This window comes from Budorcas taxicolor, chromosome 23 (assembly GCF_023091745.1).
Source record: "Budorcas taxicolor isolate Tak-1 chromosome 23, Takin1.1, whole genome shotgun sequence".
In the NCBI taxonomy this organism is placed as follows: Eukaryota; Metazoa; Chordata; class Mammalia; order Artiodactyla; family Bovidae; genus Budorcas; species Budorcas taxicolor.
The window spans coordinates 18957269-20000000 of NC_068932.1; the positions used below are offsets into that span (position 1 = coordinate 18957269).

The window sequence follows — 1042732 nt, forward strand, 5'->3', positions numbered from 1 at the left end:
TAAAACTGGTGACCTATGGGATGGTTTTTGACAATCACTGACCTGAAAGATGGTGCTGTGAAAGTGCTGCACTCAATATGCCAGCAAATTTGGAAAACTCAGCAGTGGCCACAGGACTGGAAAAGGTCAGTTTTCATTCCAATCCCAAAGAAAGGCAATGCCAAAGAATGCTCAAACTACCGCACAATTGCACTCATCTCACATGCTAGTAAAGTAATGCTCAAAATTCTCCAAGCCAGGCTTCAGCAATACGTGAACCATGAACTTCCTGATGTTCAAGCTGGTTTTAGGAAAGGCAGAGGAACCAGAGATCAAATTGCCAACATCCACTGGATCATGGAAAAAGCAAGAGAGTTCCAGAAAAACATCTACTTCTGCTTTATTGACTATGGCAAAGCCTTTGACTGTGTGGATTACAATAAACTGTGGAAAATTCTGAAAGAGATGGGAATACCAGACCACCTGACCTGCCTCTTGAGAAATCTGTATGCAGGCCAGGAAGCAACAGTTAGAACTGGACGTGGAACAACAGGCTGGTTCCAAATAGGAAAAGGAGTACGTCAAGGCTGTATATTGTCAGCCTGCTTATTTAACTTCTATGCAGAGTACATCATGAGAAACGCTGGACTGGAAGAAACACAAGTTGGAATCAAGATTGCCGGGAGAAATATCAATAACCTCAGATATGCAGATGACACCACCCTTATGGCAGAAAGTAAAGAGGAGCTAAAAAGTCTCTTGATGAAAGTGAAAGAGGAGAGTGAAAAAGTTGGCCTAAAGCTCAACATTCAGAAAACGAAGATCATGGCATCCGGTCCCATCACTTCATAGGAAATAGATGGGGAAACAGTGGAAACAATGTCAGACTTTTATCTTTTTGGGCTCCAAAGTCACTGCAGATGGTGACTGCAGCCATGAAATTAAAAGACGCTTACTCCTTGGAAGAAAAGTTATGACCAACCTAGATAGCATATTCAAAAGCAGAGACATTACTTTGCCGACTAAGGTCCGTCTAGTCAAGGCTATGGTTTCTCCTGTGGTCATGTATGGATGTGAGATTTGGACTGTGAAGAAGGCACAGCGCCGAAGAATTGATGCTTTTGAACTGTGGTGTTGGAGAAGACTCTTGAGAGTCCCTTGGACTCCAAGGAGATCCAACCAGTCCATTCTGAAGGAGATCAACCCTGGGATTTCTTTGGAAGGAATGATGCTAAAGCTGAAACTCCAGTACTTTGGCCACTTCATGCGAAGAGTTGACTCATTGGAAAAGGCTTTGATGCTGGGAGGGATTGGGGGCAGGAGGAGAAGGGGACGACCCAGGATGAGATGGCTGGATGGCATCTCTGACTCGATGGACGCGAATCTGAGTGAACACCAGGAGTTGGTGATGGACAGGGAGGCCTGGCGTGCTGAGATTCATGGGGTCGCAAAGAGTTGGACACGACTGAGCGACTGAACTGAACTGACCTGAACTATATTTTAGACGTTTCTCTTAGTTGAGTTATATTGGTTGCAGGCATCCCACCCACAGGAGAAGTGAGAAGACATGGAATTAGGATGTTCATGTCTTAAAAGAGAACCTGCTTCTACTATGCCACCCACCAGAAAATGTGCTCTTAGCCAGTGGGGAAAACATGCGGAGTCTTCTGTTAATGAGCCCAGTGGGATGAATGAAGCCTGGGTAACTCCTGAACTCCTGAGAGTTTGTTGAATTACAGAGGAATTCCAGTTGTCAGAGGTTTCGATAGAAGTTACAGGCTGTTGCTGTGCAGCAATAAACCTGCGTGTGGAGAGAGTATCTTTCTCTCAGTAGAACATGGACCCATTGCTCACAGTCTGTGCTGCGCATTTTCACAGTCTCATGCTGGCCTTTGTCTAGTTTTTTATTCTTCAAATTTGTTCTTTGGTTTTATTTAATCTGTTGTCCCTTGTGCCCTTTTAAAAAATTTTTTGTTATTTATTTTTATGTCAAACATGGCTGGTTTAGACTAGGGATAACAACAGAGAAGCAGAGAAGCACTGTTAGAAACAGCAGATTCTGGTGTCTAATATTCTGAGGTTCCCAAATAACATGAGTTCACCTGTACATACGGTAATATGAATTTCTAGAATGGACAAATTCATGACTGTTTAACTTGGTGCTAAGGCAAAAATATGGGCAAACGGTGTGTGGTATTCTTGTTATGAGACTTGCCTCTTAGGAAAAAATAGGTGTAGTGTTAATACTGGCTTGCATATGGGCTGTTTCAGGTTCTTCGGCATGCAATACCAGATGAGTGTTAAAGAAGGGAAGCCTTTGGATTTAAACATTCCCCTCTGAAATTTATAGAGCAGCCCTGTTTGTTTTTTTCTTATCATCTGTAAAATAGGGTTAATAATACCAACCCTGCTTGTTTATAAAGAGTAGAGGGAAAAGTTAACAAGAATGTCTTGGAAATGAGGTAACTAGGGAAAAGGCTGACGGAAGGGCAGAGACAGAGAGAAAAAGTCTCACACTGGGGTGGGTAACTTGTCCCTGAGATAGGAAGAGGGTACACAGCAAAAGCAGAGAGTGAGGCTTAGTCAGAAACAGAGAGGGGCCATCAGAAACCCTTAGGAGGGACAGTCAGACGGAGGCAGTTAGAAAGAAGGGTAAACAGATGTAGAACAAAGGGCGACTTAGAAATGGCAGGTGGATTCAGGGAGGGAACTGCGAAAGACTGCAAGAGGGAACCAGGAGGGCATGGCCAAGGGCTTGTTGAATTAGTTTCTTGAGTTTTTGTCTGTTGTTTGGGGAGTTCTTGTAGACATTTGTAATTAGCCAAGAGAGGGAAGAAATGCAGATATTAGTAGTAAATCTAGTAACATGTTTATAAAGTTTTTATTACACTAAAATTTTCCCTTAAGCACTCATTTTATTTTGCATATTCAAAATTCAAACACCAAGCCAGCTTTTGCTGCAGGCCTGTTAACTGCCTGCTTGACCCCTTCATATGGTGGTTGTTTAGTTGCTAGGTCATGGCCAACGCTTTTGTAAGCCTATGGACTGTAGCCTGCCAGGCTTCTCTGTCCGTGAGATTTCCCAGGCAGAAATCCTGGAGTGGGTTGCCATTTCTTTTCCAGGGGATCTTCCTGACTCAGGGATTGAAACTGCAGCTTCTGCGCGTCTCCTGCATTACAGGTGGATTCTTTACTGCTGAGCCATCAGGGAAGCCCTCACAGGTAAACTCATTTTAAAAAATTAAATAAAGTGATTAGTTTCTCTTTTAGAAATACTTTTTTCTTGAAAAAAAATCAAATACGTGCTTACTGTGGAAAACTTGGAAAATACAGAAACGTTTAAAGAGCAACAACAAAACCCATAATCTCACAACCTAAGCAATGCATAATGAGGCCTGCCCTTTCATTTTGTTGATGGCTTCCTGTGCTTTGCAGAAGCTTTTGAGTTTGATGTAGTTCCGTTTGTTATTTTTGGTTTTGTTCCCCTTCCCAAAGAAACAGATTCCAAAAAATACTGCTAAGACTGATGTCAAAGAGTGTGCTACCTGTGTTTTCTTCTAGCAGTTTTATGCTTTTAGGTCTTACGTTTAAGTCTTTCATCCATTTTGAGTTATTTTTGTATTTGGTGTAAGAAAGTGGCGTAGTTATATTCTTTTACACCTGGGTGTCCAGTTTTCCCACCCTCATTTATTGAAGAGACCATTTTCCCCATTGTGTAGTTTTGCCTCCGTATTGTAGATTAACTGACCCTGTAAGTGTGGGTTTATTTCTGGGATGTCTGTTTTCTTACATAGTCTGGTCAGTCTTTGCAGTTCATCCCATTCTATCTAAATGTAAAATAAAGCAGTATCTATTTGAGGTTATTAGAACTCCGTGGAAGAGGAGGATCTTGAAGGAAGTGATAGAATGACAAATTGAGAGGACAGAAGAAAATTCCACATAGAGTGATGAGAAGCTAGAAGCAAGAAGTGCGATGTGTGAACTGAATGAGATAGAAGGGGTATTTTAACAGTATTGCACAAATGGAAGATGATGAGTAGTAAAGAGAGATGATTTGCTAGGTTTACATGTGTGTAGGGATAATGAAGAATTAATGGAAAGCTCTGAAGGCTGGGCTGAAGAACTTAGATTTGGTCCTTAAAGATGATATTTTTGTTGAAAGTCATGATGAAAACAGTATTTGAGAAAGATTGTCCTGGTGGCTTAGAGGGGTAACCCCAAGTAGGGAGTGGCTTTAGGGTAGGCAATAGGACAGTCATGGAATAATGTAGAAATACAAGGTGTAATAGCTCTTGTGGAGGAAGAGCAAGAAGTGTAGGGTTAGAAAAGCTGAAAGTTGAAATACCTCAAAGTTTTGAGTTTGACAGATAGGTGTATTGTAGTATTTTGACAGTGACATTGAGGAAGGATCTCAGAGAGGTCTAGGGAGAAAGATATTGAATTCGAGTGCTTTTACAAGTTGTAGGTTTGAGTGGTAGTTGAAAAATCTGGTACTTTAAAGATCTTCATTATTAAATTTACTAGAATGCTGTCCCTTTTAAAGTAATCATTCTTAAGACCATGCATTTACATTCTTAAGACCATGCATTTATTCTAGCAAATAAATATTCTTTGGAATTTGTCTTTTGGAACTGCTTTCAGAACCAATAGAACCACACAGGAAAACCAGTCTCATCACTTTATGGTCATATCTTTTGTGCCCAAGAATATTATCTTGCTTGATCACTCATCTTATTTACCATATTTATTTCTAAGTGATATTTGACGGTCCCTAAAAGTTAATCTGCAGAGGCCTTAGATTTATTACCATGCTGGATATTTAAATAACTGTCATCACTGCTGAGAACAACCTTAAGCTGTGATAGCATTCTGAGAAGAGATGCTAGTGCATGCTGGTTAAGTGGGTGGGTTCTGGAAGACTAGGTTTGAATGATCTCTTTAGTACATTAATTCTGTACCTTGAATACGTTTTTTTTAACTTGCCTCAGTTTCCTTGTTTTTAGAAGAAGGATGGTGATACTACTTCCTGCTTCATAGGATTATCGTGAGGATTAGCTGCTAGAACGGTGCCCGGCATATTTTAAAAGCTTGGTGTTAGCTGTTCATCACCATCACAACTACTGTTGCTGCCATCTCCATTTTGTCTGTTTATCTTTTTAGTTTCAAAAATCACTTATGTTCCTGTTTAATTACATCTTGTACAAATGGAATGATGGACAGCTAGAGTTAAAATTAGAGCTCAAATAAATGATCAGACATACAGGAATGAGGCTTTTTAGAATGTGTGAACTTAGTGGGAGAACAGCAGAAAAGACAGATTTTCCTCACTGTGAAGTCTGACCAAGGATAGCATCCTGGGGAATATTCATGGTAAGGGAGTGTGAAGCAGAAAAGGAAGCCAGCAAAGGAGCCGTGGAAGATTGTTTAGAGAAAGAAACTCTAGAGTGTACATTAGTATAGAGGTTATATTAATTAGGATCAGATTTGGGTGCAGTCGAATCATAGAGACTTAAATGTGATAAAAGTTCATTTCTGTCATTGTCATGAATTCCTGAAGTAGTCTGGGACAGTCCTGGTTTGTCATGGCGTCATGTTGTTACACCGCTGCGCATGGATTCTCTTCTTTTCCAAAGTTGCCCGGCGGTCTGAGATGGCTGTTGGAGTTCTAGCCTCTTCATCCACATATGAGCCAGCAGAAAGGAGGAAACATCTTTTTCCCTTTAAGGATTCTTCCTGAAAGTTAGATGTACCACTTCTGCTCATATTCTGTTGGTCACAGAGCCACATCTTCCTGCAGGAGAGGTTGGGAAACGTAGAATATTTTGAATGCTCAGTGCCTGGAGAGAAAAATGAGGAAAAATCAGGATAACCCAAGGGTAGCTAGTTGAAGAATATAGGGTAGATAACAGAACTAATAGTCTGTGTGTGTGCCAGGCTGCTTCAGTCATGTTCGACTCTTTGCGACCCATGGACTGCAGCCCTCCAGGCTTCTTTGTCCGTGGAATGAATTCTCCAGGCAAAAATACTGGAGTGGGTTGCCATGCTTAGGGTAGTTTAATTCTTTATTGGTAATCCTTGATAGAGTTTTTGTATTTGTGAAACTATGAGTATGAAACTACTCTTAATCAAATTGCATCAGTAGTACTCTGTTTTTAGGGTGTTATCCTTTCATGAATCCTTACTTAATTAGGATTATCAGTCTCTTATAGGGAAAAAGGTGATGGGTATGTATGTATATGTATGCCTGTATGTGCTATGTGTATAGATATATGTTAATATATATATATTTCCTCATTTAGCATTGGTGTTTGCCAAAATTGCTTCATACAGCAACAGCCTGCCTTAAAATTGATAGTATTTAAGTGTATGATATCATTCTTTCATTCTTTTAAGCTTCTAATTTTACCTAGCCTTCTATTCACTCTCCAATTTGATTGTTTTGGGCCATTGTTTTTAATCTGTCTCTGTCCTTCTATATTACTACTCTCTCTCACTGCTGTTAATGCTGTTAATAGTACTTCCCAAAATAGATAAATGAGCAAATTTAATTAAATGTGTTATTTGCACTCTCCTGATCATTAATGAGTTTGTATGTAAGGTCAGGCCTACAATCTTGCTAGGATTATAATGACTGAATTTTCTCTGTCCACTAAATGGATAAGTATTTGCTTTAGAGTTGTTTATTTTTAAAGCTTCCGTATTTTGTGTGTTTGTGTTCTTTTAATGTTGGAAATATGAAGACCTTCTAACAATAAAGGGAGAGTGTTTCCCTGTCTGAGAGTAAGAGACAGACCTGTTCCTGTTTACCTAAACACTTGAGAGTACATTTTCTAAAGGGAAGGACATTCTTTTATGAAAGCATAGTACAGTTATCAAAATCAGGAAATTAACATTGATTTAATATTACACTGTAGTCCACAGACTTATTCAGATTTCACTCATTATCCCAATAATGTACTGTTTTGTAGGAAAAGAAAATTCTGGCTCTTGTAGTGTGTTCAATTGTCATGTCTCTTTAGTTTCCTTTAATCTGAAGCATTTCCTCGGGCTTTGTTTTTGCATGACATTAACATTTTTGAAGAGTCGAGGCCAGTTGTTTTGCTGTTATTATTGTTGAGTCATTAAGTCGTGTCCAACTCTTTGCCATCCCATGGACTGCAGCTTGCCAGGCATCCCTGTCCTTCACTGTCTCCTGGAGTTTGGTCAGTTTCATGTCCATTGAGTCAGTGATACTATCTAACCATCTCATCCTTTGCGGTCCTCTTCTCCTTTTGCCTTCGACCTTTCCCAATATTTTGGTCTTTTCCAGTGAGTCAGCTTTTCGCATCAAGTGGCCAAAGTATTGGAGCTTCAGCTTTAGCATCAGTCCTTCCAATGAATATTCAGGGTTAATTTCCTTTAGAATTGACTGGTTTGATCTCATTGAAGTCCAGGGGACTCTCAAGAGTCTTCTCCAGCACCACAATTCAAAGGCATCAGTTCAATGTAGAATGCTTATAAATTGGGTTTATCTGCTGTTTTCTCATTACTGGCTTCAGGTTACCCATTTTTGGCAGGAATACCACAGAAGTAATGTTATGCTTCTCAGGTCGTTGTGTCAGGAGGCACAGGATGTTGAAATATTAGTAATGTGGTCTTGGATCACTCCTTTAAAGGTAGTATTTGCCAGGTTTTCCAGTGCAAAGTTACTATTTTTCCTTTTATAATTACTTTGGTGGTAAAATATACATAAAATTTATCATTTTAACCATTTTAACCAAAGTGTATAGTTCAGTGATTAAGTATATTGACATTATGTTTTTAATTTTGAGGTATCTTTGAAAAAATACTTTGAGATTTTATAAATTTCCTACTACTCCTTGAATTTTACTAACTTTTGTTTATCTGCCTGAATCATTTTCATGATGGTTCCTAAATGGTAATTTTCTAATTCCATCATGTCTCCTATACTTGTAATACTTTATTTCATTATTTATTTTGATGCTGTTACTGATTTGGTCAGTGGGAGCCCATTCAAGCTGATTCCTGTTTCCTTTTGCCTTGCCCTTGTCACTCATACACGTTCATATACATCTTTATCTGTCTACTGAAAGCAATGTTTATATTGATACTTCTGATTCCAGTCCAACACTACAGGGTTTATTCATTCTGTATTTATAACCCCCTCTTCCAAAAGTGAGAAACTTGTCCCTATGATTTGCATTTTTACTTACTGGCCTAGTCCTAGAATACCAGAGAATAGTTTCATACCACTACTTAAAAGACATCTTGTAAGTAGAGTTCAATATTTGTTTTCCTCATCCTATGGGCATATAGTCTAAATCTCCACTGGTCAATAAAGTAGCCACTAACTGCATGATTTGAGATGTGTTGTAAATGTAAAATGTATACTGGATTTTGTAAACTTAGTATGAAATAAGAAATGTGAAATATCCCAATAATATTTAAATAATATGTTGAGATATATTAGATAAAATAAAGTTAATTTTAACAATTTTAACATGGCTGCTGCTGCCGCTGCTAAGTCACTTCAGTCGTGTCCGACTCTGTGCGACCCCATAGACGGCAGCCCACCAGGCTCCCCCATCCCTGGGATTCTCCAGGCAAGAACACTGGAGTGGGTTGCCTTTTCCTTCTCCAATGCATGAAAGTGAAAAGTGAAAGTGAAGTCACTCAGTCATGTCTGACCCTCAGCGACCCCATGGACTGCAGCCTTCCAGGCTCCTCCATCCATGGAATTTTCCAGGCAAGAGTACTGGAGTAGGGTAACATGGCTGCTAGAAGATATTAAATTACATATGTGGCATCCATTATCTTTCTATTGGACATCACTGAGCAAGAAACCACTTTCAGAAAGTTACTTGGGTTAGTTTTCTCCCCAACTTTCTTTCTGTAACATAGTTATGTTAGTCATTTGCAGTACAATTCATTTCTATTATATTTTAAGTTTTTCTCCTCATCCTAATTGATCTTACTTATTTTTGAGCATGTGAAGCATTAATATGGTTCCCAAAGTCAGAATTATTTTAAATATGTATATATACTCAAAGCAGTGTCACCCATTTCTTCTTTCTTTTCACCCTGTTTTCACCCCACCTTTATAGGTAATCAATCTCATCAGTCTCTGGATTACCCTCTTGGTGTTGTTTTCCCCCAGGTATGAGGAGATAACACGTTTATTTTTTTTATTTCTTAACTTTTTACACAAAATTTAGCATACTGTAGATACTTTTTTGTACTTTGCTTTTTTTAAATTAAACATTTCACTTCAATATGTTTTGGACTCCATTCCATATCAATTTATAGCACTCACTGTCCCATCCTCCCTTTGTCTTTTCCTCCCTCTTATGGTTACTCTGTTGTGATAATTTACCCATTCTCTCATGCAATTTCCAGTGTTTTGAATTTATAAGCAGTGCTGCAATAACTAACCTTGTTCATATATATTTTTGTATGTTGGAAGGGTATGTTTGGGTAAATAACCTAAAATAGGATAGTTAGGTCAAAAGTTTACTGGAGTGGGTTGCCATTGCCTTCTCCAAAAGCAAATATAGTTTTCTTAAATATTGCTCAATCCCTTTCTGTGGGAGGTTGTACAAGTTTGAATTTGCACCAGCAATGTATGAGAGTTTTTCGCATAAACTAATTATCCGAGTATGTTGGTATGCTTTATAATTTTTGCTATCCTGTTTGTAGTTAGAAACAAAGTATCTCAATGTCACTTTACAGTTAATCTTTACATAGAATATATAAAAGTCATTTTAATATCTTTCTGTGTGAATTATATTTTTAACTTCATTTTTCTATCAGACTTTTTTTCTCCCTCAGTTTTTAAGTGTCCTGTAGAAGTCCAGTCATTTCCTTATGATAAATTCTTTGAAGGAGAATTGCTGGATCCAAAGGTCCTTTGATATATAAAAGATTTTGAAATATTGTTAAAATGCTTTCTATATTAATAAAATATGTATCTCCATTAACAATGTGGAGCCCTATTCAAATAGTCTTTACTCACCAAAACAGACCTTACTTCTTAATCTTTGTCTGATGGATAAAATAGTAGATTTATTGTGGATTTCTTTGCTAACTGATGTGATTTATTTTTTCTTTGTTAACTGATGATGGTTTATTTTTTATTTGTCCAGCTAGCTGTCCATTCAACATATTCTTATTGAACATCCACCATGTACCATCCTAAAAGAACTATAGTAATCTTTTTGTATTTCAGTCATTTGTATTATTTTGTTTCTTATCTCCATCTCTTTCTCTCTTTTTAATGGCATTTAATAGATGTTTTGTCTCCTCAGACTAGTTCTCAGAGGACTGAGAATGAGAGGAAATGACATTTCCTTATTCTGTTTTGTTGTTGAACTTTTAAAAAGTATTTTTGTGCGTCTCTTTATTTTCATTGCCCATTCTATGGCAAATCACTGTATGAAACTCTTAGAGTATTCATGAAATGAGATCATGAAAGTTAAATGCAGAAACAGGTGTCAAAGAAGTGATAATTACAGATTTTTGTAAAACTAACTTTTATCATTATTATTTTCCAGGAGAGGCTGCTGTCTATCAGAAGGGAACTTTTGTACCATTTGCCTCAGATGCAGCCTGTCTGCACGTTCTAGAGTTTTATTATTCAAAAAATAAATGCCACTTATTTGGTAAGTCAGTTAACTAGAAATATTATTTACTCCGTTTGCTTATGTTTTGTATGTTTTTAGTGCCATTTTACTTTGTAACTCTCCTGTATAACAAGTTTGAAAGTGGCAGTATCCTGAAGGACTTTCAGGATCTTTTGAAGATTTTCTTGCTTTTGTTCATGTGTCTTTCTTAATTTTGGTGTTTGTTGTAGAGAGAATAGGGGCTTGTTCAAAGTTGGATTACTAGCTTTGTTCTTTTCAGTCTCTTTCTACTATAAGAACTGAGAATTAACATCCTTCTTGTCCAGCTCTGGCTTCCCTGTAGTTCAAATAGGGAGCAGCAAAGATGCACTGTTATGGTAGGAGTTTGATGAACTGGGAAGACTATATGATCAGTGAAATCCTCAGGAAACCATAATAAAGCAGAATGAATACGGCTATCAAAGAAATTGTGGATGAAAACTAATTGATAGCTAGTGAAACTGATTTTAATTTGTAAAATGTTACTCTCTAGATGTTTATTTTTATTTTTCTAAGAAGACTTAAGTTGCTATGACCTGCTGTTTTGTGAGAGGTTTCTCTTCCCCACATCCTGTGATAATCTTTTTGGCCTGTTCCAGCTTCTGACTCTCATGTGTAGCCATTGGCAACCAGGAAACGGATGTATAGGATGAAGGCTTTTTCAGAGGGTCAGTCATAGCGCTGTCATAATTGTACTTGTGTGCTGCTGCAGCACATGCAAAGCATTGGATTAAAGCTTTAAAGAAATGATACTGGTGATTTGCAGAATTTCCTTTTAAATGGGTTTGCACAACAAGACATAGAAGTAAATGTTGATGTTGAGAACTGAGCTCAAAACAGTACTATCAAATAAAATTTAAGAATGAGGAACCACGGGCACAAAAAAAGGGGAAGGAAGATTCTCCTTTGATATGTTTTTTTTGGTAGCCTCTTGGCTTCTGTTAACGTCAGAAAGCTGACTTCAGGTGTTCCTAGATGATGTGCACGTCTCATGTCAGTACAGAGACATGGGATTTCATTGTGCTTGACTCTGAAAGGGCCACGTCTCAGAGTAAACCAAGTGAGTTTTAATCTTGGTTATTTAAAATCTCCTTGTACCTGTCTTATTAGGAGTATTTTTTTTTTTTAGAAGAAACTAATTTGCAACTGGCTATAAAGACTGACATTGTGTCCGAGAAAATGCTGTACTAACACTGCGCTGTCCCACAGGGGCACTTCTCAAGTCCCCAAACACAGTGCTGACAATCTGTGACAGCCTGTGAATTGTTGGGCAGCATTTTGGGAGGATGGACAGCAGAGTGAGGCAGTTGTGTCTAAGTTACGGAGAAGATGGGGAGGGGGAGAAATGAGAGAAGAGCAGAGCGGCTCAGGTTCTGGGGGCAGTTTGAACAGTAGCTATTCTCCTTGTGAGCTCTGCTGATACCACTGAAATGAATAGCTGGAATTGGTTTCGGTGGGGTAGAAATGTGTTTCACTTTTCCTTTCAAGGTGTTATGGTTTCATTTTGTCTTAAAAACTATAAGGTTAGATGTTCTATTGATAAAAGTAGGAGTTGGATAGATTGAAAAGTTTTGAAGAGACTAGAAATATCACTTCATGCTAGGAAATGAAACTATTAAAATCAAAGAAATGGGGATGGGTCTTACCTTTTCCAGAGACTGTTGCAATGGTAGTAAGGCCAGTTACCATATCTAGAGTCAAAATGATTGGGCTCTTATCTCAGACAAATGTATATCCTGATATTTTTTAGTTTATTAGATACCACTGGTGGCTCAGTGGTAAAGAATCCGCCTGCAATGCAGGAGACACTGGTTCGATCCCTGGATTGGGAAGATCCCCTGGAGAAGGAAGTGGCAACCCATTCCTGTATTCTTGCCTGGGGAGTCCCATGGACAGAGGAGCCTGGTAAGCTATAGCCCATGAGGTTGCAGAAGAGTTGGACATGACTTAGCGACTAAACAACATACTAAGGTATCACCAGCTATTTGTTTCAGAAACACTTGGCCAACTATAGGAATCTTCACCAGGTAGCAAGGCACAAGTTTCTGGTATTTGGACTGTGGAGTGGAATTTGACGTGGGGCAAACTTTGGTTCAGTTCTTTCTCTGATTGTGAGAATGGTTATACAAAGTGAGTGTATTTGATTGCTCCCCTAGATGTAACGTTGGTTTATGCGTGTGGGGTTAGACTTGGGGAACACTGTTACAGAGCCCATCCCTCCTGTTGATCCTGTTCTGGGTTTTGGTTCGATATTATTGCTTGCTCACTGATACCATTGGGTTAAGCAAGTGTAATGTTGAGCGATGTCAGTATTACAATTGTGTGCTATTGTAACACCTTTACCTGATGGTACATAATAATAATAATAAAAAGCCAGGGTAAATGAAAGAACAGATGGTGTAAGGGAAGGTGTGGAGACTAGACACAACAGTAATAGTATCACTTCTCAGCAATTGCCTGCAGGGTCTAGACTTGACTCTCCATTGCTTATGGTATTGAATGACTGAACCTAGTATTGAGGGCCCTCCAGGCTGAAAACGGAATATTCTTTCTGGCAGAATATTCCACACTTTGCTATATTGACCCTTTGGCTCTAGTAGTTTCTATAGCTGTCTCCAAAATAAGGTTTTCTGAATTACTGCCTCTTCAGATTGCTCAGACCATTCCTTCTACTTGGAATATCTCCCTTCAGTCCCCAGTCTACATACTAGCTTCCAATTCCCTTTGATGCTATCTTTTTCAACTGTTCCAGGCCCTATGTGATAGCTCTCTTTTCTGATTTTTTATCATTTAGAGCTTTTTATTTGTCAATTTTATATTACCTTAAAATACCTTTTTAAAAAAATTTCTTACCTTCCCAATTAGGTAGAGACAACTTAAATAGCAGGCTATGTTATTCATATGGCTCAAACTGTGTCCTTACCTGTGGTCCAGCTTTATAGTTTCCACTGTCCCAGCGTAAATCTCAGTACATTCTGTGCACTAAAAAATGTTTGGCTACAAGAAAATGCCGTTACCTATTGTTAGCTATTACTAACCTTTAACATTTGTCTTGCTTTTTGTATCATAAAAATATTAGATTAAAATACAGTTTAGTACCCGAACCATGTTTGTTCAGTAGATTATTCTACTTTGAAAGCCTTTTGTAACACTCTGGACAGGTTTCCTGATCCTTAAAGGAGCAGTTCTCTGAAGATGTTTATGTATTATAAGGTAATTGTTTGCTGTTCTTGACAGTTAGTAAACTTTCAGTCTGCATATAAGAGAGTCTTTTATTTATTAATTATCTGATGTTTTTTCTTTGCCTGCTTTAAAGTGAAGCTTGCTGCTTTTGGTTTCTCAGTTTCTGATCAGCCACATTTGGTCTTCACAGTTGCTAGTACAGCTACAAGGAGGAAGGAGATAAGAGTTGTAACTGTATCGCTAACATACCTTTACAATTATTCTCTTTGGTTATTGTTGCACTTTGGTATTTTTTCTTTTTTAAAACTATACTAAGCTTTGTTTGCCCCATTTTTTTAGAACGCATGTATTCTAGTCTACTGTAGTAGTTAAGTGTAGGGACTTCAGAATCCTAAGCAACACTTGGAAACTGTGTGATCTTAAGTAACTTAGTTTTAGATTTCTCATCTGTAAAACTGGGAAAATAGCAACTACCTCTTGGTGTGTACTTGGGGTCAAATGAGACAATATGAATAAGACACAGATTAAGCCTATTAGCCTCTGCTTTCAAAACTTACTCAGTGGTTTATTAGCTTTAGTTTGTGAATCTTGGGCTTCTGTGGTGGCTCAGATGGTAAAGAATCCACCTGCAGTGCAAGAGACCTGGGTTTGATCTCTGAGTCAGGAGGATCTCCTGGAGAAGGGAATGGCAACCCACTCTAGTATTCTTGCCTGGAGAACTCCATGGATGGAGGAGCCTGGAGGGCTACAGTTCATGGGGTCACAAAGAATCAGACACAACTGAGTGACTTTCAAAGGGGAAAAACGATCAAGCTTAATGCATGTCAGATTTAAGGCACAGCGCTGAAAGCCTTATTCGTTCTAACTCTTTTATTCTCAGTTGCACTATAGGACATCAGTGGAACCCAGGATAGACCCAGGAAAGGAACTAATTTCAAAGGAGTGTAGAAACACAGACCAACCTCCAGATGTGTAATGAAGGAAAGAAATTTTAGGAAGGTGTTTTCTTCTCTCTTCTCTACCACCAGATAGAGACACGGAGTAGGAAGCAGACTGCTTGCTCTACCTTGATGTTACATCTTGCTATTGTTCAGTTATAGTAAAGCTTTGATCTGAGGTGGTCAGTTGTAGGTGCAAATATTAGACTCGGAACAGCTAAGTTGGTGAACGACGGGGTTACCACATCAGTGGAGTGTGAAAGAGACTAAGCTGCGGACTGTTTCCCAGCCTCTAAAGCGTGAAATCCGTTGGTGCCGATGCATGGCGGCTGTAGCCAGTGGAGTATAAAATAAGTTGGGAGCGTGAATTGTGTTATGTTATGAGAAAAACCTTTTCATGCCATAGTTTGTTTACATATTTTGAGGCCCTCAAGACCCCTGCTGGAATCATCTCTCCTGTATCTTTCATTGTCTGGATACTCAGATTTCTTTATGAAATATTTCTTCCAGTTCTGCAGCCTATAATCTTTGCTCAGCTGCATGCACAGAGGCAAAGGCTATAAATGTCTGGAGCAGACTAATATTAAAATACTGACTTATATTCTGTTTAAGATTACACCTGAAAAGGCCATTTGCAGCAGGTATTTATTGTACAAGTTTCTTCTCTCTTTAGATTCAGATTTGAAAGTGCACTCTGCATTCTGCTTTGAAGGTTCCTCTAGTCTAGGAACCGTGCCATCAGTTTCACTGTTCGTTTTTCCCATGTGCCTCTGGAGAAAGGTGGAGAAGGATAATGTTTTCAAATGGTCGTGGGAGTAGATAGGAAGAAGTATAGAGATTATTCTTATGGGGAATAGAAGAGAGGGAGTTCCTCTCCTGACACCTGGTTAGGTTCTTCAACCATATGGCTTTGAGGGTGAGGCAAGGTGAATGAGGAAGTTTCAGAGATAGTAGTAGATTATTACTGTCAGCACTTTTAAGTCTGGAAGGTTATTGGAAATAGTCATGCCATGAAAGCATTAATCTTTCATTCTTACCCTAGTTGATTTTCTTGTTTTACTGCAGCGGTCTTTGAATTCTTTTTTGGTTGCTTTGTATTTATACAGATTCTAAGCAAATTGCTAATATTTATGAAATTAATAGATGATTGTGAGAGACCCATCTTGCTGAGTATCATCAGGCAGTCTAGTGTAGTAGTTAAATGCAGGGACTTTGAAATCCTAACCAGCACTTAACAGCTATGTGACCTTGAGTTGCTTCAGATTTCTCATCGGTAAAACTGAGGTCATAACACCTATCTCATGGTACTGTAGCTGGAATCAAATGAGAAAATAAGATACGTAAAATATTGAGCACAGTCCCTGTCACACCATGAGCACTCATCAAATGGTTAGCTGTTGATTTTTCCCTTCTCTTCCTCCGCTACTGCTGTTGGCACTACTCTGCCACTACTTCAGTTTTGCTTGTGGGGCCTAAACCTTAATGGAACAGAAAACATAATTAGACATGGTTCATTGCAGCAGATTTTGAAAAATATGTCATTGTTCCCTGGCTTAGTCTATTTCTTAATAGATCTTTCTTAACCAAATAGAAACACCATAAAAAGACTTTTTAGCGAAAGGAAAGGATCTTTGTGTTGACTTGAGATTGTCTTGTAAAAAAATTGATTATTCTAAAATGTATTTGGTTAATGCAAATAAAGCAGCTTTTCTGTGAACTTAAGGAGTATATAAAAATAAGAAAGAGTTTAAAGCACTGTAGAAATAAGAAAAGTTTAAAGCGCTGTCATTCCTTATTATTCACCTAGTACTGATAATTTTTTCTTAGGAGGTACCTTATTTTTAATTCCTAGGAGAAATGTTTTGTCTGGTCCAAAGACTAGTTGTAGCAGAGTTCTCATCTAATGTATGAGGACATTTCTGTGGGAATGGGATGGAAAAGTCATCCTGATCATTTACACTAATGGAGATATGCATTAGTGTGGATAATATATTTGGTTTTGATGTGTATTATGTGATTATTTTTGCAGCACAATTAACTTCCTGGTTAAACTTTGCTCAGCTAGTATATCCTGCGTATATATACTGGGTAGAAAATTGGTTAAAGGCAGGTGTGATGGTTAGCTTAACTAACTATTTAGATTAGTTGATGGGAGATCTGGGGTTCTTGTCTCAGTTACCACTCAAATAGTTCCAAGTCTTAAGTAAATTCCTCAGTTTCCTCATTTTAAAAATGAGTTTATACAACATGATTTTCCAAGGTCTTTTCCAGCTATCTGTAAGGCTGTAAGATTTGTATGGAGGTAACTTGACAGTCAGGACATGCAGCCGTGACACATTTTGACCACCAGAGGGTGGAGTCCAATCAGTTAGCTGGAGCTCTGTATTTGACCAGAATGTGGTGTCCTTGGAAACGAAGAGGACACATTGCTCCTCTGTCCATTTAACTTAAGTTATGGAGCCTCTGACTTCTGTGATTCTACTTGCGTTAGACATCTTTCTGCTTTTTTCTTTGCAAACTTCTAGATAAAGAAGGGAGAAGAGAAGGATAGAGGTTTCTTGTTGTCCGAAATTCATCAAATTTTGTTCTCTAAGATAGCAAGTGACTCTCAGGTGACCCATTGGCAACTTTGATGGGGAGCACAATAGTATTAGTGGCTAAGTTTAAATTACTTGTGGCTTCCTTCCTCCCCAAACACATAGGCATACATACAAATGACAGTCAATCCTCATTTCTCTCATTCCTTCTGAAATCCCAAGGATGAAAGTGGGATGTCTGAGAAATATAATAAGCACAATACTTTTAATTGAAATCTAGGTTTCAGCCTTGCTTTACTGCTTAGTATCTATCTAACCAGGCACATTACAACCTCAGATCCTCAGTTTCTGTACTTGAAAAATTAGGATATTGAATTATGACCTATATAATCTCTTTCAATAATGTAATTCTAAAATTATGTAAAAATTTTTCAATGTTTATGTGAAGGGCAGTGCTATTCTTGATAAGACATTAATTTTTATAAAAATATCACAGAATTTTTCCTATTTTTTGTTTGAAATAGAATTATAGGTATTGTTAAGGCATAAATATTAAAAATTTAAAGTAAACTACCATTATGGCAAGAAGAATGACAGTTGCCTTTCCATTGAGACATTTTTCTAATCCCCAAAACAAATACAAACAAGTTCTCTGAGCATTGGCTCACAGCAGCAGCGAGTCAGTCAAAAGAGGTGGGACCAGGAGCCAGGCCAAGCTGATTTGGGGTATAGCTGATAGTAAAGCATTTAGAGAAGTCATCTGGGAACACGTGAGCTTAGAAGAGAGGGCACGTGGGGTCTAGGAATCTGTATTATAAAGCTGGATTCAGAGTCCATTTCTTTAATCACACAAGTGGAAATATCTTTGATAGAGTCCGGTTGTATGCGTCTGAGAGCACAAGGTAACATGGAAGTAACAAAGGGGGTGGGTTGCCATTTCCTTCTCCAGCAGATCTTCCCAACCCAGGGGTCGAACCCAGGTCTCCTGCATTGTAGACAGACGCTTTACCGTCTGAGCCTCCAGGGAAGTCCTAACAAGGCAGGCATATAGTCCAAATAAACAAGCAGAAATGAGTGTCTAGAAGGTGACAGACAAGTGGATGCAGAAGCGTGCTTGTGAAAACAGGCAAGGATTAGCACTTATGATTTGATATGTACACAAGAGAGTAGAAGCCAGCCAGGAAAACCAGATAGAAACAGCATTTTAGGATTATGTGCAGATACAAAATTTCAGTCTATCCTGGTTTTAATCGCTTTCCTTGATGTTGGTAGCCATGTCTTCTTGGCATATCTAAGGTGCTCACAGTTGAGTCTAGTGAGGATATCACTGACACTCTGTATAGTTTATATGCTTCTAATAGCTTCACATTCCACTGGATACACATATCCACAGATCTGCTCACTAGAACTGCAGAGTTCATTTCACAGAACTGGCTAGTAAAAAATTTGGCAGGCAAGCTAGCTTTTCAAGTGCTCCTAGGAACAGAGCCCAGCTGTTCCCTTTGGGCTTTGCACTGTTGGAATTCATTGGGTTAGCAGCTAGAAAGAATGGACTGTAACATTTTCAGCCTGGTTCCTGACAGCAAAGCAAAGGTGTTAGAATTTCTGTTGTAGAGGTTTACACTGCAAGTAACTTAACCTGATTGTGTGTCTTAATATTACTGGGCTTCTGACCGCTGAAATATGGCTTGGATCGATGGTGGTTTGGAGAAAGTAGAAGGAGGGCTATCCATCATTCAGAGGCTCCATAGAAGCTGCCTGATAATGCTGCTTTCACCAAGCAGCCATCTGTCCATCCATCCATCAGTAGGATGAAATGAGATTTAGCGGAACAGGCAGCTGTAACTCTGAGACACTTTCTAACCAACGATTGCAGCCCTGGCCTTAGTCTGACCACAAAGCACAGCACTGGGGTTTGGCGGGATGTGGCGGCAAGCACAGCAGTCTCATTCCCGTCAGTGCCAGCCTTGAGTGTATTCAGTATGAGGCTGAAGCCCAGCCGAATCTCTTGTACATAATTCGGCTAAACTTTGGGTGATGAGCAAGCAGTAATTCTCTTTCAGCTCCAGTACTGTTTTACAAGTTGAGCAGACTCTTTTGATGGAGAATTTTTTGTTTGACTTGGAGAAGAAATAGAATTAAAGAGCTGATTTAATTACCCTAGAATCCGACCACACAGTTTAGTCTTTAACCCATATTGTATATTGGCAGAAGGCTTTGTAAATGCCAATATACAATATGAATATATTTGCCAATATACAAATGAATCAGGAAGACCACCTTTTTCCTCAATTGTAAACACTGTGGGAACTTGTGCTGGCAAGTCCCCATTTGTCATGGCAGTGAGGGATGAGGCTAAATTAAATTCAAGGATAATTTAGTGATTTTATTTTATCTAGATTCTTTTTTCTCTAAAATTGGCATTTTTTAACCTAGGTTGTTATAGAGCAGAAATTGCATATTTCTCTCTACTCTGTATTAGTGGTGCCAACATGGGAGGAAAGTAAATGTGGGCAGGAAAATAGGTCAAAGATAAGAAGCAAGAAGGGGACTACCCCTGCAGTGGATAATCAAGCTCTGAGTATTGAGTGTTACCTGTTGTCTTCCTGGTTCTCCTGCTTTCCCAGGGCACCAGGCCTTCTGAGAGCCTCTTGCTCAGTATGGCTCTGTGCTCACTTTGCCTGTCCTGGTGCTTCCCTAGCCGTGGCCAGGTTTCTTGACTGTTTTCTTGCTGTGGTCACTTCAGACCTCTGCTCCTGCTCTTTGTTCTGAAGCCTTAGCTCTTCATTTTAGATTGGGGGAAGGGTCGAGGGAGCCTAATGTACCGGAGATGCCTCGGAAATGAGAGCCTTGGATGAATTCCTGGGCCTATTGATCCACCGGCAGTTTATGCATCCTGACATTCATAATCTCAGTAGGTTGCTGATGTTCCTGATTAATGGGCCCAGGGGCTGTCCATCTGTCACTTCACATTAATTACTGAAGAGGTGTTTTTCCAGTGATTTACCTGACAGTGGGCTGTGATAAATACCCCTAAGCAGAGTGGGCAGTGATTTATCACAGGGCCACACCCTCCCCCCACTTAGCCTTCCCCCTAACCGCAGGCCAGCACTGGGACCTGACCAGAGAGTGCCCCCTCCCCATAAGCTATCTATCTCTATAATTGCTTGTGGATGCATATTTGCTGGGGCATGGGACCTGGCAGATAGCATTCTAGAATTTGTGCCAAAGATAATGAAAAACAAATCTTCCTAGTAGGAAGAGTAACTAGTATGTTTTTTCATGAGCAGAGAAGTATATATAAGGTGCTTTTCTGTTACTTTTTAAGAAATCTGATGGAAATACTGCCTACCTACTGTGCATCATGTCCTGAGCACTGGTAATCGCTCTGCAAGCTTTAAAGAGTAGAGAAAGCAGTTTTCTTTTCAATATTTGTAGTCTGCCGAGGGAGAATCTGAAGACACATGAAAAATTAGAGAATATTTCATGGCACTAATAGCGCCGAAGAATTGATGCTTTTGGACTGTGGTGTTGGAGAAGACTCTTGAGAGTCCCTTGGACTGCAAGGAGATCCAACCAGTCCATTCTGAAGGAGATCAACCCTGAGATTTCTTTGGAGGGAATGATGCTAAAGCTGAAGCTCCAGTACTTTGGCCACCTCATGCGAAGAGTTGACTCATTGGAAAAGACTCTGATGCTGGGAGGGATTGGGGGCAGGAGGAGAAGGGCATGACCGAGGATGAGATGGTTGGATGGCACCACAGACTCGCTGGATGTGAGTCTGAGTGAACTCCGGGAGATGGTGATGGACAGGGAGGCCTGGCGTGCTGCGATTCATGGGGTCGCAAAGAGTCGGACACGACTGAGCGACTGAACTGAACTGAACTGAACTGAATATAATCTTGAGAGGATTGGGATAGAACTCTAGGGTTCCATTTCTGTGAGATCAGGCTCACCAGCCGAAAACCAAGGGATGGACTCAGAGACATAAAGCACAAAGAAAGCGAGGCTTTTAATGACAGTCTTGGAAGATCTGGTGTCCGGTGGGCAGGCAAACCCAGGGCCGTTACAAGCAGTTTGTTCCCTAACATGCAGCTCCCTTCCCCCTGTTCCTCATTGGCCCAGTATTGTGAGAGGTACAATCTTTCTGGATGTCACCTAAGTTTCGTTATTTCCTGATTAGGCTATCCTTTCTTTCTTCCCAATTTACATCCTCATTTTTCAACAAATACTTTCTTGTTAGTTTATCCCTTCCCCCAACATCCCGTTTGCTTAGGGACCCTGCAGTTTCATGAACTACTTCACGTCCACAAATCCTTAGGCACGGTTAGAGCTGGGGCATAGGTAATAGGTGGAGTCCTATCTCTTTAGGATCCAGTCTGACCTCCCTCCCCCAACCCTAACTTTATCTGAAGAGTTCAGGCCTCAACTTTGTCGTGTTTGCAAATTCAACTGCTAGTAATTTTTCCACTCAGAGCTACTTAGTTTGCCTTGAAAATGGACCACTTCAAGTTTCTATTTCTTACAATTTCTTATTTTTTAGTCTTTGAAAGTAAAATTTAGTTCAATATTTCAGTGTTTTCCATGGGTCAGACATTGTATTTAACTCTGGAAATATGAAAATGAATGTGGTATAGCAGCAGATCTCAGGGAGCAAAATTTGATACCTTCAATTTTGATGTTTAGCTTGTTGGTGTATAAACAAATAAAATCTGCAAACTGGCTTTCTTTTGTTTCTTTTGAAACAAAAATAGCATACAATTGATCTTCTCAAAGAGCTAGTCCTTGTAGAGAGAAACTTACTATATGTAATCACATAATTTCCTTTTTTTTCCCAGATGTTTTTACTCAGCATTTAGTGTGGTGGATATTTTAGAACTTGTATTAGAAAGTTCAAGTCTTTTAAGACTCCAGAGTTACCTAAGGTAGTAACCACTATCCCTACTAGCTGTGGTAAGTTTTATATAGAACAGAGTGGTTCAACAGGTGGTGCCAACAGGGTTTTCCTGGTTTTAGGAGGGGTGAAGTCTGATTTCCAGAAAAGGGAAAGTTAGTGGTAAACATCCCATGCTATGATTTGAGATTTCAGGGGTTAGGTGGGCAGATATATATGGAGTCATGTTGGTAGTTTTACTCTTGAAGTGATGAAGTTAACAATAAACATGGCATGTTAGCACAATATTAAAGTTAGGGATCTATGATTCAGAAAATTCAGAGTTGTTTTGTTGAGGATATACAATGGGAGACAGTTGTAAGCAGTCAAAACTTGGTTTCAGTTACGGCTCCTCTACTTAGCAGCTAGCTGTGTGACCTAGAGATTTAGTTACCTTATCTGTGAAATGGTAATAATAACTATATATACCCCAGGGTGTTGTTAAATGAGACAGTTAGTATAGGGGCACTTAGCACAGTGCTTTCCACTCATTGACTTCTTTGGTGCAGGACAGATATTGCTCAGTGGTTTTAAAAATCCCGACATAATACAAGGTTTTTATAATCTCAGAAATATTCATAGTCTTAGTGCTTTTCAGTATTTCTTGTGATTGGTATGTGTGTGTGTGTGTGTGTGTGTGTGTGTGTGTGTATAAAACATAGAGCATCATTTCTTTAACGGTGGAAGGGCATTGTGGTTTTTAAGAATGAACCAAGTACAGGGGACAGGCCTTTAATCTGGCTGTAGTTTGATTTTGGTCTCACCATTAGTTTGCACATAAGGCCTCTTTTTGTAAATATATATTTATATCATGTGTCATATATACAAGTTAAGAGTCTATGTTAGTAGGAAATAGCGAATGAATTGAGTTAAAAAACACACTGGTAAAGAATTCCTAATTTTGACCGAGAATACATGTGCTTTTCAGCTATTCACTGTCTCAAGTTAAGCAGAAATATCTGAACTGATAGTACTTCATGTTAGGAACATTGGTTTTTAATTCTGATTTTTTACCAAATTTACTGAATGCCATCCATGTGCCAGTTATGGTGTTGTGCATTGAGGATTTAAAACTGGTAAGATGTTTCTTACTTTCAAGGAACTCAAGGTATAATTGGAGTCAGACAAACTAACAGTTTGATATGGCAGCAGGAGTTGAAAATGCCTAACTTTTCTCAAAAAAATGTTCATTGAAATGTACAACATGCGGCACGTGTTCAGAAATCCTTTAGGGCTGGGTCTTAGAAGGAACAGTCTGAAACCATCCTTGGCAGGTAGGGCTTCAAATGGCAATGGACTGTCTTGGGTTTGGATTCACTACAGGACAGGCATAGGGTCATCCTAGACACAGTTGGACCAGTTAGACCTCTGAAAGATTCCTGGTCAGTTTTGCTGACCCACTGGTGTTCCTCTGGCTTTTTAGTTCCAGGGCCCCATTATATCTTTTGGAGCAGCTTTTGAAAAGAAAGGAGAATGGTTAAGGCCTCTAATTTCTAAGACTAATAGATGTAGTTATTCCTAATATTTTTCTTTCCCAGAGGGTTATAAGATACTAAAGTGGAGGGCATTTAACACTGGTATATTCATTTTGCCATTAGGCAGTTCAGAGCACAAACACTGGAGCTATATTATCTAGATTAAAATCTGGCACTTTCTAGGTCCTTGGCCTTCGACATATTATTTAACATCCTGTGCCTCATTTTCTCATCTGTAAAATTTGACTGGAAATGATTTCACATTGTAGGGTTGTTGGGAAGCTTTTTTTTAGTGAGGATATCACTGTTTTGAACATCATCAAGTAAGCTACATAAGATCTGATAAGTGGCCAAAATAGGTATCATAAAGTTCATATATTAAAGTTCGTAAACTTTGCTCAAATAAGAAGCATCTCAGATCCTTACTGGAGAAGGCGATGGCACCCCACTCCAGTACTCTTGCCTGGAAAATCCCATGGACGGAGGAGCCTGGTAGGCTGCAGTCCATGGGGTCTCGAAGAGTCAGACACGACTGAGCGCCTTCACTTTCACTTTTCACTTTCATGCATTGGAGAAGGAAATGGCAACCCACTCCAGTGTTCTTGCCTGGAGAATCCCAGGGACGGGGGAGCCTGGTGGGCTGCCGTCTATGGGGTCACACAGAGTCGGACACGACTAGAGTGACTTAGCAGCAGCAGCAGCAGATCCTTACTTACAAGCCTTTTTATTCTTATTCTGTATATAATTTGAGCATGCTGAAATTTACAGTATCCATTAGACTCAAAGAAATATAGATGCTGAGAGTGGCAAGAAGTGACAGGTGGGGAAGAGATAGGAACAATAAAAATCCTGTAAAAAATTACTTTTTTTGGAACAATAAAATTCCAATGAAGAATCCACATTCTGTCACAATGAAAAGATGTATCAGTCAGCAAGTGGCCAGTTTAGCCATTTGAATAGAGCTGTTTGACTCCTCATTTGCTTCCAGTTAATGAATCTGTTTACCTTCTGAGTAAGGGCCTCTTAATGAGTGTCTGCTGCTGCTGCTAAGTCGCTTCAGTCGTGTCCAACTCTTTGTGACCCCATGGACTACAGCCTACCAGGCTCCTCCATCCATGGGATTTTCCAGGCAAGAGTACTGGAGTGGGTTGCCACTGCGTTCTCCGAAATGAGTGTCTACCTGGTTTAAAACCTTTTTTTTCCTCTTCAGTTCAGGTATGTTAAAGAGCAGGCCTTGATTCACTAATGTCACAAATTATTGTCTTTATTCTGTTAATCTAAATCACAGCATACATTTTGTAAACCTGACTTGAATAGAAGTAAGAGTAAACCTCCAAGTGAATGTAGAAATTATTTTGTTTTCAAGTGTGAAATATGTCCCTGTTTTAACTAGTGCAAGTGCATTTATGGAAGGATGCATTAAGAAAATTACAGCAGAATCAGTTGTGGTTCATTAACAGACTTCATGGTTTTTAAAGTATGAAACCATTTCTTTGCTGTCCAAGTATAATTTTTCATGTTATTATATTATGAGCAAGTGCCTCTTTGTTGTGTTTGGATCAAGGTTTTGTTTTTTTTTAAAATGAAGCTTGTTCGCAGAGAGAGGACATTTCTTGGTTTCTTGTTTGTAAAAATGTGCTTGACACTGGAAGTGAAGGAACTTGAAAGTGAGGAAAGATTGGGTATATCCCTTATTTTATTATTTTACTAAAGACTTCTGGCCAGGTGATATAATTGTCTAATTTTTTTCTCATGTTTTACTTTTTCTTTTGCTCCACAAGCAAAATTCCAAATCAGTTGAAACAGAGTATGTTTTCTATCCCTGCTGTGAAAATTTCTGACATTAAATATGCTGTTTTGGAATGGTTTTTCAGTCATTCAGGTGATTTAGAGTGCTTATCTCTATAAGGTGAGAACACAGATTAAAAAAATTTTTTTTAGGTTTATTGCATAATGCTTTTGTGTTAACGGAAACAATGACTTTTTTGGTTAACTTCACACTTCATGGGGCTTCCCCAGTGGTGCAGTGATAAGGAATCCGCCTGCCAATGCAGGAGATACAGGTTTGATGCCTGGGTTGGGAAGATCCCCTGGAGTAGGAAATGGCAACCCACTCCAGTTTCCTAGCCTGGGAAATCCCCATGGACAGAGAGGCCTGGCAGGCTACATACAGTCCTTGGGGTCACAGCAGAGTCGGACGTGACTTAGCGACGAAAACAACTACAAATGCAACACTTCATTAAAAGTTTGTAAATGATTATTTACTGCTCCATTCACAAGATTATGAAATAACTCCAGAAATGTGTGTATGTATATGCTGGCCATTGCTAAAGAAGTAGAATTCATTTGTTTGTGTTCCTTAGATTAAATTGAAATGACTGAAGAACTGGCATAGGCTTTAATGAATCCTAAACCTTTCTAAGGCAAAAATAACTAAAAAAAAGCTGTTGATTATGTAAGTTTAATTTATATATGAAATAGTGAGGCTCAAGATACCGTATCTGTCCTGAGGTAAATATTTGAGCAATTCAGAATATCATGTTCTACTTAATACTCCCCTTATGTTTTTAATAGTATAACAAAGCAGGTATTGATAGAATTTCTAATCTTATGATTGCTAACTTTTTTGTTAGAGGATTTAAAAACTATTATAAATATGCCTTTATTACATTAAACTCCCTATTCCCTATTTGTATCATTTATTTCTCCTTTCCTATTGGATCATTCTTCCACACCTCATTCCAGTTAGGTATTTATCTCTCCACCTCCACTGAAACTATTCCAATGTCACCAACAACCTCTATCCTGCCAAATCCAGTGGAAAATTCTCAGTTCTTACTACTTGACTTTTCAACCTTTAATGCAAATGATTAGTCTTGCCTTTTAAAGAATTGCATGCTTCTGTTTTTTTCCTCCACGTCCCATGCTTGGCTGCATCTCTTCTTCCTGACCTCTAAAGTTGTAGGTCCCCCATGATTCAGTTCCCCTGGCCTACTATCTCTGACGCTCCCTGAGTAACCTTATTCCTGTTCTTGGCTTAAATCTTTATGGTGATGATTTCCAAATTTTTATCTTCAATTCTTATGCCTCCTCTGAGCTTCAGACTTATATTTCCAGTTGCTTCCTTAATAGCTATACAGTGTCCAGCAGGCATTCACATTTAAAGTATCCAAGCCACAGCTCTTGACTCCTCTTTTCTTATTTCCTTCCTATCTTAGTAAATTTAACTGTCATCATCCAGGTTGATCAGACCAAAACTCTCAAGTGGCTCCTCTCTTCCCATCACACCCCATACAACCATATCATCAAGTTTTTGTTGGCTTTGCCTTGAAAATATATCATTAATAACCTTTTCTTGTGACCTCCTGTGTTAGTAACCTATGCGGCATGCCTGTTTTTAGACATAGAGATTTTCTTCCTCAATTTCAGACTTTGTTTATTGCTGTGTTCCCAGTTTCTAAGATGGGACTTAGCACATACTACGTGTTCAGTAAATGTTTGTGAAGTGAATGGGGCCTTCAGTCCCACCTAGGGGTTGGGAGAACATCACCTGTTGAGAAATTTCACTTGCTATGATTTAACAGGTAGTGTTTATTTGGTGCCAGGTACAGTGCTATGAGACAAAAAGACACTAACCGTACACGGAAGGAACTTAATTACTGCTTAGAAGAGAGCCAGGCATGCAAATACGTAACTCTAAAGCAACATGATAACTGTTTCAATGAAAGTATTTGTATTATAGTGAGAACTTATGGGTAGGGCTGTAGCATATCAAGGAGTCAGTGATGTAATTATAAAGAAGTTAACCTTTTAGGTGAGATGTGAAGGGCATGTAGGAGACTATCAGGCTGTCATCTGACTGAGAAAATAATGCATCTTAAATCACAGAGGGGTGAGGATGCGGCTGGGCATGTTTCTGGTACTACCAGAGCTGGAATCAATTGATGGACTGTAAGTCTGATGTTAGGAGTGGCTGGAGATGACCCTGGGCAGCTGGGCAGTTTTAGGGTGGCAGTGGAGCCAGATCATGTAGGGCCATATCTGCTGTGCAAGATACTGAAGAGCCACTGAAGGGTTTTGAACAAAGAGATAACCAAATCTGACTTGTATTTTAGGAAATCACAGGAAACAGTGTAGAAACAGAATGAACAGTATAGAAGTAGGTAATTGAAATATCAGAGATAACGACTTCCAGGTTTCTGGCCTGAACTACTAGATTGAGAACGATACCATTCACCAAAACTATTAAATTAGAGCGAGAAAGACAGTGAATCTTTTAGAGGGGATGGCCAGGAGTTAAAAGTATGTAATTATATTTTAGTACTCAGAAATCTATTCATTTACTTGTGTCGCTTAACATATTTTAAATATTACATTTAATTATAAACATTCTAAATCTCCTCTTAGGATTCTTTTATTTCTTTACAGATGCACATGTATGCTACTGAACTGAAGGATATTGGCATTTCTTAGTTTTGTCTGCTTCTAAGTAGACCAGTGAGAATAAGAATGCTCTTAATAGTCCAGTAAAACAAAGGCAGTTGTTTTATTAATATGCAAAGAAGTGATTCTAAATCTAAGCCCTTCATAGTTTTAGACATATATGAAAAAATGCTCTCAAATTTGTTGAGGGTAAATTTCACCACATAAGAGTGTTGTCCATTCAGTCTTACTTTTAATTTATGAATAATAAGTAGACTTTACTTCTTTTGATGCTTTATTTTTTGATCATTATGAAATTTGGGAAATTAAATTGTGCAGAGATACCTGTAGATTTATGAGTTAGTTGATTCCTTGGTTTGTTATATTCCCTTGCTGAAACTGAAAAAAATCGGAAATAGACAAGACACAAGAGGAAAAGCAAGACCGTGTTTGTTCTTCTGGCATTAAGGTCCCATTAAAAATAAAATACAGACCACAAAAGTGAGCCACAAGTGCAATTTTAAATTCTCTAGTAGTCACATTAAAAAATACAAAAATAAACAGAATCACTTTAATGTCTTTTATTTAACCAGTTATATACAAAATAGTATCATTAAACATATAATCAATGTAAGAATATTAATGAGACATTTTACTTTTATTTTCTATACTAAGTCTTTGAAATCCAGAGACATTTTATAAGCACAGCACATCTTAATTTAGACTGGCCACTTCTCAAGTGATCACTGACTACATTTGGCTATTGGCTAGTGTATTGGACAACGTAGCCCTAGGTTCTTCCTAGACCAAAAAGTAGGTTTCTCAGCATTCTGCAACATTTGTGAAGTTATCTTCCCAACATCAAATATTTTCTGTTCTGTTTTATTATCCTATGACGTGTATTCAAAAGGTTGCCCTTTTCTCCATTCATCATTTTCCTACTTTGTCCAATAAAAGTCTGTTTGTCAATTTTCATTGCCAAAAAACAAACAAAAAAATTTTCATTGCCTTTGCTTTCTCCTTGCACCAATTTATGGTAATGTCCTGTTATACTAAAGCAATAGCATATCTTTAAGTTTTAGTAATTTTGTTTTTAATTACAAAGATAACTACATTTATTGTAACAAATTCAACCAATTCTGTGCTAAATGTATAAAGAGAAATTCTTAATTCTTTTCTCCTCATGTTCTGCTCTCCCAGATGTAACCACTGTTAACAGTTTAGATAATAGCCTTTCTCCCCTTATTAGGAATGTATATTTTTGAGAAAACTTCGTTAAATGAGAAAATTGGTACTTTGAAAATATATCTTAAAGTGGACCTGTTTAAAATGGTGACTAAGTTTCATAATTATTAATGAAAATAATTGCTAGGGGCAGTTTTCTGACATGAAAACATTTTACCATGTATTTAATAAAATCTAAGTTATAATTGCAGCTGTGCTATTCTTAGAATTAACAAAGAATAAGTATCAGTACTTTGTTGTTATAATTTTTTTCACTGAAATTGTGTGATAGTCTGGTAGCATCCTTTTACTTTTATTTTCTTTGTATTTATCAAACAGATTTGGGCTTCCCCAGTGTCTCAGTGGTAAAGAATCCACCTGCAGTGCAGGAGATGCGGTTTGATCCCTGTGCCAGGAAGATCCCCTGGGAGAAGGAAATGGCAGCACACTCTAGCATTTTTGTCTGGGAAATCCCATGGACAGAGGAGACTGGCAGGCTGCAGTCCCTGGGGTCTCAGAGTCGTATACGACTTAGCGGCTAAACAACAGCAACAATCCTATAGATTAGATGAGCTTCAGTTTTACCAAAACTGTTGAGAGTGTTAGCAATTTCTCAAGAGATCTTTCTTAAGCCCTTGACATTTCTTTTCTTGATTTCTGTCCTGTCGTCATCCTTGTTAGATTTTTCTCTTCTTCAGTTGTTCACTGGTTTGATTTTGCTGCATCTTCATTCCCCAAGGGTTTTGCTCTGAGATGAGTACTCCTTCAATATTATTTTATAGACTTCATGAAATCCTGCATTGTTTTCAGTGTTTTTATTTTCACTTTACAATTGAATTGCATTGTGTTTACTTTGTCTTATTGGATGCTTGCAACATTAGGCTATTAGTGAGTGATTGATGGGGCAAAGCCAGAATACATAGTTGCAATAGATGTTAGTGTCAAATAGAAATGGATTTTATAAGTGATCAAGGCACTTTTGATTCCTGTGTAAACTTGTAACTTAAAGAACTCAACTGGGTATTTAAATAATAGCTAATTTTTATTGAGACTTTAGAAATGGATTTTATAAGTGATCAAGGCACTTTTGATTCCTGTGTAAACTTGTAACTTAAAGAACTCAACTGCCTGTTTAAATAATAGCTAATTTTTATTGAGACTTTCGACATGACTGGCAAATTTCCACATAGGCATCATGTAATTAATTTGTTCAGTGTGTCTGCGAATAAGTCTTTTGTTTTCTTCATTTTATACTTTGAGTAAACAAAGGCTTGAAGTAGTAACTTTTGCCACAGTGAAGCTAAGTAATTTGTCTGATATAAGGGCTAGTCAAGCATGGGGCTGGTAACCACAACCTATACTTGATTGTACTAATGTGTACACACACACACACTTCTGTGCAAAAAAAGAAAATAAAAAAGGATTGTAATTTTCTTGTTTCACTTAGTATTATGTTTTAGATATGAAAACATATCCAAATATGTTTCATTTGGGCTGTGAATAGGCTGTAATTTTAAGAAAACTTCCCTGTTTAGATTTTGTCTACAGTTTTTGTTTATTTTTCATTTTACTAATGTTGATGTCGTTGGTAACTAAGAGGCTTAGATTTTAATAGCCCTGTGAGAAATAAGAGTGGAGGTATTGGGCCTGGGAGAGATGAGTTGGAACTGAGCTCACCTCCTAAAGCCTTGATTTCTCAAAGTGTTAACCCTCACTCAAAGGGTAGACTAGGGGAAAAAAAAATTTACTCAGAGTTACAGAAAGAAAGTAAGGATGCTTGCCTATTTTCACCTGGGTTCTGAGTGAAGGGGGAAAGTTTCCTAAGATTGTGTTCCTATTATTTTATTCTCATCTGGGTTTGTGTTTTATATTTGTTTTTACTGCATCATTAAGAAAACTTCAAACTTAAAAATTAACATTAATGTAGAACCACTCTATAGTAGAGAAATGCATATAGTCTGGCTGTTTGGAGTTCCCATTGATAAAGCCCCACTGATGTTGCGCTCACTATCCAAAATTACAACAACAACAAAAGAAAACAGTACTTTAAACAAAAGTCAGAGACACAAGAGACAACAGAATTAAATCCTCAGGAATTTCACAAAGTAGAACTATTAAATAATTAAAATTACTTGCAAAGTTCATTTAAAAGTTAATGCTGCAATTATAATGAAAGTGAAAGTCACTCAGTTGTGTCTGACTGTTTGTGACCCCATGGACTATAAAGTACATGGAATTCTCCAGGCCAGAATACTGGAATGTGTAGCTGTTCCCTTCGCCAGAGGATTGTCCCAACTCCGGGATTGAACACAGGTCTCCCACATTGCAGGCGGATTCTTTACCAACTGAGCTACTAGGGAAGCCCTTAACAGTAATAAAATAGAAATATTAAAAATGATTAAAGATAGAAGAAGAAAAACAAAACTATTAAAAAACATAAAGGCCATGGAGATTAGGGCCAGGGTGGGTGATAAATAGCACTTCACAATAAAACTTTAGTCATTAAAAAAAAGCTGATTGGATAGTATATAATGTAAAATAGACAAATGTGAAGAGAAAACTAATGATACAGAAGATGGGTCCATAGGTACTGCTCTGAATAAATAGAATTGGTAAAATTCAAAAGCATAGTGTTACCCCAGTAGAAAAGCAATCATGAACACAAACCAAAACACTGAGTAGGCACCTGAGAAAACACACATGTAAGAGAATGTCTTGAGAATCGTCAGAGAGGAAAGAGAGATGCTTACAAATCAGTGACAAACTAATGGCAGATTTCTGAACAGTAACAGTAGAAGTCAAAGTACATTAAAGAATGGGAGCAATGTAAAGATATCTTCAGACAATATAGTGTAAAAAAAAGCTTCATACAGTTGTCTCAGAGACATATAAATAATGATCAATGTGTAACATTATGGAAAAGGAGATAATCAGACATTATTGCTCTCTGATGTGATGCAGTAGGAAGTTCATAACACCATGTATGCCATATACTTACTAAAAAAGATTAAATCCCAATTCTATCAAGTCAGTAGGTCAGCTACCATTTTTTGGGAAGTTTAGAGATTATATATAAGAACTTATTAGTGCTAAAGAGTACAAGCAGCAAACTCCAGAATGTGGTAAATTCTAAAAGGACGTCTAACCCACTTTCTTTAATAGGAAAACAAAAACAGTGTTCACTGATAACACATTGGTAGCTTGAAATTAACCACAATAGGCATATTTACACCACAGAGATCAGCAAATGCCCTAAATCAGGGTTTGATTTATTGCTTATTGATTGTCTAGGCTTAAAATGATGGAGCAGTGCTGATAATGCTGACTTACAAAAGTGCCATGTCTTTAGCTATTTACTGTATTGTGCATAATCAAAAAAATGTGAATATATTCTTTCATTCAAAAATGATTATTATCCACTTCAGCAAAGAAGTCACACCACTCACATTGGTGACATCATTGATGTAAATCCAAGCATTACCCAGTACCCCAAACTACAGTTGGAAAGCCAGTTGCTAAACATTTACCAGCACAGTGCTGGTCAGGGCATAATCAAATTCAATGCTTTGGTAGAAAATAGACAATAATATACATTTATTATACTGTTACTCAGCTTTCAAAATCATCATGGCAACATATAGGCATGAACTAAGAAAAAAAAAGGTTAAGTTTCAAAAGCCATTTGCTGTAGCACAAAATAATTTAAAATTTGAAGCCTTTGATGTATGTCTATTGTGGATGACAAATAGAATCATAATTTAGAGTTTGAAGAACACTTAAAATTAATACAGGCGAATCTGCCTTACAGATAGAAATTCTTTCTCTAGTGTTAATCCATTGTCTAGGCTGTATTTAAATTATTCTAGAGGCAGAGCTCATTTACCTGATAGTAGTGCTGGAAAATCCCATGGACGGAGGAGCCTGGTAGGCTGCAGTCCACGGGGTCGCTGAGAGGTGGACGCGACTCTGTGACTTCACTTTCACTCTTCACTTTCATGCATTGGAGAAGGAAATGGCAACCCACTCCAGTGTTCTTGCTTGGAGAATCCCACGGATGGCGGAGCCTGATGGGCTGCCGTCTATGGGGTCGCACAGAGTCGGACACGACTGAAGCAACTTAGCAGCAGCAGCAGTGCTGGAGAATTCTAAAAGTAGAGTTCTTTTTTATCTTGAGGTATACTTTGTTTTCCTTTAATTTTTTCCAGCTAGTTCTGGTAATTGACTTCTGCAGAAACACAGAAGCAACCAACCTTGTAGAGCAACCAACCTTGTGGAGCAACAGTCCTTCAGGTATGAAGGTAGCTGGACTGTCTCCATTTAGACCTTTTTGGGCAGAGTATACCTTTAGTTTCTTCAACCACACTTTGTGGTCATATATTTTCTAGGCTCTATATTTTAGACCATGTTTCTTTCTAAACATCCACGTCACTCACTGTCTTTTGACTTTTATTGACTTTGTAGATGAAGTAAAAGCCTTTAAATCTTTTTGTGTGTGTGTGTGCCAGTTATACATTTTATTCTATGTTGCTTGAATTTTTTTTAACCCAAAGCAAGTCTTTGTATTTATTCATTCTTAGTCTTAACAGCATTCCCAATTATAGAAATTATATTAAATTACAATTTTATCATTTTTGGCATTTATTAATCCTGTCAATTTTGTATCAGTTGCACATTTGATAAACACTCAGTGTTTATTGTTTGCATTGAAATTTTTGTTTAAAATGTTGAATTTTAAAAGGTATCAGTAATACAGTTCTCCATTAAACAGCCCTCTCTGAATTTGCTTCTACCTTATCATTACTTTTTGCTATGAGTCTACCTACCAGTTCTTAGTCACCCGTATATCACTAGCTTACAGTCCGTCATGATGTATTTTGTCAGATGCTTTGCTCAACTGAGATTGGGTTACGCTATGTCTCTGGTGTCCTCTCCAGTGAAATATACTTCAGTCCTTCTGTTTTTGAAAAGTAGGCATTTTCAAAAGACCCTGGCATGGTTAAATGTTGAAGTCACATTCTTCCACAAGTGGAAAGATAGAAAACCCATGAAGAATGATGAGCTAGATGGTTAAGACATTAGAAGAGAAAAGGGACCGGTGGATCACTGGGCTGGAAAAGAAAATAGCCTGCGCCATGAAAGTGGAGCTTATTCAGTGAGGAAGCATTCTGATCAGGTGAAATGTCAGGGATCTGTAATAGAGTGAACAGGATTTGTTAGTCTTTCCCTCCTATTATCTTTTTCCTTTGAAAGGTAAGTGGTAAAATATTAACAGTGGTGCGTCTAAGAATCCGCCTGCAATGCAGGAGACCTGGGTTCAATCCCTGGGTTGGGAAGCTCCCCTGGAGAAGGGAAAGGCTACCTGCTGTAGTAGATTGGCCTGGAGAATTCCATGGACTGTACAGTCCATGGGGTTGCAAAGAGCTGGATGCGACTGAGCGACTTTCACTTTCACTTTTCTGAGTGTATATGGGTGTTTCTTTGCTATGTGTTCAGTTCAGTTCAGTCGCTCAGTCGTGTCCGACTCTTTGCGACCCCATGAATCGCAGCACACCAGGCCTCCCTGTTCATCACCATCTCCCAGAGTTCACTCAGACTCACGTCCATCGAGTCCGTGATGCCATCCAGCGATCTCATCCTCGGTCGTCCCCTTCTCCTCCTGCCCCCAATCCCTCCCAGCATCAGAGGGATTTCCAGTGAGTCAACTCTTCGCATGAGGTGGCCAAAGTACTGGAGCTTCAGCTTTAGCATCATTCCTTCCAAAGAAATCCCAGGGTTGATCTCCTTCAGAATGGACTGGTTGGATCTCCTTGCAGTCCAAGGGACTCTCAAGAGTCTTCTCCAACACCACAGTTCAAAAGCATCAATTCTTCGGCGCTCTGCCTTCTTCACAGTCCAACTCTCACATCCATACATGACCGCGGGAAAAACCATAGCCCTGACTAGACGGACCTTAGTCGGCAAAGTAATGTCTCTGCTTCTGAATATGCTATCTAGGTTGGTCATAACTTTTCTTCCAAGGAGTAAGCGTCTTTTAATTTCATGGCTGCAGTCACCATCTGCCGTGATTCTGGAGCCCAAAAAGATAAAGTCTGACTCCGTTTCCACTGTTTCCCCATCTATTTCCCATGAAGTGAAGGGACCAGATGCCATGATCTTTGTTTTCTGAATGTTGAGCTTTAGGCCAACTTTTTCACTCTCCTCTTTCACTTTCATCAAGAGGATTTTTAGCTCCTCTTCACTTTCTGCCATAAGGGTGGTGTCATCTGCATATCTGAGGTTATTGATATTTCTCCCGGCAATCTTGATTCCAGCTTGTGTTTCTTCCAGCCCAGCGTTTCTCATGATGTACTCTGCATATAAGTTAAATAAGCAGGGTGACAATATACAGCCTTGATGTACTCCTTTTCCTATTTGGAACCAGTCTGTTGTTCCATGTCCAGTTCTAACTGTTGCTTCCTGGCCTGCATACAGATTTCTCAAGAGGCAGGTCAGGTGGTCTGGTATTCCCATCTCTTTCAGAATTTTCCACAGTTTATTGTGATCCACACAGTCAAAGGCTTTGGCATAGTCAATAAAGCAGAAGTAGATGTTTTTCTGGAACTCTCTTGCTTTTTCCATGATCCAGTGGATGTTGGCAATTTGGTCTCTGGTTCCTCTGCCTTTTCTAAAACCAGTTTGAACGTTAGGGAGTTCACGGTTCATGTATTGCTGAAGCCTGGCTTGGAGAATTTTGAGCATTACTTTACTAGCATGTGAGATGAGTTCAATTGTGCGGTAGTTTGAGCATTCTTTGGCATTGCCTTTCTTTCGAATTGGAATGAAAACTGACCTTTTCCAGTCCTGTGGCTGGCCACTGCTGAGTTTTCCAAATTTGCTGACATATTGAGTGCAGCACTTTCACAGCATCATCTTTCAGGATTTGAAACAGCTCAATTGGAATTCCATCACCTCCACTAGCTTTGTTCGTAGTGATGCTTTCTAAGGCCCACTTGACTTCACATTCTAAGATGTCTGGTTCTAGATTAGTGATCACATCATCATGACTATCTGGGTTGTGAAGATCTCTTTTTTACAGTTCTTCTGTGTATTCTTGCTACCTCTTCTTAATATCTTCTGCTTCTGTTAGGTCCATACCATTTCTGTCCTTTATTGAGCCCATCTTTGCATGAAATGTTCCCTTGGTATCTCTGATTTTCTTGAAGAGATCTCTAGTCTTTCCCAATTTGTTGTTTTCCTCTTATTTCTTTGCATTGATCGCTGAAGAAGGCTTTCTTATCTCTTCTTGCTATTCTTTGGAACTCTGCATTTAGATGCCTATATCTTTCCTTTTCTCCTCTGCTTTTCGCCTCTCTTCTCTTCACAGCTATTTGTAAGGCCTCCTCAGACAGCCATTTTGCTTTTTTGCATTTCTTTTCCATGGGGATGGTCTTGATCCCTGTCTCCTGCACAATGTCACTAACCTGTGTCCATAGTTCTTCAGGCACTCTATTGATCAGATCTAGGCCCTTAAATCTATTTCTCACTTCTACTGTATAATCATAAGGGATTTGATTTAGGTCATACCTGAATGGTCTAGCGGTTTTCCCTACTTTCTTCAATTTAAGTCTGAATTTGGCAATAAGGAGTTCATGATCTGAGCCACAGTCAGCTCCCGGTCTTGTTTTTGTTGACTGTATAGAGCTTCTCCATCTTTGGCTGCATAAAATATAATCAATCTGATTTCGGTATTGACCATCTGGTGATGTCCATGTGTAGAGTCGTCTCCTGTGTTCTTGGAAGAGGGTGTTTGCTATGACGTGCATTTTCTTGGCAAAACTCTATTAGTCTTTGCCCTGCTTCATTGCGCATCTTCTTATTCTCTTTGCTCTGGACAGACTGGTACATACGTCACAGTATTATTTTGAGGATTAAGAGAATAACTCAGTGTGAAATTGTCTAGTACATTCCCCTGTATTTGTAGATAGTAGATAAAGTTTTATTTAACCTTCGTTAAATTTTTCCGCTTGTTAAATTCCATTGGCCAACCTTAGTAGAGGTTGTCAGGGAATTAACCAGTGAGTTGTCTCATCATATTCCTTGACCTCCACCCTCCTTTACTGTACCCAGACTGATTTATTTGCTACTGGAAGGAAGAAAAATATATAGTAGGTCACTTGATTAAATAGTGTTAATAGAATGATGACTTTCTCTTTCCCACAACCTATTTCTTTCCTAAAAATCATAGTTTACAAGCAACATCTTCTAGAAAATAGTCTGATTAGTTGTCTCATTTTCTAGCCCACATTCAGGCTACTCTTATTCATATGTTACTCTTAAAATCAGCAAGATAGAGGAACGAGGCTATAAAGATAAAATCCATGGGTTCATGAGTTATTTTGGAATTTACTTTCCTTAGTTGCTTGCCTGATTGCATTAATTAGTTTATGGCAGATTTTACTTGCTTTGAAGTTGAGAGTTTCTATAGGATGGATTAGTAGGGCCCATCTTTAAAATCTCTCGGTTCAATACATTGTAATTAGTTTTTGGTAATTGAGTCATTTTGTCTCTTTCTCTTGCAGATTGAGGTGGTGCCATGCAGCAAGAAGCAGAGAGATGCAGAGTTCGAGCCAGGAGGCCTGACATGGCACTTTATGTTCCCAAAGCTCGAAGGGGCATAGTACTACTCAGATCAGGCGATGAGGGAAAAAGCTGTGGTCCACCGGACTCCGTGGTGAAAGAAGAACAAAGGGAAGATTCTCTCTCCCGAAAGGAGATCTTTCGAGACAAATGGGAGACTCCAAGACTGAGTACTAATCCTGATAAAAAGGAGCACAGTCGTAGAGAAGGAAAGAAATCTTCAATGAAATTTAAAAAAGATACATGCCTTCAAGAAAGAAAGAAAGATAGGGTTTGTACTAAGAGGGCAACTGCAGAATCCAAAGAAGTATTGTCCCAAGGACATCAACAAAGAGTCTTGAATACTGGGGTTGTACCTAGCATACCTTTACAAAGACATTTTAAACCAAAGAAGGTAGGGTGTTTGGAGGTTGAAATCAGAGATGTGAGAGAACACGATGGGTTGCTTCTATCCCAGTCTTGTTCAGAAATCAGTAAGGCTCGGGTTCCAAACAAGCCATCCAGAAACATGGAAGTCTCTGATACCGAGAGAAATGAACTAAATGGGGAAATATTTGAAGATAGAAATTTTTTGGAAAACAGAATGGAAACTGATGCCGAGATTATGAAGATACTACCCCAGTTTCCTGGAGATTTTAATTCTGTGGTGAAACCTGAGAGTGTGATCTCACCAGTAAAACAAAACTCTGATTCTGGAATTGTACAACGAGGCATGCAAACATTAGGTGGAATGCTGAAGCACAGCAATGGCACCATCACTACTGATTCTGTTCCTGGAAGTTCAGATGGTATCATTGGTCAGGCTTACGTGGACTTGGATGCTGAGAATGTTGGTGATACGGCCAACAGGACAGATTCCATATCGAGTCAGAAAGGTATGGATTCCATTCCTGAGACTGTGGGTCACCTCTCTCATCAGATGACTATGAGCAGCAAATTAGAGAGCGCAAATGACATTTCTCATCCAAAAACGATTAGAGAGTGTGAAGAGAATGACAACACTGCTGATGAGTTATGTGTAAAGCATGAATCTTCTGACACAGCTGCCCTTGCTCACGAAACATATACAGATAATGAGTCCGAGAGTGTACGTGACATTACCAATAAGACATGTACAGTGGACGTTACAGATACCATATCTGATCAAATAACTGTAGGCAGCCCTTGTGTAGTTGCAGTTAAAGTAGCTGATGAGGCTTGTAGCAACACAGGGAGTTTCTCAGACTGTTTAGAAATGAATGCAGATACAGCCCTTCATGCAGCTAAAAGTGGGAATGACACTGAAAATTTCAGTAACCTGACTGCTTGCTCAGCTATCTATGCTGAGAGTATTTCATCTAGTTTCACAGAGTCAACAGGAAAGTTGATAGAGAGCTTGTCTGATTGTGCTTCCTCTTTACCTATAAAGAAGATAACTGGTAGTAATTGTAACACTTTTTTGGACTCTGAATTCAGTATGTTAAATGGGACAAACGTATTTTCAGATAGTGCCTTGGGCAGTGACCTTGATGGTACTGGTGATATAACAGAGGCATTGCATGAACTTAAGACTGCTGAAGAGTTCAGAACAAAAGAAGATGGCGACTCAGAGAATGTGGAATTTGGTGTATCCTTTCCTGATATAGAATCAGTATCTAAGGAAACATCCGTGGAGCCTAAAGCAACGGATGTATCTCACACAGAAAGAAGTGCTGCTACTGAGGAGAGCTGGGAGTCTATGTTCAATGATGATGGTGAGTGCCTGGACCCACGTCTTCTACAAGAGGTATGTTTTAGTAGAAGTTGCTTGCCACTTAGGTAGTTTATCAATTCATAGAACCTAGGATTTGGGGAATAACTTTAGCAGACGTTTTTGTACAGTCACACAGTCACTCATATTATATCCAATGTAACAGTTCCTGCAACAAACTAATAGGATTGTAGATTGCAAAAAGAACAGTCTGATCTTTAAGAAACAAAACGTCTCCTGGTAAACTATATCTCTAATAGTGGAATCCTGAGAGATCTTACTGAATAGATTAAAGATGAGTTTAATGGCTTCTGGCTAACTGTTGAGAAAATACAGAGGGAAACTTCTTTGAAAAGGCTTTTCTGTGTTGACAAGATGTATTTTACACCAGCCTATTTGAAGAGAAGAATAATTTATTATTCATACTTATTTTATTCCAACAGATGTTGGAATGTTGTTAGACACTCTAGAGGGAAGGAAGGGTGTGATAAAGGAATGTATGGTGGTTTTCTTACGAAGTTTGTGCTGAGTTAAAGAATAAGTGATTGTTGAATACATGCAGAAAATATGCTGGCTAGGTAGAGTTCATAAATACAAAATGTTGGATTTGAAGGCATTTTAGAAATTATTTAGTTCAGTCTTTTCATTTTCTTGATTTAGACATTCCCCCTCTATCCAGCATTTAAATTCCTTACCATGAATAAGAATAGTTGGTTTTGAATAGTAGAATCATTTCCCCTTTCATTCCTTATAGCGAGTTCATATAACCTTTGCCTAGAAGGGGAAAAAATCACTTCCCTATAAAATCTCCAGTTTTATACATGGGGGAATTGAAGGTTAATGGTTGTATTTTTAAGAAAGGCAAATTCAGAATTTCAGTCTCCTGTCTTAATCCTGTATTTATGTTCTTTCTACCAGACCACTTCCTCACATGTAAGATGGTTTTGTATGAGTGACTCCACAGAGCGTTTTAAATGCCAAGTGATGAGTCTTTTGTTTCCGATAGTTGAACCAGAAGTACAGAAAAATGTTTACAAGCCCGTATAAAAGAGGCACGTGAGACTGAAGAGGGCAACCCATTGGGCGGAATTGAGTTTCCTGTATCAAGCACTTCCTCCTTGCTCTTGGGAGGTGTTTGCATGCACATTTGTACCAATTAGTACTTATTACTGTGATGTCAGGAAACAGTAGATCTTAAACATTTCTTAGAAAGAATATAGAGGAGAAAGGCATCTACATATTAATGTTCACGAACCCTTTGAAATTGCATGCAAAATGTTGTGTGTGAGTGCAGTCTTTCATAACTTTCATCAGATTCTCCAAGGTGATCGTTTCCAAAGTATGGTCCCTGGACCAGCAGCATAAGCATCACTAGGGAACTTGCTAGAAATGCAAACTCTGCAGTGAGATTCACATGCACATCAAGTGAGAACCACTGCTCACAGGCAACATGCAAGCTTAAATTACATCAAGATGTGAGTTTGGTAACATGAGAGGGCCGTCAGCTCATAATGAAAAAGAAGAACACTTCAGCAGAGATTTTAGAACCAAATCAGGTTAAAATATACTAATAATATGGTGAGTTAGGTGATTATAGAGAAGTTATTAAGGACCCAAGCATTGGCAGAAGGCCTTAGTCTTGGGAAGGAAGCAGTGTTCTTAGTTGGCAAAGGAACTGCTTAAGGAGACGAGAGACCACAGGTGTGCGTAGGTGAGAACAAAACAAAGCTTCTTACAAAAGGAGGGCATAGGACACAGAGCCTTTTTATACATGGTAGGACTCCGTAATATTTATTGAATGAATGTGAGTCAGTAGGGCGGAGTTGCTCTGCCTTTCTGGGTAGCCTCCAGGAGCTTTCAAACGTCACAGCTGCTGGAACTTTGAGTCTGTGTGGTAGCTTAGGGCTATGGCTTCTGTGCTGGGAGGAGGGAGGTTCAGGTGTGCAACTCGGTTGTTAGATCTTAACACTGTTTAGGTGAGAAAGAATTTAGGCAGCCGGGTCTCCAGAGGGGCATAGTAATATTGCCAAAGAAAACACTGGCTTGAACTAAAGTTGGGAACAGCTGGAAAACAGAGCTGGTGGAGTTTTAAGCTGAAGATAGCCAGTGCCTGGGTATTGTGTTTGGGTATCTTTTGAGGTGCTTGGTAACATTTGGGATCTATGTTGAGGCATGAAGATAGATGAGAGCAGGAAAGAAGTTGGATCGAGAGTGCAAGTAGTGGATCCAGCTGCCAGCTGTTGTCTCCTGTGCTTTGGGTTTTAAAACGTGTAATAATGATAATGTTATTAAAAGATGTCACAAATCCAAGAAAATTAATAGCCTTTTGGTAACTATTACTCCTAATTTATTATTTACATTGTTCCAAATGTACTTCATTAAAGTAAGTGTCTGCTTACCTTGAAAACTTTCCAACCAAAGAGTTTTGGCTCTTTCCCCACCTGGCCTGTTTCTGTGATGACAATGGCTAGCCACAGAGGTATGCCTCATACTTCTGGTAGGCAGGGAAGTATGCTCTAGAGCAGGGTGTGGTCATCATTGGCATGTGAAGCACTTTCCTGACCTTTTGAACTTCTAAATCTGCCTGAGTCATTAGCTCCCAGAACTGCAGCTCTTGATGAGTCTCTAAAGATTATATGATCTCCTAAAGCCCTGTGTGGGATACCCAGAAATTGAGATTTTAAACTGATAAAAGAAAAGGGTATTGGCATGACTTCTTTTAACCTTTAAGATCTTGGTACCAGAACATGGGAATTATTGTCTAGACAAAACTTCCTTTTCTGCCTCCTGTATCAATCAGCAGACTTACTAGTAGGAGGGTTAGTGAGATGTCAGCAGCATAACAGTGATATTGCTAGATGCTGGCACCTGATCCCTTCAGTGGCCATTTCTGGTTTTGAGGTATGTTTTTAGATAGGGGTAAATATTTAGGTAGGAGTTTTCTTTTGTTATATACAGTTACTAACAATGTATAACCATGGAAAAGAGAAAAGGAACACCATTCATTTCCAAATCATCTTTCTGTGTGTGCCTACTCATGTTCATATTTCATCAGTGGTATCTTTCCATCTAGTCGTTCCAATCATGCTGGGAAGATGAGGGAATCCAGAGATATCTCCCTATTTTCTCAGTCTTCCTCTTGACTATAAGTTTAATCTACTAGTGTTTTCACTGTTCAGTGGGTTTGGATAGCATCTTCCCAAGAATGCCAGCATCAGTTTGCCATATTAACCTTTCTGTACTGTCTGAATAGGATCCAGGTCCCTGTTGGTTTACTGTATTGATGGTCCCTGCCAATATTTATGTGCCACATATTACTATTCGTTAGAAGCAACTAGAGCTCTCACATTTGTCCTCTGGCACTGGGATCAGTAAGTGTTCATCTGACATGCCTCATTATTGTAGCTTTCTGTCTTATTTCCTTTTGTTCTTCTCCTTTTCTGTATTCTTATTCACTTTCACCCTTTCTTCTCTCTTACTATGCCTTAATCCAAGGCTATAGCCATGGCTTTCTCTCACTGATGATTATCAGTGATATTGAAATGTGCTGATGCCTATTCTAGAGAAATCTTTAGGTGGCACCTTGAATGCCATTCTGCCTATTCTGTGTTATACATTTTGTGAGATCAAAGTTTGCATTTCTAGCCCTGGTTTCTTGATAAGGTCAGTGGAGGCATAGCCCTAGATATATTATATAATTTTATTTGCAGGTTGAGAACACTACTGAAGACATTACTACTCTTAATGTGTAAAATGTTAAAAAGTTTAAAAGTCTAAATTTATCCTTCTACTCTTGTAAAGGATTTATGCCCAAAGCAGTATAGAAAAGGGATGGAAGCCATAACTTATGCTGTATATTATACATTGTAGTTTTATTGTCTTTTTAGGGAACTCTTTTTGTATGTGTTTGGACTTTAGGTCATGAGAAATTTTACAAAATGTTTGAAAATACTTTAAAAATAGTGTTATTTCCCTGTTTGCCAAATACGGGAAGTTAAATGGGTAAAACATTGTAATTCTAGCTTTTGATTTGTTCGCTTACCCTTTGGAATTTTATTTTATACCTATCAAAAGAGCTTCTTTAGGCTTACTTATTAAAGGAGGGCTCTCAGGTGGTGCAGTAGTAAAGAATCTGCCTCCTAATGCAGGAGATGAGTGAGATGCAAGTTCGATCGCTGGAAGATCCCCTGGGGTAGGAAATGGCGACCCGCTCCAGTATTCTTGCCTGGGAAATCCCATGGACGAGGGAACCTGGTGGGCTACAGTCCATGGGGTTACAAAGAGTCAGATATGACTGAGCACAGCCTAGTAGCACACAGACTTAGACATGAGTGTTATCATGCATTGTATCTTATAGATATGTGAAATGACTTGTAGGTGAAATGTAGGTGAAATAAATTGGTTAGTTTCCTAAAACTTTGTGTTATCGCCCAGCTCTTTCTAATAATTCCGTGACTCAGTCATTGATATTGATGCCTTTCCATCCTCTTATCACTTTCTGTGCCAAAAAGAACTTTGATGATACAGCATTTCTTATAAGAATACACAAAAAAAGCAAAACTCATTGTTGCTGGATTCTTCAGCCATCTTTGCATTTACATAGAAGTATTCTTATATTGAGGTTTTCTTCCACACTGCTGGACCAGTGTGAAATGCCTGCAAATTTTGGTACTGGTGCTTTTGGGTCTCATGCGTATGCAGGCAAGCAATGACAATATGTATGATGATTAAGATGCATACTGATATTGGAGATGTTAAAATGTGCACCTTAGAATTGATGAAATATGATATATATCCAGCTTCTAAGTGTAATGATTCAGTAGTATAAGGAGTGGAGAAACCATCAAAATGGGGTCAATGGGAAAAGCTTCAAGAGGAGATAAAGATTGAAGCTGGGTCTTAGAAGAAGAAGGATCAGAAGCAGACAAGGCATTCCAGGCTGTGAGAGCAGCTTATAAAAAAATATGGAATGTTCCCAGATTTAGGTCCTGAATTTGTCACTATCAGAAGTTTAGATGATCTATTGAGAAATTTTGTTGTTGTTGCCTTCCTTTTATAATTTGTTGAATTGTTTTCATGATTTATATAACCAGAACATTTAAAGTCTACTGGTAAAGGGGAGGAAAAAAGTGTCATTTTACCCCAAATTTCAAAATGCCATCCAAAATCATTTAAAAAATATATGTTGCATAAATCAAATTCTTATTGATGAGGGCTCCCTGTAAAATCAGTCTTGATAAGCAGGCATTTGGACAAAGTAATTAATTTGAGGCATGTGCCTCAAGTATTCATTCCACAAGTATTTTTTGATTGCCTAGTTTGTGCAAGTTAATGTGTGCAGTGGGAGTATATAGGGGTGAATATGACATGTCCCTTGTAGTTGTATTATAGAATCAGAATATTGATGAGGAAGCTGAAACTCCAGCTTTACTCCCTGCATTAACTTGTTAAGGCTGCCAGAGCACAGAACCCTAGACTGGCTGTGACAAGTTCAGTTCATTCGCTCAGTCCTGTCTGACTCTTTGTGACCCCGTGAACAGCGGTACACCAGGCCTCCCTGTCCATCACCAACTCCTGGAGTCCACCCAGACCCATGTCCATTGTGTCAGTGATGCCATCCAACCATTCATCCTCTGTTGTCCCCTTCTCCTCCTGCCCTCAATCTCTCCCAGCATCAGGGTCTTTTCAAATGAGTCAGCTCTCCGCATCAGGTGGCCAAAGTATTGGAGTTTCAGCTTCAACATCAGTCCCTCCAATGAACACCCAGGACTGATCTCCCTTTGGATGGACTGGTTTGATCTCCTCGAAGTCCAAGGGACTCTAAAGAGTCTGCTCCAACACCACAGTTCGAAAGCATCAATTCTTCGGCACTCAGCTTTCTTTACAGTCCAACTCTCACATCCATACATGACCACTGGAAAAACCATAGCCTTGGCTAGATGGACCTTTGTTGACAAAGTGATGTCTCTGCTTTTTAATATGCTGTCTAGGTTGGTCATAACTTTCCTTCCAAGGAGTAAGCGTCTTTTAATTTCATGGCTGCAGTTCCATCTGCAGTGATTTTGGAGCCCCCAAAAATAAAGTCAGCCACTGTTTCCCCATCTATTTGCTATGAAATGATGAGACTGGATGCCATGATCTTCATTTTCTGAATGTTGAGCTTTAAGCCAACTTTTTCACTCTTCTCTTTCACTTTCATCAAGAGGCTCTTTAGTTCTTCTTCACTTTCTGCCATAAGGGTGGTGTCACCTGCATATCTGAGATTATTGATATTTCTCTCGGCAATCTTGATTCCAGCTTGTGCTTCCTCCAGCCCAGCATTTCTCATGATGTACTCTGCATATAAGTTAAATAAGCAGGGTGACAATATACAGTCCTTGATGTACTCCTTTTCCTATTTGGAACCAGTCTGTTGTTCCATGTCCAGTTCTAACTGTTGCTTCCTGACCTGCATACAGATTTCTCAAGAGGCAGGTCAGGTGGTCTGGTATTCCCATCTCTTTCAGAATTTTCCACAGTTTATTATGATCCACATAGTCAAAGGCTTTGGCATAGTCAATAAAGCAGAAATAGATGTTTTTCTGGAACTCTCTTGCTTTTTCAATGATCCAGCAGATGTTGGCAATTTGATCTGTGGTTCCTCTGCCTTTCCTAAAACCAGCTTGAACACCTGCAAGTTCACGGTTCATGTATTGCTGAAGCCTGGCTTGGAGAATTTTCAGCATTACTTCACTAGCGTGTGAGATGAGTGCAATTGTGTGGTAGTTTGAGCATTCTTTGAGATTGCCTTTCTTTGGGATTGAAATGAAAACTGACCTTTTCCAGTCCTGTGGCCACTGCTGAGTTTTCCAAATTTGCTGACATATTGAGTGCAGCACTTTCACAGCATCGTCTTTTAGAATTTGAAATAGCTCAACTGGAATTCCATCACTTCCACCGGCTTTGTTTGTAGTGATGCTTCCTAAGGCCCACTTGACTTCACATTCCAGGATGTCCAGCTCTAGGTGAGTAGGAGTGATCACACCTTCGTGATTATCTGGGTCGTGAAGATCTTTTTTGTACAATTCTTCTGTGTATTCTTGCCACCTCTTCTTAATATCTTCTACTTCTGTTAGGTCCCTACCATTTCTGTCCTTTATTGAGCCCATCTTTGTGTGAAATGTTCCCTTGGTATCTCTAATTTTCTTGAAGAGATCTCTAGTCTTTCCCATTTTATTTTTTCCTCTATTTCTTTGCATTGATCGCTGAGGAAGGCTTTCTTATCTCTCCTTGCTGTTCTTTGGAACTCTGCATTCAAATGGATATATCTTTCCTTTTCTCCTTTGCTTTTCTCTTCTCTTCTTTTCACAGCTATTTGTAAGGCCTCCTCAGACAGCCATTTTTCTTTTTTGCATTTCTTTTTCTTGAGGAAGGTCTTACTCCCTGTCTCCTGTATGACGTCACAAACCTCCGTGCATAGTTCATCAGACACTCTGTCTATCAGATTTAGTCCCTTAAATCTATTTCTTACTTCCACTGTATAGTCATAAGGGATTTGATTTAGGTCATACCTGAATAGTCTAGTGGTTTTCCCCACTTTCTTCAATTTAAGTCTGAATTTGGCAATAAGGAGTTCATGATCTGAGCCACAGTCCGCTCCTGGTCTTGTTTTTGCTGACTGTATGGAGCTTCTCCATCTTTGGCTGCAAAGGATATAATCAGTCTGATTTCAGTGTTGACCATCTGGTGATGTCCATGTGTAGAGTCTTCTCCTGTGTTGTTGGAAGAGAGTGTTTGCTATGACCAGTCTGTTCTTTGGCAGAACTCTGTTAACCTTTGCCCTGCTTCATTCTGTACTCCAAGGCCAAATTTGCCTGTTACTCCAGGTGTTTCTTGACTTCCTACTATTGCATTCCAGTCCCCTATAATGTAAAGGACATCTTTTTTGGATATTAGTTCTAGCAGGTCTTGTGGGTCTTCATAGAACCGTTCAACTTCAGCTTCTTTAGCATTACTGGTCAGGACATAAACTTGGATTACCATGATGTTGAATGGTTTGCCTTGGAAACAAACAGATCATTCTGTCATTTTTGAGATTGCATCCAAGTACTGCATTTTGGACTCTTGTTTACTATGATGGCTATTCCATTTCTTCTTAGGGATTCCTGCCCACAGTAGTAGAGTTAAATTCTGAGTTAAATTCAAATGACCATTCTATCTACTACTGTAGATGGACTACAGTCCATTCTTAGTTTGCTGATTCCTAGAATGTTGACGTTCACTCTTGCCATCTCCTGTTTGACCACTTCCAATTTGCCTTGATTCATGGACCTAACATTCCAGGTTCCTATGCAGTATTGCTCTTTACAGCAATAGACAGCTAGCCAATCTGATCATACGGACCACAGCCTCGTCTAACTCAATGAAACTAAGCCATGCCGTGTGGGGGCCACCCAAGACGGATGGGTCATGGCGGAGAGGTCTGACAGAATGTGGTCCACTGGAAAAGGGAATGGCAAACCACTTCAGTATTCTTGCCTTGAGAACCCCATGAACAGTATGAAAAGGCAAAAAGATAGGACATTGAGAGATCCACTACCCAGGTCAGTAGGTGTGCAATATGCTACTGTGGAGATCAGTAGAGAAATAACTCCAGAAAGAATGAAGGGATGGAGCCAAAGCAAAACAGCACCCGGTTGTGGCTGTGACACAGTACCACAGAAATTTGTTCTCTCACAGTTCTAGAGGCTAGAAGTCCAAGATCAAGGTGTCAGCAAGGGTTGGATTCTTCTGAGGCCTCTCCTTGGTTTGTAAATGGCTGTGTTTACATGATCTTCCCTCTGTGTCCAAATTTCCTTTTATAAGGGCGTCACTCAGATTAGGATCTACCTTATTTTAACTTAATACCATTTTAACTTATAAAATGGCATTTAGAGACCTTATAACTGATCCCTAAATACAGTTATGTTCTGAGGTGTTAGGGTTTATGATTTGAACTCATGAACTTTGGGAGGACACCGTGAAGCCCATAGCACTCTCTGAAATCCTCGCCTTACTCACTGTGGCCACACCAAACTGCTTAGTGAATGCTACGCTCCTTGCATGCCTTTGCACACTTCTGTCTACGATACTTTTCTCTGTATAATTTCTTTACTTGGGTAGTGAACAAGAGTAAGCAAAGTTCATTCTCCTCTACCCACTGGTAATACCTTCTTCATTCTTATAACTTTATTACATATTAAAATTCTTTGTTCAGTTTCTTTTTCTAATGTGATGTTAAACATACATTAAATGGTTGTTGGATAGGTGGTTATGTAGTGAGGTTAAAGCTAGAGGAAGAGATAGGTCTAATTAATATTAGGTGTTATGCAGTGAGTACTATAAAAGTAGTGCACATGATGGGACTTCCCTGATGGTGATGGTCTAGTGATTAAGGGGGCACAGGTTTAATCCCTGGTCAGGAAGCTAAGATCCCACATGCCACATGGCACAGCAAAAAAAAAATAGTGCCGATGAGGTAAATGCTATAGAAGTATAGTGGAAGAGTCAGATTATACGTGTGATCAAAAATAATGTGATCAAATCAACAGGCAGAAAGAAGCAACATGTGTTTAGGCATATTGTTGTTCAGTCACTCAGTCATGTCCAATTCTTTGCAACCCCATGGACTGCAGCACGCCAGGCTTCCTTGTCCTTTACCATCTCCTGGAGCTTGCTCAAACTCATGTCTGTTGAGTCAGTGATGCCATCCAGCCATCTCATCCTCTGTCATCCCCTTCTGCCTTCAATCTTTCCCAGCATCAGGGTCTTTTCCAGTGAGTCAGTTCTTCACATCAGGTGGCCAGAGTATTGGAGCTTTAGCTTCAGTATCAGTCCTTCTAGTGAACATTCAGGGTTGATTTCCTTTAGGGTTGACTGTTGGATCTTGCAGTCCAAAAGACTCTTAAGAGTCTTCTCCAACACCACAATTCAAAAGGATCAATTCTTTGGCACTTAGCCTTCTTAATGGTCCAGCTCTCACATCCATACATGACTACTGGAAAAACAATAGCTTTGACTATAGGACCTTTGTTGGGAAAGCAGTGTCTCTCCTCTTTAGTGTGCCATCTAGGTTTGTCATGGCTTTTCTTCCAAGGAGCAAGCATCTTTTAATTTCATGGCTGCAGTCACCATCTGCAGTGATTTTGGAACCCAAGAAAATAAAATCTGTCACTGTTTCCATTGTTTCCCATCTCTTTGCCATGAAGTGATGGGACTGGATGCCATGATCTTCGTTTTTTGAATGTTGAGTTTGAAGCCAGCCTTTTCACTCTCCTCTTTCACTTTCATCAAGAGGCTCTTTAGCTCCTCTTTTCTTTCTGCCATAAGGGTGGTGTCATCTGCATATCTGAGGTTATTGATATTTCTCCTGGCAATCTTGACTCTGGCTTGTGCTTCATTCAGCCTGGCATTTCACATGATGTACTCTGCATATAAGTTAAATAAGCAAGGTGACAATTTATACAGCCTTGACATACTTCTTTCCCAAGTTTGAACCAGTTTGTTGTTCCATGGCTGGTTCTAACTGTTGCTCCTTGACCTGCATCCAGGTTTCTCAGGAGGCAGGTAAGGTGGTCTGGTATTCCCCTCTCTTTAAGAATTTCCACAGTTTGTTATGATCCACACAGTAAAAAGCTTTAGTGTAGTCAATGAAGCAGAAATAGGTGTTTTTATGGAATTCTCTTGCTTTTTCTATGATCCAGAGGATGTTGGCAATTTGATCTCTGGTTCCTCTGCCTTTTGTAAATCCAGCTTGAACATCTGGAAGTTCTTGGTTCACATACTGTTGAAGCCTAGCTTGGAGAATTTTGAGCATTACTTTGCTGGCGTGTGAAATGAGTGCAGTTGTGCACTCATAGGCATATAATTATGCTTGTTTAGGCATAGTATTACTTTTTGGTTGGAATGTAGCATATTTTAAGGGATGACATGACATGAAGCTAGAAAGGTTTTATACACACACACACACACACACACACACACACACACACACACACACACACTCACTATTACTGATGTTTTCAATTACCATGAACTAGAAGGAAGTGGCAACCCACTCCAGTGTTCTTGCCTGGAGAATCCCAGGGACAGGGGAGCCTGGTGGGCTGCCGTCTGTGGGGTCACACAGAGTTGGACACGACTGAAGTGACTTAGCAGCAGCAGCAGTGTCTTAACAGAGATGTATTGCCTTACAGTTCTTGAGGTCAAAAGTCCAAAATGGGTCTCACTGGACTAAAATTAGGATATTGGTAGGATTGTGTTCCTTTCTTGAGACTAGAGTAGAATCCGCTTTCTTGGCCTTTTCAGCTTCTCTTAGATACTGCTGCCCTCCTTCCTTGGCCTGTGGCCCACTTGTGTCTGCAGACTGATCCTCAAATTCATGTGGAAATGCAAGGGACTCAGAATAGCCAAAATGATTTTGAAAATGATCAAAGTAGAAAGACTCAAGCCTCCTAATTTCAGAACTTATGAAACTATGGTAATCAAGACAGTGTGGCATTAGCATAAGGGTGGTTTTGCAAGTAATTGCAGGCTCCCCTCCTTTCTAGAGCCCCCTTTCTGGGGCTCTGAGTTATTCTAAACTGTCAACTCTAGGCTTTTAAGAACTTGTTAAACACTTAGCTGATATCTTCTTGCCCGCTTGTTTGGTGGCCGCTTCTTCTCATGATCTACCAGAGGGAAAAAAGTTTAGGTATTCTCTGTCTCTGGGGGGAACATGTCATCCTGTGGATTTCAGTTTCCTTGCATACTCAGTCAGCTCTATGCTAAACTCAAGAAAAGCCATGATATGTATAGATTGTTTGGTCTTTCCCCATTGTTATGGTGTGAGGGATATTTTCTTCCTGCTTTCTGTATCCTAAGCAGGGTGGAAATAACATGGTACTTGGCCTATAATAGATTCAGGCAAGAATACTGGAGTGGCTTGCCATGCCCTCCTCTAGGAGATCTTCCCAACCCAGGGATCAAACCCAGGTCTCCTGCATTGTAGGTGGATTCTTTACCTACAGTGAGCCCCCAGGGAAGCCCAGTAGATTCAACACCTCATTAAAATTTGTTTAAATTGGGTTGAATTCATACTTAGATGCTAAGTAGTGTGCTAAGTACTTACTGCATCATCTCATTTAGTCTGCACCCCTACTCGTAAGGTGTTGGTGCCATTATTATATCCTTTTTTTAAGATGTAAAACTGAAGCTTAGTGGAGAAAAGCAACTAGAGACAGCAATAGATAAACATTTTAATCGATTTTACCTAAATCACCTTTTTCTTTCCTGCCTCCCAAATAAAATTTTTAAATCCATTTTTCACTTCTCTGAGGAAAGGAGATGCATCCTTGGCATTGCAGATTCTTATTTTCTCATTTGATGGGAAAGGAGGCACCGTATGAAAGAAAGAATGCTTGAAGGTCCCTAGTTGGACTTGTGATTAACAGAACACTCTTTTGAGCCTGAAGGTTCTGGGTGTTGAGTACCAGTGTCTAGGTGAATGACAAATGACTGTCATGGTTACTTTGCTGCCACCTTTCATTTTTCCCTTTCCACTCTCCTGCTTCCAGTGTGAAATAGTTAACAGCATTCAGGTTTTAATCATAGAGTAAAATTTTAAGTATTCTTCATTACGGTTGCTTTATTAACCTGTGTGGGAATCCCTTTAGGTAGCCCTAACGCTGGGGAACGGTAATTACCTGTGCCATTTAACGTTTGTCATAATGACTCTCTTTGTAAGCTATCATCAACAATAGGTAGACTAGCAAAGTGTTTTCATTTTTAAACATTTTGTTTTGTTTTTGCTCACTTTCAAAAACGAAACTATTGGTCTGATCAATAAGCTCAAATAAAACGTTATTAATTCATCTCTTGAACTATTTTCTGCAATTCAGTTGCTAAGATGTGTTGTTTCTAACTCACTGCATTAATCATTCTACATTTTCTCACACCTTGTTGATAGATGCAAGCTAAGTTTCATTCATTGCTTGTCTTTTCTGGAATTTCAGCACTTTTTCAAATATTCCACATGTATAATATAAACTGGGTGATATTACTGTGTTTGGAACAGAGACAAATGGTAAAGGTTAAGGAATAGGAACATCGAGATAAAAGGGAGAATTGTTTATATATGGGAGGATATTTTATAATGCTCTGGCTTGGTATAACAGTCACATGTATGCTTCCTCCTCTCTAGTTATCAGGGAATATGAAGAACAAAGAAAGTATCCAAGAACCTAGATTTGATTATTACAACCATGAAGTTCCTGATATTGACCTCAGTGATTGTGAATTCCCACATGTCATTGAAATTTATGACTTCCCCCAAGAATTTCGTACTGAAGATCTCCTACGGATTTTCTGCACTTATCAGTAAGTATTTGCAATTGATTGGGGATGTTAGGAAAGGTGGGATGAAATTTTCTTAAAATGTCTTCTGAAAAATCACCTCTTTTGCTTTCCTATTCCCTGTCATTTACTTTAGCATCAAGTTTCTTTATTGTGTTTTCCAAGCCCATTGGAAATCTGTATCAAACCACTCTTCTTCTAAGTTCCTTTAAAAAAATGCTCAAGTCTTTCTAGATCCCAGTTTAGCATTTAAGAAGACTATCATCAATAATGATTTTTGAGTCTGTCTCCACGGTGCATTTAGTCCATTTATATTTATTGTAATTGTTGATATATTTGGATGTATTGCCTGCCATCTTTTTGTGTGTGTTTACTTGTCCCATCTTTTTCTCTTCTATCTTGCCTTCTTTTGGATTGATGAGGTATTTTTTTCTCACTCCGTATTTTTGGGGAATGATACTGTTTCTGTTATTTGGTGATTACTTTAGAAATTATAAAATGCATGCTTAATTTACCAATGACTAAGGTTAATACTTTTACACTGTTTCTAAACACTTGAAGGGTTTTAAACTCCATTCCCCAATTCCATTCCAGTGTCTCCCCGACCTCCAGCTAATATACTATTGAGATTTAGTAGTTTGCATCTTTTTGATTTAGTTTTTTTCTTTTTAAACTCCATTTGATGTTACACTTTTTTATATAGTCAGCATTCAGATTCATCTGCTTTCTGTATTCTTTTTGTGTCTCATATCTTTCATTTGAAATCTTTTTCCTCCTGCATGGAACAGGTTCTTTAGAATTTAATTAATAACAGTCTGCTGGTAACACACTCAGTTGGATTTTGTTGTCATTGTCGCTCTTGTTTCTTAATGGCTTTATTTCAACTTCATTCTTGAAAGACATTTTTGCTGGGTATAGAATCCTAGGTTGACAGTTATTTTTCTCGGGGACTTGAAGCTTTTATTCTGCTTTCTCCTGGCTTTCTTAGGGCAGGCTGAGAAGCCCACTGCATGTCTGACTGTTGGTTCTGAGTGTAATCTGTCGGTTCTCTTTGGGTGCTCTTAATGTTCTCTGTCTTTGGTATTGCACATTTTCAGTATGAGGTGACTTTGTGTTTCTTTTGTTATCATTATTGAGATTATCTGGGCTTCCTAAATAGTTCTCATTGGTTTTGGAGAACTCCAGACATTACTTCTTCAGATGTTGCCTCTGTACTAGTCTCTTTTATATTCTCTGTGATGCTGCCAGTTGAAAGCGGATTAGACCTCCTAACTTACTCCTCATGTTATCTCCATCGTATTTTCCATTTCTTTGTCTCCTGTATATGCTGAGTAATTTCTTTAGTTCTGATCTCTTCAACTGTGGTTAATTTGCTTTTAAACTTATCCATTGAATTTTTAAATTTCATTTTATGTTTCTTATTTTTTAAAGTTCTCTAATTTTCAAATCTGCATTTTTTTCCTCTATTTTCAAGATTTAAAAAGTTTCTTTTTAAGTATAGTGAACATAGACCTTCTATAGTCTATGTCTAGTTATTCCTTTACCTGAGGTCCTTTTAATTCTGTTTTTATAAATTCTCACTCATAGTGCCTTGCTTTTCTTTTTTTGGAGGTTTATTTATTTATTTATTTATTTAAACTGTAAAGCTGGCCATTTCCTCTGGAATTTTATTTATGAGAATTGAGGTCTGCAATATAAGAAGAGACTATCTCCTGAGAAGATATGTGTTTTCTTCTGCCAGGCACCAAGGGTCCTAACAGTCCAAAAGGCCGTAAATTAAATTACTGATTTGAGGTTATTCTGACCACTGAGATACAGTAGAGGATGATAAAATGTGATTGTTACATTGCAACCGGTTTATTGTAACAGCACATATGAATGGCCACCTCCTTGCCGTTCTTCAGTGTGGTGGTGGTGGTGGTTCAGTCACTCGGTTGTGTCTGAAATGTCCATTTACTTGCCAGTCTTTGATGTGATAGTGGTTGTTCAGTTACTCAGTTGTGGCTGACTCTTTGCAACCCCATGGACTGCTACAGCACACCAGACTTCCCTGTCCTTCACTATCTCCTGGAGTTTGCTCAAACTCATGGCCATTAAGTTTGATGTGGCAAGGCCTTTTTTTGTTTGTTTTAAAATTACTAGTCTGTTGATAGAAGAGTTCTTAATGTCACCCTGATATCACCTACAACTTCCAGCAACAACTAATATCCATTGAAAGTCACCTGAGTGCAAATTCCTTATAGAATAAAATGTTTTTCTCTCTTTTAAAATAATTTTTTTTTTGGCTGCACCACATAGTTTGCAGGGTCTGCGTGCAGGGCCTTAGTTCCTTGACCAGGGATTGAACCCAGGTCACAGCAGTGAAAGTGCTGAGTCCTTACCACTGGACCACCAGGGAATTCCCCATCCCCTCGCCCTTTTTTTTAAAAAACTGTTCTGCCGAAACATAATTGATGATAGTTTTTTGGGGTTTTTTAGTGACTTTATCTTTCTCATGTCTTTCAAAGCATTAAGTTTTTATAGACATAACTCTTATGTTTCATACTCATAGTTAATTGTTTTAATTTTATTTACTAAATAAAATTATGTCATAAACATAGAATGGATGTAAATGGGTTTGAGAATAGTTGCACTACCTTTTATATATGTATATGCTTCATACATACATAGAGTCAGAAGTATACTTCTGTATCTTTAGCTTATAAGGAAACATAAGCTTTGGGAAGAAAAGAAATAATCCCCAAAGTAAGTTATTAAGAAAAACATTTTTTAGGATCTTCAAGAAAGTCATTACCAAGAAGGGATTATGCTTTAATGCTGTAATCCTGCCATTAACAATAAACCAGGTCTATTGTCTGATATACAGATTTAAACTTAAAATTCAGTTCATGTACATCTTGAATTAGGGTATAGCTCCCAACTCTTCCTTTAGGGTCAGAAAGATGGTAAGTATTTTCCTGTCATCATTGTACATAAATAGCCATAAACCATAGGTAAATAAATGAGCGTGACTGTATTCCTTGAAATTCTGTGTACAAAAACAGGAACCCTGTTTTTCTGTAAAGTTTTAGAACAGGCAAAACTAGCAGCTAGGTACCTCACTTATCAGTTATGTAACTAAAAGAAAGGAGCAGTGACTGGATCCTGGAGGACAGTTAACAGTCTGCCGTAGACCTTACTCTAAACATGTAGTATGGGTCAATCAGTTTAATTCATTACAGTTATGATAAGACCCAGTATCAGGTCTGTACCAGGTGAAGTGCATAGTAGATTTTAAAAAGCAGTTGGTGAGATTAAATCCAAAATTAGAACTACCTGAAGTTGTCACTAATCATGATTTTTAAAACCAAGGATTAATTTGGTTGATGTCTGGAATTTTCTGAACATTTCAGTTTCAGTTCAGTCACTCAGTCGTGTCCGACTCTTTGCAACCCCATGAATCGCAGCACGCCAGGCCTCCCTGTCCATCACCAACTCCCGGAGTTCACTCAGACTCACGTCCATCGAGTCCGTGTTGCCATCCAGCCATCTCATCCTGGGTCGTCCCCTTCTCCTCCTGCCCCCAATCCCTCCCAGCATCAGAGGGATTTCCAGTGAGTCAACTCTTCGCATGAGGTGGCCAAAGTACTGGAGCTTCACCTTTAGCATCATTTCCTTCCAAAGAAATCCCAGGGTTGATCTCCTTCAGAATGGACTGGTTGGATCTCCTTGCAGTCCAAGGGACTCTCAAGAGTCTTCTCCAACACCACAGTTCAAACGCATCAATTCTTTGGCGCTCAGCCTTCTTCACATTCCAACTCTCACATCCATACATGACCGCAGGAAAAACCATAGCCTTGACTAGACAGACCTTAGTCAGCTAAGTAATGTCTCTACTTTTAAATATACTATCTAGGTTGGTTATAACTTTTCTTCCAAGGAGTAAGCGTCTTTTAATTTCATGGCTGCAGTCACCATCTGCAGTGATTTTGGAGCCCCCAAAAATAAAGTCTGACACTGTTTCCACTGTTTCCCCGTCTATTTCCTATGAAGTGATGGGACCGGATGCCATGATCTTTGTTTTCTGAATGTTGAGCTTTAGGCCAACTTTTTCACTCTCTTCTTTCACTTTCATCAAGAGGCTTTTTAGCTTCTCTTTACTTTCTGCCATAAGGGTGGTGTCATCTGCATGTCTGAGGTTATTGATATTTCTCCGGGCAATCTTGATTCCAGCTTGTGTTTCTTCCAGTCCAGTGTTTCTCATGATGTACTCTGCATATAAGTTAAATAAGCAGGGTGACAATATACAGCCTTGATGTACTCCTTTTCCTATTTGGAACCAGTCTGTTGTTCCATGTCCAGTTCTAACTGTTGCTTCCTGACCTGCAGTTAACTGTTAAGAATTATTAACTTCCTTTTGCTCTATTACTTCCTAATTTTACCTGCAAGACCATTTTTTCTATTAGACCCAAAAATATTTTCAAAAGGGGTAAAGCATTTGAAAGGGTTATAAAGTTCTGAAGTCTAAAAGACCCTCTAGAGCCCATCTAAATTTTTTACCATCTTTTGTCAACTATTGTATAATATAGACTTCTACTGTGGAACTTTCTCATAGTCTTCAACTCCTGTGGTCATTTTATGCCATGGTTGAACTTAGTTTTACGTCAGGAAATTGTCTAACTAACCTTCAAAGCCTCTTTATTCCTTTTTCCTTCAAAGGAAATTTTTTCTTGACTAGTTGTTAAAGGGAAAAGATACTTTAGCAGTTGTCTTTTTTTTGTTCTTTATAGTGCTTTATTTTAAAAAAAGAGAGAAAGAAAAGGTCATGGTACAAAAGCCTGTGAGTCAAACACCAGAGTCAACTTCATATTTTGATCACATCTTCATTAATATTAATCATCTTCCTGATGAATATTGTTATTAATAAAAAATAATGGGCACCATTGATTTATGAAATGTCCACTAAGTGCTCAACATCGTGCCCTTTGCCTTGTCATGGATTATCTCATTTCCATTTTCATAGCAACTCTGTTGGGAAGGAATTCAACCCATTTTTTTTTTACAGATGAGCAAACTTGGCTTACAGAGAGATTAAACCAGCCCATGGCCTCAAGGTGGCAGAACCTGAATTTTACTTTCTTACTTCCCTTCTCCAACTGGAAAGAAAGAATAGGTCAGCCTCCCTGATTATAGTCTTTTTTCTCTTATTTGATTGATTTTGTTTTGAATGACCCGTCTCCCTGTCCCTCTCTGTCTCCTGTCTCTGCCCTTGAGCCTACATTTACATGAAATCCAAGTGACCTTCCCTACCTACCTCCTCCTCCTCTGATTCTTCTTATGCTTCTTTTCTCCAGTCCCCTAAAAGCATCTCTTGTAAATAGTGTGATAAATACTTTGCCTCCCCAGGGAACATGTGTGGATTAATTAGTTGATGTCTATAAAATGGCTGACAAGGTAAAACCCTCCCAGGTAGTTCTTTATGATGGTGTTATTGCTTCTAATGGCTTCTGCTCTCCAGGCGCTTTGTGTGTCATTATCCCCACTCCACCCATGCACTTGTTGAGTGTTTCTCTCATCATGGAATGCCTTACGAGATACTATTTGAAAGATGTTTTTTAAAAGTGAGTTTTTAAATAAAAAATAAAAATAAAAGTGAGTTTTATTTTAAGGAATAAAATTCTTTTATTTTGTTGCAGAAAGAAAGGATTTGATATTAAATGGGTGGACGATACACATGCCCTAGGAGTATTCTCCAGTCCGATTACAGGTATTCACCCAGTGGAGTTCACTGTATTTATTGTCCATTTTCTCCTGCTGCTTTTCCTAATTTGCTTTCTGTTCCAGGCACCTGGCATTTTATTCAGTCACTATAGATAAATGACAGGTAGAGGTTTTTGAGGCAAGTTACTTTGGTACCCATGTGCTCCCCGCCTCTCCCTTTTTACCTTAATCTAGTGGTATTTGGGGAGATAGTCAGCTTTTCAAGGTTATTTGCTGCATAACTGTCAGTTACGATAGTGCATAAACAGGTAGAGATTTAAGAAGCCAGTATGAATAAATGTTAATATGTTTGTGATTCTGCCCCCAGCCCCACTGACAGATGAATTTGCAGTAGCCCTTTAACCTGTCCAGTGAGCATTTGTAATACATACTTTCCAAGTGTATGATTTGGCCTCTTCATTGGCATCAGGATAGATCTGATGCAGAGACTTTCAGACAAAGTAGAGATGATTCCTGTCCAGTTCATCTAAAATCAGGGTCTGCAAACTTATTCTATAAAGAGCCATATAGTGGATATTTCAGGATATAAGGTTTCTGTTGTTACCTAACTCTGCTGTTGAGGAAAGACAGCATCCCTCAACAAATGAACGAGCATGGCTCTGTTGCGGTAAAACTTTTTACAGAAACGGGGCGGTTGGCTAGATTGGGTCACAAAGCCATAGTTTACTAATCCCCATTTTAAAATAATCACTGCCGAGTTGTTCCTTATGGATTTTCTAGAGCTTACCATTTCTTTTGCCCATGATGAGAAAATAAAGCACAACATCTAGGAAATACTTTCTAAGAACTAGCCTTAACTATATATATATTTTGCATCACTCATCTTCATGTCTTCTACTTATTTATATATATTTATTCTCTTCACAGCTCGTGATGCTCTTGGTAGTAAACATACCATGGTGAAGATCCGGCCCTTGTCACAGGCCACAAGAGCAGCCAAGGCCAAAGCTAGAGCTTATGCTGGTAAGCCTGTAATCTCAGGAGCTTTTTCTTACTGATGGTCGTGTTCTCGTTTTTTTTTTTTTTTTTCCCAGCACTTGTATAGCATCCAGAGTTCTAAAGACATACACTTTTATTTTTAGTGTAAAAAGAAATATTTTTAAGGAAAAAGGAAAAGAGAAAAGGCTCTGTTGGAAATATAGCATTGGAGAAGCCACTTGGAGAGAGTGGGAGATGTGAGCTGCAGGCGCTGCAGTCACCGTTTTCTGACGACAGCCTTATCCAGTTTACCTCTGTGGTTAGCAGTTTGATAGAGTCACTGTAGGAAATTGTGTTAATACAGATAATGAAGACAGGGTTGTTTGTGCTTTGTCGTGTTAATTTCCTCTGATCTTCATCTATCAGGCTTGTATTACTGCTGATGCAGCCCTTGTTAGTCTATTTTGTATGTTAATTACTGAGTTAAATCACTTGGAGCTAGAATGCTTTCTCTTCCTTACTCCCTTCTGCTCCCTCCTTTTCTCCCATTCAGAGTTTCTCCAGCCAGCAAAGGAGCGTCCTGAGACTTCAGCAGCTCTAGCCAGAAGGCTAGTCATCAGTGCCCTTGGGGTTCGAAGTAAGCAGAGCAAAACTGAACGGGAAGCAGAGCTTAAGAAACTGCGAGAAGCCCGAGGTGAGTTGAAGCTGATGGCATTCTTCTTTAGTTCCTTTAGAGCTCACTATAAAGCATGTGTTTTTTTTTAAAAAAAAAAAAAAATGAAGGTATTCCATATTGTCATTTCCATTTCCTAGAAGCCTCCCACATACATTGACATTGTTTTCATGACTTATATTTAGGAGGAAGACATGTTGGAATATGTCTTGCCTGTTCCACACACCAGGGTATCCTAATCCATGCTCCTTTGTTGTTTTTCAAAAGATGGATTCAGTCTTTCTAGCTCATCCATGGCTGTTTCTATAGTTCTTGCTCCTGACTCAGAAAAATTTTCCTATGAAGACATAGTAATCTCCCAGGCAGAAAACAGTATTCGCTGTGGTTTTACTGGGCCATGATTGCCATGATTTTATCAAATGGTTTAGATCTTAGAAGATAAATTAAGGAAAAGCCAGCAGTTGACATTGGTGATGATAACTCTAGGATGTAATTTTTTTCTTTAAAGACAGTCTTGAGTGGCTTCATTAGAGCACATCTAGATTAGCCTAATCTTATTATTTTCCAGTACTTAAGAGTTCTCAGAAAATATTTCAACTGATTCACAAGCAGGGTTTTTCTTTCCCTATAGTTTATAGTTGAGGTTAAATGTTTCTCTCCTCTTGATAGGCTACTGAATTCTATGTAAAGGCTTGGGACTCCCATTGCACTTAAGTACTTTTTATCAAACTTCAGACTATAAACAGTCTGATTGCCTTAGTCCACGATCTAGGGAATCTGAAGGCAGTTTATTCTGAAAGTTCCACTTACTGAAAAGTAGCTTCATTTTTCCATTAAACGAATTGAAGTTTCAAACTCCTTGTTTATTGCCAGTCTAACAAGTCCATTAATACTTCCTGTCCACTCTGCTTTGGTGATAGCAGGCAGCTTGCAGACTCTCAGCTGCACTGGCCAGATAACCAGTGACAAAGTGTGTCGTGGCAGGTGCTAGGGTTTCAGAGTTGAACCAGCTAATTTTTGGAAACCTTAATGATTATAATGAGGCAGGTTTGATTTTTCCCATGTTTTCTTGACTCAAAGGCTTCCTTTAGATTATAGAAACAGGGGATGATCCCTCTGGTTTTTATATGAGACACTGTCAGAACTAGATTAAAGTGGAATGTGCAGTGTCCTTAACCCTTTACTAATTGGTTATCTCTGAGGAAAATGATTTCTGTCGTAACCAGTCATCTCAGAAAGTAGCGGGTAATAACTGTGGTATGTATAAAAGGAGATGTGATTCTTTTTGCAGTGTATCATGCTTCCCTATAAGTGTGATGTCTCCTATATTTCGACAGGTACTGCAACAATAGTTTTGTGTGGGTATCACCCCACTGTTTCTCTGTAGGGCCATCATCATACAGGCGCACTTGAATTTAAGTGCCCAGCTATACAAAGGACATTTCAGTGATGCAGTTAAAAATGAGGCTTTTGGCTAAGTGGGTACCCTGGTACATATGTTTTTAAAGAAGCCTTTTAGTTGTGAATAGAGGCCCACTGTGATAAATTTCTCCTATCCATTGGTGCTAAAACTACACAGGTTATAGAGGACTCTTCCTTTATTGTGTCTCAGAGCTCTGTCATTCTTTATATCTGAGAAAATGCCTATGGAAAATTCCAATATAGCCTTCTGGCTGCTTAGGCATTAAGCATATACTCTAATAATTGCCTGCATGGAACCTAAAACTGCTCACGTAAAAGTTTTGTTTTTTTTTTTCTGTGAAAATGAAAAGTACTGTTTAGATATTAAATAGAACAGATGTTTTTGTTCCAAATTTTCCACTGGAGGGAAGGGGGTCAGTACAGCACAAGAAATAACATCATAGACTATGGAGTCATACTGCCTGGGTCTGTATCTAAGCTCTGCCATTTACTGGCTGTGGCTGTGGCACCTTGGGCAAATTACTTACTCTCCGGAGGCCTGTTTCCTCACCCATAAAATGGAAATCAAGTGAGATAATCCACAAAAGGTACTTAGTCATTTTCAAAACCTGTAGGAACGCTCTCCTTCCTGTTTCTCTAGGCCTATAATAGGTACAGAGAAACAGGCCCATGATAGATAAATGTTAGCTGTTGCTGTTTTTAGTAATAGTAGCAGTATCATTTTATGGTGAGTCCAGCACAGATTCCAGTGCATATTTTTTTCTTGGCATTAATTTTTTTGTTTTAAGTTGCCTCTGATACTCTTATCAACTACATTTGGCATTGCCCCTGTGCAAGGCGTTGTGCTCCCTAATTAGGAAGACTAGAGAGAGAGCAGGATTTTGTTCCTCTCTTCAAGACCTACAATCTGGTCGAGATATCTGCCTTGAGTAAGAAAGAAAATATGAACCTGATATTTTAAGCAGTTGTTTCTTCTCTTCACTTCTGAAGATTTTAAGATTAAAAGCCACGAAAAGGTTTTTGCAATTAAAAGGATTGAAGGAAGTTCCTGGCAGTATAACATGTTATGCTAACTCTTGATGGGAATGATATTATCTCCATTTTAGAGAGGTAAAGTATCAATAACTGGCCTAAGGTTACCCAACTGGTAAATTGAGAGGTGGTATTGGAACCTAGGCCTCTCTAATTAAAACCCATGTTCCTTCTACAACACTCTATTCCCTTTTGAAGGAGTTTTGGGGGGTAATTAACATTTTTTTTCCCCCAGTAAAAAAAAAATTTAAGGTCTTCAGAAAATAGAATATGACAGGCTTCTTTTTAGTTATCTGTTCCAGTGGTTAAGAGCTTTTACTATCAGAAAATTCTTTCTTAGGTCTAACTGAAATCTATACAATAGTTTAAAAGTTTTTTCTTAGGTATTTACTGGAAATCAGAAGCATCTGGACACCATTCTGTTCTAACAGTTTTTAACTGTAAAGATCAAGGGCAGATCATTTAGGAATGAGAGGATCTGGACTATTAATAGAGTTTTTGCCATTAACTAGCTATGTAGCTGTGGGCAGGTCTCTTATACCTCCCTGTGCCCCAGTTTCTAACACAGTGAAAGCAATGCTTGACCCAGCTAACCTTGGAGAATTCTTTGAGCAACGTAAGTTAACATATATAAAAACATTTAGAAAGGTGCTTTATGTATTTAGAATACTATTGTTTGTGTGACTCTTGGGAAGTTGATATTCATTATAATAATACATGCCGGTAATGACAGATACATACTGTGTGCCATTGCTCCCCATTCATTATCCATGACAGACAGTGCTCATCGGTCATGACACTCTTTGTTGACTTTTGACTTGACCATTTTCCAGTCGGTCAGAATTAGTATGATATCAAAATCTGTGTGCCATCCTGATATAGGTACTTTTATTATTAATACTAGGGCTTCCCAGGTGGTGGTGCAGTGGTAAAGACTCAGCCTGCCAGTGCAGCAGACACAAGAGATGAGGGTTCGGTCTTGTTGGGAAGATCCCCTGGAGTAGGAAATGACACCCTGCTCCAGTATTCTTGCCTGAAAACTTCCACGGACAGAGGAACCAGCGGGCTGCAGTCCATGGGGTTGCAAAGAGTCAGACATGACTGACTGCATGTGTGTGTGCACGTGCCTGTGCGTGTGTGTGCACACACATGTGCACACGCGCATTAAAGATACTATGGAAAAAAATCTCATAGCCTCTCTTTTTCCCACTTCAAGAGTTCTGCAGTCTGGCACAGTGCTTAGTTTGTAAAGAGATACTCAGCTACATATTCATTAACAATGAATGACATTGGTTACTTTAGTTTTTCTTCATTAAGTCTTATTTCACTCATGATTCTGCTCTGAACCCTTTCAAGTCCTCCATGATTTTCTTTATAAAACCCAGAGTTAAACATTGCATATGGAACCTTTCTAATTAATGAATTTGGAATTTGGGATTTTGAAGTATAAATACTTTCCTGATAACTTCCTCTACCTTATTTTGGTCTTCTTACCATTTTATTGAGGAGTCTTTGTCTTAATCCTTAAAAAAAGAGATTAAGAAAGTAATCTTGGATAAGGGAATGGCAAACCACTTCAGTATTCTTGCCTTGAGAACCCCATGAACAATATGAAAAGGCAAAAAGTTAGGACAATGAAAGATGAACTCCCCAGGTCAGTAGGTGCCCAATATGCTACTGGAGATCAGTAGAAAAATAACTCCAGAAAGAATGAAGAGATGGAGCCAAAGCAAAAACAGCATCCAGTTGTGGATGTGGTGATGGAAGTTAAGTCTGATACTCTAAAGAGCAATATTGCATAGAAACCTGGAATGTTAGGTCCATGAATCAAGGTAAATTGAAAGTGGTCAGACAGGAGATGGCAAGAGTGAACATTGACATTTTAGGAACTGGTGAACTAAAATGGACTGCAATGAGTGAATTTAACTCAAAAGACCATTATATCTACTTCTGTGGGCAAGAATCCCTTAGAAGAAATGGAGTAGCCATCATAGTCAACAAGAGAGTCCGAAATGCAGTACTTGGATGCAGTCTCAAAAACGACAGAATGATCTCTGTCAGTAATCCTTTATCATTGACAGTAAGTGATAAGACCACATTTTAAAGTCCAAACTCAGAAACATATGTAAAATTTCCCCATGTTCCACTTGTCAGAACGCTTAATTCCCATCTAAAGTTGGAATCAGAGTTCTCAGAATAAGCTACTCTCATTTTAAAAGCCGGCTATAATTTTGTTTCATAACTGTGTGTCATTTTACTCTTGGGGGAGGATGATTAATTGGCTGGTTCTGAAAGGCCATCTTTTGGGGCACAGGCCTGAGAGGCAGAGTAAGTAAACAATAATTTGATCCCTTAGTTTGATTAATGAAATCACTAAGAACTTAAAAGTATAATCATCTCTCTAGGAGACCTAGTCAGCTGTAATAAAAATCTAATCACAATCACTGCCTTCTGAAATCCTTTTTAGGAATTCCGTTACTCTGCCTTCAAGGACAGCACTGCATTGCTGACTCGTAGGCTAGGTCTTACGGCATTTTCTTGGTGTCCTTTCTCCCTCTGTGTAAAGTTCCCTTCATTTCCTATCTTTTTCTTTGGGATGCAGTGTTTACCCATATTTTTGGTGTCACCTGCCTTTTAATAAACTTATATCTGTGGCCCTGATCAGAGATGAAAATGTTTACAGACTGACTGACCGGTTTACCGATTATTGCCAAGTAAATAGCATGTGTATACTTAATGTATTGATAACCATTCCACTCTCTAGAGTTAAATGCCCACTTAACATTTATGTGAGGTAGACTCCATTTCCCCTGTATTAATGGTCATATACACACTTGGTAAGCCTGAAATCTAAAACTTGCTAAAATACAGAGGTTTTTTTGTATCAGCCCCCCTTGATCTACCAGGTCTGTCAATCCATAAAAGAAGGCAATTAGATTAGTTTGACTAGACTTGTATTTCAAGTCTTCATGTTGATTTTTACTCTGTAAAAATTACAAGCAGATTTTGTGATGATTTTTCATTGTTTTCTTAGGTGTAGAAGTAAATTTTGAAGGTTTTAATTTCCATCTCTTTTCTTTATTGTTTTAGACATGACACCAGACTGGCCCCTTTTTCATCTTCAGCACTTTCTATTTCCTCAGTGAGAACTCAACTCATTTAATATAAATGTTTCTGCCAGTTTATTTATTATACTGAGAAACAAAAGTCTTCAAGGCTTTAGGTTAATCATTTCATACTAATATTCTCTTCTTATTTGGTTCCATGCCCTCATGGCTGCTGTTGGGCTTTCTCTTAGTTTACTTTTTTAATTGGTAGAGTTAAAGTTAATAGGAGCTTTTTTTAAAAAATGCAGTCTATCAGCTATTATCTCTTTTCTTTAGTAAAAGGCAACATGTTTATTCTTTACTTTTCTGATCATATTTTTTTTTCTGTGTAAATATTTTCAGATCTTGTCTTCAGATGTCAGGGTAGTGGAAAGTATTCTGATTTAAGAACTAAGGACCTGGGTTCCAGCTTCAGGTTTTCACTGATTATATAACCTTAGGCAAGTCACTTGACTCCCCCAAGCTTCCATTTCTTCTTTAAAATGAAGAAAATATATTTAGGTCTTATCCTACCCAGTATTTATGTATTCTGAATGTTCATGTTCTGTATTTCTAAATTTATGCCTCACATTTTCACTGTTTCTTTGTGCTTCTCAATTTGTCTCCCTATTCTTGCTGATTTTATCATATGGTTTACCACCAGAATTTCCTCTTATATTTACATATATTTGGTAATACAGATGTACAGTCTTTTGTTAGAAAGTGTTAGGATAGGAAATGTTTCAGAAATCTAAACTATTCTAATTTTAGAAAGATAATATGTTTATCTTAATATCTGTTTCCTAACACCAAAATCGAATCCATTAGCATTAATATTTCTATAACAGACTGACTAGTCACATTAAATGGCATATAAATGCTATAAAGCAGCCTCATGACCTTTCAGGTTATAGTATAGTTAAAGGAGTTTTGGCCCCAAGCTTTTTAAAAAACAATTTTTTTTTTCAGTGCTACTTTGATTTTTAAATTGTGAATTGTGGGCCAAAATTCTGTTTTTCTACTGCTCCTAGAGTTCCTTTCTTATAACACCCCACATTGCCTTTCTGGTTTACCTCTCTGAGCTTATTAAAATATCTAAGTTCTAATAATTCACTTGTCTGGTTTCTTCACTTTTTCTTAGAACCCAGACCAGTTTTTGTTTTTGTCCAAGGTTGCCTTTGCCTTTAGATCCTCTCCTAACTTTTCCCTGTTTTTAAGGATCAGAACCAGCATTGGCCAGTTATCCTTAGTACTGTCTCCCTGGAGAACCCCAACCCAGTTTAAGCCTGCCTTCAAGCTGAGTCCAGGACTCTGAATTCAAACTAGCCTTCAGTTGGGAAGTTGCTTACCCCCATTTTTTGCCTCTTGTAACTTTGCTGCTATTTTCAGATAATGCCACAAGAGGGTGCCCAGATAGCAGCAAATTTCTCTTTCTCACATTTCCAAGTGCCAGTCAGCTTCCTTATCAAGTTCTTTGCCTTTAAAGTTGAGTCAAATATAATAATTTTTGTACAGTATTCTGTTAATTTGGAAAGATAACATCAAAATAACAACTATTGATATTAACTCTAAACTCACTTTGATTTCTGTAATTCCCCTTGGTTCATGACTTGCAAAATCTTTTACAGACATTATCTGAAATAATTGCCCTTGGAAGGAGGCACTTAGGCTTAATTATCTACATTTTATAGTGTCAGGATCAATGACTGACTAGCCATGAAATTAGAACTGGTATTGTGGCGCCTAGTGAAGCGCTTGGGTCACCAAACCGTGTATGGGATGTACTGTCTCGGGTCTTGGTGAAAGTGTTAAATGGAAACCAAGCTTCTGTGTTAAAATTTGAAGATGGTTTGCCCAGATGTGTGCATTTTTTTGTTCTTAGAAGTAGTTTTTATTTTCCCTTCATTATATGTGGTCTTTTCTCCATGTTGGAATTGACATTCCAAAAGATTCCTGGCTCCTGAAAGTACTCTGAAAATATTAAAATTTGATTTTCCTGTGAAGTATTTTTTTCGTAGGACTGTAGTAAAGAGATATTACTAAAGCCCAGTGGCTACTATTTCCATTTGAGCAAAAAGGTAGAAGAAAAATATTAAAACATATTCTTGATCCCTTTTGAAATATTTATAAAGATCAGTCAGCCAGTCAGTTCAGTTGCTCAGTCGTGTCCGACTCTGCAACCCCATGAACCGCAGCACACCAGGCCTCCCTGTCCATCACCAACTCCCAGAGTTCACCCAAACCCATGTCCATCGGGTTGGTGATGCCATTCAACCATCTCATCCTCTGTTGTCCCCTTCTGCTCCTGCCCTCAATCTTTCCCAGCATCAGGGTTTTTTCCAGTGAGTCAGCTCTTTGCATCAGGTGGCCAAAGGACTGGAGTTTCAGCTTCAACATCAGTCCTTCCAGTGAACACCCAGGACTGATCTCTTTTAGGATGGACTTGTTGGATCTCCTTGTAGTCCAAGGGACTCGCAAGAGCCTTCTCCAACACCACAGTTCAAAAGCATCAATTCTTCGGCACTCAGCTTTCTTTACAGTCCAACTCTCACATCCATACATGAGCACTGGAAAAACCATAGCCTTGACTAGACAGACCTTTGTTGGCAAAGTAATGTCTCTGCTTTTCAATATGCTATCTAGGTTGGTTATAACTTTCCTTCAAAGGAGCAAGCATCTTTTAATTTCATGGCTGCAATCACCATCTGCAGTGATTTTGGAGCCCCCAAAAATAAAGTCTGCCCCGTTTCCACTATTTCTCCATCTATTTCCCATGAAGTGATGGGATCAGATGCCATGATCTTCATTTTCTGAATGTTGAGCTTTAAGCCAACTTTTTCACTCTGCTCTTTCACTTTCTTCAAGAGGCTTTTTACTTCCTCTTCACTTTCTGCCATAAGGGTGGTGTCATCTGCATACCTGAGGGAGAGAGAGTGTGTCGCTCAGTCGTGTCCGACTCTTTGCAATCCCATGGACTGTAGCCTATCAGGCTCCTCCGTCTATGGGATTTTCCAGGCAAGAGTGCTGGAGTGGATTGCTATTTACTTCTCCAGGGGATCTTCCCAACCCAGGAATCGAACCTGGGTCTCCCGCATTGCAGGCAGACGCTTTACTGTCTGAGCCACCAGGGAAGCCCAAGGGTGGTGTCATCTGCATATCTGAGGTTATTGATATTTCTCCTGGCAGTCTTGAGTCCAGCTTGTGCTTCCTCCAGCCCAGTATTTCTCATGATGTACTCTGCATATAAGTTGAATAAGCAGGGTAACAATATACAGCCCTTGATGTACTCCTTTTCCTATTTGGAACCAGTCTGTTGTTCCATGTCCAGTTCTAACTGTTGCTTCTTGACCTGCATACAGGTTTCTCAAGAGGCAGGTCAGATGGTCTTGTATTCCATCTCTTTCAGAATTTTCCACAGTTTATTAAAGATCAGTAGACTGGGAATAATGGCCAGTTTCACTGAAGGACTAATGCAGTTGAGAAAGAGAACTAAAATAAATAACCTTAATAGCAAGATAAGAATCTGGATCCTCCTTGGTTCTGACTTCTATTCCATACTCTTTTAATTTCTATTAGCCCAGCCCTTTCTCTTTTTGTTGTATAGTAATGCTAACACTGTTTCAACTTACAAAGCACTTGGAAAGTTAAAAATATTAACTCTTGGAATCAGGTAAGAGAAAACCAGGGAATCCACCCATTTCATGATTAAAATTTGCCTTGTAATTCAAATTAAGGGAAAGCTACTGGTGATGTGAAGTTATACTATTTTTAACGCTGCTTTTGTTTACAGAGAGAAAACGATTGGAAGCCAAGCAACGGGAAGCCATCTGGGAAGGCAGAGACCAGTCTGCAGTTTGAACATCACTTGATGAAAGGGATAACTCCAGGAATTCAGAAAGTACTTCCAGTTTTCAGAGGATTTTTCCAGACCTCTGTGTACATGCAGACGTGCGTGTTAGTGAAAGAAAGAGATAAAGCGATCAAGACAAGGGCTGACTGGGTATAAGAAGAAGATCAACTCCTGTTTGTCTTCACTCCCACGTGCAGTTCTTTGGAATCGCCTTACCGTGTTGGACGTGACAGGAAGCCATCAGCTTAGGAGAAACTTGGAGGATGTGGCTTCCGAGAATCCTCTGGACAGGGCAAGCCATGCTTCCAAGATGTTTTAAGTGAAAGCAAAACAGAGGATTCAAACCTGTGACGATGGAGATTTAGGCCCTGCAAAGGGAGGGTGTTCTTAGTACCTCACAAAGCTGAGACCAGCAATATTGCGGGGGGCAGATGAGGCAGGTGGGGGACAGAGGGGAGGGAGCCGCTAGTACAAAGAAGTGGACTGGTATCTGGTGTAGTCGGTATTCACAGAATCTACACTGCTGGCTCCAGAACCCCAGAGCGGGTGAACTGCAGCAGGTGTAGGCATTTGGACCCCAGATCTTGTACTAAGCCGAGTGCCTGGAGCTGCTCCGGCTGCATGGCAGCCAGGGGCTTGCCAGCATCATTCCTCATAGGAAGCTAGTCTTGGGAGCTGGGTGCCAGTTCCAGTTTAAACAGCACTATCATGTTATAAGAGGGAGACATTAAAGCCCATTTTGTGATATACATCACTCAGCTGTTGGTCGGTTTTGTCATTCCCACAGAGAAATGGGAGAGCAGTTCTCCCCTTATTTTCACCCCTGTAATGCTGTGTAGGGGATTCGGTGGGCCTGTTGGTTTAACTGAACCCTGCTGAGTAGACTGCTGATCATCTGGTGCCCGAGAGTACACTACAAAAATACTCCCCTGGGATTGGTTTATGGCGGCTTCTCTCCCCTTCGTGTCCTCTTCACACATCCCCACCCCACCCTCTTGCCTTTGCCATTTCGTCCAGTCTGACATCCTGCAGAAGCCATCTGGCACACAGTGTGTTTCTGGTATGGTCTTCTCTGCCCATGCCAGAGGCATTTGGCAAGCCACACCAGACCGTCCATTGCAGTGAAGAGCAGCCAGAATCAAACACACACCTCTGGGCACTGAGAGATTTCCTAAAAGACACGGACAAGTCAGAGCTGTCAGCTCAGGCTGTATCCTTCTTATATCTGCATTCTCAGTGTTTTGGGAAAGTAGTTCTACACTGAAGAGATGGTAGTGCTAGACGCTAAGATGCTGAGGTAGCAAGAAACAGTGTCTCATTGTGCTTTCAATGAGGGCAGCAGCCTCATTTTTGTATGATTCAGTGCCCATGACAATGATGGATTATTAGCATTGCTTCGAAGATGGTGGAGTGGAGCTCTGTGCAAACGTTCCTCAAATGACACTGGCCTTGGGGTCTCGATCCTGCTGCTATTCCCGTCTCCGAGCCCTCTTACAGTTCCTCAGCACTGTTTTTCTCTGTTCTGAAACTGTCCCTTGTTCACATTCAGTACCTCCATTCCAAGTTTGGGGGAGTCCTTAAGTCCTTCTCCTGACCCTCTGCCCCAGAACTGCTTAGGCCAGGCCCCTCTCTTTGATGTGGCCATACACCTTGAGCTTTCTGTCTTCAGAGAACAGAGGCAGGTCTATTTGGACACTGTGGCTGCACTTGAAAGAGGATGCAGGAAACTAGCCAGGTTTCAGACTGAGACAGTGTGCCTCTAAGGTACACCTTTGCTCTGTTTTGATTCTTCAAGGTTGAGAGTGACCTTGGATGGTGAAAAAAAAAAAAAAAAAGCGATCATTCCTATCACTTGCCTTTGAGGTGCTTCCCCCAGCATTTTGGCTTTTAAGGGCATTGTGACTGGTAACGTATAGTCCCGTATTTATTACTCAGTTTTCTTACAAAACTCATAATTTCAAGACATTACTTTTATCCTCATTCTAATGTTATGTACTTGGTGGCCAGTAACTTCAACTTTTTTTTCCAGATAATAATCAGCCACGTCTAACTTTGATTTATAAGTAGATCCAGAGAAAGGATTTTTTTAGCCAATACTGCAAGGTGTGGCGTGCCCTTGTTTCTACCATTAGTAGAAAATGTGCTTTTTAGTTGTAGTTTTTCCAGTAGAGGAAACTAATATACATTGGCTGGAGACAAGAGGGCCTGCTCAGGCCCAGCACAGACTACGGTGAGCTTGTCCAGAGGGGACCAAATCCTTGGCTGTATCCACACCATGCCTTCACACACACAGCTAATTGGAGAGCTCCTTATAACTGCCACTGGCTCTATTAGATATTCGATAAGATAGCTAATGCACTCTGCTGTGCATGTATATTGCTTCCAATATGTTGAACTTGTGAATCCCAGTACTACCTGGAATTTATAGTAGAAAGATACATTCCCCTTTAATTTCCAGTAGACTCCTCATAGAATGGAAGTCTTTGTGGAATAGGAATAAATTAGGCATCTGAATGGTAAACTGAGTTCCTGATACTTCAATTTCTGTGAGACTGAAGAATGCCAAGGTGAAAAATATTCAGACATTTTTGGTTCTGTCTGGAATTTGGTGGGTGGTATTCTGTTAACATTCCTCCTTTAGTTACAACTCATGCCAGCCACATCTTCCCGTGTCCTTCCCTTTCAACTCAGAGGCGTAACAGCACAACCCTTATATAGCTTTTTCCAAGAATTAGAACTGGCTGCCTCTATCACACGTGTGATGTGGGCACTGAGACAGAGCAGAGCCGGTGGCTGGCCGCCTGGCCTGGTTTTTCTGGCCTTTTTGGAAACCGGATCCCGCCAGAAGCTGCGGGTAACCTCTGTGCTGGAATCTAGTCATCAGTCACCACACGCTCCCCCACCAGCCACACATTCTTTCGCAGACCATTAGCTGCATGTGTGACTATAATGTTGTTACTGTTTGGGAGATGTTTGCTGGATCCAACAGGAAATCAGTCCTTCCCTTGTTTACCTAAACTGCCATGCCAAAGTCTTAACGCTCCCTCTGCCCAAGGAAGGAGATGAGGAAGTTGAGGAGAGGTAAAGGGAAAGAAGGAAGAAAGCTCTCCTTTGTATTCACAGAGGATACCCCAGGGCCGATATCCCTTTCTACTCCCTGAGGAGGGGCAGCTCTGTGTGGGGTTGGGAGCACTATGGTAACTCTGCCCCATCTACCACCATTCACTTCAGCCTTGCAGCCTTGGTTGTAGAAGTTTACCATCTTTGGACTTTTTCCTTCTTCCCTCCTACTGCTCATCTGTTAACCTTTCCAGCCCATGATTTACCATGGAGCCTAGGGAGGGAATCGGGAAGCAGTGTGTGCGTGCGTGCTAAGTCACTCAGTCATGTCTGACTCCTTGCAACCCTAGGGACTAGCCCTCCGGGCTTCTCTATCCGTGGGACTCTCCAGGCAAGAATGCTGGGGTGGGTTGCCATGCCCTCCTCCAGGGGATGCGTCAGTAGCACATGCGCCTCACACATCTTAAGAAACCAGGTCACTGGGAATGAAAAGGGGTAGAGTTCGTGTGCTGGGAACTGCCAAGAATCACAGCCAGCCTTGCTTTGTAGCAGTCCATAGTGAGCAACCTTTATTGGCATGAGGGCGTCAGACCTGTGAAGATCATCTCTCAAGTGTGTCCAAGTGGAGACAGGATTAAGAATCACGTCCAAGAAGATCACAGATCTTAACCTCACCTGAGCAAGAGCATATCACAGCCACATCGAGCAGAGATGGTGGCCTTTCCTAGGTTTAATCCTTAACTAAATTAAATCTTCCCCCTTCTGACTCCTCCATAGTCTAGCCTTCACTCTACTAGGCCTGTCTTCTTTTTCCTGCAGAGATGAGTGGCCTGTTTGACAGACGTTCTTTCCACTTCAAAAATTTATTCAGTGGAAAGTTCACTCCAGAAACCTGGGGGACTTGACATTTAGGCCAGGCCTGAGATGCACAGTGATCTCGCCTGCTGGATTTATGACAAGTATTTTTCCCTGGCAGAGACCCTGGCAGCAGCTGGGGTCTACATTGCCCCAGCCATCTTTCTTTTGGGCCTTCTCTTGCTGCTCTGCAGGAAGGCTGTATCTGGCCACTTCTGTGAATCCTGCCCTGTCTCAAGCACTCAGGAACTGGTGGTTTGGGCCCATCAGGAGATAAGGGGATGCCTAAGGCCTAAGCCTCCAAGGACATTAGCAACAGCCCATATGTGCAGGAGGATAACGGTAAGGACACTGAAGAACAGACTCTTGAAGAGCAAGACAGCTGAGTTCTAAGCGTGGACAGATCAAGCAAGGGGCTCAGTTCACCAGCTTCTCTGCCAGGTGTGACTTGGACACAAGCTGTGTCACTCAGAGCTCCTAGCAGAGAGCTGACTCCTCCTCCTGTGTATTTCGGCCCTCCTCTGAGACATCTGCAAAGCACCATTTAGATGGGGAGCCAGGCCACAGTCCATTCCTAAGGAACTGGTACCTGCTGAACCAGGAGCTCAGGGGCAAGATCCTGGGAAGACCAGGTCTCCTTAGAGGAGAGGAGCTCAGCTGAACAAAGCCTGGAGGCCATAGTCTAGAGACCAGAGGTCTCCAGGGATCAGACCCAGAGCCATCCTGAGGGAGCGGTGCCATTCTGGTTTGGTGATCTTGCCATCTAAAGGCTTCCTGAGTGGGTTCCTGGTGCCTCTTGGTGCTAGCCGCTTTCCCTCTGCATCAGGGCTCGGTGAAGGGCATGGCTCCAGTAAGCTGAGGTATCTGGTGTGTGGGCAGCAGCTGGGAGCGTGTGGTGACGGCTTCAGATGAGGTTGTTCCTGAGACGCTGCTCCTGCTCCTGGGACAGCTCTGTGTTAGCTCGGTATGAGTCCCCTGTGGACCGAAGGACGACAGGTAAGTAGCTGACCTCACCAGAGTCCCATCCCCTCACTGACAACTTCACAAACACCAATACATCCTGTCTGGCTTGGCCTTTCCATTGGGTTAGTCATGGGCACGGACAACGACCCGTTTTAGAGAAATAGATGCCAACAGGTGCCTAGCTGCAGGAACATGGGAAAGAAGAGGCTATCGCGTGGGAAGGGTTGTGCTGGTCACTCTCCTTGCCCCCTCCCCACATTCATTCTCTGTCTTTTGTTCTCTCAGAGCCCTGGAGACCGGACCCCTAGAGACTGCCTCACCCTGGCTCCCTCCTCTTCTGGCTTCTGGTTGGTTTAGCTCAGTGGGAAGCAGCAAGACATTAGAGGATGGAAGGAGAGAGAGCCTGGGCCATTTCCTACCCCGTCCTGCAGCAACGGTCTCCTGCGACTCCACCCCACCAGCTTCTCCTTCCTCCTCAGCACAAGTGTTCACCTGGCTCCAGGGCAGCCTTTGCCTGCTTAAGCCCAAAGTGATAGCAACATTTCAGTCTTCCTTATCCCTGGATATCTCAACATGCTCCTCTCCCTAGTCCTGCTCACACCTCTGGATAGCCCTCTCATTAAATAACCTCACACTTGCACCTGAGTGTGCCCTCTGTTTCCTGCAAGGCTCCTGGAGGGGTCAGAGCTGCGCTGTTTCCTTCCTTCCTCGCTCCCCTGGACCCTGTGCAGCCTGCCGCCAGTGTTATGGAGCCTCTGCCTCCACGCCAGCAGCCTTAGGTCTCTGGGCTCCAACTCCTAATTCCTCTCCTGTTCCTGTCTTGCTTGATGGCAGCAGAATCTATTCCAGTCACACAGCTTTCAAAGCCTTACTCCTCACTGTCTTCATCCACTGCCAGAGTTATCTTCTGAAAACATAAGTCTGACCTTCTTGCCTCCCTGACTGAAATTTGTTCCTGGTTTCCAGAAGTCCACCGGATAAAGTCCATTCTCTTAGCAGGAACCATCATAACCCTCCCTGCAAAGAACACTAGTGGACTTGGGTACATAGCCCTATTTCACAATACAGAAGTCTTCTGCGTGGAAATGTTTTCACTGTCTTAAAGCTGGAAGGTGGTGGAACTGGATTTGGTGCCCAGTGAAACCTTCTGAGGCCAAATGCTATGCTCTTTCTCCTGATCTTCCCCTCTGACTTCAGTCTCCCCTCTGAAATCAGCACAATGTCCCTTCCTCTGGGGAACCTTGGGCTTCCCAGGTGGAGCTAGTGGTAAAGAACCTGCTTGCCAGTACAGGAGACATAAAGAGATGTGGGTTTGATCCCTGGGTTGGGAAGATCCCCCGGAGGAGGAAATGGCAACTCATTCCAGTATTCTTCCCTGGAGAATCCTATGGACAGAGGAGCCTGGCAGGTTATTGTCCACAGGCTTATAAAGAGTCAGACATGACTGAAACAACTTAGCAGTGGGGAATCTTGACTGCCCCCCAGGCTGCTATTCAGAAAGCACTCTGCTTGCTCAGCCTTAGTTCACAGTGGTGTGGGGTGCTCAGTAGGACTGGGGTATCCATCTGCATGTTTGCTTACCCTACCTGACACTCAGCTCTGCATTTTACTCCTGTTTAATTTCCCAGAGCCTGGCACAGTGTTTGACACAGAGATAGGTCTTAACCCATGTTTGTTGACTAAATGAATGAGTCTGCTCCTCCCTCTATGTGCAAAGTGAGGGTGTGAATGCACACACCCCACAGCAAATGCAAGCATTTAAAGGTTGAAGACAGAGGAACTGCTACCTTTCTTTACGGGCAACCACCTCCTTACTCTGAGGTGTATCTGCCCTCACTGGATCATTGCATCTTTGTCTGAAACTACCAGTTCTGCAAGCGTGCAGAGCCCTATTCTCCATGTAAGCAGGGATCACAGCTGGAAGTAGCAGCACAGATCTAGGGGACTTTCGTATTTGCCTGTGAGGCAGACAGCCTGGGATGGAGACAACTAAGATCCTACGAAAGGAAAGGGAAGTAATAGACTGGCAAAGGGAAATCCTGACTCGGCTTGAAGTATCAGGAAAGATTCCAGAACAGATGGGAGACTGCATTTTCAATCTGAACAACCTTGAGGATAAAGAGGGTCGTGGAAGTAGTTAGTGGGTGAGGTGGGTGAAGTCTGTTCTGGAAATCCACCTTCTATGAAGCTATCAAAGGACACCCATCTCTGTTCCATCCCCAGCCTTGTACACGCACACTCTACTTGCACGCAGGGATGCTGAGGGTCTTCCAGCACCCCAGGCTCGCGTGGGGCTGGCCGCATAGTGGCCCGCAGGTACCTGTGTGGCAGTTGTGCAGCCAGACCCGTTGCCCGTCGTACTTGCAGCGGCACTGCATCATGTTGTTTGAGAAATCTGACTCTGCCACCTCGAACTTGGGGTTCACGACCACCTGGAGTGAGAGAAGCACTGGCTGAAAACAGGCAATTTGGCTTCTGTGATAACCTTTACATTTCATGCAGTCTTGGCAAAGTGTGTTGGTATTCCTCATTAATCCTTACAATCACCCCAGGAAGTAGGCATTAATATCCTTTTTTTTTTTTTACAGATGGGGACTGAGTTTTGAATTGCCTGTTGTTCCTTGACTCAGGATTCAAACCTAGGTCCTGGATCCTGATTTTTTTTTCCCCTACAGTGTAGCCCCTTCAAGTGCCAGACATGTCAGAGATCCTATTTATGAAGCTCTTCCTTCATTTGACCTCAGAGAGCTTTCAGAACATCTGGAAGAAATGGAGAAGCCCCCTTACCTGGAAGATATAATCCCCAGGGCCCACGTCTGTGATATCCACCCATTGGCAATCAATGTCATGTCGGTAGGTGTCCCAGCAGCCAACGGTCACTCCCTGTTCCCCAAAGTTGGCACACGCATAGCGCCTTTGCATTCCTGTAAGGGAGGGTACTGATGGTGACTGAGGCTCTCAATAGGTACTCGGGACAAAGTACCTGTTAGGTCTTTCACATCCTTCAACATTTAATCCTCATACCAGCCTTGCCAATTGACTGCAGTCAGACTAGGGACCTAAAGATCCTGCCTATCAGAGCCAGGTGTCCTACTAACCACGAATCCAGCACTGTACCAAAGTCCATCTGTGACAGAGATCATTTATTTGGATGCTCTAGTGAAAATTCCTGTTGGCCTAGGGAATGTGATTGGAAGATTTCAGCCCTCTATGCTAATTCACTTGTCCATCCAACCTGGTGTTTCACCATGCCCTTTCTAAGGGCTACGATTTGTGGGTGTGCAAATAGGAATCAAACAAGCCATGTCCTCAAAGGATCAGTGGAAGTGAAACAGGTCAGCAACTATTTTCCAAAAAAAAGAGTTGAGTAGTTTAAAAGTGGTACACAGTACACTGGGCTTCCCAGGTGGCTCAGTGGTAAAGAATCTGCCTTCCAGTACAGGAGATGTGAGTTTGATTCCTGGCTAGAGAAGATCCCCTAGAGAAGGAAACAGCAACCCACTCCAGTGTTCTTGCCTGGGAAATCCTATGGACAGAGGAGGCTGGCGGGCTACAGTCCATGGAGGTCGTCGGACGCGACTTCTTGACTAAACAATAACATACAATCTGCTGGGAATGCAGAGCAAGTAGAGAGGGTAAGAAGCTCATCTTCCTCTGTGTTTCAGCTGTGCAACACAGCCTGTAGGATCTTAGTTCTCCAGCCAGGGACTGAACCCAGGAATGAAAGCAGAGTCCTAACCACTGCACAGCTAGAGCACACTGCACGGAATTCCCGGAAATCTGTCTTTGAATCGCCTCAAGTGCTGACCATTGCCAAGCCCCAGTCTCCAGACGCCTAAGGCTGTTGAGCAGGACAGAGGGGTCCTGGCCCCAAAGGGGCCGGGGAATATAGGAAACCACGCACCTGTGGGGCAATTTGTGTCCTCTAGGCAGAAGCTGGCCTTGTGCCCCTCGGCCACCTTGGAGCCGTTGAGAGTGAGGAGGTCGTAATGGGTGAAGACCTCAATGCTGTGGTAGTGCCTGCGGGAGAGGCAGGGCTGTCAGCCCGGCAGCAGCAGGAGAGGAGCCGGCAGGGAGGACAGAGGCACCAGGCCCCATCATTACCCAGAGAGGAGCGTTATAATAGCAGGGCAGTGTCCTTCTCCCTCCCAGACCCAAGATTAGTATGACCCTGCTTTCCCGGCACTCCTGCCAGGCAGCCAGACACGGCTGCCCTCATCCCGCAGGGTCTCAGCCAGGTGTGGAGGGGTCAGAGCTCCAGGAGATGCTGCCTGACGACAAGGCCAGAACCCTGCGGGTGGAAGGAAGGGACACAACCAGAGACTAGCCCAGGAGCGGAGCTGCGGAGCCTGGAGGGACGCCAGTGCTGCTCCCTGCCAGCCTGGGCCCAGGTGGCTACCGTTGTTGCCAGTCCAGTTCTAATGACAACTCCATCCATGCTACAGGGAAAGATGCTTATTATCTCAGCGAAGTCGAGTCCCCAAGTCACTGCCCACTCCTCTCAGCTTTCCCCATCCACGGCTACGTGAAGAAAAACAAAACAAAACACCCTTTTCCATTCTGCCTTTGTTGTAGACAACGTCTCTCCTTCTGTCTGGGCTGGAAGCTGCTGATAGGAAAGAATGCTCATTGTCCCCTTCCAGCGCCAGCAGCGCTTCCTTGCTCCTCCTTGGGGGCGTCGCTTTGCTGCTGCAGAAATCAACCAGCTTTATCTGCAGAGCTAGGATCCTGGACGGGATGGCTATTTTGGGTCTCCAGGTTTCTAGGCGTCCCCACTTCACCTGGCTGTTAAAGACAAGGCTTAAGGCCCCCAGAGAAATATCCTTCTAACAGAGACCAGCTCTGCTGGTGAGGACCACTCCATAGGATATCGCAGGGGAGGTGAATCCATGGGTATGTCCAGGGAAGGTGAGAGAGCAATGGAAAGGCCAGCTGATGCTCGGGATTCCTCACTGCCTCCCGGAGGCGGGGCTGGCAGCATGTCTAGGAAGGAAGGCTCTTTCCCTGAGCTCACACCCACCCCTCCCAGGAAGGATCAGACTGGTTGGGTCCCTGCACCCTGGTTTTGGCCCCCTAAGGGCTGAGGCCCGAGCAGGCGCTCACCTGTGGCACTGGTGCCAAATCCAGCTGTGGCGCCCCATCTTGGGACGGAAGTCGGCCCGGCCCAGGTTGTGGATCTGTGAGGAGAAGCGCAGCAGACGCCGGTGTCCGTAGGGCCAGTCCATGCGGTCAGCGGACTGAGACAGGCAGTTCTCTTCATGGGCACAGTACAGCAGGCTGAGCGGGCGGTCCTCCAGGTAGGCGGTCTCCTGCACCAACTGGGCGTTCATCACGAGGTCTGGGGCACCTGGGGACCGTGGAGACACCAAGGTGAGGGAGGTAGCCAGTTTTGCTCTCCGGCCCAGGGGACAGGCTTGCCTCCAGATTGAGTGCTTTTGGAGGAACCAGGTGAGTAGGGCGGTTTAGGAGTCAGAAGATTTCCCTGGTGACTCAGACAGTAAAGTGTCTGTCTGCAATGCAGAAGATCTGGGTTTGATCCCTGGGTAGATCCCCTGGAGAAGGGAATGGCAACCTATGATGGTACTCTTGCCTGGGAAATTTCACAGACAGAGAAGCCTGGTGGGCTACAGTCCATGGGGTCACGAAGAGTTGGGTACAACTGAAGCAACCTAGCACGCAGCACGCATTAGGAGTCAGGAGATGTGAGTTCTCCTAACAGGAGAGATCTGTCACCTTAAGCTGGGAGGCTGCTAGCATCACAGTGGAGCTTGCTGGCTTCGTAGCTAGACTACCTGGGTTCCTGTCTTGGCTTAATTTCTGTCTACACCACTAAGGGGAATGGCTTATCCTTTCGTCTATCATTTTCCTCATGTGTAAGATGCAAATAATGAATAAAATGAGTGTGACAGTACCTGTAACGTGCTGAGATCATGGTGTGGCCCGTGGCAAGCATGCAGTGACATAAGTAGCATTGCTCTTGTAGAGTATACCTTTGCCTATAAGCCTGGCTCATATGACCTCTCAGAAGCTCTGCTGATGCCAGGCTTGTCACCTCAGCTCTTTCTCCGAGCCTTAGTTCTTGCAACGTGAGAGGGAGAGGGCTGGAGATTGCAAGAGTTCATCTCTGAACCTGCTCCTGGGCTCTGCTGTTCTGGACCATTCTGCTACATTGTCTGAGACCGTACTTCCTCCAGGGCTCCTCTTCTACCCTGATGGGCACCGTGGGTGTTCACCCCGGGACACTGCGTGCCCGGGTGCATGGCGTCCACCATGCTGGAGCCTACTTCTCCACAGGCTGCTCAGTGCCTCTGCAGTTCCCTTCCTGCCACAGGGGCTCTTAGCCTCCTTGGGGCCACTGTACCATCACTGTGGTCCCTTGTGTGCCAGGGCAGAGATGTGGAGATCCACAGCTTTTGCCTTGTAACATCGAGAGAGAAAACTGCCAATTCTCAATGCTCGTTCATGCAAAAACTGGGTTACAGTTTAGATTTGGGGCAGAGCCATCGCTGACAATGGTGAGACGGGAACACGGGTTTATTTTCAGTGAATGGGCATCAGGGTGGGAGCTGGTTTGCTGGATGATGTCTCTACTATCACTAAATGCTCTTGGAATGCCTGAGGTATATTTTGGAGACGGACAAGGGTATGCCCACGGGCACACCCTAGAATTTCTGAGGGAAAGGAGTTCTTTCAGAGAGAAGAAGAGACGATAAAGGCAAGAAAGAAATGAGAAAAATCACAGAGGAGAAATGGGGACGACCAGAGGGATGGTGGGTTGGCTGCTTGTGCTCAGCCGTTGTGAAGTATCAAATGAATTCAGGAGGAAAGCTGCCCCTCCATCGAGGGCCACAGGGTCCCAGGAGGGGAGAGAGTGGGGAGCCGGCACCCAGGATGCCGGGCGCTGTGGCTGGAGGCCCACTCAGAAACCCCATCACCCTGCAGGGGAGGATATGCTGTAAAGGCTGGTGCTCTTCCAATGGGCGCTGATTAGAGTGAAAGCCTAAGCTTGCTGACGGAGCTGAAGGATATCTTGGCATTGCAGCCTGGCTTGGAAGAAGGTCATGCGGCCACTTGGGTCGGTGGCAGCCTGCAGCCTCTGGACTGGATATAGTTCTTGGCCCAGACCTGGTTGGCATATTTCAAACAAAGGCTGCTACCATAAGAATCTGGGGGTGTGGGGTAGATGGATGCCTCAAAACAGTCTTGACCTACAGTAAAGCCTTTTGGGTAAATCCCACAGCTCACCGTAAGGCCCATGTGTCCTCACATTTCTATGCCCTCTACAACAGCGTTCAAACTCTTCTTACTACAAACTACAGTAAGAAATATATTAATATTTTCTGTTGGGATGTGCATGCGTGCTTAGTTGCTCAGTTGTATCTGACTCTTTGAAACCGCTGGCTGTAGGCCGCCAGGCTCCTCTGTCCATGGGATTTCCCAGGCAAAAATACTGGAGCGAGTTGCCGTGCCCTTCTCTAGGAAGAAAGACCCTCGCTGGATCTTCCTGACCCAGGGGCTGGACTCGAGTCTCCCACATCTACTGTACTGGCAGGTGGATTCTTTACCACTGAGCCACCTGGGAAGCCCTATGCTGTGACACACAGACATAATATCAAGAGAAAACTACCATCCTTACTAAATGCAACATGTTGTCGCTGTTGTTTTTAAACTACTGGTCATGACACAAACACTGGAAAACACCGTTGTGTATCCTCACATTGTCAGGTACTGTCTTAATTCTTACATTAATTCCATGAGCGGGGCGGAGCTTGTTTCCCCATGTGGCAAGTGACCTGGCCACACGTGGCAATGACAGAGCTGGTGCTCCACATCCAGCCCTCCCTCCACTCCCAACCCTGGGGCCTTGGAGCTGGAACCAGCTCTCAGGGCCCTCCCTGAGGATGGGAGTTGCAGGCTTGGCAACCCAGAGGAGCCACGTCCACCCATCCCACTGGCCCCTCCCGTTACTCACTGTCTGTGCAGGAGACTCCGGCCGAGAAGCGCCCCACGCCGTGGGAGCAGTGCACTGGCCCATGCCTCTGACACTGCTGCAGGGCCAGCTCTGCGCCTGAGCAACGCACCCCGCTCATGACCACTTCTGTGGCTCCCGGCGTCCCCTGCCAGTACCAGGTGTCCTAAGGAAACAGCCAGCATCCCCCAGTCAGGGCTGAGACATGCTCTTAGAGCCACCTGATTCCATCTGAGGCTTGGACCCCAGCCAACCGCCCTCACCCAGCTGTGCCCAGCCTCAGCCTGACAATCTTTAGTGATGCCACTTTGGACCCCTCTGGTATTAGACACGCCCTCCATGTATGAGGGCAAAATCCACTGCTGTGGCTTCCACCACTGGCCTTGCTCCCATCACACTCCTGACTGCAGCCCTCAGCTGTTTGAAGACGATGGTCCTGGTCCCTTCCTGTCCACTCAGACCTGTCCCATTTCCCTAGCTGTTCTTCATCCAGCCCTACATGGCCGGTTGTGCTCAGGGTCGAGCCCAGATCTCCAGGGTGAAGGGTGCCCAGAATTGCCAGGCAGGCCACTGACGGTGAAGCTGAAGTAGTTTCCCCATAGCAGCCTTGCCCCAGGCCTCTTGATTTCGTTTCCTTGATATCTTGTGAACCTATCCACCTGTCTCCCCCAGGACTGCCGCTAGCCCCGTCCAAGACAGCAACATTCTCAGCTGGGCACCTGCAATAGTGTGTTCCTCTGTATTCACAGTAATCCCCACCCCAACAGTTTGCCAAATAGCAAGGAAGAAATCTTTAAAAAAAAAAAAAAAATCTGCCTTGCGGGCTTTGAATGGTCTTGCTCCTGCCTCCTCCTCTACCCTCGCACTGCACACTGATCGATCACTCTAGAAGCCACACTCCACCCCTGATTTCCTCCACCAAGTCAAGTGTCCTCTGGCCACAAGGTCTTCACATGGGCTGTTTACTCCTCCCCCACCTCATCTGGCTTACGTCTGCTCATCTCTCCTGCAGATACAGCTGTGTGCCTGTTGTGTGAACATTTAGGAAAAACCGCCTCCCTCCCGTGACCGTGGCAACGGACTGCTCCATGAGGCAGGGACTGTGTCTAGTTCACCACAGTCGCCAGCACCCAGCATTCCCTGGTGCATAGTTCCACTCATAACTAATTGCTGAATGAATGAATGAAGGGTCGGCAGCTTTAGCATGGCAGAGACCTACCTTGATGGCATGGCTGGCAAAGCCCAGGCCAAGCTGTCGACAGGCCACCATGGCTTCGCTGAGGCCCCAGTGGTCGCTGCACACGGCCCCCCAGCGCTGGACACCGTTCACCTCCACCTGCACCTCCACCACCCCCTCCTCGGGGCTGCGCCCACCAGCCAAGCGCACCTGCAATGGTCAGGGGTGTGTGAGGAAGCAGGGCCAGTTTAGGAGGGGGAGAGCGTGGGGCTGCTGGCTGGGAGACCTGTCCAGGCCAGCTCACCACGCAGCCCTGGACACGGCACACCCCTTCTCTGGGTTGCTCTCCTCTGTAAAGTGAGGACATTTTATTGGATAGTCCCTAAAGTCCCTGCCGCTTGAGAAAGTTGACTCAGAGTGCCTGCACCCAGGCCTTGCCTTCCATCTACCTGAAATCCTGCCATTGATGATGACTCACCAGTTGCCAAGTGCTTTCATATCTATCGTCACATTCAGTGACCCTCCGGGACAGCTGACCCCATTTTACAGAAGAGAACAAGGTCAGAGACGAGAGACTTGCCCACCCGCAATCCACGTCAGCATGATGCTTGAACTCTGACCACTGCCTGGTGCTGACACCCTGCGGCCCTCTGCCCATGGGCCGCTTCTCTCTCCTGAGCCGGTGGGGCAGGCAAGCCCATCTGCCTGAAGTCAGTCCCCTTGAGCCTCTGCCATCTCTGAAGGCCAAAGCCTGGCCCTGAGGGGAAGTAGGCCAGGCCAGGGGAGACTCACAGAGGAGAGGGCGGTCCAGGCTGGCTCCAGGCAGGCGCTGGGGCCCAGAGCTCTAGCTGCCTGTCACAAACCCTCCCCACTGGCTGCATGCAGTGTCCGGGGCTATCTCAGGGCTGCTCAGCCCCGGGCTCACCTGGTCCCGGAAGCCCATGTTAGGGACGTTGCATCTCACGGCAGCATCATTGTCGTGCTGGCAACCATTCTGGGACCCTTCCAGGGAAGGGCAATCACCGAGGGTCCGCTCATATCCCCTGCAGCGTACTTCACTCAGGTGGATGGGCCCCAGCGCTACAGCAGGGAGCGGGGAGAAAGGCCATGTGAGGCTCCACCTTGGCAGCCTCACCCCTACGGCAGCTGCCCTGGGCCCCAGCACCCTGGGACCACCAGACCAGCAGCACACCCAGGCTCTCCCACCCCACCCCAGGCGTCCTCACTCACCCTGGCCCAGCTGGGCCCCAAAGAGGGCCTCCCGAGCAGAGCCGAAGCCGAGTTGGCGGCACACGACGCTGGCGGAGATGAGGTTCCACCCGTGGTCACAGACGGTGCCCCACTGGCGGTTCACGAGCACCTCCACCCGGCCCTCGCCCACCTGGGCCCCCGAGCGGAGGCGCACCTTCATCTCCTGCTGGGAGAACGCCTGGCTTCAGGGAGGGTGAGGAGGAGCCAGGCATAGGGGCTGCAGCCCCTCAATTCAGGCAGAGCCAAGGACTGGAGTTCTAGTCTCGTCTCTGACTCCTGCAGCTATTGCCTTGAATAAGTCGTTTCCCTCAGTCCTCTCCCCCTTCCCCAGTAACAGAGAACCACCACAGTAATAATAGTAATAGCAAATTCATAAATCGTTATGTAATAACGGTAACAATAAATGTAATAACAAATTCCAGCCCCAACAAAAGAGCCTCAGGAGTTGGGGTTCCTGGGCTTCACAACCTGGCACCTAATCACTAGGCAAGTCCCTTCCTCTCATCCAGCCTCACTGCTGCTTTGTCCTTTGGTGCTGAACCTAGAGCAACGCTCCCCCAGCAGATCTGTGGAATGATTTTAGAGACCTGCGGGGACGTGGTGTTAATGAAACGCACGGTGGGGAAGTCATTTCCGTTAAGTCTCACCCATGCCTTCCTACACTGTGAGGAGACCCTCTCAGGTGGAGACGTCGGCCTGCAATGCCTCCCTAGCACTTGCTCTTTGCTTTTTATAACGAGGGCCAGGCTCGGGCTCAATACCTTCGGCTCTCAATGGGATGCAGCTACAGTGTAATTACAGTTTTTATGGTTACCTTCTATTCCTGGCCAGTGATGTCAGCTTTCCATTTATGGTAGGGTTATAAATGGGCCCTTTAAAATAAATCCCAAAGTTCAACCATTCTGGGACTTGCTCTCCTCCTGGTCTGAACCAATGTCCCCTTGATGGGAGGTTCGCCCCCCTCCTCCCCTGACTCTCCTGGAGAGTCCCCTCCCACCAGTCAGTCCCTCCCCACAGAGCAGGGTCCTGTGAGTGGGGCCTGGGCCTCCAGGCCTGTGGGCAGGGCCCTGGGGACCCACCTCTGCCCTGGACTCCTTGTGCCCTGGCTTCGCCTTCGGAGGACGGAAGTGGGGCCCTGCCACACAGCTGACCACAGCATGCATGCCACCCGGGCAGGCTGGCCGCAGCTTGCCCTGGGCTGGCGCCACCTGCACCTGGCAGTTGGCCATGTGGGGCTCTGTGCCCAGGCAGTTGACACGGTGGATCCAGAAGGAATTCTTCTTTGTTAGGCTCTTCAGTCTGGAAGACAAGTGAGACTGAGGGTGGAGAAGGGGTGCTCAGGACTCTGGGAGGCAAGGCACTGGGGAGGGGAGTGGGGCCTGGAGAAGGGAAGGGAGAGGAAGGAGGCCCTTCACGCCACCTCGTTTGCATCCTCCCGTGAGGGCACTACTCCTTACCTAGAGTTGGGGTCCTTCATCTTCGAATCCCAGACTTTCCTGGAGGGGAGCAAACAGGTGGGGAGTGGAGTGGGTGCAGAAGTCCCAGCCCCGTCACCCTGGCTCCTCAGAGCTGTGCTTGACTTTGCACTAGACTTCACAGTTGGTGCACTTGTTCACAAATCTTATTTCAATGCTGAGCTTCGCCACAGTCTGCTCCACAGAGGGAGCAAAGAGGGTGGCTGCTCCACAGATAAAGACCATCTCCACTTCACAGCGAGGGAAAGCAGGGCCCAGCAAGGTCCCTTGACTAAACCCAAAGTCGGGTCCTCTCTGAGCTGGGCTGTCTAGGGCAGGAAGCTCCATGCTTGCCATTTCCCCGGTCTCTTTGAAGGGCAGCCTTTAGGGAGCAACCCCATGATAAGGGGCCCAGGCAAAAGTCCTCTGGGGACAGGTGGAAGTTGAAGGCCTTTCTGATGGGGGCTGCCCACCCAGAGATACTGAGGCTGTAATCAGGGCTGCCTTCCTCACGGGTGGTAGGCAAGTCAGCCAGGCCCAGATGTGCAATTACCAGGCAGCAGGGAGTCAGGGACGCAGACCCCAGTCATGCCCAAGGATAGAGCCACGTGGCTGGTCTTGGAAATCAGGGTCAGCTAAGCCAGAGACACAGAGTAGAATGGCTGATTGGGGATGGGTAAGGGTGGATGACTCACGTCCTATGGGAGATTTATCCCCTGATGAGAAACATATGAAGCGCTCACTGATCAGAGCGGGTAGAACCCTCACTGCTAATCATTTACAGGCTGATGCAATCTTGTGACAGTTCTGTCACGTTTCTGACAGAATATTTTTAAGTCTCCTCTCCCAAATGCCTCCCCGCCCCATGCCTGGCTTACACGCAGCCCAATCAGAACCTGGCTTAGATTTGAGTCAAGGAAATTCGCTGGGTCAGGGTTCAGAGAATTCCCTGCGGATTGGATGACTGAGGCCTGGATGCCCTACCAAGGACCTGAAGCCTGTTATCAGCAAAGCTTAGACCGGAACCCACACCATCTGTCCTTGTCCCGTATCTTTACTGCTGCTAAGTCACTTCAGTCATGTCTGACTCTGTGCGACCCCATAGATGGCAGCCCACCAGGCTCCCCCGTCCCTGGGAGTCTCCAGGCAAGAACACTGGAGTGGGTTGCCATTTCCTTCTCCAATGCATCAAAGTGAAAAGTCAAAGTGAAGTCGCTCAGTCGTGTCTGACTCTTCACGACCCCATGGACTGCAGCCTATCAGGTTCCTCTGTCCATGGGATTTTCCAGGCAAGAGTACTGGAGCGGGGTGCCATTACTCAGGTCTAATTTTCTAATCAGAAACACAGTTTTACATTTATTTACATTTCATTTTGGGAGTATTCTGTGCTACAGTCAATTCTTTCTATCTGATTGGCAAGTACGATGTTTATTTTCTGACTTTTTCTAGGAGTTTCCCAGGGTCTGAAAATTCATCTTTACTCTTAATTATTGAGAGATCTATAACCCCAGAAATCCAGGGACATTCCTTGGTTGGGTCTCTTTCCCTCCCAATCCCAACACCCACTGAATGTCCTCCTATAGACACCGCTCCTGCCTCTCTCCCTGCGGTCTGCAGGGTCCCAAACATGCACACAGACACAAACACACACATGCATACATGCATGTGCACACACACACGTACACACATGTGCACACATACACACAGGTGCACACATGCACCTGCATGTGTGCACATACACTCAGCCACTGCCCCACAACCCCGCCTCCTGCACAGCCCTCCTGCCTGTAGTGGTGCCTTCCTACCTGTAGTAGTGGCTGTCGACGGGTGCCTCGCTGGGGAAGCCCAGCATGCCACACACCACCCTGCTGTTGTTCCTGGTCCAGCCCTGGTCACACACCTGCCGCCAGTGGCCCTCGTACTTCACCTCCACGGCTCCCTCGGTCACCGGGCTCTGCCGCTTGGTGCTGGCCAGGATGGGCTTGAGCCGCACCTCCTCCAGCCGCCGGTCCTGCGGGATGTGTAGTCTCCATGGGCCCCAGGAGTCCTGCCTCTGCTGAGCCTGCTGCAGGTCTTCACATGGGAAAGCTGGGGCTCGGAGCACTTAGAGATCATGCCACCCGGCACCCTCATTGGACAGGCTGGAAACGGAGGCTCAGAGATGGGGAGGCAGGGGCCGAGGGCCACACAGTGAGTATGAGACAGAAGCTCGGTTTGTTTAGGTCCTTTCCTGAACCCCAGAGAGGACCAAGCAGATCCACACCCTCCCTGGGCTCAGGATGGGAGCCTCTGGAGTTTGGGAGGCTTCCATCGGGCACAGGGGACCTTCTTCATGGCACCCTGGGGAGGGTGGAGGAGGGACACCGATCGGCTGCTTGAGACCACAGCAGGATCCTTTGGCCCTTGAGCCCCGACCCTGGCCCTGAATGACTTAGACCAGTGCGGAGCTGCCTGCCATGGCCGCCCCAGTCAGTGGGCCTGGACCAGCTGTCCTCAAGCTGAGTCTGCCCGGCAGCAGAGGGTAAGAGTCAGAGACCTGCCCTGCCTGCCCCTGTTGTTTGGCTTGAGCTGTTTTTAGCTCCGGTTTGTTTGTGCCCGGAAGACACAGCAATTGTGGCCGGGCCTTGTGGGTGAGGCAACCCCCTACCCTCTCATGGGGGAGCAGCTTCAGTGATTCCTGGCAGGCCCAGCCTCGAGTCCCTGCCTGTCTGCCTCAGGCTGGGGCCCTGTCCGTGCACCTGCTCCAAGCCACAAGCAGGTGTCGGGGTCCCCGGGGCACTTCCCAGCCCGCCCCCTGCTCCCTTTCCTCCCCCTCCTCCTCCTGGCTCATCACCTGGAGGCCCTCCATTCCCTGACCACCCCCTCAGCTCAGGCAAGGGCCCGAACAGCCTCCTCACCTGGGGCCTGAGGGCATTGGAGACCCTCTCAGAAACGTAGCCACGCTGGCGCTGGGGATGGCATACCACCCCGACGTCCTCCGAGTGAGTGCAGTCACTGACACCCCAGCCATTAGAACTGCACTGGTCCAGGGAGCTCTCTGTGCCCACACAGTGCACGTTGTCCAGCCAGATAGGTCCTGTGGGGGGAGGATGAGTGATGCTTGGGGACAGGCACAGAGAGGTAAGTCATGGTCTCTGCCTCCTGGATAGGACCCCACTTTCCTGTCCCAAAATCTGAGTGGGAAATGGGAGTGGGAGGAAGAAGTTGGTTCTCCTGGGAGCTTGGTGTCTACAACCCTGCCTACTGCCTCCTCTCAGAATCAGATCCCAACGGATCTGCTTTCGGAAAATGCCAGGTAGGTCTAGCAATTAGGTCTATCTGTTCCCTCATTGATCCGTCTAGTCATTCACTCATCAGCATTTGCTGAGCACCATTGTGTGTGATAGGCTTCCTTGTGGCTCAGCAGTAAAGAATCTGCTTGTAATGCAAGCAACGCAGGAGACGTGGGCTCCATCCCTGGGTCGGGAAGATCCCCTGGAGGAGGGCATAGCAACCCACTTCAGCATTCTTACCTGGAGAATCCCCATGGATAGAGGAGCCTGGGGGGCTACAGTCCATAGGGTCACGAACAGTCGGACATGACTGAAATGACTGCACACATCTTATCATGAGTCTACCACGTGGTAAGTGCTCAATAAACATGACTGAAATGAGTGCAGGCACACATGCATTGTATGTAATTGCTATGTTCAAAGAACTTAGAGCTGAGTGGTGGTGATGGTGGCAATGGTGATGGCCTCATTGCAAATGAGAATGCAAGGGTAGGACAGGTCATTTGAGCTGGGTATTCAAGGGTAAGTGGGGGGTCTCATCTGTTTTGTTGGAGTCTCAAGGAGCCCACCCCCGAGAGAAGCCCATTGCCATCCCCCTGTCATTCTGCAGGGCAGCACCAGTTACTCACCCTCCCCTGAGCCATACTTGGCGCTGTGGGCCCAGGTCAAGGCACCCTCAAAGCCTAGCTGGCGGCAGGCCACCGTGGCCTCCTGAAGCGCAAAGTCGTCATCACACACGGTGCCCCACTGACCCTGGTGCAGCACCTCCAGGCGGCCCTCCTCTGGCCTGCTGCCGGGACCCACCAGCCGTAGCTTCATGGTGCCGAGTGACTGTGACCTGCTGGGAGAAGCCTGGCCCAGCAGCAGGAGCAATGGGAACAGGGGGAGGGTGGCTGGTAGGAACCACATTGTGGTGACTTCAAGGGCAGCTGGAGTCAAGGCACCTGGGGAACAAGGAAACATGACAATGATCACCACCTCTGACCTCAGGCCGCTTCTGCTGGCAGAGACAAAGGACGGCCTGGGCCCTTCCAAATGTGTGTGTGTGTGTGTGTGTGTGTGTGTGTGTGTGTGTGTTGGGGTGTTGGGGTGTGTGTGTGTGTGGTGGCACAGATTGAGTCTGGGCTCTGAGATTAGTCCATCTGGCTCAAACCCAGCATTCCTTAGCTGCAAGTTTAGTTTTCCTGAATCTCAGTCTCCTCATCTGTAAGGTGAGGGTAGTAATCCTTACCTCCCAGTGTTGCTGTGAGTGTTGAATAAAACACTGATAAAGGGCTTATCATGAGCCTACCACATGGCAAGTGCTCAATAAAGAGCTGTTTTTGATGTAGTCTCCTATGGAGGGAGGGGCTTCCCAGATGGCACTGGTGGTAAAGCATCCGTCTGCCACTGCAGGAGATGCAAAAGATGTGGGTTCAGTTCCTGGGCTGGGAAGATCCCCTGGAGAGAGGAATGGCTTCTTGCCTGGAGAATCCCATAGACAGAGGAGCCTGGCAGCCTTCAGTCCATGGGGCCACAAAGACTTGGACACAATTGAGTGACTAAGCATATGCATGTAGAAAGGGGGGTCCTTAAGGGCTAGACTATGCAAGCTGGAGGAGGTATAGGATGTTTGGTTCCACCTCCTGACTCCAGAAATGAGGAATTAGGACCTAGAGAGTTTAAAAGACTTGCCCAAACCACACAGCAAGCTCCACCTCTAGGAGGCGCATGATTTGTACATTGAGTCAACAAACATTTTTGGAATATTTGCTTCGGGCCAATGATCAGGCCAGGTGCTGGGACAAAGAAGTAAACATGTCAAACACTACTCTCTGGCCTCCTGAAGCTCAGAGATGAGGAGTCAGGGAAGGCTTTCAGAGAAGGGACATTTAAGCAGGGCCTTGTCAGATGAACAAGAGTTCTCCTCAGTGGGAAAGGGGAAAGAATAGGGAAGAAAGAGGGAAAGAGGTGAGTTTGTGCAAGAGCAGGGAGTGCCCTTTCTTAATCCTGTACTGCAGTATCAGCGACTTGGAGGGGACCAAGGTGGAGGGACAGGCTGGGGCCAGAAGATCAAGGGCTGTGTGCACCATGTGGAGCGTCCGCCCTTCATCCAGTAGGAAGTGAGGGGTCATGGGAGTATTTGAGGCAGTGACCAGACATGAGAGAGGGCCTCCATGTCCAGGAGGCTATCGTCAGATGTTCTTTGGGTCCCCATAGGGGACAAGTTGGGGGCTGGTCCTCCCCCTCCTCATATGTTAGCAGCCTTGGTCCTAGTTGCAAGGTTGGGAGGAGCACAGAGAACAGTTATGCCCAGCTGCAGCTGTCAGAGTGTCTGCAGCCACCAGTGTTGAAGCTCCTGCATGGCCAGCTCTATTGCTGATGGGCAGCCAAGGCCGGCCCAGAGGAGTGGATGGACAAATTTGGGTCCTTGGCTACTTCTTTAGTGCTTGAGTCTTAAAGGGGCTCTTTCTGGGGAGAATCCCCCTTCTTCCACGGCCCTGCTCTTCTCGGAGGGGGATTCCATAGCTGGGAATTCTCAGTAGGAAGGGTCTTAGGGGGCCTCCTGCCCCCTCCTTCCCCACAAACTAGTTTCTGGCTGAGAATCAGTCCTTATTCCTTCCTGCACCCAGCTCCATCTCCTTTAGCCACCAAGCCTCCTGCTCTGAACAGCCAAGTGCTGGGGGCAGTAGGTACCTAGAAGTGCACAAAAGAGCTCAAGAATGAAGCTCCACGGGAACGGGGACCTTGTGTTGCACCCCCAGGGCCCAGGATAGTGCCAAGTATGTAGCTGGCACCCGGTAAGTATCTGCAGATTTGAGGATGCGAGGCAGCAGAGCACAGTGCATAGGCAGGCAGACTGGGGGTGAGGCGCCTGTGTTCACATCCCACCTCCACCGGCTGGTTTCTGGGTGGTCTTGGGCAAATTATTTAGTTTCTCAATGCCACAACTTCCCCCTCTGTAAAATGGGGATAGGATTCTTGTGAAGATCAAATGCATGAGTGCATGAGTAACTAACTCAATGGTTAGTTAGCTACTATTAACAGCTATACTATAGAACCCTTGTCTAGGTTGGTCCCAGCCCCTCCCTGGACAAAGAAGGACTGGAGGGGGTGGCCCCAACTCCACATCGAGTCCCCAGTACCGATACCCTTCTTTTCCGTACTTCTTCCGACTTAAGCGCCTTTTTCTTCACTCAGGAGCCGGTGGAGGGTCCCCACTGGCTGTCCCCACAGGCAGAGTTCTCTCCGCTGCCTGGGATGCCCCACTCCCTCTTCCGTGCACCCCTAAGGAGGAGGTGGCCAGCTAGGGACTGAGCCAAACCAAAATCGCCATGGGAGAACTGGGCTCCAGGCCCTCCAGCTGTTAGGTCCCAGAGGTCACACTGGGTCTGGCCTAAAAGATGACCCTGCTCCCTGACAGCAGGAGTCAGGATGCTCCTCATTTTGCCACCAAATCATGTGACACGAATCAGAGGCTTTCTTCTCTGAGATGCAGGTGCAGCTCCTCTAAAATGACAGGGGGGCACTGGACATGTTGTGGGCCAGGGCTGGGCTGGGCAGGCCTGTTGTGTGACTGACATCCCTAGAGTACTGGAGGCCGCATGAAAGGCTATGGGCAGCCCTGGGCCAACAGGCTCCCTCCCCTCCAAGGAGCCTCTGTGGGGACAAGGGAGGGCCTCTGCTGAAGGACCCTGGGTGCTAGAGCAGCTCCCTTCCATGAAAGCCCTCCAGGAGGTGGATGGGCAGTAGCAAGAACTGAGTCAAAAAAGGGAGAGTCCAGCCTTCCTGCCCACTGCAGTTGCCTCTGCAGTGTTTGCTCACATCACGCTTGTCTACTCACGTTCCCCAAAGCACATCCTCCAGTCTCCAAGCCTTTGCTCTCATTGTTCCTTCTCCTTGGAGTACCCTTTCCCTCTAGCTCAGACTGTTAAATTCCTATACATCTTTCCATACCCGGTTCAAAGGCTACCCATCCATTAAGTGCCCCCACCCTGCCCAGACCCCAAAACTTCCTAGAACTTGGTGTCTTTGCTTCCTGTCCCCACAACCCAGAGGAGTGTCTCCCCACAGCTGTTCCCCCAGCGCTGAGCACAGAGAAGAGGGCGAGGCTGAGAAACCTCTTTAGAGAAGGAAGCAGCCTCCAAAGTGGCAGTGCTTTTCCCAAGTGAAGGAGAGAGAGGGTCAGAAGGAGAAGGAAGGCTGAGAAGGAGAGGAGGTTAATAATAAGCTATCATGATTATTATACATTAAAAAATATTTACTGAACACATCTCCACTTGACAGATGAGAAGATGAGACCCTGGGAAGCTAAGTAACTTGCCCAGGCAGGGTTCAAACCCAGGCGTCACAGTTCCAGAGCTGGGCTCTCAGAGAAGGATGAACATGGAAGGAGGCGGAAGAGGGAAAGGAGGCAGGGAGATGAATGAAATTCCACCCTGCTGCTTGTTGATTTATGACCCAGCCGTGGTGTGAGGGCACTGGGCTGGTTGCCAGTGCTGAGTGCAACCAAGTGACAGATCCAGGATCCTGCCAGCTTGAAAGAGACAGGCACCTGAACCAGGTGCTGCCAGGGGCCCCTGGCACCTGGCTTGACCTGACCCTGCTAGGGGGACTGAAAGTGCCCAAGGGTATTGAGGAGAGAGCACTGGGGTGGTATCCTGGTGGGAACCAGCCTTGGGAATCACTAGAAGCTGCTTCTCTAGCTCTCTGGGGAGGGGGTGAGGCCCCCCACCCCACCAGCCCTGATATCCTCCCTGGGACCACTGGCTGTGGCGGCCTGGCACAGTGCAGACGAATGTCCACGTGTTCAGGCATAGCGCCTGTGAGTTGTAGCCCTTTGCCTACCTTTCACCTCTCCCTTCCAATTTCCAGCCCTGGGCAAACCCCTGGGCCACCCCAGCACTCTCAGTTTTGGTCTGTTTCCTCCCAGAGTCCGGCTCCACTCTGCCTCTGAGTCCCCTAAGTCACAGGAGAGACATCTGAGCCCACCTGCCCCTTCTCCTGCCCCGCCCCCAAACCGGGGAGAGAAGGCCAGAGAAATGGTTGGACTACACGCAGCGTGTCCACAAACAAGACACGCAGGCACCCGAGGCTGCAATGCACCACCCAGGGAGGGCCTTGGGCCAAGCTCCCCAACTTGGACACTTCCACTGGCAACAGGTTGGTGAGCGACTAGGGGGCTAGGCTCACTGTCCAGGGGAGCCCCGTCCCTCCCATTCCCAGCTTTCAGGAACCCTCAGAGACTTGCAGACCCCCCAGAGAGACAGAAGTCAGGCAGACAGGACAGCTAGAGTCAGACCTGGCCAGGCACCAGGCAGGGGCTCACCGGCTGGAGCGCGAAGTTGCGGGCTTGGGACCTGGACTCCGCGGCCAAGCAACGCTAACCGGCCTCCTGGGTGCCCGGGGGCCCTTTTATCCGGCTGCGGCCCGCGGCGCCCCCACCCCGCCCGCCGCGGAGGAGGCCCGCAGGCCCCGCCCCCGGGCGGACCTGGGCTCGGCAGGAGCCCCGCCCGGCCGGTCGGCCCCTCCGGGGGCTCGGCGAACCCCCACCCCGGACGCGATCCAGGGCGGCCCAGCGCCCGCTGGCCTGGGAAAGCCCGGGGTCGCGAAAGTTGAGGGGGTCGAGGGGCAGCTGTTTTCCGTCCAGGGAACTGGCACGCTGCAGCGGGAGAGATTGTGGGTGGATCGGAGTTCCCGGGAAAGGACGGCGGCGCAGCGCCAGCGGGCGGCCGAGTCCCGCTGTGGCCTCGTGAGTTCCCGTCGGAGGACTCACATCTTCCTTCTCTGCAAACTGGGTGGTACACCCAACCCCAGGGCTGACCTGGGAATTACGTTCAGTGGGTCTCGAAGGGGACTGTCCCAGGGACCGAATCCCACCAGCTTGGTTACTTAGGACAACGCAGGTTCCCTTCTCCAGGGACCGGCAAGGGGCCCAGGGGACTCAGTTCTAATTAGGTCCGGGATGGTGTGGTGCAGGTGTGCTGTCTTTGGAGTAACAGGCAGTCCTTTTCATTCTTCTGCACCCTCTGAGTTTATTGAGTTCTACTGGGGCATGAGGCCTCTGTTCTCCTCATTATACAGTTGGGAATACCGAGCCCCAAGAGATAGGACTTGCTGCCTAGCATAGTAAACTGTCACGGAGAAAATTTCAGTTCTCCACTGCAACCCCTTACAGAGTTAATTGAGGACGTTCTGTCCCTTGGGGGCTGGGGGGAGCGTGTGTGGAGGGTAGGGTGGGGGAGACTGTGAAATAAGACAGAAGTAGGAGAGGTCAACAGAGGGGAGTCCCATATGCCTCCTTGGGTACCCAGATACCTGAATCATAGCCCCTTTTGTCCCAATTTCTTTCCTCCGGTTCTGGTTCCTCCCCGTGCCTCAGTGCCCCGTGGCCCCGTCTGTAAAACAGAGTTCCAACCTCCCAGCTTCCTCCCAAGGCCAGATCAGTACAGCCTGATCCTGCAACTCCCCGCCCCACGCTTTGCCTGACTATCTTCCAAAGGCTCATTCATTCAGCAAATCTTTATTGATTTTCTCCTACTTTCTAGACAGGGGGCTAGACTGCTAGACATTGCTGGGGGTGGATGGGAGGGGCTTTCCAGTCTGGTCTGGGAGGCAGATGTGTAAACAAACACTACTACAAGGCTGATTGTGATAAGGGCTAGGTTGGGGAGGTAGACTTCTTTGATTTCTGGGTGACATCCAGGTCACACCAACCTGGCCACTGGAGGACTACTGTACACCCCTGGCTGCCCCAGTCCCAAATGTCCCCCCAATGGCCCTGCCCCACCCCAACTGGGCCCAAAGAATTCCCTGTGATGAATCAACAGGAAAGAATGTTCCCAGCCTTGGGTCAGTGGCAGCAGTAGCGGGCCAGCCCCTCCCCTGGGGACAATGAGGCAGCTGTGGCCTGGAGTGCCAGGTATGCTCTGGCCCCCTCCCCATGCCCAGCCACCTCTCATCTGGAGCCAGGAACAACACGGAAAGCTCAGAAAACACGGGCTCCATCTGCTGCCAATCACCCCCCAGACCTGGCTGCCCAGAACTAAAAATACCCTGGAGGCCAGAGGCTGGCCTGGGCTGGAGCCCAGAGAATGAATGGATGCTTCCCGGAAGTCCCTTAACCTACAAGTCTCTGGGCAGAGGCTGAGGCTGGGGAGCATGGGAAGGAAGGACTTCCCAGGGATCACTGTGAGCCTCCTCCTTGAGAAGCAAGGGACTTGGGTCCCTGGCCCAGCTCCCTTACTTACTAGTGGTGGGATTGTCTCTGCTGAGTGGCCGTCTCCTTGTCCTTAAATGCCATTGCTCTGGGGGTCAAATGGGACAGTTCAGTTCATCTCAATAAGCTTTGACTTGATGGAGACAGCCCGCTCCCTCCTTTGCACCTAACTGTGCTCACAGCCTCAGCCGAGACCCTCTACTGCACTCTTGATATACAGGTCTGTGTCCACCTTGACTCTGGGGCTCCCTCGAGTCTCTTATTTATCTCTAAACCCAGTTTCTATCACAGGGCTTGGCATCCATAGCAAGGGCTCAATAAGTGCCGGTGGATTGGATAAATAGGCTGGCTTTGGGCTGGTTCTTGAGCCAGAGCTGGGGAGAGGCAGACAAGCTGGATGTGAGGTCCCTGTCCTCAAGGACTTTGCAGAGTGATGGTGGAGACAGACACACAGTCAATCAACGGATGAGGCATCATCACTGTCATCATAACAGCCAGCAGGTGTGGAGCAGTTTTTCTGTGTATCATCTTATTTAATCTTAAAATTCCTATGGACAGGGCTTCCCTGGTGGTCCAGGGGTTGAGAATCTGCCTTGCAATGCAGGAGACACTGGTTTAATCCCTTGTCTGGGAAGATCCCCCATGCTGCGAAGCAGCTAAGCCTGTGCACCTCAACTACTGAGTCCATGTGCCATAAATACTGAAGCCTGCACACCTAGAGCCTGTAATCTGCAACGGGAGAAGCCATGGCAATGAGAAGCCCATGCACCACAACTGGAGAAAGCCCGTGTGTAACAACAAAGACTCCACCACAGCCGGTAAATGAATAAATAAATCTTTAAAAAAAAAACCCCATGGACAGTTCTTTCATCACCCTCCTTTTACAAATGACGAACTTGGGGCACAGAGAATTTAGGTGAGTTGGTCAAAGTCACACAGCTGTTATTGGCAGAGGGTAAGCAAGTGGAGCCTAACCCCAGGGCTGTAAGCTTGCAGAGGAGGGAAATCTGAGGATTGAAGTCTTCGTGGAAGAAGAGCCTGTGTTCACTACGTAGAGAGGGGGAAACGGGGGTGGTCATGAATAAAGCTTTGGAAGTCGTGGAGCACTGTACAGGTGTCAGGGATTTCCCGTCTCCCTTCAGCCCCCACCCAGTCCCCCAGGGGGCTGGGTGTGAGCATCACCATCTGCCCACCCCCTCAGAGTGAGGCACTGTGAGGTTAATCAGTAGCTAACAGGAATCCCTTCCCCATGGGGTATTCCTCATCCTCACCTGAGTCAGGGCCTGTGCCTCCCTCCCAAGTGGGAAGGCCCATATCTCCTGCACAAATCTGTGACCTTGGACGTTGCCAGCAGCCCTGGGGAGCACCTGGCTAGATTACCTCGTGCCATGCCCGCTGGGCAAAACTCCCCTCTCAGCGGCCTTTGGGACTTGGCCCCATCTTCTCTGAGACTCAGTATGGAGGAAATTGTACAATTTGGAAATAAGGTCCTGGATTCTGGTTCTGGCTGAGCTATGTGGCCTCTGGTGAGCTGTTTTGCTAAGCCCAGTGTATGGCCTCCTGCATTCCTTTGTCCTGCCTTTGCACTCCTGCCCTCTGGCATCCCAGAGCCAAATTTTTATCTTCCCTGAATTTCTGCAGACCCTGGCCTCAGTAAGTCCTGTGCAGATGGATTCTCCTAACACGTTGTCATGCCCTCGTTCAAGAATCTCCAGTGGCTCACTGTTGCCCAGAGGATATGAAGAATCCACTGCTCCTCCTGTTCCCTCTACTCCCTTCCACTCCTGACTTCATTTTGCACCTTCTCTCTGCCCTTCAGGCCTCACCCTGATTCTAACTCCTCCGTGAATTCATCTATGAAACCTTGAATAAATGCTCTCAAAATATAAGGTGCTGATCGAGTCATGCTGCTGGACCAGACACGGTCTCTGGCCTCAAGTTGCTCACCGTCTAGTGGGAGAGATGACTCAAAGACACAGCTGTGATGGAGAGTCGATTGTGATAACACAAAGTGGACAAATGGGCGGGGATGAGACCATTTCAACAGAGGACAGACTTTCTCTTTCCTGAGAACTATTTGTCAGGCACAGGGATTTTGATCAGAGTTGGGGAAGTGGGAGGTGAGGGGACCTTGAGAAATCTAGGTGATGGGCAGTGAGGAGGTGGATTTGGACAGGCTGGAGAGGCTAGCCAAGGAGATGGGCCCTAGGGAGGAAGGAGAGATGAGCTGGCTGAGTAAGGGGAGGACATGTGCGGGAGGAGCTGTGTGTATTAGTCGCTCAGTCATGTCCACCTCTTTGCAATGCTATTGACTCCCGCCAGGCTCGTCTCTCCATGGAATTTTTCAGGCAAGAATACTGGAGTGGGTTGCCATTCCCTTCTTCAGGGGAACTTTCCGACCCAAAGATCGAACCCAGGTCTCCTGCATTACAGGCAGATTCTCTACCATCCGAGCTACCAGGGAAGCCCCTGATTCAATGAAAATGTTAGCAAGTTGTGTTTTGTGATATGTAATGTCATCTTACCCCCTGTTCCTCTGAAATCTTCAGAAAAGTCTCTCTGACAAAAAACGTTTGGAGTTGGACAGGCCCACCCAGCATTTGCAGGGCTTGGGCAGGAGTCAAGGGGGCCTTATATCGTATGCTTATATATTCAAGAGTTAAACATCAACTAACTCACTGTCATACGAAACATAGTCTGTCCTCCTGCCTTGACAAATATACCTTCAGAAAGCCCTGGAAGGCCAGGTGTGAATCTGGAACTTTTCTACTGCTTGAAGTTCTGCGTCAAACATGTTATTACAGGGAGTATCTACCGCTGGCTCTGGGCCCCAGAGTGGCCCCCCCTCGCCCACTCTCTCCTCCATCCCGCACAGTGAGGGGCCTTCTGTGTCTGGAACACCAGCTCAGCAGGCCTTGTCCAGACTTCTGCAACAGTGGCCCTTTCGTGCCCTGAGCCTGGGTGCACAGCTTGGGGGTACAGTCTGCCCTCAGGAGGAAAGGCTGGGAACTGGCTCGGGCCTCATGGGCAAGAATACCCATGGAGCATGGGTTTAGAAGTGGGATGGGAGTTCCAGTGGGCACATTCCCTTGACCCTGTGAAAACCATGCCCTGTGGAGAGGGCATGACTGGATAAGGCTGCAGGGCAGCCCCCTGAAGCAGGGAGTCCTTGCCCAGTCTAAACACAGTCTTGGGGTGAGGGAGGAAGTGCCACGAGGAGGTGGGAATGTGGCCTAGAGGTGGGCCCTGGGGCTGGGGTGGGGAATCAAATCAATCAAGTTTAGAAGGCCATGGGCCGTGCAGCCCCCAGAGTCAGGTGGGGGCCCTCACACTACCTCAGCAGGCAGGGGAGCCACAGAAGCTTTTGGAGGAGGGCAGGTTGTGGATTTGATTAGAACTGGGCTGTAGGAGCCTTACTGCTTCCTGGTACTGTCTTGAGCTGGAATTTAATTCCACAGATTTATACCTTTTGGTGGGAGGGTGCAGAGTCTGGCAAAGGGGGTTATCTGGGGGGAGGACAGGCAGGATCTTAGTAACCTGTAAGCTGCTAAAGGCAGAAAATCCCACTGAGACCCCCCCGTTTCCACTTCCACCTCTGGACCTCCAGCACAGAGGCGCTGAGTTCCCACAGCCGTTTGGATGTGCAGTGTGATTCGATAGCAGTAATTTTACCTCATCTTTGCCCCATAGTCTTTTTTCCGTGCACCCTCCCTGAAGAAGGTACACGCTGTTAGTGCATGAACCCATTTCTCAGGTGTAAGTCCTGGGCGAGGGGGTTGTCATCACCATCCTCCCCACTATCATTCCCTCCCTCTCCCTCTAGACTCCTTCCCAGGCCCTGCTCCCCACTTTCCTTTTCTCTTTCTGCCTCTTTCCTTCAGCCACACACCACTCCAAGTGTTAAGTGCTGAGTCGCTCAGTCATATCTGACTCCATGGACTGTAGCCCACCAGGCTCCTCTGTTCATGGGATTCTCCAGGCAAGAATTTTAGAGCGGGTAGCCATGTCCTCCTCCAGGGCATCTTCTGACCTGGTGAGCAAACCCGGATCTCCTGCATTGGCAGGCGGATTCTTTACCATCTGAGTCACTAGAGAAGACCACACCCGTCTCTAATCTCTTCCCCAACTCTTCTTCAGGTCCCCCTCCCATTCTCCCTCACCCCCCGCCCAGTTCTACCTGCAAATGCCAGATTCCCCTGTCTCAGCAGCTGAATGTAGGCACAGTGCCTGGACATGCTTCTACTCAGGTAAATAGAAGTTGTAACTCCTGGAGGAAAAGAAACACAATGAAGACTCAGTGCCGCAGCCCCAAAGCCCCCGAGATCCCTTCAGAATCTCACACAAGTCTGTGCTGACCATCTCACCCATCAGTAATTGAACTCTTGTTTTCCTCAAGCAACAGCAGACAAGTTAAACTGAAAAACATTTCTTATTCCATGCTGTTTTCCTGGATCTCTTAAAATGACTAATAGAGTAACCGCATTGCTTCTCCAGGTTTCCTGTGGCAAATGAGGTCAGTCGGCCTTAGTGGGCTAGCCTGGGGACCTCGCAGCTTGCACAGCACTCCCTTACCCAGGTCTCACCTTGGCTTGGCCCGTTTGGGAAGATCGTTGACTGCTTGGGAGCAGAGCCAAACTGAACACTAATGTATTAGGAGCCATTCACAGCCCCAGATCAGCTGTTTGTGAATTGTCTCTGGAACTAATTGACCAAGTTGAGTCTGTTGATTTAGAGCTTTGCAATAAAATTTTTAAGGCTTTTTGTGAAGAATTGGTTTTATCTCCCCAGCTAGAATGTAAGATTAAGCATGGGACTGACAGACTACGAAGGGTTAATTTTCCATGCAACCAGGAGGGGGCAGCAAGGAGCTGTCCCATGGGGAATTCCCTACCAGGCCGACCACAGGCAGAGGGTGGGACCTGCCAGGATAGAGGTCAAGGGAAATCCCTGGATGAAGCAGAAGCCGAGCCAAGACAGAGGCCGAGAGCCAGAGGTGAGACAGGGAGCCTTTGGCATCAGGCCAATCAAAGGCCAAACCAGGAGGGAGTCTGGGGTGCAGGGGTGGGAGACAAGCCCCATCAGAAGGTAGGACTAATGAGTGGGGCTTGTTGGGCTAATGATGGGCCTGTTCAGACCACAGAAGATGGGGCAAGAGGCAGGCAGGCAGTCGCACATGGTGGCCCAGCAGTTCTCCCAGTGTGGTCCAGACAAGCAGCGTCAGCATCACCTGGGTACCTGTTAGAAATGCCAGTTTCAGTCCCCACCCCAGAGCCACTCAATGAGGTACTCCCTAGATGGGGCCCAACATCTATGTTTTAACAAGTCCTTCAGGGAATTCTAACACCTGCTCACATTTGAGAACCATCTCTCTCCACCCCCTTGGAAAATGTTTGCCCTGACAGAGTCTGGAGCCCTGTGGATGCCATTTTCCTAGGAGTCTCCAACCCGTCTGGTGGGCTCAACCCCTCTCAGTGGCTGTCTTCCATCATGAAGGACCCCCTCTATGTATGATGGGCTGATCTTCTGGGATCACAGTCTTCTATATTGCAGTTAGTCGCAAAGGGGTGTTAGTCCTTTCATGTGGGATGGTAGGGCCATATCGTCTATGTAGAGTTCTACAGAGAGCTTGTGTCCCCAAGGAGTTCATCACTGGGGTGGTGGTCTTGGGGAATTTCTCATTACTGTCCTCAAAAGGCCCTACTCATGCTGGGCCAGGAATAGGAGGTCAGGCCAGCATATAGATTCCGGCAGAATCTTCCTCCATGACTGGAAGTTCGACATCTATGCAACACCACAAAAATCTATACCGTGGTGAACATAACTGAGTGTCTGAGGTTGGGCGACAGGTGTCATTGATGCCTACCAGCTCTGGGCAGGCAGAAGGGACCTGGCACCTGTTCCAAATGCCCTCTCCTTCCACTCACAGCTGGTCCTGCCTTTCACCACCTGCAGTGAGTCCTGAGTTGCAGGAACAATTCTTAGCCCTGGACCCTTCTGGATATACTTGTGCCCAAAGAAGAGTTAAACAGTTACAGGGTTGTTGGTTTGTTCACAAAGGAAACTGCCCAGAAAAGACAAGAAAAACTTCATTTCCTAGCCATTAAACTGAAAACCACTTTTCTTAGGACAGTTTGACCCCTAAAGTGTTGACTGAACTGTCCAGAAAAAACGTAGATAAATGATGTCTCCTTTTAGCATCGAGTACTAGTAAACAAGGCAGGAGAGAAGGAATTCCACCAAGATATCAGCAGAAACTTCACTTCTTAGGGGAAGCAATTTCCTCCTCATTACCAATTAATGAACATAAGCCTCTGCCCACCAGCAGAATTACTGTCGCTGTGGTGAGGTAGGGTGATGGGAACTTCATGTTAATGCCTTATGCTTTTGGCAAGGCTCTGTAAACCAGAGCTAATAGGTGAATGTTCCTTGTTCAAATTGGGGCATCATCCTCTACTAAATATTGGGCATTGATCTGCCATATTTATAACAGAGAACACTTTCCAAGGTATAGGCAGGCACAAGGCAGACTCAGAAACATAAAGACCCAGTTCCTGTCCTCAATATTAACTACATAAGTCATGAGTTATTTATATATGAATTATGTGAATTACATCAGCCAATGCAATCTGCCTCTATGTATGGATGAAATTGTTCATTTACTTATTTGCTCAATGATAGTTACTGAGCAACTAGTATTTATGGAACTGCTTTGGGAAATCTAGAAAAGTAAATTTAAGCCAAGTTTCCCAGACTCCAGGGTACTCCTGGGGTCACACTAGCAATAAAGGCCATATTTTCTAGGTTCTTCTCTCTAGCATTCTGGTAGTGTACTTAGGACCCCCTCCCCCAATCAAGTCTCACTCAGTTTACATCTAGGAGTTCTCAGGGAGTGGTCCACACGCACTCATAAAACAGACTGGAAGCTGCAGTTAGATTGCAGCCTCTTCCATAATCTTCCACCCAGTTTGCAACCCTCTGCTGCCCCACCAACACTGATGTCTATTACCTGAGAAGCTTCTTGAAAAACTTTTCAAGTATTTGTGGCTCATGCTCACAAGCTTCAAATGCTGATATCCAAGCCAGTGGGACTAGTTATCGGCGCTTCTAAAGATTCTCAAGGCACAAAGTGAGGAAAATGCCTCTCCCAGATGGTGCGATACTGTGGCCTCTTACTCTAGCCCGTTTCCCTGGCTTGTGGCTTTTTTTAAAACCAATGCCTCCCTGTGTTGATCACTGTCGCTACAGAGAAAGTCTTACATCACATAGTGAGTCTTTCAACCTTGTGTTTCCAAAATTGTTTTCGTTATTCTGGATCCTTTGCCTTCCCATATACATTTTAGCATCAGCTTGTCAATTTCTACCAAAAACCCTGCCAGAATTTTGATTGGGATTGTGCTGAATTTATAAATCAGTGAGAAGAAGTAATATTTTAAGGAGATTGGGCCTTCTGATCCATGAACATGGGTTAGGTCTCCATATATATTTTTCGCCTTTTATTTATTTAATCAGTGATTGGTAGTTTTTAGCATAAAGATCCCACACATAACATACATAACATACACATGTTAGATTTATGCTTTAGTATTCCACATTTTGGGTACTCTTGTACACAGCACTTAATTTTTTAAAAAATTTCTACTTGATCCTCACTGGCATATAAAAGTACAATCGATTTTTGCACATTGACTTTTTATCCTATGAAATTGGCCCCAAATATGATATATCCAAGTCCTAACTTCATGAATCTATGAAAGTGACCTTATTTGGAAAAAAGATCTTTGCAGATGCAATTAAGTTAAAGATCTAGAGATTGAGACTATTCTGGATTTAGGGTGAGTCCTAAGTCCAATGACTGATGTCTACAAGAGAAAAGAAAGGGAGATTTGAGACACAGAAAGGAAAGAAAGTCATGTGAAAATGAAGTCAAAGACTGGAGATATGCTGCCAAGTCAGAGAACCAGAGTGGTCAGAACCTGGAAGAGGCAAGAAGGACCCTCCCCTGGAGCCTTCAGAGGGGGCGTAGCCCTGCTGACACGTTGATTTCAGACATGTGGCCTCTAGATGGTGAGAGAATACATTTCTGTTGTTATAATCACATTGGTTTGTAGTCATTTGTTATGGAAGCCATAGGAAGCCAGCACACTGACCACAAGCTAAAACTTTTGCTGTGAGAGGACCAAGTACTTCAAAGATGGAACAGCTGCCCCGTTGCTCTGTCTCCTCCACTGCTGCTGCTAAGTCGCTTCAGTCGTGTCCGACTCTGTGCGACCCCATAGACGGCAGCCCCCTAGGCTCCTCCGTCCCTGGGATTCTCCAGGCAAGAACACTGGAGTGGGTTGCCATTTCCTTCTCCAATGCATGAAAGTGAAAAGTGAAAGTGAAGTCGCTCAGTCACATCTGACTCTTAGCGACCCCATGGACTGCAGCCCACCAGGCTCCTTTGTCCATGGGATTTTCCAGGCAAGAGTACTGGGGTGGGCTGTCATTGCTCTCTCCTCTGGATGCCGGGAAATATCCTCTCAGTTGTCTGCTGGCCTCCTGGACCTCATCTCTAACGTGACTGAACTTGGGCACGTCTGTGGTCTTCGTACCTACTCATTGTGGCCTTGATTCTGCATGGCAACTCCTCAAATAACCCTGAAGCTTAATCATCCAGGCCCTATTCTGATAGAGACTTAAGAAACAACCTCTTATCTGTCATCCCTCTGACCTTTCCTAGTAGGGATTGGAAAATCTAGGCACCGATTTCAGCTAATTTAAATAAAGAAAGGATTTATTGAAGAGAAACTGGAAAAGCTAAATAGTGTAGGCTGGCATAAGACAGGCTAACAGCTCCAGGGAACTTGATTATTAGCAAGAATTAAAGGGCAGTTGATTCAGGTTGCTGTCTGTGGAATGTCCTCAGGCCATCTCATGTGTTCACGCTCAGTTGATCAGTCATGTCCGACTCTTTTTCGACTCTATGGACTCTGGCCTGCCAGGCTCTTCTGCCCATGGGATTTCCCAGGCAAGAATACTGCAGTGGGTTGCCATTTCCTTCTCCAATTTCCTGACCCAGGGATCGAATGTGCATCTCCTGCATTGGCAGGCAGATTCTTTCCCACTGAGACACCTAGGATGCCAGGTCATCTCACTCACGTTCTAACTCAACCGGAAAAGCTCTTGTTGGGGATGATGATCAGAGCTTGCTCAAGGGAGTAGGGTGGGAAGGGGGTGCTTTAACACTGCTACCAAGGCATCTTGGAATGGAGGAGGGTAGTTCCTCAAAAGGAAACTAGGGTGCTGATACCGCAAAGGGGAAGGGACACTGGGTAGACTGAACCCCCAGCTGCTCGAGCAAGGGGCAACAGCCGGCTTCCTGTGACTCTTGCCACCATGATTCCCTACCCCCGATCTCTACTCCTTCTTGCTCAGTTCCTTGGACGGAGTAAGGGGAAGCCACGGATTGTTTTTTATAACTTCACAGGATGCCTTGAGTCAGCGATGAGCGATAATTAGACTGTGATTGGTCTATTTAAGCACCTCACTTAATCAATGACAATCGCCTATGCTGTCTCCAGATATTGATTATAGGGTCCTACCTTCTGGAAATCTTAGTGCATTCTCCCATGATGCTGTCAGTGACACTAGGGGTCTCTTAGGCATGTGAACACCCTGTGCAGGAGCTGACCTTTCCATGTGGTTGCTTGGGATAGTTTCTCATCTTAATCGTATCTGATGACAGGACAGAATCGCAGCTCCTTCTCTTGCTAATCTGAATCTAAGTGGAAAGGAGCGGCCGGGTTAATGGTGCATACAGCTGTTCCCAGGTGGGAAGGATGGGATTGGCTGCTCCAGAGGCCCTCGCAGAAACGTTACAGGATGCAGCCTGGAGACTGGCCGTGAACCCTGGTGAGGATGATAATTGAGAAGAGGTGACCTTGGACAGAGTCACTTGGTGACCAAGTCACGCCATCCATCCATAATCATCATGGCAGCAACAGGGGCTCAGAACTGTCCAGTGACCCCACTGATCGGAGGACCCAGAGACACCTCAGGTGCAGGAGTGTGGAAAGGGGAGGAAGGGCTAGGTCAGAGCAAGAAGGCAAGTGCAGCATTTCAACCTGCACTAAAAGGACCCATGGGTCCTAAAGAGGACCCATGCCCAGCAACTTGTGTCTTAACAAATCCCCTGGATCAACCTCTGCCGTGGTCCCACCCCACACTCATGGCAGAGGGGGGTTGGGAGATGGGGGTTGGTTTTCGGAGCATCTGTATTTTTGAAGTTCCCAGGTGACACTCTATTGCATGGTGAAGGTTAAGGATCACTGAGTTAGTATGGCCCTCAACCTGTGATCTGTGGTGGGCCTTGGAGCTATCTTTGGTGTCTCCTGAAAATGTGTGCAAAATTATCTCCACGTAAACTTTTCTAGGGAGAGGAGTCCATTGCGTTCATCACATTCCCACAGTGACTTGTGACCTTCCAGAGGACACAAAGCATGGACGTAAGGAGACAGAAGGTCTGAGCCAGGGAAGGGGTGGGGTGGGAATTCAGGCTATGGTGATTCTGATACCAGGAGTCTCCTGTAGCATTTCTGTCACAACCCCACAAAACTGCCCTTCCATCCTTAGCTCAGCAGCTGGGTGGCCTGGCCACCAGCCCTGCCGGGTAACCTCTATCAGCTGATTGAAGCCCCCTGAGAAAAGAGAAGAGCAAGATTTGGAGGCAGGTGTGAAGTAACCAGGGCTTCCCAGGTGGCTCAGTGGTAAAGTATCTGCCTACAATGCAGGAGCCGCAGGAGACACAGGTTCCATCCCTGGGTTGGGAAGATTCCCTGGAGGAGGGCATGGCAACCCCCTCCAGTATTCTAGCCTGGAGAATCCCATGGACAGAGGAGCCTGATGGGCTACAGTTCATAAGGACACAAAGAGTCAGACACAGCTGAAGTGACTTAGCACACATGTATGCACGGGAAATACCTAGGCGTCTGCCTCAGACTTTCCTGACCCAAAATTAGGGCAGCAGGAACCAGTTCCAAACCCTTCAAAGTGGTGGTTCTCAAAGAGCAGTTTCCAGATCAGCAGTCTCAGCATCACCTGAGCACTTAGTGGAAATGCCAGTGGTCAGGCCCCACCCTAGACATTCTGAATCAGAAACTCTGGCAAGGCGCAGAAATCTGTGTCTTTTTTTTTTTTGGCTGTGCCGGATCTTCATTGCTGTGTGCGGGCTTTCTCTAGTTGGGGTGAACGGGGGCTGCTCATCACTGTGGGGCAGGGGCTTCTTATTGTGGTGGCTTCTTCTGTCATGGGGCACAGGCTACAGGTGCTAGGCTTCAGTAGCTGTAGCACGTTGCCTTAGTTGTTCTGAGGCATGTGGAATCTTCCCCAGACTAGGGATCAAACCTGTGTCCCCTGCACTGTCAGGCGGATTCTCGTCCACTGTTATCACTAGGGAAGTCCCAGCAATCTGTGTCTTAACAAATCCTCTGGATGAACATCATGCATGTGACAGCTGAGAACTACTGCCATGGAGAATGAGCGCCTCCTCCTCATTTGCTGATAGATTTATTTAGGGGGAGCTAAGCGCCAGAGGTAAGGCTGATTCAGCAAGTTGAGAGCCTTGCTCACCCTTGCTGAGACAGGCACAGTGGAGGCTGAGAGTGAAAATGCTTCGGAGGCCTGTCCTGGGTGGGAGGAGGGTTGGGTGGCCATGCTCTTTGGCTGCATCAGAGACCACAGAGGCTGAGGAGGTGGTAGGTTCCCTATTTTGTTCCAGGCACACAGAGACCCCTGTGTAGGTAGTCGTAGTGGCCAGCTACGACATGCATTCGGATGTCTTGACATCATGACTTCGGGAGATAAAGGCCGGGGCTGTAGTTACTCCTCAGCAGGTAGGTTTAGATCCTGAGTAGGAAATGGGAAGAGGTGAAGGAGATGAGTGCAGAATCTGAGCCCTTCAGAACCCATCACCGGGTCCAGTGTCTACACTGCACTGAGTAAGGCCTGATTTGTGCAGGGCAAGGGCCCTCCCAGCCCTTGGGGGCTGCACCTGGCTGGAATAGGAGACCTGCACAGAGGGAACAAGCCCTGCTTGGAGGGGGACCTTCAGCAGAGGAGGGGCCGTGAGTATCTGGGGAGCAAGAAGGATGGAGGGGAAGCTTGCACTGCGAGCAGTCCCGTGGGGGAGTGTGCTGTGCATGGGGCCTGAGGAGTGGGCTGGTACCAACAGGGGTACACGCTGGGTGGGTAGGCATGCCCACAGCCTCATACACAGGCCAGAGAGCACGGAGACTCTCAGCCTGATGGAGAATCAGATCAGTGCAGGGGACCAAAAGGAGGTAAGTCTAGAAAGGGGGTCCAGGGCTGGGCAGAGCGAGAACAGCCCGGTGTGGAGTCAGGGCCCTATCTCTCGCTGCAGGCGAAGCAGGTGATGAGACAGTCAAGGGCAGGGTTAGGAAGAGCAATTCGGCAACACAGGCTGGAGAACGCTGTGTGGAGAAATAGCTGGGAGGTGACCCCAGGGTGAAATGATAAGGACTCTCAGTTAAGGAGGTGACAAGTTGGTAAGAGAAGCTAATCTTTGAGCTAAGGCCCTGATGACTGTTTAAAGACTTTTCATTGAGGTGTGGAGCACCAACAACCCAGGCCATTGCTCCCTCCTCCTGTTCCCAGCCCAGGGCTCAGGCCTGGGAAGTGACAGACTGTGAATGATTCCAAAGGTCTGCACAGAGAAATATGGTCGGTAACCAGGAGAGGGGGGCGGGGAGATGGTATAGCCCTGGGGTAGGATATGGCGCAAGAGAGAAAGAATGAGGCAGTCTCCACACACTGGCACAGAGTGGTTTTCCCACACTTTATACAGAGTGAAAAAAGGAAAGTTCCGTAACAGTGCCTGTGGAATGATGCCACTGGTGTACATGGAAAGAACCTCGTTATTTGTGCTTCGTATGTGACTGTGCAGATGCAGTTTTTGGTTGTTTAATCGTATTTATTTATGTATTTGTCTATTTGTCTTTGGCTGTGCTGGGTCTTTGTTGCTGTGTGCAGGCTGTAGTTGCAGTGAGTGGGGGCTACTCTCTAGCTGCAATGCACAGGCTTCTCATTGCAGTGGCTTCTCTCTTGTTGTGGAGCATGGGCTCTAGAGCTAGTTGCTCCGTGGCACGTGGGATCCTCCCCAGCCAGGGATCAAACTCCTATCTCCTGCACTGGCAGGCAGATTTCAGTGTTTACTGGACCGCCAGGGAAATCCATACATTTATAAAAGGTCCAGAAAGATGCACAACAATTGACAAGGTTACCTGTAGGGAAAGGAGAGTAGCTGCAGAATGGTGTGAGCAGGGCCCTGGTGCCCCAATTTTTTGTGCTGCCCCCAAACTCAACATTCAAAAAACAAAGATCATGCCATCTGGTCCCATCACTTCATGGCAAATAGACAGGGAAACAATGGGAACAGTGACAGACTTTATTTTCTTGGGCTCCAAAATCACTGCAGATGGTGACTGCAGCTACCAAATTAAAAGACAGTTGCTCCTTGGAAGAAAAGCTATGACCAACCTAGACAGCATATTAAAAAGCAGAGACATTATTTGTGGACAAAGGTCCATCTAGTCAAAGCTATGGTTTTTCCAGTAGTCTTGTATGGAAGTGAGAGTTGGACCATAAAGAAAGCTGAGCGCCAAAGAATTGATGCTTTTGAGCTGTGGTACTGGAGAAGACTCTTGAGAGTCCCTTGGACTGCAAGGAGATCAAACCAGTCAATCCTTAAGGAAATCAGTCCCGAATATTCATTGGAAGGACTGATGCTGAAGCTGAAGCTCCAATCCTTTGGCCACCTGATGCGAAGAACTGACTCATTTGAAGAGACCCTGATGCTGGGAAAGATTGAAGGCGGGAGGAGAAGGGGACATCAGAGGATGGGATGGTTGGATGGCATCACCAACTTGATGGACATGAGTTTGAGCAAACTCAGAGTTGGCGATGGACAGGAAAGCCTGGCGTGCTGCAGTTCATGGGGTCGCAAAGAGTCGGACATGACTGAGCGACTGAACTGATTTTTGTAGAGCTGGGGAATAATGGTGGCCTGTAATGCCTGGCCAGGAGAGGGTAAGATGAGAATGACCCCCATTTTAGGGACTCTCAAACCCTGCTGTGCACCAGAGTTACCAAGGGGCTGGTTTAATGCAGGTTCCTAGGCCCCATCCCAACCATACAGAGTAGGATGTCAGGGGGAGGCCTAGACATATGCATTTTAACAGCTTCCCATGATTCTCCTATCCATGGTCCCTAGCAACACCCCTGGGGCAAATGCCCTCCCTCCTATAACTCAGGTGCTCAACTGCCAGCCTCATTAGGGAAGGCAGCTTCCCCTTCAGAGATGGAGAGGCCAGGGGAGTATTGTGTGGGGCACGTCCTCTTCTGTGGGATAAATGCCATTCTTAACAACCAAAGTCACTTAGCTCAGAGTCCAGCGCATTGAGCTCCATCTGCTGCCCCCTCTGGGACCTTCATACATATTAAGGAGCAAAAGTAACCACTCAAACTTCCCTGGGCAGTTTTTAAAAGAGATCCGAGGTACCCAAATTCATTTGGAATTCAAAGCAAGAGGTTAGAAACTGGCATTAATTAAATATTTAATTGATGCCCATTAAGGCTGGAATATTGGCTTTAGTTCAAATTTATGACATGGCTGTATTTTTTATAGCTGCACATATATTGCATATAGGCCATTGGTTCCTCTCATGTAATAAAGTGTTGGGTATATTTATGCCCATTTTATAGGACTCGGAGCATAACTGAAGTATTGCAAGCGATTATGGAGACATACAGTATTTGCTTTTATGACTGTGGTGGTGGTATAAATTTGCCGTTAAGTCACCGCTGATCAGACCAGTAATCACCAGTCACAACTCTGGACCTCTGGAAAAGTTTGGGCTGCTTTCTACAGTCCCTTTTATGATGCATTTTCGGGCACCTGTTGAAGCAAAATGAAGTCTGTTTGCATATTTACAAGGTCAGGGTGGTTAAATGTTCCCTCATCTCGTGGCTGAAACCAAGTCCAGAAGCAAACTTCCATGACTTAAAACATAAGTTTGGAGATCCACTGAAGAACAGGGTGGGTTGTGGGTGATAGATGCATGTGGGGGATGGCGGATGTCGACAGGAACACACTAGTCCCCTCTTGCTCTTTTGTTCAGCCTTCAGAAATGCTTGACCTGGGCCTCTGACCTCTCAACAGTGACTCTCTCTACCTGCAAGGAGGAAAGTGGAGGAGTGGAGAATTCCTGATCTTCCAACAGTCAACAAAACTGTTGCTGAGTCAGTTTGGGTTCAGTAGTTAAAACTGGGCCAGAGCTGGCCCTTCTTCTGGAGCAGCTCCTGGGGTCAGTAAATCAATTTGGCATAACTTTTAATTTCGACAATGGCTAAAGTAGGCCCCAGTGTTTTTTAATGAACTCAAGAACCAGAAGATAGAGATCTGAGGCCCAACATCCTTCTTTGAAGTTTAAAAAACAACAGTAACAACAACCAGGCAACAAAGAAAACTGACCTTTTCTGAAAACACACTGTGTGCCAGGCCCACCCCGAGCGCTGCCCAGGCATGGCCTCATATGACCCTCGGAACAGCCCTATGTCGGAGGCGCTATTATTTCCCCATTTACAGCCAAGAAAAGTGAAGCCAGAGAAGGTGAGTGATCTGTCCATGGTCTCCCAGCCAGAGAGGGGCTCAGCTCTGAGTGAGGTCCCCCTGGTTCCGAGCCCAAGCTCTCAGCCCTCTACTTTGGGGGCTTATTGCTGGGGGTGAGGCGCGTGGAGGCTTTGATTCTCGAGATCCAGACCTAGGGAGGTGGGGAAGGGCAGAGGCATGGAGTGGTCCAGAGAGAAAGTCCAGGTCCTTGCCTCTGCATCACGTGTCTCCTGCCCCTAGGTCTGAGAACAGTTCCCACAGCACCTGAACTGGCCAACTGAGCTGGGAGCTGAGAGCACTGTGGGCACAGATGACCCATGAGGGAAGAGCCCCCAGGGCAGTGACACCGATGCTGGCAGTGAGTGCCCTCCAGCCCTGTGTGAGCTGGAGCTCTAGGGGTGACCCACATACCACAGGGCCGTATCAGGAGGCAGGAGGAGAAAAGGCCGAGCTGGTGGTTTTAACCAGCAGTGATTCCCAGAAGGGGGCTCTCTGAGTGGCAGCTTGTGGCATGAGTGACAGGCCAGGCCTCGGCACTGAGGGGGGGGATCCCAGAGGGGCCAGGGCTGCCGGCTTCAGCTGCCAGTACTTTCCCCCGCTTACTCATCAGACTCGAAAAACAACTCCACCCACTTGCGGTGAACACTGCCCTGCGTTTTTCACCTTTGGGCTATCATTCTGTGGAAGAAACATCAGTCTGGGAGGAAAGTTTTGGCCAAATTCAAAGGGAAAAGCTTGAGGGATGGAAAGTCCTCTGAAACCTCGCTTGGATGGTGACTGCATGACCCAGATTTTCCCTTTTCAAAAGTATGCTCAGAGCTCAAAGACCCGGCTGTCATGTAGATACACAGGCAGGACGGAGTCTTGGGGCAAACACACCATCCAAGCATAGGCCTCACTCAGAGAAACCTCAAGCCCGGGGGGCTGGGCCAGACTCCAGAGGGCAGCCCGGCTGCGGGCACTTCCTGTGGGCCTCTGGGGCCCCTGCGGAGGGTGAGGCTTCAGCCCACCCCACCGTCCATGGCCGGGTCCTCTCCTGGGCCCGGCTTCTATCTCTCCCTTTTTCCCATTTTCATTCCCCCAGACCTGGATGCTGAGACCCTTGGAGGTGATCCTAGGAATCACTCCTGCTGGAGCGGGTAGGTGGCATGGGAGGAAGGAGAGGACGACTGAGTGAGTTACTACTGTGGGCATCAGAGGTTGAATTCTGCTGGGAAATAGCCCAGACCAGCAACTCAGAGTTAGCCCACTGGGGAGAAAGGGAACTGGGGTATTTATACTCTGCTGGGCGTTGATTAGGGACTGCCAGTTCCATCATTCCACAGCAGAGCAGGCCGCAGGGCTAATGGGGGTCGGGGAGCAGGGAGAGAGAAGGCAGTTGGGCACCGGCTCGGAGGTGGTACAGGCTGAGGGACAGGGGCTGCACTTCCGTGTCTGGCCCATGCAGGTGGCTGCTTCCTAGGCTCAAGACTCCTAGGCGCTGCAGCTAGTAAAGATGGCCAACACCCCTGGACATGTCCCAGGGTTCTCTAACAGGAAAGAGAGCACCTGTCCTCTCTCCTTCCAGCCGGGTGAGAGGGTTTGGCCCAGCAAGAATGGCTGATGGAGGCAGAGGCAGTGCCCCACCCTCCACCCGGGGGCAGGCAGTTCAGGGGGCGATTTTCCTAGAGTAGGGTCACTCGTTTCTGCCTGCATCCACATCGAGGAGTTAGTTCCTCACAGTTCGTTCTCGTCTCCCATAGGGAAGATGGCTTTCCCGATGGTTCAGCAGGTAAAGAATCCGCTTGCCAATGCAGGAGACACAGGAGACGCGAGTTAGATCCTTGGGTTGGGAAGATCCCTTGGAGGAGGAAATGGCAACCCTCTCCAGTACTCTTGCCTGGAGACTTCTGTAGACAGAGGAGCCTGGTGGCCTACAGGCCATGGAGTTACAAAGAGCTGGACACGAATGAGCGCCTACACAGGAAGGAAGAAGAGGACATGCTGAGGGTGAAAGCAAGGAGCCTGCAAGCGAGCTTCTCTTTAGTTTCCTCTCTCCAAAGTGGGGTTGTCCAGCCCTGAGTTCTGGGAGCACCAGCCAGCAGCCCACAGCCATGCCGAGCCTGGATCTCACTGCAAAACCAGCTACCAGGGCCTTGCTGTTCCACAGGCCTCCAGCATCCCATCAAAGCAGACTTTAGCTTCATTGTCACATTGCACCCCAGGTCTTCTTAATCCTTCCCACCTGGCCCCCATAGCTGCCCCTATTCTAGAAGGGGCTTTGGGGTGCCCTGGCTGGGCCCCTGCAAACCAGTAGGCCCTGGTAGGTTCTGCTGATGAGGAGGCCAGAAGAGATAAGAGGCAGGAGGTGGAGGGAGCTGGGACTTGCTCCCCCTGGACAGGATTTGCTTCTCGTTCCTGTCATCCTCACCCTAGCAGTGGTTCCTCATCTTGGCAGCAGAGTCAGGTCCAGTCTCTAGCTCTTCTGGGTCACTTCTAGCATCAGCCTCCTGTGCCCACTCAGATGCCCAGCCAGCCAGCCAGCAGCACCCATCCTCAGAAGCCCAGGGCCCAGTGCCTCCCTCTGAACCCTTCTTTTACACTTCTACATCCCGACATCTCCAACCCTTCCTTGTCCCTGTTCTGGGGTGGTGGTAGCTCTTGCCTGTATTCATTCTGTTTTCTCCATGTGTCTCCCCTCCTTTTTTCTCCTCTTTTTGAGTCATCCAATACCTGTTTAAGCAATTCTCTAGATCAAATTCTCTCTGTTAAAATAACTGCTGTAGTTTCTGTTTTCTGGATCAGACACTGACCTCTTGGCTGCCAACAGACTACATGAGGAAGTTGTAATTCACCATCTGTTTTTTATCCATCAAAGGCTGCCAGCTTACCCAGTTACCACACTGCCATGAGGCTATTCCAGCCCAAAGCAAAAAAAAAAAAAAAAAAAAAAAACCGATGCCTTGGTCAGCCTGTGTAACCTGATCATGAACAGAGTAGGTGTTCCCTTCTGTCTTTAGAAGTGGTGAGGCTTCTTGGATCCCTCGAGATCCTTGGGGTGGGGTTGGGGGGAGATCATGATGGGAGCATTGATTTGGCCTCAGGTCTCCTAATTCTTGGAGACCTCTTTGCTCCCCAGATGGCTCACACCCGTCCAGGCTCGAGACTCCTGTGATTCCCTCCCAGGTTGCCACCCTCCCTCCTCCTAGTCAGTCATTAGGGAAGGTCCTCTTGGTGTGGTGGAAGGGTCCTCACAGGGCCCAGACTGGGGCATCCACAATCTTGGGGCTGGAAGAGAACCTAGAGATCAACGGCTCCCACCCATGGAGAAACCATGACACAGAGAGGTTAGGCAGCTTGCCCAAGGTCACACAGCTTGTTAGAAGCAAGCCCTAACAAGGGCTAGGGCCAAATTCTCTGTCTCAGTGGGGGGAGTTCCAAGGTCTTTCCATGAGCTACACTGAAATTACCCTTCCTGAAAGCCTCTGCAAGCCAGCTGAGGTCAGCTTGTTTCTGCGCAGTACCTTTCTCTCCTAACCTGTAACTTCCTTACAAGTTAGCATTTTCTATCTAGTTCTCTGCTTCCTCTGATTTAGTCCTGAGCTTCCTCTGAGCTTCTTATTCTATACTTTTGGTCCACCCTGCTCCCCTTACTGCCGGATTCTCTGCTGGTCCTACCTGCCCTCTCCCATCCAGCCCTAGGTCTCTCTATCACTCTTACGGGGGTAGGGGCTTTCACTTCCCCATTTGCAGGTAACCCTTAGCAATTAGTCATAGCTCTTGGGTTATGTAAACAGTGGCTCAACCCAGCGTATAACCCTATAATCATAGCAAGTCCCTGCCTCGCTGCTCCGTGGGCATTGATTAAGCTGTCTTTCCCTAAAAGACCATTTTTTTTCCCTCCTATAATTGCAGGCTTGTGGCCATCGTTCTTCTGAGGATTCTTGGGAAGATGGGGTGCCACGCTCAGAAGTACACAAGTCATCGTCCTGTGGCTCAGCCTGGGGTGCTCCCCACGGCATTGCTTTCTGGCAAACTTGCCAGTGCAGAAACAGGAAAGCCGTCATCTCCTTTGAGGAGTGAAGCAGAGGCAGTTCTCAGAAATCACTTCTAAAGCTTTTACCCCCAGCGTCGCACAGTAGAGCTCAGATGAAGTTGGCAGAGTGAGACTGTTTCCCCTATTTCAGGACTTTCAAGTCTGATGTAAATCCAAATCACCAGGGAAGCTGTTTAAAAGTAAATTTCTGTTGCCTGCCCCCCAGCACTACTGAGCTTTCAAAATAATCCCTGGGAAGCAGGAGGTGGTCTTAGGATCCCTGTTCTTTTAAAGACTCTCTAAATGATTCTGATGTTCCTACAAATTGAGACGCACTGCCTAGACAGATGGAATATATTGGTAGGAAAAAAGGATGCAGGAAAGGGTTTGAAGAACCTGGAGGAGGAGGCTGTGCAGTTAGGCCCTTTCAGGCTGAATATTTCTCCCAAAGTACGCTGTGTGGGGACAGAAGCTAGATTCAGGTCTCTCTAGGTATTGTCAGCCCTTCCTTCAGGAACGTCTCTTTTGGGGTCACACTGCCCCTGGTGCACAGAGCCCAGACACGCTGACATCCTCCCTGCCAGGGAGACAGGGAGCTCTGTGAAAGTGCAAGGAGCTTCTGTGAAATTCAATACAAGGTTGCAATGGTTTCCACCACAGCCTACACAGTGAACATTATCAGATGGCATTGGTAAGTCCCACTTTGACAAGACTATTAGCTTTTTATTTTGCATGGATCTGATGACAAGAAAAACACATGTAAAATGTATGTGACTAAAGTACTTTTGATTCTATCACTCCTAAAATCCTGTCATTTATTATCTATCTATCTATGGAACAACAATTTAACAGCTTTTATGCATCAACCAGCATCTGAAAGTAGTTTGTATTGGAAATCCAAGTGATGCTACCATCTGTGTGAATGGGAACGGTTATCTCCCCTGGGGATGGCTCTCCCTGCCCAGAAGTCATTTTCCTATTGGGTGACCTGCCCCTAGTTTGGCTTGTTTGGATCAGGGGTCCTTCCAAACTGGCCCAATCAGATTTTTTTTCCCTTCTAGTGAACTGCAATTGGGACTGAGAAAGCAGAGCCAGTTTTACCCAGTCTTTATTCTCAACCAAAAAAGGGAATACACATGAACAATGGATGACACATTTTGCCAAATGTTTGGAAGAACAGAGACAGCCACTTACAGATGGAGTAAGGAGATGTCAGAGAGGAGCAGAGATGGGAGATGGTGGCGGGTCCTGGGGAGGTTAGTGCATTGGGCTCTTGGCTTCCATCAGACACTCCCATGTCCTTGTAATGCAATGCCCATTAAAAAAAAAAAAAGCCAATACCCATTTTCTTTTCCTTGTCACCACTGAATCCTAACTCATGAGCAGGGAAAGGAGTCACCAGTCCAGGGATTGATAGGTTGCTAAAACAGCCTAGGCATAGCGCTGAAGCTAACTGGATAATAATGTTGGGCATTTGTTACTGGGCACCTACTCTATGCCAGACACAAGATGAGTGTTTCATAGTCACCAACTATTAGAATCTTTTCAATGACCTTAAACAACGAATGTTATTATTTCATTTTCTAGAAATGAGAGCTGAGGCTCAAAGGGAAGGGAGAACATGCCCAATTCACACAATAAGTATAGAATTGAGATTCAAACCCAGGTCTATCTGGCTTGAAAGTCCAGCTTCTTTCAACTGCACTTCACTGCTTTTTCATGTGGTGTAAAACTGAGGAGGATGCAGACCTGACAAGCTGTTCACATTTGGTGTAGCTGGTCTCCGGAGGGCAAAGCCTGGAAGACAGAGGTGGTGGGCCCAGCTCCAGGCCTGAGGGTCCGCCAGGTCAGAAAGAGTTTTAGCGGAAGCTGTTCAGGACCCTGGAGAGCTCCAAAGGACCAACAAAGCCTAAACCCTCCTATCTGGGTAGCTTGGCCACTGTCATGAACCTCAGGAGGCTGAAGGCTGTTCACTGGCATACATGGGAGTGGATGGGAGAGAGGGTTATTCCTCTGGACCCCAGGAATTATCCGGGTCATTCCATGCACTCCCGTACCCTACCTAAGTGTTTCTCTGCATCAGCTTTTGGGAAAGAATGCTGACTTAGGCTGCCCATGTCTTCATGTTCAAATCGTTGAAAATAACTTAAATAATTTCTTTCAAGCTAACCCACCTTTTCATAGATGAAGTGACTGGCAAATGTGATCTGTTAATCATGCCAAGCCTCCTTCGGCAGTGTAAAGCCAAACTGGCTGCTTTGCATAATAAAAGGTTAAAATTATGAGCTGTATAGGGAACAAATAAAGCTTGATCATTCAGGCTCAAAATCTGTGACTGAGCATCTTTACACTTGCTTTTCACATTTGCTCCATCATCACATGTCTGCCCGCAGCTCAGTCTGTTTATTTTTAATCCACGTTTTCCCCAAATAGATATTAGCAATATTCCCTTGGTTTTCTGGCAGCACCCTCGGCATCAAACAAGAGCAACAGCATTTCTTTGACCCTATGCATTGGGAGTTTTCCTTGACACTGTAAATGGAGCCTTTGCTTGGTATTTAAGTTGGCTCTTTGTGGGAAGTGTTGGCTAGTTCAAACTTCCTTAATAAGTTCTCCATGACTGCATCTGCGATGATGTTAATGAAATCATTCTGAATATCAGTGGGCAGATAATGAGCCCACAGGCAGTGACCAGGGTAAGGGCCCAGATGGAGGGAGCAGGGTGGGGTGAATGAGGGGAAGTGGGAGCAAAGCTGTCTTCCTTGCTCCTAAAGGAAACAGAAATTAACTAACACACTGCCTGACTTTTCTCTTCTCCCCCCATTCGGAGACATTCTGGTGGAGTGTATCCAGGAGTTTAATGTTCTTTCCCAGCCTCTGTAGGAGCATGAGGCCCAGGAGTCAGCTTTCCTGGCCCTCTCCTCCCATGTTCCCCTCTGGAGAGGAAGTTAGCTAGAATTTTCCTTTCCCGGCTTAGAGAGAGACCTTGGAAAGAGAGTCTCAGTGCTTTTTGGGTGCATTTGGCTTTGTGTCTCTATTTATTTCTCTCCCATGCTGTCCTGACTCCCTGTGCCTAGGGCCTCCATCAGCATCCTTTATTTACATGGCCAGAGGCGGCTTCCAGCCTCCTGCCCCCTTCCTGTTCCAAGCAGATGTTGGCCTGGGCCCCTCCCTCTACCCTGGGGCCTCTGGTTGGGGAGAGCAGAGGAGGCACTTGGGGACCCAACAATCTGCTCTCTGAATTTCTGGGGAACCACAGGCTGACCATCCCAGGCCGAGCCAACTGTTCAGGCAATGGAAGGAGACGATCAGAGGTCTCGATGGGGCCGTTTTGGAAGAATCTGAGATAAGAGGAAGAGCAGAGCCGTCAGCTCAGGTCGCCCCGTACCACTGTGCAGGGGACTCACCCACAGTCATGGGGGCCTCATTCATGTCGCATACATTGTGGATTTGTAAGTGAATTGTGACAGTTTCCTGGCAATCAGGTGTCTTGTACTAACAAAATCAGTATTTTACAATTTCTCAGCAGAATTGTGGAGGGGAACCATTTTCTATTTCTTCCAAGGATGCTGTGTAGAAAGGTCCAACGTCTGTTTGGAAACCCCATAAATCTTGAGGGACTTGCTACAACATGCATAGAGTACATCTCACGCCACCAGTTGTGCCTGGCCCTGGGAATGTGGCACTAAACTGGTTTCCAAACTCTCAATTCAGTGTAGGAAGTATGCGAGCCATGGACTGGGCTAAGCAAAACTCAGCTGATGATCTACAGACTGTGGTGGCTGTAAAGACCCTGACCTTAACCTCCCAGGGACGTTGGGAGGCGCGAGTGTGAAAACGATGCCCACATGCTTTGGAATCTGGGGTTTGGCATTGTTTAAACACTGCAACCCTAAACACACAGAGCTGAAGCAGGGGCCAGGGCACTCCTCACCTCTGCACACAGCAGTTCCATTTCATCCTTCTAGACATTCCAGAGCTGCTGGAGTAACAGTCTGCTTTTCAGAAGAGCCATTCAGTAGCTGTGGCCCTGTCTGGCCCCTTTGGCTCTTCCCGTAAGGGAAAAAAAACAGGCAGGCGATGCTGGCAGTAAACAGAGAGGGACCAGGGGCCAACCATATGTCTGGAAAGGGGTGCTGCTCGAGCCAGGTATGGAGCTGTTACTCTAGTCAACAGATGACCTGGCCGAGCAGCACAGCCAGCAAGTCTCCAGGGAGGTCACTGTGAGGCCAGGAGCTACGGCTTTGCCTCACTGAGGATGCAGATCCCCAGAAGTCAATGGAAGGATTGGAAGAGATGATCTCTGAGGTCCTTGCCAACTCTAATAGGTGTGGTTCCGGGCAGCTCACTTCCTGACACAGCCTGTAGGTGCCAGGTAAGGAGATGGCTCACATGTGGGTTTGTGTCCATGCTGGCTCTGGCCCTGGGGTGTTCAGGCCACCCTCAGGCAGTTGGGTTGGAAGGAAATGCATTCCTCTCCCATCCGGGGCTGGGCATGCCTCAGCCCAGCTTGGCAGCCCCCACTCCTAGACAGCTGGTCCCCCAGCTGGAGCACATGGAGGTGCCAGGGCAGCAGAACCGCTCACGCAATTGATTTTAGAGAGAGGCTTGGAGGTTATGAGTTTTTCTTTTTTTCTCCCCTGGAGAAGCTGTTCCCTGCAGCCAAACATCTCAGCTTAGGGGAGCACAAAACTGATAAAAATAGACTTTAGCCAGAGCAGCAGAAGTGGGAGGAGGGGACAGGGAACTCAGACCCTTTCCTTCCTGAAAATTCAGCACCAGGCATATGCTACCCCCACCCTAGGGGAGGGGACAACTGGTTCCTGGAGCAGTAACTTCCTGCCATCTCCTGAACTGCCTGTGACAGTGCGTGGACCAATGTCCTCTCTCAGGGAGGGAGGGCTCCTGTGAGAGCCTCATGAGAATGGTTGTCAAGCACATCTCCCCTGGCCAGAAATAATAATAGTAATCATGGTAATAGTAGCAATAGTTGCTAACATTTAGTGAGTACTGGCTATGTGCTGGAAACTGCTAAATGTATTATTTCATTTAATCTTCAGAGCAAAAGCTCCATTAGCTCCATTCCCCAGACAAGAGATGGAAGCTCAGAGAGAGTAACTTATCTGCAGCGCCCCAGCTGGTCAGTAACAATGCCAGGATTCCAAGTTAGGGCTGTGCAGCCATAAAGCCCACAGGCTCAGCCATGCAGTATAAGGGAGCAGATCTGCCTGTGGGGCTTGTGGAGCCCACGCTGCAGGCAGGGGAAGTTTGAGCAGCCAGAACCCATGGGGAGAAGGACAGAGTGACGACAGGTGTTGGTGGCTCTTGTCCAGCACTTGGGTGGTGGTGTGGGGTGGCGGGGTCGTGCAGGAAATACCCAGGCGTGTGGGGCTGGCAGACAGGCTTGGCTACCTGGAGTCTGGAGAGGTGGGGGTGCTCTGGGAAGGTTGTTCCTGTGTGCACGTCCAGCAGGAGGGTAAACAGGTGAGCCATCATGCGGGGGTCTGCCTTGGGGAGGGAGGCCAGGAGACGAGCCCCACCTCACATTCGGAGATTCCTCTGAAGCCTTTAGAAGCTTCGACAAGCTAAGAACACCAGGCCTGCCCAACCAGCCTCTCTGCAGAGGGGCTTCCGGAGTGGGTTTTACACAAGATCTTTGGGTGATTCTGATTCAGATGCTTGTGTGTGTATGTGTATTTGTGTGTGTGTGTGTGTGTGTGTGGTGGTGGTGGCGGGGGCCGGGGTCGGGGGGGGGAGTGGTGGTGGGGGCGTGTGATACTCCTGGAAACTCCAGTCCAGAAGCGATGAGAGCTGGGAAGGCCCAAATCTCAAAGAAAATGGGCTTCAGAACAAGTAAGGCTGGAGCTTGAGCAACAGACACGAGATGAGTGCCAGCCATCAGGACAGTGGCACTGGGCTCCCGGAGGTGCCTCCTCCCAGGTGAGTGGCACTGGGCCTCCCATCAGGTCCCTCCATGTGGGGCTGACGGGGCAAAAGTTAGGATGGGGGTGGGAGAGATCTTGTCATCTCCTCACTTAAAACTTTATAGGGGCTTCCCTGGTTTTGTTCAGTCCCTCAGTCATGTCCAACTCTTTGAAACCCCACGGACTACAGCACACCAGGCTTTCCTGCCGTAACTATCTCCTGGAGTTTGCTCAAACTCATATCCATTGAGTCGGTGATGCCATCCAACCAGCTCATCCTCTGTCGCCCCCTTCTCCTCCTGTCCTCCGTCTTTCCCAGCATCAGTTTCCTTTCCAATGAGTCGGTTCTTCACATCAGGCGGCCAAAGTATTGGAGCTTCAGCTTCAGCATCAGTCCTTCCAATGAATATTCAGGGTTGACTTCCTTTTGGATTGACTGGTTTGATCTCCTTGCAGTCCAAGGGACTTCCAAGAGTCTCCTCCAACACCACAGTTCAATGCATCAATTCTTTGGTGCTCAGCCTTCTCTATGATCCAGCTCTCACATCCATACATGACTACTGGACAAACCATAGCTTTGACAAGACAGACCTTAGTCAGCAAAGGGGTGTCTCTGCTTTAATACACTGTCTAAGTTTGCCACAGATTGTCTTCCGAGGAGGAAGCGTCCTTTAATGGCATGGCTGCAGTCACCGTATGCGTTGATTTTGGATCCCAAGGAAACAGGGGCTTCCTATTCCTACGAAATTAGCCCAGACGCCTTCCACGGCCGTCATGACTGTGTGATCGGGCCCTTGGCTGTCTCTCAGGCCTCACCCCCTTCCAGCCTCCTCGCCCTTGTCCTGTTGTGTCTGTATTTCTCTTTCAATTCCCCTAGTAGAAGCTCCTCCCCACCTCTGAGCCTCTGAACATGCTGGTCCTTTGCCCTGATGAGCCAGTGACGGTCTCCTTCTCAGTCTCCAGTCCTGAGCAAAGCACTGGCCCACCTAGCTGAGGCTCCCTGCACGCTCTACCCTGCAGCTACTTTCCATCTCTCTTCTCATTGCTTTCTTTCATGGCTCTCCCCAGTACTTGTGATGTGCTGCCCCCAGCCACTCCCAGGGTGCTGTCAGTCCCTGAGGCTGGTGGGTGAGTCAGTCTGGTTTCTCTGCATATCCTTCACTCCCGCCTTGTTGGCACCTGATTAGTATTTAGGGTGGGTGGGTCGGGGTGGGGTGGGGGAATGTGGGTAAGCTGCAAAGCTCAGGAAAAATCTTTCTGGGAACTTTTCTGAAACATTTTCTTTAACACTAATCTTTAGTTGTGGTGAAATAGGAGAAGGTCACATCACCTTCTGGTTTTATTTTGTGGGTCTGAAAGTGATGAGGTTAGGGGAAAGGAAGTGTGCTTTCACTGGCCCTTAAAACATAAAATAATAAATACAACATCCATTGATTGCTTATTCTACTTCAAGGCTTTGCTGGAAATGCCTTCTCCCTCGGGGAGCCCTTCCTGATTGCCACCTACCTGAGCCAGTCAGATGTGACTGCTCCACTTCCTGTATTTTCGCTCACCTTTGGTATGTCTTCCGTGGTGCTTACCATTCTGCCTGAATTGTGCTACATTCGTGTGCACATGTCTTATATGTTACATGTACATGTCTGAATTCATCAGGATGCTTTTGATGGTAACCAACAGAAACTCGGCACAAACCAGCATAACCCAAATGGAACATATTGACTCACGTAACTAGGAATAAAGAGGGGGTACTAGCATCGGACATGGCTGGATAAATCCAGGGTATCTGTGATGGGAGCTCCTCTCTCTCCTGTCTCTCTGTCTCTTTCAGTCTCCTTTCCTACATCTCTTGTTTCCTCCCCATACCCCTCTCATTATTCCATCTCTTTGCTCTTCTCTCTATACAGAGACCTCATTCTTTTCCACTGAAGAATCTTCTCTATGTGGTAGAGAATCTGACCACTGTCAGCTCCAGCTTATTGCAACACTGGTCACTGTCCATGGAGGATGAATCTCTCTCCCATTGTTCTTATATCCAGTCTCACCAGAGTGTTCTGATTGGGCCCTCTTGAGTCACATTCTTAGCCCTTTGACCAATCACTATGAATGGGGAGGAGGATTGATGTGGCCTTGGTTACACACACATCCTTTCAGCCAGGCACAGGCCAGGGATATTGGCAGCCTCACTAGGATCACATGATTAGACAGAGGAAGGAGTAGTTTGCCAAAGAAAGAGACATTGAAAAGGGGTGCTCGGCAGATAAAAGAAGTTTACTAAAATATCTTATAATGCCTTCTATTTCTACCATGTCTCTGTGCGGACTGGATGCAAGATCTTTCCCACATGCTGTTTCTAATCCTTTTAATAACCAATAAAAGGTACATCTTATTTGTTGGGTATGGTACATCTTATTTTAAAAGATGAAGAAACAAAGTTCAGAGAAGTTAAGTGATTTACCAAAGCCACATAACTAGTAAGTAGCTAGGCCAGGCCTCAGACACAGGTGTGCTTTCCCCCAAGGCCCAAGCTTGACCCACTGCATTGTTATTCCTCGTGACAGAGGTTATCTAGGAGTAAAGAGATAGGTAATCTCATATATTCCCACTTGGAACAACACTAATGAATATTTTGAAATCATTTTATAATTTTTCTGTGGTATATAAGATAGGAATTTAAAATGTAATAATGTAATTTTAGTTCAGTGTATTATTAAAGGTTATATTATAAAGGTTATTTACTCTTTACTTACTCTTTAAAGAGTAAACATATCCATTATGTTTAAAGCTGAATTTGGGCATTTTCTCCATTGAATAAGAGATAAATGTTGTTTAATTATATAAAAAGGTGATTTATTGACAAATTTTAATTTGATACATTATGTTTCATTTGGGGAGCAAATACATTTTGAAATTCAGGTTGTAATTATAGTTGTATCATAAAAACTGTTCTTGGGATCTCTTATTTGGAGTTATTGAAATTTTTGTGTTTTGAAAAATCAGTTTTGTTTTTTTATAAATGTAGAGTTTTGTTCCATTCGATATTGAGATGAAAGAGAAAGTTTGAAGGTGCTATTTGTAAACACTTTTCAAAAACGCATTACAGAAGTGGAGCATCTTCATTCTTAATAAATAAAAAAGCCAAGTTGACTATAATTGCCACTGTATGTTTTCTTTCTTTAGCATTGGTTTATGGAGTTCTAGGAAAAATTTGAAAATTATTCTGTTTTTTATGTTTCTCATTAACTTGATATTGTATTTCCATCTCAGAGTTCCTTATGCTTCTTGTCTTAAATCAATGGTCCATACTGAGTGTAAATTAAACGGAGTATGACTAAACATAAAAAGAATTTAATACTGCATGATAATGAAAACCACCAGGATGGTTCTCGACCATCAGCTGCCCACGTTAGCAGGCTGATCTGACCTCAGTGGACTCAAGGTAGGTACCCTTTCATGGGCATGCCTTCAGAGCACTCATACCATCCCATTTAAAAAAGTTATTATTTTACTAATTTAGAAAAGAAAGGGGAACATAGTATCATTGCCTTTAAGCTTATGAATTCCTTGCATTAACTTCAGGAGCCTTTGGGATCACAATCAACCATTGGGAAGTGCTCTACAGCAACTTCCATCAAACTATGGGTCTGGGGGCACATCCCAGAACTCAGTCATCTTTGCACGTGGCACCCTGCATGGTGCCAGCCCAGCATGTTTCCTGTAGGCTTAGAGGGTGCATCCTTGTGGATTGGGGCAAGCAAGGATAAAAAGGAGGGAAAGATCAATGACCCCTCTTTGAGAATATTCTGTTTCCCAGTTTTCAAGGGGATTGACAGCATAGAGCAGGTCTGGAGCGTGTCTGCACCACCAAGGAGTGAGAAGTGGCAGACAGATGCTGGCAGGGCTGGAAAGAGAGGCAGACATTCCCCAGCAACCAGTGTGTGTACTCCCAGGTCCTGTCCTCCCCGCACGAAGAGCCGAGATAATGAAGACAGAACAAGTTCAGAGAAGGGCAGCAGAAGCGATCCAGGAGACATGACTTACGGGAGGAGAGTTTAATTGGTTTAGCCTAAAAAGCCCATTACGCTCTCTGGTGGACACGGTGATGCTATAAATATCTGCAAGTTGACAACAAGGGAGAGAGGCTGGAATCCATCTTTGCTGGGCACCCATGTTAAGGTTGGAGGCTTGGCGGGAGGGCAGAAGCTGCTCAGGGTTGGAGCCGGCTTTAGAGGCTTGAAGGCTTTTTCTCACAGTCAGAAGGAATCCTTTGTTCAAACAAAAGCATACATGGAATTCTGTTCCGTGAACAGGTCCAGCCGGGAGCCTCTTGAATGACATGGAGGAGGGTCTGGGCCCTTTTCTGCCACTCCACCCCGCCGCAGGCACCGCCCCAGGCTCCTTGGGCTTAGCTGGAAAACCTGAATCCCATGCGAGGGAGGGACAGTGTCCAGGCAGGAGCCGGGGAGGGGGCATACAAAAAGACAGGGGGATGGGATGCAGCTCCAAACAGGGTTGCTGGGCCAAGAGGGGCTTGGGATGAGATCCTGGCAGCTGTGATGCAGTCACAGTCAGCCACCTGCAGAACCGAGCTCCTTACGTGGCCAGCTGGGGGCAGGAACCCGGGGTAACATGCATGACAACATGCGCATGTGCTTGCTGGGGGTGGTTCACAGGATCTGGAGAGTTCAGCTTTCTGGGAGCACCTCAGGGTGTCCAGGTAATAGTCCATTAGAAGGAAATGGGTGGCAACCTCTGAACCTGGGGGCTGCCCAGAGCAGGCAGGGTGGTGAGGGTGAGAATCCTAGACCCAGAGTGTGGACGTCTGAGCTGCAAATCTGAATCTCTGTGAATCTGCTGTATGGCCTTGGTGGGGCTAGCTCTCAGTTGGGTAAGAACAGGGAGTGAAGGGAGGGATAAGTACTGGGCCCTCAGATGAGACAGCTAGGCTGTGAGAGCCTACTGGGGGTTCCTGGAAAACCCCTTACCTTCTCCAGGCCTTGGTTTCTTAATATGCGAAATGGGACAGTAGCCTCATACAGCTTTTGTTGAGGATTAAATAGAGTGCCCCTTGTAGAGAGCTCAGCGCAATGCCCAGGGCATCTAAATGTTGGCTCTGGTTATTTTTATTCCATCAGTTAATTGGTTTCCAAGCTTCTTTGTAGTTTACTGCTGGGATAGGGGTTTTCTATAGGACAAGGAATGTGTCACAGAGGAGAGCAGGAGAGGAGATGGGGAACCGTACTGTCCCTGAGCATGCCAGGGTGGAGTAGTCCTCCGAGGCCATGGCTTCTGTGTCATGTGCCTCCTCTCACCCCACGTCTACATTTATTCACCCGTTTATTCAGCTCACTCTTCTGGAACATCTTTCAACCGCAGGCCAGGTACTGCTAGAGACTGAGGCTGCCATAGTTCTGGCCTGGTCTCCACCCTTGTGGAGCTTGTGTCTGAACAGGATGATCGTTGGCTAAAACCAGAGAGGTCGGTGCTTTGGCAGAGGGGCACAGGGCAGGGGCTGCTGTCTTGGGGAAAAGGGACAGGAGGGCTTCCCAGGGCCTGTGAGGTGTAAGTTGAGAGATATGGATACCCAGCAGCTGGCTGGAGAAGGTGGGAGGAGATGGGGACGAGAAGGAAGGCTAGGGCTGCGTGTGCCAGAAAGGGCAATGGCATGTGCAAAGGTCCAGGGGCCAGAGAGAGCAGCAAACACTCACGAGCCTCACGTCCTTAGGGACCGTGGGAGATGAGGTCAGCAAGGCCTCACGAATCAGGGGCCATGACTAAGCTGTGTGTGATTTTTCTTCTGTGGGAGGTGGGTGGAGAGCCACTGAGGAGTTTAAGGAAGGAGCTGACATGCTCGTATTGGTGTTTTAGGGACACCTTCTGATATTCTTTTGAGACTCGATTGAGGAGGCAGGTCTTTGGACAAGGGACTGTTGGAGTCTTCCAGATAAGAGAATGAAACAGAGAGAGCAGGACAGAATTAAGAGATATCTAAGATGGCAACCCACTCCAGTGTTCTTGCCTGGGAAATGCCATGGACAGAGGAGCCTGGTGGCCTATAGTCCATGGGGTCACAAAAAGAATTGGACATGGCTGAGTGATTAAACAGCAAAAACAAAGGGATAAAACACACACATCTGTGAAGGAGAGACTGTGGGGGGCTGGGAGAAAGAGAGCCGTAGCTTCTAGCCTGGGCACTGCTGGAGACAGAAAACTGGAGGGGCAGGGGAATTGGGGCCAAAGAAACAGCCCTTCCTTCTATGTCCTGGATATGAAGCTTGGACCTCTAACGTCAGCTCTCCAAGGGTAGGGGCTATGCGCCCTCCTCAGAGCCCGGAAGGGAGGCTGCCCTCCAGATAAGCCAGTTCACTTCTGCACACGAGCACATCTGCTCCTTAAATGACTTTGTAAAGCCGGCTCTGTGTTCATCCTCACCACCAGTTACAGAGGCGGAAACTGAGGCCCACAGAGCAGAGTAAATTGCTTCTGGTTGCAGAGTCAGTTCTAGGTCTTATCTGACGCGCAGGGTGAGGAGAGCTATGCTAGGAACTGGTGCAGGGTCTCTTGCCCAGGAGGGCTCAGGAGTGGCCTTGACAGGGGTGGGAGGGTGGGGGCATCCATTAGGTTCTCTAAAAACGTGTGTAGAAAAGAATGCACAGGTGACTTTTTCTGGGAAGAAGTTCTATTGCTTTCGGCAGGTTCTCACAGGTTTCTGTGACCGCCTGATTGTAAGGACCTAGAGAGGACCTGGGGCTGCCCGCTCCTGTTTGCACGATCTGGGGTGAGGGTGGGGGAGGAGGACAGAGCAGCTGGTGCATCTGTGTCAGATGCAAGGAAATTAGTGGCCCCTGGTTGTCCCGGGTGATAGGAACATAATCCAGTGACCTCTGGCCCACAAACGTATATCAAGTGTGAACTAATAAACAGGCCCTCTGCTAGGGGCTAGGAACCCAAAGGAGAGAGAGACACAGGGTGACCCTTGTCTCCACGCCCTGGGGGAGTCAGTGAAGGGATCCATTGCACATATCCCTAACCTGTGGTTTTGGGGAGCAAAGTCCTAAAAGGGACAAAGTGAGGAAGGCTAGGGTGCAGAAGAGGAAAGGACTGGGACCTTGATTGTCTCAGGCCACTCACTGGAGAAGCCTCCTTCTGGTGTCTGCACTCAGAGACCCTGTGTGTGTTTGTGTGTGCACACGGGCGTTCCGTGCGCTCTGGTCTCACTCATTCTGGGGAAGCGAACCAGGCAGATGGGGCCCACGATCTGGAGGGAACCCTGGACGGGAGCCCACACCTGGGAGCACATTCCAGCAGGTTGGAGGCTGGGTTCCTAGCAGTCAGGGCGTTGGGTGCGTAAGTTGTTTCCTGGTGTTGACTGAGAAAGTGATGGGGGTGGCGTGAGAGGGAGTGGGTGAGAGGAGTGTGTGTGGTCCAGCAGAGAAAGGCTCTGGGAGGCTGTCCATGGGCCTCCAGGGGACTTTCTTCCAGCAAAGGTGAGAGAGGCTCCGGCTCTGACCACACACAGCCCTCAGTCTATGCGCGTGTATATAGGACTGGCATTGGCCAGTACATTAAGACTAACACCTCCATAGCTTTGCTACTAACGTCTCCCTACTTGCCAAAGAGGACATGAGGCACAGAGAAGACAGTTAACTCATCTAATCTCACGCGGCCAGGAAGTGGTTCAGTTGGGAACCCAGCCCAAGTCTGGCTGACGTTGTCCTGTTCTTGTCCCGGCCTTTGTCCTCAAAGAGTAGTGTTAGTCTCATTCCCCCTCCCTTCTCTCTCCTCCCTACACCCCACCTACACCCAGACTCCGGGCCAGAGCAGGCTGCCGGGGTCTCCAGCTGCAGGCCTGGCCGGGACACTAGCAGGGGCTGCCTGCCGACCCATTCCCAGCCCTCTCCTGCCCTCTTATGGCCGCCCCTGAGCCAGTCTCTGCTACAGGGCTCCCTGGGGTTCACCAGTGACCTTGGCAAGGATGTCCAGGGCCCTGGCTCCAAGGAGAGACAGAGAGGGAAGCTGGGGAGCTCTTTCCCCCAGGGACCATGTCAGGAAGCGCCCTTGGACCCTGTTTCCACAAGAGAACAGAGACAGCTCCATGTCCCCGCCCCACCACCCAACACAGCTCTCTGCTACCTGGAAGTCAAAGAAGAACACCAACGACAGGTTCCTCTCGCTCATTCCTCCCAATTTCTCTCCTGTGACTTTGCGCTCCATTTAACCTCCAGAATTCGCGGTCCCCAGGTCTCTGCTCAGTTAGTCCCTTTACCTACAATTGCAGGTTCCTGCCCTGAAGCACCTTCAATCCCACCTGGAAAGTCCTACTTCCTCTCCACTGCACGCCCCGAACAGCGGACACACCACTCCCTGTCTTCCTGACAAGACACAATTAATTCCTGTTACAATCAACCTGAAACCCCACGACTCACACTTTGATGTGTAGCCCCTCAGAAGGAGCCAAGGAGCACCTGGTATTTTGTTCTTGATTTTTTTATCATTATATGATCATTTTCTTCTGCTGGTACCTGTTCCTTAGAACAATAATTTTTAGTGGCTCTGTGATTTCTTGTCCGATAGACTGCGAGTTCTCAATCTGGGCTTAGGGGTGTCCAAGGGGTGACATCCGACTGCTCATCAGCCCCAGGAGCTCTGCTTATATGCTTTTCACTGCCTCTTTGTTGTTCTTGTTGTTACTGAAATACATTGGAGCTCTGGGAGAGATTTTATTTGGAAGAAAATTTGTGCTTTAAAGCAATTAAAAATTACAGAGGTAAATTAACAAGTATGTATCTATCCAAATGTGTCATTTTAAAGGATGGTTTTGTGCATGTAGACTGTTCTTTTAAAATTATTTCCTCGGCATTATTGTTTCTGCCTGGGATTGCGGTCCTCCAGAGGGGGCATGTGCCTTGGCTCTGCGCGTGAAATAGTCTCCTGAGAGCCAAGGGCTGGGTCCTGGTCATCCCCAAGTCTGGCTGGGCACCCAGCACACAGTAGGTACTCATGTAGCTCTGGTGGAATTGAACGTGAAAGGGAAGCTTGCTCCATGTGCCAGGTTGGATGGGCGAGAAGGTCATGTTCAGAATCACCCAGCAGATCGGGAAACAGCAAAGGTGCTCTGAGTCAGTCTTTGGCGTCAGGGCAGGCCAAGACCTCCTCTCTTTGTCTGAGCACTACACAGTGTACGAAGTCCTTTCATGCACCTTTGTAATGACTTTCTCATAGATAGTAGGATTCCCATTTTATAGGTGAGGAAACTGAGGCTTAAAGACATTTGCTGTTGTTCAGCCTCTAAATAGTGTCCGACGGTTTGTGACCCCATGGACTGCAGCATGCCAGTCTTCCCTGTCCTTCACTGTCTCCAGGAGTTTGGCCAAACTCATGTCCATTCAGTTGGTAGCTTGTCTCAAATCACACAGTTACTCAGTGGCTAGGTGGGGAGCCTGGGCCAGGTGTGGGCCCCCACCCCAGTTTTGCTGGCCAGGAGTTGCTGACTGCACAGCTTAAACAGACGTGCTCTGAATGGGAAGCCACGTTTGGTGATGAGGGTTATGAACTATTTGCTAAAACCTCAGGCTAAGTACTAGGCAGTCTGTGGTTTTGACAAAGTGTAAACGCCTTCCCTTGAGGAGAGGGCCTCTGTAAGCTGGGATTTCTTGGCTGGGAATCCAGGTCTGGGTTATAAGATGTGCATAACTTTGCTGTTAGTGGAGTTCATGTTCCCGAGCTCTTCCATGGCGTCGATCATAACTGTCAGGTAAAGGTTTGCATTTTCCCCTCCACCAGGGACCTCCCAGCCATCAGGCTGAGCCTGTCTGTGTGATTCAGGCCTTTGGAAGTGTGACAGGGAAGGGTCTGATATTGAGGAAGGGCCTGCCACCTGCCAGGTATGTCACTTCCACTCACTTATTAAATCCTCCGCATGAGCCTGAGAAGTAATCAAGCCCAGGTTCCAGATGAGAAGCAGAGACTCGCCCAGGGCCCCACACGAGGGATGAGAGGAGCTCAGTCTTGAACTTGTGCTGGGCTGGTTGCCTTTCTCTTGTTTCTAAGAATAAGGGCCCAGTATCCTAGCAGGGAGTTCTTAGAAACCAGTAACCTCCTGGGCAGGAACCTAAGCTGTATTTAATCGAGACAAAAGTAGAAACTATTCCAAGAAATCAGAGACACTTGAGAGCATTTAAAATCTGTTTCGAGAATTCCAAGGACAGAGTCCTTGGAAAGCTGCTGACAAACAGCTTTAGAATTAAGGGGCTTTAGAATTCTGCTCAATTCAACAAACTTTTATTATAGGCCCAGGTGCTATGGGGAAGCAGAGATGGACGAGGCAGGTCTCTATTTTTACAGAGTTCCCCGGAGTGGGGCAGAGGTGCTTCTGGCATCACCATATTGAATGGCATCCTCGAGCGAGGGTCTTCAAACAAGTTTGCAAGCATCACATGCTGGGCCCTTCTCCAGGAGCTCATCCATATTAGCCTTTGCAAAAGCTTGAGAAGGAAGGACATTGGCATAATATTCTCTAGTCCCCCCATACTTAACTGGCAATGAGTCCCCACCACCACCACTTCCGTTTTGTCCCCAGTGAATTATTTATTAACATCCTAAGAGTATTCCATGGAACATATTTTGGACATGGTATGTGGCCTGGGGCAGCTCCATGATGGGACTGCAAGGCTGACGAATGAATAGATTCTCATCTTTTAAAGTAAATTAGAAGGTTCTACATTTGGGAGCTATTCATCTCTCCCACTCTTTCCTCTCTTGGGCAGAAGACGTGACTGCTGTTTGGGCTTAGCCTTAGCTGCTTTCTTAAAAAGGTGTCTTGTGAACTTGAGGGATTACTCAGGCCTTGAGCCTTTTAGCTAAAGGGATCTCTTGGGTGGACAGACATGTGTTTGAGGGATGTGAATATGGTCACAGCTTTCATGATGTATGCAAGAACACAATTTCCAACAAGAAGTTGACAGCCTGCGTATTAATAGGGAGAACATACTGGAAACCAGCCAAGCAGGGGCCACCACCTCAGCCTGAAGGAGTTCGTCAACAGGGCTTGGCTCTATTCGATATTGAGGTCACCCTGCCGCTGGCCAGAACCATGGCGTTTATTTGCAGGATGAACATAGGTGGCAATTGTTTCCAGCATGTCAACACCCTTTGGCTTGTAACAGTGGCTTCTTCTTGGAGTGACACGTAGCAGAGCTGTTTACCCAGCAGAGCCAGTGCAGAGAAGTGACCTAGATGTGTAGGGCTGTAACAAAATTAAATGCCTTCAGGGGTGTGGTGACATTTTTCCTTGGTGGGGAAATACTCTGGCACAGTGATTAAAAGGATGCTCTCTGGTGTCACGCAGGCTTGGCTCTGCCTCAGGACTATCATGTGATCCTCCTGAGCCTGGGGTTCTTCTGTCAAATGGGGATAATTCCTGCCTTGGTATATGTCTAGCACTTGATGAATTTGAAGGGTCCCCCTCCCCTGCTGGGTCTGCTGTTATGACTGGATTGTCAAGAAGAGAGAACGCATGTGAAAATATTTTATACTGTGTAAAGCGCTGATATTACACTGATACTATACTGCGTAAAGTACAGAAGAAAGGGTTATAGCTAAATTTTCTTGAGTGCTTATTATTTGCCAAGGTCTGTTCTAAATGAATTACTTCCATTATCTCATTTAAGCCTCACCACAACCCCATGAGATAGGATCCTATGATTCTCCCCACTTTACAGATGAGGAAATTGAGACCCAGAAAGGTTATGTCCCTAGCTTCAGGTCACATGTAAAGGAGCTGGGATTCCTACCCAGGTGGGTCTGTGCAGAACCCCAGACCTCAGCTCTGAATCTTTGCTGGTACATCTCTTAGGGGGTTGGGGGCAGGGATCTGAACATTCTAGGTGGGCACAGGCTTCTGAGGGCTCTGGTGGTTTCCTGGGGCTTTTTGATCAGGTGTCCCAGTGTGGGGACTGGGGAGGGAGGAGGAATCTTCTCGCTCTGGCCTTCCAGGTGACAGTACTTTGCTATTTCCTGGTGATGAGGAGAGGTTTGTAATGAAAGCACTGCCATGAACTCTGCTGGGAGGTACTGGTTACAGGAACATTGATCGAGACTTTTGTCTCATTTAATCCTCACAACAACTGCCAGGAAGGGCAGCCGATTCCTTATTTATTGCTGGGGACACTAAGGCACAGAGGGAAACTGCCACCACACAGCTAGTGAGCTTCAGAGCCGAGACCTGCCCCAGGATGCCCACTCTAGGGCGTGGGCATCTAACCAGCATTCCACACAGTGCTGTGGTTTCAGACTCACTGCAGGGCCAAAGTGGGAAACACAGCCCATCCCTAACCAGGCCTCTAGAGAACTAGGGGGCCCTTTACGTATTGATGGTTTATTAATCTGCACGACTAAGACAGGCCTTACTGTCCTGCTTTGCAGATGAGGGTTTAAAGACTTGTCCAAGGCCACCCAGCTAGGAGGGAGCACCGAACCTGCCTGCCTCCAAAGCCCACCTTTGTCCCTGTACTCCTTGGCACTGTTAGGAGCCCTCTGCTCTCTGAGGTTCTGAGTCCGTGAAAGGTCCAGGAGCATCGTGTCCAACTCAGTGGGACACTCAGGGGACCAGGCCTCTGCTCACACCTACTTTCTGCCTCTTTCCTCAGCAGCCCAGACCCAAGGCTAAGTAGTTAAAAAAACAAAGCGTACTCATGAAAGGGAGACATGTGATGATGGGGTGAACCAAGTCATCTGCCTTCCACCTGTGATGCCAGACTCACCAGTGTCAGCAGGGAATTTAGATTTCTTTTTCTTGGATCCTCTGGACATTTCACTGTGCAGTCGTGATCAGTTCCTCTCCCTTAGAATCACCCGCTCGTTCTGGTACCTCATGGTAGTGCGGAAGGCACCAGGCTCAGGTCTTTGCAGCAGAGATCAGGGTGCAGACCTGGGACGCGGTTGGAAGGGCTATGCTGCAGAGTCGCCCCGCAGGGCAGGGCTGATGGAGCAGGATGGAGTGGAGGTGGGGAGATGCTTGTACAGGATGAGCCTGGGCAGAGCAGGGGAAGCCGGGAGCACATTCATTCATTCACCCGCTTGCTGCTTTCATCACACTGCATGAAACCCCTGCTGTGTGGCAGGCGCTGTGGTTGGTGCTGGGGTTAAGAGGCAGAGGCTCTGGAGCACACTGGACTGAATTCAAATTCCAGCTCCATCCCCAGGCCAGTCATTTAACCTCTCTGCAATCAGCATCCTCATTCCCAAACTGAAGACAGTGGCAGCCCCCAGTTCTCTGAGCTGCAGTAGAGGATTAGATGAGATTAGGTACATTACATTCTTTAGAAAAGTGCATGGCACACAGGTAAGAGCTGAATAATTAGAGCTATTATTATCTCTGTCCTTGGGAGTTCACAGTCTGGTGAGACACAGACATTAAAAGAAACAAATAATTTCCTAATGACTCGGCCAGGATGTGATGCTGAGTTTCACCAAGTAGCAGTATCAGAATTTCCTGCCTCCCTGCACCCTACAAAATGCACTAAGGTCATATTTGCTCCGGAGGTGGTACCGTGTGCAAATGCTCTGACCACCCTGATCCCATGGGATGTGGGGGCATCAGTTTCACCTTCTGAAAGGAGAGAAGAACCGCGTTGGGACTGGAAGAGATTCAGAGGATCCTTTTCTATCCTGCACTGCAGACAGAGACAATGAGATGGAAAATCCAAACGGCTAACATGAATACATAAGAGCAAGAAGCTTAACAGCCTGATGACAAGCAGCACAAAAGATGAGAATTCTCTGGCAATGATGAGCGGTTTGGAAGTGATAAAGCAGAAGAGGATTAGCAGGGTGAAGTTGGGGACCCTCGTTCCTGGGCCTAGCAGAATTCCTCTGCTAGTGGAGATCTGGTCAGCTGGCTGGGCTTGGTAGGGGCTCACCTTTCCATTTTGCTGCACCTGAAGGAATCACCCAGAAGTGAAACTCTGTTCTTAAGTATCACCTGCTTTATTATCGTCATGATCTTAAGGACAGTATTTCTCCGGCAGCAGAGGAGACAAGACTTTCCAATGGCCCCCAGAAAAATTCTCAGCTTTAATTAACCTTGCGAGAATTTCAGTCTCTGATCCTAACGGTAGAAGAGAAACAATAATAATTTTTTTCTTTAGTATTATCAACCTTGTACCCAAAAGATCATCTTTAGGAGCTAGATTTAAAATTTTAATTAAAAATTATCATTTGGGGATACATCACAGTCTGTACGGAAAATCTGTGTCCTTCTAGGAGGTCAGGATGAGGTGCTGGCCTTAGGGTGAGATGGGAATGAAGGTAAATGTAACCCTTCGGTTTGTCTGCTGGGCGGTTGGCTCAGTGAGGTGGCTGCTGCCCTGTCCATGCATGATCTAGACCCTACAATATGGTTAAGCTGAGACCCCGTGGGCAAGAGGAGGATGAAGAGCGGACTGAGGGAAAGGGAATCTAGCAGCGACGCTGGGTGAACTAGCACCATACCTGACTTGAGATTTCCTGCTGGGACGACCTTGTATTGGGGGGTGTGGGTTGAATGGTGCCCCTCCCCTAAAGAGGGGGGATGTGGACATGAAGATGCCCACATTTTCATTCCCAGAACCCCTGTGGTGGTGGTTTAGTTGCTAAGTCATTTTCGACCCTTGTGACCCATGGACTGTAGCCCGCCAGGCTCCTCTGTCCATGGGATTTCCCAGGCAAGACTACTGGAGTGGGTTGTCATTTCTTTCTCCACAGAACCCACGAATGTGGCCTTATTTGGAAAAATTCTTGGCTGATGTGATCAAACTAAAGATCATCCTGGATTATCTGGGTGGGTCCTAAATCCTTACAAGAACCAAAAGGCCATGTGAAGACAGAGGCAGAGATTAGAATCCTGAAACCTGGGAATACTGGGAACCAGAAACTGGAAGAGGCAAGGATTCTCCCCCAGAAACTTCGGAGGGAATACAGCCCTGCTGATACCTTGATTTTGAGCCAGGATACTGATTTTTGGAATTCTGGCCTCTAGAACTGTGAGAGAATACATGTCTGGTGTTTTAAGGCCCCGAGAATACAGTAATTTGTTGTGGGACCCTTAGGAAACAGACAGAGTGGGTACAGAAAGTGGTGGAAACATTGGTTGAAGACTGGAACCTGTGAAGACTGTGGGTTCAGATAGGTAGGATCTTTTGGGGCAGTGGGCCAGGGCAGGGTTGTTATAGGAAACAAGGGACTAGAGGCGAAGAACCTCTTATCCTCTTCCTCGGGCAGCACAAGCTCAGGCCAAAGGTGAGAGCTGCTGCATTACGTGGGTGGGGCCTCTCCAGGGCAACATGGGTGGTTAGGTGGTAACTTCCATTTGACTCCTGCTTTCTCCATCCTTCTAGCTATGTCTACCTGGCTTGTTGTGTTCATGAGGAAGAGATTTGCCCAACAGATTTAAGGGTGCTGGAGAATATAGAGTAGCAGCGATGTCATCTCCGTGGGAGCTGACTCATGCCAGAATCTAGTGCTTCGACCAGATATGTCAGTAGCTGTAGGGCTTTGGGACAGTGCGGGGGGCTGCCTGAGTCCCTGGGGCACTGCTGAGATCAGAGCCCCATGTCTGGGCAGCTGGAAGGGGCTTTCTGACCTTCATGGCCCAGATTGCTGCTCACAAATGCTCAGTATTCTCATCCAGATTCTTGTTTTTTTTTTTCTTCAAGCTTTGGTACCTACTGCTCCTTGACTGCTGGGCAGCCTCAGGAGACAACAGCATGAATGAACAAGCAGCAAACAAATACAAAAGATAAATCACACACACAGCCAATCTCAGCTTGACAGCCTTTCTTTTTTCTTCTAGGACACGTGTGTTTGTGGCTGCATATTATACTGCACAAATTAATATAGTCATATTTTCTGCTAGTAAAATTGCTGCTGGCTCATATAATGGGATTAAATATGTCAGTATTTCATGGTGTTCCGCAAAGAGCCCCATAACTTCCAGGTGCTCAGCCACAGGGACAAGTTTGAGAACCACTGATCTATAATAAAGGGTAAAATCACTGAACACACAAGCAAGCGGGTTGTTCGAAAGAAGCCATTTGTCACTAACCCATCAGCATTCTGGGAGGTGGAAACTGAATATGTGTGCAGACAAACTAATAAATTAAAATTATTCAAATATTTCAGAGTATTTGATTAGACTTCTTGTCTAATAGAATTGATGTGAAACCCTCTCAAAGCCCTCTTTTGGCCTTCAGAGCTAAGCCAGAAATCAGTCTCATTATTTCACGAGCCAAGCATAGCCTCACGACTTCCTGGCCACACTCTGCTGCGTCCTTGTCAGCCTGTGCATGCAAATAGATGCCGTGTGTGTAAAATCCACACACAGATGCTGGCCCCCAGCCCCACAGTCCATACACACTCCACTTCTCACCCTTGATTCAGGAAGCACCATCCAGAGAAGCGACTCTCCTGGGGTTAGGGCTGTTGTCTCCTGGACCTGAGTTGTATTCTACTGAGCCATTATGACCAACCTAGATAGCATATTAAAAAGCAGAGACATTACTTTGCCAACAAACGTCTGTCTAGTCAAGACTATGGTTTTTCCAGTGGTCATGTATGGATGTGAGAGTTGGACTATAAAGAAAGCTGAGCACCGAAGAATTGATGCTTTTGACCTGTGGTGTTGGAGAAGACTCTTGAGAGTCCCTTGGACTGCCAGGAGATCCAACCAGTCCATCCTAAAGGAATCAGTCCTGGGTGTTCATTGGAAGGACTGATGCTAAAGCTGAAACTCCAATACTTTGGCCACTTAATGTGAAGAGCTGACTCATTGGAAAAGACCCTGATGCTGGGAAAGATTGAAGGTGGGAGGAGAAGGGGATGACATAGGATGAGATGGTTGGATGGCATCACTGACTCAATGGACATGGATTTGGGTGGACTCCGGGAGTTGGTGATGGACAGGGAGGCCTGGCGTGCTGTGGTTCATGGGGTTGCAAAGAGCTGGACACGACTGAGAGACTGAACTGAACTGAGCTATCAGATAAAATCCTGGAAAAGGACATAGAGGCCTTGCAGTTATTGTAAGAAGACATTCTGTAAAGGCCAAGAAACCTGAAGATTGATTGACCTTCTGCCAGAAAAACATTATTCTCCTTCTGAACCTACCAGTGGACCAGCCACAGGGGAGTATGGCATGCAACTTGGTCACTGGACATCCCCACATCAGAGTCAGCTCAAACAGGAAGTTTCTGGAGGACAGATGGGGTGGTGATTTGGGATGCAAACAGCAGAAAAATCAATAAAATAATTAGACCATACAAAGAATAAAATTCTTATTTGATTAATATCTGATGACGATGAGAAAGAAGAAGATGGTTTAGAAAAAGCAAGTAAGAGATCCACTTTTGACCTAGAAAGGGTGACTTGAAATCAAACAAAAAAGTACTCTTGCAACTTGGAGTAGATTACAAGAAAGCCTACACAGCAAACAGCTAAAGGAAAAAAAAAAAAAAAGATTCAGCAAAACCCATCTTCAATGGGTTCACAATCAGCTCTTAAAGAAAATTATGAGTTTGGGGCCTGTTGTTCATTCAGTAATGGTGTCTTCCATCCCTACCATGTGTCAGACCCTGTGCTGGGTGCTGGGGAAGACAGACACTATCTGCCCTTTAAGAAACGAGCTCCTTGGTGGGCATCCAGGAAGGAGGTGGTGATTACAGCATCAGGTACATTGATGGGAAGGGTCCTGATGGGAAACCCAGCATCTGCACAAGGGGGATCTCCCAGGCAGGGGGATAGGGTTAGAGGGGCACATCTTCACGGTCCCCGGTACCGACAGAATCCTGCCTCACGCGGCCTGTGGTAGCATTCCTCGTGCAGGGCGACGCCGTGCCTCTTGGAGAGGAGCTACCAAGCACATATGGTTTTGAAAGCATCTTAATGACTGAGAGCATCATGCTGTAGCTGCCGCAGCCCCAGAAGCTGAGACAACGGGCAGCACAATGGAGTCTACTCTGTTATAAATATTTGATCTTCTAAAATGGTATTACCGTAAATAATCTTGGCTGCCCTGAAAAGCTTCAAGCTCGCAGTTTTAATTTCCCACATTAGGAGTCTAATGAAGAGGATTTCAAAGTGTGCTCTTCAGGGACGCGGTTTCCTGGCAGGTCCAGTCTAGTCCCTGGCAGGGAGGTTAAATTCAGATTGGATGGTGACTTCTTTAGGTGAGGGAGATGGGCAGGCTGGGACTGTGAAGCCAGGGGTTCTGAGGACACAGAGACCTGTCCTGGGGTCCCGGGAAGGTGGGGGAGGCTGCATTTCGTCCAGGCTCCCAGAGAGGCAGTAAAACATCTCGGCAGAGCCGGCACTGCTTCTGACTCACTGCGTGGCCTCAGGCAAAATACAAAGCCACTTCATGGGCAAAATGCAGGTAATCGCTACCCTCCCTTCCAGGTGAGTTTGCAGGGGAAGGTAAGCCTGTGGCACAGCATTGTGCAGAGTAAGTGCTCAGGAGGGTTGGCCGACAGCGCTGCAGCTCCCTCCTGGTGAGCACAAGATAGACCCCACAAGAACGGCTGCTGCAGCTGCTAATGGACACCTGTGACCTTCAAGTTAGACTCCAGCCCCCTCAGCATGGCCCGCAAGGCCCTCTGTGAGCTCGCCCTCTCCTCTCCCCGCCTGACCTCCTCACTGCTGATAAGGTTCCAGCCAGACATTGCAGTTACCCATCACGTCCCCCTCAGCCATGCTGTCACTTGCCCTCTTTGTCCTTGCCCACTGCTCTCTCTGGGGGAATACTCGCCTCTGGGCTGGCTGCCCCCTTTGGGTCATCACGCTTGAACTGCTCTTGCCTCCCCTGTGAAGCCTCCCTGACACACAGGCTCATCAGCCACCTCTCCTCCAGCTCCCCTAGACTCTGTGCCTGTGAGGAGCCTGGGGACTGCCTGTTTCCCTACATTGCTGTGAGCATCTACTGGGAGGCAGGCACTCATATTTCTATCCCCAGGGCCTGCCAGAGTGCTTGGTGCATGGTGTTCAGTAAGTCTGTTAAGCAAATGAATAAATTACACAGAGATTTACAAGTGCTGAAGAGTTTTCATCCCTGATGCATTCTTTGTTCCACCAAAGCCCTGGGGAGCATTGTGATACCTCTTAGAGGCTCAGAGAGGTTAAGTGACTTGTCCAGAGTTACCCAGCAAATTAGCATCATGAAGGAACACCAGGGCAATTCTGAGTGACACTATTTCAGAATTTGGATCATCTAAATTTGGAGGAGAGCATCTCTTTCTGACTCTGGCTGATTAAGAGTTGAGGGTTCCTATGGAAACATGAATTCCAGGCCTCTCGTAGCTCCAAGTCATTGCAGTGTGAGCTGGGAGTGGAGGGGCTCTTCCTGAAGTTGGAAGCCACCAAGAGCCCCCAGAGTCCTTGGATTCTGTAATAGCATACTTGAACTTCAAGAGGCATTCTCTTTCAAGTTCTTACAGCCCCATTTATAGAAGAGGATATTGAGGCACAGAGATGTTCTGTCATTTGCTCAATATCACACAGCTGGTAAGTGGCAGAACTTGGCCAGGAACCCAAGCTCTTATCCACTTCTCCTTCCCCTTGGTCCTGGACGCAGAGATAATGCCAGGGCCTAAAGCAAATCTAGCCCCCAGGATGGCTGGTGCTGATGATTTAAAGGGCCCAGCCGTGCTTAATCTTCCTGCCTGGCTCCCTCATTTTAGTAAATGTTGAGATTTAAGAGCTCATAAAACTGAGCTATAACGTACGCTGCCAACAGCTCTGCACGGGGCTCTCTATCCTGCGCTGCACCCGACCCGGCTGTCCCAGCCTTGTCCCCAGTCACTCTGGGGGAGTTCTGTGGCTGATGAAAGCTGCCAAGCTTCTTGAGTCCTCAAGAGACCCATCAGGTTGTTTATATCCTCACTGGGGCTAGATTGACACGTGGCGTGGCAGGGTGCACAGTGACTGGCTGATTTCATAAATTGTTCAGGATTCTGGCAGCAGCAGCAGCAGCAGCAGCAATGCTGGTCGGGTTTCAGAGTTCAGCCTGGTCACAGATGCAAGTGTGCATGGACAAGTCAGTTGCCCAGGGACCCTCTTGCTGTGACCACAGCAGTGTGGAGGCTACTCATGCATGTTGGAAGCAATTCTGTGGCTACCAGTCGCCCTCCTCTTAATTTGAGACAGTGGTGGTTTTCTTCCAAAGTCTAGAGTTTGGAAGAAACATTCTCCAGCTACGCTTCCAAAACCTGCATGGTCCTGTCCTGTAGTAGGTGTCTAGTCAGTGTGTATTCGATGGATGGAAGAGGGAGGGAGGGGAAGAGTGGACTGAAGCAGGGAAAGAAGTGAGGGTGAGATTAACTGGTGACTTAAATGCCCCCAGTTCCTCATACTCTTCTCCAGTCACTCTATTTGCTGTGTGACTTTCAGCTCCTCATATGAGAGGTTGAGGTTTTTCTTCCTCCTTCCCTCAAACCTGGGCTGGTTTTGTTACTGGCTTTGGTCAATGGAATGCAGTGGAAGTAACAAGTCAAGACCTCAAGACATCTGGTGCATTTCTGGTTTTTCTCTTGGAACTCTGTTGAACTGCTGAGTGAATAAGCATGATATGGCTTTCTGGGTGATGCGAGACACATGGTCCAGTCACCCCATCACAGCCTACAGCCAGCCATCCACCAGTGTGTGTGTCAGGGGCCTCCAGCTGATCCACCAGCTGGTCACAGATGCAAGACTGAGCCCAGTCAAGGTCAGCCAAGCCTGATTTAGATCTGCCCAGCTGACCCAAGGTCTCACAATCAGTTATAAATGCTTGTTGTTTTTAAGCCATTTGCCATGGAGTGGCTAGTTATGGAGGCATAGCTGGTGTAGTGTAGATACCCAGGGAAATGATGCCCTTTAGGTTCAGCATAGCCCCCACTTTCCATCTCTCTTTCCCCTTTTGTGCCATGAAGTCATCTCCGGTTGCAGCCTAGCCAGAACCTTCTATTCCAGCTTGGTCTTTCTAAGTCTGTGTCTGAGATGCTGGGCCAACTCCTTCAATTCAATTCAGCCAACAGCTTTTGTGGAGCACCCACTGTATAAAAGACATCATCCCAGCTACTACGGAAATGGAGAAAAACAATCCATACCTCTTGCCTTCAATAAACTTCTAACAGCCATATGAATTAGAGTAGGAAATGGCAACCCACTCCAAATTCCATGGACAGAGGAGCCTGGTGGGCTACAGTCCATTGGGTCACAAAGAGTTGGACATGACAGACACTGAGCACACAGCCATGTGAATAGCAATGTTCACGATAACTGACATCCGCATAGTATCTGAGGATATTCAAAGCACTTTCACAGGCAGCACATACGTGAGCTTCTGCTGTGAGGGGTGACACAGCAGGATGGATGCTGATTCAACTGTTACTGAGTGCCTACTGTGTACACAGCACCACGAGAGACACTGGTGAGACAGAAACCGATGGCTCGGGGTCACTGTAAAGATTCAAACTTCTTGAAGTGCTGGAGTGGTTGAGTACACCCCCTTTTTGCATGCAGTCTTGGTTGCTTGAAGAAATGGAGATGCTGGGCTGAAGATCACTAGGAAAAAATGTAACGTTCTACTTTTACTGTCAGAAAAAAATCAATGTTGCAAGCACAGGTTAGAGGAGTCATGACTGGGTATCAGGCACCAGCAAGGAAGCTCCGAAGAGGCTTTAGTTGTCAAAGCTACAACTGAAAAGCCAGTTCAAATGTTGGATTACAGAAGGATTCTAAATTCATGATGGTATCACGGGGGTGGGGAGCACCACTGGGCTGGTCAGACCACAGGTAGAAGAAGGCATCCCAGGCTGGTCTCTCCACTCTAAGGAGCATATTAATATATCAGGGTGTGGCCCAAGGAAAATGACCACGATGGAGAAGAGGCAGGAAGCCACACCTGGAATGTTTGAGGGACTGTGGGCTAAAGCCTGGAGAAAAGAAGGCCAAGGAAAGAGGGGATGGCAGAGTCAAATGGTTGAAAAGCCTGTTGTGTTTAAAAGTTCAGATATTTTCCATCGTTGTCCAAGAGGTGCAGGGTGAGGAATGGTGAAGGGACATTTCTGTTCAACTTGAAAAATAACTAACATCTTGACCTGCCCTCCCATCAATGAAACAGGCTCTTCCTCTGTAGGTTTATAATATCACTTGACTAATGGTTACTGGAAAAGCATTTCTAGGTGTGGTAGGATTTTGGATTCAATGCCCACTCAGGTTTCTTTCACCTCTGAATGCCCATGAAGGGCTCTGCATAAGTAGAGACTTCAAAGCCCTCAAGGTTCTTCTAAGCCCTCAACACTTCTGCAAAGTGTCGAAAGTGAAAGTGTTAGTCAGTCAATCGTGTCCAACTCTTCATGACCCCATGGACCTGCCAGGCTCCTCTGTACATGGAATTCTCCAGGCAAGAATACTGGGGTGGGTAACCATTTCCTTCCTAGAGGGACTTCCAGACCCAGGGGTTGAACCGGGGTCTCCTGCATTGCAGGCAAATTCTTTACACCACCAGGTAAGCCCAGCTTCTAAAAGCTCTTTGATAAAGAGGTAAGAGGAAGGTCAATGGGGAACAATGCTTTCATCTGTGCATTGGCTGCTGGTGACTGCTGAGAATATTTGAGAAATGGTCTACATCAGGAGAAGGTATAATAACCTTTCTATAGGGATGCACATAAATATTTTATCTATATAAAGGTTCATATGTGTATGTTTTAAGAGCATTCCTATAATTTATATAACTATATGGCATCTATAGAAATGTGGTGTGTAATTTATAGTCCTGCTCTGAAGAGGCAGGAGTAAAAGCCTGGGCCCCTCTTTTTGTTATGATGAGTGACTTGCCTCTCCCAATTAAAGGGTGCAAGGAAATATGAAGCCACTGTGTTAACCAGAGGGAGTTGGAGAGAAAGACAGACAAGGGAGGGAAGTAACAAGCAACACCAAGGCAAAGGAGCAGTCAGAATAATAGTGCTGAAACAAGGGGATGGGTCAGCTGGGTAAAGGGCTGCAGAGGGTGGTGTTTCACTGGCTTCACGCATGCTCCTTTGGGATGATGATGTTGATGATGATAATTGTAAAAATAGTTAACATTCACTGAGCACTTAGTTTGTGCCCGATCTCATTTAAACCTCACAACAATCCAGGTGCTCTTGTTACTTCTGTTTTATAGAATAGCAATTGAAGCACAGAGAGCTTAGGTAACTTCTCCAAGATCACACAGCCAGGAAGTGGCAGAGTTTGTTTGCATTTGAACCTAGATTGTCTGACTAGAACTTGCACTTTTTACCTCTTCTTTTTCACCATTTGCATCTTCTCTATCTGTCTTTGTAGTGCAAGAGGAGGGCCATCTGTCTGTCTGTTACCTGCAGTCCCCAGGGTGTGATGGGGTAGTGTCAAGAAACATTTTGAGAGTGCTGAGTGATTCCACTACCTCAATATATTGATTCCTCCTCCAGAATGAGACAGGCAAGAAAGATGAGTTCTGCCTGGTGGCATAAATTAGCTCTGTGCCCTTGGGGCTTTGTCCACCGTGCAGCCTCCTTGCTGTGCAGGTGGGGGACCTGCCGGCAGCAGAGCCGTTGCTTTAGAGCGATTCATGGCCAGCACACGGCAAATGCCAGGACCACGGCTTCCACGTCGAGTCTGGACGAATGGAGGAGGAGAGCAGAGGGCAACGCAATTTACAAGGAATCTTAGCAACCAGGCAATGGGCAATAAACCAGAAAATCGCCGAGGAAACTCAGCGGAGCATGAGTGAAAAGAATTGCAGGATTTGTGAACCAATTTACACCCATCAGAGGAGACTGAGAGAGGCAAGGGGCGGCTCTGAAACACAGAGGACCTCTGGAAGGCTGTCACCTCCTGAGACCTGTCCAAAGGCAAATAGGACACAGATCCCTGCTGAGGGACAGCTGGGTGGTGACCTCTGGGGACTTTGCTGAGCAGATCTCAGCCTTCCTCTCTCAGAGAGACCTGGAAATTTCTCAACCAGAAACAGAGCTTACCTTTGGTCTCCACTGTGGGGAGGAAGTCTCTTAGGCAGCGAACACCATCTCTCAGCTGAGACACCTCATCACCAGGTAGGTGGCAGACTTGTGAGGAGGAGGGAAATGAAGAAAGAGGAGGAGCTCCTTCTCTTCGGGATGATACTGGCCCGTGTCTGCTCAGAAACACAGTCCCTGGGAGGAGCAGTCACCTGGGCCCCTGGTTTTCACAGAACAGCTCCATCAGAGCCTCTAAAGGAACACGTGCCGCCTTCAGTGGCCCAGGGCCCGGAGAGGGACTGACACACTCAGTCCCAGGTGGAGGAATTAATCAGTGCATTGACAGTACCGAGTGCTTCCCTGGTGGTTCAGAGGGTAGAGAATCTGTCTGCAATGAAGAAGACCTGGGTTCCATCCCTGGGTCGAGAAGGTCCCCTGGAAAAGGGATTTGCTATCCACTCCAGTGTTTCTTGCCTGGAGAATTCCATGGACAGAGGAGCCTGGCAGGTCCATGTGGCTGCAAAGAGTCAGATACGAACGAGCGACTAACAAACACTTTCCTTTTCAGTACGGAATGCACAAGATGCGGCATTAGGATTAAGGAATATAATCTCAAGTTAAAGACAAACGCTGGTAAAAGCCTCCGTAAGGGGACCAGTGTGCTGCCTCAGCAGTGTAATTCTTTCTGACTTTGCTGAGAAGTGAAGCATGGGACCCTGCATGTAGAGAAACGGGCCTCGGTTTCCCCATCTGCCACTGAAGTTCTCGAGGGCCATATCCAGTGGTGCTGTGCTGTTTTTCCGTGGGTTTTGGCAGTAGTGGGGGGCTCAGGCATCGCCCTGGAAGAGGAAGTATGATATAAACTTTCCATAAGTCACACGAAACTCCTCCCTGAAGCTTCTGGAAGGCCTTCCTGACTATCTGTCCTTCTTCACCTCTGATTCTTCAGCCTCCACTGGCCGCAGGGTGGCTCCTCAAGGCCTCACTACTGCTCAGCGGGAGGCAGCACGGGGGGCCTAGATGAGACCTATGCAGGCTCCTGTCACAGTTTGTGTCTAGGAGGCTGCCTGCAATTGGGGGGCCGGGGGAGAGAATGGGGATTGGAGTGGGGGAAGGAGCCACACAGGGACGGCCACTTACCAGACCCAGGACCTGGGCCCGCACCAGGCTTTCTGGCCCAGGGCACAGAGATGGGTAGAGAGCCCAGCCTGATGGAGATTGCTTTGTCTGCCAATCTAGTTGCTGGGGCACAGAGTGAGACACACAATCTAGGTAAATAAAAGGGCGACAGCGTGGTGTTGGTGTGGACTCTGGAGCTGGACATCAGTGAGTTCAAGTTCTCCCTCCATATAACTGTGAGTCACGGGCAATTGCTTACTTTTAAGTGCATCAGTCTCCTTGTGGGTACAGCAAAGATGTAATAAACCACAAAACTCTAGGGGAGTAACTGGAATAATACACACAGGCCCTCAGTGCAGGGCCTGGCATGTTACGGTATGTAATTGTATGTTCAGTAAGCGTTAACTGTTTCTGGTGTCAGGAACCCAAATTCCAGAGATGAAGATACACTTATTCTACCCCTACTTGTAATTAGGATCTCTGAGAGGTTCCAGCTCCCAGGGGACAAGCAGGAGGCCCAGGACTCTGATCTGGGCTGGGGTCCTAGGGATAGGCTGGGACACTGCACATAGGGGTGCAGCAACATCTCAGTGGCATTCAACAATAAGCATTTAATTTGCTCATGGATCTACAGGTCATCTGGGGAAGCTCTGCCCAAGCTCGTCTCACGGCACAGGGAGCTAGTGGAAACTCACCAGGCCTCTGAAGGCCTAGGCTTAAAACCGGTCTGCTGTTACTTCTGCCCCATTCTGCTGACTAAAGCAAGTCATGGAGCCAAGCCTAAAGTCAAGAAGAGGGAAAAATCCACTCTGTTCCGTGTTGAGGCCATGGCAGGGGTTGCAGAGAGGGGTGAGGAACTATGGTCTTTAATTTAATCTACCATGTAAACAGTGGGCCCTGATGGGGCTAGGGAAGTGGATATGAGAGGCAGAGAGACCATCAAAGTAGAGAGACACACACCAAAGAGAGCCAGGGGTTCAGGAGAGAGGAAATGTAAACGAGAGCTCAGGCTCAGGGAGAGACGATAGTGGTCCCCCTCCTGGGCCCTGGGTGCTGCCAAGAGGCCCCTCTCTCCATTCCACTTCATCAGTTGTCAAGTGGGCTGGCATGGAAGTGGTGTGGCTATCATCCTTGCAGGGAAGTAACCTACTGTTACATCAGTAAGAAGGGGCTTCCCTGGTGGCTCAGTGATAAAGAATCCAACTGCCAAGCAGGAGACACAGGTTTATCCCTAGTCTGGACGATCCCCTGAAGGAGGAAATGGCAACCCACTCCAGTACTCTTGCCTGGGAGATCCCATAGACAGAGGAGTCTGGGGTCCGCAGTTCATGAGGTCACAAAGAGTTGGACATGACTTAGCAACTAAACAACGACAGTATCAGTAAGAGGTGTTTTCCACCAGAGAGGCTTACCAGGAGTTTAGTTATATAGGAAAAAGACTAAGTGACACAAACATAGAATAATTCATTCCTAAAAAATTCCATTCTTGTCATTCAGGCCTAACATGCTCAATTGCATCTTATAATAGCTCCCTGGGCGCAGTTGCCTGGAAATACCAGGAAGGAACTTGGCATTAATGAAGGCAGTTATTAATTACTAAGGCAGCTATGACTCTAGAGAGATGGCCTAGGGGTCAAGATTGCTGTTTATTTATTCCTAATTTGCGTTGCTGCTAACTTCCAAACAAGTTTGAGATGATTGACACCTAAAAATCGAGGCCCTAGGACAGTGAGATTAAAGATGAAATCTCCAAAGTCATCTGGATGAAGGGAGGAAATGATTAAACCAGAAACCCGGCAGAGGATAGTTTCTGCAATTGCGCATTAAATTGAGCTAAAGTGAAAGGGGAAATGTGATGAGTTATTGGATAAAAGGAAGCATAGCCATTCATCAGGAGAGGCAAACTTTTCCCTGACATTCAATGTGAGCACAAACTTATCGTGAGAATCTCAATATAAGGACGATGAGGCACATAATAGACGTTCCCTCCAGAGACTTCTGCAGAAGATGCAAAAATGTTCTTCAGCTGGTCGTTTATTATATCGACCCTAGATAAAAGCTGAGGTCTTAGGAATGAACCCTTCTGGATTTAATATAGCCCCAGCTAATGGCTTATGGATTGTTGTAGAGGCAGGATCAGTTAGGAGTGTTTCAAAGGCTGGAGCCAGAGGTCAGAGGCTTGGAGAGAAGTGTGGCTTTCCTCCTGGAGGCCAGGCTAAGAATACATTCCTCTTGCCCAAGGTCCCATCTTGCCCGTGTTCCCCAAAGGCATTGAAGATAAGCAAGGCAGGGGAAGATCAGGAAAGCCCTTGGACAAAGCAATACAAATCAGACTACAGAATGGAATGTATTAGTCATTTATACAAACAAAACATGTATGTAAAGAAAAAAAGACTGAAAGGAAATCTGCCAAAGTATTCATAGTGCTAACCTTTGGGCTGTGGACCTTTGGCAGATGTTTAGTGGTTTTCTTTATTTTTCAAATCTTCTAGATTGACCTTGTGTAACTTTTTTAAAAAGAAAAAAAAAAAAGAAAGATTTCTAAATGCTGGTTTTGAGATCTCTAAGTGGTGGAGAGCTAACACCAGCAACAGCCCATGTTTTCTTGAACAGATGCTTAAAGCACTCTCTTCTTTCTTTTTCTGCTTCTCCACAAGAGACCAAACCTAACCCACCTTTCCAAATTGTACAAATAAGTCACATGTGTTAGTTTCACAGTGGGATAAAGAAAATAATGGAAGAACTTGGCAGCTGTGATCTCCTGAAAATAAGAACGTGTTATTTCATTGGGACAACTTCTCTGGCAGGAGAGCTGGCAGTATGTGGCAAGAGTCTCAAAAATGTGCATACTGTTGTTTACCTGTGGGTACTTAATTCTCAGCTTCCCTGGTGGCTCAGCCGTAAAGAATTCTCCTGCCAATGCAGGAGACCTGGGTTCGATCCTTGGGTCAGGAAGATCAGTTGGAAAAGGAATGGCAACCCACCCCAGTGTTCTTGTCTGAGAAATCTCATGGACAGAGAAACCAGGTGGGCTACAGCCCATGGGGTTGCAGAGTCGGGCACAACTTAACGACTAAACAACAAACAAGTTAATTCTCAGGTAATCGTCACGATTACATGTGAAGACTGTGCTGGACAAATAACCCTTACAACATTATCACAATAGTAAAATATGGGGAACAACCTAAATCCTCACCATTAGAGATTTAATTAATTCAACTCTGGTCCTAAGGAACACAAACAATAGCTTGGAAGGATTCTTAATGACAAGTAACAATGCTTTGCAGTTCTTTGTTAGATGAAAACTAGTATGACTATGCATTTCTTTGGTGGGGAGAAAGAAGCGGAAGAAAGCTTTTTTTTTGTTTTTCCAAAGCAGCACTATTTCATTTTATAGTTCTGGCTTCTGAAAACCTAAGGAACATCTCTTGTGTTGAGACGCTCTGTAAGAAGCATATTTGGAACAGGCTTGCAGGCTTCAGGACAGGAAGTTGGAGTTGAATAGAATCAGAGGATCTCGGCCATTTATCTCCTCTGCTGTTTCCTTTTTGTCCTCCCTGGGCTTGAAGCAATTCGTATGAGAGCCTGAAAGCCCAGCAAGTCCATCCTTCTCTCCTCCCTTCTCATTCCAATGGACATGATGGTAAAGGATTCGGTAGGAGATTATTCTGAAGCTTGTCCTGAAACAGCGGCTTCTGGGTGAAGTGTCCTACTATATTACGCATGAGAAATGAAGGGAAGAAAGACCAAGAACAATTTCTGACCCTGACATCAGGTTGACTTTTAAAAGATGACATGTTCTTCTCAGGATTAACCAGCTTCTAAGAGACGAGGCCCCTAAGCAGTGCTCTGGTGTCTTGTGTGTAAAATCTCCTTGAGATTTATTTGACTTTTTGCTATTAAGTTCAGCCTTTTGAAAATTCATCTCAGTCCAATTTCTTACCATGTTGCTCCTCTTTGCAGACTGGCTGAGACAGACAAACATTTTTTCTTTTGGTTTCCCTAGCTTATAGGCCATGAGGAATAAAGGGAAATGTCTTCAAGGGAAAAGAATAAATTTGGCCATGTCAAAAGTTTTGTCTGGACTTGGGGCCATGAGATGAAGGGATAGATTGGTTGAAATAAAGACAGGCAGGAAAAATGTCATTGGGGGAAAAGCAAGAAATCACAGACTACAGGAGTTTTGGGCTTGGCAAGACACAAATGAAGCTGGCCAACTGCCTCATTGCTGAGATGGTTCTTAAAGTACAATCCAGGGATCTGTCTGGGCCTTAAAGCTTTCTCATGTATTTCTCAGGTATTATTGAGAGTCTCCCAAATGCAAGGTGTTTTGCGTATGATATTTCATCAAGCCTCACCCCCAACCAGAGGAAGGAACTATTATTACCCACACCTGATAGATGCAGCGATTAAAGTTCAGAAGGGTTAAGTAACTTGCCTAAAGACACACAGCTAGAAAGCAGAATAGTCAGAATTTTAACCCACATGTGTCTGACTCCCAAGCATGAGTCTTCATGCTCTGCCATGAAATCTCCTTCGGTGCCAGTATTTATAATACGACAAAAGTAGATGAAAATATTTAGGGCAATGCCTTTGTCTTGGCACTGATCAGCTCCAATTGTTTGCTGGAAGCACTTGTTTTTAAAACTTTAAAGGCTTTCTATTTCTGGCATGAATCAGTTTTTGCTTTTGGTATTGTAAACAAAGGGTAATTTCAGAGTATCTTACCAAAGGAGGACCAGTTTTCGATTCCTATTTACTCTCGTGAGAGATTTAAAATTTATTCTATTTTGCTTTGGCATTTTGCACTGGTCAGCAGAAGAGGGGGCTGGACTTGCTTCACTGGAGTGGATAATGGCTAGACCTTTTTAAGAGGCTCTGCTTCATCACAGTGAAGCCCTCCCTTCCCTTTATCAAAGATTTGGGGGTGTGGATGGCAGTCGCAGGTCTTGGTAATTTAATAAACAGATTTTTATAACTGATTTTGAAGTACATTCAGACAGACAGGGATATTGCAAGAACAGTACCAAGAATTCCCATCACCCTCTCACGCCGATTCCCCATTTGTTAACACGTTATTTCATTTGCTCCATTCTTTTCTCTCTCTCTGTGTGTATCTATCCATTATCATTATTCTTTTTTTGAGGTATTTGAGAACAAGTTACAGATGTGATCCCCCACACACTTAAATACTTCAGTGTGTGACTTCCCAAGTCAAGGACACTCTCCTACATGATAGCCACAAGTCCTCCAAACGAGGAGATGATGTCGCTACGACAGGACGTTCCGACTCACATATCTCACTCAGAATTTGCCAAATGTCCCAACGATGTTTCTTCTTCTTTTCTGGTTTAAGACCAGTCCAGAAGCACATGTTCCCTCTGGCTGTCAGGTGTCTTCATTTCCTTTCTATATGAATCAGTTCCTCCATCTTTCCCTATCTTTCTTGACCATGGCAGTTTATAAAGAGTACAGATCTCTCATTGAGTTTTTCCAGCATTTCCTCATGTGTAGACTCAGGCCATGCATTTTGACAAGAAAGACACAAAAATGAGGCTGAGCTCTTCTCGGTGCATTTCCTCAGGGGCACGTAACGTTGACCCTTTGCTCCACTGGGGTGGACTCTCCATCTTCTGGTCAAGGTGGTGTCTGCCAGACTCCTCTGCTGTAAGCTCACCAGTCCCTATTTGTGGTTGACATGTTTTTTGTGGGGAGATAGTCTAAGCCTATGCCATATCTTATTCCTCATCAAATGTCTACTCAGCCTTAGCATCTCTGGATGCCTGTAGCAAGGACCTCTAAGCTGGTTGCCAAATAGTGATAATCAATTTCTGTCGTTCCTTCCACATTTGTTTGTTGCCCTCTTATGGTAAAGAAGAATGAACTTTTCTGGTTCATTTGTCTGTGCATGTCTACCATCTATCACCTATTGATGTATCTATCCATCCATCCATCTAATTATCTATCTATATCTATCTATCTATCTATAGCATAGCGTTAGTTGCTCAGTTGTGTCCAACTCTTTGTGACCCTGTAGGCTATAGTCTTGCCAGGCTCCTCTGTCCATGGGATTTCCAAGGCAAGAATGAATACTGGAGCACATTGCTATTCTCTTCTCTAGGGGATCTTTCTGACTCAGGGATCAAACCAGGGTCTTCTGCATTGCAGGCAGATTCTTTACCGTCTGAGCCACTGGGGATGCCCAATCTACCTATTTACTCATCTAATCACCTCTCTGTCTATCCACCCATCTAGTCATCTATCCATCCAATCATTTATCTATCTCACCACAAGTTTACATCAACACTTCCAGCTATAGTCTATCACCGTTTTTCTATCCTTCCCCTTGTCCATGTTTGTAAATCTCTTCTCCCACAGTGAAAAACTTGGTCCCAATTAGTCTCAAGATATTTGCTTCTTTACTCCCTCCCCCTTCTGTGCTCTGCAATCTCTGAGTTTCCATCCCAGCCACAACCATCTCAGCCCATGGCCCTGGGTCCAGGGCCTTGCATCACCTCCTTGGCCCTGCTGCCACTCAGCCCTCAGCTAGACTGCCACCTCCAAGGGAAGGAAAGAGAAAGGCAGATGAAGAAGAAGAGGAACAGGACTTTAAGAACTTGGTCCTTTTCTTCAGGATCATTCTATCTTGCTTCCCTCTGTAGTTATCCAAATCTGAGGCCACGCTCTTTGAGTATCACCCTCACTCCTAGACTGTGCTAAAGGGATGGGCTTATTTTTATACTAAAGGACTCCCATCCCCTCCACTTTTCCAAGTGATAGGTGGGCAGGGTCGGGGGTGGGCAGAGTCAAGGCACGGGTTGGCCATCAGCTGGTGAGACTGTTGAGTTCTTTCTATCAGAGAATTGAGCCGGAGGTGGTAGACTCTAGGCGACAAGCCTGGGGCTTGTGCTGAATGACGTGAGAGCCACTGCACATGGGTGGGTGGGCCAGCAGAGGAGAGCAGCCTGCAGAGAGAGCTGAAGAGTGCAGGAACAGCTTGTGTGGAGCCGGAGGCTCTTACAGCTTGGGAGTCCTCTTTAAGAAAAAGGATATGGACGTGAGTATATAAACTTGTGGCCTTTAGATATTCCCTGCTCTTTCCATTACTGTTTAAATTAAATTACCCAAATGGCTTTCTGCTTCTTGCACCCAGAAGCCGAAAGGCTGAGTATGAAAGCATTGACAATGAGCAGACACTAGTTTTTTTTTCTTTCAATTTTGAAGGCCAACTGAGCTCACCATTTTTGTCCCTGAAAAATGTTCCTTTTAACTAGGCCACTGAATTGCCAGATAAGGTTTGGGATTTTGTGGCAGTAAATAAAAAAGAACCAGAAGTTATAGTTCTGGCATTACTACTCTCGATTTGTACTCTGCTTCACGAAGATGCCTTCTAAATCAAGGGTCTGAGTGTCCTTCGGGATTACTGTTGATTCAAGATTACCGGGGGTGCCTTACATCCAGTTCCAAATAACTTCAGAGTTCACATGAGAGAAAGTTTGCAAACTCACTAGCAGAATATAATTTCAGAGGTAAAAATTAATCCCCTTTACAGGAAGCAGTGGACTCCAAGCAAGCAGAAGCCGACTGCTAACTAAGGAAACTCCTCAGGGTTAGCCGACTTGCCAGCAGAAGCCAGTGGGCCCCTCCTCACTCCCCTCTTCCTCATCCCACCCTCTCCCATACCATCCAAGAACTGTTAGTGACTTGGGATACCACTCAGGAAGGATATTGCAAAGTTAACATCATGAATGCCAAAAAAAGAAGAAAACCACCCAGCGCTAGAGCAGGAGGGAACGTTCTCATTCTCTAGGCAGTTCCTGGCTCAAATTCTCACTGTTCTCACTCACTAACTTTCCTGACCATTAGGGTCCCTTTTCTAGAAAGTGGGTGTAAAATCAACACTGAAAGCTCTCTGCAAAAGGCCAAGTAAACAGCATTTCAACCACGATGAACAGTTACGTGTTCTGCTCTGTTCGGAGCACTTCCATTATTTCATTTAATCTTTACAACAATCACATGTCTAACCATATGAGGGCAAATATTTTTATTCCCATTTTATAGATGAGGAAAATAAGGCACAAAGAGGTTAGAAGATTTGCCCACGGTCATTTCCCTAGTTAGTTCTTATTTTTATTACGTCTGAAGACACTGGTTCAAAAAAGGCTAAAGTGACTTGCTTGAGGTCACAGCATTAGTCTGAGGAAGGGACAGTTTTTTAGTTTTGAAGGAAAATTATCAGCAGGCTCTTTTCCCAATAAATGGAGAAAGTGGTGACTTGGAGAACACTGGAGATTTATAAGTGTGGGCAAAACAAGTATGAGATCCAATTAGAGAGAAAGAAAAGTTTTGAATCCCTTCTCCAACAGGTTGGCGCACTGGAGTGTAGAGAAGGGCCAAAGAGCTCTGAGATTCTTGTTCCTCCTCCTCTAGCAAGGAGGGGAGCAGCCCTTCCGTCTGTGGGGCTCCCCCAGAAACACGGCCCCCAGGGACTCCCACTGGATGGCTGGGCTGCCCAGGCATGAGGAACCCACCATGCTTTAAAAGGACCGAGCTGCAAGTAAGATGCACTTTTACATTTCAAACATACCGTGTCTCCCACATTCAGACAGCCACATTAGAGTAAAATGGCATCAGCTAGTTTTTTACTTAAGACCTACAGGCTTTGACTAACTTGGAGGACAATCGGTAACCCCACCAAAAAAGGAAAATCTTTATTATAAAGAGATATCGCTTGGAGGATTTTCAGGCCCCCGAAAGGATACTTGCCGGGGACCCTCTCAGCTCAGTCCCATGGCTGTTTATTGGCAGAGCCAGGACTAAGTACTTCTTTGGGGTTTGGGCTGTGGAATTGTTTGATGTGGGTCCAATCCCAACTCTATCACTCACTCACTGGGGGAGTCTGAGCAAACAACTCATTGTTTCTCCACCTCCCTTTCCTCTTGGGTCTGTTATGAGGATTAAACGAGATAATGCATGTGAAGGCTTAGCGCTGGTCTGGAGTGGTATTGGAAGTGAAATGCTATTGCAGTTTAATGCACTTGCTATAGCTCAGAAAAAGCACTCCCAATCTCATTCTTTTGAAGCAGTCTTTTGTTTTCCCTTCAATTTTTTGAAGTAAAATTGCACATACTTGAAAGTGTACAATTTGATAAGTTTTGACATATGTATATATCCATGGAACCATCAACACAATCAAGATAATGAACATACCCATCACCCCAAAAGTTTTATAATCCACCCCTCCTCCTTCCTATTGCCCAGCAAACACTGATCACTGTCACTAGAGATTAGCTTGCATTTTCTAGAATTCTTATAAATGGAATCCTGCTGGGTCTGGCTTCTTTTACTCAGCATAATTATTTTGAGATTCATCCATCCTGTTTATTATTGACTTGTTCTGGGTGTTTCATCCCTTTCTCCACACACGATGGACAAAGTATTTCCAGGTGAGAGATGTGGGCCAGTGGAGAGCCTCCTTCATGTCTGGGCTGGGTTTCTAAGTGTACGCTCACAACTGCTGGGGTTTCTAACGCTTGCATTCTGAGCACTTAGATGCTCCCTGTGTCACAGTCGCGTGCAAGTACAGAAAATCCTGCGGCTCAAAAGCAGCAGGATTTCAAGGGCACAAACCAGGCAGCCTTTTCACATGACAAGTACCTAGACCTCATTCCCAGGGGCTCATAGGTCTGAGGGGCGGTGTGGTTGAAGATCACTGTTCTCGAGGAATGCCACGAATTTCCAAGTCACCTGGGCAGTGAACACTAAAGCAAAATGGAAGGAATTCAGCAGAACCTGGTGGTAAGAATCATATTTCATAGAAAAAAATGAGCTGCTCTGCAGTGTCTGAACCACATTATAAGACATCCATGGAGCATCACAAATGTGGTACCTACCTTATGACCACCCATGGAAATAAGTCTGCTCCCTGGGTTTATTTCAGCATTCTAAACATATGTGACCAGAGAGCCCCCGAGTGTTGTGTGGACCAGGAAATAAACAAGGGTGGTGCCATCACCTGCCTTCACATGCGATTCCAAAAAACCACACTGGAGAGGGCACGGAAATCAGTATCGAAAATGAGACACTCAAGTGACCACAAAGAGCTATTTTTGCTCATTCCAAATTGCTCTGTTTCTCTAAGCAGCTATTTTCATGGCTAAGCCAGCCTCTTCCTTAGCTATGTATAGGGACGACTCAACAACTTGAAAACAAGTGGGAAGACAAAAAGAAATCTGCAAATAAGCTCATACGCCAGGGATAACCCTGGGGTGGGGGTGGGAGGTGGGCGGGCAATTCAAAAGGTGGCGTGAGTTGGTTATTTCCCCAAATATCTGACCTCTTCAAATTCCGCTCTTGGGTCAGAAACTGTCATGAATCAAATATAAGTGCACATTGGAGGGTCACTTTCTAGTAAGTATTCAGTGTTTATAAAAATAGAGATTTAGAAGGAAAGTTTCCTCCATGTCCAGCGGTGACAGTTCCCTGTGCTGGTGTTTACCCCACTATCCAGGGACCTGGTTTAGATGGCAGATGTGGGGAAACTCAGGCCTATTTTTAAAAGTCTCTGGTTTTTTACCGTTGCCAGGGAGAAGGTGGGCAAAAGAGGAGCACAGCAAAGGAAGGTCACCTCAAACATTTGTTCAGTGAGTCACTCAACAATTATTTACCAGCTCTAAAATGCGGTGGATCTGCCCACTTGACTCCGTCTCCTTTGCTGCCATATTTGTCCAGGAAGTCATTAGTTTTCACCTCCTCTAAGTGGACTTCCTGTTTTCACTGGAGGCCCTTCCAGTTATCCATTCTCCATCCTGCAGCCAGAGAGAGCTTTTCAAAAGTGGAAACTGGACTAAGTCACACTCTTGGTGAATAGGAACTAAGTCACACTTGGTGAATAGGAACGCTAACAAAAGTCTGGAAGCATACCTATCAAACTGCTCATAGTGGGTATTTCTGGGGAAGGGGTACAGGGAGGCCTGAATGCTTTTTACTGTGTGGTTGGAATGTTCTACAGTGAGCTGTATTTCTTTCATGATTTTGAAAGGATCTCAAATGTTTAATTTGGTACCTACACACTAGGGGCTCTTCATCTTGTGTTAGAGTCTTAGACACTGAAGAGTTGAGCAATTATGCTTGTTCGTTATGGCCTCGCAGGGCAGAAGCTGTGATCTCAGAGTGGAAGTGATTGAGGAAGTGAGTTGCAAGAGGGAGTCTGCATAAGCAAAGGTGCTGGAGGATTGTCCCGTTGGCCAGCAAGGGTGTTGATGGCCAGGGCAGGTGTTTGGATTGAGGCTGGGGGCCCTCTGCTGGAAGTGATGTCAGAGACTTGAGTCACATGCCCCCAAAGTCCCTGCAGTTCTGTGATTCCACATGGTGCATCAGAAGACAGGATTTTGTGTTTTTTTTTTTTAAGCCTGACTGCTAAGAGGATATTCTCCAGGGGTCTTAGTCACTGTCTGCTTTCTTTTATTTCTACTTCCAATCTCTATTAGTCAAACACATTCCTAGAAGCCTTGAATTAATCTCTTAGTTTCACGTGCCAAGAAGTTTATGGATGATGGTCCCTCTGCGAGGAAAAAAAAGGATGTATAAGATGCACATAGAGCCAACTTGAGTACTAAATTGGAAAGAAGGAAAGATTCTGGAAAAGTGGCTAAAAAAAAAAGTGGAAGTTGCTCAGCTGTGTCCAGCTTTTTGCGACACCATGGACTATAGTCTGCCAGGCTCCTCCATCCATGGAATTCTCCAGGCAAGAGTGCTGGAGTGGGTAGCCATTCCCTTCTCCATTGGATCTTCCCAATCCAGGGATCAAACCTGGGTCTCCCGTGCTGCAGGCAGATTTTTTACTGTCTGAGGCACCAGAGATGCTGGGAGAGTGGGTAAGGGGATGCAAACAGTACATTCCCTGTTAATACTGCCTTCAACACTAGAAGCCACTTTGTTATAACTCCACCCCCTTCTGCCTTTGGGCCCCTCCTTTTTTGAACCCCCACTCAGCTCAGGCACAGAACACTCCCTAATGTAGCTCCTCGTTTGGTGTCTGGAACAGAAGTCATACTGCCAGCCAAAGGCATGCCATATCCTTCAAGATGTCATTATTCGCATTCGGGAAAAAATCGAGATATTAGCCTGATTGGACAAGCACTTTATAGAGCCACCCTTGCTCCCTCTATTGTCCCAGACATTTACAAATTCGTTGAACCCTGTTTTTATTTTTCCTACCACCTCAAGGCCATACCATTTTTCTTTTTAATATACAGACCATGCCTTGCACAGAGTAAGTGCTCAATAAATATTTGTTGAATTGATTTTCCTGTTCAGAGATGTGGCAGAAAGACCCTCTTGCTTTATGCAGGTAACCAGGGTAAGCCTCAGGGTCTGAACTGAGGATTGCCTGGATTGACAATAACAAATGCACCCCAAGGACGGGAATGGACAGCAGGGAGCAGGCAGGAATATGAGCTGTAGGCAGGAGTCAGGGTAAGAATCTGAGAGTGTATAAGATGAAGAACAGATGAAGGCATGGAGAGCAAAGTAGGATCATTTGATGGGTTCACTGAACAAGGGCGACGAAGTCAGACTCCCTGGTCTGTGCACTGGGAGTGTGCACTGGTCTGTGACTCACGCCCCTTTGGGTAACTGAGTTACTTCCACCCACTGAGTGATCATCATCAGTGAAACAAGGAGGCCTCCAGTCAATGTGAGGATTTAATGAGGGAGTTAATATATGTGAAAACACTGTATACGGTGAAATGCGACGAGGCAGAGAGAAGGCAAATTAGCAAGATTTGGATGCATCTGGTGTCCTTGAAGGATTCTTTATGAGTTTTCTTCTGCCCCCTCATTTGTCCTGCAGTTTTATTCCCAAGAACCCGGTATCTCTGAGATGGAGGGATCTTGGAGTTCCTATGACTCCTTCCTGTACTGTTCTAGGCGAAGAAGTGGGCTCAAGAGACTCCACGGCTAATTAAACAATGTATCAAGTGGCATCAAACTGATCAAAGGTTGTCAGCGCTAGACTCTCCTAAATTAACGGTTTGCTTTGTTTTTTACTCCCTTAGTTTACATTTTACTTTCATGCCACGTGTCAGTTGCGGGACATCCTGATTACTTTAGAAAAGCAGGGTCTAATCATTTGCTGAATGCGTGGCTGAAAGCTCACTCAGCAGCTCCCAGACCTCCTATCTTCCTGCTGCTGCTGTGCATGCTCAGGTGTATCTGACTTTTTGGGGATCCCATGGACTGTAGCCTGCTACTCCTCTGTCCGTGGGATTCTCCAGACGAGAGTACTGAAGTGGGTATCCATGTCCTCCTCCAGGTGATCGTCCCAATCCAGGAGTGGAACCCAGGTCCTCTGCATTGCAGGCAGAGTCTTTACCACTAAGACACCAGGGAAGCCCTAGTATAACGATAATTACTGTAGCTCAGACCCCTTTGACTCTCTGATGCTCTGACCTGGGTACTTTGGCAAGGATGATCTTCTGCAAGGTCTGCATCCAAATGGCCAAGTCAGCAGGGAAAAAATGAAGTCTCTGCTCCCCCCGTTCTGCAGCATCATCTTGTTCTCCCTTGCCCAAGGGCAAGTCTCTTTCCATTCTGTCTGGTTTCCTGCATGGAGCATGCTTCCTGTCTTTGACAGAGCTTGGCCCCATCTTAAAGGCAAATCTACTTAAGTTTCCCCATTGGGTACTGGCTCAGCTAACTGATCTGTACCTGCAAATATGAGGGACTGATAGATAGCTCTGTGCGTGTATGTCATAGAGAGGCTACATAGCAAAATGATCACAGAACCGATCCGAGAATGAATAAAACATGTCCTGTTTTGTTTTTTTTTTTTGTAATTAGAAAACCAAAGAAAGATGGGCACATTGTTTTGGGTTGTCCTTTTTTGAGCGAGCAAAAGGAGGGAGGAAATGCTGGGTCCCAGAAAAGCCGAGCACTCAGAATGGGAGCCAGAGTGCTTTTTGCCACCTCATTTAACAGACTTCCAAAGGCAGCCACCTCCTCAGCGTTGGGAGACGCTCATCCTCATGGCCCCAACAATCTGCGGACCCAGCTCAGCTATTCCCCCGCAGCTCTGACCTGCCTGCCCGGGGCTCTCCACCTGCCCCAGAGTCCTGGCTATTGAATGAGTGGCTGCTTGACCTCCCCACATGTCTCAGCCTGTACTTCCTGACTCAGAAACCAGCCTCCTTGCTCTGCGGTGGTGTCTCTTGATCCTGGCAAGCCTGTTCCGAGCTCCCTACATCAGGGTCCTCCCTACAAAGGCTGATTATGACAGGGAGATGCAAAGTACATTTTCAGACCACCAAAGGCACTACATAAGTATGTGAATGCATACATTTGTCAAGAACTGGCACACAATACTGCTAATGACTGAGTCAGAGCTGGCTGGGGAAAACCAGGTAAGCTACCAGCAAACTTGTTAATTTGTGGCGGACAGACACCATGAAGAGAGTGCTAGTGTTGCTGCAGTGAAAAGCAAAAGAGAGGAATGAGTTTTTCTTTCCTTTTTCCTGAGAACAAAGAAGATAAAAGAGAACAGTGAGCAGGCCTGAACATTCCTAGTTTTCTTTTTTTTAACTTTAATTGCTCCTAACTCTGCATGTCTGTTACTAAGTTTGCTTTTCTGCCCCCTAACTCTCCAGGAGCTACAGCTCACAATTTCTCCTTTGACTTTATGTTAAATATGACCCCATCTGGTGTTTCCCCTTACAGCACCCTTCCGCTTGTAGTTACACATCTAACTAGGCTGCAGAGCCTAGTTAAAGAACTGCAGAGCCACCGCCACTGAACTGCCAGACTCAGTTACTGGGTTACTGATGCCAGTTTATGACTGTCTGAAGCAACGCAGGAGAAAGAAATCAAGATCCTATCACCTTTGTTCCTCATCACCAACTCCTGACTTGGAGCCCTTGCGCATGGAAGCCCCTAGACTACTCATGGAGGCGGGGAACAGTTCTTGAAGCATAAGCCTCCTATGTTCCCCTCTCTGCCAGCTGAGAATTAAAGCCACCTTTCTATTTCCTCCAAACTCTGCTTCCATATCTTTTTTTTTTTTCCTTCTGTAGGCAGATAAGGCCAAGATTTTAGCCAGCAACAGTGTCAAGGCCTTCGCGTTTTCATGCACTCATTGGCTGAGTTGTTGCTGGAATAAGTCTGTTTCCCTATATGCAAAATGGGCTTAATAATCAAAAACAATACCCATTTTACTTACCTTATGAGATTCTTGTGAGGATCAAAGAGTGTAAAATTCTATGAAGCTTATTTTTAAAAAATCCTTGCATACAAGATTATTAGCTCTATAAATAGGAAAGTACCTTGCTTAAAATAAGTGCTCACTAGACTTTAGAACAGCAGTTTGATTGCAAAAGGAAATGCTATTATTTCATGGCATTTTGTACCTGACATTCTTGTTTGCCTGTTTATTACCTCTTTCCTCCATTAGCCTCAAAGCTCAATGAGAGCAGGAATTCTGACCATTGTACCTCAGAGCTGTAGCTCTCATGCCTTGGGTGGTCTCGGTACATCGATATTGTCATTAAGTAGTCTTGGAGTGGCAGAATGACAGCTTTCTGGCTCAAGGGAAGCAGTGGAAGGAGTAGTTAAAATGGGCTTAATTCCTGTGAATGCATGCTAATCTAACTAGAGCCTGCTACTGGTGTAGAAGCAAAAATATATCTTAGAAAGTGACCAGATCATCTTAGAGATGGAAATATGGGTGGACACACTGAGCCTGAGGAACAGGTGAATTTTGAGGCAGGAAAGATTTGTACTAAATGTCTCCTAGAGGACTGACCCTTTCTGGGGTGCCCCAGAAGGTAGATGGGGACCTGCAGAGAGATAGAGCATGTTTTAGTTACGGTATTTGAAAATGGGCTGACCCAGGAGGCATGAGTTTCTCGCCAGAGGAGATATTTAAGAAGAAGCTGGATGAATCTGTGACATGATAGGTGGATTACTATGATACTGGATAGGATATAAAATGGCATCCATGGCCCTATTTAATTCTGCCTATAAGGCTCCAGAGGCAAAGCCCAATATAAATAAATAATATAAAATCATAGGGAAAGGAAAGGGGCTCAGGGGAAGAAGGGGAAGATATGGGGACCTCTGCAATTTTGCTTTGTTGAGAATCTTTTTTATCCACAATCCCTGGTCCCCCTTGGGGAACCTCAGACACCACCCACACCCAACTCAGAACAACCCGTGGTTCACATGCTCCTTCTGCAGCCAGATCTGTGCCTCTCGCTGGTTCACACAGCCTGAGTCTAGTCCTGCACTCTGGCCATGCCAGTCCTCAGTCACCCCTCCCATCAGACCTTCCTAGGTGCAGCTCCCCGCTTGCTCTCCTTTAGTATAAGCAAGAGAGCTGTTTACTTCATAAGAAGGCTTTTCGTGCATTTAACTTCAAAACATTCATACCAAGTGGGATTTGGTATTCCTCATGGATTGCGTGTTTGTACTCCACCAAAATTCATGTGTTGAAACCCTGACTTCCAGTGTGGCTATATTTGGAGATGGGACCTCTTAAAAAACAATGGTTAAGGTTAAATGAGGTCATTAGTGTGGAGCCCTGATTCAAGAGTATTAGTGTCCTTAGGAGAAGAGACACTGAAGTTTGCCCTTTCTCTCTTCCATGTGAAGACACAGCAGCAAGAAGGCCGTTATCTGCAAGCCAGGAAGACAGTCCTCCCTAGCAACCGAATCAGGTAAGCACCTTGATCTTGCACTTCCCACCTTCTGAGAAAGTCTGTGTTGTTTAAGCCATTGTGGTATTTTGCTAGAGCAGACCAAGCAGATGAGTACACCCTCTTAGAGGTGAAGTAACTTCAAGAATAAGGCATTATTTGAACCTCAGTTCTGCCACTTGCTACTGGGAGGACCTTGGGCGCATTGTTTTTTTCTCTCTGACTCGCAGTGATCTCAACACCTATCATGGAAATCTCTTGTGAGGAGGGAGAAGTCATACATAGGGTATGTGGGACACAGTAAAACTTTACCTTAGAAAATGTTAGATTTAAAGGAAGATACCTTCATCTTGAGGCAAGAGCATCTCTTGGTGAGATTACTTAGAAGAAAAAACAACAGCCATAATATAAACCACCTGCCCCTATCAAGACCACTCCCTCTGGACATTGAACTTGAAGTTCCCACTTGTCTATCAGCTACCTTTTGTGTTGGAGGAAGAGTGTGCATTGTCTTGCAATGCCAGCCTCTCCTGACATCCACATCCAAGAAGCCTTTGTGTGCACCTCTCCGTAGAATTTTGGAATCACAGCTAAGTCAATCAACCAGTCTGCCAAGAACGTTCACATTCTCCGGCCCTCCTGAGACCTGCAGACATAGGTCATGATTCCACGTGCACAATTTCCAGGTAATGCTCATGGCCCAGGGGCTATAATTCATTCCCTGAGGCCACCCCCTGAAGGACAGCTGGAGGTCCCCCACTGCGGAGCCAACCTACCCGCTCGACCCATAAGCGTCAGCAGCTTGTTAGATCAAACCAGAGGCAGGGAGAGATTTACTGTTTATCTCAAAACACAATGAACGGCAATGTCAATTCCAGACAAACGGCAGGAGAGTGTGCCTGGTGCCAAATTGTAGACCTCGCTTCTGAAGAGCAGCTGCCCAGAGTGCTGGCCTTGAACACTTCTCAGCATGCTGTCTCATCAGAGTGTGCACATCTGGACGTGCTAGTAAGAGCGAGAGCTGTACATTTTTCTTGCTGTTGAAATATGGCTCCCTAGGGACCCAGCAGGTCTGGCCAACACAGACACTTCCCGCATCCTGACCTCAAACAAGCCCACATTCTCCAAGATAACAGAGGGAAAGCTTCCAAGAATACAAACTGCTGTCAACCAAGAATTCAGGCATCCTTGCTTCATGCTGAGAGGAAGCTCTTAAACAGATCACTGCCTGGGCTGAGCTTAGTGGAGAAGGAAGTAGAAAATGTGATTAACATGTAACTATAAAATGTTGCAGCCATAAAAAGAGAAGGGAAAAAAGTTACGTGTAAGTAATGGCTGTGTGAACGGCCACATGGAGCCACTTCCACAAGCTCTGTCTCACCAAACAGCATCATCACGTTTATGCTGTGCTTAGTTGCTCAGTCATGTCCAACTCTTTGCTACCCCATGGGCTGTAGCCCGCCAGACTCCTCTGTCCATGGGGTTTCTCCAGGCAACAATACTGAAGAGGGTTGCCATGCCCTCCTCCAGGGGATCTTCCCAACCCAGCAATTGAATTCATGTCTCCCACTCTGCAGGCAGATTCTTTACCATCTGAGCCACCAGGGAAGCACAAGGTAGAAACTGCCTTAAAGGCATCTCAAAATTAGTGATGTTCTGCCAGCAGCCACGCTAACTACACAAAGATTCTGATCACGGTCAGCGTAGTAGAGTCTCTGATCCCCTTGCATTTGATGTTAGAAAGTAGTGGCCCATACTGCAGGAAAAATAATGGAAGCTGGTTGGTTCTCAAACTGCATCATCGTAATCAGGTGTGACATGTTACAACTCATTTGTTTCAAAAGTAAAGAATTCATGCTGGGAAGAAAAAGAGAAAATATACCTGAGATTTCTCATCATTTCACTTATATTTTGTACTGATTTCCTGGAGGGAGAGGGAAAGAAGTTATTAAAGCGGAAATGAAGGCCGCAACAGGGATCAACTGAATGAGAGAAAATCTGCTTGCCTTGTAAGGGAACTCACACAAGGGAGGAAGTTCATCAGATGGGTCTAGGATGGCTAATGGCCTGGGGATTTTATGTTCTAGAAAAAGGAGTTGCATTCTGGTTGTGCTAATTAAGGACTACAGCTTATAACTTGGGTTTGGTGTTATTGTTTTAGTTGCTAAGTCATGTCTGACTCTTTCGCAACCCTTGGACTGTAGCCCACCAAACTCCTCTGTCCATGGCATTTCCCAGGCAAGAATACTGAAGTGGGTTGCGATTTCCCTTTTCTAGGGGATCTTCCTGACCTGGGGATCGAACCCATGTCTCCTGCATTGTAGGTGGATTCTTTACCCCGAGCCACCTGGGAAGCCCTGTAGCTTGGGTAGGGTGGAATAAATCCATAAGTCCATATGAGCGAATCCATATCCATGTTATTATATGAACCCATGAGTGTATACTATGAAGTATATGATGAATCCATAAGTCCATACATGATGGCTTAAATCCCACTTTTTACTGTTCAGGAGAGTCTTCCTTTAGGTCCAGCACACTGGAATTGCTCACAGTTCCTGGTCCTTTGTCTGTTTTTCCTGGCTAGACCCAGTAGTGGTGAAACATGGCATCAAGTTTTGATACCTCCAAGTCAGTTGATGATGCAAGTGGAAAAGCTCTTCTTTTACAAAATAAAGTTGTTGAGGCAGAAATTGGGGCAGGTACTCCAAGAGTCTGCTCTGAGCAGGACTACTGCTGCCATGGTAGGAAAGAGATCGAGATCTGCAGGAACTTGTGTGTCAATGGCTCCTGCCTGAACAAGCGTTATAGGAGCTTCAGCTCTCCTGTCCCGCCCCTAGAGACTTTGGCAATGCCCGCTCCCAACCTCAGTGCTGCTAGGCCCATCCTTCTTTCATTACAGCCTCTGGCTCACGCCTCTTCTAATGCTTGCCCTTCCTTATTCTCCAGGAGAAATTCAGCCCCTTACAAATTCATTCTCTGATTTAGAGTTGAGAGTACAGACTTCTTAAATTGTATAGCTCTTCCACTAACTTCCACCAACCACTTTCCTCACTGAAATTTTGTTAATGTGAACCAGAAGAATATCAAGTTCTGGTGATGAATCAGTCAAGGCAGACCCAGATGATGTTCTCCTTGGTCTCTGAGTTCCAAGTCAAGTCCAAGCTCACTTGACTCCCAGCTGACTTAGACTAAAGGGGCCTCATGACCTGTGCTCAGAGATATGGCCACATGGTTGGCTATGTGATGGGGACACAGGGACCCCACTCGAGTTCTCTCTCTTTGCTGCTTGCTCCTGGGTGAGGAACCTGACCATCTTGAACCTCAGTCTTCTGATGTCAGAAATGGAGATAATTCCTGTCCCTGTCTGGTAGGGTGGGTGTTACAGGAAGTAAAGAAGATGATAATTAGCACAGCAATTGGAGCAAAAGAGAAGCTCTATTCTTTGTAAGGATGGGATGGTTTTGTATCTTGGTTGCATAAATCTGCACGCGTGAGACAATGGCACAGGCTGTAGACACGCATCGTCCCAGTGTCAGTTTCCGGGTTTCAGTATTGTCCTATCGTTGCACAGCCACTGGGGGAAACTGGGTGACATTTTGCACTACCTTTTGGTATGAAGATCTGCAAAATGAAGCTTGATACATCTTTGTACTATCTTTGAAACTTCCTCTGCATCTGTAGCTAATTCAAGATAAACAGCGCCAGACCAGCAAGGAAAAAAAAGGGATAGGTGGGAAAAGCTATGAATAGGATAGCTACTGTTTGGAGATTTCATCTCCTTAACTGCCCTGCTTTTATATCCAAAGCTGTCTGCTGACCCTTCTGCCAGTTCCCCTTTGCCCTTCACCACAGCCCCTGGTTTAAGACACTTCGCTACCTCTCAGACCCACAGCTTCAGCCTCCACCCCGGCTCTGCTGGAGACTGCCTTGGAGCCACATTCCCTGGGGCTGCTTCCTGGGTGTGTCGCACACACAGGGAGTTCTCCCATTCCTGCCCTCCCCACAACAAGACACACACTTCGTGTGTTCCAACTGCACAGGAAGTTCCAGGACAAGAGGACAGACTGTACTGGGGGAATCTCGCTCCCGGGAGGGATATCTGGCTGCGGGAACTGGGCTCTCCCAGGTCTTACTGGTTTGACCCTGAAGGGTCGCCTCTTACTACAGCTGTGCAACCTTCCATGGCCACTGAAGCTCAGTTTCCCTTCTGTGAAACAGTCATGGGGTTACTGGGAGGATTACCTGGGACAGCAAACAGGCTTTGAAAATTGTAACACAACTGTTCAATGGCAGGTGGCGTTGCTATTAAGACACATGAAGAAGCAACTGTTTTGGAGTTTGGGGCCATTTTCCAGGGAGAAGGACCAGGTACAGAGGCTAGAAAGGTGGGCTCTGCTCCAGATGTTGGAATTGCTATAGAAGAGTTAAAATTGCAACAAAGGAAATCATAGAAAATACACACAGGACGAGCTCCGGGCGGAACAGGCCCAGGAGGCTTGGGAAGTGACCGTGAAAGTCTTCAAAGAGCAAAGAAAAAAAAAGGTAAGTATGCACGTCAGGCTACGGAGATCTATGATTAAAGAAAAAATGTGAGAATGAATAACGAGAATTAAAGTTCCGCAGAGAAGAACAGGAGGGCAGGAAACGACCCCAGCCCTCCTCCTGAGTACATTCTTCATTACATCCTTTCTTGCGCCCTGGGAAGGAGGGAGGGGCGGTGCACAGCTTTGAAGGACAAAATGGGGCAAGTTGAAACCACATGGCTGATGAGATAATGAGAGATTAATAAGAGCAATTTCCAGATCTGTCAGAGAATGTGAGTGTGACTAAGACTGGAACACAAATTGGGTGTCCCTCCTAAGACGCTAGTGACAGAAGGGGAAGAGAGGGATTTGGGGATCAGAAACCTTGCCTCGGGACTGAGAGGCCCTGGAGGGGAAGATCCACTCCTGGAACAGATATCAAAGGACTGCCTCCTAGCAATGCTCGCCTCATTGCTCAGAGAGAGCAAACCCTGGCCAAGCCTGTAGCGGTAAGTGTGACCCCACTCAGCATCTGGGGTCAGCTTCCCTGTTGGCTCCCCTTTTAGCCTGGATGGACAGTTCCCTGTCCGTACTAAGCTACATTTGTGAGAACTGGTATTTTAATACCAGCTGGTGTTTGAGCTACATTACTGTGGTGAGAGCTGAGGGAGTGATTCTCAAGGCACAAAAAGTTCCCTGAAGAAGGTTGGAGTCGCATTGCCTGAAAGGCAACAACCACATTTAGAAAATGATGGTGTGACTGGCCCTGGGTGTCTAAGCATGTCAGACCTGATTTCTGATCCTGGTGCCTGTACCTGCTAACCTTGTCTCCTTGGAAAGGGACTTAACTACTTAGTTTACTCGCTGAGATTCAGTGTTCTCAGCCAAAAAGGGGGAATGACATTATGTCCCCCAGAGGATGATCAAGAAGATTTCTGAAGATAACAGGTGCAGCGCCCAGGGCTACACCTCAGTACTGTGCTCAAGAAAACAGTTTCCTTGAAGAGAATCACAATACACCCCAGTATTCTTGCTTGGAGAACTCCATGGACAGAGGAACCTGGCAGGCTACAGTCTGTAGGGTCACAAAGAGTTGGACATGACTGAGTGAATCTCTTTCTGTCTTCACCTTTTGGCTGAGGTCAAGAGCAGAATCCCTGTAGGCTGAGGCCTTGCCGGCCCCCACCTCCACCCCTGCTACCCTGGGACACAGACTTTGCATTTGACAAATGCCACTGAGACTGGCTCACCAGCTCTCAGTGAGCTCAGCGTTTTATTCTCCTGCTCTGACAAGTAGTATTTGAGCTGTGAGATCTCATTAGCTCTCCTCTGAACCTGGGGCTTTACATTTTCCACTGAATTCATTTTAACCAACATTTATTGGCTCTGTGCAAAGCTCTGGGCTCAGCACAGGAAAGCAAACAGTGAATTGGCCCTGGGAGAGCTCGTGGTATAACAGGAACAAACCTGCTAGCCCAGGCTTCCAATACAGGGCTGGTGGGAACTAGGGAATGAGCCACTGCGGGAGGGCAGGGTGCTGGAGAATTCTGGGCACGCAGTGGGTGGCTGCTGGTGAAAGAGAACCAGAGAAGGGAGGGCCATTTGACGAGGGCCTTCTTAGGAGAGTTTTCAGACAGAAGAAGTGTGCAGGAGCAGGTGTGGGTAGCCTGCGGCAGGTTGTTGAGAGAAGCTGGAGAAGCAGTTGGGACCAGACCGCCAAGAGCACTGGTTAATACTCAAACCTGACATTCAGTGTAGGGGTAACAGGAATCTGATCTCCCAGATTGTATGGAAATAGCTGATTGTACACACATTTTTTTTAAAGGGAGACTCCCTATATTTTAGTCAGAGTCTCAGTGAGATCCCTCACTGCTGATCTAGACCAATAGGAACCCATCAGATCATTTAAAAAAGTATTTATTATAGAGATTTTCCAAATATACCAAAAATAATGGACACAATATAACAGACTCAAAATGCCCTCCTTCAGTGATGACCAACTCACGGCCAGTCTTAGTTCAGCATTCCTCCATCCCTTCCCACTCTCCTGAATTAATTCCATACAAACTCCAGACATTATATTGTTTCAATTGTAAACATTCAGTATGTGTCTCTAAAAGATAAGGATTCTTGGGAAAAAACAAACTCACAAACTTAAATCCTCTAAAATGTTTAACAATATTTCCTTAATGTCAACTATACAGTCAAGTGCTCACATTTGCCTACTTTTATTAACAGTTTGTTTCTTTGATTAGGAATCTATATACAGTTCGTAAATTGGTCTTCATAGTCTCTTTTAAACCATAGGCTCCCCTTTCAGTTCTTTTTCTTTTTTCATTCTCTTCCAGTTTTTGTTGAAGAAACCTGGTGTCAACTAAAAAATTCGTCACAATCTAAAATTAGAGAGTTATTTCATTTGGTGAGAATGTTAAGGACTCCAGGCCTGGGAGACAGCATGTCAGTAGCCCTGAAAAACTGTTCCAAGGAGGTGGGAAAGGGAGTCAGGCTATAAACAAGGGAGCAGACAGCCTGAACATCAAAGATTATTGCTAATTAAGGAAAACCAGATATCAAGTTAAAGAATTTAGTGTTCTTTTATGCATAGGAACATACTAGAGTCTGGGATTATTGAAGTTTTCCCTTTCACATGTATCTCAGCTCTTTGGAGCTAGCATCTTGCATATTTAAAGAGATATTTTTCTCTTTCTTGAATTTCCTTAGGGCCTTCTGGCTCACACTGAAGGGCTGTAATTGCTGATGATTGTGACATCCTTAAGTTCCTCATGCAGGAAGCGGCACTGCTTGCTGGCATGGCTCAGAAATTCACATTTGAAGGGCTAGAATCATGGAGAGCTGTGACATAGTTTTGCCCACCAACATGGCAGGAAATATTTCGTTTCACACTGGTCATTTGCCCTATAGAGTTTCTACAGTCTGCATTTTGCGTGTCCCCGGTGTCATTAACGCGTGCTTCCATCTGTGTCTCCTGTAAATTAGGAGCTAGAGCTAGAATTGTCATCAGATTCAGGTTTGATTCTCCCCTCACCCCCCAGACTACTTCAGGAGGGCCATAATGATAGAGACAGAATAAAGAGACTAAATAGGTGATTAAATAGTTAATCCCACTAGGGGATTTTAAGTAGAAATATATGGAAGACCCTTATAAGTTAGTAATTACTTGAGAAAGCAGGCTTTGCTTAACAACAAAACCATGCAACAGAAACACTAGCCATGTCCCAAAACAATAAAACAGTGGTAACATAAGACAGACTGGTTCCAAATAGGAAAAGGAGTACATCAAGGTTGTATATTGTCACCCTGCTCATTTAACTTATACGCAGAGTACATCATGAGAAACGCTGGGCTGGAGGAAGCACAAGCTGGAATCAAGATTGCCGGGAGAAATATCAGTAACCTCAGATATGAAGATGACACTACCCTTATGGCAGAAAGTGAAGAAGAACTAAAGAGCCTCTTGGTGAAAGTGAAAGTGGAGAGTGAAAAAGTTGGCTGAAAGCTCAACATTCAGAAAACTAAGATCATGGCACCCAGCCTCATCACTTCATGGCAAATAGATGGGGAAACAGTGGAAACAGTGGCTGACTTTATTTTTTGGGGCTCCAAATTCACTGCAGATGGTGACTGCAGCCATGAAATTAAAAGACGCTTACTCCTTGGAAGGAAAGTTATGACCAATCTAGACAACATATTAAAAAGCAGAGACATTGCTTTGCCAACAAAGGTCCATCTAGTCAAGGCTATGGTTTTTCCTGTGGTCATGTATGGATCTGAGAGTTGTACTATAAAGAAAGCTGAGCACCAAAGAATTGATGTTTTTGAACTGTGGTGTTGGAGAAGACTCTTGAGAGTCCCTTGGACTGCAAGGAGATCCAACCAGCCCATCCTAAAGGAGATCAGTCCTGGGTGTTCATTGGAAGGACTGATATTGAAGCGAAACTCCAATACTTTGGCCACCTGATGCAAAGAGCTGACTTATTTGAAAAGACTGTGATTCTGGGAAAGATAAAGGGTAGGAGGAGAAGGGGATGACAGAGGATGAGATGGTTGGATGGGTTCACCAACTCAATGGACATGAGTTTGGGTAAACTCCGGGAATCGGTGATGGACAGGAGGCCTGGTGTGTTGCAGTCCATGGGGTTGCAAAGAGTCGGACACGACTGAGCGACTGAACTGAACTGAACTTGAGACCTACATCCCGCCCAGTGAGTTCAGTGAGTTAGTAACCCTCAAAACATGTTGTTTATCCCCTAAGACATGTTCTTTGCACAATGCCCTCAAACAATAAAACAGTTGGAGAAAATAAGGCCTACAGCCTGCCCAATGATGTCATCAGGGTAAGGACCGTCAAAACAGGCTCTGTGCACACAAAAAACAATCATTTATGGGAAGGTAACTTTTCAAAATGAAAGACTCTCATTGTACTGAGACTTGAAAATATTTTTCCAAAGTGTTATGACACTCTGTATAATCGGTTATACAGAGTGAAGTAAGCCAGAAAGAAAAACACCAATACAGTATACTAACACATATATATGGAATTTAGAAAGATGGCAATGACGACCCTGTATGCAAGACAGCAAAAAAGACACAGATGTGTATAACGGACTTTTGGACTCAGAGGGAGAGGGAGAGGGTGGGATGATTTGGGAGAATGGCATTGTAACATGTATACTATCATGTAAGAATCGAATCGCCAGTCTATGTCCGACGCAGGATACAGCATCCTTGGGGCTGGTGCACGGTGATGACCCAGAGAGATGTTATGGGGAGGGAGGTGGGAGGGGGGTTCATGTTTGGGAACATGTCAATGCATGGCAAAACCAATACAGTATTGTAAAGTAAAATAAAGTAAAAAAAATAAAACAAAACAAAACAAAAAAGACAAAGTGTTATGACAGTTCTGGCCTGGCCATATAGGGAGGGACAAATAAACTTCCCTGCTCTATATGGGGGAGGAACTGGTGATGGAAACGAGACATCTTCTCAAGAAAGACAAAGAAGGTCTTCTCCCCTTCCCCATTTTCCCTTTGATTATAAAAGTGTAGCCACTAAGTTCTTGGGGGTGCAACAGTTCTCACTCGCCTGCTTGTAAACCTCGCAAGTGTTTTATTCTAATAAAACACTTCTTATCTACCACTTTGCTCTCGTTGAATTCTTCTCTGCATGAAGACATAAAGAACTATGGTGCCAGAGCTCTTCGGAGCCCTGGAAATGACACCAATCAGTTTCAGTAATGCCCGACTGTCTCCCTTCTTGGAATCAGTATGATTTTGTCCTGGGAAGAGAAGCACTGGGATTTTCCCAAAGGGCTCTCTGTAAAGTGGAATCTGGGCAGAGTTAGGGAGATTGGGAGGAAGGAAGGCCAGCTGGGAGGCTCTGCAGTGCTCTCAGCAAGCTGCTGCCTTCCAGCCTCATCGAGGAACTCTTGTAAAGGGGGCAGCAGAGGATGAAATGGTCGGATGGCATCACCGACTCAATGGACATGAGTCTGAGCAAACTCTAGGAGACGGTGAAGGACAGGGAAGCCTGGCGTGCTGCAGTCCATGGGGTCGCAAAAAGCTGGACACAACTGAGCGACTGAACAACAACAATGACAGCAAGGGGTGCCTTCGTTCAGAATGACCTCTGCAGCTGCAGGCATCCCTCGGAAACGACAAGCTTGTTTTTGTGACCTGGAGGGACTTGAGAGTCACCTGAGGGCCATGAAGCAACTGAATACAGCAAAATGAATGAGCCATTTCATGGCTATTAAAAAACCCACTTTTGTTTTTTTTCTGAAGTTTGTTGGGTGAATTAGCTCTCCAATATGCTGCCCCTCCCTGGAAACACAAAATCCCCAGGGGTTAGGAGGTGAGCTGGGAAGGACTAGAGCACAATGAGAATCCCTGCCTGTGTGGTTTGCTGTGTGTGTTTTAAAGGAGAGAAACACGAGCTGTTTTTGTTTGTTTGTTTTTTATTGGCAAATACTTATAGTGAACAAGATCCAGATTGCGATGTTTCATCTTTTCAAAAAGGTACAGAGAATTTAATGCTTGAAAATGGCTTTCAGTTTCTTTGGGAATCAAAAATAGTCCTGTAGTCGGTATGTCCATTGGCTCGTCTCTGACTCCCGTGAAATGAAGGAAAGAAAGCGGGGAGCATATCGTACCCACTACACATAGAAGTATCCAGTAATGTAATTTTTGACTGTGTAACTCAGCTTATTTTCCCATAGTCTTGAGTCATAAAATCAGACTTTAGTTTTAGAAAACACTTTGATTCTAAGATGTAATAAAATTGTATTTGATGCTGTGAAATATTTTAAAGTGTGCTTTTAAAGGAAAATAATACACTTTGGATAACTATTAAGGAGCTCGGCTATTCAAAATAAACTATAAAATGCAAATAAAAATGTACTTGGATTCTGTTTGTACTTTGGCACACACCTCAGAAATCTGCTGCGGCAACAAGAATGGCAGCTGAACTAAGGAGGCCCCCTGGGACCCGGCACCAACACCGCACCCACTTTCCAGAACTTGCACTTGATCTAATGCAAACTAACGCTGAGGACACCTCAGCATCTACGTCTGAGCATTTGGAGGATGCTGATTTTAAGAATGAGCAGGTTGAAGTGGCATGGAGGGAGCAGAGAAGCAGGCAGAAGCAGACCCGATATGCCCTCAGAGGACACTTTGGGGCAGCATTTGGGAAGGGTGGAAGGAAGGACTCTGAAGCCTCATAAGTCAAGGTTTTAGAACTTGACTACCACTTCCTGGCTGGGTGGGTGATCTTGGACAAGTCATTTAACTCCTTCTTCATTTCCTTTCTCAATTAATGGGTATAAAAACATTCCTGGTGGTACAGTGGATAAGAATCCGCCTGCTAAAGCAGGGGACATGGATTTGATCCCTGGTCTTGGAAGTTTCCGCATGCCACAGGGCAGCTAAGCCTGTGTGCCACCACTCCTGAAGTCTGTGCTCTGAATAAGAGAATTCACCACAGTGAGAAGCCCACGCAACACAATCAGAGAGTAGCTCCTCTCTACAACTAGGGCAACCTGCATGCAGCAATGCAGACCCAGCACAGCCAAAAATAAGATTAATTACTTTAAAAGTCTGTTTTAAAAATCCCTTGCTTGTAGTAACCAGTAATAGGTGGGGACTAGAAATAATGGTTAGGAATATTGACTGGAACCAAATAGTTGACCAAGAAATGACAAATGGTAATATTACCAGGATACACAAGAAAGTAAATCAATAATAAAGGAAGAGGTTAGCGATCATTTATAGCTGAGGGAGTATCCTGTAACCTCGTTTTTGTTATTCAATAAAGGTAATATCAAGAGATTTCTCTAATTTATGAATATTGAAAGTCTGTGATATGGTAACCAGCTTCCAAGATTATGTCTTGTGCCTCATAGTCTTCATGGCTAGAGGGGGATGTGTAGTCTCTCCATATTGTAAGAGGACTGGCCTGTGTGGTTTATAGAATATGGCAGAAATAACGGAAGTCACTTCTGAGATTAGGTCATAAATACATTGTATCCATATGCAGATGAATGAGGTTGGATCTTTATCTCATACCATATGCAAAGAATTTAGTAAAAAATGGATCAGATACCTGAATATAAAAACTAGAACTATAAAACTCTCAGGAAAAACACAGGAAAATCTTTATGACCTTGGGTCACACAATGGTTTCTTAGCTGTGACATCAAAAACACACAGACACAAAAGAAAAAAGTGGATAAATTTGACGCCATCAAAACTAAAAATTTTTGTGTTTCAAGACCAAAGTCTTGGGATTTCCCTGGTGGTCCAGTGGCTAAGACTCCAAGGTTCCAATGCAGGGCGCCCAGGTTCAACCCCTGGTCAGGGAACTAGGTCCCATATGCCACAACTTAAAAAAGAAAAAAGATCCCTCATGCCACAGTGAAGGCTGACAATCCCATGCGCCTCAACTAAGACTCAGCATATCCAAATAAATAAATAAATACATTTAAAAAAAAAAGACCAAAGTCTTGATCAAGAAATGGAAAAGAAAAAAAATTTTCTCCCACAAAATGGGAGGAAAAAATTTTGCAAATTGTATTTGATAAGGGTCTTGTATCTAGAATATATAAAGAACACATATAGCTCAATAATAAAAAGACAAATAAATGTACAAAGGATCTGAACAGGTCTTTCTCCAAAAAAGATATACACACAGCCACTAAACACATGAAAAGATGATCAATATCACTGCCCATGAGGGAAATGCAAATAAAAAACACAATGAAATACCACTCTATCCTGACTAGGATGGCTGTATTAAAAAAGACAATAACAAGTGTTGGCATGGATGTGAAGAAACCCAGCCCTTTATACATTGCTGTATGCACTGGGAATGTAAAACAGTACAGTTACTTTGAGAAGCAGTTTGGCAGTTTTTCAAAATGTTAAACACTGACTTATCATATAACAGCAATTCCATTCCTAGGTATATGCCCAAGAGACGTAAAAATACATGTGGACACAAATACTTGTACATGAATATTCATACTGGTATTATTCATAACAGCCAGAAAGTGGAAACAACCCAAATGTCTATCAATTGATAAATGGATAAATAAAATGTGGTCTATCCACATAATGGAATATTATTCAGCACTAGAAAGGAGTGAAGTACTGATATATGCTACCAAAAGGATGCTCTTTGAAAATGTGCTAAGAGAAAGAAGCCAACCATGAAATATCACACTATATGACCACACTTATATGAAAAGTTCAGAATAGGCAAATTCCCACAGAGAGAAAGTAGATTACTTGTTGTTTAGAGCTGGGAGGCTTAGAGAGAAATGGTTATGGGGTTTCTTCTGGGGGTAATGGAAATTTTCTAAAATTGATTGTAGTGATGGTTGCACAGCTTTGTGAGTATCCCCCAAATATTCACATACTACACACCCAGGCACTTAATAGCCAGCTTAAAAAATAGAATATTACCAAGAATATTACTCACCCTAGTGGAATTGCCTTCTCTCCTCCCAAAGGAACCTGAATTTTATGTTAATCCTTCCTCCACTTTTCTTTCCATCTATTGTTTTCTAAGGTTTCAGGTTGTTTGCTGGTTTGGGCCATAGTGGCCAACATGTTTGCAGTGGGCAGGACTTTAGACCAGACTAACCAATTTTCAGTTTCCTGGGTGAAAAACCCAGACAAGAAAATTTTAATACCCATCTTCCTTCTCCCATGACCACCCTAAGTAACTTGGACTCTGGATGGCATGGCTGTGTCTTAAATGCCATTAGTCATGGACCATTAAAAACCAAAGAGACTTTAAATATTATCTAGACTGAAGATGGTGGACTTCCCTGATGGCTCAGTGGTAAAGAATCCACCTGCCATGCAGGAGACGCAGGAGATGTGGGCTCAACTCCTGGGCCGGAAAGATTGCCTGGAGGAAGAAATGTCAACCCAGCCCACTATTCTTGTCTGGAAAAAATCTATGGACAGAGGAGCCTGGCAGGCTGCAGTCCTTGGGGTCGCTAAGAGTTGGACATGATTAAACAGTGCAGCAGCAGAAGCAGCCCAAAGATGATAAATACCTGCAGGAGGCTGCCACTCCAATGCTCATGCAGACCTCTAATCAGTCAGGGTGTTCTTTCATACTGACCTGTCTTGACCCCAGGGAACAGATGGTGGCCATCACTACCATCAACCAGCCACAGAAAGGAGACTAACATTTATAGACCCTTACTATATGGCAGGGACTGTGCCAAATGCTTCCCACTATATCTTATTTAATCAGCACTGTTCTCTAAGCACTAGTATCTCCATTTAGGGATGAGGAAGCATCACTCAGAGATCACTGAGTCACCTGTCCATGCAGTTAGCAAATGTCGGGATAGAGATTCAAACTCATGCAGCTGGGGAGCTGGGTGGAACCTGCCCACCCCTGCCCCTCTCCTCCCACCTCCACCCCGGAAAGTAACACAAATTAATCACAGTGAAAACATGCCTTGAGACCCCACAGAAGTCCACCTCAATCAGACACCTGAAGGGAGCTACCAAGTAGATCCTCACCTGAGAGAGCACAGCCTCTCTCTAGGCAGACATTAGTCCACAGCAGTGGGATTCTCCAACCCTCATCCCTGGAGGTGATGAGAGAAAGGAGGGAGAAGGGAAGTAATGTGCCCTTTGGGATCAGCATCCTGGAGCTGACGCCCCTGCAGGGAGGTCACCGAAAGAGACCTCTTCTTTCCTGCTCTGTCCAACTGCAGGCTCAACTCTCTGAGGGTTCATAGACAGAGGTTTTAACAACTTCGAAAGTTCTAGGTTAGAGACTCAACTCTAGATGGGCCATGCTGAGGGCCTAGTTCCCATAGCCCTCATCTGGTAGGAACCCCCAGGAGGCCCATGGGTGCCCATGGGTGGGTGCCCATGGGTGGGTGCCCATGGGTGGGGCCCACCCTGGAGCGCTTACTTGGGCACGGTCATGCTACAGGCACACACATCACTTGAGGGAACTGAATTCTGGCTCCGAACAAAGGAGGGGCCAGTGGGCAGCCCAGAGGGACTTCGGCCGTTCCTGCGGGAAATCCTTCAGCCTCCAGGGCTGGTGGAAGCTGTGTGGAACCAAATTAAAAACAAACACCTAAAAATGCTGTTTTTAAGCTGGACAGGAAGAGACTCAGAGTGATGAGTACAGAACAGGAACGGCTCGCGGCAAGTGAAACGGGAGGGACCGAAGCACAGTAGCTCTGGACTTCACTCCACACCTCAAAGTCTTGAGTCAGACCCTGATGTTTGAGCTGCCTGTTGACTTCCTGAAGCCTAATTACAGCCTGGGGACCCATATGTCCCTCTGGGTAATGAACGCAGCCCCGATGACACCCCCTCCCCACCCCACCTTGCCACATGTGGCGTGAAACAGGAGACGAGGCACAACAGGAAAGGGTCGTCCAGGTCCCCGACACGCCTCCTGAGCCGGTGCCAGCCTGACGTCGCCACAGTTTCCGACTCTCCCTGGCGCCATCCCCGGCTCGGTGCCCTCTTTATCCCAAGTGAGGGGGACGGTTGTGTCACTTGGTGCCCCGGTTCCCCGGCATATTTACTTTTCTTTGTAGAGGATATTTCAAGCCTGTCCTCTTTCCCACAGTATCTAGGACAAAGCTCCCCTCACAGATGGAGAGAGGCCTGTGGATCTTGCTCTGGTTCCGCGCCTTGTCCCAGGATAAACAGTTCTCCCCTCAGCTTTATGAATTATTTCCTTAGTCTTACTTAACTTAGACACTGTTTTTAATTGACCTGATGTCTCATGATCTATTGATACAAGCACCACTTAAAGTGTCCCAGGTGCGTGTAAACCACTGTTAATTTGATGTTAAATCTAGGCCTTGGCAGAGATTAGATTCAAACTCAGATTTTTACTTAGATTCTATGGCTCTTTCCTTTATGCCTTTCTGCTTCCCCTAAGAAGGAGACAGAGGAGAAGAAGGATGTGGGGAAGGGAAGGGAGGTAGAGGGGGTCTCTGGTTGCAAGTGACAGAAACTGACATCCAAGGGAATTTTTTAGAGGGGCACCAGGTGGCTTTCAGAATCCAGTGACATGTCCAAGAACAGGACTTTGAAAGGGACATGAACTAGAGTCTGTCTGGGGTCTGTGCAGGAGAAACTAATTAATAGCTGCCTTGGGGCACTGCCTTGGGGATAAATTTGCTCTAACAATTTCTGCCTCACTTTGAGGAATTGTCAAAGCCCCAGGATACAGCCTGGCTGGTTGTGTCAGCACCATTTGTGTGTCCTAGGCCAGGACTGAGAAGAGCCCCAGTACGGTACCAGTGGCGGGGCACAGAGAAACATCCAGCTCTCTACGCGCTGTCAGCAAATGAAGCCAAATGGACGCTGAGTGCCCAAACAACAAGTAAACTACTAGGCCGAAATTTCCAGGTGTGGGGGACTAAGATCCTGGCCACTCCAAACTGGATTAGGGCTGGGGCAGGGCCCTGCCCATTGAGTCTTACTCTTGCCACTGGGGCAGCCACCATCATTACCACCATCTCCTTCCATCCTCCAAACCTGGCTGCTGGGAGGGAGTGTTTCTTCTCTCAGGAATTAGTCCTCATTCGAAAACTTAACATCCGGAGCTAAGGCTGAAGACCAATCAGCTGCTCAAAGTCAACGGTGTAGACACAACTGTCTTATAAAGACCACTCAGTCATAATGCAGTGGTCTTTATCCTCAAACAACTTGAATTGGACGTCTAACACCACTTACCAGCTATGATACTCTGAGAAAATACCCATCTGCTCTCTGAGCCTCAGTTTGCTCAGCTGTAAAATGGGGAGATATAACATGTACTCTGTTTCAGTCTACATGTCGTTCTAGCAAATGAAGAAAAAACTGTCAGAATTTGTAAGCTGTGAGCTATACACAGATTCAAAGAGGCATTTCTATAATTTTCATTATTATCAAGAGAAGCCAGGCCACTCGGATAAGTGGACAGAGCAGGAAATGCAGCTAGAAACCACAATAACTGAGGGGAGGTTTTGAGGAGTGGAGGGTGGGAGCCTGGAGTGCAGTCATCTAGATTGTCAGATTCTTCTCAAGGTCAAGTGCTGCAGATAGGTGAGGTTTCGCTAGACTCCATCACGCATCCCAAGGCCAAATGGCCTGAGGGCAGACTTACAAATTCCAACAGTCATTTTAGAAGCTCTGATTTAAGCTCTCTGTCCTTTGTTGAGAACCCAAGTGCTAAAGCCTTCATGGCAATTATACTTCTTGAGGTTGAGCATTAACAAAGCTGGGTTGCCTCCAGACTCCCTTCCTTGCCTCTCATCCTCCCTTCCTCCCCTTGGCATCGGGCAAGGCTGGAACCTGATAAAATGCTCCCTTTCCCTTCGCCTGCCTGGATCTCGCTGGCCAGGCTTCCTGCAGCTGCGCTCCAAGATCAGCATTTCAGTCATCGCTCCCCAGTAGCTTCATCGCTCCCTACTCCAGGGGGACATGAATTCCTCCCCTCGCTCACATGCCCCACTTCAAGCCATCTGCACACACTACAGGATACTTGCCACCTGACATCTTGATGTTCAAAGCTATCCAAATCCTTCAAAATCTCACTGCTTGTGCTATGTATGCCCTCAGAGCATGAGACAGAAAGCAGCCCTCTCATCTCATCTTAAATGTTCCATACAGATTCTAGGGACCTGGTCTGTCACAAGATGGGCTTGGTCTAACATCAGACTTTTTTTTTTTTACTATTTTCTCATTGATTTCCAAATCCTTGTCCCTTAGCGAGTATTCCAGATTCCTTCTTAAAATCCTATTCCCACTCATGTCTTTATTGCTTACTTAATTCCCAGAGGCTTCCTGAGGTTATGGACTGTTTTATTTTTGGCTGAATCCCTAACACCCAGGGCAGTACCTGCCCCATCAGAAGTGCTCAATACATGCTTGTGAAGTGAGGGCCCGCCTGCATGGATAAGCCCTCTGACACTGCTGTAACAAGCAGTATCTCCAGTAGAAACTAAGCATCGTGAAAGCAGAATTCTGATAAGGGTTCTGTTAACCTGGTGGTCTCCCTCTGGGAGTTAGAATCTTGTTTGGACATCACTGCTGCTGCTGCTGCTAAGTCACTTCAGTCGTGTTTGACTCTGTGCGACCCCATAGACGGCAGCCCACCAGGCTCCCCTGTCCCTGGGATTCTCCAGGCAAGAACACTGCAGTGGGTTGCCATTTCCTTCTCCAATGCATGAAAGTGAAAAGTGAAAGTGAAGTTGCTCAGTCGTGTCCGACTTGCAGCGACCCCATGGACTGCAGCCCACCAGGCTCCTCTGTCCATGGGATTTTCCAGGCAAGAGTACCCAAGTGGGGTGCCATTGCCTTCTCCCTTGGACATCACTAGGGGAACCTCTATTACAGGTTTATAATTATAATGACATCCAATAGCATTTTTACTGTAGAACTTCTAAAGAGAGCAAAGGAATTGTTTGAGACCATCTGAAACTTCACTCTGAAATGAGAATCACAGACTGCTCACTGTAAAGTAAACTTAAGCCTAATTACATATTGTGAACTATACAGCGATACTGTGGGATTCTGACATTAATTTCCAGTCACTCCTCACCGAGGGTTGGGGAAAATCCTTAGCTAAGTACCATTAAGGAAACGTCCCTGTTTTCAGCTGGTCTGGGTTTACTGTCTGTGTACCACTCACGGAGCCTCTCCCTTCAGCTTCCAGGCTGCTTCTGCCCCTCACTGTGTGGTCTGGGGAAGTCCCACTCCCCGCAGCAGGATCAGGACTTGTGTCACTGCAGAGACTTCTTATATTCTTTTTGAAATCTTACACAATCCAGATTTTAAATTAAAAAGCGGAAAGTGGAAAGATTTGGATAGAGGTTCACAGAATGCCATCACTGAAAGAGACACGAAGCATCACTGAGTCCAAGGATCACATGGCTTTCTTCCTCAGGTGTCTTGCCAAACAGTGCCGTGCCCAGGCTTTGCCAGAAAGAACGCAGCGGCCATTTGGTGGTCTGACCACAGGCAGAGGATGAGAGTGACACTGTGACGTATCTGGCTCCTGGCAGAAAGTGAGGGGAGTCACGCGGGGGAAGGGAGGGCAGGACTCACAAATAGCCCTGGTGTTTCAGGAAAGTGGAGACCCGGTGGCAGAAACAGTGTCCTTTTATTCAGTATCAATTGACACTCACAATCACTGTCATTCCAACAAGACTAGTAGCACAGAGAAAAATAGTGGCCTGAATGCCACCTGGCTGGTATGGAGCAAAACAGTCTCAAATCCAAACTCCCGTCAAACAGCTAAAGCAGCAGCTCGGCTGATTTTCAGCTCGTGAGTGTTGGCGGGAGCCCAAGGCAATGGCAGAGCAGCGAAGACCCTCCTCCCTTGGACCAGGTGCATCCAACTTCATGGAGCAGACATGTCAGGAGAATCTCAGCTCTACACTGATTTCTGCAGGCCTTCTCTCAGCTTCAGGAGAAGGCGAGTTGCCATCCCATGAAGGAGAGCAAATCAACTTGCATCTGGGGACACAAAATGCTGGGGACATTTAAAAAGTTGTAATTTAAAGAAAAGTGGATAACGCTTTGATGAGATACAAACAAACACATACATATGAGCCAGAAAAAGAGCTATAAATTACTGCTCATCAAGAAAAATAAGCCAATGGGATTATAAAGGGGATAATACAACCTGTAAATCGTCTGGTGCTCTGAATTTCTGATAGAAGTGAAACACAAAATTCGTAAGTTTAAAATTCCAAACCTAAAATTAGAATGTTCAGCTGTAGAGACTGCGTAAATGAAGGATTATGTACTTAATGAGTGTTATGCACCTGTTAAATATCATGATTATTAAGAATGAAGAAGCATGGAAAGATGCTTGTGATGACTTCAAGTGAAACCACAAATTTTTAAACTTGGGAAATGTGTTTACAACTAGGAAGAAAAGTGCTTCACTGGAAAAAGCCCTCTTTATTCTTTTATAGAGTAAGAAAGGGTTAATGTTACATATTATGTGTAGTTTCATACATTAATATAGCTCTCTCCTGTTTTCATCTGTCCATCAGGCATCAAAATAATTACAATATTTGTGCTCAAGAGCTGTAACCATGGGTGGTTTTCCTTTTGTTAGTTTTATTACATCATTCCTCCTAGTTTATTGCAGCAATATTAGAAAAGTGATAAAAGTAAAGTAAAAACATTTATAATTCTTCCCTGGAGAGAGAACACTTTGGTGTTTTCCTTTCTAGGTATTTTCATATACAGATAGATTCATAAGTACATTTATTGTATAAAATTAGAGTCATCCTCTACATCTGGTGAACATCTAACCACTGACCTCACGCTGGCTGGTACCATTGTTACAATGGGGAAGCCTTCTCCCTCCTTTGGGTGGAAGTTCATGGTCAGACAGATGACAGAATATTTTGTAACCCAATCAAGTCCTGCATGGTGCTTTACAAAATGTTAAACCTGAAATTGAAATAATGTGTAATCTTCTCATTTTATACAGACGTAGCCCCTCCCCTGATAATCTGATGAGCAATTTGCCTTTGTCCTAGAAAAAAACAGCAAAGGGCAGGACGGCTCATCGAATCCCATGCCCTTGCCAAATGGTGTGTGGAAAAGAAAATGTCAAGTGGTCCTGCTAGAGGCACCCAACCAAGAACGGCACCCCCAGGGAGGAAGAGAGGGTGCCTGCCAGGTCCCCCCAACCTCCTGGTGCCCAGACATCATCCACCCTCTCCATGCCTGGGCTGTATGCCCCCCGCACCTACCCCCCCCATGGGGGAGGGAGGCTCCAAAGCGCTTGGATGCTGCTATCACAGAAACGGGAAAGTCGCGGTGAAGACACTGGTGAGGAGCTGCCACTCCCCCTGTGTTTGCAAGGCATTCAGCCTCTGGGGCTGTGAGCTGCTAGAGGCCTCTTCCTGCTCATGCTGCTGTTTACTTGCTAAATCGGGTCCTACTCTTTAGCGACCCCGTGAATTATAGCTCACCAGGCTCCTCTGTTCATGGGATTTCCCAGCCAAGAATACTGGAGTGGGTTGCCATTTCCTTCTCCAGAGGATCTTCCTGACTCAGGGATAGAACCCCTGTCTCTTGCATTGTAGGCAGATTCTTTTCCATTGAGCCACCTGGGAAGCCGTTAGTTTCCTGGAGCAGCCGAAAGTTAAGTACCACAAGCCAACAAAAACAGGAATTTCTCGTCTCACTATTCTGGAGACTAGAAGTTGGAAATCCAGGTGTGAAGCTTCTAGGGGAGGATCCTTCCTTGCCTCCTGCTTCTGGAAGCCCCAGCTGTCCCCTGGCTTATGGCAGCGCACCTCCGAGCTCTGCCTCTGTCTTCACGCAGCTGTCTTCCCTCTGTCCATGTCTTCACAGGACGTTCTCCAGAGTGTGCCTCTCAGTCTCTCGTGCTGTAAGGACATCTGTCAAAATGCATCAGGACCCACCCTAATGACCGCATCTTAACCTGTTTATGGCTGCGCAGACCCTGTATCCCAATGTTACTGAGTCCAAGCTCGCTCTGCTCACCGCAGGACACCGAGGGACGAGGCGCTGGTGCAAAGAATACGACCAATGGCAGTCTAATGTCTCAAAATAACCATATGATCAGGGTCTGGGTGCCAGGTTCTTTTATAGATCAGAGATGGGGGGAGGTGAGGGAACAATGTAAAAAGGCCATTCGTCTTGCGTATATCTCCTCGAAAGGTCAGTCTAAGGCAGAGGATGTTTTAACTTCTTCCTGTCAGCTACAGGTGGACAGGGTCCTGAACAAAGGCACTTTAGTTTAACAGTCAGGCAGAGGGGCAAGATTCTCTGAGGCAGGCCATTCTGTGCTGACAAAGGTCGTATTGTCAAAGGTATGGTTTCTTCAGTAGTTATGTACGGACGTAAAGAAGGCTGAGCGCCAAATTGATGCTTTTGAACTGTGGTGCTGGAGAAGACTCCTGAGAGTCCCTTGGACAGTAAGGAGATCAAACCAGTCAATCCTAAAGGTAATCAACACTGAATATTCATTGGAAGGTCTGATGCTGAAGCTGAAGTTCCAATACTTCAGCTACCTGATGTGAAGAGTTGATTCATTGGAAAAGACCCTGATGTTGGGAAAGACTGTGGGCAGAAGGAGAAGGGGGTGACAGGATGAGATGGTTGGATGGCATTGTTGACTCAATGGACATGAATTTGAGCAAACTCCCAGAGATAGTGAAGGATAGGGAAGCCCAGTGTGCTACAGTCCACAGGGTCACAAAGAGTCAGACATAACTGAGCAACTGAACAATAGAACACCAATAATATAACAAAAGCCATAAAAAGTAAGTCAAAGAAACAGTTTCAACATGAATTGACTTTTCCCTGCAGCACCAATAAGGAGACTGGGGTTTAGAACCATGACATTTCTTTTTTAGGGACCAACTGTATCCATCCTCTTTCACTATTTAGGTATACCTGGAATGAGTTATTAGATAAATAGGACAGGTTGAGTATCTAACATTCCTACAACTCTGCTTCCTAACACACCTCTTATAACCCTCAAAATCTTTTTGGTGTCTTTATGACAATTATAGCTTTGGAAAGGTCGTTCAACTTCTCTGGGCCTTGTACTGTGCTTAGTCCCTTGGTCGTGTCTGATTCTTTGCGATCCCATGGACTGTAGCCCGCCAGGCTCCTCTCTCCATGGGGATTCTCCAGGCAAGAATACTAGAGTGGGTGGCTTATCCTTTCTCCAGGGCAACTTCCCAACCCAGGAATCGAACTGGGGTCTCCTGCATTGCAGGCAGATTCGTTGCCAGCTGAGCTACCACTTAATGAGCTAATGCATTGCATTTGAAGGTGTCAGCCTTGACACTGGTGGGAACTAAGTGTTGTTTTGATGACTATGAATGACCCAGGAATGCCAGTCTTTCTCTTAACTTCTGCAGGTGACTCACACATGTTGCTTCTCAGGTACAGTTAAAGGCTACTTACCAGGAATTCTAAAAAATTCGGTATTCATAAGCCAAAATTAGTGTCCACAGGGTTCACCAAGGATTCACATTTGTTTTTCCATGCTATATACAGGCAGGATTCCTCCAGATTTTGGAAGGACACTTTTTAGTTAGTTGCTTGGCATTTGTTTTGAGTTGTTGTGGTTTCCAATAGCTGTTATTCATACATTTTATTTATAAATTGCTATTGGTTTTATGCCCTCATCATCCATTTTAGTCTGATAAGAGACTCTGGGTTTTTCCTGTGGTGAGTATTTGGGTCCTATAAATTGTTCATCATTAATGAATGTAATTAAGGAAGTAATCCCATACAGATCCCAATTGCTTGAAGAGATGGACGTACAGTCCCTTATGGTTTGCTTGGATTGTAGAGTGACCAGCCATTCCAGTCTGCCCAGGACTGAGAGAGTTGCCAGGATGTGGAACTTCCATTGCTAAAATTGGGAAAATCTGGGCAGCCTGGCACCACTGGTCTCACTCTCACGTAGGGACACTGGCTCAGTGGCTTGCTTGCCTGTGGTTTATGCTACTCTAGTAACTTGCATCTCACAGTTGAGGTTAGTGTAATAAAATGAAATAGGGTTATTTTTGAGACTGGAGAGCACTCACAACGTGAAGCCTAGTGTACGTCAGGCTCCTTCTCCTTTAACACAGATGGGAAGCAAGTCCAGTGTCCCAGGTTCAGCCAGTTCAGTGCAGCAAATTCAGTGGGCTCCTCTATGATTCTCACTGCCCTCCCTAGAAGCTCATTGCCCTAATTATGCAAGAGAGGCATGGAACAAATAGGCATGAACTGGGTGTTTTTTGGAGTTGCCCAAGGGGGTATAGTCAAAAAAGTTTAGGACCCCCTGGTTAAGGGACACAGAGTAACGCTGCTCCTGCTGCCACCCCACTGTAGCCTCGGGTTGCAGACCCACCTTGACTTAGCTCAAGGTTCTCGACAAAGGCAGAGGGAGGTCCACAGCCTTGTGAAGCTTCCCTGCAGGTGTGACCGAGAATTACCCAAAGCAAGGGTAATTCTTGCCACCTTAGGAAGATTTTGATACTTAGCCTCCTTGGAGAGTGTCCAGTACAGATCCTCGGTTTTATGGGAAGCGGGAAGCGGGGAGAGAGCTGCTATTTATTGATGTCTCACCTTTGGCATGGCAGAGCTCAGATAAGGGGCTTTTTGCTTCTGACTTAATCTACTTTCATCCTCACAGCAGCTCTATGAAGTGCGATTGACCTGACTTTGTAGATGAGGAATCTACTTTCTTGGCCCGATGTATGTCAAACCCTGGGGTCACAAAGGACCCAGTGCTCCACTCGCTTGAGCAGAGATTGCTCTCAAACTGTAAAAGAAGCAGAAGACTCAAAAAGCCCAAACAAACAAGAGGTTGACAATATAAAAATAAAACCAACATGTACTCAGCCTGGCATGAAAGCTGCTGAGGGGGCCGTCCTTATAACTCGCTGTCTACGCTCGCTTCACCCCAAGCCCTGGGCGGCTCCTCCCCTACTGTCTCGGTTGCACTTAGGGCTTCCTTGGCTCCTGGGGCATCGTGGCCACCATAAAAGGTGGCTGCTTCCCACCCCCCCAACATACATCTCTTCACAGTTTGGAATGTCTTTTCAAATACAAATATTTTTCTGCCCTACATTTCTGGAGGACGTGTCCTTAAGTACGGGTAGGCGACCGTGTTGTGACCTGATGCCTGCTCAGCTACAAGGTTTTTCTGTCCCCCTGTCAGGGGACAGATATTCAGCATTCCAGACAGGGCTAGTGGTGGGACTGCTATTTATTTAACCGCTAATCCCACTTATGTGAAATTAATTTACTCTACCACTATAACTCACCTTGCTTCCTGCCTTGAAGGGCTCCTGTAATTTATACCTGACTGCTTCTCTGTGCCCTGCTTCCTGGGCTGAGGCTTGGGAGCTGGGTCTTGGGGTGACTCATGTTAGGAGGTGGTTTATACAGGAGAGAGGTTTTCTCATTATAGACTGAGAAGGGTTAGTGGTGTTGATTTTTTTTTTCTCCTAATAAATGGTTCCCCTTTAGGCCACCCCTTTCCAAGGAAGTTTGTTTACTATTATTAAACTTCCCAACTCCAAATACAGACTGCTCCAGTTTAGACAGTGTGCAGATGACTCTCCACCTTTTCTAGGACAAACCCAGCCCCTGGGTTCTCATCCACCTCCATCCTTGGTGAAATGCAAGTTGGTTGCACCATCCCAAAACAGGTGCTCAACGATTGATGCATCTGGGCTGCTCCTGGAATAAAGGGCTTATGGGCCCACTACTTACCAGGTTTTACAAACATCTCTACAAAGTAGGGGATTCCCATTAAAGCTTCCCAAATAAAGGTCCCCTGGCCAGGGTCTCTCCCTTTTCTTGTGGCAGGGGTGAGCAGGAAGCATTGGCATTGAGGCTGCTGGTGACAGGTCTCTTCCATAGAGACCAGAAGGATCCCTGCTGGCCTCCTGTGGACACCCCCACATTGAGCTCCTGCTCTGAGCAGACAGCGGGGGTAGTGGTCTGAAGATCTGGTTCTAACCTTCTAGAGACACTGTCCTATTCCTAACTCACTTCCACTTCAGTTGGGTGCCTTTGAAGAAGCCAAGGAAAGGCAGCCTCAGAGGTCTACCAACACGGTGAATGTGGTCCCTTAAACAAATGAAGGGACTGGTGACGTTCCAACTCGTATACAATCCCCAGTGTCTTCTTGGAAAAACCCTATGTTGGCTGTAGAATGAAGCTAGCCTTCAGTCAGGTTTGAGCCTTTTGTCCTGCCTACTTCCCATCCTTGTGTGTATGTGTGTGTGTGTTCTCAGTTGCTCAGTTGTGTCCAACTTTTTGTGACCCCATGGACTGTAGCCCACCAGGCTCCCTCTGTTCATGGGATTTCCCAGGCAAGAATACAGGAATGGTTACCATTTCTGATTCCAGGTGATTTTCCCAATCCAGGGATTGAACTCGCGTCTCTTGTATCTCCTGCAAGCAGATTCTTTGCCGCTGAGCCGTCAGGAAAGCCATATATTTTAGTACACACACCAATTTAAAAGCACATTCAAAATTATCCTGAGCTCTCTGCCCATTGCTAACTCCCTGCCTTTGCTGCGTGGTGCCCTGGAGGAACTAGAAAGCCCTCTTCATCCTTTTCACCAAGCAAGTCTGGAGTGATCTTGCTCTAGCTCTGGAAGCCTCAGCTGGAAGAAATACTCTGTGACCCTGTGCATTCCCAGGCAGTTCATCTCTCCCTCAGGTTCCACGAGTATGCTCTGTACAGGTTCATCTGGCCCTGGAGATGTTAATCCTGACATATGTGTTCTCTGCCTCCCCCAACTATCCTGTGGATGCTGTGAGACAAGGGACTTCACGTTCATGCAGAACCCGTCACCGCAGAAGGCCAGTAATGAATGGGACTTGATGATAACACAACCGGTTATCTACTAGTTGGATCCAGAATGTAGCTTCTTGCTTTGAAAGTGAGTTTTGGTGTCTGAAAGACCTCACTGCTAATCTCAGCTGTGTCAACTCTGAGCTTTATGACCTTCGGCAAGCTATTTAACTTCACTGGGCTATTTCTCACCCGTGAAAACAGACACTCAGGGTAATTGGCTTCTTGGTTTGTTGTGAATTTAAACAAAGTAACACATGTGAAAGGCATGGCTGGTGCCTTGGCTGGCACCGAATCAGGTCTCAATAAACAGCAGCCATTATTATTACCTGATTCTTTTTTGGTCTGGTGCCCAGGTATCCCTGCTCCAGTAAGACTCAACAAATAGTGAATTAATGGAGATCTTGGTTTTAGGGGAGGCATTGTAGAGGCAACATTGAAGTGAGGCTTGGAGATCCATTAAGGAGAGAAATTAGAGGTAAACCCAACCCTATTTCTGAACCACCTGCAGTCAGACTAGTTCTTAGCTGATTCTCCAGATATTGCAGTGTTTTTCCAGAGACAGGTGAAGAGTGACTGTATGTGATTCTGAAGATCTGTATTTGTCACCTGACCTTGAAAGGAACAAACAGACCCTGAGGAAGGTAGCTCTGATTACAGTCATGGACTTGGAAGAGCTCTTTCAAGGCAGACGGATTCACTGGACCCGAAATACAGCTCAACAGCCCACGCACAGACTCCATCTTTGGCACACTGCCCTGCCTACTTCTTTCTCTCTTGCCCTGATAAAGTGATCTGCGTGTGTGAGTTGGTGCTTTATTGTTGAGGGGTGTGTGTGTGTGTGTGTGTGTGTGTGTGTGCTGTTGTGCTGCTGTCCCAGGATGGGAGCTCCTGGCTTGGGGGCCCTCCGTCTGAGCGATTTTCAAACCTGACACTAGAAGTTCTCCTAGTCCATTTCTTCATGTAGTGGCTTTAATTGCATTCCTCTTGTGGGCCCAGAACGTTCCAGAGTGCCTCTCAGGTTGTCTGAACCTTCTGGCTCTGAGTGCAGTAACATGTCATTTTGCAAGGCAGGAAGAAATCTAGTCTCTGCTGTGTGCCTTGCACCAGGGCAAAGATCATTATCCCCATTAGTCAAAAGAAACTGAGGCTCAGAGGAGTTAAGGAGTTTTCCCAAGGTCAGCCAGTATTAGAACCAGGGTCCACACCCCGGCGTTTCTGAGAAATGGCCTCAGTGATGGCAGACTCCAGGCTTAGCCCTGCGGCACACGGAGGACCAGTTGTTAGCGCTTCAGCGCTGTGGCATGCGGTTCTAGTTGTTCATGCTCCTTGCTGAACAGGACTCCCTTGTATGAATATGCTATAACTTGCTTATATGTTGATGGGCACTGAGTTGCCACCAGTTTGGAGGTATCACAAATAGTGCTGCTATGAGCAGTGTATTTTGTGTCTTTTGGTGAATGCTTGTAAGCACTTTTGTCTGATATATACTTGGGAGTGTCACTGTTGGGTTGTAGGGTGGGTGTGTTTCTATGGGCTGTGTTTATATATAGAATCTTCACATCCCCTCTGTGAGGAAGGCATTGTCAGCCCCGTTATGCATGCCCACCTTTGAGCCAGACATGTACTTCCTCCAGAGCTCCTGAGAGATCAGGCAGAAGCAAAGGCCCAGTGGAGGAAGTGTAGGTCTGGTTCTAATGCTTTTTCACTATTGACAACCCTCTTTATTACTTTTTCTTAAGAGACTCGTTATTTTGGAAGATTTCTACACAGCAAGCTACCAAGTAAATGTCACTTGCTCACTATCTGATCTGGAACCAGAGACCAAATTGCCAACATCCACTGGATCATCAAAAAAGTAAAAGAGTTCCAGAAAAACATCCATTTCTGCTTTATTGACTATGCCAAAACCTTTAACTATGTGGATCACAATAAACTGTGGAAAATTTTGTAAGAGCTGGGAATACCAGACCACCTGATCTGCCTCTTGAGAAACCTGTATGCAGGTCAGGAAGCAACAGTTAGAACTGGACATGGAACAACAGACTGGTCTCCAAATTGAGAAAGGAGTACATCAAGGCTGTATATTGTCGCCCTGCTTATTTAACTATATGCAGAGTACATCATGAGAAACGCTGGGCTGGAGGAAGCACAGGCTGGAATCAAGATTGCTGGGAGAAACATCAACAATCTCAGATATGAAGATGACACCACCCTTATGGCAGAAAGTGAAGAAGAACCAAAGAGCCTCTTGATGAAAGTGAAAGAGGAGAGTGAAAAAGTTTGCTTAAACCTCAACATTCAGAAAACTAAGATCATGGCATCTAGCTTCATCACTTCATGGCAAATAGATGGGGAAACAGTGGAAACAGTGGCTGACTTTAATTTCAGGGGCTCCAAAATCACTGTAGATGGTGACTGTAGCCATGAAATTAAAAGACGCTTACTCCTTGGAAGGAAAGTTATGACCAACCTAGACAACATATTAAAAAACAGAGACATTACTTTGTCAACGAAGGTCCGTCTAGTCAAGGCTATGGTTTTTCCAGTAGTCAGGTATGGATGTGAGAGTTGTACTATAAAGAAAGCTGAGCGCCAAAGAACTGATACTTTTGAACTGTGGTGTTGGAGAAGACTCCTGAGAGTCGCTTGGACTGCAAGGAGATCCAGCCAGTCCATTCTAAACGAGATCAGTCCTGGGTGTTCATTGGAAGGACTGATGTTGAAGCTGAAACTCCAATACTTTGGCCATCTGATGCAAAGAACTGACTCATTTGATAAGACCCTGATGTTGGGAAAGATTGAGGGCAGGAGGAGAAGGGGATGACAGAGGATGAGATGGTTGGATGGCATCACTGACTCAATGGACATGAGTTTGGGTAGACTCCGGGAGCTGGTGATGGACAGGGAGGCCTGGTGTGCTGCAGTCCATGGGGTCACAAAGAGTCGAACACGATTGAGCAACTGAACTGAACTAAACTGAAGATAGGTCACATGTAAGTAGAGAAGAACACTTTCTAAGCGGTCACCATGTGGCCAGAAAGACTTCAGGCTATTGCTGACATATGAGAGTCTCAGGTCTTTCCCCTTTGTCTGCTTCTGTTCTTCTCCATCTCTCTCTCTCTTTCTGTATCTCTCTATCTATATGTGTATGTATGATATACATACCATTCATACATTGCCCATATACATATATCTCATAGATAAATATATGGTGGCTTAGACCGTAAAGAATCTGCCTGCAATGCAGGAGACTCTGGTTTGATCCCTGGGTGGGGAAGACCCCTTGGAGAAGGGATTGGCTACCCACTCCAGTGGGTATTCTTGCCTGGAGAATACCATTGACAGAGTAGCCTGGTGGGCTACAGTAAACAAAGAGTCGGATACAACTCAGCAACTAAAACTTTCACTTTCCTATATATTAGAGAGTGACAGAAAGATGTCTATCTTTATATCTTTATAATATGAAAAAATTGGGATTCCACTGTATCTTACTCTTTTAAGAAATTATTTCTATTTGTTTGGCTGTGCTGGGTATTAGTTGCAGTAGGTGGGATCTAGTTACCTGACCAGGGATTTAACCTAGGCCCCTGCACTAGGGGCACAGAGCCTTAGCCACTAAATCACCAGGGAAGTCGCATTTTTTCAATGTGACTAAAAAAGTTACTTCTAAAGCATGATTTTTAAAATATTGCTGTTTGGGATTCCCTGGTGGTCAAGTGGCTAAGAATCTGCCTGCTAATGCAGGGAACATGGGTTTGATCCCTGGTCCAGGAAGATCCCATGTGCCACGAGGCAACAAAGACTGTGAGCCACAACTACTGAGGCCCGTGCGCCCAAGAGCCCATGTTCTGGAACAAGAGAAGCCTGTGTAACACAACTAGAGAGTAGTCCACGAGCAGCAATGAAGAACCAGTGCAGCCCCAAAGAAGCAAATAAATGAAAATATTGCACTTTGATGTTCCATCAATGCAGTTCCCATGATTAATTTAATTAGCTCTGTGTTTCAGGATATTTAAACTCTTTCCAATATTTTGCCATTTGTCAATAACACTGCATGAATATGATTGTACCTAACTCCTGGGGGACATCTCTGGTATTTTCCTGAGGCTAAATGACAAGATGCTGAATAACCTACCAAATCCGTTGGCTTTTGAATCTCATTATCAAAATCAAACTTATGCTGCTGCCAGTGCATAAAAGAGTGTCTTTTCTGACCACCCTGGCAATTTTCTATTATAAACGATCTTTCTCAACGTTATCGGTAAAACACAGTTGCTTGACTTTGGTTCCTGGTGAGGTCATACATTTTGTCAGAGTGCTGTCCATTCGCGTTTCTCCCTCTTTTGCATTTCGTGGTCTATCCTGTGTCTCCCACTCTCGCAGAATGTCACCGTGTGCTCGGGCAGCCTCTTCCCTGCTGTGCTCCTGCGTGACCACGGGAGTCTTCTCAGTGTCCCACAGAACTCAGCACAGTCAAGCACTGTGCAAACAGGACGTGCTTCAGAAAAATGCACACTCACAAGGGCCGCAGGTGGCTTGGCCAGCCACATCTGTCATTCCTCCAGCTAGGATGCCCGAATCCCTCCCAGAGCTGCAAACCTTCCATCTCACTCAGACTCTGGACCATCACCCAGGGACCGTCAGAGCAGGAGGGCCGGCCACGGCACCTGATGACTTAACCAGGTGAGGTTCACATGTGCTCGGCTGTGCCTCAGAGGAAGTGTTTCCTACTGCTCTGGGGAAATAGGCAACTGTAAATCAGGGAACAGCGTGGCACTGACTTATTTATCCTTATAAGAGTTTTATATTCTGGAGTCAGCAAGGGACCCATCGGCTGATCCACGGCCAATTTGCAGTCATTATCTTGGGAAAGCGCGATCCCCTTTGCTCAGCTGGTGGCATGCTGGGGCCTGCAGGAATCCAGGCACCCCACAGGGCCAGGCCCTGATCACATACCTCAGTGGAAACCAAATGTTATCTTCCAGAGATGTGAGACAGAGACAGGAAGTCACCGAACAGTGGGAAATTCTTCCTCTCACTGCTAACACTGCTCTTTCGCTTACCCCGGCCTCTCCTCTGAATTCTTCCTCCTTCAGATGAAATGTTTGGCAGGACAGCAGCAGCACCCTCTTAGGGGTGAGAGAGAGTCATGTAAGTCAGAGTGGACATGATAAAAGGGAGGTTAATTAGCAGTCAAGGCCAAGGCTACCCTCAATGTCCTAAAATAAGTCCTGCATAATCCTTACAAGAGAATATCAAGCAGCCATTAAAAATAATGTTTTCCAAAAACTTTTATGAGACTGAAAAATGCTCGTGACATGAAGTAAAATGAAGGAAAGAAAGGTGCAAAACCCACCTATAGAATATAAAATATGATCCCAATTATGTAAAATTGCTGGAAATTACCATTGTAAAGTGATGACTGTCATGATTTCTGCAGGTAAGATTAGGTTTGAGTTTTATGTTCTTTCTTATTATATTTAAAACTTTTCCTACAATAAGCATCTGTAACTTTTATTTACAAGAAAATAGTGTTTTGAAAGACCGTGTCTGATGTGATCTGCCCCAGGCCCCTGGGATCTCACGAGTTCCTACTTGTTACTCAGTTCTGCTCTTTACCTAAGTGTTAAGAGGAAGTGCTTGCCCTCGCCCCAAGGCCTCCCTCACTCCCTCCCTCCCTTCCTTCTTTCTTTCTTCCTTCTCCCTCCTCCTTGCACCCTGGTAAGTCTTTTGAGGAAAGCAAATCTTGGAACCCAGGCTAAAACCAAATTTTTAGCTATTCCAATACTGCATGGAGCAAGGGGACAGGACAGGGTTGACAGTCCTTCTTGTGGGAAAAGCTTGGTGGACCCAAAGATTGCTCTGCTTTTCTCTGGTCACACTGCTTCTAGCAGGCTGGTTTCAATCTGGTGCCAGGTTTAAAAAAGATGTCGAAAAGACTGCCTTCTGCAGAATCTAGAAATGACAATAATATCTCCAGCCACAATATTAGCAGCAAGAGCACCGCCGTGAACCAAATACTTATCCTATGACAGATAGTGATCTATTGCTTTATTTGATCTTTAAAATAACTCTTTACAGGTGAGAAATCTGTTTACTGAAGTTATGTAATAAGGCTTGTTGTTCAGTTGCTAAGTTGTGTCTGACAATTTGCCACCCCATGGACTGCAGCATGACAGGCTTCCCTGTCCTCCACTATCTCCTGGAGTTTGCTTAAATTCATGTTCACTGAGTTGGTGATGCTATCTAACCATCTCATCCTCTGCCCTGCTCTTCTTCGTTTGCCTTCAGTCTTTCCCAGCATCATGGCCTTTTCCAATGAGTTGGCTCTTCACATCACACGGTCGAAATACTGGAGCTTCAGCTTCAGGATCAGTCCTTTCGATGAATATTCAGGGTTGATTTCCTTTAGGATTGACTGGTTTGATCTCCTTGCAGTCCAGGGGACTCTCAAGAGTCTTCTCCAGCACCATGATTCAAAACCATCAATTCTTTGGTGTTCAGCCTTCTTTATGGTCCAACTCTTGTGTACATATATGGCTACTGAAAAAATCATAGCTTTGATTATACGAACTTTTGCCAGCAAAATGATGTCTCTGTTTTTTAATACATTGTCTAGGTTTGTCATAGCTTTCCTTCAAAGGATCAGGCATTTTTTGAATTTCATGGGTGCAATCACCATCTGTAGTGATTTTGGAGCCCAAGAAAATAAAGTCTGTCCCTGCTTCCACTTTTCCCCTTATATTTGCCATGAAGTGATGGGACCAGATACCATGATCTTATTTTTTTTGAATGTTGAGTTTCAAGTCAGCTTTTTCACTCTCTTGTTTCATTCTCATCAAGAGGCTCTCTAGTTCCTCTTCCCTTTCTGCCATTTGAGTGGTATCATCTGCATATCTGAGGTTGTTGATATTTCTCCTGGTAATAAAAGGCAGGTCTATGTTACTCTGTATAAATTTCATGGTGGGAGGAGATGCCCCGGGGAATCTTCCACCTGCTTTGCTCTGGGGCCTCTGCATCACGGCCTTGGCAGTTAGGATGGAAGGGGCTGGCTAGGAGAGGTGCGTGTCTATGGGGACATCTGTGGGACTCTTTCAGACCAAGAGTGACACCCCAACTCACTTTAAAATAATGCAAGTTTGTAAGGAAAGATTTCAGTAATGTGACAGGTGTGGTTTGCTCATGGAAAGTGAGAGGCTGAGTCTCTAGACTGGAAGTGTGGGCCCCCAGATGACCCTCAGTTGCTCCCACTTTGCACTCACCCCACCTGCTGTTTGCCCGATTCTGGAGGTTTTGATGGCTGGAGAGGCCACACATTGCTCCAGGCAGTGGCCCCTGTGGGTAACTTTGTGGGGCACTGGGGAATTGGGTCCTTTCTTATACAGTTTGCTAGAAGTGCGACAGCAGTAGACTGGGCCTCCCCAGGGCAGGCCTCTGATCAGCTGGTAGTGGGGGCCTGGCAGTGAGAAGAGGATGCTTGTTGGTCAAATGGATTGTTTGGAGCTCATGCTGTGAGATTACTGAGTATCCCAGACAAGTCTACCCCATGTGGTTATTACATATTACCTATTCCACTAATACACAGAAAAAATGCAAGCTATCTATATAAAGCAAAACCAGTTTATTCATGAAGCCTTGGATGAGAGGTTAACCAGGACCCCATGTGACTTGTACGTTTCTTCCAGAACAGTGGCTTGGGCCTTGAGGACTTGCTTGCCTCAGGCCATATCCTGGGAAACTGACATCTCAAGGGTGAATTCATCTTCCTGGGTCAGAGTTAGTTTGAGGTCACATGCTCCTGAGGTCCCTGAAGACCACGTGGGCTGCATTGCGTCCAGCGGCTCCCATGACACCTCCTCCTGGAAGGGAGCCTCCCATGAGCCAAAGCTGTGCTCACCCCTCTCCCACCCCTCTATCCTCCCGTGGGATTGCCAAGGCACCAGCCACAAAGCAGAACAGGGAAAACTGAAGGGTGGTATTGGGGTATGGGTAACAGAACCACCTGGGACGATTATCAAGACAGATCCTAGACTCCTCTCCAGGCTTCCCGAATCCATGCAGGAAGGGCCAGTGTCTGGTCCAAGTGAGTGTCCCCCTTGCCCTTCCCAGCCTGAGAGCTGAAGGGCCAGATAGCAAGACTCCCAGGGCAGGAAACTAGAACGTGGGACTAGGGGTTGAGGGGAAGATCTGGTGGTACAGGCCCATCTGGGAGGCCGAGGCCCACATGGCTCAGAGGAAGCACCCATATGAGACGAGCCTCCATGGGGTCATTTAGGCCTGGGATGGGAGCAGGGAAGAATTTTAAACCTGAGAAACTGGACTGTGCCGATCCTTACTGGTCTCAAATACGGACGCAGAATATAGAGACACGGGTCCCTCACAACCCCCAGCGAGAACTGGAGAGATGCCTCCAACTAGGGTGTGTCCCCAGGCCTCATGAAGAGGGGGTGAGCGAACCTGAGGGTTCTGGCTAGAGAATTTTCAATGCAGGGGAGGGCTTGTTCTCCTGGGAGTTCCCTGCTCCCCTCCCTCTCATCTCCTGCCTTATTCACCCTGTCCCCCTGTCTGCAAGCTTCTGATGTCTGGCCAGCCCTCACCACCCACCCGGAGTAGTGGGACCGAGGCTCACTCACCAGGATGGGCCCCACTTCCACATAGATACAGGCCCCGGAGGGGGCTGCGGTAGCCGGAGTGGAGGGGCACAGGACGCGCGAAGTACAGCTGGTCCAGGCTCATGGCACAGTGGAATATGTTCTGCAGAGGCAGGGCCATAGTCATTAACATAGGAGGGTTAAAGTCTCCACCGCCTTCCCCGCCCCTGTTCTCCAAGGAAGGCTCTTCTCCTTCCAGGGTGTTTTTGGGCTCTCGTGATGCAGGATGAGAAGAAGAAGAGAGGGAACAGGCACGTGTCCCAGGGCTGGGGTGAATTTTCCTAGAGGCATTTTTCAAGAAGGAGGAATGGTTGGGTGCGTCTTCAGAGGGTGAGGAAACTGAATGGGAGAGAAAAGGGAGGCTTGAAAGATTGTGTTGTGGACTATGAATCCCCCTCACTCTGTTTGGAAAGTAGAGGAATTTGATTTATTTTGACTGTTGATGAGTGTTTCTTTGGCCAAGACACCCGTCTGAGCCTGGGCCCCGGGGTCCAAGGTCACAGTGAGTGGCAGACAAGGGTGCTGGGACCCGAGTGTGGTTCTACTCCGATGGCCTGGGTCAGACCAGCCGGGGAGGGGGGTGTGGGGGCAGGCGAAGGTCACACCCGAGGGGTAGGTCTGACAAGACCAACATCTGTTGGGCATCATGGTGGGGGTGACCATCAGCTGCCCCTTCAGTGTGTCCCCAGCTGAGCTTGTTCTCTTCTCTGGAGTTTCCTCCTTGACAGATGGACAGACAGCGTCACCTCCCACTCCTCGGCCTCCAGGTGGACCCTCCACGTCCTCTCCACCGCCCTCTCTACACATGCGTTTATTACGACGTCTCAACCCACCTGCCCCAAGCCTTCCACCTCACCCTTTCCCTTCCCTCTCCACTGCCTGGCCTCCTTCACTCTCTAGCCAGCCAATGCGGTCCGATAAAAATATAATTGGAGCTACACATGTACTTTTAGATTTTCCATTAGCCACATGAACACTTAAAAAGAAACTGGTGAAATTAATGTTAATAATACATTTAATTTAACCCAATTAAATAATATGTTTAATTTAACCCCACAGATCCAAAATATCACTTCAACATGTGGTCGATATTAAAATTATTGATGAGACTTGCTGCATTTTTTTGGTCTTTGCCATCTGGGGTGCATTTTATATTGAAACATATCTCACGTTGACCTGGCCACGTCTACGTACACAATAGCCAATCGGGGCTAGTCGCTGCCGTACTGGCCCTGGTGGCCTACCCACTCCCTGCCTCCCGGCTCAGTGAGTTGTTGATAAATTGAAGAGAAGTGTGAGATCACGCTGCCCGGGGGAGGGGAGGTCCCTCTGAAGAAAGGCAGGTGGGAGATGCTGACATGGACGTCTGGGCAGAAATCCCACAGTTCTGGTGATCTCCCAGCTACATCTCCTCTCTCCTCCCCCACTGCCTGCAACTGACCCTGTCTCTGTCCTCTCTCTGCTGTGGTCTCTGCCTCTGTCCTCCCTTCCTGCCTAAGGCTGCGTGTGGAGGGCCAAGATAAAGCCAAGCGGGCATGTCAGGGAGTGGAGGTGCAAAGAGAGTGAAGGGAGACTGTGACGAGAGCCTCCCGTCCGATACGAACTCACCCCCCCAGGAAGCCCAAAGACTCTCTCCAAGTCAGGGGGTGTGAGGATGTCTCTGCCCACCACGGAGCCCTTGAAGCCGGGTGCGTAGGCCTCGATGCAATCAAACACTGGGTGCCAAACACAGGGAAATGAGACAGCGTTATGGAAAAGAAGAGGCTTATGATTATACAATTTGGCTAACTTACTAAATTTGTTAAACGCTACACTTAAAATGAATATTTTCATACGCAAATTATACCTCAATAAGCAAAACAACAACAACAACAACAAATGAACAACATAGTCCACCAGCAAATAAACAGTTCTTTCTGAAGGCCTTGGGTCTCAGATCATCCCAGCCTCCCGCTCTTTCCCACCTTTACACTCCAACCCTAAACTCTGTCTCCCCTTGAATATGCAAAGATTTCTTCACCTCATGGCTCCACTCAAGTTATTTCTTTTGCTTGGGATGCCCTTTGCTGCCTGGTCAACTCCTAGTCACCCTTTAAAATCCAGCTCAAATGTCCCTTTCTCTGGAAAGCTTTCCTGTCACTCTGGCTCGTGGCTCCTCCTTTGGTTCACACAGTCCGTTGACTGTAAGATTGGTTTATTATTCTCCTCCACTGGACTGCAAGCAACCTGAGGGCAAGAACTATGTCTTTTTGCCTTTCTTAGCCCACAGCCTGACCCCAGCAGGCACTCACTGTGTTGATTTTGGTTTCCCTGGGTATTCCTCTCTCCTTGGCACAGGCCTGGCGGGTGTTAATCAGAGTGGGGCCATGAGGAGGAGAGGGGTCTATTTGGGCCACTCAGCCAGCTCTCACGATGGAGACCTGACGGCCTAGCTCTCCTTACCTCTGTCTGCGTAAGCATTTCTCTGCTGCTCATCCCAGGCCTTGCCTCCAGCCAGCGTGTAGGGCGTGTACTGAGTGAAGATGGAGACGACATGGCAGCCGGGGGGAGCCAGGGTGGGGTCCAGTGAGGAAGGGATGCAGAGTTCGATCAGAGGTCTGTGTTCGACAGGGGAGGAGAGAGGGCAGGGTCTGAAGAGCAATGCCTGCCTGAGGGAAGGGGCTGTGGAGCCATCCTGAGATGACGGGACAAAACGAAGACCTGAGCTGGGATGCTGGGGCCGGATGGATCAGCTCCGTAAGGTTATGGTGGTGTTTGCCTGCATGGGCTTGGTGACCAGCAGGACAGTCCAGACCACCCACGGGGAGCTCTCTCATCCCCAGGTCCCTGACTCAGACAGACCTCCAGGCTCCAGGCTCTCGGGTCCCAGCCAGCCCAGGAAGGTAAATGTGCAGTGAGCCCTGCCCTCCACCCCCCACCTCCACACACACACCCTGTGCTCTAACCAGGGGCTCAAGCGTCTCCAGGTCCCCCACCTCTTAGAAGGCAGGCCATCCAGGGCGTCTTCAAAGGCCTGGTGGACAAGGAGGGTGTCCTCACAGTTCAGGTGGATGGAGCACTGGTGATGGGGCAATGGCTGGCCCCTGGGAGTGTTGGGGGCTGCCAGGAAGTCAGGCAGCCTGTTGACAGCCACTGAGACACCAAAGGGGAGGGTTAGGGCCCAGGGGCCTGGGTCCTCAGCCCCTCCAGGTCCCTCCTTCTCTACCCATCACCTGCCCCCCAACATGGTGGGCTGGAAAAAAGAAGCATGAAAAAGTGTTTCACCTCCAAACAGGGGGCAAGCTGGGGGGCAGGGAATAGAGACAGGTCAGTCTCTCCCAGACATGGAGATTTCTCACTCAGAAAATCTCAGAAGACAGCTCCGCAGTCCACTGTGCTTCTTACCATTGATCTTGGTAACAGGCGACTTGGTGTCCAGCTGGGCGATTCTCGCCACGAACTCCTCAGGAAGCCACTCCTGAAAAGAGAAGGTTCCACCCTAGAGGTGGCTGAGGCCCCAAGGGGGCTGCCTTCCTCCTTTACTCAGACTGGTCCCTCAACCTCTACTACAGGAGATCCTCTCCCTCCCTCAGAGTTAGCCAAAATACCTCCTCTGTGAAGCCCTCCTGGACTCCTCCCACTCAGTGTTAACCACTTTTTCCTGTGTACTTTGCCAGCATCCTGGCGGTCAGTAGCCCAGACCAGCTCCTGCTATGGATGTGGCCCAAGAGCTGCAGCCTCTTTCTTCTCTGGCCTCTAAGCTCTTGGAAGTCTTGATGATCTCAAAATTGTCTTAAGATGCTTTTGAAACTGGTGTTTGCTGAATTTTATTAGTGGAATCCCTCAGAAAAATGATGTCTTGTCCCCAAGAATAAACTCCACCTCATTGGGAGCTCCAGGCTCATACACATATTAGCACATCTTTGGGGGACAGGGCACACGTGGTCAATTGCAAAAGCTGTTCCAAGTCCCCACCCCTCAGTATACGGACACCCCTTTCTATTGGCCTCCCACTGCGACTCTGAGCTTGGTCCTGAGACAAGGCTAATGTTAGCAAATAGGAAGCAAACAGAAGCACTTGCGTGATTGAGTTTGCTCCATTTTGCCTTGTGCCAGACCCTGAGGACACATCTGGACTATTGGGCGGGGGATAAGAAACACATGGAGCAGAGCTGAGTCATCCCGGACATTCTGACTGAGACCCCTGGACTCGCCACAGCCGTCAAGCGGGGACCACGAGTGCCCCTCAGCTGCTGGAAGATGTGTGGGTGAGCCCAGATCAGCTGAACTCAGTCAGTATCAACTGATTCCTCCTGCTCCGTGTACTAATCCATAACTCTTGTGATATGCCCAGCAGTTGTGTGGTTGTTATGCCACGTTCACGTGATGATGGGTTATTGACATAAACAGTGGAATCAGAGCTGGTTAGAGGGGAAAAATCAGGACAGCGGGAAAGCTGTAGAAAGAACTCTGGGTTGAAAGTCAGACTTGGGTTCGAGCTGTGGCTCTGCCAAGCACCAACTGCCTAGGCTCGGTCACCTCACCTCCCTGGACCTTTCCCTCACCTGTGAGGCTTGTTGCTACCTGCCTGATAGGTAAGCGGAGAAGGATGGGCTTCCCCAAGTGTGGGGAGACTTGGCATTCACATCTCCCACCCTGATGCAACCCTCTGAAGCCCCCAGGTTCCAACCCCCAGCCCCGTGCTGGGAGACGCCTCACCTCCTCCCCAGCCTCACCTGTGGTGTTAACTTCAGGAAGGTGATCTGTGGCGACGCGTTGGACAGCACCACTTTGCTCCTCACCTCCGAGCCATCTTGCAGGACGACCCCTTGAACGCGCCCTCCACTGCTCACCTGCACCTTGGCCACTGTCTACGGCCACAGGCAGGAGCCCCAGGACCCCCGGGAGGAGAAACAAGGGTTGTCTCGGGGGATTTCCGCTGTTTATGCTGCTGCTTGGCACTCACAGCTTTCTCATCTCCTGCCGATTTCCTGCAGATCCTGGCGAGGTGTCAGCCCACTCCCCAATGCAAAGGCTCACCCCAAATGTGCGATGGTAGTGCAAATTCAAAAGGGGACAGGCCTGGGTCACAGCTGCTCAGCCAGTGACAGTCTGCAGAGCCCAAACCCAGTCTTGTCCATCAGTAAACTAAGGACCCTCCGAATCTGACACTGTGTTCTATTCTAAGATACTTGCCAAAAATCGGGGTGGGCGTCAAGGGGCTGTTCACCTTTTCGGTGAAGATGCTGACTCCGTGAGCGGTGGCTGAGCTTGCGATGGCATCAGAGAGGGCACCCATGCCACCCTGGACGTAGCCCCAGGCCCCCCGAATCCCCTCCAGATTCCCCATCACATGATGGAGTAGCACATACCTGAGGACAGATAATCAGAATCAGTGGCTGGAGAGGGGGTATAATCTCCCCAGAATTCTAGGTGCAAATATTCTTTCTCTCTAAGTGCCTTGAATGGACACATAATCCGCGTGCAGTTCTGCATCTGCACGTGCTATTCTGGAATCTAGAACCTTCTTCCTCCCTCTTCTTTTGTTTGGCTAATTCCTCCTGTCCCTAGAGTTTCAGATGAAATATCTCTTCCTCATGGGGGCTCCTCTGAGCCTGGACCACTTGCCCGCTGCCTCGTTTTCCCATCACAACGCCCACAGTAAATAGTCCTCCACCCTACATTCTGTACCTGCCTCTCCCATGGGGATTTCAGCTCCATTCACTATGGTGTCCTCAGCACCTAGTGCAGGTAACTGCTCCATCCATATTTATTGAAAGAATTAATGGGAAAAAAAATGTCTTAAAGGCCCATTTCACAAACTGGGCAGTGGCGAAGCCTCCTGGACACCCACAGAGAAAAGGACCCACAGGCCCCAGCTGGAAAATCCTAATTGGCTGGTTGATCTTGGTCAAGGTGTTGCAAGCACTTGCCAATGCACACCCTCCTTTCCCATGGTCCTGGGAAATTTGGGGCTGGCTTAGTGTGTGTTGTAAAATCACTTCCGAGGGGTGCTCTTATCCCTTGAGAGATAAGCCGCATTGACAGCTTCTAGCTGCATCTTCTGGTGCCTGGAAATGGCCCAAGACTTGGCAGCATCCTCTATCCCTACACACACACACACACACACCCCCTCCATTCCTGCTCCTACAGGGCTCATTAAGTCATACCACAACTGCACACTTCATTGTGTCTGACTGCCCCCTCTCGGATGAGGCTGTCAGCACACCTCCCACTCACAAAGGGAAAGGCAGCTTCCCATCCATGTGAAGGTGTCTGTGTGTGTGTGTGCATCCTGGAACCCAGGGAAAGGGCCTGCAGGAGAAGGGCAGGCAACGGGGCTTCGTGGGAAGGGAAGAGAGGATAGATAGATACGTAGATGGATAGATGATGCATAGATAGATAGAGAAGAAGATACTCATACTGAGACATCACAGCGGGAGGCAGGACCAAGGCTCTTCTACTGCAGCAGTGGGGAGCAGTGGCTAAGAAGGAAGACTGGGCAGAGATGCGGGGTTCGGGCGAGTCAGGCTGGGAACCAGCTCTGCCCTTACTAGCTGGGTGACTTTGGGAAGGTTATCTCCCTTCTCTGAACCACAGCTCCCCAATGTCGCCTTGAGGGTTAAATGAATCCTGTGTGAAATATTTGGCGCCTGCCTGGTTCATCGGGTGTGTTCAATGAGTGACAGTTTTCGCTCTTGCGGGGGTGTCTGCGCCCCTCCCGCTGCCCCGCCTCACCTGCCACACTCACCCACTTCCTGGAATGTAGGGATCTGTCATGGCTCCAATCACGGCATCTGTTGCCAGAGTGGCTTTTAGAGGCTCAGACTCAAACCACTGATCCAGCACCTGGGAAAGCAGAGCGGCATGGAGAAGGGCTTACCTGGGGAGCAGAGGCCCCATCATGGCGAGGTCCAGCCTGAGGCTGGGGCACCGCTCACCTTGGCGGCTGGAGCTGTGAGGACCTGGTGATACTGGGGCAGCTGGGCTCCCAGGATGCAACCTGAAAGATGAGATTCATAAAACGTAAACCAAGACAGGCAAGAAGGGAACACTTGGATCCTAATGGCTCTGCACCTGTTTCTTTATCTATAAAATGGGAGTCATATTTTCTACCCTTAAAAGCTATTGTGAGGATTAAATGAGGTTGGTGAAGCATTTCTAAATCTATAGGCACTTAATGCATTTTAACTGTTAGAATTATTCGGGGGCTATTTTTAATTTGTGTCTTACTTTCTTTGAATTCTCTAAGGCTATACCCTGGGAGGCAGTGGTTTGGCTAACCCATTTCTCTGACACTGATTTAAACTAGCTCAGAGAGTAACCGGGCACTAGAACCTTGAAGGTAGAGGTCATGAACTCTAGGCATTTTGCCCCAGTGCTGAGCTTGCTGTCTGGCACACAATAAATGTTGCTCAATAAATGTTTACTACGTGAATGCTTAATGCATGTTTATTGCATGAGGTTCCTTGGACTGGCGATGTGGGAGGCAATGTCTGCTCTTGACATTTGTGATAGAGTCTATCAGCTCGGCTCCTTCACCCTCTCTGGGTCCACACACTTTGCCCTGTTAACTGCATTGCCTCCCACCCTAGCTGAGAGGTCCTGCTTTACTTCTTGATTCTGGGCTCACACGATTTGCCTGGCCACTGGAGTGTTTGCCAACATGATGCAACCAGGGGCTTGGAACTGGCGTGCACATCGGGGCTTGTCCTCTGCACTTTTGTCATTGGTATAAGAAGGTCTCACCTGGACGAGCCTGCATTTTCCAAGAAGAGGCGGAGAGGCACCTGGAGCAGGGCTGCCCCAGCCACAGATGCACAGATGAGACCAGATCAGACCAGCTCAGCCCAGTTGGGACCAGCTGAACCATGCAGACACATGAGAAATGAATGTTTATTTTTACACGCCACTGGAATGTTGTAGTTTGTTATGTGGCAACTTTGTGAGCACAGCTAACTGGTTCAGTATTTTTGTAGAATATAGACGCTCAACTGGTCTTTGTATCCTTGTTGTTAGTTGTTCAGTTGCTGAGTTGTATCCAACCCTTTGTGAGCCCATGAACTGCCGCACACCAGGCCTTCCTGTCCTTCACTATCTCCTGGAGTCTGATCAAACTCATGTCCATTGAGTCAGTGATGCCATCCAACCATCTCATCCTCTGTCATCCCCTTCTCCTCCTGCCTTCAACCTTTCCCAGCATCAGGGTCTTTTCCAGTGAGTTTTTTCACATCAGGTGGCCAAAGTATTGGAGCTTTAGCTTCAGCATCAGTCCTTCCAATGAATATTCAGGTTGATTTCCTTTCGGATTGACTGCTTTGATCTCCTTGCTGTCCAAGGGACTGTCAAGAGTCTTCTCCAGCACCACAGTTTGGGTACACTTTGTACCCCAGAGGAGCAGCAGAAAATAATAGCAGGCTTGGTGAAACTTCCCTTCTCACACCCATGGCAGACATCGCTAATTCACCACAGATATTTTTCTTGCTGACTCCAATCATCTGGCATCCTTCTTGTATGGGGGCATCTCTTCTCTTGGTGCCATCTCTCTCAGCCTCCCCCAGCCATGGCTATGGTGATGAGCTCCATGCAGGCTCCAGCCAGCTGCACGCAGTGCAACCTGACCCCATCTCACCTCAGGCCTGTAAGAGGTGCTTCTTCTTCATTTCTTCCCTGGGGCCTCTCTGACACCGTGACAGGATACCCACGGGATGCACTTGGCACCCCTGGATGCACAACCCAGAAGTTAGTGCCTCACATGGGAGTTACTACCCACGGGGGCAACCTCTGCACACTGGGGAAGAGAACCCGGTGGGTAAATGTTTCCTCTCTCTCCCCCTGGGCACGCTGTCACGTGCATTCCCTAAGGCTCCGCAGGAGGTCCAGGCAGGCCGTTATCGCACACAGTGGTGGCCAGTTCAGCAACGCACCCTGGTGCTGACTCTCCCTCTTTCCCGTTCCTCCTCTTTTCCCTAAGATCCCCCTTCAAAATGAACTACTTGAACATAAGCCCTTGGTTCAGGCTCCATTTTTAGAGCGTGCCAGCCTAAGATAAGACCGTCTCACTTACAGTGCTCCAGGCGGCCCCTATTAACTGACAGCAGTTGGCAGGCTGCCTCGGAGGTTCAGGCGTATGTCCAATCATGGAGAAATTGGGCTCAGCCACATGAAGGCATTCATCATGCCCTGATACCTGCCCTTGGACTTACCTGCCTGCCACAGGGGCTTGAGGGTGGACAGCATCTTGAGTTTTTGTAGCAGGGAACCCTGCTGGAAGGCCTCCAGGTCCACCGGGGCTGAGTCCAGCAGAGGGTCAATGGCTAATGCCAAGCGATCCATGAATGCCTCATATTTAGGAAAGGCCTGGAACAGAGCTCCGAGTCAAGGTCCCATTGCCTAGAATTCCACAGGACCCTGTCCTCATGATCTGCCCTCCAGACCACCTGGCCTGCTGCCTCCCAGGAAAGCCTTGATGATCCTCAGGCCCCACGCCCTGCCAAGCACGACTCCACTTGGCTGTGCAGAGTTACTCCTAGTTCTAGGTCTGTGCACTGGCATCAGCACTAGGGCAGGTGAGAGAGGGCCTGCATAGTAATAGTAGGAGGCCACCAGGGGGTGGCAGGGACAAGAGTCTAAGGCTGACCCGTTGTCAGCCATGGAAAACTCAAGAACTTCAAAACTCTAGGACATGGTCTCTGTGATAAACCAAAGACCACTTGAAAGTTTCTTCTCCCTGTCCTGTCTTTCTATATCTTACTGGTAGAAGTAAGATCTCTTGTTCTGTACACCAGCATGCTGACTCTTCCTTCCTGGTCTGCAAACCCCACTGCCCACATCCTTTCATCATCAGCAGGAACAGAACCCTGCCTCCCTTCACCCCACAATCTCCTACTGCATATGACAACCTGGTTATGACCCCCCTTCCCTGGATGGGTGACAGGAACAGGGACGGACTCTATGCCACCCGAGGCCCTATCTTACTTCTTAGCTCAGAGCTTTTAATTTTTTGTTCTAGAACTCTTAGATATACCCATGGAATTTTAACACCTGTTACATTAAGAAAAGCTCTGTGTTGAATTGCACTTGAGACTCTTGATTAAAATGAAGGTAAACAGCTTTCTCTGCAACAGGTCTTCAATGTGACAATGTGCAAAGACAAAACCAATTCTGCTCCTGACTTTCCACACTGAGATGTGGCCTCTGCCTCCTGTTCCTGTGGTCACCAGCCATGGCCACGGCCACTGTCCTCTAGCTCAGGGACCCAGTCTTGTCCTGAATCCTCTCCAGTGTATCTGAGATGGGTAGGACTTGGAGGAGAGTGGAGGGAGTGCAACCTACAGAGTGCAACTGTACAAAAGAATCATGTGCAAAGCACTTAAAAAAAAAAAAGCAAAGCTCCCTAAGTGACCTGATTGTCCACCAGGTTAGGAAACCACTGGTTAAAGAGAGAGGCTGGTCTGTGGTTTACTTGGTTTTACCCCATAGTAGATTAACAGAACAAAAATCATCCCCCACGGATTGCTTAACCCAGGTTCTTCTTAGAAAAATGTCTCCACCAAGATATGAGTTAATGCTATGCCGTCAGCTTGTATCTAGGTTGGTACAACAAATGACCACTCGGAGAATCTTTTTCTGTCTGTAAAACCAGTCACACCAGGCCCATTACATTCAGTGACTCATCTAGACAAATCTACCCAACAAACTCCTCGCAGTTCATTCCCAAGGGAAAACTGTGCCTTCTCCATCAGACCTATTCATCATCATGGGCACATTCTTGCCTTGGGCTGCCAGGGAATGATGCCAAAATAGATGAATATTTATTATAACTCTTCTCCTAAATTCCTGATCCAGTTTGTTCTATCTTTAATTGTCTCTGATCCCCCCTTTTTCTTTTTGACCTTCATGTGCTTTAATATGGAAAACCACTTGGAATTCTGTCTGAAAGGAGAGATAGAAAGCACATACAATATAAGGACATATCAGTGGATTCCCACTTGAGCAGTGGCTTCATGCTGAACACACACGGGTTTGAGGGTCTCCCGTGTCCACTGGTCTTAGACACTGTTCTCCATCCCTTCTCTTTGCAGTGCCCAAGATCAAAGGCTGGTGCAGACTGGAGCCCTCGTAGGGCAGATGGGGTGGCCTGTCCACACCCCTGTGGCCTTGGACAATTGCTCTGGGAGAATTCCAGCCAGGCCCATTTCCTTTCAACAGCGGCCTCCCAAAGCCCTGGGGGCCCAGTGGCTAAGTTTCTGCACTTCCAATGCAGGGGGCCCAGGCTCAATCCCTGGTCAGGGATCTAGTTTTCACATGCTGCAACTAAATATCCCACATACTGCAACTATAAGACCTGGGGCAGTCAAATAATTTTTTTTTAAGAGCCCATCTCTCAGAAAATAATGTTTAAAAAGACAAAAGAACAGCCTCCAGGCTGAGATGGAGGAGAAGATCCATCGCTGGTCACTTTCCCTACCTGGGCATCCTTCCTTGAGAACTGGGCGATCTGCTTCTGATTTTCCGCCATGTCTGTGCCCAGCAGAAGAGACCGGGGCACCTTACCCCCTGCACTCTCTTCCAGCATGGGAGTGAAGGAGTAGGGGTTTCGAAGATGAAGCCTCAGCCCATGTTTCTGCAGAACACAGACAGCACAGGTAACATTTGAAGGGATCTGCCCATGACCCTTCTCTGATTTTCCTTGGGTGAGCTGCATTTTTTGGGCTCCAAAATCACTGCAGATGGTGACTGCAGCCATGAAATTAAAAGACGCTTACTCCTTGGAAAGAAAGTTATGACAAACTAGACAGCATATTGAAAAGCAGAGACGTTACTTTGCCAACAAAAGTCCGTCTCTTCAAGGCTATGGTTTTTCCAGTAGTCATGTATGGATGTGAAAGTTGGACTATAAAGAAAGCTGAGCGCTGAAGAATTGATGCGTTTGAACTATGTTGTTGGAGAAGACTCTTGAGAGTCCCTTGGACTGCAAGGAGATCCAACCAGTCCATCCTAAAGGATATCAGTCCTGAGTGTTCATTGGAAGGACTGATGTTGAAGCTGAAGCTCCAGTACTTTGGCCACCTGATGCAAAGAGCTGACTCATTGGAAAAGACCCTGATGCTGGGAAAGATTGAGGGCAGGAGGAGAAGAGGACAACAAGGGATGAGATGGTTGGATGGTATCACCAACTCGATAGAGATGAGTTTGAGTAAACTCTGGGAGTTGGTGATGGACAGGGAGACCTGGCATGCTGTGATCCATGGGGTCATGAAGAGTCGGACTCAACTGAGCGACTGAAATGAACTGAACTGACCTCTATGTATTTAGGTACCTGTATGCAGGTTCCCAGGGGATTCCCAGGTGGCGCTAGTGGTAAAGAACCTGCCTGCCAATGTAGGAGACATGAGACGTGGGTTCAATCCCTGGGTCAGGAAGATCCGCTGGAGAAGGGCATGGCAACCTATTCCAGTATTCTTGCCTGGAGAATCCCTTGTACCAAGGAGCCTGGCAGGCTACACAGTCCATGGGGTAACAGAGAGTTGGACATGACTGAAGTGACTTAGCATGAACATATATGTGTAGTTTCCCAAGGCATGTGGTCCTGGTTCCTATCTTTGATATAAGTGTATAAAAATCCCTCTTGCCCATTCACACTGTGGCAGACCATACCACACCATGCAACGCCACACATATATGCCACACCATGCTATGCCCCATCACACCATGCCATGCTACCCAGTGCCAGGGACTGTACTAGGGCTTACAATGGTTACATCACAATGGTTCTGTAAGTATATCATCCTCATTGTAAAATGCAATAGCAGAGGCTCAGAGAAGCGAAATAACATGTTCAAGGTCACACAGGGAGGCGGATCCAGGTTTCAAACCACATCCCTGTGACTCCAAAACCCTGGCTCTCAGCAGTAGCCTTTAAATGCTCCCATTTCAGAAATAATTAAGACTGAGAAAGACACAATAAAGCCACAGTTATGTGAAAATCCATACTTACAAGGTAGATAAATTATTCACATAAAAAAACCCTTTTATTTACTTTGCAGACTCATTTACTCCATGGTCACTTTAAATGGAAGTTCCCTTGTTGCATTTGAAATATTTGATTTACACATATTTGATTAGCACACAGAACTTTCCAAGAGCACATTTACTTCTTCAAAGAAGGTGGAGATAAAACAAAAGGAGCCTGTGCTACCCTTACAAATAAGACGTCCTGTTCCTTCTAGAGACTTTTTTCCTAAACCACTTTTTTGATGCGTGATTGACATACAAGGAGCTGTACGTATTTAAAGTATGCAACTTGATAGATTTGGCCTCTAGAGACTTCTTCCCCCAGATACACTTTGGTCTGCTCCCACCTCTTTGAGGTCTTTGCTCAGATGTTACCTGAGTAGCATACTCAGCTCCCCCCGACTCTTTGGCTCTGCTTAATTTTTCTCCAAAGCACTTATCACCACCTGGTCAATGACATACTTAGTCTTCCTCTGTCTACACAGGTAGGATGTGAGCTCTCTGAACTCAGGGGCTGAGTCTCTTTTTCTCAGTGATGTATCTGCAGCATCTAGACACCAATGTGATCAATACATAGTCTATTGACTAAACGCACTGCTGCAGACAGGGCACCACCCCAGAGGACAGAAACGAGATCTGTGAGCAGAAGTTTTAGGAAAACACACAGAAACCCAAAGAGACCTTTCCAATATTACAGCAGAAGTCTCCCCCCGACCACGGGCACTCCAGATGGCAGGATCTCCATGACTGAGCATTGTGGAGGTGTATCCAAGTGTTGGAAGGGGTGGGGCTGGGAGACCCACAGGATCCTTCCTAAAGCTGAGATGGGAAATTTCTTTGATTACAAACTGGAGGAATTTCCAGCTTGGTTCCTCCTGATACAGTAAACTCTCTCCCATGCAGGAGGCACCCTCAGTTCCTCTGAGTCTCTCACCCTTGGCCTCCTATCCATCACCAAGTCTCAGAGCTCAGCCTCCAGACCTCATCCACATCTCCCCATACCCCTTGCCCTGCCTCAGCCCAGCTGCCACCTTCTGAGCTGCCCTGCACCCGCTTCCACCACACTCCACACCATCCAGCAGGAGGACTGATCTTTCATAAAGTCGTAAATCCCATCACCTCACTTCCCGACTCTACTGTCTCCCTGCTGTGGTCAAATAAAACGCAGGCCCTTCCTCCCAGCCCACAAGGCCCAGTCTCCTCCGGCCCTGCCCATCTCCCTTACTGTCTGCTGCCCCTCTGCCCGGTGCTTCTGCTCTGGCCACTTGACCTTCCTTTCCCTTAGGCCTGTCCACTTCCACTTCCTTCTGCCTGGAATAGTCTCCCCTCAGATGTCCACAGTGCTGGTGACTTCTTGGCATTTGAATGTCAGCTCAGATGTTCCCCCCGGGCTCCAAAGGAGGATTTCCTGGTCACCAGTCCAGGCTGGGCCTCCAGGCCTTCGCTGTTGTGTTGCCTCAGTTTCCTTGCTATAGGTGTGCTTACCTCCACCTGAAGTTCTCTCACTAAGCACTCAGCCTCGCCACCCTCCCTCACCACCTTCGGTCCACGTGTCTCTCCTAGGGCCTGGCACAGGACAGTTGCTCAGCAACATGTGCTGAATGAATGAATCAATAAGCCCCCAAAAAGGGATCCAAGAAGAACCCAGAGTTTGCTTCAGGTCTAAGTAATTGAACATGATTCATTTATTTGTCTGATTTCAGGACTTTCTCCCATAAAGAGAGTGACTGTCCTGTCTGACTCCTTGTGACCCCATGGACTGCAGCATGCCAGGCTTTCCTGTCCTTCACTATCTCCTGCTCAAACTCATGTCCTTTGAATCGATGATACCATCCAACCATCTCATCCTCTGTCACCCTCTTCTCCTCCTGCCCTCACTCTTTCCCAGCATTAGGGTCTTTTCCAACAAGTCGGCTTTTCACATCAAGTGGCCAAAGTACTGGAGCCTCAGCCGGCAGCCACAGGCACTGTGCTAATGATGAGCGAACACCAACTACTACAAGAGCCTTCTGAGGCTGGTAAGATTACATCCCCATCTTACAGATAAGGAAGATGAGGCACCGCAAGGCTAAGTCACACAGCTGCTAATGGCAGAGCAGAAATTCAAAACTGAACAGGTTCCAGAGGCTGAAATCGCAGCCTTGTGCTCTACCCAGGACAGGGGTCGGTTCTGAGAGCTCACACCTGAGACCTGGCCCATGGCCACCGGCAAAGTGCACGAGGCTGAGCAGGGTGGCTATCAAGACGTCCCTGGTGGTGGCACATCAGAGCTCAGAACAAGGGGGAAGAGTCGGTTAGATTTGGCTCCTGTCATTTCCTTATGTGTGAGCTTAAGCCCCTGCATTCCTTCATAAAATGGGGGCTCCTACCCATGCACTTGCCACCGTGCGTAACTAGCGTGTCTGAAAATTGCCTTCAGTTGTAGGCTGGTTTGTCTGCCTCAGCAGGATTCCACCTGATCCTGGCTGGCGACAGATGTGCTCGCGGTCTCAGGGACTCAAATAATAATTTCTCTCATGGTAACCATGACTTAATGTCTTATTGATTTCAAACTCAGCACAGAGCTGGTGCTGAGGTGCTGTCAGCCTCATATGCAGATGGCGCCTAGGACCCTTTCTGAGTGGTGGGTGGCAGAGGCACCAAGCAGCTAAGTGGCTCCAGGAATGCATGGCCGTGTTTGTCAAAGAGGCAGCTAGGGGTAAAAGGAATCTGAAAGGGCAGGGGCAAGACTGTGGACTAAGGCAAGGCTAAGAGGAGTCTACAGGGGCAGACTGGGAGTTCCCAGGGTGCCCTACAATGGCTCAGGAGCCCGAAGAGCTGAAAGTCTGATTGCTCCAGTTGCCAAGGATGGTGACTGGCTCTCAAGTGTAAGGAGGGCAGCAGGTGGGCCCAGGACCTAAGGCAGCTTTGCAAACTCAGGTGCCCAGGTGCCCAGTTGCCCAAGGGTTCCTATGGGGGCTGGACAGGGCCCCGGGGAGTGATGGACAAAGCACAGCCAGGATGGCATTCATGTAAGGGGTCATCTGGTGCAGCATCTAGGAACATGGGTTTGGAGACATTTGATTTGTGTATGAAATTTCTCGATCTTTAAGACACCAGATGGCCAGACACCATCTGTGGGCAGGCATGAAAGACAGCATGGGAGATAGACACACCCTCGAAGGGAAGAGTAGCAGCTGCCCACTTCCCCAGCCCCCAGGCCATGGAGCATGTGGATGGACACGCACATGTACACACACACACTCTACCTTCAGCTCCAATTCGGAGTAAATCTGCGGTCGTAGCAGGCTGAGGAGGTAGGATGCTCGGGAGAACTTAAACCCTGAAGATGAATTGGATGAAGACAGTCACAGGGATCACCAGTGGTCACCCCCATGCCCCTCACCCACCTCTTTGGCTCACCTGGGATTATCTCCTCTGTGACAGCCGCACCCCCGATCACGTGGCGTCTCTCGAAGACCGCCGTGTTCACTCCAAATCTCTGCAGGTATGCCGCCTGGGATGAGGCACACAGGCCTTCCCTTTATTCCTGGGGTCGACCCGCAGTCTCAGGGACCTCACCACAGGGCTGGCTCAAGCTGTCCCTGCCTCTGAGATGCCCTTCCCCAGCCCTTCCATAAATGCCCACCTCCTCAGATGTCCTCTGAGACCTGGCATGACTGCTCATGCCCCTTCACTTCCCAGCCCCAGGTGACCTTCCCTCCTGCACGGTCTGGAGCCCCTGTGAGCTCGTGCCCATCTCCTGGGCGGAGTGGTGGCAAGCCTCGCCCTCCTCCCTAGCCTGCAGCAGGCAGCACTGGGGGCGTGTCGTGTGAGCACTGAGGACACCATTCCACTCCCCTCTTTTCCTGCTAGGGCAACCTCAGTACCTGATCCATCTGGCCTCAATTTCCTCCTGTGCAAAAATGGGGCTGATGATAGCAACACCCACTTTTCCTTCTTCACAGGGCTGCTGTGAGAATTCTCTGAGCTGGTCCTTGCTGCTACTGCTGCTGCTAAGTTGCTTCAGTCATGTCCGACTTTGTGCAACCCCATAGATGGCAGCCCACCAGGCTCCCCCGTTCCTGAGATTCTCCAGGCAAGAACACTGGAGTGGGTTGCCATTTCCTTCTCCAATGCATGAAAGTGAAAAGTGAAAGTGAAGTTGCTCAGTCATGTCCGCTTCTTAGCAACCCCATGGACTGCAGCCTTCCAGGCTCCTCCATCCATGGGATTTTCCAGGCAAGAGTACTGGAGTGGGGTGCCATTGCCTTCTCCAGAGCTGGTCCCTAGAAGGAACTTAAACGTGGGTCCCTGGCACATGGGGATGTGTTCGGTCAATGAAGCTATGATTATAATATGGTGTCATTTTGGGGAACAAGTGTTTCAGGGGAGAGTATTAATCTTTCTCTAGCACTTGGTGGAAAATCAATAAATATTTGTTGAACCAAACTAGTCCTCCATCTACTGACCTAAAATGCTGGCCCTCCCTCCATCACCACAACCAAGGTGACAACTCGGATGGTGTAGCTCAGAAGGCAGACTTTTGGTGACTCCTGTGCCAGGTGCTGTGTGAGCATCGTCTCATACGATCCATCTTAGAGGTAGGCACCATGATTCTCCCCATTTCACAGAGGAGGAAGTGAGGCTCAGTGAGGCTAACAGCTCAAGTTCACAGAACTAATGAGTAGAGGTGTGGAAACTGAACCTGGTCTGTACACAGAATCTATACTCCTGACATGTCCTAACGAGAAAGGAGAAAGAGGAGCCTCGGTGTCACATTTGGAAACTGGCCTCAGAGGTGAGCCATGTTTCTCCCATTAGACGTCAACAGTCCCACAGTGATGACCGCAGACAGAGGTGGTCTGAGACCACGATACAGGGGACAGAGCAGGGCCACTTCACAGCTGTGCCTTAGCAAAGACGAGACGAGGTCTGTGGGTCACCTCAAGATCCCAGTCACCGGCTCTCGTGGCCCAGATGCGTGATGCCGTGTGTGTGGGGCAACCACTCTGCATGCTAGCCTCCCCTCCCTGCAGACACGGTTTAGAGATGCCTCTGCTCTCCAACAGTAACCAATCTAGGGCCAACTCCCTACTTTCTCAGGCTGGCCCCAAATCATCCAGCGAAGCGCATGACTATCCTCTCATTTGAGCAAGGCTTCTTGAGCCGGGCCCTCAGGGCACACCATCTATTTCCTTTCGCCTCAATTCAGTGAGGGTGGGCATTTTAATTCTCATATTATCATGGGTCAGAGAGATTAGCTGACTGGCCTTAACCTTCACAGGTGGAAAGTGGCTGAGCTGGGAGACAAACCCATGTTCATATTAATATAAAAATCAGTGTTTTAAATTACTGATCAGTTGAGTTATATAGGGAGCTTCCCTGATAGCTCAGTTAGTGAAGAATCTGCCTGCAATGCAGGATACCCTGGTTTGATTCCAGGGTCGGGAAGATAAGCTGTTGAAGGGATAGGCTACCCACTCCAGTATTCTTAGGCTTCCCTTGTGGCTCAGTTGGTAAAGAATCCACCTGCAACGTGGGAGACCTGGGTTTGATCCTGGGGTTGGGACGATCCCCTGGAGAAAGGAAAGGCTACCAACTCCAGTATTCTGGCCTGGAGAATTCCATGGACTGTATAGTCCATGGGGTCGCAAAGAACTGGACACGACTGGGTGACTTTCACTTTCACTTGAGTTAAATAATGTCCCCTGTAACATGTTCGAATAAAACTGCTATACTGGGGAAAGTATTAAGACGTAACACAGGTCTCCTGGCTCCCCATATTGCTGAATCCCCTGCACCGATATTCTAGAGCAGACGCTGCTCAGAAGAATGCTCTGTGTGAATCTTGAGGCCTGAACCTTGATCACACACTATGGCCTCCTAGGGGTACACAGACTCCGGTTTCAGAAGCACAGCCTCAGGGTCACCCTGGCCTGCGGTCAGCCTGGGACCCAGTTGCCAACGGTACCGGGGCAGAGCCCTGCCTTCTCTGCTGCACCAGCTCCCTCACTGTCTCCGGGGTGCACCGTGGACCGTGTGTAGCTGCATGTTCCCCAGGGTGGTGCCTGGCCTAGACCTAGCTTGGGAACACTGGCTCTGCACACAAGGACAGCCCACCATCTGCAGTCAAAGGGCCCTCAGCCCCAGTTACCTGCTCCCTAAGGTTCTAAACTGCCTCCCGTGTTATGTCCACTACACACGTTCCCAGCCGTTTATCACCTTGCTTATGAAAGGTCAAGGGGGAAACCTATGAGCATGAAGGAGAGGCAAGCAATCCTACATTGTCTTTAAGGACTGTGGATGTCCTCTTGAGCCAGTCACTGGCCAGCACTGGGGTGAGGGGACCGGCCGGCCTTTGCTTCCCCCCAGCGACCCTCATCCTGCTGGCTTCCTTACACTCCTGCTGGGAGCCACACACCCAGGGGCCAGTGAAGGGGGGCGGAGGGGGAGGGACTCACAGCCACCAGCCCGTTGTGTCCTGCAACGAGACAGAGGAGAGGCGAGGAAAGTGACCGTGGTCAGTGGGCAGATACATTCCCTGAGGAGTGTTGCCACCCTCCCCTGTCCCCATGCCCATGAAGATCCTGGCGAGGTAGCAGAACCTGGGGGACCCCCTCATCTGAACCTGGATGTTGGAACAGCATCTAGCTTGATACTGCAAGACACCTGGCCTTTGGGGGAATGACAAAACCCTGGTTCTTGCCCCGAATTGAAAAAAGTCCTGTCACCTTGGCTTGGCCAATGGCTCATGCTGGAGTGGGGACAAGGGGAACCCGCAGGCATCAGATGAAAGTGACCCACAAAGCCTTGCTGGGCTTCCAGCAAAGGAGGTTGAGCAGACGACTGTTGGAGGGAGTGTCAAAGTTGACCTAGAGAAAGAGAGGGAGGCATGATTGTGCTCTGATGCCAGTGCCCCTGGTCATCCAGGTGAGTGCTGGTCATGTGGACAGTTGCTGCCAAGCAGGGCTTGCTTTGCCCAAGCACGCCACACAACAGTACTCCAGAAGGGGAATCTTTATCAGTTTCCAGTGTTCCTGAGATAGAACAGCTCAAAATGAACTCAACACATACAGCTTCAACGTTTGCTAGAACTGCTGAGTGTGCTTCAGGGTGCTAGACGATGGGGCAGATTTGTCTGGTATAAAGTTTCTTTCCAAAAATTTTAGGCAGGCAGCCCCTGGGGTGCAAGCCCTGAACTTGGTTTGGGTTCCCATATCCCACACCAAATCCATGGCTAGCAAGTGCCTCTGCTCTGAAAAGCTTCAGGATCACTTGAGAATGTGCGTCATCACTGATTCCCGGAGCCCTCCCTGGAATCTACTGGGCAGGCTGGGGGCAGGGACTAGGATGGACTTCACAGAAGCTCCCTGGTCATTCAGATGCAGGCGGTCTCAGACCCACAGGCCTAGCACGTGTTTCATGAACTAATATGGAATCTTCATGTGATAAGCATGTCATGATCTATTTGATTATATTTCATTTAAAAATGCTAGTTGATAAAAGCGTACTGTTTTTACCTGCTTTTGATAATTTGCTTAAGAAAGTTTAAAAAGTGTGACGGATGGGAATTATGAATGAATTTCAACCTGAAGTCTGAAAAGCCATGCTCTCAAACACATACAGCAGATTAAAGGCAGACTGTCCTGGGCTCACCCTGGTGTTTGCTGTCTTTTTCACATGTAAACAGAGGGCCTGCTGGGCTTGCAGTGTCGCAGGCAGGATGAGCAGTAATATACCTAAAGCACTTGTGCCTTAGCAGACCCATAATTAGTGCTGATCATAAATCCTGGAAAACTAATAAAGGCTTCCAGGCAACAGGGTCCAGTTCAGTCGTCACATGTAAGCCCACAAATGCACAAACAGACCTCAAATGGCAAAGGGCAGGGATCCAATAGCCCAAGTTCCTCCTCCCTCCACCACTCCCCCACTCTAGCTGTGGCTGAAACTTTGTCCTGCGGCTTCTGGTGACCTCTCCCTTCCCCTGGAAGGAGTCTGAGCTGCAGGCTCAGCTAATCTCCAGGCCTGACTGCAGGGTTCTTTAGGCAGCAGGCACAGAGGCGTGCGGGGCAGGGGTGTGCTGAACATGGGCCCCCGAATGGGCGGGCTGCAGGTGTCATATCAGGCCCACTCCCAGAGCTGGTTAGGTGTGACGATCCCCTCAGAACCCTGATCACCAGGTAGGGAGCCCTTCAACTGCACTTTAACAAGCTCCTCGGGTCGTCCTTTAGGCAAATTTGGTCAAATAACTGAATCAGGATGGTGCCCAGGTAACTGGTGTGACTTCAGGGAGTAGAGATGACCTATATCTCAGAAGATGCCGCCGTGCTCCTCACTCAGGTTGGCTAAGCCTTCCAACCAGGTTTCCTGCCTTGGTTGGCAATCAGAGAAGCAACGTGGACGAAAAATTCACACCTGAGATGCACACTTGTGAGCCATTCACCCAGGTGCCTGGGGACCTAGGATCAACCCTCTCTGCCAAGAGACAGCAGGGGTGGATTGTCTCCAAGGGCGGAAAAGGTGGGAGGAACTTCCGTTTACTGAGCCCAGCCAGTGGGCACTGGAGCTGGAGTCCCCCAGCCCTGGAAGTTGGTGACACAGTTGTCAAACAGCCCCTGATAAAAATTCTATAAACTAACAATGAAATAATGATATTAAAAACAAAGGTAATAAATACTCAAAGCTTGTCACTTCCTAATTGTTTTACTACATTTTCCTATTGTCTATGTCTTCACAGTTATTTACATCCATGGACACATACAGGGGCCACGTGACCTGATGGTGCCTGGCTGCATCTCTCTCCCGAATTTGCATTCAGAGACATAACATTGGTAACTTAGAAAAAGGCTGCAGAGGGAGTATTCACACCATGAAAATCCACGAACACTACACACCAAGGCCTGGGTTGTTATTTTTTTTGGTTGTTAGACTTAAGAAAGTGATGGAGAAAATGCTAACAATGCAAATTAAACTTAACTGGCAGTTGTGCCCACAGCAGTTACATTGTGAAACAGAGCAAAAAATTGAGGAATTGTTCTCCTGTTCACAAAATTATTTGACTGAGCAAGATCATTCCAATTGTTGAAGGAGCAGAGAAGTTCTGACATAAATCTTTGTTTCACTTTCTTTCTGCTCTTTAAAGAAAATAAAAATATCAAACAATGTTGCCTTCGGATATTTTCATTTGTCAAATTGCAGCCGTAGGTTGGTTACTGAGTTCGGCAAAAGTCACAAGCATTTGCTAAGAGAGGACTGGCTACCTGGAATTTAGAGTATTGTATATTTTATCTGCAAAACTGTACTACACTTCTTTGACTTCAGTTTTTACAATAAACTTATGTATGGATATATATGCACACATTCTCCCCTGGAGAGGTTACTGGTAAGGACTTACCAACACAGGACAGCTCTCCGTAGGGATAAAAATGAAGAAAGGCCCAAATAGGGATGCAGCTTTAAAGCTGTGTGATGAGCAGGTCTTTCCAGGCCTGTCATCCCCTTTCTGTATAATCCCAGTTGGAAATAATGTCAGAAGTAGAATTTGAGGCTGTGAGTGGAAGGCCCCAAGAAAAGGAGCCTGGTCCTGGCCTGGTACCTCACAGGCTCAAGGTGGAATCAGTGCCCTGCACCCTGGGGCTCAGCAAAGCGCAGCAGGGTCACCGCAGCAGGTCTTATACAGCCCAGGCAGGCAAGGCAGTGCGGGCTGTCACTTCTGCAGATAGGTGGGAGGACCTCTGGGACTCATGTCTATTTTTCCCTGACTCCCCTTGACGGAATGACTGTCGTGTCCTCAGGATGGTCTCAGTGGTCAGGTGCTGGTGACCAGAACTCAGGTCACTTGTGTTCGTTGCTCACACTAGTTAGTCATATCTGACTCTTTGTGACCCCGTGGACTGTAGCCTGCCAGGTTCCTCTATCCATGGGATTCTCCAGGTAAGAACATTGGAGTGGTTGCCATTTCCTTTTCCAGGGGATCTTCCCAACCCAGGGATAAAATCCAGGTCTGCACTGCAGGCAGATTCTTTACCATCTGAGCCACCAGGGAAGCCCCAGAACACTTGGGGCGGCAGGATTTCACAGGTCTGTTGTACCAGGGCTCCTTCCTTGCAACCCTTATCTACCTTATGCTTTCCAAGAATGTGGCAGCAACTAGCTAATTTCACAGGAGATTCACGGAAACTCCTGAACTTACTTAGTCCTCCCTGGCCATTTTAGATGGGAAGACTCAAGCCCAGAGAGGGCAAAAATCTGCTCCAGGCCACACAGCAAGTCGATGGCAGAGCCAGCTCCAGAATCCTGGCACCTGCTGTCAGATGGGTGGAGTTCTCACCCTAGCACTTGCTCTCACCCCAAATCCTGGCCAGCCTGTGCCAAAGCAGTGAGAGGGCAGGGGCGTGGATGGGCCCCCCCACCCCAGGATTCTGAGCAGGCTGTCCTCTGGCCCCTCAACTCCAGCCCAGCCCACTTTACCTGCGCCTACCACCACCGCATCGTACTCAGGTTTCAGGCGTCCCCTGGTATCCGAGAGAGCTCGACTCCATGTGGGGCGGGGAGAGGCGCCCAAGGCCCTCCTGAGCCCTCGGCCACATGTGGTCATTTCTGCCCAGGACTAGGCCGGGAATTTGCTTGCAAGCAGCCTTTTGTGCCTCTCCAGGCAGGGGGAGGAGCAGGGAGGAGGAAGAGGAGGGGCTGCAGCCCAGCTGTGTACTTGGCCCTGGGCCACGACTAAATGGGGACACTGAGTTGCCCGCGGCCCAGCCTGTCCACCCGGGGCAGAGTCGTGGGCGGTCACCTGTTAACCCGGCAGAGGTCCTGCGCCTTCAGACCTCCAGAGTGATCACTGTGCTGCTCATTCTCTGGGGCTCCGCTGTGCCAGGCGCTGTGCCAACCAGTCGTGCAACCCCTCATGTGGGCCCCAGACGGGGAGCACTGAGGCTCAGACGAGTGTGTGTGCATCCACGTGCGTGTGCATGTGTGTCCCAAAGGGCCGTCCCCTACCCTGTGCTGTCCTGCTTCTCATTAAGGAATTCAATGTCCAGGATGAGCTGGGGGTGGGAATCCAAGTAAAGAGAGAGACTCAGGTCCAACTTCCCGTCCTTGCGGCTTGTAACAGGGTAGCTGCTCTATGCCTGCAGCAGGCTCAGGAATCCGCTGCCTCAAGGACCAGGGCCTCTGCAACACTGCAGGGGGAGGGGGCAATCTGCCCCGGGACATCCAGAGAGCCCCGTGTCCTTGCCCAAATGCTTTAATGCCATCCGCTTCACAGGCTTTCGCAAAACTGGAAAGGTTTGGGGGGCTAGTTCAGTTCTCTGTGATTCTGGGGTTTGCCTTTTTCTTTTGAAGGTCTGAACATTTCTCTTGTGTGTTTTAGTACCTTTCTCATTTCCCAAGAATCCTCAAGGATTTCAAGACCACATCTGTAAAAAGGTTCAGCTAAGTGCTCATTCTCCTGTGGCCTGTCCTGAATTAGGGGCCCCTCTGTTCCCTGCCCACTGGTTAGGCCATTCCCCAAGTAGGATAAAAGGACCCTAGGGGTTGGGAGTCTCTGTACACCTCTGATATCTGTCAGCCTTCTAGAAACCCACTATTAGAAGTGCATTTCACAATTAGGAGAAAATGTGGAAAGTTGCCTCTGGGTAAGAGGGACTTCTGGGGACATTTTTACTCTCAACTCAGACACCCCTCCACACGCCACGGAAAATTTACACTCTGTGTGTCTCTGCTAAAATACAAGTCAGGGCCTTCTCCTCAGTGTTATTTATAATATTGAAGAACTAAGAAGACTGGTTAAACTGGACATGCCTCATCCCACAACGGTTAAAAGGTAAGGGAAAGCAGCAGGGGACAAGCGAGAGGACCCTAAACAGCGGCGGCATCTAGCCTTTCACTCTCCTGTGTTTTCCACAATCACGTGGTAATTCCCATCGGTGGTCAGGACATTAGGGAGGAAGGCAGTCCCCGGCACCTCCTGACTCTCCCTCACTGGCACTTCCCAGGCCTTTAGCCCGAGCTGTGGCTCTAGCTTTTTCAGTACCCACGACCCTGCAAGTGGCTCACTTAAAGGGAAAGAACAGTCCTTGCATGAATTTCAGCTCTCTGGTGTCACACGTGAGCCCTCGGCTCCACTGCGCCATGCTGGCTTTTGCCTCACTTCCCTCCATCCCAGCTGTGGCCTCGCAGCCCGAGAGTAGTGGACGCGCCCAGGTCCCAGGCTCTGCCGGCCTCTTGTCCTTGGGCCTGTTTTCAGGTGGGGGGCGGGGAGACTTTAGAGGAGGGGCTGCACCCAGGGCAGTGCTCTCAATCCAGGGCACACCAGGACCACCTCCGCCCCGCCCGCCCCCTCCCCGGGAAGCTCTGAGAAACCTCACAGCCTGGGATCCGTGGGACTGAGTGACAGGAACCTCTGGGGCAGGGCTGCGGCAGGAGCTAGAACCAAGAAGGGAACAAAGAGGCCACCAAGAAGGGCCAGGGGACAGAACCACAATCACTGTGACCAGAATTTATTGCGTGCCTGCTGCCGTCCTGCAGCCCCACGACTGTCCTGACGGGGGCGCAGTCACACTGACTGCGGGGAGATAGGCTCAGAGGTGGGGGAGAAAGCCACTGTCCAGAGCCACAGTGTCCAGAGCCACGGCGAGGACACGGCAGAGCCAGGGCTCAACCCAGCTAGGGGAGCACCTTTCACGCGGGAGGAGACGGGCTTCCTGAGGCGCTCTCCCCACTCCAAGAAGAGCTGGGCACTTCCTGTCGGTCTCCTGGGGTAAACGGAGAGGCGGTTCCCAAAGTGGGGTGGCCCTGGGTCTAAGCTCACATCCACAGCTGCTCTAGCTAAGGAAACTGGCCTTCTTCTTTTTCCAGAAGGAAGGGTTTGGGGTTTGCTTGTTACCCACAATGGAGGTGGCTCTGAGTGAATTTCTTTAAGAAATTCTGGAGCTGCCCTGGAGACAGTGCCATCCCCAGGGCCGCTGTGGACAGGAGGAGGCTCTTGGCCGTGGTGATGTCTGTGAGCCAGGCAGGCCTGGAGAACCGGGGGCAGAGGCCGATGCATGGGGCCGCCCTCCTAGTCCTAGAGCAGGGGAAGGCGGGAGGCCTCGCCCAGGCGCCGGGCCAGCTCGCCAGCCTGCTGCACCAGCATGTCTGTGGGCACGACCGACAGGTGGAGGGCCAGCAGCTCGTGGCACCTGACAGCCTCAGCCGGGTGGCCCTTGCTGTAATACCGCAGGAGCTTCCTGGAGAGGGGGAAGGAGGACAGGATTCAGGAGGGAGACATGGGCATGAGGTCACCTCACTGGACTCTAGCACCAGGCTGGAAAGGACTTCCTTGCTCCTTGCTGACTCCCCAGTTTTGAGGCTCAGCCCCAGGCTGCCAGGGCCCACCCTCTGGAATCCTAACCCCAGATGGCAGGGCCCCAGCTATGGGACCAGAGCCAGCTAGAGAAGGTCCCAGGAACCCAGCAGAGACAGCTGCAAATGCCGTCTCAGTGTGCAACAGAAGGGGAGGAACCCCAAGAGCACCCCACTCTCTTCCTCTGAGTGCCCGGCTGTGAGGAGCTTCTAACAAGGGGGGCTGGGCTTGGGGCTGGGGGGGGGGGCAAGGAAACACTTCTGAAGGAAGGGCTGCTCCCTCTGCTGAGATGGGCACTTATCATCTGTCATCTGTCCCTCTCTGTTCCCAGCAGCCCTCCGGGTTGGCGTCACCTGTAGTAGTCTCCTCCCAGCATGCCGATGGGAGCTGAGTCATCAGACAGCACAGGCACCTCCATGATCTGGAGTTTGTGGCCCTGGGGGAGGAGGAGGAACTTCTTGAGTGGGGAGGCGGTGGGCACGGTGGGAAGACCATGGGCCTGAGTCAGACACAGCGGGTCCGAGGCTAGGCTCAGCCCTGTTTAGCAAGTGCTTGGTGCTGGGAAAATGCACTGACCTCTTTTTACCCTGTCTTCTCATCTGGGAACTGGGGATAAGAATAAACTCCCAAGAACATTAGACGTGATGAACATAAAGTTCCTGGGGTCATGCTGGGCATCATGGTGGTAGCTCTCCACCAACCAGTGGACCTGGCTCAGCGTGAAGGATGGTGACTGGGGAAGTGTCAGTAAGAGCAAAGTGTGACCAAAGGCCAAGTCTCTCTCTGAAAGGACTGGGAATCCGAGGGAAAGACACGCCAGGGAAGCGACTCAGGCTCTGTTGGGCTCCCACCATGCGCCAGGTGTCGTCATGGGGTTCCTGCAGTCCTGTGCCCACCGGGATGGTGAGGCCCGCCCATTACCCCATGGAGTCAACCACACACACACAGAGCCTGCCTCTCCCTAGAGGCTGAGGTGATGCTCAGCCCCACATCCTGGGCACCTCTGAGGAGGGCACAGGCCAAAGATGGGAGCCTGCCTGGGTTCTGACGTCACCACTTAGGACCTTGGTGCCCTGGCTGTGGTGTTTGATCTCAGGGCATCAGTTCCACCACCTGCAAAATGGGATCGGAGACACTTGTCCCAACCAACACATGGGCTGTGCAGGTGTGTGAGGCTGAGAACGGCGAGACCCCAATAGACACACTGCACCATGGCAAGGGATGCCGCAACCTCAGGCTGAGGGGAAGGAGGGCGTGCTGCCAGGAGCAGAGACAGGGCATGCGAGGTGTGGGCAGCCTTGCCCTGGGCAGGCTGGTTAACTGCTCTCAGCCTCCGTTTATCTGTCTCAGCAATGGGAACAGGAAGCGAGGCCTGGTATCACAGAAAGTGCAGGCTGAGCATCCTTGCTCTCGCGGGGCATGGCGGTCTGTTCATGTGTCACCCGGATGCTTCTTGAACAGCATGAGCTTTTCAGAGAGCTGGGGGCAGGGGTCACAGAGCCCGAGCGCAAAGGCGGACCTGAGCTCTGGGTCCCAGCCAGCTGGGCTTTGCTGTCAGTCCCACTGGTGACAAGAAGAGCCGGAGGGACAGACTGAACAGAAGCCGGGAGAAAGGGAGAGCTTCAGGACTGCCCTGCCTGGGCCAGCCACACCCACCATGTCATTCTCGAACCACAGGAAATAGGAGCAGCAGAAGTCCCCCTCGCGGAACAGCAGTGTGGTGTAGCCCTTCTGCAGGTATCTGCGCGCCAGCCGGATGAGAGACCAGACCTGGGGGAGGGGACAGTGCTTGTCTCTGTGGCCTGAGGGTGGCCCTTACCCCACGGGCGGGGGCTGGGCTCGGGCTCTCAAATCCCAGTGAAGAAAAGCACTCGGACGAGGAGCTCCTGGAAGACCAGGGGTCTCTCCCGCTCATCTTCCTTCTTGGCGCCTGGGCCCAGCTTTGGCTCAGGGCAGGAGCTTAGTAATAAACAGATGACGGAGGGATGGATGGACTACCTATCCCTCTCATTACTGCGGGACAAAATATACGTATTAACACTTTATGAATCTTCACTATATATGCAAGCTATAAAGTAGCAAATTCATCTTTCAGGCCAGAACAGAGCCAGGGACGCAAGCAGAGATGAGAGGGTGGCCACCTGGAACTCTCCTGATGTCGAGGGCTCACACGGACCCCTCAGGGCTGAGGATCTCTGGCATGGCTCTATGCCAGGAAGGTGCTAGAAAAGTGTTTGAATGCACAGTGCCCTGGCCCTGGCACATCCTCTGCTCTGAGGTGAAGTCTGAACAAGGGCTCACCAAGGGCACCGATGGGAACACAATGACCGAGGGTCAACGTGCCTCAGGTCCTCTCTGTGAGGCTCTCCTCCCTGATTCAAGGACTTCCGCCTCTGCCTGTGAGCTGCCCGAAGGAAGCTGGCAGCAGGGGGCACCTGTGCCCCCACCCCCCGCCTCCCAGGGCTGACAAAGGCCTTCTGGCCTTCTGCACTCCAAGATGCTTAGTGACAGGTGTACATGAGCCACTCCCAACCTGATCACACACAGCGTCTAATTAAATGCAAACAAATAACATGGACTTGCTCTATTTTTCAGGAAAGCAATTTGACAACGTGTATCAGTAACCTTAAAAACAATTCCTCCCACTTGACTTCATAATTCCATTTCTGGGAATCTATATTGAGAAAATAATCTGAGATGAGGACAAGGATAAATGCCTAGAGAGGTGTGCACCAGCATTATGTATGATAGAGTCTGCGAACAATCTCAGTATTCAACACTGGGGAAATGGCTAAGTACATGATGCTGTGTTCCCATGATGGACTGCTGTGGAGCCGATGAGAATCGTGCTGATAAAGAATTAATGACATGAGGAAATGCACCAGATACAAAGCGAAGCAAAAATGCGGGAAACACGTGCATATGCAGGATGACCTCAACTACAACAAACTGCACAGGAAAACAATGGAGCGAAACGCGCCAAGGCCAGCCCAGCTACCCCGGAAGGAGACGAAGACGCTGGTGTGGACGGCCCCAGGAAATGCTCGACCAGCCCCAGCTACACTCGGTGCCACGTGCTGTGCATCACCGTGTGCGTGCATCTGTGATCTACGCCGTGACTCCACGATGTTACTGGTGCTATTGCTCTCTTTAATAGAAGAGGAAGCTGAAACTTAAGACTCCCTACCGCCCCAGGCCACACGACTAGTGAGGGCAGAGCTGGGTCTCCAGTGGGCTGTCAGTGACCTTGTTTTCACCATTACGATACACTTTACTTGGATGTATAAAATATACATATATAATAATGTAAAATATATGTAACATGTATAGTGTATAGTAACATAGTATGTATAATATATGTATAAAATATAGCTTTTTATAAAGTGGCAGAGGCCTCCCCACCAAAAATACTAGTTTGCCATGAAGATGAATCAAAGAAATAAAAGGAGCCCTGGAGACTGTTTCCTCTGTAGAAACCTCCTACTTTTACATTCTGATACTCAAATCCATTAACCTGTGTGTCCCCTTTCTGTCTTAGTGAACTCAACAAACCCTTACTGGGCCCCAGCCATTCCCTCCCTGGCCTCACGACCCAGTGTTGCTCCAGGAACTTTAACACATCTGGGGAGGTGGCCCCACATGCTGGCCGGGGCCCTAGGATGACAAAGACAGGACCGTTCTCTTAGGAGCCCACCAAGCTGGGTGCGGAGGTAGGAGGAAAGCAGTAAGAGTTCCCACGGGGGTGCTCGGAGTTTCCCAGGGGCCCAAGCGCGGGGACTAGCCCTCCCAGGCAGGGGTCCAGGTAGGCCTTGTCTGACACGCAGGGAGCGTGCCTGGGCTGGGCCAGGTTACCTTGGTTTTGACGAAGGTGGCCAGGGGCCCCCGGCCCAGCTCCGATGAAGTCCTTTCACTGCTGCTGAGGGAAGGGGCCACCATCTGACCAGTGGTGCGGTCCACGTAGATGAAATGCACCAGGCCTGGGAAGTCTTCCAGGAAGGTGAGGGGCTGAGTTAAGGTGCTTTTGAAGCCAGAACCAGGGAAGGAGCTCCTCCATTCACCGAGGCTTCCTTTAGGCGCCTTCACCCCCACCCCACCCGCCCCACAGGTCTCCTTTTCAGCCACCCTACCCTCCCAGGACACCCTCTTTCCCAGGTCTCACTTTCCCTTTGAACTCCCAATCCTGAGAAGGTCTAAGACGCAAGGACAATGGATCTCTGGCTCTGGCATATTTCACGCCGGGCGTCCTGCTCCCAAGGAACACAGCACGTTTATGTTTTACCATCTTCATGCAGGATGAGTTTAAATGGCACACGTGGTGAGGCCAGGGTGGGAGCGGAGCTACGGAGCTGAGGAGTGAGCCTCACTGGCCGCCACCCACATGCCTCGCCACAATCCTCTTCATCTCTATGCCTCGTCTTGGGCTGGAAGGTTCCATCTGAGAGGACGGGCAGCAGCTGGTGGATGGCAAGGCCGTCTGTCATCCCTTCCACCTGCACGCTGAGGACTGAAGTCTCAGGAAATTTTAATACTGGAAAAACTGCTTCATATAAAGTTTCAGGGAAGATTAGTAATTGATGAAACTAGTTCTCTAATAAAAGGGTAAGTCTTAGAGATGGCTTTTTAAACAGGGACCAACAAACATACTTACCGCAGGCCTTCTCAGAGCCTTCACACTCCACTGTACTGTAACATCTAAGGAGGCGGGGCACGGCCCCTCAAACCTACCTGACCCCAGGCCCCTGCCCCTCCTGGGAGACCCACTGCCACTTTGCTGGCTGGACAACACCTACACAGATGACCTCTATGAAGCAATCTCGGGACACCAGGGAGTTCTGAAATTCCAGCCTCGGAGCATTCCTACAGATAGGACACTAACAGGACGCTAAAGTCTCCTCACTTTCTTCAGCAAAAGGAAGCGGAGGTGCGAACTGCCTGCTCTTTCCCTAAAGCTGCTGTCCTTCCAGACGGCGGGCAGAGGAGTGGGCAGAGTGGGGCAGCAGCCCGAGGGGCCTTCACGGCCAGCCCAGGGCCGGGCATCAGGATATGACACCATGGTGACGTTCCTCCTGCTCTTCACCAGCAGGAAGTCCTTCCAGTCCGCCAGCTGTTCTCTGTCAAGGGAGCAAGGGAGCAGGAGGGTGAGGCGTGCCCGGCTCCCGCCCCGGCCGCCAAGGGGTCGCACTGCCACTTACTGCATGAGTGTCTGGACTTGGTCCTGCAGGTGCTGGGGCAGGTGGGGGCCCCCCCGGCCTGGGGCCACGGTCAGGAAGCTGAACCGATAGACGGCGCATAGCTGCCGCTTCACCTTCCTGCACGCCTGGAGCAGCCTGGGGGCCAGAGATGAACTGTCACAGAGGGAAGGATCCTGGAGGGCACACCCAGGATGGCACCCCATCCCTGTGGTCACCCTCCTCCTGGACTGGTGGACACGGCTGATGAACTACACCCTGGCCCTCACTGAGCTGGGAGTCAGCTTCCATGTTCCCCCAACATGGGGCTCTGAGAAACTCAAGTCTCCTCCAACCTCCTGGTTTATTTTATGGAAATACAAGGCACAGTGACTTGCCCAAGGTCACACTGGGTCTGTGCGGAAGCTGGGTCTCTGCTAGTGGTGTTGGTCCTCAGGCCCTGCTCCTCAACATGTTTTCTCTGCCCCCAGCCTCCCCTCAGCATCGTAGGGGTTGGACCCGCCCTCCCAGGACCCGCCCTGTGCTCAGAAGCGCCTCCCCGAGCATCTTCTCCTGGGCCTGGGGGAAACCTGCCCCCTCATCCAAACGATGCCCTCCTTGACCTCAGGGCCCACCACTCACTCCCAGGATGAGCCGGGCTCACTTTTGGAGAAGGCCTTGGTCTTGAACTCCTGCCAGGTTCTCTGTAAGCAGACAAGTGACAGGCGGCTTCCTGACAATGTTCCCACAGTGAGGTCCAGGGGGGCTCTGATGTCGGGCTCTAGAAGGCTCCCCATCTCCATGGCTTATTTAGGTCCAGCACACAGATGCTGTCCACAGCCAGGCTGGGTCTCTGGCAGGGCCCCCCGCACCCTTCAGCCCACTGTACACCACGGTCTAGTCACTCAGTAGGCTTTTACTTAAAAAGCAGCTTCTGGGTTTGAGCCCCAGGCTCTCAGCCTCGCTGGCAGACAGGTAAACCAGTGCTGTCCGAGCGGCAGGTCAGTGCCTCGAGGGCAGGGTGGATGCAGGCAAGGGCGGGGGTGCTGATCCCCTTCAGGGCTCTTTGCCTCCTGATACCTCACTGGGGCATGCTGGGCACCGAGAGACAAGGGGTGCTGTGGGCCGACTGGGCTTCAGTCACCTGCTCTGCCTCGTCTAGCCCCCTGCTTATTTTCAAACCAGTGCAAACTTCAGCCACCATGCATCTCAGTTCCTCAAACAGACCCCAGCCCCGCCAGCTACATGAACGGCCTCAGATATCGGCCCAGGGTTCTCGTCTGGCACGTCCCCTCCTAGGCCCCTGCCTGGAGGGAACTGGTCTCCTCCTCTGTTCACGTGCTGTCCCTGTGTGTCTGGGCCTCACGACCCCATCTAGGCTCTCAGCCCCCGCTGGGTGGAACGGCCTCCCTGTGTCCTGCAGCCTGTGAGACCAGCCACATGGTGAGGGGCACAGTGGGCAGACCACTGGCCATTACTGAGCCCTCGAGCTGGGCTCTGCCTCCACTGCTCACCCGCCCAGTAACTTTGGCCAAATCACCATCTATCTGAGCCCCGCCCTGGTTTCCTTATCTGAAACATGGGAGCTGGAACCTGTGTTCTGCCAAAGTCACACAAGAACGTTTAGGAAATATCAAGTGCACTGCTGAGTTGCGGGGGATCAGGAGCACAGTTCTCTGGTGGGGTGGGGCAGAGGCCGGCCCCCTCCCCTTGAGCCTTGGCCCCTCAGGTGTGATGAGAACAGGCCCTGTCTCCCCTCCCCAAGGTGGGGCGTCGGGGCCTGCGTCTCACCTGAAGTTCTTGCCCACTTCGACTCTTGACAAACTTGTCCATCCTCTGGCGGAGGTCCGCCACGATGGGGTGGGACCGCAAGGAGCTCCCAGCCTCTTGCCCCTCCTTCAGCTTCTTCTCCAGTTGAGAAAACCCATCCAGCAGCTGGTACAGGGCCAGGGCCAGGGCCGTGCTGGGGCACTGAGGGGAGAAGAGCAGGGCGGGGTAGACAGGGGCGGCCAGGGGCGGGTGTCCAGGCCGGGATGGCCCCAGGGCAGGCGGGGGAGCTGATACCTTGGTCAGGAGCACCATGCTGATGCCCGGCCACAGGGGCAGGCAGTACATGGTATGGGGCACCAGGGGGCAGTAGCTGTCTTTCACGCTGGCATCCAGGAAAATCCTTCTGGGGCCAGAGGGTCCTGGGGAGTGAGGGATCAGCATCTGGAGGGTGTCTTCAGCCATCTGAGGAGGAAGAGGAGCTGTCAGGGGGAGGGAAGGGGCAGTCGTCGGGAATCCTCCCCAGGCTGGGTCCCCCTGCTGCCCACTTGCTACGTCCCTCGGAACCTTGAGGGACAAATTCTTCTAGCCCCCAAAGTCCCAGTTCCTAAATGCTGGCCCTCTGCTGAGGCTCCCCTGGCAGCTCCCATCCGGCTGTCTGTCTCTCTCTCAGCATCTTCGGGGCCCTTCTGCACAGCGTCAGGACTGGATGCTACACAAGGGTGGTGGGCAGTAAGAAAGGGGAAAAGGAAGAAAGGAAAGTGGGGAAAGCAGACGGGGTGGCATGAGTTGGGGGGGGGGGCTCCTCCCCAATGTCATGTACACAAAGGGTTTAAAGCCTATTAACAATTAATCATTTGACAGCCTTCCGGACCTCCGAAAGTCATTCTAAGGGTGCAAGTGAGGGCTTCCAGGACTAAATGAGAAGACTCCAGCCTCATGAGGGCTCTGAGTAAGAGTCTTCAGTAGGCAAAAGTGGAAAATTAAGGGAATCATTAGGGATGCCACAAAAGCTTCCCTGTAAGGAAGTCACGGCAGTCTTATGACGACAGCAAAGGACCGGATGCAACACACTGGTTGTTCCAAGAATTTGCTAAATAAATAATAACATAATGCAGGCGATGCACTCTGAACAGTCTCGTTAAAAACCACATTGCCACGGAGTGCCTCGTCCATGGGAAAATGCTCAAAAAATAATGAAGAGCATTAGGATTCAAATCGGGTAAAAGAAAAAATATATATGTTGTGTGTGTGTATGTATAAATACATTTATAAAGTCATAGGAAAGCCTAGAAGGAAACACTCCAAAAGTGTTTAACAGTAGCTAACATCTGGGGTTGGGACTGAGTGATTCTTATTCCTTTTCCATATTTTAATTCTGTTTTCCCCAATTTTTCTACAGTGAACATATTTACTCTTATTAGAAAAAAACATTAAAAATTAAGTTAGACGTTCACTCCCAAGAACAGTGAGAGTGGGAATTTCTTAGGAGTGGAGGCTGTGTGTCTGAGGGAGGGGGAGGAAGGAGGGAGAAGGCCACCCTCACCCACCATGCCTCACCCTACCCCTGACCCCCACCTCTGGGCTGAGCTGTTTCCTGCACTGGCCAGACAGCTGTGAGACAGCACCAAAGACAGGCATGGCTGGAGCATCACCCCAGGAGAAGCCCTCAGAGTCCCCAGAGCCCACTGCAGCATCTCAGATCAGCTGGTACCCTGGCCAAGCGCCCTAGGCCCCCAGGAAAAACTCACCTGGATGTGGGGAGAGTCAGTAGGTGGGGTGCCCCCATCCAGCCAGATGGTGCTACCTGCAGACAGACCGTGGGTAATAACTGAACGACAAACAGTGGGAAAATGTAAATACTGGCCCAGCAGCCTGTCAGCAGGGGACGATGGAAAACAGGCCCTTCCCCACTAGCAGCTCACAGCACCTCGCTGGGCAGAGCACCTCGGTGTGAACTGGAGAGCCTTCCCCTTCTCATTCTACCCCAAGCTGGCAAGTGCAGGGCAAGCTCCCTCCATGGTACCACAGCTAGGGCAGCCTGGCAGGGGAAGAGAGGCACCCCTGCCGCCCCCTCCCCCAGGCTGGCTGCTGGGCACGAGCTCCTCTCCCCGTACCTCGCAGAGCAGGGGCAGGTCCCTCAGCCCCTCCTCAGCCCCCCAACCCCCTCCTTGCTTCTGTCTGCTCTACCCCTTTGAGCCCCTCTCTGGCTATAACAGTGTCTTTTCACTCTTCGCTGGGAGGCAGCACAAACCATCTACAGTTCCCCGTTCATTTAGTTAATCAGCAAACTTTTACTGAAGCACCTACTGTGTGCTGGGAACCGAACTAGATTTCCTTTCCTAGGACAGCTCACACAAACTACTGAATCAAGTACACATTTGAAATATTATAGCTTTGTACTATGTCCTCTCGTATATTTCACTGCAAATAACCATCATTTATAATCACGTTTCTTGGAGAAAGCCTGTATCTATGTTTCAAACACCTGTCTTAAAATGGATGAAAGCAACTCAAGCCGTTTGTAAGCTGTGAGTTCTGTGTGCTGTGGAACAGGAATTATTTACAGCTTTGAGGCATGAAAAAACTAACCACTGAGAGAAAGGGGTCGGGAGGAGGAACAAGGGAAGAAAGCAGTGAGAAGAAAACGGAACTTCAGCCGTCACCCCAAAATAGCGCTTTCTGATGTGCTTGGGCTCGTGGCAAGCTTACACAGCCCAGGAGAGCTGGGACCTTGGCCCTGGAGAAGTGGACAAGCAGAGATGAGCTGCCACGTGGTCTCAGAGGTCCCAGGCTCTTTTTTGTTTTGTTAATAATATTTCAAACATTTTTTTTTTTATTGTTTATCCACTTACTTTGGAAGTAAAGTATAAACTATACAGATTGAATATTGATATTTTAAACCACTGTGCTGGAAATAAACTTACTTAATTAGCTGATTACTTATTAACTACAAAAAAAGAAACAGAAGGCAGTGAGAGTACACATATGCGAGCTGAACTTTTAAATGAAATCAACTTGTCATAAGAATTTTTATGGATCACTGAAGTGGCCTCAATAAATCCTTGAATTCAAGCTGGAGCTGGCAAGACAGAGGCGCTGCAGCAGACAGCGTCCTGGGCTCTAGGAATGTGGGTGTCTGTGCCTGGCTCTCACAGGGCGTTGGGATCCACTGACCCCTAAGACAGATTCCCAGGGCTACCAGCGGGCATCCAGCTCCTCCCCCTCACCGTCCAGGGTCCCTCCTCCACACTAGGTCTCACCTGAACTCTGCTCCCCAGGGGAAGGAGCTGGTGTGAAGTACTCGTCAGTAGGGGAGAAGCTGTCTGTCTCCTGGGAGGGAGAAGGGGCACCTGGGCTGAGGGCTTGGGGGGTTCTCCCGGGGGCTCAGCCCTGGACCCTGCTCTCCGAGGAGAGGCAGACCTTCCCCTCCTCTCCCCTCCTGGCCCCTCCCCATGGTACAAAGCACATACGGTCCCCGCAGAATTCCTGGTTGGGTCTGCAGAACAAGAGCTCCAGACCTGCTGCACGGGGATGCTCTGGCTGCGGTGGGGCCTCCGTGGGGAAAGCTGTGACAGGACAGGCCCGCGAAAGCTAGTTAAAGCTGCTGACTGGCTTCTCTTCCTCCCAGTGCTTCATGGCACAGCCCTCGGGGGGCTCGCCAGCCCCTGCACCCACTCCACTGCACAGCTCTGAGTGTGTGCCGTTGCTTCCCAGGGATGTTTCAGTTCTAGTCTTTCTCCAGAACCACAGAAATTCTACAAAGTCCAACAAACTGGCATCCGAATCACTGCCACACTGCCACTGATGAGGAGGATGGTGTGGCAACCGGGCTGGCCAGCCTTTTCTGAGCATTTCACTATGCCCCAGGCACCACTGGGCTCCTAGTAAACTGCCACCTTTATTCCTCATGACAACCTTGAGAAGTAGATGCCATGGTTGTCCCATTGTACAGACGAGAGAACTGAGGCTCCCACGGGGTGAGCACTTGCACAGCAAACAGCTAAGTGGTAGAGCTGGGACTACGTGACTCCAAAAACCTTCACTTTTAACCCACTAATCCACCTGCCTTCTAGAATTCCCCTTACACCTGAAAGCAGCTAGGAAAGTCATGCCCAACCACACGTTCAGGACTGAGACTCAGAGACCAGTCTCCCCAGCTGCCTGCCTAGCGCTCTCCAGAATGGCCATCTGAGTCGCCTTTCTGGTGGCCTCCCGCTGCCCACAGAGCTGCCCCAAGAGAGACCTGGGGGTCGCTGTCCTCAGCCGTGCTCTCGCTGGGGTAGAGATCCTGCACCAGGAGGATGAGGGCCAGGAGGTCGGCTGGGCGCAGGGAGCTGGCGCTGTGGCTGTGGAGAGGACAGGAAGCCAGTCAGCACGTGCCCACTGCCCCTGCCCTCAGGAGGCAGTGGATGGGAGCAGGCAGGTAAGGGGGTCTGGGGCAGGGTCCCTGCCCTCCACGTGCCAGCTGACTTTATCCTCTTCTGAGAAAGACATGGAATATACAAAATTAATGAACTCATTCATTATTAAAAATAAAACTTGGTTGTGTTGAAAAAAAACAATGACCAGTGGAAAACCACCAGGGACCAGGAACGGCATATCAGGAAACCCTAAGTTCAGACTCTGAGACAGTATTCCAGGAAGGAATAATTCAGAGAGGGGAGTGAACCAAGGGGGATGAAGAACTAAGAAGCTAAGAATCAGTGCTTCCTGGAAGTGATGGGTCTGGAAGGTTTCCCAGGCCCAGGAGGTGGTGCTTTTTAGGAAGGGGTTGCAAGAAAGGGTGAATGTGAGGGGTCCCGGGGCTCACCTGGAGTAGAAAGCCAGCAACTTGGAGTGCACAAGCAGGAAGGCGTGCAGGGCCTCCTCGCCAGCCCGCCCGGGGCTGGAGTTGACGGCGTGGATGACGTGCCGCTCCAGTGCCTCGATGCACAGCTCACAGAGCTGAGGGTGGATCAGCCGCTCCACAGCCTGGGGATGCGGGCAGGGGGATGGAAGCCATGTCACCCTGATTCCTCTCGTCCCAACCGAAGTCTAGTGATACATTCACTCTGGGCACGGTGAGAGCACACCTAGCGCCAGACGCTTGGGAGCAGGGAGGCTCAGACTAACACAGGCTGTGCTCTTGAGGGGCTCCGTCTATACCGGTGGATCAAGCTCCTGCGGGGCCTACATCTGCTGGGGGCTGGTTCCCCTGACACTCACTCACGGCTCATTCTCCTGTGCACCTGACTGTTAATGGTGAGCTGATACTTGTTTGCTCTTCATCTGTCCTCTAAATCAATGGCTTTCAACTTGTAGTTCCCAAACCAGCATAACCAGCGTCACCTGGGAACTTGTTCGAAATGCAAGTTATAGAGCCTCCCACCCTCAATGCCTACAGTGACTGAGAAAAGTGAAGCCCAGAAGCCCATCTTACAAGTCCTCTAGATGATTCTGATGCATACAAAGAGGAGAACCACTGATCTACAGAGAATCTGTTTGTCTACAACAGGGAGCAAGGCGGGTGCTACTGACGACCAGCCTACTCCTCAGACCTGCGCCTAAGTAGGAGTTGAGGCTCAGCTCCCCTGTCGCTGCTGGCCCGAGGTGTAGTTCGCTGGCTGTAGTGATACCATCATCTGCACTCAGGCAATCTTGACTTCAGTGCTGCTTACCGTTCACTATTTTCTACTCTAGTTTCAGCTCAGCATAATTTGGGGGAAGGGATCAGAGGTGAGGGAGCTAACCAGAAATTTCCATAATTTACTGAGCACCCAAAAACTTCACTAAGAAGTCTGTTTTACCCAAACAGACCCTAGCCATGTTATTATAGGGAGGCCCATCAGAGTGCCTAATGTACCATGAAGCCAGAAAGAGCAACCCTCTGAAATGCATGAGCTTGGGGGCTGCCGGTGCCCTCACTCACTGGGGTGGGGGACAGACGTCAAAGCAGGGTCTCAACGCTGCCCAGGCCCCGCGGCCTGACACTTCCATGGCCCGAGAACCCCCGCACCCAGCGTCACCTCTACGGCGAAGCACTGCTCTTGGTCCCGCAGGCGGCTGTAGGTCCACAGCAGGCTCTGGAAGCGCTCCCACACCTGCACACGCTGCTCCAAGTCCGGGGGCCGAAGCCTGGGGCAGAGAAGGGGGACCCACAGAAAAGTGGCGTCCCCAGCTTCAACCAAAGGAGCAGTCTGAGCTCACTGTCAGAGCTGGGCAAGTTCCTGTGACAAACACCTGGGGGAACCCCAAAAGCACACCTGGGGGAGCCACACAGCACACCTTGGGGAGCCACACAGCACACCTGGGGAACCCCCACAGCACACTTGGGGGAGCTACACAGCACACCTGGGGGGAGCCACACAGCACACCTGGGGGGCCCCACAGCACACCTGGGGGGCCATACAGCACACCTGGGGGAGCAACACAGCACACCTGGGGGGAGCCAAACACACATCTGGGGGAGCCACACAGCACACCTGGGGGGTCACACAGCACACCTGGGGGGGCCACACACACACCTGGGTGAGCCACACAGCACACCTGAGGGGCCACACAGCACACCTGGGGGAGCCACACACACACCTGGGGGGCCCCACAGCACACCTGGGGGAGCCCCACACACACACCTGGGGGGCCACACACACACCTGGGGGAACCGCACAGCACACCTGGAGGGAGCCACACACACACCTGGGGGAACCCCACAGCACACCTGGGGGGAGCCACACACACACCTGGGGGAGCCCCACACACACCTGGGGGAGCCCCACAGCACACCTGGGGGGAGCCACACACACACCTGGGGGAGCCACACAGCACACCTGGGGGGGCCCCACAGCACACCTGGGGGGCCATACAGCACACCTGGGGGGGGCCACACAGCACACCTGGGGGGCCACACAGCACACCTGAGGGGCCATACACACATCTGGGGGTACCCCCACAGCACACCTGGGGGGAGCCACACAGCACACCTGGGAGAACCCCACAGCACACCTGGGGGAGCCCCAAAGCACACCTGGGGGAGCCACACAGCACACCTGGGGGGCCACACGCACACCTGGGGGGGCCACACAGCACACCTGGGGGGCCACACAGCACACCTGAGGGGCCACACACACATCTGGGGGAACACCCACAGCACACCTGGGGCAGCCCCACAGCACACCTGGGCGGCCACACACACATCTGGGGGAACCCCCACAGCACACCTGGGGGAGCCCCACAGCACACCTGGGGGAGGCGAGTCACACAATATACCTGGGGGACCCCCACAGCACAGGTGGGGGAGCCACAGCACCGCCGGGGCACCCACACACAGTGGGGGTGCATCTGGCCGCGCTCTTGCCACGGAGCCGAGTGGGACGGGGGTGGAACCAGGAGGAGGGTGCCTGAGCAACTCACCTCACTTCTCAGCCTCTTGCTCACACATGCATGACAAATGCCAGCTAGAGAGACCCAGGCAGGTGCCAGGAAGCAGCAGGGGCAGAGTGGGAGCAGCAGCTTCACCGAGGCCTCGAGAGGGGCTCGGCCCAGTACCCCAGGACTCACTCCTTTCGAATGAGCTGTCCATCCACAGTCACCAGCCCGAAGTGCACCTCGAACAGGTACTTGAGCACGCACAGCTTCTGCCGCAGGTCCCCTTCGCCCTCTGTGCGGTCTCCGTTGATGGCGATGAATAGGCATTCTCCAAACTGCAGGCACAGAGATCAGCTGATGTCAGCCAGCCCCAGGGGACAGAGATGGGAGGGGTGGGGGACGGTCAGATCCCAGGGGATTTTGCTAAGATGCAGCATCTGCCTTCTAAAGGAGTCTGAGGTTCAAGGTGAGGAAGAGGCATGTGGACCGTCCGAGGAACCAAGGGGCAGAGGAACGTGGGCCCCAGGGAGGCACACTCACCAGGTGAAGGACATACAGGTAGTTGCCATTTTCTGTCGAGAAGCAGGTGTATGTGTCCGAGAGCTTCTCCAGCATGGTCATAGAGGAGATGATGACCGGGGCCAGGAGGGTGCTAAGCTGGTCCTCCAGGGCGGGAGGCTGCAAGCAGGGGTAGAGAACAACGGTGCTCAGGGGGCCAGACACTGGGGCCGAAGGAACGGACAAGATCCCGAACTTGACGTCAAGGGCTCCACAGTTCTAGACCCACCCAGGAGGCTGTCACTGTCTTGACAGGGAGACCCTGCCCCAAATCTTGGGTCAGGAAGACTTGTTCAGGCCTTAATTCTGGAAGGAAAGGTAAGGAATTCGGCCACGCTTCCACAGAGGAAGCTGGCTCTAGGAAAGTCTGACATGTGCACCAAAGTCCAGGCCCCTTGTCGCCGTAAGTCTCCTTTAGGGAAAGTATCCTAAGGAAAACAATCAGAAACGGGGCAGAGATACAGGCGCAAAAATGCTCCCTGCAGCATCATGTATAGCAGAAGAAACTGGAGAGAATGTCAATGTCCAGTACCAGGGAAAGAGTTAAATATACAACAGTACCTCTGAAGGATGGGAAGATACAAAGCACTTAAAGTATCAGAGCACTTCAGTGACGTGGAAAATTCCTACGATACAGCGTAACGTTTTTTAAAAAAGGTTGTGAATGCTCTGTACTTTCAAGTGCACAGAAAAAACAAAGTACTGAAAAACATTTAAAAATTCAACATCATTAAAGTGACTGCTTCTGAACAGGAGGATGATCAGGAAAGATTTCTCCCCCTAGTTTTTATATCTTTCTGTACTTTCCTAGTTCGGTGACAAAGCATGCCTTTACTTTTATAATCTCTTCCCTCATCCATTCCCCCTGCCTTCCAAATAAAGAACAGAACAAACAGACAAAACCAAAAAGAAACTGGACGGATGTGCTGAAGATCTGTGAATGAAAATGGGATAAGGTCGGGGCGAATGGTAATAAGTCAAGTTCTTGACACAAGAATGAACAGGCACAAGAGCACAGCTGACTTTCCCCATGCTGATCTCAGGAGCCTCGACTGAAACAGGGAGGAAGCAGAGTCCTACTTGGATACAAGGAGCTGAGTAAGACCTGGCCTTGAAAAGAAAAACAGGCAAGCGGCCAGGGGCACTGTGCGGCACTTGAAATATGAGGGGGCTATGGCACGTGGAGCGTAATTTCCTCCCAGACTCGACATTCAGGAACCCAGGCCTGTGTCCACTATTGCAGGGGCTGACAGTCACCTTCAACAGGTCCCAGCTCAGGTGGCTCCTCTCCTGACCATCCCCAGGCCCACCCCACCCATCTGCCCCATCCCACACTCTGGTTAAGAAAAAAAAACCCCACGGTGTTTATTTGCCATCTGGTTCATCTTCATCCTCTAAATTCTGCGAGTGCAGGGTCATGCTGCTATAGTCACTGCTTTGGCCCCGAGAGGCTGGCAAATAGTGGATTCTTGATTAGTATTTGTTGAATAAATATCCCTTCACATAGGCAAATGCTGGTTGAATTATTCATGTACCAAAATTTTCTGGAACTGTCATGAATCAATTACATTAATAGAAATGTGACTTAAAAATGTAGATGGTGTACAGCAACTCATTTTAAAAGTAGTAGCTTTCACTAGGTGTACAGGTGTGACAAGAATTTTTTTGTTTTGGTGGGGTTGGGAGTGGGGAATGATAATCTTTGGTGTAGCTAGGGTGTAAAGAGAATTCTCCTGTATTATTGATATGTGGTGTGGTTATAAAGTGGTACAATATCTTTGAATGGCTTTTGAATCAATGATTCTTTTTTAGGAATTTATCCTAAGGAAATAATGAGATGTGGGATAAAATTCAAGCACAAATGTCCCCAACAGTAATAGCTATAGCAAACTAGAAGCAATATACATGTCAAGTACTGGGGAAATGGCTAAATAAATGATGCTATATTTATTCATATACTGAATATAATGTTTCCATTAAGATTTATGCTTTTGACAATATTTAACAAAATGGAATAATGCTCTTGCTATAATGGCAAGTGAAAAAAACCCAGGATTAAAACTATAAGTGTGGTATGAGCTCAACTATTTGTAAAAGATAGAGACCCAAAGAAAATATATTGAAGAGCTAATGGCTCGAGGTAGAAGAATTATGGGTCATTTAAAAACTGCTTCTCTGTTACTTCCCAAATTTCCTACAATTAAGTCATGTTATTTATGGGACCAGGGGAAAAAAGTGTTGTATTCAAGAGAAATAAAACTTTGAAGACTTTTTTTCTTTATGCTAGTCATTTAGGAACTGAAAAATCAGGAATTTGTTCCTTTCTGAGGTTTTTAATAAACAGGAAGAGAAACACTATCAAATCATTTGCCTCTTAAATTTTTAGACCATAGTGATATAATGGTTTAAGAACTAAAAATACTTAAAATTCTTAATTTAACAATTATGTATATTGACTACTAAAAAATAAAGGAGCCTAACAGATAGACCTGTTTTTAGCTGAAATAAAATCACTTAAATGTCTATGATCTCTGATACGTTGTATTATTCCTAAAGAGCATCAGTGATGTTGAGGTCAATTAACTTGCGGACATGGCGCTAGTTCAGCTGACGACCAGGCCCACTGGACCAGAAGGGACATTGAGAGGCAACCAGCCTGTGTGGCTGCAGACATGCAAGGACTCTCTACTGGATCCTCAATAAAAAATTGTTCAAAATTAATCTGGAAAAAAATTTCAAAATAAGTTATTACTTTAGAATGCACAGTAGAACTTATTTAAGTGAAAAGGACAACTATCTTCGAGCCGTCACATTAAAGTGTTAACCTGGACATCTATATGCAAAGAAACACACTACGATCTATACACTCCATGCAAAAATTCAAAGTGCATCATCAGACCTAATATAAAACCTAAAACTAGAAAACTTCCAGGAGAAGATATGGGGAAAATTCTTTGTGATCTTGGGTTGGACAAAGGTTTCTTAGATATGACACCAAAAGTATGACCCATAAAAGCAACAAGCGGACTACATGGAGTTATCATATTAAAAATACCTGTTTTGAAAGATATTGTGCAGCAGATATGAAGACAAGACACAGACTGGAAGAAAATATCTGCACAGCATGTGTCTACTAAAGGACATATCCATAATACCTAGGGAACTTTCAAAAGTTGGCAAGAATAATAAGAAACAATCAACGCAATAAAAATAGGCCACAGACCTGAAGAGACACTTCATTAGTGAAGACAGAAGATAAGCACATGCCGAGGTGCTCAAAATCTCATGGGGTGAGGGTGGGGCACAGCCCTCCAGAGCACCAAGGGCTAACCTCTGAGGATGTGTGGGTGCGAGAGGTGCAGACACACGCAGCCTTGTCCGCCCCTCCGGCTGGCCAGGGTGGGTGGGCAGGCTCCCCGCCTCCTGACGGTGCTGTGCTAGCCCCCCGTCTGACTCGTCTGCCCTGCACTCACCTTTTCTCCCTCATTCTCCGTCTGTCCAAACTTCAGGCGCAGACTCTCTTCAAACTCCACATCTGTCCAGTAGAAGAGGACCTCCGCGCCCTCTGTGGCCACCAAGACGCACTTCATCTGCCAAGGAGAAGCGAGGTCAAGGTCACCTCCAGCCCCACACCCACAGACTCAGCCTGAGGAATGAAAAAAATTATAATCCCAGCAAACACCTACTGGATTTACTGTGTGCCGGGCACTACCACGAGGGCCTTCCTGGCGTTACTTCACAGCACCCTCACAGCTAAGCAGGAATCTCCAGGTACTCCTATTTTTGACTCAGCAGTGGCCACAGGACTGGAAAAGGTCAGTTTTCATTCCAATCTCAAAGAAAGGCAATGCCAAAGAATGCTCAAACTACCGCACAATTGCACTCATCTCACACGCTAGTAAAGTAATGCTCAAAATTTTCCAAGCTGGGCTTTAGCAATACGTGAACCATGAACTTCCAGATGTTCAAGCTGGTTTTAGAAAAGGCAGAGGAACCAGAGATCAAATTGCCAACATCTGCTGGATCATGGAAAAAGCAAGAGAGTTCCAGAAAAACATCTATTTCTGTTTTATTGACTATGCTAAAGCCTTTGACTGTGTGGATCACAATAAACTGTGGAAAATTCTGAAAGAGATGGGAGTACCAGACCACCTGATCTGCCTCTTGAGAAAGCTGTATGCAGGTCAGGAAGCAACAGTTAGAACTGGACATGGAACAACATACTGGTTCCAAATAGGAAAAGGAGTACGTCAAGGCTGTATATTGTCACCCTGCTTATTTAACTTCTATGCAGAATACATCAATAACCTCAGATATGCAGATGACACCACCCTTATGGCAGAAAGTGGAGAGGAACTAAAAAGCCTCTTGATGAAAGTGAAAGAGGAGAGTGAAAAGGTGGGCTTAAAGCTCAACATTCATTCAGAAACTTGAGATTATGGCATCCGATCCCATCACTTCATGGCAAATAGATGGGGAAACAGTGGAAACAGTGGCTGAGTTAATTTTTTTGGGGCTCCAAAATCACTGCAGATGGTGAATGGAGCCATGAATTAAGACACTTACTCCTTGGAAGGAAAGTTATGACCAACCTAGACAGCATATTAAAAAGCAGAGACATTACTTTGTCAGCAAAGGTCCATCTAGTCAAGGCTATGGTTTTTCCAGTGGTCATGTATGGATGTGAGAATTGGACTATAAAGAAAGCTGAGCACCGAAGAACTGATGGTTTTGAACTGTGGTGTTGGAGAAGACTCTTGAGAGTCCCTTGGACTACAAGGAGATCCAACCAGTCTATCCTAAAGGAGATCAGTCCTGGGTGTTCATTGGAAGGACTTATGTTCAAGCTGAAACTCCAATACTTTGGCCACTTGATGCGAAGAGCTGACTCATTGGAAAAGACCCTGATGCTGGGAAAGATTGAAGGCAAGAGGAGAAGGGGATGACAGAGGATGAGACGGTTGGATGGCATCACCGACTCAATGGACATGAGTTTGGGTAAACTCCGGGAGTTGGTGATGGACAGGGAGGTCTGGCGTGCTGAGGTTCATGGGGTCGCAAAGAGTCGGACACAACTGAGTGAGTAACTGAACTGAACTGAACTGAACTGAATGTCAAGGCTGAGCTCCTTCCTGTGTTATCCAGGCTCTCTAAACACAGCATCAGACACACTACCAGCCTACTGGGATCAAGTGTAAAGAAGGACCCAGCTCGTGATCTGGACATGGGGTCGACTGCACAAGGGAGGCAGGCAGTCAAGGCCTGGTCTGGAACACTGGGCAGCTAGTGCACCTCCCCCTGGGCGGTCCAGTACTTCTACTCAAGTCAAAAACAGCTCCAGAGTATCAGCTCCAGAGCCCATAGGCAGTGGGCTCAGCATTATGGGAGTTTCAATCACAAGTTCCTCCTGCCCTGGTGGACACAGAGACTGTGTGACCTTGGCCACAGTTCTTCTCACCCCTGCTTAGCTGCTGCCTCCTCAGCCACCTCCACCAGTATCCTCTGCCCTTTCAGACCTCCTTCCCCATCACCCACACACATTCCCTCTCTGCAACACACAATGCTCGATTATGTAAAATGTGTTTTCTTATTCACCATGGTAGACTTTTAATCCACAGCTTCCTCCTTTGGGCCTTGGCCCCCTGAGGTACAGCAAGACATTGACTCTCAACTCCTGGAGCAGCCTGACCACGTCTGGGGAAGCTAGAGCTCTCAGGCCAGCTGCCTGCCCCAGGCAGGGGCTTCAGACCTTCTCCTGTACCTCAGCATGTCACACGGACACGAGCACATTACACGCGTGGTAAGACATGACGGCGATGAGGAAGCCCTGCTCTTAACTCTTCCATGGCTGGACATCCAGTTTCCTCAGAAGGACCATTATATCTCGAGGTCTCAGACTCAGCTATACTCTTCGATCCCCTAGGTGACCAGCTTGGTGGTACTTACTGCTGCTGCTGCTGCTAAGTCGCTTCAGTCGTGTCCGACTCTGTGCAACCCCATAGACGGCAGCCCACCAGGCTCCCCTGTCCCTGGGATTCTCCAGGCAAGAACACTGGAGTGGGTTGCCATTTCCTTCTCCAATGCATGAAAGTGAAAAGTGAAGATGAAGTCGCTCAGTTGTGTCTGACTCTTAGTGACCACATGGACTGCAGCCTACCAGGCTCCTCCACCCATGGGATTTTCCAGGCAAGAGTACTGGGGTGGGTTGCCAATGCCTTCTCTGGGTTCTTACTAGGTACCTCCCTAATCTCCAGTTGGATTATCAACTTTAACTCAGAGCACCTAGCTTCATTGTGTTTCTAGCACAGTGAAAAAAAGAAAATGTAGCCTAATCCCATGGAATCGCTACACACAAAGCAGAGACCAGGAGAGCAATGGAGCGTGAAAGGGAAGATTGCTGCATGAGGGCAGGTGGGCCTGGAAGAGGCTGCCCTGGGACTCCCAGGTGAGCCTGGCAAGGTTCAGGACTTGAGGGGCTGGCTTGATGGGAAGGGAGTACGTGCGCTGGAGAACAGTGGGCTGTAGAATGAAGTCATGAACAACAGAGAGTCCCTGTAGGCTGGTAAGGGTATGTGTCGTGGATGGGTGGGGTCAAGGTTATGGAGGCCAGTTGTCCTAGTGTGGGGTAATGTGGGTCCACTCTTTGCTTAAGGCCAAAGGAGAAAGCTGGGAGGGATTGGGGGCAGGAGGAGAAGGGGACGACAGACGATAAGATGGCTGGATGGCATCACTGACTTGATGGACATGAGTCTGAGTGAACTCCGGGAGTTGGTGATGGACAGGGAGGCCTGGCGTGCTGCATTTCATGGGGTTGCAAAGAGTCGGACACGACTGAGAGACTGAACTGAACTGAACTGAACTGAGAGGAGGAAGGGGCTGATTCAGGAGGTGTAGCTTAGAGGTTTGGTAGGCAGTGATGGGGTTTCCCAGGTGGCTCAGTGGTAAAGAATCCACCTGCCAATGGAGGAGAGGTGGGTTCGATCCCTGGGTCAGGAAGATCCCCTGGAGATAGAAAAGGCAACCCACTCCAGTATTCTTGCCTGGGAAATCCCATGGACAGAGGAGCCTGGTGGGCTACAGTTCATGAGGTCGCAAAAGAGATGGACATGACTTAGCAACTAAATAACAACAGGCTGTGATGATCACCTAGATGCCAGGGAGGAAGAACAGAGCAGGCAAAGGTGACATGAGGATGCAGGGCTAGGGCAGGCAGGGGATGGGGCTGAGACAGCTCTGCAGAGCCTGAGAGAGCTCAGTCCTCTGCCTGCCTCATCCTGCCCACCTCCCATAGTCCGAGTAGCCCCAGGGCAGGTGCCTCCTGCTTCCATCTCAGGCAGGATCACCTACCGTGGCAAGGAGCGCAGCAGAGATTCCTGACAGCTGAAGGCTCAGAAAGGGCTGCAGGAGACAGTCTCGGTGACCAGCTCATGGAGAGCAGCACAGCATTCCACGACCTGGTTAAAACAGGGAGGGGGTGGGGGCATAAGAGTAAGCAGAGGCTCTCATTTCAACTGCTGCCCATTCTGGGGAGTGGACGAGATGGTGGAGGGCTGAGTGGTCAAAGGTCTCTCTCTGGCTCTTGGGCAGTCTGCTCAGAACACACTCCCCACTGCCAGGAGGTGTCCCAGTGCTCCGCATACTGCTCACCCCTGCCTTCCCACAATGGAGAACATGGACCCAGCAAGCACAGTCCTTTGGACATAGCCGGTGGCCACAAACAGTAATTCTCACCTACTGTTTCCCCCTGAGCACTCTCACTTCCCTGTGGGTCACTCTGAACCATGGTGTGGTCAGCAAGTTTATCCTGAGCACCCCCAGGGAGCCTGCTATGAGTGACTATTGGGCAATAGCACAGCACATCCCAGGGAGACAGAGATGCAGTCCTGGAAGACAGGAGATATCCAAGGATATGCAATGAATGGCAGTAAACCAACACAACAGGCACAGGAGACCTGGTTCTAGTTCTGGCTTTGCCAAGGCACTTACATTTCTCTGGGCTCAACCTCTGGCTCCATCTCCCTCCAGGGTTCTAGTGAGTCAGGGAGAAACCAGGCAGTCACATCCTCAGCAAACTACTTTCTTACAGAGGTGTGTGCTCAATCATGTCCTACTCTTTGCAACCCTATAGATTGTAGCCCACCAGGCTCCTCTGTCCATGGTATTTCCCATGCAGGAATACTGGAATGGGTTGCCATTTCCTTCTCCAAGGGATCTTTCTCACCCAGGGATTGAACCCACATCTCCTGTGTCTCCTGTACTGGCAGGCAGAGTCTTCACCACTATGCCACCTGGAAAGCTCTTCTTACACAGAGGTGAGGTGGGGGTGTCACTATTCTTATTTCCCAGCTCCCCTCCTCAAAAACAGGGTGAACTAAACTAGTTCCAGAACCACTCATATTTTGATGATAAAAAGCGGGAACAATACAAAGCTTTAGCTTAATCAGGAAGCCAAGCATTGTAAGCAAACAAAAGGCAAGAAAGGGCTGTTAAGGGCTCAGCATCTTGTGCAACATGAGGCTTAACTACCACATCGCTGGCATGACTGACCTTAACGCCATCTTCCCATTAACATGGAAATCCTCTTTAGTGGACATTAAGTTCTACTTTTATTTCAAAAAGTCTGTTGGAAAGAGAACCTCACTGGTGTTATTTTGTGGTTTCCCTGCTCTCTGCTGTAAGGAGGGAACACAGGACTCAGCGGAGCTTTAGATGGGGCCGGGGCAACTTGGGGAACCTCTCCGCCCCTTCCCTCCCCCGTCCCCCCCCACCCCCCACCAACACTCATCTTCACCCTTCTCCCTGTAAACTGCCCCTATGACCGCCGCCCTTGAAAGGCCGCAGGACGCAGAAGTAGGACCTGCCCACTGGCAGCCTTCTTGTTTGCCCTGCACTTTACAGTTTATGCACCAGTTTCACCCCCCAATTCCCCGAACTTCAGAGTGGCCACGGCCCCACTTTGTAGCTGCAGAAACTCTGGCTACCAGAAGTGAAGCGACGCGCCCACGTTCCCACGCCGGGTGGGTGAGGCTGGCGGTGGGGACTCCTCTACTTCCCGGAGGGCCGTGCAGGGGTCCCGGCGAGGCCCCGCCGCCTACCGCGGCCCTCGGACCGTGCGTACCGAGTCGTAGCCAAACACCTACCAGCCTGCCCGGAGTCCGCGCCGCGCTTCCGGGTGTGCTCACGTGACCGCCCACGTGACCGCCTGGGCACGCGTTGGAAGCTCGCTCCGCCTCTGGCTGGCTTAGGCTTCTGCCCGCAGCCGGGCAGTTTGCTCCCGCTAGGTAACAGGGACCGTCGAGCCCTGGCGGCGACCCTCACTTCCTGCGGGACAGTGGCTACGGCCCTCCGGTCAACGAGGAGGGCGCCGAGGCCCACAATGTGCAGGCTTCCCCGGCAGCCGTCAGAGGCCCCTGTGCATCGGCCACTGCGCTGGGCCCCGCCACCTGCCTAAGCGCAAGCCACTCCCCACCTAGGTTCTGGGTACGCCCCTGTTTTACAGAAGCGAAAACTGGGGCCCAGAGAGAAGAAATCACTTGTTGAGGGCAGAGTTGGCATCAGAACGCAGGTCTCCTGGTTCCCCGCTGGCCTCTTCCTCACCCTCTGACATTTTTTTTTTTTTTTTCTGAACCACAGTTCTAGGGTGAGAGCTGCTCTTCTGTGACTGCTTGCCTGGGTTCCTTGGAAGAGACACAATCTGCAGAAGAGCCCAGTTATCCCCAGAGTTCCAACCTAGACTTTCTTTATAAGGGTTCTCAATTCATTTTGGGGATGGGGTGCACATTAGGGTCTTTGTTTTGAACCTGTGTTTGCTAGAGTCTCTTACAATAGTGTATGTTGTTAATGGTGGAAAGTTGGGAAGAGTGATGAAGATCACTGCAGGGTCGAAGTTCCCACCCAAATCACCTGTTAATGCCCCGGTTCCCCCTGGGAGCTTTAAGCACAGCCCAGCAAGCAATGAGTTGTGAGGACTGGCTGGGATATAGCAGCTTGAGCACCGCTTGGGACAAGGCCGGGGCCGAGGATGAATGCCTCAAGCACCTGCACGCAAAGGAAGTACCACTCTCCACTCCACCGCGCCCGCCCCTCCCAGCCCACGTAAGCCCCAGACCTTCCAGTTCTCCATTTACAGCACATAGCCCCGCTGCAGGCATCTCTCTCTGCAGCCCACAGTCGGGGTCATTCTGGCTGTGCCCTCTATATCCTGCTCTTTTCACTCATGTTTCTCTGTCAGACGTTTCCTGAGCGTGAATTTCAATGGCTGAATAAATTCCATCAAATGAATTTGCTGCTGTTTAGTTACTTCTGCTACTACGAGTTTTCATTACTGCCAGCCACATATCAGCATCCTAGTTTGTCCACATCTTCACCAACACCTGTTATTGTCTATTTTAATTTAGCCATCCCTGGTAGCTCAGCTGGTAAAGAATCCGCCCGAAATGCAGGAAATCCCTGTTTGATTCCTGAGTTGGATCCCCTGGAGAAGGGAGCAGCTATCTGCCCCTGTATTCTGGCCTGGAGAATTCCATGGAGCCTGGCAGGCTACAGTCCATGGGGTCCCAAAGAGTCAGACACAGGACTGAATGACTTTCGCTTTAACTTTTCAGTAGGGTGTGAAGTGATAGCTCATTGTGATTTAGATTTGATGCTGAGACTAATGATGTTTAGTATATTTTCATGTGATTTTTGGCTATTTTCTTGGAGAAATGTTTATGCAAATTCTTTGCCTGTTTTGAAATTGTTCTTTTATTATGTAGTCCTAATTGTCCAAAATCACTGCAGATGGTGATTGCAGCCATGAAATTAAAAGATGCTTACTCCTTGGAAGGAAAGTTATGACCAACCTAGATAGCATATTAAAAAGCAGAGACATTACTTTGTCAGCAAAGGTCCATCTAGTCAAGGCTATGGTTTTTCCAGTAGTCATATATGGATGTGAGAGTTGGACTGTGAAGAAAGCTGAGCGCTGAAGAATTGATGCTTTTGAATTGTGGTGTTGGAGAAGACTCTTGAGAGTCCCTTGGACTGCAAGGAGATCCAACCAGTCCATCCTAGAGGAGATCAGTCCTGGGTGTTCTTTGGAAGAAATGATGCTAAAGCTGAAACTCATGGCCACCTCATGCGAAGAGCTGACTCATTGGAAAAGACTCTGATGCTGGGAGGGATTGGGGGCAGGAGGAGAAGGGGACAACAGAGGATGAGATGGCTGGATGGCATCACTGACTTGATGGACATGAGTCTGAGTGAACTCTGGGAGATGGTGATGGATAGGGAGGCCTGGCGTGGTGCAATTCATGGGGTTGCAAAGAGTCGGACACGACTGAGCGACTGAACTGAACTGAACTGAATTGTCCTTTATATATTCTGCACTCAAGTACCTTTTTTAGATATAAGATTTGCAAAAATGTCCTCTTGTTACGTGGTTTGTCTTTTTCACTTTCTTAAGAGTGAAAAAGTTGGCTTAAAGCTCAACATTCAGAAAACAAAGTGGCATCTGGTCCCATCACTTCATAGGAAATAGATGGGGAAACAGTGGAAATGGTGTCAGACTTTATTTTTTTGGGCTCCAAAATCACTGCAGATGGTGACTGCAGCCATGAAATTAAAAGATGCTTACTCCTTGGAAGAAAAGTTATGATCAACCTAGATAGCATATTGAAAAGCAGAGACATTACTTTGCCAACAAAGGTCTGTCTAGTCAAGGCTATGGTTTTTCCTGTGGTCATGTATGGATGTGAGAGTTGGACTGTGAAGAAAGCTGAGCACTGAAGAACTGATGCTTTTGAACTGTGGTGTTGGAGAAGACTCTTGAGAGTCCCTTGGACTGCAAGGAGATCCAACCAGTCCATTCTGAAGGAGATCAGCCCTGGTATTTCTTTGGAAGGAATGATGCTAAAGCTGAAACAACAGAGGATGAGAGGACTCGATGGACGTGAGTCTGAGTGAACTCTGGGAGTTGGTGATGGACAGGGAGGCCTTGCGTGCTGTGATTCATGGGGTCACAAAGAGTCGGACATGACTGAGCAACTGATCTGAACTGAACTGAACTGAATGTTATCACTTGTGGCACAAAAATTTTCAATTTTTCTGTAATTCAGTTTATCTACTAATATTTGTATTTTGTCCAGGTTTTGGTGTCAACATAAATTTCTATTTTACATGGGTAAATACCTAGGAGTGGGGTGGCTAGGCTGTACAGTAAGTGTGTGTTTATATCATCCTGCTGAACTGTTTCCAAAAGTGCATGCACCATTTTACATTCCCTCTAGCAAGACTAAGAATTCAGTTGCTCTGTAGCCTCCTTAGCACTTGATATTGCCCTTTTCTAACTTTAGTCATTCAAGTAGGTATACAGTTTTGATTTCCATTTTCCTGGAAAATGGACTAATGACATTGACCTTTTTGTGTGCTTATATGTCATCTGTATATCTTCTCTGGTGAAGCATTCAAATCATTTGCTCATTTTTAAATTGGATTGTTTTTGTTATTATTTCTATGATTTCTTTTAGATACAAACTATCAGGTATCTGTTTTGCATTATTATCATTATTTATTTACTTGTTTTAGCCAATCTGTGACTTTGTCTTTTTGTTCTCTTTATGGTGACTTTTGAAGAACAGAAATCTTTGTGCTTTTTTGAGTCCTATTTAAAAAGTCTTCACCTAAGCTAGGGTAAAGTAAGGCATCTACTGCTTTATTGACTATGCCAAAGCCTTTGACTGTGTGGATCACAACAAACTGTGGAAAATTCTTAAAGAGATGGGCATACCAGACCACCTGACTTGCCTCCTGAGAAATCTGTATTCAGGTTAAGAAGCAACAGTTAGAACTGGATATGGAACAACAGACTGGTTCCAAATTGGGAAAAGAGTACGTCAAAGCTGTATATTGTCACCCTACTTATTCAGCTTATATGCAGAGTACATCATGAGAGATGCTGGACTGGATGAAGCCCAAGCTGGAATCAAGATTGCCGGGAAAAATATCAATAACCTCAGATATGCAGATGACACCACCCTTACAGCAGAAAGCGAAGAAGAACTGAAGAGCCTCTTGATGAAAGTGAAAGAGGAGAGTGGAAAAAGTTGGTTTAAAACTCAACATTCAGAAAACTAAGATCATGGCACCTGGTTCCATCACTTCATGGCAAATAGATGGGGAAACAATGGAAACAGTGACAGATTTTATTTTGGGGGTCTCCAAAATCACTGCAGGTGGTGAACTTCAGCCATGAAATTAAAAGACGCTAGATCCTTGGAAGAAAAGTTATGACCAAGCTAGACAGCTTTTTAAAAAGCAGAGACATTGTTTTGCCAACAAAGGTCCATCTGGTCAAAGCTATGGTTTTTCCAGTAGTCATGTATGGATGTGAGAGTTGGACTATAAAGAAAGCTGAGTGCCAAAGAATTGATGCTTTTGAACTGTGGTGTTGGAGAAGTCCCTTTGATAGCAAGGAGCTCCAACCAGTCCATCCTAAAGGAAAGAAGTCCGAATATTCATTGGAAGGACTGATATTGAAGCTGAAACTCCAATATTTTGGCCACCTAATACGAAGAAGTGACTCATTTGAAAAGACCCTGATGCTGGGAAAGATTGACGGCAGAAGGAGAAGGGGATGACAGGATGAGATGGTTGAATGGCACCACTGACTCAATGGATGTGACTTTGAGTAAACTCTGGGAGCTGGTGATGGACAGGGAGGCCTGGTGTGCTGCAGTTCATGGCGTTGCAAAGAGTCGGACATGACTGAGTGACTGAACTGAAGTTAGGGTCACAGAGATTTTATCCTGTGTTTTCTCCCAGAAGTTTTTTAGTTTTAGGATTTGCATTTAGGTCAGTGATCCATTTTGAATTGATTTTTGTAAGTGGTGTAAAGGAAGGGTTTGGGTTTTTTTTGTTTCTGCAAATATTCAGTTTTTCTAGCATCGTTTGCTGGAAAAATATATTTTCATCACTGAATTAACTTTGACACATTTGTCTCAGATCAGATGACCATATATGTGTGGATATATTTCTGGACTCTATTCTGTTCAATAAATTTAGAAGGATTCAGGTCACACTAAGGATTTGACTGATTTTTCTCAAAGAAAACAGCTATTGGTTTCATCAGCTTTCATTGGCTGTCTGGTTTTTATTTCACCAATTTCTGTGCTGATATTTACTCTTTCTTCTGTTTACTTTGGATTTAATTTGCTATTTTTAAAAATATTTTCTTAAGGTAGAAACTGACCCATTGATCTGAGAGGTTTTATTTTTATAACTAAAGAGTTTACTGCTATAAATTTCCCCCTATGTACTGCTTTCTCAGCATCCACAACTTTTGATATGTTGTCTTTTCATTTCTCGTTGGTTCAAAATGCTTTCTAATTTTTGTTTTGATTTTTTCACCCATGAGTTATTTAAAAGTGTTATTAATTTCCAAATATTGAGAGGTTTTCCATGTATCTTTCTTTTATTGGTTTCTATTTCAATTCCCTTTCATCAGATAATATGCTCCGTGTGATTTGAATACTTTTATCAAGATGTTTATTGATGGTCTAGCGTTATGGTCTGTCTTGGCGAATGTTCCATGTATACTTGAAAAGAATATGGTTTCTTGTTTTGCTGGGTTGAGGGATCTATAAATGTTAAACAGGTTAAGTTGACTGATAGCAGTATTCAAGTATTCTATATCCTTAATGGTGTTCTGTGATCTTACTCTATCAAATATTGAGTGAGTTTTGAACTCTAATCATAATTGTGGATTTGTCTATTTCTCCCTGTAGTTATGTCATTTTTGTTTCATATTATTTTGAAGCTCTGTTATTTGATGCATAAGCATTTATGATGATTATTATTATATTTATGAGAGCATTATGATAGTTCAGTTCAGTTCAGTCACTCAGTTGTGTCCAACTCTTTGCGACCCCATGAATCACAGCATGCCGGGCCTCCCTGTCCATCACCATCTCCCGGAGTTCACTCAGATTCACGTCCATCGAGTCTGTGATGCCATCCAGCCATCTCATCCTGGGTCGTCCCCTTCTCCTCCTGCCCCCAATCCCTCCCAGCATCAGAGTCTTTTCCAATGAGTCAGCTCTTCGCATGTGGTGGCCAAAGTACTGGAGTTTCAGCTTTAGCATCATTCCTTCCAAAGATATCCGAGGGTTGGTAAACAATCTGCCTGCAATGCAGGAGACCCTGCTTCAATTCCTGGGTCAGGAAGATCCACTGGAGAAGGGATAGGCTATCCACTCCAGTATTCTTGGGCTTCCCTTGTGGCTCAGCTGGTAAAGAATCTGTCTGCAAGGGAAAGGCTACCCACTCCAGTATTTTTGTCTAGAGAATTCCATGGACTGTACAGTCCATGGGGTCAGAAAGAGTCAGACACGACTGAGTGACTTTCACTTTATAATTATGTTATAATAATTATAATAATTATGTTAGTACATTATTATCAATGTACTAACTCCTATACTATTATGAAATTATCTTTTAATCTCTGGCAATATTTGTTGCATTAAATCTACTTTGTCTGAGAATAGTATAGCTGTCACAGCTTTCTTTTGATTAGTATTAACATGGCACGTGAAGAAGTTCAGGACATGTCACTTTGGTATATTGATTATTTTGAACTAAAGACACTCGAAAAAAACAGCAGATGCACTTCGCTTTTCTTCCTGAAAGCAGGGCATGAAACTAAATTCTTGTGTGAAAGACACCCTCCTCATATCAGGAGAAAAGAAACATCCTTGTCTCCAGAAATGAGGAGTCCAGGTGGAGAGAAATCTGTAAAAACAGACTTTGTTAAAAAAAAATCCTTAGCTTTCTGTAGTCCCCCAAATAGCTTAGTTCCTTTTTCCACAATTACCACCCTTTGTTGAACCTAGTATATGAGCACATCGACCCTGCCGCTCCTCTGGGTCTTCATTTTCCTTGTGGGAGCACCCATGTGCATGTGAAGAAATTACTAAATAGAAGCGGTATGCCTTTCTCCTGTTAAGCTGCTTGTGTCAGGCCCAGCCAGAAATCTTCAGAGGGCTGAGGAGACATTTCACCTCCTCTGTGCTCTGCTCAGCTGCGTCAGTTGTGACTCTGTGTGACCCTGTGGACTGTAGCCCATCAGGCTCTGTCCGTGGGATTCTCCAGGCAAGAATACTGGAGTGAGTTGTCATGCCCTCCTCCAGGGGATCTTCCCCACCCAGGGATCAAACTTGGGTCTCCTGCTTTGCAGGCAGATTTTTTTTTTACTGCTGAGCCACCAGGGAAGCCCCTTTACCTCTCCTATATATGTAATTTTCCATCCCTTCACATTTAACATACTTCTGTTTTCATATCTAAAGTGTGTATTTTGGTAGCCAGCATATAGTTAGATCTAATTTTTTATCCAGACTGATAATCTCTGCCAGACTAAATTGTCAGATTGTATGTAAAGCCAATTTACTGTGATTACTAACATGGTTTAAGTCTATGAGTCTGTTATCTTGTTATTTGTTTGCTACTTGTCCTGTCTGTCCTTTGTTTCTTCTTTCATCTTTTCATGCCTTTTTCAAGAAATCTATTGGTATTTTCATGGTTCTGTATTTTCTCCTTTATTGGCTTCAGGACTAGGACTGAGGTGAGAGTATGATACTCATCATGAATGCAAAATTTAAAGAGATGTCAAATAATTGGTAATCAAGATACATACTATATGAGTTAATGTTTTTAAGGTCAAAATTAACATAAAATACATGATGAATAAAATATTAAAATTTCAAACATAAACATGATCATTATTTATGGGTTTTCCTGTAGCCTCAGTCTCCAATATAGCTCAACACAACACTATTACTGACTGTGAGTCACATATTCCTGCTTCTTTCTGCATATGTTAATTTTATATTGTATACTAGACATTGTAAGGGATGCATTGAAAAGACTCTGAATTCTGTCTTCCGCTGAAGTGTTGAGTTTTGTTCTACGAGGCAGTTGAATCAATGGCAGTTCATTTTGATTGCACAGGCTTGATCTTAGGCTTTGTTAGAATGGCGTATTTCATTTTCTTCCTTAATCCCAGAGGGTGTGATCCTTACTCTTAAGGTGTGGCCTTTTTGGGGTTTCAGTGGGAAGTCTGAAGTGTTTACCAAGCTCCTCTAACTTGGTAGGACGTGAACTCAAGCCCTTTCCCCAGCACTGGGCAGCAATTTCTATCTCTGCTGCTCTCTCAGTCTTCTGGCTTTTTCTGCTAGAGTTGTGGAGTCTCACTCTGCGCATACGCAGTTCAGAAGTCAGTCAAATATTTGGGGGCACTTGGCACCAGCTTTTCTGGGCTTCTCCCATTGCTTCTCCAGGACTTCCCTGGTAGCTCAGCTGGTAAAGAATCCACCTGCAATGTAGGAGATCCTGGTTCGATTCCTGGTTTGGGAAGATCCACTGGAGAAGGGCTAGGCTACCCACTCCGGTATTCTTGGGCTTCCCTGGTGGCTCAGCTGGTAAAGAATCTGCCTGCAGTGTGGGACCTGGGTTTGATCTCTGGGTTGGGAAGATCCCCTGGAGAAGGGAAAGGCTACCCACTCCAGTATTCTGGCCTGGAGAATTCCCTCAGTCCACGGGGTCGCAAAGAGTCAGACACGACTGAGCGACTTTCATTTTCATTGTTTCTCCTTTTTATACTCCCTTCCATTTTCAGCTGCTCAGTCATTCCTGAAAACCAGTTTCTCACTCCACAGTCTAATAATACACAGCTGCTTTCTGCTTAACCTCAATTCCCTTTTTGTTGTGAAGTGGGGGAATTCCTTTAGGGGAAAAGCCAGATGAATGTGGTTCTTACCCTGTGTGATTTCTGTCATTCAAGGGTCTTGGCTCCCGCAGTTTATGCCTGCTTTTAGACATTCAGCTGTTCCCTATTGCCTTCAAAGAGCTGTGTGAGTGTGTGTGTGTGTGTGTGTGTGTGTGTGTGGTTTTCTGGGGATTTTTTTTGTATCTTGTCAAGAGTTTAGAATTGTGTTGGCAAAAGGGTCAGTCTGATAAAATGTTAATGTTAATTACCAGAAGTTGGAACTTCTTGCAAAGTTCGATATGTAGTATTTTCCGTTGAGTTTGAAATAGTTTCTTTTTTATTGTGATTTCTGATTTTTTTTAAATTCATGGATTATTTATAGATTTGTTTCTTAAGTCACAGACACAAGGTAGGTATTCCAGTTATCTTTTAAAAAGTTTTCCACCTGTAATTCACTGTTATCAGAGAAATACTTTATATGTTACCATTTTCTGAATTTTTTTGAAATGTTACGTCACAGCATGTAGTTAAAGTTTTGTAAATGTTTCCATATACTCTTGAAAAAATATTTTGTATTCATTTGTTATGGAGAAGGCAATGGCACCCCACTCCAGTACTCTTGCCTGGAAAATCCCATGGATGGAGGAGCCTGGTGGGCTGCAGTCCACGGGGTCGCTAAGAGTCCGACCCGACTGAGCGACTTCACTTTCACTTTTCACTTTCATGCATTGGAGAAGGAAATGGCAGCCCACTCCAGTGTTCTTGCCTGGAGAACCGCAGGGATGGGGGAGCCTGGTGGGCTGCCATCTATGGGGTCACAGAGTCGGACACGACTGACGCGACTTAGCAGCAGCAGCGATCATTTGTTAGCTCCACTGTTCTATATATATTACTTAGGTGAAGTTTGTTCATTGTATTTTCTGAGAGGTAACAAAACATCTACCCTAATTGTGGATTTGTCTATTTCTCCTATTATTTCTGTGAGGTTTTACTTTACATAGAGTACTTCATTGCGCTTAGTTGCTCGATTGTGTCCGACTCTTTGCAACCCTAATGGGCTGTAGCCCGTCAGCCTCCTCTGTCCATGGGATTTTTCCAGGCAAGAATACCGGAGTGGGTTGCCATTTCCTTCTCCAGGGGATTAGGTGCATGCAAATTAAGAATTTTTACTGTTAAATCAAATTTCTTTCTTTATGAAATGTCCCTTTCGATTATTAGCCTGCTTTTTGTTTTCCAAAAGCATTTGTTGTTTCATATCAGTGTAGCCAATTACCTTTTGTTGCATGCTATGGCTTTTCCTTAATTGTTTTACCTATTTATATTTTAGATTTTTTTTCAAACAGCATTTAGTTGAACTTTTTTTTTTTATCTCATCTGAAAATTTTTGTCTTTTAATTGGAGCATTTGTTCTATTGACAATGACATTACAAATAATTTTGCGTTTAAATTCATCATTTTACAGTTTGCTTTCTGTTAGTCCCACCTGTTCTTTGTTGTCTTTTTCTTCTTTCTTGATTTTAGATCAAATATTTTAAATTATGATTCCACTTCCCCCACCATTCACTTAGAAGTAATTCCTCTTTTAATATTCTTTTAGTGGTTACCCTGGAGATTAAAATATGCATCCTTGACTTATCAAAGTTTAATATAAATTGGTACTTTTACCTCTTCCTCAAAAATGGAAAGAATATTAGAATACTTTCCATTTACCTGCTTTCAATATGTATGCTACTACTGTAATGCATTTTTAATTCTCTGTATTAAATCTCATGAGACATTGCTGTTGCTTTATATTTAGATTTCCCCACATATTTGCCCTTTATGTTGCTCTTCATTCTTTCCGGCATCTCCCTTAGCCTTTTGGTGATTATTCATTCTTTTGCTTCCCCCAAATCTTTCCTTTCTTTGTCCCTCTGATTTCCCATCTCTTGCCTGCATCACCTGTGATTAGTTGAATTCCAGGACATGAGGTTCACACCATGATAAGAGTCTACTATACTACATCGGGTGCCGCTGTAGTAATTCCATGCATGTGTCTTAAAGTTTGATTTAACTAATTTCTTAAAGTGAGCTCAATCTTTTTCTTTTAAAAACTAGTAACAAGGTGAGTGTACCTTGGGGCATGCTTCATTTACATTAAATTTGCACTAAATCACTGCTTGGAAGAAACTGGATGGAAGAAGTCACATAGTTAACTCAAAGAAAAATCATGACATTATCTCCAGAAAAAGAGAAACCACCAGCAAAACGTGTTGTGCTGAACTTCACATGCACTTTGCATATATGTAAAAATAGTGTCAAAAATTTTAAGGCTAGTTTTGAAAATTCTCAAAAAGATATAGTTAATATATGAATTGAGTGTATATATATATATATGTATGTATATTTTACTGTTTTCTCCTCTTGTGTAATATGTATGAAATTATACAGGAAGACAATAGCAGCTGGAACAGGGACCATCTGACATAGGCTTGGAAATGGGGAGTTTCAGGTGACCCTAGGGTTCACTTAATCCAAAGCCCTCATTTTACAGAGAAGGATACTTTAGTCCAGAGAGGCTGAGTCACTTGTCTGACATCTCACAGTCAGTTGGTAGAGAGCTGGGACTAGAATCAAGGTTTCTGTCAGAGCAGCCTTCTTCGAGTTCCTGCTCTCCTCAGATGGATTCAATCAGTGGGATCTCCAGGTATGGGTACCCATCTTGGCTACAGCTGAGGCCTCTATGACTCACCAGTGAACCATTAACCACTTTGCTACGTGAGGCTTTAAATGGTATTTTTGATGTGCCTAGTAGATACTGGCAGGGAAGGCAATGGCACCCCACTCCAGTACTCTTGCCTGGAAAATCCCATGGATGGAGGGCTGGTAGGCTACGGTCCATGGGGTTGCTAAGAGTCAGACACGACTGAGCAACTTCACTTTCCCTTTTCACTTTCATGCATTGGAGAAGGAAATGGCAACCCACTCCAGTATTCTTGCCTGGCGAATCCCAGGAACGGGGGAGCCTGGTAGGCTGCCGTCTATGGGGTCGCACAGAGTCAGACACGCCTGAAGCGACTTAGCAGCAGTAACAGTAGATACTGGGCACAGTAGCCAGTAGCCTAGCTGGATGGCAGTGGGACAACACAAAGTATTTTCTGCTAAAAATCAGCCAAATACTGCTGCTGCTGCTGCTAAGTCGCTTCAGTCGTGTCCGACTCTGTGCGACCCCATAGGTGGCAGCCCACGAGTCTCCTCTGTCCCTGGGATTCTCCAGGCAAGAACACTGGAATGGGTTGCCATTTCCTTCTCCAAGCCAAATACTAGAAGAGGGATTTAAGAAATGGGAGAGATGGAAAAGAAAGCTCCTTGAGGTCATTATGAAGCATGTTAAAAATAATCCTTTGAATTTAGATAGCACCCACATGGTGTACAACACTCGCTTGATGGCAGATCACCTGGAAGGACCCAGTATCGTTGATTTATTCTCTGGCCTCCTAGCTGTCCATCGAAGTTTTGTGCTCTTTTTTCATGAATGTTTTAGTCCATTCAGGCTGCTATGATAAAAATACCTTAGACTGGGTGGCTTGTAAACAACAAAAGTTTATTCCTCATAGTTCTGGAGGCTGGGAAGTCCAAGACCAAGGTTCTGGCAGATTCGGTGTCTGGTGAGAGCCTACCTCCTGGTTCATAGGCTGTGTTCTTTGGGTATGTCCTTACGTGGTGGAAGGGGAAGAAGGGCCCTCTGGGGTCTCTTTTGTACTCCCATTCATGAGGGCTCCATCTTTATGAGCTAATCACTTCCCAGAGGCCCTTCCTCCAAGTACTGTCATGTTGGGGGTTAGATTTCAGCCTGTGAATTCTAGAGGGACATAGACATTCAACCAATCTATAGGAACAAAACCTATTTGTTGTGGGGAAGTGGCTGCCCAGCCGGGGACTTCATTTTCTAGACCCCCAATTGATGGGACTGTGTGACTGACTTATGACCTGAAGAATTGAGGGGGAGGAATTGATGCTACATGAGACCCTCCCATGATATTCTCATATGGTCTGCACACTCTCTTTCCCTGACTTCCAACTGCCTACTGACGCCATAGCGACCTTGGAGGCCAAGTGCTGGGGATGACAGAACGTCTACATCAGTCTGGATCCCTAAAGGACTACAGAGAAGAGAAACACTGGCCACTTTATCCATCACCACCAGCTGAACTTTACGTGATCTATTAGCAAGAAATAAACTTTAATTGTGTTAGGCCTCTGACAGGTTAGGGTTTACCTGTTTGCAGCTAACAGTTACTTTAATATAGACAATGACATCTAATTTGAATAATAAAACTGAATTTCCACTTGGAGTGCTTGAAGCAATACTTATGGGGAAGAAAGTAGAGGGAGAAGGTAGTACGCCATGAAACCAAAGATCCCCAGCATATCTGAGTTCATCAGCAATCAGTCTTCAGGTCAAGGTGTAGTGTGAACAATAGTGGCCTCCCTTTCCCCACAGAACACCCTGAGAACAGAAAGTTAGAGTAGCCACATTTTATTACTTACAAAACACTACCTCAAAATATAAACTACCTTGTGGAATCAAACTCTGCCATTACTAGGCTCATATAAACCTTAATATAATCTGTTCCATGGAAGAAAATATTAACCCCTGTTCAAATCCCCTGCACAGAGAACCTTTCCCTGGGAGGTGTTCCTGCACTTATTTTGTTACTTCCAGATGAATAAAACGAAGACTTCTTTTCGCTTCTTCCAAAAGCATAATTTACTGTATAACATTTACAAGTAGAAAAGCATCTGAGAATATTGTCATGGCTAGTAATTGGAAAATAACGAGCATGACGTGGTCTGTACAGAAGGCCCTTTTCTCTGCTGGCTGCCCAGACAGTGGGGTGTGCTCTCGGACCAGTCCTGTGGAGCTTGGTCAGCTCCTCCCTACTGCTTCCCGCGCTCCTGGGGCTACTCTGATGTTTAGAAGAAAGTGGATGCCAAAGCAGCTGGTTTGGTGTATTTTGGCTTTTTTTGTTTTACAGTGATATTTGCAAATACTACCCTGAGGGCCATAGTTACTGGATTTATTATTTAGTCTGGGAAGGTGAAGAGAAACTTCCAAAGCTCTGGGTGGTGGGGAAGGAGGAGCAGTGCTCAGAGGCAGTGCCTGTGTGGGTGCTGACCAGCTCTCCCACTTACCTCCACGACCTCAGAATACCAAGTCATCACCAGCGCTGGGTAGTAGTGGCAGAAGGGGCCCTTTAAATCGTTCTCCAGAAAAGACAGAAGAGGAGCACATCGGGAGGGCCAAGGTGAGCCTGGATTCAAAATTCTACATCCAAGGTCAGTCACACCTCAACTCACCACTCAGCAGCGCTGCTGGTCAGTTCCTGCAGGCCCCGAGATCGACTCTCCTGGGCAAAGGCACCACCAGTGTTTGTTTGCACACACAAAGGACCTTAAGAGAGCTAGCTGTGGGCAGCAGAGGAAAAAAACTTCCTTTCGAGAGGAAGCTGGCCACAGCCAGTCCAGCAAGAGTGAGCAGAGTACAGTGAGAGCAGAATTTGGACTCTGACCCATCTGAGTTCAAGTCCTAGTTACGCCACTCTGGTCCTTCCGAACACTCTAACTAGTCACCACCACCAGGAGTGGGCATAGCAGTTACAGAAACTGCTAGTGGAACTCAGAGGCAGGGATTTTAATACTCTTGGGCTTTATAATAACTGTCTCTCTTTGAGTATTCCTTACCATCTTGTAATTCTGGTACTTCTTAAGACCATGTGAACTATTCAACAACCAAAATGTAATTCCCTTTCAGTACAGTGGATTTCCCCGGGCTCTGGACAGGGGATAGAGTGGCTGGCAGAGGTGAGGCTGTGGAACTGGATAGAAGGTCGTGGAAAAGAGCAGTGGGCAGTGGTGCTGAGGTTGGAGAAAGGGACATGTTTATGCCTCTTCTTCCCTTACCTTCTCCAAGACACAGCTCTATTATTTTTGTTTGCTCTGTTGATGATTCAAAATTTTAGAGTCTTTCTGTGTCCCAGTGTTTTTATGGTCGGAGTGACCCACCTGGTTCGCCTTGGCTTTTGCGGAGATGAAACACTTTCCGTTTTGTTTTCAGATGTGAAGCTGCTCTCACTGCGTCTCTGAAGTGAGTCCAGCAGATGCATCCACCCCACATACAGGGGCCTCGGCTGCTGGTAGCGGGGTGAGCGTGCAGGTGCTGGGCTGGCCCAGCCCCCACGGCCACTCAGCAGTTCACAAGCCCGCGGGGTCCTCCCCACTGCTGAGGGTCCTTGCTGTTGAGAGCCAGAGTGGGGGAGGCCTCTCAGGCAGAACCTGCCGACACCCTCTGCCATGTTGGAGGGTGCAGGGCTGGGGCTCATCTGCCCAGGGACTGCTTTCACTGGGGAGGGGCTAGGGCTACAGATGGCGAGTGGGCCTCGGGAATGGCAGTTCTGGGGGTCCCGGGCACAGGCTCACTGGAGCACAGGTCTGGTGTTCCCCAGCTTGTCTCCAGCTGGAGATAACATTAATATCGCACCCTTGCAGCTTTTTCGGGCACTAGAAGAATTGAGACTTTCTCTTCAAGGAACAATGAGAATTTGTTCTGAGCCTTTGTGATAAGAAAGGAGAAAGAAAATCATTCCTAGAGGCAGGAGAGTGGGGTGGAAAATCATCTCAGCAAAAGGCACAAACTTCTCATTATACATTATTATGCTTTCAAATAAGCATTTGTGCAAGCCCATTCTTTGGTTGAAAATAAAATGGCTCTTAAGTCTTAAAAGACTATCTTGGCCATGTCTTGTTTGGGGAGGAAAAAAACGATGGGAGCAAGCTGGTAGATGAGCTCTTTTGTCCTTGGGCCCAGCCTGGCAAGCTGGGTGCAAACTGTCACGTGCAGGGTGATGCTGAGTTCTGCCACAATCCATCTTTTGTGGTGAGTGTAGTAGGAAAATTCCTTATTAGGAGGATCCCCAGTGATTTAGTAATTACCCCTCACTCCTAAATGAGAAAGCCAGGACAGATGCCCTGCACTAAAATCCCTATGGAATGTGATGTTATAGTGAGTTTCTTGGTATATTTTGAACTATGCAAATACTCCTTCCAGGAGGCAGTTGCAAAGTTAGAATTGCAGGACTCCAAAGATAAACTCTGTTGATTCCCTCCTCCTTTTTTATTAATTAAAAAAGAAGAAAAAACCCCCAAACCAAAATTTAGGAGCAATATTTAATATACAAAGACAAAAGAAGCAGAGACTGCCTATATCCTGCAACATTTAGAGTCTTAGTGAAAAGTCAACACTTATTTACAGAAAGTGTGTCTGAGTCGAGCTTCAGAGGTCCTGGCTGTACTGATTCAGTGGAACCTATGAAAAGGGAAAGAGGTAAGTCTGTGAATCAGGCAGCCACTGAGCTGGGTGCTTAAATGAACAGGCTCTGGACTGTTCTGAGCTCAGCAACCCACTCCCTGGGTGACCCTGGGAAGCTATAGGTCCACTCCAGGCCTCACAGGAAAAATGGAGATATGAATAGTATCTCCCTGAAGGGCTGCTATCTTAGGAAAGCAAACTAGCTCAGGGCTGGCCCGCAGGGACCTCTGGTCACTCTTGTTATTAAGAGGGCTTGCAGCTGTACCTGCGCCAGTATATATTACAGAAAAGACTTTGATATTTGCACCAAGTTTTTTAAATTGGGGGAAACAACCTCTTTGTCTCTTACTCCTCTTTTCCTTTTTCTTCTTCGCTTTTCTTGGCTGCTGCTTCCCTGCCTTTCTACCCCCAGGGTTGGCCCTTCTCTCTCTCCTGCTCCGACATCTGAAGCATCAGTGGGCTGCACTGAGCCACCACTGACCGGGTCCAGCCTGGTCCTCGGTCTCCCCTTTCCCACTGCACACCTCCCGGTGCTGTTGCTCCTTACCTAATAATAAGCTTGTTGAAACTGACTCCACTCCCTCTCCCAATTTCCAGCTCTCCACGCTGAGAGTCTGCTCCCTCCTCTCTTACCTAATCTTCCGTATCATTCGCTCTGCAGACTTGGCCCTGCTCTGGGCAGTCTCTGCAGCCTCTGGCCTCAGCCACCTCGCCCCCTCCTTCACTTCTATCCTTGCGCATCAGCAGAAGTTGCGTCTCTCTCTATTGGAATCCTGTGACATTGTCTACTACCTCCTCCTTAAAAAAGAAAAAATCCTTGGTCATTTATCCTGCAAAAGAAAATCACATCCACAGAAAAGAAAGTCATTTCAGTTGTAACTTGTTTGCAAAGACCCACACAAACTTCTTGAATCATACAGAAGGTCTTTGTCGTGAAATTTAAACCACTCCACTCCCCACTGCCCAACCCAGAGGGTCTTCCATCTCTTGTTCCTCTACAGACTCCCCACCAGACCTCAGCCTCCAGATCTCCTTTCCCCGGCGTGGTGACCTGAAAATGTTTTTCTGTGCTCAAATAAGCTGGTCTGGGAGAGCATGGACCTGGTCATCTTTTATGAGCACATTAGTTTTCTGCCTAATATAAGCCATTGAGAGCACTCAGCTACTTGGTAAGCAGCAGAAAGCTGTTAGATTCGGTTGTGTCTTACAGCTCTGATGACCTTTGATTTGTACCTTTTTTAAAGATGGTTTTGGTCAACCAAACCATTAAGGGCTTACCCTATCAAGCCCTTAATGTTCTCTCAAAGTTGAGATAGGTCTAACTATTTTCTTTGTTCAGTTGGGGGATGTGTGTGTGTGTGTCTGTGTTTGGTGGTTGGGTGCGCTTTCTCTTTCTAAAACTCTCCCTTGCAGCCACATGACAGATGATGATTGCCTTCTGTGGTGCCTAATACATTGCTCTCCACTCAATGAATACTGTTACCTGACTCCCGTCCCAACCCTGGGGGAATCTGGATTCACAAAGGAATAGAGCCTTCTTACAAAATCTGGAGTATGATTGCAATTTTACTTTAGAAGCACCCGCTTCCCAGAGGAATAGCTAGTGATTGATGCCACTGTCAGAAACCCAGATGCACACACTCATACATCAGCCAGGAAATTACATAAACAGCTCGCCCAGCAGGCCAGCACTGACTCACCCACTTGCTCCCCTATGGGAGGAGAGGTGATATGAAACCCAAGGCAACAGCAGGGAACAGACAAAAGAAAGGAGTTGGGCGGGACTGGGCTCTCCAAGGTCCACAGGGTTTCTTCCTTCCTCATCTTCTGCCGAGGGCAGCAGCCTCAGGCCAAGGTCTGTAGTTCCCCTGCTATGTGAGAAGGATTGTGGGGAGTTGTTGGATCTGTCCTGGGCACGCACCGTCAGCTTGTTCGCATGGTGCATGTACAAGGCTGCAGACAGCTTTACACACATGCCTTCGTGCTAACATAGGTACCGGTGATGTCCACCTCTTCCCTTGGGGTGGGAGTGACCTACCTAGGCTAAGCTCATGCTAGGGTATTTGTCTCTTTGGAGAGCATGTCAGTGTTGATTCCAGCAGGAAGGGCTGGCAGAGACTGGTTGGTTGCTCAGAAGATGCCTGAAAAAATACTGATACCATTAGGGCAGAAGAGTGGAAAGTAGTCTGGCAGGCCTGCTGGTGATTTGTGAGTGTAAGGGGATTTATCGGTAGCGGCAGGCCAAAGCGTTGACATTCTTGACCACATAAAAGCCCATGGTAACTGGAGGGATGACCAATGTCCGGCCGGCCCGCAGGGGGCGGGGCTTCAGTTCTGGGAGGGTCCCATCGTCCACCATCACTAGGGGCTGGCCGTTCAGCTGCACTGACCTACAGTGAGAAGAAAGAGCATGGGATTGTTATTGCCTTGGAAGGAAGCCATGGCAGCAGAGCCTGGGCAGCCTCAGCTTGCCCCTGTCCGCTGACCGTGCCCGGCTAGTAACCACTCACTGGCACCAGCTCTGCCCAGCCTTTCAGCTGGTGAACTGCACACGAACATCCCAGCAATGCTCTGGGGAAGAAATGGTCCCGGTCCCATTCTCCCTGGTGTGGTTAGGTGACTTGCCCAAGGCTATACAGGTTGTAGTCCTGGGAGCCAGGATTTGAACACAGGCAGTGGCACCCCACTCCAGCACTCTTGCCTGGAAAATCCCATGGATGGAGGAGCCTGGTGGGCTGTAGTCCATGGGGTCGCTAAGAGTCAGACGCGACTGAGTCAGACTTCTCCTTCACACATTGGAGAAGGAAATGGCAACCCACTCCAGTTCTTGCCTGGAGAATCCCAGGGACGGGGGAGTCTGATGGGCTGCTATCTATGGGGTCACGCAGAGTCGGACATGACTGAAGCGACTTAGCAGCAGCAGCAGTCCAGTTCCAGAGACACATCATTTATTCAGACAAATAAAATTCTCTGAGGCAGAAGCGGAAGTGTCTGATGCCTATTGTTTTAAAACCACAATAGCAGTCCAGTTGGTGGTGCTGAAGAAGACTCTTGAGAGCCCCTTGGACTGCAAGGAGATCCAACCAGTCTATCCTAAAAGAAATCAGTCCTGAATATTCATTGGAAGGACTGGTGCTGAAGCTGAAACTCCAATACTTTGGCCACCTAATGTGAAGAGCTGACTCATTTGAAACAACCCTGATGCTGGGAAAGATTGAAGGCGGGAGGAGAAGGGGATGACAAAGTATGAGATGGCTGGATGGCATCACCGACTCAATGGATGGCATCACCGACTCAATGGACATGAGTTTGAATAAACTCCAGGAGTTGGTGATGGAAGGGAGGCCTGGCATGGTGCATGCAGTCTACAGGGTCACAAAGAGTCAGACACGACTGAGCAACTGGACTGAACTGGACTGAACTGGACTCTTCTACCTGAAGAGTGGAATAACACACAGGCTGAAGACGGCTTCAGAAGTTCCTGTTAACTGCATCTTCATTAGTTTATTTGAGAGATGAGAGAACTGACATTGTGTCACTTGTCTCTGGCAGTTCTAAAGGAGGACAGTGACTATGTAACCACCTACCTTCCTCTAATCTGAGCATGAGTTTCCATGTCTAATATTTAAAGGATGTTTCCATTTTAGGGACACCAGGAAGTAAGTGATAAAACAGGCACCTATGACCCCAGTTCACCTATCTTGTTTGCTTTTATCCCTCCTGTGTATCAGCCATCTTCAGCCCTGAGAAGGACTTAGAGAGCAAAGGGAAATGGCTCATCACCCATCTGGGGTCTGCAGTACAGAATACAGACAAGCTCCCAGCTGTTTCTGATGTGACTTGGGAAGCCACACAGCCAGACTGAAGCTCAGCTCTTTGGGTAAGTAGAAAAGGCCAGAACCAGGCCACCTGCTGTAAATAAGCCTGCAAGTGACTTTTGGAAAATCAACATGACAGTGTCGCCTGTCTTTGGGCCTCGCCCAGCCTCCAGTGGGGTAACACTGCAGTGGCATCATCTGAGCTGTGAAGAGAATAAAACTGTAAGAAACTGATAAGAGGCCTTGGTTCAGCATTCCTTCTGTGCTCTGAATGACAGATCGGTTCGGAGATTCATGATCAGACCCCCTGCTCAGCAGAGCCGTGAACTCCTTGAGGTAAATGAAATATAAATTGTTCCCAGGGAGAGCTGGGCAGAGTGGCAGCTCCAGGCCCAGCCCAACATGGACCAGTTGTGGCCTGGTCCAGATCTGAAGGGCCAGGGGCAGCCCCTCTCTCTTGTTGGTATGAATGAGGAATGAATGAACAAACAGGGGTCTCCTGCATGGAGAGCCAGGCCTGCCTCTGGAAGATGCAGAGGTATAAGAGTCGAGAGCTGAAGGGCAGTGTTGACCTCCTCAGAAGGCTAGAACTTTTTATAACCCTCTCTGGTGAAGACAGCATATTTTTTACTGTCTGAGCCACCAGGGATATTGGTTGGTTAAAAAGCTGACTCAGCTGTGAGCAGAACCAGGGAGCACGACCAAGATTCTGGACTGATCTCTAACTCCAGGAGCTGGCCACTAACTTCCTAGATGGTGGTGGCAAAGCTCTCCATCACACTTCCGGCGGTTTTACATCTGTGAGAAGACACGCTATATGGGCTGTAGAATGAACTGAAATGAAATATAAATGTCAAAGTGCTTTGAAAGCAGAGTGAGCCATTGAGTGGGAGGCAGTGTTTTCTGTGGTTATTCTTTTCACTGTCATGACGTTTTTGGTCCTTGTCCTGTGACACGGCGAGTTTCACGGCTCCTCTCCTAAAACTCTCTTCCTCGGCTCTCATGGTGGCAGTCTGTCTGTCTGCGTGTCTCCCTCTTCCTGTTTTGCCCCTTCAGTTTTGCACGTCATCTCCTTTTCAGGGGGACTGTTCCCTTACACCTGCCTCTCAGATGCTGGGGTTCCTGGTACTTGGTCCTTGGTCCTTGGACTTCTCTGCTTTCCACACCACGTACTCCCACTGGATGCTGTAACCCACACACAGCACTTGAATTACTATCTGCACGCTGATGCTACCCAAATCTGTATCTGAAGCCTGCGTCTTTCTTCTGATTTACATACCTCTGCTTAACTGTCCCAAAGGAACTTCAAAAGTCATTGTGTCCAAAATCAAGATCTCCTCAGGTCTCTGACTTTTTAATCTCTGGGCTGGTTCTACCATCTATTGGATTACCTAAGCCAGAAAGCTGGGAGTCATCTGGGTCTTCTCCTCCAGGTCCCACGTCTGGAGTTGCTGCATGCATGCTCAGTTGCTAAGTTGTGTTCGACTCTGCAACCTTGTGAACTATAACCCACCAGGTTCCTCTGTCCATGGAATTTCCTAGGCAAGAACACTGGAGTCGGTTGCCATCTCCTCCTCCAGGGGATCTTCCTGGCCCAGGGATCAAACCTGCATCACCTGTGTCTCTAGCATTGCAGGAGGACTTTTTACCACTAAGCCACCTGGGAAGTTGCTAAAGCCAATCAATTCTACCTTTTAATATTTTTCAAATCTGCTTCTTTCTCTTTCTTCATTGCTATTATTTAGTTCAGGACGTCCCCATGACCTGTCTCTGGCCCCTGGCCTCGCCTTCATCCCCTATGCCGGCCACATTGCTGAGACAGCCATCTGTGGCTGTCCATGCTTCAAACTCTCCAACAACGCCATCCCTTCCCTTAATCCAGATGATGAAGCCAAGCTCTGGCCACCTCCCCAGTCTCAGATGCTGCCACTGCCCCTTACTCCAGGGCTAACTGTAGATCACAGACCTCTGGGGGTGGGTTTGGGCTGAGCTGGCAGTTATTGTGAGGACATCATCAGTGTATGCATGAACAGACTGTTCCCGATGAAAAACAGTTAAGCTTTGTACATAAATGAGGTAGATCTTTCTCAAATGAAAATGTCAGTAGATCCTGTTGGGAATAAAATACACGAGTTCATTTAAAAGAACAGTAAATATTTTTCAAATGCAAATACCTGTAGACACTGCTGGGAAAAGAGATGAGTTCATTTAAAACTGTTGTAAAATTCCTAATAGGTATTTTGGGAAGAAGAGGGTATCATGTGCTTTTATCGAGCAAGAGATTTTTAAAGGGACAACTAGTATAATGTGGGAGGGCCCTCGACATCTGCTGACATCACAAAGGATGCCCAGAACTCGAGGGTGCCTTTTGCCCCTGCGTGATCCGCGTCATCGTGTGCGGTACTTCCTCCCCCCGAAGCACAGTCAATCTTCCTCCTCCGCGGGACAACTGTTCTGGGTCCCTGCCGAGCCTGCTCTTTTGTTGTCCCCTCTGGGGAACCTTCTCTGAGCCCTGGGTTAGCAGCCCCAACTATGGGCTCTCTTGTTCCCCGAACTTCCCTCTAACCACCTCACTGAATGGTAGGACTTACCCCCGTGCCCCTCAATGGGCTGCGAGCTTGGTAAGGAAAGGAATGGTGCCTTTCACCCTCAATTCTCAGTGCGTAGACGGGGGGGAGCCTGGTGGGCTGCCATCTATGGGGTCGCAGAGTCGGACACGACTGAAGCGACTTAGCAGCAGCAGCAACAAGGTTCTTGGCATAGAATTCGGGTGAAATATTTTCTGAACGAGTGATTGGACTTTTGAGGCCCTTTCACATTATTTCTGGTATTCCTGGGCTGAGTTTCTCCAATTCTAAAGAGGCTCCCTGGACATTCACTGAGTGTCTTTACAGATTTCATTAACGTACCAATTACTCTTGCTCTCAGTGGCCCTGGCGATGTTAGATAAGACCTGAATTATCGGTGATTCTCACAGTTACTTACTAGGTACCTTATCCCAATCAGACACAGACCATTGATCATTGCTAGGGTTTTTCATTCTTAAAAGAGATCTATACGACCATCTCTTAGCTAAGCCCACATGAGCTGATTCTGTGAGACTTTAAGTCCTCACACATCCTTGTCTACAAAGTTCCTTCATTACAATGATGGACAGTGTGCTATACCACCTCCATTCTATTTTTCCTGCTTCTGTTTTTATTGTAATAGTTATCCTATTACCCAGTTAAGTCATATCACACTAAATATCACAATTATCTTTCACTTTTATGCACTGAACAATTTGCAAACATGTCATGTGAATGATAAAAATCACTGATTATTGAGCACTGTCTATGCCTAAGGCGAGATGCTGTGATTTACCCTATCGCATGAAGTTCTCACAACTACCAGCCGAGGTAGGTGTTAGCACCACTGCAGATGAAGACATAGACGTTTAGAGGGATCTAAGATTCACCCAAGTCATGCAGCCGTTCAGTGGTGGAGCTGAGATGTGCCTGCAGCCTTATACCTTATCCTATCTGGCCTCCCTTGTGACTGCTAAAGAGCCCGGTGAGGTACATAAGCAAGTATTATTATTATTTTAACTTCACCACTGAGATGAGGTCAGACAGGTTTGGTGGCCTGGGCAAGGTCACACAGCTAATAGGTGGCTAAGCTTAGTCTTGGATTCAGGCCTCCTGACACCTGTTTCTATTATTTGTGTTTTTCCCCAATTCCACATGGCACTCGCTAGGATCATGTTTCTTTCTTTGAAAACCTTTCTTATCACATTTTCATCACATTCTGGGACCTCTTTCCCGGCCTGTGACTTTTCAAACCAGATGCTAAATGATCCAGCTTACATGGAGCTATTTTTCTTAATTCCCTAGCTGCTGAGGGCTTTTAAATTATCCAAATATTAGGACAACTGTGGTGTTTTTTTTTTTTTTAATCACCATCTGTTTTTTCAAAGTCTGAGTTGCTTTGCAATTCCTAAACTTGTTTTCTTTACACTGCATGCTATTTGAAATGGGATTCCATGTCTCAATTTGGAGTCAAGCCCTCTGCTCCCTGGGTCTCTGTGGGATCCCCTTGGCTGGGTCACCATCCTCCCCCCACCACCTGTCTACAGTCTCTGGTCTCATTAAGGTTCTTGCTAGCTGTGGATACTGAAGTAAGCTTTCAGCTCTTCTGAAAGGGATGCAAGTCTAGTGAGCATGCTCTTTGCCAATCTTGAAGATAATTTGTTGGTCTGGCCCTGGGTGGATTTTTGCGGGGGCAGAGGCAAGGGAAGCCTGTGTATTATTGGGAGCAGCCTGGGGGGCTAGTGACTGGTTTCTGCTGGCATATCTGGGGCCTTGAATGGGAGGTGAAAGGTCTCAGAGATAACTAGTTCCATTTCTACCACTTTGAGAAAGCAATCTGCCTTCTGTGAACTTGAGTTAAGATAGACTAGGTGCACCCTAAGATTCTTTCTGGTTCCCATACTTTTCAGGTGGGTTGCCCACAGTCTAATAGCTAGCTTGAAGCAGAAGTTTAAAGCCAAATTCAGTGATCCTGCACGGTAGAAATCTGATTATGACATTCACCAGTCTAAATGTTCAGTAACTTCCTGCTGGTCTTAGAACATTCTCCAAAGGCCTTAGGAGACCCCATAAGCAAGGCCATTTACCTACTTCCCCAGCCCTTAGAGGCTCCCCGGAGCTCCTGCCCACTGAAGCTCCCCACCACCCACCACCTCCTTTCATTCTGTGTTATGCTTCCTCCAGTCACAAACTCTCTACTCTCAGGGCTTTTGTACATGTCATTTTGCCTGGAACTTTCTCTGTACTCCCTCCCTGCTTCCAGCTTCCTTTTCTCTACTAACTCCCACCTGTCTTTCAGGTCAGGTGCCGGCAAAGTACTCCCAATCACCCAGCACTTCTCTGTCTCTGCGCTCATCACAGCATCCGGCTTGCTGACTGACTGCCTGTCAGCCTCTCCACTAGTTAGGCAGACCCTGTGTCGGTCCTGCTCATCCTGCGCTCTCCTGTCCACCAACTCACACAGCAGGTGCTCAGTAAAAGAAGGGCTGGATGTAAATATGTGGGTAGATGAATCACAATCTGGAAGGAAAAGACTCTAGGGTAGGAGGACAGAGACTTGAGTTACAGTTCACACTCTGAGCACGACACGTGAAGGTCTAGAAGTGTCACAGTTGGCTCTGATTTGGGGTTTCCAGACTGTTAAGTGAGAGACAGGGAGAGAAGGAGAGAAAGACGGAGTAGGGAGCAGAAGAGAGGGAGGAAGGAGGAGAGAAAGCAGAAGGTGTAAGAATCTGAGTGGTGGTGGGGACACGAGGGCATAACCCTTAGAACCTCCTCGTTATGGCGGCAGTGAGCTCGCCTGCACGCCACTAGAGGGCACTCTTGCTCTTCACAACGGTGCCGAGAGCCCGCGCGGCGGCTCCCAGGCAGCAGAGCTCCTGCTTCTGCCCCTCCAGCCCGCTCTCCAGTCCCGGGGAGCCCCGGAGACGGGCCCGGCGCTTGGCCTCTTGGAGTTACAAACCTCAGGATCAGTCCAATCCCGGCAAAAATTTCGTTGCGGTCCATTAATCGCCCCCCACCCCCCAGCGCCGCCATGTGGCTAATATTAAGGAACCATGCGAAGTCCGCAGCGATTCCTGCCGGGGGAGCGGCTTCCTCGCCGGCGTGCAGGGAGGGGCGCGCGCTCGTGCGGGGCTGCCGGCGCCCCTCTCTCCAACCCCGGTCCCAGCACCCCGCCCTCCCGCGGGCAGCACCTGTGTGCGCTTTACAGCCCCCCCCCGCCCCCGAGGTCCCGCTGCCCCTGGAGGCCCCCTCGCTGAGTTAGGAAGCTGGTGTGTGCAGCTGCCCTGCCCTTTTCCAGGTCAGGGGCAGGTGAGAGCCGGGAGGGAGCCCTGCCGGGTTTGAGGACAGAGGGGCCTTGCTCCGCCCCGTTCCCCTGCTTCTCCGGGAGAGGCTGTACATCTGGAGTAGCTTAGACAGGAGGGAGGGTCCTTTGAAATGGCCGTTAGAGACTATCCGCTGAGAAGGGCTGCTCACAAGTGGCTGCAGCAGCAGCCTAGTGTCTCCTGGTCCCCACTTGCCCAGCTGGAGCAAAGGCGGTAGGATGCTCATAGCCCCCTGAGAGAGCTCCTACTTCTCAGGAGTCACAGGGAAGATGGTTTCCTCCCAAGGGTGACCTATGTGCTTTTTGCTCTGCCTGAAATCTGGTAGACTGTCAAAAAGCCTGATGTTCCTTCCAGGCCCCTTTGGATGTGGCCTCCTCCACCCCAACCTTATCTGAGAGCCCCAGCTGGAAGAGGGGCACGTTTTTGGCAGCTTCTTTTCAGCATGCGACATCTCAGATTTATTCTCTGTGCTGCGATCATTTCACCTGCTAAACTAATTGTTCTCTTTTTAAAATTTTCAGCTGCACGTGGTTCAGTGCCTTATTGCCCAGGATAGTAGTTTAAATGAATTCTTGTCGAGTTCCACTCAGTCAGTCTCTATTCTCATGTGGCTGCTTGGACACTCCAGTCCCTTCCTCCGACGTTGTTAAAGAGAGGAGACTAAGTGAAAAGTGGGGGAAGGCTTCCTGTTCCCCTTACCCCTCAAAAAGCCCTCATCATATATGAAGTTCCTGGCCACCTAAACAGTTTAAGATGGATAAGATCACTTTCCCTATGTCCTACTCTTTGAGAGCATATTGAAATGAGGAGTGTTGATCTAACTTCTTATATTGCTGAACAGGGAAAACACTCGGATTCCTTTATGCAAGCAGAGCTGAGGATTTTATAGGCAGGTTGTCAGGGATATAAGTTTTTCCTGTTGGCAGTTAGGTTTGGGAGTCATGATTTGAACTGTGTTCTATCCAAGTCTGTGTGACAATGATCTAAACCATCATGGGATCCTACCATCTGCTTCTAGTGGTTCAAAATAACTTAGCACACTTGGCAGAGAAGATGAGAGCCTAGCTAAGGAATCTGGATTTATACTGATAGTGTTCATTTCCATCAGATGAGAGGCAGTCATCTGGGGGCACTTCGGGAAGAAAGTTTGATTTTGCGACCATCTCAGAGCTCCATATCTTTGTATATCACACTCAAACCACGAGAGAAACCAGCTACAAAAACCATGGGGGCTTTCCAGGTGGCATAGGGGTAAAGAATCTGCCTTCCAAGCAGGAGAGTGAAAGTGAAGTTGCTTAGTCGTGTCCTGCGACCCCATGGACTGTAGTTTACCAGACTCCTCCGTCCGTGGAATTTTCCAGGCAAGAGTACTGGAGTGGGTTGCCGTTTCTTTCTCCAGGGTATCTTCCTGACCCAGGGATTGAACCTGGGTCTCCTGCATTGCAGGCAGACGCTTTACCATCTGAGCCACCAACACTTGAAGGAGACGTGGGTTCACTCTCTGGGTTGGGAAGATCCCTTGGAGAAGGAAATGGCAACCCACTCCAGTATTCTTGCCTGGGAAATCCCATGGACAGAGGAGCCTGGCGGGCTCTAGCTCATGGAGTCACAGAGAGTCGGCCACAACTTAGCAACTAAACAACAACAACAGCAACACTGTAAAGGCACGGCTTCCTGGATACCTCTTCAAGTATGTTAAACCAACGGGATAAATACCGCGGTTTTATCAGATTTTGACAGTGTTCCCTCAGTGCACATGAGGAGCACTGGGAAATCCTCAAAAGGGAAGAATAAGGTGTCTCAGGTGGCATGTGTCCTGCTCCAGGGCCCATGGGCATCAGCATGCAAGGAGTGTGGCGATTCTGAGTCATTCTTGAGAAGGTCACTGGGGAAGATGCAGGCTGCCAAGAGCTTGCTGGTGTTTGGTAACTGGCCCACAGCTTGGTGCTCCAGCCCCTCGTCTGGAATGAACCAGATCCTGTTGTGGACTCCTGATGCTTGGCAGCCAAAGAAATGCTGACTTAAGGCCCTGGCCCTTCTCTAGGGATGAGGTAGCTTAGGACTTTTCAGTTCCTTGAGGCTTATGTTTGTCTGTCACCTAAACGAGAGCCTCTGGAAGACGAGGAGAAAGGAGAAGACGAGGACCTTTACTTCTCTGCTCACCAGAACTGCCCATGTATTCTGCTTCCCTGCCCCTCAGTGTAGAACCAACTGCTCGGAAACATGTTAGCTTTGCTCTGAAGTGCTCATTCACCAGGATTTCATCTGGGTCATCCGGAACAGAGTGGAAATCTCTGCCTGCAACGAGGGTGCCCACGTGAGTGGAGCTGGGATGGGGACACCACAGTATTGATGGTCAGCTATGCGGAGAGATTCCAGCTGCTGGGAATGATCTGGAAGAAAATGTGTTCTGGAGCTGAGAACAAATGAAATCTCTCAGAAAATAACAGTGAAGACATTGGATTCCTAAGCATCTTGGTTTAAGATGTCAAGTCACTGTAAAATATAAAAGCATTTTATAATCCTCTAATCTGCACAGTGATCTGTACACTACTAATCTGGGAGTTAAAACAAAACAAACAGTAAAACCTTTGGGAGCCGTACACATCTTTCCACTTAGTCATAGAGAGAGCTCCCAGGGGCTCCTCGCATGTTCACACCTTTGGCAAAATGGCTTAATGCCTGAATGAAGAACAGAATCTGGGTGAAATCAAAGATGCAAATCAGCTGGAATCTTGTTCCAGCATTTTCAAAGGGACAATAGTTCTCAACTTTGGCCACATATTTGAATTAACTTGGGAGCTTTAAAAAATACCGGTGTCTGGGTCCCAGCCCAGAGACTTTGGTTTAATTGGTCTTGGGGGCGGCTTGGGCACTGGGGTTTTTAAAACTCCCCAGGTAATTCAAAGTGCAGCCATGGTTGAGCAGCAGGAGCTGATGAAGAAACAGTGGGAATATGTTTGCAGCTGGGGCAAGGGTTGGCGGGGGGCAGGGAATCAAATAGCTTTCGAACCATTACATTCGGAATTTATTTTGAATAAACAGATTTTTTCTTACTCTTTTGGAGTACCATGTAAGAGCTCACATTTTAAAAACTAAAACAAAAATGTGAACTATTCAAAGGCGAATTTCTTGTTGAATAGTCGGAAGTGGGCACTTTTGCTATTTCTGCAGAACTGCCTCATTGAATGCCTTCCCTGTAGTGAGTTCTCTGGTGGGATGAACATGCTCCTCAGCATGGACCAGGGAAGTGTGTGTGTGACTTTACAGCAGGAATTCAGGACCAAAGCCGATGGAGCATTTGCACAGATAAAAAACTCTGCATTTCTTCAGCACTGAAAAGAAAAACTGCTCTGCTTGAAGGACAAAGTCTCTAAAGTCATTTAGATTTCTCTCAGGTCTCGGGTTGTGTCACAGAGAGCTCCACACAGACCAAGAGTGGCTCAAGCTCTCTTCAGGCAGAAGGAAGTAAGGGGTTAAATGTATCAGTCAGTGCCCTCACTGTATTTTCCAGATATGTTTATAATTATTTACTTAGATAATGCTGTGTACGTTGGCTATAGTTATTAACTCTTTAGGAGCCACCAAACACCCTCAAATAAGCACGAGGGTGAAAAGAATCCAAACTCCTCTAAGTTTTGATGAGTAAGCTTTCACTAAGTAAAATTTGGAAGGCTTATTTCTCTATATATTTATTTCTCTTTATTTTTTCTACAGACTGACTCTGAGGCTTACATATATCATATGTATTTATATTTATACTTGCGCAGCATCTATCTCAGACTTTCTGAACTGGAACACTGCTTGGACTTTGCTGGTTAGAAGCACTATCTTTCTGTTCACTCATAACCATCTCATGAATCTCCCCAGTCCCAGGCACCTCTCTTCCCACTCTGTGCTCCCAGTCTCTGAGTCTCCTCTGTTCTCCCGAGGGCCTCTGAGCGGCCTTTCAGAAGGGCTACAGGTAACACGGCCCCATCTGTAACAGCAGGGCCTTTTCCTCCAGGAAACAGAGGTCTCAATCCTCTTTTTTTTTCTTCCCTGACATTTTAAAACCGGCACCTGAAGCCCTGCAGAGGTTAACAGATTTCCTCACACACTCTCAGCTTCAACAGCACTATTGTTGTTCCTTACCTCTTACAGAACATCAAAGCAAATTCCAAATGCATTAAAGAAATGAATATAACAAATGAAACAAAAAAGAAACTACAGAAAGTAAAGCTATGTATTTTTCTGATTTCAAGAATATAAATAGATAAACATATAAGTGGAACAGAAGGAACCACAAAGCAAAAGATAAATTTAACTATATAAAAAGGGAACCCTTCTGCATGTCAAGATAATACCTTAAAAATGAAATAGTTGGAAAAAATAACAAAACGCTGAAGAAAATATTTTAACACATGATATACATGATTAGAAAAAATGTGCAAATCATTAATAAAGTGGATAACAGCCCATAGAAAAATAAATAAAGTGGACATAGAAAATTCACAGGAGCAATAAAATACTAATAAACACAAAAATTTTAACCTCACTAATACTTAAAGAATACAACTTAAAATAATAATACTATTCATTATGAAGTTGGAAGAGATTTTAGAATATTACTGTTCTGCATTGCTGAGGTAAATTGTAATAACAAATATTCATATTTCCTACTTTTCAGATCACTACAACTAAGCTTGCATGAGGTAAGAAAGTTGAACGATTAATTATAAGAGATAAGGTTCTATATGGAGGAGGAAATGACAACCCACTCCAGTTTTCTTGCCTGGAGAATCCCATGGACAGAGGATCCTGGTGGGTTACAGTTCATTGGGTTGCAAAGAGTTGGACATTACTGGGCGACTAACACACTGAGGTTGTATAACTGAATGGATTCCAAGGTGAACAGGCAGTAGTTATTGGGAAACATGCATTGAGGAATGGTTAAAAAGCTGAGACTCAAACTGTAAGGGCAGAGATATTGGAAAATTGTTATAAGGATGACATAGATTTACTCTGCTTAATTTTTCTAAAGCAAGGGTAGAAATGGAAAGAAAATGAGCTTTGGCCACAAGTAAGGAGGATCTTTCCTATAATTAGACTTGTTTAGTTCTAAAGTGGGCCAACTCATTTTCAGCTCAATTCATGAGATGAGTCTCATCTAGCACAAACGGACTGGCTTTTTGTCAGGGATGATATAGAAGAAGTACTCTGAGTACTTTCAGAATTCCCCTTTCTAAAGTCATCTTTTAATAACAGCAGAACTTTCATAGAATGGTTTATTTCAAGAAGAAACTAAACGATCCCAGACAAATGAAGATAATGGAAACCTGCAGGGAGTACATTTGGTTGACCAGTGTTCAAAATTTCCAAGTACCAACTAATATCTGCAGTCTAGTACTTAAACACTTAGACATCTTGAGTCTGCTGAGATGTATGGAGTAATGGCCCTTCAGTCCCAGAAAACAGGTCTTTGTGTTTTGTTTCTGAGTGAGAATTCTAAAAGGTAAGGTTTTCCCCAAAGCTCCTTTTGCCATATCTGCCCACGTCCCAAAATAAATGTGATGCTTCCTGTTAAGTGTGGTGGGTCCGGCGGGGGCCAGTTCAGCCCTTAGGACTTTTAATACTAGCCAAACTCTGAATTTGGAGATGAAGTATCTTAATGTGGTCTGTTCCAACAGGGACATGAGGATATTTTTAACGTCTTAGCACCTGGGAGTTACTTCAGTATTCTCAGAACCACTCTGTTTGGCTAACATCAAATGACACCTCTCTAAAGGCATGCAGTTAGATGCCAATGTTTTCCTTTGATATAGGATTTAATGAGGGTGAAATCAAAGCAAAAGTTATATCCCAGAGAGATGGAAAAAAATACCAATATGTAAAAAAAGGAAAAAAGTATGTTTATTTCTTTGCAGAATAGGCAAAAAGATTCTTGGTTCATAATAGGAGGCTTGAAATTCTTTCAGTTAAAAATTATGGCAGCTGAAGGAGAGGCTCATGCAGGTATGAAATTGAATCATTTTATATGAAACTAATTAGCCTCAAAGCAGAAATATTCTGCACCTCTCTCATGGCACCACCCACAGCCTGCTTCCTGTTAGTTTCTTGTTTCTAATAATAGAGCTGAACTTAATCCCTTCCCCTCAAATGTCCCTATTAAACAGCTCTTGAAGGTCAGGTGATGACGTGGCTTGGCATTAAGACAATCAAGAAATATCACATTAAACTTTACATTCAGACTTTCCCTCTAATTTGTCTACTTGGGTTTCCTTAGTTCTTATTAGTTATGGGACCACATTCATTAAGAATTTAGCCAGTTAGCCACTGCAAGTTAGAGGGCTGAAGAGAAACAGTTTTGTCTGGCACAAGTAGTATCTCAATCAAGCTGATGAGTGGATGAGGATAGGTACTCTCATTTCACTGGGTAGCCTCCTCTGACAGCTTCTTTCCCTCTGAGGAGGGGCTCCATTAGGCTTAGGGGAGCTGGCAGTGTCTGTGAGCTCTGGGTCAGAATATAATATGCTGAGAGTGATTTTTAGAGACCTCAAATCAAACCAACGTACAGTCACTCCTGGTATTCAGTAATCTTTGTTTGAGAAGAGCATAGGAGAAACAGAGGGGAATTCTTCCATCTAGTTGAGAAAAAAATGGTTTTCACTAAAATTTTGTGACTTGGAAATGGAATCTTAAAAACAGCTCAGAGAAGAACTTTTGATGAAGATCTGAAGTTAGGATTTTTGAAGAAAAGTTAATGGAACTGGGATGAGTTAGCCTAAAGGAGAGAAAACTGATGGCTCACCAAACCCTTTTCTAAACAACTCATAATGTCTCATGAATACATAATATATTATATTCATAATTCTAAGATGGAATGACCTCAGCGTTAAGACAGAGATTGGCTATCCAATGTATAAGTATATATATTTGTATATATATTTATTTACAAATATATATATTTGTAAATAGTGTATATTTGTCAATATCATTATAATTTTATTCTGCTTGGCTTTGGGGTAGTGCAGTGTTGAAGAAAGCACAGGAGACGCAGGAGAACTGGACACTAGGTACTTTCTAACTCCACCAGTTGCTAGCTGCGTCCCTCTTCAATAAGTCACTTAGGGCCCTGAAATTCAGTCTCTTCAACTCTAAAATGCTTCTTGGTGCTGTTTATTATCTATAAAGTCCCAGTCACAGGCACAGCTGGCCCCAGTGTTCTTATAAAATTAAATGTTCAGACAGGATTGAAACTGTGGGCACTCCTTTCCTAGGGGTCTTTAGACATAGGGCATCTTCTGATCCAGATGTCCTAGTCACAGACTGGGGGCAGGGGAGTGAGCCAGACCACCTCAAAGTGTTATCCCACCCCGGGTTTCTTAGCCTCAGCGTGTCAGAATAGAAGAGCCAGCGCGATGAAAGTTGTTTCCTTCTTTTCCAATTTTTGGATCATTCTCCCTCCAAATGGAACTGAATATGACACATAGGGAAAAATGCTGGGATCTGACCAAACACCTGCTCCTGGGTTGACTTTCCCTTACAAAGTGAGTCCTCCTGTTTTTTTAAAAAATTAATTTACTTTTTAATTGAAGGATAATTGCTTTACAGAATTGTGTTGGTTTCTGCCAAATCAACATGCATCAGCCATAGGTATACGTATGTCCCCTCCCTCTTGAAACTCCCTCCGACCTCCCACCCCATCCTACTTCCTCTAGGTTGTTACAGAGTCCTGGTTTGAGTCCTCCTGTTTTTTGATACAACTTGCCTTCTTTGGCCCAACTTTATGTTGCCTTCCTGTTTGTTGAAGGACGTTGGAGATATTTATGTCTTGGGAGAGATGATTCCCTAGTGGATGATGCTCACTGATTTGTGATCACGTGAGGCATTGGGCAGATTCCCTAGGGGATGGTAAAGCTGTGCAAAGGTGCTGTTAGATTTACCTAGTGGGGGAACGATTACTGTCTGAGGTGTGAATGGCTATGGCTAGTCTTCCCTTCAGAAAGATGAGAAAGCAGGGAAAACGACAGGGGAAGGACCTGCAGCTGGAGATTTTCTGGAAAAGAACTGGTCTGATATTACCACCACTTTCTCTTATAGCATCGTTTCTTTGTGTGGCCTTTTGATGGCTTGAAGAAGCTACTCTCCTGGTGACCACAGAGACTATAGGCTCCAAAAGAGAAGTGGGAGTTGAGGGGAGGGAAATGGAAGAGAATAATAGAATCTTAGAGTTTGATGGGAAGCAGTAATCTTTCACCTCAACCTCCCACTGAGTAAGGAATCTTAAAGCACCCCTGAGATGGCCATGTTGCTCATTCTTTGATTAATAGTCTACCTCCTAAGGAAGCCTGTCCTGTCCCCAGTTAAACCAGGCAAGCCTTTGAAAAATGAGCTCATTTTGTGGTGAGCTCTTTGTCTTTTAAATTGTAGTCCCTGGTTTTCTGTCATTTTAGAGGATCCTAGGCCAAATCTGTTTCCTTTCACTTAGCAGTCCTTTGGATATCCAGAGAAAGTCCTCACAGGTTACCTTATTTTTCTTGTCTAAATCAAATCTCTCCATTTTCTTCAGCTATCCCTGCAGAATATATACTCCAGACACAGAACACCCTTCTCTGATCCATACTGCAGTTTTCTAAGTTTCCCTGCTTCTATCCCATAGGGTACAGGGCACTCACTTTTTATCTGGTTCCTAGAATGAGAAGGCAATGGCACCCCACTCCAGTACTCTTGCCTGGAAAATCCCATGGGCAGAGGAGCCTGGTAGGCTGCAGTCCATGGGGTCACGACACGACTGAGCATCTTCACTTTCACTTTCATGCATTGGAGAAGGAAATGGCAACCCACTCCTGTGTTCTTGCCTGGAGAATCCCGGGGATGGGGGAGCCTGGTGGGCTGTCGTCTATGGGGTCGCACAGAGTCGGCCACGACTGAAGCGACTTAGCAGCAGCAGCAGCAGCAGAGTGAGAATAATCTCTTACCTAAAGAGTTGAGATTTGAGTGTTGGGTCTCTTGACTAGTTTGCTCACCGAGATGAGAAACAGGAACCTTCGCTGAGGACCTGGATGCCTGGACTACGGCTTTTGAGTGGCCTCAAGGGTGTTACCTATAGAATACCTGACGACCCAGTTCCCCAAGTTCACATGCCACTACCTTTTCAAAGATCTGAACTATTTCCAGCCTTGATGGCAATTCCAAGAGAAGGAGAATTACCCCATGTTCTCTACTAACTGAAAAAGTTTGCCAGTATCTCCCTGCTCCTAAAGCCCCAGGCCAAAAGGCCCCACTGGTAGCCTGACTGGCACACTGATTTGCTTTATATCCTCTTCCTGGTTGCTACCGACAGGGGCAGCTACAGGTTCCCAGAGCTTTCCATCCCTGCTCTGGACTAACATGGCTTCAGGTGACAGCAGGAATTAGCAGGCCAAGAACACAGAATCTGGCCCCAGAGGCTTATAAAACAGAGACGGAGACACCAAGGCTGAAATCACTTCCTAGCATTTCCTTTCATCCTTTCCTGCAGAGCCTGCTGCACTGAATTGGCACCTTTCCTGTGAGACCCACATCCCAGACCACCGAGGGCTCCTGCTCCCACTAGCAGTGACTGAGCGGGACAGCGGGATGTGGGCACTGAGCGTGCACACAGCCGTCCCTGTCTGGCAGCCTGCAGTCAGAGATGGCGCAGCGTGTCCTCTCTAGAGTGAGAGAGGCATGAAATGAGCAGCAGCTCACAGGAAGAGGAGCCTGCTTGGAGGGGTGAAGGGCCCAAAGTTCCACAGTGAAGCAGTGGCAGGATTAGGGCTGGAATCCAGTTCTGTAGACTTTCAATTCCAAACTCTCTTTAATATAATATAGGTATAATCATATGTGAGTGTCTGTGGTTATATATGTATCTGTATGCATGGATGTGGGAAATTTTTATTTGTAGAAGGCTTCATTTCACCCATACACTCTAACTTGATTCTCACAATAACCTCATCTGACAGGTGAGCAAGGTGAGGTCACACAGGTAAATGGTAGCAGCTGGGTTTATAGCCAGACTTTCTGGTTCCAACTCCCTCTTCTTACAATTACATGACATTGCTATTTAATTTCAGTTGGTGTTACCAAATTCCTCTTCAGGACCCCTGTGGAATGAAATTCTTTTTCCTGTCCCCCTCTGACAATCTAATAAAGCCATTACATAGCTCCTCAACAATATGCGGACAAGGTGAGCTACAAGACAGCATAACTTGGAAAGCAGCATATCCGTAGCCACTGAGAGGCACTTCAGTCACTTTACAGACAGAGGCAGGACAGAAGCCAGGACGTGGGCAGTTCAAACATCAGAGCTGTAATCCTGGAGGCAGATGTAGAGTTGGGCAAACAGGGTTAGAGGTTTGTGCCCTTGGGCGATGGAGAAACAAGCTCATAAAATGATGCCACCTGCCATCATTTCTGCATGGTTTTGCATTGATGCAAGTCTTATCATTTCTTTTTATCATAATCTTAACAAATGTCTTATTCACATATTATCTTAAAAGTCTAAGAAGATGCCACTTTTGAAGAACATCCTTAGAGCAGTTATTCTTCTCTTCATCCCCAACTGGCTAGAGGTCTAAGGTGAGGAAAAGGAAGGCAATGCGTATTTACTGAGCATTTACTATGTGTCACGAAATTTATACAGAAGACTTCATTTGCTCCTCTCCATGGAAAAAGTTTTACAGCTCAAGAAACGGAGGCTCACAGAGATCAAGGAACTTGCCTCAGGACATACAGCCAGCAAGCGGCAGAGCAGGGACTGACACCTTAGCCTGTTAGACTAAGGCCTTTGGTTAGTTTCCTCCAAGCGGTACACGTGGTCTTCTGGACGCAGGGCAGGCTCAGCTCCCAGTCATCTTGGGTTCTAAAGGACCCTGAACTATCATAATCACTGTTGTGGAGTCACCTCTCTGCCGGATGTGACTTTGCAGGTCGCGACTGAACGGCAGTGCAAGAGGTAAGCACACAGGCCTCAGAAGATTAGGCCTGGATGAGAATGGTAGAGCTGGAAGGGACTTCGCCATATGTATAACTCTTGAATTCTGCAGATGAGAAAACTGAGGCCTAGGGATTAGGACTAAAGGATTTGCCCAGCTTATTTAGTGAACCAGAACAGCGTCTTCTGCCTAGAATGAAGACCAGAAACTCAGCACACCAATCGTGAACTACTGGGAAATGGAGAGAGGGGATGAAATACTTGAGAGTTCTGCTGGGATAGGTAGGCTTGAGAGTAAAGGACATGCAGCCAGGAAAAAGAGCCAATCTGTGAACCCAGACTGCAAATAACAAATGCAGGGTGGGCTAAAGAGACTCAGTAAGTGACTTCCCAGATTGTGTTTTGTTCCCATAGCATACAGTTGGAAACCAAATGCAAGCCACCAAGGTTGCAGTGAAATGGCGAACAATTACAGCGTGAATAGTTGTGGGCAGCTGTGGGAGTTCAAGCCACCTGCTCCAAGTTTACAGCTTTGTTAAACTTGGTAAACATTAAAAGTGGAATGGGAGCGCTCCCAGTCTGTACAGCACTCATGTCCTTCCTGGGAGGCCTCCCTCCAGGATGAGGTGGCCTTAGGCTGCTTTCTGTTGGTAGAGGTCAGCGCTGCCAGAGTCTCTAGATGAGACTGAGGGCAATAGAGATGTCACAGAATCATATAATTACAGAGTTTGAAGAGACTGCAGAGCTCCCAGAAAAGATAAGGAAACAGTTCCAGAGAGGAGAAGTGCCCAAAGTTATAAAGTTGGGGCAGAACTGACTTTTATTTTTTCTTACAGTATTTTATTTCTTTCTCCAAGTTTTTATTCACATTTATTTTTTAAATTAAATTAAAAATTAATCCAAATTAATCCCAAATTAAATCTTTTAGTTAAATACAAATTTTTAATTTATTAGAAGTGACTCCTGATCTCTGAACTTCTGATTTTTGTCCGGTGCTCTGTCCTTTAGAGGTGCTCTATCTCACAAGATTTGTAGATGTTGACAAATAGTTACAGTAGTATAGAATGCTACCCCTGGAAGGGACGTGGTTCTTAACTACCACTGTTTCTGGTTGTTACATGACTGGGGGCACTATTAACATTTAGTGGGATTCTAAATAGCTTGAAATGTGATCATCTGGCATAATGCATAGTCCAGATACCAAGAATGCCCTTGTTGAGATATATTTAGTCCATCATTTGAGTTTATTGTTGGGGACCCCAAGCCTAGAGGGGCTGGGAAGGGCTTGTCCAGGGTGCTAAAGGGAGTAAGCAGTCCCTGGGTGAATTAGCAGCAACCTTGGTGCCCTCAGCAAAGCAGTCATCCAACTCCCTCCACATCCAGCTCCTATGGCACTCCCTCCTAAGCTGTTTCTGGGCTGGGACTTACTTGGACTTCAGGCCCTCCTGTCCATAGGGCTGCAGCAGATACTGGTGCACGAGCTTGTCCCTGAGAGTCCCGGCCAGTTTGATTTTCTTTCTTGATCGGTGCAAGTTGATGATAAAAAGCGTAATGGACCCTCGAACATAGTTGTGGCTGATATCCAGAGAGAGAGAGGGAGAGATGGAAATAGTGGTCTGTTAGATGCTTCTAAATCATTTATGAGCTGCACAGAACAGGACTACCCCAGGAAAGGGCATTTACTTCATGATTCTTGGCCATCCTGGACTTTGAAAGACAGAAAGGCCTTCTTACAGTGGTTTCCTGCAAGGAAGATACCCAGTTCCCACCATATGCCTTTTGTTTTTGCTTAAATATATTACAATGATTTTAGAAAATAAACTATCTTTTTCTGAATATGGAAGGCTGACTGGGAAAAAAAGGCAAAATATAGAGAAACACAGAGAAGAAAAAGAAAAGTCCCCCAGAATCCAAGTGTTTTAAGATATGATAACATTTTGGTTGACAACCTTCCAGTATTTTTAGTTTAATAATTTGACAAATATTTACTGAGTTCTTTGACACATACATATATATTTCTCAGTTTTTACATAATTGGGATCACATTGTTAGCATTTTTTTTTAGTTCATGAACATCTTCAACATGCTGCCATGTTATTGTATTATTTATTCTTCTACTTATAAAAGAATGCTAAGTTCTTCATTTGTAGAAATTTATTTAACTAGCCTCCTCCTTTGGGGACATAGTTGTTTTTAATTTTTTTGCTATTATAAATTATGTGATGAAGGACTTTATTTACATAAACTTTTTGGACATCATGATTATTTCAGATAGATAAAATACCGGAAGTTGCAGACACTTGGTCAAAGGGGAGGCAGTGCATGATTCCTCATCAAATCTGCTGCTTCATTCTCAGTGGGGCTCCTCCCTGTGGGAAGATCTTTTTGTCCCTGCTCTGTTGAGCCTAGAGTGATCACATGACTGGTGTTGGTCAATGCAATGTGGATGGACGTGTGAAAACCTCTGGGCAGAGGCTCTAGTCCGTATTTTGCCATGTCTCTTTTCCCTCTGCCAGAAGTCTGACAATGTTCTTGATTAAGGCTGCTCTCTTGATCTGGAATGAGGATGATATGGAGGAGAGCTACGTCTGAGCCGTGACAGAGGAGTAGTGTGAAAGAGAAACACGTTTTCTTAGTGAAAGCCTTGGAGATTTGCAGTTCCTTCGTTATCACAGTATAACCTCACCTATCCTGACTAATACATTTTTTATCGAGAAAGCTTGCATCAATTTGCTCTGATCACCTATGTGTGAGAGCACCCATTTCCACATATCCCTAAGAACATCAGATATTAATAATAACCTTTTAAAAGGTTACAGTTTAAGGTTTAAAATATCACCTCTCAAACCCAAGAGGTGATAATGGGATTTCAATGTTGTATTAATTTGTATTTTTAAAAAATTCACACTGAGGCACAGTATTTTTCTTATTTGCCTCTTTGCCATTTCATTTCTTTCTTTGTAAACTGATTGTTCATGCCCTTTGCCTGTTTTTCTATTGATTTTTTTAAACTATTTATTTATTAAAGATAGTGATCCTTTGTTTTCAGGTATATTGCAAAATTTCCCCCAGTTTTCTTTGACTAATTCAGTTTGTTTACACTGTACTCTGATGTATAAAAATTAAAAATGTTTAGGTAGTCAAATTTATTAACCTTTTTGATTTCTACTTTTGCAGTTTTATCTACTCCATGATTATAAAACTATTCACTGTTTCGGAATCCTTTTAAACCAGTACAGGACATTCAGAAGCCTGAGAGAACTACATGTTTGTATGCAACAGCCACTAGCATTATCAACAAGATTGCAATGATTTCCTTCTCTCTTGTAGGAAAAAGGACTTTGTTTCTAAGGGGTCCCTTAGGGCCCCCTCTGGATGGGTTAATGAGAGAAAGTAGAAAAAATGGCCTGGTCCTGCCTTCAAAGGAGGAGTTCCAAGAAACTCGAAGTCAACTGAGCCCAAAATATCAGTCTCTGCAGAAAGAGCGCACCTCAGCCTCTGAGTCACTCATCTATGCCTCTAAAGCTGCTAATTAAGAGTTGAATGACTAACAGCAGGTTAACACAATAACTTAGATTAAAAAAAATACAGTTTCCAGGGCTCATTCCATTATTTAATCCATTTGTGACTGTGTCTGAGAACTGATATTTTTTAAAAATCTCAGTATATTTGGCAGATGAGTTTGGTTTGGGAACCACTTGCCTAGAGTAATCCGTTAAGATTATGTGATTAATTCCCAATGTATATCCTTTTGGCTGTGTGTCTGATGATTTTTCTTGCATCTGTAGGAGGGTACATTATTGCATTCAAGGCTTTTTGTATGCCTGCACTGATATTCTGAAAAATTATTAAGTGATAAATTATTAAACGACCCTTCTATTTAGTCCTTTCTCCTCTGGTCCTTCTTCTCAATCCCCTGAAGCATGTGAACCAACTTTTGGAGCCAAATTAGCTCAATCAGAAGAGAATGCCAATTTATTCTGAGTGGACTTGTGTCATTAGAGACCTGAAGAAAGATGCTGCTAGCTGATGTCAGCATTTATCATTACTGAAAGTGAAAGTCACATTGTATCCAACTCTTTGCAACTACATAGTCCGTGGAATTCTCCAGGCCAGAATACTGCAGTGGGTAGCCTCTCCCTTCTCCACCGGATCTTCCCAACCCAAGGATAGAACCCAGGTCTCCTACATTGTGGGCGCATTCTTTACCAGCTGAGTCACGAGGGAAGCCCAAGAATACTGGAGTGGGTAGCCTATCCCTTCACCAGCGTATCTTCTTGACCCAGGAATTGAACCAGGGTCTCCTGCATTGCAGGTGGATTCTTTACCAACTGAGCTATCAGGGAAGCTGTTACCACCATCATTAAAAAAACACCAACTATTTCCATTGGTGGGCTTTAAGTTGTGTGCAAAACCGAAGAAGACACCATTAACTACAGGTACTCTAGGCTTCAAAGTGTGAACAAAAATAGGCATGCAAGGGTACCAATTTTCACAGACTGTGGTAAACTCTTCTGCTAACTATCACCAGACAACCTTCTCAAAGGCCAGCAGCCCAGGAGGAGAGAGCTGCGTGCTTGCGTTTATGAGTTTCTCCTCTGCAGAGTTAGGGCAGAATGAGCCGTTGGAGACCGCAGAGGAGAAGGGCAGGATGTGGGGAAGTGGTGGATGGGAGGGAGACCTGAAATCACAGCATTGCTTCAGGGAAGCTGTCTTTTCAAGTTGCTTGGCAGTGGTCTGATTTCCATTTCCATAGTTCCCTGGGGGAGACAGACCAGCACGGAAAGCCAGCTCAGACACCAACTTGCGGAGGCTCCCATAGGGCTCATGGAGCCTCCTCAGGGAGGGCCTGACACTGAAGACCCCCCTGTCAGTCCTTTTTGCTGCTTGGCTGGTGGGCAAGGACATTAAGCAGAGGCCTTTTGGCTGTGAAGACACATTCTTGGCTGGGGAATGCAGCACCAACCTGAAAGTACTATGTTGAGAATCCAGATTCCTGAAAAATGTCCATTCTCTGCTGACAGAAAAATAATTTTGGAGGAGTATCTGCTCGCTAAGAAAATGGGGTCTTATTGAAGGTGTGGCCTGGAGGCAACTGGTGACCTTCTGATGTCAAGTCCAGGTGGCTTTTGGTTCTCTTAGTGCCCCTTTCTTTCTGGTAGAACATCTATCTTGCTCCATTGTCTCATTCACAGTGAGATTTTTTCACTAGCAGAAAAGGCCTGTATCTGGAGTTCATCTTTCCGGCTGTTCTTTTGCGGCCTGACATCTCTGTGTTGCCATGGGAGGAGGAGGAAGTGAGTCAGGATGGGGGCTGGAATTGGAATATCATGGATATAAGAGGTGAGGGGTGTCATATTGGGAGGTGCCTCTTGACTTACAGATGAAAAACAGTCCCTATTCTAGAAATATTTTCAGTGAAGCTGGGAGACTAGGAAAGGGAAGGGAGGATGATGCTTTGAAATCCATGTCCATTTCCAGTGAAAGTCTACGTATTTGAAAACTGGGTTGGTCCATTTTCTCCAAATCTAATTCAAAGTTTTTGGGTTCGGTAAGTCAGGCCATGTTTTGCCAAACATCTTTTTCCCAATTTCAAAGCCCCTGTGTATTTTAAGGGAAATTTAATCCACATGTTTTTGATTCATTTACACTTAACTCATCATAATATTGTTTTGTAAGAGCAATTTGATGTCCAAGAAGCCTCAGGAACCTTTTTATGAGTCTTTAAAAAAACTTCTTCTGAAAAACAGGAAGTCGTGCTTTGCCAACAATAAACAAACTTGAACCCCAAAAGACCCAATTTTTCTTCAGTATCCACCAGGCTCCAATTGGTTCTAAACTTGGCTAAGGATCTCAGCTCCTCCCCGGACACATACATTGTGTTAGCAGAGTGGTTTATAAAAACACTGTTTCCTAGTCAAAACCTGTTTGTTCTCTGAGTAAGAAGCCTTAGGGTGAGAACTGCTGTGCTTCCAGGTCCTAATTTGTTGGCTCTAGAACAGAAAGCAGAAAAGCACCTGCTAGTGTTGCTGAGTATCTGACTCAGTTATCGTAAATCAGTCATAAAAGACAATGCTTTACTAGGTCAGAAATGACCCACAATGTAAGAGATGGCATGAGAAGCAGTGAGCTATTCAAGTAGAGGTTCATGACTGTCAGGGAGACTATAAAGGGACTTTCTGTGTTATACAGGACAACAGGCCAAAGACCTCTAAGGGTTCTTTCCAAATGTAAAATTCTTTATATTATTAATGTTGCTGTTTGTATATACATGTGATACTGCAGAACCTTTGGAATTTAATACGATTATACTAATGCAAATAATTGGCAAGAGGCTTGGCACATAGCAAATGTTCAACATATACTTGAGTGCAGGAGCTATTTTAAAAGAACTTTTTTTGGGTTATTCTATCAATACTTTCTCATCAGTTCCCTGTTTTGACCAAGGATATGTATTTTTGGAGTACTGGTCAAGACTGAACCGCATGAAGCTAACATGCCCACTCTGGGACGTTTTTGTGACCTTGGTCTCTTTGGCTACAAATAAACCAAGTGGATCAGGAGTGCTTCCCGATAATGTTGTGGAGGGTGAGGAGGCTCAGACAGGGAATGCGGCCTCCTACAGAGAAAGGGCAGAGACACTTCCATCCTTGTGCGCATCTGTCTAAGGCACCGGACACCCACTGACATGGAGGAGATCGGCAGACTCAGCCAGCTCATCCTCCGCTAGCTCAGTGTGTCTACCGGGGGCTTTCTTCTCTAATAAGAACAAAAAGACCTTCACCCTAGTAATCCAAGGTCATCGGTGACATAGATTAATAAAGTTGCCTCTTTTTTTTTTTTTTAATAGGGAGGAGGGATGGAACTGGCCGAAGCAGTTTCCCTGGAGAGGTTCTGGAAAGACTTCCCATAGAAAGTACAGGAGATCTGGTGATGGAGAGAGAATATTGAATACAATGAATGATTTTATGCTGGCGAATGCAAAATTCTTAAGCACTCCACCGTATCCCTTTCTTTTGGCCAATGTGGTGACAGCAAAGGGGAAGAGAGCTAGAAGTATTAAGCACCAGTGATGCCCTGATGCCCTGTTTCTGCATCCACTCATAAAACATTCACTGATACCTTCTTCAGGCCAGTCACTCTGTGGGACACCAATACTACAAAAATGCATGAGGCCCTGGCCCTGAGTGCATGGTACATTCAGAGTATCAGTGACAACTTCCCACAAGAATGTCAAAGAGCATCAGGATGAACACTGGGATGAAACCAAGTGAGGAGACCTCTCTGAGGACCCCCCAAATTCTGCCAAGCCCAGGGCCTGGCTACTGACATTTTCTCCTGGGTCTGCAGAGCCATAGTATAAAGGGCACCGACTGATGTGCTTCCCAAAAGAGACAAAAGGTGCCAAGAGAACTTTTCCTCTCTTGAAGCTGGGAGTCCACTTTTTGGGTGGTTAACTCAAGGCCAGGGTGGAGACAAGGAACACAATGTTTCCTTGTATGTTGATCAGATAACTCCAACCAAGGCCATAAAGCAGTCACTCTCTGTCAGCTATTGGATTGAGCTTCCTGTTGAGCAAAAGGGACGTTGAAAGCCTCTGGCCTCTGCCCAATCCAGCCTCCTCTCATCCACAATAGGCACTTGTATCTATAGCCAAGACAACTGGCCCCTGGCCCCCTTGTGCTCAGAGTGATTCTTTGAAAAATCTTATCATGATAAATTAATTGGCATGGCTCCTCTGTCATCAGGGAGGGGAAGGGGCATCTGTTGTAACCTGACCACGGGGACTCTTTGTGCTCCCCACTGCCGGTGATCGGCCCTGATAGGCTCGCTGGAATGAAGGTCTGGCTGGAGGAACTTGCTTCCTTCGTCTTCACTCCCACTCCACACAAGGCTTCTCTGCCTTAAGAGAAAGGGTTCTTATTTCCAGGGGTGCCTACTCTGCTCCTTAAATTGGAAGCAATGTAAGAAAGCCATATTTGGTCAGGTGGGTTTTGCTTTAGGCTCTGTTTTAAGTTTTTACCTTATGATCCTCATGTTTTAAAATACTTTATCTGCTAAACTTTATGTACTAATTATGTTTCCTACTTCTTAAAAGACAACCCCAATAACCTCAGCTTCAGATGAAAAAGAGGATAACATCCCCATTACTGTGCTGATTGTTCAAGGTTTGGCCCCCTTAAAAAAAAAAAAGGAAGCCCAGATTTTATTTAACTGTCTAACCTTTAAAATAGTGAAATGGTTTTCAAAATACTGAAATGGCTGTAAAGCTGACATGTCTAGCTTTGGGCACTCCCAGCTTGGGATGCACTGGTACACGGTTAGGTTTCCAGTGGTACAGCTCTCCAACATGCATCTTAGAAAAGTAGGCTTATTTCCTCAAGCTCTGCTGGTATATCTTAGGAACAGATTTTATATCTCTAGTTTTGGTTCAGGCGTAGGCACACAAATAAGCCTCCTGGGCATTACATCAACTGGCTGAGAGAAAATGCTCGATAAAAATTTGTTGGATGAAGTAAATAAAAATGGCATGTATCTTTATGAACATTTTATGAATAATTCCTCTAAGTGTGAGAAAGGGGTTTTACTTGGAGAAAAAACTGTTTATCAGAAATCATTTGAAACTTGCAAAGAGTGGGTCTAGTGAATCCAGAAGCAGTTTTCAGTGTCCTGAAGGGGTCCAATATAGTACGAAGTTCTCAGATGGGCCTAGAAATTCTCAGGGGTGGTCTCTGTGCCATCTCTCTGAACACTTACTTGTGGTGGTTCGTGCAGTGAGCATAAATCCTTAGTTTGTCCCGGATCACCCGGCCTGGCCGGGGCTTCCGCTGGAGCCCAGCCACATGCACGGCCAGGACTTTGGGGCCGATCAGGCGCTTGTAAAGGAGAGAGAGCCAATAGTCCTGAAGGGAACAGAGAAACAGAGAGTCAGAGAGTGACATATACTCAGGTGTTCTGAGTAAACATACAAACACAAAGGCCAGAAAGCACTGCATACCAGGAGTATAGGGAATCAGGACGGGAGGACTCTAACCCTGTAAGCAAGGTCACCACAATGAAGCACTCATCTTCAGTTCATATGAAATGGGCACTATCTAAAGAGGCCTTTGGAACCGACCAAATGAGGAAATGTCCATGGGGCAAACCCAGAGTGACACACAAAGCAAATGAACCGGTTTTTCACACATAAAAGAACAACCAGCTAGGGCCTCGAATTTTCAACTTTCTTTTCCTATGACCTTTACTTCTGGCACAGACGGTAAAGACTCTGCCTGCCATGCAGGAGACCTGGGTTTGATCCTTGGATTGGGAAGATCCCCTAGAGAAGGGAATGGCAACCCCTCCAGTATTCCTGCCTAGAGAATCCCGTGGACAGAGGAGCCTGATGGGCTACAGTCCATGGGATCACAGAGTCAGACAAGACTACTGAGCAACTAACACACAGACGTTACTTTCATACTGGGTTATGACTTCTGTTTAATTATAGAATGTAAGGTTTCCAGTCTTTTAGGATTGTCACGAATATGAGAATCCAAAACGTCATCTTCCAAATATTGTCACTAAAGATGTTTCTGTGGTGGGAGGAAGATGAAGCCCCTTCAGACAGGAGACCAGAGTCCTGAAGTGAAGCAAAGTGAAAGTCGCTCAGTCATGTCCGACTCTTTGCGATTCCATGGACTCTCCAGGCCAGAATACTGGAATGGGTAGCCTATCCCTTCTCCAGCAGATCTTCCTGACCCAGGAACTGAACAAGGGTCTCCTGCATTGCAGGTGGGTTCTTTACCAACTGAGCTATCAGGGAAGCCCAGAGTTCTAATTCCAGAGTCCTAATTCCCAGAGTCAAAAATGCAAACAGAAGAATGCAAAACATGGCGCTAATTCTTGGTCATCCTCAATAAATCTAAACTAAAAAGTTTAGGTCTTTTAACCACTCCAAGGTCCATTTGTAACTGATTAATAAATACTGAATCTGTAATCCACACATGTATTTGAACTTACAAAAGCCTATTTACTGCCACCTTAATTTCTACTGTTGCTATTATCATGATTTATTTTTATATTTGACACTCAACATATTTTGTATTTGTTTTGTATTTGCTTTTAAATCCTACTATGGGGTAATGACTTAAGTGTTTATAACTCATCATATAAACAGGGCCTCCTAGTTTGTTTAGGAGCTTCCTCCCTCCCTGCCAATTCTGGAATTCAGTGGACATCCTATTGAGTGCAGGCATGCTATTCAAGATCTTACAGACATCAACTTTGTTTTCTGAGCCTTCAGCTTTTCAGGCAGAAGCCTCTTAATAATCTCCCCACCCCTCCAACTTTTGTAGTCATTTATAACATAAGGTGCTTAGAAAGTTCTGGTGAACTGCATAAATCCGAACAAAGTCTCAAAGCTCCTTTGTCACCAGAATAGCTCCAGATTTTCCCTGAGCACTAACCCCTGCCCAAATATTTACCTTATTTAACTTTAAGTGCCCTTAGGATGGCAGTTAGATATGGTTTCCTTATATTTAAAATGGCTAATATGTCATCATTGTCAATCATGCAGATGAAAAGAAAAACTCATTGGTTCAATTTGCTCTTACTTGACTATAATTTGGTTTGAAGTAACCTTTGTGAAGTTATTATCATAGTCACAATATTTCTAATGGGATGTCTATGTTTTTCTCATTGATTTGTAACATAACTTTTAATATTAGTGGAAGAATCCTTTGGAATATTTATATAACAAATATTCTGTACAAGTTTGTAGTTTGCTTTTTATCACTTTTTATGATGTTTATGACATGGAGATTTAAAAAAATTATAGAAAAACATATCAATCTTTTTCTTTTGATTTTTTTCCTTTTCTTTTATTCTTAGAAAGTCCTTCCTCACACAAGGATCAGACCGATCTGATCCTCACTGACACTTTTTCCAGTTCTTTTTATATTACCATTTAAAAATTTAACCTTTTAACTCACTGAAAAAATACTTTGGTGCATGGTAATAACTCTATTGAGCTTCCCTGGTGGCTCAGAGGTTAAAGCGTCTGCCTGGGTTCGATCCCTGGGTTGGGAAGATCCCCTGGAGAAGGAAATGGCAACCCACTCCAGTATTCTTGCCTGGAGAATCCCATGGACGGAGGAACCTGGTGGGCTACAGTCCACGGGGTCGGCAAAGAGCTGGGCATGACTATTATTAACTAAATAATTTACTAGTTGTTGTAGCATCATATAGTAAATAATCTATCCCTAAACTCACCTTTATCACAAACTAAATTTTATATGCATGAAATATGTTTGTATATTGTATAATATACATTACCATATTTGTTATTATTATAATATGCCATATATACTATCTTTTAATGTATATTACAGATACATTATGCTATACAGTATTATATAATATACTATATAGTGTAATGATTATTACACTGTTATAATATTGCATATCATAGTATATATATAGTATATACATATATATACTGATATGTGATACACATACTAATATATAATACATGTAATATAAGTGATACATATATAATAATATGCATGTTATATAACACATGTATAAAATCTCATGCTATATAGAATACATATATAAATATGTATAAGGACTTCCCAGGTCTCAGGGGTGAAGAATCCACCTGCCAGTGCAGGAGATGCGGTTTGATCCCTGGGGTGGGAAGATTCCCTTGGGGGAGGAAATGGCAACTGACTTCAGTATTCTTGCCTGGAAAATCCCGTGGGCAGAGGAGCCTGACTGGCTATAGTCCATAGGGCTGCAAAGAGTCAGACGACTGCGTGACTGAGCACACACACACAAATATATACGTAAATACATGCAGATATAATATATTTTATGATATGTAGACCATGATACACATATTGATGAGAACTATTATATATACCATATAATAAATCCATATTACATGGATTTTTCTATTTTTTCTTCCACTGAACTCTCCATTTAAAAAATATCCGTTTCATATCCTTTTCATAATAATTAGCATTTTAATCTGCAGATTCAAGTTTACTGCATTATAATTTTTCCTTTTCTTTCAAACATTCCTTAAGTATATTCTGAAAGTTTTTTGTTTGTAGTGGTTGTTGTTGCAGGGAAGTTTGAAGCGAGCACAAATTTTATTCTATGTGTGGTTAGCCTCCTTGTTTTCTATCTCTTGTGTCCTGTCAGGATGCTTATAAGAGTCATGTTTTATTTTTGACATTGGAACTTTTACCAGGAATGTGTCAATGTGAGTTTCTGCATTAATTTGCCTGTATTTGGGGACTACTTTTAATCAGAAAGACAAGACCTTTCTTCAATCTGTGAGAATTTTCTTTAAATATATCTTCAAATTCTTATGTATCTGCTTTCCATATATAAGAGCATATATGTAACTTAATTCTGAAGCACATGAGAACCCATCACCCTTCTTAAAAGCTACCAGAAAACCCACACTCTTGCATCTAGTTATGTGAGTCTTCCTTTTCTCATTTTTGTTTTTTGCTGTCTTGCTTCATAATTTAGTTTTATCTCTGTATTTGCACCTAAGCAATATATTATTTAATTTGTTAGTTTTATAAAAATGGTATCACATGGTATGTGATTTTCTGTGACTTACTTTTGTGACATAACATTAGGCCCTGATTCATTCAGGTAGTGTACATACTAAGAGTTTGTACACGCTAAGTAGCTTCAGTTGTGTCCAACTCTTTGTGACCCTATGGACAATATCCCAACAGGCTCCCCTGTCCATGGGATTCTCCAGGCAAGAACACTGGAGTGAGTTGCCATGCCCTCCTCCAGGGGATCTTGCCCGCGCAGGGATCAATCTTGTGTTTCTTATGTCTCCTGCATTGGTAGGCAGGTTCTTCACCACTAGCGTCACCTGGGAAGCCCACTTAGCATTCCTTTTCAATATTGTATGATACTCCACTGTGTAAATATACTACAGTTTATTTATCCATTCTTCTGATAGATATTTGAGTTGTGTTCTGCCTTTCCTATTTGAACATTCTTGTTTCTGTTTCCAAAGACCCAGGTGAAAAAATCTGGAGAAGCTTTACTTACTCCAACTGTGACTGTAAACCAGCAGCAGCCTCATCACCTGGGTGCTTCTTAGAAATGAAATTCATGGACTTTATCATGGGTGTACTGAATCAGAATGTCCAGGGGTGAGGCCCCCAAATTGTGTAGCTTTCGAGGCGATTCAGATGCTTGATAAGGTTAGAGAAGCACTGTTCTACAGTACAAACCTAAGAGAGGAATTGCTGGGATACATGCAGGTATACAAATATTCAGGCTCACAGGATAATGCCAAGTTATTTTCCAAAGTGACTCCAATTATTCCAACTTACATGTCCTCCAGCAGTGTCTGTGTGAGTTCCCTGTGATCTACAGCCTTGCTAATACCTGTTATTTTCAGACCTTTAACTTTTACCAATCCAGTGGGCATAAAATATCCATTTCTTTTTGTATGTTGTTTAAGAAATCCTTATTCATGTCTAGTTCATAAAGATATTTTACGTTTTCTTTTAAAACTTGTAGTTTCTTCTTTCATAGTTAAGTCTTTAAAAGCCAAAGTGAACATCAAATTTGCACCTTTACTTAGCTCTCTGCACTCTTTGCAGACTCCTTTCTCACCCTTATTCTACTCTCAGTTCCCTATCTATCCAACCTTTTTTTTTTTTAAACTTCACTTTCCATCTCATTAGAACTGATTCAAATGTATTCTTTTTAATGGCTGAGTAATACTCCATTGCGTATGATTACCACAGCCTTCTTATCCATTCATCTGCTGATGGACATCTAGGTTGCTTCCATGTCCTGGCTATTATAAACAGTGCTGCGATGAACATTGGGGTACATGTGTCTCTGAGGGAGAGGGTGGGATGATTTGGGAGAATGGCATTGAAACATGTATACTATCATGTAAGAAACAAATCGCCAGTCTATGTTTGATGCAGGATACAGGATTCTTGGGGCTGGTGCACGGGGATGATCCAGAGAGATGATATGGGGTGGGAGGTGGGAGGAGGGTTCATGTTTGGGAACTCATGTACACCTGTGGTGGATTCATGTCAATGTATGGCAAAACCAATACAGTATTGTAAAGTAAAATAAAGTAAAAATAAAAATTAAAAAAAAAAAAACCTTCACTTTCCCTCTCTCACTGTCCTTATTTCTCCCTCATGTAAACAAGCAGAATCAAATCATATTTCCTTCCTTCCTCCCTTTCTCTTCTTTATTTTGCTACAAATATGTGTCATTTATATAATCACAAATACAATTAAACAAATGGAATAATTCCTGAATATCTCTAAAGGAAATGACATGAAAAGTGAAGAAAAAATCTTTATGCATAGGGCAGGTAGGAAAAAAATAAAGAATACACACACATATATATCTAATAACAAAAACAACAAAAAGACATTGCATGAAAGATGGAATATAAAGAGAACTTTTCAAACAATAAGAATCCTAAAGAAGGAAAGCAAATATATTAGATTTTCACGTCAACAAGAAAAAAAGTCCAAAGCAAGGACTGCATTGCAATTTTCAAGGGACAAAGAGAGACTGAACAGACATTCTTTAAGTGTATCAGACATGAGGAAAGGTTGAAGAAAAATAGTGTCCATTTATTAGTTTGAGAGGGGAAACAAATAACAGATGACACTAGAACGACAGAGGGTTTAAATCTTTTCTTTTTCTTCAGTATTTGTCAAAAAGTCAATTGTGGTCTGAAAGCTAGAAAATGCAGTATATAGAGTAAGTTGAACCAAAATAAATGGGAAAAGAGAAAGAAACTGACGGAAGGCTGCAGAATTGACTGGATTAATCACTGAACCACGTGTTCCATGAGGTCTAAGACTACTTACCCATTCCTAAAGCCCATGCCTGGTAGAATGCCTGACTTACAGGAGGTGCTAGAATTCAGTTATGGACTGGGTACTATGTTTAAGGCCTCATACTAGGCAGTAGGAATATAGCGGTGGATAAGACAAATTCAGTTCCTGCCAACGTGAAGTTTATAATCTTAGCAAGAAAAATAGTCCTTAAGCCAGTGAGTTAGGTGATGAATTTTGTTAGAGCTAATGGTAATGAGAAATCTATGAGACCGTATCGTATCACAGAAGATGGAACCCAGTATGCGGTGGAGGGGTATGGCCAGGGAAGGAGTTTTGTTGCCAGAACCAGCCTGGACCTCAACCTGGGGTCTGGCTTCCTGGGAGCAGACTGGAGCTTTGAAGTGTGCACCACTACTGAAAAGGCGGCAAGGGGCAGCTGCTGATGGAGACGTGATCAGGGTTTGGGCTTGTAACCTGGGTTGTCTATACCGCATGACCATAAGACCATAAGACCCCTAGTGATGAGAAATTAGACTAGTCACTAGAAATTCTATTTTAGAAGAATATTTAACAATGTCAAAAGATGTCCATTATAGCATGCAGAAAAAGGACAGACTATTTTATTTTGAGGGGTTAAAAAAGTGTCTCTGCAATTAAACTTGAAGGATATACACGCGAATGAAAACAGTTATCTCTGAGTGGTTCTCCTTTCCTTCTTCCAGTTCCTGGAAAGGCCTATCCTCCCACACCTCCGGGTCTTCAGAAATGCCATTCCCTTTGTCTAGAGTACTTCTTGGTCCCATGCCCTACCTAGCTAACTCCTTCTCATTTTTGGGGTTTCTGCCTAAGTGGAATTTCCTCTAGCGGCCTCTCTGAAGCCCAGGTCCAGGTTTGGGCTTCTCTTGTACGTGATCCTGGGAAACCAGAGGTTTCCCCCCTCATAGCGATTTTCATAGTACTTGTTAATTGCCCATTTACTAGTGTATTCTCCACTAGACCCTCAGTGACACCAGGGTCCATATCTGTTTTAACAATGTCAGCGAACATTTCTTGAGTGATTAATATGTGCTTCACATGTATTATCTCATTGACTTTACCAGTAAATTCTGAGGAAGCACTGTTATTTTTCCTTTTACAGGTGAGCATACTGAGGCTTAGACATAGATATAAAGCAAAGTACTGAGGTGGCAGAAGTGTAGCTCTAGCCTCAGTGTTGAATAAATATTTGTTGAATTAGTGGATGAAAATACTAAAATTACGTAGATAAATTTCACCACTGCAGGCCTCTGAATCTATGATTAAAACGTGTTGCTAGAATTAAACATACTGGCATGATCAAATGGGTAAGAAGTCAGTATGCAGCCAAACATCTTGTCTCTCTGATTAGTGAATTCATGCTGCTGCTGCTGCTGCTAAATCGCTTCAGTCGTGTCTGACTCTGTGCGACCCCATAGATGGCAGCCCACCAGGCTCCCTGGCCCCTGGGATTCTCCAGGTAAGAACACTGGAGTGGGTTGCCATTTCCTTCTCCAATGCATGACAGTGAAAAGTGAAAGTGAAATCGCTCAGTTGTGTCTGACTTTTGCGACACTATGGACTGCAGCCTTCCAGGCTCCTCTATTCTTGGGATTCTCCAGGCAAGAGTACTGGAGTGGGGTGCCATTGCCTTCTCCAGAATTCGGTCTGAAGCTCCCTTAAAAATTCACAGCAAGTGCTGCCAGGAGATAAAATTCAGTCCCATCCTCACTCCCCCTTCCAAATGCTATGAATTAGTAAAATAGAGGCAGGCCATAGTTCACTGGCTGAATTAGATACAGGGGAAAGCAAGAGGTAGACACCGTCATCCTTGCTGATCTACCCCCTAAGATGCCTTGTAATCCTGTTTGCTGCACTCTGAAGACATGAGCAGAGCCCAGAATAGGAGGGAAATATGAAGAACTGCTGCTGCTGCTGCCAAGTCACTTCAGTCGTGTCCGACTCTGTGTGACCCCACAGACGGCAGCCCACCAGGCTCCCTGGTCCCTGGACTCTCCAGGCAAGAACACTGAAGTGGGTTGCCATTTCCGAAGAACTAACCTGGGACAAAAGTGATAATCAACTGAGCACTGCAGGGAAGATAAAGAGTGCAGGCTGCCAGAATCTCAATTTAAGCTGGGGTTCAGCAAACAGAAAAGTCAGTGATATAATAAATCTGCTTTCCACTAGGATGTCAGATTTCCTAAATTCACTGTGTTCTTCTTGATTCTCTGAGGGATTCGCTGAAGTAATAAGTTATACATTATTATTATCTACCCTCAGTTGCTATTTCTTTGAAACTGTCTTCTGACACAGAGCTCCTAAATACCTTAAATTTCCTAGGTGTTAGGAACATCTTTTGTTCTAATGAGGTTACTCTTACTGGGCTCCTGGATGGGGCTGGTCACTGGAAAGACCAAGTATATTTAGGAGTTTGGAACTTTCAGCTATACTCCCCCATTCTCTGGAGAGTGGAGAGGAACTATAAATGGAGTTAATAATTAATAATATCTACGTGAGGACTTCCCTGGTGGCTCAGACGGTAAAGCATCTGCCTACAATGCGGGAGACCTGGGTTCGATCCCTGGGTCGGGAAGATCCCCTGGAGAAGGAAATGGCAACCCACTCCAGTACTCTTGCCTGGAGAATCCCATGGATGGAGGAGCCTGGTGGGCTATAGTCCATGGGGTTGCAGAGAGTCGGACATGACTGAGTGATTTTACTACTTCACTACTACATGAGGTAGCCCTCATAAAATCCCCAAAATATGAGGTTTGGCAAGCTTCTGGGTTGGTGAACACATCCATGTGTTGGAGGCTCCTATGTACAAGACTCTTCTGGACCTCACCCTATGTATGTCTTCAACTGGCTGTTCATCTGTATCCTTCATCATATAATACGCTGATTAACTTAAGTGTTTCCCTGAGTTCTGTGAACTGATCTAGCAAGTTATCAAATCTGAGGAAGAAAGTCAAAGGAATGCTGATTTAGAGATGGTGTTGGTCAAAAGTACTAGGGACAACCTGGGACTTGCAACTGGCATCTGAATTTGGGGCAGTCTTGTAAGAGAGCCCTTAAGTTGTGGGATGTGACACCAACTCCAGATAGATGGTGCCAGAACTGCACTGAACTGTAGGGCACCCAGCTGGTGTCAGATAATTGGCTGGTATGAAAAAAACCCCACATGCTGTGCTAGAATTGCTATGAGTATAGCAGCAGTGTGAGAGTAAATGAAAAAATAGTGAGTTTCCCCTAGACAGATTCCTCGTTCCATGCACAGTTATTTTTTATCCAGGGTGCAGGGCAATATGCTAGGACTAATCCCTTCTGTAGAATGCCAGGACCCTGGGAGAAAGTATATCATTTCCTTGATCTTAAAACATACAGCAGGGTCTTTCAGCCTCAACACTTTTGGTAGCTTGGGTCTGATGGTTGTCTGTTGTGGCAGGTTGTCCTGCTGCAGGATATTTAGCAGCATCCCCAGCCTACAACTTCTAGATGCCAGTAGCATACCCTTTCTCTAGTTGTGACAACCAAAAGTGTCTTCAGATACTGCCAAATCTCCCCTGGGGGTCCTTATTTGGCAAACCACTGATCTAGAAAGTGGAAAGTAGAAAATACTGGTGCATCCCACACTTCATAGAGTATCTCATAAATATATGTGGACACACTCATACTTGTTTATTTATGGAGTAGATCGCCTTTCCCTTCGCCAGGAGATCTTCCCAACCCAGGCATCGAACCGAGGTCTCCCACATTGCAGGCGGATTCTTTACCAGCAGTGTGCAGTGGAAGTAAATAGTATCCCATTAAACCTAACATTTTGTTTGATGAATGTCTAAGGTCTTAAGAATGACTTAGGAATATTCCTCCTAATCACCCCAGTTAACTATCTTCAAGCATGGAAAACTTGTGCTATGCTCTTTACTTTTGCAATGGAGTTAGTTCCCTGGACCTCTTTGGATTTCCAGACACTTGTGTATGATCCTAGCAGAGGCAGAGAAGCAGGAGCTTTGGAGTTAAGCACACTGGGATTGAAATTCCAGTTATATAAATTTCATTTATCTGTGATAATTGCAAGTAACTCAGCTGCTTTAAGCCACAAGTTCCTCAACCATGAGGACCTTTCTTGCTTGATCACGATGAACTTTAAAAGAGACAAGGTTTGGGAAAATGTTTGGCCCAGTTCTGGAATGTAGAATCAGTTCCTATTGATTAATGTTTTCTCTCTTCTGGTGCTTTTCACTCAGGAAGCAGGAGTAAGGGGAAGCCCTCATCCCAGTGGCTAGTGCCCCAGAATATTCTTTCAGCTTCTTGAAACAGAGAGGGCAGGTGGCAAAGTCATGCTGGGAAAACCAAGGAGGACTCTTGAGTGTGACTTATAGCTTTCACCTCAAGTGCGTAAGAAGTTGAGAGGCAGTAAGTGAAGACTGGGCTTGAGTGGGTAGGGCTTTGACAAGGATAATGTCCTCACAAAGCGATAGGGCTGCTGGTACAGAGGTTTTGTTTCACTCAGGAGACCTCTTTAACATCATTTTTTGTCATCTATAGTGGAACAGAACTAACTGAAGTCAGACTTGGATTTTAGTTCAACTTCAGTACTTTCTGGGTGTGACTACTACCTTGGGCAAGTTACTCTCCACTCTAAGCCTCAGGACTGTCATCTGTAAAATAGGATAACACTTGTGCCTACCTCTGAAGATATTCGGAGAAGGCAATGGCACCGCACTCCAGTACTCTTGCCTGGAGAATCCCATGGACAGAGGAGCCTGGTAGGCTGCAGTCCATGGGGTTGCTAAGAGTCAGACACGACTGAGCGACTTCACTTTCACTTTTCACTTTCATGCATTGGAGAAGGACATGGCAACCCACTCCAATGTTCTTGCCTGGAGAATCCCAGGGACAGAGGAGCCTGGTAGGAGGCCATCTATGGGGTTGCACAGAGTCGGACACGACTGAAGTGACTTGGCAGTAGCAGCAGCAGCTGAAGATGTTGTGAAGATTAACGTAAAAATGCAATGTTCATTGCAGCACTGTTTATAATAGCCAGGACATGGAAACAACCTAGATGTCCATCAGCAGATGAGTGGATAAGAAAGCTGTGGTACATATACACAATGGAGTATTTACTCAGCCACTAAAAAGAATACATTTGAATCAGTTCTAATGAGATGGATGAAACCAGAGCCGAATATACAGAGTGAAGTAAGCCAGAAAGAAAAACACCAATATAGTATACTAACACATATATATGGAATTTAGAAAGATGGTAATGATGACCCTGTATGCGAGACAGCAAAAGAGACACAGATGTATAGAATGGACTTTTGGACTCTGAGTGAGAGGGAGAGGGTGGGATGATTTGGGAGAATGGCATTGAAACATGTATACTATCATGTAAGAAACAAATCGCCAGTCTATGTTCAATACAGGATACAGGATGCTTGGGGCTGGTGCATGGGGATGATCCAGAGAGATGATATGGGGTGGGAGGTGGGAGGGGGGTTCAGGATTGGGAACTCATGTACACCCATGGCGGATTCATGTCAATGTATGGCAAAACCAATACAGTATTATAAAATAAAATAAAGTAAAAATAAAAATTAAAAAAAAAATGCAAGCAAAGGCCCAGTGCCTAGTGAGTAACAGACACTGAGAAATACCAGCTGATATTACTATTAATAGTCATCTTCTATAAATGCCATGCTACAGAATGAGAAAGACTATAGATCTCTTCAAGAAAATTAGAGATACCAAGGGAACATTTCATGCAAAGATAGGCTCGATAAAGGACAGAAATGGTATGGACCCAACAGAAGCAGAAGATATTAAGAAGAGGTGGCAAGAATACACAGAAGAATTGTACAAAAAAGATCTTCATGACCCAGATAATCACAATGGTGTGATCATTCACCTAGGGCCAGACATCTTGGAATGTGAAGTCAAGTGGGCCTTAGAAAGCATCACTATGAACAAAGCTAGTGGAGGTGATGGAATTCCAGTGGAGCTATTTCAAATCCTGAAAGATGATGCTGTGAAAGTGCTGCACTCAATATGCCAGCAAATTTGGAAAACTCAGCAGTGCCCACAGGATTGGAAAAAGTCAGTTTTCATTCCAATCCCAAAGAAAGGCAATGCCAAAGAATGCTCAAACTACCGCACAATTGCACTCATCTCACATGCTAGAAAAGTTATGCTCAAAATTCTCCAAGCCAGGCTTCAGCAATACGTGAACCATGAACTTCCAGATGTTCAAGCTGGTTTTAGAAAAGGCAGAGGAACCAGAGATCAAATTGCCAATATGTACTGAATCATGGAAAAAGCAAGAAAGTTCCAGAAAAACATCTATTTCTGCTATATTGACTATGCCAAAGCCTTTGACTGTGTGGATCACTATAAATTGTGGAAAATTCTGAAAGAGATGGGAATACCAGACCACCTGACCTGCCTCATGAGGAACTGGTATGCAGGTCAGGAAGCAACAGTTAGAACTGGACATGGAACAACAGACTGGTTCCAAGTAGGAAAAGGAGTATGTCAAGGCTGTATATTGTCACCCTGCATATTTAACTTCTATGCAGAGTACATCATGAGAAACGCTGGGCTGGAAGAAGCACAAGCTGGAATCAAGATTGTTGGGAGAAATATCAATAACCTCAGATATGCAGATGACACCACCCTTAAAGTGAAAGAGGAACTAAAAAGCCTCTTGATGAAAGTGAAAGAGGAGAGTGAAAACGTTGGCTTAAAGCTCAACATTCAGAAAACGAAGATCATGGCATCTGGTCCCATCACTTCATGGGAAATAGATGGGGAAACAGTGGAAACAGTGTCAGAGTTTATTTTTTGGGGCTCCAAAATCACTGCAGCTGGTGATGAAATTAAAAGACGCTTACTCCTTGGAAGGAAAGTTATGACCAACCTAGATAGCATATTAAAAAGCAGAGACATTACTTTGCCAACAAAAGTCCATCTAGTCAAGGCTATGGTTTTTCCAGTGGTCATGTATGGATGTGAGAGTTGGACTGTGAAGAAAGCTGAGCACCGAAGAATTGATGTTTTTGAACTGTGGTGTTGGAGAAGACTCTTGTGAGTCCCTTGGACTGCTACGAGATCCAACCAGTCCATCCTAAAGGAGACAAGTCCTGGGTGTTCATTGGAAGGACTGATGCTGAGGCTGAAACTCCAGTACTTTGGCCACCTCATGCGAAGAGTTGACTCATTGGAAAAGACTGTGATGCTGGGAGGGACTGGGGGCAGGAGGAGAAGGGGATGACCGAGGATGAGATGGCTGGATGGAATCACTGACTTGATGCACATGAGTTTGGGTGAACTCTGGGAGTTGTTGAAGGACAGAAAGGCCTGGTGTGCTGTGATTCATGCGGTCGCAAAGAGTCTGACACAACTGAGTGACTGAACTGAACTGAACTGAACTGAGGCTTCTCTAGTGGCTCAGTGGTAAAGAATCTGCCTGCAATATGAGAGACGTGGGTTCAATCCCTGGGTTGGGAAGATCCTTGGATAAAGAAATAGAAACACGCTTCAGTATTCTTGCCTGGGAAATCCCATGAATTTCCTGGGAGGCTATAGTCCATGGTGTGGCAAAACAGTTGGACATGACTTAGCAACTAAATAACAATATGTATTGTATTTGAATATATTTTAGAAAGGATGAATGATAGGAAAAGTCAGGCCCAAGGTAGACAAAATGCAATTCAAACAACTAGCCAATCAAAAGAGAACAGAGGATTAAGTATATATGGGATAAAAACACAGGAACAAGATAGAAAGAAAAAGTGGGCCATAAAAGATAAAGGTTAAAAGTGAATAGTGCCACTTTTAAGAAAAAGTTGGGGGCCAGTTACTTGTGTGAATCAAACTCTTGGAGAATCAAGTCTGGGACAAGTTTTCACTAGAAATGAATAAACAGGTAGTAGATGTTTTTGGTCTGTATATCATCATCATTAGCATCAGTCACTAGAAATGGAGGAGAAGGGGGAGACAGAGGATGGGATGACTGGATCATCTACTCAATGGACATTAGTTTGAACAAACTCCAGGAGATAGTGAAGGACAGGGAAGCCTGATGTGCTGCAGTCCATGAGGTTGCTGCAGCCCATGGGGTCACAAAGAGTTGGACACGACTGAGCAACTGAAAAACAATAGAAATGAATAAATAGGTAGTAGATTTTTTTGGCCTAGACATCATCATCATTCTACATTTGCTGAGCACCTGTGATACACTGGGCAAACAGAAATAACTAGGATACAGTTTCACACCTTGAAGAGCTCAAGAATTTAACTTGGTGAAAGCCAGTAATGTCTTTAAGTAGATTTTGAGTAAACTCTGAGGTCCCATCTCTCTAACTGACTTATCCTTTGGGTGTTGGTGGACAGAGGGTACAAGTGCGTGACCTTGAGCAGATCTCCTCTTTTATTCCAAACCTTTTTTGTCCCCAAAGTATTTGAACAAATCAGGGAAGTGCATGTGAGGTGCTTAGAGAAGAGGCTTCATAATAACAGGCTGCCTTCTGGACAGGCTACAGAAGACGGAGATTCCTGGAAGCGTCTAGAGAGGAGCTGGTTCACTCCTTGGTTCAGGGCAGCAGAATGCTAGCACCTTTCTGAATAAGAAAGAGTTGAGTTAAGCCCGTTGAAGTCAGCCACAGACTTAACCGCAGCTCCAACAGGCCAAAGTCAGGGTCAACCAATCCCAGAGGAGATATTTTCTTGACAAATCTGATGAGCTCAGGGGATTCAGAACCCCAAAGTGAAGGTGGTCTCCACCCAGACAGCTCTAGGAAAGCCCGTGGAACATGTCCTTGTCCACAAGCTATTTTGCAGCTGTTTCAATTAAAGAATTAAACTGTATCTGAGTAGCAGCAACATCCCCGAGAGCCAAATTGGATTTCTCCTTGGAAAACGAGCTACAGACCACATTTTTATTGTGCAGACACTCATTAACAAAAAAACAAAACAAAACAAAACAAAAAACCAGTGGAGAAAGATGTTTTCCTGCTTTGGAGACTTTAAAAAGCATTTAATTCAATTTGGCATGCATGGCTGAACCTAAAATGGCTACAGTGTGTAACTGGTGGGAAAGCATGACCAACTTGCAGCTCTGTCTATTAATCCATCCTCCACAGGACAAATACACCTCACACTCAGCTGGGGTTAGCAGAAGGGTTAGCTCCCTTTACTTTTTCTGAACACTGGCAAGGGGCTTTCAATGCTTCAGTCACTTCTAAGGTCAAGATCTTTCCTGAGGAAAAGAAATGCTGGCTGCAGATAGCTAGATTAGCCTCCCCATCTCTCCCCTTGCTTCTGGGCAGAAATTAAATTGCTGGGGAAGGCCACACTGATAGACCCTAGGATCATCTGCAGAGAGATTGAAAAACCAGTTGTCAGGAAATTGTCCCAAATAACTTCACATTTTACTGTTTTAAGTGTAGGATATGCTGTCTGTGCTTGTATGGGGTCCATTAAGGTTGTCTCGATTCCAGACTCGGCTCTACAAGGCCCATCTCCAGTGGATCCAGGCCTTGCAGTATATCGGACTTCAAGGTGCAAGGTAAGATCTGTCATTTAAGGAGACACTGTGTATCTAATGGCTTTTAGGACATTTTCATTGCTATCAGACATTCTGTGATTTTAAAATAATAATTAATTTTTCAGTCACCAAAGTATATTTACTACTCCAAAGCCAGGGCATGTGTGTAGAAATATGGAAAAGATGAAGAATCAAGCTGGGGATGGACAGAGATCCTTTGTTCCCCTTCATTTCCTATAATAGATGCTGGTAGGTACTTTGTTCCTTTTTATGAAAACCAAAGAAGTGTGTGGGGTTTCGAGGTAGTCCTGGGATGGGAGTAAGTAGTTCTTGTGGGAAAAACCCACTTCCATCAGGGAATCTCGAGAGGAGGAGACAGGCAACAGAGACTGCAACTATCCTGTGCCTTGGCCTAGTTCTCATGGTGACCACTTTCGTCAACAGCAAGTGAAGAGAAGGACTGGTAGCTAACTGGCAAAGCCATGTTGCCAACCTGGATCATTCTTAGCAGAAAATACACTAGAAACAAGATTAACCAAAGTAGTCCTTTATATGGCATTTTTTTTCTGGATTGGGGCTTGATTTTGACCAGAGACTATAAGCTGTCCTCCTGGTTGGACACAGCACAGAACCATTGGAAGCGGTCTTTATTTCCAGCCATTACCTCATCCTTACTATTCAGGGAGGGATTGAGAGTTAGTGACAGGAACACTTTGGAGCAAGTACTTTGCCAATATATATTATTATTCTTAATAAGTGCAAATGGGAAGCCAAAGTACAAACTCAGTAATTACCTTTGATATTTCCCCACATATTGGAAATCAATCATTACAAACCTAAGAGCTTCACTTATGGGGCTTTACAGACTTTGCACAAAGAAATATTAATTGATGGGGAAGCTGGAAAGAACAGCAACCTTGGCATAGAAACCCACTATGAAATAAAATAGGGACTCTTTGAAATGTGCAAAATTTTCAAAGTTCAAAAGAAAGTCCAGTTCCAGGAAACTGCCAGCTGGAGAACAGCTTACTGAACCCTGATGAAGACATTATTATAAACTTCATCACATAATTTGATAATTCTGACATTTGCAAAAGCACTGACATAAGTCTTGAATTGCACAAAGTCAAATTCTCCCTGCAAAAGAAGCTGGATGGAAAATTTTATCCTAATTTTTCTCTGATCACCATTTCTTAGTTTTAAGTGACAGCAGTTGTTTTAAAAGTATAACTGGGACACTGAAAATGCATTTAAAATTTCCCTTATAATTAAGAAGTAAAGTCTGTGTTATATAGGTTCACTACCTGGTCTCTCACTTTTACCTCAGTGAAGTTTCCTTGTAAATTGGAATGAAAAAATTGGCAGAGTTCCCGCCTATCTTCTCTACTTCCTTAGCTGAAGATATAAACAAAATTTTCAGATGTTCTTGATAGAAACTGGAGCAGAAAGTCCAATAGGTTAGGGGATTTTCATAATGAGATTTCCTTTGGCGAAGTCAAGGTTCTGTTCCACCTATTTTCCCAACTACCCAATCCTATAAGTGTTCGTTCTCATATTCAGAAGGGCCCTGTGTTCGAAAGAGCCCTGCATTTGGCTTAATGCTCTCCTGTTACTGTCTTGAAATTCTTGATAACTTTGTCTTTCATTTTGTGTTTTGTAAATGAAATCTAATGAGACAAGGAAGCACGCATGTGAGCAGAGCAAATGTACCAATATGTGTGTTTATAGTTCTCTGCTCTCCAATTAACACAGAGTGTTTTTATGAGCTCCACAGCACAGAATTCTGCTGAATCCATAACTTGTGGGAGTGCAAGACAAGTGTGCACAAATGAGAAGCGGAGCGGCTGAGAGCCTCAAGAGGCCACACTTTCTGGTCACACCAGAACTCATTTCAAACACAGGAAGAAGGCAATAGCTTTCTATGAAACATAAAAGAATCCTATCAAGTCCTTTCTTACTCATATTACTTCTCTGTATCAGCCAATCACTTTGCTAAAGATGAAACAGAAGTAAAAGGAAAGCGAGAGCAACCCACAGTTCCTATCTCTATCAGTCCTTTCTGACTTATCAGTAATCTGAAGGTAGGGAACATTGGTAGAATGTCCAGATGTCAAGAAGTGAAGTAAAATAGTTGAGTTAATTTTGTGCAGTGATTCCATTGTTATGGTAAGAACAAAATACATCTGCGTATATATAGGCTATAAAATATAAATTGTATAATTTTGGTAATTCACATACAACCTAAATGCTCTATTAACATTTAAGTCTCATGTGCACAATATCAAGATGAAAGGCAAAAGTCATGCTAATTATTTAAAATTTTATTTCTTTATGTAGAACAACATTAAATAGCAAGTGAAAGATGTCATAGTCAAGAGAGAGACTGGCAGAAAGCAAAAAAGCTTCGCATTCTAGTAACTTTAATGGCATTTTAAAAAAGTTGAGGTTCCACATCTTCATTTTGCATGGGGTCCTGTAGATTATGTCGGTGGCCTGATCAGTCTTTACTTTTCTTAATAATGCTATGGCATTGTAATAGCTCTTCTTCTTCTATGCTTCATAGGCAGATACCGTAAACTAGGGTGGGAGTCCAAAAAACAAGAAAGAATGATGGGCTGCTTTCTGGGAAGACAGGCCTAAGGGTGATCCTAAGTGGGTTTTTGACTATAAAAGGAAAAGCCGTGGGAGTAGAAGAAAAGATAGCAGCTGCTAATAAGAGAAATAGAAGGATTCTTCTCTGGTGAAACTTGGGTCTGATGAGTGAAGGCCACAAGTTTCAGAGAAAGCCAAGCAGACCCATGGGCTGCTGTAGTGACCTACACCTACTTCTGTGGCCTTCAGGTTTCAGAAGAACAGGAAATGAAATATTAGGAGTAGGGTGGGCTGAGGAGCATGTGAGCTCAGCAGGGCATGTGTGTGCATGCGGGCTAAGTCGCTTTAGTTGTGTCTGGCTCTTTGTGATCCTTTGAACTGCAGCACACCAGGCTCCGCTGTCCATGGGATTCTCTAGGCAAAAATACTGGAGTGGGTTGCCATGCTCTCCTCCAGGGGATCTTCCCAACCCAGGGACTGAACCTGTCTTTTACGTCTGCTGCTTTGGTAGGCTGTTTCTTTACCACTGTTGTCACCTGGGAAATCCCAAAAGGGCGAGACTGGTAGAAAAATTTTTCAATATTTTACTTCCATAAAGGAATTGGAGAATTTGGCAGCATGAGGGAAGTAGCATTTGGCAGCTTTTAATATCCGTATAAATAAGGTTTCAACCTAAAATTTTTGATGTAACTCTCCAGTAAGAATACCTCTCTTGTAGGTTAGATGCTCCCACAGTAGCAAAGCAAGATTATATCAAGGGTTGTCTAAGAATGTATTGTCTACGATGTAATTTCCAAACATTAAAAACTCCTTAGTCATGCCACAGAACAGGGATATTATGACTGTTTCAGGCAAAAAGTCCACAGCCTCAGAAGCTGGAGTTTCTGCTATCTCTATCTTTCCAGTGTGGTTAGATGTGGAAGGGTGCTACTTAAGGATCTGGAAGTGTGCTCTTTAAGTTGCGTGCTACTTGACCCAGCGTAGGGGGAAGGTATAGGAGAGGACTGGGTGCAGCAAGGGAACCTCATCCCTGTAACTACAGTGATTACAATTGTCTTTTACAATGAGCTTGTGTTCAGGTGGGTGATAGAGACAATAACTGACAATTCTTATAAGAAAACTATACATCTTTATAGCTTTGGTATAACTGTGAAATAGAAATGTATATAAGTCATTTACACAAGCATCATTTCTAGTGGCATTATAACAATCACATTATTAGATGTATCAGATCAACTCTGATGTAAGTTTTATTTTGGTTATAACACTAACTCCAATATTAAATTAAACTCTATAGTATAAAGTTTAGCACTAGCCATGGGGAACGAGTCTCATTCCTTGATTCAGATTTCAGTGTCTGTGTTCATATAGCACAGCCATCTGCTCATGACTTCAAAAATAAATACAGAGAACATTGTTTCTAAATGACCTGGAGGCTAAAATACAGAATGCGGTCATCATTAAGTTTACAGATGACACTAATGGGAAGAAGGGTGGGTTAGGAATTCACATAGAAATAAATGCAGGGTAGAGGCCTGGAGAGAAAATCTCAACCATAAAAGTGAATGATGGTAAAGGACTGCCTTTGTGTGGTCATGACTAGATTAGGATCAGGGCTCACTGGGCTTGAGGGAGATGACGCTGGTATAAATTTCTGGGGCCTACCACTCTGCAACAGGGGCCAGTGTCCAACTGTGCTAACACCAACTCAAGTCCCTTGCAAGAATTTTCAGCCTTGCTTGGGAAAGGGTGGAAATATTTTCAAGAGACTCAAACCCATTCTGGGGTTTGTACAGCACTGTTGTGATTTAAGATGATACTATTCAGGGGTTTGCATAAAAGGAGGCAGAATATAAAAAATGTTTCTTTTCTTATCGTTACTAATTCCCATCCAGTTCATTTCTACCTCCTACTCCAGCTCTCATCTGCCCACTTCAGCCCTCTTCATTTCCATTACCCTAATCCGAGTCATCAGTTTCCATCTGGTCTGCAACAGCCTTCTCTCTAGACTTCTCTGCCTCTGCTCTTGACTGTTTACAATCCATTCTCCATAGAGCAGCTAAAGTAATCCTTCTCAAACTTAGATCAGATGGGTTCCTTGTTAAATCCCGTCAGAGGCTGCTAATCGCTCTTAGACTAAAATCCAAGCTCTGCGGTTCAGTTCAGTTCAGTTCAGTCGCTCAGTCCTCTCCAACCCTTTGCGACCCCGTGGACTGCGGCACACCAGGTCTCCCTGTCCATCACCAACTCCAGGAGCTTACTCAAACTCATGTCCATTGTGTCAGTGATGCCATCCAATCATCTCATCCTCTGTCATCCCCTTCTCCTCCTGCCTTCAATCTTTTCCAGCATCACGGTCTTTTCCAATAAGTCAGTTCTTCGCATCAGAAGGCCAAAGCACTGGAGTATCAGCTTCAATATCAGTCCTTCCAATGAATATTCAGGATTGATTTATTTTAGGGTGGATTGGTTGGATCTCCTTTCAGTCCAAGGGACTCTCAAGAGTCTTCTCCAACACCACAGTTTGAAAGCATTAATTCTTCGGTGCTCAGCTTTCTTTGTAGTCCAACTCTCACATCCATACATGACTACTGGAAAAACCATAGCCTTGACTAGATGGACCTTTGTTGGCAAAGTAATGTCTCTGCTTTTTAATATGCTGTCTAGATTGTCATAACTTTTCTTTCAAGGAGTAAGCATCTTTTAATTTCATGGCTGCAGTCAACATCTGCAGTGATTTTGGAGCCCCAAAAAACAAAGTCAGCCACTGTTTCCACTGTTTCCCCATCTATTTGCCGTGAAGTGATGGGGCTGGATGCCATGATCTTAGTTTTCTGAATGTTGAGCTTTAAGCCAACTTTTTCACTCTCCTCTTTCACTTTCATCAAGAAGCTTGTTAGTTCTTCACTTTCCGCCATAAGGGTGGTGTCATCTGCATATCTGAGGTTATTGATATTTCTCCCAGCAATCTTGATTCCAGCTTGTGCTTCTTCCAGCCCAGCGTTTCTCATGAAGTACTCTGCATATAAGTTAAATAAGCAGAGTGACAATATACAGCTTTGATGTACTCATTTTCCCATTTGAAACCAGTCTGTTGGTCCATGTCCAGTTCTAACTGTTGCTTCCTGACCTGCATACAGCTTTTTCAAGAGGCAGGTCAGGTGGTTTGGTATTCCCATTTCTTTCAGAATTTTCCACAGTTTATTGTGATCCACATAGTTAAAAGCTTTGGCATAGTCAATAAAGCAGAAATAAATGTTTTTCTGGAACTCTCTTGCTTTTTCAGTGATCAAATGGATGTTGACAATTTGATCTCTGGTTCCTCTGCCTTTTCTAAATCCAGCTTGAACATCTGGAAGTTCACGGTTCACATATTGCTGAAGCTTGGCTTGGAGAATTTTGAGCATTACTAGCATGTGAGATGACTGCAATTGTGAGGCAGTTTGAGCATTCTTTGGGATTGCCTTTCTTTGGGATTGGAATGAAAACTGACCTTTTCCAGTCCTGTGGCACTGCTGCATTTTCCAAATTTGCTGGCATATTGAGTGCAGCACTTTCACAGCATCATCTTTCAGGATTTGAAATAGCTAAAAGATGATGCTATGATCTCTTCATGGTGATCTTTCTCCCTTTACCAGCTGGTTCCTGCTTAGCTGCCCGACCCCAGGAGAAGAGTCACTCTTCTCCTGCTTCGCTATATCTTGCTTCCTTCTCTGTTCTATGAACCCTCTGGGCTTCCTCCCTTATAAGGCCCCAGCACAAAAGTGCTTCCTTTAGCTCTTCTTGAAACTGCCTCATTCTGATCCTTTAGGTCTCTGCTTAGGTCTCCGTCTTCAGGGATCTATCTTTCATCACTTTATCCAAAATAGCCCCTTCACTAGATTTCCTTAAACCTTCATTGCATTTCTCATTATCTGTAGTAATTATTTTATTTATCTGGTCACTTATTTATTATGTCTCTTCCCTAGATAGACTCTGAGGTTGAGAGCAAGAGTTCATGTCTGTTTCTTTCGTAGCTATAGTCCCAGAAAGTAGCATGGTGTTAGCACAAGGCTGGTTGGTACTCAGTAAGTATGTGTTGAGTAGCTAAACTCATTTCCTATCACAAGGCCACTGCAGCGCCCACCAGATTTTAAAAATAGATCTCTGTATTCTGTGGTCTGCAGTCACAGAGTTGATGAATGCACCTGGACAGTAAAATTAACCCTGTTTTCAAGCTCCCAAGTTGCTTATCTGAGGCCCTTCAGATCTGGGACAGGTAGATATCATGCATGGTCAGATAACCTCTGAACCTCTGAACCTTCTATTACAGCAGTGGCCACTTTGGAGAAAATATCCTTTTCTTTGTGAACTTTCCACCAACATGTTCTGTGCCTTGCAGAATGCCTCTAAATTCAGTGTCACCTACATTCTCATGAAGGTGACTTTAACATCTGCCTTCTAGATTGTGAATGATGATGAGAGAGACAACAATTAAATGGTTCCTCATCCCTGACAGCCTCACAGCAGGCATCCCTCTGTTCAGCCCAAAGTCACTCATTACTCTTCTTTGTCTTCCTCCAGCCAGCTTGTAGTTCATTTGACTGGCTTCAATTCAACACACTTAAGTTTTGAAAGCTGAGCTTTACGAGATACAATTCTAGATGCTTATATTCTCTGAGTCATGTCCTTTTATCAAAAAACATGTGATGTGAGTTTTAAGAGGGCATTTCTGGAGGCAGAGCTGGAATTATTTTTAAAAAGAGTTGGAGAACAAGAGGATCATCACTTTAGGCCACATGGTGATTCCATCAGTGGAGCTAAGTGTGTGCAAATCAAACTGTGAGAGCCAGTGGAGGACAGACACCCAATTAGTTACAATAACCTCTGACTGGTAAGTGACAGGAAAGACCTATGAAATTGTGGACCCCCGGAAAGAAATTTGGAGAAGAAACCACTCTGAATTTCTGGTCTGGTGTGTCAGCCGGAGGTGTAGTCCCTCTGAGAATTGTACTGTAATTCTTTAGAACATGGGGAGCCAGGTGATTGGGAAGCGGCAGCCCCAAATGAGCTTCACAGTTACTGAGAATGAAAGAGGAAGGCCATATATTTTTAACAGAAAAATCCATATAAATCTGACAGCTCTACCCCACTCATAGCAAATCCCAATCATATCTAGCCAAACCACTCTATTTTCCTGACGCAGACATGCACAGTGGAAAAGCACTGTGAAAAATCAGTGGTAATAACCTCAAACCGCTTTGAGTACATTCTGGGCTCAATCATGGTATCTTTGGATCTGTTCAGAGCAAGGTAGGTCACCTTGCATTTTCAACATCCCCCCCCCCCCCCCCCGCCACACACCCCCCAAACCCTTAATCAGCTAACCTGCAGGAAAAACTTCATATACATTGGATAAATTATACAAGGAAATTGCTTTTCTCCTTAAATCATATTAAGCTTTTCTGTTTTGAAATTTCTAGGTTATTGGTCTTAGATAATACTGTTATCCAGTTGAAAATGAAAGTCTCTCAGTTGTGTCCAACTCTTTGTGACTCTTTGCAACTCTGTATAGTCCATGGAATTCTCCAGGCCAGAATACTGGAGTGGGTAGCCTTTCCCTTCTCCAGGGGATCTTCCCAACTCAGGGATCAAACCCAGATCTCCCGCATTGCAGGTGGATTCTTTACCAGCTGAGTCACCAGGGAAGCCCAAGAATACTGGAGTGGGTAGCCTATCCCTTCTCCAGCAGATCTTCCCAACCCAGCAATTGAACTAGGGTCTCCTGCAGGCAGACTCTTTACCAGCTGAGCTACTATTTTGTTTTTGTTGCATTGAAAGAGACAGAGATGAAAATAGTATTTTTTTAAAAAAACTTTCCACTTAAATCTGCAAATGTATTGATGCAGATGCTTCCCTGATGACTCAGCATAAAGAGTCTGCCTGCAATGCATGAGACATAGGAGACCCAGGATTCAGCCACTGGGTGGGGAAGATCCCCTGGAGGAGGAAATGGCAACCCACTCCAGTACTCTTGCCTGGAGAATCCCATGGACAGAGGAGCCTGGTGGACTATAGTCCATGGGGTTGCAAAGAGTTGGACACAACTTAGTGACTAAGCACATACCCTTTGATTAAGTAATTTTATTTCCAAATATTTTTACTACAGACCTATAGCAATACACTATGACATCCTTAACCACCTGTTTTCCCCATTTTGTACCCAAGCAGCTGAATGTAACTGGAAGCACATATAATCAGGCAGACAGACCTTAAATATGGTCATATGATTCCACACCTCATATGTGTTCTTGGTGCTATCAGTAATCCTATGATATTTCTCTAGCTTCTTTATCAAGTTGCCATTTCCTTCTCCAGGGGATCTTCCTGACTCAGGGATCAGGAACCCAGGTCTCCTGTGTTGCAGGCAGACGCTTTACTATCTGAGCCATCAAGGAAGTCCAAGATTTTGTACATTTCCTCTCTATTAAAATCCTCTTCTCTACTCACTTCCCTTCCTCTCAGCCTATGACCTCGCCCTATACTTTAAGCAATATAAGAAATCATGATTTGAGAGCTCCTTTCCTCCCATCACTCAATTCACGTACGATTGTCTCTGTATCCTATTCTTCCGATAGGAGTCAGAGTACTGTTTCTCCTAAAGAAGGTCAGCCTACATCTCTCATTCTGTTTCTCGCCTGTGTCATCAGTCCTCATACTTTCACCTGACTTTAAATGCACTGATAAATTTATATCTTCAGTCCAAACATCTCCTTTGAGCGCCAAACTTGTGATTAATCTCCATACTCAATGCCACATTTGGATGTCTCCCAAGCATCTCAGACTTAACACGTTCAAAATGGACCCTTGATTCATCCATCCTTCCCCCAAAACCGATTCTCTCCTAATCTTCCCCATGCAGTGAATATCTCCACTACTCCTTAACTGTCCAGGTTTCTCTACTTTAATCCCCTCATCCATTCCTGTTACTCATGTCAATTCTGCCTTTTAAATAGATCTTAAATATGTCTGTCTCTATTGCCACTAGCCTGGCCCAAACCAGGCTATGTTGCCTATAGTACTGGAATTGGTTCCTTCTTGGCTTCACCTTTGTCTCATTATAATTTGCTCTCCACAGAGTGTCTGAGTAGTCTTTTATACACCTATATCTGTATTCACATCTGTATCTTTTAATATATTTGATCATATTACTGTTCTGAATGAATTTCTTCATTGCCTTCCCATAACACTTCAAATAAAACCCAAACTTCAAACCAAGGCTTACGAGATACTTTACGATTGGTCTCTGCCTACCTTTTCAATGTTATTTCATGCCACACTCTCTCATCCACCATTTTTTAGCCACACTGGACTTTTTTCCATTCCTTGAAAATGTTAAGTTCCTTTGCATCTTTGGGCTTTGCAAATAGTGTTCCTTATGCCTGGAATGCTCTACCATTTTGGGGCCCTAATTTAAATGTCAGCTTCTCAAAAAATCCTTCTCTGGCTCTGTATTCAGGTAAGTGTTCCTAGCTAACTCTACATTAGTACCCTTCATTTCTCTCATAGCACTTTCCCTAATTTGTAATTATATTATCTTCATTTATTCTACATATTTCTGCTGCTAGATTGTAAGTTCCACAAGACAAGGAATATTATTCAGATACATATATCTAGTCCTTCCTGCTTTATGTCACACATAAAGTGACCAATAACTATTGGTGAATATTTGAGTAAATGAATACAAGAGTGTTAATTATAACATTATGATAATAGCAAAAATGTAAACAATTTAAATGTCTCTTAACTCAACATTCAGAAAACTAAGATCATCGCATCTGGTCCCATCATTTCATGGCAAATAGATGGGGAAATAATGGAAACAGTGACAGACTTTATTTTTTGGGGCTCCAAAATCACTGCAGATAGTGACTGCAGCCATGAAATTAAAAGACGCTTACTCCTTGGAAGAAAAGTTATGACCAACCTAGACATCATATTCAAAAGCAGAGACATTACTTTGCCAACAAAGGTCTGTCTAGTCAAGGCTATGGTTTTTCCAGTAGTTATGTATGGATGTGAAAGTTGGACTATGAAGAAAGCTGAGTGCCAAAGAATTAATGCTTTTGAACTGTGGTGTTGGAGAAGAGAGAGACCCTTGGACTGCAAGGAGATCCAACTCAGTCCACCCTAAAGGAAATCATCCCCTGGAGAAGGAAATGGCAACCCACTTCAGTATTCCTGGTTGGAGACTCCCATGGACAGAGAAGCTTGGTGGGCTACAGTCCATGGGGTCAAGGAGTCGGACACGATTGAGCACTCAGGCAAAGGAAATCAATGCTCAATATTCATGGGAAGGGCTGATGCTGAAGCTGAAACTCCAATACTTTGGCTACCTGATGCGAAGAGCTGACTCATTTGAAAAGACCCTGATGCTGGGAAAGATTGAGGGCAGGAAGAGAAGGGGACGACAGAGGATGAGATGGTTGGATGGCATCACCAACTCAATGGACATGATTTTGAGTAATCTCTGGGAGTTGGTGATGGACAAGGAGGCCTGGCCTGCTGCAGTCCATGGGGTCACAAAGAGTCAGACATGACTGAGCGACTGAACTGAATAATAGTTATATAAATGATGGCATATCTTTACAATAGTAAGAGGTGGAACTATTTGTTGAGGTAGAAAGCCATCTAAGACAAATTAAGTGAAAAGAGTGAACTGTACAACATGTGGAACATGGTATTTAAAAAGGCTTACACTACAACAAATATATTATTGCATATCCGTGCAAAGTTTCTGAAACCAAAATGAGAAACTATTAACAGCTCATGCTTCTGTTTAAAGGAATCATTTGTGTCCTCACATACAAAGTGAATATCCTATCATGATTATGTGTTACTTTTATAATTTGAAAAACCTCTTAAAATTAAAATATAAACATATATTAATTAACAAAAACTTAGCTATGTATTGTGTTCCTGCTCCAAGGGGGTACTAATTCCTATTTGATAGAAACTACTGGCGTAAAGGACACATGTGTAAGTAATAATTTTCATTAATTAATGGAGTCCTGCTCTGCCTTGTTCCAAAATGTTCACTCGATGTGACTACAAATAACTGTGTTCTTTGTGACGGGTAGAAAAGGTGGCGTTGTAACCAGGTCAGGGAAGACCCTGTATGCACAGCAAGTGGCGTGCATTAACTGGATGGGAGCTAGAGGATCACAGAAGACTTTGAGCTTTAAAAAATTCAATCTGGGCAGCCAAGAAAATTATCAGAGCAAATTTAACCTCTATAACATTTTATGATTTAAAAACCACAAACCAGGTAACTCTCCCATTGTTCCTCTTCTAACAGTGATAACACAGAGTTGCCTTTAGTTGTAAATTGCTGAAACGATTAGAATCATCCCTGATGCCTCTGGGCCAGCTCTTGTGATCTTCACCAATTGCCAGGGCTTTGTCTCATTTGAAAACTTGCAGACCACATTTGTGCCCACTGGCTTCTTTCCTTCTGGCTGCTTCACTTGTATTTATAGACAGACATAATGGAGGGGTGTATGTATAATAGGTGGGGATAGGGAAGGGTGAGCTATGTGGTCTCTTCCACTCAAAGGTACTAAGCCCAGCCAGCTGACTGCAGTTCACTTGTGCTCCATCGCCTGCCCACTTGCACAGCTTTAAATCCTCTCGTGCAGGGGTCCTCCATCTCTAGACTGTGGACTGGCTCCAGTCCATGGCCTTTTAGGAACTGGGCTGCACAGCTGGAGGTAAGCAGTGGCTGAGCGAGCGGAGTTTCATCTGCCCCTCCCCATCACTCCCCAACACCTGCATTACTGCCTGAATCATACATCCCCCATCCTGTCCTTGGAAAAATTGTCTTCCATGAAACTGGCCCCTGTTGCCAAAAAGGTTGGGGACTGGTGCTCTAGTAGTTCTCAAATTTTAGGGTGCATGATGAATTATCTGGGTTGCTAAAATCCAGATTCCTGGGCCCCATCCCCAGAGATTCTGATTCAGTGAGACTGGGGTGGGCCCAAGAAACTGCATTTCCCATAAGCTCCCAGGTGATACTGATGTTCCGGTCCCCACCCTCTAATAGTTTATACCCCAGTGGAGGAAACAGACATCTAACTGGTTAACCACAGAAGATCAAAGGCAGTAAGTGCTAAAATATAAACCTATGGCAGAACAGGGAGATGGAAGTAGGAATAATTGTTTCTAACTGGAGATACAATAAGTAAGACTTCAAAAAGAGGTTGCCATTTCAGCAGGCCACAGGAGGCCTATGGGAGGAGCAAGGAGCCTGCTTTGGCAAACAGAAGATGGGAAACAGTGGGTTTCCAAGCTTTCACTCAATGCCATCAAAGCATCAGGTCTTTCCAGCTGCAGCTCTGCCTTCCAGGGGTATTTGTCAGTTTCCTAAGTTTGCAGCTGCTTCGACAGAGGTTTTACTTTGGGCCTAACGATTTTAGCACATACATAGGCTAAAAATGTGTTGGGGGGGAACTCATGACCAATATTCGTAGTTTAAAACCTCAAAGGGGGTCTTCCTAGGGAAAGATGACTGGTTTTCCAAATGTAGGACAGCAAGTTGTCTTACACATATCACTTTCAAACACGTACCCACACTTCAGATGTGGCCTTACTGGATATGTGGGCTTTCTTTACCTAGATCCCATGACATAGGAAATGGAACAGTTATTTTGATGAATATTTAATTGAAAATACAACACAGAAAACCATCTAGTGAACTTCCACTCTGTTATCTAATTCCTAATTGTCTATCCTTTAGCAAGTTGCTTTATCTCTCTGTACCTCAATTTTCCTCATCCATAGTGGGGATCACCATAATACCTAAACTCATAGGGATGTCATGAGAATTAACTGAATTAATAAGTGTAAGCACTTAGTAACTATTAGTTGTTTTTCTTTTCTTTTTCTATTAACACTTGACTAAGCAAATTAGCCTTCTAGGGCTAATTTCTACTTTTTTCCCCCCATATTTTTAACTCAGAACTTTATCTGGATTTCATAAGGGCCCTTCCTAGACATGCCATGTACAATGTTTGCCTTTTCAACTTGAGGGCCGTAATTACATTCTATTGCTGAGCAGTTCTTTAGATGTTTGAGAGCTCGGGGGAAGAAACTCTCCTTTTCCTGATGTGTTGTCTCTAGTATATCTTTAACACTTCCTCCAAAGGGTTTACAAGGTACAAAGTTAGAAAACACAGAGAAGGTACATCAGGTCCCAAGGGATAATTTACAACACAATGACGAGCACAGCAGTCTTGAAAGGCCTCTTCCTCCACAGGGAATATGGAATGGCAAGGTCTCTGACCCTTGAGTCAGTGTGGGTCTGGATCCTGCCTGTGTTTTGTGATCCTGGACATGTACCTTCACCTCTCTTTGTCCAACTTTACTTAGCTGAAAAAATGGAGATGATTAAAGTACTGACCATCAGGAGGTTGTCAGGAAGATTAAATCATATATTTTGGGTAAAGCAATATTAGTATATGCTGGGCACATGGCAAGCACTCAGTAGTATTGTGCTGGAGCATAATGGAAAGATTACATTAGAAGCTGAAGTAATAGATTTTTAGTCCAGGTGTGCCACTAATCATCTTTATATTAGACAACCTCTTGGGGCCTTGGTTTCCTCTTTTAAAATAAAATAAAATAAAAGATTAGGAGAAGATGATCTCAAAAGATTCTTCCCACATTTGAATCAGCTGATTTTAGCCTATCATCTTACCTTTCAGAGGGTGGAAAAATAGCCTTCTCTCTCTCTGGTGTTTAGAGAATAGACTGCAGACCCTGGAAAAGTTTCCTTTTGTTTGTCTAATTTGACCTTTCTTGCTTCTGGCCTTGCTGATTCTCAGGGCCAAAGGCTAACCTGGTCTCTTTCTCTTCCTGGCTCTGGGTCTGTTTTCATTTTTTCAGGGGCTCTGAATTTACTCTGATCCCTTGGTATCTTGATATTTACTGAGGACCTAGGAGCAGATATTCCCCTTCTTGCATCCTCAGCAGTCTCAGTTTTAGGGTTTGGATGATCTCTAAGGTCTTCTCTAATTTCATTGCTTTGTAAGTTTGCAAATCTCAACCAGTACCCTCTTCCAGTGGATATTTAGCTATGACTGCCACAAAGCGGATGGTTCAAAGGCAGTGTGGGCAAAAGAGACTTCAGCCAATGGGCTAGGCTCTAAATGAAGTAGCTGTGATGTCAAGAAGCATCACTAAAATTTGAGGCTCAAACAGTATAAAGTAGAATTTTATAGAATAAGGTATATTTGAGGGAGATATTTATGGGAGTCACATGGGACATTCTGAAGATATAAAAACACCATAATACAAAATTTCCTGGCTTTCTTTTGAATCACTGGAACACAGTGTTTATGTTTCGTAATGTTAATCACATGCAATTCTTCTAAATCTGGGATCTAATGAATGCAAAAATTGGTCCAAATGTCAATTTTAAACATATGTTTTTTATATTGAATAGACCTGGATGGTTCCAATAGCAGTTAACTCTTCGGTGAAGTTAGGGGCTGATTTTTCAGAGGTGTTTCTGATTGGTATTCAAGATGGGGAGAACTCCTCAGATCACTCCAGCAACAGGGTCAGCATTGAAACTGCAAAAGGTGCCTCCGGAAGCAAAGCATGAAGGCCTGGGATAGCTCAGTGACGATTACTCACTCTGAGGATGGAGGGAGTTAGGAAGCTATCCGGCAGACTTTGGTAGGTTCTGGAAATTTCAAAATTGGACAGAACAATGAAAGCCAATGTGTGAATCCTTTCATGGGGACTTTAACTGCAGATGGAGAGCATACTGATTTTGTTGGTCATTAATAGTCATTCTGAATTTCAAAATGACCATTTTCATTTTTTTCTAATGATGTGAAACAGTTTCACTCAGTCCTCAGAGAGCAATTAACCAGATTTTTCGTTGCTATCCAACAACTGTGCTTGTTGTTTTGTCTAAAGAAAAGGAGGCTGGGAGATGACTTAGCTTTTCAGGAGAAGAAGAAATTTATAGTTTAAAAAGTAACAGATAAGGGTCAGACATAAAGCTTTAAATGCCAGGACATCACAGTTAGAAGAACTGACAAAAACCATGATCCTGAAGGATTGATGGTATCTGCTCTGAAGATCTGACAACTCCCACCTGCTTTTGTCCTACCAAGAGACTGAGGACAATTCGATTCTTAAAGTTGGACACCAACTTGGCCACTTTGTGCTTCAAATAACACTGCCGTGACTCACAACCATTTGGATATTTAAATTTTAATTGCCTTTTCAGCCAGTAAAAGTCATGGAAGAAATCCACTTCATAGTCATAACCTGGGATTTTTTTCACCCCAAGTGAAATTTCTCAGCTAAATTATCCACTCTACTCATCAGACTTGGCTCCAAAACACATTTAAGTATTTCAAATAATCCAGCCCACATTTGCAGGATGAAGATTATCCATAGATAAGTTGCAAAATAATATGCTATAAACCCAGGAAGCAATTCCTAAAGAGATGTTTAAGACATATTTTGAGCAAAGGCAGTTTTAGTAAAAGAACTGCAGAACCTTCTGAAGTGAATCCTCTTGAAGAGAACTCCATTTGGGTATATTAGTTCTGGCATGTTTGATAAAAAGTTAGCACACTATATGCTAATCTTACTTCATATGCCCTTTTTTCCTGCCCCATTAAAAACTAGGAGTACTAGAGTAATAGTTTACTGAAAGGGCTCAACTTGGTGGGATACCCACAGCAAACAACTTCATGCTTTTTTTAAGCACTGTCTTTCAAAGCCAGTTTCCTATTCCTGAATCTCCTCTTGAAGCTTATTTCTTAGATTTTGTATATTAATCTCAGTTTTCAGGTAATAAAAATACCAGTGCAAAATTGTATCAAAACTTTAGTTTTTCATCCAGTTCTATTCATATCCTGACCAGTACAGGCTTGACATAAATTAGAAACTGTAACGGAGCAGGGGGATACATATTTTTGTTTGTCTGTTTGCTTTTAATCTGCTTCTCCAGCAATTCCTGAAGGAGTAGAAATATAGAAGAAAGGTAAAATGGGCAAAAATGCCTTGCTGACTAGTGCTATAGTAATCTGGCTTTGGTGTACCCTCTGAGGGAGATGTCCAAGTAATGGATCCTCCTCTGAGGGGACACTTTTGTAGGTTCTTCCAGTGTTTTCCTGCTGAGACCCTTCATATTGTACTGCTTGCTTACACAGGCAATAGGCCTTATGACCGACCCTTTAAAACTCCTCTGAGCTTCTACCCTTACGATGTATCTCTCACAAACTCTTTCTGCTGCATGTGATTCTTTAAAAACAACTGGTGTGATTGCCTTCCATAGTGTCCACTCTAGCCCAAGCTGTCTCACCTCATTCAGCGGTCAAGGATATCTCTAGCCAGTCTCTTCATTAGACCTTTCCAGGTGAGGACACGGCACTGGACTCTATGTGAACCAAGCTTCCGAGAACACATATCAAGTCCTTCTAGAAACATATCTGCGGCTGAGGAGTCCTCTCACTTGGCTTGGGGTGGAGAGGGAGAACTTTATTTCTATCCCTACTTCTAAGCTGTCAAGAACCTGACCTCAACTTCGGGGCTGGGGCCTCAGTTGACATGGAAAACAGAACAGTCCCTTTGTTTCAAAAGCAAAGGTACAATGAGAATCAGAACCAAGGCATAACTGGAACAATAGTCTCAGTTTGTGATTAGGAAAATTATTTCAGACATAGCTGAAATGCTTTATTTTGCATTAATAGAGAACCTGGACAAAACTACTAAAAGCATAGTTCTGATAGGGAACTTTCAGGTGATCCTAAAAAGAGAGAGAGTGTTTCTGATGTGAACAGTGGATATTAATGTCCTTCCTTCTAAACTATTAAGGCAGAATTTAGCAGTGATGGACCTGGTTGTCAGAGATGGGGAAGAAAGAAAAAAGTCAGGGTTGGTGGTAAACCATCAAGAAATGAGGTCAATAGGATAAGAGGCCAGAGTGAGGTTTGCTAAGCCAAGGTTAAAAAAACAGAGATTAGAATCAAGTAGGGTAAGAGGAGCATTATTATTCTGAATCAGTAGATTCAGCTCAGTTCAGTTCATGTTCGACTCTTTGTGACCCCATAGACTGCAGCACGCCAGGCCTCCCTGTCCATCACCAACTCCAGGAGTTTACTCAAACTCATGTCCTTTGAGTTGGTGATGCCATCCAACCATCTCATCCTCTGTCATCCCCTTCTCCTCCTGCCTTCAACCTTTCCCAGCATCAGGGTCTTTTCAAATCAGTCAGTTAGTCGCATCAGGTGGCCAAAGAATTGGAGTTTCAGCTCCAGCATCAGTCCTTCCAGTGGATATTCAGAACTGATTTCCTTTAGGATGGACTGGCTGGATCTCCTTGCAGTCCAAGGGACTCTCAAGAGTCTTCTCCAACACCACAGTTCAAAAGCACCAATTCTTCAGTGCTCGGCTTTGTTCGTAGTCCAACTCTCACATCCATACATGACTACTGGAAAAACCATAGCCTTGACTAGATGGACCTTTGTTGGCAAAGTAATGTCTTTGCTTTTTAATATGCTGTCTAGGTTGGTCATAACTTTTCTTCTTAGGAGTAAGCGTCTTTTAATTTCATGGCTGCAGTCACTATCTGTAGTGATTTTGGAGCCCAAAATAATAAAATCTGTCACTGTTTCCCCATCTACTTGCCATGAAGTGATGGGACCAGATGCCATGATCTTAGTTTTCTGAATGCTGAGCTTTAAGTCAACTTTTCCCTCTCCTCTTTCACTTTCACCAAGAGGCTCTTTAGTTCTTCTTTGCTTTCTGCCATAAGGGTCAGAAAGCAAATCAATAGATTAGTGCTAGTGAATCAGCACATTGTCAGGAAGCAGAATATTCTTAGGCTTCAGTTTCTCATGCACACATACACAGAAGCCACAGGTGCTCCTTGGTGATTACTTTGTACCAAGTACTGTAGGAGGCACTGGAATTGCCACAACGAACATAATAGTGTACCCAGAGATGAGAAAGAAATATCACATTCAAGGAACTAAAAGAAATTCAATCTAGTTGGAGCACAGAGTGTAAGAAAAAGAGTGGCAGGAATGGGGTTAGAGGTGTGGGTAGATAACACCTCATGTGAGTCCCTGGTCACCATTTTAATGAATCTGAATTTTATCCAAGAGGCAATGAATTAAAGGGCTTTTAAGCAAGTGTTAATAGACATTGGGTTTTAGATAATACCTTTGATTGATTCTGATCTCAAAAAAAGGAAATAGACTGAAGAGAGGTATAGCAGAAAGATAGAGACAGATTAAGAAGACATGGGGAGTGAGATGAAGGGAGAAGTCAAGATTTCTAACTCAGGCAATTGGGTGAGCTTGGCTGTTGGTGCCATTCCTTTAGATGTAGCACAGGAGGACTTTCAAACTTAGGGCAAAGGAGTAGAGAGGTAGGATATTGAGATGTGGAGTTTGTATGCAGACATACCTGTGAAGCATCCAATCAGATGTTTGTATACAGACATACCTGTGAAGCATCCAATCAGATGTTTGTATACAGACATACCTGTGAAGCATCCAATCAGATTTTTGTATGCAGACATACCTGTGAAGCATCCAATCAGATGTTTGTATACAGACATACCTGTGAAGCATCTAATCAGATGTATTCAGTAGGAAGCCCAAAGGCAGAAGAGAGAAACAGGCTAGACATATGCACTTCTGAATGATAGCAATAACTGGAGCTATGTGAGTGGATGAGCTTATATAAGGTATATGCAGAATAAGAAAAAAGAAAGACTAGGAAAGAACCCTAAAGGATATTAACATTTATGGGATGAATAGAGGACGAAGAGCTTGTAAGGGAAATAAAATGTGGCCAGAGAGACAGACAAGGAGCCAGGAAGGAAGAGTGTCTCAAAGTCAAGCATCTACCATCAGTCTCCTCCTCCAAGGGGCTTTCTTCATCTTCCTGTGGGTCCTGATGGTCATGAAGCTTGCTGAAACTTGATTTGCCTAATATCACTAGCAGATTTGGGAATGTATTTATTATAATTTTACATTTGTTTCTTGGGGCAGCTGGGAGTAAACAAGGCAGATTGTTCATTCTTTAGGTCTCTGTGATGTCGTCCAGTATATATATATAGAAGGCCCAGATTCTGAACCCTGGCTGTACACTAGCATCATCTGGGGAGTTTTAAAAAATACTGATAAATGGGTCTTACCTCTTGCCTAGGAATGTTGCATAGCAGTTGGAATTTTTAAAAGCTCCCCAGGTGATCCTAAATGTGTAGCCAAGATTAAGAACAATTGACCTTAATTAAAATGGCTTCTGATCTTGCATCCGTTTCCCAATAAAGAACATGCATTCATCTCTAGAGAACTGCTTGGTTTAGCTTAATGGAAGAAGTGAAATGGCTGAGCAGGCTTTTGAGGAATGCAAATGAATGGAGCAAGCATACCCATTTGTGGGGGTAGCAGAGATGTTGGTGGGACCACAGCAGATGGTTTCTCCTGTACTGCCAAGTATTCTGACATGTGTTGTCTTAACTGTCCATTGTTGGACATAGGGTGGTTCTCTAGTAGCAGCACCAAATAGAAAATTATTGATAAGAGTATCATTCTCTAGAATTACTGACTCATCATACAGGGAAAGCAATAGGTGATTGCTTAATATTAGGCTCAGGGAATTGATGGCCCTCTCTTGTTGAATCATTTTATCAACAAATCAAATCCATGACATGTAACACTGCAAGGCATGATGCTTATCCATCCTTGACAGGCATTTTAAGAAGGCTGTTTGTGTGATGCTATTTTTAACATTGTTTCATATTTTTAGTAGAGTGTGGGTGTCATTCTACTTCAGCAATGTTTCCACCTTTTTCTTGTCACCTCTGCCTCTCTTTCTTTCTTTGATCCTGGCTCTCACTGTTCCATATCTCCCTTCTTCACTCTTTCCCTCCACTTCCTTCTCTTTTCTTCTCTGTCTCCCACACATATGCTTCTTTCAGTTACTTGGCACTTTGCCTTAAGCTCTTTGCCTCTTCTTTTAATTTCCGTATTCACTCCTGGTTTTACACACTATTAAGTACATATTTCTTAGCTCTGTCATCCACAATTCTCCCTGAACCTTGAAGTCTCACTTCAACTTTAAGAGGAGGCATTAATGGCAGCAAAGTCCTTGATTGGAAGAGTATGAAATCTGGAATTCAAGCTCCACCCTGACAGTTGTATTAACTGGAATAAGCCACTTTAACACTGATAAGCTTCAGTTTCCTTATCTGTTCGTAATCTTGACTGCATATGGTAGAATCATCTGGAAAGCTTTTTTAAAAATTCCAATGTCAGGGTCACATTCCAGATCAGTGAAATCAGAATATGTGCTGATGATACTGCTGCCAGTTCCACTTTCCTCTGCCTAAAGAGACATAAGAAGATTGTTCTCGGAGCCCCCAAATTCTGTCCCATCTTCTTTTGCCTATATCACTTCCAGCTCTGCTTTGGAGAAGCTTTCCAATTTCATAGTTCCAAGGTTCTAGGTTTTCAAGGCTGAGAGAAAACAAATAGGGATAGGCAAATAGCACTAAGGATACAATTAAAAAGGAGTCTGAAAGGACAGGCCGGAAGGCATATTTACTTCAACCACATCAGTAATCATTTGTATGATGCAAATGTTACATGAATGAGTAAAAGATCCGTTCATGTAATAAGGAGCATGGAAAAGGAATAAGATGTATGCATGGAAAACTTTAGTGAGAGGGTAAAGCCCTAATTTAAGTGCCAATCAGAAACGTTAACATGAATAAAAAGTTTAAAATGTTGAAAAAAAATCAATTTTATAGAACTACTGATACTGAGACACTAGAAGAACTGTTAGGGATGGTCTAACTCAGCAGGTTTCAAAGGTTGGTCTGCAAACTCCAGGGGATCCGAGACTTTCATGGGGTCTGTGAAGTCAAAACTATTTCCCCAATACTAAGTGATTATTTGCCTCATTCCCAGGTAGTGCTAGTGGTAAAGAACCTGCCTGCTAAAGCAGGAGACATAAGAGACATAAAGTTCGATTCTTGGGTCAGGAAGACCCCCTGGAAGAGGGCATGACAACCTGCTCCAGTTTTCTTGCCTAGAGAATCCCATGGACAGAGGAGTCTGGAGGAATACAGTCCATAGGGTCACAAAGAGTTGGACACAACAGAAGCGACTTAGCTTGCATTCATGCACATTTGCCTCATTACTATGTTGCATTTAGGCTGATGGTGGAAAAGCAACAGAGGGTAAAAACAGAGCCTTGGCACACATTAAGGCAGTGCCACCAAACTACTAGCAGTTGTATTCACCAACACACACTTGCAGTGAACAACAACAACAAAATCAGTTTCACTTAAGGATGTTCTTGATGAAACAGTAGAAAAATTATTTATTAATTCTTGACCCTTGAATTGTTTTAAAAATATTCCCTGTGATAAAGTAAGTATGCAAAATGAACTTCTACTGTGCGACAAACCACAAGAAGAGCTCAAGAAGGGCTTCTGTGACTGACTTCTAGCTAAACTAACTGCTTTTTTTTTCATGGAATATAATTTTTGCTTGAATGAATGATTAACAGACAAACTGTAAATAGTCAGCCTTGGGCATTTTAACAGACATGTTTTTCAAAATCAATGAAATGAGTCTCTCACCTCAAGGAAAACGACTTTCAAGCAAAGATCAGAATTTTAGAAAACTTTGAGCTACCTCTGTGTGATAACTTCCCACTAATTAAAAACTTTCTCGATGAGACTGGTAGAGATGTCAACAAAGTGATTTTTTCATATTATATAATTTAATAATAAAATACTTGGAGGATCCATATAGCTCAGTGAACCAATATTTTCCAAATGACCAATGATGATGTTAAATACACGATCATGCATGAGTAAAAGATCCATTCAAATAACAAGACAGAAGAATAGATTTTAACGCAACAAAGTATAAAAAGTTCATTGGCAGAGGTCTGGATTCCACATTGCAATTACCCTTTGAAAAATCACTGCTAATTGACATAGTATCAAATAACAATATCTGAATTATCTGAAAAGCCTATTGAATAACTCCCTTTTACAACTACATGTCTGTATAAGTACAAATTTTCTTCATATGGTTCAACAGAAACAATATATTGCAGAAAACGGAATGCAGAAGCAGATGAAAATTCAGCTATCTTCTGTTAAACCAGACATGAAACAGATTTGAAAAACAATGCAGAACAATGCTACTCCTCTCATTAATTAATTTTTTGTTTTTGAAAATACAGCTATTTTATTTGTGTGTGTGTGTGTTAATCACTCAATCATGTCTGACTTTTGCAAGCCCATGGACTGTAGCTCGCTAGGCTCCTCTGTCCATGGAATTCTCCAGGCAAGAATACTGGAGTGGGTAACCATTCCCTTTTCCAGGGGACCCTCCTGACTCAGGGATCGAACCCTGGTCTCCTGCATTTCAGGCAGGTTCTTTGGCCGTCTGAACCACCAGGGAAGCCCAGTGTTCCTTATATTAACATATAATTGAATTTATTATTATTTTTGAATAAATTAATACATAAATACTTAAATTTTTCTGTTTTAATTTCTATAAAGTAAATATTGATAGATTTAATCCACATATCTTTGGGTTCTTCAGTTATTTTTAAGCGTGTACAGGGAGCTTGAGATTAAGAAGTCTGAGACCTGCTGTTTAATATGACAAGCTATTAGAAGACAGGAAATGTATGTGTTTAGCTTCATGCATCACACTCAGCCTAGTGCAGTATTATGTATGAGCTTTATGATAGAATGGAAAAGAAAACAACACTGACAAACCAATCAGGCCATTCATTTATACTTTAATTCAATGAGATATTTATTACTGTTCTAGGTACTGTTATAGGAATGTAGCAGTGAAAAACACAGATGAGAATCCCTTTTCTATGGAGCTTTCCTCAGAAATTTGGGGTTTAGTCCTAATCCTGATCCTAACTCCTTGTATCAGTTCAGTTCAGTTCAGTTCAGTCGATCAGTCATGTCCGACTCTTTGCGATCCCATAGACTGCAGCATGCCAGGCCTCCCTGTCCATCACCAACTCCAGGAGTTTACTCAAATTCATGTCCATCTAGTCGGTGTTGCCATCCAACCATCTCATCCTCTGTCATCCCCTTCTCTTCCTACCCTCAGTCTTTCCCAGCATCAGGGTCTTTTCAGATGAGTCAGTTCTTCGCATCAGGTGGCCAAAGGATTGGAGTTTCAACTTCAGCATTAGTACTTCCAATGAACACCCAGGACTGATCTCCTTTAGGATGGACTGGTTGGATCTCCATGCTGTCCAAGGGATTTTCAAGAGTCTTTCAACACCACAATTCAAAAGCATCAATTCTTTGGTGTTCAGCTTTCTTCATAGTCCAACTCTCACATCCATACATGACTACTGGAAAAACCATAGCCTTGACTAGATGCTGGGAAGGATTGGGGGCAGTAGGAGAAAGGGACGACTGAGGATGAGATGGCTGGATGGCATCACGGACTCGATGGACAGGAGTCTGAGTGAACTCTGGGAGATGGTGATGAACAGGGAGGCCTGGTGTGCTGCGATTCATGGGGTCGCAAAGAGTCGGGCACGACTGAGCGACTGAACTGAACTGAACTGACTAGATGGACCTTTGTAGGCAAAGTAATGTCTCTGCTTTTTAATATGCTGTCTAGGTTGGTCATAACTTTTCTTCCAAGGGGTAAGCGTCTTTTAATTTCATGGCGGTAGTCACCATCTGCAGTGATTTTGGAGCCCCCAAAATAAACTCCTTGTATAACTCGGGTAAATAACTGGATCTTCTGGGGGTTTAGTTTTTCCATACCTGAAATGAAGAATTTGGAGAGAGTATATCTAAAGGCCCCCTGAATTCTATGATTCTAGAACTTTGACTGGGCATTTCAGAGTGACTGTACTGATTCACCTGGAATGTTGCTCTTCGTTATCACCTTGGACTGCAAGGAGATCCAACCAGTCCATTCTGGAGATCAGCCCTGGGATTTCTTTGGAAGGAATGATGCTGAAGCTGAAACTCCAGTACTTTGGCCACCTCATGTGAAGAGTTGACTCATTGGAAAAGACTCTGATGCTGGGAGGGATTGGGGGCAGGAGGAGAAGAGGACGACAGAGGATGAGATGGCTGGATGGCATCACTGCCTCAATGGACGTGAGTCTGAGTGAATTCTGGGAGATGGTGATGGACAGGGAGGCCTGGCGTGCTGTGATTCATGGGGTTGCAAAGAGCCAGGCTCGACTGCGTGGCTGAACTGAACTGAACTGAACTGAAACCCTCATCCAATAGGTCTCTTTTTAAATATCATTTCTTTAAGTAAATTCCCCCTGAATCCTAGGTTGGCATCCCTTATATTAATAGTACCTAGTTATACTCTACTCTTTTAGGCCACTTATCAGACTGTAATTTTTGTTCAATATCTGTTGTATCTATTAGACTTTTAGCTCCCTGAAGGCAGGAACTGTCTGCCTCTTCACCAAATGCATGGAACAGAGCAGGTGCCCAATAGATACTCATAGAGATCCCATTCTATGTAAAATTTCACTTTTCGCACTAATACTTTCTAACCATCTCTCTTACTATTTTAAAGAAATTCATCTCATTTATCTTTATGTTACATGCTATATATCTTACTTAGTTATCATGTTTATTATATATTGTGACGGTGGGGTTATAAAAATTCCATGAGAACTAGAATAGTTTTGTTTCCTGTATATCCAGTAGCTAAAAGAGTGCATGGAGTATAGAAAGAAGTTAATAACTTTTGCTGAATAAATGAATAACTTTGTTGCTTGAATAAGCCATCAATGGTAGAGCACATAATGAATCATTTTTAAGCTATGGGTTGGATTTGGATTTATTCATACATATGTTTTACTCTAGTTTCTCTTGTGCTTAAAAATATACATTTGTGTGAATTTTTACAAGATCACGAGCAAGGACTGTGATCTGTAAATGGTGTGACATAAACTGGCCCATGTGGTAAAGAGTGTGTGACCTTGACCATTGCTGGACCATGAAGAAGATGGAGTGGGCCAAAAGCAATTATGGTTGGCTTGACCATTCCATAAAACCATTTATAAGTGTGTCTTAAACACATTTTTGAGGAAATCAAGAGCATATGAAGAAAGCAAAAGAATCTTTCTAGACTACATGCATAGAGAGAAGAGAGTCCAAAGGATCTTGTAGCAGTAAACCAATGATATAAAACATAAACTCCCTCAAAAGCATGTAAATAATTTAAATGGATAATGTTTGCTCTCTGAAAATATAGTCTGCAAGATGAAGCAAAAGTTAAACAGTAAGAAAATTAAGTAAACAAAAGCAACTAAACCATAGCACATTAAGACTTATAATCCAGTTAGGAAACAGCAAGTTTAAAGTGCAGAATTTCAAATGTATCCACCATGATATAATTGAATTCTAGATATAGAAAGGAAATATCAGGATAATTAAATTTAAGATTGTATAGACTTAAGGACTGTCATATAAACTGTATCAAATTATAAAGGAGAAGCAAGAACAATGTGAAGAAGAATAATAGCTATTCTTTAGAAATAATCCTTACTTAGTATCAGATGACTACTTAAAGAACTTTTTATTAATTCTCTTCATATAATTTTAAAAATGGGGTTTCAATGTGATAATTTAGTGTGGCATAAATGTTTATAGTCACTACAGTTGGAAAATAATTTTCTATTTTTCATAATTTTAAAGACTTTAACACTAGAATATCCTCATACTGCTGAAGTGTTAAAAGTTAAAGTGTTAATCTCTCAGTCATGTTGGACTCTTTGTGACCCCACAGATTATAGCCCACCAGGCTCCTTTGTCCATGGAATTCTCCAGATATGAATACTTGGTGGGTAGCCATTTCCTTCTTCAGGAGATCTTCCTGACCCAGGAGTTGAACCCAAGTCTCCTGCACTGCAGGCAGATGTTTTACCACTGAGTCACCAGGGCAGTCCTAAACTGCTAAGTCAGGGTTTAATTGCCAAAATTTTATTTTTCAAAGTTGAACTTTACTCCCCTGAAATATGCTGCATATGTCAAGTTCTGAACCATAGAGAAGCATATTTATTGAAGCATTGCAACTGTCTCTGCAGATTACTGAAATAATATCTAAAGTGACAGTATTGAAACTGACATGTCCATGTCCAAGAATTCATTTAAGTTCAGGATTATTTGAACTAGATATAATTGCCAAGAAGTAGGGTAAGAAGTCTTTCTCCTCTATAGTAACTCAATTTAAAGGCTTACTATGCACTTATGAGAATCTAGGCATTGGAAATACAGATATGGACGCTACATAATCCCTGCTTTCCAAAGCTGATGGTCTCATAGGACAAAAAAAGTTCCTACAAAAAGTATAATATAATGAAAGTTATATATTCCATAAAAGGCCAAAGCACTAAGGCCACAGAGAAGGATATATTACTCATGTCTAATAGCTCTTATAAAACTTTTGCCATCATCTTGATTCTCTGACTTAGTGAAGAATGTCAATAAACAATATACTGTTAACAATGGGTGGAAAAACTCCTTTCCCCTCTATCTTCCCGCAGAAATTCAGAGATTCAGAGATGGATACTATTTTTAACCTTTAGGTAAAGAGGTGCAAGAGCTCCTTTGCACACTGATATGGGCCTACCATTGTCAAAATCCTATTTAGCACATTGAGAAGCTGAGACAACAGGCCCATTCCCCTACCCTTAATTCTACAATCAAGTACTCTAGCATGGATACATCTTAGAAGTATGAAGAAAAATAAACACATTAGTCATCCTGTAACAATCATTTTTCTCACTATGGTAGGTAAGAAGGACATGAATCTTTTGATTCACCTCGTGACAGCTCTCTATGGGATTCCTTACAGTAGATTCCCAATTTTCCCTGTTCCCACAGAGGCCCCCAATTTTACCTTTGCCCACGTGCCACAGATGGCCTCAAATTCTAATTTACTGCACGGGTGTGTGCTAAATTGTTTCAGCTGGACTCTTTGCGACCCTGTCTATGGGATTCTCCAGGCAAGAATACTGGAGTGGGTTGCCATGCCCTCCTTCAGGGGATATTCCCAACTCAGGGATCGAACACACGTCTCTTACGTCTCCTGCATTGGCAGGTGGGTCCTTTACCACTAGCATCACCTGGGAAGCCCCATTTTACTGCATAGTTTTAGGCTATCTGACACAAGTATCCTAAACTTCTATTCTGAAAGTGAAAGTCACTCAGTTGTGTCTGACTCTGAGACCCCATGGACTACACAGGCCATGGAATTCTCCAGGCCAGAATAATAGAATACTGGAGAGGGTTGCCATTTCCTTCTCCAGGGGATCTTTCCAACCCAGGGTTCAAACCCAGGTCTCCTGCATTCCAGGCAGATTCATTATCAGCTGAGCCACCACGGAAGCCCAAGAATACTGGAGTGGGTAGCCTATCCCTTCTCCAGCAGACCTTCCAGATCCAGGAATCAAACCAGGGTCTCCTGCATTGCAGACAGATTCTTTACCAGCTGAGCTACCAGGGAAAGCCCTCAAAAGCCATGTCAAAATCTTTATTATCTTACAGTGTGCTGGTCTAGACTGGAGATTCTGGAATCAAGTTACTTAGAATGAAATCTTGTGTATAATACTTGAGACCTCAGGAAAGTTGTTTAAAACTCTAAGCCTCAAATTTTTCATCTGTAAAATGAGGATAATGATAGTGTTTACTCCATAGGATTTCAGATAAGATAACACACATAAACTACTTAGAATAATTCTTGATACTTATCAAAAGTTCAAAATAATAATACTGTTATTATTATCTCTCCACTGTAGAGAATGAAGTTTCCTACTTGTTAAGATGCCCCTTTATTCTAGCCTCCTTCATAAGTCAACTCCTTTAATTATTTGCATCTTATATCTTGACATTTCCATTAAGCCAATTCCCTCACTACATCAAAATTCCATTTTAAGAAACTGTTTCCTCACTCCTACTATAGTACTGTGACTCTTCCTCACAACATAGACAAACTTCTTGAAAAAATATCTGCAACTCCTGCTTTCTTTTAAAATCACCTACCCTCTGGTTCCCATCTCATCAGTCTGATGCAAGAGTTCTTTCTCATCACAAGTGAGATTCTCATCACCTAACATTAGGGTTTTACTGAGTCATTCTTCTCCACCTCTGCATTTAATGTTGTCAGTTTAACATTGACCAACAACTGCCTCCTTCCTCAAACTCTCTTCTTTGCATTCTGAAATCTTCCATGGTTCCTACTTCAGACTGAGCCTCTCTTCTGTCTCTCTAAGATGTAGAGTTTCCTCAAGTTGTCCTTAGCTCGTTTCTACCAGCAATATCATCTGTTCCCAAAGTTCAGCTCTGCATCTGACTCCCAAATCAATGTCCCAGCCCAATATCTGCCAAAATCTACACACTTGTGTTTCCAACTGAGTAGAGGATGTTTGCACCTGCATTTCTTGTAGCACTAAGAACTGGACTTGTCCAGTTTAAATCTTTTCCTTCCAAAGGAAAATTTCTTATTTGACCTCCTTATCCCTATTGATGATTGTTGTGAACTGAATGTCTATGTCCTACTCGGATGAATATGTTGAAGTCCTAACCCCCCTGTGTGATGGTATTTGGAGATAGGGCCAATGGAAGGTAATTAGATTTAGATGAAGTCATGAGAGTGTGGCCCCATGATGAAATTAATGTCCTTAAAAGAAGAGGAAGAGCGAGCAGAGCTCGTTCTCTCTCCATCCTGTGAGAACACAGGGAGAGGGCAGCCATGTACAAGTCAAGAAAGGGGCTCACCAGGGACTGACTCTACTGGCATCTTGGTATTGGACGTCTCAGGCTCTGGATCCCTGAGAGACAAATGTAGGTTGTTTAAGCCACCTAGTGTACGGCATTTTGTTACAGCAGCTTGAACTGACTAAAGCCATGATTTTCCCTGCTGACTGCCTTTTTAAAACTGCCCTTTCTCAGCATCCATCCCCACTCAGTTGACAAGCATTTTAGATTTGAATCCTATGGATTTGCAATGTTTCCCAGATCCATTTTGTTTCTAGTTCTGCCACTTACTAGCTGTACGACTTTGGGCAAGTTACTTAATCTCTATAATGGGAATAATAATAATTCTTATTCAGAGGGTTTTATGACACAATATAAAACAGTTAGAATGCTGCTTGGTGCATGATAGGCACTACTACATGAGTGCTAAATGAAAGAAATGAAATTAGATATAAGGATATGCATTTAAGGGGAGAAATTCTGGCAGGAAATGAAGATTTGTGAGTTATGATCCTAGAGGGAGTGATTGAAGTCATGTGAATGATCAAAGAAAGGATGTAGTATATAAAAACCAGAAGAGCCCCTGCTTGGTGGGCCTTTTCTCTTATTTCAAACTGTCAAAATTCTTCAATTACCACATTTCATCAATTCTAAAGTGATTTAACATCTCCTGAAAAGGAATGCCTCTTAAAATCAATAACATGTCATAATTTAATTAACAAAATTCTTTTTTTCTGAGTGGGGAATAAAATAGTGGTGTATCTCTCAAATGACAGTATCTAGATTTTATGAGATATAAGAAGTGTGATCTCTCTTCTTTGAACATTTAAGACACACTAGATGAGTTTCCCCTATCACGTTTATTCCAGTCTTCCTATATTAGAGATGTCTGTCAACTACTAGACTGTGAGGCCCCCAAGGATCAGGAAAGCCCCTGATTCTCCTTTTAGTTTCTCCGAGGACACATTAAATGACTCTGCCTGTAGAAGGAAAACAATAAAAATTGCTTGATTTAAATTGGATTAAAAAGCAGGATACCACTTATTTGTAGAATTTTTGATATTTTGCAATTAGCCTCATCACTATTCCCACTCCTTAGTTAATCTGACATGTATAAACACACTTATTTGCAGATTACTAACATTAGACATGATTCAAAGCATCTGTCACATGAATTCCACAGATAGCTGATTATCTGAACTACTTCAAGAAAACATATTCCTGTCATTCCTAGGAATTTAAAAGATAGGACCAGACAGCTTACCGTAAAGTTATACTGAGAACAGAGAACAATGTTCACACATATATTAATGATTAATTATGCAAATTGTGGTAGATGCTTATTCTTCCTGAGTGATCTCAATTTGCATTGTCTGTTCTTTCTGCCTGTTTTGGAAGCTGTATTCCTTTCTTTTCGACATGTGTGACTTTGGGTGGCCCTTATCTGTGTGTTCAGTCTCCCAGGATCCCCAGGGGTCAATTACATTCCCAGACATGCTTCCTTAAGTGATGTAAAGGGCTTACCTCTCCCCTAAGCCTACTCTTTACATAGAGAAAACTTCAAATTTGGCAATGGCTGGGTGAATTCTCATGGTCTAGTCCAGCTCACCTTTCTTACCAGCCTGCTCTCTACCAGTTCAAGCCCTGCCATCCCACTGGACAAGCCCTGATTTCACCTCTTTCCTTTTGGATCCTCAGATCACACGCAGTCATTAGCCTGCCTTCTTTTCCGAGGCCTTAGGCTGCTGAAGCCCCTTCTAGTGTCACAACAGAAAAGAGAATGTACTCGTCCTCACAGTGACTGCTATTGTGTTTTCTCTGCGGCTCTTCCTGCGCTGGTTGAAGAGCTGCTTTTCCATCCCTCTGGAACTCTTTTTGTCCAGGTGGATGGCCGACCGTGCCTCTGCCTGATCAGTCCTCTAGCCCCTGTTTCTCTTTATAATATGATCTGGCTTCATGACCTTGTTCATTAGAGCTCTGTCCTCCTCAGAACTCACCAAAGATCCACACCAAAGAGCACTTCGGGTACTTTCAGTGTTCAGTAAGTAGGGATGTAGGCATGTAATCGTCACTATGTGACTCCTCAGTTCCATTTACATTGTCTCATCCTCTACAGAGTAGAATTCACATTTCTTGGCACTGCATCCATTGGCCACCAAAACTCAGACTCATCCTGTCCTTCAATTCTTATATCTCAGAACATTACACACTGACTCCTACATAGGCCTCCAGATGATCAGACTAGTCACTACTTCCCAAACTCACCATATACTCAGGCACCTCTCAATCTTTTTTCTCATTGTTTACTTAAGTCTGGGATTTTCTTCCTTCCTTCCTTTTTTACCTCTAATTCTTTTTTTTTTTATTGTGGTAATATGCATATAACATAAAACTTACTATCTTAACTACTTTCAAACGTGTAATTCAGCGGTACTATGTACATTCAAATTGGGCAGTCATCACCGCGGTCTATCTGTAGAATACTTCTTATTTTGTAAAATGGAAATATTATACCCTTATACCCAACTCCCCATTTGCCTCCTACCCCAGCTCCTGGCAACCACCATCTACTTTCTACCTCTATGATTCTGACTTCTTAAAGTACTTCTTCATGAGTGGATTAATACAGTGTTTGTCTTTTTTTGTGACTGGCTTATTTCACGTAGAATAACATCCTCAACATCAATGATGTAGTATGTGTCAGAATTTCCTTCCTTTTGAAGGCTGAGACATAATCCGTAGCATGCATAGACCACATTTTGTTTATCCATTCATTTGTCAGTGCACACTTGGGTTGCCTCCACATTTTATCTGTTGCAAACAATGTGGCTATGAACACGAATGGATGTACAAACATCTATTTAAATCCTCTCCCTCCTTTTTGCCCATTGAAATCCTATTCATTCACCCAAGCCTAATTTAAGCAGCACCTACTTTATGAAGTCTCTCAGTTTCCACCTGGAAAGACTGCCTCTTCCCCTGTCCTTCTACCCTTGTATTGCTGTATCTACATTTATTTTATTGTGTCCTGAATACTTATTTTCACTTAACCATCTAACGCCCCATAAAATTACATTCTTTGTGATCAGGAACTCCATGTTCTTACCTCAGTATTCCTTATATTTCTCCCTACAATGCTTTGTAATGTTTATTCAATGAATGACTACACAAAGGCAGAGAGTTTGTTTATAGCTAAACAAGTATTACAAGGCTAAATCAACAGAAGGGTAAGGTGAATATCTAGAAACTCTTCCAATTTTGATTTATCTTACATTAACTAGGAAATCTAGTCAGTTACAAAAGAAAGCACACTGGTTTGGGAATTAAGAAACAGGAGTGTTTGCCTTGGTTCTGCTTTGTCTCTTCTCTGGCTTAGTTTCCTCATAGCTGGATGACGGCTTGCTCTAGTTCAGTATTTCCCAAAGCGTTTTGATTTTTGCAATGTTTGCACAATACCTGTGCTTTATTTGCTTAACAGTTTTTTTTTTTTTCAATCAACCCAGGCCTAACATGACTAGCAACTTCAGCCTCATCCTAAATAAGACTATCTGTGAAACTGTGGTTTCATTGTGTTAGCTGTAATTTTTTTCTAACATAAACTAAAATAAATATAACTGTGAAAGTAAAAAAAAAAATCTGTGTACCATTAAAATAACTCCTTATGCCAGCAGTGGCACATGGACCATTCTTTACGAGGTTTTGGCCTAGGTCCTTCTTGAGGTCCCTCCCAGCAAAAACAGTTCTGTCTTCTCTTGGGGACATCATGCCCCCCTTAAGCCATTTAGCAAAGTGCATTAAATGCTTCTTTGGGAAGGAGTGAGCGTTAGCCCCAGGGAATGGAATGTAACTTACTAAGCCTTCCAGCACCTTGAACGCCTGGGATTCCACCCTCTTTATGCCTCCCCTCTGAGCCCTGCTGTTTGCACACTCTGCCTTTTCTGCAACCTCCCCTTTCCTGCAGGGCCCTCTGTGTTTGCCTGCCCAGATCACCCCTTAGAGGGCTGTTTATGTTTGCACACCCAGCTCGTCCTGTGGACTTGTCTAACTAAACTCCCCTTTGAGGGCTGTATATTTTGGCACTGTCTGGCTCTCTAAGGGATTCTTTTGTCCATTAACACTTCTTGTCTTGTAGTTATACCGAAGTCTTTGCTGCTGTCTCCTCAGGCAAATAAGTCCTTACTATTCCATTCTTAACGATTCTTCTGTGCATCTCCATTTATTTTCTATACTTTCTACAATAAGTTTGTATAAAGTTTATAATAAAAAGCTATAAATTTTATTTTTCAAAAATGTGAACAGGGAAAAAGTGAAGGGGACATCTGGTTATAGATGATGTAATAAAGGAATTTAAACTTCATTCCCGTCCTTCAAAACCCACTGACAAAAACAGAAAGAGTGAAAAACAGCATTAAGAAGAAGGGTCATAATCCACGAAACCAGGAAACAACCACAGTATGCCATCATTAGCACCATACACCATAATTACCAGCTTTACAAGCATTAAGCTGGTTCACTAGAGGTAGAATAAAGCCAGTCTTGAAAGTATATTCTTGTTAGCACTAAGAAACCTAAGGGCACAGGTAGGCCACCCGAGAAGTGGAGACTGTCCCTACCAGAGACTTAGCTCCCTACCCAGAACAGACTGCATGAATAATAAACCATGCTGACTTCTCACTTTCACCACATGTGCCTCTAAAAAGAGACTGGTGATAATAATGCAGAGGGTGAGCTTATTAGCTTTTAAAAGAGTCTAGATCTAAAGGGATTTACTGTGAGCTACACTGACCCCTGGGATACAGAGAACAGAGGAAGGAACATACTTTCAGAGCAAAGGAAATATGAATTTGGTGGAAAGGAGGTATGAACAAAGACTCTCAATAGCAATTATCGATCACCCCCATAAGCATATTTCTTCAGCAAAGAGAAGGCCCTGACCAAAGATGAGTAATAATCAGAAAAGGAGAAATAAAACTCTCATTATTTGCTGATAATATTATCATGTAGGTAGAAAATCCAAAAGAATCTACAAACTATTAGAAATAAGTGAATTTAGCAAGATCACTAGATATAAGGCCAACATATAAAAATCAATTTGATTGCTATATATTAGCAACAACTATATAGAAAATAAAACAATAAAAGCTATAACATAAACAAATATCAAATACCTAGGAATATATCTCGGAGAAGGCAATGGCAACCCTCTCCAGTACTCTTGCCTGGAAAATCCCATGGGCGGAGGAGCCTGGTAGGCTGCAGTCCATGGGGTCGCTAAGAGTAGGACACGACTGAGTGACTTCCCTTTCAATTTTCACTTTCATGCATTGGAGAAGGAATGGCAACCCACTCCAGGGTTCTTGCCTGGAGACCCCCAGGGATGGGGGAGACTTGTGGGCTGCCGTCTATGGGGTCGCACAGAGTCGGACACGACTGAAGCGACTTAGTAGTAGTAGTAGTAGTAGGAATATATCTAATGAAAAGTGGGTATGGCCTCTACCTTGAAAAACTATAAAATATTATTGAGAGAAACTAAGAAACCTAGATAAATGAAGAGATTTACCAGAGTAATGGTATGGAAGACATACCATGAAAAAATGCTAACTCTCCCTAAAGTAAACTATAGTCATAAAGCAACTTCTATCAAAACTTCAGCAGGTGTAACTGAGCCACTTTGCTGTACACCTGAAACCAACACACACTGCTAACCAACTGTGTGTGCTCAGGCGCTTCAGTCGTATCTGACTCTTCGTAACACTGTGGATGGTAGCCCACGAGGCTCCTCTGTCCATGGGATTTTCCAGGCAAGAGTACTGGAGTGGGTTGCCATTCCCTCCTCCAGAAAATCTACTGCTAAGTCCTTCAGTTCAGCATTACTCTCTGCATTTCTGAACACATGCAGTATAAATTCAGCACTCTTTTTGGGCCACCTATCCTGCGTCCAGTCCCAGTGTTTGGCCTGTGCTCACCTACCAACTCAATCACTGTAATGACCGAATGGCGCGCATTGTTTCTTTAGGTGACAGCCTTCAGATGCTTGATGGCTCTTTGGATATGCATACCCGTAAAGGCCTGGGTGGTTTCACTAGTGTTCTTAAAGTGAACATGAAGACTCGAACCTCTTGATTTGCATAATTTTGTGGGGGTTTTCTGGGTCAAGTGAATAGCACATCATTTTTAGAGGTCATTGCAGGCTGCTTACTGGAAAAAGAAAGCAACAAGCTGGTTTTAAAGTTCACATGCAAAAGATCAGATGCCAAGGGCCAAAAATATCCAAAGCAACCTTGAAGAAGAAAAACAAAGCTGGAAGAGACTTACCATTAGCTATGAAGTCTTACTATAAAGTTATAGTAATTAAGACACTGAGGTTTTGGGGCAAGAATAGACCAAGTAACGAATGAAAGGTGATTCAGAGTCCAGAAACAGATCCTCACATAAACAATAACCTGATTTACTACAAAGGCAACATTGCAGAGTATTGGGGAAAGGATGATTTTTCTCAGTACATGGTGTTGAGACAATCCAACATCCATCTGGAAAAATATTTACTGACCCTACCTTATATCATACAATAAAACAATTCCAGATGGATTGCAGAGCTAAATATGAAGAGTAAAACAATAAAGCTTTTAGAGGAAACATAGGATAACATCTTTGCGACAGTGAAGTTTGCAAATATTTCTTAAACAAGACACAAATGATTCTGATCATAAAAAGGAAATTGACAAATTGGTGTTAAAGTTAAGAGCTTGTGTTTATCAAAAGGTACACTCAAGGAGTGAAAAGGCTTGTGACTGAGTGGGACAAGATACACAGAGTACATTTATCTCTCAAAGGAATTCACATCCAGAATATAGAAAACCAAGGACAGACAACTAGGTAGAAAAATGAGACAATAACTTGAACCTCATAAAATAGGCTAAATGGCGAACAAATATAGGAAAAGGTTTTCAACTTCAATATTCATCAGGGTGATATACATCAAAACCATAATGTCAAATCCACTACACATCTGTGAGAATGGCTAAAATGAAAAATAAAAATCATGGTTGACAAGGTTGTGGAGAAACTGGAATAGTCATACATTGCTGGTGGGAATGTAAATCTGTACACTCTAGAAGTTTCTATTAAAGCTGAGCATACACCTATTTTATGACTGCTGCTTCATTCCTAGATATATACTCAGTAGAAAGTGTGCACATATGTTCACCAAAAGACATCCACTAGATGTTCCTAGTAGTGCTATATGTGTAACAGTTAAAAAACTGAAACTAAATGTCTTAAAGCAATAGAATAGACATAAATTGTTCTACATTCACATGGTGGGATATTATACAGTTGAGAAGGAGCAATCCACAACTACATCCTCAAACATAATGTTGAATGAAAGAACCTAGACACACAAAATAAAATACTACATGATTCCATTTATATAATGTATAGAAGTGGCAAAATTATTCTGTGATATTAGAAGTCAAGATAGTGGTTACTACTGAGACAGTAAGGACTGGAAGGGAGCATTTGAGTAATGCTCCTGAATTGCTGATAATATTCTGATACTTGATCAGAGTACTACTAGTTACATGGATGTGTTTGGTTTGTGAAAATTAATTGAAAATTTGCTTAGATATGTGTACATTTTTGTATATATGTTTCAATAAAAAATTTTTAAAGAATCCTACTCAGTTTCTAATATTTCGCAAATGGGAGATTTCACTAAAATATATATTTTTGATTTCTCTTGAAAGCATTTTAAGATCTATCCATGGTGGCTCACCTGAGGAACCCTCTGTGGCTGTGCAGAAGCTGTGCCCATCAGAGAAGGCTCACATTGTTACCCTCACCTTACTCATCCATGTTCCCTGTTCAGTCTCTGTAGGCATCTGTGTTCATCCCTGTGATGAAAGCCATTCTGCCAATTGGTTCTTTAGCTCAAGTCTGAGTCCCAGGATAGATCCCGTGCTTGCCCTGAATCTTCCTTTCTCCTCCGTCCAGTTGTGCACCCCACCACCAATCTCCACTCCCAGGTGACTGACATTCAACATACCTCCATGGCTCACACCTTGAAGCCTCCTCTCATGGCCTGCACTGAGATTTATCTGCTCATGTTCAACCTCCCAGTCCCCAACCCCCTTCTCACTCCCCTTATCCATATCTCTGTTTTCACTGTTATCCAGCCACTGATTCAACAAACAGTTACTGAATAGCTTTTGCATGCCAGCCTCTTATCAGGGACAGGTGAATTAAGGGGCAATCTTTGCCCCTGAGAGACCTACCCTCTGATAAGAAATAAAGACAACCTGTGAGTATCACTATTCAGAGAAAGCGTTATATGTTTCCTGGAAAGTTTGAGAATAATTTGAGACAAAGCCTAGATTCTGTCCTTATTTGGGAGAGAGTAAATACTTCAGTGTGGCTGGAGGTACTAAAGGGGAGCAAGGGGAAGTAAGGCTGGAAAATAAAGTTGGGGTCAGATCTTGAAGGGTCATGGTGCCACTAAGGACTTATTTTGTTTTATAGGTAGTACAGACTATTGGAAGGTTTTGAAAAGAGTGCAGAGCTGGGACTATAAAGATTCTGTTTCATCCATGATCTCTTTTCTCACTCTCTAAATCCCTAGGTCACCTTGGAAGCTCTACCTATCACTACTACTGATTGCACCCCTAAATCTCCTTGAAAATCTTCTCCCGCAGACAGACAGCAGTCCTAGGAACTGGGAATGATGGTCACAGCTTGCTTCTTTCTCCCTACTGCTGCTAAGTCACTTCAGTCGTGTCCGACTCTGTGCGACCCCATAGACGGCAGCCCACCAGGCTCCCCCGACCCTGGGATTCTCCAGGCAAGGACACTGGAGTGGGTTGCCATTTCCTTCTTGCTAGTCCTTTGTTAATAAGATTGCAATCTCCTGAAGTATGAGGCGATGTGTGCCTTCTTCTCCCAACCAGTTTTTAGTGGGATAAAGAGCAGGCAGGGGAAGGGATGAAGCCACACAGGCCTGTCTCTGCCCTGAGATGCACTTCATGGGTGGTCCTGGGCCTGGATCCTTTCTTTGGGGCCTCCTGATAATCCCTGAGCAGCCTGAGGCCAAAGCCTAGTCCTGTTCCCATGTAGGGCCCATCTTCTCTTTGTCTCTCAAGCCTTTTCTTCTCTGAGTGTATCTTCTTGTTCTACCTCAGGAAAACTTCACCTTCCTGAGAACACTCCTACTATAACCCCTTCACAGCTGAACAGCCATTTATAGTATACGAAGCACTCAATCTTACTGGAGCCTCACAGACACCTTTCAAGAGGCCCCAGAAAGGCAATGATTAGATCTTTTGACTTCAAATCCATTGGTTGTTTCTGGTATATAATAGATACCAAAAATATTTGTAACATGAACAGACAAATTATTTGATGTACATTTCAATCTCTGTTGAGGATGAGTTTATTTTTTATTCATTTTTCTCTTTGTTATTTGATTTTATAAGAGGCTTGACATGGAACATCTGATTTTAAGATGATCTTCTGTGCTCCAACTATCATATAAGCGGTTCAGAGGGTCCTGGCTTTTTTTTTTTTTTCTCAATATTGCTTTCAAAAGGATACATGAGTTCCTCAAAAGTTTACACAGAGAATTACCATATGGTCCAATGGTTCCAATTCCTACCTATATGCCTAAGTGAAAGTGAAAGTGAAGTCACTCAGTCGTGTCTGACTCTCTGTGACCCCATGGACTGTAGCCTACCACGCTTCTCTGTCCATGGGATTCTCCAGGCAATAGTACTGGAGTGGATTGCCATTTTATTTCTTTTTATTGCTAAATAATCATGCATTAAATGGAGGTATCACATTTTATTCATCTACTCATCAGTTGGTAAATGTTTATGTCCAATTTTTGCCTGTTATGAACGTTTATTTACAAGTTTTTATATGCACCTATGTTTTTATGTTTCTCACCCCGAGAGAAACAAAAACATAGGTGCATATAAAAACTTGTAAATAAACGTTCATAACAGGCAAAAATCGGACATAAACATTCATCAACTGATGAGTAGATGAATAAAATGTGATACTTCCATTTAATGCATGATTATTTAGCAATAAAAAGAAATAAAGTACAACTATATGTTACAAATTGATGAACCTTGAAAATATCATGCTAAGCGAATGAAGCAATTAATCAAAGGCCATGTATTAAATGATTAAATATATATGAAATGTCCATATTAGGGACTTCAATAGAGATAGAAAGCAGATTAGTGGTTATTTGGGGCTGGAAGGGTGGGAGACAAATAGGGAGTGCCTGCTAATGATTATGAGGTTTCCTACTAGAGTGAAAAAGTTGGCTTAAAGCTCAACATTAAGAAAACAAAGATCATGGCATCCGGTCCCATCACTTCATGGCAGGTAGATGGGGAAACACTGGAAACAGTGGCTGACTTTATTTTTCTGGGCTCCAAAATCACTGCAGATGGTGATTGCAGCAATGAAATTAAAAGATGCTTACTCCTTGGAAGGAAAGTTATGAACAACCTAGAGAGCATATTAAAAAGCAGACATATTACTTTGCCAACAAAGGTCCATCTAGTCAAGGTTATGGTTTTTCCAGTGGACATGTATGGATGTGAGAGTTGGACTATACAGAAACTGAGCTCCGAAGAATTGATGCTTTTGAACTGTGGTGTTGGAGAAGACTCTTGAGAGTCCCTTGGACTGCAAGGAGATCCGACCAGTGCATCGTAAAGGAGATCAGTCCTGGGTGTTCATTGGAAGGACTGATGTTGAAGCTGAAACTCTAATACTTTGGCCACCTGATGTGAAGAGCTGACTCATTTGAAAAGACCCTGATGGTGGGAAAGATTGAGGGCAAGAGGAGAAGGGGACAACAGAGGATGAGATGGTTGGGTGGCATCATCGACTCGATGGACATGGATTTGGGTGGACTCTGGGAGTTGGTGATGGATGGGGAGGCCTGGTGTGCTGCGGTTCATGGGGTTGCAAAGAGTTGGACACAACTGAGCGACTGAACTGAACTGGGGTGACAAATATGTTCTACAATGGTTGTGGTGATGGTTGTGCAATACTATGATGATACTAAAATCACTGAACTGTACATTTTAAATGAGTGAAGTATATGGCATGTAAATTGTCAAGCTATTGTATAAAATACATGTTCATTAAGCAAAACTTAGAAAATATATACAGAAGAAACAAATTACCCATCATTCTACTATTCACAGATAAACCACTATGGACATTATTGCTGTTCTTCCTTCTTACCTTTTTTATGTGTGTACACACACACACACATGGTTAGGGTAATTTTCTAAATTCAAGTTTTCAGGCTGTGTGTTTGGAGTGATAGTGATCAAAGGCACTTTCTATAGATGCTAAGAGCAGGGGTTCTGGACTCAAGTAGGCTTCCTGAGTCAAGAATCTTGCTTCTGCGTCTAATTCACTAAGGGGCCTGGGCAAACTCCTTAACCTCTTCAAGCCCTCACTTTCCTTAACTGTGACATGTAAATGCTGATAGCTACTTTCCATGGACGTCATGAGAATTAAATGCCATGAGGATTAAACAGAATTTTTCTTCAATCATACCTCAGTGAAGACCAACTTGTTTCCCTCAGTTGCAAGGCAGTCTGGTGTCACCAGTAACCAGTTCAGATAAACTAGAAGCTAACTGGTACTATTGTCCCTACTTCATTTAAACAGAAGAGTTCTGTCTCCGGGAAACTTGCAGTAAGTACAGTGGTGAAGAGCACAAGCTCTAGATCCAAACCTCCTGGGACAGATTCTGCCTCTGTTGTTAACTTGAGCAAGTTACTTATCTCTCTGTGACTCAATTTCCTTATCTATAAGTTCAGTTCAGTCGCTCAGTCGTGTCCGACTCTTTGCGACCCCATGAATCGCAGCACGCCAGGCCTCCCTGTCCATCACCATCTCCCGGAGTTCACTCAGACTCACGTCCATCGAGTCAGTGATGCCATCCAGCCATCTCATCCTCTGTCGTCCCCTTCTCCTCCTGCCCCCAATCCCTCCCAGCATCAGAGTCTTTTCCAATGAGTCAACTCTTCTCATGAGGTGGCCAAAGTACTGGAGCTTCAGCTTTAGCATCATTCCTTCCAAAGAAATCCAGGGCTGATCTCCTTCAGAATGGACCGGTTGGATCTCCTTGCAGTCCAAGGGACTCTCAAGAGTCTTCTCCAACACCACAGTTCAAAAGCATCAATTCTTCGGCACTCAGCCTTCTTCACAGTCCAACTCTCACATCCATACATGGCCACAGGAAAAACCATAGCCTTGACTAGACGGACCTTAGTCGGGAAAGTAATGTCTCTACTTTTGAATATACTATCTAGGTTGGTCATAACTTTTCTTTCAAGGAGTAAGCGTCTTTTAATTTCATGGCTGCAGTCACCATCTGCAGTGATTTTGGAGCCCCCCAAAATAAAGTCTGACACTGTTTCCACTGTTTCCCCATCTATTTCCCATGAAGTGATGGGACCGGATGCCATGATCTTTGTTTTCTGAATGTTGAGCTTTAAGCCAACTTTTTCACTCTCCTCTTTCACTTTCATCAAGAGGCTTTTTAGCTCCTATTCACTTTTTGCCGTAAGGGTGGTGTCATCTGCATATCTGAGGTTATTGATATTTTTCCCTGCAATCTTGATTCCAGCTTGTGTTTCTTCCAGTCCAGCGCTTCTCATGATGTACTCTGCATATAAGTTAAATAAGCAGGGTGACAATATACAGCCTTGACGTACTCCTTTTCCTATTCGGAACCAGTCTGTTGTTCCATGTCCAATTCTATCTGTTGCTTCCTGACCTGCATACAGATTTCTCAAGAGGTAGATTAGGTGGTCTGGTATTCCCATCTCTTTCAGAATTTTCCACAGTGTATTGTGATCCACACAGTCAAAGGCTTGGCATAGTCAATAAAGCAGAAATAGATGTTTTTCTGGAACTCTCTTGCTTTTTCCATGATCCAGTGGATGTTGGCAATTTGATCTCTGGTTCCTCTGCCTTTTCTAAAACCAGCTTCAACATCAGGCAGTTCACAGTTCACGTACTGCTGAAGCCTGGCTTGGGGAATTTTGAGCATTACTTTACTAGCATGTGAGATGAGTGCAATTGTGCGGTAGTTTGAGCATTCTTTTGCATTGCCTTTCTTTGGAATTGGAATGAAAACTGACCTTTTCCAGTCCTATGCATAATAGAAGGACTAAATTTATGGGTTTTTTGAGCATGAAGGAGAAGGCAATGGCACCCCACTCCAGTACTCTTGCCTGGAAAATCCCATGGACAGAGGAGCCTGGTGGGCTGCAGTCCACGGGGGTCGCAGAGTCGAACACGACTAAGCGACTTCACTTTTACTTTGCACTTTCATGCACTGGAGAAGGAAATGGCAACCCACTCCAGTACTTTTTGCCTGGAGAATCCCAGGGAAAGGGGAGCCTCTGTGGGGTCGCACAGAGTCGGACACAGCTGAAGCAACTTAGCAGCAGCAGCAGTTTGAACATGAAATGTATTAATATCTATACAGTACTTGGCCCATTGTTGATTATCCTTACAATATTCTTACCCAAGTAGTTGTCTGCCTTCTTATTTCAAATGTTTAGTTGTCTAAGAATTTGTTAAAACCTACAGCATTTCTTTTCCACAATCTGGGGCCGAGTGTCATTGGCTCTAAACTCAAAATGGTTGCTCCTTCACATCCACTAGCCCACAGCACAAAGCAATTTTTGTTTGGCAAATTGAGTAGTTAAGAATGTTGTTTCCATTAATTTTACTACCTACATACCTCCTGGAGGCAGGGCAAGGCAGTTTAGTTAAACCAAACCAAACAAAGCATTTTAGGGGTTTATAAATGAGTACTTATTTGCAGTTATTCTAAATCATCCAAGCCAGATGGTCATGTTTTAAATATTTCCAAGGAAGAGATTCCATGAGCTTTCTTAGTAACCTTCTTAATGCTTCCAATCCACAAGGAATGTCTTTTGAAAATCTAATGTCTGGGGTGACTTGACAATTATCATCCAAACTGGGACATTTTAAAGGTATTAATAGTCACAACAGGAACAAAGTGAGGCAATCTGGGCAAACTGCTGGGACATCCAGTCACCCCACTAATGGCAGTCCCTCCCGTGATGAATGCTGCCTAATTCATTTTACTTGATACTCACTGGAAAAGAACAACTGGTTCCCATGGTCCATGTAACAACCTTTTATTCTTAAGCTTTTCCTTTTTTGTCAATTTGTGGAATCGGAAAATAGCAAGCAGAAAACCTAAGTAGGCAAAGCTTGAAGAATTTTTTTCCTTGTTGTCTTCACACTCAATGATGACGACAATGATGATACTTATAGAGCACTTAATATATACCACACATTCTCGTGAGGGCTTTATAAGTATTATTTTATTTAGTCTCCACAAAATTTATAATATCATTATCATCATCATCCTTGTTTTTGCAGGTGGAGAAACAGGTCACAGAGAATGGGAACATCTTACCTAAGGGTATGCATACAGGATCTGCCAGTAAAGAAGTCCAGAGGGTGGGCATTAAACAAAGACACTCAGCTCCAAGCCTCTGCATGACCCCAGATGGTCAAAGCTTTTTGCTTCAGTGCTGTGCCCTGACTGGCTATACCAGTTCTGTGAGTGAATTCAGTTCTCTCTTTCTTGAGTTGGGACTCAGAAGGGTCTAAGCTAGAGGCTCTCCAATGGAAGTGAGGTGACAGTCCCTCTGGCTCGAGAGGGAAGAGGAAACAGGAATAAAAGCCCAGTGAAAGAGGTCTTTCCCTTCATTACAATTATCTTAGACTAGAAAGCTGCCCAAGGAAGTAGTGAATGCTATGACAACGTACACTGAAACAGGGGTAGATGTTTGCGGAGTCACAAAGGAAGAAAGCTTGGGAAATACAGCTTCCTGGGCCATGCCCCCAGAATGCTGATTCCCAGGAATCTGCATTTTTAACAAGTTTCCTCGCTGATTCTGACACAAGTAACCAAGCAACATTGCTGTGAAGGGATTCCTGTTTGGAGTGTGAGAGGAGATGAGGTGGAAGGCAGGGGTGAGGGGAGAGAGTAGGGCTGACACACATCCCTTCTGAGCTGCACCATATGGTTTGGGTGAACTTTACTCTTTGAGTCTCTCTAATATTAATCTTCTTTTTGGATGTTTATTCCTTGGTTTCCTGACAGAGAATGCTTGAGTGACATATGAGGTGAGAGATCTGGGGTGTAATAATACCATGTCATGGAAACACTCATAAAGCCATGACCCTATGGCATATGAATTCTATGTGGGGTTTGCACAGGTATTAAATGTTCTGTGGTTGGCTTTTGGAAGGCTGCTCTATCCTGACACCAGGATTTCTAAGCTGGCCTGGAGGGAAGCAGGCCTGCAGCTTCCTGGTGTTTGGAGCAGATGGGGAAAGAGTCTGAAATATTCCTTGTCATCACCTCCAGCTGACAGACCACAGGCAAAGGAGGCAACAGGGAGAAGTCAGACCAGTTGATCTGGGAGAAAAGAGAAATCAATGGTGATGCCTTGTGAATGTTTTCTTCTTCATGTTCCTCTCCAAATGGATGGAGAGGTGTGTGTGTGTGTGTGTGTGTGTGTGTGTGTGTGTGTGTGAGTGTGTGGGTTGGTGTATGAGCATGCACACACATGTGTGTGTGTACAAAATCATGTAGCACTTGTCTCTGGTTGGAGACAGTAATAAATCAGGGGCTACAAAACCACCACTAGCCACCTCCTGCAGGCCCTGTCAAAGAAACAGGCCTTCTTGAGCACAGCTGAACCGGCAGGATCCCCAGTGCTGTGGCCCCACCACATGGGATGAAAATCACACATCTGGGATCTAGCATGCCAGATGTGCAAAGGGCTAATAGAAAAGACACTGCTGGGAAGATCACATAGCTCTCAAAAGCATTAGTGAGGGGTTCAGAGATTTTTCTAACCTTAGTCACCACAGTGCTTTTATCAGGCTTGGGTAGTAGACTTTTTCTTTTGCCTTGGTTCTCTGTCCTGGGGAGTCAAGAGGGTTGCGTAAGGACGTTGACTCCCACAGAAGTAGTGACAGTAAAAAACCAGCAGCTAAATGAGTCCTGGTTGGAGTCCTGGGTTTGAAATATGTGCTGGCACTTATCTAGTGTATGATTCTGAGCAAATTTCTTTATGAGCTTTAGTTTGCTAATCTCTCAAAAAGAGACTTTTTTGAGATAGCCATCTATCTCAAAATGGGGTAGATGGGATAGCCATCTCAGCTTCATAAGGCTGTTGCGGGGATTAATTGCCTCTGGGAGATAACTCAGAGACAGTTCCTGGCTCAGGCCTGGCACCAAGGCAGAAAGGAAGAGGTGAGCATGCCCAACTGCTCCAGGATGGAGGTACAGAAATAGGGAAATGACTTCCTGTTCAGGAGAGCCCCGGAAGGTCTGTGGGGCAAGAGCAGTTGTGCGATTGTCCTGTGAGATCCCTGCATTACTGGGGCTGCTGTGGAAGTGCTGCCTTGCTCTCTGCACCACAACTTTAACCATAGTTGGCTTCTCCTTCTCCTTCTCCCAGGGTCCACGGAGCTTTCTCACCTGCCCCTCCTTTCCAGGCTCCAGTGTTCCAGGCCCTTTCCTCTCTGTGCTTGAAATTTGCTCACATCAGAACGTTTCTCCCTAGAGAAGCAGTGACATGGGACTCAAAGGTTAAGGAGAGTCATTGAAAGTTTCTATCCATCTAAGAAAGATGCTGAAGCTGAAGCTCCAAGAAGAAGTGGCAAGAATACACAGAACTATACAAAAAATCTTAATGACCCACATAACCATGATCACTTAGAGCCAGAGCTCCTGGAGTGTGAAGTCAAGTGGGCCTTAGGAAGCATCACAACAAACAAAGCTAGTGGAGGTGATGGAATTCCAGATGAGCTATTTCAAATCCTAAAAGATGATGCTGTGAAAGTGCTGGATTCAGTATGCCAACGAATCTGGAAAACTAGGCAGTGGCCATGGGACTGGAAAAGGTCAGTTTTCATTCCAATCCCAAAGAAAGGCAATGCCAATAGAATGTTCAAACTACCACACAATTGTACTCATCTTACATGCTAACAAAGTAATGCTCAAAATTCTCCAAGCGAGGCTTCAGCAGTATGTGAACTGTGAACTTCCAGATGTTCAAGCTCAATTTAGAAAAGGCAGAGGAACCAGAGATCAAATTGCCAACATCTGTTGGATCATAGAAAAAGCAAGAGAATTCCAGAAAAGCATCTACTTCTGCTTCATTGACTATGCTAAATCCTTTGATTGTGTGGATCACAACCAACTGTGGAAAATTCTTAAGAATATGGGAATACCAGACACCTGACCTGCCTCCTGAGAAATCTGTTTGCAGGTCAAGAAGCAACAGTTAGAGCTGGACATGGAACAACAGGCTGGTTGCAAATTGGGAAAGGAGTACGTCAAGGCTGTATATTGTCACCTTGCTTATTTAACATCTATGCAGAGTAAATCATGCGAAATGCTGGGCTGGATGAAGCACAAGCTGGAATCAAGATTGCAGGGAGAAATATTAATAATCTCAGATATGCATATGACATCACCCTTATGGCAGAAAGCAAAGAGGAACTAAAGAGCCTCTTGATGAAAGTGAAAGAGGAGAGTGAAAAAGCTGGCTTAAAACTCAACATTCAGAAAACGAAGATCATGGCATTCAGTCCCATCACTTCATGGCAAATAGATGGGGAAACAGTGAGAGACTTTATTTTGGGGGGCTCCAAAATCACTGCAGATGGTGACTGCAGCCATGAAATTAAAAGACACTTGCTCCTTGGAAGAAAAGTTATGACCAACCTAGACAGCATATTAAAAAGCAGAGACATTACTTTGCCAACAAAGGTCCATCTAGTCAAGGCAATGGTTTTTCCAGTAGTCATGTATGGATGTGAGAGTTGGACTACAAAGAAAGCTGAGCACCAAAGAATTGATGCTTTTGAACCGTGGTGTTGGAGAAGACTCTTGAGAGTCCGTTGGACTGCAAGGAGATCCAACCAGTTCATCCTAAAGGAGATCAGTTCTGAGTGTTCATTGGAAGGACTGATGCTAAAGCTGAAACTCCAGTCCTTTGGCCACCTGATGTGAAGAACTGACTCATTGGAAAAAAACCATGTTGCTGGGAAAGACTGAAGGCAGGAGGAGAAGGGGATGACAGAGGATGAGATGATTGGTTGGCATCACTGACTCAAAGGACATGAGTTTGAGCAAGCTCTGGGAGTTGGTGATGGACAGGGAAGCCTGGTGTGCTACAGTCAATGGGGAAGCAGAGTCGGACTCAACTTAGTGACTGAACAGCAACGATAAAGGAAGACAGAGAATTTCTGGCAACTGAAGCCTCTACTCTCATTGTTTGTGAGTTAAAATATAATAGTTCTGTTTATTGCTCATAGGTGTGGGGTTTCTTTTTAGGGTAATGAAATGTCCTATAATTGGAGAGTTGCACAGTTGCACAACTCTTTGGATATACTAAAAACCACTGAACTGTACACTTTAAAGTGAATTTCATGTTATATGAGTTATATCTCAATAAAGCTGTTATAAAATAGGTGAGATTATCAAGTTAGCTTTCCATTCTTCTTTCTCTAATTTTAGTTGAAATATAAATTATAATCTAATTATAAAATTAAATTAAAAACTTAAATGATAAAATATAAATTTAATTAAATTATAAAGGGCCATAACATACCATATAGCATTTTGAACCAAGATTAAATATCATCTCTATCTTGCAAATCTATATCCCTTCTCACTCTCTCCTCCTCCTCAAGTATCACTGTACCTGTCAAAATTCAATTCATCTTTCCAGATTTATCTCACAAAGCCTTTCCTGGTCTCCACCAGCAAATCTCCTCTCTCTAATCATGTGTAAAACCAGCGCTTAGTTACTTCTGTCTATTCTACATGGGACCAGGCTTTAGGGTGTAGAGATGAGGAGGTGAAGGAAGATATTAACAGGACCACTACTGGGGACTCCTCCACCCAGAAGTCTCTCCCATTCATCTCTTCCAGGAAAGCTCCAATCTCAGAATTAGACCAGGGCTGATGCCCAGAAGACTTTCCCGCCTCCTGGACTCTCCTACCCCACTGACTCCCAGACCCTCGAGAGTCCCTGTAACCATTTCTCAATGTGCAAAAGAAGCTTTGTCAAACACCACTTCCATTGATGCTCCTCTCAGAATTGAGAATCCAACATAGTCCCACTTGCTAACTGAATCCATCTAAGAGAACTTCTCCAGACCAGCTGTTTTATTTCTCACTGGCATCTTTGGCCACTTCCCAATATACCCACTTGTTGTCTCAAAGGGTTTTTCCTGGCAGCAGGAATCCTCTCTCCAAGCTGCCCCTTCCTTGACCCTCACTTCTCTCCAAAGCCAGGTCTGAAAGTTCTTTCTTCTTGAAGGAAGTCTTCCCCTAAGGAGCCTTCTTCCACACTTATCTGATCTGTCTTCATCCGTCATGGTCCCTTATTTTGCCCTCACTGGTAATATCTATGTGGCACGGCCTCTTTTGCTTTTGTGCCCTCACCACATAGTATGATATGCTGTACCCAGTAGGTGTTCAAATGAATGTTTGCCGATTTGACTTTTCTTTTTGAAGAAATATGCCTTGGTTACTTCAGAGCTCTCCTGCTGAACTATGAGAAAGCTTATTTTGCTTTTTGAAATAAGCTGTTAATTAACTGTCTATGTGCTAAGAACTGGAAACCAGCAGTTAGCCTCGTAGTTAAATTCACTGTTTTGTCTGCTCAGCCCCAATCTACCCATTCCCTTAATTTTTTCATTAAACAGAGCCATTTGATGGTCACCACAGAAGCGGCCCTTTGTATAATGTGACCCTGTGGCCAGGGATGAGGGGTTCAGGGGTAGACAACTAACAAGTATAGGTCAACTGGATCATGACCAAACTGTACCTTGGATTTTCTGACTCAAAGTTTGAGGCTCAAAATAATCCATCCTGCACAATTTTTAAAATACTGTTTCTTCCCAGATTCTGTTTCCAATTGTATAGTGTTAATTACTGAATGTTTAAAGTTCTTGGTACTGTACAGTGTAAAATCTAAGTGTATAAATCTAATGAAATATGCTTACTGTGGCCTCATTGAGGGCAGCAGGACTATATAACTCTTTTTAGAATATAATTCAGGCAAATAAAGGTATTAAGTTATCCTAGTGCAATGGAAGATTTATTATCTAAACTTGGAAAACTCAGGAAATACCAGAGACGGATTCCAGGAGAGATATTTCTAGAACAGAAAGTAGAAGAGACCTAAAGCATGTCAGTGCTTGGTCCACTGGCTGCCTGGTACAATAATCCTGTGGATTAAGCATGGGATCATGTTGCAGAGACTCTAGCCCTATACCTTGCACAAAGGAGACCCACATTTAATGAATCATTGTTGAATGGGTTTCAAAGGAGTAAAATAATTTTATATTTTTAAAAGCATTTATCCTGAGGTCACTGACCAATAAAACTACATTATCTCTGTTACAAAAGGAGACATGGAGAAAAAATTGAGGAACTGACTAGCGTCTCATAATGTGTCCATAGCAGATCTAGGACTGAATTCACAATTTACTTACTCCAGAGATCAGACTCCAATTTTGAAGTCACAGTGTTCATGGACCACTGGCTTATTTCATGAGATGAAGAAATTACAAGCAGAATAGAGGGCATCCAAAAATCCCTTTAAAAAAAGTCACATTGAAAAAAAATCTCACACAAAATAATTGGTAGGCAAGGAAGGGTCCTCAAGTCCAGCCCTATTCATTTCTGGCACTGACAGTTAGGCCAGGCTCATTTTCAAAGCTGTCTCTCTCAGGAGGACTTTTATCTATCCTGGGCTCCAAGTCCTGAAGTTCTAATCCAGACGAACAGGATTCCTTTAATCCTTTTCTGTTCTTATCTGGCCTTACTTCTAATTTCAGAACAAAACTACTTTCCAAATAGAGTAGTCTCTACCTTCCATCAAGGCAAGATGCTATAGTTGATGATTTGGTTTTTGTCTGGAGATAGAATCTCTGTTTCAGAGGTCAGTTTTACTTGTTTCTATGAACATGTAACCATTTTCCAATGTGCATCATTCTGCTTTGGCCATCCTCTAATCTTCTCTCCTTCCTAATCTGATATACACATGTTCATGTGCACTAGGGATGACTGTGGTTGGGTTTCTTCCTTCTGAAGATTCTTTGTTAACTCCTATACCTGTCATTTGCATCCTAGCAAATAGCATATTAAAAAGCAGAGACATTACTTTGCCAACAAAGGTCCATCTAGTCAAGGCTATGGTTTTTCCAGTAGTCATGTATGTATGTGAGAGCTGGACCATAAAGAAAGCTGAACGCCGAAGAAGCGATGTTTTTGAACTGTGGTGTTGGAGAAGACTCTTGAGAGTCCCTTGGACTGCAAGGAGACCAAATCAGTTAATCCTAAAGGAAAGCAGTCCTGAATATTCACTGGAAGGACTGATGCTGAAGCTGAAACTCCAATCCTTTGGTTACCTGACGTGAAGAACTGACTCATTTGAAAAGACCCTGATGCTGGGAGAGATTGAAAGTGGGAGGAGAAGGGGATGACAGAGGATGAGATGGTTGGATGGCATCACCGACTCAACGGACATGAATTTGGGTAAACTCCAGTTGTTGGTGATGAACAAGGAGGCCTGGCGGCTGCAGTCCATGGGGTCACAAAGAGTCGGACATGAATGAGCGACTGAACTGACTGAACTGACTGAACTTAATTAAATCCTCCCCATCTCTCCACTTTTCTGCTTTCTTCAGAGTGAATTTACCTTCCATGACTAATGCAATCCATAAGCAGCCTTCATGCTGATTCCACAGATTTTAATTTTCTAACATTTCCCTTTAGACTCTTCTTAACATACTCTTTTAAAAAAGAAAATCCCTTTCTCGGAGTTAGTCAGGCTCCACCTGGCCTCCTGTGTGAGCCCAATAGGGAACTTGTGCCTCAAGTAGTACATGGCCACGCTCAGACGTGGCCTGCACAGATGAAGTAAGGCAGAAGGTTCTAAGAGTACATTTCCACTGACATGTACCAGGAAAAACTGTGTGCCGAGCAGCTTGCAAGAGGTGGTGAATGAGACAAGGATTAGTTGAGTAAGGCCTTTGACCTCATGTCCTCAAGTCCTTAGCATGATTTTCAAGGCTAAAATACATGGAAGACAGCATAATGTATCCAAAGGGGTGCAGGCTTTGGGAAACTAGATATATAAGAATTCAGATCAGCTACTTAACCTCATTTTTTCCCAGTTGTGAAAGGAGATGATATCTTTGTCATAGGGGTTCTTATGAGAATTTACTAGTATGAGTGGTATATACTAGGCATTCAACATATGGTGATTTATTATTTATTGTTTCCTAATATAATAGCAGTGTTTACTATTAGGGCCTCAGAGTCAGCAATACAAAATCTGAAAACACTTCTGTTGTAGAAAAGCCTTCACAGAGAGGCCTTTAGTTCAAAGGAGACAGAGACTGCTCCAGCCTCTTTGGTAAGCCTGACTTCTGGGCCAGGCATATAGAACATTTTTGTACTCCTAAGGAGAGGGCCCATTTTTACCAGGAGGTGATGAAGAACTCTTTGGAGAGCTCACTCTGGGAAGTGTTGTCTGTTGCTCAGGCTGGGACATTGAGTTTGCTACCCTCCATTCTAGAGTCACAAGTGAAATGGGGTGAGAGCAAGTTTCCCGCTTGACTCTTGCTCTTAGGATAGATGATGGAAACCACAAGGGGTCTACACCGCTCAGCCCCTGTTTACCCCTTTCCTCACTTCTTTACAAAGGTTACGGTCACATAGGTCATGGCCTAAACCAAAAAACCTTAACTGCTAAAGAGACTAGGCTTATCACTGAACATGCTGCCTGTATAGATGAGGAGCTGAGGGTAAATAACACCAGCACTAGTAGACAGACCTTGGAGATGGTCTCTGATTTAATCATCCCTGAAGAAGCATATCTAATGAGATTATTAATATATTTCTTTTTTTTATACAGCATGAAAGAAAAGTTATGACCAACCTAGATAGTATATTCAAAAGCAGAGACATTACTTTGCCGACTAAGGTCCGTCTAGTCAAGGCTATGGTTTTTCCTGTGGTCATGTATGGATGTGAGAGTTGGACTGTGAAGAAGGCTGAGCACTGAAGAACTGATGCTTTTGAACTGTGGTGTTGGAGAAGACTCTTGAGAGTCCTTTGGACTGCAAGGAGATCCAACCAGTCCATTCTGAAGGAGATCAGCCCTGGGATTTCTTTGGAAGGAATGATGCTAAAGCTGAAACTCCAGTACTTTGGCCACCTCATGAGAAGAGTTGACTCATTGGAAAAGACTCTGATGCTGGGAGGGATTGGGGGCAGGAGGAGAAGGGGACAACAGAGGATGAGATGGCTGGATGGCATCACGGACTCGATGGACGTGAGTCTGAGTGAACTCCGGGAGATGGTGATGGAGGCCTGGCGTGCTGCGATTCATGGGGTCGCAAAGAGTCAGACACGACTGAGCGACTGAACTGAACCGAACTGATAGAGATATAATGCACATACCATACAAGTTATTGATAATGTGTACAATTCAATGGCTTTTAGTATATTCACAGAGTCATATGTCCATCAACACCATCAATTTTGGAATATTTTCACTACCCTAAAAAGAAATCTTGTACTCCTCACTCCCAACACTGCTCTCCCTCTCACTCCAGCCCAGGAAACCACTAGTCTACTTTCTGTCTCTATAGATTTGCCTATTCTGGATATTTCACATAAACAGAGTCATACAATACATGGTCCTTTGTGATTGGCTTCTTTCATTGAGCACTACTTTATTTCTTGAAGTCAGAGATACTGTCAAAGTTTGTCAAAAGGGAAATTGCTAAATAAAGCAGAGTGCAGCCACGCTGTAGCTTACTGCATCACTTTAAAGCATTAGATAGGTCTATCACATTAATGTTCTGTGCTTGTGTGCTCAGTTCTGTCTGGCTCTGTGCGACCGCATGGTCCCCACAGACTGTAGCCCATCAGGTTCTTCTATTCGTGGGACTTTTCAGACAAGAATACCGGAATGGGTTGCCATTTCCTTTTCAAGGGGATCTTCCTGACCCAGGGATCCAACCTGCGTCTCCTGTGTCTCTCGCATTGCAGGTGGATTCTTTACCATCTGCACCATTGAGGAAGCCCCCCATTATATTATAAAGGTCTTCAAATATGAACATACATATGAAATTTGTAAAAATACACAACAAAATGGTAAAAGTGGAAACCTCTAAGGAGAAAGAGATGGGAATAAGACTGGGGATAGAATAAAAATAAAGCTCCTCTTATCCGGAATATATTTTTTTCAAGAATAGCTTATTCATGCATTACTTTCATAATTAAGAGTTAATTAAAAAAGAGAACATTAGATTTCTAGTTTCTGATTCCACATATAACGAGCTGGGAAGTTGCCATCCCATCCTAACAATAAGTAAAAAGCTGAGCAGGCTGAGAAATCAACAACTCTTCTTGGGTCCATAAGGGAGCGAAGGACACAGGGCACACTGCTGCTTCCAAGACTAGAGAGTCAGATGGCAAATACATGTCATTACCATTAACCACAGAGGAGACCAGGGAGTGGAAACCATCTTGGGAACCAGAGGCCAGGCAGGGAAACCAGAACTGTGATTGACTCTGAGTTAAAAACTCCAGAGGGACCCAGTCATGCCCACCGGCTCCAATACTGAGATATACCACCAGGATCTCAACCAGGTTCCCACAGTAAATGCTAGAGAAAAATCCCTCAGGTTTTCAGCAGGAAGTGGAGAAAAGGAAGTATACTGAAATACAGCAGAGTACTCTTGTTCTTAACAAGATCTACTCTCAGGGGAAACTAGTTAACCAGAGCCTTATCTACTGAGGTATTATCAGGGCCTAAATGACCTAAAGGTTGGGAAGGGAAATACCCAACCTCAGAACATTCTGGACATCCTGTCCCACCTAAGAGGAGGGAAAAAAAATTGAGAAACACCTTGAAGTTTGCAGTCCAGAAACACACACTCAATGAAAGGGTGAGGCCTAAACATGAGACTGTAGAACATTTCCCCTCCCCGACATCTCCCACCTCATTGCTAAAGGCCTATATATAGCAGTTCCTTTCACTCAGTACACCGTGTCCAGCTATCAGTAAAAAATTACAAGGCATACCAAAAAGCAAAAAATACAATTTGAAGAGACTGAGTAAGCATCAGAATAAGACCTGGCAGGGATGCTGGAAATTATTGGACCAGGAATTTCAAACAACTATGATCAATGGATAAAGTAAGGAGGGCTCTAATGGATAAAGAAGATAGCATGCAAGAATAGACAGCAATGTAAGTAGAGAGATTTTCCAAGAAATCCTAAAAAAGAACCAGAAAGAAATGATAAGGATCAAAAATACTGTAACAAGAAATGAAGAATACCACTGATGGGCTTGCTAATAGACTGGACCCAGCCAAGGAAAGAATCTCTGAGCTAGAGAATATCTCAATGTAACAAAAAATGAAGAATGTCACTGATGGGCTTGCTGATAAGACTGGACCCAGCCGAGGAAAGAATCTCTGAGCTAGAGGATATGTCAATAGAATCCTCAAAAATAGAAAAGCAAAGAGAAAAAAACTGAAAAAGAGAATGTTAGAAATGAGAGAGAGAGAGTGAGAAGGGGAAGTTTTCCTTGGACAGACCTAGAAGGAATCTGAACAGGAAGTCATAGGTGCCCTGATGCATCCTGAAGAACTCGAAACCACTCTGACATCACAGACCTGCTCAATTGACCCAATGTGTAGATAAGATTCAGACCGAGAAGAAAGCCCAGAAAGAGATGCTCTCCTTTGAGCATGGGGGTAAGGAACAAGGTCTACTTCAACCTCAGGATATTCCCAAGTTGTCCTCAGTTTTCTATAATTTAAATGGAAGTGGTAGTCTGGGGACTGTGAGCATTGAGAGAAATTACCAGGAAATGAAAGGGCAGCAGGAACTCATTGCCCAGGGTGATTACATAGAAACCAGGATCCAATTTCTAGAACCTTGGGAACTACCTCGACCTCAGAAGTCTCCAGAGATTAGTGGAATAACTCTAAAAACCAAAAGAGAAAAGGAACTTTTTTCTTTTAAACAATTTTCTGGGATAGGGAGGAAAGAATCTGGGTGAGTTAGATCTGCAGCTAGTTGTAGGGGAGGACCCCTAAGAAAACAGGCTGAGCAGCCTTGACAAGGAAAAGACATCCGATAGAACCCTGGGCTTAGGCAAATAATTATAGATCATGAAAAGAATTTAGGTTCATTGCCAATAAACTCTCCTGTTGCTGAAGGCCTAAGTATCACTGAATTTGCTTATGTAATAACCTTAGAAAGAAAAGAATGTCCAGTATCGCCCTATGTGTGGACAGAACACAGATCACTACCTAACTGGGGTGGTCCACGGTAAGTCTTAAGCAAAAGAGAGCTGAGTTGGAGTGTCACATTAAAACAGAGATGTGAGCAGGATCCTCTATGATCCACCTCCCAGAATTCTGGAAATAAAAGCAAAAATAAACAAATGGGATCTAATTAAAATTAAAAGCTTCTGCACAACAAAGGAAACTATAAGCAAGGTGAGAAGACAGCCTTCAGAATGGGAGAAAATAATAGCAAATGAAGCAACTGACAAACGACTAATCTCAAAAATATACAAGCAACTTATGCAGCTCAATTCCAGAAAAATAAATGACCCAATCAAAAAATGGGCCAAAGAACTAAATAGACATTTCTCCAAAGAAGACATATCGATGGCTAACAAACACATGAAAAGATGCTCAACATCACTCATTATTAGAGAAATGCAAATCAAGACCACAATGTGAGGTACCACTTCACACCAGTCAGAATGGCTGCGATCCAAAAATCTGCAAGCAATAAATGCTGGAGAGGGTGTGGAGAAAAGGGAACCCTCTTGCACTGTTGGTGAGAATGCAAACTAGTACAGCCACTATGGAGAACAGTGTGGAGATTCCTTTAAAAATTGCAAATAGAACTGCCTTATGACCCAGCAATCCCACTGCTGGGCATACACACCGAAGAAACCAGCATTGAAAGAGACACATGTACCCCAATGTCCATCGCAGCACTGTTTATAATAGCCAGGACATGGAAACATCCTAGATGTCCATCAGCAGATGAATGGATAAGAAAGCTGTGGTACATATACACGATGGAGTATTGCTGAGCCATTAAAAAGAACACATTTGAATCAGTTCTAATGAGATGGATGAAACTGGAGCCGATTATGCAGAGTGAAGTAAGCCAGAAAGAAAAACACCAATATAGTATACTAACACATATATATAGAATTTAGAAAGATGGTAATGATGACCCTGTATGTGAGACAGCAAAAGAGACATAAATGTATAGAATGGACTTTTGGACTCTGTGGGAGAGGGAGAGGGTGGTATGATTTGGGAGAATGGCATTGAAACATGTATACTATCATGTAAGAAATGAATCGCCAGTCTAGGTTTGATGCAGGATACAGGATGCTTGGGGCTGGTGCATGGGGATGATCCAGAGGGATGATGTGGGGTGGGAGGTGGGAGGGGGGTTCATGTTTGGGAACTCATGTACACCCGTGGTGGATTCGTGTTGATGTATGGCAAAACCAATACAGTATTGTAAAGTAAAATGAAGTAAAAATAAAAATTAAAAAACAAAACAAAAACAAAACAAAAAAACAGAGATGTGAGAACTAATATGTTCTAACAGACACCCAAATAGGTAAAATCATTTACCTGAAGCAAAATGGTGAATTTGCAGCAGCAACAGTCATAGTAACATTGATGGCAAATTATTAATTATCCTATATAACAATTTTAATATTTCAATAAAATATTATAGTATATTAAATATAGTATATAATCAGTTGACCTCTGAACAATGCAGGGGTTGGGGCACCAACCCTTCATACAGTCAAAAATGCACGTATAACAACATGGCTGGCCTGCCTTATATGCGGTTTGTCCATGTGTGATTCTGCGTCCACAGATTTAACCAACTTTGTGTTATGCATGTAGTACTGTTGTACTTGGGCTTCCCTGATGGCTCAGCAGAAAATAATCCACCTGCCAATGTAGGAGATGTAGGTTCAATCCTTGGGTCAGGTCGGGAAGATACCCTGGAGAAGGAGATGGCAACCCCACTCCAGTACTGCTTGGGAAATTCTATGGACAGAGGAGCCTGGCCGGCTACAGTCCATGGGTTCACAAAACTGTTAGACATGACTCAGCAACCAAACAACAACTGTCATACTTATCATTGAAAAACCACGTATAAGTGGATCCACATGGTTCAAACCTATGTTGCTCAAAGGTCATTATAATATATAATATAAATATTACATATAACAAGTCATAAATATTATAAATATATAATATATAAATGCAAGTTAATATTTATTACATATTTACTATGTGCCAAGCACTATGTCAAGCATTTCATATTCATTATTTCAATTAGTTCTCACAATTGCTGTATGATATAGAAGCTATTATTATCTCCATTTCATGGATGAAGAAATAGATTCTCAGAGAGTTCAAGTAATTTGATAGCTAGTAAGAACGCAGAACTAGTAAGAGGCTAGAACTATACCTCATGTCTTCTGATTCCAGTCTAATATTCGTGCCATGCTATGGCCAGGATGCCAATTCTTGACTTTTCTTGCCCTAGGCTTCCTACACTGGAGCCTTTAACTCCTTATAAGTTTTCAAACTGAATACAGGTAGCTTAATCTTTTCTTATGATTTCTAACTGTATATTTGAGCTAAACTTATATGATAAAGACAATGGTTATTTTAATAAATAATTCTCTGCTAGAATTCTGCTCAAACTGTGTTAACTTCCAGTTGGTATTTTCATATGCTGACACTTATAATCTAGGTGTTTGTTTTCACTATTTAACTAGAACTTGAAATTTAATCTTGATTTACTAAGTGGAATGAAACTCCTGCTTCCCTTTTCTACTGGAAAAATATAGGTAAAGGTGAAAAATGAGTTTAGAAATAATTTGAATATTATATACTAAGCTACAAAGTGACCAACTTATGACCTCATAGATAAAACTTAGAGTTGGTTAAAATAATGAAAAGTGTCATAAAAGAGCACAAATCACCAGGGAAACAATAAAATTATGGCATATGGGAAGGCAGATTACATTTACCAAAAGAAATAGTGTAGGTTGGGGGGTGGGGGGGTTAAGTCTTTGAAGCCTACTCACCCACAGAAGGAAGTCAACTGAAGACCACAGAGAATAAAAAGCAACTCAATTTAGTTTAGTATTTTTTTGTGTGTGAGAAACAGAAAACATTTAACTCATCTGCTTTTTCAATTATGAACAGGAAACATAAACCTATAGTCAATAAGTACACCAAAAATTGTAATAAAATCTATTTCAGGCCCATGTTACAGCCAGTGAAAGAGGAAACGGAGAAGCAGAGAGGGAGGGAGTGCAGGGGGCAGAAAAGAGGACTCTCAGCTGGCCCTGGCCACCTCTGCGTCTGTCACAGGCAGACCTCCTTCCCCGAGTGCCTCCTCAGACTGCCCTAGTGCTCTGTCTCCTTGCTGCCTAACTGCTCAAGCTCTCGCTTTGCTTCCCCTTCTTCCCTTTCCTCATGCTCTCCCTAACCCTCCCCCTCACTAAACTTGGAGAAGACATTCAACGACTCCTTGTCTAACCAAAGCCCTTATTGTCTAGCGTCTTTCTACTGAACAATCAATCACTAATTCAGTTCAGTTCAGTTGCTCAGTCATGTCTGACTCTTTGCGACTCCGTGAACCACAGCATGCCAGGCCTCCCTGTCCAACACCAACTCCCAGAGTTTACCCAAACTCATGTCCATCGAGTCGGTGATGCCATCCAGCCATCTCATCCTCTGTCGTCCCCTTCTCTTCCCACCTTCAATCTTTCCCAGCATCTTTTCAAATGAGTCAACTCTTCACATCAGGTGGCCAAAATATTGGAGTTTCAGCTTCAACATCAGACCTTCCAATGAACACCAAGGACTGATCTCCTTTAGGATGGACTGGTTGGATCTCCTTGCAGTCCAAGGGACTCTCAAGAGTCTTCTCCAACACCATAGTCCAAAAGCATCAATTATTTGGCACTCAGCTTTCTTTATAGTCCAACTCTCACATCCATACATGACTACTGGAAAAACCATAGCCTTGATTAGACGGACCTTTCTTGACAAAGTAATGTCTCTGCTTTTTAATATTCTGTCTAGGTTGGTCATAACTTTCCTTCCAAGGAGTAAGTGTCTTTTAATTTCATGGCTGCAACCACCATCTGCAGTGATTAGCCCTTCCTTTATTATTATTGGGGCTTCTCTGGTGGCTCAGATGGTAAAGAATCTGCCTGCAATGCAGGAGACCTGGGTTCAATCTCCAGGTCAGGAAGCTCTCCTGGAGAAGGGATTGGCTACTCACTCTAGTATTCTTGCCTAGAGAATCCCATGGAAATAGGAGCCTGGCAGGCTATGGTCCATAGCGTTGTAAAGAGTCAGACATGACCAAGCAACTAACACTTATTATTAGTTTTTAATTATTAGAGTAACATACATTCACAAAGTTATTAAAAAAAACAACAAATGTTCATAATGAAGAGTACTGTCTCTCTTGCCAAATATACTACCATTTTAAAATGATCAAATTTGAAAATTATCCCTGATTTTCTTGTAACAGTGTTTAGTTCTTTAAAGCCCCACCCTCTTTTCCCTTTTTCCTTCTCCCGATAGGGTTAAATTGTGTTTTCACTTCCTCTACTGTTCACCTCTGTAATTTTCAATGGGACATTTAAACAGATAAATTCTTTAGTTAGCAGCCAGGCACCGAAGAATTGATGCTTTCAAACTGTGGTGTTGGAGAAGACTTGAGCGTCCCTTGGACTGCAAGGAGATCAAACCAGTCAATCTGAAAGGAAACTAGTCCTGAATATTCATTGGAAGGACTGATGTTGAAGCTGAAGCTCCAATACTTTGGCCACATGATTCGAAGAGCTGACTCATTGGAAAAGATCCTGATGCTGGGAAAGATTAGGGCAGGAGGAGAAGAGGGGACAGCAACTGAACAAGAACAACAATGCTTCCCAGGTGGTGCTGGAGGTAAAGAAACTGCCTGCCAGTGTGTGAGAAATCAGAGACACGGTTCGATCCCTGGGTGGGGAAGATCCTCTGGAGGAGGGCATGGCAACTCATTCCAGTATTTTTGCCTGGAGAATCCCATGGATAGAGGAGCCTGGTGGGCTATAGTCCATAGGGTCACTAAGAGTTGGACACGACTGAATTGACTTACCATGCACACACGCACAGTTACCTATTGATACCCCACTGTCTTCATTATTTTACTGTATTCATCAACATGAATTTACTATTTCAAGCTCTTGCCCAGGAAGCTACAACTTGAAAATAAGTTTATTGTTTGTTTCAGTATCTTTATGAAAACCCATTTAAAGGAACATCAGACTGCTCAAAATTTCAATGTGTGTGTATTCACTTGTGTCTCACTCTTTGTGACCCCATGGACTGTAGCCCACCAGGCTCCTCCGTCCTTGGGATTATCCTGGCAAGAATACTGGAATGGGTTGCCATTTCCTCCTCCAGGGGATCTTCCTGACCCAGAGATCTTACAAGTGGCTCCTGTGGCTCCTGCTTTGGCAGGTGGATTCTTTACCACTGAGCCACCTGGGAAAGTATCAGTTGATTGTTTACTCTCCAAGACACTATGAAACACTCCCCTCAAAACCCTTGCTTTGCGTATCCACTAGTGCTAAACTGTTATGTCATGATACTTACCCAAACCTCAGTGAGCCCACACATCAAAAGACCTATTTTAAATCAGACTTCAACATCTTCATAAACATCCTGACTTTGTTCTCACCCTCTGAGATGCTGCTGAGACTTTGTAAAGGTATTTCTCTCATCTCAATAAACTCAGTTTTGCCTTACCAATAGGTTGATTGGTATTTTGGAGTCAGCGTTCATTGATTTTGGTACTCCCACTGAAATCCAATTGAGAACTCTTCACCATTAGGACTCAAGTCTCTCAATTCAAAAACAGTGCTTCCCAGACACCCTCAGCCTCCTGCTGGGGTCTCTTTGATATTAACACTTAAGTTTAAAAGTCCTTCATTTGGCCCAACTCTGATTCCTTTTTTATTTCACTTCTTTGAGCCCCTCAAATGTTGAGTTTACTTTGTGTCCCAAGAATATGAAAGCCATTTTAAGAATCCTTTGATTATCTGATCAGATTGGAAAAACTTTTATCCTTGATGAAAATTTGCCTTATTAGTAAAAACACTACTATTTGTTTCTGAATGCCCTTCCTAGTTTTTTTACTGTGCATCTTTAAGATGAAAGTTCAAAGAGAACAGGACAAAGACTCAGAGTCTGTTCTTCAAACTGGCCCCAAGGACTAAGAAGTTCAGGAAATTTTGTTAGGAAAAGTTTTCAACCCTCTTAGGGTCCCTGGCTGAGTCTGAAAGTTAAACTGACAAATAGAGAATAACAGGAAAAAAGCAAATGAATGTATTAATGTAAGTTTTTGCATGACACGGGAGCCTTCATAAAGAAAAGAAGACACAAGGAAATGTTTAAAACATGAGTATTTTTATGTGAGGTTTGATGACGAGTGGATAATCATTGAGAAATGTGATTTCAAAGAGTATGAGATAAGTGTAGTAAAAAGGGGAAGTTTAGCAAGGCTTGTTTGTTGAATTTTTCTTGGCTTCCCTGCCAAGGAGAGTGGGAGAAAGGTCAGCGTGACCTTTAGGCTTCTGCTGCTGTCTCGACCTCCTACACCTTGTAATATTCAACATACCTAGGTGCCATATCTGGGGATAGTGTGTCCTGGACCCCAACTGTTTCTTCTTGACCAGTATGCTTTGGGTAAACTATGCTTCATGTAAGTTTTCAAAACCTTGTAAGAAAATTTCTCACTCTTGCTATTTTGTCTGTGAGACTTTGATTCTGGGAGAGATCTTGTCTTCAAACTTTCTGTTCCACGGGAACTGGAAATCCATCAGGTTTTCCAATGGCAATGGTCCAGCCATTTGGATGGGGACCCAGGTCATGAGGAGCACGATGACACTTCATAACCGTTTCCAACCTCTCATGATTTTGTCTCAGTCTAAATGTATTGATTCAACCTTCCGGGCTATACTCCTGCTTCTTGAGCTTATTTTGTAAATGGCATAATTTCACCAGAATTTCTTCCATTTTACTCTGCTTCTGTCTCTTCTTCACCCACTCTACTACTCTCCTGGCCAGCCAGAAATCCTCAAAGCTCGTTAACATTAAAGCCCTTTCAGAACAGAGAAAATCCCTGGCTTTTAGTTTCTGCTAAAAGAAACTTTTAGTTTCCCTAGCTGAGTGCCAAGTGAAAAAACACTTTTCAAAGTCTAGACAAGATATAGCGAAATTTGCAGAGGAATTTATAGAGTAGTTTTGGTTGTACATAATACAGGGTTCCCAAATCCACACCCACTATTTAATTTGTCAGTGGAGACCTCAGTGGCAAACAATCAGATGGAGAAGGCAGAATGGGAAAACCCTGAGGGTGACTTAAAAGATCTAGAACTGCATTGGAAGCTCAGATTCAGTCCTGTAAGTAAAGAAAGGATGAGTCCATCTGAAACTTCCAGGATAAACTTTTCCACACTTTTAGACAGCATTCAGGGGTTGATCCTGAAGCAGAAGGTGACTCTGGCTCTCTTCTCACTTTTTGTGAATGGCCTTAAGCCAGAAATAGGGGACTTAATATATACACAAGCAAAATCTAGAATGGGAAAGAGTCCTGTTGCCAGATCATTAATACTTCACTGTGTATTAAAAGAGTCTGAGAACAAAAATAGAGTAAGATTTGCCAAGGCAATATACTCTATTATCTCCATTACTACAGTAAGCAATTCATTCATCCTTGCCACATTAACAGGTTATTTGGGTGGTATTTGCAAGACACTCTACTCTACTTCAGAGAAGGCGATGGCACCCCACTCCAGGACACTTGCCTGGAAAATCCCATGGACGGAGGAGCCTGGTGGGCTGCAGTCCATAGGGTCGCGAAGAGTCAGACACGACTGAGCGACTTCACTTTCACTTTTCACTTTCATGCATTGGAGAAGGAAATGGCAACCAACCCCAGGGTTCTTGCCTGGAGAATCCCAGGGACAGGAGAACCTGGTGGGCTGCCGTCTATGGGGTCTCACAGAGTCGGACACAACTGAAGTGACTTAGCAGCAGCAGCAGCAACTCTACTTTGTAAGAGAAGGTCATTAGTTCTCTCATCTTTCTCTCCATCTCTCCTCTCACCTTCCACTTTCCAAGGTCATGCCTTTGTTTTACACATATTTCCAAGGCTGACAATATTAACGGTCTTTTCTATAACCATGAATATCTTTTTATATTATTAAAAATTTTAAAATCACCTGCTGAAAGTTATATCAACTTTTAGTTTGCTCATATTTGAATATGACTTTCTCATATGGTTTTCTCCTTATCCTCACTCTTCCTCTCTAACTCAGAGTTTCTAAAAGGCCTTTCTTCAGTTTTTCCAAAAATCTCCAACATACTGCCTGTTTCATCACATTGCCATTTTCTCCCCTGAAACCCTCTTCTTGGAGTCTTCCATCTTCCAATGGCTCCAGTCTGGACCATCTGTTCTGTAAATTTGCTACACAGCTGGTGCTTTTTGGATTTTCATGTCTGAAAAAGCTTTTGACAAAAGTCAACATCAAAACTTCAACAAAGTGAGTATAGAAGGAACATACCTCAACATAATAAAGGCTGTATATGACAAACCCACAGCTAACATCATGCTCAACAGTGAAAACCTGAAAGCTTTTCCTCTAAAATCAAGAATAAGACAAGGATGCCCACTCTCACCACTTTTATTCACCATTGTACTGAAAGTCCTAGCCACAGCAATCAGACAAAAGAAATAAAAGGCATCCAAATCAGATGGGGAAAAGCAAAACCATCGCTATTTGCAGATGACAAGAGACTATATACAGGGTCCTAAAGATATCACTAAAACTACCTCATTCATGACTAGAACTTATAAATCCAGTACAGTTTCAGGTACAAAATTAATATACAGACTCTGTTGCATTTCTATATACTAATAAACTATCAGAAAGAAAAATGAAGATAATAATCACATTTACAATTACATCAAAAAGAATAAAATATCTCAGAATAAATTTAACCAAGGAGGCAAAAGACTTGCACTGAAAAAACTATAAGACACTGAAGAAAGAAAATGAAGATGACACAAATAAATGCTTCATTAACTGGGAGAACTAATATTGTCAAAGTGTTCATATTCTCCAAAGCAATCTACACACATAGTGCAATCCCTATCAAAATACCCATAGCGTGTTTCACTGAAGTATAACAAATAATCCTAAATTTTGTATGAAGTTATACACATCTTGGATTAGCAGCTTTATATTCTTTTTTCAGCTGTATAAATACTGAAGCTACAAAAATGATTTAAAAAAATGTACTTTGACCTGCCATTCTGCAGACAGAAACCTCCAAATATCTTGAGACGTTCAATTTTTTAGGCCCTAAAACTCCAAATATTGTATAGGTTTTTAAAAAAGATCTTGAACTCAAGCTTAGCACTCAAATAGATAACTCATGCTCTTTTGGTTATATAGCATTTCCACTCATACAAATAAGGGATTAATTTTACAGAGATACAAATGGCTATTTCATAAAATGATACACTATCTAATAATAAATTCAGATAGTTAAAACTTTCAATTGAATACACCAGGAAAAGTTCACCTAATTTAGCATTTGTGAAGAACAGAAACCTTAAGCTTCTGATCCTCAGAGCTAAGCTAAGCTAAGCTACTAAAACCTGAATGAAAGAACACTGGAACTGGAATCAGAGACCCAGTTCCAGAATCATCTTAGCCATGTGGCTTTGGGAAAGTCAAAACCTTTCTGAGACTCAGTTTCTTCATTTTTAAACAGAGATAAAGATCAAATGCCTACATGTCTGAAAGGATTTTAAGAAAGTGAGACAAAAACCCAGTTCAAATAACTGAGTTCAAACTCAGTTCAACTTTATTTTGAAATTATCAGAAAGTAAAGAGGAACTAAAAAGCTTCTTGATGAGGATGAAAGAAAAGAGTGAAAAAACTGGCTTAAACAAAAGAGTGAAAAAACTGGCTTAAACTCAACATTCATAAAACTAAGATCATGGCATCTGGTCCCATCACTTCATGGCAAATAGATGGAGAAACAGTGGAAATAGTGACAGAGTTTATTTTCTTAGGCTCCAAAATCACTGCAGATGGTGACTGTAGCCGTGAAATTAAAAGACACTTGCTCCTTGGAAGAAAAGCTATGACAGACCTAGACAGCATATTAAAAAGCAGAGACATCAGTTTACTGACAAAGGTTTGTATAGTCAAAGCTATGGTTTTCCAGTAGTGGTGTATGGATGTGAGACTTGGACCATAAAGAAGGCTTAATGACGAAGAATTGATGCTTTTGAACTGTGGTGCTGGAGAAGACTTTGGAGAGTCCCTTGGACTGCAAGGAGATCAAACCAGTTAATCCTAAAGGAAATTAACCCTGAATATTTGTGGAAGGACAGATGGTAAAGCTGAAGCTCTAATACTTTGGCCATCTGATGTGAAGAACTGACTCATTGGAAAAGACCCTGATGCTGGGAAAGATTGAGGGCAGAAGAAGAGGGTGACAGAGAATGAGATGGTTGGATGGCATCACTGACTCAATGGACATGAGCTTGGGCAACTCCAAAAGATAGTGAAGGACAGGGAAGCCTGGAGTGCTGCAGTCCATGGGATTGCAAAGAGTCGGACATGACTTAGTGACTGAACAAAGAGATTCTTAGGAAGTTGCAGAGATAGTATGGAGACTGGTCTCACATTGTTGTTGCTGTTCATTCACTCACTTGCTTCTGACTCTTTGCAACCCCATGGACTGCAGCACGCCAGGCTTCCCTCTTCTCCACTGTCTCTTGGAGTTTTTGGAGTTTGCTTGGTCTCATGTTGTTGTTCAGTCTCATGTAACCTTCACCAAATTTCCCTTAATGGTTACATCTTAATGTAATGATAATACAACATCAAAACCAAGAATTTGACATAATGTAAAGTGTATGGCTAAATGTCATTCTATCCCAGTGTACATAGTGCAACCATTACCAAAATCAAGAGATAGAATTATTCCACCATAAAGATCTCCCTCATGCTACCCCTTCATATTCACACACACTCCATAACCCCCACCATCTCTGATCCCCAGCAGCTATGAAACTCTTCTCCATCTCTATAATTTTGTTATTTTAAGAATGTTATATAAACAGAATTACAAATAAGGGACTAGATCTGACAGACAGAGTGCCTGATGAACTGTGGACGGAGGTTCGTGACATTGTACAGGAGACAGGAATCAAGACCATCCCCAAGAAAAAGAAATGCAAAAAAGCAAAATGGCTGTCTGAGGAGGCCTTACAAATAGCTGTGAAAAGAAGAGAAGCGAAAAGCAAAGGAGAAAAGGAAAGATATAAGCATCTGAATGCAGAGTTCCAAAGAATAGCAAGGAGAGATAAGAAACCCTTCCTCAGTGATCAATGCAGAGAAATGGAGGAAAACAATAGAATGGGAAAGACTAGAGAGCTCTTCAAGAAAATTAGAGATACCAAGGGAATATTTCATGCAAATGGGCTCAATAAAGGACAGAAATGGTAGGGACGTAACAGAAGCAGAAGATATTAAGAAGAGGTGGCAAGAATACACAGAAGAACTGTACAAAAAAGATGTTCATGACCCAGATGATCACAATGGTGTGATCACTCACCTAGAGCCAGACATCCTGGAATGTGAAGTCAAGTGGGCCTTAGGAAGCATCACTATGAACAAAGCTAGTGGAGGTGATGGAATTCCAGTTGAGCTGTTTCAAATCCTGAAAGATGATGCTGTGAAAGTGCTGCAACTCAATATGCCAGCAAATTTGGAAAACTCAGCAGTGCCCACAGGACTGGAAAAGGTCAGCTTTCATTTCAATCCCAAAGAAAGGCAATGCAAAAAGAATGCTCAAACTACCGCACAACTGCACTCATCTCACGCACTAGTAAAGTAATGCTCAAAATTCTCCAAGCCAGGCTTCAGCAATACGTGAACCATGAACTTCCAGATGTTCAAGCTGGTTTTAGAAAAGGCAGAGGAACCAGAGATCAAATTGTCAAAATCCGCTGGATCATGGAAAATGCAAGAGAGTTCCAGAAAAACATCTATATCTGCTTTATTGACTATGCTAAAGCCTTTGACTGTGTGGATCACAACAAATTGCAGAAAATTCTGAAAGAGATGGGAATACCAGACCACCTGACCAGCCTCTTGAGAAATCTGTATGCAGGTCAGGAAGCAACAGTTAGAATTGGACATGGAACAACAGACTGGTTGCAAATAGGAAAAGGAGTACGTCTAGGCTGTATATTGTCACCCTGCTTATTTAACTTATATGCAGAATACATCATGAGAAACGCTGGGCTGGAAGAAGCACAAGCTGGAATCAAGATTGCCAGGAGAAGTATCAATCACCTCAGATATGCAGATGACACCACCCTTATGGCAGAAAGTGAAGAATTTAAGAGCCTCTTGATGAAGGTGAAAGAGGACAGTGAAAAAGTTGGGTTAAAGCTTAACATTCAGAAACTAAGATCATGGCATCCGGTGCCATCACTTCATGGCAAATAGATGGGGAAACAGTGGAAACAGTGTCAGACTTTATTTTTGGGGGCTCCAAAATCACTGCGGATGGTGATTGCAGCCATTAAATTAAAAGACGCTTATTCCTTGGAAGGAAAGTTATGACCAATCTAAACAGAATATTAAAAAGCAGAGACATTACTTTGTCAACAGAGGTCTGTCTAGTCAAGGCTATGGTTTTTCCAGTGGTCATGTATGGATGTGAGAGTTGGACTATAAAGAAAGCTGAGTGCCAAAGAATTGATGCTTTTGAACTGTGGTGTTGGAGAAGACTCTTGAGAGTCCCTTGGACTGCAAGGAGATCCAACCAGTCCATCCTAAAGGAAATCAATCCTGAGTATTCATTGGAAAGACTGATGCTGAAGCTGAAACTCCAATGCTTTGGCCATCTGATGCAAAGAACTGACTGATTGGAAAAGACCCTGGTGCCAGAAAAGATTGAGGGCAGGAGGAGAAGGGGACGACAGAGGATGAGATGGTTGGATGGCATCACTGACTCAATGGACATGGGTTTGGGTGGACTTCGGGAGTTGGTGATGGACAGGGAGGCCTGGTGTGCTGCAGTTCATGGGGTCGCCAAGAGTGGGACACGACTGAGTGACTGAACTGAACTGAACTGACAGATAATATGTGATTTGACCTCTTGATACTGGCTTTTCTCACTCAGCATATCACCTTTGAAATCCATCCAAGTTGTTGGATGCATTTCTTTTTATTGATGAGTAGTATTCCACAGTATGGCTGTACCACAGTTTAACCATTCACCTATTGGGAGACACTGTGGTTGTTAACAGATTCTTAACTATTACTAATGAACTTGCTATCAACAACAGTATGTAAGTTTTTTTGTGGACATAAGTTTTCATTTTTTTGAGATAGATGCTTAGGAGTATTATTGCATGGGTTGCATGGGAAATGCATATTTAGTTTTCAAGAAATTAGCAAGTCTTTTTTCCAGAGTGGCTATACCAATTCACAGCAAGGTGAGAGAGATTCAGGTTCTCTGCACCCTCAGCAGCAATATAAAGCACTTAAAACTGTAAAATTCAGACAACTCTAAGGGAGGTTGTCACTAGTCATAGAACTGCAGAAATGCCCATTTTCTCCCTCTTCTAAGCCTCTGAAATATCTAAGTATTAGACCATTCTCAGACTGACCAACAGGAAAAACAAAATGACAGGAGAATGTATGGTTGTGTGGAAGCCAGGCAGATAATGCCCAGATTCAAAATGAGGGAAACACAGTGTCCTCTAGTCTATAGGTGGAATGTCAATGTCACAGTATAAGAAGAACATGTGGGATGAATGATATTGTGGTAGTTTAGAAAATAATAAGGCATAAGCATACATGTAGGGTTTAGTTGAGTGAATTTTCATTGATCTAAATCCACGTGGGAGAAGCTCTATTTCTGAGAAAAAGCAGCTCTCCTTTTCTTGACTGGTTTTGCTGTGGTTGGGAGCTTCAAGGGTTGGAGAAAGCAGCCCTTTGATGGAATTGATGGCATTACTTCTAATAACGGTTGAGTAGGTCCTTCAGCCTAAAACAGCTTTCTGAAGAAAGGAATTCTCAGGGCAGGGTGTATTAGCTTCCCTAACCCTGTTCTCAAAGGAATCAAGTAGTGTAAAAAGTTTTCTGTGTCAAGTTATAGACAATTAGAATTAATAGGACCTCTTAAACTTGAAAGATGGAGATGGGGAAAAATTATAAAGTATCACTTATCCCAAATCATTCTTGTGTATAGAGCTGAGCAGAAAGAAAATATTTGAGTAAGAATTCAAGTTTGTAAAGGTCCTACTTAAGTGAGCTTGACAACCTGTTCTACAAAATCTTGGGGGACACATATACACCCATGGCTTGGATTCATGTGAATGTATGGCAAAAACCACTACAATACTGTAAAGTAATTAGCCTCCAATTAAAATAAATTAATAAATTTATAAAAAAATACAAAATCAATTAATGTAAGCTGCCAATAATCCAGCAATTTCCCATTAACTGAATGCTGCCCATTTGAGGTACTCAGTAAAACACTGAGGATAAATTAGTTTTAAAATTACTTCAATATCAAATTGAAGAACACAAGAAGAAAGCAAAACGGGTCTTGAATTCTCATGGGAGAATATCTTCTTTCTGCTCATCTACCACCTCCCACCCCACCTGTGTACTTCGCCACCTGTGAAGTTCCCAGCCACAGTTTGATGTCACCTCCTGTAGAGTTCCTCTCTGCTCATAAAAGGCTAGTTACCCTCCTCCCTGATGCTCCTGCAGCTCTCTGTACCATCTTACATTGCAGCACTAACCATACTGAATTATAATAAGTTGTCTGTGTGTCTGTCTTTGCCACCAGACTGAGAGATTTTTGCGGGAAGAAATGATAACATTCATCTTTGTGATTTACTACTTAGCATAGTGGCTGGAATATAAGAGGAACTGAATGAATGAAGAATTTTTTAAAAAAGAAAAGTAAAAAGGGCAGAAAGTTAGGCAGGTAAGAAAGAGAATGGATGCATGGGTTGATGGGATATTTTAGTTCAAACAAACTTCAGATCTCTAACATATGAGTACATTTTAAGACATCTCTAGGATTCTTAATGATTCAGGGTATTGGGTCAATTGGTTTTGCTTTTCCTTATATATATTTATCTTATATTTCATACACCTTTCCAATGAAAAATAGGTAAACCCAGACAATATGCCTTTAGTATGTCAAATGGTGTTATACAGTATTGTTACAATTGTTTGCTTATTATTTTCTCCTTTCATGTTCTAGCTATTTTTTTATACTAAAATATCTTCAACATTTAAAAACAAAATGTGTGTCGGGTGCCCAAAGAGCCCAACTTCTGGTTCTAAGTAGTTTGTAAGAGTTTGTCTCTTGTCACACAGGTGGCCAGTAGGCATATGAAAAGATATTCAACATCACTAATTATTGTGGTGGTGGTGATTTAGTCACTAAGCAGTGTCCAACTCTTGTGACCTCATGGACTGTAGCCTGCCAGACTCCTCTATCCATGGGATTTCCTAGACAAGAATACTGGAGTGGGTTGCCAGTTCCTTCTCCAGGGGATCTTCTTCACCCCGGGATACAGCTGTGTCTCCTGGATTGCAGGTGAATTCCTTACTGCTGAGCCACCAGGAAAGCTCTCACTAATTATTAAGAAATGCAAAATAAAATTACAGTGAGGTATTATCTCACAGGGCTTCCGTGGTAGCTCCACCTGTAATACAGGAGACCTGGTTCGATTCCTGGGTCAGGAAGATCCCCTGGAGAAGGGATAGGCTGTCCACTCCAGTATTCTTGGGGTTCCTTGGTGGCTCAGTTGGTAAAGAATCTGCCTGCAATGTGGGAAACCTGGGTTCAATCCCTGGGTTGGGAAGATCCTCTGGAGGAGAGCATGGCAACCCACTCCAGTATTCTTGCCCAGAGAATTCCCAAGGACAGAAGAGCCTGGCTGGCTGCAGTCCATAGGGTCAACAAAGAGGCGGACACAACTGAGCGACTAAGCACAGCACAAACACAGCAACATTTCACACTAGTCAGAATGACCATCACTAAAAAGTCTAAAAATAACAGATGATAGAGAGGATGTGGAGGAAAAGGAACTCTCCTACAGTGTTGGTGGGAATGTAAGTTGGTACAGTCACTATGGAAAACAGTATAGGGGTTCCTCAGGGTACTAAAAATAGAATTACCATATAATCCAGCATTCAGTCCCATCACTTCATGGCAAATAAATGGGGAAAAAGTGGAAACAGTGGCAGATTTTATTTTTGGGGGCTCCAAAATCACTGCAGACAGTGACTGCAGTCATGAAATTAAAAGATACTTGCTCCTTGGAAGAAAAGCTATGACAAACCTAGACAGTGTATTAAAAAGCAGAGATATCACTTTGCCAACAAAGGTCTGTATAATCAAAGCTTTGGTTTTTTCCAATAGTCATGTATGGATGTGAGAGCTGGACCAGAAAGAAGGCTGAGTGCTGAAGAACTGATGCTTTTGAACTGTGGTGCTGGAGAAGACTCTTGTCCCTTGGATAGCAAGAAGATCAAACCAGTAAATCCTAAAGGAAATCAACTCTGAATATTCATTGGAAGGACTGATGCTGAAGTTCCAATACTTTGGCCACCTGATGCGAAGAGCCAATTCATTGGAAAAGACCCTGATCCTGGGAAATATTGAGGGCAAGAGGAGAAGGGGGTGACAGAGGATGAGATGGTTGGACGGCATCACTAACTCAATGGACATGAGTTAGAGCAAACTCAGGGAGATGGTGAAGGACAAGGAAGCCTGACATGCTGCAGTTCATGGGGTCACAAATAGTCTGATATAACTTAGCAACTAAACAACAACAATAATCCAGCAATATCACTCCTGAGAATATACTCAGACAAAACTATAATTCAAAAAGATACATGCACCCCTATGTTCATACCAGCAGTGTTCACAACAGCCAAAACATGGAAATGTCCATTCACAGATAATGGAAAAACAAGATGTGATACATATATACAATGAAATGTCACTCAGCCGTAGGAAAGAATGAAATAATGCCACCTGCAGCAACATGGATGCAACTAGATTATCATATTAAGTGAAGTCAGAAAGAGAAAGACAAGTACCATATGATGTCACTTATACATGGAATAAGTGGGCTCCAAAATCACTGCAGATGGTGACTGCAGCCATGAAATTAAAAGACGCTTACTCCTTGGAAGAAAAGTTATGACCAACCTAGATAGTATATTCAAAAGCAGAGACATTATTTTGCCGACTAAGGTCCGCCTAGTCAAGGCTATGGTTTTTCCTGTGGTCATGTATGGATGTGAGAGTTGGAATGTGAAGAAGGCTGAGCACCGAAGAATTGATGCTTTTGAACTGTGGTGTTGGAGAAGACTCTTGAGAGTCCCTTGGACTGCAAGGAGATCCAACCAGTCCGTTCTGAAGGAGATCACCCCTGGGATTTCTTTGGAAGGAATGATGCTAAAGCTGAAGCTCCAGTACTTTGGCCACCTCATGAGAAGAGTTGACTCATTGGAAAAGACTCTGATGCTGGGAGAGATTGGGGGCAGGAGGAGAAGGGGACGGCCCAGGATGAGATGGCTGGATGGCATCACGGACTCGATGGACGTGAGTCTGAGTGAACTCCGGGAGATGGTGATGGACAGGGAGGCCTGGTGTGCTGCGATTCATGGGGTTGCAAAGAGTCAGACACGACTGAGCGACTGAACTGAACTGATACATGGAATCTAAAATATGATACAAATAAACCTATCTACGAAATAGAAACAGACTCACACATAGAGGACAGACTTATGATTGCCAAGGGGGAGTGAGATGAGGGAGGGAAGGACTGAGAGTTTGTGATTAGCGATGTAAACTATTATATATAGGATGGATAAACAAGGTCCTATTATATAGCACGTGGAACTATATTCAATATCTTGTGATAAAACATAATAGAAAGGAATATTCAAAATGTCTATATGTACATAAGTGAGTTATTCTGCTATACTGCAGAAACTGGCACAACAGTATAAATCAACTACACTTTGATAAAAGCCAAAGTTTAAAAAGTCAGTCTTTTCTTCTTAGTGAACAAAACCAATTTTTACCTTGGAAAACCCATTTTAACTATTACAACTTAATGTGGGCTTTAGAATCTCCGTGAGCTTAGAAGTTTGCTAAAAGTTGACTGTTTAATTTCAGTGCTAGGCTTATTTAACTTATTTACAGCACATTTAGACTTAAGGGATACAGTTTTTTACTCTTAGACTTACATATTTTATTTGCAGTAACTATAGTTGTTATTAATAGAATACATAAGCCATCACTTTCCATGAATACAATTACATCTACTTAGGTAGCAACATCAGTGGCATTCCATTGTAGGGTAGTGGGAGCAGTCTGCCCTGGCACAGGCATGGAGGGGGGTACATTATGTGTAGAGATTTCAAAAACAGTAATAAAACCGACTAAAGTTTGCTCTGCTTTTTATTATCACCATGTGCCAACAATTCTAAACACTGCCAGTGATAAAGTGCTCCTCCCTGAAAAAGTCTTTTGTTGGCCTAACTTTGAGACAACCACAATGGTTACCGGTTACCCCTGAGTTTTAATAATGTATGTATAAGCTTCAAGTTAGCACAATTTAATAATTTAACTGTTAGTAAACATTGTATTCTACATGGAAGTTATTCTGAGGGCTCTCAGTTATTCAGTGGGTCTCCTACACACATGCAGTTGGCTACAGATATTCTTTTTGAGAATGAGCTCAGAACAGTGTGAGCTGTTCTGAATTGTGTTAACTCTCTTTCAGCCAGTACTTCACATCTCCAACCCTGCGAGGCTACATATTCCTACACTTAAACTGGGGATTCTAAATAAACAGTGATTGCACAGTGATCTTAAAGATGAGAAAACAGAGCTAGAGTTATTTTAATACTGTTATTTTATATGACCACTTGGAGATTTTTGTTTAAAATTTAAACAGTAAAACAGAATACAAGCTGTAAGGTGTACTCTCCGTTTGATAAATGCAAATTTTAATTTACACTAAAATCTTTTCTGAATTTGAAAAATCTATATAAATAGAAGTGTCTTTAAAATAAAAACATATTCACTCGTCTACAGGGTCAACTGTTTTAATACTAAAAAAAGCATCAAGAAAATAATGCTATTACTGATTGTCACTACAAATAGCTGTCACATTGAGGAATGAGTATTCTAAAAAATGGTCCTTCTCTAGGAGCCAAAGCACAGAGAGCACACCCCTGTGTGATTTGGCTGGCTGCAAGGGCAAGCCCAGGCAGTGTTTGAACCAAGAGAGGTCGGTGGTGCCAGTTCACTAGCTCCACAGGCATGTCCTTTTCCAGACTCTGTTCCTTCCCACTCCTCGTCCTAATTTTTACCAAATCCAAGATTCCTTTCCTGAAATTTCACTTTTAGCACTCAGTTAACATATTCTTTTACAGCACAACTCTCTCTAATGAATACTTACATTTTATGGGAACACTTAAAAAAATAGCTTTATTGAGATATAATTCACACATGACAAAATTCACCCATTTAAAACATACCATCCTAGTTTTAGTATATTCACAGAGTTTTGCAATCATCACTACAATTTTAGAACATTTTCATTACCCCAAATAAGAAACCCCATGACCATTGGTAGTCCTCATTCCTCCCAATTCATCATCTTCTTCTCACCTGCTAGCCCCAGGCAATCACTACTTTCTGTGGTCTATAAATTTACCTATTCTGGACATTTCATGGAAGTGCAATGATCAAATATGTGGTCTTTTGTGACTGGCTTCTTTTATTTAGCATAATGTTTTCAAGTTTCATCCATGTTGCAGCATGTACAATAATTAATTCCTTTCATTGCCAAATAATACTCCACTGCATGGACATATCACATTTTATTTATCCATTCAAATGCTGATGGGCATTGGAGTTGTTTCTACTTGCTAGCTATTGTGAATAACACTGCTATGGACATCCATGCACAAGCTTTTTTTTGGACACATATCTTTAATTCTCTTGGGTAGATTCCTAGGAGTAGATTTGTTGGGTTGTACTGTAAGTTTATGTTTATCTTTTAAATAAACTGCAAAACTGTTTTCCAAAGCCGCTGCACCATTTTTCATTTTCATGAGCAATGTATGAGAGCATTCCAGTTGCTCCACATCTTAACAGAAGCCTTTGAAAGCAGAGGAAATGAACACTTGCTGAGCACTGGGCTATACAAAATATATTAACTCCTGATCCTAATCACAATTTTCAGTGTGCTATCATGAGGACCAAAAAACCTGAATGAATCTTCAGCAGTGTAAGGGCAGAAATAGGGAATTGGGTGACATGAATCAAAACTATATCTACACAGCTTACCATCCACAGTAACCTGACTTAACCATTCCACTTCACCAGTTATCAATATAACATTACTACAGCAGGAAATTCTTGTCCAAGAATAAATGATAGAAGTTGGAAATCATTTAGTTGTGCACTCCAGGAACTTCCTGGAAGACTCATCAACCCTTCAACAGAAAGTAGCAAACAACAGTTTATTCCTCAAGACTCCTTTGAACTCCTCAAGTCAAAATCTTCACCTGGCTGTCCACCAATACTAAACTAATACATCATGATCCTTGCCCAGTCCTAGCTCCCACAATGAAACACCCATCCTAAGCCAGACTTACAAAGTCTCATAAGTACGCTAACTTTGCCCTTCCTGCTCTGAGATGCTACCAAGACTGTTTAGATAATGCTTTCCTTACTGTTAAACCAAGGTTCAGTTTAGGTAGTGTCTTCCTTACCAGCTAAAACAAACTTACCAAGAGAATGCTTTGGAGAAATTCTGGAAAGCTAGCATTCAACAGTGGATATTTGTGACAGGAAGCCAACAAACCCAAGTATTGGGTTGGCCAAAAAGTGTATTGGATTTTTCCATAACATCCCATGGAAAAACCAGAAGGAACTCTTTGATCGACTCAATACATATGGAGACAGTGTCTTGTCTTCCTATCTGAAAGGCCAGACCTACTTAGGAATGAAGGTTCCTTAGTAAAAGCTTCCTGTATTATTATGGATAAAATTTTAAAAGTCATAAAATACTGTGATAGTAAAAACAAAACAAAACAAAACAAAAAACAGGGTGAAATGAGAAAAGCAAACATAGAAAACAAAATTAAAACTATATTAAATCTACAAGTTGTGTTAGAGATTTCCAATAATTTAATAACTTAATTAATCATTGCCCCCCCAACACCTCTCAGTTCAGTCTGTTACTGCAGGTGGTGGTAGTAAGCCTTGACCAGAAGGCCTTAAGTAATATAGTTTGCCCTGAATCTTGGGTTAGTTGCTACTTAAGTTATCATAAGTAAAAAAGGTGCCAAATTATACCATAAGTATTTCTTTGCTTTAAAGGTTGCTCTGAAGTTAGTGTCTTTTTTTTTTTAACTTTACAATATTGTATTGGTTTGCCATACATCAACATGAATCCACCACAGGTGTATACGTGTTCCCAATCCTGAACCCCCCTCCCACCTCCCTCCCCATATCATCCCTCTGGGTCATCCCAGTGCACCAGCCCCAAGCATCCTGTATCCTGCATCAAACCTAAACTGGTGATTCATTTCTTATATGATAGTATACATGTTTCAATGCCATTCTCCCAAACCATCCCACCCTCTCCCTCTCCCACAGAGTCCAAAAGACTGTTCTATACATCTGTGTCTCTTTTGCTGTCTCACATACAGGGCTATCGTTACCATCTTTCTAAATTCCATATATATGCGTTTGTATACTGTATTGGTGTTTTTCTTTCTGGCTTACTTCACTCTGTATAATCGGCTCCAGTTTCATCTACCTCATTAGAAGTGATTCAAATGTATTCTTTTTAATGGCTGAGTAATACTCCATCGTGTATATGTACCACAGCTTTCTTATCCATTCATCTGCTGATGGACATCTAGGTTGTTTCCATGTCCTGGCTATTATAAACAGTGCTGTGATGAACATTGGGGTACACGTGTCTCTTTTAATTCTGGTTTCCTCCATGTGTATGCCCAGCAGTGGGATTGCTGGGTCATAAGTTCCATTCCAGTTCCAGTTTTTTAAGGAATCTCCACACTGTTCTCCATAGTGGCTGTACTAGTTTGCATTTCCACCAACAGTGTAAGAGGGTTCCCTTTTCTCCACACCCTCTCCAGCATTTATTGCTTGTAGACTTTTGGATCGCAGCCATTCTGACTGCCATGAAATGGTACCTCATTGTGGTTTTGATTTGCACTTTTCTGATAATGAGTGATGTTGAGCATCTTTTCATGTGTTTGTTAGCCATCTGTGTGTCTTCTTTGGAGAAATGTCTGCTTAGTTCTTTGGCCCATTTTTTGATTGGGTCATTTATTTTTCTGGAATTGAGCTGCAGGAGTTGCTTGTATATTTTTGAGATTAGTTGTTTGTCAGTTGCTTTATTTGCTATTATTTTCTCCCATTCAGAAGGCTGTCTTTTCACCTTGCTTATAGCTTCCTTTGTTGTGCACAAGCTTTTAATTTTAATTAGGTCCCATTTGTTTATTTTTGCTTTTATTTCCAGAATTCTGGGAGGTGGATCATAGAGGATCCTGCTGTGATTTATGTCGGAGAGTGTTTTGCCTATGTTCTCCTCTAGGAGTTTTATAGTTTCTGGTCTTACGTTTAGATCTTTAATCCATCTTGAGTTTATTTTTGTGTATGGTGTTAGAAAGTGTTCAAGTTTCATTCTTTTATAAGCGGTTGACCAGTTTTCCCAGCACCACTTGTTAAAGAGATTGTCTTTTCTCCATTGTATATTCTTGCCTCCTTTGTCAAAGATAAGGTATCCGTAGATGTGTGGATTTATCTCTGGGCTTTCTATTTTGTTCCATTGATCTATATTTCTGTCTTTGTGCTAGTACCATACTGTCTTGATGACTGCGGCTTTGTAGTAGAGCCTGAAGTCAGGCAGGTTGATTCCTCCAGTTCCATTCTTCTTTCTCAAGATTGCTTTGGCTATTTGAGGTTTTTTGTATTTCCATACAAACTGTGAAATTATTTGTTCTAGCTCTGTGAAAAATACTGCTGGTAGCTTGATAGGGATTGCATTGAATCTATAGATTGCTTTGGATACTATACTCGTTTTCACTATATTGATTCTTCAGATCCATGAACATGGTATATTTCTCCATCTATTAGTGTCCTGTTTGATTTCTTTCACCACTGTTTTATACTTTTCTATATATAGGTCTTTTGTTCATTTAGGTAGATATATTCCTAAATATTTTATCTTTTCGTTGCAATGGTGAATGGAATTGTTTCCTTAATTTCTTTTTCTATTTTCTCATTATTAGTGTATAGGAATGCAAGTGATTTCTGTGTGTTGATTTTATATCCTGCAACTTTACTATATTCATTGATTAGCTCTAGTAAGTTTCTGGTGGAGTCTTTAGGGTTTTCTACGTAAAGGATCATGTCATGCCACCTCAAAACAAGGGACACATACAGACTGAAAGTGAAGGGCTGGAAAAAGATATTCCATGCAATTAGAGACCAGAAGAAAGGAGTAGCAATACTCATATCAGATAAAATAGACTTTAAAACAAAGGCTGTGAAAAGAGATAAAGAAGGATACTACATAATGATCAAAAGATCAATCCAAGAAGAAGTTATAACAATTATAAATATATATGCACCCAACATAGAAGCACCGCAATATGTAAGACAAATGTTAACAAGTATGAAAGGGGAAATTAACAACAACACAATAATAGTGGGAGACTTTAATACCTCACTCACACCTATGGATAGATCAACTAAACAGAAAATTAACAAAGAAACACAAACTTTAAATGATACAATAGACCAGTTAGACCTAATTGATATCTATAGGGCATTTCACCCCAAAACAATGAATTTCACCTTTTTCTCAAGTGCACATGGAACCTTCTCCAGGACAGATCACATCCTGGGCCATAAATCTAGCCTTGGTAAATTCAAAAAAATGGAAATCATTCCAAGCATCTTTTCTGACCATAATGCAGTAAGATAAGATCTCAATTACAGGAGAAAAACTATTAAAAATTCCAACATATAGAGGCTGAACAATACACTTCTTAATAACCAACAAATCACAGAAGAAATCAAAAAAGAAATCAAAATATGCATAGAAATGAATGAAAATGAAAACACAACAACCCAAAACCTGTGGGACCCTGTAAAATCAGTGCTAAGGAGGAAGTTCATAGCAATACAGGCATACCTCAAGAAATAAGAAAAAAGTCAAATAAATAACCTAACTCTACACCTAAAGCAACTAGAAAAGAAAGAAATGGAGAACCCCAGGGTTAGTAGAAGGAAAGAAATCTTAAAAACTAGGGCAGAAATAAATGCAAAAGAAACAAAAGAGACCATAGCAAAAATCTACAAAGACAAAAGCTGGTTCTTTGAAAGGATAAATAAAACAAAATAATAATAATATTTACCTCACCTAAGGTGTTCGAATTAAATCATTAGAAAGCGTCAATTCTCTTTCCCATCTCCTCTCTCTCAAAGGTACTTCTTTTCCTCTGAACAAGTCACAGAACCATGAGGAAACAAAGAGAAAGAGGGCTGTATACTCCAGCGAGCCTAATGGTCTCTCAGTCTTGGCTTTCTACATAAGAATATTTAACTGTGACCAAACCACTTGTTTTTGGCCTTTCTCAGAAAATTAACTTATTTATTATTAGTTGGAAATGAATATAACTTACCTTGTGTATAAGTTACCATGTACTTCTTTTACTATTATTTTACCTGAAGCAACTGGAGGTAGAGGATTGGACAATATCATGAATTGTCCTAAAACACATTTCTTCAAGGAGACAGGTATATCTCACTCTGGGGGCATATTTTTCAAACTAAAAACAGCCAATTATTCCCCAACATTCCTTTCTGAGAAGTTTGTGATATGGCTTATTTGCTTAAAAGGGCTTTATATAAGAGGAAAAAAATTTTTTTCCCTCTACCTTGTTAGGTTCTGCATCTGGGGCCTGTGAATTAGACCGACAAATGCTAGATTAACAGAAGAAAAGGCATATAGATTTTATTTAGTGTTAATATTTTAATTTTTACATGTGATAGAGGTCTTCATAGAAATGAAGCAGTTAGTCTCAGAGGTTATATACTATTTTAGCAAAAAGTGCTGGATTTATAGAGAAGGGGTAAGACTAAGGAAAATATATTGGGCTTCTAGGAGTGGTAGACTGTGGGGAGGTAAATATATGGGGGAACTATATATAACAGAAGATAATGGTTATTTTAGTAAGGTTTATTTGTGCTGATGTTCTGTTTTCAGTGATAATCACTGCTTTTCTTCCTTCTGGTATGGGAGATGGAAGGGGGAAGACCTTCATAATAGGCCAATAAAGGGAGGCAGACAGTACTTCCTGCATTCGCTGCTTTCCAACTGCCTATAGCCTAAAACAATCCTTTTGCTAAAGTGGTATATATTGGGATGGTATATTTTGATTCCTTTCATCTTCACCTCTTACCTGCTTATACAGAATGAAGCTTTTCAAGTTTTTAATCAAAGTTATGGCACCTTCTTACAAAAAAGGAAAGGAAATCTCACAATAGAAAGCCAGAAAGACAAAGATGGTATTTAATGCCAATCACATTTCTATTGTGAAATTATTATGCAACAGTAACATTGCCAGTTTCATGCCTCAACCTGCACCATATATATTTTAGCTTCCCAAACTGTTCACCATTTACAAATACATCATATCTTAATATGCTTCTCATTTTAAGAGTCATTACCTCTTCTTGGGGTGCTCTTTTCCCTTTACCATGAGCAGCCATTTCCCACAATAACTGCTTATCTAATAAAGTCTCATTGAGTAAGGTGCAGTACCTCAGTGTCCCCAATGTCATTCACATGGGCCACTATCACAATTTCAACATCCATCTCCACTAGCAATTTCTGAATATTTTAAAAACTACTTACTTCTTATTTAAGTGTATGTTAGAAACTTCACATTGTTATGTAAATTTTTAAAAAGCATCATTTTCTATAATTAGAAGGTAACCAAAAAAATAAGTACTCTGAAAAAACACATTATTAAATACTAGCCAGAAAGTTACCAAATGTTCTGAGCCCGAGGCTCTTTGTAAAATGAGAGGTTGGCAGGAATAGAGAGCTATAAGGACATAGTCCATCAAACTGAAACTTCCTCCCAGATGTTAACAGAACAATTAAATGGGAATAATTCCCCCCACTATGGAATTCAGTGTTATGTAATGCTATGCCTTGTTTCTCTTAAGCTTGTTCACAGCACGTCTGTCCCCCACTTTGCAAACACTGGTACATTGAGAACAATGGTAGGCTTTGGAGCCAGATTGTTCTGGGCTAGAATCTGAGCTCTGTCATTAATATATTTAGCTTTAGGCAAAACACTTAACCTCTGTGAGCTGCACTTTTTACTTCTTCTTAAGTACTGTATATAAGATCTATCTCAGTTGGGGCCTATAGACTGAAAGAGCTCCTCGCCTCAAAATTCATGTGTTGAAATCCTAATCCCCAAATGTGACGGTATTTGGAGGTGGGGCCTTTGGGAGGTTCCACCCTCATGATTGCGGTCAGTTCAGTTCAGTTCAGTTGCTCAGTCATCTTGACTCTTTGTGACCCCATGGACAGCAGCACACCAAGCTTCCCTGTCCATCACCAACTCCAGGAGCTTGCTCAAACTCATGTCCATTGAGTCGATGATGCCATTCAATCATTTCATCCTCTATTCATCCCCTTCTCCTCTTGCCTTCAATCTTTCCCAGAATCAGGGTCTTTTCAAATGAGTCAGTTCTTCGCATCAGGTGGCCAAAGGATTGGAGTTTCAGCTTCAGCATCAGTCCTTCCCATGAATATTCAGGACTAATTTCCTTTAGGATTGACTGATTTGGTCTCCTTGCAGTCCAAGGGACTCTCAAGAGTCTTCCCCAACACCACAGTTCAAAAGCATCAATTCTTCAGCACTCAGCTTTCTTTATGGTCCCACTCTCACATCCATACACAACTACTGGAAAAACCATAGCTTTGACTAGATGGACTTTTGTTGGCAAAGTAATGTCTCTGCTTTTTAATATGCTGTCTCCGTTGGTCATAGCTTTTCTTCCAAGGAGCAAGTGTCTTTTAATTTCATGGCTGCAGTCACCGTCTGCAGTGAATTTGGAGGCCAAGAAAATAAAGTCGGTCACTGTTTCCATTGTTTCCCCATCTATTTTCCATGAAGTGATGGGACCAGATGCCATGATCTTCATTTTTTGAGTGCTGAGTTTTAAGCCAGCTTTTTCACTCTCCTCTTTCACTTTCATCAAGAGGTTCTTTAGTTCTTCACTTTCTGCCTCATCTGCATATCTGAGGTTATTGATATTTCTCCCTGTTATCTTGATTCCAGCTTGTGCTTCATTCAGCCCAGCAATTTACATCATGTACTCTGTATAGAAGTTAAATAAACAGAGTGAAAATATACAGCCTTGATGTACTTCTTTCCCAATTTGGAACCAGTCCATTGTTCCATGTCTGGTTCTAACTGTTGCTTCTTGATCTGAATATAGATTTCTCAGGAGGCAGGTAAGGTGGTCTGGTATTTCCATCTCTGTAAGAATTTTCCAGTTTGTTGTGATCTACACAGTCAAAGGCTTTGGTGTAGTCAATAAATCAGAAGTAGATGTTTTTCTGGAATTCTTTTGCTTTTTCTGTGATCCAGCAAATGTTGACAATTTGATCTCTGGCTCCTCTGCCTTTTCTAAATCCAGCTTGAACATCTGAAAGTTCTTGGTTCACATGCGCTTGAAGCCTAGCTTGGAGAATTTTGAGCATTGCTTTGTTAGTGTGTGAAATGAATGCAATTGTGTGGTAGCTTGAACATTCTTTGACATTGCCTTTCTTTGGAATTGGGAAGAAAACTGACCTTTTCCAGTCTTGTGGCCACTGCTGAGTTTCCAAATTTGCTGGAATATTGAGTGCAGCAATTTGATTGGGATCAGGGTCCTTATAAAAGAGACCCTTGGGATATCCCTTTCCTCTTCCTCTATGAGATGACACAGAGAAAATGCAGCCATCTATGAACCAGAAAGCAGGCCTCACCAGATATGGAATGAGTTGGTACCTTGATCTTGTACTTCTGACCCTCCAGAACTGTGAAAAATTAACTTATATTGTTCATAAGCTAGCCAGTTTATGGGATTTTTGTTATAGCAGTCAAAATGGATGAAGAGAGAGGAATATTTTAAAGATTTGAGATCATGTGTACATAGAATGATTAGGACATGATTGGTCTGAATGAACAGGAGTTTATATTAATATTATTATCTTTATCATCACCATTATCATCCTTTAAGGTATAAATCAAATGTCATTCCCTTGGCAAACATGCCAATTTCTTTCTTGAAATCACAAAACTCTGAATATTCTTTCATTTTGATAGAATAATTTGCTTATATCTGTCTCATTTGTTGTTCGGTGAGTTCTTCAAAGGTAGGGCCTTTTCTTAGACAAAGCAGACATTGAAAAAGGAGGGGATATATGTATACCTATGGCTGATTCATGTTGAGGTTTCACAGAAAACAAAATTGTGTAAAACAATTATCTTTCAATTAAAAATATTAATTCATTTTTTAAAAAAGCAGACATTGATTGAAAACCTACTGTGTTCAAAGCTTTTTGAACCATACCATTATTTGAAAAAAAGTTTGCAAATTTGGTTATGGAAAGACAGAGGACTCACAGTAGGCTAGGGTAACATCATTAGAAAACAGCTTTTTATATGCTGAACAGACAATTGGTATATTTGTGCATTTGGTAAATTAACAGACACTTAAGTCCAGAGGATTTTCCACTATGGCCCCAGCATGTCCTTGTCTTCCACCAGCTGTTCCTCTCTACTCTTAATAAAATTCAAATTGCCCAAACAATGGCTGCTAACTCACAAGTGCAATTCTCTGCTCTTCTGAGAACTGTCTTGATCCAACTGTTCCCGAAACTAGCTGAACTTCAGCTAACCCCTCTTGCTAAAGCCCTATTGAAAACTTCTGCCTGGCTTCCCTAAGTCAGAAAACTCCTTTGGAACCTTTTCTGTCCTGGCACTTTGGAAAAAGACATGTTAACAGGCTGTTGGGTTGATTTTCTTTACTACAGAAGGCAGTAAAGTATAATGAGAATGATATTTTAAGATTAAACCAATGTATTTAAAATTTTTATTATAAAATATTTCTTGAAACAAAGAATACATAAAATAACCAATTTAGTTTTCATTCTGTATAACCAATTTAAGCTTTTATTCCCTATAAATCTTTATATATTGATTCAGCTCTTTATATATTGAATCAAAGACATTCACGGTTCTTTAGAAGTTCAGAAACCACTTAAAACAACAGGGGCGGTGCTCAGCTCCAGTTTCAAATTAGCCTAAGAAAGCTTCATGAGGCAAAGTTTTGGAAAACAGATTCTGTTAATTTCTTTCTCCCCTAAATTTTTAAAACTAGTTTTAACGTAGCAGAATTCAGAAGTCTGAATATAAAAAGTTTCATGGGAGCTCTTACTGTAGAGAGGACTGAGAAAATGATAGGGAAGGTTTGGTGGCAAAGAGACCTGTGTTAGGAAGTTGCTTAGGTCACAGAAAAGAGACCCCGTGTTCATCCCCTAGTTCTCAGGCCAGGAAGGAGTTTGGGATTAACATATAGACACTACTGTACATAAAATAACCAACAAGGACGTATAGCACAGGGAATGCTACTCAGTATCCTATAATAGACTAAATGGGAAAAGAATCTGACAAAGAATAGATACATGTGTATGTGTAACTGAATCACTTTCCTGTACACTTGTAACAAACACAACATTGTAAATCAACCATGTTGTTGTTGTTTAGTTGCCTAGGGTGTCTGACTCTTTGCTCTAAGATAAAATAAAAATTAAGTAAGAGAATAGGCGAAGTGCTCTGGGGTCAGACTTGGGCTTCAGTTCCTGGTTCATCACTTCTGGCAGGAGTTGAAATCCTAGCAGGGAGTTTCCACACAGGGATGCAGTTCTGTGCACCGCAGGAAATCTATGCCTTATAGAAGAAATCTAAACTCTCCTACAGGACAGTCTTTCCGATGTCAGAAGACAGTCGGCATATCACCTGTAAGTGCCCTTCTTTCACCTACTTTCCTCAAGACTTTCAACCCACATATGACTTGGAGTCATCCAGATAAGTCTGCCTACAAGCTGTTGCAAGTTGTCTATATTCCCTTCACACTCATTCCATACTGCTGCACGTCACTGCTTGACAATACTACACTTTTATTCTCAGCCTTGATTGGAATGGGTCTTCTCATTCCCTTTGAATCCTCATCTTTTACTTAAACCCCTTATAGAATTACTGCAGACTTTAGTCAGCCTGTTAGGAAAACGCCTCCTGGCAGCTGTGAGTCAGCTATCCAGATGTTCATGATTTTCCTTGCCTTGTCTCCATTCAGCTGGCATATTTAAACAAAGAGGAGCTGAATTAGTGGGTCAGCCATTGGGTTCAAGTCCCCTGGTCACTACTTCTCAATAGGACAAGAAAAGAGAAATAAGAGAGTAAGGCAAGGGCATTTGCGCATCTCAACATCAAACCCCAAAGCCTGTCCCCTTTTCTCCTAATCACAAAAGGGAACTCCGTTGCTCCCCACCAAGAAGGAAAAAGCACCATCCTGCCAATGGGAATCTCTGATTATATTTCCAGGGTCATATTATTTAAATATTGTACTACTTAAATGTCACTCCTTATTCTTATACTGTGGAATTCTCTCTCTGCTAGGATTTAGCAGTTACAATAGTAGCTGAGACTAGAGTTACATGTCTGGCTGGGGTCACAATGTCATCTGCTGATAGACACATCACACTAGCTTTTCTCCAGTACAGAACCATGCAGTTAATTGAAATCTGTACTTCAGGACTGATATACCCAGAATCAGATGCCGACTTCATTTTGTTATGGATTTCTCCTCACCGGGGAGAATGAGAATGGTAAGGGAGTAAGTCCTTGTGTCAGATTGTCTAGATTTGAATTTCAGCTGCTCCACTTACTAAACAGTGGGCAAGTTGCTTAATTTCTCTGCACCTGCTTCTCTGTCTTTAAAATAAGGGTAATAATAAGGACTACCTCAAAGTATTAGAGTATTACATGAGTTAGTACAGTAAAACACTTAGACTATCCAATCAATTCCACCAAGAAATTTAAACTATGTAAAGAAACTTTCAACAAGCTATAGTAATCTTCCATACAGAGTTATGCTGATACAGTAAAGAATTACCTAGGTACAGAAAGAATACTGAATTAAGGCTGAGAAGAACCAGTCTTCAGTCCCTGACACTGCCTTTAGCTAGCAATTTGTCATTTCTGTGCTTCAGTTTCTTACCGGTAAAAATGAAATAGTCATATTGTCTGGTGGTTATTGAGAAGATTATGGGACAATGTATAAGAAACACCAGGTAAATAGCAACGCATGGTACAAATGTAGATTATAATTATCATTGATCAGAGACTTTTATAAGATCAAGATATCCTGCCTCCTGGAAAGCAACCAATTGTTCAATTCTCTTTTCCAGACTTGAAGAAAACCTCTTTGTATTTCCTTGTCATTAGAGCATTTGGTTTTCACTTCGATGTACCTATATAACACTGCACGGCCCCGTTTCCAAGGTCAGAACTTGCCTATAATGACTGGACTTCAGTTTGGCCTATTTAGATATCTACTCTCTCCAAAAGTGTTTTCAAATGATAAGGATAAACACTTCTAGGAAGGTCTCCTGTTGATGGTCCATAAAGTGTTTATGGCATCAAAAAAGATTATGTCTTTTCCTCATGAAGATATCTCACTTGAACTTGAGCTTCAGTTTCTCTTGTTTTGGATCTCAGACTCTATCTTGCCTCTGGACTCTATGCTCAAAAGATTAACTTTGATTTTGATCATTTGTTTCCTTGAGTTATTTGTGAAAGTTAGTACAATTTTAGCCAAATCTTTCTTCTTCCAGGTAAATCTTGATGTAACCAAAAGCAAAGGCTTATCTACATTCTGTGGGCAATGAGTGCTGTTTCATATACCATAGTCCAGGGCCTTCTGTCTTACATGTTCAGGAATAAGAATGACCTACTTTCTATCACATGGGTCATGCCAAGTAGAAATTATCCTGAATGTCTGGTAGTCTCTATAACTTTATTGGGTTCTCCCTCAAACAAAATCTCTCTGTTTCTGATTATTTTGCCCCAGATGTACCTGGAGCATACTTTCAAGCTGAATCTCATTTTCTTATTTCCTGTGCATATTTCTAGCTTCCCCAGACCCCCTGGATAATTTATCTATTGCACTAATATTCATAGTTAAAAAGTATAATAGACCTGCGCTCTCTTCATTTTTGGGCTCAGGAAATATCTCCAATCATTTTTCAATCATTTGTGGTCCACAGAGAGCTAAAACATGCCTTTTCTGGGGAAATTTAATCCACATGTTTATGATTAATTTATATGTAAGTCATTAAATTGGTGTTTCTAAGACATTTCATTTGGCAAGCTATCTCTCTCTCACCCTCCAAATCCCCTCCTAAGTCTTAGTGGAGTTAATATGGCACCATGGCATCCATTCTCTTCAGAGCTAGCAAAAGAAAGTAGTCCTAAATATATCAGATCCATTCTGTCCACATTGTAGTTGATACACAACTGCCTGAATGGTTGGCATCTTACAGTATAGCGAATGATTAGAGAATTTATAGTCAGTTCCCTTTAGGCAGCGGTTGCAATTTTTCCTCAAAATGGGGTGTGGGTTCTAATGGCTTAGTCACCCAAAATTCAACCTCATTTCAATTTAACTCAGCCAATTTAAAGATCTTTCCTTATGCATTATTATGTGGTAAGCACAATAAGTCATAATATTCTCTGCCTTAAATTTGTTAATTGTTTAAAAGGAGAGACTGACCTGTATTTACAACTAGGATAGGCAGTATTGAAGAACCAGATACAACATGATTACGGTACTACTGGAGAACCAGAGTGAGGGATTCCAATTGGGGATATTAATCTGGGAGTAACTGGTTCAAAAATAGGACTAGAAACTGAGGGCAAGTCCAGATCACAAGAATCCTTGAGGGCAGAGGGCAATGGGAATCTAACAAAGGTTTTTGAAGAAGGTGACATGACTATGTCTCCAGTACTGGAAGATACAATGAAGATTAGGTCAGCTTTGAATGACCTCTGGTAAATTACCTAAAGTCCTTAGGTCTCCATTTTCTCAATAGCAGACGAAAGATGGTATTTCTAGTTCTCTGGTGGCAAGCACACTGCATGGCGTACAGAAGTAGAAATATAATGGAGTACACATGAAACATAAAATGTTATAAACCGATGTTACTTTGATAAAAATAAATCTAAAATTAAAAAGTAACAAAGAAAATTCCAGTTGTTTTAAAGATTAAAAAACATGGTATGAAATGACCTAGTTCTTGGCATACAGCAGATTCTCATTTCATGGTAGATTAGAAGATGAAGATGATAGCGAGACACATGAACTAGGATTTCTAGCAAAATTCAATACCCGTGCTATTGAGTCTCCGAACCTTTTGAGTATTCTCTTCACAGGTCTTTCACATGTATGATCTCTATAAACATCTAGTTAGTGGCTCATTTTAAAAGCAACCAGTCATTACAGAGATGTGTGGTAGTTAAAGTGATCATTAGCGAAAGGGCCATGTTTGCAAAAGGGAAACTGAACTGCTAACTAATAATCAGAAACACCTTTAACACCAGATGTGGATGAGTAGCATATTTGCAACAGTGATTCCCTATTCTGGTTTGAGACAGCCTAAATCAGCAGACAATTTTTGACTGTTTATTAGGTACCGATTGTGTACTAGGTGCTAGAGGAGATGTAAGTATCAGTATATCAGTATACTTCTCTCAAGTAATTTATATTCTGGGAGGGAAATAGGACAAGATTTCAAATGACTATGAATATTTCTAGACAATGTAATACCTACAAAATGCATAAAGTAAATACAGATAAAATGTTAATGAAATTTAGAAGCAAGAGAGAAAACATTCACTTAGAAGAATTCAAGAAAAGCTTTGTGAAACTTTATCTGTGATATGCAGCTTGAAAGATAGCTAGGCATTTTCGCTGGATGGAGATGTTCAGGAAGGCAACCATAGGCAATAGAAGAATGCCAGTCAGGTACTGACACACCCAGTCCCTCTCACTCAACAAGCCTCTATTGAGTGTGTACTATGTTTGAGGAACAGAGAGGTTACTAAAATAAAGTCTCTGTACCCAGAGTTTCACAATCTCTTTCAACACAAATGTTTCTCCCTCTTCTGAGAGAGGAAAAGGAAAAAAGATGAATGAGTGAATTGTAATACAATACTGTCAGTATTTTACTGATACAAAGGTCCCTCTGATAGTAACTAGTTAAATGCTATATGTGTAATAGTTCTCTACAGAAACAGAACCAATAACCATTACGATGTTATGTGTGTATCTTTCCCTCTATGTCTATCTATCTATCTGAAAGATTGATTTTAAGTAATTGACTCATGACTATGGGAGCTGGCGAGTCTAAAATCTGTTGGATAGGCCAGCAGACTGAAGACCTAGGGAAGAGTCATGCTGTGGTTAGTCTGAAGGCAGTCTGCTGGCAGAATTCATTCTTGCTCAGGAGAAGTCAGTTTTATTTCTATTAAGGCCTTCAACTGCTTGCATACAGCCCACCCACATTATGGAGGATAATCTGCTTTATTTAAAGTTTACTGATTTAAATGTTAACCTCATCTAAAAATACCTTCACTGAAATATCTAAAATAATGTTTGACTAAACCAACCTAACACATAAAATTAACCATCATATTATATGAGATAAATTGAACAAATCTGGTCCCAGACTTCTGTCAGTCAGATTAACCAGAGTGACTCTCAGAGTGTCACACTGGGATATAAATTTGGAGTTCATCCAAAAATATACAGGGCCAAGGGGTGGACTGTTGGGAGAGGCCACCAACTGGTGGCCACCAGTTCTGACTCTTCCTGCATGATCTTGGTGAGTGTGCTAGTCTATAAGGCTTATCTGTATTCAAATAAAGAGCAGTTTATGCAGTTACTCACACAAGCAACAAAATGGGTCAACATGACCACAGTATATAACTACCATACATGCTTCGGTGTGGAGGAAGATTGGCTTATGTACTGCTTGCTACAATATTTTCTGCTTGTTCAAAAAGTGCTTGGTCCTTGGTCCTGAATTCCTCAGCTCAAACCCACTGCATAGGGAACATACATTTGGGCCCATTGCATTGCCCCTGTGGGGCCTAGTGGCCAGGAGAATCAATGCAAATATACTAATGTTCTTGATGTTTGCTGTGTATGAGTATATAATCTCTTGCTGCTGACCCGAGAGTCTTGTGTTTTCTGCCTACATTTGTGAAGCAGCAAAAGCGGACATAGTAGGTTGCAAGTAGGTAAAAATCTCAGGCCCTTCACAGTTCTTGACAGCTACAGTGATAAGGATGGGATGTAGACAGTGGCATGATTTTATGTAAGAGGAGGGACAAAGGCTTTGCAGACTAGGTTCAGGGATATAAGAAGTTTTCCTAGGGTCTGGTGGTGAATGCTCTCACCTGAATAGTGGGTGAGGTTGGGAAGTAAGGGTCCCTTAGTGTCCTGCTTATTAATAAACAAAAGTTAAATTCATATTTAGAAGCTGAGCAGTGAGAGGTAGGATTGAGATAGGCCACCAAAACTATAGTTTGACTATTGTTCATTCATTCACTCTCCCCAGGAATGTGAGGAAAGGGATATTATCATGACAACGGGGACAGTGAACCCTGTGACTCCAACCTAAAGACAATGTGGCTGAGGTTACTGAGCCAAGGATTTCCTAAAGCCGAGATAGGTGATGTCAGTAATGATGACCTTGCCACCCAATGTGGGGCTTTGGGTGAACCACTCAAGTTCACTTGGTTGAGCTGTGAACACCTGACACGATGCTCAAAACTGAAAGTAGTTGCTAAGACAATTTTGAAACTGAAAAATGTTTTCTTTATGGAACTCAGACTTCTCAATTTCAAAATTTACTACAAAGCTGCAGTAATCAAGATAGTGCGGTACTGGCATAAAGACAGACATTTAGATTAATTAAACAGAATTGAAAGTACAGGGGAAAAAAGCCCTTACATTTATGGTCAACTAATTTTCAACAAGGGTCCCAAGACAATTCAATGAGAGAAACCATGTGCAAAAGAATGAAACTGAATCACTATCTCACATCATATAAAAAAATTAACTCAAAATGGATCAGAGATCTATATGTAAGAGCTAACTATAAAACCCTTAGAATAAAACACAGAATGAAAATTTGATCAGACACCAAAAGCACAAATGAGAAAAAGAAAAACAAACAAGTTGGATTTTATCAGAATTAGAAACTTCTGTGCTTAAAAGACACTGTCAAGAGAACGAAAAGCTAACACACAGAATTGGAGAAGATGTTTGCAAATCACATATCCAATAAGAGATCTGTATTATCAGAACACTTACAACTCAACAGTGAAAGACAAATAGTTTTATTAAGTCCCATTTGCTTCTTTTTATTTCTTTTGTCTTAGGAGACTGACCTAAGAAAATATTTCTATAATTTATGTCCAAGAAATCATTTTCATATATTTAGAATAGGTAATGATGGTCACATTTTTACACACTTACTGTCAGGTACTATCTTACGCATTCACAAGAACCCTGAGATGTATGAACCATTGGTATCCTCATTATACAGATGATGGAAGATGAAGGAATCTTCCCAATGGGACATAGCAAGTAGACAGTGGAAACGGATTAACATCCAGATCTGGCTCCAGAGCCCAAACTCTTAAGGACCAAGCTGACTATCTCCCTGTACACAGTGTGCATGTAACACCTGACAACAAATGCCTGCTTCCATATTTCCATTACTGAACAGTGCACTGAAGTCCCCAGATTCCCCAGTCACTTAGCATCTTTAGAATTCAGTAAGGACTGACTATGAGCAGGGCATTGTGGGAGATTTAAAGATATAAGAGATGGCCTATGTTTTCAAGGAGCTTTCAGTCAGAGAGAGGAAATTAGATGTATCCAAACAATTCTAATAACAAAAGTGATAATGGGGTTACAAGAGCCTAAAAAAAAAAGAGGACTGACTCCTTGTATGATTTCAAAGTAAAACAGTGTGGTTTAGCTTTATTTTAAAAGGTTTTATTAGTATCAGTTCAGCTGGGAGGTAAGTCTGAAGATCTTGGTATAGAAATCTTGACAATGAATCAGAAAACATCAGAGCTGAAGGGGACCTCAGATGGTCGAGTTCAACACCCACATTTGCAATGAACCTAGAGTGCCCAGTACCCTGGGATGAATGAGCTGGTGGCAGAACCTGAGATCAGATCTGGAACACCTGGTCTTCCATCCATTTGAAGGCACCCCTTCCTTCTCACTGTCTCAGCAGAGGGTGCCCTATGGGCAAGAAGCTTTGCTTGAAACATGTATCTGTTGGATACTAATCTTACAAATGTCCACTAATGACATCTTGTTGTACAAGCCTTCCCTGATTCTCCCCTCTAGCACTTTCTTTCCAGCCAACAGTAATATCTCCCATGTGGAGGTCTGGCTCTGGAGATACTGAGTGAGCAAGACAGACCTTAGTGCATCAGCTATTAGCTTTCTCTCAAAGGCTCTATGTTTTGTCATCCCAAAGAGACTGTAAACATGGAAGGAAAGAGTCTGACTTTATTTTTTATGTCCCAGAGCAATTAAAGCTGTGCTTTACTTTATTGTTTTTCACAACACCCTAGCATGAAGACATTTAAAATATCATCGAAATTTTTAAACACACACACAAAAGCGGAATTGTATGACAAACTCCCAAATGTTCACCACCAGCTTCCACAAGTATTGTTATTCTGCTATTCTTATTTCAAATCCTGCTGAGAGGTGGCAGAGGGTGCACATGAAAATGGCCAGGTTGGTGACAGGGAAATGGAGTAGGCAACAGGCTAGGTCGAGGACCCTAGACATAGTGGCAGGCAATGGGATACCACTATTCACAGGAAGAGACAGGAAGCAAAGTGGTTTGCCAAGTGGTGATTACGCAGGTAGGGTTGGGAATCAGGCGTGGGGAGCTTGAGATAAATTGTGCCCAGCAGTGTGCCCGCTGCCTGGCCATGGTGTGATGGAGCCTCTCCCTTCCTCAGCCTTTGCAGGCGCTGCTCACTCTGCGAGAACACTGCTCTTCTACCAGCTTCTCCAACAGCTGCTTCCTCAGTGCACACTTCCTCAGTCACACTTTCTTAAGAGGTATCCTCTCCTCATTATTCTTCAACTTCACAGCCTGTCTGCTTCCTACACACCATTCTGAACATTGTATTAATTATTTTAGTGTTAGTTTACTTGTTTATTTTTAGTCTCCCTGCCAGACTGTAATCTCCAATGGGGGCAGGGAGCTTGTCTTTCTCCTTTACCTCTATCTCCTCAGAAACTAGAAAACTGTCTGACACATAATAGACATTCAATAAATACTTGACAAGTGAATTAAAAATTCTGCTAATATTTTAGGCTTCCCTCTTGACTCACTGGTAGAGAATCCACCCACCAATGCAGAAAACATGGGTTCGATCCCTGATCCGGGAAGATCCCTAACGCCACGGGGCAACTAAGCCTGTGTGCTGCAGCTACTGTGCCTGTGCTCTAGAGCCCAGGAGCTGCAACTACTGAAGCCCCAGCACTCCAGAGCCTGTGCTCTCCAGCGAGAGAAGCCACTGCAATGAGAAGCCTGGGCACTGCAACTAGAGAGTACCCCTGCTCGTTGCAACTAGAGAAAAGCCTGCCCAGCAAGGAAGACCCCGCACAGTCAAATAAATCAATGAAGTTATAAAAGTATTTTTGCTGTTTTGATTGTTGAAGTGCAGCTGGGTACACAAGAGTACAAGAAAAGGAAAGGATAATTTCTAATTTAATCAGGGTAAATGGCACACTCTAATTCAGTGGTTCTCAATTCTCACTGCATATTAGAATCAGGGGGGAGCTTAATACAAACATCTGCCCTCCTCTATTGACCAACTGGATCAGAATCCTTGGGGGTGGCTTAGGTTTTTTTTTTAAGCCCAATAGGTTACTATAGGGCTTCCCATGTGGCACGGTGGTAAAGAATCCACCTGTCAATGCAGGAGACCGGGGACGCGAGTTTGATTCCTGGATCAGAAAGATCCCCTAGTGGAGGAAATGGCAACCCACTCCAGTATTCTTGCCTGGGAAACCCCATGGACAAAGGAGCCTGGCGGACCATAGTCCATGGGGTTGCAGAGAGTCGGACATGACTGAGCATGCATTCGTGCATGCACACAGGTTACTATAACGAGCATAGGCTTAAGAATCACTGTTCTAATGAAGAAAAGCTGCCAAGATTTTGAGGTTAAGATAAAGGCAGTGAATTTGGAGTAGAAGCTAGGTCTGCTCAAGTCAAGTTCAGAGTCAGTCAAAATGATATGTTCTATTCAGTCTTTTTAGTGCTGAAAACCGGATCAGAGACGAAATGAACAGATTGGTAATAGTTGAAAGTTAGTGAGTAAGGTACCTAATGACTGCTAAGATTTTGGCTTCCCTGGTGGCTCAGAAGGTGAAAAATCTGCCTGCAATGTGGGAGACCTGGCTTTGAACTCTGGGTCGGGAAGATCCCCTGGAGAAGAAAATGGCTACCCACTCCAGTATTCTTGCCTGGAGAATTCCATGGCCAGAGGAGCCTGGTGGGTTATAGTTTGTGGGGTTGCAGAGAGTCGGAAATGACTGAGCGACTAACACACACATATGTAAATAGAGTAGTGTATTCAAATAAGAATTAAAGACAATATTCTATTCCTATTTTTAAACATTTCAGATTTTATTTAAACAAACAAAAATGAATCCCATTAACTGAGCTAGAAAAAACAGTGTATTATGTTTGGCTCTCATGGTGACTTCTATCAGATTTCTATTCCTAATGTCATAACCAGACACCACTGTGCCCTTAATGTCTGCAAATATCATGAAAAACCTCAAGTTTGTCATGTTGTGCCACCGGCAAAAGACATTTACAACCTACCAAAAGACATTCCACTTTTCCTCTCCTATCTTTGTTTTTCTTCTTCCCTCTCTCCCTTCCTTGCTTTCTAGTCAGATTATTTTTAGGTAACATTCCAGCATTTCAGGTGAACTGATGAAGCTGGATGAGGTGCAGCTTTTCTCATTTCCAGGGCTGGTCATGCTCCTCCATCTTCTGAAGGTTGCTTTGGGGGCGGTGCGCTCTGTTGCTAAGCTCAAACACTGTGGGGCTGTAATTGCTTCTTCTCCCTCTCCCTCATTTATTTAGGCTGCGGCACAACTTGCTGTATCTGTAATCCCTCAGTATTGCAATCTGGGAGGAATATAAATGGTTGATGGCAGAGTGAGATTTTCAATTGTTGCTTCTCAGTGCTTCACATCATGTGCTGTCGTTAGCGCTTTGATGTGACATACCACGGTTTCCAGGGCTTATTGGGCCATTTATAAATACCAGATGAAGGTGTTAGAGCTAGTGTTGCAGTGAGGCTACTGCCTTAATTACCTTCATTGGGAAAGGTTGGCAGCATCTTCTCTGGAGGAAAATAAAATGTAATTTTTAGTTTGTTTTTAACCATTTGCAATCAATTCCTTTCAAGTACAGGAATCAGAGCTTTCCTCTTCTGTTCTAATTTTCTCATCACTTAATTTTTATCCCCCAAAAATCTACTTTTCATACTTTGGCTATTGTTACTTGATTGATTTTCAGATATTTGTATGAGTATTCAACTGTATATTATCTTGCCACAGTTATATTCAAGTTATTAATGATTATTACCAACTTACAGAATTTTACATTTTACAAAATTACTTTATAAAATATTAATAGCAGCTGACATTTGTTGAGTACTTTCTAGGTGGTGAAAGATACTTATGCATTGGTTCATTCAACCCTTTCCAACAGTGCCCTGAGATAGATACTATTTATTGTCTCCCTTTTATGAAGGGAAATGGATGATTGTTGAGGCTAAGTAATCCGCCCAGGGACACAGTAGTAAATGGTAGATCTGGGTCTGAAACTCAGGTCAGTCTGTTTCCAAAATCAATATTTTAAAGCACTACATTCAGATATTCCCACTTCGTGACTTCAGCACATTAGCCCCATCTTACAAAGCAGGAAATGCAAACTCAGGCAACTGGAAGACCCTGGTGACGCCCTGGAGCCTGCATCTTTTGATTCCAGGTTGCAGAGCTCTTTCTTCTTCCTACGGCAGCTTCTACCAGGGTGAGCTGTTCAACTGCTGACCTGGGTTGCTGACATCCCATTCATACCATTTGGATTAATAAATAAGCAACGGATGAGGACGGGTAGTTAAAAATGAGACGGGCTTCTCCTTAAAGTATCGGGGGCAAAAGAGAGCTGCGTGCCGGGTCACACGGTGCAGGCGCAGGCTCTGGTCTGAGAGGCCAGAGTTCAGAGGCACAGAAGAGGAAAGAAGCAAGTCGTGCCCACTGGGCATGCAGCCCCGGGACTGCAGCCACTGACGTGGAACCGGCCCAAGTCCCAGTGATTGATCCTGCAGCTGAGGGTGCCCTTCTCTCAGCAGCCGCAGGTTCCCACAAAGGGAGGTTGCACACGGAGAAGTCTTTGTCAGGGCCTCCGATGAGAGGATTGGGTTTCACATCACAGCTACCCCTAAACAGGTACTATGCTTCTTTCATCTTCCTGATGGCTCCCACGGGAAAGAAAAGAAAGAGAAACGAAGCTACGCCAAGAAATAGGTCACAGGCCGGTTTGGCAAGGTTTTTTAAACACCTTTGCCCCACCACCTCCAGATTCGTAACTTTAAAATTCCTTAATTTTTACACACCCTGTGTGGCCAATGGACACCGACGGGAAAAGCTTTCCTAAGTAATTTTTCATAAACCATTGACCATGACTCTCTGGAAAATTAATGCCTCTGACCCTTTGTACATATTATTGCCTCTGGAAGATTCTCCCCAGATCCCAAACTTCTCTTCCTAGGGCTAACTTGCTCCTCTCCTTCAAGAGCCAGCTCAGGCATTGTCTCCTCCAGGAAGCCTTCCTTGATGCCCCATGCCTGTCCTTTATCCAGGCAGGCTTCTATCCTTCTCCTGTCCTGCTAAAGCACTTCAGCCACTGTCCCTGCTGACCAATCCTATCCACTGTAAGCTCCTTGAGGGCAGGGATACTCTCCAGTGTCTAGCACTGTATCAAGCATACAGCACAAGTGTAATAAGGCACCTAATTCTTTTGCTCTATTTTTTCTTTTTAAAATAGCCTTTATTTTGCTCAGGTTATGAAAGCAATAATGCTGATTGCAGGAATTTTCATAAAAATCCACCAAGAAGAAAATGTAAACTGTAACCCCATGGCCCAAATAAAACCCCTTTGACATGTAGATGTAGCCCCTTGCAGTAGTTTTCTATGTGTATATGCATATATGAAATTGGAATCCTATTGTCATATCTAGTTCTCACAAGGATTATAACAATGTCTTTTGGAGGCAGATGGGGGAGACATTTTGATTACAATTTGAGTGAGGAAGAAAACTAAAATCCAGAGATACACATCTAACGGATGGCAGAGCTAGGACTAGATCCTGCGAATCTTGTCAGAGCACTAGGCTCCTTCCTGCCGCTTCCCCTGAGGCCTCCTCATTAGGCAGTGTTGTGCAACATCCGGCATCAGCGGGACGTGGGTCTATAACTGGATGGTCTTCCTCAGGGAAGGGACAGGGTTAAGCTGATCCTGTGTCCACATCATGGTTGTGTAGTGCGTAAAGAACAGTGTCTTAATGTTTCAAAGGGAAACAAGGCTAGAGCAGCAAGGTTCTCATCCCTAAAGGAGCTATGCAGATAACATTAAGATGCAGAGTTTCTTTCCAATAGCCATGTTGCTATGGGAACCACAGCTATAGGTTCAGTCCCATCATAGATTAGCGAGTTATAAACTAATCCATGACTACTGACTGTATTCTAGAACAACATACATAGCGAGGGTTCAATAAGTGTGTACTGGGCTGAAGTGAATGTTTATTGTTGTTCATAAGGGATAGTCAGCAAAAAAGAATGTTGTCAGTAAATGTAAATATCCCTACCACTATACTCAGTATAGAAAAGGCTGTCCGATGAGAATTGCTTTCTATTTCATTCTAAGTAAAGGACTAAATTATAATCCCTCAAGTACAAACACACACCAGATTGTTAGTTCTACAGATGAGGGAACTGAATCTTATTTATCTGCATGTCCCCAGAATACCTAGCCTAGAGCCAGACACATCTCAAGTGTCAATGCTTTCTTGAATTGAATTATATCTGCTAGGTCAGTGTGAGAGTTAAGAAGATGTTGACTAGTAATTCACCATTCCTTTCCCTGAAAGCTCTGTAAATCAAGCTCTTAAACAAAACAGCAAGCTAAATTCCAAAACCCTCGCTTAGGAGAAATGCCCACGGCTGGTGGGGTCTGGACTATGTCCACTGAATGTGCAGATCTCTTCTGCACAAACATCCCTTATTCCCAAGGGAGCCCATGACTAGTCGACAGGCTGTGGAGACTCACACGTTCCCTCTTTCCCAATAGCAAGGGGGTCAGGGGAAAGGGGTGGGAGTCGAGTGATGAAGCACTGCTGGACTAAATGTTCTCCTCTTCCCAGGAGAAGGAAAATCTCATAACAGGAGGAGAGTTGGCACTTCTCTAGAGGAACAGCCAGAAAGAACATGGGCTATAGTGGAAAATGATCTTTTCTCAAAATAGGTTGTTTTGGTTTTTTTTAAAAGAGCTACTGTCAATATTCTCTCTTCCTTTAGATTGGACTGGCTTTGCCACTGGATTGGAATCCTACATACTCAGCTGACTGGGTTAGTGGAGTAGTAATATGGTATATGAGTTGGGAAGCCATTAGGCTAAGACCCTATAACAACAACAACAGGAAAAAGTAGTATTTGCAAATAAGATCTTTTCCTGAAATGCCGAATTTGAAGGAACTGGAATAGAAAATACTGATTTTTCTGGGAGGCAACCAAAAAACAACTTACTAATGCCCTAAACTCTTAACTCTGGAGACGGGAATAACAATCCACTCCAGTGTTCTTGCCTGGAGAATTCCATGGACAGAGAAGCCTGGCAGGCTATAGTTCGTGAGGTCGCAAAGAGTTGGACACAACTGAGCAACTAACACACACAAACTCTTAACACTTTTGAAGATTTAATCACAATGTAAAATCCAAAGTTTTTAGCAGCAGTGTTTGGACCTCAACTGTACAAATCTCTGAAGTGGCAACCAGTATGATTTCTAGGTGTCTCCATTACACATCCCAGGGGCCGGCCGGCGAGGTCTGTCAGACTGGTGCCCTGGTCTAGCCTGGTAAACTCTTTCCAGGAGACTTAGGACACACTCTCCCAGCTGCCAAGTTCTCTGCTTATAAGGTGCAGAATTTATTAGCCCAAAGAAAGATAAAAAGAAAGCCTGCTACCTTTTAAAGTGCTTTTACATACAATTTCTTTATTAGAACTTGGTGTTTCCAGAAATACAGCTGCTCAGATCACTTGAGCCTTTGTGCTAAATCAATAGGACTTGTTTTAGCTTCCAAAGAACCTCTGTGCCGTTACTACCTATCAATCAAGGTGTCTCACGGTAAGCTTTTAAAGAAAGTCACCTATATCATCTCTCATTTGGGGAAAACAAAATCATGAGATCTTGCATCTTTAACCCACAGCTGGCCATGCAAAGGTACAGAGAGATTTGATACGCAATCCAGGTTTGTCCAGCTCTGGAACTCAAGACTGTCTAGTCACCCAAAGACCATACGTTTTCTTCTTTCCAGATGCCTGTTCCCAACTCTAAACCCAATTCTGAGACAAACAGTGGCTCAGACCACATCACAGACACCAAAGAGAGTACTGCTAGAAATAGTGTGGCATGTTGAAAAGTAAATAACATTTTGAACTGAAAAATTCTGAGTTCCAGCTCTTACTACTTGTCTGACCTTGCATAAGCCACTAAACAACTTCAAAGAACCCTAGTGTCTCTTCAGCAAAATAAAGGCACACTTATGTCACTTGGCTCACTTTAGAGCAATTATGTCCAAGAGCAGTTATCTTATTTATGTGTTTATACACTTTCCACTTCTTAGTATGCTTCACTAGACTATAAGCTCCAGGAATTCAAGGACCTTGTCTTTTTGGTTCATCATTGTGGCTCATTGTCAGAAATGGTATTCAGTATATAGTACATGATCAAGGGGAGTGAATGAGATTTGAATGTATGAAGGAAGGAATAAAGGAAGGAAGGAAAGACAGGAAAAAAGATGAACAGAGGAAAAGAATGAATGTTTGGAGTATTACTGATGTGCTGTATATGAAAGTAAAGTGAAAGTGAAAGTCACTCAGTCATTTCTGACTCTTTGCAACCCCATGGAATACAGACCACGGAATTCTCCAGGCCAGAATACTGGAGTGGGTAGCCTTTCCTTTCTCCAGGGGATCTTCCCAACCCAGGGATCAAACCCAGGTCTCCCACATTGTAGGCAGATTCTTTACCAGCTGAGCCACAAGGGAAGCCCAAGAATACTGGAGTGGGTAGCCTATTCCTTCTCTAGCAGATCTTCCTGACCCAGGGATCGAACTGGAGTCTCCTGCACTGCAGGTGGATTCTTTACCAACTGAGCTCTCAGGGAAGCCCACTGTATATGAAAGTGCCCTATAAAATTTTAAGTATTATCCACATTTTGGGGTTCCCTGGTGGCTCAGTGGTAAAGAATCTGCCTGCATTTCGGGAGATGCAGGAGACACAGGTTTGATTCCTGGGTCAGGAAGATCTTCTGGAGGAGGGCATAGCAACCCATTCCCATTGACAGAGGAGCCTGGTGGGCTATGGTCCATAGGGTCACAAAGAGTTGGACATGACTGAAGCAACTTAGCACTCATGCAAACATCCACATTTTTAAACATATAACTAACATTTGATGCATTAATTATACCAGGGTGATCTTTTAAGAATATAAGTTAGATTATGTTACTTCCCTGCAGAAAACCCTCCAGTGGCTTTTTATATTACTTACAATAAAAGTCAAACTCCCTTTAGCTTTTAAAGCCCTGTGTGATCTGACCCAAGCTGGCCCCGTGTCCAACCAGTCCCCCTGTTCCTTGCCAGGCCCCCAGCACTCTAGCACTCTTATATTTCCTCAAACATGCCAACTCTGTTCCTGCCTTGGAATCTTTGTACTAGCCCCTTCCCTTGCCTGAAAGCCCTGCTGCAACAATCTGCATGTCTGGCTCCTTCTTGTCGGTGGACTCTTGGCTTAAGTGTCACCTTCTCAGAGAAGACTTCCTTGTACACACTCTAAAGAAGCCCTCACTGACCCCCTCTTACTATTTATTCAGTTATCTACTACTAGTCTCCTCCCCAGTGCCTGATGGTCAATAAATAGTTATATTCGTGTGACATTATATTTGTTCAGTGCTTACATTTCATAGATGCTTTTCTAATCATTATTTTGTTTTATCACCACAAGTTTATGAGCTCAAAACAAACGATGAACAAACAGAACCCCCTATGGTTCCAAACTGAAAACTTCCTCTTTGTCCCTCCATACCCCAGTCCCCCACTCGCTGAAAGAGAGAGGTATCCTGGCCTTGTGCATAAAAGCAACTGCGCCAGTCAGCTTTAGTATTTGTGACTTAATTGGAGTTGTGTACAATCAGAGATATAATAATTGCTTAGTACATTAACTAGAGGGATTCTTTTGAGACATGGAAATGGTGCTGTTGGGTGCCAAGCTGTTCTTCGTTCTGGGCTTGGAGGCTTCCTGGTTAAGGGCTGGGGTGAGGGTGGTGAGTTGAACACGGAAGGTGGAAATGGGCAGAGGGAAGCAAAGGGCAGGAATGCTCACTGGGTCCCAGCTCGGTTTGTTTACTGTGGACCCCAGGGCAGCAGTAATTCTGTAGGAAGAATCCTGGGCCAGGACACAGGAGCAGGCGCTAGGGCTGGCACTATACACCCCTCCCCCAACCCAGGCTACCAGTCCCTCTGTTACATGAGGTGGAGCTGGAGCATCTCCAAGGGGAACCCCAGCTCTGACGTTCTATGGGCTAATGAGAGGACTCACCTTTTATCATGACCAAGATGTCTGTAAGCAGGAGAACTCACATAATATTTTTGATAAGCACAGCTTTTCTGGGCTAAGTGGAATTTCTTTGATGAGTCAATAAAGTCACTGGACATACCCAGTTCTTTGCTCTTGCCATTCTTCTTTAGCCTCCGCTTTCCTCTGCTCTCCTAGAGTAGGTGACACCCTGGGCAAATCCCCTCATCACACAGGGATCAACATCCAGTGTAAGTGCACTTAAGCCACTCTCCAAGGGATGGGTTTCTACTATACCTGATCTTGGACCACACTTTCCCATCTGCTTTCAACATGTTGCATCTGACGTTAACTAATGTCTTCTATTAGCATTAAAAGAAAACAATCTGGAAAAATCACTCTTAAGCAGAGTTCAAACAGGCCACAAGTAGATTTGGAATCTCAACTGCACAAGGTTTGTTAAAATAATAGTGGTAAATATATATAAATGCATAAATGTGTATATACATAAACCCATATGTATACACTGTGAGTATATATTGGGGTATGTCTGGGAGGTAAAGCTAAAAGTCTGTAAAATGGGTCAAAAATACTTCTGTCCAATTTGTGAAATTAATGAGTAGCAGAAGGAGAAAAATTCTCCCAGTGGGGATCAGAGCACGATCCAAATAACTGAAGGACATGGAAAAGGAGTGGGAATCTTGATCTTACACTTACTGGTAATGGGTTAAAATTCTGGTCCACAAGGTGATTGTATCCATGGTCAAAAAATGAGTGCCGAATCACAACATCAATGCCCTGATTGGCCAGCATTCCTAAAGTGTTCAACCATCTGAAAAGCAAGGGGGAAAAACACCATATCAATACATTTAAAATCAATACATTCAAAAACTCTTATTCATACCCTCTGCTGGCCCACTTAATGATAATTACTTAGTTCTCTATCTTTCCCTAGATGGTACGAGCTCATCAAGAATAGACATGTTTTAGCTTTGTACCCCGAACAACCATCACAGTTTCTGGAACACTATAGGTGCTCAACAGTCTAAGCTGAAACTGATCTGGATAAAATTAGATTCTAGGATTCTGAGAATCACCATTTACATGCTAGGGACAAATCATGCATAGTTATGATTCCCCAGATCTGAAATAATATGGAGCTCCAAACCAGTGACCTTTCTAATACTAAAGACCACTGCTACTTTTTACATTATGAATGAATATTATTAAAATATTTTCAAATCTTTTCCACATTGACAATTATATTTTATTCTGATAAAACTAACAAATACCTACTAATAATGAATCACATACAACACACACACACAGTAAAATGCAAAGACAAAACTTATAAATCCAAAAAGAAATCTGACAAAAATATAGTAGAACCATTTCGTTGCTGTTGTTCAGACTGGGACATTGTAACCCAGGGAACTGAAAATGCTTTTGGAATATCACATGGCTAAGCTACTTGTCTTTCTTATTTTTTGTTCATTTGGGCACACTGTGAAATCAGGAGAACAGGTTTAGCTTTGCTTTAGATTCTGAGACACAGTTTTAGCTGACCTGTGGTAGAACTGTAACATGAATTCTGGGCTGACGCCTCCTAAGTCAGTGTTCTCACCAATGAAATAGCACAAATACAGTAGGTTCTAACAAATAACAAGTATTTCTATGTACAAACAAGTTTGTCTTTCTCTATCCCCAGGCTTACTGAATGAATGAAGAGGCAAATAATAAGTAAATACATAATCACATATACGTGAATCCCTATCTCTAGTGGCATCTAGATATCAATACTTGCATTTGTACATGTGATAAAATCCCATTTGTTCATTCATTTATTTTTCATCCAACAATATGAATTCATCAACTGTAAATGCTAGATCTTATTCTTAGCATTAAGAATAGATTTTTAAAAATGCCTGTGAGGCGACATAAGTCGTTTGTAAAGGACTGAGTATGTAAATAACTGTACCTACACATTTACAAGAATGCTATCAAATTCCTACTTGTGACCTCTACAGAGCCTAGCACAGTGAAATATAAAGAATATATATTCAACAAATAAACACTAACTAGTAAATCTGAGTTTTTTTGATTTTCTCCTTACAGTATATGGGTAGTTTTTGAAGGAACTCTAAAGAGAGAGGGAAGAGTATTCATTCTCCTCTTTAAACCCACATCCTGTATGCACATCCCAGGTCTAGGGCATTAACAAATGACTATGGCCAGAGCCCCGGCTTCTCCATAGCTTTTCAGAATAGAATGGTTAGCTCTGGAATTGTCTTCATCTTCCTCTGTAAGAAGTTTCCTGAGAAGGGGAAATAAATGGTGTTCCATGTCGCCCTTTTATGCTTAATTAGTGAAAAGTGGCAAGATAATTGACGCATCTCACCAAGGATACTTCCGTAGCTATTACTTTCTATCCACAAAACACTGTTGACTGTCTATTACATGACAGACATGAGTAGGTGCTGCAGACACAGCAGTATGCCAAGGGTAGTGCATCAGAGAACCTCAAACCCCTGATGGGAAAACTACCCTTGCATATTGGCAGCAGAGAATTCTAATTTATGCATGCATGTGAATGTGTCCTGGTAAGCTGATAGTTATGCCATATATTGAAAAAGGGCTGTAAAATGCCTTCTTTCCAACTCCTTGCTAGCCTTCTGGAGCTTCCTAGAATGCTGTACTTTTTTTTTTTTTTTCTCCAGGAAGCAATTTATACCCCTTGGAAAATTGGACTCAAGGAGCATGTTTCTGGGTACTGCCAGTAGAGCTTACAGCCAGTGGATGATAAAAAGGTAAGAGAGAAGACCAGGAGCAGAATGAGCTGGTTTTCATTTGCTCTGTCAACCAAGCACGGAACATCTGAACTACACCAAGATCTAAACAACGATGTTAATCTGTGTTCACAAAAGTGACTGTGGAGATCTATGGATATTTAGTTGATGCTAGTGAAAAGGCAGGTCTCTCTCTAGCTCTCTCCATGATGGTCTGTGTTATTTCTCATTTCACATCACTCTCTAAAGGGAAGAATGTTCATGAAAACACTCAGTACAAATGGACTACTTGCTAGGCCCTGCAGCTGAGTTCCTCTGAGACCACTAAGCAAAGGCCTTATTCTTCTGATTCAAGGGGCCTCCAGCAGCCAACCTGACTGTCATAGTGAAACCTGCTGAGGAGAATATTTTTGAAGGAAAACCCTCACCAACACTGAACAACCTCTCTGTGCCGCTCCATGTGAGGACACAGGGCTGGAAGACCCCAGGCATATCATGTAGACACTGACTCATTATCTTCATCTGCATCTGCCAGGATTCCATCTTAAAAGATATTTGCTTGACCAGCCTGAAGCTGCATTAATGGAGAGGAACTATAGCTGTATAATTAGAAGTGGCTGTTAGTAGTGAAATGTGTAACTGAGGGCAGAGCTGCAGTTCTTAGGAGAACCTTGTTCAGACGAAAAGCCAGGACCACAGACTAGATTAGACCAGAAGCAGGTCACTTGGTCAGTCTGTGGTCCTGATGACAATAGCAGGCCAGGCAGAGGCCTTTGTGCTTCTGGCTTAAGTTGCTCTCCAGATGACTGCAGTAGCCTTCAAATTCATTTTCCTATCTCTTGCCTCTCCAAACTGGTGCAAACTATCAAGCCCAGTGTTTTCAATACAGGTCAGATCTCTGTAGGACCTCTCTCCTCCTCTGTAATCTTCAATGGCTTGCCACTGAGTATAGAGTAAGGCCTCATATTGCATCCCTGGTTTTCAAGGTATTCTATGATTTGGTGGTAAAACTCTGTCCCTAATCATACCTGGGCTTCCCAAGTGGCATTAGTGGTGAAGAACCTGCCTGCCAATGCAGGAGACATTAGAGATTTGAGCTCGATCCCTGAATCAGGAAGCTCTCCTGGAGGAGGGCATGGCAATCTACTCCAGTAGTCTTGCTTGGACAATCCCATGGGCAGAGGAGCCTGGTGGGCTCTAGTCCATGGGGTTGCAAAGAGTCAGAACAACTGAAGCAACTTAGCACAATCATACCCCTGCAGATACTGAGGCTTTCTCACACTAATCATTTCCCCTCACAATGTTCCTTGGGCTTCCAGGTGCCACTAGTGGTAAATAACCACCTGCCAATGCAGGAGACATAAGAGGTGTGGGTTCGATCCCCAGTGGGGAAGATCCCCTGGAGAAGGGCACAGCAACTCATACCAGTATTCTTGCCTGGAGAATCCCATGGACAGAGAAGCCTGGTGGACTAAGGCCCATAAGGTCACAAAGAGTCAGACACAAATGAAGCGGCTTAGCACAATCATACCTTCACTAACCCCTGCAGATACTGAGGCTTTCTCACACTAATTGTTTCTCCTCATAATGTTCCTTCAGCTTAGAGTGCTCCCCACTACCCTCAGCAACAACCTTCACCTATAGGAATTAGAGAAATTTCTCTATGTTCCACTCAATTGCCTCTTCCTCCACAAAGTCCTTCCTGATACTCCCAGTCAGAAATTCTTGATTCCTCTGCATGTCTATCCCTTGTGTGGACAGACCATGTAAGGAAGGAAGAGAGATGGTATAATTTAATGCAAAAGGTAGGCCTCTGAAGCAGACTGCTATAACTTGAGTCCAAGCTCTGCCATTAATTTATAATCACATCTATCCCACTGGGTTCTTATAAAATAAGGGCATCTACTACACGGGTTTTAAATCATTAAATATGCACAAATCACTATTAAATATGCCCTTGGCACATGGTAAGCACTATGCAGTTAAAATCATGATGATGAAACTTATCTCCGATAGCTTTTCTTACCCCTCATCTCTATTCCTCCAGTTGTCTAAGTTTCTAAAGGGCAAAACCTCCCTCTTATTCTTACCTATCTCCCAGGACTCTAGTGAAAATTACAAGAAAAAAAATGTATGCTGTCTGTACTGTATTTTGCACTGTAGACATAAAATAAAACTCTTATTACTCTCTACTTATTACTAATCTTATTACTAATAACTACCATTATTATTCTTGCTCTAATGCCTGTACCTGAGATCTTATTATTTAGACAAGTCCCTAATCACTGTTTGATGAGTGTTTAAACACATTTACAAAGAAACGGATGAAGAGTTTTCAGTAGGAAACGAACCACCACCCCATCCAAAGGGCAGAATAATAAGCAGTTTCACTGTCCTTTCCTCGGTGCCCTTGGGAGTGAAATTGCAAGTTCTACTCACAAGAATCCTGCAGCATAGGAATCTGATAGATTGTTTGTGCCTCCAGCTGAGGTGGTCACCACACCTTCAAGCCAAATCTTCTTTCCTGGGGTGTATGTGTTAACCACCTGTTCACACAACAAAAGCAGAAGGAAATAATGAGATTTTTAAAAACTGTTCCTAAATGAGAAGGACCATACAGTCTCTTAAAGTTCCCCTGATCCTCTGCTCCCAGGTGGTCATGCTCTGTGCTTTTTCCATGTTGATACAGCCCATATAGCTGGCACACAAACATACACACATTAATATTGATACGTGTCCACTCAAAGAAATGATCATTTTTTTCTCCTAAGTGAACCAAAGTGACATTGTGACAGGAGAACAAGTGCATATTCCAGGACATGAGTTGACTGCAACACCCTTCCATGAAAATTAATCGTGGAGGTCAAACAGGAATGCTGTTAAAGATTAGACAAGAATTTCCCCTTGCACCTAGAAGAAGGTGGTCCTCTCCCTCTTCTTGACACTGGTCAGAGTGCCTAACCCACGGAGAGCTGGACATACTATAAATAAGAAAGCAAGAAAAATACCTTAAATGATTGGAAAACAGAGTCCTATTGTGAAAGTAAAGGTCTACAGTAATGATTCCCCTTAAAACATTCATGCTTTTGATAAACTTTGTGTTTCCTTTAAGATTAACTGGAACTAAGTAATATATTTCTGTTTTTCTTTTTTGCCTTTGGCTTCTAGGATATTCAAAGTTTAAATTTTGTTCAAAGACAGAGATAGAGATGATTAAGGCAGTTAGAGAAAAGTGGTTTTGTTAAACAAAACAAAACAAAAAGGTAAATAGTATAAGATGATGAACCTTGAAATCATTAAGCTAAGTGAAATAAACCAGACACAAAAGGCCACATATTATATTCATTTATATGAAATGTCCAGAACAGTCAAATCCATAGAGACAGAAAGTAGATTAATGGATTTCTAGGGTTGGAATAAGGGAAAGAGAATGAAGGGGGAAGATGGGGAGTGACTACAAATAGGTATGGGGTTTCTCTGGAGGATAATGAACATGTTCTAAAATTAAATAGTAAAAAAAAATTAAATTAAATTAAATTAAACAGTGACAGTTTCACAATTTTGTGAATATACTAAAAACCACCGAATTTCAAACTTTTAAAGGGTGAATCTCATGGTATGTGAATTGTATCTCAATAGAGCTGAGTGCATAATATGTATCATTAACAATAGGAGAAGTAGACCCTAATAGGTAGATAACTGGTGTGGAAAGGGGAATAAATTCTGAAAATCTGGGGTTCTACCACATAGTGGCCATGAGATGCTTAGAGAATCATGATCTTGGACTTCAATTTCTTCACCAACATATAAAGTAACGTATTTGGAGGAGATGAAATCTAAGTCCTTTCTAAATACAAAATGTATCAGTATTTTGTAATGCTTGTGCAGGTCCCCTTGGCTCCTATTCCCCAAAGGTCAAGAGTAAATTTGATTATGGAAATTAAAATAACATAAATAATAAATACAGGAGACAAAAAAGGCAGATTTGGTCATCTCAAAAATAAAGATCTTGGCTAGAGGTAAATATTGGGGATGGTAGAAAAAAGCCACAGGAGTAGGTGAAATTAGTTAAGGGGAATATTTAAAATTATACTGGGCTTCCCTGGTGGTTTGGTTGGTAAAGAATCTGCCTGCACTGTAGGAGACCGCCTGCAGTACAGAATCTGCTTAAAATGTAAGAGACCCAGCCTTGATCCCTGGGTTGGGAAGATGCCCTGAAGAAGGAAATAACAACTCACTCCAGTATTCTTGACTGAGAAATCCCATGGACAGAGGAGCCTCATGGGCTGCAGTCCATGGGGTTGCAAGAGTTGGACACAACTTAGCAACTAGACCACCATCACTACCAAAGAAGGGCTGAGGCTGTCTATGCAAAAACATGAAGGCATTATCAAATGGGTTTATTCATTCATTCAGTAAATATTTATTGAGCATCTACTATATGCCAAGCAGAATTCTAGGGGCAAACAGTGAATGAAACACAAATCTCTGCTCTCATCAGCTCATATTTTAGTCAAGGGGAAGAGACTGACAATAAACACACAAACATAAATTTAGAAATAGGAAGTGCTAGGAGGAAAATAAAATTGATTAATCTGACAGAAAGTGCCTTGGAAGGAGAGGAAGGTTGATGTTTTAGATGAAGGTCAGGAAAGATCCCTCTAGCACCTTTATATAAGGACTTTAGTTAAGCTCCATTAAATGAGGACTTGATTCCAGAAAATGGATGGATTTATAAATTGCTGTGTACACAGGACTCATCAAGGACACAGACACTCTGTAAATAAGGTTCATTTTAATTCTCTTCTGACTTGCAGGAAGATTTGGAAGGAGACAATCTAACACTTCTTATAATTAGTGAGGTAGAATTGATTAGCAGTGGGTGGTCTGCACACACATTGCCTGGGTGTGAATCCTGGTTTCATCACTGAAGCACTGTTGACCTTGCTGTGCCTTAATTTCCTTAGCTGTAAAATTAGAATAATAAATGTGCATTTTTAAAATATTTAAGTGACCTAATATTTGTAAAACACTTGGAAAGGTGTCTGGCAAATGATAAGCTCTTAAAGTAAAGCAAATGTTACCTAGATCACTCTCTTTGTCCAAAGCACATGAGATTGTGATTGGCAGTCTAACATTAGACTTGGTTGCTTTTATTTGGATATGTTTGTGGTGGTAGGTAATAGACCAGACGTGTGCTAAGTAGCAGGGAAAGGTCTATTTAGAATTTCAAATCTACATGGATAGCTCACATTAATGTAATTAGCATTCAGAGTAGTTTGTTTATCCACTCAGCACAGGAGCAATTCTTGCCATTTTCTAGAGAAGCTATTAATACATGAACAAAAAAACACAGGGAGAGAGTGCTCTGATACAAAACCAAGCCAGTTATATGAAATTTTATATGGTAGAGAAATTCCTAGAAAGTATCAGTGTTAGAGGTTCTGGGAGTAGTTGGTATGAGTCAGCAAGGATTTTCTGAACATTTACTGTTTGGGACATGGTGAGAGGCTTAATGAATATTGTGTCTACCGTGAGACAAGAAGAGGTTATCATAGTAATGTGTGGGGGAGGTACTGAGGTTGGGTGCTGGTTGGGCCTAGAGAGGAAATTAGTATGGGCAGAAGAGGAGAGGAAAAAATCAGGAAAAACAGATGGAACCAGCTGCAAAATTCCCTTAGAAAGTGAAACTCTAAGAAACTGAGGGCTATAGTTCAACACTGCGGTTTTCTGAGTAAATATGATTCCCCCTGTGCTGGAAGAGAGAAAATTGCAGGACTGCAAAGAACAAGGGTACAGTTCCTGGTGAAAAATGATGTGCCAATGAAGGTTATTTTAAGGAACACATTGTCTGGGGAGGGAGAAGTACAAATGCCCAAATGCCGAGATTATTGAAGTGAAGGGAGAGGGGAGTTGAATGGTTGGCTCCCTTTCAGCAGTTTTTTTTTTTAATCCCCCACAGACTTCAGCTCTTAGGCCCATGTGGACAAGGGAGCTTTGAAGCACCCACAGAACAGCTCAGCACGTTGCCAGTGGCTGCTCAAAATCTTTAGGCCTGCTAGAGGCAGGGTGGTATGAAGGGAAGCCCTCCAGCTCCCTCCCTCTCATTTCAGGGGTTGAGGACATTAGGACTGTTTTGTGTGGCTATATTGAAAGAGGAGAGGTGAGAAAGAAAAATAGCTTTGACTTTTAAAAAAAGTTTTATTTTCCCTACCACTTTGATTTTTTTTTTTAAAAGAAAACAGTTAAAAATAGAAAAATAACCATTTTTGTGGCACATTTTCAAAGCTGGGCTTCCCTTTCCTGTCTCTCCAAAACTGTGATTTGTCTTTAAAAAAGACTCCTGAGAGCCTGGTTTCAGCCACTGGCTATGCAAGTGATGGTAGCCTTGTAGCAGCAGACATGTTGTTTATGGTTATCCAAACCCAACACCTTCCTTAATGAGAAAGGAAGCAATAAAACAGGAATAGTGGACAGGCCAGCTGGGCTAATCAGGCCTGGCAAGAGGCCCACCCTCCAAAGGAAGCTGGAGTCCATTAATTCCAGCATCTCATATAGTTGGAAATCAAGCTTCCCTAGGACTTCAGGAAAAGCAGTAGTTCTTTAAGCAAGCGGAACTAGTCCCCTATGTCACTGGTTAGAAGGAGCTGAATAGCTTTAGGGAACTTCTTAAACTTTCCTTACCCATGGACAAGGCTCTGCTTGGAGGTGCTCCTGTCTCTTTGTCCCTTATTGTATTCATAAAACGTCCAGGTGAGAGCTCAATAATGTTCCAATTTTTCTTTCCATCCTTCTTGTGTGTTTGACTCTAAGCTACCTACTACATTAGATGAGGACAAAATCATTCCATTCTTCCCTCTCCTTTCTTACTCACTGTCCCCTTCTGAGTTCCAGATCTTATCCTTTCTCCCTTGGTCTTCCTGCAAGGAAGACCTCCTTCTCAAGACTTTCCTCTACACTACTTCTGTCTTTTAACCAGCTTCACCCTAGCTTCATAACCTCCATGGCTCCTCACTACCAGCAGCAGAACTCAATCATGTGCTCATGGAGTTGTCTGTGTGACTAGTTGGCAGACATGTTATGAGTGACTTGCTTCAGATAATATTGAAAACAGTGATTTGGAGAATGACTTAAAGTACTGATAAAAGAAAGTAGGTTCAAAGTTATCATAATAATACTCCTTTCATTCATCAGAATTATGAAATGCTTCCTTAACATGGAAAGAAAGCAAAGGAGCCGGTAAACTACACACAGCTCATAGTCTATTTTGTTCACTCGTCCATGAAAGCATGTTCAGTTCAGTTCAGTCACTCAGTCATGTCCGACTCCTTGCAACCTCATGAACCGCAGCACGCCAGGCCTCCCTGTCCATCACCAACTCCCGGAGTCCACCCATACCCATGTCCATTGAGTCGGTGATGCCATCCAGCCATCTCATCCTCTGTTGTCCCCTTCTCCTCCTGCCCTCAATCTTTCCCAGCATCAGGGTCTTTTCCAATGAGTCAGCTCTTCAAATCAGGTGGCCAAAGTATTGGAGTTTTAGCTTCAACATCAGTCCTTCCAATGAACAACCAGGACTGATTTCCTTTAGGATGGACTGGTTGAATCTCCTTGCAGTCCCAGGGACTCTTGAGAGTCTTCTCCAACACCACAGTTCAAAGTATCAGTTCATCGGTGCTCAGCTTTCTTGACAGTCCAACTCTCACATCCATACATGACCACTGGAAAAACCATAGCCTTGTCTAGACAGACCTTTGTTGACAAAGTAATGTCTCTGCTTTTTCATATGCTATCTAGGTTGGTCATATTTTCCTTTCAAGGAGTAAGCGTCTTTTAATTTCATGGCTGCAGTCACCATCTGCAGTGATTTTGGAGCCCAGAAAAATAAAGTCAGCCACTGTTTCCAGTGTTTCCCCATCTATTTCCTATGAAGTGATGGGACTGGATGCCATGATCTTCATTTTCTGAATGTTGAGCTTTAAGCCAACTTTTTCACTCTCCTTTTTCACTTTCAACAAGAGGCTCTTTAGTTCTTCTTCATTTTCTGCCATAAGAGTGGTGTCATCTGCATATCTGAGGTTATTGATATTTCTCCTGGCAATCTTGATTCCAGCTTGTGCTTCCTCCAGCCCAGCGTTTCTCATGATGTACTCTGCATAGAAGTTAAATAAGCAGGGTGACAGTATACAGCCTTGATGTACTCCTTTTCCTATTTGGAACCAGTCTGTTGTTCCATGTCCAGTTCTAAGCGTTGCTTCCTGACCTGCATAGAGGTTTCTCAAGAGGCAGGTCAGGTGGTCTGAAGGCATGTTAAACATGTTGAAATGGTGATGGGAACCACTGAGCTATGGGATATGACACCAACTGCTTTATTTAACTTGGTATCTAAGACCCTTCATAACCACCCCTTAGCTGCCTCTTCTCCTCTCCCTCCCCACAAGAACTGAGGTTCACCACACAACGGACTCACTGTTTTTCAACTACATGATCTTCTTTTAGGATTTCACTGATCACTTTCTCCCTTACTCATTCCTCACCCATGTTGTCTGAGACATTGTTTTTTCCATGGCTTATTTCTAACGTGATCTCATTTGTGAAACTTCTCTCAAAACTTCAGGATATTAATTCTCTCCTCTGGCCTCCAACGGAGAAGGCAATGGCAACCCACTCCAGTATTCTTGCCTGGAAAATCCCATGGATGGAGGAGTCTGGTGGGCTGCAGTCCATGGGGTCGCGAAGAGTTGGACATGACTGAGCGACTTCACTTTAACTTTTCACTTTCATGCATTGGAGAAGGAAATGGCAACCCACTCCAGTGTTCTTGCCTGGAGAATCCCAGGGACGGGACGGGGGAGCCTGGTGGGCTGCCATCTGTGGGGTTGCATAGAGTTTGACATGACTGGAGTGACTTAGCAGCAGCAGCAGCAGCTGGCCTCCAAAGTTCTTTGAATCTATCACTATCTTTGACCTTATTATACTGAGTTGTAAATTTCTGTTCGCCTAGCCATCCTACACTATAAGCAGCTTGAAAAAGCCATATTTTTTCCCATTTTGCATGCCTTGTCAGTCACTTTGCTTATTAAATACTTGTTAAATAATGAGACAATGAAGTAGTTTACTTGTTAATAAATGAGAGAGGTAATATTTTATGGAAATAAAATATTTCCTTTATGGAAAGGGTATTAGCGAATATAACTAATAATTTCAGAACCATAAGAACAAACATTAAATTTTCACAGTTTCATCTCAGAACTCTGTTTACTTTCTAATTGAATTCTGTTGTTTGAGGAGACCAAGAAGCTTCTGGTTCACTAAACTACCTCCATATTTAATATGTTCTTCCCAGGTAAGACAAGCTGAGCTATTCTGAGCTCAGTGATTCCAATATCTCATCACATTCTTTCTGATTTATTTCTTCTGTCTAATGTACTTCCTGTCAGTTTCATTAATTTTTTTCTGTATAATTCTTTTTATCATCTCCCTGTTCCGGAGTGCTGTATTTGCCCATTTTCTTTCGGTATCAGATCAATTTTTAATTTGTGGCTTCTGTTTCTGTGTCATTTTTAGGATTTAAAATTGCCTTCTCTGCTCTTGTTATCTCAAACCGCAGAAAAGCAATTGAGTATAATTGCAGCTAAACATAAAATTAAAATAAGAAAATACACAAAAAGGAAAGTCACAGAGGAGACAAGGAAATTATGAGCATATGCAAGAAAATGAGGAAGAAAGTTTCCCAGTACCAACGCAATGACTATGTTCAAGAATAAGCACTTGGTGGAGGGGAAGACTGGACAGCAGCTACCTGCACATCAATTACTCTCCTTCCCATCCCCAGTCCTTTTCTATGACTAACCCAACCTCTCAGACTTACTGGACTGTCTACCTACTGACAAGTCCTAAGATTCAGCAGCCTCGGAGGTAAGTTCCTCCTGCCCAGGACAAACCCTGTAATCTCCCCACTTCCATGTGGAAATGTTAGACAGTCACCCCAAGCTGCCTTTTCCTCATGAAGAAGATTTTTGCTTCAAGGAGCAATTTGTTCTGAGGGGCTGCTGCTGCTGCTGTTAAGTTGCTTCAGTCATGTCCGACTCTGTGCGACCCCATAGATGGCAGCCCACCAGGCTCTGCCGTCCCTGGGATTCTCCAGGCAAGAATACTGGAGTGGGTTGCCATTTTCTTCTCCAATGCATGAAAGTGAAAAGGGAAAGTGAAGTTGCTCAGTCGTGTCCGACTCTTCGCAACCCCATGGACTGCAGCCTACCAGGCTCCTCCATCCGTGGGATTTTCCAGGCAAGAGTACTGGAGTGGGTTGCTATTGTCCCCCAATATGTCCTTAATATACTCATTGCCTTCCACACAACAGGACCTCACTATACGCTGGCCAAAAACTGTGTGCATGAAACACATGAATGGAGTCCAGTGAATGAATACAAATCACTCCCTGAAAATCCTTGTCCTCTTCCACTCTCTAATATTGTGATAATATCATATATCACCTAATAATGTAGCACCCAACTTTTCATTCACCCCTCACTTCTAGAACACCCACCTCAGATTATATCAACTGACTGAGGTCAATTTGACATTCTCTCATCAAGAACATTCAGTATTCTTTTTAAAAAGGTTTCCTAATCCTGGGTGGTCAGGAATATAAATATTACATGGGTTACAAAATTGATGGTCAACATGCACGGGAGATTCAGAATGGTGTATTGGATACAGTATGGGCCTTGGAATTAAGAGTTCTAATTTTACTACTTAGCAAGTGTGGCCTTCAAAACATTTACTGGTTTCTTCAATGGATTGGTAATATTTGATGCACTCAGTGGATGGCATTTGTAACCTAAAAGGCAATACAATTACTATAGTTCTGTAAGTTGTTGATGCATTTTAATGGTTTTGAAATAAGAATGTTTTCCATCAAAAGAAACTAGCCAGCTGTTTACTCTCTTCCTCCAGCTATTATTAAATTTAAGGTTGCTGTTATTGTTCAGTCACTAAGTCATGTCCAACTCTTTGCGACCCCACAGATGGCAGCATGCCAGGCTTCCCTATCCTTCACTACCTTCTGGAGTTTGCTTAAACTCAGGTCATTGAGTCAGTGCTGCCATCCAACAGTCTCATCCTCTGTCATCCCCTTCTCCTCTTGTCCTCAGTCTTTCCCAGCACCAGGGTTTTTTCCAATGAGTTGGCTCTTCACATCAGGTGGCCAAAGTATTGAAGCTTCAACTTCAGCATCAGTCCTTCCAATGAATATTCAGGGTTGATTTCCTTTCGGATTGACTGGTTTGATCTCCTTGAAGTCTAAGGGACTCTCCAGAGTCTCCTCCAGCTTCACAGTTTGAAAGCATCAAATCTTTGGCACGCAGCCTTCTTTATGGTACAGCTCTCACATCCATACATGACCACTGGAAAAACCACAGCTTTGACTATAGGGACTTTTGTTGGCCAATTGATGTCTCTGTCTTTTAATATGCTGCCTAGGTCTGTCATAGCTTTTCTACCAAGGAGCAAGTGCCTTTTAATTTCATGGCTGTGTCACTGTCTGCAGTGATTTTGGAGCCCAAGAAAATAAAGTCTGTCACTGTTTCCACTTTTCCCCATCTCTTTGCCATGAAGTGATGGTACTGGTTGCCATGATGTTAGTTTTTTGAATGTTGAGTTTTAAGCCAGCTTTTTCACTCTTCTTTTCCACCCTCATCAAGAAGCTCTTTAGTTCCTATTTGCTTTCTGCCATGAGAATGGTATCATCTGCATATCTGAGGTTGTTGATATTTCTCCCAGAAATCTTGATTCCAGCTTGGGATTCATCCAGTCCACTATTTCACATGATGTACTGTGCATAGAAGCCAAATAAGCAGAGTGACATATACAGCCTTGTCATACTCCTTTCCCAATTTTGAATCAGTCTGTTGTCCTATGTCTGGTTCTAACTGTTGCTTCTTGACCTACACACAGGTTTCTCAGGAGGTAGGTAAGATGGTCTGGTAGTCCCATCTCTTTAAGAATTTTCTACAGTTTGTTGTGTTCCACACAGTCAAAGGCTTTCTCATAATCAGTGAAGCGGAAGTAGATGGTTTTTTTTTTTTAATTCTCTTGCCTTTTCTATGATCCAACGTTAGTTATTCAGTCATGTCCAACTCTTTGTAACCCCATGGACTGTAGCCCGACAGGCTCCTCTGTCCATGGAATTCTCCAGGCAAGAATACTGGAGTGGGTTGTCATTCCCTTCTTCAGGGAATCTTCCTGACCAAGAGATTGCACCTGGGTCTTCTGCATGCAGGTAGATTCTTTACCATCTGAACCACCAGGAAAGCCTATGGATGTCAGCAATTTGTTCTCTTGTTCCTCTGCCTTTTTCTAAACCCAGCTTTTACATTTGGCAGTTCTTAGTTCAGATACTGTTTAAGTGTAGCTTGAAGGATTTTGAGCATTACTTTGCTAGCATGTGAAATAAATGATATTGTACAGCAGTTTGAACATTCTTTGGCATTGCCTTTCTTTGCGATTGAAATGAAAACTGCCCTTTTTCAGTCCTACGGCTACTGCTGGGTTTTCCAAATTTGCTGGCATATTGAGTATAGCACTTTAACAGCATCATGTTTTTGGATTTTAAATAGCTTAGCTGGAATTCTGTCATTGTTTGTGTTTAAGAATCAAGGAAATATAGTTCACAGAATGACGCTGAGCGAAACTTTGGAGCTTTTATTCTGGTAAACATATCTTTCCAGCTAGATTCCCCTATTTATCATCAGTGTCTTATATCTGAAAGAGAAGAGTCAAAAGTTCCACTGGGTCATATTCTCCCATTTTCAGATGCATAGTCAAGTGGAGTCACAGACACCAAATTACTGGGAAGCTCATCAACTTTAGCTCCCCATTTCCCCAGGCCTCTGTTAAAGTCCTGGGCAGGGCCCTAGTAATTTGTTCATATGGTCAGATCTATTTCTAAAACACGCAAATTTGTTTTGTTTTCTTTTTCTTAAAGTGGTCCCCATTGTATAAGTTGCCAGCCCCATAAAACTTAGAATCACCCCTGGATGTCGTATCAGTGTGGCACAGTTTGTGTTCAGGGTCCTCTCTCTCTTGAGTTCTCCCTTGGCCTGTGTTTCTCTTCCCCTCTATCCAAACCTGCTCCTGGGAAGGACAAATACCATGTGATGTCACGTATATGTGGAATCTAAATCATGACACAGATGAGCCTACCTGTAAACCAGAAGCAAAAGCATAGACAGAGAATAGACTGGTGTCTGCGAAGGGGTAGAGGCTGGGAGACGGATTCATTGGGGGTTTGGGATTAGCAGATGCACACCGCTGTTTACAGAATGCATTAACAACAAGGTCCTACTGTATAGCACAAGGAACTATTCAATATCCTGTGATAAACCATAATGGAAAAGAATATGAAAAAGAATGTATATATGTATAACTGAGTCACTTTGCTGTACAGCAGTAATTGACACAACATGGTAATTCAACTATATTTCAATAAAATATTTTAGTAAAATAAAATTATTACAGAGGAAATAACCTTGCTTTTGGAAAAGGATCATCTATTTTATATTAAGGCCTTAGTGTGACTTTAAATCAGTGTAGTTTTCCTCTCCTCGGGTTATTTACATTCTGCTGCTGCTGCTGCTGCTAAGTCGCTTCAGTCGTGTCTGACTCTGTGCGACCCCATAGAAGGCAGCCCACCAGGCTCCCCCGTCCCTGGGATTCTCCAGGCAAGAATACTGAAGTGGGTTGCCATTTCCTCCTCCAATGCATGAAAGTGAAAGGGGAAAGTGAAGTCGCTTCTCCCGCTAAAGTAGAATCAAAAATTATTTTTCTAAAGTAAAGTATCTGGCATTAGCAAACTGACTAAAATGTTACTCAGAGCCACAAAGAGACCTTTCTTTCACCCTTAAAGACATACCCAGAGGAAACTTTCCTACTATGCCTACTATAGGCATAGCCCATTTGTGTGCTGTGTGTGTTAAGTCACTTCAGTCATGTCCAACTCTTTGTGACCCTATAGACTGTAGCCCACTAGGCTTCTCTGTCCGTGGGATTCTCTGAGCAAGAATACTGGAGTGGGTTGCCATGCCCTCCTCTAGGGAATCTTCCTGATCCAGGGATCGAATCCATGTCTCTTGCATTTCCTGCACTGGCAGGCAGGTTCTTTACCACTGGCACCACCTGGGAAGCCTCATAGTCCACTTATGGTTGCCTAAATCAATTTCTATCTATTCAACACTATGCAACAAAATTAGTAGTGAATTAGATTCTTTTGGATTTGAATGGCAGAGATAGCACATTCGAATGTGATGAGACAAAGATTTACTTTGCTTCTTCCACACTTCTACCATTATTTTACTCTGTTCATTCACCTTTCCCTCCCTAACAGTCTCCCTCTAATATTGACTTAGAGCCTGCTAAGTGATAGGCACTGTGGTAGGCACTGGCACACTAAAACAAGCATTCCACATGGGCTTTCCTGGGGGCTCAGACAGTAAAGAATCTGCTTGCAATGCGGGAGACTCAGGTTGGATCCCTGAGTCAAGAAGATGCCCTGGAGATGGAAATGGTCATGACTGAGCAAATTAAAAGACGCTTACTCCTTGGAAGGTAAGTTATGACAAACCTAGACAGCATATTAAAAAGCAGAGACATTACTTTGCCAACAAAGGTCCGTCTAGTCAAGGCTATGGTTTTTCCAGTAGTCATGTATGGATGTGAGAGTTGGACTATAAAGAAAGCTGAGCACTGACGACTTGATGCTTTTGAACTATGGTGCTGGAAATGACTCTCGAGAGTCCCCTGCAAGGAGATCCAACCAGTCCATCCTAAAGGAAATCAGTCCTGAATATTCATTGGAAGGACTGATGTGAAGCTGAAACTCCAATTCTTTGGCCACCTGATGTGAAGAACTGACTCATTTGAAGAGACCCTGATGCTGGGAAAGACTGAAGGTGAGAGGAGAAGGAGACAGCAGAGGATGAGATGGCTGGATGGTATCACCAACTCAATGGGCATGAGTTTGAGTAAACTCCGGGAGTTGGTGATGGACAGGGAGGCCTGGCTTGCTGCAGTCCATGAGGTCACAAGGAGTTGGACACGACTGAGCAATTGAACTGAACTGAACTGAGCAAATATATATAGATTATTGAATGAATCAATCAATACATCAATCAATCAAACACTGATTTTTTTCCAGTGGTAAAACTACTGTTCTTAACCAACTAGTGTGTTTTCATTTTCGGTTTTCTTTGTTAGAGAAGGTTAACATTGTCATTGTCCTCATTTTCCTTTAATTGTGCATCTAGTTATTCTATGACCTTTAAGAGTAACTGTTATTCTTCTACTCTCCTCCCCTTTGATATACTTTGATATGACTAGTAGCTAAACCAGAGATTAACTGATTAAAAAGTTTCTTTTTTAATCTGTTCATTACTTCCAAAGGATTAAATACTTCTCTGCCTTACCTACGTCCATGATCCTGCCACTAAGATATATTGGGAAAAGTGCTATAATGTTACTTCACCTATTAAGATTTCAAAAGAATTACTCTTTATTATTATAAGCAATCATAAATAATGATGATATTAACAAAAAATATTGGCTTCCCTAATATCTGAAATTTCCCTTCCTCTACAAACTACAGTAGATATATCGCACCATGGGCTCCTGTAGCACCCTAAATTCCACTGTTATATGAGTCATTGAATCTTACTATCATTGTTTGTTTCATTAACTATTTTCCCACTAGACCATAAAGTCTGTGCGTATAACCACTATATCCTTCTTGCTCATTGTTCTATCCTCAGGAGTTTGGAATACACAAGAATGTTATGAATAGTTTATAAATGAAGGAAGGAAGGGAAGAAAGAAGAAAGAGAGGAGGGAAGGAAATTTTCAAATATTAGGGAAGCCAATTGTTCAGTTTATTTAGTACTCAAAATGCAATCATAAGGACAGTATTTTTGAAAATACTTCCCTTATGACTGGGATTTTACCAACTCCTTCCTGTGCTTATTGAAATGCTGAAAATAATATCAAAAAGTGTTATTTCCTCCTCTGATTCCTCTAGGAAATGAAGACACAAATCATAGAGTTCAAGTGACTTCAGCCAAAATGGTTCACCTCGGTTCTTACGTTATTGTTTTGGAGTCTGCCCAGCTATCCACACTATACCATCTGCACTGTATCCTAAACATCTCTCACTTTCCCTTCAGACTATTGGCTGCATTGTGAGATTCCCAACTCTTTCCCTTGACTCATCTCGCAAAGTACAGACAATTATTCTCATTCTAATCAAGAGGAGCGAGTGCGTGAATCACCCAAATGAATGGGTTGTCCAAACACTGTCTCTGTTTGATTTTCAAATGCATCATGTAGGTTTTCATATAACCAGAATTCACCCACTGCTCAGAAAACGAAACATTCTTAAGTGGCAGTCCAAATTTGGAAACCACAGCTGTTTTTAGCAATTGAGTCACTCACTGTCTTTCAGGTGCCAAAAATATCACCTATCATATTCTCCAGGGTTCAAAGAAAGAGGAAAGAGGAAGAAAGCAAAGAACAAGTTGAGAATAAAGGTAACATGAAGCTTCTCCAGTAAAATGAATTGTTATTAAAAAACAACCATAATAACTGACAATAACAATAATTATGGCAATAAGAACTACCATTCACTAGCAATGAACAAATCAGGGTCTCATGTGATCTTCCTAATCTCCTTAAGAGGGAAAGAGAATAGTACAATGGTCGCTATCAAGTACTAGTTCCAGGAACTGTTGTGGATATCAAAATCTGCAGTTGCTTAAGTCCCATATACAAAATGGTGTAGTGTTTGTATTATAACCTATGCACATTATTCCATGTATTGTACTTTAAATCATCTCTGGATTATTTATAATACCTAATACAATGAAAATGCGAGGTAAATAGTTGCCAGTACCTAGCAAATTCAAGTTTTGCTTTTTGTAACCTAAAATGTTTTTTTCTGGAATATTTTCAATCAGTGTTTGGTTGAATCCACAGATGCAGAACACACAGATACAGATAGAGAGAGCTGTGTTCTTAGCAACCTCATTTTACAAGTGAAGAAACAAAATCAGAAAGGTTAAGTGAATGGCTAAGGGTCATACAACCCAAGCCACTAGACTTCAAATCCTGTCTCCTGTCTCTTCTTCAAACAGCCTCACCACTGTTTTATATAAACCAACCTTGCATGAATTTGTTTGGGTAGGAAATCTACCCTTTTTCCACTACTAGTACCTAAGGAGAGATCATTAAGATGTCTCTGAACTTCTCAAAATAAAAAAGAAACAGAGATTCCATTTCCAGCTTTTGGATGAGAGTTCCATGTATATACCTGATAAAATGTTTACTTGGTCCGTCTCCAAGCTGATTGGGGCGGGGGTGGGGTGGGGGTGGGGGGGGCTAACAACAAAGAACTTTGATCACTCTGCCCCAGACTGTACCCTAGTATCAAATTTCCAAAACTCCCATTCCACCCACAGGGGATTTCAGGAACAGCAAAAGTAACTTTTCAACTGACAAATCTTGATGACTCTTCTCTGGTCTTCTAGCCTTCATCTCCCCAAATCAGGCCAGTATCTAGTAAATCCTTTGCTGTGGTGAGAGACTCCCCTTCTCAAGGCCCTAACAACTGGGTCCAGGTTACTGTAGCCAGTAGAAGGTCTATCCTATGAATCAAACCTCAATGAATCTGTGATCTAGCAGCAAGCCTAGCAGATACTCGTTTAAGACAATCTCTGGCAAGAGCTTTATAAAAGAGATTTGGGAAAAGAAAACCAGTCAGAGAGAGAACTGAATGGGTTACTAAATAAAACAAGGAAGATGAAACTTTGGCAGACAGTATTTTCCCAAAGTAACTGAAAAAATGTTTCTGGTCTTATATGCCCTTCCAGAACCTCGTCACTCCCTTATCAAGGTTTATTTCCCTCTTCTCTTAAATCCCTAAGGGTCTTGGTGACTGTCTTAATGAATCGACTATGGTTGAAGCAATGCCCTGTGACTTTTGAGGATAGGTAGAAAAGTTAATCGGAGAAGGCAATGGCACCCCACTCCAGTACTCTTGCCTGGGAAATCCCATGGATGGAGGAGCCTCGTAGGCTACAGTCCATGGGGTCGTGAAGAGTCGGACACGACTGAGCAACTTCACTTTCACTTTTCACTCTTATGCATTGGAGAAGGAAATGGCAACCCACTCCAGTGTTCTCGCCTGGAGAATCCCAGGGACGGGGGAGCCTGGTGGGCTTCCGTCTATGGGGTCGCACAGAGTCGGACACGACTGATGCGACTTAGCAGCAGCAGCAGCAGAAAAGTTAATAGAGCTTCCACCTGACTCGCTCTCTTGGGCATCTGACTTTAAAACCTTGAGAGGAAGTCCAAGGCTACAGAGAGAGGTATTCTGGTTATCGGCCCCACAAAGGTGATAGTTGACAACTGACATCAACTTTCAGAGTGAATAAGCCTTCTGATGATTCCAGTTACTGGCCTTTGAATTAGCCTACGTTTTCCAGCTGAAACTAATGGAGCAAAGAAAAGCCATCCTATGGGAATTCCTGACCCATAGAATTCATGGTCATAATAAATGATCGTTTTAAGTCACTAAGTTTGGGGATAATTTATTGCATAGTAAGACACAACCAGAACAGAAACATAAGCCTGAGGGGACTGCTGAGCATTTTGTATTTGCCAGAGCCAAAAGATGGCTCCAGGCCCTACTGCTAATTCCATCTACCCCCTGCCAGGTGCCTTCTGTATATATAGGCCATTTCTCTTCGAGGCTCCACTGCTCCTTTCTGCAATCACACTTGGCTCTCCTTTTCTGTGTCCATCAGACATGTTTTTAAAGATCTGAATTTCAACTCTGCCCAGAGTTTGAGACCTTTTCCTTAAGTTTCTTCAGCCTTGCCTGGACAAATCAGGAAGTGAGTTTAGCCTCTTATTTCAGTCTCTGAACATCCTGTGATGGTGAAGGGATATTCAGTGGTGGAGAGTAGTAAGCGTGGGGAGAGAGAGGAGAATCTAACTCCCGACTCATTCGCCTTGGTTTTGACCTAGTTCTACTTAAAGAATTACATGAACACAGTTAGAACCTTCACTCACAGTGCCATGACACCCCTGAATCATTTTACTTCCAGTGATAATCCTTTGATCAGGTTGCTAGACTCAAAGCTGGAAAAACTAAAAATATAGCAGCTTGTTATGTTGAACACTATTGTAATACAAACACTTAGAATAGTACCTGGAACACAGTAAACAGTAAATATCCATTGAATGAAAGAATGAACAAGTGAATAAATGAAATAAATTTTCTCCCCTGTTTTTAGAGACTAATAACTAATACTGGATTAGCATAATGTTGTTAGAAAACTCTAGACTTTAATAGGTTGCCATTCTACTCCATTAGGTAATATGTTTTTCAGCTTGCTCAAAGTATTAAACCTTGAAACTGTACAGTTCATCAAGGGCAAAGACCATGTCTCATTCGATTTTGTATCCTCAGCAGCTGGCACTATGCCTGCTACTTGCTAAAAGCTCAGTAAATAGTAGTTAAATATTAAAAACTAAGTGAATGTCAAGCAGAGATGGACAGAAATTTCAAATCATTTAGTTCTCCTAGACGTTTCCTACTAGGAGACAGTGACAGATACGGGTGCTGGTCAACACACCTGATCCCCAGAGGGATCAGACTGGGATGTAGAAATTCAGAAGTCCTGAGGCCTCACAGCTTCTAAAGACTCAAAGGGTTATTTATAATCTGAGTATGACATTAAGTGCTTTTCTATGATTGCTCCAAATGGTATTTTCTTACACAACTAATTTTATCATGAGCCATTTGCTTATTTACCCATTCATTTATTCATTCATCCCATATATATATATATATTTTGGCCATGCCATGGCTTGCAGGATCTTAGCTCTTGGACCAGGGATTGAATCCAAACCCTTGGTACTGAAAGCACCATGGATTCCTAACCACTGGACTACCAGGGAACTTCCCCCACTCACCCCCTACTAGTGGGGGCCTACCTGTTTTTTTTTTTTTTTTTTTGCAAAGATGTATTTAATCTGCCCAAGAGGAAGCTGAATGTTTAAAAGGTCTTTATTCCCTGGAAAGGGCTTCCCTTGTGGCTCAGCTGGTAAAGAATCCACCTGCAATGCAGGAGACCTGGTTTCGATCTTTAGGTTAGGAAGATCCCCTGGAGAAGGGAAAGGCTACCCACTCCAGTATTTTTGCCTGGAGAATTCCATGGACTGTATAGTCCTTGAGGTTGCAAAGAGTCTGACGTGACTGAGCGACTTTCACCTTCACTTTTCCTTGGAAAAGTACCTGACTAGGAAACTAAAGAAAGATGAGATACTATTTTGTAGAGGCAGACGGAAATTGTAGACATAAGACCCTCACAATTCAGACTTAACTAATTTAGTGTATTGCAAAATGTGATCTGCACTGGGTAGAATTACTTGACAGATGACTATTAAAAGGCAGAGATGTCTGGGATCCATTCCAGACACACTAAGTCAAAACATCAGAAGTGAGAGTGGAAATTTTACAAGCAGCCTCTAGTGATTTTCATTTTACTCAAGTTTGAGAACTATTGACCACAGGTTTCTTGCTAATATGATCTACATGTGATTGCTTAATTTAATCTATGTCTACAAAAGTAAGATGTTACTTGGCTGATTCTAAGATGCCTAGGAGTACTGTACATGTGGCTCAAAACTACCAATACCCTAGACCACAATTCCATTAAATGAATGTAATCATCCTCTCCTTAATCTAATCCAAAATAAACTCTTGCAAAAAGAAAGTAAACCTATCCTTCCCTTAAGTAACTCACAATTTAGAAGCAAACTATTACAAAGTATTTGTTATTAAATATAGGAGCTTTTAAACCTGGATATGGCACATTCAAACCCTTCTCAATTGAAAAACAATAAATAACAATCATCAGCTGTGAGAGGTGGCTCGTGGCCATGCAGTTCTAGACGGTACTATCCACAGTGCTACCATCCAGCTGGAACCCGGTGACCTGTCCTTGCCTTACTCCCAAACTCTCTCCTCTTCTTCCCCAGAGATTTTTACTCACTTTCTGAATTTTCCTAATCTGGTCAGAGAGTGTGTCTAACAGGCGAGTTTTCAGGAAGTCCATCACCTTGACCACCCGGCCATCAATGTAGCAACTGGAATAAAAATAAAATAAGAATCAGGTAAAATCTCAAGCAGGAGATTACAAATATATTTCTCTAGCCAGAGGTCTCTGGTGCCTGAGAAACAGCAGCCCAGGGTTCACTTGAGCTTTTCCATTCAAAAAACTTTGGATCCTGCATACTTTTCAAACAAAAATAAACATCTTATCCTCTTTATTTTTACCTCCATTTGTGGGCTAATACTGTGATTTTTTTCAGCCTTTGTCCATTGAAACTGCATTTATTGCTCTATAGGAACTGATAGGAATCCATAACACGAATTGGGTAATGGGGAAAATCTTCCTTTGTTGCCCCCATAGGGAAAGTAATTTAACATCCCTTCCATACTATCCTTACTCCCACTTTAAAATAATAAAGGTATGTGAGAGGTTTGCAAGACTACTCAAACATTTTGAAAGGTTTCCACATCTTTAAATAAGAGAACACCAACCACAAAAAATCAGATTTAGTGCAGTGAGTGAGTTGCAAAAATTTCATCTCCAGTTCACTTCCCTGGCAAAATACCTTGTAGTCAACCCCCTTCTACCTCTACAATAAATGAATGGATATGAATAAACAAACAAGAAAGACAGACTAAAGTCCAGGTGCCCTATCCTAAAATAGCAACATCTGGCACTCCTCAGTGTGGCAGTGTCCCTGGTTCTGTTAGATGGCTTAAGTGAAACATCAAGTTGTGCTGACGCTACACTGTTAACATTCAACCAAAACAAGTCCATCCGGCCTTGTGTGGACTCTCTGAGAATTCTTACTCTGAAGACTAAGCCCAAGGTTAAGTGACCTTCATTATCGTAAACCTCCCAATACTCATCTTTGCAAAATTTCAAATTAAATCAATTTAATTTAAGTCAAAACTTATGACTCCTGGGTGCCTTTTCCAATCTACTTAGGTCTCCTTGGTTGATGAATAATAATAGACTATGCCATTTTTAGTTAGTCACCAACCTCTCAGTACATGTTATAGAACCATGTGAAAATCCTTTGTAATGTTAAATTGCCATTCTAATACTTGACGTAGTGGAATGGTTAAAATTCCTTGTAATCACACTTTGAACCAGGTGCTCTGGTTGCAATGTGGGTGGTAGCTGAGTGCCTCCCATTCAGCCTTCCCCTTGGCCTCCCTCACCACGTCACACATTTCCACAGACTCTAATGTTTAAATAGAGTATAGTGGAAAGAGTCCAAGTTTTGGAGCCAGAGATATCTGAATTCAAATTCCATATCAGATATTTACTATCTATATGATCTTGGACAGCATGCCTGGCCTTTATGGGCCTCGGTTTTCTTATTCATAAAAGAAGGTAACCTATTTGCCTCCCAGGATTATTTGAAGATTAAGCAGATAAACCTAAAGTATCTGACATACAGTAAGCATTCAACAACTTTTAGCTCTTTCTGATTTCTCTAAATTTTCAGCTCACAAAGATGGAGTCATAAACAACAGGAGACTGACTAAATTACATGTGTATAGAATTCTAAAAGTGAGATTGTTGTGGCAAAGGGTACATGCTTTTGAAAATTTGGGTGGTTACTTATATTAGGGAATAAAACAAACCAATGACAGGACCTTTCACCTCATTCCTGGTACTAGATGCTAGACTCAGATCCAATAAACATTTACTATGTGTAACACACAGAGCTGGCAATGTCCATATCCATCACCTCACAACTCTATTAGTACTCCACTGTCAGCACCTCCAATTGTTTTTAAGTTGTGATTAGACAGCTTACTACCTGAAAGCTAGGCATATGAAAACACTGCAGTGTTTAAATAAAATAATTTGTGCAATGTTAATATAACACATAATGAAGGACATAAATATTTGTATTATATTACATAATGACTATGCGTATGTTAAAAATGTACTGTAATTAGTGTTCTTTTATGTTTTGATCAGATACATTATAGTTGCCTCTTTTTTCTTTGTTAGCTCCCAGTAACTATGTTAAACATCAGAAATAGAAGTTTTGCTGGCAGCACATATAGTTTAATGCTCCTTGAGATAAAAGTGCCAGATGTACTCTTTCAATGTGTAGGATTCCCTGTGAACACGCATCCTACTCCACATAGTCCATGACCCACGCTTGAGGGGCCTCACTCTTCCCCTGCTTCCTCTGGTCACTTTTCTAAAGCACACAAAACTTAAAGCCTTGGTTTAAGCTCAGCGTTGCCATATACTGCCTATATGATACTAGGCTTCCCCTTCTTTAAAATTGGTTTAAAAAGAACCCAAACATATATTTTCACAGGATTACTGTACCCTGTGAATAAAAATCAGGGGGAATGCTGAGAACAGAACATGGCACACGGAAGGTATTCAATAACCAAATCTGTCCTCCAGGTTACTTAAATATCCAAGGTGGTAGCAACCCAAACTAAAAAGCCATGGGATGGGATGAGCAGGGAAACACCTATCTGGAGAAAGACATTGTTCATCCACTGTAGGATCTGGAATGAGCGTATTATGGAGGAGCAAAAACAAACTCTGGATTTCCAGTAGGTGGGCAGGAAGAGAGAAAGAGAGAGAGAGAGAATGAAATGGGGTGGGCTGTGATTATGCTGCAAAAGTTTGGAGTCTGAAAAGATCTTAGTGGTCATGCGGTCTAAAGTAGGTAAGCCAGTGACAACATCCCTGAGAGTGATTATCTGGGACAGGGAATCGACTCTCATACCCTACTAGTACGGATCCACAGTAGCACAGCTCGAACCCAGGAAAGGTTCTTCTACCATGGGTCTAAAATTGGCTTCCTCTTACTGTTCACTCAACAGCTGTTTTCTTGGACCTAGGAATAGTCCAGCTCCTCCTTCATGTGACATGTTGGGGAGGAATTCCAGTGAAAACTTTAGCTTAAGCTTTTTAGAGCCTATTCTTGGCCCCACTCTTAACCTAACAAGCTGGATTCAATCATTCTCAGTTGGTCTCAGGCTATCCTGAGGGCCATGAATTAGACGAGAGCCTAGAGAATTCTAGGCAGGAAACCAGTGTGACAAGGTTATCTTATCTCAACAGTGCAGGCAAGAAGGAATCTGAGTCTAAGTAAGAGAGGTCACAGAAAAAGTAAAAGTGAGAGCCTGTGAAGAAAGAACTAATAAAATGAAGCTGTAGAATGTAGGAGAGATGGGAAGGGAGTCAGTGATGATCATGAGCTTATGAGAGAGAATGTCTTAGAGGACATTGGTGCCAAGGACATGTCAGCTAGTCAGACTCGGTTTTGGGTTTGTCAAAGGAGAGAAATTATTCTGCCTGAGATATCAAAGACACAGAGAATATCGAGAGAAAACAGTTCCTTGGAGGTATGTGAAGTCAGCATAGAGAAAAGTTGAGAGAGAATATGCTGACCTCGCTGTTTTCTGGTCTTCAGTTTGTAAATAATGAATGAAGTCATGGCCATAGATGAGCTCTCTCAGAGAATCAGAGAAGTTAACAGAGATGGGAGACCCTCTAAAAGCTTCTCAGCTGTGGCCCTGAACATTGCCTCTGTCTTTGGCCTGAATAAGAGTCCCTTCCCCAGCCTGACCATCACAGTGTCTTTTTAATAATAGCAGTCTGAGTCAGATTCACATCTGGATGCCAAAGGAATCCCATATTACCATGAAGTTTCACCAACTCTCATTTGCAAACATAAATCCACATTTATATTGTACTATGGAAATATGAACTTTCAGTTCAATTCAGTTGCTGAGCTGTGTCCAACTCTTTGCAACCCCAAGAACTGCAGCATGCCAGGCCTCCCTGTCCATCACCAACTCCCAGAGTTTACTCAAACTCATGCCCATTGAGTCGGTGATGCCATCCAACCATCTCATCCTCTGTCATCCCCTTCTCCTCCTGCCTTCAATCTTTCCCAGCATCAGGGTCTTTTCAAGTGAGTCAGCTCTTCTCATCAGGTAGCCAAAGAATTGGAGTTTCAGCTTCAGCATCAGTCCTTCCAATGAACACCCAGGACTGATCTCCTTTAGGATGGACTGGTTGGATCTCCATGCAGTCCAAGGATCTCTCAAGAGTCTTCTCCAATACCACAGTTCAAAAGCATCAATTCTTAGGTGCTCAGCATTTTTTATAGTCCAGCTTTCACATCCGTACGTGACTACTGGAAAAACCGTAGCCTTGACTAGACAGACCTTTTTTGACAAAGTAATGTCTCTGCTTTTGAATATGCTGTCTAGGTTCATCATAACTTTCCTTCCAAGGAGTAAGCGCCTTTTAATTTCCATGGCTGCAATCACCATCTGCAGTGATTTTGGAGCCCAGAAAAATAAAGTCAGCCACTGTTTCCCCATCTATTTGCCAATAAGAACTTTGGTCCTACAGAATTTAGTATTCTGTTTTAAGAGAGGAGACAATTGAACCATAGATATGAGTTGATGAATACCTGAGCCTTTTTCTTGGGTACCCTGGGACAACTAGCTTGCTGCACTTTATATATGCAAAGCTTCTTAGAAAACATTCAGTGTCAGCAGTTTGTAGTTGTTTGAAAAATGTTGCCTGTTCCAGAGATTTGGCTCTCTGATAGTGGCTGCCTATGGTAAAGGGCTCAATATATCAGTTAGATTTGGACATAAGAGTCTATGATAACCACTTGGAAAGAATAAATTGTTAAAAATGGAAAAATGGTGATTTCTAACCAAGACTGCGTAAGTGGAAGTGGGACTGGATTCCAGCTGACTGTCCAGTGATGGGGGCAACTCTCTGTGCTTTCCTCTGTCCTCCCAACTGGGAGGGTAAAGATGATTCTGAGCTGCCAAGGTTTCTTCTCAAGAGTTAACTAGCTTAGTGACGGCTACAAAGGCACCAGAGGACCAAACAAAATCAGAGAGGAAAGGAAGGGAAAGACAGAGGAAGGGAATCTGCCAGTAAGATGTGCTTTGGCATCTTCCACACAAACCTGGCAGAATAGTTGGTTCTAGAAATGCTTAGACGGATAATTTTAGGTCCTCCTCTAAATCATAGCCCTCCTCTAAGCTCTCTTGAAATCTCAGCATCTCTTAGGATCACACCACAAATGGCTGAGCTATTCAACTAAAAGCTGAAGCAAGGAGAGGCTGTGCAGAAATACCCTTTACGTGAACTATTACTACAAACACAATGGGCTTGAAACCATTCTGTGGACAATGGTGTGGACATGGACAAAGAGCCTGTCTGGCTCAGTACCAGTGACCATCACCCCTTCCTCTGCTGGCCTCCAGATCGGCAGCTCATGCCAAGCACATACCTGGGAAGGTAGCAAAGATGACAGAGTATACAAAGTAATTGGAACTACTTACCAATTCATTCACCAACTCTCTTGCTCTCTTTTGTTCTAGATTTTATTTTTAGTTTAATGCTTTTCATCTTATTTAAAAGTCTGCCCTTTATCTGTTTATTATAAAAGAAACAAGTGCTCATTATAGACAAAATAGGAAATGCACATAAAATTAAAAGATGAAAATGAAAAATCACTGGTAAGTCCAACACCTAGAGAAACTCATTGTTAACATTTTGACTTGTACCCTTTCAGACTTTTCATAGTAAATATACATAAAATTTCCCATAATTAGTTATTTTAAAAACTTACTCCAGATCCTATTCCACTAGCATATAAAATTGTCCCAGCTGATTCTCAAGAAGCCAGTATCACAGAGATTCAAACAAATATTAGAGACTCCAGATGAAATCATCTTATTCTTATTTCCATTCCATTCTGGCCAGATAGGGATCCTCTGCCAGGAGCAGGTCTCATCTCCTTTTTTCTTTGCTTAACCCTGAGTCCCCTTCCCCCTTTCTAGGCCTCTAGATTTAGTCTTCAGGATTGTACTCCAATTAGCCACTTATGCCCATTAGCCTCTTAAAACATTTAATGAGGAGAGCTTGTTGGCTCCAGGGGCAGCTGGTTTTGTTTACCTGGCTCTTTACTTTAAAAGGAAAACCCTTCGCCCCTTATTATCTGACCTCTTCTTTTATTTCAGGTAATTGCATTAGTGCTGGCTTTCCACAGCTCAGGAATTTCCGGACCTCTTCTGCTGCCTGCTGCTTTCGGGGAGGAGGGGCTGTCTACTCAGAGCTCTAACACCCTGGCTCCTGCCTTGGCAGGTAATGCCATAAAACTGGGGCCTTCCCCACTGGATGGGAGAGAAGTTTGGATAATCACTAGAACAACCCTATTGACCTATAAAAGCTATTCTGACACCTTGAAGTCAAACACTGGAGAGGCTGATGCTAGACTCTCCAAAGCTTTATAAATTGTTATCTTCCCCTCCTCCAAGGGCCTCCCTCTGGGTTCCTACTGAGCACATTCTCATATTTACCTTTGGTTTTCTTTCTGAGGCTGCACTATTCTTGATCTTCTTTGCTATGTGTCAACATTATTATCTTGTGTTCAGAACTACTTTGAGAAGTAGAGCTTGGATGAAATAAGTGCTGTTAGGGAAAAAAAGGTCCTATGAAATGTAGGTGTCTTTTGGCTTTCTTCAACCAGTTCTTATATTATCTATAAAGGAGTCACCCAACTGCCTGAAGGGTTGTGGTACAGGAATTTCAGAGTTTGGTAAAATGTTATCATTGAAAAATTATACAAGTACCAGTCAAGGTGGCAGGCAATCCCTCAGGCACATAACGGGTACTCAAAAGATATATTTAATGAAAACATGGGTATCTGTATAATCTAACCCACAAAGTCTTGAGTACAGTCACAAGGGCCTAATTTTCTTGAACTTTTCTCTCCCTAATTCCTTGCACACTTTGGGTCCTGAGCTTCAAGCCCTAATCATTCTCCCCAGTGAACACAATGCATGTGGAGAGACACATTGTCTTGGCAGGGACTCAAACAGCTGGCCCTTGATCCTAGCAGCCTAAGGAGAGCTCCAGGGGAGCAGGGAAGGAGAGGGAAAGGAAAGCCATCTGCAGAGTGCTCTGAGGGGGGCGACTCTGGGAATTTTCAGAGTAGTAACATGTGATGGAACCAAAAGTGTGAGCAGGGGTGTATCTGTGTGTTTTGAGTCTGAAATGTAAACAATTTGTGGGACCCTCTTTAAGAAAAGGAAATCAGAAGTACAAAACACAAAATTAGGTACAAAAGCAAACATTTGTTTAGAATGACAAAATAAATCACAACAAACTCCCAGAAACTTCTTTCAAATCCCTCTTTTTCTGAGCCATCTTTACGCAATTTACCAGAAATGTTTACACAGCAATGCTTCTCCCTCACCACCTAGAACATCCTACAGTTCTGAGCAACTCCCGGCATTCCTAGGAATCAATGCAAGGGAAGGGCTTGAAGCTTAAGTCATTAGCTTCCTGGTCAGTTTAACTGTGAGTCATTAATAATAGGATTGGCAGGATCTAAGTTACTAGAATCTAACCATCTATGTGCAGTATTTATTTTCATTCAGTGTTTGTAAACTGGGAGCGTATACAGTTACCACAATCTTTTCCTGACCTCTTTTCACATAAGTGCCATTGTAGCTGAATAGCACAACTAACCTGACTATAATTAGTGCATTACTAACTAGGAAAACATAGAAAGGAGAATGAGGAAGGGAGGAGCCATATATGTATTCCTTTTTTTTGCTAGCTATTTTACATATGGTGTCTCATTTAACCTCCTGAACACACACTGTTTTGCAGATTATAACCTGTGGCTCAAAGATGGATAAGAATCTGCCTGCCAGTGAAGGGGACATGAGTTTGATCACTGGTCCAGGAAGATTCTGCATGCCTTGGAACAACTAATCTTGTGTGCCATAACTATTGAAGCCTTTGTGCCCCAGAGCACGTGCTCTGCAACAAAAGAAGCCACCTAAATGAGAAGTCCATGCACCATAATCAAAAGTGGCCCCCACTCGCCCATAACTAGAGAAAGCCCCCGCAGAGCAATGAAGATCCAATGCAAGAGAAGAAGAAAAGAAACATAGTAACTAGGAAACCAGAGACCAAGTAGATGCTCCGCCACAGATAGCAAAAACTTCCCCCTCTACTCTGCTCTGCCAAGTGTGAGGGCCATGAAGACTACTGTGCTTACTTCATCTATCTGTAATCAAGTTGCTGCTTTTCAGCTTCCTTCAGTCTTACCTATTTCAACTATCCTGAACACCTAAACAATACTGAGCTAAAGGAAATGAAACAATTACAACAAATAAAAGCACAAGCGAAACAATAACAAAAGCAAAAACCTGGGGAGATAAGTAAAGGAATGGAGATGGTATAACTTTACTCTTTTTCTTGCAAGTGTTTTTCAAAGTATTTTTTATCAGTAATAGTTATATGAAGAAAAGGGGCTCTATTGTCAAAAATAAGTTCAAGAAATGCTGGGTTAAAACCAAGTTAAGTAGTATTTCCTGTTCCAGCCAGCATGAAATAGATTAGAATTACCCTCTAGTCACAGACAACTCAAAATTGAACACAAAATACATAACAACTCTTTGATCAGACAGTAGCCAACTCAAGCTGTGATCCTTGAGAAAGGCATGGCACCTGAGGTGAGCCCCACATTTACCTGGGCTTGCTCCTCCGGAGAGGGTGGAGATAATTTATTGACCACCCAAATTTCGTGCTCCCCTTCCACAGTGCAGAGCTGTGTACAAGAAGCAGCAGCCTAGCCAGAACCTATTATATCTCTCCCTAGATCACAAAAGGGGTGTCCATCAGACTAACAGGTCAAAGCATTGTGAGCAGAAGTGATGTGTCACCGTAGGATAAAGTAGCTGGAGATGTGTATCACTTCTGAGCAGAAATTAAAAAGCCATGTCCTTCCTTATGTATCCTTTCCTCCATTGCCAGGTGAATAGAAGAGTCTCCAAGAAGAAGTCACATGGTGGACAAAATCAGGGTCCTGAAAAATCACATAAAAGGCCATCCACCAGGTGCCTCGGCACTGAATGTGACATTAGTGAGAAACAAACGTATAATTGTTAAGCCACTGAGATTTGGGGGTTTATTTATAAGAAAACAATGTTGTTATATTTCCTAGTACATATGTATTCATTACTACGAAGCTCCATTACACCAATCTGTTTGATCAACAGTGTATAATAAAAAGGTTGTCCTTTGAGAGAAAATGGTCCCTGTTATGAAAATAAAAAGATTAACCCAGAGAACTCTAGGTAAGAATTCTAGTTTGAATTGACTAGGTAACTGTCAACAATGGGCTGAATTCTAATATCATGCAAGGACAGTTGAGGAGGGGAAGAGATGATTCTTATTCTTCTATATCTAGGCAAACTGAGTTCAGGGTAAAACAGTGATTAAGGTGATTACTAATGACCAGAGAGGACATGGAATCTAGAATATTGGAAGGGAGGTCAGTTAATGGAAGCTACATATCAGTGGGTGGCAGCCTTTTGACTTACATCCAGTATCCTCCACTAGGCCTCTGGTGAAAACCCGAGTTTTCATCTGAAGGCCAGCCATAGTTTGAGGTAGATTTATTTCAGCATCAATACTGTCAATGAAATCACACGTCCTAACTTGCATGTGTATCACACAAGCAGGAAAACCAGAGGTTCAACTCTGCTCTGTATGATGATGTTGCTTATTTCTAGACACCCAGCACTCATAACTGTACATGCGTGTGCGCGCACGCACGCACACACACACACACACACACACACACACACACAAACTGCTACTCTAGCTGCATTCACCAATACTCTGTATATTTTGGTTCCCTCCCTGGTGGCTCAGTGGTAAAGAATCTGCCTGCCAATGCAGGAGACATGGGCTTGATCCCTAGGTCAGGAAGATCTCCTGAAGAAGGAAATGGCAACCCACCGCAGTATTCTTGCCTAGGAAATCCCATGGACAGAGGACCTTGTTTGGACTACAATCCATGAGGTCGCAAAAGAGTCAGACATAACTCAGCGACTGGAAAACAACATTTAACGTTTATTCCCAGCAAACTCCATGTCATAGAGCTACACCTTGAAGTATAGTCACTGTGTAGAATATTGCATGTAGAGAAAAGCCTTATACCAATATAATTCTTTTCACAACAATAGCCATGTCTTCATTTATTTTTATTTTTATTTTTTTTATTTTTTATTTTTTTAATTTTATTTTTATTTATTTATTTTTAATTTTTAAAGAAAGGCTGGCTCTCCCCATGTAAGGGCTTAAAGTAAACTATTTATCATGAACATGATAACATTTATCATGAACAACATGCATGTGTGTATATGTGTTTATTTGTGTTAAGAGGGACAGACTGAGGGGGAGAGAGGTATCCATCTATTAATTAGATTTCAAGATTGGGATAAATATAAGGTTGGTTTTTGTGTTGTAAGGAATGTGAATTGAGCCCCCAAAGAAACTATTTTAAATTTCAGTATTTGCATTTTTGTATAATTAAATTTGAGTATCATTAATATTTTACAATTTTCCTTTAAATTATTTTAAATTATTCTTTTGAGTCATGATTTTAAAAATAATAAAAATAATTCTGTTAAAAAATACACACATTTTAAAACTTAAACATGACAACAAAAAGTATAAAGAATTTGGTGATTAAACCAAATCTCAGTGCACCAACTTTATCAGCATTCAGAGAAAATCATGCCAGTCAGTTCTGTATGTCTGTATACACACATCTGTATATACATACATATACATGTATACATACATATAGGAATAATAAAAATACTAATATCAATAATTTTAGAGGGACATTATATATTATGTTATATATCAGACACTAGTTCCTTAAAATGCTTTTTATACATTTTTTTTAATGGATTCATGCTTTTGCTTTTACTATGTCCAACTTTTTTAGATAGTATATATCAATTGCCTCTGTGAAAGGTAAGGGCATTATTCCTATATTTTTACAGTCACAATAGACTGTTATTTTTGTCTCAACCATCAAACATAGTTTAGAAAACTCAAGAGGAGAAAGAAAATCTATTGTATTTATTCACCCTTTGCCTTTTTATCTTTCTTCCTGTTTGATGCTCCAAGTTTCCATCTTTTATCATTCTTTTTTTAAAGAAAACTTATCTTAACCATTCTTTTAGGTAGGTCTTTGTCAACAAACTCTTGGTCTCCCATCACTTGAAAAAGTCTTGATTCCCTTTTCATTCCCCAAAGGTATTTTTGCTGGATACAGAATAGGTAGACAATTCTTTCCTTCAGCCCTTAAAAACTGCCACTTTCTTCTGGCCTCATTATTTTTGATTAAAAAAAAAAAATCTGCCATCATTTAAATTTTTTTCTTTTTCTTTTTTTTTTAAGCTATAAGTAAAGTGCCAGGCTTCCCAGGTGATGCTAGTGGTAAAGAACCCACCTGTCAATGCAGGAGACACAGAGACACAGGTTTGCTCCCTAGGTTGGGAAGATCCCCTGCAGGAGGGCATGGCAGTCCACTTCAGTACTACCTGGAGAATCCCTTAGACAGACGAGCCTGGGGGCTACAGTCCATAGGGTCACAAAGAGTTGGACGTGACTGAAGCACCTGAGTAACCCATGCAAGGTGCCATTTTTCTCACTGGCTTCAAGATTTTTCAGTCTTCAGCTTTCCGCAGTTTGAGTATGGTGTATCTTGGTACGGATTTCTTTGACTGTATCTGGGGTTTACACAGCTCGTTAAATTTAAAGGTTTACGTCTTTTGCCCAGTTATAGCAAGTTTTAGCCATTATTTCTTTAGGTATTTTTTTAGTCTCACCAGCTTTCATTCTGGGGCTTCAACAACATAAATGTTAAATCTTTTGGTCCTACAGATCTCTGAGACTCTTGTTCATTTTTATTTTTTAACCCAGTCTATGTTTTTTTTATTTATTCTGTTGTTAAGATTAGGTAATTTCTGTTATTGTATCTTCAAATTCACTGATTGTTTTTCATCTGTTTCCTTCATTCTGTTGTTGAGCCTATCCACTGAGTTTTTTTATTTCATTTTTTGTACTTTCAATTCTAAAATTTCAATTTGGTTCTTCTTCATTCATTTATTTGTTGAGACTTCCTACTTATTTATTATCTTTCTTTTTTTTAATATTTGTTTCAAGAATACCTGTAATTGTTTATTGAAATATTTTTATGACAGCTGCTTTAACAGCCTTGTATTTTGAACATCTCTGTTATCTCGATGTTGGCATCTATTGATTGCTTTTTCTCATTCAAGTTGATATTCCTCTGGTTCTTGGTATAACAAGTGATTTTCACATGATATTTAGTCATTTGGGGTATTGCATCATAGGACTCTGGGTCTTAAATCTTTTATTTTGGTTGGCCTCCTATGACACCACTCAGAAAGGATAAGGAAGGAATACTGCCTTGTTACTGCCTGGTACGGGTAGAAGTCTAGGCACCCCATTGTCCTCCATAACACTCAGGGATCAGGGAACTTCCTTATTGGAGTGTGGGAGTAAGAGTTCCAGCTCCCCATTGGCTTCCACTGATATACTAGCCTGACTTCAAGGGTAGGAGTGCCTTGTTCCTTCTTCCCACATGGCATCCACTCACAAGAGTGGGAGTAGTCGCATTACTGCTGGGTGGTGGTAAAAGTCCTAACTCTCCACTGGGTATCCTCTGATAGCACCCCAGGGAGCGGGAAGAGGCACTCATTTCTAACAGCTGAGTGTGGGAATCCCAGCTCTCCATTTGGTCTCCAGTAACAATGAGTGGGGATGGTGAGGAGGATCTTTATTACAACCTAGCAGTAATGAAAAGCCCTGGCATTCTTCACTAGGTGTTCACTGATGGAGGCACAGAGATACTGTATTATAGCCCCTCCGGGATAAGAGTCCTGGCTTCCTGCTTGGCTTTTGCTGGCAGGAGTAGGGGTGGGGATGGTACTGCACTTTTTTCCCCCTGTGGTTGTGTGACTAGAGTAGAGTGGTTACTGTCTAAAAGTTTTCTGTTTTGCTAGCTTGTTCTTTTCCTGGTCCTTTGGCTAGAGAGAGCAGGCTTTTGTTGGCGCATTTTTTGTTTGATCTGTTGGTGCTTCTGGGTTGCCAGCTTTTCTAGAACCAAGTCTGGGCTATAAGAGGGGGAAAAAAAAAAACAACCCTAAACCAGTAAGCTCACCACTATACTGTTCCCTGGTTCCCAGCCTATCTTACTCTCTTCACTTTTCAGAATTTTTTCATGTTTGTTTTATAAATAATACCTAGGTTTTTTCCCTCTGTACTTAATCAGAGGAATAAGGAAAAGTATGTATACTCCATCATTCTTTTTTTTTATTGAAGGATAATTGCTTTACAGAATTTTGTTGTTTTCTGTCAAACCTCAACATGAATCAGCCATAAGTATACATATATCCCCTCCCTTTTGAACCTCTCTCCTGTCTCCTCCCCACCCCACCCCTCTAGGTTGATACAGAGCCCCTGAATTAGCCATACAGCAAATTCCTGTTACCTATTTTACATAGATAATGTAAGTTTGATGTTACTCTTTCCATATATCTCACCCTCTCTTCCCCTCTCCCCATGTCCATAAGTCTATTCTCCATGTCTATTTCTCCATGGCTGCCCTGTAAATAAATTCTTCAGTATCATTTTTCCAGATTCCATATATACGCATTATAATATGATATTTATCCTTTTCTTTCTGACTTACTTCACTCTGTATGATAGGTTCTAGGTTCATCCACCTCATTAGAATTGACCCAAAGGCGTTCCTTTTTATGGCTGAGTAATATGTCATTGTGTATATGTACCACCACTTCCTTATTCATTCATCTGTTGATGGACATCTAGGTTGCTTCCATGTTCTAGCTATTTAAACAGTGCTGCAATGAACAATGGGATACATGTCTATTTTTCAATTTTGGTTTCCTCAGGGTATATGTCTAGGAGTAGGATTGCTGGGTCATATGCCAATTTTATTCCTATTCTTTTAGGGAATCTCCATACCATCTTCCATAGTGGCTGTATCAATTTACATTCCCACCAACAGTGCAACAGCATTCCCTTTTCTTCACACGCTCTCCAGCATTTACTGTTTGTAGACTTTTTCATGACGGCCATTATAACTGGTGTGAGGTGATATTTCATTGTAGTTTTGATTTGTGTTTCTCTAATAATGAGTGATGTTTAGCATCTTTTCATGTGTTTGTTAGCCATGTGTATGTCTTCTTTGGAAAATGTCTGTTTAGGTCTTTTCCCCACTTTTTGATTGGGTTGTTTGTTTCTCTGGCATTGAGTTGTATGAGCTGCTTATATATTTTGGAAATGAATCCTTTGTCAGTTGTTTCATTTGCTATTATTTTCTCCCATTCTGAGGGCTGTCTCTTCACCTTGCTTATAGTTTCCTTTGCTGTGCAAAAGCTTTTAAGTTTAATCAGGTCCCACTTGTTTACTTTTGTTTTTAATTCCGTTACTCTAGGTGGTGGGTCATAGATGATCTTGCTTTATGTCATCAAGTGTTCTGCCTATGTTTTCCATATAAAAATTAGGGTTAGGGTTAGGGTTAGGGTTAGCTTTTAGTTTTATTAATCTTTACTATTGCTTCTTTCATTTCTTTTGTGCTCGGATCTTTATGATTTCTTTCCTTCTACTAATTTTGGATTTTTTTTGTTCTTTTTCCAGCTGTTTTAGGTGTAAAGTTAGGCTGTCTATTCGATGTTTTTCTTGTTTCTTGAGGTAGTATTTTATTGCTATATACTTACTTCCCTCTTAGAACTGCTTTTGGTGCATCCCATAAGTTTTAAGTTGTTGTGTTTTCTTTATCATTTGTTTCTAGAATTTTTTTGATTTCCCTTTTGATTTCTTCAGTGACCTGTTGGTTATTTAATCTCTATGTGTTTATGTTTCTTACAGTTTTTTTCTTGTAATTGATATCTAGTTTCATAGCATTGTGGCTGGAGAAGCTGCTTGTTATGATTTCAGTTCTCTTAAATATATCAAAGATTGATTTGTGACCCAAGATGTGGTCTATCCTGGAGAATGTTCCATATACACTTAAGAAGAAGGTGTGTCCTTCTGCATTTAGATGGAATGTCCTGAAGATATCAATGAGATCCATCTCATCTAATGTATCATTTAAGACTTGTGATTCCTTATAATTTTCTGTTTTGATGATCTGCCTATCGGTGTGAGTGGGGTGTTAAAGTCTATTACTGTTACTGTGTTACTGTCAGTTTCTCCATTTGTGTCTATTAGTGTTTGTCTTATGTATTGAAGTGCTCTTATGTTGGGTGCATAGATATTTATAATTGTTATGTCTTCTTCTTGGGTTGACCCCTTGATCATTATGTAGTGTCCTTCCTTATCTCTTGTAATTTTCTTTATTTTAAGGTTTATTTTGTCTGATATGAGAATTGCTACTCCAGGTTTCTTTTGCTTCACATTTGCATGGAATATATTTTTCCATCTTCTCACTTTCAGTCTATATGTGTCTTTAGGTCTGAATTGGGTCTTTTGTAGATACTATATATGTGGGTCTTGTCTTTGTATCCATTCAGCCAGTATGTGTCTTTTGGTTGGAGCATTTAATCCACTTACATTTAAAATAATTATTGATATATATGTTCCTAATGCCATTTTCTTAATTGTTTGGGGTTGATTTTGTAGCTTTTTCTTCTCTTCTATTTCTTGACTATATAAGTCCTTTTAACACATGTTGTAAACCTGGTTTGGTGGTAATGAATTCTCTTAACTTCCACTTGTCTGAAAAGCTTTTTATTTCTCCATCAATTTTGAATGAGATCCTTGCCAGGTACAGTAATCTTGATTGTAGATTTTCCCCTTTCAGTACTTTAAATATATAGTGCCATTCCCTTCTGGCCTGCAGAGTTCCTGCTGAAAGATCAGCTGTTTAGTATATGGGGGGTTCCCTTATATTTTACTTGTTGCTTTTCCCTTGCTGCTTTTAATGTTCCTTCTGTCTTTGTTAGTTTGATTAGTATGTGTCTTGGCATGTTTCTCCTTGGGTTTATCCTGTATGGGACTCTCTGTGCCTCTTGGACTTGATTAAGTATTTCCTTTTCCATGTTGGGAACATTTTCAACCATAATCTCTTCAAACATTTTCTCATACCCTTTCTCTTTCTCTTCTTCTTCTGGGACCCCTATAATTTGAATGTTGGTGCATTTGATATGGTCCCAGAGGTCTCTGAGACTATCCTCAGTTCTTTTCATTCTTTTTATCTTATTCTGCTCTTTAGAAGTTATTCACCATTTCATCTTCCAGCTCACTGATTTGTCCTTCTGCTTCAGATATTCTGTTACTGATTCCTTCTAGAGTATTTTTAATTTCAGTAATTGTGTTGTTTGTCTCTGTATGTTTATTCTTTAATTCTTCTAGGTCTCTGTTAATTGATTCTTGCATTTTTTCCATTTTGTCTTCTAAGTTTTTGATCATCTTTACTACCTTACTCTGAATTCTTTTTCAGGTAGTTTGCCTATTTCTTCTTCATTTATTTGGACTTCGGTGTTTCTAGTTTTTTCCTTCATTTGTGTAGTATTTCTCTGCTTTTTCATTATTATTATTATTTTTTAACTTACTGTGTTTGAGGTATCCTTTCTCCAGGCTTCAGGGTTGAATTCTTTCTTCCTTCTGGTTTCTGCCTGCCTAAGGGTGGTCCAGTGGTTTGTGAAAGCTTCATATAGGGTGAAATTTGTACTGAGTTTTTTTCATTGTTGTCTATTTATTTGTTTTTCCTCTGATGGGCAAGGCTGAGTGAGGTGGTAATCCTGTCTGCTGATGATTGGGTTTGTATTTTTGTTTTGTTTGTTGTTTAAATGAGGCGTCCTGCGCAGGGTACTACTGGTGGTTGGGTGATGCCAGGTCTTGTATTCAAGTGGTTTCCATTGTGTGAGTTCTATTTGATACTCCCTAGAGTTACTTCTCTGATAGTCTAGGGTCTTGGAGTCAGTGCTCCCACTCCAAAGGCTCAGGGCTTGATTTCTCCCTGTGAGATTTTGATAGTGCTGTCAGTGACAATTTAGAATCATTGCATAGTGATGTACCATCAGCAAAATTTGTTGTATCATTCAAGTACATCTATTAGAATGGCCATATCTTGAAACACTGACAACATCAAATGCTGGCTTGGATGTGGAGCAACAGGAACTCTCATACACTCCTTTTTTCCTCCTGCTTTGTGCTTCCTGTAGTTTCACTTGCCCACAGGATACTGCATGAAGAGGCCTCGCTCCAGGTACTTCAGACCAGAGTTCCCAAGGCCAAAGGGCTGTGCCTATTTCTTAGCTTGGGGCTGTGTCCATCAGTCTTTTTTTTTTTTTTTAACTTTTTATTTTTACTTTATTTTACTTTATAATACTGTATTGGTTTTGCCATACATTGACATGAATCCACCACGGGTGTACATGTGATCCCAAACATGAACCCCCCTCCCACCTCCCTCCCCACAACATCCCTCCGGGTCATCCCCGTGCACCAGCCCCAAGCATGCTGTATCCTGCATCGGACATAGACTGGGGATTCGATTCTTACATGATAGTATACATGTTTCAATGCCATTCTCCCAAATCATCCCACCCTCTCCCTCTCCCACAGAGTCCAAAAGTCCGCTCTACACATCTGTGTCTTTTTTGCTGTCTTGCATACAGGGTCATCATTGCCATCTTTCTAAATTCCATATATATGTGTTAGTATACTGTATTGGTGCTTTTCTTTCTGGCTTACTTCACTCTGTATAATCGGCTCCAGTTTCATCCATCTCATCAGAATTGATTCAAATGTATTCTTTTTAACGGCTGAGTAATACTCCATTGTGTATATGTACCACAGCTTTCTTATCCATTCATCTGCTGATGGACATCTAGGTTGTTTCCATGTCCTGGCTATTCTAAACAGTGCTGCGATGAACATTGGGGTACACGTGTCTCTTTCAATGCTGGTTTCCTCGGTGTGTATGCCCAGCAGTGGGGTTGCTGGGTCATACGGTAGTTCTAGTTGCAATTTTTTAAGGTATTTCCACACTTAAAAGCTTCTGCATAACAAAGGAAAACATAAGCAAGGTGAAAAGACAGCCTTCTGAATGGGAGAAAATAATAGCAAATGAAGCAACTGACAAACAACTAATCTCAAAAATATACAGGCAACTTATGCAACTCAATTCCAGAAAAATAAACGACCCAATCAAAAAATGGGCTAAAGAACTAAACAGACATTTCTCCAAAGAAGACATATGGATGGCTAACAAACACATGAAAAGATGCTCAACATCACTCATTATTAGAGAAATGCAAATCAAAACCACAATGAGGTACCACTTCACACCAGTCAGAATGTCTGTGATCCAAAAATCTGCAAGCAATAAATGCTGGAGAGGGTGTGGAGAAAAGGGAACCCTCCTACACTGTTGGTGGGAATGCAAACTAGTACAACCACTATGGAAAACAGTGTGGAGATTCCTTAAAAAATTGCAAATAGAACTGTGTCCATCATTCTTAAAGTGAAAGTTTTTATGTTTGTCCTTAACTATAATTCCAACAATTTGAATTGTAATTTTTAATCTGAATGTTTAAATACAGAAAATTAATTTGATATTTACAATCAATTCTTTTACCATAATTTCTCCATCATGATTCCTTTTGTTTGGCTGCTTTATCTTCAAGTAGGCTTTTCTACAAAGCCTCGTGCATAGCTAAATTTTCCCTAAATTCCTGCATGATTAAAAACTGCTTTCTGCTCCCTCTATTTTTGAAAGACAAATCAGGCACATATAATGATGATATAAGAGTCCTCCATAAAAATGAAGGAGCTTAAATATTAGATTTTTGATTTTAAATATCTTTGACTACATTAAAGCTTATTACCAGAAGATAGCTAGATAGACCACTTAGGAGAAATGCTTAGGCATCACTCTCCTAGAAACAATAAAATTCCCTCCACCATTTTAGCAGAACATCCCCTTTCAAATAGAGAAGCTAATGTACAGTAGCAGTTCAACAGCTGGCATACAGGGGCTGGTATCATCGAATGAACAGGCAAGAAGGGTTATTGACTGGAGGAGAAGAGGTGGGAGATGATCGAGCTAAAGGATCATCAGCAATATGAGACAGAGGACAAGCTACAGTTTCAATGCCTGATGTTGATGGCACAGGTTCTGGTTCTTTGTTGGATTCAGTTCTATCCATCCTCTTAAATAAAAGATCCAGTGATGTCCAGGTAGCATCCTATGGGTGTCCCCCTTGGCTCAGTGGTAAAGAATCCACTTGCAAAGCAGGAGACACAGGAGACTCAAGTTTGATCCCTGTGTTGGGAAAATCCTCTGGAGAAGGAAATGCCAACCCATTCCAATATTCTTGCCTGGGAAATCCCATGGAAGAGGAGCCTGGTTGGCTACAGTCCATGGGGTCACAAAAGAGTCAGACAACTTAGTGACTAAACAACAACAATAACAATTTTCTGTTTTGGGTAAGCAAATTTTGGTGATGATTCTCTGGATTCACGTCTTCATCCAGATTTCTTGGTGGTGGTTTGCCCTGCAATCTTAATTCTCTGATGGATCTAAGAAAATTCATTCATTATCAAATTGTTCAGTTTCTTATAGTTCAGTGAGTGAGAGTAACAACTTCCAAGCTCTTTACATATTGGGACTAAAACCAGAAATCCATTAAAAGCCTTCTTATTCTTATAAGGCATGCCAGCACTGATTGTTTTAAATTTATTTTTCACTGTGCTGGGTCTTGGTTGCTGCATACAGGCTTTCTGTAGTTGCGGCAAGTGGGGGTACTCTCCAGTTGTGGTGCATGGTCTTCTCATTGTTGTGGCTTCTCTTATTGAAGAACACAGGCTCTAGAACATGGGTTCAGTAATTGTGGTGGACAGGCTTAGTTGCTTGAGGACTCTTCCTAGACCAGGGATTGAACCCATGTCTTCCGCACTGGCGGTCTGATTCTCAACCACTTGACCATCATGGAAGTCCAACCAGCACTGATATTTTGGTACAATACTTGTATTAAGGGTTTTGTTGAGAAGTAGCCTTATTGCCACTTTATATTATCCACCTGTGTATTAATGTGATCAATTAGTAATGTCTGCCATGGTACTGAGAATAAAGAACATAGGCACATATGTCACACATTTGCCATTTTTGACTAAGATGATTTCTAAGGCCTTTTCACTGCAGATGGTGACTGAAGCCATGAAATTAAAAGATGCTTACTCCTTGGAAGAAAAGTTATGACTAACCTAGATAGCATATTGAAAAGCAGAGACATTACTTTGCCAACAAAGGTCCGTCTAGTCAAGCCTATGGTTTTTCCTGTGGTCATGTATGGATGTGAGAGTTGGACTGTGAAGAAAGCTGAGCGCCGAAGAATTGATGCTTTTGAACTGTGGTGTTGGAGAAGACTCTTGAGAGTCCCTTGGACTGCAAGGAGATCCAACCAGTCCACTCTGAAGGAGATCAGCCCTGGGATTTCTTTGGAGGGAATGATGCTGAAGCTGAAACTCCAGTACTTTGGCCACCTCATGCGAAGAGTTGACTCACTGGAAAAGACTCTGATGCTGGGAGGGATTGGGGGCAGGAGGAGAAGGGGACGACAGAGGATGAGATGACTGGATGGCATCACTGACTCGATGGACGTGAGTCTGAGTGAACTCTGGGAGCTGGTGATGGACAGGGAGGCCTGGCATGCTGCGATTCATGGGGTCGCAAAGAGTCGGACACGACTCAGCGACTGAACTGAACTGAAGGCCTTGTCAATATCCAAAGCTCAAGGTCTCCTCATTGACGCAGAGTGAAATTATACCAAGTGGTATGCCCTCAATAAGTGTGAGACCACTACGTTTCAGTTGGTATTAATGAAGTTGTGTTTGTGTAGGGCTTCCCTGGTGGCTCAGACAGTAAAGCATCTGCCTGCAACGCAGGAGACCTGGGTTCAATCCCTGAGTTGGGAAGATCTCCTGGAGATTAAAATGGCAACCCACTCCAGTATTCTTGCCTGGCAAATTCTGTGGACAGAGGTGGAGTATAGTTTGTGGGGCTGCAAAGAGTCAGACATGACTGAGAAAATAACACTTTCACATGGTGTTGTCCAACAGATGCACACAGGAATATATTCAACACATGAAGAAAGCAAAACAAAATAACTTGCCCAAGGATCTCATGTAAGTTTCCTATTTGAGTTTGATCTTTCACACCTTCATTTATTTATGAGATCAAGAAATTATTATTTTGTACTGCCTCAGACCCTATACCATGCCTTTACCTTACTGTAGGTTTTGTATCCATGTTTTTGAAAGAATAGGATAGACAAAAACATCTATATTATATATGTACATGTATGTGTGTGTGCATGCATAAAAGAGCACCCATGTTCATCACATAGTAAGACTTTTTATGAGGACCTACCAGGAACATTTATCTCAAGGTTTAGTATCAGGAAAATGATATTTTTTTAAAGAAAAATTAGTTTAGGTTTTGACTCATGGACAATTATAGTTTCTTCTATTTTTTGGATATCTGAAAGCAGAAAATCAAATCTGCGGTGTATCTCTAACAAGAGAATATAGCCATTGATATACATTAGAGTGTTAATCTTTTCCATTGCTTTATTTTTCTTCTAACTCTGTTTTCTGTTTACTCTTACTTCCTCATTTATTTATTTGTATCATTTTGCTATTGGACAGAAAAGTGACCAGAAATAAGGATGAGAGAAGCTGTGAAAAAAAAAGGCACTCAATAATTCATAGATTATCTGGCCCTCTATATACATAAAACAAAGCAAAGCCCCTTAGTTTTCTTTTCTGCTTTATGTTCTTTTCTCCAAAATCTATCTTTAATCTTATTAAATATTTGCGAAAGCTTCAGGAAGCCCTATTCTCTTATCAACTTTAAAAACACTCTTTTCTTTGTTGTATCAGATGATTTATTTGATACAATACAATTTGAGGTTGAATAATGAATCCATTAACCTTTAGCTTGTCGTAAATGGATTTCCCCTTTTAAGACTTTTTAGACATTTTTATGTTTTCCTGGGGCTAAAATCAGTTCTTCTAAGTGGCACCAAGTGTTGGTAAGGGTTGAATTAATATAATGAGAGTTACTGATATTTCCAGAACAGATTTCCCAAAGATCACAGAATACTTCACAGGTAAACTTACAGAATCTTTTTAAGTGAGAACAGGACAGTTTTGCTTTCTTCTTTCACAATGAACAAGACAGTCCAGGGCTTTACTGATGGACATTCAGTCAGGGTGTATGTGTGTGTGAGTGAGAGACAGAATGTATGTGTGTGTGTGTCTCTCTCTGTGCATAGGGGGGTTGCTGGGGGAGGTAGAGAAGTGGAAACAGCCTTGGGGTTATCAGGAGATTGATTGGCCTGCACAGTATGGTGAAAGCCTATAGCCTTGCCCAGGCGTCCACAGACTTTTTCTTGAAAGACACAGATCAGTAATTTAGTAATCAGTAATTTAGGCCTTGGGGGCTATATGGTCTCTGCTGCAACACTGTAACTCTGCTCTTGTAATGCAGAAGCAGCCATAGACAATTCAAAAACTGATAAGCATAGCTGTATTCCAATAAAACTATTCATGGACACTAAAATTTAAATTTCATAGAATTTTCACATGTGACAAGTATTTTTCTTCTTTGATTTTTCCAGTCATTTACAAATACAAATAACATTTTGTAAAACCGGGTGGCCAAACAAAAACCCATGATGGGCTGGATTTGGCCTATGGTCTATAGGTTGAAAATCCCTGATGCTCTAAGCAATTAAAATTCTCCACAGATAAAAATCCATCAGTTATTCTCTTGGATTAAAGCATTATCTGTCATATTTCCCACAGTTGATATACAACCACCACTTGTAGGGTTAATTAACATACATATCTCTGGTACCTAACCGTAATGATATTCACACTCCAATATACAAACCTCCTTTGTAGAAAGCAGGCTAAATGTAGATTCCCTCACTCTGGGTGGAGCTGTTGAATCTACATTTTTAATCAGGATCCCAGGTGATATAATTTGTGACTAGATTCAAATCCTTGAGAAATCACTGGATCACTGTAAATTATTAGGTACTTTGCTTATACAAAACACATAAACAAAACCCCACTAGGTCCCTGGTGATAAAAATCAAGCACTCAAAAGATGGTCAACCAGCAAAGAAAGTTGGCACTGGCTTGCCAACACTGGTTTCCAATGGTTGTATAAACCTCTAGATAGATCCCTCTATTTCTCTCTTCCTATTCTAAATAGCTTCCTTCTTTGTGAACTTTTAACTGACTGTGCCCACAATGATTTACAGTAATACAGTTATGAATCCAGAAACAGTCCAAGCTGTATCACCCACCCTAATTTAAACTGACTTCATAAAAATGGAATTTGGACTTCTAAGTAAACACACATGACTGAGTGGATACTAGGAATCCCCCTTCCAATCTTAAACATATAGAAATGCTGTATAAATAAAGCAAAGAATATAAGCTAAACTTTTCTGAAATGAAGAAAAATCTCTAAATAGAAATAAATAGGGATTCAAAATCAGAATGGTGAGGAGAATCAAGAGAACCTGAATTACGCATAGCCCTCAAGAACGGGGACTGGGGGCTATAACTTACATCAGAAAACTCAGAGGAATGTTCCATACATGAAACAGGACATTTTGTGAAGACCCTGTTTGTATCTTTTGCTCTTTCTAAGATCTAATCTCTTGTCTTTTCTTATTGACTAGCTGGGATATTTTACATATCCTGTATGCACACCTTCTGTTGTAACTATATGGCCAATATCGTCTCTCAGTTTGTGAGCTGCCCTTCCACTGGCATGCTGCAGTCCATGGGGTTGCAAAGATTTGGACATGACTGACTGAGTGAACTGACTGAATTGAATGGTGTCTTTTAAAAAATTTAATGAAAAGAGATTGTTTATTGAAATGAAGTTCAGTTAATCAATCTTTTTATCAGTTAGTGATTTTTATATCTTGAGAAATATTTGTCTACTTGAAGGTCATGAGAATACACTGTTTTCTTCTAAAGCTTTGTTTTATCTTTCTGTAATCTATTTAATCAACATTTCTGGTGTGAGATATGAATCAAGAAAAAATTTTAAAAGCAGCCAAAAAGAAAAAAAAAAAGACTTCACCTTCAAAAGAGTGATCATATTACTTACATTTTACTTCTCAACACAAACTATAGAAGATAGAAGATAATGAAATGAGATTTCTTTCAATGGCTAATTTTGTTTTTTCTCAGTACAACTATGATTTATCTAGGTGTGGTTTTCTTTGTATGTATCCTTATAACAATTTGCTGAGCTTCTATAAATGCTTTTCAATTGAGCCAAAATTGTGTAACATAAAGTTAACCATTTTAAAGTTTTTAATTCAGTGGCATTTAGCCCAGTCATAATGTTGTACAACCATCATCAGTATCTAGTTCCAAAACATTTTCACATGAAAATGAAACCCCATATCCATTAGGTAGTCAATCCTCATTCTCCTCTCCCACCATCCCCTGCTGCTGCTGCTGCTGCTAAGTCGCTTCAGTCGTGTCTGACTCTGTGCCACACCATAGATGGCAGCCCACCAGGCTCCCCCGTCCCTGGGATTCTCCAGGCAAGAACACTGGAGTGGGTTGCCATTTCCTTCTCCAATGCATGAAAGTGAAAAGTGAAAGGGAAGTTGCTCAGTCGTGTCCGACTCTTAGTGACCCCATGGACTGCAGCCTACCAGGCTCCTCCGTCCATTGGATTTTCCAGGCAAGAGTACTGGAGTGGGGTGCCATAGCCTTCTCCGCCCACCACCCTCTAGGAACCACTAATCTTTCTGTTCCTATGGATATACATATTCTGGGCATTCCATATAAATGGAACCACTTGATATGTGGTCCTTTGTGACTGGCTTCTTTCACTTAGCATAATATTTTCAAAGTTTATCCATGTCGTGTCATGTACCAGTATTTATCCCATTTAATAGATATACCACATTTTGTTTATATATTCAAAAAGTAGACTTCTTTTACCTTTTGGCTTTGGTAAATATTGCTGTTATGAACATTCACAGAAAAGTGCTTGCTTTTAAGAATACCTGTTTGCAATTTTAAAAATACCTATTATCAGTTCTTTGGAATATATAATTCTAAGAAGAACAGCTGAGTCAGATATTAATTCTAACTTTTTAAACCTGTGAGCTTCTTCGATTTGTGGCATTTTCTTGGTCATTATGTTTTCGAAAATTGCTTCTGTTGCATTCTCTCCTCTTATTTTGGCACTCCAGAAAAAAAAAGTCAACAGTAAAAGTTGACTGCATCCCACATATTCCATGTACTCACTTTCAGCATTCTTTTTATTTTTTCCTAGGCTTCACTTTGGATATTTCCTATTAACTTGTCTGTAAGTTAATTAATCCTTTTTTTTTTTTTTTTGGCTATATCTCGTCTGTTGTTACACACATCCAAAGAGTTCTTAATTTCAGATATCTTTGCACTTGCAGATTGTCCATTTGATTTTTGTAAAAAGGATTCCAATTTTTGTTTTAATCCTGTCTTTAACCTTTATTCATACTTTCTATACTTTTCTGAACATGTTGATCAGAATTATTTCAAGTTCCCTGTCTGACAACACAAATGCCAGAATCACATGAGTGCACACATGCACATGTCTGTGAGTGTGTCTTCTCTCTTAGCTTCTGACAACTTAGTTCTATTTTTTTGGCTGGCTTCATAAGTTTCAAGTGGATATTGGACATTGCAAATTAAAAGCTGTAAAGGCTATGGACAATTTGCCATTTTTCAAAGACAGTTATGTTTGCTTCTGGAAAAAACAGAATACCAGCAGATCATCTTGATCCTATTAAAGTTTAGTTTAAGGCTTTGGTAGGTTTGGCCTTTTTGGATTAACCCTTACCCCTAAGATACTATTCTTACTTCCAGGGCGTGGTCATTACTCCCAGGGTATAAGCCATTGGAAAAGACCCTGATGCTGGGAAAGACTGAAAGCATGAGGAGAAGGGGATGACAGAGGATGAGACGGCTGGATGGCATCACCGACTCAATGGACATGAGTTTGACCAAGCTCTGGGAGTTGGTGACGGACAGGGAAGCCTGCAGCCCATGCAGTTGCAAAGAGTCATTCAGGACCGAGTGACTGAACTGAACTGATAAGGCTTTCAGAGTCTGAAACTCTCAACCAGGCATATCACCTGCCTATTGATGGGACTTGAGCTCTAATCTATTTCTCTACTATTTTATGTCACTGCTGAAATTTTTGTGTAGTTGTCCAGCCTCTCAATTATGGTTTTTTGCTTCATTTCTAGGGATCTCACCACTTATACATATAGCTGAGGAGCTGGCCAGTCACTTGTGGAGAATTTGTATCATATTTTGGGGTTCCTTCTTTGTGGTTTGCTTTTCTCCAGGATTTTGCCCATTAATACCACAACCACTTTGGCAGCCCCATATTCTATTTCCCCAGCCCCCAAAAATGCTGTTTCTTTTTAAACTCTATTTCTCTAGGTGATAATCTGGAAAATGTCCTTAGGGAGAAATTTAGGGATGATGGTGATAGGGAGTTCACTTCATAGATTTCCCTTTTTTCAAGCCCTAGCCTCTCAAGTCTCTGTGTTGATTATACTCTGATGCCTTTGAGAGGTTATTTTATTATTTGACCACCTTTTTGATTTGTTTTTGATGGGAGGGTCAGTCCAATACAAACTATTCTCTCATGACCAGACCAGAAGCTCTCTACAAACCGGTTTAATAAAACCTTTAAAGAACAAATAATCCCTATATTAAATTGTGGTAAAAGAATACATTGTTTCAAAGAATAAAGAACAAAAACTATTCAAATCATTTTATGATGGTAGAGCTCTGATTCTAAATGTGGTAAAGAATAGAACAAGAAAATAAAATCAAAGAATCGTTTCCTTCATGAATATAGAAACAAAAATCTTAAAGTATTAGCAAATAGAAGCTAGCAATGTATTAAAAAAATTCCCATCTAGATAGAGTTTATCCTATAAATAGAAAGATGATTCAATGTCAAAAAAATTGTTCATGTAATACACAGTCTTAAGGTGCTAAAGGAGAGAAATCACATGATCATCTCAGTGGATACAAAAAAGAGTTAGATAAAATTTGACACTTTCCATTACTTAAAGAGTAATATTCAAAAATAATAATCAATTATACTCCAATAAAAATCTCTTCTAAAAAAGAAAAACAACTCAAGAGGAATACAAAAGCAAGCTTAAAAGACCAAAAAGAAAGAATACTCCATACACAGGCTAAATTACTGGTTATTTTTCATATATACATTTTATTAAAGAAATATGAACTTTATACTTATCTCATATTTACACAAAGGGAAAATAATTTAAAAAATAAAGTAATGCTAATTTACTTATATGAAAACCTAGTCTGAGGTATAAAATTACATGTCTGACTAAATGCAAATGCTGAAAGGATATGGCACCAAAAATAAGTAGATTAAAGTTCATCAAAAGGCATTTCCTCAACATTTAAAAATAAATATCTTAAATATTCCTACATTTAGTAGAAAGTTTTATCATTTCAACCTTTTCCAAATGACTCCCCAAAAGATAATTATCCTTTGATCACGGCAAAGGTTCTTTTGATCTGGCTTATTTATTCAAAGACATTAAACTCTACTCCTTAATAAGCCAAATAAAAAAATAAAAATAATTTTAAAATAATAAAACAACTCTTTAACAGAGATAAGAAGATCTTCTTAAACTGATAAAGGCTATCTACCAAAAACCCAGAAAATATACTGTATGGTGAAAATTAAGTCATTCCCACTCAAGTTGAGAAAAAACAAGGATATATTCCATCACCCTCACTATTTAACAGCATACTGAAGATCCTAAGTAGTTAAAAAAAAAAAATAGACAAAACCCACAAAGAAAATCAAAACAAAAGTACATAGATATTAGAAAGAAAGAAACAAATTGATCATAATTTGTAAGCAATACAATGATCTAAAGAAAAGCTTAATAGCTCAGTGGGTAAAGAATCTGCCTGCAGTGTAGGAGACACGTGGGTTCAATCCTTGGGTCAGGAAGATCCCCTGGAAAAGGAAATGGCAACCCATTCCAGTATTCTTGTCTGGAAAATCCTATTGACATAGGAGCCTGGTGGGCTACAGTCCATGAGGTCACAAAGAGTTGGACACAACTTAGTGACTAAAACAAACAAAACAAAAATTAACTGTAGAAAATAACTGAAAACCAGAGAGGAAATTTAAGATGATAATAACTTTAAAAATTAACATATGAAACCTATAGTATTACCAAATACTAAAAACAACTAATTAAAAGACATAGTGAAAATAATGACATTCACAACTGTAGCAAACCTGTAAGATCCTTAGGAACAAATTTATCCCAATGTGTAGGAACTATATGAAGAAAATTATAAGATCAGAGTTTTAGTTTACATCTAAAAATAAAAATATATTCCAGATGGAATTAGGCCTAAGTATCAAAAAAAAAAAAAAAAGCTTTAAAACTGGAGCGTCCCAGGTCATACAGCAGTAAAGAATTCACTCGCCAGTGCAGGAGATGCATGAGTGTTTTTGATCCCTGGGTCAGGAAGATTACCCTGGAGGAGAAAAGGGCAACCCACTCCAGTATTCTTGCCTGGAAAATCTCATGGACATTGAAGCCTTGTGGACAACAGTCCATGGTCTTGCAAACCACCAAGCGTGTATGTCACGTCATTAAAAAAAAAACTTTTAATACTCTAAGAAAAAAGTGGAGAATATCTTTATGATTTTATTATAGGAAATGTTTTTTATTATACTGTATAGGAGAGAAAATAAATGAAATACATTTATATTTAACAATATACACAGATCTTGAAAACATGCTGAATAAAGAAATTTATTGAACATGTAGTGTTATCACCCTATACTTATGTAATTCTATATAATTTTCAATTATATAACTCATGTAAATGTTTAAAGTATATAAAGTAATACAATCGATAAAGATTCCCATGGCTTTAGTAAAACTATAAAACCTATTGACAGAATGCTTGCAATCTAAAGTTATGTATTTCTAGGAAGTAACGAGACAAGGTAGAGGAATAGGTAAACCTCAATTTTCTATCTATAATATTTTGTTTTATATAAAAATGTCATAAGCAAAACCTAAAAATACTAAAACTTATTAATTACGAGTGTGGAGAAATGAATGTTTTTACATAATTCTTTCTGCAGCCATTTTTGACTTCTCATAAAACAAATCAGAAAGAAGATTCTACAAAGGGTTCTTTTGAAATCACCCTCTCATTTCAGGAAAAGAGGCAGTAAAGAGCTTCCTCTGAAAAAAATTCCAACACAAATATTTTCTTAAAGATAAAGAAAACACACAAAACCCAGGCCAAAGAGAAATTGAAACTTTCCAGAGAAATGAGTTCATTTCTAGAGATGGAAAGGAGAGCTGACAAAGGATGTCAAGAATATTAGCATTTTCCTCCCTGGGACTTCGGTGTGCCAACTTCACTGAGTACTTGTTAGGCTCTAATGGGCTAAAAACAGGAAAGTTATGAGTCTTTGTTCAATTAAAATTTGGTTGCAGCATCGTTAAAACTAAGCAGTTCCACCTGCTACTAATTTCATTCTTGGCTACTAGGCTGGTTATTTATTTGTTTGTCTGAATGAAGAGAGGGAAGTGCTGCTGGTAAGGCAGATCAAACTGAAGTATACAAGAGAGAAAAGAATACTCTCCTGTTAATGAAATAGAACTGATCCTGGAGCGGTTCTCAGCACAATCAATTCACTGCAAATTTACTTTCTAAATCTGATGACAGTTTGAGCACAGAATTGCACAGATAACTGGGATTTCTGTTTTCCTTTTTCCGTTTGTGCTGGTTAGTTTTCTTACTTTAGAACTGGAAGGGTCTACATGGTTATAAGGACTGTCTTATTTGCAGACTTGGAAACTGAGACCCAGGGAGGTGAAATCATTGGTCTAAGATCATACAACTCATTATAGCGTCTCTTTCCAATGCCTCTGAAAATAATTCCACGTTCTACTTCTAAAATTATTCCATCCCTATTAAAAAGGCAGCTTTTAAAAAGCTCCCTTGACACATAATAGCCTTTCTTGGCCACAGAAAAGACCTTGGCAAAGGGCTGACATATGAGCCCATTTGAACAGGGGAGGTAATTCCTGGCATCAGCTGGATGTCTGGACTTCAGCTCCCCCATAATGTCCCTTATAAACTCAGGGTGAGATTCCAGAGATTGAAGAAGATATGGCTGCTTTCTGCTTCCTTTATGTGGGATGGTGGTGCAGTGCCAGGAACAAAACGGCTTCATCATCATGTTAGTGGATGCACCTGAAGCAATTTACCCTCCACAACAAATCCATCTCTTCCATATATATGGAACCCCTTGTGTTTGCCAAATACACTTTCATCTATAATTTCATTGGAGCCTCAAACCCTGCCTGACACAAGCAAGTCAAACCTTGTTATTCTAATTTTCCAGAGGAGAAAGTTGAAACACAAAAAGGGAGTATGCTAAATTGGTACCAAGGTCAAGGCTCATAGCCCCAAGCCCACCTTGAATCTGAGCTACTAGTCATTCCTGGGCCCCTCCTTGCCCTGCCACACACAGCCTTCCTCCCAGGTTGTGTTAAGCCTGGCAGATACAGAATAACCAGCACTGGTGCTCCCCCAGAGAATCACAAGCCTTCCTGAGGGCTGAGAAGCTGGGGATTCAGGAGAAGAGAGCAGGGCATGATTATTTTTTTCAAAAAGAATGCATAAGCAAAGTCCCTAGAGGCAGCATGATAAAACTTGAACTAACGGTCTCAAAGGATTCTAATCTAGGAGGACAACATGTAGTCTGTGGTTTCCAAATCTCTGCTTCATTAGAATCACCTGAGCTTGCTTTTTATTTAATTTTTGTTTTTGAATATGCAATAGATTCACAAGTTTCAAAAATCAATAGGAAAAAAGAGTATATAGGAATGTAATGAAAAGTCTCCTTTTCACCTCTATGTCCTAGTGACCCTATTCTTCTTGGAGGCAAAAAATGTTATCAATGATTTTAAGCATGTATAAATAAAGCACATATTTCCTCCCACACCCCCTATCTATACACACGTTTTAACACAAAAGGTAATATTCTATACACATCATTCTTGACTTAACCTTTTTCAACTAGATTATATATTTTAGAGACTGCATCATATTAGTACACAAAGAGCTTCTTCTTGAAGAACTGTACAAAAAGATCTTCACAACCAAGATAATCATGATGGTGTGATCATTCACCTAGAGCCAGACATCCTGGAAGGTGAAGTCAAGTGGGCCTTAGGAAGCATCACTACAAACAAAGCTAGTGGAGGTGATGGAATTCCAGTTGAGCTATTTCAAATCCTAAAAGATGATGCTGTGAAAGTGCTGCACTCAATATGCCAGCAAATTTGGAAAACTCAGCAGTGCCCACAGGACTGGAAAAGGTCACTTTGCATTCCAATCCCAAAGAAAAGCAATGCCAAAGAATGCTCAAACTACCGCACAATTGCACTCATCTCACACGCTAGTAAAGTAATGCTCAAAATTCTCCGAGCCAGGCTTCAGCAATAAGTGAACTGTGAACTTCCAGATGTTCAAGCTGGTTTTAGGAAAGGCAGAGGACCCAGAGATCAAATTGCCAACATCCACTGGATCATCGAAAAAGCAGGAGAGTTCCAGAAAAACATCTATTTCTGCTTTATTGACTATGCCAAAGCCTTTGACTGTGTGGATCACAAGAAACTGTGGAAAATTCTGAAAGAGATGGGAATACCAGATCACCTGACCTGCCTCTTGAGAAACCTGTATGCAGGTCAGGAAGCAACACTTAGAACTGGACATGGAACAACAGACTGGTTCCAAATAGGAAAAGGAGTAAATCAAGGCTGTGTACTGTCACCCTGCTTATTTAACTTCTATGCAGAGTACATCATGAGAAACGCTGGGCTGGAAGAAGCACAAGCTGGAATCAAGATTGCCGGGAGAAATATCAATCACCTCAGATATGCAGATGACACCACCCTTATGGCAGAAAGTGAAGAAGAAAAAGCCTCTTGATGAAAGTGAAAGAGGAGAGTGAACACGTTGGCTTAAAGCTCAACATTCAGAAAATGAAGATCATGGCATCTGGTCCCATCACTTCATGGGAAATAGATGGGGAAACAGTGTCAGACTTTATCTTTTTGGGCTCCAAAATCACTGCAGATCGTGAATGCAGCCACAAAATTAAAAGATGCTTACTCCTTCGAAGGAAAGTTATGACCAACCTAGATAGCATATTGAAAAGCAGAGACATTACTTTGCCAACAAAGGTCCGTTTAGTCAAGGCTATGGTTTTTTCCAGTGGGCATGTATGGATGTGAGAGTTAGACTGTGAAGAAAGCTGAGCTCCGAAAAATTGATGCTTTTGAACTGTGGTGTTGGAGAAGACTCTTGAGAGTCCCTTGGACTGCAAGGAGATCCAACCAGTGCATTCTGAAGGAGATCAGCCCTGGGATTTCTTTGGAGGGAATGATGCTAAAGCTGAAACTCCAGTACTTTGGCCACCTCATACGAAGAGTTGACTCATTGGAAAAGACTCTGATGCTGGGAGGGATTGGGGGCAGGAGGAGAAGGGGACGACAGAGGATGAGATGGCTGGATGGCATCACCGACTCAATGGATGTGAGTTTGAGTGAACTCCGGGAGATGGTGATGCACAGGGAGGCCTGACGTGCTGCGATTCATGGGGTCACAAAGAGTCGGAGACGACTGAGTGAACTGAACTGAACTGAACTGAACTGATGCATGCTAAGTCACTTCAGTTGTGTCTGATTCTTTTATGGATTGTAGCCCACCAGGCTTCTCTGTCCAAGGGATTCTCCAGGTAAGAATACTGGAGTGAGTTGCCATGCCCTCCTCCAGGAGATCTTCCCGACCCAGGGATGGAACCTGCATTTCCTGCATTGCAGCCACATTGTTCAGTACGGAAGTCACTTAAGCTGCATACTATCTTTTTATGAGCATATAAAATGATTTTTATTTAACTACTTCCCTCTTTATAAAGCATTATGTTGTTTTCAATCTTTTGCTATTACAAAATTACAGTAAATAATCTTATGCATGCCTAAAAGAACTGAGTTGTAGTCTAAATATTAATACTATCTAGCCTTGTGGTCTTGGGCAATTCAGTTAGGATTTTGACCTTTTAGAAAGGAAAATAATCTTAATGACCATTTGCTCTAGCATTTCCCCAAAGCATGTGCATGCAACACTAGTCCCAAAGGATACACACCCTGAAAATTAGTAGCACACATTAGAATCTGAGAAGACCACAGTGAGTACACATTAATTAATCCAGGGTTTCACAAATTTATTTCATAATGGGGCCATTTCTTTTTCAGAGTCTGTGATGGTTAATTTTATGTATCTACTTGGAGAGTAATCCTGGATGAAATTAACATTTTAATCAATGAACTTTCAGCAAGCAAATTGCCCTCCATAAAGTGAGTGGGCCTCATCTAGTCAGTTGAAGAGCTAATAGACCAAAAAGACTGGCTTCCCTGAATGAGAGAGCAAAAGGCAGTCTGCAGCAGATGCCTTTGGACTTCACCATCAGCTCTCCTGAGTCTTGACCTTGGCAGCCAACTCTGCAGTTTTGAACTTGCCAGTCTCCATAATCACAAGCCAATTCCTTACAAAAAATCTATTTTTGTATCTATATACAGGTCCTGTTGGTTCTGTTTCTCTGGAAAGCCTGATTCATACAGGAACCAACCATTGATGTTCCTTAAAATACACTTTGGAAAAAGAGAGTCTAGTCTAACCTCTTCTTGTTTTAGAGCTATGGAATCAGGAAGGCTCAAGGTTGTATGTTCAGCATCTAACACATGCTTAAATAGTAGAGCACAATAAATACTATTTGATTTGTTTTAAACAGTGATCTGGTGAGGAAGATAATACAAGGTTCTAAAATAAATTTCAAAATATCTAAAGAAAGTAAAGATGAACTTGAAGTAACTAAAACAGGGTATGATGAGTTCTCAAAAAATTGTCCCATGTTGAATATGAGAGTTTAGAGATAGATAAAAGTCACTTAAAATGTATAGAGGAGGTGAAATCTAATATGGGTCACAAAGAATGAACAGATTCGATGGCAGAGGTGTGAGAGTTAGACATTCTAAGAGTCAAGAAAACAGAAGGCATGGTGTGGGCACACTTTGCTTAGGACTTCAGTCCTCAGCAAGATTCCTTTAGTTCTTTCATTCAACAATTCATTATGGAGGATCTACTACTTGCTATTAATACCAAGCAGTATTCTAGGTACTGGGAATATAGCATTAAATATGATAGACAATGCCTCTATTCTCATGGAATTTGCATTCTAGAAGAGGAAGAAAAAATAAAAATAAATAAATGTATTAGACAGGGAATAAATACTATGAAGAAAAAGATAAAGCAGGAAAAAGGCAATACGTGAAGTATTAGACTGAGAGAAGCTGTGCCTTTTTACAAAAGGTGGCCAGGGAAGGCCACTTTTCCTAAGAGTCATTGGAGCAGAATGCTGAAATGAGAGAGTCATGCGGATTTTGGAGGAAGAGGATTGTAGGCAAAGGGAAAAGCAAATGAAATGATCAACGATGGGAGCATGGCTGTCATGTTCAAGGCAGCAGAGCTGACAGCAGGCAGGAGGATGGCAGCAGGAGATGAATTCAGGGATGCAGTTAATGCAGGTCCTTATAGTCCAACCTAAAGACTGGTTATTTTTCTAAGACAAATGAAGAGATAGTGCAGGATTCTGAGCAGAGGAATGATAGTATCACTCTAGATGCTTGTTGAAATAGGCTATATGTGGGAGCAAAGAAATCAGTTAGGAGGCTATTGCAACAATCTGGTTAAGAAATGAAAATTGTTTTAAATATTGATGGTAGTAGTTAAAATGGTTAGAAGTGTTTTGACTCTGGATACATTTTGAAGGTAGAACTAGCAGAATTTGTTGATGAATTGTCTGATGGCGATATAAAGCCAAAAGGGAGGAGGGAAACTCTACACAAGGAGGGGCACATACTGGGTTCTGGTTCCTCACTGACTCTTATTTGTCCCATCTATGGAATGGGGTCATTAAGTTCTTTCTTGGAGTTAGGGGGCCAAGTCAAATGATCTCATGAAGTGCCTTCAGTTGTAAAATCTATAATTTTGGCTAACATGGGTCTTAAAATTAGTGTACATAATTATCTACTCTTGTATTACTCATTTAGTTTGATGTAAAGAACTATATTGTAAGTATCTTGAAGGCAGAGGCCTTGTCTAATACCCTTACATATCATCCAGTGTTTATCAACTGATTGAAAATAACTAATCCTCAAATAATAAGCTGAGATGAATTGTACACTGCATTGTTAATGAATTTTGTAATTCTTCATCCTCCACTACTTTTTTTACTTTTCTTATGAATCTTTAAATTTAGTGCATAAGAACAAGCCCCAGTTTCAAAGATCAAAAAAGGAAGGGCAAAAAAGAAGGAAACTCCAATTTAATGGTTGCTATTTTGAGGTAGAAGATCACTTAAGAAAGATTTAGAAGTCTGACACGGGAGCTCAACTCTAAAGGAGAGGTAAGGTTTTGTAAGACAGAGGAGGGAAAGAAAGGCATTCCAGGAAGAAGAAATAGCACTAGCATGGAAGTGCATACTACGGAAAAAGAAGCATTATCTCGGTTGGAAAACAGCATGCTCAGGGGTGAGGGAGGCAGAAGAATGGAGAAGGATAACACTGGAACAATAAATCACATCCAGGTTATGACAAACCCAACATGTCGTTCTAAAGTGTTGGGATTACCAAGGAGAAAGTGGGAAGTTACAGGGAGACCAGTTAGTTAGCTGAATATTGACAGTCTAAGGGAGACAAAATAGGGAATGGCAATCCACTCCAGTATTCTTGCCTGGAGAATTCAACCGACAGAGGAGCCTGGTGGGCTACAGTCCGTGGAGTCGCAAAGCTGGACGGGACTGAGCAACTAACACACACAATGGTCTTTATTATAATCAAAAGGAACTTTGTTGAATAGAATCAAATAATTGAATGCTAATAACAACTCTATTTTCTTTAAAAACACTGACATGCCAGGGTATTTAATTTGTAAAATTAAGGTAGAAAGGCATTCATTAATTAATTCAGCTGTATCTGATCTGCATTGTTTGCTGAGAAATCAATCAATATGCAATGATAATGATAGCAAAATTGCTGTAACTGACTAGTTTAACTGGAGAATATTTTCTATGATTTATGCAAAATAGTTACTGCTTTCCTACAGTGATGGCTGGTTTACATAAATTTGGTTTACAAGATGATATCAAAGTCATAAAATTGTAAAAGGCAGGCAAAGTGGTTATTTGTGAAAAGCTTAGAGATATGTAGGAATTTCTTTACAGTGAAAGAGAATTCGCACTGACTAGAGAATGAGAGAGAAAGGGGAGTCTAGGTCTAGAAGGAGTAAGAACCAAGGGGAAAAAAGAATGAGAATATGGGAGAAGTCAGGAGATGAGACAAAGAAAATGAAAGGGGTCAGGATTGAGAGATAATTAGAAAGGACTCAATAGAAACTAAACATTGGTTTTACATAAAGAAGGATCTTTGTGTAACTGGGGAACAGATGCTGGTTATGCAAACACCCAGCCAAAAAATTAGACTGAGCTTTAAATTCTGAGCAAATTAGTGAAGCCCTCTGGGCCTTGAGTTCCTCATCATTATACCTCAGGGCATAATACTACCAACCATCCATGGTTGTTATAAGGATTAAATGAGATGAAACATATAAAGTACAAGGCATATAATAAGTATGTGACACATATAGCTATTTCATCAGGGAGAAGGCATGGGCTAGTTTTGTTGTAAAAACAACTTGGGAAAGGTTAATCTGAGGTTAATAGTCAGAACGGGGAATTGTAGTATTTGACATTTTGGAAGCAGAGAAGAATCACACTGAATCACACTGTTCATTTCTTAATCCTTCATGCCCCTTACTATATCAGGTTAGATAGATTATTTGATAATCTTCCCAACAAAATTTAGCATTTTCATGAAAATTTTTAAACAGAGCAAGAAAAGTCTAAAAATGATTATAAGGAGATAGGATTGGCTACATAATTTGTGGGATCCAGTATAAAATGAAAATGCAAGACCTTGTTTAAAGTAAAGAATCTCAAGACATTGACAATAACACATTAATCTAAGTACAGAGCCCTTCTATGCATGGAGCCCTATGTGAAACTGTACAGGTCACACACATAGCCACATAACCAGCCCTGCACGTTATAAACCATGTTTATGATTTAAAATTTATAAAGAAAACGTTTTGCAGTGAGTGTTCTAGGAACATGTCAATTAACTGAGAAGTTTCTTGGGTCTTGAGAAACATAGAGAGAGGAGCTATTTACAGTGCTAACTGGCCCTGAACAGCTATCTGATGGCCAGTGGACATGAGAAGGGTAGGTGCTAGTTTTCTGCCTCCTTGATGTTTCACATTTTAATTAAATTACCACTTGAAGAAAGTAACCCACTGATTTTATTTTTACTGCCCTTCTAGGACATGTAAGGAGAAGGCAATGGCACCCCACTCCAGTACTCTTGCCTGGAAAATCCCATGGACGGAGGAGCCTGGTGGGCTGCAGTCCATGGTGTCGCTGAGGGTCAGACACGACTGAGCGACTTCCCTTTCACTTTTCACTGTCATGCACTGGAGAAGGAAATGGCAACCCACTCCAGTGTTCTTGCCTGGAGAATCCCAGGGATGGGGGAGCCTGGTGGGCTGCCGTCTATGGGGTCGCACAGAGTCGGACACGACTAAAGCGACACAGCAGAAGCAGCAGCAGGACATGTAAAATTATTATTCCGGACCAGCTGTAACTGGAGCTCTGTGCATTTACAACTGATTTGAGGTATTAATCTCTCCCCAAACCCAACATCTCCTAATATGCATACTAAAGGCAGGCTCAGCCCTGAGAAAACTCATCATTTTTAAGGAATAAGTCTGTTTTCAGCACTTTCAGTTTTCATCTCCCTTCAAATGTCCTCCTGGTGAGTGCTGAAAAAAAGAAAAGCATCTTCTAAAAAGAAGCATCATAAATAATCATTTTCCTCTCTTTGTTCCTGTTCCTCTGTACATTTATCTTCTTCTATTCACTGCCTTATATATTAATATCCAAATTAAATATAACACCTAATCATAAAGGACCATATTATATCACTACAACATGGATTAGACCAATTTTGTTTCCAATCTATTATTAGATGCTCAATTTCTCTTTGGGCAAAATGTTAAAAAGCAGCACTGGTATTCTTACAGAAATTGTTGGAAATTCTGACAATTATTTGTCTTGTTTCTATTAAGAATAGAACTGTATCTAGAGCTACAATGGAACTTGGAGGTGACTCCACTTAAGCGTCAGTTCCAACCAATGAACCACAACATGGGACTGAACAGAAGAAGCAGAGAATCTGTTATACAGCAGGTACTCAATAAATATGTGCCAGATGAGTAAAGAAATGAAGAAAACACGAGATTCTAGAAATCTAGGTTCTGGTAAAGGCTTTGCTATTAACTAAATAAATTAATTGATGAATTATTATTATTATTATTATTTTAATTTTAATTTTATTTTTTTACTTTACAGTACTGTATTGGTTTTGCCATACATTGACATGAATCCACCACAAGTGTACATGAGTTCCCAACCCTGAACTCCCCTCCCACCACCCTTCCCATATCATCTCTCTGGGTCATCCCAGTGCACCAGCCCCAAGCATCCTGTATTGAATTATTATATTGTAAAAAAAATTATTATATTGTAACAAAGATACATTTATTACATTATACAACTTTTCTCAACCTCTTTTTCATCATCTGCAAAGTTGAATAATAATATTGTTTTGACCAAAACAAAGTTCTAAGTACTCTTTAGCACATGTGCTATAACATAATTTTATTAATTAAATAGCAATAAAACTTTGGCAAGGTTGAAAAATTTAGAAGTGCAGTATTTAAGGCTATTCTTTTCTAGAGGGCCTGAAATCCCTTCTGTTATCTAATACCGTGATCCTGAAATTTTCATATTTTATCCTCAGGGGAAAGTTGGGATATATTGCAGAATAGACCTTACGTGTCTTCCCACACCACTGTCAAGAGTGTTCTTCAGGAATCTTTACACGTGTTTTTTAGTGTGATCAGGGAAGATATCTAAAAAAGCAACCTTGTAATCATTGTTCCACTACCCCTAATTGAAACAGATTCAGATCCAACATTTGTTGACTATTTCCAACTTACAATGGTCGGAGAAGGCAATGGCACCCCACTCCAGTACTCTCGCCTGGAAAATCCCATGGACAGAGGAGCCTGGTAGGCTGCAGTCCATGGGGTCACGAAGAGTCGGGCATGACTGAGTGACTTCACTTTCACTTCTCACTTTACTGCATTGGAGAAGGAAATGGCAACCCACTCCAGTATTCTTGCCTGGAGAATCCCAGGGACGGGGGAGCCTGGTGGGCTGCTGTCCATGGGGTCACACAGAGTTGGACACAACTGAAGTGACTTAGCAGCAGTAGCAGCAGCAGTGCTTGACCCAGATAATCACGATGGTGTGATCACTAACCTAGAGCCAGACATCCTGGAAGGTGAAGTCAAGTGGGCCTTAGGAAGCATCACTACAAACAAAGCTAGTGGAGGTGATGGAATTCCAGTTGAGCTCTTTCAAATCCTGAAAGATGATGCTGTGAAAGTGCTGCACTCAATATGTCAGCAAATTTGGAAAACTTAGCAGTGCCCACAGGACTGGAAAAGGTCAGTTTTCATTCCAATCCCAAAAAAGGCAATGCCAAAGACTGCTCAAACTACCACACAATTGCACTCATCTCACATGTTAGTAAAGGAATGCTCAAAATTCTCCAAGCCAGGCTTCAGCAGTACGTGAACTGTGATCTTCCAGATGTTCAAGCTGATTTTAGAAAAAGCAGAGGAACCAGAGGTCAAATTGCCAACATCCACTGGATCATCAAAAAAGCAAGAGAGTTCCAGAAAAACATCTATTTCTGCTCTATTGACTATGTCAAAGCCTTTGACTGTGTGGATCACAATAAACTGTGGAAAATTCTGAAAGAGATGGGAATACCAGACCACCTGACATGCCTCTTGAGAAACCTGTATGCAGGTCAGGAAGCAACAGTTAGAACTGGACATGGAACAACAGACTGGTTCCAAATAGGAAAAGGAGTACATCAAGGCTGTATATTGTCACCCTGCTTATTTAAATGATATGCAGAGTACATCATGAGAAACGCTGGGCTGCAAGAAGCACAAGCTGGAATCAAGATTGCCAGGAGAAATATCAATCACCTCAGATATGCAGATGACACCACCCTTATGGCAGAAAGTGAAGAGGAACTAAAAAGCCTCTTGTTGAAAGTGAAAGAGGAGAGTGAAAATGTTGGCCTAAAGCTCAACATTCAGAAAACGAAGATCATGGCATCTGGTCCCATCACTTCATGGGAAATAGATGGGGAAAGAGTGGAAACAGCGTCAGACTTTATTATTTTTGGCTCCAAAATCACTGCAGATCGTGAATGCAGCCACAAAATTAAAAGATGCTTACTCCTTGGGAGGAAAGTTATGACCAACCTAGACTGCATATTGAAAAGCAGAGATATTATTTTGCCAACAAAGTCCATCTAGTCAAGGCTATGGTTTTTCCAGTGGTCATGTATGGATGTGGGAGTTAGACTGTGCAGAAAGCTGAGCTCCGAAGAATTGATGCTTTTGAACTGTGGTGTTGGAGAAGACTCTTGAGAGTCCCTTGGACTGCAAGGAGATCCAACCAGTGCATTCTGAAGGAGATCAGCCCTGGGATTTCTTTGGAGGGAATGATGCTGAAGCTGAAACTCCAGTACTTTGGCCACCTCATGCGAAGAGTTGACTCATTGGAAAAGACTGCGATGCTGGGAGGGATTGGGGGCAGGAGGAGAAGGGAATGACAGAGGATGAGATGGCTGGATGGCCTCATTGATTCGATGGATGTGAGTTTGAGTGAACTCCGGGTGTTGGTGATGGACAGGGTGGCTTGGCGTGCTGTGATTCACGGGGTCACAAAGAGTCAGACACAACTGAACAACTGAACTGAACTGAACTGAACTGTACTTGATATTAGTTGAACCACATGAAATTGCCTTTCTTGTGGGCCAAAAATTGTTGAATATTGTCAATTTTATTTGGTTCAGCCTTATATTTTAACATATGTCACTTCTTTTCCTTGCACAATAATTCTATGAGGAAGATATTACCTTTATTTTATGAAGAAATCAAGACTCATAAAATGATCTGACTTGCCTAAGGCCCTACAACTTGTGAATAGCAGATTATAGATAGAAGGCTAAGATCTCTGTGTCCCAAGTCGAATGGAATTTCTTCCAGACTACAAAACCATATATAAATTAAAAAGATAATGTTTAGTAATAAAAGTGGGCAGGTGCTGGGAAGACAAGAGACTCCAAAGACATTGACAAGTAGCAAAGATGAAATAAAATGACAATTACATATAAAAAGATATCAGTTTCCTTCCTCCTGGAAACACCAGAATTATAGCTCCAATTATGTATGTACCTTGGGCAGAGAGCAAGGAGGCAAGCAACAGAGACCATGTGAATTGAAGGTTCCCAGGAGACAGAAAGTGATCATAATCTGAGTAAATGGAGGCAGACAGAGCACTGAACGGAGAGGAAAGAAAGGGATGAGACTAGGGTAGACGGCATCCAGAGGATGTTCCTGTCTCTCTGCTAAACTTGCACACAGCGTATCTCTAGCAGTGCAGAAGCTCAGTCACAGAAGCAAGACAGCAAAAAGCAGTCGTTAATTATAGATAATGCAAAATGATCCTGTGCCAGAATAATCAGCAGTGTTTTGCAGTCTGTTCACTAAATATCTGTTATATATGGGCTGTGCATTATTTTATGTTAATTAAAACTCTTACTATGGTTGTAAAATGTTTGTCCTTATAGATGTTCCCAGAAGTTCTAGGCAGGAATACATGCCTACCAGCAACATTCCATGAATCTATAAGGGAGGAATTCATAGAAATTATATGGATCATGAGATTATACAAACATTTCACTGCCTGTTTTTCTCTCACATCCAAATTCTGGCAAATTTATGTCCAGGAAAAATAAAGTAAGATAAAAATAAAATGTCTCAGACATTCACGTGTCTTTTCTGTGTATCATGTCCATTTCTCTGGACAGTGCTTTAATGAACACTAATCATAAACAAAACATGGAGTGAAGTAGTGGAGGGGACACTAAGATTTCTTTCTTCTGGTTCCCACAACCCCTTTCTGCCTCTTGTTATACAATAATAAATTAATTTGTATTGAGATTGTTGGGCCTTTATGTGTTCTACTTCAAAAAGACATTTTAAAAGAAGACTTGAGGGTATGGGAGTTAGTAGTATGATGAGAAGAAGGCTGCTGCTGCTGTTGCGTTGCTTTAGTCGTGTCCGACTCTGTGCGACCCCATAGACGGCAGCCCACCAGGCTCCGTCGTCCCTGGGATTCTCCAAGCAAGAATACTGGAGTGGGTTGCCATTTCCTTCTCCAATGCATGAAAGTGAAAAGTGAAAGGGAAGTCGCTCCGTCGTGTCCGACTCTTCACGACCCCATGGACTGCAGCCTACCAGGCTTCTCCGTCCATGGGATTTTCCAGGCAAGAGTACTGGAGTGGGGTGCCATTGCCTTCTCTGAGGAAGAAGGCTGCTCAAACCTAATTCTTAACACACGGTATTTGAATTCCTTTAGGTCCATCGATGGGCTTCAGGGGATCCATAAACACCTTGAAATCACACGTAAAATTGTATGTGCGTGGGTGTATTTTTGCATACACACATACATTTTTCTAAGAAAATCAACAACTTTCATTAGAATTGTAAAAGGATTGATTACCTTAAAAGTGCGTTAAACTCAGAGAAACAGCATGTAGTTCTGGCTTCTGTGGTTAACCGTGTAAGAATCTGGGGGTCTTTCCTGGGGTTTTGACCTGGAGGTCTTTCCTGGGATTTTGAGTCCTTCCAGTCCATAGTCTGCTCACTCAGTTGGTTTTCTCAAGCACTGAAAAGACCGCTGCTGTTGGTGACACTGATGATACTGCCCTGCTGGAACAGAGGCTTTTTATGCTCTCCTTACGGTAAAACTTGGCTCTTCATGAGATAACGTCTCCTATGCTGCAGGGAAATCACCAGCCCTTCACTTAGGGCATGCCAAATACTCAATAAGGAAGGGCATTTTCCAAACCAAGCTGGCCAACTTCCTCTTTGCCCCCCTCCCAGTCTGTTAGGCTAACCCCAAATTTACAAAATTACCCACACAGAACAGGAAATGCAAATGTCAAAGTGCTCATAATACTTGACCACATTTTTCATGTGATTCATATTAAAGCGTCTTATGTAAAAGTTGAACAAGCATTGCAAATCTATGCTAATTACACACAATATAAATGATTTTTTTCAAATGATAGAAAATTTGAATTCCTTGAATTTTAGGCCAAGTTTAGAACTTTAACAGAAATGTTTGTTGGTGGTGGTTCTTTTGTTACTCTTTTGATTCCTTTTATTTATACAAAATGAAGTGGGAAGAGAGAAAAAAGGGGGGGGGGGGGTGGAAATTACAGGAAACAGCTATCCACCTCCGCACTAAAATACCAGCAGAAAACCACAGTTATGCTGCCATCTAACAACAATATATTCTGTTTAGGAAACTCCCTGATTCCAGAAACAGCCATGTAACTCTAGACAATAATGAAATCACATCCTGCACATGCTCAAAATCATCCTCCCTAGCTTCTAATGACATAATTTTTTTTTTCTCTTTGCTTACTTGAATTCTCTGAGATTTTGTTCCTTAGAAAGAAGCCCAACTATGACATTCAGAGACTGTTGTAGTGGGGGGCACTGGCCTGATAATAGAAGTTTATCAGGACCTTCAGTTTCAGCTGCCATAAATTTGGGAGCTGGGATCATTTCTTATCAGAAAAGAGAAAACAGCCAATTTTCTTAAGGAGAACAAATGTCTGTTGGGGTAAATAATTCATGCAGAACCCTCAGCCTTTCCTCTTGTGACAGTAGCTGGGCTCATTTTCAATTTATCAAGAGACCAGTCATTTCTAAACTTCTTTGGAGGAAAGATTTAAGCAGCTCTTTAAATCACACAAGCGCATTCAATTTACTTTGCAAACCTTCAAACTGGGTCTTGCCTAACTTGTCCAAGAAAAAGGTAAATACTAAATAATAGTAACAACCATGACTTTTGTGCTGAGATCAAGTTTGCAAGGTGTTGCTCACAAAAATCATCTGAGAGGAGAAACTGAAATTTGGAGATGACTTTGAATATCTGTATGATTTTCCCAGATACCATCAGGTGTGATTTATTCTTGGAAATCAGAGTTCTGATAATGGTAAATACAACAGTGGTTCTATGGGAGCCTTGGATCCAGTCACCTGTGAGATTGCCATGTCCTGTAATCCTAGAACCCAAACTCCCGAAAGAATATAATCAACACTCCATGTAATCTGAGGAACACAATCAAACAGACGTGCTCACTGCACAAAATAAGCCTGAAAGTCAAACATCCACACTGAGGTAATAACAGCATTCAAAGTGATCAAATGACACCAGAGACAAATGTATCAAGTTGTTGTGGCAACTGATCCAAAGTGTGGTCCAGCTGTTCCCAGTCTGTTTTCCCAACATCAGAGGCGACTGACTCAAGGCAAACCATATAAATACCTCCTTGCTCATAAAAAAAGACATTCCCTGACTCTTTTGCCAGATTGTTCGTCTCCTCAGGCTACAGTCTGCCTTTCTCCATTTGCTCTTGTCTTCTGCTCATCAGAACAGGATTTGGGGAGAATCCTGCCAACAATTACACTTGGGTTCCCTAATTCAACAGAGAGGCAGCTTACCTCTTAAGAGCTGGGGAGTGTGTGACTCACCCGCCCACAGCCACACACAAGCTCAATTATCATCTTCTAGGCTTGCTTCTTTGGACCAGTTGTTTATCTCAGACTGTCTAGGCAGAGGCTTTCAAAGTAGGTTCAAATAGAAGCTAACCTACTTTTTTCTCTATAAAATAGACTATGAAATATACCTATTAAAAAGAACTCATGAGGGAAAGAATGTAGTAGACAGAGTTTGGACTCTGTGGAGAGACTTCAGTTAAATCCTGCATTGGCCTTTACTTGTGGTGTTTGGACAAATTACCTGTTCTCTCTGAGGCTTACTCTCCTCATCTGAGAAAGATGGTGCTAATGGTATCTGTCTCATCAGGGCAGTAATTCTCAGACTTCACTGTGGCTGTGCAACACCTGGGGTTCTTATTACAATGCAGATTCTGACTCAGTGGGCTTCCCAGGTGGCACAGTGGTAAAGAATCCTCCTGCCAATGCGGGAGACATGAGATGGGCATTTGGTCCCTGGTTGTGAATGATCCCCTGGAGTAGGAAGTGGTATTCTTGCCTAGAAAATTCCAGTGACAGAGGAGCTTGGCGGGCTCCAGTCCATGGGGACACAAAGAGTCAGACACAACTGAGTGATAGAGCGTGCAAGTTTTCTGAATCAGTAACTGGTCTTGGGTGGGGCCCAAGAGTCTGCATTTCTAACATCTCCCAGGTGGTGCTGATGCTGCTGGTTTGGACCACAGTTTGAATAAAAAGGTAGTCAGGGTTTTCAAGGATTTAATACAACAATATCTGGTGCATTAAACATTGGCAGATGGAAAGTTTTCAGTTAGTGCTCATCTGTTCAATTTTCATCATCCTTACCCCACACAATATATATGTATAGAGAGCTCTGATTCCTCTGAGGATTTGAGAGTTTGAGACAGCCAAAATAGAATTCTAATAACATTAACACCTCACCTTCTTTTCTTCTAAAAAAGAAAAGAGATATGGAAAGGAAAAATGATTAGATTGGTTGGGAATACTGGAAAGTCCTCCCTAGAAAATGGTTGTGGTTTTCACCATAGGGACCTTTCAGACGGTAACCACTGAGAGACTGATAAAGCAACTGAATACTTGGGGAAAATGGTTACAGCTACCATTTGGCTTCAGTTTACACCTTTTTCATGACTTTTGCCAAGGAAGGAAATTATTCAAAGACAATAAATACATTTTTTCATCTCATAGAGGTATGTATAAAAGTCAAGACTATGTAGGGAGGAAAACAGCAGTTTCAAAGAGGCACCATTCCATTCATGTACTATGCCAATCATTCTGAAAGATTCTACAACATATTGAATATTTAGAAATCTGACTTCCATAAAAATAATAAATAATAATTATAACCAAAACATATTAAACACTCATGATTTTAAGTGTTAAGGCCTTATACATGCATTGTTTCACTTATCCTTATAATAATTCTACATGGTGGGAATGAATATGATACCTAAGACCCATTCCCATCTTGGAACCTTTGATCTAGTTTCTCCTTTGCCTACAATACACTTCCTCAAGGTATCAACTTGGCTAATTTCCTCAACTTTTTTACATCTTTGGTCAAATCTCACCTTCTCATAGATCACTCTGTTTAATACTGCAGTTGGCCTCCTCCCTACAGTACTTCCTTTATTTCAACTTTTGACTTTCTATAATATAAATTTTGTTATATTTATTGTTTATTGCCTTTCTACCTACCCATCTTTTCTACCTTTAAACCAATCCCTATTTCCCTGCCAGAATCTAAGCTCCATAAAGACAGGGATTTTTGTATGTTTTGTTTACTGATCTATCTCAAGAACCTGAAACAGCATTTGGTGCAGAGTAAAAAAAAAAATTTAATGAATACTTATTTTACAGATGCAAAAGCTGAGACAGTGCAGTCAAATGACTTGTACAAGATAATTAATCATTAGAGTCAGAATTCAAAATCAGACAGTCTGACCCCAGACTAGTACAACACTTGCTTAAGAGAAGAATAAAGAAAGTGAGGGTCAAGAATTTCTACATCTAACCTGGCACCCAGACTCTTTGATTTTCCATGTAGTTACAAGATGGATAGTTAGACCCAACCAGCACCTCTCCAGGGTGAGCCTCAGGGTGATTCAGACAGGGAGAATCAGGACCTGGCACAACAATAGAGGGGTGATCTTAGAATTTCAAGCTTAATAAATCCCCATATGCAGCCATTTAACATCCATACAGGTAGCAGGTACCCTTGGTATAATGTACATCATGTGCTTGGGCAGCTTTAATGAATGGCAGATGTTATTATCTATGTGTAAGCCCTAGATTGGCATTTCTCAAACCTTCCCTCCTTAGGCAGAGGAGACCCCTGTGAGAACCTGGAGATAATGCCACATTTAGCCTTCTTTGTGGTTTTATGTATATGTATGTGCTCTGATCAAGGAGATCAAATAGTCAATCCTAAAGGAAATCAATACTGAATATTCATTGAAAGGACTGATGCTGAAGCTGAAGCTCCAATACCTTGGCCACCTGATGCAAAAGGCCAACTCATTAGAAAAGACCCTGATGCTGGGAAAGATTGAAGGCAGGAGAAGAGGGTGACAGAAGATGAGATGGTTGAATGGCATCACTGACCCAATGGCCATGAGTTTGAGCAAACTCCAGGAGATAGTGGAGGACAAGGAAGCCTGGCCATGCTGGAGTCTACGGGGTCGCAGTTGGACATGACTGAGTGACTGAAATGAACTTACAAACGAAGACGCTGAGGCTCAATGAGGTACTGAGCAACTTGCCTAAGGTCACACAGACAGTAGGTGCTAAGAACCTGAACTCAGTCTGTCAGGCAGCAAACCCATGCTCTGAAATACTTCTGTAAAGAACTTAACATGGAGTTTAACACCAGAAAAGGCCCAATTAAATAAAATACACCTTTACAGGTATGTATGTGTATAATCTTCACTTTCCCCCCACCTGCCTTGGTCATATTGCATGACTTGTAGGATCCCTGAGCAGGGATTGAACCCCAGGCTAGGCAGTGAAAGTATGGATTCAAAACCACTGGACCACTGGGAATTTCCAATCTTCACTTTCTTAACATGGAGCTTCTTTGATTCTTCAATTCTATTTTAGAAAGATCTTTTCTCTCTTTCTGTTTCTCTAATTCTTTTGCAGTCAAGCTCCATGTTATTCATGGCTCCCTTTCCTCCTTATCCTTTCCTTTTTAAATGCTCTGTAGCAGACATTTATCTAGGCATAGCTCTCTCTGGGGCCCACAAAGATTGGCTTCCTATTGTCATTCTTATTTCCTCTACCAGGAGCACCTCTCCCTTTCTATCTTCTCTTCCAGAAGAAGAATAGGCATGGCTTATAGAAGTGATCACTGGAGGGATAAACTCTTTGCTAACTAGACGACCACTAAGCTCCTCATGGGGAAGGCTCTTGTCTCATTTTTCCTCCCTAGTCTATCTTCAACATCTAGCACAATGCCTAATATAATACATGCTTGATACATATCTCTTGAATGAATTAATAAACAAAACACAACAGGTTTACCTCACAGAACCATTCAGTTTCTTCCTTTGATTGAAAAGGCTATAAGCAAAAGACTTGAAGCACCCACACAGTGCTTGGAGTTGGCCAAAGAGTTCGTCAGGGTTCTCTGTAAGATGTTAAAAAACACCCAAGCTAACATTTTGACCAATCCAATATAAAAATGTTCAGTAATAGAATAGGTGCTAAACATCTGTATATTATATATCAAGACACTTCCAGAAACAGAGAGATTAGGAAGGGTCACAGAAAGACAGAAGGGGAAAGGAAAAGGGAACTCAACATTTCATGAGGGCTCAATATGTTGCTGTGTGCACTGTACAAAGTGCTTTTCATGCATTACCTCATTTAATTTTAATAACAGTTTTGTGAAGTAGACATTAGCCCTACTTTGTAGATGGGAAAACAGCTCTGAAAGATTTAGTTTCTTCCCAAGGCCACAACCTACTAAGAATCAGAGGGATTCTGCCCAAGCCTATTTGACTTCAGAGTCCTTGTTCTTTCTACCAAACTATAAGATGGAGCACTAGAAGTTCCTCACTTCCAAAATAGTGTTTTAAATAAGTTTTAACACTCTTGTGAATCACATTGCTTTTTTCTCCATTTTTTTTTGGTAAATAAAGTTTGCATTTCATTAGCACTCTTTTCTCTAAAACTGATTACCTATGTGATGGATTCTTTCAGCTTTTTCCTTTAAGCAGAATTGTTGCTTACCAAGTCACCCTAACGTCCAATCACCTCTGGAAATGTTCATGAATTTTCAAATAGATGCTATCCTCAGGGTCATTTTGCTCACATTTACTTACATTGTGTGCAAACCCATAGTTATTCTTGCAATGACTTTTTAAAATGTTCATTTTTATGCCTTTAAATATAGCCAAAAGTCTAAATTATACACTTGATCTCTTAAAATTGATCTATTTAAGCTTACAGCTATATTATATGCACCATACTTCATTTTCTTACAACAGCAGAAGTGAGGACTGAGGTATATAAGTGCAGACCAAGACCAAAAAGAGAAAACTTTCTTTTCTCTTTCTTATAGGAAAGAAAGACTTTAATATAGGAATTTCTTATAGGAGAGAAAAACTTCTTGAAAATTAGATGATTTGAAGCTCTGTCTTTGATTACAAGAGGCAGGAATTTTCTAAAGGCTAACTCCCAAGAAAATTTTTCTTGCTTCTTTTATCCCATTGCCATGTCAGAAGAGAAGCTACTGAAAAAAGTTTTATGCCAAAAAATTCAGTGATGAATGTATTCTTAGAGAGCAGGCAGTCATCCTCTGTGGTTCTCAAGTTCAGAGTATCAGCATTACGTGGAGGGTGTGCTAGACCCGATTGTTGGGTCTTGATTCAGTCCGTCTGGAATGGGACTTGAGAATGTGCATTTCTCACAAGCCCCCAGGTGGTGCTGCTGCTGCTGGTGGTCTAGAAGCTGGATGCTGAGTGTGCTCTCTGGAGTTTAAGTGCTCACAGGCTACCTGCTCAATCAGAAGAATCCAGGGCAGTAGTTCTCAGTCCTCACTAAATGTCAGAATCATGTAATAAATTTCAAAATACTGATGTCTGGGCCACATAGCTGTAATTTTTTATTCTGTTTGTCTCTGATGAGGCCTAAGCATAGGGAACATTTGGGTTTGCCTAACTTGATAAATGGGCCTTCTCAGGTGGTGTAAATGGTACAGAATGTGCTTGCAGTGCAGGAGATGCAAGAGACATGGGCTCTATCCCTGGGTTGGGAAGATCCCCTGGAGTAGGAAATGGCAACCCACTCCAGTATTCTTGCCTAAAACATTCCACAGGAGCCTGGTGGGCTACAGTCCATGGGGTTGCAAAAGAATCAGACAGAACTGAGCACACATGTGTTCATATATAACTGGATAAATATTAACATTGAGTTCATATTTTTAAATTAATCTTTAAATTTTCTGTTATTAAAAATAATCCTAGAAGATCAAAAAAGCAGATAGCAGGATTTCAAGTTAAATATGGTGTTTAAAAACAGGCATTTCCTAAGCTCACTCCCAAAATGCCACTGAAACAATGGCAATGGGACCAAAAGAAAAAAGAGAGAGAGACAGAAAGGTATTAACCCAGAAGGTCTAAGAGAACAGGACAGGAAAATACAAGAGTAAAAATGTTGATATTAGAAAACAGAAGGAAGAGTGGTAATTGACTTAGCTAACTGGAGAAGGCTGAATTTTACACCTGTGAATCCTTTCAGAGAAACACAAAAGCAGGCTGCTTCTTGCTGTGGAACCCTATAAAGTTTCAGAAGCTGGAAGCACCAGGTACTTTTGAGAATAGGAGAGAAAAGGGGCTGGAAACAAGAATATTGAGAAACAACCAGACTCTCTGATGCCCACTCTCACTCTACATCTGTGGTTATCAGAGTATGGGCCAGGGACTCCTGAGAGTCCCCAAGATCCTGGAAATCCATGAGATCAAAGGTATTTTCATAATAACCTGATGACAATTATTTGCCATTTTCACTCTCACTTTCTCACAAGAATCTATATAACATGTGACAATGTCATTGCCCTGACATAATGGAATATGTACTTATTTATTCTTGTTTTCTAGGTTTTTCTATGATATTTTGGGGTATAAATGTGTATGCTTTCACAGGTTAATTCAACTTGTTCTCAATACTTCTACTGTGTTATTACAAGCTATTTTTATTTTAGCTGCTATCATCTGTGTAACCTTAAAATCATCCAATAAGTTATTTTTAAATTCTAATATTTTTCTTATGCATATATGAAAGTAACATTTTTGTCTTATTTTGCAAATAGCATTTCAAAATTATTTGAAGACTTGCCTAAATTTAAAATCTAGAGAAGTCTTCAAAATAACTTTCTTTTTTAAGGCTTTTTTATTTTTTATTGGAGTATAGCTGATTAACAATGTTGTGATAGTTTCAGGTAGACAGCAAAGGGACTCAGCCATACATATACATATACAGGTATCCATTCTCCCCCAAACTCCCTTCCCATCCAAGCTGCCATGTAACGCTGAGCAGAGTTCCCTGTGCTATATAATAGGTCCTTGTTGGTTATCTATTTAAAATACAGCAGTGTATACATAAATTTAGAAAAGCATCTTAAAGAATAGGTTATCATACTGCACCAACTAGAAAGATACACAAGGTAGCTAAAAGATTCATAGAGGTTGACATTGCTGAATACCTGCTAGATGAAAAGTCAGTAAAAGTTAGTAAAAGAAATCACCCCAGGCTATTTCTTAACAATACACATTAAATTAAAAATTTAGCTGCAATCATGAATACAAAGTTAATATCTCTGGATATTAATATCTCAATATCTACAGACATAGATTTTTTTGTATCTATCCAACATCAACACCAACTAATCATTGATAAATATATTCTTTCATGTGACTGGCAGTAAAATACCCTTGGTGTATTGGCACTAAACACAAATGCTTGGCACTAAATACAAATGGTGATAAAATAAATTGTTAAATAATTTATTTGACTTTCATGGTTTGTACTGGGAAAACTATTTGACTCTTGGACTAATGGTACAAAAGCAACAGTGAGCCCAAGAGCTTAATACAAATCAAGGCAGGAACATCAAATTGTGCTGGTGGTCAAGTCACATACTTACAATAAAACAAAATGTCAGTTTTACTTAATAATTCCCTTGATAGAGTAATAAAACTTATAAATTTTATTAAATTTTAACCTCTGAGTATACATTTTGGAAACATTCTATATGACAAAATGAGAAATATTCATAAAAGATGTCACTTTCACACCTAATTATGATAATGGTTGTCTCAAAGATAAACAGTTAATGATTATCTGGGTTGCAAATTGAATGGTCATTTTTTTTCATGAAGCAAAATTTTTACTTGAAAGAGTGACTGACAGACAAATTATGGTTATTCAGATGGGTACTTAGAAGATATTTTTTTCAAAATGAAAAAAAGTAAGTCTGTCACCTCAAGGTAAATAACTGACAACTTGTTGGTGATTATAAAGTTTGAACTGTTAAGTGAAAATTAGAATTTTAGAATATTTGTGTCTGCCACCATAAGGTTGTCAGCTTCCCAAAACTTAAAGACTTTTTCTGATTAGGTCAGGGGTGATATTAATAAACGTGCTTTTTGATAGTCCATAATGAAATGTGTCAACACGTGTCACAACCTAACAAAACAGTATTTTCCAAATGATTAATGCATGATGTTAAAATCATTCTTGGGTAAAAGATTCATTCAAAATGCAAAACCAGAAAATTTATGCATCAGAGTATGAGAATTTCATAGATATGGCTTCATAATCCATCCACATTGCAACTAACCTTTAAGAAACTATCACTTATTGAATTTTGGTATAGTATCTGAGAACAGCCACAATAATTTGAAAAAGGCTATTTAAATACTCCTCTCTTTTTAAGCTACGTACTTCTGTGAGGGCAAATTGTGTGCATAATTTTAAGCCAAACAATATATTGCCACAAAATATATGGAAGATATAAGAATCTACATATCTTCAATTAAGTGAAGTCACTCAATCGTGTCCAACTCTTGTAACCCCATGGACTGTAGCCTACCAGGCTCCTCCATCCATGGAACTTTCCAGGCAAGAATACTAGAGTGGGTTGCCATTTCCTTCTCCAGAGGATCTTCCCAACCCAGGGATCGAACCCAGGTCTCCCACACTGCCGGCACACGCTTTACCATCTGAGCCACCAGCTAGGCAATAAAGAGATTTTCAAGAATATAAAATAATGCCACCCTTCTCACTAACTTTCGGGGGAAATATAGCTATTTTATTATATATATATATATTTTTAAATATAAATTTATTTATTTTAATTGGAGGCTAATTACTTTACAATACTGTAGTGGTTTTGCCATACATTGACATGATTCTGCCACAGGTGTACATGTGTTCCCCATCCTGAACCCTCCTTCCACCTCCCTCCCCATCCCATCCCTCTGGATCATCCCAGTGCACCAGCCCCCAGCACCCTGTCTCATGCATCGAACCTGGGCTGGCGATTCGTTTCACATATGATAATATACACGTTTCAATGCCATTCTCCCAAATCATCCCACCCTCTCCCTCTCCCACAGAGTCCAAAATACTGTTTTTGCTGTCTTGCATGCAGGGTTATCGTTACCATCTTTCTAAATTCCACATATATGCGTTAGTATACTGTATTGGTGTTTTTCTTTCTGGCTTACTTCACTCTGTATAATAGGCTCCAGTTTCACTCATCTCATTAGAACTGGTTCAAATGTATTATTTTTAATGGCTGAGTAAAGTAATACTCCATTGTGTATATGTACCACAGCTTTCTTATCCATTTGTTTGCTGGTGGACATCTAGGTTGCTTCCATGTCCTGGCTATTATAAACAGTGCTGTGATGAACATTGGGGTACACATGTCTCTTTCAATTCTGGCTTCCTCACTGTGTATGCCTAGCCGTGGGACTGCTGGGAAAATATAGTTTTTATAAAAAATATATAATTTGTGGTAAATAGTAATGAATTTATTTTAAAATAAATGTTTTTACAGCAATCAGAGAAGAAAAAGAAATAAAAGGAATCCAAATTGGAAAAGAAGAAGTAAAACTCTCACTGTTTGCAGATGACATGATCCTCTACATAGAAAACCCTAAAGACTCCACCAGAAAATTACTAGAGCTAATCAATGAATATAGTAAAGTTGCAGGATATAATATCAACACACAGAAATCCCTTGCATTCCTACACACTAATAATGAGAAAGTAGAAAAAGAAATTAAGGAAACAATTCCATTCACCATTGCAACGAAAAGAATAAAATACTTAGGAATATATCTACCTAAGAAACTAAAGACCTATATATAGAAAACTATAAAACACTGATGAAAGAAATAAAAGAGGACACTAATAGATGGAGAAATATACCATGTTCATGGATCAGAAGAATCAATATAGTGAAAATGAGTATACTACCCAAAGCAATTTACAAATCCAGTGCAATCCCTATCAAGCTACCAGCCATATTTTTCACAGAACTAGAACAAATAATTTCACAGTTTGTATGGAAATACAAAAAACCTCGAATAGCCAAAGCAATCTTGAGAAAGAAGAATGGAACTGGAGGAATCAACTTGCCTGACTTCAGGCTCTACTACAAAGCCACAGTCATCAAGACAGTATGGTACTGGCACAAAGACAGAAATATAGATCAATGGAACAAAATAGAAAGCCCAGAGATAATCCACACACATACGGACACCTTATCTTTGACAAACGAGGCAAGAATATACAATGGAGTAAAGACAATCTCTTTAACAAGTGGTGCTGGGAAAACTGGTCAACCACTTGTAAAAGAATGAAACTAGATCACTTTCTAACACTGCATACAAAAATAAACTCAAAATGGATTAAAGATCTAAATGTAAGACCAGAAACTATAAAACTCCTAGAGGAAAACATAGGCAAAACACTCTCTGACATAAATCACAGCAGGATCCTCTATGATCCACCTCCCAGAATTCTGGAAATAAAAGCAAAAATAAACAAATGGGATCTAATTAAAATTAAAAGCTTCTGCACAACAAAGGAAAATATGAGCAAGGTGAAAAGACAGCCTTCTGAATGGGAGAAAATAATAGGAAATGAAGCAACTGACAAACAACTAATCTCAAAAATATACAAGCAACTTATGCAGCTCAATTCCAGAAAAATAAATGACCCAATCATAAAATGGGCCAAAGAACTAAATAGACACTTCTCCAAAGAAGACATACGGATGGCTAACAAACACATGAAAAGATGCTCAACATCACTCATTATCAGAGAAATGCAAATCAAAACCACAATGAGGTACCACTTCACACCAGTCAGAATGGCTGCGATCCAAAAATCTGCAAGCAATAAATGCTGGAGAGGGTGTGGAGAAAAGGGAACCCTCTTACACTGTTGGTGGGAATGCAAACTAGTACAGCCACTATGGAGAACAGTGTGGAGATTCCTTCAAAAATTGCAAATAGAACTGCCTTATGACCCAGCAATCCCACTGCTGGGCATACACACCGAGGAAACCAGAATTGAAAGAGACACATGTACCCCAATGTCCATCGCAGCACTGTTTATAATAGCCAGGACATGGAAACAACCTAGATGTCCGTCAGCAGATGAAAGGATAAGAAAGCTGTGGTACATATACACAATGGAGTATTACTCAGCCGTTAAAAAGAATTCATTTGAATCAGTTCTAATGAGATGAAGGAAACTGGAGCCGATTATACAGAGTGAAGTAAGCCAGAAAGAAAAACACCAATACAGTATACTAACACATATATATGGAATTTAGAAAGATGGCAATGATGACCCTGTATGCAAGACAGCAAAAAAGACACAGATGTGTATAGCAGACTTTTGGACTCAGAGGGAGAGGGAGAGGGTGGGATGATTTGGGAGAATGGCATTGAAACATGTATACTATCATGTAAGAATCGAATCCCCAGTCTATGTCCGATGCAGGATACAGCATGCTTGGGGCTGGTGCACGGGGATGACCCAGAGGGATGTTGTGGGGAGGGAGGTGGGAGGGGGGTTCATGTTTGGGAATGCATGTACACCCGTGGTGGATTCATGTCAATGTATGGCAAAACCAATACAGTATTGTAAAGTAAAATAAAGTAAAAATAAAAATTAAAAAAAAATAAAGTTTCTATTTTAATTATAATACAGTGGGTATCTATAAATATGATCCACTATGCTTCATAGTTGAGAAACTATCCCATTTCCAAGACAGCAGAGCATTGGAGGTTGAGCTAGAGTTAAGACCATCAAACAGAGTTGACGTGAAACAAGAGGACTGAGTGAAAGGCTACACACTAAACAATGAGACATCCAGCACCTTTCTTAGATGTGAGGGTGCTAGCAGATATATACTTCCAAGTTCTCAGAAGAGAGAATTCTTTTCTGGAAAAACTAAATTGCACATGAGAAAAGACCAACAGATAAGAACATTTAGGAGTCCCGTAAAGTAATAACTCAGGCAGATCACCCTAAATAGACGTCCAACTAGCTAAGAAGACATGTTCATGAGCAAAAAGGATCCAATCAGTTTTCATGCCTCTCTCTTAAATAGGAATAGAAATTTAAGGATCATTTTACATTCGAGGAAAATCTTTAATGTGAAAGACAAAAACAAAATAAAGAAATGAGGAAAGGAGGGAAGAATATAGAGGTAAAAAAGTTAAATGAAGAAACAATAAGAAAAACTATCAGAGAAGAAAGGAGAGGAAGAAAGGGAGAGAGGGAGAAAGAAAGAGAAGGAAAGAGAGTGGGAAGAAGGAAGGAAAAGGGAAAGAAAAATAGGGAGGGAGGAAGGAAGAAAAGAGAAAGTAAGAAAAGAAACAAAATAAACACAACTAAAATTGATAGAAGCATTCAGAAACAAGGAAAGAAGCTATAAGAAGCCATAAAAAGGAAGCTTTGATGTTGTACATATGCACAATTGAATATTACTCAGCCATAAAAAGGAATACATTTGAGTCAGTTCTGATGAAGTGAATGAACCTAGAACCTGTTATATAGAGTGAAGTGAGTCAGAAAGAGAAAGATAAATACCATATTCTAATGCAGAATCTAGAAAAATGGTAATGAAGAATTTATTTACAGGGTAGCAGTGGAGAAACAGACATAGAGAATAGACTTTTGGACATGGGGGAGCGGAGAGGGTGAGATGTATGGAAAGAATAACATGGAAACTTATGTTACCATATGTAAAATAGACAGCCAACAGGAATTTGCTGTATGGCTCAGGAAACTCAAACAGAGGATCTGTATTAACCTAGAGGGATGGGATGGGGAGGGAAATGGGAGGGAGGTTCAAAAGGGAGAGGATATATGTACACCTATGGCTGACTCATGTTGAGGTTTGACAGAAAACAACAAAACTGTGTAAAGCAATTATCCTTCAATAAAAAGTAAATTAAAAAGGAAAAAAAGGAAGCTTTGAGGAATAAAAAGTGTTTCTGAAAATCAGAAATATGATAACAGAAATGAAAATTTCAACAGAAAATTTAGATGATTATGGAGATTTAACAGAAAACAGAAGAAAAAACAAGAGAAAAATATATAAAAATTAGACTACTGTTTGTATGATCAAACCAGTCAATCTGTAAATCAATCCTGAATATTCACTGGAAGGACTGATGCAGAAGCTGAAGCTCCAATACTCTGGCCATCTGATGCAAAAGGCTGACTCATTGGAAAAGACCCTGATGTTGGGAAAGACTGAGGGCAAGAGGAGAAGCAGGTGGTAAAGGATGAGATGGTTGGATGGCATCACTGATTCAAATGAACATAAGTTTGAGCAAACTCAGGGAGATAGTGAGACAGAGAAGCCTGACTGCTGCAGTCTGTGGGGTCACAAAGAGTTGGACACAAGTTAGACACTGAACAACAAGACTGCTGTTTGAGGAGTTCTGATATCTGACTAGCAGAAGTTGCAGAGAGAGAGAGAGCACACACAAAAAATAATAATAATAAAGGAAATCATCAAAGAAAAAATTCAGAAAAATTTCCCTAAACTGAACAGCATGAGTTTCAGATTGATAGGGTCCACCACATACCTATTAACAGAATAAAGAGAGTCACACACAGGATCACTGAGGACAGAAAGAAGATTTTAGTAGTACTAACAGAGAAAAAACAGGGCAAATAAAAGGACTGGAAATTTTAAAAGCATCTGATTTCTCAAAAGTTACAAGAAAAGCTAGAATAAGATGGAGCCAAAGCATCAAAATCCAAGGGAAATCATATTCATCCAAAATATAAATCAAACTCTAATACAAGGTCTCAACATGTTTACCTCTCATTTATCTTTTCTCAGGAAGTTCTTGGGAAAAAATGTTCCACCAAAATGGGGAGTGAACTTCATAAAAAGGCATGGATCCAACAAATAAGAGAGCCAAAAGGAATCCCTAGGATGATGGTAAAGGGAGATCCCAGGACAACAGCTGTGCAGGAAGCACGGAGATCAACTAGTCCAGATGGGACCAGAGGAGAGAACACTCCAGGAGAACATCTCCAAGGACGAGATGAAACTGATGGCTACCTGGAGTGTTTGCACAAAGAGCAAGATTTACCCCTCTGGTACAGAGTTTAGGAATGAACTGGGGAAAGACTAAGGGAAATTAAGTAAATGAAAAAGAGTTATTAACTGCAGGAAAACAAAAAGTTGTGGAAGAAAGAAAATGTAATCATTGCACAAACATTCTCTTTTGCAAGTCATATTTACATAGCAATAAAACTGTGATCACTAAATTCTGATCTACCCAATACTTGATATAAAATATTGGAGGACAGGGAAATGTAAGTATATTTCAGTGTGTAAGGGGTAAGGGAGATGTGAGAGCTAAACTCTTATCTTTTGTAGTAGGAAATTGATAATATTTAAATTGGAAAAAATTTAAAATACCATTAGATTGTTATTTAGAGATATGGAAACAAATATCAGAAATGACTAAAATTGTGATGATTGCTTCTGGTGAGGGGGAGTTGGGGTTGTGAAGGGTAGAGCTGGGTACTGATGGTCTTTATTATAAACAAAAATGCAATACACATCCCTATTACAGAAAAATTGGAAATTACAGAAAAGTAAGATGACCATAAGTGTTCCTATACTCTCCATGTCTAAAGGTTAATACTGTTAACCTATCAGTGCCTTTCTTTGAATTCTGTGCATTTTTACATTATTGAGGTATGAATTGTATATTTTATATCTTATATTAGTCACTTAAAAGCATTTTACCATTTTTCATAATTATTTTCGCAATATATTATTTAATAATATATATTCAGAAAACTAAGATCATGGCATTTGGTCCCATCACTTCATGGCAAATAGATGGGGAAACAGTGGAAACAGTGTCAGACTTTATTTTTGGGGGCTCCAAAATCACTGCAGATGTTGATTGCAGCCATGAAATTAAAAGACGCTTATTCCTTGGAAGGAAAGTTATGACCAACCTAGACAGCATATTCAAAAGTAGAGACATTACTTTGCCAACAAAGGTCTGTTTAGTCAAGGCTATGGTTTTTCCAGTAGTCATGTATGGATGTGAGAGTTGGACTGTGAAGAAGGCTGAGTGCTGAAGAATTGATGCTTTTGAACTGTGGTGTTGGAGAAGACTCTTGAGAGTCCCTTGGACTGCAAGGAGATCCAACCAGTCCATTATGAACGAGATCAGTCCTGGGTTTTCACTGGAAGGACTGATGCTAAAGCTGAAACTCCAATACTTTGGCCACCTCATGCGAAGAGTTGACTCATTGGAAAAGACTGATACTGGGAGGGATTGGGGGCAGGAGGAGAAGGGGACAACAGAGGATGAGATGGCTGGATGGCATCACCGACTTGATGGACGTGAGTCTGAGTGAGCTCCGGGAGTTGGTGATGGACAGGGAGGCCTGGCGTGCTGTGATTCATGGGGTCGCAAAGAGTCGGACATGACTGAGCGACTGAACTGAACTGAACTGAATATATAATATTATTTATTTAGGTATAACATTTTAGGCGTTTTTCCAATATCTTATTATGAAAGATTTCAAATAGAAACAGAAAGAATTGTATAGTGGAAACAACATATGCACCACCTAGGTTCTATAACATTTTGCTACATTTGCTTCATCATACATTTATTGATATATCCTTCTATCCATCCACTGATTTATTTTATGTTTTGAGGCATTTCAAAGTAAGTTGTAGACTTTAGTACACTTTATCCTACACACTTCATCAGACATACCATTAACTGGAGTTCAATATCTATAAGGTTCTTTTTCTTAAGCAAATTTCACATATAACGATCTGCACAAAACTTAAATGTTTATCATCTGTTGAAGTCTGACAAAATCATACATAGTCCTGTGTAACTCAAATCCCTATCAGAGTATAGAACATCGCAATTACCCAAGGGAAGTCCCTCTTGTGCCTTTCCTTCTCAATCCATGTCTCTAGCGCCTACAACCACAGAGGCCGTTAATTTTCTAATTTTTCCAGGACTTCATATAATTGGAATGACACAAATGTGCTGCTTTATACAAGGCTTTTTTTCCCTGTTTAGCATAATGATTTTGAGATTCATTCATATTAAGAAGTGTATCATTACTTTGTTTTTTGATCTTGCTGAGTACCATTCCTTTATATGAATATACAACTATTTATTAAATCTACTCTATGCTGATGGACACCTGTTTCTAGTTTTTGTCTAACATTAATAAAACCATTATGAATGTTCATATAAAAATTTCTGTGTGGCATATTTTCACTTCCTTTGGGTAAATACCTAGCAATGGAATTGCTTTTTCATAGGATAGGTATATTTAGAAATTGCCAGATATTCCAAAATGAACCAGATATACTTTAATGATATTAAGAATTTTAATGTGTCATGTTTGATAAGTTGTATTTTTCAAGGAATTTGTCCATTTCAGTTATCAAATTTGTTGGTATAAAGTTCGTCATAATATTATTCTCTTATTATGCTTTTCATATCTATGTGATCTACATGAGAATCCTTCTTTAATTCATGATACTGGAAGTTTCTGTTCTATCTTTCCCACTCTCTTGCTTTCTACCTGCCCCTCAATCTCTCCCTGTCAGTTTTCAAATTTGTTCACCTATTCAAAGAAACACTTCCTGTTTATAAATTTTCTATTTGTCTATTTTATATTTTATTGTTTTTTGCTTTTACTTTTGTAATTTTCTTTATTTTACTTAGTTTGGATTTAGTTTGTTCTTTTTCTAGTGTCTTAAGATAGAAACTAAGGTCATCAATATCAATGCTTATTCTTTCTAATTTAAGCATATTAGAATATAAATTTCCCTCTAAGCTCTGTTTTTACTAAATTCCACAAATTTTGATAAAATATACCTTCATATTATTTTGAAATATTTCCTACTTTCTCTCATGATTTTTCCTTTGATCCATAGATTATTTTAAAGTGTGTTATTTAATTTCAAAATAAAAATACACCTTCATATTCATATTCATTTCAAAGTATTTCCTACTTTGTCTCATGATTTTTCCTTTGATCCATAGATTATTTTAAAGTGTGTTATTTAATTTCAAAGTATTTTGGTGTTTTATAGATATTTTTATTACTGATATCTAACTTAATTTCTTTGTCATCAAAACAGGCACATGAGAAGATGATCAACATTGCTAATTATTAGAGAAATGCCAACTACAAAACTATCAAACTACAAACTATCAAAACTACAATGAGGTATGACCTCACATTGGTCAGAACAGCCATCATCAAAAAAGTCTGTAAATAATAAATGCCAGAAAGAGTGTGGAAAAAAGGGAACACTCCTTCATTGTTGGTGGGAATGTAAATTGGTGCAACCACTATGGAAAACAGTAGGCAGGTTCCTTAAAAAACTAAAAATAGAGTTGCCATATGATTCAGCAATCCCAGTCCTGGGCATGTATCCAGAAAGGATGAACATTCTAATATGAAAAGATACATGAACCCCAATGTCCATAGTTGTACTATTTACAATAGCCAAGACATGGAAGCAACCTAAAGGTCCATCAACAGGTGACTGGATAAAGAGGACACACACACACCGTGAAATGTCACTCAGCCTTTAAAAGGATGAAGTATTGTGAAATATTGTCATTTGAAACAACATGTGTAGACTTAGAGATTATCATACTGAGTAAAGTCAGACAGAGAAAAACAAATATTATATGATATATCATATGTGGAATCTAAAAAATAATACAAATGAATTTATTTACAAAATGGAAACAGTCTTACAGACATACATAGAAAACAAATTTATGGTTACCAAAGAGGAAAGTGGGGGAGGGATAGGATTCACAGATACACACCATTATATGTAAAATAGATAAGCAATAAAAATATACTATATAATACAGGGAACTGTATTTAGCATTCTGTAATAATCCATAATAAAAATAATTAGAAAAATATATATATAACTGAATCACTTTGCTGTATAACTGAAATTAATATATGGTATTGTAAATCAATTATATTTCAATTAAAAACTTCTACACGATTTCAATCCTTTCAAATTTACTGAGACTTGTTTTTACCGATGAGCATATATAATCTATCTTTGTTGAATGTTCCATGTGCACTGGAAAAAAGGTACATTCAAATGCAGCCCACAACTGTTAGTTAGGTCAAGCTTAATGATGATATTATTCAATCTTCTTTATCCTTCTTGTTTTTATTTTAATCTAGTTGTCCTATTAATTACTGAAAGAGATGCTTTAAAATCTCCAACTGTGACAAGAGATTTATCTATTTCTCTCCTTTTGTTCCTTTAGTTTTTTCATGGGATATTTTGAATCTCTGTTATTAGGTATTTTATTAGTTTTCTATTGCTGTTCTAAACAAATTGTCACAAGCAATGGCTTAAAACAATTCAAATTTATTATCTTACAGTTCTGTAGGTTGGGCTTGCCTGGTGGCTCAGCTGGTACAGAATCCACCTGCAATGTGGGATACCTGGGTTCCATCCCTGGGTTGAGAAAATCCCCCGGAGAAAGGAACGGCTACCCACTCCAGTATTCTAGCCTGGAGAATTCCAAAGAGTCAGACATGACTAAGCGACTTTCACTTTCTGTTCTGTAGGTTAGAAACTAACATGGATCTCACTGAGTTAAAATCCAAGTGTTGGGAAGGTTGCATTCCTTCTGGAAGTGCTAGGGAAGAATCCATTTCCTTGACTTTTCCAACTTCTAGAGGCTGTCCACATTCCTTAGCTCATGGCCCCCTTCTTCCATCTTCAAAAGCAACAATAGCAGTCAAATAACTCTCACATCACATCACTCTGACTTTCTTTTCTGTGGTTAAATCTTCCTATGCCTCCTCTTTTCTGACTGCCTCTTTCATTCTACTGCCTCTACTGCTTCTAGTCATTCTTGGGTCCATCTGGACAATCCAAGATAACCTCCATAGTTTAGGTCAGCAACCTTAGTTCTATCTGAAACTTTAATACTAGGAATACAATTTCACAGTCTTCTTAAACACTGTATTCAGTTCAGTTCAGTTCAGTTGCTCAGTCTTGTCCAACCCTTTGAGACCCCATGAATCGCAGCATGCCAGGCCTCCCTGTCTATCACCAACTCCCGGAGTTCACTCAGACTCACGTCCATCGAGTCAGTGATGCCATCCAGCCATCTCATCCTCTGTTGTCCCCTTCTCCTCCTGCCCCTAATCCCTCCCAGCATCAAAATCTTTTCCAATGAGTCAACTCTTCTCACGAGGTGGCCAAAGTACTGGAGTTTCAGCTTCAGCATCATTCCTTCCAAAGAAATCCCAGGGCTGATTTCCTTCAGAATGGACCGGTTGGATCTCCTTGCAGTCCAAGGGACTCTCAAGAGTCTTCTCCAACACCACAGTTCAAAAGCATCAATTCTTTGGTGCTCAGCTTTCTGCACAGTCCAACTCTCACATCCATACATGACCACTGGAAAAACCATAGCCTTGACTAGATGGACCTTAGTCGGCAAAGTAATGTCTCTGCTTTTGAATATACTATCTAGGTTGGTCATAACTTTTCTTCCAAGGAGTAAGCGTCTTTTAATTTCATGGCTGCAATCATGATCTGCAGTGATTCTGAAGCCCCAAAATATAAAGTCTGACACTGTTTCCATATCTATTTCCCATGAAGTGTTGGGACCAGCTGCTATGATCTTCATTTTCTGAATGTTGAGCTTTAAGCCAACTTTTTCACTCTCCTCTTTTGCTTTCATCAAGAGGCTTTTTAGTTCCTCTTCACTATTACTTCACATTAAAAAAATCTGGAACAGTATAACTCCATTTACAGCATCCTGCCTTCATCATCTTTTGTAGTATTATTGCCATATATTTTCACTCTATGTATGTTATAATCCCCATACTACAATGTTATATCTTGCATGAGTCAGGCTTTTTTAATAAATTAAGAGAAAAAATATTTATCTATAAATTTATACATTCCAAAGCATTTCATTATTTTTTGAGATCCAACTTTCATTTTGATGCTATCTGAAGAACTTCCTTTATTATTTTTGGGGCTCCAAAAATCACTGCAGATGGTGACTGCAGCCACGAAATTAAAAGATGCTTACTCCTTGGAAGGAAAGTTATGATCAACCTAGACAGCATATTCAAAAGCAGAGACATTACTTTGCCAACTAAGGTCCATCTAGTCAAGGCTATGATTTTTCCAGTAGTCATGCATGGATGTGAGAGTTGGACTGTGAAGAAAGCTGAGCTCCGAAGAATTGATGCTTTTGAACTGTGGTGTTGGAGAAGACTCTTGAGAGTCCCTTGGACTGCAAGGAGATCCAACCGGTCCATTCTGAAGGAGATCAGTGCTGGGATTTCTTTGGAGGGAATGATGCTGAAGCTGAAACTCCAGTACTTCGGCCACCTCATGCGAAGAGTTGACTCATTGGAAAAGATTTTGATGCTGGGAGGGATTAGGGGCAGGAGGAGAAGGGGATGACCGAGGATGAGATGGCTGGATGGCATCACTGACTCGATGGACATGAGTCTGAGTGAACTCTGGGAGATGGTGATGGACAGGGAGGCCTGGCATGCTGCGATTCATGGGGTCGCAAAGAGTCGGACACGACTGAGCAACTGAACTGAACTGAACTGATCTGATTATAGTATTTCTTGTAGCACAGGTCTGGTTGACTTTTGTTTGCCAAAAACATCTTTGTTTCACTTTTATTTAAAAAAAATATTTTTTCAGACAGAGAATTCTAGCTTGACTTTTTCTTTAGCACTCTTTAAAAGATGTAGTTCCACTGTTTTCTGTCCTCCATTGTTTCTGATGTCAAGTTAGCCATCAGTTGTGTCTTTGTTCTCTATGCTGTCATTTCTATCTGAATACTTTGGAGATTTTCTCCATCCTTTTGTTCTCAACAATTTTATTATTATGCCCAGGTGTGATTTTCCTTGTATTTATCCTTCTTAGGGCTTGCCTAGCATCTTTGTTCTATAAGTTAATGTTTTTCACCAAATTTGAGAGAAGTTCAGCTTTGGCTTCTTAAAGGTTTTATGCCCCATTCTCTCTCTCTTGTCCTCAGGATTCTAACTGCATAGATGTTACTTGATATTGGCAATGAGGCTGCTGAAACTTTGATAATTTTCTTCCAATATTTTCTCTGTTCTTAAACTATATAATTTCAAATGATCTATATGCAAGTTCACTAACCCTTTCTTCTGTATTTTCTAATCTTTTAGCAAGCCCACCCAGAGAGTCTTTCATTTCAGTTATATTGGCCATGCTGCATGGCTTGTAGGAACTTAGTTCCCTGACCAAGGATCAAATCCATGCCCCTTGCGTTGGAAACGTGGAGTCCTAACCACTGGACCATCAGGGAATCCCCATCATTTCAGTTGTTATTCTGTTTTTCTTTAATAATTTCATTTGGTACTTTTACATATATACTGTTTCCATGTTACTGCCAATATTTTCTTTTGTATTCACTCAAGATGGACATTTTCTCTTAATTATTTGAATATATTTGCAATTGCTTCTTTAAAATCCTTGTCAGCTAATTCTATTATCTGGGTCATCTCAGGGTTTCTAGTTATTGTTCATTCTTGGCCATGGGCCACATTTTTCTGTTTCTTTGCATTCCTAGTAATTTTTAAATTGTAAATTGTATATTGGAAAGTGCAGATGATATGCTGTAGAGATAGAACAGTGTTAGTTTTGGATCTAGTAGGCAGTTGGATGAATATCTGGTCTTGTGGCAGCTGCAGTTTAGAATTTGTTAGGGTGCCTCTAACAATTTATATTACACATGTTGGTTACACATTAGACTTAAGGCAAATCCTTAGTCCTGGGACACAGACTTTACTCCTGGGCATAAGTCTTTTAGTTTTCACTGGAAAGCATGAGCTGTTTATCAGGCCCCTCTAAACTTGTGAGATTCAAATTTTAATCTCTGTCCCTCATGTGACAGACAGCAGCTGAAATTTCTGTTCAACATTTTCAGACTTCCAGCTGTTGTTTTTTTACCAGGCTCCTTGGAGTCTCCCTTATATATGTACAGTTCAGAAATTAGGCAAAGATTTTAAAGAAAGTTTATTTGCATATTTGGTGTGTTGCCCCATAGCTTCTTCCTTATGAGATTTCTACCTTTTGACTCCTTTTTCCAACATCTCAAGCCAATATGACCATGTATTTATTTTGAATCCATCATACTGTATGGAGTCTTAAGTAACCACAGATCTCACCAGTGTCATTCACTTCTTTCAGGGATTGAATAACTTCCTCTAGCTCTTTGATCTCTCTTCTGGGTGTGTGTGTATTTGTGTGTATTTCTTTATTGTTTGATATTTGTTGTCCAGATTTATCATTGGTATTTGACATAAGCTATTCCATCATTCCTGTAATCCTAACTTCATCTCACTAACTTTTTCTGGGTTTTTGGCATGGTTTGGTGGGCAGAACAAATCATCAAGTTGTGTAAATCCAAGAGCATGAAAGGCCAAATCAAAATAGTCTAACTATATAGACTTATTTATTTATGACTTCAGATTCAGAGTTCTGGTTGTTCAGGCTCCAAGCTCAATATCTCAGTACCTTTGGCTACCAACAGACAGATGTATATCAACAAATTCTATGCTCCTTTTCTTCCTGACAATGACTCTTGATTTACTTTACATTATTAAGAAATTTTCACCTCAGCATACTCAGGGTTAGAGAAACATGGCATTTGGCTTTAATTTTCACTGAGTCCTTCTAGCCAGGATTTCTTAGAATTGTTCTGTGACTATCCCAAGTCTTGACTAAGGAATAAATGGCAGAGACAAGGTACTACTTGTTGTCCCCAAATGAGTGTTGATCCTAGAGCCAAAAGAAATGCAATCCCATGCCTTCTTTGGGGGTATTTTTAGAGTAGTTACAAATACACGATATTTATCTTGAGAGATGGCCAATATTTTTTAAAAATAGCTAATAAACTGTATTTGCAAAAAAAATTATTTTTCCTTTAAAAAAAATACTTTGCTCACTTCACTGCATTTGTACTATGAGTACAAGTACTATTTGTACTTGAGTAGGGGAGAAAAAATTTCTCTGATCCCTCCCTGTCAGCCATGATAACTGAACAAGCCCTACATTCTTATCCACTAATTTTTGTACACTGATCTCATTACTTCTCCTTAAATACTATAAAGTCTTCATTCTTTAGTCTTTATGCTACATTATCCAGATAGCTTTTGAAGACCCTGAAGAGGATTTTATCTACCCCACCCCACCCCCCACCTAGAATGTAATGGGCTTCCCTGTTGACTCAGTGGTAAAGAACCTGCTTGCCAATGTAGCAGACTCAGGTTCAATCCCTGGGTTGGGAAGATCCCCTGGAGCAGGAAATGGCAACCCACTCCAGTATTCTTGCCTGGGAAATTCCATGGACAGAGGAGACTTGCAGGCTACAGTCCATGGAGTCACAAAACAGTTGGACATGACTAAGCAACTAAACAACTATAGCAACTAGAATTCCAGTAAAGGATCACTGACTGGTTACTAAAGCAGTACCAGTTAAGAGAAGCCCACGGAGTGAGACAGACCCAGCTTTGAATCCAAAATCTGCCACTTGTTTGTAATCTTTGGATTTTATACACCTTTCTCTAAGTTGTAGAAAAATAGGGATAAAAACAGTCCTGATCTCATTTACTTGTTTTGAGGATCAGAAGTAGTAATATACATTAAAATTTCTACCACATTGTTATTATTATTATCCTTGTTGTTATTTTCTCCCATAGTAAATGCCCAATTAACAATTGTCCAAATAAGCACTTGTTGAACTGAATAAGCATTATTTTGGTAAAAGATAAAACACACAAATTACAAAAAACGGTATGAAATAAACAGTAATTGTAAGTTATGGTAAGTACTATGGAAAAACAAAGACAGAGAATTAAATAGGAATTCTATTTTAGATAGAATCATCAGGGAAGGCCTCTTGAGGAGATGACACATAAGTTGAATCTTAAGAGATGAGAAGGAGTCAGCTACACAAAAAAAATAAAGAAAACAACGTTCCAGGCAGAGGGAATGATACATACAAAGTTCTTGAGGCAGACATTCATGTGAATCCTCTACAAACTGAAAGACCTCACCAGTGCTGTGACAGAATGAGTACAGGCAGGGTGGGATCAGAAGAGAGCCGTGACCAGACATAAAGGGCCTTAAAGGCCAGAGTAGAGAGTCTGAGAGTCTGGCTTGTGGTCTACATGCAAAGGGAAGGAACTTGAGGGAATTTAAGCAAAGGAATGACAAGATCCTCAAACCCACTCAATCCAAGGCTCACAAAGACAAACTGAAGGAGATAAGAATTTCCGGAAGTATTTGGAACTTCTTGTTTACAGAAACTAAGAATATAAATGGAGAATAAAATATTTTTCATTATGATTAAAGTTATTGATTGCCAACAACCAAAAATTCTTTTAGGATACTTAATAAAATTATATTCACTTTTCTTTGTTTCATAACTGTCATGAATCCTAAGGGATTCTGTGACCCACTTAAAAACGAAGGACAGACAGAAGGAGTAAACATGCTAAGCAGGCAGGATTAGAGTAACTCAGAAAGATGGCCGTAGCTGACAGCTATGAGGGCCCAGAGTGGGAATGCATGTCTGAGCTGTGAGGATCACATTAGATGAGAGGTGATTTGAAAGATGCTATGTGACAGATCTCTTACAGAAACGAAGGGCAGGATTCCAGTATAAAATTGGTGAGACACTGTGAGATGCTGGACATTCCAGCACAAATTCCGTAAGGGGACTTAAAGAAAATTTAAATTTATATATCAGATAACTATCTTTACCAGTCAAGCTACCCTCGAGTAACAGGTCTCTGCCATTGTAAGCTTATTCCCTGGAACATTGATCCTTTCTCAAAACTGCTCTCTCTCTCTCTTTATATGTGTGTGTGTGTGTGTGTGTGTGTGTGTGTGTGTGTGTGTGTGTGTGTGTGTGTGTGTGTGTGTGTGTGTGTGCGCGCGCGCGCACGTGCGCACACGCGCACGCGCGCACGCATGTGTTTTACTTGCTTCGTATTAGTGACTCTCTTGGTACTAAATAAGACTACTGCCATTAATATAATGAAGTGTTTCTATTTTCTTATGATATATTACATAATTAAAACTATTTACTCTCTTAAGGAAATTTATTCCCCCCGAAAGAGCTTAGCGTGGCATGCTTAGATTCCCATAACCTATACACTAATGAAAGGTTAGTTTAAAAGTGTACACAATAGCTAAGCTTTCCAAAATGTTACCCTGTTTTTGTTTTCGTTTTTGGAAACAATAAAATATATTACTATGAGAGCCTATGTATCATAATAATAACTTTGGAGTTAATTTTAACTATTTTTCTTGGAGGATGAAGGATAGTTTATTAAATATCAGTTATAACTTCATGACCACTACTAATCTTTCATTTCACAGCATTTGGAAATAAGTAAGAGCAAAAAAGGTGAATACCTACTGTTGCCAGGTAACTGCATCCACTGTGCTTCCTGCCACCTTCATGAATCTGTAAGAAACAGAAAAAACAAAGATGTTGCAACTTAAAGTAAGCCATATCCCCAGGGATGAAATAAGCTGAGACATAGATCAGGCCAATTCCTGGGCAACTGTGCTTTCTGAAAGGGCCCACCTCCGTGGTCTATCCATAGCCTTTGAAGGTCAAAAGGTACAGAAGGTGAAAGCAATCACAATTCTAGCTCTCCATACATCCTTTACCATCTGGAAATCAATACTCCAAGATAGCATTACATCTATGTCTGTTTTCCCAATCTCATGCCTGATGGCTCCCACATTGCTTTCCCTGTGATCACCACCTATCTTTTCCATCTCCTATTTTCTGAGGACTTTGAGATCTACTAAGAAATAAATAATAACATTTTCCAAGGAAGACAGCACAACATATGCCTTTGAAAACCCTCTCTTCCTATAGAGAAAATGGGAAAACGCAGTTTACTTATGTAAGTATAAGTCGCTCAGTTGTGTCCGACTTTTTGTGACCGCATGGACTGTAGCCCACCAGGCTCCTCCATCCATGGGATTCTCCAGGCAAGTATACTGGAGTGCGTTGCCATTTCCTTCTCCAGGGGATCTTCCCAATCCAGGAACTGAACCTGGGTCTCCTGCACTGAATGCAGATTCTTTACCATCTGAGCCACCAGGAAGCTCATGTAAGTATGGTGGTGGTTTAGTCATTCAATCGTGTCCGACTCTTTGTGACCCCATGGACTGTAGCCTGCCAGGCTCCTCTGTCTGTGGGATTTTCCAGGCAAGAGTACTGGAAGTGGGTTGCCATTGTTAAATATGCAGTAGTGATGGACTGCCACACCTGTCTGAGTGTAGAAACTTGAGCACAACATAGAGAAACTTAACCATTTCTGGAGCAGTTAAATAGAGAACTGAGTTTCCCAATCAGCATGCTCAGCTGTTTTCCTGGCAGGTACTCAGCAAAATCTTGCTAGCAACTCGCCACCCTCCTGTGCCCTTTGAGGTTCCATCAGAAACACTGGGCCAGAAGAAAGCACCCAAGGCCACACAGATTCCGTGCTGTCATTGTTGCTGTTTAGTCCTTCAGTCGTGTTTGACTCTTTTGCAATCCTGTGGACTTAGCTAGCCAGGCTCCTCTGTACGTGGAATTTTCCAGGCAAGAATATGTTTCCCACTGCAGGGCATCTTCCTGATCCAGGGATCGAATCCATGTCTCTTGAGTCTCCTGCATTGGCAGGTAGATTCTTAAACACTTGCCACCTGGGAAGCCCAACTGGCTAGAGAAGTAGTATTTCTAGACATCCTAAACAGCTCTTTTTTATGGACTCATGCCACCCCTTCTAGGAGTACTTCTTTTGGAAGCAGGACACAGGTAGCCTCTGCTTTTGGAGCCCATGGATTTCTCTTTCTCTTCTCCTCTCCTTTCTCTAGCCCAGAAAAATCACTTGAATCTGGGAGAGTAGCTCCACTCTCCTCACTATTTCAAGTTCTATGCCCAGAATTCTTTCTTTAAAATTCAAAAGCCAGAAAGGCTTGTACATTCTCTTCTCCATCTTTTCATGTCCCACCCCGGAGCCAGTAAGTACACAATCAGCTCTCTGCTTGAATAGAGAGGAGGAAAATGGAAAAGTCCAGGGAGAGGGGAAAACAGATTAGGATCCAAAATACTATCCCTGTCACATATGCACTCTAAGCTGCAGAGACCAAGTAGGAAAACCCAAAAACTAAGCAGGGCAAATGAAACTGAGTACCCCCTTCCCAGGATATTTCAGAAATTAGAAAGCCTAGACAAACTTAGACACAAGCGTCATTAAGTTTTGGGTTGGCAAAAATGTTTGTTTGGGTTTTTCCATAAGGTGTTATAGAAAAGCTAAATAAACCCTTTGGCCAACCCTGCGTGTCTGTGTGTTTACATGGGCTTTACTCTTACAAAATTATTTCTAAAATCTCTGAGGAGTAAAATCATCTCTATTTACATACAAAAATGACCATAATGAAAATTACACTGACATTTATAGTGCTTTCTCATTAAAATTTTTTTCAGTTTTCTATGTGTATAATTTCACATAACTCTCAAAACAGCCCTGGTAGGCAGATATTTCTAATAATATAGTGGAGGTGGCTAAGTCACATAGAGGTTATGTGACTTGTTCAAATTCATATCATAATGCAGACTAAATTCAGGTTTTCTGATTCCAAATGCTATGTTCTTTGCAAACTGTTTTCACTAAGGCCAAGAAGTACATAACAACTCTAAAATGCAAAAAAAAAAAAAAAAAAAAAAAAAAGTTGAATTTTTGCCTTGAGAAAGCACTACCTTATATTTTTTTAAAAAGTAAAAAGGCTTCAGCACCTCATTTGCTTGTTGACTTCCTCTCACAGACTTGAGCATTTCAGTGTTATCTGTAAGGCAAGGAATGTACTGGAGCAAGTGTCGAAAGGTGACTGAGTCAGAGCCTCTGCTATGCAACAACCACAGTAAAGCTGAAAAGACAGACAATGAGACAAATAAGCTAGAAGTGTCTTTGTGCTGCGCTACTGATGTGAACTAACTCCTGGGGCAGAGCAGTCACGGGAGTAGCTAGCTCTCCCTTCAATGGTGTTAAAAGAGGGATAAGCACCGAGTAAAGCTTCATATCTCACAAGACGTTGAATCTCATATTGAAAGAAGGGTAGGATTTTGCCCTAAAAAGCAGGTCAGGCATAGGAACAGCTTGAGTAAAGCCAGACAGAGTCAAGGTGAGTATTTTCTCAGGAGTCCAGGATATGTGGATGTCAGGGGACAGGTAGGAAGTTACCTGACAGACTGGTCAGATAACTGGTCCATGATGCTGACACATCTGGCCTTTATTCATTCCTTAACATCCTGGTACAAGTTGACGTTTTATTTATCTCTGTATGATTAGCACCCAACACAGTATTGTAAAATACAGCTAGCTCCTCCTGTCTGTTGGATTTATCCTGTGCTTCAGCAAGTGAGGGGGTGTCAGGCTCAAACATGAGTTTTAAGAAGATCACTTCGGCTACAGTAAAGGTGAAAAGCAGTGATGTGGATAAATTGGTGGGAGATGACTGCAGAGTTATGGGAGGCTTTGAAATGTGGGAATGAATAAAGACACAATTGAAAAAACACTGTTGGTGCACCCAAGAGGGTTTGACAAGGGTGAGTTTAAGTGAAGAAAGGGTGTAAGACAGAGTGTGAGAGAGAATCCTGAAGGTTTAATTGTAGTAATGCCATTGCCTAAGACGGGCAATACTGGGATAGACTTTAATGCCGGCGTTGCTGAATGTATTCCAATTCTTCTGAAAATGCCACAAAGAACTTGAAGCAAATGGTCACTGATGATAACAGTTATGCATTCACAAGAAAATTAGGGGTAAAATGCCCTTTCTGGCTAAAAGGTTCTGGACAGGCAGTTAAGAACACATCAAATTTGGTGTCTTAGAAACTGGAAACTTGTCTTTTATGATACCATGATCTGGAGTTCCTCATATGCTTTGGATAGTTTGTTCTGCTAAAGGTTGATAATTAAGTCTTTAAATAACCTTCCATTATCAAAAGTTATATTACAAAAAGAACGGGAAAACTAGCATTAGCATCAGGAGCATTTAAAGTAATGCAAAAGTTTTCTCCCCACACTCCTACTTTATCCTCAAAGAAAATCTATAATTAAATGCAAAATACACTGGATCCATATAGGTACATGTTATATAGTTTACAGAGAAATATTTTTAAATTGAGTGTAGGAAAAGACCTACCATGACCTGGACTGGGAAAATCAATTTATTCTTCCTAACCTAATTTACGGGTTTGATGAAATTCTAATTAAAAAAAAAAATCCCACCAGATATTTTTGAAACTTTGCAAAATCATTCTAACATTAATCTGAAAGAAGCCAAGAATGTTCTGAAGAAAAATTGGAATACCAAAGGGATATTTATTTGATCTACCACATATTAAAATACACCATAAAACCTGCAATTATTAAAACATTCCTAGGAGTTAGTCAGGAGATCTTAGGAATTAGTAAAGAGATCAGGAATTAGTAAGGATATCTATGGAACAGAAGGGGATTTTTATAAAAATTTATATGTAAGAATCTATTACATGGAAAAGAATTTAGTATGTGAAAAATTGAAGCATATTTTTAATGGTGTCATGTGATTTGTGACTATTTGGAAAAAAAGTAAAGTTAGATCCTTAGCTAAGGTCTTATTTTGTAAAATAAATCCAAATATTAAAATATAGTTTTGTTTCAATATAATATTTTTTAAAAATGACAATCATAATTTAATATGTTTAGACCAATATTATTATTTTAACTTTGGTAGCACATTTAAGCAGTAGGAAAGTTGAGGGAAAAACATTATTAAATATTTGTTCACATGAAAATTTTTGTAAACTACATTCTTCCTTTTTCTTTCTTAGTAAATTAATGAGAACAACTTCAAAAACATGGGAGCATTTCTACACTTTTTCTGAGGAAGAAGAATCTAATTCAGAAATAATGTCAAACAAAATATGCATTTCCAAATACTACTACCAGGATGACTTTTTTCTTGGGGATGGTTTTGGTCACCACCTCCTGTACAATGTTAGAAACATCTGTCCATAGTTGTTCAGGCACTCTGTCTAGAGATCTAATCCCTTGAATCTATTTGTCACATGACAGATTTTATTTTCTTGGGCTCCAAAATTGCTGCAGATGGTTACTGAAGCCATAAAATTAGAAGACACTTGCTCCTTGGAAGAAAAGCTATAACAAACCTAGACAGCATATTAAAAAGCAGAGACATCACTTTGCTGACAAGGATCCCTGAAGTCAAAGCTGTGGTTTTCCAGTAGTCATATATATGAGAGTTGGACTATAAAGAAGGCTGAGCACCAAAGAATTGATGCTTTCGAATTGTGATGCTGGAGAAGACTCTTGAGAGTCCCTTCTATAGCAAAGAGATCAAACCAGTCAATCCTCAAGGAAATCAAGCATAATATTCATTTGAAGGACTGATCTAAAGCTGAAGATCCAATACTTTGGCCACCTGATGCGAAGCACTGACTTATTGGAAAAGACCTTGATGTTAGGAAAGAATGAAGGCAGGAGAAGAAGCGGGTAACAGAGGATGAGACAGTTGGATGGCATCACCGACTCAATGGACATGAATTTGAGCAAATTCCAGGAGACAGTGAAGGAGAGGGAAGCCTGATGTGTTGCAGTCCATGGGTCACAGAGTCGGACATGACTTAGAGACCGAACAACAACAACCAGGATCACTAAACACACTTTTGTTTTTTGAGAAGTATAGAAAATTCACCTAAAATGGAACAAATTTTCTGCTTTCAGAACCCTTTGAATGATTTCTTAAAAATCTAGAAAAACAAAAACCAAGCACAGAAATAACACTTAAAAGGAAACTGATTAGACAAAACTCCACAGAATAGAAGAATTGTTGACTTCTTCTTAGCCCCATGTTCCCCCTCTGAAAATTAGGATTTTTTTTAATATCTACTGTGTATCTGTATCATTTCCATACTCTGTTTTTATATCTATACTGGCAATGAGCAAGACGACAAGTCCAAAAAGATTATAAATTTCTGTGTTTAAATCTAACATTGATGGATTCCTCTGCTCCCTAGTTTTGCCTGTTTCTCAGAAACTGGCCCAAACCACATAAATGAATAACTTCAACACAGCTGCAGAATGCTCAGCAATAGTAATATTAGAGGTGGAATAACATGCACAGAGACTAGTGCTGTCAGGAGTGAAATACCACTGGGAAAGTGAAATTCCATTTAGGGTCCAGTATTATCCAAGGATTTTCAACCATCCACTTCCATTCTAATCCCTAGATTTAGGTCTATGAATGAACAAGTAAAAGATGACCTAGGATGTGAATAATGACAAAAAGGGAAGATCTTGGGTTTTCCAAGGTTGGATGTCTCCATACCTGAATTATGAAAGCAGGAATCCTGGATGATTATTTCAGAGAACAGAAGATGTCTGCCCTCATGCTGACATCCAGTCATGCAAAAAGGGACAAAAGAAGCAAGGGGCAGGGACCTCTACCTAAGGAAATTGGCTAATGCCAGGTAGACCTTTCAGGCAGGTTGAAGGGATCTTTCCCACTGGAGCAAATATGCTGCTATGGAAAAGAACAAAATATCCCCTTACATTGTGAGAGTTCCTTTCCTCCCCCAGGGGACCCCAAATCTGGGAGAGTTTCTTTCCTTTGTTATCCACCTGCACATATGACGTATCTAAAATATTGTTGAGCCTTCTCTCCCAGGGCATATCACAGCTCCCTCTTATAATAAGGCACATCTTTATTCATGGTCTTTGGGGTTTGAATTCTACTTTTGGACCACAGAGTGTAACCCTAAAAACTAGTTTCTGAATTTTGCTCCCAGGAAAGAGGATAAATCCTTCATGAGGAAGTGGATGTCTAAATGACTATAAACATCAATAAGCGTGTAGGAGCCTGATCCTTCTTTTCCTTGCTCACAAACAGAATCTTTGGTTATGTAACTAACATGAATAAGATGTGAGAGCCATTCTACACAAAAGCTAGGAAAAGCTTGTGAGGAAATTATTCATTTTGAGTTATAGCAAACCACTCGTCTTCCATTTAGTCCAAAGCTATTTACATTTCCATGGCTAGTTATATATTAAGCTGCTGCTGCTAAGTCACTTTAGTCGTGTCCGACTCTGTGCAACCCCATAGACAGTAGACCACCAGGTTCCCCCGTCCCTGGGATTCTTCAGGCAAGAACACTGGAGTGGGTTGCCATTTCCTTCTCTAATGCATGAAAGTGGAAAGTGAAAGTGAAGTCGCTCAGTTGTGTCCAACTCTTAGCGACCCCATGGACTGCAGCCTACCAGGCTCCTCCGTCCATGGGATTTTCCAGGCAAGAGTACTGTACTAGGTTAATTATATATTACGCTCTATAACAAATAAAATGCTGATTTATTTCTCCCCTGGATCTCCTGTTCAAAATGCCAACATTTAGGTCCTATCCCCACACATTCTGGTTTGGTAGGTCTGGGCTGGAGACTAAGAATCATGTTACATTTTTAAACAAAGATACTCATAGCAGCTCTGTTCATAATAAGCAACAATAGGACTAAATGTCCTTCAGTGAGTGAACGGTTAAACAAAGTGTAGTCCACCCATCATGGAATACTAACCAGCAATGAAAAGGAACCAATTATTGACACGCACAACAAACTGGTTGAATATCCAGGGAATTATGCTGAGTGGCAATCCAGTCCTAAAAGCTTGTATTTATATTATTCTATTTATATAACATTTTTGAAATTACAAAATTATAGAAATAGAGAACAAAATAAGTGTTGGCAGAAGTTTTAAGAAACAGCAAGAATGAGCAGGGTAAAAGAGCTACATGAAAAAAGAAAGAGCTACATGAGATACTCCTGTGGTCATGCAAATTGTCTGTTTCTTTACTGTATCAATGCCAGTGTCCTAGTGGTGATACTATCCTATAGTTTCACAAGAGGTCACTATTGGGAGAAACTGGGTAAAGGGGACTCGAGATTTCTCTGGACTAAATATCATGCTGCATTTTAAAGAAGCTTTCCAGGTACTTCCAACACAGGATGACTATGGGCCACACCTTTTACAAAATGACCTATTAGGATAGGCCATTCATAGAGAAAAAAATAAGGTTCTAAGGGAAAGTAGAATGGGAAAGTGAGGAAAGAAATGCAAAAAAGAAAGTGAAGAAGAATATTTCCCAAGACCATATGTGTTAAATTTTAATCTATGACCCAGGACTCCAGTCTCCTTCTACAATATTCTTTCTATTCCTTATCTGACTTTTCTGACAACAGAAGATGAGAAAAACATCCCTCATCAGAACAGAAATAACTGCTAACCTTCAGCTTGGGTCAGGAATTAGGCTGTTTCTCTAATCAAGAAAGAAGTTTTGTCCAGGAAAAGAAAAAGAAAAAGAAAAGAAAGCAAGTTTAGAAGTAGGTATTAGCATAATATTAGCATAATTAGCATATGTCATTAGCATAATTCTCAGCTAGGGAGCAGACCTTTGCAGTAGCCAGTGCTTCCTTGTTAATTAGCACTGAACAGCTGCTGGGAGGCCTTGCCTCTCTCTAGAGGCAGAGATGGAAATTCTCTTCTTATGAACTAACAGGAATAAATTGTTTTTGCCTCTTGTATTTTAAGTCATATAACTCTTTCATAGTTGAAATAAAACAGAATGGTTATTAGGAATAACTGTTAATAATAATTTCTCTGTGCACCAAACCGTCCCCAGCTGTGCAACTTCCCACTCCGAAAAAGAATTCAGTATAAGTAGGTTTGCAGGCAGGAGCTGTGATCAGCCTCATTAAAATGACATGTTATTGCAGCTAATCTTTCTAGTTCTCATCTTAATTCAGTTCTTTGAACTGCTTAGAGGGCTACATTGAATCATATGCAAAAAGTCAGTTAGGAAAAAACCTTGCCTTTTTATCTTTGAAATACCCTTGTTTTTAACAATTGTAGCTGACATTTCTTTAGGTATCAATTGTGCCAGGAACCACACTAAGCACTTTAAATTCATTATCTCATTTAACTTCACAACATGCCTAAGAAATAGGTAATTTCATTTGCCTCATTTTACCAGTGAGGAGACTGAGGTTTTAAAGAGATTAAAGAATTCCTCAAGGTGACCTTGAGTTGGACCATAAGGAAGGCCAAGCACCAAATAATTGATGCTTTTGAACTGTGATTTAGGAGAAGACACTTGAGAGTCCCTTGGACTGTAAGGAGATCAAACCAATCAATCCTAAAGAAAATCAATCCTGAATATTAATTGGAAGGGCTATGCTGAAGCTAAAGCTCCAATACTTGACCACATGATGTGAAGAGCTGATTCATTGGAAAAGACCCTGGTGCTGGGAAAGACTGAAGGCAGGGGGCAAAGGGGACGACAGAGGACCAGATGGTTGGATGGCATCACTGACTCAATGGACATGAGTTTGAGCAAGCTCCAGGAGATGGTGCAGGACAGGGGAGCCTGGTGTGCTGCAGTCCATGGGATCGCAAAGAGTAGGACACAACCGAGCAACTGAACAACAACAACAAGGTGACCTAACTAGATGCTTATCTGGGTCACATCTGGTTCTAGAGTGTATGCACTTTACCATCCTGCTATTTCCACTCTCATCTTCAGTCTTGCTACACTGACTCACTATAGGAAAACAGAAAGCTGCTGTTAATGTTTTTCTGGAGGAAGGGACCCATGAGGTCAGAAATGCCCAGGGCTCACAAAAGTCATGAGAGCTTGTGTATAGGAACATAGTGAACTTTCCATCCTTACCCACCCATACTGCTTTCACTATTGTCTATTTGCCACTTTGAGTACAAGTGGAGCCTATAAATTAGCATTAGGCCCTTCATAGAAGTTTTGGTAATTAGACGCAACTAAAGATAGAAATTCTGGATAGAAAAAGGCAATTTTCCTATTTCTGGTTTGCAGATTATTGAGTTTATAGCATATACCATGTGGTCTACTGCGATGGAAAAGACCATTATTTGCTTCCTAATTCTCTTCTGCTTTTATCATCTTTGCCCAAATTAGAATACTTTCCATAGCTTTCTGGGCCTCCATGGGAGCTAAAGGCCCTGTCTAGCTTTCTGTTCTAACCCAGGTTCAAGTTAGAATATGCTACCAGCAACTCTATAGAATGTTAGGATAACTTCCACTCTTCATTCAACAAAATTGAGCACCCACAAAGTATTATACTAGGCTTTTTGCCAGTACTGAATATACATTAGGAAATACCACAGACAACTTCCTGCTCTCATGAAGTTTATAATCTATATGAAACAAATAATAAATATGCAGTTTTGTGATAGATGCAATAATCCAAACTAACAGTGTGCTGATGGAGAATCACTTAGCAAGGCTAGTCAAGAAAGGACTCTGATGGATGAGGTGAAATCAGTAATGTGGCAAGCTGAGAGAATAATTTAGGTACAAAGAAGAGCATATGTTGTGCAACTCCATCTTATCCACCCTGCTGAAAAAAAAAAGAGAGGGAGAAGCTTAACACATGCCAGGTCAGTGAGGCTTGAGTGTAGTAAGAAAAAGGGAAATATAGAGAAGAAGAGAATGAAGAGCTGAGAAGCAGCCAGATCATTTGTCATAGAGCCTTGTTGGTATGGCAAGGAGATTCAATTTTATTCTAAGAACAATGAATAATCATTAAAGAGTCTTTATCAAATGACTGACAGCATGGGAATTATGTTTTTAAAAGATTTTCTGGCAATTGTGTGGTGAATAGATTGGAGAGGACAGTGGGTTAGTCACTCAGTCATGTCTGACTCTTTGTGACCCCATGGACTGTGCCTGCCAGGCTCTTCTGTCCATGAAACTCTCCAGGCAAGAATACTGGAGTGGGTTGCCATTCCATTCTCTAGGGGCTCTTCCTGACCCAGGGACTGAACCCAGGAGTCCTGCATTGCAGGCAGATTTTTTTTTACCATCTGAGCCACCAGGGAATGTTAGAGAGGACAGGAATGGAAGCAAATGGACCAGTCATGGGGCTATTGAAGTGGTCCAAGTTCTGAGTTCTCCAAATTGTAACTCTTCTGTTATTGTTTTCTTTATGGCTATCTCTCACCTAAAGCAGGGCTCACATTCCAAGTCAGCGTTGTCCAAACACATTAGTGGAACACTAGTCTCTCAAGATATTCCCTGAAAACAAGACTATGGTCAAATAAATTTTTAAAATTCTGTGTGCTAAATACCCTTCTTGGAGATTCAGAATGTAAAGTAATGTAATAAAGATGCTAGGAAGTGTTTCAGTACATTTGTGTATTTCAGTATTTCTCAAACTTACTTGACTATGGACATTTTACTTCCCCCTCCCGCCACATAATGCTATTATTTTGCAGGACTGGTATTTTCCAGAGCATATTTAAGGAAATGCTGCCATAAGTCATTCTAACCAAAGGTTAACTCCATGTGCATGGTTTACTGGGCCTCCTCTTCTCCACATCTGTCTGTCCCTCTGCAGACAGATTTTCATATTAAGCCCTTGGCTTGGTCACTCTTTCTTACCTCACCCTCTCTCGACTCTGAGCCTATCTGCAAGGCAAATTCTCATCTTTTCTGAGAGTCCATGTTCTCTGGGTTGCCACTTCCTCACTCTGATTATTCTGTCAATAAGCTTTCATCTGTTTATTGTCTTAGAGAAATCTGTCAAGTCTCTCACCTGCACATGATCCCTCTTTCGTGTGTTTGTTATTAAGTATTGTTCTTTATCAGTTTTTAAAAGGAGTTGGGATGGTGGTACCAGAAGAAAGTGGACCTTGTGATCAGATCACTGTCTTCAACTTGAAACACACCCAATATAGTTTAAAATCATTTTTTGTTGCTACAGAGATATTATTTCCTGAGTATGAATGTGGTCATTTTGGTGTATCTTTCTTTTGAAAATGTCCCTTTTCTGCATGTGATGGCTCTTGAATGAGAGATGCTAACTGTTCAAAAGGTGGGAATCATCCTCTATTAATTCCTCCTATTCTCTCACCTCCACCTTACTGAGATATCCATCAGTAAAGCATGTCTATCTTAACTTCTCTCCATTTCTTCTGCCATTACCTTAATCTAATTAAACATACCTCATGGTGAAAACCTCCTTACTGAGCTCTTTTGATTTCTTACTTTTGCACATTATTTGGCACACAAAATATAGTAGATTCTGGTACATGCTGCTGCCCTTATAAAAGCTCCATAATAGCTTTCCATTGCTCAGAGGATAAAATATACAACCTCTTTACCATGGTATACATGATTCAGTAATAATATGATCCTTGCTTGTCTATGCAGTCTCATCTCCTACTGCTCTCCTTTTGGTCACTATAATGCCCATCTTTCTGTCACTCAAATGCCTTAATTTTGTTTCTGACTCAGGACATTGACAAACATGACCAACCACCTCTAACTAAAACTTTCTTCACTTTACACATTGAACAATTGGTTCCTTCTCATTTTTTCATCCTTGGCTTAAATATATTGTTCCTCAGATAAATTGTCTCTGATTACCTTGTCTAAATAAGTCTTCCAACTCCAGGTATCCATTTAATTCACAGAATTACACACAACTTGGGATAATTGATTTGTTTTCTTATTTACTATGGTTCGGTTTTTTAGGACTTCCCTGGTGGCTTAGACAGTAAAGGATCTACCTGCAATGTAGGAGACCCGGGTTCTATCCCCGCATTGAACCGGGGTCAGGAAGATTCCCCAGAGAAGGATATGGCTACCCACTCCAGGATTCTTGCCCAGAAAATTTCACAGACAAAGGAGCCTGGAGAGCTACAACCCATGGAGTTGCAAAGACTCCATGACTGTGTGACTGCCACTATTTTTATTGTCTGGCTAAGCTCCAAGAGAGTAAGAGTTACTTTGGTTTTATTCGTCAATATAAACCCAACACTTAAGCCAGGATCAAACACAAAATAGGTGTTCAATAAATGTTTATTGAGAGATAATTTAGTACTAATTCACTATAACTTAAAAGCCCCCAAAGAAGCCTGAGTGAACCTCTTTTCATCGAATAACTGCTTTTCTTGACATTGCCACATCACCAAAAATAGATTCGGTCTTCATTCTAAACTAGATCCAACAATAAACTTCAAATAAGTTGAAAGAGCCTAACCTTGAAAATTAAAACATTTGTAAAAGGCTAGATAAAATTGAAAGCTTTATCCTAATTGTATAAGGAAAGAAACACAGAAGACAATCAATAAGAAAATAGACAAGAACAACTATCATAAAAAGTAACTTCTGAAATAATAAAAACATATTTCAAAGTAATAAGCAATACATTAAGATAAAATTGTCATTGCTTATATGATGCATAAAAGTTTGAAAAAGAAAAGCAGAGAAAAATGATAAAACCCTAAAGAACACTACTTCATGCCTTTAGATAAAAATCAATAACTGGGAAGAGCCACTTCCTGAATGAGGAAATGAAAATAATAAAACATGCATTTTATTAAGTACTTCCCATATTCCAGGCAACATGGTCCCTGAAGACACAAACATGAAGATTCTATCTCTGCTTTTTCATATCCTAACTGGGGGAAATAGTCCTGTATAGTCCAGTAAATACCCAAGTAGTTTTAAACTTAAAAATTAGTTTGGTTCTAAAAAAACTAAAGCTGTTCCTACATTCTGAAGGCTGCAGAATCAATAAAACATTGACTGAGTTCTGGTCCTAGTCGACAGTCTGTTGGGGGAGGCAGATATGCAAGTAAAAATTATCATCAATTTGGTAAGTACTATAGCAGAAAAGTAAAGTACCATATAAGGACAGAAGGGGGTGACAAGAAATCCTGCCCCAAGTTGTGAGAGAAGATCTATTGGAAAGAAGAAAAATGAGGGAAGAGAGTGGTATTCCAAAGAAAATGATACAAAATAAAAAGGTGCAAAGGTAAAAAAGTATGGCATCTTCTAAGATGGACATATATTTTTGATGTACTGAGGGCAGGTTGTGCAAGGGTATGTAGCTGCTGACTAGCTGCAAAGAAGGCAGGCACTGGACCCTAAAGGCCAGGGGTGCATGTGAAAGGGTTTGAATTTCAAGCAAGAGTGACTTGACCGCATGTAGCATTTTTAAAAATCTAGGTATGGAGAAATCTGTTCAAGAAGAAAAATGATAAGGTTTAAAATAAAAATGAAAAGATGGGATATGAGTGATACTAACAAGTCAGAAATAACAAAACTTGATAACTAACTAATGATACTTGCTCCTTGGAAGGAAAGCTATGACAAACCTGCACAGTATATTAGAAAAGCAGAGACATCACTTTGCTGACAGAGGTACCTATAGTCAATGCTATGGTTTTTCCAGTAGTCATGTACAGATATGATAGTTAGACCATAAAAAAGGTTGAGAGCTGAAGAATTGATGCTTTCGAATTGTGGTGCTGAAGACTCTTGACAGTCCCTTAGACAGCAAGGATATCAAACCAGTCAATACTATAGGAAATCAACCCTGAATATTCATCAGGACTGTTACTAAAGCTGAAGCTCCAATACTTTGGCCACCTGATGCAAAGAGCAGGCTCATTGGAAAAGACACTGATACTGGGAAAGATTGAAAGCAAAAGGAGAAGGGGGCGGCAGAGAATGAGGTGGTTAGATAGCATCATCAACTCAATGGACATGAACCTGAGCAAACTCTAGGAGATAATGGAGCACAGAGGAGCCTGGCATGCTGCAGTCCATGGGGTCGCAAAAGTCAGACATGACTTAGTGACTGGACTCCAACAACAAACGGAGTCTGTGAACAAAGGAGAGGAATGCATCTAAAATGACCACCTAGTCTGTGCCTCAGGCAAAATGGTTATTGTGTCATTAGGCAAATGTGGGATAAGGGGAAAGGAGACGACAGTAAGTTTTCGAAAATGTTTGGTTCTTTTCACAGTTTACAGGATTCAAATTTAAACAACCATGACATATAATCTTGCATTAATTAAAATACAGTACATTAATAAAAATAATACTCATTGCTGTGGGGTATTGGGGGAAAAGATACACTAATACATTACGGCCCTGCAACCTGGTGAAACTGTTCTGAGAAGAAATCTGGCAACAAATACAAGAGCCATAAAAATTATCATATACTCGGATCCAGAAACTCAGCTTTTTGGAATACAGCCCAAGGATGTAATTCAAAAGAAATAAAAAAAACTATTTGTATAAAGATGTTTACAGCTGTGGTATATATTCCAGACAAAAACTGGAAACAGCCCAAATGCCCTACAGTGAGGGGTGTTTAGGCAGACTCAGTACATCAGTGCACTGGAATATTTTATTGGTATTAAGAATGACAAATATGAGAACTATGTAGAAATAAGGAAAGGGCAATATAAAACAATGAGCAAAGAAATGCAGAATTTAAAATGATGCATATACAATGATCACAGCTATGTAAAATTTTATCTGTATAACCAGGAGGACTGGAAAAACTACAGAGCTGGTAATTTAGAGTGCTGACATTTTTGTTATTGTTAGTTGAGTCACTGGGAATATTTATGCATTTAAAGTTGTATTGCACTGTGTATTTAGTACATATACATTAAGAAAGGTAAATCTCCATTTTTTTTAGGAATATAAGAAAAACAGTATTCATCAGTATCTTTCCTTCTTGCCTTATGTAATTTTTTCTGGCCTCTTGAGTCCTATTAGTCTTTAGATGTATGGGAAACTAGGCCTTACCATTTGTCACCATACCACCTGGTCAGATGCTCATTTCTTTCAACTGTCTCTTACAATTGTGTCCAAGTTCTTATTCACACCAAGCTAACATCTATATGCTCACAGTTACACCATGTACACAAACTAGGATGCCTTAACTATACATTATATACTGTGTAGAAGTGTCTCCTCAGTATGATTTTTTAATCTTTGACGTAGAGAAATATTTGTTTCTTACCTTCTGTTACCCTGGTGTAACTATCTCCCTTAAATGGGCCTTTATTAAATATGAAGTCCAATTCCTCCGGATGCTATTTCTTCTAGCCTTAGAAGACTTCTCATTTGGTTATATCCTTCACCTCTTATATCATCTAGCTCTTCTCTCCTATATAAGTCTCAACATACAAACCTGTTCTGCTATCTCCCACATTAAATTAAATGGGAAAATGCCATTATTTTCCTTGACCCCAAGTCTCCCTTCATTTTTCTACTCTCTTTCACAGTCCAAATTTTCCTAAGAGCTGTCCTCATTATTGTTTCCAATATCTCACCCCTCATTCACTCTACAAACTATTGTGATCGGACTTCAGTTCCATCTCCACTGAATTATATTTTTCAAGGTCACCAACAACCTGCATGCTCCCAGGATCAATGGCACTTTTCTGTCTTCCTATTTCTTGTCTTCTTGGCCTTCTAGCAGCATCCCCTCTGCTTCCTTGGTTCCTACACCTCTTCCTCTCCCTTTCCTCCTGCATATGAGGCCATCCCTCTTTTCTCACATCTCTGAATATGATAGTTCCTTTGAGCTCTCTCCTAAGCCTTTGGCTCTTTTCTTTCTATTTTCTAACTAATCTCCTCTTTTCCCATTGTTGTTTTTCAGTCACTAAGTCATGTATGACTCTTTGCGGTCTGGTATTCCCACCTTTTTAAAATTCTCCACAGTTTGTTGCAATCCACACAGTCAAAGCCTTTAGAGTAGTCAATGAAGCAGAATTAGATGTTTCTTGGAATTTCCTTGCTTTCTCTATGATCCAACGAATGTTGGCAGTTTTATCTCTGGTTCATCTGCCTTTTCTAAAACCAGCTTGTACATCTGGGAGTCCTCGGGTAAGTACTGCTGAAGACTAACTTGAAGGATTTTGAGTATTACCTTACTAGCATGTAAAATGAGTGCAATTGTAAGGTAGGTTGAACATTCTCTGGCATTGCCTTTCTTAGCGATTGGAATGAAAACTGACCTTTCCAGTCCTGTGGCCACTGCTGAGTTTTCCAAATTTGCAGACATATTGAGTGCAGCATGTTAATACCATCATCTTTTAGGATTTTAAATAGTTCAGCTGGAATTCTATCACCTGCACTAGCTTTGTTTGAAGTAATGCTTCTTAAGGCCCACCTGACTTCACACTCTAGGATGCTGGCTCTAGGTGAATGACCACACCATCATGGTTATCTGGGTCATTAAGATTGTTTTGTATGGTGCATCTGTGTATTCTTGCCACCTCTTTTTAATCTCTTCCGCTTCTGTTAGGTCTTTGCCATTTCTGTCCTTTATAAAGCCCGTCCTTGCATGAAATGTTCCCTTGCTATCTTCAATTTTTTGGAAAAGGTCTCTAGCTTTTCCCATTCTGTTGTTTTCCTCTATTTCTTTGAATTGTTCACTTAAGAAGGCCTTCTTATCTCTCCTTGCTATTCTCTGGAAATCTGCATTCAGTTGGGAATATCCTTCCCTTTCTCCCTGCCTTTCACTTCTCTTCTTGCCTCAGCACTTTGTAAATCCTCCTCAGACAAACACTGCCTTTGTGCTTTTCTTTTTCTTTGAGATGGTTTTGGTCACTGCCTCCTGTTCAATGTTAAGAACCTCTTTCCATAATTCTTCAGGCACTCTGTCTACCAGATCTAATTCCTTGAATCTATTATCACCTCTACCATATAATCATAAGTGATCTGATTTTGGTCATACCTGAATGGTCTAGTGGTCTTCCCTACTTTCTTAAATTTAAGTCTGAATTCTGCAAAAAAGAGCTCATGATCTGAACCATAGTCAGCTCCAGGTCTTGTTTTTGCTGACTGTATAGAGCTTCTCCAATTTCAGCTGCAAAGAATATAATCAATCTTCTTTCGGTATTGACCATTTCCATGATGCCCATGTATAGAGTCATCTCTTGCGTTGTTGGAAGAGAGTGTTTGCTGTGACCAGTGTGTTCTCTTGACAAAACTCTACCAGTCTTTGCATTGCTTTATTTTGAGCTCCAAGGCCAAACTTGCCTGTTTCTCCAGGTATCGCTTGACCTCCTACTTTTGCATTCCAATCCCCTATGATGAAAAGGACTTTTTTTTTTTTTTTTTTTGGTGTTCTAGATGGTCTCATAGTTCTTCACAGAACTTAGGGTCAACTTCAACTTTTTTGGCATTAGTGGCTGGGGCATAGACTTGGATTATTGTGATGTTAAATGGTTTGCCTTGGAAATGAACTGAGATCATTCTGTCATTTTAGAGACTGCACCCAAGTACTGCAGACTTTTTTGTTGATTATGAGGGCTACTTCATTTCTTCTAAGGGATTCTTGCACAGTAGTAGATACAGTGGTCATCTGAGTGAAATTTGCCCATTTCCGTCCATCTTGGTTCACTGATTTCTAAGATGTTGGTGTTTACTCTTCCATCTCCTGCTTGACCACATCCAATTTAACTTGGTTCATGGACCTAACATTCCAGGTTTTAAAGCAATATTGTTCTTTGCAGCATCAGACTTTACTTTCACTGCCAGATACATCCACAACTGAGCGTCATTTCTGCTTTGACACAGCCACTTCATTCCTTCTGAAGCTACTTGTAATTGCCTTCCACTTTTCACTGGTAGCACATTGGACATCTTCTGATCTGGGGGACTCATCTTCCAATTTCATATCTTTTTGCCTTTTTATATTGTTCATGGTGTTCCTGTAGCAAGAATACTGGAGTGGTTTGCGATTCCCTTCCACAGTGGACCATATTTTGACAGAATTCTTCATTATGACCCATCCGTCTTGGGTGGCCCTGCAGGGCATAGCTCATAGCTTCACTGAGTTACACAAGAGTCCCTTCACCACAACAAGGCTGTGAACCATGAAGGAGCACATCACTATACACTTATCCAACATATCAAGTCCTGTGGCTTCCACTGCCAATGATACATTCCATTTCCACACCCCATTTCAGGTTCCTATCATTATGTGTACCACTACAACAGCTTTTCTCACTGATTTCCCTGCCTCCTGTCCAATCTATTTGTCATAGAGGAGACATAGAATACTTTCTGTATAATAAATCAAATTTTTTCACTCCCCAGTTTAGAAATATTCAGTGTCTTTCTCACTGTGCTTAGAAGAAATTCTAGGCCCTTCATTATGCCTATAAGTCTCTATATAACTATTTTTTGTTTAGTTTTTTAAAATTAATTTATTTTTTATTGAAGGATAATTGCTTTACAGAATTTTGCTGTTTTCTGTCAAACCTCAACATGAATCAGCCATAGATATACATAATTACTTCTCTAAATATACCTTTCTTTTGTCAATCTGGCCCCTTTTTCATCCTTAGGATCTTTGCATGTGCTTTTCATTTTTTCAAGAACACTGACACTGTTCATTTCTCATTTTGTCTAGTTAACACTCATTCAAGTTCAAATTACACTTTAATGAATTTTTAAAAATTGAAGTATAGTTGATTTACAATATTATATTATTTCTGGTGTATGACATACTGATTCAATATTTTTATAGGTTATACTCCATTTAAAGTTACTGTAAAACACTGACTATATTTCTCATGCCGAAACATATATACTTGATAGCTTACTTATTTTATACATAAGTTTGTGTTTGAACCTCTTAATCTCCTACCCTTGTCTTGTCCCTTCCCTTCCCTTCTCTCCACTGGTAACCACTGGTTTGTTCTCTATATCAGCGACTGTTTCTGTTTTTTTAATATTTATTAATTTGCTTATTTTTTAGTTTCCACATATAAGTAATAACACAAAGTATTTATCTTTCTCTGTTTGGTTTTTTCACTAAGCATAGTACCCTTCAGGTCTATTCATGTTGTTGAAAATGGCAAAATTCATTCCTTTTTATGGGTGAGTATATTCCATTCCAAATTTTTATCCATTTATTAGGTTGCTTCTATATCTTGGCTATTGTTAATAATGTTGTTATGAATACTGGGGTACATATATCTTTTTGAATTAGTGTTTTCATTTTCTTCGGATATATACCCATAAGTGGGACTGCTGGATCATATGGTAGTTCTATTTTTAGTTTTTTGAGGAACCTCCATACTGTTTTCCAAAGAGGCTGCACCAATTTACATTCCCACCAACAATCTACTAGGGTTTCCTTTACGCTATATCCTCACAACATTTGTTATTTGTGGTCTTTTTGACAATAGCCATTCTGACAGGCATGAGGTGCTATCTCATTGTGGTTTTGATTTGCATTTCTCTGATGATTAGCAACGTTAAACATCTTTTCATGTGGTTGTTCCTCTTACATGTTAATCCTTTAGGGAACACTTCCAACCACCTAACTTGGTCAAATCTCAGCATTTACAGTCATTCATAGACTCTTGTTCCTCTCCTTGTTATTGTTTCAGTCTTAAGTTGATTATTGCCTATGTCTCCCTTACCATAGTACATACTCTGTGAAGGTAGAGAAAGTATTTTTTGTTCATTATAACACTCTTGTTTTCAAACACAGTACCTGGAACATAGCAATTACTCAAGAAGTATTTGCAGAATGAATGAATTACTGATACAAAGTCATGCTACTGAGAAGACACTATCAGTCCCATGAAACTATATTAATCAAATCATTAAAGAAAAGGTATAATCTAAAAGAATAACTATGTGGACTTTATGTTATTATTTAACATTATGTATTATGAACTATGAAAATGTTCTAAATATGTGATTATTATCCCCTAATTACAACATGTAAAATAAGGTCAACTTCTTCATCACCATCACCCACCCCCCACCACATACATGGGATAATTTAAAAGTTCAATTTAAAAATAAATAAATAAAAGTCCAGCAAAAGTATACAAAAGGAAGCCCAGAGTTGTACTTGTAGGTAGGAGTAAAGGTCAGAAAAATTGTTCTGCAAGAAAAAAGGGAACTTTCTACTGAGAGAGAAGGGGGGGGGGGAGAAAGAAGGGTGAAGGAAGGACAGAAGTTAATATAAAGGCTTGGGGATTCTTTGTAAAGAGGAAAATGCCTAAAATTAAATTTCAGGCTGCTAATGTTACAGTGTAAATCCCTCCACCTTCCCAAGCCTTTAATAATGTCTGCTATGTTAATTAGCTTAGATCAAGACCAAGCTACCACAAAAGGGGAGAGAGTCATGAGAGCCATCAAGCCAGAAGGACCAGTAAGGAGGTTAGCCATATGTTTCTTTCTACTGGAATATGTCTGTTTGTACTGGTATAGCATTTATTTAACCTCACTTGGGCTGTACGATTCACTGGAAAACATCTTACTTGTTTTTGAATTTATAGGAATAACCCTAACTATCCCGGAATATGACAGGATGCTGCATAAAACATATGCCAGATGAACTCCTGCCTCTGCCAGCTTCCTTGTTCCCACCCTTCCAGGTACAGTCACATCTCCACTTTGGGTCTTGGATTCAACATCTAACTTCAGTCTTCCTCATGCTATTCCCTCTGACATTCCCTCCAACCCTGCATAATTAGACTCAACATGAATGAATATTTGTTCCACTTATTTTATCTGAGCCTGGCTCACCAGCAGCACTGGGGAAGACAGCATTTAACATAGCGACCATCCACAACCAATGCTTAATAAATGATTGTTTGATTCAGTCAAAATTAAATAAATCATATGATAGTAATTCTCTAGAATACCTAACAAATTTGTTAAGCTATGTTTTAAAGTACAGATGTTTGTAGTGTTTCTCAACTTTTTAACCTAGTTCCACTGTCCAGGATTTTGTCAAGTTTTACTTTCTATAAGAGTTCCCAAGAGTATAGTAGATAATATTTTGCCTTTTAAAAAATATTGTTACATTATGCAATGCTATAATATTAAGTGTGCTTTTTAAAACAACACATCCTTTCCAACCTGTTTTGGAGTTTGTGATATTCCTCCCAATCCCACCCACTTCTGCTGACTGTGAAAAGCCCGGAGAGATAAGTTCTTGCACTGTTTGTAGAGAATCCTTGGTTTATGGTGGGAGTTTTCACTTTGAAAGAGTCTCTCTGTCCTTCTTAAGACCAGAAATAACGGGGAGAGTACAAATACTTTAACTCATTACATGTAATGAACAGTGTTTTAAAAACTGCTAAATAATCTGACCTACCCATCTAGAAGGGCGATGACGTTTTTCCTGGGCCGCCCAATATTAGGGCCATACAAGCTGGCTCTGGAGTAAATCCGGATGGGTTGCAACAGGCTCTTCAGCTGGATGTAATCCTTTCCCAACTGGCTGCCATTTACTGCCCGGCCATGCATGGTCCGATAGTTATTTGGTTCTAGATTAAAAGCAGACATGCAAGTCAGAGTTGGGAAGAGTGAGGTTCTGCCAACCTTTTCCAAGCCACAGATCTCTCTCCCTTTTTTCTTAACAATGTGAACAAAATAAACAAAGGAGGGTGCAAGTTAGCTTAACTTGAGAAACTATCCCAACAAAAAAATCAAGTGCCATTTTATCATTCTATTTATTTTCAAACTAATCTTCACAAATGGTCATCTAATCCACAACAGAGAGACCATACTGATTTTCAAATGATAGTTTATAATAAATGGCATATTGAATTGAACAGTATCCCCCCAAATTAATGTCAATCTAAAACTTTAGAAAGTAATCTTATTTGGATATAAGGTCTTTGAAGTAATTACTCAAGATGAGGTCATATGGGATTAGGATGTGCCCTAAATCCAAAGACTGGTGTCTTTATAGAGAAAGGAGAGGAAGATTCAGGTACACAGACACACAGGGAGGAAGCCCATGTGTCAATGCAGGCAAGAATTTAAGGGATACTGCTATTCCAAGGCTTGCTGGTAGCTATTAGAAGCTAGAGAGAGCTTCTAATAGATTCTCCAAATCTATTCAGTGGAGATTCAGTGAAGAATCTATTGGAAGATTCTGAATAGATTCTCCCTTAAAAGTCTCCAGAAGGAATTAACCCTGGCAATGCTTTGATCTCAGACTTCCTAAACTGTGATAGAACAAATATCTCTTGTTTTATACCACTAAGCTTGTCATGACAGGCCTAGAAAACTAATACAAATGGTAAGAAGGGAAAGCTTCATAAAGATAATCCTTGTGTCAAAAAGACAGAAAAAACTTAATGTTCAATTATAACAAAGTGGCTGAGTGTAATCCTCTCGCCCAGTTCCTATTAACTTGGTAGTCCTAAAAAGACAAGGAAAGTCCTAAAATCCAGCAGCTCCACTGCTGGAAGAGCTAACTTGATTTGCAATGAAGGACATATCCCAGAGAAGGCCAACATTTTGGTTGACTTGAGGTTTTGACACTGGTAGGGGCAAGAAATAGATCAGGAGACTCACAAGAGATGTAACAGGGAGATTTGGGGAGCAACGAAATCATTGAGGATTTTGGTAAGCCCACAAATACCCCTCATAGTCTGGAAAGTTGTTCTCAGGCGGGACTGGAGAGGGCACTAGCTATCCACACATTTCCAGATGAGTGTGAAACATAATATACTCATAAAGGACATGTGAAAAGGCATGTCAGAGATTAAAAACCAGACAGACTTGCAAAATGCCTAAATGTGTTCACAAACCTATACACAGATCTAATGGTAAAGATGAAAGCTTTAACATTTTTCAAGGTAAGCATAACCTCTGATCATTCATCATCTCACCATTAAGCTATGCCGACTCAGAGGCAACGCTTGGGAAGCTGACTTTTGCAATTAAAGAAAAGAATTGAAAAATTAAAAGAAAAAAATGAATAGATATTAGTAGCTACATGATGCAAGGGAGACAAACTCTATGGAACTAGTCCAGGAAGTGACTAAACAAACGGAAAAGAAACAACAAAAAAACCTCTGGAAAGGAGGATCTGGAATCCAGAGTTGCTCCAACATATTATCTAAAATGTATAGTTTTCAACCACAAAAAATAACAGCACGCAAAAAGATAGGAAAGTATGACCCATAAGCAAGCAAAAAAGAAAAATGAAACTATCTCTTAGGGAACTCAGATGTAGGACTTAACAGAAAAGGACTTCAAAACTGCTATTATAAATATGCTTAAAGAACTAAGGGAAGAATAAAAATGTAAGGGAAAGTATGATTTTACTGATTAAATATAAATATAGAGATATTACAAATAAATAAAGATAGAAATTACAAAAAATTATCAAATGGAAATCTTGGAACTGAAACAACTCTTCACATTTAGAACACAATGGAATTAGTAGCTGAATTTTTATCAGAAATAAGGCCAGAAGACAGTGAGATGATACATCCAAAATTCTGGGAAAAACATCAATCAACAATTCTGTATGCAGCAATCTATGCTTCAAAGCTGAAAGCAAAATGTAGATCTTCCCAGAAAAACAAAGGACAGAGCTTGTTGTGAGAAAATCTGTCTTACAAGAAATAAGAAAGGATATCTTTTAGGTTGAAAGAAAATGACAGCAGATAGTGATCCAAAATCACACAGAGAAATAAAGAACACCAGTGTATGTTAATATATGTATGCCCTGACCATAACAGAATTAAACTGGAATTCAACAATGGAAAGAAATTTGAGAATCTATAAATATTTGGAAATCAGACAAATAACCATGAGTCAAAGAGGAAATCACAAGAAGAATTAGAAAATATTTTAATGAACTGAAAATGAAAACATAATATATAAAAATGTATAGGATGACACCAAAGGCACAATCCATGAAAGCAATAATTAAGAAACTGAACTTCATTAAAATTAAAAACTTTTGCTCTGCAAAAGGCAATGTTGAGAGAATAGAAGACTAGCTAAAGACTGGGAGAAAATACTTACAAAAGACATATCTAATAAATGACTTATTAAAAATATAGAAAGAGCTTAAAACTTACTAAGAAAACAAACAACCTGATTTAAAAATATCCTAAAGGGCTTAAGAGATACTCACCAAAACAGACATACAGATTGCAAACAAGTATATGAAAAAAGATGTTCTACTTTATATGTCATCAGGGAAGCGCAAATTAAAACAACAATGAAGTTCCACTATATACCTATTAAGAATGGCCAAAATTTGTAACACTAACACCAGCAAATACTAGCTAGAATATGGAGGAATTGGAGGAAGAGAACTCTCATTTATTGCTGATGGGAATGCAAAATGATATGGTTATTCTGGAAGTTTGGTGGTTTCTGACAAACAAAACATACTCTGAGCTTATAATCCAGCAATCATGTGCCTTGTTTTTACACAGAGGAGATGAAAATTTATGTCCTCACTTTGTCTACACATGGATTTATGGCATCTGAATTCACAAGTGCCAAAAGTTGGAGGCAAGCAAGATGTTCTTCAGTAGATGAATGGATAAATAAGCTGTAGTACATTCACACAACGGCATATTATTCAGCACTGAAAAGAAATGAGTCATCAAGCCATGTAAAGGTTCCATGGAGGAAGCTTAAATGTATATCATTAAGTTAAATAAAGTGTTTGTAGCTTAGTAGTGTCCGATTCTTTGCAACCCCATGGACTGCAGCACACCAGGCTCCTCTATCCTTGGGATTTTCCAGGCAAGACTCCTGGAATGGGTTGCCATTTCCTTCTCCAAGGGATCTTCTTGACTCGGGGATTGAACCTGGGTCTCCTGCATTGCAGGCAGACTCTTTACTGTCTGAGCCACCAGGGAAGCTGGCATTAAGTGAAAGAAGCCAGTCTTAAAAGGCTGTAATACTGTATGATTCCAACTATATGATATTCTGGAAAAGGAAAAACTATACAGATTGTAAAAGGATCAGTGGTTGCCAGGGATTGGGGAGAGGTGGGAGGGATGAATAGGTAGAACACAGAGGATTTTTAGGGCAGTAAATACTCTACATGATACTATAATAATGGATACATGTCATTATATATCTCAGACCCATACTATGTACTCATCAAAAGCGAACCATAATGTAAACTATGAATTTTGGGTGATTATGATGTATAATATAGGTTCATCAACTGTGACAAGGAGAAGGAAATGGCTGGTGAGGGATATTGATAGTGGGGGAGGCTACCCAAGTGTGGGGGCATGGAAGATATGGGAAATCTCTGTACCTTCTCAGTTTTGCTGTGAACCTAAAACCATTCTTTTAAAAAGTTTTTTAAAAAGTTAACATTAGGGATATACACACAGAAGGAAGACCATGTGAGGACATAGTGAGAAGGTGGCCAGCTGTAAGCCAAGAAGACAGACCTTGTGGGGAAAAAAGCTCTGCTGCTACGTATATGTTAGACTTCTTTATTGGTTGGGAATAAAAAAACAGTGCTAACAGCCTTACAGACTCCTATATTAGAAAATAAGAAAGATCTCAAGTCAATAATCTAAGTTTTTCTTTTAAAAAAAGAGAAAAAGAAGAAGGAAGTAAAATCAAAGCAAGAAGAAAGAAAATAATAAAAATTAGAGTAGAAATCAATGATATAATAAAGGAGAAAAATCCATTGAAGTATAAGTTGGTTCTTTAAAAAGATCAACAAAATTGATACAACCTTTGGCTAGACTGACCAAAAAATAAAGAGAGAAGAAACAGATGACCAAAGTTAGGAATGAAAGAGGAAATACTATTAAGGACCTCACATTAATTGCAAGGATAAGGGACTACTGACACTTGCTCCTTGGAAGGAAAGCTATGAGAAAACAAGACAGCATATTAAAAAGCAGAGACAACACTTTGTCAACAAAGTCTATATAATCAAAGCTATGGTTTTTCCAGTAGTCATGGATGGATGTGAGAGTTCAACCATAAAGAAGGCTGTGAAAAGTGAAAGTGAAAGTCACTCAGTCATGTCTGACTCTTTGTGACCCCATGGACTATACAGTCAATGGAATTCTCCAGGCCAGAATCCTGGAATGGGTAGCTGTAAGAATTTTAAGAAGCTGTAAGAATGTAAGGCTGAGTGCTGAAGAATTGATGCTTTTAAACTGTGGTGCTAGAGAAGACTCTTGAGGGTCCCTTGAACTGCAAGGAGATCAAACCAGTCTATTCTAAAGGAAATCAACCCTGAATATTCACTGGAAGAACAGATGCTGAAGCTGAAGCTCCAATACTTTGGCCACCTGATATGAAGAGTTGATTCATTGGAAAAGACCCCAGTGCTGGGATAGATTGAAGGCAAAAGGAGAAGGGGGTAGCAGAGGATGAGATGGTTAGACAGCATCACCGACTCAATGGACATGAATCTGAGCAAACTCGGAGAAATAGTAAAGGACAGAGAAGCCTAGTGTGCTGCAGTCCATGGGGTCGCTAAGTGTTGGACACAAGTCAGCAAGTGAACATCACCACCAAGAAATGAACAACTTTGTGCCAATAATTTACACAACCTAGACGAAATGAAAAATTTTTTTAGATAAGACACAAACTACGAAACCCAAATTAAAACAAAAAAAGAAAATCTGAATAGGTCTATAACCCCAAAAAACATTTCAGTTCAGTTCAATCACTCAGTCGTGTCCGACTCTTTGCGACCCAATGAATCGCAGCACGCCAGGCCTCCCTGTCCATCACCATCTCCCGGAGTTCACTCAGACTCACGTCCATCGAGTCCGTGATGCCATCCAGCCATCTCATCCTCAGTCATCCCCTTCTCCTCCTGCCCCCAATCCCTCCCAGCATCAGAGTCTTTTCCAATGAGTCAACTCTTCGCATGAGGTGGCGAAAGTACTGGAGCTTCAGACTGGGTATTGTTTTTGCTTTGGCTCCATCCCTTCATTCTTTCTGGAGTTATTTCTCCACTGATCTCCAGGAGCATATTGGGCACCTAATGACCTGGGGAGTTCCTCTTTTGGTATCCTATCATTTTGCCTTTTCATACTGTTCATGGGGTTCTCAAGGCAAGAATACTGAAGTGGCTTGCCATTCCCTTCTCCACTGGACCACATTCTGTCAGACCTCTCCACCATGACCCGCCCGTCTTGGGTTGCCCTGCAGGCATGGCTTGATTTCATTGAGTTAGACAAGGCTGTGGTCCTAGGGTGATTAGATTGACTAGTTTTCTGTGAGTATGGTTTCAGTATGTCTGCCCTCTGATGCCCTCTTGCAACACTTACCATCTTACTTGGGTTTCTCTTACCTTGGGCGTGAAAACATTTAATCAGTCATTAAAGTTATTTCCACAAAGGAAGCCCAGACTCAGATGGATTAATTGGTGAATTCTATAATGTATTTAAGGAAGAAATAATGGACAATCCTTCACAAACTTTTTCAGAAAATTGAGAAAGAAAGAACAATTCCCAACTTACTTTATGAGGCCAATATTCCCCTGATACCAAAGCCAAAAGCATCATAAGAAAACTATGGATGAGTATCTCTCATAAATACAGATTCAAAAATATGCAACAAAATATCTACAAACTGAAACCAGCAATGTATAAAAAGTATTATAGTATCATGACCAAGTGAGATTTATACCAGGAATGCAAAGTTGATTTAATAGCAAAACCCAACTAATGTAAAATACTGTATTAACAGAATAAAAGACCAAAACCACATTATCATTTCAACAGATACAAACAAAGAAACAAAACGAAAAGCTATTTTACAATATCTAACAGCCATTTTTGATAAATACTCTCAACAAACTATGAATAGAAGGGAAATTCCTCAATAGAAGGGAGATGCTTAACAGCATCTAAGAAAAATCTACATACTTACAGGTAAAATACTGAATGCTTAATGGTAAAACATCATACTTAATTCAAATACTGAACGCTTCCCCCCTAAGATTAGGAACAAGACATGGATGTGTGCTTTTATCACTTATATCCAACATTTGTATTAGAGATTACAGTCAGTGCAGTTAGGCAAGAAAAAGAAATAAAAGGCATCTAAATTAGAAAGGAAGAAGCAAAACCATCTTTATTCTCACAATATATCTTGTATACAGGAAATCATAAAGAAGTCACACATGTAGGAAGTGGTGACCCACTCCAGTATTCTTGCCCGAAGAATCCCATGGACAGAGGAGGCGGGCGGGCTGTAGTCCATGGGGTCGCAGAGTTGGACATGACTGAGTGACTAAGCACATGATTATTATACCAGAGAGGCAGGTGTGAGGGTGGCAAAATGGGTGAGGATGATCAAAAGGTACAAACTTACTTTATAAAATAAATAAGTCATGTGGATATAATATCCATCCTGGTGATTATAGTTATGATACTGTATTATATAGTTGAAACTTGATAAGAGAATAGATCCTAAAATTTCTTATCACAAGATAAAAGTATTTGTAACTATGTGAGGTGATGGATGTAAGCTGAACTTATCATGGTGATCATTTTGTAATAAATACATATATCAAAAAAAGACAATGTGGTCCAAGAACAGACATACAGATCAGTGGAAGAGAATTGAGCCCAGAAATAAGCCTATGTATGGTCAACTGATTTCTGACAAAAATGTCAAGAGAATTCAATAAGGAAAGGAAAATCTTTTAAATAAACAATGCTGAGACAATTTAATAGCCATAAAGATGAATTTAGATTCTTATTTCACATCATACTCAAAATTTAAGTCCTACTGTATCTTATTCCCAAAAGCAAAAGCAAAAACTACAAATCTATAAAAAGAAAAAATAGAAAAAAAAATCTTTGTGACCTTGGGTTAAAAAATCTTTGTGATTTTGCATTAGGCAAAGATATAATATCAAAGCAAACATATCAAAAAAAATTGATAAGCTGAACTTTATCAAAATTCAGATCATCTGAATTTCAAAAGATGCCATAAAGAAAATGATAAAATAAGCTACAGATTGGGAGAAAATACTTGCAAATCATATGTTTGATAAAGATCTTTCATTCAGAATATATTTAAAACTCTTACAACTAAATAATATGATGACCTAATTTAAAAGACAAAAGATTTGAGTAGACATTTCACCTAAGAAAATGTAAAAATGGTTGATAAGCATGTGAAAAGATGCTCAATATCACTTGTCATTAGAAAAGTGCTAATTAAAGTCATATTAATATACTACTTCAAACCCACTAAAACGGCTCTAATCAGATAGACAATAAAAAGTGTTTGCAAAGATGTAGAAAAACTGTAATCCTCATGCATTACTGAGGAAAATGCAAAATGGTACAGCTACTTTGGAAAGTAGTGTGGTTAATTTGTTCAAAAATCAACATAAATTTACCATACAAACTAGCAACTCCATTCCCCTCTGAGATATCATCTTACAAGAAATGAAAGTATAAAACCACACACAGACTTGTAAATGAATATTTCAGCACCATTACTGATCATAATCAAAAAACAGAAACAATCTAAATACCTGTAATTTGGTGAATGGAAAAACAAAATGTGATATATATATACATGTATATATGTATGAATATATGTGTATATTCATGCATAGGAAGAGCATTCAGCAATTAAAAGGAATGAACTACTTTTACATGCTACAACATAGATACACCTCAAAAACATGCTAAGTGAAAGAAGTCTACAGATGCAAAAGTGTACATACTGTACGATTCCAGTTACATGAAATGTCCACAAAAGACAAAAAGCAGATTAATGTCTCCTGGGACTGGGAATGGTTACAGAGACTGGCTGAAAACCAGCATGAGGGATCTTTTTGGAGTTATGGAAATGTTCTAAAATTGGACTGTGGAAATAGTTGTATAGGTCTATGAACTTATTGAGAGTATATATGTAGATGGGAGTATGTGGAAAAAGAATAGAGAAGATAGTTGATGAAGGTGAGAAGCAGGCAGAGAGAGGGAAATGAAAAAAGTAAGCAGGTAAAGTGGTGACTTGAAGTAGGAAATGGCAACCCACTCCAGCATCTTTGGCTGGAAAATTCCATGGAAAGAGGAGCCTGGCAGGCTATAGTTCAAGGGGTTGCAAACAGTCAGACACGACATGCAAGGAAACATTTCATATCTACAAAACATAGTTGTTAAAACTCTTGTATCAAGGAACTCATTCTTTCATAGACGTTGACATCCTAAGCTTACTAAATTTTCACCTCTTAAAATTGAGTGTATTTTTGTTTTCATGGTCTGTAGCCCACACTATTCACCAATTTTAAAGAAGAAAAAAAGTAAGTCACTTGAAGTTTAGCTACTCTAGGAGAAACAACCAAAGAAATACCTACTTCAGTATTCTCAATGCCAGATTTACTGTAAAGTACTTATTAACAGGATGTAGGTATATGGGAGGTTGAGTGATAAGAGAACTGACCAGTTCTATTGTCTCTCCCTAAATGTGGATATAATAGTTAAACTATTACATCTGTCCAAAAAGATAAGGTTACAGAGAAGAAAATGGATAAAAGATTGGAGAGACAAATCCAGGCCAGAAAGATGACCAAATAATTTTGAGGGGCAAGGACCTGAATATACAACATAGAAGAGTTGTGAACAGAATACACTAGATATCTCTAGGGATATGATGCTAGCATAAGAAAAACTATCAGTAGTTTAAAATGAACTAGTAAAAGCTACAAAATAAATCTTCAAACCCTAAAAGATATGTTTAGTTGGGCAGACTACTTATTTGTCATATCAAAAAATAGAAATGCAACTTTTAAAATAAAAGGAAGAAGGGGTAAACAGGCCAACTCCAGTCTTCTTGACTAGAAACTCAAAAAACTATCTATATCTACCTTGATGGAAATTCTCACAAGAAACCTTACCAGATACTTTCTACCTTATTGAATTTTTAAATTCATAGCCTTGGTTATTTTTCTATTTATTCCTATCTATATCCCTATTTTCTTATCTATGACCATGCCTTTTCTCCTGCTCAAAACTGATTCTTTGTTTTTGTTCATCCTTGAAGAGACACCAAAAAGATGATGATGAGAATCAAGTGTGGCTAAGGTGACTGAACATTTAAAAAGTGCAATTAGCTCCATCTCCAAACTGTTCAACGTAATTTGGGGGATGGATGGAAAGAGGCAGACTCTCAGTTATTTGGAACAGATAGAAATATACAGAAAGATGCATATACTCTCCCCACCCACCTCCTGCCACCAAATCACTTCAGTTATATCAATTAAAGATTTACTTAGTTTAATAAGCTCCCAAATTCAGAGATGCCAAAAACCCTGGAAGAATTACTCCCATCAGTCACTGGTAAGTAAGTTTTAATTGTTTTGTGCTTATCTACAACCAGCTGAGATTCTTTTTATTTATTTTAATTGGAGGATAATTACTTTACAATACAGCTGAGATTCATTTACAAACAAATTTTATTTAGAAAGAAAACAAATAGTTTAGGCAGAGCATGTATCCTGTAGCTCACTAGAGGCCCTACCACTCCTTACTATCTTTCACTCACTCGTTTTAAACATTGTCCCTCATGAGAGCTCTAATGTCCTGTTTGGAGAATGCATTGTTTGAACAGTATTCTGTTGTGTTTGGAGAAAAGAGCTAAGCTGGGTAGAGTCTAACATAGGAACAGGGTAAGGTAAGGTATGGTAGTCATGAGTAGAAAACACGAAAAACCAAAGAATGTCAGGATATTCTGACATGAAATAGAAGATAGGATGGGAAGGGATCAGTAAATATCTTTGTTGGCTGTGTAATAATTTTGCCTCATTCTAAGCTGACCACATCACACTTGCTTTTGCCCTAGAATGTATGATGCCTAGACTGGTTGGGAAGATGAAAAATCTCAGGCTACCCTAGTTATGCTCCCTGTATCCAAATTAGCTTCAGTTCAGCTCAAGTCTCCATTTGGTAGCTAACTCTCCCAATTTCCCCGACTCCAGGGAAGGAAGAGAGAGCTACATTCCAATAAATGGTTACTGATAGGAAAAAAAAGACACTTATTCTGAAAAAATCCTCATCTCCTGCTTCCTTATGAGAATTTCAAATTCTAGAGTACATAAAAACACACATGTGCATGTGTACACACACAGTACTCCAAACAAATATGAGTTAGCTATATATATATATTCAAGATCATGGACCAAAATGTTAATATTAATTTGTAACAGTAATTTTAAAAGAATTCTTGGTTTATTAGACTCAATTGTTTTGTTCTAAGATTTACCAAAATGTCTTTTAATTAGGGAATCAGAATATTTTCCAATTTAAATTATCCATAATTTTAATTATAATCCATATTAGTTGACTCAATAATATTAGACAGTCATGGAATTTACAGAATATCATATATATAACAAATCATACATTCATATCACTAGGAAAAATAGTGTGACTTAGGCAGTATTTCTCCCAAGTGTGTTCCATGGAACACTGTTCCATGACATGATAATAGGTCTGTCTCACACACACACACACACACATACACACACACACACAGACTGCAATGATTAAACATGACTGGCTACATAATTTTCAGGGCCCCATGCAAAATGAAAATGTAGATCCCTTTATTTTAAAAATAAGATGGCAATAGAAGAGCATTAAATCAAGCATGATTCTCTTCTAAGCATGGGATCCTATGTGACTACACAGGATGCATTCCCCTGAAACCAACCAAAACCTATTTTTGAAATAATTTTTAAAATGCTGGTCTGAAACTTTCCTGATAGTCTAGTGGTTAAGACTCCATGTTCCCAATGCAGGGAGCACTGGTTCAATCCCTGGTCAGGGGAATTAAGATTCTGCATGCTGCACAGCTTGGTCAAAATAAATAAATTTTTTAAAAAAGAGAGAGATGCTATCTTGAAATAAAAAATTTTTAATGCTGGATTAAAAACGTTACACAGATTTCATTGCAGGAGGACTTCACAGAGTCCGTTATATGCTAATGTGCATTGTGAACCTTCAAGACGTACATATACTGAAGATCAGTTCCCAAATATACTTCACCAAACTCTTTTGAATTACTATAAGGTCATCTTACAGGACCAGTATTCCAGAGAGACACATTGTAAAATGCAGCTTAGGCTGTGCAGATAGGCTATATCTGATTTGACATCAATTTGTTAATTATACGTCATATATGGCTGCTGAATCACTTCAGTCGTGTCCGACTCTGTGTGACTCCATAGACAGCCCCCTATCAGGCTCCTCTGTCCCTGGAATTCTCCAGGCAAGAACACTGGAGTGCGTTGCCATTTCCTTCTCCAGTGCATGGAAGTGAAAAGTGAAAGTGAAGCCGCTCAGTCGTGTCCAACTCTTAGCGACCTCATGGGCTGCAGCCCACCAGGCTCCTCCATCCATGGGATTTTTCAGGCAAGAGTACTGGAGTGGGGTGCCATTGCCTTCTCTGTCACATATGGCATTTCCCCTATATTTGGAATAAGGCAACTAGAGATAACTGTAGATGCAAATAGTGGCATTCACTAAATCTGCTCTCCAACTGTTTGGTCTTTTACTATTTGGAAGGTCAACTCAGTGGTCAAACAACCCCAGTGTTTTCTGGGATGTACTAGATATGGTCTGAGACTATATCCCAAGCCAATTTATTTTTCACCTTTTATCTTGTCAATTCAGAGGAAATAACATCCTTACTTACCATTACCCAGTTCCCAAGAAATGTTGTACTTTTTGCTGGCACTGTACTTCAACAGACTCAGAGCACTAGAGCTGTTCCAGGAGTTATTGGGATTACGACGCAGTGCATTTAGAGCAAATATCAGATGGAGTCCAGAGCAATCAGCAAAGTTATAAAGTTTGTCTAGAGACCTGGCTGGGAAGAAGCAGAGGAAGGCTTGTAACTTTCTTTTTTTTTTTTTTAAATTTGTTTTTATTAATTTATTTTTATTTTATTTTAATTGGAGGTTAATTACTTTACAATATTGTATTGGTTTTGCCATACATCAACATGAATCCACCACAGGTATACACGTGTTCCCCATCCTGAAACCCCCTCCCTCCTCCCTCCCCATACCAGCCCTCTGGGTCGTCCCAGTATAACATCATATATGAAATGAATCACCAGTCCAGGTTCAAGGCTTATAACTTTCAAATCAACATCCCAACAAAACAAAAATATTAACTACTAAAACAAATGTTTCTATGAGCTTCCTGCTAATAAGAATTATACAGAGTCTTCCAAAAGGGACTATTACCATTTGGTTCAGGGTTCACTTCAAGGTGATTTCTGAAAGCAGCATACCCAACTCCAGATAAAGGTCACAAATTGGCAACCGAGTCTAGTACACAGGATATAGTATATTTTATTTGTTAAAAACATTGAATTGTCAACATTTAGAAATGGGAAGATATCACAAACTAGCTAGATTTACAGTCCTTCTCAAAAAATCTGAAAATCTGGCACTGTGGGAATCTGTACTCTCTAATGAAATGAAATGAGAGGAACAGTGTCAGGAGGCAAGGCCAGGAAAGATGACTGGCTGGGGAGTTTCAGAAAACAGCTCAGCCTAGAAACATTTCCCCAAAAAATTCACTCAATTTCACATTTTTAATATTTCTGAAAATGGAAATATTAATACCATAACCACAAATAGAAATATGTTCATTGTCAGGTTGACCCCAGATATCATGAAAGCTACTCACCATATGTCCAATACCCATCCCATTCCTTCACATCTATTGCCACCATTCTGGTTCTGGCTATTATTTCCACTTGCATGAATTATCACAGGAATGTACTTGCCTGTCTACTTCTAGATTCTTCCCACACTGCCAGATTCATCTTCTCCCAATCAATTTCATAAGTTTCACTTACTCTTCAAAATCTTAGTGGATTTTCAAGACCTTTGTTTTCTTCAATTCAAGGCCTCTACAACTCAACCATAATTTTTCCCTAACTTCAGGCCCCTCTACTTTTGTCAAAAAGTTCTTTGTGGGTGCTATCCAGTTCTATTTATTACAGAATCCCTGCCCTACTGGCCTTTGTTCTGATCCGTCTCATTTGTCATGCTTTTTCCCCCTCTTTTAAACATATCCAGATTTTACTTGCCCTTTTATACATTGTTTCACAAAATATGGATGACACACTTTTCAGTGGTATACAGACTGAAAAAAAAATTTTAGGTTAATAATTAATTACAGGGGTTCACATTATCCTTGTATATATTATCCAAGTCCCTAGGGCAGAGTTTCTCAAATGGAATTCTGTGCAACACCATGTAGGGCTCCATAAGATGTCATTAGGGAGTTCTGCAAAAGATGGCACAGTGACCACGGTGCTCCATTAGCAGCTGCTATAGATTTTTTAGGGCTTCCCACATGGCGCTAGTGGTAAAGAACCCACCTGCAAATGCAAGAGACATGAAGGTGCAGGTTCAATCCCGGGCATGGCAACCCACTTCAGTATTCTTTCCTGCAGAATCCCATGGACAGAGGAGCCTGGTGGGCTGCAGTCCAGTGGGTCGCAAAGAGTCAGACACAACTGAAGCAACTTAGCATGGACACATAGGTTTTTTAGTCTTATAAAGCAGGACCATGATCATTTGGTTATATCCAAAAGCAGAGACATTACTTTGCCAACAAAGGGCCATCTAGTCAAGGCTACGGTTTTTCCAGTGGTCATGTATGGATGTGAGAGTTGGACTGTGAAGAAAGCTGAGCGGCGAAGAATTGATGCTTTTGAACTGTGGTGTTGGAGAAGATTCTTGAGAGTCCCCTGGACTGCAAGTAGATCCAACCAGTCAATCCTAAAGATCAGTCCTGGGTGTTCTTGGAAGGAATGATGCTAAAGCTGAAACTCCAGTACTTTGGCCACCTCATGCGAAGACTTTACTCATTGGAAAAGACTCTGATGCTGGGAGGAATTAGGGGCAGGAGGAGAAGGGGACGACAGAGGATAAGATGGCTGGATGGCATCATGGACTCGATGGACGTGAGTTTGAGTGAACTCTGAGTGTTGGTGATGGACAGGGAGGCCTGGCGTGCTGCGATTCATGGGGTCACAAAGAGTCAGACACGACTGAGCGACTGAACTGAACTGATTATCAGTTTTTGAAGTGGGTTTCAGGGCTTGCTGCCGTCTTTACCTCTGTATATATGTATGAGAATTCTCACAGACATGAATTTGAGCAAACTCTGCGAGATAGTGGAGGACAGAGGAAACTGACATGTGCAGTCCATGGTGTTGCAGAGTTGAACACAACTTAGTGACTGAACAACAACAGCAACAACAATGTATGAGAAAATATTTTTTAAGAAACATCAAGAAAAAGGACAGAAATTGTCTCATTTTAACTTAAAATAAAATCCATGGGAACTTATCTCACATTAAACCCAGAATCAAGTAAATAAGCAACAACAACAAATGACATAGGTGTCACATTAAAGAAATAAACATAATCCTTCTTTAAAAAAATTAAATTTAATCATTTATTTTTAGTTCCAAATAGCAATTAAAATTAAAGTACATTTTTAGGCCTATTAAAATGATCATGAAACCAACACATGTTTATATTGATCTTATAATTATCTACATAATCCTGACATTGCCACTCAGTAAGAAGATGGTTTGTTTCAAAGTCTCTTAGAAAATGTTGTCTTAAACTATAATTTTACTCATATTGCTTTGACATATAGTTTTAGTAACTTTGTTATTCAATACTGTTAATTTATTTTCCTATTGAAAACAACATTAATGTAAGTTCATAAATGTTATTTAAATAAACCTAACAAACCTACCTTTAGAAATATTATATCCCATTTTGACTTAAACCAGTTACTTAACAAAAACATATTATATTTGCCTTAAAATTTTTCAAATTCATAAAAAGGAAAAAAGGGATTAATTTCAAGAAACAAAGTTAACTACTTGGTTTTTTTTTCCTCTTCTAAAAAGGCTGTATAAAAAATCATTTTCCATTTTAAATAGGAGGGAAAAATCCTAAGCTTGCAACTTACCATATATCACATACTATATCTCAATAGCATTTATATGACAGAAAGTTTTGATAATGCTTTTAATCTTACTTGGGTAAGGTACCAAAAAGTCAAGGAGGACATTTTCAAAGGGAAAAACTGAAGTCTCTTCTATATATACCACTGAAATATGCAAGGAGAGGGGACCAACAAAAGAATAGGCTAAAATGTCAGCCAAACTAAACAGATATTTCAGGAAAACACCACTCTGTTTAAAAGAGCACTAGCAGTTATTATTGTATTATAGTATCTACAACTAAGTGATTACACTTTTCATCTAGGAGTCCCCTGATACTTGAGAATATTTCAAATGTATCTGATATAAAACGTTTGAGAAGGCTGCCCTAGTGCTAAAGAATACATAGGAAAAAAGTAATCCTAACACTAAAATAGTCATTGTTCATCTGAGAATTGACTTAAACATTCCTTCCACTTGGCAACATCCTCACTAATATCCTCACAAATACTATCAATGTTGCTTTTAATTTCTCCAATATACAGTAAACCTAGTATATTTCCAAAGCTGTAGGAAAGCCAAGTTGCAAATCTGAGCAAAAGACATAGGATTTTGTGAGATCAATGAAAATAATGATTGATAAATGTTTAAGTTACATGCCAATCCACTAAAAAAGATCCAGAAGAATTACATCAGTTAACTAAACAAGAGAAAACTTACAAGAGTGATAACAAAATAAGTTACTCAAAAAATAATTTGAATATTAAAATCTCTAACTAGGTCTACTTTGATGGTTTTAAAATTTTAAATTGTGCCACAAAAGTTAAATTATTTTATCAGAAAGGTACTCAATGTTTGATTAAGTACTGACATAATGAGGATTTTCTGTGTTTGTTTCATGTGTAATAGAAAAACACATATCAAACACAAAAGCACATCAAACATGTGATTTCATGAAATGAAATTTCATGAAAATGGTGTAGTAAGAAACTGAAAGTTACTGATAAAAGATATGTCTAAAAATTATTCTTACTAGTTCAACAAATATACCCTGGAGTTTATTTTTAAATGACATATATTTGAATACAGTGCATTTAGTAGATGCTCAACAAATAGAATCTTCTTGGAGCATCTGTTGTCAGTTCCATCCAAGCAGATACTTAAAGATGACTTCTACTCTTTCTACCAGAGGTTAACAATACCTCTATGTCCAATAGTCAGATTTCCTTGGCATCTCATAGGAACGGAGCTTTAAGGAGCCTTGTCTAGCATGCAGCTGGAACCTGAGAGAGATGGAAGAGAGGCGCTTGGGAGTCTATACAGTGCTGAGATAGTTGATGCTGTGAAAGCTCGTGAGACTTTTGCAGGACAAGATGTCAGGATAAAGCCTTAAGAAATGTCCAAATATAAAGATCAGGAAGCGCAGAGTAATGAAAATTAAAACAAAAATACACAAATGGGATCTAATTAAACTCAAAAGCTTTTGCACAGCAAAGGAAACCATTAATAAAACAAAAATGAAGAAACAGACAAAGGATCAGTATCCAAAATATACAAACACAAATAGTTCATAGAACTGCATAGCCAAAAATCAGCACAATCAAAAATTAGGGGGAGGATATAAATAGACATTTCTCCAAAGAAGACACACAGATGGCCAATAAACACATGAAAAGATGCTCAGCATCACTAATTATTCAGTATAGTTCAGTCGCTCAGTCATGTCCAACTCTTTGCGACCCCATAGACTGCAGCGCGCCAAGCCTTCCTGTCCATGACCAATTCCCGGAGTTTACCCAAAATAATGGGGGCAGGACGAGAAGGGGACAACAGAGGATGAGATGGCTGGATGGCATCAGCAACTCGATGGACATGAGTTTGGGTAAACTCCGGGAATTGGTGATGGACAGGGAGGCCTGGTGTGCTGCGATTCATGGGGTTGCAAAGAGTCGGACACGACTAAACGACTGAACTGAACTGAATTAAATATCCATTGAGTCAGTAATGCCATCCAACCATTTCATCCTCTGTCATCCCCTTCTCCCTGCCCTCAATCTTTCCCAATATCAGGGTCTTTTTAAGTGAGTCAACTCTTCGCATCAGGTGGCCAAAGTATTGGAGTTTCAGCTTCAACATCAGTCCTTCCAAAGAACACTCAAGACTGATCTCCTTTAGGATGGAGTGGTTGTACCTCCTTGCAGTCCAAGGGACTCTCAGGCAGCTTCTCCAACACCACAGTTCAAAAGCATCAATTCTTCTGTGCTCAGCTTCCTTTATAGTCCAACTCTCATATCCATACCTGACTACTGGAAAAACAGTAGCCTTGACTAGACGGACCTTTGTTGACAAAGTAATATCTCTGCTTTTAAATATGCTGTCCAGGTTGGTCATAACTTTCCTTCCAAGGAGTAAGCATCTTTTAATTTCATGGCTGCAGTCACCATCTGCAGTGATTTTGGAGCCCAGAAAAATAAAGTCAGCCACTGTTTCCCCATCTATTGCCATGAAGTGATGGGACTGGATGCTATGATCTTAATTTTCTGAATGTTGAGTTTTAAGCCAATTTTTTCACTCTCCTCTTTCACTTTCATCAAGAGGCTCTTTAGTTCTTCTTCACTTTCTGCCATAAGGGTGGTGTCATCTGCATATCTGAGGTTATTGATATTTTTTAAAGTAATCTTGATTACATCTTGTGCTTCATCTAGCCCAATGTTTCTCGTGATGTACTCTGCATAGAAGTTAAATAAGCAGAGTGACAATATACAGCCTTGACATACTCCTTTCCTGATTTGGAACTAGTCTGTTGTTCCATGCCCAGTTCTAACTGTTGCTTCCTGATCTGCATACAGATTTCTCAGGAGGCAGGTCAGGTGGTCGGGTATTCCCATCTCTTTCAGAATTTTCCACAGTTTATTGTGATCGACAAAGTCAAGGTCTTTGGCATAGTCAATAAAGCAAAAATAGATATTTTTCTGGAATGCTCTTGTTTTTCAATGATCCAGTGGATGTTCAATTTGATTTCTGGCTCCTCTGCCTTTTCTAAATCCAGCTTGAACATCTGGAAGTTCACGGTTCACTTATTGCTGAAGCCTGGCTTGGAGAATTTTGAGCATTACTTTACTAGCGTGTGGGAAGAGTGCAATTGTGTGGTAGTATGAGCATTCTTTGGCATTGCCTTTCTTTGGGATTGGAATGCAAACTGACCTTTTCCAGTCCTATGGCCACTGCTGAGTTTTCCAAATTTGCTGGCATATTGAGTGCAGCACTTTCGCAGCATCATTTTTTAGGATTTGAAATACCTTATCTGGAATTCCATCACCTCCACTAGCTTTGTTCGTAATGATACTTCCTAAGGCCCACTTGACTTTGCTTTCCATGATGTCTGGCTCTAGGTGAGTGATCATACCATTGTGATTATCTGGGTCGTGAAGATCTTTTTAAAATAATTATTCTGTGTATTCTTGCCACCTCTTCTTAATATCTTCAGCTTCTGTTAGGTCCATACCATTTCTGTCCTTTACTGAGCCCATCTTTGCATGAAATGTTCCTTTAGCATCTCTAATTTGCTTGAAGAGATCTCTAGTCTTTCCCATTCTATTGTTTTCCTCTATATCTTTGCACTGATCACTAAGGAAGGCTTTCTTATCTCTCCTTGCTATTCTTTGGAACTCTGCATTCAAATGGGTATATCTTTCCTTCTCTCCTTTGCTTTTTGGTTTTCTTCTTTTCATAGCTATTTGTAAGGCCTCCTCAGACAGCCATTTTGCCTTTTTGCATTTATTTTTTGGGGGATGGTCTTGGTCCCTGCCTCCTGTATAATGTCATGAACCTCTGTCCATAGTTCTTCAGGCACTCTGTCTATCAGATCCAATCCCTTGAGTCTATTTGTCACTTCCACTGTATAATCATAAGGGGTTTGATTTAGGTCATACCTGAATGGTCTAGTGGTTTTCCCTACTTTTTTCATTTTAAGTCTAAATTTGGCAATAAGGAGTTCATGATCTGAGCCACAGTCAGGTCCTGATCTTGTTTTTGCTGACTGTATAGAGCTTCTCCATCTTTGGCTGCAAAGAATATAATCAATCTGATTTCAGTATTGGCCATCTGGTGATGTTCATGTGTAGAGTCTTCTCTTGTGTTGTTGGAAGAGGGTGTTTGCTATGACCAGTACATTCTCTTGGCCAAACTCTATTAGCCTTTGCCTTGCTTCATTCTGTACTCCAAGGCCAAATTTGCCTGTTAATCCAGGTGTTTCTTCACTTCCTAGTTTTGCATTCCAGTCCCCTATAATGAAAAGGACATCATCTTGGGTGTTAGTTCTAGAAGGTCTTGTAGGTCTTCATAGAACGATTCAACTTCAGCTTCTTCAGTGTTACTGGTTGGGGCATAGACTTGGATTACTGTGATACTGAATGGTTTGCCTTGGAAATGAACAGAGATCATTCTATCGTTTTTGAGATTGCATCCAAGTACTGCATTTCAGACTGTTTTGTTGACTGTGATGGCTACTCCATTTATTCTAAGGGATTCTTGCCCACATTAGTAGATATAATGGTCATCTGAGTTATATTCATCTATTTCAGTCCATTTTAGTTAGCTGATTCCTAAAATGTCAACGTTCACTCTTGCCATCTCCTGTTTGACCACTTCCAATTTGCCTTGATTCATGGACCTAACATTCCAGGTTCCTATGCAATATTGCTCTTTACAGCTTCAGACCTTGCTTATATCACCAGTCACATCCACTACTGGCTGTTGTTTTTGCTTTGGCTCCCACTCATCATTCTTTCTGGAGTTATTTCTCCACTGATCTCTAGTAGCATATTGGGCACCTACTGACCTAGGGAGTTCATCTTTCAGTGTCCTATCTTTTTGCTTTTCATACTGTTTGTGAGATTCTCAAGGCAAGAATACTGAAGTGGTTTGGTTTGCTATTCCCTTCTCCAGTGGACCACATTTTGTCAGGACTCTCTATATGTTATGTAAATTGCTACATGAACAAAACTTATATATTTGCTTTCATCCTTTTCCTTCCTGACGTTGCTGTTCAGTCACCAAGTCATGTTCGACTCTTTGCAATCCCATGGTCTGGTCATCACTGATGGTCCCATCAGTGTCTGAAAGTGTCCTTATGATAGCCACTTTTAAATCCACTTCTATAGAAATTATGGAGGTACAAATGTTACTTGGGAATTAAATAGTGATTTTCTAAGTAATTTTGCTTCCAATTTGTGCTTCCTCAGAATTCTGTCAAGATGAGGCATTAAAGTCTCTTCATAATTCAATATATAGGAAGTCATACCAGTATTAACCCTACCCCAGACATGCCCCTTTCCACTAAGTGCAACTTTTTCTTTGAAGGGGTTGGGTGGGGCAGGGAGTAGTTGCCTCAGAGGATGTCAGAGTATCAACTGAGCTCTGTTCAAGTATGTCCCATTTCTACATTTTGCTTTCCACGTGATTCAACATTCTATTCATATTCTCATGTACTCTTAATTAGAATAAGCTGACACTACTTGTTGAATGGGCTTTCCTGGTGGCTCAGTAGTAAAGAATCTCCCTGCAATGCAGGAAATGCAGGAGACAAGGGTTTGATCCCTGGGTCAGGAAGATTCTCTGGAGTAGGAAATGACAATCCACTCTAGTATCATTGCCTGGGAAATCCCATGGATAGAGGAGCCTGGTGGACTACAATCCATGGGGTCATAAAAGAGTCAGACATAACTCAGCAACTAAACAACAACAACAACAACTCTGTTGAACTCAGCACCAGTTTCCCTTTTTGAAGTTCAGTACTGTCCACTAAGAGCTAACAGTAAGAAACACATGTTTAATCCTTCAGTTCAGTTCAGTTGCTCAGTCGTGTCTGACTCTGCGACCCCATGAATTGCAGCATGCCAGGCCTCCCTGTCCATCACCAGCTCCCAGAGTTCACTCAGACTCATGTCCATCGAGTCGGTGGTGCCATCCAGCCATCTCATCATCTGTCGTCCCCTTCTCCTCCTGCCCTCAATCCCTCCCAGCATCAGAGTCTTTTCCAGTGAGTCAACTCTTTGCATGAGGTGGCCAAAGTACTGGAGTTTCAGCTTCAGCATCATTCCTTCCAAAGAAATCCCAGGGCTGATCTCCTTCAGAATGGACTGGTTGGATCTCCTTGCAGTCCAAGGGACTCTCAAGAGTCTTCTCCAACACCACAGTTTAAATCCTTAGCCACACATAAAAAGCACTCTTCTTTCACAAGAAGTTTTCGAAAGAAGAAAATAGTCACTAACAAAACTGGATATTTCTGTTTGATTCAGAAATGTGTAAGACTGGATGAGCCCTTAAAACAAACAAACTATGGTTTCTGCATGATACTTGCTTAGACTTGGCCAAAAAATTCCTCCAATACTAGTCTGATTAACTTTATGCCATGTTAGAACTCCTCATCATTTCTTGACAAACGACATTATTCCTTGGCTCTCACTATTCTAAGCTTCTTATCTCTGCCTAGAATATCCTTTCTCCTCTTTTCTTCATTCTTCATAGCTTAGGTCTATAGCTTTCTCTGTGAGGTCTTTCCTTATTCCCCAAGATAGAGACACTGGGGCTCCCTCCCTTCATCTCTCTCCACTCTTTGTTGGCTCCTGATACAGCCATAGGCAATCTTTCTATTGTTCAGTTCTGTGTTCCCCTCTCAAGGCAGATTGGAGCATTTACCAAAAAAAAAGTACCATGTTTGCTTTTTTAGCATCTATTTCAGTATATAACACACAATAAGCCTTAATAAATTGTGACTCATACAGGTATTATTTAGGCCCATTCAATATCACTGAAAAGGTCAGTTTTCATTCCAATCCCAACGAAAGGCAAGGCCAAAGAATGCTCAAATAACCGCACAATTGCACTCATCTCACACGCTAGTAAAGTAATGCTCAAAATTCTCCAAGCCAGGCTTCAGCAATACGTGAACCGTGAACTTCCAAATGTTCAAGCTGGTTTCAGAAAAGGCAGAGGAACAAGAGATCAAATTGCCAACATCTGCTGGATCATGGAAAAAGCAAGAGAGTTCCAGAAAAACATCTATTTCTGCTCTATTGACTATGCCAAAATCTTTGACTGTGTGGATCACAATAAACTGTGGAAAATTCTGAAAGAGATGGGAATACCAGACCACCTGACCTGCCTCTTGAGAAACCTATATGCAGGTCAGGAAGCAACAGTTAGAACTGGGCATGGAACAACAGACTGGTTCCAAATAGGAAAAGGAGTACGTCAAGGCTGTATATTGTCACTCTGCTTGTTTAACTTCTATGCAGAGTACATCATGAGAAACGCTGGGCTGGAAGAAGCACAAGCTGGAATCAAGACTGCCGGGAGAAATATCAATAACTTCAGATATGCAGATGATACCACTCTTATGGCAGAAAGTGAAGAGGAACTAAAAAGCCTCTTGATGAAAGTGAAAGTGGAGAGTGAAAAAGTTGGCTTAAAGTTCAACATTCAGAAAATGAAGATCATGGCATCTGGTCCCATCACTTCATGGGAAATAGATGGGGAAACAGTGGAAACAGTGTCAGACTTTTATTTTGGGGGGCTCCCAAATCACTGCAGATGATGACTGCAGCCATGAAATTAAAAGACACTTACTCCTTGGAAGGAAAGTTATGACTAACCTAGATAGCATATTGAAAAGCAGAGACATTACTTTGCCAACAAAGGTCCGTCTAGTCAAGGCTATGGTTTTTCCACTGGTCATGTACGGATGTGAGAGTTGGACTGTGAAGAAAGCTGAGTGCCGAAGAATTGATGCTTTTGAACTGTGGTGTTGGAGAAGACTCTTGAGAGTCCCTTGGACTGCAAGGAGATCCAACCAGTCCATCCTAAAGGAGATCAGTCCTGGGTGTTCTTTGGAAGGACTGATGCTAAAGCTGAAACTCCAATACTTGGGCCACCTCATGCAATGAGTTAACTCATTGGAAAAGACTCTGATGCTGGGAGGGATTGAGGGCAGGAGGAGAAGGGGACGACATAGGATGAGATGTCTGGATGGCATCACTGACTTGATGGACGCGAGTCTGAGTGAACTCCGGGAGCTGGTGATGGACAGGGAGGCCTGGCGTGCTGCGATTCAGGGGGTCACAAAGAGTTGGACACGACTGAGCGACTGAACTGACTGACTGAATATCACTTGCAGGCTGTCCTCACCCTATATATCACCCCATACAATTCAACCTGAATTATCATTGTTCATGGTAGCAAATTCCCTCTAGATTATGGTCCATTACTACATGCTGTTCAGTTCAGTTCAGTCGCTCAGTCGTGTCTGACTCTTTGCAACCCCATGAATCGCAGCATGCCAGGCCTCCTTGTCCATCACCAACTCCCAGAGTTCAGTCAGACTCACGTCCATCGTGTCAGTGATTCCATCCAGCCATCTCATCATCTGTCGTTCCCTTCTCACCTGCCCCCAATCCTTCCCAGCATCAGAGTCTTTTCCAATGAGTCAACTCTTTGCATGAGGTGGCCAAAGTACTGGAGTTTCAGCTTTAGCATCATTGCTTCCAAAGAAATCCCAGGGCTGATCTCCTTCAGAATGGACTGGTTGGAAATGCAGTTAAATCATATAGTCAATTTACCTTAAGTGTTCAGTTTGGAATGAATAATGTTGAGGAGCCACAGGTGACTATTCAATAGAAACTGGAAGAACAGAGGAATTGCTGGTGGAAGCCAGGGGGAAAAAATTGAGAGTAAAAACAGAGTGAGGCAAACTCTGAACTACCTCTGCCTTTTGTAATTCAGAGAGACATCATCAGTTAGCGGGAAACCGTAAGAATTAGTGAGTACAACCAATAAGAAGTAGGGCATTTTAATCATAGCTATTAAGAGAGAACAGGTTGAGAATTGCCTAGGAGGAAAACACAGACATTTCACAGAGTGAAGCTATCTCTAAGCTGAGAGCTAATTTTATTACAAAGAATATCTCCAGTTTAGTCAGGGGAATGAAACCTTAACTAGGTTATAAAGAAATCAGCATAAATGCCTATAATTTGACTGAAGCTGTTGAAGGTGAATGAGACTTGGAAAACGTTGTGAATAAAAAGTACAATATTATATTAATACAAGGCTCTGGGCTAGAGACTAATTACTGCATTAATCAAGTTAACTAGATTAAAGGAAAAACTAAATGCCAGTGAGTATAGCAAGACCTCTGGATCTCATCAGAATTCTGTCTAAATGATGATAGGAAAAGAGTAAAAGAGACACTGACGTTATTAAAACGGCTAGGACTGCTTTTAAGAAATGTACTCTTTAGAAAGTGATTTATACATATATATGTATATATATATACACATACACATATATATAAACAAAGTATATATGTATTCTTTTTCATATTCATTTCCATTATGGCTTATTATAGGATACTGAATATAATTTCCTGTGCTATACAGTATGACCTTGTTGTTTATCTATTTTATATATAGTAGTTTGTATCTACTAATCCCAAACTCTTAATTTACCCTTCCCCACACTCTTTTCCCCGTTGGTCACCGTAAGTCGGTTTTCTATGTCTGTGAGTTTACCTGTGTTTCATAAATAAGGTCATTTGTGTCACATTTTAGATTCCAAACATAAGTGACAACATACGGTATTTGCTTTCCCTTTCTTACTTCACTTAGTGTGATAATTTCTAGGTCCATTTATGTTGCTGCAAATGGTATTTTATTCATTTCTTTGGCTGCATAGTATTCCATTGTGTATATATACCACGTCTTCTTTATCCATTCATCTGTTGATGGACATTTCGTTTTCTTCCATATCTTAGCCATTATAAACACTCAGCACTCTTTTTGGTAATCAATAACTGAAAACAATCCAAATGCCTATCAAATGGGGCCTGGTTAATCACATAATAAATCTATGTTACAGGAAGAGGTTCTAAATAAGGAAAGGGGGGAGGCTACAAGAAGCCTTGTGGAGATGGATTGGAAATGGAGGTATTTGTATAACTCATGGTTTTAATATAAGTACAGATGAATAGATACAAAACTATGTGTATATATGGGTGTGTTTATTATTTACACACATTTCCTATCCATTGAGCAGGTCTGGAAGCAATGACACTCCAGTGTCAATGAACACACCTGGCACCCAGAGCTTGGTTTTTAAACATAATTCTCTAATAAGAGGAACCAGGGTTCCTTGGAAAAACAGCTGAGAAGAGCCTAGGCCATCTTGTGGTACCAGAAAACAAGGAATACTCAAAAAATGATGAAAGGATGTTAAAAGGACATAGGAGTCAACTTGAAGGATCCCTGCCTTGGCCAATCTGAACAACAATCTGAACAACAAAATAAATAATGGTAGCACTGGATTATAACCCACAGAATGAAATAAATATCTGAAAGTCATTTTGTATAAATATACAATTCACTAAATAAATAAAAGGAAAAGGAGGAACAGCTCTTCTTCACAGAATATCTATTCATAAATGTAGAAGAATGGACATATAAATTTGACATCAGGAAACACCAAGGAAGACCTACAGATGGGTAATAAAGCACATGGAAAGATTCTCAATGTTGCTAATTATTAGAGAAATGCAAATCAACACTGTAATGAGGTATCACTAGACATCAGCCAGAATGATCATCATAAAAAGTCTGCATACAATAAATGATGGAGAGGATGTGGGGGGAAAAAGAATTCTCTTACACTATTGTTGAGAAATGTAAACTGGTGCAGCCACTATGGAGAACAGTATGGCATTTTGTTGAAAACTAAAAATAGCGCTACCATATGACACAGCAATCTTACTTCTGGGTGTAGAGCCAGAGAAAACTCGAATTCAAAAATACCTAAATGAACATCAGCAGATGACATATAACTGAATCACTTTTCTGTACACTTGAAACTAACACAACATTGTAAACTAACTATACTTCAATTAAAAAAAAAAAGAAAATGAAATAAATAAGTTCTGGAGATCTACCGTACAACATAAAGCCTCTAATTAACAATACCGATGTGTACTTAAACTTTTGCTTAGAGAACACAACTTATGTTAAATGCCCTTATCACAAAAGAATGAACCTAAACAAAAATACAAGGAGTGGGAGGAAACGTTTGGAGATGACAAAAAAATGATGGCATTGATAGTAATGATGCTTTCATGGGAGTATACTTATCTCCAAACACAACCAGTTGGTACATTAAATAACTACAGCTTTTCATATTTCAATCATACCTCAGTAGAGAGTTTAAAAAAATCTAGAGCCAATGGCATACCAAATGTAAAAACTGAAAGCTTTCTCCTTCCAGAGAGGATTTTTCACAAGTGAATAAGGATTAAAATCAAGAATTTTGACCGAAATGTTGTTTGCATTAACAATAAATTAGAAACAACTTAAATGTCCATCAATGAGAATTGACAAGTAGTTTAAAGAGATTGAACCAGAGCTACAAGTACTGGAACAGAAACATCTCAAAAATAAACCTTGGGTAAAAAAAAGTGAGTTGCAGAATGATACATGTGTTATGATCTTATTTACATGAATTGCAAAAACATAAAAAATACTATACATTCATTATGAAAATACATTATACATGTACCCTCATAGTCAACAGAAGAGTCTGAAATGCAGTACTTGGATGCAATCTCAAAAATGACAGAATGATCTCTGTTCGTTTCCAAGGCAAACTATTCAGTATCACAGTAATCCAAGTCTATGCCCCAACCAGTAGCACTGAAGAAGCTGAAGTTGAATCATTCTATGAAGACCTACAAGACCTTCTAGAACCAACACACAAGGATGATGTCCTTTTCACTATAGGGGATTGGAATGCAAAACTAGGAAGTGAAGAAACACCTGGATTAATAGGCAAATTTGGCCTTGGAGTACAGAATGAAGCAAGGCAAAGGCTAATAGAGTTTGGCCAAGAGAATGTACTGGTCATAGCAAACACCCTCTTCCAACAACACAGGAGAAGACCCTACACATGGACATCACCAGATGGACAACACTGAAATCAGATTGATTATATTCTTTGCAGCCAAAGATGGAGAAGCTCTATACAGTCAGCAAAAACAAGACCAGGACCTGACTGTGGCTCAGATCATGAACTCCTTATTGCTAAATTTAGACTTAAAATGAAAAAAGTAGGGAAAACCACTAGACCATTCAGGTATGACCTAAATCAAACCCCTTATGATTATACAGTGGAAGTGACAAATAGACTCAAGGGATTAGAACTGATAGACAGAGTGCCTGAAGAACTATGGACAGAGGTTCATGACATTATACAGGAGGCAGGGACCAAGACCATCCCCCAAAAAATAAATGCAAAAAGGCAAAATGGCTGTCTGAGGAGGCCTTACAAATAGCTATGAAAAGAAGAAAACCAAAAAGCAAAGGAGAGAAGGAAAGATATACCCATTTGAATGCAGAGTTCCAAAGAATAGCAAGGAGAGATAAGAAAGCCTTCCTTAGTGATCAGTGCAAAGATATAGAGGAAAACAATAGAATGGGAAAGACTAGAGATCTCTTCAAGGAAATTAGAGATACTAAAGGAACATTTCATGCAAACATGGGCACAATAAAGGACAGAAATGGTATGGACCTAACAGAAGCAGAAGATATTAAGAAGAGGTGGCAAGTATACACAGAAGAATTATTTTAAAAAGATCTTCACGACCCAGATAATCACAATGGTATGATCACTCACCTGCGCCAGACATCATGGAGAGTGAAGTCAAGTGGGCCTTAGGAAGTATCACTATGAACAGAGCTAGTGGAGGTGATGGAATTCCAGTTGAGATATTTCAAATTCTAAAAGATGATGCTGCGAAAGTGCTGCACTCAATATGCCAGCAAATTTGGAAAACTGAGCAGTGGCCATAGGACTGGAAAAGGTCAGTTTGCATTCCAATCCCAAAGAAAGGCAATGCCAAAGAATGCTCATACTACTGCACAATTGCACTCATCTCACACGCTAGTAAAGTAATGCTCAAAATTCTCCAAGCCAGGCTTTAGCTGTATGTGAACCATGAACTTCCAGATATTCAAGCTGGATTTAGAAAAGGCAGAGGAACCAGAGATCAAGTTGAACATCCACTGGGTCATCGAAAAAGCAAGAGCATTCCAGAAAAACATCTACTTCTGCTTTACTGACTATGCAAAGACCTTGACTGTGTGGATCACAACTGTGGAAAATTCTGAAAGAGATGGAAATACCCGACCACCTGACCTGCCTCCTGAGAAATCTTCATGCAGGTCAGGAAGCAACAGTTAGATCGGAACATGGAACAACACACTGGTTCCAAATCGGGAAAGGAGTATGTCAAGGCTGTATATCATCACCCCGCCTATTTAACTTATATGCAGAGTACATCACGAGAAATGCTGGGCTGGATGAAGCACAAGCTGGAATCAAGATTGCCAGGAGAAATATCAATAACCTCAGATATGCAAATGACACCACCGTTATGGCAAAAAATGAAGAAGAAGTAAAGAGCCTCTTGATGAAAGTGAAAGAGGAGAGTGAAAAAGCTGGCTTAAAACTCAACATTCATAAAACTAAGATCATGGTATCACTTCATGGCTAATAGATGGGGAAACAGGGGAAACAGTGAGAGACTTTATTTTTTATAGGCTCCAGTATCACTGCAGATGGTGACTGCAGCCATGAAATTAAAAGACACTTGCTCCTTCGAAGACAAGTTATGACCAACCTAGACAGCATATTAAAAAGCAGAGACATTACTTTGCCAATGAAGGTCCATCTAGTCAAGGCTATTGTTTTCCCAATAGTCATGAATGGATGTGAGAGTTGGACTAAAAGAAAGCTGTGCATCAAAGAATTGATGCTTTTGAACAGTGGTGTTGGAGAAAACTCTTGAGAGTCCCTTGGACTGCAAGGAGATCCAACCAGTCAATCCTAAGGGAAATCAGGCCTGAGTATTCATTGGAAGGACTAATACTGGAGTTAAAACTCCAATACTTTGGCCATCTGATGCAAAGAACTGACTCCTTTGAAAAAACCCTGATGCTGAGGAAGATTGAAGGCAGGAGGAGAAGGGGAAGACAGAGGATGAAATGATTGGATGGCATCACCGACTCACTGGACAAGAGTTTGAGTAAACTCTGGGCATTGGTGGTGGACAGGGAGGCCTGGCATGCTGCAGTCCATGGGGTCACAAAAAGTAGGACACGACTGAGTGACTGAACTGTACTGACAGTATACTACTTCTGCACCTATATGTTTACCATGCAAATATAAAGTAAAAGTGAGGAGAAATGGTTAATGGTTACCTCTATGCTGAGATGGAAAGTAATGGGATTAGAGAGGAATACTCAAATTTGCTTTACCTATATCTGTAACATTTTATTTCTTTAAAAAAAAATAGGATTTGAAGTATGTACATGTAAAAAACATCAATCTTAACAAAGTTAGTTAATGGTGGGTAGATGAATATTTATTTCTTTATTCTCTATACCATTTGCAGAGTTTTCTTTTCTTCCTGAGTTTTTATTGTTTTTATGAGGAAGAAAAAAACATTGTTTAACACATTTTAATGATGATGGTTGCCCTCGAGAGGGCCTAAGATAGGTGGTAGTTGAAGAAGGAACAGAAGTGTGTGGTGGAGCCTCTGAATATGGCTTGTTCTGATGGGGTGGATAGTAGAGGTGGCAGTTGTGATATTTTTGTTTAGGGACAATATGAAAACTGCTTCTTTAGTCATAAAGCCATTTTCTTAGGGATAAATTTCTTAAGATGCCATGGTGACATACTAACCAGGTTTTGGCATAGGTCTCTCTGAACCAGTGATAAATCTTACTGTATGGCAGTAAGAAGTACACTTCTTACCTAGCCTAAAATCATTTTGGCTCTGGGATAGATCCAGCTTTCCCATGAGTGAAGGGATTGAGAGCTAAATAATGCAGAGAAAAGAAATGTTTATAGAGAAATATGGGGTGTCTCTCCAATGACTGTGATTCTAATAAGGAACAATAAAGAGCTGATATAGGGAAGGAGGGAGATAGTTAAGAAAAGAGGTCACCAAACAGTTACTGACACTGAATTAGTCATTTGGATATTGAGTGTAATCAAAGATGAGACATGGTCCTTGCTTTCAAGGAATTTATTGGCTGACATATAGTATATTGGATATAACCAGCAGGTTATCAGTGCAGTATAGAATAATGAGACAAAAACACATACACAAGATGCTTACTCCTTGGAAGGAAAATTATGACCAACCTAGACAGCATATTGGAAAGCAGAGACATTACTTTGCCAACAAAGGTCCGTCTAGTCAAGGCTATGGTTTTTCCAGTGGTCATGTATGGATGTGAGAGTTAGACTGTGAAGAAAGCTGAGCACTGAAGAATTGATGCTTTTGAACTGTGGTGTTGGAGAAGACTCTTGAGAGTCCCTTGGACTGCAAGGAGATCCAACCAGTCCATTCTGAAGATCAGCCCTGGGATTTCTTTGGAAGGAATGATGCTAAAGCTGAAACTCCAGTACTTTGACCACCTCATGTGAAGAGTTGACTCATTGGAAAAGACTCTGATGCTGGGAGGGATTAGGGGCAGGAGGAGAAGGGGACGACAGAGGATGAGATGGCTGGATGGCATCACCGATTTGATGGATGTGAGTTTGAGTAAACTCCGGAGTTGGTGATGGACAGGGAGGCCTGGCGTGCTGCGATTCATGGGGTCGCAAAGAGTCGGACATGACTGAGCAACTGAACTGAACTGAACTGAATCTCAGTGGTCACATACAAAAGCTACACTTGTATATTATATTATTTTTCTGAAGTTGCTAACCTTGAAGAGTCTTTGTGCAGAAAAAGCTTGTGTAGAGCGGTCCCTTTGCTTAAGCCACTAAAATAGTGATTAGAAGACACATTTGATCATTTATATTATCAAACACCCACAAATCCAAGTGATGTCTCACGACCACAGGAGTTCTCCATTTGTAATTTTCTTATGTTCCAAAGATGCACTTATCAGTAAGCTGTAGGAAACTTGGTACATATTTTCACATACAAACACAAGTCACAAATGGGAGTCAATTTCTTTGGACGGGCCAAGAAATGCTATACAAATCCATTCTGAATAAAAAAAAATTATAATACTAATGGTATGATAGAGTGATTCCTAGGTGTACTGTGTGTGTATATGTGTGTGTTCTGAATTTGAATAGTAGATGCTAGAATCCCCTTTCTTGGATATCACCCTTCAGATGCTCTCATCTGCTAGTATTGAATATGAAGATTCACTGATATTAAGCAATGATTCTGTTTGTGAACTATGAAAAAGGTCATTCAAAATCCTGCTACAGGAAGTATAACTGGTTATCAGCTCCAGTTGCTTCCCTTCTGCATTCACCACTGTGTTCATTCTAAGGCTATATTTCCTCTGAGCTATTCCCAGTCAATGACTGAAAATGGTGGCCAAAGGACTCCTGTGGACAAATCTGGCTAGAGGAGTTTCTACTGGCCTAACCGAACCTTTCTTGGAATCATGCTATAACTCAATATTCCTACTCGATTCTTCCTTTCCTCTCGCCACAGACATTAGACTAGTCTGGAGATTTTCTTCACTTTGGCCAACTTCCTCCCCACCCCTACTGCCAGTTAATCTCTGGCAATCAAATTCTATCTTTGTGTCTGCTTCTTGGCATACGCAAACTACTACAAATAATAGCAAGAACAGTCATAGAAAGCAGGCAGTAGCTGGAGATTTGGGACTGGCTTACCCACCACACTTTTTGAGTGAGATAGTGCCAAAGATTTCAGTAGTGCTGAGTTGAGAGAGCAGCCAAGTAGCGGGATGCAGCTGCAATAATTTAAAAGATATGGGGGGTAGGGGTGGATGGGATGTTTATAAAGACAGAATATTTGCAGATTACTGCAAACTTGTATTGAGGCTCTGAATAAAAATAATGAGAAATTGAGGGCTGTCAACAAGTAACTAATAGGTAAGTGTGAGAGCCAGAAAACTTCTCTGGTCATTTATAAAGGTCTCCTTATATCCTGTAGTAGAGGAACAGATATACCTAAGCAGAAGACGGAAGGTCTGACAGAGTTACAGGGCTTCAGAGACGTTTGGAAGCTCAGTCAAGACAGGTCTGAAATGGTAAGATCAGGGCCCCAGCTGGAAAAACCAAGTACCATGAAATATGAAACAGAGACATGTGGATGGATGCTCCAGATGTTGGGGCTGAACACCCACCCAAACTTCATTTACAAAGTGGCCTACACATCCCTAGTAATAGGTAGCACGCGCCCTGGGTTGGAAAACACTTCAAAAGCCTCTCCCTGTGAAATAGCAGGTGACACCTCTCAGGACCTGCCCCACTTCTTTTTATAGCTACAAGGCTGATGACTAGAACTAAAGTCCAACATTAGGAAAAGCAGAAAATGAAAAGACTATGAAGTCAAGGAGTTGTGAGAATTAGCTAGTATGTATCAATAGGAGCTGAGGATGTATTCCTGGGATTGGATTTTAAAGATGCCTGATAATATACCTTATTCATATAAGACCAGATAATCAAGAATTCATTGACTTGTGGATATCTTCCTAGGACATGGGATTTAACACCCTGGCGAGGATACCAGGAGAAGGGGCAAACTTGCTGCCAGATTGACTTTAGAAGCCTAGAAAAAGCAATGGCCATGTTGAGCAAAGTAGAAATGTTGGAGTTTCCCTCACTGGTGGTAGCTGCTGCTGCTGCTAAGTCGTTTCAGTCATGCCCGACTCTGCACAACCCCATAGACGGCAGCCCACCAGGCTCCCCTGTCCCTGGGATTCTCCAGTCAAGAACACTGGAGTGGGTTGCCAGACTGGTGGTAGAGGGAGGAATAGAAGAGACAGAGGGAAGTGACCATGGTATAACAGATAAATTAATAAAGCCAGAAGACCCACCAGAGGATTACAGAACAGGGAAGAACCCAAAGGACACCATTCCACCAAGGCCATTAGGAATGTGCTGATGAGAGGGGTACAGCATCACTAAGAAATTCAATGATTGCTCTTATTTGAAAGCCAGGTTTGAGCTTGTCAATAACCATGATGATAGAGTGGTGGGGGATTAAGGGGCTTGGAGTCAGGAAAAGCAAAAGAGCTCAGGCAGTCATTCTTAACTATAAGAAACCAAAAGTTGCAACTACCATAATAGCCAATAAAGTTAGAGGAACAGCCAAGGGGGCTGACTAGCAAGGAGCTATGGAAATGGTTAATAGAGCATGACATCTCTAGTGGCAAACAGATGGGCAGTCAACAGGAGTGTTACTTAATATCTCAGTTCAGTTCAGTTCAGTCGCTCAGTCGTGTCTGACTCTTTGCGACCCCATGAATCACAGCACGCCAGGCCTCTCTGTCTATCACCAACTCCCGGAGTTCACTCAGACTCATGTCCATCGAGTCTGTGATGCCATCCAGCCATCTCATCCTGGGTCGTCCCTTTCTCCTCCTGCCCCCAATCTCTCCCAGCATCAGAGTCTTTTCCAATGAGTCAACTCTTCTCATGAGGTGGCCAAAGTACTGGAGTTTCAGCTTTAGCATCATTCCTTCCAAAGAAATCCCAGGGCTGATCTCCTTCAGAATGGACTGGTTGGCTCTCCTTGCAGTCCAAGGGACCCTCAAGACTCTTCTCCAACACCACAGTTCAAACGCATCAATTCTTTGGCGCTCAGCCTTCTTCACAGTCCAACTCTCACATCCATACATGACCACAGGAAAAACCATACCCTTGACTAGACAGACCTTAGTCAGCAAAGTAATGTCTCTGCTTTTCAATATGCTATCTAGGTTGGTCATAACTTTTCTTCCAAGGGGTAAGCATCTTTTTAATTTCATGGCTGCAGGCACCATCTGCAGTGATTTTGGAGCCAAAAAAAATAAAGTCTGACACTGTTTCCACTCTTTCCCCATCTATTTCCCATGAAGTGATGGGACCAGATGCCATGATCTTCGTTTTCTGAATGTTGAGCTTTAAGCCAACTTTTTCACTCTCCTCTTTCACTTTCATCAAGAGGCTTTTTAGCTCCTCTTCACTTTCTGCCATAAGGGTGGTGTCATCTGCATATCTGAGGTTATTGATATTTCTCCTGGCAATCTTAATTCCAGCTTGTGTTTCTTCCAGCCCAGCGTTTCTCATGATGTACTCTGCATAGAAGTTAAACAAGCAGAGTGACAATATACAATATACTTGACATACTCCTTTTCCTATTTGGAACCAGTTCCATGTCCAGTTCTAACTGTTGCTTCCTGACTTGCATACAGATTTCTCAAGAGGCAGGTTAGGTGGTCTGGTATTCCCATCTCTTTCAGAATTTTCCACAGCTTATTGTGATCCACACAGTCAAAGGCTTTGGCATAGTCAATAAAACAGAAATAGATGTTTTTCTGGAACTCTCTTGCTTTTTCCATGATCCAGCAGATGTTGGCAATTTGATCTCTTGTTCCTCTGCCTTTTCTAAAACCAGCTTGAACATCTATAACCACAAAAGGACAAATACAGAAAGCAGGAGGCTGAGGATGGTTGCCTCAACAAAAAGTCCTCCTCCTTTGCTAGTTCTTGGTCCTGAGCCAATTTTCAGATCATCCAGAACCCACTGGGTGAAGACACGGCCAGGTTTTTAGGTCCACAGCATCATAAACAACAATGATTCTCCTTCCTCAAAGTGTCCTATAGTCATTTACTCAAGTGACTGTACACTAAGGAAAAAGGAATACCCAGATATTCTGAGGAATATTTAGCACACGATCTGAATGGACAGTGATACCTGGAGACTCAAAGTGTCAACTTGACCCTCATAACAGAATGCAAATTGTAAAGGTTAGGTAATAAAATGGAGACCAAGAATTGTGCTTAATGGCAATTAGATGCCTACTATAATATTTGATTGATTTGATTTACTACAAGAATGGGTATGAAAAATAAAGAGAGTGTCCATCCTTGGACAAAACTACAGAAAGTAACCTTCCATGTACAAATTCAAGAGACAAAAATAGCATTAACAAAATGTGTTGAGTATGAGAATTACTGCTGGGAGGTTGGAACTCTTAATAAAAATTTATTAGACACTACAGGTTTTTAGAAAAGATGAGAATTGCAAGGATGATTCTTCCGTTGTTATTGCTGTTCAGTAGCTCAGTTGTGTCTGACTCTCTACAACCCCATGGACCGCAGCATGCCAGGCTTCCATGTTCATCATCAACTCTGGGAGCTTGCTCAAGCTCATGTCCATTGAGTTGGTGATGCCAGCCAACCATCTCATCCTCTGTTGTCCCCTTCTCCTCCTGCCTTCAATCTTTCCTAGCATCAGGGTCTTTTCCAGTGAGTTGGCTCTTCGCATCAGGTAGCCAAAGCAGAGTTTCAGCATAAGTTCTTCCAATGAATATTCAGGGTTGATTTCCTTTAGGATTGACTGGTTTGATTTCCTTGCTGTCCAAGGAACTCTCTTCTCCAGCACCACAGTTTGAAGGCATAAATTCTTCCATTAGGTCACAATAAACTAACAAGGCCAGCAAAGAATTATGATTGATTAGGAAAGATTTATCTCCTTTTCTCACAGAGACCCTTAACTTCTACTTTATCTGCTCTCCATTTAAAAGCTCCATTATGGTAGTCTGTTTTCAAGATCCTGGACAGAGGTGTATGAACCTTCATCCAGCAGTCAAGGTTATTCTGTTTATCAGAAGTATTTAATCCAGTGGACATTGCAGGAATCTATTTTTTGGTAGTTCAATTATTTCCTGCTTCCCTGGTGGCTCAGAGGTTAAAGCGTCTGCCTGGAATGCGGGAGACCAGGGTTCGATCCCTGGGTTGGGAAGATCCCCTGGAGAAGGAAATGGCAACCCACTCCAGTACTCTTGCCTGGAGAATCCCATGGACGGAGGAGCCTGGTAGGCTACAGTCCATGGGGTCGCAAAGAGTCGGACACGACTGAGTGACTTCACTTTATCTGCTCTCCATTTAAAAGCTCCATTATGGTAGTCTGTTTTCAAGATCCTGGACAGAGGTGTATGAACCTTCATCCAGCAGTCAAGGTTATTCTGCATATCAGAAGTATTTAATCCAGTGGACATTGCAGGAATCTATCTTTTGGTAGTTCAATTATTTCCTTACTATACTATCTCCTTATATCTTCTTAGATTACTTTTTTGAAAAAGAATCTTGGCTGTAATATTCTGCATCTCAGAGCCGGTGGGTTCATTTAGTACTAATTATGCTTCAATATGAGAAGGTAATGGCACCCCACTCCAGTACTCTTGCCTGGAAAATCACATGGATGGAGGAGCCTGGTAGGCTGCAGTCCATGGGGTCGCCAAGAGTCGGACACGACTGAGTGACTTCACTTTCACTTTTCACTTTCATTCATTGGAGAAGGAAATGGCAACCCACTCCGGGTTCTTGCCTGGAGAATCCCAGGGACGGGGGAGCCTGATGGGCTGCTGTCTATGGGGTCGCACAGAGTCAGACACGACTGAAGTGACTTAGCAGCAGCATGCTTCAATAAGTACATCACCAATAATGAATCAGAGGCCCAATTATCAAATTAGATCTCTTTCTTTGCTCCAGTCCAGAAAGGTAAATAGGATTTATTCTTGCATAGTCTTCAATGACAACTGTCCTGGTTTTTCTGGTCTAGATACTTTTAGTATATACAGTAATAAACTCCCTTGTATTTTGTAATCTTTTGCTCTAAATCTCAATTTATTTGTAAAAATTTCAGATCACCAAAAGATTTTAAAATCTCCTTTGTAAAGAAACACTCTGGCAATGCATATCAAAGGTTTTTTAAAAAGCATATACCCTTTACATAAAAATTGACTTCTAAAAATTGTCTCTGAAGAAATACACAGAACTGCATGAAAACTACATAAGAATGTTCATTATGGGCATATTTAATGGCACAGAAAGAAAGAGAGAGAGAAAGAGGGAGACACTATGACTGGCTAAATTCCAACAATAGGAGAAGGACTAAATTCACAAGATAGAATTCAATAAACGCACTATAGAAAAGTATTTTTGGCATGAAAAAATTGACATATAGCTAAGTGAAAAACAACAGGCTGCAGAACAAAAAATATAATACTTCTGTTGTTAAAAAATTCACAACAAATATTTCTGAGCTTTAAAATTTTTCTGCATTGCTGGAATTTGGGGCTTTAGTCTTATTACAGCCCTCAATGGAAATCTTTTAGATTAAAATTGACATCAGGAAATGTGGATGATATTTTGAGTAAATGTATATATTATATATATAATATGTTTGTATATTGTATATAATATGTATATATATGTATATATAATATGTATATATAAATGTATATATTATATATATTAATATAAACTATATTTTAAATATTTTTACATTTGTATATACATATGTACATAATTGGGGTTTCTCTAGTAGCTCAGTGGGTAAAGAATCTGCCACCAATTCATTAGATGTAGGAGATGTGGGTTCGATCCCAGGGTTGGGAAGATCCCCTTGAGAAGGGCATGGCAACCCACTCCAATATTCTTGCCAGGAGAATCCCATGAACAGAGGAGCCTGAGGGTCTACAGTCCACAGGATTACAAAGAGTTGGACACAATTGATGCAACTAAGCATGCGTGCATCCATATACATAAACACCTATATTCTATTCTGGTCTTTAAGGTTTTCTCGGCCTTCAGTGTATATTTTGGTGTACACAAAGCTGAGAAGACCTTAAAGACCAGAATAGAAAACAAAATAGTTGAATATTAGTGCCGTGATCAACTTTTACAGCTCTCCTTGGCAAGGCTAATATAATATTTAAGAGAAAAATTATAAACTGCTCCACATATAAAGCAATGTTGGTAATTCAAGAAAGCAGAAGCTAGAGAACCATTAAACAAATACCACCACCACCAAAACAAAATATATAGCACTATGCATAAATCATTGTGTTAGCTATCTCTCTCACTTTTTAGCATTTGACTATATTGGTAGTGTGTAGGAGAAACCTCCTGCGTCAACTGCGCAATCAGATCACAATTCTAGTGGAGGCTCTCAAGAGGTTCCCACTCATCCCAATGCCCACTCACCAATAATTGCATCCTCCTTGAGTCTAGCCCCCAAGGTTCTGACTGGTGAGGCATGGACCTCGTCAGGGAAAGCGGCAGAGCAGATGCTGCAGTTTTAAGTGAAATCAGGTGTTGCCTTCCCTGAAGTAAGATCTGGAAAATGTCAGTCCTTAAGTAACAAGTATTGGCAGCTGAACACTCAGCCCTCCCCACTGGGCTCAGTCTTCCCTTTCCCTGTACAAAATATTTAGGCTTTCCCTTTTCTACTTACATTGCCTAGATCTCCTTCATCTCCTCTTTAGAGATCACTGAATAAGAATTTCCATTTTGCTGATATCCACCTGACAATTCTAAGTGTTTGGGGAATAGGAAGAATCTTGTTAACAGAACACACAACATTCTCTGGTGGTGTTGGTGACCTAGGCTTCCTGTGCTGGAAGAATAAAAGATATGTTGGAGGAGTGGGGAGGGAATAAAGTCACATAATCAAATGGAGCTGAGAGAACATTCTTTTCCTTTCTCTTCTGCTAGGTCAGTCTGGAACTATTCCATAGCAGAGCTGCAATCCAGATTGCAGAAGCATGTGCACATGCACAGCTGACATGATCATCTTTATCATGTTTGTTGATCTGCATAACGTGCCTCAGCACTTTCTGGGATTGAACCCACTAACAATGGGGGAGGTCGGGTAATCTCATTTAACTAGAATGTGGCTCATTTGGGGAAGATGGTCCCATACTTAATTAGAGTACCTGGATTAAACATGAATTATTGTGCATATGGGGTCAGTACTGGTGATTGTCTTGTCTAGTTGTGTGTGTGGGGCGGGGGAGCTTAGTTAGTAGTTCAGTCATGTTCTACTCTTTGATACCTCATGGACTGTAGTTTGCCAGGCTCCTCTGTCTGTGGAGATTCTTCAGAAAAGAATACTGGAGGGACAAATGCAGTTTGTGATGAGGCTCAACAATTCTGAGTTTACTGGGTGAATTAAGACCAAATCAGTGAAACAAACTTGGAACTTAAATTCTGAAAAACTAAGCAACTATACAGTTAGCAAAAATGATACTAGGAGCTGACTGTGGCTCAGATCATGAGCTCATGATTGTCAAATTCAGACTTAAATTGAAGTAAGTAGGGAAAACCACTAGACCATTCAGGTATGACCTAAATCAAATCCCTTATGATTATACACTGGAAGTGACAAATAGATTCAAGGGATTAGAACTGATAGAGTGCCTGAAGAACAATGGACAGAGGTTTGTGACATTGTACAGGAGGCAGGGATAAAGACCATCCCCAAGAAAAAGAAATGCAAAGGCAAAATGGTTGTCTGAGGAGGCCTTACAAATAGCTATGAAAAGAAGAAAAGTGAAAGGCAAAGGAGAGAAGAAAAGTTACACCCATTTGAATGCAGAGTTCCAAAGAATAGCAAGGAGAGATAAGAAAGCCTTCCTCAGAGATCAGTGCAAAGAAATAGAGGAACACAATAAAATGGGAAAGACTAGATATCTCTTCAAGAAAATTAGAGATGCCAAGGGAATATTTCATGCAAAGATGGGCTCAACAAAGGACAGAAATGGTATGGACCTAACAGAAGTGGAAAATAGTAAGAAGAGGTGGCAAGAATATACAGAAGAACTATACAAGAAAGATCTTTATGACCCAGATAACCATGGCGGTCTGATCACTCGCCTAGAGCTAGACATCATGGAATGAGAAGTCAAGTGGGCCTTAGAAGTATCACTACAAACAAAGCTAGTGGAGGTGATGGAATTCCAGTTGAGCTATTTCAAATCCTAAAAGATGATGCTGGGAAAATGCTGCATTCAATATGCCAGCAAATTTGGAAAACTCAGCAGTGGCCACAGGACTGGAAAAGGTCAGTTTGCATTCCAATCCCAAAGAAAGGTAATGCCAAAGAATGCTTAAATTACTGCACAATTCCTCTCATCTCACACACTAGTAAAGTAATGCTCAAAATTCTCCAAGCCAGGCTTTTGCAGTATGTGAACGATGAAGTTCCAGATGTTCAAGCCGGATTTAGAAAAGCCAGAGGAATCAGAGATCAAATTGCGAACGTCCATTGGAACATTGAAAAAACAAGAGAATTCCAAAAAAACAACTACTTCTTCTTTATTGACTATGCCAAAGCCTTTGACCATGTAGATCACAACAAACTGTGGAAAATTCTTCAAGAGATGGGAATACCACACCACCTTACCTGCCTCCTGAGAAATCTGCATGCAGGTCAAGAGGCAACAGTTAGAACCAGACATGGAACAACAGACTAGTTCCAAGTTGGGAAAGGAGTACATCAAGGCTGTATATTGTCACCCCACTTATTTAACTTACATGCAATGTACATCATGTGAAATGGTGGGCTGGATGAAGCACAAGCTGGAATCAAGATTGCAGGGAGAAATATTAATAACTTCAGATACGCAGATGACACCACCCTTATGGCAGAAAGTGAAGAGGAACTAAAGAGCCTCCTGATAAAATTGAAAGAGGAGAGTGAAAAAGTTTGCTTAAAACTCAACATTCAGAAAACTAAGATCATGGTATCTGGTCCCATCACTTCATGGCAAATAGATGGGGAAACAATCAAAAGAGTGAAAGACTTTATTTTTGTGGGCTTCAAGATCACTGCAGATGGTGACTGCAGCCATGAAATTAAAAGACGCTTGCTTCTTGGAAGAAAAGCTATGACAAAGCTAGACAACATATTAAAAAGCAGAGACATTACTTTCCAACAAAGCTCCATATAGTCAAAGGTATGGTTTTTCCAATAGTCATATATGGATGTAACAGTTGGACTATAAAGAAAGCTGAGTGCTGAAGAATTGATGCTTTTGAACTGTGGTGTTGGAGAAGACTCTGAGAGCCCCTTGGACTACAATTTCCAACCAGTCAATCCTAAAGGGAATCAGTCTTGAATATTCATTGGAAGGACTGAAGCTGAACCTGAAACTCCAATACTTTGGCCACCTGATGCAAAGAACTGATTCGTTGGAAAGGACCCTGATGCTGGGCAAGATTGAAGGCAGGAGGAGAAGGGGACAACAGAGGATGAGATGGTTGGATGGCATCACCAATTCAATGGGCATGAGTTTGAACAAGCTCTGGGAGTTGATGATGGACAGGGAAGCCTGGCATGCTGCAGCCCATGAGGTTGCAAAGAGTCAGACATGACTGAGTGACCAACTGAAGTGAAGCAAAAACTCTACAGAAAGAGTCCTGAACTAATAGCTATAGCTAAATGTTCACTAAGAAAGCTTTATCACCCCATCTCTCTTCACGTAATACTCTTTCCAGGTGATCTAAACCACCCCCATGGCTTTACACCCTGCCTGTACGCTAATATTTTAGGCCCAAATTTAAATTTCCAGTCCAGCGTTCATCTCCTGAACTCCAGACTGTTCATATCAGTCATCTCTATCTGAATGATCCATAGGCATTTCAAACAGTACATAAAGTCATCAGATATTCTGATAAACATTTCTCTCTTATATATTCTCTGAATTGGTGAATAACAAAGTCACTTACCAACATCCCTGGAAATTATCCTAGGTTCTTTCTACTCTACGATCAAGATAATCAAGTTCATTTTCTAAACTTTTCCCAGATTTTCCCTACATCAGTCCCTACCATCTTTCCCTTAATGCAGGCCACGATATCATTCACACAAATAACTACCACAGCTTCCCCGTTTAGCATCCTTCAATCCTTTTTCTATACTGCAGCCCACAGAACTTTCCAAACAGGAGATATATACATCACCAATGTAGTATTCTTGCCAAACACATTCAAACAGAATCTAACCATAAGGTAACAGTCAGATGAATTCAGATTTAAGCTTACTCCACAAGAAAATTGGGCTGGAGTCTTCAAAAATGTCAGTGTCACAAAAGACAAAATGTAATTGGTGAATCAGTTCAGTTCAGTTCAGTTGCTCAGTCATGTCCGACTCTTTGCGACACCATGAATCACAGCACGCCAGGCCTCCCTGTCCATCACCAACTCCAGAGTTCACTCAGACTCACGTCCATTGAGTCAGCGATGCCATCCAGCCATCCCATCCTCTGTCATCCCCTTCTCCTGCCCTCAATACCTCCCAGCATCAAAGTCTTTTCCAATGAGTCAACTCTTCGCATGAGGTGGCCAAAGTACTGGAGTTTCAGCTTTAGCATCTTTCCTTCCAAAGAAATCCAGGGCTGATCTCCTTCAGAATGGACTGGTTGGATCTCCTTGCAGTCCAAGGGACTCTCAAGAGTCTTCTCCAACACCACAGTTCAAAAGCATCAATTCTTCAGTGCTCAGCTTTCTTCACGGTCCAACTCTCACATCCATACATGACTACTGAAAAAACCATAGCCTTGACTAGATGGACCTTTGTTGGCAAAGTAATGTCTCTGCTTTTGAATATGCTATCTAGGTTGGTCATAACTTTTCTTTCAAGGAGTAAGCGTCTTTTAATTTCATGGCTGCAGTCACCATCTGCAGTGATTTTGGAGCCCCAAAATGTAAAGTCTGACACTGTTTCCACTGTTTCCCCATCTATTTGCCATGAAGTGATGGGACCAGATACTGTGATCTTCGTTTTCTGAATGTTGAGCTTTAAGCTAACTTTTTCACTCTCCATTTTCACTTTCATCAAGAGGCTTTTGAGTTCCTCTTCACTTTCTGCCATAAGGGTGGTGTCATCTGCATACATAGTTCTAGATTAAAGAAGATCAAGGGAACTAAATATAAACATCATCCTTTTTTGGATGCAGATTGAGGGAAAGCAGGTGTAAATACCTACTAGAAACATTATTGGGATGATTAGTGGAAATTAGGATATGAAACTAAATATTAGATAATAGTAAATCAATGAAATCGAGTTTCTTTGGCATTTTAATGATGCTGTGGTTATGCAGAAGATAGTTCATGTTCCTAGGAGATATATATTAAGGTATTTAGAGGTGAATGTCATGATGTTTGCAACTCACTCTCAAACAATTCATTAAAAATTACATAGACAGGTGAAGAGGTGACAGAAAGAAATTAAATGCAGCAAATGTAAATAATTGGTGAATCTAGTCTTTCAAGTCTTCAAGTTTAAAATGTTTTCAAAACAGAAAGTTGTGGAAGAAGAGAGAGAGAACATCCAGTCACCACTGCTAAACTATTTTTCCAGTAGATATCTTCTATGTCCATAAAGTCCTTAAATTTCTTGGAGATTTTAGGAAAAAAAAGGTAGGGAGGTCAATAAGGTTGACTTATCAAAGTCATTTCCTCTCATCCCCAGTACCACAGGCAGGCTTAATTTCCAAGTAAGCACAATAATGTCAGTTAATAATGCAAGACTTAGAAGATGTTATATAGAAGTGGTTAAGTAGTTCAGGGCTTCCCAGGTGGTGCTAGTGCTAAAGAACACACCTGCCAATGCAGGAGATATTGAGAGATGTGGTTCAATCCCTGGGTTGAAAAGATCCCCTGAAGGAGGGCATGGAAGCCCACTCCAGTAGAGAATCCCCAAGGACAGAGAAGCTTGGCAGCCTACCATCCACAAGGTCACAAAGAGCCTGATACGACTGAAGCAATTTAGCAAGCAGGTAGTTCAACAAAGTGAGTTCAAGCTAGCCATCTTTTTCACAACAAAGAATACAAGCAATATAAACAGTTACAAGCAAACTCTCATCAAATCTCCATAATAACCAAATTAGACATTTAGTTTCATTTTAGAGATGAGAAAAACAAGGAAAAATCAAACTAAATTATTTCCTAGAGTTTTTATAACTGGCAAACAAATAAGTACATTATTAGGTGATACTAGAAGTTTTCTAAAGGTAAACATGTTAACCTTTTAAAAGCACGATGCTTGATCCATTTTTCTTTTATAGCATTATTAATTTGCTATTTGTCCTTTATATTATAGCTTTATTCTGCCTCACAACAACAAAGGTTTTCTAAAAAAAAAAAACAAAACAAAACAAAACAAAAAACACTACATTAAGGCTTGATACAATCTTTGTTGCACTTAGGATAATAACCTGAAGTTTCCTTATGAAGGAGTTTTTGTCTCCTTGTAATTCTTCTTCCTTTGTCATATCCCCTTTTTACTCCCTATGTTGTAGCCATACTTAACTACTTGTACTTCCTTCAAGCATAGGTTCTCTCATGCCACCAGCATTTCCTGGTGATAGTTTGTTGTTGCTCGGTTGCTAAGCTGTGTCTGAATTTTTGTAACCCCGTGGGCAGCAGCACACCAGGTTCTCCTGTCCTTCACTGTCTCCTGGAATTTGCTCATATTCATGTCCATTGAGGTGGTGATGCTATCTAACCATCTCACCCTCTGCCACCCCCTTCTCCTCTTGCCTGCAATCTTTCCCAGCATCAGGGTCTTTTCCAATGAGCTAGCTCTTCACATCAGGTGGCCAAAGGATTGGAGCTTCAGCATCAGCCCTTGCAGTGAATATTCAGGGCTGATTTCCTTTAGGATTGACTGATTTGATCTCCTAGTCCAAGGGGCTCTCAAGAGTCTTCTCCAGTACCACAGTAATCATCAGGATCAATGAAGAGGCGGTTCTAAGATGGCGGAGGATTAGGACGGGGAGACCACTTTCTCCCCCGCAAATTCATTGAAAGAACATTTGAATGCTGAGCAAATTCCACAAAACAACTTCTGAACGCTGACAGAGGCCATCAGGCACCCAGAAAAGCAGCCCATTGTCTTTGAAAGGAGGTAGGACAAAATATAAAAGATAAAAAGAGAGACAAAAGAGTTAGGGATGGAGATCCATCCCAGGAAGGGAGTCTAAAGAGGAGAAGTTTCCAAACACCAGGAAACCCTCTCACTGGCAGGTCTGTGGGGAGTTTTGGAATCTCGGAGGGCAACATAGCCAGGAGGAAAAATATATAAATAAATAAAACCCACAGATTACATGCCTAATGGCAACTCCCAGCAGAAAAGTATCCCAGACACTCGCATCCGCCACCAGCAAGTGGGGGCTGAACGGGGAGGAGAGGCTGTATTGTTTAGGGTAAGGACCAGGCCTGAACGCCCTGAGGGCAATCTGAGGGAGCTAATGTGAGATAGCAACCTAAACTGTGGCATAGCCAGAGAGAGAGAGAGAACAAAGAAAAAGAGACACAGAGAGAGAAAACCATCCCGTGAAAAGCCCTAACCTAAGGCACTGCCCGTCCGCTCACAGAACAAAGGACTGAGTGAATACCAGAAGAGAGCTAGCAGGGGGCAGGCGGGCACCAGCCAGAGCTAGAAAGGGGCAAACTCGGCCCCAGAGAAAGCATCCCCTATCAAACTGAAAACAAGCTTCCAGTTTCTAACCAAGACTTCCTGCGATTCTGGACGGTTGACATCCACCAGGAGGGTCGCAGCCAGAGATTAGCTCCCTAGAAGAGACACACAGCACACCAGAGATGGGCGCATCCACTGCCACCCAGGAAACCGAGGGCTGGGACCAGAGAGGTGATAAGATGCACTCACTGCCTGGGTAGAGTGCACTCGCCAAGCACCTGGTCACCTGAGCTGCTCGGACTGGGGAAGGGCACAAAACACAGGCCCAACAAAGTCTGCACCTTTGTGGAGTACCCGAGAAACCTGAACCTGAGCAGCTTAGACCTGGGCAGTGCACGCAACCCAGGGCCCGCTCCCTGCAGAGCACCCTGGAGCCTGAGCAGTGTAGACTGGGAAAGCACACACGCCGTGAGCGGGGGCAAACCCAGTGTGGCTGAGACACTGCAAGCACTCCCCACACATGCCAGTGATATTGTTTGTAGTGTTCCTCCATCCCCACAGCAAGACTGAACAAGTGAGCCTAAACAAGAGACCACCTTCACCCCCTTGTGTCAGGGCATAAATTAGACACTGAAGAGACCTGCAAACAGAAGAAGCGAAACAAACAGAGGGAACCACTTTGACAGGTGCAACAGATTGTGCAACTGTGGCTCAGATCATGAACTTCTTATTACCAAATTCAGACTCAAATTGAAGAAAGTAGGGAAAACCATTAGACCATTCAGGTATGACCTAAATCAAATCCCTTATGATTATACGGTGGAAGTGAGAAATAGATTTAAGGGCCTAGATCTGATAGATAGAGTGCCTGATGAACTATGGAATGAGGTTCGTGACATTGTACAGGAGACAGGGATCAAGACCATCCCCATGGAAAAGAAATGGAAAAAAGCAAAATGGCTGTGTGGGGAGGCCTTACAAATAGCTGTGAAAAGAAGAGAGGCAAAAAGCAAAGGAGAAAAGGAAAGATATAAACATCTGAATGCAGAGTTCCAAAGAAGAGCAAAAAGAGATAAGAAAGCCTTCTTCAGCGATCAATGCAAAGAAAGAGGAAAACAACAGAATGGGAAAGACTAGAGATCTCTTCAAGAACATTAGAGATACCAAGGGAACATTTCATGCAAAGATGGGCTCGATAAAGGACAGAAATGGTATGGACCTAACAGAAGCAGAAGATATTAAGAAGAGGTGGCAAGAATACACAGAAGAACTGTACAAAAAAGATCTTCATGACCAAGATAATCATGATGATGTGATCACTAATCTAGAGCCAGACATCTTGGAATGTGAAGTCAAGTGGGCCTTAGAAATCATCACTATGAACAAAGCTAGTGGAGGTGATGGAATTCCAGTTGAGCTGTTTCAAATCCTGAAAGATGATGCTGTGAAAGTGCTGCACTCCATATGCCAGCAAATTTGGAAAACTCAGCAGTGGCCACAGGACTGGAAAAGTCAGTTTTCATTTCAATACCAAAGAAAGGCAATGCCAAAGAATGCTCAAGCTACCACAAAATTGTACTCATCTCACATGCTAGTAAAGTAATGCTCAAAATTCTCCAAGCCAGGCTTCAGCAATACGTGAACTATGAACTCTCTGATGTTCAAGCTGGTTTTAGAAAAGGCAGAGGAACCAGGGATCAAATTGCCAACATCCGCTGGATCATGGAAAAAGCAAGAGAGTTCCAGAAAAACATCTATTTCTGCTTTATTGACTATGCCAAAGCCTTTGACTGTGTGGATCACAATAAACTGTGGAAAATTCTGAAACAGATGGAAATACCAGACCACCTAACCTGCCTCTTGAGAAATCTGTATGCAGGTCAGGAAGCAACAGTTAGAGCTGGACATGGAACAACAGGCTGGTTCCAAATAGGAAAAGGAGTATGTCAAGGCTGTATATTGTCACCCTGCTTATTTAACTTCTATGCAGAGTACATCATGAGAAACACTGGACTTGAAGAAACACAAGCTGGAATCAAGGTTGCCGGGAGAAATATCAATCACCTCAGATATGCAGATGACACCACCCTTATGGCAGAAAGTGAAGAGGAACTAAAAAGCCTCTTGAGGAAAGTGGAAGAGGAGAGTGAAAAAGTTGGCTTAAAGCTCAACATTCAGAAAATGAAGATCATGGCATCTGGTCCCATCACTTCATGGGAAATAGATGGGTAAACAGTAGAAACAGTGTTAGACTTTATTTTGGGGGGCTCCAAAATCACTGCAGATGGTGCCTGCAGCCATGAAATTAAAAGACGCTTACTCCTTGGAAGAAAAGTTATGACCAACCTAGATAGTATATTCAAAAGCAGAGACATTACTTTGCCGACTAGGGGGAAGGGGAGGACCGAGGATGAGATGGCTGGATGGCATCACGGACTCGATGGATGTGAGTCTGAGTGAACTCTGGGAGATGGTGATGGACAGGGAGGCCTAGTGTGCTGAGATTCATGGGGTCGCAAAGAGTCAGACACGACTGAGCAACTGAACTGAACTGAACTAGGAAGTCTACCCGAAAAAGAATTCAGAATAATGATAGCAAAAATGATCCAAAATCTTGAAAACAAAATGGAGTTACAGTTAAATAGCCTGGAGACAAGGATTGAAAAGATGCAAGAAATGTTTAACAAGGACCTAGAAGAAATAAAAAAGAGTCAATCAATAATGAATAATGCAATAAATGAGATGAAAAACATTCTGGAGGGAACCAACAGTAGAATAATGGAGGAAGAAGATAGGATAAGTGAGGCGGAAGATAGAATGGTAGAAATAAATGAAACAGAGAGGAAAAAAGAATTAAAAGAAATGAGGACAACCTCAGACACCTCTGGGACAATGTCAAATGCCCCAACATTCGAATCATAGGAGTCCCAGAAGAAGAAGACAAAAAGAAAGGCCATGAGAAAATACTCGAGGAGATAATAGTTGAAAACTTCCCTAAAATGGGGAAGGAAATAGTCACCCAAATCCAAGAAACCCAGAGTGTCCCAAACAGGATAAACCCAAGGCAAAACACCCCAAGACACATATTAATCAAGTTAACAAAGATTAAACACAAAGAACAAATATTAAAAGCAGCAAGGAAAAAAGAACAAATAACACACAAGGGGATTCCCATAAGAACAACATCTGATCTTTCAATAGAAACTCTTCAGGCCAGAAGGGAATGGCAGGACATACTTAAAGGGATGAAAAGAAAAACCTACAACCCAGATTACTGTACCCAGCAAGGATCTCATTCAAATATGAAGGACAAATCGAAATCTTTAGAGACAACCAAAAGCTCAAAGAAATCAGTACCACCAAATCAGCTCTTCAACAAGTGCTAAGGTTTGTTCTCTAGAAAGGAAACACAAAAAAGGTGAATAAACTGGAACCCCAAACAACAAAGCAAATGGAAACGGGATCATAGTTATCAATAATTACCTTAAATGTAAATGGGTTGAACGCCCCAACCAAAAGACAAAGACTGGATGAGGGGATACAAAAAAAAGACCCCTATATATGTTGTCTACAAGAGACCCACCTCAAAACAAGGGACACATACAGATGGTAAGTGAAGGACTAGAAAAAGATATTTCACGCAGATGGAGACCAAAACAAAGCAGGAGTAGCAATACTCATATCAGATAAAATAGACTTTAAAATAAAGGCTGTGAAAAGAGACAAAGAAGGACACTACATAATGATCAAAGGGTCAATCCAAGCAGAAGATATAACAATTATAAATATATATGCACCCAACATAGGAGCACCGCAATATGTAAGGCAATGCTAACAAGTATGAAAGGTGAAATTAATGATAACACAATAATAGTGGGAGACTTTAATACCCCACTCACACCTATGGATAGATCAACTAAACATAATTAATAAGGAAACACAGACTTTAAATGACACAATGGACCAGTTAGACCTAATTGATATCTATAAGACATTTCACCCCAAAACAATGCATTTCACCTTTTTCTCAACTGCACACTTCTATCTTCTCCAGAATAGATCATATCCTGGGCCATATATCTAGCCTTGGTAAATTTTTAAAAATTTAAATCATCCCAAAGAAAGGCAATGCCAAAGAATGCTCAAATAACTGCAGAATTGCACTCATCTCACACGCTAGTAAAGTAATGCTCAAAATTCTCCAAGCCAGGCTTCAGCAATATGTAAACCGTGAACTCCCTGATGTTCAAGCTGGTTTTAGAAAAGGCAGAGGAACCAAAGATCACATTGCCAACATCCTCTGGATCATGGAAAAAGCAAGAGTTCCAGAAAAACATCTATTTCTGCTTTATTGACTATGCCAAAGCCTTTGACTGTGTGGATCACAATAAACTGTGGAAAATTCTGAAAGAGATGGGGATACCAGACCACCTGACCTCCCTGTTGAGAAACCTCTATGCAGGTCAGGAAGCAACAGTTAGAACTGGACATGGAACAACAGACTGGTTCCATATAGGAAAAGGAGTACGTCAAGGCTGTATATTGTCACCCTGCTTATTTAACTTATATGCAGAGTACATCATGAGAAACGCTGGACTGGAAGAAGCACAAGCTGGAATCAAGATTGCAGGGAGAAATATCAATAACCTCAGATATGCAGATGACACCACCGTTATGGCAGAAAGCATAGAGGAACTAGAAAGCCTCTTGATGAAAGTGAAAGTGGAGAGTGAAAAGGTTGGCTTAAAGCTCAACATTCAGAAAACAAAGATCATGGTATCTGGTCCCATCACTTCATGGGAAATAGACGGGGAAACAGTGGAAAGAGTGTCAGACTTTATTTCTGGGGGCTCCAAAAACACTGCAGATGGTGATTGCAGCCATGAAATTAAAAGACGCTTACTCCTTACCAACATGGATAGTATATACAAAAGCAGAGACATTACTTTGTCAACAAAGGTCCATCTAGTCAAGACTATGGTTTTTCCAGTAGTCATGTATGGATGTGAGAGTTGGACCGTGAAGAAAACTGAGCACTGAAGAATTGATGCTTTTGAACTGTGGTGTTGGAGAAGACTCTTGACAGTCCTTTGGACTGCAAGGAGATCCAACCAGTCTATTCTAAAGGAGATCAGCCCTAGGATTTATTTGGAAGGAATGATGCTAAAGCTGAAACTCCAGTGCTTTGGCCACCTCATGCGAAGAGTTGACTCGTTGGAAAAGACTCCGATGCCGGGAGGGATTGAGGGCAGGAGGAGAAGGGGACGACAGAGGATGGGATGGCTAGATGGCATCACCGACTCAATGGACGTGAGTTTGAGTGAACTCCTGGAATTGGTGATGGACAGGGAGGCCTGGCATGCAGCGATTAATGGGGTTGCAAAGAGTTGGACATGACTGAGTGACTGAACTGAACTGCACTGAATCATCTTTTCTGACCACAGTGCAGTAAGATTAGATGTCAGTTACAGGAAAAAAAACTATTAAACAATCCAACATTTGGAGACTAAACAACACACTGCTGAATAACCAACAAATCACAGAAGAAATTTAAAAAAAGTCAAAATATACATAGAAACAAATGAAAATGAAATTACTAGAGCTAATCAATGAATATAGTAAAGTTGCAGGATATAAAATCAACACACAGAAATCACTTGCATTCCTATACACGAATAATGAGAAAGTAGAAAAAGAAATGAAGGAAACAATTCCACTCACCATTGCAACAAAAAGAATAAAATACTTAGGAATATATCTACCCAAAGAAACTAAAGACTTATATATAGAAAACTATAAAACACTGATGAAAGAAATCAAAGAGGACACTAATAGATGGAGAAATATACCATGTTCATGGATCAGAAGAATCAATATAGTGAAAATGAGTATACTACCCAAAGCAATTTACAAATTCAATGCAATCCCTATCAAGCTACCCAGCCATATTTTTCACAGAACTAGAACAAATAATTTCACAGTTTGTATGGAAATACAAAAAACCTCGAATAGCCAAAGCAATCTTGAGAAAGAAGAATGGAACTGGAGGAATCAACTTGCCTGACTTCAGGCTCTACTACAAAGCCACAGTCATCAAGACAGTATGGTACTGGCACAAAGACAGAAACATAGATCAATGGAACAAAATAGAAAGCCCAGAGATAAATCCACACACATATGGACACCTTATCTTTGACAAAGGAGGCAAGAATATACAATGGAGAAAAGACAATCTCTTTAACAAGTGGTGCTGGGAAAACTGGTCAACCACTTGTAAAAGAATGAAACTAGATCACTTTCTAACACCGCACACAAAAATAAACTCAAAATGGATTAAAGATCTAAATGTAAGACCAGAAACTATAAAACTCCTAGAGGAGAACATAGGCAAAACACTCTCCGACATAAATCACAGCAGGATCCTCTACGATCCACCTCCCAGAATTCTGGAAATAAAAGCAAAAATAAACAAATGGGATCTAATTAAAATTAAAAGCTTCTGCACAACTAAGAAAACTATAAGCAAGGTGAAAAGACAGCCTTCTGAATGGGAGAAAATAATAGGAAATGAAGCAACTGACAAACAACTAATCTCAAAAATATACAAGCAACTTATGCAGCTCAATTCCAGAAAAATAAACGACCCAATCAAAAAATGGGCCAAAGAACTAAACAGACATTTCTCCAAAGAAGACATACGGATGGCTAACAAACACATGAAAAGATGCTCAACATCACTCATTATCAGAGAAATGCAAATCAAAACCACAGCGAGGTACCATTTCATGCCAGTCAGAATGGCTGCAATCCAAAAATCTGCAAGCAATAAATGCTGGAGAGGGTGTGGAGAAAAGGGAACCCTCTTACACTGTTGGTGGGAATGCAAACCAGTACAGCCACTATGGAGAACAGTGTGAAGATTCCTTCAAAAATTGCAAATAGAACTGCCTTATGACCCAGCAATCCCACTGCTGGGCATACACACCGAGGAAACCAGCATTGAAAGAGACACATGTACCCCAGTGTTCATCGCAGCACTGTTTAGAATAGCCAGGACATGGAAACAACCTAGATGTCCGTCAGCAGATGAAAGGATAAGAAAGCTGTGGTACATATACACAATGGAATATTACTCAGCCATTAAAAAGAATACATTTGAATCTGTTCTGATGAGATGGATGAAACTGGAGCCGATTATACAGAGTGAAGTAAGCCAGAAAGAAAAACACCAATACAGTATACTAACACATATATATGGAATTTAGAAAGATGGCAATGATGACCCTGTATGCAAGACAGCAAAAAAGACACAGATGTGTATAGCAGACTTTTGGACTCAGAGGGAGAGGGAGAGGATAGGATGATTTGGGAGAATGGCATTGAAACGTATACTATCATGTAAGAATTGAATCCCCAGTCTATGTCCGATGCAGGATACAGCATGCTTGGGGCTGGTGCACGGGGATGACCCAGAGGGATGTTGTGGGGAGGGAGGGGGAGGGGGGTTCATGTTTGGGATCGCATGGACACCCGTGGTGGATTCATGTCAATGTATGGCAAAACCAATACAGTATTGTAAAGTAAAATAAAGTAAAAATAAAAATTTAAAAAAAAAGAAAAGAAAAGAAAACCCAAAACCTATGGGACACTGTAAAAGCAGTGCTAAGGGGAAGGTTCATAGCAATACAAGCTTAACAAAATTAGAAATGAAAATGGAGAAATCATAAGAGACAACACAGAAATACAAAGGATCACAAGAGACTACTATCAGCAGCTATATGCCAATAAAATGGACAACTTGGAAGAAATGGACAAATTCTTAGAAAAGTACAACTTTCCAAAATTGAACCAGGAAGAAATAGAAAATCTTAACAGACCCATCAGAAGCAGGAAATTGAAACTGTAATCAGAAATATTCCAGCAAACAAAAGCGCAGGACCAGACTGCTTCACAGCTGAATTCTACAAAAAATTTAGAGAAGAGCTAACCGAAGAACTGATGCTTTTGAAATGTGGTGTTGGAGAAGACTCTATTTAGACTCACTTGGACTGCAAGGAGATCCAACCAGTCCATCCTAAAGGAGATCAGTATAGGTGTTCATTGGAAGGACTGATGTCGAAGCTGAAACTCCGATACTTTGGCCACCTGATGGGAAGAGCTGACTCATTGGAAAAGACTCTGATGCTGGGAGGGATTGAGAGCAGGAGGAGAAGGGGACGACAGAGGATGGGATGGCTGGATGGCATCACCGACTCGATGGACATGAGTTTGAGTGAACTCCGGGAGTTGGTGATGGACAGGGAGGCTTGTTGTGCTGTGATCATGGGGTCGCAAAGAGTTGGATACGTCTGTGCAACTGAACTGAACTGAACTGAACACCTATCTTACTCAAACTCTTCCAGAAAATTGCAAAGGAAGGTAAACTTCCAAACTCATTCTATGAGGCCACTATCACCCTAATATCAAAACCAGACAAAGATGCCACAAAAAAAGAAAACTATAGGCCAATGATCACTGATGAACCTAGATGCAAAAATCCTTAACAAAATTCTAGCAAACAGAATGCAACAACATATTAAAAAGATCATACATCATGACCAAATGGGCTTTATCCCAGGAATGAAAGGATACTTCAATATCTGCAAATCAATAAATGTAATACATCACCTTAACAAATTGAAAGATAAAAACCATATGATTATCTCAAAAAATGCAGAGAAAGCCTTTGATGAAATTCAATATCCATTTATGATAAAAATCCTCCAGAAAGTAGGAATAGAAGGAACATACCTCAACATAATAAAAGCTATATATGACAAACCCACAGCAAACATTATCCTCAATGGTGAAAAATTGTAAGCATTTCCCCTAAAGTCAGGAACAAGGCAAGGGTGCCCACTCTCACCACTACTATTCAACATAGTTTTGGAAGTTTTGGCCAAAGCAGTAAGAGCAGAAAACAAAATAAAAGGAATCCAGATTCGAAAAGAAGGAATAAAACTCTCACTGTTTGCAGATGACATGATCCTCTCCATAAAAAACCCTAAAGACTCCACCAGAAAATTACTAGAGCTAATCAATGAATATAGTAATGTTTCAGGATACAAAATTAACACACAGAAATCCCTTGCATTCTTATACTCTAACAATGAGAAAACAGAGAAATTAAGGAAACAATTCCATTCACCATTGCAACGAAAAGAATAAAATAGTTATGAAGCGAAGTGAAGTTGCTCAGTCGTGCCCAACTCTTTGCAACTCCATGGATAGTAGCCTGCACCAAGCTCCTCCGTCCATGGAATTTTCAAGGCAAGAAGTACGGGAGTGGGTTGCCCTACCTAAAGAAACAAAAGACCTATATGTAGAAAACTATAAAACACTGGTGAAAGAAATCAAACAGGACACTAATAGATGGAGAAATATACCATGTTCATGGATTGGCAGAATCAATATAGTGAAAATGAGTATATTACCCAAAGCAATCTATAGATTCAATGCAATCCCTATCAAGCTACCAATGGTATTTTTCACAGAACTAGAACAAATAATTTCACAGTTTGTATGGAAATACAAAAAACCTCGAATAGCCAAAGCAATCTTGAGAAAGAAGAATGGAACTGGAGGAATCAACCTACCTGACTTCAGGCTCTACTACAAAGCTACAGTCATCAAGACAGTATGGTACTGGCACAAAGACAGAAACATAGATCAATGGAACAAAATAGAAAGCCCAGAGATAAGTCCATGCACCTATGGACACCTAAAATTTTACAAAGGAGGCAAGAATATACAAGGGAGAAAAGACAATCTCTTTAACAAGTGGCACTGGGAAAACTGGTCAACCACTTGTAAAAGTATGAAACTAGAACACTTTCTAACACCATACACAAAAATAAACTCAAAATGGATTAAAGATCTAAAGGTAAGACCAGAAACTATAAAATTCCTAGAGGAAAACATAGGCAAAACACTCTCCGACATACATCACAGCAGGATCCTCTATGACCCACCTCCCAGAGTAATGGAAATAAAAGCAAAAAGAAACAAATGGGACCTAATTAAACTTACAAGCTTTTACACAATGAAAGAAACTATAAACAAAGTGAAAAGACAGCCTTCAGGATGGGAGAAAATAATAGCAAACGAAGCAAATGACAAAGAATTAATCTCAAAAATATATAAGAAACTCCTGCAGCTCAATTCCAGAAAAATAAACGACCCAATCAAAAAATGGGCCAAAGAACTAAGCAGACATTTCTCCAAAGAAGACATACAGATGGATAACAAACACATGAAAAGATGCTCAACATCACTTATTATTAGAGAAATGCAAATCAAAACCACAATGAGGTACCATCTCTCGCTGGTCAGAATGACTGCTATCCAAAAATCTACAAACGATAAATGCTGGAGAGGGTGTGGTGAAAAGGGAACCCTCTTACACTGTTGGTGAGAATGCAAACTAGTACAGCCACTATGGAGAACAGTGTGGAGATTCCTTGAAAAACTGGAAATAGAACTTCCATATGACCTAGCAATCCCATTGCTGGGCATACACACCAAGGAAACCAGAATTGAAAGAGATACATGTACCCCAAGGTTCATCACAGCAGTTTATAATAGCTAGGACATGGAAGCAACCTAGATGTCCATCAGCAGACGAATGGTACATATACACAATGGAATATTATTCAGCCATTAAAGATAATACATTTGAATCAGTTCTAATGAGGTGGATGAAACTGGAGCCAATTATACAGAGTGAAGTAAGCCAGAAAGAAAAACACCAATACAGTATACAAATGCATATATATGGAATTTAGAAAGATGGTAACGATAACCCTATATGCGAGACAGCAAAAGAGACACAGATATATAGAAGTCTTTTAAACCCTGTGGGAGAAGGCGAGGATAGGATGATCTGAGAGAATAGCATTGAAACATGTATATTATCATATGTGAAACAGATTGCCAGTCCAGGTTCGATGCATGAGACAGGGTGCTCAGTGCTGGTGCACTGGGATGACCCAGAGGGATGGAATAAGGAGGGAGGTGGGAGGGGGATTCAGGATGGGGAACACATGTAAACCCATGGCTGATTCATGTCAATGTATGGCAAAAACCACTACAATATTGTAAAGTAATTAGCCTCCAATTAAAATAAATACATTTAAAAAAAATGAAATCATCAGTTCTTCGGTGCTCAGTCTTCTTTATAGTCCAACTCTCACATTTGTACATGACTACCGGAAAAATCATAGCTTTGAGTAGATGGACGTTTGTCAGCAAACTGATGTCTCTGCTTTTTAATATACTGTCTAGGTTTGTCATAGCTTTCCTTCCAAGGAGCAAATTTCTTTTAATTTTCATGGCTGCAATCACTGCCTGCAATGATTTTGGAGCCCAAGAAAATTAAATTTGTCACTTCTTCCACTTTTTCTCCATCTGTATGCCATGAAGTGATGGAACTGGATGCCATGATCTTTGTTTTTTGAATGTTGAGCTTTAAGCCAGCTTTTTCACTCTCTTCTTTTACCCTTATCAAGAGACTCATTCTTCTTCACTTTCTGCCATTAGAGTGGTATCATCTGCATATATGAGATTGTTGATATTTCTCCCATAAACCTTGATTCCAGCTTGTGATTCATCCAGCCCAATATTTTTCATGATGTACTCTACATATTGGTTAAATAAGCAGGGTGACAATATACAACCTTGACGTATTCCTTTACTAGTCTCGAACCAGTCAGTTGTTCTATGCCTGGTAATGTTTAAATCAGGGGAAACATGATGTGGCTCCTCATGCCATGGCTTTGGCTAATGTAAGCATATCAAATACAAAAACACTCAAGACCAAATATATACATAGGAGTGAGGAGACCAAGATTCTGCTTCTAGGATGGTTATTAGGCAACTACCTTGTCCTCACAGAACTTCAATTTGCTCACCTATAAAAGGAGGTGATTAAATCAGATAATCTCACATGTCCATCTCCTCACTGCTCTCAATGTCCATGGATCTATGAAGTTGCTCTAGAGGAAGCACCGGAGATTTGTGTAACAAATTCTGGTATAAAAGAGATTTTCCTCCTCTTAAGAGAAATCATCTTAAATAAGTTGTGAAAGTCAAATGAAGGATAAAGTTTCAATTCACAATCAAGTTTAATGGATTTCACTGATGATACAACATAAATCCAAAATGTTTTTATCTTTGGAGATTACATCAAATTACATATGAAAATCAAAATAATATTATGAAACATGTGAAATGAGAGATTAATTTTAAGTTGTAGTATGAAATCTAGCTCCACTTCGGCTATCAGGCAGAAAATGGGCTCAGGGGGCAGTGAGTCTATGTAATAAATGTACTGATATGATTGTAGCCCATGAAGAAGAAAACTTAGTGTTTCATTTTTCCTCATCTGTTAGACACAGAAATAAATCATTGAAAGCTCTGGAGAAGATTAGTGCCTGAAGTCACTAACACAGAAATACCTTGAAATTATTCAATCTCTCCCTCTCTCTTCCTTCCAAAAGTCTCAGAGCTCCTTCCACACATTGAGACTGACACGTGGGTGGTGTGGAATCAATTGTAATAAAGCTAGAGGAAGAAGCATTCCCATATTATTTGACTCACTCAGTGTGGGCAGTGGTAACACAAATGAGGGAAACTATTTTCCAGTTTCACTCTTCTATTCAGGGAAGATTTCAAGCAAGTAATAATTCTAGCAAATGCTGATGTGTTTATACATACCATAGGTTCTATGATTAGGAAATTGCCTTGAGAATCAGAAAATTAATTATATGTATTGTTGTTCAAAAACTTTAATTTTGAAATATGTTTTTAGATGTTCAGAAGCAAAACTAGCTAGAGAATTCTTTCATTATTTGGCATTTATTGAAAGCCTAGTAATGGAATACATTGAGTGAGGTAAAGGAATACAAGAATGAATGACACAATCCCTAATCTCACAAACTAGAAACCAGTTTGAATACTGCTAATGTCATTAAGGATATCTAGTTGCAAAGCCAAATCACTGAAGCTCACTTTGATAGTTTTTTTTAATCAAAAAGCTGATGTCAAAGGGTAGAGGGCTTCTTGATTTCAAAAAGACTTACTAGAGAGCCATATATTGGTTCCAAAAATGCAGGTCTCACATAATATATGCTTTTTGTCTCCTTTGAGCTGAAATTCTCTGAGAAAATTTTAAGTTACAGGGTATTAAAACTGTTTCCTCTATAAGAACATATTTGGGTAAGAGTGAGAGGTAAAGAGGGAGAAACAGTATATGCAGGAAGGCAGAATTAGGTGGTTCTGAGAACTATTTACAAAGTGTCAGAAAACAGGTGATATGTTCTTTATGATAATTACTGCCAGATAGCATAAGAGTGAAGAGAAGTTTACAAGGTGCAGACATAAATGAAACCATAGTGAAGATCCAAATAGAAAACCATTAATTCTTAGGGAAAAAACTGTTTTATCAATTAATGTTTGCAACAGTTAATAAATCACTAAATTTCTACTAGAAAGTTATTTCACTTTTACTTAAGTGCTTATATATTTTTAAAATATTGCTCTTTATTGTAACTTTTGTGATGTATATGTGAGTTGGAGACAACATGCCAGACTAGAAGAGCTTGAAAGTGAAAGTGAAAGCCCCTCAGTCATGTCTGACTCTTTGCAACCCCATGGACTAGTCCATGGAATTCTCCAGGCCAGAATACTGGAGTGGGTAGCCTTTCCCTTCTCTAGGGGATCTTCCCAACCCAGGGATTGAACCCAGGTCTCCAGTATTGCAGGCAGATTCTTTACCAGCTGAGCCACAAGGGAAGCCTGAGAATACTGGAGTGAGTAGCCTATCCCTTCTCCAGCAGATCTTCCCCAAACAGGAATCAAACCAGGGTCTCCTACATTGCAGGCAGATTCTTTACTAACTGAGCTATCAGGGAAGCCCTTGAGCTCATCTCTTTTCATGAAAACACCAAAATCACAATTAACTGCTGAACTACCATTGACAAAAAAGACTGGAACCTACCAAAAGAGATATTTCACATCCAAAGACAAGAGGCCACAATGATAGCAGGAAAAGTACTTTGTGATACAATCAAACCCCAACCGACTGGGTGGGTAACACACAAACTGAAAAATATATGCCACAGAGGTTCTCCCACAAAAGTGACAGTTCTGAGTTCCACATCAGGCTCTCTGGTCTGGGAGTCTGGCAACAGGAGGAGGAACCTCCATATCGTTTGGTTTTGAAGGATAGTGAGGCTTGATCCCAGAAACTCCACAGGATTGAGGGACACAGAAATGCCACTCTTGGAGGGAACACACAAAGACTCATGCACACCAGGATGCAGGGGAGAAGGCATAACTTCATAGAAGCCTAGGCCAGACATAATTGGAGGGTCTCTTGGGGAGGCAGGGAGCAGCTATGGCTTACTGTGAGAACAAGGACACTGGTGGCTAAGGTACTGGGGAATACTCATGAGTGTGAGTTCTCCTGGAAGCTGCCATTTTGATACCAAGATTTGGCCCCACCCAACAGCCTATAAGCTTCAGTGCTGAGATTGTTATTGCTCAGTTGCTAAGTCGTGTCTGACTCTTTGCAGCCCATGGACTGCAGCATGCCAGGCTTCCCTGTCCATCACTATCTCCCAGAGTTGGCTCAAACTCATGTTCATCAAGTCAGTGATGCCATCCATCCATCTCATTCTATGTTCCCCTCTTCTCCTCCTGTCCTCAGTCTTTTCCAGCATCAAGGTCTTTTCCAACGAGTAGGCTCTTCACATCAGGTGGCCAAAGGATTTGAGCTTCAGTTTCAGCATTAGTCCTTCCAGTGAATATTCAGGGTTGATTTCCCTTAGGAATGACTGGTTTGATCTCCTTGCAGTCCAAGGGACATTCAAGAGTCTTCTCCAGTATCACAGTTTAAAAGCATTAGTCCTTTGGCACTCATCCTTCTTTATGGTCCAACTGTCACATTCATACATGACTACTGGAAAAACCATAGTTTTGACTATATGGATATTTGTTGGCAAAGTGATGTCTCTGCTTTTTAATATACTGTCCAGGTTTTTAGCTTTTCTTTTTTTCTTTTAATTTTATGGCTACAGTCATCATCTTCCATGATTTTGGAGTGCAAGGAAATAAAATCTATCATTGTTTCTACTTTTTCCCGTTTTATTTGCCATGAAGTGATGGGACCAGATGCCATGATCTTAGTTTTCTGAATCTTGAGTTTTAAGCCAGCTTCACTCTCCTCTTTCACCCTCATCAAGAGGCTGTTAAGTTCTTCTTCACTTTCTGCCATTAGAGTAGTATCATCTGCATATCTGAAGTTATTGATATTTCTCCTGGCATCTTGATTCCAGCTTGTGATTCATCCAGCCCTGCATGTTGTGTGATGTATTCTGTATATAAGTTGAATAGGCAGGATAAGAAAATACTCCTTTCCCAGTTTTGACAAAATACTCTCTCCCAATTTTGAACCAGTCCATTGTTCCATGTCTGGTTCTGCCTCAGGCCAAAACAACCAACAGGATGGGAACACAGCCCCACCCAGCAGTCGATAGGCTGCCTAAAGTCTTCCTGAAAGTAGAGCTGCCTCTAAACACACCCCTCGGCATGGCCCTGATCACCAGAGGGACAAATCCAGCTCCAGCCACCAGTGGGCAGGCACCAGTCCCTCCCACCATAAAGCCTTCACAAGCCTCTAGACTATCCTCACCCACCAGAGTGCAGACACCAGAAGCAAGAGGAATTACAGTCCCAGAGCCTGTGGAATGGAGACCACAAACACAAAAAGTAGACAAAATGAGACAGCAGAGGAAAATGTTGCAGATGAAGAAACAAGATAAAAACCCAGAAGAACAACTAAGTGAACTGAAGATAGGCAATCTACCTGAAAAAGAACTCAGAATAATAATAGTAAAGATTACCCAAGACCTCAGAAGAAGAATGGAGGCACAGACTGAGAAGATACAAGAAATGTTCAGCAAAAAGCTAAAAAATATAAGGCACAAGCAAACAGAGTTGAATAATACAATAACTGAAACAAAAAATATACTAAAAGGAATCAATTGCAAGATAACTAAGGCAGAAAAACAGGTAAGTGAGCTGGAAGACAAAATGGGGACAATCACTTCTGCAGAATACAATAAAGAAAAAAGAGTGAAGAGAAATTAGGACAGTCTAGGAGACCACTAGGATGACAGTAAACACACCAACATTCACAATATAGGGGTCCCAGAAAAGTAAAAGGAAAAGAAACAGCCTGAGAAAATGCTTGAAGAAATAATAGCTGAAAAATTTCCTAACATGGGAAATGAAGCAGTCACCCAAATCCATGAAGTACAGAGAGTCCCATAAAGGGCAAACCTAAACAGAAACATACTGAAACACATAGTAATCAAATTGACAGAAATTAAAGACAAAGAAAATATTAACAGTAACAAGGGTAAAGCAATAAATAGCATACAAGCAACCCCCCATAGGATTATCAGCCAATTTTTCAGCAGAAACTCTGTAGGCAGAAGGGTGTGGCATGATATGTTTAAAGTGATGAAAGGGGAAAACATGAAACAGAGAAGATTCTACCCATCAAGGCTCTTTTCAGACTCAAGGGAGAAATTAAGAGCTTTAATGACAAGAAAAAGCTAAGAGAATTCAGCACTATCACCAGCTTTACAACAAATGTTAAAGGATCTTTCTAGGCAGAAAAGCAATGGCATCCCACTCCAGTACTCTTGCCTGGAAAATCCAATGGACGGAAGAGCCTGGTAGGGTGCAGTCAATGGGGCCGCTATAAGTCGGACATGACTGAGCGACTTCACTTTCAATTTTCACTTTCATGCATTGGAGAAGGAAATGACAACCCACTCCAGTATTCTTGCCTGGAGAATCCCAGGGACGGGGGAGCCTGGTGGGCTGCCATCTCTGGGGTCGCACAGAGTTGGACATGACTGAAGCGACTTAGCAGCAGCAGCAGCAGCAGGCAGAAAAGAAAAGGCTACAACTAGAAACAAGAAACTAACAAATGGGAAAACTCACTGGTAAAGTCAGACAGTAAAGATATAAATTCATCCACATACAAATATGATATCAAAACCAGCAATCAAGAGAAAAGGAGAGTACAAACGCAGGATATTGGAAATACACTTGAAATTAAGGGACGAGAAACATAAAACAATATTGTATATAAATATTAACTGCTTTATCAAAACCTCATGATAACCACACTCCCAAAATCTTAATGTAAAATGTAAACAGATTAAATGATCCAATCAAAAGGCAGGGGCTGAATGGGTATGAAAATAAGACCCATATATATGCTGTCTACAAAAGACCCAGTTCAGACCTAGGGACACATGAAGACTGACAGTGAGAGGATGGAAAAAATTATTTCAAGCAAATACAAATTAAAAAGAAAGTGGAGTAATAATACTCATAGCAGACAAAATAGATTTTAAAAGTAAGATTATTACAAGAGACAAAGAAGGACACTACATAATGATCAAGGTATCAGTCCAAAACAAAGATGTAATGAAGATAAATATATATGTGCCCACATAGGAGCACCTCAATATAAAACACAAATGCTAATAACCATAAAAGGAGAAGTCAGTGGCAACACAATAATAGTGGGGGACTTTAACACTCCGTTTTCATCAATGTCAGATCATCCAAACAGAAAATCAGTAAGGAAGCACAGGTCTTACATAACACATTAGACCAGAGGGTCTTAACTGATATTTAGCATTCCATCCAAAAGCAGAAGAATATATATTCTTTTTCTTAAGTGCACATGGAATATTCTCCAGGATAGATCATATGCTGTACCATAAAGCAAGACTCAGTAAAATTCAAGAAAATTGAAATCACATCAAGCAAATTTTCTGACCCCAATGCTACAAGGCTAGAAATAAACTACAAGGAAAAAGAAAAAAGATGTAAGAAAAAAAAAAAAAAAAAAAACCCATACACACACACACACACAAAATGGAACTAAACAATATGCTTCTAGACAACCAAAGGATTCTGAAGAAACTTAAGAGGAAATTAAAAAATACCTAGAGACAAAAAAAAAAAAAAAAAATCCAATACCAGTGGGATTCAACAGGAGCAACTGCAAGAGGAAAGTTTATAGCAATACAATCTTACACTAGAAAAAATGAAAAATCTCGAACAACCTAAACTTACACCTTAAGCAAGTAGGAAAGAAGACCAAACAAAACCCAAAGTTAATAGAAGGAAAGAAATAAAAATGATCAGAGTAAAAATAGAGAAAAACCAATAGAAAAGATAAATAAAACTAAGAATCAGACCTTTGAAAAGATAAAACAAAATTGATAAACCTTTAGCCAGACCCACCAAAGAAAAAAAGGGAGAGGGCCCTGAGAGAGTAACATGAAAACAAACGTCAGTATATGTAAAACAGACAGCCAATGGGAATATACGACTCAGGGAACTGACTCAAACTTGGACTCTGTAACAACCTAGAGAGGTGGGATAGGGAGAGAGGTGGGAGGGTTGTTCAAGTGGGAGGGGACATGGGTAAACCTATAGCTGATTCATGTTGATGTTTGGTAGAAACCAACACAAAACTGTAAAGCAATTATCCTTCAATTAAAAATAAGTAAACCTAAAAAAATCAGAAGTGAAAAAGAAGTTAAAATCCACATCACAGAAATACAAAGTATCATAAGAGAGTACTACAAGCAACTACATGCCAATGAAATGAACACTCTAGAAGAAATGGGACATATTCCTAGAAAGGTACGATCTCCTAAGACTGAACCAGGAATAGAAAATATGAACAGACTAATCACAAGTACTGAAACTGAAACTGTGATTTTAAAACTCCCAACAAACAAAATTCAGGGCTAGCTGGCTTCACAAGCAAATTCTATCAAATGTTTAGATAAGAGTTAACACTTAACATTCTGAAATTATTTCAAAAAATTGAAAAAGAAGTAACACTCCCAAACTCATTCTATGAGGCCACTGACACCCTGATAGCAAAACCAGACAAAGATAACGCAAAAAAGAGAATTACAGGGCAATACCACTGATAAAGATAGATGCAAAAATCCTCAACAAAATACCAGCAGAGCAAATCCAACAATATAGTAAAAGGATCTTATATCATGATCAAGTGGACTCTACCCCAAGGATGTAAGGATTTTTCAATATTTGCAAATCAATCAGTGTGATACACCACATTAACAAATTGAAGAATAAAAACCATATGATCATCTCAATAAATGCAGAAAAAGGTTTGGACAAGATACAACATCCATTTATGATAAAAATTCCCCAAAAGGTGGGTATAGAGGGAACCTATTTCAACATAATAAAGGCCATATATGAGAAATATATGTGGCCTAGTTAACATTGTTCTCAATGGTGAAAAACTGAAGACAAAACTCAATGATCAGGAACAAAACAATGATGTCCACTCTTTCTACTATTATTCAAAGTAATTTTGGAAGTCCTAACCATGGCAATTATAGTAGAAAAAGAAATAAAAGGAATCCAATATGGAAAAGAAGAAGTAAAACTATCACTGTTTGCAGATGACATGATACTGTACACAGAATATCCTAAATATATTACCAGAAAAATATTAGACCTCATCAATGAATTTGATAAAGTTGCAGGATACTGCAATAATATACAGAAATCTGTTGCATTTCTATACATAAACAATGAAAGATCAGAAAGAGAAATTAAGAAAACAATCCCATTCACCATTATACCAAAAATAATAAAATACCCAGGAATAAACCATTCATGTATGACCTAAATCAAATCCCTTATGATTATACAGTGGAAGTGAGGAATAGATTTAAGGTACTAGATCTGATAGACAGAGTGCCTGATAAACTATGGAAGGAGGTTTGTGACATTGTACAGGAGACAGGGATCAAGACCATCCCCAAAAAAAGAAATGCAAAAAAGCAAAATGGCTCTCTGAGGAGGACTTACAAATAGCTGTGAAAAGAAGAGAAGCAAAAAGCAAAGGAGAATGCAGAGTTCCAAAGAATAGCAAGAAGAGATTAGAAACCCTTCCTCAGAGATTAAGGCAAAGAAATAGAGGAAAACAACAGAATGGGAAAGACTAGAGATCTCTTCAAGAAAATTAGAGATACCAAGGGAACATTTCGTGCAAAGATGGGCTCAATAAAGGACAGAAATGGTATGGACCTAACAGAAGCAGAAGATATTAAGAGGTGGCAAGAATATACAGAAGAACTATACAAAAAAGATCTTCACAACCCAGATAATCACAATGGTGTGATCACTCACCTAGCACCAAACATTCTGGAATGTGAAGTCAAGTGGGCCTTAGGAAGCATCACTATGAACAAAGCTAGTGGAGATGATGGAATTCCAGATAAGCTATTTTAAATCCTAAAAGATGATGCCATGAAAGTGCTGCACTCAATATGCCAGCAAATTGGAAAACTCAGCAGTGGCCATAGGACTGGAAAAGGTCAGTATTCATTCCAATCCCAAAGAAAGGCAATGCCAAAGAATGTTCAAACTACCGCACAATTGCACTCATCTCACATGCTAGTAAAGTAATGCTCAAAATTCTCCAAGCCAGGCTTCAGCAATACGTGAACCGTGAACTTCCAGATGTTCAAGCTGGATTTAGAAAAGGCAGAGGAACGAGAGATCAAATTGCCAACATCCTCTGGATCATGGAAAAAGCAAGAGAGTTCCAGAAAAACATCTATTTCTGCTTTATTGATTCTGTATGCGAAAGCCTTTGACTGTGTAGATCACAATAAACTGTGGAAAATTCTGAAAGAGATGGGAATACCAGACCACCTGACCTGCCTCCTGAGAAACCTGTATGCAGGTCAGGAAGCAACAGTTAGAACTGGACATGGAACAACAGACTGGTTCCAAATAGCAAAAAGAGTATGTCAAGGCTGCATATTGTCACCCTACTTATTTAACTTATATGCAGAGTACATAATGAGAAACGCTGGGCTGGATGAAGCACATGCTGAAATCAAGCCTGGCAGGAGAAATGTCAATAACCTCAGATATGCAGATGACACTACCCTTATGGCAGAAAGTGAAGAGGAACTAAAAAACTTCTTGATGAAAGTGAAAGAGGAGAGTGAAAAAGTTGGCTTAAAGCTCAACATTCAGAAAACAAAGCTCATGGTATCACTTCATGGCAAATAGATGGGGAAACAGTGGCTGACTTTATTTTTGGGGGCTCCAAAATCACTGCAGATGGTGATTGCAGCCATGAAATTAAAAGATGCTTACTCCTTGGAAGGAAAGTTATGACTAACCTAGATAGCATATTAAAAAGCAGAGACACTACTTCATCAACAAAGGTCTGTCTAGTCAAGGCTATGGTTTTTCTAGTAGTCATGTATGGATGTGAGAGTTGGACTGTAAAGAAAGCTGAGCGCAGAAGAATTGATGCTTTTGAACTGTGGTGTTGGAGAAGACTCTTGAGAGTCCCGTGGGCTGCAAGGTGATTCCACCAGTCCATCCTAAAGGAAATCAGTCCTAGGTGTTCATCACAAGGAATGATGTTGAAGCTGAAATTCCAGTACTTTGGCCACCTGATGCGAAGAGATGACTCATTTGAAAAGACCCTGTTGTTGGGAAAGATTGAAGTCAGGAGGAGAAGGGGACAATGGAGGATGAGGTGGTTAGATGGCATCACCGACTCAAAGGACATGAGTTTGGGTAAACTGTGGGAGTTGGTGATGGACAGGGAGGCCTGGAGAGCTGCAATTCATGGGGTTGCAAAGAGTCAGACACTACTGAGCAACTGAATTGAACTGAAACCAACCTAAGACTTGTACTCTGAAAATTGTAAGATGCTAATGAAAGAAATCAAAGATGACATGAACAGATGGAAAGATACAAATTCTTGAATTAAAAGAATCAATGTTGCTAAAATGACCGTACTACCTAAGGCAATCTACAAATTCAATGTAATACCCATCAAATTACAAATGGCATTTTTTGCAGGTCTAGAACAAAAAATCTTAAAATTTGTATGAAAACATAAAAAATGCCAAACAGTCAAAGCCATCTTGAGAAAGAAAAATGGAACTGGAGGAATTTGGCTCCCTGACCTCAAGCTATATTATAAAGCAAAAGTAATCAAAAAGCTTCCCAGGTTGTTCAGTGCAAAGAGATGCAGAGACAGGTTTGATCCCTGGGTTAGGAAGATCCCCTGGAGGGGGAAATGGCAAGCCACTCCAGTACTCTTGCCTGGAGAATCCTATGGACAGAGGAGCCTGGCAGGCTATGATCCATAGGGTTGCAAAGAGTCGGACATGACTGAAGCACATAGCATGTATGCATGCATAGGATCAATCAGTTCAGTTCAGTCACTCAGTCATGTCCAACTCTGCAACCCCACAGCCTGCAGCACGCCAGGCTTCCCTGTCCATCACCAACTCCTAGAGATTGTTGGAACTCATGTCCATTCAGTGGTGATGCCATCCAAACATCTCATGCTCTGTTGTCCCCTTCTCCTCCTGCCTTCAATCTTGCCAAGCATGAGGGCCTTTTCAAATGAGTCAGTTCTTCATGTCAGGTGGCTAAAGTATTGGAGTTTCAGTTTCAGCATCAGTCCTTTCAATGAATATTCAGGACTGATTTCCTTTAGGATTGACTGGTTGGATCTCCTTGCAGTCCAAGGGACTCTCAAAGAGTCTTCTCTAACTCCACAGTTCAAAAACATCAATTCTTCAGCACTCACCTTTCTTTGTGGTCCAACTCTCACATTCATACGTGACTACTGGAAAAACCACGGATTTGTCTATAGGGACCTTTGTCAACAAAGTAATGTCTCTGCTTGTTAATATGCTGTCTAGGTTGGTTGTAGCTTTTCTTCTAAGGAGCAAGTATCTTTTAATTTCATGGCTGCAGTCACCATCTGCAGTGATTTTAGAGTCCAAGAAAATAAAGTCTCTCACTGTTTCCATTGTTTCACCATCTATTTGCCATGATCTACCTAAGTTAGAAAACCCAGAAATAAACCCATGAACCTCTAGGTCAATTAATCTATGACAAAGGAGACAAGAATGTCCAGTGGAGAAAAGACAGTCTCTTCAATAAGTGGTGCTGGCTACTATGGATAAAATCTATAACTAACGAGAACCTTCTGTGTAGCACAGGGACCTCTACTCAGTGCTCTGTGGTGACCAAATTGGAAAGAAAATCCAAAAAAGAGAACACATATGTATATGTATAGCTGGGTCACTTTGCTGTCCAGCAGAAACTGATACAGCAGTGTAAAGTAGCTAAACTCCAAAAAAAATTATTTTAAAGAATGAAATTAGAACATTTTATACCAGCATACACACACACACAAAAAAAAAAAACACAAAATGGATTAAAGACCTAAATGTAAGACTGGATACTACAGAACTCCTAGAGGAAAAGATAGGCAGAAGACTCTTTGACATAAATCACAAAAATATCTTTTTGGATCCACTTTCTAGAGTAATGAAAATAAATAAATAAATAAATAAGGGACCTAATTAAATTTAAAGGTTTTGCATAGCAAAGGAAACCATAAACAAAATGAAAAGGCAATGCACAGGATGGGACAAAGTATTTGCAAACAATGTGACTGACAAGGGATTAATCTCCAAAATGTACAAACTACACAAATTTAAATATATACACTGCTATACTTAAAATAATCAATAAGGACATCCTGTGTAGCACAGAGAACTCTTAATATAATAACCTAAATAGGAAAATAATTTGAAAAGGAATAGATAGAAATATATGTTTAACTCATTTTTCTGTATATCTGAAACTAAAACAACATTATTAGTTAACCATACTCTAATATAAAACTGAAAAGATGTGGTACACATATACAATGGAATATTAACAGCCATAAAATTTTTTTAATGTATTACTAATAGTGGGAAAATCACAAATGCATGGTTACAATTGGTGTACTTATACTAATTTTAAAAAGTTTAAGGAAAAGCAACATCAACAGGACTTTTTCCTTAGAACTTTCTCTCCGAGTGTGGCATGGAAGATGGATTTGGGGCTGGGAAACAGAGAAGGGCTAGAGATAGAAATAGAATAGAGGAGATTATTGCAACACTCTAGACAAGAGTTAGACTTTTTATTGGTTAGATAGAGAATAAAAAGAATACAATATAACTTGAAGCTTTCAATGAGAAACAGGTTGTGAATAATAACACATTTGAAACAGAAAACTCTTGAGAGTCCCTTGGACTGCAAGGAGATCCAACCAGTCCATCCTAAAGGAAATCAGTCTTGAATATTCATTCAAAGGACTGATGCTGAAGCTGAAACTCCAATGCTTTGGTCACATGATATGAAGAACTGACTCATTTGAAAAGAGCCTGATGCTGGGAATGATTGAAGGCAGGAGGAGAAAGGGACAACAGAGGACGAGATGGTTGGATGGCATCAATGGACTTGAGTTGGAGTAAACTCTGGGAGTTGGCGATGGACAGGGAGGCCTGGAGTGCTGCAGTCCATGGGGTCTCAAAGAGTCAGACACGACTGAGTGACTGAACTGAACTGAACAAATTTTAAAGAAAAGCAAAAATTTTAGGAAAATTCCTTCAGGTCTTTATTCAAATGTCTCTTTTTAAGTGAGGCCATTTGTGGCAGGTTACAAAAATCACATGTTAATTGCACCATTTCCTATTTCTGGGTACACAGGAGGACATTTAGCAAAGGGTGGGAGCATGTGATTTAATTTTGGCAAAAGGCAACATAAGCAGGAGTGCTGTGTCACTTCCAGGACAAGTAACTTATTGGATACTGTCTCTCTCTGCCCTTGGAAGCTATAAGTCTGTGTGGCAGCATCACAAAGTGGATAAAGCCTTGAATGCTGACTCACAGAATGGAGTGATGAATCATCTACATCAGTCTTCCTATGAACAAAAACTAAACTTCTGTTGGGCTAAACCACTGAAACCTAAGTTTCTAACATTCCTTCCCTGGCCACTATTTCTAAAACTGTCTCTGCTTCCTCACAAACATTAAAAAAAAAAAAAAAACCACATACACTCACACACATACATTTTATCTTGCTTCTTGCACTTTTTTTCTCTTTAGCAACTTTTAAATCTATAACCTGTTGTTGTTTAGTCTGTAACTCTTTTGTGACCCCATGGACTGCAGCCCACCAGGCTCCTATTTCCATGGTATTTCCCAGGCAAGAATACTGGAGTGGGTTGCCATTTCCTTCTCCAGGAGATATTCCCAATTCAGGGATTGAACCTGTGTCTCCAGCATTGGCAGGTGGATTCTTTACCACTGAACCACCAGGGAAGCCCAGTCTATAACCTACATGTTATCTACTCATCTTGTTTATTATCTGTCTTCCTCAATAAAACATATATTCAATGAGGGCAGGAATTGGTATGTGTTTGGCTCATTATTATAACCTCAGTGACAAAGAAGGAGAAGGCAATGACAACCCACTCCAGTACTCTTGCCTGGAAGATTCCATGGACGGAGGAGCCTGGTAGGCTGCAGTCCATGGGGTCGCTAAGAGTCAGACATGACTGAGCGACTTTACTTTCACTTTTCACTTCCACTCATTGGAGAAGGAAATGGCAACCCACTCCAGTGTTCTTGCCTGGAGAATCCCAGGGACAGAGGAGCCTGGTGGGCTGCCATCTATGGGGTCGCACAGAGTCAGACACAACTGAAGCGACTTAGAAGCAGCAGCAGCAGGCACTTAGTAGATACTTGCTGAATGAATGAATTAAAAGATGGTAAGTTTAGTTTTGTCTAGAAAACAGACCTTCAAGCGGAGAGGTACTATGGACAATTGTGAATGCAGATACGGAGATCCACAGACGCATACTTGGGCATACCAACATAGTAGGAGGGGTCACAGTTGAAGTCAGAGGAATGAATTGAGAGGTTGGATTTTTCAAGAACAGAAGATGAAACAAAGTCTGGATGTTTACCAAGGATCAACACTTTTGAAAGAAAGGAAAGGAATTGAATTGAATAGAAGACATCAAACTGCAATGCAAGCTGAAAATGCCTTGACCAACTTGATGAGTAGCTCTAAAGTATAATGCCGCCTGTCAGAGATGCCTTGCATAAAATAAAATGGATTGGTCTTTACATCTGCAACTCCAGTCACTAATGTGAGCTGCTCTGAGAAAGGCTGACCTTAGGTGAGGCAGATCCTAAAGGAACTAACAGCTGGAGGCTGTTGTCTGAGGACTTCACTCCCAACCACTGGACAGCAAGCACTTCTTTGAAGGGAAATCTGAGCATTACATCTCTATATCTATCACAAATGAGAAAAGATGAGAAAGCTAAAGGCTAGGATTGCCAGACTTCGCAAATACAAATAACACTAATACATTAATATTACCATGTCCCATTAATATTTGGGACATATTTATGCTAAAAATTATTCACTGTTAATTTGAAATTCAAATTTACCTGGAGATCCCGGGTTTTTATTTTTATTTTTTTATTGAAGGATAATTGGTTTACATTATTTTGCTGTTTTCAGTCAAACTTCAACCATGAATCAGTCATAGATATACATATATCCCCTCCTGTTTGAACCTCCCTCCCATTTCCCACCCCATCCCACCCCTCCCACTCAACACAACCCCTGTTTGAGTTTTCTGAGCCAAACAGCCACTTCCCGTTAGCTATCTATTTTACATATGATAATGTAAGTTTCCATGTTACTCTTTCAATATATCTTACCCTCTCCTCCCTTTTCCCCATGTCCATAAGTCTATTCTCTATGTCTGTTTGTCAATTGCTGCCCTGTAAATAAATTCTTCAATACCATTTTTCTAGATTCTGTATATATGTGTTAGAATATGATCCTTATCTTTCTCTTTCTGACTCACTTCACTCTGTATAATAGGTTCTAGGTTCATCCACCTCATCAGAACTGACTCAAATGCATTCTTTTTTATGATTGAGTAATATTCCATTGTGTACATGTACCACAACTTCTTTATTCATTCATCTGTCAATGGACATCTAGGCTGCTTCCACATCCTAGCTATTGCAAATAGTGCTGCAATGAATAATTGGATACATGTGTCTTTTTCAATTTTGGTTTCCTCAAGGTATATGCCTAGGAGTGGGATTGCTGGGTCATATGGTGTTTTTATTTTAGTTTTTTAAGGAATCTCCATACCATCTTCCATAGTGGCTGTACCAATTTACATTCCCATCAACAGGGCAAAAGCATTCCCTTTTCTCCACATATCTCCAGCATTTATTGTTTGTAGACTTTTCAATGATGGCCATTCTGACTGGTGTGAGGTGACGGAGGAGCTACTGTACATTTAAGGACAGGAGGGGTGGCCATGAGGAGATACCCCTCATCCAAGGTAAGGAGCAGCAGCTGCACTTTGCTGGAGCAGCCGTGAAGAGATACCACATGTCCAAGGTAAGAGAAACCAAAGTAAGACGGTAGGTGTTGCAAGAGGGCATCAGAGGGCAGACACAATGAAACCATAATCACAGAAAACTAGTAAATCTGATCACACGGACCACAGCCTTGTCTAACTCAATGAAACTAAGACATGCCGTGTGGGGCCACCCAAGACAGACGGGTCATGGTGGAGAGGCCTGACAGAATGTGGTCCACTGGAGAAGGGAATGGCAAACCACTTCAGTATTCTTGCCTTGAGAACCCCATGAACAGTATGAAAAGGCAAAATGATAGGATACTGAAAGAGGATCTCCCAAGGTCAGTAGGTGCCCAATATGCTACTGGAGATCAGTGGAGAAATAACTCCAGAAAGAATGAAGGGAAGGAGCCAAAGCAAAAACAATTCCCAGTTGTGAATGTGACTGGTGATAGAAGCAAGGTCTGATGCTGTAAAGAGCAATATTACATACAACCTGGAATGTTAGGTCCGTGAATCAAGGCAAATTGGAAGTGGTCAAACAGGAGATGGCAAGAGTGAATATCAACATTCTAGGAATCAGCAAACTAAAATGGACTGGAATGGGTGAATTTAACTCAGATGACCATTATATCTACTACTGTGGGCAGGAATCCCTTAGAAGAAATGGAGTAGCCATCATGGTCAATAAAAGAGTCTGAAATGCAGTACTTGGATGCAATCTCAAAAACGACACAATGATCTCTGTTCATTTCCAAGGCAAACCATTCAATATCACAGTAATCCAATCCTATGCCCCAACCAGTAACACTAAAGAAGCTGAAGTTGAGCAGTTCTATGAAGACCTACAAAAACCTTTTAGAACTAACACCCCCAAAAGATGTCCTTTTCATTATAGGGGACTGGAATGCAAAACTAGGAAGTCAAAAAACACCTGGAGTAACAGGCAAATTTGGCCTTGGAGTACACAATGAAGGAGGGCAAAGGCTAATAGAGTTTTGCCAAGAGAACGCACTTGTCATAGCAAACACCTTCTTCCAACAGCACGAGAGAAGACTACACATGGACATCACCAGATGGTCAACACCGAAATCAGATTGATATTCTTTACAGCCAAAGATGGACAAGCTCTATATAGTCAGCAAAAACAAGACCGGGAGCTGACTGTGGCTCAGATCATGAATGCCTTATTGCCAAATTCAGACTTAAATTGAAGAAAGTAGGGAAAACCGCTAGACCATTCAGGTATGACCTAAATCAAAACCCTTATGACTATACAGTGGAAGTGAGAATTAGATTTAAGGGACTAGATCTGATAGAGTGCCTGATGAACTATGGATGGAGGTCCGTGACATTGTACCGGAGACAGGGATCAAGACCATCCCCATGGAAAAAAAATGGAAAAAAAAAAAAAAAAAAGGCTGTCTGAGGAAGCCTTACAAATAGCTGTGAAAAGAAGAGAAGTGAAAAGCAAAGGAGAAAAGGAAAGATATTCCCATTTGAATGCAGAGTTCCAAAGAATAGCAAGGAGAGATAAGAAAGCCCTCCTCAGTGATCAATAGAGAGAAGTAGAGAAAAACAACAGAATGGGAAAGACTAGAGATATCTTCAAGAAAATTAGAGATACCAAGGGAATATTTCATGCAAAGATGGGCTCAATAAAGGACAGAAATGGTATGGAGCTAACAGAAGCAGAAGATATTAAGAAGAGGTGGCAAGAATACACAGAAGAATTATTAAAAAAAGATCTTCATGACCCAGATAATCACGATGGTGTGATCACTCACCTAGAGCCAGACATTCTGGAATGTGAAGTCAAGTGGGCCTTAGGAAGCATCAGTATGAACAAAGCTAGAGGAGGTGATGGAATTCCAGTTGAGCTCTTTCAAATCCTGAAAGATGATGCTGTGAAAGTGCTGCACTCAATATGCCAGCAAATTTGGAAAATTCAGCAGTGGCCACAGGACTGGAAAAGGTCAGCTTTCATTTCAATCCCAAAGAATGCTCAAACTACTACCCAACTGCACTCAGCTCACACACTAATAAAGTAATGCTCAAAATTCTCCAAGCCAGGCTTCAGGAATATGTAAACTGTGAACTTCCAGATGTTCAAGCTGGTTTTAGAAAAGGCAGAGGAACCAGAGATCAAATTGCCAACATCTGCTGGATCGTCAAAAAGCAAGAGAGTTCCAAAAAAACATCTATTTCTTCTTTGTTGACTATGCCAAAGCCTTTGACTGTGTGGATCAAAATAAACTGTGGAAAATTCTGAAAGAGATGGGAATACCAGACCACCTGACCTGCCTCCTGAGAAATCTGTATGCAGGTCAGGAAGCAATAGTTAGAACTGGCTGGTTCAAAATAGGAAAAAGAGTACGTCAAGGCTGTATGTTGTTTAACTGCTTGTTTAACTTCTATGCAGAGTACATCATGAGAAACGCTGGACTGGAAGAAGCACAAGCTGGAATCAAGATTGCCGGGAGAAATATCAATCACCTCAGATATGCAGATGACACCACCCTTATGGCAGAAAGTGAAGAGGAACTAAAAAGCCTATTGATGAAAGTGAAAGAGGAGAGTGAAAAATTTGGCTTCAAGCTCAACATTCAGAAAACTAAGATCATGGCATCTGGTCCCATCACTTCATGGGAAATAGATGGGGAAACAGTGGAAACAGGGTCAGACTTCATTTTTGGGGGCTCCAAAATCACTGCAGATGGTGCCTGCAGCCATGAAATTAAAAGACGCTTACTCCTTGGAAGGAAAGTTATGACCAACCTAGATAGCATACTCAAAAGCAGAGACGTTACTTTGTCAACAAAGGTCCGTCTAGTCAAGGCTATGGTTTTTCCAGTAGTCATGTATGGATGTGAGTGTTGGACTATAAAGAAAGCTGAGCGCTGAAGAATTAATGCTTTGAACTGTGGTGCTGGAGAAGATTCTTGAGAGTCCCTTGGACTGCAAGGAGGTCCAACCAGTCCATTCTAAAGGAGATCAGTCCTGGGTGTTCATTGGAAGGACTGATGCTAAAGCTGAAACTCCAATACTTTGGCCACCTCATGTGAAGAGTTGACTCACTGGAAAAGACTCTGATGCTGGGAGGGATTGGGGGCAGGAGGAGAAGGGGACGACAGAGGATGAGATGGCTGGATGGAATCTCTGACTTGATGGACATGAGTTTGAGTAAACTCCGGGAGTTGGTGATGGACAGGGACGCCTGGTGTGCTGCAATTCCTGAGGTTGCAGAGTCGGACCCGACTGAGCGACTGAACTGAATAATGAGTAGAGTTGACTCATGGAAAAGACCCTGATGCTGGGAGGAATTGGGGGCAGGAGGAGAAGGGGACAACAGAGGATGAGATGGCTGGATGGCATCACAGACTCGATGCATGTGAGTTTGGGTGAACTCTGGGAGTTGGTGATGGACAGGGAGGCCTGGTGTGCTGTGATTCATGGGGTCACAGAGTCAGACAGGACTGAGCAACTGAACTGAACTGAACTGAACTGAACTGAACTGAATAATGAGTGATGTTGAGTATCTTTTCATGTGTTTGTTAGCCATGTGTATGTCTTCTTTGAAGAAATGTATGTTTAGGTCTTTTTCCCACTTTTTGATTGGATTGTTTGTTTTTCTGGCATTGAGTTATATGAGCTAGTGGTATATTTTGGAAATTAATCCTTTGTCAGTTGTTTCATTTGCTATTATTTGCTCCCATTCTGAGGGTGGTCTTTTCACCTTGCTGATAATTTCCTTTGCTGTACAAAAGCTTTTAAGTTTAATCAGGTCCCACTTGTTTACTTTTGTTTTTATTTCTGTTACTCTAGGAGGTGGGTCATAGACGATCTTGCTTTGATTTATGTCATCAAGTGTTCTGCCCTTGTTTTCCTCTAAGAGTTTTATAGTATCTGGTCTTACATTTAGGTCTTTAATCCATTTTGAGTTTATTTTTGTGTATGGTGTTAGGAAGTGTTCTAATTTCATTCTTTTACATATAGCTGTCCAGTTTTCCCAGCCCAATTTATTGAAGAGGCTGTCTTTGCCCCAGTGTATATTCTTGCCTTCTTTGTCATAGGTGCATGGGTTTATTTCTGGGCTTTCTATCTTGTTCCATTGGTCTATATTTCTGGGTTTTTTTGTGCCAGTACCATATTGTCTTGATGACTGTAGCTTTGTAGTATAATCTGAAGTCAGGAAGTTTGATTCCTCCAGTTCCATTCTTCTTTCTCAAAACTGCTTTGGCTATTCAGGGTCTTTTGTGTTTCCACATAAATTGTGAAATTTTTTGTTCTTGTTCTATGAAAAATGTCATTGGTAATTTGATAGGAATAGCATTGAATCTGTATATACTATACTTGGTAGTATAGTCATTTTTACAATATTGATTCTTTCCACCCAGGAACATGGAATATCTCTCCATCTGTTTATGTCGTCTTTGGTTTCTTTCATTAGTGTCTTATAATTTTCTGTGTACAGTTAGTTTGTCTCCCTAGGTAAGTTTATTCCTAGTTATTTAATTCCTTTTGTTGCAATGGTGAATGGTATTGATTCCTTAATTTCTCTTTCTGATTTTTCATTGTTAGTATATAGAAATGCAAATGATTTCTGAGTATTGATTTTGTATCCTGCAACTTTGCTAAATTGAATGATTAGCTCTAGTAATTTTCTGATACTATCTTTAGGGTTTTCTATGTATAGCATCATGTCATCTGCAGACAGTGAGAGCTTTACTTCTTTTCCAATCTGGATTCCTTTTATTTCTTTTTCTTCACTGATTGCTGTAGCTAGGACTTCCAGAAATATATTGAATACTAGTGGTAAAGTGGACACCCTGTCTTGTTCCTGTCTTAGGGGGAATGCTTTCAGCTTTTCATTATTATTGAGAAAAATATTTGCTGTAGGCTTATTATATATGGCCTTTATTATGGTGAGGTAGGTTCCTTTCTATGCCCATTTTTGAAGAGTTTTAATCATAAATGGGTGCTGAACTTTGTCAAAAGCTTTTTCTGCATCTACTGGGATAATCATATGGCTTTATCCTTCAATTTCTTATATAGTGTATCACATTGATTGATTTGTGTACATTGAAGAATCCTTGCATCCCTGGAATAAACCCAACTTGATCATGATGTATGAGCTTTTTGACATGTTGCTGAATTCTGTTTGCTAAAATTGTTGAGGAATTTTGCATCTATGTTCATCAGTGATGTTGGCCTATAGTTTTCTTTTTTGTGTGTTGTTTTTGTCTGGTTTTGGTATCAGGGTGATGGTGGCCTTGTAGAATGAGTTTGGAAGTATTCCTTCCTCAGTAGTTTTTTGAAAGAGTTTTAGAATGATAGGCATTAGCTCATCTCTAAATATTTGATAGAATTCTCCTGTGAAGCCATCTGGTCCTGGGCTTTTGATTTTTTTGGAGATTTTTGATCACAGCTTCAATTTCAGTGCTTGTAATTGGGTTGTTCATAATTTCTATTTCTTCCTGGTTCAGTCTTGGAAGATTGAAATTTTCTAAGAATCTGTCCATTTCTTCCTGGTTATCCATTTTATTGCCATATAGTTGTTCATAATAGTCTCTTATAATCCTTTGTATTTCTGCATTGTCTGTTTTAACCTCTCCTTTTTCATTTCTAATTTTGTTGATTTGATTCTTCTCTCTTTTTTTCTTGATAAGAGTCTGGCTAAAGGTTTGTCAATTTTGTTTACCTTCTCAAAGAACCAGCTTTTATTTTTATTAATCTTTACTATTGTTTCCTTCATGTCTTTTTCATCTATTTATGCTCAGATCATTATGATTTCTTTCCTTCTAATAATTTTGGGGTTTTTTTGTTCTTCTTTTTCCAGCTGTTTTAGGTGTAAAGTTAGCTTGTCTATTCAATGTTTTTCTTGTTTCTTGAGGTAGGACTGTATTGCTAGAAACTTCCCTTTTAAAACTGCTTTTGCTACATCCTGTAGGTTTTGTGTTGTTGTGTTTTCATTGTTATTTATTTCTAGAAATTTTTTGATTTCCCTTCAGTAACCTGTTGGTTATTTAGAAATGAGTTGTTTAATCTCCATGTCTTTGTGTTTCTTACAGTTTTTTTTCTTGTAATTGATATCTAGTCTCATAGCATTATGGTCAGAGAAGATGCTTATTACGATTTCAATTTTCTTAAATTTACTGACGTTTGATTTGTGACCCAAGATGTGGTCTATCCTGGAGAATGTTCCATGTGCACTTGAGAAGAAGGTATATTCTCCTGCATTTGGATGGAATGTCCTGAAGATATCAATGAGATCCATCTCATCTAATGTATCATTTGAGACTTGTGTTTCCTTATTAGTTTTGTTTTGATGATGCATCCATTGATGTGAGTGGGGTGTTAAAGTCTGCTACTATTATTGTGTCACTGTCAATTTCTCCTTTTATGTCTGTTAGTGTTTGTCTTATGTATTGAGGTGCTCCTATGTTGGTGGCATAAATATTTACAATTGTTATGTCTTCCTCTTGGACTGATCCCTTGATAACTGTAGTGTCCTTCCTTATCTCTTGCAATCTTTTTTATTTTAAGGCCTATTTTGTCTGATATGAGGATTGCTACTCCAGCTTTCTTTTCTTCCCATTTGCATGGAATATATTTTTCCATGCAAAATTTTCCTCTCACTTTTAGTCTATATGTGTCTTTAGGTCTGAAGTGGGTTTCTTGTAGACAGCATATATACAGGTCTTGATTCTATATCCATTCAGCCAGTCTGTGTCTTTTGGTTGGAGCATTTGATCCACTTACATTTAAGGTAATTATTGATATATATGTTCCTATTGCCATTTTCTTAATCATATGAGGTTGATTTTATAGATCTTTTTCCTTCTCTTTCATATCTTGACTATATAAGTCCCTTTAACATTTATTGTAAAGCTGGTTTGCTGGTACTGAATTCTCTTAACTTTTGCTTGTCTGAAAAACTGTTTATTTCTCCATCAATTTTGAATGAGATCGTCGCTGGGTACAGTAATCTTGATTGTAGATTTTTCCCTTTCAGTACTTAAATATATCCTGCCATTCCCTTCCGGCATGCAGAGTTGCTGCTGAAAGATCAGCATTAAGCATATGGGGCTTCCCTTGTATGTTACTCGTTGCTTCTCCCTTGCTGCTTTTAATATTCTTTCTTTGTTTTTAGTCTTTGCTAGTTTGATTAGTATGTGTCTTGGTGTGTTTCTCCTTGGGTTTATCCTGTACGGGATTCTTTGTGCCTTTTGGACTTGATTGGCTATTTTCTTTTCCATGTTGAGGAAATTTTCAACTATAATCTCTTAAAAAATTTTCTCATACCCTTTCTTTTTCTCTTCTTCTTCTGGGATCCCTATATTTCAAATGTTGGTGCATTTGATATTGTACCAGAGGTCTCTGAGACTATCCTCAGTTCTTTTCATTCTTTTTACTTTATTCTGCTCTTCAGAAGTTATTTCCGCCATTTCATCTTCCAGCTCACTGATGTGTTCTGCTTCAGATATTCTGCTATTGATTGCATTTAGACTATTTTTAATTTCAGAAATTGTGTTGTTTGTCTCTGTATGTTTATTCTTTAATTCTTCTAGGTCCTTGTTAATTGATTCTTGCATTTTCTCCATTTTGTCTTCAAGGTTTTTGATCATCTTTACTATCATTATTCTGAATTCCTTTTCAGGTAGTTTGCCTATTTCCTTTTCATTTATTTGGACTTTTGTGTTTGTAGCTTGTTCCTTCATTTGTGTAGTATTTCTCTGCCTTTCCTATTTTTTTTAACTTATTGTGTTTGAAGTCTCAAGGCTGAATTCTTTCTTTTTTGGTTTCTGTCCTAAGGTTGGTCCAGTGGTTTGTGTAAGGTTGGTATAGGGTGGTATTTGTGCTGACTTTTGTTGTTGTTGTTGTTTATTTGTTTGTCTTTCCTCTGATGAGCAAGGTTGAGTCAGGTGGTAATCCTGTCTGCTGATGATTGGGATTGTATTTTTGTTTTGTCTGTTGTTTAGATGAGGCATCCTGCATAGGTTGCTACTGGTGGTTGGGTGACGCCGGGACTTGTATTCAAGTGGTTTCCCTGTGGCATCTCTGCTCCAGTGAGAGTTGAGCATGAAGGTGGCGTGGCTGCTTGGCTTGTGGGGACCCTGGTGGTGCCAAGTGTGCAAGGACATGGACTGCCTCCACCGCAGGAATTATGGCCCTATCAGAGTCTCTTTTTGAGCCTCTTGTAGCTGGCGATCAGAAGGCCTCTTTGGCCAGTCTTTTCTCCATAGCTCCTCCCGTTCAGGCACTTAGAGGGCTCCCTTGCCTGGACTCCTCTGTTGTTTGGTGAGTAAGGCACATTAGAGGGGCACCCCGGCTGGGGTCCTACTCTGTAGTTCAGCACATCAGTCACTGAAAGGAGCACTCTGGGTGGGGTCCTGCTCTGTAGTTCAGTGTGTCAGCCATTTGATGGGCCGGCCTCTCTATTGTTCAGCTGTGGATGCTGGCTTGTGGGGAGAGAGAGAGGCTGTGGTGATGGCTCCACCCCTACGCGTGACTCAACAGTATCACCTTGCTTCCATGGCTGCCCGGCTTTTCTCCACAGGTATTTCCTACCACAGTCTCCTCCCTCTCATCCCCTTAATCAGTCTCTCCACAGTCAACAGCAGCCCTTGCCCTGGGATTGCTCCACAAACCCTAAACTCCAGCTCCCAGCCGCTGCACCTTCCAGGGGACCTGCGTCCCTATCTGGGGTATGTATGGCTGCGGCAAGGACTGTGATTCTTGTTCCATTTAGGCTGCCCCAGATCAACTGATTCACTCTAGGCCTTAAATGTTTCTCCTGTGACTCAGACCATTGCCCCATGTGGAGGCTGGACCCCTGCTTCAGTTCCCCCACCCACCAAGGGCAGGTCCAGTCCTACTAACACTTCTATTATCCCCACTAGTTCCTTCATCCTGCCAAGTTCTGAGTGGTTCTATATATTCTTTTCCTCTGGTCAGGTATTCCTGTCCGCTCTCAACTGGTGTTCTGAATGCACTTCTGTGTCTGAAGGTGTATTCTTGATGTATCCGTGGGGAGAGATGTACTCCACATACACCTACTCCTCCCCCATCTTGTTCTCCCTCCTGTTCCAATTACTCATCTCTAAATTTTTATCAATATTATCCCTCAGGTTTCCTATTTTCTTACAAGACTTGTGTCCTGCTCTCAGAGGCATCAGCAATCACCTGGAATGGTCCACACATGCTCAGCCCTACTCAGACATTGTAGTCTGTGCACAAACTGGAGGCTGGAACCTGAAAAAAATTTTTTAACATTTATTATATATTTGTCTGTGTTGGGTTGTGGCACATGGGCTCCAGAGCACCTGGGCTCAGTAGTTGCAGCATGTCAGCTTAATTGCTCCAAGGCATGTGGGAAAGTTCCCCAATCAGGGATCAAGCTCAGGTCCCTTGCATTGCAAGGCAGATTCTTAAACACTGGACCACAGGAGGTCCTGTTTTCTATCTGACAACTCTACTATGGGCTGAGTCGTAGTGTAGAGCTATAGTTGTCAGGAGAGAAGTAAGTGGAATTGTCAAGAAGAGATAAGAGAAAGTCATAGAATGATTCAAGAACCAAGATGAAAGAATAGCAATGAGATCCAAAGAAGAAGGTGATTTTCAATAGAATAAGGTGGATATAACAGCAAATCTTGAAAAGTAAAGAAGATACATAGAAGAAGATAAAGACTGAGAACAACTGCAGTGACAAATAGACTACAGAGTTTTACAAAAGCTTCAAAAAGGAATAGTATCAGTATTAAATGACACATACAGGCAGAACACATACAGCTATACAATATTTGGGCAGAGGAAGAGCAGTGGGTGACATGTCAAATTAGCTGTGGTAGGGCAGGCCTTGCCACAAGATGGCACTCATAGTTCCTCTTTTTCTGAGTTTCTATCTATAAACATTTTATTAAAATGTTATTGTCACAGAACAAAGAGGATAGCTAATGTTTCACAACTTACATATAACCTTGTGTCTCATTTTCTATCATTTCCCCACAGCTTATCATTGTTTTTCCCTTTATATATGAATACATAATGTTAGAATCGAGTGGGGAGGTTTGGGAGGTACTAGAATCTGGAGGAGGGAACAAATGTAATGCTATAGCAGACAGTACCAAAGTCTTAACAAAAGGCTTTGGGACTAGCCATCAAATGAAGACCAATGAGCTTCAAGAAAATTAATACAGATGGAAATGGAAGCCAGATTGCTTAGTGTTGAGGACCAATAACGCCTGAAAAAGCAGACAGACTATGTGTTTAGCACATCTGCTGGGAAAGACAGGATGGAAGACAGGTAGACTTTTTCCTTGAAAGTGATTACTTCCCAAATGAAACTTTGTTTGCCTTATTCGCACGTTTTAAATACTTAACCAAACTACCTGTTAAATGGCACTTGATCTCATACAACAGTATCTCTACAAAGTAAATGCATTTCTGCTGCAGAAATACATGTGTTTAACTAAATAACCCTTTTGGTCCCCCAATATTATAGTACTTCTTTCTTTTCAAAATAAATTCTTATTTATTCATCATATTATATTGCCCATACAGTGAGTGTTTGAATGAAAGCTTCAAAATTTGCCTAACATTGCATAGAAACGGAGCCATGGGCCAGTTTTCTGATGCATAATTCCACACCCCTTCTCTAGAATTATTTTTCCTGCCACTAAATTTCTTTTTTTTAACATAAATTTATTTATTTTAATTGGAGGTTAATTACTTTACAATATTGTGTCACTCAATTTCTATTTCAAGTTTCTTCTTATCTAATTTTATTTTTCTAGCAGCACAAAATGGAAATGGCTCCTTGAAATTACCCTGTTTTGTATATTTTCCATGCTATACGAGATATGAAACAGTTAAACATTACCTGCATCTGCAATAGTATGGGAAAATATGTTCATTATCATTTCTGATTTTTATAAAACCTAGTATAACCTTGAAAGTGAAAGTCGCTCACCGTGCCCAACTCTTTGCAAGCCCATGGACTATACAATCCATGGAATTCTCCAGGCCAGAATACTGGAGTGGGGTAGCCTTTTGCTTCTCCAAGGAATCTTCCCAACCCAGGGTTCGAAGCCAGCTCTCCCATATTGCAGGTGGATCCTTTACCAGCTGAGCTACAAGGGAAGCCCTTGGGCTGAACTTAAAAGAAGAACTGACAAATTCAGTTCAGTTCATTTCAGTTCAGTTGCTCAGTCGTGTCCAACTCTTTGCAAACCCATGGACTGCAGCATGCCAGGCTTCCCTGTCCATCAACAACTCCCAGAGCTTGCTCAAACTCATGTCCTTTGAGTCGGTGATGACAATCAATCATCTCATCTTCTGTCATCCCCTTCTCCTCCTGCCTTCAATCTTTCCTATCAACAGGGTTTTTTTTCCAATGAGTCAGTTCTTCACATCAGGTGGCCAAAGTATTGGAGCTTCAGCTTCAGCATCAGTACCTCCAATGAATACTCAGGACTGATTTCCTTTAGGATTGACTGGTTGGACCTCCCTGCTATCTAAGGGACTCTCAGGAGTCTTCTCCAACACCATAGTTCAAAGGCATCAATTCTTTAGCACTCAGCTTTCTTTATAGTCCAACTCTCACATCCATACATGACTATTGGAAAAACCATAGCTTTGACTAGACAGACTTTTGTTGGCAAAGTAATGTCTCTGCTTTTTAATATGCTGTCTAGGTCGGTTGTAGCTTTTCTTCCAAGGAGCAAGCATCTTTTAATTTCATGGCTGCAATCACCATCTGCAGTGATTTTGGGACCCCTAAAAATAAAATCTGTCACTGTTTCCACTGTTTCCCTATCTATTTGCCATGAAGTGATGGGACCAGATGCCATGATCTTAGTTTTCTAAATGTTGAGTTTAAGCCAACTTTTTCACTCTCTTCTTTCAATTTCATCAAGAGGTTCTTTAGCTCTTCTTCACTTTCTGCCATAAGGGTGGTGTCATCTGTATATTGGAGATTATTGATATTTCTCTCAGTAATCTTGATTTCACCTTGTGCTTTATCGAGCCCAGCATTTCTTTTGATGTACTCTGCGTATAAGTTAAATAAGCAGAGTGACAATATACAGCCTTGACGTACTCCTTTCCCCATTCGGAACCAGTCTGTTGTTTCATGTCCAGTTCTAACTGTTTTGTCTTAACCTGCATACAGATTTCTCAGGAGACAGGTCAGCTGGTCCCAACTCTTTAAGAATTTTTGACAGTTTGTTGTGATCCACACACTCTAAGGCTTTGGAGTAGTCAAAAGCAAAAGTAGATGTTTTTCTGAAACTCTATTGCTTTTTTGATGATCCAGCGGAGGTTTCCAATTTGATCTCTGGTTCGTCTGTCTTTTCTAAATCCAGCTTGAACATCAGGAAGTTCTCGTTTCACATCCTGTTGAAGCCTGGCTTGGAGAATTTTGAGTATTACTTTGCTGGCATTGAGATGAGTGCAATTGTGCAGTAGTTTGAGCATTCTTTGTCATTGCCTTTCTTTGGGATTGGAATGAAAACTGACCTTTTCCAGTCCTGTGACCACTGATGAGTTTCCAAATTTGCTGGCATATTGAGTGCAGCACTTTCACAGCATCATCTTTGAGGATTAGAAATAGCTCAACTGCAATTCTACCACCTCCACTAGCTTTGTTCATCATGATGCTTCCTAATGCCTACTTGACTTCACATTCCAGGATGTCTGGCTCTAGGTGAGTGATCACACCATCGTGGGTATCTGGGTCATGAAGGTCTTTTTTGTATAGTTCTTCTGTGTATTCTTGCCACCTCTTCTTAATATCTTCTGCTTCTGATAGGTCCACACCATTCCTGTCCTTCATTGTGCCCATCTTTGCATGAAATATTCCCTTGTTATCTCTAATTTTGAAGAGATCTCTAGTCTTTCCCATTCTATTGTTTCCCTCTATTTCTTTACATTGATCACTAAGGAAGGCTTTCTTATTTCTCCTTGCTACTGTTTGAAACTTTGCATTCAAATGGATATATCTTTTCTTTTCTCCTTTGCCTTTAGTTTCTCTTCTTTTTCTCCACTATTTGTAAGGCTTCCTCAGACAACCATTTTGCCTTTTTGCATTTCTTTTTCTTGGGGATGGTCTTGATCTCTGTCTCCTATACAATGTCACAAACCTCCATCCATAGTTCTTTAGTTACTCTATCAGATCTAATCCTTTGAATCTATTTATCACTTCCACTGTATAATCGTAAGGGATTTAATTTAGGTCATACCTGAATGGTCTTGTCGTTTTCCCTACTTTCTTCAATTTAACTCCTTATTTGGCAATAAGGAGTTCATGATCTGAGCCACAGTCAGATCCCAGTCTTGTTTTTGCGGACTGTATACAGCTTTTCCATCTCTGGCTGCAAAGAATATAATCAATCTGATTTCAGTATTGACTATCTGGTGATGTCCATGTGTAGAGTCTTCTCTTGTGTTGTTGGAAGAGGGTGTTTGCTATGACCAGTATATTCTCTTGGCAAAACTCTATTAGCCTTTGATCTGCTTCATTGTGTACTCCAAGGCCAAATTTGCCTATTACTCCAGGTATCTCTTGACTTCCTACTTTGCATTCCAGTTCCCTATAATGAAAAGGACATCATTCCTGGGTGTTAGTTCTAGAAGGTCTTGTAGGTCTTCATAGAACTGTTCAACTTCAGCTTCTTCAGCATTACTGGTCGGGTCATAGATTTGGATTACTGTGATATTGAATGGTTTGCCTTGGAATTGAACAGAGATTATTCTATAATTTTTGAGACTGCATCCAAGTACTGCATTTCAGACTCTTTTGTTGACTATGATGGCTACTCCACTTCTAAAGGATTCTGGCCCACAGTAGTCGATGTAATGGTCATATGTGTTAAATTCACCCATTGCAGTCCATTTTAGTTTGCTGATTCCTAAAATGTTGATGTTCGCTCTTGCCATCTCCTGTTTGACCACTCCCAATTTGTCTTGATTCATGGATCTAACATCCCAAGTTCCTGTGCAATATTGCTCTTTACAGCATCGGACTTTACTTTCATCACCAGTCACATCCACAACTGGGTATTGTTTTTGCTTTGGCTCTGTCTCTTCATTCTTTCTGGAGTTATTTCTCCACTAATCTCCAGTAGCATTTTGGGCACCTACCTACCTGGGGAGACATCTTTCAGTGTCCTATCTTTTTGCCTTTTCATATTGTTCATGGGGTTCTCATCGGAGAAGGCAATGGCACCCCACTCCAGTACTCTTGCCTGGAAAATCCCATGGATGGAGGAGCCTGGTAGGCTGCAGTCCATGGGGTCGTGAAGAGTCAGATTTGACTGAGCGCCTTCACTTTCACTTTTCATTTTTATGCATTGGAGAAGGACACTCCAGTGTTCTTGCCTGGAGAATCCCAGGGACGGGGGAGCCTGGTGGGCTGCCGTCTATGGGGTTGCACAGATATGGACACTACTGAAGTGACTTAGCAGCAGTATCAGCATGGGGTTCTCAAGGCAAGAATACTGAAGTGGTTTGCCATTCCCTTCTCCAAAAGAAGAACTGATAAATTAACGTATCATTAAAGAGGTAAAATCCTATGCCTGTTGATTAGATGTGTAGATACTTCTGCCAGAATACAGTCCTACCAAATGATCTAAAACAGTTTTCCTTTCAGCAAATAAATCCTATCATTAGCTACTTGTTTTTATCTTTTATTGATCATCAAGGTGAAAACATTATTGGTATCTATATTCATGTAAAAATATATTTGATCCTGTTAGACGTAAAGAAGAATGAAATGAAGACAACTTTAACTTTGTTTCTACCATTCACCTCCTGCACCTCAAACATAAAAAAGGGTGTGGCAGCGGGGGGTTGGGGGGGGGCGCTTCTAGCTAGCTCATCAATAATTCCATATAAGGCAAACAAAAGAAAACTTCAAGCTTGCTTTGTCACTAGGCCTCCATGGGGGAACAGCCTTCTTACTGCATTGGAAAGAATAAAGGGTATTTTTGAAGTCACAAGTGTCTGAAAACGTCATGTCTGCAAAATGTGGTTGGCATTTTTATGCATTTAAGAGTCTAATGAAGTCCAGCTCCTTACAAATTCCTTCAAAAATTGAAGACTGGGAAGTGGTTCCTGCTACCCAGGGGTCAGAGTGGTGGTACTGCTCCAACCAACGGTACAAGGGAGACCTGTCATTCATAGATAACTCCAAAGTCTTGCATTAGCAAAACACCATGAAGACTGATCCTTACCCAAAGAATTTACTCAGAGAGACATTTAATATGGGGTAAATATAGCCTCAAAGAGAATAGCTTTGAAGAAGAGCTTTGAAAAGGTCAGAAGAAGATGAAATGAGGAATGTTGTTACTTAATGCATATATTAAACAAATGCTTGCCTCAGCTCTTCTCTAGCATGTCTCAAAATGTAGCAAAGTAATAATGACATGCCCCCTTAACAAAAAAAAAGTAACTTGGAATGTGAAATTTTTCATTAGGATGGGCCCTCAGGCCAAGAAGCTATTTTCAAAGTGTATGAATGCTCTGTTTCATCAGCCTGGAGACCCTTTCTCTCTCAGGGGCATATCTAGTGCTCCAGGAACAGTCCAGGATAGTTTGGACTTCAGGCGTTCTCCCCTAACTGTTACACCAGTTAAGTTTGGAAATCCAATTTTCCCTAATCCTTATGCCATGTCCTATCTCCTTAGGCTTTTGCTTTATAAAGAAAGTAACCAATCATTGCTACCATTATAGTAGATAGCATTCCAAGTGTTAATTATTTTGGAGTCATGGGCATTTTCAATTACAAAATTAACTGGCTAGTGGTATTTGATAAATTTTTTAGTTATCCATAACATCAGTTTCTACAACCAATTTTTTTCTGCTGCTATTCATCTCATCTTTGTATATATAAATGCATTTATCTGTTTGACAAATATTGCTAAGTACCTGTTATGTGCTAGATATTGTTCTAGACAATGGGTCTATGGAAATTAGAAAGACAGACAAGGTCCCTGCTTTCAGTGACCTATATCTAAATAGGGAGGAAAGGAAGTTTGGGAGTGAGGGAGATGATAGGCAATAATGAGATAAATTCGGATGGCAGTAGTCCTATGAAGACAAGAAATCAGGTAAGCTGCTTTTGTTTGAGTGTCAAAGACTGCTATCCTGAGGTGAGATGCTCACACAGCTAAATCATGAAGAAGTTATACGTGAGGGATCTCAAGAATTGTGACTTTTTTTTAACTCCTAAAAATTTTCATGTGTTTTTCCTAAGATCAATGGCAAGTATGAAGGTATAATTATCAAAGTCAGGAAATTTTCACTAAAATAATCAACCAAAATCAAAAAATAACATTAACAAAAATTATATAACAACATTATTATCTAATTTATAGACCTAAATGTCCTTCACAGAAATTTTATTGATCCAACCCAGGAACACATATTTCTGTTCATTTTCATGCCTTTTAAGTTTCCTTGTGACTATGTTTAATTCCTATGACTTAAGTTTAATTGTGACTATGATGATCTCATGGTAACAATATGGTTAAAAAGATACAATGTTTTTCAAGTAAGTAGATGGTTATGGGGATGTTGTATAACAGACAGTTTGAATACTAATCCCCATGCTTCAGCAAAGATGTTGCATGATTTAAATCTGACTTTAAAGAATCTTACTTTTTAAACTTTTGATTATGGAAAATTTCAAATATCTACACAGGGAATCAAATATAATGAATCCCCATGTATCTTTCACACAGCATCAGTATCTTCAAAATTCTGCTACTCTTTTATTTTTTTTACTGTGGTAATAGATACATAATATAAAATTGACCATTTTAAGTGTACAGTTCAGTGGCAATAAACACATTCAGATGTTGTGTCTGCCTTTCTTATGTTACCTAAATCTCCTAACATGGAATCCATGCATTCAGTCATACCATATGAAGGGCAGGAGCAGGTGATCTAAGTTACTGAATGCCTACTATGTAATAGCACAGCTATTAGATTCTCATACCATGGAGGAAATAGGAGGGGAGCAGGTAGATACATAGTATTCTTGCCTGGAGAATCCCATGGACAGAGGAGACTGGCGGGCTATGGTCCACGAGCTCTCAAAGAGTCAGGCACGACTGAGTGATTAAGCATGCACCAAACCTCCACCTACTCTCCACCTATTGGCTCCATGATCTGAAAATCTCATGCTTTAAATCAGACATCTAACACTTCAATTTCCATCCAAATTCACATTCAACTTTTTGCTCTAACCCTCAGTTCTTCTTCATGAGTATCATAACACCTGTCTCTCAAAGTTGCTGTTAAGTTTAAAGAATGCACTCTGTTTACATAGCAGGCACTCAATAACTTAGTTCACTTGCTTGCACCCTTCATATGGTATGACTGATCCCAGCAATGCTGTGCTGATAACACAATGGATTCCATGTCACTAATGTGACAACTCAAGTTTTACTTGGAATATTTTCTTGACATTTCTTCATTGTTCCTTTGTATCCTATCTGGGTGGGACATATATACCTAATTAAGTTTCCAATATGATAACTGTCTGGCCCAGATGGGAAAGAATCAGCCTGCAATGCAGGAGACCTGGGTTTGATCCCTGGGTTGGGAAGATCCCCTGGAGAAGGAAATGGCAACCCACTCCAGTATTCTTGCCTGGAAAATCCTATAGACAGAGGAGCCTGGAGGGCTACGGTCCAAGGGATCAGAAAGAATCAGATACGACTGACCAACTAACACACACATAAAAGTGATGAAGAAGTTCTTTACATCTTGGTGACAGTGCTTAATCATAAAAGTAATAAAATAAGTTCTGGTAGCCTAAGTGAGGAGTTTCTCAACCCTATACAATAACTTATTCAAGTTTGTTGATGAGAAAATAAAAAACATGTTTGATTTTCCTTTAATAACTAAGCCACTGTGGAAGACACAGGAAAGGGTTGACTCCCCTCTTCTGGGTCACTGCTCTGTCTAGGCTCTCTCACCTCTGACAGGTTCTCCTCAGCTTCATTTTAACTTTCTGCATACTGAATGGGAAGATATTCTAAGAACTACTCCTCAGCCTTAAGTTCTTTTACAAGTTCCAATAGATGACTTATTTAAATGACTTCAGTCAAAGCTCTATATATGAGCCATTCTAAAACCAACATCCACAGTCCACAATTCTCTGACTCCAAGAATCTTCTAAACTCATCACTATTACCCGCAAACTCCCTTTTCCCTCCCAGAAATCCTCTTTCTGTTGATGGTACCATCACTCTCCTGGTCATTGTGTCCTAAAAGCCCCATCATTCCGTTTTTTAAATCCTTAACTCCTATGTTCAATTCAATTCCAAGGAAGAGTGATTCCTCCTTAGAAATATTTCTTTCATTTCTCCACACTTTACCCAACCCCATTAACTGGAAACATTACAACTTACAACCTAATTAATGCAATAGCTCATGTGGTCAATTACATATGATTTCTAGCATATAATGCTGAATTAAGAAATCAGAATTCTGAACTCTTCTAGAAGTCAATCATGCATCAACAGTCCTTCAACTAACACTTAGGAAAGTTTAAAAAGATATAAATCCTTTTTTTGAGTCAGATAAAACGAAGTTCTCTTTATTGGTAAAACATGTTATTTTATAACTAGGTCTGAATAATGCGAACATCTGATAATCTTCAGAGAAATCACACGAACAAAATCTGAGTGCAATCTGGGCCCTCTCAAGTATAGCTCACATTTCCCTAATTTTACAGTCTCTACATAAAAACTTATATTCCCATTATTACATTTAGAGAGCCCTTCAAAGTTGCCATAAAGTTCCAGTCTTGATAATCTCCAATTAGTGTCCTAGTTACATAGCTCTGAAGTTCTAGTTTACTAGCTTAACATGCAAGCTAGAGCTTATCTTAACTGAAAACATTTATCTCTAATGACTGGTTTCCATTCCAAGCCCCCAGCTATGCAAAACAGCTAACTTCCAGATTTTAGTTTTCTGCTTAGTTTTTCTCAGGCAACTGAGTACTGTCTAAACATCTACCTTCCCAGGTGACTCTTCCATCAGAGAATACCCCAAATGACATTCACTCACTCCAGTGCTCTGGGGCTCAAAGTTCTGATAATATGCATGCTTAGATACAATTACAAATATATACATTATAGTCTCATTTATTTAGTAAAATCTTAGATACAACAATGTCAGTTCATAAGCGGGTAGGAGAGTGGGTAAGTACATGCTGCCGCTGCTCAGTTTCTTCAGCCGTGTCTGATTCTGTGCAACCCTATGCACTACAGCCCACCAAGCTCCCCTCTCCATGGGATTTTCCAGGAAAGAATACTGGAATGGGCTGCCATGCCCTCCTCCAGGGGATCTTCCCAGGTCTCCTGCTTTGCAGGCCAGATTCTTTACCACTGAGCCACTAGGGAAGCCTGGGTGAGAATACAGATACAACAAAATTGCCATGAGCTGTTCCTTGTTGAAATTGAGTGATAGTTCTATTACACAATTATCTTTGCTTTTCTGTGTATGTTTACATTTTTCCATAAAATTTTTTCAAATTAAGGGATAAACCTACTATGAATATAATGTAACACTAGAAACAATTAATTGGTTGATCTATACTCAGAAATAGAGCTATGATACACTGTCAAGTGCAAATAATAATAAATAAACAATGAGTTTATTTACCTCCTCTTGGGGATTTTTAAAGCTCTCCATATGTTTATGAGCATAGATTTTTGCATTACCACAGATAAAGGTCTGAACAGAGGCCCACCAAACTGACAGATAACCCCCAGAATTAGGAAGAATAAGAGTGGAGGAGCACATCTCGCTCGATATACTGCAATAAGGTTTGAACTTTTATTAGCATCTGTTAAGTTCAAAAAATAAAGAAAATAATTATATTAAAAACTAATATCTTCCATGCTATAGGGACCTAGAGGCTTATATTCTTAGGAATATTAAATACTGAGGAATACTAAAGAAATATATCTATACTTCAAAGCATGCTACATAATAAAGGTAAAATCCAATCTGTTTATCTGACATATTCTCTCAAGGCATTGACTTTAATTAAGTGCTTTCCCTACCAACTTTATCTGGGACTGCCTTCTGTTACTTCCTGGCAAGGTTTTACTTAATTCTTTGATCTTTCCTTGTTATAGGCAGAACAGATGGAGGAAAGCCGTAAAAGATTTTTTTGCTCCTTTCGTCTGGTCCAAATTCATAATTTTCTTCAAAATCATGATCACAGTCGATTTCCATGGCAACCTGTAGCTGCTAACTTTCTGCTTGGCCCAAAGACACTGTGACTTCACTGTTTTTTACTCAGGGATCTGTGCCTCTCCTTGTTTTTGTATCTACTAATTCTTACACCCTTCAGGTCCTAGTATCCCTGCTTTTCACTATCTCCCCATCCATGTCTGGGTCTAGTACTTTCTTCTGTCAAACCAGCTGTCATATTATGCACGTTCCCTGTAAGACTGCAAGAGAGCAGCCACTAGGAAAGGTCCAAATTTTGTGGATTCTGAATCTAATATAATTTAGGGGGCCCTCTTTAAGAGAAGGATATAAATTATAAGCACAAAATATGCAGAATTATGTATAAACATGTGTATTATTTAGAATGAGAAGAGAAATCACAACAGATTATTGAGGCTTTAGAATTTATGATCCCTCTTTTCTGAGACTTCTTTCGACAATTTACTAGAGATGCTTACATAGAAATGCATCCTTATTGCAACCTAGCTTTCCTTTCCCATTACTGGTACTCACACTAGTAGCTGATGGATCTTAAAGTCTAATCTTTAGTAGCTTCAGCATAAATTTATGTCTGACTTCTTCACTGCTGAATTCTTGTTGTTGTTGTTCAGTCACCAAGTTGTATCCAACTATTTTGTGACCCCCATGGACTGTAGCCTGCCTGGGTCCTCTGTCCATGGAATTTCTCAGGCAAGAATGCTGGAATGGGTTGCCATCTCCATCTCCAGCTAAATTCTTAGCAATCAGCTTAATGCTGATATATGTATATATAAAATATATCTATTTAAATAATTTGTAAGGTGTAAAACATATATTTATACAATTAGATGTGGTATATAATAAAATATATAAAGATTATTTATTGATTAAATTATTTATGATAAGATTTAGCAAATTATTCATATACTTATATAAATTATATATCTTTGGGGGGCTTCCCTGGTGGCTCAGATGGTATGTTACCTGCCTGCAATGAGGGAGACCTGGGTTTGATCCCTGGGTTGGGAAGATCCCCTGGAGAAAGGAATGACAACCTACTCCAGTATTCTTGCCTGGAGAATTCCATGGACAGAGGAGCCTGGTGAGCTACAGCCCATGGGCCTGCAAAGAGTTGGACAAGATTGAGCGACTAACACAGGTACACACACACACACACACACACACACACACACACACACACACACACACATATATATATATTGCTGTTGTTGTTGTTCGGTAACTAAGTCGTATCCAACTTTTTGCAACCCCATGGACTGTAGCGTGCCAACCTCCTCTGCCCTCCAGTATCGTCCAGAGTTTGCTCAAATTCATGTCCATTGAGTCAGTCATGCTATCCAACCATCTCATCCTCTGCTGCCCCCTTCTCCTTTTGCCTTCAAACTTTCCCAGCACCAGGGTCTTTCCAATGAGTCAGCTCTTCACATCAGGTGGCTAAATTATTAGAGCATGAGCTTCAGCATCAGTCCTTCCAATATATAAAGGTTGATTTCCTTTAGGATTGATTAATTGAACTTCTGTAGCCCAAGGGACTCGCAGGAGTATTCTCCAGTACTACAGTTTGAAAGCATCAATACTTCAGTGCTCAGCCTTCTTCTCATATCGGTACATGACTACTGGAAAAAACCATAGCTTTGATAATTGGGATCTTTGTTGGCAAAGTGATGCCTCTGCTTTTTAATATCCTGTCTCAGTTTGTTATAGCTTTCCTTCCAAGAAGCAAGTGTCTTTTCATATATATACACATATAAACTAAATACATATAATTTGTGTTTTAAAGCTCTCATTTGGTCACTAGTCTAAAAGAAGCCAGATGATCTAGTGGATGCAATGACCTTTTATCATCTATCGTATATTTGCTCCTGTCATTATACTGAATTTCACAATCAGCTTTCCTGGAAATCAACTGCTAATTAAAAATATTTTAGGTAATCTGGAACATAATGCTACCAAAATATACCTGTGAATTGAGCTTATGCTCTATGGGTCTGATACAGTTAAAGGTTATAGAAAATAAAATTATTTCTCTGAAGGAGTAATAGATATCCCTAAGATAATTAAATGATTTTATTAGATATTGTTATTACAATAGAACATGCTTTACTTTATCCTATGGGTTCCAAATTACTGTCTCTCCAAAAATAGCCTTCTTTGTCACTGCATGTATGCTCAGATGCTTCAGTTGTGTCTGACCCTTTGCAATTCTATGGACTGTAGCCCACCAGGTTTCTTTGTTCATGGGATTCTCCAGGCAGTAATACCGGAGTGGGTTGCCACTATCAGTATTTATAAAGCAGTATTTTCCATATGACAGTTCTCTGGCCTTTGCTGTGTGAGTTAATTGATATCAGTTCAATTCAGTTCAGTCGCTCAGTCGTGTCCGACTCTTCGCAAGCCCATGGAGTGCAAAATGCCAGGCTTCCAACTCCCGGAGCTTTCTCAAACTCATGTCCTTTGAGTCAGTGATGCCAACCAATCATCTCATCCTCTGTCATCCCCTTTTCCTCCTGCCTTCCCTGACTTCAATCTTGCCCAGCATCAAGGTCTTTCCCAATGAGTCAGTTCTTCGCATCAGGTGGCCAGAAGTATTGGAGTTTCAGCTTCAGCATCAGTCCTTCCAATGAATATTCAGGACTGATTTCCTTTAGGATGGACTGGTTGGATCTCCTTGCAGTCCAAGGGACTCTCAAAGCGTCTTCTGCAACACCACAGTTCAAAAGCATCAGTTCTTCAGCACTCAGCTTTCTTTATAGTCCAACTCTTACATCAATACATGACTACTGGAAAAACCATACCTTTGACTAGACAGACCTTTGTTGGCAAAGTAATGTCTCTGCTTTTTAATATACTGTCTAGGTTGTTCATAGCTTTTCTTCCAAGGAGCAAGCGTCTTTTAATTTCATGGCTGCAGTCTCCATCTGCAGTGATTTTGGAGCCCCCCAAAATAAAGTCAGCCACTGTTTCCATTGTTTCCCCATCTATTTGCCATGAAGTGATGGGACTGGATGTCATGATCTTAGATTTCTGAATGTTGAGCTTTAAGTCAACTTTTTCACTCTCCTCTTTCACTTTCATCAAGACACTCTTTAGTTCTTCTTTGCTTTCTGCCATGACGGTGGTGTCATCTGCATATATAAGGTTACTGATATTTCTCCTGGCAATCTTGATTCCAGCTTGTACTTCATCCAACCAGCATTTTGCATGATGTACTTTGCACATAAGTTAAATAAACAGGGTGACAATATACAGCCTTGACATACTCCTTTCCCAATTAGTAACAAGTCTGTTTTCCCATGTCCAGTTCTACCTGTTGCATCTTGACCTGTATACAGATTTCTCAGGAGGCAGGTCAGGTGGTCTGGTATTCCCATCTCTTTAAGAATTTTCCACAGTTTGTTATGATCCAGACTTAAATTCAAATTCAGACTTCAATTGAAGAAAGGAGGGAAAACAACTAGACCATTCAGGTATGACCTAAATTAAATCCCTGAGGATTACACAGTGGAAGTGACAAATAGATTCAAGGGATTAGATCTGATAGAGTGCCTGAAGAACTATAGATGGAGGTTCATGACATTGTACAGGAGGCAGTGATTAAGACCATCCCCAAGAAAAAGAAATGCAAACAGACAAAATGGTTGTCTGAGGAGGCCTTACAAATAGCTGAGAAAAGAAGAGAAGCTAAAGGCAAAGGAGAAAAGGAAAGATCAATTGATTATATTTTCTAATGGTATTCTTTCTTTCATTATGTTTTATTTTAGTAAATCAACCAATATCTAAAAAGGTTAAGATAGCCAATTTGGCCATATTTTAAATTCAAAAGTAGAGCATATCCCTATATTATTATTCAGAGAAGAGAGGAATCACTAACATTTACTAAGAACTTGCTATGTGCCATAAATGTTGACACATTTCAACCTTCTGAGGTAATTTTTACTACCTTAATTTCACAAAAAGGGAAACTTAATTCTAGGAAGGCTGAACACCTACCTAATGTTACCCTGCTAGTAATCGGTTAAGAGGCACGGTTTGAATTTTTTAACCCAAAAAGCTTGTACAAGTTAATGAAATTGTATTATGTAAATTTTCACAGATCTGATTTATCAAATTTGTTACAATGTATATTTTCTTTTGCTGCTATTGAAAATGGTATTTTAAAATTTTATATTCCAGTCGTATGTGGCTAGTATGTAAAAATATAATTGATTCTTGTATACTGAACACACAGCCTACAATCTTGCCAAATTAACTGATTAGTCCTGCTAACATTTTTTTTAGATTATACAGATCCAGTCTACAGAAACATAATTGTCTGTTTATTTCTCTGTGCCATGTTAAGTAAAAATGACTTTATGGATTTTCACCAAATTTGAGCCTGTGACTTATGAGTAGACTAATAATCTATCCAAAAATGGCCAAAGGGAAAGGACACACTTATTAAACTACCAGGGACGGAGAAAACAATCAATTAAGAGCACATTAAGGGCAGACATACTAAACTGCGATTTATGACCTGCTTTTCATTTAGGAAAATATATGTATTATGATGCTCCATACTTAGAGGCAGCAGAGATTTATTTATTTATTGTATATAAACAATTATCTTTAGCAATAGGGAAGTTATCCAGTAAAATAACCATTATTTATTGTTTCTTAGTGTTGTCTCTACCCCTTCCCATTTATCACTCAATATAACTTGCTATTACATTATACCCTTGTGGCCAATAAATGGAAAAATAACTCTGAGACTTCCATTCTTAATTATGAAGAGTCATGCTGTATCAGACTATTCTTCCTCTTGCTAGAAAAACTGGATTTAAAAAATCAGTTTGAAGGCATTGGAGTATTATCCAAAAGAGTCAGGACCTGAGAGGTAGATCTATGAAAGAAGGGTGTCTTACTGAGGTTAGCTGAATATTCTTTCATGGTCTTCATCTCAGAGTATTTGCTGATTCACGTGTGTGCAGAAATAAGCTGCAGAGTTTTGGAGAAAAGAGCAGCTAAAGGCCTGAGAACATGAGCACAGTCTCACCATACTAAAATATAACACTTATCCTAAGCTTTCTGTTGGGGTCTTGAAAAGATGTATTCTAGTTGAAAGAATTAATGAGAAACAGAAGTCCTCACAAAGACTGAAACAAGTTTCAAGTCAGCTCCATCCCAAAATGGATTAAGGCAATTGGTTCCTACTTTGTCTAATAACAAAAAATAAGAAAGCTGTGGTACATATACACAATGGAGTATTACTCAGTCATTAAAAAGAATACATTTGAATCAGTTCTAATGAGGTGGATGAAACTGGAGCCTATTATACAGAGTGAAGTAAGCCAGAAAGAAAAACACCAATATAGTATATTAACACATATATATGGAATTTAAAAAGATGGTAACAATAACTCTGTATGCGAGACAGCAAAAGAGACACAGATGTATAGAACAGTCTTTTGGACTCTGTGGGAGAGGGAGAGGGTGGGATGATTTGGGAGAATGGCATTGAAACATGTATAATATCATATAAAAAATGAATCACCAGTCCAGGTTTGATGCAGGATACAGGATGCTTGGGGGTGGTGCATGGGGATGATCCAGAGAGATGATATAGGGTGGGAGGTGGGAAGGGGGTTCATGTTTGGGAACTCATGTACACCCATGGTGGGTTCATGTTGAGGTATGGCAAAACCAATACAATATTGTAAAATAATATAAATTTAAATTTAAAAATAAAATTAGAAAAAAAAGGAAATACTTTCTGGTGGAAATGACAATCTGAGTGTGATGTTTGCTTTGTGCTAACTTGATTAAGTTGGAAACATTACCCCAAATCTCCTTCCCCATATTGTTCTGGGTTAGAGTTGGCCAAAAAGGAATTAATGGAAAATTTGGAAGCAGAAGATAAGCAGCAGCCACTATACCCTAAAGGAATTTTTTCATGGTGAAAAGCAAGTACCAATTTACATCATAAGTCAAGATCTAGATTTAGACTCTGTGATCTAAGCTCTGGATCTAGACTCTGTAATACTCCAGAAGTGACATTGAGACAATATTTGACCTCATAAAGAACCAGGAGCTTCCTATTTCTTTTATAATGCTCACTCTCAGTACCGAGATATCATTTTATTAGAAAGACAGGCAGCCCACGGAGAGATCCATGTGGAAAGGAATGAGGGCCCTAGCCATCAACCCCAGGAGGTATTGTGCCAACTCCACCTTACTGGCCACATGAGTCAGCCACATTGGAAGCAGACCATCAGTTCCCAGGTTAAGATGTGCAGCTGGCTGTGTTAAGATGTGAGCTGAATAATGATTATTGTAAACCACTAGGCTGGGGAGTGTTTTGCTATGCAGCGATGGATAACTGTAACGGTCTTCAACAGAAAAGGGTAGAAAGATGCTTACTAAAGAGCAGCTAAAATTTAGTTACAAATTAGTAAAAGACTGGGAAACGAAAGAGTGAATGAATTATATATTTTATCATGTGGTGAAAGGAGTTTGTCAAGGCTGTATAGTGTCACCTTGCTTATTTAACTTATATGCAGAGTACATCATGCAAAATGCCGGCTGATGAAGCACAAGCTGGAATCAAGATTTCTGGGAGAAATATCAATAACCTCAGATATGCAGATGACACCATCTTTATGGCAGAAAGCAAAGAGGAACTAAAGAGTCTCGTGATGTAAGTGAAACAGGAGAGTGGAAGAGCTGGCCTAAAACTCAACATTCAAAAAACTAAGATTATGGCATCTGGTCCCATCACTTCGTAGCAAATAGATGGAGAAACAGTAGAAACAGTGAGAGACTTTATTTTCTTGAGCTCCAAAATCACTGCAGACGGTGACTGCAGCCATGAAATTAAAAGACGCTTGCTCTTTGGAAGAAAAGCTATGACCAACCTAGACAGCATATTTAAAAGCAGAAACATTAGTTTCCTGACAAAGGTCCATATAGTCAAAGCTATGGTTTTTCCAGTGGTCATGTATGGATGTGAGAATTGGACTATAAAGAAGACTGAGCACCAAAGAATTGGTGCTTTTGAACTGTGGTGTTGGAGAAGACTCTTGAGAGTCTCTTGGACTGCAAAGAGATCAAACCAGTCAATCCTAAAGGAAATCAGTCCTGAATATTCATTGGGAGGACTGATGCTGAAGCTGAAGCTCTAATACTTTGGCCACTTGATGCAAAGAACAGACTCATTGGAAAAGACCCTGATGCTGGGCAAGAGTGAATGCAGGAGGAGAAGGGGATGACAGAGGATGAGATGATTGGATGGCATCACCGACTCAAAGGACATGAGTTTGAGTAAGCTCCGGGAGTTGGTGATGGTCAGGGAAGCCTGGCATGCTGCAGTCCATGGGTTTGCAAAGAGTCTTTCACAACTAAGTGACTGAATTGAAAGTTAATAGTTAAAAGCTGCTTTCAGCTATGTTGAGATAAATAATAGTTGAGATTGCTGGGGCAGTAGTTTCACCAAGTAACGTATCTGCCCACTATATGACCATGTGTTGTTTAACTTCATGTATCAACTTTGCTGGGTCATGGTACCTAGATACTAAGTCAAACGTTATTCAAACATTATGGTACCCAAGTATTAGGTCAAAAAATACCTTCACAGAAATTGACATTTAAAATCGGTAGACTTTTGAGTAAAATAGCTTACCCTCTATAATGTGGGTGTGCCCCATCTAATCAGTTGAAGGTCTTAATAGAAATAAAGACTGACCTCTTAGAGCAAATGGCATTCTGCCAGTAGACTGCTTTGGATATAAACTTCAACTCCTCCCTGGATTTGCAACCCATCAGCCTACCCTCCACACCCCTGCAGATTTTGGATTTGCCAGCTTCTACATTGTGAGAGCTGTTTCCTTTAAATAAACCAATCTCTCTCAAGCACTCTTGGGACGCACACACACACACACACACAACACATCCTATTGGTTCTGTTTTCTAGAAACCTCTAACAATACATTGTTTCTTCTTTGCATAAAGCTTTGCATTTTTCAATCCCAAAGAAGGGCAATGGCAGAGAATGCACCAACTACTGTACAACTGCACTCATTTTCACATGCTAGCAAGGTAATGCTCAAAATCCTTCAAGCTAGGCTTCAACAGTATGTGAACCAAGCGCTTCCAGATGTTCAGCTGGATTTAGAAAAAGCAGAGGAACCAGAGATCAAATTGTCAACATTCATTCAATCATAAAGAAAGCAAGAGAGTTACAGAAAAACGACTTCTGTTTCACAATCTATGCTAAAGCCTTTGACTGCGTGGACCACAACAAACTGTGGAAAATTCTTCCAGCAATGGGAATACCAGACCACCTTACCTGCCTCCTGAGAAACTTGTATGCAGATCAAGAAGCAACAAGTAGAAATGGACATGGAACAATGGACTGGTTCAAAATTGGGAAAGGAGTATGTCAAGGCTGTATGTTGTTGCTCAGCTCATTTAACTTATATGCAGAGTACATCATGCAAAATGCTGGACTGGATGAATCAAGCTGGAATCAAGATTGCCGGGAGAAATATCAACAACCTCAGATATGCAGATACCACTCTAATGGCAGAAACCAAAGAGTAACTAAAGAGCCTCTTGATAAGGGTGAAAGAGAAGAGTGAAAAAGCTGGCTTAAAACTCAATACTCTAAAAACTAAGATCATGGCATACAGTCCGAAAAAATGGAAGCAGTGACAGATTTTATTTTCTTGGGCTCCAAAATCACTGCAGATGGTGACTGCAGCCATGAAACACCAATACAGTATACTAACACATATATATGGAATTTAGAAAGATGGCAATGACGACCCTGTATGCAAGACAGGAAAAAAGACACAGCTGCATATAACGGACTTTTGGGCTCAGAGGGAGAGGGAGAGGGTGGGATGATTTGGGAGAATGGCATTCTATCATGTATACTATCATGTAAGAATTGAATCGCCAGTCTATGTCTGACGCAGGATACAGCATGCTTGGGGCTGGTGCATGGGGATGACCCAGAGAGATGTTATGGGGAGAGAGGTGGGAGGGGGGTTCATGTTTGGGAACACATGTAAGAATTAAAGATTTTAAAATTAAAAATATATATATAAATAAATAAATTTAAAAAAAAAAGAGAGAAAGGACAAAAAAAAAACAAAAAACAGAGACATCATTTTGCCAACACAGTCCATCTAATCAAAGCTATGGTTTTTCCAGTTGTCAGGTATGGAAGTGAGAATTGGACAATAAAGGCTGAGTGCTGAATAATTGATGCTTTTGAACTGTAATGTTGGAGAAGACTCTTGAGCATCTCTTGGACTACAAGGAGATCAAACCAGCCAATCCTAAAGGAAATCAACCCTGAATAATCATTGGAAGGAGTGATGCTGGAGCTGAAGCTCCAATACTTTGGCCACCTGATGTGAAGAACTGACTCTTTGGAAAAGATCTTGATGCTGGGGAAGATTGAGGGCTGGAGGAGGAGGGAGTGACAGAGAATGGGATGGTTGGACGGCATCACTGATTCAATGAACATGAGTTTGAACAAACTCTGGGAAATAGTGAAGGACAGGGTAGCCTGGTGTGCTGCAGTCCATGGGGCTGTAGAAAGTCAGACATGACTTAATGACTGAACAATAACAATTCATATGTATTTTCTTATTGGATGCCCATAATCTTGAAAGGCAGCAGAGTGAAAATTTCAAGGATGTTCAAGTTAAAGAATTCTTCCAGTGTCACAAGGTGGCCAAGTGGCAGAGCCTGGCTTACAAGTCATAATCATATGATTCTTGGTACAGATTATTGCTGCTATGTCATCCTACCTTCTGTATGAATGAGGTGTTATTGTTTAATCGCTATGGAGCTTCAACTTTGCAGATGAAAATTTTTTCAATTTTACATTTTGTGTATGGATGATTGTAATGGTTGTGCAACAATGTGAATGTCTTAATGTATTTGTTTTCTTTCTTCCTAGAATGTAATTTCCATTAGCACTATGCACTTATGGGACTGTGCACTTAAAACTGATTACAAAGATAAATTTTATGTATATTTACCACAAATAAAAATAAAATTTAAAAAGTGAATATCCAAAACCCTCAAAACAAACAAACAAAGACCCATGAAAATTCCATCCAGGATTTATCATAAGGGCTTAGATTGTATTTTCAAAATGATTTTTCAAAACCATCTTGACTTAGGAAATTTTTACCTTTAATTATTCTCCCAAATCACTGGGGATTTTTTAAGTAACTTGTTTTTTTTCTGGATGTTTTCATCCATTCATTTATTTAATCAGGCAGTCTTTCAGTCAGTCAATAAATATTATTCTGTGCCAGGCACAATGAAACTGTAGTGAATGAGGCAGATTCAGTCCTTGTTTTAATGAAGATTATATTCTAGTGGGGAAGACAGAAGAAAACTATATATATAATGAAGAAGTAAGAAGAGGAAGAAGATGAGTGGAAGGTAAAGAAGAAACCAAGATAAGGAATAAGACTTAATGGAGAGGAAGGGACTATTTAGATTAGCATCATTCCTTCCTCTATTTCAAAGTTGTGTCCGACTCTTTGTGACCCCATGGACTGTAGCCTGCCAGGCTCCTCTGTCCAGGGAATTCTCCAGGCAAGAATACTGGAGTGGGTAGCTGTTCCCTTCTCCAGGGGCTCTTCCAAACCCAGGGATTGAACCCAGGTCTCCCACATTGTAGGCAGACTCTTTACCATCTGAGCCACCCGGGAAGCCCTTCACTTCCTCTATTTCATGGGCAAAAGACACCATGCAATTCAGAAATGAAAGGCTTCTGTCTGAAAATAGTAGGTTCAGTGACAGAACCCTGAGTTTCGGTGGTTATACCCTCCTGGAAGAAGGAGAAGAATTTACAAGAATTATGCTTGACTCTTGCTGAAGCAGAATAGGGCAACAGACGATGAGACGGTTGGATGACATCACCAGTTCAATGGACATGAACTTGGGCAAACTCCAAGAGATAATGAAGGACAAGGAGGCCTGCCTTGCTGCAATGGGGTCACAAAGAGTTGGATTCGACTTACCAGCTGAACAACTTATGGAATCTAACTCCATGGTAAACGTGTTTGTGTAGAAACAAGAAAGGCTTTTATTAACAAAATTTCAAACGTGAGAATTTTGCTTCACTTTAACAAAGAAACTTAAAAATAAACATCCATCTTGTGTGTGGGAAAAAGACTTGATGGTTTAAAATAGTCTTTAACTTAACATCTCTTGCTTAAAAACAAACACACACATGTCGGCTCTAGAGAGCATGATTCTCCCCTCAGAATCAATGGGAAAGTAAGGCCATGCATTTTCAATAGTGGACATGAAATTCAATTTGATTCACAATAGTCCATGCAGATTTTTCCCAAGTTATTTTTATATTAAGGCATGCTTGAAAAATTTCAACCCAGATTTAGGCTTAAGTTTCCCAGACTTAGTAAGTAATTGCTACAATAATGAGTTCTTATGTCTTAATTTGGTCTGCTCCAGATGTTAACATCTAGATTTGTTTGTTTTTCATTCTCCGCCCTTCTGCATTTCCTTACAGAACAGTACATTTGTAAATGTTCTGATTTTTTTTTTATATTGGGGGATTGCAGGAAAGAGGGAAGAAGTAGGATAGGAAAGAACTAGGGTCTCACCCACTATGTCAATTTGACCAGCTTGCTTGCTGGGGTGAAACTGGGGGAGGGCCAGTTTTACCTTCATGAAAGTTATACTGGCCTTTCTATATTTATGGGATGGTGGGGTCTTAAGAAAACGCATTCAGGGTTGCCGATATGCTTCCCCCAAGGAAGAATACTGTATTGGTGGTGGTCCTCTCTGAGTGGGAAAAAAAATCCCTGTGGCAGAGTTGGCTGTGCCGTCCACAACTCAGCTTACTCCCATCCCCGTATTTATTGAACCAGGGGAATGAATCCCATCCTATAAACCAGCACAACTGAATAATGGTTAGGAAAAACTTGGCTTATACATCCAAGTTAGTAATGTACTGACACAGTATGTTCATAAGAATCTGCATTTTAGACCCAGCTGGTGAGCAGCTGGATGGCAGCTGGGAGATCTGAGATTGCCCTTGAACAGATAAAGGGAGACCTTATTCAAGGGCAATGGTTCTCAAATTTTAGTGTGCATGGAATCAGCTAGAGTGCTTGCAAAAATGCAGATTCCATGGTCACAGGTCTAAGAATTCTGAGCCAGAAGAACTGGGAGGGAACCCAGAAATCTGCCTTTTAATAAGCAGCCTCAGGTGATTCTGATGCAGGTGGTAGAAAACCAGATTTTTAAAAGTTCTGCTCCTCAGAGTTACTAATATCATCATTCAAAATTTTTAGCAGCTGAAAAAGATAAAAAGGCTTTCAATCAATCTTTCTGCTTGGTTTTTGACAGCCGAGTCCAATCCGCAGCTGGTAAAGAGTTTGGATAATGACCACAGATAGGTTTTATCCCTTGAGATAGAATGCTTAATATGGTTTTGGGACCTCTGTTTCTCCCTCATCAATAAGGGAGTTGGAAGACAACCACAGGCTGGACTCAAAATCCAGCTGGCACAAAACTTGGAAGACATACTTCAATGAGGTCTGGGTTCAGTATCTAACTGCTAAAGAGCTTGGCTGTCTGCCTTCTGTTATGCAGTCACTCTCCCTTCAATTGATACAACACTTTGATAACATATGAATATCATGGGTTAAATCCAGAAACTGTAAAGGATACAGATATAAGTCCTAAACCTAAAGTTTGGTCCTCAGATGGCATGGAGTTTGGACAATACTTGAGAATGAATTTAATCCTCAAATGGCAAGAGTTTTGGATGTCAGGAATGAGGTCTGGGTTCAATCGCTTGTCATTAAAAAGCTTGGAAGACCAGCTTGGGGGTCTGGTTTCAATCGTCAGATGGTAAAGAGTTCAAATGACAACAATAGTTTCTAGGTTCAAGTGAAAGCTGACAAACAGCTTGAAATAAACTGCAAGATCTGGGTTCAATCTCAAAATGTTAAGGGTTTAGATAATTGTCATGAGAAATGAGTTCAGCTTGGAGGATTCTACAGTCTAGGTGAAGTAGCTAAGAATCTGCACCAGATGATTAGAGACAACTTGTGGTCATGATCCACACGGGGAAAGGATTTAGATAGTGGCTACCCTTTTCAGATTATGAGACACAGAAGGTGCCCACATACCAGTGACCTAGGACTACTTAGCTAATGTAGAAAGTAGCTTGAATTCCAACCATGGAATAAGAAAATGTATATACAAGTACTAGGTGATGGGCTAGTTTTGCAAAAGAATACTGTGGGACTTCTCCATATCCATAACTATGAAGATACAGGCACCAGGCCTGGAAATGTGATTCCTGAAATAATGGAGCTCTTGTGCCAGGACTTTGCTGACAGAATGACTTTTATATGGTTAAGAAAGCAGATGTCTGAAAAGCATTGAAATCTATGATGTGTATTCCTAAGTGGGATGACAGCTGGCACCACTGCATAAAATCTTGTTCCTACTTTTACAGTTTCACTAATACTCTTCTTTCTGATTATTCCAATTTATCAACAAACATCAGTTTCTGGAAACTTTTTAAAGCATACTCAAATAGTCAAGAGGCAGACAGCTCTCCAAACACCTAACAATCCATGAGGCTGTCAGAGAGACAAAAATGGAACCAGATCCCATAGGGAAGAAGCAAAAATCAATCCATGACTACCAAATAGTCTTATTCCTAGAGACCTTTTTTCTTTGACCCGAGAATTCAAGGTGAATTCAAAAAAGATGGCTTCATTAGGGGATTAGTTTAGAGCATGCATATAGCTGCCAAAACCTTCTGTGCTTATTAAGTCTGAGCATGCTCCAAAGAATGCCTTTTAAGGATTAATCATGCTCAGACTTCTGGAACATATTAAGCATTTAAGACATTGCTATTGAAATAATATTATTAATATGTAACATTTACTGAGCACTTATACTGAATGAAATATTTTTGCAGTAACTTATTCAAGTCTTAATATTACCCTGTAAAGTAAGTCTTGTTATTGTCCTTGTTTTATATATAAGAAAACTGAGATACAGATGATAAGTAAGCTACCTAATGTTCAGAGGCACTGGTGTATTCATCATACCAGTTTTTCCTAGGCACAATGGAAGACTATGCTTCCCAGCATCCCTCACAATTAAGTAGCAAAAGTGATTAAATTCGGCCAATGAGGAATATGGCTGTAAGTGATATATACCACTTTGGGGCCTGGACTTTTAAAGCATCTGGTACAATCCTCAATTTTTTTAATAATTTTGTCATAGTAAACTTACAGGCTGATGCTTCAGATGATATAACAAAATGGACATGCACTGCTTGTTGTTGATCATTGTTCAGTTGCTAAGTTGTGTCCAAATCTTTGCGACCTCCATAGAAAGACTTCTCTGTCCTTCATCATCTCCTGGAGCTTGCTCAAACTCATGTCTATTGAGTCAGTGATGCCATCCAACCATCTCATCCTCTGTCATCCCCTTCTCTGCCTGCCCTCAATCTTTCCCAGCATCGGTGTCTCTTCCAGTGAGTTGGCTCTTCACAAAAGATGGCCAAAGTATTGAAGCTTCAGCTTCAGCATTTGTCCTTCCAATCAATATTCAGGGTTGATTTCCTTTAGGGTTGACTGGTTTGATCTCCTTGCAGTCCAAGGGACCCTCAAGAGTTCTCCAGCACCACAGTTCAAAAGCATCAATTTTTGGCACTCAGCTTTCTTTATGGTTTTTCCAGTAGTTATGTATGGATGCGAGAGTTGGATTGTAAAGAAGGCTGAGCACCAAAGAACTGATGCTTTTGAACTGTGGTGTTGGAAAAGACTCTTGAGGGTCCCTTGGGCTGCAAGGAGATCAAACCAGTCAACCCTAAAGGAAATCAGTCTTGAGTATTCATTGGAAGGACTGATGCTGATGCTGAAGCTCCAATCCTCTGGCCACTTAATGTGAAGAACTAACTCATTGGAAAGGACCCGGATGCTGGGAAAGATTGAGGGCAGGAGGAGAAGGGGATGAAAGAGGACAAGATGTGGGATGGCATCCCCAACTCGATGGATATGAGTTTGAGCCAACTCTGGGAGATGATGAAGGAAAAGGAAGCCTGGCGTGCTGGAGCCCATGGGATTGCAAAGAGTCAGACACAAATGAACAACAACAACTCACATCTATACATGACTACTGAAAAAAACCATAGTTCTGTCTATGCACTGCTTAACATGCCTCAATCAGATTTTAAGCAAAATATAAACTCAATTGTGTTATAGTATTTTAACAAATCTATGATGCTACTGATTGCATTATTCACTATTATTTTATAGCTCACAGAAAGAAAAAATGTTTCCAAATAAACAATGACACCCAACTAATTGTAAGATACACACTTATTTCAGAGATGTTGATAGTGAAAAAAATGACAGCACTTAGCTTCCTCACTATCAGAACTCGGGAGGCAATTTCAAGAGGCTCCAACTAGTTAAGACAGCAATATAAACTTCAAAAAGAATAATAACTGCAATTTATTGGAATTTATGAAATATATTTAAGTCCATTAATCTATAGTGATATTTTAAAAGCTAATTGACCACCTTTGAGAGATGGTAGAAAACCAATTAACTATCTTGAAAATTGGTAAATAAGGGAAAAGCATCATTTATTCTATCTTTTCTGTATTAATTGTATCACTAAGTACACAGTAGATGTGGGAAACAGAATTCTAACCAAAATGGGGAGGGAGGTGGGAGGGGGGTTCATGTTTGGGAAAGCATGTACACCTGTGGTGGATTCATATCAATGTATGGCAAAACCAATACAGTATTGTAAAGTAAAATAAAGTAAAAATAAAATAAAATAAATGACAGAATATCACCAGTTTACAACATCGAATGATGTAACGCATTTGGGCACTGAGCATCAATGCTATCACCATAAAAAGATGTGCATTGTGTCCCTCTTGATGGAAAAAAAGAAAAAAAAAAAACTACCTACAGACTTGCCCAGAGATTCTCTAGAGACCCTGGAACCCTTTCATCAGGGGGTTATGAGGTCTTTACATTTCCTACAGTATCTGTGTTGGAAATAATCAGGTTTTCTTCATACACTTCAAATAAAATGATACAATGCAACAGATTGAATGCAAAAGCAGATGTGATAATCTAGCCACCTTCCATTACATGACACATTAAAGAGATTTGGAGAAATGATAAAGAAAAATGTTATTCTTCTCACTAGACTTTTTTTTAATTTAGTAAGATATAGCTATTTATGATTTTTAAATGCTATTTATGTTAAACATGCAATTATTATTTTAAGTGAAATATTACATAAATATTTTTAAATGTTTTAATTCTAATATAGCAAATATTGATAAATATGACTCACACCAAACAAAAGCTTTTGGGTGGCCCTTCAAAAATTTAAAAAAATAAAGTAATCCTGAAATTAAAATGTTTAAGAACTATTGGTCTTACCAAAGAGATCAAACCTGAGTCTGATCATGCCTTTGGATCCAGTTGTCAATTTTCAGGTAATACAGAGAAGAGAGGAACACGTTGAATAGAAACAAAAATATGTAATCAGCACAAATCAGACTATTGGAAACTCTATAGGTCAAATACTCTGGATTCTTTCATAGACAAACTGTGAGGAACAGAAAAGGATGAAAGGAGAACTTATTAAAAGAGGCTTCAAAAACATGAATTCTTTTAATGGACAAGGCTAAGCTATAGTATTTAAGGATACACATTTGGATGACAAAACTATAAAAAAAAAATATAAGAAGTGATTGCTATAGTGGTTACTTTGGAGTGAAGGGAAGAGGTTAATTGTGATGGGTCACACAGAAGGGATTCAGCATGACTAAAAAAGTTTTACTTATTGACCTCAGTGGTGGTTTTATAAAGGTGTTCACTATACAGTAACTCATCAAATGCTAAAGAGCCCATCTTAGAATCAATAAGATATGGCAAGTTCCTGAGCCATTCAGTCCTCTCCAGTGCAGGAAGGAGTATAAAGTCTGTCAGCTTAACCATTTTGCTATACTGATGTTACAACTTCAAAGACTACTCTTCAACTATATATTTAAAAGAAAATGGGATGCTAGCTATATGCCTCTTGAGTTCTTTTGCCTGTAACTCTCTAATTGTGGATTTGCACACATTTTCTTTGGAATCTAAACCACCTTTGAAATGAAATAATGTTTCACATGTTTAGTGAGTAAACTGCCTCCTTGAGACCCTTGAAGTACCCCATGCAAATCTCTAGTTGGACCCTGGCATGCTTTGGTATCTTTATACATTTACAATCTATGTGTCTCCTTGCACTTGACTGGCACAAAGCAAGTTCTCAGGAAACCAGTTACACAGTTATCTGACACTTTTGGAGAAGGAAATGGCAACCCACTCCAGTACTCTTGCCTGGAAAATTCCATGGACAGAGGAGCCTTGTAGGCTACAGTCCATGAGGTTGCAAAGAATTGGACACGACTGAGCAACTTCACTTCTCTTCTGACACTTTAAAGCACCCTCTGATAAGAATTCACAGATTTCTGAGCCAGATGTGTGGAAATCTATGCTTTCTATTTCTGTTCCTCCAAGCTACAGCCTATCTATTCTTTCTTCATGCTCTTTTCTTAAATACTTTCTTCGCTGGTTTGTAAGATTATAGGATGTTGTTGATGGTTGTTGTTAAGTCACTCAGTTGTTTCTGACTCTTTGTGATCCCATGGACTGTAGCTTGGCAAGCTCCTCTGCCATGGAATTCTCCAGGCAAGAATCCTGGAGAGGGTGAAAGTGAAAGTGAAGCTGCTCGGTCATGTCCAACTCTATGCGATCCCATGAAGCCTACCAGGCTTCTCCGTCCATGGGATTTTCCAGGCAAGAGTACCGGAGTGGGTTGCCATTTCCTTCTCCAGGGGCTATTCCTGACCCAGAGATCGAACCCCAGTTTCCCACATTGCAGGCAGAGGCTTTTACCCTCTGAGCCACCAGGGAAGCCCAAGCCTGGAGAGGGTAGCCATTCCCTTCTCCGGGGGATCTTCCTGACCCATGGGTCAAACCTGGGTCTCCTGCATTGCAGGCAGATTCTTTACTGTCTGAGCCAAGAGGGAAGTCCCTTATAGGATGTTAGAACTGACAAATTAGAAACAGAGAGGGATGGCTATAGGCTGTCAACTCAGCAAATATGTATTGTATAGCTGTTATGTGCAATACACTGTTCCATGATTGAACATAAAAATAACAGCCTCAAAGAGAGAGAGAGAAAATAGAGAAACAACTCAATAAATTTTGAATAATGGAACAATAATAACAACATACCTAATATTTAAAAAGAAAGGGAAGGAGAAAGTTGAGAAGGAAGGGAAGAAGGAACAAAGAGAGGGAGAGAAGTAAAGGAGAGGAAGGAAGAAAGGGCAAAGAAAGAAAGAGATATTCTATCAGTTTTTTTTCAATAAAGTGTATGTATCAGTAATAGTTCAATCAGAGAATTAAAATAGGTAGGATATATATATCCTATATATACATACGTACATCCTACTGATTTGAGAGAGAGAGAGGTTTATTACAAGGTTTATGCTATTGTGGATTGCGGGGTGTGACTGCTGCTGCTAAGTGCTGCCAAGTTGCTTCAGTCGTGTCCGACTCTGTGCAACCCCATAGACAGCAGCCTGCCAGGCTCCCCCGTCCCTGGGATTCTCCAGGCAAGAATACTGGAGTGGGTTGCCATTTCCTTCTCCAATGCATGAAAGTGAAAGTGAAAGTGAAGTCGCTCAGTCATGTCCGACTCTTAGCGACCCCATGGACTGCAGCCCACCAGGCTCCTCCATCCATGGGATTTTCCAGGCAAGAGTACTGAAGTGGGGTGCCATTGCCTTCTCCAACAGTGGGGTGTGACTAGCAAATTGCAAAAATGTATAAGGGAGGCCATCAGGAAAGACAGGCACTGACAGAGCTGATTTCTATAAGCAGAATTTCTTCTTTCCTCAGGAAGTCCCAATTTTGTTTTAAGGCCTTTCAACCGACTGAATCAGGCCCATCCAGATTATCTAAGCTGCTGCTGCTGCTGCTAAGTCGCTTCAGTCGTGTCCGACTCTGTGCGACCCCACAGACTCCGCCGTCCCTGGGATTCTCCAGGCAAAAACACTGGAGTGGGTTGCCATTTCTTTCTCCAATGCATGAAAGTGAAAAGTGAAAGTGAAGCTGCTCAGTCGTGTCCAACTCTTTGTGACCCCATGGACTGCAGCCCACCAGGCTCCTCCGTCCATGGGATTTTCCAGGCAAGAGTACTGGAGTGGGGTGCCATTGCCTTCTCCGAGATTATCTAAGCTAGTATCCCTTAAATAAAGCAAACTGATTATGAACTTCAATCATGTCTATAAAGTACCTTCAGAGAAGTATCTAGATTAACATTTGATTGAAGATCTGAAAACTTCAGCCTTGCCTAAGTAACATATCAAATACCACCACAGTGTAAGAAAGTATTTTCATTAATACTCTTAATTTAATTCAGCAACATGAGAAATGTCTACATTATTTTAAGTCAGTGATGACAAGAATTTTTGTGTTGGAGAGGCTTAGAGGCAGTAAGCTGGTTAGAATGGAAACCTAAACAGCATTTGCACTGTACTTTACTTAAGGTAGAGGAATGACAATTGTCCATTTCAAAGAATGGGCCAGGTACCAGAAATGATGAGGGATGCCAAAGCTGTCATTCAGTGTGACTCCTTGGCCCTACTACTATTTTCTATTTTCTATGCATAATAATAAAAAGATCAAATTCAAAACAAATACAAAAATCAAGATAGTCATTAAATCATGACAGAGAAGAAATTGTATCTAGGAAGCACACACAGATCTCTAAATATTTGTAAGGTTTCTATTGAAAAAAAAAAAAGATTCAAAGAAAATCTGATAAAATACTAGTATATGACAAATCTAGGTAGCAGATACACGGATATTCATTGTATTACTCTCTACATTTTCCATATGCTTGAACTATTTCACAATTTTTAAAAAGACATCAGGAAAGTATATTACATATTCTGATCAAATTCCTACCAAAAATAGTTAAAATTGTCCCTAATGCTGCAAGTTAGAAGTATTTTTTGTCTCTAATCTTCCATAGTAGTTTATGGTTGAACTCCTGCTATAACTGACTTTCAAGTCACACAAACATGGATTTAAATCCCAGCTTCATAGCTTACTAGTTTAGTGACCATAGACAAATTATCTTATCCCTTTGAGCCTTAGTTTTCTACTCTAAATTTGAGACAATAGTGTGTATCCAATCCTTTCATTAAAAGATAACATAATGCACATACAGTCTGACACATAAGAGTTAAATGTATTATATTATTCCTATCTTATAATTATCTTTTTACATTTTCATCTTCTCTTTTATGGAAGGACACAGACATCATTCCTCACAGCACCTACTACAATGCCAGGTGTTCAAATGATTATAAAGGAATGTGGGAAAGTGTCCATTTCCCTATTTTATCCATGGTTCTGGCCTCCTAACCCCTTATAGCTGACCTATTAAGCAGAGCTCTCATGACAATATACAACAGGGGCACATATGTTGTCTTTAGCTGCCAACAGGGGTTTAGAAATTTATGATCTAGTCTATATTTAAAATTCATAAACCATCTAAAGAAGTTAGTATAAAACTATAATAGACCAGTTCTAGAAATATATCAGTGAAAAACAGGTGATTCACATTAATACAGTGTCTTTACTAATGTAGGTAATGAGCCATATACAAAATATTCACTTTATTCATTTAGATATAAATAAAATGCAGAAACTGTATACATTAAAAAGGCCAAAATCAAAACCATTAAGTCTAAAAATTTGAATGCAGAATTTAGGAGAAGGAATTTTCTCTTGTTACTAACATCTGGTCATTCAACTCACACAGTTGTTGCATTTGACAATAGTTATGAAGCTCTAAAGGCTTCCCAGGTGCTGCTAGCAGCAAAGAACCCACTTGCCAATGCAAGAGACACAGATCTTCCCCAGGTTGAGAAGATCTCCTGGAGGATGGCATGGCAACCCACTCCAGTATCCTTGCCTAGAGAATCTCATGGACAGAGAAGCCTGGTGGGCTACAGTCCATAAAGTCACGAACAGTCATACATGACTGAAGTGACTTAGCACACATGCATGCACATGAAGCTCTAAAGTCTTATCAGATTCAAACGGTTCCCAAACCTCTCCAGTATTCTGTTCTTGAAAGATAAGATGGAGTGTTTTGGTTTTTTTTTTTAAGAAATATTACAAAAAGGTGAATAATACTTTTATAAACATAAATTCAAATTTATCATTCATCTATTAAGTGTAAGGGAACACTCAGATTGTTCAAGACACTATACTAAGTTCTAGGAGGTAGAAACAAAGATGAACTGTAATTTGGAATCCAGTTCTCCAGATCCTTACAATTTATTAGGAGAGCTAGAACATAAACATGCATCTTTAATAGTGAAAGGTATGCTGGTTGTTACCCAAGTAAAGTGTAGTGAAAAGGCTACTGGAGTTCAAAGAAGGAAGGGCTTACATTCAGTTGGAGGAAGAGGTGATGATGGTAAAAAGAAAATCTCCAAGAAAGGCATTCAAGATCATCTTTGAGAAGCAAAAATGTATAATGCAACTGAAATATAGTAAAGAAGGCAATATATATAGAATTAAATACTTTAAATTGTATAAATTAAAAGTTCATTTACATGATAAGAATCTAAATAAAAATGAATCTGTCCTAAAAGAAAAAAATCAGAGTACCTAATTACATTTTGGGGCTTCCCTCGTGGCTCAGTCAGTAAAGAATCTGCCTGCAATGCAGGAGACCTAGGTTTGACCCCTGGGTTGGGAAGGGATCTAAATATTTAGTATTTAGTTTGATCCCTGGAGGAGGGCATGGCCACCCACTCTAGTATTCTTGCCTGGAGAATCCTCATGGACAGAGGAGTCTAGTGGGTTGCAGTCCATGGGGCTGCAAAGAGTTGAACACGACTGAGCAACTAAGCACATGATTACAGTTTTAAATATTTTACAAAGCATTTAAAAAATACACATTTACATTTTAAAATACATCCTTATTTAAAGCTATGAAAATCTTCAGTTGGATTTCATTTTTTGCAGATAAGGACATTGAGGTTTGGCGAAATTCAGTGACTTGTTCAAGATCCTACAGCTGGTGAACTTAATCTCAAGTTTTCTTCATGTTCATTGTTCATTTAGTAGACAAATTATCCTTAATTAAGAAAATTTCTTCTCAGGATAGAGCAGGAAATCATTTATAAGGAAAAATGAGTTAATAGTTCAGCTGTTTTATATAATGGATAGAAAGAGAAGAGTAGAAAATATGGTTGAAAATAGGCAGGGGTAGATGGCAGCTCGGGAAGAGCAAGCTATTGAGTCTGGACTTTACCCTTAAGTGTTAAAAAGTTCTAAGCAGAAGCATGCCACGAAGTCTGAAAGTATAAAGGGAGAATAAGTCTGACAGCACCATGAAGATGGTTGGGAGAGGTGGCAGGCAGAAATCAGAGATAGTAGTTGTATCGTAAGAGAGAATAGAGCTTCGGCAAAGATGACGACAATGGGGATAGAGAAGAGGGGGCCAGGAAAGATGGTACAGGGCTTGAAAACTGGATTCAGGAGGAGACAAAAGAAAAAAGTAGGCTTCAGAGAAATGACTCCAAATTTTCAAGTCTGAGTGGCTCAGAGGAAGATAGTGTCATCTACCTAAACAAGAAATACAGAAGAAAAAAATGGGAAGAAGATGATAAGTTGACTTTTAGTCATATCGAGGTAAATGAGAGTGGGTAAAGATATCAGCTCATCTATCCTAGAACTAAGAAATAAAAGGAACGCAGGATAGCCATGTTTATTTAAAGGTCTGTCACTTAACTTTAAGAAGGAATACAATTTTTAACCTAATGTACATAGTATTGAATTAACCACAATTCTTGGTTCATGACACACTCTATTATTTAGTCAACTAATTAACACTTAAGAACTCAACACTCAACACAAGCAGTGTAATAATGATGATAACATTTATCTGCATGCTTCTTCCCTATCACTTCTCTCTGCCTTTCTGATAGAATCTCTGAGTAGTTACTCCAAGGTAACTACCATCTCAATCTTCTGTTTGTGATTCCTGTAGCCTTTTTAAAAATATAGGTTAATAACACATATATTCCTAAAAAGTGTATTTCTTAGTTTCAGTTATAATTTAGCATCATTTCAAAAAGACCTAATAACTTTTTTAACTCAGACTTTAAGTAATCTTCTGGAACTTACTTTTTTCACTCATGTTGCTAAGGTTTAGCCTCACTTCTATGTAGCTATAATGCATTGTGGAATTCTATTTAATGTCTTGCTCCTGGAATTGTAGCTGTGAGTGAAACAGGGGGAACAGTTACTCCCTTGAGGATTTTCTCCATAAGGATTCCTTTTTCAATAATTCTCATGTAATATGCTAACATGGCTTTCCAGGTGGTGCTAGTGGTAAAGAACCCACTTGCCAATGCAGAAGACATAAGAGACACAAGTTTGGCCCCTGGGTCGGGAAGATCCCCTGGAAGAGGGCATGGCAACCCACTCCAGTATTCTTGCCTGGAGAATCCCAAGACAGAGAAGTCTGGGCTACAGTCCATGGAGTCTCAAAGAATCAGACACGACTAAAGTGACTTAGCAGCAGCAGCAGCAGCAGCTGTCTTTCTTATTCCATGCTGTGTCTTCTTGCCTCGCTCATGATAGCCAAAAATATTTACTTACATACACTGAAGCAATGGGAACTAGTAATACAGAAACATTAGTGATCCATAGACAGCAACGCTCATCAGAAGATCAGAAGATACTCTCCTCTTATGTGCTTACCTAGGAGCAACAACCCAGTGCAGACTTAAAGATCCTCATGGCTATGGTCTTTGACTCCACAAGTACACTTTTATAACCCACAGTGGTGTCTAGCTGGATGAACTAGTTGTGGCTGAGTTTGCCAAAAATTTGCCTCATATTTTATAGTCATGTCAATGATGTGATATTGGATTCATTGAGATTTAAATCCCTCCTAACATAAAATTCTATATTGGGATATAAAGGAAATGGTTGATAATAGAAAGAATAACCCAGTATAGGATACAATACATACATTCTCAGTTATGACAAAACTGGAGTGAAACTGGAGTGTTACAGCTAATTCAAATTTACTTGTATTTGGCTTATGTTTGAATATGGAGAGGTTTTTTAATTATATCACATTTCAATAATTAAACCATAACATAAAGACCAATGGAAATAGTAGTGAAAGGCTCTTCAAATTTCCCATTTCCTACTACAGCTATTCCCATCCCCATTCTCACTGTTGAAAGTAAACATAACACTACCTCTCATGAGAAAAATTGCATTCTACATAAATCTACAAATGATAAATTTTGTCTTCTCTCTAAATACTTATATTTGTACATGACTCTTTTCCCAAATTGGAGAAAGGGCATTCAAATGCTTTTGTTCTAAAGCCTCCAGCTGGATGAGTTTACTGTCTGGTGATCAAATCCACTCCAGTACTATTGCCTGGAAAATCCCATGGACAGAGGAGTCTGGTAGGCTATAGTCCATGGGGTTGCAAAGAGTCAGACATGACTTAGTAACTTCACTTTACTTTACATATTAAATACATACCATGTTCTAGGCATTATGTAGGTTTACATTACAAATATATTCCTAATACTTAATCTTTACAACAGATCTGAAAAGTTGGTATAATTATTCTCGTGAAGAGTCTGAAACTCAGAGTGGTGACATTACTTAAGAATAACAAGATTCTAACCCTTACCTTCTGACTAAAAACCCTAACCTCCTATTAACAAATTACATCAAGAATATCTCTTTCTATTATGTGCAAGGTAAGGCAGTTGTTAAAGTCCATTAAGATTTTTAATTTCCTGGCTGAACAGATTGCCAAGTGTGACCCAAATGAAATGGAGTTAACTCCTAAAGTTGCAACTGGGAGGAGAAAGGTGGTAGGGATGGCTAATAACAAGGGAGTTTCTTCAGTTAGTCAGGGATGAGGAAGAATTCAGAAAAAGGGAAATAAAAAGTAATTTGCCCAACTAAATTAGGAGCATGGGGTTAGGGCAGAAGGGCTCAATACTTCATTCCGCTCAAATGAATGTTTCAGTGATGACGACTGGGTGAGTAGCCTAAAGATGACTTTCAACATCAGTTTCTCATCTCCTTTTGTTGTTTCTAATAAGTAGTCTGTGGCAATGAAGGAATCTCTGGTGGTATATATCTCCTGTGCAGACCGCCTATCTGAGCATCAGATCTATATATATCATGAAGTTTTTGGTGAAAAGACTGACAGCTGAGTATTACAGAAATGAGCAAATTTTCTAGAGCTCATAATCTCTAAAGGTCACTCCCAAGAAGACACTCTAAAAGTGCTGTGAGCAATGACAGCACTTTATGTTTTCCATGGCCATCACTTTGAGAAACAATCCTCAGTTGAATGCATAAATCCTATTTTTGGTCCAGTGGTCTTGCTTCAGTTCTGATTGAACCTCATTACTTTCCAGTGACACCTGGTGTATGTCTCTGATGTGGCTGCTAGTAGCCTGGACAAGGGACTTCCCGTCCACTCTCCAGTGTCTCCTGGCCAGTGCACAGGTGTGACATACACTAACATCAGATTGGGAACTGGGTCATCTGTAGCCGAAAGGCAGCTGGAATCTTCAGAGCACAAGCTTCTGCTGATTGCCTTGGGACTGCTCAGTAATGGAATCTGAATTTTTAATTACCAGTAGTTGTGTTTCCCAACCAATAGGAATTCTTTTCTATTCCAAGTATTTCCCTTTTGAACAGATGTAGAATAAGGGAATTGGGGTCTGGCGTGTGGTGTGGGATTTCTGTTTCCTATCAAGCAAGATAACTTTGCAGATTTTCTTTACAGCTAGAGTTCATTCACCATTAGATGGAAGTTTGTCATAGCTGATTCTGTAGAGAAATATATTATCACAAACTTACTGATAGAAAAATTTTCCTTTTTAATACATAGCTTAACAAGAAAAGAAGCCAGACTAAAAAGCCTATACCAGCTTTTGAGAGTTTTAAAAAAGAAGCAAGCAGGTCAAAGCTAAAGTTTTTGATAGCTATATAATGCCCTGCCTGCCTACCTCCTGGGATCACCATACAGATTCACTTGTAAGTGCTTTGAAAGTCAAAATGTTCTGTTTAGATTTAACAAAGAATTACTTGATATAGTATATATACATACATACATACATACTATAAAGAAAATGAAGCCTAATGACTTTATTGACCATGATGATATATGAATTATTTTAAGTTCTCTTTTGATAGCTATATTAAGAAATACTGAGTGAAGACTTTTCACCCCTTTTAAGTAGAACATTCTTTAACATTAGTTAGAAATTTAAAAGTATAACTGCTATCTTGTGTTCTGATTTCATGTTTTGGATTTTTGAAATAGAAAACACAGAGTACTTTTTAAGGGATGCTTTTGGGAAAAAAGGCTTCCCTGGTGGCTCAGACAGTAAAGCGTCTGCCTACAATGCGGGAGACTGGGTTCGATCCCTGGGTTGGGAAGATCCTCTGGAGAAGGAAATGGCAACCCACTCCAGTACTTTTGCCTGGAGAATCCCATGGACGGAGGAACATAGTAGGCTACAGCCCATGGGGTCACAAAGAGAGTTCAAGGAGCAGAGACTGGAAAGTAAGGGTAGAAGAGTACTAATATTTAATTAACTAGCTCCTAGCTAGTTTAGATGATAGAAATTTTGTTGTACTCACATTTGAACACACCAATTCAAACAAATTCTGGCATCTCTAACACGGCAAATAAATGTAGAAGAAGGCAGAGATACCTGCAAAGTTTTGTTGCTTAATTTTTTAAACAAATGTCCTACCAACCAAGAAGAGACTTTTTGAGTTTTAGTTTCTGTTTCTTTATGGGAATGATATATTTTTTGCTTTTCAATTATAACATAACAATATTGAATATACCTTTTCAGACTACTCATATGACATGGCATTCTAAAATGCCCCAGAGTCGCCACCAAGAATCCGTACTGTGGGCCTATATGTTCACATAGGAGATAAAGATACTAAGGCCCAGGGTAATTAAGGGATTAAAGCAAGAAAGATCAGACAACTAGTTAATACCAGATCTGGGACTAGGATCCAAGGCTCCTAGATCTTTCAGTTATGCTATGCTACTTCCTACATTTGGTTATATTTCTTTTTTTTTTCATGATCCAGGTGTTGAAGTTCATTATTAGATAAACAAGAATCTTAAAATACAGCACAAGTCTATATGTCAGTATGCTGAGCATGGAGACATGCCTTGATACACAGCTGTGTACATTTTTTCCCCTGTTATCCAGGAAACCTAGGAATAGGGTAGCATCTTTTGGAGAGATTGCTGGAATAACTGATGTACAGTTTAAACATTTTAATCCTTAAGAAAAAAAAACTTTCAATAAATCTGGAAAATCAAAAAGTTACTGAAACTCAAGCCAAGCAAATAAATATATTAAAATTAACAAATAAATGAGCAAATGCAGCTGCAAACTGCTGTAATGGCACATTATTTTCAGTGACAGGGTTTGCACTGATGAGTGCAGGAAATGAATTCCACAATATTCTGGGCAAGTTTAGAGAGTGTGTATCTGCAGATACAACACAACTTCAGAGAAGTTCCAAGCAAGCACAAAACACAGGAGAAGAATACCAATGCCTAAAGTGAGCCCAAGCATATCCTTGACAGTCTGGCACATTCATCTCTTCAATTCATCATCCACTTTCAGATTCAATGAAAACACTTGACAAAAGACACAAAGTCCAAATTGAAAAGGTTTCCCAGAGTTATGCAGATGCTATATAACTCTGTATAACTGTAGATAGTTATAAATGCTGTATAACTGTATAGGCTCTTAAGAGTGTAATCTATGTCCCATTGCCTTTCAGTCAGGGATGGTTCATACTGCCTCCAAAAATGCATTTAGTAACTCTTTTAATCCTAATCATAATAGCAGCTACCACTTACTGAATACTTGATATGTGTCAGGTATTTGTTGAGTACTTCATGTTATATCATTTAATAATTAAAACAATCCTAGGAGATATTTACTATTATCTCCATGTGATAACTAAGGGAATTAAGGCTAAGAGAAGTTACACATCTAATAAGCGATTGGGCTGGGATTGAACCCAAATTTGCCTAAACACTAAATCTAATGGTTTTAACAGCTACTCCAGGCATGGCTGTTGGATTTCATTTTATATGCCAACTTACTTGGATTAGGGATACATTCTTAGATTCTAAGGCAAAGCTACACAAAACCTCTGAGTGATCAAGCCTCATCTCTAGCCCCAGATTGAATTCTTCTCTGGAAGCCAAGAATCCCCGTGTCTTTGCGTGATTCAGCAACAACCTGTCATCTTGGGGGCTCGTCCAGGATTCTTCAGGACAAGATGGGAGCTAACAATTCCAGTCTCACTCCTTTGAACTGTATCCTGAAAAACTGGGATAGATCTGATCCTCAGGGTTTAAAGAAAACACACCTGGTCTTCCTATGTGATACTGCATGACACTATATCCATTGGAGGATGGCGAACGGTGGCCGGTTGGAGGGTCTCTTAAGTATAATACTGTTTAACAATTAGACCAGTTCTGCAGAAAACAAGGGAAATGGGTAGAAGTAGCATATGTGTTGCCCCTTTTCTCTCTGCAAAATATGCCAGACTTATGTTCTAAGGGTATAGATTTGGGTGTGACTCCTTTAGCTCCCTCCTGTCCTCCTACTTTGCTAGATGAGATGGAGCACAGGATACAAAGAGATAAAGAAAATCAGGTTTCTCCAATCTATCCCTGGGATCATATGTACAGAGCAGCCAGGGAGATTGAGGAACAGCCACACAAGCTGATGCCTCTTCATGAAGCACCCACCAGGAGAAATAATCAGTCTATGAGAGTTAATAAGCTTTTTTCTTATCAAGAAATACAAAGAATCAAGGAGGATCTGGGATACTATTTAGAGGACCCAGAAAAATATATTAGAGCTTTTAAAGGTGTTACTCTGCTTTATGACTTTACTTGGAAATATGTGATGTATATCTTGGGAAAAGCGATTGCTTATGGAGATTAATTGGAGAAGACAATGGCACCCCACTCCAGTATTCTTGCCTGGAGAATCCCATGGATGAAGGAGCCTGGTAGGCTGCAGTCCATGGGGTCACGAACAGTTGGACACGACTGAGCAACTTCACTTTCACTTTTCACTTTCACGCACTAGAGAAGGAAATGGCAACCCACTCCAGTATTCTTGCCTGGAGAATCCCAGGGACAGGGGAGCCTGGTGGGCTGCCGTCTATGGGGTCTCACAGAGTCAGACACAACTGAAGCAACTTGGCAGCAAGGCAAAGTATAACCTCAGTGGGGAAAAATTGTGGTCATTTATCGATGTCTTGTATGAATGAAGGGGTGAAAAGTGGTAGCAGTGACAAATGTATCAAGTATTTGTGCCCTAGGTAACACATCATTATGAAGTGTTAATCTCTCTACATATGATATGTGACCTACTCTGTAGACCAGCTTGTGTCATGTCGGTGTCACCGTATTTTGCCAGACTTATAAGAGAACAAGTTGCCAACTTGACAGAATTTCTTCCTTTATCTTGCCTTCTAAGAGACTTGGGGAACATAGATGCTATACTTGGGAGATAAACCAGAAAGAGACTAAAAATGACTCCAAAAATGTAAGGTTTATCATGAATTCACCATGTTAGCAAGACTGTCCAGATATGGTAGCCCCCATTTTCACTTACACTCAAAAAACTAATTCTCTTTAGTGAAGATTTCTCAAACCTTATAGCTCTTCATCTTTTCTAACAACCTACAAACTGAATGAAGGCATTTAAGAAACTGGAAAAAGCTAGATGAGCTTTTCTACTTGCCTGCAACTAGAGAGCTGCTGACTTCCTTGAACAAGAGCTGAAAAGTTTCCTATATGTACATAACATTCATTGGATCATTCATTTGTTTTCACAGCTTCAAAGCCCTCTACAGGGCTATATGTTGTCTGGATGAGCTCCAACACAAAAGTTTCAGAATGTAAATTAAACACAAATGGCAAAAAACACATATCTGAATAGTTACAAATGAAAACCACAAAGACATTTTCATAAATATCTGTGCAATTAATCTTTGAAAAATTCTTACAAAATAGGCAATTTATAGAAGGCTGAACTATTTTATTCTCACAGCTAAATGAAGGAGGAACAGAAAATCTTCCCCCAAAAGTTCTGAGCACTTGTGGAGAGCTTGTAAAGAAAATACAGACAAAGGGAGATGCTTTTCCTCCTATGTCTGTCAAAAAACCCAGTGAGGTATAGGGGCAATTTTTCTATTCCTCTCCTGAGAAGCAAGGTGCTTCAACAAAAAAGGCTCCTGAAGAATTAAGTTCTAATCCAAGTTCTTTTAGGCGATGTTACTGCCTCTGATACTGATAATAGACAGAAAAAACAAGCTTCCTATCTTCATCTTTTTCTGTCTCTTTTTTTTGCCTCATCTCCTATCACCTCTCCTTTCTTTTCATCTCCTCTCCTTTCCAGAAATATTATTAGGAAAAATGTTTTGGCATAATGAAGTAACATGGTTTATAGTAAAATGGTCAAGAAAAACTAAAAGTGCCATCTCCCCTAAGAACCTCACCTACCCATAGTAATCTCTTCCTTAGTACCAACTATTCAATCGGTAATGTCAACATAGATACAAAAGAATCCTAACGAAAGATAGGGAAGTTATAAAGAGATAATTTTTGATGCTAAGCCAAAAGAGATGGCTCAGTTCTACTGCTTACTATATCACTTTAGTCCACTCATATATCTACATTGAGCTTCAGTCGCTTTATCTGTAAAATGGAATTAAAGGCCCTGCCTCACATATAAGGTATGTGAAATTGTTTTGTATACCATCAAGTGTTAAACACGTGAAAGGAAATATTATCTTCATCTTCTAAGTACGTTCATCAGAAAAATCAAGATAATAAGCAAGACTTGTATCTCAGCAATTTTAAATTATATTAAGAAAAACAATCTAGAATAATATAACAAGAAAAAGTTGTCTTCTTTCCTCTGGGAATTGGTGATGTTATACACAAGAATGAAAATTTAAAAGTGAAGTTTTCTTGAATGTCCTCTGTTCTTTCTCTTAATTTTCTCTACACTGTTTTCCTTATATTGCACATTTCATGCACACTTTGCATCATAATGACTATTTTATGAGTTGATGATTCTTTTATGAGAAATGGTTTACCGTGTAATCAAGTAGACAGGGAATTGTCTCAAGGTTCACTTACAAGAAATTCAATTATGAATTGCTAAATGTACTACTCACACAGAGAAGACTGAAACTTGTGTCTTGTTTTGTTTTCTTTTTAATGTATCATTAGGCATTAATGACAGCATATCTTTGCTTGTCAAGGCCAACTCATGATATTTCAGCTTTCCATTCAGGGAGTGAAATGTCTCTAAAGACCCAGTAGTTCAGTCGCTCAGTCTTGTCCAACTCTTTGCGGCCCCACAGACTGCAGCAGGCCAGGCTTCCCTGTCCATCACCAACTCCCGGAGTTGCTCGAACTCATGTCTATCGAGTCAGTGATGCCCAGTAGTCTAGTGATCTATAATTAAGAACAAATTTTTAAAATTGGAATTTAGCAAAAATGTATGAACCTACTGCTATACATAGGCAGTATGCTGAGGGGTTGGGAAGAATAAATGTGAAAAGTAAATATAACTGCTGCCCTAAAGGAGCAGAAACTCTAGTTGGGAGAAAAGAGAAGGATATATAACATGTAAGGAGCATACTGAGAAATATGTGAAAACCAGGATCCATGGGCACTAAAATGAAAGACACACTACTACCAAGTTTTTGGTACTTGTAGGTTTAGGGTCTTTTTGTTTTGTTTTGTTTTTTGTTCTATCTGTGCCATGCAAGATCTTAGTTTCCCAACTGGGGATGGAACCCATGCATCCTGCAGTGGAAATGTGGAGTCTTAACCACCAGGGAAGTCCCTGAGGTTTAGCTTTATAAAAAAGTATGAAAAGTGAAAGTGTTAGTTGCTCAGTCATGTCTGATTCTTTGGACTCCCTGGACTGTAGCCCACCAGGCTCCTCTTCCCAAGGAATTCTCCAGGCAAGAATACTGGAGTGGGTAGTCATTCCCTTCTCCAGGGGATCTTTCTGATCCAGAGATCAAACCCGGGTCTCCCATATTGTAGGCAGGTTCTTTACCATCTAAGTCATCTAGTTTTATAAAGAGTTATTCTAAACCACTGAGGTTCCTTATGTATAACATTCAGTTCAATTCAGTCACTCAGTCATGTCCGACTCTTTGTGACCCCATAAACCGCAGCACACCAGGCTTCCCTGTCCATCACCAACTCCCGGAGTCCACCCAAACCCATGGCCATCAACTCAGTGATGCCATCCAACTATCTCATCCTCTGTTGTCCCCTTCTCCTCCTGCCCTCAATCTTTCTCAGCATCAAGATCTTTTCCAATGAGTAAGCTCTTTGCATCAGGTGGCCAAAGTATTGGAGTTTCAGCCTCAACATCAGTCCTTCCAATGAACACCCAGGACTGATCTCCTTTAGGATGGACTGGTTGGATCTCCTTGCAGTCCAAGGGACTCTCAAGAGTCTTCTCCAACACCACAGTTCAAAAGCATCAATTCTTTGGCGCTCAGCTTTCTTTGTAGTCCAACTCTCATAACCATACGTGACCACTGGAAAAACCATAGCCTTGACTAGACAGACCTTTGTTGGCAAAGCAATGTCTCTGCTTTTTAATATGCTGTCTGGGTTGGTCATAACTTTCCTTCCAAGGAATAAGCGTCTTAATTTCATGGCTGCAATCGCCATCTGCAGTGATTTTGGAGCCCAGAAAAATAAAGTCAGCCACTGTTTCCACTGTTTCCCCATCTATCTGCCATGAAGTGATGGGACCAGATGCCATGATCTTAGTTTTCTGAATGTTGAGCTTTAAGCCAACTTTTTCACTCTCCTCTTTCACTTTCAACAAGAGGCTTTTTAGTTCCTCTTCACTTTCTGCCATAAGGGTGGTGTCATCTGCATATCTGAGGTTATTGATATTTCTCCCGGTAGTCTTGATTCCAGCTTGTGCTTCTTACAGCCCAGCGTTTCTCATGATGTACTCTGCATAGAAGTTAAATAAGCAGGGTGACAATATACAGCCTTGACACACTCCCTTTCCTATTTGGAACCAGTCTGTTGTTCCATGTCCAGTTCTAACTGTTGCTTCCTGACCTGTATATAGGTTTCTCAAGAGGCAGGTCAGGTGCTCTGGTATTCCCATCTCTTTCAGAATTTTCCACAGTTTATTGTGATCCACACAGTCAAAGGCTTTGGCATAGTCAATAAAACAGAAATATATAACATTCACCTATAATAATCAATGAAGCTAACAAAAGGAGATAAATTAATCTATTTCACCTCTTTAAAAGTTATAGTGGCAACTCATTGAACTTTTTGATAACTTCTTAGAATACAGGAAACTTCATTCCCACTCTAAGGACAAGAAAAGGTTAGATAATCTACAAAATCATTTCTTGCACTAATTAGAGGGACGACTTAGCGACTAAACAACAATGTGAAGGTAATTCAGTTTTGCAATTACTAGTTGGAGTGGGAAGAGTATATTTTTGGAGCAAAAAAAAATCTCTTTATTGGTTGAGAAAACTGAACACTATAACATTTTAGATCACTTCCCAAAGTATATTAATACATTTACAACATAAAAGTTCAGCCTTGAAATACAGACTAGTAAATACACACATGCACATGGACCCCAAATCTAGTTCCAAAGGCATAAAAAATGTACAGTATGCACCTCAGTGGAGTTGTGTCTTACAGTAGAAAGAGAATTATACTAATGATCAGAAGCAAAGATGAAAGTTAAATGTGTATGGCTTTTAGCAAAGAAGTATTACTAACGGAGTTACCTAGGGATCTGATCTAAGACAGTTTTATTTAGTATTTTTATGCATTATTTGAAACAAGGAATGCAGAGTGGAAACTGTGGAGTACCGAAAATTTCCTATGTTATACAATGTCAAAGAGATGAGAAAATGTAACATGATCTCACAAAACATTGTACATATGAAAAAAAAAATGTGGAGGTTGAACTACTTGAGAAACAGTTTTATAAAAGGAAAACAGTGTCTTAGAGGCAAATAATAATAATAGCTACCAAATAAAACTCATAGCTATCAATATGTATCAGATATCACATACCATTTCATTCAATCCATAACAATCCTTCCAAATAACTATTCTTCCTATTTTAAAAGTGAAAGTGTTAGTCATTCAGTTGTGTTGATTCTTTGTGATCCCATGGACTGCAACCCACTAGGTTCCTCTGTCCATGGAATTCTCCAGGCAAGAATACTGGAATGTGCAGCTATTCCTTTCTCCAGGGAGTGAAACCTGCATCTCTTACATCTGCTGATTTGGCAGGCAGATTCTTTACCATTTACAGACAAGCTTATGTAAATGAACCTGTCTTAATCATTAGCATCCCTACCTCTGAAGGCTGACATTTAGTTTGAATAGGGTTGACTCAGAAACTATAAATTCTGCCAATCTTGACTTGGATTGTCTGACATAGAGTAAGTGCTGGTAATTAGCAGTCTGTCAAGAACAAAAAAACAAACAGACAACAACAAAACCCTGAAATATAATAAACTTTGATTTTTGGAAACTTTAAAATTGACTTTAAATTTGAAAAGTGGTTTTTTAAGGCAATTAACAGAAAACCAAATTTGACAATAAGAATTTCATTCTTGTTCTTTGTAGGTTGACTTCTGTGGCCTTAGACTAAAACCTTCACTAAGAAGTTATACAAAAGTAAGTTTGGAGAAGGAAAAGGAGTCCATATTAGAGACTAAGAGCTAGATGAAAAGACTCTTTGGAATTGTGCAAAAGGATGCCATAATCAACATTACTAGTAAATGTGAGCTGGTATTACAATTATTTGTAGGCAGAATGAATTCCTGAGAATCTGTTCATGATGTTGTAATTGTTGTTCAGTCACTAAGTCGTGTCCAACTTTTTGTGATCCCATAGGCTGCAGCACACCAGGCTCCACTGTCCTCACTATCTCCCAGAGTTTGCTCATATTCACATCCACTGAGTTGGTGACACTATCCATCTAATCCTCTGCTGTACTGGAGTTTGTATTGGAGCTTCAGCTTCAGCATCAGTACTACCAAGAATATTCAGGGTTGATTTCCTTTAGGATTGACTGCTTTGATCTCCTTGTACTCCAGTTTTCTCGCCTCAAGAACCCAATGAACAGTATGAAAAGGCAAAAAGATATGACATCACAAGATGAGCTCCCAGGTTGGAAGGTGTCTGATATGCTACTGATGAAGAATGGAGAGCAATTATTAATAGCTCCAGATAGAATGAAGTGGCAGGGCCAAAACAAAAATGACATTCAATTGTGGATTTGTCTGGCAGCGAAAGTAAAGTCTAATGCTGTAAAGAACGATATTGTATAGAAACGTGAAATGTTAGGTTCATTAATCAAGGTAAACTGGACTTGATCAAGCAGGAGATGGCAAGAGTAAATACCAACATCATAGGAATAAGTGAACTAAAATGGAAAAATGAAGTGGACCCTCAAACCAAAGAATCTGAAATGCAGTACTTGGGTACAATCTCAAAATCAACAGAATGATCTTGGTTCGTTCACAATGATATTTGTGAATAACAATCAGCAAAGGGGACTGCTAGAAAACATAGAGGTTACAAAGACCCTACCTTACCAACAAGTGGTATTACAAAAGTTGGTTTCAAGGTAACTTGTTTAGAATGCAGAATTAATTTCGCCAGGGGAACAATGTTCCAAATCTGGGATCAACACTGTAGTCTGCAGGCCAAATCCAGACCACCACCTGTTTTTATATGGCTCACAAGCTAAGAATGAATTTTACATTTTTTTAAATTGTTGAAAAAAAGTCAAAAGTTGACTACTGTTTCATGACACATGAAAATTACATGAAATTAAAATTTGAGTGTCCCTGAAGTTTTATTGGAATACAGCAACACTCATGTGTTCATGTATTTTTATGGCTGCTTTCACATATAACAACAGAGTTGTGACAGAGACGTTATGGGTTACAAAAGCATGAAATCACACACTATCTGGCCCTTTACAGTAAAAATTTCATTACATTTCATTTATCCAATTTCATTACAAATAATTTAATTTGATTTCATTACAAATGGTTAGTATACTCCCAGATAATCTGGCAAAAAAGTTATATCATTTAAAATGTGTTTGTGCTGTGGTGTTACTATCATCCCCAAGTCTATGCTTTGAGCTCTTTTGAGAACTCTGGTGGTAGTCCACCAGTGTGCACTGAATACCAGGAAAATGTTCCAGGGTTGAAGGGAGATAAGATGGCAGAGTAGAATGATTTGAGCTAACCTCCTCCCACAAAGACACCAAAATCACAACTAACTGCTGAACAACCATCAGCAAAAAAGACTAGAACCTTTCAAAAGAGATATTCTACACCAAAGACAGAGAAGAAGCCACAGCAAGATGGCAGTAGGGGTGCTTTCACAATATAATCATATTGCATACCCACGAGCCAGGTGACCTACAAACTGGAAAATAATTGTATTGCAGAGGTTCTCTCACAAGAGTGAGAGTTCTGAGCCCCAAATCAGGCTCCTCAGGCTGGGGGTCTGGCTTTGGGAGAACGAGCCCCCAGAGCACTTGGCTTTGAGGCCAGCAGAGCTTCTGTGCCGGAGCTCCACAGAACTGGGGGAAAAGGAACTCCACTCAAGATTCACATGCAGTGGGACCAAGAGCACAACAGTGATTTCATAGGACCCTTGGTCAGACCTACCTGTGAGTTTTGGAGGATCTCTTGGGGAGGTGGGGGTTGGCTGTGGCTCACCACAGGGGAAAGAACACTAGTGGCAGAGGCCCCAAGGAATTCCTTGGTAGGAGTTTTCTTGGCAAGTTAGACAAAATGAGATAGCAGAGAAATACGTCCCAGATACAAAAACAAAATTAAACCCTAGAATAACTAGGTGAAGTGGAGATAGACAATCTACTTGAAAAATAATTTAGAGTAGTGATAGTAAAAATGATCTTAGATCTTGGAAAAAGAATGGAGGCACAGATCAAGAAGATACAAGAAATGTTAAGAGATAGAGGATTTAAAGAAAAAAAAAAACAGAGATGAACAGTATAATAACTGAAATGAAAAATACACTAAAAGGAATTGATAACAGAATAGTGATGCAAAAGAATGAATAAATTAACTGGAAGACACAATGGTGGAAATCACTGCTGCAGAACAGAACAAAGGAAAAAGCATGAAAACAAATAAGAACAGTTTAAGAAATTGAGCATCTTAATCAAACTGACAAAAATTAAGGATAAAGAGAAAATATTGAAATCTATAAGGAAAAAATAACAAATAATATACACAGGAACTCCCACAAGGCCATCAGCTGATTTTTCAGCAGGAATTCTGCAGGCCAGAGGGAGTATCATGATATTTTTAAAGTGATGAAAGGAAAAAAATCTACAACCAAGAATACTCTACCCAGCAAAGCTCTCCTTCAGATTCAAAAGAGAAATCAAAGTTTTATAGACAAGCAAAAGCTAAGAGAATTCAGAACTGCCAGATCAGCTTTACAACAAATGCTAAAGGAACTTCTCGAGGCAGAAAAGAAAAGATCATGACTAAAAGCAGGAATATATGGGAAAGCTCACTTGCAAAAGTAAACAAACAGTAAAAGTAGGAAACCATCCACATACAAATATGATATCAAAGCCAGCAATTGTGAGAAGAAAAGAGTACAAATGCAGAATATAGGAGGTACATTTGAATAAGAGACAAGCAATTTAAAACAACCTAGTTTATATATAGATTGCTGTATCAAAACCTCTTGGTAACTGCAAATCAAAAATCTACAATAGATACACACATGGAAACACAGCCAATTTTCAGAGTCATACTTCACACCTTTGCTTACGCTGTTCAGTCAACTTGGAATACCCTTCCCCCTGAAATAAAAAAACTAACATGAGTTCACAAAATCAAGCATTTTTCTATGTTTTGAGAATTTTACATGTATTTTTTAAATTAATTGTCATAAAAAATCAATGAAGTAGCTACTATTAATATGCCCATCTACAGGTTGGGAAATTGAGACCAAGAGAAGTTTTTGAGGTCAAGAGAGGATAGACATGAGAGGGTAACCATATCACATGGCCGCTGGACAGCTTAAAGATGATGATTCTAGCACTAACAAGATGGGGGATGCAGAAAAAATGATTCAGAGGGCAATGTCTCAACACTGTGGCAGCCTAACCCTAGTGCCACGAATGGTAAAGAATGTTGTCATTGTTACTTATGACTCCAAGATGTCTCATGATTTAAGTATCTCTTGGAGGGGTTGAATCTTTGAAATATAAGCTCTCTAGTGTTAGCAGGAATGAGTTGTCCAGTATAATACTAAGGTAAAAATTGAGACCTCAACTGAAATAATTATGTGCTCCAAATGAAATATTGGTTAACAGACATAGCAATAAATGAATTCATAACAGGAGTATTCGTTGGGCTTGAGCCAAGTCTCAGATAGATATTCACTGTGTGGAAGTAGGATCTTTAGTATTCTGGAACCAGAGCCCCAAGAGTACTAAATATCAGCCCCATAGCATATGAGTTCATGCATGCTGAGTCATGTCCGACTCTTTTCAATGCCATGGACTGTAGCCCGCCAGGCTCCTCTGTCCAAGAATGCTGGAGTAGGTTGCCATTTCCATAGCGTGAGAGCACAAGAAAATAGGCAGGAAGCTGACTTCCAGAGAGAGATAGAGACTTGACATAATTTCTGGGAGATCTTGTTGGTAATTCTAATGGCTAAGAAACAGGAATATTAAAAGATCCGTTGTTATCCTTATGGCAGTCCCCTTGTGTGTTATTTGTTGTTTTTCCTTTGCTGCTTTTAATATTTGTTCTTTGTGTTTGATCTTTGTCAATTTGATTAATATGTGTCTTGGGGTGTTTTGCCTTGGGTTTATCCTGTTTGGGACTCTCTGGGTTTCTTGGATTTGGGTGACTATTTTCTTCCGCATTTTAGGGAAGTTTCAAACTATTATCTCCTCAAGTGGTTTCTCATGGTCTTTCTTTTTTTCTTCTTCTTCTGGGACGCCTATGATTCAAATGTTGGGGCATTTAACATTGTCCCAGAGGTCTCTGAGGTTGTCCTCATTTCTTTTAATTCTTTTTTCTTTTTTCCTCTCTGTTTCATTTATTTCTACCATTCTATCTTCTACCTCATGTATCCTATCTTCTGCCTCCATTATTCTACTGTTGGTTCCCTCCAGAATGTATTTTATCTCATTTATTGCATTATTCATTATTGATTGACTCTTTTATTTCTTCTAGGTCCTTGTTAAACATTTCTTGCATCTTCTCAATCCTTGTCTCCAGCTATTTATCTGTAACTCCATTTTGTTTTCAAGATATTGGATCATTTTCACTATCATTATTCAGAATTCTCTATCAGGTAGATTCCCTATCTCTTCCTCTTTTGCTTGATTTGGTGGACTTTTACTCTGTTCCGTTACCTGCTGAGTATTTCTCTGACTTTTCATCCTGTTTATATTGCTATCTTTCGGGTGGCTTTTCCATATTCTGGCAGCTTGTGGTTCCTCTTCATTGTGGAGGTTCCTCACTGTGGGTGGGGTTGGACGGGTGGCTTGTCAAGGTTTCCTGGTTAGGGAAGCTTGTGTTGGTGTTCTGGTGGGTGGAGCTGGATTTTTTTTCTCTGAGGTGCAATGAAGTGTCCAGTAGTGAATTTTGAGATGTCAATGAATTTGGTGTGACTTTGGGCAGCCTGTATATTGAAGCACAGGGCTATGTTCCTGTGTTGCTGGAGAATCTGTGTGGTATGTCTTGCTCTGGAAGTTGTTGGCCCTTGGGTGGTGCTTGGTTTCAGTGTGGTATGGAGGCTTTCGATGAGCTCCTATTGATTAATGTTCCCTGGAGTCAAGAGTTCTCTGGTGTCCCATAAGGATAACAGCTGATGTTTCAATAAAAACTCTTCAGGCCAGAAGGAAATGGCAGGAATGGCAGGACATACTTCAGTTCAGTTCAGTTCAGTTCACTCACTTAGTCGTGTCTGACTCTTTGTGACTCCATGAATCGCAGCACGCCAGGCCTCCCTGTCCATCACCAACTCCCAGAGTTCACTCAGACTCACGTCCATCGAGTCAGTGATGTCATCCAGCCATCTCATCCTCTGTCGGCCCCTTCTCGTCCTGCCCACAATCCCTCCCAGCATCAGAGTTTTTCCAGTGAGTCAACTCTTCACATGAAGTGACCAAAGTACTGGAGTTTCAGCTTTAGCATCATTCCTTCCAAAGAAATCCCAGGGCTGATTTCCTTCAGAATGGACTGGTTGGATCTCCTTGCAGTCCAAGGGACTCTCAAGAGTCTTCTCCAACACCACAGTTCAAAAGCATCAATTCTTCGGCGCTCAGCCTTCTTCACAGTCCAACTCTCACATCCATACATGACTACTGGAAAAACCATAGCCTTGACTAGACGGACCTTAGTTGGCAAAGTAATGTCTCTGCTTTTGAATATGCTATCGAAATTGGTCATAACTTTTCTTCCAAGGAGTAAGCATCTTTTAATTTCATGGCTGCAATCACCATCTGCAGTGATTTTACAGCCCCCAAAAATAAAGTCTGACACTGTTTCCACCATTTCCCAATCTATTTCCCATGAAGTGATGGGACCAGATGCCATGATCTTCGTTTTCTGAATGTTGAGCTTTAAGCCAGCTTTTTCACTCTCCTCTTTCACTTTCATCAATAGGCTTTTTAGTTCCTCTTCACTTTCTGCCATAAGGGTGGTGTCATCTGCATATCTGAGGTGATTGATATTTCTCCTGGCAATCTTGATTCCAGCTTGTGCTTCTACTTAAAGTGATGAAAAAGAAAAACCTACAGCCCAGATTACTGTACCCAGCAAGGATCTCATTCAAATATGAAGGAGAAATCAAAAGCTTTACAGACAAGCAAAGGCTGAGACAATTCAGCACCACCAAACCAGCTCTCCAACAGATGCTAAAGGATCTTCTCTAGACAGGAAACACAGAAAGGGTGTATAAACTCAAACCCAAAACAACCCAAAGTAACTGGCAATGGTATCATACTTATCAATAATTACCTTAAACGTAAATGGGTTGACTGCCCTAATCAAAAGACAGACTGGCTGAATGGATACAAAAACAAGACCCTTATATATGTTGTCTACAAGAGACCTACCTCGAAACAAGAGACACATATAGACTGAAAGTGAAGGGCTAGAAAAAGATATTCCATGCATAGAGACCAAAATAAAGCAGAAGTAGCAATACTCATATCAGAAAAAATAGACTTTAAAATAAAGGCTGTGAAAAGAGACAAAGAACACCACATAATGATCAAAGGATCAATGCAAGAAGAAGACAAAACAATTATATATGCACCCAACATAGGAGCACCGCAATATGTAAGACAAATGCTAAGAAGTATGAAAGGGGAAATTAACAATAACACAGTAATAGTGGGAGACTTTAATACCCTACTCACACCTATGGATAGATCAACTAAACAGAAAATTAACAAGGAAACACAAACTTTAAATGATACAATAGACCAGTTATACCTATTTGATATCTATAGGACATTTCACCCCAAAACAATGAATTTCACCTTTTTCTCAAGTGCACATGGAACCTTCTCCAGGATAGATTACATCCTGGGCCATAAATCTCGCCTTGGTAAATTCAAAAAAATTGAAATCATTCCAAGCATCTTTTCTGACCACAATGCAGTAAGGTTAGATGTCAATTACAGGAGAAAAACTATGAAAAATTCCAACACATTGAGACTGAACAACACGTTGCTGAATAACCAACAAATCACAGAAGAAATCAAACTATGCATCAGTTCAGTTCAGTTCAGTTGCTCAGTCATGTCCGACTCTTTGCAACCATGAATCGTAGCACGTCAGGCCTCCCTGTCCACCACCAACTCCCGGAATTCACTCAAACTCATGTCTATCGAGTCGGTAAAGCCATCCAGCCATCTAATCCTCTGTTGTCCCCTTCTCCTCATATGCATAGAAACAAATGAAAATGAAAACGCAACAACCCAAAACCTATGGGACACTGTAAAAGCAGTGCTAAGGGGAAGGTTCATAGCAATACAGGCTTACCTCAAGAAACAAGAAAAAAGTCAAATAAATAACCTAAATCTACAACTAAAGCAACTAGAAAAGGAAGGAATGAAGAACCCCAGGGTTAGTAGAAGGAAAGAAATCTTAAAAATTAGGGCAGAAATAAATGCAAAGAAACAAAAGAGACCATAGCAAAAATCAACAAAGCCAAAAGCTGGTTCTTTGAGAAGATAAATAAAATTGACAAACCGTTGGCCAGACTCATCAATAAACAAAGGGCGATAGTTGTTTGTCAGTTGCTTCATTTGCTATTATTTTCTCCCATTCTGAAGGCTGTCTTTTCACCTTGCTTATAGTTTCCTTTGTTGTGCAGAAGAGTTTAAGTTTAATGAGGTCCCATTTGTTTATTTTTGTTTTGATTTCCAATATTCTGGGAGGTGGGTCATAGAGGATCCTGCTGTGATGTATGTCAGACCGTGTTTTGCCTATGTTCTCCTCTAGGAGTTTTATAGTTTCCGGTCTTACGTTTAGATCTTAAAACTATTTTTAGTTTATTTTTGTGACAGATGTATAGAACAGTCTTTTGGACTCTGTAGGGGAGGGAGAGGGAGAGGGTGGAATGATTTGGGAGAATGGCATTCAAACATGTATAATATCATATATGAAATGAATCGCCAGCCCAGGTTTGATGCATGATACTGGATGCTTGGGGCTGGTGCACTGAGATGACCCAGAGGGATGGTATGGGGAGGGAGAAGGGAGGGGGATTGAGGATGGGGAACACGTGTACACCTGTGGCAGATTCATGTTGATGTATGGCAAAACCAATACAATATTGTAAAGTAATTAACCTCCAATTAAAACAAATAAATTTATATTTTAAAAAAATAATAAAATTTAAAATAAAAAACAAAGGGAGAAGAATCAAATCAACAAAATTAGAAATGAAAATGGAGAGATCACAACAGATAACAAAGAAATACAAAGGATCATAAGAGGCTACTATCAGCAACTATATGCCAATAAAATGGACAACTTGGAAGAAATGGACAAATTCTTAGAAAAGTACAACTTTCCAAAACTGAACCAGGAAGAAATAGAAAATCTTAACAGATCCATCACAAGCACGGAAATTGAAACTGTTATCAAAAATCTTCCAGCAAACAAAAGCCCAGGACCAGATGGCTTCACAGTTGAATTCTACCAAAAAATTTAGAGAAGAGTTAACACCTACTCTACTCAAACTCTTCCAGAAAATTGCAGAGGAAGGTAAACTTCCAAACTCATTCTATGAGGCCACCATCACCCTAATACCAAAACCTGACAAAGATGCCACAAAAAAAGAAAACTACAGGCCAATATCACTCATGAACATAGATGCAAAAATCCTTAACAAAATTCTAGCAAACAGAATGCAACAACATATTAAAAAGATCATACATCATGACCAAGTGGGCTTTATCCCAGGGATGCAAGGATTTTTTAATATCCACAAATCAATCAACATTAACAAACTGAAAGATAAAAACCATATGATTATCTCAATAGATGCAGAGAAAATTCAACATCCACTTATGATAAAAACCCTCCAGAAAGCAGGAACAGAAGAAACATATCTCAACATAATAAAAGTTCTATATGACAAACACACAGCAAACATTGTCCTCAATGGTGAAAACTTGAAAGCATTTCCCCTAAAGTCAGGAACAAGACAAGGGTGCCCACTCTCACCACTACTATTCAACATAGTTTTAGAAGTTTTTGCCACAGTAATCAGGGCAGAAAAAGAAATAAAAGGAATCCAGATTGGAAAAGAAGTAAAACTCTCACTGTTTGCAAATGACATGATCCTCTACATAGAAAACCCTAAAGACTCCACCAGAAAATTACTAGCTAATCAATGACTATAACAAAGTTGCAGGATATAAAATTAACACACAGAAATCCCTTGCATTCCTATATACTAACAATGAGAAAACAGAAGAGAAATTAGAGAAACAATTCCATTCACCATTGCAACAAAAGGAATAAAATACTTAGGAATATATCTACCTAAAGGAACAAAAGACCTATGTATAGAAAACTATAAAACACTGGTGGAAGAAATCAAAGAGGACACAAATAGATGGAGAAATATACCATGTTCATGGATTGGCAGAATCAATATAGTGAAAATGAGTATTCTACCCAAAACAATCTATAGATTCAATGCAATCCCTATCAAGCTACCAACGGTATTTTTCACAGAACTAGAACAAATAATTTCACAATTTGTATGGAAATGCAAAAGACCTCGAATAGCCAAAGCAATCTTGAGAAAGAAGAGTGGAACTGGAGGAATCAACCTGCCTGACTTCAGGCTCTACTACAAAGCCACAGTCATCGAGACAGTATGGTACTGGAACAAAGACAGAAACAGATCAATGGAACAAAATAGAAAGCCCAGAGATAAATCCATGCACCTATGGACACTTTGACAAAGGAGGCAAGAATATACAATGGAGTAAAGACAATCTCTTTAACAAGTGGCACTGGGAAAACTGGTCAACCACTTGTAAAAGAATGAAACTAGAACACTTTATAACACCATACACAAAAATAAACTCAAAATGGATTAAAGATCTAAACATAAGACCAAAAAATACAAAACTCCTAGAGGAGAACATAGGCAAAACACTCTCCGACATAAATCACAGCAGGATCCTCTATGACTCACCTCCCAGAATATTGAAAATAAAAGCAAAAATTATCAAATGGGACCTAATTAAACTTAAAACCTTTTGCAAAGTGAAGGCAACTATAAGCAAGGTGAAAAGACAGCCTTCAGGATGGGAGAAAATAATAGCAAATGAAGCAACTGACAAAGAATTAATCTCAAAAATATACAAGCAACTCCTGTAGCTCAATTCCAGAAAAATAAACGACCCAATCAAAAAATGGGCCAAATACCTAAATAGACATTTCTCCAAAGAAGACATACATATGGCTAACAAACACATGAAAAGATGCTCAACATCACTCATTATCAGAGAAAGGCAAATCAAAACCACAGTGAGGTACCATTTCATGCCAGTCAGAATGGCTGTGATCCAAAAGTCTACAAGCAATAAATGCTGGAGAGGGTGTGGAGAAAAGGGAACCCTCTTACACTGTTGGTGGGAATGCAAACTAGTACAGCCACTATGGAGAACAGTGTGGAGATTCCTTGAAAAACTGGAAACAGAACTGCCATATGACCTAGCAATCCCACTGCTGGGCATACACACCGAGGAAACCAGAATTGAAAGAGACATGTGTACCCCAATGTTCATCGCAGCACTGTTTATAACAGCCAGGACAAAGAAGCAACCTAGATGTACATCAGCATACAAATGGATAAGAAAGCTGTGGTACATATACACAATGGAATATTACTCAGCCATTAAAAAGAATACATTTGAATCAGTTCTAATGAGGTGGATGAAACTGGAGCCGATTATACAGAGTGAAGTAAGCCAGAAGAAAAAACACCAATACAGTATACTAACGCCTATATAGAGACTTTAGAAAGATGGTAATGATAACCCTATATGCGAGACAGCAAAAGAGACACAGATGTATAGAACAGACTTTTGGACTCTGAGAGAGGGCGAGGGTGGGATGATTTGGGAGAATGGCATTGAAACATGTATATTATCATACGTGAAACAAATCACCAGTCCAGGTTTGATGCATGTACAGGGTACTCGGTTCTGGGGCACTGGGATGACCCAGAGGGATGGGATGGGGAGGGAGGTCAGGAGGGTTCAGAATGAGGAACACATGTACACCCCTGGCGGATTCATGTCAATATATGGCAAAAACACTATAATAGTGTAAAGTAATTAGCCTCCAATTCAAAACAAATAAATTTATATTGAAAAAAAGAATAGACCTGACAAAAATAAAATGAATAAATACACATGATCAAGACACATTTTTCCCAATTTAGGAACAACTCAGCTACCTATATGTACACAGTTGCTGCTTCTTGACTACTCCTACTCACCCTGTCCAGTACTACTAAAAGGTAGTCAGTAGAGGAAAACACAGCTAGTCTCCATTTCTTCCTGCTTCAAGTTTAGAAAGTGTTCATCTCAGGGTACTCAAGTATACAATCAGCTATCCTACAGGTTAAGTAGTTTTTTTAATGCTGGTCTAAAAAACTCTCTCATTTATAAGTGTGTTTACCAAACTTATACACTCCAAGACTATTGCCTGAAAAATCTCATGGACAGAGGAGCCTCATAGGCTACAGCCCATGGGGTCACAAAGAGTCAGACATGACTGAGCGACTTCACTTTCATACCAAGTATAAGGAGCTAAAACTTATATGTACTATACAAAACTTAAAATTTATTTAGCCTATAAGGTAATAATTAGTATAAAATGGATTCAAAGACCTCTTCTAACTCTGAGGCTCCCAGAAAACTCTAGACCCCATGTTAGGAAACACTAATTTATAACACTAAACTCACATTCACACAAAAAATGCATTCTAATTGATCAAACAAACTACTAATGATAATGGCTAAATACTGGATTAAGGCAGTGATTCTCAGCCTTTTTTATTGTTCTTTCTCCCAAGAGCCTTTTAGATATTTATTTTTCTTAATTACCCTCTCTCTCCCATGAAATTTTAATGCTACATATATACTGTGTATCTATTTTATTACTATTGCCCTATGGAGGAGAATAAACCACTGTAATATCAAAGGTGTTTTTTTTTTTCACACATTTCCCTAAGAATCAAAATTTTTTAACCAACTTTAGGTTATACTACCTTTATTGAGAATGCATGGACTAAGGAAGTATCTTATTTTTTCCTTATACTAAGATGGGTATTACTATTATTCCCATTTTTATATATGAAGACAATGAGGCTGAGAGAGACTAAACTAACCCAGTTTGTCAGACTTAATATGCTCACATGAGGACTATATTAAAACACTATACATAGCACATTTCCCAGACCAGTCAATAGGATACCCACAAATACAAATTGCCCCTAACGAATAAGAGTGTCAAAGCCACACATTCTGCATCAGTAGAAGTTGCTATATAAATGGCTAGGTTTCTTCCCTCTGACATTCATGATTTGATTAAGCCTAGAAGGTCTTAATGTTTATTGCAGCACTGTTTATAATAGCCAGGACATGGAAACAACCTAGGTTTCCATCAGCAGATGAATGGATAAGAAAGCTGTGGTACATATACACAATGGAGTATTACTCAGCCATTGCAAAGAATACATTTGAATCAGTTCTAATGAGATGGATGAAACTGGAGCCGATTATACAGAGTGAAGTAAGCCAGAAAGAAAAACACCAATACATATACTAACACATATATATGGAATTTAGAAAGATGGTAATGATAACCTTGCATGCGAGACAGCAAGAGACACAGATGTATAGAACGGACTTTTGGACTCTGAGGGAGAGGGTAGGATGATTTGGGAGAATGGCACTGAAACATGTGTACTATCATGTAAGAAATGAATCGCCAGTCTATGTTCGATACAGGATACAGGATGCTTGGGGCTGGTGCATGGGGATGATCCAGAGAGATGATATGGGGTGGGAGGTGGGAGGGGGGTTCAGGATTGGGAACTCATGTACACCCGTGGCAGATTCATGTCAATATATGGCAAAACAAATACAGTATTGTAAAGTAAAATAAAGTAAAAATAAAAATTTTTAAAAAAGAAAGAAAAATTTTGAGTTCTACTGATCAAGTGTGCACTATTTAAAACCATTTTTAAATGTTTTGAAATTTTCATTTCCTAATAATCCAAAGAATTTAAAGAATTATAACTCTCAGGTCATCTCCTTCTTCAATACCTTAGAGGAGATATGATAGCAGGTTTTAGCAGGCAGTAATGATACCTAATTAGGCCAAATTAAATGTTTTATTTAGTTATCAAAACAGTTTGCAATTATTGTCACAGGAAAACAGATGCACAAAATGTTGGTGTTTAAAGGTTTTATAGAATATAATCTCAACAGAGGCCCAACAATAATAGAAGAATAATTAAAACTTGAGTTAGAGTTGAGAACTTTCTCTTAAGAATTTATTTAATCTAAGTGGCCATAAAAAGAAAAACTCCAGATTTAAGAAATAGAGGGTATATTGACAGATTCCTAAGATATTTTCACATTGGTAAGTTACTAAATGCAGTTTAAAGGAAAACGTGGGAGTCTTCTGCTTCCAGCCAAAATGGAATAACAAGGACCAGACTCAATATACGAAATGATGAATTTCAAAACATTGGCTATCAGACAGCAAAAGACAATGCACTCTAAGAAATGAGAAATAAATAAGGTGGTGCTATAAATATCCATCTTTCTGTCTTGAAAGGGCTTATAGGCCACAACACAGGGAGGAAGTGAGTGGGAGCCTGGTAGACTCCTTGATGAGAGGAGATGAAGATGAAGGTCTAGGAGACCAAGTCACCTAGTTCAGAGTACCAGAGAGGAGAGAGATGCATGGAAACGTGACCCTGATATCTGCAGAAAGTTCTCAGAGACTTTCAACAGAGTCTAACAGATCAGTACATGGGTATGAAGAAACACCTGAGGCCATGGAAAGAATCAACCAAAAGAATACGGAACAGTATCTAATGCTCACTAACACTGAGAATAGTATTAATTCCCACCAGCCAGACTGGGAACAGTAATAATTTGCCGCATATTGGATAAAGTACTCAGGAAGGCCTGAGTTGTCTGTTTTAGAGAATATTACCCTTAGACTGAAAACTGCTCCAAAGCTATCTTCCAAATCATAAAATCAAGCCATAAAAGGATCAAACTCTTCTCAAATAACTTAACTCTATCTTCAAACAGAGTTCAAGACAATGTATGAGAACGCAAAAACAGATTCTGACCAGGTAACTTTCAAAATATTGGGCATTCAGTCAACCTGGCATGCAAAGAGTAAGAAAACATGACCCACACCAAGGAAAACAGCCAGTTAATCAAAACCAAACCAAACTGGCATGTGTGCTAGAACTGGGAAAGAAGGACTTTAAAACATTTACTGTAATTATATTTCATTTGTCCAGGAAGTTAACTAAAGACACGGAATATTTTAAAAAAAAATCAAATTTCTAGAGATAAAATATACAATGTGTGAGTTGAAAAATACAGGAGATGGGGCTAATGACTGATTAGACAATATAGAAAATAATATTAGTGCTTCTTTGCATTAATTAAGTTTTCAATTCTTTTGAGTAAATATCAAGGAGTGTAATTGCTGAATTGTATATTATTAAGAAATGTTTAATTTCATTTCCAAATGTTTAAGCTTTTTCTAAAGGTCTTTCTGTTATTGATTTTAACTTAATTCCACACAAATCTGCAATGGGTAGTTATAGCAACTTTACTAATAATTGCCCAAACTTGGATGCAATCAAGATGTCCTTCAATAGGTGAATGGATAAATAACTGTATACATCCAGACAACGGAATATTATTCAGCACAAAAAGAAATGCACCATCAAGCCAATAAAGACATGGAGGAACCTTAAATACATATTACTAAGTGAAAGAAGGCAATCTGAAAATGTACTGTATTATTCCAACAATGTGACTAACATTCTGGAAAAGGCAAAACCATGGAGACAACAGAAAAAATCAGTGGTTGACAGGGGTTGGGTGGGAGTGGTGATGAATAGATAGCACACAGCAGATATTTAGGGCAGGGAAATAATTCTGTATGATACTATAACAGAGGATACATGTCATTACACGTGCATGCTTAGTCATGTCCAACTCTTTGCGATCCCATGGAAGGTAGCCCAACAGGATCCTCTGTCCGTGGAATTTTCCAGGCAAGAATACTTCAGTGGGTTGCCATTCCCTTCTCCAGGGGATCTTCCTGACCCAGGAATCGAATCCATAACTCCTGCAAGGCTTTGTCAAAACTCATGGGACTACAATACTAAGAGTGAACCATACTGTAAACAATTAATTTTGGTTTGATAATGATGTGTCAATGTTGATTTATTTATTATAACAAATGTACCACTCTGATGAGGGAGAGTACCACTTTGATGATGGGAGAGCCTATGCCTTTTGGGGAGGGAGGTATGTGGGAACGTATTTCCACTAAATTTTGCTGTGAACCTAAAACTTATCTGAAAAATAAAGCATATATACAGCTGAAGTGACTTAGAACACATGCATGCATGGAGAAAGACAGAGAGAAAATTAGAACTTTTATTTAACCAGAATACAATTACAACAAAAATCAGAATTTATGGAATACCACTAAAGAGGTACTTAGGAAGAAATTTATAGCACTAAATACCTATATTAGATCTCATCTTCTCCCTTAGGAAACTAGAAAAAGCAAAGCAAGTTAAAGACAAAGTAACTACAAGAGATCACATAATAAAGATCAAAGTAGAAATCAATGAAACAGAAAAATAACACAAAAATCTATGAAATTAAATGCTTGTTCTTTGAAAAGATCAATAAAACTGATAAATCACAAGCCAGATTAATCAGGAGAAAAAGAAAGATACAAATTGCTAGTAATAGGAAGAGAAAGATGTCATTGCAAATTTTACAGATAACAGAAGCAGATAACCCAAATAGCCCTATTATCTATTAAAGAAATTAAAACTAGTTTTTAAAAAAAAAAACTTCCCCATAGAAAATTGGTCTAGATAGCTTCAGCTTCATTAGCAATTCTACCCACATTTAAAGAAGTTGTTGTTGTTCATCCTCTAAGTCATGTCTGACTCTTTGTAACCCCGTGGACTGCAGTATCCCAGGCTTCCCTGTCCTTCACTATCTCCCCAAGTTTGCTCAAACTCCATTGAGTCGGTGATGCCATCTAACCATCTCATCCCCTGTCACCCCCTACTCCTGTATTCAATCTTTCCCAGCATCAAGGTCTCTTCCAATGAGTCAGCTCTTTGCATCATGTGGCCTAGGTATTGGAGCTTCAACTTCAGCATCAGTCCTTCCAAGGAATATTCAGGGTTGATTTCCTCTAGGACTGACTGGTTTGATCTCCATGCTGTCCGAGGGATGCTCAAGAGTCTTCTCAAGCACCACAGTTCAAACGCATTAATTCTTTGGAATCCACCTGCAATGTGGGAGACCTGGGTTCAATCCCTGGGTTGGGAAGATCCCCTGGAGAAGGGATGGCTACCCACTCCAGTATTCTGGCCTGGAGAATTCCATGGACTGTATAGTCCATTGGGGTTGAAAGAACTGGACACAAATGAACAGCTTTCACTTCACTCACAGCCTTCTTTATGGTCCAGCTCTCACATTTGCACATGACTACTGGAAAAACCACAGCTTTGACTATACAGACCTTTGTCAGCAAAGTGATGTCTCTGCTTTTTAATAGGCTTGTCTAGGTTGGTCACAGCTTTTCTTCCAAGGAGCAAGTGTCTTTTAATTTCTTGGCTGAAGTCACCGTCTGCAGCGATTTTGGAGCTAACAAATAAGACACTCTAGATATGTACTGCATATCAGTTACACCTCAATAAAGCTATTTTTTAGAAGATGTGAATAAACTGAACTTAATCTGAGTAAGAATAAAACATAAATAATTTAAGAAACAAATGTAATGGGAGTATTAAAGTAGTTTAGTATTTCTTATGTTAAGAAAGTTTGCTCACTTTGAGAATATTAATAGATATTTGTTAAATATGAATGTTTTGTTTCTTGTATGTTATTCTAATGAAAGCAATAAAAGGAAATTTGAAAAACAAAACAGAAAACAGTTTAATAATATTTAAATGGAAAACTGTCTTAAGTATCTAGGACAAAAAGTATGGCATCCAATAAATTTATTTTCTATAAACTTACAGATATTGAGGACCACTGATCCTTCAAGATGAGATCTGTTTTTTTCCTCTAAAAATTCAGTTTTCATATAAAGAATTGCCATTGGCAGGAAAAGTTTTTGTTTGCTTGTCTTTAATTTTCTAACTGGTTTGTATTCTAGAAAATGGGCCCCAAAAGGAGTCAATTTTAGACAGTATTTTAGAAGGCTGAATGATTTGTCAGACCTCACCCTGTTTTAACTGGGATTCTATATAAATTCAAAGTATATTAAAGTTTAACCAACTGGGATTTTAATTTGAAAAGCACCAGAAGAATAAATGTAGAACATGTTGCTAATTATACTTGTTATTTGTGCCACACTGTGATATTTTGTTAAAAAGCAGGTCAAAGTTTTATAAAAATACATAAACGAAAAGAATGTTTTTTCTAAGTGTCTAAAGTGACACTGCAGAACATTCTTAGTGAACTACCGTGGGGTCACAACAAAGGTCAAAATGGATTAAACACTTAAGTGTAAGACCAGATACTATAAAACTACTAGAGGAAAACAGGCAGAACACTCTCTGACATAAGATGGCAGCAATATTTTTCTTGGATCCATCTCTTAAAGTGATGGAAATTTAAAAAATAAACAAATAGGACCTAATTAACATTTGCACAACAAAGGAAACTATCAGTTCAGTTCAGTCACTCAGTCATGTCCGACTCTTTGCAACCCCATGGACTGGAGCACACCAGGCGTCCCTGCCTATCAGCAACTTGTGGAGCTTGCTCAAACTCATGTCCATTGAGTCGGTGAATCCGTTCAAACATCTCATCCTCTGTCGTCCCCTTCTCTTCTTGCCTTCAATCTTTCCCAGCATCAGAGTCTTTCCAATGAGTCAGTTCTTCCTATCAGGTGGCCAAAGTATTGGAGCTTCAGCTTCAGTATCAGTCCTTCCAATGAATATTCAGGACTGATTTCCTTTAGGATTGACTAGTTTGATCTCCTTGGAAATCAAGGAAACTATAAACAAAATGAAAAGACAACCTACTGACTGGGAGAAAATATCTGTAAATGATTCTACTGACGAGGGATTAATTTCCAAAATAAACAAACAGGTCATACAGCTTTATATAAAAAACACAAACAGTCCAAAAAAATTGGAAGAAGACCTAAATAGACATTTCTCCAAAGAAGACATACAGAGGGCCAACAGGCACATGAAAAGATGCTCAACAACACTAATTATTAGAGAAATGTAAATCAATGTTACAGTGAGGTCTTTTCTCACACCAGTCAGAATGGCTGTCAAATAATAAATAATAAATGCTGCAAAGTGTGTGGACAAAAAGTAGCCCTCCTACTTTGCTGGTAGGAATGTAAATTGATGCATCTACTATGGAGAACAGTCTGGAGGGTCCTTAAGAAGCTAAAAATAGAGTTACCATATGATCTTTCAATCCCACTCCTGGGCATATATCTGGAGAAAACTCTAATTTGAAATGATGCGTGCACCTTACTATTGCAGTACTATTTACAATATCCAAGACAAGGAAGCAACCTAAACATCCATCGACAGAGGAATGGATTAAGAAGATATGGTACAGATATACAATGGAATATTATTCAGTCACTAAAAAGAGTGAAATAATGCCATTTGCAGCAACATGGATGGACCTTGAGATTATCATACTAAGTTAAGTAAATCAAAGAAAGACAGATATCATATGATATTGCTTATGTGTAGAATCTTTTTTAAGAATGATACAAATGAACTTATTTTCAAAAGAGAAACAGATTCATAAAGAATGTACTTAAGGTTACTAAGGGGATGGATGGGGGAGGAGGGATAGATTTGGCTTGACATGTACCTACTGCTATAATTAAAATAGATAACCAACAAAGACCTCTTGTATAGCTCAGGGAATTTTGTTAAATATTCTGCACTAACTTAAATAGGAAACAAATTTGAAAAAGATTAGATATATGTAACATATAACTGAATCACTTTGCTGTACACCTGAATTAATACAATATTTTTAGTCAACCATGCTTCAATATAAAATAAAATTTTTTTTAATTTTCTAGCCATTTTAAATATAGCCATTTCAAATAAAGTAGAAAATTCTGCTTTATTATGTTTTCAGTTTTTATTGACTGCAAATGAATACTTCTAGAACAATTAACATTTTAATAGAATTACAGAATGTTTTGGCTAGAAGGGCTGAAGTTCAATCCTCTCTCAAGTTAACCTGATTAATCATATGAACCTTCTCTATAACATCTATACCTAGTAGTCATCTAGGTATCTGCTTGGATGCATTCTATCTTTGAGAACATTTGACTGTTATAAAGGTTTTCTTTAATTGTGCCAAAATTTATATCCCTTTGATTTCTCTACCTGCTACCAATACCAAGGGCACTACATTTTGAAGATACATAAAAAGTATTTTATCTCTCTCTTCCATATGATAGCCCTTCAGAGGTAGGAGGATGGATGGTGAACACATGGGATCGCCTCTTCAATCAAAACAGCTCTAATTCCTTTACACATTGCTCATATTCCAAGTTTGGGAAGAGGTGAATCATAGTGGTAAAAAGTACAGTCTTCAGCATCATACTCCAAAGGTTCAAATTCTATAACCACCTATGACTGTGTGATACTTGGATACTTAATACCCTGTATCTCAGGTTACCCCATTTATTACAGAGAAATAGTAATGGTATTGACTCCATAGTGTTGTTGTAAAAATTAAATTAAATGCATATCACTGGAGTAGAGAAGTAAACATTCATCTTCTTTGCAATGTATGCAGGGCCTACACTGTGGGTGAAGCATACTTCCCTGTATCAGTGATGTTGGGTTTAGCCAAATGACTTGCTTTCACCAATGTAACACTAGCAGAAGTGACTTAGTCAGAAACTTTTGGTTTGCTTGCTCTCATGTGCTGTGATGATCTTTTCATAAGAACATGGGACCAGGAAGTCACTAATACAAGGAAAGTAAGAAAACACACAAAGCATACTTGAACCCAGCTGGAACTATAATGCCAAACCTACCCTACTAGCTCAGCCAAATCCAGTAGAACCACAACTGATTCATGGTGGTGCTGGTGGTTTAGTCACTAAGCTGTGTTCAACTCTTGTGACCCCACGGACTGTAGCCTGTCAGGCTCCTCTGTCCATCCAGTTCTCCAGGCAAGAATACTGGAGTGGGTTGCCATTTCCTTCTCCAAGGGGATCTTCCTGACCCAGGCTTAGACCCCATGTCTCCTGCATTATAGGCAGAGCTCTACCAACTGAGCTATGAGGGAAGCCCACAACTGATTTATAGACTTTTGAGAAAAATAGTTTCTTGTTGTAAGCCATGAAGACTTTGAGGTTGTCTGTTACAAAACTGATCAACTATTGCCACAGTAATATTGCATAACAAAACACCCCAAAACTCAATAACAAAAACAATAAGCATTTATTCTAGCTTTCTCGTCTATAGGTTGACTGGGGCTGAGCTATACACTAGTCTTAGCTGTGATTTTCCCCAAAAGCTGCTGATTAGGTCTGGGTCTGCTCCAAATATGTCCTATTTTCCTCAAATGAGCAGCTACCAAGACATGTTCATGTCACAATGAAAAGCAGGAGTGAAAGGGGGAAACCAAACTAAGAAAACACACACACACACAAAGCTAGGCTTCTACATACAGATGGCCGATAAACATGTGAAAAGATGTTCAGTATCACTCATTATTAGAAAAATGCAATTCAAAACTACAATGAGGTATCAACCCACTGGACAGAATGGCCATCATCAAAAAATCTATAAACTACAAATGCTGCAGAGGATGTAGAGAAAAGGGAACCGTCTTGCACTGTTGGTGGGAATGTAAATTAATATAGCCACTATGGTGTCTCCTTCAAAAACTAGAAATAAAACTATCATACGACCTAGCAATCTCACTACTGGGCATACACCTGAGAAAACCATAGTCCACAAAGACATATTTTACCCCAGTGTTCACTGCAGCACTATTTATAAAGGCCAGGACATGAAGGCAAGCTAAATGGATTAAAAAAAAAAGAAAGATATGGCACATATATACAATGAAATATTACTCAGTCATACAGAGGAACAAATTTGAGTCAGTTGAACTTAGGTGGATGAACCTTGAGCCTTTTATACAGAATGAAGTAAGTCAGAAAGAGAAAAACATATTTTGTATATTAATGCATATATATGGAATCTAGAAAAATGGTATTCATGAGCCTACTTGCAGGGCAGGAATACAGACACAGACATACAGGACAGACTTGTGGACACAGTGGGGGAAGGAGAGAATGGGACGAATTGAGAGAGTAGCACTGAAACATATACATTACCATACGTAAAACAGACAGCTAGTGGGAATTTGCTATATAACAGAGAGAGCTTCAACCTGGTACACCATAACAATCTAGAGGGGTGGAATAGGGCAGTGGGTGGGAGGGAGGTTCCAGAGGAAGGGGACATATGTATACTGATAGCTGAATCATGTTGTTGTATGGCAGAAACCAACACAATGCTGTAAAGCTATTATCTTTCAATTAAAAACAAATTTTAAAAAAAAGCTGGGCTTCTGCCTATCACATCTACTAACTTACCATTGGTCAAAGAAAGTCATATGCCCAAGCCCAAAGTCAAGAGGAGAGGAAATAAACTCTGCAGACAATGAGTCCAAAGCAAGTCACAGAGCTCTGCTCAGCATTAATGGGGTGGGAAAGTTTACTCTCCTAATGGATTTGGGGTGATGGAGGAGCAAATATTTACTAAACGATAATCTAATCTACCACGGTTATGCAATAAAAATAAATACAGGCACTTAAAAGAATGTTTGATGCACAGCAACTGGAAAACAAGTACTAGCTACCATAATTAAACATCATCAAAATGACTCAGGCTATTCTCCATTTTTATTACTCTCCTATAAACACAATTTGTTACCACCTCCTCAAAAGTAAGATGCTGCTACAGAAAATAACAGCTTATTTATTATCTGACAGGATGGGATTATTGTAGTTCTCATTCTAGGTATTCTTATTTTAAAAGAACCTAAGCATTTACATTTTTGGTAGCCCATCACTTTCAACTAAAATCCTAGTTCTCTTTCATATGCTAATGCTCAAACATTTCTTTCCTTAAGTGATAGATCACTTGGCTATATGTATATTTAAGTCTATCTTGTGATACTTAGTTTAGTTGCAGCCTACTCAGATATTTTTGGATCCTGATTTTATCGCCTTCATTTCATACATGTACTCTATCTTCATCCAAGTCAGCAAGAGAAATGTTATACTAACAACATAGGATGGAAGGACTCAATTGGACCACATCTATCCAGGGAAGTTGTGGAATTCCCATCCGCGAAACAGGAGCCAATAGCTTTCTGCAAGAGTAGACCTCCTGAAAACACTGGCAATTCTGAGTTCGCCATTCTTTCTGTGTTCTTCCTTAGCAGCTGCTTGCAGACTGTGCTGCAGCCATGAGACTGTGGAGGAGAAAATAGTGGAGGCTCAAAACTATAAGCAAATAAAGCAATGCTTCTGGGCAGGAATTAGTGGGTCCTACAAGCCGTCCTCAAATACAGGAGAACACTATGAGACAGAAAGAGCAGCAACAGCAACAAGAATTAACACAAATCCTTTGTTGGCATAGCAGACTTTCCATTGAAAATAAAGAGGACTGCCCACTTAGGACTGGGAGGGTAATCTTAGGACTATCTGAAAAAACAAATTCCAAGAAGAGAAAATAATCCTAACAATTCAAAAGATAGAGGCTTATATTCATAGTGATTTTGCTTTGCTGTTTTTTAAAAATACTTAAACATGGGGGGAAAATTCAGTGTTATAAAAGGATATCCATATGGTGAAAAATAAGTCTCCCTCTTACTCTAGTCAATTGCTGGAGGCAACAATTGTTATTCAGATTCTGTAATGGCTCTGCAGAGTTATTTCAGTGCAATTTTATGAGAGTATCTAGACAGATAGATGGTGATAGATAGGTAGGTAGATAGATGGATTTAATAACCAAAAGGAAGCAGAGCACATAGAGTTATTTAATTTTGAGCATTCATTTTGTGGCTGGTAAGAGCAAAACACCTGAGTTACACATATGCACCTCCTGAGGTTCATGAAGGCTAACTTACTTGTCAAGGTCATGAGCCTAAGAAAGGAAAAGCTAGTATGGGATATGAAAAGCCAGACCTGGAATAAGACTTAAGCCTTACAGGCATGAGTTTACATAAAGGAATGTTCACCATATTATTTAGGGAAGATTTTCCAAGTCTGCAAATAGCCTGTAGTCATTTAAAGGGCCAAAGAAGAGTTATTTAGCTGTGACTGTGACCTAAATCCATGCACTATAACCTTAGCCACACCATGGCAATTTAAAGGAGTGACTGATGATTGTTTTTTTTTTTTTTTTTTTTGCATTTTATGTGTTAGGATCTGGTATTTCTCAAAACTCTAAAATATTCTAACTAAAAACTGTCCTAAGGAAAAGGAAATGTTTCAATTTGAAATCCTTAATTAAAACCACATTCATAATTCTAAGTATTTAAAGGGAAAGTTAAAGAAGAAATTTACTTCTGCACATCACAGAGATTATAATAAACACAGAACCTTGCCAAAAGACATGCCTCCAGCTGCACTGAAGAAACGTCAGAATAGACCAGCACTGCAGCTTCAACAAGCAAAAGACTGAAGGCAAAGTCATGTACAGAAAGGGAAACAATCATAATGTAAAACTCATGTTCCTCATTGGAACAGAATTCTGAAGAAATGCATCTTACATGCATGCACACACACACACACACAGAGCCACAGTTGTTCCCCAGTATTAACTCAGAAATTTTAAGTTGTAAGCCTATTTTCTTGAGGTCCACCAAGGCCACAGATGTTTGCTCCATAAAACCTTTGCCAGTTTGGGGACAAGCTCGATCAACTTGTGCTTGAAAATGATTCACATGGGTCTTTACACTGCAGAGCTCATTACTTTAGGGATTTCCCAGAACTGTACATTCCTGGCCGCCTGATCCAATAAGGGAATGAACATTTATTTTGCCAGAATACACGTTATGGCAGAAGACAAAAAAAAAAAATCCATCAAAATTTCTGTAATGCCTAAGATAACTATTGCCTCAAATGTGGAATGATATACCTGTTAGAGAGAAAAGTGAATCCTTGCCAGTCATCAGTTGGAACAGGAATAATTCTTCCTGGTTTCTCTATCAAAAGTGTTTATGGTACTTGCACTATGTATAGAAGTTTATACAAGAAGCTAGAAAGAAGTAGGAAGTACTCTAAAAGAAACCAAAGACTAAGAGCATCGCTTACAGAATACAGATGTGGGTGGAATACCTTAAAACAACCACTAAGCATACAGAGAAGCAAAATCAAAATAGTAGATGCTTAGACATATTATTGGGGACAGAGTTACTTTTATCAACACCCATGACTTCTATTACTGTATACATGCTTAAGTCTCCCGTATCTTGATGGCACTCTCACCTGAGCCCTAGACCTGTGTGTTCATTACCTTGACAACTCCAAGTGGGTACTCACAGGCATCTCAAATGCAGTTTTGTAAAAGTTAAACTTATTCTCCCCCAAATATATGCTTTCTTCAGAGTTGTCTCTTCAGGGAAAAAAAAAAAAAAATTGTTCTCCCAATTGCTAAAGACAGAAACAGGGATTTCATCCCTCATATCCCTCTCTTTCGTCCTTCCCCAGTTGATCTAGCATTCAATCTATCTCACCCACTTACTTCTTTTCATACTGCTGTCATACTATAATCCAGTCTCTATAGCCACTCACTGGGGCATCTGCATTAACCTGCTAACTGATCTCCCTGCTTCTTGTCCATTCCAATTCATTCTTGACTAGGCTTTTTTTTAATAATATGTAATTGAGTTTGGAGATCAAACCAGTTGATTCTAAAGAAATCATGTAAGAAACGAATCGCCAGTCTATGTTCGATACAGGATACAGGATGCTTGGGGCTGGTGCATGGGGATGATCCAGGGGGATGATCCAGGGAGTTGATATGGGGTGGGAGGTGGGAGGGGGGTTCAGGATTGGAAACTCATGTACACCCGTGGCTGATTCATGTCAATGTATGGCAAAACCAACACAGTATTCTAAAGCGAAATAAAGTAAAAATTAAATTAAAAAAAAAGAAATCAACCCTGAATATACATTGGAAGGACTGATGCTGAAGCTGAAGTTCCAATACTTTGACCACCCGACGAAAAGAGCCAACTCATTAGAAAAGACCTTGATACTGGGAAAGATTGAAGACACAAGGAGAAGTGGGCAACAGAGCATGAGATCACTGGATGGCATCACCGACTCAATGGACATGAGTTTGAGCAAGATCCAGGAGATGAAGAACAGGGAAGCCTGGCATGCTGCAGTCCATGGGGATACAAACAATTGGACACAACTTAGAAACTAAGCAACAACTGAATCAATCTCTTCTTTGCTTCAAAAGCAGGTTTCCTATTACCACTGGGATAAAGTACCATATTCTCAGCATTACAACCCTCTGCATGCTCTAACTCCTGCATCATCCTCCAGCTTCATTGCAGTTCTTCACCTGTCCTCTGTATTTCCATTCTAATCAAACTAAATGTTTAATTGCTTGGACATACTAGGATCTCTCTCACTTCTAGGTGATTGAAGCTTCTCTTTTTTCAGGATAAAATATTAAGTGGTTATGCCATCCCTAACCTCCATCACCAGGAAGTAAGTCCATGAAAGCAAGTTACCAACCTTGTCATCTTGTTCAGTTCTGCCACCCTAGCACCTAGCTGCTGCTGCTGCTAAGTTGCTTCAGTCGTGTCCAACTCTGCGTGACCCCATAGATGGCAGCCCACCAGGCTCCGTTGTCCCTGGGATTCTCCAGGTAAGAACACTGGAGTGGGTTGCCATTTGCTTCTCCAATGCGTGAAAGTGAAAAGTGAAAGTGTAGTCGCTCAGTCGTGTCTGACTCTTAGCGACCCCATGGACTGCAGCCTACCAGGCTCCTCCATCCATGGGATTTTCCAGGCAAGAGTACTGGAGTGGGTTGCCATTGCCTTCTCTGCTAGCACCTAGAACAATGCATAAATGTGTTGTTGCTAAGTCACCAAGTCGTGTCTGACTTTTTCTGACCCCATAGACTGTAACCCTCCAGGCTCCTCTGTTCAAGGAATTTCCCAGGCAAGAGTACTAGAGTGGGCTGCCATTTCCTTCTCAGGGAATCTTCCCAACCTAGGGATCAAACCTGCATCTCCTGCATTGGCAGGTGGATTCTTTACCACTCACTGAGCCACTTGAGAAGCCCTTGCATGAATATGACAGATGCTCAATAAATATGTGTTGAATGAATAAATGAAACTTTTAGGTTACAGCATAAATTTCACTTCCTCAAGGAAGTCTCTTTTCAGGAAAAGAATTATATCCCTTTATTATACATCCCGATAGCATTCTATGGGCTTCTCCAGTGGCTTAGAAGTAAAAAATCCACTTGCTATGCAGGAGACACAGGAGACACACATTCAATCCTTGGGTCAGAAAGATCTCCTGGAGAAGGGAATGGCAACCCACTCCAGCACTCTTTACTGGAGAATCCTATGCACAGAGGAAGCTGGCGGACTACAGTCTACAGTGTCGCAAAGAGTTGGACATGACAGCCATGAAATTAAAAGACGCTTACTACTTGGAAGAAAAGTTATGACCAACCTAGAGAGCATATTCAAAAGCAGAGACATTACTTTGCCGACTAAGGCCCATCTAGTCAAGGCTATGGTTTTTCCAGTAGTCATGTATGGATGTGAGAGTTGGACTGTGAAGAAGGCTGAGCGCCGAAGAATTGATGCTTTTAAACTGTGGTGTAGGAAAAGACTCTTGAGAGTCCCTTGGACTGCAAGGAGATCCAACCAGTCCATTCTGAAGGAGATCAGCCCTGGGATTTCTTTGGAAGGAATGATGCTAAAGCTGAAACTCCAGTACTTGGGCCACCTCATGTGAAGAGTTGACTCACTGGAAAAGACTCTGATGCTGGGAGGGATTTTGGGCAGAAGGAGAAGGGGCCGACAGAGGATGAGACAGCTGGATGGCATCACTGACTCGATGGACATGAGTCTGAGTGAACTCCGGGAGTTGGTGATGGACAGGGAGGCCTGGCGTGCTGCTATTCGTGGGGTCGCAAAGAGGCGGACATGACTGAGGGACTGAACTGAACTGAACTAAAGTGACTTAGGAGAAGGCAATGGGACCCCCACTCCAGTACTCTTGCCTGGAAAATCCCATGGACAGAGGAGCCTGGAAGGCTGCAGTCCATGGGGTCGCTGAGGGTCGGACACGACTGAGGGACTTCACTTTCACTTTTCACTTTCATGCATTGGAGAAGGAAATGGCAACCCACTCCAGTGTTCTTGCCTGGAGAATCACAGGGATGGCGGAGCCTGGTGGGCTGCCATCTATGGGGTCGCACAGAGTTGGACACGACTAAAGTGACTTAGCAGTAGCAGAAGTAGAAGCAACTTAGCATGCATAGCATCCTATGGGCTTCCCTGGTAGCTCAGTGGTAAATAATCTACCTGCCAATGTAGGAGACACAAGTTCCATCCCTGGGCTAAGAAGATCCCCTGGAGAAAAAAATAGCAACCCACTCTAGTATTCTTGCCTGGGAAGTCCCATGGATAGAGGAGCCTAGTGGGCTACAGCCCATGGAGTCGAAAAAGAGTCAAACACAACTTAACAACTAAACAACAACAATAAAAATAGCATCCTATATATTCTACACATGACCTAGAAACTACTTGCAGGCAATAAGCTGAAGACACTTCTCTCTCTTTTCTCAGTGATAGTCCTGTGCTGTCTGTTGTCCAGAATCTGAAACCTACCTATACTGTGTCCAACTTTTTACTTATTTAAGTCAAGAGCATAATTCTGGTTCCTATGATTCCATCTTGGCTGGAAATGGACATTCCAGTTTAGTTTTAAAGACTAGATCTCACATACTTTCCTTTGTAATTACTATATATTAACATTCTCTGTGGTTTAGATCCTTTTCCACCCCCACCCCCCCAGAAGCTATCCTTCTTCCCCTGATATACTCTTAAGCTTAATGCAAATTTCCACTGGGCTAAGATTTTTTTTGTTGTTCATTTCTGAATCCCTAGATCCCAGAGCAACACAGGGAACATGGTAGACACTGAATAAATTAAAAGTTGAATGTAAACTGCCCCCAAATATCCTCACTCACTGCATATCTGCTACCCAACCTAAAGTAGGACACAGGCTTTGGCAAATCACAATCCTACAAAAAACTGGCACATTGGTTTTAGAAGTTAAAAAAAAATGGCACATTTGATTTTTAACTATTTAAATTCTTTATCAGTTTACTCTTCATCAAGATTAAATCCTACTTATTATTTAATTTGGGCTTCTCTGGTGACTCAGACAATAAAGAATCTGCCTGCAATGCAGAAGTGTCACATTTATTACTTTTGAAAAACAACTAACATTTATTTTCAGTTATGATTTGCCAGGCACCATACTGAGCATTAACTGATTTAATCCTCTCAACAAACTTATGAGATGGTATCTATTATTATTCCCATTCAATTGACAAGAAACCAAGACCAGACTGGTTAAGTAAAATGTCAAGATAATAGAGCTGGGACACAATGGAGCCAGAATCTGGACACAGTTTGAGCATGTGTATTCACTATATTGCTACCTAAATTGCCTCCTAGTACTTTGTACCTGCAAACAGAATTGTAGATGGCTTACAGTAAAAGATTTCTAAAAATATTTAATTAAAGTAGAAATTTAAGAGATTTCACTGCTGGTCCAGTGGTTAAGAACCCACCTGCCAATGCCAAGAACATGGGTTCAATCCCTGGTCTGGGAAGATCCCGCATGTCATGGAGCAACTAAGCCTGTGCAATGCAATTACTGAAGCCTGCACTCTAGTGACAGGCCCCTCAACAAGAGTAGCCACAATGAAATATAATGCAGCCATTAAAGGAATGAAATAATGCCATTTGCAACAACATGGGTGGACCTAGAGATTATCATACTAAATGAAGTAAGAAAGATATATCATATGATACCTCTTATACATGAAATCTTAGAAAATAATACAAACTTATTTATAAAACAGAAACAGACTCACACACTTAGAAAACAAACTTATGATTACCAAAATGGAAAGGTGAGGGAAAGGATAAACTAGATGTTAGGGTTTAACATTTACACATTACTGTATATAAAACAGATAATCAACATGGACCTACTGTATAGCACAGGGGTCTCTACTAATATTCTGTAATAACCTAAATGTGAAAATAATCTGAAAATAGATAGATATATTAATATGTATAACCAAGTCACTCTGCTGTACACCTGAAAGCAACATTGTAAATCAACTATACTCCAACACTAAAAGTTAAAAAATAAAAATATTTTAAAGGTTATACTCCATTTACAGCTATTACTGTACAACACAAAGACTATAGGAAATATTTCATAATAATTATAAGTGAAGTATCAGATTGAAAAGACTACTTTGGTAAATTCAGATGTTATCACTTTAGGAAATGTGGTAAGATGAAAAGGCATATTCTATTATTGTGAGTAAAAGTCCTCAAAGTTTTTATTTGATGGTCTGTTGGCTTGGATGTAGGTCAATTCAGGTTTTAATCCACTACCTTGGGCAAATTATTTAATCTCTTTGATACTTATTTTTCTCATCTATAAAACAGGCATAATGAAATATATACAATATATAGATACACCCAAGGCATATAAGGTAAAAATACATTTGCTTGGACTAAATAAAAGGCATGCCAATCTAATCTAGTACTGTTGAATAAAGATATATTATTTTCACATATGCTTAACTCCCAATAAATTTATAGAGCATCTACCAAGTATAATGCTTTAATAAGGAGTTAAAGATCTATAAAATGACAGAAGAAATGCATGCTAATCAATCAAACACAAAGCCTAGGAAGATAGATAAAAGGATTCATTGGAAGGGATAGTGATGTTCATCCATACATAGAATGGAGAGCTGAAATGACTAAACATGTGCCAGGCTTGGTGCTAAATAGTAGAATAGCCTGATGAGTAACTTGGGAAGAGAAAAGGATTGAAAGAATCAGAAAAGCATAAGAAAAGATTGATATATTTAATGTAGAGCCAGCCAAGCATAAGAAAAGATTGATATATTTAATGCAGAGCCAGCCGCATACGGTTCCTGGAGTACTTCCTTAATTCAACAGAGAATGGGAAGCCAGAATGTTATTTCTAAGGAGGCAAGTTTTAGGATGAATCATGAATTTGGAAGATATAATAGAAATAAAAAGTGATGTGAAAGTGTTACTCCCAGTTGTATATGACTCTTTGTGACCCCGTGGACTGTAGCCCACCAGACTCCTCTGTCCATGGCATTCTCCAGGCAACAACACTGGAGTGGGTAGCCATGTCTTTCTCTGGGGGATCTACTTGACCCAGGGATTGAGCCCAGGCCTCCTGCACTGCAGGCAGATTCTGACCATCTGAGCCACCAGGGAAGCTGAACTGTCAAAAAATAGTTCCCGGTTTTAATGGATCTCATTTGCAATTAGTTATATACATACAAAGACAAACAATATGATCAGACCCTTCTCAATCTTCTGTTTTCTAAAGAAGGTAAAGCAGACTTAACGGTTTTGGTTCCTTTGTAAATTTAGAGATAACACAAAGGAATACCTCAGTGCTAACTGTTTAAAAAGTCACAAATTTCCAATGACTAAGATACTAAACGATGAGCTTTTCTGTATCACAAAAGCTGTATTACCTCTGATTCATTCTCTATAGGATACCATCATACAATATGTATTTTTTTCAAATCAAAGTTAGGACTCATAATGTTAGCTGTAATACTTCATGAATTCCAGGGTTGGATCTAAATTTACCTCAGTTTCTTCAAGTCATTCGGAGAAGGCAATGGCACCCCACTCCAGTACTCTTGCCTGGAAAATCCTATGAATGAAGGAGCCTGGTAGGCTGCAGTCCATGGGGTCGCAAAGAGTCGGATACGACTGAGCGACTTCCCTTTCACTTTTCACTTTCATGCATTGGAGAAGGAAATGGCAACCCACTCCAGTGTTCTTGCCTGGAGAATCCCAGGGACGGGGGAGCCTCATGGGCTTCCGTCTATGGGGTTGCACAGAGTCGGACACAACTGAAGTGACTTAGCAGTAGCTTCAAGTCATTAGGCCCTCTGTTTCTGCAGTGGGAAAAAAATGATACTATCAACTCAGTCTGTTGTTGTATAAAAGAATTAAGTAAGATTAGTAAAGAGTCTAAGACACAGGAAAGTGCTAAATTTAATTATTTATTATTAGCATCTCCTTCCCATGCAGATGTTTCTGGTTTAAAAAATGTGAACCATGTGGGACAACACGGGATCAATGACTCTAGTAAATGGGGAGCAAGAAGGATGGACAGAGCGGCATTGTGAAGCCATGTGGTCAGGAGAGAAAGAGGATCTAAATACTCACAGGGATGGCCTTTGAAGGAAAACAATTCAGCAACCGGGAACAAACAGAAAAAGCAAAGAGGGAGGAGGGACAGAAATGATGAATCTTGAAGATGTAAAGAAAACACTTACAGAGGGGAAAGTAAGAGAAGCAGCATGGGGGAAGAGACGAATAACAAGCATTTGCCAAACGTGGCACAAATGTATCCTTTAGAAAACCGGAAATGTAAGCCTCAGTGAAAACAATAAGGCAAAAGGAAATACAAGGAAAGTAATTTTAAATGAAAGTTCAACACACAAAAAGACCAGTTGCAGAAATCAATGAATACAGAGAAAGACCTTTAAATATGCATGTACTTGCACACACACACACACACACACACACACATCAGGGTAAGTTCTAAAGAAAGCCCAGCAGTACATGGCAATTAGCCCCGAAGGAAATTTAGCAAACAGATTTTTCTTTCCATTCTCTCTACATCTATTTTCCATTGAAATCTGTCAATGGAATCTCATCACTCACATTCCCATATTTAAGGAAATTACTTCAGCATTCTTTCTAAAGTCAGAAAAAGATAAATATTTTTGTCTACTTATTTAAAATGATAATTATAAGGAAGAAGGCTGAAGATGGTGGAGTAGAAGGATGTGTACTCATCTCCTCCTGCGAGAGCACTGAAATCATAACTAGCTATTGAACAACCATCAACAGGAGGATACTGGAACCCACCAAGAAAAGATACCCCATGTCCAGGGACAAAGGAGAAACGGCAACAAAATGGAAGGAGGGGTGCTATCATGATAAAACCAAATCCCATACCAGGTGGGCAAGCCAAACTGAAGAATAATAATACCAAAGTTCTCCCACTGTTGTGAAAGTTCTGAGCCCCACGTCAGGCTTCCTCACCTGATCTGGCAAAAGGACTAGGAATCCCCAGGGAATCTGACTTTGAAGGCCAGCGGGATTTGATAACAGGACATCCACAGCACTGAGGGAAACAGACTCCTCTCTTGGAGGTCACAAACAAAATCTTGCATACTCCAGAACCCAGGGGAAAGGAGCAGTGATACCACAGGAGACTGAACTAGACCTATCTGCTAGTGTTGGAGGGCCTTCTGTGGAGGCAGGAGTCAGCAGTTGTGGGGTTGGGACCCCTGGCAGTAGCAGTCTTGGGAGGTACCCCTTGGCCTAAGCCTTCTTGGAGGTTGCCATTAACCCTACCATAGATCCTATAGACTTCAGGACTGGGCTGCCTCAGGCCAAACAACAAACCGGGAGGGAGCACAGTCCCCCCCATCAGCAGACAGTTGGATTAAAGTTTTACTGAGCATGGCCCTGCCCAACAGAGCAAGACCCAGTTTTTGCCACTGCCAGCTCCTCCCATCAGGAAGCTTACACAAGATTCATGGTCTCATCCACCAGAGGGCAGAACCACTAGAATGAAGATGACACCACAGTAAATTAATCCAATGAAAAGGCAGAGGACTTTGTTCCAGATGAAGGGACAAGATAAAAACCCAGAGAAAGAAATAAATGAAGTGGAGATAGGCAACCTTCCAGAAAAAGAATTCAGGATAATAGTAAAGATGACCCAACTGTTGGTGGGAATGCAAACTAGTACAGCCACTATGGAGAACAGTGTGGAGATTCCTTAAAAAATTGCAAATAGAACTACCTTATGACCCAGCAATCCCAATGCTGGGCATACACACCGAGGAAACCAGAATTGAAAGAGACACGTGTACCCCAATGTTCGTCACAGCACTGTTTATAATAGCCAGGACATGGAAACAACCTAGATGTCCATCAGCAGATGAATGGATAAGAAAGCTGTGGTACATATACACAATGGAGTATTACTCAGCCATTAAAAAGAATTCATTTGAATCAGTTCTGATGAGATGGATGAAACTGGAGCCGATTATACAGAGTGAAGTAAGCCAGAAAGAAAAACACCAATACAGTATACTAACACATACATATGGAATTTAGAAAGATGGCAATGATGACCCTGTATGCAAGACAGCAAAAAAGACACAGATGTGTATAACGGACTTTTGGACTCAGAGGGAGAGGGAGAGGGTGGGATGATTTGGGAAAATAGCATTCTAACATGTATACTATCATGTAAGAATCGAATCGCCAGTCTATGTCTGATGCAGGATACAGCATGCTTGGGGCTGGTGCATGGGGATGACCCACAGAGATGTTATGGGGAGGGAGGCAGGAGGGGGGTTCATGTTTGGGAACGCGTGTAAGAATTAAAGATTTTAAAATTTAAAAAAAAAAAAAAAAAAAAAAAGATGATCCAAGATCTCAGAAAAAGAATGGAGAAGATGCAAGAACTGTTTACCAAAAACCTAGAACAACAAAAGAACAAACAGAGATGAACAATACACTGGAAGGAATCAATAGAATAACTGAGGCAGAAGAACAGATAAGTGACCTGGAAGACAGAATGGTGGAAATCACTGTCACAGAACAGAATATAGAAAAAAGAATGAAAAAAGAAAGACAGTCTAAGAGATCTCTGCTGCTGCTACTGCTGCTAAACCGCTTTAGTCGTGTCTGACTCTGTGCGACCGCATAGACGGCAGCCCACCAGGCTCCGCCATCCCTGGGATTCTCTGCAGAGGCAAGAACACTGGAGTGGGTTGCCATTTCCTTCTCCAATGCATGAAAGTGAAAAGTGAAAGGGAAGTCGCTCAGTCGTGCCCGACTCTTTGCAACCCCATGACTGCAGCCTACCAGGCTCCTCCGTCCATGGGATTTTCCAGGCAAGAGTACTGGAGTGGGGTGCCATTGCCTTCTCCGGGACAATATTAAATGCACCAACATTCACATTATAGACATCCCAGAAGGAGAAGATAGAGAGAAAGGAGCCAAGAAAATATTTGAAGAGATAATGGCTGAAACTCCCCTTACATGGGAAAGGAAATAGTCAGCCAAGTCCAGGAAGTTCAGAGAATCCAAGGCAGGATTAACCCTAAGAGGAACACACTAAAAAACATAGTAATCAAATTGACAAAAATTAAAGACCAAGATAAAATATTAAAAGCAACAAGAGAAAACAACAAATAACATACAAGGGAACTTCCGTAAGGTTATAAGCTGATTTCTCAGAAGAAACTGTACAAACCAGAATGGAATATTATGATAGATTTAAAGTGATGAAAGGGAAGCAATTACAACCAAGAATACTCTACCAGGCAAGACTCTGGTTCAGATTTGACAGAGAAATCAAACTGATAAACTGATAAAATAAGAGTTTGATATCAAAAAAACTACCATTTAATAGAAAAACCTGTAAACACTTTTTAAAATCCAGAGGCACTTTAGAATTGTCTTGGAATTTTTTGAAAAATACAAATGCCCAGGTATTGTTTTCTTCTCCAAAGTTCCACATGTGATTCTAATGAGCAGCCATGTTTAAAACCCACTGGACTATGATACTCTTTTACTTTTATCTAGTTTGTTTCACTTTTTCTATTTTGTATTCAGTGCTCCCATTTCATTTAGTTTATGTTTTCCAATTTCTGTCTCTTTTTTGTTGTTGTTGTTTCTCAAGCCCTTATCAAATGTAGTAGAAAAGCTTTTATTTGTGTGTATTATACATATAATGTAAAGCTTTTGTTTTTGCATGTGTGTTATAGTATGTATAATATATATATATATTAGCAAACTTTAAGTTTTTGCTTAGCTAAAGAATTTATGACATTTTGGTTATACTTGTTTGACTAAGCATGACTAGAATGTTAGATTTCAAATTTATATTCACTCAGAACTTTGAAACATCTAATACTACTGCTAAAAGTCTAGAAAGCTTAATATTTTAGGATTTAAAAAAAATTTTTTAAGACAGGCCTGAAAATTCTAATTCAATTCTGAGAATACAAAGAAGTACTATGCTGAAAAAAAAAAAAAAAAAACAGAAAATTAACATGTGATACAGTATTAACAACTAAAGTACAGATTTTGTTCAAATTTCACAAAATTTTATGGGTCCACTCTTTGTTTCCATATCTTATTCAAGATTCTACATGTGTTTAGTTGCACTGAGCAGCTTCAGCTGCATGCAACAAATTCTGATAAATTCTCTTTTTCATTTTTATTCTGTTACAAATATTTTCTAATTTTCCTTGTTAAGGCTTCTTAGATACACTTATCATTTAAAAATGGACATTTAATTTCCAAATACATGGTTTTTTTTAATATTCTTGATATGAATTTCTCATTTTGATAGTAATTTCTCATTTAAATGTTTTCTTCTCTGCAATCACCCTCTGTGTTTTTTCAGTTTCTTAAACTTTATTGAGGCTTTCAATGGCTAAGTCAAAGATCTCTCTTGGTAAATGTCACATTGCACTTAAATACATGTGGGCTATTTTCAAATATCTTTTGACACTGATTTCTAACATAATTCCACAGTGATAAAAGAACAGACTCTGAATGATTTCAATACCTTTAGATCATGAATTTTTTGCACCTTGTTTTATGTCCCTGGATATGTTCCAGTGTCTCCTGGTTTATAGCCTATGGGAACTAGAATAGAATTTGTATCACGCTATTGTGTGAAAATTGTATAAATATTAATTATGTTGAATTGGTTCATAGTGCTTTTCTACTATATCCTTTTATTTTTCTATCTATTCATTCTATTAACTTTTGAGAACTTGAAATTGAAACTCCAGCTAAAAATCTTGACTTATCCACTTAAAATGATAGTCATAATTGACTGTACCAATTTTTGTACTAGGAAATTAGGCAAAAATGTCATTGAGTGTCAATGAGAGAAGAAACCATAAAGAAATCAGAGAGATACCCTCTCACCTCTTAATTATCTTTCGTGACACTGAGTAAGTCAATTAACTTTTCTAAGCTTTGTTTTCTCATCTGTAAAATGGGAATGATAATATCCTCTGTTAACCACAAATATTGGAGAAGGCAATGGCACCCCACTCCAGTACTCTTGCCTGGAAAGTCACATGGACGGAGGAGCCTGGTAGGCTGCAGTCCACGGGGTCGCTGGGAGTCAGACACGGCTGGGCGACTTCAGTTTCACTTTTCACTTTCATGCATTGGAGAAGGAAATGGCAACCCACTCCAGTGTTCTTGCCTGGAGAATCCCAGGGACGGGGGAGCCTGGTAGGCTGCCGTCTATGGGGTCACACAGAGTCGGACACAACAGAAGCGAATTAGCAGCAGCAGCAGCAGCAGCAGCAGCAGCAACCACAAATATGGCACTTATTAATTTCTCTATTATCCTCTCCTTTTCTCCCCCTCAAACTTAGAGGCATAAACACACTGAAACACACATAATTAATTTGGATAGCAAAAGGTGTTTCTCTACAATCCATAAAGCTTTAATAAATCTCTTGTTAACTATGAACAAGGCATTCCTCTGCCAAAAAAAAGGAACTGCAGGAAGTTAATTAAATTTCATATGCCTTTCAATTTGAAATTGATGAAAAGATAGATGAAAACTAGTCATTTCAGTCACATCCCCAGAATTAGCCATCTCACCAGTGATATCAGTGGGATATCTATCACTTTCTTTTCTAAAACAATATGAACTTAGGTTTTAGATTTTTTTCTCTTGCTCCTCCTCCAATAAAAATGAGCTGAAAATGAGCTTTATTCACTCATACAGGCTGGATTTATTCTTGTCTTTACGCTTTCATTATTAACCTTACTCTGCAACATTTATAGTTGGTATCGGTGGGCATGGACCAAGTGAGAACAAGAAACAGAACACAGAAGGGAGACATGAACAGCTGGATGGCAGCAAAGTGCACTCCAAAGGGCACTAGCCCAGGGCATCAAGGATCTCAGTTTGGTTTCAGAAAACCTGAACTTTGAACTTAAATTTATTAATCAATAAGATGCTATTCCAGGAGTTGTCTTCCAGCTCCAATATTCTCGATTAACTATGGGGTATCTTTTGCTTTTAATAAATTAACAAGACTGAGTAGAGTGTGACAGAGGGGAGGGGGGGTGCCGTTAATGTGTTATAAGGTTCATAGTTTGGGTGGACAGGACAGGGTGGAGAACTGCTACAAATTAATGGAATTCTTTAGAAGAGAAATTTAGTAAAATATATCTAGAACATAAGACTCAGATAGACAGTGGTTGCAAGCTGCAGTTTTGCTGTTTTCAAAGTGGCAGGATTTCAAGGCCTATTTAGTTAAGTTGTTTAACATAGTTATCATAGCCATAAATTAAAGACAATAATATAGCTATCCGAAGGGGGCTGGTTATTGTGAAGATTAAATTTGGGTAGAGAATTGCTCCACTCACAAATCAGCATATGGAAAGTGCTCAAGATATATGTCAATATTTTCTATTATGTTTTGGCCCAGTGACCTCAATCTTGAGGGTTTATTCTTAAGAAATGATTATAAAGAAAAAATGAAGCATTTAATGAGATAATTTGTGGTATTACTGAATGCAGCAGGAAAAAAAACTGCAAAATATTTAAATGTTTGACAATTAAAAAGTGGTTATACACCTGATAGAGAAATAAGCCACTGAAATTATTATTATAAGGGGTAGATGATATCATGAGAAAAAGTGTATAATTCTAAGTAAAGAAAGCATGACCCAAATGCTTCTATATTATGATTTCAACTATATAATAATGTACATACATGTATATAAGGACTAGAAAAGAACACAGAAAATGAAATCAGTTGATTATTTGGATAAATGGAGTTATCCTGGTTTTTTCTTTTTAAAAACTTTTTTTCAATATTAGTGTGGTATTGTTATATAATGCACATAAAAATTCAGTACATAAAAACAAATGAAAGAAACAAAAGAAAAAAACCTTCCAGGTAAAGGATGTGAGAGTGTGTGCGTGCGTGTGTGTGTGTGTGTGTGTGTGTGTGTTAGTCACTCGGTTGTGTCCCACTCTTTGTGACCCCATGGATTGTAGTCCACCAGGGTCCTCTGTTCATGGAATTCTCCAGGCAAGAACACTGGAGTAGGTTGCCATTTCCTCCTCCAGAGGATCTTCCCGACCTAGGGATCAAACCCAAGTCTCCTGCATCGCAGGCAGATTCTTTTCTGTCTGAGCCACCAGGGAAGCCCCCAGGTAAAGGATAACATTAATACATGACAGTTTGGGTTCATCTGGGATTATAAAGGGGGCATTAAGCCCAGGACATCCTAACAGTTAACACATTTCTACACTATATGCACAGGGAGATTAGAAGGTATGCTTTTGTCGTGATTATTTTACTGACAGAGCTAGATTTTAAACTCTTCTGGCCACTCCATTTACTCCAACAGCAACTCAATATTCACTGAACTTAGAAAGAAACAAACAAAAAAGAGAATCATATCCAAATGAGCAATAGCCAAAGAAAACCATTTGAGTAGCAGGTCATCAAAATTTCAAAGTGATCCCATAAGCATAGAAAGGTTAAGAATAAACTGAATAAATAATTCAAACCATGCAGAATCAGTGTAGATAAAAGCCCATGGATGTGGAACATTCATTTCTAACTGACTCATGGAATGTAAGTAAAGGGTTTAACAGTTGTTACATTCTTAAATGTGTGCTGCTGCTGCTGCTGCTAAGTCACTTCAGTCGTGTCCGACTCTGTGCGACCCCATAGACGGCAGCCCACCAGGCTCCCCGGTCCCTGGGATTCTCCAGGCAAGAACACTGGAGTGGGTTGCCATTTCCTTCTCCACTGCATGAAAGTGAAAAGTGAAAGTGAAGTCCCTCAGTCATGTCCGACTCTTCACGACCCCATGGACTGCAGCCTACCAGGCTCCTCTGTCCATGGGATTTTCCAGGCAAGAGTACTGGGGTGGGGTGCCATTGCCAGTTATTTATACTTCTAGCATTTGCCACAAATCTTTCAGACACAAAACTAGAGATGGAAAACATAAAAAAAAAAAAAAGATGAGCAAAAAGTCAAAAAATTCTTTTCAAAAGAGAAAAGCATTTATTTAAATTAAATAAATGCTATCAGAAAATAATAGGGCCCTTGGGATTAGGCGTACTATATCCCGATTGCATTATCCAAATCCTCGGTCTTCCAAGGTCACAACCTAATATGATAACCAAAGTGTCCTCACAATCCCAGCGATCTTAAATGAGTTTTGGAATAAATTTAGAATAAAAATTCTTCAATATATCCTGACATCACTTAGTCAATCTTCTACTTAATTCAATAACACATAATAATGTGCAAGGCATGGGAGTAAATACAGCAAATATACCAGAAACGAAAAAATATGAACCCTTCTCTCCAGATCTCCCAGTTTATGAACTCTCAGGCCTTTGTTGAACAGAAGAACCCTCTACTATCCTTTACAGATCAATATAGGAAAAATCAGGATATTCAAAGCGGTGCCAGTGTCTTTTCTGCTGAGTTCAGTTACAGACCCAACTTCCAAAAACCACAAACTAATTCATCAAGCAGTTAATTGTCTGACATTGAAAATAAATTGCCTTATGACAAGTCTCATTTCCCCTGAATGATTTTAATTATCTCTGTAGCCAAGAATTGTGACTAACTTCTGTGACAGAAGTGAGAAGTACAGTGTTGAAAAAGCAATTAACACTTTTATTTTTTGGTATTAAACCTTTGCAGAATTGCCCCCTCTCTTGGAACAGGGAGGAAGGGGGTAGCTAATGAGTACTTACCAAGGGCCATAACTGGTCCAACTGTTTCATGTACATTACCTCATACAATTCTTGCAAACAGTATTATGAAGTATGTATTATCACCCTCATTTTTAGAATGAGGCTCATGGGAATGTAAGATGGTACAACCACTTCAGAAACAGGCAGTTTCTTACATTTGCCGTGTGTGTGTGTGTGTGTGTATGTATGTGTGTGCGCGCACACACGCGCACCCCCACACACGCACACGTAGTCACTCAGTCATGTCCAGCTCTTTGAGACCCCATGGACTGCAGCCCACCAGGCTCCTCTGTCCATGGGGATTCTCCAGGCAAGAATACTGGAGTGGGTTGCCATGCCTTTCTCCAGGGAATCTTTCAACCCAGGGATCTAACCTAGATCTCCTACATTGCAGGCGGATTCTTTACTGTCTGAGGTGAACTTCCCATCCCAGGAATCGAACCAGGGTCTCATGCATTGCATGAGGATTCTTCACTAGCTGAGCTTCCAGGGAAACCCCTACATTAACCATACAACCCATGAATTCCACTCCTGGCTATCTACTGAAGAGAAATGAAAACAAATTCCCATGCAAAAATGTGTATATAATCTTCATGGTAGTTTTATTAATAGTAGCCAAAAACTGGAAATAAATCAACAGGTGAAAGAATTGAGAAATTGTGGTATACCCATATAAAAGACTACTACATAGCAATAAAAAGTCATGAGCTACTGACACATGCAACATGAATGAATCTCAGAATTATGCTGAGTGGGAATAGCCAAACCCAACATACACTAAGATACTATTCATATGAAACTCTAGAAAAGATTAAGCTAACCTATGGTAAGAGAAACATAGTAATGTTTGCTTGAGGATGGGAATGGAGAGGGCATTCACTGGGGAGGAACACAAGGGCATTTTGAAGACATTGAAATGTTTTATGTCTTGATTTTTCCAGTAGTCATGTATGAATGTGAGAGTTGGACTATAAAGATAGCTGAGCACCGAAGAATTGATGCTTTTGAACTGTAGTGTTGGAGAAGACTCTTGAGAGTCCCTTGGACTGCAAGGAGATCCAACCAGTCCGTCCTAAAGGAAATCAGTCCTGAATATTCATTGGAAGGACTGATGCTGAAGCTGAAACTCCAATCCTTTGGCCTTCTGACGCAAAGAACTGACTCATTGGAAAAGACCCTGATGCTGGGAAAGATTGAGGGCAAGAGGAGAAGGGGACAACAGAGGATGAGATGGTTGGATGGCATCACTTACTCAATGAACACGAGTTTGAGCAAGCTCCAGGAATTGGTGATGAACAGGGAAGCCTGGCGTGCTGCAGTCCATGGGGTCGCAGAGTCAGACATAACTGAGTGACCGAAATGACTGACTGACTGACTGACTGACATCTTAATTATAGTAGTGGTTACGTGATTGTACAAATTTATACAAAATGTACAATTTAAAAAGGTACATTTATTGTATGTTAATTTTACCTCAATAAAGTTGGTTTGAAAAAAAAATTTTCCTCCAAGTGATTCCAGCATTGGGGAAGAAATCTCTGAATAAACCTAACCTCCAGTTGTATGCAAATATCTCCTCTACAAAAATCACCTACCCCTGTCTGAATATTTCTCAGGTCTGAAGCTTGCAGCTACACAGGCTACCCTGTCCACTTCATGACAGCTCTGTCAGAAAAACTTCTCATGCTGAGTCTAAACATATTTCCCTCTAATGGTATAAGTTCTCCACTCAGCAGCTACCTTAATATAATCTTATTGACAACAGTAGAATATTCAAAGATACCTGTCTTGGAGTATAGCAGAGCTGTTTTAACATGGGCTCTGAGATCTGACAGGTCTGAATTTTATTCTGGTCATATCATTTATTAGTGAACTTGAGCAAGTTACTTAAGCTTGCTAGACCTCAGTTTCCTCAGCTGTAAAATATTCATAATAATAGCTCTATGAGGGTTATGAGAATTAGGGAGATGATTCATGTAAAGCTCTTTACATAATGCTTGGCATATTAACCAGGCTAATCAACACAGGTACCTCAATTGTTAAGATTTTAATTCCAGAGCATTTGACATCCAGATTGCTTGAAAATGCTATAAATTGTTAATGTAATTACAACCCACACAGTCATCCATTTTTTTCTTTCAACATTAAATATACCTTAAGTTTTCAATTCACAATCACAAAACGCTGACTTAAGAGGCATTCATTATCTGATACAAACAATAATTGTAAAAGGATTAGAAAAGAGACTTGAAATAAAGTTTTAGCAGAAGTAGTACTTGAATATGATTTTGAAGATTAGAAAGTATATAAATAATGGTGTGTTTGATTAAAGAAAGAAATGAGAATTTAATTTGTGATCTTGGTTAGACTTTCCAGAGTCTTAATTTATTTTCTTTTTATGAAGTGCTCTGAAAAGAAACTTCATATTTGACATATAAAGCCCTGCTTCATTTAAGCCTATGTACAATCAGCATGAGACTAAAGTCTAAGATTACTGCCACATTAGAGGGCTGCCTATGGATCATGGCAACCTCAATACTTCAGGTCTGGATGACAATGTGAGTCAAAGTATACTAAGCTGATGTACTATTTCTCCCTTGATTTTGACCAAGTTATTTCCCTTCTTTGGACATCAGTTTTCCTATATGTAAAATGGGAGGAGGGATAATCTAAAGCTCTCCAAGCTCTTTTCTAACTTAAAACCCTATAACCCAGATTACCCATATGTATGCATTTGTTAAAACTCAGTCAATAAATCCTTATTATTTGCACATTCCATTAGATGCAAATTTTTATGACATCAAAGAAAACTCTATATACAAATGATAAACTTTAGTTAATGATATACATGCTCACACATTTAGGGATTAATTATACTGATTTCTGCTAAAATGCACCCAAAAAAAGAAGGATAAATGGATGGACGCATGGATAGAAAGGTGAGAAAGAAACTATACAAAAGTGTTCATGGTAGAATCTATGTGGTGAGTATGAGGGTTCACTATAAAATTCTGGCAAAGAAAGTGAAAGTGATAGTAGCTCAGTTCAGTTCAGTTGCTCAGTCATGTCTATCTCTGCAACCTCATGGACTGCAGCACTCCAGGCTTCCCTGTCAATCACCAACTTCCAGAGCTCACTCAAACTCCTGTCTATCGAGTTGGTGATACCATCCAACCATCTCATCCTCTGTCATCCCCTTCTCCTCCTGCCTTTAATCTTTCTCAGCATCAGGGACTTTTCCAATGAGTCAGTTCTTCATGACAGGTAGCCGAAGTATTGGAGCTTCAGCATCAGTCCTTCCAATGAACACCCAGGACTTGTCTCCTTTAGGATGGACTGGTTGGATCTCCTTGCAGTCCAAGGGACTCTCAAGAGTCTTCTCCAACACCACGGTTCAAAAGCATCAATTCTTCGGTGCTCAGCTTTCTTTATAGTCCAACTCTCACATCCATACATGACTACTGGAAAAACCATAGCTCTGACTAGACAGGTATTTGTTGGCAAAGTAATGTCTCTGCTTTTTAATATGCTGTCTAAGATGGTCATAGCTTTTCTTCCAAGGAGCAGCGTCTTACCTGCATGGCTGCAGTCACCATTTGCAGTGATTTTGGAGCCCCAGAGAATAAAGTTTGTCACTGTTTCTATTGTTTCCCCATCTGTTTGCCATGAAGTGATGAGACCAGATGCCATGATCTTTGTTTTTTGAATGTTGAGTTTTAAGCCAGCTTTTTCACTCTCCTCTCACTTTCATCAAGAGGCTCTTCAGTTCCTCTTCACTTTGTGCCATAAGGGTGGTGTCATTTGCATATCTAAGGTTATTAAATATTTCTCCTGGCAATCTTGATTCCAGCTTGTGCTTCATCCAGCCTGGCATTTTACATAATGCACTCTGCATATAAGTTAAATAAGCAGGGTGACAATATATAGCCTTGATGTATTCCTTTCCCAATTGAAACCATGTCGTTCCATGTTTGGTTCTAACTGTTGCTTCTTAACCTGCATACAAATTTCTCAGGAGGCAGGTGAGGTTGTCTGGTATCCCCGTCTCTTGAAGAATCTTCTACAATTAGCTGTGAATCACACAGTCAAAGGCTTTGGCATAGTCAATAAAGCAGAAGCAGACATTTCTCTGGAACAGTCGCTCAGTCATGTCCAACTCTTTGTGGCCCCATGGACTGCAGCACACCAGACTCCTCTGTCCAAAGGATTCTCCAAGCTAGAATACCAGAGTGGGTTGCCATTCCCTTCTCCAGGGGATTTTCCTAACTCAAGGATTGAACCCATATCTCTTGTGCCTCCTGCACTGCAGGCAGATTCTCTACCTTCTGAGCCACTGGGGAAGTCTGCAAAATTCTGTCAACCTGGGTCTATGAAATTTTCATAACAAAATGTTGAAAAAAGCCCCAGTAGTTAAGTAATCTTTTAAATATCAGAAAAAAATACTCTATAATTCTGATTGCTTCTTACATATTCAAACAACATTGGTAATCCTACATATCCCTGGGCTTCCTATATGGTGCTAGTGGTAAAGAACCTGCCTGCCAGTGCAGGGGAGGTAAGAGATACAAGTTCGGTCCCTGGGTTGGGAAAATCCCCTGGAGGAGGGCATAGCAACCCACTCCAATATTCTTGCCTGGAGAATCCCTTGGACAGAGAAGCCTGATGCACTACAGTTCATAGGGTTGCAAAGAGTCAGACATGACTGAAATGACTTAGCATGCATAAATACCAAGCACATGGCAAGATTCTCTTCCCTAATCTTTTTAGCACAGTCCATAATAATAGTCCCTAATTTTTTTTAAAAAAAGGCTAATTAAAAGATGACAATAGCAAATACTGGAAAGGATATAAAGAAACTGTAACTCGCATGCACTGCTGGACAAAATGTAAAATAGTGTTGCCACTTTGGAAAACAGGCACACAGTTCCTCAGTTAAACAAAGAGTAATTATGTGACTTGATCATTCTACTCTTGGATATACACCCAAGAGAAATAAAAACATATGCTCATATAAAAACTTGAACACAATCTTCATAATAACATTATTTATAATAGCTAAAAGGTGGAAACAACCTAAATGTTCATCAACTGGTGTATGGATAAACAAATGTGATATATTCATATAACAGAATATTATTCAGTCATAAAAAGGAATGAAGTATCAACACATACTAAAACATGGATGAAATTTGAATGTTTTATGCTAAATAAACACAATCTCAAAAGGCCACTTATTGTATAATTCCATTTATATGAAATGCCCAGAAAGTGTAAAACTATAGACACAGAAAGTTAGTTATTCCCGAAGGCTAGAGGAGATGAGTGTTTGGGGTGATGGCTAATGAGTTCAGGGTTTTGGCAGGATTGGAAACAGTAAAAATGTTCTAAAATTGATGGTGGTGATAGATACATCCTTTGTAATTGTTCTAAAAGTCAATGAATTTTACAGTTTCAATAAGTGAATTGTATGGTATATAAATTATACCTCAACAAAGCTGTAAAAAATTGAAAATCATGTCAAAACTTATCCAGTCTCTCTCTGGTCTCTTCTCTGCCCTATGCCTCATTAGCTCTCTGGTCAATAAGTGGTCTCACCAACTCTTTCCCTTGTCTTTTGCTTCAGAGGCACTTAAACTGTCTTATATATTCCTAGAAAACTACTCCTTAGATTTCTTTTTCAGTTTTATTTCACCTTTGTGCTTGAACTGTAATAATTTTTGAGGCTTTCTTGATTCCATTAATTCATTTGACAAATTTATTGAGTAGTTATGTCATGTCAGACACTCTGTTAAGCACTTAAGGTATAAAGTCAAAAAAACCTCCTGGTGCTTGCCCTCAAAATGTTTGCAGTCTATTAAGGGAGGCAGATAAATAAACAGATAATTCATATATAAATCAACATGTACCATAACTGAAGCAAGTAAAAGGGCTAAGGGAGAGAAGACTTTGCTGTTACATTTAAAGCCAGAAAACCTAGGTTAAATGAAGTAGGTTTAACAGCTTTGAAATCTTAAACAAGTCACTTAATTACCCTGAGACCCAGTAAAATGGAGACAATGCCATCTACTTTACCAGGTTTGTGTGATAATCATATGCAAACATAATATGAAAACACTTTATAAACTATATATTCTAGTATACCATGATAATAATATTTTGGAAATAATTATTGCTTCATCTACTTTCTTTGCAATTTAGTAAGGATAAAGTAAGTAATGCGCTCTAGGATCTGACAAAAAATAATATGATATTTTTCTTATAACTGAAAGTAACAGATGGAATTTTAATAGTTTCTGGAACAAAAGGAAACATCTTGAAACGTAATGATTTCAAGACTGACTGAGGAGATGGAGAATAACATGGACAAAGGGTTAGATCATGGTTGGAAGAGATAAAGGCCAACTGGATGGCAAGCTTGAACTGAACATAGGTGGGGTAGAAAACATGGTATTGAAGGCAGGACTTTGAAAGTGAGGAAGAATTTTAATGGGAGCTATGAGCTTGCCATACTCTTATCAATCACATACACTTTCTTTTAACACGTAAAAGTGAATTTATCTCAGTGAGGAAATCTCCTCTCCCAGAATAACTTAAGCACAAAGTTCTACTGTATTTCAAATCTCCCAGAAACAAAGAACTAAGAAGCTACATGCACAGACATAAGAACAGCATGTTTTCTGGTCAGTTTAATTAAGTGAAGAGGAACTAAAGAGCCTCTTGATGAAAGTGAAAGCTGCTGCTGCTGCTAAGTCACTTCAGTCGTGTCCGATTCTGTGCGACCCCATAGACGGCAGCCCACCAGGCTCCGCTGTCCCTGGGAGTCTCCAGACAAGAACACTGGAGTGGGTTGCCATTTCCTTCTCAATGCATGAAAGTGAAAAGTGAAAGGGAAGTCGCTCAGTCATGTCCGACTCTTTGAGACCCCATGGACTGCAGCCCACCAGGCTCCTCCATCCATGGGATTTTCCAGGCAAGAGTACTGGAGTGGGGTGCCATTGCCTTCCGAAAAAAAACTAGCTTAAAACTAACCATTCAAAAAATGAAGATCCTGGCATTCGGACCCATCACTTTATGGCAAATAGATGGGGAAACAATGGAAACAGTGACAAACTTTATTTTCTTAGGTTCCAATATCACTGCAGATGGTGGCTGCAACCATGAAATTAAAAGACACTTGCTCCTTGGAAGAAAAGCTATGATCAACCTAGACAGCATATTAAAAAGCAGAGACATTACTTTGCCAACAAAGTTCCGTCTAGTCAAGGCTATAGTTTTTCCAGTAGTCATGTATGGATGTGAGAGTTGGACTATAAAGAAAGCTGAACACCGAAAAATTGATGCTTTTGAACTGTGGTGTTGGAGAAGACTCTTCCTTGGGCAGCAAAGAGATCAAATCAGTCCATCCTAAAGGAAATCAATCCTGAATATTCACTAGAAGGACTGATGCTGAAGCTGAAGGTCCAATACTTTGGCTACCTGTCATAAAGAAATGACTCATTGGAAAAGACCCTGATGCTGGGAAAGATTGAAGGCAGGAGAAGGGGATGACAGAGGATGAGATGGTTGGATGGCATCACCAACTGGATAGACATGAGTTTGAGCAAGTTCTGGGAGTTGGTGATTGACAGGGAAGCCTGGCATGCTGTAGTCTACGGGGTCACAAAGAGTCGGTTACAACTGAGCAATTGAACTGCCTGACATAATGTTGGCTCCTGGTGAAACCTGTGGAGTCTCTGTATATTTTCTACACTTCCTTTCTGTTTAAAAATATACCAAATAAATTATAAGTTAAAGAACAAGTTAACCAATAAATCTGTATAAAGACAAAATTAAAAATAATAACAATGGCAAACTAGCTCTACAGATCATATGTATTAAAGACAGGCAAATAAGTTATAATCTCAAATAACAGAATAATATTACAGAGTTAATAGTACTATTTGACATTTAATATTTCAATGTCCCAACTCATATATATAAGTGTGTGTGTATGTTTGTGTGTGTTTCAATCTTAATGGCATACAAATGTAAGATATTTCCAAAAAATTCTTTACTGTCTAATATATTATTTCAAGTTCTCAAGTTCTCACTTAGCTGGGTATAATAAGAGAATGGAATAATTAGAGACCACAAATAATATCAGTCACATATATGGGCTAAATGTTTGCATTTATTCCTATTTAATACTTATCATGGGTCCTAACAGGTGCTTCTGACTGGAGCCCAGCAACTAATGGATGAAAGGGGGGGAACTAAACTTAGGAAAAGGGAGGTGTTTTATTTACATAACCTGTATGTTACATAAATGTTCAGGCCCAAATCCTTCTAGCCTATAGGAATGACAGTATTATCAGCCATGGCATATTGGGGCAGGGGAGGCTTCTCTCCTAGATTAGCATTAGAAAATTAGTTATAAATACTTTTTTTTCAATTGGTTGCCATAAGTAGTGCCAACATGGCACTATTTAATAAAGGCTGGAGAGGATTAGGTGGAGAGTTACTGGCCCTAGATTTTTAGCCTTTTGCTGTGCTCAGATGCACTATAGAGTTTCTGAGCCAAGACTAGAAGGACACAACTGGAAATAGAAATTGAAAGTAAAAAACTGATATTTGACAGAAACAAAGGAAGACATGCCCTACAGGGTACTAGATACAACTGTACAAAACATGCTGTAATGGACGCTACATTGCTGCTACCAAATCCCCCCTCAGGACCGAAGAATTTATTTCCTTGGCTACTGGGAGTGCTACCGGCTGACAATCCTCAGCTAACTGCCCTCTCCAAGAACTGTTCTTGGTTGAAAAGAGCTGCTTCTTCCAAGGTCCTTCCGCCTGCAGCCAATAACCGGTTGATCGACGTGAGGGTCTGAAGTTCTGACTCCCTCACCTGAATCCTGAAAGGTCATCCCAGCTCCAGAGCTTTGGTGGAGTTTGCTGAGCATTTGTTTGGAATGCTACCGCAGACCACCCTCTCCCTCTGCCCAATTCTGACTCCTTTCCTCCCCCCTAAAGTGTTGATACTGAGAGCACTTCTCAGAAAACTGTCCATGGTAGTCTCTACCTCAGAATCTGCTTTGTGAGAAACCGAACCAGCAAGTCAAGGCAATATTGAACCACATGCAGTTTCACTGTGAATAAATTATGATATTAGTAATATCATAGGTCCCTAGGTAGTCCAGTACACTAAGAAGTTTATCAAATTCCTCCCCATTCTTGGTCTTCAATTGAGTACCTGACAACTAATTATCAACCTATGGAAAACCTGGAGAGTCAGAGGTGCCAAAAGAACATCTGAGTAAAAGATAGGAATTGGAATTATTTATTTCAATACAACTGACAGGGAGAAAACCAACAATATAAGATTATAAAATAAAAGTTTAGTACAGAGGATATAGATTAGATAAAAGAAGATTTGCCAATAATTAAAAGTGATAGAATATTAGAATAACTGGTAATGAAGTTAGATTATTCATTTAATACCATATATAATAATAAATTTGAATTCACTCTATGTTAAGAGCTATGCTGAGCATGTCATACAGCATATGTAAGTAATTAAACTTCATAACAGTGTTATGAGGAAGAATTATTATTATGCCCATTTTATAGATAAAGAAATTCCCAAGACTTACAAAGATAAAGTAACTTGTCTAAAGTTACACAGCTAGAAAATGATAAAATAAGGATCCCAACCCAGGATTTTCTGACTCTAAAACTCACACTCCAGACTATTGCCTCTGGGTACATATATACTTTGTGTGTTGTGTTAGAATCTGAGAAAATGAAAGGATATGCTTAATTTTCTCTAATCCAATGGGAAGAATGGCTAGTTGATGTAGATTCTGACCAATCATAGAATCTTTTGGAGCCTCTGTTGCTATCTGTGTCAAATAGAGATAATGATACCTTTTTTTTTTTTTTTGCCTAAAGGCATTCAGAAAAACAACTGATGCCCCTGGTCAATAAAATCTAGGATTTTATAATTTTTTGTTGAACAGGATAAAATTTTTTATATTGTTATATATCTTTAAGAAACCAAACTATTATTCACTTAAAGGAAACCACTCTGAGTAAATAATTTGGGAAAAACTAGGGGCAGAAATAACATTCATATATGCATTCCCTTAAAAAGGTAAGTCTCATACTTCTAGAAGATAGAGGAGACCAAAAAAGTAGGAATTCTGTAAACAGAATAAATTAAGATTAAGCAATGGGATGTGAAAGTTCTCAGAAAAAAAAAAAAAGATAAACATTAGAGCTAGTAGAATCAGATAGATGTGAGGTAATACAGCAGGTCATTTAAGCAAGGCAGAATAACATGAACAAGGATCAAGAATAAGCATGGCGTGTTTGAGGAAGAGAAGACTTTGAAAAGAAACAATAACTCTCACTTATATGGATTAACTTAGCCCTTTCTCTTTATTAAGACTGGGAAATAGCCCAAATCAGTGCTTTCAAAATTTTTTGTTCCAAGGCACAAGTGTAGAATTTCCATTTGCCATGGTACACACCTAGAGTGTTAATAGACCACTGCACTGCCATTTTTAGACATGAAATATTCTAATGTACTGACAAGTTAGGATGTCTACAACAAATTTTTGAGTTGGAAAATACTGTAAATATGTATTTATATGTGTATGTATACATGTGTGTGCAAAAGACTCAAAAAGTTTCACCTTGACTTTTAAAGATACACACACATACATACGTACATATATATTCTATATTACATTAAAACATTTCTCTTACATACAAATTAATAATATAATTTTTAAAGTTAAAGAAAACACACAAATGTTAGAACGTTAAAACAAGAAGAATTTAAAGATCATATTATTCCACATCCTTTTCTAAATGAGGAAACAGCCAAAGGAAGGTTAACCGGGGACTGGAAGCCAAGAATTAACAGTCCAGGGCTACTGTCCGTCCCATTCGTCACATACCTCATGGTACCTCTGAGGGCTTTTTCCATAGATTAATCTGCTAGAAAACTAGATCAAAGGTCAGCAAACTTTTTTCTCTAAAAAGCCAGATAGTAAGATATCTTTGGCTGTCAGGATCTGTCACTTCTTCTTTTTCCCAACACTTTAAATATAAAAACTACATGCAGCTTTCAGAACAGTATAAAAATAGGTCACATGCCAGGTTTGGTCCACAAACTGATCTAGATTAAGCAGAAGGAAAAAAGACAAAGGAAATGAGACTTATCATCGGGTAATTTACATCAGTCATTAGTAAGGTTACAGAGGCCCACCTAGGGTGGGAGGAGTATAACTGAGAGGGAAAAGAAGCTTAAATGACAATTGTGCTTAAATTTTCCCAAATTTCTATAGCAATCCAGACTTGAGTTTTAAATGGCCAGTAAGGTAAGAAATCAACATAGAGAATTCTGAGGGGTAATTGGATTTGTGTTCATATATATTCATAATTGAGGTCTCAGGGCAATGTGGCCAATACGGCCAGAGTAAGGAGGTAGAATGTTATGCATTGTTTTTAATGCTAGTACATTGGTTGAATGTTTGCAAACTAAAGTTAAGAGCTCTTTCTAGTTCTCAATCAAAAATTTTTGAAGAAAAAAAAAAAAGATGACGGAGAAGTGAGAAGCAGCTCTCAACCTTAAAAAACTCTCACTTTAGGTTTCTTTTCTTGGTTGATTAACAACAGTCACTGGAATTGCTCTGTCCCTGCCTGGCCTAAAAACTGCACATTATTCCACACTAATATCACAAGTGCAACAGGCATCCTGGTATAAATTAGAGGCATCCTAGAACAGTTGAGAGACTTTGACAGGAGACAGATCCAGTTTAAATTCTCATCCTGCTACTTACTAGCATTTGTGATCTTGAATTAATGATCTGAACCTCATTTTCCTTATCTAATCAGTCTGGATAATAATACCTGCTTCACAGAGTTACTGGGAGAATTTCATGAGATATGGTATAAAAGTAAAAAATAGTATCTGACATATGGTAGGTGTTCAACAAACTATTACTTCCTTTCCCTCCTGTATCCCCAACAACCACCCAGTGTTTGTTGAAGATCTTTTCACCACTGTAGTTACACTTATATGATAGAGATCACCCTATTTTAGGAATTAAAAATTACTTTAAAAGTGTTTAGAATATTCAATAGCAAACAGGGGGATGCAAAACATCTAAGATACTTAAGTGAAAGCCTAAGACTGATAGTTGCCTTGGAGAGTTCAAGCCTCTTCACACATAGTAATAGATAATATTTGCCAAGGACAGGCCCAGAAAAATAGTAATTACTCAGTGTCAGTGTGTTGCTTTGTAGCTTGCAAAGTGCTTCTACATCACTACCACATTTAAGACTCAGAATGACCCAGAAGAGAGACCTTGAACCCAGGTCAGCTGATCATCCAGTGATGTTTCCAGTAGACCAAATTCAATGCAAAATATATAGGTTACTTTGTTTAAAATCTTAAGGCATGAGCACTGAATTTTCCTTTAAGAAAACTGTGCTTAACTAAAAGGTATTAAGTTTGCCTGCTAGCTTCATGTGACCACCCTCTGGGAAGATAAATGGCCCAACTGATAGTAAACAGTATGGGATTAAGAAATTTACAGTGTTCTTTGTATTGTTTTGTGTATTACTTCTGTAGAAAAAAACAGAACCAGGACTCTCATTTTCACCTACTAAAATTTCATTTTCCTCAATGATTATATGAGAAAGAGAAAAATATTTATTAGATGTTTATTTGTCTCATTTTTTTGTGGATTTGAGTTTCCACCAGTCATTCCAAAGAAATTTCTATCTCTACAAGAAAATATTTTCCTAGTCCTTGTGATGCAGAATATGAAGAATCAGAAATAGAAGAAAGAATTAAACCATAAAAAAGAAGAGCTTAGCCAAGAAAGAAGAGAGAGAAAGAGAGGAAATTATCAGACAACAATGAGAAATAAGTCTACTGGGTATAGAAGTGGCTTGGAGAGGAAACAAGATCTCACCAAATGTCATTCTACTCTTGGATTGTATTTCTTCAACCAAGACATAATGTGGTTTTGTTTTCTAGGGGCAGCAATTTACTTGGTGACCACTACCAAACTGTTTGCTAGGAGCTACAGGAGACAGTACAAAGATTAGGATTTGGCTCCTGCTCTTAAGGTGTAAGAGACACATAAACAATTAAGGCTCTTTAGTTAGTGCACAGTAGAGGCAAATCAGGCCTGACAATACTTTGACAAAGAATTGACCTAAGAGAAGACTGAACTATTTCTGGTTTTTGGTTTCCTTCTGAAATACTGTAAAATATCACCCTAAAGACATTTGATTTGTGAGAAAAATTAGTCTAAAACTTTCCAAAATGAACAACCCAAATGCCACTGAAAAAACCCAGGGATGTAGACAACTGGCTACCCACATGGTTTGAAAATGCCTGAATCAGAGCAAATAAAGAAAATTAAAGCCTTCTCTGGGAGAATCTGAGATGGATCTTCAAAACTTTTTAAACATACTTCTTGAAAGGAAAGTTTTAAAGAACTTAAAAGAAGGGCATGATGTCTTAATAAAAGCCAGCAAGTACCATACTGAATGACTAGTGGAGCCTCAAATCCAGAAATAATTGAGGGGGATAAAGTAAATAGCTAATTCCCCCCCCCCCCTTTCTCAAAAGATCAGTGAAGGAAATGAAATTTTAGTAGGTAAAACTAGAGGGCTTCAGTATTGTGAGATCTATTGCTATTTCTTCAACAAAAATAAGAGGCAAAATAAACAAAACAAACAACACTATGATTCTCTCAAATCCACACAATTTAGTATCAGTTGGGGCATTTATCTTCCTGGAAGGAAGCATAAAATAAAAATTAAGATGGCTCCAATATGTTACCTAAAGGTCAAACAGCAAACATTTCTTACTCCAAGTTAGCTACACTGAGCAATTTGCTATAACTTCAGATGTATGTCTGATCTAGTATCTTTTGATATGCAGAATGAATACTTAATAAGAGAATCTGCCCAAATCCTGTGAAAAAGCACCCTATTGGAAACTGAGAAATCTGAACTGTAGCAGCACTAAGGTACTCACCCTCTACACTCAAGGGTGAAGGAAGAGCTTAGAAAATGGACATCCATCCACTGCCCAAATGAAGCCAATTTTATCCCTTCCAGATATCCTACTAGCTAAACATTCAGAAAATAATGGAAGGGAGGTATGTGGTAGACTTCATCCCAAGGCCAGGCAGGACCCTATATCAAAGATCAATTGAGGAAAAAACTATTATAAAACTTTCCAAAGTCAAGGCAATAACCAAAAGAATACACAGTATAATCTTAACAGCAAAGCATTATATACTAAAAAGCAAAAACATTGTAAGGAAATATGATAATTCATTGTTTTTGTCTTTAATGGTAAGATTATTTTTTTCTTCTATATTCTATATATCCCAATAAACTCTGATATAATTTAATACTTTTCTGAATTTTACACTTTTTCTACAACAAGCAAGCAACTAGCTTTACAGTAAAAACAAACAAACAAAAAATATCAAATGGAAAAAAGAAAAATAAGAGGAAGGGGGGAAAACTTAGTTCTAAGGGGATAATTCTAGAATTTTCTTTAAAACATCAACATAAACTCTGAAAATTAGCATCACCAAAACTCTGTGATTATGCTTTAAAAACAGCCTAATATTTTGCATGCTCCAGCCACTGGTCTTTCTGTGTTTGTTTCTCCTCTGTGCAAACTTGACAAAATGCTAATAAAAATCTCATTCCATGAAAAGTGTGTAAGTGAGAAGAGAAAGGAGAGAAATGTACACTTAAGAAGGAGAGGAAGAGTGTTTGAAAAGCATGTGACAAATGAGTAACAAACTTTTGGAGAAGTATGAATGGGTAAAAATGCAAATAAAACTCCAAATGAGATATACTTGAGACTGGCCTTACCAACAGGGAGGAGAGTATAGAAAGATTATAATGGAGAGGAGAGAGCAAAGTATAAAAGAAAAAATAGCAGGAAAAATACAAACTTCATGTGTGTGTGTGTTTTTCATATAGGATTCACAACATTCCTCAGAAAATTCAATTTAGTTGCCCTGTTCTAGCTTGCTAACCAGAACCAATTTAATTTTAAATCTACACGCAGAGCCAAGGGGGACGAAATATTTTGCAATTACTTTTAGCTCCCTTTTGGAAGGCAGAATAAGATTTAACCAGTTCTGCTCCAGCTACAGTAACCTTCTAGGTTTGTCAGAGGCCTAGATGGTGTCCTTCGGTTGAAAAGTAAAGAACAGAAAACTGTGTACTGCAATTACTTGCTTTGTTTAACAACTTAATGGGAGTGAATTTTTGAGAATGTGACAAATTGTTCCTGATTTATCTGCACAGGGCATGAAATACTGGTGCAAGAGAGCAATTTGTTTCACAGACAATGTCTACTCCTTGCTATAAATCTGTCCACTGTCACACTCTATTTGACAACCAGTTAGGTGATTTTTGAAAAACTAGTTTATTACTGCATTTAACAAAGAGCAGAAAACTGATATATGACCCTCTCATTGCTTCTCAGCTACCAGGAACACATTTCTCAGATATCAGTCTATACAATGCTTAGGTTTTATGCTCTATCGTGACAGATAGGTAAACAAGTTGATAAAATCAAGCTCATTCAAAAAGAAAAGGTTATCATATTTATGCATGCCCGTTGCTTGTCATGAAACTTCAAACAGTTTCTGGTTCTGCTTACCATCTGCACAGATTTATTCCAAATAACATAACAAAGTTTGTTTCTTGATTTCTTTCAACATAAATAGAACCATTAAGTTTTGGGAGTGTTTATATTCTGGGAGATCATCAGATCATCTATTCTGATTAGTCTTAACACATTGGCCTGGCCCCTGCCTTTACACAGAGCTCAGCCCCTTCTCCCCTCCTCAGTCAGCAGTTTCTACATTAACATTGCTGTATTTCTGAAGTATCTATCCTCAGAAACATTCTTTGCCATGCCTCCTACTGGGAGGAAATGAGGCTGCTACAGGTCTGACTTGAGTTCCCCTTAGGCTATATTGTAGTATGAAGTTGCTCAGTTGTGTCCAACTTTTGGTGACACCATGAACTGTAGCCTACCAGCCTCCTCCCTCCACGGGATTTTCCAGGCAAGGATACTGGAGTGAGGTGCCATTTCCTTCTCCAGGAGATCTTCCCAACCCAGGGTTTGAACATGGGTCTCCCACATTGTAGGCAGACGCTTTACCATCTGAGCCACCAGGGAAGTCCCATATTGTAGTATACCTTAATTAAAAGCAAAATAAATGACTCGCATGCTATATATCTGTGCTGTGTTTTGTCTGATTCTTTGCAACTCCATGGACAAACTCCCACCAGGCTCCTGTCCATGGAATTCTCCAGGCAAGTATACCAGAGTGGGTTGCCATTTCCTACTCCAGAGAATCTTCCCAAACCAAGAATTGAACCCGTGATTCCTGCGTCTCCTCCACTGCAGATTCTTTACCTACTGAGCCACCTGGGAAGCCCCACCTGGGGACTTGGCAACTATTCCAAATTGTGACAAGTTTTTCGGTTCTTGCTTTTTTGGTGGGGGAAGCAGGAAAGGAGGAAGCCATTTATAAATGTTATACACATACAGATCCACCCAAGACTATTTAATCATTGTTGATTTAAATGCAGACACCATCTCCACCACACCAATTTACCATTAGCTGGTTGAAAACTGGGAGATGTTGAGGGAGAATCTTGAGCATTTTTAATAGAAATAATTCTTCTTGGTAAAATAAGAGCTAAATTACAAATGTCCTAACTCTATACATTAGCTGTCCAATAAAGAGGAGCATGATTCAGAACTTAATTTTGTATGCCATTATCTCATAAGAGGTGGCAAGAATACACAGAAGAACTATACAAAAGAGATCTTCATGACCCAGATAACCATGATGGTGTGATCACTCAGCAAAGCAGACATCCTGGAATGCAAAGTCAAGTGGGCCTTTGGAAGCATCACTATGAACAAAGCTAGTGGAGGTGATGGAATTCCAGTTGAGCTATTTCAAATCCTGAAAGATGATGCTGTGAAAGTGCTGCACTCAATATGCCAGCAAATTTGCAAAACTCAGCAGTGGCCACAGGACTAGAAAAGGTCAGTTTTCATTCCAATCCCAAAGAAAGGCAATGCCAAAGAATCACCTTATTGACTATGCCAAAGCCTTTGACTATGTGGATTACAGCAAACTGTGTAAAATTCTTAAAGAGATGGGCATACCAGACCACCTGACCTGACTCCTGAGAAATCTGTATGCAGGTCAGGAAGCGATAGTTAGAACTGGACATGGAACAACAGACTGGTTCCAAATTGGTAAAGGAGTATGTCAAGGTTGTATACTGTCACCCTGCTTATTTAACTTATATGCAGAGTGTATCATGAGAAATGCCAGTCTGGAAAAGCATAAGCTGGAATCAAGATTGCTGGGAGAAATATCAAAACCTCAGATTTGCAGATACCACCACCCTTATGGCAGAAAGCAAAGAAGAACTAAAGAGCCTCTTGATGCAAGTGAAAGAAGAAAGTGAAACAGTTGGCTTAAAACTCAACATTCAGAAAACGAAGATCATGGCATCTGGTCCCATCACTTCATGGCAAATAGATGGGGGAAACAATGGAAACAGTGAGAGACTTTATTTTGGGGGGCTCCAAAATCACTGCAGATGGTGACTGCAGCCATGAAATTAAAAGATGCTTACTCCTTGGAATAAAAGCTATGACCAACCTAGATAGCATATTAAAAAACAGAGACCTTACTTTGCCAACAAAGGTCCATCTAGTCAAGGCTATGGTTTTTCCAGTAGTCATGTATGGATGTGAGAGTTGAACTATAAAGAAACTTGAGCGCTGAAGAATTGATGCTTTTGAACTGTGGTGTTGGAGAAGACTCTTGAGAGTCCCTTGGACAACAAGGAGATCCAACCAATCCATCCCAAAGGAAATCAGTCCTGAGTATTCATTGGAAGGGTTTGATGTTGAAGGTGAAACTCCAATATTTTTGGCCACCTGATGCAAAGAATCAACTCATTGGAAAAGACCCTGATCCTGGGAAAGATTGAAGGTGGGAGACAAAGGGGACGACATAGGATGAGATGGTTAGATGGCATCACGGACACTATGGATATGAGTTTGAGTAGGCCCCGGCATTTGGTGATGGACAGGGAAGCCTGGCGTGCTGCAGTCCATGGGTTTGCAGAGAGTCGAACATGACTGAGCAACTGAACTGACTGACTAATCTCATTTAGAAGTTGGTATCATCAGATTGCTGGATTGAGTGGGAAAAAAAAATAAAACCTCAGCAATATAAATAGTATAAACAATCTTCAGATGAATAGGTGGAAATGATTCTGAAATAGGTAAGTCTGAAATCAATCATGAAATAGAGCTATTTCAAAGCACTAACCCCTGCCTTCAAATCCTTCCTCCACCACTTAATTTCTCTGAACATGCAATTCTTCATTTTTAAAATGAAAATAATATTTAGTACCTCATAAAGTTGTTCTGAGGATTAAACCACCTAGTTTGGTACCTGAATGAGCACTCAACAACTGCCATCTATTCTTATTGCTACTATTATTTTTCTGGCGTAAAGTTTTTACTTACTATGATAGGCTGAAATATGAATTAATTAATGAAATGAATGAAAGGAAGAACAAATAAACACACTGTGACACTTGTAGAGAATAGACTCCAGGGGGTACCTAGCAAGGAACCTGCATTTATTTTTTTGTTAGTCTGATGGCCCACAAAAATTTTAATGAAGAGCAATCACATATCACTAGTGACATTTTTCTGCAGATACAATCTAATATTAAGGTACATATTATATGAAAATGATATCATGTTAGGGTCATACTTGCCAAATAACCAAGGCCCTCAATTTTTGCCTGTTGGATCATCATGCTTATATATACACATGTGATTGGAGAAGGCCATGGCAGCCCACTCCAGTACTCTTGCCTGGAAAATCCCATGGATGGAGGAGCCTGGTAGGCTGCAGTTCATGGGGTCACTAAGAGTCAGACACGACTGAACGACTTCCCTTTCACTTTTCATTTTCATGCATTGGAGAAGGAAATGGCAACCCACTCCAGTGTTCTTGCCTGGAGAATCCCAGGGATGGGGGAGCCTGGTGGGCTGCCGTCTATGGGGTCGCACAGAGTCAGACACAAGTGAAGTGACTTAGCAGCAGCAGCAGCATACACGTGATACATATATGAATGGTGTTGACCCCTTAGCAAGGCAAGTAAGGCAACTATGCTCAAGTACTGAAAATAATAAGATTTAAACATCAACAATAAATCCAGTTAACGAATATTAAAATTGAGGTTTCTTATGGTTCCTTATCGGAGAAGGCAATGGCACCCCACTCCAGTACTCTTGCCTGGAAAATCCCATGGATGGAGGAGCCTGGTAGGCTGCAGTCCATGGGGTCGCGAAGAGTCAGACACAACTGAGCGACTTCACTTTCACTTTTCCCTTTCATGCACTGGAGAAGGAAATGGTTCCTTATCCATATCCTCATTTTATTCATTTACATCCCATAATGCAAATATTTGTTCAAGGAAACTGTGGTAGATACTGTAAACAATACAAAGAATGCAACTCAATTTTGGCTCAGTTCACCAGTATTTAATGAGCACCTCTCATGGACCAAGCAAGGTAGGTGTGCTAGGTACACAGGCTGTAAAGAAAAATAAGATACAGCCTGGGCCCTTGAGGAAAAGGGCACAAATAATTACAATACAAAACATGGAGACTGTTAGGAAATTCAGTAGTAATACGAAAGATGAAGTGATCAATTCTGAAAAGAAATTGGAAAAACTGAGAAGAGTATGTCATGCCTGGCAAGATTTTTAACAGCAGTATGTCAAGTGGACACAAAAGAGTCCAGTCTAGACAAAGAAGGGTATTACACAGGCATGTAGTCAAACGGTTCAGTACCCTCTTGACTAGGAAGCACAGGGGAGAAAAAAGAAAGTGATAGGTTAGCAAGGTGAGGAGGGTTAAACTATAAACTGCCTTTCTCACTTATCATGCTAGGAGGCTTGGAATTTTTTCTTCTTAAGACAGTTAAGCCATTAAAATTTTATACAAGGGTCAGATTTGTGTTCTTTATCTGTAGAGAAGAGAGAACAGACTGCTATGGCTGCTGCTGCTGCTGCTGCTGCTAAGTCGCTTCAGTCGTGTCTGACTCTGTGTGACCCCATAGATGGCAGCCCACCAGGCTGCCCTATCCCTGAGATTCTCCAGGCAAGAACACTGGAGTGGGTTGCCATTTCCTTCTCCAATGCATGAAAGTGAAAAGTGAAAGTGAAGTCGCTCAATCATGTCCGACTCTTAGTGACCCCATGGACTGCAGCCTACCAGGCTCCTCCGTCCATGGGATTTTCCAGGCAAGAGTACTGGAGTGGGGTGCCATCGCCTTCTCCGAGAGAAAAGACTAAAAGCTACTAAAATAATCCCAGGAAATGAGGAGGAGAGAAATGAACTAATCTAATAGCTTAGGGAATGGAGAGAAAGAACAATTTTAAAATATATTCAAGAGACAAAGTTATCATTCTAGATTGATCAATATTTATGTGCAAGTGAAAAGTATACACAAGATTGTTCTTTCTAATCATGCCAGAACAGAAATTTGAAGCATTTTGAAAAAGTATTAGCTACCAAAATGGCATAGCTTTAATAGACTCCAGAAACTAAAAAAGTCAGATAGTTAAAGATGTGTCTAGAAAGGAAGAGATGAGGGGATTCTTATAAACAATGTACTTTGATATCAGAGGATTCATATTTAGAGGGAAATATCACTGAAATGGAAAGTCTGCTTCTTGATTTACTTGACACCAGCTGTAAATTTTGGGAACGTACCCCAGTTTATCAATGCAATATGTAACTGATATAACTGGCAGACATGAAGGTGTCCCACTCAGCTCTCTCTTCAAGAAAACCTACTGCTAAAAGCCTAGTTATCTGACAACACCTTTAGATCCACAACAGCATTCACTGAGGCCATGCCCCCAGTCCTATCCCTGACCTTCTGCTCCCAAGCACAAAAGATGCAGCAGAGGTAGGCCATCTTCCTAGATATCTCTAGCAAAGAACATTTGCCTAAAGACTCTCAACAGCCTGATCAAGACTTTCTCAGAACACAGTGGTCTGAAGCTCTTCCTGACCAATTTTCTTTCCTTCTGCTACTCCTTTCACAAGTGTTGGACCTACACCACCGTCTGAAGGCTCTCCATGCCTACTGTTCATTACACCTTACGTTTCATGAGTGCTTCTCCAAATAAACCTTCAGTTCAGTTCAGTTCAGTTGCTCAGTCATGTCTGACTCTTTGCGACCCCATGAATCGCAGCACGCCAGGCCTCCCTGTCCATCACCAACTCCCAGAGTTCACTCAAACTCACGTCCATCGAGTCAGTGATGTCATTCAGCCATCTCATCCTCTGTTGTCCCCTTCTCCTCCTGCCCCCAATTCCTCCCAGCATCAGAGGCTTTTCCAATGAGTCAACTCTTCGCATGAGGTGGCCAAAGTACTGGAGTTTCAGCTTTAGCATCATTCCTTCCAAAGAACACCCAAGGCTGATCTCCTTTACAATGGACTGCTTGGATCTCCTTGCAGTCCTTATACGTATATAATTTCTCTCTTGGTATCTGCTTCTCAGAGGACTTGAACTGAGACAATTGTTTAAGTAATTTTATTAATATTTATACCTATAACTACACAGTGTTGTAGATCAATTATACTCCAATTTTTTAAAATTAGGAAACATGACCCATGCCAATATATGTGAAAACTTAAATGAAATGGACAATTTTCAAGAAAAATTTAAATTACCAAAATTTACTCAAAAAGAATTATAAAAGTCCCAAATTAATTTCCTTTTAAAAATGAAACTAATAATGAAATACTACCCCCATAAAAGACACCAGACTCAAATGTTTTACAGTAACAGTCAAATCCTATGAAATGGTTTCAGAACTTAGAAAGTCAGAGAAAATAAACCAACTCATTTTATGAGGTTAGAATATCTTTGACATAAAAAACAAATAAAGACACTAAAAGAACAAATAATAGGAATCACAGAAAACACAAGGTCTTCCACAGAGAATCTCATACCGAAGCCACCTCCAGAAGACAGAAATGGAGCTGGTCCTGAGGATTTTCCAGAGATGATACAATGGCCCAGTGTTGAAGAGCTCTCACAGACAGACACTCTATTCCTAATGACTAACCCACCTCCCTTGGGTCATATGTTCCATTCTAACTTCCAGAACATCTTTTACTAACATTTTATATAATTTAACTAAATTAGATTAAACTTTCCATAAAAACGGGGTTGAACTAAAAATAGTGAGAACTCAACCCATAAGCATTTTGTTTTAAATCAAGTGAATTCTCAACTAAAATAATCATAGCCTCCTCTTTGAGCCCCAGGGGCACAAGCAATTCAGACAGACCACATAGTCTTCCGTGGAGTACAACATTCATCCATTTCTCAGGAGAATTTGCCTTTCCTGCTACAAGAAGCTTCATCCAGCTGCCAGGAGAATATTTGGATGACATTGCCTCACAGTCAATACACAAGAATTCTAGTCAAGGGAAGTAGTCTGACATGATAGTTAAATGTACAGGCTCTGCACTCTGGCTTCATTAGGTGTTCAAACTGGGTGACCTTCTCTCTCTCTTTAGTTGCTAAGTCATGTCCAACTCTTGTGACCCCATGGACTGTAGTCTGCCAGGCTCCTCTGCCCATGGGATTCTCCAGGCAAGAATACTAAAGTGGGTTGCCATTTCCTTCTCCAAGGGATCTTCCTGACCCAGAAATTGAACCCAGGTCTCCTGCATTGCAGGCAGATTCTTTACCAACTGAGCTATGAGGGAAGTTTATTTTCCTCTCTGATTCTCAGTTCCCTCAATTGTAAAATGATTATAATAACAATACCTGTCTTGAGCATTTGTGAGGATTAAATGAGCCAAGGCAGAGAGAGTATTTAGCACAGTTGCTGGCACATACTGAATACTGAAAATTATTATTATTTATGTCATTGTCATCAGTGGGAATGTTGGCTCTAGGAATGAAAAGAGTTGCTGTCCACATTGGAGAAGCCAGTGACCATATAAAGTGATCTGGCCTCTTCTTTGACTAGAAAGCTGAGAAACGACATAAGTGGCCACACATTAAGACTCAGCCTTCACTCACAACAGCAAGAGGGAAGTTGATCTCTCTCTGAATAAGGGGCAGACAGCTGGAGAGGGCCCAAAGAGGGATTACCAAAAGATTATGATGGTCAGGGAAAGCTGAAATATCTATTTTAACAGACAATTTGTGCTCCAATTACCATCTAAACGTTCATGGTAAATAAGGATCCATAAAAACACATCTGTAAAACCCCAACTTTAGTGACTAGGGCTTTGCATGGTTCATTAGCACATACTCCTTTGCCCAAATATGACATCACTTATCAGCACAGACCTTCACATTTCAAAGCCTATTCTCTAGCAGTTGGAACCAGTGTCCTGTGAGGAAATCTCTGAAATCAGTGCAGTCACAGACCTCCTCCCATGAGTGCTAAACAGCCTTATTAAGAAGATATTCTCCATGATGTCTGTCTCCTATGCTGATGTTCTTCTTTCATTTTTTTTTTCAGTTAGACACATGAATTTTTAATACAAATTTTAAAGACTTTGGCTTTCATGAAATCCTCATTGACCTAAATTTTTTAATTTTTTTGGCTGTGCCAGTTCTTACTTCTGGCATGTGGGATCTTCAATCTTCCTTGTGACGTGAGGGATTTTTCTTTTTTTTTTTTAGTTCTAGCATACAAACTCTTAGTTGTGGCATTGTGACACCTGGGATCTAGTTCCCTGACCGGGGATTGAAGCCAGGTCCTCTGCAGTGGGAGTGCAAAGTCTTATCCACTGGACCACCAGGGAAGTTCCCATGGCTCTTCTTTTAAGATAAGGGTTGAATTATTATAAATTATTAAGGTGAATATTTGTGACGCAAGATTTCTGTGCTTGATGCAAGTGATCAGCTGTGAGAAAAGGACTAGATCCTGGGCTCCTCTGGCATTCCCAGGGATTCTGTGAGCTACTTAATATCCTTTAATAAATTTCCCTGTGCTTAAACTAGCTAGACCGGGTTCTATAGTTTCAACTATGAATCTAACTTGAAAAGATATCTGGAGAATGTCATATACAGATTTTGATATTATGGAAACAAGGGTTCAAGTCTCAGTTCTGCCATTTGCTGCGTCTATTACCCTGAACAAGTCACTCAGTCTCCCTTGATCTCCATTTCCTCATCATTATATGTTGGGTAGTTGAGGATTACTACAGATAATGTGTGTCATGTTCTTAGCACAGTCCTTGGTACATTGTTCCTGCTCATATAAAGTACACCAAACTATTGTGACTATCAAAATAACAGGATAGGGTATTCTACTTTTTTGTAACCCCTCCTCACTTAGTAAATGTGTCTCAGAGCCTAACAAATTGAAGCTAAACCACAAAAAGGCCATCAGGTTAAGCATAACAGATACATTTGTCTTTGCCTTGAAGATGTTCCACTCTGAAACACAGGATAAATGGACACACGGGGGGGCGGGGGGGGGGGGGGGGCGGATTCTCACAATCATTGAACACAGACATGGCAGCAACGTGAAACAGACATCCATGAGGAGTCAGGAAGAATAGAGGGGAAGGAAGAAAACAAATAAAGGCTTCTGAGCACCTACCAGAATCATATTCTATAAAATTACTGGAAAACTAAAGGGAACAAAAAAGGTCTGCCCCCACCTCAGGGCTTTTAGGGCATCTGTGATTGACAAATGGTAAGATTATTTGTTTGCAAAGGTGATAAAATAGGTCCCCACAACAACACAGTTGCATTGTAACACTTCTTCTTACATTATGAATAGAATTAGTCTCCCACTATTTATCATGGAAGGATGGGCTTTATAAAGGACAGAATGGCAAGGACCTAACAGAAGCAGAAGACATTAAGAAGAGGTGGCAAGAATACACAGAAGAACTATACAAGAAAAAGGTTCTTAATGACCTGGATAACCATGATGGTGTGGTCACTTACTTAGAGCCATCATCATGGAGTGTGAAGTCAAGTGGGCCTTAGGAAACATTACTATGAACAAAGCTAGTGGAGGTGATGGAGTGCCAGCTGAGCTATTTCGAATCCAAATATTTGATGCTGTTAAAGTGATATGCTAAATATGTCAGATATAGCAGTGGCCACAGGACTGGAAAGGTCAGTTTTCATTTCAATCCCAAAGAAGCGCAATGCCAAAGAATGTTCCAACTACTGTACAACTGTGGTCATTTCACATCCTAGAAAGGTTATGCTCAAAATCCTTCAAGCTAAGCTTCAGCAGTATGTGAACTGAGAACTTTCCAATGTACAAGCTGGATTTAGAAAAGGTAGAGGAACCAGAGATCAAATTGTTAACATTTGATGGAGCATAGAGAAAGCAAGGGAAGTTCAGAAAAATATCTATTCTGCTTCACTGACTATGCTAAAGCCTTTGATTGTGCGGATCACAACAAACTGTAAGGGGAAAATTCTTAAAGAGATGGGAATATCAGACCACATTATCTGTCTCTGAGAAACCTGTATGCAGTTCAAGGCATAACAGTTAGAACCTTACATGAAACAATGGGCTGTTTCAAAATTGAGAAAGTAGTACATCAAGGCTGCATATTGTCACCCTATTTATTTAACTTATATGCAGAGTACATCATATGAAATGCTGAGCTGGATGAATCACAAGGTGGAATCAAGATTGCTGGGAGAAATATCAACAACCTCAGATATCCAGATGATACTACTCTAATGGCAGAAAGCAAAGAGAAACTACAGAGCCTCTTAATGTGGATGAAAGAGGAAAGTGAAAAGCTGACTTGAAGCTCAACATTAAAAACATTGAGATCATGCCATCTGATCCCACTACTTCATAGAAAATAGATGGAGAAAAAGTGGAAACAGTGACAGATTTTCTCTGGGGCTCTAAAAATCATTGTGGATGGCAACTGCTTGCATACACACTGAGGAAACCAGAATTGAAAGAGACACATGTACCCCAATGTTCATCGCAGCACTGTTTATAATAGCCAGGACATGGAAACAACCTAGATGTCCATCAGCAGATGAATGGAAAAGAAAGCTGTGGTACATATACACGATGGAGTATTACTCAGCCGTTAAAAAGAATTAATTTGATTCAGTTCTGATGAGATGGATGAAACTGGAGCCGATTATACAGAGTGAAGTAAGCCAGAAAGAAAAACACCAATACAGTATACTAACACATATATATGGAATTTAGAAAGATGGCAATGACGACCCTGTATGCAAGACAGGAAAAAAGACACAGATGTGTATAATGGACTTTTGGACTCAGAGGGAGAGGGAGAGGGTGGGATGATTTGGGAGAATGGCATTCTATCATGTATACTATCATGTAAGAATTGAATCGCCAGTCTATGTCTGACGCAGGATACAGCATGCTTGGGGCTGGTGCATGGGGATGACCCACAGAGATGTTATGGGGAGGGAGGAGGGAGGGGGGTTCATGTTTGGGAACACATGTAAGAATTAAAGATTTTAAAATTTAAAAAAATAAAATAAAAAAATAGAGACATCTCTTTGCTAACAAAGGTCCATATAATCAAAGCTATGGTTTTTCCAGTAGTCATGTAGATTTGTAAGAACAGGATCATAAAGAAAGCTGAGTGCCCAAGAATGGATGCTTTCAAATTATAGTGCTGCAGAAGACTCTTGGCAGTTCCTTGGACAGTAAGGAGATCAAACCAGTCAACCCTCAAGGAAATCAGCCCAGAATATTCATGGGAAGGACTGATGCTGAAGATGAAGCTCCAATACTTTGGCTATCTGATGCAAAGACCTGACTCACTGGAAAAGACCTTGATGCTAGGAAATAATGAAGGCAAAAGAAGAAGAGGACAGCAGAGGATGAGATGGTAGATAGCATCACTGACTCAGTGGACATGAATTTGAGCAACTCTGGCAGATAATGAAGGACAGGGAAGCTCCATGTGCTGCAGTCCATGATGTCACATGATGTCACACACACAAAGGCAAAAGAAGAAGAGGATAGCAGAGGATGAGATGGTAGAGAGCATCACTGATTCAGTGGACATGAATTTGAGCAACTCTGGCAGATAATGAAGGCCAGGGAAGCCCCGTGTGCTGCAGTCCATGATGTCACATGATGTCACACACACACACACACACACACACACACACACACACACACACACACAATGCCTTTTATCCTCATCCATCAGAAGGCAAACAGAAGAAGCAAAAACTGCAATCCCATGGTCTCCAGAATGAAAACCACAATCTCAGAAAACTAACCAAAAGGATCACATAGATCACACCCTTGTGTAACTCAGTGAAGCTATAAGCCATGACATGCAAGGCCACCCAAGACAGAGGGGTCATTGTGGAGAGCTCTGACCAAATGTGGTCCACCTAAGGAGGGAATGGCAAACCATTTCAGTATTCTCGCCTTGAGAACCCCAGAAACAGCATGAAAAGCCAAAAGATAGGACACTGGAACATGAGCCCCACCCCAGATTCATTTATAAATGAAATTATACGGTATTTATCTTTCTATATGTGACATATTTCACATAGTATAATGCCTTCCAGGTCCACCCATGCTGTTTCAGATACCAAGAGTTCTTGTTTTTTATGGCTAATATTCCATTGTATTATACACCATATCTTTTTCATTCATTTTTTTTCTATTGATGGGTACTAAAGTTGCTTCCATATCTTGGCTATTGTAATAACGCTGCAATGAATATAGAGGGAATTTATCTTTTCTAATTAGTGTTTTTAGTTTCTGCAGATAAACACCAAGAAGAGATTACAGATAAGAGGCTTGCTCTGGAGTGACCCAGAATTGTTTAATGTCCATAAAGGGGCAAAAAGAAAACTATATAATCATATTTGCTTGTATTTGCATAAAGAAAATCTAGAACACAGGTTGATAAACTACTGCTAGTGGGCAAAATCAGTTCAGTTCAGTTTAGTCACTCAGTCATGTCCAACTCTTTGCGACCCCATTGACTGCAGCACGCCAGGCCTCCCTGTCCCTCACCAACTCCTGGAGTCTACCCAAACTCATGTCCATTGAGTCAGTGATGCCATCCAACAATCTCATCCTCTGTTGTCCCCTTCTGCACCTGCCCTCAATCTTTCCCAGCATCAGGGTCTTTTCAAATGAGTCAGCTCTTCACATCAGGTGGCCAAAGTACTGGAGTTTCAGCTTCAACATCAGTCCTTCCAATGAACGTGCAGGACTGATCTCCTTTAGGATGGACTGGTTGGATCTCCTTGCAGTCCAAGGGACTCTCAAGAGTCTTCTCCCACACCACAGTTCAAAAGCATCAATTCTTCGGTGCTCAGCTTTCTCTACAGTTCCACTCTCACATCCATACATGACTACTGGAGAAACCATAGCCTTAACTAGATGGACCTTTGTTGGCAAAGTAATGTCAGCCTGATTTAAAACAACCCACAGCTAAGCATTATTTTTTTCATTTTTAATGGCTAAAAAAGTCAAAATAAGAATATTTTATAATAGAGAAAAATTTTTTAATTCAAATTTCAGTGTACATAAACAGTTTTATATGCACACAGACAGGATCTCTTCCTTACTATTACTGTCTTTAAGTACATTCATCCTACAACAAAAGAATTAAAATACTTGCAACAGAGGCTGAATTGTCCATAAAGCCTAAAATATTTACCATCTGATTCTTTTTAAAAACGTTTTTCAGAGGGATGGTACAGGGAGGGAGGAGGGTGGGGGGTTCAGGATGGGGAACATGTATATACCTGTGGTGGATTCATGTTGATGTATGGCAAAACCAATATAATATTGTAAATAATTAACCTCCAATTAAAATAAATAAATTTATATTAAAAAATAAAAAATGTTTTTCTCACCTCTTAATTAATATAAAAGAAACTTTTAAAAATGGTTACCTACAAGAAAGGGCAAGGATGAGGACAAGAATAGGAATCTTGTTTGAGTATTTTTATATGATCTTGATTTGGGGGCTACACAAATATATTCCCCAATAATAAAAGCTTTAATTTTAATTGCTTTTGGACATCATTGCCAAAGAGCACTCCTGTACTCTTGTGGCAGCCTGTTTCCTGTATGAGCCCCAAAGGTATCCCCAGCTCCACTGGTATTCACCCAGTGAACCAGTGAAGTTGCTCAGTCATGGTCGACTCTTTGTGATCCCATGGACTGTAGCCTACCAGGCTCCTCCACCCATGGAATTTTCCAACCCTTGTATAGTCTTCTCCCTCTCTGTAACCAGGAAAGTTGAGTAAGAAATATCACATAACAGATGGTATTTCACTTCTGAGATTGTATTGTAAAAAACAGTGGCTTTTCTTTTCCTCTTTCTATTTCTCTCTTAGTTCATCAGCTCTGGGAGAAACCAGGGGCCATGCTATGAGAACACTTAGGCAACTTATGGAAAGGTCCATGTGGTGTAGAACTGAAGCCTCTGGCCAACAGCCAGTGAGGAATTGACGTCTGTTAACACCAAGTAAATGAGTTTGTAAATGGACACTCAAAATGCTGAACCTTCAATGAGACTACAGCCCCAACCAATATCTTGACTGTAACTTCATGAGAAGCCTTAAACCAGACCCACCCAGCTAAGCATCTACAAGATTCCTCCCCACAGAAAATGAGATGATGAGACTTTCCTGGTTGTCCAGTGGTTATGAATCCACCTTCCAATGCAGGGGACGCTGATTTGATCCCCAGTCAGGAAACTAAGATTACACGTATTGCAGCTGCCACTACTGAATCTGTGTGCTGGAGAGCCCAAGCACCACAGCTAGAGAGAAACCTTCACTCCACAACAAAAGATCCTGCATGCTGCAACTAAGACCCAAGGCAGTCAAGCAAATATTTTTAAATAAATAAGTAACACATTTTAAAACAAATATTTTTGTTTTTGATTTGGGGACTACACAAATATATTCCTCAATAATAAAAGCTTTAATTTTAATTGCTTTTGCCATTGCTTTTTGCAAGATGATAAATATTTGTAGTTTAAGGCACTTAATTTGGGGGTAGTCTGTTATACAGCAACAGATAACTAATAAAACCATCATCTCTGCCTATCTAAGAGAAAAAGAATAATGACAACGTTGACTGGGAGCAATGGGGTTACTGGGAATGCCTCTCAGCAGGCCTCTGCTAAGGGACAAAATAAGCACAAGAATAAGAATCCAAATCAGTTTAGCAGGCAAGGGGTGGAGGTAGGGAATAAGTTCCAGAATGATGGGCAGGAATCAATTTACGTCAAGTGCTCAGGTGGAAAATGTATTCAAAGACTTGCTTATGAAGCAGCTGAGATCAGCAGGGCAGGAAGGAGGCAAGGAAAGCTTTGTTGGGCTAGGAACAAAAGATAAACATTTCCTAAACCAATTGTGTTTCTAATTAGCTATGAGATCTTGGACAAGCCTCTTGGTCTTTTTGGGGATTTGGTTCCCCATCTAGAAAGGAAAGTTGGCTAAGATACCTATAAACTCTACCATTGCAGTATTCTCTTTGCACAATGCTAGAGGCAGTAGCACTGTCTTGGGCAAACTATAATTTACACTGTTTCATTGTTCTTAAGAGATGAAGATACATATTGTTAGGGCATATTCTCAGTTTGGAAGGCAACTCTTGTTCAAGTTTTTGCATTTATCATTTATTCAATAATTGTTTACTGTTTCCTCTGTTCCAGGCATAACGTGCTAGGCTTTAGGGATAAGAATGAATTCCAATGCTCAACGAGATACAATATCATTCCTTAGGAAACCCACAATACACTCATTCTGCCTGGTCTGACTCTATTTCTACTTAAATCAAAAGGCAGCTATACCACCTGCCTTTTGATTTAAGTAGAAAGTTTCCTCTTTATCCATCTCTAAAATTGTAAGTTAGCTTCCAGTTTTTTCATCTCTAAACTATTTAAGCTTCCCCATCTATTCTTTTATCTTTTTCTCAGTGCTGTCTTTGGAAAGAAAGGGCACCTGGAGAGCTAAAGACCTTCCTGAGCACTGTTAACTTTAATAACCAAGGGGATCATTATTTCCCTCTTTATGCACATTAAACATCTATGAATGGAGCATAAGATTGCTTACATTGCTTTGTTGTCATACTACAATGGTTGCTTAATGAACTGTAAATTCGTGTAAGTATATACAAATTCATCATTTTAGCTGCAAGCTGTATGACATGGAAGCCTTTGTAAATTGATTTTCTGAAACCAGTATAACTTCTGTATATGAAAATATCCAGTATATCAAGCCACTAACCCCATACAATAAGGAACCAAATTTACTTTGGCAGAGTTTCTTCTTAACACAGGATGGCTTTCATTGATCACTAGTTTTTCCTCCAAATGTCCACAAACTAAAAGCTACATAGTCCTCTACATTGTTTTTACATATATTAGAACATATAAATCACTCTAGTGTTTCCAGAATTCATTCATCTCCCTTAAAAATATTTTGCTTACATTTGGTCTCTTGATAGCTTTACCTACTTATCACATTCATTTGTAGATGACAAAGATTCTCTCATTGCTTTCTTTCTTTACTTCCATAGACATAAAAAAATCAGTCAAACATGCAAAGGATTCATAAGATATCCTGCCTTTGGTAGACACTAGCTTCCAGTAGCCATCAAGATAGTTAAATTGTTTACAGTTACTATAGTTTGCTCTCTGTAATCTGTATTAGAAAAGCATTATTGATAACTAATCTTTGATCAGACTGTCTACATACACTCAACATCAGACAGCAAACTAATTGTTTTACTTGAACATTTAATGCAAAGATGGGCACAATAAAGGACAAAAACAGTAAGGACCTAACAGAAGCAGAAGAGATTAAGAAGAGGTACCAAGAGTACACAGAAGAACTATACAAAAAAGGTCTTAATGACCCAGATAACAAAGATGCTGTGGTCACTCACCTAGTGCCTACATCCTGGAGTGTGAAGTCAAGTGGGCCCTAAGAAGCATTACTACAAATAAAGCTAGTGGAGGTGATGAAATACCAGTTGGGCTATTTCAAATCCTAAAAGATGTTGCTGTTAAACTGATATCCTCAATATGTAAGCAAATTTGGAAAACTAAGCAGTGGCCACAGGAATGGAAAAGGTCAGTTTTTATTTCAATCCCAAAGAAAGGCAATGCAAAAGAATGTTCCAACTACAGTACAACTGCATTCATTTCACATGCTCTCAAGGTTATGCTCAAAATTGTTCAAGTTAGGCTTCAGCGGTACATGAATCGAGAACTTCCAGATGTACAAGTTGAATTTAGAAAATGCTAAGGAACCAGAGATCAAATTGCCATCTTCCATTGAATCATAGATAAAACAAGGAAATGCCAAAAAAAAAAAAAAAAGAAAGAAAAAGAAAAAAAAGCTACTTCTACTTCACTAACTACACTAAAGCTTTTGACTGTGTGGATCACAACAAACTGCAGAAAATTCTGAAAGAGATGGGAATATCAGACTGCCTTACCTGTCTCCTGAGAAACATGTATGCAGGTCAAGAAGCAACAGTTAGAACCAGACCTGGAACAACAGACTGGTTCAAAGTTGGGAAGGAAGTACATCCTGTTTATCTGTCACCCTGTTTATTTAACTGATGTGCAGAGTACATCATGTGAAATGCTAGGCTGGATGAATCACAAGCTGGAATCAAGATTGCTGGGAGAAAAATCAACAACCTCAGATATGCAGATGATGCTACTCCAACGGCAGGAAGCAAAGAGGAACTAAAGAGCTTCTTGAGGAAGGTGAAAGAGGAGAGTGAAATAGCTGGCTTAAAACTCAACATTTAAAAAACTAAGATCATGGCATCTGGTCTCATCACTTCATGGCAAATAGATGAGGACAAATTGGAAACAGTGACAGAGATTTTATTTTCTTGGGCTCCAAAATCACTGTGAATGGTAACCACAGTCACCACTAATTAAAAGACACTTGCTCCTTGGAATAAAAGCTATGACAAATCTAGACAGCATATTAAAAAGCAGAGATGGCACTTTGCCAACAAGATCCATATAGTCAAAGCAGTAGTCATGTAGGATTGTGAGAGGTGAACTATGAAGAAGGCTGAGCACCAAAGCATTGATACTTTTGAATTGCAGTGCTAGAGAGGGCTCTTGAGAGTCCCTCAGACAGCAAGGAGATCAAATCAGTCAATCCTAAAGGAAATGAACCCTGAACATTCACTAGGACTGATGCTGATGCTGAAGCTCCAATACTTTGGCCACCTGATGCAAAAAGTGCAGGGAAAGATGAGGACAAGAGGAGAAGGGGGCAACAGAAGATGCAATGGTGGGATGGCATCACCAACACAATAGACATGAGTTCAAGCAATCTCCAGGAGATAGTGAAGGACCAAGACACCTGGTGTGTGGGGTTCATGAAGTTGCAGAGGCAGACACAACTTAGTGATTGAACAATAAATTGTAAAATCCAGCCAATAAATAGGAAGTACAACATAAATTATGACTATCAACACAACTGAATAGCATAATGTTATCATTCTGATTGCTACCTAGGTGAGAAATACTTATCACATAATATTAAAAGCAAGATAGAAAGTAATAGGTAAATACAATCATAACTCTTTGGGTGTTTTGGAGATGTAGAGGAGACCTGGAAGGATATATGCAAAAACACAACAAGTAAATAGGTTTCGGGGTAATTGTTTTGCTTCCTCAAAGTTTTTCTTTAATCTTATATTAAATATTCTCAATGTTAAACACTTTTTAGAAGATATTTAATAGTACCCAAGGAGAGACACGGAGAAGGCACTGGCGACCCACTCCAGTACTCTTGCCTGGAAAATCCCATGGATGGAGGAGCCTTGTAGGCTGCAGTCCATGGGGTCGCTAAGAGTCAGACACGACTGAGCGACTTCACTTTCACTTTTCACTTTCATGCATTGGAGAAGGAAATGGCAACCCACTCCAATGTTCTTGCCTGGAGAACCCCAGAGACAGAGGAGCCTGGTGAGCTGCCGTCTATGGGGTTGCACAGAGTTGGACAAGACTGACGTGACTTAGCAGCAGCAGCAGCAAGGAAAGACATGGAGGAGGGCATTGGCAGCCCACTCCAGTGTTCTTGTCTGGAGAATTCCATGAACAGAGGAGTCTGACGGGTTACAGTCCATAGGATCCACAGGACAAACAGACGACTGAAGTGAATTAGCATGCATGCAAAGAAAGACAATTAGATAACACTTAACTCTTATTTTACATTTACCACTGATGTAATATTTTATTCTAATTCTCAAAATTGGTTGGTGATGAATCTAGAGCAGATTTACAGTTTCTATTTTACACATCTACAGATGAGAGCATTCTTTCCACAAGCATAGAAAAATAACAATAATAATGCAAGAAAAATACTTCAGAAGAATTTTTATTTGTAACTCACAATAATCCTTCCAAAAATGATGTAATGCCCCCCTCACACATGATGACCAGGCAATTTCCTTGAGGGTTACCACATATATAGGCTTCTGTCTTTTTCCACAACCATGGAAACCAAGGTGAGCCATGGAGTCTTCTTCAGTTCAGTCCAGTCACTCAGTCATATCCGACTCTTTGTGCCCCATGGACTACAGCACACCAGGCTTCCCTGTCAATCACCAACTCCCAGAGCTTACTCAAACTCATGTCCACTGAGTCAGTGATGCCATCCAACCACCTCATCCTCTGTCATCCCCTTTCCCCCTGTCTTCAATCTTTCCCAGCATCACGGTCTTTGCCAATGAGTCAGTTCTTCGCATCAAGTGGCCAAAGTATTGGCATTTCAGCTTCAGCATAAGTCCTTCCAATGAATATTCAGGACTGATTTCCTTTAGGATTGACTGGTTGGATCTCCTTGTTGTCCAAGGGACTCCCAAGAGTCTTCAACACCACAGTTCAAAAGCATTAATTCTTCAGTGTTCAGCATTCTTTATGGTCCAACTCTCACATCCATACATGACTACTGGAAAAACCACAGCTTTGACTAGATGGATCTTTGTCGGCAGAGTAATGCCTCCACTTTTTAATATGCTGTCTATGTTTGTCATAGCTTTTCCTCCAAGGAGCAAGCATCTTTTAATCTCATGGCTGCAGTCACCATCTGCAGTGATTTTGGAGTCAAAAATAAATAAATAAATAAAGTCTGTCACTGTTTCCATTGTTTCCCCATCTATTTGCCATGAAGTGATGGGACAGGATGCCATGATCTTAGTTTCCTGAATGTTGAGTTTCAAGCCAACATTTTCCACTCTCCTCTGTCACTTTCATCAAGAGGCTCTTTAGTTATTCTTTGCTTTCTGCCATAAGTCTTTCCTTGGCATTTGTTAAATTGGATCTTGGAAAAGAAATTCTGCCCCTTTCTGGTGGCAAGCCTGTGTCATAGATGTAAGTAAGGGCTGCTTGTAACCAAGTTACCAGCCAGCCTTGTGAAAGAAGCCAGTCTGAGAAAATGAAGCTGACCAGAAAGTAGTAGAGTTTATAGAAGAAAGGTGACAGTTCTTATGACACTGCAGTCCCAGGTATCAGTAATCCCTGAGCTTCAATTATACCCCTTTCTGAAGTTACTTCAATCAATACATTTCTAAATTTCTACTTTATTGTTCATCTAAGCTAGTCTGAGTTGGGTTTCTGTCATTTAAAATACAAAGGTAATTTCTAATACAGCAGATATTTCTATTCTGGTTCAAATTTGAGAAAGGTATACATACATCATTTTGCACACAGGAAACCTAAGGTTCAGAAAAAATAAGTAAGACTGCAAAGTCAGTAAGCTTTAGCTTTGAAGCACATGTATTTTCTTTAAAGACAAGCTGCATTCCATGGAACAAAAAAGCAGCTTAAAAAAGTCATAAAAAGTGAATACATAAAACAGAAAGACATAGAACTATGGCAAATGGGGAAATATGCTGTAAAATACCATACACACACACACATATACACACATTCATGGCATTTGTGTCTAGTTGAAACTGAAGAAAGATCAAGTGTTTCTAAATTGCTAAGAAAAATAATTTTTTAGAATCTTTCATAACAGCCAATTCCATCTCAGCATTTCCTTTTTTAAGTATATCTTATCCAGAAGCAGCTTAACTGCATCTTCTGCCTCATGGTCTCTGATGTGGGCCTCTCCACAGAGCATATCACAATGTGGCAGCTTGCTTTACAAGCATAAACAAGCATAAAGGCAAAGGAGAGTGCCAGAAAGAGAGACAGTCTTAGCAAGATTAAAGTTATGATCTTTTGTAAACAACTTATGAAATTACATCCCATCTGTTTTCTCTCTATTGTGCAGAAGCAAGTTCTAGGTCCAGTCCACACTCTAGGATTACCCAAGGGCATTGATATAGTAGGTAGGGATCAATGAGCCATGTCAGAGGTATTTGTCACTATAGTGGTACTTGAAATGATAATCAGTTCTATTCAGTTCAGTTGCTCAGTCTTGTCTGACTCTTAGTGACCCCATGGACTGTGGCATGTCAGACTTCCCTGTCCATCACCAATACCCAGAGTTTGCTCAAACTCATGTCCATCAAATCGGTGATGCCATCCAACCACCTCATTCTCTGTCGTCCCTTCTCCTCCTACCTTCAATCTTTCCCAGCATCACAGTCTTTTTCAATGAGTCAGTTCTTCATATCAGGTGGCCAAAGTATTGGAGTTTCAGCCTCAGCATCAGTCCTTCCTATAAATATGCAGGACTGATTTCCTTCAGGATTGACTGGTTGGATCTCCTTGTTGTCCAAGGGATTCTCAACAGTCTTCTCCAACACCACAGTTCAAAAGCATCAATTCCTTGATGCTCAACTTCCTTTATGGTCCAACTCTCACATCCTTACATGACTACTGGAAAAACCATAGCTTTGACTATACAGACCTTTGTTGGCAAAGTAATGGCTCTGCTTTTTAATATGCTGTCTAGGTTTGTCATAGCTTTTCTTCCAAGGAGCAAGTGTCTTTTACCTGCATGGCTGCAGTCACCATTTGCAGTGATTCTGGAGTCAAAAATAAAATAAAATCTGTCACTGTTTCCATTGTTTCCCCATCTATTTGCCATGAAGTGATAGGACCAGATGCCATGATCTTAATTTTTGAATGTTGACTTTAAGCCAGCCGCTTCTTCACTTTACTGTTTCACTTGCATCAGGAGGCTCTTCAATTCCTCTTCATTTTCTGCCATAAGAGTGGTGTCATCTGCATATCTGATGTTATTAATATTTCTCCTGGCAATCTTGATTCCAGCTTGTGCCTCATCCAGCCCAGCATTTCAAGCATGATGTACTCTGCATATAAATTAAACAAGCAGGGTGACAATATAGTGTTAACATACTCCTTTCCCAATTTGGAACCAGTCTGTTGTTCCATGTCCAGTTCTAACTGTTGTTTCTTGACTTGCATATAGTTTTCTCAGGAGGCAGGTCATGTGGTCTGGTATTCCCATCTCTTTAAGAATGTTCCACAGTTTGCGGTGAACCACACAATCAAAGGCTTTAGCATAGTCAATGAAGCAGAAATAGATATTTTTCTGGAATTCTCTTGCTTTTCCTATGATCCAACAGATTGGCAATTTGATCTCTGGATCCTCTTCCTTTTCTAAATCCAGCTTAAACATCTGGAAGTTCTCAGTTCATGTACTGTTGAAGCCTAGCTTGGAGAATTTTGAACACTACTTTCCTAACACATGAGATGAGTGCAACTGTGTGGTAGTTTGAACATTCTTAGGGATAGAAATGAAAACTGACCTTTCAAGTCCTGTGGCCACTGCTGAGTTTTCCAGATTTTCTGGTATATTGACTGCAGTACAATTAATAGCATCATCTTTTACGATTTGAAAGATCTCAACTGGAATTTCATAGTTTTGTTCATAATGATGCTTCCTAAGGCCCATCTGACTTCACACTGCAGGAAGTCTGACTCTAGGTGAGTGATCATACCATTGTAGTTACCCGGGTCATTAAGATCTTTTTTGTATAGTTCTTCTGTGTATTCTTGCCACTTCGTCCTAATATCTTCTGCTTCTGTTAGGTCTACAGCGTTTCTGTCCTTTATTGTGCCCATCTTCACATGAAATGTTCCCTTGGTATCTCAGATTTTCTTAAAGAGATCTTTAGTCTTTCCCATTTTATTGCTTTCCTCCTATTTCTTTGCATTTATTACTTAGGAAGGCTTTCTTATCTCTCCTTGGTATTCTTTGGAACTCTGCATTCAGATGGATATGTCTTTCCTTTCTTCTCTACTTTTTGCTTCTGTTCTTTTCTCAGCTATGTGTAAGCTTTCCTCAAACTGCCATTTTGTCTTTTTGCATTTCTTTTTCTTGGGGATGGTTTTGATCACTGCCTCCTGTACAATGTTATGAACCTCCACTCATAGTTCTTCAGGCACTCTGTCTATCAGATCTAATCCCTTGAACCCATTTGTCATTTCCACTGTATGATTGTAAGGGATTTGATATTGGTCATACCTGAATGGTCTAGTGGCTTTCCCTACTTTCTTCAATTTAAGTATGAATTTGGCAATAAGGAGTTTATGATCTGAGCCACAGTCAGTTCCCAGTCTTGTTTTTGCTGACTGTATTGAGCTTCACCATCTTCAGCAGCAAAGAATATAATCAATCTGGTTTTGGTTTTGACCATCTGGTAATGTCCATGTGTAGAGTCCTGTCTTGTGTTGTTGGAAGAGGGTGTAATTGATAAAGTCTCAGAATCATTGGGAGAAACTCATTAAATATTTGTTGAATGATTAAAAAGAATTAATAAAAAATGATACTATAATGACAGTGCCTGTTTTCATTTTCTTGCATATGTTATCAATATTTCCAAATGTTATGTGGTATCTCTCTGGCTATTCTCACCCCCCTAATACTGATTTTCTGAATGTACAAAATCCCAGAAACAATATAATCAACCTGGCATTTTATTATGCTATCATATGATGGTATAATGGACCATCACCTTTTTTTTTCAGTGCAATATTGGCTTACTGCAATATGTGCTCACTCAACAATATCAATATTTTCATCTCAAATAACTCATTCAGGAAGATAAGCAATTTAAATAAGCCATGAATTGAAAACAAGCTTCCTCTACCAAACACCACATAGTATCATTGTCATTTTTAGCCCACTGAGAAGTGGGTTGGACTTTTTTCCCCTTCACTTGTTCTAAATACTGTTTATACATGCACTGACCTCTGTCTAGCTTTCTGTGCCACCTTAAGTCAGAGAACTGTAATGAAGGAAATTTCACACACAGGCTATGTAAGCCAGGCCTTTAAGAAAAGTGACAAGAACTGGTAGTTAGCCCCTTTAGCATATTATTAGTTTAAATATAGAAGGAAGAGAGGTTCAAAGTGAGCTAGAAAGTGAAAGAGCCATTTTATAAGCACAAGGAGATAAACACTGACTCCTTTTCCTCAAACCAAAAGCACAGTGCAATAACCTTGTCTAGACAATAACAGTGTGACTACAGGAATACTGCAGCTTTGACTCTAACATAGAAGAGAAGCAAAGTATTTTTATGCTAACTGGCACCATTAAGATATGCTGATCATTTCTATGGAGGTGTTGTTTTGTTTGTTTCAAGATAATACACTATCTTTTTGAAGAAATGACAAAGTCAGCATATGTGATACGTGGAGCCTTTGGACCAGATGTTCTTCCAAGGAAGTCTCCCTCCTGTGCATGCTTTGGAGAAGCACCAGGGAAGTGACAAAAAAATAATACATGAGGTATAATATTTGGCCACATTGTATACAGGGTTAGGAGTAAAGATGCAAAAAAAGTCTAGTGGAACTGACTTCAAAAGGCCTAAGAAGATAGATAAACTGAGTGTGTAGGAAAGCGTAACAGTAGTTTTTCTGGAAAACAGGAATTTTGAAAATGTTTTAAAAGGCTTGATGTCTAGGATAGTCCCTTAATCTCATAGGAATCCTGCACGCTGTTATTCATACTTGTAAGCTTCCTGCAGGCAGGAACAGAACATTATTTACCTATGTATTTCCAAGTGTCCTTTACACTTCCTGTCCTTCCTGTCCTGTCCTTTACAGGAAGTGCTTAGTAAATAATAATAAAGCTAACATTCATTGACTACTTAGAAAACCAGATTCTCTGCTATAAGCTTAATATAGATTATCCAACTAAACCCCACACCCCTTCAAACAGTTATCATAAACTCCATGTTATAAAGATGAGACAATTGAAGGCTGTGAGAGGTAAAGTCTTATCCAAGTTCATATAGCTATAATCTGTGGAGCCAAGATTCAAGCCCAAGTAGCCAATTCCAAAGTCTAACCACTCTTTGTTGTTGTTAAGTTGCTAAGTTGTATGGAAGTCTTTGCAACCCCATGAACTGTACCCTGCCAGGCTCCTCTGTCCATGGGATTTCCCACTGGAGTGGGTTGCCATTTTCTTCTCCACTCTTAACCCTATGCTAAATAATTGCTGACTTGAATTTCTGTTCTTAGTTCTAAAGGGGGATGATAAGTGACCTCTTCCTGATTAGGTTTCATAGGATTTTGTTTTTCATGTCATGGACAGAAAAAAACAACCTACTGTCAGAGGTGGACTCACTTTCACAAGTGAGATGCTAAGCAGATCACCTTTTTTTCCCATGTCCTACTGTTCCCAAGTATGTAAAAAGAGGGAGGTCAAGAAAGTCAAGGGCATTGAGGAAGAATTCTTTTCTCAAAAACAAAAAAAAATCTGTGTGTGTGTGTATAGCTGGACAAAATGAGCCAGGGTTGGGGATAGAGTTGGGGAAGAAGAGAGACAGGGCTATAATAAATCTCACTTTAAAATGGCAAATTCCTCCTCCTTCTAGTTAAACTTGTCAGTCATTTAGAAATCAGTATGAATTACATTGATCAATTTGCTTTTCTTTTAGGGAGTGAAGAATTCCTGTTGCTGTGGCCAAAGAAAGTAACCAGACACTGAGGACAAAGGCTCTGATGATAAAGTAGTTGCATTCATCAGCTCAGGCTGCCATAACAAAATACCATAGACTGGGTGGCTTACATAACAGAAATGTATTTCCTCCAGTTCTGGAGGCTGAAAGCCCGAGATGAGGGTGCCAGCATGACCAGATTCTGGTGAGAGCTCTCTTCCTGGATTTCAGACAGCCTCCTTCTCTCTTTGTCCTCACATGGCCTCTCCTCAGTGGGTGTGCATGGAGAGAGTGAGACATCACTCTCCCTCTTCTAAATTCACATAGTTTTTGCCAGGGTTAAAAAGGTAATGCAAGCAGAGTACTGAGTGTGAAATCTATAATAAGCACTCAATGTATAATAGTTATTATCATTAAGAAGAAATATGGAGTGGGGAGAAAAGAACACTAAGAGTTTGGACAGGGATACAGGAAGCAAAATGAGAAGGTCCTCAGATCTTCATTCCCTTTTCCCTTCTATTGGGAGCCCTAGTGTCATCAAATAGGTAACCAGAAATCTTGATTAAACATGATAGTAAGATATCAAGGTTTCCTAAAAATGACACTAGTTTGTTAGGAAGAACACAGTAAGTTGTAAGCTTTAGAAGTCATCAGTTGGTTGAAATTACTTTCCAGTATTTCTGAAGTGTCTTTATTTCTTATGCTTTTACTTCTCTATATATAAAGGTAATTTACAGATTTATTTAAATATGGCTATTGTAACTTTGGTGTATAAAGCCTATTGATTCATATGAAGGAATATAATTAAAGAAACTATTTCTTTCATTTTGAAATGTGAGATAAGGTATGACACTGATGGTTGTCACACTGAGAAGATGTGTTACACCTTTTTAATTCAATTCACCATTTGCTGAAATACCCCTAAGTGGCATCCCTGTTTGAATGCTCAAGGATACTGAAATGTAGTATTTGAGTATCTGCTCTCCAGCTCTGTGGTACTGGTGGTGGTTTAGTCACTAAGTTGTCTGACTCTTGCAACCCCATGGACTGTAGGCCGCCAGGCTCCTTTATCCATGGGATTTCCCAGACAAGAATATTGGAGTGAGTAGCCATTTCCTTCTCCAGGGGTCTTCCCCACCCAAGGATGGAACCTGCATCTCCTGCACTAACAGCAAGCAGATTCTTTACCACTGAGCCACCAGGGAAGCTCTTTTCACAATCTTGTCATATCCCAATGTGTACAGAGAAACTCATTCTCAATTCTCGGTACTGTGAGTTGAGTATAGAGCATCATATTTTATCATCTCTTCTCAGAGACCACCTATCCATGCTAATATCATTGGTCCTGGGTAGCTTCTCGTTTTCCCCCTTTAAAACACTAGAAATATTTCAAAGTGTCCGTTGGTTTACCACTACTTGCAAAGTATTCTAAACATTTTCTCATTGTACCAGTTGTTGCCTTTGACTCATTTTTAGGGAGATCTAGTGTGTTTTTCTGTATGAGGTCAAAAGAGATGGCAAATTGGACATGAGTTAGCAACATGTAGCTGCTGGGATCCTGGAAGCACAACTCTACAAAGTACCAGCCTTGTCCTATTTAGCACATTAGTGAGAAATAAAGAAAATAAAAACATGTTCATTCTATTTGAGGCAACAGTTAGAAATATGAAGTGAATACAACAAAACCCAGCATTTTCCACCCTGTTTCTTTCTAATGTATATAGTTAAGGTTATACAGTAAAAATAATTCAAATTTTATCTTTTTAAACACTTAAAGATTAAAATGGATGTCCCCCTCAAAAAAATTAGAAATAAAGGTTAAAGTGAGTGTTAAATATCCAATAGATCAAAGCATCAGCAATACACAAGCTACCTGTGAGATATTGCAAGTTTGAGTCCAATAAAGTGAATTTTTGAAATAAAGAAAGCCACACAAATTTTTGATTTCCCAGTGCATAGGAAAGTTAGGTTTACACTGTACAACAGTCTATCAAGTGCATAATAGCATTATGTCTAAAAACAGAACATATATTCATTTAAAATATTTTACTGCTAAAAAATGCCAACCATCATTTAATAATGCAGGGTTGCCACAAACATTCAGTCTGTAAAAATGCAATACCTGGAGAGTACAATAAAGTGAAAGACAATAACATGAGGCGTGCCAAGGCTAGAAAGAGTTATACAATACATGACTATATCCAAAGGAAGAAGGTATGATTAATAGGACCACTGGTCAACAACAGAAACAGAATCAAAGACAACTACCGATCCAAGTAGGAGGAATTTTAGCCTACAAATTTCATTCACTCAACAATTTTTTATGGAGTTCCTATTAGATGTTTTTAAAATTTATTTTAAGGAATATAGTTGATTTACAACATTGTGTTAATTTATGCTGCATAGCAAAATTATTCAGTTATACAAATACATATATATACATTCTTTTCATATTCTTTCCATTATGATTTATCACAGAATATTGAATATAGTTACCTGAGCTATTGGCTTCCAGAGCGGCACTAGTGGTAAAGAACCGACCTGCCAGTGAAGGAAACATAAGACATGTGGGTTTGATCCTTGGGTCAGAAAGGTTCCTGGAGGAGGGTATGGCAACCCACTCCAGTATTTTTGCCTGGAGAATCTCATGAACAGAGGAGTCTGGCAGGCTACAGTTCATAGCGTCGCAAAGAGTTGGACATGACTGAAGCGACTTAGCACGCACCTGAGTGTGTAGGACCTTGTTGTTTATTCATTCTACACAAAATGCTTTGCATCTGCTAACCACAAACTCCCAATTCATTCCTCCCCCACACTCCCTCCTCCTTGGCAACCAGAAGTCTTTTCTCTATGTCTGTGAATCCTACTAGATATTTTTTAGTTCTGAGGACACCATAGTTAATAAAAAAGATAAGGTCCCTCGCCAACACACCTTACATTGTAGATAAGAGGAACAAGCAATACAGAAGGAAAGAAATCAGAATTCTCCAACTGTTAAGAAGTGTCATGAAGAAGACAGGCCATATCCCAATGTTCATTGCAGAAAGAATGTCCAAACTACCACACAATTGCACTCATTTCATATGCTAGCAAAGTAATGCTCAAAACTCTCCAAGCCAATCTTCAATGGTATGAGAACTAAGAACTTCCAGATATTCAAGCTGATTTAGAAAAGGAAGAGGAACCAGAGATCAAACTGCCAGCGTCCATTGGATCATAGAAAAAGCAAGAGAGTTCCAAAAAAAAAACCACATCTACTTCTACTTCATTGACTATGCTAAGGCCTTTGACTGTGTGGATCACAACAAACTGTGGAAAATTCTTAAAGAGATAGGAATACCAGACCACCAACCTGCCTCCTACCAAACCTGTATGCAGGTCAAGAAGTAACAGTTAGAACTGGACATGGAACAACGGACTGGTTCCAAGTAGGAAAAGGAATATATCAACACTGTATATTGTAACCCTGCTTATTTAACTTATGTGCAGAGTACATCATGCTTGAAATGCTGGGCTGGATGAGGCACAAGCTGGAATCAAGATTGCCAGGAGAAGTATTAATAACTTCAGATATGTAGATGGCACCACCCTTATGAAGAGCCTCTTGATGAAAGTGAAAGAGGAAAGTGGAAAAAGCTGGCTTAAAACTCAACATTCAAAAAATGAAGATCATGGAATCCAGTCCCATCACTTCACGGTAAATAGATGGGAAAACAATGGAAACAGTGACAGACTTTATTTCCCTGGGCTCCAAAATCACTGCAGATGGTGACTGCAGCCATGAAATTAAAAGACCCTTGCTCCTTGGAAGAATAGCTATGACAAACCTAGACAGCATATTAAAAAGCAGAGACATTACTTTGCCAACAAAGGTCTGTATAATCAAAGCTATGGTTTCTCCAGTAGTCATGTATGGATGTGAGAGTTGGACCATAAAGAAGGCTGAGTGCCAAAGAATTGATGCTTTTGAACTGTGATGTTGGAGAAGACTCTTGAGAGTCCCTTGGACTATGAGGAGATCAAACTAGTCAATCCTAAAGGAAATCAATCCTGAATATTCATTAGAAGGTCTGATGCTGAAGCTGAAGCTGACGCTCCAATATTTTGACCACCTGATGGGAAGAGCCAGGTCATTTGAAAAGACCCTGATGCTGGGAAAGATTAAAGGCAGGAGGAGAAGTGGATGACAGAAGACAAGATGGTTGGATGACATCACTGACTCGATGGACAAAAGTTTGAGCAAGCTCTGGGAAATAGTGAAGGACAGGTAAGCCTGGCATGCTGCAGTCCATGGGGTCACAATGTGTTGAACACGACTGAGTGACTGAACAACAGTTTACAGTAACCAAGACATGAAAGCAACCTAAATATCCATCGACAGAAGAATGGGTAAAGAAGATGTGGTACGTATACACAATGGAGTATTCTTCAGCCATAGAATAATGAAGTAATGCCATTTGCAGCAACCTGGATGGGCCCAGAGACTATCATACTATGCAAAGTAAGACAGAGACAAATATCATATGATATCTCTTATATGTGGAATCTACTTTTTAAAATGATACAAATGAATTATTTCCAAAACAGACTTACAGATATCATACAAAAACTTATGATTACCAAAAAGAAATTGCAGGAGAGAGGAGATAAATCAGGAGCTTGGGATGAGCATACACACACTACTATATATATATATATGACAGATAATAAACAGGAACTTTCTGAATAACATGGGGCTTCTCTGATGGCTCAGATGGTAAAGAATCTACCTGCAATGTGGGAGACCTGGGCTCAGTCGCTGGGTCTGGAAGACCCCCTGGAGAAGGGAATGGCTACCCACTGTAGTATTCTTGCCTGAAGAATTTCATGGACATACGGGCCGTACAGGCTGCAGTCCATGGGGATCACAAACAGTCAGGCATGACTTGAGTGACTAATATACTGAAAAACAGGGAACTATACTCAGTATTCTGTGATAACCTAGATGAGGAAAGACTCTATAAAAGAATGAATATATGTACATGTATAATTGAATCACTTTTCTGTATATCTGAAATTAACACAGCATTGTAAATCAACTACACTCCAACAAAATTAAATAGATAAATATATAAAAATATTAAAAATATAAAAAAGAAGACAAGCCAAAGAGTAATGGTTAATAGAGCAATGCATATGAAAGCAGGAGAGGGATGCTTTAAATTGATTTTGTGTAGTTTTTTTTTTTAATTGAAGTATATTTGATTTACAATGTGTTATTTTCAGTTATACAGAAGTGATTCAGTTATATACATACATAATATATATAATACACATATAATACAGTCATATCCATAAGATATGTATATATTCTTTTTCAGAGTCTTTCCCCTCATAAGTTATTACAAAATATTGAGTATAATTCCCTATGCTATACAACAGGTCTTTGTTGGTGATCTATTTATATACAGTAATGTATATATGTTAATCCCAAACTCCTAATTTATTCTCTCCCTACCTTTTCCCTTTGGTAACCATGAGTTTGTTTTCTATGTCTGTGATTCCATTTTTGTTTTGCACATAAATTCATTTGTATCATTTCTTTTAGATTCCAAATATAACTGATATCATATGATATTTGTCTTTCTCTGTTTGGCTTACTTCATTTAGTATTATAATCTCTAAGTCCATCCATGTTGCTGCAAATGGCATCACTTCATTCTGTTTATGGCTGAGTATTATTCCATTGTAAATATATAATTCACATCTTCTTTATCCCTTCATCTGTCAGTGGACATTTAAGGTGCTTTTATATCTTGGTTATGGTAAATAGTATGCAAAAGTCTTCAACAAAATACTAGCAAACCAAATACAACAATACATTAAAAGGATCATACATCAGGATCAAGTGGGATTCATCTCAGGGATGCAAGGATTTTTCAATATCTAAAAATCAATCAGCGTGATTGACTGAAGAGTAAAAACTATTTGATCATCTCAATAGATGCAGAAAAAGCTTTTAATAAAATTCAATATCCATTTATGATAAAAAAAACTCTTCAGAAAGTGGGCACAGAGGAAATCGACCCGACATAATAAAGGTCACACATGACACACCTAACATCATACTCAATGATGAAAAGCTGAAAGCATTTCCTCTAAGATCAGAAACAAGAAAAGGACATCCACTCTCACCACTTGCATTAACATAGTTTTGGAAGTCTTAGCCACAGCAATCAGAGAAGAAAAAGAAATTTAAAAATCCATATTGGAAAAAAAATAAAACTGTCACTGTTTGCAGATGACATGATACAATATATAGAAAATCCTAAAAACTTTACTAGAAAACTACTAGAGCTCATCAATGAATTTAATAAAATTGCAAGATAAAAAATTAATACACAGAAATATGTTGCATTTCTATATACTAACTAATGAAAGATAAGAAAGAGAAATTAAGGAAACAGTCCCACTTACCATTGCATTAAAAAGAATAAAATATCCAGAAATAAACCTACCTAAGGAAGCAAAAGACTTGTACTCCAAAAACTGTAAGACACTGATGAAAGAAATAAATAATGATACAAGCAGATAGAAAGATACACCATATTTTTAAATTGGAAGATTTAATGTTATCAAAATAATCATACTACCCAAGGCAATCTATGGTTTTGTGTAGATATGAATGAATATACAAATTTGTATACACATATAGCAATGGCTTAAATGAGATAAAGTTTATTTCTCTTTTATTTAAAAGAAGCCTGTAAGTAGACAACCCATGAAAAGTTTAGAGACTCACAAATTCATCAGGCACTCACACTTTCCAGATCTCTGCTCCAACAGAAAAATGCAAATCCAAAGTGAACGCCTTTTTCTCCATGATTAAAGATAGTTGCTAGAGCCCGGTCACCACACTTGATGTTCCAGGGAGATGGGGAGAAAGAAGGATGAACCTCCTTCCTTTTAGGGTTTGTTTTCAAAGCACCACATTATACTTTGGCTTACATTTCTTTGTTCAGAATATCTAGTTACAGAGAACCTGGTTAATATAGCTGTTTGGCTGTATGCCAAAGTGTTTAACAAGGGAAGAAAGGTAAAAGGAATATTGGGAAGCAAAAAGCATTCTTGCCAAAAGTGGTCAGGGAAGGCTTCACTGATAAGTTAGCACATGGCTTGAAGCCTCAGTGATGAGAAGGCAGTCATGAAGACCTGGAAGTAGGCATTTTAATAAGAGAGAAAGATGAGTACGAAATCATACAATCCTAATTGTAATATGGATAGACCAGATCATCCTTAAATTTGAGACCATCAAACACCGGATTTATCTTCGTTCCCTTGTCATGAATAGTCTTCTAATTCTATATGCTCCAGCAATAAAGTGATTTATGATTCTTGAGTCTTCGTCTCATTCTCATTCCTCCTCCCCCTACTTCCTTAGCAGATTTTCCCAACTGCTGCACTGGGGTGCCTGGGCTAAAAAAGATCATGTAGGTGTGTTATGAACAGAGACACAATTCAAGGTAGTTAAATCTTAAATTGCCTCAAAATACACATATTGGTCAATTAATATAAGATTTCATTCTCAGCTCCCTAGAAAAATATTCAGGAAAGACTATCCTAATCTTTGTTTGCAATAAAATAAACAATTCAACAGTTTCCCTTCTGCTTCTTCCACATTTCATATAAGGATTTGTCGAACATGTTCCCATCTGCAAAGAGAGGGGAAAGGGAACAGCTGGAGGAGCTGTCTCTTCTTCCAGCATTTGCTCTCTGTAAGCTTTGACAATTTGAGTCACAGACCTTCCAGAAAGTTTAGCTGTTTAAAAATGGACCTGGATTTCCAAGAGGAGATCAGCAGGGCTATTAACAAAATAATGCCCTATAAGGTTAGTGTCTCAAAGGTCTTTCATTGTCTCTATATATATCACTTACTTATACACTCAAACACACACACACACACAATTGCATATATTTATATACCTATGCAATAGCTACACCAGGCCAAGTAATTGGCATATGACATTTTTTTTTAACACATTTGTAGAACCTGGCTGGTCATTGTAGAGAACAAGTTTAAGTCAAGGATTAGTTAACCAAATAATAGAATTTAAAACAACATACACAGAAAAGGAGGTCACTCAAAGAACTACAGAACAAAGGAGAAGTTGGCACAGAGGAAAAGTCAAACTTTGATTAAATAAGTGAATAATGATAGTGATTATTATACATGCAATTGCTGAACATTAACTACACACTAGATAAAGTACTAAGCATTTAAATTACCTTATCTCAATTAATAATAATAACCTTAAGAGACAGGCACTATTATTACACCTGATTTATAATTAAAGATTACTAGAAAGATTAAATCTCTTGCCAAGCCTGAGAACTAGTAAGTGATAGAGCTGGACTCAATCCAGATCTGTCTCACTCTAAATCCTATTCTCTAACAACTTCTTATGCTTATTATTAGTTGCTCAGTCATGTCCGACTTGGTCGTGCGACCCCATGGACTGGAGCCTGCCAGGCTCCTCTGTCCATGGAATTTTCCAGGCAACAATACTGCAGTGGATTGCCATTTCCTTCTCCGGGGGATTTTCCCAACCCAGGGATCGAACTCTGGTCTCCTGCAATGCAGGCAGATCCTTACATGATGCTAATATGCAAGACAGGGTAGAAAAGAGGAGAGAGTAAACTTAAGCTATATTAAATGTTTATTTCTACTGGATTATATTCCTATCACACCTCACATGGATTATCATGTTGAATTTAGGAACCAAATTTAATGACACAGACTTATAAAATTAGGAGGTATTGGCTTCAACCACTCCTAGCTATATGACCTTGGCCAGTTACATAGGAACCTCAATTTTTTCATCTGAAATGGGTAAAGAATCTACAAAGTTGATGTGAAGATTAAAGTTAATGTGTGTGAAATGAAAAACAGTGTCTGGTATAGACTAAGCAAAAAAGGCAATAGAAATATGGCAACCCATAGATTTACTATTATTATTCCAAGAAGAGAATGACTAGGATATTGATCATATTTTCTGAACATTAGCATGAGTTGTGAATTCATCCTTTCTAAGGAAGTGGTTTCATTATAACTTTGCATTCTCCTACAAATTATAATTCTTAACAAGCTCAAAGTTGGGCTCTTCTGAGACAAACAAGATAAATCTTATAAATCTAGTAATTTTACATTCCCCAGGGAACTGAGAGGGATTCTTTCCAGTCTCTTGTCAAAATTATCTCTGGGAAAAAATGGATAATGGAAAGGAGTCCCAGTGGCTGCTGATAGGCTGCCAAGTTCAACACCCATATCTCTTCAAAGGTCTAACCCATAAAAAAATATCATTTTCTATCTTGACTGACAGCATTTATCTTGGATTTCAAAGCATCAAAGGACAACTGGTCCCCAAAATGTTTTGTGAAATGATACTAATGTGTTCAATGATCTGCATTTGAGAGGCTATATTTCTAAAGCTGACAGACTCTAAGAAATCCCACTAGTGAAGTCCATTTTCAGTATATAAATGTCATCTACATTTGAAAAGGCACCTACTAATCACATCTATAAATGCATTTATAGTCTAAAGCTGATGCAGTATTGAAGGTGGTGGCCTTCATCTAGATGGAGACACCTAAGAGGAAGGGATTAGAAATGAGCTCACCTTATTAAAAATGAGAAATGGCATTCAGCTCAACCTTATTTCTAGGCCCAGAATGAGTTCTGCTGCTGTGTGCTGTGCTTAGTCACTCAGTTGTGTCTGACTCTTTGTGACCCCATGGACTGCAGCCTGCCAGGCTCCTCTGTCCATGGGGATTCTCCAGGCAAGAATACTGGAATGGGTTGCCATGCCCTCCTCCAGGGGATCTTCCCAACCCAGGGATCGAACCCAGGTCTTCCACACTGCAGGCTGATTCTTTACCAGCTAAGCCACCAGGGAAGCCCATGAACACTGGAGTGGGTAGCCTACCTCTTCTCCAAGGGATCTTCCCAACCCAGGAATTGAACCAGGGTCTCCTGCACTGTAGGCAATTTCTTTATCAGCTTAACTAACAGGGAAGCCCAGAATGAGTTCTGGGGGCAGAAAAATAAGACTGTAAGATAAAAAGCAAGTCTTCTCACTCCTCTTTCTACTGCCAGCATAGAAACCACTATACTTTCTGTGCAGTTTCTCCATAGGAATATCCTTGCCTTAGATTCTGTCAACCAAAAGCCTCAAACATGACTTCTTCCATGAAATTTGCCTCTCCTCTATTGATATATCCATCAGACGTAAAATCTGGACTATTGATTCACCAAAAAACTTCTTAAAAAGTGAGACTGATACCAAGAATGGTAAGAGAAGTCATTAGATAGCACTGAATCACATAGTGAGAATGGCATTCTATTTTAAATTCTTTTTCTAATTTTCTGATTTGTTAAGAAACAAGTCTCAGTGCCATGCTAATATGTCATGAGCATCTCTCCAACACTCGCTAAGCTTTTTTTTATAAGGACTTAGACTCAGAGCCAAGGAACAGGCAACACCACCTAGATAGAATTTAATAACACTATTTTGTTTATATCATTTTTATTTTTAGTTACTGTCTTTTTATGGCAAGTGAACTGGTTTTCCATTTATAGTACTAAGATGAAGTTTACTTTCTTAATTCATTTACTTGAATTATTCAAGTTAAAAAGATGGATCAGCTGTAAAGATGGTATACAGATAAAAAGGAAATTATAAAGGTGAGTTGAAAATGATGAGATGAGGGATACTAGTTATTATAGAATCTGGAAACAGAAGATTTAAAAATGTATTCCTCTACTACCCTAAGGCAGAGCTAACCTCTCCCTCATGTGTGGTTTCACTGCCTTGTTTGTGCCTCTAACACACCATGAATTCATCTTTTTTGAATTGTAGTCAGGTACATTTCTCATTTTCTCTAAATAAAGCTAGCTCCTGGAAGTCTTGCTCATATGTGCAGATCCCCTCTATGTAATATAAAGGTACATTCTCTGAATGTTTGTTGAATAGGGAACTTGTTTCATCTTGATCCCACCTGCAGAATACTGATAATTACTTTAAGTATCCTCAGGACCCAAATAGAAGAAGGTTTCTCTATACCACATGGTTTTCATCACTTTATTTAAATATCAGTCAATAAACAGTAAAATAGACTTATTAAACTTCTACTATGGGACATCACCAAGACGGAGACACAGATTATTCCTGACACTGCTTCCCTGTAAAAGAAGAACAATTCATAACTATTCAAGAACAAGATACCACTGAGAGAATCCTAGAACATGGGGGTGAGACTAAAGCATACCCTGTACCACAAAAACCAAGATAGACACTCTTGAAAGGGTAAAATAATGGCTACATGATGACTGCACTGCCCCTCCTCCAGACCAGTACAGTTCCTCCAGTAGAAAAGAGAACCCAGGAGTACAACCAGCACTGCCTTAAGCATTGTGGGTCACTTTGTGGGAGTCCCTACTCTGATTGTGTACCACAGGGATTGCTGCGGATCTGTAGGGCTCAACAACTGGGAATCTGATGGAGAAGAGGGGAGGGGCTTGCAACAATCAGCACATGGTCTTGGCAGACCAGTTCATACCTTCAGTGCCTAAGTAGCAATCCCAACCAGTGGCTTTGCTAATCTGCAGAACCAAACTGGAGATGCACTCTGACCTGAGAACTAAGTAGGGTACAGTTTTGCCTGATTTGGGTCCTCAAATGAGGAGTTTTGTCAACTCTGCTGCTGCTGCTGCTGCTGCTAAGTCACTTCAGTCGTGTCCGACTCTGTGTGACCCCATAGACGGCAGCCCACCAGGCTCCCCCGTCCCTGGGATTCTCCAGGCAAGAACACTGGAGTGGGTTGCCATTTCCTTCTCCAATGCATGAAAATGGAAAGTGAAAGTGAAGTTGCTCAGTCGTGTCCGACCCTTAGTGACCTCATGGACTGCAGCCTACCAGGCTCCTCCGTCCATGGGATTTTCCAGGCAAGAGTACTGGAGTGGGCTGCCATTGCCTTCTCCGTTGTTAACTCTAGATCTCAGTTTATCTATATCCAGACAATGAGCTGAATCACAGTCCCATCTAGAATCAGTGCGGTCCAGTGACAATCAAGCCAAGAGGTGAATGGACAGAGATGATTGCCCTCCAGAGCAAAGCTGCCCTGGAGCATGAAGTGTTTCTATGCTATGCACAGGCATGGGGATTAATTCATAGTCCAAAGCTGAAAGTAGCTCCCAGCCCCCTTCCCACCAGAAAACCTCATAAATTTGAAAGAAGCCTGAATAGCCCCTCACTCTCCCACCTAGGCAAGGGAGCTGACACACAGCCCAATTACTGTAGAGAGTATGGAGACATAGCTCTGTCTGACTGAGAGGGTGGGAGACAATTCCTGAAAGTTGTACAGCCCAGAAGCACCCATGTGGAGAGGCAGGCAGACAGCACTGATAGTTTTGCAAAGTCGGTGACCCTGTTTGGTTAGGAAACGGGCTGCAAATCAGCTTGAGTTAAGACAACAGGTAAAAGTCTTTTACTAGCTTTAGAGCTGCTTCTCCCAGTGCACCCAGACAGGGAATCTAAGTTGTAGCCACATTCATTGTGAACACAGGCTTCCGCTTGTCTGACCAGAGGACCTAACCAGAGCACACAGAGAGCTGCATAGCCCATTCAGCAGTCAGAGGAACAAAAAGAAAAAGAATGAAAAAGAGTGTACAAAGCCTACAGGAAATAACAGAAAACAACAAAAAGAAATATTTTCAAAATAGGAATTTAAGAAAGAGAAGAGTAAAGAGAAAGGAACAGCAAGTAAAATAATAATGACTGAAAAATTCCCTCACCTGGTCAAAAAAATGGACACCCAGATCCATGTTCCCAAAGTCTACACCAAGACACATGAAATTAAATTTTCAAAAACAAAAGCCAAAAAAAAATTTTAAGAGCAGCAAGAAAAAAGAAAGAAGTTACATACAAGGGAACATTATAAGGCTATCAGCAGATTTTTCAACAAAAAGTTTCAGGCCAGGAAGAAATGGAATGATATATTCAAAATATAGAAAGAAAATAAATATCAACAAGAATTCTATTCCTAGCAAAGTTGTCTTTCAGAAACAAAGAAGGGATAAAGACTTTCCTAAACAAGCAAAAGTTGAGGGAGTTCATTACTACCTTATAAGAAATGCTAAAGGAAGTTCTTTGAGTGGCAATAAAAGAACACTAGTTAACATTATAAAAATATTAAAAGGTAGTATAAATATCATTGATATTGATAAATATATAGTCATAGTTAGATTCTACAATATGCTAATCATGGTGTATAATTCACTTACAACTCTCATTTTAAAAAGGTTTTTAAAAACTACTAAAAACAACCATATATACAATAATCTGTTATTAGTTACACAATTAATTTTTTCATGTAAATCTTAACAGTAAAAACCTAAAATGTGAGGAGGAAAAGAAGAAAAAGTGTAAAGTTTATAAATTCTATTGAAGTTAAATTGTTATCAGTTTAAAATATGGTGTTATAAGTTTAAGCTATTTCATGCAAGCCCCATGGTAATTACAAGGTAAAATCCTGTCATAGTTGTACTATTAATTCTTTGACAATAAAGAAGTCAAATACTGATACCAAAAGCTATCAAAGCAAAAAAGACAGCAGAATAAGAAATAGGAACAATGAATCTACAAAAGAGCCAGAAAACAATTTTTTAAATGACAATAGTAAGTACCTAGCTGCATAATTACTTTAATGTAAACAGATTAAGTTCTCCAATTAAAAGACATAGAATGGCTGAATGGATTTTTAAAAGCAAAACAAGATCTAACAATATGCTGCCCACAAGATTCACTTTAGCCTTAAATATACACATAGACTGAGAGTAAAAGAATGGAAAATGACATTTCAAGAAAATGGTAACAAACAAAATAGACTGTAAACTAAAAGTGATGAAAAAATAAAAAAGACAGGAGGGGCGTTATATCATGATAAAGAGGTCGATACATAAATGAAGATGTAACAATTTTAAATATGTATGCACCCAACATTGGAGCACCTAAATATATGAAGTAAAAAGTAACAGAGCAGAAAAGAAAAAAATAGTAACACAGTAAGTGCTGGGGACTTTAATACCCAGCTCTCAACAATGCACAGATCATCCAGACAAAGAATCAATTAGGAAACCATGGGTTTGAACAATACTACAGACCAAATAGTCTATATTCAATGGACATGGGTTTGGGTGGACTCCGGGAGTTGGTGATGGACAGGGAGGCCTGGCGAGCTGCGGTTCACGGGGTCACAAAGAGTCAGACACGACGGAGCAACTGAACTGAACTGATAAACCAAATAAGTAAAATAAGTCAGATAGAGAAAGACAAATACTGTATGGTCTCACTTATAAGTGGAATCTAAAGACAAAACACACAAACAAAAAAAAAATTCACAGAAAAAGAGATCAGACTTGTTACCAGAGGCAGATGGGGAGGGGAGAATTGAAGGAATGTAGTCAAATCACTCTGCTACTACTTCAGGTACTCCCTCCTCCCTTTCCCCTCTAGGTCTTAGTATTCCTCCACTATCTATTCCCAGTCCTCTGTTCTCTACTGTGGAGTGGGTGGAGGACCTTCCTTTTCTTCCCTGCTAGGTTCTTTGACCGGTCTAATAATTAAATTGACATAAGACAGATTAACAAGAGAAAAACAAACTGAATGCTGTACATATTGAAGTCCATTAAAATATAAGACAAATAAGTGACCAAAGCAGCTAGCTCTTATACCTTTTAGACAAGAAAAAATATGTGGTGGACTGACTGAAAGCAAAGGATTTCCCAGGTGGCACTAGTGGTAAAGAGCCTGGCGGCCAATGCAGGAGACAAAAGCGACGGGCTGGATCCCTGTATCAGGAAGACCCCCTGGAGGAGGGCTCGGCAACCCACTCCAGCATTCTTGCCTGGAGAATCCCATGGACAGAGAAGTCTGGCGGGCTACAGTCCATAGGGCTGAGAAGAATTGGACACAACTGAAGTGATTTAGCACCCATGCACTCACAATGAGAACAAAGGAGTTTGAGTCTCAGGCAGTAAATTAGTAGAAAAGTAACAAAGTTTGTTTATAAAGCTTTCTTGACACTAAATTCCCTTCTACCCTCCTGGTTCAGGAAGGGTACCTTTCACATGGAAGATTTATTTCCTGCTTGCAAGAGGACAAAGGAGGGTCAGGTGTCCTTCTTGCACCAGCCCTTTCTTCAGTAACTTTAAAATAATCAATATTCCAAAGTGGTATATTTCACTTCCCTTCACTATCCACACCCTTTCTACTAGAGAATTCAAATGCATTCATGACATTTGCTACTACTTATTAATTATTAACTAAATCTCTCAAGTTCTGACTTCTCTCCCAAATTCTAGTCACATCTTCTTATCTCCAATTCTATGTCTTGCTAGGATAATATAAATAATCCAGGTCCATGACATTTTCCCCCAAATCAATATCAATCCCTGGTTTCCTTTTCTTTTTTAATAGAAGTAAACCATTGTCTTACAGATGACTCAAAATCTTGGAATCACCAATGGCTTCTCTTTCCAGCTGGCTATATTTAACCCTTACCAAGCACTGCTGATTTGTCCTTGCTCCTCTTCCTAATTTGTATTATAACTTGTTTCCCATGTTTCTGGTTTCCAGATAGGGCCACATATTACTTCATTCCTAGACAACTCTTAACACCTTCCTTATTAGGATCTCTGTCAAAACACTCCCATTTCTCACACACCCTGCACATGTCTACTAGAATAATCCTGCTAAAATATTACTTTAATCAGGAAATTCCCACAATCAAAAAATAATAATTAAAGATTTTTAAAGATATTTTTGCCTAAAATAAATAAAGCTGAGATTTCACATTCAGGTCCTCTACAATCCATTTCCAACCCAAGATTATTTTAGGACTGTCTATATATACAAGGCCTTCCCTTGTAGCTCAGTTGGTAAAGAATCTGCCTGCAATGCAGGAGACCCAGGTTCAATTCCTGGATTGGGAAGATCCCCTGTGGAAGGAAATGGCAACCCACTCCATTGTTCTTGCCTGGAGAATCCCATGGACAGAGGAGCCTGACAGGCTGCATACAGCCCATGGGGTTGCAAGAGTCAGACATGACTTAGCAACTAAACCACTGTAATAAGTAGCATGGGGGAGTGAAAAGAGAACTAGACTGTAAGTGAGGAGATAAAAAGTTAAAATTCCAATTTCTGGCATTTACTAGCTGTATGGGCAAGCCAATTAACCTCTATGAATCTCAAAGGTAAGGAAAGCTGCTTAAAGATAAGTAATAGTGTTTTCATATGCCTGGAGTAAATACAAATTAGGTAAAAAATATTAATATGCTTGACATATGGTAGGCATTCAAAGTCATTTGAATCTGAACACAAGCTTTTTTCTGTCTCTAAAGTCATATATGGATGTGAGAGTTGGACTGTGAAGAAGGCTGAGCGCCGAAAGAATTGATGCTTTTGAACTGTGGTGCTGGAGAAGACTCTTGAAGAGTCCCCTGGACTGCAAGGAGATCCAACCAGTCCATTCTGAAGAGATCAGCCCTGGGATTTCTTTGGAAGGAATGATGCTAAAGCTGAAACTCCAGTACTTTGGCCACCTCATGCGAAGAGTTGACTCATTGGAAAAGACTCTGATGCTGGGAGGGATTGGGGGCAGGAGGAGAAGGGGACGACAGAGGATGAGATGGCTGGATGGTATCACTGACTCGATGGACGGGAGTTTGAGTGAACTCCGGGAGTTGGTGATGGACAGGGAGGCCTGGCGTGCTGTGATTCGTGGGGTCACAAAGAGTTGGACATGACTGAGCGACTGAACTGAACTGAACTGAACTGAAAGTTCAATGTTCCTCAGTCTCTCCAATTCCAATTCCAGTCCAATTCCCTTATTCACCTCTCCCGCACAGGAATTCCGTTTTCTTATGCCCTCATTCAACATCTATGCAAATATTAGCATCCTTCAAGTTCTTTTCAAAACGTACCTATTCTGTAAAGTCTATAACAAAAACCTCAACTGAAAACCATCACTACCTCTTTCAAGTATTCAGGTCTCAACTTACTAGCTGGTTTTTATCATAAACTTTTTACTTACTCAGAATGTATCATCTCAGCAATATTACATTCTCCTTGAGGACTACTACTCTGCATTGTTCTTCTTTATATCTCTCAGAATTTATTCTATCACTCGTGGAAAATCCTCTTTGAAGAGGACTGAATTATACCGAGTTCTAAAGAATAAGTAGAAATTGACAAGGCAAAGAGTGGGAGGGAAAGCTTCAGGCAGAAGGAATAGCTTGTGTGATGGTCCTGAGGCAGAAACAGCTTGACCAATTAAAGTAACTAAGAAAAGAGATGACATGGAGAAACAGAAAGAGACCAGAGTGAAACACGGTAAAATGGGAGAGAAGGGGAAGCAATTGTTTACCCTAAACATATTCTATCAAAGTGCCATTGAAGTTCATGGTGTCACAAAGAATTGGACATGACTTACAACTGAATAACAACAACAAATAATACATTAATTTATAGCTGTTAATACTATAATGAAAAGACTTCAAAGACAGCAATAGGAAAACTGCTAGGGTAGCAAAAAGAGTAGTTAAACAGTGATGCTGTTTTAAACTATAGTTTTTCTATCATTCAATGGCCAGGATCCCTTGGTCTACTCCCTCCCTCATCCTGTCTCTACCTCAGCTGGGATTCAGATCATGTTTGGCACTCCCAGGCTATGGAAAAAAAAGTTGAGTTTTATGCAAAGGAGTGTATGATCTTCCTGGCATTCTAATAAATTATTTTCTGCCATATGAACCATGATTTAGAGAAGAGATATCAGAAGAAGGTAGGAGACTTCCAAACTGTTTAGCCAAGAGTTTCCATAGAGGCTTCAGCTCAAAAAGATGATATGAATATTGGAGCTAGTTGTAAACCAAAAGGCAACAGAATATCACAGAAATAGCTTAGCACATACTGACCTACTAGGCCCACCCCAACCATGTCCCATATGTGGTTCTGTGTTAGAGTTTATGACACTGTAGAGTGCTATAACATAGACACAAAGAAGTCATATTTTCTTCTTTCCACTTAAGTCACTAGAAGTCTTCCTTCCACAGATTTTCCCTTATCTAACCATTCAGCTATTGCAGTGTGAACTGTCTCCAAACCATCTGAGGTTGTAACTGCCCTGTGCTCTGTCTCAGCATAAATGCAGACTCTTTCTGGGAAAGTCCAAGAAAAGCTCACGAGATATTTGTATGTTTTATTTAGTTTTTCAAGTGGAAAAAACAATAGACATTTCCCTGTTTAAAAAAAAAAAATCTGTTGACGCTTACATACAAGTAACTCAAACCAGCTGACCTTCAAAATGTCAAACTTCACATATGGTCAAGCTTCAGACAGACTCTAAGCTAAGTTTGGAAAAAAAACAATTCAAATAATGAACTGGTAAAGCAAATAAAGTAAAATATTTGGATGATGATTCAGTTGAGTAACCACCAGTGACCCCAAACTGCCACTTGTTATGGATAGATGCCTTGTAAGATTTTTGACTTGGGAGAGTTCAGAAACAACCCAATTATGGTGGGTGTCTTTCCAAATTGACCAGAGGATAGAAGCAAGATGAGGAGGAGTGCCTGATCCACTAAAGATTGAAATTCTGAGGCCCTTGGGAGTACTCTAAACAAGTCTATCACACACACGATTCATAAACTCCTGGATTAAATAATGAATTTTTCAGATTAGAGACTAAAACCTTTGCAGGACTGAGAATTACAGGCTCACCTCTCCCTATACATCTTCCACCATATAATTCAAAATAAAAACAATGCCAACCTGTATTAAAAAAAAGTATAGTAAAGTCAAAGAAATTTCTAATTTTCCCCATGGCAATCACTTCAATGCTTTCAAAAAATTATATTATTTTTAAAAATCTGGTGCATCTATTTTCCCTAGCACCTTAAGCATATGATTAGTTTGCCTTTTAAGTAATCAGCAATGTCTGAATCCCAGAGCTATATTATTTGGGTTTCTTATCATTAAAAATCCCTGACTTCCATAGAGTGACTACTGTGGAAACTCTTAGTAAGTATTTTTTTTTCTTTTCATAAAAAAAGTCACTTTACATTACTACACAACTATCTACAATTAAAAGAGACAGAGAGAAAATATGACTTCTCAGTGAGACTCCTGTCGAGTCTTTTCATCCCTCTCACAACAGACTACTCAAGGATAAGCATGACACACATGTTTATGCACCATGAAAAATTTATCTTGGCTTATGGAAAACTGAAAAGCCAAATTTACATAAGTCAAGTCTTAAAAAACCAAGGACCTTCCACACTAACCTTTCCTTTTACCACTTCCGTATCAGAATAAAAACTCCACTGTTCATTTATAGGTTATTTGAGGTTAAATAAAAATGAGCATGATGTAGTTTCTAGAAAGTAGCCTTGACTGAAGACAGAATACACTGTGACATTCTGAAGACAGAATAATGTCTATTGCCTTCAGTCCCTGACCAGTGATACAAGTGTTTACATTAGAGTGATTTCAAAGACCCTTTGAAATTCTGACATTTTGTAATTACAGGATCTTTTCTGGCTCAATAAAGTCAAGGAAAGGGTTATATTAGTGTAAAATGAATGATTTGGTAACCCTGAACAAATATTGAAAGGAAAAGAAGACGACAGCACACAATGAGATAGTTAGATATCGATAGCATCACCGACTCAATGGATATGAATTTGGGAAGACTTCAGGAGATAGCAGAGGCCAGAGCAGCCTGGCGTCCTACAGTCCATGAGGTTCCAAAGTCAGACATGACATAACAACTGAAAAAAAATAACCCTGCACAATGGAAGTGGGCTGATACTAAAAAGCATGCTGACATAAGCAATGTACTCTTTTATCACTGCAGCTCCTTAATCCAGGACAGTGCTTAACAAAAGTAACTGGCTTGAAACAGACTTTTTTGATTGTCACAAGTATCTGAAATCACTTTGTAAATTTCTTGGGTGAAAGATCATTATTCTAGGACCAGAATGTGTACAGGCAAATGATTACCAAACATGTCATATTTGTAAAATAAAACAAATTCCTGATGACATGGAGTTCAGAGTGTTTGAGGAAAGGGATGAAGCAAAAAGATACAGTCAGGGCTTTCCTGGTGGTCCAGTGGTTAAGAATCCACCATGCAGTGCAAGGGATACCAGTTTGATCCCTAGTCTGAGAAGATCCCATATGACACGGAGCAACTAAGTCCAGCACCACAACTACTGGGCCCCAGTGTTCTAGAGCCTATGAGCCACAACTACTGAGCCCACGTGCTGCCACTACCAAAGCATGTGCACCTAGAGCCTGTGGTCTACAACAAAAGACGCCACCTCAATGAGTAGCCCATGTACCACAACAAAGAAGTAGCCCCTGCTTGCTACAACTAGAGAGAGCCTGCATGCAGCAAAGAAGACCCTCTTCAGCCAAAAATAAAACAAACAAATAATATATCTTTTATTTATTTAATTTTATTTTTTAATTTAAATTTATTTATTTTAATTGGAGGCTAATTACTTTACAATGTTATATTGGTTTTGCCATACATCAACATGAATCCGCCATGGGTGTACATGTGTTCCCAATCCTGAACCCCCCCCCAACCTCCTTCCCCGTACCATCCCTCTGGGTCATCCCAGGGCACCAGCCCCAAGGATCTTATATCCTGCATCGAACCTAGACTGGCAGTTTGTTTCTTATATGATATTATACATATTTCAATGCCATTCTCCCAAATCATCCCACCCTCTCCCTCTCCCACAGAGTCCAAAAGACTGTTCTATACATCCGTGTCTCTTTTGCTGTCTCGCATACAGGGTTATTGTTACCGTCTTTCTAAATTCCATATATATGCATTAGTATACTGTATTGGTGTTTTTCTTTCTGGCTTACTTCACTTTGTATAATCGTCTCCAATTTCACCCACCTCATTAGAACTGATTCAAATGTATTCTTTTTAATGGCTAAGTAATACTCCATTGTGTATATGTACCACAGCTTTCTTATCGCTAATGGACATCTAGGATGTTTCCATGTCCTGGCTATTATAAACAGTGCTGCGATGAACATTGGGGTACATGTGTCTATATATCTAATCAGAAGAAATCATGCACAGATTAAGTTTTAGCAGGGTTTTAACTCTGCTTAATGTTATGTGGCAGCCTGGATAAGTGGGGAATTTAGGGGAGAATGGATACCTGTATATGTATGGCTGAGTCACTTGCCTGTGCACCTGAAACTTTCACAACATTGTCAATTGGCTATACTCCAATAAAAAATTAAAAGTTTTAAAAAGAGCGGAAAAAAAGTCATTTTCCTCCAAAAGCTTAAATGGAGACAATAAAGCAGTTAGTCATGAAGTAAGCAAATTTGCATTTTATAAAGCCACTGATTTAATTAAAACAATTTGTGATATGACATGCAGAGCCACCAAAGTAGAGAGGCTATCTTTATTTCCCTGATTCAGCAATTTAAAACATGGAGATAACAACTGTAAGGAACATAAGATCACTCAAAAATAATTATTTATATTAATTCATCCATCCAATTTACTCATTTAACTAACAAAAATTTACTTACTACTATGTTTCATGTACCAGAGTTACAAAGGCTAACAACAACAACAAAACCATTCTTTTCAACAATATGGAATTTGTAAAAGAATTATAGATGGTTTTTATTGTTTAATTTCTGTTATTGTTTTTGCTGCTTATTTTACTTATAATCTCAAATTCAGAAGGCAGAATTAATTATATTCAGTTCATGATACATTATCATCATGAATCTTTGCAAATCCCCTCTTTTATTGCATTTAGTTTTTTTGTTTGTCTTTATACCCACACTACATTAACATTTTCCCCTATCCTGAAGACAGAAAACCACTTAAATGTGCTTTATTTTTCTTTGCATATGCTTTTATCATGTGAGCATTTCTTTAATTTACATAAATAATATTGTTATCTCACTATTTCTTTCACAATGTTTTTATGAGCCATCTGTGTTGTTATGTATAACAACAAATTGGTTCTTTTTAATTGTTGCATAATACTCTCAGTACTTATTTTACCTATGCACGCTCCCAGTAGTGAGCATCCAGGTTACACAACTCCCTACAACAAATAAAGTTGCAGTGAATACCCTAGTACATGTTCCTTTATGAATCCACATGAGAATTTCCATGGGAGTAAACACATATGAGGGGAATTTCAAAATAAGAGAGTAAGGACATTTTTCATTTGCTGTCCAGAACGTCTATCCCTGTTCAGTCCCACTAGCAGTGCACAAGGGTTCCTATATCCACACACCAAAACTTGACTTTGTTCCAACTTTGTTCCAGCTTGTTCCAATAGCTCTCTGTTTTTACAATATGTTATCAAAATTACTAATTGCAAATGATCTTTTTTAAGATAATAAATTCATATATTAATTCCTAAGTCAAGTAATAGTAACACCATTGTATTGAATTGTGTATATATTCTAGATTTCACTAAGCAACCAAAAAAAAAAAAAACTGTGAAATTTTTTTCTTACAAGGACTCCAGTGACCTCCATTGTACAATAAAATTACCATATAATTTTGTAAAAATTTGTTGTACAAATCAAGGGAAAATGATAATAAACTATATCAATAAACTATAAACTTAAGGTTTATTGTGTCTTCCTTCCATCAATCAGAAGCTACAGTAATAATCCTTGCTGAGAAAACCCTCAATAAAATAGTAGTACAAAATTGACAGAGTCTGTGATTTTCTACATGTGAGCTATATAATCACAATCACATGTCAAAATTACCTGAATAGATCAGTAATTATGTAGATCAACTAACTGGAAATAACAACTTTGACACAAAGAAATATCCTTCAGAAGAAAGCTGCCATCCATGCTGATTCACTAATTTCAGAATATCCCTCCAGTGTATCACCATCTGATAATGTTCAAAGAATTTCCTGCTCATGCATGCCTGTGTTTCTGAAGGTAAATTCTTGTGTATAGTGAAGATACTGCTTCTAAAGCAAGATATGTATGTCTACAAAACTTTACAAAGTATCTGTTGTATAAACAGCACCTCTAAACTAGATGGTCTTGATCACATCTTAGTAACAACAAAAGGTAAAACTGCAAATTTGCTTTACAAACTGTGAACAAGTTCCAAAAACAAGAATAGCATTTTGCCAAGGGTAAAAATAAGGGTCTTGTGGTTTTCATTGAAATTTTTCAGGAGGATATTTGGGTAATGTCTTTAACCTTCCTACATGTCTGTATTTTTCAACTTTCCTTTATTATACCAAAATATACCAAAAAATCAAATAATTTCTTTTAAAAAACTGTGTTCATCCATATTCCCACCACCAACACTACCAAAAGTATCCATAGTGACAAAAGAGAGAGGTTCAAAGTCCAGGGGAGCTTGAGTGAGCAAAGAGGATAATTTAAAATCCCAAATAAAATACTCTTAATGTGACATTTTGAAAATATGAAGCAACTTTATAGAGAAAAAATTACCTAGTGATCATAGAAAGAGATTGTGAAAAACTCTGAATTATATTAATCCCAGTAATTCAACTTTAGGCACCAATATACTCATTATAAAATAAATAAAAATCTTATTACCTTGTTCCCATTTATTGTTAATATCTCTCCAGCTACAACCACTAACTGAAGATTGACTACAGATGTATTGTTTTGGAAGCAGGGAACTGATGCTAAAAAAAGATAACATCAAACCTTTATAAATGGGAAAACCTAATGCGATTAGTTTTGTTATTCTGGTGTTCATAACAGCAGATGAAATGTTAGATTTATCTCCTTTGACTGTATAACAGCTATATAAAGGCTGAACTATGAAAATAAAGGAAGTTCTAATTTTAATTATATTCAAATTGATTTCCTAAATTGATTTCTTTTTTCACTTTCTTTGGGTGCCTGCTTTTCATGAAATATTATTAGATTTAACAGAGAAACTACAGCAATTGCTGATATAATAATGTTCATGTATCAGCTGAATAAGTATGTACTTTGCTGCACACTTACAAAGTAGAAAACTACTGTAAGATCACACTATTTGCTCAATGAAAAGAAACAACACCCACCTATTTCAGAAGGCTTTTGCTATTTATTCTAGGCCATTTCTCTGTATTTCCATCAGAAGAAGGGATTGGAAAGAGAAATATTTATAGAAAAATGTATGCATATATAGTTTATTCAGTTAATCCTTTCTCATCATCTTCGCATGAGGTGGCCAAAGTATTGGAGTTTCAGCTTTAGCATCAGTCCTTCCAAAGAACACCCAGGACTGATCTCCTTTAGAATGGACTGGTTGGATCTCCTTGCAGCTCAAGGGACTCTCAAGAGTCTTCTCCAACACCACGGTTCAAAACCATCAATTCTTCGGCGCTCACCTTTCTTCACAGTCTAACTTTCACATCCATACATGACCACTGGAAAAACAATAGCGTTGACTAGACAGACCTTTGTTGGCAAAGTAATATCTCTGCTTTTGAATATGCTATCTAGGTTGGTCATAACTTTTCTTCCAAGGAGTAAGCGTCTTTTAATTTCATGGCTGCAGGCACCATCTGCAGTGATTTTGGAGCCCCTAAAAATAAAGTCTTACACTGTTTCCACTGTTTCCCCATCTATTTCCCATGAAGTGATGGGACCAGATGCCATGATCTTAGTCTTCTGAATGTTGAGCTTGAAGCCAACTTTTTCACTCTCCTCTTTCACTTTCCTCAAGAGGCTTTTTAGTTCTTCTTCACTTTCTGCCATAAGGGTGGTGTCATCTGCATATATGAGGTGATTGATATTTCTCCCGGCAATCTTGATTCCAGCTTGTGCTTCTTCCAGTCCAGCGTTTCTCATGATGTACTGTGCATATAAGTTAAATAAGCAGGGTGACAATATACAGCCTTTATGTACTCCTTTTCCTATTTGGAACCAGTCTGTTGTTCCATGTCCAGTTCTAACTGTTGCTTCCTGACCTGCATACAGATTTCTCAAGAGGCAGGTCAGGTCAGGCAGATGGGTCTGGTATCCCCATCTCTTTCAGAATTTTCCACAGTTTCTTGTGATCCACACAGTCAAAGGCTTTGGCATAGTCAATAAAGCAGAAATAGATATTTTTCTGGAACTCTCTTCCTTTTTCCATGATTCAGCACATGTTGGCAATTTGATCTCTGGTTCTTGTGCCTTTTCTAAAACCAGCTTGAACATCAGGAAGTTCACAGTTCACATATTGCTGAAGCCTGGCTTGGAGAATTTTAGCATTACTTTACTAGAGTGTGAGATGAATGCAACTGTGTGGTAGTTTGAGCATCCTTTGGCATTGCCTTTCTTTGGGATTGGAATGAAAACTGACTTTTTCCAGTCCTGTGGCCACTGCTGAGTTTTCCAAATTTGCTGGCATATTGAGTGCAGCACTTTCACAGCATCATCTTCCAGGATTTGAAATAGCTCAACTGGAATTCCATCACCTCCACTAGCTTTGTTCATGGTGATGCTTCCTAAGGCCCACTTGACTTCACATTCCAGGCCACCTCATGCGAAAAGTTGACTCATTGGAAAAGACTGTGATGCTGGGAGGGATTGGGGGCAGGAGGAGACGGGGACGACAGAAGATGAGATGGCTGGATGGCATCACCGACTCGATGGACATGAGTTTGGGTGAACTTCGGAAGTTAGTGATGGACAGGGAGGCCTGGGGTGCTGCCGTTCATGGGGTCACAAAGAGTCGGACAGGACTGAGTGACTGAACTGAACTGATCATGTGTTTCAAGAGTTATAAGAGCATGATTGAGTGTGTATATGGGTAGATTAATCAAAAGAGTATAGTTCAGACAACAGCAGAGGCTAGAACAGATTAGGCTTCTGGCACTTGGTTTACCTAAGCAAATTGTTTGATCTGGTGGATTTCTTAAAAAATCAGTAGAGTTCAGATTCAGAAAACTTGAGATCAGGAAGGAATCTTATAATTAATTCACCTTAGTAAAAAGGCTAACCAATGCTGGTTTTAGAAAAAGAATGGAACTAAGAAAGATTGTTTTTCTCATATAGCAAAGTAAAATTAAGTGACCAAGCCTTGGCCCACTTTTCCATTAAAATTATCCATTTATCCCACCCTTCTAGGGCTTACCTAATAGCTCAGTCAGTAAAGAATCTGCCTGCAGTTCAGGAGACTTGGTTCAAAATCCCTGGGTGGGAAAGACCCCCAGGAGAAGGAGATGACAACACGCTCCAGTATCCTTGCCTGGAGAATTCCAAGGACAGAGGCGCATCATGAACTATAGTCCATGGGGTCGCAAAGAATTGGACACAACTGAGTGACTAACATTTTCACTTTTCATCCCACCCTTCTACTCCAATCTCTATCACAGCACAAGGTCAAGCCTCCTTACCTCATATGAGATTTATCATAACCATCTCTAGTATAGACTCCATAAGTTTGGTCTCCTCTCCTACAACTAGAACCCAACTATATTAGTCCTGTATTTTCCACAAGATTTTAGAGACCTCAGGAAAAGCACCAGGTCTTATATTTCTCCTATATTCCCACAAAGGGAAATACAATAGCTAAAAATCATTAATAAATGTTAACTAATTAAATGCTGTGTGCCAGGAACTATAATAAATGCTTTACATGTATTAACTTATTTAATCCTTACAACAATTCAGTGGGGCAACTACTGTCATAATTCCCATTTCCAGGTACAACTTGCCAAAGGCCACATGGCTAGTAAATGTTGGGGGTAAGGCCAGGGATCTATAGCCAAGCTATCTAGTATCAGAGCTTGAATTCCACTGTATTTTCTGGAGGCTGTGGAGGCTTGGGATGAGGAGAACTGCATATTAAATTTCTCAATAAGAACTAAGCATGGGTAGCTGGGAATATATTCAAAACTTAATATACTTTAAAAAGACAACAATCAAGCATGGGTGAGCCGTGTTTTGTACATACTGCCATCTCCCCATTTGTAGTTGGCAACATAATCGTTTCTCACACCTGAAGTAAGGAACTGTTTGCACCCTTGTAAAAACAAATTTGACAGTTACTGCAAGCTGTGATAGGTTAAAAATAGCCCCTCAAAATATTCACATCAAATATCTGGAATCTATGTCACCTTATATGAAAAAACGGGTTTTTGCAGATGTATCTAGGATTTTGAGATGAAATCATCTTGGAGTATCAGGGTGGGCCCTAAGTCCAATGACAAGTGGATAAGAGATAAAAAGAGAACAGATAGTAGGAAGGGATGGAATCATAGAGGTCAAGATTGGAGTGATGCAGCCGCAAACCAAGGAACACCTAGAGCCAGCAGAAGCTGGAAGATGCAAGGGAGAGAACATCCCTTCTGACTTTCAGTGGAGCCAGTTCTGCCATCACCTTGATTTTGGATTTCTGGGCTCCAGTATTGTGACGGAATAAATTTCTACTGTGGTAGCCACTACATTTGTGGTATTTCATTGCTGCAGTCAGAGAAAACTGATACACTATCCACCTGCTATCTGTAACAGACTGCAAGATCCTTGAACAGGAACTGTGTTTTGTGTATCTTTATACTGTTTACTGAAGAGGCCTTACAATAGCTGAGAAAAGAAAAGAAGCTAAAGGCAAAAGAGAAAAGGAAAGATATATCCATCTCAATGCAGAGTTCCAAAGAACAGCAAGGAGAGATAAGAAAGCCTTCCTAAGTGATCAATGCAAAGAAATAGAGGAAAATAATAGAATGGGAAAGACTAGAGATCTCTTCAATAAAATTAGAGACACAAGGGAATATTTCATGCAAAGATAGGCACAATTAAGGACAGAAACACTATGGATCTAACAGAAGCAGAATATATTAAGAAAAGGTCACAAGGATACACAGAAGAACTTTACCAAAAAATATCTTAATGACCCAGATAACCACAATGGTATGATCACTCACCTAGAGCCAGACATCCTGGAATGTGAAGTCAAGTGGACCTTATAGGAAGCATCACTACGAACAAAGCTAGTAGAGGTGATGGAATTCCAGCTACTTTAAATCCTAAAAGATGATGCTGTTAAAGTGCTGCACTCAAGATGCCAGCAAATTTGGAAAATTCAGCAGTGGCCACAGGACTGGAAAAGGTCAGTTTTCGTTCCAGTCCCAGAGAAAAACAATGCCAAAGAATGTTCAACCAACCGCACAATTGTACTCATCTCAAATGCTAGCAAAGTAATGCTCAAAATTCTCCAAGCGAGGCTTCAATAGTATGTGAACCAAGAACTGCCAGATGTTCAAGCTGCATTTAGAAAAGGCAGAGGAACCAGAGATCAAATTTCCAACATCTGTTCAATCATTGAAAAGGTAAGAGCGTTCCAGAAAAACATCTATTTCTGGCTTATTGACTATGCCAAAGCCTTTGATTGTGTGGATCACCACAAACTGTGGGAAATTCTTAAAAGAGATGGGAATACCATGCCACCTTAGTGGCCTCCTACTAAACCTGCATGCAGGTCAAGAAGCAACAGCTAGAATTGGACATGGAACAATGGACTGGTTCCAAATTGGGAAAGGAGTATGTCAACCCTGTATATTGTCACTCCACATATTTAATTTATATGCAGAATACATCATGAGAAATGCTGGGTTGGGTGAAGCACAAGCTGGAATCAAGATTGCCAGTAGACAATCAGATGACACCACCCTAATGACAGAAAGTGAAGAGGAACTGAAGAGCCACTTGATGAAAGTGAAAGAGAAGAGTGAAAAGGATGGCTTAAATCTCAACATTCAAAAAACAAAGATGGTGGCATCCGGTCACATCACTTTATGCTAAATAGATGGGGAAACAATGGAAACAGTGACATACTTTATTTTCTTGGGCTCCAAAATCACCGTAGATGGTAATTGCAGCCATGAAATTAAAAGACACTTGCTCTTTGGAAGAAAAGCTATGACCAACCTAGATAGCATGTTAAAAAGCAGAGACATTACTTTGCCAACAAAGCTCTGTCTAGTAAAAGCTATGGTTTTTCCAGTAGTCATGTATGGATGTGAGAGTTGGACCATAAAGAAAGCTGAGCACCAATGAACTACTGCTTTTGAACTGTAGTATTGGAGAAGACTCTTGAGAGTCCCTTGGACTGCAAGGAGATCCAACCAGTCCATCCTAAAGGAAATCAGTCCTGAGTATTCATTGGAAGTACTGATGCTGAAGCTGAAACTTCAATACTTTGGCCACCTGATGCTAAGAATTGACTCATTAGAAAAGACCCTGATGCTGAGAAAGATTAAAGGCAGGAGGAGAAGGGGAAAGCAGAGGATGAGACTGTTGGATGGCATCACCGACTCGATGGACATGAGTTTGAGCAAGCTCTGGGAGCTGTTGATGGACAGGGAAGCCTGGAGTGCTGCAGTCCATGAGGTCGCAAAGAGTTGGACATAATTGAGTGATTGAACTGAACTGAACTGATACTCTTTACTTTTTCAACCTAATGTAGTGCCTAAAAGGCATGGGTTTTATGGCAATAATTTGGCGAAATAAGAGTAGAAATGGAAAAAGGATTTACTACATAAAAATTGTGACCTTGAGATTTAATCTATTCATTTAGTAATCATACAGTGTGGCCCACTATGTTCTAGACAATGAACTGGGCAACCAGGAAGTCAACCATGAATACAACAAATGAATCCTTGCCCACATTTCATTCTGAGTGACTTATTACATTCAGTTCAGTTCAGTTGCTCAGTCGTATCCAACTCCTGTAATTAATACTCTAACAGTATAAGAGCAGTACTCATTGTAAACTTATAGAAAGGACAGCTCCAAGATAGTAGAGTCTGGGAAACAATTCACTTAACTTCTTTGAGACTTCATGATATAACAAATAGTAAATAACAGAGATGATACAAACATTTCCTGCTTTAGAGAACTATTGTGTCCTCATTTAAAATAGGTTATCTATAATAATAATACATACTCCTTTTTAAATGTTTATACGTACCTAGCATTGTGCTGTGCATCGTATACAAATTACCTTATTTAACTCTTATGACAACCTAATGGTGATTTATGTATATGATTATATATTAATTACTTGAAAAAGTGAAAGTGAAAATTGCTCCGTCATGTCTGACTCTTTGTGACCCCATGGACTATACAGTCCATAGAATTCTCTAGGCCAGAATACTGGAGTGGGCAGCCTTTCCCTTCTCCAGGGGATCTTCCCAACCCAGGGATCAAACCCAGGTCTCCCTCATTGCAGGCGGATTCTTTACCAACTGAGCCACAAGGGAAGTCCAATTATTACTCATATATATATATATAACATATAATATATATAACATATTATATATATAACATATTAATATAATTATCTCGCCAATTTTAAAAAATGGAGAGACAGATTTATGGATGATAAATATGCCTAAGTCTACATAGCTAGTAAAAGGCAGAACCAGCGTTTAAACCAGGCTTAATGGGGTTTTAACCACCACATCATACTTGTTACACAAATGTCAAAAACTGCAACTGATAGATAAAGCCTTCAAAGAGAATTTGCTGCATAAAAATGTACTTTTGAGCAAACATAAGAAATAGAGGTGAAAAAGGCTATAGTCTCAAAGAAATAATTTTTCCATCAGTGATATCTCAAAAAAAGAGGGATGTACGGTAGCATCAGTAGCAGTGGGCAAAAAAACACCCTCTCAGTCTGGTGCTGTCTTGCCACTGATGCTTTTTGACTAACCAGTGGATTATTCTGATTTTAAAATAATCCCTTTAGAAAAGAGGGTGGGACAAATGGAGAGAGAAGCATGGAAATATATACACTACCATATGTAAAATAGTCAGTGGGAATCTGCTGTATGACTCAGGGAACTCAAACTAGGCTCTGTGACAACCTAGAAGTTCAAGAAGGAGGGGACATATGTATACCTATGGCTGATATGTGGTTGTGTATGGCAGAAATCAACACAATATTGTAAAGTATTTATCCTTCATTTAAAAAATAAATATATTAAAATCCATAAGTTATCCCTTTATTTACTTCAGCTTCTGTCTATCTAACAGTAATCTGATAATAAAGTCAAAATTTTCTCTTTACAGGGCTACCCTGAGAAATACACAGTGGTAAAGCATGTGGTAACTTTAAAATATTACCTAATTCTTCCAAAGCATCATAAAACCCCTGAAAATTGCAAAGCACAAAAATTGGTTTGTGATAAGCCCAATTAAAGCTCTGATGCTATTTTTGCTGATTCTATATTTGCACATTTGTGTACTTGCTAAATGTATTTATTTGTGACCTCAAAGTCAATACTCATGGTGCTCTCATGTTCATTTGCAGAAATGTGCAGAATGGCAGACATTCCATTCCCATGTTCCCAACAGAAGTCAAATAAGGTGATGGTCTGCCTTCTTGTTTCAGTTTTCAAACTGTAAACTATTATGCTTTTCTCAGTCTATTTTATGCCATATTTTTCACATTCTTGTGCTTTTTGTTGGTGGTATCATTATTTAACATGGTCCCCAAGCACAGCGCTAAAGTGTTCTCTAGTGTACTTAAGAAAGCTGTGAAGTGCCTTCCAGAGGAACTACATGTAGCAGATAAACTTCCATCAGGCAGTGAGTCCTGGTTTTGTTGGTCTTGAGTTCAATGTTAATAAATCAATAATACAGTACCTCAAGAGAAAGGCCACTCTCAACAGTGCTAAAGTAACATCAATAGTGTGTGGTGAAGCTATGGAAAAGATGGAAAAGTGAGTAAATGTGTGGATTCACATGATGATGACCAATTTTTCAAAAATGTGGTGGTGAGGTTTCAAATGAAAGAAATTTACAGTCACATTACTCAGGGTCATGAATATGTTACAATCTTTTGAGCTAGTGTTTTATTATAAAGAAATACTCCATACAACTGAAACTGAGGAGGCCCCTGTAAGGTCTTCCTGGGTGTAAAAGCCCTTCCTTGTCCCCTGTTTCTTGTCTGAAGAAAAAACAGCTTTAGTCTCCCAGGCTTTTCTCAAGTTCTGAGAGCAGACACAAGAAGTTAACAATTAGGGAAGTGAGGGAATGCAGAAATAAAGAAAAAGTCAATCTAGAAAAGTAATGATAGCTTAAACAATGCCTAGCAATAAAACAGAGTTTGAGTTCCTCCCCAAGGGATCTACGTAACATCTGACGCACATTTTTTGAGTTGTTCTGCAGAAACAGACTGCCACCCAGGTGGAAGATGAGGACTACATGCTGACCACAAGAACATACACCCCAGACTGGCTGAAACCAGAAGGTTGATGATTAAGATTCCCAAACGTCACCCCATTACTGCACCATCAACCCACTCAGAAGAAAGTCCGTGAGATCGTCACACATCCGAGAGCCCTCATACTAATGCTCTTTTTGTTTGTTTGTTTTAAATCTTTCCTTAAAGTTATCAGGGAGTTTGGCTCTTTTGAGCATTAACCGCCCATTCTCCTTGTATGGTGTCCTGCAATAGACACTGCACTTTTTCTTTACCACGTGTCAGTAGATTGGCTTTGCTTTTCATGGGTGAGCAGATCTGAGTTCAGTTTGGTAACAAAATTATTTGTAGGAAGTTCATATCAAATAAAATGTTTTTTAACAAAACAAATATAAACAAGGCTGTGTGTTGACCGGCTGAAGAAAATGACCAGAAGCTCATGCTGCTGCTGCTAAGTCACTTCAGTCGTGTCCAACTCACTCTGTGCGACCCCATAGACAGCAGCCCACCAGGCTCCCCTGTCCCTGGGATTCTCCAGGCAAGAACACTGGAGTGGGTTGCCATTTCCTTCTCCAATGCATGAAAGTGAAAAGTAAAAGTGAAGTCGCTCAGTCATATCCAACTCTTCGTGACCCCATGGACTGCAGCCTACCAGGCTCCTCCACCCATGGGATTTCCCAGGCAGGAGTACTGGAGTGGGGTGCCATTGCCTTCTCCACCAGAAGCTTATAAGAGCTTGTATTGCTCCTTGTATTGCTCACCCAGGAGCAATGGCTCAGTTTCCCTAATTCAGTGCTACTGGCAAATTTATAAAGAACTAATTTTTCTTGTTCTTCAATTGCAAAGTCATGTCTGACATTTGCAACCCCATGGATTTCATCACATCAGGCTTCCATGTCCTTCACTATTTCCTGGAATTTGCTCAAATTCATGTCCATTGAGAGGATGATCCTAACTAACAATCATCCTCTGCTGTTCCCTTCTCCTTTGATCTTCTCCATCAGCAGGGTCTTTTCCAATGATTGGGTTCTTTGCATCAGGTAGCCAAAGTAATGGAGCTTCATATTCAGGATCAGTCCTTCTAATGAATATTCAGGCTTGATTTCTGTTTGGATAGACTGGTTTGATCTCCTTGCTGTCCAAGAGACTCACAAAAGTCTTCTCCAGCATCACAATTCAAAAGCATCAGTTCTTTGGTGCTCAGCCTTCTTTACAGTCCAACTCTCACATTGATACATGACTACGGGAAAAACCATAGCTTTGACCATAGAAACCTTTGTCAGCAAAGTGATGTCTCTGTTTTTTAATATGCTGTCTAGGTTTATCATAGCCTTTCTTCCAAGGAGCAAGCATCTTTTAATTTCATGGCTTCAGTCACCATCTGCAATGACTTTGGAGTCACAATTTCCACTTTTTTCCCCTTCTATTTGCCATGAAGTGGATGGGACTGAAGGCTGTGATCTTTCTTTCTTGAATGCAGAATTTTAAGCCATCCTTTTCACTCTCCTCTTTCACTTTCATTAAGAGGTTCTTCTGGTTCCTCTTCACTTTCTGCCATAAGGGTGGTGTATATCTGAGCTTATTGATATTTCTGCAGGCAATCTTGATGCCAGCTTGTGCTTCACCCAGCCTGGCATTTCAAGCATGATGTACTCTGCATATAAATTAAATAAGCAGGGTGACAACATACAGTGTTGACATACTCCTTTCCCAATTTGGAACCAGTCCATTGTTCCGTGTCCAATTCTAGCTGTTGCTTCTTGACCTGCATGCAGGTTTCTCAGGAGGCAGGTAAGATGGTGTGGTATTCCCATCTCTTTAAGAATTTTCCACAGTTCGTGGTGATCCACACAGTCAAAGGCTTTGGTATAGTTAATAAAGCAGGTGTTTTTCTGGAATTCTCTTGCTTTTTCTATGATTTAACAGATATTGGCAATTTGATCTCTGGTTCCTCTGCCTTTTCTAAATGCAGCTTGAACATCTAGAAGTTCTCAGTTTACATACTGTTGAAGCCTCACTTGGAGAATTTTGAGCATTACTTTGCTACCATATGAGACGAGTTCAATTGTGTAGTAGTTCACTCATTGTTTGGCATTGCTTTTCTTTGGGATTGGAATAAAAACTGACCTTTTCCAGTCCTGTGGCCCTTGGTATCTCTAATTTTCTTGAAGAGATCTTTAGTCTTTCCCATTCTATTGTTTTCCTCTATTTCTTTACATTGTTCACTTAGGAAGGTTTTCTTATCTCTCCTTGCTATTCTTTGGAACTCTGCATTCAGATGAGTATATCTTTCCTTTTCTCCTTTGCATTTCACTTCTCTTGTTTTCTCAGCAATTTGTAAGGCCCCCTCAGACAACCATTTTGACTTTTTTGCATTTCTTTTTCTTGGGGATGGTTTTGATCACCACCTCCTATACAATGTTATGAACCTCCGTCCATAGTTCTTCAGGCACTCTATCTATCAGATCTAGTCCCCTGAATCCATTTGTCACTTCCACTGTAAGGGATTTCATTTAGGTCATACCTGAATGCCTCATAGCTTTCCCTACTTTCTTCAAGTCTGAATTTTGTAATAAGGAAAATTCTTAAACTGAAGGGAATATTTCATGTGAAATGGGTACAATAAAGGACAGAAATAGTATGGACCTAACAGAAGCAGAAGATATTAAGAACAGGTGGAAATACACAGAAAAACTATACAAAAAAGATCTTAATGACCCAGATAGCCATGATGGTGTTATCACTCACCTAGAGCCAGACATCTTGGAAGGCCTTAGACATCAAGTGGGCCTTAGGAAGCATCACTATGAACAAAGCTAGCAGAGGTGATGGATTTCTAGCTGAGATATTTCCAGTCCTAAAAGATGATGCTATGAATGTGCTGCACTAAATATGGCAGCAACTTTGGAAAACTCAGCAGTGGCCACAGGACTGGAAAAGGTCAGTTTTCATTCCAATCCCAAAGAAGGATAATGTCAAAGAATGTTCAAACTACCACACGATGGCACTCATTTCATATGCTTAATTTTTTTAATGTTTAATTGAGGTATAGTTGATTTACAATACTGTGTTAGTTTCTAGTGTACAGCAAAGTGATTCAGTTATACACACACACACACAAACGCATATATTCTTTTTCATATCCTTTTCCATAATGGTTTATTACAGGATATTGAATATATTTTTCTGTGGTTTACAGTAGGATCTTGTTTATATATTTTATATATAGTAGTTTGTACCTGCTAATCTCAAACCCCTGATCCATCTCTCCCCTACCCCCTTTTCCACTGGTAATCATAAATTTGTTTTCTATGTCTGTGCATCTGTTTCTGTTTTGTAAATAAGTTTCTTTGTGTCACATTTTAGGTTCCACATATATCATATGTTATTTGTCTTTCTCTATCTGCCTTACTTCACTCAGTATGGTAGTCTCTACTCTAGGTCGATCTGTGTTGCAGCAAATAGCACAATTTCATTCTTTTTCATGGCTGAGCAATAGTCCATTATATATATTATACATATTATATATATATATTATATATTATACATATATACATACACACACACTGTATCTTCTTTATCCATTTATATGTCAACAGACATGTAGATTGCTTCCATGTCTTTGGCTACCATAAATAGTGCTGTTATGAACATTGTGGTGCATCTATCTTTCAAAGCTGTCTCCGTATATATGTCCAGGAGTAAGATTGTTGGATTATATGGCAACTCTATTCTTAATTCCCACCAACAGTGTAGGAGGGTTCCTTTTTCTCCACATCCTCTCTAGCATCTGTTATTTGTAGACTTTTTAATGATGGCCATTCTGACCAGTATGAGTTGACACTTCATCATAGTTTCGATTTGTATTTTTCTAATAATTAGCAACACTGAGCATCTTTTCATAGGCCTACTGGCCAGCTATATGTCTTCTTTGAAGAAATGGTTTTTTAGGTCTTCCTCCTATGTTTTGATTGGGTTGTTCGTGTTTTAGATTCTGAGTTTTATGAATTGTTTGTGTATTTTGGAAATTAAGCCCCTGTTGGTTATCTCATTTGCAAGTATCTTCTTCCAGTCTGTAGGTCTTCTTTTTACTTTATTTATGGTTTCCTTTGCTGTGCAAAAGCTTGTGAGTTTGATTAGTCCCATTTGCTTATTTTTGCTTTTATTTCTATTGCCTTGGGAGACAATTTATGTCAAAAAATGTTTTGACTTTCCTCATGGAACCTTTAGCTAAAGATGGGAATATGTCTACGTTAGGTGCCAATATTCCAATGTATTGAGTATATGAAATACTGAGAGAACTCAAGCATATCAGCCACCAAACAACTGAAAAAAAGATTTCAAGTAGAATCAATTTCACATTGATATATCCCAGTTTTGAAAAAAATATTGCTAGTAAATCAGTACTCTCATACTGCCTTGCTCAGGCACTCAGTTCAGTTCAGTCCAGTTGCTCAGTCATATCTGACTCTGCGACCCCATGAACTGCAGCACGCCAGGCCTCTCTGTCCATCACCAACTCCTGGAGTTCACTCAAAATCATGTCCATCGAGTCGGTGATGCCATCCAGCCATCTCATCCTCTGTCGTCCCCTTCTCCTCCTGCCCCCAATCCCTCCCAGCATCAGAGTCTTTTCCAATGAGTCAACTCTTCGCATGAGGTGGCCAAAGTATTGGAGCTTCAGCTGCAGCATCAGTCCTTCCAATGAACACCAGGACTGATCTCCTTTAGGATGGACTGGTTGGATCTCCTTGCAGTCCAAGGGCCTCTCAAGAGTCTTCTCCAACACCACAGTTCAAAAGCATCAATTCTTCAGCGCTCAGCTTTCTTCACAGTCCAACTCTCACATCCATACATGTTGTGTCCAATTCTTTGCGACTCCCTGGACTATAGCCACCAGGCTCCTCTGTCCATGGGATGTTACATGCAAGAATACTGGAGTGGGTTGTTATTCCCTTCTCCAGGGAATCTTCCCAACCCAGGGATCAAACCTGAGTCTCCTGTGTCTCCTGTATTGACATATGGATTCTTTACTATTGAGCCATGAGGGAAGCACTTTTGCCTTAGCAAAACCCCATTTTCTTTCTTAAACAATTCTTCCATACTCTCCATCTACTCTTTTAGTACCAAAACTATTATCCTTGTGTATTTCTTAATCCTTATCCCCAGAGTTCCTTTCCAGTTTTCCCATTCCTAGATGTCAGAATCCGGAGAAGGCAATGGCACCCCACTCCAGTACTCTTGCCTGGAAAATCCCATGGATGGAGGAGCCTGGTAGGTTGCAGTCCATGGGATCGCGAAGAGTCGGACACGACTGAGCGACTTCACTTTCACTTTTCACTTTTCACTTTCCTGCATTGGAGAAGGAAATGGCAACCCACTCCAGTGTTCTTGCCTGGAGAATCCCAGGGACAAGGGAGCCTGGTGGGCTACCGTCTATGGGGTCGCACAGAGTCAGACATGATTGAAGGGACTTAGCAGCAGCAGTAGCAGCAGATGTCAGAATCAATTATGTGAATAGGAAAAGCATGGGCTTTGGAAACAAAATATTGAGTTTAACCCTGGCTTCACCATATGCTGGCAAGTCCCTTGACATCCTCATCAGAAAAATGAGGCTCATATCCTCAAAGGATTAAGTAAGAATCACCGAAATAGCATGTACGAAAGGTTAGTATCAGTTCAGTTCAGTCACTCAGTCGTGTCTGACTCCTCATGACCCCATGAACCGCAGCACGCCAGGCCTCCCTGTCCATTACCAACTCCCGGAGTTCACCCAAACCCATGTCCATCGAGTTGGTGATGCCATTCAACCATTCCATCCTCTGTTGTCCCCTTCTTCTCCTGCCCTCAATCTTTCCCAGCATCAGGGTCTTTTCAAATGAGTCAGCTCTTAGCATCAGGTGGCCAAAGTACTGGAATTTCAGCTTCAACATCAGTCCTTCCAATGAACACCCAGGACTGATTTCCTTTAGGATGGACTGGTTGGATCTCCTTGCAGTCCAAAGGATTCTCAAGAGTCTTCTCCAACACCACAGTTCAAAAGCATCAATTCTTCTGCGCTCAGCTTTCTTCACAGTCTAACTCTCACATCCATACGTGACCACTGGAAAAACCATAGCCTTGACCAGACAGACCTTCATTGGCAAAGTAATGTCTCTGCTTTTTAATACGCCATCTAGATTGGTCATAACCGTCCTTCCAAGGAGTTAGTGTCTTTTAATTTCATGACTGCAATCACCATCTGCAGTGATTTTGGAGCCCAGAAAAATAAAGTCAGCCACTGTTTCCCCATCTATTTGTAACAAATAACGGCTGTATTTTTAATAGTTAATCATCAAAGGGGGAAAAGTTCTAATTCTAAACTCTGGATTATATGATCAATCTCTTGACTTACTGGCCGTAAAGAAACCATAAAGAACAGTTGCCAAAAGAATAGCTAATGCAAAAGCCCTTACAGTTGCGAACTACTTTGTTGAGTAACCTTAAAGTGAAAGTGAAGAAAGAACAGGTTAGTCGCTCAGTTGCGTCCAACTTTTTGCGACCCCATGGACTATAGCCTACTAGGTCCTCTGTCCACAGGATTCACCAGGCAAGAATACTGGAGTGGGTTGCCATTCCCTTCTCAAAGGATCTTCCCAACCCAAGGATCAAACCTGGGTCTCCTGCATTGCAGGCAGATTCCTTATCACTTAAATTCTTAGGGACTTGTTTCCACATAACAAATATTGACATGTATTGACATGTATTAGCATGTATACTGCTAATAATTATTTCCACTAAACACCAGACAATGTGCTAAACAATGGTTCTTGCCATGAGAGTACTTATAATATCATGCAATGGTTTGAATGATATGTCAAATTTATCTTCCAGCTCAAAACTGAAAATTAATTAAAACCTGTTCATCTATATTTCAAAATAAGGCAAGCTGCTGAAACTCTGGTACTGGAGACACTGGACAGAGTGTTAAGTTTGTGTCAAATGTGTCTAACAGATTTTGTCCCAGTGGTAGGAAAAACACACACCATTCTTCTAAAATCAGACATCACTTCACATTAACTACACATATGAGTAAACACCTCAGTTTGTTCTTCAGAACTTTTCACACTGTACACAAGCATCACTTTCTAAATTTTGTACTACCATTTCTCAACTCCAACTCAATGCCCCAGTCATACTGGTCTACTCAGTGTCTCTACAATTGATCATACGTATTCCTACCTCTACATTTTTCTCATACCATTTGCCTAACATGAAATGACTTGCTTAGCCTTCATCTGTCAAATGTCCACCCATTTTTCAAATGTCTACCAGCTCATTCATTCATTCAAAATGCAGTGTGCATGACATGTAAGTTCTGAGAATGTAACACAAAATATAACAAAGTCCTTTATTTAAATGAGAAGTGACAGATACTGAATAAACAAGTGTGTGTGTGTGTGTATAACAAGTGTATGTGTGTGTATATTTATATATTTATATATATATGTATATATATATATATATATATATATATATATATATACATAGAGAGAGAGAGAGAGACATAAAGCAGAGTAAGGGAGCTGGAGAGTGTGGTGAGAGTGGGGCTTGGTATTCTACATAAAAGTCTCTCTAACATTTGAACATAGGCCTGAAAAAAGTGAGAGACAACCCACACAGGCATATGAGGGAAGAAATTTCTGAGGAAAAGAATAGCTAATGCAAAAGCCCTTACATAAGCGCATGCTCTGTATTTTCAAGGAAAAGCAAGGAGGCCAGAGGAGGGAACAAATGTGAGAATAGTAAGAGATAGGTCATACAGTGAATAAGCATAAGGGGGTGGGGGTGGAGTATGGATGGCAGACTACAGAGCCCAGCAGACCACTCTACGAACTGTGGAATTACTCTGAGAGACACGGAAAGCCACTGAGGGATTTTGAGCAGAAGAATCACATAGTCTGACTTAGGTTTAAAGGACTCCTGTTTGTTAGGCCAATTAAAGTAAGGGACAGAGGGAGAAAAAGAAGTGTTTTGAGGAGAGAAGAGAAAGAATAGGCAAGTGAATGGACAAGAAAAACAGTAAGATTGCTGGGCATCACCAAGACCTATTTCAGCTTAATCATGATATTTTCTTGGGCTCCAAAATCACTGCGGCTGGTGACTGAAGCCATGAAATTAAAAGACACTTGCTCCTTGGAAAAAAAGCTATGACAAACCTAGCAGAGTATTAAAAAGCAGAGACATTACTTTGCCAACAAAGGTCCATCTAGTCAAAGCTGTGGTTTTTCCAGTAGCCATGTATGGATATAAGAGTTGGACTACAAAGAAGGCTAAGCACCAAAGAACTGATGCTTTCAAACTGTGGTGTTGGAGAAGACTCTCGAAGAGTCCCTTGGACTACAAGGATATCAAACCAGTCAACCCTAAAGGAAATCAATCCTGAATATTTACTGGAAGGACTGATGCTAAAGCTGAAGCTCCAGTACTTTGGCCACCTGATGGGAAGAGCTGACTCATTGGAAAAGATCCTCATGCTGGGAAAGATAGTAGGCAGGAGGAGAAGGGGATGACAGAGGATGAGAAGATTGGATGGCATCACCAACTCAATGGACAAGAGTTTGAGCAAGCTCCGGGAGATGGTGAAGAACAGGGAAGCCTGGCATGTTGCAGTACATGGGGTTGCAAAGAGTCAGACACTACTGAGTGACTGAACAATAACAACAACAATCATGACATTAAAACAAAACTAGTTACTTACCATGGGGGTGTTTTTCTCTAGCCACATAAAGCTGCTTTGGAGCAGTGCTGAAGCAGGCTGCACTCTTTCCAAAACCCTCCCTGACCATTCCAGGTTTCAACCACCTCTTCCATTTCATAAGTTCCACAAATATTTCTCTAAAGATATATAGATTCTTTTCCATTCATGTAGAAAAAAAGTAAACTGCATATTTCATCAATTGCAACTTTTAACTTTATCTTGTCCTGCCAATCAGATTTTTATTTCTTCAAAAAACAAAACAATAAGTTGCTACATATTCCTAAACACATGATACAGTCATATGTAAGGCAAGGCTATTTTTTAAAATAAACGTTACAAGTGACAAAAATAAGATTTACTGTATATTTTATTGTTCCCTTGGGCTTCAGAGGACTGGAATATCCCCCTTTCCTTTAACTTTCTGCCTTCTTTAGAATCAATTTTATAATTTAAATTGTTGTTTTTTCACAGTAACTATTTTACAATAGAACTTCTTTAGTAATAACTCTCTAAAATAGCCAAAATAAGACATATTAAAATAGAAAATGCTAATGTATTCCAGAACACTGGCATGAGATTATGTTGCTGCCAGTCATTTACTGGAGAGATCTGTAAGGAAGCTGAAGCCAATGAGAGTTTTATTTCTAAGTCACAGCCCAGCCTCTGTGTTGGATGACTAGAGTACAGAAATATTTAATTCAATTCAATAAATTTTTCACTGAGCACCTATCATGTGCAAGGCTGTGCTAGATCTACAGAGTGAAGATAAGAAAAGTCTTTTACTCAAGGATCTTATTAAACGAGAAAGTGTATACAAGAAATAATGATGCCTGTTACAGAGGCACAAAGCACTTAAGGAAAGGTGTAACATCCTTCTTCCCTACAAGTATTCTCCATGATAGTCAAGTATGGAGTAAATTAAAATGTGATTCAGGAGTCAAAACGTCTTCATATTGCACTGATTAAAAGCTGGGGTTTGAAGTAAGACTGCGCAGAGTTACAATCTGGCTATAGTTCTTTGTGGCTATTTGACCTTGGACAAATTAACTTCTCTGAGCCTTAGTTCACAGTAGGGATCATAGTTGTGGTGGGAATTACTACAAGTTAACCAATATTCAGTTTTCTAGTTCTGGGTACATAGGAGGATTGTACTTTCCTGTTCCTGTGTTTATCTCTTTGACCACAAGATCTGCCATCTAGCTATTTACCAGTAAAAAAAAAAAAAAATAGGCTGTACAATTGCCTAAGAACTGTAATTGGAATTAAAATAGAAAAAGTTACAAGAAGCACTGAGTAGAGAATAACTGACTTCCTGAAAATGCTGGGCAAGTCTTCACAAAAGAGGTGCTTTTAAAGTTGAGTCTTAAAGGATGAAGACGGCTGGGCATCTGAGTGAGACAGCGCTGCCTATACAATCGAAAAAACAACATCATATTCTGGAAAAGACAAGTTGTTCAGGCATATAGAATGTCCTAGGTCAGTTTTCATTCCAATCCCAAAGAAAGGCAATGCCAAAGAATGTTCAAACTACTGCACAATTTCACTCATCTCACATGCTAGTAAAGTAATGCTCAAAATTCTCCAAGCCAGGCTTCAACAGTACATGAACTGTGAACTTCCAGATGTTCAAGCTGGATTTAGAAAAGGCAGAGGAACCAATCAAATTGCCAACATCTGCTGGATCATCAAAAAAGCAAGAGAGTTCCAGAAAAATATCTACTTCTGCTTCATTGATGATGCCAAAGCCTTTGACTGTGTGGATCACCACAAACTGTGGAAAATTCTGAAAGAGATGGGAATACCACACCACCTGACCTGCCTGCTGAGAAATCTGTAAACAGGTCAAGAAGCAACAATTAGAAATGGACATGGAACAACAGACTGGTTCCAAATTGGGAAAGGAATACATCAAGGCTGTATATTGTCACCCTGCTTATTTAACTTCTATGCAGAGTACATCATGAGAAACGCTGGGCTGGAAGAAGGACAAGCTAGAATCACGATTGCCAGAAGTATCAATAACCTGAGATATGCAGATGATACCACCTTATGGCAGAAAGCGAAGAAGAACTAAAAAGCCTCTTGATGAAAGTGAAAGAGGAGAGTGAAAAAGTTGGCTTAAAACTCAATATTCAGAAAACTATGATCATGGCATCTGGTCTCATCATTTCACAGCAAATAGATGGGGAAACAGTGGAAACAGTGACAGACTTTATTTTGGGGGGATCAAAAATCACTTCAGATGGTGACTGCAGCCATGAAATTAAAAGACACTTGCTCCTTGGAATAAAAGCTATGACCAACCTAGCCAGCATATTAAAAAACAGAGACATTACTTTACCAGCAAAGGTCTGTATAGTCAAAGCTATGGTTTTTCCAGTAGTCATGTATGGATGTGAGAGTTGGACTATAAAGAAAGCTGAGCGCCAAAGAATTGATGCTTTTGAATTGTGGTGTTGGAGAAGACTCTCAAGAGTCCCTTGGACTGCAAGGGGATCCAACCAGTCCATTCTAAAGGAAATCAGTCCTGAATATTCATTGGAAGGACTGATGCTGAAGCTGAAACTCCAATACTTTGGCCACGTGATGCAAAGAGCTAACTCACTGGAAAAGACCCTGATGCTGGGAATGATTGAAGGCAGGAGAAGAAGGGGACAACAGAGGATGAGATGGATGGATGGCATCACTGACGTAGTGGACCTGAGTTTGAGTAAGCTCTGGGAGCTGGTGATGGACAGGGAGGCCTGGCGTTCCGCAGTCCATGGGGTTGCAAAGAGTCAGACACAACTGAGTGACTGAACTGGACTGAACTGAAAGTTTTACCCTGAGATATGCTAAAAGGAAACACAGATGTCCTCTTGGATATCAACTTCAAAGCCCTGTCCTATCTCTGTGACAGCCTAGTAGTAGTAATAGTAGAGTTAGTTGCTCAGTCGTGTCCGACTCTTTGCAACCCCCTGGACTGCAGCCTGCCAGGGACCTTTGTCCATGAGATTCTCCAGGCAAGAATACTGGAGTGGGTCACCATTCCCTTCTCCAGAGGATCTTCATGACCCAGGGATCAAAACCATGTCTCCTTCACTGCAGGCAGATTCTTTACCATCTGAGCTACGGGGAAGTCCAAGGTTCTCCTAAATAATCCATGGAACTGCCATTCATCGAACCTTTCAATCTTTCTCCTGAATATATTTTCACCCTTTACAACCTCTTCAGTTAACAAGTTCCATAAGTTGTATAAAAGAGTTTTTTCTTTTATTTTACTTGAGATTCCATTCATGAAAGAAGCTTCAATGATAGCCTTCTTAACCTATAGTCCTGGGACTCAATGACTAAGACCATGCTCATTTCACTAATACTCTGGCTGTTTTTCTATATTGGTTATTGTCCCTCTTCATCTCATACATCAGTTCCAATCTACATGATTTGTTCTTGAACATCTCCATCACTACACTTTCCTCCCCTCTATTATTTCAGTCGACCTTCTGATTCTATCATTTTTAATTTTGGTGTCCAAAAATATTATACACGATGCTCTAGGTAGAAGGGCATCTATCTTCTCCAAGAATAAAATAGTGTTTTCCAGAAAATTATCAATATACACCTTTTTCCACAACAATGATATCAGGAAGCAGTATTCCTTGGCTTTCATGCTCATAGCCACACACACAAGTTCACAGATTTTCTTTCTGTCAGGATAGTACTGAAATTAAGCTTACAGTCTCTGGAGTCAGACTACTCAATTCACCATTTTCTAACCACAATTTGAACAAATTATTTAACTTCTTTAAGCCCTTGTTTCCTTACCGTTAAAAGTGGATAATCATACGATTGTTGTTAGAATAAAATGAAATGCCTATAAAGCAATAAGCAAAGCGTTTTCTACAGAGTAAGTGCCCAAGTATTAGCAATTACTATTGCTATTATTAGGCCCATTCCTAAAATCGGGCTTCCCCAATGGCTCAGTAGGTAAAGAATCCACTTCCTATGCAGGAGACACAGGAGACAAGAGTTTGATCCCTGAGTCAGAAAGATCCCCTGGAGAAGGAAGTGGCAAACCACTCCAGTATTCTTGCCTAAAAAAAATCCCATGGACAGAGGAGGCTGGTAGGCTATAGTCCAAAGAGTCACAAAGAGTTGGACATGAATGAGAGACTAAGAACATTCCTAAAATGTCCCCCTTTAAGTTTATGTCTCAACATCCAGGCAAACTTAGTTCAACCTATGTTTTTGAAGAAGTCATTGTATGTTCTTCCTTACAGGTTAATTTTAAAAATATTAAATGAGTCTTTTTTTCTGACCCAGAGGAACTCTAACATACTTCCCTCTTAAGATAAACACTGAGTTCTACTCAGCAAAATATACCATTAAGAAAATTGACAAACCATAGACTGGAAAAAAATATTCACAACATGTATATCTGACAACAGAACCATATTAAGAACAAATAAAGAGTCCTTTAAAATCCATGATAAAAAGGCAAATTCGCCTCCAAAAAAAAACAAGACAAGACACCTGGACACTTCACAAAAGAAAATCTACAAATGGCCAAAAAACACATGAAGAAAATGATCAATAGTCACCAGAAAAGTTCAAATCAAAACCATAATGAGGGCTTCCCTGGTGGCTCAGTGGTAAAAATTAAATCTGCCTGCCAATTCAGGAGACACAGGTTCGATCCTGGATCCAGGAAGATCCCACAAGCCCCGGAGCAACTAAGCCTGTGCACAACTATTGAGCCTGTACTCTAGAGCCCAAGAACCCAAACTACTGAGCTCACAAACCACAATTCATGAAGTCTGAAAGCCCTAGAGTCTGTGCTGCATAACGAGAGAGGTCACCACAATGCGGAGCCCATCCACTACAACTCGAGAGTGACCCTCACTCTGTACCAGTGAGGGAAGAGCCCACATAGCAACAAAGACCCAGCAAAGCCAAAAATAAATTTAAAAAACCATAACGAGATTAAATGCAATATGGTATCCTATATTGGATCCTAGGACAACAATGACAAAGAAAAATGACAATAGTGGAAAAACTGAGGAAATCCAAATAAAATCTATAGATCAATCAATAGTACTGTAACAATGTAATTTCTTAATTTTTATTGAAGTATAATTGACATGACATTATATTTTAATCTCTTAGTTTTGATCAAGGTACCAGGGAGATATAAGACATTAACATTAAGGGATGCTAAGTGAAAAGTTTACAGGGACTTTCAAAGTCAAACTTACAGAAGTTTTTAAAACTTCTATAAATCCAAACTTATTTGAAAATAAAAACCTTTAAAAAGTGAAGTACCACTCTACATAGACTAGAACTGGTAAAGTGAGAAAGAATTAATGTTGGAGGGAACATTAACAACCAGAATTCTTGAATATTATTGGTGGGAATATAAAATGATAGAATCTTTCTGGAAAAGAGTTCAGCAGTTTGTTTAAGCATAAAACATACATTTGTCTACCTTCTGACTCAGCAATTCCACTCCTAGATATCTATATGAGAAAAATGAAAATGTATGTCTCAAATAAGCCTTCCACAAGAATGTTCATGAAAACTTTATTCGTAATAACCAAAGACTGGAAATAATCCACAGAGCCATCAACAGGATAATGGATAAACAAACTGCAATATATATAATGGAGTACTGCTGCTGCTGCTGCTGCTGCTGCTAAGTCGCTTCAGTCGTGTCCGACTCTGTGCGACCCCATAGACAGCAGCCCACTAGGCTCCTCTGTCCCTGGGACTCTCCAGGCAAGAATACTGGAGTGGGTTGCCATTTCCTTCTCCAATGCGTGAGAGTGAAGCCACTCAGTCATGCCCAACTCTTAGCAACGCCATGGACTGCAGCCTACCAGGCTCCTCCATCCATGGGATTTTCCAGGCAAGAGTACTGGAATGGGTTGTTATTGCCTTCTCTGAATGGAGTACTACTCAGCAGCAAAAGAAAGGAACAAATCACTGATACAAGCAACAACATGGGTGAATCTCAAAAACATCATTCAGAGTGAAAGAAGTCAGATGAAAAAACTACATGCTGCGTAAGTCTATTTATATGGAGTCCTCCTGGAAAAGTCAAACTCAATATATGGTGAAAGAAATCAGACCAGAGGTTGTATGAGGGTGGGACAGGGTGAGTGCTCACCAGTGAAGGATATGAGGAAACTATCTGGAGGTGATGGAAATTTCTCGGTGCCAATAGGGATGCAGTTACTTAAAAGCAAGCATTTGTGAACGCTAATCCAACTTACTCTCTTAAGATATCTGTTCTTCACTTTATGCAAAATTATACCTCAATAAACCAGTTTTTTAAATAATATGATTATGCCTTATTCTTTCCTTTTGTTTCCTGTCCCTAAATAAAGTCTCTTCCTCAGTCCAAACAGACCCTTCTCACTCCAAAAACTATGCAATGACTTTATTTTAAAGGCCTTTGATTAGAAACCCTGCTACAGATTTTTGAAAGTCTTACTTGCATTACACCCACTTGTTCCCCGCAAAATAGCTGTCAACTTAACTTCACTATCAAGAGACTGAGGGACTACAGTATTTCCACTCTTTGTATGTTATACCTTGGCACATTTTTCACAGATAATTTAAGAATATACAAATAGCCCTCTTATCTGAGGGAATCCTAAGTGTTTTACAAACCTTCAAAACAGATTTTTAAACTGTCTAATATTTTATAGGAGAAACATTTCATGCACACTAAAGTGCAGCGACATCTGGCCTGCAACATGGCAGCTGTTTAACAGCCATGACACCTCACAAAAGTTTAGGACAGGAAGTGAAGAATTCTACAGCCAACTGAGGCAAAGATGAGGAAGGCTGTAGAAGCAGAAGGCTGCAATGGTGTGGGCTGGAGCAGAGCCAGCACTGTGTGGTTAACACCTCTGTCCTAATGAAAAGCACAAGTGTCATTAGTGGTCAAAACCTCATCTCACAGAAGGCACACCCCACAGCACAGTGACCTTTCCCTTCCATCAGGAGCACTGGTTTATTTCTAATACAAGAAAAATGCTCCCACTAGCCATGTTCAAATCATTCCTTTCTGAGGTCTCCTTTCCAGGTACTAAACTGCGCACGAGTTTAAATGTGCTGAAATATGACAAGATCTTTATTCTGATGTCAGAAGGTCAAGCCAATAGTTGGTTGGATATATTTCACCACAGGCAAGTAGGACAGAGAAAGCTGTAATTTGGGTTAAGGGAGTACAGATAAACACATTGTCATCCAAGACTCTCCTTTTAGGTACTTTTTGAAATTCTTGGTTTTATTTCTTTAGTTTTATTAAATTAAATGAGAAAATTTTGACTGTTTCTCCCCACTGTGATAGCCTTTAAATGCCTTCCTGAAGACAAGTAAAGAAGAGTTCTAGATGTAGAAGATATGAAAGAAGACCAGACTTCTTCATGTGCTTTTGGCCAGTAGTATTGGCATATGAAAGCTTCTTTTAAGGAGAGCACAAACATGCCTGTAAATAACCATCACACCTTTGCCTCACATCTTTGGAAACATAAATCCTCCTTTCTTTACCTCTAAACTATTCTAGATGCTAGACCTAAAGTCATTTTTCCCATACATAAAAATTGAACCAGATCACTCAGCCTTCCAGAAACTCCCCATCATTTCTCAGGAGTATATAAGGATTTGTGTCTTGAATTTCAATGCTTCCTCCTTGATGGTCATGCATGCACTATTTGAAAGGCCAGATAATGATAACCTAGTATTCAGACTGCCATCCCACAATAAGAGATCCACTCGTGCAAAAAGATACGTTCTATACTTTCAGGATGCATATGAGGCTGTAGTGACACCTCCTGGATAGCAGAGGATACTAAAGAGACTCCAACCTTGTAAGCTCGTTAATCATTATCAAAAGACAAGTTCTTTGTCTCCTTCCATTCTGCTCAAAGGGCAAGACAGGTCAAAGACACACTGAATTTGAGACAACTCAAGACACCACATGAAAATGTTTGATAGAAATGATTACTCAGGAGAAAGATCAGACTGCAGATTTAGATTTGACCACCATCTGCTATCTAGGTGGCGCTAGTGGTAAAGAGGTGTTCCCTGGTGGCTCAGAGGGTAAAGCGTCTGCCTGCAATGCAAGAGACCTGGGTTCGATCCCTGGGTCGGGAAGATCCCCAGGAGAAGGAAATGGCAATCCACTCAAGAGCTCTTTCCTGGAAAATCCTATGGACGGAGGAGCCTGGTAGCCACCGTCCATGGAGTCACAGAGTCGGACACAACTGAGCGACTTCACTCCCTCATTCACTCAGTGGTAAAGAACCTGCCTGCCAATGCAGGAGACATGAGAGACACAAGTTTGATCCCTGGGTCTGGAAGATCCCCTGGAGGAGGGCTTGGCAATCCACTCCAGTATGGTTGCCTGGAGAATCCCATGGACAGAGGAGACTGGCAGGCTGCAGTCCATGGGGTCGCAAAGAGCTGGACATGACTGAAGCTACTTAGCACCCCCACACACACCATCTGCTATGAACCAAGTAGGGAACAAATTCACCAAGAAAAATCGTACAGAGTGACAAAAGTTAATGGCTAAGAGATACATTTTACAAATAAAACAAACATACAAAAACACACACACACATATTCATAAATGCAAAACAGTCTCAAATTTGCATCTAAATCAAGGAAACTAAGGCTTGGAAAAGACCATTGTAACTGGCAATTAGGTAATAACGATCTTCAAATGTTCTGGTTAAGGCAAGCAATCAGAAAAAAAGGCAGATTTCAGAGAACTAATGAGAGTGTGGATTAAAAGTGGAGGTTATGAGACAGACTACAGATAATATTAGAAAAGATTGGCAGTGAAAGAAAAAAAATAGGACTTTATATTATGTGCTAATGTACCTGGGAGAACTTCAACTTTCTCAGTCCATTATTTTTATTCTCATATTAAAATTCTATTATAAAGAATCACTATGCTATAATCTGAATCAAGCTATACTGCGGGTCAAATCCTGTCCCCTGTGTGCATGGTATTATACAGGATATCAGTCTCAATACACCAGAGAAAGCTTGTGAGTATTATCCTTGTCCACTCCAGTCCTATCTGCGTTATTACAGGGTTGAACTGTAATTTGAGTTTATAACACTAATGTTGCTTCATTGGAACACTAATATACTTATTATTTGAAATAAATCACCCCATTTCTGTAATCACCCTCTATTGACAACTTCACCAATTTGGTGAGATGATGACATAGGAGCGTGAAAACCATATTGAAATAAGATTTATGTCTAAATCCAGATGTTTAGACATATTACACCACTATGGAGCCTGATGATTTATTTTCTCTCTCTATAGGTCAGAGCATATGGCTTAGAGAACACTTAAAAGACGTGAGCTAATGTACTCATATTTCACTACTGGAACCTTTGGTTCCAATTTGAGTAAAATTACCAGTGAAAGAAGCTTGATGAACTTGTGTGAAACTCAACATTCCTCAATTCAGATCAAATTCTCCACCTGTCTCCTTCCATGGGGAAAACCTAGTGCTACCATCAAGGAATTTCTCAAAGATATAGGCAACTAAATACCTCAGACCTTGGTTATATGAATTCTTTTATTCTGAGTTAGTAAAAGGAATAAAGACTCAATAGACCTGATACTTAAACTTATCCTCTCAATGAAAAAACTGCTGACAGAAAAGGCACTTTGCAACTAGTCAAGTACCCTGGTAAAGGAAACAGTCATAGCCAAAGAAACATAGCTTCCCAAACCCATGAGTGTTTGTTTAGTGAAGGCTTGCTGAGATCATGTCTGAGTAAAAACATTATGTCAAGTTAAATCTGAAAATGCTGGAAACTATATTCCATCAAGCTACAGCTATAAGGCAACATTAGAAAACATAAGGAATGGTCCAAAATAAACAATCAGCAAACTTTTCTGTTAAGGGTCCGATAGTAATTAGGCTTTGCAAGCCATAGAGTCTCTATGGCACTGACATAGCTCTGCTTTTCTCCTGCAAATTCAGCCACAGAATATGCTACAGAAGAGTGTGGCTGTGTCACATTAGAATTGTATTTACAGAAACAGGCGGCAAACAGAAGTGCCTGACATCAACAATAACAACATCGCAAACTTAATGATGGAATATGTCAAAGGGATACGGGAGTCAACAGGAAGAACCCCTAATGGCCAGAGTTGGAGCATTTTGAGCAATGAAATAAGGTGATACTGAAACAAAATCAAAAGAATAATATAACTATCCATGAGTCCATACTGATATTAATTAGTGACTGAGTAAAGAAACACGGGAAAAGAGATGAATGTCCCACACAGAATACAAATAATTTATGTATTTACTCCATCCTCAAGGAGGTAAGTTAAAACTCTCCACTCAAGTGTGAGCTGAACTTAAGGACTCCCTTACAAAAATATATATTATAGAAAGAGGAGAAAAAGGAGTAACTTTATAGTGGAGGAATCTGACAAAAACTACTTCAGCAAGGCTATCAGGGTCCATATCAACAGAGATAAGTCCTGCTGGCTCTGTGTACTCTTAATATGTCACAATGACAATATGACATTTTATTTCTGTGCTTTTCTTTCCCAAACAAGAAGCCTAAGTCTAGTCATGAAAAAAACACCAGGAAAATGCCAATAATCAAACATTCTATAAATTTTCTGACAGTTCTCTTTCAAACTGACAAAATCACCAAAAACAAAGAGAAGTCTGAGAAATTGTCATAATCAAGAAGAGCCTAAAAAAAGTCAGATAACTAAATGTAATATGGTAATGTGGGTGAGATCCTGAACAGAAAAAGAACATATGTACAAACTAAGGAAATCTGAATAAGATACAGACTTCTTTAGTTATTTTTTAAAATTAAAATAATAGATGGCAGGCCAGATTTGGCCTGGGCCAACCTGGACCAAACTCTTATCTCCAGAAAGAATGAAGAAGCTGAGCCAAAGTAAAAACAACCCTCAATTGTGGATGTGACTGTGATGGAAATAAAGTCCAATGCTATACGGAACGATATTGCATAGGAATCTGGAATGTTAAGTCCATGAATCAAGGTAAATTGGAAGTGGTCAAACAGGAGATGGCAAGAGTGAACATAGACATTTTAGGAATCAGTGAATTAAAATGAACCAGAATGGGTGAATTTAACTCAGATGACCATTATATCTACTACTGTGGGCAAGAATCCTTTCTTTCTTTCTTTATTTGTATAGAAACAACTTTTTTTTAATAAATTTATTTTAATTGGAGGTTAATTACAATATTGTATTGGTTTTGCCACACATCAACATGTATCTGCCACAGGTATACACGTGTTCCCCATCCTGAACCCCCCCTCCCTCCTCCCTCCCTGTACCATCCCTCTGGGTCATCCCAGTGCACCAGCCCCAAGCATCCAGTATCATGCATTGAACCTAGGCTGGCGACTCATTTCATATATGATATTATACATGTTTCAATGCCATTCTCCCAAATCATCCCACCCTCGCCCTCTCCCACAGAGCCCATAAGACTATTCTATACATCTGTGTCTCTTTTGCTGTCTCGCATACAGGGTTATCATTACCATCTTTCTAAGTTCCATATATATGTGTTAGTATATTGTATTGGTGTTTTTCTTTCTGGCTTACTTCACTCTGTATAATAGGCTCCAGTTTCATCCACCTCATTAGAACTGATTCAAATGTGTTCTTTTTAATGGCTGAGTAATACTCTGTTGTGTATATGTACCACAGCTTGTGTGTCCATTCATCTGCTGATGGACAGCTAGGTTGCTTCCATGTCATGGCTATTATAAACAGTGCTGCGATGAACTTGGGGTACACATGTCTCTTTCAATTCCAGTTTCCTCAGTGTGTATGCCCAGCAGTGGGATTGCTAGGTCATATGGCAGTTCTAGTTCCAGTTTTTCAAGGAATCTCCATACAGTTCTCCATAGTGGCTGTACTAGTTTGCATTCCCACCAACAGTGTAAGAGGGTTCCCTTTTCTCCACACCCTCTCCAGCATTTATTGCTTGTAGACTTTTGGATCACAGCCATTCTGACTGGCGTGAAATGGTACCTCATTGTGGTTTTGATTTGCATTTCTCTGATAATGAGTGATGTTGAGCATCTTTTCATGTGTTTGTTAGCCATCTGTATGTCTTCTTTGGAGATTTCTCCAAAGAAGACATACAGATGGCTAGCAAGAATCCTTTAAAAGAAATAGAGTAGCCCTTATAGTCAATATATGAGTTTGAAATGCAGTACTTGGGTGCAATCTCAAAAATCATAGAATGATCTCTGCTCGTTTCCAAGGCAAACCTTTTCATTATGACAGTAATCCAAGTCTAGGCACTAACCAATAATGATAAAGAAGCTGAAGTTCAATGGTTCTATGATGCCTACAAGACCTTCTAGAACCAACACCAAAAAAAAAGATGTCATTTTCATCATTGGGGATTGGAATGCAAAAGTAGGAAGGCAAGAGATACCTGTAATAACAGGAAAGTTGGCATTGGAATATAAAAAGAAGCATGGCAAAGGCTGACAGAGTTTTGCAAAGAGAACACACTGGTAACAGCAAACACCCTCTTTCAACAACACAAGAGATGACTCTACACCTGAACATCACCAGATGGTCAATACTGAAATCAGATTGATTATATTCTCTGCAGTTGAAGATGGAGAAGCTCTATACAGTCAGAAAAACAAGATCAGGAGCTGACTGTGGCTCAGATCATGAACTTCTTATTGCCAAATTCAGACTTAAATTGAAGAAAGTAGGAAAAACCATGAGACATTCAGGTATATGCTAAATCAAATCCCTTATGATTATACAGTGGAAGCAGCAAATAGATTCAAGGCATTAGATCTGATAGATAGGATGCCTTAAAAACTATGAATGGAGGTTTCTAACACTGTACAGAAGACGGAGATCAAAACCATACCCAAGAAGAAGAAACACAAAAAGACAAAATGGTTGTCTCAGAAGGCCTTACAAATAGCTGAGAAAAGAAGAGAAGTAAAAAGCAAAGGTAAAAAGTAAAGATATATCCATCTGAATGCAGAGTTTCAAAGAATAGCAAAGAGAGATTAAAAAAAAAAGCTTTCCTAGGTGATCAATGCAAAGAAATAGAGGAAAATAATAGAATGGGAAAGACTAGAGATCTCTTGAAGAAAATTAGAGGTACCAAAGGAACATTTCATGCAAAGATGGGCAAAAAATATCTTAATGACCCAGGTAACCATGATGGTGTGATCACTCACCTAGAGTCAGACATCCTGGAGTGTGAAATCAAGCGGGTCTTAGGAAGCATCACAATGAACAAAGCTAGTGGAGATGATAGAATTCCAGCTATTTCAATCCTAAAAAATGATACTGTGAAAGTGCTGCACTCAATATACCAGCAAATTTGGAAAACTCAGCAGTGGCCACAGGACTAGAAAAGGTCAGTTTTCATTCCAATCCCAAAGAAAGGCAATGTCAAAGAATGTTCAAACTATCACACAATTGCACTCATCTCACATGCTAGCAAAGTAATGCTCAAAATTTTCCAACTCGGCCTCAACAGTATATGAACCAAGAAATTCCAGATGTTCAAGCTGCGTTTAGAAAAGGTAGAGGAAGCAGAGATTAAATTGCCAACATCCATTGGATCATTGAAAAAGCAAGAGAGTTCCAGAAAAACATCTACTTCTGCTTCATTGACTATGCTAAAACCTTTGACTGTTTGGATCACAACAAACTGGAAAATTCCTCAAGAGATAGGAATACCACACTCACCTTACCTGCCTCCAGAGAAATCTGTATGCAGGTCAAGAAGCAACAATTAGAATCGGACTGGTTCCAAATTGGAAAAGGAGTACCTTGATGCTATATATTGTCACCCTGTTTATTTAACTTATATGCAGAGTAAATCATGAGAAATGCCAGGCTGGATGAAGCACAAGCTAGAATCAAGATTGCTGGGAGAAATATCAATAACCTCAGTTATGCAGATGACACCACCTTTATGGCAGAAAGCAAAGAAGAAAGAGCCTCTTAATGAAGGTGAAAGATGAGAGTAAAAAAGCTGGCTTAAAACTCAACATTCAAAAAAAAAGATCATGGCATCCAGTCCCATCACTTCATGGCAAATAGATGAGGAAACAATAGAAACAGTGACCGACTTTATTTTGGGGAGCTCCAAAATCACTGCAGATGGTGACTGCAGCCATGAAATTAAAAGACACTTGCTTCTTGAAAGAAAAGCTGTGACCAACCTAAACAGCATATTAAAAAGCAGAGACATTACTTTACCAACAAAGGTCCATCTAGTCAAAGTTATGGTTTTTCCAGTAGGCATATATGGATGTGAGAGTTGGACTATAAAGAAAGCTGAGCACCGAAGAATTAATGCTTTTGAATTGTAGTCTTGTAGAAGACTGTTTTTTTAATATAAATTTATTTATTTTAATTGGAGGTTAATTACTTTACAATATTGTATTGGTCTACACTGCAAGGAAATCCAACCAGTCAAATGTAAAGGAAATCAGTTCTGAATATTCACTGGATGGACTGATGCTGAAGCTGAAACTCCAATACTTTGGCCACCTGATGCAAAGAACTGACTCACTGGAAAAAGACCCTGTTGCTGGGAAAGATTGAAGGCAGGAGGAGAAGGTGATGCCAGAGGATGAGATGGTTGGATGGCATCACTGACTCAATGGAGATGAGTTTGAGCAAGCTCTAGGGTAGTCTGGTATGCTGCAGTCCATGGGGTCACAAAGAGTCAGACACAAATAAGCAACTGAACTGAACTGAACTAAACCTTGGTTAATTGCTGAATCCACTGTAGGTCATGGTGGTCACCCAAAGCACAAAACAAGACAGAAATAAATGACAGAATGAGAGCACAGCCTTTAGAGACTATCCAATCTAGCACTTTATTTTATAACTGAGAAAACAGGAGCAGAGTGGTTACGTGTCTTACCCAAGTTCAACCAGCCTGTAAGCAGTGGACCTAAAGCTAGGATTTTGGGGTTTAACTTTTTGGCTAATGCTCTTTATGCTCACTATGCTGCTGCCCTCTCCTTTTCCATATACACATAACTTCAAGTCACTACAGAAATAAGGGAGCACTTATTCAGCACTTAGTCAATACATGTAACTTATCCTCTTCAGAAAGAAAATTCTACTATGCCTTCCTATTTTCAATTCCCAGATAAGATTTTTTCCCCTAAATTCTTGTAATTGAAAGCTAGAATGCACAAAGCACCAGAGCCCAAGAAGAGTGACTCCTCACTGTTTTCCATCTCCTGATCTTGTTTACATGTGTTTGTCTGCAAAAGTTTTAATGAAATAAGAGAAAATGATTGCTTTAATTTCCCAATAAAGTCTGTGCTGCAGCATGAGTCATTGTTTTCTTTTTTTTACACTAACCAGGCTAAAGCCTTCTGGTTTTAATAACTAATACTTCTGAGTTCAATAAAAGCACTTAATTTAATTTAATCCAAATCTTGATCAATGCCAGCTTCCCCTGGAATTTTATCTTTGTTTTGAGTCTCTATTTTCAGAAAAAATGAGAGGCCAAGAGGAAAAGAACAGAAGTCAACTAGCCTGCAGGTCTGTTTCTAGGCAAAGGACATGAAAATACAAGATTGACAGGCAAACTCCAAGATGCTAATATTTCTGCCCTGCTGAACAAACTTTTCCTGGCAGAATTAATGTTTTCTTTAGTCCTGAATAAAAAAAAAAAAAACTGAACAATTCACAGACCCCTTTGGAAAATATTTTTTAAATAAAATATCCCAAGCCAATGAATATCAGATTTTTAAACTACAAATATATTGCCTTTAATGTGTTAATAATTGAGAGATATGCTACTGTAAAATTAGATACAGAAAGCCTCTTGAGTCAAGCCTGCTTGAACATTAAAGCAGCTAGACTCAGTGCTTGGGGAACTGGAATGGATATGAAGACTGAAATGGAAATAGAATGAAGCAACTCTGAGGACAGTTTGATAAGCTTTTCTTAAATGGTCCTTTTATTACCGCAATAGAATTTTCATATCTGAAAACATACATCACTTTAGAAAAATTGTTCCTTACTATCAATTGACTACTATCAATTGACACCACTTCCTTAACTTATACCTGTAAATTCCCTACTGACCTGTCAAGTGTGAACCAAATACTTTTCGAGGTTGGTGGGGCAGGGCGGGGGTAGGGGGTTGGTTTGCAGGGGGCGGGGGTGGTTATTGAAATCTACATTTTAGTTCAATTATGTAGTTTTTCAGTGAAAAAGCTCTTAAAGCTTTTCTGAGGATCTTAAAAGAGCCCTGAGCATTAGGGCCAGCTTTCAATTTCTCCCCAGAGTAGGGTTACTGGCAGCCACATGTCCTTGCCATCATCCTGAAGTACTGATTCAATAGTGGACCACAGAGACAAATGCAGCCAATCTTTTGCAGAATTCCAAACTTCAGTTCCTATAGCACCTGGGTTCTCCATAGGGGTTTTATGTCCAAACCTGATCCAACTACAATTCACAGACTATAGAATGTTAACCCTGGGAGGAAACTTGGAGAGCATCTGAGCCAGTGATTCACATACTTAGAGATTTCATGGATCAGTAACATTTCAAAAAAATAAATATTGAGGGCACCAAAATATGATTACTCATGTTTTCATAGTTGTTTGCTTTACCAAAATAAAGACTAAAATAGCTACTACCACTAATTATCAGCACCATTTCAGCTGTTACATTTTAATACCAAAAATATGGGAAGGACATAAACATGGAACTTAAAAATTAAATAAATTTAACCTCATTAAAAATTTATTCAGTTCAGTTCAGTCGCTCAGTTGTGTCCGACTCTTTGCGACCCTATTAATCGCAGCACACACGGCCTCGCTGTCCATCACCATCTCCCGGAGTTCACTCAGACTCACGTCCATCCAGTCAGTGATGCCATCCAGCCATCTCATCCTCTGTCGTCCCCTTCTCCTCCTGCCCACAATCCCTCCCAGCATCAGAGTCTTTTCCAATGAGTCAACTCTTCACATGAGGTGGCCAAAGTACTGGAGTTTCAGCTTTAGCATCATTCCTTCCAAAGAAATCCCAGGGCTGATCTCCTTCAGAATGGACTGGTTGGATCTCCTTGCAGTCCAAGGGACTCTCAAGAGTCTTCTCCAACACCACAGTACAAAAGCATCAATTCTTCGGCGCTCAGCCTTCTTCAGAGTCCAACTCTCACATCCATACATGATCACAGGAAAAACCATAGCCTTGACTAGACAGACCTTAGTCGGCAAAGTAATGTCTCTGCTTTTGAATATGCTATCTAGGTTGGTCATAACTTTTCTTCCAAGGAGTAAGCATCTTTTAATTTCATGGCTGCAGTCACCATCTGCAGTGATTTGTTTCCCCATCTATTTCCCATGAAGTGATGGGACTGGATCCATGATCTTCATTTTCTGAATGTTGAGCTTTAAGCCAACTTTTTCACTCTCCTCTTTCACTTTCATCAGGGGGCTTTTTAGTTCCTCTTCACTTTCAGACATAAGGGTGGTTTTCTTTTTTCTCATTTCACCCTAAATTGCTGAAAAATTCATCATGCACTAACATTCATTTATAGACCACTGTTTGGGAAACAAACAGCTAGTCTAAACCTTTTACTTTACTGATGAGAACACTGACTTCCAGAGAGGTGAAGAACTGCTCACAGAAATAAAACTGACTGATGGCAGAGAATGGACCAGAACCCAGCTCTCTAAATTCTGAGTATTTTGCTTTAGCATTGATAGCAGATTATTTCATTTGCTCAATAAACTCCTTGATCCCTGTCTATATGCTTATGGAAAAGTTAAAAAGAGAACTCTCCTGAAAAATTTATGGTCAGGGTTGAATAGGGTGGTAAGTGGAGGTTCGGAGAAGAGACAAGTAACAATTCTAATTTAGAGATGAATGTAATGTGCAGAGAGATGCAAATTGCTATGAAAGTTTGAGAAAAAGGAGGAACTAGTTATAGTTGGGGACTTCCTGATTTATAGAACAGGCCACATTTGAACTGGGTCTTGAGAAAAAAAAGAAGGCAATAAGGACATACATAACCAAATAAATGGTGTGAGCAAAAATTAGCAGAAAAGTAAGTTAAGGATCTAATATCAAGCATTTGAATTTGGGCAAATCTTGAAAGCAGATAATAAGGAAAGAATAAGAAAGGTCATTTTGGCATCTCAGTAGATGTTGAATGTCAATCTAAGTCTACACCAATGCATCTCCAACTTTAGCGTGCATAAGAATTCCCCGAAAAATTATCAGAGTTCAGATTTGGGAGACCAGAGACTCTGGTCCAATAGGTCTGGGTGAAGCTTGAGAATTTATTTCTTAATAAGCTCCTAGGTAATGTTGATGAGGTCGATCTGTGAATCACATTGTGAGTAACACTACATTCAGCAACATTTAGACATAAATGGAAAACATTCACAATCAGCTGAATTTTTTTAAGCAGAGAAGTATATACTCTTTCCTTGTCTATTCATTCACCTATTTTGGATTGAAAAGTGGAATTATCCAAAGACCAATTATTAATGGCAGACCTTTAGAATGTTCTCTGTTGTGATCACAGTTGTTCTCCCATGAAGAAATAATCCAAAACACAGTCTTTTTGGGGACAGGGCTGGGGGAGCGGTGTTGGATTTGGAAGAAATGAGATTTTGGAAAGTCTAAAGACTAACAAGGAAATTAAATGTGTTATTAGCTACCACTTTGAAAATCTTTAAGCACAAATATTATAAAAGGTAAATAAAACATACACACAAAGAAAAATTACAACTGAATCAGCCTGACTAGGAATCTTCATCTTTCCTTTGAAGCAGGAATAATGTTAACAATACACCCTCCTAGCTTGGAAGAAAACACACTTATGAACTTCAGTCTTGTAGAAAAAGAATCTTGTATTTTGATTCCAGAGATCAGAACTATCATCAATTGGTAGAAATTTTAAGATATTAACAGTATTGCTAAAGATAAGAACTTCTTTTTTGTTTGTTTTTTTTTCTTTTTTTAATTTTTATCCTTGATCTTTTTTTTTCATTTATTTTTTTATTTTATTTTACTTTACAATACTATATTGGTTTTGCCATACATTGACATGAATCCGCCATGGGTGTACATGAGTTCCCAATCCTGAACCCCCCTCCCACCTCCCTCCCCATATCATCTCTCTGGATCAACCCAGTGCACCTATTTTTAAAGATAAAACTTTCTAATAAGTCTGTTTGAAGATGGTTGAACCTTCTCATGATATGAGAAGCCACCCAATCTTGGAAGTGCTTTAAGCAAAATCTTGTTAATAATTTCACAGGTTTATTGCAAAAGAAATCAAGCAAGTTTTAAATAACTGCTTGACCTAGATGACCTCAAAGAAGTCATCCAACACTAAAAGTCTAGGATTTTGTTTTCATCTCTACCCCTACAAACCAAGAATCAGCAAAAGATTAGTCAGATACTTCAGAATAGACACAAAACTCTCATGAGGACAAATGTTAACTACACCATTTCAGAATATTGACAACTCAGCAATCAGTCATGCTTAGATGAGCAATTATTAGAACTGGAAATCTGGACTCAGTTAAAATGTTCTTTAATACAATGTTACTTTTCATTATACCAAAATCTTTACAATTATTTTGATACATACTTTAAATATACATTTTTAAGCACCTACTTCATTCCAGGCACTGTGCTTAATGGTTTTCCTAAAATAAACACACCCAGGTATTATGAAGAATGAAGCCTCTTTAATTTTAAAGAGTTTTACTCCCTAGCAGTGGCAGAATTAGTATTAATAAAGAGGAAAAGTAGAAGAAATAGGCACTTGAAGAGCTTCCCTCTCTAGGAATAGCTCCCCATTTGACAGTTTGTGAAACTCCATTAATAAGAATCCTTTTCCTTGCTTCTTAAAGAATTCATATTAGAAGACTACCACTAAAAAGCAAGTATACCCTGGGAAGAGAAATAACTTAAGACTCTAGCAGCTTAATAACTTCCCCTCTTTGGACTTCAGTTTGCCTACCTATAAAATAAGTGGTTTTGACCAGATGATCTCTGTGGTATCCTTCAGCTGTAAAAATCTAGGACTTATTAGGCCTACAGGCCAGAGAATGTGAACAACCAAGGCTGGGTTTGAAAGGCTGCCTACAAACAAGGTTAGACTCATAAGCAGTCCAAAGTACTTACAATGCTCAAACCCTCTCCTCAACCTGAAGTTATAGAGAAAGATTTAAACATGCCTCCAAGCCTCATGGGCAATTCACTCCCTTAGAGCTGCTAAACAACCATAGGCTAATAAAGATTAAACAAATAAATATAAAAAATGGTTCTATCCAGAATCCTAAGAGGCCAATTTGCTGTTAATGGTGGTGTTTAGGCCCTAAAAGGGTATTAACTTACAGAGTAGTTAAGTCTCCAAACACAGACCAGAGCTTTAAAAGACGTACAGGTGCCAAAATTAAAGGCCAAATTACCAATCTGTTTTAAATGATGGTCTGGGAATGCTCAGTATGACAAGGAATATGTATGACAAATAATATCTTCAATACAAAGAAAAAGCTGCTTGAATTTATTAGAGGAAATGTGCTGCCTTTTGGGATTTCTCTTTTGCCCATTCCCCAAAGAGGTGATTTTTCAAAATTGACTTGAAGATACAGCTAATGCAGAATGACTCTTTAAACACAAAATGAGGCTCATTTTAAACTAAAACAGTCTCCATGTCAGCATTTGCCAAAACCTTTGAGAACTTAGAAATCTCAAGGAAATGCACATTCCGTTAGTATCAAAACTAGGAGCTTCCATGATATGCTAAATGCCTACATTACTCAACATGTGCAAAAGCTTTAGACCAGAGTAAAGCTGGCCACCTCTCCACTCACTGACAAGTTTAAACAACTGCACTGGCACCCCTGCTGTATGACAGCAGAATGACTTCCTGTCAAGTAACTGACATTCTCCAAAGTGACAGGAAATGGGTTTAAACACTGATAATATCACTAATCAATCTGAGACAGCACAAGTTCCCAGCCCACAATTGTGAAGTTTGGTTGCAATGTGTTAGCTGCTTGCTAGGCCATGTGATTCCGCATAATGACAGATGAAAGGAAAGGTCAGATTTACTAAGTGTAGCAGAAGTGTCATCAGAGATGTATATTACTTCAAGATGTCCTCTGCATCAGAGACATCTCATATATAGGGGTCAATTTCTTCTACAGAATTCTTCTGTTTCCCAACTACTTTTCTGGAAGCTCCCAAACTTATTTCAATATATGAAGAACTGAATTTTCTCTTATTTCTGATAGAGACCAGATAGTCCATAGTAATGGTCTTACCTGTACATGATCCTACCTTGGTCTTCAAGATAAGTGTATACTTGTATATACTTTCTAGCTTTGCCAAATTCACTCTTGTCAAGTTAAAATAGTCAATTTTTCCTCAAAAGTTCTTTCGTATGCCCCAGTTATCTTGATATTTCAGGGACTGAGATAGTTCCCTCCTCAAATATTCTTTAGTATTTGTTCTAAAAGAGGCACTCTTCATTTTACATGAAGGAGGGCATAAGGAAATATAATTTTCCTTTTATTTACAGAACAAAAGTGACTTTAGGGGTCATCTTACAGAGTTTATTCTATTAAATATTCATTCCTACAGTCATAATTATTTTTTAAACTTATTCTAAATCAGGAATTATGCTAACAGTTACAATAGTGAGTAGACCCAGACATTATTCCTGATCTCTTGGAGGCACTTAAATAATAAAACACTAAGTAATTATTCAAATGAATGTATAATTCATAAATCAAAATTTTATAATCATTAAATAAGTTAATTCAGTTAATGTATAGTTATTGACTGAGGATGAGTAAATAGACATAGAAAGGCAAAGTGACTTCCAAAGGTCCCACAGTAAATCTTTTATAGAATAACGGTTCTCTTGGCTCCCAGTCCAGTTCTGTTTCAGGCTGTACCCAGTGCATTTCAGTGTCTTTCCCCTGGTCTGAAAGATAATCTGATACTCTATTTTCAAGGCAGTCTTGTAGCAGCTTCTCTACAGCAGGTCTTTCCAAGCTTTTCACCTCCTACTGAAGCTATAAAATGCTTTGCTCCTTAAAGGCATACCTAGGAGAAAGACAGGGAGGGTATATGTTTGTGTGTTGGGAGGTGTGGTTGAGGGCAGTATAACTAGAAGCAACGTCATGATGGAGGTCTCCTAAATTGTTATGAGCACTCAAGACTACGTGAGTGAAAGCAGTGCATACACAGCTTTCCTCTACGAACCAGGATAACCTCCCAAAGGAAAAAGAAGTATACCTGGGAATAGGTGATGGCATTCTAAGTGATTTTTGAGAATAACTACAAGCTTCTGTCTTAAATACTGGCTGAAAATAGTGACTCAGCTCAGCCTAAAGGGCCAGGGAACACAGAGGCCATGGACATGACTTGGCAAACCAGAGCAACCAACTATGTGAAAGGATGAGGCTTCTTGGCAAGAAGAGCCGAGTCAGGTCCCTCTGAAGCAGTATCTCCACAGTCAAAGTAGCAGAATCAGGTAGTCCAATTACTCCTTCCCAGAGGAGGAGGAAAGGACATGGAAGTGGGTAAGTCTCAGGTAGTCAATCCCTCCATTAGGAGCTTTACAATTTCCTATAAATTCTAAAACTTTCTCCAATAAATATGTCTTCTCACAGCTTAGATTTTTGTCTCCACAAGGGAGAACAAGCTGTCCTTGTGTGGACAGTGGCATCAATCTGCATTTTCAAACATTAATAAATAAGGAAACTTTACTGAGCACTTAGCTTGTAACAGATATTATGATAAGTCTTGGAATGCATTTCTTTACATAATCCTAATCCTATGTTGTTGTTCAGTTACTCAGTCATGTCAGACTCTTTGCGACCCCATGGACTGCCACACAAGGCTTCCCTGTCCTTGACTGTCTCCCAGAGCTTGATCAAACTCACGTCTGTTGAGTCTGTAAAGCCAACCAACCATCTCATCCTCTGTCTCCCTCTTCTCCTCCTGCCTTCAATCTTTCCCAGCATCAGGGTCTTTTCTAATGAATCAACTCTTGGCATCAAGTGGCCAAAGTACTGGAGCTTCAGTTTCAGCATCAGTCCATCCAATGAATATTCTGCTTGATTTCCATTAGGATTGCCTGGTTTGATCTCTTTGCTGTCTAAGGGACTCTCAAGAGTCTTCTCTAGCACCACAGTTCAAAACCACTAATTCTTCAGCCCTCTGTCTTCCTTATGGTCCAACTATCACATCCATACATGACTACTGGAAAAATCACAGATTTGATGATACGGACCTTTGTTGGCAAAGTGATGTTGCTGCTCTTCTAATACGCTCTCTAGGTTTGTCATAGCTTTTCTTCCAAGAAGCAAGTGTCTTTTAATTTCATGGCCGCAGTCACCATCCACAGTGACTTTGGAGCCCAAGAAAAGAAAGTTTGTCATTGTTTCCATTGTTTCCCCTTCTATTTGCCATGAAAAGTGATGGGACAAGATGCCATGAACTTAGTTTTTCAAAGTTGAGTTTTAACTCAGCTTTTTACTTTCCTCTTTCACCTTCATCAAGAGGCTCTTTGGTTCCTCTTTGCTTTCTGCCATTAGGGTGGTACCATCTTATATCTGAGGTTATTGATATTTTTCCCAGCAATCTTGATTCCAGCTTGTGCTTCATCCAGTCCAGCATTTCGCATGATGTACTCTGCACGTAAGTTAAATAAGCAGGGTGACAATATACAGCCTTGACGTACTCCTTTTCCAATTTGGAACCAGTCCGTTATTCTATGTCCGGTTCTAATTGTTGCTTACTGATCTGAATACAGGTTTCTCAGGAGGCAGGTAACATGGCCTGTTATACTTATCTCTTTTAAGAATTTTCTACACTTTGTTGTGATCCACACATCAAAGGCTGTAGCATAGTCAATGAAGCAGAAGTAGATGTTTTTCTAGAATTCCCTTGCTTTCTCTATGATCTAGCGAATGTTGGCATTCACTTTAATGTCTGGTTCCTCTACCTTTTCTAAATCCAGATTGAACATCTGGGAGTTCTCCATCCATGTACTGCTGAAGCCTCATTTGAATGATTTTGAGCATTATCTTGCTAGAATGTGAGATGAGAGCAATTGTGCGGTAGCTTGAACATTCTTTGGCATTGTCCTTCTTTGGGATTGGAATGAAAACCGACCTTTTCCAGTCCTGTGGCCACTGCTGAGTTTTCCAAGTTTCCTGGCATCTTGAGTGTAGCACTTTCAACAGTGTCACCTTTTAGGATTTGAAATAGCTCAGCTGAAATTCCATCATCTCCACTAGCTTTGTTCATAGTAATGCTTCCTAAAGCCCACTTGACTTCACACTCCAGGATGTCTGGCTTTGGGTGAATAACCACCATCGTGGTTATCCAGTCATTAAGACATTTGTTGTACAGTTCTCCTGTGTATTCTTGCCACCTTTTCTTAATCTCTTCTGTTTCTGTTAGGTCCTTACCGTTTTTGTCTTTTATTGTGCTTATCTTTGCATGAAATGTTCCCTTGGTATCTCTAATTTTCTTAAAGAGATCTCTAGTCTTCCCATTTCCTATTGATTTCCTCTGTTTCTTTGCAATGTTCACTTTAAAAGACTTTCTTATCTCTCCTTGCTCTTCTTAGAACTCTGCATTCAGATGTGTATATCTTTCCCTTTCTCTTTGCCTTTTGCTTCTCTTTTCTCAGCTATTCACAAGGACTCTTCAGACAACCACTTTAACTTTCTGCATTTCTTTCTCTTGGGGATGGTGTTGGTCACTGTCTCCTGTACAATGTTACAAACATCCGTCCATAGTTCTTCAGGCACTCTATCTACCAGGTTTAACCTCTTTAATCTGTCACTTCCACTGTATAATCATAAGGGATTTGATTTATGTTACACATGAATGATCTAGTGGTTTCCCTCACTTTCTTCAAATTAAGTCTGAATTTTACAGTAAGGAGCTCATGATCTGACCCATAATCAGCTTCCAGTCCTGTTTTTGCTGACTGTATAGAGCTTCTCCATCTTCAGCTGCAAAGAATATAATCAATCTGTTTTCGCTATTGACCATCTGGTGATCTCCATGTGTAAAGTCATCTCTTGTGTTGTTGAAAGAGGATGTTTGCTACGATAAGTGTGTTCCCTTGGTAAAACTCTGTTAGCCTTTGCCCTGCTTCATTTTGTACTCCAAAGCCAAACTTGCCTGTTATTCCAGGTATCTCTTGACTTACTACTTTTGCATTCCAGTCCCCTATGATGAAAAGCACATCTTTTTTTGGTGTTGGTTCTAGAAGGTCGTATAGGTCTTCATAAAACCATTCAGTTTCTTCTTCAAAGAAACTTCAGTTTCTTTGGCATTAGTGGTTAGGGATAGACTTGGATTACTATGATGTTGAATGTTTTGCCTTGGAAACGGACCAAGATTATTCTGTCATTTTTGAGATTGCACCCAAGTACTACATTTCAGACTCTTTTGTTGACTATAAGAGCTACTCCATTTCTTCTAAGGGATTCTTGCCCACAGTCGTAGATATATTGGCCATCTGAATGAAATTTGCCCATTCCTGTTCATTTTAGCTCATTGATTTCTAAAATGTCGATGTTCATTCTTGCCATCACCTATTTGACCATGTCCAATTTACCTTGATTCATGACCTAACATTCCAGGTTCCTATAAGATGGCTAACATTATTATTCTCATTTCACAGATGAGAAAACAAAAAGGCTTTGTTGTTGTTCAGTCACTATGTCTGACTCTTTGCAACCCCATGGACTGCAGCATACCAGGCTCCTCTGTCCTCCACTATCTCCAGAAGTTTGCACAAATTCATGTCCATTCAGTCAGTGATAATGTCTAACCATCTCATCCTCTGCAGCCCCTTCTCCTTTTGCCTTCCATTTTCCCAGCATCCAGGTCTTTTCCAATCAATCAGCATTTTGCATCAGGTGGTCAAAATGCTGGAGCTTTATCTTTAGTATCAGTCCTTCCAATGAATATTCAGAGAGATTATATTACTGACTCAAGGTTATTCAGCTAGTAAAAAGCAAGATGCAGGATTTAAACCTAGGTCTAATACACTCAAAGCTCATGCTCCTGATCACCGTATTTAATTCCACCTTCAGGATCAAGTCAGAGCAAGATGTAGAGTACCTCATTGCAGGGTCCTACTCTCAGTTAATTAGATCACTCTCAGCAGCAAACAAGAACAAAGTATTGTAAACAAAAAAAAAAAGTAATATCTCACATACAAAGAGGAGTCCTGAAGTAAGGTGTTTTTGTGGTTGAATACTTCGGTGGTTTAGTGATATCTTCAATGATGCAAATCCTTTCCAATTCCTGCTCTGCTGTCATCAGAGTGCTTGGGTTTGTTTTCAGGTATGGCCCTTGCAGCAACTATAGGCATTACTTCCTCACACTGTGATGTCTGGAGGCAAAAAAGGGACTCTTTTTCCTCAGTGCATTTCTTTCAGAAGTGCAGAAAGCTCCCCCAGAAGGCTTCACCCCACCAGTAGACTTCCATTTTTACCTCATTGGCCATTCCCAAATCAATCACTGGTAAAGAGATTATAATTACCACGACTGACTTAAAGTAGTTAATACTTACCTACCTAGGGTTGAGAAGGAATCAGCTTCCCTGAAGCGTATAGTCACCTATTCCTAAACAAAAGTAACACCCTTTGAAAAAAAGCAAAAGATTTATATGACCTGAAAAGAAACCAGGGTATATGTAAGGCCCTTTTAACAAGCAGAAGGGCAGGAATGCCTGCTGGATAGAAAACTAGTAGTAACCACCACATACTCAAACCAAATCCTAAGTAAAACTAGAATTATATAAACTGAAGCATTTTCTAACCACTGCCAAATACTACTTGACAAATGCTTTCAAATCTAGTTATTTCCAAAGGCAAAGTAGTAATCAATTCCAACCTTCTAGGATTCTGGAATGAAAAGAAACTGTAGAAGCAAACAAAATAACCCATTTTCCACTGATCTGATGTCAAAGAACGAAAAACATGGTTTCTTTCTTAGAGTTCAGGGTCTAAGAGAAGAAAATATGTAGAAGCCAGTTCTTCCAATCCCTCTGCCCTTGACTCTAAGACAAAGGACGACTTGCTGCTCAAGGGCCCAAGATGGCTCCTGAGTTATAACTACCCATGTTTCAGAATTTCTTCTGTATTAAATCAGGTGGAACCCAACCCTGTCTATTTATCACTAAAGACTGTTAAGCTGGGATTGCCATTTCATGTCTCTGAACCTTGTTTAGAAATGATAATCTCTTCTTATATTAATAAGAAGTTATGAAATAACACTTGTGAAAGTTCTCTGCAAATTTCAATTTGCTACGCAAGCAGAATTTTTTTATTTTTGATTTATTTTAGTTGTTATAAAGAAAGCTGAGCGACAAAGAATTGATGCTTTTGAACTGTGGTGTTGGAGAAGACTCTTGAGAGTCTCTTGGACTGCAAGGAGATCCAACAAGTCCATCCTAAAGGAGATCAGTCCTGGGTGTTCAGCGGAGGGACTGATGTTGAAGCTGAAACTCCAATACTTTGGCCACCTGATGCGGAGAGCTGACTCATTGGAAAAGATCCTGATGATGGGAGGAGAAGGGGACAACAGAGGATGAGATGGTTCGATGGCATCACCGACACAGTGGACATGGGTTTGGGTGGACTCCAGGAGTTGGTGATGGACAGGGAGGCCTGGCATGCTGCAGTTCATGGGGTCGCAAAGAGTCAGACACGACTGAGAGACTGAACTGAAATGAACTGAACTGAACTGAAGTTATGTCTGAGTCTTTCACAACCCCATGGACTGTAGCTCACCAGGCTCCTCTGTTCATGGGATTTCCCAGGCAAGAATGTAAGAGTGGGTTGCCATTTCCTTCCCCAGGGAATATTCCTGACCCAAGGATGGAATCCACATCTCCTACATTGGCAGGTGGATTCTTTACCACTAAGCCACCTGGGAAGCCAAATAAAATGTTCAGTTAAAAGTTCTGATTTTAGTCAATGGAATGACTTACATGATGGAAATCAATGTAATGTGCCCCAAATATTTGGGTTTTTGTAGAGCCTTTGCCAGTGTTTTCAGAACTTATTGTTGAAAGATTAGATAACTGTCCAGAAATTTTCACTGATTCTCCTCTATTTCCATGAGTCAGTCTTAGCTTTGGTTGGCAACCAACCTTAGTTTGGTGACTTTTTGTGGCTAACACAATGAGGCTTGTATGACACTGACCTATATCTGACTTATATCTTAATCTAGGTCTTAAGAGGCCTTGCATGCTTTCATCTGCTCTCTTGCTTTCTACCACCACTATAACAATATATCCAGATTATTTCACTGGTCCAAAGAGCAGAGACACTTAAATAAAGCCAAGAATAGATCAGCTTCCCCAGGTAGCTGACCTTCAGACTTATGAATAATAGTAAGTATTTGTTGTTTAAAGATATTGAATTTTGGAGCAGTCTGTTATATAACAGCAAACCAATAAAATGCTCATTGTTCCTAAGTGATCAATGGAAAGAAGTCAGATATGCAAAAAGGAAAACAATAGAATGGGAAAGATTAGAGATCACTTCAAGAAAATTAGAGACACCAAGGGAACATTTCATACAAAAATGGGCTCAATAAAGGACAGAAACAGTATGTGCCTAACAGGAGAAGATATTAAGAACAGGTGGCAAGAATACACAGAAGAACTAAACAAAAGAGATCTGCATAACCCAGATAACCACGATGGTGTAATCACCCACCTAGAGCCAGACATCCTGTAGTGCAAAGTCGAGTGGGCCTTAGGAAGCGTTACTACAAACAAAGCTAGTGGAAGTGATGGTTTTCCAGCTGAGCTATTTCAAATCCTAAAAGAAGATACTGTGAAAGTGCTGCACTCAAAATGCCAGCAAACTTGGAAAACTCAGTAGTAGCCATAGGACTGGAAAAGGTCAGTTTTCATTCCAATCCCAAAGAAGGACAATGCCAAAATTGTTCAAACTATCACACAGTTGCACTCATTTCACATGCAGGCAAAGTAATGCTCAAAATTCTCCAAGTTAGGCTTCAACAGTAAGTGAACAAAGAATTTCCAGATGTTCAAACTGGATTCAGAAAAGGCAGAGGAACCAGAGATCAAATTGCCAACATCTGTGGAATCATAGAAAAAGCAAGAGAATTCCAGAAGAACATCTACTTCTGCTTCATTGACTATGCCAAAGCCTGTGACTCTGTGGATCATAACAAACTGAAAAATTCTTCAAGAGATGGGAATACCACACCACCTGACCTGTCTCCTGCAAAACCTGTATGCAGGTCAAGAAGCAGTAGTTAGAACCAGACATGGAACAACATACTGGTTCCAAATTGGGAAAGGAGTAAGTCAAGGCTGTATATTGTCACCCTGCTTATTTAATTTATATGCAGAGTATATCATGCGAAATGCCAGGCTGGATGAAGCACAAGCTGGAATCAAGATTGCCGGGTAAAATATCAACAACTTCAGATATGTATATGACAACACCCTTATGGCAGAAAGCAAAGAGGAACTAAAGAGCCTCTTGATGAAGATGAAAGAGGAGAGTGAAAAAGCTGGCTTGAAACTCAATATTCAAAAACAAATATCATGGCATCCGGTCCCATCACTTCCTGGCAAATAGATGGGGAAACAATGGAAATAGTGATAGACTTTATTTTCTTGGACTCCAAAATCACTGCAGATGGTGACTGAAGCCATGAAACTAAAACACGCTTGCTCCTTGGAAGGAAAGCTATGACAAACCTAGATGGCATATTAAAAATCAGACACATAACTTTGGTGACAAAGGTCCATCTAGTCACAGATATGGTATTTCCAAGTCATGTATGGATGTGAGCATTGGACCACAAAGAAGGTTGAACACCCGAGAATTGATGTTTTTAAACTATGGTGTTGGAGAAGATTCTTGAGAGTCCCTAGGACTGCAAGGAGATCCAACCAGTCATTCCTAAATGAAATCAATCCTGAATATTCATTGAAGGGACTGATGCTGAGGCTGAAGCGCCAATACTTTAGCCACCTGATGCAACGAGCTGACTCATTGGAAAAGACCCTGATGCTGGAAAAGATTGAAGGCAGTAGGAGAAAGGGATGACAGAAGATGAGATGGTTGGATGGCATCACCAACTCAATGGACATGAGTTTGAGCAAGCTCCAGGAGATGGTGAAGGACAGGGAAGCCTGGCATGCTGCGGTCAATATGGTTGCAAAGAGTCAGACATGACCGAGTGAGTGACTGTACAAATACGATGCTTAAAGTGTAGCTATATCTAGCTTAAAAAACATATGAATAAACAAATTGGGCAGTCCCCAAAACAAAGACTCCAAGCACTATGTTGTAATCAGTTCCTATTACCAATAACACTCGAGACTGATTTCAGGTATTTTTCTTCTTTAGACCATGCTGCTGGGAGAACTTCTTTCCCTGTCAGTTCTCTCAGTATTTCTCATCCAAAACTGGTCACCTGCATTGCAAATTCATCTGCTCATTTAAGCAAGGGACTGAAGAACATGGGCTTTGTCTTATACTGACGTATCAAGATTAACAAAGTACAAAAGGCACTGCCTTACCATAAGAAGTACTTAATAAATGTCTTTTTAATTAAATTCTGATTCTATTTAATTACAGTGTCTGATAATCTAGAATAAGTAATTTTCAAGTACAGAATCTCACTACCTACATCAGCTCAATCAAGATAAATGCACTGATAAGACTTCTATTGTTTGTTGCTTCCTTTCCTAATTCCACCCTTGCTTAGAGTCTCATCCCCAAGTCCAGGGAATACTCCACCTCATTGTTTTAATGACTGCTTAGGAGTAGAGATCTTTTCTCCTTTCTTTTTCCAAGATTTATCTTTGTGGTCAGATCAGGCTGTGCTGCTGGAGGTCCAAATGTTTACTCATGGAGATTTCCCTGGGTGAGATGACTTTCTCTTTCTTCCAAGACTTTTTTATCTAACTAAAGGTGTTCTTAATGACAGTCTTTCTTCCATTTCCAACTGCTCTCTAACAGATTTCCTACTACTAGAGTATCTAACCTTTGTCTTCATTATAATAATATATTATATTAATAGCTAATATGTGTCAATTGCTTACTCCACATCAGGTCTGATTTTAAATTATTTGTGTGCATGATATTTTTTCATCCTCCAGAGAAGTCCTTTGAGGCAGACACTATATTAATTCTATTTTATAGATGAGAAAACATCAACTTACAATAACATATTCAAGGCTTACACAAAGAGTGAAGATTACTATCAAACCATCCATATCAACAAGTTCACATTTCCCAGCAGCATTTTCTCTCTAAATATCTATACCTTACATAGTACACATCATAACTGACAAACACGACAGCTTCTCCATTAATTCTACATATCCTATCCTGAAGGGTTCTCTCACTGAGGCAACAAGATGCCTGATTCAGTATTATTTTCTCCCTGCAATATTTGTAGTCTTCACATCAGTAGTGACTATCCAATTTGCTTCTTCAGCCCTAAGGAGGAAGGGGTTAGAGACAAGTATTTGCCTTAAACTGCAAAAGCTCTAGGAAGGGAACTTACCTTTCAAAGAATGGAAAATATTTAAGAGGGAAAGGATTCTCTCTCATTGATGGTAGCATTAAGTGATCTTTAATCCAGCAGAAAAACACATTAATTAGGCTGGCAATAAGTGTACTAAAATATAAGTAGTTCTCTCTTTCATTAAGTAAGTATTAATATTATGCCACTTACATCACTGAGACATTATAAGAACCAATGAGATTACATACAGTAAAATGCTTTTCAAATTTCAGAATATTCATGTAAGTGTTCATTAGTTATTAATATTCTATGACTATACAAGTTACTCTTCCAATTATAATCTTCTGAAATTAAGATGTTTTCCTTTCTAGGACTCTTCTAGAGTCCTAACACTGGTCTGGGCCCTCTGTTTTGCGTTACTCCCTAATTTAGAGTGTCCTCCAAAATCACTGCAGATGGTGACTGCAGCCATGAAATTAAAAGACGCTTACTCCTTGGAAGAAAAGTTATGACCAACCTAGATAGCATATTCAAAAGCAGAGACATTACTTTGCCGACTAAGGTCCGTCTAGTCAAGACTATGGTTTTTCCTGTGGTCATGTAAGGATGTGAGAGTTGGACTCTGAAGAAGGCTGAGCGCTGAAGAATTGATGCTTTTGTACTGTGGTGTTGGAGAAGACTCTTGAGAGTCCCTTGGACTGCAAGGAGATCCAACCAGTCCATTCTGAAGGAGATCAGCCCTGGGATTTCTTTGGAAGGAATGATGCTAAAGCTGAAACTCCAGTACTTTGGCCACCTCATGTGAAGAGTTGACTCATTGGAAAAGACTCTGATGCTGGGAGGGATTGGGGGCAGGAGGAGAAGGGGACGACAGAGGATGAGATGGCTGGATGGCATCACTGACTAGATGGAGGTGAGTCTGAGTGAACTCCGGGAATTGGTGATGGACAGGGAGGCCTGGCGTGCTGCGATTCATGGGGTCGCAAAGAGTCGGACACGACTGAGTGACTGAACTGAACTGAAAGACGGCACTTATTTACCAAATCTTTCTACAATCATTTAATGAATACAAATACAAGCACATATGACACCAACTCAAACTACAGATCATATCCTTGAGATAGCACATCACACATTCAGACCATAAGCATACAATTTACCAGCACTGTATGAAAATTCCAATTTCTTCACATCCTTGCCAACACTTAATTTCTATTTAAAAATGGCCCATTTTAGTGAATGTGAAGTAGCATTTCATTAGGGTTTTTATTTGCATTTCCCAACTGACTAATGATATTGAGCATATTTTAATGTGCTTGTTTTTTTGTTTTTGTGGGGTTTTTTTTCTTCTTCTTCTTTTTTGGTTCCTTCCAGTAGACCAACATAATAAATAACTGGGCAGTTTTGTGATTTCAAGATACAAGATCTTAAAAAAATTATTTTCAATCTGTCCTTCCCATACCCTCTTCTTTTAGATTAGTTTCTATTTTCTCACCTGAAATGATAAGGTCAGACAATCCAGAACTTCATTAAGTTGACTTAATTTAATATATTTGACTTTCTTAATATATTCCTAGAAGACTTTCTTTAATATATTCCTAGAAAGAGGCTATCCAGAAGCAAAGAAGTAGCTTGAAGTGGTCAAGACACCAGAGATACAAAAAAGATAAAGAGATTTGGTAGGGAAGAAGAGTAGGAATAGGGAGAATCATAGGGACAATGAACTAAGACAAATGGAGAAGACTGGAGCTGTTCCAATGTGTATCTTTGAATCTGTATAGCTTTAATCTCCCAATCTGTATAGCTTTACTGAGTCATAATCAATAGACAATAAACATATATTTAAAGTATTAATTTGATAAATTTTAATATAGCTATATACATAAGAAAACAATACTATAGTCAAGATAATGAACATATTCATCATCCCTCAGAGTTTTGTGGCTCTTGGTAATCCTACTCTTTTGTACCCAGGCAACCTGATCTGATTTTCTGTGGCTGTCAATTAGTCTACATTCTGTGCAATTTCCAATAAATAGGATCATGTTTAATATAACTTATCTAAATAATAAGTTTATCCCAATAATTTTTTGACCCATGTATTTTGAAGCTCTGTTATCAGGTACATACAAATTTAGGATGGTTATATTTTCTTGGTTAATTGATCCTTTTATCATTATGCAAGATCCTTCTTTATCACTGGTAATTTTCTTACCTCTTACATCTACTTTGTCTGATATTAATGTGCCCCTACAAATTTCTTTTTATTAGCGTTTTCACAATATACAATCAGTCTTCCATATCTGCAGATTTCACATCCATGAATTCAACCAACTGCATAGTAAAAATACTACACAATCTGCAGTTGGTTAAATCCACAGAATACAGAACCATGGATTCAGAGGGCTAACTGTAAGGGACTTGAACAACCTTGGATTTTGGTATCCATGTGAAGTTGTCCTGGAACCAATCAGATACTGGGAATGAGTATAAACTTTTTCCATTCTTTAATAGATTTTTAATTGTGGCTTCCCTGGTAGCTCAGACCATAAAGAATCTGCCTATAACACAGGAGACGTGGGTTTGACCCTTGCAGTGGGAAGTTCCCCCTGGAGAAGAAAATGGCAACCCACTCCAATAATCTTGCCTCCAGAATTTCACGGACAGAAGGGTCACAAAGAGTCGGGCATGACTGAGTGACTAACACTTTCACTTTCAAAATAAAATGCATTTAATAAATTATCATTTCTATTAATATTCCTTCATTACTGAGCTTCTAAGCTTCTTTCTGATACCATTTCCTTTCTGCTAAAGAACTCACTTTAGCAATTTTTTAAATATAACTTTATTTATTTTAATTGGAGGTTAATTACTTTACAATATTGTATTAGTTTTGCCATACATCAACATGAATCCGCCACAGGTATACATGTGTTCCCCATCCTGAATCCCCCTCCCACCTCCCTCCCTCCCTGTACCATCCCTCTGGGTCGTCCAAGTGCACCAGCCCCAAGCATCCAGTATCATGCATCGAACCTGGACTGGTGATTCATTTCATATATGATATTATACACGTTTCAATGCCATTCTCCCAAATCATCCCACCCTTTCCCTCTCCCACAGAGTAAGACATTTCCAAGAAATGAATTATTTTCCTTAGTTTCAAAAGATCTTTATTTCATCTTTCTCTAAAGGATATTTTCACCTAATACAGAGTGTGGAGTTGAGAGTTCTTTTCTTTCAACATTTTAAAAATGTTGTTCCACTTCTTTCTGGCCATCACTGTTTCTGGTGAGAAACCTGTACTTATTCAAACTGTTCAGTTCAGTTCAGTTCAGTTGCTCAGTCGTGTCCAACTCTTTGTAACCCCATGGACTGCAGCAAGCCAGGCCTCCCTGTTCATCACCAGCTCCTGGAGCTTACTCAAACTCATGTCCATCGAGTTGGTAATGCCATCCAACCAACTCATCCTCTGTCACCCACTTCTCTTCCTGCCTTCAATCTTTCCCAGCATCAGGGTCTTTTCTAATGAGTCAGTTCTTTGCATCAAGTAGCCAAATACTGGAGTTTCAGCTTCAGCATCAGTCCTTCCAATGAATATTCAGGACTGATTTCCTTTAGGATGGACTGGTTAGATCTCCTTGCAGTCCAAGGGACTCTCAAGAGTCTTCTCCAACACCACAGTTCAAAAGCATCAATTCTTTGGTGCTCAGCTTTCTTTCTAGTCCAACTCTCACATCCATACATGACTACTGGAAAAACCATAGTTCCCTGAGATATACCAATATTGAAATTGCTGCTGCTGCTGCTGCTGCTGCTGCTGCTGCTGCTGCTAAGTCGCTTCAGTCGTGTCCAACTCTGTGCGACCCCATAGACGGCAGCCGACCTGGCTCCCCCGTCCCTGGGATTCTCCAGGCAAGAACACTGGGGTGGGTTGCCATTTCCTTCTCCAATGTATGAAAGTGAAAAGTGAAAGTGAAGTCACTTAGTCATGTCTGACTCTTCACAACCCCATGGACTGCAGCCTACCAGGCTCGTTCATCCATGGGATTTGCCAGGCAAGAGTACTGGAGTGGGCTGCCATTGCCTTCTCCATATTGAAATTAGGCTAGTAAAAATCCCTAAAATGGCCCCTTGGTGTTCAAGTGAAAGGAAGAGTCAATTAATGAGGCAAACTTCATTGTTTTATTTTTAAGAAATTGTCTCAGCCATCCCAACCCTCAGCAATCACCACCCTGATCAGTCAGCAGCTGTCAACACCAAGGCAAGACCCTTCACTAGGAAAAAGATTAAGACTTGCTGAAGGCTTAGATGATGATTAGCAATTTTTGTTAACAATGAAGTATTTTTAAAGTATGTACATTTTTTAGACATAATGCTATTATATAAGACTACAGTATAATGTAAACATAACTCTTATTTGCATAGGGAAGCCAAAAATTCATGTGACTTGCTTTATGGGTTCCAGTGGTCTGGAACCAAATCTGCAATATCTCTGAGGTATGTCTCTTGACATTCTAATGAATGTGAAGTAGTATCTCATTGTGCTAATTTATACTTCCCTAATAACTAATGATATTATGCTTCTTTTCATGTGCTTATTTGCCATTTGTATTTGGTTAAGTGTCCATTCAGATTCTTAATGGGCTTTTTTTTTGGCCTCATCCCATTGAAATTATTCCTGCTGAGATCAACCAATGATCTGAAAACTGAGCTCATTGGGCTCTTTTCAGTCCTCCTCTTTCTTGGTGACTCCACTGTCTGACACCCTGCTCCTTCTTCTGGACAGTCTCATTCCTCCCTTGAATCTGTTACACTACCCTCTCCTGGATTGCATCTTACTTTTCTGAGGATTCTTTCTCAGGCTTTTCTTCTTCCATTCATCTTTACTTGAAACACAGTCAGGTTCCACCCTAAAGGATTTACTTTTGTTTGTCTTGCTACTGTTCAAGCCCATCACTTTGTTACCTCCACACCACCCTAAGCGGTTTCACTTAGAAGCTCCTACCCATATGATGCTGATCCCAAACCTTTCTCTCTAGCCCATATTTTGCACCTACATTTCACTCCGCTTGTATTTTAATTGAATTGTTCATCTTACTATTCTGGGTTGTTGTTCAGTTGCTCACTTGTGTCCGACTCTTTGGACCATGGATTGCAACATGCCAGGCTTCCCTGACCTTCACCATCTTCCAGAGCTTGCTCAAACTCATCACCATTGAGTTGGTGATGCCATCCAACCATCTCATCCTCTGTCATCCCCTTCTCTTCCTGCCTTCAATCATTCCCAGCATCAGGGTCTTTTCCAATGAGTCAGTTCTTCCCTTCACATGGCCAAAGTATTGGAGCTTCTGCTTCAACATCAGTCCTTCCAATGAATATTCAAGTTGATTTCCTTTAGGATTGACTAGTTGGATCTTCCACTCCAAGGGACTCTCGGGAGTCTTCTCCAACACCACAGTTCAAAAGCATCAATTTTTCAGCACTCAGCCTTCTTTATGGTCCAACTCTCACGTTCATACATGACTACTGGAAAAACCATAGCTTTGACTATACGGGCAGCAAAGTAATGTGCCTGCATTTTAATATACTGTCTAGGTTGGTCATGGCTTTTCTTCCAAGGAGCAAGCATCTTTCAATTTCATGGCTACAGTCACCATCTGCAGTGATTTTGGAGCCCAAGAAAATAAAGTCTGGCACTGTTTCCATTGTTTCCCCATCTATGGAAACACTTCATTTGCCATGAAGTGATGGGACCAGATGCCATGATCTTAGTTTTCTGAATGCTGAGTTTTAAGCCAGCTTTTTCACTCTCTTCTTTCACTTTCATCAAGAGGCTCTTTAGTTCCTCTTTAATTTCTTCCATGAGGGTGGTGTCATCCGCATATCTGAGGTTCTTGATATTTCTCTAGGCAATCTTGATTCCAGTTTGTGCTTCATCCAGCCCAGCATTTCACATGATGTACTCTGCATATACCCATATTCTGGATACGAATCCTTTATCATATAAGTGATTCATGAAAAATACCTTCTCCTAGTCTGTAACTTATTTTCCAAAGTGTTTTCTTAAACATGTCCTTTGAAGAACAAAAGTTTTTATGATGAAATCCTGCTAGTCAATTTTTTTTTCATTTTTGGTCATTTATCTGAGTATGTCTTTATTTACCTTCACATTTATAGTATAGTTTTGCTGGATATGTAATCTTTGGTTGACAGTTTTGCCTCTCAGCACTTTATGTGTTTCCACTGCATTCTGTCTCTTGCAGAGAATAACCAATTCTGACTCCATGTTAGAACTGTTTCTTAACTTCTTTTTTGTTGTTTTTCTTATTGCAATCATACATAATGTCCTACCTCAGAGGACCCTGCCCCTCTGCCTGACTGTTAAAGTGCCTTTGTTTAGCTCACAGGGAGATAAACTGACCTGTGAAAAGAAGAGTTTAACATATCACTTCCCTGAGGCAGACCATTCTCAGAGATGCTTTGTAAGACTGAAGGCTCTTTGACTTTACTTCCCCACTGCCTCTCCTCTCTATTCTGCTTTTTGACTTTAGTTCCTCATTGCTTCTCTCTCTGACTATATAAAAGAATCTGGCATCTATACCTCAACAATATGGTTACTTTGAGACATTAGTTTACCATCTTCTTCATCAGTCAGCTTTCCAAATGAAGTAATATTCCTGGCCTCAACACTTTGTCTCCCAGATTCATTGGCCTGTCCTATGGTGAGCAGAATGAGCTTGGACTTGGTACCATGTCCTCGACTGTTACTGATTAGAGTCACCTTTAATGTTAATTTTTTCTTCTCTATATAATGGATAGTTTTTTTCTTGAGACTTTAAATTTTTTCTCTGTGTCTTTGGCTTTCAGTATTTGACTGTGATGTGTCTAACTTTGTATCTCTCTGCAATTATCTTTCTTGGGTCTTCCTGTGATTTTTTATATTTGCTTGAATGAATTTCATCATTTGAAAAAAATTTTCAACTACTGTTTATTTTTCTGTGCCTTTCCTCTTTTCTCTCCTCTGAGATTTACTTTATAGTCTATGGATATAATTGAGGTTGTCTTAAAGGTCTCTGAGACTTCACTAACCTTTCCTCCATCTTTTTTTCCTCTCTTCTTCATATCTGCAAGATATTTTAAAGGTGTCAATAGAGTGAATTATTATATTAGCCCATGAATATCTTTCTGTTTCATTTATATATGAATGACAGGTTGGCTTAGTATAAAAATATGTGATGACAGTGTTGACTAAAAAGATGCACAACTTGAGAGTTGCGAGTTGAGTTTTATTTGGGGGAAAATGAGGACTGCAGCCAGGGAGGCAGCACCTCAGATAACTCTGAGACACTGCTCCAAAGAGGTAGTAAGTGAAAAAGTGAAGTCGCTCAGTCGTGTCCGACTCTGCGACCCCATGGACTGTAGTCTATCAGGCTCCTCAGTCCATGGAATCTTCCACGCAAGAGTACTGGAGTGGGTTGCCATTTCCTTCTCCAAAAGAGGTAGTAGGGGAAGGTCAAAATATAAGGTTTTGGTGAAGGGGTTTTGGTGAAGGAGTTCACTATCATTAAGCATTCATTTTCTGCTAGTCATTAGGATCTGATGTCACCATGAAGGGATTTATTGCATTCCGAGATATGAGGAGATGCAAAGACTGCAATTATAAAATCTGTTCCTAAAACATCTATCTAAAGACCTGTCCAACAAGACTCCCTGGAGCACAAAGTGCCTTACTCTACCCTGAACTTCCTCAGGGAGTGTTGAAGGTCAACAGCTTTGCTGGAGCTATGAAGAGATACCCCATGTCCAAGGTAAGAGAAACCCAAGTAAGACGATAGGTGTTGTGAGAGGGCATCAGAGGGTAGACACACTGAAACCATAATCACAGAAAACTAGCCAATCTGGTCACACAGACCACAGCCTTGTCTAACTCAATCAAACTAAGACATGCCGTGTGGGGCCACCCAAGATGGGAGGGTCATGGCAGAGAGGTCTGACAGAATGTGGTCCACTGGAGAAGGGAATGGCAAACCATTTCAGTATTCTTGCCTTGAGAACCCCATGAACAGTATGAAAAGGCAAAATAATAGGATACGGAAAGGGGAACTCCCCGGGTCAGTAGGTGCCCGATATGCTACTGGAGATCGGTGGAGAGATAACTCGAGAAAGAACGAAGGGATGGAACCAAAGCAAAAACAACACCCAGTTCTGGATGTGTCTGGTGATAGAAGCAAGGTCTGATGCTGTAAAGAGCAATCCTGCATAGGAACCTGGAATGTCAGGTCCATGAATCAAGGCAAATTGGAAGTGGTCAAACAGGAGATGGAAAGAGTGCACGTCGACATTCTAGGAATCAGCAAACTAAAATGGACTGGAATGGGTGACTTTAACTCAGATGACCATTATATCTACTACTGTGGGCAGGAGTCCCTTAGAGGAAATAGAGTAACCATCATGGTCAACAAAAGACTCCAAAATGCAGTTCTTAGATGCAATCTCAAAAATGACAGAATGATTTCCATTTGTTTCCAAGGCAAACCATTCAATATCATGGTAATCCAAGCCTATGCCCCAACCAGTACCACTGAAGAAGCTGAAGTGGAACAGTTCTATGAAGACCTACAAGATCTTCTAGAACTAACACCCAAAAAGATGTCCTTTTCATTATAGGCGACTGGAATGCAAAAGCAGGAAGTCAAGAAACACCTGGAGTAACAGGCAAATTTGGCCTTGGATAACGGAATGAAGCAGGGCAAAGGCTAATAGACTTTACCAAGAGAACGCACTGGTCATAGCAAACACCCTCTTCCAACAACACAAGAGAAGACTCTACACATGGACATCACCAGATGGTCAACACCGAAATCAGATTGATTATATTCTTTGCAGCCAAAGATGGAGACGCTCAATACAGTCAGCAAAAACAAGACTGGGAGCTTACTGTGGCTCAGATCATGAGCTCCTTATTGCCAAATTCAGACTTAAATTGAAGAAAGTGGGGAAAACCACTAGACCATTCAGGTATGACCTAAATCAAATCCCTTATGATTGATTATACAGTGGAAGTGAGAAATAGATTTAAGGGACTAGATCTGATAGACAGAGTGCCTGAAGAACTATGGACAGAGGTTCATGACATTGTACAGGAGACAGGAATCAAGACCATCCCCATGGAAAACAAATGCAAAAAAGCAAAAGGGCTGTCTGAGGAGGCCTTACAAATAGCTGTGAAAAGAAGAGAAGTCAAAAACAAAGGAGAGAAGAAAAGATAAAAGCATCTGAATGCAGAGTTCCAAAGAATAGCAAGGAGAGACAAGAAAGTCTTCCTCAGCGATCAATGCAAAGAAATAGAGGAAAACAACAGAACGGGAAAGACTAGAGATCTCTTCAAGAAAATTAGAGATACCAAGGAACATTTCATTTAAAGATGGTCTCAATAAAGGACAGAACTGGTATGGACCTAACAGAAGCAGAAGATATTAAAAAGAGGTGGCAAGAATACACAGGAGAACTGTCCAAAAAAGAGCTTCACGACCCAGATAATCATGATGGTGTGATCACTCACCTAGAGCCAGACATCCTGGAATGTGAAGTCAAGTAGGCCTTAGAAAGCATCACTAAGAACAAAGCTAGTGGAGGTGACGGAATTCCAGTTGAGCTATTTCAAATCCTGAAAGATGATGCTGTGAAAGTGCTGCACTCAATATGCCAGCAAATTTGGTAAACTCAGCAGTGGCCACAGGACTGGAGAAGGTCAGTTTTCATTCCAATCCCAAAGAAAGGCAATGCCAAAGAATGCTCAAACTACCACACAATTGCACTCATCTCACACACTAGCAAAGTGATGCTCAAAATTCTCCAAGCCAGGCTTCAGCAATAAGTGAACCATGAACTTCCAGATGTTCAAGTTGGTTTTAGAAAAGGCAGAGGAACCAGAGATCAAATTGCCAACATGTGCTGAATCATGGAAAAAGCAAGAGAGTTCCAGAAAAACATCTATTTCTGCTTTATTGACTATGCCAAAGCCTTTGACTGTGTGGATCACAGTAAACTGTGGAAAATTCTTAAAGAGATGGGAATATCAGACCACCTGACCTGCCTCTTGAGACACCTATATGCAGGTCAGGAAGCAACAGTTAGAACTGGACATGGAACAACAGACTGGTTGCAAATAGGAAAAGGAGTACGTCAAGGCTGCATATTGTCACCCTGCTTATTTAAATGATATGCAGAGTACATCATGAGAAACGCTGGGCTGGAAGAAGCACAAGCTGGAATCAAGATTGTCGGGAGAAGTATCAATCACCTCAGGTATGCAGATGACACCACCCTGTGGCAGAAAGAGAAGAGGAAACTAAAAAGCCTCTTGAGGAAAGTGAAAGAGGAGAGTGGAAAAGTTGGCTTAAAGCTCAACATTCAGAAAATGAAGATCATGGCATCTGGTTCCATTGCTTCATGGCAGATAGATGGGGAAACAACGGAAACAGTGTCAGACTTTATTATTTGGGGCTCCAAAATCACTGCAGATGGTGATAGCAGCCATGAAATTAAAAGACACTTACTCCTTGGAAGAAAAGTTATGACCAACCTAGATAGCATATTCAAAAGCAGAGATATTACTTTACCAACACAGGTCTGTCTAGTCAAGGCTATGGTTTTTCCTGTGGTCATGTATGGATGTGAGAGTTGGACTGTGAAGAAAGGTGAGCGCTGAAGAATTGATGCTTTTGAACTATGGTGGAGAAGACTCTTGAGAGTCCCTTGGAGTGCAAGGAGATCCAACCAGTCCATCCTAAAGGGGATCAGTCTTGGGTGTTTATTGGAAGGACTGATGTCTAAGGTGAAACTGCAATACTTTGGCCACCTCATGCGAAGAGTTGACTCATTGGAAAAGACCCTGATGCTCGGAGGAGGGTGCAGAGGATGAGATGGCTGGATGGCATCACCACCTCGATGGACATGGGTCTGAGTGAATTCCAGGAGTTGGTGATGGACCAGGAGGCCGGCGTGCTTCAACTCATGGGGTCACAAAGAGTCGGACACCACTGAGCGACTGAACTAACTATCTAAAGACCTGTCCCACAAGACTGCCTGGAGCACAGAGTGCCTTATCCTACCCTGATCTCCTTCAGGGAGTGTTGAATGTCAACAGCTGCAAGAGTGCAGGGTTCAGTCTCTGCAGAGGCAGATCGCAAATGCCCTTGTTCAATCGTCAGCAATGATCTTGGCAAGTGCCAATTAGTAGTTGACAATAGTCATTTCCTCTCAAATTTTGTAATGTGTTGTCTTGCATTTCATGTTGTAGAGAAGAAATATGAATTTTGTTGCTTTATATAATATTTTATTCTTGAGTTATGTTAGGGATTTTTCTTTATTGTCTTAATTTCAGATAGAATACATGTAGGTATAAGCATTTTAAAGTCAATTTGATCTAAAATTGAGATAAATTTAATCAGAAAGACATGAAAGGGCTGGTACACTGGGGTGACCCAGAGGGATGGTATGGGGAGGAAGATGGGAGGGGAGTTCAGGATTGGGAACATGTGTACACCTGTGTGGATTCATGTTGATGTATGGCAAAACCAATACAATGTTGTAAAGTAAAAAAAATAATAATAATAAATAAATTTAAAAAGCAAAGTTTTATTGATGTTCATAAGGCTAGATTTGAATAAAATAAAAGCAAACCATATTTTTGAAGAGGAAATCTAAATGTTATTTCTTCCTAAATCTATGTATTTCATCTTTCATCATATTAGGTGACACGTATGTTTGTCCTACTGTTAGTAATACAATTATAATCTGAATCCCAAGAGGATTTTAGGGGATGAAATTTGGCTTGTTTATTCTAAAGCTTATTTACAATAAAGATATGAGAGTATCTGAGAAATTATAATGGTAAAATTTTTAAAACACCAAGAAAGGTGAAGAAAACCAATGGCTTAGAGGAATGAGTCTAGAAAACAGATAAATATATACAGAAATTTAACGTATCAAAAAGATTGTGACACTTTAGATCAATGAGGAAAGATAGATTCAATAAGCTGAAGCTCCAATATTTTGGTCATCTGATGTTAACAGATTGGAAAAGCTCCTGATGCTCTCGAAGGTTGAGGGCAGAAGGAGAAGAGGTCGTCACAGGATGAAATGGCTGGATGGCATCACAGATGCAATGAACATGAACTTGGGCAAACTCCAGGAAATGGTGAGGGACAGGGAGGCCTGGTGTGCTCCAGTCCATGGGGTCACAAAGAGTTGGACATGACTGGGGGACTGAACAACAACAACTTAATACTGGACAATGCAACTTTAAGAACAGAAATTTAGATTTAATTTTATGCTTCATGTAATGTACAAAAATAAATTCTGGATGAAAGTCTAAATATGACTCCTTTTCTAACTATAGAAATGTTACAAAAATGTGGAAGAATATTTTCACAATTTGAGGTATATCTAGATAAGTCATCAAAGTTATTGCTAATAAAGGAAATAGATTTCACATCAGAATACTTGTTTTACAAAATAATACATAAAGTAAAAATGTGAACAACAGATTGAAGAAAATGGATGTGAAATAAAGAAGGCAAAAAGCTGATAAACTTCTGTGAAAATGGACACTGCTGGTAGGAATGTACATTGGTATAAAATTTAAGAGGCACATTCTTAGCAATCCTAAATCCAGGACCTGTCTTATAGAAATAAGTCCATGAGTATTTTACTATAAGTTTTCTTTGTAGCATAGTTTAAAATAGAAAATTACTACTATATGCACATTAATAGAATGATTAGATAAATTTGGTATATCTGCTCAGTTGAAATACATACAGCTATTAAAGGAACACAGTAGAACTATATGAGCTGATACAGAAAGGTGCCTGCGATATATATTTAAATGAGAAATGCAATCTGAAGAGCATCTGTATAGCATGATCTTATTTTTGCAAAGAGAAAACTATATGTGTGAAAGTATATGTGTACATATATACATATATATAAATCATAGAAAAATATTATGAAAGAAAACATATCGTTATATGGTTCAGTTCAGTTCAGTCACTCAGTCAGGTCAGACTCTTTGTGACTCCATGAATCGCAGCATGCCAAGCCTCCCTGTCCAACACCAACTCCCAGAGTTTACCCAAACTCATGTCCATCAAGTCGGTGATGCCATCCAGCCATCTCATCCTCTGTCATCCCCTTCTCCTCCTGCACCCAATCCCTCCCAGCATCAGGGTTTTTTCCAATGAGTCAACTCTTCGCATGAGGTGGCCAAAGTACTGGAGTTTCACCTTAGGCATCAGTCCTTCCAATGAACACCCAGGACTGATCCCCCTTAGGATGGACTGGTTGGATCTCCTTGCACTCCAAGGGACTCTCAAGAGTCTTCTCCACCATAGTTCAAAAGCATCAATTCTTCGGCGCTCAGCTCTCTTCACAGTCCAACTCTCACATCCATACATGACCACTGGAAAAACCACAGCTTTGACTAGACGGACCTTTCTTGGCAAAGTAATGTCTCTGCTTTTGAATATGCTATCTAGGTTAGTCATAACTTTCCTTCCAAGGAGTAAGCATCTTAATTTCATGGCTGCAATCACCATCTGCAGTGATTTTGGAGCCCAAATAAATAAAGTCTGACACTGTTTCCACTGTTTCCCCATCTATCTGCCATGAAGTGATGGGACCAGATGCCATAATCTTCATTTTCTGAATGTTGAACTTTAAGCCAACTTTTTCACTCTCCTCTTTCACTTTGCTCAAGAGGCTTTTTAGTTCCTCTTCACTTTCTGCCATAAGGGTGGTGTCATCTGCATATCTGAGGTGATTGATATTTCTCCCGGCAATCTTGATTCCAGCTTGTGCTTCTTCCAGCCCAGCGTTTCTCATGATGTACTCTGCATATCATTTAAATAAGCAGGGTGACAATATGCAGCCTTGACGTACTCCTTTTCCTATTTGCAACCAGTCTGTTGTTCCATGTCCAGTTCTAACTGTTGCTTCCTGACCTGCATATAGGTTTCTCAAGAGGCAGGTCAGGTGGTCTGGTATTCCCATCTCTTTAAGAATTTTCCACAGTTTACTGTGATCCACACAGTCAAAGGCTTTGGCATAGTCAATAAAGCAGAAATAGATGTTTTTCTGGAACTCTCTTGCTTATGGTTAATGATAATTGAAGCTAGTATATAAGTTTTAAGGGATAGAGGTAAACATTTACACTTCAAAATCACTTTTGAAGGGTAATTAAGGAGAAGTATATTCTAGAATATAATTACAGTGTAAAAGTAAAGCCCTGACGCTTTAGCTATTTTAGTTTGGCTAGATCAGAAATAAGTCATTTGATTCAAAGAGCCAACTTTCTTCCTTTTCTTTTTTCCCTTCCACTATAAGTATTTACTTTCCTTTTCTACTGCTTGATTCCAAGATTCCCAGAGTCCATTTCCACTGAACTTGTTCCATTTCTCTGTGCTGCTGTCCCTAGCTTGAACAACCTATAACCCATAGCAATATGATGATCTTAATGATCTCGCTAAACCTCTACTTGGAAAGGCCAAAGGAGAATCACGGCCCAGAGTACCCGCTGCTTCAGAGAGGAAATGGGAAATATATATATTTACTGTTTTTCATTTTGTAGATTTTACATGCACCATCTAATTTGATTATCCCAGTAGTCCTGTGAGTTCGAAAAAGCAAGTGTTCCTATTCTCATAGAGGCTTGGCATCGTATGTTACTTACTTGAGACAGCAGATAAGGGAGTGAAACTTAGATCTAGAAATTTACTCTATTTTTTTGTTGTTGTAATTCAGTCTCTCAGTCATGTCCAACTCTTTGCAACCCCATGGACTGCAGCATGCCAGGCTTCTCTGTCCTTCACCATCTCCCAGAGTTAGCTCAAACTCATGTCCATTGAATTGGTGATGCCATCCAACTATCTCATCCTCTGTCATCACCTTCTCCAAGTGCCCTCAATCTTCCCCAGCATCAAGGTCTTTTCCAATGAGTTGGCTCTTCGCATCTTGTGGCCAAAGTATTGGAGCTTCAGCTTCAGCATCAGTCCTTCCAATGAATATTCTGGGTTGACTTCCTTTAAGACTGATGGGTTAGATCTCCTTGCTGTCCAAAGACTCTCTTCTTCAGCACCACAATTCAAAAGCATCAGCACTTCAGTGCTCAGTCTTCTTCATGGTCCAACTCTCACATCCGTAAACTACTACTGGAAAAACCACAGCTTTGACTAGACAGACCTTTGTCTGCACAGCGATGCCTCTACTTTTTAATATGCTGTCTAGGATTGCCATAGCTTTTCTTCCAAGGAGCAAGCATCTTTTAATTTCATGGCTGCAGTCACCATTTGCAGTGATTTTGGAACCCAAGAAAATAAAGTCTGTCACTGTTTCTATTGCTTCCTCATCCATTTGCCATGAAGTGATGGGACCGGATGCCATGATCTTTGTTTTTTGAATGTTGAGTTTTAAGCCAACTTTTTCACTCTCTTCTTTCACTTTCATCAAGAGACTCTTTAGTTCCTCTTTGCTTTCTGCCATAAGGATGCTATCATCTGCATACCTGAGGTTATTGATGTTTCTCCCAGAAATCTTGATTCCAGCTTGAGCTTCATCCAGCTTGGCATTTTGCATGATGTACTCTGCATATATGTTAAATAAGCACCGTGTCTATATATAGCCTTGATGTACTCCTTTCCCAATTTGGAACCAGTCTGTTGTTCCATGTCTATTTCTAACTGTTGCTTCTTGCCCTGCATGCAGGTTTCTCAGGAGGCAGGTCAGGTGGTCTGGTATTCCCATGTCTTTAAGAATTTTCCACAGTTTGTTGTGAGCCACACAGTCAAAGGCTTTAGCATAATCAACGAAGCAGAAGTAGATGTTTTTCTGGCATTTTCTTGCTCTTTCTACATCAGTTGTGTTCTGTGTAAATTTTTCCATGTCAATAAGTGTTCATCCAATATAAGATCTTTAAAAACTTTTAAAAAGCAGAGATAATGTATGTTAAAATAGGTAAATATGAATCTGAAATAAATGGGAAAGGGAGTATGTGGGTATCCTGAGATACTTCAATGGAATCCTTAGGGTTCCATGGTATTCACTTTGAAGATTGATTTTTAATGACTAAATCATGGTGTATTTTCTGCTTTTGTAGACCCAAAGTTTCTTATATGCTGAATTTTTTTCTTTCCATGTTATTTTTTAAGTAGTGGATGAATATAAGCGGGACCTCATGCTCTCAAGAAGTAATAGAACAGGTTAGAAGACATTTTCTAAAGATTGCCCTATGTGTAAGTATGTGTCTGCTAAATCTAGATCCAACAGCTGTTTCTCACTTTCTTATGATGTGCTCCAAACTTTCAGCAGTAACTACGAAAAACACCTTTAAAATGTCTTATTTATGATGTGGCAAGTGGAGATTAAGATTATCATGCTTATACTTCAGGCAGATATATGTGGTGTGATTGATGCAGACATTCAAACTTAGGCGAAAAGCCTAGGTTGATTCATGCATATTTTGTGAATGTTGTGATTGCTCTCATACTTAATAAGGAATTAGAAATCCCAGAAACAAAAATCACTAATACCTTGCCATATTTGAACTTGTGGCATTCTCTACATAAGCTTAAAAAATACTGAGCCTATTCCTATTTCATTGTCAGTATGTTACATTTACCTTAGAGATGGACCTATTGACTTAACTACAAATTGTTTAACTTTATATTTGAAGACTTCCACAGCCTTCCCCATTTTGCCTTTCAAAAGTACCCTATAAATAATCCAAGTACTATCAAAACTGGTTGTTTTCTGGCCCATACAACTGATCTATATTTTTTCCTTTCTGTGCTTATGTCTACTTAGAATTCCCTCCCATCTTTTCTCCATCTTAGCCTACAAAAATTGAAGCATTTTTCAAGTCCCAGCTGAAATTCTATCTCCCTACATTGTGTCCTCTTATTCTTGGAAGGAATTTGTCACAGAGAAGTTATAATATTGTGTTATGTATTATGGAAATTTGATTACTTTATAAACTCCTTAAAGTAGGGACTTTCTGAATTACTTCCTCATTTCTTTAGGGCAAGTATAAAATGTAAGTTCTCAAGAGATACTGCATAAGATTATATGAAATAACTGTTGGAGTAGGAAAACTAGGGCAACTGACATGAATCCACTCACACAGATGGTTCTTTACATTTGAAAACCAGCTTTTGGCAACTTGATTTTTAGTGTCTGTATGTTTGCCTTTTATTTTGCATAAATGTATTTTTACTCAAGACATACTACTTTCATGTAATTGACATGCAGAGTTCAAAGAACTAGACTATTTAAGAACATATAGTGTATTAGTTTCTTTGGTAATTTTGATTTAGAACAAAGAAGGGAACTATTTGACTTACTATGTCTGTGCTCATCTTATAATTGAAGACTAACTAAGTAATTGGAAGGCTAAGAGGTAAAAGATGAAGATTCTTCCAAGGGTTCTTGTCCTATTATGGGAAATTCCTTCTTGTTAAATACATTCATTTTTTAAAAATCTTCCCTAATTAACCAAAAACTAGCTTTCAAATGAAATAACATAGATATTCTATGCATAACTTATTACCCCATTTCTGTATATTCAAGGGGAAAAATTGGAAGGTTAGCCTCAACTATATTAATTCTACAAACATTCATTCAACATAAATGTTTATCAAGCACCCAGAACAGTGTTTAACCCATACAGCAATGACTAAGACAAAGTCCTTGCCCTCATAGAGCAATCATGTTGTGGGGACATTTTCCAAATTATTAATTCAACCCTTTCTCATTGAAAGTCCATGCTCTCTTATCTTCCTATTCTTTTCGAATCTTTGGTGACTTCAGCTGCTACATTGGTCTTAATTTACCTTCCTTTGTGATTTGACCTTATTTTTGCCATTATACTTCATTTCAGAACCCATGTTATCTGGATGCCCAACACCCTGGCCTCAATTCAATGTCAGTCTTAATCTTCATTCTTAATCATTATTCTTCATGGTCAGAACCTGGAACTTGCTGTCAAAAGACAGTGGGGACTTCTACTTTTCACCAAGAAGGAGTAATAGGGACTAGACTTACCTCCTCATCTGAAATATCTGCAATACCAGGCAGAATATATGAAATAAAAGTTTTGAAGACATAGCACATCAGGTAGCTCAGGACAGTGATCTCTGAGAAAAGGAAAAAATAATTGTACCAGTTTACTGCTTGTAGAAAGTTTCCAGTTTTCAGTAGAAGGAGCAGGAATCTTTCCTACTTGGTTTCCCTGAAATGAGCAGATTAAACTGGGATTCCAGCAAAGGCAAGGTGACTAGAATTTACATCTATACACAGAGAGAGTTTCAGGAGATATTCAGTGGGACCCCACTAATTTTTCTGCTGATTACTGATATGTACATACATCTGTTATAATTGTCAGAAGCAAGGAATGTACACACAAAAGAAGCAGAATGAATAATACATGGGGTTTACACAGGTCTGGGAGTAGTTAATATTTTTACCAGCCATAGTCAAAAGCCTCATAATTAATGGGACATTGGATAAATTACTCATAAGGGATTCCCTCATTGGTGGAGTAAAATTGTTATTGGATCAAAGGTTACTCTGGTCCTGCTCAACAAAACTGAAGAGCAGACATCAAAGGAATCAATCTGGTTCAAAAAGGAGGAGCTCAGGAGAGTAACTGAATTATTTATGTGTTCAAAGGCTTATCACTGAGCTGGGTATTCATAAATCTGATCCTAATCACCATATTAAATCTATCAGAACTGAACCAAGAACTGGACCACTCTACTTGTCACAGAGGCTGGGGAGGCATGCATGCAGAATATTTTTCAATAGCACTGTAAAGGCTTTGAAAACAGTACTCTCATTGAAACCATAACCCATGGAGGACTGGTTTGGATTTCTGGCCTGAACTCATCTCTGTTGAATTGACTACTAAAACAAAAATATCAATAATCTCCAGAGTACTGAACAAGACCAGGATATATTCAAAATTATGTGGCATAAAAGTAACTCAGAAAATCTCAACTTGTATCAACAGATGCAAATGACAAAATGACACATATGTTGGAATTATCTGACAAAGACTCCAAGGTAGCTATTATAATAATTCTCCAACAAATAAATGTGGACACTCTTAAAATAAATGCAAATATAGACTGTCACAGTAAATAAATAAAAAATATAAACAGAAGCAAATGGAAATTTTAGAACTGAAAATACAGTAAATGAAATAAAAAACTCACTGCAGAGGCTTAATAGCACAATGGAAATGACAGATGAAGTGTCAGTGACTATGAAAATAGATCAAGAGAAACTATCCAATCTGAACAAAAGATCAAAAAGACTGAATAACATTTTAAAAGATTCTCAAGGATCTGAGGGTCAATATCAAAATGTTTAACTTCTGTGTCATCAGAGTCTCAGAGGGAGAGCAGGAGAAGTGCAGTGCAGAAAGAATATGTAAAGAAATAATGCCTGAAACTTACCACACTTGATGAAAGATGTAATCCTGCAAATTCAGGAAGTTCAGAGAACTCCAAACAGTATAAACATAAAGAAATCTACATTGCACACATCATAATCAATCTGCTGGAAACTTAAAGAAAGAAAGAAATCTTCAAAGCAGCCTGGGAAAAATGATGTATTATTTATAGGAGAGCTACAATTCGAATAGAACTGCCAGAACTTACATAGAACTGGGGAAACAGACTCTTGGAGGGCACAAATGGAACATTGTGCACACCAGGACCCAGGAGAAAGGAGCAGTGACCCCACAAGAGACTGAGCCAGACTTGCCCATGAGTATCCAGAAGTCTCTGGGGGAGGCATGGGTCGACGGTGGCCTGCTGCAGGGTCAGGGGCACTGAGTGCCTGCATGGGACCTTTTGAAGGAGGTCGAGGTTATCTTCATTACCTCCACCATGTTGTTTGGCCAAACAACAGGGAGGGAACACAGCCCCACCCATCAACAGAAAATTGGATTAAAGATTTACTGAGTATGGCACTTCCCATCAGAACAAGACCCAGTTTTCCCTCAGTCAGTCTCTCCCATCAGGAAGCTTTCATAAGCCTCTTATCCTTCTCCATCAGAGGGCAGACAAAATGAAAACCACAATCACAGAAAACTAACCAAACTGATTACATGGACCACAACCTTGTCTAACTCAATGAAACTATGAGCCAGGATGTGTAGGGCCACCCAAGATGGACAGGTCATGGTGGAGAGTTCTGACAAAACATGGTCCACTGGAGAAGGGAAAGGCAAACCACTTCAGTATTCTTGCCTTGAGAACCCCACAAAAAGCATGAGAAACCCAAGAAATAGCATGAAAAGGCAAAAAAGATAGTATACTGAAAGATGAACTCCCCAGGTTGGTAGGTGCCCAATATACTTTTGGAGATCAGCGGAGAAATAACTCCAAAAAGAATGAAGAGACTGAGCCAAAGTAAAAACAACACCCAGTTGTGGATGTGACTGGTGATGGAAGTAAAGTTCAATGCTGGAAAGAGCAATATTGCATAGGAACCTATAATGTTAAATGTTATTTCCATGAATCAAGGCAAGTCGGAAGTGGTCAAACAGGAGATGGCAAGAATGAACATAGACATTTTAGGAATCAGTGAACTAAAATGGACAGGAATGGGTGAATTCCACTTATATGACCATTATATCTACTGCTGTGGGCAAGAATCCCTTAGAAGAAATGGAGTAGCCATCATAGTCAACAAAAGTCTGAAATGCAGTACTTGGATGCAATCTCAAAAATAACAGAATGATCTCTGTTTGTTTCCAAGGCAAATCATTCAATATCACAGTAATCCAAGCCTATGCCCCAACCACTAATGCTGAGGAAGCTGAAGTTGAACGGTTCAATGAAGATCTACAAGATCTTCTAGAACTAACACCCAAAAAAGATATCCTTTTCATTATAGGGGACTGGAATGCAAAAGTAGGAAGTCAAAAGATACCTGGAGTAACAGACAAATTTGACCTTGGAGGACAAAACAAAGCAGGTCAAAGGCTAACAGAGTTTTGCCAAGGGAATGCACTGGTCATAGCAAACACCATCTTCAAACAACACAAGAGATGACTCTACATATGGATATCATGCAATGGTCAATACCAAAATCAGGTTTATTATATTCTTTGCAGGCAAACATGGAGAAGCTCTATACAGTCAACAAAAACAAGACCAGGACCTGACTGTGGCTCAGATCATGAACTCCGTATTGCCAAATTCAGACTTAAATTGAAGAAAGTAGGGAAAACAACTAGATCATTCAGGTATGACTTAAAATCAAATCCCTTATGATTATACAGTGGAAGTGACAAATAGGTTCAAAGGATTAGATCTGATAGACGAGTGCCTGAAGAACTATACAAAGAGGTTGGTGACATTGTACAGGAGGCAGTGATCAAATCATCCCCAAGAAAAAGAAATGCAAAAGGCAAAATGGTTGTCTGAGGAGGCCTTACAAATAGCTGGGGGAAAAAACAGAAGCTAAAGACAAAGGTCCATCTAGTCAAGGCTATGGTTTTTCCAGTGGTCATGTATGGATGTGAGAGTTGGACTGTGAAGAAAGCTGAGCGCCAAAGAATTGATGCTTTTGAACTGTGGTGTTGGAGAAGACTCTTGAGAGTCCCTTGGACTGCAAGGAGATCCAACCAGTCCATTCTAAAGGAGATCAGTCCTGGGTGTTCTTTGGAAGGACTGATGCTAAAGCTGAAACTCCAATACTTGGGCCACCTCATGCAATGAATTAACTCATTGGAAAAGACTCTGATGCTGGGGAGGGATTCGGGGCAGGAGGAGAAGGGGATGACAGAGGATGAGACGGCTGGATGGCATCATCAACTCGATGGACATGAGTTTGGGTGAACTCCAGGAGTTGGTGAGGGACAGGGAGGCCTGGCATGCTGCAATTCATGGGGTCGCAAAGAGTCAGACACAACTGAGAGACTGAACTGAACTGAGCTGAAAGGCAAAGGAGAAAAGGAAAGATATACCCATTTTAATGCAGAGTTCCAAAGAATAGCAAGGAGAGATAAAAAAGCCTTCCTCAGTGATCAGTAAAAATAAATAGAGGAAAATAATAGAATGGGAAAGACTAGAGATCTCTTCATTAAAATCAGAGATACCAAGGGAACATTTCATGCAAAGATGGGCACAATAAAGAACAGAAATGGTGTGGACCTAACAGAAGCAGAAGGTATTAAAAAGAGGTGGCAAGAATACACAGAAGAACTATACAAAAAAGATCCTCATGACCCAGTTAGCCACGATGGTGTGATCACTCACCTAGAGCCAGACATCCTGGAATGCAAAGTCAAGCGGGCCTTTGGAAGCATCACTACGAACAAAGCTGGTGGAGGTAATGGAATTCCAGTTGAGCTATTTCAAATCCTAAAAGATGAGGCTGTGAGAGTGCTACACTCAATATGCCAGCAAATTTGGAAAACTCAGCAGTGGCCACAGGACTGGAAAAGGTCAGTTTTCATTCCAATCCCAAAGAAAGGCAATGCCAAAGAATGTTCAAAGTACTGCACAATTGCACTCATCTCACATGCTAGCAAAGCGATGTTCAAAATTCTCCAAGCCAGGCTTCAACAGTTCGTGTACCGAGAGCTTCCAGATGTTTAAGTGGATTTAGAAAAGGAAGAGGAACCAGAGATTAAATTTTCAACATCTGTTGGATCATCAGAAAAGCAATAAGAGTTCCAGAAAAACATCTACTTCTGCCTTATTGACTATGCCAAAGCCTTTGACTGTGCAGATTACAACAAACTGTGGAAACTTCTTAAAGAGATCCGAATACCGGTCCACCTCACCTGCCTCCTGAGAAATCTGTATTCAGATCAAGAAGTAACAATTAGAACCGGACATGGAACAATGGACTGATTCCAAATTGGGAAAGGAGTGGGTCAAGGCTGTATATTGTCACCCTGCTTATTTAACTTATATGCAGAGTACATCATGCAAAATGTTGGGCTGGATGAAGCACAAGCTGGAATTGAGATTTCCGGGAGAAATATCAATAACCTCAGATATGCAGATGACACCACCTTTATGGAAGAAATCAAAGAGGAACTAAAGAGTCTCTTGATGAAAGTGAAAGAGGAGAGTGAAAAAGCTGGCTTAAAACTCAACATTCAAAAAACAATGATCATGGCATCTGATCCCATCAGTTCATGGCAAATAGATGGGGAAATAATGGAAACAGTGACAGGCTTTACTTTCTTGGACTCCAAAATCATTGCAGACAGTGACTGCAGCCATGAAATTAAAAGATACTTGCTCCTTGGAAGAAAAGCTATGATACACCTAGACAGCATATTTAAAAGCAGAGACATTATTTTGTCAACAAATGTCCATCTAGTCAAAGCTATGAAAATGAAAGTGAAAGTTGCTCAGTCGTGTCTGACTCATTGGGATCCGATGGACTGTAGTCCATGGAATTCTCCAGGCCAGAATACTGGAGTGGGTAGCCTTTCCCTTCTCCAGGGCATCTTCCCAATCCAGAGGTCAAACCCAGGTCTCCCACATTGCAGGCAGATTCTTTACCAGCTGAGCCACAAGAGAAGCCCAAGGGAAGTCAAAGCTATAGTTTTTCCAGCAGTCAAATATTGATGTGAGAGTTGGACCATAAACAAAGCTGAACACCAAAGAATTGATGCTTTTGAACTCTGGTGTTGGAGAAGACTCTTGAGAGACCCTTGGATTGCAGGGATATCAAACCAGTCAATCCTAAAGGAAATCAGTCCTGAATATTCATTGGAAGGACTGATGCTGAAGTTGAAGCTCCAATCCTTTGGCCACTTGATGCAAAGAATTGACTCACTGGAAAAAGACCCTGATGCTGGGAAACACTGAAGGCAGGAGGAGAAAGGGATGACAGAGGATGAGATGGTTGGATGGCATCACCGACTCAATGGACACAAGTTTGAGCAAGCTCCGGGAATGGGTGATGGACTGGGGAACCTGGCATGCTGCAGTCCATGGGGTCGCAAAGAGTTGAACACGACTAAGTGGCTAAACTGAATCGAACTGAGGGAGCAGGTTTCACATTGTTACTCATTTTTTGGAGAACAGATTTCTTTGGGTTCGACTTGAATGTATTCCAAATAACCTTATAATCTAAGTATAAAATCTAAGTGTAAACTGACCACTGAACTGTGATACTCCAAAAAGTCTGCTGGAAAGCAACAGCTGAAAAACTGAAAAGGCTGAGATTTCAGTTGCTGTGAAATACAAGGAGAGTATTTTGAATTTGAATTTTTTGAAGTCAGAAAGGCTTGATAATCATCTGGATTCCACAGTAAAACTGCAAAAAGAGTAATGCCACAGGAGCAAAGACTACATCTCACCCTAAATTAAAAGAAAAAGTAAAACAGAACTGCTCTATCAAAATGTAAAACAATGTCTACACTGCTTCAAGGTAATAAGTCAGGAACAGTTGTCTCCTTTCATTAAGAAAAACAAAAAAACTATTCAGAGAAAGAGAACAAAATCCAGATTCTCTATAATGTATCAAATATAATTTCCAGGGACTTCCCAGGTGGTCCAGTGGCTAAGACTCTATGTTCCCAATTCACAGGACCTAGGTTCAATCCCCAGTCAGGGAACTAAACAGGAAACTAGATCCCACATGCCACAACTAAGAGCTCGCATGCAGAAACTAAAAATATCCCACAGGCTGAAACTAAAAATTCCATGCGCCACAGCTAAGACCTAGCACACACAAATTCAAATATTTGTAATATATATATAATGTCCAGATAAAGTTTTAAAATTAATAAACACAGGAAGCTAACACACACACACACACATAGGAAGAGGGAAAAAATGTGATCCATAGTTCAAAGAAAATGCAGTCAAAAAAAAAAAAAACCCAAAATGATTCAGAATCAGAAATCAAGTACTTTAAAGGTGCTATTATAAATATGACCAAGGACTAGAGAAAAAGATAATCATATTGAATGAAAAAATGGAACATCTAAGCAGAAAAACATAAACTTATAAAAGAACCAAAGGAAAACTCTAGAAATGAAAAATACAATATCTAAAATTAAAAAACTGAAGAGATGGGCTTATCAAAAGATTGGAGGCATCCCTCAAAAGATCACAAACTCGAAAAATAGGTCAATAGAATGTATTAACTCTGAAGAAACAAAGAATAAAAGAGTAGACAAAATTAATAGAGTTTAACAAGTTTATTAATATATAGAACAACATCAAATAGTTGAACATCTGTGTAATAAGAATCTCAGAAGGAGAAGAGCACAAAATTGTGGGGAAATTTTTTGAAAATGTAGTGGATGAAAATTTTAGAAGTTTAATATAAAACACTGACTTTAAAAGACAAAAAGCTCATCAAACCCAAGACAGGAAAAACATAAAGAGAGGCAAATTAGGCACATCTTAGTAGAAGAGAAGAAAAACGAAATAATTTAAAAATCTTGAGAGCAGCCACAGAAAAATGAAATATTACATATAAAGAAAGAATAATATAAATGTAAGCTGACTCTCCAACATTAAGAATGATGGCCAGAAGAAAGTAGAACAACAATTTTTTTTAAATCAAAAACAAAAATTTAAAATTGTCAACCTAAAATTCTATGGCTAGGTAAAGTATTCTTCAAAATGAAAGATAACTAAAAAATTTTCATACGAACAAAATTTGAGGATTTGTCTTCAAACAGATACACTTCATGCCAATGGAAGTTCTCTGAAAGAAGAAAAACTACATCAGATGGAAATCTATATATAAGAAGAAATAAAAGGAAAAGGAAAAGGTAAATATGTGGATAATTTTAAAAGATGGTATTTTCCATCTATTAATTCCTTGAAAAAACAACTGATTGTATATATGTAACACTACTAAACTATACACTTAAAAACAGATGATAAATTTTATATGTGCTTCTTACCACAATAAAAAGAAGAAAAATAACTACCTAATGAAAAAATTATAATATTGTATTATGGGGACTGTAATATATGTAGATGTAAAAATATGTAACAACAATATCATGAAGGACATGGCTCCACGTGGAATTACTGTGTTACAAACTTTCTATACACACTGGAATGACCCAGAGAGATGTTATGGGGAGGGAGGTGGGAGGGGGGTTCAGGATTGGGAACTCATGTACACCCATGGTGGATTCATGTCAATGTATGGCAAAACCAATACAGTATTGTAAAGTAAAATAAAATAAATTTTAAAAAATTAAAATAAAAAAATAAAACTTCATTGGAAATTGTACTATATTAACTCTAAGATGTGATCAATTAAAGATCCATATTGTAATCTCTAGTAAAGCCATTTAAAAATAATACAAAGTTATAGCTAAAAAGTCATCGAAGTGAAAGTGAAAGTCACTTAGCTGTGTCCGACTCTTGCAATCCCATGAACTATACAGTCCATAGAATTCTGCAGGCCAGAATACTGGAGTGGGTAGCCTTTCCCTTCTCCAGGAGATATTCCCAATCCAGAGAACCGAACCCAAGTCTCTCGCATTGCAGACAGATTCTTTACCAGCTGAGCCACAAGGGAAGCCCAAGAACACTGGAGTGGGTAGCCTCTCCCTTCTCCAACAGATCTTCCTGACCCAGGAATCAAACCAGGTCTCTTGCATTACAGGCGAATTCTTTACCAACTGAGCTATCAATGAAACATTTAAAACTTTGATTAATCAAAAAAAAAAAAAAAAACAGAAAAAGGGGAGAGGGAATAAAAGGAAGGACAAATAGAAAACAAACAGAAAAATGGTGGATCTAGAAGTCCACTTCTAGTTATCACCTATAACATAGGTAAAATGAGAGATTCCAAAATTTACCCATCTAATATTCCATAAATTAAGGCACATTCACTATAGAAAGACACAACAACGGGAGCAGGCAACCAACTACATGGGGTTTCATCTAGTATCTGCTTCTTCCCTTCACCCCTCCACAGTGTCCGAGTTCCAAGGAAAGCCCACCTGAACCCTCTGGAGCCCAAAAGATGTCCATAAGCTTTCAGGCCTTGCCACTATAAGCTAGGAATAACTCCAGACAAAGCTTATCATCAAGATAATATCCAGAACTAATCCAGAAGTAATCATTCCTCTGGTAGCCCCATTAAGGTCATTCAAGTCAGTGAGACTGACCTTTCCCAACATTAACCCAGGATTCTAATTAAGCTGACACGGAGATTAACATACTTTGACCAGCGAGCTACAAAAACATGTGCATGAATTTTTTCTGGCTCACCCTAATGCTAGCCTTTCTCTCCGTTCTTCCCGTTTCTTTTGTTTTTCACACATGCACAGTCACGTCGGCACATGAGACAAGTGAACACTGAATCTTATGGGTAAAAAACAGATGTTTTCCAATTTTCCTTCACAAAATCATATTTTATATCAGGTTCTTCTATGGATTTATAGCCAATGAAGAGATGTTACTACATTAGCTCATGGAGGAGGGATGACGAAAACTGGAAAGGAAGAGTCAGACAAGGCAAAGAGAAGCTATCCAGAAGGCTGCAATTGGAGAAGCATGACAAATGGGCAGCACAGTTTTAGAGGGTTCCGGCAGAAAGGCAGATTGCCTGACTGGGAGAGAGTCTCCACAGCTGGAGCATCACACACACCATCTGGAATTTTTTAAATCTGCTTTCCCCAGGTGATCTGATTCTCAGAGTGCCAGTGGAGATGAAGAAAGGAGTAACTATATAGCTCAGAACAGCTCTAAATTCTCCCCAAATTAGTTAATGAAATCTTGTTTGAATCAGTTTCAATTTATCCAAATTGAGCCCTTAGTTTTGCATTGTTTCCCTACAAAGAACTGAATGTAGGAGTTTAACCCCTGAAGGTTTTCTTTACAGTGGAACAAAAGAGGATTGCCAGCATGGTGGTCAAAAACGGTGCTCCAACTGTCAGATCTGGTCCAAATATCCCAGTACCGGCCAACTAAGCTTCATTTTCATTCTCACTCCTCTTAACTAGGCTTAGCACTACTTTTAGCTGTTGCCAAACGAAGAGCCTACATACTGAGGTCCCCAGTTCTCTTTTCCAGATGGTCCAAATTCCAGATGTAAAACAGTAAAGGAAAATATAATTTTAAAAATCTAAGAGCAACTGCAAACCCTCAAAATAATGAAAGACTTTGGTTTTCTTTCTTTCACATGTATGTGTTTGTGAATATAGACTGGGGGTGCATGGGGGAAGAGAAGGTGAATAAAAGAGATCACTGAGGAACAGAAAGGTCAATGGAAGGAATGAAAGGTAGAGGAAAGGGATTATGTCTCTATCTTCTATCTTCATTTCTGCCCCCAACTAACTTTTTTTTAGTCTCCTATTCTATCTTGTGTCAAACCAGGGGTATAAAAGCAAACTTTTCCTGTAAAAAGTCAGATAGAAATTATTTCAAGCTTTGTGGGCCATGCAGGTTCTGTCACAACTGTTCAACTCTGCTACTGTAGAATAAAAACAATCAAAGGCAATATGTAAACAAAAGTTTCAATTTATGGATTCCAAAATTTGGATTTCATATATTTTTAACATGTCACAAAATATTATTACTTTGATTTTTTTTCAACCATTTAAAAATACAAAAACCATTCTTAGCTTGGAAACCATACAAAAACAGTCAGTGGGCTAAATTTGGCCCATAAGCAATAGTTTGCCAATCCCTGTTTAATACCAATAAAGACCGTTATTCCAGGATTAGTTCCAGAAATGCACAATGTTTACATTAAGAGCCTCACATGATACCTTACTCAGAGTAGATTTTTTAAAAATCAAAGTGTTACATCCTACCATGAGTAGCTGTGGTGAACTTTTCATTCTCAAGTATAGATGCCAGAGGTCTAAATAAATGTATATATAAAATAAATTCCTTTTCCACTTTTAAACTTTCAAGAAATATGCCTGCTCATGGCAAAGGGAGTCCATCAGTTGGAAAATAACCCTCAACAGACCCAGACAGCATAATTTCCAACTAGATAGCCAGGTAAAACCAAACTATAAGACAGCCTAATATCTCCTCTTTACAATCAATGTATAGCAGTAATGAATACTAGAAAGATCCTTTGAGATAAGGTCCATCTAGTCAAGGCTATAGTTTTTCCAGTGGTCATGTATGGATGTGAGAGTTGGACTATAAAGAAAGCTGAGCGCCGAAGAATTGATGCTTTTGAACTGTGGTGTTGGAGAAGACTCTTGAGAGGCCCTTGGACTGCAAGGAGATCCAACCAGTCCATCCTAAAGGAGATCAGTCCTGGGTGTTCATTGGAAGGAATGATGTTAAAGCTGAAACTCCAATACTTTGGCCACCAGATGCAAAGATCTGACTCATTGGAAAAGACCCTGATGCTGGGAAATATTGAGGGCAGGAGAAAAAGGGGACGACTGAGGATGAGATGGTTGGATGGCATCACCAACTCAATGGACATGGGTTTGGGTGGGCTCCGGGAGTTGGTGATGGACAGGGAGGCCTGGCATGCTGTGGTTCATGGGGTCGCAAAGAGTCAAGACATGACTGAGTGACTGAACTGAACTGAACTGAATCCTATGCATTAATTTCATATATAAATCTTCGAACCAGAGAGATAAACTCACTTACACAAATTCATATAATCAGTCAGCAGGCCTAAGATTCCAACCTTGTTATCCTATCTCCAGATGGTCCAGTATGCGCCACACTCCCTCCATAACAAGTCCTCCAGTGATGTGTGTCTGTTCTTGTTACTCTCTCAGAAATTTCTGAAAGTTGCATTTTAGTATCTATACTTATAACTGTAGGTTTATAAGTTCAATACTTAGAAGACCAAAAGCATCTAAGTTTTATTGTTTTTTATCAGTATAAAGAACTGTTAATATTACAGGTCCTGGCATCACACAGATCTACACTTAAATTCCATCACTGACATTACTGGTTGTATGCTCTTGAACTACTAGGGTTTTACATCCTTAAAACATAATAATAATGCCTCTGAAATAGGGCACTCAAAGCTGGTGCACTGGGACAACCCAGAGGGATGGGATGGGGAGGGAGGTAGGAGAAGAGTTTGGGACAGAGGTACACATGTACACCCGTGGCTGATTCATATCAGTGTATGGCAAAAACCACAACAATATTGTAAAGTAATTAGCCTCCAATTAAAATAAATATATTAATTAAAAACAATAATAATAATAATGCCTCTCACAAAGAACTGTTGTGAAGTTTAAGTAACATTTTATATGTAAAGTATGTAATACATGTCTTAAAGAATTTTGAGCATAACTTTACTGGCATGTGAAATAAGTGCAATTGTAATAAATAATAAATGTTAGCTATTGCGACGCAGCAGCAGCAGCAGCTATTGTTAAAAAAAAATTCCCCCTTTTCCATATTTTCACCCATAATAGGCAGCACAACCTAATAGCTAATTAAAATAAATAAATTTATATTTAAAAAATAATAAAACCAAAAAAATAATAAAATAAAATCACTTTAATTTAGAAAAAAAAGAAGACAGACTATAGAGCCCTGTGCACTACCACTTACTAGGTATGAGCTTGGGCAAATCATTTAAACTCTCTGTATGTCACATGCCCTATCTGTAAATAGGATTATTGTAAGGATTAAATAAGACATTATATGTAAACAATATATAAACAAATAGAAATGTTTGTCAGCAAAAATTAACTTACAGGTAGAAACTTCCATCTGCTGGAAATTATTAGGGAGAATATTTTGTCAAATATTTTGTCAAAAAGATTTTTTACTGTTCCCCACTGATGCATATAAGAGAGAGTGGTTGTATGTATGTACATTATAGTAAGCTCATGGGGGTAGTAGGATGGGGAGAGAAAATGGGCAGAAATTGCTCAAGGACTTCTATAAATCTGTCACCAAAATACCTATCAAGAGAGGTTTTTTTTTTTCTTTTTGCTTCAATTAGCCAGAGTTGCATTTTACTGCTTATGAGTTAGCTAACTGATATTAATATTCTAAGGTAGGGTTTCATTTTATAACAATGTGAATGTGTGTGAATGTGAAGTCGCTCAGTCGTGTCCGACTCTTTGCAACCCCATGGACTGTAGCCTACCAGGCTCCTCCGTCTGTGGGATTTTCCAGGCAAGAGTACTGGAGTGGGTTGCCGTTTATAACAATAAAATCATACTATTCACAATGTTCCACACTTTGCTTTCTATTTGACAATAACTTAGTTACTCTCTGAATTTCAGATTGGCTAGGAGGTACACGCCAGCTTCCTTTAGTCCCTTTGTTCCTCTCAAACAACAGGTGACAAAATTTTTAAGGAGAATTTATATGATGAGAGAGTAAACTGCCAATAGGAAGTTCTTTCCAGTCAGAAAGAAAAATGAAACGTACACTTCCTATCTACCCCAAGCTCCTCACTAATATTTGGTGTCTAGAAGCTAAATTTTCTCACTAAATATTTTGAGGGCATTTAAAAATATTTTCTGTTTCATTTTCACCAATGCAACTCTCCACCTCTGTCATCCACTAATACAAAAATCTAAGAGCCCAGTTATCACCACCATGGCCTTCAACCAGGGGCAAAATCCTAGATCTGGAACCAGGGAATCCACTGAGATTGCAGCCAATAATCTGTCCATAGGTACAGCCAATGATCAGAGCCAGAAATTATGAAGTAAGCAAAGTTAATATCCAAGATCTGAGCCAAAAGCCATAAAACAAAGTTGGCAGGGAAAGGCAAGGAAGGGAAATGGGTGTCAAATCTAAGCCAAAGGAATTACAAACACCTCGTATCACCACAACCAACTAGAGGCCATTGCAAAGCTATTACTGCGGCTTTAGGCACAGTCTTCTTAAAAACTGCTGCCCAAATGGCTGGGCCCTGAAGAGCAGTCAGTTTGTTCTGTGGATCCTTCTATGTTCAGTGGCTCCTTAGCCTATTCACCTATCCTCTACAGAGAATTCTTAGTAGACAATTTGCTTTTAATATTTAAAATGTGAATAACCTTTACTCTGGATATCATACTGCTAGCAAACTATCAATAAGAAATATTACTATAAATTTCAAAAATATATGTCTAGGATATCCAATAAAATAACTAAATTAATTGTGAATAAATGTGCCCTTATAGATAGAGCTTCCCTGATAGCTCAGTTGGTAAAGAATCTGCCTGCAATGCAGGAGATCCTGGTTCGATTCCTGGGTCAGGAAGATATGCTGGAGAAGGGATAGGTTACCCACTCCAGTATTCTTGGGCTTCCCTTGTGGCTCAAACTGGTAAAGAATCTGTCTGCAATGAGGGAGACTTGGGTTTGATCCCTGAGTTAGGAAGATCCCCTGGAGAAAATACCACTCCAGTACTCTGGCCTAGAGAATTCCATAGAATGTGTAGTCCATGGCATCCCGAAGAGTCAGACATGACTGAATGACTTTCACTTTCACTTACATATAGATATTTTATATTTATTCCTTTGCTATATATGTTATACACACACAAATATGTTTCTAGTGAATATAAAAAGATCTATAAATTTATATACTGTTGATGGTATCCATTCCAGGGAAGTGAGATTAGAGAATATGGAGAGGAGGCCTTATATTTTATTTTTATATGTATATTAAATATATATAATATATACATATACTGTAATTTTCTCCACCCAAACTTCTTTCATAATTTTTAAAGACAAAAAAGAAAATATTTTGCAGATTATAAAGCAAAGTATAGTTGTTATTAATCTTATTATATTTTATCAACAAAAAGAATCTAAGGTGAAAATAAACATGTAGTGCTATTATTTCTTACCCAAATTTCTCATTTAAAATTATCTTTGAGTCAAGAAACAAAAATTGTCAAGCTTTCCATATCCTTAAAAATACGATGATTCTAGACTTAAAGTACAGAATTATAGTTCTCTTTAAAAAGGGCGTAGTCGGAGAAAATGTCCTTGCAAATTATACCAGTTCTTATATTTTTTAATATTACTCTCATGCTTAAGGTGGAGAAGGAAATGGCAACCCACTCCAGTATTCTTGCCTACAGAATCCCGTGGACAGAGGAGCCTGGTGGGCTGCTGTCCATACAGTCACATAGAGCCAGACACGACTGAAGCGACTTAGCATGCATGGATGCGTTGGAGAAGGAAATGGCAACCTACTTCAGTATTCTTGCCTGGAGAATCCCAGGGACAGAGGAGCCTGGTGTGCTGCTGTCTATGGGGTCGCACAGAGTTGGACACAACTGAAGCAACTTAGCAGCAGCAGCAGCAGCAGCATGCTTAAGGCGTTTTACAGACAGTATTACTATTCCTAGGACATGACACCATCTCTGACCTACTTGTCTTCTAGACTAATTACCCTAGACTGAAATTCTCTTCTTTTAATATCTTACCTTTTCTCAGTTTGTCAGATTATTTTAAATTTGAATATATTTCTCTGAGGCACAAAAAGATCACCGGCTCAGTTTTGTTAGATAAGCAAACTAAATACACACACCTTATATTTCATCACTAAAGGTAATATAAAATGTTGCAAGTTTATCAAAAAACAAAAATTTCAATAAACCATGTTAAGCCCAGAGGCAAATGGAGTCTTTAGCATTCCCTTTACCCCTTTCTGGGCCCAGTTCTCCTGTGGTGTTGCCTCCCAGGCACCCCAAGCTCCCTCCCAGCAAAGCCCGCTTTCAGGAAAAACATGGATGAGTGAACAACATAGAAGAAATCAAGCTGTAACTGCTAAATTTCAGAAATTGATTTTTTAAATTCAACTTGATGGGGACATCCCTGGAGGTTCAGTGGCTAAGATGCAGTTCTCCCAACACAGGCAGACCAGAAATTGTTTGGCTTCTCTGAAGATTCAATGGTAAAGAATCTACCTGCCAAGCAGGAGACTTGGGTACAATCCCTGGGTTGGGAAGATCCCCTGGAGAAGGAAATGGAAATCCACTTGTATCCACAAGTATTCTTGCCTTGAAGACTGAAGATTCCACATGCCGCAACTAAGACATAGCACAACCAATAAATATTTATTATTTATATAAATATTAAATATGTGTTTATATAATAAATTTATTATTACAAATTAATGAAATTAATATATTAACTAATAATCAATTCATTACTATAACTTAACAAATTTATTATTATTTATAATAAAATTAAATGTATTATTTATATTAAATAAATATTTAATTATTATTTATATAAATATTAAATATTTATTTAATATTTTTTAAATTTTTACTTGCACACCCAGTATTGCATACTATATACAATATGAGCCAAATTGATGGGCCCTGCCCTCAGAAATGGAGAAGGCAATGACACCCCACTCCAGTACTCTTGCGAAAATCCCATGGACAAAGGACCCTGGTGGGCTGCAGTCATGGGGTTGCTAAGAGTCGGACATGACTGAGCGACTTCACTTTCACGTCTCAGTTTCATGCATTGGAGTAGGAAATGGCAACCCACTCCAGTGTTCTTGCCTGGAGAATCCCAGGGACGGGGGAGCCTGGTGGGCTGCTGTCTATAGGGTCGCACAGAGTCGGACACGACTGAAGCGACTTAGCAGCAGCAACAGCAGCAGCCCTCAGAAAACATGGAAAACAAACAAGCAGGGACACTGAAGTGTCATGAAGGCTACAACAGAGTGTTATGGCTAAGACATAGTGTTTTAAGATGGAAGATCTAACTAAGTGAAAAGGTTGTGGAAATTATAGAAGAAATATCTAAGCCAAGAATGTTAACATTAAGTGGGGCATCAACCAGTCAAAGATCGGTGGGAAGAAGAAATGAATGTATGAAGAATACCTTCTGACATCTCTAAAATTACATCACCTCATCCATCCAAAATTATGTCTAACCCTGGTGACTAGGGAAGTTAGGAACAAAATTCAATCCTTCTAACTTCTAATTCCTTTCATCATTTGGAACACTATATCCCTCACTTCCTCTCCTTCCTTTAGTTTCAAATTGTCATGGCAAACAACTGAACTTAAAATGAGAAGCTAAAGAAAATCACAAATGTAGGGCAGAAACTGAGTAGGTATAGGGAGACAGCTGGAAAAATGGCTCTGTAAGACTTTCTCTGGAGGACAAATGTTTGGGACAAAACAGAATTCCCAGCAACAGTGTATATGCCCCTAAAGATTGTAGCTTTGGCAGAGCAATAAATATTCAACACCAATGTCCAAACAGAATAAATATCTGGATAGTCTCTGCCAAACCAAGGTTAAAAACTGCTACTATATCTTCTGAAGTACAAAATATCCAGCAATAAATTTGTCTGTTTTCACCTAAGCAATACTTAGAGGGAGATTTATAACTTTAAATGACTCTGCTAGAAAAAAGATCTCAAATCAGTGCCTTAAGCTTCTACTTCAAGAACCTAGAAAGCAAAGAGTAGACTCAACCCCAAAGCAAATAATAAAGTTTAGACTGCAAATCAACCTAATAGAAAAGAAACATAGAAAATAAATAAAATTAAAAGTGCTTCTCATAAAAGGTAAACAACTTTCAAACATTTACTAAGACCCATTAAGAAAAAAATGACAAGACAGATCACCAAAATCAGGAATGAAAGAGAATACAACATTGATGCTACAAAAATCAAAAGAATTATAAGTGAGTATTATGAACAATTTTATGTCAACAAATTAGACCACTTACATAAAATGAACAAATTCTTAGAAATACACAAATGATCAAAACCAAGTCAAAAAGAAATAGTAATCTGAATAGACTTATAAATGAGTAAAGACACTAAATTAGTAATTAAAATTTTTTGCAGAAAGAAAAGACCAGATCCAAATGGATTTACTGGTTAATTCTATTAAAGACTTAGGAATAAATAATACCAATCCTTCACAAACTCTTCCAGAAAATGGAGACGTGGGGAATAATTCCCTACTGATTCTATGAGGCCAGTGCTCCCCTGAGGGTACTCTTTAAACCTGTCTGAACAGAACCCAAGATCACAGAGCAGATCTCAGTTAGTTCTTATACCTCTGGGCTTTCAACGGATTCTTAAAGCCAGCTGAGAAGCTAGAAATGTCATCTAAGAACATTTAAAGAAATCTCTAGAACCAACCTGGTTCTCAAAAGTCCTCTAAATATTTAAGGCTACCTCATGGAGAAATTGAGAACAGCTACCTAAAAGGCCAAAATAAAACTTTTTTTCCCTATCTCTGCCCTGAATAGTTAGTAACTGAAATATTTTGTTACAGGGCAATATTGAGAACAAATCACCAGAGCTGGGCCTCTCTGTTCTCAATCATGTTATAGATATTGGACATCCTTATTGGTTTAGGTAAGTAACATCTCATATATATGAGGTTACTACACCTATGAACAATAAATGATTTTCCAAATTAAAACAAAAATTTTTTAAGTATGTTCCAAAAAAGAACTTTTTCTTTCCTACCTTCTTATATGTACATTTATTATATATATACCATGAAGTGAAGTGAAATGAAGTCGCTCAGTCGTGTCCGACTCTTTGCAACCCCATGGACTGTAGCCCACCAGGCTCCTCCATCCATGGGAACCTCCAGGCAAGAATACTGCAGTGGGTTGCCATTTCCTTCTCCAGGGGATCTTCCCAACCCAAGGATCAAACCCAGGTCTCGCCCATTGCAGGCAGACGCTTTAACCTCTGAGCCACCAGGGAAGCCCTATATACATCACAGTTATAGGTATATAATACCAACGCTCAACTTCACAGTTGTGAGTGATGCTGAAAAGAGTTAAGCTAAATCAGCATAGAATGGCAATGACAATGATAGTCTTATCAAGCATTTACTTGTACTCAGCACTGTCATGTGTTATATAATGCTCCCATTGCCCATGTTTGTTATCATCTAAAGAGAGTTAAATAGACACTGCAAATACTGTAACTGTGGCAGTTTTTTATTTTGTAAATGTGTAAAAAAAAAAAAATCTCTGCTTATTTGGACAAATAAATTGGGATGTTTTATCTATAATAAAGAGAGTGAAACTGGGGTAGATACAAACAAACAAAAGAATCTATATATCTAGATAGTGGGGCGATTTGGGAGAAGTATAGAGGTTTTTAGTGCTTTTGTCCGGAGTAATATGGAAAGAAACGTCTAAAGACTTTTTTAAGTTTTCCTGTGCATTAAGAATGTAATAAACACCAAAAGCATGGCCCATAAAAGGAAAGAAACAATAAACTGGGCTTCATCAAAATCAAGAATTTTTGCTCTTTGGAAGACATTGTCCAGAAAATGTTAATAAAAGCCACAGACCAAGACAAAACATTCGCAACTCAAATATCTGATAAAGGACTTTATCAAGAATATATTTAAAAAATCTCAAATCTCAAAAATAAACAACTCAATTTTTAAGTGGGCAAAATATCTGAACATATATACTTCACCAAAAATAACATGAAAGTGAAAGTCACTCAGGCGTGTATGACATTGTATAGTCCATGGAATTCTCCAGGCCAGAATACTGGAGTGGGAGCCTTTCACTTCTCCAGGGGATCTTTCCAACCCAGGGATTGAACCCAGCTCTCCCGCGTTGCAGGTGGATTCTTTACAAGCTGAGCCACAAGGGAAGCCCAAGAATATTGGAGTGGGTACCCTATCCCTTCTCCAGGGGATCTTCCTGACCCAGGAATTGAACCAGGGTCTCCTGCATTGCAGGCAGATTTACCAACTGAGCTATCAGGGAAGTCCCCAAAATATGCTTATTTGATAGCAAATAAGTATATGATCAACATCATTTTTCATTAGAAAAATGCAAAGCAAAACCACAGTGAGATACCACTGCCTACTGTCAGAAAACCTAAACAAAGACTGATCAGATCAAATATTGAAAAGCATGTGAAGCAATTAGAATTTCCATACAATAATACTAGTGGAAAGTAACAAGGATGAGTCTCAAAATAATCATGCTTAATGAAAGAAGTCAACAATAACAAAAAAAAAATACATCCTGTATGATTCCATTAATATAAAAATTTTTAAACTGCAGTCTGATATATAATGACAGAAAACAGATCAGTGCTCCCTAGGGATAAGGGAGCCAGGGTAGGGTGAAAGGAGTGTATTACAAAGGAGCATGAGGAAACTTTGAGGGAACATAGGTGTATTCATTATCTTGATTATGATGATGAGTTCATGGGTGTATATAAATGTTAACTATATTAAATTTCTGCTTAAATATATGCAATTTGTTGTATATCAATTGCTTACAACTATATACCATAAATTATTTTAATTTTTAAAAATATCTTAATTACTTTCAGTTACAATTTTCTGCTAAATTGCTATTTCTTTGATTAGAATACTACACAGAGATTAGTTATGTTGAATTCTAGCTATATTTAGGTGTCACTTGTCATCTTCATTTTATACATAAACTGAGAACCAAAGTGGGTAAATAACTTGACCAAATCCATAGAGACTGTACATGATATAGTCAAGATTTGAATCCACGTCTGTTGGCTCCAAAGTCCACATTCTTCACACTGTATAATTCATGGGAAAAGTGAAATACCAAGTGGTATGGACATGATATTGTAATTATCTAACCATATCAAAAATGAAAATGATTGTCTTAGGTTGCTGAAATAAAAGAAAATTTCTATTATAATAATAAATATGATTATATATATTATAATAAATATAATAATATTTTATTATTATAAATGGAAAAACTTTTCCTTGGGGTCCTCTAATGTTCCTTATGGAACACAAATTTATGTGCCAATAATCCAATATGAAATGCTTCTATTCCATCTTTATTATCTAATAAAAATCTAAATCAGGTCTATCACATGTAGAAGACAATGGCTTTGGGGACAAACACCATAATACATTTTCTTCTTAAAGCCATAGATTCTGTTAAAAAGAGGGTATCTTTGGCATTGACTCTGGAGAGCCTGGAACCAAGAACTCTTAGGGATGTGAGAAAATAATGTGTAAAGTCCGTCACATTATCTTATGTGGCATTATCCTGACACTGCTCAACCATTTCATAAATATGAGTGGTGTGAAGACTACATGGTTCTGATTTAGTTCCATTTAGCAAATCAAAGGAGAAGGCGATGGCATCCCACTCCAGTACTCTTGCCTGGAAAATCTCATGGACGGAAAAGCCTGGTAGGCTACAGTCCATGGGGTCGCGAAGAGTCGGACACAACTGAGCAAACTCACTTTCACTTTTCATTTTCATGCATTGGAGGAGGAAATGGCAATCCACTCCAGTGTTCTTGCCTGGAGAATCCCAGGGACAGCGGAGCCTGATGGGCTGTCGTCTATGGGGTTGCACAGAGTCGGACATGACTGAAGCAACTTAGCAGCAGCAGTAGCAGCAAATCAAAGTGCTGTTTCATGATTGCTGCCTGAGATTTAAGGTAATATTCATGTGGTATCCTTTGAAATAAGGAGATTGAGTCAGAAGCCATCATTCAAGTGGCATATGGATTAAAGATGATTTTTACAACCCAGCTCTATCAGTTTTCACTGAAGACCATGTTCTTGCCAAATGCATTTTCTTAGAATATGCCATGAGATTTTTTTCACAAATATAGGCCAAAATATCTCTGCAGCTCCATCTCACTCCAGGTTACTTAGAGTAAGCTTTTATCTCTTTACATAATGCTAGTGACAGAATATTTAAAATGATGTTGATTGAATTCTAGAAAAGTCAAGGAATGTTAAGAGGGAACTGAAGTGCACAGAACACGAGACCAGAGATCACTTCAGTTCATTTCAGTCACTCAGTCGTCTCCGACTTTTACGACCCCATGGACTGCAGCACACCAGGCTTCCCTGTCCATCGCCAGTTCCCGGAATGTACTCAAACTCATGTCCATTGAGTCAGTGATGCTATCCAACCATCTCATCCTCTGTCGTCCCCTTCTCCTCCCGCCTTCAATCTTTCCCAGCATGAGGGTCTTTTCTAATGAGTCAGTTCTTCACATCAGATGGCCAAAATATTGGCATTTCAGCTTCAGCATCAGTCCTTCCGATGCATATTATGGACTGATTTCCTTTAGGACTGACTGATTTGATCCTCCCTCCTGTCCAAGGGACCCTCAAGAGTTTTCTCCAACACCACAGTTCAAAACATCAATTCTTCAGTGTTCAGCTTTCTTTATACACCAACTCTCACATCCATACATGACTACTGGAAAAGCTATAGCTTTGACTAGATGGACTTTTGTCAGCAAAGTAATGTCTCTGCTTTTCATATGCTGTCTAGAATAGTATAACTTTTCTTTCAAGGAGCAAGCACATTTTAATTTCATGGCTGCAGTCACCCTCTGCAGTGATTTTGGAGCCCAAGAAAATAAAGTTTGTCACTGTTTCTATTATCTCTCCATCTATTTGCCATGAAGTGATGGCACCGCTTCGTTTTTTGAATGTTCAGTTTTAAGCCAACTTTTTCACTCTCTTCTTACAAGAGACTCTTTAGTTCCCTTTGCTTTCTGCCATAAGGATAGTGTCATCTGCATATCTGAGGTTATTGATATTTCTCCTGGCAATCTTGATTCCAGCTTGTGCTTCATCCAGCCCAGCATTTTGCATGATGTACTCTGCATAGAAGTTAAATAAGCAGGGTGACAATATACCATCTTGACACACTTCTTTCCCAATTTGGAACCAGTCCATTGTTCCACGTATGGTTCTAACTGTTGTTTCTTGACCAGCACACAGATTTCTCAGGAGGCGAGTAAAGTGGTCTGGTATTTCCATCTCTTTAAGAATTCTCCACATCAAGATTGCCAGGAAAAATATCAATAACCTCAGATATGCAGATAATACCACCCTTATGGCAGAAAGTGAAGAGGAACTGAGAAGCCTCTTGATGAAAGTGAAAGAGGAGAGTGAAAAAGTTGGCTTAAAGCTCTACATTCAGAAAACAAAGATCATGGCATCTGGTCCCATCGTTTCATGGCAAATAGATGGGGAAACAGTGGAAACAGTGTCAGACATTATTTTTTTGGGCTCCAAAATCACTGCAGATGGTGATGGGAGCCATGAAATTAAAAGACGCTTGCTCCTTGGAAGGAAAGTTATGACCAACCTAGATAGCCTATTCAAAAGCAGAGACATTACTTTGCCAACAAAGGTCCATCTAGTCAAGGCTATGGTTTTTCCAGTAGTCACGTATGGATGTGAGAGTTGGACTGTGAAGAAAGGTGAGCACCGAAGAATTGATGCTTTTGAACTGTGGTGTTGGAGAAGACTCATGAGAGTCCCTTGGACTGCAAGGAGATCCAACCAGTCCATTCCAAAAGAGATCAGTCCTGGGTGTTCTTTGGAAGGAATGATGCTAAAGCTGAAACTCCAGTACTTTGGCCACCTCATGCGAAGAGTTGACTCATTGGAAAAGACTCTGATGCTGGGAGGGATTGGGGGCAGGAGGAGAAGGAGACGACAGATGATGAGATAACTGGATGGCATCACCGACTCAATGGACATGAGTTTGAGAGAACTCCAGGAGTTGGTGATGGACAGGGAGGCGTGGGGTGCTGTGATTCATGGGGTCACAAAGAGTCGGACACGACTGAGCGACTGAACTGAACTGAGATGAGTGCAACTGGGTGGTAGTTTGCACATTCTTTGGCATTGTGGAAACTGATCTTTTCCAGTCCTGTGGTCACTGCTGAGTTTTCCAAATTTGCTGGCATATTGAGTGTAGCACTTTCACAGCATCATCTTTTAAGATCTGAAATAGCTCAACTAGAATTCCATCACCTCCACTAGCTTTGTTCATAGTGGTGCTTCCTAAGGGTCCACCTGACTTCACAATTCAGGGTGTCTGGCTCTAGGTGAGTGATCACACCATCACAGTTATCTGGATCATGAACATCTTTTTTGTATAGTTCTTCTGTGTATTCTTGCCACCTCTTCTTAATATCTTCTGCTTTTGTTAGGCCTATACCATTTCTGTCCTTTATTGTGCCCATGTTTGCACAAAATATTCCCTTTGTATCTCTAACTTTCTTGAAGAGATCTCTAGTCTTTCCCATTCTACTATTTTCCTCTATTTATTTGCATTGATCACTGAGGAAGGATTTTTTATCTCTCCTTGCTATTCTTTTGAACTCTGCATTCAAATAGGTACATCTTTCTTTTTCTCCTTTGCCTTTAGCTTCTCTTCTTTTCCCAGCTATTTGTAAGACCTCCTAAGACAACCATCTTACTTTTTTGCATTTCTTTGTCTTGGGGATGGTCTTGATCACTGCCTCCTGTATAATATCTTGAACCTCTGTCCATAGTTCTTCCATCATTCTATCAGATCTAATCTCTTGAATCTGTCACTTCCACTGTATAATCATACGGAATTTGACTTAGGTCATACCTGAATGGCCTCGTGGTTTTCCCTACTTTCGTCAATACTACTTTCATCTGAATTTTTCAGTAAGAAGCTCATGATCTGAGCACAGTCAGCTCCCAGTCTTGTTTTTGCTGACTGTATAGAGCTTCTCCATCTTCAGCTGCAAAAAATATAATCCATCTGATTTCAGTATGGACTATCTGGTGATGTCCATGTGTAGAGTCATCTCTTGTGTTGTTGGAACAAGGTGTTTGCTATGATCAGTGTGTTCTCTTGGTTAGCTTTTGCCCTGATTCATTTTGTATTCCAAGGCCAAACTTGCCTGTTACTCTAGGTATCTCTTGACTTACTACTTTCGCATTCCAGTCCCCTATGATGAAAAGGACATCTTTTTTTGGTGTTAGTTCTAGAAGATCTTGTAGGTCATCATAGAACCGTTCAACTTCAGCTTCTTCAGCATTAGTGGTTGGGGCACAGACTTGGACTACTGTCATATTGAATGGTTTGCCTTGGAAACAAACAGAGATCATTCTGTTATTTTGAAACTGCACCCAAGGACTGCATTTCAGACTCTTTTGTTGACTATGATGGCTACTCCATTTCTTCTAAGGAATTCTTGCCCACAGTAGTAGATATAACGGTCATCTGAATTAAATTCGCCCATTCCAGTTCATTTTATTTCACTGATTCCTAAAATGTCAGTGGTCACTCTTGCCATCTCCTGTTTGACCACTTCCAATTTACCATGATTCATGAACCTATCATTCCAGGTTCCTATGCAATATTGTTCTTTACAGCATTGGACTTTACTTTTATCACCTGTCACATCCACAACTGGGTGTTGTTTTTGCTTTGATTCCGTCTCTTCATTCTTTCTGGGGTTATTTCTCCACTCTTCTCCAGTAGCATGTTGGGCACCTAACCAATCCGGGGAGTTCATCTTTCAGGGATAGCAGAAGTGATTATATTCAAAGGCAAATAGATGAGAAATAAATGCTAAGAAATGGAAATTTGTATAACCACCAATATGTCTTGAAATGAAGGCGGGACTGAGATGAAGTTAATGGAGATAACCTACGCATCTGGAACTTTAAAATACTGCTGGGGATTCACATCGTTAGATAAGTGCTAATTTCACTTTCTCTCTTCTTCCCACCTAGTGTCTCACCCACATTCATGATTCTCTCCAATTGTCTAAAATTTTTCTCCTGTTCAACAATGAGAGAAAGTGTATTGCAATGTGAGTAAATAAAAGAGGAAAGAGGAGGAGGAGACGTTAAAAGGAAGACCTATATGGGAAGAAATGAGAACAGAGGGGAAAGAAAAAAAGACTATTAAAACACCTGAACACCTGATAACTTTTAACACTGAAGCAATTTTAAAACATGATTCCAAGTTTTTTGACACTCTTTCCATCTGTAAGTCGACTCTATGTCCCATCATCTGAATCAGAGTAGTCTTTTGACTACTTCTACCAAATTGGAAGAGGTCAAACAGGATTTGGCAAGAGTGAAGATAGATATTTTAGGAATCAGAGAACTAAAGTGAACTGGAATGGGCGAATTTAACTCAGATGACTATTATATCTACTACTGTGGGAAAGAATCCCTTAGAAGAAATGGAGTAGCCATCAAAGTCAAAAAAAGAGTCCGAAAGCAGTACTTGGATGCAATCTCAAAAATGACAAAATGATCTCTGTTCACTTCCAAGGCAAACCATTCAATATCACAGTAATCCAAGTCTACACTCAGACCAGTTAACACTGAAGAAGCTGAAGTTGAACTATGAAGACCTACAAGACCCACTAGAACTAACACCCAAAAAAGATGTCCTTTTCATTATAGGGGACTGGAATGAAAAAGTAGGATGTCAAGAAACTCCTGGAGTAACAGGCAAATTTGGCCTTAGAGTACAGAATGAAGCAGGGCAAAGGCTAATAGAGTTTTGCCAAGAGAAAGCACTGCTACTGCTAAGTCACTTCAGTTGTGTCCGACTCTGTGCAGCCCCATAGACAGCAGCCCACCAGGCTCCCCAATCCCTGGGATTCTCTAGGCAAGAATACTGGAGTGGGTTGCCATTTCCTTCTCCAATGCATGAAAGTGAAAAGTCAAAGTGAAGTTGCTCAGTCGTGTCAGACTCTTAGCGACCCCATAGACTGCAGCCTACCAGGCTCCTCCATCCATGAGATTTTCCAGGCAAGAGTACTGGAGTGTGGTGCCATTGCCTTCTCCAAGAGAAAGCACTGGTCTTAGCAAACATCCTCTTCCAACAACACAAGAGAAGATGCAAAACATGGATATCACCAGATGGTCAATATCAAAATAAGACTGATTATATTCTTTGCAGCAAAAGATGGTAAAGCTCTATTCAGTCAGCAAAAGTAAGACCAGGACCTGATTGTGGCTCAGATCATGAACTCCTTAGTGCCAAATTCAGACTTAAATTGAAGAAAGTAGGGAAAACAACTAGACAATTCAGGTATGACCTAAATAAAATCCCTTATAATTATACAGTGGAAGTGTGAAACAGATTCAAGGGATTAGATCTGATGGAGTGCCTGAAGAACTATGGGTGGAGGTTCATGATATTGTACAAAAGACAGGAATCAAGATCACCCCCAACAAAATGAATTGCAAAAAAAGAAAAATGATTGTCTGAGGAGGCCTTACAAATAGCTGTGAAAAGAAGAGAAGCTAAAGGCAAAGGCGAAAAGGAAAGATATACCCATTTTAATGCAGAGTTCCAAAGAATAGCAAGGAGATATAAGAAAGCCTTCCTCAGTGATCAATACAAAGAAAAAGAGGAAAACAACAGAATGGGAAAGACTAGAAATCTCTTCAAGAAAATCAGAGAGCATCTTTTCATGTGTTTGATAGCCATCTGTATGTCTTATTTGGAGAAATGTCTATTTAGTTCTTTGGCCCATTTTTTGATTGGGTCATTTATTTTTCTGGAATTGAGCTGTAGGAGTTGCTTGTACATTTTTGAGATTAGTTCTTTGTCAGTTGCTTCATTTGCTATTATTTTCTCCCATTCTGAAGGCTGTCTTTTCACCTTGCTTATAGTTTCCTTTGTTGTGCACAAGCTTTTAAGTTTAACTAGGTCCCATTTGTTTATTTTTGCTTTTAATTCCATTATTCTGAGAGGTGGGTCATAGAGGATCCTGCTGTGATGTATGTCAGAGAGTGTTTTGCCTATGTTCTCTTCTAGTTTTATAGTTTCTGGCCTTACATTTAGATCTTTAATCCATTTTGAGTTTATTTTTGTGTATGGTGTTAGACAGTGTTTTAGTTTCATTCTTTTACAAGTGGTTGACCAATTTTCCCAGCACCACTTGTTAAAGAGGTTGTCTTTAATCCATTATATATTCTTGCCTCCTTTGTCAAAGATAAGGTGTCCATAGGTGTGCAGATTTATCTCTGGGCTTTCTATTTTGTTCCATTGATCTATATTTCTGTCTTTGTGCCAGTACCATACTGTCTTGATGACTGTGGCTTTGTAGTAGAGCCTGAAGTCAGGCAGGTTGATTCCTCCAGTTCCATTCTTCTTTCTCAGGATTGCTTTGGCTATTCGAGGTTTTTTGTATTTCCATACAAATTGTGAAATTATTTGTTCTAGCTCTGTGAAAAATACCATTGGCAGCTTGATAGGAATTGCATTGAATCTATAAATTGCTTTGGGTAGTATACTCATTTGCACTATATTGATTCTTCTGATCCATGAACATGGTATATTTCTCCATTTATTAGTGTCCTCTTTGATTTCGTTCACCAATGTTTTATAATTTTCTATATGAGAAATGCAAATCAAAACCACAATGAGGTACCATTTCACGCCAGTTAAGAATGGCTGCGATCCAAAAGTCTACAAGCAGTAAATCCTGGAGAGGGTGTGGAGAAAAGGGAACCCTCTTACACTGTTGGTTGGAATGCAAACTAGTGCAGGCACTATGGAGAACAGTGTGGAGATTCCTTAACAAACTGGAAATAGAACTGCGTTATGACCCAGCAATCCCACTGCTGGGCATACACACCAAGGAAACCAGAATTGAAAAAGACACGTGTACCCCAAAGTTCATTGCAGCACTGTTTATAATAGCCAGGACATGGAAGCAACTTAGACATCCATCAGCAGATGAATGGGTAAGAAAGCTGTGGTACATATACACAATGGAGTATTACTCAGCCATTAAAAAGAATACATTTGAATCAGTTCTAATGAGGTAGAAGAAACTGAACCCTATTATACAGAGTGAAGTAAGCCAGAAGGAAAAACACCAATACAGTATAATAACGCATATATATGGAATTTAGCAAGATGGTAACCATAACCCTGTATGTGAGACAGCAAAAGAGACACAGATGTATAGAACAATCTTTTGGACTCTGTGGGAGAGGGAGAGGGTGGGATGACTTGGGAGAATAGCATTGAAACATGTATAATATCATATATGAAGTGAGTCGCCAGCCCAGGTTCAATGCATGATACTGGATGCTTAGGCTGGTGCACTGGGATGACCCAGAGGGATGGTACAGGGAGGGAGGAGGGAGGGGGGTTCAGGATGGGGAACACGTGTATACCTGTCTCAGATACATGTTGATGTATGGCAAAACCAATACAATATTGTAAAGTAACCTCCAATTAAAATAAATAAATTTATTTTTTTCAAAAAAAAGAAAATCAGAGATAACAAGGGAACATCTCATGCAAAGATCAGCACAATAAAGGACAGAAATAGTGTGGACCTAACAGAAGCAGATATTAAGAAGAGGTGGCAAAAAGACACAGAACTATACAAAACAGATCTTCACAATCCAGATAATTACGATGGTATGATCACTCAGCTAGAGCCAGACATCCTGGAATGTGAAGTTAAGTGGGCGTTAGCAAGCATCGCTACAAACAAAGCTAGTGGAGATGACAGAATTCCAGTGAGCTATTTCAAATCCTAAAAGACAATGCTGTGAAAGTGCTGCACTCAATATGCCAGCAAATCTGGTAAACTCAGCAGTGGCCACAGGACTGGAAAAGGTCAGTTTTCATTCCAATCCCAAAGAAAGGCAATGCCAAAGAATGTGCAAACTACTGCACAATTGCACTCACCTCACACACTAGTAAAGGAATGCTCAAAATTCTCCAAGTGAAGCTTCAACAGTATATGAACTGTGAACTTCCAGATGTTCAAGCTGGTTTTAGAAAAGGCAGAGGAACCAGAGATCAAATTGCCAACATCCATTTGATCATTGAGAAAGCAAGAGAGTTCCAGAAAAACATCTATTTCTGCTTTATTGACTATGCCAAAGCCTTTGACTGTGTGGATCACAACAAACTGTGGAAAATTCTTAAAGAGATGGGAATACCAGACCACCTGACCTGCTTCTTGATAAATCTGTATGCAGGTCAGGAAGCAACAGTTAGAACTGGACATGGAACAACAGATTGGTTCCAAATAGGGAAAGGAGTACATCACAGCTATATATTGTCACCCTGCTCATTTAACTTATATGTGGAGTACTTCATGAGAAATGCTGGGCTGGATGAAGCACAAGCTGGAATCAAGATTGCCAGGAGAAATAGCAGTAACCTCAGATATGCAGATGACACCATCCTACTGGCAGAAAGTGAAGAAGAACTAAAAAGCCTCCTGATGAAAGTGAAAGAGAAGAGTGAAAAAGTTGGCTTAAACCTCAACATTCATAAAACTAAGATCATGGCATCTGGTCCCATCACTTCATGGGAAATAGATGAAGAAACAATGGAAACAGTGAGAGACTTTATTTTTTGGGGTGCCAAAATCACTCTGGATGGTGATTGCAGCCATGAAATTAAAAACGCTTGCTCCTTGGAAGAAAACTTATGGCCAACCTAGACAGCATATTAAAAAGCAGAGACATTACTTTGCCAACAAAGGTTCATATAGTCAAAGCTATGGTTTTTTCAGTAGTTATGCATGGAGTTGAGAGTTTGAACCATAAAAAGGCTGAGCACTGAACAATCAATGCTTTCAGTTGCAGTGATGAGAAAACTCCTGAGAGTCCCTTTTGCTGAAAGGAGATCAATCCTAAAGGAACCAGTCAATCCTAAAGGAAATCAACCCTGAATATTCATTGGAAGGACTGATGCTGAAGCTGATACTCCAACACTTTGGCCACCTGATGCGAAGAGCTGACTCACTGGAAAAGACCCTGATGCTGGGAAAGATTGAAGGCAGGAGAATACGGGGACGAGAGGATGAGATTGTTGGATGGCATCACCGACACAGTGGACATGAGTTTGAGTAAACTCCGGGAGTTAGTGATGGACATGGAGGCCTGGCATGCTGCAGTCCATGCAGTCGCAAAGAGTCAGACACAAGTGAGCAATTGAACTGAACTGAACTGAACCAATAGAGTAGGCAAGAAGTGATATGTGATATCCAAGATGAGGTGATTAAAGTCCAAACAGTTTTCATCTGGTTCTTTTGGAATAACTGTCCTCTAAGGACTCTACCAGGACTTCCCTGGTGGCTCCTTGGTGGCTCAGTGGTAAAGAGCTACTGCAGTGGCGCCTTCAATGCAGGAGACCTGTGTTTGATCCCTGGATTGCGAAGATCCCCTGGAGAAGGGCATGGCAACCCACTCTAGTTTTCTTGCCTGGGAAATCCCATGGACAGTATAGCCTGGCAGACTGCAGTCCACAGGGTCACACAGAGTTGGACATGACTGAAGCAACTAAGCAGCAGAAGCGGCGGCCACAAGGACTCTACCACTTGGAGAGTCCTTGTTGGGAGAAACCAAATTCACATTCAGAAGACACATGTACATGCCTCTTAGTCAACAGGCCCCACTGAGTTCAACCTTTGAGTCATTCCAGCCCAGGCATCATAAATGTGAGTGAAGAATCCAGGACCAGTTTCAAACAAAGACATGCAAACTATACAGTCACACAAGGCCCACACTCAGAAGGGCCTATGGTTGGTTTAATCTCTGTTATTACCAATTACATCTTTGAACTTGTGTTTTATAAGTGAAGTCCAAGAGACAATGCAGTATGTGCACAAGTACAGGTAGCATGTACAATATGTATATCTTCCACATGCCACCCCCAATTCTCACCATCTCCTGCCACCTCACATATAGACTTCATGTTGCTCTACAAGTACGGAACTCAGATGGACCCACGATATGTGGAGTTCTGGAAGACTCAAAGTGAGTCCAGGATAAGCACGTGACATCTACGATTGCGTAAAGTGAAAGTGGAAGTCTCTCAGTAGTGTCCAACTCTTTGCAACCCCATGGACTATACAGTGCATGGAACTCTCCAGGCCAGAATACTGGGGTTGGTAGCCATTTCCTTCTCCAAGGGATCTTCCCAACCCAGGGATTGAACCCAAGTCTCCTGCATTGCAGGCAGACTCTTTACCAGCTGAGCCACCAGGGAAGCCCATGACTGAGTCTAACAGCTGTAAGAAGTCACGCTTTTCAATTCAAACTAGAACCTGCTGGGAATGCAGGAATAAGGAGGTGGCATTCTAAGAAATTCTCACAAAAGAAGCCTCTCATATCCTTTCTTATGTGTATTCCTTCTCTGTATTAACATACAACTACTTACAATGAAAATGATGGCATGGAAAGAAAGGAAAAGAGACGACCCATTGTTATTTTTCCTTTTAGTTCTTCCTTATTCGTCAGTAAGCCAAAGGTAGAGAATGTTGGTAAAATGTGAGCATTATCAGAAAGTGAAGGAAAATCTATACAGATGGACTGTAAGATCAAAATATATATGCACATATGAGCTATGAAAGACAAATCATAGATCCAGGGCACAGAGAACACTAAAAAAAGCAGCAAAGATCTTCTATAGTCCAGACAACACTAATCCTGGATCCACTATGGGCAATCCAGAGGACAGTGAAAAGCCCTCTATCCCTTTTCAATTATCTTGTCATTCATTTTTCCTAGAAACAAGTGTTTCCTGAGAGGGCCCCAAGTTTCTTTTTCTCCAAAAAATATGCTTTTGGGGTCAATATTTTTTTTTTCTGAAAAGAAAAATTACAAGTGACAAAGAAGAAAATAAGAATATTTTCTAAAGGCTGAAAAATGCCTATGATTCAGAAGCCATTGTTCACCTGCAAGTCTAAACCAAAAAGCTATATGGGAATGTACAAAAAAAGCTTTTGAAAATGTAAGTGCTCAAGGTTTTCTCCCAACAGTCATTTCAGGCCTGGCCACCCCATCTTCAACCTGAAACATAAGGTACAGCTATTGGGAAAAGGCTGCCATTCACAGCCAGGTCAGAAGTATGAGATTTATTTAGCTTGTGCTCTTGGCAGAGAGGACCATAAAACTTGATTCCTCCTCATCCTAAAATAAATGCTAGGCAGAGTAATGTTTCTAGAATGTCAAAAGAATGCCACAGAGAAGCATTTGCTTTTCTTGGTAACCCGTACTTTTAAAAGCACTGAAGTCCATATTTTCAATTCCAGAGAATTAAGGACAAGGACAATGATTTCAGGCTTTTTCCCCTCAGTGGAAAATGCTGGATGAAATTAAGATATAAAGTGGCTCTTTTGCTTCCCTGGTAGCTCAGCTGGTAAAGAATCTGCCTCCAATGCAGGAGACCCTGGTTCAATTCCTGGATCAGGAAGATCTGTTGGAGAAGGGAATGGCTACCCACGCCAGTATTCTAGCCTGGAGAAGTCAGACACTACTGAGTGACTTTCACTTTCACTTTTTTTTGCTATGTAAATATGTATTGGCCCCTTTCACTAACAAACCACTTGATGCCCATTATCTCCCATGTAGACCAAAGAGTCTCAAAGAGGGAACCAAATATCTACAGGACATGGGTTTTCCCTTATTCTCAGGGAGTTATTTTTAAAGTTAGATATTTCTGCAAACAAGCCAACACTGAACCTCCCTGGGACACAACTTTTGCTGGGCAGGTTGGCTCCATTGGTTAGTTAGAAATTGATCTGAATGAGGTCAACCATTTGAAGCTTATTTCTCAAGGACCAAAATTCCAAAAAGGGAAACAAGCAAAAAGCTGGTAACCCCAAAGATAGCACCTATTACAAATACATGCCTTTAGTTGCCAGCAGAATGCATCCAAAGAAGTTAAGAGAGTACAGTCTACAAAAACAAGCCAAACACTGTCCCCAACCTGCCAGTCCCTATCAATATTACAAAGAAGGTACATTAAAAACCAACATACTCAGCAATGAGAAAGATCAGTTTTACCTATGTTTTAATTCTCCCTCTCCTAGTCCATATGTTGCACATCTTCTGCTCAAAGTATACCTTGACTACCAACTTTCCTCTCTCTGTCTAGTACTTCCCATTCCCATTTCCTCCACCACCCTTCCTGGCCTGTAGGTATGAGACAAGGGGAGGGAGCAGCATAAAATTGCAGGTCTGTGAGTGCATCCAGAGTGAAATGCTAATGTGCCTAAGCACTGCCCAATAGCAGCAGAGAAAAATTTGCCAGGGGTAGCCTTGACTGTTCAGTATTTTTTTTTATTGGAGTATGGTAGATTTACAATGTGGTGTTAGTTTCAGCTGTACAACAAAGTGAATCAGTTATATATATATAGAGAGAGAGAGAGACACACACACACATATCCACTCTTTTAGATTCTTTTCCCATATATGCCATCATAGAGTATTGAGTAGAATTCCTTGTACTATACAGTACATCATTCTTAGTTATCTATTTTATATATAGTAGTGTGTATATGTCAATCTCACTCTCCCAATTTATCCTTCCACCCCTCTTTTCCCCACTGGTAACCATAAGTTTGTCTTCTACATCTGTTACTCTATATTTGTTTTGTAAATAAGTCCATTTATACCATTTTTTAGATTACACATACAAGCAATATCATATGATATTTATCTTTCTCTGACTAACTTACTCAGTGTGACAATCTCTAGGTCCATCTATGTTGATACAAAGGGCATTAGTTCATTCTTTTTATGGCTTAATAATATTCCATTTTATATATGTACCATATCTTCTTTATCCATTCCTCTACTGATAGATATTTAGGTTGCTTTCATGTCCTGGCTATTGCAAATAGTGCTACAATGAATATTGAGGTGCGTTATCATTTTGAACCATGGTTTTCTCTGGATATATGCCCAGGAGTGAAATTGCTGTATCATATGGTTTTTAGTTTTCTAAGGAACCTCCATACTGTTCTGCATAGTGCCTGTACCAATTCACATTTCCACCAGGAAATGGGCAGGCTCTGGTCACCACACCACCAGTCAAACTCCCTATTGAGGGGATAACAGCACACCTGATGAAAGAAATGGCAGTCATCCATAACTAAAAACATAAAAATAGCCCTCCAAGACAGTCTGGGGGTCCGGCACTGAGAAAAAGAACCCCCAGAGCATTTAGCTTTCAAATCCAGCAGGGCTTGAGTGCAGTAACTTCACAGAGCTGGGGAAAATAGACTCCCCTTTTGGAGATTGCACACAAGGTCTCATGTGTCCTGAGACCCAGCACAAAGCAGTACTTCCACAGGAACCTGGACAAGAGCTATCTAGGGATCTTATATGGCCTCCTGTGGAGGTAGGGATTGACTGTAACTCACTGTAGAGGCAAGAACACTGGTAGCTGAGGCCCCAGGGAACATTAATAAACATGAGCTCTCCTTGTTGTTTAGTCATTAAGTTGTATCTGACTATTTGTAAACTCATGGACTATATAGCATGCAGGCTCTTCTGTCTTCACTGTCTCACATAGTTTGCTCAAACTCATGTCTATTGAGTCAGTGATGCTATCTAACCATCTCATCCATGAGCTCTCCTACATGCGTGTATGTGAAGTCATTTCATTTACATCCGACTCTCTGCAATGCTATGGACTATAGCCCACAGGCTTCTCTGTCCATGGGGATTCTGCAGGCAAGAATACTGAAGTGGGTTGCCATGCCCTCCTCCAGGGGATCTTGCCAACCCAGGGATCGAACCCATGTCTCTTATGTCTCCTGCATTGACAGGCAGGTTCCTAACCACTAGTGCCACCTGGGAAGCCCCATGAGTTCTACCGGAGGTCTCCATTTCAGCACCAAGACCCAGTCCTACCCAACAGCCTGCAGGCTTCACTCCTGGAATGCCTCAGGGCAAACAACCAGCAAGAAAGGAACACAGCCTCACCCATCAGCAGAGAGGCTGTCTAAAATCATATTAAGCGCACAGCCACACCAAAACACATTCCCTTATGTGGTCCTGCTCACCAGAGGGACAAGACTCAGCTCCAACCACCAGAGGTCAGGCAACAGTCCCTCCCACCAGGAATCCTGCACAAGCCCCTCAACCAGCCTCACCAACCAGGGGACAGACACCAGAAGCAAAAGGAACTACAATCCCACAGCCTGCAGAAAGGCTGCAGTAAGTCAGAAAAAAGTGAGATGACAGAGAAATATGTTGTAGATGAAGGAGCAAGATAAAAACCTCCAAGAACAACTAAATGAAGAGGAGATAGGCAATCTACTGGTAAAGGGAGTCAGAGTAATGATAGTAAAGATGATCCAAAATCTCGGTAAAAGAATGGAGGCACAGACCAAGAAAATACAAGAAATGTTTCTTAAAGAGATAGAACAGTTAAAGAACAAAGATGAACAACACAATAATTGAAAGGAAAAATGCATTAGAAGGAATCAATAGCAGAATAATTGAGGCAGAAGGATGAATAAGTAAGTGAGCTGGAAGACAGAGTGATGGAAATCACTTCCACAGAACAGAATAAAGTAAAAATAATGAAAAGAAATGAAGACAATCTCAGAGACATCTGGGACAACATTAAACACATCAAAATTCACATTATAGGAGTCTAAGAAGTAGAGGAGGAGGAGGGGGAAGAGAAAGGGTCTGAGAAAACATCCAAAGAGATTATGGTAATAAAACTTCCCTAACATGGTAAGGGAAATAATCACCCAAGTCCAGAAAGTGCAGAGAGTCCATACAGGATAAACCCAAGGAGGAACACACTGAAACACATGTTAATTAAACTAATAAAAATTAAATACAAAGAAAAAATATTAAAGGAAACAAAGAAAAAGCAACAAAAACATACAAGGAAATCCCCCCATAAGGTTAACAGTTGATTTTTCAGCAGATTAAAAAGGCTACAAAGGAGTGGCATGATCTATTTCGAGTAATAAAAGGGGAAAACCTACAACTAAGAATACTCTACCTTGCAAGGCTCTCATTCAAATTCGATGGAGAAATTAAAAGCTTTATAGACAAGCAAAAGTTATGAGAATGCAGCACCACCAAACCGGCTTTAAATCAAATGCTAAAGGAAATTCTCTAGGCAGGGGGAAAAAAAAAAGACACAACTAGAAACAAGAAAATCACAAATGAGAAAGCTCAATGGTAAAGGCAAACATACAGCAAATGTAGGAATTCATCCACACACAAATATGATTCACAAACAAATATGATATCAACACCAGCAACCGTGAGAAGAGAGTACAAATGCAGGAAATGGGAATTGCATTTGAAATTAAGAGACTAGCAAATGAAAACAAACATTTATATAGAGAGAGACTGCTATAGACTGTTCATTATTGAATCAACAGAGGAAGAGATCCTGGAGCATTTTTAGACCAACTCCTCATTTTCAAACTAAGAAATGTGAAACCCAGAGAAGTGGAGTAATCTGTCCAAGTGTGTGTGCTGGGGCTAACACAGAGGTCCAAGATTATTTCCCAGTACTACAGTTTGTCAGACTGGGGTTAGCTGCACGCCTATGGTAATCATCTACATCATCTCTAAAATGAGAAAAAAAGAGCTGAAAACTGTTTCTCCTTCATTTGTTTCTTTTTCTCACCCAGAGATTTTTTACATCACTGTTTTTCACCTTGAATCCCTTCTATGATATCCACCATCCCGATTCATAAGCCTACTTATTCAATATTAAAACTTTCCTGAATAAGTGGAGAAACACATTTATTTGATGCACTGAAACAGAGAAGATATAAACTGGATTAAGAGGTTTAGAGATAATATCTGAAACTTTTTATTAAGAAAAATGACTAGAATTTTATTCTGATATGGACTGAGATTGGACAAAAACATTAAGAAATTGAGAAGTACTTTCATGGCAAAATCCAAATCCTTCAGCTTGACATTCAGGGGCCAAAGTTGGTCCCAACTATTTTATCTCTACTATAACTGTTCGATACACCCTATGTTCTAACCATACAAGATGCCTCATTGTTCCCCAGTATTCATATCAAGCACTCATTTAATTATTTTTTCAGGCTTATCACTTCCACCTGGAACACTATTCTCATTATCCTACTTACACCTCTGTCATCAGTGAAAACCATACTTGTTTTCAAAGTGCTATCACAGATGATCAGGGTTATTTGTGGCCCTTCCAAAACAGCAGGCAAATGTGAACAATTCCCCTTCCCCCGACTTTATTCTCTTCCAGAACTTTGTTTATATGTCTATTATAGAATTTACTACGTTTATCTTCTGTGCATAGTGTATTGTGTCTACCCCATCAACAGATGCTAAGTACTTAGATTTTCATCCCAGAATACCAGCCCTGAGACAGGCTTAAAGGAGTCACACAATTAAGTGTTTTTTTAACTGAACTGAAGATTTGGGGAAAAGGAAGTATTATTAATCAGCATTAAATAGTTTCAATATTGTAATACACAAAAGTACTTTCATCTGAAGAATTTAAATGGTAACCTCTGTACGTATTTGATTTGGATTTCTTACAGAAAAAAAAATTGTCATCCTTCATTCAAAGAACAAATGCATTTCCCATTTTCTGTGTCACAAAATGAAAACTCCCTTCTCTTTACCACTATGTAAAAAACTGACAATTTCTCTCCTTCTGAGTATTGGCAAGAACTCAATCTCCAACCAACTTGCAAATCAGAAGATCATGCAGAGTACCATTTTCCCATTTGTTGAATCCAAAAGATTCTCAGCAGTTCTCAAACTCTAGACACCTTCATTGTGGAAAATACACCCAACAACAGATGAAATGTAGCACAATTTGGAGAAACGGTTAGTTTTCTTTCTCTGTTTTATTCCAATTATAAAATGAGAGTGATTTTGGAATGTTTGGGTTTAGAATTTTAATTTCATTGTATTTGAAACCATACAACAGGCAAAGGAAGAAAACTTTACTAGAGTCAGTTCCTGCATGTTTGAAAACTCATGTATACTCTTGAAAACACATTTGCAGATCACAAGTATTTGTAAACTTAAACAGTAATGAGCTGAGCCCGTGTTTTGCATCTCTGGGCCATCTTAAGCCATCAATGTTGATATTACCACAGAGAAACCTTTCCCTTTCATGGTCATGAGCTTGTCCCTTTCAGCAGATCTGTGATACTTTCTAGCATCTCACACAAGGAGTTTTTAAATTTAATTTCTGAGGGCCAGATTCTGCCCTTGGATACATGTGAGTAATAAGTACTGACGTCAGTGGAAATTCTGGATATGCATTTGAGGGCAGACTATGGTCCTCTGAGTATTCCTAATGTGACTGCTGAAATTCTCTTTCTTAAGACTGGTTTGATTTTGGCTCTCTTTCTCTTAAATGTGCATACAATACCAGAAATGATGCATGAAGGCTGTGATCAAATGAAATACTTCAGAACCAGCTGGTAGCCTGTTCTGACCCAAGGAAAGAGCTAGATTTTAAGTCCTCTATATTCCCTGATAACCAGCATAGAGCAAGATTTTCATTTCCGGACCCACATCCTAATTAAAGAGAATAAAACTAAGATTACAACTAATGCTGATGATTTTAAAAACAGTTTTAAAGAGTTTTAGGATGAAAACTGCACTCACTTCATAAACTTCATTTATGTAGCTACTATTTTATTTTCTGTTTTTTGTTTTTCACTGAATTGAATTATAAATGCTAGTAATTTCAGGACACTTATAAAAGTGTCCTGGTGAAGTGGCAATCTGGAACTGCCTGGAAACCCCAGACTCATCCTATACTTCTTTTTCTTCCTAGCCTGATCTCCACTCATATCCCCCCACTCCCACACAGAAACACATAAACATTCAGTTCACCAAAACCTCTCAATTTTGTCTCCCTAATTCCTGAGTACACCTCCCTTTTTCTTCAGCTTCACTATTTTTAGCCCTGTTCATTTTTCTTCCTAGACAATCGCAATGGTCTCATTGTTCTGGTCTCCTTCCCCCCATCTTGAATGCTACACATTCTCCACACAGGTGGCAGAATGATACTTTTAAACTGTAAATCTAAGACTGATACTCTCATGAATATAATCCAGTAGCTTTCCATTGGCTTCATGCAATATCTAACAGTTCATTATTTGAATTGTCTCAAAAGCTTCCCTGGTGGCTCAGCAGTAAACAATCCGCCTGCCAAGGTAGGATACTTGGGTTCAATCTCTGGGTTAGGAAAATCCCCTGGAGAAGTAAATGGCAATGTACTCCAGTATTCTTGCCTGGAGAATACCATGGACAGAGGAGCCTGTCCATGGAGTCGCAAAGAGCTGGGCTCAACTTAGCTAGTGACTAAAGAGCAGCAGCATGTAGCACAGAGAATCACATTCATTATGTAATTGATTCTAAACCTTGTGAAATAAGGGTAAATAACATTATGTTATTTGTCTAGAATCACTTCGCTAATACTCACAGAGCAAAAACTGAACCCCAGACTCCACGATTATTTTATCAATCTATAACAGAATTCTTTAAAGTCACAACCACTCAGTTCAGTTCAGTCGCTCAATCGTGTCCGACTCTTTGCGACCCCATGAATCGCAGCACACCAGGCCTCCCTGTCCATCACCAACTCCCGGAGTTCACTCAGACTCAAGTCCATCGAGTCAGTGATGCCATCCAGCCATCTCATCCTCTGTCGTCCCCTTCTCCTCCTGCCCACAATCCCACCCAGCATCAGAGTCTTTTCCAATGAGTCAACTCTTCGCATGAGGTGGCCAAAGTATTGGAGTTTCAGCTTTAGCATCATTCCTTCCAAAGAAATCCCAGGGCTGATCTCCTTCAGAATGGACTGGTTGGATCTCCTTGCAGTCCAAGAGATTCTCAAGAGTCTTCTCCAACACCACAGTTCAAAAGCATCAATTCTTTGGTGCTCAGCCTTCTTCACAGTCCAACTCTCACATCCATACATGACCACAGGAAAAACCATAGCCTTGACTAGACAGACCTTAGTCGGCAAAGTAATGTCTCTGCTTTTGAATATGCTATCTAGGTTGGTCATAACTGCGTGGGTGCAGGAGGGCCTAGAGGAGCTATCCCACGTTGAAGGTCAGGAAGGGTGGTGGTGAGGAGATACCCCTCGTCTAAGGTAAGGAGCAGTGGCTGCGCTTTACTGGAGCAGCCGTGAAGAGATACCCCATGCCCAAGGTAAGAGAAACCCAAGTAAGATGGTAGGTGTTGCAAGAGGGCATCAGAGGGCAGACACCCTGAAACCATACTCACAGAAAACTAGTCAATCTAATCACACTAGGACCACAGCCTTGTCTAACTCCATGAAACTAAGCCATGCCCACGGGGCAACCCAAGACGGGCGGGTCACAGTGGAGAGGTCTGACAGAATGTGGTCCACTGGAGAAGGGAATGGCACACCACTTCAGTATTCTTGCCTTGAGAACCGCATGAACAGTATGAAAAGGCAAAATGAAAGGATACTGAAAAAGGAAGTCCCCAGGTCAGTAGATGCCCAATATGCTCCTGGAGATCAGTGGAGAAATAACTCCAGAAAGAATGAAGGGATGGAGCCAAAGCAAAAACAATACCCAGCACAACGACTACTTACTAACAATTTTGGCCCAATTCTCTTTCCATAAAAAGTAGAGTTGCTCTGATTTAAAATTTTAAAGTGAAAAGCACAAAGTCTCCTACACATGTTCCACTTGGTATTCTGTATTCCCTTCCCTATTGTGTTGTTTCTTGATAGTACTGCCAGCATATTCCTCTGCCCCAGCTACTTTTTATTTACTCTTTTATGGGGGGCATGAATGTCATTGCCATGTCATTTAATTCAAATGTTCTCAATGTCACGGTTCTGCCACATTGACTTTTTTCTGGTCTTTTTATACTTGCTTTCAGCAAAGGAAATGTTATTTTGGTCACTAACTGAAAATTCACTATGGGTTTTTAATTCTCTTTGAGATTTCTTTTTAGAAGCTTTTTAACTCAAAAGTTGTTCTTATCTTTATTATATGCACAAACTCAAATTCTAAGAATCCTGAAGTTTCCAAACAAATATTTTTAGATGATATTTTTGAAAGTATATTCTTCAGATAATCCAAATCTCAAGACATGTAGAAGATGGGGGAAGGAAGAGAGGAGAGAAAGGGTTACTGGTTAAATAAGGTTAGAGAAAACCATAATCAATATCCCTTCAATGAAATTCATATGCATATAAGCATATTAAAGACTCTGTAAGTCCTTCAGTGAAAAGAGTCATTTAACTCAGTATTTCCAAAACCTGATTAACCATGAAACTTCCCCCCCTCTTATTCAACATCTAAAACATCCTATAGATGTTTTATATACAAATGGTAAATACATATAATATATATACATATATTAATGTGATCCCCTCCCTGTATCACACCTTTGTAATGGCAAAGGAACTTGCATAACTCAATGAAGCTATCAGCCATGCTGTGCAGGGCCACCCAAGACAAACAAAGTCCACTGAAGGAGTGAATGGCAAACCACTCCAGTATTCTTGCCATGAGAACCCCATGAACAGTATGAAAAGGCAAAAAGATATGACACCAGAATATGAGACACCCAAGTCATATGATGCCCACTATGTTACTGAGGAAGAGTAGAAGGCAGTTACAAATAGCTCCAGAAAGAATGAAGCAGGTGGGCCAAAGCAGAAATGAAGCTCAGTTATGGATGTGTCTGGAGGTGAAAGTCTAATGCTATAAAGAACAATATTGCATAGAAACCTGGAATGTTAGGTCCATGAATCAAGGTAAATTGGATGTGGTCAAGCAGGAGATGGCAAGAGTGAACATCAACATCTTAGGAATCAGTGAACTATGATGCTGGGAGGGATTGGGGGCAGGAGGAGAAGGGGACGACAGAGGATGAAATGGCTGGATGGCATCACTGACTCGATGGACGTGGGTCTGAGTGAACTCCAGGAGTTGGTGATGGACAGGGAGGCCTGGCGTGCTGCGATTCATGGGGTCGCAAAGACTTGGACACGACTGAGCGACTGAACTGAACTGAACTGAACACATATCAGAATGGGTGAACTTCATTGAAATGACCGTTATATCTACTATATCTAAGGGCAAGCATCCCTTTGAATTCTTAAGAATTATAAATATATATTATATATATATATATAATATCTTGCCATTATATCTAATGGCAAGAATTCCTTAGAAGAAATGAGTAGCCCTTATAATCAACAAAAGAGTCAGAAATGCAGTACTTGGGTGCAATCTGAAAAAAGACAGAGTGATCTCGGTTTATTTCCAAGGCAAACCATTCAATATCACAGTAATCCAAGTCTATGTCCCAAACACTAAAGTTGAAGAAGCTGAAGATGAACAGTTCTATGAAGATTTACAAGACCTCCTAGAACTATGACCAAAAAAGTATGTCCTTTTCATCATAGGGGATCAGAGCACAGAAGTAGCAAGTCAAGAGATACCAGGAGAAACAGGCACGTTTGGCCTTGGAGTACAAAATGAAGCAGGGTAAAGGCTAAAGGATATTTGTCAAGAGAACACACTGGTCATAGAAAATACCCTCTTCCAGTAACACAAGAGACCACATTACACGCCAGTTCATCACCAAATTGTCAATACCAAAATCAGATTGATTATATTCTTTGCAGTTGAAGATGGAGAAGCTCTATGTAGTCTGCAAAAACAAGACCTGGAGGTGACTGTGACTCATATCATCAGCTCCTTATTGCAAAATTCAGGCTGAAACTGAAGAAAGTAGGGAAAACCACTAGGCAATCCAGGTATAATCTAAATCGAATCTTTATGATAATACAGTATTCAAAGCATTAGATCTGGTAGACAGAGCACCTGAAGAACTATGGACAGAGTTTCTTAACATTGTACAGGAGGTAGTGACCAAAGTCAACCCAAAGAAAAAGAAATGCAAGAAGTCAAGGTAGTTGTCTGAGGAGACTTCACGAATTGCTGAGGGAAGAAGAGAAGTTAAAGGCAAGGGAGAAAGGGAAAGATATACCCAACTAAATGCAGAGTTCAGAGAATAGCAAGGATAGATAGGAAGGCCTTCTTAAATGAACAATTCAAAGAAATAGAAGAAAACAATAAAATGGAAAAGACTAGAGATATCTTTGAGAAAATCGGAGATATCAAGAGGATATTTCATATATGGATGGGCATAATAAAGGACAGAAATGGTAAAGACCTAACAGATGCAAAAGAGATTAAGAAGAGGTTGCAGAACACACGGAAGAACTGTGTAAGAAAGGTCTTAAATGACCTGGATAATCACAATGATGTGGTCACTCACCTGGAGTGTGAAGTCAAGTGGGTCTTAGGGAGCATTACTACAAAGGTAGTGGATGTGATGGAATTCCAGCTGAGCTATTTAAAATCCTAAAATATGATGCTGTTAAATAGCTGCACTCAACATGTCAGCAAATTTTAAAAACTCAGCAGTGGCCACAGGCCTGGAAAACATCTGTTTTCTTTCCAATCCCAAAGAAGGGCAATGTCAAAGAATGTTCAAACTATCATGCAGCTGTGCTCATTTCATATGCTAGCAAGGTTATGCTCAAAATCATTCAAGCTAGGCTCAGCAGTACATGAACTGAGAACTTCCAGATGTAGAAGCTGGGTTTAGAAAAGGCAGAGGAACCATATATCAAATTGCCAACATTCGCTGGATCATAGAGAAAGCAAGGGAATTTCAGAAAAATATCTACTTCTGCTTCATTGACTACATTGAGGTCTTTGACTATGAGGATCAATGATTATGGAAAATTCTTAAAGAAACGGGAACAGCAGACTACCTTACCTATCTCCAGAGAAACCTGTATATGGATCAATAAGTAACAGAACCAGATATGAAACAACAGACTTGTTCAAAATTGAGAAAGGAGTATGTCATGGCTGTATATTGTCACCCTACTTATTTAATTTATATGCACAGTGCATCATGCAAAATGCCAGGCTGGATGAATCACAAGCTGGAATCGAGATTGCCAGGAGAATATTAACAACCTCAGATACATAGATGACACCACTCTACTGGCAGAGTGAAGAAGAACTAAAGAGCCTCTTGATGAGTGTGAAAGAGGAGAGTGAGACAGCTGGCCTAAAACTCAACACTCAAAAAACTAAGATCATGGCATCTGATCCCATCACTTCATAACAACCAGAAGGGGGAAAAATGGAAGTGGTGACAGATTTTCCTTTCTTGGACTGCAAAACTGACTCAGTCATGTCTGACTCTTTGTAACCCCATCACTGTGCCTACCAGGCTCCTCAGTCCATGGAATTCTCCAGGCAAGATTACTAAAGTGGGTTGTCATTTCCTTCTCCAGGGAACCTTCCCTACCCAGGTCTCCTGCATTACAAGAAGATTCTTTACCACCTGAGCCACCAGGGAAGTAAATGCAGCCATGAAGTTAAAAGAGGCTTTCTCCTTGGAAAGAAAGCTATGATCAACCTAGAAAGCATATTAAAAAGTAGAGACATCACCTTCCCAACACAGGTCTGTATAGTCAAAGTTATGGTTTTTCCAGTAGTCATGTACAGATATAAGAGTTGGACCATAAAGAAGGTGATGCTTTTGAATTACAGTGTGGAGAAGACTTTTGAGAATCCTTTGGGCTGGAAGGAGATCAAACCAGTCATTCCTAAAGGAAACCGATCCTGAATATTCACTGATGCTAAAGCTGAAGTTCCAATACTTTGGCCACCTGATGTGAAGAGCTGACTCTTTTTAAAAGACCTAGATGCTGGGAAAGATTGAAAACAAAAAGAGAAGGGAGTAGCAAAGGATGAGATGGTTAGATAGCATCACCAACTCAATGGACATGAATCTGAGCAAACTCCAGGAGCAGTGAAGAACAGGTGAGCCTAATAAGCTGCAGTTCTTGAGGTCAAAAGAGTCAGACACGACTTAGCAACTGAACAAAAACAACAAACATCACAAGATCCAATACATGTATAATGCATGCTAATAATAACTGTTCAATAAGTGATTTTATTATTGCTATTATTAACAAGTAGTAAATGTCACATCTCAGTTAATCCATTCTCTATAGATGGTAAGTTGTGATCCTAATATGCTCAGTTTAAAGCACATCCACTGATCCTAGGAAATAATGTCAGTTTACAATTTCCAGTGAAAAATCATATGGGTAAAATATTCAAAGAAACTCTCAGGAACCTAGGCATCATCAGTTCTGAATGCTACTACTTCAGAATATCTGAAAGTATGATCAACTAGTGTAGGGAGACAACGTGGTCTAAGTGAAGAAGTCTGACTTTTACAGTTAAACATTCACCTAGGGCTTCCCAGGTGGCACTAGTAGTAAGGAATCCACCTGCCAATGCAGGAGACATAAGAGTCATGGGTTTGACCCCTGAGTCGGGAAGATCCCCTGGAGGAAGGCATGACAATCCAATCCAGTATTCTTGCCTGGAGAATCCCATGGACAGAGGAGCCTGGTGGGCTATAGTCCACAGCGTTGCAAAGAGTCGGACATGACTCAAGCGACTTAGCACACACGTCAAACATTCAAAGCCAGCTTGGGTCCTTTAGCTCCTCTATGCCACATTTTCACAGGATGTAAACTGAAGCTATCACCATCAATTTCTGCAAGGTTGTTTTAAGACTTAGAAACAACATGCCTAGGACATAGCAGGCAGTCAAAAAATAAATGCTTTCATGGTTCCAGTGAGATTTGTTGACTTCTAAGACTCTTTAAATTATACAATATAGATTTGGTATGCAAACTGAATTATTTAATTCTCCAAAAAGGATGTTTCTTTAAAAGTACAGCCCTTTCCACCTCTCAAGAATTCCTCTCTCAGACCTACACTCTAGTTGTTCATCATAGCTGTAGAATTTTTACATGAGAATATTTTCCTGAAAAAAGAACTAATAACACCAACTTTTAAATTTTCTTCAAACTTTTTATACATTCACAAAGTTTAAGATGCAAAACATCATAAAATGCCATATAGAGTTTCCCTTTCAATCTTTTATTCATCCCTTTCCCCTACCTGTGTCCATCTCTAGATAATCACTTTTGTTTCTTGTTTCTTTTTTATTTATGTAAATACATACTATTATTTATATATATAAATATATTTTCTTTTCTTGAATTTTTTGAGTTAAGTATTTAGTACACTGATTTTCATTCTTTCTTTACTAAGATAATTATTTAAGGCTCAGTAACTACAGCTCACAGGCTCTAGAGAACTGAGTCAGTAGCTGTGCATAGGATTAGTTGTCCCTTCATATGTGGGATCTTCCCAGACCAAGAACCAACTGAACCCGTGTCCTCTGCATTGACAAGTGGTATTCTTTACCTCTGAGCCATCAGGGAAGCCTCTGCTTTTTTAATATGGAGTTGTATGAGTTATTTATATATATTGGATATTAACGTGTTATCAGTCATATTATTTGCAAATATTCTCTCCTATTCAATATATTGTCTTTTTGTTCTGGTGATAGTTTCTTTGGCTGTTCAAAAATCTTTTAAGTTTAATTTGGTCACATTTGTTTATTTTCACTTTTGTTTATCTTGGGAAATAGATCCAAAAAAAATATTGCCACAATTTATGTCAAAGAGTGTTCTGCCTATGTTTTCTACTAGAAGGTTTGTGATTTCTGGTCTTACATTTAGGTCTTCAATCCATTTTGAGTTTACTTTTGTATATGGTATGAAAATGTTTTAATTTCATTCTTTTGCATGTAGCTGTCCACTTTTCCAAACACCACTTATTAAAGAGACTGGTTTTTCCATCATATAGTCTTGCCCCCTTTGTCATAGATTAATTGACCGTAAGTGTATGGATTATTTCTAGGCTCTCCATCCTGTTCCACTGATGTGTGTTCTGTTTTTGTGCCAGTAACATCCTGTGTTGATTACTGTAGCTTTGTACTACAGTTTGAAGTCAGGGAGATGATACCTCCAGCATTATTTTTCTCAACATTGCTTTGGCTATTCAGGGCCTTCTGTGGTATAAATAGAAACCACATATAAATTTTAGGGTTATTTGTTCTAGTTCTGTGAAAAATGTTATAGGCATTTGATAGAGATTGCATTATTATTTAGAACTTATTTCAAAATAAATTATTGAGGTAGAAATTATATTAAATACACCCATTTTAATTATACAGTTTGATAAATTTTGACAAAGGTATGCCCATATAACTACCTTCCTCATTTTCATCACCCCAAAAAGTTTCTTCAGAACCTTCCTTGCCAATCACTTTATCCCCACCCAAGCACCCAAGCATCTAATTTTTTTGTCACTGTAAACTAAATTTGTCTTTCCTAGAGTTTCATATAAATTGAATCATACAGTGTGCACTTTTACACCCAACTTCTTTTTTTCTCTTTTTATTTTATATTGGACTACAGTTGATTAACAATGTGTTAATTCATGTGTACAGCAAAGTGATTCAGCTATACATATACATGTAGCTATTCTTTTTCCAATTCTTCTTCCATTTAGATTGTTACATAACACTGAATGGAGTTCTCTGTGCTATACAGTAGGTCCTTGTTACTTACCCATTTTAAATATTGCAGTATGTACATGTCAATCCCAAATTCACTATCCCTTCCCCCACCGCTTCCCCCTGGTAATTGTAAGTTTGCTCTCTAAATTTGTGAGTCTGTTTCTGTTTTGTAAGTAAGTTCACTTGCATTGCTTTTTTAGATCCCACATATAAGCGATATAATACCATATTTTTCTGAAATCCATAGATTCAGATAGTATGGACATTTTAACAATATTAATTCTTCCAATACATAAACAAGGAATATTTTTACATCTGTTTGTGTCATCTGTAATTTCTTTCATCAGTGTTTTATCGTTTTCAGAGTATAGGACCTTCACCTCCTTGGTGAAGTTAATTCCTAGGTATTTTATTCTTTGTGTTGTGATTTTAAATGAGATAGTTTTCTTGGTTTCTCTTCCTGATAACTCATTATTAGTATACAGAAAAGCAACAGATTTCTGTATATTAATCTTGTATCCTTTAACTTTGCTGAATTCCTTGATTAGTTCTAAGATGCTTTTAATGGAGACTTTAGGGTTATCATGTCATCTGTCAATAGTGATATATTACTTCTCCCCTTCCAATTGAATGCCTTTTATTTCTTTTCATTTTCTGATTGCTGTAGCTAGAACTTCTAATACTATGCTAAATAGAAATAGCAAAAGTAGACATTCTTCTCTTTTTCTTCATTTTAGAAGAAAACTTCCAGCTTTTCATTAATAAATTTGATGTTAGCTGTGAATCTGTCATAAATGGCCTTTATTATATTGAGATATGTTCCCTCTGTACCAATGCTGGTGAGTTTTTATCACGAACGGATATTGAATATTGTCAAATACTTTTACGAATCTAGAGAGATGATCATGTGATTTGTATCTTTCCTTTTGTTAAAGTTTGTATCACACTGATTTACAATATTGAACCATCCTGGATCACAGAAATAAAACCCCCCTGACCACATTGTATGATCCTTTTTATATATTGTTGAATTTGGCTTGCTGAGGATTTTGTTGAGGATTTTGCATACATATTCACCTTCCCAGGTGGCTCAGTGGTAAAGAATTTGCCTGCCAATGCAACAGACACAGGAGATGCAGGTTCAGTCCCTGGGTTGGGAAGATAGCTTGGAGTAGGAAGTGGCAACCCACTCCTGCCTGGAGTATTCTTGCCTGGAAAACTCCATGGACAGAGGAGCCTGGCAGGCTGCAGTTCATGGGGTTGCAAAGACTTGGACACAACTGAAAGACTGAGCACACATGCACGCAATAGGGGCCTCATAGGATGAATCTGAAAATGTTCCCTCCTCTTCAATTTTTGGAAAATTTGCAAATAAGTATTTAGCTCTTCTTTATCTGTTTGTAGAATTCTTCTGTAAAGTTATCTAGTTCTGAACTTTTCTTTGCTAGGAGTTTTTTGATTACTAATCCAGTTTCACTACTAGTGATCAACCTGTTCAGGTTATCTATTTCTTCCTTCTTCAGTATTAGAAGACTGCATGTTTCGAGAAATTTATCCCTTTTTTCTAAAATGTCCAATTTGTTGTCATGTAACTTTATTCTCTTATTTTTTGCATCTCTATAATATCAGTTGTAATTTCTCCTCTTTTCACTTCTTATTTTGTTTATTTTGATCTCTTTTTTTTTCTTGATAAGCCTAGTTAAACGTTTATCAATTTTATCTTTTCAAAAAAAGGCTCTTGGTTTCATTGATTTTTTTTCTGTTTGGTTTTTTCTCTATTTATTTCTTCTCTAATCTTAATTATTCCCTGTCTTCTGCTAACTTTGAACTTCATATGCCCTTTTTCAAATTCCTTTAATGTTTTTGTTTTCATTGTTTTTGAGGTACTTTCTGATTTTCTTTCATTCCTTCATTGTTCCATTGGCTTTTTAGTAGCATGTTGTATGGTCTCCAAGTGTTTACACTTTTTTCCCACTTTTCTTTCTGTAACTAATTTCTGGTTTCATACCCTTGTGGTCAAGAAAAATGTTTGATATAATTTCTATATTTTAAAATTCTTTTTACTATTTATTTATCTAATTATGTGGCCATGTCAAGTCTAAAGTTGCAGCATGCAAGATCTTTTTTTTAGTTATGTTATGTGGAATATTAAGTTATGGTATGTGAGATCTTTAGTTTCAGCCTGCAAACTCAGTTGCACCCTGTGGGAACTAGTGCTCTGACCAGGGATTGAACCCAGGCCCTGCATTGAGAGCACAGAGTCATAGAGACTAGACCAACAGGAAAGTTCCCCAATCATTTTTTAAAAACTGCATCAGCTAACTGAAGTGCCTGGGTTTTCATAACCTGATACAAGAACAATTCTGATGTAAAAATAAGAGAAAATAGTGCAAATTTTTTAAAATAATATATTATGTTTTAAACCCCTTCTATTTTTTCTAAGCTTTGGTTATATAAAATTTATCATGGATACCATTTATTTGAGGGTTTTACTATGAACTAGGCACTGTGCTAAGCCCTAAGCTTGTTTTATGCGGTGTGGTACTCAATCGCTCAGTTCAGTTCAGTTCAGTTGCTCAGTTGTGTCCGACTCTTTGCGACCCCATGAATCACAGCATGCCAGGCCTCGCTGTCCATCACCAACTCCCAGAGTTTACCCAAACTCATGTCCGTCGAGTCGGTGATGCCATCCAGCAATCTCATCCTCTGCCGTCCCATTCGCTCAGTATGTCCAACTTTTTGCAACCCCATGGACTGTAGCCCGCCAGGCTCCTCTGTCCATGGGGACTCACTAAGCAAGAATACTGGAATGGGTTGTCATGGCCTCCTCCAGGGGATCTTCCCAATCCAGGGATCAAACCCAGATCTCCTGAACTGCAGGTGGACTTTTTACCATCTGAGCCACCAGGAAAGCCCCAATCCCTAAGCATGCATATTACTTAACCTTCACAGTAATCTATGAAACTCCCCATTTTATAGCTGAGGAAGCTGAGACTTAAAAAAGTTATTTTGAAACCCCTACTATTGATATTAACATCAGAATTCTAGTCCTGCTGGCCTTTCTGACTCCTATGTTTTAAGAATTTGCTAATCTTCACTAATTTTTCTAGATCATGTTCAATGTTCTTTTCTGTGACATTAATCTGATAATAGTCTAGGCATCATTTGAAACAGGCTATTTAAACTTTCCTTTAAACAGACTAATCAGTTCTGAAAGGTTAACTACATTTTTATATACTGATCAGTTTCTATTCTGCCACTATAATTTTTTTTTTAATTTTCTGTCATTGGTTTTCTAGCCCTTTGCCATTTCTCAGTTAATTTGGAAAATGAGTTACTGCTCTCTCATAGACTCCTTTCCCAAAAGAACCATGTCTTTCTCAACAACATGTCCTCCTTGACCTCAACCAACACTAAACATAAACTGTAACAATTTAATTTCACATTTGTGATTAAATTTGTCATTTTAAATGATATTTTATATTGGTGCTTATTCTTAAACCAATATTTAACACTTTGTTTTAGCTACTCTGGAAATCAAGAATATATATTTAACTTCTTTCTCTCCATGGCTCCCAGCACTGTACCTTTATATATTTGATTTTCAGTTAAAAAGTGATTGATAAAAAGACTGCTCAAAATCACAACAGAATACTGTTGGAATTGTCATGAAACTTCTGGATGAACATTAAATACATAACTCCCAGGGACTTGCACACTGAACTTGTCTGGTTTTCTTAGAATGAGAAAAGGGAAAAAAAATGAACACTAAGGATCCACTGGACTCATTTTTCTAAGAAGGCATCTCACTCAGTTCAGTTCAGTCGCTCAGTCGTGTCCAACTCTTTGCGACCCCACGAATTGCAGCACGCCAGGCCACCCTGTCCATCACCAACTCCTGGAGTTCACCCAAACCCACATCCACTGAGTTGGTGATGCCATCCAGCCATCACATCCTCTGTCGTCCCCCTCTCCTCCTGACCCCAATCCCTCCCCAGCATCAGAGAGTCTTTTCCAATGAGTCAACTCTTCGCATGAGGTGGCCAAAGTACTGGAGTTTCAGCTTTAGCATCATTCCTTCCAAAGAACACCCAGGACTGATCTCCTTTAGGATGGACTGGTTGGATCACCCGGCAGTCCAAGGGACTATCAGGAGTCTTCTCCAACACCATAGTTCAAAAGCATCAATTCTTCGGCGCTCAGCTTTCTTCACAGTCCAACTCTCACATCCATACATGACTACTGGAAAAACCATAGCCTTGACTAGACTGACCTTTGTTGACAAAGTACTGTCTCTGCTTTTGAATATGCTATCTAGGTTGGTCATAACTTTCTTTCCAAGGAGTAAGCGTCTTTTAATTTCACGGCTGCAGTCACCATCTGCAGTGATTTTGAACCCCAAACAGATAAAGTTTGACACTCTTTCCACTGTTTCCTCATTTATTTCCCATGAAGTAATGAAGACCTGATGCCATGATTTTAGTTTTCTGAATGTTGAGCTTTAAGCCAACTTTTTTACTGTCCTCTTTCACTTTCATCAAGAGGCTTTTTAGTTCCTCTTCACTTTCTGCCATAAGGATGGTGTCATCTGCATATCTGAGGCGATTGATATTTCTCCCGGTAATCTTGATGCCAGTTTGTGCTTCTTCCAGCTCAGCGGTTCTCATGATGTACTCTGCATATGAGTTAAATAAGCAGGGTGACAATATACAGCCTTGACGCACACTTTTTCCTATTTTAACCAGTCTGTTGTTCCTTGTCCATTTCTAACTGTTGCTTCCTGACCTACATATAGGTTTCTCAAGAGGCAGGTCAGGTGGTCTGGTATTCCCATCTCTTCCAGAATTTTTCAGTTTATTGTGATCCACACAGTCGAAGGCTTTGGCTCCCTGTGCTATATAGTTGGGTTTTGTTGGTTATCTATCTTAAATATAGTAGTGCATATATGTCAATCCCAAACTCCAATTTATCCCTCCCTCCTTCCCACTTTGGTAACCATAACTGTGTTTCCTATGTCTGTGAGTCTGTTTCTGTTCTGTAAATAAGTTCATTTGTATCATTTATTTTAGATTTTGCATATAAGCAATATCATATTTGTCTTTCTCTGCCTGACATATTTCACTTAGAATTGTTGGATCATAGTAGTTCTATATTTTAGCTTTTTGAGGGACCTCCATACTGTTTTCCATAGTGGCTATTACTGATTTACATTCCTACCAACAGTGTAGGAGGGTTCTCTTATCTCTACACCCTCTCCAGCATTTATTGTTTGTAGACTTTTTGATGACGGCCATTCTGACTGGTGTGAGGTGATACCTCATTGTAGTATTAATTTGCATTTCTCGAGTAATTAAAGATATTGAACATCTTCATGTGCTTGTTGACCCTCTGTATGTCTTCTTTGGAGAAAGGTCTGTTTAGGTCTTCTGACCATTTTTTGATTGGGTTGTTTGTTTGTTTTATTTAATACTGAGCTGCATGAACTGTTTGTAAATTTCTGAGATTAACCCCTTTTCAGCTGCATTATTTGCAAATACTTTCTCCCATTCTTTGGGTTGCCTTTTCATTTTGTTTATGGTTTCTATTTCTGTGCAAAAATTTTTGAGTTTAATTAGGTCCCATTTGTTTATTTTTGTTTTTATTTCTATTACTCTAAAAGATGAAACAAGAAATATATTGCTGCAATTTCTGTCAAAGTATGTTCTACCTGTTTTCCTCTAAGAGTTTTACAGTATCTATTATATTTATCTAGGTCTTTCAAATTACCAGCATCATTTTTCTCAGAACTAGAAAAAAGTTTTTAGTTTTTAAAATTTGTAGGGAGACACAAAAGACCCTGAATAGCCAAAAGAATCTTGAGAAAGAAAAATGGAACTGAAGGAATCAGGCTCTCTTGACTTCAGACTATACTAAAAAGCTAAAGTAATAAAAAACAGTAGGATACTAGCACAAAAACAGATACATGGATCAAAGGAACAGGAAGGAAAGCCCAGAAATAAACCCACACACCTTCCCTGGTAGCTCAGACAGTAAAGCGTCTGCCTACAATGCGGGAGAGTCGGGTTCGATCATCAGGTCAGGAAAATCCTCTGCAGAAGGAAATGGCAGCCCACTCCAGTACTCTTGCCTGGAAAAATCCCATGGACAGAGGAGGGTGGTAGGCTACAGTCTATGGAGTTGCAAAGAGTAGGACATGACTGAGTGACTTCACTCTCACTTTCCTATGGTCAATTAATCTAAGACAAAGAAGGCAAGACAATATAATGAAGAAAAGACAGGTCTCTTCAGTAAATGGTGCTGGGAAAACTGGACAACCATATGTAAAAAAATGAAATTAAGATAGTCTCTAAAATCATACACAAAAATAAACTCAAATGGATTAAATTATTTTTGAAAGCATCAGAGGCTATCAACAAATTTGAAGAAAACTCCTCCTGTCCTAATCCCTTTCAGTTTGCCAAACAGTCCTTAATTTCTGAAGCACATGCTAACCAGAATTTTAAAATAAAAGTAGGAAACTTAGAGATCATTAGCACCATTTCCTTCATAAAAGCCCCTCTGATTCTCCTAGGTCAATTCACACTCCTATTCCTTTAATACAGACCTAACCACAGTGAGCCATAATTGTCTGCCTGTTTATCTTCTTATTGGACTACATTTCCAGGGAGGGCAGGAATCAGACCATGTCTTATCATCCACAGATCCCATGGTTAGCGTGGCTCTAACTAATGATAGGTGTTTAGACACGGACTAAAAGAATATTGACAAAAGGCAGATACTATAATTCTAAATTTATGAATGAGAAAGCTGAAGCTTGCCCCAAGGATACACATAAAGCAAAAAGAAATCCAGATCTCTCAATTTTGACACCTTCTCCCCAATGCACCATCTATCAATCACTGTAACAGCAATATATTTTACAACATAAGTCACAGGACAATCAAAGGTCTATTCAAATGAACAAAATGCTATTTTTCCCTGCATAGTACAATTTATCACTTCCTACTCCCATCTTACTTCCACACTTACCCAGATTATGTGTGAAGCTTTACCTGCAAATCTGCAAACTTTTCTTCATACTAAGAAAAGGAACATGTAACCTACAACAGCTGAGGTCATTACATTCAAAGGAAATGATCCAAAGACTAAAGAAACTCTAGAATAGCTGCATTTCTCCTCTTTAGAACCCTAACAGAGAAAAGAGCTGCTCTAGGGAAGAAGTGTGGCGAGTGGGCAAGTGTGTTCATGTGCTCTTGCCCTTAGAATCTCTACAATAAACTCTCTACTTCCTCCAAAATCTAGACCCTTATGCACACACACGCACAACACACACAAAACAAATGCACAGAAAACTTTACTTCTGACAATAATCATAAAACTCAAGGACTTACTTCTTTTGGAATCTATTTAGTTCCTCTCACTTTGCATTGTGACAGTACCTTAGACATAAGCTTATTTATGGAAGATTCCCAAAAGGACAATCTCTTTATTATTAATAATACAATAATTAAAATAATAACAACAAAATAACTAACATTCATCGAGCATATGGCTCTGTATTAAGAACTTATAACATTAATCCAGTCCTCACAAACTATGTAAGATATTATTTTCTCTATTTTACAAATGGGAATGAAATTAAGTAATTTACCCAAATTCACACTAGTACATGGTAAGCGCAGGATCAAATCCTAGGTCCTAAGGTTCCTATTAACCCTAAGGTTCCTATTCATATCTAGTTTCCTATACTCCTGTGAGGAACAGAGGACTTCACAGGTTTCTGGTCCCTACATTTTTTATTTCATACCAGTAAAATATTTTTATCACAAATAATGCAAATGTAACATAAAATTATATATATGTGATACATACATATACTACTTATGCACCATTGCAGTAATATTTTAGTTACATTATAAAACATAGATCAAAATAGAAATTTCAAATTCATCAACAATGTTTTTTGTGATTTTTTTAACAATGATTCAAACACCTTTTTGCTCCGATTCTTAAAATAGTATTAATAATAATTTCTGGGCATTAGATAAACTTTCAATAACACATATTGTTAAAAATAACATGCAAATTTGATTTTCAAATAATCTTCTTGATAATTCAGGCATTTTTTTTGGACAGTATATTGCCAGATCATGTTTACTGCATTCTGCGGCTGACAAAGTTTTTACTAAAAGGTGAACTCTCAGTTTTTCAATTTTCTTGCTGTTGCTTCATGCTGGCATTATTTTTAATAGAATTATATTTAATTATGTTTCTTTTCAAAAGCCTCTTTAAGTCCACTTGGCTGTGCACATTGAACTGCCATATGTTTAAATATGCTTAAACTAACAGATGATGGAACATTATCAGTTCCTCTCAAATAGGAAAATTCTCACCCTATTCTCAGAATTTTAAAATGTATAAAACTAATAACCTTCTGACAAGTTAACTCTAGTAATCAGAAAATGTTGACTCGACGGATTTCTTCATACATAGCCTGGAGCGCCTATACATCCTTTGCCACATCTACCTGGACCTTAGAGATCACTGACCTAAATACACTAAAATCCACTGTTGGATTCAACCAGATTGCAGAGGGCTATCCACACTTAATTCACCTTCCAAAAAAATTCAGTTCAGTTCAGTTCAGTTCAGTCACTCAGTCATGTCCGACTCTTTGCGACCCCACGAATCGCAGCACCCCAGGCCTCCCTGTCCATCACCAATGCCCGGAGTTCACTCAAACTCATGTCCATCGAGCCGGTGATGCCACCCAGCCATCTCATCCTCTGTCGGCCCCTTCTTCTCCTGCCCCCAATCGCTCCCAGCATCAGAGTCTTTTCCAATGAGTCAACTCTTCGCATGAGGTGGCCAAAGTACTGGAGTTTCAGCTTTAGCATCATTCCTTCCAAAGAACACCCAGGACTGATCTCCTTTAGAATGGACTGGTTGGATCTCCTTGCAGTCCAAGGGACTCTCAAGAGTCTTCTCCAACACCACAGTTCAAAAGCATCAATTCTTCGGCACTCAGCTTTCTTCACAGTCCAACTCTCATATCCATACATGACCACTGGAAAAACCATAGCCTTGACTAGGTGGACCTTTGTTGGCAAAGTAATGTCTCTGCTTTTGAATATGCTATCTAGGTTGGTCATAACTTTTCTTCCAAGGAGTAAGTGTCTTTTAATTTCATGGCTGCAATCACCATCTGCATTTTATTTAATTATGCTTTGATGTGATGCCATCAACCTAAATGAAGGATCCTATGAGAAACTGCTTCTCACAGAAGAAAACAGGAGAGCTAATATATAAATAAATTCAAAGGACTCCTTCCAACATCATCTTTTATAGAATATGGGTGAAAAGCAGGAAGTAATGATCATCTCCTCAAGTCTCCTAACACAAAGACTCCTGAAAACAAGGAAGCTCACTCTGTGATTCATAAAGACAAAGATTCCACCAACTTGGAACAGAAATTAATCAATGCTCCCAAGTTTAATTCGGAGAGAAGCAGAATGTGACCACTTGAAAAATATATATATTCTTTAGTGATTCTCTGTGCTATTGCCAGTACAATGGTTGTAATGTACAAATGAACAGTTTTTGCAATTATATCTTTTTCTCCTACGTTACCTTTTTTTCCTGATCACATTTACTGAAATGTAATTTATGTCTGTTGAATATAGTAGTAAGAATTGAGTTCAAAAAGAATCTTCACTTATGTAATATTTCATATAAGGACTTACAAGCAACAGAGTATGTATATTTGTACTTAAAACCAAAAAGACCTGGAGGAAAGGGGAACTTCTAATCATGTGCTACATAACTTCATGATTATGCACTTATGTATGGCCACTGGCTTTTATGCAGATATCTCACTGTTTTGATAATAGCACTGGGTTTATTTTAATATGTAAAATACCATCTAATTGATGTTCTGCTCTTCCTCAGAGGAGGTATTATACCTCATTTTCAGGTATTCAGGGATAATTCTAATACCAACTAATGTTCATCTAGTTAGTATCATGCTTTCAAAGAACTCAAAATGCTTGATCAAAACATTCTGAACAAAACTTCCCACATATGACACATTCCCAGACTTTCATTTTCCAGGGGACATAGTGTCTCATGCTTTATTTTACTAATTATTATACACATCCTAGACAACTAAGAATCTAAGGTTCAGAGTGGTAGATTTATCATGAAACTACCATAAATTAATAGCACAGTTCAAAACTATTTCTGATTAGTTTTATCTTACCATACTGTGTCAATTGGCATCTTAAAGCAGAGAGATTTCAGTACCACAAAAGCAACAAAGTTACCCAAGAGTAATATGTGCATTTGAAAACATTGTAAGATTAATCACAATAATAAAATCTAACATTTAGTGAATATTTACTGTGTTTCAGGCACTATGCTAAGGAATTATGTACAAAACCTCATTTAATCTTCAAACAAGTCTCTAAAGTATGTAAGATACAATCATTTGAAGAAATTAAAGCTAAACAGAGGATTAAAAAACTTCCCAAGGTAAGGGAGCTGTTAAGTAGAATCAAACTCAGACTATCTGATTTCAAAACTCACATGCTGAATCAATACATGAGGTAGAATTAAAAGCTGCCTAACCATTTACACATTTCTATATCAAGGGACCACTATGATTCCTTCATTTATAAACAGGTGAAATAAATCTCTGACTATGAAGTATCTGCACACTCATTATCTTATTATTCAAATACAAGAACAGAACATTATTCCTCTAGTTCCGACACACTCCAAGACAAAGATTCCCAAAAATAGCACCAAGAAAAAAGCAAAGTACATAACTCAGGCAGGTTATGCTGCCCAGGAACTAGATGTACAACATCCCCAATATCATTAGAGAGCAGAACCAAACTCCATTATAATACCTAGTTCTAGAGTAGGAACACGCAGGGCAGGATAGAGACAATCCTCAAACTGTTAGCCTGTCAGGATAAACACAGAGAAAGGGAGAGAGAGAAAAAATAAAACAAAATGAAAAAACAATTAAACTATATTTAGTGAAAGTGAAAGAAAGCATTAGTCACTTATATATATGACAAAGATAAATTTTAAAAGTCCAAGAATACATTTTTTGGCAATATGCATAACAAAAGATTAATATCCCTAATATAAAAAATGACCTTATTATTCAATAATAAATTGACCAACAACTCAATTAAAAACATAGGCTAAAGAAATGTACAATTCGTAGAAGAAATAAAAATGGCAACCAGTGTAAAAAGATTATTAACCTCACTGGTTAACCAATGAAATGTAATTTAAAACAATGCAATATCAATCACTTTCTATTACAGTAACACAGATAAAAGATTGGAAAATAATCAGTATGAGCAAAGACATGATGAGTTATCTCATACACTGTATAAACCAGCATGACCTTTCTGAAAGTCAACTTACTAAATGCATCAAAAATTTAAATGTGCATTCCTTTGACACAGCACTCATACCCACAGGCATTGCACAAAGATATATATTCAATGCTGTTCATCACAACATTATTTATAATCATTAAAAATTAGAGACGCCACTGATGCCTAGCAATAGAAGATCACTTAAACAACTATGAAATAGCCATGCTTGCATGTGTGCTCAGCCTCTTCAGTCATGTCTGACTCCGAGATTCTGTGGACTGCAGCCTGCCAGGCTTCTCTATCCATGGGATTCTCCAGGCAAGAATACTGAAGTGGGTTGCTCTGTCCTCCTCCAGGGGACCTTCCACCAGGGACTGAGCCCACATTTCACATCTCCTGCCCTGGCAGGTAGGTTCTTTACCACTAGCACCACCTGGGAAGCCCTCAATACTATACTATATAATGCAAATAATTAAACAGATCTGGATCCTGTCCTTTGAAAACTGAAAGAACAATTTTCATTCCACTTATTTGAGCCCTTTGGTGAGCTGAAGTTAGAAAGATTGACCATAACAGGGAAGTATGAGCTTCTTTTGCTCAATTCATTTTCACAGTAATACAGTAAAGCTAACCATAGGAATTCCAGTCTACTTTGAAATCTAATTACAGAAAGAAGAAGTACAAAACCTACAGTATCAGACAATAACATGACTGCTGCTGCTGCTGCTGCTGCTAAGTCGCTTCAGTCGTGTCCGACTCTGTGCGACCCCTTAGACGGCAGCCCACCAGGTTCCTCCATCTCTGGGATTATCCAGGCGAGAATACCGGGGTGGGGTGCCATTGCCCTTTCCAATGCATGAAAGTGAAAAGCGAAAGTGAAGTCGCTCAGTGGTGCCGACTCTTAGCGACCCCATGGACCGCAGCCCACTAGGCTCCTCCATCCATGGGACCTTCCAGGCAAGAGTATTGGAGTGGGGTGCCATTGCCTTCTTCAAATAACATGACAAGAATCCTCAAAAAAGAATTTTGGAAAGCATCTTGACGAGTGCCATCCATTTACAAGGGCTACATATTTCAGGCTGCTTGGAATTGAGAGTTGACTAGATGACTTTACAACATAAATTTTTCAAAACTTGACTTCATTTCAGGATCATTCACTACGTTCTACTCACCATGCAGGATGCAGCACAATATGCATATTTGCACAAATATGATATTCCTTGCCTTCTGGGAGTTTATGTTCTAAACAAAATCCTAGAAAGCATATTGCCCCATAAGGCTGGCTTTTAACTTTTTATTTTCTGCTTTCATTTGATTATAGTACAGGCATCTGCCACAAAAGTTCAATTTATACCTTAAAAGAGAGGGGTTTGCCAAGGGAAGGGAGACAAATAATATATGTGAACCTATTCAAACCTAACAGACATCCAAATCAACCCTTAAGAAGTAGTCTTTGAGTGAATTTATTCATTGTGTATACAGCAGAACATTTTCAACAAACACTGAAAATTATCACAGTAAGAATCATGAAAGCACAAAGATACAGAAGTTATGATTCCTACTCTTTCTTAAAGTCACCTACCAAACTTTCACTTTCATTTATCACTCCTTGAGTAACATGCACAGTGATATTTAATACTCTCAGATTCAAGAAGCTACAGGATAATACAGGACAAGATTACATGCATGTGTTGAAGAGTTAGTGTGAAAGAATACAGCATATTTAAAACAGTTCTATCACTGAAGTTCTCCTGGAATTCCTCCATCACCTTCATACAACCTTAAGAGTTTATTTCAAAAACCCTTTAGATTAGGTAAGGCTAACATTATTTCCCATACCATGTAAATCATTCACATGAAGATATTAAGACATGTTTAGTGTCAGGCAAAAATACAATCCAGTATTTAAAAAACATAATGAGGACTACTTGTTTCTATCGACTGAGTTGTCACTAGGACCGTAAGGTTGTTTAGAAGATCCTCAGAGCTAGAATATCGTTTGCCGTCATCTGAGGGATGGCTGTTTAAGAGAGATTGTGAGCTAGAATGCAGAATATGAAGGCATACCTCTCATCTCAATGATGTCAGTATGATCAACTAAGATGGAATACCTAAGAATGAGGGCTTATTTGTGAGGTAGGGGTAATAGCCATCATTTTTAGTACACTTTTAAGCAGCTGTCATTTCCATCACTTTATTAATTTCTTACTATACTGACATTTGAATCACTTTATTAATTTTTTCCTCTACTGTTATCTTAGTTGTCCAATTTAAAAATAAAGACTATACCAATAACTGACCACCAGCAGGAAACAATTATGATACACTGCTACCCATATACAGGAAATTCTGTAAATAGTTGGGGAGAGAGGTTGAGTGATCTACTTCTGAGATTTTGGAGGCCCAGTTTCCTCATCCTGTTCCCACAAACTTTCATCGCAGATATTTCAAACATTATGCCACAGTTATACAAAATAAGTGAAACATCACCAAGCAGAAATCCTAGGGTAGGTGTTCTGAAAATGTTGGTAAAGAAAGTCACTTCATTTGAGAGGTCTCTGCCCCTTCAACCTCACCCTCCTTACCAATATACATTCATCACCGAAAAGGGAAATATTTACAAAAGTTAGTTTAGTTATGTTTAAATATTATGTTTAGCTGTCTGGAGACCATGTTCTCAAAATTTATACAAGAAATCAAGGATTAAACTTCATAACAATTAGAAAACCACACTGTGTAAAATCAAAGAGTTAGTTAAAAGATATTAAAATAGTTTTACCACTGGTGCTAAAACGAAATGACTCCATCTCTTCCCAACACCTGGAACCAAAACCTTTCGAACTTTCATGTAAACAAACCAGGGCACACCAAATGCTCTGTCTGCAGCAAGGTACCACCTCTGCACAGGCATTTGGGTGAAAAATGTGGAAAATGCCTGAGGGCTCTTTGAAGCAGCTTGGGAGAAGTGAGAGCAGGAAAGAGGCTCTTCTCTAGGGTAAGTTTGTTTAGTAGAAAGTAAGCAAGTTGTCAGGGTAAAAGTTGACAATGTTGATTCCAACAGTTTGAACTGTGAATAAACATCCAAAGGGATTATGTTACTGAGAATTAAAAAAGATTCCATTGAACTCAATAGAGCATTTGTGTTTTCAAAGATAATATGCCTTCAAGCCACACTCTGGATGCACAGTTTAGGATTAGAATTACCCTAAGCTCTTTCTATGCCACATTAAAGAACACAGGATTTGACCTCTCTAATGTATGCTTAAAAATGTTAGAATAACTAAATTGGAAAATACTATACACATGTACATTTGTACATCTGAGGTAGACTAAAGAAATTTGGAGAAAAATATGTTCTTTCCAAACATCTAAACTTAAACATAGTTTTACTAACCAATTTAGGATTTATTAGCCATAAATCACTTTAAAGTTTTCCCTCCTTAATGACCTATCCAAGAACAAAAAATAGGGCCTATACTTATGAAATCCATAATCCTCTTTTCTGCTCTCTAAAGTCACATTTAAATCTGGCTTTCATCTTACGCTGTTGGGTTTTTCACCAGTTACAAGATGGAAACTTAGTAGAGACTTGCACTTTTTCAAAAGCAAAACAACTTGGTTGCCACTCAGTAATTCCTGGTGAAATGCCAGCAAGTTTGTAAAAAATTTTTTAATTTTCCTAACTTGGAGCTTACAAAAGTAAGTGTGAGATGTTCATTGCTCATCAGACATTGCATCTTTTTATTTTTAATATTCATAAACAAGAAAAACATACACTTTGATTTATTAAAGTTTATCTGAATCAATATAATGCAGATCTGCCTTGCGTACCCTTAGGAAAATGGAGGTAACTCAGACTGCTCTTCTTAGTTCATCACAAGTCCCTCATGATTCTCACACTATAGTGTGCTATTAGAATTCTTTCCAAAGTTTGACAAAGGCATGCAACTCACATGCTCTTTACTAGCAAAGTTTGCAGCAGCCCCGCAAAAAGTTGTTTCTCCTTTAAACTTTCACACATATTCACTTCCCTCCTAGAACCAAGGAAGTAAGTGAATATGGCTCAGTCTTATTGCCTCTTTGCTCTTAAAAAGAAAATCAAATTCCCTAGATAGTTTCAAACTCTCCCAAAAATAGAACATTCTCAGCTCTGCCTGTGGATCATTATCTCTTTTACATTTCATCTTTATATTCACTGGGTTCACAGAAAGGGCATACACACAAAGAGGAAAATAGCTGCTTCTTAGACACCAAATTTAGTAATTCTCTCAAATCTATTGGCACACATCTAAAAAGTCATATTTTTACAAGGCTTCATTAGGTTTTCATTGGTCCTTCTTTTGAGAACACACATGCCAAACCACCCATAACCTCAAGTCAAAATACATCTGCAAAATATAATAAATATTTTCTATGAATACTCATCATGATTTTAAAAAGGATATGTGCAAAGAGACAGACAGATCATCTGAATCCCACTTTAGTGTCTCCCAAGCATCAAGCTGCTAACCAATGGAGACCATCAATCTACAGAGCTCTAAGATTTCAGCCGACCCCAATATCCTTACCTGTTAATATAAGATTACTGTAAGTATTGGAGAATTGCTCCTTTAGAAGAACCAGATGCATCTGAGCTGCCTTCTCCCGTTGGAGCTCCAGCATAACATCAGGGTGCTGGGCAATCTTGCAGCCTTTCTGTTTATCCAAGGCAACATCACTTCGAACAATGTCTAAAAAAAAAAAGAAGGAAGGCAGGCAGCAAAAACAAACAAACAAACAGAAACTATATACACAAAGTCCTGCTTCACCCAATATGACAGAATTTGTAAACTACTACATTTTCATCAAAATAAAAAGATTCAGAAATAATAAACCTGAAGTGTCTCCCACTTCACAATGCATCCTAAAAATTCCTCTGGTCATTTCCAAAATCTTCGGAGATTCCTGTTTCTTAGTTTTCTCTGACCTCATTTAAGATTCTCACTCCTTGGTTCCCCTTCTCAGCTCACCTCCAGGAATTATTTACCTCCTGGGGCATTTTTTTTTTTTAATGAAGAATGACTTCATTATTTGAAACTAGGGCCTTTTCTTTACATCTTTTACCACGGGGAGAAATAATACAATCTTGCCTGAATACTAGTGACTATGAAGGTCATTGTCATGCAGCAATCTGAAAGGTAACTCTAGAAACTTTCAAGTTTTACATAACAAACAGAAGGATTTTAGGGAGAAAATGCTAAAAATTAAAAAAAAAAAAAACAACACTGTTGACACCTATGGCTTTGGAAAAGAAAAACTAATGCCCATGTCAATAGTACCTATAGGAAAGATTTGGCTCTTTAAGCGATATCATTGACATCTAAGAGAGAACAAGGCAGGAGACATGAATGGTGGGCCATCATTCTGTGCAAAAGATTTTCAAACATATCAAAAGAGCCCTAAAAGAGAAGCTCAGATATAAAAACAAACTCATGACAATTGAGCGTTAGGATGTATGGTTCACAAAGATCACCCAAATGTGAGAACAGTGCTCACTCCCTTTAGATAAAAACACAGAAGCTGGTTGGAAATGATGCAATATTTACACATAAACATATTTATACTAATTTCTACGATGTAGGCAACAAGATGAACTCATTTAACAATCAAGTAAGTAACTAATCTCGAAGATATTCTGAGCCTTGAATATAAAATTAGAATAAAATAAAAAATAACTCTAGGTTACAAGATCATAATCGAAGCTAAGAGAAATAATAAATACCATTTATTTAAATTACACTCTATAAAATTTTTAAAATACAGTGCATCGTTAAATCCTTTGAACCACTGACGAAAGCAAACATTGTTGACTAGCTGACCTATATCCTAAACACAGTATATTCACCTTTGCTTCCTCTACTATAGAGACTGAAGAGCCAAAACATACAATCCCCAAGCTTTCCTTAAAAGTCATAAGTAGCCATGTAACACACTTCTGGCCAATGCACTGCAGGCATATATCCCTAGGGGGTTCCCTGGCCAAATTAAGAGAGAACCTCACTAAGAAAAAAACAGGTTTTTTCCTTGAGCATTTTAGTCCTTTCTGTTCTTTATGTCTGAACTATAACAAAAAGCCCAAAGTTATAATAGCCATTTTGTGGCAATGACTCAAAAAGCACAAGGGCAAAAGTCTTACATACTAAAGATGGTGAACAGGAAGATGAGACGAGCTTATGCCCCTAAGGTCATTACTGAGCTATCATATTTGTTATGTAACGTAAAGGCACTATTTGTATAAACCATTAATGTGTGCTCAGTTGCTCAGTTGTGTCCAACCTTTTGTGACCCCATGGAATGTAGCCCTCCTGGCTCCTTGGTTCATGGGAATTCTCCAGGAAAGAATACTGGAGTGGGTTGTCATGCCCTTCTCCAGGGTATCTTCCTAACCCAGGTCCCCTGCACTGCATGCAGATTCTTTACCATCTGAGCCACCAGGGAAGCCCAAACCATAAACAGTAAGCTATTTTTGAAACCCTAGTCTATTTTGTTGTGGTGCACAGGCTTCTCATAGCTTTTCATTGCAGTGACTTCTCTTGTTGTGACCACCTTAACTTGCCTCCTGAGAAACCTGTAAGCAGGTCAAGAAACAACAGTTGAAACCAGACATGGAACAGTGGAAATATTCAAAATTGGCAAAGATATGTCCAGGTTGTATATTGTCACCCTGTTATTTAATTTATATGCAGAGTATATCATGCAAAATGCCAGGCTGGATGAAACACAAGCTGGAATCAAGATTGCTGGGAAAAATATCAATAACCTCAGATGTGTATATGAGACCACCCTTATCACAGAAAGCAAAGAGGAACTAAAGAGCCTCTTGATGAAGGTGAAAGAAGAGAGTGAAAAAGCTGGCTTAAAACCGGAATGTTTTCCGGTCCAATCACTTCATCGCAAATAGATGGAGAAAAAATGGAAATAGTGGCAGATTTTATTTCTTGGGCTCTAAAATCACTGCCCCATGTCCAAGGAGAGGTGGCTGTGCAGGCGCAGGAGGGCCGAGAGGAGCTACTTCATGTTCAGGTCAGGAGGGGCGGCGGTGAGGAGATACCCCTCGTCCAAGGTAAGGAGCAGCAGCTGCGCTTTGCTGAAGCAGCTGAGAAGAGATACCCCAAGTCCAAGGTAAGAGAAACCCAAGGAAGATGGTAGGAGGCATCAGAGGGCAGACACACAAACCATAATCACAGAAAACTAGTCAATCTAATCACACAGACCGCAGCCTTGTCTAACTCAATGAAACTAAGCCATGCCGTGTGGGGCCACCCAAGACAGGAGGGTCATGGTGGAGAGGTCTGACAGAATGCGGTCCACTGGAGAAGGGAATGGCAAACCACTTCAGATTTCTTGCTTGAGAACCCCATGAACAGTATGAAAAGGCAAAATGATAGGATACTGAAAGAGGAACTCCCCAGGTCAGTAGGTGCCCAATATGCTCCTGGAGATCTGTGGAGAAATAACTCCAGAAAGAATGAAGGGATGGAGCCAAAGCAAAAAACAATACCCAGTTGTGTATGTGTCTGGTGATAGAAGCAAGGTCCAATGCCGTAAAGAGCAATATTGCATAGGAACCTATGATGTTAGGTCCATGAATCAACGCAAATTAGAAGTAGTCAAACAGGAGATGGAAAGAGTGCACATCGACATTCTAGGAATCAGCAAACTAAAATGGACTGGAATGGGTGAATTTAACTCAAATGACCATTATATCTACTACTGTGGGCAGGAATCCCTTAGAAGAAATGGACTAGCCATCATGGTCAACAAAAGAGTCTGAAATGCAGTACTTGGATGCAATGTCAAAAATGACAGAATAATCTCTGTTCATTTCCAAGACAAACCATTCAATATCACAGTAATCCAAGTCTATGCCCCAACCAGTAACACTGAAGAAGCTGAAGGTGAATGGTTCTATGAAGACCTACAAGAGCGTTTAGAACTAATACCCAAAAAAAGATGTCCTTTTCATTATAGGGGCCTGGAATGCAAAAGTAGGAAGTCAAGAAACACCTGGGGTAACAGGCAAATTTGGCGTTGGAATATGGAATGAAGCAGGGCAAAGGCTAATAGAGTTTTGCCAAGAAAACGCACTGGTCATAGCAAACACCCTCTTCCAATAACACAAGAGAAGACTCTACACACGGACATCACCAGATGGTCAACACTGAAGTCAGATTGATTATATTCTTTGCAGCCAAAGATGGAGAAGCTCTATACAGTCAGAAAAAACAAAACTGTGAGCTGACTGTGCCTCAGATCATGAACTCCTTATTGCCAAATTCAGAAGGGTTCTGAATTTAAGAAAGTAGGGAAATTTGAAAAAAGTAGGGAAAACCACTAGACCATTCAAGTATGACCTAAATCAAATCCCTTATGACGATACAGTGGAAGTGAGAAATAGATTTAAGGGACTAGATCTGATAGGTAGAGTGCCTGATGAACTATGGACGGAGGTTCGTGACATTATACAGGAGACAGGGATCAAGACCATCCCCACGGAAAAGAAATGCAAAAAAGCAAAAGGGCGTCTGTGGAGGCCTTACAAATAGCTGTGAAAAGAAGAGAAGCGAAAAGCAAAGGAGAAAAGGAAAGATACAAGCATCTGAATGCAGAGTTCTGAAGAATAACAAGGAGAGATAAGAAAGCCTTCCTCAGTGATCAATGCAAAGAAATAGAGGAAAACAACAGAATGGGAAAAACTAAAGATCTCTTCAAGAAAATTAGAGATACCAACAGAACATTTCATGCAAAGATGGGCTCGATAAAGGACAGAAATGGTATGGACCTACCAGAAGCAGAAGATATTAAGAAGAGGTGGCAAGAATACACAGAAGAACTGTACAAAAAAAGATCTTCATGACCAAGATATTCACAATGGTGTGATCACTCACCTAGAGCCAGACATCCTGGAATGTGAAGTCAAGTGGGCCTTAGGAAGCATTACTATGAACAAAGCTAGCGAGGTGATGGAATTCCAGTTGAGCTATTCAAATCCTGGAAGATGATGCTGTGAAAGTGCTGCACTCAATATGCCAGCAAATTTGGAAAACTCAGCAGTGGCCACAGGACTGGAAAAAGTCAGTTTTCATTTCAATCCCAAAGAAAGGCAATGCCAAAGAATGCTCAAACTACCACACAATTGCACTCATCTCACACACTAGTAAAGGAATGCTCAAAATTCTCCAAGCCAGGCTTTAGCAATACATGAACCGTGAACTTCCAGATGTTCAAGCTGGATTTAGAAAAGGCAGAGGAACCAGAGATCAAATTGCCAACATCCAATGGATCATCAAGAAAGCAAGAGAGTTCCAGAAAAACATCTATTTCTGCTTTATTGACTATGCCAAAGCCTTTGACTGTGTGGATCACAGTAAACTGGAAAATTCTTCAAGAGATGGGAATACCAGACCACCTGACCTGCCTCTTGAGAAATCTGTATGCAGGTCAGGAAGCAACAGTTAGAACTGGACATAGAACAACAGACTGGTTCCAAATAGGAAAAGGAGTACGTCAAGGCTGTATATTGTCCCTCTGCTTATTTAAATGATATGCAGAGTACATCATGAGAAACGCGGAGCTGGAAGAAGCACAAGCTGGAATCAAGATTGCCAGGAGAAATATCAGTCACCTCAGATATGCAGGTTACACCACCCTTATGACAGAAAGTGAACAGGAACTAAAAAGCCTCTTGATGAAAGTGAAAGAGAAGAGTGAAAAAGTTGGCTTAAAGCTCAACATTCAGAAAATGAAGATCATGGCATCTGGTCCCATCACTTCATGGGAAATAAATGAGGAAACAGTGGAAACAGTGTCAGACTTTATTTATTTGGGCTCCAAAATCACTGCAGATGGTGATTGCAGCCATGAAATTAAAAGTTGCTTACTCCTTGGAAGAAAAGTTATGACCAACCTGGATAGCATATTCAAAAGCAGAGACATTACTTTGCCAACAAAAGTCCATCTAGTCAAGACTATGGTTTTTCCAGTAGTCATGTATGGATGTGAGAGTTGGACTGTGAAGATAGCTGAGTACCAAAGAATTGATGGTTTTGAACTGTGGTGTTGGAGAAGACTCTTGAGAATCCCTTGGACTTCAAGGAGATCCAACCAGTTCATTCTAAAGGAGATCAGTCCTGGGTATTCTTTGGAAGGACTGATGCTAAAGCTGAAACTCCAGTACTTTGGCCACCTCATGCGAAGAATGGACTCATTGGAAAAGACTCTCTGATGCTGGGAGGGATTGGGGGCAGGAGGAGAAGGGGACGACAGAGGATGACATGGCTGGATGGCATCACCGGCTTGACGGACGTGAATTTGAGTGAACTCCGGGAGTTGGTGATGGACCGGAGGCCTGGCATGCTGCAATTCATGGGGTCGCAAAGAGTCAGACACGACTGAGCAACTGAACTGAATTGAAAATCACTGCAGATGGTACCTGCAGCCATAAAATTAAAAGATGTTTTCTCCTTTGAAGAAAAGATATGACAAACCTAGATAGAATATTAAATAGCAGAGACATCACTTTGCTGACCAAGGTCTGCATAGTCAAAGCTATGATTTTTTCCAGTAGTCATGTAATGGATGTGAGCGTTGTACTATAAAGAAAACTGAGCACCGAAGAATTGATATTTCGAACTGTGGTGCTGGAAAAGACTCTTGAGCATCCCTTGGACACCAAGGAGATCATACCAATCAATCCTAAAGGAAATAAGTCCTGAATATTCACTGGAATAATCATTCACTGATGCTGAAGCTGACATTCCAATATTTTGGCCACCTGATTTGAAGAGCTGCCTCACTCAAAAAGACCCAATGCTGGGAAAGATTGAAGACAAAAGGAGAAGCGGGTGGCAGAGGATGAGATGGTTGGATGGCATCACCGACTCAATGGACATGAGTTTGAGCAAACTCTGGGAGGTAGTGAAGGACAGGGAGGCCTGGCGTGCGGCAGTCCATGGGGTCACAAACAGTCAGAGACAACTTAGCAACTGAACAACAACAATCTGTTTTGTAATCCTAAATGATAATGAGTAACATTATTATCCCTAATTTATATATGGAAAAACTGAGGTCCACAAAGCTTAAGTGACTTGCTCAAGTTCAGAAATTATGGTTCAGTCCCAAATCCCAAAATTTTCAAAGCCAAATTCACTGATTGTTCCAGAAGTTACTCCTATATAGAAACTCATGAACTTAATAGTATAGTAATCAATAAAACTGAGGAACCAAAAAGAAAACCTTCTTATACAGTAGCATACTATAGCTGATCTATCCAGAAAAGAAGCATGGATGATACTTTCCAAAAAAACATTACAAAACTGGTTCCAAAATACACTATATGAAGAAAGAGGGGTTTCAATTATCCTGACATCTTCTGATAGAAATCTAATTCAAAGAACAGAATATCTACTAAACTATTTCCTATCTAACAAATGTATTGTTCAGAAGGCAGAAGAAGCAATAACTGATACACTCAACCTCATTTAATCCAGAAACTTGAAATAAAATGAACAAATTACCTTAACGTTAAGAATAGTAAGAAAACAATGGGCACAGCCTAACATACATCCTAAACTTTTTAAAAGTACATTTCAACAATGTTTGTGGAAAACATAGATTTGCAATATAGACTTTTTTTTTTGAGGTACAGTTGATTCATAATATTATATTAATCTCAGGTATACAAGTTCATGATTCAGTATTTTTATATTAATAGTTATTTAAAGTTATTATAAAATGTTGGCTATATTCCCTGTGGTGTACAACATATCCTTGCGGGTTATTTATTTTAGACATGGTAGTTTGTACTTCTTAATCTCTTGCCCCTATTTTGCCCCTCCTTCCTTCCCTCTACCTACTGATAACCACTAATTTGTTCTCTATATCTGCCTTTTCTGTTTTGTTATATTCATTCTTTTGTTTCATTTTTTAGATTACACCATATGTAAGTGATAACACACAGTATTTGTCTTTCTCAGATTTATTTCACCAAGCATAATACCCTCCAGGTCCATCCATATTATTGCAAATGGCAAGATTTCATCTTTTTACAGCTGAGTAATATTCTACGGACCCATCAACAGATGAAAGGATAAAGATAAGATAGATAGGTCGATCACAGCAGTGACCAACTCCCAATCAGTCATATGATTTACAAATATTCTTCCCCATTCAGTAGATTGTTTTCATTTTGGCAATGGTTTCCTTGGCTGTGCAAAAGCTTTGAAATCCATTTGTTTATTTTTGCTTTCATTTCTCTTTATCTTAGGAGACAGATCCAAAAAAATTTTCCATCATTTGTGTCATACAGTGTTATGCCTATGTTTTCTTATATGAGCTTTATGGTTTCTGTTCTTACATTTAGGTCTTTAAACCACTTTGAATTTACTTTTGTGTGAGAAAGTAGTCCAGTTCAATTTATTTACATGTAGCTATACAATTTTCCCAGCACCACTTACTGAAGAGACTGTGTTTCCCCATTGCACATTCTTATCTTTTCTGTCATAGATTAATTGACCACAAACATGTGGGTTTATTTCTGGATTCTCCTTTCTGTTTCATTAATCTATGTCTGTTTTTGTGCCAGTACCATTCAGTTTTGATCACTGTAGCTTTGTAGTACAATCTGAAGTCGGGGAGCATAATACCTCAGGATCTGTTCCTCTTTCTCAAGATTGTTTTGGCTATTCAAGGTCCTTTGTGTTTGCATACAAATCTTAAAATTAAATGTTCTAGTTCTGAGGGAAAAAATGCCATTGGTATTTTGATAGGGATTGTATTGAATCTACAGACTGATTGGGGTAGTATGATCATTTTAACAATATTGATTCTTCCAATCCATGAACAAGGAGTATCTTTTCATCTGTTTGTTTTGTATTCAATTTCTTACACCACTATCTTTAAAGTTTTCTTAGTACAGGTCTTAGGTAGGTTTCTTCCTAGATATTTTATTCTTTTTGATGTGACTGTAAATGGGATTCTTTAGTTTCTCTTTCAGATAATTTGTTGCTGTATAGAGATGCAACAGATAGATGTATGTTAATTTTGTATCCTGCAGCTTTACCAAATTCATTGATGAGCTCTATTCGTCTTCTGGTAGCATTTTTAGGATTTTCTATGTACAGTATCATGTCATCTGCAAACAATGACAGTTTTACTTCTTCCTTTCCAATTTGGATTCCTCTTATTTATTTTCCTTCTCTGATTTCTGTGGCCAGGACTTTCAAAACTATGTTGAATAGAAGTGATAAGAGTAAACAAACAACTTTGTCTTGTTCCTCATCTTAAAGGAATTGCACTCAGCTTTTCACCACTGAACATGATGTTATTAAGAGCTGTATGTTTATCATAAATGGCCTTTATTATATTGAGGTACATTTCCTCTATGCCAATTTTCCTGAGATTGTTTTCTCATAATTGGATGTTGAACTTTATCAAAAGCCTTTTCAACATCTACTGAGATGACCACGTGGCTTTATTCTCCAATTTCTTAATGTGATGTATCATATTGATTGATTTGCGAGCACTAAAAAATCTTTGTATTACTAGGATAAATTCCACTTGATTGTTGTGTATGATCCTTTAATGCATTGTTGGATTCAGTTAGCTTATATTTTGTTGAGAATTTTTACATCTATGTTCATATAGGGAACAGCTGCAATTTTCTTTTTTGTGTGATTTTTTCAGTATGGTTTTGGTATCAGGGTGATGCGGACCCCACAGAATAAGTTCAGAAGTGTTCCTTTCTCTTAAATTTTTTCGAGTAGTTTCAAAAGGATAGGTATTAATGTTTGGTAGAATTAAACTATGAAGGCATCCAGTCTTGAATTTTTACTACTGATTCAATTTCATTACTGTTAATTAGTCTATTTGTACTTTCTTCCTGATTTGGTTGGGAGATTATATATTTCCAAAAATTTGTCCATTTTTTTCTAGGTTGCACATTTTATTGGTGTATAGCAATCTCTTATGACCCTCTGTATTTCTGTGCAGTTAGCTGTAAATTCTTTTTCATTTCTGGTTTTACTGACTTGGGCTTTCTCTCTCTCTCTCTCTTTTTTTTTTTTTTTTTTGATGAGCCTAGTTAAACATTTGTCAATTTTGTTTATCTTTTCCAAGAGCCGGCTCTTAGTTCCACTGATTTCTCTATTTTTCGTTAGTCTCTATTTCACTTATTTCAGCTCTGATCTTTATGACTTCTTTCCTTCTGCCAAATTTGGGTTTTGTTTGTTCTTTTTCTAGTTCCTTTAGGTGTAAGGTTAGTTTGTTTCTTTGGTATTTTTCTTCTTTCCTGAGGTAAAGCATAAGTCACTATAAACTTCCTTCTTAGAACTACTTTTGCTATATCCTGTTAATTTTGGATCATTGTGTTTTCATTTTCACTTGTCTACAGATATTTTTTATTTCTTCTTTGGTTTCTTCACTGATACATTAGTTGTCTAGTAGCATATTGCTTACTTTCCACATGTTTGTGTTTTTCCCTTAACTACTGACAGTGGATATGGATGATGTTTCACTACTTTTGTGCTTTAATGTTCCCACTTGCTTTGTTATGTCATTGGCTTACTACCCTTACTGTGTATTTGCCTTTCCAGAGAGCTGTTTCTTTTCATAATTTTCACATTTCTAGTTATTACCATTTCTTTTCCACCATTTCTTTTCCACGTTTTAACATTTTTGTAAAGATGATTTTGTCGTTTTGAACTCTTTTAGGTTCTGCTTGTCTGCAAAATTTTTGATCTCTCCAAATATGAATGAAACCCTTGCCAGGTAGGGTACTCTCAGTTGTAGGTTTTCCTCTCTCACAGTTTTAAATATATCATGCAACTCCCTTCTGACCTACAGAGTTTCTACTGAAAAGTCTGCTGATAGCCTTATGGGAGTTCTTTTATAGGTAACTCGTTCCTTTTTCCCTTCTTGCTTTTAATATTCTTTATCTTTAATCTTTGCCACTTTAGTTACAATGTGACTTGGTGTGGGCCTTTTGGATTGATCCTGTTTGGAATTTTCTGTGGTTCCTGGACCTGGATGTGTTTCTATTCCCAGTTTAAGGAAGTTTTCCACTCTTATGTCTTCAAATATGCTCTCTGCCATTTTCTCTCTCTCTCTTCTCCTTCTGGGAGCCCTACAATGCGAATGTTAATATACCTGATGCTGTCTCAAAGGTCTCTTATACAGTGCTCATTTTTTCTCTTCATTCAGCTTCAATGATTTCCACTATTCTGTCTTCCAGCTCACTAATCTGTTCCTCTATATCATTTAAATTACAGTTTATTATTTCTAGTGTATTTTTTTAATGTATTTTTGGCTGCTGGGTCTTTGTTGTGGTGCACAAGCTTTCTCTGGTTGCAGTGAGTAGAGGCTACTCTCTAATTAGGGCATGTGGGCTTCTCATTGTGATGGTTTCTCTTGTTGCAGAGTATGTCCTCCAGAGCAGGAGGGCTTCAGTAACTATAGCATGCACCCAGAAGTTGCAGAGTGCAGACTCTGGAATGCATGGGCTTCAGCAATCATGCAACAAGGGCGTAGTTGCCCCTGGCATGTGGGATTTTAGTTCTCAGACCAAATTAGACCTGTGTCCCTTGCATTGGCAGGTGGATTCTTAACCACTGGGCCACAAGGGAAGTCTCCCTTATAGTGTATTTTTTATCTCAGTTATGTAATCTTCATCTCTGCTTGGTCTTCATCTTTATATTTTCTCTTTGTTTAAAATTTCTAACTTCTCATACTCTTGATCCATTCTTCTCCCAAATTCTTTGATCATCTTTATAATCAATACCTTGAACTCTTTATTGGGTAGATTGCCTATCTCCACTTAATTCTTCTGCAGTTTTATTTTATTCTTGCACTTGAAACTTGTTCCTGTTGCTGCATTTTGCCTGATTTGCTGTTTTTGTTTCTATATATCTGGTAGGTTGGTTACATTTCCAGACCTTGGAGAAGTCACCTTTTTTAGGAGACATACTATGCATTCAAGAAGCATACTCCCCTCTCTATATGGTCACCAAACCATATGCTCTAGGCAGGCCCCCTATGTGGGTTGCATGGGTCCTCCTGTTTTGGAGGACTACTACTGTGGGTGGTCTCGTAGGCATGGCTGGCCTTGGTTCAGTTGATTACCAGGCCCTGCCTTGTGTGGAGGTTGCTGGCTGCTGGTTGAGGAGCTGGGTCACAAGGTGGCTGTCTGTGGAGTCATGAGGGGTCCTGGGTTTAGTGCTGGCTCACTAGTGGGCAGAGTCAGGTTCTAGAGTTGGTGGGACCTGGGTTCCTGGATCTAGTGTCAGCCTATCAGTAGGTGGGGCTGGTTCCTGATACAACTGGCTGCATGTTTTGGACACAGCTGGTGTCCCAAAGCTCATGTTGGCCTGCTAAGTGAGGCTGGATCATGAAGTGGCTGACTGAGGAGTCCAAGGTATCTCATAGCTGGTGTTGGCCTGCTGTGGGGGTGGGAATGGGGGAGTGAGGCAGGAGGCCCAGAGGATCCAGTGCTGGTGTCAGCCTGCTGGTTGATGGCATCAGGGGACAAGGGATCAAGGGATTAGTGGTGGCTTACTTGTGGGCAGAGCTGGGTCCCAGGATCTCTGCCTGCAGGGCATTGGTGTTGGCCCACTGGTGAGCAGCCAGCTCCTAGTGCAGCTGACTGAGGGATCCAAGGCATCCCAAAACTTGTATTAGCCTGCTAGTGAGTGGGGCCAGATCCCAAGACAGCTGGCTGAGGGGCCTCAGGTGGCTCAGAGCTGGAGGTGACCAACTGATAGGCATGCTGGGTCCTATACATCTGGCTGCAAGGTTACAGTGGTCCTAGGACTGGTGGCCACACACTGGTGAGTGGAGTTGGGGCCCAGGGAATCCTGGAGCTGATGCTCACGCATTGGTGGGTGAAGCTGGGTTCTGGATCTAAAGTTAGTCCACTGGCAGGCAGAGCTGGGTTCTGAGGTCTCTGGCTACTAGGCCCAGGGGTCCTAGAGCTGGTGTTGGCCCACTGATGGGCAGGACTGAGGATGTTGGAGTTATGTAGCTAATGTTGCCTCACTGGTAGATGGATCCATGTCCAAGATACTGGGAGCATGGCCCTGGAGGTCATGGAGTTGGTGTTGGCCCATTGGTAGGTGGGGCTGGTTGCAGAGTCCCAAAGCTCATGCCAGCCTGCTGGCAGGTTGTCTGGGTCATGCCATGCAGGCTGAAGGACTGCAATTGTCCTGGGGCTGATGTTGGCCCACTGATGGGCCAGGGTCTCTGGCTGCATGACACTGGGTGTCCCATGATTAGTGCCTGTAATGGGGTGTGTGCAGCCCAGTCCTCAGCCCTCTGGAGGACATGGCCTTGTCCCAGGGTGGCTGTGGGCTTCAGGGATCTTAAAGCAGCCTGTCCGCTGGTGGGTGGGACTGTGTCCTTGCCCAGCTAGTTACTTGGCCTGAGACATTTCAGTACTGGTACCAATAGGCTGCAAGTGAGACCAGGTCCAGGTGCTAATAAGCTAGAGGAAGAATTCCAAATAGGCACTTGCCAGGATCAGTGTCCACATAGTATAATGAGCTCCCCAAATGGCTTTTGCCAGTGTTATAGTCTCAGGTTGAGCTCCAGTTGCCTCCTGCCTCTGCAGGAGGTTCTCCAAGATGAGGAAGTAGTTCCCACCCAGGCTCCTTTCAAACTACTATTTCAACCCTAGGTCCCAGAGTGGGTGGGATATTTTGTATGCCCCTTAAGAGGGGAGTTTCTACCTCCCACAGCCCTCTTGGTCTCCTGAAAGTAAGCCCTGCTGGCCTTCAAAGTCAATCATTCTGAGGGGTTCATCTTTCCAGTACAGGACCCTCAGTGGGGGGAGCCTGCTGTAGGACTTAGACCCATGAGTCCCTGGGAAGAAACTGCAATTTTATTTATCTTCCCCTTTTTGGGTCACCCACCCAAGGGTATGAGTCTCTACTATAGCACAGCTCCACCCTTCCTACCCATCTTATTGTGGTTCCTTCTTTATATCTTTAGTTGTAGAAGGTATTTTCTGTTAGATTCTTGTCTTTCTCATCAGTAGGTGCTCTGTAAATAGCTGTAATGTTGGTAGGCCCATGAGAGGAGGTGAGCTTAAGGTCTTCCTACTCCACCATCTTGGTTAAACTCTCTGTAGACTCTTTATTCAACCCTAATCTGCTTTAAATTGTATTAAAGACTAGATAAACACAAAGCAAGGATACTTATCAAAGATGTACAAGGCCATAGGCATAGGAAAGAGTTAATATTATAGATGTGTGCATGTTCTGTTGCTCAGTTGTGTCCAACCATTTGTGGCCCCATTGATTCCAGTCTGCCAGGCTCCTCTGCCCCTGAAATTTTCCAGGCAAGAATACTAGAGTGGGATGCCATTTCCTACTCCTTTACCACTGAGCCCCCTGGGAAGCCCCCTTAATACCATACACAAAAATAAACTCAAAATGGATTGAGAGCTAAATTTAAGGCCAAACGCTACAAAACTCGTAGAGAAAAATACAGGCAGAATATTCTTAGCATAAATCACAGCAAGATCTTCTTGATACATGCCGTAAGGAAAATAAAAACAAAAATAAACAAATGGGACCTAACTAAACTTAAAAGTTTTCTGCATAGCAAAGGAAACCATAAACAAAATGAAAAGACAACCTATGGACTAGGTAAAAATAATTGCAAACAAAGCAACTGACAAAGGATTAATCTCCAAAACATACAAACAGCTCAATATTAAAAAAAAAAAAAACTCAATCAAAAAATGGGTATAAGATTAAATAGACATTTCTCCAAAGAGGATATATGCTTGGCCAACAAACACATAAAAAGAAGCTCTACATCACTAATTATTAGAGAAATGCAAATCAAAACTACAGTGAGGTGTCACTTCACACTTGGCAGAATGTCCATCATCAAAAATCCATAAACAACAAATCCTGGAGAGGGTGTGGAAAAAAGTGAACCCTCTGACACTGTTGGTGGGAATGTAAATTGAAACAATCACTATGGAGAACAGTATGAAAACTCTTTAAAACACTAAAAGTAGAACTACCATTTGATCCAGCAATCCCAGATTTATGCCTTTGACTGGGCATATACCCAGTGAAGAGACAAATGTACCTCAATGTTCACTGAAGCACTATTTACAATAGCCAGGACATAAAAGCAAACTAAATGTCCATTCACAGATGAATGGATAAAGACGTGGTACATACATATAATGGAATATTACTCAGTCATAAAAAGGAATGAAACTGGGTGCACATTAAAGTTCTACATTATCAAATAGTTTTTGTTTCTTTAAGCTATAATTGACATGTTTATAAAAGTTCCAAAATATAATAATTCACATAGTTTTAAAGATTACAGTAATTAATTTTGCAAGCTCAACCTCTCAGCATAAATACTATTTTGCAAATGACATCCCTCTAATCCTTAGATTATGTAAGTGGAGGAAAATTTTGTACTTTTATAAAAATAGATTAATTATTGAGAAGAAAAATATAAGTCCTACTCTGCAATCTTACTAAAATTCAGTAAAATCAGTAACACATATTTACTATTCCTATTTCCTGTCTCCTAAAATATTGAGCAAATAACACTAAAATTTAAAAAAAAGATACAGATAAAACAAAACATTTTTGGTTTTGTTTTTTTAATATAAATTTATTTATTTTAATTGAAGGCTAATTACTTTACAGTATTGTATTGGTTTTGCCATACATCAACATGAATCCACCACGGGTGTACATGTGTTCCCCATCCTGAACCCCCTTCCCACTCCCTCCCCATCCCATTCCTCTGGGTCATCCCAGTGCACCAGCCCCAAACATCCTGTATCATGCATCGAACCTGGACTGGCGATTCATTTCACATATGATAATATACATGTTTCAATGCCATTCTCCCAAATCATCCCACCCTTGCCCTCTCCCACAGAGTTCAAAAGACTGTTCTATACATCTGTGTCTCTTTTGCTATCTCACATGCAAGGTTATTGTTACCATCTTTCTAAATTCCATATATATGTGTTATTATACTGTATTGGTGTTTTTCTTTCTGGCTTACTTCACTCTGTATAATAGGCTCCAGTTTCATCCACCTCATTAGAACTGATTCAAATGTATTCTTTTTAATGGCTGAGTAATACTCCATTGTGTATATGTACCACAGCTTTCTTATCCATTCGTCTGCAGACAAAAAGAAAGACCATGAGAAAATACTTGAGGAGATAACAGTTGAAAACTTCCCTAAAATGGGGAAGGAAATAATCACCCAAGTCCAAGAAACTCAGAGAGTCCCAAACAGGATAAACCCAAGGCGAAACACCCCAAGACACATATTAATCAAATTAACAAAGATCAAACAAAACATTTTTGGTGTGCATATTGTCCTGGCCTTGCAGTCTGGTGAGAAGGGTGACTGGAATATTTGCATATTGTATTGCATAATGAGACCAATGCAAAATGTTGGCAGCTTGTGTAAAAGACAAGGTGGAATATTTTCAGCTTTAATGGGGACACTCAGAAAAGTTCCAATTCTTCCTGACATTTCTTATAGTTAAATAAATGTGGTCTAGGTAGGAGTGTCTCTTATGAAAATAAGAGAAGAGCCAGTCAATTATATTTCAATGACTGAATTGAAATATAACTGACTTGCTCAAATATAATTGAGCCAGTGATCCTCATTAAAATGATCAGAAAAACTGCAGTGTTGCTTTTCTCTATGTAGCCAATGATTAAGTTGTCTAAGAATGACATGGCCTTTTGGGGCACAAGCCAAAATGTGCCTTAGTGTTTGGAGCCAGAAATTGCTGACCCCTCCCAGAGTGAAATGTGTACTACCTTGAGAAAGAAAATTCTTTTCTCTTATCGGATGATGGACTTTGGAATGATATTCATGAAATTTGTTAAGATTATTGTATAAAAACTTTCATTTGTGCTTTGCAGTGAGGAAAATACCCTTTAATACAAAAGTGATAAGGTACTTTACATTTTCTCCAGCCAATCAGATCTAGTTTGCTGGAGCAATGTTTATAATGCAAGTAAATGAATGTGTTCAAGGAATATTTAGTTTATGGTATTTTTTTCATTTATCTATGTATTTGTTTACTTATTTTGGCCACAAAGCTTGCAGGGTCTTGGTTCCCCAACCAGAGATGAAACCTGGGCCTATGAAGTGAAAACACTGAGTCCTAACCACTGTAGTAGTTCAGTTGGTAAAGAATCTGCCTGTAATGCAGGAGACTTGGGTTCGATCTCTGGGTCAGGAAGATCCCCTGGAGGAGGAAATGGCAACCCACTCCAGTACTCTCGCCTGAAGAGTTCCATGGACAGAGGAGCCTGGCAGGCTACAGTCCATGGGATCGCAAAGAGTCACACATGACTATGCGACTAACTTTCAACTTTCATTTTCAACAGCTGGACTACCAGGGAATTCCTATTCTCCTTTTAAATTGTTACAAGTTCTTTTGAGAAGGGAGATATTAAATACTCCAAGGAAAACTGCTATCTCTGTTTCTCCTTCCCACTTATGCAGAGACAATATATGTATCTTAATATGGCTGAAAGAGATGGGATTACCAGACCACCTGACCTGCCTCTTGAGAAACCTATATGCAGGCCAGGAAGCAACAGTTAGAACTGGACATGGAACAACAGACTGGTTGCAAATAGGAAAAGGAGTACGTCAAGGCTGCATATTGTCACCCTGCTTATTTAAATGATATGCAGAGTACATCATGAGAAACGCTGGACTGGAAGAAGCACAAGCTGGAATCAAGATTGCTGGGAGAAATATCAATCACCTCAGATATGCACATGACACCACCCTTATGGCAGAAAGTGAAGAAGAACTAAAAAGCCTCTTGGGGAAAGTGAAAGAGGAGAGTGAAAAAGTTGGCTTAAAGCTCAACATTCAGAAAACTAAGGTCATGGCATCTGGTCCCATCACTTCATGGTAAATAGATGGGGAAACAGTGGAAACAGCATCAGAATTTATTTGGGGGGCTCCAAAATCACTGCAGATGGTGATTGCAGCCATGAAATTAAAAGATGCTTACTCCTTGGAAGGAAAGTTATGACCAACCTAGATAGCGTATTCAAAAACAGAGACATTACTTTGCCGACTAAGGTCCATCTAGTCAAGGATATGGTTTTTCCAGTGGTCATGTATGGATGTGAGAGTTGGAATGTGAAGAAAGCTGAGCACTGAAGAATTGATGCGTTTGAACTGTGGTGTTGGAGAAGACTCTTGAGAGTCCCTTGGACTGTAAGGAGATCCAACCAGTTCATTCTGAAGGATATCAGCCCTGGGATTTCTTTGGAAGGATTGGAAGGAATGATGCTAAAGCTGAAATTCCAATACTTTGGCCACCTATGCGAAGAGTTGACTCATTAGAAAAGACTCTGATGCTGGGAGGATTTGGGGGCAGGAGGAGAAGGGGACAACAGAGGATGAGATGGCTGGATGGATCACTGACTTGATGGACGTGAGTCTGAGTGAACTCCAGGAGTTGGTGATGGACAGGGAGGCCTGGCGTGCTGCAATTCATGGGATCGCAAAGAGTCAGACACAACTGAGCAACTGAACTGAACTGAGTGATTTTGAGGATTTTTTCATGTACCTGCTGGCCACATGTAGGCCCTCCTTATGTCTCCTCAAATCATCTGCCCATTTTTAATGAGAATTTTGGGGGTTTCTGTTGTTCTAGAATTGTAAGAGTTCTTTATATATTTGGGATATTGACCTCTTATGAAATATATTTGCAAATATTTTGTCCTATTTAGTAAGTTGCCTTTTCATTTTGTTGATGCGTTCCTTTTCTGTGCAAGACAAAATTATTTTTAAGGCAAGAAATATTACTGGAGACATACAGAGACAGATCATGATGATGAAAGAGTCAATACATCAAGAAGATATAACAACCATAAATGTATATACACATAACAAGTGCAATGAAGCAAAAAAAGACATGAAGCAAAATCTGGCTAAATATTAAAAGTAATTCAACAATTAGAGTTGGAGATTCAGTACTCCACTCAGTATTTGATAGAACTAGACAGAGAAACAGCAAGGGTAGCGAACGTATGAAAAATATTATCTACCAATTTAATCTACTGACATTTATAGAACATACCAAACAAAAGCTGAGTACACATACTTTCTAAACATATATGAAACAATTAGGATATTCCTATGCCAGCCCACAAAGTAAGTCCAAATAAATAACTTCTAATCAAGGTACGAGTCAAAAACTCACAAGGGAAATTAGAAAATATCTTGAACTGAATGAAAATGGAAGCAGAACATATCAAAACTTATGGAACAGAGCCTAAATGATTAAAGGGAAAATTACAGCTGTACACACCTATATTATTAGATAGGAAGAAAAATCTCAAATCAATAATGTAAGTTTTCACTTACAAGCTAGAAGAATTAAAAAGTAAACACAAAGAAAGAAGATAATAAATATTTCTATTGATTTATATTCTGATAGAAATTTATGAAACAGAAAACAGAGAAACAACAGAGAAAACCAATGAAACAAAATACTGCTTCTCTGAAAAGATAAACAAAATTGGAAAACCTTGAGCTAGACTGACAAAGTAAGAAGACAAAAATTATCAAAACCAGGAGAGGAAAAGCAATTTTGAAAGGTTATATATTATATGATTCTATTTATACAATGTTTTCAAAATGACAAAATTATAGCAATAAAGAATAGATTATAAATAAGTAACATGAGGTTGTTGGTCTTGTGTGATGCAATAGTTCTGTATTCTGATTGCTATATTTTTTACAGAAATTCATGTATGTAATAAAATTTCATTAAAATTAAATACACATACAAAATAAATATATGTAAAACTTGGTGAAATACAAATAAAGTCTGTAGTTTAGTTAACTTCACTATGCATTTTTGGAGAAGGCAATGGCATCCCACTCCAGTACTCTTGCCTGGAAAATCCCATGGATGGAGGAGCCTGGTAGGCTGCAGTCCCTGGGGTCACGAAGAGTCGGATATGACTGAGCGACTTCACTTTCACTTTTCACTTTCATGCATTGGAGAAGGAAACGGCAACCCACTCCAGTGTTCTTGCCTGGAGAATCCCAGGGACGGGGGAGCCTGGTGGGCTGCTGTCTATGGGGTCGCACAGAGTCAGACACGACTGAAGTGACTTAGCAGTAGCAGCTATGCATTTTTACAAATTTTTATGAGTTTACAACTATTTCAAAATAGTTTAAACAAAACTTGAGACTTTTTTAACTTCATGTTCATGCTATGTCACTTCAGTCATGTCCAACTGTTTGCAACAGTATGAACTGTGGCTCATCAGGCTCTTCTGTTCCTGGTATTCTCCAGGCAAGAATACTGGAGTGGATTGCTATGCCCTACTTATATGAAGGTTAACTTCATACCACAAACAAAAAAAAAGTTAATTCAAAATGGATATGTCTAAATATAAGATATAAAGTCATTAATTTTCTAGAAAATATAGGAAAAAGTGTGTTTCCTTAGGTTAGGTAAAGAATTTCTTAGTTAAAACACCAAAAGTACAATATAGAATGGGGAAAAAAACAATGAACTGAACTTCACCAAAAGTAAAAAATTTTAATCTTTAAGAAAATGAAAAGACAAAAAGAAATTGAACCTAACTAAACTTAAAAGCTTTTGCACAGCAAATAAAACCACTGCTAAAATGAAAACACAGCCTACTGAATGAAAAATATATTGTAAATGATGTGACCAATAAGAGGTGAATATCCAAAATACATAAGTAGCTTATACAACTGAATAATTAATACTGCAATCACATGGATGGATCTGGAGGGTTTCATTCTTAGTGAAATAAGTCAGGAAAAGACAAACATAAATATATGGAATAATCTAAAAAATGAAACAAAAGAATAAATAAAACAGAAAAAGGCAGATACAGAGAACAAACTAGTAATTACCAGTGGTAGAGGGAAAAACGGAGAGGCAAAATAAGTATATAATAAATAAGCTACAAATATACACTGTACAGTACAGGGAATATAGCCAATATTTTACAATAACTTTGAATGGAGTATTATCTATAAAAAAATTGAATCACCATTTGCAGACCTAAAATTAATATAATACTATAAATCAACTATACTTCAATTTTTTAAAAAATTAAGAATATGAGAAGACATCTGAAAGAAAATATTTTAAAACCATATATATGATAAAATATATTAATACTACTTAATTAAAAAACTAATAATCCAATTTTAAATGGTCAAAACATCTGAAGAGACATTTTATCAAAGAAGATATACAAATTTCTAGTAAGTACATGAAAAGTTGTACATCAGTAGTCATTAAAGTGAAAAGTGAAGTCACTCAGTCAGGTCCAACTCTTTGTGACCCCATGGACTGTAGCCTGCCAAACTCCTCCACCCATGGGATTTTCCAGGCAAGAATACTGGAGTGGGTCGCCATTTCCTTCTCCAGGGGATCTTCCCAACCCAGGAATTGAACCCTGGTCTCCTGCACCGCAGGCAGGAAAGCCCTCTGGCTTACTGTAGCTAGAGACTAAAGCAAATCTGAGAAATTCCCATGCTCCCAGGGCCCCAGCGTTGAGGACGAGACCAGGATGTCAAGGGCCTCTCCACACTTGGCTCAGAAGTCTCGTGCCTCCCTGGGCCTTTAAGGATAAGCACAGGACACATGAAAAGTTGTACATCAGTAGTCATTAGGAAAATGTAAACTAAAATCACAATAAAGTGCTACCCCTGTGATACAAAAGACTGACAATACCAAGTGTTAACAAGGATGTAGAAAAACACGAGCCTTTATACATTGCTGGTGGGAATGTAAAATGGTACAGCTACTTCAGAAAACACTTTAGTAATTTCTTAAAAAGCCAGACTTAAACCTAATGTTGCCTGGAAAATCCCATGGATGGAGGAGCCTGGTGGGCTGCAGTCCACGGGGTCGCTAAGAGTTGGACACGACTGAGCAACTTCACTTTCACTTTTCACTTTCATGCATTGGAGAAGGAAATGGCAACCCACTCCAGTGTTCTTGCCTGGAGAATCCCAGGGACGGGGGAGCCTGGTGGGCTGCCATCTATGGGGTCGCGCAGAGTCAGACACGACTGAAGCTACATACCAGCAGCAGCAAACCTAATGTGTGTGCTAAGCTGCTTCAGTCATGTCTGACTCTTTGTGACTCTATGGACTGTAGCCCACCAGACCCTTTTGTCTATGGGATTTTCCAGGCAAGAACACTAGAGTGAGTTGCCATGCCCTCTTCCAGGGGATCTTCCTAACCCAGGGATTGAACCTGCATCTCCTGTGACTTCTGCATTGCAAGCAGATTCCATACCACTGAGCCAACAGGGAAGCCCTAAACCTACTGTACAACCCAACAAAACCATCCCTAGCATGTTCATAGCAGCATTATTCACAATAGCCAAAAGGTAGAAGTAGCTCAAGTGTCCATTGACAGATAAGTAAACAAAATGTGGTAGATATACAAAGAAATTCAGTCTTAAAAAGCAGGAAATTCTAACACATGCTACAACATGGATGAATCTTGAATATATTATGCTAAATGAAATAATCCAGCTATAAAAAGACAAATACTCTGATTCTATTTGTATGAGGTACATAGGGTGGTTGCTAGAGAACTGGGAGGAGGGGAGAATAGAAAGTTATTTTTCAATGGCTAAAGAGTTTCAATTTTACAAGATTTTTAAAGAGTTCTGAAGATGAATGGTGGTGATTGTTCCACAACAATGTGAATGTACTTAAGACCATTTAATCGAACACTTAAACATGATTAAGATGGTAAGTTTTATTATGTGTATTTTATCACAGTTATAAATTTTTAAGTAATAAAAATAACCAAAAATGTAGGGGTTTTTTAAAAATTAAAACAAAGCTTAAGTCACCTTAAAACCTTGGGACTGCAATGCTATTGCTCTATAGTCCATGTTCAGTTTTCTCTGTAGATTGTATGAGATTAGATATCACAACTTTGACAGAATCTTGTATGCTGCTATTAGTAGTGCCACATCCAGAAGAATGAGGAGCAGGCCTGAAGAACATCAGCCTACCTTTGTCACAATTCGGTCCCTCAAGCATATCCAGCCTAAGACATAGCCAATAGAAGACCCCAAACGGAATGCTCAAGATAAGGGACTTAGTTTGGAAGAAAAAGAAAAAGGCAAAAGAACATGAGCTTGAGATTTATAGAAAACAATACCAAAAAGTGGGGCTTATTCTTACACAAACTCACCAAGGATGAGACAGACTAGAGATACTTCCTCCCCTCCTGGCTTCAAACCAGCCTCTACAAACAGCAGCAGGAAAAGAAAGATTCTATCTATTCCCTTGGAGAAGATTCACAGATGCTAGAAGAGCCTCTGTGCTAAGAGACTGGAGTCCCAAGCCAAAGTATTCATTACCTCCCTCACCACCCCCACCACTGGCTTTTCCTTTAATTTTCCTGACCTAGTCAACCACATACTTTCCTAATATTCTAGTCTCTGATCCCCACCCATCTTGGAATTCCTCTCTCTCCCTTTCCCTTCAAGTCACTGAGTTTATCCACTTTGGGGTCAACATGTCTTAAAGTTGTCCTCTTCTTTTCAATTCAGTTAATACCATGTATCTCATACCTGGAAAACTAAATGAAAATTTTATAGGAGAAACTATTTGAAGCTATGCAATGCTACATTTTTCTATAAACTTCTACTCAATAATTTTGGCATTCATCAGTGAATCTTGCCTACAACAATTATTCTTCTGGTATTCTAATTGTGACTTCTCATTTTTCTCATTCCATCTACATTTATTAACTGGAATTCTCCTGTAAGAAAAGAGCTGTCCCGTCTCCTAATTTATGCAACCACTGTTTATATCATCATGAATTCATAGGTGTTTTATTCTTCATATCATCATATTTACCTATTTTGTTACACAACTTGTTCCAGCTTTGGCTATTTGGAGCTCTTTCAGGTTAACTTCTGTGTCTTTCTGACATACTATCATTTTTTTAAAGCACTTCCTTACTTTTTAACACTGCAAATGTTCCAGGGTCACCTTGTATTTTCCCTGCCCCAGTTCTGGAATCATACTCTTCTCCAAAAGCCCTGGTTCTGTTGGTGAAGACTCTTGAAAGTCCCTTGGACAACAAGGAGCTCAAACCAGTCAAGCCTAAAGGAAATCAATCCTGAATATTCATTGAAAGGACTGATGCTGCAGCTGAAGCTCCAGGACTTTGGCCACTTGATGTGAAGAGCTGACTCATTCAGACATGACTGAGCTACTGAACAACAACTTAAAAATCAACATCTGGGCACAACATGTGCTCACTACTATTAGGGTATCACTACTTCTAGGTCCTTCTCAGTAGGAGATAGGAAATTCATGTGTATATACAACTGATGTATGCTCACATGTCCATATTTATTTCTGTATCTATCTACCTGTATAAACATTAAAAGCAGGGAGAGGGGGGAATAGAATACATTAGTTCATACAGATGCCTCCAAATCCAATCTGATACCAAAGGATTCATTCTAGAATTCCCATTTGTTTGTCATTTCTTTCTCTAATAGTGAGAAACCTGCTTTCCATCTACTGTATTTACTTATCTGTTCAACAGCAATTAAAAACAGCTTCAAAACTGCTATTCCATAACCCTATGAGAGGGCTTCCCAAGTGATGCTAATGGTAAAGAACCTGCCTACCACTGCAACAGACAAGAGTTCGATCCCCTGGAGATGGGCACTGCAACCCACTCCAGTATTCTTGCCTGGAAAATCCCATGGACAGAGGAGCCTGGCGGACTACAGTCCGTAGGATCACAAAGAGTTGAACATTACTGAAGCGACTTAGCACACACGCGTTGCTCCGAGAAACAAATTTATCAACTACAGTTCAGTGATTTTGTTCAGTACTTTTTTTCATTGGCCTTGCAGAATTCAGTCAAAATAAAGTTTCTTATTAATAATCCTGTCTTCTTCAAGCATTTTGTGTAGTTGTGTCATTCACTGTAATAGAGGTAAGATTAATTTGTAAAATCCATTTTTAGTTTCCCATCATCCTGGTTGATTTTTTTAAATTTGAGGGCAGTAAAATTCACTCTTTGTGGTGTAACATTTCTATGAGTTTTGATAGTTGCACATATAATCAAGTATCCACTAGCACACTGCTACATAAACCAGTCTGCTTACCCAAGAAGCTTCCTCATGCCACTCCTTCATTATCAATCCCTTTCTCCATTTTCACCCCTTAGCAAACCGATTTGTTTTCTTTTTTTGCTTTTGGGTTTTTGGCCCTACAGTTGTTTTTTTTTTTTTCAGAATGTCCTATTAATGGAGTCATACAATAGTCTTTGGGATATGTCTTCATTCACTTAGCTAAATGCATTTAGGATTCATCCATGTTGTTGTGAATCAATAGTTCATTAATCTATATTGCTGAACAGTATTCCACTGAATGGATGTACCACTGTTTATTGACCCATTCATCAACAATACAGCTTTTTCTGTAGATACAAATTTTCAACTGACTTGAGTCAATTTTTAAGAGCAAGACTAGATTGTCACATGATAAATGGATGTTTAGCTTTATAGGAAACTACCACATTTTTTCCAGAGTGGGTGTATACTTTGCACTCTCACCAATAATGTAGGAGAGTTCTTACTGTTCCACATCCTCAACAGCACTTGGCATTGCCAGTTTTGTTTGATAAGACATTCTAATAGATTTGTAGCAGGATCTCATTGTGCTTTTAATTTCCACTCCCTAATGATAATGATGTTGAACATATTTTACATACTTGTTTTCCATCTAAATATTTTCTCTGGTGAAGTATCTGCTTGTATCTTTTGTCCATTTTGTTTGTTTGTTTTGGTTTGGGTTTTTTTTTTATTTTTTTCCTTGTTGTTTATCTTTATTTTATCTTTTTTTTACTTTACAATATTGTATTGGTTTAATTCAGCTTCTAACCTTCTTTAATTTTAAAAGTTTTTGTGAGTTCTGGATATAAATCTCTTATCAAATTTGTGATTTTTAAAAATATTTGCTTCCAGTCTGTAGCTTCACTTCTCTTTACAGGATATTTCACAGAGCAAATTTTTTATTTCTATAGTCTAATATATCAATTTTTTATTTTATGGATCATACTTTTGATAGTTATTTTTAAAGTTTTCACTAACTCCAAAGCCACACACATTTCTCCTACTTTTTCTTCTAGAAGTTGTGTAGGTTTTGTGTTTTATATGTAAGTATATGATCAATTTTGAGTTAATTTTTATATAAAGTATGAGGTATGTATTAAGGTTCATCTTTTCACAGAACTTCCTTCCAATTGTTCCTTCCAAAACAAATGGCACTGGGACAACTGCCTTTACATGCTTGTTAAAAATAAGTTCACAACACGTGTGCATTTACTTTTAAGCTCTCTATTCTGTTCCACTGATCTATGTGTTTTTCCTTTCACCAATACCATATTCCCTTGATAACTGTAGCTTTATAATGTCTTGAAAAATGTGAATTTCAAAGAACTTTGATCTTCTTTTTCAGATATTTTTTGCCTATTCTAATTTCTGTGTATGTCCGTGTGTAATAAGTATTATAAATTTGTCATAAAGTTTATAATATAATATATATTACATATATATGTGTGTGTATATACATAAATATATATATGGAATGCAGATTTACAAATAAATCTAACTCTATTACAATGAATGACACAACCACACTAAAGGCTTGGGAAGAAAAAAAAAGGAGCTGACCTAAGAAGCTTTATTTTGCCTGGGCTTCCCCAGTGGCTCAGCGGTGAAGAATCTGCCTGCAATGCAGGAGATTCAGAAGAGGCAGTTTCGATCCCTGGGTTGGGAAGATTCCCTGGAGGAGGGTGTGGCAAACCACTCCAGTATTCTTGCCTGGAGAATCCCATGGACAGAGGTGCCTGGTGTGCTACAGTCCATAGAGTCATAAAGAGCTGGACACTACTGAAATGACTAAGCACCCATACACACACACACACACATACACATATATTCACACACACCTACAGAAGAGTTTTATTTGATTTTGATAGGGATTGAGTTACATATATCGATTACATATTAGAGAGAAGTGATGTCTTACCAATACTGAGTCCTCTAATCCATGAACACATTCTCTCTCTCTCTCTCTTCATATATTTGACTTCTTCCACCTCTGTTTTACAGTTTTCAGCATAAATATACATTTTGTTAGATTTATACCTTTTGGCACTATTATATATGTCCTTTTTTGAAATCTCAGATTCTAATGTTCATTTTATAGAAACATAATTCACTTCTGTACATTAACATGCTATCCTACAGCCTTGGTAAACTCACTGTTAGTTCTAGGAATTTTTTATAGATTCTTTGGGTTTTTTTCCAACATACATTATCATGTTATCTGCAAAGAGAGACAGTTTTATGTCTGCCTTTCCTGCAGCCTTGGTAAACTTATTATTAGTTCTGGGAAATTTTTAATAGATTCATTGAGATTTCCTAAGGTAAAATTATCATGTTATCTGCACATAGAGATAGCTGTCTTCCATTCCAAACTGCGTGCTTTTTCACTGTCTTGCCATAATGCACTATGTGCAAGTATGAAGTTGAATAGAAGTGGTGAAAGTGAACATCTTGCCTCCTTCTCAGTCTCAGATGAATAATATTCAGTCTTTCATTATTAAGAATAATATTACCATAGCATTTTTTAGATACTTTTTTTCAGGTTAGGGAAGTTCCTTATTCTTTCTAGTTTACTAAGAGCCTATACCATGAATGAAAGTTAAATTTTATCAAATGCTTTCTCTACATATTGTGAGATGATCAATCTGTTAAGTAAGTTATACACTCACCATACACACCCACACAAACACACACACAAAGCTTGTAGGAGTTTAAATTGCATTAAATTTATAAACTAAAGATATTCAGTCTTTCTACCCATGACATTTTGCATCTCCATGTAATCGTCTCTTCCATTTTTCAATAAAATTTTACAACATACTCTATTTAAATTTGGCAAAATATTTCTTAGATCTATTCAAAGATAGTATAGCTTTTGATTTTATAAATAGTATCATTTTATAATGTATTCTAACTTCTGTCCCTAGTTTATAAAAATGCACATAGTTTTGCTATTTGGAGCATGAATTCAGCAATCTCAATGAACTCTCATTATTTCTATCCATTTGTGACTAGAAGTTTATAAATTCACTAGGTAAACAATTACACATCTGCTAATAAAAACAAGGTTGTTTATTCCTTCTTCTTGCATATTATATTTACTTACTTTTCCTATTTGTTGAAAGACACAGAACTCCTGCATTTCTGCTTACCTTACAACCAGAGACACTGGCTGCCTTTGTTCCACGTTATCTTTTCAAAGGTATTTGTATATTTAACAGTCTTACAAGAAAGAGACAGTGCCTCACTTCAGAGCAAAGGGCAGGCATGCTTAATCGTCCAATGCAATAAAGATAATATTCCCCTCTAAATAAACAGCATGCCTGTTTACTCCTCACTATGAATGATTCAGGTTCCCTAATCTCATGGTTGTGTGTGCATGCTCAGTCATGTCTAACTTTTTATGACCCCATGGACTGTTGTTACCCGCCAGGCTCCTCTGTCCATGGAACTTTCCAGGCAAGGAAACTAGATTAGGATGCCATTTCCTCCTCCAGGGGATCTTCTCAACCCAGGGATCAAACCTGAATCTCTTGCATCTCTTGTACTGGCAGGTCGATTGTTTACCACAGCTCCACTTGGGAAGCCTAATCTAGGGTTACCATCTTGTTATATAACCCATTGCATGTTCAAGTATCACCTAGCAGTCTTCCTGTTTTTCTATGGAAATTTGGACTCAGAAAAACAACACAAAAATTTGCTGATACTCTGGCCTCTGCTATTGCTATAAAAAATAAACTCCTTTTTGTCTGACACAGGAATCTCATATCTTCTGTCAGCATTCATGAAACTGGCAGGTTATCATGTTATCTTACAAGAAGGGTAAAATTTCAGATTCTTCAAAGTTCTTGACATTATTCTGCTGGCTAGAACCTCCAGTACAGTGGTGACCTACGGGCATTGTTGTCTTCTTCCTGATTTTAAGAAAAATGATTCTAACATTTTACCATAATCTTTAGCATAATAATTGATTTAGATTCTTGGTGTCTATTGTTTTTCAAGTTATGGGAAGTTGTTAAAAAAAATTCCTAACCTACCGATTTAAGTTGGGAAACTGCTATCTTAGTGGCCTAAAAGAGTCGACACAGCTTTCAAAAGTGGTTCTCCTTGGAATTAAAAATAGGAAAGAAATCCCTAGGAGGGACTAGTAGAATTTCATGTAAGACAGTTCTTCATTATGTCATGCCTCACAGAACATTTGACATTCTTAGCCTCAACCAACTAGATACCAAGAGCATCCCTAGTCTTGATGCCTGAACCCACCCCTCTTTCCTCACCAATTTTTTCAAATGTGCTCTAGAGTTGGGGTTGGCAGTCTTTTTCTATAAAGAGGCAGACAGCCAATATTTTAGGTTTTGTGGGCCACACAGCCTCTGTTGCAACTACTCAAGTTGGCTAATGTAATTCAAAAGCAGCCATAGACAATACATTAGTAAATGAGCATGGTTGTACTCCAATAAAACTTGACATAAACAAGTGGTTGCAAGATTTGGCCTGCAGGCTGTACTTTGCTGACCTCTGCTCTAGAGGGATGGGTAGAGAGTAGAATATCCTCAAACTTCACAGATAAGAGAATGGGGTCAGGAATGAAGTGATTTCCCCAACGTTTTGACTGCACAGCAGTTTGTACCAAGCAATGATTAGAACACAGGCCTCATAAGTGCTGTTGCTCTTCCCACTGGGACACCTAACAGAATAAACAACACTCTGGAAGAATCTGCCTCAGCAAGTATTTTTATCCACTTCTACTAAATGTATGCAAATATATATGGATACTTGGCAGATGTCCATGCATATATAAGGCTCTGCTCCAGCTGTCTTCCTACTCTGTGGTGTACAGTATTTCTCTAATTTTACATCATTCCCAGATGAAGACACCATGGTTTTATCCCAAGAATGTTCATGAAAACATGCAATACAATTGGGCTGAAGGCTGAACCCAGAAGCAGAGACTTCCCACAATAACTCAGTATAAATCATTCATCTGCTAAATATTTCTAAGGACAGCCTCACAGAATTGAGCACAGCCCTGATTTTTCATCTGTACAACCGGGCTTACACCCAATCAACCTGAAGTCTATTTTCAAGTGAGAATCCTGCAGAACTGGATCTAATACTAATCTATACAAAGTATAAGAATATAGAACATCTACTTTTCATTCATCTGCAATTGCTAAAATTCCATCTATAGAGTTATTTTGTTTGACCTGATTGATTCCGCACAAAAGTGCTAAATAAGTTGCCTTATGGCAACTAAGCCTCATGGAAGGACTATGTAATAATAAATAGCTATTAGCAGTGATACACACAGTTTGAAGCTAAAAGTAAAAGTAGTAGTTCTCAGAAAAGGACTGGGCTTGGACAAGAAAAGCGACATAATCAGCCTTGGCCAAAACCAAGGCTTTGCCGATTTACTCAACAAATCTGGGGCTGTTTTTACCCTCACTTGATATGTCACACTTTGGGTAGAATACTGGACTACATGAACTAAAGTTCTTCCAAATCTAAGATTTAGTTAGTCTAAATTCAGGGGGGAAAAAAGAGAATGTTACATCCTGGAAAAACTCTCATAGAAGATGGACTCAGGCATGAAGAAAAGACAGGTGTTAGATGTGGAAAAAGAGGTATGTGAAACGATCAGTGTTATTAATAACTAACAAATAGCTCCTCTCTTCCTCATACCCAAACAATAAAATCCACTCAGAAGCTCTAAGATGATCCCAATATCAAGAAGTTTCTAAAGAGAACCTGCTAAGAAATGATTTGGAATTTACCGCCCCAAAGTAGCAGTAATGACACCAACTAGGGCCAATAGTCTGGCATAATTGTTGACTGAGCAGTAATAATCTTAGATGGCTATTTCTGTTGGAATCTGGTATATTAAAATGATAGGTAAGGACAGGTACCAACAATTATACTTCCTGCATACTTTTTGATGAAGTGAAGAAATATTTAGGCACTAGAATACAGTCAGTAGCATTTGTCTTCATTTTGTGCCTGGAGAAACTAACTTAGCTTCTTTGAAAGTTGACATCCCCCATGGTATGGGTAGACTAACTAGGACTAGAATATTTATATCCTTGACTTACATCATTTAGGTTTAAAGTTCTCCAAAGGGTAATGCGTAGTCCAAAGCTGCTAAATATCAAAGTCAACCAGAAAACAAAACAGAATTCTAAAGGAATCAAAATAAAGGTTTAGACATCTGAACTTCTGATAAGGATTTATCAAGCATCATCAGTTCCTTGTCTAACTTGGAAGCAAACCAAATTTCTTCATGTGGATGGCTTTGGAGCCTCCTAGTGGCAGCCTCAGGGGACCTACAGAACTGGAGTCCTGGAATGGACCAGACTTTCAAGAGTGTTTGTTATCTATACTGATGATCAATTCACACAAACATATCAGCTTCTAAATGTACTCAGGGCTTCCCCGGTGGCTCAGACGGTAAAGAATCTTCCTGCAATGCAGAAGACCTGGGTTTGATCCCTCGGTTGGGAAGATCCCCTGGGGAAGGAAAACAGCTGCCCACTCCAATATTCTGGCCTGGATATAGTGCTCAACACACTATATTAAACAATAGGAATTCAAAGATGAATAAATGTTTTTTCCTACTCTCATGGAACTCACAGCCTGCTACTATGTACACAAGGAAGAACAGAAGTAACTCTGAATCAATGTAATATGCACTTACAATCTGCAAAATAAAGGAAACGGATGAATTCGGGAGTGTGTGATAAAGGGGGTTGACTTCTTAGCCAAGTATTGACTAAAGGAAAAATAGAAGTCTATCTGATAGAGAATCCCAGGACATATATATTTTCATGCCTTTACTAATTCTCCTTCCTCTTTGGATTATTCTCCCTTTTCCATATATCATACCTAAAATACTAGGACTTGAGTACCCATAAGGTTCTAGTTTTATCTTCCAAGCACTGAAGAGATGTCAGAGGCTGTATATCACGTAAGTGACTTACCTATTGAAGACTACTCACAAAAATAATTCTGATAATAGTATGAAAAATGTACTAGGAGAGCTGGGGAGCAGAGTCTATTAATATGTCACAGTATTCCAAGAGAAAGGTAAGGGCTGGCAGCACAGTAGCAAGAAAGAGGATTTCAGAGTTAAAGACTACTACACCTATGCTAGGGGCTTCCCAGGTGGCACTAGTGGTAAAAGAACCTTCCTGCCAATGCAGGAGACCCAGGTTCGATCCCTGGGTCCAGAAGATCCCCTGGCAGAGGACATGGCAACCCACTCCAGTATTCTTGCCTGGAAAATCCCAAGGACAGAGGAGCCTGGCAGGCTACAATCCATAGGGTCACAAAGAGTCGGCCACAACTGAAGTGACTTAGCACACATGCATGCATGCATACCTGTGTTAAAGACCTAAGTTAAACACTTATGATATCTGATGGCCAAATGAATATGGAAGACTAGGCTCAGAAAAGAATAAAAAATAGTTCAAATTTTTCCTTAAGAGATAAGGTAGGAAATGATGCCTTTAACCAAGTTAAGGAACACGAAAGAAATCAAGGGGATGAGTAATAATGAGGAACATTAGTAACTAGTTTTATTTGAGGTACAAAATTTAGGATTTGTTTAAGAAACACTAGGAAGTGACTGCAAAACTCCTAACTCTGAAAAACACTATAACAATCTCAAAATAATCAACAGTGATAGTTTATTATTAACTAACAACTAACAATGTTAGTTGTTATCTCTCAGTGATATAGGGGAAAGAACAATCATATCCATTTTCATAAATAATATCCTGAAGTTGATCCAGTCTCAGAAACTTAAAACTTTCATTAGACAATGAAAATTTTCTAGCAAAAGCGAACATCTTATTCCCCTTACTTTTGTCCCCTTCGCTTTATCCAAAAATATCCATCATTCAAGGAACAAGTTGAGTTTCACCTTTGCCTCGCCACAAAGCCTTATCTTACTCCTTCAGACCTTACACATTACTCTCTTAGGTTACCATATCTGAACTCTCATAGCACTTGGCACAGAGAATATTCTACTACATTGTCCTTCATGATTTGCTAGAGTTTTAAGGAAATTTAGTTGTGTCTCTCCAACTATATTTAAGTTCCTTAAAGAGTAAGGCACTGGCCTACTTCTGCTCTCAGCCAGAGGCCAACTAATCCATATTCCAACTAATCCCCTAATCCACCTCCCTTATATTTTACAAATGATAAAACTGGGCCCAGACAACCTAAATAAGTCGGGCAGGGTTCACAAGTAGTTTGTGAGTCCAGGTACCCAGAGCTTTATTTCCTTAACATTTCTATGCTTTCAGATGCCCCATAAATATTTATTTTTTAATTTTATTATTGGAATAAAATTACTTTACAATGTTGCATTAGTTTCTGCTACACAACAAAGGGAAAAAATCAGCTGTATGTATATGTATATTTCCCTCCCTTTTGAGCCTCCCTCCCCCAAATTCCACCTCTCTCAGTCCTTACAGAGCACTGAATTGAGCTCCCAGTGCTATACAGCAGGTTCCCACTAGCTATCTATTTTACACATAGTATGTATATATGTCAGTGCTAATCTCCTGATTCATTGAGGTACTTGTGCGTCATGTTTCCTTTCCTATGAGGCATGTTTGCATCTTAACAGAATATTCAAATTCCAAAGGAGCCAAACTAATGATTATTTAACAATGGAATTATAAACCTCCTGAAAGGCAGTCAGGAATCTATTTGGGGACAGGGAGACATTCTGGGAAACTCAAAATCATATCACAAATTTCAGTATCCAGCTATGCTAGAATGACAGAAACCACATTAACACCCTCACCTTGAATAACTTTTTAAAAGGACCAAGGTACATGAAACAATGCTTTCTGACATAAAAACATAAAGCACAGGACAGTGATTCCTAAAGAAGGAAAAACAAACAAGATGAGCCCTATCATTTGCCATCTCATACCTGGAGAGAACTTCCAGGCTTGTAGTACAAAACGAGGAACCAAAACAGAACTCAGCAGTTTTGTTGAGTTGAAGACACAGAGTTCAGAGCTAGGAGAGGCCAAGGCAACTAAAATTTATAGCGTACAGGAGAGGAGGGAGTTACACAAAAAACATGAGCTCCAGCAGTGGAGTTTCCTGACATCCTTGCATATGTGAGAAAACTACCAAGGTAAGGAAAAGAACCACCAGGAAGGAATAAGTAAAACAATCAGCACAGTACACACAGGACCAGGAATAATTCACATTCTGGGCAACCAGACTGAAAAGACCTCATTACATACAAGGCTTCGAGTAAGAAGGGTACAGAATAAGAAAAGTATTGCCTCAGGAAGGTATTGCCACAGCAGAGAAGCCAAATTAGTCATAGACTATTCTAACAATAAACTGTGGAAAATTCTGAAAGAGATGGGAATACCAGACCACCTGACCTGCCTCTTGAGAAACCTATATGCAGGTCAGGAAGCAACAGTTAGAACTGGACATGGAACAACAGACTGGTTCCAAATAGGAAAAGGAGAACATCAAGGCTGTATATTGTCACCCTGCTTATTTAACTTCTATGCAGGGTACATCATGAGAAATGCTGGCCTGGAAGAAACACAAGCTGGAATCAAGATTGCTGGGAGAAATATCAAAACCTCAGATATGCACATGACACCACACTTATGGCAGAAAGTGAAGAAGAACTAAAAAGCCTCTTGAGGAAAGTGGAAGAGGAGAGTGAAAAAGTTGGCTTAAAGTTCAACATTCAGAAAACGAAGATCATGGCATCCAGTCCCATCACTTCATGGGAAATAGATGGGGAAACAGTGGAAACAGTGTCAGACTTTATTTTTTGGGGCTCCAAAATCACTGCAGATGGTGACTGCAGCCATGAAATTAAAAGACGCTTACTTCTTGAAAGGAAAGTTATGACCAACCTAGATAGCATATTGAAAAGCAGAGACATTTCTTTGCCAACAAAGGTCCGTTTAGTCAAGACTATGGTTTTTCCAGCGGTCATGTATGGATGCGAGAGTTGGCCTGTGAAGAAAGCTGAGTGCCAAAGATTGATGCTTTTGAACTGTGGTGTTGGAGAAGACTCTTGAGAGTCCCTTGGACTGCAAGGAGATCCAACCAGTCCATTCTGAAGGAGATCAGCCCTGGCATTTCTTTGAAGGAATGATGCAAAAGCTGAAACTCCAATACTTTGGCCACCTCATGCGAAGAGTTGACTCACTGGAAAAGACTCTGATGTTGTGAGGGATTGGGGGCAGGAGGAAAAGGGGAGGCCAGAGGATGAGATGAGTGGATGGCATCACCGACTCAATGGATGTGAGTTTGAGTGAACCCCGGGAGATGATGTTGGACAGGGAGGCCTGGCGTGCTACAATTCATGGGTCGCAAAGAGTCAGACATGACTGAGTGACTGAACTACTGAACAAAGCCTTTGACTGTGCAGATCACAACAAACTGTGGAAAATTCTTAAAGAGATTGGAATACCAGACCATCTGACCTGCCTCTTGAGAAATCTGTATGCTGGTCAGGAAGCAAAAGTTAGAACTGGACATGGAACAACAGACTGGTTCCAAATAGGGAAAGGAGAACATCAAGGCTGTATATTGTCACCCTGCTTATTTAACTTCTATGCAGGGTACATCATGAGAAACGCTGGCCTGGATGAAGCACAAGCTGGAATCAAGACTGCCAGGAGAAATATCAATAACTTCAGATATGCAGATGACATCACCCTCATGGCAGAAAGTGAAGAAGAACTAAACAGCCTCTTGATGAAAGTAAAGAGGAGAGTGAAAAAGTTGGCTTAAAACTCAACATTCAGAAAACTAAGATCATGGCATGCAGTCCCATCACTTCATGGCAAATAGATGGAGAAACAATGGAAATAGTGACAGATTTTATTTTTGGGGGGGGGGGGGGGGGCTCCAAAATCACTGCAGATGGTGATTGCAGCCATGAAATTAAAAGACGCCTGCTCCTTGGAAGAAATTTATGAACAACCTAGACTGCTTATTAAAAAGCAGAGACATTACTTTGCCAACAAAGGTCCCTCTAGTCAAAGCTATGGTTTTTCCAGGAGTCATGTATGGATGTGAGAGTTGGACTATAAAGAAAGCTGAGCACAGAAGAACTGATGCTTTTGAACTGTGGTGTTGGAGAAGACTTTTGTGAGTCCCTTGGACTGCAAGGAGATCCAACCAGTCCATCCTAAAGTAAATCAATCCTGAATATTCATTGGAAGGACTGATGCTGAAGCTGAAACTCCAATACTTGGCCACTTGATGCAAAGAATTGACTCATTGGAAAAGACCCTGATGCTGGGAAAGACTAAAGGAAGGAGAAGGGGATGACAGAGGATGAGATGGTTGGATGGCATCACCAACTCAATGGACATGAGTTTGAGTAAACTCTGGGAGTGGGTGATAGACAGGGAGGCCTGACATGCTGCAGTCCATGAGTTTGCAAGGAATCAACATGACTGAGCGACTGAACTAAACTGAGTCATTAAGTTGTGTCTGACTCTTCTGCTACCCCACTGAGTGTAGCGCATCAGGCTCCTCTGTCCATAGGATTTCCCTGGCAAGAATACTGGAGTGGATTGTCATTTCCTCCTCCAGGGTATCTTCCTGAACCAGGGATCAAACCTATGTCTCCTGCATTGGCAGGGCAGACTCCTTACCACTGAGCCACCAGAGAACACAAAGAGTACAATACATTGGTAAAGGGCAATGGTTCTTATCTCCTACTGCTTCAGAACTTCAGACAAGAGAAAGCTTAACAAAGCCACTGCAGTAACAAAAAGTTTAGGAGAAAAGGCAGGATTCAAATAGAACTTGTAAGGATTAGTAAATCTAGCATAGAAAAAGAGCTTTTGCACAACTGAAATGATTTGTTTAAATAGTTTTGGAATATCAAAATGGAATTTCATTTGCAGAGAAGAGGAGTTATCCTTGGAAAAAGCCCCTGAATTTCTTACAGGTTATATGGACTAGCATCTCCTCATAGCTTCTCAATCCTGAGGCAAACTGAAAATTCCACACTCCCTTCTCTCTCCAAGAGTCCCATTCCCCCACATGACTTTTCCTCCTTTTAACAAAACAAGAGACATCTAACTTTCCTGACACATGCAGCTGGCACCAAAGCAAACCAAGCTGTGGGGTGGCTGACCCAAAATTACTAATGAATGTTCAAAATAAACACATTTTCAGCCAATCTGGAATGGTATATTTCTAAGAGGACAGAGAGCTCTTAAAATTAACTAACTCATCTGGACAAACTGTCCATCCAATGGAAGTTTTTCAGTAATGAATATCAGACCATAGATCTTCCTGCAGCTGAGCTTGTTTATCATGCAAGGAGTCTGCTTCTGCACGTTTCATGGATAGCTTCATGATTTTTATTTTCATTAGCTTCTGGCTTCTTATATTTATATAAACAGGCCAAGAAAGCAAAACACATGAGAGCAAGTTTAAATGGTAGATTCTTCATTCCTCCAAAAGGCAGAGATAAGTACCTTTCCTTTTATACATGTCAGATAGACAATTGAGGAAGAAAAGATACATGTTTGGGAGAAGAGAGGCCCTTGTTTAAAAAGCATAATTTACTAAAGTGGATTTTCTTATTGTGTGGAAATTCTAATCAAGTGCTCTCTGTTGCAATGTATGAAGATTGCCGAGTAGGGCCTATACATAAAACAATACCAAACCGAAATTAAGAGTGGATTTGCAGCTTAAACTAACTCAACTAGTATTCTGAAAGAATGCGATTGATGATACATATAACCAATTCCTATCAAGCGTGATTTTTTTCTGTTTTGTTTGCCTGTTTATTTTTATTTATGTAGAAAATAATGTTCTAAATGAGCTCTGACTGTAGCTCTAAAGAGAGAGGCATATCTTTTTTGAGATAGAGGAAAACCCTTTAAATATCCTAGGAATGTCCTGCCTTTCTTTCAATAGATTGACCACACTGAATAATGGGGAGTTCTCACTGTTCTTAGTCAGAGGAGGCCCAAGAGATGCTCTGCCCACTTAGGAAGCAAAAAGGGTGCCTCCAACCCTCTGTGAACTACCCTACGTTGATGCTTCTGTTGCCCCACATGTATCTCCCCTACTGCTTGCCTCCCAGTGGATGTTTTCTAACTTAATTCATACAGAGTCCTTTCTGCCACAGATCACTTTATGTAGCAATCATGTAGTGACTCATGTAAAAGAAGAGAGTAAACACCATTTTTTATTTTTCTACTATATATTGGGCAGGAAACTGACCACATGGGTCACAACCTGAACTGTGAGCAATGCCATGTAGGGCCACCCAAAAAGGACGGGTCATGGTGGAGACTTCTGGCAAAATGTTGTCCACTGGAGAAAGAAAGTGCAAACCACTTCAGCATTCTTGCCTTGAGAACCCCATGAACAGTAAGAAAAGGCAAAAAGATATGACACTGAAAGATGAACTCCCCTGGTTGATAGGTGCCCAATATGCTATATGGAAAGAGCTGAGAAATAGCTCTAGAAAGAATGAAGAGACTGAGGCAAAGTGGAAACAATGCCCAGTTGTGGATGTGTCTGGTAGAGAAAGTAAAGTCCAATGCTGTAAGAACAATATTGCACAGGAACCTGGAATGTTAAGTCCATGAAACAAGGTAAACTGGAAGTAGTCAAACAGGAGATGACAAGAATGAACATTGACATTTTGGGAATCAGTGAATTCAAATGGACTGGAATGGGCGAATTTAACTCAGATGACCATTATATCTACTACTGTGGGCAAAAAATCCCTTAGAAAAAATGGAGTAGCCCTCACATTCAACAAAAGAGTATGAAATGCAGCACTTGGGTTCAATCTCAAAAATGACAGAATGATCTCTGCTCATTGCAAAGGCAAACCATTCAGTATCACAGAAATCCAAGTCTATGCTCCAACCACTAATGCTGAGGAAGCTGAAGTCAAACAGTTCTATGAGGACCTACAAGACCTTCTAGAACTAACAACCAAAAAAAACACAAATATATATATATATATATATATATATATATATATATATATATATATATATATATATGTTCTTTTCATCATAGGGGACTGGAATGCAAAAGTAAGAAGTCAAGAAATACCTGGAGTAACAAGCAAATTTGGCCTTGGAGTACAAAATGAAGCAGGGCAAAGGCTAACAGAGTTTTGCCAAGAGAACACAACGGTCATAGCAAACATCTTCTTCCAACAACACAAGAGACAACTCTACACAGGGATATCACCAGATCAGTTCAGTTCAGTTCAGTTCAGTCGCTCAGTCGTGTCCGACTCTTTGCGACCCCATGAATTGCAGCACGCCTGGCCTCCCTGTCCATCACCAACTCCCGGAGTTCACTCAAACTCACGTCCATCATGGTCAGTACCAAAATCAGATTGATCATATTCTTTGCAGCCAAAGCGGGAGAAGCTCTATACAGTCAGAAGAAACAAGACCGGGAGCTGACTGTGGCTCAGATCATGAGCTCCTTATTGAAAAATTCTGACTTAAATTGGAAAAAGTAGGGAAAACCACTAGACCATTCAGCTATGACCTAAATCAAATTCCTTACAGTGGAAGTGACAAATAGATTCAAGGGATTAGATCTGATAGAGTGCCTAAAGAACTACGGATGGAGGTACGTAACATAGTACAGGAGGTGGTGATCAAAACCATCCCCAAGAAAAAGAAAGGCAAAATGGGTATCTGAGGAGGCATTACAAATAGCTGAAAAAAGAAGAAAAGTGAAAAGCAAAGGAGAAAAGGAAAAATACACACATCTGAATGCAGAATTCCAAAGAATAGCAAGGAGAGATAAGAAAGCCTTCCTAAGTGAACAACACAAAGAAAATGAGGAAAACAAGAGAATGGGAAAGACTAGTGATCTCTGCAAGAAAATCAGAGATACCAGGGGAACATTTCATGCAAACATGGGCACAATATAGGACACAAATGGTATAGACCTAACAGAAGCAGAAGATATTAAGAAAGGGTGGCAAGAATACACAGAAGAACTGTACAAAAAAGATCTAATGACCCAGATAACTAGGATGGTGTGATCACACACCTACATCTTGGAGTCAGACATCTTGGAGTGCAAAGTCAAGTGGGTCTTAGGGAACATTACTACAAACAAAGCTAGTGGAGGTGATGGAATTCCAGCTGAGCTATTTCAAATCCTAAAAGATGATGCTGTGAAAGTGCTGCACCTCAGATGTCAGCAAATTTGGAAAACTCAGCAGTTGCTACAGGACTGGAAAAGGTCAGTTTTCATTCCAGTCCCAAAGAAGGGCAACGAAGAAGAATGTTCAACTTACCGCACAATTGCACTCATCTCACATGCTAGCAAAGTAAGGCTCAAAATTCTCCAAGTTAGGCTTCAACAGTACCTGAACCAAGAACTTCCAGATGTTCAAGCTGGATTTAGAAAAGACAGAGTAACCAGAGATCAAATTGCCAACATCCGCTGGATCATAGAAAAAGCAAGAGAACTGCAGAAAAACATATACTTCTGTGTCATTGACTATGCTAAAGCTTTTGACTGTATGGATCACAACAAACTGTGGAAAATTCTTAAAGAGATAGGCACCAGACCACCTTACTTGCCTCCTGAGAAACCTGGATGCAGGTCAAGAAACAACAGTTAGAATTGGACATGGAACAATGGACTGATTCCAAATTGGGAAAGGAGTGTGTCAAGGCTGTATACTGTCACCCTGTTTATTTAACTTATATGCAGAGTACATCATGTGAAATGCCAGGCTGTATGAATAACAAGCTGGAATCAAGATTGCCAGGAGAAATATCAATAATCTCAGATAATCAGAGGACACCACCTTAATGCCAGAAAGTGAAAGGAAACTAAAGAGTCTCTTGCTGAAGGTGAAAGAGGAGAGTGAAAACCTAGTTTAAAACTCAACATTCAAAAAACGAAGATCATGGCCTCCAGCCCTATCACTTAATGGGAAACAGATGGGAAAAAATGGAAATAGTGGCAGATTTTTCTTGGGCTCCAAAATTACTGAGGATGGAGACCACAGCCATGAAATTTAAAAGACGCCTGCTCCTTGGAAGAAAAGCTATGGCAAACCTAGACAGTGCACTAAAAATCAGAGACATCACTAGTCCAACCAAGGTTCATATAGTCAAGGCTATGGTTTTTCCAGCAGTCATGTACAGATGTGAGAGTTCGACCATAAAGAATGCTGAACACCAAAGAATTTATGCTTTTGAACTGTGGTGCTGGAGAAGACTCTTGAGAGTCCCTTGGACAGCAAGGAGATCAAATCAGTCAATCATAAATCAACCCTGAATACACATTGGAAGAAGTGATGCTTGAAGGTGAAGCTCCAATACTTTGGCCACCTGATGAGAAGAGCTGACTCACTGGAAAAGACCCTAATGCTGAGGATTTAGGGAAGGAGAAGGAGACAACAGAGAATGAGATGGTTAGATGGCATCGGTGACTCAACAGACATGAGTCTGAGCAAACTCTGGGAGACAGTGAAGGACAGAGAAGCCTGGTATGCTGCAGTCCATAGAGTCGCAAAGAGTTGGACAAGACTGAATGACTGAACAAAAAAAAAAAAGAAAAAAGGAGACAGCATGAGATCAACCCTCTTAAAATTTTAAACACAGTATCCTCAAGATTCATACCTGCTGTTGCATATGGCAGAATTTCTTTCCTTTTTAAGGCTGAATAATATTCCATTGTATGTACATACCACATACCACACTGTCTTTATCCATTCATCCATCAATGGACATTTAGGTTTTTTCCATATCTAGACTATTGTGTTACAATGAACATGGGAGTGAAAATACCTCTGAGATCCAATTTCAATTCTTTTTGATAAATACCCAGGACTGGAATTGCTGGAAGGTATGACAGTTCTTTGTTTTAGGAGTCTTTATACTATTTTCCAGCTGTAGCAGCTGCAATGCCTTACATTCCCGCAAACAGTGCACAAGGATTCCAATTTCTCTATATCATCACTTATATTCTATTTCTTTGATAATAACTATCCTAACAGGTGTGAGATGATATCTCACTGTGATTTTGATCTGCATTTCTCTGATAATTAGTAATGTTGAGCATCTTTTCATAGATCTGTTGGCCATTTGTATATATTCTATAGAGAAATGTTTTTCCAAGTCCTTTCCCTAGAATCAAGATTGCCTGGAGAAATATCAATAACCTCAGATGACACCACCCTTATGGCAGAAAGTGAAGAGAAACTAAAGAGCCTCTTGCTGAAGGTGAAAGAGGAAGAGTGTAAAAGATGGCTTAAAACTCAACATTTAAAAAACTAAGATCATGGCATACAGTCCCATCACTTCATGGCAAATAGATAGGGAAACAATGGAAACAGTGACAGACTTTATTTTCTTGGGCTCCAAAATCACTGCAGATGGTGATGGAAGTCCTGAAATTAAAAGAAACTTGATCCTTGGAAGAAAAGCTACAACAAACCTAGACAGCATATTAAAAAGCAGAGACATTATTTTGCCAACAAAGGTACGCCTAGTCAAAGCTATGGTTTTTCCAGGAGTCATGTATGGATGTGAGAGTTGGACCATAAGGAAAGTTGAGCACCAAAGAACTGATATTTTTGAACTTCCAGTGTTGGAGAAGACCCTTGAGAGTCCCTTGGACTGCAAGGAGATCCAACCAGTCCATCCTAAAGTAAATCAATCCTGAATATTCATTGGAAGGACTGATGCTGAAGCTGAAGCTCCAATACTTTGGCCACCTGATGCAAAGGGCTGACTCATTAGAAAAGACTCTGATGCTGGGAAAGATTGAAGGAAGGAGGAGGAGGAGACAACAGAGGATGAGATGGTTGGATGACATCACCAACCCGATAGACATGAGTTTGAGCAAGTTCTGGGAGCTGGTGAAGGACAAGGAAGTCTGGCATGCTACAGTCCATGGGGTCCCAAAGACCATGAATGACTGAACTGAACTGAACTTGCCAAGTTTTCAATTGCATTATTTGTTTTCTTGCTATAAAGTGAGGACTTCTATATTTTTGGATATTAACCCTTGTCAGTTAGACGGTTTGTAAATATTTTCTTCTATTGTACAGGTTGTCTTTTTATCCCGTTGTTTCCTTTGCTCTGCAGAAACTTCCTAGTTTGCTGTAGTCCGACTTGTCTTTTATTTCACTACCTGTACTTTTACCAACAAAATCATTGCCAAGACCAATTTCATGAAGCTTTTCCCCTGTGTTTCCTTCTAGACATTTTACAGTTTCAGGTCTTATTTTGAAGTTTCTAACCCATTTTGAGTTTATTTTGTTCATAGTATAAGGGTCCAATTTTGTTCTTTTGCATATGAATAGAGGATATCCAGTTTCCTCAACACCATATATTAAAGGGATTGTCATTTCCCCACTGTGTATTCTTGGCACCTTGCTTGAAGATCAGCTGTCTATAAATGCACAGATTATGAGAATTAAATAAAATAGTAGATTAAATGTGGGTACAATGTCTGATTCACATTAAATGCTTAATACAAGTCATCAGTAAAAAAAAAAATAGCTATATGATGATGACAACAACATGGTGATAAGATGATGACAATTAACAGAGCCATCCACTCACTAGTCCCTATTTATAAGCAAGAATATAATACTGTAACATGACAGGGCAGGTTTAAGAGTGCATATTAGCTACAAGAAAGATTTTCCCCCTATATGTTAACTAGATTCATAACTGTCACACAGATATGAAATACAGAAGTGTTTTCTTCCCATGTACTAATACTTAGAAAAGATTTTTAACCCCATCCTCAACAATCCAACTGTCTGACTTTAATTGCCTTTTGAAAGAAAAGTCTGGAAAAGAAAGAAGTGAAAAGGGAGATTATTTCTACTTGAACTGACAGCCAAAAACCTGCTTTGCACTGACTAAATTTTAAAAAATTAAGTTTGGTTCATGCCAGTGTTATTAATCCCTCAGTTTGTAAGCTCCGTTTGATCCCAATGAATCTCTTTTTAAAAAGAATCTCCCTTTCATGTTAGAAATGGAGCACAAAGTAATTGCAGAGGATACTATCCATATCAAATCAATTACCATGTCCTGTCAATTTTTCCTTTGTAATGACTCCCCAACTATTCCTTTTCTTTCCCATTGCTGCTTTAACTAATGCAATCTGTCCACATCTCACTCCTGGATATTCTCACTAGTCTCTCCTTGGTCCCTCTGCAGCTAGGAATCTACCACTTTCTGTTCTGTGAGGAGCTATGAAATATCTATGAAATATATGAAATCTATGAAATATATATGATTCTAAAATATCACATATATTTTCTTAATCACAATCTTTCCTTGGTTATTATGTAAAGAATAAAACCCAAACCCCATTACTTAACTCTCAAGTTAATTCTCAGATTGTCTTGCACAATCTGATCCCCAATCCCAATTTCATCTTTCAAGGAATGCCTTTTACAACTGGTTCCCAAATGGCCTTGGTATATTGGAAATGGCATTGGCTCAATGGCACATAATCATTATCTGTAGTTCATCAATTTCCAAATATTAAGCAGTTACAGAAAAACAAAAAAGATAAAAAGAATAATATTCCTTCATCTCCAAATACTCCTGACCACAACTAAAAACCCATGAAAAGGACCAAAGGTTAATGTTCGTTAAAAAATATCCACCCTATATTCCTTCACTCTCAAGAAAATTTTACTTCTCAAACTATGCTCATAGTTATTTCCAGAGCTCTTCTAACTTCCAGTAAACCAAGACTGTCAAAGAATGAGCATGAAACTGGTGTCTATGGTGGTAACTCATCAGTCTTCCAAGGTCATCAAGCTTTCACAATGCTCACTTCATGCCCTCACCACAGCCCCCTCCTATACTAGTAAAGCAAATGTGACTACTTGGAGGGCAAGTCAGGGACTGGGAGCAGCTGAGTAAATCAACTGCCAGGCTGGGAACAGAATCCGAGAATTCTATTCCCATCTCATATCCAGTTACTAGGAATTGTCCATTTAGCTTTAGTCTGTTTTTAGTCTCTCCTTGTATTTTTTTTTTCCTTCTGAAAAAACAAGCTTGTCTAATACAACAAGACTCTCAAGATGTGAGGGCTCCTTCTTCACATGGAAGCAGCAACTCCTAAAGATCTCTGTTTTCTGCATGTGAATATTTCATTAGATTAGATTCATGGATTCTCTGTAGACTCTGGGGTTCTTTTGGTTAATGGTTATTGCAAACACAGATCCAGAAACAACCACTGGAAGGACAACTACCTTCAAGATACATGAATTAAAGACCTTTGTCTTCAATTTTGATGGATTCCAGATCACCACAAGCTAACTCATTCATTATTCCTTCAACATTTATCAAGCACCTACTATGTGCCAGGCCTTTGCTTAGCACAGGGCATATAATGATTTTTAAAAACACCACCACACACTCAAGGGCAGAGATACCAAGGAACAGAGGTCTACTCTAAGGTGAAATGTGGAGTGAGTCCTTAGGCATTATTATTGTATAGTAAGGGGATCATTAGTCCCTCTCTGGCTTTTAAATGCTGTAAGGGTATATTAAAACAGGAGTTCAAAACAAGTAAGCAAGCATTCTGACCACCTGCAATGTACTTACTCATCACTGAACCAGATGTCACAAAACTCTAAAATGGACTGGAAGCAACCATGTATTGCTGAAAAAAACACAAATTTTAGAATCATAAACTCTGATTCTAGCAAGTGCTAGCTGTAAAGATAGGACAAGTTACTTAACCTCCCTGAACTTCAGTTTCCTCAACTTGTGTGTGTGTGTGTGTGTGTGTGTGTGTGTATGTGTCCGACTCTTTGTGATCCCACAGACTAGAGCCGGCCAGGCTCCTCTGTCCATGGAATTTTCCAGGCAAGAATACTGGAGTGGGTTGCCATTTCCTTCTCCAGGTGATCTTCCCAACCCAAGGATCAAACCCATGTTTCTAGTGTCTCCTCTACTGGCAGGCAGGTTCTTTACCAGCTGAGTCAACAGGGAAGCATTTCTTCAACTTGAAAAGGTGAGAAAATCTGCCTGGTTAGGATTAAACGAGACATAATATAAAATGCCTTGCAGAGGGTTGGTGCTCAAGAACTGTTTATTACCTTTGTTTCAGAGAAATTGGGGCTACTGACACCAATTAGGAGATTACCACTTTAGCAGATGGTCTAGACTAGGACAGCAACAGAAAGACCAAAGAAAAAGTAAGATATACCAAAGGCAATCAGTCAGGCAGGAGATTTAGCATTCCATCAAAAAGGTTTCATTACACTCATGAACTAAAAGAAACATTGTTTTAGGGATAAACAAAATATGGTATATCGATACAGCATAATACTGGTCAGAAATAAAAAGAAATAAGTACTGATATATGTTATAACAAGGATGAAACTTTAAAACATTATGCTAAGTTAAAGTAATTATTCCCAGCGAGCTACTTATTGTATGATTTCATTTATCTGAAATACCCAGAATAGGCAAATGCATGGGGACAGAAGGTGTATTAGTTGTTGCCTCCATTTGGGCATGGGGGAAGATTGGGTGAGATAACTAAGGAATGTGAGGTTTCCCTCTGTAGTGATGAAAATGTGATTGTGATGGCTGCACAACTCTGTGAATATTCTAAAAGCCACCGAAGTGTGTAAGGGGTGTGTGAATTGTATTGAATGTAAATTATATACCAATAAAGCTATTTTTTAAAGATTAAATAAGACAATGCTTATAGCATCTCAGAAGTGCTCAATAAATGTAGACTGATGATGCTACTGATATTGTTTCCAGAACAAAATACATTTAATCTCAATTTTTTTCATGCATGTTACTGATGAGAATCATCTGCACACTTAATCTCAAAATAATAAAACTATTATGTAACATAGAGGAAACATTAAGAAATCTCAGCAATGTTCTAATAACCTAAACTCCTATAAATATTTACAACAATCAGGAACAATAATATCTATGACAATCAGAAGTAATAAAAGTGATATCAATGAAGTCTTCCTCAACTATTTCAGATAAAGTTTACTGCTTCTTCCTCTGTAGTTTGTCTATTTATACTTTCATCACATCATTATCTATTGTAAACATATGACATTTTTCCTACTGAGTGTAAGTTCTATCAGAGTAAGGACTGTGTTCCATTCAGTTTTGTATCCTTTGGGAGAACATACTGCAATGCTAATACATAGTAACTGTGCTTAATACATGTTTATTGAATGAGCATTTAATTTAAAATTCCTGGATTTCTTGTAACTTCTCATCTCTGAATTCTTGTTTCAGCCTCCCTAAAAAAGAGGAAGAGGTTTCGAAAGGTGACCAATTTAACAATTACAACTCACATTTATATCTAACTAATAAATGAAAGCACCTCAACAAGTGATGTTTTAACTAGCTTTGCCAGTCTTAAACTTCCAAGGATCTCAGGAACAGGAAAATAACCTGAAACAGGTTGTACAGCCCTCGGAAAACTCTAAAAAGTCTATATAATCAGCCTATGATCCCTGCCATCATTACTAAAGTAAAATGTTTGAGAAGCCCTTCCCAGCTCTCCATCTTGCTGCTGCCTTTCAGAGAACATTTACCCCTTCTGGCTACCATAGGTACTAGTACCAGTAACCAGCAGCAAAGCCTAGTTCCTCCAAATGTGGTACCCAGATCAGCAGCATGGGCAAGACCTGGGAGTTTGTTGAAAAAGCAGAATCTCATTTTTAACTAGATACCCAGGTGATTTACATGCACACTGAAGTAGAGCTGACTATACCTGGTCTCTAGATTCAGACTGTCTAGACTTGAACTCCACAACAGACCCACTGGAGTACCTTATGCAAATCACTTCTCCCAGGGATTCTTACTCTGGTCCACACTTTAGAACCACCTGGATTCTAAAAAGATTTTTAAAAACCACAAAGCCTTGGCTCCACCAGAAATTGATTTAATTAGCCTAGGACCCAATAATTTTTAACGCTCCCCTAACTAGGGGAATGCAGCCAGAATTCAGAACTACTGAGTAACTTCTCTAGGCTTCTATCAAATAGGATAGGGGTTGTGACGAACAAAAAATCTGATCACCTTTGAAGAGCTTTTGGCCTAGAACTTGGGATGTATAAGTGCTCAATAATTGGCAGTTATTATTATCAGACTGGAAATGTGGAAATGAACTGTCCTACAGCAAGGATAAAAAAAGAACAAAATATTAGTCTGGCCCCACAGGTACGTACCCTCCAAACTCATCAGGTACAAAAGAAAGGACACAATCAAAGTAACACATTATCCCTAGGATGACCTCTCCTAGCAGCCAACTGTTGATTGAAGCTTCAAGGAAACTACGTGTCAGGTAAGGGGCACACCATCCCTGCAAGGTGTCAGCAAAGGCCAGCACCTTAATTTGGAATGTACTGATGGCAGGTGGGGGAACATTATTTCAGCAGGTCTGTAACACAGGAAATCCCCCTTACCACACCTTCCTAATTTACACTGATTCTTGATGCACACCACATGTGTCCTCAAATCTCTCTTTCCCTCCCCTGCAAATTGTCAATCGTTCCATTCCACATTTAGGTGATGAAAACTTAAAACCTGTGGTTATAACTTCTATGAGAAATTTCATTTTGAAAGCTTTCTAAATTTCAACTTTATTGCCACAAGGAAAATAGAAGAAACAAAAGACCTCAGTCATCCACTACACAAAAACCCCTAGTGAAGACATTTAATAAGTGTAAGTTTTCTGCAGCAAGTTGTTGAAAATCCTGACCTTTGGGCTGGAGTACCATTCATTTGCATCTACAAATGTTCTATGAAACAATAGCATTTATTTTTCTAATGGTTTCAGGTTACATGTTCAGCTTCACCTATGGGTTATAACTTGGCTAAACCTGAACTGCAGTTTCGTTTGAATCTACAACTCAGTGAATTTAACCTGAGTCTACTCTTCCTAGACGATTCATAATGGCCAGTAAGTCCACAATCTGTTTTTTTTTTTCCAACAACTGCAAAGAAATAGCAGAAGGCAATGGCAACCTACTCCAGTACTCCTGCCTGGCAAATCCCATGGATGGAGGAGCCTTGTAGGCTGCAGTCCATGGGGTCGCTAAGAGTCAGACACGACTGAGCGACTTCATGTTTACTTTTCATTTTCATGCACTGGAGAAGGAAATGGCAACACACTCCAGTGTTCTTGCCTGGAGAATCCCAGGGACAGGGGAGCCTGGTGGGCTGCCGTCTATGGGGTCGCACAGAGTCGGACACGACTGAAGCAACTTAGCAGCAGCAGCAGCAGCAGCAAAGAAATAAACATTCGGATGGAGAGTATATATATTATTAGGGCACTGTGCATATGCATGCTAAGTAGCTTCAGTCATGTTCAACTCTTTGCGACCTTATGGACTGTACCCCACCAAGCTCCCTTGTCCATGGGATTCTCCAGGCAAGAATACTGGAGTGCTATGCCCTCCTCCAGGGAATCTTCCCAACTTAGGAATTGAGCCCACATCTCTTATATCTCCTGCATTGGCAGGCAGTTTCTTTACCACCAGCACCAACTGGGAGGCCCATTAGGGTACTGAGAGACACATAAAGATTTATCTCAATGGTGATCACAAACATTTTGTTAAATGTGCATGGTTTAGTGACCATCACCAAAAACTCATATTCTATTTCCAGCTTCTCTGCTTACTCAGTATGGGCCTTCTCTGTGGTAAATGTATCCCTCTCACTGGGCACACTGTGATTCCTAATGAATGCCTGAACTTAAAGGCTTCTAATTTCTTTGTTGGAAGTCTCAGTGATACCAGCATCCACACAGCACTCTAGAAAGTCCCCTCTGTGTCATTCTCTGAACTAGTTCTAACCTCACTCTGGGTTTGGATTACAATCTCAAGGGATTCTGAGATTCAGATGCGAAATCTACAAAAAATGACATCCTGCAGCCTGTCCAGAAGTTTGCCAATGAAGAACAGTTCAAAAAGAACCTGAGACTAAACTAGACCCCAGCACACAAGCAAACACATTATAGAAGGTGACAACCGTCTCTTTTAATTGCTCATGTGTCTCTCTGTGATTATTCTTTTGTTTTTCCTAACACGTATTTTGTGTCCTAACCCACCAGACCTTTGAATACCCTCATGGGAGGGTCTATGGATACACATTTCTTTTTTAATGTTCCATGATACTTGGTATAGGGCTTCTGAGCACCTGATAGATGAATGGACAAATAAATGAATTAGTGAATGAATCAAAGACTGGATCTCTCTTATCTAAGCATGGTGTAGAGAAAACAGGACTGGGTTCTAATCCTAGTTGCACTAACTACTCATCTTATGACCTTCAGCATGTGACATGTCTTTTCTGAGTCCCCATTTCTTCATATACACATACACACATTTGAGCACACACACGTTTGTCAACAGATTGATTTAAGAATTAAATGAGATAATATAAAACAGAACTCAAAACAAAATGCTATTATTAAGCATTATTATTATTATTTACCCTTAAGGCCATATCAAGCTCTCTCCTCCTAGGCACCTGTCCTGACCACTCCAGCTCTCATTTAACCTCCTTCTCTGAACTCCTATAGCCCTTACAGCTTGTTCCACATCCTTTAACCTTTGAATATATCATATCCTGTTCCCACTGCTATTTTTTCCTACACACCTTGTATGTCTGAGATCTCTAACTCACAGAATCTTAGAATTAGATACCCCAAGCAGACACTAGGATCCATTTTCTTCATTTTATGAATAAAGAAGACTTCAGGAAAGTTAACAACTTACACACTGACCCATTTAATTAGTAGAAAAACAAGTTCATTAACACAGGCTCTGCTTAAGCCTTCAGGTTTAACAAATGATGTCACTGAGTCCCCACTCTACAACTCTTTACCTAGGTGATTTTGGGCAAGTTAACCAATCTAAAGGAGATCAGTCCTGGGTGTTCTTTGGAAGGACTGATGCTAAAGCTGAAACTCCAATACTTTGGCCACCTCATGTGAAGAGTTGACTCATTGGTAAAGACCTTGATGCTGGGAGGGATTGGGGGCAGGAGGAGAAGGGGACGACAGAGGATGAGATGGCTGGATGGCATAGCCGACTCGATGGACATGAGTTTGGGTGAACTCCAGGAGTTGGTGATGGACAGGGAGGCCTGGCGTGCTGCAGTTCATGGGGTCGCAAAGAGCTGGACATGACTGAGCGACTGAACTGAACTGAACCAATCTGCGCCTCAGTTTCCCCATTTATCAAGTAGGAAAAATACTACTTTCTTCATAGGGCTGATAAGATTAAATATTAATCTCTGTAAATTCCTTAAAATAGTACTTAACACATAAGAAGCACCCAACAATGTTAATTAATATTACTATTATTCTTATTAAGCTACAGGGGACTATCCATCCTTCCATAGTATTTCTAAGATAATAACCCAAATCTGAGCAATTCAACTTTTTCCAGCTTTCCAATCTCATCTTCCATCTTTCAAGGTGTTTTTACCTTTCCAGGGCAAGTAAAAAAAAAGGTAGTGGTTCAATTTCCAAATCTCTCAATCCAAACATACAGATACAGATATGTACCCCATCTTTTCTAACTATGCAGTTTATATTTTTCATTCTTCATTCTTCACTATACAAAAAGCAAAACACATGCATTAATGTTTGTAAATAATATAAATACTTTGTTTTACTTCATGTGTCTGTTCCATGCAATGTGATGATAGTTATCTCTATATGGATTTTTATGTGTATATCAATCACAGTGTGTTTTAATTTTAAATTCCTAGAGACAAAAATGATGTCTGCTTAAGTCAATCAAACATAAATTCTGGGGTACTTGGACTAAATTAGATCAAGTATTCAGAGAAGAATTTCAGAAAAATGTAGAGAATGAGGGAGGATTAATAAGGACTGGCCCAGCAGAAACCTTAATGAAAAAGGGAATTTGGGCAGAGCTTTGAAGGACAAGTAAAAATTTTAATTCAAGACAGAAAATCAGTGTTCAAGGTAGAGGGTACAGGATGAGCAAAGTGGAAAGACTTGACAAAGATTAGTCTGATTAAAATAGAAACATGACATGTGTATACCTGTGGCAGATTCATGTTGATGTATGGCAAAACCAATACAATACTGTAAAGTAATTAACCTCCAATTAAAATAAATAAATTTATATTTTAAAAAATAGAAACATGATACTCAAGACCATTGAAAAATTCTATTGAATATGTAAGACCAGAGGACTTTAAGAGTATGGTTCATATTCTATTCCTCTTGGGTAGCCACAGGTTCTAGCACTAAGCTTGGGATATGATTTATAATCAAAAAACATGTATTGAATTAAGCAAAATTATAGTCTTCCACTGTACTAAAGTGAAGAGAACTGATTATGAAACCAAAAGACAAAGGAGTCCAACAAGATATCTATACCTTCAACAGCACTAGCTGTGTTAGCCACCCAGTTGTGTCCAGCTCTTTGTGACCCCGTGGACTATAGCCTGCCAGCATCCTCTGTCCATGGAATCTCCAGGCAAGATACTGGAGTGGGTTGCCATTTTCTTCTCTAGAGGATCTTCCCAACCCAGGGATCAAACCCAGGTCTCCCTCATTGCAGACAGATTCTCTACTGTCTGAGCCACCAAGGAACCTCCACAGTACTAGCTACTAGTCCACAATTGTGTATTTACTTGTCTACATCACTATCCGTGGACAAGTGCAAGAAAAACAAAACACACAAAATTCTTTCATGCTCATGTATTCATATTCTCTGTCTCTCTATTTTTATCTCTTTCTGTCTCATATATACACACACACTGTTCGGAGTTCCAATCCATTGCTCACAGACTGAGACAGCTGAAAATTTGATTAAGGTACTAAGAAGCACAGACGTTATGAGTCTTAACATCTAATCCACTTTGATGAAGGATTCTCAGAAGAGGCTCCTGCCTCTACAAACCCAGACCATGTGACTGGCAGGCTGAAGAGGCCCACGGAATTTTGAAAGAAATTTCTTTTCTTCCATGAGGTACCCATGCCACCAGGAGGCCTTGGGAGAACAGAAGAGAGGATGTAAATAAATATGGCAAGAGAAATAGTGATATCTGGTATTGGCAACAGCAACACAACAGGAACAGACAACAATTTGTGGATTACCTTTGTACCCAATTATCAGTGATAAATTATGCAAAATGTGGTTGTGATTGAAACGTCTATTTTCTGATTCACTGAAATTAAGTCATCTCTACAAGCAGTAGTTCAGAGTTTTCATATCTCTTCTCTACCACTTCCAGCATTAGATAGATCCACAATTACTAAACTGTGACCAAATGGCATGGTAACTATCTTTGTGAGATACCACATTCAAATTCACAGGGGTATATATAGTGAGCTGCAACTAGCACTCCGGACCTGGGTACAAAATTTCAAAAATTACAGAAAACACATCCACTTTGTTTCCAAAAGGCAGAATAAAACACACATAAAACTTCAGATAATTTCTGACACCCTTTAATACAATATTAAATTGTGTCAAATCCTTCTAAAGTTGCTGGCAGACAAATCATGAAATGCTAAATGCTGACCTTGGAATGGAAGCTTTTCTTGGCCTAAAAAATCTTTAGAAACTATTTTTGGCTAATGCTCTGAAGTGATAAGAGGTCAGGAGTATATAATTTGACAGCTGTACCTGGGCCTCATTCATCTTCTCAGCCTCAGCACCAAACAAGCCTGGAACTAGCTTCCTGTTCAATGAGTAAATTCATGAGTGAATAAACATGAAATAGTAGCCTGTTTTTACTCTATAAAAGAAAAGTGATAAAAATTATCAAGCAAATCCTAAAACCTTTACTTTATATACCCTATAAGAACCAAATTAATAATTTAGTTTTAAATTATCTGTCCTTCAAACACGCTTCATAACTCAAACCTCATCAAGTGCAGTTGTAACACACCTTAGCTAAAGTATATGAATGTGTGCAATGATTTAGAAAAGAATGGGGAAGGGCAAGGGTCACTGTCCACGCTGAAAACATGTCCTTCCCTTCTCCAAGAGAGTAAAAATATTTATAATAGCCTCTATTTTCCTATAGGGACAATTCCATTTTACTATGCTTAAAATTCAACATTCCCATCATCTGATCTGGATTTACCCAACCAAACTTTACTCTTCCACATGTACTTTCTTCTTTTGTAATTACATATTTTGAAGCTAACAAAAATACATTACCCTAGAATTTCTTTAAATCCAAACTAGACATTCGAGAAAAATGAGCTTTTCTTAGAATATTTTCTAATATGTGCTTTTCATAACTTAAATTATACACATTTCTGAATTAACAAAAGTATGCAAATAGGCTTCTATAAAAAGAAATGTTATGCTTCTAGCAATATGAACTAATATAATTTCTAACATGTACCTCCTATTTAGGCAGGGTGGTAAATAGGGTAATATTGCCCAAACACATAATTCGGCTTTGCCTCATGCTCTTTCCTTTGAATGTAATGTCTTCTCTCCTCATCTCTATATTTCACAAGCCCAACCTAACTCCCACATAAGTCTGGCCAGTACTCATCTCTATTTTCCCTGTCACACTCTGGCAAACTATTTTGTTCCACTTAGCACTTCTATATTCTATATTATCTTTGTGTTACTCTTCAGTTTTATCATTATAAATGTTATCTCACTAACAAGCTATTAGATCATTGATAGCTGGGACAATGTCTTTTGAAGGGGAAAGGTCAAGTATTTTGTAGGGTACCCTTCAATTTGACTAGTGTTTTCTCATATTTACAGAGAGTTATGGATTTGAGGAAAGAATATCACAAAGGTAAAGTGTCCTCTCATCACATGATATCAGGGAATACATGATATCAACATGACTCATCTGCTGATGTTAACCTTGATCACTTTGTTGAAATGATATCTGACAGCTCCTCCACTGTAAAGTTACTATTTTCCCCCTTACAGACTCTCTTCTTTAGAAACAAGTTGTTAAATCCAGCCCACACTCAAGCAGAGAACAGAAGCTCCACATCCTAAATGTATCAAAGAATTGGTGGCCATATGCTAAAACCACCACAATAATTAATTAATACTATGAGAGAAATGTTTGATGCTATGCAAATATCCCATTTTGCTTTAAACTACACCTACTTATTTTAATACTGATTAGTGGATCTTGCTTATAGCAATAATTACAGTTATGCTCTAATGTTGATATGGTATTGTATCTTTTATTTGTTTGATAATCTGCCATTTTGTCCAGCATCAAACTAAACACAGATCAGGTAATCAATAAAGACTTGTTAAACATTATTGAATTTCCAGAAACATTTTTGTAAAATAAAGTGAGACAGTGCAAAGTGTGTATGTTCAAGGCAAATATGTCTTTTGGCAGTTGTGCTATTCTTATGTCATATGTCCTGATGGATGGACTGAGAATAGAAAGACAAAGAATTAACTACCTCACCTCTACTAAAACTGGAAAACTTCCTGGAGAAAGGAGAACAATAATATTAGTTGTATAGTGCCTTAGAGTTTACAAAGTGTACTCCACATTCATTATTTAGGATTTCAGAAGCTCTCAGAAGCAAAAATTTTCAGGAAATGAAAATTGAAAACAACATTTAAATTTGTGCAAAGGTACTATTAAACTGTGAGTTGGAAAATTAGATGTAGAAACTACAAAAGGTCAATCAAGCAAAGCTAAACTAAAGGCAAAGAAGAAACAGATACAATTAAAAAAAGTGTGAGTCCGGTGCAAGGCTTTAAATCAGGTGGTAAAGTTGATTTAACACACAGTATTAAACCAAGGCACTTAGACTACCAAAGATAAAGAGAACACAGTTAAAATAATGAAGTATGTCATTAAAATAAATATTAAGAATGGACTTCATGGGAAAATGCATTGAAGGTAAAAAATGAATAGAATCTTTATGTATGTGTTTACACATTTCTTCATTGGCAACCTCCATTTTTCCAGTGCCTTTAACATGCCTTTTAACCTAGTAGGCATCCAGAAATATTTGCTGAAGTTCTACTCTGTGTCAGACAGAATGCTAGACATTTTGGGATATACAACAATTAGATATGGTCCCTTCCTATTAATAATTTACATTCTATTAAAAAGTAAAAGAAGGGGCCAAAAGAAAGAAAGCTGCAACCGTCCAAAGAAAGAAAAGATAACTATGAAATGACCTGTTCAGGAAAGGCTTGTGGTAATAACGGGCACTTGCAGAATCGGGTAAAGTGGGTAGTAAGATTTTAACAAAGCCAAGAAAAAGGCATTTAAAGCACAGACAGAATGGCTGAACACAAGGGGTTGAGATGTTTTAAGGAAACAGTGAAAATCAAGCAAAGCTGCAATAAAAGGTATATGAAAACATAAGAGTACAAAAGATAAGAGATTTTAAAAAGGTTTTGAATGGCAAGTTGAGGAGTTTGAACATTTCCTGTAAGCAATCCAAAAATAATCAAAAGATTTCCAGCAAAAGAGTGACATGATGAACATGATATTTTAAAAATATTAAACTGGCTTTTGATGTGCACAATAAATGGTATATATCTTGATTAAAGGTATGATTATGGCAGTAAAGAGACAGGCATACAAATAAAGCACACTGAATATATAACAAAGAGGAACAGACTGTAGCAAAATAACAAAAGATTAACCTATGATTTCTTTGTTAGGAGCAAGAAAAGCATAACATCACATAGAACCAAGAGGAAGTTAGGCAAAGGGTAAGACCCCAAAGTATGAAGAATAATCCTATTTCCTATTTTCATTTCTTCCATCATGTTTGTATGAAATTCAAGTTGCCTAAGCTAAAGTGGAATAGGTAACTATATCAAAGGACTAATTAGAGAAGTTCCCAAAGTGATATATAAACAGTGACTTTAGAGAGAGGAAATGTAGCTGCCTTAAAATGCTTTAAAAGTATTCAGAAAATACAAGCCACATGACTTGCTAATTGCTCAGTTAGTTCAGGGAAAAACAACAGAGACAAAAAATCACATCAAGGTAGCAATACGAATGCATTAACCAGAAAACTGTACATTACCCAAGCTGGGTATCAGTTCATTTAAATGCTAGTATATAACAAAACTAAATATTAGTCTCTTCTCTCATTACCATACACAAAAAAATAGTCACTCATATTCTCCACCTCCACTTCTTAAAGAGAATTCTCCCTATATTTTCTTAATCCTCTCAAACAATTCTCTAATTCTATCCCCTTTCTTGTGTATAAACTTTGGTCTACTGCATTTTATTTACTTCTTAATTCCACTTTAAAATATTAAATATATACAATAAATTTTCTGAAGCTGCCTTTAATAAAAGTAGGAGTATTTAGCCTTCATATTTAGCCTTTGCAGTTGACAAAATATTTTATACACATTACCTCTCAGAACCCTCACAGAAGCAATGCACAGCAAGTATTATCATCATCCATATATTATACAGAAGCAGTAAGCCCAGGGCCACATATTCATAAGTGATAGAGTCAGGCCTGAAATACAGGTTTTCTGAATCCAAATTCCATATTCTCCTCCCTATGTCACTCAGTTTCATCATGTGCCAGTAGCTATATCTAATTATTCAAAATGTATGTCATTATTCTATACTATGTTAAAGCCAATACATCTCTTTTTAAAAAAAAGATTAGATACTGATGCCCAAATGGCCCTATTATACAGCCATTTACTGAGAAAACTTAATTATTTTATGAAGCTCATTATGATGATAGTTATCACTGGATGAAAAGTGATGACTGAAGTATAATATCTGCAAAATTGCTGAGCCTGTACCAAAACCATTTTCGCCTTTAATTCTGCAACACAACATGTAACAACAAAGACAATATGGGTGATTTAAGGATATGTAAGCATCAAAGGACAGAAACAGGGCATTCCTACTCTCTTTAGCTGTGCAAAGGCCTCAAATACTGATATAGTTCAGAGCATCTTATTACCAGGGAGACATAAATCAAAAGGAGTTCAGCTAGGAGCAATAAAACAGATTAGTGTCTGGAAGGACTGACTTTAAAGAAAGTTTTAAAAGAATTAAATCCAGGTAGTCTAGATAAAAAAACAGCCAAGAGGAAACCTTTTTTTTTTGAAGCTGACACTCACAACAAAGAAATTATTTTGAAGATAAATGTTTAAAACAGTGCAAAAAGGAATATTCACATATTTGGAGAATATAAAGGGAAAATTCAGGAGAAATTTACCAACAAAAACCTATGGGACAAAAGACCTTTCTCCCACAGGAGTGGTGAAAACTACATTCCTAGAGATATTTAATACCATGTTGGACAAGACAAGAAAAGGATTCCATATGGAATGATACTGTAGTGGCCCCTGAAGTGGTGGAAGAAATGAAGATGACCTCTTAGATCTTTTCCATTTCTGATTTTTTCCTAATTCTATGAAGTTTTATGGGGCACGGCCTTCTACCAATTTCCTTTCTCCCCATGATGCCCACTTTCTCCTTTCACCAACGGAAACAAAGTAACCTTCATTTTAAGCAGATCTCCCATTCTCAGTGAATAGGTAATATAATCCTAGGTACAAATTTTGGAGAAAAAGGCTAATTCCTAAACTTATAATGGTGTCCCCCCACCCCCCCCACCCGCTCCCCACAGTGGTTCCTGGGACTCTTACAAGTTTTTTCACAAACTAAAGAGGAAGTAGTTCAAATGGACTCAAAGAAGAGCAGTTTCATCAGGAAAACCATTAATATCCTCCCTTCTTGTACCTGAACACAAAGCTGACAGTGACCCTGGGAACTAAAAAGCACTGGGTCAAATTACCATCAGAGCTGCTGCTCAGGATTATCTTTTAGCTTTCAGCCTTTTATGCTGAGTGACAGCAAAGTCTACCTGCAATCCACATTTTCATAGCAATGACATTTACCTTTGACAAGATGTAGCCTTAAATACCTACACACTTGGAAAATGTTGTAAAAGAGTAAGTCTGATTCAGGATTCAAACTCAAGAAGCCTCAGCCTTGCCCTCTTTCTCATCTGACACTTAAAAAAAAAAGTGCTTCTCAGCCAACCTTGAAATAGATCCCAACTCTCCAGAATTCCTGTTCAGTGAAAGCCCCAGAAAATACAACCGGCTTTTCCTCATTTTGCTGATTTATAAGGACAAGATGTAACAAAATCCAGGGAGCTCTGAGAACATGTCCCTGAGCCCTTTAAAAATAAAACTGTAGCTCACTTATGAAAAGGGACAGCAGGGCAGAGATAGCCCTCCAAGAATGGACACTAATGCTTCTTCTATGCAATCTAAACAACCTTAGTGGCTGAAGACCCAACAATTGCCATCTTGCCTATTTTACCCACACAGAAAGTTCACTGATATTAAAACCAAACCCTCTAAACAATTTTTTAAAATACCATTTTCACTTTTCCCTAGTAAAAATGAGACTGTTCATATATTAAAAAAAAAAAAAAGATTGGCCTCTTATATTAGAATAGGATTCAGAGTTTTCAAAGCCCTTCCAACACGCAACTCTGATCCTGGCAGGAAAAGCTGGCAGTTATAATCCCATTTTGAAATTTAGAGGGTGGGAAAGTGTGACTCTGAGATTAGGCAGTCTAAAGGAGAACTCACTGCAAAGATTTTCAAACCTTTCCAACAAGGGACCAATCTAAAAGGGATTGTTCCAGAAAAATTCAGTGGATTTCAAAAACAGCTGAAGACTGGTAGCCTCATCTCAAGAAAACAAGGAATAAGAAAAACAAAAGGCAACTTTTCCTATAATTTCAGGAAGGAAACGTGACCCTGACCCTTTAACAGCCTACGAACCTGAAAGAATTTTCTCAAGAAATTCCTTGAACCTTCGCCCCACAGGGCTAGTCAGCCAGAAGTTTTGGCTACTAGTTCTGGGCCTCTGTCTGAGACTCATCCGCCCAAGAAAAGCGAGGAGCCTCGACAAGGAGAACCTGAGGAGCCCCCTTTACTTAATCACTTCGGAATTCCCACACTCCTGTGTCCCCTCGTCTACAGCTACCAGTTTTGCAGGTGAGCTCCAACCTGGTCCTCCTCCAAATCTGCATGCCCCCTCACACACACACACACACACACGTACACAGATTACTCCCCCGCACTCCCCAAACTTTACCCACCCAACAAAAGTGGGAACCAAGTTTCTCACCATCCTCATAGTTTTTGAGATAGTAATCCGGGCCGGGACCCCCACGGCTTTTTGCCGGGTTCCTCAGGTTCTGGAACTGCAGGAAGTCGGTCCTTTTGCCCCCGAAGCGCAGAAAGGCGGGAGAAAGTCCCCGGGCCAGGGTCACCAGACGCTTGGAGCTGCAGGGGTAGAGAAGGAGAAAGGAAAGGATACGGGAGACAAGCGAGAGGCCGCAGGGCACCAGCAAATCCCTCTTTCCACTCTCTGTGGAGTTTCGCCTGGCACCCTAGCCCGCCCAGCTTTGGGCCGAGGGACCCGGCGCTGCGCCTCCTGCGCCCAGCTGGTCGCGGCCCCCTCCCTCTGGCACCCCGACGGTGCTCACCGAAGGCAGTATTTACAAAGAATTAGACTGTTTGTTAACAGTGTGTGCATAGGTGGGGGTACGCTTCTGCTGAGAATACGGGACTAAGGCGCAGTTGCTGGGCTTCAGCCCCTGCCGGGAAAGCGCTCCGAAAGGAGTCGCGCAGCGCAGGGACCTCGGGCTCCGACTTTTGCCAAACTTCTAGGCTGAAAGAGGGAATCTGCCTCCTCTGCCCCAGGGGCAACCTCAACCTCTATGCAGAAGGTGAAACCCGCCTTCTTTCTCTCAGACCAGGCACCTGACATCGTTTTTTTTTTCCAACGCCAGTTGATTTTCCTTTTCCACTACCTTATAACAACTGCATGCATCTCCCAAATCCTTGTCTTTCTGAGAACACTCCCCACACCCGCCTTGCGCAGTAAAAGCAATGTCTCTTCGGTCCCTGAAATAATTCAGCCAGACCTCAGGAAAGGTAACGACCTTCTCTCCACCCCCAAGTTGGGCTCCATCATTTTCCATTCCCACTTGGAATCATTTGGAAGCTCTGAGGAAAGTGAAGTTTGCCGAAATGTGGAACGTGCGCGTCGTAGCAGACTCTGAAGAGCATCAGAACAATGGCATTTACAGCTATTTAGGTTCAGGATTTCCATGAATAGGTTTTTTAAAAGCCAAACGCTAATTAGGGAAGGCGCAGAGAACGAGCAATAAGGATGCGCTTAATGCTAAGGGCATCAGCTATTGAGTTTCGGATTTCTAAGTTATTTTTAACGCTTTTCTGGTTCAGGTTCTGAAAATCCAAATCCAAATGGTACTAAAGAATATCTTGAAGACGGCGGATAGGAAAGGGGGGGGCGGGGAGACAACGGAGACTCCGGTTTCAGATTTTCTGACAAAAGCTGTGGCCGCCCAGAGAAGTCCCAGTAGGGAGAAGGATCCCCTGGCCGTGGACTCCAGGACTGCGTTACCAGGCGGGCGCAATCGGGCGTCGTGTGGGCCCACGGCTGGCAGAGGAGACCACCGCTCAAGTCCGGCCCCGCCGAACCGGCGTTTCCAACAACCTTCCAGCCGGAAGCCTGCACAGCCAATGCAAATACGCCCCGCCACGGCTTCTTTCCCGAAAAGCCGCCTTCCACAATCTTTTCTGCGGCAAGCATTTAGCGAGAACAGTAAAGGTTTTGTTGTTGTTTTTAAGATAAGAAGCAAAAGAACTCCAAAGGAGTCCGCGCAGCTGGAGAACCGCGATGCAAGTAGGGAGTGTAGTCGCCCCCCCCTCCGGCATCCCCCCCCCCCCCCCCGCCCGCCCCGCTCCCCCGACGAGCTCAAAGACGCGCGCTGCTGCAGGAAGAGCTTCCGAAGAGGAATCCGGGCCGCGCAGAGCTGTTCCCGCCCTCCCAGCCGAGGCGCCGGCAGGAACCGAAACGGCCTCGGCAGCCGCAGCAGCAAGGACTCAGCCTTCCCGCAACGCTCGCTCCACGTGGAAGAAACGCCCCAAAGTGCGCTTCCCGCTACCTGCAGCGTCCTCCCGCCCGGCCGAGGTCAGGGGAGACCCGGAGAACTGAGGGGCGGGCACACACTAGAAGCAAAGTCGAATTTCGCGGAGAGTGAAAGATACTCACGAAAGACGCACTGCGGACGCGGCCTCAGGGCAGAGAAGTGAGACTGAGCGCGCTCGGAGCTCTTCGAGGGAGCCCACAGCTTAGCTCCAATTTGGAGGGAATTTTTTAAAACTCAACATTTGTATTCGACATTGTAGACAATTTATTTTTTATTTATTTTTACAAAGCAACTCTCTCCCTGTTGTGAAGGGATCGTGGTTGCCTAACTGCTGAACAGTAATAACCGGGGAGAGGGTGTGCCCCAATTAAGAGGCCAAGCCCTAGAGTAATGTAGAATCCACAATTATAAATCTCCCGGCTTCCTAATCCACCCGTGCGAGATTCAGACCTCCGAAACATCCCTAGAGTATTTCTAGGACCCTTTCCGCTCTCCTTATATACGCTATGACCGCAGCGAGGGTTCTTTCTTTCTTTCTTTCAAGAAAAACTAAGCTATGCAGTTACCACAGATTTAAGGAGGAGGGACTAGGGGACCATTCGGTCTATTAAAAGTATCTTTCAACGTCCTTAAGTTTGGAGAGGATAGCAGAGGATATAAAATTAAAAATCCGAACCAATTTGCCCACCGCTCAAGCCTCTGCCTAGATTGATTCTCTGTCTGGAAGTGGGAGAGAACTGACGAAACGATCTTTCCGTGGAAAACTCCACTTTCGTGCGAATCCCGCTTAAACATTCACAGACACATGCAGACACGCACTCTCTCACACACACCCATTCCTCTCGGGTCTTTGTTGCTCGAGACCTTTTTTTCGCTTTTGTAACTGCCCTGAATCCCTTGTTTCTCTTCAGAAGGAGTCCGGGAGGCTAATTGTGGATATATGTAAGCACAACATTTTTTCAGTCATAACTGATAAGTTTCTGAAATGCCTTCTGCATTGCAAACATGTGCATCTTAATAGAAAACATTGCTTTTCTCAATCACCAGTTACAGCCTCACAGCAAATATTCCTGGAGGAGGAAAACCTTTCTTCTCTTTGAGAGATCCGCCTGGTGTATTTTCTTCTTCTTCTTCCCCCTTTGGAATGAGGGGATAGGAAGGGGTGGGGGTTGCTACTTTAAAAAAAAAAAAAAATGATCCATCGAAGCCCCTGCCTTACCTTAAGAAATCGAGCCAGCCATCATGAATGATGGACGGATCCAGCTGCAGAGAGAGGAAGTTCTCATTGACTGTCCTGACTGGGTTCTTGGTGCTCACATCAAGTAGAATCAGGGTCTTTTCCTTCATACCTGGAGCTCTGTCTACAGGCAAGGGTCTCCTGTCTCCAGCTTGGGAGGAAAGGGAGCGATGGAGCAACAGAGCCAAGAAGAGCGCCACCGGGGCTAGGCACGCGGGGGGGCGGGAGTTGCTGGAGGGCATGGCTTCAGGGAAGGCACAGAGCACCCTCATTAAATCCCTCTGATTTAAACCTCTCTTCCTACAGGGTCTCGCTGGTGACTAATTGTCCTTATCTAAAGTGTGTGTCTGTCTGCCTTCCCCCCCCCCTTTTTTTCCCTTCCTTTCCCCCCCTCTCTTGAGCTCTCTCTCCCTTTTTTCTTTTCTTTTTTTTTTCTTCAGTGTTTTGGTGCTGGTGGAGCGAACTCACGCCCCTAGCCAGCCTTCTCAGAGACTCGTGCCAAGTGTACTCGTTCACCAGCACCGCCCCTTTAAGAGATTTCGACTGCAGACATTTTTTAACTTTTTAAAGGTAAGGGGGTGGAGGGGGGGGAGGCGGGAAGTAAGAGGAAGGGGTGGTGTTGTACCCTCCTGATTTAACCCTCTAGGCTCGGGAAGCGGAGGGAGGGATCGAAACTATACCGTTGTAACATTTGGGGTACGGGCGGGACGTCTTGTTTTTACTTCCCTCCCAGTAAGGCTCTGGGGAGGGCGATTCTAGCTGCGACCCCGACGCGAAAGCCCCTGCGCTATGGAGTTGAGGCTGCACCAGTCGCTCGCCTGTTTGCCCTGACAGCGTCAGGCATTTCGACTGCTCCAGGCCCTTCTCTTTGGGGTAAAGCATCGAGAGCAAGGCTGCTTAAGTTGCAGAGGGGTCCTGCAGTGGCGACTGTGATTCCTGCCAAAGCACAGAGAGCAAAGGGAGATTCCATGGATCCAAGTATGGACCTCTGCGACGCGCTGGACAGACACACAGAAGCCGCCCCTGACCTCGATGGGGCAAAGAAAGACTAGCCAGAAGGAACACACAGAGTGACCAGATCAAAAGGTTTATCTGCCCGTATGGGTAAAAGGCTGCCCATGGTTCCCATCTGCCTGCAGCTGAGGCCAAAATGTCTTGGGGGATTCATTATATACTGACTTAGGCCAAGTCAAAGCAACCCTGTCTGTGCTTGCCTAGTCTAGGAGGCGTTACGCCCATCTGAGCCACTGGTTGACTACTCCGCTGCAGCAGCAGAGCCACCCCCTCAGCCCCACCTCTCTATCAACCTTGGGCTCATCCCTCCCAACGGGAATTACACCTTTCTGGTGCCAGAACAGAACAGTAACACAATTAGGTTTCCAAACTCAGTCGGGAGCCAAAGCCAGAATCTTCCCACACTTAGTTCCTGGATGCTCCAGAACAGCCAAGAGCTGCGGGGTGCACCACCCGCCCTGGTTCATGGATCTCCAACCCACAGCACCTCCCAGAGTGCTAGGTTGAGCCCTAGGTCCCCAGTTAAAGTGAGAGAGAGAGGCCAGACTTGGTTTGCTGCAGTCATACAGTCAGGTTCCACCTTTCGGCTTCTTTCTGGAATAAAATGGGGCTTCTACTTTGCAGATGAAGATAACTACTTTATGTGGTGTGGGGACTGCATGAGCCTCCCAGGGCCTACTGATATCAAACATGCAAAACTCTTAAAATGCAGAGCCAAGGTTTTCCCCAAGGGTTTATGAGCCAAGGGCAGCATCACAGCCACCAAATAACAGTAAATGGCAACCTAACTCTCCCTCCTTCCCCTCAACTGAAGTTCCCTGAAGAGCTTCTACCAAACTAATCAACCAGGAAATAGAGCTTAGGTGGGTTAGACTGGGAAGTGCCATGAAGACCTTTTAGGAGGTCTACATAAAATGAGACCAAAGTAGGGAGAAAAAAAAAGCATATTATTTAAAGATGATATTTAAAAACAAGATGTTAATATACTGAAGGATTAGAGGTGATCTCTGGCCCTAAGACCTGCTTCCCACAGTTCCTAAAAATGTCTAACACATCTAGATCCTTGAAAATATGTGTGTGCTTCTATGTAAGGGTGTGTGGTATAGTGTGTTTCAATAGAAATTATTGTAATTTTTACATGTGCACTGAGAAACTCCTAGAGATGGGAACAGCCTGGTGAACAAAGGTTTTTACTTACCTTTGTATCGCCAATACCAGGCACTTAGTAGGCATTCAATAAATGCCTGTGAGCTAAATTAGTGGTAAATCAAATCCTGCTCAGCACACTAAAATCATAGACTGCTCTCAAGAAGAATGTGGAAATAAATGCATAGTTTTATTTGTCACAATAAACTTTTAAGTTTCTTTACAGTAATTTGTTTTCCCAGTTATTAGCATTTTTCTGGTCATCTCCTTTAGGAAATACTTATCTTCCAAATTCAGAAGCCATTAGTTCATTGCTTATACTCAAAATTAAAACTAATTATATATTTTTAGCAAGTAGTCAGATTTTCCAAGGGTTTAAACACCTCCTGGATTACAAGTGAATGTACTTTCAGAAGCCACATTAACTGGGACCAGAGGAAGACCACATGAATGAAATAAAGAAATCACTCACCCACTAGATGTCTATAATTAATATACCTTTCAAAAATAACTACTCTTGTGACTAAGAATGAATTTGGTTATAATGAGAATCTGCTTAATTTTATCCACAGTTTTTGTTAATAACCCAACCATTCAGTAATTTCTTGGTGGCCTAGTTAATTACTTTAACCAGTATTCAGTGCCTTCACCAGAAGCTCTATGTAGTATAAAAATCAAACCCAACAAAACAGTGTTTTTTTTCTTACTTTCTGAGGAAAATAGTCTCTCTAGTCTGGCCACTGAAACTCTAGCCATGTCCACCCTGAGGACATCTAAGCAAATAAAGTGATTCAATAATATTTAAGGAGTCCCAGATCGTCCTGACTGACTCTGAGATGACTTGCTTAGTCCTTTGGTTTAGTTTGGGTATAACTCTCCACAGGGCTACTCTTCCCAAATAGGACCTCCCTCCCCGTATCACAGTTTTTATCTTACCTCTCATTTAACCCTAATTATATTCTGTAAGTAGCTCATTGTTAATGTGTATATTGATGTTTCTGTCCTATCTTCTGTGTGCCAGATGATAACAATCTATCTCTCTTCTGCCTTAGATTGTAATTTCCAAGGGGATAAGAATTGGGACTCTGTATAAAATATGAATTACTGGGAACTAGATGCATTGAAATCTCTCCTTGGAAATGCTCTGCCTGGTGTTACTGAACGGTCCTTGGTCCTTATAAATAAATTATTTTGCTTTCTGGGAGTGTAAGTTTCCATATTTGTAAGAAATCTTGAAGATTAACTGGTCCAGTGATTTCTAAACAATAGGATTTCAAAATAAGTATTACTGTGGAAGAACCGACATATTAGCCAAATTTTTATTTTGTCTAGTAAGAACCTTAAATCTATCAACTACTTATTACTATTTTTTCCCAAAAGAAAAGGACATTAACAGCCAAAAAAGAGCTGAAATGATATGTCAAAATAAACAGCAAGTGTGTAAACTGAATAAATTTAGCTTCATGAAAAGTCACTATAATATTTTATCATTTCATCTCAGAGCAGTGGAAATATGCCAGTGACCAACATGGGTACTATGATTGGTGACTGGAACTAATGATATATCCTGTGTTTATGGCCAAATTCTACTTTGTAACATATAGTCAGGATACTTTTTAATGATGGTCGTTGTGACTATAATAATTTCTTTCCAGTCTCCTATGCTTTTTCCTCATTTTAGCTCGTCACAAACTCATTGACTCCCTTTCTTTCTATTAAACATTGAAAATCATTGTCATTTCAATGCCTGCTTTCCCCTTCTGAGAGAACTATTCCTAAATGTCCAATAGCTAGAAAAAAAAAGAAAAAAAATTCCTTCCACCATAATGGGACAGGAAGCATGAAGCTACAGCAGCCAGTCCACTGCGTCATTGCTGCCTGGGTATTTGTCCATGATGACTACTATTTATTGAGATCTTATGGTCCAGGCATGGTACTCAGGAAAATCTCACTGACCTTGAATAACTCTGAGAGGTAGATACAATTCATTATTACACCTAGTTTACATATAAGAAAATGGAGACTCAGACTTGTTAAGCAACAAATACACAGCTAATAGGTGTTCCCATCACTTCATGGCAAATAGATGGGGAAACAGTGAAAACAGTGACAGACTTTATCTTCTTGGGCTCCAAAATCTCTGCAGGTGGTGACTGCAGCCATGAAATTAAAAGACACTTGCTCCTTGGAAGAAAAGCTATGACAAACCTAGACAGCATATTTAAAAAGCAGAGACATTACTTTGTTGACAAAGGTCTGTTTAGTCGAAGCTATGGTTTTTCCAGTAGTCATGTATGGATGTGAGAGTTGGACCATAAATAAAGCTGAGTGCAGAAGAACTGACACTTTTGAACTGTTGTGTTGGAAAAGACTCTTGAGAGTCCCTCAGACTGCAAGGAGATCAAACCAGTCAATCCTAAAGGAAAGCAGTCCTGAATATTCATTGGAAGGATTGATGCTGAAGCTGAAGCTCCAATACTTTGGCCACCTGCTGCAAAGAACTAACTCATTAGAAAAGACCTTGATGCTGGGAAAGATTGAAGGTGGGAGGAGAAGGGGACGACAGAGGATGAGATGGTTGGATGGCATCACCGACTCAATGGACATGAGTTTGAGCAAACTCCTGGAGTTGGTGATGGACAGGGAAGCCTGGTGTGCTGCTGAGCGACTGAACTGAACACAGTTAATAAGTGTCAGCAAGGATTGAAACCCAGGGCACACTGACTCCAAAGCATATGTCTGTGTTAACCACCACTCTCTAAGGCTAAAGTACTGTATTCCCTCAAACAATTGGTCAACTTGTCCCAACTTTTCATGGGAAAATCCCTGAAACAGGAGTTTGAAGACCTGAGTTTAAGTCCTTTATTTACATATTCTACATATTTTAGCTTTGTTACCTTGGGTACTTTTTAAAAACTGTTCTAAGTCATAGCTATACAGGCACACCAGGCTCCTCTGGCCATGGAATTCTCCAGGCAAGAATAGTGGAGTGGGTAACCATTCCCTTCTCCAGGGGATCTTCCTGACCCAGAGATTAAACCCAGGTCTCCTGCATTGCAGGTGGATTCTTTACCATCTGAGCCACCAGGGAAGTCCAAACATAAATGCTTTTGCATTTGAAGGCAAAAGGAAAGGGGGTAGCAGAGGATGAGATGGTTAGATAGCATCACCAGCTCAATGGACATGAATCTGAGCAAACTCTGGGAGACAGGGAAGGACAAGGAAGCCTGGCATACTATAGTCCATGGGGTCGCAGAGTCAAATACAACTTAGTGACTAAACAACAACAAATCACAGCTGCTGACTCCGTAAAATTAATATCTTTAAATAAGAAATTAATAAAATGATGTATGGAGAAAGTGCTTTATAAATCCTAAAATATTATACAGTTGTGCTACTTGTTTCTTGTTATTTCTTATTCCTTCCCCCACACTTGCCACAAATATATTCCCTTAATTGACAGCTGGAGCAAGAATTAAGCTATATATAAATAACTTAGTGATAAACTTGGGGGAAAAGTCAACTCTATCTAATATGTCAATAAATGGAGTAATGAAATGAGTATGTTCCACATATTTTAACCCTGCCAGCTCTTTTGCCTATGATTAGCATTTGATAAATGACAAAAAGTTAAATAGGTTTTACATGCCTTCTTCAGTTCTCCACTGGGAGAGGGGAAGACAGGAGTGGAAAATGGACAGTTTTGGGGAATAAGAAAGACTGTGCTCTCTGTCCTGCTTAGAGAAGCAAGGGATAGCAACACTTTCTCCATATGGAAAGTTGAAGGGGAAAAGAATTTGTAACTGACTGTTCCACCTCATTATATAAGAAACTGTAACTGGATTATTTTTTTTTCATTGTTACCATCAACCAATAAACTTATGTGAGGAAGATAATAACCATAATAGATGTAGTTAACTCATTAATGAGTTCAGTTTGAAATCCTTTAACATTTTTGGAGGTACCAATGACAGAGATTTGAGGAACTGCTGCTGCTGCTAAGTCACTTCAGTCGTGTCTAACTCTGTGCCACCCCATAGACGGCAGCCCACCAGGCTCCTCCGTCCCTGGGATTCTCCAGGCAAGAACACTGGAATGGGTTGCCATTTCCTTCTCCAATGCATAAAAGTGAAAAGTGAAAGTGAAGTCGCTCAGTCGTGTCCGACTCTTAGCGACCCCATGGACTGCAGCCTACCAGGCTCCTCCATCCACGGGATTTTCCAGGCAAGAGTACTGGAGTGGGGTGCCACTGCCTTCTCCAAAGGTTAAAAAAAAAAAGTAACAGAAAAATATGTTAAAATTATTAATGTCCTAAGTCACACTCACTGAAGAGATGTCCTGTCTGCCTTTTATACATTCAGGTAAGTCCTGAAAAGCAACATGTGACACTGGAAATTGTATGGGCTCTACAGCTCAAATGACTGACTAAAACCCAGTTCACAGTTTACTGCCTGCTTATGTGAACCTTTGGTGAATAAGTCCTTTATTCCTGCTGAGCCCCAATTTCCCCATCTATAAAATATGCACAAATATACTTCCCTCCATGTGCACTGTGAGAATTAAATGAGGTATTAGTTCCTGGCACACAGTTATTATTCAGCTATCAACGTGATGGGATTTCATATTAGAAATATATGTAATTTGCATGGATAATATAAGAAATTTATACACCTTCACCTGAAATCTAAGGTTTCAAAATAGTATAAGAGCTTCCCTAGTGGCTCAGACCATAAAGAATCTGCCTGCAATGCAGGAGACCAGGATTTGATCCCTGGTTCAGGAAGATCCCCTGGAGAAGGGAATGGCAACCCACTCCAGTCTTCTTACCTGGAGAATCCCATGGACAGAGGAGTCTGGTGGGCTACAGTCCATGGAGTAGCAAAGAGTCGGACACAACCTGAAATCTAAGGTTTGAAAATAGTATAATAACTTATTTATATACTGTCCCATTTTATGCTCATAGCTTAGATTGGACAAGCTGTCTCCTCATAATTCAGGTAAGGAAATCAAGAGGCAAAAAATTCAAAATGCCATTTCTTGAAGGACCTGAGACTAAAATCAGCTCTGCTGAATGACAACTAGACTACATTTTCAGTGTGTTTGTTATTGAAAATACCTGAGAACTTTTACATATAATGTCCCAGGACAAAAATTCAATCGCCTTTCACATGTTTTATAACTTCATTATGTTGTTTATACATACCTTCAAATTACTATAAGTTGTTTATATTATATAGTTTCCACCATACCACTTTCTGAGTGAGATAATTCTAAGAAATAATGCTAAAGATAATTTCTAAGAAAGTGAAATATGTATATCATATATATTTATTTCAATTACCTCCTATTTCAGCCTCAACAATGGGAAGTTGAGCCTGTAATAAAACAGCTGCCTGGAACACAATTGTGTCACATAAATGAATAGCTGTGATTATATTTTCTTTTGCTCCCTAGGCTAATGGCATACTTTGACCTTTTTAAATACCTTAATGTGCTTAGTTCATAATTATGGGAGTTATATAAATATTGACAACAGAAAGACTACCACAGGTTCAGTTCACTCCTCAATAATAAAAATCAGCTGACACACTCTATCCATACATACTTACTCAACTGAGTATTTTGCCTCTGCCTAAACTAACATCTAGATCCCTAATTCTCTGGAGTAGTTTTGTCCCCACATAAACAGATCCAAGTTCCTCCTCATTCATTGCCAGTTGTGCTAAACCGTACCTGCCTTAACACTCAACAAATTTCCCAATTCTTCTACTCCTTTTGGTCACCTAGAGATATTAACATGACATGACTTTTAGAAAGGATGTTTCATTTCCATCAGACACTTTAACTTTCTTTTTTGATCTTCTGAAGCCTAGCCATCATAATACCGTGTTTAAAAAATTAAAAATATTTTTCTGGGACTTCCCTGATGGTCCAGTAGCTAAGATTCCATGCTGCCAATGCAGGGGTTCCAGATTCCATCCCTCATCAGGGAACTAGATCCCACATGCTGCAACTAAGAGTTTACATGCCATAACTAAAAAAAAAAAAAAAAAAGATCCCACATGCCACAACAAAGACCCTGCATGCCAAATCAATAAACAAATAAAAATAAATAGTTTTAAAATGTCTTTCCCTTTCAGGAATATATAAAATCAACTTGAGAGTTTAGGGCAGTGATTCTTAGCTTCACCCACATATTAAAATCACCTGAGGAGAACTTCCCTGGTGGTGCAGTGGATAGGAATCTGCCTGCCAATGCAGGGGACACGGGTTTGATCCCTAGTCTGGAAAGATTCCACATGCCACAGAGCAACTGAGCCTGTGTGCCACAACTACTGAGGCTGAGAGCAGCGACTACTGAGCCTGCCCGCCTAGAGCCCCCGAGCTCCACAACAAGAGAATCCCGCCCACCACAACTAGAGAAAGCCCACACAAAGCAACAAAGACTCAGCACAACAAAACACAAAATAAATGTTTAAAAATCACCTGAGGAGGAGCTTTTTAAAAATAATCATGCCTGGGCCCACCCCCAGATATGCTGATAACTGATTTGGAATGGGGCCTCAGCATATTCTAGATCCTTTGCTATACAACTTTATTTGGTTTCTAGTTTCAGGAAGAAAATTTAGATGACAAAGGATATATTATTTGAATCTATTTGATTTCTAGATTTCAGATAATGAGGAGCAAGTGTTCAAATACTAAGGGATAATTCAAAAAAAAATTTTAATCTACTCTGTTCCTACATTTAGACAACGAAAGTTCAAATAGTGAGGGATCATCCTCAAAGAGGGAAAATTATGCAAGTACATATCATATATCCTAGTAGCTTTAGTGGATTCTCAACCGATTATCCCTTCATTCAAAAAATGTTTTCACTTTACACCATCTGATTGGCAAAATGTGAATACTGGATAACTAACTCTGGATGTGGGGAGATAGGAAACTTCTTGCACACTGCTGGGAGTGTAAATTGGTCGAGCCATTCTGGCAATATTTAGTGAAATTACATATGTGTATTCCCTACAACCTAGCAACCCCACTCTGGGAATAAATTCCCAAACAGCTCACAAAAGGCTCATCAAGGGACCTGAATGAGGATAGGCGGTAAAGGATTGATTTTAATACTAAGGAATTAGGCACCTCGATGTTCAGCACGGAGAAATGAACAGGTAAAATGAGGAAGGCAGCAGTTAGAAGCAACAAATTAAATGTACATACAACATGCTGCTGCTACTGCTAAGTCGCGTCAGTCGTGTCCGACTCTGTGCGACCCCAGAGATGGCAGCCCACCAGGCACCCCCGTCCCTGGGATTCTCCAGGCAAGAACACTGGAATGGGTTGCCATTTCCTTCTCCAATGCATGAAAGTGAAAAGTGAAAGTGAAGTCTCTCAGTCGTGTCCAACTCTTAGCGACCCCATGGACTACAGCCCACCAGGCTCCTCCACCCATGGGATTTTCCAGGCAAGAGTACTTGAGTGGGGTGCCATCGCCTTCTCCGACATACAACATGGATAGGCTTTAAATAAAATGATACATGAAAAACAAACAAAAAAAGCATAGCTATAGCATTATAACCACTAGTGTAAATAAAATACACACGCATGAAACAATATATTTTATAATGATAAAAAATATCAAAGGACATACATCAAATACATTAGAGCTGATGCCTATAAGGTAATCACTGAAAGAAAAAAATTAAACAAAAGGCTTTAAAGGGACCAGTGCTCATAAACATTTTCCTGCATTCAAGGCAATACTTAATCCATTTTCTGGAAAGTGAAAGGCAGAAATATTTATTGAGTGTGCTGACTACAGGCTAGATAGTGTTGTCTGCCTCTCCACCTTGGGAGGCAAAGAATATCTATCCCCTTGGAAACCTCACAGGCCAGTGGGGAAAATGAACAAGTTAACAAAAATCCATTTGGTAAGTGCTGTAAATAGACTTTGGTGAAAGTGCTATGGAGTACTGTAAAGATTATGACTTTATATTATTGTGTGTTTATATAGGGGCCTATTGGGCTTTCCCAGTGGCTCACTAGTAGAGAACCTGCCTGCTAACACAGGAGACACAGGTTCAATCCCTGAGTGGGGAAGATCCCCTGGAGAAGGAAATGACAAACCACTCCAGTATTCTTGCCTGGAAAATGCCATGGACAGAGGAGCCTAGGAGGCTACAGTCAAATGGGGTTCCAAAAGAGTCAGACACTACTTAGAGACTAAACAACAACAAGGGGTCTATTACTTAATGTACATGTAATTTTCCATCAAAATGATGACTGAAATACATCATACTTTAATGAGTTGGATGCTTGGACTTTTTTTTTGTTTTCTTCTTTCTTATTTATCTGTTTCTAGTTTTGTGTGAAAGTGGAAGTCACTCGGTCATGTCCAACTCTTTGTGACTCCCCATGAACTAGTCCATGGAATTCTCTAGGCCAGAGCACTGGAGTGGATAGCCTTTCCCTTCTCTAGGGGATCTTCCCAACCCAGGGATCAAACCCATGTCTCCTGCATTGCAGTGGACTCCTTACTAGCTCAGCCACAAGGGAAGCCCAGTTTTGTGTAGTTTCTACTTTGGGAACAGCTAAGGCTTGCTTGCTGTAGAAATGTTGGAGTGCCATCTGCTGGTGAAAATGTTTTATATTCCCCTATCTATCTTAATCCATTTTAAAAAACAAAAATGTCACATACATTATAGGATATTTGGGCTTGAAGGCGTCTTGGAAATCATCTAAGGTTTAGAGATGAGGAAATATCTCCTTACAATACTGCATCTCACTTAAGGAAAATGTGTGTGTGTGAATTTTCACATACCCCTTTGATCACTTCTGTGAGACTCAAAAAACTTTATAAAGACTCACAAAGCTAAACTATCTTAATTTTCCTAGAGAGATAAACATATAAACTACTTTACAGGGGTCCATAAGACCTGTTTAAACATTTATGTAAGTCCCATTTCCCAGGAAAACAGTCTTAGGAAGGCAGCTTACTAGAGTGCCAAACAAATGGGCTTCAAGGTCAGACTTTCATTCATCTCAGCTTTCCTATTTAAATACTAAGAAGCCTTAAGAAAAATGTTTAACTTTCCTAAATCTCAATTTCTTTATATGTGAAATAAGAACAATAACCCAATTTATAGAGATATTGTAGTAATTTGTAGGGCACATATAAAAATGAAATGCTTAATAATATCAGAAAAATATTTAACAGCTAAACTAAACCTCTAATACTAATTTAAATATGCTTCTTAATCTATCCTTAATGAAGCTAAAAACTGTAAATGGGTCTTCCCCTCATTTATATTTTATATTTATATTTAATATAAATAATCTGCCTCTAAGATATTACATACAATCAATTCCCATAAAAATGTAAATGTACGGCAAAATGTGTTTTAATAGCTCACTGAATATCTGGGCAGATCATACTTCTGTTTTAAGGCCTTGGTATTCAGAACGTGGTCCACAGATCTAGCTGCATTAGCATAAACTGGGAGCAGTTAGAAATGTAGAATCTCAGGTTCCACTCTGACCTACCAAATTAGAATCTACATTTTAAAAAGGTTCCCCAAGTGATTAAAATTCATATTTCAAATCTGATAAGCATTACTTCATGGAACAGCAAATAGATCCTGAGCACCATTCTTTTAGGAGATGTTGCCAAAGCTAGCTCCGCCCTGTTCCTCTAGGCTAAATGTATGTATGTTTTAATGTTTAAATACTGAAACTTCTTTAGTTTTTTAAAATTTTAGTGAAACTAATCTCACACACTAGTAAAGTAATGCTCAAAATTCTCCAAGCCAGGCTTCAGCAATACATGAACCATGAACTTCCAGATGTTCAAGCTGGTTTTAGAAAAGGCAGAGGAACCAGAGATCAAATTGCCAACATCCACTGGATCATCGAAAAAGCAAGAAAGTTCCAGAAAAACATCTATTTCTGCTTTATTGACTATGCCAAAGCCTTTGACTGTGTGGATCACAAGAAACTGTGGAAAATTCTGAAAGAGATGGGAATACCAGACCACCTGACCTGCCTCTTGAGGAACCTATATGCAGGTCAGGAAGCAACAGTTAGAACTGGACATGGAACAACAGACTGGTTCCAAATAGGAAAAGGAGTACATCAAGGCTGTATATTGTCACCCTGCTTATTTAACTTCTATGCAGAGCACATCATGAGAAACACTGAGCTAGAAGAAGCACAAGCTGGAATTAAGATTGCCGAGAGAAATATCAATAACCTCAGATATGCACATGACACCACCCTTATGGCAGAAAGTGAAGAGGAACTAAAAAGCCTCTTGAGGAAAGTGAAAGAGGAAAGTGAAAAAGTTGGCTTAAAGCTCAACATTCAGAAAACGAAGATCATGGCATCTGGTCCCATCACTTCATGGGAAATAGATGGGGAAACAGTGAAAACAGTGTCAGACTTTATTTTGGGGGGCTCCAAAGTCACTGCAGTTGGTGACTGCAGCCATGAAATTAAAAGACGCTTACTCCTTGGAAGGAAAGTTATGACCAATCTAGATAGCATATTCAAAAGCAGAGACATTACTTTGCCAACAAAGGTCCATCTAGTCAAGGCTATGGTTTTTCCAGTGGTCATGTATGGATGTAAGAGTCAGACTGTGAAAAAGGCTGAGCACCAAAGAACTGATGCTTTTGAACTGTGGTGTTGGAGAAGGCTCTTGAGAGTCCCTTGGACTTCAAGGAGATCCAACCAGTCCATTCTAAAGGAAATCAGTCCTGGGTGTTCTTTGGAAGGAATGACGCTAAAGCTGAAACTCCAATACTTTGGCCAACTCATGCGAAGAGTTGACTCATTGGAAGAGACTCTGATGCTGGGAGTGACTGGGGGCAGGAGGAGAAGGGGATGACAGATGATGAGATAGCTGGATGGCATCACCAACTCGATGGACGTGAGTTTGGGTGACCTCCGGGAGTTGGTGATGGACAGGGAGGCCTGGCGTGCTGCAGTTCATGGGGTCGCAAAGAGTCAAACATGACTCAGCGACTGAACTGAACTGAACTGGAGAAAGAAATAAAAGATGACACAAACAGGTGAAAGATATACCATGTTTTTGGATTGGAAGAATCAATACTGTAAAAATGACCATGCTATCCAAAGCAATCTATAGACTCAATACAATCCCTATAAAATGACCAATGGCATTTTGCACAGAATTAGAACAAAAAAATTTTCAATTTGTGTGGAAACACAAAAGACCACAAACAACCAAAACAATCTTGGGGCGGGGGGTGGGGAAGAAGCTGAAAGAATCAGGCTCCCTGACTTCAGACTATACTACAAAGCTACAGTAACCAAAACAGTATAGTACTGGGGACACGTATGGTACTGGGGACTTGTATGGTACTGGGGATTTCCTTGACGGTCCAGTGGTTAAGATTCCACACTTCCACTGCAGGGGGCACAGGTTCAATCCTTCATTAGAGAACTAAGATCCTTCCTGTATGCCATGCGGCATGACAAAAATAAATAAAAATTTTAACCTTCTAAAGCTTAAAAGTTGTTTAAAAAAAAACAGTATGATACTGGCACAAAAGCAAAAAAATAAATCAATGGGCCAGGAAAGAAAGATAAACCATGTACCTATTATCACCTAATCTATGACAAAGGAGGCAAGAATATATAATAGAGAAAAGGCAGTCTCTTTAATAAATGGTGCTGGGAAAACTGGACAGCTATATGTAAATGAATGAAATTGGAACACTCCCTAACACCATACATAAAAATAAACTCAAAATAGATTAAATACCTAAATGTAATGCCAGATACTATAAAACTCTTAGAGGAAAACATAGAGCACTCTTTGACATAAATCACAGCAAGACTGTTTTCAATCCCCCTCTTAGAGTAATGAAAGTAAAAACAAAAATAAAAAATGGGACCTAATTAAACTTAAAACCTTTTGCACAGCAAAGGAAACCATAAGCAAAAGGAAAAGACAGTCCTTAGAATGGGAGAAAATATTTGCAAACTAGGCAATCAACAAGGGAATAATCTCCAAAATATACAAACAGTTCATGCAGCATAATATCAAAAAACAAAAAAATCAATCAAAAAAATGGGCAGAATACCTACATAGATGTTTCTCCAAACAAGACATCTGTATAGATGGCTAGAAAACACATAAAAAGATGCTCAACATCACTAATTATTCCAGAAATACAAATCAAACCTACCATGAGGTATCACCTCACACTGGTCAGAATGGCCATCATCAAATAGAAAAAAAAAAATCTACAAATGATAAATGCCAGAGAAGATATGGAGAAAAGAAAACCCTCCTCCTACACCTTGGTGTGAATGTAAACTGGTACAGCCACTATGGAGGGTAATATGGAGGTTCCTTAAAAAAACTAAAAACAGAGCTACTATATGACCCAGCAAACTCACTCCTGGGTATATATCCAGAAAAAAAAAAACATAATTCTAAAAGATATGTGCACCCCAATGTTAACTGCAGCACTGTTTACAATAGCCAGGACATGGAAGCAACCTAAAAGTCCATCAACAGAGGAACAGTAAAGAAGATGTGGTACATATATACAGTGGAATATTTCTCAACCACAAAAAATAACAAAATATTGCCTTTTGCAGTGACATGTATGGACCGAGAGACTGCCATACTGAGTGAAGTAAGTCAGACAGAGAAAAACAAATATGATATTGCTTATATGTGAAGTCTAAAAGAAGGGTACAAATGAACTAAATTGGGAGATTGGGATTGACACATACACACTATTATATATAAAACAGATATCTAATAAAGACCTACCCTACAGCACAGGAAACTCTACTTAATACTCTGTAATGGCTTAAATGGGAAAGAATCTAAAAAAGAGTGGGTATATGTATATGTATAACTGATTCACTTTGCTGTACACCTGAAACTCACACAACATTGTAACTCAACTATACTGCAATAAAAATTTTAAAAAGAAAATAAAGTTGATGTCACTAAGCCCTTCCTTTATCATCTCAGGTATGAAATCCACCTGCCTACTCATGCAGACAAATTATAATACTTAAACAAACTTCTGGAGTACTTATTGAGTACCAAGCACTCACAAAAGCATTTTAATGCATTATCTTATTTAATCTTTATAATAATTGAAGCTTAGAAAGATCAAGTAACTTGCTGGAAGTCAAAAACTAGTAAAAAGTAGCTTGGGGGTTCAAATCTATGTCTGCCAGTACACCTGAATTTAAACCCTTAATCACTTGGATTTTCTGAACCAATCAGTGTAACATATGAGTAAGCCCATATATTTAGAGTTAATAAACATTTAACTTAATGTTGCATTTTTAAGACTTCCACGAGTCTTCTATCCTCAATTTAAATGACACACCCTTCCATACAACAGAGGACATATCTTACACAGAATAAATTTTACTTTTCTCAGCAATACTGATAATTTTATTTTCTCTATAGATTTAAAATGTGATATACATTTACTACAGTACAAAAATTACATCTATACTCATGATTTTGTACACTTTTAATGTGCATACTGTGGTCAGGGTAAGGCATTGAGAAACTGGTTCCTGAAGTTGTCTTAGAAACCCCCTAACTAATGTCTATGCATTCTTGTTTATCTCTCTCTCTCTCTCTCTCTCTCTCTCTTTCTCTCTCTCTCTCTTTTTTCTAATACATACTCACTGTAAAGAATGGCAGGCACTGAACACAGGGCAGAAAACTGGTAATATTTTGTATTATCCAACTTGTGGATGGCTCAAGAATCCATGGGAAGGGACTTCCCTGGTGGAAGAGTGGTTAGGACTTTGTCTTTCAATGCAAGGGCTGTGGATTCCATCCCCTGTCAAGGAGCTAAGATCCTACATGCCTCACAGACAAACATAAAACAGGGGCAATATTGTAAAAAAAAAATCAATAGAGACATTAAAAATGGTCCACATCCCCCCAAAAAACTCTTTAAAAAAAAAAGAGGACAGGGAGAAGATGGCGCAGGAACAGGATGTAGAGACCACTTTCTCCCCCACAAATTCATCAAAAGATCATTTGGACACTGAGCAAATTCCACAAAACAACTTCTGAACACTGGCGGAGGACACCAGGCACCCAGAAAGGCAGTCCATTGTCTCTGAAAGGAGGTAGGACAAAATATGAAAGATAAAAAGGAGACAAAAGAGGTAGGGATGGAGACCCATCCCGGGGAGGGAGTCGTGAAAGAGGAGAAGTTTCCAAACACCAGGACACCCTCTCACCAGCAGGTCTGTGGGGAGTTTTGGAATCTCAGAGGGCAGGAAAAAATAAATAAATAAAACCTACAGACTACGCACCCAACCACAACTCCCAGCAGAGAAGTAGCCCCGACGCCCACGTCCACCACCAGCAAGCAGGGGCTGAACAGGGAGACAAGGGGTGCATTGCTTAGGGTAAGGACTGGGCCTGAATGCCCTGAGGACAATCTGAGGGAGCTAACATGAGATAGCAACCCAAACTGTGGGATAGCCAGAGAGAAGAAAAGAGAGAGAGAGAGAACTTCCCCGCGAAAAGCTCTAACCTAAGGAAATGCCAGGCCGTTCACATAACAAAGGACTGAACAAATACTGGAGGAGAGCTAGCCAGCTGAAGACTGGCCCATCCCCCACCGGAGGCAGAGAGGCAGGTGGGCAACAGCAAGAGCTGGTGAGGGGCAATCTTGGCCCAAGAGACGGCATCCTCCACCAGACTGTGAGCAGGCCCCCAGTTGCTAAACAAGTCTTCCTGGGATCCTGGAAGGTTGACATCCGCCAGGAGGGTCGCAGCCAGAGATCAGCTCCCCAGAGACAGATGGCACACCTGAGACAATGCTCCCACTGAGTACCCAGGAAACTGAGCAGCTGGGACAGGGGAGGTGATAAGACATACTGCCCCACCTGGGGAGAGTGTGCTCACCAAGCACCTGGTCACCTGAACTGCTCAGACCTGGAAAGGGCACAAAACGCAGGCCCAACGAAGTCTGTGCCATTGTGGAGTACCTGACAACCTGAACCTGAGTGGCATAGATCTGGAAAGTGCATGCAACCCAGGGCCCACTTTAGACAGTTTCCCTGCAGAGCAACCTGGAGCCTGAGAAGTGTAGACCAGGAAAGCACACATGCTGTGAGCAGGGGCAACCCAGTATGACCCAGACACTGCAAGCATTCCCCACACACTCCAGTGATATTTGTTTGCAGTGTTCCTCCCTCCCCACAGCACAACTGAACAAGTGAGCCTAAATAAGCGACCACCTCCGCCCCCTTGTGTCAGGGCAGAAATTAGACACTGAAGAAACATGCAAACAGAAGAAGCCAAAATAAACAGAGGAAACCGCTTTGGAAGTGACAGGTGCAACAGATTAAAACCCTGTAGTTAGCACCAACTACACTGGAAGGGGCCTATAGACCTCGAGAAGAAGTATAAGCTGGAACAAGGAACTACCTGAAATTGAACTGACCCCACACTGCCTGCAAAACTCCAGAGAAATTCCTAGATATATTTACTATTATCATTTTGTAAATTTTTTAAGTCCTTTATTATTCCTTTAATTTTTGTTTTTATGACCTACTATTACTTTGCAAAAAAAAAAGACTATTTTTAAAGTAAATTTCATATATATTTTTTATAATTTTTGTGATTTCATTTTGTTTTTTTAATATTGCATTTTTGAGAGTCTAACCTCTATTCAAAACCTTTGACTGTGTGGATCACAAGAAACTGTGGAAAATTCTGAAAGAGATGGGAATACCAGACCACCTGACCTGCCTCTTGAGGAACCTATATGCAGGTCAGGAAGCAACAGTTAGAACTGGACATGGAACAACAGACTGGTTCCAAATAGGAAAAGGAGTACATTGAGGCTGTATAATGTCACCCTGCTTATTTAACTTCTATGCAGAGCACATCATGAGAAATGCTGAGCTGGAAGAAGCACAAGCTGGAATCAAGATTGCCGGGAGAAATATCAATCACCTCAGATATGCACATGACACCACCCTTATGGCAGAAAGTGAAGAGGAACTAAAAAGCCTCTTGAGGAAAGTGAAAGAGGAGAGTGAAAAAGTTGGCTTAAAGCTCAACATTCAGAAAACGAAGATCATGGCATCCAGTCCCATCACTTCATGGGAAATAGATGGGGAAACAGTGGAAACAGTGTCAGACTTTATTTTGGGGGGCTCCAAAGTCATTGCAGATGGTGACTGCAGCCATGAAATTAAAAGACGCTTACTCCTTGGAAGGAAAGTTATGACCAATCTAGATAGCATATTCAAAAGCAGAGACATTACTTTGCCAACAAAGGTCCATCTAGTCAAGGCTATGGTTTTTCCAGTGGTCATATATGGATGTGAGAGTTGGTCTGTGAAGAAAGCTGAGAACCAAAGAATTGACGATTTTGAACTGTGGTGTTGGAGAAGACTCTTGAGAGTCCCTTGGACTGCAAGGAGATCCAACCAGTCCATTCTGAAGGAGATCAGCCCCAGGATTTCTTTGGAGGGAATGATGCTAAAGCTGAAACTCCAGTACTTTGGCCACCTCATGCAAAGAGTTGACTCATTGGAAAAGACTCTGATGCTGGGAGGGATTGGAGGCAGGAGAAGAAGGGGATGACAGAGGATGAGATGGCTGGATGGCATCACTGACTCAATGAACGTGAATCTGAGAGAACTCCGGGACTCGGTGATGGACAGGGAGGCCTGGTGTGCTGCAATTCATGGGGTCGCAGAGTCGGACATGACTGAGCGACTGAACTAAATTGAACTGAACCTCTACTCTAGATTTTTCATCTTTGCTCTTTGGTATTTGTTCTCAATTTTGTACCCTTAAGAATCAATCTTCAATACCCATTTTTACTTAGGAGTGTGATTACTGGCTTGGTTGCTCTCTCCCCCTTTTGACTCTCCTTTTTCTCTCCCAGGTCACCTCTATCTCCTGCCTCCCCCTTCTCTTCTCTACCCAACTCTTTGAATCTCTTTGGATATTCTGGGCTGTGGAGAACACTTAGAGATCTGAGTACTGGCTAGATCTGTCTCTCTGCTCTTGACTCCCCCTCTTCTCCTCCTGGTCACCTCTATCTCCTTCCTCCCTCTTCTCTTCTATATGTAACTCTGTGAACTTCTCTGGGCATTCCAGGCTGTGGAGAACACATAGGGAATTGATTACTGGCTAGATTGCTCTCTCCCTTTTTGATTCCCTCTCTTCTCCTCCTGGTCACCTCTATCTCCCTCCTCCCTCTTCTCTTCTCCATGTAACTCTGCGAACCTCTCTGGGTCTCCCTCACTGTGGATAATCTTTTCTCCATTAAGCTAGATGTTTTATCATTGGTGCAGTATGGATGGAGAAGTCTTGAGGCGACTGTAAGAATAAGACTGAAAACCAGAGGCAGGAGGATTATATCCAAAACTTGAGAACACCAGAAAACTCCTGACTCCAGGGAACATTAATCAACAAGAGCTCATCTAAAAGCCTCCATACCTATACTGAAACCAAGCTGTACCCAAGAGCCAACAAGTTCCAGAGCAAGACATATCATGCTAATTCTCCAGCAACACAGGAACATAGACCTCAGCATTAATATACAGCTGCCCAAAGTCACACCAAACCCATAGACACCTCAAAACTCACTACTGGACACTTTATTGCACTCCAGAGAGAAGAGATCCAGCTCCACCTACCAGAACACCAATGCAAGCTTCCCTAATCAGGAAACCTTGACAAGCCACTCATCCAACCCCACCTACAGGGAGGAACCTCCACAATAAAGAGGAACCACAAACTTCCAGCACACAGAAAGGCCACCCCAAACACAGAAATCTAAACAAGATGAAAAGGCAGAGAAATATTCAACAGGTAAAGGAACATAACAAATGCCCACCAAACCAAACAAAAGAGGAGGAGATAGGCAGTCTACCTGAAAAAGAATTCAGAATAATGATAGTAAAAATGATCCAAAATCTTGAAAATAAAATGAAGTTACAGATAAAGAGCCTGGAGACAAGGATTGAGAAGATGCAAGAAATGTTTAACAAGGACCTAGAAGAAATAAAAAAGAGTCAATCAATAATGAATAATGCAATAACTGAGATCAAAAACACTCTGGGGGGAACCAACAGTAGAATAACGGAGGGAGAAGATAGGATAAGTGAAGTGGAAGATAGAATGGTGGAAATAAATGAAGCAGAGAGGAAAAAAGAAAAAATAATTAAAGGAAATGAAGACAACCTCAGAGGCCTCTGGGACAATGTCAAATTGAATGTCAACATTTGAATCATTGGAGTCCCAGAAGAAGAAGACAAAAAGAAAGGCCATGAGAAAATATTTCAGGAGATAATAGTTGAAAACTTCCCTAAAATGGGGAAGGAAATAGTCACCCAAGTTCAAGAAACCCAGAGAGTCCCAAACAGGATAAACCCAAGGCAAAACATCCCAAGACACATATTAATCAAATTAATGAAGATCAAACACAAAGAACAAATATTAAAAGCAGCAAGGGAAAAACAAAAAATAACACACAGGGGATTCCCATAAGGATAACAGCTGATCTTTCAAAAGAAACTCTTCCGGCCAGAAGGGAATGGCAGGACATACTTAAAGTGATGAAAGAGAAAAACCTACAACCCAGATTACTGTACCCAGCAAGGATCGCCTTCAAATATGAAGAACAAATCAAAAGCTTTACAGACAGCAAAAGCTGAGAATTCAGCACCACCAAACCAGCTCTTCAACAAATGCTAAAGGATCCTCTCTAGACAGGAAACAGAAAGGGTGTATAAATTCAAACCCAAAACAATAAAGTAAATGGCAACGGGATCATACTTATCAATAATTACCTTAAATGTAAATGGGTTGAATGCCCCAACCAAAAGACAAAGACTGGCTGAATGGATACAAAACAAGACCCCTATATATGTGTCTACAAGAGACCCACCTCTAAATAAGAGATACATACAGATGGAAAGTGAAGGGCTGGAAAAAGATATTTCACGCAAATGGAGACCAAAAGAAAGCAGGAGTAGCAATACTCATATCGGAAAAAATTGACTTTGAAATAAAGGCCATGAAAAGAGACTAAGAAGGACACTACATAATGATCAAAGGGTCAAATCCAAGAAGAAGATATAACAAATATAAATATATATGCACCCAACATAGGAGCACCACAATATGTAAGGCAAATGCTAACAAGTATAAAAGGGGAAATTAATGATAACACAATAATAGTGGGAGACTTTAATACCCCATCACACCTATGGAGAGAGCAACTAAACAGAAAATTAGCAAGGAAACACAAACTTTAAATGATACAATGGACCAGTTAGACATAATTGATATCTATAAGATATTTTACCCCACAACAATGAATTTCACCTTTTTCTCAATTACACATGGAACCTTCTCCAGGACAGATCACATCCTGGGCCATAAATCTAGCCTTGGTAAATTTTAAAAAACTGAAATCATTCCAAGCATCTTTTCTGATCACAATGTGGTAAGATTAGATGTCAACTACAGAGAGAAAAAAAAACTATTAAAAATAAAAACATATGGAGGCTAAACAACACGCTTCTGAATAACCAACAAATCACAGAAGAAATCAAAAAAGAAATTAAAATAAACACAGAAATGAATGAAAATGAAAGCACAACAACCGAAAACCCATGGGACTCAGTAAAAGCAGTGCTAAGGGGAAGGTTCACGCAATACAAGCTTACCTCAAGAAACAAGAGAAAAGTCAAATAAATAACCTAACTCTACAACTAAAGCAACTATAAAAGGAAGAAATGAAGAACCCCAGGGTTAGAAGGAAAGAAATCATAAAAATTAGGGCAAAAATAAATGAAAAAGAAACAAAGGAGACCATAGCAAAAATCAACAAAGCGAAAAGCTGGTTCTTTGAGAAGATAAACAAAATAGACAAACCATTAGCCAGACTTATCAAGAAAAAAAGGGAGAAGAATTAAATCAACAAAATTAGAAATGAAAATGGAGAAATCACAACAGACAACACAGAAATACAAAGGATCATAAGAGACTACTATCAGCAACCATATGCCAATAAAATGGACAACTTGGAAGAAATGAACAAATTCTTAGAAAAGTATTGCTTTCCAAAACTGAACCAGGAAAAACCAGAAAATCTTAACAGACCCATCACAAGCATGGAAATTGAAACTGTAATCAGAAATCTTGCAGCAAACAAAAGCCCAGGACCAGACGGCTTCACAGCTGAATTCTACCAAAAATTTAAAGAAGAGCTAACACCTATTCTACTCATCTCTTCCAGAAAACTGCAGAGGAAGGCAAACTTCCAAATTCATTCTATGAGGCCACCATCACCCTAATACAAAAACCAGACAAAGACGCCACAAAAAAAGAAAACTACAGGCCAATATCACTCATGAACATAGATGCAAAAATCCTTAACAAAATTCTAGCAAACAGAATCCAACAACATATTAAAAAGATCATACATCATGACCAAGTGGGCTTTATCCCAGGGATGCAAGGATTTTTTAATATCCACAAATTAATCAATGTAATACACCACATTAACAAATTGAAAGATAAAAACCATATGATTATCTCAATAGATGCAGAGAAAGCCTTTGACAAAATTCAACATCTATTTATGATAAAAATCCTCCAGAAAGCAGGCATAGAAGGAACATACCTCAACATAATAAAAGCCATATATAATAAACCCACAGCACACATTATCCTCAATGGTGAAAAATTGAAAGCATTTCCCCTAAAGTAAGGAAGAAGACAAGGGTGCCCAAACTACTATTCAACATAGTTATGGAAGTTTTAGCCACAGCAATCAGAGAAGAAAAAGAAATAAAAGGAATCCAGATTGGAAAAGAAGAAGTAAAACTCTCACTGTTTGCAGATGACATGATCCTCTATATAGAAAACCCTAAAGACTCCACCAGGAAATTACTAGAGCTAATCGATGAATATAGTAAAGTTGCAGGATATAAAATTAACACACAGAAATCCTTTGCATTCCTATACACTAACAATGAGAAAACAGAAAGAGAAATTAAAGAAACAATTCCACTCACCATTGCAATGAAAAGAATAAAATACTTAGAAATAAATCTACCTAAAGAAACAAAAGACCTATATATAGAAAACTATAAAACAGTGATAAAAGAAATCAAAGATGACACAAATAGAAGGAGAAATATACCATGTTCATGGAGCAGAAGAATCAATATAGTGAAAATGAGTATACTACTCAAAGCAATCTAGATTCAATGCAATCCCTATCAAGTTACCAAGCTAGTTTTTCAGAGAACTAGAACAAATAATTTCACAATTTGTGTAGAAATACAAAAAAACCTCAAATAGCCAAAGCAAACTTGAGAAAGAAGAATGGAACTGGAGGAATCAACCTGCCTGACTTCAGACTATACTACAAAGCTACAGACATCAAGACAGTATGGTACTGGCACAAAGACAGAAATATAGATTAATGGAACAAAATAGAAAGCCCAGAGATAAACCCATGTGCCTATGGAAACCTTATCTTTGGCAAAGGAGGCAAGAATATACAATGGAGAAAAGACAATCTCTTTAACAAGTGGTGCTGGAAAAACTGGTCAACCACTTGTAAAAGAATGAAACTAGAACATTTATTGTTCTAGTTTGAATGAAACTAGAATAATATTGTAAAGTAATTAGCCTCCATTTAAAATATATAATTTCTTAAAAAAAAAAAAAAAGAATCCACAGGAAGTTCAAAAGACCTGAAGCATCTGGGTTCTATGATAACTCACAAAACCAACCACCCAAAACTCCCCTTCCACAAACAAAACCCCATGAGGGGAAATAGTTGGGAAAAGAATCCATATTGTCCAGTGCATAGACAATTTAGGCAAAGGAAACAGAAAGCTCAGATAAAAGTGGAGGAGAGAATATAAGTATGGTCAAGATGGCAGAGTAGGGAGACCCTGAGCTCATCTCCTCTCATGGGCACAACAAAATTACAACTATATACTGAGCAACTATCTTTGAGACTTACTTGAAGACTCAAAGACTAGCAGAAAAAAAAAATTCCACTACTTAATACATAAAGAAGGAACCATACAAGACAGGTTGGAGGGGCAGAAACACAGTACAGACAAAATCCAGATGCATAGGTAGGTGAACTATAAATGGAGAACAATCGCAACTGCAGAAGTTCCCCAAGGAGCAAGGAGTCCAAGCTCCATATCAGGCTCCCTAGCCTGGGGTTGCTGCACTGGAAGACAAGCCCCCAAAAAGTCTGCCTTTGAAGGCCAATAGGGCTTGCATACAGGAGAACTGGAGGGCTACACATAACAGAGATTCTGCTCTTAAAAGGTGCATACAAAAATCTCACATGCTTTGAAAGGAGCCTGGGGCACACCCAACTGCTGATCTTGGAGAGCTTCTGGGAGAGGCAGGAGGCAACTTGGACTTCCCTTAAGGAAAGACATTAGTGGCAACCATTTTGGGGAGCCTGTTCTACCATAAGGACACTACTACTGGGATGCATTATTTTGGAGTTCTCCCTCTAGACTATTAGTGCAAGGAGGCTTATCTGCTCACCAGTGGGTCAGCACCAGCTCCAGGACTCCCCCAATCACACAGCCAGCCATGCTTGGACCTGGCCCCATCCACAAGCAGCCAGCACCAGCCCTGGTCCCCCAGGTCATGCAGCTAGCCATGCTGGTACTCAGCCCTACCCACCAACAGACCAGAAACAGACCCAGGATACCCTAGGCTGCACAACAAGCCACCCTAAGTCCCAGGCCTGCCTACTAGTGGGCCAGCACCAGCCTCAGGACCCCCAGGTCACATAGTCAGCCATGCCAGAACATAGCCTTGCCTACCAGGAGGCCAGAAGTCACCACATGAGGCAGGGTAGGCAATTAACTAGGTCAGGGGCCAGCCCCACCAATCGGGGCACCCACAGTAGTTGGCCCCACAACAGAAGGACCCACGTAGCCCATACAGGGGACACACCTAGAGCATATAGCTCACGGGATGTCTCCAACATAAGGCCACTTCTCTACTACTGGAGAAACATAACCGACATCTAACACACAGAAATAAACACAGAGAACTAGGCAAAATGAGGAGATAGAGGAATATGTTCCAAAGTGACAAGACCTCAAAAGAACTGAACAAAGTGGAGATCAGCAATCTACACAATGAAAATGTTTACTGAACTCAGGAGAAGAATAAACACAATGACAATTTCAACAAGGAGTTAGGAAATATAAAGAAGAACCAGACAGCTGAAGAATACAATAATTGATATAAAATATACACTAGAGGGAATCAAGAGTAGATTGGACGGTGCAGTCTATCAGACTGAATAGGTCTATTTCATTGTTCCTTCAGGGGAATTTTCTTGCTTTTTTTAAAAAATAGGAGTGGTTCCTCTGCTTCTCCATTTTACTTCTATTTCTCTCTGTGAGTTGAGGAGAAACAATTATCTACTATAGTCTTAGAAGGCTATTTATATGCAGGCACATCCCTGCATAGCTTGTATGGGTTTAATATTTTCAGCACAAGGGCTTTTAGTTTGGATGTTTCCACCTCTCTCCTCAGTGTGTGCTGGCTGTTATCCCCCTGAACGGGGGCGTGCAGATGTGCCAACCTGCATGTGCTCCAGGGCCCTGTGTCAGTGGGGACAGCAACTGTGGAGAGCACTGCTTTCTCAGCAGTGGTGGCAGCCTGGGGCCCATGACGGCAGTGGTAGCTCACATCTACCCCTAGAGCTCAGGTAGGCAGTATCTTCTTGCTTAGGCACACATATTCAGGGAAAGAAGATCTTATGGCAGTCCTGCCCCTCCCCTCACATGTCCCCCAACAACGGCAACTTGCCTCTGATGGGCTCAGGCTTCTTTCAGTCTCTATTGTGGCTGCACCACACTCCAGCCCCTTTATACCATCTCCACACAGCCAACTCCCAGTCCTCTCCTGGGGTCTGACCTCCAAAGCCTGAGCTTTAGCACCCAGCCCCTGCCTGTACCAGCAGACAAGCATCTTAGGCTATGAGTGCAGGGCAGGCTATGAGCACAGACCTGTCTGTGTAGGTCTCCATTTTACTTTCTGCAAACTTCCAAGGCTCAGAAGATCTCCCTCCATTCTGGTAGATCTCCCCACCAGTGACGGGACTTCCCAGGGTGCTGAAACATTTCCTTTTTCATAGTGCCTTCCCAGGGGTTCAGGTCCCATTCAGATTCCTTTCTCTTTCTTTTTTCTTCCTTCTTTTGTCATATACAGTTACATGGAGATCTCTTGACCTTTCGGAAGTCTGAGGTCTTCTGCCAGCATTCAGTAGATGTTCTGTGAGAACTGTTCCACATGTAGTTGTATTTTCGATGTAGCTGTGGTAGAAAGTAAGCTCCACATCCTATTCCTCCACCATCTTGATGACCCACTCTGAATTTTCTAAATTAGCTTGTTTTACTGATTGGACTTAGAACTATATAAATAATTTACCTAATTATAAAAGAAAAAATTAAAGAAGCCATTAAAAACTGAAAATAAAATGAAACAAAGCAACCTAAAAGTGTATCCACATAGCAACATAACTACATACAGAGGAACTATTTCCAGTGACTTTAAAGCCCAGTAATTTATACATCTATAATAGTTATAATTGTTGGCAGTAGTGTTGGTATTATTAGTCTTACACTGTTATATGTGTAATGTGGGACAAAGTAAATCAACTTTCATGTAATATTCTTTTTTATTCTATCATATCCAGCATTCAGGAGAACCACAGCTCTCAGTAAAGAAAAGGAAAAATAATTAGAATATCATGTAATATTAAAAGACAAACACAAATATGAAGTTAAGTAAAAAATCCTATAGTACTGAATATAGCAACGAGTACCCTTAAAGCCCAGATTTCGCTACCAAGAGGAATTGTGTATCCTTAGGAAAATACCACTATAAGAAGAAAAAAAATCAGATATGATGTGCCACCTGGTAGAAAAACAGAGCATTATCTCAGAAGTTTTAAGAAACAAAAAAAGAATCTGGATCTCCAAACTCAATTACTAGGTCACATGAAAATACAGAAAGAAAAGAAATCCATTGAACAGCAAGGAAATGCAAACAGAAAAATCCAGACTCAGTTTCTTTTCTATAGGACAGATGATCTAGTTTCTTCTACACACACACACACATACACACACACACACACACACACACACACAACTGTGCACGGGGAGGCATTTTAGATTAAAAGAGAATTAAAAAGTACGTCATCTGGATGACGGAAGCAGAAAACAAACCAGTGAGAGATGAGGGAGCAAGACAGAAAAAGGGAATTAATAGGTAAAACTACTAAATATAAAATAAGTAAGATATAAGGATGTAATGTACAGCACAGGAAGTTTAATATTTTAAAATAATTTTAAATGGAATGTAATCTATAAAAATATTGAATCACTATACTGTACACCTGAAACTAATGTAACATTAGTTTTACAACTATAAATCAAATATACTTCAATTAGACACACATATGCATAAATATACAACTCTGTGTGTGTGTGTGTGTGTGTGTGTGTGTGTGTGTGTGTTAAGTTGCTTCAGTCGTATCTGACTTTTTGTGACCCCATGGACAGAGGAGCCAGTCCATGGGATTCTCCAGGAAAGAATATTGGAGGGGATCTCCATGCCCTCCTCCAGGGGATATTCCGAACCCAAGAATCAAACCTGAGTCTCTTATGTCTCCCACATTAGCAGACAGGTTCTTTAACACTAGCACCACCTGGGGAGCCCATAAATATACATAAATACACCAATCACAACATAATTCAAACAAAATGAAAAAATACAGAGTATTTATGAAGCAATTAGAACTATTTACAATAGCTAGGATATGGAAGCAACCTAGATGTCCATCGATAGATGAATGGATAAAGAAGCTGCAGTATATATATACAATGGAATATTGCTCAGTCATAAAAAGGAATGCATTGAGTCAGTTCTAATGAGATGGATGAATCAAGAGCCTATCATACAGAGTGGAGTAAGCCAAAAAACAAATATCACGTATTAACACATATATATGAAATCTAGAAAGATGGTATTGATGAACCTATTTGCAGGGCAGCAATGGAGATGAAGACATAGAGAACATACTTCTGGACCCAGGAAGGGGAAGAAGAAGGTGGATCGAATGGAGAGAGTAGCATAGAAACATATACACTATCATATGCAATATAGATAGCCAGTGGGAATTTGCTGTTTGACTCAGGGAGGTCAAATCAGTGCTCTTTGACAACTTAGAGGGGTACAATGGGGTGGGAAGTGAGAGAGAAGTTCAAGAGGGAGGAGACATATGTATACTTATGGTTGATTTATGATGGTACATGCCAGAAACCAACACAATATTGTAAATAAATTATCCTTCAGTTAAAAATAAATGATTTTTAAAAAAAGAAAATTGGTGATTTGCTGACCATAATGGCTTACTGCCAATTCTTTCAAGTGATATACTTCTATAGGTGATATAACTATATAATTCAAGTTATGATTTTTAAAACCTTATCTTTTAGAGATACATAATGAAATATGTATTAGAATATCATCAAGTTCTGGACCTGTGTTGGGAAACCCTAGAAAAGCATCTGCTTACAAGCCAGATTAATAACTGTAGGGACTTCCCAGGTGGTGCTAATGGTAAAGAAGCAGCTTGACAATGCAGGAGACTTAAGAGACACTGCTTCAATTCCTAGGTCAGGAAGATCCCCTGGAGGAAGAAATGGCAACCCACTCCAGTATTCTTGCTTGGAGAATCCTGTGGACAGAGGAGCCCGGCAGGCTACAGTCCATAGGGTCACACAGATTTAGACATGACTATAGAAACTTAGCACGCACGCAGGTGGTCAGTGGCTAAGACTCCATGCTCCCAAAGCAGGGGCCCTCGGTTCAATTCCTGGTCAGGGAACTAGAGTCCACACGCCTCAGCTAAAATTTCACATGTCACAACTAACACCAGGCACAGCCAAATAAATAAACAAAAGTAATATTTAAATAAATAAATAAAAACTGCAACGTGGTGATATCAGGTAACCAGTTATGTTTTGAATCATCTGGTCACTTGTATCTAATTTTAAAAGACAGATTTAAATTCCCTTTAACAAAAGCTCTGATCTTCACTGCTACTCTCTCATGCCCCCACATATACACTCCAACTTCCTCTTCATTCTTTCTTTAAATCATTCCCAGTATGAAAGTTTCCTTTAAGCAAAGATTAGAACATCAAAGATGGAACAAAACCCAGGATGTCATAGTAATATTTTTAAAAAAGGAAAAATCTTCAGCCTTAATGATACATCCTGAAGTATTTATAAGTACAATTTCAAAAGTGTTGGCATTTGCTTTAAAATACTCTAGAAAAAACAGAAGAGAGGGAAAATAGCTGAAAAGATTCTCAAAATGTTGTGATTATTGAATCTAGGTGATAGAAACATTGGGGTTCATTATTTAATTCTATTCTGGGAATCTTCTGGAAACTCTCCATTAAAGGAGCTTTTTTAAACAAAAAGAGAAAAAAATCAAAATATTAAAATACACAGTGACCATAAAACAGGTTAAAGGTAGATGCTTAACAAATTACAGACAAAACAGAATCCAAGAAAACAGGGTCCAAGTTTAGGCACTAAAACCTAGGAGAATTGGGTCCAACAGTTTCCAAGAGAAACAAAGGAGATAAGCCTTCTCTCCCTGGAGTCACGTGATACAGATGTTTAGGTAGGGCACATATAAAATGGGTGAATGAATGGATAGGCAGTGGATGGATAGATAGATGGATGGAGTGATAGATAAATGATCCAGTAACTGACCCTCTAAAAAATGAACTCTACAGAGAGAGGGAATAACCATTTAATGGCAGGGACAATAGGAAGCCATGATGCTCTGACCAATGAGGATATGTTCACTATATCCGATGCCAGGGACATGAATTCTAAGATCCAATCTGAAGCAAACCCTTATAAAGGATAAAAGCAAACAGATCATTAACAATCTGTGGTCATACAATTTCTCTGATACCATTTGTATAAAATATAGCTAAATGTATTTTATCAGTATGAGCAAGAATCTATGAGCTACAATCTATCAGTCAATGGACATGGAGACAGAAAGGGGAATTTCACTTTCATCATCAGAACTGCCTTGGCAAGAGATAATATCTCTGGGAGAAGTCAGATATTTTCAGAACTTTCCATTCTGTCTGAGATACCATCTTAGGAGGCTAAATGCAGGTAATGAAATTCTCTAACAAGGATGGCACTACAGCTGTCTGAAGAACAATTTTTTCCTCAATTTCCACAGAGCAAACTGGAGAATGCCTTCATGTAGCATAAAGTCAAACAATGCAACACTCAGCTGGGTTATATACTTCACCAAAAGTAGGCTCTTATGCAGATATAACTTTTTAAAGTGAAACGAAAGTGAAGTTGCTCAGTCATGTCCAACTCTTTGTGACCCTATGGACTGCAGCCACCCAGGCTCCTCCAAACATGAGATTTTCCAAGCAAAAATACTGGAGTGTGTTGCCATTTCCTCCTCCAGGGGATCTTCTTGACCCAAGGATTGAACTTGGGTCTCCCATATTGCAGGCAGACTCTACCTTCTGAACCACCAGGGAATCCCTAACTTTATAAATTAGAACAAAATTCTATGAGGGGACTATTTTCCAGTTCACATCTCATGAAAAAAAATAGTCATTTAATATCAGAACTGCAAAGAACCTAAGAAATAATTTATTTATTTTCTTTTTTTGTTTTTAAGGCAGAGGGAGTCTCTGAGGTCTCTTCCATGTTTTTCTCTAATTTGTCCACACTACATGGTATGTGGGATCTTAGTTCCCTGGCCACAGATCGAACTTGCAGCCCCTGCATTGGAAACATGGAGTCTTGACCACTGAAAGGCCAGGGACGTCCCTTAAGAAATAATTTAATTCACTCCATCTTACACACATGGAAAGATAGGCCCTTGCACAGCAAAAGAGGAAAAGTCATACAGCAAAATTACTAAGTTAGATGTAGAATTCAACTCCTCCAAAATCTGGTATTATAGTCTCTTGAAGAACTTCAGCACTTAAGGGCAAGCTGAAGTTAAAGTTTAAAGTTTGACTTCTAGTTCAAGGTGGCAGAGTAGAAGGACATTCGCTCATTTCCTCCTGCAAGAACACCAAAATTGCAATTAGCTGCTGAACAACCATGGATAGGATGACACTGGAACTCATCAAAAAAAGATACTACATGTCCAAAGATAAAGAAGCCAAAATGAGATGGTATGAGATACTACATGTCCAAAGATAAAGAAGCCAAAATGAGATGGTATGAGATGGTATGAGAGGTATGAGATGGTCTGATAAAATCAAATCCCATACTCACCAGGGGGCAACCCACAAACTGGAGAACAATAATACCAAAGAAGTTCTCCCACTGTTGTGAAGATTCTGAGCCCCAAGTCAGGCTTCCCAGCTTGGGGATCTAACAAAGAGACTCATAATCCCCGGGGAATCTGACTTTGAAGGTCAATGAGATTTGATTACAGGACCTCCACAGCACTGGGGGAAACAGACTCTACTCTTGGAGGGCACAAACAAAATCTTGCATGCACCAGACCCAGGGGAAAGGAGCAGCGACCCCAAAGGAGGCTGAACCAGACCTACCTGCTAGTGTTGGAGGATCTCCTTGGGAGGTGGGAGTCAGCAGTGGCTTGTCATGTGGACAGGGGCACTGGCAGCAGCAGTCCTAGAAGGGGCCCCTTGGCATAAATCCTCTTTGAAGTTTCCACTAACACTACCACAGAGCCTACAGATCTCAGGGTGGGGTCACCTTAGGCTAAACAATAACAAACAGGGAGCACAACCTCACCCATCAGCAGACAATTGGCTTAAAGCTTTACTGAGCACAACCCTGCCCACCAGAGCAAGACCCAGTTTTTTCCATGATAGTTCCTCCCATTAGGAAGTTTGCACAAGCCTGTTAGCCTCCTCCATCAGAAGGAAGACAGAAGAAGCAAAAAGAACCACAATCCCACAGCAACAAAAACCACATTACAGAAAGTTAATTAGGATTCTGAAATTCTTCTGAAAAAACAGAAAGTTATGTCCCAGATGAAGGGACAAAACAAAACTTGAGAAAAACAACTACATGAAGGGGAGATAGGCAACTTCCAGAAAATGAATTCAGAATAATGATAGTGAAGATGTTCCAGGATCTCAGGGAAACAACGGAGAAGATGCAAGAAATGTTTACCAAAGACCTAGAAGAACTAAAGAACAAAGAAGCAGAGATGAATAATACACTAGAAGGAATCAACAGCAGAATAACTGAGGCAAAAGAATGGATAAATGACCGGGAGGACAGAATGATGAAAATCACTGTTGCAAAACAGAATATAGGAAAAAGAATGAAAAAAAAAAATGAAGACAGCCTAAGAGACCTCTGAGACAACACTAAACATACCGACGTTCACATTATAGGGGTCCCTGAAGGAGAAGAGAGAAAGGACCTGAGAAAATATTCGAAGAGATAATAGCTGAAAACTTCCCTAACATGGGGGAAAAAATAGTCAACCAAATCCAAAAGGCACAGAGAGTCCCAAGCAGGATAAACACAAGGAGGAACATACCAAGACACATAGTAATCAAACTGACAAAAATTAAAGACAAAGATAAAATATGAAAGGCAACAAGGGAAAAATGACAAATAACATACAAGGGAACTCTCATAAGGTTATCAGCTGATTTCTCAACAGAAACTGTACAAGCCAGAAGAGAATGGCATGATATGTAAAGTGATGAAAAAGAAGAACTTACAACCAAGAATACTCTACCCAACAAGACTCTCATTCAGATTTGATGGAGAAATAAAAAATTTTACAGACAAGCAAAAGTTAAGAGAATTCAGCATCACCAAACCAGCTTTACAACAAATGCTAAAGGAACTTCTCTAAGCAGGAAACACAAAAGAAGGAAAAGACCTACAGAAAATAAACCCCAAACAATTAAGAAAATGGTAATAGGATCATACATGTAGATAATTATCTTAAATGTAAATGGATTAAATGCAGGAACCAAAAGACCTAGACTGGTAGATGAACATGTGCATGTACGCACTTCCACTTACCACATCACTTTACTTAACCCCCCAGATTGTACGTAATTATTTTATATGGTTAGGTTAATCATGTTTCCATCATGGCTTGCAATTGTAATGATCTTTTTTGTCTGGCTATTGATTGTGAAAACTGATAAACATCTTCTACTATTATGATTTCTGCTTAATACAACAATTGTGTCATGATTGGTCAACAGAAAGTAATAGAATTCTGTATCAGTAAAACTACCATTTAATAGAAAAATCTGTAATCACTTTTTAAAATTCAGATGAATATCAGAATTATATTGGAATTTTTTTTAAAAAAATACAAAAGCCCAGGTATTTTTTCCTCTAAAGCTCCAGATGTGTTTCTGATGAGCAGCCATGTTTAAAAACAACTGGACTATATGAGGATCTTTTACTTTTATCTAGTTTGTTTCACTTTTTCTATTTCATATTCAGGGTTCCCATTTCATTTAGTGTATGTTTTCCAATTTCTCTGTCTCTCTTCTTTTTTATGTTCTTTCTCAAGCCTTTACCAAGTATAGTAGAAAGGCTTTTGTGTATATATACATATATGTATGGGCTTCCCCAGTGGTTCAGCTGGTAAAGAATCTGCCCATAATGCAGGAGATGTGGGTTCAATCTCTGGGTTGGGAAGATCCCCCTGGAGAAGGGAAAGGTTACCCACTCCAGTATTCTGGCCTGGAGAATTCCACAGACTGTATAGTTCATGGAGTTGCAAAGAGTCAGTAAAAACTGAGCAACTTTCACTTCACATATATGTATATATATAGGATGTATTATATAATAAATATATTTTAGAAAACTTATGAATTTTTGCCTAGCTAAAAATTTTGTGATACAGTATTATTAACTAAAGTACATACTTCGTTCAAATATCACAAAATTTTATGCTAATGTCCATTATTTGTTTTTATACTATTCAAGACTCCATATTATATTTAATGGCACTGAGCTGCCTCAGCTGTATGCAACAAATTATGGTAAATTCTCTTTTCGTTTTTATTCTACTACAAATATTTTCTAATTTTCCATGTAATGGCTTCTCAGACATTCCACTCATTCAAAAGCAGACATTTAATTTCCAAACATATGGACTTTTTTAAAGTGTCTTTGATAATAATTGCTCATTTAAATGCTTTCTTCTCTGCAATTACCCTTTGTGATTTTTTCAGTCTTCTAACTTTATTGAGGCTTTCAATGGCTAAGTCAAAGATGTCTCTTGGTAAATGTCACACTGTACTTGAAGCTATGTGGGTTATTTTTAAATATTGTTTGATACTGATATCTAACATAATTTCACAGTAATAAGAGAATAGACTCTGTATGATTTCAACACTTTTAGACCATGAAATTTCTGCACAGGGTCTCATGTCTCTGGATATGTTTTCTAGTTTATAGTCTATGGGAACTTAATAGAATTCAGATCCCACTGTTGTGTGAAAACTGTACAAATCTTATGTCAAACTGGTTCACAATGGTTTTCAGGTCTACTATATTCTACTTCTATGTACATTCATTCTAAATTTCTGAGAGTTTGATATTGAAACTCCAACTAAAAATCTTAAAATTTATCTACTTAAAACAAACAACTGTAATATATAGTGGAACTATACGTAACTTTGCTCTGTATTTTCAAAGTCTCCTGTAAATGTGTTATCATATTTTCATAATTTAAAAACTAAGAAAGATAAAGGAACTTTTAAAATCTTTAATGTTTACATTACTGATTGAAGCTAATTTTTCTTGTTATTTACCCTCAATATGTCTCCATTTTCTCTGTAGGTGGCTATGTAGATAGCATGAGCCATGGGAACTTCCTTGACACCTACACCTTAGCAAACTAAAGTTAAGGTGACCATATAGTTTATCATCCAATTTGGGACACTTCTGAAAGCTAAGAGAATACTATTAATAAGTACACAAGTACCAAGATCTAAACTGGACTCCTCTGGACAAACTGGAATATATTACGGTCACTCTGCTAAGTATTACCTGCCTAGGTTGTTTGGCCAGAAAGTATTCCCCCTCTGTTCTCCATCTTCCCCATCCCAATCTCCAACCTCTTGCTCCTAGAGCCCATCACAGGAATACGTAAAGTCCATTCACTTTAAATACTGCCTTTTACCAGCTGAGCAGCATCCTTCCTGTGTCTTCATCCTCTTTCCCCCAGCAAGATGACTGCAGTGTTGCCCCTAGGACAACCAATTTCATCCCAGGTACCAACCCAAATTGGCTCCATCAGGCCACAGTATCTTTAGGACATGAGACTGTAAGAGAACCCTTTTACTGGAAGTGAAGCAAATAGGTTGTTACAGGATGCAAGATGTGTGTTTCTCTGTGTGTATGTGTGTGTGAGAGAGAGATATACATACACATATGCACACATGCAAACCCTAGTAATGTTAATAACTGACTACTGGTACATATATCATAAACACAGGCACGAAAAATCAGCAAAACAGACACTAAAAATTTTTGGTTTTTTAGTAATCATGGCAGAAAGCGAAGAACTAAAGAGCTTCTTGATGAAAGTGAAAAAGGAGAGTGAAAAAGCTAGCTTAAAACTCAACATTCAGAAAACTAAGATCATGGCATCTGGTCCCATCACTTCATGGCAAATAGATGGGGAAACAATGGAAACAGTGACAGTCCATAGGGTCGCACAGAGTCGGACACAACTGAAGCAACTCAACACACGTGCACACACAGTGAGCCAGACACTATGTTCAGTGCTTCATAGTAATGCCTGTTTACCTACAACCCAATAGATTTAGTCCATGTATCACTAAATGCCTTTATTTCATTGGCATACAAAACTCTAATAAAGTGTTAAAATTTCATAATTGGGCACTTGTGTGGCACAATTACCTAGTCATAATTTTTAAAGGAATCTTGCTTCCAGCCCAGGTTTTTTTTGTTTTGTTTTTTTTACTACACACTAACTCCTTTAATATATGTATGTCTTAAATAACCTATTAGCCTCTTCTGTTCCCCTGTACACTCACCTTGAGCACGTATAGCCTCATCCAAATTATATTTATAATGATCATTTATGCATTCTAGAATTTTTTAAATCTGTGGAGTTTTTGATCTGTATTTAGAGTATTAAAAACCCCATAGCTTGCAAATGAGATAACTCATTGGAAAAGCCCCTGATGCTGGGAAAGACTGAAGGCAAAAGAAGAAGGGGTCAGCAGAGGATGAGATGGATAAATAACACCACTGACTCAATGGACATGAACTTGAGAAAACTCCAGGAAATAGTGAAGGACCGGGAAACCTGGAATGCTGCAGTTCATGGGGTCACAAGGAGTCGGACATGATTTAGCAACTGAACAACAACAAGCTGTTAGTAACAGCAGAAAAGAAACAATATTGAGTTCTATTCTCTACAGGGGTTATTAAATCAGTGACAGTGATGATATAAATACATGTACTGGTACCTGCCAAAACTGATGACTGCAACCCTTTACAGTAATTGTTAAGATTGTGTGCTAGGAATAGAAATACTAAATTATGGTACTATATTACCCAGAGCCATAATCTTTGAGTCACCAGGTCAGTTCTGAAAGAATAAGACAAAGTGGGAGAAATGGATAGTGACTATCACCTGGCAAGATTTTATCTAATTACAGGAAAAATGTTTAAAGCAAACTTAGAAAATGCTGGAAATTAACTTATCCCCCATTCAAACCAAGATATCTCCCAAGCAGTGGGAGGAGAAATAACATAAAAACAATCACCTCTATTATTTTATGGCATTTAAAGTATGTACACACACACACACCACAGACCCAAAGCTTATAGAACAACTTGAGTAATTTTTTTTTTTTAAAGGAAAGAATACATTGTGACAGAGACAAAAACAATTTTGCTAGGTAGGATCCTGGAAGAAAGTAAACTCTGACTTTATAGCAGTAAAGTGTTTCTGCACTTCCCTTCAGATAATCTGCATTTTAAAATCATCAGTGCACTGATTCAAACCTGCAAATATTAGGTTTTCTTCTTCCTTATTCCTACAAAGACAAAATCTACTTCTATGAGATGCTGAGATGCCTTAATTAATACTCTTTCATTTATTTGTTGTTAACCCACAAATTAAATCAAGGAAAAGGGTATTTAGCAAATAACAAATAATGTTCAGAACAAATAATTTGCACAACAGGGAATACAGCTAATATTTTATAATAACTTATATAGTATAATCTATAAAAATTTTGAATCACTATTGTACACCTGAAACTAATATAACATTGTTAATCAACTATACATCAATAAAATTAATCAATTAATTTAACAGTCACAATAGAATAGAAAAATAATGGGTTATAAGTACAAAAATGTTTTAAAATATTTTATATCGCATGGTGACTCATTAATTGTCCTATGGCAAATGTATTATTAAACACATTGATAGTATTAACTATCAAACTTCAAAAATTAAGCAATTTTTGAAAAGTACTATTGAAAAGAAAAAACAAGTGTTCCACTTTTGTGATCATTTCTGTACTTTTAAAAAGCCATCAGTGTTTTGCTATGTTACGTATATTAAAACACACAGCTGACATTCAGGTGCACGCTCATGCACACACACCACTTTCAAGGGGAGGGTGACATCTTAACAAATGAGATCTTAATTGCTTTCTGGAAAAATTTCGTTCTATAGAAATAGAAACTGGTATTTGAAAATATTTTTCTAGTATCATTTAGTTGCCATGAACATTACAAGTTAGCTATAAAAATCTCTTAACTTAAAATTTTTACTTTTGGGGAAAAACTGTGTAAAGTAATAAATACTTTGTTTTTAGAATAATGTACAGAAGAGACAGAATCTGGTACAATACAAATTAATTACAGAAATAATTAGAACACTAAGAATCAAAGAAATTAAAGATAGAACAACAATGATTTCATTTTGTCCATTTAATTAGAAAACAGTAAAATAAAATATTAATGCCAAGGAATATAACTCATTTTTGCCAAGGCTATAATAATTGGATACTCTCATCTATTTCCAGTGAAAGAACAAAGCAATTCAACCTTTCTAGGGAGCAATTTGGCAATATATATCAAATGTCTTAAATAGAATAATTCCAATTAGGAAACTATCCTAAGGAAATGATCAGAATGATACATAAGAATTCACATACAAATATGAAAACAGTATCATTTATAAGTTGGAAAGAACAGAAACATCTAACAATAAAAGAATACTTAAGAGACTTCCTTGGTGGTCAAGTAGTTAAGAATCTGCCTTCCAATGCAGGGGATATGGGTTCAATCCCTGGAGGGAAAACTAGTATACCACATGCCACGGGTCAGCTTAGCCTGCGCACCAAAACTACAGAGCCCATGGCCATCTACCACAACTAAAGAGAAGCCCACATGCCCCAAGGAAGATCCCACATACCACAACTAAGGCCTAACTTAAAAATACATATTTTTTTAAACAAAATAATTAAATAAAACTATAGTTAAATAATTCATGGTTCAATATATTGCTAGAGTCTATCCTCACAAAATGTTATTCTACCAGAGTAGGCCACATCTGCAGGGATACTGATAAGCCAGAGACTCTCTGGGGAAAGAAACCAGGTGGTAGAAATTTAAAATCAGCATCTTAGGAAGGTCAGTTGAAGAAAGATTCCCAGGACACTATTACCCAGAGAAATGACTGTAAAAGAGAGACTTCTGAATTTGAAAGGACATTGGAAGGATAGAAAAGTGGACTCCAAACTTTGTGACCATATTTTAACAGATCAATATATATTACTAATTTATGAATTATAAACATTTATTTCTATACCCAAAAAATGTACATTAAAAGTACACAAAAATATAAATCAAAAAAATTTGAATGAGATCACCTCATTCTCCTGAGATGCTAACGCTGCATGCTGAGAAAAATCGGAGAGAAGCTGAAGCACTTCTATTTTGCAGATTCTCAGTTCACATACTGTTGCAGCCTATCCTGGAGAATTTCGAACATTACTTTGTTAGTGTGTGAGATGAGTGCAATTGTGCAGTAATTTGAGCATTCTTTGGCATTGCGTTTCTTTGTGATTGGAATAAAAACTGACCTTTTCCAGTCCTGTGGCCACTGTTGAATTTTCCAAATTTGCTGGCATACTGAGTGCAGCATTTTAACAGCATCATCTTTTAGGATTTGAAATAGCTCAGCTGGAATTCGATCACCTCCACTAGCTTTGTTCATAGTGATGCTTCCTAAGGTCCACTTCACTTCATACTCCAAGATGTCTGGCTCTACGTAGGTGATCACACCATCGTGGTTATCTGGGTAGTTAAGATCTTTTCTGTATAGTTCTGTTTATTCTTGCCATCTCTTCTTAATATCTTCTGCTTCTGTTAGGTCCGTACCAATTGTGTCCTTTATTGTGCTCATCTGTGCATGAATGTTCCCTTCGTAACTCTAACTTTCTTGACAAGATCTCTACTGCTGCTGCTGCTGCTAAGTCGCCTTAGTCATGTCTGACTCTGTGTGACCCCAAGGATGGCAGCCCATCAGGCTCCTCCATCCCTGGGATTCTCCAGGCAAGAATACTGGAGTGGGTTGCCATTTCCTTCTCCAATGCATGCATGCATGCTCTAGTCTTTCCATTCTATTGTTTTCCTCTATTTGCATTGATCACTTAGGCAGGTCTTCTTATCCCTCCTTGCTATTCTTTGGAACGGGTATAAAACTAAGGAAAATAAGGTTTGGGCCCAGTTTGAAGAAAATCTACCAAATAAAGTTGTGCAATAAAAATGAAATAGACGCCTTCTGAAGGAGTGAGCTCAGTTTCACTGGATGAAGCCATGAAAAGATAGGATAATGGAAGGGGATTGGTTCCCCACTAGGTGAGATCCATACAAGCCCTTCCACTTTTGAAGGTACTCTAGATAATGACCCCACTTCTCCATGTTGGAAGACATTTAATAATAGAAATACCATTTGTGCATCCTAGTAGTTATTGGAACAATTAGCTAACTCTTTATAGTATAAACGCCATATGCACAATATAATGAAATATAGATTCTCAAATTCCTAAGAGGATGAATCTTCAAGATGTCTATCATTTAATACTATTTAATGTGTATGCACCTCATTTTAAGAAAAACTGATAAGTAAAACTTCAAACAGGACTCTATAATACTTTGACAATGAATATGTATAAAGTAATATATATATAAGAAAAAACAGTTTGAAAGGCAGACGTAGCTATTTCTGGGTTTACAAGGGATTTTATATTATTCTTTCTTATTTTCTATATTTCCAAAACACTCTATCAGTTCAGTTCAGTTCAGTCGCTCAGTCGAGTCTGACTCTTTGCAACCCCATGAACCGCAGCACGCCAGGCCTCCCTGTCCATCACCAACTCCCAGAGTTCACTCAGACTCACGTCCATCCAGTCAGTGAGGCCATCCAGCCATCTCATCCTCTGTCGTCCCCTTCTTCTCCTGCCTCCAATCCCTCCCAGCATCAGAGTCTTTTCCAATGAGTCAACTCTTCGCATGAGGTGGCCGAAGTACTGGAGTTTCAGCTTTAGCATCATTCCTTCCAAAGAAATCCCAGGGCTGATCTCCTTCAGAATGGACTGGTTGGATCTCCTTGCAGTCCAAGGGACTCTCAAGAGTCTTCTCCAACACCACAGTTCAAAAGCATCAATTCTTCGGTGCTCAGCCTTCTTCAAAGTCCAACTCTCACATCCATACATGACTACTGGAAAAACCATAGCCTTGACTAGACGGACCTTAGTCGGCAAAGTAATGTCTCTGCTTTTGAATATGCTATCTCGGTTGGTCATAACTTTTCTTCCAAGGAGTAAGCATCTTTTAATTTCATGGCTGCAGTCACCATCCGCAGTAATTTTGGAGCCCAAATAAATAAAGTCTGACACTGTTTCTACTGTTTCCCCATCTATTTCCCATGAAGTGATGGGACTGGATGCCATGATCTTCGTTTTCTGAATGTTGAGCCTTAAGCCAACTTTTTCACTCTCCTCTTTCACTTTCCTCAAGAGGCTTTTTAGTTCCTCTTCACTTTCTGCCATAAGGGTGGTGTCATCTGCACATCTGAGATTATTGATATTTTTTCCGGCAATCTTGATTCCAGCGTGTGTTTCTTCCAGCTCAGCGTTTCTCATGATGTACTGTGCATATAAGTTAAATAAGCAGGGTGACAATATACAGCCTCAATGTACTCCTTTGCCTATTTGGAACCAGTCTGTTGTTCTATGTCCAGTTCTAACTGTTGCTTCCTGACCTGCATACAGATTTATCAAGAAGCAGGTCAGGTGGTCTGGTATTCCCATCTCTTTCAGAATTTTCCACAGTTATTGTGATCCACACAGTCAAAGACTCTGGCATAGTCAATAAAGCAGAAATAGATGTTTTTCTGGAACTCTCTTGTTTTTTTGATGATCCAGCAGATGTTGGCAATTTGATCTCTGGTTCCTCTGCCTTTTCTAAATCCAGCTTGAACATCTGGAAGTTCACAGTTCACGTATTGCTAAAGCCTGGCTTGGAGAATTTTGAGCATTACTTTACTAGCGTGTGAGATGAGTGCAGTTGTGCGGTAGTTTGAGCATTCTTTGGCATTGCCTTTCTTTGGGATTGGAATGAAAACTGACCTTTTCCAGTCCTGTGGCCACTGCTGAGTTTTCCAAATTTGCTGGCATGTTGAGTGCAGCACTTTCACAGCATCACCTTTCAGGATTTGAAATAGCACAACTGGAATTCCATCACCTCCACTAGCTTTGTTCGTAATGATGCTTCCTAAGGCCCACTTGACTTCACATTCCAGGATGTCTGGCTCTAGGTGAGTGATCACACCATCGTGATTATCCAGGTCGTGAAGATCTTTTTTGTACAGTTCTTCTGTGTATTCTTGCCACCTCTTCTTAATATCTTCTGCTTCTGTTAGGTCCATACCATTTCTGTCCTTTATCGAGCCCATCTTTGCATGAAATGTTGCCTTGGTATCTCTAATTTTCTTGAAGAGATCTCTAGTCTTTCCCATTCTGTTGTTTTCCTCTATTTCTTTGCATTGATCGCTGAAGAAGGCTTTCTTGTCTCTTCTTGCTATTCTTTGGAACTCTGCATTCAGATGCTTATATCTTTCCTTTTCTCACACTCTACAGTAAACACATAATCAGAAAAAATAACAGTGTAAGAAATAAAATTTAAACTATAAAATCAAAGAAGGATACTTAGGAACATTCAAAATGTAGATTGTATTCTGAGTATTATCATTATGACTTTATATATGTTCAATTAAAGAGTTCTAGCAGAAATAGTGCTGTTAGTGCCAATAATAACTGATATTTAATATATAGCAGCATTATTATATTCTTATATTTATTACATAACTTGTTTCAGCAAATCAAAATCTGTAAGGAAAAAAGATCAGAGGACATTTCATTTAAAAAGAGAAAGATCTTACCAAAGACTACATCATGAGCTCACTTTAAATGCTTAAGAACACAGGTTCTGGAATCTGGCAGATTTTAATTCAAGCCCCAGTTTTGCTGTAAACTAGCTGTTTGAGTGGAGAAGGCAACGGCAACCCACTCCAGTACTCTTGCCTGGAAAATCCCATGGACCGGAGGAGCCTGGTAGGCTGCAGTCCATGGGGTCGCTTGCACGACTGAGCGACTTCACTTTCATGCATTGGAGAAGGAAATGGCAACCCACTCCAGTGTTCTTGCCTGGAGAATCCCAGGGACGGGGGAGCCTGGTAGGCTGCCGTCTATGGGATTGCACAGAGTCGTACACGACTGAAGCAACTTAGCAGCTGCAGCAGCAGCAGCTGTTTGAAAGTGTGCAAGTTACTTAAGCTTTCAAATCTCTAGTTTCTTCATTCATAAATGGCAATGGTATGGATGATGATGACGATACTTGTATTCATTGGATTTTTTTAAGAATTAATGCAAGTAACTGGCATATAGTAGTATGTCAGTCAAAAAAAAATTTTTTTAATTGCCCCCATCCTGATGTGTTTAATATGATTTAATTTACAAAGCTTCAACTGCTGTACTGCTTATTATAAATACATTTATTGCATAAATCAAGGCATACCTATAAGTATACTTACAAATTCATTTTCAGTAAAGAACTTCTTGTGACTATAAGGCAATCGGTGTTTCTTGAACTTTAATAGGCATACAAATCACACAGGGATATTGTCCAATTATAGATGCTGATTCAGTAGGTCTATGGTAGTGTCTGAAATGCTGTACAAACTCCCAGGTGACTCTCGTGCTCTGGTCTACCCACTATACTTTGAATAGTGACACTGGACTGTACTAAACTTAAAAAGTTAGTCACTCGGCTATTCAAAACATGGCAAGCAAACCAGCTATACTGCTCTAGTTCAACAAAGGTAGAATGGTTCTTGAAGTCTGACTTAATTAGAAAACTGCATTCAGCTGCTTGTTATGCAGATCTGACAAATGGGTTTTTCCCTCTCTCTCTCTCATTAACATAGTCTTAGGGTAGGCAGGCAATTCAGAACTATTATGGTAGCACCACATTATCATCAAGGTCTCAGATTTCTGTTTTTCTACTTCTTAGCACTGGCAGGTAGCTTCCATTTTCAAGGTTTCCTCATGCCCATGCTGGAATTTCAGCCATCACATCTAATTTCTAGACAGGAAAGATGAGAAGAGCAAAAGACAACTCCCAGCTGAGTCATTTCTCAAAGCCCCATCCAATAACTTCCATTTACATCTTATGGCCACTCCTAGCTGAAAAGGAGGCTGAAAAATACAGATTTTGGCCACCTCAAACAAAACTGGGGTTCTGTTTATAAGAAAGAGGGGAGGATGAATACCAAGTAGGCAATTGGCATTCACTGCCACAGAAATCAACAAACTGGGTTTAAACCCCAGCTCTATCACATTATGTGAATTCAGGCAAAATACTTGGGCTTTCTCACCATTTATTTCTTCATCAGTAAAAATTAGTATAAAAATAACCACTTCATAAAGTTGTTGAAGAGACTAAATAAGTTAAACTACATAAAAGTAGCTGTCACACAGTAGGTGTTCAATATATAAAAAGGTTCAGATCATTCCCTTACTAAAGTAACAAGGGGGTATTATGAAAAAGGGCAAGAGAGTAACAGTGTAATGTTTAAAAGAGACTATGTTCTAGGCACATATTTCCTTTAAAAAAAAATTGCCTCTTTAGATTCCAGACTTCAAAATACCAAAGATAACTAAGTCATCAAAACTATAATTTATTAAAAAAAATTTTTTCTCCTGATCATTGAGCTCATATAAATTTCTTAGATCTTCATTTATCATTAGAAAAAAAAATCTCACTTCAGAACAACATAGTTGTAATTGTTGTTCTTTTTGATAAATGATAGAACCCATTAGAAAGGAAGAAGAAATGGCTTCTAACTTACTTTACTAATACCACAGAAAGTGAAAGCACATAAATGAGCTCTCTCAGAGAAATGCTACAAAAAAATTACAGAAAGATAGAACAATGCTGGATTTTGGACCAAGAACATCCATTCTGATAAAAGAATATGCTGGTAATGGAAAAAAACAAGGTAAAAGAATTCATAATTCTAAATAAGAACTAAGACTTTTATTCTTTACCTAAAAGAGTACACTTTGCCAAGGAAGATTTCTAAATTGCAAATAAAACCCAAGTTACAATTTCTTACACTGTAACTAGCTAACTTTCCTTTGTCAAATACTATGGCTCATCAGAATACCCAAGAAACCAAATTTTAAGTGATAGATTTTGGCAAATTCTAAACTCAATATATAGAGGAATTTCATAAGTAAATATGAATGCCCAATGTACATAAGACAGAAGCATTTAATAATCTCCAGCTTCATCCCATATGGGGCTACCCAGGACTCTTTTTCATTATGGGAAATCAAGCTATGACAAACAAAACCCATGGGAAACATGAAATGTGTTCCTCCCCACTCAGAGACTGGCAAGTCACCAGAGGAGGCAGACTAAATAAATTCTATATTTGCATATTGCTGTCAGGGACTACACTGAGTAAATAAAACAGACGTGACTTTCTTGAAAAATCCCATACTCTGTATACGAAAATCACACTGGCACATATTTTGAAGTTGATGTCAGAAGAGACCCAGAGGCCCTCTCAGCATATTCTTTAGAGACTGCTCCTAACAATCCAAAAGTGAGTTATACAAAGAGCCTACAATTGCAAGTTCAAGAAGACTTGGTTCAGAGACTAACCTTGTCATTAGCTGTTGTAGTATGACCCTGGCAGGACAAGTCTCTTCAGCTTTCTGGATCAGAAGTTCTTTACAGTCCCTTCCAAGATGGTGAATTTATGAATATTCCAGATTTATCACAAGAGAGATTATAGCCTCCATTAGGCAAGAGCTCAGAGAAAGGAAAGTGAATGGTCTATTAGGGGGTAGTGAATGAACCAGATTATCTGAAGAAGGATTCAGTAAGGTTAACAATGGAAGAAATGAACAAAAAGAGAAGTTTGGCAAAACCACCAAGAGTATGATTGCCACCACATCTTTTAAAACACAACTTTATTTATTTAACCTCTGCAGTATAGTAGAGACTCAAATGTTCCCTGTTATATAGAAAAGGAACAAAGTGGATATTTGAGATTCATTCCCCAAATCTTAACTATCTAATAATTACTTCAACTGCTCTTTCACACTTTTCATCAGCAGTCAAACAATGACAACATTTCCCTTTAACCTTTCCCAGGCTCTGGGGAACAGTGAAACAGCCACAATTTGAAGCATAGCCACAAAGAAACTCTGGCCAAATTAGGAACTAGTCTCTATCATCACTACCTACCCTGCATATGTACAATAACACAGCCCTCTCTTTCTGCTACCCTGTGTTATAAATAACAGTAAGTATACCAGTCTTAGGTTAAAAGCGATGCAGTTGTTAAAATTCCAGCTCTGGATTCAAATCCAAACTCCCACACTTAATAGCTCTGAGAACTTGAACAGGGCACTTAAATTCCCTGAGCCTCAATTTATCTGTTAAATGAGATTTCATTCCCTCATTCAATAAGTATTTGCTACAATTCTATTCTGCCCTTTTCTGTACTAACAGTTTTACGATTTTCAGGTCTCCGTTCTCTGATTCTTTTCTCTCAGTTCTAATGGAATTTCAGTGTTTAGCTTTGAAATCACAGTTCCTCAAAACTGCTTGAGAAAGAAGTCTCAAAAAGACAGTAAAGAAAAATGTTCTCTCTTAACCATATAGCTGTAAGAAAAAGGCTCTAGTGTATTACAAGACAAGGAAGCCTGGCATGCTGCAGTCCATGAAGTCACAGAGTTGGACACAACTGAGCGACTGAACTAAACATATTACGAAAACTATATAGTTAAACTTTCTGTACCTCAATTTATCCTCTGTAAAATGATTTAAAAAACTTTAAACACATTAAAAAAATAACTACCTCATGAGTTGTTGGAAGAATTAAGAGTTAATAAAGAAGTCAGACTAGTGCCCAGCACATAGCCTAAGTTACTTATCACTGTGGTTACTTTTGTAATTACTAGGTTGATGAAAAAGTAATTACAGTTTGAATTTTAAATTCATGGTGTAAAATAAAAAAAGAAAAAATTTTATAGCAATAAATAAAGTACAAGCACATGAAAAAAATTCATGGTGAATTTTAAATCATTATAACTAGGCTCAAGCACATCTTTATTAATCAAAATAGGAACCACTACAAATCAACACATTTTTCCCAACAAGAAATGTTTGTTTATTCCTATAGCATAAAACTTCATGCTTCAGGATTCAGTGAACTCTTCGAAAGCATTTTCTGCCTCCTGCTGGTTGTGGAAGCATTTTCCCTGCAAAAGTTGTCAAGATGCTTGAAGAAGAGGTAGTCTGGCATGAGATCAGTTGAATATGAGGCAAAACTTCGTAACCCAACTTCGTTCAACTTTTAAAGCACTGGTTGTGCAACATGAGGTCAAGAGTTTTTATGGAGAATGGGGTCCGTTCTGTTGACCAATGCCTGCTGCAGGTGGTGCAGTTTTTGGTGCATCTCACTGATTTGCTGCACATAGTTCTTAAATGTAATAGTTTCATTAGGATTTATAAAGCTGTAGTGGATCACACAGGCAACTGTTAGTCGCTCAGTCATGTCCAACTCTTTGCGACCCCATGGGCAGTACCCTGCCAGGCTCCTCTATCCATAGAATTCTCCAGGCAATAATACTGGAGTGGGTTGCCATTCCCATCTCCAGGGATCTTCCCAACCCAGAGAGCAAACCCAGGTCTCCTGCATTGCAAGCAGATGCTTTACCATCTGAGCCAACAGGGAAGCCCCCAGACAGGCATCAGACCACCAAATAGTGACTATAACCTTTTTTTGGTGCAAGTTTGGCTTTGGGAAATGCTTTAGAGCTTTTTCTAGATCCAACCCACTGAGCTGGTTGTTGTCAGTTATATAAAATCTACTTTTCATCACATATCACAATTTGATTGAGAAATGGTTCAGGTTCAGAGTTGTTGTGCACAGAATAAGAGATGATGACACTTCAAAATGATGATTTTTTTGATTTGTGGTCAGCTCATGATGCACCCACTTATCAAGCTTTCTCACCTTTCCAATTTGCTTCAAATGCCGAATGACCATAAAACAGTCGTCGTTGAGTTCTTTAGCAACTTCTCATGTGGTTTTAAGAGGATCAGCTTTGATGATTACTCTCAATTGGTCATTGTCAACTTCCAATGGCCAGCCACTATGCTTCTCATCTTCAAAGCTCTCATCTCCTTTGCAAAACTTCTTGAACCACCACTGCACTGTACGTTTGTTAGCAGTTCCTGGGCCAAATGTGTTGTTTATGTGCCAAGTTGCTGCCACTGCTTTACAACCCATTTTGAACTTGAATTAAAAAATCCCTCGAATTTGCTTTTTGTCTAAAATCACTTCTACAGTCTAAATAAATATAAAATAAACAGCAAGTAATAAGTCATTAGCAAAAAAGAGAGAGAAATGTACATTAAAAATGATGTACATTTATTTAAGAATGTATTCCAGTATCAAATGGCAAAGTTCAACAATGCAAAACCACAATTACTTTTGTACCAAACTAATACTATATTTAACAAGGTTTTATTGAGAACGCTCACAAAAATATTCAACTGACTCTGCTATCTACTGGGAGGACTTTGAAAATATATATTACTTGTTTTCTGTTATTATAAAAATATCACTCATGAAAACATAAGAAACCACTTCATTGTTCCTTTGTCCTGTGAATGTAATGACTAATATTGTGCTTGTCCTTGCTCAACAAATGGAGACTGCCATTACTATTATTCTATATCTCCACAGAGCCATCTATAAATATTAAATAAAGCCATCTAACTAGTGGTTGTTTTAAAATGAACTCTTAAATAACTTCATCTTTTTCAAGAATGTTCCACCATTTGAAAACTAGTCTTTCTCATCTTGGTACTGAATCATATAATATGTACATTTCAAAAAATACTTTTAAGTATTAAAACCATAATACTTTCATTTCCTTCACAATATGAGGCTCTGGAAAAATCAAGAAATGAAAAACATATAACACATAGAAAAAAAAATAGTTAAATGGCAGAAGTAGGTCCTTCCTTATCAGCAATTAAGTACAAATGTATCAACTTTTCAATTAAAAGGCAGAAATTATGTATGGCAAAAACCACTACAATATTGTAAAGTAATTAGCCTCCAATTAAAATAAATAAATTTTTAAAAAATAAATTTAAAATAAATAAATAAAAGGCAGATATTGGCAAAATGGATTTTAAAATACATGATCCATCTATACATTGTCTATAAAAGACTCACTATAGATACAAAGACACAAAAGGTTTTTTCATGCAAATAGTAACCAAAAGAAATGAGGAGTAGCTACATTAATATCATACAAAATAGACTTCAAGTCAAAAAGTTTATAAAAGAAAAAGGATATTATATGTTAATAAAAGGTTCAATTCACCAAGAAGATATAACAATTATAAACATTTACACACCTGGTGATAGACCAACAAAATATGAGAAGCAAAAACTGACAGAATCTCAATATCCCACTCACAGTAATGAATTAAACAAACAAAAGATAAATAAGGAAATAGAGAACTTAAGTAATACAATAAACCAACCATATCTAACAGACATACAGAATACTCCACCCAAAAACAGCAACATACACATTCTTCTCAACATACACATCTTCTCATGAGATGTTTTCCAGGATAAACCATAGATTAGGCCACAAATAAATCTCAATCCGCCTGCAATGCGGAAAACCTGGGTTCAATCCCTGGGTTAGGAAGATCCCCTGGAGAAGGGAAAGGCTACCCACTCCAGTATTCTGGCCTGGAGAATTCCATGGACATCCACGGGGTCGCAAAGAGTCAGACACAACTGAGTGACTTTCACTTTCACTAAGTCTCAATAGATTTAAAAATATAAATGTCATACAAAGTTTCTTCTCTGTCCACAACAGGATGAGGCTGGAAATCAATAACAAAAAGAAAACTGAAAATTCACAAAATTTTGAGAATTAAACATTGCACTTCTAAGAAGCCAATATATCAAAAAAGAAATCACAAGGGAAATTAGAAAATACTTAGAAATGAATGAAAATGAAAACACAACATACTAAAACTCACAAGACATGGCAAAAGGAATGCTAAGAGGAAAATTTATAGCTACAAGTCTTGAAACAAAGAAAGATCTCAAACCAGTAACCTAACTTTACAACTTGAAGGAACCAGGAAAAGAAAAAACTAAACCCAAAAACAGCAGAATGAAAAAATATATAGATTAGGATAGAGGGACTTCCCTCATGGTCCAGTGGTTAAGAATCCACCTTCCAATGCAGGGGACTTGGACTCGATTCCTACTCAGGGAACTAGGATTCCACATTCTGCAGGGCAATTAAGCCCATGTGCCACAACTACAGAGCCCACACACTCAGGAGCCTGCACACCGCAGCTACTGAGCCTGTGCTCTGCAGCCTGCACACAACAGCTAGAGAGAAGCCTGCACCCTGCAACAAAGAGTCCACACACTGCAGTGAAGATCCTGTGTGCTGCAACTAAGACTCAAGGCAGCCAAAAATAAATAAATATTAAAAAAATAAAGATTAGAGATAAATGAAACCAAGAACAGAAAAATAGAAAAAAAAATCAATGAAACAAAAAGTTGATACTTTGAAAATATCAACAAAATTGAGAAATCTTTAGCTAGTTTGACTTTTAAAAAAGGAGAAAATAATTACTAAAATTAGAAAGTGGGGATATTAGTACCAATTCTACAGAAATAAAAAGGATTATAAGAGAATACTATGAGGAACTGTATGCAAAATAAACTGGATAACCTGGATGAAATGGAAAATTCCAGAAACACAAAACCTACCAAGACTCAGTAAATGAAGAAATCAGTAATCAAAAATCTCCATACAAAGAAAAGCCCTAGATCTGATGGTATCACTGGTGAATGCTACCAAACACTTAAAGAAAAACTAATACCATTCTCAAACTTTTCCAAAAAAATTAAAAGGAGAAAACACTTCCTACCTCATCCAGCATACCCTGACACCAAAGCCAAAGAAAGACATTTCAAGAGAAGAAAACTGCAAATCAATATCCCTTATGAAGACCGATGTAGAAATTCTCAACAAAATACTAGCAAACACAATTCAGCAACATATTAAAAGGATTATATACCATGCCAACATGAGATTAATTCCTGCTGTGCAAGGGTAGTTCAGTATACAAAAATTAATCAATGTAATAATTCATCACATCAACAAAATTAAAGGAAAAAAACATAATAATTCAGAAAATGCATGTGACAAAATTCAACATCTTTCATGATAAAAACCTACATAAAATAGAAATAGGGAACCATCTGCATACAGTAAAAGCCACATATGAAAAGCACACAGCAAACATAACCAATGGTGAAAGACTGAAAACTTTTCCTCTAATGTCAGGAACAAAGGAAAAATGCCCACTTGCACCACTTCTAGTTAATATAGTGCTGGGAACTCTGGTCAAAGCAATTAAGCAAGAAAAAGAAAGGTTGAAATCATCCAAATAGGAATAAAAGAAGTAAAGTTATCTCTACAGATATTAGAATCTTTATATATATTATTTTTAAGATTATTTTTATGTGGATTTTAAAGTCATTATTGAATTTGTTATAATATTAGTTCTGTGCTTTCGTCCTGGTTTTTTGGCCTCAAGGCATGTGGTATCTTAGCTCCTGAACCAGGGATTCAACTTGCACTGCGTGCATTGGAAGATAAAGTCTTAACCACTGGAAGGCCAGAGAAGTCCCAATATGATCTTATATACAGAAAATCCTAAAGACTCCACAATAAAGCTGTTAAAATAGATGAATTCAACAAAGCAGCAGGATACAAAGTCAACAAACAAAAATCAGTGGCATCCCCATACACAATGAACAATCTGAAAAGGAAATTACAAAAACAATTCCACTTACAATAGCACCAGAAGAATAAAGTGCCGAAGTTCAGTTCAGTTCAGTCACTCAGTCATGTCCGACTCTTTGCAACCCCATGGACTGCACCACGCCAGGCTTCCTGTTCTTCAGCAACTCTGGGAGCTTGTTTAAACTCATGTCCATTGAGTCAGTGATGCCATCCAACCATCTCATCTTCTGTCGTTCCCTTCTCCTCCTGCCTTCAATCTTTCCCAGTATCAGGGTCTTTTCCAAAGAGTCAGTTCTTCACATCAGGTGGCCAAAGGACTGGAGTTTCAGCTTCAGCATCAGTCCTTCCAATGAATATTCAGGACTGATTTCCTTTAGGATTGACTGCTTTGATCTCCTTGCAGTCCAAGGGACTTTCAGGAGTCTTCTCCAACACCACAGTTCAAAAGCATCAATTCTTGGGCGCTCAGCTTTCTTTATAGTCCAACTCTCACATTCATACAAGACTACTGGAAAAATCATAGCTTTGACTAGATGGACCTTTGCTGGCAAAGTAATATCTCTGCTTTTTAACACACTGTCCAGGTTGGTCATAGCTTTTCTTCCAAGGAGCAAGCGTCTTTTAATTTCATGGCAGCAGTCACCATCTGCAGTGATTTGGGAGTCCCCAAAAATTAAGTCTCTCACTGTTTCCCTTGTTTCCCTATCTATTTGCCTTGAAGTGATGGGACCAGATGCCATGATCTTAGTTTTCTGAATGTTGAGTTTTAAGCCAACTTTTTCACTCTCCTCTTTCACTTTCATCAAAAGGCTCTTCTTCACTTTCTGCCATAAGGGTGGTGTCATCTGCATATCTGAGGTTACTGATATTTCTCCTGGCAATCTTGATTCCAGCTTGTGCTTCACCCAGATCAGCATTTCGCATGATGTACTCTGCATATAAATTAAATAAGCAAGGTAACAATATACACCCTTGACGTACTCCTTTACTAATTTGGAATCAGTCCATTGTTGCATGTCCAGTTCCAACTGTTGCTTCTTGATCTGCATACAGGTTTCCCAGGAGGCAGGTTAGGTGGTCTGGTACTCTCATCTCTTTAAGAATTTCACAGTTTGTTGTGATCTACACAGTCAAAGGCTTTGGTGCAGTCAATAGAGCAGAAGTAGATGTTTTTCTGGAACTCTCTTGCTTTTTTGATGATCAAACTGATGTGGGCAATTTGATCTCTGGTTCCTCTGCCTTCTCTAAATCCAGCAAACATCTGGAAGTTCATGGTTCACGTACTATCGAAGCCTGGCTTGGAGAATTTTGAGCATTACTTTGCTAGCATGCAAAATAAGTGCAGTTGTGTGGTAGTTTGAACATTCTTGGGCATTGCCTTTCTTTGGGATTGAAATGAAAACTGACCTTTTCCAGTCCTGTGGCCACTGGTGAATTTTCCAAATTTGCTGACATACTGAGTACAGGACTTTAATAGCATCATCTTTTAGGATTTGAAATAGCTCAGCTGAAATTCCATCACCTCCACTAGCTTTGTTCATAGTGATACTTGCTAAGGCCCACTTGACTTTGCACTGCAAGACGTCTGACTCCAAGATGTAGACACACCACCGTAGTTATCTGGGTCATGAAGATCTTTTTTGTATAGTTCTTCTGTGTATTCTTGCCACCTCTTCTTAATATCTTCTGCTTCTGTTAGGTCCATACCATTTCTGTCCTTTATTGTACCCATCTTTGCATGAAATGTTCCCTTGGTATCTCTAATTTTCTTGAAGAGATCTCTAGTCTCTCCCATTCTATTGTTTTCCTCTATTTCTTTGCATTGATCACTGAGGAAGGCTTTCTTCTGTCTCCTTGCTATTCTTTGGAACTCTGCATTCAAAAGAGTATATCTTTCTTTTTCTCTTTTGCCTTTAGCTTCTGTTCTTTTCTCAGCTATTTGTAAGGCCTCCTCAGACAATCATTTTGCCTTTTTGTATTTCTTTTTCTTGGGAATGATCTTGATCACTGCCTCCTGTACAATGTCACGAACCTCCACCCATTGTTCTTCAGGCACTCTATCAGATCTAATCCCTTGAATCTATTTGTCACTTCCACTGCATAATTGTAAGGGATTTGATTTAGGTCATACCTGTATGATCTAGTTGTTTTCCCTACTTTCTTCAATTTAAGTCTGAACTTCGAAGTATGGAGTTCATGATCTGATCCACAGTCAGGCCCTGGTCTTGTTTTTGCTGACTCTACAGAGCTTCTCCATCTTTGGCTGCAAAGAATATAATCAATCTGATTTCAGTATTGACCATCTGATGATGTTCATGTGTAGAGTCTTCTCTTGTGTTGTTGGAAGACAGTGTTTGCTATGACCGGTGCGTTCTCTCGGCAAAATTCTGTTAGCCTTTGCCCTGCTCCATTTTGTACTCCAGGGCCAAATTTGCCTATTACTCCAGGTATTTCTTGACTTACTACTTTTGCACTTCAGTCCCCTATAAGGAAAAGGACATCATTTTGGGGGTTAGTTCTAGAAGGTCTTGTAGGTCTTCAAAGAACCGTTCAACTTCAGCTTCTTCAGCATTACTGGTTGGGGCATAGACTTGGATTACTGTGATATTGAATGGTTTGCCTTAGAAACATACAGAGATCATTCTGTCATTTTTGAGACTACACCCAAGAACTGCATTTCGGATTATTTTGTTGACCATGATGGCTATTCCATTTCTTCTAAAGGATTCTTGTCCACAGTAGTAGATATAATGGTCATCTGAGTTAAATTTGTGCAATCCAAAATGCCGACAAATTAACTTAATCAAGGAGCTGAAAGACTAGTACAGTGTTTCAACTACAATGGTTTGTAGTTGAAACATTCTTGAAAGAAATTAAAGAAAATGTAAATAAATGGAAATACATCCCATGTTCATGGACTGGAAGAATGAATACTGCTAAAATGTAAATATTACTCAAAGGCATCTAGAGATTCAATGCAATCCCTATCAAAATTCCAATGACATTTCTGTAGAATTTTTTTGCAGAAAATTCATATAGAACTTCAAGGGACCATAAACAGTCACAACAATATTGAAAAAGAATAAACCTGTAAGACTCACACTTCCTGATTTCAAAATCTACTATAATACCACAGTAATCAAAAAAAGCTGATAGCTCAGCTGGTAAAGAAACTGCCTGCAATGCAGAAGACCCCAGTTCAATTCCTGGGTCAGGAAGATCCATTGCAGAAGGGATAGGCTACCCACTCGAGTACTCTTGGGCTTCCCTTGTGGCTCAGCTGGTAAGGAAACTGCCTGCAATGCGGGAGACCTGGGTTTGATCCCTGGGTTGAAAAGATCCCCTGGAGAAGGGAAAGGCTACCCACTCCAGTGTTCTGACCTGGAGAATTCCATGAACTGTATAGTCCATGGAGTTGCAAAGACTCAGATGTGATTTAGCAACTTTCACTTCACTTTCAATCAAAAAAGTGTGGTACTGGCAATAAAGACCATATAGACCTGTGGAACAGAACAGAGAGCCCAGAAATAAAGCTTCACATACATACGGTCAGATAATTTTTTATAAGGGTGCCAAGTTCAATCAATGGGAAAAGGACAGTCTTATCAACAAATGGTGTTGGGAAAACTGAACATCCACACCCAAAAGAATGAAATTAGATCCTTACCTAACAGTGTACATAAAAATTAACCCAAAATGGATCACAGACCTAAATGGAAGACCTAAAACAATGAAATTCTTAGAAGAAAACACAGGATTTAGCGATGATTCTTGGATATGACACCAAAAAGTACAGTCAACAGATGAAAACACAAACTGCACTTAATGAAAAATTTTAAATTTTGTACCATAAGAGATATTGTGTGTGTGCATGTTAAGTCTCTTCAGTCATGTCTGACCCCATGCAACCTGAAGGACTGCAGCCTACCAGGCTCCTCTGTCCATGGGATTCTCCAGGCAAGAATACTGGAGTTGGTTGCTGTGCCCTTTTCCAGAGGATCTTCCTGACCCAGGGATCAAACCTCTCTGTCTCTTACATCTAACCTGCACTGACAGGTGTGTTCTTTACCATTAGCACTACCTAGGAAGCCCTAAGAGATACTACCCACAGAGTAAAAAGGCAACCCATAGAATAGGTGAGAATATTTGCAAATTATGTATCTGAGAAGGGATTTCAGAATATTTAGAGAACTCCTAAAATGCAGCAATGAAACAATCTGATTAAACAAACAATCTGATTAAAAAATGAGCAAAGAATTTGAATAGACATTTCTCTAAAGAAGATATACAAAAGGCCAATAATCACATGAAAAAGTGCTCAACATTACTAATCATTAGGGAAATATAAATCAAAACTGCAATGAGATACCACCTCACACCCATTCTAATATAAGAAAATAAAGAAAACAAGTGTTGCTGAGGGTGTGAAAAAACTGGAACCCTTGCTTACTGTATGTGGGAATGTAACACAGTGCAACCACTGTGGAAAAAATGGTGGGGGTTCTTCAAAAAATTAAAAATAAAATTACCACATGACCCTAATTTCACTTCTAGGTATATACCTTAAAGAATTGAAAGCAAAGTCTCAAGGAGATACCTGCACATCCATGCCCATGTTTATGGCAGTTCACAACAGCTAAAACATAGAAGCAATCCAACAGTCCATCCGTAAATAAATGGATAAGCAAAATGAAAATTATTAGGCCTTAAAAAAAAAGCAAATTCTGTAATATGCTTCAGTGAATCTTGAGGGCATTATACTAAGTGAATCAAGCCAGTCACAAAAAGAAAAATACTGTGAGTCCATTTATATGAAGAACTTAAAGTAGTCAAAATCATCATGATGGAAAGTATATATAATTGGGGTTTCCAGAGACTGGGAGAAGGTAAAATGGGGAGTTAATATTTAATAAGTATAGAGTTTCACTTCCCTCATAGCTCAGTTGGTAAAGAACCCACCTGCAATGCAGGAGACCCCAGTTCAATTCCTGGGTCACGAAGATCAGCTGGATAAGGGATAGGCTACCCACTCTAGTATTCTTGGGCTTCCCTTGTGGTTCAGCTGGTAAAGAATCCACCTGCAATGCAGGAGACCTGGGTTTGATCCCTGGGTTAGGAAGATCCCCTGGAGAAGGGAAAGGCTACCCACTCCAGTATTCTGGCCTGGAGAATTCCATGGACTGTATGGTCCATCGGGTCTCAAAGAGTCAGACATGAATGAGCAACCTTCACTTCACTTCAAGTATAGAGTTTCAGATTTACAAGATGAAAAGGGTGGTGATAGCTGCACCACCAAGTGATTGTATTCAATATCACTGAGCTATACACTTTTATCTTTTATTTTTTTAATATAAATTTATTTATTTTAATTTTAAATGGTTAATATGGGGGGGGGGGATATTATGCATATTTAAACATAACTTTTTAAAAAGAGAAAAAAGCAATTGTTGAACAACCATAAGAAATTAGACCTACAGCGAACCCTAGAGGAGCCCTCTTCTTATAGATAATTTGTTTCCAGAAGTAATATTATGGAGGAAAGAATAACATGTGGGATTAAAGATTAAAAGACCTTATAACACTGATGTTAGAATAATATAGCAAAAGGTCACAAAAGATGTGTCAACCAATAATAGTTCCCATCCTGAATTCACAATGGTCTGATCTTCATTTGTTTCTTTCTGCCCTCTCTGGTTAGTGGTTAGAGAATCACTGAGTTTTAGTGCCAGAAGGGAACACAGAAATCACCCTCTCTCCTGAGTTTTTTCTAATGAAGATCTGAGATTCCAAGAAGAGATTTCCCCCAAATTACACACCTAGTAAAGACTGGAGCTGACACCACCACCCACATCTTCAGACTATCTTCATTTCTGTGTACTTTTTCTTGCTTGGTTCATATTCTCTTTTCAATAGTGGCCTGCAGAGGGGTCCAAGCTGCCAAATAAATCACACTGTAGTGAGCCCCACTGAGAAAGGCCTGTGCAGGTGTCTGGGCAGAAAGAGAGGAAAGCTGGGTCTTTCTCTCAGCCCTTGGCAAGCTCCAGTGAACTTTAACTGAAATTTGCAAGGAGGAACAAAATCCAGAAACAAGAAGGGTCTGACTAAATGGCTTTAGTTTGAAGATGTCCTCCCCAGAAGAAGTTTACAGAGACAGGGAGAGGGGAAAGGAGAAGATGGGGAAAAGGAGAGGAAAGGAAAGGGGCAAGTAGCCAGATATATCACATTGGAAATTTCTGAAAACCAGCTGGGAACTAGCTAATAACAGAGGAAGTGAACATTTAGGAAGTTTCCATCAGAAAGCGTCATTTGATTCATCCATATAATACCAAATATTTTCTGAATCCCTACTATGTGTATAACACTCTACTAAGCCTATATGGGGGCTTCCCAGGGGGCGCTAGTGGTAAAGAACCTGCCCATCAATTCAGGAGACATAACAGACACGGGTTCAACCCCTGGGTCAGGAAGAACCCCTGAAGGAGGGCATGGCAATCCACTCCAGTATTCTTGCCTGGAGAATTCCATGGGAATTTCCCATCACTTCATGGGAAACAGAAGGGGAAAAGTAGAAGCAGTGACAGATTTTATTTTCTTGGGCTCCAAAATTACTGCTGACAGTGACTGCAGCACAAAATTAAAAGACGCCTCCTCCTTGGAAGAACAGCTATGACAAACCTAGACAGCATATTAAAAAGCAGAAATGTTACTTTTCCTGACAAAGGTCTGTATAGTCAAAGCTATGGTTTTTCCAATAGTCATGTATGGATGTGAGAGCTGGACCATAAAGAAGGCTGAGCAAAGAAGAATTGATGCTTTTGAAATGTGGCGCTAGAGAAGATTCTTGAGAGTCAATTGGACAGCAAGGAGATCAGACCAGTCAATCCTGGAGGAAATCAACCTTGAATGTTCATTGGAAGGACAGATGCTGAAGCTGAAGTGCCAATACTTTGGCCACCTGATGTGAAGAGTCAACTCACTGAAAAATACCCTGATGCTGGGAAAGATTGAAGGCAAAAGGAGAAGGGGGAGGCAGATGGTAAGATAGTTGGATAGCACCACCGATTCAATGGATATGAATTTGAGCAAACTCCAAGAGATAGTGGAAGACAGAGGAGCCTGGAATGCTGCAGTTCATGGGGTCACAAATAGACACGACTTAGCAACTGAACAACCTTACTGGCTAAAGCAAGAGGTCAGAAGTTCTACGCTTTTCCAAGATATGATCTTCTTCACCTGTAAAGTCTGATAGTAGCTACCATCCCCCATCATTACCACCACACACATACAACACCTATCTGAGAGCCATTATTGAATGTAAAGGGCCACAAATATAAAATAAAACAATATAAAATAATATAAAATAAAACTACTATAGGAAATAAATAACAACCAAAAAAAAAAAAAGCAAATTATGTGAACTATCTCAAAAATCATGATTATATAGCAAATGCTGAGCTGGATTGAGAAATATTGGGATTGGCCAGAGCAGTTAGGAAAGGCTTTATTGAGAGCATCGGGCTTGAACTGTGTCTTGAAAGATCAATAACCCACATTGAAAGAAAACTTAAAACACTTCACCTTTGTCATACAAAAATAGGAATTTGAAAACTTGAGCAAGCCATGACTTTAAATGCATTTTAAAAAATTCTGAGGAGAGTGTGTACTCAGTCCTAAAATATGTTTTGGGGAAGTGTATAGGAACATTTTGCTCTTCCTATAGAAACAGGAATGAGGGTGGGAGGAGTCAATTAAGGGTAATACTCAAGAGAAAAACAAATTTTTTACAGCTTTCAATTTTAAAAGAAAACACAGATACTGGAAAAATAGTTTTTAATCTTTAAACAATATAAAACCATATATAAACACAGAAGAATAACTGAAAAACTGATCAAGAAAACAGAAATTTAGATTTCAATTAATAATACAACAATTACAATTTTTCAAACCTCAGCCCCAGATTTTAGCCAATTACAGGAAACAGAAAGGAGAGGGAAATATGATCAGAGAGTGGTAAAAATGTCTTTCTCAGTCCAAACCCTGGCTATCCCTGTGATTTTCCAAGTCCACCAGCTAAAACACTTGCCAATATGACTGGACAAATACTTGTCCAGGTCCACTGCTGATTGGCAAGGCTAATGCAGTAAACTCCAAATGAAGTTATAGGTTTTTCCTTAGTCTTCACCTCCTGGCTAAATTTTTTGGAGCAAAACTACCCCTAAGGATATATCTTAGGGATATTTCTATCAGATGAAAGCAACAATACTGTCTGATCAGTGGAATATGATTTTTAAATTATATCAAGTTAGAGTATACCTCAACTAACAATTTTTAATACTCAAAATAGGGTAGTGGTAAAGAATACAGATATGGGCATTACATCTGCAGGGTTTGAATCCCCACTCTGATGATCTTGGGAAAGTTACCTAGCCTGTCAGTTATACATGTGTAAAACAATGGTAATAATATTACTTCATAAATAGTTGTAGTCCTGCAGAATTAACTAAAGAAATCTTTCACAGCCTCAAAGACTTGTGAAAACACTTTTCACTCTCTCAGACTCCTGAAAAGCTGCACTCCTCTCTGACACAGCACACGTAAGGGACCTTAACAAACCTTTCCTTTCCTTATTCCAGTGTCCTAGAAAAGTGAACTACTTCACTGGAAAGTAAAGTTTCTTTAAAACAATGCTACCCTAGGCTTGTGCAATTAGAACCCAAAGGTGAATCCAGTTGCCAGATCCAGTTTGAAAAGGACTGTTTCCAAGAATCTAGCATCTAAATTTACATGAAATAATAAGGATTTTAGGAAAGGTGGGTTAACATGAAGGGCAAATAGGAAGTATGATATGGGCACATTCAGACCTCAGAACACCAGAAAGCACAGTACACAGTTTCCAAATGCTCAGGACTGACTATCTGGAAAGTATGAGGAATTGGCCAGATGTAGTCCTCTAGCTAAGAGAGTCCAAAAATTTTTCAAAAAATCTACCCTTAACAATGCCCAACTAATTCCTGCTTAACATTTAGATAATCATCTTAGACAACAGTGCCTTCAGAAAGTGTACTCCCAAAACTAGTTTCTTTAACCTTGACTTTCATAGCACTTATTTCCTTAAACATGCCAAATACTTACCAGAATTATCTATTTAATCAATTTCTAGTTTAGTGGTCTTCAAAACACTGCTCCACAACCTTCCAAAAGATTTTTTTTTAATATGGACATGAACACTTATGTTTCCATGTAGGATGAAGTAGTCTAAAGCAGATAAACATTACCTTTGAAAAACAACTAAAATTTGGATAAATTACAAAAATCACATATTTAAAACCATCAAAGAGCTACAAATGTGGAACTTCCCTGGCAGTCCAGTGGTAGGTGCTGGACCTTCCACTGCAGGGGGCACAGTGCCATGATTCAATCCCTGGTCAGGAAATAAGATCTCTCATGCCATGCAGTGAGGGGAAAAAAAAAAAAAAAAAGAGCAGCAAAGGCAATAAGAAATATCAAAGGCAAAATTCCAGAGAGCAGAAAACCATTCAGAAGTAATCTTAGAATGCACAATGTTTGGGAGACATTTGTCATTTTGGGGCACAAGCCAGTGGCTGAGATTTGAAGTCAGGGCAAGCACAGGAATGCTACTATAGGGCAGAGAAATGAGCTAAATCTTTCATAACTGCTTGGGATGGAGTGACAAAACTGAAGATTTGAAAAGCCTCAAACACCAGATCAGTTTCTTCCTCAAAGTATTTGCTGAATTCTGAAGGTAAGCCAAAACTTCCAGAAAGTAGAGTAGAATTTTCTAGAGTCTATGGATATTTAGGAGATAAAGGGTCTTGAATATAACCAGTGGGAGATGAAAGCATTGGAGGGGAATGACAGATTAATGCTACCATCTATTATCACTTTTTTCCTCATTGCATTTTCCAGTATGGACACAGCCAGAGACTAAGAATTTAGGCTTCAGAAAGCTGCTCTTAGGAAATAGAGAAACCAGTAGTCTTGGCAGTTGTGATTGCAAGCTTACAGCCAGTCTTTTCCTCAAAAGATGTGAGATATTTTGAAATTTCAAAAAGTGAAAGGATAATTCAAATATCTCTGGAAAATAGAGTGAAAACTTAATCTTGGTTCTAAACATAGGATTTCCCCCTTCTCCTCATGCTGTCAGTGAAAAACCATAAAGGACCATGTCCTCGGAATAAGTAAAACAAAGACGGACTAGATCTGACCAAAACTGAAAACCAGTCTTGACCTAAACAAGTTTGCAACAGGATTAAGGTGGCCTCTATTCAACCTTCTTAGAATCTTACTTCTCTGGTAAAAAAAAAAAATTCCATTATCTGAACCTTCTAAAGTTGTTATTGGGGTGTGAGTATGTGTGTTTAATAGAAAGCATCTGACATTCAAACAAAAATTACTAGATATACCAAAACATAACCACTTGACTGGTAACCAATAAAAGCAGAGCAATAGGTGATCTAGACATTGGAATTAGCAGACAAGGACTTTAAATGATTCATATATTAAACAAAAGAAAGGAAAAGACAGCGATAAAAAGAAACAAAATTTCCACAGGCAAGTGAAATTTATATAAAGAACCAAATGGACATTCTAAAACTGAAAATAAAATATAAGAACCCAATGGATGTATCTAAAAATAAACTGACCTAACCAAAGACAGGAAGTAAGCTCAAAGAGATATCAATAGAAAATATCCAAACTGAAGCACAAAAGAAAAAGGACTGCTAGAGGTAGTGGAGAAGAGAAAGAAAATAAACAGAACATGGAAACATGTGGGACACAGTCAAAAGATCTAACATACATGTAGTTACAGCTCCAGAAGAACAAGAAAGAGAGAACAGGGCAGAAGCAGTATCTGAAGAGATAATGATGGAGGGTTTCCTACAACTGATCAAAGATCCACGGGAATAAAAAGTTTGCGGCAGCTTTCAAGCCTTATCACTCCTGTTTACCTTTGTGCCCCACAAATGGGCAAGCCAGCAAGAGAGCCTGCCTGCTACCCACTTTGGCACTGGTAAGTTTCAAAACACAGTAGCCTTGGCCCATGGGTAACTACTATCACCCCATCTACACCCTATTTCCACAATGAAACCCAAAGCTAGTCTCTCCTCCTCACTCTCTCAAGCTATTCTTGGACCTGCTTGGGAGCCTGCCCTGCTCACCTCCAGAAAGCCTCATTCCATGAATAATAAAGCCTTTTTTATCCTCTTGATCATCCGTGGTAAAATCAATCTCAACATCCTAATGAAGTTTTTGGTGAAAGAGGTTGATTCTGCCCCTCACAGGACACCGTAATACAACTGGTGCTGTGAGTAGAATGTTCAGATGATGACCACAGCCACTGAGGGTCTTTCCTTCCTTCTGTTAGCTTGCTAACTAGTTCTGCTGACTGCTGGCATGCGTGCACTTTACTTGCATGTTGCAGTCTGCTAGCTGCTGCTTTGTGTTGTGTTTGCTGATCCCTACTAAGCTTTTGTTGGGCTTCCCTGGTGGCTCAGCGATAAAGAATCTGCCTGCAGTGCAGGAGCTGCAAGTGAAGAGGGTTCAATCCAAGATCCCCTGGAGGAGGAAATGGCAACCCACTCCAGTATTTTTGCCTGGGGAATCCCATAGACAGAGGATCCTGGTGGGCTTCAGTCCACTGGGGTCGCTGAGAGCTGGACACAACTGAAGAGACTTAGCACACACACACTAAGATTTTGTTAGAGATTTAACTTACCTAAATTAGTAATGGACATTTAGAGACAGGACTATAGGAATAGATCCCTTCTTAAAGTGGTCCTGGATAATGTATCTTGACCAGGACCTGTGTGTCTCCTACTGAATTGTGTCACAACTCCAGCATAAGCCGTGACTAACACTAGACTCAGGGAAATTATTCTTACCCTGTAACTAATGGTTGTGTGTGATCCCTGTTCTATATAATACTCAGGGAAAAGACCAATACATTGCAATACACAACCCCAGTCACCATTTGTGTGAAGGAAGACTAATCACCAGCTAGCATACTAAGGTCCACCCTCTTAAGAGTATATGGCTCACTAGCATCCTATGCCTTAAATATCTCCACTGCTGTTACTGCCATCCAGGCCTTAGTTTCCAAAACAACCCTAATTCTTGGGTTTATAGAGAAAAACACCTATGGTGTCCCTGTGGCACAGCCAAGGAGTTAATTCAAACTTGAGTTAAGCCCAAGATCCTTAAATCTAATGAAACTTCCATTGTCATGGTACTTCCCTGGTGGTTCAGATGGTAAAGAATCTGCCTGCAGTGCAGGAGACTCAGGTTCAATCCCTGAGTTGGGAAGATCCCCTGGAGAAGGAAATGGCAACCCACTCCAGTTTCTTGCGTGGAGAATTCCATGAGCAGACTATAGCCCTGGTGGGCTATAGTCCATGTAGTCACAAAGACTCGGACACAACTAAGCAACTAATATACACACATCACTGTCATGGAATAGGCCCTGATCCTTGATGATAGCGATTTGAGAATCTCTGGAAGAAGGAAATTACAAATATGAGCAGAACAGACAGCCACACTCCCCCTGAAATATATCTAGTAAACACACTCATACACTGTAACAGTGGGAAGAAACAAAAAACTGGGACAGAGGTTCACAATTTAAGCCAATTGCAAAATCCAAAATTTATTAAAATAATTTATACAACAAAAAGATAAAAAGAACGCCAATTGGCTTTTGTGCCTCTACAACAAAGATTTCGAATTAACATCAACACCTACTGAAATAGACTAACAAATCTCCATGGCCTTAATTGATACTGGGGATCAAATTTTAGTTATACCTGGAAATCCCACAAAATTTAAAAAAGATACCCCCTAAATCATAAAAAATCAATGAATGTGTTAGTCACTCAGTCGTGTCCGACTCTTTGTGACTACATGGACTATAGCCCACCAGGCTCCTCTGTCCTCAGAATTCTCCAGGCAAGCATATTGGAGTGGGTTGCCATTTCCTACTCCAGGGGATCTTCCTGACCCAGGGATCAAACCTGGGTCTCCCACATTATGGGCAGATTCTTTACCATCTAAGCCACCAGGGAAGCCCCATAATCACTGGGGAATTACCCAAAAATAAAATAGAGGACAAATAGCAAATAGGTATGTTTCCATCCCTGACACTGTGAAGAAATAGCTAATGATCCTCTGAGCACTCATAATGCTAAACAAGCCCAACATCTTTTAGGTCTTTTTTCTCACCAGCAAATTTTACTCACGTTCATTTATGATCACAAGTTGGCTCACTTTGAGCTCCCTATAATTAAAGTTCTAAAATCTATTCAAAATTCAATATAATTGAAGCTACTTCACTGTGAAGATTTATTAGTTTTCTATTATATTACTCTCATAACAAATTAGGCTTCCCAGGTGCCACTAATGGTAAAGAACACTCCCGCCAATGCAGGAGACTCAGATTCAATCCCTGGATTGGGAAGACCCCCTGGAAGAGGAAATGGCAACCCACTCCAGTATTCTTGCCTGGGAAATCCATGGACAGAGGAGCCTGGCAGGCTACAGTTCATAGGGTTCCAAAGAGTTGGACATGACTGAAGCAACTTAGCACATATGCATAACAAATAATCACATACTTGGTGGGTTAAAACAACACAAATTTATTATCTTACAGTTCTGCAAATTAGAAACCCAACACAGCTCTTACTAGGCTAAAATCAAGCTGTCAGTAGGGCTCTTGAGAAGTATCCATTTGTTTGTCTTTGCAGTTTCTGGAAGCTGCCCAGATTTCTTAGCTCAAGGGTCCTTCCTCTATCTTCAAAGCGAGCAACACTGCACCTCTTTGACGGTTCTTCTATAATTAAATCTCCCTCCAATTACAGCCAGGAAAGTGCTCCTACTTTTAAAAATTCCTGTTACTATACTGGACCAGTCAGATAATCCAGAATAATCTCTCCATATAGTCTTTAATTACATCTGTAAAGCCCCTTTGCCATATAAGGTAACACATTCAAGGTACGAAGGATTAGGACATGGACATCTTTGAGGCCATTATTCTGCCTACTACAGATACATGGATGAACTTTGAAAATACTATGCCAAGTGAAAGAAGCCAGACAAAAAAGATCATATATTCTATGATTCCACTTATATGAAATGTCCAGGATAAGGAAATTCATAGAGACAGAAAGTAGATTAGTGGTTTCTAGGAGCTAGGAGTAGAAGGAATGGAAAGCAGTTGTTAATGGTTGTGGGATTTTCTTCCAAGGGGCTTAAATATGCTGTGAAATTAGGTAATGTCGATGGTAACACAATTCTGTGAATATATTTATAACCACTGTATTGTATACTTTTTTAAAGGATGAATCTGATAGTATGTGGATTATATCTCACAGTATATCTCACATTTTAAAAATTAGCAAAACACTCGAACAGGCCCTTCACAAAAGTGTATATGTAAGTGTTCAACACCTGAAAACATGCTCAACTTCATTAGTCATCAGAGATGTGTGATTTTTTTTAATAAAACCATAGTGAGATGCCACTACACACTACCAGAATGGCTAAAATGAATAGGACAGAAAATACCAAGTGTTAGTGAAGACAAAGAGCAAAGGTCAACAAAATAAGACTCATCACTACCTTACTCATAAATAAAGTTTTATAGGAATGCAACTCCTATACTCATTCATTTATATACTGTCCATGGCTTCTTTGGTGGCTCAGAGGGGCTTCCCTGGTGGCTCAGATGGTAAAGCGTCTGCCTGCAACACGGGCGACCCAGGTTCATTCCCTGGGTCGGGAAGATCCCCTGGAGAAGGAAATGGCAACCCACTCCAGCATTCTTGCCTGGAAAATTCCATGGACAGAGGAGCCTGGTAGGCTACAGTCCATGGGGTTGCAAAGAGTCAGACACGACTGAGCAACTTCACTTTCTTTATTTCTTTCTATGGCTTCTTTCATGCTACAATAGCAGACCTGAGTGTCTGCCATAGGATCACATGGCCTATAAAGCCTAAAATATTTACTATCCAGTTCTTCAATATATAACCCCAACCCTTGACACAGAGCAACCAGAACTCTCATACATTGCTTCTGGGAGTGTAAATTGGTACAACCGCTCTGGAAGACTATTTGGTTTATCTACAAAAACTGAACAAATATATACACTACAAACCCCTACAGTCCGTGGGGTCGCAGTATCAAACAACAACTTAGCAACTAAACAACAACAATGAACAATTTCCTGTGGCTGCTGTAACAAATGATCATAGCTTTGTTGGCTTAAAACAAAATAAACTTATCCTCTCATAGCTCTGACGGCTCAGAGCATTAAAACTTTCTTCTGAATTACATTGTCATTACAATTAGTATCAGCATCCAATTGAACAAAACAGTATAAACATAATAAAATTTACGTAAATACAAAACATAAGAAAAATTGTATTTGCATCATATTTCTTAGTGAGATGAATGTAGCTTTTATTTTATGAATTCATGCTTTTACCCACAGTAACAGTTGCTCTGGGCTTCCCTAGTAGCAAAGTTGGTAATCACTGCTCTACAAAATCAATCCCTTTCCTATATTTATTTATTTTTAAATATAAATTCTGAAAAAGCTTGTTTACATAAGTAATTAGGAATAATCAGTTTGCTACGGGAACAGCATGTAATCCTTTGATCTCCAGACTTATTTGCCAAAAATCCTATAGTGACCTATTACTAAAAATTACTTCTAATTATCTATCAATTAACAGCTACATTAGGTCCTCCTTCAACTTTGTTGAAAGAATTGCAAACCAACTAAATTAGGAAAAGATTTGTGGTCCAGTGATTTGGGTCATTCACTTTTTCAAGATCATCAATTTACCTTCTAAGCATCATAGCAAGATCAGGAATGGATTAAAAGTATGCAAAGGCAATGAATTATATTGTACTACAGTCCATAGGGTCGCAAAGAGTCAGATACGACAGAAGTGACTGAGCATGCACACACAGTTGTCAAAATATTTTGTAAATTAATGAGAAAACATTAAATATGTTTCAGTGTCAATGTATTCAATAAAAGATAAGGTGGCAAGTCAAATAACTCAATTTTTAGTAGTGAGCAAAAATATTTCTACATAACACAAAATGAATGACATCTGTGATTTGTGATAAAGGTACAGGCACTGTTAATATCACTCGATTTCTATTGATGACAGTCTGCATACTGCTAATATTCCTGTGGTTATGATCACTTTCATAATTGATAAAGATTAAATATTTTATTTACGTGTTAAACAAATGTGATTTTCTTTCCACAACAGATCACGAGACCACCATAATTCTAAGGTTAAGAACTCCTGGTTTGATGGAAGGAAGGAGGTAGTGAGGAGGAGGAGATGAAGCAAGGAGAGTAATGAAAATCGAGGACAGGAAGACAGGATGGAGGACAAAATAGAATGAAGAGGAGCAAAAAATAAATACAGCTACATCTCTGGACTCGGGCTAAGCAAATACGCTTGGAGATTCGCAGACAGTACTGGAGTTACTTCTACGGTGATTTTATACGAACGTTTTACAACAAGCAGTTTCTTCAGCTGAGTTCTATCCACTTAGTCCCATAAAGGGTCACCCGATTGCATCACATGTAAGTCTAAATACAACCAGTATTTTCCATGGTCTTCCAGAATGGTGAGTATAAATTTGATTCCCTCAGGGCCACACCCCAAATCTTGTGCCCCTGGTCCCCATCCCCTTCATTAACAGGGAGTCCATATTTTCTCGGTATACCCCCTCTTCCGTTAGTCCCTCCCGGAGTCCTCAAAAGAGGGTGCTGCTCACCTGTCTTCTGAGTCGCCACTTGCTGCTCTCCGACCTCAGCCCAGGGTCCCTCAGCCCACGGTCGGGTGTCGGCTCAGTGCCTCCTCTGTCCACCGACCCTGGGACTCTTCACCACTGCTGACAGGGAAAAATACCCTCCTCGCAGGTTCCTCTTTTTCGCTCCCCTACTCCGGCTTTCCCTTTTGTCCTCAGCCCATCGGAGGGCACAGGGTGGGGTCCGAGTCAGGCGTGGGGTGGCCGCTTGCGGCGACGCCTGCAAGGCTCGGTGGGCTCTTCGTCACTCGCCGGGTTTCTTCCCCTCAGGGGGCGCCAATGAGAGGACCATCTGTCTTCCGCAGGCTTCCTCGGTTTCAGTTCCATGTTCTGGGCGCCCCAGAAAGTCAAGCAGAGGCGGAACACGTGTTGGAAAGTTCCCGCATGTACGACGACCTGTGGAAAGTTCCTGTGCTTTCAGTGACACGACGCTGGACCGTTGCTGGCTGTGAGGAGGCTCTGCGCTGCTCTCGCTGATGATGAGGCACCGCGAGATATTCTGGGCTGTGAGGGGGCTTCTGGCTCCGCCCAGCCAAAAAAACTGGTCCACCCGCAAAGAAAGGCCACGGAGAGAAAACCCTAGGAGCAAAGCAGCACCAAATTCCACTCATCCCAGATCTCTCTTCTGAGCATCACGACTGCCTTTGAGTTCTTATAACCTCCCCAGCAAGAGATCCAAACAGGAAAATGACAGAACTACTCCTTTCTCAACCCCCGGTATTAAGTTTCTAAAACTTGCAGAATAGGATCTTTTTGTTCGTTTATACAAGATATCTTACCAGTGCCTCCTATATGCACTGGGGATGTAATGATGTATAAAATAGCCCAGCCCCTGAAAATCACAGAGTTAAAAATCTCATTAAAGAGGTAAATAAACTGGAACTTATAATACAACAAATAAGTTACATGTCAGAGGAAGAGAAAGGATTTATAGGACTATAAGACAAGGGCTTCTAACCCAGACTTGGGGGATCTCCTAAAGCTCAGAGAAACTTCAAAGATAAAATATGAAAGATAATATAGAGGGGTTTTCCAAGCCAACAGAGTGGACAGAGAAAGTTTCAGGCATAAGCAACTGCATGTCATAAAGCCTAGAGACAAGAAAAAGCATAGCTCCCTGGAGAAGATAAAGGACATTCAGTATGCCTGACTGCTGGGGCAATGCAAGCAAGCCATTAAGAATATTGGCTCTGGAAGTCAGTTATCTGAGTTCAAACCCCAGCTCTGCCACTTATCATCATGGAGAAGCAGGGTGACAAAGCAGAGAGAAGGCAGTTCACGAAGGACTTTGATAAGCCCCATATGAAAAATAGAGAGCCTTTGGAATCAGAGGGCTGATGTAATCAGATTTGTTTTATGAATACCTATCTCTTCCCAAACAAAAGCTGAAGGCAATTCGTCACCACTACACCTTCCTTACAAGAGTTGTTAAAGGAATTTCTTTAAGCTGAAATGAAAGGACACTAATAAGTAATCAGAAAACATGAAAGCTTAAAATTAATAGGTAAAAGAAAGCATATAGTGAGATTTATTATACTCTAATACTGTAATGATGGTATAAATCACTTTGAACTGTAAAATGACTGTAGGGAATGGTATTTGATATCCTATGATAAATAATAATGAGAAAAGTATGAAAAAGAAAGTATGCATGTATAACTGAATCACTTTGCTGTACCGTAGAAATTAATACAACATTGTAAATCAACTATAATTCAATATAATAATTTTTTTAAAGAGAAATTTTTAAAAATATCAATCTCTGCTTTGTGAAGACTGGAGTCAGGGAAAAGGGAGTTGAAAAATCCAAGGTTATCAAGATTGAACCAATGAAAGCTCTTGTAGGTATGTTTTTATTCCTGCTAATAAAGCTGTTAAGGCTGTTAACGTTAACATTCACCTCAGTTCAGTTCAGTTCAGTCGCTCATTCATGTCCGACTCTTTCCGACCCCATGAGCTGCAGCATGCCAGGCCTCCCTGTCCGACACCAACTCCCAGAGCCTACCTAAACTCATGTCCATTGAGTCGGTGATGCCATCCAACCATCTCATCCTCTGTCGTCCCCTTCTCTTCCTGCCCTCAATCTTTCCCAGCATCAGAGTCTTTTCCAATGAGTCAGCTCTTTGCATCAGGTGGCCAAAATATTGGAGTTTCAGCTTCAGCATCAGTCCTTCCAATGAACACCCAGGACTGATCTCCTTTAGGATGGACTGGTTGGATCTCCTTGCAGTCCAAGGGACTCTCAAGAGTCTTCTCCAACACCACAGTTCAAAGGCATCAATTCTTCGGCACTCACCTCTCTTTATAGTCCAACTCTCACATCCATACATGACTACTGGAAAAACCATAGCCTTGACTAGACGGACCTTTGTTGGCAAAGTAATGTCTCTGCTTTTTAATATGTTGTCTAGGTTGGTCATAACTTTCCTTCCAAGGAGTAAGTGTTTTAATTTCATGGCTGCAATCACCATCTGCAGTGATTTTGGAGACCCAAAAAGATAAAGTCTCACTGTTTCCACTGTTTCCCCATCTATCTGCCATGAAGTGATGGGACCAGATGCCATGATCTTTGTTTTCTGAATGTTGAGCTTTAAGCCAACTTTTTCACTCTCCTCTTTCACTTTCCTCAAGAGGCTTTTTAGTTCTTCTTCACTTTCTGCCATAAGGATGGTGTCATCTGCATATCTGAGGTTATTGATATTGCTCCCAGTAATCTTGATTCCAGTTTGTGCTTCTTCCAGCCCAGCGTTTCTCATGATGTACTCTGCATAGAAGTTAAATAAGCAGGGTGACAATATGCAGCCTTGACGTACTCCTTTTCCTATCTAGAACCAGTCTGTTGTTCCATGTCCAGTTCTAACTGTTGCTTCCTGACCTGCATATAGGTTTCTCAAGAGGCAGGTCAGGTGGTCTGGTATTCCCATCTCTTTCAGAATTTTCCAGTTTATTGTGATCCACACAGTCAAAGGCTTTGGAATAGTCAATAAAGCAGAAGTAGATGTTTTTCTGGAACTCTCTTGACATTCACCTCACTTTTGTGTATAACAGTGATGTTGTTGTTCATTGTTGTTCAGTCACCCAGTTGTTTCTGACTCTTTGTGACCCCATGGACTGCAGCACGCCAGGCCTCCCTGTTCCTCACCATCTCCCGAAGTTTGCCCACATTCATTTCCATTGCATCAGTGATGCCATCCAGCCATCTCATTCTCTGACGCCCCTCTCTCCTTCTGTCCTCAAACTTTCCCAACATCAGGGACTTTTCCAATGGGTCAGCTGTTTGCATCAGATGACCAAAATACTGGGCAGTTATCCCCTTCACAGATCACTGCCTTTTCGTGGTGAAGAAGCTTATGTCACTCAAGCTATGACCCATGCCATGTAAGGCCACCCAAGATGGACAGGTCATAGTGGAGAGTTCTGACAAAACATGATCCACTTGTAGGAGGGAATGGCAAACCACCCCACTATACTTGCCGTGAGAACCTCATGAACTGTATAAATAATAGTGATATGTCCAAATAATTTCAGTGTAATTGAAATTACACTGTGTGCTAAAATTACCATGTGTGCTAAACACTTGCCAGTTTCTTTTTGGCTGGCTTGGAATTTGGTTTGTTTGATAACAGATAATCTGAAAATTAAGAAAATGCTGTCCCTGTTGGCTCTATCCATATTTTGTAACACCAGGTTGTCACTGACTCCCACATTCTTGATCTCACAGTTTCACAGAGACTGCGGCACTTGGATGCTCAATGCAAAAAGTCCTTTGACATATTTTGTTTAGTCTGTTTGGGCTAACTAAACAGGTATTTCTCAATCGTCTCTCTAAAATATGGGGTTATATAGGTCTTGTTTTGGCCCATAATAAGTTCATGCCAAAGCATATGCCCTTAATTATTCTTATACCAGCCCACTTCCTTGCTTCCTAATGGTCCAGGAAAATATGTCCTTACTTTACTTCCTCTTAGCTTCCTTTGCCTCTCACAAGACTGTATCACAGAAAGTTCAAATCTCATTTCACCATATATTTAACCGTCTGTTTTTGTTCCTGTCCCTCTTCCTATATTGCCTCTTTTCCTCATTATCCCCAAAAGGAATGACTCAAGGTCACACATTCTCAAATATAGAAGCAAATTCTCATTTACTAGAATTTCTCATAGGGGAAAAAGTTATAGTGTGTAACTATCCCAGTAATTAATCCATTGACAAATTTCCAGGCAGATGAGTCAAAAGTATTAGATGCTATCTTTGACTATTCCATTAACTTCTCAGACCCTGGGCAAGTCACACTGCCAAGATTCAAATCCTGTCCCTAGCACTTACTGTTTAACCTTGGGCGATTTAACTTAACTTCATTGTCCCCATTTGGAAAGTGGAGATAATCATAGTTTAATTTCATAGGGTTGTTGTGAGCATTAAATGAGCTGATACATGTCAGACACTGAACAGTTTCAGAAATAAAACAAGAACTCAATATACGTTAGCTACTACTTCATTCAAGGCAGTGGAAATATAAGAATGGATGAGATAGAAAAGGTCCTTGCTCTCCTGCATTCTACATCCTTATAGAAGAAAAAGATAATAAACAAGTAACTAAATGCAAATAAGTACAAATTGTGTTAACACTATAAGCAGGATGATGGAGTAGGGATGGAGACTTTAGATAACATGGTTATGGAAGGAAGAAAGATGAGAAGGAATCAATAATGCAAGGAACTGGAGAAATAAACAGGAAATGCAAATGCCTTGAGATTGAAAAGATCCTGGACAGTTCTAGAAACAGCAGGATGTGGAGGGGGAAGGCACATTGTGGCTGAACATTGGTGAGCTCAGTGGAGAGTGGTACAAGTCAATATTTAGGTAAAGGCCAGATTCAGTAGAACAGTGTGGGCCCTGATAAAAAGCTGAATTTATGCTGAATGCTGTGGAATCCATTGGAGGGTTTTAATTAGGAGAATAATATGAGATCTATATTTTAAGAGGAACCTTTCTAGATCTCTGTGGGATCCATCGCTCAAGAGCAACCTGCCTAGCTAAAAATCTTGGCACTGCCCAAGAACTTAATTAAAGGTAAGCAAAAGTCATCTCCAAAGTCCCTCCCAACTCTGATAATCAGTGATTCTATGCTGAACTTGAAATGAGGAGACTTTTGGTTTCTCAGCAGCATCATCTAAGTGCAGCTTCCTTATTCCTTTTTCTCTCTTTGCTGTTGGCTTTGAATGGTTGAGTCATTTCAAATGTATGCTTTTAATTGTTTCTTGTTTCTTGCCTCCAAATTCCCAAATGCTAATCAACAATTTTCCACTAATGAAGTGTCCAAAACTAAACACAGCAGCCCAGGTGCTATCTCACTAGGGCCAAACAGAAAGAGCCATCATCTCCCTGCTTTGTGACAAGAGATCAGTGTCTTATTTTTCTCACAATATTATAAAACAGACATGTATCTAATTTGCCATTTAGCATCACCCTTGGGCCTTCTATAGACATTACTATTTTCCAGGTGTTGCCCTCCCCATGAAAAATTTTCTTTCTGATTACTTTTCCCTAGATACTTCAACTTGAAATTTTTCCAAGCTGAGAGTCATTCTATTTGCCATATTGCTAATGTTTTCTGTAATTTATTTGGCTTTCCTGGTGTTTGGAGCATATCCTCTTTTGGGGTCATCTGCAGATTTCATTAGCATGTTTGTGGACAGGATGTAGCTGGAAGAGAATTGTTGAGGGATCCATCTTCTGTCCCTTATTAATTAGGAACTGATTCTAGAAATAGAGAAGAAGCCCCATCATCAAAAGTAGAAATTGCCTCTGCTCTTCTCTTACACACGCACCCATGCACACATGAATGTCCCCACTTGAAATTCTTCTCAATTCTATGAATTTCCCTCTCTTAAAATAAAGACTCCTTGCCATGATATAGAACAAAACCTCTACGTCAGGGTCCCTGACATAAGAAACATGGATGGCATAATGCCACTGGAATGGCACGAATGCCTGCAGGTGTATTGACAACATATTCACATGATGATGTCCTTGAGTACAGGTGCAGTTCTCTAGGGGAAAGGCCCATAGCTTTCATTAGAAATTCACAGAAGTGTATAAATCCAAACAAGAATAAAAGCCACTCTTTTATATCATCTTTTGTCAAAAAGTGAACCAACAGTCAGCTATATTGGAACCACAGGAGATGCTTATTAAAATGCAGATTCTTGGGTCCTATTCCAGACCCACAGAATTGAAATAGGAATGTGCATTTTTTAATAAAATGTAAATTATTTTTGAATAGAAAGTGTGTATTAATTGTACGAAATTTAAAAGATCAAAAGGGAAAGGTCTCTCCTATCCCTGTTTCCCAGCGACCAGTTTCTCTTCAGAGAGGCAACCACTGTTAATAGTTTCCTACCCTTCTGCTGCTCCTGCTAAGTCACTTCAGTCATGTCGACTCTGTGCGACCCCATAGACGGCAGCCCACCAGGCTCCCCCGTCCCTGGGATTCTCCAGGCAAAAACACTGGACTGGGTTGCCATTTCCTTCTCCATTGCATGAAAGTGAAAAGTGTAAGTGAAGTCGCTCAGTCATGTTCAACACTGCGACCTCATGGACTGCAGCCTACCAGGCTCCTCTATCCATGGGATTTTCCAGGCAAGAATACTGGAGTGCTGTGCCATTGCCTTCTCCGATCTATTCTTCTAGAACCTGTAAAAAAAAAAAAAAAAAACCTCCCAAGAGATTTTTATGCATGAAAAATTTGAGAATCATTGAGCTATGAAAAAATTAATGTTTGAGTGCATTAAAAACTATCTTAATAAGATTTACTTTCTCTCCTGCCCATCTGAGAACCAGGTTATCCTGGAAAGCAACATCAAGCTAATCACATATAAGTAACTTTCAATCCCCATCCCCACTCAGTAAAGAAAATGTTGTTAATATTTTTTAATACTATTAATATTTTTTTCTGTTTGACTGGAGGTTATTGCCCCTGGCTCCAACTCTTTGTGACCTAGGCTGGTACCCCACCACTGTATTACTTGATTTAGGTGTTGAATGAACTGATTAGCTGACTAATGAGTTAAGCTTCTGACTGCCCAGATGCTGAAGAGTAATCATTCCGCTCAAAAGCTCTTGACCTTTTAGGGGGATAAAACTCTCATTGCCCTGGGAAGGGGCTTCTCTTATTAACTCTTAGAAATGCCTCTATCTGAGAAATGCTGTGCACCCAATTAACTGTTTATTGTACATATTAACAAATCCAGGCTGTTTTACCCCTGCTCTATCAGGAAGCTTCCTCTCCATGCTTCTGTCTGGGTTGGTGCAGGGCTTCAAGCCAAGTAAAGCGTGAGTTAGTGTTTTCAGATATGAAGCACTGTTGAAAATATGTCCTAGAACAAACTTCAGCCCCAATCCATTCAATTTCACACTGAAAGGCTAACAAGTATATAAAGAGATGCTTAAAGTTGTTAGAAATAAGAGACAGGCAAGTTTTTGTTGTTGTTGCTGTTGTTTCATGAAAAAGCACTTTATGCCCATTAGCTTGGCCAGATTTGAAAAGTGAATGATACTAAGTGTAGGCTAAGATGTAGGACTGCAGATGGTGCCTGCAGCCATGAAATTAAAAGATGCTTACTCCTTGGAAGAAAAGTTATGGCCAACCTAGATAGTATATTCAAAAGCAGAGACATTACTTTGCTGACTAAGGTCCGTCTAGTCAAGGCTATGGTTTTTCTAGTAGTCATGTATAGATGTGAGATTTGGACTGTGAAGAAAGCTGAGTGCCGAAGAATTGATGCGTTTGAACTATGGTGTTGGAGAAGACTCTTGAGAGTCCCTTGGACTGCAAGGAGATCCAACCAGTGCATTCTGAAGGAGATCAGCCCTGGGATTTCTTTGGAAGGAATGATGCTAAAGCTGAAACTCCAGTACTTTGGCCACCTCATGTGAAGAGTTGACTCATTGGAAAAGACTTTGATGCTGGGAGGGATTTGGGGCAGGAGGAGAAGGGGACGACAGAGGATGAGATGGCTGGATAGCTTCGATGGATGCGAGTCTGAGTGAACTCCGGGAGTTGGTGATGGACAGGGAGGCCTGGTGTGCTGCGATTCATGGGGTCACAAAGAGTCAGACACGACTGAGCGACTGAACTGAACTGAACTGAAGATGTAGGAAAACAGAAAACTTCAGACGTTACTGGTTAAGGGCAATCTGGCTGTACTGAGTAAAACCGAGTCTATGTACACTGTGACCCAACAGTCCCAGAGTGGGTACATATCAGAGGAAACCCCCACTGATCCAGAAGGCAATGGTAAGGATGTCACTGTGGTATTGTTGGTGGTAGATAAAAATTGACGGCAATCTAAGTGTCCCTCTCTAAGGGACATTAGAATGAAATTAATGTTGTAGCAATGCAGTGTGGAAGAGCATTGAGAATCATCATATCAGTCATAATTCAGCAACACGGACAGACTTTACAAATGTAGTGTTGAGCGAAAACGTGATAAGCAGAACAAGTTCTACAGCACTTCTAATGAAAATTAAAAGCTCAGGCAGAAAGTGGACCAGTGGTTGCTAAAGGCTGGGTCAGGGCGAGAGAAGCATCTAATAAATAAGGGTCTCTTTGGGGAGGTTTCTGAAAACATTCTGGAATTAGGTAGTGATGACGATTCCACAGCTTTATGAATATACTAAAAACCACGGAATTGTATATCCTAAAAGGGTGAATTTTATGGTATGGGAAACATACTATAATAAAAGAAAAAAACACACCAATATTTTCTAAAAGATTTATTTAGTTATGGCTATACTAGGTCTTCATCGTTGCTCAAGGGCTTTCCCTAGTTGCAAAGAGCAGGGGTTACTCTCTAGCTCTGGTACACGGGCTTCTTACCGCAGTGGCTTCTCTTGTTGTGAAGCATGGGCTCTAGAGTGCTGCTTTAGTCGTTGTGACACACAGGCTTAGTTGCTCTGTCCATGGCATGTGGGATCTTCCTGGAGCAGGGATTGAACCGGTGTCTCCTGCATTGGCAGATGGATTCTCAATCACTGGACGACCAAGGAAGCCCCAAACAATATTTTATACTTGTTTTAAGGACATATTTAAAAAGTTGGAATGGCTGCCTGAAGCAGGAGGAGATGGATTGGGATTAGGATGTAGTGTTGTTGTTGTTAAGTTGCTAAATCATGTCCAGCTCTTTGCCAACCCCATAGACTATAGCCCCCTAGGCTCCTTGGTCCATGGGATTTCCCAGGCAAGAATACTGGAGTGCATTTTCATTTCCTTCTCCAGGGCATCTTCCGGACACACAGATTGAACTCACGTCTCCTGCATTGGCAGGCAGATTCTTTACCACTGAGCCACCAGGGAACTTTTAGGATGGAGTGGAGGAGGACTTTCCAAAGCCCATGAACTGAGAAAGATGACTTACTCAATCCTCTGTGCCTGTGGTAAAACCAGCAAAGAATCAACAATAACAACAGAATACGGAGGTGGGATGCAGGAGGAAATGGCAACCCACTCCAGTATTCTTGTCTGGGAAATCCCACAGACCGAGGAGTCTGGCGGGCTACGGTTCATGGGGTGGCAAAGAGTCAGACATGATTGAGCACATAAGGACTTGGAGGTGGGGAGGAAAAAGGAAAAACATGTTTACAATTAGTTTTAATAAGGGAAACCATGTTATAATGATGAATGAAAAGAAACAGAATACTATAGTTGTAGAAATATATGTGTGACTATGTAAGATGGTGTATGTAAATGGGCAAAGATATGACAGGTAGCTGTAGTAGCGTATTGTGTAAAATTGTGTGGTACAGTGGCTTGAATCTAACAGATTCAAACAGAGAATCTAAACTCTGCCCTTGATTGTATAATCTTGGCTAACATGGTATTTAATCTCTCTGTAGTTTAGCTTCCTCGTATAAAGTGGAAATAATTATAACACTTACTTCCAAAGGTTCTTCTGAGAATTAAATGAGTTAGTTTATGCCTAATACATAGTAAGGGTTAACTGGTATTGTTTTCTTAACTTTTTAAGCTGTACTCTCTGAACTCAAACTGTGTATCCAACTGAGCACCACTACCCACCAGCAACAGGAATTTTGCAAAGTTACCCAATCTGAGGCTAGGTTGTCTCATCTGTTGTGAGAATTAAAAGGGATAATGTACTTGGCACAGGGTAAGCACTTGATAAATGTCAACAGATTATATTCTTCAGTTCAGTCAGTTCAGTTCAGTCGCTCAGTCATGTCCAACTCTTTGCGGCCATTCTTAGGGATATTATTAATACATTGTCATAGTTTTAAAAGTGTTACAAAAAAGAAGATACAAAATATATGTTTCATGTTCTTCCTAATATTTAAATTCTTCCACTTTCATTTTATTTCATTTTGGGTATAATCTGCCCAGGCTTTCCTCTTTGTCCTAGGTTATATACTTGCATGCACTTTGAACATCTCTTTCATAGATAGGTAAGCAATTTCTGGTTCACATCTGTCTTTCTTAGGGGAATCTAAACTCAGTGATGGCAAGGATTATTGAATATTAACAAGTATTTATTGAATGAGTGAACAAGTAATGAAGTAAATAAAAGCATTTTAATACATATATTCTGAAATATCTTAGTCATGAGGTTAAAGGCAAGTATCATTTCCTCCGTCTCTCTGGGAACTGAGGATTTGCCCACTTTGTAGGCTAGAAAGATAGTCAACATCCAGATTCTAGAGAACTGTTTTTGGCAGCTCTTTCTTCCTAGAATCACACTGCCTGAATCTGTCCCCAGGAATCGTTTCAGCTACAGTAAAGCTTTGGAAACCCAGTACTTTTCCAGAACCTCTTGTTCAGAAAAGGAAAAGTACTCAGTCTCTTTAGATTATCTTCACCTGGTGTACATTAGTCCATACTCACTGATTCATGAAAGAATAAGGACCTTAAAACTGTCTTTCATTTCACAGATAAGGAAATGGGTCCAGAGTCGTGAGTTGACTTTCCGAAGCCTAACACTTGTTAATATAAAAAAATATGCTTATCAAATAATTTTTATTACGTTAGGGAAAATGTTCTTGATATGTTAAATGATAGAAGCAGACTAAAATTGTATGCATAATATATATTCAATTATAGATGTATGTGTTCTTCCCGGTTATCTATGTGGAAAATAAAAAAGGAAATGTGTCAAAATATTTATGTTTATCTCTGCTTGGTGGGGTTAGGTTTATTTTTATGTAAGCTTTTCTGTATTAAAACTTTATATTCAATGGGAATGGAATACTTGATATTAGATATTTAGGTTTTTTAATTCCTAATTGAATATTTTTGATAGCTTCTATTTTGGCACATGTCAGCCCTATGGAGCGAGGGAGCATCAACTTAAAATTCAAAGAAGTTTTACCAGTCATTTCACCCGATCTGTAAAATGGGTACAATTACATCTACTTCACAAGGCTGTGTGCATGTATGTGTGTGTGTGTGAGATAATAGATATGGAATCCCTTTGTAACTCTAAAGCTTGCTAAAGGTGTCAGGTGGTATCATAATGATGATAAAGTCCTGTGACCTAAAAGAGGTGGGAGAACCCTTATGATAACAGGTACCTTTGTGCTGAGAGAGGAGGAAGATCTAAGTGTGAGGATGAAAGTGAGAATGTGTTTTTTGTCAACTTAAACAATCACAAGCCTGACACCTGCACGCTTTCCCCTACATTTTCAATAAATGCTTCAATGTTCCTTCTCCAGATTAAACGTTTCTTCAGTCTCCTAAGCAGCCCATGCAAGAGGCAGCTTGTAGCGCACAGGATCTATGTATTTTAAGGCAATGGCAGCTTTGCTTCACACTCCCTCCCTGCAGTGTGAAAGGCAGCCTATGAGACCAGAATGTGAGCAGCAGCCCACTAAGGCCTATGTAGTCACAGACAAGGAAGGAGGGGGGTTATTTCCACTCTGGATGATAAGCGTTTGTTATGAAAAGAAGGTAATGTTGAGTCTGCACCATATTGAGCTTCATCGTTTGCAAGTCTTTCTCAATCAATATCTTTGAAATTTGATGAAATATAATATTTCACATATGATTTTTTTAAAGTAGTCAGAGGTGCCAAAGGTAGTATGCCAAAGTATTGTTACTTTTATATTTTAAAAGGTAATACAGACCTGTGGTAAATTTACCCAAGAGAAATGATAACATATGTTCACACAAACATTTGCATGCAAACATTTGTAGCAGCTTTATTCACAACTGCCAAAAGCTGGAACTAACTCAAATGTTTTTTAACTGGTAAATGGATAAACTGTGATACATCTATGTAATAGAATGTGGTTAGTTATTCAGTCCTTTCTGACTCTTTGTGACCCCATGAACAGTAGCCCACCAGGCTCCTCTGTTCATGGGATTCTCCAGGCAAGAATACTTGAGTGGTTTGCCATTTCCTTCTGCAATGTAATAGAATACTACCCAGCTATAAAGAGGAATGACCTATTGATAAACACAGCAACATGGGTGACTCTCAACTGCATATTGCTAAGTAAGTATAGGAAGCTAGAGCCAGAAGGCCATATTCTGTATTATTTCATTAATATGACATTCTGGAAAATAAAACTATAGGAGATAACAAATCAGATCAGTAGCTGCTAGATGATAAACAGAAGTGGGGTGGGGGGAGGGCAGAGTTAACCACAAAGAAAAAGAGTGAAAGTTGGAGGATGATGGCACTTTTTTTTTTCTTAAATATTTATTTATTTGGCTGCCTCGGGTCTTAGTTGCCACTTGTTCTCATGTGGGATATTTTGTTGCACCCAGTGGGCCCCAGAGTGCACAGGGTCAGTAGCTAAAGAATGCTAGTTTAGTTGCTCCGCAGCATGTGGGATCTTAGAACCATGTCCCCTGCATTACAAGGCAGATTCTTAGCCACTGGACCACCAGGAAGTCCCCATGACACTAGTATTTATTGTGGTCATTATATGAACATATGTCAAAACTCATAGAATAGTACACCAGGAGATGAATTTTACTATATAATTTTTTTCAAAATGCATAAAAGTAAAATAAGGTAACAAGCCCATGGTAAGTTCAAACAATACAAGGAATTCAGTAAAAAGTCTCGTTCCCATCTCTTTATGGTGATAGAATAGTTCTGCATTTTGATTCAGCAATGGTTATATAAATCTATACATGTGGTAAAATGAGACAAAATTCTTCAGTGCCAATTTCCTGCTTTTGGCATTGTATTATAGGCTTACTCCCCTGAGTTGAACACTGTTACAGATTTCTTGTGTATCCTCTGCATATTAAATCTGTTATTTTATATATGCATGTGTGTACATAAACATTTATACTTACATATTTTTAATACAAACAGTAGCATATGACACACACTGTTCTGCACCTTGATATTTTCAACGATTACTTTGGAGGTATTTCCATATCACAAACACGTGGAGCCACATCATTATTTTTCCTGCTGCATAGTATTCCATCACGCAGTGGAATCACAGCTTCATTCCACAATTTCCAATCAATGGACATTGGGATCTTAAAAAGGATTTAACCTAAGTAATCTGTAAATTTTTAAAACATGAAAGGTCAGCTGAAATTGAGAGGAAACACAGAATCAAGACTTGTCTCCAGAATATCTTTTGACCAGGAGGGGGAACGCAAGAGGCAGGAGGAGAGGCGAAATGCTGGGAAATTTCCCTGGCCAATGGTGAAGTGGAAGGACCAGCAGGAAATTACTGCCTGGTAGGAGCTCGCCCGGGGCGCCCTAATGCTCTAGTAGGAGGCCATGCTTCAAGAGCAGCTTTCCCTAGGCTGCGACTCTGGGTACTCAAGTGGGTCGGGGTCACAGTGCAATGATGTATGACCATCTCCAGCTTCCCGTGGGGACCCACGGCCCGGGCTGGGTCTGAACCCCCACGGCCTCCGGCTCACGCGCGCGGGGGGGCGTACACGTGGTGACCTGCCCGGGGCCGGGTTCCCGGCTTCGGCTCCTCCTCCCTCCAGCTCTTGTTCGGCTTTCTGCAGTATCACGTGCAGCCGCGCCGGGTGCAGGATGGCGGCGGCCGCTGCAGCGGTGGGTGTCAGGCTCCGAGACTGCTGCAGCCGGGGCGCTGTGCTTCTGCTCTTCTTTTCCCTATCCCCTCGGCCCCCGGCCGCCGCCGCCTGGCTACTGGGCCTGCGGCCCGAGGACACCGCCGGAGGCCGCGTGTCCCTAGAGGGGGGCACCCTGCGCGCCGCCGAAGGCACCAGCTTCCTCCTGCGTGTCTATTTCCAGCCCGGGCCCGCGGCGCCCGCGGCGCCGGTACCCGCACCCACCTTTACCCCGGGGGAGAACAGCACCGGCGACTGGGCTCCGCGGCTCGTGTTTATCGAGGAGCCTCCGGGAGGGAGTGGCGCGGCGCCCAGCGCTGTGCCCACGCGCCCCCCGGGGCCGCAGCGCTGCCGCGAGCAGAGCGACTGGGCATCGGACGTGGAGGTCCTGGGGCCCCTGCGCCCCGGAGGCGTGGCGGGCTCAGCCCTAGTCCAGGTGCGGGTGCGGGAACTCCGCAAGGGCGAGGCGGAGCGAGGCGGCGCGGGCGGTGGCGGGAAGCTCTTCTCCCTGTGCGCCTGGGACGGGCGCGCCTGGCACCACCACGGCGCCGCCGGCGGCTTCCTGCTGCGCGTCCGCCCGCGGTTGTACGGCCCCGGCGGGGACCTGCTGACCCCCGCTTGGCTGCGGGCGCTTGGAGCACTCCTGCTGCTCGCCCTGTCTGCCCTGTTCAGCGGCCTACGCCTGAGCCTGCTCTCGCTGGACCCGGTGGAGTTACGGGTGCTGCGGAACAGCGGCTCGGCCGCCGAGCAGGAGCAGGCGCGCCGAGTGCAGGCTGTGCGCGGCAGGGGGACCCATCTGCTCTGCACCCTGCTCCTGGGCCAAGCCGGAGCCAACGCAGCCCTGGCGGGCTGGCTGTACGCCTCGCTTCCGCCGGGCTTCGGGGGCAAGGGGGAGGACTACAGCGACGCGGGAATTCACTTCCCTTGGCTGCCGGCGCTCGTGTGCACCGGCGCGGTGTTCCTGGGCGCCGAGATCTGCCCCTACTCAGTGTGTTCGCGGCACGGGCTGGCCATCGCCTCGCACAGCGTGTGCCTGACCCGGCTTCTGATGGCGGCCGCCTTCCCCGTGTGCTACCCACTGGGCCGCCTGCTCGACTGGGCGCTGCGCCAGGAGATCAGCACCTTCTACACGCGGGAGAAACTGCTGGAGACGCTGCGAGCCGCGGACCCTTACAGCGACCTGGTGAAAGAGGAGCTCAACATCATCCAGGGCGCCCTGGAGCTGCGCACCAAAGTGGTGGAGGAGGTGTTGACCCCCCTCGGGGACTGCTTCATGCTGCGCTCCGACGCGGTGCTGGATTTTGCGACAGTCTCCGAGATCCTGCGCAGCGGCTACACGCGCATCCCCGTATACGAGGGCGACCAGCGGCACAACATTGTGGACATTCTGTTTGTCAAGGACTTGGCCTTCGTGGACCCCGACGACTGCACGCCGCTCCTCACCGTCACCCGCTTCTACAACCGGCCCCTGCACTGCGTCTTCAACGATACCCGGCTGGACACAGTGCTGGAGGAATTTAAGAAGGGTGAGCATGTGGTCTATCTCCTCCCTCCACTCCTCCCCCCTTTAAAAGTATTGGAGTGCTTGCGTGCTCAGTCGTGCCCGACTCGGTGCGACCCTCCGTAGACCGCAGCCTTTCGTAAACACGTGAGGTTTCAGATACCCAGAGCAGCTTCTCTCCTATGGTACCAAAAACTCGAGGAAAGTCCTACCTCATGGCTCCCTGGGTCTTTTCATTGCACTCCTCCCGACCTTCCTTGAGGTTGATTGAGTCCCTGCCTCTTCACAAGATTCACTGCATGCCTCATTCGTTCCATTCCAGTATTTTTTCAGGGCCCACCAATTGTCAGGTATTGTGCAGGTAGGACTCAGGGGCTAATCCTTGGTGGACACTGCATAGCTCCTCATTGCAGGAGAAACCTCTAAAGGTTCCTGTAACAAGTAGTCTTTGCCTTGAACTCTGCGCTCTGGGTGGAAGTTCACCATTTCCAATTCCAGAGCAAACTCCATTGCTGGACAGCTCCAGCTGCTGACAATGTATTTCTTACTAGGAGCAGATATTTATGTCTCCAGAGCTTCTTTCTGGGTCCTAGATTTGCCCTTTGAATCACATAGTGCAAGCCACAGGCATCTTAGCTATTCTTCCCCCATATTGATCTTTCCATCAGCTATGTCTTGGACACAGACCAAGTACCCAGGTTGGAGATGAAAAGTTAACTAAGGCAGTGACATCCTTGGATTTCTGGAATCTGTGGTCTCATGAAGTAAAGGAGATCTAGACCTGAGGAAATATTCTGGTAAAGGAAACCACTAAAAAACTTGCATATCCAAATGATTGGGGTTTCCTTCAGAGCAGTCACATCCCCTGCCCTTGTTGTCATGCCTGTAATATGTTTACTACATATCTGAGGTTTGCCTTTGGAAACTGTCTTCTGAGGTTGAGAATGATTCACTCCAGAAGAATCAGCCTGAAAGCTTTAGGGCTGATCCTCTTGACATTACAGTTTGACTGGTCCCCCTAGTTAACCAGAGTTGACCCAGAAGGACCCTGGGTTGTTTTTGAAAGTCAAATCTACCTTCACGAGTCACCATTGAGAGCTTTCAGAAGACCATCTCACAGACCCTTAAAGCAATTCAAGAAATTATTTGAAAACAGTGACACAGTTAGAATAAGCGTAGAACCTCCCAGAATTTTGAAAGAGGCATTCATCTATACATATGAGTTGGCATGTTTATTGAAATCAAAGCAAAGCAAAAAAATAATCCCTTAACTTTAGAATCTGGTTGCAAATGTAGCTCCCTGTGGCTAGCAGAAATCTCACTTGACTGCGTGTTTTTGATATATTTTTCTGTTTGTCAAAAATTCAGTCTCATTACCTATTTTATCAGCACAGGTATTCTTTGTATATGAAGAATTTGCCTTCAGAGAGAAATCTGTGGTCTTCCTCCTGCCACAACATTTTTAAACAAGTAAAATTGTATTGAATATCAAAACATAACCTGAGAAGGAAGAAAAAGTCAAAAAAGCTACTTTTGATCTCAGATTTGGAGCAAGAACAATCCTGCATTTTGTGTTGATCATGAGAAGGGAAAGGAAAGGTACATATATTGCAGCTGTTTTAACCCAATCTGGGCTACTGTCTCACGCTCTTCTGTCTCCCCCAGGTCCTTCCATGACTCAACCCTACTGCACTTGGAGGTTCATCCATCCATGCTTAGCATTTTTTGGACATTCTGTGTACCCTCCAGAACAGAGTCTTGATTCTGGGCATAAAAGTTATGAAAATTTGTATTAGTTTACTAGGGTTGCCATAACAAAATACCATAGACTGCATGGCTTAAACAACAGAAATTTATTATCTCATAGTTCTAGAGGCTGAAAGTCCAAGATTGAGGTGTCTTCAAGCTTGATTTCTTCTGAAGTCACTGTTCTTGGCTCGAAGATGGCGGCCTTCTTGCTATGCCCTTACAGAGTGGCCGCTCGGTGTGTGTGTGTGTTCTCATCCCTGGAGTCTCTC

The 1042732-nt window shown here is 41.1% G+C and overlaps 6 protein-coding genes and 2 non-coding genes across 14 annotated transcripts in view; 2 read left to right on the forward strand and 6 right to left on the reverse strand.

Annotated features, from left to right (window-relative positions):
* The first annotated feature begins 10531 nt into the window (after positions 1–10531).
* On the forward strand, positions 10532–70485 carry R3HCC1L (R3H domain and coiled-coil containing 1 like). Of its 2 annotated transcripts, XM_052660972.1 has the most exons (7): positions 10532–10637; positions 37908–39730; positions 52893–53068; positions 58720–58790; positions 59672–59767; positions 60276–60416; positions 69726–70485. In XM_052660972.1, the coding sequence occupies exons 2-7, from the start codon at positions 37922–37924 to the stop codon at positions 69791–69793; spliced, it is 2361 nt and encodes a 786-aa protein (XP_052516932.1). In that variant the 5' UTR covers positions 10532–10637; positions 37908–37921; the 3' UTR covers positions 69794–70485. The 2 variants fall into 2 exon arrangements, with proteins under 2 accessions (XP_052516932.1, XP_052516933.1); XM_052660973.1 differs by lacking the exon at positions 10532–10637 and having other exon boundaries at positions 39601–39698.
* On the reverse strand, positions 55371–55442 carry TRNAE-UUC (transfer RNA glutamic acid (anticodon UUC)). The gene has a single exon. It is a non-coding gene; the product is annotated as a tRNA-Glu (tRNA).
* A 2933-nt stretch (positions 70486–73418) lies between the features above and the next one.
* On the reverse strand, positions 73419–95204 carry LOXL4 (lysyl oxidase like 4). The gene is made up of 15 exons (XM_052660858.1): positions 95095–95204; positions 90416–90730; positions 89412–89590; positions 88320–88525; positions 86518–86556; positions 86140–86359; positions 85040–85223; positions 84735–84889; positions 83852–84019; positions 82636–82798; positions 79767–80010; positions 78568–78683; positions 77451–77587; positions 76984–77095; positions 73419–74675 (listed from the first exon to the last, which is right to left on the reverse strand). Exons 2-15 carry the CDS (start codon positions 90693–90695, stop codon positions 74605–74607), a joined length of 2274 nt encoding a protein of 757 aa, XP_052516818.1. The 5' UTR covers positions 90696–90730; positions 95095–95204; the 3' UTR covers positions 73419–74604.
* Positions 95205–198526: 103322 nt separating this feature from the next.
* On the reverse strand, positions 198527–223000 carry PYROXD2 (pyridine nucleotide-disulphide oxidoreductase domain 2). Its single transcript, XM_052661107.1, has 16 exons — positions 222874–223000; positions 218865–218884; positions 215824–215917; positions 215670–215743; positions 210875–211030; positions 208611–208764; positions 206346–206407; positions 206156–206253; positions 204635–204776; positions 204141–204275; positions 202810–202882; positions 202401–202557; positions 201868–202022; positions 201034–201140; positions 199408–199528; positions 198527–198633 (listed from the first exon to the last, which is right to left on the reverse strand). The coding sequence occupies exons 1-16, from the start codon at positions 222998–223000 to the stop codon at positions 198563–198565; spliced, it is 1746 nt and encodes a 581-aa protein (XP_052517067.1). The 3' UTR covers positions 198527–198562.
* A 1894-nt stretch (positions 223001–224894) lies between these two features.
* Positions 224895–249750, reverse strand: HPS1 (HPS1 biogenesis of lysosomal organelles complex 3 subunit 1). Of its 6 annotated transcripts, none has more exons than XM_052660751.1 (20): positions 249729–249750; positions 247936–248042; positions 244062–244178; positions 240571–240708; positions 240223–240365; positions 238692–238800; positions 237497–237657; positions 236930–237032; positions 236157–236252; positions 235947–236016; positions 234435–234490; positions 232981–233148; positions 232708–232887; positions 231559–231620; positions 230941–231075; positions 230794–230859; positions 229601–229745; positions 227405–227518; positions 226102–226184; positions 224895–225632 (listed from the first exon to the last, which is right to left on the reverse strand). In XM_052660751.1, the coding sequence occupies exons 3-20, from the start codon at positions 244176–244178 to the stop codon at positions 225470–225472; spliced, it is 2109 nt and encodes a 702-aa protein (XP_052516711.1). In that variant the 5' UTR covers positions 247936–248042; positions 249729–249750; the 3' UTR covers positions 224895–225469. The 6 variants fall into 6 exon arrangements, with proteins under 6 accessions (XP_052516711.1, XP_052516712.1, XP_052516713.1 ...); XM_052660752.1 differs by lacking the exon at positions 249729–249750 and adding an exon at positions 248320–248365; XM_052660753.1 differs by lacking the exon at positions 234435–234490 and having other exon boundaries at positions 232981–233105.
* Positions 249751–267813: 18063 nt separating this feature from the next.
* Positions 267814–956811, reverse strand: HPSE2 (heparanase 2 (inactive)). The gene is made up of 12 exons (XM_052661035.1): positions 956522–956811; positions 953469–953626; positions 893659–893820; positions 541511–541684; positions 529194–529365; positions 507584–507631; positions 437550–437643; positions 418882–418988; positions 414374–414488; positions 295078–295223; positions 287749–287895; positions 267814–268063 (listed from the first exon to the last, which is right to left on the reverse strand). Exons 1-12 carry the CDS (start codon positions 956809–956811, stop codon positions 267898–267900), a joined length of 1779 nt encoding a protein of 592 aa, XP_052516995.1. The 3' UTR covers positions 267814–267897.
* On the reverse strand, positions 721941–722013 carry TRNAG-CCC (transfer RNA glycine (anticodon CCC)). Its single transcript has one exon. It is a non-coding gene; the product is annotated as a tRNA-Gly (tRNA).
* An 82364-nt stretch (positions 956812–1039175) lies between the features above and the next one.
* CNNM1 (cyclin and CBS domain divalent metal cation transport mediator 1) overlaps positions 1039176–1042732 on the forward strand; it is a 66718-nt gene continuing 63161 nt past the window's right edge. The window contains exon 1 of the mRNA XM_052660971.1: positions 1039176–1040739. Coding sequence (XP_052516931.1) covers positions 1039176–1040739 — 1564 coding nt within the window. The remainder of the gene's footprint in view (positions 1040740–1042732) is intronic.

Bases quoted from the DNA above. Each gene is read 5' to 3' on its own strand.
- R3HCC1L (XM_052660972.1), top strand. From the start codon at position 37,922: ATGCAGCAAGAAGCAGAGAGATGCAGAGTTCGAGCCAGGAGGCCTGAC. The intron at 39,731-52,892 runs GTATGTTTTAGT...CCTCCTCTCTAG, and splicing joins ACCCACGTCTTCTACAAGAG to TTATCAGGGAATATGAAGAA. The intron at 59,768-60,275 runs GTAAGCCTGTAA...TCTCCCATTCAG, and splicing joins CAAAGCTAGAGCTTATGCTG to AGTTTCTCCAGCCAGCAAAG.
- LOXL4 (XM_052660858.1), bottom strand. From the start codon at position 90,695: ATGTGGTTCCTACCAGCCACCCTCCCCCTGTTCCCATTGCTCCTGCTG. The intron at 86,360-86,517 runs GTAAGGAGTAGT...CTTGTCTTCCAG, and splicing joins ATGAAGGACCCCAACTCTAG to ACTGAAGAGCCTAACAAAGA. The intron at 84,020-84,734 runs GTGAGCCCGGGG...TGACCATTGCAG, and splicing joins ACATGGGCTTCCGGGACCAG to GTGCGCTTGGCTGGTGGGCG.
- PYROXD2 (XM_052661107.1), bottom strand. From the start codon at position 223,000: ATGACCACATGTGGCCGAGGGCTCAGGAGGGCCTTGGGCGCCTCTCCC. The intron at 215,744-215,823 runs GTGAGCCAAAGA...ATTCATCTTCAG, and splicing joins CACAGAGGAGATAATCCCAG to GGTTTAAGTTCTCCCGAGCA. The intron at 211,031-215,669 runs GTAGAGTGTGTG...TGTGTTCTGCAG, and splicing joins ACTCCGAATTGGAGCTGAAG to AAACATGGGCTGAGGCTTCA.
- HPS1 (XM_052660751.1), bottom strand. From the start codon at position 244,178: ATGAAGTGCGTCTTGGTGGCCACAGAGGGCGCGGAGGTCCTCTTCTAC. The intron at 234,491-235,946 runs GTGAGACCTAGT...GTCTGTCTGCAG, and splicing joins CCCTGGGGAGCAGAGTTCAG to GTAGCACCATCTGGCTGGAT. The intron at 229,746-230,793 runs ATATCCTGATGC...TCAGCCCCTCAC, and splicing joins AGGAACGTCACCATGGTGTC to CTTCCTGGAAGACTTCCCAG.
- HPSE2 (XM_052661035.1), bottom strand. From the start codon at position 956,811: ATGAGGGTGCTCTGTGCCTTCCCTGAAGCCATGCCCTCCAGCAACTCC. The intron at 287,896-295,077 runs GTAAGTGTTCAG...TCTGGATATCAG, and splicing joins CACTGCACGAACCACCACAA to CCACAACTATGTTCGAGGGT. The intron at 268,064-287,748 runs GTAAGTCCCAGC...TTCTCACTGTAG, and splicing joins CAGGAGGGCCTGAAGTCCAA to GTCAGTGCAGCTGAACGGCC.